The sequence below is a fragment of the Ambystoma mexicanum genome, chromosome 2p (genome assembly GCF_040938575.1).
Source record: "Ambystoma mexicanum isolate Mex_15411 chromosome 2p, UKY_AmexF1_1, whole genome shotgun sequence".
NCBI classification, from domain to species: Eukaryota; Metazoa; Chordata; class Amphibia; order Caudata; family Ambystomatidae; genus Ambystoma; species Ambystoma mexicanum.
In genome coordinates, this window is record NC_090923.1 from 1,083,129,131 (window position 1) to 1,084,282,563 (window position 1,153,433).

The window sequence follows — 1,153,433 nt, forward strand, 5'->3', positions numbered from 1 at the left end:
TATATATATATACATATATATATATATATATATATATATATATATAGACAGGGTTCCTGCTGCTTACCCTGTAATATATATTTCAAAATATTTCTTTTTACAAGCATTTTCATCAAAGTTAAAAATGCATATATTCATATACAGCAGCACTGTATCACTTTTCTATAAAATAAGGGAACACCAAATAAAATACACGTGTAAACCATTTTCAAATGCAATTTAGTGTCTCACAGTTTAATATCTTACCAGCACATGCATACATCCTAACATCTGCCATTGCAATGTATGGGTGCTGCTTAAGTCTTTCTTTTTTCCTTCATATTCTGTCAATTCCAATTCACCTCCCCCATTATAAAGTTGAAACTACAAGTCCCAGAAAGCAAACTAAAAAAACACCACTAAACCTCACAATTTCAAACTGTGACATGTATTCCAAATACACATATGTAATGCTGTGCTTTTCTAAATATTTCTTGGGACGCCTGTTTAGCAAAGTTAAAAAAAATGCATATCTCCATTTCCAGCAGCACTTTTGAATAAAATAAAGCAGAAGCAGGAAAAATTCATTCGTACACCATTTGAAATTGGTGCTCAGTGTGTGCCAGTTTAATATATTAACAGTACATGTATACTTCCTAACAGAATCCATTCCAATCTTCAGCTGCTTATGTAGTCCTGCGGTATTCTGTGACTTGTACTCCCATGTTTATAATGGTAAAAGTGCAACTACGAGTCTCATAATGCAAACAAAAAATCTATGACTAAATAAACATCTACAGATTATGATGCATCATGTTGGCAAGTTTTCATATTCTCCACACATCAAACTTATACACAACAACTGCCATTTAAACTGTGCTACAAATATTTTCCATCAACTTATTTCGCTTTTACAAATTGTTACAAAGCTTCTGCAAATGCACGTACTCATTTCTTAAATTTCCAGAAAATGCTCCTAAAAGCAACCCTTCTTAAGCCTCCAACAATTTTATTAATGTTTTCCCCACCCCTCCTCCTTCAATTACAAATATAACCCTTCCTTCCTAACAGTACTTCACCATTACCAAATGTGCCCACTAACTTTCTTTTACAATTACAGGAAAGAAACACATCACTGCAATCAAGAACCAAAAAATGAATATCCTTTGCATCCGACAAAGTAAGTACATTAATTGATTAGTTATATGCATGTTATTATAGCAACACAGTGCCACTAAATATATGACACCAGACTACTTTTCTCAAACCAACATTTCTTTCACTCTAGCCCATTATATTCTACAATACACACTCCCGCTATTTCCATCTACATACCACCTTTGCAACACCCACTCTGTTCCTCAAAACTGCACAATCACCATACAGAATCCATCACACTACTACTACCTTTCTCACTAACTCAACGCCATCACACGTCTGTATAATCGTATTCCCCCAACCTTTCCAACCACACCTAATATACCACCTCACAATCAAATAGTACTTGGTTCATCTCTAAAATCACACACACACACCCATGCACCAAACATGTATTCACATTGCACAGCTTCCCAATACAACCTTTCTCTTTTCCCAACAGACTCAACAAAATGCCTACCAAACAGCAACTCGTTAGAGAAGAAGAAAAACTAGAGCAGATAAGACTAAAGGTATGCCACATAGTCATCCACCTCTAAAACATTTGATAGAAAACCTTAAAACGCTAGTAGCCTCACTCAACAAAAGTAAACCTTGACTAGAAAAAGCAATGCATTTCTTTCAAAAACATAAAGGAAACAATTATGCACAAATGAAAGCACACCTACTAACAAACCCAATCCTCTATCTACCAGTGTTAACATAGTCACAGTAAAGCAATCCAATTTTTTTTCCAGAGTAGAATTCTTAATAATATTATAAAAACATCTGAAAAGGCACAATCTTCCCTTAAAAACTACTGCAGGAGACTAATCCTACAAGCTGTAATCAACAGCGCTTTTCTACTAAAGCGAAAATGATTTATGTTCATTTTAAACAGAATGAAACCACTAACTAAATTATTCAAGAAATTACAACTACTTCTAAACATGCACAGTGTCATTATACAGACTTTTTCAAACTTAAGTGATGATGAATGGATGCACAAAAGCAGCACATAACCATACTTCAATGAAGAAGCTTATAAACAAGAACAAGAAAAAACAATTGTCATAGACAATAGTGGTCGAGGACATGAAATGGTGATCAAACCATTATGACAAAAGAAACCCCTATGGAAAAAATCCCAAACAAACTTTGAACCAAATGCTCCTTTCACCAACATAAACCGTCCATGTGCGCCAACAATCCTTTAAATCTTTACAACAATTCCTCAAATACTATGTTAAATTAAAAGCAAAATTAAAATCAAAACTTTACAAACCATAGACTCCTGTCCACTGCACAGCCACACTGGTCTGTGAGGACATTCATTAGCCTGCATTTCAGGAACTGCTTGCAAAAGCAAGCACTTTCCACCACATCAAAATGTTAGCCACACAGCTTTCTACTATAGAAAATCTTGTGCATCGACTATACTATGGAAAAGGTCCTGCTCTAGAACGCCAACATTTAAATAACATCCTCCTACATGGAACAGCCAAAGAACTCCTTGAAGAAATAGAGCCCATACAACGTAAATACTGTACCTTCAGAAAACATTACAGAAAACCTCTTAAACACCAACCTACTAATAAAGGCATACAAAAAAGAAATAGTTAAGTTTCAAAACAGAAATGCTGAAATACCAGACCAAATATGTGTCTGTTGCCACAGAACCTTTCATAACAAGAGCACAAAAATCGTAGATGTAGCCTACAAAATAGAAGACAGTAAACAATCCCAATGGTTCCAATTAGCTTTAAATCTAACCGCAGAAGCTGAATACCAAATATCTAACCCCTCAAGAGTGTGCATGTACTGCGACACAAAGCTTGACAATAATAAATGCCATCACATGCTAACTAATAGCTTAAAAATATTCCCACTTCCAAAACCTCTCCAACAGCTTACCTTGTACGAGAGCATTATAAAACAAACAGTGCACCAATTTCAGGCTATAATACGTCTTCAGGCAAAATCAGCTAAATTACCTCCATCCGAGCTAGTAAAGGGCATCCATGGTGAGGTAGTATATTTACCATTGAATCTAAAACAAAATGTTCAAACTCTAGAACTACAACAGCCAATAGACCAATCTTTAATTGTACTAGTTAATGGTGTGCCAACAAAAGACAAAAACATTTTACAACACCTAGTAGACTTATACAAAGTTAGACAAGCACTGCAATATCTAAAAGAAAACAATGAGTACTACAAAGATATAAGAATCGATGAAAACTTAAGTGAAATCACCCACATTATTCAAGAATCACCAGAAAGTGGCCGATTTCAACGAGTTGATCCTGCTACAGGAGACAACATTTTAGACCAGTACACCATTCACCCACTCCACTCCAAAGACATAGTTGATGATGCATTAGAAACATATCAAATGCATCAAGCCAAAGGATCCCCAATGAGCATATTGGACAAAAGTGTAGAAGCACGTTCATTTCCTCTTCTCTTTCCTACAGGAAAAGGAGGATGATATGATGAAAGGTCGGTACAAAAGAAAACTGGTTCTGACATCACGCTGATGTACTTTGTATGCTAAAGAACCTAGGCCCACCCACATGGTTTGTTACTTTAAGTTGTGCAGAGTACGCATGGAATGACTTGCACAACTTATTACGCACTGCAAACCAAAATAAAGACGTAAGAGTTTTCATGGTAGCACCAGCACCTTTAACAGTGCTGGTGCTTCTGTGAACCCATTCCCTTGGAGTCCTATGGGACTCCACGAGAATGGGCACTTCCCAAATCCACTGCCCGGTATCCCAGGGAGATAGAACTTATAATGTCCCAGTGGCACCGGAATATCAGGGAAGGGATTCAGTGTTACGAGGATGGCACCGGCGGGTTACTGCCATCCTCCTAATGAGGCCCAATGCATGTTAGAAAGGAAAACCAGTATCATGTTTATTTGTGGATGACATATGCACCAACACATAATATGCATGTATGACAGGAGTTGCATGCCTAATTGCGAAATGGACCCAATACACAGTCAACATCCACATGCACACTGAACATGCATTCTACACACAAATTACATTTACAACAAAGACAGAAATATCAATTTATTAAAAAGTAGGAAAATAGTAAACATGTTTTAAAAAAGTTAATTCTACTACTTGTAAATAAATTAAGTCTACACATGTTGGGAATGTCAACATTAATGTGCAAACACTCAGTCTGAAGGCAACACATCGTAAAGTGTGCACAGGTTGGGAATGCCACCATTGAATCATAAATAACGTCTCAAATTAAGTATATACCTAACACAAGCAAACACCATCACACTACAAAAGAAACCTTAACTCATACTACAATACTGATGCACTTTAAATAGTAGATAGGTATAATCTATGCTATAGTTAAAATGAGACATGTTGAGGGCTATAGCATCTAAGTTATTTTTGCACAGCCTCAAGACTTTGAGCTAACACCTGCAGGCAAGAGGAATGCCTCACAGCTCCTCCACCCATATTCATGAGGCCGAAAGCCAGGCCTTCCTCTGGACCCAGTAATCCACCTCAAAGAAGAGGTTTTTACTCTACAAAATGGTGGCAGTTTACCTAGGCGATCCTCCACCCTAATGTTGATTAAAGCAATTCATTTACACCAGGGTGTAAGGGCAGCTGAATAACTCGACAGTTCAGAAAGTAATCAATTTGGGAGGAAACTCTACATCCCCCGGACTCAACGTGGTGCTACCTCCCAAAAAATGTGACGTATTTGGTCGACTGATCAAGTGCAGAATCCTGGTACGTGCTGTGATGAAGGTGGCCTCCTATAGTTGCACAATCGTCCGGGTGAGAAATTCCATATTATGGTGTGTGTCTACAAGCCACTTTTACTACACTTTCTCGGTAGGTTCCAATGTGGCAATAAGCGACTAAACTGCCTGTGATCATTTTAGGGATGGGCGAACAGAGTAGAAAAAGACTGGAGCCTATCTAAGCAATGACGGTTCAAACTATTTCGAGCTGTGGCTCGAAATGGTTGAAAACATTTCAACCTTAATTTGATGCGTGTACATATAGATACAAGTATTTGACGTACAAGGTGAACATTTCCTTTACACCATTCCTAAATAAAAAAATATTGCTTTAGAAAGACCGCTTTGAGACCGCTCAGAACAGTCTTTCTATAGCGACCTGTCACTCCCCTTGCCTACACGAGTGTGCGCAGAGGCTGACATGCATGGTTGGGCATGGCAGGGAAACAGAAGTCGTGGGGGAGAAAGTTAAGTGTGTGTATGTGTGTGTGTGTTTTTGTGTGCTGTAGGGGAATGTTTACCTGGAGGGAAGGGGGTGGGGGAAGATGGGTGTCAGTGTGTTTGTATCTGCGTTGGCGGATTAGGAGGTGTGGGAGCGAGTAAGTGTCTGTGTGCTGGATTGTGTGTGTATATTTTTTTGTGGGAGGCAAGACTGTATATGTTGGTCGGAAATGGAAGTTGTGGGGGAGGCAATGAGGGTTTCGGGGATGAACCCCCTGTTTTAACTGAAATGCCTGCCACCATGGGAGAGATGGGCAAGGGGGTAAGCCTTAAAAGGTGTTTGCCGGCCTAACCCCACTCCCCTGCCGAAATCACAATATTTTCAAACATTGATGGCCAAAATGGCCAAACAAAATCAATTTCAATTTGCGTGAGGCCTTCAATATTCGGAAATTTCATATAGAACCATTTTTGATGGTTCGACAAGTCTTGAATAACGCTCTTTGATAGTACTGGATTTGAGGATATCGAACAAGAATCCTAGCCTCATTACAACATTGTCAGTAACCCGCCAGTACGACCGGCGGGTTGCCGCCAACCCCATAACACGGAATCCGGCACCTGACTTCCTGGTTCCACAGGGACATTACAAGTCCTGGCAGCGCAGGAAGTCAGGTGCCGGATTTCGTAAATCCCCATTCCCATAGGGTCCGATAGGAATCCATAGGAGTGGGGAGACGGATGCACCAGCACTGTTTCTAATGGTACCAGTGCTTCTGTGATGATTCAGCCTGTGTCCGGCAGGGTCAGTCTTGTTGGGCACATCGGCCCTGGCAGGCAGACTCGTAGTGTGGCAGTCCGTGTAAAAAGGTGCCGGTAAGCTTACCAGCACAATTGTTTCCGGACCACCACACTTGTAATGAGGCCTCTAGAGTTCAGTATTACTGGTTTAGGAAATGATACAACGGGTACATAAAAATAAAAACAAATGAAAAAATATGTGCTTTTATCGATTTCAGTTCATTTAGAGGTGTGCACACCACGAAGGTGGTGTGTGCATTTTAGAAGGGGGGTGCTGCAGCAAAAATAATGTACTGGCCAACCCCCTGGGATGCATTAGTGGTGGTCGATCTCTCTCTTCGGCAGGAGCCTCACTCTGGAACAGCCTTCCTGTCTCCCTGAAACTTGAGGAGAACCATCTCCGGAAACACCTCAAAACCTTCCTCTTTGCTTCCGCTTTCTCTGCCTCTCTCCCCTGCTGAAATCCCTGGCCTAACCTGCTCTGGTTACCTGGCCACCCCTCTGAACCTGGGGCCAGGTCCCACCGTTTGCACTCCTGTAATGCATCCCTTGGAACCCCCCTGCACTTAGGGACTGTTTCTGTATCCCCTCAGTCCCCCCCACCTGCACTTCTGCTCTACCTTGGACTTGCCACTCGCAGGCCTTTTCCTACCGAATCCATTCCTCCATCCCTTGTACTGCACTTCCGGTCTCCCTTCCCCCTGGCACTTTCCCTTCCCTTGCACTTGCATGATCTGAATGTCACTTGGCCTAGTAGGATCGTTTGTCTGTCTTCCACTGTTTTTCCCCTCCCCGCCTCGCCGCACCTTGAAACACTTGTGTATAGGCGCGTTATAAATACCATATCAAATCATATCATTATAATATCATTTATCATATCATATCATATCATATCAGGACAGCTCTCCATATACATTTCTATTCTGCTTATGAGTGGCTACCAGCACCCATGTAGGTGCTGTAAATGCTCTTTACAGGGACTGGCCAGTCATTGTGAAATGTTAAAAAACATTATATCCCTGCTTGAGTGACAGAAGCACAAATAGGACATCAGTGGTTTATACGGCTGCTGTTCCATTTAAAAGAAAATGCATGACAGGAACGGCAATGAGCCTGTCATGCATTTCACATCGCATCGAGCCTCTGCCAAATAGTCCCGTGAAATATGTCTATTTTCTGCATATTTATAAAATCATTCAATTTGTGGAATTAATATGTGATTTGAAATGCAGAGAACTGTCCCCTTATTTGCACAAATGTAAACGTGGTGAAAAATGACACCTCAATGTGCACATCACTTAAGACACCCCTTGAGAATAGGGAACAAGTTTGGGGTATTGTATTTATTTATTTATTTACAACATTTTTTTGAAACGCCCAGACCCAAGGGTATCACAGCGTTTGGTACAATAGCAGATACATAGGATATACAGAGACAGGCAATAGTTATGAATAGCACGTTGAATAATCGTCGTTAGTCGTATTTATCAAACAGCCAGGTTTTTAAGAGTGTTTTGAAAATGATAAATGACTGTTCATTTCTGAGAGCTGGTGGCAGTTTGCTCCAAAGGGAGGGAGCTGTGACACAAAAGCTAACGCCTTCAGCTCTTTTGCTCTTGTTGCGTGGGGCAATCAACAAGATGCTGGAACTCGATCTTAGAGTACAAACTGGGGGATTTTGTGTGATGCAGTCCTTGAGGTAAAGAGGAGATTCCTTATAGATAACACCAGTGGGCAATAGACAATGTTTTAAAGTCAACACAGGCTTTGATGTGTAGAAAGTTTAAGTCCCAGGGTGGTGCACAGTGCTTTGTTTTGCAGCAATTGTGGTTTGTTTAAGTGCAGAGGTACCCATCAGGAGTATATTACAGTAGTCAAGTTTTGTAAGTATGAGCGCTCGTGCGAGTGTGAGGCAGCTGCTTAGTGAGAGGAATTGTCTGCACAGGGAGATGAGTCTGGCTGTGTAGGCTGTGGCAGAGGCTAAAGCATTAATGTGCCTGGTCATGGTTAGCTCTGCATCCAGGTGGACCCCCAATGTTTTGCGTGCTTGAGGCCAGGTATTGATGTGCCATCAATGCAGAGCGTGGCGACGGCAGGATCCAGGTTTTTTAGCCAACGAGGGGAGCCAACAGTGCGGAGCTCAGTTTTGTCATCATTTAAGCATAAGCTATGGGTGACCATCCAATTTTGGATAGTGCTGTACACCTTATTGATAGCCTCTGTGATGTTCCAGAGACGAATATTGGTTTCTAAACCATCAATCAACCCCACACCTCTAGTACACCAAAAGGGATCTGAACAGATTGGAACATAAGTGAATTATAAGACCTCCTTGTTCAATTTTTGGTAACTTGGATGGGACGGCAGGCTTATCTCCGCAAGGTCGTGGATCGTTCGTTAGTTGCAACACAGCGAAAATACAATTATTGCCCAATGATAAAAGGGACTGTCCAGTCAAGGTTGTATACAAATATCTACTGTATTATTACAACAGCAGACAGTTCTAGCACACTACAGAATAAAACCCACCCTGTAAAGGAACACAGAGGGCAGACAGTTTCACAAAGGAAAGGGATGCACTCTGGATACTGACAGAAGGGTAGTTGGTAAAGTAATCAGTCTTACTGTTCAAGGATATTCGGTTCCAGCTCCAACGGGGCAAAGGTTTGTAACTGACTGTAGGGGCCTTTGGAGAAGGACCAGGGGGGCAGAACCACAATGTACCTGGTGCTAAAGAAGTTCTTGGTGCTTGACAGCGTCGAAGCGGTTCCAGGGTGCTTTGCAGCCCTTGAGACAGAGTTAGTGGCGGGACACAGTTGCGGGTACCAGGAGGCAGGCAGGTCATCAAGCGAGGCTGGACGGACATCAGCAGGCTGTCAGGCGCAGCGGCACAGGGCCAAGAATCATTGTCTCTGTGTTGGTTGGTGTATCTATAATGCTGGTTGAGGCAGCTCGCACGGCTCTTGTGACTGCGCGTGAAAACAGTCAGCGATGCAGCCGGATGCGGTTCCAGGACTCGACTGTCTTGAAATTGTCAGTAAAAGATGGATGCTCGATGATGCTTGTGTGGTACTCCTCCTAGCTTCTTCGAGGTGCTCGTGTCCTTTCAAGGCAGACGGCTCAAAGGTCAGGAGAGTGAGGGCAGGCAATGGACTTATCCTTTGTCAGAGACTCTCCTGCAATTCCCACCTAGGAAGCTTGCTGGCAGAACCTAGCAGGGCACGCTGTGTGCTAGCTGGGTACCCATTATGGAGCTACTGGATGGGTCCTCTGAGTCCGGTATCTGCTTCTGTTCCCTGGGAGATGTTTAGGGGAGAGATCTTGTGTTGCTCTTGGAGCACCTGGTCTTCCTTCACTGGCAGAAGATGTAAGGTAGACTGTACCTTCAGCTCGGGTCCAAATGAGTCCTTCTTCCTACTCCTTTCTAAGTTGTTGTATGATCTGTTGAGTGAGGGATTCTTCTTCTTAAAGCCAAATGGGCCCCAGTGATTGGGGCAGGCTAAGCCCATCTTAATGAACCAATCCTGGGTCCCCACTAACACTCTTCTGTTAAGCATGAGGTCAGGACCAGAGGGCTCTGCAACAGGACAGACAAGGGGTGACAACACATATCTACGTCTGTTGTAGATCCAAATGTCTCTCTGGTTAACTGAGCCCTCTGTGACTCTTGATTAAAGTGAAAATCTCCCTTGAAGTTTGTGAGGGGAGCAGGATTCCTATCCCTCCCAAATCACATCCTTCATCCGTCTGAAAGGGGTCTGCTCTGCAGGGACATCTGCGGAAACTGCTGGACCCAGAGAGGCCATTCACTGCCTTTCATACAGACCCAGAGAGGCCATTCACTGCCTTTCATACAGAGAGGTGGTATCTAACTTCAAGTTGACACATTGCATACCAAAGGGGTGTTAGCCCACCCTTCCTTTTGTCTGGCCGGCAACCTTTCAGGCTTGCTCAATTATCTCATTAGTATGCACTACCACCAGCCAGAGTAGACAAACGGAAAGCAGATCCATGGAGCCTTTGATATTTAAATCAGGCTGGCCATGGCTAATAATATGATATGATAGGTTATTTATAATGTGCTTAATACCCAGAGGTTTCTAAGCGCAGACCCGCGATCAAACCTGTGTTGCTCCGTGTGGTCTTGCTTCCAAGGCGAGCACGTTGCTGCTGAGCTATACTCCCGAGACTGGAGGAAGGTGTGCCTTTCCCCCTTCTTGATATGCTTTGATGTACCTGGGGTTGTCACATTCCAGCTGACTATGACAGGGGAAGCCTCTAGGCTGTGTCTTTCCAGAGTACACGTGACTATGCATTTTGTGCAAGAAGCAGAGGAAATGTGCGCAGAATGGCCTCTTTATTAAAAAATCAAAAAAGACCAGGTGAGCACACACTCCCCGTGCAGATCGTCGAATTCCTCACAGCCTCAGTGTCTCTGGAATAATCATCCGAGATGGGGATGACTATTTGGGTATCATCTGCAAAGTTTGTGTAAATGATCCCCTTTGAATCCAGGAGGTCAAATACGGGCTTTTTGCATGCATTTTATAGTGTGGGTGACAAGCAGGAGCCTTGATGCATGCCTAATGGGTGCTGCGTTGGAGTCAGCAGCTGCCTCCCTAATGAAAACTCTGGCGATGTGACCACTGAGGAATGATTTAATAAATGAGGTTGCTTCAGCTGAGAACGTTGACAGAGGGTAGCACGATCAACTAAGTCAAATGCAGCAGACAGATCTAATCGGAGGAGAATACCTAGGTTGCCAGAGTCACGGATAAGATCAATTTGGCTGTTTAGGTCCAGCAGAGCTGTTTCCATGCTATTTTCTGGGTGGAAGTCAGACGGTCGCTTTCTGAGCAGCTGATTTTGCTCTAGGAATTGTTGGACTTTAGTGTAGGCTAGGCAATCAAGTATTGTGAGCAGGTGATGGGGCAGTAGTTTGTGGGAACCGCAGGATGTAGCAAGGTTTTTTTAAGAGTGGTGTGATAAAAGTAGCTTTGATACATACTGGAGGGTACGGTGTTTGTCTTGAAAGACAAGTTAGCAAAGTCATTAATGATGGGTGCAACGGTGGGAGCACAGAGCTTCACTATGTGGGCCGGACATGGGACATTGTACTAAACAAAATCACCTTATCAACAAAGGCAACCTGAGCACTTCAGGAGGGCAGCATGACTGATGTGCTGGCCAGCCCCCATGTTGTTGACAAAAATGTATGACAGGCTTCCAGTACCCATGTGGGTGCTTGAAGCTCATTTCAAAGTGACTGGCCCTCAAAGGTCCTATCATTGTGAAATGTCAAAAGACAAAAAAACGTTTCTATCCCTGTTTGTGGGCTAGAACTGCAAGTAGGGCATCAGCAGTTCAATGACCCTGTCATGCATTGTGCATTCCCTTGTGGATTCGGGTCATGCTTGAAATATGAAGAAACACCCCCCCCCCTTATAGTTGCAAATATGCACAGGGGTTAACAAGTAGCATCTGAAGGCACACATCTCCGATGCGCCCATTCAGATGAACTTTGAGAATAGGGTGCACTTTTTTGTTGTTGCATGCGTTGTTATGCGCAAGCGTATCTCATGCCTTATGCCAAAAAAGGTCTGGAGAATCTGCCTGTCCTTTCTTAAAATCCACATGGATTTGAAACGTGTTTTTACCCAATTCCAGCCATAGTGGCCAAAGGGCTTAAATTGGCTCACGCCAATTCAGACAATTTCTTCAAAGGTTCAAACCTGCATTCCAGTCGAGGACATTAGGCTCACCTATCCATAGTTAGTTCTCATCTGGGAAAGGTGATATGGGCAGCCCGTGCCCTGCAGAATTACTGGCACAGTTAACCTTGCGTTTAAAAGCCATTAAAACCATTGAGATTCTATTACTTATACCTGAGGACATGTGAGACAGAAGTCATGATTTGACGGCCTTCATCTACACACAGTGTTGAGGCGCGGTCCACTGCTAGCAGCAGGCTGTTTAGCAGCTCCTTGCAATGGGTAATCATCCACCCGGGCTATCGGGGGCGATAATGAGGTGCTGGCAGATGGAGGTGGAGGAGAACAAGTCAAAGATCTAAATACTGAGGGGAAAGTCCTGCAAAAGAGGCCCCTGAGCAGAAATGGCGGAAGGTGGCAGTGTTGGAAAAGGAATGTCGAGACATTAGATGAGGAGAGGCGGAAGAGGAGGTGTAGACAAGTACTCTGAAGAGGCTGAGAGGAATGCTGAGCACATTTGAAGCATCAGAAGCAAGGAGGGTGGACGAAAGAGTGACAGGGTATCCGGTCTTTTCATCAAAAAATGTTTCATCTAAACATTTTCCATCGAATATTTTCTAACGAAAAAATATTCATTAAATGCATTTTTGTGTGGGGTAAAGGGTTCATTTTGTTTGCAAAATGTTTGGGGTAGGTTCTAAACGTGGGCTTGGGGGAACCCCCCAAAAATGCATCTCATAAAAATGTTTTCGTTAGAAAATATTTAATTGAAGAAACCATCTGAGACCATAGAAGAGAAAAAGCCATGAGGAAAGGTGCATTGGGAGGAGGAGCTAAGAGGGGAGGTGAACTGGGCCGGGTGTTGCAGGACTACAAGGAGTAAAGTGAAGGAGGCTCATAAGTAGGGCATAGAGAAGAGAGTGGACAAGAGCAGAGGGTTTTGGGGGAGGGGGCTGGAGGTGTTGCATGGAGGTGAATCCTGACCAGCCTCTGCTGGCACCGACTGTGGCAGGGTCAGACGACATCAAGATTGTGGCTCACACCAAAACATCTCAGCACAAGAAAGCTTTGGAATTGTATGAGAGAACCCAGTGCACCTTAAGCCCATTAGGTTGAAGGAGCGAAGTTGAGCATCCTCACCAGAAAAAACAGGGAGCTTGTGAGAGAGAGAGAGAGAGAGAGAGAGACATTGACAGACCCAAGAAAGAAATTCAGGGGACACTACAAACCCCATGGATTTTTTGAGACCTTTGTTGTGAGAGCCAGGAGGCAAAGCCCATGGGATGGGAGATACAGACTAATGGACTACAGTCCTCAAGAAAGCTGAAACTGCTCTGCTTTGGTTTATTTGAGAACCCCTATATTCCTTTACAGATTCATATGAGTCTTGCACTGTATGTTGATCCACCAACCGCAAGACTATTTTCTCATAACATGATGTTTATATTTAAACCCCCCATTATGTCCTTTGCACACTTATGTGAAAAGAGTGCACCCAGAGGCACCGCTCTGTTGGAAAATTGGAGTTTCCCAAAGAGGGCCTGCAAATGTTGCAGTGTCACCTTCTTGTTGCATAATAACATTCTCTGTGAACACATTGGCTGCCAAAAGGCATGACTCTGTTGAGCTATTTCCATTCCAAGCAACACAAGGGTTTATCCCAGGCTAGAGGTGAACACAGTTTCCCGGCTTACCCACCCAAAGAGTCCACCAGCCTACTCAATGTGTCCCCAGCTGCTCCACCTGTTAAAACCGTAATCATATAGTGCATCCTCATTATGAATATTGGCCTAAGCCCATTTGCGTTACGCAGAAAGCCGCGTTCGCAAAGTTTGAGTTTCGTCAATGTTTCGGCTGACCGAGAGCAGACTGTTTAATTTATGCAAAGAAACCTTGTGCTTCATACGAACTGTCATTTAAGTGTTGTCTACACTCACAAGCCTCATCCTCGTATAAACACCAAGACAATGGAAAGTAAACTCTGGTCGTATGCTTTGGCTGAGTTGCATTGTAGCGACTCTTGGAATAAGGCTTACTGTGGATCCGAGAACCAACAGCATCAATGTGTTTTCATAGACATGTAAACTTGTGTTATCCCTTGTATAACATTGTAACATTTGTCATGTGAACTAGGCACAAACTCTAGCCTGCAAATTATTAACTTGGAGGGAGGCTGGACAATATTGGTAAAATGGTATACATTTATCTTTGTTTAGATGTCCAGCACACTCACCCCTCACTGTGTCTGCTGGTACACACTGCAAGGTGTTGGGAGCCAGATAGATATCTGTTTTGCTTTGTAAACTGTACAGTAATAAAATACATGTTTGTATCTTTTTAACCCGTGATTGGCGTATTTAATTTGTGGTACTAAGCCTTGATATTCCTTTAGTCTTTCACACCCAAAAAAGGAAGTTGCTTAGTAATTGGATGACCTCCATGATGCCACTTTGCTACTTTCACTGTGGTTGCAATAAAAGTACTGAAGTCTCAAACGCTGCCCAAGAAATTGCACAACCCTTAGGCAGGCAGCGGTCAAAAAAGGCCTCATTGATGCTTGTGAAGCCCACTACAGGCTAGTTGTGTGGGTGAACTAGCAACAAGCTGAATGCTGAGGTAATGCCTGAATTTACCCGCAAAGCCCTTTGTCTCCCCAATATTGTCATGACCGCTGCTCCTCAAAAGAAGCCTAAGTCACAGAGGAAGTCTTATCTGTCTACATGGTCATGGGTGTAATTTTAGGGGGGGACAAGGGTGTTTGTCCCCCCCAACCTTCGTTGCACACCATTGTGTCCCTCTCATTTTGCAGGGGCCCCTTTACTGTGGATGTCATCCCCCCCAACCCCCACATAACATTTTCAGAAAAGTTACTCCACTGTGTGGTCATTCCCAGAGCTCCCCCTCCAGGAAAAGTCAAATGAATCATCCTGCATTCCCCTTCATCATTTTTGTTAACCAAACCCAAAGAGGTAGTGCTTCAGGTGTGGCACCAAAAACAGTCCCGCTGCCTTGCATTAATACCTAGGCATCACCTCCCTTAATGCTGAAGGCAGTTCTCTTGCTGATGTGTGTTCTTAGCCTGATAAGCTGCTTTGGGCTTCTCAGCCTCTCTCCCCCACGCTGACTGTGGTGATGTCCGTTACCCCTAGGGATGAAGGGAATGGTGCACATGCGTTTGGGAGCACCCCTCACTCACAAGCACAGGCTTTTTGTTGGGTCACACTGAGAAGAATCACTACAGGAAACTGATGGCCACCAAAGAAACCATCCCAAGACCCCCTCACGAGGAGTGGGAGAGGAGGGAGTGGAAAGGGCTCGCACCAGTGCAAGGGCATGGGTCATATACTCAAATACCAGAGCCGTTGAGTGGGAAATGTCTCCCAAACATGTCTGGGGATGCTTGTGGTGTCGTGCAGAAGAGATGTGACCTAGCAGTTCGGGTTAGAGTACCCCTTTGGGGGTGGGACCAAGCCTGATTTGCATATGGTCTTTCCCCTTTTGTAATGGCTTGGCAGGCGAAGAACGATGGTCTGGAGGGTTGCTCACAGCAATGCCAGAGGTTAAGATTTATTCTAAACCTTCCAGCTATCCCCTCTTTTGTTTTGCTATTCTCTGTTCAATGCTACACTCCCTCAGGTCAGGGGAGGTGGGAGATGTCGGGCCAAAACGTGTGCTGGGGTACAGAGTGGTCATGAATGGGATTCCTCCATTTAAACCTCCTACTGTGCTTTCAATGACCTTTACAGTCTGTCTGTTTACTTCTATGGCTCTTCTGGCAGCGTAACATTGAGTAAGCTTCCATAAAGCTACATATTTGAATGACATTTCTTGTTTGTATGCATTTGGTCTTACATTGCGGTTCTTCCATAGTTTGAGTTTCAATGACAGTCTTTCTGAATCAATTCTTCCTTATTGCTTCTTTTTCTTCAAATGGCCTCTGGATGCCAGAAGTCTTCTCTCTGTTTGTCATCTGTTGGTCTATGTGGTTTTTGTCACCTTTTAAATCAGCTGGGTTATTTTCTCCTCATCCCAGAGTGTCCAACATAAGGGCTCCAGGGTTTCCAGCTTCTTAGCCCTCTTGCCAAAAGAGCTGTGTCAGGTCTTGGATTATCTTTCTCTGGTTGAGGCCTTGGCTTGGATCCCCCTGGCTTTGTTGGCTATGGTTGGTTCACCATAACACCCTGCATGGGTTGTATCTTTTTCTATCCTCCACATTTTTCTGCATTTGCCTACATTTCAATACTCGGGTGGTTTCGTCATCTTACCTCCCACCACGGTTAGACTTCAATTCCTAGAGCGCAGCATGATTTCTTTTCTCTTAGTTCCACCTCGTACATGGATTGGTTTGGGGAATTTCATTCCAATTTCGCCAAGGCAGTCATATTACTTCCATATCAGTTCCCAGCGTTTCAAGTTCTCCAGCGATGGCTCAGCCTTTCAACACATTGGGCTCCCTGTATCCTGGTGGTCTTCTGATTCTCCTGGTGTTAGATTGGGCTGGTGCTTCGCAGGTTCCTTGGGTGAACTTCTAGACAAGAGTATGCTCTGCTGCCTCCCCGCTTCGTGCTGCTTGTTCCCTTTCACACGCCCGGGAGGCGGTCTTTAATGAGCCCCTCCCGGGCTACGCTCAGATGATCATGAACACAGAAGTTCAGTCTCTCTTCTAAACAGGCGCATGCATCAGAGCCTCCTTCAGAGGGGGGCTTAAGAGGCAGTCCAAGGTTGGCTCAGCAGCTAGCAATTTACTGGAAATTGGCCATGAGGTTGAGCGCACCCTGAGCGACCCTTCAATGACAACAGTTCAAATCTTCCACTATGATGTGCTATCCAAACTTCAAAAGCCAACCCTCCAGCACAGTACAGAGGTAATTGTTTAATTTGTGAAAGAAAAGGTAAACCAAATCGTTTTTGAAACAATGCACATCTCTCTGCTTGTTTGACACGCAGAAAAGGCCTACCAGTGATTGGCCCGAGAAGGATAAACATCAGTTACATCTCGTCAGCAAGCCCTCAACCAACTTACCTATGTTACCATCATTGTCTTGCATGTCAATGCATATGCTGTTGCACATATGCTAACACTCCACCCATATCATTCGCTAAAGGATATTTGGTAGGACACAGGTGTTAATGTACACACTGTTACCTTCTGTTCGTTTGTCGTTGCACTTTACAGAACAAGAAAGGTGCATTTGAGTTCACTTTGCTGGATTGCTCTGTAATTGTTTTGCATATATGCATTCTCTTTTGTACTCTTTTTTGCCTTTTCTGAGTAATTCATATATATTTGCCTAATATTTTTCGATGGAGATTGCTTCAATCTAGAATGTGGTTTGGTGCTTTGCAAATCACCTAGGCATTGCACGTTGACGTAAAACTGAAGACAGGCTGGGGTGGGGGTATGGGAGGGATTGTGCTTTGCTGCTTGTGTTGGAAACTGCAGAAAAGAACATGTAAACCTGGGCCCAAATCCTTGCTTTACAACTTCACCACACTATGTAATCCTGAGTTTATTTTCTTTTACTGGCAACATTGTTATCACCTGAAATGTGATTATTTCAAGTGTGCACTGCACAGAATACACATTCATGTATAGTTTAATAGACCACCTTGTTTCTCTGCAAATATTAAGACTAATATTGATCGTTTACATTGGGCATTTCACAGGCTATCAAGGCAAAGGCAATTGTGAGTTATGCTGCTCGCCTCGCAGATAATGAAAATACATGATAATACCGTATTTTACGACAGGTGGTGATTGAAGGCTGCTATAGGACTCCAGCAGTCTCAACATCCTTTAGAAGTAGTATGCAAAGAGGGTGGACCCTTTCCTGGGTCTGAGCTCCCGTCCTCAAGTCTGGGTATCTGTGTAATTAGGGGCTGCAAGGTGGGTAATGCACAGGAACTTAGGCCAGGGTTCCAGAATAATTAGAGAAGGCAAATGGTGAGGATCACTCTCAACCTGCGCCAGTTACATAAATGAGAACAGGATCACGAGTATCCGTAGGTGTCAGAAGGTATTTACAAGGTATCAGCCAACACGTGTTTCAACCTGCTACGGTCTTCCTCAGGGCTTGCAAGTAAGTATTTCATTTCACATTTCAAATAATGCAGCGAGCCAAGTCACTCAACTGCTGTGATTGTAGCTTTTATAGTGTTCCAAAAGTCAATAATGCAGAAGTTTCCTAATGCCTACTTAGCGGCCTGCTTAGGGTCAGCGTCAACGCTCTGTCTAGGTTCAGCGTACCGTAGCAAGAAGAAACACGTGTTGGCTGACACCTTGTAAATAATTGGTGACACCTACGAATACACATGATCCTGTTCTCGTTCATATAACTGGCGCAGGTTGAGAGTGATCCACACCATTTTCCTTCCTTTAGAAGCACACGGTCAGTCTCTCAATGCGTTAGGACTCTAGAAGTGTGAGCCTTCATATACAATGCACACTCAGTGCTATATAGCCACAGCACTATTATACTCTAGCAGTGTGTGACTCCTCTGCCAGTGCAGCAATTGCCAGCCGTAAAGAACCCCTGTATTGTAAAGCTCCCTCCAATAGTGCCCTTCCAGTGCTTTATAGGACTCCAGCACTCTAGAACGGCCTATACCAACTTGATTTCCATTCCTTAGACCCGCAGAGTGCGTGCAGGCAGTGCCAGCTTCCCAGCTATAGCAGCCTCACACTGGAACGCCGTATCTATGCACCTTATGGGGATTGGCTCTCACCTAGCTTTCCGCAAAGCCACCAAAACCAGGCTATTTGTTTGAACCACTTGTTTGCCAACTGCAACTGTAACCCAGTACCCCATATGTAATTAAGTACCTCATATTTTCTATGTAACCACAATCTTGCCTACGTACACTTTCATGCAATAGCGCCTCAAACAATGCTTTTGGGCTGCAGCGCGCTCTATAAATGTAAAAAAAAAATACTGTTGTGCTCAAGCCATAAGACTCTAGCAGCGTGAGCCGTCTGCAGCAGTGATCTGTCATGACTCCAGAATGGCAGCCGTTTGAGCTTTCCTTAGCCGTCTGCTGCAGCACTAGGGGACTCAGCACTGTAAACTTCAACCGGAAGTGAACTGTCTTCCTCTCCATTCTATAGGAGGCACAGAGTGTGAGCTTCTTCAACTTCCTGTGTCAGTGAAATAGGACCCCAGCAGTGTGAGCTGTGAAAGCAATTTCTAGTGATGCCTTGCCAGGCATAAAGATCCTCACCAATACAAGCTTCTTCCAACACTGCTCAGATGGTGGCATAAGACCCTAGTAGCACCCTTCCCATGGCATAAGACTATAGCAGTGTCCACCTCAAGCAGTATTGCGCAATCACAGCTGCCATAACTGCAGCAGTTTCGGTGTCCTTCAGTGGTGCCTGTCCGTGCTGCGGTAATCTGGTAGCGTGGGCTTCCTGAAGAGACGGGCTGTGATGCAGACGACTCTGATACGTTCTCGACTGAACTGGGAGGCAATGACCACACAGTAGCACGCGGCACAAGAAGAATATAAGACTATTTCTTCCCCACTTGCTCCGGCCCTACTGTGCACCTGTGTATCTGGCCATGCTGTTGGCTGGTGCGCCATAAGGAAACGCCTTAAAGCCAATTGGTGGCCATGCAGGTGCTGATTTGGAACAGTTGCAATGCGAACAGCACTAACACCATTGCACGTAGGTTGTTGCTATTGACTTATCCTTGGCAGGATTGACTCATGCATATTAATGAGCTCGGTCTGCCCTTACAATGTAAAGTGCTTGCATGCCTCAAGCTCTGCCCAGTGGCCTCGAGCCTCCGAATACAAGTAGGCCACACTGCACTCGGTTAATTCTAGTGCATCGTGGAAGTTGCACCTAAAGCATTCCAAAATGAGCCCTCATATTGGCCAGAAATCCAGCCTAAATATTTACTTTGCCATTGACTGAATACTGGGCAGACGAATCCAAGACTCCTTTCTCCAGAAGATCATTGCTGGTGCCATAGGACAACAGCAATGCAAGGCCAGTTAGAAACGATGCCAGCCGGTGGATCGCCCTACAGTGTGAGCTTCCTCCAGCAAAACGCCATCTCTGCATGCATGGCCCCAGCAGTTTGAACTTACTAGAGAAGAACATTGTCAGTGCTATGGGATCCCAGCAAGGATCATTTAGTCCTATAGCCCTCCAGCAGTTTTGATAACCCTCCCTCAGCTCCCAACTCACTGCAGTCATTTCATTAGAAACAGAATGCAGGCATATAATTGCATTTAACCACATTTTTGGGGTGAGTAGACAGATTAGGGGTAGTCAAATCAGTTGTAACAGGGGTGAGGAGAACGGGAGGGGAGTGGGGCGTAGGGGATTTCACCCCCGAAATCTCTCCCAAACAGATGCCGTGGTAGAATACAGTAAAATAACCAGTGTGGTGAGTTGTCATAGATCCATGAGTGTGGGCCTAGTCCACTTCTAGTGCTATAGCACTCATAGCTCCACAAGCCTGCTCCAGCAGCACCTCATAGGTTCTGCAGAACTCTAACTGTGCCAGCCTCCTCCAGCAGCGCTCCCTCATGACCCACAGTGTGCGCTTCCTCTGCCAGTGCCCTGACAGTGCTATAGGACTGTAGCCATGCGGACCTCTTACAGAAGTACATTCTCAGTGCTATAGGACCACAACAGCACGCTGTCAGTGATGTCGGGTTCCAGTAGTTTGAGCTCTTTCCAGCAGTTTACGGTCATGGCTACAGGACCTCAACAGTCTTAGCTTTCTCCAGAAGGTACATTGTCAGTACAATAGGACACTAGCAATGTGAGCTTCCTTACATTGGACCAGTTGGTGCTATGGATTATAGCAATGTGAACTTATTCCAGCACTGCCCAGTCATTGCTACAGGAGCCCAGCAGTGTAAGCTTACTCAACAAGTCCATTCACAGTGCTAAGTACTAATTGATCCTAGGGGAGATTGTGTAAGGCAGTGTCTTAGTAGTGTAAGCTTTTTCTGGGATTAACCTGTTAATGGCTGCAGGACCCCAGCAGTGTGAACTTCCTTTAGTGTAAGTTAAGGCTGTAAGTATTTCTCACTGTGAGCCTCCTCCTCAAGTAAACTATGTAGGATTCTACGGGGAAGCTGCTCACACTGACGTGGCCCTACATCACTGACACTTGGGTGCTGAAGGAAGGAGACACCAGAAGATGGAAGCTTGAAATATTGTGTCAGGCTGGATGAGGGGAGGGGAGGGAGGGTGCCGCTTCCAAGAGTTGTTTGTAATTATCATAAGGGTAACGTTAGGGTCTGACTACTCACTGAGGATCGCTTGGGAGCAATGAGGGGCCCACTCAGTGAAATCCAACTATGAGAGGAACTTTGGCCTGATTTGGGAAAGCAAACTTAGGAGGAGAAGAGTGGCGAAGACCAGGACAGCCGTAGGTGTGAGGCCTGGTTTCTGCTCAGACCTGTGTACTGCTCTCAATTCCGAGCGACTGATGTCTTCCTTGACTTCTTTTGTTGAGCAAAGTCTTTGGAACCTATAAATGCAACAAAAAGTCAAGTCCTATGAATGAAGACATGAAGTGAGAATCAAGCAAGCAGTAACTCTACTGTAGAGGAGCTCCCAAGCATGACGCGCACTCCAACCGTTGAAGTACCAGGAACATTCACGCCGAAATATGTGACGTATGATAAGTAAATAAACCAGCAGAGAGCCGCAGTGGGGCTCTGTCCAGGACCTATATTAAAGTTACCTTCCTATAACCAATAGAATTGCATGCAACATTTTAAGCCTTAAAGTCACTGATGACGAGTTTTTAGAATAAAAGATGTGTTTTTTATGAAGTTCGTTGGAGTTGTTGAAGCGAGAAGGAAGATCAAGCGATTGCTGATGTTCATGAACTCCCTGTTTTTTGTGCTTGTCATTAAACTCACTCCCTTTCCCAAACTATTGAGTTGTCATTATTGATTTGATGCTAGAGTATTCATCTGCATCCCCACCCATCTCACGGGTGCTATTACTCATCTTAAAGTGCTATTGGGCAACCCCCAGCTTTATGGGCTGGTTGGGGTCCTAGTGCACACTTGGTAGCAGAGAGAGGATGGTTTATCGATTATCCATTAGATAAGACACCCATTGACCATCGACATGAAGTAACTCTAGGTCCTCGGCAATATCACAAGTCCTTTGCCATCCGGCTAAGTAGACCTAGAAGCTCCCCGTAGATAGTGGCTAGATTAAATTGGAAAACCTGCAGGTTGAGATCTGAAGGAACCTGTGCTTCACCCACAAACCCCTTCTCACTTCTACGAGCAGCCGATCGAGCGAAAAGCAGGAGAGGTGGTGATGAAGACGGTGATCCCGAGGATCCAGAGAGGAAAACATGTAAATGGTGAGTGAAAAAGACTAAATGCTTTGGCAAAAAGTTGCATGCCTTAGAACAAGTAAGGGAAGGTAACAGAGGGAGGCGGGACAAAAATTAAGTCAAAGGTAGAGTAGAATGTATATATATAAGGGGAAGGAAATATTGACTCGAGGGTGACCGAGCAATACCTGAGCAGAGTGAGGATATGCCCAAATACCTACGCTTTAATATAGCGGTTAGTAGAAGCCTGCATTCAAAGTCCTGAAAAAATTGGAAGCAGTAGAAAACCAGAATCGATGAAAGAAACGATCTGAAAGGAATGGGCTTACATTCCATGTTGGAATAAGCATAGGGGCAGGAGATTTGTATAGCCGGACGGAGTCGGTCTAGTCTGTCAGATATGTCTTGCATTTTTTCCTTTGTTTCCTTTTTCTGACGTCATAGAATAAGAATTTTTTTGGAGCAATTAGCACGGAAATTACATTGTTTAACTAAAATATTATATAATATGAATAGATGGTTGTTGTTTGAAAAAGAGAAAATAATTTTTGGTGAAAAAACGGGATTGGAGCTTGCGACAAATGGGGCTCGCTCATATTGTTGGGGTTGGTTAAGAAGCGTAAAAGCAAAACAAAGTGTTATATAAAGAGAAGGTGAACAGATTTAAGAATGGAAGATGTTACAACATTAATACACTTGTGCAAGCAGTTGCCAAAACCTGCACCTAAGCTGAAAAAGTACAGTGCAGAATGGATTGAAGGAACCGCCCACAAAATGTTTATGCCATGGCCCCATCGCTATCTAAAACAGTCCTGCAACACATGACGACATATTTGCACGCCATATACACTGGCAAAAAGTTAGGCAAACGCCTAGCTAGTTTAGAGCTTTGGAAGAAGTACCAAGAGGATAAGGAGGAGCAGCCACCATTAGATTGGATACTTAACGTATGCACAGAGGGGGGTGAAACGCCTTCTGCGCCACCTGCCCCGTCCAAAGCAAAAATCTAAGCCAGTAGAGACGAAGGATTATATCCATTGAGGGAACTTAAAGCAGCCACGATCTATAGCAACCCGGCATATGAGTCACCTACACAAAGTAGTGACGAAAACCCAGAAAAAGACAGAGATAGGGATATAACCTCCAATGTTCTGAGGGACAAGAAGAGGTGCGAGAAAGAGAAAGGAGACGAGGCACAAGCAAGTACATCTCTAACTACAGAGAGAGAAGGCAAGAGATGGAAAGGAGATGAGGATAGAACTGATGGAATAGCATTCACACAGAACAAATGGATAGGAGTTCAGATTCTATTGAAACTCAATGGTAAAGGCATTGAGGACTTGAGACAAAAGGGAGAGCCAGATGATTTAAGAAGAGAGAAGGAAAAGGAAAAAGGATTAAGAGACGAAAGGATCAGGAAAAAAGATAGACAGAGACAAGAGCAGTTGTATCGTGAGGAGCAAGAAAGGATACACGATCATAAGCAGAGAACAGCTAATGATCAGAGCAGTCAGGAACAACGGAGAATAGAAGTAGAAGAACAAAAGATAAGGGAGAAGAGAATAAAAAGACGAAGGGATGAGGAAATACGAGAAGCAAAGAAACAAGAAGAAGGTAGGGTCAGAGAGGAAGCTAGGAAGCGCAGAGAATTTGATGATGACATAGAACGTAAGCGAAGACAGAGAGCATGTGATCTTGAATATCTGGAAAGAGAGGTTAAAAAACCCAATCCACTAGTAGATTGGAAAGATATAGAAGAATTCTTTCCTGAGTACGATTCAGTACAAGCACGTCTAGGGCAAATACCAAAGATGACTTTGACACCAGAAGCATCTGAGAAACGATTGATAGGATATATGATGAAATGGGGTTAGAACTAGTGCCCCAAGGGAGAGGAGAAGACGAGAGGCTTGAGAGCATTCAGTTGTACGATACTGAGGATGCCTCTCGAACTAGCAGAAACAGAGAACTCTCGTTAGATAGGCTGACGCTAAACAGGATGAGGAAGATGAGAGAAGTTGCACGAGTTGGGCACAGACAATATCAGACGCAGAAAGAGAGGAATTTGAGGAAAAGGAAGAAGAGTGACGATGCGTAAACCGCTTCACTGGAGGAAAATGGATATGATGGTCAGAGTCTAGCGAGTCTGCACCTAAGGCATCAGAGTCAGCCACACAGTCAGAACAACATGAAGGAGTATTTTACGGTCAGAGGGAGGTGTCTCCACCATCCTATGAGAGCTGACGAAGGACATTGCCAGGTAGACGGCGATGTGGGACTATCACCCCTGCAGTGGATAGAAAAACGATGAGTGACAAAAAGGAGTGCCATGTATTACAATTCCCGTTGCTCGAGAAAGGAGGAACAAGGCCACAGTATATTCCATGGCCACACATGGATCGAGAAAATCTGAAAAATAAGCTTCCAATGTTAACATCGGGAGCTGGAAAATGGACACATGAACTGGAAAAAATGATGGGAGGGAACACGTTGGCTATTGGGGATATTAAGGGTCTTTTAATCACCATACTTGGTATTCGAGCTGATGATGTGTGGACACGTGCAGGTTACCCTGGCGTGACTACAGTTAACACTGCATATGATGGAGCTCCATTTAACAATTGCAGAGCTGTGTTATGGAAAGCATTACGATTGCTATACCCAGATACTTCTGACATGGGAGCCATAATGACACGACAAATAAAGGAGTCAGAGGATCCTTTGCTTTAAATTCAGAATTTCCAAGACGCTTGGGTATTGGGAACGCGGGAATCTTGGGGGAAATCTATAGCTGTGTTTTACCATATATTATGCCAAGGGCTGCCAGATCAGGTGCAGAAGCAGCTCAAAAAGTTGGTAGGAATCGAGGCCAAACCATGGTCTGAAATACAGTTGACCATAGCTCACTATTGCAGATTGCTGCGGGAGAAGATTCACAAAAACGAGGCTGCACGAAAAGCCAAAGAGGCAAAATGAGTGCAGAAAATATTGTCAAAGTATGCCATTGAAGGGGCAATGATAACTAGCACAGACGGATCAAACATACAGCAGGTCAATAATCAACAGCAGGTTAACCAGGGCAGTAATGGGTTTTACCCCAGAGGGAGAGGCTTTCGAGGAAGAGGATGGCAGAGTAATCAGGGAGGTTTTCAAAGTAATCAGGGAGGTTTTGAAAACATGCAAAATGGCAATCAGGATATGTTAAATGGGCAAATAATCAGACCACCACCAATATGTTGGACGTGTGGGATTACAGGGCATCTAGCACGCACATGCAGAAGTCAAGGCATGATGCAAAACGACCAAGGAACAAGAGCAGGTATAGTGAATCCACCTGTGTTTTTACCGCAGGGTGGAAATGGAGTTGCACAAAATCACACGGTGCAGCAGCAAGCACGGGGAGCACAACAAAGCTTGCAACCTCAGAATATGACATATTTTCCACAAGGACAGTCTCAGCAGTCACCTATGCACTGTCACAGACAACAAGTGCAGGACAGGTACTGAATTCAGGGATGAGAAATAACACTGGTGATGGAGGAAGTCCATTCACGCAGCATGGGACAAAGTTATATATGGATTAAGACAGCTCACTGGGAGACCTGATGTGTTCTATCCTATCAGTGACACCTAACCCTCATGAGGAACTAAGGGTAGATGTTGTTATAGGGTATAAAGAATATTCCTTCCTAGTAGACACAGGTGCAACAGGCTTGTGCATACGTGAAGGCAAGTTTTCCTTGTCCGGCGATGCCATAAATGCTCAGGGCTTCACAGGAGCAACAAGTCGTGTTCCTTTTACAAATGAACTTTCAGTCTCTGTAGGAGAATGTGACATGAATGTGACACTGCTCTATTCGAGACAAACCCTAGTAAATATATTGGGACAGGACCTAATGACGAAGTTAAACATGACAATCTCATTGACGGAGAAGGGCATATTATGTTCAACTCCAGGAATGCACTATTTGAAGGTATGCAAGATGATTAGCGCATACGCGGGACAAACAGCTACGAGGGCTGTCCCATTGGAGCCAGAAATATTCGCGAATGGAGTACAAGTGTTAATGGCAGAGCTACCAGGCCTTGCAGGCAAAACCCGGAGAACCCCCGATGAGTTTCTATTTAGACCAAGAACACCTATGCATGAGGAAAAGGGACAAGTGTTTCCCTTGGCAGTACATGCAGCCATAGTGCAAGGAAAGAGGGCGTTGATCGATGGTTGCGATGATGAAGGCAGACAATGGTGCACAGTAATCGCCATTGAGGAAGGGTACAGATTGACTGACGTCACTGATGACAATCTGTTTGACGAACAAACAGATGTTGAGGAAACAACAGTCGAGGTAAATCTCATTTTTTGGATGAGAATGATCAAACGAGAGGTGCCCCAGAGAATGATGCTAGAACAGAACCGTCCTGAATATTTTGATGACGACATGGCCCAGGTGCCTGCCTCAGTGTGGACCACAGGCCTCTATGACCTAGGCTTATTGAAAGGAGTCAGAGATGTGAGGATTAAATTGAAACCAGGAGCAATTTTGCCAAAAGCAAGACAATATCCCATGTCTAGGGAAGCAGATGAAGGGATTTTCAATACGATTTCTGCTATGATGGAACAGAGCATCTTAGTGACATCAGAGTCATCATGCAACACTGCGGTTTATCTGATTAAAAAATCAAAGGGAGGATCGTGGAGAATAATTCAAGATTTACACCCGATAAATGATATTGTAGTGGCCGAGTTCCCCCTAGTCCCTAACCCTTCCACAATCCTATGTAATATACCTGTTGAGGCACAATATTTCACAGTGATTGAATTGAAAAATGCATTTTTCTCAATCCCATTGCACAAAGCCTCACACGTCATTTACATTCAGACAGATACGCCTGAAAAGCACGAGGTTACCCCAGGGGTATTGTGAGTCTCCTTTGATTTTCGACAGAGTCCTGCAGATGGACTTAAGCAATGTTGCATTAGAGAGTATTGCCTTGCAATATGTAGATGACATCTTAATTTGCAGCACGACAGTGGAAAGGTGCAAACATAATTCTATTCAGCTATTGACTATTTTGGCTGAGAAAGGATATAAAGTTGACAAAGAGAAATTACAATATTGCCAGCAAGAAGTGCTGTACATAAGCCAGCTGATCTCGCATGAGGGGAAAAGAGTTACCCCTGAAAGGGATGAAGTCATACTGAACACAACCAAGCCACACAGGATAAAATAGATGCAGAGTTTTTTAGGTCTTTGCAATTATGTCAGGCCATGGGTTTTTTTACTACAGTTTATACACCAAGCCCTTGTTACAGGCCCTGAAGAAGGCACAGGTGAAGAAAGAAAAAATGGAATGGTCTGAGTCCATGGAAGATGGGTTTACGGAACTCAAGAGCGACATTTGCACAGCACCAGTTTTAGGGATTCCCAATTATGCAGAGGAATTCTACTTGTTTTCCCACATGAATGGCAGCATTATAACAGCAGTACTCACACAAAGAATCACATTGGGGTAGAAGCCCCAGGCATACTACAGTGGGAATTTGGACCAAGTGATGAGAGGCCACTTCCTGTGTGAACAAAGTTTAGCTGCCGCAGCGTTCGCCATAGAGAAGACTACAATCATTGTGATGGGATGCTCAATGACGTTGTACGTCGAGCACACACTATTTTGCAATTCTAGAGAAACCAAAGGGCACATTGACATGTGAGAGAGCTTCTTCTTATGAGGTGATCATATCTAATCCATCAATTAAGATAATTCAATGTAAGATAGTGAACCCAGCTATGTTTATAGCAGAGCCAGTCACTGACAGAGAACCAATCCATGACTGCGCAAACTATGAAGAATTCTATGATGAAATTCCCAGAGTGAAAAAAAATGCATTGGCAGAAGGAGAGATTGGGCCTCATTCCGAGATTGGAGGTACTCATACGCTATTTGCGCCATGACTGCCTCCAATAACGGTACCGGCACCGGTCTAGTTCAATGGGGACTTACCGGTGGAGTCCGACCTTTGCAGGACCGGTAAGTCCCCATTGAAAGAAACCATTCCCATTTCAGCCCCCGTAGGTCTCAATGGCAATGGGGAAGTAGCTAACAACGGTACCGCAATTTGCGGTGCCGTTATTAGCTCTGAAGTCCCTTAGCGGGTCCCGTCCATAACGCCTGGTAAAACCAGGCGTTGAAGAAGGGACCCGCTAAGGGAATTCGTAGTAGGGCGGTAAGGGATTACCGGCACCGGTCTCCTCAATAGTGCCCGTTATCCCTTACCGCCGTACTCCTAATGAGGCCCATTTTCTTTGTTGACGGTTCCTCTAGAAACGATCAAAATGATGGGCAAAGATATACAGGCACTGCTGTTGTGAAGCACACAGCAAATGGAGAATTTTGAGTACGCAGAACAGGAAGTAACAGTGTACAGCGACTCCGCCTATGTGATGTCAACAGTACACGCAGGTCTAGCACGCTGGAAAAGGAGGGGCTACATCTGTGTGGATGGTACGCCAGTGCAGCACGCAGCCTTATTGGACAGGCTGATTAAGGCACTACAGCTCCCAGTGGGCATAGCGGTCGTGAAATGGGCCGCCCACACGTAGGGGACAGATTTTATCTCACGAGGAAATCAAGCAGCAGACACGGAGGCCAAGCGTATGGCGTCCAAGGGCGAAACCATAATGAATGTGGAAATAACTAATGTATATGAAAAAATTATTTTTGCACGAAGTGAACCTGAAGGCTATAGTAACATGGGGCAAACCCAGTTAATGGAACTTAGAGGGGAAGAACCACAGGAGGAAAAGAACCTCTGGAAGCGGCAAGGGTGTTCTTTAAACCCCTCAGAAAGCTTGTGGCAACAAGATAGTGCTGGTAAACCAGTGATGTATATAGCCCTGTTAAAATTAGCATTGGAAAAATTGCATTATCCAGCACACATGTCAAAAGAGAATCTGGCAGCAACGATCACAGAAGACTGGTTTATACCGAATTTAGCAGAACACGTTGCATTTTTTATGGTGAACTATTTAATCTGCCAATAGTTCACAGCTGGGCATACACTAAGAGTAATTAGAGGAGTCATCCCAAGGCCCAATGGACCTTTTCAGCACTTTCATGTCGATTATGTCGATATGATTCAAGTATGTAACAGGTACAGGTATCAAATTGTTGTGGTGTGTCCATTCTCTAAGTAGATAGAAGCAGGTCCATGTACACACCCAGACTCTACCTATGAAGACACATTTCTGGTGAGAGAGGTATTCACCAGGTGGGGACTATGTGAGGTTATAAGGTCAGATAATGGTGCTCACTTGTTAATGCAGTATTTGAGCAGATCAGCTTTCTGCTTGGTATAACTCACAAGTTCTCATCGGCGTATCACCCGCAAGGTAATGGGATATGTGAGAAGCTCACCGGGTTGTTAAAGGAAAGGATAGCCAAGTTGAAGCTTACTCTAAAGAAGGGATGGCTACACTGCCTTCCATTGGCACTGTACGCACTCAGAAACCAGCTTGGTTCTGACCATTATCTTACGCTGCACGAAATAGCAATGGGCAGAAGGATGCACACTCCATTGACACCCTGACATAGAGCTAGATGTGATGCTCAGCCAACAGGGGGACATTTTAGGATCAGAAATGCAAAATTATTTGAACTGCATGACATCTTGTCTTACTGTAATTTCAGGACAGCTGCAGCGATGACAAAAAGGGTGCAGGGCAGCACAGAACACAGAAGGAGATACTACTGCAAACCCAATTCAGAGTTTATGTGTACCACCAATCTTTCTTGGAGACACGGTCCTCATGAAGAATCATACGAGAAAGAAGTGGGACGAGCCAAGGTTCAACTGACCCATCACAGTGGAAGACGTCACTCCCTCTGCAGTCAATCTACAATGAAGAAGAGCTTGGATCTTCCTGGGTGACATCAAGCCATACAATCGGAGAGGGCCCCCTGCCCGCACCCCAATGCGTACGAGCTACAGACAACGGGGAAGAACCGCAGCAGGTGCAGACGAGATCCATGACGAGGAAGAAGTGCCCATGGCCAGCAAAGACAAGGCAAATAACTTTTTTGCAAGGTTGTGGCTTAATTTTGGACATTTCCTCTATACAGAAAAGGGGATAAGGACTTAAAAAACAGACACCTAATTTCAGAATGAAGAAGATAATTGCATACATAAGCCACAACACAGGTTATTAACTTTGAACTTTGAACTGAGGTACACTGAAGCCTTGATAAGAAAAGGATATGCCAAATTTTGATCAAGGACACACAAATTGGAAGAAAATACAGTATCCAGACTCGTTCCAAACAGGAGCATTGTTTGGACTCACTTATGGTCTCCCACAGCAGTGACATCACTAAGGACGTGTTAGTACATACTTGGAGCTAGTATTGAGATCGTACCCGTCATTTTTGGGAAGGCTCACTAGCATCACTGAATTTCTTCAAGACCCTGAAAACGAAAAGACGATAAGGAGGCTGCTCACTGTGATTGCTGAGCAGTTCCTCCTGCTTCTGGAGTACAACAGGGACAAGTCAAATGCCCCAAGCAGAAGAAGAAGCAAATAGACTTGTCAGTATGCTATTCTTTTGTTTAATTGAAGACTGTTCAGATCTTGTCGGGAGACAAACTGACGTCTTGACATTTCTTTGAGATCCAGCAAACACAGAATGTTTGAGGGTAATCCAAAACTGAATCATAATTTAGGTTGCTCTTCATGCTCATCGAAATCACAGAAGCTGCCCACAGTGGGTACTGAGCAGTTCCAGAACTCAGCAAGGGCAAGTCAAATGTTCCTGTCACGAGAACACAGCAGACTGGTGACCAATGTTTTCTTCTGCCTGACTGAGGATTTTCCAGAACTTGTGGGGAGGCCCGCCGGTGTTGACATCCTCACTTTCATCAGAGACCCAGATAATTCTACACAGATGAGCATGCTCCTGCATGGTATCGTGATGCAAGTTGAACTTTCTAATCATCATCACAATTTCCAGAGGAGACTGTAAGACTTTCCGCCGAGGGACAGATCGAGAAAGTGTTGCCAGAGACTCTTGTTTATATTCTCAAGGACACGACATGTCTTCCGGAGTGAAACAGATAAGAGGAATAGAGTGGGAGCTTGGGTATTTTGAACACGTACAGTAAAAAAGGACTTGCTGAACTTATTGCCTTAAACTGACATTTTTCAAATATAGAAAAGGGAACTGTATCCAGAGACAATAGACCATCCATTGTCCATACAAAGGAGGAAAATTGTTCCAGTACCTGCAACCGACAAGCAGAGACAGCAGAATCCAGAGATATTGTTGCACAGAATGTATTAAACGTTAGTTTTTTGCTTAGATGACAGATATGGGAAATCAAAACAGCAGCATCGTCATCCCTCAGGAGGAGAATTGTCACTGACGATTCAAAATGCATTTTTCATGGGTGCACAAAGTGTTCCGATTCCAGTGCACCCACCTAATGATGTACGCATGACACCCACAAAAGCACCCAGACCCTTTATATTGATTCGAGTTCCTAGAAGGTCTGACAAAGGAGTGAGTGAACTTGAAATGGATGTGATTAGCAATGACACACATGCAGTGACAAGCAAGTTGAAAAGCCGGAGACAGGGTTGGCAGAGTAAGAATGAAAAAAGGTTACTGACAACCACACGCATGCAAACGATGAGTGTACACACACTAGATCTAGTGTCAATAACTGCAGAACCACAGGCCAAAGAAGGGGAGAAGGTTGGACAACCAACGATGAGAAGTTCTACCACAAGTGAGGTGAAAAGACAAATGGAAAAAGCTGAACTGTTAAAGAAACAAAAGGAGTTGGAGAATAAACCAACAGAGACAGCATTGATAAACAACCCTGATCCAGCACTGAAGGAGGCAAGTGCAAGCCCAGAGAAAATATCACATGCGCAAATGATAGCAGAATCATTATGGTGGTTCATGGCCAGAGCTAGGAAAAGACAAGAAGACAGGGAAAGAATTGCCAGACTGTCCTCTACCCAATTGGTACAGATGAAGGGTCTGGAACCATGGATTGAGATACCTGAGAATCCTCCAGTGAAAAGAAGCTATGCGGATGCTATCAAGGATGTGATGATAGCAAACTCTATGAAAACCTTGAGAATAAAGAGAAGCATACACGGAGATGATAATGAACTAAACAACTACTTGGACAGCATAGCACACTTGGGAAATAACATCTGGTACCAATATATGAAAGAAGTTGGAAGACGAAATTCAGAGGAGGAATGCTTTGTCTGTGCACTCCTACCTTACAGCATGGGGAAATCAAAGATCTTTGTAGCTGTTGAACTAGATGTGCAGACGCCGCACTGTTTATCACATGTAGTAATATTCAAGACCAGAGGCCAATTCATGGGAAGTGATGCCTCACTGAAATGGGCAACTGAAGCAACTGATCCAAATGAAGACGATTACGTCCAGGACATAAAGACAAGAAACAATGGAAAAACAAAACATATTGTGATCAAATATGAGAAGCCTGGAGTTAAAGGAGCAGAGATCAGAAGAGAGGCAAATCAAAAACTAAACATCCAAGGAAAAACTCCAGAAGAAGCCAGGAAGTGGAAGAACAGAGGCCAAATGCAAATGTGGGGAACAGTGCTTTCACCGGACGGATGGGAGAAAGTAATGGTGATCTGCAGAGCATGGATGGTCTTCAGTCACTACCAGCCCACCATTAGTCCGAAATGGATGCAAGCCATTATGGCCAAAACCTGCTAAACTGTTGACATGGGTCAAGGACAGAGGAGGACCCTTACAGATAGTGCCATTGGAAAGCCCAAAATTCTGCTTCAGGAATAATGGCACAAGGAAAATGGGGGAGAATCAAAACTGTGGATGAGTTTTTGACGCCCCAGGAATCGTACATGGTACCAAAGTGATCATGGATTATTATTGGGCATATGGAAACCAAAGCATATATCAGACTGCCAAGAAGCTGGGGAGGTATATGCACAATAGTGAATGTCCATGTTCCAGCAGTGGTCATCTCAAAAAGTGATCTGAATATTGACAGCTTCCCAAAAGCAGATGCTCACCTGAGGAAGACGAGATCTGTGGAACTGATGAATAGGATAAAGAGAGAGAATTACTTTTCCGCTAAATCAGAAGAAGCTTTTCATGCAATCCCGTATGAGCACAGATTGTTCAAACTAACCTCATCAGTGTTCACGACAATTTTTATCCCAGTTCAAGTTGGAGCAAATACTAAATTGTTGCAGATAACCAGATGGGAGTTACTGCAAACCATCAACATGGCCATAAAAGGATTCAACGCAATCAAAGAAGAGTTAAAGGCAATCTGACTAATGACTCTCCAGAACAGATATATCCTTGACATGATCACGGCTATGGATGGAGGTGTTTGTGCAAAAATTGGAGAATCGTGTTGCACATTTATTCCATCTCACGACAAAGACAATGGAACCTTAACAGAGGCCATAGGTATGCTAACAAAATTACAGAATCAAATGAGTGATGAAACTGACGAAGTGGACGATGACAGTTGGTTTGGATCACTATTCTCATGGGTTAGACAATGGATGGCAGATGCATTCAAATTCCTAGGAGCCCTGGTAGTGATGATACTACTCAGATTCTGTGTTATCAAGATAATAATCTCCCAGTGCCAGAAAACTGAGAAAAAGTCCATAGGGATGAAGATCATGATTGATGTCGAACCAGGATGGAAACTCAAGGACCTGACTGATGAAGAAATAAGAGACTTTGTGAAAGCTAGCATTCATGCACCAGAAGGAACAAAGTTTCGGTATCCAAGGAAACACAAAAACTATGTGGTAAAATGGATCTATTGCAGCCCAAATGGACAATGTCAACTAATGACATGGAATAAAGACGAACACGTGAGAACAACAGGAATCTTGAAAGGAGTCATAAAAATATGGACTCCAAAGAGACACTTCTTCAGACCTCAATGTATGGATCCAGAGGATAAAGAATGAATCGCCCAGAGTGGAGAGTGTAGCGGAGGTCCCAAACACAACCCGCACTCCAACCATTCTTTTTGAAATACCAGGAACATTGACGCCGAAATATGTGACGTATGATGAGCAAATAAAGCAGCAGAGAGCCAAAGTGGGGCTCTGCCCAGTACCTATATTAAAGTTACCTTCCTACAACCAATAGAATTACATGCAACATTACACATCAGCGATGATGAGTTTTTAGTATGAAAGATGTGTTTTTTATGAAGATCGAGTGATTGCTGATGTTCATGAACTCCCCGTTTTTTGTGCTTCTCATTAAACAGACTACCTTTGCCAAACTATTGAGTTGATTGATTTGATGCTAGAGTATTAATCTGCATCCACATCCATCTCATGGGTGCTGTTACTCATCTTAAAGTGCTATTGGGCAACCCCCAGCTTTATGAGCTGGTTGGATGCACAGCGGTGTGCGGTCTCGGGAGGACCAGAGGGGACTTTCCTGATCTCCAGATTGCCCACTGCACTTCTGCCCTTAACCCTCTGTGATGCTGCAGAACCTGACAACTATGGCACATATCTATGTAAATAATTGCCAATTAACTTTGAGAAGGCCGATGAATTCAAGGGCCTGATTATCAGTTTGGCTGTATTTGCCCTGGCTGTGATTTAAAGGATCTGCATGATTCTGAGTCATGCTGACCTTCCGTTATTCCCTATTTTTGGAGGCCCATACGACTCGATTGGCATTTTTATTACACCAGGTGGTAATAATCCCATGAGGTAATTACTGCAAGTGGTCATGCTTTTGTGTGGAGGTATCTACCTCCACAAAAAACAGGCATAAAACAAGAGTTTTGGTAACAAAACCCTCTTCTCTGGGAAAGTGGTACACGCGTTACTGTAAAATAGCAGATGTTTTTCCACTGCAGAAACCTGTAATATGGCCGGAAAGTCTCGGGAGGATAGCTCAGGAGCAATGTGCTCGCCTTGGAAGCAAGACTACACAGAGCAACACAGGTTCGATGCCCAGGTCTGTGCTTAGAAACCTCTGGGTATTAAGCGTGTTATAAATAAGTTATCATATCATTAACTTGAAGAAGAAAAGTAGCAGCCTCAAAATTACACACAAAAGAACAATCCTTTTGGTTGTTTCACTTCTTTTCTTTTACTGAGATGAATCATCAAGGGGCTTCCCATGGCCTGGTTTGTGCTGCTAGAATCCTTCTCTGCAGGAATTGCAATACACCTCGGCTTGTTCTAGATCTTTTTGCAGATTCACCAGGAATTATTTATGATCATATTGATTAGCAAATAGCATCAGCATTTTTACTGCACTGGACAATTTCTTGGGGAGATTCTGACTTTACTTTCAGGAGATGCAGCATGGTTATGCATAGTGATGTAGAGATGTTATGGATTTTTAAATGGATAGCTAGAATATTGGTTTGGCCATCCTCCCACTGTTTGATGGTTTTCCTTTTGAGATCTAGGCTCCCATTGGTTAGCATTCTCCCGCTCCCACTCTTCCTCGACTAGCTGAAGATGTCCTATGTGAGGGCACTCTCCGATTCTCATCAGTCCTGCTGATCCAGTAGGTGGGCTTTCTCTAGCTCAGACCCCATATGCTTGAGCATAGTGGCCATGTGGTCAAGGTTCACCGTGGTCTGTTAGTTGGTGCGACATTTGGCGTTGGCTGTAGTGTAAGTGGTATTGCTGTGTCTGCATGTGGGGAGTAAATGGGGCATAACAGATTTACCATCACCTGGAGGAATGATTAAGAAGGTTGTAAGATTCCCCAACATTCGTATCCTTCACTGCTGGTTGAATCACCAAATATTCAATATGTGTGGGTTTTTCATGTAGTTGTTAGCTATGCCATTTGTACCGTTTTGATCTTAAATCACTACAAACCATGAACTTACTTTACAGTACGGGGGGTGACCCTTATTGGGCTTAAACACTCTTTGTGTTTACTGGATTGAGGACGACCTGGGCCCTGAGAAAATCTTATGGGTCCTACATCATTGATGTGTAGAATGTGGATACCCCTTTGACGCTTTACCCTTAAACATAACTCAAAAGTGCCTTGATTCAGTTTAGAGTGAGTGTTTCAACCCAATTGCCAAACTAGAAAATATATATATAAAGGGATATCTACATATAGGTGAATAATGAACGTACACAAGGGCTGCAGGTAGCAGAAACCACTTCATACTAACAGCAAATGGGGGAGGTGTGAACAATCAAGGGAATTCGTCCCTTCTCCTTAAGGGGGAGTCTCCCACTTTGAGGCTAGGGAGGTGAGCCTGCTTCACAAGACCCTCCCTAGGGTCTGGGCAAGTGGAACCTCACTGGGAGAGAGGGCTACAAGGACTATCGTTCCAGTGAGGAACTCCCTAAGCCATTTCCCAATAGTGGCATGTATGGGACTGTCATATAGGAAGAACACTATAGAAGCCAGGGACTTGGCACAAGACAAAGCTAAAATATACCTTTGCAAACAAGAAAGAGGATCTGTCTCATTAATGAAAGACCTTCATAAAACTGTGACGAGTAGACTGAAGAGAAAGCATCACATGCCGAGGAGAGGCGAAGTCGAGAGAGAAAGCAGAAGGCATAAGTTGGGATGCCCCTTATGGCATCAGACCTGTGAGACGTGGAGTTGAGGTTAACAGCGGAGCCTGATACTTTCAGAAGTGGCCTGAGTATGAGAACAAAATGCTGGGGGCCCATCATTTACACACAGTGAGAAGCCGAGGAGACAGGAGGTCCAATTACCAGGTGTGGCACGACCACAACCGTTTAGTGGTGGGCCGATAACCCACCAACAATGTCAAAAACAAAACACAGAGGAAACAATGAGACATCCACTTACCCACAGCCATACTCGATCCTCGGGAAAGAGAGGACCGAGAGTGGAATGCCGACAGAGTGAAGAAGATGGAGCAACGGAGCAAACAAAGAGAAGCTGAGCCACTAGAAGCCTTGGTGACATTCCCCTGCAGAATCAAAGGTAACAGGGAAAATGGGAAAACCGGGAGGCTGTCGGCAAATCGTTATGAAGCAGGAGAGTCTCAACCCAGTAGAAATGATGAGACATTGATTTTAAAGTTGATAAAGTGGAACTGTATTAACAGGGAAAGAGAGATCTCTACCACCAGGTTGCAAATACACTGGGGAGAGGGGCAAATAGCCCATAAATCAAGAAGCAAAGAGTGGAGAATATCAGAGAGAGAATTCCGTGTATGGGAAAATAAACCAAGTGCACTACTTGAAGGAAGGGATCCTGAGAGTTAACCACTGGAGGAGAGGGGGAACCCTAAGAGCCAAGAAGGCATTTCACAGCTAAGAAGGTTATGGTACTGATCTCAAAGGGGTATAGAAACTCAAATCAGAGAAGACGCCAAAAAGGGAATATTGGAGAACTATCCCAAAAGGGGAAGAAATACCCAAAGACATTGTGAAAGAATGGCGAGAACTGATACAGGAAGTGAAAAGAGACTATTGAAGAATAGCCTACTAAAAAGGAATCATGAAAAGAAGAAGAGAAATTGCCATCATATAATCAGGAGAAATACTTAATCTGATAGGTTATTTGCAATGTGCTTGAACCCGGGAATTGAACCTGTGGTTGTGGTGCTCCATGTCGTCTTGTTTCCAAGGCGAGTATGTTGCCCCTGAGCTATCCTCCCGAGACAAGGGAGACATTCTCCTGATCTTATTTAAGTTGGTTAGAGTAGTGGTGTGGTCAGTTAGAACTCGTTTTTGGACAGCCAACTGATTAATCTGAGACTTTCTGAGGCAAGTAGGATAGTTCAGGGGCAACATGTTTGGAAGCAAGACAACACATAGCAACACAGGTTAAAATCCTGGTCTCGTGCTTAGAAACTGGTGTCTGGTATTAAGTGTATTATAATAGAACAATTATTATTATGACTGACAAGCACCTTAGTTATTTACAGAGGCAGAAAACACCCACATAGCAATAGGAAGAGATAGGCTTTATACTTATTATTTAATAAACAAACTAGTAGAAATGTCCTCAAAGTCTCTGCATCCTTATGCGGACCCGACACAGAGGTCAGCAAAAGTTTATCCCATTGACCATTATATCAATCCCAAAGGCCACCCTCCAATGCATTCAATAATCCTTGAGGGATGTGACTTCCCTTTTTCTGGGGTAGGAAGGGACTCTCCCTACCTAATCTCAATGTACTTTTTAGTCCCCTACTTCCTGGACACCTTTTAATCTATTGGGCAGGATACATATATAGGGGATCTTATTTTCCCACATTTTCTAAACCTCTATCCTAGATCATCCCGATCAAGAGCTCTTCCTTGGGCTTCTGACTCTGGATATCTGTCCATCATTGGAGTATATGCACATGGAGAATGAAAACTCTTTCTTCCCTAGACATGAACATGTGACTTGTCCCATGATGCAATGGAGACATCAAAGGAGGAGAGCTTTACACAGTGAAGAGAAGCTGGGAAACGTAACTCTCAGAGTCGTTTTGATTCTGAGCATATCGTAAGTACAACTTGTGGGCTAACCTCAAGATAGCTAAGCATGCTGGAGTATCAGTGGGAGATGGAGCTAGAGGAACACGTTGTGAGCTGCTGAGACACATTCCAGAGCATGTTGAGTTTCAGCCCAAAGAATGACTGCCATGTCTGCCAAGGTGGAGCAACCCATGATTTTCTGCCTCACTGTGGGGAAGAAGGACAGATTGAAACCTGCTGCTGGTGAGGAGGGGTTGGATTGAAATGTTTTGGGTGGACTGGCATGGGCAATGGTTATAGCAAATAAGGAGCAACATGGAACTGCCAAAATAGGATGGCTGTGCAAACACCAGGACAAGGGAGCATCCAAAGAAAGAAAAATCAATTGCCGGGTGTAGACTTGTGAGGTTGCAGAGAGAAGCAGATGAAAGAAAAAATGGGGGCTGGGGTGTGGGTGATCATTAGGCAAGGGAACCCAAAGCCAAAAGGGGCTGTGGAAGTCAGAGGTGAGAGAAAGAGGTTCAGTCCAAGGAGGGCGATGGTAAACCACAATTTGAGGAGCGAGTGAAGGGTGATTTTGAATGCATGCTGATAGACCTGGGTCCAGTTGCCAGTAGGTCTATGAAGAGAACTTAAAGAAAGAAAGTCATTTATGTTAAATGCTGGTAGATGATCTTCCTGTTGACAACTTACCCATAAAGTTAATTGAAACAGTGGAAAGGCATTCATGCTGCGTGCTGCCAATTGTGGTTCCAATTGGCAGCTTAACCATAAAGAGAACAGAAACAGCGGAAAGGAATTAATGCTGCATACTGGCAGATTTATTTATTGGATATTTATAATGCCCCTATGCACAATGTGTTTCAAGGCGCAGCAAGATTATGGCGGGGACAGGGATGACAAAAAGAGAGGGTCCTACTAGGCCTTGTGACATTTGGATCGTGCAAGTGCAGTAACAAGAAGTGCAGGGGAGAGGGGCAGGGGAAGTGCTGGTCCGGGCGGAAGTCCCCGTGGGTTAAGTGTGTGCCAGGGGAGGCTAGGTGGACAAAGCCAGGGGAATACATAGAGTGCAGGGGAAAGAAGGTCCATGTGCTAAGAAGGCTTGAGGGTTGCAGGACCAGACAGGCTAGAATGACCCAGGCAGCCAGTCAAGAGCTAGAGGGGGACATTAGCAGGGAAGGGGAGAGGGAAGGAGGAAGAGAAAAGGAGGGTCTTGAGAAGCTTCCAGAACTTAGGGGGATCCGGCTCAAGTCTGAGAGGGGCAGGGAGGCCATTCCAGAGGGATGCACCTGCGGAGGAGAGAGATCTAGCCCCACTCTTTGCCTGGAAAAGCATCTGATCTGCAGAGAGTTGGTGCTAGGAGACCAAAGGGCTCTAGCAGGGAGGTATTTAGAGATAGAGAGTTGAATATAACAGGGTCACAGGCTCCAGAAAGCCATGTGGATGATGTGGAGGGTCTTGAACGTGATCCTTGCAGTAGCCGGGAACCAGTGAAAAGCTTTTAGGGCTGGAGATGCAGTCCCTGAGCTTGAGACCAAGGATAAATTTCACAGTCCTATTCTGGATTGGTTGAAGTTGAAGTGAGGAGTTAGGCAGATTGAGGTAGAGGATTTTGCAGTAGTCTAGTCTGGAGAGGACCAGAGCTCTGGAGACATTGAGTTTCTGGGGCAATGTGAGGAAAGGGAGAAGGACTCTGAGGAGGTGCAGCTGAAAGTGGGCCTTCTTGGCAGGGTCTGTGATGGGAGGAGAGAAGGAGAGAGAGGAGTTGAAGATGACACCAATGTTTTTTGACTCACAGGAGGTGACAGGAGAGGGCCCAGAGTGTGGGAGTAAAGGAGGAAGCTAGGGTCCTTATCAGAATCATCTCAGACTTACTGGCATTAAGACAGAGATCATTTTTTGAAAAGTTAATCTGTGTTGTTAGTGGCTGCAGAGATGTAGGCTTGGATATGGGTCCTCTTCTTTGAGCAGGTGGAAAGTCTGTATTGCCTTTGGAGCAGGCGGCGGGCCAGTTTGTCAGTGGATGTGCTCAAAGCCTGCCACTTCGTTCAGCTGCTCTGCACTTGCGTATCAGAGAGGCCAGGTCAGGGTCATACCAGTTGTTGCACTTGGAGGTAGGCTTCATGCATATCCTCATGACAGGGGCAAGGATGTCCAGAGTGTTGGAGATGGAGAGTTGAAGGTTAGTAAGGACTGTGTCAGAGTGAGAGTCAGTGGAGGGAGTTGGAGGGGGAAAGGTGGCGGCAAAAGCAGCAGCTGGCAATCGCTCATGGGTCGAACGATGGAGAAGGAAACTTGCAGTGTGGGCGAGGGCATCGCCGGCGGACCCAGGAGGTCCAGGTGAGAGGACAGGAGAGCATGATCAGACCAGGAGAGAGGAGTAGTGAGTGTTGGAGATGTGGGTAATTACCAGCTTAACCATGAAGAGACACCATACGTCACTCATGTTACATTCTGGTGGATATGTTGCTAGGTGCTAGTTCAAGAAACTGAAGAAAACAGTTTCTGTTGGATGCTGGTTGATGTGACTCATTGCCAACCCAAGTCTGAAGAGAACCAAAAAAATACTTTTAAGTTGCATTCTAGTATTTATCGTTAAAGTTTCCCAACTCAAGTACAAGGAGAACTGAAACAGACGAAAGAGATTTATGTTGCACACTGGTGTTTGTGGTTCAGATTACCAGTTCCATCTCAAGGTAAGGTGAAAGGGAAGAAGGGGATTTTTGGTCCATGCTGGCAGCAACCGTGAGAATTATTGTCATCCTAGATCAAAAGGGAAAGTTGGCAGTAGTAATAAATTAATTTCTGTATCAGGGGATTACAAAATATAGTGATGACCATTGTGTGGAGTAGGACTTTTCTATACACAGTTTAATACTTGGGATCACAGGGATCTGATGGGAGAGTGCTAAACAATCTGGAGAAAGATGAAATTCAGGGAGAATTAAAGTATCTGAGAATGATATGTGGATTTCTTCTGATTACGGTTTGTAAATATAAAACAGCCAGATCAGTCCCATTCAGAGCCTATGACTCCCGGATGAAAATTAGAGATTTACAGGGTAATTCATGGAATTAATGTGTGCTGAAAAGGGGTGCGTGCGAAAGGCACGCAAGTGCCCGTTTGTCGATTCATGGAAGGCGCTGCGCGTGGTTTACCTGTAATCTGCGCTAAATCTTTGTGTGGCGCATACGTCATTGCGACATCCCGAAAGCTGTGCGGGAGACGGCCAGTGAAGGCGCACACAGGGCAGCGCACACACCTAAAAAGGCGGCGTAACACGTGGAATGGGGAACAACATGTGAAAATGTGGGTGTTACGGGGGAAGTACCGCTACCACATCCTCGCAACGCCCAGACGCGCGCTAACAACATGTATTCATGGAATCGAACAGGGGAAACCGGCGCGCCACAAAAGACGTGCTAATCCAGAAACACGTACGCCAGGAGGAAGCTGGCGTAAGCACCCCCACGCAGCATAAAAGTGTGTGCAAACAACAAAGACCATCCTGCTACAATGAATATACCGTACCTCACAGCAGTGGTCGTGGGACACCGCAGGAGGAGGAGGATAGGCAGGCCCTGCATTTTTTTACCCAGGACCAGCCTTTTTGGGATGCCTGATGACAAGGTCTATGGCAGGTACAGGTTTCCACCCCATATCATCCTAGACCTGGTCGCTGAGTGGGAGGATAACCTCACATATCCCACCCTGTGCTCCCAAGCACTGAACCCCTTGGAAAAGGTGCTCGAGGAACTGCATTTCTTGGCCACTGGGTCATTTCAGCGGACAAGTGCCATAGTTGGGGGCGTCTCACAGCCCACGCAGTCACGCTTCCTACACCAGGTGTTGGCGATCATGACTGCATGCCCCTCAGTCCGCAGGCACATATACATGCCAGAGCACCCGCAGAAAGGCAGTCCGTCGTCCAGGACTTTTACGGTGTGGCACACTTCCCCAAAGTGCTGGGTGGCATTGATTGAACCCATGTGGTTCAATCAACCGCAAGCACTGGCATTCCATCAACGTGCAGGTTGTATGTGATGCCAAGGGAATCATCACCCCTGTATATGCCAACTATTCGGGGTCCAGCCATGATAGTTTCATATTCAGAATGTCACCCCTAAACCGGGACCTGGAAGCTGGGAGGTATGGTGACACATGGCTCATTGGTGAGTACAAATGCCTCTGCACATGCATGCATGCCAAACACAGAGAAATGGCAAAACCCAACTAATGACAACCATTATCACCTCCCCAGGGGACAGTGCCTACCCTTTGAGCACCTACATGATGACGCCAATACGGAACCCCACCACACCACACGAGGTAAGATACAACACAGCCCATATTGCAACCTGGGACGTAGTGGAGCGCACATTCGGAGTGCTGAAGTCATGTTTCCGCTCCCTTTGACCGCTTTGGTGTGTAGGAATATTGTGACAGCATGTGTCCTGCACAACGTTGCAACCCGGGGACATGCCAGTGGACATGGTGGTGCCCCCAAATCCCCAACCACATGCACGGCCACTGCACATGGTAGGGGGAAGGGCACGTAGCGAGGCAGCCCGTACCCAGCTTGTGGCAACATTTTCACCTAAAATCCCACCACTGCAGAGTTCACACAGGCCTGGCACATACCAGGTGACAATCGATGATGACAAAGGGACAGTGAACTGTCACAGCCATACAACCCTCAGATTGTTTCCCTGGAAGTGCTACATTGTGTGCATCACTAGCTACGTAAACAGAGCCAATGCTGTGTCAGTAAAAGGCACACAATCATGCTGCATGAAGGACTAGCCCCTTGCAAAACAGCACAGCCAAATACTGGTATGTCACCCAACCCCTCCCAAACCCCATGTCACCCACCGAGACACAATGGCATGACATGCAATGTGAAATCAACCAAACGAATGCGCAACACATGACACAACTGTCACAAAGTGCACCGTCACAAATGGAAACAGGCCACTAACAATTACCTCTCACATTAAAAACAAAGTTCACACATGAACATATACTTACCACCATGAAAACATATGAATACAGGACCCAACAGTGGCAATGTCTGACAGTGACCAAACACAATACTCCAAGTATGACAACCTGACAAAGCCAGCACATCGACCCTCCCATCTTCAGTGTGTTGCTGGTAGGTAAATGTGGCAGGGTACTGCATACAACATGAACTGCATCTGCAATGGAGACAAGCAAGGTAAGACATGAAGAAGCTACATGCAAATTTGCATAATGAGCAATATTGAAGACAATATAATAATCAACCATGCAGTGCATAAATCATCACTAATCCCCACTAGGGGTGTATGCACAGTATGGACTACAGGCTCGCCACACAACTGATGGAAGCCCAATGACTATGTGTAAGTTACTGTCACATGGTGTCACCCTTGCGAGCCCATGGAAAGGGGAAGCAGGAGTGGCAAATGTGTCTGGACCCCAAGCCTCAAACACAAACACAAGACAAGCCTATATGTGTCCAACTGGAACACACAGTGGATGCCCACGGGTGCCACACAAAGCAACACACTGTAACATGAATGCACAATAGACAAAAAAAGAAAGAAAAAAATAAAACAATAAAAAATAAAATCAAAAATGGCCATGGGTCGACCGGGGGGGGGACCACCCAAGAAGGAGGAGGTGCCGGGTGCACCCCAAAACCCACATGCATCGATGTCAAGAAAAAAAAAACCCAGGGGCTCATGGCCTGCACGGCTACCTGATAGTGAGAGAACTGCCGTTGCTGTCATCACCCTTTGGTGCTACATGAGAAGGTGTGCGTGGTATGGGAGGCAGACCACGCAAAGCCCTGGCATTCTCCCCCATGGCAGCAAGTATGCAGGTTTCAAAGGATTGGTTTTGCAGGATAATGGTCTGGAGGTCCCCATGCAGCACGTCACAGGTAGCGCAGAGTTCTGTATGCAAGGCCTCATGTGATGCATTGATCTCCTCACGGGTTTCCTGGAGCTCAGCTGAGATTGTGCGTGTTAGCTGCTCCAGCTGCTGTTCTGACAGTGTACTCCGGGACACCTCAAGTGCACCCAGAGTAGCTCTGAGGGAGGTGTTATCTTCCCTCAGGGCATCCCTGTGGGACCATGCCTCTGCAGATATGGCTGTGCGCAGAGCCCCCAGTTCAGCCCGTCGGTCCCTGTTGGCAGCCAACATGTCCTGCCTGTGTGAGCGGCACGTGGACCGCATTGCCTGCTGCTGGAGCTCCACCTGCCTTTCGGGGGGAGAATGGAAGTGGCCACCTTATCCACGGCCTGATCCATCATCTCACATGATGCCCCCTGTTGTTGTGCAATTGCATAAATGGAGTTCTCCCACACAATATTGCCCGGTGGCGCACGGCCACCGCGTTTCCAGACACGACACCTGTCGGCCCCAAGGTGATGTGCATCTTCCTGTGCTGGCGCTGCCTGAGACTGCAGGACTGCATTCCTCCTTTGATTTGCTGCCCCAGAAACAGGAACAAATATTGGGGAGTGTAACTCTGCAAGCGTAACTGCCACAGGTTGAATGGGACATTGAGGGGGCCACCCCCAGTGCAGGTGCCTTGGACAGAACAGCATCCCTGCCAGAAAAACTCACCTGCGATGATACATTTGTGTCAATGTCTGATTCAGCACCGGAGCCATAGAGATCCTTCGAGGTGTACCCAGAGACACCTGTGGACAGGATGGTCTGTAGGACCAATGGATTTTCGTGCAGCACCACCCCACATCCTCCACTGGTGCTTTGTTGGGGCTCTGAGTACTCCTGCCCCTGCGCCATCTCCTCATCTAGTGCCTCATCACCTGCACAAAATTAAAAGAGAAGTCATGAAGACACGCATGAACAGCATAGCCGAGAAACATGGGCATCACAATGTACACATCCAATACATTAATCAGACATGTCACATATGACACAAACTCAGCCATGCATGCAGTGGAAATGAAGTGGAAGGGGACCCTGAAAGCAGACACTGATGACTCCAAAATGAAAAAAAACACATGTGCTGCATGGTGCATAGCACCTGCATCACACATAAGCCTGTGAGTTGCATGGACCATCCACAAACATGACGCATGCCAGCACACATATGGCACGTAACATAGCCATGGCAGAACTGACAAGGACACCCAGAAGGGAGTTAATCACTACTGTCCCCCATCCATGTCAAATGCATATCATCAAACATAACATGCAAAAGAGTGGGACAAAACACACATGTATCGCACGCTGCAACAACTCCAGTATGTTCAAAAACAGTGATGGGAGGCACATGGATACATCAATGGTAGATCACTTGGACATGACACAAGTCGATTGTCATGTTGAAGGTTCAAACAGGGCTCAGAACTGAGCGGGTGTAGTACATGTGTAGGTGCGCATCAGTCAATCAGCCAGATTGATGGAATCATGTTCATGAAAAGCGCACATTTGTGTGCCTTTCTAGGTGAAAATCCCTGTCTGAAATATGGTGATTTTCGGGCATAAAGGCACACAAATCTGCGTTATTCATGCAAATGATTCCATCAATCAGGCAGAATAAAGAGAAAACTGTAATAACAATGTTGTGGCATGATGGCAGTTCAAGGGCAAGTGCAGTCATCATGTGCAAATTGTTTGCAGTGGTCAGTAGGGATACAGTGAACCCCAAACCCAAGGGCGGGGGATGGCTTGGAGGCACTACTTGGGTCACATATAGCAGTTATGACTACACAGCCTGACCTGGCACTCAATAAGAACACATCACCCAAGCAACATACACATGGTCTGCACACACACGCATGGGCACTCACCGGACATTGTCTCAAGATCTGATAGGTCTCCCACGCCTTGGATCTGATCCTCTGCGATGAAACCACCAACGATTGCCTCATGTTCTGTGAGTTCATCCTCCTCTGGTGGTGACCCACTGCCAGTCACCAAAGTAGAGGTGTAATTAGAAGCCAGCTTGTTTTTTGCTCAGCGTTTGAGGTCATTCCAACACTTTGAGCAATCATCAGCTGTGCGCTTCACAAATCCCAAGGAACTAATGTGGTCTGCTGTGCACTGCCAGTGGGCCCTACGGTGAGCAGCCATAGTCTTGCACCCTGCCGTCACCAGCATGTCTCGGCCATGTTCCGACACATATCCCACAAGTGCCACTATTTCCACATTATTGAAACTCTGCTTCCTTGATGTGCCGGAGGTGCGAGCCATATCTGGGGTCCCAGCCTGTTCTGCAAGAGCACGCTTCTTCCACTTGAGAGGTGGTGCGGACCCTGAGTGGCTTACGCCTCTCTATTCTGTAGGGGCCGAAGCACAGGTAGACTGGCCACTGGAAGCAGGCAATGGCAGAATGACCAAAGGTCTCACTGCAGGCATTGGCTGCTGGGTGCTGTTGCCAGGACCAAGCAACACAAATGCCTTGGTGTGAGGGGCCGGGACCAATACTGTCCCAGCTGGGTGACTCAGAGCTGGGGTGGAGTGAGCTGCAGCTGCCTCTGCAGCCTCCTCACCCTGGCTACTCGGGGCAGCAGATGACATTGCTGCCCCAGATCCACGTGGTCTGGTGACAGCAATTTTCACCACCACACGTGGCTTGGACTTCGTGACACGGAAGTCAGCCTGTGAGTCATCTCATGCCTCTTCGGTGACCAATCCAGGCCAGGCTAGCAGGGCCTGAGCTGGGATGGTGTCAGCTGCATCTCCCTGATCCACTGGGGGGGCATAATTGTCCCTGAATGCTCCTGGACACGCTGCCCTCTTGGGCCACCCTGCCCACGTTGCCCACCAATGCCAACTTGGCCACCATGGCCACCCTGCTCATCCTGGCCACGTCCCCTACCGTGGACACCTCTTGGAGATCGGCCACCTTTGCCTCCCTTACCACTTGGTTGCCTCCCAACCATGGCACTGATGTACCTATGCGAATGGGAGGTGCAGAAAACAATTGTCTTGGGGAATTGGGGTGAAGGGGCAGGGTACTAGATGGAATAGGTACCCCCGTGCTCCTGCAAGGTTGTCTGTGACCCCTGGGGAAAAATCACGGATCACACAACGCTCAGGCACCCCAAAAACAAAAACAAACATGCACGCGACCCCTCGGTAGCCCATGTGCGTGTAATGAAAGACTCGCAGTACGCTGTGGCACCCAAAAACACAAAAAAATGCATACACATGGTACACGCAGGCTACAATGACCTCTGAATAGGTATGCGACACACACGGGCAACCATAGTGGAAAAATATGTGTGCGACTCCCCGTCTGCCTGGAAAATTAATGGAAAAAACATGCGCATTTGCAACACCGCCGCCAAAAGAAGAATTGAGCTCTAGCGCAGTAAACAAGGAGTACGCACTGCAACCGTTGTGAAGTAATCGCGTGTCAACCGACAAGAAGTACAAGAATCACACGCTCGCTCTCCACATCAAGCACGTACAAGAAAATGGCGTTCTATGCAGACCTTTAACCCCTGAGCATAGCAACGCCTACGCGTGACACGTCACTTATGCGCTTACGCGCTAAGGGCCTTTTCTCGATTTTCACGCAAACGTGCTGATTTTCACACGCAGATTCACTCTGCATCAAGCTGGCCACGTGACAGCACACGGAAGACCACGCTCCTGCCCAAAAGGCGATTTTCCTGCCCCCCAGAGCGCCAAGCAGCCTCCCATGAGCCATCTGCTACTGCCTGCCTGCCTGCTGTCCATGTGCCCTGCTATTTGGTGCCTGCACATCAGCCATCTGCAGGGGTCCAGTTGCTGCGACCACCACTGCTGGAACAGAAGACTTCTGACTGCTGTTCCATCGCTCCACAGCCCAGCTCCAGGATCCAGTTGCCCACTAATACCTGCCTCTCGGGTTGTCATGTCGGGGACAACACCATCTGAGACCACTGGCAACCCCCAGCCAGAGAGGCAGAGGGCTGTCAGCTTCTCAGCCAGAGAAGTTGGCATCCTGGTGGAGCAAGTCCTGGGACATTATGATGCCCTCTTCAGATGACCATGCGCTGACAAGGATAGATGGAAGAGGACCTGGTTGGACATCGTGGTTGCCATCAACGCGGAGGGTGTGGCAACTCGCAACTTGAAACACATCCAGAAGCGTTGGCAGGACTTCAGGTCCAGGACCCTCATGAAGGCCCGGCACCTCTTGCTTGCAGCAGATGCAGGGGAGCGCCAGGTCCAACTTACCATCGACCAGATGAGGGTCCTGGAACGCATCAACCCAGTGCTTCACCACCAGGTCCCAGACAGACTGACCCATCTGGAGTCGACCGGTGAGTGTCTGGGCTGTGCCATTCCACACAGTGCATGTTGAGGTGTGGCAGGAGTGTGCAGCTTGGACATATGTCTGACATGGCACATGTATTGATTTGTGTGTGCAAGGACATGGCCGTGCTGCATGTGAGTCCAGTCATGTGTGATGCACATCAATGGTGTATGTGTTCCAATGCATGATGCCCAACTGCTTGTGGAGATGCACACATGTTTGCATTTCTGTCTATGTACTATGCTATGGTTGGGGTGTGACACATGGATGCTGGTACCACCTTCATGTACGTGCACAGTGTACATGTGTGTGTGTCTGTTTGGGATGTGTGTGACTGTGAGACGCCATGGATGTATGTGTCCCGGACATCTGGTTACCTGATTGGCAGATGTGACATAGTTGCCGATGATTGCACTGTGACAGGTGGTGGGGAAGTACAGATACATGTCTGTCTGGTGGCGTGTGTTCATGTGATTGGCACACCCCATGTCGCTTGTGACGTCATGCCAACCTTTGGATGTTCATGCATTTACGTGTGTATGGATGCCAATGCCTGTTGCACGATACCAGTTTATTTGTGCATGTGTGTGGGGTCAAATGATATGAGTGTTGGGGAGTGTGATGCCATCTGTGATGTCTGACACTACCACTCATGTGCAACTCTTATGTGTGTATCAGACCATTGTACAGTGGCCTGATGCCTGTGTTCTATCTCTCGCTGTCTGCAGCGTCGACTGATGAAGAGGACAGAGACGGTGCTGTGGATCACAGTGGCAGGGATGCCACCGCCAGTCAGAGATGCAAGGCCCAGCTCCCCTCCCAGGTAATCATATCTTCTGGGAGTGAGGAGTCTAGTGCCGCGTCCATGGCCGCAGCTGCCGAGGGAAGGTCCAAAAGGCAGAGGTTGGAGGTGGACTCCTCGGCAGCAGAAGGGGCAGCTTAGCCCCCACAGGGTCCTGTGGAGGAAGACGGCATGGCGTCATCCAGGTTGGTGGGGGGTTTGGTTGAGGAGGAAGCTCTGATAACCCCACGCATGGGGCCTGGAAGGGGGGATTCCACTGGTGCTAGTGGTGGAGTCCAGGGGCAGGGACAGGAGGAAGCACAGGTCGCAGCAGAGGTGCCTTTGTGTAATCCTGTCCCCGATCCTGTGACTGCATCATCCGGCACCAGCAGGGATGCCTTCGTCCAGACCCGTTTTTCAGGGAGGGGATGCGCAAACAGCAACTGGCCTTCCACTCCCTGCAGACGTGGCAATCCGTGACCGTGTTGAGCCTGTCCTAGTTGGGTTGGCATTGCGCGCACGTGGTATTCGGGATGACGTGCTGGGTTCTCGTCAGGACAATGCATGTCTTTCGAATACCTGTTGGGGCGCGTCGACCTACTAGGACAGCTCGTCGGCAATGGTTTCCTCTGTGTGCTGGAGGGTCTTGTGACCGCCTCCTCAACTGAACCCCCTATGCGCCAGTCATCCTCTGTGCCATCTTCCCACCCAAATATCACCTGGGCCCCCTGTGGAGCTGCCCCTGAGCCAGCGGCCAGGCTGGTAGAGAACACATCCCTGCCACCGTCGGGAGTCAGAGGTCCAGCAGGGGTGGCCCCCCCACCAACTGGACCCCAGCAAATAGAGGACGTGCAGGCATCAACAAGCAGGGCACGTGTACAACGGCGCCAGGGGATTCCATCAGCCTGGAGGCCATCGTGGTGGCAGAGGCAGTTGCACTGGAGGCAGCAGCAGGCTCAGCATGGGAGGCATCATGGTTCGGGGCCATCAACATCCCATTGGCAGGCATCGGCCGAGGGGCAGGAGGACCCATGACTGGGAGTGTTTTCCGTGTGGCAGCGGTTGGGCCAGCAGATAGATGCGGAGTGGCGGCGGGCAGAGAGGGCACGGCTCAGGATGGCCATGGTGGAGAACTCCATGAACCGGGCTTTGAGGCGGGCTGAGTGCCTCGAAGAAACATACAGGGAGTTTGTGGATACCATGGCTGCATCCTGCGAGACCTCGAGGCCAAAGAACAGGCCCGCCTCCGGATGATCGACGTGGAGTTCGATGATGCCCTGGCCCAGAACATCACCAAGTGAGCCGTGGGACTGGGCGGCCGCCTTTGTACATTGTTCTTTAGACATAGGTTTCCTTTTATTTTTTTATTATTTGGAGTGCCTGGACTTTGCTCAACCTTTTTGTACATAGTTATATTTTTTATTGGTTTCTGTATAGGTTTTCTTTCTTCTGGGGATCATGGACCCTTTGTCACAGGTTTCCTCCATTCTCACCTGTCTATGTTGTCTGATGTCCTCTTTAGGTAGAGTCTTCTTTCGTATGGTTCGGGACTTAAATAAGCCCGCTCGGCCGTCCTCGGCTTCCAGATTACATTCAGCTTCGATGTCCAGGATCACGGAAAACTCCAGGAGTATTCAAGAAGGTGTTGGGGGCACGCGGAAGCGGCACAGGGATTCCAGGAAGTAGGAAAGGGGGAAGAAGTCGGGAGAAGGGAATCCAGGGGCAGGGGATAGCAAGTAGCACTAGAGAAGGTTCGGAGCACACGTCCGATCACAGCTAGTAGCAGCGTTGAGACGCGCAGGGCCGCAGGGGTGTGGCTTCTTTATAGAGGATGCTGCGTAGAACGTGAAGACTGGCGAGGAGCGTTCTGAGCTTGCCGCCATGTTGGTAGTATTATGGAGTGTAAGGCCCACGTCGGGCCTTACACTCCATAATACTACCAACATGGCTGCAAGGAGGCCCAGAAGGGGGGAGTTCGATGGTTCATGACACCCTTGTTACTTTCTTTGTCAATAGTTGCAGAAATGTACATGCTTTCTTTCTTTTTTTGGACCCATGGAGTAATGTTTTTTTTTTTTATTTTGACCTTTGAATTTCGATTCTTGGACATTGGCGATGGACCACTTTTCATTTGGCTTTACATGGATCTCACTTTTTTCTTGGATTTGATTTGTTTTATCATACTGACTGAATAATTTCCATTTTCATGTGTGCTTTTGATTTTGAGTTTACATTTTACATTTAATACATTTATTGGATCTATATTATTTGTGTGGTTTTCTCTCATTGGTTGCGTGCATGTCTCTATGTGCATTGGCTCAGACATTTGTTGCCACTGTGTGGCTCTCTAGGACATTTATTCATGGGCATGCTGGTTCTTTTCAGACTCTCATGGCCTGGGTAATTTACTAGGGAGTGGGTTCAGTGGATGGTTGCGAGTTTGTACTGGGGTGTCGGGGTGGGATTTGGGTTGGCATTACGGCCATGGGTCTGTATTGTTATGCCGTGGTGTTTGGCCGGACATGAGTCGGAGCCTTCTGGCAGGTTGCCGTCAGTGGGGTGGGGTGGAGGGACATGTGTCGCGGCCTGCTGGCAGGTAGCCATCAATGGGGGTGGGGTCAGGAGACATGTGCCAGGGCCTGCTGGCAGGTGCCCGTCACTGGTGGGGGGGACATGAGTCGCTGCCGGTACATGTGTTGGGGCTCACAAGTGCATGGTGCCATGTGGGCTGCCTGCAGGGCATGGTCAGGGGATGCAGGGGTCACCCCTGTGGTGTGGGCTGCCTGCGGGATATGGTCAGGGTGGACGAGCTGCCTGTGTGGCATGACCAGGGGTGATGGGCTGCCTGCAGGGCATGACCAGGGGTGATGGGCTGGCTGCGGGGCATGCCCAGGGATGTAGGGTGGTCCCCTGTGGTGTGGGCTGCCTGTGGGGCATGGGGATGGGGGAGGGCACACCCAGGAGGGCCCGCACTGTCAACTAGCATGTAAAGCACACTTGTGTACCCCGGAATACACGCACCCCGCTCGCACCAGCGAAATTGCATGTAAATCACACTCGCGTACCCCGGGATACACGAACCCCGCTCACGCCAGCGAAACCGTGTGAAAGCACACTCGCTTACCCCGGAATACACGTACCCCGCTCGTGCCAGCAAAATCACGTGTAAAGCTCACTCACGTACCCCAGAATACACGTACCCTGCTTGCGCCAGCGAAATCGTGTGGAAAGCACACTCACGTACCCCGGAATACACGTACCCTGCTTGTGCCAGCAAAATCGTGTGTAAAGCTGACTTGCGTACCCAAGAATACAAATACCCAGCTCGCACCAGCGAAATTGCATGTAAAGCACACTCACGTACCCCACTTGCGCCAGTGAAATCGTGTGTACAGCACACTCGAGTACCCCGGAATACACGTACCCCACTCGTGCCAGAGAAATCACCTGTAAAGCACAGTCGTGTAGCCTGGAATACACGTATCCTGCTACCGCCAGTGAAATCATGTGAAAAGCTCACTCGCATACCCCGGAATACACGTACACTGCCCCCACCAGCGGAATCGCATGGACAGCTCACACGCGTACCCCCAGATTCCAGGCAGCCCATCCACCCTGACCATGCCCTGCAGGCAGACCAAACCACAGTCCCCCCTAGACCCCTGACCATGCCCAGCAGGCAGCCCATCCACCCTGACCATGCCCTGCAGGCGGCCCACACCACAGGCCCCCCCTACACCCCTGACCATGCCCCACAGGCAGCCCATCCACCCTGACCATGCCCTGCAGGCAGCCCACACCACAGACCCCCCTTCACCCCTGACCATGCCCTGCAGGCAGCCCATGCACCCTGACCTTGCCCTGCAGGCAGCCCACACCACAGCCCCCCCACACCCCTGACCATGTCCCGCAGGCAGCCCATCCACCCTGACCATGCCCTGCAGGCAGCCCACACCACAGGGGACCACCCTATACCCCTGCTCATGCCCCGCAGGCAGCCCACACCACAGGGTCCCCCCTACACCCCTGACCATGCCCCGCAGCTAGCCTGTTCACCCCTGACCATGCCCTGCAGGCAGCCCACACCACAGCCCCCCCTACATCCCTGACCATGCCCCACATGGCCATCCACCCTGACCATGCCCTGCAGGCAGCCCACACCACAGGCCTCCCCTACACCCCTGACAATGCCCTGCAGGCAGCCCATCCACCCTGATCATGCCCTGCAGGCAGCCCACACCACAGCCCCCCCTACATGCCTGACCATGCCCCGCAGGAAGCCCATCCACCCTGACCATGCCCTGCAGGCAGCCCACACCACAGGGGACCACCCTACACCCCTGGGCATGCCCCGCAGGCAGCCCACACCACAGGGCCCCCCCTACACCCCTGACCATGCCCCGCAGCTAGCCCATCACCCGTGACCATGACCCGCAGGCGGCCCACACCACAGGGGGGACTTTTTCCACACAATTTGCCTGGCGCAGGCGGGGTACACGTATTCAAGGGGTGGCGCGATTTGATTTTCACGCATTTTGGCTGCCGCAAGTAGGGTATGGGTATTGAAGGGGGTGAGTGAGTACATTTTCATGCGTTTTGTCTGCCGCGAGCGGGGTACGCGTAGTTTTTCACACGATTACAGAGTAGGGGGCTTGTAAGTTGGTCCAGGGTTAGCGCGGCCCTTGCACAAGGGGCGTTCTTGGAGGCGTAACTACCGCTGCGGGATGTTCACTGCGCCACGGCTGCAAATGGCTTGGGAAATCCATGAATACGCAGTGCACCAGAATGCTGTTTGGCGCACACAGCTGGTGCACGCTGGTGCACGCTCCCTCTCTGCGCTACCCGCATGCCCTACTTCTGCGCTGAATTCTATGAATTACCCCCAGAATCTTTGTTCAGACCTATTTGCAAATTGCTATGTCATGCAGCCACTATGGCTGAATTACTCCTCACTCTGGCCTTGCAATCAAAACATTCCTTGATGTAGGGGTGAGATAAGCATGAAGATTACAAGGGAAACGTAGGAATAGTGCTCTTCAGTTTTGAAGATCAAATATTTTGCAGACCAAGCTCTTGAAAGGTTTTTCTGCACGCTCGGGTTATCATTGAATTGTTCGTACAAAGTGACTGTATAGGCAAGTCGTGGCCGGAATGCCCCAGCACACCCCCATGCAAAGCAAAAAAAGCTAGATACAGATAGCTTTGTGTGCTCCTCAGCCTCGAACACATGCACCCTTGAAATAGTGCGTGGTGTCCCCCGCAACCATGTCTGCACCTCAGGGACACTGTGCGATATCCCATGTAACTATTACCGGCACCCCGACAACATGTGTACACATTTCTGAAAATCTGGTAAAACTCCTGAAAGTATGCATGCAAACCCCCCTAAACCATTCATATACCCAGTTACACTGCGAACGTGCACGCCTAAGTTAGTTCCGAACCTGGTCGGAGTGCATGTACCCCTAAATCCAACATGTCATCTCACCGCACAGAGGTGATTCCTATGGCCATGTGTCTGTATGCCTGCCTTCAGGTATGTGTACATTGGGTGGTCCTGTCCTCCCAAATTCAATGCTGCAAACAATTTTAAGCACTAAATGATTTAACCTTCCTAGGTGCCCCATGCATTGGTAGAAAATCCATATCATGAGGTGAAGAAACAACCATCAACTATGTTTGGTTTAGTGGTAGCCTTTTTATTACTTTTGTGGCTATTCTTATGAGTTTTGCTTAAAAACATTCAAATGGAATCAAATGATTGGGTTAAAAGAGAAAAGAGAAAACACAGAAAAACACCATTATTTTAATATGACATAACTAGGTCAAGGACTGGTCAAAAACTGTGTGCATAAACGAAAGAAGAAGTTAACAGTACTAAGGTTCAATTCTTCACAGGTCTGTATATACAATGCACAGTGACTCCTTATGTTTATAAGGGATGAACTAGAGGTATACACAATATTGCTTCATAATGATCACAACCTCATAGTGTCAATGCTGTAAGGTATTGTATTCAATTACTGTGTTTTCATACAATTATACAGACCAATAAAATTAACAAAACAGCAAGGCCTTTTAATGTAGGGCACTGGTATTTAGCCCTAGAAGGGCTAATGTTGACAGTGGTAGTTGTATCTGTCTATATTGAGGTTGTTGGGATTTGGGTTGGCATTACGGCCATGGGTCTGTATTGTTATGCCGTGGTGTTTGGCCGGACATGAGTCGGAGCCTGCTGGCAGGTTGCCGTCAGTGGGGGTGGGGTGGATGGACATGTGTCGGGGCCTGCTGGCAGGTAGCCATCAATGGGGGTGGGGTCAGGAGACATGTGACAGGGCCTGCTGGCAGGTGCCCGTCACTGATGGGGGGACATGAGTCGGGGCCTGCTGGCAGGTGCCCGTCACTGGTGGGGGGGACATGAGTCGCTGCCGGTACATGTGTTGGGGCTCACAAGTGCATGGTGCCATGGGGGCTGCCTGCAGGGCATGGTCAGGGGATGCAGGGGTCACCCCTGTGGTGTGGGCTGCCTGCGGGATATGGTCAGGGTGGACGAGCTGCCTGTGTGGCATGCCCAGGGGTGATGGGCTGCCTGCAGGGCATGACCAGGGGTGATGGGCTGGCTGCGGGGCATGCCCAGGGATGTATGGTGGTCCCCTGTGGTGGGGCTGCCTGTGGGGCATGGGGATGGGGGAGGGCACACCCGGGAGGGCCCGCACTGTCAACTAGCATGTAAAGCACACTTGTGTACCCCGGAATACACGCACCCCGCTCGCACCAGCGGAATTGCATGTAAATCACACTCGCGTACCCCGGGATACACGAACCCCGCTCACGCCAGTGAAACCATGTGAAAGCACACTCGCTTACCCCGGAATACACGTACCCCGCTCGCGCCAGCAAAATCACGTGTAAAGCTCACTCACGTACCCCAGAATACACGTACCCTGCTTGTGCCAGCGAAATCACGTGGAAAGCACACTCACGTACCCCGGAATACACGTACCCTGCTCCTGCCAGCAAAATCGTGTGTAAAGCTGACTTGCGTACCCCGGAATACAAATACCCAGCTCGCACCAGCGAAATTGCATGTAAAGCACACTCACGTACCCCGCTTGCGCCAGTGAAATCGTGTGTACAGCACACTCGCGTACCCCGGAATACACGTACCCCACTCGTGCCAGAGAAATCACCTGTAAAGCACAGTCGTGTACCCTGGAATACACGCATCCCGCTACCGCCAGTGAAATCATGTGAAAAGCTCACTCGCATACCCCGGAATACACGTACACTGCCCCCACCAGCGGAATCGCATGGACAGCTCACTCACGTACCCCCAGATTCCAGGCAGCCCATCCACCCTGACCATGCCCTGCAGGCAGACCAAACCACAGTCCCCCCCTACACCCCTGACCATGCCCAGCAGGCAGCCCATCCACCCTGACCATGCCCTGCAGGCAGCCCACACCACAGGCCCCCCCTACACCCCTGACCATGCCCCACAGGCAGCCCATCCACCCTGACCATGCCCTGCAGGCAGCCCACACCACAGGCCCCCCCTTCACCCCTGACCATGCCCTGCAGGCAGCCCATCCACCCTCTCTGCGCTACCCGCATGCGCTACTTCTGCGCTGAATTCTATGAATTACCCCCAGAATCTTTGTTCAGACCTATTTGCAAATTGCTATGTCATGCTGCGCCTATGGCTGAATTACTCCTCACTCTGGCCTTGCAATCAAAACATTCCTTGATGTAGGGGTGAGATAAGCATGAAGATTACAAGGGAAACGTAGGAATAGTGCTCTTCAGTTTTGAAGATCAAATATTTTGCAGACCAAGCTCTTGAAAGGTTTTTCTGCACGCTCGGATTATCATTGAATTGTTCGTGCAAAGTGACTGTATAGGCAAGTCGTGGCCGGAATGCCCCAACACACCCCCATGCAAAGCAAAAAAAGCTAGATACAAATAGCTTTGTGTGCTCCTCAGCCTCGAACACATGCACCCTTGAAATAGTGTGTGGTGTCCCCCGCAACCATGTCTGCACCTCAGGGACACTGTGCGATGTCCCATGTAACTATTACCGGCACCCCGACAACATGTGTACACATTTCTGAAAATCTGGTAAAACTCCTGAAAGTATGCATGCAAACCCCCCTAAACCATTCATACACCCAGTTACACTGCGAACGTGCACGCCTAAGTTAGTTCCGAACCTGGTCGGAGTGCATGTACCCCTAAATCCAACATGTCATCTCACCGCACAGAGGTGATTCCTATGGCCAAGTGTCTGTATGCCTGCCTTCAGGTATGTGTACATTGGGTGGTCCTGTCCTCCCAAATTCAATGCTGCAAACAATTTTAAGCACTAAATGATTTAACCTTCCTAGGTGCCCCATGCATTGGTAGAAAATCCATATCATGAGGTGAAGAAACAACCATCAACTATGTTTGGTTTAGTGGTAGCCTTTTTATTACTTTTGTGGCTATTCTTATGAGTTTTGCTTGAAAAGCATTCAAATGGAATCAAATGATTGGGTTAAAAGAGAAAAGAGAAAACACAGAAAAACACCATTATTTTAACATGACATAACTAGGTCAAGGACTGGTCAAAAACTGTGTGTATAAACGAAAGAAGGAGTTAACAGTACTAAGGTTCAATTCTTCACAGGTCTGTATATACAATGCACAGTGACTCCTTATGTTTATAAGGGATGACTAGAGGTATACACAATATTGCTTCATAATGATCACAACCTCATAGTGTCAATGCTGTAAGGTATTGTATTCAATTACTGTGTTTTCATACAATTATACAGACCAATAAAATTAACAAAACAGCAAGTTCTTTTAATGTAGGGCACTGGTATTTAGCCCTAGAAGGGCTAATGTTGACAGTGGTAGTTGTATCTGTCTATATTGAGGTTGTTGGGATTTGGGTTGGCATTACGGCCATGGGTCTGTATTGTTATGCCGTGGTGTTTGGCCGGACATGAGTCGGAGCCTGCTGGCAGGTTGCCGTCAGTGGGGGTGGGGTGGATGGACATGTGTCGGGGCCTGCTGGCAGGTAGCCATCAATGGGGGTGGGGTCAGGAGACATGTGACAGGGCCTGCTGGCAGGTGCCCGTCACTGATGGGGGGACATGAGTCGGGGCCTGCTGGCAGGTGCCCGTCACTGGTGGGGGTACATGAGTCGCTGCCGGTACATGTGTTGGGGCTCACAAGTGCATGGTGCCATGTGGGCTGCCTGCAGGGCATGGTCGGGGATGCAGGGGTCACCCCTGTGGTGTGGGCTGCCTGCGGGATATGGTCAGGGTGGACGAGCTGCCTGTGTGGCATGACCAGGGGTGATGGGCTGCCTGCAGGGCATGACCAGGGGTGATGGGCTGGCTGCGGGGCATGCCCAGGGATGTAGGGTGGTCCCCTGTGGTGGGGCTGCCTGTGGGGCATGGGGATGGGGGAGGGCACACCCGGGAGGGCCCGCACTGTCAACTAGCATGTAAAGCACACTTGTGTACCCCGGAATACACGCACCCCGCTCGCACCAGCGAAATTGCATGTAAATCACACTCGCGTACCCCGTGATACACGGACCCCGCTCACGCCAGCGAAACCATGTGAAAGCACACTCGCTTACCCCGGAATACACGTACCCCGCTCGCGCCAGCAAAATCACGTGTAAAGCTCACTCACGTACCCCAGAATACACGTACCCTGCTTGCGCCAGCGAAATCGCGTGGAAAGCACACTCACGTACCCCGGAATACACGTACCCTGCTCGTGCCAGCAAAATCGTGTGTAAAGCTGACTTGCGTACCCCGGAATACAAATACCCAGCTCGCACCAGCGAAATTGCATGTAAAGCACACTCACGTACCCCGCTTGCGCCAGTGAAATCGTGTGTACAGCACACTCGCGTGCCCCGGAATACACGTACCCCACTCGTGCCAGTGAAATCATCTGTAAAGCACAGTCGTGTACCCTGGAATACACGTATCCCGCTACAGCCAATGAAATCATGTGAAAAGCTCACTCGCATACCCCGGAATACACGTACACTGCCCCCACCAGCGGAATCGCATGGACAGCTCACTCACGTACCCCCAGATTCCAGGCAGCCCATCCACCCTGACCATGCCCTGCAGGCAGACCAAACCACAGTCCCCCCCTACACCCCTGACCATGCCCAGCAGGCAGCCCATCCACCCTGACCATGCCCTGCAGGCAGCCCACACCACAGGCCCCCCCTACACCCCTGACCATGCCCCACAGGCAGCCCATCCACCCTGACCATTCCCTGCAGGCAGCCCACACCACAGGCCCCCCCTTCACCCCTGAGCATGCCCTGCAGGCAGCCCATCCACCCTCTCTGCGCTACCCGCATGCGCTACTTCTGCGCTGAATTCTATGAATTACCCCCAGAATCTTTGTTCAGACCTATTTGCAAATTGCTATGTCATGCTGCCACTATGGCTGAATTACTCCTCACTCTGGCCTTGCCATCAAAACATTCCTTGATGTAGGGGTGAGATAAGCATGAAGATTACAAGGGAAACGTAGGAATAGTGCTCTTCAGTTTTGAAGATCAAATATTTTGCAGACCAAGCTCTTGAAAGGTTTTTCTGCACGCTCGGGTTATCATTGAATTGTTCGTGCAAAGTGACTGTATAGGCAAGTCGTGGCCGGAATGCCCCAGCACACCCCCATGCAAAGCAAAAAAAGCTAGATACAGATAGCTTTGTGTGCTCCTCAGCCTCGAACACATGCACCCTTGAAATAGTGCGTGGTGTCCCCCGCAACCATGTCTGCACCTCAGGGACACTGTGCGATGTCCCATGTAACTATTACCGGCACCCCGACAACATGTGTACACATTTCTGAAAATCTGGTAAAACTCCTGAAAGTATGCATGCAAACCCCCCTAAACCATTCATACACCCAGTTACACTGCGAACGTGCACGCCTAAGTTAGTTCCGAACCTGGTCGGAGTGCATGTACCCCTAAATCCAACATGTCATCTCACCGCACAGAGGTGATTCCTATGGCCAAGTGTCTGTATGCCTGCCTTCAGGTATGTGTACATTGGGTGGTCCTGTCCTCCCAAATTCAATGCTGCAAACAATTTTAAGCACTAAATGATTTAACCTTCCTAGGTGCCCCATGCATTGGTAGAAAATCCATATCATGAGGTGAAGAAACAACCATCAACTATGTTTGGTTTAGTGGTAGCCTTTTTATTACTTTTGTGGCTATTCTTATGAGTTTTGCTTGAAAAGCATTCAAATGGAATCAAATGATTGGGTTAAAAGAGAAAAGAGAAAACACAGAAAAACACCATTATTTTAACATGACATAACTAGGTCAAGGACTGGTCAAAAACTGTGTGTATAAACGAAAGAAGGAGTTAACAGTACTAAGGTTCAATTCTTCACAGGTCTGTATATACAATGCACAGTGACTCCTTATGTTTATAAGGGATGAACTAGAGGTATACACAATATTGCTTCATAATGATCACAACCTCATAGTGTCAATGCTGTAAGGTATTGTATTCAATTACTGTGTTTTCATACAATTATACAGACCAATAAAATTAACAAAACAGCAAGTCCTTTTAATGTAGGGCACTGGTATTTAGCCCTAGAAGGGCTAATGTTGACAGTGGTAGTTGTTCACTGTATTTTGGGCTCGTTGTCAATGACACAGACCCTACACTCGCCCTGTGCGCATGCGCTTTTGGCACAGCTTGCCTAGCTCCAAGGTTGTCACGGACGCCACCCTTCCGTGTGCACGCGTGAGCCACCGACACCTGTTAGACTCCGCGTATGCACACGTTCAAGCACACTAATAGCGCGCGCTTGCGCATAAGCAGGTGTTCCCACAGCACCATTCCAGTACACTACGGGACCTCGCCAGACTTACAGCTCACAGTGAATCCGAACGCACTACATTCAAACGAAGCCCTGCACAGGTGAGCCCGCTCCAGCCCCCCCAGTGGGCCTGACTCCAGATATATATGCCACTCTATGCATATACCTTTGCCGATTGTGCTATCCTAGAACAGAGTCTCCCCCTTTTACTAACCCAGTTTCCCAACCCTTTTGTTGTACCCTTCTACCACAGGGTCTGCTATTCCAAGTCAACCCAGGCACCCTGTCACCTATCTGGAGGCCAGCAAGAGCAAGCACAGACCAAAACTTCAGATTACAGTCTGTGCCCAGTACCCCTACAAACCTCTGGAAGCATAGGAGTTTCCACACAGCTTCCGGGAAAGGTCAGTTGCTAGACTGTTAGGGCCCACAGCCCTTCACTAATTTCTTGTACCAGCACTTACATAGTGCGTTTTTATCCTTCCTCTCACACTTTTACTCCCATAGAAACACTTGGTACCCTTTTCTGAGTGGACACTTCTCTCCTTTTTTACCTTTAGGGAGGCCTGCATATAGGACCGTTCTCTCTTGGTCTTGGATCGGACCAGTATCTCTTGGTCTTGGATCAGCCTTCGCTGGCCATCATTTCCAACCACCTCAATATAGACAGATACAACTACCACTGTCAACATTAGCCCTTCTAGGGCTAAATACCAGTGCCCTACATTAAAAGGACTTGCTGTTTTGTTAATTTTATTGGTCTGTATAATTGTATGAAAACACAGTAATTGAATACAATACCTTACAGCATTGACACTATGAGGTTGTGATCATTATGAAGCAATATTGTGTATACCTCTAGTTCATCCCTTATAAACATAAGGAGTCACTGTGCATTGTATATACAGACCTGTGAAGAATTGAACCTTAGTACTGTTAACTCCTTCTTTCGTTTATACACACAGTTTTTGACCAGTCCTTGACCTAGTTATGTCATGTTAAAATAATGGTGTTTTTCTGTGTTTTCTCTTTTCTCTTTTAACCCAATCATTTGATTCCATGTGAATGCCTTTTAAGCAAAACTCATAAGAATAGCCACAAAAGTAATAAAAAGGCTACCACTAAACCAAACATAGTTGATGGTTTTTTCTTCACCTCATGATATGGATTTTCTACCAATGCATGGGGCACCTAGGAAGGTTAAATCATTTAGTGCTTAAAATTGTTTGCAGCATTGAATTTGGGAGGACAGGACCACCCAATGTACACATACTTTGATCTCTCAGCCCACTATATCCTGTCCGACTTTAGGGCTGTCCCTCCAGTTATAAGTATGCCTGCCTTCAGGTGGCAGATAGAGTGAGGGCTTTGCGTGGGCCTTTCCCCAACGAGAGCTTGCACGGTTAGATCCATGAATACGCTTAATTACATCCATTTGTGGGTGTGTGTTGGAATACCTGCGGCCTGTTCCTCATAACGCCCACATTTTCCCATGTTCTTCCCCATTTTCTGTGTGCCGCCCCCTACTCTGGCCTCTAAGCGGGCCACACCCACGCTCTGCGAGGTGTCTCGCACAGGGCGATTGACTGCATGCAGAGAGGTGCTGAGCCTGTTTGAAGTCCCTGCAAATTATGAAAAAGTCCAGCGCAGTCGACAAACGGAGTTTCGTACACGGTTTGGCAGGCAAAGTCCCTATTTACTGTGCAGAAAATGTCATGAATCCGGCCCTAAGGATTAGACTCTGCCAATAAACCAAGACAAAACCTTTTAAAGCAAGTAGTTTCAACATCATGCAACTGGCAATCCACAGTTATACTCTCCAGACCTTGTGCAGGGACAGCAAAAGGATCATTTGCCCAAGCATACATTTGGCCAGGCTAAATTACGTGTAGGGTGCGTAGAAGGAACACATTTTTTCTTCAATAAAAGGGTTTCGCTCTGATAGCATTCTCCTTTTTGTGCACACAGTCTCCTCCCCTGGGTGAACACAGTTCTGCCCTCCCAGATAGCCTCGTTTTCTTGGTGCCCATATGCCTACCCTCCCTGATGGTCTCCTCCCCTGGCTACACACAGCCCTACTTTCCACGAGAACCTTCTCCCCTGGTGCACACAGCGCTGCCCTTCCATGAAAGCATTCTCGCCTGGGTGCACTCAGTCCTCCCCTCCCTGATAGTCTGCTCCTATGAGTGCACTCGTTCCTGCCCTCCCAGAAATCCTTCTCCTCTGTGTGCACACAGTCCTGCCCTCCCCTGATAGCCTTCTCCTCTGGGTGCACTCAGTCTTGCCCTCCTTAATAGGCTGCTCCTAAGAGTGCACTCGGTCCTGCCCTGCCAGATATCCTTCTTCTCTGGGTTCACACAGTTCTGCCCTCCCCCTTTTGGTGCATACAGATCTTCCCTCCCTAATAGCCTCCTCCCCTGGGTGCATAAAGTACTGCCCCACTTAATAGCCTCCTTCTCTGGGTGCACACAATCCTGCCCTCTCGGATAGTCTGCTCCTATGAGTGCACTCGTTCCTGCATATCCTTCTCCTCTGTGTGCACACAGTCCTGCCCTCCCCTGATAGCCTTCTCCTCCGGGTTCACACAGTTCTGCCCTCCCCCTTTTGGTGCATACAGATCTCCCCTCCTTGATAGCGTCCTCCCCTGGGTGCATAAAGTACTGCCCCACTTAACAGCCTCCTCCTCTGGGTGCACACAATCCTGCCCTCTCTGATAGCCTCCATTTCGTGGTGCACACAGGCCTACCCTCCATGATAGTCCCCTCCCCTTGCTGCACGCAGTCCTGCCCTCCCTGATAACTTCCTCCCAGGGGTACACAAAGGCCTGCTCCCCTTAATAGCCTCCTCCCCTGGGTGTAGACAGACATGCCCCCCCTGTTGGCCTTCTTCTCTGGGTGCTGCCTTCTCGCCTGGCTACACATTGTACTGCTCCCTGACAGCCTCCTACCCTAGGTGCACACAGACAGGCACTGGCTGGTATGCACAGAGTGCCCTGCTCCCCCTGATAGTTTATTCCTCCACTGGGTACACACATGCAGGCTCCTTGTTTCTCTCTTCGTTCTTCTCATCTACTCCTGCTTCTCATTTTATCCAACCCTCTTTTTTTTAGTGATGATAATCACAACAACAATGATAAAGTTGATAATGTAGCACTTTTGCTGAAGATCTGTCTGGAAAACTGGAGGGCTTAATCTCTCACTTCCACAATTGTTTTGCTAGGAGATTCCAACATAATGAAAAGAGCACATGATGCTCCCCGCCACCAAAAACAACCTGCTGGGATTGAAGCTGTGGGCTTCCAGCAAATGGACTTAAAGCCCACACATCCCTGGCCATACAATCATTTACTTTCGTTCAAGGAAGCATTGTCACTACTTCGCTATACCATGTCCATTTTTGATCTCTCTCACAAACCGCAACATACCTTCAAAATGTCAAAACCCACTGGAAATAGATCCTTCGCTTCTGTCACAGTGACCTACCCAGCAACCATGAACTGCTCACCATCAACTGACCTTAGTTAGTGAATTAGTAGCATAGGTTGTAGCTATCAAACTGTTCTATCCACAATTGGCAGAGGCCACAACTATCTAGATGGCCCCTGAACACAGAAGTCTTCTAGACTTGGACGAAGAATAGATCAGGCATCTTTAACAAGTTAGATATTACAAGTGATTAAGTCAAGTAAACACAACCTTCATCCCCAAACAATATTAAATGGCTCAAGTGGGCAAAATGAACATTTTCAAAAAACTCAACAAATTTAGGAAACTACTATCTATAAACATTAGATAGTGTCCTTGCAGCCAGGTCGCAACTTTGCATCTTTCTTGGCCAATAATGAAAACTAATATGGAAAACGTGTGCAAACTTATTATCCCTACTCTTGATATTACAAGCTATGCTACCTCAGCCTCCCAGTCCTCCTCCAAGAATCATTTTGTGCTGTAACACTTCCGTACACCAGCCAATGAACAAGTTCCAACATTAATCACGTGAAGACAGTGCTCTAGATCTCCAGGCATGTTTTTACCAGCGAGAGGATTTAACTTGCTGAATACAGAGTTAGAAAGAAAGATTGTTTAAACGCCTCCCCTACTTAGAGCCTAGAACGAACTGACTTGCAGAACACCATTGATAGACTACTAAGGAACAAGCTCTCATTGAACTTCCCACTCACTCCTTTCCCTCCCATTGAATGGAAGGGATTGTAATTCCCGAACGGCAGCAATATGTTGGCCCCATTGATTGTTGGCCACCTTTGAGGCAGGATCCAGTCTTGTAAAGGCAGGGAATTATTCTTGATACTGCCCCTTGGTGATCCTACAGCACTGGTTGACAATGGAGGGTGCTATAGTAGTACTACTAGTTTTATTGGACAAATCAGCACCTCTCAGCCCAATCAAAAAGATTGGTTTCTGTGCCAACGTCATCAAATTAGAATCCCAAGATCCACGATGAGCTGCATCAATCCCAAGGAGTAATTCTACCTCCGTTTTGCTCTGCCCCAGCTGTTACGGCATGCAGACTCACACAGCCGCATCTGTCTGTCGGTAAGGAAACGGGTATTCTTTTGGATAATGTGCATGGTACTCCATGCTATTTACCCAACGGCCTCTCTGCTCTACAGGGAAAAACAGTCCCTCTATCATCCATTATGTAATCTGCGCTCTATTGGGCCCTACCTTTGCAGGTGCTGACTTTTTGCAGAAGCCACACAAGTGATAGACCTTTTGCAGAGCAGGTGCCAACTCTCTGGAGTCCTGGAATTCATCCATTCCCCTGGATGAAGCTGTAAACCTGGACCTGCATTACATAAGCCAGGTGAAGTACAATCTTGCATGGAATTATCACCTGAAACTATTGCTATAGCGACTATATCCCCATCTCCCATACACTTCCCCCGCCCTCCGGATAATGGGCCACTATAGCCAATGAAAGAATCCTTAATAGGAACTAATTATATCTCACTCACAGCTTTTAAGTCACCAATGAGCTTTTCACTTTTAAAAAGAATCAATGTATGACTCTTTATAGTAATTCTGTCCGAGTGATTTAGCACTAGAAACACACGCTCCCTTCAGGTGATGCTAACGACTTGATTTTAAACCGTGTGGCATTTCTTCTTTCTAAAACTAACTGAAGTTTTATTTCACTAAATAGTGTGAGTCAATGAATTCACCATTACATTTAGGCACACTGGGTCTCATTACGAGATTTGCGGTAAAATCTCGTCATTACTGGCATGGCGATAATAACGTGTCTGTGTAACCTTGACGGCGCAAATAGCAGCTGATTATGAGAGTGCGTGTATGCACGTACCGGCTATCCGGTAACGTCAATACCACCATGCCGGTAACGTCCCTCAAACCCCCGTTAGCGACATCATGCGTTGATACCTCCTCCGCCTCTGACCACCCTTAAACAACGTACCCTGTATTACCGCTAAGGGTAGTACTGGGTCCATCATCAGCGGAACCGGAAGTAGCGTCATCTTGCCGGAACGGGAAATGCACCGGCGGCCATCTTCAAAAACACAATCCATTGCAATCCTTGATAGACAGGACCTGCCTGGCAAAATATCATACACACCTTGAAGAAGATGTCTAAAGCTACCCATAAAGGCACTCCCCGCCAGCACAAGGCAAGATTTAGTGACGAGGAACTAAATATGTTGGCTGACACTTTAGCGGAGCAGGCGGACATAGTATTCTGTGCAGACCTGAGGCGTCCGGCACAGCTCCAGAAGAAGCAGATTTGGGAGGATGTGGCGCAGAGGGTCAGTGCGGTTGGCACCACCGCACGCACCGTGAAGGACTGTAAGAAGCGGTGGGACGATCTACGCCTACATGTAAGAAACATCCTGCCAGCAAATCGCAGCCAGGGGCAGGCAACAGGCGGCGGGGCCCTCTCCCCCATAAAGCTCACAAGGTGGGAAGAAACGTGCAGCAGCACAATAGACACTGAGAGTATCGAAGGAGTTGGTACAGCGTAGTTCAGAGTACCATCATCAGCTGATGAAGGTGAGTATCCCCCCAAACAACTGACATGCAAAGTACAATGTCGGCCAACAAATGTGATAGTGATGCAAGCCAATACATGGCCCATCATTCACACATACACATATCCCTGTGTAGATGCTGGCCCCACCACTGTCACATCAACATGCATGCTGCATGCTGCACCCATACCCAAAACACACCCGACACAGAGATAAACAGCATGTGCCACACTGCACGCAAGCCACATCACACCTGTAGGCCCCACAACACACACCACAGCAAACATATCAAAACCTGAGGGATGCCAAATCCACTGCCTCCTAACATAGCACACACCCTGCCTGCCACAACAAGCATGCAACAATCCACACGGCACAAACTGGACAGACACCAATGTATCCATAATGTAAGTACTACCATCACTGATGCCCTGCCTCTCTTTGTCCCCCACAGCGATGACCATGAAGCAGGTGCCCAGGCCAGGACACATGCCAAAAGGGCCAGGGTCAGGGATAATGGCACCAGGCCATCGATGTCCAGGGGCAATCAGATGGTCTGAGTGCCACGCAAGACACACACCAGTGCACCACCATCTTCAGAGCCCCCAGCAGAGGACAAACAAGAACCTGCCGCCACACCCCAGGAGTCAACCGTCACACAGGACATGGCCACAACTGCTGAATCGGAGCCTGACAGAACACAGTCGGCTGACACGAGTTCTGTCAGGGAGGTAGCTGCATCTGCGCCCCATAGTGGTAATGAGGAAGAGGGCCATGATGAGGAGCACACTCACGAGGGAGGCACCCTGTCTGAGGATGCCATGCAAACCGCAAGCCCCCAGGTCACCCCACAGGGCACCCCTTAGCCTGAGTCTGGAGGCGAGGGCACAAATGCGGAGTGGTCCCCATCTGAGAATTCCCCCATATTGGCCACGTCAGCAAATGTACCATCCACATCCACCGCGATACGGGACATTGCAGGGCGCATGACATGGATGGAGTGCCGGCAACAGGCGATGCATGAACTTGTCAAACAATATATTGCAGATGGGGAGGCAAGCAGGCGTGAAATGCGTACCAACACTGTGGCCATCATCAATGCTGTAAACAGTAACAGCAAGCAGGTCCATGATGGTTTTGCACGCAGTGGCCCAGATCCTGGCCAGAATAGCTGACAACATGGAGCAGCGGTGTCCAGCGCCAACCGACCTGCAACCATCCACCTCATCATCGGCCACACCTGCCAGCTCTATGCAGACCAGCCCTGTGCGCAGGTCCCTGCGCCGCATGCGGCGCAATGAAATGCAACCCCCTTCTCCGAAGAGGGGCCAGAAGTAGCAGGGGCACCCTGCATGTGTTGACTGCAAGTGCATCATGAAACATTTTGTGCACTTCTTGTGTGGGGTTGTTGGTGGGATAGAGGAGGGGGGAGAGGGTGTGTGGGAGGTTGGGGGGTATGTGGGGGTTCTGGGGGGAGAGAGTGTATGTGAGGTGGAGGGTCTATGCACGTTGTAAATGTCGCCTGTTTAATACACCCGTTGTGTAAAATGAACACATGACTGGACATTGCTTATTGGGTGTGTGTGAATTTATTGCATTACAGGGCCCAGTGTCCACCTACCCCCACACCCAGTGCCCAGAGTCCCACATCCATGGCACCCTCTGCATTCATGTGCATTTGAAAAATGTGTCTATCACAGACTTGCGCACACCACCTGGCTGATGTGCAACCCCTTCTCCTTCATCATCCTCATCCTCACCCGGTGGTTGCTGGTCAATGTCAGGCAGCAGAGGTATGTTCCGTTGGATGCACATTCTGTGCAGCATGGCAAATACCATGATGATCTTGCCCACCTTCTCAGGCCCGTACAGAAGTGCCCCACCCGAACTGCTGAGCCAGCAGAACCGTGCCTTCAACAGGCCAACGGTCTGCTCGATCACTACACGGGTACGTGTATGAGCCTGATTGAAGTCCTCTTCATGCCTGTTCCGCGGATTTCTGACCGGGGTGAGGAGCGATGGCATCAATAGCCTGAATCACCTGCATGGGAGCACAATAAGGTATGTGTGAGGGTAATACTTCTATTCCACCTGTGCTCAGCCTGTACATTGTTCATGTTCATATGTAGGATATTTCTGATAGCAGCCATTGACTGCACATATGCACAACTATCTGGCATGTTCACAGCTTGCCAAGCCATGGTGGTAGGCATGTGTGACATACAGGAATGAGGGAACTTGACATCAGACTCACTACTCACCCAGATGGAGTGACAGGGACCCTGATGTACACACATGTGAGGGATGTGTGGCAGGTGATGAGACCAAATTCATGTAGGCCAGTGTTTGATGATATAGGCTGATATACACCATGTCACAAGTTGTTTGGACTGTCATGCGTGCAGTAATGTGATGACACCATGCACATGTCCCTACATGTCTGCACACATGTAATCATGCCACAATGTGTTCGGTGATATGGTCCACAAGTGTAGGGTTGCGTTCTTTTGATGATGCAGGGTGTCCACTTGCATGCTGGTACTTATGTGCAGTGGATATTTACCAAGCCAATTGCACTTATAGAGGTGATGTTCACTACTTGATGGGTTTGATTTCCAGCAGTCTTGGCACAAGTAGATTGTTGTGTTGGCATTCATCTACACATTTCGCCATGGTGGCATGCGTTGTTCCTGTGGTGGAGGGCCAGTGACAGTGGATTCCCTGAGCCGGATTTAATTCTAAGCACTCATGCATGCATGATCTGTGAGTTGCTTTGATGCAGTCTTGTATATTATCCTTTGTGACTGCATGTTGGTGCATTGTGGTGCTGTGGGTACGGTCTGATGATGTGCAGTGGACATGATGAGGGCTATGCGCTGCTTGAGAATCTGACATTTTGACATCGATGTGCGGCCAGAGTTTTTCGGCATACATTGTCAGTGTCATGTTCAGATTGGGATGATTAGGGGTGCAGTGTTTGCCAGTATGGACAGTGCCCAGTCACCACCACAATCATGCCCATGGGCCAGAGGATGGACAGGTAGCATATGCATGCGCCCCCAAACACACCCAGGTATCATATGCATGTCCCCCCAAACACACCCAGGCAGCATATGCATGTTTCCCCCCCAAACACACCCAGGGAGCATATGCATTCCCCCTGCCAAACATACCCAGGTAGCATATGCATGTTCCCCCCCCAAACACACCCAGGTAGCATATGCATGTTCCCCCCCAAACACACCCAGGTAAGATATGCATGTTCCCCCCCAACAAACACACCCAGTTAGCATATGCATGTCTCACCCCCACCCAAACACTACCATCGGCCTGTGAGCAGACTAACCCAACAACCAGGCACGTCATGCAGCATGTCGCTCCATATAGCGGGGTAGCAAGGAGTTCTGCAGCACCATTGCATCGTGTGTTGATCCAGGGAATCGGGCACAGCAATGTGTGATCCTCTTGCTGGTGTCACATACCATCTGCACATTGATGGTGTGGTATAGCTTGTGATTGCGGTACACCACCACCATGACATGCAGGACCACCAACTCCACATGGGTGCAGTCAAGGGCACTGATGCAATGTAGCATGCCTGCCAGTGCATGTATTCCTATTTTTGTGTCACTTACCTCCTGGCCAGTCGGTGGTAGGGATACGTAGTCCCCTGCGTGCTTAAGGGGGGCATCCAGCACTTGGTTCAGCATGTGTGAGAAACATGGTTGTGATATGCTATGCAGCTACCCCACTGTGTGCTGGTAGGTGCCTGTGGCCAGGAAGTGGAGCACAGATACTACCTTCAGTAGAGGGGGTAGGCAGTACAGATTTCAATCAGGCTGACTATGTCATCGTGTATTAGATCCACACTGTTGGTGATGGTGTCCCTGTCCAGGTGGTACAGGGTGTGGATATGTGCAGGAATCAAGTTGAATGGAGTGGCCCTTGTGCGAGGGATTGGTGGCTACCTCCACGGTACCACTGCTTGCACTGGTGGTACTTGCTGGGCCAGTCTCACCCACCTTCTCCTCCTGCATCTTCTCTGTAGTACCTGATGTAGGGTGGATAGATGATGATGAAAACATGTTTTTGATCAATCGACAACCAGTTACACCGGCATTCTATTGCCTTCCCAAGATACATAAGAACCAAATCACATCTCCAGGATGCCCTATTGTGTCAGCTATAGGTTCGCTATTAGAGCCACTGTCAGTATATGCAGATGTCTTTCTTAGTCCTTAAGTGAGCAAACTGAAGTCATTTGTGCAAGATTCAACTTCAATGATAACAATTCTAGATACACTAACTGTGGAGACTCAGGACATCTTTTTCACGCTCAATGTCGTATCGTTATACACCAATATACCACAAATGAAATGTATCACTGTAATGCTCCAATTTCTAGAAACACGTGAAGACAAACGCCCTCCTTTGGCCTTTATTGCTGAATGTAATCACCTAGCACTTATTAAAAATGTATTCATTTATGACAGTTCTTTTTTCTTTTTTTCTTTTTTTCAACAACTACATGGCACAGGTATGGGGGCTACTTTTGCCCCTGACTTGGCCAATCTTTACATGGACCATTTAGAAAACAACCATGTATATGCCGACATAAATCCTTATTTAGCAAACATCCAAGCCTGGTATCGTTATATTGATGATATTTTTATGATCTGGCGAGGCAGTGGGGAAGAGCTAAATTCTTTCATCACTTGGCCTAACACACGTGAGGCGTCTATTAATTTCACCTGGGATGCCAACAAATACAAAATCGCCTTTTTGGACCTCCTTATTTACTGAATGTCCAACAACAATATCGGGACAATTCTCTTTAAAAAGCTGACTAAAAAAATACTCTCTTACAATTCAAAAGTTTCCACCCACAATCGTTGAGAGAGAACCTACCTTTTGGACAGTTCTTGCACATTAGGCGCAACTGCACTGACAAACAAGATTTTGAACAACATAGTGAGGCACTAAAACATAACCTAAAGGCAAGACACTACCCCCACATATCATAAGAAGATCCTATAAAAAGGCAGCCAATGTCCCTAGGACGGAATGTCTTTCTAAACAAACGAAAATTGTGCTAGACAAAATAACATGTGTATCATCTTTCACTCCTATAAGTAACAATTTAAGAAAATCAATACTAAAAAACTGGAAGATGATTAATACAGAGGATTTCAAGATCCCTCCGCCCCGGTTTTCTTTCAAACAGCTGCAAAACCTTAGCGATAAACTGGTGCACACTTATCCACAACAACACTTTAATGATTCAAAACAGCCCACATTATGTCATCTTCCACCTGTCATAGGGCACTTTAAATGTGGCAAATGTGTAATGTGCTATTTTACCAAAAACCTAAAATCCATTGATTTGAAAGGAAAGATTTGGCAGTTCAAATCCTTCACCAACTATGCCACTAAGTGGGCTATTTACTGTATCAGTTGCCCCTATGGGCTCCTGTACATTGTAAAAACTAAAAGAGAAATCCAAATAAGAATTGGAGAACATCGCTCCTGTATAAAAAACGGTACGGCAGATAAACCCCTTGTCGAACACTATAAGAAAATGAAACACTCCTTTGATGAGATATTCTGTTGTGTTCTGCAAACGTTGAACTCCCACCCACACGGTGCTGATAGCGACTTAAAACTCTGCAGCTGGAGCAAAAACTGAATTACAACTTAGATTCTGGATTAAATCTATACCTTGAGTGGAACCTGTTTTTACGCAAATAATGCACCCAAAGAATAACCAACTGAGGTATCCTATCAAGTAGTCAGAATTCTGACAACCCTTTTTTGTCTCCAGACATGGTAATACATGTATTTTAACCTGGCCCACTCCACCATTGGAGTTTCCTTAAGCTCTAGAGTCGACATTGGTCCTTAGTATATATCTGGTCCGTACATTTGTGTCATAATAAATACAAAACACAGTTTCGTATCTATTGCATGATACGATATATACTGCCCAAATAGCAGACTATTATACAGCACGGCATCTGCAACACGGCCTATCATTATGACGGCACAATGCGGCTGCTAGAACGTTGACGGACTAGCCGTTACCAATCAACACGTCATCACGCTGCTTTTTAGTCATATCACATGACTATGCAGTCACCGCAGGTCCTGACTAGCATTCTACGCACTGCCCTATCATGTACTGCTTTGAGATTCTCAGTGTACAAGTAAGTTGCATTCACAAACTCACAGCAGTTAACCGACACGAAATACGCGTTTAGTGAAATAAACAGGGTTCTTTTCTTTTCTTGCCCCACTCACAACTTGTACAGATCCTTGTGGGTTCGGAGGCGCTGCGAATGACAAAATTAAGTGATTAAACATCCAAGTTAAATTAAGAAAACAACGTATGCATGCCACATCTTGTCAGGAAATCTGACGTTTCTATTCAGGTAGGCGCTTACAAAATAATAATATATATAATGGAGTTTACACTAGATACTCCCAATGTTGATTGAGCAATGTGACGCCTGCTCACTCTGTTGTTACAGCTCTATTATTAGAAGACACAACGTGGTTTCAATCACAGGTGTTTGACTGCAAATCTGGTATTAACTACCGAAAATATTTGGAGGTACGCATTTTTGGGCCTTCATCCCTGTTTTATAGTCACAAGGTGTATATTCAAAGATGTAACAACTGGTTACATACACCCTACCCACCCCCTTTGCCCCCCCACCCTTTCCTTCCCTTCTTCTCCCATTTTCACCTTGGCTAAATAACCAAATAATGATGGCCCTGACTTCTCGGGCCCAAATGTTGCAATATATATAATTGCACGAGGTGATTAGACTATGCAGCAATATCACAAGGGCAAATAATTCGGCCTCAAAGAACTTTTGTCTTTTTCTTGCAATAAGACACATATGATGTGCACTGAAACTTGTCTGGAGGTTGATAGAATTTCCTTATTCATTGTGTGTTGAAATTAAAGCGATAAACAGTGTTATCTGGCTGGTAAAACATATGTATTTTGGTTTATTGTAGATACTCTGGGAGAGAATGTAATAAGATTCCTAATTCAACATCCAAAAACCCTCGCATTTTGGGTTAATGTGTCCTGAAGAAAGCCTTACACGGATGACTAAACGTCTTTTGAATAACTGACACAGTCCAAACGTGTGTTCAAGAATAAGGATTGAAACAGACTCATTTCTGTCGACACAATAATGATGGGGACCTTTTTGAAATTAAATATGAATGGTATCGATCTAAGTCACCCATAGGCTACTAACATCACCCTGTGCTTTGGTGCACATTTTTGATCTACCATTATAGGAATAAGTATATCACTGTCATAGAACTAGCTATTGTTTTGTGAAAAGTCATGTTTTCTGTTGTTGTGTGTTTTTTACAAATGTGACCAATGGGTCAAAAAACTTTTTATTATGTGTTATGGAATAAAATTTGATATCTTTTTGTAATTCCGACCTTTTCATCTTTTTATATATGCTGAAAAAGATGACTGTTTAAACTCACTCATTGTTTGAGTAAATCTTCAACCTTTAGTGCAACATTAATAGGTAGCTCGCTGCGGAACCTCTCTTTTTCACATGTCCTGCAGTCCTCTCCCAACGAGCCCCTAACAAAAAAGAGGACACCCTATACCGTGCTCATTGAGTATCTTTCCGTACCTGATGTAGTGCCTGCTCATGGAATAGCAGTGCAGGCATGTCCTCCAGCTCCAAAATCGCAACAGCAAGTGGGATCATTCTTATCTAGGAAGGGGTGTGGTGTGTGGGTGTGCTCCTTTTGTGCTGGGCCAGGCTCCATTGCCTCCACCTGTGCTGATTGTGTGCAACTGTGGCAGTTGAGAACACAGCAAATTGCTATTAACGGGTGATCCGCGATGCCGGGGATACCGGCATAGTGGTAATCCTTATTAATGCCATCTGGATGCCGCTAAGTGCATGTCCGTGTGACTCATAATGTCCTCCCGTTTGCAGCATGCTGGTATTGCCACCACGAAGGGCGCGTGCCCATGCACATGCCGGTACAGAGGTGCACAGTGTCAACGCCTCCATGGGGTTGCCTGTAATACAGGTATGTCGACTCGTAATGGGCCGGTACGGTAAACCATGCCAGGATTACCATTCCGGCATCGTTTTCACCCGACCGCAAAACTCGTAATGAAGCCCACTGTGGGCCTCATTAGGAGTCCGGTGGTAACCCGTTTCCACCACCTCAGATCTGGGTGCCATTGGGAAATTGCCGGCCTGGGATATCATGTGGCGGAAAGTATAAGTCCCCATTCCCATGGGGCCTCATTATAAGCTTGGTGGTCTGGAAACAACGTGCCAGTAACACCGTTTACCAGCACGGTTTCCAGGCCATCGCAGTATGAGTTCCGATGCTGGTAACAATGTTGCCGCAAACAGCCTCCACTGTGCGACCGTAGCCAACAGCAACGTAAATTCAGCAACGCCGAAAGGCCTGTGCATTAACAGCCCACAGGTGCACCTAATCAGCTCCGTTGCACACCATGAGCACTGTGACTGCTGAAAAGAACGACACTCCCACCCCACACACCTTCCAACACAACCATGCTGCCACTCGTAGCAGCAGTCATGGACCTGGAGGCTCTGCCTGCAGGAATGAACATCTATGAGCATGAGTTGCAACAGTGGCAACAGGCCAACAGGCAGAGGAGGCAGAAGATGATGTTGATGCAGAGGAACAATGGGCTGCAGGTAGCGCCCTGCAGGCAAGCACCCACACCCCGTACAAGGACCACACCCTGGTCCCTGACTGACAGGCAGAGACAGACACTGTATTGCCTGGACAGAGAGACCATCCTCGCAATAGTGGACCTCAACCATGATGACATCTGCAGTGTAATTGGCATCTGGGCTGCCATACGCCCTTTGCTGAAGGTGGTGTCCATGCTGCATTTCCTCTCCACCAGCACATACCATCACACTATCAGGAGCTGCATGGAATCTCCCATCCCAGATTTTCTAAGGTGCTTGTGCAGGTCCTGGATGCTCTCCTGTGTCATATGTCCCAGCACATCTCCCTGTTCACACCACCAGCCCAGTGAATGCCACCAAGATCAATTTTCTTGCCCTGGCTGGCATGCCCAAGGTACTTGGAGTGCTCGACTGCACACACATCGAAGTAGTTGCCGGCCATGTCATTGAGGAGGTATATCGCAACTGAAAACTCTACCACTCAATGAATGTGCAATTTGTCTGTGATGCTGACCTGACCATCATACATTGCGGTGCACGTTTGCCCTGATCCACATAACTCCACGGTCCTGCGCAACAGCACACTGCCAGGGATACATGGAGCATTACATTGGAAAGCGAAACCTGGCTATTGGGTGGGAAAAAGTACCTACACACACCACATAGCATGTGTACTGGGGATTGGAGGGGTTATTCGCTCTCACCAGTGCAAAGCCACAGGAAACTAGTAAATGCATTGACACAAACTGCATAAAAGAGTAGGAGCCCATGGCTGGCATGTGGCACATGAGTAAATGGAAGGACACACCAAGACAACACAGGTACCACAATGCATTACACCCATGTCACATAGCTCTGCATGTACTCACTGTGCCCATCCCCCACCGCCGATGTCACATCCATGTGAATCCAATCACACAAAGGTCCCAAGCAGCAGTGACTGTCACAGGGTGCAGCAAGGTGATTGTCTGGCCACAAACGCACATACACTATGCATGTGTCACAGACCCAGAGCCAACCACCCCAATGACCTTGCCCCCCTGTGTTCCTCCCATGAAGGTGATTCTGGATACCCTTTGCTGCCATGGCTGATGACAACCATCAGGCATTCACCGACCTACCAGAAAAATGCATACCACCTTGCGCACATCAGGACGAGGTACACCACTGAGCAGACCTTTGGACTCCTGAAGTCAAGGTTTTGCTGTCTAAGCCGATCGGCGGGGGCACTGTTTTACAGACCCGTGAAAGTGGCCTCTGAAAGCGGGCAAGATAGTTCTGGCTTGTGCAATGTTGCACAACATGTGCGTCAGGCGTAACATTCCCATGCCCCCGGACATGGACATGCCTCCAGCGGAGGGAGATGACGCCAGTAAATCAGATGCAGATTCAGACATACAAATGCCCCATCGCAGGGATAACAGGGATGGGCGTGAAGCCAGCCATGAACTAATTACAAATTACTTCTGAAAACAGAGCACCAGCGCACAGCCTAGGCCACACATCGCATGTGAGACTGCACAAATATTAAAGCATGCTACCACAACAAAATTATTGTCTAGACATGTATTGCAATGCTAAACCAGGTGTATTGACTGATGCACAGAAAACAGAGAATTGGTGGCCCAACACCCCCTCCCCAACTACCCCTCCTCACACCCCCTCCCCAACCTGTGACACCCTCAAGACTCCCTCGTGCACAATAGTCTCATTGCATGTGTGTTCCAGGTTCATTTCATTGGCTTCTTGCCACATGGCGAGGCTGACAGGTGCATGGACGGGCACCTCGGCTGCTCTGCTGGGAGCCAGCAGGTGTTGTGATTGAGGATGGCGGATCCGAACCGGCCCTCTGTCTGTGCTCAAGTGCGACATGCAGGGCGAGTGCAAGGTTCTCAGACATAGCTGAAACTGCCTCATTGCCCTCCAGGACCCAGACATTGCGCCGGGAGGACAACTACCGAGGTAGACCGGCCCTGGGCACAGGCACATCGCCGGCCAGTGGCTTGCACACTTTCATGGATCATCTGCATCTCCTCTTGCATCAGTGTTGCTTCCTGGAGGTTCTGGCACATGTGTCCTGACATCTCTTCATGTCTCTCCTCCATGCGGCGGAGCCTTGCATTCATATCCCTGATGCTGGGTGGTGGTGGCGGGCTGTGCAAGCCATGGGGCTGAAGGTGGGACAGTCATAGGCTGTGTGCTCTGATGTGCCACTGGTGGTATCACCAGCATCCTCATCAGTGGTTGCACCCATTAACATGGGTGCCTGGCATGGAGAGGTGGATTGCCTCCCAGTAGGTGCTGCTGCAGGTTTTGGCAAGTTGGGGGCAGCTGCTGGAGTGGTAGCTGCTGCAGGTATTGCCATGGTGGGGGCAGCTGCTGGAGTAGTAGCTGCTGCAGGTGTTGCCATGGTGGGGGCAGCTGCTGGAGTAGTAGCTTCTGCAGGTGTTGCCAAGTTGGGGGCAGCTGCTGGAGTGGTAGCTGCTGCAGGTGTTGCCATGGTGGGGGCAGCTGCTGGAGTAGTAGCTGCTGCAGATGTTGCCATGGTGGGGGCAGCTGCTGGAGTAGTAGCTGCTGCAGGTGTTGCCAAGTTGGGGGCAGCTGCTGGAGTGGTAGCTGCTGCAGGTGTTGCCATGGTGGGGGCAGCTGCTGGAGTAGTAGCTGCTGCAGATGTTGCCATGGTGGGCACAGGTGCTGGAGTACTAGCTGATATTCAGTCAGGAAGTCATACGTGTATGGGATGGGGTGGCAGTACAGGGTGTGGGTGTGAGCTGTGGTGCATGCGTGCTACCTGGGGGGGGGGGTGCTTCGTACATCTGTCGGTCATCGTGTGTTCATTGTCAGCGTATGACCAGTGCGCATGTGCTGAGTTGTGTGTTTCTGTGTATGGTGGATTATATGTCTGTGCACTCTTGGCTGCCAAGTATGGTTGGTGGGACCCCGTTTGGTTTGGCTCTGGTGTGTTATTGTGCAGTTGGACATGTCTCTGTGTGGTGTGTGCTACATTAGCATGCACCCTGTTACATTCCTGTCTTTGCACATTGTATTCACTGCCCTCTGCTTGTGCTCCAGCCTCCGCTGACCCGACTCCCTCTATGTCTTCCAGATGCAGCACAGTGCTGCATCTTTCCTTCCACGCCATCAATTTGATGGGTGAAGCCGTACTGCCTCCTGTTGCCAGAAATTCTATGAAAGGTGGCTTTTCACAGTGATTTTGTGATCGCTGTGATACCGTTTCTAGCATGCCAGAATTTGCGTGCTTGTGCACTTGGGATGGTCTGTTGATTCCGTGATTGACTAAAACGGAAACTGGTGCCACCATCATCACGGAATCACCAGCAATTTACCGGGAATCTTGCAATGAGGACCATGGAATGGGGACACAGAAGCAATGGCAGCTTTGCTAACGGTGCCAGTGCTTCCGTGACAACTCTGCCTACCGGCCATTGCGCCCTGCATGCCTTCCTTTTGCTTTTCAGTCTTAACCCACTCCCCCTCCTCGTAGGAAATCTCAACAGTGTGAGACCATAATGATCAACGACCGCTTAGCTCCGAACTGACTTCATCAAGCTCTTTGTCTCTGCACAGCTAGCGCTCCTTTAATTACAGAATCCTGGCTCACAGACGGATCCAAAGCAGACATTTGCAGAACGCTTCCTCCAAATTATAAACCTTTGTCTAAGAACAGTGGTCGAAGTGTACGACAAGAAGTATTGGAACTATGTTCCCTGCTGGCCTGCCCTCGCTTCCCACAAGCCCCATCGTCATGCCCCCCGCAATCCAAACCCTCCAAACACACCTGCTATTTAAGGGAATGCTCAGTGCAGTGCACTGAAGTGCAAGATTCAACTTCTTCCTACACTTTTATTTTAAAACGAAACCATTCCAGAACGGTTTATTTTTAAAAGAAAAGTATAGGAAAAGTAAAAAAATGTCTTAAAAAGTTGAGGAGTACTGCTCCCAACCGTTCCCGCCCACTTTGAACACTGGCTAAGAAGCACTTATTAGAAAGAGAAGATGGTGTTGCTGTCATCTAAAAGCAAGACAAAATTGCCAATACATAATCAGCAAAAACAAAGGTTATTAAAAAAGGTTTTGTGAACTGCGATACCCACTATCAATCACGCATTCTACTGTCTTTTCCCAAAGGTCTGTACGCTTGCGTTGTATTCTTCCTGGAAATTTCAGGCAATCCATGTATATTTGAGTATTGTGGCAAAGTCCCTTGCCTTACTGTAATGGTAGATAGTAGTGTGATCTGTGGGCTGGTTGTGCGATTTAGGGACGGGGATGGTGTTGGACCCCATCATTCCCCAGACCGTTAGAAGGTCCATTATTCAGGGGCGACAGAGAGATCCACTGTCTCATTTTGAAAATTCCCACTGGACAGGGATGGGCAGACCGCTTGCACAGGTTTTTGTGACACTTCACACACATGTAATGTTATCCAGATCATAACAAAAAACAATCGCCACAAGTCTTAGCAGCAGAGACAAATCACAGAAACGGGCCAGTCAGGCACAGTGACGATGTGTAGATTGAATTCAAGATGGTATACTGGCTTCTCTTTGGCTTGTTCCGCAGAGCGCACCAGACCCAGGTTCACCATGCCAACCTAGCAGTATCTATTGCACAGGTGTGCAGTACTCCACCAACATACATCCACATACTGAAAGGACAGCCCAATGGCAGGGAGTTAGGAAAGCCAAGATGGCAGACACGGTTCTTAAATCTGTGGTCTAGCAAATTCTAGATACCCAGCCAGACTCGGAGAGCTCTAGATCCCAGGTTCCCCACACCAGACCTGCACATCTGAATTCAGTTAAACCACAGAAAGGCTGCAAGGCAGGGTCAAGCCCCCATAAAAAGGAGGACATGTCCCAGAGAGATCTCGGAACTATGTGTACGAACTCATTCCGAGACTGCAGGAGTGAAGAGCAGAAGGAGCTGCAGACGGAGATAGAGTAGGAGCAAGAAACCGGAGGATGGCTGTGAGACCCAGGAGGTAGTGGTAAGAGGAGACAAGAGGCATGGAAAAGAAAATCCCAAGGGATTGGAAGAGGAGCACCAACGAGACCCAGAAGGCAGGAGATAGTGAGATCCAGAGGGCTGCTGGAAAGTGAAAGAACCCCAAGGCCTTAGAAGAGAGAACATGTGGTTATCAAGGCATCACAATCCCACATTAAGAATCAGCACATTACCCACCCCATAAAGGCTGCGTCTCATTCGAAGAGAAGGATGGAATTAATGATACTAACCGTTATGATGAAGGAAAATGAGCGGGTCTTTTTTCTCTCCTATTTTCCAGCTGATGCAGACCATGATTGAGCAGAAACTGAAAACAGGAAAGACAGTGAGTAGAAGAGGAATTGTCCTGTCGCACCTACAGACCTACACGAGAGGAGAGACCAAGTTGCCACCCCAGAATGCCCTCATAAAGACTGTGGGCCTCATTACGACCCTGGCGGTAAGTACCGAACATTACTGCCATGGCGTAATTAACGTTTACGCCATGGCCGGATGCCGTAAAATGCGGCTCATTCTGACCCATCACGCACGAGCATTACGCCATGGCGGTAATGTCAAGAACGCAATGGTGTAAAAGACCCCAAAACGGACCCTACCGGCATCGTACGCTGCGCAAGGTGCACTACCGCCACCCATCTTAGCGGTCACCGCAATTAGCAGTGACCGCAAATAGCGGTGACCGCAATTAGCGGTCCCCGGAAATAAGCAGAAGCGGAATCAGCGTCATCGCGTCGGAACGGGAAAGAGCACGGCGGCCATCTTTAAAAACACAATCCATTGCCATCCTCCCCAACCATACCACATCTGACCCTGAGACCCATCCAAACCCATCACACACCCAAATACCTACTTAAAAATGCCCAAAGTCGTGAAGAAGGCATGCGATCGGCAGCGCCAGGAACGCTTCTCCCGTGAGGAACTAAGCATGCTGGCGGAGACACTCCAGGACAATGCGGCGGTGGTGTTCTCCACCGAAATGACCAGGGCGGCGATTGCAAAAAAGAAAGCCATATGGGCCATGGTGGCACAGCGGGTCAGCGCGGTGGGGACCGTACCCCACAACCCACAGCAGTGCAGGAAGCGGTGGGATGACCTGAGGCTCCGCGTCCGAAGCATCATCTCCGCCAATCGCAACCTGGCCCAGGCTACCGGGGGAGGATCTGACTCCCCAATAAAACTCCAACCATGGGAGGAAATATGTGCCAGCACAATAGGCATGGAAAGCATCGAAGGTGTAGGAGGGATGGAAAGAGGAGCGCCGACATCAGGCGATGAAGGTAGGTGCCCCAAATCAAGACATGCTATAGTCACTGACGTCCATTAATGTGTAGCACAATGTTGCCCTAGAGTGTAAATGCAACACATCAGCTGGACACTGCCCACAGCCACATGCGACCTCCACCCTGTACACATGTAGCATGCACACCCTAACTGCAGACACCCACATACCTCCATCCGTCATCCACACAGAAAGGAGACAACCTGCATGCCCCTGCCTCAAATGTGCTTCATCTAGTAACCAAAATCTGGTGAATCATTGCCATTCCAATGTCCGCAGACCCATCAATAACGCTATCCCTCCTTTGCCCCACCACAGGCTCCGAATCCAACCACGAGGATGAGGACACCCCTGCCTGAAAAGCAGCCAAGAAGGCCAGGACCACCATGCATAGACCCTCCACCTCAGCTGCAGTGAGGAAGACATCGCAGCAGGCAGAATCATCTGCCAGCACACAGGACGGGCCACCGACAGGCACCCCAGCAGCCTAACAGGTGTCTGTGGCTCACGCGTGCGCGGAGTGTCGCGGAAGGGTGGCGTCCGTGACAACCTTGGAGCTAGGCAACTGTGCCAAAAGCGCATGCGCACAGGGCGAGTGTAGGGTCCGTGTCATTGACAACGAGCCCAAATACAGTGCTACTGTAAAGGAGTATGGGGGAACTACAAATGTGCGCGAGGGCCATGTACAAGGGCCCAAGTGAAGGCAAGGGGCTGACTGATGGAATGTCAGTCCTAATAGGTATGCTAAATGTCAAACAACCTGAGGTGATGTGGGCTGATCCTGCTGAAATAGGATGAGCCTGGTCAGTCTGGGCTGGTTAGTGAGCCGCTCCAGTGTGGGAACGAACAGGGAGGCGAGACAGGGCGCTCTCAGGTGGTTACTTGATAGTCCATGGGGGCTGCTTCGTTAAGACCGTTAGTCAGGGTTTGTAGTTTAAATATCCACCAAGATTCTTTGAAATTAAGAGAGTTGGAGATATTGGTGGTGCCTATGACCCGGCCAATCACCCACCATTTGAGGAAGTCATGAGCATGTTGTAGTTCCATGAAGTGTGCTACCAGGGGTGCAGTATGTACTTTACACCTGATCCTTGATTTGTGCTCACTTATTCTTTTGTGTACAGGTCTGGATGTTTGTCCCACATATCTAAGTTTGCAGGTGCATTCAATTAGATAGATCACGTTGGTTGTTTTACAATTGGTGAATTGGCGAAGCTCCCATTCCCTGTCTCCTATAGGAAAGGATTTCATTTTTTGCGCCTGGTTGCATGCCAGACATGTACCACATGGATGGTGCCCTCGGATTTCCCGCATATTCCATAATGTAGATCTTGTAGGCTTCCGTCGGGACCTGGCATGGGTAAGGAGATCTTTCAGGTTCTTGTTCCTTTTCAGGGCCATCCTAGGCAATGGTTCGTCTGGTAGATTAAGTTGAACAATGGGCCAGTATTTTTTGATCATGTGTCTGAATTGCGAGGTGTTCGCTACGAACGTCGAAATGCAGGCCAGTATATTCTCTGTATTTGGGTCATGAGTTTTGGGAGTGAGCAGCGTTTCTCTCGGTGTGTAGAGGGCCCTCTTCATGGTGTTTCTGAGCAATTGTTTGGGGTAGCCCCTGGTTTCCAGTTTCTGCTGTAAAAGGTTTGCGTGGATCTTGAATTCTTCTTTGTCAGTGCAGTTCCTACGTATCCTGAGGAATTGTCCGTAAGGCAGATTGTTGCGTAGGTTCTTAGGATGATGACTATTGTAATGTAGGATGGTATTCCTGTCTGTCTCTTTTTTGAATATAGAACATTTCAGCTGGTTGTTGTTGACGCTGATTTTAAGATCCAAGAAATTGATGCTCATGTTGCTGTGTTCCATGGTGAATTGTATGTCTTCTGATCTGCCATTGATCCATGTGAAGAAACGCAGTAGTTTGCTGTTCTCTCCTTCCCAGATAAAGATGATAACATCTATGTACCTGCGCCATGAGTGGATGTTCTCCTTAAATGGGTTGTTCTCATTAAGTATGAAGCTTTGCTCATATTCGGCCATGTATATTATTGCCATGCTAGGGGCGAATGCTGCGCCCATGGCGGTTCTACAGATTTGTAGGTAGAATGACTCATTGAAGCTGAAGAAATTGTTGGTAAGTGCTAGTTCTAACAGCTCTACAATGAAATTGAGGGGCACTCTCCTTTGTGTCATATGTAGAGTTAGGTGATGCCTGATGCATTCAATTGCTTGATCTAGGGGAATGCTAATATAGAGGCTCTTGATGTCCATCGTGACTAGTTGGTTCCTGGTATTGTCAAAAGGTTGGTGTTCAAAGGCGGAGATGGTCATCATGGTGTCTTTCAGATAAGAGGATGTTTGTTGGCAGAGCGGTTTCAAAAAATAATCTATAAATTGGCAGATGGGTTCCAGGATGGAGCCACAGCTGGACACTATCGGTCTGCCTGGCGGCGTGGTGTTGTTCTTATGAATCTTTGGTAGTGCGTAGAAGGCGGGGGTTCTCCCCTCTGTAGTATTGAGGAAAGCCTCTTCTTTCTCGGAGATACAGTCACTTTCCAGGGCAAATTTAGTTATTTCTTGTATCTTGGCTTTGATGATGCTGGTAGGGTCTTTATTCAGTTTGTTGTAATTGTTTTCATCGTCTAGAAGTGCCCTCACCATGGTGTTGTATTGCTCTGTGTTCTTTATTACTATTCATCCTCCTTTGTCTGCCGCTTTGATAACCAAATTATCATTATTGGCAAGTTTTTTAATAGCTTGACGTTCTCCATTGGTGAGGTTTTGTCTCTGGTGTTGTTGAGTTTTTTGAAGTTTCTTGATTTCTGATCTGATGCACTTGTCAAAGGTAACGATGGAAGAGGGTAATTGATTATCTCTTGGGTTGAAGTTGGATTTGAGTCTGAGACCTGTGTCTTCTATGGTCTGCGTGCCATCTTGGTCCAGGAAATACATTTTTCTGCGAATGGAACGGAAGAAGTTTTGAAATTCCCCATCGATTTTGAACCAGTCCGTGTTGTTTGTTGGCACAAAGGATAAGCCTTTGGCTAATAATGTGGTTTCATCCTGTGTGAGGAGAACGCCTGATAGATTAAAGATGAGTATGGTATTCAGCGTCTCCTGTTGCCTCTCCGGCCCCTGCTGGGGCGGTTCCACTGTGGGTAATTGAAAAATGGCATTTGCATTTGTGGTGGTGGGGGTCCCCAGTAGCCTTCTCTGGGGCCCCCTTGCCCTAAAAAAGGCATCATGGGAAGTGGTGGTTGGAACTGGCCCATGTTCTGGTTCCTGCCTCTGGTCTGGGATTGGTCATCTGATGATGAATCGGAGCTTGAGGCTCCTGAGAATGAGACTTCCTTCCGTCTGGATCAGCCCACATCACCTCAGGTTTTTTGACATTTAGCATACCTATTAGGAATGACATTCCATCAGTCAGCCCCTTGCCTTCACTTGGGCCCTTCTACATGGCCCTCGCGTACATTTGTAGTTGCCCCATACTCCTTTACAGTAGCACTGTATTTGGGCTCGTTGTCAATGACACAGACCCTACACTCGCCCTGTGCGCATGCGCTTTTGGCACAGCTTGCCTAGCTCCAAGGTTGTCACAGACGGCACCCTTCCGTGTGCACGCGGGAACCACAGACACCTGTTAGGCTCCGCGCGTGTGCACGTTCAAGCACACTAATCGCGCGCGCATGCGCATAAGCAGGTGTTCCCACAGCACCATTCCAGTACACTACGGGACCTCGCCAGACTTACAGCTCACTGCGAATCCGAACGAGCTACATTCAAACGAAGCCCTGCACAGGTGAGCCCGCTCCAGCCCCCCCAGTGGGCCTGACTCCAGATATATATGCCACTCTATGCATATACCTTTGCCGATTGTGCTATCCTAGAACAGAGTCTCACCCTTTTACTAACCCAGTTTCATAACCCTTTTGTTGTACACTTCTACCACAGGGTCTGCTATTCCAAGTTGACCCAGGCACCCTGTCACCTATCTGGAGGCCAGCAAGAGCCAGCACAGACCAAAACTTCAGATTACAGTCTGTGCCCAGTACCCCTACAAACCTCTGGAAGCATACGAGTTTACACACAGCTTCCGGGAAAGGTCAGTTGCTAGACTGTTAGGGCCCACAGCCCTTCACTAATTTCTTGTACCAGCACTTACATAGTGCGTTTTTATCCTTCCTCTCACACTTTTACTCCCATAGAAACACTTGGTACCCTTTTCTGAGTGGACACTTCTCTCCTTTTTTTACCTTTAGGGAGACCTGCATCTAGGACCAGTCTCTCTTGGTCTTGGATCGGACCAGTATCTCTTGGTCTTGGATCAGCCTTCGCTGGCCATCATTTCCAACAAACTCAATATAGACAGATACAACTACCACTGTCAACATTAGCCCTTCTAGGGCTAAATACCAGTGCCCTACATTAAAAGGACTTGCTGTTTTGTTAATTTTATTGGTCTGTATAATTGTATGAAAACACAGTAATTGAATACAATACCTTACAGCATTGACACTATGAGGTTGTGATCATTATGAAGCAATATTGTGTATACCTCTAGTTCATCCCTTATAAACATAAGGAGTCACTGTGCATTCTATATACAGACCTGTGAAGAATTGAACCTTAGTACTGTTAACTCCTTCTTTCGTTTATACACACAGTTTTTGACCAGTCCTTGACCTAGTTATGTCATGTTAAAATAATGGTGTTTTTCTGTGTTTTCTCTTTTCTCTTTTAACCCAATCATTTGATTCCATTTGAATGCTTTTTAAGCAAAACTCATAAGAATAGCCACAAAAGTAATAAAAAGGCTACCACTAAACCAAACATAGTTGATGGTTGTTTCTTCACCTCATGATATGGATTTTCTACCAATGCATGGGGCACTTAGGAAGGTTAAATCATTTAGTGCTTAAAATTGTTTGCAGCATTGAATTTGGGAGGACAGGACCACCCAATGTACACATACTTTGATCTCTCAGCCCACTATATCCTGTCCGACTTTAGGGCTGTCCCTCCAGTTATAAGTATGCCTGCCTTCAGGTGGCAGATAGAGTGAGGGCTTTGCGTGGGTCTTTCCCCAAGGAGAGCTTGCACGGTTAGATCCATGAATACGCTTAATTACATCCATTTGTGGGTGTGTGTTGGAATACCTGCGGCCTGTTCCTCATAACGCCCACATTTTCCCATGTTCTTCCCCATTTTCTGTGTGCCGCCCCCTACTCTGGCCTCTAAGCGGGCCACACCCACGCTCTGCGAGGTGTCTCGCACAGGGTGATTGACTGCATGCAGAGAGGTGCTGAGCCTGTTTGAAGTCCCTGCAAATTATGAAAAAGTCCAGCGCGGTCGACAAACGGAGTTTCGTACACGGTTTGGCAGGCAGTGTCCCTATTTACTGTGCAGAAAATGTCATGAATCCGGCCCTAAGGATTAGACTCTGCCAATAAACCAAGACAAAACCTTTTAACGCAAGTAGTTTCAACATCATGCAACTGGCAATCCACAGTTATACTCTCCAGACCTTGTGCAGGGACAGCAAAAGGATCCTTTGCCCAAGCATACATTTGGCCAGGCTAAATTACGTGTAGGGTGCCTAGAAGGAACACATTTTTTCTTCAATAAAAGGTTGTCGATCTGATAGCATTCTCCTTTTTGTGCACACAGTCTCCTCACCTGGGTGAACACAGTTCTGCCCTCCCAGATAGCTCATTTTCTTGGTGCCCATAGGCCTACCCTCCCTGATGGTCTCCTCTACTGGCTACACACAGCCCTACTTTCCACGAGAACCTTCTCCCCTGGTGCACACAGCGCTGCCCTTCCATGAAAGCATTCTCGCCTGGGTGCACTCAGTCCTCCCCTCCCTGATAGTCTGCTCCTATGAGTGCACTCGTTCCTGCCCTCCCAGATATCCGTCTCCTCTGTGTGCACACAGTCCTGCCCTCCCCTGATAGCCTTCTCCTCTGGGTGCACTCAGTCTTGCCCTCCCTAATAGGCTGCTCCTAAGAGTGCACTTGTTCCTGCCCTCCCAGATATCCTTCTCCTCCGGGTTCACACAGTTCTGCCCTCCCCCTTTTGGTGCATACAGATCTCCCCTCCTTGATAGCGTCCTCCCCTGGGTGCATAAAGTACTGCCCCACTTAACAGCCTCCTCCTCTGGGTGCACACAATCCTGCCCTCTCTGATAGCCTCCATTTCGTGGTGCACACAGGCCTACCCTCCATGATAGTCCCCTCCCCTTGCTGCACGCAGTCCTGCCCTCCCTGATAACTACCTCCCAGGGGTACACAAAGCCCTGCTCCCCTTAATAGCCTCCTCCCCTGGGTGTAGACAGACATGCCCACCCTGTTAGCCTTCTTCTCTGGGTGCTCCCTTCTCGCCTGGCTACACATTGTACTGCTCCCCGACAGCCTCCTCCCCTAGGTGCACACAGACAGGCACTGGCTGGTATGCACAGAGTGCCCTGCTCCCCCTGATAGTTTATTCCTCCACTGGGTACACACATGCAGGCTCCTTGTTTCTCTCTTCGTTCTTCTCATCTACTCCTGCTTCTCATTTTATCCAACCCTCTTTATTTTTAGTGATGATAATCACAACAACAATGATAAAGTTGATAATGTAGCCCTTTTTCTGAAGATCTGTCTGGAAAGCTGGAGGGCTTAATCTCTCACTTCCACAATTGTTTTGCTAGGAGATTCCAACATAATGAAAAGAGCACATGATGCTCCCCGCCACCAAAAACAACCTGCTGGGATTGAAGCTGTGGGCTTCCAGCAAATGGACTTAAAGCCCACACATCCCTGGCCATACAATCATTTACTTTCGTTCAAAGAAGCATTGTCACTACTTCGCTATACCATGTCCATTTTTGATCTCTCTCACAAACCGCAACATACCTTCAAAATGTCAAAACCCACTGGAAATAGATCCTTCGCTTCTGTCACAGTGACCTACCCAGCAACCATGAACTGCTCACCATCACTGACCTTAGTTAGTGAATTAGTAGCATGGGTTGTAGCTATCAAACTGTTCTATCCACAATTGGCAGAGGCCACAACTATCTAGATGGCCCCTGAACACAGAAGTCTTCTATACTTGGACGAAGAATAGATCCGGCATCTTTAACAAGTTAGATATTACAAGTGATTAAGTCAAGTAAACACAACCTTCATCCCCAAACAATATTAAATGGCTCAAGTGGGCAAAATGAACATTTTCAAAAAACTCAACAAATTTAGGAAACTACTGTCTATAAACATTAGATAGTGTCCTTGCAGCCAGGTCGCAACTTTGCATCTTTCTTGGCCAATAATGAAAACTAATATGGAAATCGTGTGCAAACTTATTATCCCTACTCTTGATATTACAAGCTATGCTACCTCAGCCTCCCAGTCCTCCTCCAAGAATCATTTTGTGCTGTAACACTTCCGTACACCAGCCAATGAACAAGTTCCAACATTAATCACATGAAGACAGTGCTCTAGATCTCCAGGCATGTTTTTACTAGCGAGAGGATTTAACTTGCTGAATACAGAGTTAGAAAGAAAGATTGTTTAAACGCCTCCCCTACTTAGAGCCTAGAACGAACTGACTTGCAGAACACCATTGATAGACTACTAAGGAACAAGCTCTCATTGAACTTCCCACTCACTCCTTTCCCTCCCATTGAATGGAAGGGATTGTAATTCCCGAACGGCAGCAATATGTTGGGCCCATTGATTGTTGGCCACCTTTGAGGCAGGATCCAGTCTTGTAAAGGCAGGGAATTATTCTTGATACTGCCCCTTGGCGATCCTACAGCACTGGTTGACAATGGAGGGTGCTATAGTAGTACTACTAGTTTTATTGGACAAATCAGCACCTCTCAGCCCAATCAAAAAGATTGGTTTCTGTGCCAACGTCATCAAATTAGAATCCCAAGATCCACGATGAGCTGCATCAATCCCAAGGAGCAATTCTACCTCCGTTTTGCTCTGCCCCAGCTGTTACGGCATGCAGACTCACACAGCTGCATCTGTCTGTCGGTAAGGAAACGGGTATTCTTTTGGATAATGTGCATGGTACTCCATGCTATTTACCCAACGGCCTCTCTGCTCTACAGGGAAAAACAGTCCCTCTATCATCCATTATGTAATCTGCGCTCTATTGGGCCCTACCTTTGCAGGTGCTGACTGGATTAAATCTATACCTTGAGTGGAACCTGTTTTTACGCAAATAATGCACCCAAAGAATAACCAACTGAGGTATCCTATCAAGTAGTCAGAATTCTGACAACCCTTTTTTGTCTCCAGACATGTTAATACATGTATTTTAACCTGGCCCACTCCACCATTGGAGTTTCCTTAAGATCTAGAGTTGACATTGGTCCTTAGTATATATCTGGTCCGTACATTTGTGTCATAATAAATACAAAACACAGTTTCGTGTCTATTGCATGATACGATATATACTGCCCAAATAGCAGACTATTATACAGCACAGCATCTGCAACACGGCCTATCATTATGACGGCACAATGCGGCTGCTAGAACGTTGACGGACTAGCCGTTACCAATCAACACGTCATCACGCTGCTTTTTAGTCATATCACATGACTATGCAGCCATCGCAGGTCCTGACTAGCATTCTACGCACTGCGCTATCATGTACTGCTTTGAGATTCTCAGTGTACAAGTAAGTTGCATTCACAAACTCACAGCAGTTAACCGACACGAAATACGCGTTTAGTGAAATAAACAGGGTTCTTTTATTTTCTTGCCCCACTCACAACTTTTACAGGTCCTTGTGGGTTCGGAGGCGCTGCGAACGACAAAATTAAGTGATTAAACATCCAAGTTAAATTAAGAAAACAACGTATGCATGCCACATCTTGTCAGGAAATCTGACGTTTCTATTCAGGTAGGCACTTACAAAATAATAATATATATAATGGAGTTTACACTAGATACTCCCAATGTTGATTGAGCAATGTGACGCCTGCTCACTCTGTTGTTACAGCTCTATTATTAGAAGACACAACGTGGTTTCAATCACAGGTGTTTGACTGCAAATCTGGTATTAACTACCGAAAATATTTGGAGGTACGCATTTTTGGGCCTTCATCCCTGTTTTATAGTCACAAGGTGTATAGTCAATGATGTAACAACTGGTTACATACACCCTACCCACCCCCTTTGCCCCCCCACCCTTTCCTTCCCTTCTTCTCCCATTTTCACCTTGGCTAAATAACCAAATAATGATGGCCCTGACTTCTCGGGCCCAAATGTTGCAATATATATAATTGCACGAGGTGATTAGACTATGCAGCAATATCACAAGCGCAAATAATTCGGCCTCAAAGAACTTTTGTCTTTTTCTTGCAATAAGACACATATGATGTGCACTGAAACTTGTCTGGAGGTTGATAGAATTTCCTTATTCATTGTGTGTTGAAATGAAAGCGATAAACAGTGTTATCTGGTTGGTAAAACATATGTATTTTGGTTTATTTTAGATACTCTGGGAGAATGTAATAAAATTCCTAATTCAACATCCAAAATCCCTCACATTTTGGATTAATGTGTCCTGAAGAAAGCCTTACACGGATGACTAAACGTCTTTTGAATAACTGACACAGTCCAAACGTGTGTTCAAGAATAAGGATGGAAACAGACTCATTTCTGTCGACACAATAATGATGGGGACCTTTTTGAAATTAAATATGAATGGTATCGATCTAAGTCACCCATAGGCTACTAACATCACCCTGTGCTTTGGTGCACATTCTTGATACACCATTATAGGAATAAGTATATCACTGTCATAGAACTAGCTATTGTTTTGTGAAAAGTCATGTTTTCTGTTGTTGTGTGTTTTTTACAAATGTGACCAATGGGTCAAAAAACTTTTTATTATGTGTTATGGAATAAAATTTGATATCTTTTTGTAATTCCGACCTTTTCATCTTTTTATATATGCTGAAAAAGATGACTGTTTAAACTCACTCATTGTTTGAGTAAATCTTCAACCTTTAGTGCAACATTAATAGGTAGCTCGCTGCGGAACCTCTCTTTTTCACATGTCCTGCAGTCCTCTCCCAACGAGCCCCTAACAAAAAAGAGGACACCCTATACCGTGCTCATTGAGTATCTTTCCGTACCTGATGTAGTGCCTGCTCATGGAATAGCAGTGCAGGCATGTCCTCCAGCTCCAAAATCGCAACAGCAAGTGGGATCATTCTTATCTAGGAAGGGGTGTGGTGTGTGGGTGTGCTCCTTTTGTGCTGGGCCAGGCTCCATTGCCTCCACCTGTGCTGATTGTGTGCAACTGTGGCAGTTGAGAACACAGCAAATTGCTATTAACGGGTGATCCGCGATGCCGGGGATACCGGCATAGTGGTAATCCTTATTAATGCCATCTGGATGCCGCTAAGTGCATGTCCGTGTGACTCATAATGTCCTCCCGTTTGCGGCATGCTGGTATTGCCACCACGAAGGGCGCGTGCCCATGCACATGCCGGTACAGAGGTGCACAGTGTCAACGCCTCCATGGGGTTGCCTGTAATACAGGTATGTAGACTCGTAATGGGCCGGTACGGTAAACCATGCCAGGATTACCATTCCGGCATCGTTTTCACCCGACCGCAAAACTCGTAATGAAGCCCACTGTGGGCCTCATTAGGAGTCCGGTGGTAACCCGTTTCCACCACCTCAGATCTGGGTGCCATTGGGAAATTGCCGGCCTGGGATATCATGTGGCGGAAAGTATAAGTCCCCATTCCCATGGGGCCTCATTATAAGCTTGGTGGTCTGGAAACAACGTGCCAGTAACACCGTTTACCAGCACGGTTTCCAGGCCATCGCAGTATGAGTTGCGATGCTGGTAACAATGTTGCCGCAAACAGCCTCCACTGTGCGACCGTAGCCAACAGCAACGTAAATTCAGCAACGCCGAAAGGCCTGTGCATTAACAGCCCACAGGTGCACCTAATCAGCTCAGTTGCACACCATGAGCACTGTGACTGCTGAAAAGAACGACACTCCCACCCCACACACCTTCCAACACAACCATGCTGCCACTCGTAGCAGCAGTCATGGACCTGGAGGCTCTGCCTGCAGGAATGAACATCTATGAGCATGAGTTGCAACAGTGGCAACAGGCCAACAGGCAGAGGAGGCAGAAGATGATGTTGATGCAGAGGAACAATGGGCTGCAGGTAGCGCCCTGCAGGCAAGCACCCACACCCCGTACAAGGACCACACCCTGGTCCCTGACTGACAGGCAGAGACAGACACTGTATTGCCTGGACAGAGAGACCATCCTCGCAATAGTGGACCTCAACCATGATGACATCTGCAGTGTAATTGGCATCTGGGCTGCCATACGCCCTTTGCTGAAGGTGGTGTCCATGCTGCATTTGCTCGCCACCAGCACATACCATCACACTATCAGGAGCTGCATGGAATCTCCCATCCCAGATTTTCTAAGGTGGTTGTGCAGGTCCTGGATGCTCTCCTGTGTCATATGTCCCAGCACATCTCCCTGCTCACACCACCAGCCCAGTGAATGCCACCAAGATCAATTTTCTTGCCCTGGCTGGCATGCCCAAGGTACTTGGAGTGCTCGACTGCACACACATCGAAGTAGTTGCCGGCCATGTCATTGAGGAGGTATATCGCAACTGAAAACTCTACCACTCAATGAATGTGCAATTTGTCTGTGATGCTGACCTGACCATCATACATTGCGGTGCACGTTTGCCCTGATCCACATAACTCCACGGTCCTGCGCAACAGCACACTGCCAGGGATACATGGAGCATTACATTGGAAAGCGAAACCTGGCTATTGGGTGGGAAAAAGGACCTACACACACCACATAGCATGTGTACTGGGGATTGGAGGGGTTATTCGCTCTCACCAGTGCAAAGCCACAGGAAACTAGTAAATGCATTGACAAAAACTGCATAAAAGAGTAGGAGCCCATGGCTGGCATGTGGCACATGAGTAAATGGAAGGACACACCAAGACAACACAGGTACCACAATGCATCACACCCATGTCACATAGCTCTGCATGTCCTCACTGTGCCCATCCCCCACCGCCGATGTCACATCCATGTGAATCCAATCACACAAAGGTCCCAAGCAGCAGTGACTGTCACAGGGTGCAGCAAGGTGATTGTCTGGCCACAAACGCACATACACTATGCATGTGTCACAGACCCAGAGCCAACCACCCCAATGACCTTGCCCCCCTGTGTTCCTCCCATGCAGGTGATTCTGGATACCCTTTGCTGCCATGGCTGATGACAACCATCAGGCATCCACCGACCTACCAGAAAAATGCATACCGCCTTGCGCACATCTGGACGAGGTACACCACTGAGCAGACCTTTGGACTCCTGAAGTCAAGGTTTTGCTGTCTAAGCCGATCGGCGGGGGCACTGTTTTACAGACCCGTGAAAGTGGCCTCTGAAAGCGGGCAAGATAGTTCTGGCTTGTGCAATGTTGCACAACATGTGCGTCAGGCGTAACATTCCCATGCCCCCGGACATGGACATGCCTCCAGCGGAGCGAGATGACGGCAGTAAATCAGATGCAGATTCAGACATACAAATGCCCCATCGCAGGGATAACAGGGATGGGCGTGAAGCCAGCCATGAACTAATTACAAATTACTTCTGAAAACAGAGCACCAGCGCACAGCCTAGGCCACACATCGCATGTGAGACTGCACAAATATTAAAGCATGCTACCACAACAAAATTATTGTCTAGACATGTATTGCAATGCTAAACCAGGTGTATTGACTGATGCACAGAAAACAGAGAATTGGTGGCCCAACACCCCCTCCCCAACTACCCCTCCTCACACCCCCTCCCCAACCTGTGACACCCTCAAGACTCCCTCGTGCACAATAGTCTCATTGCATGTGTGTTCCAGGTTCATTTCATTGGCTTCTTGCCACATGGCGAGGCTGACAGGTGCATGGACGGGCACCTCGGCTGCTCTGCTGGGAGCCAGCAGGTGTTGTGATTGAGGATGGCGGATCCGAACCGGCCCTCTGTCTGTGCTCAAGTGCGGCATGCAGGGCGAGTGCAAGGTTCTCAGACATAGCTGAAACTGCCTCATTGCCCTCCAGGACCCAGACATTGCGCCGGGAGGACAACTACCGAGGTAGACCGGCCCTGGGCACAGGCACATCGCCGGCCAGTGGCTTGCACACTTTCATGGATCATCTGCATCTCCTCTTGCATCAGTGTTGCTTCCTGGAGGTTCTGGCACATGTGTCCTGACATCTCTTCATGTCTCTCCTCCATGCGGCGGAGCCTTGCATTCATATCCCTGATGCTGGGTGGTGGTGGCGGGCTGTGCAAGCCATGGGGCTGAAGGTGGGACAGTCATAGGCTGTGTGCTCTGATGTGCCACTGGTGGTATCACCAGCATCCTCATCAGTGGTTGCACCCATTAACATGGGTGCCTGGCATGGAGAGGTGGATTGCCTCCCAGTAGGTGCTGCTGCAGGTTTTGCCAAGTTGGGGGCAGCTGCTGGAGTGGTAGCTGCTGCAGGTATTGCCATGGTGGGGGCAGCTGCTGGAGTAGTAGCTGCTGCAGGTGTTGCCATGGTGGGGGCAGCTGCTGGAGTAGTAGCTTCTGCAGGTGTTGCCAAGTTGGGGGCAGCTGCTGGAGTGGTAGCTGCTGCAGGTGTTGCCATGGTGGGGGCAGCTGCTGGAGTAGTAGCTGCTGCAGATGTTGCCATGGTGGGGGCAGCTGCTGGAGTAGTAGCTGCTGCAGGTGTTGCCAAGTTGGGGGCAGCTGCTGGAGTGGTAGCTGCTGCAGGTGTTGCCATGGTGGGGGCAGCTGCTGGAGTAGTAGCTGCTGCAGATGTTGCCATGGTGGGCACAGGTGCTGGAGTACTAGCTGATATTCAGTCAGGAAGTCATACGTGTATGGGATGGGGTGGCAGTACAGGGTGTGGGTGTGAGCTGTGGTGCATGCGTGCTACCTGGGGGGGGGTGCTTCGTACATGTGTCGGTCATCGTGTGTTCATTGTCAGCGTATGACCAGTGCGCATGTGCTGAGTTGTGTGTTTCTGTGTATGGTGGGTTATATGTCTGTGCACTCTTGGCTGCCAAGTATGGTTGGTGGGACCCCGTTTGGTTTGGCTCTGGTGTGTTATTGTGCAGTTGGACATGTCTCTGTGTGGTGTGTGCTACATTAGCATGCACCCTGTTACATTCCTGTCTTTGCACATTGTATTCACTGCCCTCTGCTTGTGCTCCAGCCTCCGCTGACCCGACTCCCTCTATGTCTTCCAGATGCAGCACAGTGCTGCATCTTTCCTTCCACGCCATCAATTTGATGGGTGAAGCCGTACTGCCTCCTGTTGCCAGAAATTCTATGAAAGGTGGCTTTTCACAGTGATTTTGTGATCGCTGTGATACCGTTTCTAGCATGCCAGAATTTGCGTGCTTGTGCACTTGGGATGGTCCGTTGATTCCGTGATTGACTAAAACGGAAACTGGTGCCACCGTCATCACGGAATCACCAGCAATTTACCGGGAATCTTGCAATGAGGACCATGGAATGGGGACACAGAAGCAATGGCAGCTTTGCTAACGGTGCCAGTGCTTCCGTGACAACTCTGCCTACCGGCCATTGCGCCCTGCATGCCTTCCTTTTGCTTTTCAGTCTTAACCCACTCCCCCTCCTCGTAGGAAATCTCAACAGTGTGAGACCATAATGATCAACGACCGCTTAGCTCCGAACTGACTTCATCAAGCTCTTTGTCTCTGCACAGCTAGCGCTCCTTTAATTACAGAATCCTGGCTCACAGACGGATCCAAAGCAGACATTTGCAGAACGCTTCCTCCAAATTATAAACCTTTGTCTAAGAACAGTGGTCGAAGTGTACGACAAGAAGTAGTGGAACTATGTTCCCTGCTGGCCTGCCCTCGCTTCCCACAAGCCCCATCGTCATGCCCCCGCGCAATCCAAACCCTCCAAACACACCTGCTATTTAAGGGAATGCTCAGTGCAGTGCACTGAAGTGCAAGATTCAACTTCTTCCTACACTTTTATTTTAAAACGAAACCATTCCAGAACGGTTTATTTTTAAAAGAAAAGTATAGGAAAAGTAAAAAAATGTCTTAAAAAGTTGAGGAGTACTGCTCCCAACCGTTCCCGCCCACTTTGAACACTGGCTAAGAAGCACTTATTAGAAAGAGAAGATGGTGTTGCTGTCATCTAAAAGCAAGACAAAATTGCCAATACCTAATCAGCAAAAACAAAGGTTATTAAAAAAGGTTTTGTGAACTGCGATACCCACTATCAATCACGCATTCTACTGTCTTTTCCCAAAGGTCTGTACGCTTGCGTTGTATTCTTCCTGGAAATTTCAGGCAATCCATGTATATTTGAGTATTGTGGCAAAGTCCCTTGCCTTACTGTAATGGTAGATAGTAGTGTGATCTGTGGGCTGGTTGTGCGATTTAGGGACGAGGATGGTGTTGGACCCCATCATTCCCCAGACCGTTAGAAGGTCCATTATTCAGGGGCGACAGAGAGATCCACTGTCTCATTTTGAAAATTCCCACTGGACAGGGATGGGCAGACCGCTTGCACAGGTTTTTGTGACACTTCACACACATGTAATGTTATCCAGATCATAACACAAAACAATCGCCACAAGTCTTAGCAGCAGAGACAAATCACAGAAACGGGCCAGTCAGGCACAGTGACGATGTGTAGATTGAATTCAAGATGGTATACTGGCTTCTCTTTGGCTTGTTCCGCAGAGCGCACCAGACCCAGGTTCACCATGCCAACCTAGCAGTATCTATTGCACAGGTGTGCAGCACTCCACCAACATACATCCACATACTGAAAGGGCAGCCCAATGGCAGGGAGTTAGGAAAGCCAAGATGGCAGACACGGTTCTTAAATCTGTGGTCTAGCAAATTCTAGATACCCAGCCAGACTCGGAGAGCTCTAGATCCCAGGTTCCCCACACCAGACCTGCACATCTGAATTCAGTTAAACCACAGAAAGGCTGCAAGGCAGGGTCAAGCCCCCATAAAAAGGAGGACATGTCCCAGAGAGATCTCGGAACTATGTGTACGAACTCATTCCGAGACTGCAGGAGTGAAGAGCAGAAGGAGCTGAGTAGACGGAGATAGAGTAGGAGCAAGAAACCGGAGGATGGCTGTGAGACCCAGGAGGTAGTGGTAAGAGGAGACAAGAGGCATGGAAAAGAAAATCCCAAGGGATTGGAAGAGGAGCACCAACGAGACCCAGAAGGCAGGAGATAGTGAGATCCAGAGGGCTGCTGGAAAGTGAAAGAACCCCAAGGCCTTAGAAGAGAGAACATGTGGTTATCAAGGCATCACAATCCCACATTAAGAATCAGCACATTACCCACCCCATAAAGGCTGCGTCTCATTCGAAGAGAAGGATGGAATTAATGATAATAACCGTTATGATGAAGGAAAATGAGCGGGTCTTTTTTCTCTCCTATTTTCCAGCTGATGCAGACCATGATTGAGCAGAAACTGAAAACAGGAAAGACAGTGAGTAGAAGAGGAATTGTCCTGTCGCACCTACAGACCTACACGAGAGGAGAGACCAAGTTGCCACCCCAGAATGCCCTCATAAAGACTGTGGGCTTCATTACGACCCTGGCGGTAAGTACCGAACATTACTGCCATGGCGTAATTAACGTTTACGCCATGGCCGGATGCCGTAAAATGCGGCTCATTCTGACCCATCACGCACGAGCATTACGCCATGGCGGTAATGTCAAGAACGCAATGGTGTAAAAGACCCCAAAACGGACCCTATCGGCATCGTACGCTGCGCAAGGTGCACTACCGCCACCCATCTTAGCGGTCACCGCAATTAGCAGTGACCGCAAATAGCGGTGACCGCAATTAGCGGTCCCCGGAAATAAGCAGAAGCGGAATCAGCGTCATCGCGTCGGAACGGGAAAGAGCACGGCGGCCATCTTTAAAAACACAATCCATTGCCATCCTCCCCAACCATACCACATCTGACCCTGAGACCCATCCAAACCCATCACACACCCAAATACCTACTTAAAAATGCCCAAAGTCGTGAAGAAGGCATGCGATCGGCAGCGCCAGGAACGCTTCTCCCGTGAGGAACTAAGCATGCTGGTGGAGACACTCCAGGACAATGCGGCGGTGGTGTTCTCCACCGAAATGACCAGGGCGGCGATTGCAAAAAAGAAAGCCATATGGGCCATGGTGGCACAGCGGGTCAGCGCGGTGGGGACCGTACCCCACAACCCACAGCAGTGCAGGAAGCGGTGGGATGACCTGAGGCTCCGCGTCCGAAGCATCATCTCTGCCAATCGCAACCTGGCCCAGGCTACCGGGGGAGGATCTGACTCCCCAATAAAACTCCAACCATGGGAGGAAATATGTGCCAGCACAATAGGCATGGAAAGCATCGAAGGTGTAGGAGGGATGGAAAGAGGAGCGCCGACATCAGGCGATGAAGGTAGTTGCCCCAAATCAAGACATGCTATAGTCACTGACGTCCATTAATGTGTAGCACAATGTTGCCCTAGAGTGTAAATGCAACACATCAGCTGGACACTGCCCACAGCCACATGCGACCTCCACCCTGTACACATGTAGCATGCACACCCTAACTGCAGACACCCACATACCTCCATCCGTCATCCACACAGAAAGGAGACAACCTGCATGCCCCTGCCTCAAATGTGCTTCATCTAGTAACCAAAATCTGGTGAATCATTGCCATTCCAATGTCCGCAGACCCATCAATAACGCTATCCCTCCTTTGCCCCACCACAGGCTCCGAATCCAACCACGAGGATGAGGACACCCCTGCCTGAAAAGCAGCCAAGAAGGCCAGGACCACCATGCATAGACCCTCCACCTCAGCTGCAGTGAGGAAGACATCGCAGCAGGCAGAATCATCTGCCAGCACACAGGACGGGCCACCGACAGGCACCCCAGCAGCCTAACAGGTGTCTGTGGCTCACGCGTGCGCGGAGTGTCGCGGAAGGGTGGCGTCCGTGACAACCTTGGAGCTAGGCAACTGTGCCAAAAGCGCAAGCGCACAGGGCGAGTGTAGGGTCCGTGTCATTGACAACGAGCCCAAATACAGTGCTACTGTAAAGGAGTATGGGGGAACTACAAATGTGCACGAGGGCCATGTACAAGGGCCCAAGTGAAGGCAAGGGGCTGACTGATGGAATGTCAGTCCTAATAGGTATGCTAAATGTCAAACAACCTGAGGTGATGTGGGCTGATCCTGCTGAAATAGGATGAGCCTGGTCAGTCTGGGCTGGTTAGTGAGCCGCTCCAGTGTGGGAACGAACAGGGAGGCGAGACAGGGCGCTCTCAGGTGGTTACTTGATAGTCCATGGGGGCTGCTTCGTTAAGACCGTTAGTCAGGGTTTGTAGTTTAAATATCCACCAAGATTCTTTGAAATTAAGAGAGTTGGAGATATTGGTGGTGCCTATGACCCGGCCAATCACCCACCATTTGAGGAAGTCATGAGCATGTTGTAGTTCCATGAAATGTGCTACCAGGGGTGCAGTATGTACTTTACACCTGATCCTTGATTTGTGCTCACTTATTCTTTTGTGTACAGGTCTGGATGTTTGTCCCACATATCTAAGTTTGCAGGTGCATTCAATTAGATAGATCACGTTGGTTGTTTTACAATTGGTGAATTGGCGAAGCTCCCATTCCCTGTCTCCTATAGGAAAGGATTTCATTTTTTGCGCCTGGTTGCATGCCAGACATGTACCACATGGATGGTGCCCTCGGATTTCCCGCATATTCCATAATGTAGATCTTGTAGGCTTCCGTCGGGACCTGGCATGGGTAAGGAGATCTTTCAGGTTCTTGTTCCTTTTCAGGGCCATCCTAGGCAATGGTTCGTCTGGTAGATTAAGTTGAACAATGGGCCAGTATTTTTTGATCATGTGTCTGAATTGCGAGGTGTTCGCTGCGAACGTCGAAATGCAGGCCAGTATATTCTCTGTATTTGGGTCATGAGTTTTGGGAGTGAGCAGCGTTTCTCTCGGTGTGTAGAGGGCCCTCTTCATGGTGTTTCTGAGCAATTGTTTGGGGTAGCCCCTGGTTTCCAGTTTCTGCTGTAAAAGGTTTGCGTGGATCTTGAATTCTTCTTTGTCAGTGCAGTTCCTACGTATCCTGAGGAATTGTCCGTAAGGCAGATTGTTGCGTAGGTTCTTAGGATGATGACTATTGTAATGTAGGATGGTATTCCTGTCTGTCTCTTTTTTGAATATAGAACATTTCAGCTGGTTGTTGTTGACGCTGATTTTAAGATCCAAGAAATTGATGCTCATGTTGCTGTGTTCCATGGTGAATTGTATGTCTTCTGATCTGCCATTGATCCATGTGAAGAAACTCAGTAGTTTGCTGTTCTCTCCTTCCCAGATAAAGATGATAACATCTATGTACCTGCGCCATGAGTGGATGTTCTCCTTAAATGGGTTGTTCTCATTAAGTATGAAGCTTTGCTCATATTCGGCCATGTATATTATTGCCATGCTAGGGGCGAATGCTGCGCCCATGGCGGTTCTACAGATTTGTAGGTAGAATGACTCATTGAAGCTGAAGAAATTGTTGGTAAGTGCTAGTTCTAACAGCTCTACAATGAAATTGAGGGGCACTCTCCTTTGTGTCATATGTAGAGTTAGGTGATGCCTGATGCATTCAATTGCTTGATCTAGGGGAATGCTAGTATAGAGGCTCTTGATGTCCATCGTGACTAGTTGGTTCCTGGTATTGTCAAAAGGTTGGTGTTCAAAGGCGGAGATGGTCATCAGGGAGTCTTTCAGATAAGAGGATGTTTGTTGGCAGAGCGGTTTCAAAAAATAATCTATAAATTGGCAGATGGGTTCCAGGATGGAGCCACAGCTGGACACTATCGGTCTGCCTGGCGGCGTGGTGTTGTTCTTATGAATCTTTGGTAGTGCGTAGAAGGCGGGGGTTCTCCCCTCTGTAGTATTGAGGAAAGCCTCTTCTTTCTCGGAGATACAGTCACTTTCCAGGGCAAATTTAGTTATTTCTTGTATCTTGGCTTTGATGATGCTGGTAGGGTCTTTATTCAGTTTGTTGTAATTGTTTTCATCGTCTAGAAGTGCCCTCACCATGGTGTTGTATTGCTCTGTGTTCTTTATTACTATTCATCCTCCTTTGTCTGCCGCTTTGATAACCAAATTATCATTATTGGCAAGTTTTTTAATAGCTTGACGTTCTCCATTGGTGAGGTTTTGTCTCTGGTGTTGTTGAGTTTTTTGAAGTTTCTTGATTTCTGATCTGATGCACTTGTCAAAGGTAACGATGGAAGAGGGTAATTGATTATCTCTTGGGTTGAAGTTGGATTTGAGTCTGAGACCTGTGTCTTCTATGGTCTGCGTGCCATCTTGGTCCAGGAAATACATTTTTCTGCGAATGGAACGGAAGAAGTTTTGAAATTCCCCATCGATTTTGAACCAGTCCGTGTTGTTTGTTGGCACAAAGGATAAGCCTTTGGCTAATAATGTGGTTTCATCCTGTGTGAGGAGAACGCCTGATAGATTAAAGATGAGTATGGTATTCAGCGTCTCCTGTTGCCTCTCCGGCCCCTGCTGGGGCGGTTCCACTGTGGGTAATTGAAAAATGGCATTTGCATTTGTGGTGGTGGGGGTCCCCAGTAGCCTTCTCTGGGCCCCCCTTGCCCTAAAAAAGGCATCATGGGAAGTGGTGGTTGGAACTGGCCCATGTTCTGGTTCCTGCCTCTGGTCTGGGATTGGTCATCTGATGATGAATCGGAGCTTGAGGCTCCTGAGAATGAGACTTCCTTCCGTCTGGATCAGCCCACATCACCTCAGGTTTTTTGACATTTAGCATACCTATTAGGAATGACATTCCATCAGTCAGCCCCTTGCCTTCACTTGGGCCCTTCTACATGGCCCTCGCGTACATTTGTAGTTGCCCCATACTCCTTTACAGTAGCACTGTATTTGGGCTCGTTGTCAATGACACAGACCCTACACTCGCCCTGTGCGCATGCGCTTTTGGCACAGCTTGCCTAGCTCCAAGGTTGTCACAGACAGCACTCTTCCGTGTGCACGCGTGAACCACAGACACCTGTTAGGCTCCGCGCGTGTGCACGTTCAAGCACACTAATCGCGCGCGCATGCGCATAAGCAGGTGTTCCCACAGCACCATTCCAGTACACTACGGGACCTCGCCAGATTTACAGCTCACTGCGAATCCGAACGAGCTACATTCAAACGAAGCCCTGCACAGGTGAGCCCGCTCCAGCCCCCCCAGTGGGCCTGACTCCAGATATATATGCCACTCTATGCATATACCTTTGCCGATTGTGCTATCCTAGAACAGAGTCTCACCCTTTTACTAACCCAGTTTCATAACCCTTTTGTTGTACCCTTCTACCACAGGGTCTGCTATTCCAAGTTGACCCAGGCACCCTGTCACCTATCTGGAGGCCAGCAAGAGCCAGCACAGACCAAAACTTCAGATTACAGTCTGTGCCCAGTACCCCTACAAACCTCTGGAAGCATAGGAGTTTCCACACAGCTTCCGGGAAAGGTCAGTTGCTAGACTGTTAGGGCCCACAGCCCTTCACTAATTTCTTGTACCAGCACTTACATAGTGCGTTTTTATCCTTCCTCTCACACTTTTACTCCCATAGAAACACTTGGTACCCTTTTCTGAGTGGACACTTCTCTCCTTTTTTTACCTTTAGGGAGACCTGCATATAGGACCAGTCTCTCTTGGTCTTGGATCGGACCAGAATCTCTTGGTCTTGGATCAGCCTTCGCTGGCCATCATTTCCAACCACCTCAATATAGACAGATACAACTACCACTGTCAACATTAGCCCTTCTAGGGCTAAATACCAGTGCCCTACATTAAAAGGACTTGCTGTTTTGTTAATTTTTTTGGTCTGTATAATTGTATGAAAACACAGTAATTGAATACAATACCTTACAGCATTGACACTATGAGGTTGTGATCATTATGAAGCAATATTGTGTATACCTCTAGTTCATCCCTTATAAACATAAGGAGTCACTGTGCATTGTATATACAGACCTGTGAAGAATTGAACCTTAGTACTGTTAACTTCTTCTTTCGTTTATGCACACAGTTTTTGACCAGTCCTTGACCTAGTTATGTCATATTAAAATAATGGTGTTTTTCTGTGTTTTCTCTTTTCTCTTTTAACCCAATCATTTGATTCCATTTGAATGTTTTTAAGCAAAACTCATAAGAATAGCCACAAAAGTAATAAAAAGGCTACCACTAAACCAAACATAGTTGATGGTTGTTTCTTCACCTCATGATATGGATTTTCTACCAATGCATGGGGCACCTAGGAAGGTTAAATCATTTAGTGCTTAAAATTGTTTGCAGCATTGAATTTGGGAGGACAGGACCACCCAATGTACACATACTTTGATCTCTCAGCCCACTATATCCTGTCCGACTTTAGGGCTGTCCCTCCAGTTATAAGTATGCCTGCCTTCAGGTGGCAGATAGAGTGAGGGCTTTGCGTGGGCCTTTCCCCAACGAGAGCTTGCACGGTTAGATCCATGAATACGCTTAATTACATCCATTTGTGGGTGTGTGTTGGAATACCTGCGGCCTGTTCCTCATAACGCCCACATTTTCCCATGTTCTTCCCCATTTTCTGTGTGCCGCCCCCTACTCTGGCCTCTAAGCGGGCCACACCCACGCTCTGCGAGGTGTCTCGCACAGGGCGATTGACTGCATGCAGAGAGGTGCTGAGCCTGTTTGAAGTCCCTGCAAATTATGAAAAAGTCTAGCGCAGTCGACAAACAGAGTTTCGTACACGGTTTGGCAGGCAAAGTCCCTATTTACTGTGCAGAAAATGTCATGAATCCGGCCCTAAGGATTAGACTCTGCCAATAAACCAAGACAAAACCTTTTAAAGCAAGTAGTTTCAACATCATGCAACTGGCAATCCACAGTTATACTCTCCAGACCTTGTGCAGGGACAGCAAAAGGATCATTTGCCCAAGCATACATTTGGCCAGGCTAAATTACGTGTAGGGTGCCTAGAAGGAACACATTTTTTCTTCAATAAAAGGGTGTCGCTCGGATAGCATTCTCCTTTTTGTGCACACAGTCTCCTCCCCTGGGTGAACACAGTTCTGCCCTCCCAGATAGCCTCGTTTTCTTGGTGCCCATAGGCCTACCCTCCCTGATGGTCTCCTCTACTGGCTACACACAGCCCTACTTTCCACGAGAACCTTCTCCCCTGGTGCACACAGCGCTGCCCTTCCATGAAAGCATTCTCGCCTGGGTGCACTCAGTCCTCCCCTCCCTGATAGTCTGCTCCTATGTGTGCACTCGTTCCTGCCCTCCCAGATATCCTTCTCCTCTGTGTGCACACAGTCCTGCCCTCCCCTGATAGCCTTCTCCTCTGGGTGCACTCAGTCTTGCCCTCCCTAATAGGCTGCTCCTAAGAGTGCACTCGGTCCTGCCCTCCCAGATATCCTTCTTCTCTGGGTTCACACAGTTCTGCCCTCCCCCTTTTGGTGCATACAGATCTTCCCTCCCTAATAGCCTCCTCCCCTGGGTGCATAAAGTACTGCCCCACTTAATAGCCTCCTTCTCTGGGTGCACACAATCCTGCCCTCTCGGATAGTCTGCTCCTATGAGTGCACTCGTTCCTGCCCTCCCAGATATCCTTCTACTCTGTGTGCACACAGTCCTGCCCTCCCCTGATAGCCTTCTCCTCTGGGTGCACTCAGTCTTGCCCTCCCTAATAGGCTGCTCCTAAGAGTGCACTCGTTCCTGCCCTCCCAGATATCCTTCTCCTCCGGGTTCACACAGTTCTGCCCTCCCCCTTTTGGTGCATACAGATCTCCCCTCCTTGATAGCGTCCTCCCCTGGGTGCATAAAGTACTGCCCCACTTAACAGCCTCCTCCTCTGGGTGCACACAATCCTGCCCTCTCTGATAGCCTCCATTTCGTGGTGCACACAGGCCTACACTCCATGATAGTCCCCTCCCCTTGCTGCACACAGTCCTGCCCTCCCTGATAACTTCCTCCCAGGGGTACACAAAGCCCTGCTCCCCTTAATAGCCTCCTCCCCTGGGTGTAGACAGACATGCCCCCCCCTCTTAGCCTTCTTCTCTGGGTGCTGCCTTCTCGCCTGGCTGGTATGCACAGAGTGCTCTGCTCCCCCTGATAGTTTATTCCTCCACTGGGTACACACATGCAGGCTCCTTGTTTCTCTCTTCGTTCTTCTCATCTACTCCTGCTTCTCATTTTATCCAACCCTCTTTATTTTTAGTGATGATAATCACAACAACAATGATAAAGTTGATAATGTAGCACTTTTGCTGAAGATCTGTCTGGAAAGCTGGCGGGCTTAATCTCTCACTTCCACAATTGTTTTGCTAGGAGATTCCAACATAATGAAAAAAGCACATGACGCTCCCCGCCACCAAAAACAACCTGCTGGGATTGAAGCTGTGGGCTTCCAGCAAATGGACTTAAAGCCCACACATCCCTGGCCATAAAATCATTTACTTTCGTTCAAGGAAGCATTGTCACTACTTCGCTATACCATGTCCATTTTTGATCTCTCTCACAAACCGCAACATACCTTCAAAATGTCAAAACCCACTGGAAATAGATCCTTCGCTTCTGTCACAGTGACCTACCCAGCTACCATGAACTGCTCACCATCAACTGACCTTAGTTAGTGAATTAGTAGCATAGGTTGTAGCTATCAAACTGTTCTATCCACAATTGGCAGAGGCCACAACTATCTAGATGGCCCCTGAACACAGAAGTCTTCTAGACTTGGACGAAGAATAGATCAGGCATCTTTAACAAGTTAGATATTACAAGTGATTAAGTCAAGTAAACACAACCTTCATCCCCAAACAATATTAAATGGCTCAAGTGGGCAAAATGAACATTTTCAAAAAACTCAACAAATTTAGGAAACTAATGTCTATAAACATTAGATAGTGTCCTTGCAGCCAGGTCGCAACTTTGCATCTTTCTTGGCCAATAATGAAAACTAATATGGAAATCGTGTGCAAACTTATTATCCCTACTCTTGATATTACAAGCTATGCTACCTCAGCCTCCCAGTCCTCCTCCAAGAATCATTTTGTGCTGTAACACTTCCGTACACCAGCCAATGAACAAGTTCCAACATTAATCACGTGAAGACAGTGCTCTAGATCTCCAGGCATGTTTTTACCAGCGAGAGGATTTAACTTGCTGAATACAGAGTTAGAAAGAAAGATTGTTTAAACGCCTCCCCTACTTAGAGCCTAGAACGAACTGACTTGCAGAACACCATTGATAGACTACTAAGGAAAAAGCTCTCATTGAACTTCCCACTCACTCCTTTCCCTCCCATTGAATGGAAGGGATTGTAATTCCCGAACGGCAGCAATATGTTGGCCCCATTGATTGTTGGCCACCTTTGAGGCAGGATCCAGTCTTGTAAAGGCAGGGAATTATTCTTGATACTGCCCCTTGGCGATCCTACAGCACTGGTTGACAATGGAGGGTGCTATAGTAGTACTACTAGTTTTATTGGACAAATCAGCACCTCTCAGCCCAATCAAAAAGATTGGTTTCTGTGCCAACGTCATCAAATTAGAATCCCAAGATCCACGATGAGCTGCATCAATCCCAAGGAGTAATTCTACCTCCGTTTTGCTCTGCCCCAGCTGTTACGGCATGCAGACTCACACAGCCGCATCTGTCTGTCGGTAAGGAAACGGGTATTCTTTTGGATAATGTGCATGGTACTCCATGCTATTTACCCAACGGCCTCTCTGCTCTACAGGGAAAAACAGTCCCTCTATCATCCATTATGTAATCTGCGCTCTATTGGGCCCTACCTTTGCAGGTGCTGACTTTTTGCAGAAGCCACACAAGTGATAGGCCTTTTGCAGAGCAGGTGCCAACTCTCTGGAGTCCTGGAATTCATCCATTCCCCTGGATGAAGCTGTAAACCTGGACCTGCATTACATAAGCCAGGTGAAGTACAATCTTGCATGGAATTATCACCTGAAACTATTGCTATAGCGACTATATCCCCATCTCCCATACACTTCCCACGCCCCCGGATAATGGGCCACTTTAGCCAATGAAAGAATCCTTAATAGGAACTAATTATATCTCACTCATAGCTTTTAAGTCACCAATGAGCTCTTCGCTTTTAAAAAGAATCAATGTATGACTCTTTATAGTAATTCTGTCCGAGTGATTTAGCACTAGAAACACACGCTCCCTTCAGGTGATGCTAACGACTTGATTTTAAGCCGTGTGGCATTTCTTCTTTCTAAAACTAACTGAAGTTTTATTTCACTAAATAGTGTGAGTCAATGAATTCACCATTACATTTAGGCACACTGGGCCTCATTACGAGATTTGCGGTAAAATCTCGTCATTACTGGCATGGCGATAATAACGTGTCCGTGTAGCCTTGACGGCGCAAATAGCAGCTGATTATGAGAGTGCGTGCATGCGCGTACCGGCTATCCGGTAACTTCAATACCACCATGCCGGTAACGTCCCTCAAACCCCCGATAGCGACATCATGCGTTGATACCTCCTCCGCCTCTGACCACCCCTAAATAACGTACCCGGTAGTACCGCTAAGGGTAGTACTGGGTCCATCATCAGCGGAACCGGAAGTAGCGTCATCTTGCTGGAACGGGAAATGCACCGGCGGCCATCTTCAAAAACACAATCCATTGCAATCCTTGATAGACAGGACCTGCCTGGCAAAATATCATACACACCTTGAAGAAGATGTCTAAAGCTACCCATAAAGGCACTCCCCGCCAGCACAAGGCAAGATTTAGTGACGAGGAACTAAATATGTTGGCTGACACTTTAGCGGAGCAGGCGGACATAGTATTCTGTGCAGACCTGAGGCGTCCGGCACAGCTCCAGAAGAAGCAGATTTGGGAGGATGTGGCGCAGAGGGTCAGTGCGGTTGGCACCACCGCACGCACCGTGAAGGACTGTAAGAAGCGGTGGGACGATCTACGCCTACATGTAAGAAACATCCTGTCAGCAAATCGCAGCCAGGGGCAGGCAACAGGCGGCGGGGCCCTCTCCCCCATAAAGCTCACAAGGTGGGAAGAAACGTGCAGCAGCACAATAGACACTGAGAGTATCGAAGGAGTTGGTACAGCGTAGTTCAGAGTACCATCATCAGCTGATGAAGGTGAGTCCCCCCCCAAACAACTGACATGCAAAGTACAATGTCGGCCAACAAATGTGATAGTGATGCAAGCCAATACATGGCCCATCATTCACACATAGACATATCCCTGTCTAGATGCTGGCCCCACCACTGTCACATCAACATGCATGCTGCATGCTGCACCCATACCCAAAACACACCCGACACAGAGATAAACAGCATGTGCCTCACTGCACGCAAGCCACATCACACCTGTAGGCCCCACAACAGACACCACAGCAAACATATCAAAACCTGAGGGATGCCAATTCCACCCCCTCCTAACATAGCACACACCCTGCCTGCCACAACAAGCATGCAACAATCCACACGGCACAAACTGGACAGACACCAATGTATCCATGATGTAAGTACTACCATCACTGATGCCCTGCCTCTCTTTTTCCCCCACAGCGATGACCATGAAGCAGGTGCCCAGGCCAGGACACATGCCAAAAGGGCCAGGGCCAGGGATGATGGCACCAGGCCATCGATGTCCACGGGCAATCAGATGGTCTGAGTGCCACGCAAGACACACACCAGTGCACCACCATCTTCAGAGCCCCCAGCAGAGGACAAACAAGAACCTGCCGCCACACCCCAGGAGTCAACCGTCACACAGGACATGGCCACAACTGCTGAATCGGAGCCTGACGGAACACAGTCGGCTGACACGAGTTCTGTCGGGGAGGTAGCTGCATCTGCGCCCCATAGTGGTGATGAGGAAGAGGGCCATGATGAGGAGCACACTCACGAGGGAAGCACCCTGTCTGAGGATGCCATGCAAACCGCAAGCCCCCAGGTCACCCCACAGGGCACCCCTTAGCCTGAGTCTGGAGGCGAGGGCACAAATGCGAAGTGGTCCCCATCTGAGAATTCCCCCATATTGGCCACGTCAGCAAATGTACCATCCACCTCCACCGCGATACGGGACATTGCAGGGCGCATGACATGGATGGAGTGCCAGCAACAGGCGATGCATGAACTTGTCAAACAATATATTGCAGATGGGGAGGCAAGTAGGCGTGAAATGCGTACCAACACTGTGGCCATCATCAATGCCGTAAACAGTAACAGCAAGCAGGTCCATGATGGTTTTGTCGCCTGTTTAATACACCCGTTGTGTAAAATGAACACATGACTGGACATTGCTTATTGGGTGTGTATGAATTTATTGCATTACAGGGCCCAGTGTCCACCTACCCCCACACCCAGTGCCCAGAGTCCCACATCCATGGCACCCTCTGCATTCATGTGCATTTGAAAAATTGGTCTATCACAGACTTGCGCACAGCACATCCCTCATATGCATCACCACCTGGCTGATGTGCAACCCCTTCTCCTTCATCATCCTCATCCTCACCCGGTGGTTGCTGGTCAATGTCAGGCAGCAGAGGTATGTTCCGTTGGATGCACATTCTGTGCAGCATGGCAAATACCATGATGATCTTGCCCACCTTCTCAGGCCCGTACAGAAGTGCCCCACCCGAACTGCTGAGCCAGCAGAACCGTGCCTTCAACAGGCCAACGGTCTGCTCGATCACTACAAGGGTACGTATATGACACTGATTGAAGTCCTCTTCATGCCTGTTCCGCGGATTTCTGACCGGGGTGAGGAGCGATGGCATCAATAGCCTGCATCACCTGCATGGGAGCACAATAAGGTATGTGTGAGGGTAATACCTCTATTCCACCTGTGCTCAGCCTGTACATTGTTCATGTTCATATGTAGGATATTTCTGATAGCAGCCATTGACTGCACATATGCACAACTATCTGGCATGTTCACAGCTTGCCAAGCCATGGTGGTAGGCATGTGTGACATACAGGAATGAGGAAACTTGACATCAGACTCACTACTCACCCAGATGGAGTGACAGGGACCCTGATGTACACACATGTGAGGGATGTGTGGCAGGTGATGAGACCAAATTCATGTAGGCCAGTGTTTGATGATATAGGCTGATATACACCATGTCACAAGTTGTTTGGACTGTCATGCGTGCAGTAATTTGATGACACCATGCACATGTCCCTACATGTCTGCACACATGTAATCATGCCACAATGTGTTCGGTGGTATGGTCCACAAGTGTAGGGTTGCGTTCTTTTGATGATGCAGGGTGTCCACTTGCATGCTGGTACTTATGTGCAGTGGATATTTACCAAGCCAATTGCACTTATATAGGTGATGTTCACTACTTGATGGGTTTGATTTCCAGCAGTCTTGGCACAAGTAGATTGTTGTGTTGGCATTCATCTACACATTTCGCCATGGTGGCATGCGTTGTTCCTGTGGTGGAGGGCCAGTGACAGTGGATTCCCTGAGCCGGATTTAATTCTAAGCACTCATGCATGCATGATCTGTGAGTTGCTTTGATGCAGTCTTGTATATTACCCTTTGTGACTGCATGTTGGTGCATTGTGGTGCTGTGGGTACGGTCTGATGATGTGCAGTGGACATGATGAGAGTTATGCGCTGCTTTAGAATCTGATATTTTGACATCGATGTGCGGCCAGAGTATTTTGGCATACATTGTCAGTGTCATGTTCAGATTGGGATGATTAGGGGTGCAGTGTTTGCCAGTATGGACAGTGCCAAGTCACCACCACAATCATGCCCATGGGCCAGAGGATGGACAGGTAGCATATGCATGCCCCCCCAAACACACCCAGGTATCATATGCATGTCCCCCCCAAACACACCCAGGCAGCATATGCATGTTTCCCCCCCAAACACACCCAGGTAACATATGCATTCCCCCTGCCAAACATACCCAGGTAGCATATGCATGTTTCCCCCCCCAAACACACCCAGGTAGCATACGCATGTTCCCCCCCAAACACACCGATGTAACATATGCATGTTTCCCCCCCACAAACACACCCAGTTAGCATATGCATGTCTCACCCCCACCCAAACACTACAATGGGCCTGTGAGCAGACTAACCCAGCAACCAGGCACGTCATGCAGCATGTCGCTCCATATAGCGGGGTAGCAAGGAGTTCTGTAGCACCATTGCATCGTGTGTTGATCCAGGGAATCGGGCACAGCAATGTGTGATCCTCTTGCTGGTGTCACATACCATCTGCACATTGATGGTGTGGTATAGCTTGTGATTGCGGTACACCACCACCATGACATGCAGGACCACCAACTCCACATGGGTGCAGTCAAGGGCACTGATGCAATGTAGCATGCCTGCCAGTGCATGTATACCTATTTTTGTGTCACTTACCTCCTGGCCAGTCGGTGGTAGGGATATGTAGTCCCCTGCATGCTTAAGGGGGGCATCCAGCAATTGGTTCAGCATGTGTGAGAAACATGGTTGTGATATGCTATGCAGCTACCCCACTGTGTGCAGGTAGGTGCCTGTGGCCAGGAAGTGGAGCACAGATACTACCTTCAGTAGAGGGGGGATGGCAGTACAAATTTCAATCAGGCTGACTATGTCATCGTGTATTAGATCCACACTGTTGGTGATGGTGTCCCTGTCCAGGTGGTACAGGGTGTGGATATGTGCAGGAATCAAGTTGAATGGAGTGGCCCTTGTGCGAGGGATTGGTGGCTACCTCCACGGTACCACTGCTTGCACTGGTGGTACTTGCTGGGCCAGTCTCACCCACCTTCTCCTCCTGCATCCTCTCTGTAGTACCTGATGTAGGCTGGATAAATGATGATGAAAACATGTTTTTGATCAATAGACAACCAGTTATGCCGGCATTCTATTGCCTTCCCAAGATACATAAGAACCAAATCACATCTCCAGGATGCCCTATTGTGTCAGCTATAGGTTCGCTATTAGAGCCACTGTCAGTATATGCAGATGTCTTTCTTAGTCCTTAAGTGAGCATACTGAAGTCATTTGTGCAAGATTCAACTTCAATGATAACAATTCTAGATACACTAACTGTGGAGACTCAGGACATCTTTTTCACGCTCGATGTCGTATCGTTATACACCAATATACCACAAATGAAATGTATCACTGTAATGCTCCAATTTCTAGAAACACGTGAAGACAAACGCCCTCCTTCGGCCTTTATTGCTGAATGTAATCACCTAGCACTTATTAAAAATGTATTCATTTATGACAGTTCTTTTTTTCTTTTTTTCTTTTTTTCAACAACTACATGGCACAAGTATGGGGGCTACTTTTGCCCCTGACTTGGCCAATCTTTACATGGACCATTTAGAAAACAACCATGTATATGCCGACATAAATCCTTATTTAGCAAACATCCAAGCCTGGTATCGATATATTGATGATATTTTTATGATCTGGCGAGGCAGTGGGGAAGAGCTAAATTCTTTCATCACTTGGTCTAACACACGTGAGGCGTCTATCAATTTCACCTGGGATGCCAACAAATACAAAATCGCCTTTTTGGACCTCCCTATTTACTGAATGTCCAACAACAAAATCGGGACAATTCTCTTTAAAAAGCTGACTAAAAAAAATATTCCCTTACAATTCAAAAGATTCCACCCACAATCGTTGAGAGAGAACCTACCTTTTGGACAGTTCTTGCGCATTAGGCGCAACTGCACTGACAAACAAGATTTTGAACAACATAGTGAGGCACTAAAACATAAGCTAAAGGCAAGACACTACCCCCCACATATCATAAGAAGATCCTATAAAAGGGCAGCCAATGTCCCTAGGACTGAATGTCTTTCTAGATAAACGAAAATTGTGCTAGACAAAATCACATGTGTATCATCTTTCACTCCTATAAGTAACAATTTAAGAAAATCAATACTAAAAAACTGGAAGATGAATAATACAGAGGATTTCAAGATCCCTCCCCCGCGGTTTTCTTTCAAACAGCTGCAAAACCTTAGCGATAAACTGGAGCACACTTATCCACAACAACACTTTAATGATTCAAAACAGCCCACATTATGTCATCTTCCACCTGTCATAGGGCACTTTAAATGTGGCAAATGTGTAATGTGCTATTTTACCAAAAACCTAAAATCCATTGATTTGAAAGGAAAGATTTGGCAGTTCAAATCCTTCACCAACTATGCCACTAAGTGGGCTATCTACTGTATCAGTTGCCCCTATGGGCTCCTGTACATTGTAAAAACTAAAAGAGAAATCCAAATAAGAATTGGAGAACATCGCTCCTGTATAAAAAACGGTACGGCAGATAAACCCCTTGTCGAACACTATAAGAAAATGAAACACTCCTTTGATGAGATATTCTGTTGTGTTCTGCAAACGTTGAACTCCCACCCACACGGTGCTGATAGAGACTTAAAACTCTGCAGCTGGAGCAAAAACTTAGATTCTGTAAAACATGGATTAAATCTATACCTTGAGTGGAACCTGTTTTTACGCAAATAATGCACCCAAAGAATAACCAAATGAGGTATACTATCAAGTAGTCAGAATTCTGACAACCCCTTTTTGTCTCCAGACATGGTAATACATGTATTTTAACCTGGCCCACTCCACCATTGGAGTTTCCTTAAGCTCTAGAGTCGACATTGGTCCTTAGTATATATCTGGTCCGTACATTTGTGTCATAATAAATACAAAACACAGTTTTGTGTCTATTGCATGATACGATATATACTGCCCAAATAGCAGACTATTATACAGCACGGCATCTGCAACACGGCTTATCATTATGACGGCACAATGCGGCTGCTAGAACGTTGACGGACTAGCCGTTACCAATCAACACGTCATCACGCTGCTTTTTAGTCATATCACATGACTATGCAGTCATCGCAGGTCCTGACTAGCATTCTACGCACTGCGCTATCATGTACTGCTTTGAGATTCTCAGTGTACAAGTAAGTTGCATTCAAAAACTCACAGCAGTTAACCGACACGAAATACGCGTTTAGTGAAATAAACAGGGTTCTTTTCTTTTCTTGCCCCACTCACAACTTGTACAGGTCCTTGTGGGTTCGGAGGCGCTGCGAACGACAAAATTAAGTGATTAAACATCCAAGTTAAAATAAGAAAACAACGTATGCATGCCACATCTTGTCAGGAAATCTGACGTTTCTATTCAGGTAGGCACTTACAAAATATTAATATATATAATGGAGTTTACACTAGATACTCCCAATGTTGATTGAGCAATGTGATGCCTGCTCACTCTGGTATTGACTACCGAAAATATTTGGAGGTACGCATTTTTGGGCTTTCATCCCTGTTTTATAGTCACAAGGTGTATAGTCAATGATGTAACAACTGGTTACATACACCCTACCCACCCCCTTTGCCCCCCCACCCTTTCCTTCCCTTCTTCTCCCATTTTCACCTTGGCTAAATAACCAAATAATGATGGCCCTGACTTCTCGGGCCCAAATGTTGCAATATATATAATTGCACGAGGTGATTAGACTATGCAGCAATATCACAAGCGCAAATAATTCGGCCTCAAAGAACTTTTGTCTTTTTCTTGCAATAAGACACATATGATGTGCACTGAAACTTGTCTGGAGGTTGATAGAATTTCCTTATTCATTGTGTGTTGAAATTAAAGCGATAAACAGTGTTATCTGGCTGGTAAAACATATGTATTTTGGTTTATTGTAGATACTCTGGGAGAGAATGTAATAAGATTCCTAATTCAACATCCAAAATCCCTCACATTTTGGGTTAATGTGTCCTGAAGAAAGCCTTACACGGATGACTAAACGTCTTTTGAATAACTGACACAGTCCAAACGTGTGTTCAAGAATAAGGATGGAAACAGACTCATTTCTGTCGACACAATAATGATGGGGACCTTTTTGAAATTAAATATGAATGGTATCGATCTAAGTCACCCATAGGCTACTAACATCACCCTGTGCTTTGGTGCACATTCTTGATACACCATTATAGGAATAAGTATATCACTGTTATAGAACCAGCTATTGTTTTGTGAAAAGTCATGTTTTCTGTTGTTGTGTGTTTTTTACAAATGTGACCAATGGGTCAAAAAATGTTTTTTATGTGTTATGGAATAAAATTTGATATATTTTTGTAATTCCGACCTTTTCATCTTTTTATATATGCTGAAAAAGATGACTGTTTAAACTCACTCATTGTTTTAGTAAATCTTCAACCTTTAGTGCAACATTAATAGGTAGCTCGCTGTGGAACCTCTCTTTTTCACATGTCCTGCAGTCCTCTCCCAACGAGCCCCTAACAAAAAAGAGGACACCCTATACCGTGCTGATTGAGTATCTTTCCGTACCTGATGTAGTGCCTGCTCATGGAATAGCAGTGCAGGCATGTCCTCCAGCTCCAAAATCGCAACAGCAAGTGGGATCATTCTTATCTAGGAAGGGGTGTGGTGTGTGGGTGTGCTCCTTTTGTGCTGGGCCAGGCTCCATTGCCTCCACCTGTGCTGATTGTGTGCAACTGTGGCAGTTGAGAACACAGCAGATTGCTATTAACGGGTGATCCGCGATGCCGGGGATACCGGCATAGTGGTAATCCTTATTAATGCCATCTGGATGCCGGTAAGTGCATGTCCGTGTGACTCATAATGTCCTCCTGTTTGCAACATGCTGGTATTGCCACCACGAAGGGCGCGTGCCCATGCACATGCCGGTACAGAGGTGCACAGTGTCAACGCCTCCATGTTGTTGCCTGTAATGCCGGTATGTAGACACGTAATGGGCCGGTACGGTAAACCATGCCAGTATTACCATTCCGGCATCGTTTTCACCCGACCGCAAAACTCGTAATGAGGCCCACCTTGGGCCTCATTAGGAGTCCGGTGGTAACCCGTTTCCACCACCTCAGATCTGGGTGCCACTGGGAAATTGCCGGCCTGGGATATCATGTGGCGGAAAGTATAAGTCCCCATTCCCATGAGGCCTCATTATAAGCTTGGTGGTCTGGAAACAACGTGCCAGTAACACCGTTTACCAGCACGGTTTCCAGGCCATCGCAGTATGAGTTGCGATGCTGGTAACAATGTTGCCACAAACAGCCTCCACTGTGCGACCGTAGCCAACAGCAACATAAATTCAGCAACGCCGAAGGGCCTGTGCATTAACAGCCCACAGGTGCACCTAATCAGCTCAGTTGCACACCATGAGCACTGTGACTGCTGAAAAGAACGACACCCCCACCTCACACACCTTCCAACACAACCATGCTGCCACTCGTAGCAGCAGTCATGGACCTGGAGGCTCTGCCTGCAGGAATGAACATCTATGAGCATGAGTTGCAACAGTGGCAACAGGCCAACAGGCAGAGGAGGCAGAAGATGATGTTGATGCAGAGGAACAATGGGCTGCAGGTAGCGCCCTGCAGGCAAGCACCCACACCCTGTACAAGGACCACACCCTGGTCCCTGACTGACAGGCAGAGACAGACACTGCATCGCCTGGACAGAGAGACCATCCTCGCAATAGTGGACCTCAACCATGATGACATCTGCAGTGTAATTGGCATCTGGGCTGCCATACGCCCTTTGCTGAAGGTGGTGTCCATGCTGCATTTCCTCGCCACCAGCACATACCATCACACTATCAGGAGCTGCATGGAATCTCCCATCCCAGATTTTCTAAGGTGCTTGTGCAGGTCCTGGATGCTCTCCTGTGTCATATGTCCCAGCACATCGCCCTGTTCACACCACCAGCCCAGTGAATGCCACCAAGATCAATTTTCTTGCCCTGGCTGGCATGCCCAAGGTACTTGGAGTGCTCGACTGCACACACATCGAACTAGTGGCCGGCCATGTCATTGAGGAGGTATATCGCAACTGAAAACTCTACCACTCAATGAATGTGCAATTTGTCTGTGATGCTGACCTGACCATCATACATTGCGGTGCACGTTTGCCCTGATCCACATAACTCCACGGTCCTGCGCAACAGCACACTGCCAGGGATACATGGAGCATTACATTGGAAAGCGAAACCTGGCTATTGGGTGGGAAAAAGTACCTACACACACCACATAGCATGTGTACTGGGGATTCGAGGGGTTATTCGCTCTCACCAGTGCAAAGCCACAGGAAACTAGTAAATGCATTGACACAAACTGCATAAAAGAGTAGGAGCCCATGGCTGGCATGTGGCACATGAGTAAATGGAAGGACACACCAAGACAACACAGGTACCACAATGCATCACACCCATGTCACATAGCTCTGCATGTCCTCACTGTGCCCATCCCCCACCGCCGATGTCACATCCATGTGAATCCAATCACACAAAGGTCCCAAGCAGCAGTGACTGTCACAGGGTGCAGCAAGGTGATTGTCTGGCCACAAACGCACATACACTATGCATGTGTCACAGACCCAGAGCCAACCACCCCAATGACCTTGCCCCCCTGTGTTCCTCCCATGCAGGTGATTCTGGATACCCTTTGCTGCCATGGCTGATGACAACCATCAGGCATCCACCGACCTACCAGAAAAATGCATACCGCCTTGCGCACATCAGGACGAGGTACACCACTGAGCAGACCTTTGGACTCCTGAAGTCAAGGTTTTGCTGTCTAAGCCGATCGGCGGGGGCACTACTTTACAGACCCGTGAAAGTGGCCTCTGAAAGCGGGCAAGATAGTTCTGGCCTGTGCAATGTTGCACAACATGTGCTTCAGGCGTAACATTCCCATGCCCCCGGACATGGACATGCCTCCAGCGGAGGGAGATGACGGCAGTAAATCAGATGCAGATTCAGACATACAAATGCCCCATCGCAGGGATAACAGGGATGGGCGTGAAGCCAGCCATGAACTAATTACAAATTACTTCTGAAAACAGAGCACCAGCGCACAGCCTAGGCCACACATCGCATGTGAGACTGCACAAATATTAAAGCATGCTACCACAACAAAATTATTGTCTAGACATGTATTGCAATGCTAAACCAGGTGTAATGACTGATGCACAGAAAACAGAGAATTGGTGGCCCAACACCCCCTGCCCAACTACCCCTCCTCACACCCCCTCCCCAACCTGTGACACCCTCAAGACTCCCTCGTGCACAATAGTCTCATTGCATGTGTGTTCCAGGTTCATTTCTGTGGCTTCTTGCCACATGGCGAGGCTGATAGGTGCATGGACGGGCACCTCGGCTGCTCTGCTGGGAGCCAGCAGGTGTTGTGATTGAGGATGGCGGATCCGAACCGGCCCTCTGTCTGTGCTCAAGTGCGGCATGCAGGGCGAGTGCAAGGTTCTCAGACATAGCTGAAACTGCCTCATTGCCCTCCAGGACCCAGACATTGCGCCGGGAGGACAACTACCGAGGTAGACCGGCCCTGGGCACAGGCACATCGCCGGCCAGTGGCTTGCACACTTTCATGGATCATCTGCATCTCCTCTTGCATCAGTGTTGCTTCCTGGAGGTTCTGGCACATGTGTCCTGACATCTCTTCATGTCTCTCCTCCATGCGGCGGAGCCTTGCATTCATATCCCTGATGCTGGGTGGTGGTGGCGGGCTGTGCAAGCCATGGGGCTGAAGGTGGGACAGTCATAGGCTGTGTGCTCTGATGTGCCACTGGTGGTATCACCAGCATCCTCATCAGTGGTTGCACCCATTAACATGGGTGCCTGGCATGGAGAGGTGGATTGCCTCCCAGTAGGTGCTGCTGCAGGTTTTGCCAAGTTGGGGGCAGCTGCTGGAGTGGTTGCTGCTGTAGGTATTGGCATGGTGGGGGCAGCTGCTGGAGTAGTAGCTGCTGCAGGTGTTGCCATGGTGGGGGCAGCTGCTGGAGTAGTAGCTTCTGCAGGTGTTGCCAAGTTGGGGGCACCTGCTGGAGTGCTAGCTGCTGCAGGTATTGCCATGGTGGGGGCAGCTGCTGGAGTAGTAGCTGCTGCAGGTGTTGCCATGGTGGGGGCAGCTGCTGGAGTAGTAGCTGCTGCAGGTGTTGCCAAGTTGGGGGCAGCTGCTGGAGTGGTAGCTGCTGCAGGTGTTGCCATGGTGGGGGCAGCTGCTGGAGTAGTAGCTGCTGCAGATGTTGCCATGGTGGGCACAGGTGCTGGAGTACTAGCTGATATTCAGTCAGGAAGTCATACGTGTATGGGATGGGGTGGCAGTACAGGGTGTGGGTGTGAGCTGTGGTGCATGCGTTCTACCTGGGGGGGGGGGGTGCTTCGTACATGTGTCGGTCATCGTGTGTTCATTGTCAGCGTATGACCAGTGCGCATGTGCTGAGTTGTGTGTTTCTGTGTATGGTGGGTTATATGTCTGTGCACTCTTGGCTGCCAAGTATGGTTGGTGGGACCCCGTTTGGTTTGGCTCTGGTGTGTTAATGTGCAGTTGGACATGTCTCTGTGTGGTGTGTGCTACATTAGCATGCACCCTGTTACATTCCTGTCTTTGCACATTGTATTCACTGCCCTCTGCTTGTGCTCCAGCCTCTGCTGACCCGACTCCCTCTATGTCTTCCAGATGCAGCACAGTGCTGCATCTTTCCTTCCACGCCATCAATTTGATGGGTGAAGCCGTACTTCCTCCTGTTGCCAGAAATTCTATGAAAGGTGGCTTTTCACAGTGATTTTGTGATCGCTGTGATACCGTTTCTAGCATGCCAGAATTTGCGTGCTTGTGCACTTGGGATGGTCCGTTGATTCCGTGATTGACTAAAACGGAAACCGGTGCCACCGTCATCACGGAATCACCAGCAATTTACCGGGAATCTTGCAATGAGGACCATGGAATGGGGACACAGAAGCAATGGCAGCTTTGCTAACGGTGCCAGTGCTTCCGTGACAACTCTACCTACCGGCCATTGCGCCCTGCATGCCTTCCTTTTGCTTTTCAGTCTTAACCCACTCCCCCTCCTCGTAGGAAATCTCAACAGTATGAGACCATAATGATCAACGACCGCTTAGCTCCGAACTGACTTCATCAAGCTCTTTGTCTCTGCACAGCTAGCGCTCCTTTAATTACAGAATCCTGGCTCACAGACTGATCCAAAGCAGACATTTGCAGAACGCTTCCTCCAAATTATAAACCTTTGTCTAAGAACAGTGGTCGAAGTGTACGACAAGAAGTAGTGGAACTATGTTCCCTGCTGGCCTGCCCTCGCTTCCCACAAGCCCCATCGTCATGCCCCCGCGCAATCCAAACCCTCCAAACACACCTGCTATTTAAGGGAATGTTCAGTGCAGTGCACTGAAGTGCAAGATTCAACTTCTTCCTACACTTTTATTTTAAAACGAAACCATTCCAGAACGGTTTATTTTTAAAAGAAAAGTATAGGAAAAGTAAAAAAATGTCTTAAAAAGTTGAGGAGTACTGCTCCCAACCGTTCCCGCCCACTTTGAACACTGGCTAAGAAGCACTTATTAGAAAGAGAAGATGGTGTCGCTGTCATCTAAAAGCAAGACAAAATTGCCAATACCTAATCAGCAAAAACAAAGGTTATTAAAAAGGTTTTGTGAACTGCGATACCCACTATCAATCACGCATTCTACTGTCTTTTCCCAAAGGTCTGTACGCTTGCGTTGTATTCTTCCTGGAAATTTCAGGCAATCCATGTATATTTGAGTATTGTGGCAAAGTCCCTTGCCTTACTGTAATGGTAGATAGTGGGGTGATCTGTGGGCTGGTTGTGCAATTTAGGGACGGGGATGGTGTTGGACCCCATCATTCCACAGACCGTTAGAAGGGCCATTATTCAGGGGCGACAGAGAGATCCACTGTCTCATTATGAAAATTCCCACTGGACAGGGATGGGCAGACCGCTTGCACAGGTTTTTGTGACACTTCACACACATGTAATGTTATCCAGATCATAACACAAAACAATCGCCACAAGTCTTAGCAGCAGAGACAAATCACAGAAACGGGCCAGTCAGGCACAGTGACGATGTGTAGATTGAATTCAAGATGGTATACTGGCTTCTTTTTGGCTTGTTCCGCAGAGCGCACCAGACCCAGGTTCACCATGCCAACCTAGCAGTATCTATTGCACAGGTGTGCAGCACTCCACCAACATACATCCACATACTGAAAGGACAGCCCAATGGCAGGGAGTTAGGAAAGCCAAGATGGCAGACACGGTTCTTAAATCTGTGGTCTAGCAAATTCTAGATACCCAGCCAGACTCGGAGAGCTCTAGATCCCAGGTTCCCCACACCAGAACTGCACATCTGAATTCAGTTAAACCACAGAAAGGCTGCAAGGCAGGGTCAAGCCCCCATTAAAAGGAGGACATGTCCCAGAGAGATCTCGGAACTATGTGTACGAACTCATTCCGAGACTGCAGGAGTGAAGAGCAGAAGGAGCTGCAGACGGAGATAGAGTAGGAGCAAGAGACCGGAGGATGGCTGCGAGACCCAGGAGGTAGTGGTAAGAGGAAACAAGAGGCATGGAAAAGAAAATCCCAAGGGATTGGAAGAGGAGCACCAACGAGACCCAGAAGGCAGGAGATAGTGAGATCCAGATGGCTGCTGGAAAGTGAAAGAAACCCAAGTACTTAGAAGAGAGAACATGTGGTTATCAAGGCATCACAATCCCACATTAAGAATCAGCACATTACCCACCCCATAAAGGCTGCGTCTCATTCGAAGAGAAGGATGGAATAAATGATAATAACCGTTATGATGAAGGAAAATGAGCGGGTCTTTTTTCTCTCCTATTTTCCAGCTGATGCAGACCATGACTGAGCAGAAACTGAAAACAGGAAAGACAGTGAGTAGAAGAGGAATTGTCCTGTCGCACCTACAGACCTACACGAGAGGAGAGACCAAGTTGCCACCCCAGAATGCCCTCATAAAGACTGTGGGCCTCATTACGACCCTGGCGGTAAGTACCGAACATTACCGCCATGGCGTAATTAACGTTTATGCCATGGCCGGATGCCGTAAAATGCGGCTCATTCTGACCCATCGCGCACGAGCATTACGCCATGGCGGTAATGTCAAGAACGCGATGGCGTAAAAGACCCCAAAACGGCCCCTACCGGCATCGTACGCTGCGCAAGGTGCACTACCGCCACCCATCTTAGCGGTCACCGCAATTAGCGGTGACCGCAAATAGCGGTGACCGCAATTAGCGGTCCCCGGAAATAAGCAGAAGCGGAAGCAGCGTCATCGCGTCGGAACGGGAAAGAGCACGGTCGCCATCTTTAAAAACACAATCCATTGCCATCCTCCCCAACCATACCACATCTGACCCTGAGACCCATCCAAACCCATCACACACCCAAATACCTACCTAAAAATGCCCAAAGTCGTGAAGAAGGCATGCGATCGGCAGCGCCAGGAACGCTTCTCCCGTGAGGAACTAAGCATGCTGGCGGAGACACTCCAGGACAATGCGGCGGTGGTGTTCTCCACCGAAATGACCAGGGCGGCGATTGCAAAAAAGAAAGCCATATGGGCCATGGTGGCACAGCGGGTCAGCGCGGTGGGGACCGTACCCCACAACCCACAGCAGTGCAGGAAGCGGTGGGATGACCTGAGGCTCCGCGTCCGAAGCATCATCTCCGCCAATCGCAACCTGGCCCAGGCTACCGGGGGAGGATCTAACTCCCCAATAGAACTCCAACCATGGGAGGAAATATGTGCCAGCACAATAGGCATGGAAAGCATCGAAGGTGTAGGAGGGATGGAAAGAGGAGCGCCGACATCAGGCGATGAAGGTAGGTTCCCCAAATCAAGACATGCTATAGTCACTGACGTCCATTAATGTGTAGCACAATGTTGCCCTAGAGTGTAAATGCAACACATCAGCTGGACACTGCCCACAGCCACATGCGACCTCCACCCTGTACACATGTAGCATGCACACCCTAACTGCAGACACTCACATACCTCCATCCGTCATCCACACAGAAAGGAGACAACCTGCATGCCCCTGCCTCAAATGTGCTTCATCTAGTAACCAAAATCTGGTGAATCATTGTCATTCCAATGTCCGCAGACCCATCAATAACGCTATCCCTCCTTTGCCCCACCACAGGCTCCGAATCGAACCACGAGGATGAGGACACCCCTGCCTGAAAAGCAGTCAAGAAGGCCAGGACCACCATGCATAGACCCTCCACCTCAGCTGCAGTGAGGAAGACATCGCAGCAGGCAGAATCATCTGCCAGCACACAGGACGGGCCACCGACAGGCACCCCAGCAGGCAGCATGCCAGCACCTGCAGCACCACACGTCCCCACAATCTTGGCCACTGAAGGCACCGTTTCTGCAGGGAGCAGCAGCATAGGGGAACTGCTGCCATAGCAGCATGCTCAGACACTGACACTGATGAGCCCGATGTAGGACGCCCCACTGAGCAGCTTCATTCCCCCTGTCTGTCCCGGGGCAGCCCCCATGAGGATCCCACACATGGGCATCCAGGAGAAGAGGACTGGCCTCCCACCCCATGCCCTGCAGAAAGTCTGCAGGAGGTGAGCAGCCCCTTCGCGACACCATCTGGAATGGGCATGGCCCAGCAGAGTGAACTTTCCCTTGAGGAGATTATTTTACGTCAGCAACAACTGTCCACACTCCTCAATGAGCATGCTGCGGAATGTGGGGGGGCTAGGGCAGCCATAGAACAATCTACGGAGACCCTAAGGGCCGAAATAGAGCACAGTACGGAGACCCTGAGGGCTGCAATGGAGTCCACCTCAAGGGACATTTGCGGGGAACTTGCCGCCATGCGCCGTGTGCTCACAGAGCTGTCCCACACCCTTCAGGACATGTGTGCCCGTGAGCAGCCAGGGACATCCTCCGCTGCAAGTTCTGCCCAGAGCAGCCCTGTCCGACGATCAGGACGGAACCTGCGCTCCACAGGCAGGGGTGCCCCGGGGACCGGGAGATGGGGCATGCAATAGCGTGTGCCCACTGTCACAGGCATCTTTAGCCACTCACAGGGTGTGTGTTGGGGTGTTGAGGGGGAGGGGGGAGGGGGTGTGTTGGGGTGTTCAGGGGGGAGGGGTGTGTTGGGGTGTTCAGGGGGGAGGGGCAGGGGGGAGAGGGTGTGTTGGGGGGTTCAGGGGGGAGGGGGTGTGTTGGGGTGTTCAGGGTGTAGGGGGGAGGGGGTGTGTTGGGGTGTTCAGGGGGGAGGGGGTGTTGCACAACAATTTACAATTGAAATACACATTTTCCTTTTTCCCAAATCAAATGTGTGGACATTTTCATTGCGTATGTGTGCTTTATTGGTGTACAGTCCACAGTGTGCATGTCCCAGAGACACACAGTGCCCCAAGTGCTGTCTCCATGTGATACACACCAGCCGTGTGTGCTAGAAGCATTGGTTGTTGATATCTTGACGCATTTCACGTCCCTCCTGTGCATCGCCTCCTCCATGAGGTGCGGCCCCATCTGCACCCTCCTCATCCTCATCGTCAGGTGGTTGCATTTTTGCGTCAGGGGGCAGGGGCACATTTTGTCTGACGCACATATTGTGTAGCATGACCCATGCCATGACCATCTTTGCCACCTCCTCATGGCGGTACAGGAGTGCACCACCAGACCTGCTGAGGCAGCGAAACCGTGCCTTCAATAGGCCGAATGCCTGCTCAATGACCACACAGGTACGTGTATGTGCACGGTTGAAGTCCTCCTCGTGCTGGTTCTGTGGGTTCCGGACTGGTGTAAGGAGCCACCTCTTCAGGGGATAGCCTGTATCACCTGTATGTGGGCGAGAATGTATGTGTCAGTCATGACGTCTAATTCAGAACATGATGTGCCACCATGGCTTGCATCCAAATATTACTTTGAACCACTTCTAAATGCACTAATTGATTCACACTATGCGACCCGTATACGCTCATGGCTCTCATGGCCTGTTTTGCATGCCATCAACCAATGTATGCAGAGGGCTCGAGTGCCTTGTGAGTGCCCATCCACTGTGTTCGTTCATGCCGTTTGTTTTGGTGGCCTGGCACGTGTCCTGTGATGTCAATGCTGTCATCATTGCATCATTGCTGTCGGCCTCATCATGACCCCAGTGAGCAATAGTGATGTTGATAGGGACATTTTGGGCGCCCTGCTGTCTGTGTAATGGTGTGTTGATGTTTCTGTCCGTCATGTGCCTCCTTCGTGCGCAGTTATGGGGGACAGGCCTTTCGGTTGATGGTGTTTGTTGACGTGCATTGAAGTCAATGTGGTCTGAATTGGTACAATGCACTTGCAGATGGTTGTGTCATGGTTGGAACACAACCTCATTTACATGGTAGGGCTGCATACATCAGGTATTGGGTTTACTGGTGTTGGGTGTAGTTTGGATTGCTTTAGGGTATGATCTGGCTCCGTTGTCTCTGCTACTCACAGCCAGGTGGAGTATGCATCATCCCCCCCCCTTTCAGCCAGGTGGAGTATGCATCATTCACCCCCCCCTTTCAGCCAGGTGGAGTATGCATCATCCCCCCACCCCCTTTCAGCCAGGTGGAGTATGCATCACCCCCCCCCCTTTCAGCCAGGTGGAGTATGCATCATTCCCCCCCCCCTTTCAGCCGGTGGAGTATACATCATTCACCCCCCCCTTCAGCCAGGTGGAGTATGCATCATTCCCCCCCCCTTTCAGCCAGGTGGGGTATGCATCATTCCCTCCCCCCTTTCAGCCAGGTGGAGTATGCATCATCCCCCCCCCCTTTCAGCCAGGTGGGGTATGCATCATTCCCTCCCCCCTTTCAGCCAGGTGGAGTATGCATTGGTACGTCGTTCACCTACCCACTTCACATTTCCATGGTCATGACATTAGACTCACCGAGTAGCCAGGATCGTGGGCCTGCATGTTGCTCCATGTAGCGTGGTATTGTGGAGTTCCTCAGGACCATTGAATCATGAGTTGCTCCGGGGAATCGGGCACAACAATGTGTGATGATCTTGTTGGAGTCACAGACCATTTGCACGTTGATTGAGTGGAATTGTTTCCGGTTGCGGTACGGTACCTCCATGGCACGTGGAACCACCAATTCAACATGGGTGCAGTCGATGGCACCAATGCATCCAGGTATGCCGGCTAGTGCATGGAAACCCACTTTGGTGTTTGCAATCTCCTGGGCAGTCCGTGGTAATGAGATGTGGTCGTCTGTGTGCTTGAGGAGGGCATCGAGCACTTGGATAAGCGTACGTGAGAATAATGGTTGTGAAATGCCATGCAGGTGCCCCACTGTGTGCTGGTAGGTGCCTGTGGCCAGGAAGTGGAGTACAGACACTACCTTCATTAGGGGTGGGATGGCGGTTGGGGTTTCTATCATGCTGACGATGTCGTTGTGTGTCATGTCTACTATGGCGGTGATGGTGTCCCGGTCCAAACGGTACAGGGTGTGGATCTGCAGTGAGGTTGAATGGACTGGCTCTGATGCGTGGGATTGGGGGCTGCCTGCGTGGTGGCACTGGCTGTGCTTGTGGGGCTTGCTGGCCCTGCCTTGCCCTCCTTCTCCTCCTGCGTCTCCTCTGTGCTGCCTGTTGTTGTTGTTGTTGTTGTTGTTGTTGTAGTAGCACTTGCATTGCTATCAGGTCCTCCAGCCCCAACATTGCTAGTCCTATTGGTATCATTGTAGAGTTTGACTGGATGTGGGAAGGGGTGGGGTGTGCTCTTTTTGTACTTCCTGAATCTGTATTGCCTCCACCTGTGCTGTTCCTGTGCACTTGTGGCAGCTGGATTCACTTTACATGGCCATTTACGGTTGGTTCGCTATGGCGTAATTAGCACCATGGTGGTAAGGAACTTAACGGGCTGGGTGATGGCGTTAGGTGCATGTCCGCTTGGGTCGGCATTCGCGTGCCTTTCCGCCATGCCGGTAATTACGGTGTGGGAGGTCGCGTGTGCGCGTCCTTGGAGCAGTTAGCGGCAGCGTTAACTACGATGCCGCTAATGGCATCGTAGTTAACGGTCACGGGTCAGAATCGGACCTGGCGGAAAACGATGGCGGTAATCATTTACCGCCATCGTTTTTCACTTAGCGCCAGGGTCGTAATGAGGCCCTGTGAGTAGAAGAGGAAGTGTCCTGTCGCACCTACAGACCTACGCGAGAGGAGAGACCAAGTTGCCACTGCAGAATGCCCTCATAGAGACATAGGGCCTCATTACAAGTGAGGCGGTGAGGGGATAACGGCACCGGTAAAGGTGCCGGCGCCGTTAACCCTGTACCGACTCATTACGAGGTCTCCTCGCGGGACCCGCTTGGGACGTCTGGTCAGACCAGACATCCTTTGCAGGTCCTGCGAGGGGACCAGCATGCTAACAACGGGTCCGTCATTAATGGGCCCTTGTTAGCATGCACCCCATTCCCATTGAGCCCTATGTGGGCTGAAATGGGAATGGGGATGGTCAGGGTCTGGGTTCCCTGAATGGGGAAATACAGAACCTCCAAAGTCGGAATGGCCTGGTATTTTCCCCATTCAGGGACCACGGACCCGGACCCCAGTTTGGAGGCAGCCATGCCCTTAATAAGGACATGGCTGCGTCCAAACTCGTAATGAGGCCCATAGTATTGATGCTGGAAATGGAACCCTTTGGGAGCAGCCAGGATGAGATTCAAAGATGGCTCGTCCATGAGAACATGTATTTCTTGAGAAGAAGCATGATCTTGTCTCGTTCTTTGGCACAATTGACTACCACAGGAGTTTATGTCGCAGCTTTCCACTCCTGTTTCCTTACTTACTGACATGATGTTTAAAAGTAAGCCAACCCACCTGAACCAGTGGCTGAAGCATTCCAAGATTGCAAAGTGGAAATCTGTCATAGATCACTAGAATTCAAGAAACAATGTGTATTTCAAACGGATGCATCAGCAGTAGGGTGGAATGTCTAGCTATCAAACGGGCCATTGAAGCACGTCGCCATTATCTGTCTGGGAGCCGGTTCACTCTGATTACAGAGCATGCACCAATGCCAAGGGATTAAAGTGTTAATTAGCTCTTCAATCCTTTTGCTTCAGCACCATCCATACATGTAGACAGCTGAACACTGAGCTTTTGCTTGTCTTCCCCACTCCATTTTGGGATAACGAGGGGATTTGGAAGTTCACATAAGGGTTGGTGGGGGGGCGTGGGGTGTGTGTGTGAGTGGGGGGGGAGTGGTTGTGTGTGTGTGTGTGTGTGAGAGAGAAACTGAGCTTCCTGAGGATGAGGAGGGAGCCAGCGAGAGTCGATTGAACCTAGCTGCCAACCCATATAAATGCACCCTCAAAGTTACCATCTGAGACTATTCACCTGGAGAGCGAGGATGTGTCAAAGTAAAACCTAATTTGGAGATGGAATGCCAGTGAGATACAGGGACATATGTAGTGACGTATGCCAAATGCAGTGCTTGTGCAGAGTCACCATACCAGAGAGTCCTTAGAGAAGGAGGTGTGGGGGGCATAGAGGACACTGTAGTAAAGGGTCCTGCTTAAGTACATTCCCCATGCAGAAGATGAGAAGAGAGTATGAGAAAAAAGTAAACACAGATGCTCAGAGTGTGGGGATAAGGCTTCAGGAGCACTAGGGATTCACAGCGTACCACCACCTACAGAGAAGGATCCCCTGGGAAGAAGGCCAGCAGACTGTTAGACACCCCCCACGACCAAGAACCGAAGATTATAGCTGAGAATTGCTGCATTAAGGAAGCTGGAGAAAAAGGGCAGAAGACTCTTTAAGAAACGCAGCTTATAACCCCTGCCTACAGGCAATGGTAGATGCAGTTCCTACGGGATTTGTGAGTCTTTGAGAAGCTCAGATAAGAAACGCTGCAGACAGGAACCAGGAGAGAAAGTTATTAAAGGATTGTGAAGGCCAGTTGAGACATTTTGGGTATATGAAACAGGAGAGAGCGTTCTTAAAGCGTGTGAAAGTCTTGGTGAAGCCAAGTAGGAAGTTCTACAGAGGGAAGAGAGAAGGACATCTCCTAGAGCACACAAGCATGTGTGAGGAACTGAATCAGGAAATCTTGTATAAGAAACTGGGGCAGGAAGTTCGTAACCCATGTGAGAGTCTCTGCGAAATGAAACTGCCAATTGCTGAATAAAGGAATGGGGCGAAAACGTATTCAAAGTGTTGAGAGTCTTTGTGAAGTCTAGTTGAGAAGTGCATCAGTGATGAAGTGGGTGAGAAGTGTCCTAAAGCTTTCAAGAATCTATGTGCAGCCAAGCTGAGACATAGTATATGCTGGAGCCAAGGGAGAATGTATGTAAAGCATATGACACTCTTGGTAACATTAAGTTGATATACACTACCGACTGGAACCAGGAAAGAGCTCCTGAGGCATAGGAAGTTCTTTGTTGGGTTAAATGGATATGTCCTGAAATTGGCTACAACCTGCAAAGAGGAGAGGAAGTTCCTCAAAACTTATGGTAGATAGAATTCTCATTAAAAGCCTCTATAAACCATGAACTAGGACAACCCAGAATTCGAAACTAGAGGCCTACCGCACCCATTTATGCATGATGGAAAAAAAACATCAGAGTTCTTCTAACCATCCTTGCATCTTAGAATTTATAAACATTAAAAAAAGTTATAAACATTGTGTGCAGGTATTATTTGAGACCACAACATGGTACTGGACGGTGTCAAACTTGAGCAAGAAAGAAGGTGGTGTAGCCACTTTGATATTATTATACATCTTGGCATCATTTGATACAGTGAGCCATGCCATTCTTCTCTCTTTGCTGAGAAAAGTGGGGATTGTTGGACACGCCAGGCCATGGTGCAGTTTGTTCTATCCCACCGTTTCCAAGTCATAGCTCTTCTTCCCTGCACCTCTCAGCCCCAGCCACAGGAATAAGCATTTTCTTCACCTTGGATTTAATATTTATGGGCCTCATTATGAGTTTGGTGGTAATTTGGCAGCAAATCCACTGAATTACTACCAAAGTCAATTACCGCAATTAACCACTTGGTCCTGTGAATTTACTGCGGGATTACAAGTGGTGGTAGGGTGGTACGAATCCTCATTTTCGGAGTCCATAGGACTCCCTGGGGATTTGGTGGAATTACCAGTGGCTGCAATTTGCTGATTTTGCTGAGTTTTGGAGGTAAGGTGGAGGATTTACCTCCAGCTTTTTGCTGGAACTAAATCCTCCCCTTTACCACCAAACTTGTATTGCGGCGTGAGGTGCAAAAGTGGCACTAACTGAATTACTTCTGCGTTACTGCCATTTTTACAGGAATCACCACACTTGGAATGAGGCCTGTGAGGAATTCGACCATTCGCACAGGGAGTATGCGCTCGCCTATTTTTTATTTTTTTAAATTTTCGTAATGAAAATGAATGATGGGAGATCAACCTAAGAAAATGTGTGAGGCTAATCCGCACACTTTTTCCTCTGCTCACCGCACAACAAACACATAGTTATGTGTACTCTGGGGAGACACAGCCTACAGGCGCAGTCCTCCCTGTCACATTTAGCTGGAATGTGACAGCCACGGGTACATCAAGGATCTCAGGAAGGCGGAAAGCAACACCTTCCTCCAGCCATAGCCAGCCTAATTAATATATCAAAGGCTCCATGAATTTTCGCTCTCTATTGTCTAAGTACTGCTGGTGGCAGCGCATACCCATGAGAGTTAATTGAAACAGGCCTGCTATAGGCCTGATCGCAGAACTGACAAAATGGAATAGGAAACCCAACACCTCTTTGATATGCAAAGTGTCAACTTGAAACTAGCACCCACCCATCTGTATGAAGGGCAGTGAATGGCATGTCTGGGACACCTGTTTATAGTAGGCAACCCCTGCAGGGAGACTCCCCTTTCAGAGGGAAGAAGTATTTGAATTTATGGAGACAGAAAGTCTGTGCTTGCCACAAACTTCAAGGGAGACATCTCAATTAACCAGAGAGACACTTTGATCCACAAAAGACAGGAAGGTGGGTGGGACTTAGTAGTACATGTTGTCACTGCTTACCTTTCCTGTTGCAAAGCACTCTGGTTAGGACCTCACGCATAACAAAAGATTGTTGGTGGGGACCTAGGGTTGGTTCATTAAGATAGACTTAGCCTGCACAAATCGCTGGGGCCAATTTGGCTTTAAAAGACGGCTGAGCCCCTCACTTAGCAGAACGACTTCGAAAGGAATAAGAAGAAGGACTCATTTCAACCCTGGCTGAATGTACAGTGTGCCTTAGAGCTTTAGCCAGTGAAGGAAGGCCAGTATTTCCAAGAGGGAAGTAAGATTCCTCCCCTAAACATCTCCCAGAGAACAGAGGCAGATACTGACATCAGAGGATCCGTTCAGCAGCTCCAGAACCAGTACCCAGTCAGGACACAGCGTCCCCTGCTAGGTCCTGCCAGCAAACCTCATAGGTGGGAAGTGCCTAAGAGTTTCTGAACAAAGAGCAAGACCGTTGCCTACAGAACTGGTCCCAGCAAGAACACAGCATGCCAGCAAACCTCCTAAGTGGTAAGTGCCTGAGAGTCTCTGAAGAAAGGAAAAGGCTGCTGCCTGCAAACACTCTCCTCAGCTTTGGGCCATCCGCCTTAAAGGACGACACAAGCCCAGCAAAGAAGCTAGGAGGAGTGCCACAACAACCATCAACCAGCGTCCACCTTTAAGGACATTTTTGAGGCAGTCGAGCCCTAAAACTGCGACCAGCTGCACCACTGACTGTTGTCACGCTGCAGTCACTAAAGCCGTCCAAGATTCCTCGACAAGCGTTCCAGATCCTCCAACCATCACAGAGACAATGATTCTTGACCCTGAGCCGCCATGTAGGCCAGCCTGCAGCCATCTGTACAGCCTTGCTTGCCGAACTGTCTGCAGCCTGATACCCCCCAGCTGTCTCCTGTCTTGAACTGTGTCACGCAGGGCTATAAGTGGGGTAAGAAATCGAGGGGGGGCCCTCATTTGGGGGCGTGGCTTGCGGGGGCGTGGCCTAAAACGTACGCAAATCGTAAGGTATGCACACACACATATATATGCATGTTATATATCTGTGTGCATACCTTACTATGGTTTGTGTACTTTGCAAGCCATCTTTTCTAAACATAGAAATACATATTTCTATGTTTAGAAAAGATGGCTTGCAAAGTACACAAACCATAGTAAGGTACGCACACAGATATATAACATGCATATATATGTGTGTGTGCATACCTCACGGTTTGCCTACTTTTCAGGCCATTTTTTTTTAAAACATTTCGGTTTTATAAAAGATGGCTTTGAAAGTACACAATTCAAGCCATCTTTTATAAAGCTTTGACTACGGACAAAATTGTCCGTCGGCAAAGCTTTATAAAAGATGGCTTGAATTTGTACTTTTCAAGCCTTCTTTCATAAACCTCGAAAAATGTCAAGGAATCCCCAGGTTCGCCGAGGGTTAAAGACGCCTCGGCAACCTGGGGAAACAAAGGGACAGTAACTGCCTCTGGTGACCCCTCGCGCGAGAGGTCACCAGAGGCAGTTACTATGATTTACAGAAGTGGCAGCCAGGCACAGCATTGCTGTGGCTGGCTGCCACTTCTGTCAGATCGCCTGACTTCATGGCAGGCGCATCTCCCGTCGCGGCTGCCGCCGCGACGGGATAATGCATCCCGCCAATGTTGCGTGTGGTGGGACGGGGCCCCGGCAGGGCCCCGGCTCAGTCCCACTTTTTGGAGACTGCCGGGGCCCGGCCCCGGCAGGCCCCGGCCCACTTAAAGCCCTGGTGTCACGGCAGCTGCAAAGCATCCTGGAACCAACTCAACACTGTCGAGCATCAAGGTCATCTCAAGCAGCCGGTAGATTGTGGTTCTGTCCCCCTGGTTTTCTCCGAAGGCCCCTAGTGACATTTACGACCCCTTGCTCTGTGGGTGCTGTAACCAAATAACCTTGAACAGCTAATACTGATTGCTTTACTGACTACCATCCGGTTAGTATCCAAAGTGCATCCCTTTCCTTTGTAAAACTGTCTGTCCTCTGTGTTCCTTTTCAGAGTGAGTTGTATTTTGTAGTGTGCTAGAACTGTCTTTTGTTATAATAATGAAGTAGATATGTTTATACCATCTTGACTGGACAGTCCCTTTTATCATTGGGTAATAATTGTATTTTCGCTGTGTTGCAACTAACCAACAATCCACAACCTTGCAGAGATAAGCCTGCCATTGCGTCCACATTACCATAATTGAACAAGAAGGTTTAAAAAGTACTTGTGTTTCCAATCTGTTCAGATCCCTTCTGGTGTGCTAGAGGTGTGGAGCTGTTTGATGTTTAGAAACCAATATTCTGGCCTTGATGCCCCAGAAGTTGATTCATCACATTGATGGCAAGCGGTCGGATCAGTTGGAGCCTTGCGCACAGCTTAGTTACGCAACAATAAAAGTAGTGTTGCAGGCAACGTTTAGTCACTGCTAGCTATTAGTAATAGTCATGGATCTTGACATGGAGACTGTAAAAACCAGGACCAAGGGTGGCCTGCGCGTCTTATGTCAAGAGAGGGAACTTCCCCACAGTTAATAAACCTGAGTTGCTGACCAGCCTCCAAGCTTGGGTATAAGCGAGGGCGGTTGGGGAGAAGACCCCTGGGGACGGTCTAGGCCCTGTGTACCCAAACGGACAAGACCTTCCAGAGCGGGAAAAAGACGAAGATGACCGCATGAGCAGTGTTTCTCGCCAGCCATCCCATCAGGGGGCAAGTGTGGTTTCTCAACACTTGAGAGTCTCAGGGAGGACAGGGGCTAGTGTTGCATCCCACAGGTCCCAGGCCACAGCACAGTCTCTAAGTGGCACAATATTTGTTAATGAGGTAGCGGCTAGAAAGCTCCTGCTCGAGGAGAGGGGACTAGCGATAGAGGAGAAGAAACAGCCGGACAAGGTCACAATAGAATTGCGCAAGCTGGCGCTTGAAGAGAAGAAGGAGGCCAACAGATCCACCTCTAGTGAAAGCAGCAGTAGTTGCTCAAACCAGAGTACCCAGGATAAGCCCCGACAGCACATCCCCAAAGACTTAGAGCAGACTTATGAAGTGAGGAAGGATATATTTGACTGGTTTGAAGCACTTGAGCTGGCTTTCCAGCTACAGCAGGTGGCTGAGGCACTGTGGGGTGCAGCCGTGATGAGTCGCTTACTGATATTAGGGACTGATACAATTCTTCAGTTAACTCCTGAGGAAAATCCTGTTTATTAGAGCATGAAGGCAGCCCTCCTCAGGAAGTTCTGTAAAACCACAGAACAGTATCTCACAAGCTTCAGAGAGCTCAGAAAGAAGATTGTGCAGGCATTTGAAGGGTTCACACACTTGTCGTTGAAATATCTGAGCGGGTGGGTGACTGGTAACAAAGTTGACACATTTAAAGGGATGCACAATTTGATTGCGTGTGAGCATCTATTGACAAATGGTGAGGTTGACCTATGCCCGCAACGTGTGGACAAGACTATCACAGACCCTAGGGATCTTGCAAAGCTTTGTGGGTACTTGAATATAGGAAAAGGATCAGGCGGGCACACCCAAACCGGAAGAGAAATCGGTAGACAAAAAAGTAAACAAGCATGGGAAGGACTAAGGTCCAACCCAATCCTATTCGAAGTCAGGTCCCCAAAAGAACAAAGAGAAATTCCAAAATTCTAGTTCAACCTTGCACACCAAAAAGAAGAGCGCAGGCACCCTTAACACTGGGACACCTGCGTTCTCACCACCCATAGGTTGTTTTGTGTGTAAGGATCTGGGCCATAGGAACGGAGATCCTGCTTGCAAAGGCTTACTCAAGCAAGCCATAGTGAACGTTGGACTCGTGGAAGAGGCCATCATTAGTGTCGACCTCTGAGAGGAGGGCCAGGACGTGGCCGAATGTTTATTATTTACACTGAGTGGGAACGGTACCGGGTCTCCAGAAGGGATCCCATTTCCCAATAATACTCCACTCTATCTTGAACATATGTATATCAATGGACACAAAACTCCTGCGGTCAGAAACACCATGGTTAGCGTCACTACTTTCACCTGGCAGTAGGTACTGCCAGGCCAGTATATTGATGGGCCTGATTTGTGCGTCAGTGTGTTTGATGGAAAGAGTAAGTGCTCCTTGGCAATAGTAGACTTCAGCTGGTGAGGTGAAACAACCCAGCACTGTGTAGCAGTGAAAGACTCCATCCCTGTCCCTTGTCCGTTGGGTAATGATCTTCCTGATCCCAAAATAGTTGCAGCAGCTATCCGATCAAGGGCCAAAGAGAGCGCCAGTTTGAACACTCTGAGAACTTAGGGCCTGGAGTGCTTCCAGAGGGCTTGTTGGAAGGACTGGTGTGGCCGGCAGCCCGTAGTCAAGTTCCACAGACTACTGAGTCGCCTACTCCTGCGGTAGAGGGGCTAGTAGCCACTGAGGACCCTACTTTGGTAGCAGGGGACTCAGTGACTTCAGAGTTGCCTGGCACAGTGCAGGAACCTGAGTTGGAGGTCCAGGTGGGCGCAGCTCTGAAGGGTCTGCAAAACTGAATGAGTTTGCATCAGCTCGGGCCCAGGTCAGACAGACTTCTTCACAGTCCCACTCTGGCGGTTTTGTGGAAGAAGACAGAGGAGCAGGCTAAGGGCGAGACCCCTGGACTGTTCACAGTGTACTGAGAGGATGGACTCCTGAACAGTGAACCAAAAGACTCTGAGGGCAGGGGCACCAGGAGTTTGGTGATTACCCAATGCCACAGAAACTTCCTTTGGATTTGGCTCACCAAATTCCTTTAGCAGGTCACTTGGGAGTGATAAAGACATTAGACCGATTGTCTGCACACTTTTACTGGCCGCAGTTTGGCGTAAAGGTTAAGGATTTTTTTCCGGTCCTGATATATATCTTGGAGGTGGTAGACCACACCACAGGATACCCTGAGGCTATCTCTCTGAGGAGCATCAAAGCACCCGTGGTTTATGAAGGCTCTGATTGGGATATTCTCCCGTGCTGGATTCCCCAAGGAATTTGTTTCTGACAGGAGATCAAACTTCATTTAAGCGTATATGAAGGCTATGTGAGAAGAGTGTGGAGTCACCTATAGGTTCTCCACATATTTCCATCCACAAACAAATAGAATTGTTGAGTGGTTCAACAAGACCCTGAAAGGAATGATAGGTGGCTTGGAAGAGCACCTGAGGAGAAAATGGGATATTCTCCTGCCATGCCTTCTGTTTGCCTACAGGGAGGTCCTACAGAACAGAGTAGTATTTAGCCCCTTTGAGCTTCTGTTTGGACATCGTGTACGAGGTACCCTCAGTCTATTAAAAGAGGGATGGGAAAGCAAACCCTCATCCCCTACACGAGATGTGGTGGAATATGTACTCTGCATTCCGTTTAGAATGGCAAAGTACATGGAACAGTCGACAAAGAACCTAAAGGCCAGTCAGGGGCTGATAAAGCATTGGCATGACCAAAAGGCCACATTGACCTTCTATTCTCCAGGCCAGTGGATGTGGATTGTGGAGCCTGTCAAACCCAGTGCCCTTCAGTGCAAATGGACTGAGCCTTAATGTGTGCAAGACCAGGTAATTGAGTTGAATTATGTCATTGACGTGAATGGACCTAAACAGATGTGCTGCGTCTTTCACAACAACCGACTAAAACCCCATTATGGCCGAGATGACTTGGTCATGGCATTAGTGACTGACAGAGAGACTGAGTAGGAAACCGATCCCATCCCAGACCTCTTGCACACTGAAGCCACATATGGGTCAGTTGAAGGTGTCAACCTTGCAATAGATTGTCAGAACAGCAACTGACAGACTGTTCCCGGGTTACTGGGGCAGTTTGCCGGTCCGTTTTATCGGGCTCCCGCATGGAGACAGTAACCGGTGAAGAGTAGGATTCACTGGATGTCTGATAAGGTCAGGGTCACCATCAAGGAGGAAGTTTCCGAAATGCTGTCCCTTGGAGTGATAGAGACATCCCACAGCCCCTGGGCTAGCCCGGTGGTAATGGTCCCTAAAAAGACAACTGCGAGGCTGACTGAAGTTCACTTTTGTGTGGACTACAGGGGACTCAATTCTGTCATGAAGACTGATGCTCACCCCATTCCTCGGGCGGATGAGCTCATTGACAAGCTTGGCACTGCCAAGTACATGAGTACCTTTCACTGCACAGCAGGTTATTGGCAGGTCGGCTTGACAGATGGAGCAAGAGAGAGGACAGCATTCTCAACCCCAGAAGGATGTTATTAGTTCACTGTGATGCCCTTTGAATTGAAGAATGCCCCTGCCACTTTTCAGTGGATGGTTAACCAGGTTTTGTCGAGTCTGGAAAACTTCAGTGTCACCTATTTAGACGACATTGCTGTCTTCAGTCACACCTGGGAGGATCACTTATCCCACCTGAAACAAGTGCTTCACACGCCACAGAATGCAGGTCTGACTTCCAAGGCCACAAAGTGCCAGATAGTGCAGGGCACAATGACTTACCTAGGCCACCTGGTTGGTGGCGATAAGAAACAACCTCTTGAAGCAAAGGTACAGGCTGTGAAACATTGGGACATCCCAACCACACGGATTCAGGTGAGAGCCTTTTTAGGTCTCACCGAGTACGAACGGTCGTTCATCAGAGTGTATGGGACCATTACCATGCCCCTGAAAGATGTAACTTCCAAGAAGATGCTGAAGAAGGTAACCTGTTCCACGCCTGTCAAACCTCCTTTCAGGATTTAAAGGATTAATTGTGCAGGGCCTCAGTTCCGAAATTGACAGACTATGGTCAGGAGTTCAATATCCAGACAGATGCCTGTGATGTGATTTTGGGATTGGAGCATTGTTAGCACAGCTGAACTCTCAATGGGTAGAGCAAGCTGTTGCCTAAATTAGCAGGCGGTTGAGAAAAAGGGAAAGGAACTGGGGTGTCATAGAAAAAGAGGCATAAGCAGTCGTGTGGGCCGTAATAAGCTGAAAGCCTATATCTTTGGGTCTCACTTTACGACCCAGACAGACCATGGGCTTCTGCAATGGTTAATGGTTATGCAAGGGGATGACTCTAAGCTTTTGCGTTGGGCCATTTCCCTACAGGGATTAGATATGGACATCCAGCACACACCAGGCTCCCAGCCTGGAAATGCAGATGGCCTCAGCCAGTACGTTCACCTTGATGACAAACCAGACCCTCAGTAGGGTGGTGGTTTACATGGTGAGCCTGGGAGGGCATGTGAGGAATTTGACCATCCACACGGGGAGTTTGCACTCACCTGGGCTTTTTTTGAAGTTTCATAATGAAAATGAATGATGGGAGATCAAACTCAGAAAATGTGTGGGGCTAATCCACACACATTTTCCTCTGCTTACCGCACAACAAACACATAGTTATGTGTAGTCTGGGGGGGCACAGCCTACAGGCACAGACCTCCCTGTCACATTTAGCTGGAATGTGACAGCCGCGGGTACATCAAAGTATCTCAGGAATGGGGAAGGCGACACCTTCCTCCGGCCATGGCCAGCCTAATTAAAATATCAAAGGCTCCATGGATCCGCCCTCTATATTGTCTAAGTTCTGCCGGTTGCAGTGCATACTGATGGGAGTTCATTGAAAAAGGCCTGCGACAGGCCTGATCACAAAACGGACAAAAGGGGACAGGAAACCCAACACCTCTTTGATATGCAATGTGTAAACTTGAAGGTAGCTCCCACCCCTCTGTATGAAGGGCAGTGAATTGCATGTCCTGGACAACTGTTTACAGTAGGCAACCCCTGCAGGCACACACCCTTTGAGAGGGAAGAAGTATGTGAATTGATGGAGACAGAAGGCCTGTTCTCGCCACAAACGTCAAGGGAGACTTGCACTTTGATGAGGAGACAAAGAGATCTATATTAACCAGAGAGACACTTTGATCCACAACTGATAGATGGGTGGGACTTAGTAGTACATGTTGTCACCCCTTACCTTTCCTTTTGCAAAGCACACTTCTTATGACCTCACGCATAACAGAAAACTGTTGGTGGGGACCCAGGATTGGTTCATTAAGGTAGGCTTATCCTGAAGCAATCACTGGGTCTCATTTGGCTTTAAAAGTAGGCTGACTCCTCATTTAGCAGATCATCCGATGACTTTGAAAGGAGTTTCAAGAAGCACTCATTTGGACCCTGGCTGAAGGTACAGTCTGCCTTACAGTTTATGCCAGTGAAGGAAGGCCAAGATTTCCAAGAGGGAGGAAAGATACCTTTCCTAAACATCTCCCAGGGAACAGAGGGATATACCGACCTCAGAGGACCCGTCCAGCATCTCCAGAACCGGTACCCAGCCAGCACACAGCATCCCTGCTAGGTCCTGCCAGCAAACTTCCTAGGTGGGAAGTGCCAGAGAGTCTCTGAACAAAAGACAAGTCCGTTGCCTGCTCACACTCTCCTCAGCTTTGGGCTGTCCTCCTGTAACACTCACCTGATATCGACGGGGATGCCACTCAGCCTGACTGGACCACTTGCAATCTTGAACCCCTCCCTTGGACTCTGTTCAGCTGAGGATCGGGCCTGAAATACAGGAATTTCGGGTTTAATTTTACTGTCTCTTGTTGCTTGGATCCCACCTCCCTTGTGGATCCAAGTTTCCCCTTAGCTCTCTCCTCACCTTGGTTTCTTGTATGACACGCTCTCCGTCCTGCCACTCGGTGCAGGGGTGCATTGTGGATGTGGGCGCGCCGCAACCTAGTTCCTTCACTCTTGCGGGCCCTAAGAGTCCAGACCTGCTGTGACTCCAGTCCGTCAAGGTAGGTTTGCTGGTTTTTACAGTTTGTTCTTTTAATTCCAATTGCCCCTGTTAATGTCTCTCGTTCTTCCTCTAGGTGCAGGAAGAGCTCATTAGTGATGTCGTGCTGCTTGGGGCTAAGCATGAAATGGTAAGTGAAAGCGCGATGCGCGGCGCTATCTCCCTATTCTGTTGCAGACCTGTCTTTCTCTTTTTGTTGCAGGCCGCTGCAATGTCCCAGAATGGATGCTGGCTGAGAGAGTAGTAAGCCGTGAGTAATGCATAGCACACGGCGCCTTCTTGACTTTTCTTGTGCTAATCTGTGTTTCCCCTCTTTTGCAGGTCGTTGTTATGGCCCGGAATGGATGTTGATCAAGAGCGACTCGAACCCAGGTAAGCGTGCAATTGTTTTGGCTATTTTCGGAATTGGAAAATAAACGCTTACTAATGCTTTTTTGTTCTCTTCTTCTCAGGTTGCAGCGTTTTTGAAGATCGAGGGGACGTCGCTGAGATGATGTGTCCTCTGGCCCAAAGGAACAATGGATAGAGATCAGGATTCACTCACAGGTAAGTTTTATTCTGATGGTGTTCTTGTTCTTTCAAGTATGTGGCTCCGGGAAGGCAGGCGAAGATCGGAGCAGAACGAGGTGAGCATCACGCTGCAGAGCGCAGAGTAACGCGAAGCGTGTTTCTCTGCCCGGGAGTGGTTTATATAGCCGCCAGGTATCCCAGGTATCCCTAGGCCTGACCACACTTAAAACACTAGACCGCATAGCACGGTTCATTGAACTGAGCTATGCGGGGGCATCCATATTGTACAAAAGTTCATTATCATTACCAGTTCTCAAATCTTCCTTACTTTATATATGAGCCTGGCGCCAAAGGCACCAGGACTGACTCCAAGAGAGTCTTGGATGAGATGGCAAGGCCTTTAAGGCCATTATGGAGGGTCGTAGCCTAGCCCTTATGCCTTGCCTATTAGGGCCAGGGGCAGGGGTCATGACAGCACTCCCCCTCAAAGCCCCCCTCAGGGCAGTTCTTCTGTCTGGTCCTGGCTTGGTGGGATGATTCTGATGGAACCGCCTTATCAAATGTGGTGCATGGTCATAATCGCAAGGTTCCTGCGGGCTATACCCTTTCCAGTTTACTAGATAATATAGTTTAGATCTGACATACATTGAGTCCAGAATGTCCTTAACCTCAAATTCCGGTTCTCCATGGATCATTATTGGTTTGGGTGGTGTTGTAACACGAGTTCCAGGTTGGACAGGTTTCAGAAGAGATACGTGGAACACAGGGTGGAAATGCATGTTGGATGGTAAGGCCAGTTTAGCAGCTACTGGATTTATCACAGATTCAATGGTAAAAGGACCTAAATATCATGGGCGAAACGGCCAGGTTCCTTTTATAGGCACATGTTTCTATGCCAACCAGACTTCGTCTCCAGCCTGGTAATTGGGAGCCTTTCCACGACGCCGGTCAAAGTATTTCTTTTGGCGGTCCTTAGCTTGGTGTAAATGTTCGACTGCCTTTTTGAAGGTCTGAGAGATAATCGTGTGCAAGGTCTTAATTGCTAGCATTTCCAGAGTAGTAGGAACATCCAGTTCGGAAGTGCGTGGATGGCTGCTGTATATTGTATAAAAAAGAGTCTGCCCCATACTGGTGTGTAGAGAATTAATATAGGCATATTCAGCTATCCACAGCAAGTCCTTCCAACTTTCTTCCACTTGATGTAGCATACAACGTAGGTACTGCTCGAGTGTTTTGTTCGTTCTTTCTGTTTGGCCATCCATTTGGGGATGGTGGCTAGTGGATAGTGGGATATCGATTGGGCCATAGAACAGCATTTCCTCCAGAAGTTGGACCCGAATTGGGTACCTCGGTCTGAGATCAGTACCGAAGGAAATCAATGGAGCCGTACGATATGTTCAAGAAATACCTTTGCAAGTCTATGCATTTGGGAGACCTTTAAAAGGAAAGAACTGTGCCATTTTTGAAAATAAGTTTTCGGTGATAAAGTGGAGAGATAATGTATGCCAGGGTACCGGCCAGGGTACCGGCGGAATTTCCAATGGTCTAAGGAGTCCAGCTAGTTTTTGCTTCAATTATTTATTTTGCGCTCACACGCTGCAGGATAGGATGAATTGAATAATGTCCTTATGCCAAGTGGGCCACGAGTAGCTTTGTTTACCTTGGCTAGAGTCTTAGCAATTCTAGGGTGACCCTCAATTAAAGAGTCATGATATCCAGAGATGACCTGTTCCTGTAGTTCTTTTTTTGGAAAGAAATTAACGGTTCCGGAAATATGGTAGCTGGTCCCTAATTGTATAGTGTTCTCCTTCTGTATGCCATTCTTGTAACAGCTCAGGACTCATCAAGCGTTGGATCTCTTCTTGTAGTTCACTCTGAGTCATTGTTGTTGTAATGCGCAGAAGCTTGTCACTGAGGATGATGGCCACTGGATCGGGGGTCGTGCAGGTTACATTAGTTTGTCCTGCTCCCCCCGATACTAGTGCTCATCTAGCTCCCTCACACCGTCTCAGGCATTCCAGGCACTCCACACTCGGCACTTGGACACAAATAATACGCAAAGCCAGAGGTTTGGGTGTAAAAGCTGTAATGTTAACACACACACCAGGCTCTGGAGGGCTGCATCGACTCTACCCTCTCCCATGCTTGGCTCAGACTTATATACAATGCAAAGCTACATATTAATCTCCTCCCATTAGCCGTACATATTCATAACAACAGGTCATTTCGCCGAAGAGAGGGAATCAAGTACATTTCAGATTGTCTTTGCAAAGCAGGCTCTATCGACCTTGGGACTTCATCCAGCAGCTTCAGCTTCAGCGCTGTGTACTTCTCGAAGAGGGGGGCTATGGATGCCCAGTTCTGAGGCCTGGATCGCATTCCACAGCTCAGCTGGTTGTGCTCTCGTAGTGCTCTGCGACATCTGCTTTCATGGCTGTTAGATGTTTAGGCCAGTCTTTATGCCAAATCATTAGGCCAGTCTTCCCGCTTCAGATGTGATGTATCTCAAACCAAAAGAAAGTGTAGAATCAGAATTGTACCAGGTAACATGTGCCCACTTTTTTTTCATCTCTTCTTATTTTATCTATGCATCGCTAACTAAAACCCTTGCACTACTACATACACATATTGCAATAAAACGTATTACTCAATAAGGCAGCAAGAAAATAAAAAACAGTATCAAACTAAGACATCTTATTTACATCTTTACTCATTTAAAGCCATTCACTGTACTGTATTGCATAAACAACCGCACCTATTAGCATCAGCCAGAATCTAGGGTGCATCTAAAACACCAAAAACAGGCACCACTACATGTCCCGTCCTTTGTAGCTCTGAGCATCCGTGTCACTCTCACATTCAGCAACACCCCATTCATGTGTCTGTCATGTTTGTTTGCTCTGTCCGAGTCAAAGTCTCCCTTACTTTCCAGTATATATTAACCCTACAGTACCTCCCAGTCCCTAGGTACACCCGCAGTCAGTGTCAGCAGCAACTTGTCAGTGCTTGTCATATTTTTCCCAAGGAGTAACTTGCATGGTGAATACCAGGTTGCTGATAACTCTTTCAGCAGTCCATGGAGAACAAATGAAAGCCATTCTTCCATCTGTGTGTCTTTCACATCCATCTGTTGGACCTGCTCCTTTATTGGCACCTCTTTCTGTTTTTTCTTTCAATGAGCCACAGAAATGTCCATGTGCTCCTGCCAACCTCTCTTTGCCATGGGCCACCAGGCCATCTCTGTCGGGCACTGAAATGCATTGTCTTGACCTTTCTCTGCATTGGTATGCTGCATCATTAGTTCATCCTCCTCTTTCCAAATGGCCAAGAGGTGCTCACATTTCCTTTGATCATGCTTCTTGCTCTTCTGTAGGATAATCTCCACCACTTCAAGCTGTGGCCCCTCCATCGCATTACATGCCTTATCTTCTATGAATGCCCTTAGCAGTGGCTGTGGGCCATTGTAAGGTGCCACTGGCCACTCTCGCTCAGATGCAGTTATCATCTTCCTTCCCAGAGCAAGCACCATTGATTGTGCTTCACCGTGCTTTGCTCTTTGCCCCTCCAAACACTATTAAGTCACGCTGACACTGACCACTAACTTCATATGTGGGCCTGTCAATGTCCTTCTCTGGTGCGCATGCCCTGAAAGCATCCTGTTGTGATTTGACATTCTCTGACATGTATTTGCTCGACACTACACCTTTCACTAGCATCTTGTTCACTTCCTTGTCTAAGGTGCACACTCCACAGTCACCCGTCCTTCTGAACTCCAGTTTATTTATTGGCACTTTGTCCGGACATGCCTCCCCCCATTGTGTCAGGACCCCGTTTGCCAAATCAGTCATTGCATCTCTTTTTTCCAAAATGTCCTCCCTCCTCTCTGTTGCACACAGTTGCCTCCTCTGGTACCCAGTCAGCCTGTGTCTTTCCCGACTTCCTCCCCTTTCCGGTAATACATAGAGCCACCCTCACAGCGTTGTGAGTCATCCACCCAACCCCCACAGGCACTGGTGCTGGCACCTCACATTCCTGCTCCTCTGTGTGTCCTCTCTCTTCCCCCTCCTTCATTGACACAGCTTTTTTCATTCTCAGCCATGCGTCATCAGCTGCATTCAGAATGTCTGCCCACCCCTGGGCGGATCTTAACCTTTCCTCCACGTTCCCTTCCACCACCCTCCTTATCTCGTCTGAAAACAGCCGCCATATTGTGCGCCACATGAACATTTGTGAAAGCATTAATTCAAAATCTGAGTGTCTCTGATCACTCTGTACCTTCATCCCCATTGTGATATATTTGTGCTTTGCTTGTGATTCAACACTATCTCCCTTGTCCCTTCCCTGCTGTACCTTTGTAACTGAGGTTCCTGGGCAGCACCCACCTCCATCTCCTTTTGTGCCGACTGGGGGATCACATCCCAATTGTGCAACATGCTCTTCAGCTTTCCAGAACAGCCCTTGCCCCTGACTTATATGACATATCTCCACCTGCCTCTTGCCTTGTCAGTGGACTGGCATCTGCCATGTTGCCACTGAAACTGCATTCTGTAAACTGTATTCTTTAATCTATTATTCCACTTTAACTCAGCCTTCAGACAGACCTCCCATTTGTGACCTCTATAGCATCGACCCCACACCCACTCTCCAGAACCCTGTGCTCTGACTGACTGCCTAAGAATGCTCTGCCCTATCTTTGTATTCTTCCTAGAGTCCTTGAAGACTCCAAATTCCACAAAGTCCTCTATTGAAACATGCAACAGGTACATCGTAAACATTTTTTCACTTACCCGTTGTTTTGCTGTAATCTCTATCTCCATGCCAGGCACTTGATGAAGAAAAGAGGAGATTCCCGGGTTTCGGCACCATATGTTACATTAGTTTGTCCTGTTCCCCTCGATACTAGTGCTCATCTAGCTCCCTCACACCATCTCAGGCATTCCAGGCACCCCGCACTCGGCACTTAGACACAAATAATACGCAAAGCCAGAGGTTTGGGTGTAAAAGCTGTAGGGTTAACACACACACCAGGCTCTGGAGGGCTGCATCGACTCTACCTTCTCCCAGGCCTGGCTCATACTTATGTACAATGCAAAGCTACATATTAATCTCCTCCCATTAGCCGTACATATTCATAACAACAGGTCATTTTGCCAAAGAGAGGGAATCAAGTACATTTCAGATTGTCTTTGCAAAGCAGGCTCTTATCGACCTTGGGACTTCAGCCAGCATCTTCAGCTTCAGTGCTGTGTACTTCTTGAAGAGGGGGGCTATGGATGCCCAGCTCTGAGGCCTGGATCGCATTCCACAGCTCAGCTTGTTGTGCTCTTGTTGCGCTCTGCAACATCTGCTTTCATGGCTGTTAGATGTTTAAGTCAGTCTTTATGCCAAATCATTAGGCCAGTCTTCCCGCTTCAGATGTGATATATCTCAAACCAAATGAAAGTGTAGAATCAGAATTGTACCAGGTAACAGTGTATGCCTGCTCATCAATACCTATATGGGAAAGGGCATCGGCCTTTCCATTTTTGACCCCTGGTCGAAACGCGATCACGTAATCATACTCTGCGAAGAAAAGGGCCCAGCGTAGTTGTCGTGAGGATTGAGCCTTTGCTGTTTTTAGATCTCGATGGTCAGTTATTACAGTGATTTTATACCTGGCACCTAGGAGATAATGTCGTCAGGCCTTGAAGGCTTACTTGATGGCTAGAAGCTCTTTATCCGTGATAGTGTAATTGAGTTCAGGTGATGAGAATTTACGTGACGAGAAGGCTACAGGGTGGAATTGACTGGTTTCTGAGTCCCTTTGCGAGAGAATAGCTCCCATTGCCATGCTTGAGGCGTCGGTTTCTACCACGTAAGGAAGATCTGGGCAAGGATGTCGTAGGATTGGGCGGAAGTGAACCTCACCGTGAGTTCTTGGAAGGCTTTTTCTGCTTCTTCTGTCCATTGGAATTTCTTATTGCTTTTTCTTAATAGTGATGTGATCGGTTGCACTATTTGAGAAAACCCTGGGATGAATCGGCGGTAGAAGTTTGCAAAACCCAACATGCTCTGGATTCCTTTGAATGAACTTGGTGACGGCCAGTTTAGAATGGCATCAACCTTGTGCACGTCCATTCAGATTCCTTTTGGGGTGAGGACGAAACTGAGGAACTCCACATCGGTGACATGAAATGAGCATTTCTCGAGTTTGGCATAGAGTTGATGTTGGCAGAGTTTTGCAAAAATGGAGCGGACATGCTTGACGTGGTCCTGTTTTGAAGTTGAATATACTAGGATATTGTGAATATAGAGTAGGTTACAGACGTCGATTAGTTCTCTCAAGACATCGTTCATGAAGTATTGAAATGCCGCGGGAGCATTGCAAAGCCCAAAGGTCATCATCTGGTATTCGTATAGGCGGTCTTCCATTTGTCACCCTTTTTCACTCGAACAAGATGGTACGCTCCTCTAAGGCCCAATTTAGTATAGATTTGGGCGTCTTTGACTTCATCTAACAGTTCCAGAATAAGCGGTAGGGGCTAGCAATTCTTTATGGTGATCTGGTCTAATGTGAGGTAGTTGATGCAAGTCCTCAAATCTCCTTCCTTCTTTGGCACGAAGAATAGAGGAGATGCTGCTGGTGACTTCAAAGGGCGGATGAAACCATTTGCCAGGTATTGATCTAAATAGTTCAGAAAAGGTAGCAGGCGCTCCTCTCCAGAAAGAACATGGCATGATAACCTGTCCTGAGATGAAAGATTGCAGCACAAGTTTTTTGCTCACTGTACCTTTCACAGAAGGGAAATATCCATTTGCATATCAGTCTTTGTTCCGCCCACATGGGCATTCCAGCACCAAAATGCTATGGCAATTCCTCTCTGAACAAGAGTACCAACAGCAACCCCATACACGTGTTTCAGCCTTATTGGGCCTCATCAGTAAGATGAAGCTTTGCCTCTCTGAGCACAGTGAGCAGGGAGTCCACGTCTGGTTGCCCCCAGGTAACTTAGGGTGACCAACCCCAAGTTCCTAGCAAATATTTCAAAAAAGGTAACAGGCGCTCCTCTCCAGAAAGAACATGGCATGATAACCTGTTCTGAGATGAGAGTTTGCAGCACACGCTCTTTGCTCACTGTACCTTTCACAGATGGGAAATATCCATTTGCATATCATGATAACCTGTTCTGATCTAAATAGACCTTCAAATGTTGGTTGTCTGGTTCCGTAAGTGCATAGATTCGACCACAAGGGATTTGTGCACCGGGAACCAGGTCGATCTGGCAATCATATGTCCTGTGCGGCGGTAAGGTATTAGCTTGTTCTTTCTGAAATACATCTTGAAAGTCCTGGTATTCACTTGGTAGGGTACCGGTTACACCCAGAATTACTGCCGCTGTTCCATGAGCAGATGTACTTGTATCTGTTGGCTGTTTTTCTTTGTGGTAACATGTGCGAGTACAACTTTCAGAAAAGGTCAACTGCTTTGTACACCAATCTATTCAAGGATTGTGAGCTACCAACCACGGCATCCCTAATATCAACCTAAATTGGGGCGCCTTGATTAGGTCGAAAGCAATAGATTCCCGGTGTCCATCCTGGCACAGAAGGGTTAAGACTGCTGTGCATTGGGATACTGGACCAGAAGCTATTTCCATACCATCAACGGTGGTGACTGTTTCAGTGGTCGACTTAGGGCATAGAAGAAGCCCCATCTTTGCTGCGAGATCCTGGTCCATATAGTTCCCTACTGCTCCGATGTCTATGTATGCTTCTACGATATGCATCCGAGACGGTTGCTGGTGGTTGATCAAGGTCATTGGCAACGCAAAATGGGAGGTCTGTAGTTCACCTTCTTCGCTCGACAAATGGGCCCCTAGACTTGCCGGGCTTGGTAGTTTTCCGACTCCTCGTTCTCGTCTTCTTTGTCAGTGGCTCCTATGGTCCTCCTCGGCGGCCTCACTGGACACCCTTTAAGGAAATGGCAAGATTTTCCACAAAATAAACATAAGTGCTGCGCCTTCTCTTGTCCCGTTCAGCCTTGTTTAGAGGGGCCCTTACCCCTCCTATAAGCATTGGTTCCACCAAACTTTCTGTTGCTCGTGGGCATTGTCCTTTGATCGTATGTACATACGGGAAGGTGTCCAGTCTACTCTGATCTGCTCTTCGATCTTGCAACCTATGATCTAGCTGAACAACAAGATTAATGAACTCTGCACAGTCTTTTGGTGGGTCGACCACTTGAGCAAGAACATCTTTTAGCTCCCCCCGTAGGCCCAGATGGAATAACGTATTTCTCTTCTCCTCAGGTCACCCCGCTTCGATCACGAGCCTGTTGAAGGTTGCTATATATGTTAATAAGTATTGGTTTCCTTGACGAAGGGACAAAAGTTTGTTGTCTAGTGCCTGTCCATAGGTACGACAAGCGAAGAGCTTTTCCATCTCCTGCTGGAAAGCCCTGAAGTCATGTAGCAGAGGATCATCCTGACTAACAAAGGGTACAGACCAGTCTGCAGCACTGCCACTCAAATAAGATAGCACAAAATCAACCTGTGACTGGTCGTTAGGGAAGGCCCCAGGCCTACAACGGAAATGGAGGCGACATTGGTTCATAAAGGTTGCATATTTCTTGGGGTCGCCCGTGAATCGTTTAGGTGAGGCCAAAGGAACTGCTCCTGGAAGGGTTATCTGTACCGGATTGGCTGATGGTGTTGGCACTGATGAGACGTTCCCAGGTAATGGAGCTTGTCCCGCCTGTGACTGGAGAAGTTGCTTACTCAGGTCGTCAGTGCATTCCTTAGCAACTATCAATTCCCTCTGCAGGGTGTTTGTCTGCTGCCTGGCTGAATGTTCCTCAGCGCGTAACTGCCCCAGCAGTTGAGCTAACTGGTCGGTTTCTGACGTTTCTATGCCACTAAGGTGGATTACGGTATTAAAGGCTTTGCATTCTGTAACGCTCACCTGATATCCACGGGGACACCACTCAGCCTGACTGGACCACTTGCGATCTCGAACCCCTCCCTTGGACTCTGTTCGGCCGAGGATCGGGTCTGAAATACAAGAATTTCGGGTTTAATCTTACTGTCTCTTGTTGCTTGGATCCCACCTCCCTTGTGGACCCAACATTTGCCTTAGCTTTCTCCTCACCTTGCTTTCTTGTGTGATGCGCTCTCCATCCTGCCTCTCAGTGCAGGGGTGCGTTGTGGATCTGGGCGTGCCGCAACCTAGTTGCTTCAATGGTGCAGGCCCTAAGAGTCCAGACCCGCTGTGACTCCAGTCCATCAAGGTAGGTTTGCTGGTTTTTACAGTTTTTTCTTTTCTTTCCAATTTCCCCTGTTAATGTCTCTCTTTCTTCCGCTAGGTTCAGGAAGAGCTCATTAGTGATGTCGTACTGCTTGGGGCTAAGCACGAGATTGTAAGTGAAAGAGCGATGCACGGCGCTATCTCCCTTTTCTGGTGCTGACCTGTCTTTCTCTTTTTCTTGCAGGCCACTGTAATGTCGTCCCAGAATGGGTGCTGGCTGACAGAGTAGTAAGCGGTGAGTAATACGTAGCACGCGGCGCCTTCTTGACTTTTCGTGTGCTAATCTGTGTTTCCTCTCTTTTGAAGGTCGTTGCTATGGCCCCGAATGGATGTTGACCAAGAGCGACTCGAACCCAGGTAAGCGTGAAATTGTTTTGGCTATTTTCGGAATTGGAATATAAACGCGTACTAATGCTTTTTCGTTCTCTTTTTCTCAGGTTGCAGCGTTTTCGAAGATCGAGGGGACGTCACCAAGATGCTGTGTTCTCTGGACCAAAGGAACAATGGATAGCGAGCAGGATTCACTCACAGGTAAGTGTTATTCTGATGTTGTTTTTGTTCTTTCAGGTACGCGGCTCCGGGAAGGCAGGCGAAGATCCGAGCAGTACGTGGTGAGCGTCACGCTGCAAAGCCCAGAGCAACGCAAAGCGTGTTTCTCTGCCCGGGCGTGGTTTATATAGTCCCCAGGTATCCCAGGTATCCCTGGTATCCCTAGGCCTGACCACACCTAAAACACTAGACCGCATAGCACGGTTCATTGAACTGAGCTATGCAGGGGCATCCATATTGTACAAAAGTTCATTATCATGTCCAGTTCTCAAGTCTTCCTTACTTTATATATGAGTCTGGCACCAAAGGTGCTAGGACTGACTCCAGGAGAGTCTTGGATGAGATGGCAAGACCTTTAAGGCCATGATGGAGGGTCGTAGCCTAGCCCTAATGCCTTGGCTATTAGGGCCTGGGGCAGGGGTCATGACACCTCCTTAAAGGATGACATGACCCCTACAAAGAAGTTAGGATGAGTGCCGCAACAAGAATGAACCAGCATCCATCTTTCTTTTAATGACCTTTTCGTGGCAGTCGAGCCCTCGAACTGCGACCACCTGCACCACTGACTGTTGTCACGCTGCAGTCACTAAAGCCATCCGAGACACCTCGACCAGCGTTCCAGATCCATCAACCAGCACAGAGACAATGATTCTTGGCCCCAAGCTGCCATGTAGGCCTGTCTGCAGCCGTCCGTCCAGTCTCGCTTGCTGAACTGCCTACCACGTGATGCCATCAGCTGTCTCCCGTCTTGAACTGTGTTGCAGGAGCTGCAAAGCGTCCTGAACTGACTCGATGCTGTCGAGCATCAAGATCATCTCAAGCACCAGGTACAATGTGGTTCTGTCCCACTGGTCCTTCTCCGAAGGGCCCTAGTGACATTTACGACCAGTTGCTCCCTTGGTGCTTAAACCAAATAACCTTGAACAGCTAAGACTGATTGCTTTACCGACTACCCTCCTGTCAGTATCCAGAGTGCATCCCTTTTCTTTGTGAAACTGCCTGTCCTCTGTGTTCCTTTACAGGGTGGGTTGTATTTTGTGGTGTGCTAGAACTGTCTGTTGTAATAATAATAAAGTAGATCTGTTTATACAACTTTGACTGGACAGTCCCTTTAATCATTGGGTAATAATTGTATTTTCGCTGTGTTGCAACTAACCAATGATCCACGACCTTGCGGAGATAAGCCTGCTGTTCTGTTAACGTTACCAAAATTGTACAAGGAGGTTTATAATTTATTTGTGTTTTCAATTCGTTCAGATCCCTTCTGCTGTACTAGAGGTGTGTAGCTGATTGATGATTTAGAAACCGATATTCATCCCTGGACCACTGGTTCCCCAGAAGTTGATTCGTCACAAGGCCCCTCTCACTTTTGCCTGCATGATTCTTTCTTTGTGCTGAGGTCCAGAAACTACACTGATGTCACCCATACCTTTCTGAGGCTAAATATAAAGAATCAACAGCCATTCTTAAAGATTGTCTAACAGACCTTGATCTCTGGATGGCCACATTTCAGATCAAACTGAATCCTTATAGGGCAAAGATTATTGTGTTTGGTCCTCCCCATCAACTCTGGTCCTCAGACGTATGTCCTCCACATTTTGCTGCCTCCCTTGCCTAAAGGAGGAAGCCTGGAATCTTGTCATTATTCTGAATAGCAGGCCTTCCTTTAGAGGATAGCTGTAGGGTTCCTGGTTCCCCACAGATGACTCTGACCTCAGGTGAAGTTCCAGCAACTTCTTTAATTAAGTTCCAGTACATTGTGATAAACATATAAGGTCAAGTACATCTGAGTTCAGGGCAACATACACCTGCATCCTCCCAGGTAGGCTTACATCTCTCAACTGACCAACTTTGAACCCTTTAATCATACATCAACATTCTCACAACCCAGATTTTATGTCACTCGCTTAGCATTCTGCTCCTTCTGCACAAGCAACAAAGAAACCTAATCACTACATATCCCCTTTCCTAACACACAACAGACACACCAGCCAAACATCACATACACGAAACACAATGCATCCACACACTCCAATTCCATGCACGTACATCCCTACCGCTAGAACTAAGACGACATCCAGACCTGAAAGCATCCCCAATAAAAATGGTACCATGACACCAACTACAATGCCCCTCCCCTTTTCTACCAAGTAAGGGAAAGACACTAACATAGAAAACTGCACCACTTACAATCTATACCTCAGGAAAATCAATAATCTCTCCTCCTCTACCACACAACAAGCAAAACCCATGCGAACTCACACCATATCACTAACCTAGCTCCAAACTAATTCACTGAATCACGCACCAATGAACAAGGCTGGGTATTTCAAACACCCGAGTAAACAACAAAACAACACATGCACAACAATTGCCTATGCCGCCACCCCCAATTTGTCGCCTGTATTCAAATGGTCCACCTGACAAACCTCAACCACTGAATGAGTAAGCATGAAAACACATCCCACACAACTGGAAACATCACAGTCACCTAAACAACCTCATCTACTCCAATCCCACTAAAACCAACACTAAGATGTGCACCTCACACTAAAAAAACCAGGCTGGACGTTACGAACGTCTGGGTAAAACAACACCCATTGAACACAACCAGTGTGATATTGCTACCCTTTATTCGTTACCTGTGTTCCTCAGAAGAATCTAACTAACACCACTGCTGCGAGTAATCATTTACACCACACACTCTAATTCATACAAGCACACAACTATAAAATCGCCAAAATGTTAAATACCTAGCACACCACAATTACTCACACATGCATATACCCACACTGGCCTCTCAAAACAGTGTTACCAAATATTAACAACACTGCCAAATTATTTCTACACTTTAAAATTCTTAACATTTTTTAAAAATTCTAAGTTATTTGGTTCTCCTACAATGGTACATATGCTCTATACAAATAGGCACAAAAAATCCTTCCCTAAAAATTATGCATAAAAGTCCATTGAACAGTCCCACCTGTGGAAAAATATTAGTGCAGACAAACTCTTCCACAGCCTATTTTGAAATTCTGACCAAACCACTTCACTTCACTTTAAAGTCCATCTGTGGAAACAAATATTAGTCAAATGCATTACAACGTTTCCTATTCTTAAATAAATTGGCAACCTGAGAAAAAAATTGTTGGTACAGCAACCACATATATTATCCATTAAACAACATTGCTATACTCATTTCCCATCTACCGTGTAATTCACATAAAATTGCATTTCAACCAGTATTGTGTTAACAGAGGCTAGGACATTCCCACTTCTTGCATTCACTCTCTCTCTCAGCTACACACAGGGATGTCTAAATCAAAAACAAGCCTCACATGACATCTATCACCAGTTAACTTTCTTTGTTATACCACAATATACAAAATCTCAAAGGCAAAGAAAACAAAACATTCCATTTCTTGCTCCTGCCGTCCACGTCTTTTATGAACAATACCTTCGGGAACACGGCCCCACTCAGGTTTGCATCTCATTAACTCAAAGTACCTCTGAAATATCCATTTCAGCAATTTGCATCTGTTGCTTCTTCAACTCCTTGAAATAAAGGGCAACACTGGGCAGAGACACGGCAGCAAACAAGCACCACAACGCCTCCAGGAGCCGCTCCCAAAAAAATCCCTCACAGCTACACAGCATCATCCAGCTCATGGATCCTGTGAACCCTTCAGGTACAGCTTTTTCTAATTGTCAGCAAAATCTCATTTGGACTGGCTCCAAGCCCCTCCAATATTGTACCATGGGCTCCCAGCCCATCCAAGGACTGCAAGTGCTGACTTGGACACTATGCCCCTCCAGCAATGCCATGGGCTCCAAGCCCCCATGTATTCCCGGGCTACAAGTCTCTTAGGTGCAGCTATGGGCTCCAAACCCCCTCAAATGCTGGAATGGCCCCCAGGACCCTCCTCTGCTCCAGGCGCTTTGCACATTAGCCACCAATCTTCCATTAAAATCTAGGCGCAGCGTAGGTTCCCAACCTCTTCAGATGCTACTGCCCTGGACTCCAAGCCCCCAGCTGCACAGCATGGCTTCCTCATTATCCAGGCGTAACTAGACCCCAAGCCTCTTCAAATTGCTACTGCCTTGGGGACCAAGCCCTCCATGCTGCAGCCTGGGTTACTACACCCCTTATACCAGTCTCTGGGACCTCAGCCCTTTCTCAATCTCTTGATTTCCTCTGTGCTTGACCTGTCTTACTAGGGACAGGCCAGCTGGCCCCTGGCTCTGGCGCAGCCCCTTACTTTCTGCGCCTGTGTCCCTTGCGCTGGGCCCTTCTGCGCCTACAGCATGAAGCGCTCGCCCTACCTGGGAGGGTCTTTTTCTTGGGTTGGGGGAGGTGTATGTGCCATCTTCAATGCTGTCCCCCCAGCACAGCCTGCATCCTCATCACCAAAGTAGGGTTCTGGGTTCCCCACAGATGACTCTGACATCAGGTGAAGTTCCAGCAACTTCTTTAATTAAGTTCCAGTACATTGTGATAATCATATAAGGTCAAGTACATCTGGGTTCAGGGCAACATACACCTGCATCCTCCCAGGTAGGCTTACATCTCTCAACTGACCAACATAGAACCCTTGAATCATACATCAACATTCGCACAACCCACATTCTGTGTCACTCACTTAGCATTGTGCTCCTTCTGTACAAGCAGCAAAGAAACCTAATCACTACAATAGCCAAAGGTCTTTAATGCTGCTAATTGCACTGAAGGCCCTGGATTTCTTTTTATCTTTTTGGAAAAGCCCCAATGAATTTCAGCTGTGCTATTTCTTGTCACATTTGGATTAGCTATGCCACAAGGGCCTACTTTAGACTTCCCAATTATGCAGTTAATAGGCTCCAAAGCATCCAGTGTGCATCAATAGTTAGGATACCCAAGCATACAAGGCTGCAGTCACTGTTCCGTTCAGGTGCTGCCTGTTGCACAGAGGTTCCTATTTAAAGTATTTGTGTAATTTGCGGATCTATAGCCATAACTCTTCCTCTAAAACAAATGATCTGACATTATCTAATTACATCCAGCAGCCAATCTTTAGGTATTCTGCACCAAGATGTCTTTATTAAGTCAAATACCCAAAACAATGCAATTCATATTCCACTCTCCCAATGATATGAAAAAATCACTAACATGTTTATAATCACCATTTTTATTTTTTATTTGCATTTGAATAATCAACAATATATGATAGTGGTTTTTGCAAATATTAAGCCCAATACATATTTGTATATACAAATGCATAATGTGTTCCAATATTGTCACAAAGACAAACACACAGGTGTCATTAGAAAGTCAAACAATGTTTGTACTTCTCCAATCAGTTCCCTTATTTTTCATTTGAGTTTTATAGTTTAAAGCGCGGACCTAGCTCGAGAGCAGTGGAGCGCTGTACAGAGTGTGAGTATCCGACATTTGGGCTGACATCTTCTTTTTTTTATTTTTTTTTATTTTATTGAGTTTTAAGGAATCATAACAAGTACAAGCATCAGATGTTTCGTTACATGAGTTAACAAGGCATTGAAAGAAAAAACATGTCATAATTTCCAACGAACATATTGCTGGTGCCTTTATCTTTGTTCCCTCCTCTTTCCCTTCTCACCCTTCCCCCTCCACCCTTTCCCGCATCACCACTGGCTCAATTATTTCATATGTCTCTGAAGTGAGTCTGTGATCTTCGTTTCAGGGAATATATTTAGTACAAAAGTCAGCCCATGCCATTTCAGCCGAGCTCTGATCTCCATGTACGGCTGCGGTTAGGGGGGCCATTCGATATAATTTCCGTGCCACATTGATCCATTCAGTTTTATTCAGGAGAGTTTTCCTTTTCCAAAATGTCACAAGACATGCTCTTGCAGCAAGAAGCAGGCCATGAGCCACCTTTGGCAGTTTTGTGAGCTCGTCATCTTGTTCTACTAGCCCAAATCATATCATCATCAGTGTTTTCTCCCTTATTTCTCCATCTAGATCTCTGATCCAACTAAGGACCTCACTGCAATATGACTGAACAGCCGTACACCCCCACCACATGTGCCAGCAATCGGCCCTTCTCCCACTTCCATTCCAACAGAGGGGACTCATCTCTTGATACATTTTAGCGAACCTGACTGGGTCATATTGCCATCTGTAAAGGAGTTTAATACCGTTGAGTTTGTATTGGCACGCAATTGACAATTGCGAGGTTCTCCTACATTTTTTAAGCCAATTGTGTGGCGAGAGCTCCCTTTCCAGATTGGCTTCCCACTTTTCCTTCAGCCTGTCAGAGGGGGTTGTATTTGTCCCTACCAGGGTTCTTTATAATGCGCCTCTCAGTCCACTTGAGCCTGTACCAGTATCCAGTATTTTCTCAAAGGGCGTGAATTCTCTTTGCAATGTGTCTTTCCATATTTCCCTTTTCATGACACCCTTTCAATTGTAAGTATGGAAAACTGGAAGTGGATTGAGCCCAAGTGCTTCTTCGAGTTCTTGAATTGTAACAAAGATTCCCCCTTTCCATAATTAACCTGCTCTTTCAAGGCCTGCTTCAAACCATGTTTGAAACCTCTCTGGGTCTGGCCTGGCGTCTCTTATTCCAGGTACCCAAAGATGTCCTTGGGGGGATGGCCACGTAGTGACCCCTATCATTCCCGTTCTTGGTCACCAGACGCTCCATAAGGTTCCCAGAATTGGATGCTCTCGTATTCTCCTTAGTAATTTCGGCCTGTGTACCCATACCCATTCCCCGACTGTTGCGGGATGAAGAAGTTGGTTATCCAGGTCTACCATTGTAGGTTTTTCTGCTGTCTAAGTTGTGGGACTAGGATTATCAGTTGGGTGGCTTCCTAGTATAGGTGTATGTCTGGGAGTCCCACCCCTCAGTCATCTTTATTAAGGTTTAACAGTGCATGGGGGACCCTAGGTTTCTTGCCCTGCCAGAGAAAGTGCATTAGGGACGCCTTTGTTTTTACAAAGTAGTTGTTGGGTATTTGATGGGGAGCATCTGAAACAGATAGAGGATTATTGGTAGTATCACCATTTTGATGGCGTTGAGTCGTCCCATCCAGGATATCGTGAGCTAAGTCCACCGTGTTAGGTCTTTCTTTTTTATGACTGGCATCAGGGGGAGGAAATTTGGTTCATATAGGTCTTTGAGTTCTTTGGTGACATTGGTGCCAACGTATCGCAATGTCCCCAGACTAATTATCATGCCCAGAGGTGTGAGTCGTCCCACATCCCCATCTTTGTGTTTGTCTATTGGGAGGAGGACCAACTTCCAGGGTTTATTTTGATCCCTGTCAATTGGCCATATGCTTCAAATACCTCGATCGCTGCCGGAATCAAAGTTAGGGGTTTTGTCACATGCAGCAGCAGGTCATCTGCATATAATCCTAATTTGTTTGTCTTAATCTTCACCGTGATGCCCTCCACCCTCTGATTTTGGAGCAGTCTTTCAGCGAGTGGTTCTAGTGAGAGGACAAAGAGTAGTGAGGACAGTGGGCATCCCTGTCTAATCCCTCTTCCCAGGTTGAACCATCGTGAGTAACCTCCATTTACTGCTATGCACGTCTTCGGGGATGAGTACAAAGCTTTGATGCCCCTAAGTAGTCTTGGGCCTAGCCCAATACTTATAAGGACCCCATTGAGGAAGTCCCATGCCACCCTTTCAAACGCTTTTCTGCGTCTGTCAAGAGGAGCGCAGGGTCTCCTCGTATTCCTTCGGCTCATGTATCAAGTGGGCAGTTTTTCTCATTGTATCCACTCCCTGGCATCTGAGCACAAATCCCACCTGGTCAGAGTGTACCAGTTTTGGGAGGTGACTCTCCAGTCTGGCTGCCACGCCCCTGGCATATATTTTAGCATCAATGTTAAGGAGTGATATTGGGCGGTGGGAGCCACATTGTTTAGGGTCTCTGCCTTCTTTGGGTATTACCATAAGGAGGGCCTGAGCAAATGAGTCCGGTGCTTTTCCTGTCTCCAATATGTCATTGAAGAGTGTCGTTAGGAAGGGGGTTATGATCGGTGCAAATGTTTTATAATAACCTGGGGTGAAGCCATCCTCACTGGGTGCTTTCCCCAGCTTGATGTTCCCTATGGCTTTCTTTATTTTATCTCCTGTAATCAGCACATCAAGGACCTCAACCTCTGCCTTTGATAGCGAGGGGAGGTGAGTTTCTCTAAGGTATATATCTATGGCTCCTACTGGTTCATTTTCCACCCTACTGTAATAGGTTTCATAGAAGGAGGCAAATGCTTTCTCCACGCCTTCTGCTGTGTCTTTAATGTTATTATCGAGTCCCTCAATTTCATTGACCCATCTCTCAGCCCGCTGCTAATGTAGTCGTGCCACCAGAAGAGAGTCAGCCTTGTCCCCTTTTACATAACATTTTTGTTCTAAGACTGTAAATTCCTGACTATTTTTCCCTCTTCCAGTGATTTCAGCTCCTCTCTGAGGTCTCCGGCTTCGGTAAGATGTTTATCCCTATCTTCTGGGGATGACTGTGTAAGCCTCTCGGCTGTTTCTATTTCGCTTCTCAGTATTTTTTCTATCAGTGTGCACTCTCTTTTCTTTCGGGCTCCCTCCCTTATGAGGGTACCCCTCCAGGTGGCCTTGGCTGCGTACATGCTGTTCCGTTTTTTACCTCTCCTGTGTCATTGACAATGAAGAATGTTTTAATTTCACTTTCCATTTCCTCTCTAAAAATCGGATCCTTCCAAAGTGAATAATTGCACTGCCATTTTGAGTTCCCTGGGCATAGACCTACCGAGAGTATGTCAGTAGATACCATATCTTGGTCTGACCACAATATCGGGTGAATGTGTGAGTTCCCCAACGCTGTCAGCAGTTCTCTTGATATGTATAGGTAATAAATTCTCGTGAGGGTGCTCTGAGCTGTAGAGTAGAATGTAAAGCCCTTTTCCTGTGGGTGAAGATACCTCCAACCGTCTCTTAAACCATGTAGCTCCATAGTCGTGTTGAATTCAGCCCCCCATAGGTTTTGAGGTGTGTGGTTCTCGTCATCCTTGGTCTGTCTATCCAAGGTTACGTACATCCATGTATTAAAATCCCCTCTGAGTATAACGTGTCCCTGTGTTTCTCTTCTCGTATTATTTTCTCTGTGGTTCTTTGTAGAAATCTCTTTTGACCCTGATTAGGTGAGTAGATTTTTGCAACACTGATCTTTGTGTTTTGGATTTGGCCCGTTATCAGTAGTGTTCTCCCTTCATTGTCTGCCCATGTTTTGGTGACCTCCATGCATATCCCTTTTCGTATTAGGATGCCCACCCCGCCTTTTTAATGATCACAGAGCTCCAGTATGTGTTCCCAATAAGGCCACTAGGTATTCTGCGCTCTTCCCCTTTTTAATATCTGGTCTCTTGAAGGAACAGGACATCGGTTCCCCATCTTTTGAATTCCCTGACAACTAAGGATCTTTTTGTAGGGGAGTTTAGGCCTTTGACATTCAGCGTACATACTTGGAGTCTGCCACTTATGTGTGATTCCTTTAGTATCGCCATCTATGGTGTTGATGATCTTCGCCCTTTTCCTTGTGCCGAGTTGTCCATTAACGGGCCAATCTCGGACCCTGTAGTGCTCCGGCAGTGCCCGCTTTCCCATATATTGTAAGCAATCCATTTAGAACCTTTTCTAGCAGCAGTGAGAGCCAACTAATACATAGCAGGAATCACATTTACGGGAGGAGCACACACAATTGCTGCCTTTGCAGAAGATATGCTCCTATATCTAAACCAAACAGAGCTCTCCTTGAGGGAGATAGAAGGGGAAATCAGCCAATTTGAGGCAGTGGCCGGATTAAAATGAACGCAAGTAAATCAGAGATCTTGAAACTCAACCTTTCCGACCATGGCAGTCCAAGACCTCAAGAGGGCCTCCCCATACAGATGGGTGGAACACTCTATAACTTATCTGGGAATCAAACTGGCCAAGTCGTTCGAGCAGTTATACCAAGTAAATTATCCGCCCCTCCTGGAGAAGCTCAAAAACGAAATGATAGATTGGGAGCCCCTATCTATAACATGGTTGGGGGTATAAATGTCCAGAAAATGGTGGTTCTGCCACAGTTATTATACGACTTCTCAGCTCTCCCAATTTGCATACCGCTGGCCCTATTCAGATGTATCCACAAAATAACAAGCACATTTGTGTGGAATAACAAGGCACTGACAGTGGCCGCCAAACTTATGAGACTACCAATGAACAGAGGGGGCTGGGGGTACCAGATTTTAGGGCCTACTACCTGGCCGCCCAGATAAGGGTCACTAGAGACTGGCAAAACAATGACAGGGGGAAGATCACATGACCTCGTACCCATCCCCATTTACAGCCCTATCAGACAGCCCTCAATTCACTCTGGGTCACAAAACAGCTACTTTCAAAGCATGGCAACAAGGGGGATGCCTTAAGGTTAGAGACATGATGGAGGGGGACCAGGTCAAACAGTTCAATCAGTGTAGATCTGGGCAAGAATGAGTGGTATGTCCAACTGAGGCACTGGTTGCTCCACCCCACCATGAAAGAAGCAGGGACATGCCAATTAAAGCCCTTCGAAAATAATCTAAACATGGACTCAGGAGATAGATGGGTGGTGGCAGCCATATATAAGCACCTAAAAAACAGCGAGGACCCCCCCCCAGACCTTACATGAAAAAATGGGAGGCCTCAACCGGATGCATAATAGAGGAAACAGACTGGACAAAACTATGGGCGCATATCCTCAGGCTCACAAGATCTCTCCAGATCCAGGAGATCTGGTTAAAACGGATATTTCAGTGGCACTTAGCACCACTAAGATTGCACAGAATGTACCCGGGGGCCTTGCGGCTCTGCTGGAGGGAAAGCGGTGGGGAGGGAACATGGAGCCACATATGGTGGGAGTGTTACTGGGGGGCATACGAGAGGCAATTCGAAAGACATCATTTACACAAGTCCTAATATAAGAAGAGTCAATATGGGGAAAGTTGGAGTAAATATTACTACCAGCAGATGAACATTAATGAAGAAGTTTAAAGACAATATATGTACAAGTCTGTATATATGAGATGTCAGTTTGGGGAACATTAGAACAAGCATTGCCACAAGCAAATGAATATAAGTAATGAAGTTGACAGACAGAACTTGAACAAGACTCCATATATGCATTGCCAATGTAGGGGGAGTTGGAACAAGCAGTACCTAAGTCAATGAAGCATAAACAGTGAAGGAGTATAACTATGGTGTTGTGAAAGAGAACACTGTAGGAAGTCCTAGTTAGGGAAGCACATCTGGCAGTGAGCCTTTGGGAGCATGATAACTGGCATTGGATTATACCAGGGGATCTACATAACCCAGTATTAGAGTCCTGGCAGGGGAGTACACCAGGAGACCATCATCAATGAAGTGTTGTGTGAAACAAACATTTCTACTACTCTTGAGGAATCATTGGGCTTCATTCTGAGATTGGAGGTAGTCATTGCGCTATTTGAGCCATGACTGCCTCTTATAACAGTAACGGCACCAGTCTCTTTCAATGGGGACTTACCGGTGTAGTCCGACCTTTGCGGAAGAAAGTGTTATGTGAATATTCTTCACCACGTTTTGCCATCCTGAAGAAATTGTTGCGTAAAAGAGACATTTCTGCTACTTTTAAGGAATCACTGTTTGAAAAGAACACTTTCACTATCCTACCTGAAATAGTCTGGGGGAACGGAGCCACCTCCTGGATTCAAGGATTGTTTATTGAATTTCCATATTTATTTTTTTTATAAACTTTTTGCTAAATCAAAATCAGAGACATTTACCTTACACAATTAATTGTTCCTATCTAGCGTTAGGGTCAGATACGTTTTGGACACAAGGATAGTGCGCATAATTTTGATGACAAGACACAGACTGATCTTTAGTTTTAGTTTCCTAGGCATGGAAAATGTCTTTAGGATGGGCACAGGAGGGCGTTTATCCAACCTTTTAAGTTAATAAAGATTTCTGATGTTGAAAACATTACAACGTGGTGTCCAACTCTCATTTCTGGCCCCTCACAGTGCACAGCCAGAAATGGCACAGGATTTTATTGGACAATAATTCCAGGCAACTACATATCGCCTTACCTAAGATATTGTGAAGGGAATTAAATTCTGACAGCGCAATGTTGATGGGCCGCGGAAGTAGGATTTATTCTGCTGTGGCCATAATGATACGTATGTATCACCTCACATGATGACTTTCACGTAAAACACGTACTGAGAAGTCAGAACAAAGTGTATAGTACATTTGTGACCATCTTAAGACAGAACGTCCAATAACAGGAAAGCCCTACAAGTTGACCAAAAGGGGGGCGAAAAGGGGTTTGACAAGTAGATGGTGTAAAAGAGTGAATATATCACATAAACCAATGTATAGCTTCATTTTGTCCCAAAATATGACAATTCGTCATAAAAATTAATTTTTGTTTTCCGAACGGGCCAATGTCTTACATGCATCAGGGCCATGGGCCTGTATTAACACTGTCCATTGGAAATCGTTTTCGGTTTGTTCAGTGGACAAAAAATGAGGAACCAAAGGGGCATTCATGTTGCGCATTTGTATACAACTGCAATGTTCTTGTGCTGATGTTGTGTGTCATCATGCCTATGTAAATCGTATTGCATGGGCATCTAATGCAGTATATGGCTATTTTAAAATTGCAGTTAGTCAAGGACCGTTGTTCCCATGGATGAGTCAAACCAATGTCATTACTGTTGGAACATGTAGTCCTATTACATACAATGCATTTACACAGGGTACATGTCCTTTCACTCTGGGTATCCCCAGGTTTCAGGCAAATTTGCTTGTCTGGTGGATGCAGTTTTCAAAACCTCTGTTCTCACAACAACATTTTTGATGTTTTTGCTTTTTTTAAAGCAAACAATGGAGGTGATATCATCGAAGAAATTAAATCGATTCCGAAATCCTGGAAAAAGGCTATAATAGTTCCAATTTATAAGAACGGCCCAAGAAAAAATCCAAAAAATTACAGACCAACAGCGTTATTAGACGTCATTGGGAAAATATATGGTTCAACCTTGTTGGAGAGGTTCGAGAAATGGGCTAATGGAAATGAACTGATGGACCCTTTTCAATCGGGCTTTGTGAGGAACGCAGGGATTCTGGCCAACATATTCTTAATTAACATCTTAAAAAGCAGAACGAAAGAAGGAAAACCGGGCGTATATATGGCCTTTATCGACCTGGTTCAAGCGTTTGACCAGGTCAATAGAGAGCGCCTCTGGAGAAAATTAGAAACAAAGAAATGCCCTGGGAACATACTAGAGCAAATTAAAGCACTCTACACAGAGACATCTTTATCAATCCGCCTGAACCAACAAGGAGCGTTATCAAACCCCATAGAAACAGCAAGAGGGGTGAAGCAGGGCTGCCCGTTGGCGCCGATGTTATTTAACGCCTACCTGTGGGACTTCAGAGATACGGAAGCTGAAATTAGATCTTACCCCCCAAAAATAGGTGGGTCCACCCTGTCTCGACTACTATACGCGGATGACCTAATATTAATAGATCAAACACCGATAGGACTACAAAGGCAACTTGAAAATCTAAGCAGATATGTCGAAAAAAATAACTTAGAGATCAATAAGAGTAAAACAAAAATCATGGTGCTGCAAAAAAGTAACACCCCAAAAAACCCATTTACATGGCAGTTGGAAGGTGCAACGATCCAGACGGTAATAGAGTTAAAATATCTGGGAGTGTTACTGAGCAACAACGAAACGGAAATAAGTATGCAACATCATCTCTGGGAAAGAATGAAGAACCTAACATCCCAAGCTAAGATCATTGAAAGGAAATTTTGCCAGTATTCACTCAAACCAATAATAGAATTCTATTGCACAAAAGTGATTCGATCAGTTACATATGGAGTGGAGGCCTTCTTTAACATCCAGGAAGAAATATGGATAAAGTTGGAAAGCTACTTCTGGAGACAGCTTTTAAATCTCCCAACATCCACGCCCATGCCTTTAATAAGAAGGGAATTATGTACCCTATCATTGCAAGGCATTGTATTAAGAAATAAACTGATGATGTACAGGAAAGTGATCATGCCGGAGAGATCGAACATTTTTGATATCATCCACAGAGAAATCTCAGGATCAAACTCCGAGACTTTAAAGAATTGGCAACAGAAAAATACCCTATTACTAGAAGAAATAGGATCTTCAGAAGAAGAGCTAATTCATAACCCAACAAAAGTTGCAACAAGAATAGAAACTTGGGATTGGATAAAGACTCTTGACACAGCGGGGTCATACAAACTAGTGGCACACGCAACACCGATGTGCAAAAAGCTAAATGAAATAAGATCATACCTGAAGCTCTTTCCAAGTAGAAAACATCGACAAACATTTTTGAGGGCACGCCTTAATATTCTACAGACTAACGAGATAAGGGCAATCAGAGGAACATCGGCTACTGATAAATGCCGTTTTTGTCAGGAAACAGGGTGCAAGGAAACTTTAAGGCACCTGCTCTTAAACTGCAAGGGCTTAACTGAATTGAGAGCTACGCACATGTTACATCTGTTTGAGGATTTACTCTTCTATGATGAACAATACTGGTGGAAACGCCTAATAGAAGGTGAAGGAGTAAAGGAAACAATTGCAGTGACACAATTTTTGCAAAATATCGACTTCAGAAAAACATGAATAAGGAAAACCACGAGGAAGGAATTAGGAAGCAATAGCGGGATGTGGATTTTTGGATTTGAGTGAAGTAATTTTGTAAAAGAAAATGTGAAAACATTTTTTAAGTCAAAATAAAAAAAAGAAAAAAAAAAATAAATGCCAATGCGTTTTTTTTTTTTATTACACGGCCACAGTAGTGGCTGTGTAGTTATGGTTAAGTTGCTAATCCCATAGGAAGAGCACTTTTTGGCCGGCTTATAACTTTGCTCGCCCTTGACGAATCCTCACCAAACTTTTCAAAAACAGTATATGTCCCACTCTGACATTCTTTGCAGAGTTTGGTGAGGTTTGGTTCAGGGGGGGGAAAGTTATAGGGGTGGTTCCAAAATGTATTTTTTTCCCATAGACTGAATAGGGAAAAAACTTTGCTCAAGCCTACAGCCCAAACCGCTGGACAGATTTTCACCAAATCTGCAGCAGGAGCAGCAGCGTGGTCCCGAAAGCGTGATTTTGTAAATTTGGTAAAAATCCGTCCAGTAGTTTTTAACAAAATGACCAAAAAGTAGGTCACAAAAAATGTGTGATATCTATGTCCGGTCCGCGGACACACTTCCCTGTTCGCTCCGCGGACAGTGTCCTGATTGGCTAATCGGCTTGCGTCATGTCCGCGGACGTGCAACGTGTTCGTTGATTGGATGGTGAGGAGCGTGAAGTTCGTCAGATTTTTGGAAACGCCCGCTATCTTGGATTCGCGGACAGCGGCCGGTGTCCGTGGATATCGCGGTAAAAACTTCTGAAAAAACACAGCATTCCACTTGTCAAACTTATCAAATAATCTCTGGGGAGGTGAAGGGTGATGAGGATGGGGTGGGATATGGCTGCAAGAAGCAAAAAAAAAATGGGTGTTTTTTGCCGCAAACGTCCTCGAACAGTCATGTGAAAGTTCGCGGACACCTTAGCATTACAGGGTTGGTGAATATTCAGTTCTTGGATGGCTTATAACTTTGGCGCCACTTAATGGAACTGCATGCATATTCCTGGGCTGATTCTGTGTGAGTATGCAAAGTTTGGTGGGATTCTGTCATGAGGAGGCAAAATTAGAGCAGGGGTCCCAAAATAATGTAAAGGCTTATAAATGAGGTTCCATTTGACGAATCTAAACTTCATTTGGCAAACTGATAATAGATCAAAGTTTGGTGGGATTCCGTCGAGAGGGAGCAAAATTAGAGTGGGGATTCCAAAATATTGTAAAGGCTTATAAATGTGGTATCATTTGACAAATCTACACAAAGGTTTGCAAAAAGATTATAGATCTAGATTTAGGTGTTTTCGTAAAGTCTGAATGGATTTTGTCAAGTGGGGGCTAGGTTATATGTATTTGCATACATTTGACACTTTTGAAAAATAAAACATGGGTGGATTTCCAGCAAACTTGTGTAAGGAGCATTGGCAAGGACCTACAAGCATGGTTTTGCAAATGTGCCAGTGTTTTATTATTTGACAAGTGTCATAATGTAGCTACAAAAAATAGCAGTATACCTTTAGTGACTGAGGGGAAGCCTGTGGCCAGGGGCAGTGGCCAGATTGTCCGGGTCATGGAATAAGGTCTTGATCCGGACAATCTGGCTACTGGCCATGACCACAAGGGACAAAACATGGGATTAAAGTGGCCATGTCCAACTGGGACTGGCTTTGTGGTAAAGTTATTCGAAATTAGGATAGATTTGAAAGGGAAGAAAAATATGCTCTTGGTAATTTAGTCATAGGGTTCTCTTTTTGCCTTCTGCAGGTTGTTATGGAAAGCGAAGAGGGGCCATGTATGGAACCCTCACCGTCCCTTTCCATGGTGGCCTTCCTGGAAAAGGATTTTCCTTCCTACACCGGGACACTGCAAGCGTCCCGGTGTTGGAAGAAAAATCCTATTTTTTAGCACCCCGGGTTCCCGCTTTGGGAACCTAGGGTGCTAATGGCCTTCATACCCCATTTCAGGGGCTGGAAAGGGGGGATGATGGTACAGAGACCTCGTTATCCACCCTTGCTTCGATTGGGCTGATAACTTGGGCTGCTGGGCCGGTATCCACCGTTCCAGTCCCTGGAACAGAGGATGAACGTCATAATATTCCCATTAGCATAACACAAAATGCAAATGGATGTTGGAAAATCTTATTTAGTCTATGTACTTTACTGAGAAATATAAAGTAGATGGCGTCTATACATTTTTTTTAAGGTCTATTTTTTAACTGTGAAAGGCGTCCCTAAAGGAATATGTCGTTTGTTGTTTTTGGATGTATTTTATTTGGCAGGAGAGCTGAGAACGAAAGGTGGGGAGGGAACTGAGGGAAGAGCAACCAAACACTAATATGGAGGGGTAGGTGGACAAGGGAAAATCTTGTGTGTGTGTTATTTCTAAGTTAGGGGGCACTGTTTCTCATGCTCCTTGATTACAGCAGTGGTGGTGGCTCTAGGGGAGGAGGGATGGCATTAGCTGATGCCATTTTAATATAAATAGCAGTTTTGCTAAAAGTATGTACTGTGCACTAGATTGTTAATGGATGATGAGTAGGAATACGTGTTGGAGCTGTGCAAGGGAAATTTTGTCAAGTTTATGTGAGTTTATGTGAGACAAGTATTTTGAGTTTATGTGAGACAAGTATTGATTGGTGGGTCTGGTGCACATCATCCTTTAGGATGGCGAAACACCTGCGTGGGTCCGCCCACGCATCCGATAATTAAGAACAGGGAAATTTTGAAGATGGAAGTTCCTAGATCAGTAGAAAATGCAGTTCCGAACTGTCCGCCAAGCAGAGATCTTATTGTGAAGTGCGGAAGGGTTCTCAGACACGTCATCATGCCGCGCTCCAACGTATGGTCATGTGGCACCGTCCGGAAGGTCCGCTATGAAGTCAAATGTTCGTAGACGTCTACGGATGCAAAACTATTTGAAATAGTTGTACGAAGTGTATAGAAGTGTTAAAAATTATTCCAGATGGTGGGAAATGGCAGAGTTTTAAGGTGAAACTTTGGAAATTGGACGCAAATATTGCTATGTTGGGTAAGTATGATATTAGTAAGTTGTAGGAAAATAGGATGCACTGGTAGAAACCTATGAAATTAACTGAAAAATACTTTGTTAAAGGGACGTTATGGTTAAGTTGGACTCATAAAAACCAATGAAATTCAATGAAAAAGCTTTGTTAAGGGGACGTTATGGTTAAGTTGCACTAATAAAAACCTATGAAATTCCATGAAAAAACTTTGTTAAAGGGACGTTATGGTTAAGTTGCGCTACTAAAAACCTATGAAATTCAGTGATGAAAATTTGTTAAAGGGACATTATGGGTCCAAGTAAAAATGAAAAACCCCTGAAATTCACCATTTATGGTAAGCTAAGCAACCATAACTCGCGCCACCACCGTGAACTGCTAAGACTAACACCCAGGACATCAAAGATGACATCACAAATGTCATCGATGACATCACTGATGACATCACATGTCTGGCTCACTCTTTTTTCCTTTACTGACATGTCTAGGCCAGTAACCGTTAAGAACTAAAAATGCACTATACTATAGTACAAAGTACTATATTTGTAGACTTATACTTCAAATATGTTCTTACAGTAGTTCACTTAGGGTCCACTCAAAGCATATGAAACATATACAAAGGGGAAAACACCGACTTGGAAGACAGCAATGCTTTCTATGTATGAAGATGATTAGTAAGGTTATCAACACTGTCTTATAGTTCTGTTGTTTTTTATTACTGTACTTTCCCTGGATATGCTCATATTTGTACACATTGCACTTACACTACTTTCCTTAGGGTCTAGTCACAATATGTGATAGTTATACATAGGGAAGTAGTAGCTTTGAAGCAGAGCAATCATTTCTGTGCATGAAGATAATCAGTTAGGTTATGAAGATTGTCGGGTAATACTGCTGTTTTTTTGTTTAATTCACTTTCCTTGTATATACTCTATTTCTATGTGTTGTTGTCTGTTTGTGTTTTGTGTGCTGTAATGCAATAATGTAGTAAGTGGGTTTGATTAGGTACTTATTAAATGTTTCACAGTATGCAAAACTCTTATAAGAAAGCATTTATAATTTTAATATTTAACTTGGGAATATTATTAATATTACATCTCTATCATGACTGCTGCACACTATGCCTATGTTACTACATGTGTACCTTAGTATATTGGAAAAAAAACGTCATGATACAATGCTATTTGGATTAGTGTATTACTTAATGCACTACGTACCTCATGATATTTATTTCAATGATCATTGACACTTTTTTATTTACTTTACAATAAGAATCTCTTGTACAGACTTTTCATGAAAGGTAAATGCACATGTGATGTCATCAGTGATGTCATCAATGGCATTTGTGATGTCATCTTTGATGTCCTAGGTCTTAGTCTTAGCAGTGCACGGTGGTGGTGCGAGTTATGGTTGCTTAGCTTACCATAACTGGCGAATTTCGGTTTTACTTGGAACCATAATGTCCCTTTAACAAAGTTTTTTTCACTGAATTTCATAGGTTTTTAGTAGCGCAACTTAACCATAACGTCCTTTTAACAACGTTTTTTCATTGAATCTTAAATTATAAATGAGTGTAAGTGGACACACATACCAATCGTTTTTCAGTGTTTTGTTTGGCTTTTGGTTCCAGAAGAACCTCCCTAGGAATATTCATCACTCCTTTTTTTTCACCTGGCGGATACAAACATTGGGATACCTTTTTGCTCTCAATTTCATGGTTAGTTCTTCTGAAGCTTGGTCATAATGTGTCCACTTTGAGCTGTTCTATATTAGATGGATAAACTGACTAAATGGAAGGTTCTCCTCCAATGATTTAGGTTGAAAACTATGGAAATTCAAAAAGAACATTACTGTAAGTAGGTTTCCTGCGGACTTTCAGCATGTTGGCCTCATAAAAGATGGAAATATCCCAAAAAGAAATTTCTGAAATGTTTATAGTGTGTGTAAAATGTAATTTGGGATCCAAATTGTAGAGCCAAGTTATAAAAAGAGGGATTTTCTTAATCGGGCCCTCCCAGATCAACAATACACCATCTATATAACGTTTCCACAACTTTCTATGTCAATGGAATTGGTTATCCATAGAATAAATATGCATTTCCTCAAAATGCTCTACATACAGGTTGGCCAAATGTAGGGTCACAGTGGCCATTCCCTCCACCTGATGGTATAAAGTGTTGTGGAACCAAAATACATTTTTGGTTACAGTAATTTCAGCACACCAACTGATGCATTTTGTATGCTCCACATCCTGTTCTGTAAACATGCATTATAAATGTTCAGTGACAATTTGCAAGATCTTTTGTTGTGGCACATTGGTATGAAGAGCATCTATGTCCATATACATCAATAACTCTTTAGTAGGATCAAATCTACACCCTTCAATAATGGAGATGGCATGGGAAGTGTCTTTTATTTAAGAAAGAATTTCAGGGTTTTTTCCTTTAGAAAAAAATAATCCACATGGTGAGATAAATGTTCAAGGATGGAACTATTTCTAGGGCTATGGGACACCCTGGTGGTGGGTTTTTCCCTTTGTGAATTTTAGGGAGGGTGTAGTTCTGGTTTACCGAGGTGTTAAGAAATATGCTTCTTGTTCAGAGGTAACACCCTTCTCTTGTGCCACCATAACCTTTATGTCAATAACTTCATTCAAATCCATAGAAGATTGTCTCTTAGAATCATATAGTTCTGTGTGTTACCAAGATGGCATAGGCATTCCAATATGTGATCCTTGGTATTAAGTACAACAATGTCTCCCTCTTTGTCTGCTGACTTTATAGTTATGGAGGTATTCTTTTTCAAAGAATCCAAAGACAATTTGGGCCTCATTACGATCCTGGAGCTCCCGTAATGAAGGGTGCCAGTACGGGACCGGCACCCTTCATTACGGGAGTGCCTATTACGAAGGTTCCCATTGTGGGACCCACGAGAATAGGTCTCCAAACCAGCTGTCATCGTCTACTTCGTCACTTTCATCGATCATCTGGTTTTTCAGGCTTGTCAGCATGCTTATGGCCCCTGTTAGGGTTCAGTTTTCTTCATCGTGTGATGGTACAAATGTGCAACTTGATTCTCCGATTTTTGCACAAACACCTCCATCCATTGCAGTGATCATGTTAAGCACATATCTGTTTTGGAGGGTCATCAGTCTGATTGCTCTCAGCTCTTCTTTGATCGCGTTGAATCCTTTTATAGTGGTATTGATGGTCTGCAATAACTCCCATCTGGTTATCTGCAACCATTTAGTATTCACTCCAACTTGGATGTGGGGCAGGAGTAGTGTTGTGAATACTGTTGAGGTGAGGCTGAGCAGCCTGTGTTTGTACGGGATTGCATGGAATGCCTCTTCTGATTTGGGAGAAAAGTAATTTTCCCGCTTCTTCCTGGATACCAGTTCCACAGATCTTCTTCTTCTCAGATGAGCATCTGCTTTCGGAAAACTGTCCAACTTTAGGTCATTCTTAGGGATCACTAGTGCGGGAACATGGACGTTCACTAGTGTGCATATGCCTCCCAGTTTTTCGGCAACCTTATGTATGCTTTGGATCCACACGCCCAGTAATGGTCCATAATAACTGCGGTTCCTTGTGTCATTCCCGGAGCTTCAAAGATTCGTCTGCAGTTTCAATTCTCTCCCATCTTCCTTGTGCCACTGTTTCTAAAGCATAGTTTCAGGCTCTCCAGTGGCATTATCTGTAGGGGTCCCCCTCTATCTTCGACACATGTTAGCAACTTTATTAGCTTTGGCCACAGAGGTTTGCATAACCTCTGCAAATTCTCTATTGCTTCCTTGCAGGCTCCAAGGACCACCCACTCTCGGCAGACTACTATTCCGTCTTCCCATCCATCTGGGAAGACCACTGACCCCCAGATCTGCATTTGGCCTGTGTTCTTCCAGGTTTGAGCCTCCTCTGCAGTTTTTCCTTGAACGTTCAGTCTTGGGTTTATTTCCCATCGTATCCCTGATCCTTTGACGCCAGGGTTCTCGTACCTGATCACATTATTTCTGGTGTGCGCTCGGTTTCTTGTTTTAATGTCCTGGACGTAGCCATCTTCATCTGGGTAATCCTTTTTGTTGGCCCATATCAACGAGGTGTCTCTTCCCATAAATTGTTCTCTGGTGTTGCACATTGCAACATGTGACATACAGTGTGCTGTTGGGACATCAATTTCTACAGCCACAAAGATCTTGGATTTTCCCATGCTGTATGGTAGGAGTGCACAGAAGAAGCATTCTCCTTCTGACTTGCTTCATCCTACTTCCTTCATGTGTTGGTACCATATGTTGTTTCCGAGATGGGCTGTGCTGTCCAGGTAATCATTAAGTTCATTGTTATCTTCATGAGGGCTTCTCTTGATTCTCAGCGTTCTTCTGTAGTTTGCTATGACTACGTCTCTGAATGCATCTGTGCTGCTTTTCCACTTCGGGTATCTCGATGGAGCAGGCTGCCTCGACAGCATCGCTGTGGTAGGAGGAGGATTTGTGCTTCCTTTACTTCCCTTTTGCAGTCTGCCATAAACTTCCCGTAACCACCATTGGTTCACCAACCTCCCATCTTGTGGCTGTATTGTAGGCCTGCGGCTTGTTCATTGCGTTGGAGCAGGTGTGCTTGCAGTTATAGTTTCTATAGTTCTGTTTTTCAGCTCCTCATGCAGTTTCTTTGCTTGGACTATGAATGGGAACAAATGATCTATTAGCATGTGTGTCTTCTCTGTGAGTTCTTTCATGGCCACTTCTGTTCTCTTGAGGGATTTTGCTATTTCCTCCATCTTTGGTAATTCACTTGGCTTTTCTTGGTTATCTCCACTTTTCTCTGGAATTGAATGTTCGGCAGGCAGTCTCTCGTTCTATGCTGCATTCATTGGAGGCCTTGAAACACCTGTGTATAGGCGCGTTACAAATACCATATCATATCATATCATATCATATATCATATCATATCATATCATATCATTGTAGCCATTGAGACTTGCCCTTGTCTGTGTGCATCGTGTGTGAGTGCGTGCAGTGGTCAGTGCAACGTTTTCATTCATTCCGTGCTGACCCTGTCTCCATCTTTTTTCCCCATTCATTACCTCAAGTGTATATGTAAAACTGCTAATTACATTCAATTTTAAATTCCAATGTATATTGATTTTTTGAAAACAACAGCATAGGTACACGAAGATTTGGGCAATCAACCTCAGCAAATCAAACTATAGAAAGTGTGATCGGGTCATACTGCCATCTGTGCAGGAGTTTAACAGCATGGGTTTTGTATTGGCAGGAGATCGAGGTCTTAAAAGATCTACTACAGAGTTGCCCCCAGAGACCGTCTCCGATCCTGCAACCCATCCTGCAACCCAAGTCTCTTTCCCATTTCCCCCTGAGGCTTTTGGTGGTTCCCTCCCGGGGGGTTAAAATGGCCAAGTAAAGGAGTGAGATGAGGCCTTTCATTTCTACCTGGGTATCTAAGATTTTCTCGACTGGGGTGAGTTTTCTTTGTAATTTGGGCTTTAGTTTTGGTTTCATTAGGATTCCCTTAAGTCTCAGATAGAGGAGTGGGGAGAGCCTACCTATTCCCAAGGATTCTTCAAGCTCCTTGATACTTATAAAGGACTCCTCCCTGACCAACTGACCAACTCTGCATAGGACCGCGTCAAACCAGGGCTGATAGTGTTCATGGCCTGGGATTTCCTCTACAACTGGTGTGGACCAGATGTCACTCATGGGGGAGGGCCAAGTGGTCACCTTCTCACCATGTCCCTTACCCTCCAGCGCCTTCCACATAGTTACTAGCATTGGGTGGTCCCTGATTCTCCTTGGGAGCTTTTTCATCGGGACCCATAACCACTCACCCACTGTGACAGGGCCCAGGAGGGAGTTTTCAAGAAAGACCCATTGTTTGTTGGGGTCCTCTCTGAGGTGGGGGGCCAGGGTTCTGAGCTGGGCTGCTCTGTGGTAAGTTCGTAAGTCTGGGAGGCCAACCCCTCCTCTATCCTTGGGGAGGGTGAGTGTTTCATAACCTATTCTGGGTCTCTGGCCTTGCCATATGAATTTCGTTATGCGTTTTTTGGCTTCTTTAAGGAGTGCTTCTGGGGCTTCTAAAGGGAGCATCTGGAAAACGTACAGGACCCTGGGGAGGAGGTTCATCTTTATGGCATTTATCCTTCCAATCCACGAGATTTGCCCCTTACTCCATGTCTCCATATTTTTGAATAAATTATCAAACATCGGGGGGTAATTTGCCTGGCTTAGATCTTCGTGGGGCTGGACGATGTTGATCCCCAGGTATTTAATCCCTTCAGTATGAATTTGAAACCCCAGGGGGGACAGTTCCGTGAGGTCCCTGTCTGCATGTGGGGCAAAGGGGAAGATCATTGACTTCCCAATGTTCATCCTGAAGCCTGAGAATTGGACAAACTATTCAATAACCCGAACGGCAGCCGGGACCGAGCTAGTGGGTTCCCTCAGATGGAGCAGTATGTCATCTGCATAGAGACCGAGCTTGAAGGTCTGACCTCCAACGTCAATACCGCGGACCATCGGGGCACATCTGATGTACCCCGCGAGTATTTCCATGGTCATGGCAAACAGGATTGGGGAGAGGGGGCAGCCCTGCCTCTTCCCCCTTTGAAGTCCGAATGTTCGTGAAAGGCGACCATTTACCGTGACTCTAGCAGAGGGGTCTGTGTATAAGGCCTTAATGGCTTGCCTGATTCCCTCACCAAAGCCCAGTTTGACAAGGACTCAGTGTAGAAACTCCCAGTCCACCCTGTCGAACGCCTTTTCCGCGTCAATGGCCACCAGGAAAGGGTTGTCTCCCTTTGGGGCCGCTTCCCTCATCAGGTGCAGGATTTTTTGGAGGGTGTCCGCCCCCTGTCTCCCCTTTATGAAGCCCAACTGGTCGGAGTGGATGAGTACCGGCATATGGCTGTCTAGTCTCGTGGCTATGATCCTGGTGAACAGTTTAGCGTCCACATTCAGGAGGGAAATTGGTCTATACAACCGGCAGTCTGTTGGATCTTTGCCCTCCTTCGGGATCACTGTTATCAGTGCCTTGCCAAAAGACGGGGGCGCACTCCCGGTCCTCATGATATTTGTGAATAGGCCCGCCAAAAACCCCACTAGTAGGCCTCCAAAGGCCTTATAGAAGCCTGTGGTGAATCCGTCCTCCCCGGGGGCCCTGCCCAGCTTAAGACCCGATATTGCCTTGAATACCTCCTTGCTCGTTATTGGGGCGTCTAAGGCTGATGCCCCTGGGGGGTCCATCACAGGTAATGTTACTCCTCCGAGGTATGCTCCCAGTGCCTCCACTTCTCCTTCCCTCCAGTAGAGAGTCTCATAAAACCCCGCAAATTCCTCCACTATTCCATCGGGATCCGTTTTTGTCCCCTCATCCCTGCATGAGATCCTTGACACCCATCTATCTCTCCATTGGCCCCGGAGTTTGGCCGCCAGCATGGCGTCAGCCTTATCCCCTTTTTCATAATACCTTTGACGCAGGTGTTGGAGGCCCGTTACAATTTTCCCTTATCTCCAATGCTCTCAGCTCTTGCCTTTTCTCTCTTGCATCCCCCAAGTCCCTTTCCCTCTCCTCATCACTCTTCCCTTCAGATCCCTCCAATGCTATTATCTCTGCCCGTAGCCTATGAGCCCGGAGAGTCCTGGTCCTTTTTTTGGAAGCCCCCTTTCTAATCAGAACACCCCTCCAGGTAGCCTTTGCTGCCTCCCAAACTGTCTCTATGTTGACTTCACCCGTGTTATTCAGTTCAAAATATTCATTGATCGCCTTCTCCATCTCCTCCTTAAAAACCACATCCCCTAGCAGAAAGTCATTGCACTTCCACAGGGATTCTCTTGGTTTCAGGCCCAATACACTAATTTCTGCCCACACCATATCGTGGTCCGACCAGCTAACCGGGCGGATGATGCAGGACTCCACTCGGCCCATGTTCTGGTGCCCCATGAAAAGGTAATCTATTCTCGTTCTAGTGCCATGGACCGCTGAGTAGAAGGTGTATCCCTTTCCCTCCGGATGCAATTCCCTCCATGTGTCCACGAGCCCATAGCCCCACATCAGCTCCCGGAGTTTCCCCTGGGGTCCACCCCCTCGGCTGCCCTGCCGGATGGCCCCTCCACTATGATCTAATTCCCGATTTGCCCACATGTTAAAGTCTCCACCCAGTATAAGGAGCCCCTCTGTCCTGGCCATTATCTCTCCCATCGCCTCTTTGAGAAATTCAACCTGGCCCACATTAGGACAATAGATAGCTGCTAGGGAGACTCTGGAGTTGTGCAAGTCACCCGATATAATCATGGCTCTACCGTCCTCCCTCCCCCACCTGGTTACCTCTGTGAGTCTCTGGTTTCTCTGCAGGATGATCCCGACTCCACTCCGTTTCGTGGGAGCGGATGCCCAGAAGGTCTGGCCCACGTGTGCTCCCGGGATGGCCCTCTCCTCTCCCGTGACCGTTCTAGTTTCCTGTACGAAGAGGATATCTATTTTAGCATTCTTCATTTCCCTCCCCAAGAGGGAGCGCTTTGCTGGGGAGTTCAGACCCTTTACATTGAGTGAACCAATTCTCAGTGACTCGGCCCGGCCCCTATTCTCATTGTCTGCCATTGGGTCCTTGTCTTGTGTGTACCGTCTTCCCGGATCGGTGCTTGCTGCCGCCTTCCAATGTGGTTTTGAGACTGTGTGGGTCCCCAAAATCCCCAACCCCAACTCCCTCCCTTCCCTCCTCCCCCTCATGATGCCTGCCAACGGGCAAGCCACCAGGATGAATGCAAGACCATCCACCGCAGTCCCCTTGTTAAGCTCAGCGTCCCCGGCCGGGGCAGTTTGATTCAATCTCTCAGTTTCTCTAATAGCGAGCCTCTGACCACTTAGTCCCCTTCGGCTTCCGTTGTGGGGGTGTTTAGTTTCTTGAATTTCCTTCGGCCCTTTATCTTCTTCTTTGTAGACCAGGGCCCCTCCAGCTCCCTCCTGGCTCCCCGAGGCTCTTGCACCTCCATCTCATTTCCTTCCTCTGGGGTATCCCCTTTGAGTACCTGCAGCACCTGGGATGCCTCCTTGCCGCTGGTCACTCTATAGTCCACTCCTGAGCGTTCAAAAGACAAGGCGAATGGGAAGGACCACCTGTATCTTATGTCCCAGCTGGTGAGCCACTGGGTGAGAGGCCGGCACTCTCTTCTGCGGGTAAGAGTGATAGCCGAGAGGTCCTGGAAAATCCTCACTGTGTCTCCTTCGAACAAGAAACTCTCCAGCCTTCTCGCTTTTTCGAGGACCTCAATTTTTTCTCTGTAGCGGAGGAAGCACACAACTATGGACCTCGGGCCGCCCCCCGCTCCATCTCCCCCTCTGTGGGCTCTTTCCAGCTGGATTTCCTTGCCCCCCTCGAGTGTGAAGAGTTGGTTGATGAGGCCCTGAACCTTTCTCCCCACGTCTGTGGCAGTCTCTCCTCTCTGTTGAGTCATACCCATAATGCACAGGTTGTTTCGGCGTTCTCTGTTCTCTAGATTGTCCATTTTCAGGGCTATGTCCTCCTCTCTGATTTCTAGGTCTGTTAGCCTCGCTTCGTATTTCATGTCTAACAGGTCCACTTGAAGGTGGTTGTTTTCCATTCCCTTTTTGGGCTCCACAATTGCAGTGTGGAGGCTGATCCTTATTTTGGTACCATTTAATGGGTGACCTCAGAGGACAAATTTCACAGGAGGTTCCTCATAGCATATGGGGGCTTCTGTCCTTAGGCATGGGGTGTATGGGACTGCTGCCCATTTCAGAGATGATTTTGTTGTTTCAAAGGAACTTGGGGCCACATTTCAGAGAGGAACTATTTTTTCTTTTATTGACCTTCATAAGAAGTGTGTGGTCTCCGAGTCGTAGATCACTTGATGATTCTTTAAGAATGATAGAATATTCATAGAAGAGATTTAAAAACACTGAACTTCATCCATAGTAGAGAGTTGTATATGGTTTAGTTCACGGGGTATCCCGGGTTGGTTTCTGGGATATCCTTAGTTATAAAATGGTCGACCGGTTTCGATGAAAAATATTGATCATCTTCTTCAGGACCGTGATTTTGGCTTGTCTCAATGAGATCAAGGGTTGGGGAGGGTCGCAGGCACCTTCATACCATTTACCTTGTATGTAGGCACTGTCAGCCGGGTCTTAGGAAGTTTTTTGGCTCCCACGGACTCGGGATAGACATGACCTAAACCAAAAAACTCGAGGTCGTCCTTTGTTAGCACTGCGGGGGGGGTCGGCACTTGAAGGCATGGTAACTCTGAATGGTTCACCGAGGGGTGCGTTGGACCGGCGGAAGCGCAGGAGAGTGCGGATTGCGCACGTGGGCTGGGTCGGTTCCAGGGTTCCGGTCTCTGGGTGCCCTTTGGAGTTTTGGTGGGGGCGGGGGCACCTCTCACCCTGCCTTAATGCCTTGAGGCTTCCTCTGGTCGTCTCGGGCCCTCCTCGCTTCCGCGTAGGCAATCTCGCATGTGGGGGGGACCCCGGTGATGGCTCCGGCCCACACGAGGGGGGCTAAGATTGTGATTGAGGCCTGCTTCCCCAGATGCATCACGGCTTAAATGTTCCGGGGGGAACCCTGTACTCCAGGGGGGAAGGCCGTGCCAGCTTCTACGGGATGGGTTGCGCTGGTCCGTGCCCGGGGGGGGGCAAACACAGTCCGCCGAGTCTCAAGTATCAGTTCTCCCCCCTGCGCTCCTCACCTTCTTCGGGCCATCGAGGGCCGCCACTCGTCCATTGTGGGCTTGGACCCCTTCGCTGGGGGCTCCTTTTCGAGTAGGCCTCCGTGCGCGGGGGATGGGTCGGGAGGCCCCCGAAGTCCTGATTTGCTGCTGGTGGTCCGCACTGGAGCGGTTCTCGGTAGTGGGGGGCTCCCACCAGGACGCCCTTCTTGTCCCTGGCCCCGCGCGATGTCCACCCGCCACCGGGGCCGAGCTCCGGGGCCCGCTCGGCGTCTGCGCACGGTGGGGGCGTGCTCCGGCGTCCTCCTCTCGGTGCTATGGGCGCGGGCCGCGGCTGCGGAGGCGACGACTGGCAGCTCCGGGTTCCGCGGCGGGTCCGGGCGAGGCCCGGGGCACCGCGAGATGTGACGCCCCCAGTGGCTCCACAGCACGGCGTCCGAAAAAGTGTCCTCTCTGTTGCTCGGCGAGCGGGGCCTCAGATCGGGGCCAACTGTATCCACTTTCAGAGGTGTGATGCCCCCAGTGGCTCCGCTGCACGGCGTCCTAAAAGGTGTCCTCTCTGTTGATCGGCGAGCGGGGCCTCAGATCTGGGCCAGGCTGTATCCACTTTCGGAGGAGCGCTCGATTCGTTGGGCCGCTGCCGCGGGGGTTCCCGTCAGGGTTACTCCCAACTCCCGGCTGGGGATTGGCTCAGAGTGCTAGGCCCTGCGGTGGTGGAGGAGCACTGGTCTCACACGTCCAGCTTGCTCCACGCCCCCTGGTGGTCTCCTACATTCAATTTTAAATCATTTACTTCATCATTAATTCTTCTTGGAACTGGAATCACTATGTTGGGTCTGGGTGCGTTTGTGGGATTCGTATGTTCGTTATCTGGTAGGTGCACTGAAATTGGGGCGCTTCTTGCACCAATGGAGAGAGCAGTTCTGATAGTCAATGACAGAAAGACAGTGATGATCACCAAGCATATAGACATGATAGATTTGTAAGATATCTGGGAGCATTTTCTCCCATGAAAGTTGGGCGCTCTTCTGTTGGGGGTAAAACCAAGTTACTGTTCTGGGCCCCCATTCCGAATGAGTTCATAGTCAGTTATTTATTCCTTCTTTTGCTCTGGTCTCATTTTACGAGAGTTTGTTACTATTAGAGGGACGAGTGCTTCTCAAATGTCCCCCCTTCGTGAGTGACGACGGTAGTCTCTCGGTCCTGAGTACAGTTTCTGTGCTAGACTAAGGAAAAGGGTTCTGAGAACTTGTGCTTTATAACAAGCAATGAACTAATCTGTTCGAACAGAGTTTACAAAGTGGGCCCCATTATCTGATCTCATTACCTCGCACCCCCCCATCTAGGTAACACCTCTCTCACCAGGAATTTAGCAGCATAGGCAGTGTCGGGGTGTGTACAGGGACCTGCTTCTATCCATCTAGAGAATGGACACACCACCACAATTAAATACCTGTACCCATTGCACACTTGAATCATGCCGACATAGTCGATATGTAAGTGCTGGAATGGTCCGTTTGGTCTGGGAAGGATTCCTCTCACTACTTTTAATGTGTGCCCTGCAGTGAATTGCTGGCAGATAATGCAGTTCACCATGAAAAATGCAACATTCTCTGCCAAATTCGGTGTGAACCAGTCTTCTGCGAGCGTTGCAGCAAGATTTTCTTTTCTCAAGTGGATGGGGTAGTGCAGTTGTTCTACTGCTACCTTTTGGAGGGTGACAGGCATTACTGGTTTACCAGTGCTGTCTTGCCTCCACAACCCGTCAGAGGGGTTTAAGGAACACCCTCAACGCTTCCATAAATTCTTCTCCTCCTGTGGTGCCTCCCCCTGGAGCTCCATTAGCTGAGTCTGCCCCATATTACTATAGGCTTCCGGTGTGGCACGCGCTACCATCATTTGCTCATGGGTACGTTTCACCTCCACATCCATGATTGTTTCATTCTTGGATGCCATGCGCTTGGCTTCCATGTCTGCTTCATGATTTCCACGAGACACGAAATCTGTCCCCTTGGTATGAGCGGCGCATTTCACGACTGTTAAGCCCACTGGGAGCTGTAGTATTTTATCAGCCTGTCCAATAAGGCTGTGTGTTGCACTGGCGTGCCATCTGCTCGGAGGTAGCCCCTCCTTTTCGAGTGCGCTAGACCTGCATGCACTGTGGATGTCACATAGGCGGAGTCAATGTACACCGTTACTTCCTGGTCTGCATGATTCTCAATGGCGAGTATTGATGCCAATAGTTCTGCAGCCTGTGCCGAATATTGAGATTGTATTCGTGCACTAACGAGTACTCGAAACTCCCGTTCGCTAGGCGCTTTACCACAGCCACGCCTGTATACCTTTGTCCATCTTCTTGGTCAATTCTCGAAGACGCGTCAATAAAGACGATCTCTTCACCTGCCAGGGCATTTTCTTTTACCCTGGGGATTTCATCATAGAATTTCTCATAGTTCGCACAGTCGTGTATAGGTTCTCCCTCTGTGACTGGCTCGGCTATGAACGTAGGAGGGTTTACAGTCTTAGATCACACTATTTTGATTGATGGATTAGAGATAATCTCCTCATAGGCAGATGCTCTTTGAGATGTCAGTGTGCCCTTTGGCTTCTCTAATATGGCGAGCAGCGAGTGCTCAACATACAATGTCATGGAGCACCCCATCACAATGGATGACACCTTCTCGATGGCAAATGCGGCAGCCGCTAGGTTTTGTTTGCATGGGAAGTGGCCCTTCATGACCCGGTCCAGACTCCCGCTGTAATATGCTCGGGGCTTGTACCCCAGCGAGGTTCGCTGTGCGAGCACTGCCGTCATAAAATTGCCATCGGTATGTGAGAACAAGTAGAATTCCTCTGCGTAATTAGGAATCCCGAGAACTGGGGCCTTACAAATTGCCCCCTTGAGTTCTGTAAACCCTTTCTCCATTGCTTCATTCCATTCAATTTCTTCTTTTGTTGCCTGTGCCTTTTTAAGGGCCTGTAGCAAGGGCTTGGTATACGAGCTGTAGTCAAAGACCCATGCTCTGACATAATTGCACAGGCCTAACAAGCTTTGCATTTGTTTTATCGTCCGTGGCTTGGCCGTGTTCATGATAGCTTCAGCCCTTTCTGGGGTTACCTTCTCCCCTCATGTGAGATCTGTTGCCCTAAGTACAACACCTCTTGTTGGAAGTACTGCAACTTATCCTTGTCTACTTTGTATCCCTTCTCAGCCAGTATAGTCAATAGCTGGACAGAGTCGCACCTGTATTGCTCTTCAGTGGTGCTGCAGATCAGAATGTCATCTACATACTGCAAAACAACACTGTTCACCACAATATTGCTTAGGTCCATCTGCAGGACTCTGTTGAAAATGGATACTCACAGTACCCCTGTGGCAACCTTGTATTTTTAAGGCGCATTTGTCTGAAAGTAATGGTGCAACGGGATTGAGAAGAACGCATTTTTCAAATCGATCACCATGAAATATTTTTCCTCAGTGGGTATGTTGCACAGAATTGTCGATGGATTAGGGAATAGAGGGAATTCGGCTTTAACTATATCATTTAATGCTCGTAAATCTTGGATTAAACGCCAAGGCCCTCCCTTTGATTTTTTGACAGGGTAAATCACCGTGTTGCAAGGTGATTCTGACGTCACTGGGATGCCCTGCTCCATCATGGCGGAGATTGTCTTCGCGATTCCTTCATCTGCCTCTCTGGACATAGGATATTGTCGCGCTCGTGGTAAAATTACTCCTGGTTGCAGTTTGATATTCACTTCACCCGTCCCTTTCAGGAGACCTACGTCATAGGGCCCTGTAGTCCATACTGCGGCAGGCACTTGGGCCATGTCGTCCTCAAAGTATTCTCGGCGTACCAGTGCCAACATCATTCTCAGTGGCACCTCTCGTTTGATTATTTTGACCCAAAATATGAGACTCACCTCCACCCTTGTCTCTTCTAGGTCAGGGTGTTCTTCGAACAGATCGTCATCGGTGACGTCAGTCACTCGATACCCTTCTTCAATGGCAATAATCGCACACCATTGTCTGCCTTCATCGTCATATTCTTCAACCAATACCACATTTCCTCGCACTGCGGCAGATTGTATTACCAATAGAAATACTTGTCCCTCCTCTTCGTGCATGGGTATTCTTGGTCTGAATAGAAACTCATCAGGGGTTCTCATAGTTTTGTCTGCGAGGCCTGGCAATCCCGCCATGTGCACCAGCACGCCATATGCAAAGACTTCTGGTTCTAACGGTATAGCTCTCACAGCTATACGTCCTGAGTATGCTCTGATCATTTCACACACGTTTGAATAATGCATTCCTGGGGTGGAGCATACTATACCATCCTCGGTAAACGAGATGGTCATGTTTAATTTAGTCATCAGAGACTGGGAGTGCATCTGTAAAGGGAACTCTACTATGAGCTCCAGTGAAACTATGGGTATCTATGGCCTCACTGGACAAGGAAAATTTGCCTTCTCATATGCACGAACGCGTTGCACCCGTGTCAACTAGGAAGGAATATTCTTTACCCCCTATGGTGACATTCACCCTAGGTTCCCTATTAGGGTCTGGTGTTACTGATAGGATCGAACACATCAGAGTCTCCCGTGAGCTGTCCTATTTTATATATAGGTTCGGTCCACTGTACACTTGTGGGTTTCCTCCATTTCCAAGGTTAATTCCCCCTCTGGGATTATTGCCCTGAGCCATCTGCGGCGGTGCCTGCTGGGGTTGTCCTTGGGGCATATTCCCCATGTTTGGTGGTAGAACCACTTGCTGTGCACCTTGCTGCAAGCCTGCCGCCTGCTGCTACACTATGTAATTTTGTGCACTGCCCTGTTGCGGGATAGCAGATTGATTTGCCATGCCTGCCCCCATCCCTTGGTTATTTTGCCACATTCCATGACTTCTGCACATGCGCCCCACGTGTCCAGTCATTCCACACAGCCAACATACTGGTGGTGGTTGGGCCATCAGTCCATCTGGCGTAGTTGGATTGCCCATCTGTGCGTTCTGGAAGCCACCTTGAACATTCTGAAAACATCCTTGGTTACCTCGAAACCCTCCCTGATTATTTTGCCAACCTCTTCCTCCAAAACCTCTCCCTCTTGGGTAAAATTCTGTGTTACCCTGATTATTCTGTGATGAGTTAGTTACGTGTTGTGCACTTGGCTTGGCTGGGCTGGTGAGCATGGCTCCCTCGAGAACATACTTCGAGAGTTTCCTTTACACTAGCTTCGCCTCCTCTCCCTTACGAGTTGCCTCCTTTTTCCGATTCTTTTCTTGCAACAATCTACAATAGTGTGCAACTGTATTTCGGCCCATGGTTTAGCTTTGAATCCTACCAATTTCTTGAGCTGTTTTTGCACCGGTTCTGGTAACCCCTGGCACAATATATGGTAGAATACAGGGGATGGATTTCGTCCAAGATTCATGCGTTTCGAGCACCCACGCGTCTTGAAAATTCTATATATAAATAATATAAAGCAACAGATCCTCTGACTCTTTCATTTTTCAAGTCATTATAGCTCCCATATCAGACGTGTCTGGATATAGCGTACGCAGCGCTTTCCACACTGCTGCTCTACAGTTATTAAATGGCGCTCCGTCATGGGAGGTGTCAGTTATGGTTACCCTAGGGTAGCCCGCCCTTTTCCACACGTCGTCTGCTCTTTCACCAAGTATAGCAATTAGGAGCCCCTTAATGTCCCCTATGGCTAGGGTGACACCCCCTGTCATTTTCTCTAATTCATGTATCTACTTTCAGGCCCCAGAGGTCAGCATTGGAAGCTTATTTTTAAGGTTCTCTCGGTCCATGTGTGGCCATGGAATATATTGCGGTCTTGTTCCCCCTTTTCTAGCAATGGGAATTGGAAAACACAGTCCTCCTGCTCCTTCCCCATACCTCTTGCCGTCTACCTGGCAATGCCCTTAACCTGTCCGCATAGGCAGGTGCTGACGCCCCCCTTTGACCGTTGGGTGTTTCCTCATGTCGGCTGGACTGTCCAGCGGACTTCGATGTCCTACTTGTGGACCCGCTAGCATCCGACCATCATACCTCTCGGTCCCTTGGGAGACGTTTTTCGCACCGTCTCCCTTCGTCATATGCCACTTCCTCCATTTCCCCACCGGAGTCAGACTCTGAATACTCCCAGTTTACGCAACTTCTTGCATCTTCTTCGTTTTGCCCAATCTCTAGCCTGTCTAGGGACAGTCCCCTGCTCCCACTACTTCAGGTGACATCCTCAGTGTCCTATAGCTGAGTGCTCTCTAAGCGCTCATCCTCCTTTCCCCCTTGGGAAATTAGTTTCAGCCCCATCTCGTCATAGATTTTGTCAATCGTTTCCTCGATGCTTCTGGTGTCGAAGTCATCTTCAATATTTGTCCCGCTTGTACCTGGTAACGCATCGCTTGCAGGAAAGAATTCTTCTATGTCTTCCCATTCTACAACTGGGTTGGGTTTTTTAACTTCCCGTTGCAAATATTCTAGATCTCGTGCCCTCTGTCTGCACTTACGTTCTGCTTCCTCATCTATTTCTTTTCGGTTCTTCGCTTCTTCTCTAGCCTTATCTACTTCCCTCATCCGTTCATTTCTACGTTCTTTTGCCCTTCTACTTTCCTCGTCTTCCCGCTTCTTTACGTTCCTTTCTTGCACTCTCCTTTCTTCTTCTAACTTTAGCATGTTCTGCCTGTACCTTTCGTAGGCTGCGTATTGTGTGCGACTGAGCGGTATTCCTTGCTCTTCGCTATATAGTTGTTCTCGCCTCAACCTATCCTTCTTTCTTACCCTCTCGTCTCTCATGTCCTTTTCTTTCTCTTTTTCCTTTCTCTGCGCCTCATCAGACTGTTCACTCGGCCTTACGTCATCACTTCCTTTTCCATCTAATTTCAATAGTATCTGTCCTCCCATCCATTTGTCCTTTGCAAATGTTAACTCATCGTCCCCTTTCCGCTTTTTTCCCTCTCTCTCTTTCTCGAGAGATATCTATTCTGTGTCTGATCCTTTCCTTCATCGCTGCGTCTCTCCTTGTCCCTCGGGACTACGGAGGCAAGATTACTTTCCTGCTCTTTTTCTTTGATGTCGTTACTACTATATGTAGGCGACTCATATGCCGGGTTGCTGTACCGCGTGGCTGCCTTAAGTTCTCCTAGCGGGTCAATACCCTCTGACTTACTCCCTTAAATTACTGGCTCAGGTGGGGCAGGTGGCGTGGTAGGCGTCTCACCCCCCTCTGTACATACATTTAATATCCAATCTGCGGGTGGTTCTTCCACCTTCGTTTCTTCAAACATTTTCCACAACTCAAGAACAGAAAGACGTTCCTCTAGCTTCTTGCCAGTATATGTGGCGTTTAGGAAGGTGGTCATGTGCTGTAAAACAGCCTTAGAAAGTGACCCATTCTGGGGCCGCGGCATAAACATCTTATTAGCGGTATCCTTAACCCACTCCTGGCTATATTTCTTCAGTTTTATTGCATGCTTGGGCAGTTGCTTGCATAAATGCAAAAGTGGGGTAACTTCCTCCATTCCTTCTTTCGTCACCACAGTGATTATACAATTCTATGACCCTTCAATAGTATGAGCGAGCACCAAATACGCAAGCTCCAATCCAATCTTTTCCCGCCAAATTTTATACCAACAATTTACTCAAAACTCATCAATTCAATGGAGATTCCCTCTTAGTTACGAAATCGCGTAAAGCCAAAATGCATTTCAATCAATCATCAATACAGTAATTTCACATTTAACATACACAGGACATATATGACAGACGCTTGACAGACTAGACGGACGCCAGCTGGTCACACATATACCTACCTTCTAATCAATACCCCACCATGGGATGTGAACGAACCCCTTTGTGACATCTTTAATCATCACTGTAGCCTAAATTGTCCCCCCACTGTGGGCTCTGGGTTCACGTTCCTTCTGGCCACTCTTTAAAGCGCAGGAACAAGGAGAATATTTACGTTTTTGCTCAGGTGCCCCCCTGGTATTCCTTACGTTTTATTCTTCTCGGGTGCCCCCCGGTATTCCTTACGTTTTACTTGAAGGGGCCCTCTGATATTCCTTACGTTTTATTTCAGGTGCCCCCCTGATATTCCTTACATTTTATTTCAGGTGCCCCCCTGATATGCTTTACGTTTTATTTCTTATGCTCGAGTCATTATCCCCTATATATATACAGTCTTCTCTATTTCTAACTATTTTATTTTTTCTCCACCACCCTCCATTACCTTTCCCTGACTTACTTTAACGCCTACAAAACATTTGCCAGAGTAACGAGTCTGTTGTTTTACTCACCGATCGCATCTTTTCCTCTCCGGAGCTTTGGGATCACCGCCCCTTCCTCTTCCTGCTTTTAAGATTTTCGTCCGATCCGCTGCCCGTGGGAATGTGAAGGGTTATGCTTGGAAAGGCGGGTTCCTTCAGACTCACTGCAGATTTTTGAATTATTACTCTATCATTGTCCACGGGGAGCTTCTCAGTCTACTCAGCCGGAATGGCGAAAGGACTTGTAATTTTACCGAAGGCCTGGAGTTACTTTGTGCCGTCGGTTTAAAGGTGACTTATAACTATCAATCGATAATCAATAATCGATGGCCGAAACCATCCTCTGCTGCCAAGTGTTCTGGAGGAGAGGAATTCGCTGACGGGCCCATTGGTCAGCACTCGCCCTCTAGAACTTGAAAGACAAGATAGCTGCACCATGTGAGGACAGGGGGTGCAGGATTCACTTACTCCGACACGACTCAATAATGAGGACTCAATAGGTTGGCAAAGGGAAGTCCGTTTAATGACAAGTACATCAAACAGGGAAACAAACGGGAATCTGCTGTAGTGCGATCACCTGTCTCGCTACGACTTCCTCGAACTTCAGTCGGACAGCACTTCTTATAGGCAAAAATCATCATTACTGACGTCTAACTTTACAAAAATCACAATGCAATATAATTGGTTAGGAAAGGTAACTTAAGTATAGGTGTTATATCTGTATATGATAGTAGGGCATGCGGATTGGATAACTCTTATCGGGTGGGCATCTACGCCCATCCCTCTACATCAGCGTGATAGACTTCACTACAACTATGACGTCCTATTGGTTACAATATCTATAGGACTCCAGATAACTTGGTCCATTGTGATTGGGCAGGTTACACCCCTAGACATAAATTTCCACTTTTAATTAGCAGCATGCAGAATGGACACCCCTGTGCCTGGTGTCCCAAGTTTCACCCTGCCTCCCTTCCATCAATCAGTGTTTTAGGGCGACGTGTCAATTAGTCGGCTAAGGATGGCCTCGAAACTGTAGTCTCTTATCGGGAAAAGGTATGGCATCCTCGGGTCCTGGATGATATCAGGCGATGGTACTTCTTCGCGCCTGGCTGGTCACGTGTTAGTTCACCATGAATCTGCTTCAGTTTCCAGCTTTTAGCGCATTTAATTCTGTGTCGGCCTAGCCACCTGCATGGGCCCGCCTTATCTTGACCTTCATGAGGCAGGCTGGTATGCTCTGAAGTTGGAGTCTTGTGAGCTGACGCTCTGCTCTCCTCCCCTTCTCTGGTTGACCTTGATTTCCTAGGCATGAGCCGCTCTTTGCTGAGTTTTGATTCCGCTCCTTTTCTTGCCTTTGGCTGGTTTCGAAACTTGGCCCGTCAGTCCTCTGGCCACCTGGGTACCTTTCTGCTTTTACAAAATGGAGTCACACTTGTATAATGTGCCTTATTGAGGTAGATATATGGTTGGCGCTTGCCACTCTATCTTCTACTAAGCATTGCAAGCAATATCGATTTCTTAGCATCTTGCGTTTCAAGCCTATTTACACACGTTTAACAGGATGGTTGCTTCCATCTTGTCTCCTAGCACTGTTTCCTCACGTTGTAACATTGGGCCTCATTACGACCCTGGCGCTAAAGGGTTAACGGTGCCGTAAAAGGCTGCGGCGCCGTTAACCCATTAGCGCCTTACTACAAGGTCCCTTTGCGGGACCCGACCTGAACGGCTTGTCTAGACCAGCCGTTAAAGTAGGGACCCGCAAAGGGACCTTGGTGCTAAGTACGGTACCGTAATTTGCGGTACCGTACTTAGCGCCTTCCCCAGTCCCATTGAGCCCTATGGGGCAAAAATGGCAATGGGGAAGGGCCAATGTTCAATGGGGAATTACCGCCCCGCCAACCTTGGAATGGGGTGATAATTCCCCATTGAACATTGGCGGACTCGTTACGATACCGGCACCAACCATGGTGCTAATAGCGCCATGGTTTAGCACCAGTATCTTAATGAGGGCCATTGTCTCCTCTCTGTGTCTATTCCATTCAATTTTGTAGTTACTCACACTGGCGTGTTATCTCCAATAGCTGGTCTTGTTCATTCTCTGATCTGTTCAGGCCCTTGTGTCATTTCCACTGGCCTTCCATTAAGGCTTTTGGGGTCTCTTCGTGGACCGTGTGTAGGTACTCCTCATTTCGTATCAGCGGCTGGTATGGCTGTCTGATAGGGTACCGTGCTGCCCAGGGTTGTCTGGTTATGGGTGCTTCAAGCGGTATGGATCTTCTGATGTATACTGGGCAGAGTCCCAGTGCAGATCTTTGTAGGTTCATTTGCTCTTCATATGTCACATACCTTGGCGAGTATGCTCCCGGTACCTCGAAATGAGGGGAAGGGTGCAGGCCATGTCTAGGACCTCCTCTACACATGAACCACGACGTAGGACCCAAGTAATGGACCAATCTTTGTATGATGAAGTTCTACAAAATTAAATCTGTTTTTAAATTAAGTTTTGTTCAAAGAATACATGTTTTACAATGAATAAAGTAGAATAATGTTTTCTGCTACTATGTCCATGGTGTTAGGAACCTGGTCATAAACAACTAAAATAACGACTTCCTCTGCATCTAATTCTCTCTTACTCGCTTACCGTCCATCACACGTTCCTAATTACAATCCCGTTTGTCCCACTGCATTGTTACCCATTTCCCACCCATTGATTGCCCCTCACTAATCTTTGTATGGCATCACTTGACTGATTGATTTAAGGTTTGATCTCGTGGATAATGCACCAATACCCTAAAAGGTATCTGGGTGCTGTTCACCTACCACCTAGTGGAATAAGAACGACTTAAATTGGAATGTGAAAGAATTGTCATGATGCCTACCTCTAAGGAGCCAGGTCCGACCCAGCAACCCCAGAGGCAGGCATCATTCCCCCCGGGGAAGTGCCAGCGGGCCCAAGCTGGGGCCCTTTGGACACAGTCCTGGCGCCTTAGGCGCCAGGCTCATGTTGGACCCCTGTCCTGGCGCCTTAGGCGCCAGGCTCATAAAGCTAGGCAAGTGTTCAAGTGTTTTAATGTGCACTTACCTGATGCAGACCATGCTGCTACATCCAGGCCCACTTGAGGCCTGAATGGAACTACTTTACCTGTGGGACTACTTTCCCCTGGGTGTGGTCGGGGAAGGATACATACCTAATCGGTGGAAGGATACATACCTGGAACTTCTCTCCAAAGCTATTTAAACCACGCCCGATCAGCAACTCACGCTTCGCGTTGTTCTGCTCCTCGCAGCTGGACGCTCACAGTGTCAGCTCCTGCATCTGGTCTTCAGCCACGCCTGTCAGCATCCTGGGTCACCTGCTAAGAGAGAATTGGAGAGAAAGAAGACCTTACCTGCTAAAGCTGCATCACAGAGACTTCACTCCGACAATCCTGAAAGGGAAGACATCATTTTAAAAGCATTTCGCTTCGATCGCTGCAGCGCTGCATTTCACTCACCTTTCCTGGGCACCTCCATCTTCAGCAGCGATCATCCGGATCTGCAGCCACTTCCAAGAGCCTAGAGAGAAAAAGACAAGAACACAAGGTGAGAGAAGGAAGGGAATAGGAAAGCTCAGTTTCCTTCTAAGACTTACCTGTTGGGTCATTCCCATTTCATTTCGGGTCCTGCCGCTTCCTGGCATTCCGGACCCCGGCCCCTATGGGGAAAAAAGACAAAGACATTGAATGAGCGAATGTAAAGACATTACCCGAACGCTCATCCAGAACTTACCTGTCATTTACTGGAACTGCACGTTTCACTTCGGGTCGGCGCCATATCTCTGGCATTCCGAACCCCGGCCCCTAAGGGGAAAAAGACATAAACGTTAGCGCTTGCTGCAATAAGACAATGAACATTATTATTAAGCTTGAACGTTTGAACTTGCTACAGAACTCTTACAGCGCCTTACCTAAATAGTCAAGCTTATTTGAACTCCCATCAAACCTCAATCCGGTTTCAACGCGCCCCTGCATCAGAAGCAGGATGGAGAACTCATCCTTCCAGACCCTAAGGTGAGACTTCACGGGGAATCGAGGAAGGGTATCGTGGAGGGTTGGAAGGGAGTGGGAGGCTTGAGCATTATTCCGTCAGTGGGTAATACTCCCTTTTCACGCACAGGGGAATATTCCTGCGAGCCAGAGAGTCCATCTTCAGAGCCCTGCGCTTCACCATAGAAGAAGCATCAGCACTCGAAGCCAGACCTGCGCCTCCGTGGGAATCAGGTGAGCGTGACAAGAATAGAAAGAAATAGCTTTAGACGTTTTTTGTTGTCGGAAGCAGCCAGTACTGTGAGTCATAGAATTAGCTGGTGTGGCTTGAGGGCCTGAGAGGGTGCTTTCCTCTAGCTTCTGTGGAGCGTTCCTGTGCTGTGCTTCGTGTCCCCGTGCTCCTTGCTCCGGACTAGGTGTTGTGAGCTAGTGAGCAGCGAGCGCAGCGAGCGCAGCAGCCTGTGAGCTGCGGTGTGAGCTGCCGTGACGGCTCGAGCCATAAAGCAGCTTTGCCTCGATTTTGGCAGGTATATTTTAATTTCTTCCCAAACGGGCGGGTGAGGCGAGGTGCTGCTCATAAGCTGCGAGGCTGTCGGAAATTCTCGTAAGCTCGCAGCTAGCCCATCTGCCCTGTTTCCCAACAAGTCTGCAGCTGGCCCCCTAACACCTGCTTCTGGCTTGCGGACGGCGGGGTGTGTGTGGGCATTGTTTAGGCTGAGGAAAGCGCTCAGTAGGGGTTGGGGAGGAAAAATCCTTGCAGCATCAGACAGATTAAAAGTCTTCAGGACATTGATTACATTGACATAAGTCACTGGAGAGCGTTTACTAACCTTGTGTGGACGGTAGACTGCGGGCGGACTGACTTTGATCCAGACCACACTAAGGGGTATAAAGAGAAGGTGAAGCGTGGAGCAGCCAGTACCTTTATTTGAGGGGTAAGTGTGACAATTATATTAACCTGTGTAGATTTGCCAGACAGCATCTTGGCTGTCAGCTGGCCTATAGTAAGATATGTGAATCACAGTAACCTTTATGGTTCATTGAGGAAGATCCACGCTGCACAAGTGTGACTGCAGAGCAAACTCCTTTGAGCAGTTCACTGCGCGGCGCATTCAGAAAGACTCACTTGGTGTGACTGTGACTGAGGGGCAAAGCCCTTTGAGCAGTCCACGTGGGGCGCAGTTAGAAAGACTCACTCTGTGTGACTGCGGAGCAAAGCTCTTTGAGCTGTTCACCGGGGGTGCACTTAGAAGGATACACGGGGAGCAACTGTGACTCTGATTGTGGGGCCAAGCCCTTTGGGTAGCAGACCGCGAGAAATCAGCATGCGTGTTGCCCGCATATAAGATTAATGCTGTCGGCGGGATATTCGTTAAGATCAATGAAGTCGAATACAATTAAATCATCAAGCACCTTGTTGGTCTTGAAGTCAACACCAATTCGCCAAGTGTCTTTAAATATGCTGAAAAGGAAGACACAAGACCAAACGCTCGACAATAGCGGAAAAAAGATTTTTATTGCAGGCGACATACGTGGGTTTTGCAAAATTATGAGCATAAATGATGATGACGTGATTAAAGGAAAATTGGAAAAAAACGATAACTGCAAAACTGGGAAGAAGTGAACCCCCAGAAAATACCTCGATCACTGACACACAATTATTGTCAGCTGAAGACCAGCGACATATACCTGTAGATACAATGAAAAAACAACACTGGCGAAAGACCAATTTATAACTGAGGAAGAATCAAGGCTGGAGGTTCCAATTCTGACGGCGGAAAAACAAGTTCAAGATGGACAGCCCTTGCCAACGGCAATTGATTTAGAACAACGAATAGAGGGTTCAAGTATAAATATGGAACACATCTCAATAATTGCCTCCTCTTCTCTTATTTCATCTCAGGAGAACAGTTTATACCAGTCTCCCAGCTTATCCGATAACACAGTTCATACAGTACATTTGTCAATAGCAGGGCGAACGACAGAAGGGCAAGCAGCTCATGGATTTAGCGAGACACCTATGGTAAACTCGCACTCAATTCAGAGGGAGCACTCGCAATTTAAGCTGCTAGAAATAACATTGAACTCAATGAGCATGACAGTAGTCACACTGACAAAATTGTTTGAGACTCTGGACCACAAACTGTCATTACAATCCAAACAAATAGACCAGCTAGTGCTATGGATGAACCACCTGATAACATCTAAGGCTTCTATATATGGAGGCAAAGAAGTGGTACCAGATCTGTGGTGCGAAAAAGTGAAAGAGTTCACATGTGTCCCTGAAATAAGTCATGTAATAGAGGGTTCAGCATCACATGATAGGGGTGGTGATTCTGTGCAAATTGTTGATTGTAATGTTTCAAATGTTCAACCTGATTGCAATATTTCAAATATCCAACCTGAAACCAATCACGACACTTCTATTCCACACCATGAAAGTAATTCTGATCCTCAGTCAAACAAGGAGGGCAGTACTAACAAAGATTTAATTGCACCAAATGATTTTATAGCGCCTATAACCATGGCTGATAACAAAGGAAAAATAGTGTATAACTTGTTTCAGCCAAAGCTGCCAAGAATCAAAGCAACCAGGGAAACTATATGTCCAAAAAAAAATCAAAAAAACAAAAAATCAAAAAAACGCACCGGTGAGGTCAACGGCAAACATAAAACATCTAATAAAACGACTGGTGCCCAAATTAAAACCAGTTCCCAAATTCTCCTCGACAAAAAAAAAAAAACAGATGGGTGACAAGAAGAGCCCAAGTGAGAGCTCTGGGATGCAAATTGTCATTCCTGTTTATCTTCCACTAAACCAATTGATTGCTACCATGGCAGCTGATGATGAACCAAAAAATAGAACAAATCTGCCTCACAGAATGACAGTGGGTTCCCAAACGTTGGATACAATTGTAAAACAAGTAGAGGTAGTACTAGACAAAACTGTTCAGAAACATAGCTCCAAAATGGTTAGGTCACAAACTCTGGTTCCAATGGCGAAACAAGCAGAGGTACTATGTAACAAAACGAAACAGGAGAATAGTTTAAACACAGTTGGGTTCCAAACTGTTAATCCATCTGGCGGAGAGTTTAATGGGTTGTCTGGAATGCCAAGTCGGCCACAGACTGATACATTGAGCAGTGGTCAGACTAGTACGTTATCTGGAAAAAAAAAGAATTAGAACATTCTCTGTTTTAGCGGATGTCAGAGCCCAAATCGAGAATTCTATTAAAAAGTATGTGGAATTACAGCAATTGGTTGCTAATCCAATAGCAAGTCAGGTACCGATTCAAAATATCATCTCAAGTTTAGCACCAGAGTTGCCTATTGATCAAATCAAGAAAGTATCTATTGATCAAGGGACAACCCACGAATTGGATGCTCGGAATAACAGCATAGTCCAAGCGGCATTGTATGAACAGGAGGTGTTGCAATTAAATCCAACTTACTTCCTGCTAGCAAATGAGCCTATCCACCAAAAGCAATCCTGGCAGATGGGCAACATAGAACGAGTAACTGATTTACAGGGGGTCCCTGAGCAAAGACACTTAATGTCTAGAGTACAAACGGGAATGATAGGTGACAAGAATAGTAAACCATCCATTCAGCGGCACAAGGGCAGGGGGGTATTTGCATACCTAATGTGGAGCAACATGAAAGTTGTCAAATAGAAGAACAAATTGCTAGGGCTATAGAGAATTACTTTAGACACAGCATGCCTAAGCAAAATTCGACGAATATGAACACTCCCCAGATAGAACCCAGTCAATTACAGGGTTTACGAACTACACACGAGACTATGAATATGATACAAAACAATGATGTAAAGTTGAATGATCAGAACAGTACTAAGGGGATTGCCCATGGTCCAATAGCATCCAATAATCTTAAAAAGAAGTGAGAAAAATACCATAGGTTGATACTAAAATGTCAGCCAGCTCCCTTTCCAGAGGATATGCGAAATTGAACAAGTATACTGGCGATATGGGGGCGTGGCTAACCGCCATGTGAAGAGGACGTTCGCTCCGCGCGCTCCGCCTGATGCGACCATCATAAGCTGCCATTACCTACACTTTTTGGCGGTCCTGAAGCCCACAAACCGCCTCACCGAGGGCTGATATCCTGCTGCACCTGCGGGCCAACTCCCGTGGCTCTGAGCGACCGGCTTCGCCTTATAGACCGTGCGACACGATCCAGCGGATCGGAGCCAAAATGGCGGCTCCCACACCCAGCACGGCACAGCGGCCCGCACTCTAAGGCTGCATCCGCGCCGCAACGCCCAAGTTGCCGGAGGGGAGAAGACCCCTCTGTCGTACAAGAGTGCCCGGCCAGACCGACGGGGGGGACCTACGAAGCACTCGAGCAGCCGGGTGCGCGAACGAGAGGAGGCGTAACCAGGATGCAGAGCCCAGCCTGATACGAGCCGGACACGTGCGCTACCCACCGCGTAACGGTGAGCCTGGGTGTCGGAGAATCCTCGAGGTGAGCGAGGGGGACAAATCCAACTGCTACATACTGGCTGTCACCGCCGGCCCACGCTAGCACCCCCCCTCTCCCTCTTCCACCCTACATAGGCACGGTGTCCCTCTCCACGAAGCGCCCAGCAAACGCAGTGGTGACTCGCCAGCCGGGCCCTAATCACTACTCCTGAAACCCAGAGAAACGGCCCCGACGCACGCTGACGAACACTGCCAGTCTGGCCCCTGCACATTAGCTATCTATCTGGGCCTCCGGAGCGGCCCACAACATACTGCCGCCCTCTACCGCTGCTCCCGTCCGGACCGAGCCGCACAACGGCTCAACCACTGGAGCGGACACTGGGAATTTACGGCCTCTTCGCCTCATCACACCGCGACCACCCCTAAACCGGTGAAGCACCTGTGGTCCAGTTGATATGTCCACCAAAGGGGCAAGGGCCAAGCAACGCCAGACCACCATTGATACCTTCACGGCGGCGGGGCCCACAGCGCCTGAGACCATGAACGGGGCACACGCCGCAGATCTACTCGACCCCTCGAGGCCAACAACTGAACCAAGCAACACACAGATCCTCGAAGCCATCAAACAATCTCAAACGGCCGTGGAACATAAAATTGACGCAGTCGCAATAGACCTGGGCCTCCTACGCCAAGACGTCCGCTCTTTGGCCAGCAGGATAGATACGCTGGAAGCCCAGGTCCGCGAAAACATCGAAGCCAAAACTGTGCTCCTCAAAGATGTAGATGCACTCCAACAGAAAGTGAAAAACCTGGAAGACAGGGCTGAGGAAGCAGAAGGGCGCGCACGCCATAACAACATTCGCCTTCTGGGCCTCCCTGGGGGCATCGAGGGATCGGACCCCACGAACTTCGTCGAAAACCTCCTATTACAGGAGATAGGTGCAGAGAAACTCTCCCAGGGTTTCACAATCGAAAGGGCTCATCGATCCCTCACCTCGAAACCCCCCCCTGGCAACCCACCCAGACCAGTGATCGCAAAGGTACCTAATTACAGGGACCGTTGAAACCATTCTCGCCTTCTCGCGATCAGGTGGCCAGATCTGCAGGGGCTCAGCCAAAATATCCATCTATCCGGACTATACTTTTCAGGTCCAAATGAAGAGGGCACTGTTTATACACACCAAAGCTAGACTGAAGTCTGCCGGTATACGCTACATGCTCCTATACCCCTCCAGATTGAAGGTGATACGCAACAACAAATCCTACCTCTTTGATACCCCTGCCGAGGCTCCGGACTGGATGGACAGTGAGCAGATCCCAGACATCGAAGTTAAGAAGCGACAACCACGCTGAGCCTCGTCCCTCAATGGCTATACCTTGCCCCAATGTCTCTCAGGGGCCCCACCAAGGAACGACTACACACACCGCAGCTGACTTGATTCCTCAAAACGAGACGCCCGGATGAACACTCTCCTACCCCTGGAAGCTCTTTCTTGTTAAGGGTACTTATATACCCGCCCGTAGGGCACCATTCGACCGATCCTCGGTCTAAGGGAGCAGAAACGGGACTGTCATAGTGAGGGAGACCTCGCTCGACCTGGTTTATGTTTGGGACGTTCAAAGTTATGGGGGGGAGGGAAAAAGGGAGTTGGCACAGAAGTTAGGTGCCGGATCGGGAAAAACCAAGACCAGCAACAACCATCGTAGACAGCACGGATGAAGCACTTTCCCTACGCCGGATGGGATTGCAGTTATCGGAGCTGAAGTCAAAAGACGCAGGCACCCCAGTTAGGACCCACATCCATAAACCACCTAGACCTCAAACGAGCCCCACGCGCCTCTCGCCCCATGCAATGCCTCCAGGTAAGCCTGAAATAGATACTGGAACCCCTGATTCCCATGGCTGACTCGATAAAAATCATGACGTGGAACTTCAGAGGCATGAATAGCTTCGTGAAGCAACGCCGCATACTCGCCTACATCAAAAGAAGTAAAACCAGAATAGCCCTACTTCAATAAATGCACCTAACGTCGGACAAACTGAAGGCATTGGCCAAAGCATGGCGCGGAACTCTGATAGGATCCTCCTACTCCTCTTATGCCAGAGGTGTCCTAATTTGGGTAGACCCCTCTATCCCCTTCAGATTAGTAAGCTCCAAAGTAGACGATGAGGGTAGGATGGCACTAGCATGCGGCACAATCGAAGGCAGGCAGATATGCCTAGTTAGCACCTATGCACCCAACCACGACGCAACAGCCTTCTTTCATTCCCTATATTCACTTCTCAGCCCTTACAGGGACCAAACCATGATATGGAGAGGCGACCACAACTGCACCCTAGACCCCCAGAAAGACAGGTCAGATGATAAGCACACACGCCCTTCTCCACTGGCCAACATACTGTCCAGGCTGTTACAACAGTTACAACTCCGAGACTTGTGGAGAGAACAACACCCAGACCTGCGAGAGTTCTCCTTTTACTCCCCTCCACACGCGGTCCACACTAGGCTAGACTATCTCTTCGTAAGCCTAGAACAACAGGCAATGTTTGGTGGGGCTCAGTACCTGCCCAGGGTGCTGTCCGATCATTCCCCACTACTGGCTGCCTGGGAGGTCTACCCGCCTAGATCCCCTGTCCCCACCTGGAGACTTAGGGCTGAGGCCCTCCATGACACAGCCCTCCGCGAACACATTGCGGACAGGACGGAGGACTATTGGGAAAGAAACCTCAACAGTGTCAAATACATAGGCACCGCCTGGGAGGCATACAAAGTGGTCATGAGGGGGTGAGATGATTGCAGCCATGGGTGGAGCACTAAGGTCTGTTACTTCCTCCCTAGAACACTCAGAGAGAGAGCTGGGAGAACTGGAAGGCAGATTAGACCCATCCCCAGAACACTTACAGAAAGTAATTGACCTAAAACAAACCTGCCTTACGCACTGGGAGTCCCTGGGAAGGCTGAGCTACGCCAAACACATTGAACGAACCCATGCCCTAGGTGATAAACCCGGTAAACTCCTGGCTTGGCTATACAAGAGGGAGATCCCCAGAACACCCATTTGCCAAGTACTCAAACCAGACGGCTCCTTAGTGCACACCCAGATAGAAATTAACTCTGTGTTCTCCGACTTTTACAGCAAACTATACGTCAAACCCCCGCCCATGGCCGACTCCGGCATTGAGAATGTCCTGGACGACATCGACCTTTCCAGGCTCGATCCTCAAATGACGGACATCCTAGACGAGCCCATCACCCCAGATGAGGTCAAGGTAATCATTAGATCGCTCCCGGCTGGAAAATCCCCTGGCACTGATGGCCTCCCCGGGTAATTTTATAAATTGTATGAAGAGACCCTGGCCCCACTGTTGGCGCAGGTGTTTAACGAAGCTTATGAGCGTGGTGCCCTCCCTGACTCCATGAGGGAAGCTGTAATTATCCCCCTCCTGAAACCCGGTAAAGACGGATCACACTGCGGTTCCTACAGGCCCCTCTCCATGTTAAACGTTGATTGCAAGATCCTAACCTCCCTGCTAGCGAATAGACTGCGAAGGGTGATCCCCCACCTGATCCATCAGGACCAAACGGGTTACGTGCCCGGACGCTCCATAACAGAGAACCTGCGCAGGTTGCATCATATCATGTACAGCACGGAACAGAGGCCTCAGAGATACGCGGTTGCGTCACTTGATGCCACCAAGGCCTTCGATTCAGTGCGTTGGGAATGGCTATATGCCACTATGACTAGAATGGGAATCGGACCCGCCTTCCTGAAATGGACCCAGCTAGTCTACACCAACCCCACCGCTAGGGTGCGCACAAACAGGACCTTCTCAGACAAATGGTCCCTACACAGGGGCACCCGTCAGGGCTGCCCACTCTCCCCGATGTTATACATCATTGCCACCGAACCCGTAGCCGCATACCTCAGACAAGAATACGGAGATGGGGGCATCGTAACAGACGGAGTGACCCACCTCGTCTCTATGTACGCGGACGATACACTATTGTACCTACACAACCCCGAACACCTCCTGCCCTACATTCTAGAGACCCTGGACGGATTTAGCAAATACACGGGAATCCAAATTAACAAGGACAAGTCCTGCCTCTACCCTCTAGCTGCACTGTATAAGGAAGACCTAAGATCCCTTCCCCCCCTTGACCTAAAATGGCAAGTGACCTCCTTTAGGTACCTGGGAATCACGATACATCGGGACCCATACACAGAACATATACTCAACACGGTGAGAGCTAAAGACTCTCTTGAAAAATCTATGGAATTCTGGGGCAAGCTCCCGCTCTCGATGGCCGGAAGGGCAGGTCTCCTCAAAATGGTTGCACTCCCCCGCTTACTATACAATTTTACAAATGTTCCCTACAACATTCCCCCCTCCTTTTTCAGAAACATTAATAAACTATGTAGACGGTTTCTCTGGCAGGGAGGCAGACATAGGGTGGCGCTGGACACACTCCAAAGACCCTACGAGAGAGGGGGAATTAAAGTCCCTAACTTCGAATTTTACCATCTTGCAAGCCAACTAAGGCATGTGATGCGATGGATGGCCGACGAGATCTCCACAGACACCAGGCTCCTCCAACTAGCATTGCCCAATCTGCTCCTAAGGGATCTACTCTGGGTCCAGAACAGACTCCCACAGTCCTTCCCATACCTAATCAAACTTGGAATAAAGCTCTGGAACAGAGCATGCAGAACAGTGGGGTCAGCTGATCCCTACTCCCCACAAATCCCCATCGCAGCAATTATGGCCAACCAGCCGTGGGGCTCTCTTGAATCGCGCGCCCAGTGGGAACCCTACGGAGTGGCTACCCTAGGAGACCTAACACGAGACCAAGAGATCATACCCTTCCCCGATCTCACTGAGACCACTGGATTACCTGCTGGTCAATTCTTGCTCCATAGGGCAGTGATACAAGCCATAATGGTTAGATGGCCAGAGGCTACTATCCTAAAGATGGAAAACAAGGTCATAGAAACATTGTTAAATACAGCCGAAGGTGGCCATGAAACCTCGCGACTTTATGAAACCCTACTTCAGGGCACGACAAGCAACGAGCTCAAAAGCAAAGTAAAGTGGGAAACCGAACTAGTCCAGGACTTTGCGGACGAAGAATGGGAGAAAATAACCCACTACCACAAGAAAGTTTCTAGGAATGCCCGTTTGCAGCTCATTCAATTATACATCACCAACAGAGCCTACCTAACACCTGAGGCCATATCTAAATTCAAGGGGGCTGAGGCCCAAGTATGCCCCAAATGTAAGGAGCCCAGGGCGGGAATGACGCATATGTTTTGGGGCTGCCCAGAGATACGCAATTTCTGGACACAGGTACAGGCGAGGGTGGCGGACGCAGATATTGAGCTAGAAGTGAATAATCCCGCAGCCTGCATCTTGGGCAGATGCAAAGGTAACCACAAAAATAAGCCTCTAAACAAACTCAAAGATCTGATATACATAACTGCGAAGAGACGCATAGCCTTGGGATGGAAGAGCCCAAGGGCCCTGATCGAGGCACAGTGGTGGGGGGACCTTACGAAATGGATAACGGCTGAGACTGGCACGTGGGAAATGGCAATCCTCGAACAGAGGCTGGACTCCAGTGGGGAACTGCATCGCTGGGTGGCGTTAACAGTGCCACTACTTCATCCTAACAATACGGACGATACCTCGGATGGTTCGGACTGTCCTAGCCATCAATCAGGTCCAATAAGAATGGACGATAATGTTGACTGTGGTCTTGAGTTGGGGGTGGGGGGGACGCGTAATTCTGTTGAATTGCGGTAAATATTACAAGTGATGCCAACTATGTTTGTTATACTGTTAAAACCAACAAAGAAATTCAAAAAAAAAAAAAAGTATACTGGCGATATGCGATGAGGTAGGTACCCTACAAGATATTTCTTCTACTGACATAGAACAGGCAGAATTCTTTCGTGAAAATGACTCTTCTATTGTGAGATTATGGATACAGTACAACTTGATTAGGAATGCTCTCTGACAAGCAAGATTGGACATATTTGCATTGGGTTTCGTTCTGGCCAGAGAACCACTGAGTATGGAAGCTGAAGGAATTATAAGGCTGGAAAATAAGGGCAAATACATGGATGATTGTGAACAAGATCAAATTGTGAATCAGAATAAGAACATATCTGGTAAAGCCGGAGTGAACAAGCAAAATCAAGAGAGAACACATGATCTAAACTCAAAACCATCCCAAGCCATTGTACAAGAGAGAAATGCCATTTCAATGATTAGTTGGAACACATGTGGGTATTCACATTTAATGGGGTCCAGTGCAAAAATTCTAGCCCTTCATGATATAATAATTCTCCACGAAACGTGGTTACTTGAAACCCCAATATGGGAAGACTATACAATCATTCTACATTTGGCAAAGGCAGCTGCCCTGGGAAGACCATCCTCTCGGCTAATGATTGCAACTGAAAACCATAAGAAGTGGCATCTCTCTCTCCGTGGTTAGCCCCAAATTTATTTCTACAATTAGCTAAATTAGAGTGTCCGGAGGGGGGGTGTAATGGCCATTATTAACTTTTATTGCAATCCAAAGGGAATTTCAGACAATGCTTTTTGTTTGGATCTGGAAATGTTGATGAATGTGATTTCGGAGTCCCCAGATATAAATACTGTATTAGCAGTAGGAGATCTGAATCTTCAACTGTTGCCAGTTCACAATCCCAGATATAACCTGGCCTGTTTGAGGTTGGGGCGTATAATTAAGGATCGTGGGCTGGTGATGTGCAACAGATCACTGCCAGGAGACACAAACCCAAATGTGACCTGGTCAAGAGGCTTAAGTTCCTTGATAATTGACTATGGGCCTCATTACAACCCAGGCGGTAGAGGGTTATCGGCGCCAGACGAGCTGATGGCACGTTAACCCTCTACCGCCGCATTACGAGGTATGCTCGCGGGTCCCGCTAAGGACGTCTGGTAAAACCAGGCGTCCTTAGCGGGACCTTCTAGCAGACCAGGGTGCTAACAACACGCCCGTCATTAATGGGCCCGTTGTTAGCATCCTCCCCATTCCCATTGAGCCCTATGGGGGCTCAAATGGGAATGGGGATGTACCGGGTCCGGGTCCCGGGAAAGGGAATTACCGGGCCCTCCAAGGTCAGAATGGCCCGGTATTTCCCCATTCCAGGAACCCGGACTTGGTACCCCGTATGGGGGTGCCATGCCGCGAAAAGCGGCATGGCTACCTCCATACTCGTAATGAGGCCTATGGGGGGGTCATTGCGAGTATGGAGGTAGCCATGGTGCTATTAGTGCCATGGCTACCCCCATACCGCACACCGGGTCCGGGTTCCCTGAATGGGTAAATACCGGGCCATTCCAACCTTGGAGGACCCGGTATTTCCCCATTCAGGGACCCCATTCCCATTTGAGCCCCCATAGGGCTCAATGGGAATGGGGAGGGAGCTAACAATGGGCCCGTTAATAACGGGCCCATTATTATCTCCCTGGTCCTTTAGCGGCTCCCACTAAGGGCGCCTGGTAAAACCAGCTGCCCTTAGTAGGACCCACTAAAGGACCTCGTAATGCGGCGGTAAGGGGTTAACCCCTTACGGCCAGCCTCGGAATGAGGCCCTTTGTCTTTGTTGACCCTGGTACATTCAACAAGGCCCTGGGTTTCCACATTGTCCCCCAAACGTATAGTGACCATATCATATTGGGCCTCATTACAACTCTGGCGGTAGCCGTGCTGTTAAAAACAGCACGGCTACCACCGGAGTTGCATTTTTTCCAGCACCCGCGAATGGGCAAGAACCAGGTCATGCCGAGCTCGGCGGACCCGGTAATTGCCCATTTGCAGGTGCCGGAATCAAGGGCCTCCCGATCCCCATTCTGCCCCATAGGGCTGAATGGGGGTGGGGACGTCGAATGCACCGGCACATTCAGAGTTGTGCCAGTGCATCAGAGGTGCTCTGCTCGCGGGTGCCATTACACCCGCCAGGAAAAACCTGGTGGGTGAGATGGCACCCACGAGCAGAGCTCGTAGTATGGTGGTCTGGGAACTACGGTACCTGCATGCTTACTGGTACCGTAGTTCCCGGACCGCCATACTTGTAATGAGGCCCATTGAATCTAAAATGGCTTGTGAAGGTCCCAGTAGTTGAAGGTGTTCCACAAACTTGTTTTCATTCACTAATTGTAAATAATGCATGAACAAGACTTGAGTGGAACACACACAAACTGTTAGACTTTTACAAGAACATACAAAATACCTACCATGATGGCAAAGCTGCAACAAAAGAATATACATCGTTCCTCCATCTGTATCGTGTCTCATGTACTGAGCGGAATTTGGCTTATTGTAAACCACGCCATGAATTCGACACTCTGGTTCAAGCCAAAAAAGCATCACTACGTAAAAACAAAAAACTCATCACCAATTCGAAGTGCCGAAACAAACTTAAAAGGCTCCATTCGTTAAATTGTCAGTATAAAAATTGGTTACAAGCGCATAAAAAGTACATATTACAAACAGTTGGAGAAGCTATGTTGCGCAGTAGCCTAAGTAAAAACATGGGACAGATATGGGCATTGATCAACATTGGTAATAGCACGACACAAAAATCAGTCCAGCTAAATGGGGTAAATGAAAAAGAATGGGTCTTGTATTTTACTAAGATGTACCAGTTGGAAGGGATTCCTAGCAGTTTATCTGTTAGAGAATGCTCAAACTATGAAGGCCTCAACATTGAAGAAGCTGATGTGCTGTTTTCATAAACAAGCTTTCAAATTCGCGAGCTCCGGGTCCCGATGGGATGAGAAATTATGTTTTGAAACAGAATCCTGTATGGTGGTCCAAGATTCTGACCCTCATTTCCAAGCAGATTATAACTACTAACAGAATACCAGCCACGTGGAGGTCAGCAGTCATCATCCCAATCTTTAAGAGAGGTGATTGAGCTGTGCCAGGACACTACAGGCGAATTTCATTGCTGGATTTTTCAGGCAAGCTATTCTCGAGGTTTATTCTGAGAGATTTTCAAAAATGGATGGTAAAAGATGGTTCAAGAGATCCTTCCAAACGGGGTTTATTGCCGGAATGGGAACGTGTAAATCTCTTAACTTTAACAGCATTAATTGAGCATCATACAGAAATAAAACATCAGCTGTACATCACATTCATAGACCTAAGAGCAGCGTTTGACTCTGTTTCACGAGAGCTATTATTACAAAAATTAATTCGACAAGGCTGCTCAAGTTACATTGTACATCTTATTGATGACCTACATACTAATAATAGTATCCAGATAAAATTGACAGCGGAAGGAAAACTAACTAAACCAATTATGACATATAGAGGGCTGAGACAGGGATGTACCCTGGCCTCAGCCCTCTTTAACTTTTTTATTTCGGATGTGGAGAAGACATTCAAGAATATTCTCACAGATCCGCCAACATTGGAAACTAATATTATCCCATTCTTAATGTACGCTGATGACCTAGTTATCATCTCTAAAACACCCAAGGCTTTTCAGAGGGCTTCAGACGCTGTGGTAGTTTACACGAAGGACAATCACTTGAGCATAGTTCTCTAGAAAACCAAGATTGTGAGGTTTAACACTAACCCAAGGTATACTAGGAAGATTTATAATTGGAACCTTAAAGGGGCAACACTTCAAATAGTACAACATTACACATACTTAGGTGCACAAATAGTAACCCATAACCGATGTCTTGTATTGAAATAAATGCAACAGGATAAAGTTAAAACATTTATTCAGCAAGCAAAAATCATCCTGGGGAAGTATGGCAAGTTTACCATTGCAAATTAACAAGGGGGTCCTGGGAGTCTCTCTGCCAGACATTAGTCCTGGTTACGAGAGACTTACCCAGAATCTTTAGCTCACTATCTTTCACAGAGAAGAAATATCCCAAACATATGAGTCTTTGTCCTGCCCTGGGGCAGTCCAGCACCGAAATGCTGGGCAATTCTCCTCTGAACAAGAGTACCAACAGAAACCCCATACATGTGTTTCGGTCTGGTTGGGCCTCATCAATAGGGTGGATCTGAGCCTCTCTAAGAATAGTGAGCAAGGGGTCCACGTCTGGATTCCCCTAGTAACTTAGGGTGAGACCCAAAGTTACTTAAATATGCAAATTAACAAGGGGGTACTGGGAGCCTCTCTGCCAGACATTAGTCCTGGTTACGAGAGACTTACCCAGTCTTTAGCTCACTATCTTTCACAGAGAAGAAATATCCCAAACATATCAGTCTTTGTCCTGCCCTGGGGCAGTCTAGCACCGAAATGCTAGGCAATTCTCCTCTGAACAAGAGTACCAACAGAAACCCCAGACACGTGTTTCGGTCTTGTTGGACCTCATCAGTAGGATGGATCTGTGCCTCGCTAAGAATAGTGAGCAAGGGATCAACGTCTGGATTCCCCTAGTAACTTAGGGTGAGACCCAAAGTTACTTAAATATGTAAATTAACAAGGGGGTCCTGGGAGTCTCTCTGCCAGACATTAGTCCTGGTTACGAGAGACTTACCCAGAGTCTTTAGCTCACTATCTTTCCCAGAGAAGGAATATCCCAAACATATTAGTCTTTGTCCTGCCCTGGGGCAGTCCAGCACCGAAATGCTAGGCAATTCTCCTCTGAACAAGAGTACCAACAGAAACCCCAGACACGTGTTTCGGTCTTGTTGGACCTCATCAGTAGGATGGATCTGTGCCTCGCTAAGAATAGTGAGCAAGGGGTCAACGTCTGGATTCCCCTAGTAACTTAGGGTGAAACCCAAAGTTACTTAAATATGCAAATTAACAAGGGGGTCCTGGGAGTCTCTCTGCCAGACATTAGTCCTGGTTACGAGAGACTTACCCAGAGTCTTTAGCTCGCTATCTTTCCCAGAGAAGGAATATCCCAAACATATTAGTCTTTGTCCTGCCCTGGGGCAGTCCAGCACCGAAATGCTTGGCAGTTCGCCTCTGAACAAGAGTACCAACAGAAACCCCAGACAAGTGTTACGGTCTGATAGGACCTCATCAGTAGGGTGGATCTGTGCCTCTCTAAGAATAGTGAGCAAGGGGTCCACGTCTGGATTCCCCTAGTAACTTAGGGTGAGACCCAAAGTTACTTAAATATGCAAATTGACAAGGGGGTCCTGGGAGTCTCTCTGCCAGACATTAGTCCTGTTTATGAGAGACTTACCCAGAGTCTTTAGCTCGCTATCTTTCACAGAGAAGAAATATCCCAAACATATCAGTCTTTGTCCTGCCCTGGGGCAGTCCAGCACCGAACTGCTAGGCAATTCTCCTCTGAACAAGAGTACCAACAGAAACCCCAGACACGTGTTTCGGTCTGGTTGGACCTCATCAGTAGGGTGGATCTGTGCCTCTCTAGGAATAGTGAGCAAGGGGTCCACATCTGGATTTCCATAGTAACTTAGGGTGAGACCCAAAGTTACTTAAATATGCAAATTAACAAGGGGGTCCTTGGAGTCTCTCTGCCAGACATTAGTCCTGGTTACGAGAGACTTACCCAGAGTCTTTAGCTCACTATCGTTCACAGAGAAGGAATATCCCAAACATATCAGTCTTTGTCCTGCCCTGGGGCAGTCCAGCACCGAAATGCTAGGCAATTCTCCTCTGAACAAGAGTACCAACAGAAACCCCAGACACGTGTTTCGGTCTGGTTGGACCTCATCAGTAGGGTAGATCTGTGCCTCTCTAAGAATAGTGAGCAAGGGGTCCACATCTGGATTTCCATAGTAATTTAGGGTGAGACCCAAAGTTACTTAAATATGCAAATTGAAAAGGGGGTCCTGGGATATTTAAGTAACTTTGGGTCTCACCCTAAGAGGAGAATTGCCTAGCATTTCGGTGCTGGACTGCCCCAGGGCAGGACAAATACTGATATGTTTGGGATATTTCTTCTCTGTGAAAGATAGTGAGCTAGAGACTCTGGGTAAGTCTCTCACAGCCAGGACTAATGACTGGCAGAGAGACTCCCAGGACCCGCCTTGTCAGTTTGCATATTTAAGTAACTTTGGGTCTCGCCCTAAGTTACTAGGGGAATCCAGACGTGGACCCCTTGCTCACTATTCTCAGAGAGGCACAGCTCCTCTCTACTGATGAGGTCCAACGAGACCGAAACACGTGTCTGGGGTTGCTGTTGGTATTCTTGTTCAGAGGAGAATTACCTAGCATTTTGGTGCTGGACTGCCCCAGGGCAGGACAAAGACTGATATGTTTGGGATATTTCTTCTCTGTGAAAGATAGTGAGCTAGAGACTCTGGGTAAATCTCTCGCAGCAAGGACTAATGTCTGGCAGAGAGACTCCTAGGACCCCCCTTGTCAGTTTGCAAGTTTACCATTGCTCCAGCATTGATGTTTTACCATCAGAAAGTGTCACCAATTCTACTTTATTCTTCAGAAACCAAACCCATTTTGAGTGACAGTTTTTGGGCGACTCTAGAGGGGAAGTACTGGTGTGGAGTCTTACATCTTCTTGCATCCACACCCCTCCCACTAATATGCCACAAATTGGGACTGGTTTCTCAACATATGAGGTACACATGGTTTGTTGTTGCACTCTTTAGGAAATGTCTACTAGCTCTCAATTCAGGTACAGTATTGGGAACACTAGCAACTTATGTGTTTTCATCCAAGGATAGATTTATAATCAAATGGCGAAACTTAGTTATCCAAACACTAGCATATGCAGAAGTAAGTCTATCTATACTTCTACAAAATCCAATGCAAGTAAAATTAAGGATATTTGCTCAAGATTGGGAAAATACGAGAATTAAATGTAGAGAATACCATGATTATGATCCAGAGGTGTTTGTGCTAAAAAGATACAGCGTGCCAGAATGCTATCTTATCAAGTATCATTCTACAGAACATCGGAAAAACTTTTGCAGCTACGACTTAATTTGTGGCCAACTGGCCAAGTATTAGCACGACGGAGACTCATTACCCAAGACCAAAGGAAGTGTCGCTTTTGCATGCAAGAGGATCAGATAGAAACCATAAAACTTCTTTTGACGGAATGTCACGCACTCTTAAACCAATGAGTGAAATATTTCAGACAAATAATGGAACCATATAAAGTGTTCACTTCCGATACATTGTGGAGAATAATCTATTATGGGGTCTCTACGGCTGTAAATATAAGAACTATTGCATTTTTACATGAACTAAAACTTGGAGAAGACAAGGATGAAATACGACCTGAAACATTGGTGTGAATATGCCGGAATAGTGGACATTGAGACATAATGAACTGGGTTTCAGGTTGTTCTCTTCTTTTCATTTTCTCTAAATGATGAAATTATGTGATATTTTTCTTGTTCGTGTTGTTAAAATGTATTTTTTTATTTTTATGTATATAGTATGTTGAATGAATTGTTTTATACGATCATTGAAAAGTTGAATAATTTCAGCTATATCAATAAAAACATTTTTTTTAAAATAGCTTTTTGATTTCGGAGAGCAGGGCCTTTCATGGTTTGATGTCATATTTTATTTGGAAGATTATACTGTAAAGCAGGAGCCCCCGTTTCTATGAGAGCTTCAAGTAAGTGGGTTCTAGGCTGTTAAGGTATTTAAAGTCAGAGCAGCCCACCTTGAATATAATCTGCAACCCTTAACCAATGAAGGGGCCTTCTACCCTCAATGAAGGGTCTTCTACCCTCGGAGATGTGTTCTACTTTTCAAAAATTACTGGAAAGGTGGAAAGACCTGGGTACAACACAATGATATAGCGAAGTCTGGAGTTGACCAACGCCCTGTTGACAAAAGCCTTGTGCTAGACAAATAAGACAGGGACACATTTTTTTAGAGTTTGTTCTGAAAAAACAAAAAAGCTGCACAACTCAGAAATGTGTTGTTGGGCTAGGGTCCTCTTTTGTGCCTGTGTGTCCAAAGGGAGCAGGTGGTCATCCACTGGGGAATGGTTATGCCCCAACCACCAGTCCCCGAAGTGATTTTTTTTCTATTTTGGGGGGTCCAAAGAGGGTGAAGTCAGTTTCGGAGCCATTACCTTTTAAGTGATGACCATTTATTCAGACCAAGAGGAAGTCCAGGCAACTCTGGCTGCCCTGGAACTCACCATCCTTCCCTGTGTCATCCACAAAGATCTTGGTATCAGGTGCATAACATTACCTTGAAGGAGGGAACAAGCTCAAGGTGATGAGCCAATGGGACTAGATAGAGGTTGAACAAGTCAGTGGACATAGGGGACCCCTGAGGCACCCCCACATGTGTAACTGATGATGTAGGAACTAAAGCACTGTCTGAACGTTTTGGGACCTGACATTTAAAAGGACTGAAACCAGTCGAAGTTAATTTCAGGTAGATGTGTCTTGGTCATCCAAGTCTATAGCTGAAGCAGGGTAGCATATTCCCCATCGTCGAAGCCTGTGACGAGCTCCAACATCACCAGCAAAACACGTTTATCCTTGTCCACCATTACCAGAACCTCATCAACGAAGCTTGGTAAATCAGTGTGCATCAGAGTCTCGGGAGGATAACTCAGGGGCAACGTGAAACGGAGCAACACAGGTTCGAACCTCCGGGTCCGCGCTTAGAAACCTCTGGGTATTAAGCGCGTTCTAAATAACCTATCATATCATCATATCATATCCTATATCTCAGGATTGTAGGAGTGAGCGGGCGCAGGACGCGGTCAAGGAAAGCCTGCAGTTGCTGTACAAATACTTGCCATAAATGCCCCTATGATTGGGAGATTAATTATAGGTCCAAAATAAGTGGTGGTCAGCCGGCATGACTACATGGATCCAGGGAGGACTTCTGACAAGTGTTAAAAGGAGATAGTAGGAAGCCTTAGGCAAAGCAGAGGTTGACAGGATGGGCATTGTACACAGGTGAAGCAGAGGAGCCAGGTGAGAAGCCGGCCTGGAGCAGGAGAGTCTGTTTGGGGTTATCAATGAGGCCTTCGATGGCGGAAGCTCTGCCTCTTAAGCGCAATTATGACTTGAGCATGACTGATGGCCGGGAATAACAGGAGAACCCGGCGGTTCCACCGCTCTCCCTGCTTCAGTTGTTCTTTCCTGGAAAGAAAAAGCCATTAAACAAAGGCGAGGGGTGGAGAAGTAGCGAGGGTTAGGGGTTAGTGAAATCGCTAACCATTTTAAACAGTGTAAGACCTTGAAGGGAGATGCTGTCGATTCTAAATGCCTGATGAGGTTACTGCATCCTCCTGCCTCGATTGTGCCCTTCTCTCTTTATTCCTTTCTCCCTTTCTCTTCGTCAGTCACCGCTCTCTTCCAGTTATTCAAAACTCCTCTCTCCATCGCTCCCCTCCTTTCCCCGCCGGACCCCCTCCTCTTCTCCCTCCTTCACTGCCTCCCTCTCGCTCCTCATTTAGTGTCACGCCTTATGACTACGCCAAAGTCTGCCAAACTAAAGCCGTCAATATGAATTCCATAATGCAATGCAAATATTGCGGCACGCGTGGATTTTGGTCGCGCTGCGTATGTTACACGCCATTTCTTTCAATTCCAGCCCTCCTTAGGAAGAGAGGGCCGTGGGCGGCGAAGGTGGAGGTGAACGAGCGACTGAGGGAATTCAAAGTAGCTTATTGCAAAAGTGACGCCATTTAGGGGTGACATTAACCCGCTAGTGAGTGAGACTGTAAACCAGCGAGTGACGTGTGAGTTATGGGTGAGACTGGCAGTCAGTACTTAAGCCAGCCCTCGGGCGTGGCTAGACTGGTGTCCGGTCAAAGTTTCGACTCAAAAGGGTCGAACAACAAAAGGGTCGAGTCAATTCGACCGAAAACAAAAGGAACACATTTTTTTTTAAAATGTATATACTTTTTTTTTGCTTTAGTATAGGTAAAAAAAAGGTGTTTTTACACCAAAAACAGGGTTTTGGGGGGAATTCGACCCTTTGTCATTCAACCCCTTTGAGTCGAAACTTTGACCTATAACTGGCAAGACTCCAACCCATGGAGTGAGACTGCTTCAAAGCGTGAGACTCGCACTGAGTGAAAGGGTGGTGCAAGTAGCATGACCCAGACCGAGCGAGTGAGCCAGTCATTAAACTGATTAGACTGCCACCCAGTGAGTGAGACTGTGCTGCAAGCAGTGAGATCTGCTGATAAGGCGTAAGATACTTCTCCAAGGTGAGTATGATCCCAAGGATTAAGGCAGTCATCACACAGGTGGGAATGCCACCCAGTGAGTGAGACTGGGCTGCAAGGAGTGAGACCTGCCGACAATGACCGATTAAGGCAGTCATCACACAGGTGGGAATGCCACCCAGTGAGTGAGACTGGGCTGCAAGGAGTGAGATCTGCCGACAATGACCGATTAAGGCAGTCATCACACAGGTGGAAATGCCACCCAGTGAGTAGACTGTGCTGCAAGGAGTGAGATCTGCCGACAATGACCGATTAAGGCAGTCATCACACAGGTGGGAATGCCACCCAGTGAATGAGACTGTGCTGCAAGCAGTGAGATCTGCCGATAAGGCGTAAGATACTCCAAGGTGAGTATGATCCCAAGGGTTCGACTCGCACGACCGATTAAGGCAGTCATCACACAGGTGGGAATGCCACCCAGTGAGTGAGACTGGGCTGCAAGGAGTGAGATCTGCCGACAATGAGTGAACTAGTTCTCCAAGGGATGTAACTTGTACATGTTGAGTAAGACTATGCTCCAAAGGCTGGCACTCGCACCAAGTGGGTGAGACTGTTCTCCACAGAGTACGCCCAGCACTCAGTGAGTAAGGCAGTTTTCAAGGTGCCAAGAATAACAGTCGGTGAGAGAGACTGTGCTCCAGGGACTGAGATTTGTAGCTGGTGAATGAGACTATGCTCCAAAGTTTATCCTTACACTTCTTGAGAGACACTCGGCTCCATAGGGTCGGACACTCTACGACTGAGACTGTACACTTTGGGTGAGATTTGCATTTGGTGAGTGCGGTCGTGGTCAGAGGGGTTAAACTTGTATCAAGTGAGTGAGATTGGGCACCACGGAATGAGACTAAAACTCAGTGGAGACTGTGGTTCATTGGGTGAGAGACTTGCACATAGTGAAGGAGGCTATCACCATGGGCGAGGTTTGCAGCCATAAGTGAGACGATGCTTCAGGGATTATCCCGGTGCTGGTGTCAATTTGCAACAGGTGGGGTCTCGCACAAAGGCAGTGAGAGTTGAGGTGCCTGCACAAGTAGCTGTGGGGTTCACGCCCTTTACGCTGTTGCATGTAATGTATCTTGGGTTTATATTGCGGAAGGGTGTGTGTGCTTTTTTGCCTAACACTTTTTTCTGTTAAGGGTATTCTCGATGCATGTTTCTCCAGTATGCAATTTGACGGCGGGGACCTGGTATGTTTGCACTTGGGCATAGCCATGTCCCTGCTGCCAAATTATCATCATTTGCACGGTAGAGTGTAAATGTGCAGGGCAAAAGGGGGCGTACATGCGCAAAGTGTGTACGTGAGCATGGCAAGCGGCGCTCACAATTACAATTAAACCCTGACCGCATTGCGAGCGTGGCAGGCAGCGTGTACAATGGACAGCTTTATGCTAATGCATTTGCACCAGAATGAAACTCATTGCCGGCGGATTTGTATGGCAGAGAGGAAGGGAGCCGGCAGAAACGCAGTTGCGTTCCACCCCACCTCTTCACCATACAAATGCTTGAAAATGTGTTGTGAGGTTAATGGCTTTTACTCCTTCCATTAACATTACGGCTCTGATGAACATGAGCCCCACTGAGTTAATGAAGTGGCTCACAGGACCATCGTGTGCCAGCTTTGGCCTTGTTTGCAATTGTGTGAACGAAGATGTGGTGGTAAGCCTACTTTCTATATTGCATTCTTAGAAGATTCCTTCTGAAAGCTGAAATGATGCCAAAAGGGTAGCCTTTTTCGTGTATGTCTGCTACAGACCACTTCTAAAATCTGCTTGTTTCTTTGCCACTTTCTTTATCATGGTCGTTAGCAGTAACTGTATTCTAAGTGCCAGATTCAGAAAAATGAGTGCAAATGAAAAAAATAATGGAGGATGCACTTTTTCATTAGTTCTCATTGCAAAAATGTGCAGATCCCATTCTCAAAGGTGACCTACACATTTCAGGGGAGCTGGACAGTAATGCAAAGATGTGCTTTCCAGCCCCTTTGCATATATTAGTGTCGGGAGAAGGCCCCCGAAACTAATGCATGACTATCTACACAGATTTCTCAGAGATAGATTCTTAAAGGACCTGTCACGGTTAAACACAAGAAAAATAAAAAAAAATCTAACCCTGTTTGGGGGATAGAAATGCAAGTAGGATGAGAGCGGTTCATTCCATCGCTGTCACACTTAAAAAATGAAAGATGACACTTGTTGAATATTGAATACTTGAGACATCAATCTACCATCCACAGACAGACGAACAAATAGAGAGATCTAGAGATCAAACAAACAAGCATATGCTACAGCAATTGATTGGTCCCGAAGGGAAAAACTGGGACTGTTCACTAACGTTTATCGTCGTGGCCCTTTGACCCACTGCAATCCTTTAGGACACATTCATCATTTGAATTGTTATTTGGATGAAACCCCAGGACCCCGTTGGAAATCTTTAAATAGGAATGGGAACAAAAGCCACAGTCGGAGATCATCATGACAAACTACATACTCAATTTACAACAGCTTATACAAGGCATGCAAAGCCATGCAAGTGATTGCCACAGCAAACCCCCGAAGGGCCCAACAGGCTCAAGTAGCCTATTTTAACAAAGGGCTTGAGTAATGACATTTCAGTTGAGGGGAAACTCCTGCTGCTGTTACCACCCATTGAGAATACAGTATTGGCCCAGGGAAGGGGCCTGTCCTTGTGGCATTTGGACTTGCACAGTGTCAGACTGGGGCATAAAATTGTCTTGGGCACCAATGAACAAGTGGCCTACCGTTGCAAATGGCAATTATTTCCTTTTGTGACAGGCTGAGTACTAACAGAGGGGGTGGTTTTAGATTAAATGTGATGGAAACTGTGCATTTTAAAGAATATTTATTCAGTAACACTGGTCAAAACTATTGGCCGCTGGTGAAGTGACTCATCACACTGGCCGACATGGGCCAAAAAAGTGGCCAACTAGAGGCAAAAAAACGGGCCCACTATAGCATTTTGCATTTTTGGTTCGGGCATTGCCCTATTGCCCTATAGGCCAGTCTGAGCCTTGGCCTGCATGCTATAAAACAGCCAAGATGGTCTGAAGAAGCCCCGTCCAGACATGACACATCAATCTGCTAGAAAAATTTGCATCACATGATCATAAGAAAACAAAAGATGCACCCTAACAAGTCCTGGCCTTGTTACATGACCTCAGGCTCATCTCAGAAAGAGACCTCGTTTCAAATGCTGCAGATGTACCAAAACATTCTCAAGGGTGAAAAAAGGAAATTGGAACACCAAATATTATTGAAGCATTGACAGGTCGTCTGCTCACAGCCTCTTTTTTCCCCAAAGCGTAGCGGAAAGCTGAAGACAAAGAAATTGAAGACATGTGCAACCTAGGAGTGCCCAAACCCTCCTTCTGATAATGGTGCTCCCTGACGGTGATAGTACCACAGCCGGACAGCAGCATAATGTTTTGCATGGACTTCAGCGAGATGAACAGTATTTCCAAGTACAATGCACACCGATGCACAAAGTGGATGATATGCTTGATCGCCTGCAACTAGTCTGTCACAAAACCACCATAGATCTAACAAAGGTCTACTGGCAAATACCTCCTGGCAACGAAGACAAGGAGAAACAGCATTTGCCACCGGCAAGGCCTTTTCCAGTTCATCATGTTCCCCCTTGGTCTGCATGTGGCCCCTGCAACTGACTCCGAGGACATCAAGTGTACTGAAGCGCTTATCTTGATGATATAATCATGTACACATGAGGCTGGAGGGTGTATCTCCAGCATCTCTGATCTATCCTAGATACCCTGAAAGGGGGTGGCCACAAGGTAAATCCTCCAAAAATACATGGTGGTCGCCTGTCAAACCAAGTGTCTTGGGCATATCATAGGAGAAGGGATTGCCCAGGCACAAAGAGACAAAGTGGGAGACATCCATGAGATTCCCTTTCTTAGGACACCTACAGAAATCCAAGTCTTTATGCGATTCATAAGCTACTACCACAATTGGCCAACATTGCAGCTCTGCTGACTGGCCTGTTGAAGAAGCCCCACCCAAAGAACCCAGTGATATCCCAGGAAGCGTGGCTGGCATTCTCCACCTTGAAAAAACGGTCTTTCCCATGATGCCCTATTACACTGCCCCGATTTCGAGAAATCATTCCTTCTACAAGCTGACACCCCCGGTATCTGGCTTGGGTAACATCTCAAAGACCAGAACCCATGCAAAATATCCTGTTCATCAGTCAGAAGCTGTTGCCTCATGGGACGAGATAGTCCACCATCGAAAAAGAATGCTTGGAGGTGAAATGCAACCCTTGCGCTACTCGCCTCTTGGGGTGGCCCTTCACCCTCAACACTGATCATGCTCCCTAAATCTGTCTGGCAAGAAACAAGGATTCACATCCCAGGGTTCTATGGTTGTTTCTGACATTGCAACCCTTCTCCTTCGCCACTTTACCTAAACCGGTCACGTTACAACTGAATGCTACTTTCTTTCCCAAGTTCTATCCCAAGTTCCATACCTGACCGAACATCAAAACTTTGTGTAGAAATATGTGAAAATCTGGTCTGGCAGACATGAGAAGTCCAAAAGATTAGAGACCAGACAAATTTGTGGACACCTAGGTCCCACAGAAAAGGAAGAACAGGGAAATAAATCCCTGACGACTTTGGGCAAAAGGGGGGGGGCGGGCAGTTTAAAGGGAGAGACGCTGTGGAGCATGGGCAGCTCCAAAAACAGACCTGGTGCAGACTGCGTAGACAAGTGGTCAATAGGCAGAGCTCCAAACCAGGGAGAAGAAACTCAACCTCCATTCCTACTTCCCCCGTTCCCTCACCTGAATCCCGCAGACCCAAATACCCTTGAATGGCCACAGACTCCACTTCCTACACCTGTGAGGGGGTGGGACCTGAAGCCGATCGAGCAACAGATGTCAACAGTGGGCGGGCCTTCATAGCCACGCACATGCAGGGCCAAGGGATCCATTCAGGAGACACAAAAGTAAAGAGGAAGAGCACAAAAGAGGTAGGCCCATCCCAATCATGAGAATCAATTAGGTCTCAGGTAGGAATATAAAATGACAAAATGTCAGATACAGTCTATTTTTACAGCACAGATAATACCACTCTGGAAAATTGAGTAGCTAGGCCATTAGAAGACATTCCTAGACCCGCTGGAGATTAGAGAAAGAAAGACCATACACGTTTAAGGAAGGGGCATTTAGACCTTATATAAAGAGCATGCTAAACATGCAAGAATCTTAAATCATTTCAGTGTGACTTGCTGAAATGCTTCTATTCAAGCCTGGGTGTGAGAAAGTGTCAAATTTAATTAACAAGCATTGGATCCACACTCATATGACATGTGGGTGCTCGGACTACATCACAGTTTACTAGAATTTCATACAAAACACACACTTTGCTTTAAGCCTGGTACTCCTTTCTGCTAATGCAATGACACGCATATATTGGGTAGGCATTGAATTAATATTGTAATTAATATTTATTCAAATCATCTCAATGCTGTTATTTTACCGGCTTGTTAAGTAACTATTCCTGACTAATGCAGTTTCAAAATCTTTAAGGCAAAAACTGCCCTTCTTGGGGGGTGCTAGAAAGCCAGGGCAAGATGGCTGCCTTCTAATGAGGCTCCCACGGAGGAGCTGCAGCCGTGTTGCCGCTATGGCCAACTTTTACATCGTATCACTGCCACGATGTGTAGCGGGGGGTTCCTGGAGTGTGGGTTTGCAATCTGCTACTGCACATGAGTGATCCCGGCAGTGGCATAGACAGCCGGTCTGACTGCAATACCCAGGCCCGTCCTAGGTGTGAGGCTCCTGCCTGGTGGAATTGTGTGCCTGTGTGTGCAGAGATTGGAGACCTTGACGACCGCTTCACTGGTTACTGACGGTGAGGAGATCTCTGGCCTACTGGCGGCACAGAGACAACATCGGCTGGAGTGTGGACCATTTCTGTATCACCGGCGAGGGAGGAGGAACGAAGTGCACACTACGAGGGTGGGTGGCTGGAGCCGGAGCACAGCGATGCGGCTGGGTCGGGGACTACCATGCGTGCAACGTCGGTATACATGCCAAGATCAGACATCCGAGGATGAGAAAGGGTACTCCCGACCCTAAGCATTGGGATCTAGTAAGGAGATAGAAAGCCATAGCTCAACCTCGGATGCGGGCGGGAGTGGTGATGTGTGTTCAATCCCGTGGAGAGCACACCGTCTACATGAGAAAGGCAACAGGAGGGACACTTCATATTGTCACAGCTTGATGGGCATCTTTCATCTGATGCTGAAAAAATCCTATGACCAATCATTTGAAACACAGACAGTGAACCTGACCATTTTTTCCACAAGTAGAACGCTCACCCCCCTCCACCCTTGCTGTATGGGTCATACCAAATAATTGTTGAACTCACCTGAGACGGCCAGATGAATCAAATCTGTGCAATGCAGACCTGCACTAGGGAATGTCTGGGCCACTCTCTGAGATGACCCACAACTTTGAGGCTAACGCTAGGCTCCTGCAACCACGAAGATCTACTCGATGCCTGGGCAAAATTTAAATGAGATGAAGACAATTAACGAACAAACCCAAGAAACTAACATTTCAGTGCAGGACATAATCAAGGAAATGAAGGAAATAAATATTTGCATTAATGCACAAGCCGAATGCACCATAGAAAATGAATGCCGCATAAGTGCCTTAGAAGATAACCACAAAACCACTGCTACTAAATTGAATGCTGTAATTAAGGATATCCAGAGGCTAGGTGAAAAAAATGGACGATCAAGAAAATCACTCTATGCATAACAACTTGCACCTGGTGGACATTCCTGAAAACCTGGAAGGCTCTGACATTGAGGGGTTCCTGCATGCAATGCTCCAAGAGAACTTAAAAATTCCCAACCGATGGAAATACATCATAGAGAGGGTGCACAGAGTGCAGGGCCCAAACACAATAAAGGTGAGTGAGCAATAATAATAACAATGAGGTTCCTCAACTTGCAGAACAAGCTTTCAGTGATGAAGGCATACCGGATGCAGGGGATAATACAGAAAGAGGGAACAAGCATACGACTCTTTAATGCCTTTTCCATGGAAGTGTTGAGATGACATAAGGAGTTCAACCTGTTCTTTGAGGCCCTGAAGGGCTGAGACTGCCGATATTATCTCAAATTTCCTGCATTGTGGTGCTTTCAACACCAACAGCAATGGCACTCATTTGAATCCCATGGAGAGGCTTGGCAGTTTCTGCAATAATGTAACTTAGTGGACACTGATCATAAGCCAGCCTTGAGCAGCCAACTCACCCAGAAAGAGGACGATCGACCCTGACGAGGCCTAGACTAACAACATAGCTGGATGAAGGTAGGATGGAAGCCTAATGGCCCGAACCGGACTATGGAAAAGAAACCCAGAGGATGTATCAGGTTTTCCAAGTTGTGAATCTGAGGGCTTAGAGATATAGTAACCACCTGAAATTCTGCAACACTGACAATGTGGGACTGAGCAGGGATCAGCCTAAATGTGGGACTGAGCAGGGATCAGCCTAAAAAATGTAACCTATGCTGAGAATATCGTGCTGATCGGCGAGATGATTCCCATTGATCGATCTGCACCCGCTGATGTGCTGTGGCTAAACTCCAGAGCTATCTTATAGAGTTGGACTACACAACGGAGGTTGCATGCTCTGCCGAGGGGATGCAGAGTCGCTTACGCAGAGGGCAGACCATCTACCTTTCCCCAATGTGTTGAACATTTTTTTTACAGAGTTGTCATTCTTTTTAAGTTAATTGTTGAGCCGGCAAAAGGGCTTTTGTGGCCCCAACTTAGATTTTTGCATTAGTTGTCCAGCTTTCCTATTGTGGTCTTTCTATAGGACCCCATTGTTTACTAGGTTTCTTGTTAAACACAAGGATTAGTTTAGGTATATATCGAAGGGTTCTTGCATGCTAAGGATTGGGCAGGAAACATTGGGCCTCATTACAAGTTTGCTGGTCCGGTAACTATGGTACCGGTAAGCTTGCTGGTACTGTATTTATCGGATATCGGACCGGCAAACTACAAGTTCTGCTTGTGGGTGCCTTTGCACCCACCAGGTCGGACCTGGCAGGCGTACCGGCACCCGCGAGCAGACACTGCCGGTAGCACCGGCACCATTCTGAATGGTGCCGGTGCTACCGGCCTCTCCATTCCCATTGAGCCCTATGGTGCTCAAATGGGAATAGGGAGAAAAAGCTTCTGGCCCCTGGCAATAGGGAAATACAGTGTCTGCCAGGGTTGTAATGGCCCTGTATTTCCCCATTGCTAGGGGCCGGAAGAATTCGCAGGTTCGGCGTCAGCCTGCCGGTTTTACCGCAAGGCTACCGCTGAACTTGTAATGAGGCCCATTATCTCCTGGCACTCAGGGGAGTGTCGACTGGGCAACTTGATACCCGACGAATGCCATATTACGGGTATGTCTGTGCAAATCATGGTACACTGATTCCCTCACTATGGAACAGACGATACGGATAGTAACATGGGGTGGGGGACTGATGTGATATGATCATAGCTACTAACTTGGAGGACGCATCTAACATTTATAGCTTTGAGCATATAAGAGCTAGGACATCTGATCAAATGGTGGCGACTGCTAAATAAAATGAGGAATACCCACGGAGCTATATTATTTCTACATGAAATGCATCTGGATAGGGGTTAATTGGCTGTACTCCATAGGGGGTGGGTAAGACAGGTGTTACTTGCAATTTACCATAAGAGGAGGGTGGTGTCCATCATCATTCACAGGAGGGTTCCAATCATGATGCAGACCCTTTGATCAAGAGGGAAGATACATTCTGGTGCGGGGGACACTGTACCAGAGAAGACTTACCCTAATTAACATAGATGCATCCACTGAGGATAATGCTAGCTTTTTCACACAAACGTGCCCTTTATGGGGCAATGGACACTAATGGGCAGGGGACTTAAATGTCAAGTTATCACACTCCATGGATAGAAAGACCACAGCATCCACACCCTAGACTATCCCCCATAAGAACAGAACATTGCTGGCATTGATGGAGGACCTATGCTTGGTTGACGTGTGGTGGACGTTACATACGGTTCAGAGGGACTTCACATATTATTCACACCATCACATAACTATGCTAGGCTGGACTATTGGCTTCTCCCGGCCAATATCATACCTATGATCAATCGTTGAGATATACGTCCTATGATACTATCAGACCATGAACCAGTGCTAATTAGAATCTCCTTTCCGAATGAGCCACTGCACGCCCCCCTTGGAGGCTCAATCTAACCACATTAAAATACCCAGATTTTGTAGAATACCTATTTGATGACACTGACAATTTCTGGGACGAGAGACTTGCTCAGGTGCTGAGATGCATACACAGACTTTTTTAGAGTGTGCTACATCTCGTAATGGTCATTTTATGCTTAAGCAATTGAGGCCCCTAAGAATTAAACTTGACAGCTGAAGTGCCGACGATGGAGTTAACGCACAAGGAGATCAAAGACTTGTTTCTACATCCTAAATTACAGAAATTGAGAGCTGACATGAAAAATATTACTACTGAGCGCGCTCAAAGCTTTCTTCTAAATGGGCCTGAATGTTTTATGAGGAGGGAGACAGGCCCCTCAGACTAATGGCATTAACACTAAAATGCCAACAATGGGCCCAAATTATTGAAAAAATCCAAGACAAATAAGGGAAGATCCTGATGGGAGATATTGCCATAAGTGCTTGCTTGAGTATGATACGCAGCTCTATGCGGCACCAAATAAGAGAGGGAAGGACTAAATTCACCTATTTTTAACAAATTAATACTACTAAGCTGTAGAGGAGCAGGTGGACATGTCATCCCTAGCTCGCGCCTCTTCACCTCCGTCATATTGGAACAGTAGGAGAAGAGCTTTATGTGGGACACCAGGTATTGTCCCACTACCGCATGGAGTGTATGAGAGATGATATGCATTCAAACAACCGTATTGAATGTGCCCCCAGACGGAAAGGGTGGAAGGATGTCTGCACACACCATTGAACATCAAAGAGCTATAAGCAAAATCTGACGAGGGCAGAGTGACGTCATGAAGGAAAGACGGGAAGACGCACTGAAACAATATGCAAATACTTAAAGGATAAAGATGTAACTGAAGTGATAGGAGAAACATTCAATCGAATATGAAGATATCATATGCACCAAAGAAATAAGTGAGGAGAGATAAAGTGAATGCATATGCGCAGAAACGCAAGGTACCTGAGACATATAGAAGCAATGGCGCAGACGGGCTAAAAAACGGTGGAGTGGAAGGTTGCCCAGAGCATTGCCAGTGGAAAAGATTCATTCAAAACCTTCCACCCATCACTTTTGTGGTCACAGTTTGTCTCACTATGTGAGAGAGGGTATGCCCAGATGTGGGTCCCTTGCTCGCTGCGCCATAGGGAACCAAGCTGCACCTCACTGAGGAGGCCCAACAAGGCCGAAACATGTCTGGGGTTGCTTGTGTTTCCGTGCAGAGGGGACCTGGCCTAGCAGTTCGGGCTGGGCTGCTACCATTGGTGGCAGTACCTGACTGATTTGCATATGGCTGGACCCCTTTTGCAATGGCGCAGACGGGCTAAAAAACGGTGGAGTGGAAGGTTGCCCAGAGCATTGCCAGTGGAACAGATTCATTCAAAACCTTCCACCCATCACTTTTGTGGTCACAGTTTGTCTCACTATGTGAGAGAGGGTATGCCCAGATGTGGGTCCCTTGCTCGCTGCGCCATAGGGAACCAAGCTGCACCTCACTGAGGAGGCCCAACAAGGCCGAAACATGTCTGGGGTTGCTTGTGTTTCCGTGCAGAGGGGACCTGGCCTAGCAGTTCGGGCTGGGCTGCTACCATTGGTGGCAGTACCTGACTGATTTGCATATGGCTGGACCCCTTTTGCAATGGCGCAGACGGGCTAAAAAACGGTGGAGTGGAAGGTTGCCCAGAGCATTGCCAGTGGAACAGATTCATTCAAAACCTTCCACCCATCACTTTTGTGGTCACAGTTTGTCTCACTATGTGAGAGAGGGTATGCCCAGATGTGGGTCCCTTGCTCGCTGCGCCATAGGGAACCAAGCTGCACCTCACTGAGGAGGCCCAACAAGGCCGAAACATGTCTGGGGTTGCTTGTGTTTCCGTGCAGAGGGGACCTGGCCTAGCAGTTCGGGCTTGGCTGCTACCATTGGTGGCAGTACCTGACTGATTTGCATATGGCTGGACCCCTTTTGCAATGGTGCAGGCGGGCTAAAAAACGGTGGAGTGGAAGGTTGCCCAGAGCATTGCCAGTGGAACAGATTCATTCAAAACCTTCCACCCATCACTTTTGTGGTCACACATGAAAACATAACATGGCTAAGGCGGCCATGAGAAAAAGTTGGACGTCAGACTTGTGTTGAAACCAATCAAACTACCTCAGAGACAGACAAGGGCTGCAGAATTAGAAGATGCTAGAAAAACAGGTTTGTGTGAGGAATAAAGAGGACTCTATGGGCCTGGGATCAAGGATACCACTTCAAGGAATAATTGCAAGGCACAAAGGGAGTCTAGAGGATAAGCCATGTACGTAAGAGATATTTCTCTTAGATTAAGCAAAGTAGAATACATCTGCAAGAGCCAGCTATTGGACAATCAAAGATGTGAAAAGCCTTTGCAAGGTGCAGTGAGCAAGTCTCCTGAGGCCAAGAGGAGTAATGAAACCAAACTTAATTAAAACAAATAGCAGTAAATAAAAGGACAAAATGGACTAAATTGTGGTCTCCTCACACGTGACTCAGAAGTCGGAAAAAAAGGGCTATTCACTAAGCTCCAGACGAAGATAATGGTGTACCTACACTCCCTCGAAAGCCCCAGAACAGAGAACAGGACACATAAAGCCTTGGTTTAGAACCTGACCGATGAGAGATGATAGACTAATTGGTCAAGTGGGTAGTAGTCTACCGTTGGTCTCTGCACCTGACTTTCATTTTGCTTATGTGCTGCTAATGAACCGAAAGTCCAAGAATGGGAGAGAATGCCAACTAATAAGAGGGACTATGTAGCAACATGCTATACAATGTTGCACAGGCCAGCCCGCTGCTCTTATTGTACTATAATCTGTATCATACCTATTTAGAGGTGGTTCCAGGTGTGCCTATTAGGTAAGGGACATCCAGTGATATCACTAATACTTTTTTTTTTAAACAAGCTTTATTGATTTTAATAAACAAACATATACATCAAGCAAACGTAATAAGTCAGGGTGCTTTACTGTTACAAAAATTTGAACCCGCCTGACATACAGCACACTTAAAATATTACCTCTCCCAACCCCCTCCCACGCCCCCTCTTACTTCCAACCCCCTGTTACTAGACATGTCTCAGTACTATTATTGTACCCGTCAATGCTGTGGCTAGTCGGTATACTCGTTCGTGGGGGGCTCCTGTCCCAGCTCTGGAGCTGAGGCAACCAGTGTTAACAGTGTTTGTGTGAGTGTGTTCCATGCCGTGAGCACCACATTCGTATCAGAGGGGCTATCATGCACAGCCTTCAGCCAGACTGTTGTCTCAGCTTGTGCCCATTTTTTTAGGTCACGCCACCAGTCTTCCAGGTGAGGGCCCCTCACAGACTTCCAGTTCATTGCTCTCCGTCGCTTGGCTAGTATAAACACCAGGACTTTCATTTTAGAGGCATGAGCAAATGGATGGGGCATGTAAAGCGACCAAGCAAGCAGGCCTCAGGTGAGAGCGGATTTAAATTAAGACCTCTCTTTTTTATTCTATCCGCTATCTACCCCCAATACCACAATATACTGTGACACAAACAAAACATGTGCATCATAGCCATGTCTGTGGCTTCACATCTAGGGAAACATTGCACTGCAGCACCAAGGAACCTTGATATCTTGAGAGGGATCAAGTATGCTTTATGCGTTACATACAATTGGATCAATTGCAGCCTCGAGTTCCGAGACACTTTCTTATGGTACCGCAGTATCTGAGCCCATTGCGCATCAAGAAACGTCATACCCAGGTCATCCTCGCACCGTGAAGTTCCCTTGTGCCCCCTCCCTTCCCGCACACAGGTGTGGCCTGTTTTGCTTGATTCTTCTACCCTGCTTCCCCTTGCCCCCTCCATCCTACTTCTGCAGGAGTTTGTCCTGATAAATTCTGGTTTCACCATTACCATCTTGAAGCCAATGCTGGATTTGACTTTTATTGACTTTGATGCATCACCCTTACTCATTTCTCTCATGCTGGACTTCCTTTGTATCTTGTACTCATGGTGGCCCTGAATCATGTTGTTCCCATCTTCATCTTGTATCCTGGCTTGCAACATTATGTGTTACTACTGACTTCTGCAATTGTATTCGCTCTCCCCACTTGCTTCTCCACACTTTTTGACTGCTTACTCTTTGTTCTCTCCTCCTCTCCCTTTCTCCCTTTTCCTATCTCCTCCCCTTACTTTCGTCTATGCACTTACTCTATCAGAATTGTCCCTGGACCTAGTATTATAGCAACCTCGTCTGTGTCCCACCCTTACTTGTTCACCCCCCCTCCAGCACTATCTGAAGAAATGTCATCAGGCCTAATACGCTAGTCGCTTGTTTTTTTCCGCCCCTCTCTTTCTGCACCCCTTTCCGTCACCTTTTGTTTTTTCTCCGGCTCTACCAGAAATGTCGTCAGGCCTAGTACAGTAGTCGCCTGTCTGTTTCCATTTCCTTCCCACTCTGCCCTGCCCTTCCCTATCTATGTTTTAGCTCTTGGACTATCTGAAATGTCATCAGGCTTAGTGCGATAGTTAATTTCACATCCTTACTTTTCATGGCCTGTACGAATGTCATTGTATTTTCCCTTGCTCCCTTCCTTGCCTTGAAACGCTTTGAAACACATTGGGTTTCATTGCGACCCTGGTGGTAGCCATGCCGGTAAAACCAGCACAGCTGCCGCCGGAGTCATCTTTTTACCGGCACCCACGAATGGGCACTAACCGGGTCATTACTCCCTTGCCGGACCCGGTAAACACCCATTCTCGGGTGCTGGTAAAAATTACTCCCCATTCCCATTGAACCCTATAGGGCTCAATGGGAATGGGGAGACCAGATGCACCAGCACCATTCGTGAATGGTGCCGGTGCATGTGGCATGGTCTGCTCGCAGGTGCTGGTCAGACCTGGCGGGCATAACAGCACCCATGGGCAGAATTTGTTGTTTGCCGGTACGGTAACAACGGTACCCTAGATTTTGGATGAAGCACTCGCCAGATTTCGACCAGCTCAAATGATGTTAGTAGCGACTGTAACGCCCTAGCAGGCGGGGATGGTTTCAGGACCTTGGAGTCTAACCTGTCCATGCAAAGTTTCAGGACACAATTGAAGTCACCTCCCCATATCACTGCACCACCTCTGTGGGGACCAAGTCTAGCGTACAGTGTTTGGAAGAAGGCCGCTCTGTTATGATTGGGTGCGTATGTGTTTAACAAACAAGTGTCTATGTTTTCTAAGAGCCCCTGCACATGCACCATTCTGCCCTTGTTGTCAGTCCTAGACTGTGTCACCTTAAAGGGTACTGTTGGCACTATCCAAATCAGCACCCCATGGGCATACACTGAGTATGTAGAGCCTATGATTCTACCCCCCATTTTCTGTAAATCAATGCTTGCTTATCAGGCGTAAGGTGCGTTTCTTGTAATAGGGCCATATCGATTTAGTGTCTACGGAGGTAGGTATACACTCTATTCCTTTTAACAAAATTATTCAGCCCCCGGACATTCCAGGTTAACAGTTTTATATCACTAGCCATCTTTTCACCTTTTTCACAGAAAAAGCTTGTCCATCAGACCCCATCTCCCTTCATGCACTTCCCTCAAACCACTTGACCTGTCAGCTGGACAACAAACCCCTGCATTGAAATTACTTTTAGCGACACAAATTCCCTTGTAACTTCCACAACTACCCCAACAAACAACAATCGCCCAGCATTGGTGCCCATGCTCAGGGGTAACCGCCCATCGCTGCCGCCTATGGGAAACCATCTGTAGATAGTGTGCAGCAGCTGGGCACAAAAGACAAGTGCCCAAAAAAAAGGAAAACAGGAAAAATCCAAACTTTAAGGGCAGGCTAGTTACCGCCCAAGTGCTGTCTGCTCCTTCAGGCGTTCTGAGCGCAACAATGGTGTGCATCCTACGCTCTGCTTCTTTGAACCTGGAAGGTATAATTCGGGTATACTGACAGCTGTGCCAATGCCCTTTACAACGTGCCGCCCTGCCTAGAGTAAGACAGGATCTTCTCCCTGTCTCTGTAGTTTAGAACTTTTGCTATAATGGGATGTGAAGGGGCACCGGGCAGCGGTTTCCTGATGAGCGTCCTGTGCACTCTTTCAATCGTGAACCCTTGGGAGAGGTTCCCAGGAGCAATGTCTTGCAAGAACAGATTTTCAATATAAGCTGTGGGGTCTGTGCTTTCCTCCCCTTCCGATAGGCCGACAATATGTACGTTGTTCCTCTGGGCCCTTCCTTCCACATCTTCTGCCCTACCCTCCAGAAGGTTCACTTTTTGTTGCAGAATGTGGATATGGGTGCTATTATCCTGCGCCTTTGCCTAGTAGTCATTCAATAGAGACTCCAATTTGGTGCTTCTTTCTGAAAAATTCTGCACATCCTGAAGTAACAACTCAATGTCAACTAATACTTCGTCAATCTTGGCACTGAGCGTTGATTTCAATTCTGCAATGGCTGCCAGGATCTGATTGTTGACTTCCCCCGCGTCCCCTTCTTTGTCACACATCGCAGTCATCTTGTCCTTAGGCTTTTGGGGCTAGGTACAGTGTAATTGTAGATTGTTTCTTTTGGTTGCCCTTCACTTTAGCAGCCTTGGGAGGCATCCGATTCAACATTGGTAAGCGTTGTTATTTCCACTGTGTAGATGTGGCTGTGGGAGTGCCACCACCCTCCTTGCCTGTCCTAACCACTGTGCGTTATTTCCTGGAGTTCCCACCAGTTCTGTGTATTGGTTCCCTTGGGCGGAGAGCCAGGGTGGGCGAGCCGCTAATTAAATAACTTGGGGGTAAACCAATCAGCCAGTCCCAGATTCAGTGTCTCACCCCCAGTGTTGGAGATGACTCCCCCCCCCCAGGTCTCCTCCTATAATGATGTTCCAGGATATATGTAGCTTGTGAGGAGACTTTTATTTCCCCCAGTAGCATGCATCCGCCAAGGTGACCCCCAGTGAGCTCCCTACTGAAGGGCCATGAATCCAGCACATCCCTCCCCAATCGCTGTCTTCTCCAGTCACACTCCTTACTTGTACGCAATGCAGCTGATGTGAGCCTTCCCCATATGTCCTGGGCCAGTTGACTGCACAAGAACCATTACTCCTCCACAAGGGTTATTCCTAGCTCTTGTGCCAAACATGCCCTCTACTGCACGTGGGTCCTGGACACCTCTGTGTAGGTGCATGGGAACGTTAGGAGTCTGATGGGCCACCTGCAGCGAATTCCAAGCTACTCACCAGCTCCTCGCTTGCAAGAGCCTCCAATGCATCCTCGTTCAGCTGGGGAGTGCTCTTCCCCAGCACTCACTCATCCACTTTGCAGTGGTGTGCCTCACGTTCCACCCACAATTAGGGGGGCATGCACACCCCATTATGGGTGCAAGGGTGAGCTACCGCTATGCAGGCCACCAGCAGTATGCCTCCGTCCTCTCCACCGATATCGGAGCCCGGGGAAAGCGTTCTGGGACCATGCGCCGGTGGCCATTCTCATTTGGCTGCACCTCCTCTATTTTTGCCTCACCCTCACTCCTCTGTCTGCCTTAGCTGGCGGTCGCCAGCAGTGTGAGCCGCATTGGTACCACTCGTTCTTTATTTTGCCACAGCACTGCGCTCAGCATCTTTCCTTCATTGCCACAATGTTGCCAAATATTACAGTTCTGCAGTCACTTTGTTGCAGGGGCATTCCTTTCCAGTACGGCCACTTTTGCTCGTCAGGGGCTGCTTCTCTGGTTAAATGCTTGTAACGGCGTCAACCGATTTCCCCTTCATCTACCCGCCACTGCAATTGTTTCGATCCTTTGAACAACCACGCTTGCCATTTAGTTCCATTGTCCTCCAAAGTCACATCGTTTCAGAAAGCTTTCTGTAGAGCGCTCAGATCGTTTTGCAGTGCAGTAATAATACACTGTTCCTTCCCACAGGTCCAGTCACATGTATTAGTAGGATCAGGCAGGAGCTCCTCCAAAAGCAGCCTCACTCCTTGGCTGTTAGCCATGCCCCGGCAATATTACTAATACTTATATGATATACAGTTACATATGTTCCTGTAACCAAACCCTCCTTTCAATAGGCTTTACAGTTTGCCATGTAGGATGACATCATAACTGATGCATATCGATGTATAAAGCCTTTGTGTAATCAAAATTAAGTGTGAGTGCGTGGACTACAGTTTGTTGTTCGCCAGATTGCCCTACTTTATTAGAGCTGACAATAAAATACTACTTTGACATATTCTTTGAGTCTGTCCGGTTATTTCGGTCTGAGATCATTATAAGTAATCTAGCACATAAGACTCTTCAAGGTGCTAGAGCACATATTGGTAGCAGTGCCGATGGTTCTGGTCCAATTGACCTGGGCCTAGATCTAGACTCTCAGACTATCGACTACTTTCACCATTAGCCGGAAGATGCTGGAGCTTCCTGTGGAGAGTGGTGTACAATACACACGTGTGAAAAGAATCGCTCGGCAGGTGCCCCTTTGAAGAAATTCCTGTCCAGTTCCCGCAGCTGCCCCACGGACTGAAGGCAAACTGGTCGATTGGGGAAGAGTCAATGCTGAGAGACTCGAGCTGAGCCACAGATGTAAATAGAGCATTGAAAGTGTCAAATATAGAGTGAGGAACTATATTGTAAACACACATATATATATATATATATATGTAACAGGATTTTTGGGGCTTAGAAAGAAAAGAAATAGATACCTCGATTCCTGGTTCCAAGAGGGGCAGAAGGGTATGCACTAAAAATCCAAATAGGGGTATTATTTTACGGATTCCTAAGGCAATGCCAAAAAAGAAGAGTGAGTATCAAACTCCAAAATGAGGTAAAAAGTGAGTTGAGATACATTTACTAGAGATAGTAAAGGGGGGCATACACAAACATTTTAAAGTGCACAAGTGTATGGGTTATAAACATGGCAGTGTAAAACTTTCATTGTGTCTAGACTAGGAGACATAAAACGACAGTAAAAATTAAGGTGATCATCAGATTTTTAAATCAAAAGATTGACGCAATCAGGAGGATACAAATCAAAGGAGAATAATAAATAAATAAAGAACAGATTCTTAAAGTGTCAATAATTGATAGAAATTGTAAACGAAGGAATAAAAAGAACACCATTGCATAGATTTTTAAAATTGGTTAAAAATTTGTTTTTTATCCATTAAAGGATAAAATCCCTGTTTCTCAGTGTCTGCACTCTTCTTCTCAGAAGAGGGGACATTTTTATATAATACATTTTTTTTTAATTCATTTGTGTGGTCTTCTCTCATTGGTTTCGTGCATGTCACAATGTGGGTTTTCTCAATCATGTGTCGCCATTGTGTGGGTCTGACGGACTTGTACTCATGCGCATACTGGTTATTTGGCATCTATCATGACATGGGGATTTCAATTTGGCGTGTTCGGTGGGGACATAAATCGGGGCCTGCTGGCAGGTGCCCGTCACTGGGGGTCGGTGGGGGACATATGTTGGGGCCTGTTGGCAGGTGCCCGTCATTGGGGGGGACATAAGTCAGGGCTCCCAAGTGCATGATGCCATGTGGCCTGCCTGTGAGGCATGCCCAGGGTGGATGGGCTGCCTGCGGGCTATGGACTGGGGTGAAGGGCTGCCTGCGGGGCATGGCCAGGGGGGATGGGCTGCCTGTGGGGCATGCCCAGGGGTGTGGGGTGGTCCCCTGTGGTGTTGGCTGCCTGAGGGGCATTGGGGGGGGGTGGGCACACTGGGAGGGAACACACTGCCAAATCACGCGTGATACTTCACACGCACGCCCGGAATACACGTACCCCGCTCGCGCTAAGCCAATAGCGTATAAGACTTCACACACACCCATCAGAATACATGTACCCCGCTCGCGCTAAGCCAATAGCATGTAGAACTTCACACGCACTCCTCAGAATACACGTACCCCGCTCGCGCTAGGCCAATAGCGTGTAAGACTTCTCACGCACCCCTCAGAATACACGTACCCCGCTCGCGCTAGGCCAATAGCGTGTAAAACTTCACACGCACCCCCAGAATACGCGCAGGCAGCTCTTCAGCCCAGTCCTTAGCCCGCAGGCCGCCCATCCACTCTGGCCATGCCCCGCAGGCAGCCCATCCACCCTGGCCATGCCCCACAGGCAGCCCTTCAACCCCTAGGCATGCCCCGCAGGCAGCCCTTCAGCCCAGTCCATAGCTCGCAGGCAGCCGATCCACCCTGGCCATGCCCCGCAGGCAGCCCACTCCACAGGGGGAACTTTTCCCACATTTTACACGCTATTGGCCTGCCGCGAGCAAGGTACGTGTATTCCGAGGGGTGCATGTGAAGTTTTACACGTGAAAGGCCTGGTGCGAGCGGGGTACGTGTATTCTGAGGGGTGCGTGTGAAGTTTTACATGCTATTGGCCTAGCGCGAGTGGGGTACGTGTATTCCGAGGGGTGCGCGGGGAGTTTTACACGCGATAGGCCTGGCGCGAGTGGGGTACGTGTATTCCGAGCGGTGCGTGGGGAGTTTTACATGCGATGGGGCGGCGCGAGCGGGGTACATGTATTCTGAGGGGTGCGTGTGAAGTTTTACACGCGATAGGGCTGGCGCGAGCAGGGTACGTGTATTCCGAGGGGTGCGCAGGGAGTTTTACATGCGTTTTCATGGTTGGGGGGCTGTATGCTGGTCCACTGGCCTTTGCACCATGTACTGGATTTGTGCAATGATTTTGGCGCACGGGGCAGGGTTGGGGGCGTAACTAGCGCTGCAGCAGGGTCGCTGCACCACTCTGCGCCACAGCTGGTTATGGATGTATAAATCCATGAATACGCTGTGCGCCTAAATGGGTTTTGGCGCACGCGGCTGGCACAGACTGCCTCAGGCGCACTCTGTGCGCCAGCTGCGTGCGCCACTTGTGCGCCGAATTCTATGAATTACCCCCTAAAACTCTGTCATGTTCATTTTTTAACAAGGTACCTTTGTTTCTGCAGGTCTTTGGAATGCTAAGAAAAACCTTTGGAAGTTGGTGCGGCTGTGAACGAAGACTGCGGACTGAAGAGACACTGTGACGAAAATATATTCTACTGGAAAACGGCGGCAAAGGTAAATCTTTGGTCTGGTGAGTCGTCTGTGGATATTCTGTGAACTATTCAATGAATTAATATTTCTTTTTCTTTAATTCTCAGGTTCTGTGAGCAGAAGCGCCGGTAGTGTTACACCGCTGTCAGCTGAGAAAACATGAAGCACGTGTTCCAGCGAGGGCGTAGCTTGAAAGCTCTCTATGACAAATGACTAGTTCAATGCTTCTGCTTGTCCATGACCCTCTAGTCAGCCATCGTATGGGTACTGATAAGCTATTGTAACCCTATGGATGTCTATGGTATTTCAGTGCTGTGAATGGTGTAAATGTCATGTGTGCCAAGCTAACACCCACCTTTGACCCGCTGATCTATGCAATGAGTCCCACCTAGCCTGAACGCCTGAATCAGGACTATGAACCCTGGCTGTGATCATGACAGTTTCTCCCACATCAAGGCCCCTCCCAAGGATGTACCCTGCGGCCCTGACTTGGTTGGGTGGTTCTGATGAAACGTTTGATGTAGGAGCAAGTACATTAGAAGTAGGTTCCCAGGTTCTGTCCTGTGGACCAAAACCGTCCCAATACAATAAGTAAAAGTTTCTTTCTGACAATCTTGGAAACAAAAATATCTTTCACTAGGAATTTGTGTTCTCAATCTACAATCATGGGTTTGGGACATTTTTGTAGCCTGATACCTGGTTTCATTATTTTCAATAAGGAAACGTGAAATACAGGCTGAATTTGCATATGAGATGGTAATATTAATCTTAATGCTACAGGGTTGATGACAGCTTCCACTGAAATGGGCCCAGAAATCTGGGCTGAAATTTACATGGCCCCTTATGTGTGATGTGTTTGGAAGCTAACCATACCTTATCTCCCACTTCATAATCTGGAGGTTTTCTTCGAAGTTTGTCGGTGAATTTCTTTTGACTCTCTTTTGCATCAATTAAATGCCTAAAGACTTCCTTCTGTACTCGAGAGATGTTCTCATGAAGATTCTGCACTGCTGGCATCTCTGAAGGGTCTGGTGGATCAAAGGTAGAGGTCAGTCGATGGAAACCATTAAGAATGTCGAAAGGAGGATGCCCTGTAGAAGTGTGCTCGGAATTGCTGTAAACGTACTCTGCAACCCAAAGCACATCGACCCAAGAATAACTTGTTTGGTGGAGAATACACCGAAGGTATTGTTCTAAGGTTTGATTCGTTCTCTCAGTTTGACCATCAGTTTGTGGATATAAATTGACTCTCTTTAATAGAGATTACTATTGATGGAAATCCGTGAAGATGTACAATATGTTCCAGAAATACCTTTGCCAAAACTGATGCCGATGAAGTCCATCGATATGGTATGCCATGGTGCAGATGATATTGGTAAGGGTTGAAGTAGTCCTGCTGGTCTCTGCTTCGAACTTATGTTTTGGGTGCAAATACAAGTTTGGATGAAATCCATGATATCTTTGTGCCAAGTTGGCCACCAAAAATGTCTTTTGATCTTGGCAATAGTTTTAGGAATTCCAGGATGACCTACTAGCATCGCTCCATGATAATCTGCTATGACCTGCATTTGTAGATCCCGAATGGGTAGATAAAGACGAACCTGTAAATATGGTAAACCCTCTTGAATTGAACACTTAGATCCTTTTGGTTGCCAGGCTTTTAACTCAGAAGTGGTCATGCTAAGTGGAATCTTTGACTTCAGATCTTCTTCAGAAAATCCAGTGACTCCCAGCCTTTTCTCTTCTGGAATAATGCTAACTACATCCTGAATCATTTTAACATCCTCACTCTCTCCAATACATGACAAGGCATCCGCCTTGCTATTACGTACTCCAGGGCGGTAGGTTATAACAAAGTCGTATTCTGCATAAAAACAATGCCCAACAGAGTTGTCGTGAGGACTGAGTCCTTGCATTGCATAAATATTGTAGGTTTCTGTGGTTGATAAGAACCGTAATGGTTCGACAGACACCTAATAAATGGTGTCTCCATTCTTCAAGTGCATTCTTTATTGCTAATAATTATTTATCTGAGATAGTGTAATTTAACTCCACAGCTGAGAATTTCTTTGACCAGAAAGCCATTGGATGCAATTGTCCGATTTATAAATCTTTTTGTGACAATACTGCTCCCATAGCTGCAATGGGTGCATCGGCCTCTACCACAAATGGTAAATCTGGCTGTGGGTTCCTTAAAACTGGAGCGGTTGTAAATTTAGCCTTTAAAGTCTGGAAGGCCTCTTCTGCTTCCTTGACCCAATCGAATCTCTTGTGCTTTCGTAGTAATGAGGTTATTGGGTGGACTAACTGGGAAAAGCCTGAAACAAAGCGCTGATAAAAATTGGCGAATCCAGGAAACGTTGAACTCCTTTCACCGATGTTGGGGAAGGCCAGGTTAAAACTGCTTCTACTTTTCTGTTATCCATCTGAATTCCCAAAGGCGACAAAATGAATCCCAAAAATTCCACTGAGGTCACAGGAAAGGAGCATTTTTGCAATTTGACGTACAACTGGTGTTGTTGTAGCTTTATAAGTACTGAGCTATGTGTTCCTCGGCAGAGGCTGAATAAATTAAGATGTCATCAATGTACACTACGGCACACACATCTAACAATTCACATAGAACATCAACATCATTCATGAAGTTCTGAAAATCTGCGGGAGCGTTGCATAAACCAAAGGGCATAACTTGATACTTGTATAGTCCATATTTTGTACAAAAGGCGGTTTTCCATTCATCCCCTTCTTTAATTCTCACTAAATGATAAGCTCCCCGAAAGTCTTGTTTTGTAAAAGCTTTTGCATCTTTGACTTGGTCCATTAACACAGGGATGAGTGGAAGGGGGTATCTGTTCTTTACTGTGATCTGATTTAATGCACGATATCTATGCAAGTACGAAGGTCCCATTCGTTCTTTGGCACGAAGAACAGAGGGGAGGTCACCGGGGACTTGGATGACCGAATAAAACCATTGGCAAGGTACTTATCCAAATATGTCTTCAAATGTATGTTCTCTTGCTCGGTTAAGGCATAGATCCTACTACATGGGGTTTGGGACCCAGAGATTAAATCAATTTGATAGTCCGATGCAGAGGCAGCACGTTGGCCTGTTCTTTGTCAAATACTTCTTGAAAATCTTGGTACTCTGGTGGCAGAATTCCTATTTATCCTAATCCTAGAAATCGCTTGCACCTCGTTTCCGGAATCTACTTTTTGGCAGTAACATATGTTTTTGCATTCTTCTGCGAAACCATGGTTCTGGCACGCCAATCAATCTGTGGATTATGTTTCTCTAACCATGGGATACCTAAGATTATTTTGAACTGCAGAGCACTTATTAGGTCAAACGAGATCTTTTCTCAATGTCCATCCTGGTAAAGCAAAGTGCAGAGTTCCGTACACTTCGTCACGGGTCCGGATATGAGCTGAGTACCATCAACTACTGTGACATTCTCCACCAGAGACTTTGGGTTCATAGCCATACATATCTTGCCTGCAAGTTTGTAATCCATGTAGTTTCCAATCGTACCACTGTCCACATAAGCTTCGAAAGCATGTATCTTGGAAGGTTGAAGGTCATTACTTAAGATAACGGGAACAACGAAATGAGAGATCTGCATTTCCTTTTTCTGGCTCGACATTTCGACCTCTAAACTTGTGGGGGGATGGAGTTTTCCATCTGTTCCTCTTTCTTTACACCTTTGTCACCCTTGTCAAAGACTCCCACTGGTTTCCATGGAGGTTTCACCGAACAGTTACGAAGATGATGACCAGCTGAACCACAATAGAGACATAAATTCTGCTGTCTTTTTTTTTCTCTTTTTTCTTTTGAAATGGGGCCCCCAATATCCCCCAATTGCATTAGTTCTCGATGGCTCTCAGTTACTTGGTGATTACCACTGTCTTTTGAACGGACATAGAGCAATCTATTTTCTGATCTGGAACGGTCTGTTCATGGATCTGTCAACCGATGATCCAGTTGTATAGTGAGGTCTATGAATTCTGCCCAACCCGTAGGAGGGTTCACAACCTGAGCCAATATGTCCTTGAGATCTCATTGTAAACCTTGATAAAAGAGTGTTGTTCTCTTTTCTTCTGGCCAATTAGTTTCTGCTACTAAGCAATTAAAGGATGCTGCATATGCCAACAATTCTTGACCACTTTGGTGTGAGGAAAGCAACTCATTATCCAAGGCCTGTCCCTGTGTATGCCGGGCGAAGAGCTTTTCCAAATCCTGCTGGAAGCCAGGGACGTTTCTTAATAACGGATCATTTCGGTTGACTAAGGGAATGGACCAACCTGCAGCATGCCCACCCAGATAGGAAAATACAAATGCCACCTTAAAATGATCTGAGGAAAAGACTCTGGGTCGACACAGGAAATGCAAGTTACATTGATTCATAAAGACTGCAAAACTCTTTGGATCCCCCATAAATCGTTCTGGGGGGGACTAATGGAATGTTTCCTAATAAAATCACCTGCAGAGGAGGACTGGGATTGGAACCTTGAACTGGTGGAAGGCCACTAGGAAGTGGGGCTTGTCCTGCTTGAGATTGAAACAATTGGCGACCCAATTCATCAGTGTGTTCCCTTTTAACCACCAACTCCCTCATCAGGGAGTTGGTTTCTGACCTTGCTGCGTGGACTTCTGCCCGTAATTCCCCAAAATCTGGACCAATTCGTCTATATCTGTGGTTTCCATTACGCTCGGGTGGAGTATTTTTTAAGTATGGCTTTGCGTTCTCTAACGCTTACCTGGAATCCTCAGGAGCGTAATGATATTTGAGCCTGTTGATCTGCTACATTGAAGCTTTTGAATTCTTTTCCTGTCAGGATAGATAGATAACAAGTATGGAGATACTGTAAGTGTTAAGAATGGTGAAATCTACTAAGAGTCTATGGGCCTCATTACACGGAAGGCAGTAACCATGGCGCTATTAGCGCCATGGTTGCCGCCGGTATTTTACTGTGTCCGCCTTGGTGGATGGCGGAATTACCGCCCTACTCCAAGGTGAGCGGGGGTGGTAATTCCCCATTCACCAAGGCCCTTCCCCATTCCCATTTTTGCCCCCATAGGGCATAATGGGAATGGGGAAGGCGCTAATTACGGTACCGCAAATTGCGGTACCATAATTAGCAACACAGTCCCTTTGCGGGTTCGTTTTTTAATGCCTGCTAAAAGCTCCTGCTGCTGCCTCACAGGGGCGTGGTGAAATTGTGAAATTGTGTTTCTGAAAACTGGAATGCTGAAGAACTCTGGAAGACTCTGAGGCAAGTGTCTTTAAAAGGGAATGAGTCTCTTGACAGAAATCAAATTGTCTTTCTGAGAATTAAATGTTTCCTAAGTTGGAGAGATCTCTCATACTAACTACTGTATTCTAATTTCTCTTGCAGGGTCTTGGAGGAAGAAAAAAGTATGGGGCCGATTCATGGAACAAACGTGTGCCGAAAATCCCAGCGCAAGCAGGCGCAAGGTGGCGCAAGTGTGAGAAAGCAAGCGCACGCGCAAGCGTGCGATTTAAGGAAGGCGCTGAGCTTGTTTCCCACTGGTTGTGCGCCAATCGGTGCATGTCGCACGCGGGCACACACGTCATCAAACGGCGTGCGCTACGCGCACAGCAAAAGCGCACATAGCGCTGCGCACACAACAAAAGTAGGCGGAACAGTGGGCGTAACACGCGGGATGGGGAATAACGTGTGAAAAAGAAGGCGTAACTGGGGAAGTACTGCAGGGAACTACATGGAACCCCCACACGCACGTGAACAACCCGTATTCATGGGTACGAATACGGGAAACCCGCGCACAGCAAAAGACGCACACAGGTGTGAATGCGTCCGCCACACGAAGGAAGGCGGAAGCGTCCCCGCGCACGGTATAAAAGTGCACGCAAACAACAAACACGTATATACAGCTACAATGAATGCCCCATTTGTCGCAGCACTGATCATGGGACACCGCAGGAGGAGGAGAATAGCCAGGGCATGCATTTTTTCACTACGGACAAGCCTTTTTGGGATGCCTGACGACCAGGTCTACGGGAGGTATAGGTTTCCACCCCGTATCATCCTAGACCTGGTCAGGGAGTGGGAAGATGACCTTAGATCCCCCACCCTTTGCTCCCAAGCATTGAGCCCCTTGGAGAAGGTGCTCAATGTCCTGCATTTTTTGGCCACTTGGTCATTTCAGCGGACTACTGCCATAGTGGGGGGGGTCTCACAAGCCATGCAGTCACGCTGCCTACACCAGGTCTTGGCAATCATGACAGCGCGCCCCTCAGTCCGCAGGCACATATACATGCCCAGAACACCCGCAGAAAGGCAGGCCGTTGTCCTGGACTTTTACAGGGTGGCACACTTCCCCAAAGTGCTTGGTGCCATAGATTGCACCCATGTGGCCCTACGTCCACCTAGGGCCACTGAGCACATCTACCGAAACTGCAAGCACTGGCATTGCATCAATGTACAGGTGGTATGCGATGCAAAGGGAATCATCACCTCTGCCTATGCAAACTACCCTGGCTCCACCCATGACAGTTTCATATACAGAATGTCCGCCCTGAGCCGGGCCCTGGAAGCTGGGCAGCATGGCGACACATGGCTCCTAGGTGAGTACAAATGCCCTTGCACATGCATACATGTCACACACACACACACAAATACACAAACCCCAATAATCACAACCATTATTACCTCTGCAGGGGACAGTGCCTACCCTCTGAGCAACCACATGATGACGCCAATCCGAAACCCCACCACACCACCCCAGGTAAGATACAATGCGGCTCATAGTGTCCGGCACAATGTTGCAACACGGCAGGGCGTACCGGTGGACATGGTGGTGCCCCCGCAACCCCAACCACAGGCACAGGCACTGCCCATGGGTGGGGATAGGGCATGTGGCGAGGAAGCCCGGACCCAGCTTGTGGACACATCTGGCACATACCAGGTGACAATCGATGATGACAAAGAGACAGTCAACTGTCACAACCTTACCACCCTGAGATTGTTGCCATGGAAGTGCCACATTGTGTGCATCCCTAGCTACTTAAACACAAGCAATCCTGTGTGACCAAAAGGCACACATGCAAGGTGTGAATCACACACACCTGCAAAACAGGCCATGACTATCACTGGTATGTCACTCAAACCCTCCCAAACCACAACATGACTTGGCAAGCAATAGCCATACACCAACACAGTACCAATAAGGTACACATTGCCATGTGAAAAATGTAAATTGGCATCAGACAATGATGCCTGACATGGAATCAGATGAAATGACTGACCAACAAACTCCCACCCAAAATAAGTCATACCCAAATGCATTCCAAAAGTCGAAGTTGTAACATAACAATGAATGCCTGTCTACATGCACAATGTGCATTGCAAAATCAACACTGCAGCTTCTGTGTGCCGTGTCCACCTCCTGCAACACACTGCTCAGTGCACAGCACAGTTAAAAGCCATTGCGTGTGATGCACACCCTGAGCATCACATCTAAGCAACAAACCACATCAAAAAGCAAATTAGGCATGTACAGGATCCACAATTGGCCATAGGACATGTGCTGCAGGGACACAGTGGGCACCAGAAGGAAAACAAAGTGTACACGTGGACATGGAAGGGTGGTTGTACATGTAGTGCATTATAGTGCGAGTGTGTGGGTCAGTAGGGACATGCACTCAACATATGCATGTGCAATCAAGTGACCATCAGTGTCCTCTACACATCACATGTGAACATTCACCATGTTTACACCCCAGCATGTCAAACCATAACTATCCCCTCACACCTGAAAGGTAAACACAACACATGAACAGGCATTGATCAGCAGAACACATCATGTACATAGGATACCACAATTACAATGTCAGGGTGCCCATCACACTGCAGGGCAAAGCAACTATCACCAACAAAGCATCACCCCTCCCTCACAAATCACCATGACCCACTGAACAACTGCACCGGGGTTATGGAGCCCTCATCCTTGAATTTCACCTGGCCACAGGATCACCCTTCCCCTTTGTCACCATCTCCCACCTTGTGTGTAAAAAGTTGCCTGCACCCTCAGAGTCCATCTTGATTTGCAAAAACACTACATCCAAGAGACCTCAAAGCAGGCCAACACAGAAGCCAAGAAAAAAGCCTACAGGCAGAAAAACTAACCAGAACAGACTCCAGTAGATGACCTGAAGTAGCAGAACCTCACAAAGGCCAAGTACCACCACAATGACGTAACAACCAAGGTAGCACAGTAAAACAATGTCACAACAGGCATAACATAGAATGATGCACCACAAACGGATGTGTACTGTCACTGCTCCCATGTACAGGCGCAGGAGTGGCACGAACCAATCACCCCCACCGTGGTCTGGGTGGCTGCAAGGTCAACCTCACACAGGCCTCTGAGACCCTGGTGGGGAAGGAGGGTCAGCTATATGCAGTCGGGACAGGCGTTGGCATACTGGATAACCGTAATGAGGGGCAGGAGAGGGGAGTAAGATTGACAGGGGAAAGTAGGGAATGGCCAAGAATATAGTACTCACATTAACACATACACAATCATACCAAACTTGTTCATCATGCACATAGCAGCAATTCACTGAAATGGAAGTCAAAGAGAAACTTATCTCTGGGGTGAGTGCTGGCCTCCTGACTGCGCAGGTCCGGTAACAGGAGCACTTCAATGCTGCAAAGAGAGCCACAGTTAAAAATCTGTGCTTGCCCATAACACACAAACACACCACCAAATATGCCCCAAAGTAACAAACTACTCTACAAACAGACAATCTGGTGTGGATGCTTCGTACCCATACGTAACATTACCCCTGTGATGGTTCATACACAGTCAATGCAGTAAGTCAGGCGCCAGTAGGTGTGTGGCAAATGGAACACCAATGTGTCACGAATCACACAACATGCAATGTTCCCTGGGTAAGCAGACAGACGCATAAACCAAGGTATGACTTCAGAACAAGTCGTGTTCCACCATGACCCAAATAAAGTAGGCAGTGCATGTTTCAAATTCCACATGGACATGAAATGCATTGCACCCGAGTCTGTCCCTTGCTGTCTGTCCCTGTGAGCTGCTTCTTTCCATGTCTCGGAACGCTACATGGGTGATACAAGTGCCTCAATGGACCATGGTGGACCGGAGGGAATGTGCGACTGCCCCTGCAGGTGCCCCAGACAACCTTACAATCAACTAGCCTTGAGTCAACCAACACATCTGAGCTGTATTGTGCTTTTCAACGCCAATATTCGTCCAAGCTCACCCTCAGTGCTGCTACTAAGCATGCATGTGCAACTGGCCTGGTGGAAGGTTTGCTGTGTTGTGGCCCCCCTGTGCTGCTCACCTTGCCTGGAGTCCCTTGAAACACGTCAGCAGTTTTAGGATGTATGATTGCAATCCATGTGCCTCTGCTTGCGCACACATGTGCATGTGGGCACCACCAAACGTGTCCAGATTCCAGACGTCCAATGGCCCATGTCTACTGGCAAAGGTGGTCTGGAGGCTCATCCCCCTGCAGAAAGGGCATGAAACACATGATTAATGCATTAGATTTATCTGTGTGTGTCTCTTCAGGCATCACATCACTGGACCATGTCAGAGACGTACATCAGAAATCACACCATCAGTCCGTCTTTCACAGCCAAAGTGTAAACACACTATCTACGGCATGAATTGCAACACGCACATGTACAGTAAAGATAAAAAAACATACTACACAGTGCATAGCAATGAATGTACACATGAATCATAAAACACCCCATCCAGCAAAAGCAGAACAGTGATCAATAACACCGCAATCATCCCCACTAGGGGTGTTAACACAATTCCACGGCAGCAGACATGCCACAGATATGACAGTCCAAAGCCCTTGTGTAATAGGCTGTTACACCGAACTATCCTTGCGAGCCCATGGATAAGGGAAGCAGAAGTGGCATATGTGAGTCAAGGACCCCAAGCAGCAAACACATACACAAGACAAGCCTGAAGGGCCCACTGGAACAGACAGTGGATGCTTTCAAAAGCCACAAAGCACCACACTGTCACATGAAAACACAATAGACAAGCAATTTTAAACTATATTAACTAATTACACTAACTATGAAAAACCTACATTACCTAATTAAACAAACTATCAAACAGAAACTTAACTAACTAAACTAAAAGAAAAATCAAAAATGGCCACATACAACCCGGGGAGGGGGGGCACTTAGGAGGGGGGAGGTACAGGGTGCTGCTCAATACACACATGCGATGATGCTGAGCAAAAAAAAAACCTCCATGGGCTCAACGCCTGCACAGCCCGACCTATGTGGGAGATAGATGGTCGTCCGAGTCTGGCTCATCCTGGAAAGGAGGACGTGGCACAGTAGCCTGGCCACGCCTCGCCGCAGCTTGCCCCTCGTCAGCAGCAAGTCTGCCGGACGGTTGAGCCTCGTTCTGTGTGGCGATGAGTTGTAGGTCTGCATGCAGAACCGCCCGTGATACACGTGCTTCCTCTTGCAAGGTAGCACGTGTAACACGGAGTTCCTCCTGCAAGGCCTGGCTGGACAACTGCTGCACCTCCCGACAAGCCTGTAGCTCAGTCGAGATGGTACGCTCAAGCTGTGCAAACCTCTCCTCTGACCGCTCCCTCTGGGACATCAGAAGGACACCCAGAATGGATCTGAGGGAAGCATATTCCTCCCTCAGGGCCTCCATGTGTGCCTCTGCGTGAGCAACAATTGCTTTACGCAGAGACGATATTTCAGCCTGGCGTGCCCTGTCTGAAGCCGCCATGCCCATCCTGAGCGAGCTGGCCATAGACCGTGCCGCCTGCTGCTGGAGAAGCACCTGCCTAGCAGGGGGGAGCACGGATCGGGCCACACGCTCCATGCTCTCAGCGATGTTCTCCATTGCTGCCCCCTGCCGTTCTGAATATGTCTTGCTCCCACTCAGTATACAGCAGTTGCGCGCGGCGACTGCGTTGCTGGGCTTGACCGCTGCGGGACCCAAGGACCGGGTGTCCTCGTCGTGTTGGCACCGCCCGTGGCTGCACGACTACATGCCCCCGTCGACGTGATGTCCCAGGCACATCAGTGACTGGTGTGGAGGGTGACCCTGTGTCCCGATCCACCACGGGCGGAGGTTCCAAGACTGTCTGACCCTCAGTGCAGGTGTCGCGGACAGAGGAGTGTCCACATCAGAATCACTCACCCCTGACACATGGACCTGATGCTCATCCAACTCGACATGGACGTCAGAGTTGTCATCAGGGCTGGACTCATAGGCAGCCAGAGACAAGAAGGCCTGTAGCACTTGGGGGTTTTCGTGGCCTGCCACCCCACGACCCCCACTTGTGCCGGGTTGATGTAGTGATACCAACCCTGTGCCTGGCATGACAACACCATCCTCCGGCTCCATTGCGTCATCATCTGAAAATTAGAGAGAAAAAAAGTCACTACACATGTCAGAAGCACACAACACACACACAACATCAGGCAGACATGTGACACACAAAATAGAACCTGGCATGCATGCTGGGTCAACTTGGAATTGCTTCTGTGATCAGACCTGTTGAAAGGTGGCAGTTTGCATTGAAGTGTATCTATGCAGTGCAGCCAATGTGTATTTTACTCACTACCTACATGTACAAATACTTCATGGTGTGTGTCAGAAAATGTGAAGGTAGTGCAAGATCAACTTCAGGCATCACATGCAATGTGCATTCAATGGGTAGCATATCTACAAGCAAAGCACCCCTCCACCCAAGTGCAAAAGCATGGATGCCTAGCATGGTATCAAAAGGCTGACCATAGACCTGGGTATTGACAGGCAGTGTTGACTAGCATCAACAGCTTCATGTGAGTCAAGTGACAACACAGCAAAAGATGATGGGACAGTAAGCAGGACACATGATAAAACGTCTGGAGGCCACCCACATGTGAAGAAGACACTACACCAGTTGGACAGAGTCATTGGCCATTAAACAGGCTGAGGCCTGTGACCCACCCAGATTGTCAGACCCTAAACATGTGTGCAACACAGTACTGAGCCACAGTTGACATGGGAAGGCTGATGGAATGCCATGCAATGTATGTCACCCAGGACTTGTATTACCCTCACCTTTGGTGTCCTCCCAACCATGGCACAGATGTAGTAGTGCTGGCACAGATGGAGTAGTGCCAATGGGAGGTGTACACCACAATTGACCTGGGCATTTGGGGTGAAGGGGGTGGGAAGCAAGATGTTAACAGCCCCCCTGCACCTGCAAGGCTGTATGTGACCCCGGTGATGTAGTGACGGGTCACGCAACGCTCAGGCACCCCAAAACTGCTGGAAAACCGTGCACGCAACACTGCAGCCTATGTGCGTGGAATCAACATCCCGCAGTACGCGGTGGCACCCAGTAACACAAAAAACGCGTACGCGTGGGACACGCAGGCTACTATGACATCAAAAACGGTGCGATACACAGGGGCACCCGCAGTGGGAAAAATAGTGTGCGAAACTCACCGTCTGACTAGCGCGATGCAGAAAAAGACGCGTAGCCGATACCCCCACCAAAAGAAGAGCTACGTCCTTGATAGCTGTGAAGTTGTTATGGCGCGCAAAACAACACGAAGCAGCAACACACGTCGGTCTCCACGAAAGGCACGTACAGCGAACTGCTGGCCCCGCTCACCTTTAACCCATGCTGAGGGAAACGCCCGCGCGTGTCACGTCACTTACGCGCGTAGGCCCTTTCCTCGGATTACACACATTCACATTGGGACGTGCATTTTTTTCTCGCGCGCGATAATTTACTATGCCCACGTCACGGGGGAAACGCCCGCACACGCCCGCGTGCGTCATATCACAGAAGCGCTTACGCGCGAAGGGCCTTTGGACCAATGAAATCGCTGAAGCGCTCAGGCGCTTAGGGGCTTTCCTCGAATTACACGCTGACGTGCAATTTTTTCACATGCCAAATCACTCTGTATCAAGCTGGCCACGCGAAAACACACGGAAGACCACGCTCCTGCCCTGAAGGCCATTTTCCTGCCCCCCAGGGCCCCGAGCACGCTCCCACCTGCCATCTGCTGCTGCCTGACTGCCTGCTGCCCACGTGCCCTGCTATTTGGTGCCTGCACATCAGCCATCTGCAGGGGTCCAGTTGCTGTGTCCACCCCTGCTGGAACAGAAAACTCCCAACTGGGATACCATCGCTCCACAGCCCAGCCCCAGGACCCAGTTGCCCACCCACGCCTGCCTTGGGGGTCGCCATGTTGGGGCAAACACCATCTGAGACCACTGGCGACCCCCAGCCAGAGGGGCAGAGGGCCACCAGCTTCAGTCAGAAGGAAGTTGGTGTCCTGGTGGAGCATATCCTGGGGCATTATGATGCCCTCTTCGGAACATCACGCGCCAACAAGGAAGGACGGGATAGGATCTGGGATGACTTTGTGGTTGCCATCAACGCTGAGGGGATGGCAACCCGCAACATCAAGCAAGTCAAGAGGACTTGAGGTCCCAGACCCTCGTGAAGGCCGGGCGCCTCGTAGGGTGGGCCGGGGCAGCATGAGTACCATCCAGATGAGGGTCCTGGAACGCGTAGCCCCAGCGCTCCACGCCCAGATCCTTCAGAGGCAGATCCGTCTGGAGTTGAGCAGTAAGTGGCCAAGCATTGCTGTGTGAGACAGGGCATGTTGCAGGGTGCTGGTTGTCTGATACTTGCCTGTATGTATGACATAGGCCATGTACGTATGTGTGTGTGCAGCGACATCATGGTCATGCATGTGAGACGAGTAATGTGTGAACCACATGGTAGGTGCAGCATGCGGAATGCACACATTAATGCATGCACTGATGGGTGCTGCGGTCATGGACATGTATGGTGTCCATGTCTGTGTGTCTGACTTGCGTGTCTGTGACTTGTAAATGCCATGGATGCATGACACATGTCTGTGACAATGTTCAGATTCACTGATTCAGCTTACTCATCCCTGTATCCACTGTGTCTGGGGTGTACAAGGCCAGATGGATGAAACTATGGTGAAGTGTGTGCATGTGATAGGCATGACCCATGATGCATGTGAGTTTCAAACCAGCATTGTATGTTTCAAGAGTCCCTTGGACATGTATGCTAATGTTCATTGCATGCGCCATGCCTGTTACTGCATGTGTTTTGCCTGCACTGACCCATGTGTTGTGGAGGGACATGATGGAAGTGATGTTTGACAGTGCCACTCATCTGCTATTGCTTCCTGTCTAGGGGACCATTGTACAGTACCCTGATGCTTGTGTTCTATGTCTCCCTCTACGCAGCGGCAAGTGATGAAGAGGGCGGAGACGGCGCTGTGGAGCAAAGCGGCGGGGATTCCCCCACCGGCTGGCGACACAGGGCCCAGTCACCCTCCCAGAATTTACCATCGTCCGGGACCGAGGGGACTGGTGCTGCGTCTACCACTATGGCTGCAGCGGAAGGGGTGGGTGAGCCCCCACAGGGGCTTGCAACGGCGGAAGACAGTGTGGAGCCATCCAGGTTGGTGGTTTCCACAGAGGAGGAGGAGGCCGCTACTGAGCCGCACATGGGGCATGGTGGGGGTGGTACCACTGGTGCAAGTGGTGCAGTCCAGGGGCAGGAGGCAGCACAGGTCACCGTGGAGGGGCCTGTGCATGTCACTGTCCCTGACACTGTGACAGCACCACCATGCACCAGCAGGGATGCCCCATCCCAGGCCCGTACGCAGGTAGGGGGGATGTCCATGTCATCTGACACTCCTCTACCTGCGGACGAGGGGACCCCTGGCCGTATGGAGAAGGTCCTGATTGGTGTCGCGTTGCGCACCGTGACATTCGTAATGATGTGCGTGCTTCCCGGGGGGAGCACGCACGACATCACATAGAGCAGTGTGCCGACGTGGCCCAGTTGGGAGTGTCCATGGTCGGGGGTTTTGTACATGTGTCGGCCACACTGCTGCTGGGGGGTGGGGGTGCTGGGGGACATGTGTCGGGGCCTGCTGGCAGGTGCCTGTCAATGCTGGGGGGGGGTGTGGGTGCAGGGGGACATGTGTCGGGGCCTGTTGGCAGGTGGCCCTGACTGCTGGGGGGTGGGGGTGCTGGGGGACATGTGTCGGGGCCTGCTGGCAGGTGCCTGTCAATGCTGGGGGGGTGTGGGTGCAGGGGGACATGTGTCGGGGCCTGCTGGCAGGTGGCCCTGACTGCTGGGGGTGGGGGGTGGGGGTGCTGGGGGACATGTGTCGGGGCCTGCTGGCAGGTGCCTGTCAATGCTGGGGGATGGGGGGTGCAGGGGGAAATGAGTGGGGGCCTGCTGGCAGGTGTCCCTCACTGCTGGGGGGTGGAGGTGCAGGGGGACATGAGTGGGGGCCTGCTGGCAGGTGACCCTCACTGCTGGGGGGTGGGGGTGCAGTGGGACATGGGTGGGGGCCTGCTGGCAGGTGACCCTCACTGCTGGGGGGTGGGGGTGCACGGGGACATGAGTGGGACATGAGTGGGGGCCTGCTGGCAGGTGACCCTCACTCCTGGGGGGTGGGGGTGCACGGGGACATGAGTGGGACATGAGTGGGGGCCTGCTGGCAGGTGACCCTCACTGCTGGGGGGTGGGGGTACAGGGGGACATGAGTGGGGGCCTGCTGGCAGGTGCCCCTGACTGCTGGTGGGTGGGGGTGCTGGGGGACATGTGTCGGGCCTGCTGGCAGGTGCCTGTCAATGCTGGGTGGGTGGGGGTGCAGGGGGACATGAGTGGGGGCCTGCTAGCAGGTGCCCCTCACTGCTGGGGGGGTGGGGGTGCTGGGGGACATGACCAGGGGTGCAGGGTAGTCCCCTGTGGTGTGTGTTGCCTGCAGGGGCAGTGGAGGGGGTAGAGGGGACACCTGGGAGGACCCACACTGCGAATTCACGTGTAGGACTCCCTGCCCACACCCGAAATATGCGTTCCCCGCTGAAATTGCGTTTAAAACTTCCTGCGCACCCCTAAAATACACGTACCGTACTGTAATCGCGTGTAAAACTTCCTGTGCACCCCTAAAATACACATACCCAGGCCAATCGCGTGTAAAACTTCCTGTGCACCCCTGAAATACACGTACCGTGCTGTAATCGCGTGTAAAACTTCCCGCGCACCCCTGAAATACACATACCCTGCTGAAATTGCATGTAAAACTTTCTGTGCACCCCTGAAATACACGTACCCTGCTGAAATCGCGTGTAAAACTTCCCGCGCACCCCTGAAATACACCTACCCAGGCCAATCGCGTGTAAAACTTCCCACACACCCCTGAAATACACGTACCCTGCTGAAATGGCATGTAAAACTTCCTGCGCACCCCTGAAATACACATACCCTGCTGAAATCGCGTGTGAAACTTCCCGCGCACCCCTGAAATACACGTATCCTGCTGAAATCGCGTGTAAAACTTCCTGCGCACCCCTGAAATACACATACCCTGCTGAAATCACGTGTAAAACTTCCCGTGCACCCCTGAAATACACTTACCCTGCTGAAATCACGTGCAAAACTTCCCACGCACCCCTGAAATACACCTACCCAGGCCAATCGCGTGTAAAACTTCCCGCGCACCCCTGAAATACACGTACCCTGCTGAAATGGCATGGAAAACTTCCCGCGCACCCCTGAAATACACATACCCTGCTTAAATGGCATGTAAAACTTCCCGCGCACCCCTGAAATACACATACCCTGCTGAAATGGCATGTAAAACTTTCCACGCACTCCTGAAATACACATACCCTGCTGAAATCGCGGGTAAAACTTCCCGCGCACCCCTGAAATACATGTACCCTGCTGAAATCACGTGTGAAACTTCCCGCGCACCCCTAAAATACACATACCCTGCTGAAATCGCATGTGAAACTTCCCGCGCACCCCCGAAATACACGTAGACTGCTGAAATCGCATGTGAAACTTCATGCGAACCACAGTAATACACGTACCCCGCTAGCACAGGACAAATCGCGTGTGAAACTTCCCGCGAACCCCAGTAATACATGTACCCTACTTGCCGTGCTGGTACAGGGTTAGCGCAGCCCTTTGCGCTATATTGGGGATTTTGATGGCTTTTCCCTGCGCGAGGGGCGTTCTTGGGGGCGTAACTGGCGCTGCTGCAGGGTCGCTGCGCCATTGTGCGCCACGGCTGGTTTTGGTAGCTAAAATCCATGAATACGCTGTGCACGGAAATGGATTTTAGCGCACGCGGCTGGTGCAGAGATTCGCACGCGCACACTGTGCGCCAGCCGCGTGCGCCACTTGTGCGCTAAATTCTATGAATTACCCCCTATGAGTTTATAGGAGAAGAATATGGACCCTTTATTTCTTGTGGGGAGTTGGCGCACTTTCTACAGCTGAAGCGTGCAGAAAATTAAGAGATTTCAGTATCCAGGAAGGAACTTTGATGGCGGAATGGTTGCACGCGTAATCAGAATGAGAAAATGTTAAAATAACGTAAGTTCGTCTTATCTAAAAGATTGCAAACTTCTACTCTGAAGCGCGGTTGACAACTGTGAAGAAAAAATCTGTGAAGCTTCAGTAAGTATACGCGTTGAATTTATCTTGACACTGTTCATTTTTTAACAAGGTACCTTTGTTTCTGCAGGTCTTGGGAATGCTGAGAAAAACCTTCGGAATGTGCTGCGGCTGCAAACAAAGACTGCGGACTGAAGAGACACTGCGATGAAAAAATATTCTTCTACTGGAAAACTGTGGTGAAGGTAAATCTTCGGTCTGGTAAGTCTTGTCTTTGGTGTGTGGATATTCTGTGAACTATTCAATGAATTAATATTTCTTTTTCTTTAATTCTCAGGTTCTTGAGCAGAAGCGCCAATAGCGTTACACTGCTGTCAGCGGAGACAACGCAAAGCGCGCGTTCCAGCGGGGGCAGAGCTTAAGTAGCTCTCTATGACAAATGACTAGTTCAATGCTGCTGCTTGTCCACGACCCTCTAGGCGGCCATTTTATGTGTACTGATAAGCTACTGTAACCCTATGGATGTCTATGGTATTTCAGTGCTGTGAATGGTGTGAATGCCATGTGTGCCAAGCTAACACCCACTTTCGGCCTGCTGATCTATACAATGAGTCCCGCCTGGCCTGAACGCCTTTATCATGACAAAAGGTGTGATGACACAAGAGAAGTGACGAGCGCAGCCATGCAATGTAATATACCCTATGGATCAGAGTGGGAACCATTTTTGGGCTTGAGGGAGAGGGAGTGGACCTGAGGAAGGATGAGGTGGATTTCAGCACCCTCATGGAGGAGGAAAATTTAATGGCGACCAGTCACAACAATGTTAGAATTGTGGGCGAATGGGACATATAGCCAAAACATGTAGAAGTACAGGGCGCATGCAGAAGAATTGTCAAACTTCAAGAGGGGGGATGGGCTACGTTCCACAATACAATACAGAACCACCAGAGTATTATTCCCAAGATCACATGGAGAATCAGACACGTGCACCACAAACCCAGCAAACCCAACAAGTTCCATTACAAATGCAACCACCACAAGGGCAAACACAGCAAGTGCCTATGCAAACACAACAGATACAAACCCAGCGAGCACACACACAACAGGCAATGGTACCATGGTGGAATATGAATGCAGGAGTCCCGTACTCCCCCACAACTAGAATAGGGAGTGTGACTGTGGTAGGAGGAAATCCTTTCACAGGTACAGGGATGAATTTATATCCACAAAAGGACAGCCCACACAGCGACCCGATGTGTTCAGTACTATCAGTGACACCGAACACCCAAGGGGAGCCAAAGGTCAGGGTAACAATAGGAGGCAAGACATGTTCATTCCTTGTAGACACTGGAGCTACTCTTTTCCTGTGTCTGTGAGGGAAAATACCCAATGTCAGGTATTGCTATGAATGTGCAGGGATTCTCTGGGGCAATGACCTAGTTCTTTTTACAGATTAATTATCAATCTCTTTCTGAGAACATGACGTATCTATGCCATTATTTTATTCTCGCCAGACACAGTTAACATATTGGGGTGTGACTTGATGACAAAACGTAACATGATGATATCTTTTACTGACGAAGGAATAGTGTGCTCGACTCCAGGGGTATGTCATATGAATGTGAAAGAGTTTATATTAGCCTTTACAGGCCAGAAGGCATTACGAGAATTGCCTTTAGATCCAGAAGTATTTTTGTACGGAGTGACTGTTTATTAACGTGGTTACCCAGGCTGGTAGATAAAATGTTGACAATACATGAAGGGTTTTTGTTTATACCATAAATACCTATGAATGATGAAGAAGGACAGGTTATCCCCTTAGAGCTAGAAGCAGCAGTGGTCAGAGAAGAAAGGGTGGGTATCCATGGGACAGATTATGAGGGAAGAGGATGAAGAGCAGTGATAGCCCTCAGTGAAGGATATAGTTTGACAGACAGGCAGCTTTTTAGGGACTATCAATCAGATGATGAATTAGTATTTTTCATAAGTCTCACTTATTGAATTTAAGTGGGGAATAGAGAAATATAATAGAGCATGGCAATGGTAAAAAGGAAACCATCATTTTTCCAGGAAGATTTAGAAATAGTGCCAAATATGTTATGGTCTACCAGTCCATATGACGTGGGTCTATTGAAAGGAATAGGAGCAGTTAAAATCAAGCTTAAACCTGGAGCATTCTTGTCACGAGCAAAGCAAAAACCTATGTCCAGAGGAGCGGATGAAGGTATATTTGAGACTGTTTCCACTTTAATGAAGCAGGGAATACTGGTGCCATCTGAGTCCCCATGTAACATGGCTGTGTACTCTGTGAAGAAATCAACTGAGGGGTCATGAAGATTTATTCAGGATCTCCATCCCCTAAACAATATTGTTGAAACAGAGTTTTCCTTTAGTTCCAAATCCCACTACAATATTATGCAACATCCCATCTACGGCCAAATATTTTACAGTTATATATTTTAAAAAACACATTCTTTTCAATTCCCCTTCATGATGATTCACAAGATTTGACTTCATTTTCGTATAGCAATACGCACCTGAAACATACTTGTTTGCCTCAATGGTACTGTGAGCTCCCCTCAATCTTTAACAGGGTCCCCCCGATGGACCTAGGTAATGTGCCGCTTGAGAGTGTACAAATTCATTACGTAGATTACATATTAGTATGCAGCAAATCAGAAGAAAGATGCAGAGAAGACTCAGTTCGACTCATGACCATACTAGCAGAAAAAGGATACCAGGTAGACACGCAGAAGCTGCAATATTACCAGGAGAAGGTCTTGTATATAGGACAGTTCATCTTTTAAGAAGGGAGAAAGGTGACACTTGAAAGTGAAGAAGCAATTATGAAGACTTCAGAACCTAAAACGGCTAGGGAAATGCAACCATTTTTAGGCCAATGTAATTATTGCAGGTACTGGGTTTTTGATTAAAGCACATATATCCGATCACTTTTAAAAAGACTTAAAGACAAACAGGTTAGCAAAAGTAAGATTACATGCAGAGATGAAATGACTGAATAATTTGAAGAATTAAAAAAGGTGATCCCTGTGCTAGGAAAGACCATAATGAAGAATTGTATCTATTTTCCCATTCAAATTCAAACGTTATGACAGCAGTTCTCAGACAGAAAATTACATTAGGATATGGATACAAACCATTGGCTTACTATAGTGGGATTTTAGATCCAGTAATGAAAGGGCATTACCCTGTGTTAGCTGCTGCTACATTTGCTATTGCAAAAGCTTTAGGTAATGTGGGGTGTTTAGTGACATTATTTGTTCAGCACACATTATTTGCTATGCTAGTGAAGCCCAAAATTACATTGACAACACAAAGAGCATCAGGATACAAGGTAATTATTTTGAGCCCTGCTATCAAAAATGCTAGATGTAGAATAGTGAACCCAGGAAAATGTATAGCAAAACCAGTAGGAAAGGATGACTATGTACATGACTGCACAATGTATACTGAGTTTTATGATGGCATTCCCTGTATTAGAGAACGTTCTCTTTATTGATGGTCCTTCAGAAATGGGCCACATGACTGGTGAAAGGCATACTGGATCAGCAATAGTAAAACTGAACCATGAGGGTGAATATGAAGTAGTAACAAGTGTGAGATTGCCTTTGCATTGTTGAGCACAGGCTGCAGAATTAGCAATACTTCTCGTTGCACTTCAAACATGCGAGGATGAGGAAGTGACAGTGTTCTCTGACTCCGCCTATGTGAGATCAACTGTACATGCAGGTTTGTCACACTGGAAAAGGAGGGGCTTCCTTCACACAGGCAGCACACCAGAACAATTTGCGTCCCTATTTGATAAGCTTGCTGAGACTCTGATTGGCTATCACAGTCGTGAAATGCGCAGCCCACACTAAAAGATTAGACATGATTTCTTGCAGTAATGAAGCTGCAGATTTAGAAGTCAAAAAGGCAGCATAGTTTCCAAATATTTCTAATTTTGAAGTAAAAAGTGTTAAACAGATGTCAGGAGAGTGTATGTTGAGAAAGGAGCATTTTAATATGTTGTCTATTGTTCAGTTAACTGAGTTAGAGGGTCAAGCCCCACAAGAGGAGCAAGGTTGCTCTGAGGCAATATGGAGGCAGGATAGCACTGGAAAGCCAGTTATGCCTCTAACATTATTGAGGGTAGCGCTGGAGCAGCTTCACTACCCCGTAAATATGACTCTAGAGAATCTTGCTGCTATGATTGCAGAAGATTGTTTTTCACCAAATGTATTGGGACATGTGGCACAGTTTATTGTAAATTGCATCGCGTGCCAGAAATTTACAGCAGGGCACACTTTGCAAACAGTGAGAGGAGAAATCCCTAGACCCAATGGCCTGTTTCAGCATCTCCATATAGATTATGTGGATATGTTGCAGACAAGCAATGGCTATAGGTACATGCTGGTGGTGGTATTTCCCTTTTCCAGATGGATTGTGGCAAATCCATGTACTCATCCCAATGCCACATGCACTGCCAAGTTTCTTGTGCGTGAGGTGTTTCCAAGATGGAGTATGTACAAAGTCCTGATGTCTCACAATGGACCACATTTTGTAAATTAACAATTTGAGCAGGTTGCTCTTTTATTAGGTATGAAGTACACGTTCTCTTTTGCCTTTCACCCACAGGCGAAGGGGATTTGTGAACGTTTAAATGGACTCCTTAAAGAGAGGATAGTGAAAATCAAGAAGGGGTGGTTACATTGCCTAACCCTTGCCTTATATGCACTGCGAAATCAGCCTGGCCCAGATCACCACCTAATTCCTCATGAGCTGGCGACTGGACGCTGTATGAGAATATCTCTTGCTCTTTCTACTAGGTTAGAAACTGATGCCCACAGTGTAGCGAAGACATTAGTTGATGAGTTGCATGAATATTTCCAACCAATTGATTCCAAAAATCTATTGAAGCAACTTAGCTTATATCCAGGACACCAGGTGTTCGTCTGAACATGTGTTTGCACTTGGAATAAACTATGTTTTGAGGGACCGTACAAAGTGGAAGAAGTTAATCCCACAGCTCTCAAGCTACAAGGAAGGTGAGCCTGGCTATACCTGCAAAACAGCAAACCATATAAGGAGAGACATTGACCCCTCCTGCATCTACTGACAATGAAGCAAAAGAAGAGGTTCCACACATGCGGAGCAGATCGGTTACCAAGAGCAAAGATAAAGAATGTATGGAGTATAAAAACACTTTGGAATAAAAATTGGCATTTCTTAAATCCAATAAGTAATTAACAGACTTAGCTATTTTGGAACTATTTTAGATAGGTACAAGAGCAATGTATTTATACACCAAATCCAAAGAAAAAGAGCACACTGCATCTTCTATGCTGCCACTCATAATAACATTACACACATTCTTGTATGCTATTTTTACCTATATATTACAGTCTTACCCGACTCTGATAAGATGACATGTGAACATTGTGATATTTCTTGGCAATCCTAAAAACAATCATATTATTTTCAGAATCATTATTGCTATTATCCTGCAATTTTTGATATAAAAGTGTGATTTAGAAAGAATAACAAAATTACATATTGAATTAAAACAAGATGGGAAGGTTCCAAAACATAAGAGACTCATTACCATCAGGAAAATCGATGGGTTTTTCTGGAATACTAATAGTGATTTAATTCTGCATTATGATTTGTCTTTTCTTCCTTATTATTATGGCATTTAGAAGCATGATGGTTAGAAATACAATACAGTGGTTGACAATACAACATTTCTTATAATCCTTGTCAAAAGCACAAGTAGCATCTTGCCTGATTTTATTAAACAAATTGTTTGACCTAAAAGAGATGTTGGTGAAGATAATGAAAATATAAATACAAATCTTGATTATTTTGCCCATTTAAAGAATATAATGTGGTATCATCACATGTAGGAGGGGGAGAAAGAACGTCAGATGAAAGCTGCTACATATGTTCTCTCATCCCCTATGCCATGAACACAACCAGAACATTCATTGCAAGAGAAATACCTAAACACAATGCGAAGTGCCTCAGCAGCTTGCACAACCAGAGGCCAATTCAAAGGAAGATGGGCAGCTCTACTATGGCGACCAAGGAGAATATTTTCATATCAAGATGCTTATGTGAAAACCCAGAAGATGGAGAAAGAGATAGACTGGACACGCAAGATGCTTCTATAGCCATTCCTGACTTGTGAACAAATAAAGGTTGTTGAAATGAAGAAGATAGAATGTTCAGACATACAGGAAAAATCAGAAGTACCAGGATGCTGGGAGAGACCTCTGCTATTGGCTATTGGTATATGGACGAGTGGCCACCAGTACAGGATGGGAAGAAGGCATGTTATCTTACAACACAAACTTATTGAAGAAGGAAACAGTAAGCATAGTGCAAATAGTAAATGATATATGCCTAAAGTCATGGGCAAAGTATTCCAATCAACTAACATGGGTTGACAATAAAGCAGGACCAGTGTCCGTAACACCAATAACTAATGTGACAACGTGCTTCAGCAACAAATGCCTGGTTCTAGTGAGAGACAATAAAGGATGTAAGCAGATACTTGAAGTACCAAGAATGAATGGAGGAACTTCCGTGCTGATGGATTGATATTGGACCTGTGGATCCAGAGTTTATGTGCAGCTGCCTAAGAATTGTGGAGGAATATGTTCTATTGTGGTCATACATGTTCCTGCATTAGTTATTCCCCAAAGTGACCTTCATATTGAAGAGTTTCCAAAAATGTATGACTATGAGAGAAAGAAGAGGACCTCAACCTCTGTCGGCTGAAGAGGGAGAATTAAGTCTCATCAAAGTCAATAGTAGCCTATGACAATATTTCAGCGGACCATGCAAGACGGGAATTATATTTACATCTATATTTATGCCATTATGCCAGACTTCAGTGGATGCCAAGAGGTTACAAATCACCAGATGAGAGCTATTACAAACGATTAACATGACAATAAAAGGATTTAATTCAATCAAAGAAGAACTGAGGGCCATCAGGCTTATGATCCTCCAGAACAGGCATGTCCTGGACATAATTACAGCAATAGAAGGAGGCGTGTTCACTAGGAGTGAGCCTTCTTGCTGTACATTCACACCTGCCCATGATGGAGACAATAGAACCCTGACAGAAGCAATATCTATGCTGACAACCCTGCCTACGAAGATGGAGGATGAAGCTGGTGAGCCGGAACACGATGATTGGTTTTTGTCTCTGTTTTCATGGATCCCAACTTGAACGGCAAAGGATTTCAAGCTATTTGGAGCAATACTAGTGTTGGTATTGCGAGGAGTTTGTCTTCTAAGGATCATTTTAGGCAATGGAAGAAGACAGCTAAGAAATCTATTGGGATGAAGATGATCATCGATATAGATGCTGAAACCGGTGAACGTATGCAAAATGAGTGCAGAACCTGTGAGAAAATAAAAGGAAGTCCCCTGGCACACCCAGGAATGAAGTTCTAATACCCTAAGGATCACAAGACATATGTAGGATGTTGGGTATTTTGTCCACCATCTGGGGTGTGCTGCTATATAACTTGAAGTGTGGATGGACATATAAAGAATGCAGGTCCCCTAAAAGGGGTGACAATGATATGGATCCCAAGAAGCGACAGTGTGAAGAGAAAATAAAAAAGTTTGAAGAGGAAGAGGTAGTCGAGGACTCGTCAATAGTGGGAAATGTAGAGCAGCAGGTGAACACATCATCCCTAGGTCCTGCACCCTTAACTTTCCTCATACTGCAACAGTAGGAGAAGAGCTCTATGTGTGACACCAGGTATTGTCCGACTACCGCATTGAGTTTTAGAGAGACGATATGCGCTCAGACAACCATATCGAATGTGTCCCCACACTGAAAGGTTGGGAGGATGTCTGCACACACCACTGGACATCGAAGTGCTATATATGAAATCTGACGAATGCAGAGTGACGTCATGAAGGAAAGGCACAAAAATGCACTGAAACGATATACAAATACTTAAAGGATAGAGATGTAACTGGAGTGAAAAGAGAAACATGTAATCAAATAGGAAGAAATCATATGCACCAAAGAAATAAGTGAGGAAAGATGAAGTGAATGTATATACACCGAAAATCAAGGTACTTGAGACATATATAAGCTTGCTGCAGAAGAAAACATAGCGTGGCTATGGAGGCCGTGAGAAAAAGATGGACGTAGGACTCGTGTTGAAACCAGTCAAGCTACCTCAGAGACAGACCAGGGCTGCACAATCAGAAGATGCTGGAAAAACAGCTTTGTCTGGGGAATAAATAGGAGGCCTGGCATCAAGGATGCCACTTCATGGAATAATGCCATGCACTTCATGCAAGGCACAAAAGAAGTCAAGAGTATAAGCCATATATGTAAGGCATAGGGCCTCATTACGAGTGTGGCGGTAAGGGGTTAACGGCGCCAGTAAGGATACCGGTGCTGTTAACCCCTTACAGCTGCATTCCGAGGTCCCTTAGCGAGTCCCGCTAAGTACGGCTGGTTGCACCAGCCGCCCTTAGCGGGAGCCGCTAAGGGACCAGGGAGCTAATAATGGGCCTGTTGCTAACGGGCCCGTTATTAGCTCCCTCCCCATTCCCATTGAGCCCTATGGGGGCTCGAATGGGGATGGGTTTTTTGAATCGGGACTTACCGGGTCCTCCAAGGTTGGTATGACCCGGTAAGTCCCCATTTAAAGAACCCGGACACGAGTTTGGAGGCAGCCATGAGGCAAATAGCACCGTGGCTACCTCCAAACTCGTAATGACCCCCATAGTTTTCTTAGATGAAGCAAAGAAGAAAACATCTGCAAGAGCCAAGTATTGGACAATCAAAGATGTGAAAAGCCATTGCAAGGTGGAGTGAGCAAGTCCCCTGAGGCCAAGAGGAGTAATGACACCAAGCTTAATTAAATCAAATAGCAGTAAATAAAAGGACGAACTGGACAAAATCGTAGCCTTCTCACATGTGACTCAGAAGTCAAAAACAAGGGCTAGTCATTAAGCTCCAGGTAAAGATAATGGTGTACCTACACTCCATCGAAAATCCCAGAACAGAGAACAGGCTGCAAGGTCAACAATAAAGAAGAAGCCTTGGTTTGGGGCCTGACTGATGAGAGATGATGGACTAATTGGGCAAGTGGGTAGTAGTCTGATGTTGCTCTCTGCACCTGAGTTTCGTTTTGCTTACGTGCTGCTAACGAACCAAGAAGTCCAAGGTTGGGAGAGAATGCCAACCAAACAGAGGGTCTATGTAGCAACATGCTATACAATGTTGCATAGGCCATCCCACTGCTGTTATTCTGCTGTAATCTGTATTTTACGTATTTAGAGGTGGTTCAAGGGGTATTAGGTAATAATATCGCAATATATATACATTTTTTCGGCAATATTTTTGTATGGCGATATTATTACATGGAACCGTTCAAGGCATGCCTATAAGATGAGCTCCACCAGTGATATTACTAATACTTATTACATGGACGTGGTAGCGTCCATGTAGTTATGGTTATGTTGGTGTTTCCATAGGAAGAGCATTTTTTCGCTCCCTCTGGACGAATCCTCACCAAACGTTGCAAAAAAGGTATATCGCCCACTCTGAATTTTTTTGCAAAGTTTGGAGAGGTTTGGTCCAGGGGGGCAAAGTTATAGGGGGGGTCCCAAAACTTTTGTTTTTTCCCATAGACATAATGGGAAAAAAACGTTGCGCATGCCTACAGCCCAAACCGCTGGACGGATTTACACCAAATTTGCGGCAGGAGCGGGGGCTAGGTCCCGAAAGCGTGCCTTTGCAAATTTGGTGTAAATCCTTCAAGTATTTATTTTTAAAATGACCAAAATGTAAGGCAAAAAAATGATTGATTTCTCCGTTCGCTTCGCGGACGGACTTCCCTGTTTGCTCCGCGGACAGTGCCCTGATTGGCCGAGCGGCTTGCGCGATGTCCGCAGACACCCGACGTGTTTGCTGATTGGACGGCGTGGAGCGTGGAACGCATCAGATTTTCTGTGGCGCCCGCCATCTTGCATTCACGGACAACCGCGGACAGCACGGTGAAACCTGGATTAAAAATTGTATTTAGTGGAGTGTGTTGGTGTGTAAGAGTGTTTGGGGAGGGTGGGGGAGTATGAGATAGGTTCAATGTTCTGTTTTTTTTATGTGCTAGACGCTTTTGTTGTGTTCGATTTGTCTGCGGACAACACGGTTGTTCTGAAATGTTCGTAAATAAACAGAATGGAATCGGTATCAAGTTGAAAGTGTTCTAAGAAGACGCGTGGGGTCCTGAAGACGTTGTCTGTATTGTTCGTTGTCAAGCTGAAAGTGTTCTAAGAACACTTGCGGTGTCCTGAAATGTTCGTACATAAAGAAAATGGGGGTGTTCTGAGGACGTAGTCCGTATTGTTCGCTGGCAAGTTGAATGTGTTCTAAGAACACTCGCGGTGTCCTGAAATGTTCGAAAATAAACAAAATGGGGGTGTTCTGACGACGTACTCCATATTGTGTGCCTGCTTACCTGTATCCAATGAGGGAATGGCACAGAGAATGAAGTGGATATGGTAGAAGGGCTGTCTAAGAGTTATGCGGTCTGCGGACAGGGCGTGCTACATCCAGGGTTTTCCAGCAAATCCAGCATGGAAAGAAGACTGTAGGGATCAGCCAATCAGATGTTGAGGTTGTGGATTTGTGTTCAAAGAGACTGTGTGTAGTGAAGATGGCAGAAGTGGAAAAAGTCAGGGTGTTGGTGCTCGGAGATATGTTTGTGCATGGTTTACAACAGTATGCTCAATGCAGGCATGTTGCAAAGAATTTTGATGTTAAAGGAGTGGAGGTCATGTGGAGCACTGTGCCTGATTGCAATGTACAGGGAATCGTACAAGTTTGTGAAGATATGGGCAGGATCAACAGTCCCCATGTGGTAGTTTTGCACTATGGTGCTTTCCATTTGGGCTATGTCAGTGCCCCTACTTTGTTGGCAGATTTGGAACACTTGGTTCAAGCAGTAATGAACATCCTTCCAAATGCTAAAGTAATTTTTTCTGGATTAATACCTAGGGCAATATGGGACAATAGTTCAGTTTTTTGTCCTCAGCAAAACAATGCTAGGTGTGTAATCAACCGAGGCATGTGTGCGTTCATGCTTAGAGCTGGTATGTTCTTCTGTAATAATGAGAATATTGATTCCAGTAATGTTGTTTATTTTAAAGAAGATGGCATTTCCTTATCTTTTATGGGAAATGCCATGCTGTTTTGGAATGTAAGGGTTGCTTTGGAGAAGGTTATGTGAAGATTTTAGGAGTTAAGTAAGAAAAAAAGAAGAAAAAAATGCAAAATAACAGGTGTCTGTCAAGCATCGGCAAAAAAAACAAAAAAACGGCTCTTTTCAGAGCCAACCTCAAAGGGGAAATGAGGCACACTATTTAAATTTACATTCACCATGCTCAGATTTTCGATATGTCCACGGACATGGCGGTAGTCCGCGGACATCGAAATCACTAGCTAGGGGTTCATTATGTTCTATGTTACATGTATTTAAAGTCAGGGATATTATGGTTAAGTTGTGCTACTAAAAGCCTATGAAATTCAGTAAACAAACGTTGTTAAAGGGACGTTATGGTTAAGTTGCGCTACTAAAAACCTATGAAATTCAGTAAAATAACTTTGTTAAAGGGATGTTATGCTTAAGTTGCGCTACTAAAAAACCTATGAAATTCAGTGAAAAACGTTGTTAAAGGGACGTTATGGTTAAGTTGCGCTACTAAAAACCTATGAAATTCAGTGAAAAAACTTTGTTAAAGGGACATTATGGTTCAAAGTAAAACCGAAAAACCCCTGAAATTCGGCAGTTATGGTAAAATAAGCAACCATAACTCGCGCCACCGTGCACTGCTAACACTAACACCCAGGACATCAAAGATGACATCACAAATGTCATTGATGACATCACTGATGTCATCACATGTGCATTTACTTTTCATAAAAACTCTGTACGAGTACGAGGGATTCTTATAATGCTGACCAAAAACTGTCAAGGATCATTGGGATAAATATAATGAGCTAATTAGTGCATTAAGCAATGCATTGATATAAATAGCATTCTATTATGAAGTTCTATCCAGTATACTAAGCTACTCATGCAGAAACATAGGCAGTGTGTGCAGCATACATGATGAAGGTGCCATATTCATAATCTTTCAATGTTGAATAGTGAAATGATAACTGCTTTCTTATTAGAGTTTTGCGTACTGTGAAACATGTAATAAGTAGATAATAAAACCCACTTAATACATAATTATTACAGACAAAACACAAAGAGACGACAACACATACAAATATGACTATATACAGGGACAGTGAAGTAAACAAAAAAGCAGAAGTAGTAGCAGAAAGAGTTCTTAACCTAACTGATTGTCTTTATGCAGAGAAACTATTGCTCTGTTTCAAAGCTGCTACTTACCATATGTATGTGCATCACATGATGTGACTGCACCCAAAGGAAAGGAGAGTGAGTATAATGTATACAAATATGAGCATATACAGGGAAGGTAGAGTAATAAAAATAAAACTATGAGAAAGTGCTGATAACCCTAATGATTATCTTCATGCACAGAAAGGATTGCTCTGTTTCAAGCCTGTGTCTTCCGCTATGTGTATGTTTCATATGATGTGACTTGACCCTAAGTCTACAAATATAGTACCTTTTCAATTTTTACTTCCTGACTGTTACGGAAGAAAACTATGTGGCCTAGATATGTCAGTAAAGGGAAAAAAGGGAGAGCCAGACATGTAATGTCATCAATGACATTTGTGATGTCATCTTTAATGTCCTGAGTGTCAGTGTTAGCAGTGCACGGTGGCGCGAGTTATGGTTGCTTATCTTACCATAACTGCCGAATTTCAATGGGTTTTTGGTTTTACTTTGAACCATAACGTCCCTTTAACCAAGTTTTTTCACTGAATTTCATAGGTTTTTAGTAGCGCAACTTAACCATAATGTCCCTTTAACAATGTTTTTTCACTGAATATGATATATAGGTACATACATTCCCTTAACCAATCCCTCCCTTCAATAGGTTTTACAGTTTGCCACGTAGGACGATGTCATAGCTGATGCATGTCGAGGTATAAAGCCTTTGTGTAATCAAAATTTAAGTAAGAGTGTTTGGACTGAAGTTTGTTGTTCACCAGATTGCCTACTTTATTAGAGCTGACAATAAAGTAGTCTTTTGCCATATCCTTGACTGACCGGTTATTTGGGTCTGGGATCATTGTTGGTAATTCCATATAGCACATGAGATGCTTCAAGGGGCTAGAGCACAGAATGCTCCCATTACAGATGCCCTCCTGGAAAACCCTCTGGTGACCTCTCTGGCACCCCTGAGATGTGTCGTGTGTTATGAAGCATCACTTATCAAAGAACTCTGAAAAGTCAACCACATCAACCTGGCCCTCATCAAACTGCCCTGTCTCTTGCAGCAAGCACATATCACCTTCAAATCTTGCTGCATCATCCATTAATGTTATTTCTCTTAAAATAAGCAACTAGTTTTGATAGTCTGCTAATTTGCATTACCCTACTATGCACCTGCAATCCCTAACAGCAAAATACAACACAAGAGGTTAAAAACTAATATGAAAAACTGGCTGCCTGAAAGGAAGAATCTAACCAGGATATGCCTGCACACATTAACTAAAAATGTTCCCTCCCCACCCATGACTCCTGAATCTGACTCTATCACACTTTTACCTTATGACTCTAACTTCTGCCCCATAGTACATTAAGATACTACTGGACAACTTTGACTCTTCCTCTCTTGGCTCTGCGAAAGGTTACCAGACGTGTACCTACATCCACTTGTTTTATGTTTATTGTAACATGAATAACGTTCACGCCCCAGAATTCCTGCTACTCATTGTACCTTACCAAAGGCATCACCCACACTATGTAATCGATCTACCAGCTCAAATATCAGATACTGACAGTAAGTAAGTAGGCTACTTGGATGTGTAACCACATCCCATACTTCCTTTTCTTTGTACATATGTCAAGCAAGTGCTTTGAAGTGGCCCCTTGTAAATTAACACATTATAAAACTCAAAATATGAATTTGCCCTCTAAAGATTTTGAAAAGACAAATGTGATGCTTAGCGTCTCCTACTTAAGCATTACTAACATTACCCTATAAGTAGAGAGCAACATTGCAATATCATTTACTTAGCCTACAAGGGATAATGGGTATGAACTATGCCTGGGATTACTCATCCATAGTATCAGGACACTGGATATTCATCAAGAAGAATGCTTTTCACACAATCTGCATTGTTTCCCCGTGTTCAGAGTTCGTTTGGGCATAGACCTTCACATATTATATGGTAACTTGCTTCTACACAAAAACAGTTTCTCTGAGCACCTGTGTAATCCTACACAAAGATATAACGGTGGGGTATTTTACAAACAAACTTGTATACACTGAAAAAAGAATTCTGTACATGCAGAGTCATGCCATTCTTAAAATGCACATCATATGTGGAGGCATTTAAATATGCCTTGTTTGCAAAGTATTGTGGATCTGCAAATATCCCAGTGAGTGTTTACTGCTACAATCCCTCACTTTTTACAGTGCTCTATCAACTAATATTGGAGGCAAGCACAGGTGCCGGGGAAGGGTATGGGTGGAAGCATCACTCCTTGCGGATGATGAACAAAGTAGCAAATTTGAAAGACCAAGTCAGACGTTTCGGCAGTACACTGAATGAAATGTGTTGCATGTTGGCTGAAGGATAGGAAATTCTAGTACCCTCCCAGACAACAGTACCTTCTTTTTCTTTCTATGCTCAACTGCTGAGGGCTTTTCAATTTAACCATGTGTTCTGTGTGTGCAGTCTCTTGCATCTCCCTGCATCTTATTTAACTGATCACAAAGAATTGCAGAAGAGGGATCGATAGTTACAGAAGAAGGTACTCAAGCAGTTGTATCTCTGATGAATTGATGCTATTAACGTAAAAGGCATATATGTGTGATTTTCTTCAACAGCTCTCCATAATAAACCTCAGTAAGACTCTTGTTTAATTGTATCTAGGCTGTGGTGCAGAAGGATGGGCAAAACTATGCACTTTATTATGTGCCCTGTCATTTCACTTCCTATGCCAGGGATACAAGCAAGGCTCTAATCAGATGTTTCTGCCTTTTTGGAGTCAAATGATTTTTCAGGGAGTAAATAAGTAATTAGCTTTACCAATAAGGATACTTTCTCCTTATTAAACAATGTTCTTTCCCCAATATATTCCTTTTCAGATCAGGCCTGAATATTATTAGAGTTCCTTCCTATGCTGCTGCTCTACTGGTCACTAATTCAAAAAAATATCAGTGGAGCTTTGTGGTTTGATGCAATGATATGTTCATTTATTCTCATTTTTGTTAGGCACAATTTCCTTTTTTAGGGAGTACAAATGCATGTTGCATATGTCTCTTAGCACTAAGACTGGTGTTATCACTACCAACATGAGAATGTTATGTGGATAGTAAGCAAAGGCACAGGAATTGTGGATCATCATATTGTAAGGTGCAGTAATTATGATGCAATTATGCTCCTTGAACAAATTATTAGAAGCATCTTCTCCTGGCCCTTGAATTACTTCATTAAAGTGACACTTGAACTCCTTTCAGCATGTTTTTGAGACATTGCCTTTAATTGCCAGTAATCCATCTGCAAATGTATTCTGTCTGAGTTTCTTGATAGCCACATCAGTTAAGACAAGCGATATTTGTGTTTTGTAATACAAATGAGCGATTTTCCAGTGTCATAAAACATACAGGGCCACATTATGACTTGGGGAGGTATCCCGGTGTACATCCGCCAGAATACCACCCAAACAAATTACTGTTACCGCCACTTGGTCCGGAGGAATTTCCGCCAGATTACAACTGGTGGTGGCGGTGTAATTCCCCATTCATATTGAGTCCATATTGAGCCCATTGGACTCAATGTGGCTTTTTTGGCGGAATTACTGCAGCAGACATTCTGACGATTTTGGAGTGGGCTGTAGGATTTACCTCCAGGATTTTCCTGGAAGCAAATTCTCCACTCCAGGCCCGAAATTGTAATTTGGCATAGTGGTAAAGTTGCCGGTAATAGAGATACTGCCAACTTTACCACTTACTGCCAAACTCGTAATGAGGCCTACATTTTTCTCCGCGCAGAAGTATGTTTGCAAGGTACTGAGGCAGATAGCAAAGTCTTGGACTGGTTGATGAGTTTTCTGTATAATAACATGACATGTTTTATTTTAGGCTATGGCCTCATTATGACTTTGGCAGTATCCGTACCGGTAAAACCGGCACGGCTGCCGCCGGAGTCATTTTTTTTCCGGCACCCGGGAATGGTCAATTACCGGGGCATTACAGCCCTGGCAGACCCGGTAATTGCCCATTCCCGGGCGCCGGAAAATATTAGTGTAACGCTTACCTAGAGGTAAACGTCAGAGTTTGCGAACACCAATCGATCAGGGGATTATGCTTTTCTAACCAGGGTATTCCCAAGATGATCTGGAATTGTGGGGCTCGAATAAGGTCAAAAGAGATCCTCTCCCTGTGTCCCTCCTGAGAAAGCATGATGAGATCATTAGTGCACTGTGTCACGGGACCTGACACCAATGGAGTGCCACCCACCCCGGAGACGTTCTCGGCTTCTAATTTTTTTAAAGAGAGTCCCAATTTGCTATCCAGTGTTAAATCCATGTAATTGCCAATGGCTCCACAGTCAATGTATGCAGTCAATGCATGCCTCTTTGTGGGAGTTTCAGGACTAAAAAGGACGATTGGGAACACAAAGTGTGCGGTCACAGCAACCTTTTCCATGCTCAACAAGCTGACCTCTAAACTTGTCGGGCACTGGAGTTTTCCTCCACCTGATCCTTCTTATCTTGATTGACACCCCCCAAAGGTTTCCTAGCAGGTTTGAAAGGACAATCTTTTAAAAAGTGACCAGCCTTGCCACAGTACAAACACAACTGGAAATGACGTCTTTTCTCCCTCTCAGATTGAGATATTGGACCTCGGATTCCCCCCAACTGCATGGGTTCCGGATGAGTGTCTGAACCTGGTTTTAACACTGGTTCTCTGGGGCGAACTACAAAGGCTCGGCTATCTTGAAGAGCTCGATCTGTCCTTCGGTCTTGTAAACGATGATCCAACTGTATGCTTAAGTCAATGAATTCTGTGATGTTTTCAGGCGGATTCACAACTTGAGCCAATACATCTTCCAACTCACTGCGCAGTCCACGATAAAATAATGTTGTTCTTTTTTCAGATGGCAAATTTGTTTCTGCCACCAGCCTGTTAAAGGTGGCCACATATGCAAGTAGTTCCTGATTGCCCTGCTTGAGCGACAGCAGTTCATTGTCCAACGCCTGTCCTTGAGTGTGCCGAGCAAATAGTTTTTCTAACTCTCGTTGGAATTCTGCAAAGTTCTGTAACACTGGGTCGTCCCTATTTATTGGAGGAATAGACCAATTGGCTGCATATCCACCCAAATAAGACAAGACAAATGCTACCTTAGATTGGTCAGTGGGAAACACTCCGGGTCTACACAAGAAATGCAATCTACACTGATTCAAGAAGACTGCAAATCTTTTAGGATCCCCTCTAAAACGCTCTGGGGGTGCCAGAGGAATATTCCCAGGAATGACCACTTGGACTGGAACCGGGGACGATGTGGAGGTGAAAGCCTGTGGATTACTTTAGGGTAAGGGCACCTGTCCCGCTTGATTTTGTAACAATTGACGAGCCAGCTCCTCTGTCCACTCTCTATTTATTCCCAATTCACTTCTAAGGGCACTGGTTTCGGACCGAGCTGCATGGACTTCAGCCCTTAGTTCTCCCAGGAGTTGGGTTAACTGATCTACCTCAGGAGTTCCCATGGTGTCCAGGCAGAGCACTTTTCTGTACGGCTTTGCGTTCTGTAACGCTTACCTTGGGCTCCGCGGGAACACCGCTCCTTATTACCTCAACTACTCTTCTCTGGGTGCATGGTTTTCTCACTACCCCTTTCTTCTTTCAATAAGCAGAAAAATCTGTGGAATATGACAAAAACCAGTCAAAATGTGGATTCAGTGTAGGTGCTGTGAAACAGTCTTCTCACTAGTCAACCTCTCCCTCGCTACGGACTTCCCTTGCTCACCTCTATTTATGTTGTTATGGGCTCTCCATCCCGCTTCTGTGCGGGGGCGCAAGTTCTGAAGAGGGGAACAGTTTCTTGCATGGGAATGAGTGGGACTTTCTTGGGAACAAGGAGTGCAATGAAATACTGCCTAAATATAACGGCAAGGAATTTTCCACACCTTACCAATCAACACCACAGCCAGAATTCAAACAAACTAACCCTAAATACCTAAATGGTGAGAGGACAGATATTGAGTGGACAAATATAATCTTTCCCCGCTATGAAAATCTTCCTAATAATGCTATTCAATCAGGAGATAAATGCGAACTTACATTCTTCACAAGAAAGGCACGGATGCGTTAATGGAACAAAAGTGTCAATGCCTTTAATGCCAACAGGTTACCGTAATGTGCGTGTGGCGCTCTAAGCTAATGTGACCAAAAATAAATGTGACTGAAGTCAGGTGCCTCCTGTTCTCCCAGAACGGAATCTCCTCACGAGCAGTGCAAGGAAATGCACAGCAAGAATCACTACACGCGCTCTGTGAGAAAACTATGCCTCACAATAGCTAATGCCACAATAAACACAACAGTGTTATAACATGTGCAATACTTGCAGTCGGATGGAGATGACAGGAAACCTCTCCCAACTAACTCCCTCAGAGAAGCGCCAACTCTTGACAGAAAACACGCAACAGGATAAGGACAGGAATATGACGGGAAACAGGGCTATGGCAGAAGGGAACAATGAAAAATACAGTAACACTGCAATTCGGGGATAATTAGGAATGCTAGGTCTGTGAAGTTTTAGTCAGGAGTTGACTAGCGGTAAGCGTCCGCTTTGACAGCTGAAGACGCGAAGCGCCGGACAACAAAGGGGAGGGGCTTAAATACTTGCATAGCCCAAACCACTAGACTACACTGCAGCATTCAGGGAAGGCCCGCCGGCGGCCATATTGAGTGATGCGGAAATGCCTGAATTACTTTTGGCCACAGTAACCTTTCTGCTATTAGCACAGGAATGGTACACCGCAGCCCAAGACCTCCTGGGGGAAATTCTGTGGAATAATTCTGTGGTCATGACAATTAGTCCCCATTCCCATTTGAGTCCCATTGGACTCAATGGGATTGAGGAGCCCGGATACACCGGCACCATTCATAAATGGTGCTGGTGCATCCGACATGGTCTGATCCCGGGTGCCAGTGCGCCCGCCATGGCAGACGTGGTGGGTGAAAAGGCACCCACAAGCAGAACTCGTAGTTTGGCGGTCCGGTAACAACAGTACCGGCAAGCTTACCGGTGCCATTGTTTCCCGGACCAGCATCCTCATAATGAGGCCCTATGTGTTTTGAAAAAGTGTTGTAAGATTTGTAAAGAATTGAAGTGGCTGGGAAGAGGAAATTCCTTTCCAAACTCTCTTCTGCAACAGTAGCTCACAAAGTGGCTTACCTCATTAGTCAGTTGCGCACTTGGACAATAATGTGTGCACAACAGCCAACCGGTTCTGCACATAGAGAAAAATAATTAGAAGGATCATTGGTCACAGGGTTGAAGTAATTCCACACTTCTTTCTTGATTTCCTGCTTTATTGACTCCGTTCTCTTGTGGCGAGACCATCAGCCACATGGCTTTACGCTACATCTCATTTCCAGGCAATTTTCTTGCAGAGTTCCATTGCTTTAGCACATCAGGAGTCAAACTCAGTTTCCACAAGGCTCTGCCTAGGGGTCTTGCCACCTCCCTATCTCAGGCCCTGTTATACTGCCGACCAGCCGAATCTTACTTTTCTCCTCAATGTCTCACTTCATGCTTATTTCTAAAAGAACCTCTTTGGTTCCCTCTAATGTTCTCAGCAGGCCTATGCTTCACATGCTCCTCCTTGATGTTTCTGCACATGCTAGTTCCTTCAACCCTCCAAGGCACCTAAGGGGCAGACTCACCCTGTTTACCCTTATCAACAAGCTCCTTCTTTGCAGCTCTCCTCTTGATGTTCATTCTGTCTCTATTTATTTAATCCTTCTATTGAGTCTTGATGTTCCTCCTATCCTTAGCTCTATTCCTTTCATCTTCCTCCTCCCTCCTCTCGCCTCTTGATGCCCATTCATTCCCCTCTCCTCACATCCTTTTCCTCCACATCCTGCCTCTGGCTACTTTTCTCTCCTCCAACTGAATTTAAATGTGTGTCTTTTCCACACTGAAGACCTGCTCTCTTTATTGAAGTCTGAGCCCTCCCAGTGAACCTCCCTCTTGACTATATGAGTGAGCTGCTGGTAATACCTGGGACTTCACTGGGATAGTCTCTACACCTGTTTGCATTACTGTTTTGCGGCAATATGTGGTGGTGTAACCCAAGTCTATTTGAGACTTTGCTGCTATCTTGGATCTAGTTTCTTTCACAGACCTAATAGACTCTGCATACTCTGCGCCAGGCTGAACGCAGCAATAACGAAGATGCTGTGCTCTGTTGTCACAATCAATTTCCACCAAGTAGGTTGTGTAATGCTGTTTCTCACTGGATATTGTGCAGTTGGACACCTCAATGGTGCCGTGGTCTCCAACATGGGTTGCAGTGCATCTGAGCCACTTAAAGCGGTTATGCATGGAGAGCCTGATTTATAGTGATGACCTTGTGCCTTCATCGCGATCATTGTAACGTTGACCAAAGGATGCTCCTACACAGCCCCCGGACTCTGCATCGCATGGTTGACGGGGGCACCCAACGCCGTGACCAAGCCAGTTATCTCCTCAAGAGATAGGTAGGTTACTTTGTCACACCGATTTCCTTGAGCAATGACGCATCCAACACTTGAGACCCTCCATCTATGATCCCGCCAGCAATGGTCAAGTAGCGAGGTTCATCAGGGTTCTCAATGTCACTTATAATCGTGTATGATGGCAGGGGGGGTGTTATAAAACAATTCAGCACTGTTGCTGCAGTAACTCCTTTCTATGGCATGAGGGGAAGAATTTATGGTACCAAGCCCAGACTGCAGCAGCTTTTTCACAAGGAAGGCCATTAAGTCGTGGAAATGTTGGGACATTTAGGTCACTTTAGGTACAAGGCTGGGTATGGGGCTGTTACTGGGTGCAGCAAAGAAGGATCTGAAGCACGGAAAAGAGTCTGAACGTGCAGCCGCTCTCACTCGGTAATGTTCTTTTGTGCGTCCATTAGGGGTAAAATATTGAGCTTCAATGGGTCAGGATTCAAACATATCTCAGAGGGTTTGAGATAATTAAGCAGGAACTGCAGGCCACGGCTTGTAATGGTGAGGCACTAACCACAATGTCACGTACTTGATAAATGAGACCATATGTCACTAAAGCAAGATGATGCTGCTATGGCAGAATTAGCAAAAAGCATATTGATAGGAAGGCTGCTGTCATGGGACCTCAACATGTAAGAAATTAGGTCAAACCTCCTGTCCCTTCATGTCCGGGGGTGGGAAGGCTTGAAGACAGTTTCCAATCCTTTGCAGGACAGGGAGCCATGCTTGGCTATGGCCAGATGTGGAACATGTAGAGGGTGGTGGTGGTGGTAAGCTCTCTGCGAGTGGTCGGGTCGAGACCTGCCATGCCTTCTGCGTTAATGCCCCATACCAGTTTTATGGATGCAGATCCATCTCCACCGGAGAGGGCTACCCGGGATGGGGTTGGTTCATAGGCTGGCTCCAGTTCTGGTTCATTTCCATTGTGCTGTGCGGGAAGTGGGGAGGTGTTGCATCCTGCATACTAACTCCTGTGAAAGTGGTTTTCTCAGGGTGTTCCGGAATGGAATCTCCTCGAGTTCGCAGGTTGCCAGGTGGTCCTCAGGAGATAGGTTGACTTGCCGTGTACTTGTGAAGAAACCAGCTTTCCTTGTTTCAGTGTTCGTCATCTTTCAACTGGCAGTAACCACGGTATATCTACAATGACGGTTAAAAAATACCTTTTTATTTTCAGAAGTCTGAACGTAAAGTGCCGAGGGGTCCCCTTCAGTCCTCTTCATTCTTTACATGTGCATTCTTCAGGCCTCGGTAGATGGGTATGGATATTATTTGCAAAGATGTTCATTCACTGGCCTTTGTGTATTGCGCATGTGTTCTCTAGTAATCTAACATCTTGCAATGTAAGTGAGACGACGGTTGGGGAGCTGTGGGGCATTCGAGGTGTGGACATTGATGTGTAAGACGCTGCTTATTGTTGAATAAACATGTGACCTGTAAGGTACCTTATCTTTGGGCCTCATTAGGACCCTGGCGGAATGGGTTTAACGGCACTGGAAATGGTGCCGGTGCCGTTAAACCTATTCCACAATATTACGAAGTTCCCTCGCAGGACCTGCTCTGCGGGTTCCGCGAGGGAACAAGCATGCTAACAACGGGCCTGTCATTAACGGACCCCTTGTTAGCATGATCCCCATTCCCATTAAGCCTTGTGGGGGCTCAAATGGGAATGGGGATCGTCCGGGTCCTGGTTCCCTGAATGGGGAAATACCGGGCCCTCCAAAGTCTGAATGGCCCGGTAATTCCTCATTCAGGGAACCCGGACACGAGTTTGGAGGGCATGGCTGCCTCCAAACTCGTAATGAGACCCTTGTCTTAATGGTTGAAGTGGTTAGTGTGTAGCACAATCTAGAAACGCAGCCTCCCTTTACCTGACTTAGACATCACAAATGACAACTGAACCATGTCATGTTATCCAATATTTATTCTGTGCCTATCACCACTGCAGTGGCCTTACGGCACCTGGCCTTGTCCGAAAGGATGGCATACTGTTACCCTGCCAGGGTGTCACTAGACCTTAGTCTGTGGAAAGGAAGGGTAGGATTGGGCAGGAGGTGATAGGAAAGAGAAATTAGACAATAGAATGACCAAAACCCGAGAGGAAAAACAATTGAAACATTCTTTAACATGAACAGTACCAGAATGTTTGTGCCTGTTCTGTCTGGTAATATCGATCCATGGACACGGTACACAACACTAAGAGAATGGTCTCTGGGTAATCCACTGAATAACAAGAAATAATAATAGGGCACTTAACTAGCAGAGTCCGCGAACACAACCGTCTCTCCTTGCTTTAGAACTGGGGAATCTTATTAATCAAGTGAATGACACTGTGGTTAGTGCCTCACGATTACAAGCTGACGCCTGCAATTCCTGCTTAATTCTCTGAACCCTCGGAGCTATGCTTGAATCCTGACCCTTTGCGGCTCATTAGTTACCCACAATGGACGCACACAAACGAGCATGAACGAGTGAGCGGCTGAGTGTTCAGGCTCTCTCCTCTGATTCCGATCCTTCTTTGCTTCATCCAGTAACAGTAATAGCCTCATACCCAGCCTCATAGCTACAGTCACCCCAGTAGCGAACCGTGCACGCATGCACAATGCACGGATCAGCAATGACGCCCACCAGAGCAAATATGGCAGCAGCCATCCCCTGATTTATATAAACTGAGTGGGCATCGTTACTTCCGGTACGAGCAAACCAAGCATAAGCCCTGCAAATCAACTGATTCAATGGGAATGAGGATCCCTGCTGCAAATTGTGGACAATTCTAGGTGTAAAAGAACTGGGAGCCAGACACAGGCCTTAATGTTGTTTGTGAAGTGTTTGTTGGTCGTGCCCCCAAGGTGGGAAACCTTGAAGGGCACAGGGATTAGGGGGCTGACTAAGGTTGAAACCTGTACACAGTATGTTGAGGCTTGAGATTGCACGCAACTTATCTCTGGGTTGAAAGCAATAAGGGCCAGGTGGATGGCTGAGAGATGGACAGATACAAGGAAACAGAGAGAGAGAGTGAGAGGGTAAGAGATATTTAGAGCATGCTAGGATGCCAGGAGTTGGTCTGAAGCCACAGGGAGGTTTAGGGGAGTGCAATGGTGGTCCTCCTCAGTCCAAGCCTAGATACATGTAAGAGAGGTGGGGGCTTGGGTTAGAAGAGCTGTCAGCTGCTCTTATGAGGATTGGTAGAAAGCTACACCACACCACATCCCAGATACTACGGGGAAAAGGAGAACCAAAGTATCATAGGCGCCATGCACTCAAACCGCTCCTAACTTATCCCGTGCTCTTTTTCATCATGTGTTATTCGGTGATTTGCCTTATTACTTTTCTTTTGGTAAATATTCACCCAGAATTTGTTGCTACTCAAGTCAGCCGAAATGTTGGTCATAATGTTGTTGTCCGGTTTAATAAAGAATGTGTGCCTGCAAAAAGAAATCTCTAGCTTTGTTAATTAAAAGGCTGTCAGGTTGTTCACCCAAGTGTTTGAGAGTGGCCAGCTTGGCCTAGAAGCAAACAATTGCTGAAAATGAACATCAATATACTAAGAACATTTCTTTGGAATTACAGGCCCTTGTCAATTCAAAGGAACATAGGACTCCTTAGAGCTTTTCATGGCAAGAAATCTCTTTGCGGTTCCCCGCTTGAATAATAAGACTGGTGAAACCTGGCTCCAGCTTTTTGGGAAATTGTCTCATGCTGAGCATCTGGCAGAATGTAGCGAATTAAAAGCAGCGGACGGAAACGAAGAAACAAGTCTGCAGATTTGAACTTCTTCTTATGATGTTAGGGAGACAACAGTTTCCCAAAAATCCCTGGAGGCAGATGGGGCAGATACCTTACTGGTGCATCTTTACAAATCTGATATGGGTAATGGTCTCCCATTGGGCGTAGACTAATGGAAGATGTCACCAGCACCAAGATGATCCCCAAATCCTGGAGAAAAGCCACGCTGTCCCCAATTATAAGAAGGGAGACAAAGCTTTTTATTTTCATTGTCATCCAATTTCATTAGTAAGCTCATTGTGAAACATGTTTGTTAAACTGATTCTCTCCCAACCGAGGTCAGAGGTACATGACACGGGTTTCTAGTACTCAGACAGCCTTTAGGATTGGAAAACAGATATCAGACCAGGGTTTCACACTTTTTCTATGTCTCTAGAAATATGTGGCACTTACGCAGGTGTCACTTTGATCTCAGAAGCCTCCTTCGATCCTCTGAATAGAGCAAAAATGTGAGGGGTCCTGAATGAGCTTGGGTTTAGCCATGAGATTATCAGCATCATAAAATTGCTGTATACTGGCGACATCACTACCTCTGGGTTTGGAAACATAGGCAAGAGCTTGACAGTTTCTCAATATTGAGGGGAGTTTGCATGGGCTGTGTTTTTGCACGTGTGTTTTTTAGCCTTTTTGTAGATGGTTTAGTTCACGATCTGGGAGAGGTGAATACACATTGGGCCTCATTACACGGAAGGCGGTATGGGTTTACCGGTACCGGTAAGGGTACCGGTACCGGTAAACCCTTACCGCCTTACTACGAGGTCCCTTTGCGGGTCCTCCCTTAACACCTGGTTTTTACATGCGTTAAGTACGGGACCCGCAAAGGGACCTTGGTGCTAATTACGGTACCGCAATTTGCGGTACCGTAATTAGCACCTTCACCATTAACATGGAGCCCTATGGGGCTGACTGGCAATGGTGAAGGGGCAATGGTGGATGGCGGAATTAGCGCCCCCACACACCTTGGAATATGGCGCTAATTCCGCCATCCACCAAGGCGGACCCGGTAAGGTACTGGCGGCAGCCATGGCGCTAATAGCGCCATGGCTTACCGCCTTCCGTGTAATGAGGCCCATTGTCTATGTATTGGTGACCACCCATGGCCGGCTCTTATATACATTGATAGTACGGTTATAGTAGCATGTACAGAAGTGTGTCTCTTGAAACATTTACATTTTCTGAAAACCTGTGTGCAAGAGAGAAGATATCCACATAAAAAGAAGTTCTTGATAGGCAATAGACTCCTAGTGGTGGTCTCTCACTATGAGTACCTAAGTGTCCCTTTTTATGATAGTCAAATATGGACCCAGCAGGCAGCGCTAGCAAAAACCGCAATGTAACATGCCATGAATGTTGTAAAGAGGTTTCATGACCAGCTCGAAGAGCCCATGGTGCTCTGTGCCTACAAGACACAAGCACTCACAGTTCAGCTGAGAGGCACACATTCAGCAGCCTTTTCAGTGATTGCAAACAAGCATTTAAAGTCCCTAATTTGGTCACCAGCTTCCATCTGAAAAATCCAGCTTCCCCAGGACATAGCAATAAGGGGATTAGACACCTTATTGCAATGAGGTCATTGTTTTTTTTTTTAACCTACTGATCCTCACCTGTCAATAGATTATGTCTCCCATTCGACTTAAGGTATTATTTTTGAAGTTGTGTCTGCAGCCTCTGCCTTTAAGTACACTTAAGGGTCAAATGGAATAACTCTGACCCCATTGATGTGCTTTGCACCTGCAGGGCAGGCCACTTCAAAACGTAATACATTTCCTGCTCCTTTGTCCCCATTATAAATGTTTAAGACAGATGTGGTTGAAATGTATTTCAAACAAATATGGTATATGAACATTGACCGTGGCTTACACTTCCTGTAGGCAAAGAGATAACCCAGAAGTAATGTTTGCAGTTAGCCAATATTGTTTGAGGGCCTGGTGTCTTTGATACAAGGTAGTTTAGTATGTAATCTAGGGGGACCAGGACAATGTGATACCGACCGCACAATGTACCATTATTGAATAATGTATTGCTGTTGTGGGTCATAAAATGTCTGTGTGCATAATTGGATTTGATAAGTCTCGGGAGGATAGCTCAAGTGCAACGTGCTCGCCTTGGCAGCAAGACAACACGGAACTCCGCGCTTATAAACCTCTGGGTATTAAGCATGTTATAAATTACCTATCATATCATATCATATGCATGGTTATTGATCTAACACATTATATGTGGACTGCACTGCTTCTATTAAGAATCCTTTTTTAATATTGGATTTAGAATGCATTGTATTTTGTTCATTCCTTTTGGTAAACAAATATGCAAACTATTTTACCAGTGTTACTTGAGGGTGTGTGTGGGAATCAGGACAGTAGCCAAAATGGAGCTTTGTAGACCTTTATTACACAATGTCTTAACCAAGGTAGTTGGACTCCAGGTTGACCCCACAGTTACTTCACTGTGAGGGAAAGGCACCAGGAATTCCTCTTCTCTTTAAGTTTCTCCTACTCTCACGGACCCGGATAGGCCCACCAGTTGCTCTCACTCTCCTCTCCTTCTCCCTGCAAAAAGCAACAAAAACGCCATTAGGCCAGTCCCTTTTATACCTAGTGTTTGGAGGGAAAAAGGACCAATCGGGACTAACTTCCCTCCCCCCCTGTTCGATTGGTGGGGACTCTAGACACCCACCCTCTATAAAAAGTGCTGCCTCCTCCCCACCTCCTCCTTTGGTCTGGCTGCTTGGTTCTGGCTTCCCCTCCCTGTTGTCAGCCACTCCCCCTTCATTGGCCCCGCCCCCCCAATATGGTGTCTCCCTCGAGGACTGCCTCCCGGAGGCCCGTCCTGACTGAGGCCCCATGCTGCTGTCTGGTGTCTGCCCTACATCAGGTAAGGAGGGGGTTCGGGTTAATTCCCCCTTATGGGTTCTTACCCATCTGTCTGGCGTACCTCCGACGCCGAGCGGTCGGCACGAGTCGGGCCCTCTAGTTCCCGATCCTCGCCTCCGCTCGCCGCCGGAGGCCGCCGAAGTACACTCCATTCGCGGGTCTCCCAGCCGCAGCGCCAGTGAACCCGATCCTCGCGGGCACACGCGGCGCTGCGGCTGTGAGCACCCGCGGCGCCGCGGCTGTAATGCCGGCACTGTCGCGGGACGCCGACAAGGCTCTCCCGTCAACAGGGAGACCTTCCCGGCGCCCGCCCCCAGCGTCGCGCCCGCCCGCGGCATAGCGGGCTCCCCTGTCCGTGGTTGCGGCCGCTCCAGCCTCACATCCTCACATACCCCCACCACTGATCCAGGCCGGTCGGGCCGGATCGGACATCTGGATAAGTAATCCGCCACCAGCTGAAAGCTGGCAGGTCTATGCAAGGTAACGAAGTCGAAGGGCTGAAGGGACAGGAACCATCGCAGAACTCGTTGGTTGGTGTCCTTGTGTCTCGCCAACCACTGCAGCGGTGCATGGTCGGTATATAACGTAAACTTCCTCCCCAGTAGGTAGTACTGCAATGAATCCACCGCCCATTTAATGGCGAGACACTCCTTCTCGATAGTGGAATACGCCAACTCATGCGGAAGGAGCTTCCGACTGACAAAACAGATCGGTCGTAGGAACCCGTCCACCTCCTGCGTCATGACCGCCCCCAACCCCATGCCAGAGGCATCCGTCTGTAGAAAAAAATGCTTCCGGAAGTCCGGGCATACCAATACCGGGTGGGATGATATACAGTGCTTCAGCCCCTCAACGGCCAGTATGGCTGCGTGATTGGTTGACAGGTCCGGGGAACCCCCATTTTTCAATGCCTCGGTCAGTGGCGCAGCCAGGGAAGAAAAACCGGGAATGAAGCGTCTATAGTACCCTATAAACCCCAAGAAGGCTCTAATTTGTTTTCTGTTAGTGGGTACTGGGATCCCCTGAATAGCCTCGATTTTGGACACCTGTGGTCGAATCACGCCGCCACCGACTATATGTCCGAGGTACTTGGTTTCCTGGGTCCCTAGTACCGATTTCATTGGGTTGATGTGGAGTCCGGCCTGGGCCAGGGTGCCGACCACCTTGCGTAGATGGGTTAGATGGTCATTCCATGATGCGCTGTATATCACAATGTCGTCCAGGTAGGCCGCAGCGTATAGGTCGTGGGGCTTTAAGAGGACGTCCATCAGCCTCTGAAAGGTGGCCGGAGCCCCATGCAACCCGAACGGTAGCACTTTATACTGAAAGAGTCCCTGGGGTGTAGCAAATGCGGTTTTTTCTTTGTCAGATTCCCGTAGTGGGATCTGCCAGTATCCCTTGGTGAGGTCCAAGGTACTGAGGTAACGGGCAGCACCCAGCCTTTCCAGCAGTTCATCCATCCTGGCCATGGGATAGGCTTCGTATTGGGATATCAGGTTGAGTTGCCTAAAGTCCATATAAAATCGTACAGCCCCGTCTGGCTTGGGTACGAGTACGATTGGAGAACACCACGCACTGGTTGAGGGTTCAATGATATCCAACCTAATCATCTCATCGATTTCTTTCTTAATGATCAACCTTCGGGCCTCCGGGATCCTGTAGGGTCTCAGCCGGACTGTCTGTCCGTTTAGGGTTTCGATACGATGCTCCATTAGGTCGGTCCTTCCCGGTAACTGGGAGAAGGTGTTGCGGTATGGTTTGAGTGTCTCCCGTATCTCGTTCTTCATGCGTTCAGTGAGTGTTTCACCCCATTGTACCTCATCCAATTGGCCGGTTGCGTGTAACAACCCCGTATCTTGGGTGGCCAGAATATTGACCGGTGCAGGCTCGGTCCATTTCTTTAGTAGGTTTATATGGTAAACCTTATATGATGGACTTCGGTCAGGTTGGTGTATCCGGTAATTCACTGGTCCCACCACGTCCTTCACCACATAGGGACCTCTCCACCGAGCCAACATTTTGTTCGTACTGGTGGGTAGTAACACCAGTACCTTATCCCCTGGTTCTAGCTTTCTTAGGCGACAGCCCTTGTTGTATGTCTTCTCCTGTCGGTCTTGAGCTATACTCAGATGGGATTCCGCTAGTCCCCTTAAGGTGGATAGATGGTTCTTAAGGTCCTCAGCGTACTCGGTGAGGGATGTTTCCTTAGTGTTTTCCCAATCTTCTTTAACCAGATCTAGGATTGTTCTGGGCTGTCTTCCAAACAGCAGCTCGAATGGGGAGAATCCTGTTGAGGACTGGGGTGTGTCCCTTAATACCATCAGGATCAGGGGTATGACTCTATCCCAGTCCTTTCCCTCCGGGCCTGTTACCCTCTTCATCATTTTCTTGATTGTTTGGTTGTACCTCTCCACTAACCCATCCGTTTGGAGGTGGTAGACTGAGGTACGCAGCCTTCTGATCTGTAGTCTTTCACAGACTTGTCGCATGACGGCTGACATGAAGTTCGTACTCTGATCGGTGAGGATTTCGGTGGGTAGGCCCACACGTGCGAAGTAGGGGATGAGCTGGTCACATATCTGGTTAGCCGACATCCCCTTTAGGGGGAAGGCCTCAGGGTACCGGGTGGCATAGTCCACAATGACCAGCAGGTATCGATATCCCCGACTGACTGGCTCTAGCGGGCCTACCAGATCTATGCCTATTCTTTGAAAGGGTATGGTGATCAAGGGCATCCGCTGCAGAGGCGCTTTGGCTGGCTTTTCCCCACTCGTCAACTGGCAGATTTTGCATTCCTTACAGAATTTCGCCACCTCCCCATAGACCCCCGGCCAGTAGAAACGTTTTAGAATGTTTTGCTGTGTCTTTAGGGAGGCCATGTGGCCGCCACAAGGGTGATTATGTGCCAACTGGAGGACAATGCCCCTGTGTGTTTTGGGCAGGAGTAGTTGTTCCCTCCGTGCACCTCCCTCTTCCTGGAAAACCCGATAGAGTAGGCCCTGTCTAGATGTAAAACCGGCTCCCTTGGTCAGGTCTGGGTCCCCATTAGTGATGGCCCTTTCGCGTGCCAATGTTAAGGTAGGGTCCGTCAGGGTTTCTCCCCGGATGGAATCCTCATGGTCCTCTGGGTTCCAGGCTATCCGTTGGGTGGCATACATGGATGCGCACTGAGCAAGGCGAGCTTCCCTTCTTTTCATAGTGGGTCTCTCTCGTCCTTGGGTGTTCGGGGGGATGGTCTCCCTGGCAAAAGGTGCTTCTTCCCACCATCCCTGCTCTAGGGCTTTGATAGTCTGGTGGAAGTGGGGTAGATCGGTCCCAATCACCACTGGGGCGGGTAAGGAGGGGAGGACGGCAGCTTTCATCTCTGTAATATTAGGGCCCACTTCTACTGTTATGGATTTCATGGGGTAGGTCCTCACATCCCCATGTATACATCGAATGGGGATACTAACATTGGCGAGGTAGGGAGAATCACTTACGGTTGGTAGTACCGCCGTCTGTCGACTTCCACTGTCGAGTAGGGCCCTGGCTTGGTTCCCGTCTGCCCGGACGTCCATCTCGTAGAGACCTTGGCACCTTGGTCGTTGCTCTGTCCTCATGAATCCGATCTCCATCGGCTCGGTGCCTCTCTTCCGGGGACAAAACCGGGCTATATGGCCCCACTCGCCACAGTCATAACATTGCGGTTGTCGATATCCCGTGGACAACTGGGTGGATCGCGGGTCGGGACCGCTCCTCTTCTCCTCGGATCCAGAAGGGCGTCCTTCCGTTGCCCTCCATTTGGGAAGCCCTCCTCGCAGGCTCTTGGTTGGGAGGGGTTCCAACGATGGCATCGGATTGCGAATGGGAGATCCGCCTCCAAGGGGTTTACCCGCTCCCCCTGCCTTTTGGTAGGCCGACGCTATGTCCACCGCCTCGGATAAGGTGGGCCTGTGATGTTGTCGGACCCATCTTTGCATCGGAGGGGGTAGGGCCTCAATGAACTGCTCGAGGGTGACTTTATCTAAGACATCTTGGAGGCCTGTTCCCGGTACTTGTAACCATTTCTCGGTGAGATCTTTAACCCGGTAGAAGAGTTGTCGGGGGTTCTCCCCCGGCTTGAGTTTAGTGTCGCGCAGCCTCATTCTGTAGGCCTCTTCGTCAAGTCCTAACCGGTCCAATACCGCCTTTTTGATTTCAGCGTAAGGCGTGGTTCCGTTTGGGTTAACGGCCTGGTAGGCACCTTGCATGATGCCGGACAAAAGGGGAGCAACATACTGGCCCCAGCGGTCCACCGGCCACTGAGCATTTCGGGGCGATTCTTTCGAAGGTGGTGAAAAAGAAAGCCGGGTCTTCGCCTTCCTTGAATTTTTGCAACACTGCGGAAGGGACCATGGGCAGGTTTCGGGTGCCGGTGACAGCATCCGTCAGGTGTTTTATCGTCTCTTGGTGTTTGTCCTGAGAAGTGGACTGCAGGGTACCTTGCAATTGTATGGCCTGCTGAAAGGCTTGGCAATCAGCGGCCGCCTGCTGGGCCTGCAGTTGGAAGAGCTGTTGTAACTGTTGTTGCCCTTCTAATAGTGTCTGTATTATTTTCTCCATCGCGTTCTCTCAATCCTGCCGACTACGCCACTTGTGGGAATCAGGACAGTAGCCAAAATGGAGCTTTGTAGACCTTTATTACACAATGTCTTAACCAAGGTAGTTGGACTCCAGGTTGACCCCACAGTTACTTCACTGTGAGGGAAAGGCACCAGGAATTCCTCTTCTCTTTAAGTTTCTCCTACTCTCACGGACCCGGATAGGCCCACCAGTTGCTCTCACTCTCCTCTCCTTCTCCCTGCAAAAAGCAACAAAAACGCCATTAGGCCAGTCCCTTTTATACCTAGTGTTTGGAGGGAAAAAGGACCAATCGGGACTAACTTCCCTCCCCCCCTGTTCGATTGGTGGGGACTCTAGACACCCACCCTCTATAAAAAGTGCTGCCTCCTCCCCACCTCCTCCTTTGGTCTGGCTGCTTGGTTCTGGCTTCCCCTCCCTGTTGTCAGCCACTCCCCCTTCATTGGCCCCGCCCCCCCAATATGGTGTCTCCCTCGAGGACTGCCTCCCGGAGGCCCGTCCTGACTGAGGCCCCATGCTGCTGTCTGGTGTCTGCCCTACATCAGGTAAGGAGTGGGTTCGGGTTAATTCCCCCTTATGGGTTCTTACCCATCTGTCTGGCGTACCTCCGACGCCGAGCGGTCGGCATGAGTCGGGCCCTCTAGTTCCCGATCCTCGCCTCCGCTCGCCGCCGGAGGCCGCCGAAGTACACTCCAATCGCGGGTCTCCCAGCCGCAGCGCCAGTGAACCCGATCCTCGCGGGCACACGCGGGGCTGCGGCTGTGAGCACCCGCGGCGCCGCGGCTGTAATGCCGGCACTGTCGCGGGACGCCGACAAGGCTCTCCCGTCAACAGGGAGACCTTCCCGGCGCCCGCCCCCAGCGTCGCGCCCGCCCGCGGCATAGCGGGCTCCCCTGTCCGTGGTTGCGGCCGCTCCAGCCTCACATCCTCACAGTGTGTCAGCCCCTCTTCATGGGAACTTATGTAAAAATAGTGTCCAATCGGAGGCCACCAGGGGGCGCAGGCAAGATGGCTGCCTGAACTTCAAGCTCCCCACATGGCCCCGGGAAACAAGCCAAAAGATGTGCCTTGACAATCTACGAACCCCGATTCCCAGCAAAATTTGAGAAGGGGAACCGTCGAGGAACGTGAGGGAGTTTACGCGGTCTCTGGAGGTGCCTCCATTCTCCCGCTAGCTGATTGCGGACCGCGGCCCTCCCCCTCCCCCATGCGCCCTCGTGGAAGCTCCACGATGGGAACCGTGTGCTGGCCAGCTGCGCTGAGGGAGGAGGAGCTGGGTCCTCTGCCTGTGCTCGCCCACGGAACGAGCGCTGCCCGACACAACACCGCAGGGCTGGGCGGGCCCCCTGAAGATTTTCACCGCTTGCTGACAGCCCACCCCCCCACCTCAGGAGATAAGCGGCGAACGGCCGCCCATCGCAGAGGAACGGTGAAAGCAGTGACGGAGGCGCCCTGCCACAGGGAGCACCCGGGGAGCCATGTCCCCCCCACCGACTCTGGTGCCATCGACACGATTTGGCCCGGGCCGACGCAGGAGCTCGCCTGGGCCCCACTGGTGTGACCTGTCCACCCGCGTCATACCACCGCCATAAGTATAGCGGAGGCCCGCCTTTGTGGCCTACACCCCCGCATAGCACCGCCGCCATAAACACATCAGGGGCCCACCCTGTATAACCCCCTGGGGGCAGCGACAACGGGCAGAGGAGCACACGAAAACACCGGGGACAGGCTCAGGCCGTCGCGGGAGCGTGCCTGGGCCCCCCCACCTCTCACCCTGCCCATCTGCCAGGACGGGCTCCACTCGAGGGGTCTGGTCGATGGGCCTCGTGGTTCCAGTTCCAAACTACGCTGCAGAGCCATATTGGGCCCCCTGCTCACCAGCTGCACTCTGCTCAGCGCCGCGGGCGCTGCCCCACCAGACTGCCACGTAGTAGCTGCCCCAGGTGTGAAACAGCGCCACCCCCCACCCAGGGGGCTTCCTTAGAGTCTGCACCCCCACCAGCACCCTCCTGCGATCAATACTCCAGCACAGGGGGCCCACCACATTGAGGGGACATAAGGAACTAAATCAGGCCAGACCCACCCCCGGGTAGTGGAACCTCCAGTTCCAAACCTCCAGCCACCTGCTAAGGCCTGCCCAGACCCTCTGGGAGGATCACCACAGTGGGCCAGCAAACCCCAGCGACCTAGGGCCGGGCCAAGGGAGGCTGCGCTCCTGGCAAAATTAAAGTGGTGCACCACAGATCGAGCTCCACCATCTGAAGATAACCACAAGGATTCGAGCTAACATGGCAGGGCTGACGGTTCAGGGCCCTGGGACCCTCCCAGAAGACACCCCGAGAGGTCCCAGCACCTCAAGGCGAACAACACCCCATGAGCTGGAGAGAACCTCTTGCGAAATACCAGTTCACCCCAGGACACCACACAATGGAAACCGGCCCCACCACCACACAGCCCCCAGATATGAACGCCATGCAGTGTAACATTCAAATGATCCTTGAGGAGATCAAGGGCATGAGGATAGACATGGGGGCCAAACTGGCTGGCCTCACGGCCAAGGTTTCTACACTAGAGGACCGAATGGAGGGGGTCGAGAATAATCAGGTATCAACGGACCTCCTTGAAACGCAAATGGATATCAGATTCAAGGAACTGCAACGCCGTGAGGAAGATCTCTGGCTCAAGGTCGATGATATGGAAAACCGAGAGAGGAGGAACAACTTGAGAATTTTCGGCCTCGAGGAGACAGAAGGAGAGACCCCGGTGGTACTGGAAAGCAAAATCCAAAACATCATCAGAATTGTCCTGGGGTCAGACTCAGGCAAAACTCTTCTGCTCGACAGGGTCCACCGGGCTGGCGGCGGAGGCAGGGGCCCACGCTCAGTCCTGGCAAGATTTCATTAGTATAGAGACAAATCTAGGGTGCTGGAGAGGGCAGGAACCTTGCGTGACATTCAGCAGGGGAATTCCAGGGTGACAATATACCAAGACCTCTCTGCCCTCACACTCCAGATGAGAAAGAAATGCGGCTCTATCACCAGATGGCTACAAGAAAAGGAGGTACGATATCGCTGGGGTCATACATTCTACCTGGCGTTCGAATAGCAGGGCCAGAGATACCAAGTAGTCACAGAAACAGACATTCAAAGGGCCACAGATGACCTTACGGGCGACCACGCGGGATCATCTGGAGACCAGAATGGAACCGACAGGGATCACGGTCATGTCCCTCGGGGCCCGAACCTCTCTCAAGGGAAGCTAAAAGTCAAAGGATCACGCACATTTCGGAAGACCAGACACCCCTCAATGGATCGGGGGGACCGCACATGATTACACACGCGGCAATCAAGGCTTAATCGCCATGCTGTCATGAGCACTGCTCCCGAGAAGCCAAGTCAAGCCCAGCATCCCCGGAAGCAGGCTCACGACCCTCGTCCCCCGCTCCAGCAAACCCCTATTGGGGCCCTTTGGACCATGTCATGGCGCCTCTGGCGCCAGGCTCATAAGGAACCTCAGTCCCGGCGCCAGGGGCGCCGGGCTCATAATTCTTGCAAAGGTGCTTGGGTGGACCTACCTGTAGCAGACCATGCTGCATACTCACCTTTGCAAATGCTGGCAGGATGAAGTCCCCAGCCTTCTGCTGGGAGGAACTATTCCCTGAACTGGGACTACTTTCTTACCTGGGTGGGGCTGGTGCCACTCCTAGCTCTGGAACACAGGAACTCTTTTACCTGGGTGAGGCTGAGGAAGAAGACACCCAATCACTCCAACACTATTTAAACCACACCCGATTGGGAAAACGTGCTTCGCGTTATTCTGCATCTGCAGCAGGACGCTCACCGAGTCAGCTCCAGCATTCCAGTGACATCTCCAGCTTCAGCTCAGCAACCTGTGGAAGAAAGACACGAGAACTATACTTACCATCCAGGAATCCAGACACCGGCAGAACCTGCAAGCAAAAGAAACATAAGGTTAGCAAGTTGCAACACGTTCGCAGCCGCGCTCGCTTACCTGATCCATCTGTGCTTTCACGGATTCTTCGCGGCCTTCTCTTCAGCAGCCTAACGGCACCTGTAAAGACAAAGAACATTGTTAAGTAGGAATCGGGTGAAGGCGGCCGCATTTACTTTTCTTACCTGCTTTTGTGCGCGTATTACAATCTCTTCAACCGCAGCAGCCCGGCACCTGAAAACAAGAAAAGACATTATTTAAGTGCCATTAAAGACTGCAAGAAAGCCTAACACTTACGTGTTTCCCCACGTGCATCCGCGACTGGGAAAACGCCCGCAAGGTCCCGACACCTGCAAATAAGAAAAGAACATTGTTAGAGGTGCTATAATAAGGTCACAGATCATTATACTCACGTACTTCGCACGTGCAACGGCAACGGACGAACAACGCCCTCAGCATCCAGGCACCTGAAAAAGACAATGCAAAGACTTCATTAAAGGTGCCCATCTCTTCAAGACTATAAACTCTTTATACCTACTGGCATCCGCTCGTGCAGTAAAGGCGGCATCACCTTTTGGCATCTCAGCACCTGTGCCACTTCTAAGGCCACAAAAGACTTTGAGGATCTCCAGTGACGTAACTGGAACCCATGCACCCTTGCATAAGTCGCAGGATGGAGAGCCCAGCATTTATACGCCTAAGGTGAGAGCTCACCAGGACATTGGACTTTCGGAGAGTTGGCGATTAGTGAGGAGGAAGTCCAGCTAAACGGTCATTAACCCTTTTTTCTTCCGCCTGCAGAAACCTTACCCTGCAAGCCAGACGGTCAATAAGAGGAAGCCCAGTCCAGAGAGTCATCCGAGCTCTACGCTTCTCAATTGAAGAGACTATAACAGTTCAGCCGGGACCAGCGCCTCCGTGGGAATCAGGTGAGCGTTACACATGCCAAGGCTCGATTCAGGTCCTTTTACATTCCTCGTAATCCCGAGGACCTCGCTGGGCACAGTATGGTTTTCCCACGGTTTGCGGGGAGTTCTTTGTTCAAATGACCTAGGTCAGAGTTGAAATGTTGCCCATTCTGAGGCTGTTTTATGGTCCCATAGTGTGACACTTTGCGATTCTCCTTAGAGAACTGTTGGCGGCATGCAACCCCGTGCTATAACATGCACCAAGAGGGACGAGGGATGTCAATCATATGCCAAGGTTGGAGGGTAAATGAGGGAGGGGCACCACCACCGGATCCCCACCACCAGCACTGGAGGGCTGACACGTAGTGGAGAAAGGCATGACGTAAGGTGTCATACTAAAAATTATTTTTCCCGGGGCTGGGGTAGCGACCCTGGCGGTTCGTTGCTCGCTTCAACCCCTCCTGGGGAGCAGGCGGCGAACGCCCTACAAAACAGGTAAGGAAGAGGGAAGGGGGAGGGGGAGAGGGGAAAGAGCTTTTGACGGGGTTAAGGGGAAGGGGGAAATCCAGCTCAAGTCATGGACACTGGTTTTGCATTGGGTTCTAGGTAGCAGACACTCAAAGGGGTTTATAGAGCACAAAATGAAAGACGAAAATGATGGAAGGGAAGATAGGCACGCTGAACGTCAAGGGCCTCAACTCCCAGAACAAAAGGTCCCTTACGAGTGATATGTTCCGCAAACAACACCTGACAGTCCTTTTCCTACAGGAAACACACTACAGGCAAGGAAAAGAGTCGAAAATAAAGGGGAAAGAATTTGGTAGTAACTACTGGGCCTCCCACAGGAGCTCTAAAAAGGAAGGGGTGGGCATTCTCCTTAGCAAGACGTTTCGTCTCACGGGAGTAGAAACCAAAAGGGGCCTTGGGAGTCGATTCCTAGGTATTAAGGGAACCTATGTGGGGGAAACGCATCACCCTGGCCACTTTATACGCACACAATTCGGGACAAATACGTTTCCTTACCCAGATCTTTAATCTCATGGACGAATGGGCAGAGGGGGCCATGATATTGGGTGGGGACTTCAACCTGATATCGGATCCCCGTCTGGACTGGTGGTCCGTGAAGGGGGGGGCACCCAAGGGGACTTCCAAAGATAACCTGACCATGCAAACCCTTCTGAGGGAACACTATTGGGTGGACGTCTGGCGTAAAACACATCCAGGCCAGGGCGGATACACCTTTTTCTCACCTCCGCACTGCACCTACACCAGAATTGATCTCTTGTTGATTTCCGAAGAGGGGAATGGGGTGGTGGAACAACCGAAGGTAAAAGCCATAACATGGTCCGACCATGAACTACTCATAGTCAATTGGTCTCTGCCCGTCTCCCCAAGATCTTCCTGATGGCGATGCAATGACACGTTCCTCAGGGACACCGTATTTCGGGATTTCATGAGGAAAGAAATGTTGGCCCTCTTTGAGATAAATGACAACAGTGAGACTGATATGTCCATGGTATGGGAGGCTGCAAAAGCCACCTTTAGGGGCCTCCTTATCGCAGAGGGTTCAAGGCGCAAACGGGAAAGGGGCCTAATTGAAAATAAGATCCGTGCGGAGTTGGGCGGGCTGCGAGCCAGGCTGGGCCTCCCAGGGGTGGACCATCGGGCCCTCCTGGGGGAGATGCAGGGCAAAAGACAGGAACTTCACACGGTCATCATAGGGGAAGTCATTAAGAAAATGCGATACACCAAGCAAAGGTACTACGAACGGGGAGATAGGGTTGGGACCCTCCTGGCACAAAGAGCCCGAGGCTGTAGAGTTGAGAGAGGAGTTGCTCACCTGAGGGACGGGGAAGGCGGGACCTATGGAGGCCGGGAGGAAATAGCTGAATGTTTTGCCGACTACTATAGCAAACTCTATTCTAGACAGGCAGGCTAATCACTAGATGACATTCGTACCTACCTGGCAGAACACCCTCTGCCTCGGCTGTCTGAAGCAGAGCTAGAGGCCCTGGAGGGGGAGATATCGGAGGAGGAGGTCGCTATCAAGAGATTGAAAGTGGGAATGGCACCGGGGGGAGACGGCTATACGGCTGACTTCTATAAGCAGACCCAATCTGTCCTGCTAAAGACATTCACCAAATTATTTAACCAAATCAGAACCCGAGACTCAATTCCACCTACGTTCTTACAGGCCCTCATCACTGTAATACCTAAACCCGGTAAAGATCAGATGGAATGCGGGTCCTATAGACCTATCTCGCTCCTAAACCTAGACGCCAAGATCTTTGCAAGAATCCTGGCCTCCAGATTGGAACGCTGCCTCCCTCGCCTGATACACCCCGACCAAGCGGGATTCGTCCTAAATAGACAGGGCTCTGATAACATGCGCAAGACTCTCCACGTGCTCACCTCCAGGGTGGTTCGGGATGAGGGCACACTCCTACTGGCCCTTGACCCGGAGAAAGCATTCGACAGGGTCAGTTGGGCTTTCATGGGGGAGGTCTTTATGACTATGGGGATGGGCCTGAGGTGGGTTGGCTGGATGTCCGCGCTCTATTCCTCTCCCTCCGCCAGAGTGGTAGCGAATGGGACAGAGTCGAGAGTATTCCCCTTGAGTGTGGCACACGACAGGGATGCCCACTGTCCCCGTTAATTTATGCACTTGTAATTGAACCATGGGCAATCTCGGTCCGCAATGATGAGTCCATCACGGGGGTACAGATAGGAGATACACATTGCAAAATCTGCCTCTTCGCAGATGACGCACTGCTCTACATTACAAAGCCATCCCTGACGGTCCCCGGGATGCTACAGGGTCTCTCACGCTACGGGGAACTGTCAGGGTACAAGGTCAACCTCGAGAATTCGGTGGCATTCATAGGGGGAAACCTACCGGACCCAGAGGCAGTTTATGTGAGTGGGCTGCCCTTTACTCTACAGGAAGAGGGATTCCGGTATCTGGGGGTCCAGGTGACGAGTGACCCCGAGGGCCTATACTCTGCCAACTTCCCCCCCCTTTGGTCAGCAATCAGAAAAGACACGGAAAGGTGGGCAGGGTCGGGTCTCTCCTGGATGACACGCCTTAATCTTATAAAAATGGTTATCCTCCCCAAGTTCCTATTTCTCTTCCAAATGCTCCCGGTACTGATCCCCAAAACATTCTTCACGGAAACAAAGCGAGCCCTTCTCAACTTCCCCGGGTCGGGCAAAAAACATAGGATCTCTTATGAGGTATTGACCAGGCCAAAGGAAGATGGCGGAGTGGGATACCCCGACTTGGAAACATACCACAGAGCCTCCTAGCTGAGGGTCTTGATCGACCACTTTACCCCAGGTACAGAAAAACAATTGGTGGCCATGGATAATAGGGTTCTCGCACCTGTCACAGTGGAGGAATGGCTCTGGGTCCCTAGGAAAAACATCCCTAGAAGCGTCCTGAACCACTCAGTCCTAAAAGTACTGTGGTCCCTGTAGAGGGAGGGAAGTTACTATCATTGGCTCACGACCTGGCCTTCTCCACTGAGCTGCATCTGGGCCCCCCCTTTCTTAGCTAAAATAGCAGAGCCAGCGGCATACCAAAAGTGGTTCGAAGCCGGCCTTAGCAGGACCGGCCACCTCTGGGTGGGGGGCACGTTCCTACCCCTGAGAGATCTGGAGGAGGCCCTGGGAATAGGTACTCTGTCCCCCTTCCGCTATCTCCAACTCAAGGGAGTCCTCACCAAGCCATCGTGGGGGATCACCCTCGGGAGAGACCTTACAGACTTCGATAAGCTCCTCCTCTCTGCCAGAGGCTCTAAGGGGATAATATCTCGCCTTTACAAACTCTTCCTGTTTTCCATCCCAAGAGACCCACCACCGGCACGCACGCAATGGGAAAGGGACCTGGGAGAGGAAATCGATGATGAAAGATGGGCAGAAATGTGCAAGCAGGCCAACAGATCCACGGCCTCACTCCAATATCGCCACCAAGCCCTTAAGGTTTTGCATCAATGGCACTACCCCACACAGAGGATTGCTAGAATGAGGCCAGGATACGACCCACACTGCTGGAAGTGCAGGACAGTGAGGTGGGATTATATTCATATGTGGTGGGGGTGCACAGTGGTCCAGAAGTATTGGGGAGAGGTATTAACTTGGATCAAAGGGGTTGACAGGGATGAACGATCTTCCTGCCCCTGGCTTCTCCTTTTCGGAATAGACTCCAGAGATGGCCAGGCAGACACCCAGGACCATATGTTACAGGTTATGTTGGTGGCAGCCAGGTGGTGTCTGGCACAGAAATGGAAAAACCCCGGAATGCCGGGGGAGAAAGCATGGGTCACCAAAGTGCGGGCCATTTACGATATGGAATTCCTTACACATCTACTTGACGAGACTAAGTCAAATATTGAATAAACATGGCTGCCTTTCTTTGATAAATATGGACGCCCTGCCTAATGTGATGCACCCAGGCTGGGGGTTCCTCTCCCGGGGGGTGATAGGTTGCTGCCCATTAACCTGATTGTGAACTTCTTAAAGCCTGGCTCATGACTTTGGCATGCTAAGTGACACATCATGACAATACCGCTATGCTCTCTAAGAACCTGTTAAGCAAGCAGCAAATGAGAACTTGAACTGGAGGTGGGTGGGGGGAGGGATAGGGGGGGCGTGTCGGGGGGGACGTCTTATAATTGTTTTTTTGTTAATCCATCTTTAAGTATGCTCTGTGATGTTATAACACATGCGAAATTTAATAAAATAGGATTTTCAAAAAAATAGTGTCCAATAGCACCATAGCAGGAACACAGTTATACACTTTCAATAACTTTAGAAATCATTATCAATTTCTTTAACACATTCTACTACAACAATATTCCAGAAAAACAATCAGAACACATTCCGCAACACATGAAGATGATATCAATGCAATAATATGTAAATATATAACAACTCAAAGCAAAACATTGAATGTAAATAATTCCTAATATAGATAAGCAAAGGAAACTAACAATCATACATCATCGTAGAAGTTCAACATGGTAAGTCTATTCATTCTGGGAACATCCATTGTGTCTTAACCATTCAAAATGCCATTCCAAATATGAAATGGCAGTTCCACAATTTAAAGAAAACAGTTCAAATAAAATTTAAATTCATAACCATAGGATTTCAGATGCACGTGGTATGGATCCAATACATTTCATGTTAATGTAATTAATGTTTATCACCTCCTCTTTTGGGTACAGACTCTTATTTCAAAACCGCACAATGTGAGCTGCCACAGATGATTTCAAATTCCGTATGATTTGAACTGTTTGCTGTAAATTGTGCAACTGCTATTATATGTCTTGGATTGCTCATTCTGATTGATTAAGATGCAGTCATTTTAGGGATTTGATCTTATAGAATTTGTTAGTGCACTTTTTCTTCTCCTGCAGTAATGTTGCTTCTGGGCTAATCTGTAAAACATTTTTTGTAACTGTTAATTTTTGTTATTGCTTTGTTTTTATATATTCTTTCTTTTTAAAGTATTAATTAACGTTCAGATTTTCTTTGTTTATTTTCTTTATACCCATCTTTCTTGACGGGTCTTTAGTTCCATAACATTTTCCTTAATAGAGGTCTTTATGGACTGGAAGGGGCATCATTCCTTATATGTAGAGCAATGCTGTCTATTGGCTATTTCCTGTACTGCAGTAGCATCTTGTAGGGCAACATTTCATCTTAATAAACTCATTGAGTTCTGCTATGTCATGTTTTATTTGACATTATATGAAGTGGCTATGTTGGTTATGGAGATACTATATTCGTTTTTTACTTTAAACAGATTCCATTATCCTTTACCTCATGAAGATAATTGCCAACTTGAAAATTTTTTGGGGTGAATTATCAGGCAGTCAGGTAATATTTCATTGAGTTTGTAGGTTATGAATTATGCCCTGGAATCATATGAGTACATATTTTGGTGATTTTGTATTTTCATTTGTATTATTTATAACTTTCAGTCAAGTATTCCTTCCAACAGCAACACTGTGATAAGGATTGATTGAGCTTCATTTTGCATTGATTGCGATTGAGAGAACTTAACCCCCGGTTCGTCTCAATATTAGTCATGAGTTGGTCTTGATTAGTAAGCAGCTATGTGAATTTGGTTCTTAAGGTTATTATTATATGTTTCATTCTAGGAAGTTTAGAAGTTCCCCAATCCTGATGAGGGATACTCCCGAAATGTGGTGAGTTATCATATTGAACTTCTACAATGATGAATGATTGTTAATGTGCTTGTGCTTATCTATATTATTGGTTATTATTTATGTTTATGTTTTGCATTGTTATATATTTACATACTATGGTATTGATAACAACTTCATTTATACATTTTTTGCAAGGAAAATGTTATGAGTGCTGCAGATTTATTTCTGAATTTTCTTTTTCTGGAATATTGCTGTATTAGAAGGTGTAGATATTAATGATAACTATTGCAGTTATTAAACGTGTGCAACTGTGTTCTTGGTAGGGTGCTATTGGATACTATCTTTTGAAATAAAGGAGCCAGTGAGGGAGGACCCATTACAGTTTGCACCATTAATTATCTGACAATTGTTTTTGAACATTTGTAAGTGTAGATGAATGTTTGAGTGTTTTCAATTTCGACTTCCCCAAATTGATTAGCAGTATCGTGTATACTGCAGAGTTGGCTGATTTTGATCAAGGTTGAGGACAGCCAGGCTCCATTTATGTGTTCTATACAACATCAAACAATTGCAAAGGTAACATTTTAGCCGTGCTAGCCTCCTTCTGATTTCATGTCACAAGTTCCTGTCCAGACTGGGACAAGAGCACTAGACAGTGGCAGGACATTAGGCTGTCTACCATATTCATACTTCTTGATCTGTCAGCTGCTTTTCACACTGTTGACCATCCTACTCTCCTGTCTCCACTAGCTGCTCTTGGTTTTTCTTGCCTCATCCTCCAGAGGTTTCTTTCCTATCTCTCTGTCCATTCCTATTTATTTTACTGGTCTAACCATCTCTCCTCATTACGTCCTTTACATTTTTGAGTCACCTAGTATCTGGACTTGACCCCCTACTTTTCTCGCTATACACACTTCCTCTTTCCTCATTGATGGAATCTTTCAATCTTTCTTGTTATTTCTGCACCAGTGATTCATAAATATTCTTCTCATTCTTTGTTTTCTTCCACTCCACTGTTTCTTCTTGTGCTACAACCATCAAATCTTGAATGAGTGCCCACTTCCTTTGATTCTACTGCTATAAAACTGAAGTCCTTTTCTTTCAACCATCTTCTCCATCCTCTTCTCCCCTTCAAGGGCCCTCCTTTTTTCCTTTATCATGTTCCCCTTTTACTTTTCAGATCAAAATCTGTGTGGTATCTTTTACTCTTCTTTTTTCCTTTCTCTCTTTATCACTAACTCTGCTTGCACTTGCCTTTTTTATCTTTATAATCTTACTTGGTCCCGGCCATTTCTCTATTTATATGCCACTAAGTTTCTTTTATCCTCCCTCATCTTCTTTCATCTTGACTACATCTCTGCTCTCCTAATTAGTCTTCATCACTCATCTTATCCCTATACGTTCAATTTAGAACTCAGAAATTCATTTTCTCGCTTTACTGCCGCTTCGCTCTTCTATCTCATCATCCATTTTAGCTCTCTCATTTCTTCCCTTTAATTCTCATCTCTCCTTTCATTTTCTTTGCATCATTTATGAATGTCTCTATGGATTGGGGTTGCCTCTCTCTACCTTTTTTCCCTGCTCTCAATTCACTCTCCCTCTCATACCCACCATTCTCAATTTCTCTTTCGTCTCTCCATGCCCAAACCGCCTTATGCCACATCCCACGTCAGCTATTTCTCACTCCTCACTCCTAAATACTGGAATTCTCTCCTTCTGCCCTACCGGCCCATCCCTTCTGAATATTTTATTCATACTTGGATAAACACTCATGTTCTTTCTTCGCTCACTGACGTTTAAGCTCTCTGTTCTCTCTCCATGCATTATTTATTACCATCTTTGCTAAAGTTTGAGAGCCATACTTTTTGTGACATTTGTCCCACACTTTGATGAAAGTGCTTTATAACGCTCATTAAAATACTAATGCAAAATAACATGATGACCATTCTGTAGGGCCTCCATCTATTTCTCTGTTTACATCACAGAGGCTTCCTTAATGGTTTCTCTACCTGGGTTGGGCATCAAACAGGTGAAGGTACGGCAGTCATCACCCAGGACCACTCCCTAATGTCCTTTGGAGCGCTACAGCCCCTCACTCTTAATAAAACATGAATTCCCTTCAGACACAAGGCAGTCTATCTCCATTTAATGATTTTCCTCTTTTTGTGAAGAATTCCTAACAACTGTAAAGTCAAGGTTTTGGAGCGTGATAGTCCAGAATAAGGACTTTGGAATCTTTACCTTCATACCCAGCAACCACACTAAACATCTGAAGTCTCTTGGGACCCAGAAGTGGGACTGCAAATGGTTGGTTAAAAACATCACGAGGACCCAGATGATGGCATGAAGTTGTTTCTCAATTGCTGGCCAGTTCCACTCTCTTGTAGTAGGAACTCCGCTCAGGAAGGACACTGGATGATATTTACCCTTCTTACTTAGCTGGCCTTGAACAGCTCCTATCTCTAAGTCAGATATTTCTCTCTAGACAATTACCTCCTGTCCAAAGTCTGGTGCACATAGCATAGGTACCCTAAGCACATTTACTTTCCACCAATAATGAAAACCATGGCAGCTGCATTTGAAAATGACGTTTGTGGCCTACTTTTTTCAAATCAGTAGAGTTTGGGAGACCACTATCCAAACACTTTGCAAAAAACATTCAGCCTTAGCAAGTCTCTTCTGTGTGTCTGCCTTTTGTGTGCCCTTAATATGTTAGAGTGGAGAGGCCAGACTTTCCTTCACCCACTGCATGTCCCAAATACATAACAGAGTCTTGTCACACTTGCACTTAGACACTCCAAGCTGGCCATTAAGGCAACAGAGGGCCTACATCTGAATCGTATGGTGGTGCAGATGGTCCCCCCAAGTCAGTTGCAAACTCACCAAGTGAGGCAGAAAAGGTGTAAATATCTTTGAGGACCTAACTCACCAACTTCTGGAAGATGCCAGGGGTATTCTTTGAGCCAAACAATGCCACGTTGAGCTTGCAGTGTCCTTCTGGGGTCAGCAATGCTTTCCTCACTTTAGCACGGCAACCTCTCAGGAATCACTGGTAAGATCGAAGCAGCTCCTAACTTACCAATGAGCTCAGCAGCCCATGGTAAGGGATGATAATCTGTTTTCCTGACAGTAATGAGTATTTTGCAACCCATGCAAACAGGGTGTGGGAGCCCATTTTTGCGACAAGCATGAGTTATGGTGTAGCACGTTCAGCACAGATCCAGTAGATCATTTAACTGAGACTTAATGTTATCAAAGACCTTCTACGAAATTCCAAACATTTTACAGGCCTCTGTCAATATTTTGGGTGCACCAATCAGTTAGATGTGTTTACAGAGAGGTGCTGGGAAAACTCGTTTAGCAAAGCTCCCAATCTTACTTCTGTCCAGATGTCAGCGTGTCAGAACGTAATAATCCCTCCACTAATCCATCAATCGCATTTCCATGGAGTATGTCAAGGCGGGCTCCTATTCATCTCGCTTATTGTCACCTACCTGTGAGCATCAACAAGCCATTACGCCTGTGGTATTATTTGACTCTGATGATATGGAATACTCTGTATAGTTCTTCCATGGGTCTAGTGTCAATCAAATAGTTTTCCCCACACACCTTTTTCAAGATAGTATGAGGACTTGTCCTTCTGTTTTATAAAGCCATAGATATTAGCGGTTCAATATTCCACACTGCCTGTCCATCGTCATAGCCTAGCACAGTTGCTTTATACTGATATCAACTCTTAATTAGTGCCTAATTGCTGTAGATATTATTGTTCACCTTCAGATACTTCACAATGTTGCCCCATAGATAAGAACATATTTTTCCCCCCATGCTTCATTGATCGCTGTTTGCATCCTAGCCTTCCTTCACAAAGGCAAAGATGCTCTTAAATGATCACGAAAAATCAGATTAATTGGCCTAGGCATAACCCCTTTTGTGGTGCCTCTTTGTAGGTAAAGAACCTGCACACCAAGAGCCCACTTCATCTTAAGGGGCTATTCCAAAACTTTGATTAGGCTTTGCATGGCTTTCACTTGTGGATAATAAGGGGTTGAGACCTTGTAGGTTACACCACACTGATCCCAAATGCCTTTTGTGTAGGCAGACATGAAATGGGATCCTAGGTTAGAGACCACTCTCTACAGAACAGTACATGGTAGAAATACTCAACAAGGACTTAGCTTCCAGTGGGAAAGTCATGCTCCATATGGCTCATGCTTCAGGATGTGTTGTGATATGATCCCTAAATTCATGTATTTAGTTGCAACAATGTCAACTACCCCTGCCAGTGGTACTAGGATGAGCTTGTGTGGGACCTCTAATTTCCCAGTACCTTGGCATATCAAGATTATTATGCCTTCGAGGGAGCAGGAGCTCCCCCTCACTGTCGAGCAGTGCACCCCCATCCAACAGCCTGCCTGATATCTATCAGGTAAAGCATACCAATTTAGCTGCATTATTGTCACTGCAAGCATCCGGAGGTACGCTACGTTCGATTTCAGGCATTTCCCTCAATTTGCCTCTAAGATCGCCTTATGACCAAAAAATTGCCAATTCCCTATCCTGCACCATACTCTGATGCCGAGGAACGAAAATCGCCATTAAGATCCACGAGGGTCTGTCCATCTCAAGATGGCCGTTGCTGGAATCCTGAATCTATTTCACACTTCTAGTGGAGCAGGCATAAGCAGATTGGTTGGCTGTGGCTACTTTGACCAATCACACTACGCCGGCAGGTGGAAGCCGGCCCATGAAGGAAGGCACAGGAAGTAAGGCTAACCCCTGTCCCGAGCCTGTCGGAGCCGGACGGGTGGAAGGGCCGCCTATTCCTAGCCCTTCAGGTTCTGCAACGGTGCACTGTGTAAGGTCTACCGACCCAGCTCAACCTACACCGCCACGCCCGTTTTCCAGTCAAGAAATCACATAGGCAGTAAGATCCTGACCCCCTTGGTCTAAGACCTGCTGACATCTACCTTTCTCACCTATTGCTAAAGACTTTCACCTGTACCTTTACTCATGAACTTCACTTGAACTAGACACTGTACTTAATTATATGCACATATGCTCTCCATGTTGCCTGCCCTCGCTTTGTTGGCTGTTCGTGCCCATGTCACACTCTCCAATGCATAGTAGGGGTATAGTAAGGGTCCACGTACAAGCTGTACTTTGTTAAATGTCCACACCACCAATTGCATTGTATTGCGCATCACCCTAATTCTGAGAAACCCACCTCGCGCTGGACATGCGCCTTTAACTGAACTTATATTAAGCATTTCTATCTGCCACCGTCCGGAGCCTGGTGATTGTTGCATGGCACTGTTAGCTCTACCTATCAGGCCCTCATACATGATTCGTCCGATTTCTAATGTGAGAATTGAAACAGTGATTACTCTGCGCCAAGTTCCCCATGTGCCACTCTATTGCACTTCATTATGTAATTATTGCATTGCCATGTTGTAAATACTTGTTATAATTGAACTACTATTGCTCACCATCAGAGTTCACTTACTACTGCTATGTACCCAGCATGCAAGTATTTAGCCTGTTGTTACTATATTATTACATGTTTGAACCAAGAGGTTGCCTTTCACTATGTTATTCTAGTAATATACCCTATACAATCTGCAAATACTTAGTTCGCCACTCCTACTGAATCCTGACACTCTGATGCGCAGTGTGACCTACCTGTACTACATTACACTTGCGTTGCCCTATAAATTTGGGCTGCCCTCATAGTCATGAAGATACTACACCTAGCTCTCACTACCAATGCTTGTGGCTTGGCCTATTTGAGCCTATTACTTACAACCTGTATTGTATCTTGGATAGTCGCCGCACCCATGATACCAACTATTAACCACAATGTGCCCACCATTCGCCTATCTATGCATCTAACCTACCACCATCCACCTCTATAACTGCATCATGCTTCCTACCACCCGCTCTAGACACTGCACCTGTGCAGCCGCAAATGACAACAATATTAGGTTCCAACAGAAAACCGATAGATCGATACTTGACCAAACCTTTAGCCCGCAATAATATAACTCCCACACTTACCACCGCTGACACTACAATCATCACGAATGCCATTGATTCCCCTTGCTCTCCTTACAACCCACATTTTTACCTATCAACACCTCCTGGACTCCCTACTCAACCTTGCCCCACACACCAAAGAAACCTTAGACTTAGCTTGAGACTCACACAACCTATCTTCACCTACGCACAGAATGCCCCTATAGCTAAACCTATAGCCTCACCTGTTGCTGAACCTAGTTCCAAATTAACTAACAGCAAACAAAACCTTAGTTGTCCTCTTATAAAAGCATCCCTCATCAATGCTAGATCACTTCAGGCACATGCCTTAGACATTGCTGATCTTATAACGTCACACGACCTGGACTTCATCGCCATAACGGAGACTTGGCTACATACAGCATCTGGCCCATCTTTAGCACTTGCCATACCAGATCATTATTCAATTATCCGTGAAGATACAGATATTAAATCCAAAGGAGGAGGCATTGCATTCATTTACAAGACCTCAATAGGCCTGAGAAAGATCAACAATCCTCTATTGCCTTCAGCAGAAATCTTATCTGTCAAACTACAAACATCACCCACAGCAACTATTACCATCCACCTCATGTATCACCCTCCAGGTCCCATCACCCCCTTCGATAATGATATTTCACATTTGCTCTCTACCAACAACAAGAACACGTCCCAAGTCATTATACTTGGGGATTTCAATCTAGGCCTATATGACCCTAATGACCAAAAAGTAGCTGCCATTAAAGACACCATGACGGAAGTAGGCTTCTCGCAATGTATTTCGGAACCTACCCATATTAAAGGCAGAATCATCGATTGGATAGCTGCGCTGAACTGCAATATTGACACCCTTTCCAATTCTCCATGTGTCTGGACCGACCATCAGTTCATTCTATTTAATATCAAAGAAACTGCCTTACCCACCACCAATATACAAGCTCCAGCTACCATGGCCAGGAGCAAACACAAATCAACATTAGACAAACTCATCCCTCTGCTACAGTCCATCACCAACCCAACTACCACCACCTCAGACCTGACAGCTCTAGTCGATATCTATGATCACACTATTCTTAAAGCCATCAACACACTAGCACCTATGAAACTACGCAAACCTAAACCACGTTCCCACCTAAACACCTGGTACACCCCACACCTTAAATCTCTTAGGAAAATTAAAAGATCTGCAGAATCATATTGGAAGAATACCCCCTCCCTAGCAAATAAGGCCAATTTTACTGAAGCCTCTTTTAACTACAAAATATCCATATTACAAGCCAAAAAAAGACAACTATAATGACCGTATTTCCAAAGCTGGATCTAATACAAAGGACTCTTTAATATTTTGAGGGAGCTAGAATCTCCTGTCCCACCTCCTGACACCTGCATTTAAGACTCCCAATGGTGTATTAACATACGGAATGCACTACAGGATAAAATAACCATGCTCCAAAACAAAATAGAAATGAAGAAATCACTAATTACCAATGCAGACCCTATTTCTAATCTACACTCTTCTAACTATAATGAACAAACACAGTTCTATTTCTCACCACTATCTATTAAAGAAGTAGAATCCATTGTAGTGAAACTCAAACCATTAAGTTGTAAAGGAGACGCTTGTCCTGCATCCCTTATCAAGGAAGCTGCGAAGGAACTAGCCCCCCCGTTACCAGAGTCATCAACGCCTCTTCGAATCTAGCGCAGTACCTAACAATCTGAATGATGCGTGAGTACTCCCATCACTAATAAAACCTTCACTAAACCCTAATGACCCATCCAATTACCGTCCGATCACAACGGTCCCGTTTCTATTAAAAATACCTGACCGTGCAGCATACCTACAAATACAACATCACCTAGAGTCTAACAACTTACTAGGACTGAGGCAATCTGGTTTCAGACCTAGACATGGTACTGAAACTGCCCTTATTGACCTCAAAACCCAAATCCAATCACTGAAAGACAAAGGTAACGTGGCCTTGCTTCTTTTTATTAGACTTATCTGCAGCCTTCGATTTGGTGAATCACAAGATTCTATGCAAACACCTCTCCACTGCTGCCCATTTCTCAGACCAAGCCAATGCTTGGATTGAGTCATTCCTTAATAGAAAATCTATGACGGTCTTTGCACCATCTGCCTCACCAACTCCCATCACTTGTGGGGTGCCCCAAGGTTCATGTGTGTCTCCTACTCTCTACAATGTATTCACCAAACCACTTTTTGATGAGCTTGACTATCTGGGCGTCACTTACACCAATTACACTGACGACACTCAAATACTCATTCCCATCACTGATGACCATGCAGTGGATAGCAGGACATTTAACAACATTTACCTTATCATACAAGCCTGGATGGCGAAGCACGGGCTCTGTCTTAACGATGATAAGACAAGAGTTACTCCTCCTAGGCTCCCCTGCTAAACTGAATAATCTGGACGCCCTATTCTCGTCATTCAACATTGACAGCAACATTATCAAAGTAGCTAACTCTAGGAATCTATCTAGATTCAGCATTAACACTAACTAGACAAACTAACGCAATAGCCTCCTCATCTGCTTACACATGCAAGCTTATTGCAGCTTGTTGCCCCTACCTATTCCCTGCCAATTGCATTACAATAGCTAGAGCCCTAGTCCTCTCTAAACTGGATTATTGTAATGCACTATATTTGGGTACCTCCAAACAAAACCTCAATAAAATGCAAGTACTGCAAAATAATGCCATACGGGCAGCGCTGAATATTCCAAGGAACTCCTACATATCGGAGACGAGACAGTCACTAAATCGGCTCAACATCAACCAAAGAATAACTTACAAAACACTGTCTCTCACTCACAAATGCCTCTCCAATCAAGCCCCTCTTATCTATCTGACATTATATCCCAACACACATCTACAGGGCCCATTAGATCAGGCTTGAGACAGTGTGTCAAGATTCCTCGCTTTAATCGACAACGCGCAGGTGGGGCTAGCTTCCCTGTCCTTGATGCTAAAACATGGAACGCCCTCCTACTGTCCTTAAGAGATGAACCTTCCTATCACGTATTCCGGGATAATACTAAAGCCTGGCTCCACGGGCAAGAATCTAGACCATCTGCTTAAAGATGTACGAAATGTGCTTCCCTCTTTGCATAGGTGTCCAACCTGCACAATTGTATAGACCCCCGCCTTGATCTCCTTAGGCTGGTCTTGACTTGTATATATGGAAATTAAGTGAACTTTGTCTTTTTACTGTATTGTTGTAAATTTCTGTCGCATTGCCACCTATCTGTAAATTTTGTTAAATTGCTTTATATCGTCTTTTCACAAACTGTCTGCGTTTTAGTAATATGCAAGGTTAGCGCCCAGCTGCCCAAGGGCTTGGAGCACTCTTTAAATAAATAAACTAAAATAAACCAAACTAAGCATGTCCTTGTAGTAATTATCAATAACAAGGCCAGTAGAAGCATGGGGACAGACTCAACACTGACTTGTTAAACTAAGGTGGCGTCCACGAGCAGGATGGTTTGATAACTGTAGCGGGAACTATCTGAAAGAATAGGTAATTCATTGTTCTGCCGGCTCCATTTTCAGAGTCCCCAGGTTTGACTATAGAAGCTCAGCTTCTCAATCAACTTTAAACAGAGCAGCCCTGATCCTTTACATGGTTCTGCTGGACCAGCAGAGTATCAGACACACGGTGCTTTGCAATATTCTGCCTTGCTTGACTTCCTGCTGCTATCAGGTCTATTAGTCCAGCAAGGACCCGACAGTCAGCCACAGAGGTGTCTCCAATAAACACAGGCTCTAATTCTGAAGCTTGAAGCAGCTTTGTAGGCTATAAAGGCATCCCTCTGCATTATAGTCATCCTACCCTATATGTTTGTGGCCCTTCACACTGTCATTCAGAGCCACAACACAGGAGAGTGTCTAACATAGTATCTATGATTCTTCCTTAAGACCTAGTTATCCAAGTTAACCATACACACCTCGACAGGCCAATTTCCGAACAGGCATCTAACTATTAACTTCTCAACCAACAGGAATTTCATGGTCTCTCCCGCCAGCAATGTCCCTACTGAAAATTAATAATTCTACATGCTTTCTTTAAAGTATATGTTTCCAGAGAGATATATCTGTTAGGGGGCACAAGCCTGCTGTCAAGAAGACTACCATTTTTCAAAGGATAATGAAACAAGGTGCAATTAAGGCTTTGAACTGGGGGAAGTGATGTAAAACAATATTTTGTAAAGGGTTCTAGCTGGATCCTATAATAAAGGATATGTATCAATCCTTATAATTCTACACATATTTCATACTTATCCACAGACAAATACACCTCATACAATAAACTCAAGTTCTAAAGGATATCATATCTAAACACATGAAAGAGGCATTGATTCACTCAATTTTTTAATGCATTGGTAGAATGTTGGACAAGAGTACAGCATCAGCTGATGGATCTTTTGGGAGCATTTGGATACTGTTTCCCTCTCTCCCGAATGGAACATGGCAAGGCCCCAGTCAAACTGTAAACACATTGGTAATTTAAACCCCATCGCAGGCCTGGCAACAGGATATAATTTGTACAGTACCCCTTATGGCTTTCAGGATAGATTGTTTTTCTCTCCAGGAAGGCCCCAGTTCCCCTGTCTGCAGATTGACATGTATTTCCCCTGTCAAATAGTCTGAGTGGTCTGTTTACAGGAATAAATGGTCTGACCCTGTTCTACCACAGGGTTCACCTTTTAATTGTCAGCTTATTCTATGTTACCGCTCCCATAGTGAAGTCTGTATCTCAATAAGATCTATTTCAATTTCTTTCATTTGGATTTTGTATCTAGGGGTTTCCATTCTAGTCTCATGCTTTTTTTCAGGGTTATCTGTCACTCTTTCTATAGGCATTTTCCTTTTGGAGGTATTAATCCTTCTTTGAAAGAGAAATGACCAGGTCTTGTTTCTACCGAGTTCTCCTTTCTCTCAAAGTTGATTGCCATATTTTTTCTCTTAGTCAAATTTAGCTTTCTTATTCTCTCTGTTTTGGGTCAAGGGATAATGAGGTATAACTACTGGTTTCTATAGGTTTTTCAGAAACATCATTGGTGATTTTATGGGGGCATAAAAGCAGTTTCCTCTTTGGCTTGGAATATCCTTTCCAACAACCCCCACCCCTGTTATTTCACTTCACCTTGTGGGTTTACATTTTGATAATCGTTCTCATTGACCACTTTGACCAATTAAGCACTTTGACCTTTACCATTTTGGGCAGTGTTTTGGAGAACATTAATATTAGGGGGGTTCCTGTTGAATTCTCATTATTTGATCAATGCTCTGAGTCAATTGTTTCACCTGATGTGCCATGTTGAAGTACTTTTCCCTACCCTGTGTGCTTTGGCAAGGTATTCGTACCTTTGTTACTCCCTGGGAATACTACTGTCTTTTTTGGGGGAGTAGTTGGGGTAACTTTGATTATTGCTGCTGTAGACATTATGTGGTCTCTGCTCACATTGGTACTCAGGTCTATTATCCTGGTACCTCGGTGGCGGATGAAGGTGGTTTTTGTAATTGGTCTTGAAAGAGGAGATTGGTTCATTTCGCTATCGAATTTTTGTTTTGGTTTTCCTTGGGAACCCCATCCTGGGTTTTGAGCATCCCTCTTTCATGGTCACTATATCTGTAGCCCAAGATCGTTTTAGAATGTAGATACTTGAGACCAATATAAATCTTTGTGTCAGGCCAGTGTTTTGTATGCCGGGAGGGGGCTGTTCTGTGGACTCTGAACAGAGGTCCTCCCATGTCTGTTATTATCCTTAAGTGCAGAGGAGTAGTTTGTTGTCAACACCCCCCCCCCCAATGGGAGATTGCTTTGCTCCTCAGCCACCTTAATGCAGCCGGCACAGTTGTCTGTTTGGTGGTCTAGTCTTTATTTTGCAAAGCTATATCATTCTGTAATTTAAATATTCTTATGTCTTCAATATAATCGACTCTAATGACCTAGCATTGTAAAATGTAAAATTTGCACAATCGCTTTAGTAAACTTACATTTTGGAAGTGCAAAAAAAAAGTTTTTTATGTCCCAACTATCGATATACACATGTGGAGATATCTGGGAAAATACATGCTTGTGATCCTGAGCAAAATCTCTGGACGATTGTTCCTCTGTTCACAGTACATTTTCATGAACAGAATATTCAACATTTTTGTGCTAAGGTACTTTTGTTGGCTTGTATCTGTTTGATCTGATCATTAACAAATTGAGACTGTGGGTTTTGTTTCCTGTGCATCCACTTCCCACATCAGAACCAGAGCCACTGCTTGAACGCCCTTCCCTGCCTGCATATCTACTTTACCCTTATTAGGGAGACTGTTTTATGTGGATGGCATAGGTGATTCTCTCTTCTCAATTGTCTTATTTCTTCTAAGTTACTAGTTCACACTCCTTTTTGAGAGATTGGGTAGTAAGGCATTTCTTCATGTTTGAGTTCAATATAACATGGCCTTTCATCTGCTAAGGCATCCCAATGGTCCCTCGGGTTTGAGAATGAGCCTGCCTCCGCCTCGTGTCTCAAGGTTATCCAGCAGCTCTAAATAATCTTTTTGTTGTGTCATATCTTACAACCCTCACTCCCTCTACTCATTGTGGTACTGTTTCTCTGATTGGGAACACTTTAAGTTCCCACCTGTCCACTCTTGACATACTAAGCAGTGCACTCTCATCCCCTTCCTTCTGCAGGTCCAGGTATCCCTCTGCTTCTAACATGAAACAACCTCTTTCCTTCTATATAGGTTTATTTTTGGCAAGGAAGCAGTATGTCACATTCATTCTATATCTCGGCTGGGACCATGCCTACCAGATACTAGACATACTCAGGACATTTCTGGGCAGTATGGAGGGTATCTCAGTTTCAAGGGACAATCTCTACCCTTCAACAGTAACTGTTTGTCTTGAGTTTGAACCATTGATTATTTTGCCATAGCTTAACAAGGTTACCCATTTCCATAATCATTCATTGCCTACAATCAAAGAATTTCACCCTAGATTCAACAACACTGACCTGACTAGAATCAAATGCTTCATGTCTCGTAGTCAATTAGCCAATTTTGTTTTGTAACTCCCTCTATAAATATTCGTTTTCACTCTGGCAATCGTGTATTTAATTTCCTGCCTCTTGCTTTTTTTTTTAATTGCTAGCTTGTTACTTCTTTACTCAACTACCCTGGTGACTGAACTACCTCTGTATTTCATTCAGCACGCTTTCCACTTGTTCTCTTAATTCCACTACTACTTCTATCACTTTAACTCATCCTTGTGCAGACATTCTGTTTTGATCTCCGTGTGTGTGAGTGTGTGCGCGCTGGGGTCAATTGTTGAGTAAGTTGATGATTTTCTTGAATAATCATTTTTAATTTGCTTGACTATATTCAAGGCATGCCGCAGTTCTTGAAACATAGCCTCTGAACCTTCTCTGTCACCAATATATTTGACATTTTCTTCTTGACTGTGTTTGAATTCTGATTTAAAGTCACAGTGTTATTCAGCAACGTATTAGTATGTATAGTCGGATTGTTTAATGTGCATTTTCTATTGTCATGTGTCTATAAGAACTGGTTTTGAGTACCCCAGATACTCCTAAGGTCCTTGCCTAGACCTTATTTCCCTCCGTGTTATGCTTTCAGTTCATCTTGCATGTTCTCAGAGACCCTGATGTTGTTGCGTTGATGCCTAGTTGATATCCAGTGCATCCTGATAGTGTATTTCGGTTGCTCTCTAAATACTGGTTTGTTGAATATCTCATATTTCTACTGAGATCGTTTGGGTAGATTCATTATAGAAGATAATGTTGAGTCTCCTTTTCTGTTACTCTTTGTTCTAGAAACTTTAAAAGAATAAAAGACTTCTGCCAAAACACTGAGCAGCATAAATCATTAATCTCCCTTAGACCCAGTTACATGTAGTCTCTGAAATGTCTAATGGCCACTGATCTTTCTACATATCGTGCCCTGGCTCCTGCCCACATTCTTCCATTTTGTCTTTCCATACATCAGAACCATGGGCTGCCCACTGTCCGTAAAGTAACATTCTAGACCACGCGGGAGCTTGATTTGTTTCTATATCAATATATGCTCCAGGAGACATTTTAGACTGGACATTTGACTGCAAATCGCAATCAATATTAGTGATCAATTTTGTCAGTCTTATTCACTATCCAAAACCACAATTCCACAAGAACACATGGCACCAAAAAGACATATCAGTATTGAAATCAATTTTTTTTTATTATGTCAATGTCTTCTAACTCCAAAAACAGCTTGTATCTTTTCCTTGTGAGACCATTCACCTGGAACCATCTAATACATCACATACAATACCCTCAGGCATAAAGTGTGTTCATTTTCTGACACTAGAGCAATCTATTGCTCGCACCCCAGCAACTGGACTCTTCATTTGTAGTGAGAATATTTTTGATTATTTAGGTGGCAACCATTCAAGGAAATTTAACAACCCACCCAAAACAAGATTTTGACAATTAATTTACATCAGGTTTGTTTTTATTGTCTGAAATAATCCCCGATTGATGATTTTGGGACACAGCGCCCACATTTTATAATCTAGCAAATAATCAAATTGTTTGCTACGATATTTTGCTTTATTTAAAACAGAGAATAGTTTTAATGCATTTAATGTCCCACTTTGGCACAATACAGGGGAAGTCATCAGAAACACTACAGGTAAATCCAGGTGGTCATGAAACACAGAAATGGCCATGCAGCCAGCCTAACCTAAACAACCCATGACAAACAGGATTCACACCACTTATTGGAACAGACATCCATACATGAGTGGCTATTCTTTATACTGTGCAATAATTGTTACAGCATTTAAATGAAATCTAGTAATTTAAAACCTAGAAAAAAAAGAATCAACTCAATATTGGCAAATGTGTTCATTTATTTAATGTTCTCTTGTTAGGCACTTATCAACAGGTAAATTATGTTTCAAAGCGCCCACAGGGAAACAGGGAGGGGACATGGGAATGGAACACATTAAAATACACAAGAATATTAATTACAGTGGAGGGAAAAAAGGGCAAACCTACTATGCCTTGTGAGTATTCAGAAGGTGCAAGTGCAGCAAGGAAAAGGGCAGTGGGGGTAGGTGCTGGGGTGTACCTGCTTGTGGGTGAGCCACCGATGAAGTGCAAGGAATGGTAAGTGCTACACGATCTGGAGTCGCGTTGGGTCGGAAGTGCGAGCTTCCAGCCTGGAGGGTGAGCCAAAGCAAGTGCTGAAGGTAGACAGAAGCTGGGGCGATTGGGTGCAGGAGGACAAGAGCCCTGAGGATGCATAAGGGCCCTGAACACCAATCACAGCAACTATGAGATTAGCAGAGGAGAGAAGAAGGGAAGGAGGAGGTAAAGAGGAAAGTATTGAGCTTCCTGAATTTAAAACAGTCCTGCTCAAGACAAAGAGGGAGGGGGAGGCTGTTCCATACGTAGCAGCCAGCTGAAGAAATCGATCGACATCCTGCCCTCTGTTTAGCTAAATGCTTAATACACAAAGAGTTGGTGCCAGAGGAACGTAGAGGTCTAGAGGGAGAGTATTTAGTAAGAGATAATTGAACATAGAGTGGTCCCGGGCCCCAGACAGCCTTGTGGAAGATGCAGAGGGATTCGAGTTTAATCCGCAAAGCAACCGTGAGCCAGTGAAGACTTTTTAGAGCAGGACAGGTGCGGTCCCTAGGCTTAATGCCAAGGATAATTCTTGCTGTCCTATTCTGGTTTAGCTGGAGGGGTTGCAAAGTGGAGGAAGGTAGATTCAGGAGGCGGCTAGTGCAATAGTCAAGCCTAGAGAGAAGCAGGACTCGGGTAATATTGAGCTTCTGGGGGAAGGTGAGAAAAGGGAGAATTTCTTTCAGAAGGAAGAGCTGAAAGTGGGACTTCTTGGCAATGTCCTGAGCATGAGGGAGGAAGGAGAGAGAGGAGTTGACGATGACGCCCAGGTTTCTGGCTTCAGAAGAGGGAGCAAGGGGAGACCCCATGGAGGAAGGCCAGAGTGAAGGGGTCCCAAAGGGAAGGATCTCCATTTTACTGGCATTGAGGCAGAAGTCATAGTTGTCATATATTTGGAAGAATTCAAAACTTCTGAGTGTATGTAAATCAATACCATTCAGTGAGTGGGAGTGACCCATATTCACTGCACGCTCATTTCTATGGTGTCTCCATGAATAGGAACAATACAAACTCAGGCTTACAAATGTGGATGGTCATGTGTCTTGGCTGAAGAATACAAGGGGACAGTTGTATATTGTTTTCAAATACGTTAGCTTTTGTATGAACTGAGACTCACAACATCTTTCTAATCAGCTTCCAACCAGAGAAAAAAAACTGATGGATCGATGTAACATGTAAACCAAGAGGTTTTAGCATTAACTCTTTTCCTGGAACAGTACTGTAAATAAGCAAGCATCATATTTATAATTTAAACATGCATCTTGTCAGACAATATCTTTCAGAACAGTAATTGGGCGAAGACAAAAATACGCAAACTCATATTTTTGGCATATTTTCCTTTTGAAGTATACCATTTTCCAGCCGTGTTGTCTGTGCATCCCAGCAACATGGAATTTGAAATGTTTCAGGCTTAACTAGAGCGCTGGGTGGTACAGGAACTGACATACTCCTTACACGAGAGATACAGGATATATTTGTTTAATAAAACCCCAGCACGTCTTTTCAGAGTTCAGTAAAAGGCTGTGAATGAGAAACCCTCATCTCTGGGACTCGTAAACAAAGTCCTTTTAGAGGGAAAGATAATATAATAGAACGCTGCACACGCAGGTGTGCAAACCAAGCCCGATATCATGCAGAAAGGCTATCAAAAGCAACATTAAAGTGTGAGAAGTTGAATGAGGTTCCTTGCCACATGTCAAGGCATAAAGAAAGTATAAAAAGAAGGAACACCCTGGGAATAAAACGTGTAAAGGCGTATATTCTTTGATTAACCGTATTAACTTTTGCGACTATGTGTCGCCGAACATAACATTATGCTCCTTTGCGGCCACTATTTCGTCCGTATTCTTTTGTGACCTTTGGCCGGAGCACTCTAGATCGGGTACTCTGCCTTTTCCCATCCCCACTGTTCTCTCTATCGTGCCTCCCTCTTTTCTGTCGCCCCTGCGGCTCAGATGTGCTGAGCGGTGACCTCCTCTCTTTTGCTCCTCCCTGTTATCAATCTGTTTTCCCTTCCCTTGCTTTGGCGTTTTACCCCGTTTCCCACTTTCACTTCCGGTTTTCTTTCCATGCGTCTCCACCTCGCTGGCTCTTGCTATCTAGGCATCGTTCTATGTCAGCACACCTCCCAGCCGACTGTTTTCATCATCTCACCCCTTTCTCTCTTTCATGGTGGCCTTTCCACAAAGCGTGTGGCGCAGAGCAACGAGTATGCATTGTTCCCAGGGGGGGTATCCTTCTGCAGACCCTGTGTGCAGGGCAGTCGTGCAATAATCCGAACCAGGGAAATATTCTGTTTGTGAATGAGTCCAAATCAAATGACAGCGGCAGGTGACGCAGTTTTACTTCAGCCCACGAATGCTGCATGGGGCCTGCAGGCACTCGCTGCGTAGAAGTCTTGTTCTGGTGCAGTTGTGGTGCTCATGTTTCTCATTGAGAATAGAAGGTAATGATACTATGTATACAATACTTTTCTGCTTGAAGACACAAACGAAATATGTGGGTTAGTTCACCGCACAGTAATACAAACCATACGAATTCGGATAAAATGTAGTCACCAGTAATTTCCCACAATTCCGGACCATGCATGCAGTCCACGAGTGCATATCATATGAGTATAGATAACGCGCAGCCAATCACCAGGTTGTTTTTATTTTTTCACAATTTTTTGCCGCCAATTTTGCTGAAGAAACTCGTCGATTTTTTTTATTTGGGTTTCTCCCAATCCTCCCTTTCCCAGTGTTTACTACATATTCCCCACAACCCCCTACCCCTTATATCTCTTTATACCCCCACACCACTCCGATTTTTCGATGAGTTTTTTTGGGCAACAATTGGGGACAAAACACTCAGTGAAAAAAACATTGTCGATGGATGAACGTCGTACCCCAACTAGCTGCAGTGGAGCGACCTTGGCAACGTCAAACAGAGCAGAGACAGGGCGTGTTTCTATCCTGCCCATTGACATGTGACACAGCCTGCCTGCCCGCAGCCTGCGGGAAGAATAACGTGAGGCACCGCAGGAGGAAGGACGGTGTCAGAGGAGGAGAGCGAGGGGCGAGGAGCAGTCCTGAAGGGGCTATTGTGCAGGTGTGGGGGGAAGGATGCTGCGGAGGGTCAAACCAAGCCGGCTGTGACAGGGAGCATTGGCAGATGTCTGGAACGGAACCCCTTTGCATTAGCGAGGACAAGATGCAGAGCTGCAGCAGAGAGGAGGGGGCGCTGCAGCGAGGGGTCGAGCAGGAGATGTGTAGATAGAGTTCCAGGCACTGCAACCCTGCAGAGTTGCCAGAAGATTTCCTGCAGGGTGTGTGGGGAGAATATAGGGAAGATGGAAGCGAGTGTAACTCTGGAGGGAGAGAGGTTCAAAGACCCGCAAAAGGCAAAAGTATAGCGGACGACTAAAGTAAAGGCGACAGGACAGAGAGAGAATATACGTCCAGCCAAGGCATTGAGAAAACAGGTGCTACAGGTTGTAACCGGGAGGGCGTGTTAAACGCGCCATTGGGAAAGAGTGTAACAAGGAGTGCTGCATGGTGCAACTTGAGGTCTAAGCATCTGGACTAACTCTGAAACCGAGTGTAAGAAGAACCCCAATACGGCCGAACTTGAAGTCCAAAGCTTCAAGAGACACTGAGGAACACGACATACAAAGACAGAAGTGAATATTGAGAGACTGTAAGTGCAAAGCCTCAAGTAACACAGAGAAGCTGCATATACAGAGATAACATTGCGCACAGACTTGAAGTGCAACGTCCCAAGAAAGACTGAGAAACTGAATATACAGAGAAGGATTACTAGATAAGACTTACCCTCGAGCAACTTTACAAGGGCCAAATTCACAGAACGTTTTCCAAAGGGGTTTTGCCATTATACAACGCTTTTTTGAATTAGGCCCCAAATCTTCCAGGGACATTTACATCAAGAAGCACTGTCACCTTCAAGAGACCATGATTAGAGTTTCGGACCACCTGCCACCCGGTTTAACCATTCGGATCTCTATCCCACCATTCAATGCCATCATTTGTATACATCGTCAGAGAGCAGTGTCTTCACCTGTGGAAGTGCCATCCCTTCATTGTGCTTTCTATTTGTATAATAGCCACTCGATGGGCGACAAATGAACATTTACATCATGCAAAACGATTGGCTTTCAAGGCCCAAATGTCTAATAAATTATGATTCAACATCAGTGGCAGGTCTATTTCTGTTCCCCGTTGAAAGACAAAAAAAGTGTTCCTAAAACTCTACCAATAAGCCTAACTATCATTATTTATTTCATTACGGTTGTGTGTAGATTCCAGTTTGTCTCCTTAAGGAAGGTATAGAGATGAGAATGTCACCACATGTTGCACCTGTTTCAGTGTTCAACGTTGATTTAGCAATGACTTCCAGAAACACCAGTTGGGTTTGGTTAGGGCAGGGGGTCTGCAACCTTTAACTTTCCACATGTTTTGGACTTCAACTCCCATGATTACTTAACTATGCTTGCAAGGACTGATGGGAGTGGTAGTCTAACACATCTGGAGAGCCGAAGGTTGCAGACCTTTGGATTTGAGACTTAAGGTGATGTTGCATTTCTTTTGTTGTTTGTTCAGCTACAGTTCCAAATGGAAGCAGCAGGAACAGATACATTTGTGCATGCAATCAGACCGCTAGAGCGGCTGTGTATTGTCATTCCACCTCCTCGGAGTTCTTTTCTATCAACTACGTCCTCATTACAGGATTTTTGGCATCGATCAAACATGCAGTGCTGTAGCGCCAACAATACTGAAGTTCCATTAGTGAATTCCACTGGTGCTATTCCCAGGCAATCTCACCAGCTGTAAATTCTGCCATATTAAAAGGGGGAAAATCGCCTCAAAAAGCTGCATATTTGTACCTCCCGTACAGAGATGGTAGGAACAATTGTCAAATGTACCCAGGACTCTTACAATGTTTTTTCCTGAACGGTAGGGATGCCCAACTTCTCACCACATTTACCATGGAATGCATAAAAGGGGACACTATGACCCTTTTGTGCATTGAAATAATTGTGCAGTAGTGGTGTGAACCGCTACTCTTTCTCATCAATTTCCAGTCCGTAGATGAGGATGGAAATGTAAAAATAAATTGAAATTTCTTTTCACAATGAATATGAATTCATAGAAATAGCATTGGCAGTGTTTCAGGAACTACACACCCGTTGCCATGGCAGGAGTGCAGTAATTGGGTGGATTGCCGGGATTACCACTGGTGGTGATAGCATTGGTACACACCTGCAATAAATATCTGCAATAAATATCTGCAATAAACTCTCTTACTCTGAAAATATGTAGCCATTAATTTACTGCTTTTACTTCCCTGTTTATAATTGATGAAGTAGCCAAGGAGACAAAGGAAAACCCATAGAACAAGACAACAGGAAAACAGTTGTGCAGTAGCACCAGGAGCGTATCAAGTGCTGGATGGGATTACCATAAACAATAATTACGGGCGCACATAACCAGACAGACTCAAAGAATATGGCAAAGTACTACTTTATTATCAGTTCAATAAGGCAGGGACATCTGGCAAGGATAACAAGTCGCAGCTTACTCACTCTCAAAATACATTTCCACTATACAAAGACTGTATACCTCAAAATGCATCATCTATGATGTCATACTACATAGAAAATAGTAAAAACCTATCGGGTGAAGGGATTGGTTACGTGAACACATATACTTATAGCTTATTTAAGTGTTAATAACATAATTGAATGTCCTTTATCTGATAGGCACCCCTAGAACAATCTCTAAGTATAATACAGATAATAGTGGAATAACAGCAGCGGATTGGCTTCTGCCACAATGGATAGTCCATCATTGCATACGCCATCCTGATTGGTTGGCATCCTCTTCCAACTTTGGACATTCGGCTCATTAGCAGCACGTAAGCAAAATGAAACCCAGGTGCGGGGAACAATGCCAGAAAACTGCCCACTTGGCCAATTACCCTTACCATCTCTCATCAGTTAGGCCCTAAGCCAAGGCCTCTTCTTTGTAGTTGACCTTGCTGACTGTTCTCTTCTCCAGATATTTTAATGGAGTGAGGGTACACAGCTATCTTCGTCTGGAGCATTATGAACAGGCCTTGTTTTCTAGTCTTGCACCACATGTGAGGAGACCAGGATTTCTCCATTCTGTCCTTTTATTAGTGCTATTTGATTCAATTATACTGGGCGCTATTAATCTCTTTGGCCTCTGGAGATTTGGTTTCTCCATCTTGCATATGCTTTCTTCACTTTTAATTGTCCAACATTGGCCCTCACAGATGTTTACTCCTTTGCTTAATCTAAGAGAAATATGTCTTACGTACATGGCTTTTCCTCTTTGACTATTTTTGTACTTTGCAGTTGCTTCTTACTGTGGCAATCCTTAGCCATACAAATATTATTTGTTCTTACATGAATCTGTATTCCAGTGCCTGTCAGCTCTTCTGCCGCAGTCTCTCTCCTTGGGGTTTTCAGCTTACTATTACACAAAAACAACATCCATCTTCACAACATGGCTGCTTTATATGCGTCATTTTTTCTACTATATCAAGCTTCTTTATTTTTCAACTACCTTGCGTTTCTGTGTATATACATCTACTGCATCTCTTCTTACTTATCTTCTTAGTATATATGATTTCTTCCCTTCAGCATGTATATTCTCTTAGTTACTTCAGTTACATCTTCATTCTTTAAGTATCCGTATGCTATTTCAGTGCGTCCTCATGTCTTTTCCTCATGACGTCTCTTTACACCTTTCAGCCTTCAATTATAGTTCTTCTCTCTGCGATGGTGTCTGCAGACTTTCTTCCACCACTTCAGTTTGATGGTACATTTGGTTTGGTTATATGATACTAGGTGTCATGGACAGTGCTTTCCTGCTGCTCTTCCATTATGACAGAGGTGAGGCGGTGGGCTTCATGAGTGATGTGGACATCTCATTCTCTACATTCCCCCCTCTGGTTGAGTCCTCAACCACCTCCTCAGTCCTCTTCACCTTCTCTTCACGCTCTGGTTTCTTTGGAATCCATATCTTTGTCATCCCCCTCTGGTCACCTGCATTCTTCATATGTTCATCCACACTCCAGGTCAGCAACATTCTCCAGTTGTTTGACAGGATACTCAACGTCCCACATAGTTCTTATGATCCTGGGGTTATAAATACTTTGTTCCTGGAGGTGCCAAAGGACAGCCTTTCAGGTGCTCTCGGGTGATGCTTTTCAGTCTGTGTGTGCTCGTCAGTTACAGCATTCACATCGATCAGTATCTTCATTCATCCCAATAGCTTTTTGCGCTGTCTTCTTGCACTGTCCTATGATTATTCTTATAAGATAGAATCCTAGCAACACCAACACTAGTATTGCTCCCAGTAGTTTGAAAGCATTCGCCATCCAGGTTGGAACCCATGAAAACAGGGACGAAAACCACTTGTCAACTTCAGTCTCATCTACTTCTTCCACCATTTTCTTATGCAGGGTTGACAGCATAATTATTGGTCATGAGTGAAGTCGTTTTTTTAACAAAAATGACTACAAAACATATCTCAAATGAACTGTCATGCCCCTGCAGCACACACGTGTGTGCAGGGGCTTAAAGGCACTGCAGGACCTGGACGCGGCATCAAGAGAGAGGAGGTAAGTTTCTTTGTGTGTTGGGTGTTTGTGTAGAATTGGGGATAGGAGGAGTTTTGGGTGGGGCTGGCATGGGCTGAGAGAAGGGGATTTTGTGGGTTAAACCCCCCCCATAAATATGTATAGTGAATGAAAACAACAAGGAAGGGGATGGAAGGTGCACACACGTGGGTTTGCAGCATCAAATTGGAGTTTGAAATTAGCAACAGTCACAAAATCTTTAGGGTGCGGGGGAGGAAAAGTAGCCCTGGCACAGGGTCACCTAAATATACAAAGAGAATGAAAAGAGGATCCAAAATGGAACCCTCCCATCCCCTGCACACCTTACAATTGCGTCAGTAAGGCGCCTTAGTATTAATTTTGCTGAGATAATAAAATAAATATACATTCAAACAGTTTTCAATAGACAAGACAATTTTCAATAAATCCAGTAATGACATCCAGATATAAGAAGTAAAAGTTATTTTATTCCAAACGCAAAGGCCAAGGTAGGTTCAATTCATTTGATGGTGGCTGACGCTTTTCGAGAAATGTATTCTCTTCATCAAGAGCCCAAAACAATGAACCAATCACTGAAAATAAAAAGGTATACAGTCAGGCTTTTGAACTCTCCGGTTGCCTGCATCGTCAATCTAGTGCTAATAGTTAACTCATACATTGTTGCCAGAGAAATAAAATCAACAGGGTATTCACAATTCTATGATGAAGAGGAAAACAATTCAAGGAGGTCCACATGACCAAGAGTACAATTCAATAGTATCCAGAGCCACTAACAGCCAAAACGAAGGATGGCTAGACATTGAATGAAGATGAAGATTAAGATGGCCGCCGTTTTTTTCTTATAGTCTATTACTAGGCTCCACTTACAGTTTCCTTAGTAGTCCGTCGACTATTTCGACGCACATCGGCTCCACTGACCGATGCTTCCTCGAGGGTCCTGCGCTTTCTTAGAAGCGTCTCACCCATAGCAACAATCTCCGTTTACGGACGTACTCCCTAGATGGACTCACGCGACCCTCTTCGCCTATCGCTCACTTTGCATTAAGCACTACAGCTACAGATGGCATACCGCATGCACGGTGCAGTAAATTGAACTACTGATATGTGGCTATTTACGGCATTGTTCTGCAGTTTCTCTGCACACGAGATATATATATATTAACACATAGCGGTCTCTGATTTTTTGTAGATCCTGCCATCAGAGTGTTAAGGTTCCTTGTACTTTGGCTGTTAGCCATTCGAGTCTCATTCCGCTTAATAATTGGTTATTTTTGGAGACGGATTGGCATTTTATATTGGTGAGTGTTTGCCTTTGTACTTGTTATCTGACGACATGCCACTTTTGGCGACTCCAACTAAATTGCTGCACTTATTATTTATCTCTTATAGTCCACTGGACTTCCTTTTTAATGCTGGATGACCCCGATGGAATATCATCCATTTACATGTTTCTACACATACTGGCCCTCATTACAACTCAGGCGTTAAGGGTTAACGCCACCGTTAACCCTTAACGCCTGATTCCCACCTTAACGCCTGCTTTTTGCAGGCGTTAAGTTCCATGGTGCTAAGGCACCTTGGTGCTAATTACGGCACCGTAATTTACGGTGCCGTAATTAGCGCCTTCCCCACTCCCATTATGCCCTATGGGGCAAAAATGGGAATGGGGAAGGGAAAATGGGAAATGGGGATTTACCGCCCCACTCACCTTGTAATGGGGCGGTAAATCCGCCATCCACCATGGTGTAAACGTAGTTTACACCATGGTGGTAAAGTTGGTGCACTTAGCATCTCAGTTGTAATGAGGGCCACTGAGTGGTTACTTCCACGCATCAGAACACAGGACTCCTCTAGTCTTGGAGAGTGTTCTCTATTTTTTTGCAGTGTACCATCCCCTTTATTGCCTACATTGAACCTCTCCCATTCTTCATTCAATGTCTAGCCATCCTTCGTTTTGGCTGTTAGTGGCTCTGGATACTATTGAATTGTACTCTTGGTCATGTGGACCTCCTTGAATGTTTTCCTCCTCATCATAGAATTGTGAATACCCTGTTGATTTTATTTCTCTGGCAACAATGTATGAGTTAACTACTAGCACTAGATTGACGATGCAGGCAACTGGAGAGTTCGAAAGCCTGAATGTATGATGAATGAATTGATGAATGAATTGATGAAGAGAATGTATGATGAATGAATTGATGAATGAATTGATGAAGAGAATACATTTCTCGAAACGCGTCAGCCACCCTCAAATGAATTGAACCTACCTTGGGCTTTGCGTTTGGAATAAAATAACTTTTACTTCTTATATCTGGATGTCATTACTGGATTTATTGAAAATTGTCTTGTCTATTGAAACTGTTTGAATGTATATTTATTTTATTATCTCAGCAAAATGAATACTAAGGCGCCTTATTGACGCAATTGTAAGGTGTGCAGGGGACGGGAGGGTTCCATTTTGGATCCTCTTTTCTTTCTCTTTGTATATTTAGGTTACCCTGTGCCAGGGCTACTTTTCCTCCCCCGCACCCTAAAGATTTTGTGACTGTTGCTAATTTCGAACTTCAATTTGATGCTGCAAACCCATATGTGTGCACCTTCCATCCCCTTCCTTCTTGTTTTCATTCACTATACATTAGTGTGGCACTAAATGAAGGTAGCACCCATTTTTCTAAACATTTGACTAATATGTCTTTTTCACGTATTAATGACATCACTGACAAACGCGCCACTACATTAGCTTTTGATGCGTCTGAAGCTAAACGCATTCTGTCCCTGATAAAAGATACAGAGAAATCACTGCAATGCAGAGCCAGTCCAGAGAGGCTAGTCTTTCAGTTGGAGAAACGTATTCGACGTGAAATTGCACAGAAATTACACGCGACAACTCTAGTTGGGTATTACAAATTGCAGAAAATACCCGTGGACTAAGGGTCTATTTACGCCCAACTTTGTGCAGTGAAAGCAAATCTTTCATTGAAAAATGGGATCAAATTCTAAATAAATGTTCACTGGACCTCATACTTCTGACCATCGAAGAATTGTCCAAATCCCTTACATCTATTGACACAGAGATCACCACCTTGAAAACTCAGTTAAGTGAATTTAAAACAGCTGAGGAACTTGCTACACTACTTACCGACATCAACTCAAAATTGACGGGTTATAAACAAGTTATTGAACAAAGGAAACTGAGGAAATTTAAAAGAGACACCTTTGATTACCTTAATGACATTGGGCCTCATTACGACCCAGGCGGTAAGTTACCGCCTGGGCCGTGACTTTACCACCATGGCGTAAACTATGTTTACGCCATGGTGGTTGGCGGACTTACCGCCCCATTCCGACCTAGGCGGGGCGGTAAGTCCCCAATCCCCATTTACCCTTCCCCATTCCCATTTTTGCCCCATAGGGCATAATGGGAGTGGGGAAGGCGTTAATTACGCCACCGTAAATTACGGTGGCGTAATTAACTCCATGGTCCCTTAGCGCCATGGATTTTAACACCTGCTAAAAGCAGGTGTTAAAAGCGCCATGGCGCTAAGGGAACTCGTAATTGGCGGTAAGGGGTCGGCGCAGCTAACGCTAGCGTTAACCCCTTACCGCCAGGGTCGTAATGAGGCCCATAGTCTACACGTGGCAGGAGTTTTACCATCACCGTGACCAACAACGTAAATCTCGTTTCCAGAATAAAGCTAACTCTGGCAGTGACAGTAGCAGCAGTAGCATTGGGGACCCTATCCAACTGGAAGAGAGAGGACGCCCCACCAACAAAGAAACTGTGAATATTGACACAGATTCTACAGGTCAATCCGCTGCTAACTCAACAACCCCTGCAACACCACCAAGTCCTGGAACATCGAGTGGTGTTTTTGTAGGACTAAGAGACAAATAAAAAGAAAAACGAGGAGAGGCAAAGGGTCTAAACAAAAGAAAAAACAAATGACCGAAAACTTAGTGGTTAATTTATCCAATAAAAACCTCACGAGTGGTCAATTGGATATGCTTAATCGTGGATTATCATTCGTACCAACCAGCAATACTACACTTTTTGAAGAAAAAGTGTGTTTCCATAGACTACTGAGGAAGTTGAGGCTTAAACTCTTCTTTAACTCAGATATGGATGTGGAACAACCTTCACTTGAAACTAATATCCTTGAATTCTGCCCAAAGAGTTACTTTGACCCCTCCACACAAAATTCCATTCTCAATTTATTTGAGCAGATGGTAACTAGAGACCTGGAAAGGATTAACTACCAGAAGACAACACCTAGTAATTTGAAGCGGTGTCAACTGGAACACATCGAAACATTAGCCAAAGATGAAGAGTTAACCATCAAACCTGCTGACAAAGGGGGTGCAATTGTTATAATGGACACAAAGGACTACACTACAAAATGTCTCACTCTCCTAGACAATGTTAACACCTACTCTAAGTTGGATGGAGACCCTATCAACAAAATTAAGATCCTCATTAAGAACACTATTGAAGAGGTTTTACAAAGGTAGCGGGCGCCCCTCTCTCGCAAGAACAGACATGATAACCTGTTCAGTGGTTATTAACCACTTGAGAGTTCGCAGCCACTGCTTTTACTCACTGTGCCTTTCACAGATGGGTAATATCCATTTGCATATCAGTCTTTGTCCTGCCCAGGGGCAGTCCAGCACCGAAACACAATGGGCCTCATTACGACCCAGGCGGTAAGTTACCGCCTGGGCCGTGACTTTACCACCATGGCGTAAACTACGTTTACGCCATGGTGGTTGGCGGACTTACCGCCCCATTCCGACCTTGGCGGGGCGGTAAGTCCCCAATCCCCATTTACCCTTCCCCATTCCCATTTTTGCCCCATAGGGCATAATGGGAGTGGGGAAGGCGTTAATTACGCCACCGTAAATTACGGTGGCGTAATTAACTCCATGGTCCCTTAGCGCCATGGATTTTAACACCCGCTAAAAGCAGGTGTTAAAAGCACCATGGCGCTAGGGGAACTCGTAATTGGCGGTAAGGGGTCGGCGCAGCTAACGCTGGCGTTAACCCCTTACCGCCAGGGTCGTAATGAGACCCAATGGCAATTCCAATCTGAACGAGAGTACCACCAGCAACCCCATACACGTGTTTCACCCTTGTTGGGGATCATCAGTGAGGTGAAGCTGATGCCTCTCTAAGCACAGTGAGAGGGAGACCACGTCTGGTTGCCCCCAGGAGACCTAGGGTTACCAATCCCAGGTTCCTTAAAAAATAGTTTTACAAAGGTAGCGGGCGCCCCTCTCTCGCAAGAACAGACACGATAACCTGTTCAGTGGTTATTAACCACTTGAGAGTTCGCAGCCACTGCTTTTACTCACTGTGCCTTTCACAGATGGGTAATATCCATTTGCATATCAGTCTTTGTCCTGCCCAGGGGCAGTCCAGCACCGAAATACAATGGCAATTCCAATCTGAATGAGAGTACCACCAGCAACCCCATACACGTGTTTCACCCTTGTTGGGGATCATCAGTGAGGTGAAGCTGATGCCTCTCTAAGCACAGTGAGAGGGAGACCACGTCTGGTTGCCCCCAGGAGACCTAGGGTTACCAATCCCAGGTTCCTTAAAAAATAGTTTTACAAAAGTAGCGGGCGCCCCTCTCTCACAAGAACAGACATGATAACCTGTTCAGTGGTTATTAACCACTTGAGAGTTCGCAGCCACTGCTTTTACTCACTGTGCCTTTCACAGATGGGTAATATCCATTTGCATATCAGTCTTTGTTCTGCCCAGGGGCAGTCCAGCACCGAAATACAATGGCAATTCCAATCTGAACGAGAGTACCACCAGCAACCCCATACACGTGTTTCACCCTTGTTGGGGATCATCAGTGAGGTGAAGCTGATGCCTCTCTAAGCACAGTGAGAGGGAGAACACGTCTGGTTGCCCCCAGGAGACCTAGGGTTACCAATCCCAGGTTCCTTAAAAAATAGTTTTACAAAGGTAGCGGGCGCCCCTCTCTCGCAAGAACAGACATGATAACCTGTTCAGTGGTTATTAACCACTTGAGAGTTCGCAGCCACTGCTTTTACTCACTGTGCCTTTCACAGATGGGTAATATCCATTTGCATATCAGTCTTTGTCCTGCCCAGGGGCAGTCCAGCACCGAAATACAATGGCAATTCCAATCTGAACGAGAGTACCACCAGCAACCCCATACACGTGTTTCACCCTTGTTGGGGATCATCAGTGAGGTGAAGCTTATGCCTCTCGAAGCACAGTGAGAGGGAGACCATGTCTGGTTGCCCCCAGGAGACCTAGGGTTACCAATCCCAGGTTCCTTAAAAAATAGTTTTACAAAGGTAGCGGGCGCCCCTCTCTCGCAAGAACAGACATGATAACATTTTCAGTGGTTATTAACCACTTGAGAGTTCGCAGCCACTGCTTTTACTCACTGTGCCTTTCACAGATGGGTAATATCCATTTGCATATCAGTCTTTGTCCTGCCCAAGTGCAGTCCAGCACCGAAATACAATGGCAATTCCAATCTGAACGAGAGTACCACCAGCAACCCCATACACGTGTTTCACCCTTGTTGGGGATCATCAGTGAGGTGAAGCTGATGCCTCTCTAAGCACAGTGAGAGGGAGACCACGTCTGGTTGCCCCCAGGAGACCTAGGGTTACCAATCCCAGGTTCCTTAAAAAATAGTTTTACAAAGGTAGCGGGCGCCCCTCTCTCGCAAGAACAGACATGATAACCTGTTCAGTGGTTATTAACCACTTGAGAGTTCGCAGCCACTGCTTTTACTCACTGTGCCTTTCACAGATGGGTAATATCCATTTGCATATCAGTCTTTGTCCTGCCCAGGGGCAGTCCAGCACCGAAATACAATGGCAATTCCAATCTGAACGAGAGTACCACCAGCAACCCCATACACGTGTTTCACCCTTGTTGGGGATCATCAGTGAGGTGAAGCTGATGCCTCTCTAAGCACAGTGAGAGGGAGACCACGTCTGGTTGCCCCCAGGAGACCTAGGGTTACCAATCCCAGGTTCCTTAAAAAATAGTTTTACAAAGGTAGCGGGCGCCCCTCTCTCGCAAGAACAGACATGATAACCTGTTCAGTGGTTATTAACCACTTGAGAGTTCGCAGCCACTGCTTTTACTCACTGTGCCTTTCACAGATGGGTAATATCCATTTGCATATCAGTCTTTGTCCTGCCCAGGGGCAGTCCAGCACCGAAATACAATGGCAATTCCAATCTGAACGAGAGTACCGCCAGCAACCCCATACACGTGTTTCACCCTTGTTGGGGATCATCAGTGAGGTGAAGCTGATGCCTCTCTAAGCACAGTGAGAGGGAGACCACGTCTGGTTGCCCCCAGGAGACCTAGGGTTACCAATCCCAGGTTCCTTAAAAAATAGTTTTACAAAGGTAGCGGGCGCCCCTCTCTCGCAAGAACAGACATGATAACCTGTTCAGTGGTTATTAACCACTTGAGAGTTCGCAGCCACTGCTTTTACTCACTGTGCCTTTCACAGATGGGTAATATCCATTTGCATATCAGTCTTTGTCCTGCCCAGGGGCAGTCCAGCACCGAAATACAATGGCAATTCCAATCTGAACGAGAGTACCACCAGCAATCCCATACACGTGTTTCACCCTTGTTGGGGATCATCAGTGAGGTGAAGCTGATGCCTCTCTAAGCACAGTGAGAGGGAGACCACGTCTGGTTGCCCCCAGGAGACCTAGGGTTACCAATCCCAGGTTCCTTAAAAAATAGTTTTACAAAGGTAGCGGGCGCCCCTCTCTCGCAAGAACAGACATGATAACCTGTTCAGTGGTTATTAACCACTTGAGAGTTCGCATCCACTGCTTTTACTCACTGTGCCTTTCACAGATGGGTAATATCCATTTGCATATCAGTCTTTGTCCTGCCCAGGGGCAGTCCAGCACCGAAATACAATGGCAATTCCAATCTGAACGAGAGTACCACCAGCAACCCCATACACGTGTTTCACCCTTGTTGGGGATCATCAGTGAGGTGAAGCTGATGCCTCTCTAAGCACAGTGAGAGGGAGACCACGTCTGGTTGCCCCCAGGAGACCTAGGGTTACCAATCCCAGGTTCCTTAAAAAATAGTTTTACAAAGGTAGCGGGCGCCCCTCTCTCGCAAGAACAGACATGATAACCTGTTCAGTGGTTATTAACCACTTGAGAGTTCGCAGCCACTGCTTTTACTCACTGTGCCTTTCACAGATGGGTAATATCCATTTGCATATCAGTCTTTGTCCTGCCCAGGGGCAGTCCAGCACCGAAATACAATGGCAATTCCAATCTGAACGAGAGTACCACCAGCAACCCCATACACGTGTTTCACCCTTGTTGGGGATCATCAGTGAGGTGAAGCTGATGCCTCTCTAAGCACAGTGAGAGGGAGACCACGTCTGGTTGCCCCCAGGAGACCTAGGATTACCAATCCCAGGTTCCTTAAAAAATAGTTTTACAAAGGTAGCGGGCGCCCCTCTCTCGCAAGAACAGACATGATAACCTGTTCAGTGGTTATTAACCACTTGAGAGTTCGCAGCCACTGCTTTTACTCACTGTGCCTTTCACAGATGGGTAATATCCATTTGCATATCAGTCTTTGTCCTGCCCAGGGGCAGTCCAGCACCGAAATACAATGGCAATTCCAATCTGAACGAGAGTACCACCAGCAACCCCATACACGTGTTTCACCCTTGTTGGGGATCATCAGTGAGGTGAAGCTGATGCCTCTATAAGCACAGTGAGAGGGAGACCACGTCTGGTTGCCCCCAGGAAACCTAGGGTTACCAATCCCAGGTTCCTTAAAAAATAGTTTTACAAAGGTAGCGGGCGCCCCTCTCTCGCAAGAACAGACATGATAACCTGTTCAGTGGTTATTAACCACTTGAGAGTTCGCAGCCACTGCTTTTACTCACTGTGCCTTTCACAGATGGGTAATATCCATTTGCATATCAGTCTTTGTCCTGCCCAGGGGCAGTCCAGCACCGAAATACAATGGCAATTCCAATCTGAAAGAGAGTACCACCAGCAACCCCATACACGTGTTTCACCCTTTTTGGGGATCATCAGTGAGGTGAAGCTGATGCCTCTCTAAGCACAGTGAGAGGGAGACCACGTCTGGTTGCCCCCAGGAGACCTAGGGTTACCAATCCCAGGTTCCTTAAAAAATAGTTTTACAAAGGTAGCGGGCGCCCCTCTCTCGCAAGAACAGACATGATAACCTGTTCAGTGATTATTAACCACTTGAGAGTTCGCAGCCACTGCTTTTACTCACTGTGCCTTTCACAGATGGGTAATATCCATTTGCATATCAGTCTTTGTCCTGCCCAGGGGCAGTCCAGCACCGAAATACAATGGCAATTCCAATCTGAACGAGAGTACCACCAGCAACCCCATACACGTGTTTTTAAGGAACCTGGGATTGGTAACCCTAGGTCTCCTGGGGGCAACCAGACGTGGTCTCCCTCTCACTGTGCTTAGAGAGGCATCAGCTTCACCTCACTGATGATCCCCAACAAGGGTGAAACACGTGTATGGGGTTGCTGGTGGTACTCTCGTTCAGATTGGAGTTGCCATTGTATTTCGGTGCTGGACTGCCCCTGTGCAGGACAAAGACTGATATGCAAATGGATATTTCCCATCTGTGAAAGGCACAGTGAGTAAAAGCAGTGGCTGCGAACTCTCAAGTGGTTAATAACCACTGAACAGGTTATCATGTCTGTTCTTGCGAGAGAGGGGCGCCCGCTACCTTTGTATAACTATTTTTTAAGGAAGCTGGGATTGGTAACCCTAGGTCTCCTGGGGGCAACCAGACGTGGTCTCCCTCTCACTGTGCTTAGAGAGGCATCAGCTTCACCTCACTGATGATCCCCAACAAGGGTGAAACACGTGTATGGGGTTGCTGGTGGTACTCTCGTTCAGATTGGAGTTGCCATTGTATTTCGGTGCTGGACTGCCCCTGGGCAGGACAAAGACTGATATGCAAATGGATATTTCCCATCTGTGAAAGGCACAGTGAGTAAAAGCAGTGGCTGCGAACTCTCAAGTGGTTAATAACCACTGAACAGGTTATCATGTCTGTTCTTGCGAGAGAGGGGCGCCCGCTACCTTTGTATAACTATTTTTTAAGGAACCTGGGATTGGTAACCCTAGGTCTCCTGGGGGCAACCAGACGTGGTCTCCCTCTCACTGTGCTTAGAGAGGCATCAGCTTCACCTCACTGATGATCCCCAGCAAGGGTGAAACACGTGTATGGGGTTGCTGGTGGTACTCTCGTTCAGATTGGAGTTGCCATTGTATTTCGGTGCTGGACTGCCCCTGGGCAGGACAAAGACTGATATGCAAATGGATATTTCCCATCTGTGAAAGGCACAGTGAGTAAAAGCAGTGGCTGCGAACTCTCAAGTGGTTAATAACCACTGAACAGGTTATCATGTCTGTTCTTGCGAGAGAGGGGCGCCCGCTACCTTTGTATAACTATTTTTTAAGGAACCTGGGATTGGTAACCCTAGGTCTCCTGGGGGCAACCAGACGTGGTCTCCTCTCACTGTGCTTAGAGAGGCATCAGCTTCACCTCACTGATGATCCCCAACAAGGGTGAAACACGTGTATGGGGTTGCTGGTGGTACTCTCGTTCAGATTGGAGTTGCCATTGTATTTCGGTGCTGGACTGCCCCTGGGCAGGACAAAGACTGATATGCAAATGGATATTTCCCATCTGTGAAAGGCACAGTGAGTAAAAGCAGTGGCTGCGAACTCTCAAGTGGTTAACAACCACTGAACAGGTTATCATGTCTGTTCTTGCGAGAGAGGGGCGCCCGCTACCTTTGTATAACCACTATTGAAGAGGCATTAGAGCTCAATCTGATTGACCTCAAGACAGGAGAATTTCTACTAAATCAACATCCTATCACCCCGTGTTCTATGGTCTCCCGAAAATCCACAAGAATCCCACCAATCCTCCGTCGAGACCTATAGTAGCGGGTACAGACAGCATTTTCAACCCGCCTGCTATTTATGTGGATAAATCTCTCCAAAAATTGGTTCAAGACACCCCCACCTACCTAAGAGACACAACTGATTTCCTTAACTGTATCAACGACATTACAACCCTGAGTACCGGGTGCATAATTTTCAGTATGGACTGTGTAGTTTATACACTTCCATCCCCCACGCGGCGCCAAAGGCTTACAGGCAGTCCAATGGCTTATTTCTAAAAGCAACTACAATACGTTTAACAACAATCTGGTCTTGAAATTTCTGGAAATCATACTCTTCAACAGTTATTTTAGATTCAAAGGGAAATTCTATCTACAGATAACTGGCACCTCTATGGGTTCATCCATGGCCCCTGTCTATCCAAACACGTTTATGTACAGATTTGAACATCAAAATGTACTGGACCATCCAGAATGGTCCTACAAGATCTTAATGTGGAAACGTTACATTGATGACATTTTTGGCATCTGGTGCGGGACACGTGACGAATTGGACTCTTTCCTTAATTATATGAACACCATTCACAACACCATCAAGTTCACCATGGAGATAGGTGAACCTTGCTTACACTTCTTAGATGTGGACATGGAAATTAAAGAAAACCGGATCTGGACCACGGTCTTCCACAAACCAACTGATGCTAACAATCTATTACACTTTACAAGTCATCATCCAAAATCCATGTTAAAAAGCCTACCATACAGTAAAGTCTTGAGACTAAAAGGCATAATTTCAGATCCAGCAGGCCTAGACACAGAAAGTAACACATTATTTGAGAAATTCGCAGCCACGGGCTATCCTGACACCATCCTAGAGGAAGCTAAAGAAAGATCTGGACTGATCAATAAAGAACAACTTTTTGTACCTAAAACGAAATCAAAGGAAACACCACTACTTCATATCACCAAATATTCAAGACAAAGTTTTCAGATAGGCAAGTCTATCAGGAAACACTGGAACATTCTCCACAATGACCAGACACTCAAGGAACTTTTTCCCAAAGCTCCCATGATCGCCTTTAGACGTGGTAAGAATCTTAGGGACACTCTGGTAAGGGCAGAAATACCACCCAAGGATAAACAGATCGTCTTACAAACCAAAAAAATGGGTACCTTCCCCTGTCTCTGTTGCTCTCACTGCAACAATGTCATTAAAGGCGACACGATTGTCCACCCATATATTGGAAAGAAGATCAAGTTACGTCACTATGTCACTTGTATGTCATCTGGGGTGATCTATGCGATTAAATGCCCTTGTGGCAAACTACATGTGGGTCAAACCACAAGACCTGTTAAAGAACGTCTCACAGAACACAAATCGAACATCAGGCGTAAGAACATCAAATCACCTCTCTCTAGACACTTCATGGAAAACAACCATACGATTGCACAACTCAAATTCCAAGTCCTTGAAGTAGTCAAAAAACCCTATAAGGGTGGGGACTATGTATCTATACTCTCCCATAGAGAGAAGTATTGGATACACACACTCAATACATTACTGCCCAAGGGTCTCAACGACAAATTCTCCTTGAAATGTTTCATCTGACATGTTTTACTACTGCCTCTCAGTCCATCCTAGCTCTGTATGCACCTAATGGATTCCTGAATATTGCTTTACAACTAGCATTTAGACTTTAATAGTGGCATTGACTCTCCCTGTGTCATTATGAGATTACTCATCTCCAACACAACACTGTTACCGCACAGTACATATCTTTCTCATATATTGTCATTGTATGTGAATTAGTTGCTAATTTTTCTCTGCTCAGCAATCATTGTAAATTCAGAGCTACTACATCGAAACCCAGATGGCTGGATTCTATTCCTTGTTGATTAATTTTTCTCAATCTATTGCACCCCTGATAATTGCAGCTCCATTCTATAACCACTGTGGTTCCATTTACACTGGCACCTAGTACCTCTTAAGATGGGCGCCGTTTTTTTCTTATAGTCTTTTACTAGGCTCCACTTACAGTTTCCTTAGAAGTCCGTTGACTATTTCGACGCACGTCGGCTCCACTGACCGACGCTTCCTAGAGAGTCCTGCGCTTTCTTAGAAGCGTCTTGCCCATAGCAACAATCTCCGTATATGGACGTACTCCCTAGACGGACTCATACGACCCTCTTCGCCGATCGCTCACTTCGCATTAAGCGCTACAGCTACAGATGGCATACCGCATGCACGGCGCAGTAAGTTGAACTCATATGTGGCTATTTACGGCATTGTTCTGCAGTTTCTCTGCACACGAGATATATATATATGTTAACACATAGCGGTCTCTGATTTTTTGTAGAATCTGCCATCAGAGTGTTAAGGTTCCTTGTTTTTTGGCTGTTAGCCATTTGAGTCTCATTCCGCTTAATAATTGGTTATTTTTGGAGACGGATTGGCATCTTATATTGGTGAGTGTTTGCCTTTGTACTTGTTATCTGACGACATGCCACTTTTGGCGACTCCAACTAAATTGCTGCACTTATTATTTATCTCTTATAGTCCTCTGGACTTCCTTTTTAATGCTGGATGACCCCGATGGAATATCATCCATTTACATTTTTCTACACATACTGAGTGGTTACTTCCACGCATCAGAACACAGGACTCTTCTAGTCTTGGTGAGTGTTCTCTATTTTTTTGCAGTATACCATCCCCTTTATTGCCTACATTGAACCTCTCCCATTCTTCATTCAATGTCTAGCCATCCTTCGTTTTGGCTGTTAGTGTCTCTGGATACTATTGAATTGTACTCTTGGTCATGTGGACCTCCTTGAATTGTTTTCCTCCTCATCATAGAATCGTGAATACCCTGTTGATTTTATTTCTCTGGCAACAATGTATGAGTTAACTATTAGCACTTGATTGACGATGCAGGCAACCGGAGAGTTCAAAAGCCTGACTGTATACCTTTTTATTTTCAGTGATTGGTTCATTGTTTTGGGCTCTTGATGAAGAGAATACATTTCTCGAAACGCGTCAGCCACCATCAAATGAATTGAACCTACCTTGGCCTTTGCGTTTGGAATAGAAGAACTTTTACTTCTTATATCTGGATGTTATTACTGGATTTATTGAAAATTGTCTTGTCTATTGAAAACTGTTTGAATGTATATTTATTTTATTATCTCAGCAAAATGAATACTAAGGCGCCTTAATGACACAATTGTAAGGTGTGCAGGGGACGGGAGGGTTCCATTTTGGATCCTCTTTTCTTTCTCTTAAACCCCCCCCCCCCAATTTACGAATAAGAAGAATGTTATGACAGTGTTTACATAGTATAATGATCATTAGTAGCTCATTTTTTCATTGGGTAAGATGGCCACGGTCGAATATATGTTGCTGGCCTGAGTTTAGTATAGTAGTAGAACAGTTGTACAGGGTAACTGTTGGATCTCTTCAGGAGCTACCATTCAGGGGAATAGTTAATGTCCAAGGGAAGGATAAGGGTATTCTTTCTCAACCGTAAATTTGCACCATTGTTGCAGTGGGAATTTCTGATGCTTGGGAGTGTCTGACCATTGGATGGCCAGTCCCTTCTTGGTCACTCATGCTGGGAGAAGTATCTACCTACTAGCTATTGAATTGGGGGTGGTATTGGCTGGTTGCATGGTGTTCGTCGCTGCACCGTTTACCCTGTTGATCTCTGTAGTATCGCGATGGGGAGAGGCCGGTGCTTTGTAGGGCTTTATATCGTGGAAATGGTGCCAAACTTGTTTACCTGCTAATTTCATGGCCCCATCGGTGACTTCCCCACCTCTATGGGGTCCTTTGAATTGTGGGGCGTTCCACCGTCTCGTAAAATTGCAGATGAGGACTGTGTCCCCTACTTTCACTGGGGATTCTTTAGCTGCTTCAGGGAAGTTGTTGGTCTCTTCCGCACCGTCTCCTTGCCTCCCCTTTTTACGTTATATCTGTCGAGAGATAAAAGATGAGCTAGAAACAAGTGAAGTCACGTAGGTATACATTTCATCCCCGAGAACATTTGCAGTTGATTCACAGTCTGTCATAGCCCGTGTGTGTATGGAGCCTATGGGAGATGCATGCGTCGGCCAGTTACCACCACGTGGGGCATTAAGTGGTGATCAGACCCGGGCTTGTTCTTCAAATAGGGCCAGGGGCGGGCAATGAAGCCAATTTATTTTTTGTACTTTGCTGAGTCTTCGCTATGCTTTCTTTCAGAAGACCATTGAGGCGTTCACAGATGCCATTAGCTTGTGAGTGCTATGCACATGCAAACTTGTGCTTGATTCCTAATAGGGCTGTTATGTTCTGGAACAGTTCATTTGCAAAGTGAGGTCCGTTGTCATACCGCAGAACCTCACAGACACCCCATCTTGGGAATACGTCTCGTACCAGGAATCTTGCTGCTCTAAGGGCGTCAGCATGGGAGCATGGTCCTGCCTCTACCCACCTTGAAAATGGGCAGACTACCACAATCATGTATCATAGCCTTGACATTCATTAATCATGTCTACGTAGTCAACATCGAGGTGTAAAAATGGTCCTTCTGGTCTGGGGATTGTTCCCTGTATTACTATTAGTGTTTGTCCAGCAGTGAACTGTTGGCATGTCAGGCAGTTGCTGATAATGTCTGTGACCTGAGCATTTAGGTCGGGGCAAAACCATGATTCTCCAATGCGTGCTGCAATGACCTTCTTTCCTGTGTGTGTAGGATAATGTAATTGTGCCAGTGCTATTTTCAATAGTGCTAGTGGCATTACTACCTTTCCAGTATTGTTTTGTCACCATAGGGCGCCAGTGGAGACACTGAACATCCTCGCTTGACCCACAACTCTTTCTCACCCATTGGTGCTGCTGCTGCCTGTAGTTCCATAATCTGGGTCTCTGGTAGGTGGTTGTATCCGTCCTTCATTAGCATCTGTCTCACCACTCCCCTTTCTTTTTGTTTTTATTTGAGGTCCCACATTTCCCCAAAATATGAGGCATGTTTTCATGGCAGTCTGCTGCCTCATTCCCTTTCGATGTTGGATCGTCTCCATCATTGTGTGCCTGACACTTTACCAATGCGAGTGCCATTGGGTATGTAACTGCCTCTATTAACTCCCCCATCAGGAGGGCATGCAGTACTCGTGTCCCATCTGCTCTCCTAAATCCCCTTCTTAACCATCTTGCTAAGCCGGAGTGTACTGTTGATGTAATGTAGGTGCTGTCAGAGTATATTGTAACCCTTTTTCCTTCACATTCCCTGAGGGTCAATATCAGAGCCACTAGTTCTGCTGCCTGTGCTGAATATTGGGGGGGTAGTCAAACACTTCTTACTACCTCGCTCGTCCAGTCTTCTCTTAACTTAACCACTGCCACACCAGTTCTCCTGATGCCATCGACCTGATCAATTGTCGATGAATCATCAATAAAAAGCACCTCTCCCCACTCAAGTGCATCTTCCTCTACTTCCTTGTTGCTGTATATACTTCAATAGCATTTGTGCAATATGGGCATACTCCCCTTTTTCGTATTCTTCTGCCAAGAAGTGGGCTGGGTTTACATTTTTAAACCTCACTATTTTTAATTCGGGTCTTAACATCAGTATTTCATATCCTGTTGCCCTCTGTGTTGTCAGTGTGCTTTTTGGCTTGTGCAGAATTGCAAAGAGGGCATGCTCCATGTAAAGTGTAGTGGAGCATCCCATAGTTATTGATGATGCTTTTTTCACAGCGAAGGCTGCAGCAGCAAAATGCTGTTCACAAGGGAAGTGTCCTGTCATTACTGGGTCCAATTGTCCACTGTAGTAAGCAATTGGTTTGCGGCCCATGATAGTTTTTTGTGTGATAACTGCCTTCATGACCACCCCATCAGAGTGTGAGAATATAAAAAATTCCTTTTAGAAATCTGGTGTCCCTAAAACCGGGGCTGTAGAGATGCCTCCTTCAGTTAATGGAAGGCATCTGTCATTTCCCTTGTCCACCCCAGCTGAATCTGTCCTCTTTGTGCTTCCTTAAGGGCGGTAAGTAGAGGACACTTGTAGGTGTTGTAGTCAAAGACCCATACCCTACAATAGTTGCAGAGGCCGAGGAATTGCTGCAGTTCCCATACCATTTTTGGTTGAGGTGTGTCAAGTATTGCCTGTGCTCTCTTTGGTGCTATGGGCCTGCCATTTTGAGATATCAGCTGACCTATATATAGTAAGTAACCCGTTCTGGCAATATTGTAATTTTGCCTTGTCTACAGTGAACATGTGTGCTGAGTCCTTCCAGCACTCTTCCTCTGTTGTGCTGCAAATGAGGATGTACGTAGTGCAGGATCGTGCTCTCTGTTTGGATATTTCGCAAGTCCATCTGGATCACTCTGTTAAAGATGGATGATGATTCACAATATTCTTGGGCAATCTAGTGTGTTTCCATTTTTGATTGTGGTACGGGAAACTTGTCAAATCTTGTGATTCTGGGTGTAAGGGTATCAAGAAAAAGGCATTCTTGAGGTCGATAACTGTGAACCGTTCCACCTCAGCTGGGATGTCACAGAGTATCGTGGCAGGGTTAGACGCTATGGGGTATTCTGCCTCTACAATGTGGTTGAGGGGTCGTAAATCTTGGATAAAACACCATGACCCCCCATTTGCCTTGCGGACGAGGTACGCAGCAGTGTTACATGGGGATAATGATGGTACTAGGATACCTCTGTCTATTAGGGGGCTGACTTTTCATAAATACATTCATCCACTTCTTTTGTCATGGGGTATTGTCTGACTCTGGGTAAAATCACCCCCTTCTTCTGCTTAATTTTTACTCCCCCTATGCTTTTTATGCATCCAACGTCAGAGGGGCTTGTTGTCCATAGTGTGTTGGGTACCTTCGCTAGATCTTCCTCGCAGAGGGGAGGTGGTGCTGGGAGTGGCGCTTCTAGTGCCATTGCTATTTTTTGACCCACCTCTCTGTTTGTTATGCGTAACTAGAAATATACACTCATTCACATCATCATCTCACTTTGCCCCTTCTCTTGTGAGAATAGCTCCTCATCTGTTAATTGACACCCATCGAGTTAATCAACACCCATCTCGCCCTCCATGCCTTATGCTCGTCATCTAGGGCATGCAACGCAACACAGTCTTCTCATGCCACAATTCCCTCTATATCAATTGATATGAATGCTCCCTCCTTCTCGTCTGCTGGTGTTTCTGGCCTAAAGAGGTACTCACCTGGACTTCTCCAACCCTTCCCTGCTATTCCTGGTAGGCATGCAAGTGCCAAGTCTGTCCCGTATTGGAACATTTTGGGAACAACTGGCTCCCCCTCTGTAAACCCTTCCCGCTATATACCTGTAGTATTTGTCTGGCTGTGAGCATGTAGATGCCTGGTGTGTAGCACACTATGCCTTTGTCTGTGAAGGATAGTGTCATGTTCAGTCTGCTCATTATGTTGCGGCCCATTATGTTTACAGGTGCTTGTTTAAAGTAAAGGCAAAGATAAATTATGATCTCCTATTGATAAGGAGATGTTATCAGTAAAGGGAACCACTTCTCAAGCCCCAGAAAATCCTTGAGAGTTCATGGCATCGTCTGACAACATGTACCTTCCCTCCCGTGTGCATCACCTAGTGGCCCCAGTGTCAACAAGAAAGGAAAAGGTTTTGTCACCAATCGCCACCTTTATGTGAGGTTCCTCCACAGGGTTAGGTGTTACTGATAGGATGGGACACAACAAGTTCGTCTGTGGGCTGTCCTATTGTGACATAGTGATTGTCCATTTCTTGTGTAAGGGTTGTGTTCCACTATAGTTAACCCGCCCAGCCTAGTTGTTGGCACCAGTGCAATTGTGTCCATGGGTTGTGCTGAGTTGTCTTGTAGTTGTGTCAGTTGCTGTGCTGTCGGTGTATGTTGGGCCATTGCTGCAGCCATTTGTTGTTGTTGTTGTGGTGCAGGTTGTGTTTATATTTGTTGTGTTCCTGGCATAGGTTGGTGTTGTGTCTGCGGCGGATGTATGCTTTGTTGTGGCAGAATTTGCTGTTACCCTGTATATAAGGGGTTTTGCGTATAGTATCCATTGTGTCCGCCCTGGTAACCTTGTTGCCCTTGTTCACCCCACCCTTGTTGTATGCCTCTACTCCTACATGTGCGGGATACGTGACCTAGTTGCCCGCACGTCCAGCAATGGGGTGGCTCTCGAGCTTGCCATGGGAATCCTCCTCCTCCCTTGCCCTGTCTCTGCTGCCTTTGGTATCCCCTGAACCCTCCTCCTGGGTAATCTGATTGTGGTCCATAACCCCACTCTCTGGAATCCTCCATTTCCTCTATAATTGTTCTGATACCCACCCATTCCCATGTATCCTCCTCCCATTTGTGGTGTGTATTGCTGTACTGTATTATACTGCTGCTTCTGTTGGGGTTGAGGTTGGGATTGTGACACTGCTATCTGTGGCTGTGGGGCTGGGCTTGTTATGAGTGGTCCTTCTAGAGCGTATTTGGATAGCTTCTTTTGGATAAATTTAGCTTCATCTGCCTTCCTATCTTCTGCCTTTTGCTTCATCTTTTCCTGCCACAGTCTGCAATGGTGTACTATTGTGAGTTTTATTTCTGACCATGCCTTCGCTTCCATCCCTACCATTTTCTTCAGTTGTCTCTGCACCTGCACCGGTAACCCTTGTATCAAGATGTGATAGAAGATCGCTATTGTTTATTCCCGTGGCTCTCTCATCTCGAGGCGCCAAAGTTCTTGGATTTCTTGGATATAGCTAACGGGATCCTCATCTTGCATGATGTAATTGCATCTATGTCTGATGTGTCAGGATATTGTGTCCTCAGTGCCTGCCACACCGCATGTCTGCAGTTTGCAAATGGGGATCTGTCATGTGTTGTGTTCTGTGTAATCACTCGTGGGAACCCCGCCCTTTTCCAAATGTCATCCATGCCATCGCCCAGTATGGAGACCTGCAAGCCCTTAACATCACCCAATACCAGCCTATTTGTTGCCGTCAACTTCTCAATTTCATATATCCATTTCCCTGCTCCCCCACTCAAGGACGGTAACCTGTACTTTATGTTTTCCTTGTCTGTGTGTTTCCATGGTACATACTGTGGTCTTGTCCCTCCCCTTTCTAAAAGGGTTATCTGTGAATATGCAGCCCTCACTTCAGGTGTGCACCGGTATTGTCGCAACTGAATAGGGCCCCTCTCATCCTCCGCGTTTGCCCCAATGTCTGGCATGTCTATAGCATGTGATCGTGGTGTATTGTCCCATGTCCCAGTGTGTCCACCCTGCGGGCACGAGTGTCCCCTATTGTTTATTATTACTGCCCCATCCCTCCTGCGCCCTGGGAGGTCCAGCAGTCTATTAGTGTAGGCTGTTTGTGGGGCCACTTCTGCTGTTGCGTCCTGGGTTATGTTGTTACCGCGCTGCCCCCCGCCGCACTCTTCAGGTGTTCTACATTTCCATAACATTCCCGTGTCCTTTCGCATTATGTAAAGCTTAGGTGGCCCCTTTCTTTCTGCATCACTGTCCTCGCCTTCTCCATTTGTCTCTTCCTCATCGCTACAGAATCTGCCTGAGAATGTTAATTTACGCGGGAGTGGATAGCGTTCCGTTACCGTCTCCAGATCAATGTTCGTAAAGCCACAGGCGTTCTCCTCTTCCCTTCCCTCAGTCTGGGACATCGGCCCCTTTCGTATGCACCATAGACGTACTTGCGCAATCCCGTTAGGGGCCCGCCTGTTCTGTTGTCTTTCCCGGTGCTCCTCGCCCCGTCTGTCCCTGTCCATCTCCTCCCTTACCGGTTTGCTCACTCTTTGCAGTGCTCTCTCATCTTCCTGTCTCTGTTTTCACTCTCTTCTTGCCCTTGCCATTTTCAACACCCTTAACCTTCCTTCCTCATAATAATGTGTTTCATCTAGGAATATCTTACGCCTCCAAAATGCCATTTCCCTCTCAGCCTCATCCCCTTCACTCGGGTCCACTTCCGCTTTCCTTGTCTCCATCTGCATCTTGCTCCCTTCACCTGTCATACTCCTCCCTATCCCCTCTCTCTGTTCCTTCTCCACCAATGCCAACTGTTCCTTTCTCTCCTGCTCCTTCAATTCTGCTATTTCTGCTTCTAACTCCGCTTCCTTTTCTTCCCGCAACTGCCCTTCCCTTGTTACGTGCGTTGATTTTCCTCTGCATACCTGTCCCAACTCCAACTCCCCTATGGCCTTGGTTGCACCTTCGGCCTCCCCGGTAGTTACCCCCTGTAACTTCAAGAGCACCTGTGCCGCTACCCATTCGTCTGGACCTATTCCTGCAAATTCGTTCTTTGCTTGCCACAACCCGCTTTCGTCAAGACCTGTACTGTCGGCCTCTGCCCATGTCCCTTCTTGCAGGATATTAGGGGCAGCCACCTTTGGAGCATATGGGGGTGGTTTGTATGTGGGATTCGAATAACCTTCTGCTGCTGTTAATTCTCAAGTCTCCTTAACTTCTCTTAATTCTCACACTGGGTATAAGCCCTGCCCCTCCTCCTCCCCTCCTCCTCTGCATCATCCGATGCAATGCTAGGAGGTGCAGGAGGCGTAGCCCAGGAGTCCTCCCCCCTTCCTTTGCCCCCAGTAAACTCATCATCCAAGGCTGGTGCTTCTGGAACATTTGCCACAATTCAAATATCTCCATGCGGTTAGCTAATTTCTTCCCCTTGTATGTATTGTGTAAATAGGTCAGTAGTGATTGCAGCACGTCTTTGGAGAAACTGCTGTTAGGCACCCAAGGTACCATTACCTTTCCATCCGTACCTTTTGTCCATTGTACACTATATTTCACTATCCTGTCCTCATAAATGGGCAACGTTTTACAGAGTTGCTGGATGGGGGTCACTAATGTTTTGGTCCCACCGTATGATGTCCCCCCCATTCCCATGTGGTAAATCATAGTTCGTTATGTATGTTACTTGACCTCTAATCGAGGATTACAACTCTCTGCTGTCAGGGCAAGAAAAAAACATTTTCTTTTTTGCGGGTTATACAGTTTTAACTTTTGCTTTTTCAATATCTATGGACCTCCGTGGTCCCACACCGTTGCATTATGTACTCTTTTACTGCTCTGCACCCCCCAGGGCTACCACTCATCTGGCACACCCCTTCGATCTCGCACTGCCACCCGTCCACCTGTCTCACAATACCAGCCTTGCGGTGCAGCCCTTGTATCCGTTAATAACACAGTGTCCTATGCAATGGCCTATGGGTGATGTCACCAAGCTAACAGTTGATAAAACAAAACAACCTGTGCGCACATAAGTCAATAGCCCCTACAATTTCATCCCACATTGATTACCCACAATCCCCAAAGCTGTCTTCCCACCTCCCCCAGAGTGGAGTATACATCATGAATTTGTTTCGTGATTAAACTGCACCTGTTGTGTCGCCTGACTTGTGATACATTTCTCACCAGGGAAACTTAACCAGTTGACAACCTTCAGCAATCTAAGATAGCTCTAGCTAACTTTTATGGGAATACAACATCTATTCACCGAACTAGAACATTTAGCTCATAGGAAAACCACACCCCTATACGTATGGTCACTGTCCAAACATGTCGGCATACCAACCCTAGCTTTATTCAGGATCCGGTTGCCTCGCAACCAGAACGCTTGCTAAACACAGAAAAGGGACTACCTCCGCTCAAATCCCTACAACCGCACAAGTGCCGAGCAAAACCTCTTGACCAACAATCATGACAATGCCACCTTGCCCTCATTCTTATTTACACATCCCCCACCCACACGATATTTGGTTGCTGGTTGTGTGGACCACACTTACTTTAGTTCTGCTTCTGCCGGAGCCGCTTGGCTGTTGACTATCCACCCTCGGCTCGCCTCATCTGGACTGCATTGGACAACTCGCCAACCGCGGATGGGATGTTTTTGAAGTCAGCTCCCGACGACTGGTTGCACATTCCGGTTCTCTCGCAATTGCTGCAAGGGTCCTGCTGTCCTCTGAGGTCCAGCGGCAGAGGGGTCAGCAACTGGCCAAGCTGACGTCACAAACAATCTCGGTGGGACCTCCAACTTGTTAAGATAATTCCGGGGGCAGCCGAGCTGCACCTGCGGTCCGCCTGTCAGGAATAAGGGATTGTGATGCAGGAGGAAGCGGGTATGGCATACATAAACTATGATTCCCAGCAGGCATGGGGGAATATGTAGTTTTTTGGGGCCGCCAGTACCCAGCTGCAGGCACTTGGCAATTAGAGTTGGGGCTCTTAACGGCCGCCCGCCGTGCTCAGTTGCTGATGATTGATGTTGGAGAGCATGGGCGGCGGCTGCAGCAGTATCGGAGCAGCAACACGAGAGGTGTGGGCAGCGCAAAGGAATCTCGCTGCCTCGGCATCAAGGCATCCCCGGGCCGCAGCGGTGAACGCATTCTGATCAGCTCGAGCACTACAGGTCCGGGTTAGCCGCAGGAGGCTCCCGGACCATCAGTTAAGTGTGCATGTGTGTGTTTGTTCTTGCCGGGCTGTGGCGGTGACACAAATCAAAAAGCAAATGCTTCATTCTTTAACGTCCGGACGTAATAAGGAAACGTCCGGACCATGAGTTAAGTGTGTCCTCATAATACTATTATGGGTGCATGGGTGCTTCTATTTGTCTATGTCTAATGTGATAAGAGGATTGGCAGTTAGTTCCGTTAAAAGTACAGAGGAAAAACAACCCGGCTAATCTGCATTTACCAGTCCTATTGTTTTTCCCACATGGAGAAAAGCGCCGTGCTAAGTACAGTGATTTTGTGACAAGCCCTGTTTTTCGAGGCATGTGTGTGTCTCAGTGTTCAGTACTCTCTATCTGTCTGTTTGGGCTTTAAGTCATGTTTGCTAACCTACAAGAGGTCATGTTCAGTGCTTTATGTATTGTATTGTATGAAAATTATGTGTTGTTCTACTAATTTCTGAAGAAAGAGTCAGGTCAGGTTATAGGAGTTTTACGCTACTAGTCAGGAATTGTAGGAGTCTTTTGCTGTCTATGTCTTGTTGTCTTCCCTTCCTTCCCTTTATTCATCCATCCCCTTTCCCTAACTCCTTCTTCCCCCCATTGGCTGCAACGTGGCTACCTGTAATTCGAACTTCAGGCGCCCATGCCAACCATGGTGGGAGGGGTCGATCCATTCGGCTTCTGTGGTTCGGGAGAGGGGATTGAAATCCTCCTCCCTTAAATTCAGTGATTGTGACAGAATCATCAGCCCCCGATTTCGGGATTACTGAACCACCCAGGCCAAATGGATAGCCCTCCCTCTTTAGCCGAAGTGCTAAAGGCACTACAGGACATTCAGGTAGAACTGATACATGTAAAACAGGAATCTAGCACTCTGAAGAATCAAGTGCAAGGATTGGTAGCACAAGGGACTCCGTTGGAGGAAGCAGGGTCCTCTGCTGGAAGAACAGGAACCAGAACGCCCACTGTTGTGGTGCAAGCTCCTAGTAGTGTGCCCTTGGCAGCGCCCGAAAGATTCTCTGGAGACCCTAAAAAATACATGACGTTCTTGACTCAGTGTAGGTTACATTTTCTTTGTAAACCATCGGCCTTTGAGACTATTCAAGCAAGAACTGCTTTTGTAATTTCATACCTAACAGGAGATGCGGCCGCTTGGGCGATGCCATTGGTACAGAAAGATGATCCATTAGTGTATAATTGGGATCATTTTTTGGCAGAATTTGGCTGATTGTTTGATCGAAGGGAAGTGTCATTGGCACAAGACAAGGAGTTATTGGCATTAAAACAGGGTACCAGAGATTTGGGTTCTTATGTGACACACTTCAATAGACTGGTAATTGAAACAGATTGGCCAGAGAATAAACAGACAGTTTTATTCTATCAGGGATTGAAAGATGAATTAAAAGACGCTATGGCACAGGTGGAGCCTCAGCCCACCACCTGTACAGCTATGATTGATTTAGCATTAAGGTTGGATCATCAGATGAATGAACGAAAGGGAGATAGGAAAAAACCGGTGGTACCCTTTGTACGATTGGATAGAGGAAGGGTGAACCGAAACAGTGAAGGGGAACCTATGCAGATTGGAAGGGTGAGGGGTCCCTTATCGGCTACGGAAAAGGAACAGAGGAAGGCTAATAATTTGTGTTTGTACTGTGGTCAACCTGGACATTATATTCGTACTTGTCCAAATACTCCCAAGAAGATAGGTGGCGGAGATAAGAGCAAAGGCGAGTCGGGAAAAGGCTTGGGCCTGCCTTAGGGGGAACACAGGTGTCAGGCTCAGTGGTAGAAAAGTTCCCCACTTGGGTAGCAAATACTTCAAGAAAAGGTAATTCGCATTTGTATATTCTGGTAACTTTATTTTTTGCTTGTACAAAACAGATGGTGTCAGCCATGATAGATTCAGGGGCTACTGGAAACTTTATTGACATTGAGTTGGCCAAGAGGTTGGGGTTTCCATTGAGAGAAAAGATTCAGGTGGAAGGGGTGCAGTCGGTGGATGGGTCGTCTTTAATTTCAGGACCCATTTGTCAGCAAACTCAACCCATAGAAATGAGGTGTCAGTCTGGACATGTGGAGGACATTGTACTGGATTTAATTGCAGCTCCCGAGTTTGGTCTTATTTTAGGAATTCCTTGGTTGATTCAGCATAATCCAAGAATTGATTGGGTGGCTAGAGAGATTTTCTTTGAGAATCCAGAATGTATTGGTCACATTGAGGAGGAGGTCAGTCCTGCATTGTTTCTGGCAGAACAGCCACCAGCAGTGCAAGTGGTGGGGGCTGTGGGACTACAGGTTCCGGCTCAATATCAAGGATTTGTGAATGTGTTTGACAAAGGAGGAGCGGAGCGATTACCACCCCATAGACCCTATGATTGTGTCATAGAGTTAGTACCCGGGGCTAAATTGCCATGTAGCAGAATATATGCATTTACAGAAACAGAAAATCAACATCTGCGAGAATATTTGGATGAGATGTTAAAGAAAGGATTCATTCGACATTCCACATCACCAGTCTCATCTCCATTGTTTTTTGTGCCAAAAAAAGAAGGTACGTTGAGGACATGCATTGATTATCGTGCATTAAACAAGGTGACAGTAAAAAACAGATATCCACTCCCTTTAATTTCTGGACTGCTGGATCAAGTAAAGACAGCAGTGGTGTATACAAAACTTGATTTACGTGGAGCTTATCATTTGATTCGTGTCAAGGAAGGTGATGAGTGGAAAACTGCATTTAGAACTAAGTTTGGATTATTTGAATATTTGGTTATGCCTTTTGGTTTATGTAATGCTCCTGCGGCATTTCAGTTTTTTATGCAGGAAGTATTGAGTGAGTTTTTGGACATCTTCTTTATTGTATATATTGATGACATTCTAATTTATTCCAATTCACAAGAGCAGCATGTGAGCCATTTAAGGGCAGTGTTAAAGAAATTACAAGAACATCAGTTATATGTGAAATTGGAAAAGTGTGCCTTTCATGTGAAAAGAGTGGAGTTGTTGGGCTTCATATTGACCCCGGAAGGGATAATTATGGACAAAAGTAAGGTGCAAGCAGTCCTGGATTGGCCCAAACCCCAGTTTATTAAGGACATTCAATCCTTTTTGGGTTTAGCTAATTTCTATAGACGATTCATTACTAATTTCTCTCAGGCTGTGGCACCTATAACAAGATTATTAAGAAAGGCAACAAGTTTTTGTTGGGATGTGGGGGCGGAAAAAGCTTTTCAAGAACTAAAGATGGCATTTACCTCAGCTCCAGTATTACGACACCCATACCCGGATAGGATGTTTCAAGTGGAAACTGATGCGTCCAATGTGGCAATAGGGGCTGTGTTATCTCAGAAGGATCCAGAAGGGAGTTGGCACCCAGTAGCCTACTATTCACGAAAGCTCACTCCATGTGAACAAAACTATTCCATCACTGATAAAGAATTATTAGCTATTAGGGCAGCCTTTCTGGAATGGAGACATTATTTACTAGGGGCTAAGCATCAGGTGTTGGTAGTGACAGATCACAAAAACCTACACTATTTCAAAACGGCTCACACATTGAGTCCTAGACAATTACGGTGGTCCCAATTCTTTAACGAGTTTGATTTTGTGGTGACCTTCCGGCCAGGGAAAAGAAATGGAAAGGCGGATGCATTATCCCGTCAACAAAATATGGACAACATGGTATCTGAAACAAAATCTATAATCCCGGCAGAAAGGGTGGTAGGAGCCGTGGTCTCCAAATTGATGAAGCAGGTGAAACAGGCAATGAGGAATCAAAAGAATCAGAGTTGGGGGGTGAATAGTCCTTTGGAAACATTTAAAGAGAATCTCCCTTATTACGATGGGCGATTATATTTGCCTATTTTGGAACTGCAAAAGAAGGCTCTGCATTGGTGTCATAACTCTCTTTTGGCTGGACATTCAGGGAGTAAAAAGACACAGACTCTAGTGGAAAGATACTTTTGGTGGCCAAATTTGAGACAAGAGGTAACCAGGTACGTGCAGGAATGTGAAACATGTGTGCAAAGTAAAGCTGATCACACCAAGAAGGCAGGTCTACTTAAACCATTGCCCACTCCCACCAAAATGTGGACACACATATCAATGGACTTTTACACAGACTTACCACCGGACGACCAGTATGATACGATATGGGTGGTAGTGGATTACTTATCTAAACAGGCTCACTTTGTGCCTTGTAAAGGTATTCCAGGAGCAGGGGAATTGGCGGCATTGTTTCTCCAGCATGTGGTTCGACTTCATGGACTACCACAGACTATTGTGTCAGATAGGGGACCACAATTTACCTCAAAGATTTGGCGCGCTTTCTGTCAGATTCTAGGAATCAGTTGTGCCCTGTCCACTAGTTATCACCCCCAGACCGATGGACAAACTGAAAGAGTAAATCAGACGCTTGAGCAATACTTGTGCTGTTATTTACATGAGGGAATGGAGTCGTGGGTTCAAGCATTATGGTTAGCTGAATTCACCTATAATAATGCTGAACATGCTTCCCTGGGGATGTCTCCAAATGAGTGATTGTATGGGCAGGTACAGGAAATGTTACCGGAGCAGCTACCAGATGTTGAAAACCTTCCAATACTCCAAAACAGAAAACAATTGCTTCTAAATATCAGACAGAAGGTGCGAGATAATCTTGAATATGCAAAAACTCACTATAAGATGTATGCAGATAAAAAGAGACGGGAGGCTCCTCAGTACAAGGTGGGGAATAAGGGGTGGCTATCCACATGTAATTTGCCTCTAATAGGATCTCGAAAATTTGCTCCTAAATCCATTGGACCTTATGAAATAGAAAAGATTGTGTCAGAAGTTGCTGTGAAATTATGTTTGCCTAAGTCTTTGAGAATCCACCTGGTATTCCATGTGTGTCTGCTTAAACCCGCAGCGCCTGGAACAAGAGTAAAAAGACCTCCAGCCATCCACAAGGAGGGTCATGTGGAATATGAAGTAAAGCAGATTTTGGACTCAAAAAGGAGGAGGCAAGTGTTATGGTATCTGATCCAGTGGGCTGGATATGGACTGGAAGACTGCTCCTGGGAACCTGCTAGTGCTGTGCATGCACCTCGCCTGGTACAAATGGTTCATGCAAAATATCCGGAAAAGGCAGGTCCTGGGAAGAGCCCTGGAAGGGGAGGTAATGTCAGGAATAAGGGATTGTGGTGCAGGAGGAAGCGGGTATGGCATACATAAACTACGATTCCCAGCAGGCATGGGGGAATATGTAGTTTTTTGGGCCCACCAGTACCCAGCTGCAGGCACTTGGCAATTAGAGTTGGGGCTCTTAACGCCGCCCGCCGATGCTCAGTTGCTGATGATTGATGTTGGAGAGCATGGGCAGCGGCGGCAGCAGTATCGGAGCAGCAACACGAGAGGCGTGGGCAGCACGAAGGAATCTCGCTGGCTCGGCATCAAGACATCCCCGGGCCGCGGCAGTGAACGCATTCTGATCAGCTCGAGCACTACAGGTCCGGGTTAGCCGCAGGAGGCTCCCGGACCATCAGTTAAGTGTGTGTTTGTTCTTGCCGGGCTGCGGCGGTGACACAAATCAAAAAGCAAATGCTTCATTCTTTAACATCCGGATGTAATAAGGAAACGTCCGGACCATGAGTTAAGTGTGTCCTCATAATACTATTATGGGTGCATGGGTGCTTCCATTTGTCTATGTCTAATGTGATAAGAGGATTGGCAGTTAGTTCCGTTAAAAGTACAGAGGAAAAACAACCCGGCTAATCTGCATTTACCAGTCCTATTGCTTTTCCCACATGGAGAAAAGTGCCGTGCTAAGTACAGTGATTTTGTGACAAGCCCTGTTTTTTGAGGCATGTGTGGGTCTCAGTGTTCAGTACTCTCTATCTGTCCGTTTGGGCTTTAAGTCATGTTTGCTAACCTACAAGAGGTCATGTTTAGTGCTTTATGTATTGTATTGTATGAAAATTATGTGTTGTTCTACTAATTTCTGAAGAAAGAGTCAGGTCAGGTTATAGGAGTTTTACGCTACTAGTCAGGAATTGTAGGAGTCTTTTGCTGTTTATGTCTTGTTGTCTTCCCTTCCTTCCCTTTATTCGTCCATCCCCTTTCCCTAACTCCTTCTTCCCCCCATTAGCTGCCATGTGGCTACCTGTAATTCGAACTTCAGGCGCCCGTGCCAACCACGGTGGGAGGGGTCGATCCATTCGGCTTCTGTGGTTCGGGAGAGGGGATTGAAATCCTCCTCCCTTAATTTCAGTGATTGTGACACCGTGAACTTCCGGGTCACGGAAGGCCCTAACTCCTTCCCTTGTACCAAAGAAGTCGGTGTCCACACAAGGAGCAATCGTTTCTGCAGTTTATTAGCACAAACCACAGGGATCATCTACATGGAGTACTCCAGGCAAGTCTCACATTCTCCAGCTCGCAGGCTGGTTATGTAGGAAAATGACATTGCTATTTATGTCACTCAGCAAGTTCGGTCCCCAAACCTAATGCCACACAGGATTGGCTCCCTGAGTGGTAGGTCCAGTATGTGGACATACAGTGTACAATATTAGTGGAGGCCGCTGGCTCAGGTGGTGCGCTTGGATCATCCCTAAAAATGCTACTCTGAAAGTGATACATTAGCCCTCCCAGTGATTGGCTAGTGATTCCTGCCACCTGCCCCTAGCCCCCAATGTGGTGATTGGCCAGGCCACGGGCCCCAAACCTGGGACAAACTTTGTTCCCAACCCACGAGAAACCTGGTCATGGATAATGCGTATCAACAATGTGTGACCATGTGTCAGTGAGTAATAATGGTGTGGGTATACTACTGCCATGAGAGCGTTCCATTCCCAGCATATATAGTTGCTGATATTTTGCAATGTGTTGCAAGCTCAGTCTTAGGTGCTAAGCTGCTTGTGCTTTCCCAGCCTGCAGGTCTTGGCAATTCGTCAGCTTGGCTGGGTTACGTGTGAGGCCACTGTGTGTGAGGCTGAATTACTTCGATTTGTTTTCTGTTTTGCATGGACGGGTCCCTGATGGGGCTGGTATTGCCTTGGCTTGATGGGTGTGAAATGTAGTTTGCAACATTGTGCCTTTGGCTGCTGTTGTGTCTGCCATGGCGATTCTGCTTGGACAGCATCTTGCTGCTTGGGGGTTGTGTGAGATGATCCTGGCTTGCTGGATTTTCCTGAGGCCTACTCTGGCTCTGAATAGTCCATAGGTTAAAATGAGACATGGTCGGTAAGATCCCTTGAGTGCTCCTGTCCTTCCGTAGGGCTAATAGCAAGTAGCATCTGCAAGCATGTGCACAATCTCTTCTGGCATCTTGCGTTTCTGCAGTGCTGTAGTGGCCTAAGTGGCAAAATAATGAACGTGCAGATAGTATGTATATGTTATGGTCCTTTATCTCATAGAACTGTACGCATGTATTCTTCGTGTAGGTTGGTGTGTGACTGTCCCGAATGTGCGGAGTGCATGTGTGCTTCCTGTCTAACTCATGACATCTACAACGACTTGCAGCACGGCTTTTGGGGTGTTGTTAGTCGATTCTGTCCATGTAGTTGTCTCCAGCTCTTTCTTGCCTCTCCTCGCACACTTTGGGTAGGGTTTGTACCACCGCAGGGTTGTATGGTCGGCTGACCGGGTATCTTGCGTGTTGTATGCCGATGGTGGGAGCAGTAGGGATTGGTGCGAACTCGTATGGTGGGTGGTCGTTTTGTCGTGAATACTTCTTGCAGTTGGGTGTCCATCGGGATTCCAGTTGGGGGGTCCAGTAATCCCTCTTTATGCACACAAAGCATTTTACAAGCACTTGGTCCACTTGATACAAAATTGGTTGTTTCATTAAGTCATTACGATCAACTGTTTGGCTGACTTCATCAATCTTCTTCGACCCTTCCCTTCAATGTAGGACCTGTTGAGAAATAAAAGAAACACATGCAGTAATATTTGTCAAATAATCATGCATCGCATCCCCTAATGGATTTGCTACACTACAGGCATACGTTTTTATTCAAGTGGGAGGAGCAAGGGGTACGCTCATGCCGTGTCTAGTCACCAGCTCATGAGGAGTCAGGTGGTGATCAGAGCCAGGCTAATTTCTCAGGGCAAACAGAGCCAGGGGAAAAGGCAATGTAGCCATACTTTCTTTAGGGTAATTTTGATATTGGCAATCCTTTCTTTATCAAGCCCATTCAATCTCTCACAAATATCATTCACCTGTAGGTCATACACAGACGAAAACCTGTGCTTTATGCCTAACAGAAGAGTTATCTGTTCAAAGAATTGATTTCCAAAATGGAGCCCATTATAGGACTGCAGGACTTTGCACACACCCCATCTAGGAAACACCTCACACACAAGAAACACGGCAGCACATGCAGCATCAGGGTGCATACCTGGACCTGCCTCAATCCCCCTGGAAAAGGGACATATTGCCACTAACATATATATGTAGCCCTTGCATGCTTGCAACATATCCACATAATCTATATGTAGATGCTGAAAAGGACCATTGGGTCTGGGTATTGTTCCTCTCACTATTCGCAAGGTATGCTCTACTGCACATGTCTGGCAAATAATGCAGTTCACAATACATTGTGCAACATGTTCTAATACATTTGGTGAAAACCTGTCTTCTTCAATCATGGCAGCAAGATTCTGTGTGGTTGTATACTCAGGATAGTGAAGCTGATTCATTGCAACTTTCAATAATGCTAGAGGCATAACTGGCTTTCCAGTGCTATCCTGTCTCCATAAAGCCTCAGTGGGGGATACAGAACACCCCTGTCTCTTCCATAAATGCTGTTCTTCACGTAGTGCTCAATTTTGTAACTCAATTAACTGTACAATGGATCAGCATGAACCATTCTGACATTTGCTTAACATCTTCTACTTCAAAGTTTGAGGGAAATGTGCTGCTCTTTTGGCCTCAACATCTGTGGCTTTGTTACAGCGACAGATCATGTCTGCCCTTTTAGTATGGGCTGTGCACTACACCTAAGACTTTTGATTGTGGGCTAGGAGATAATCACTTTGTACCCTGATGCTCTTTGTGTAGTCAATATGCTTTTGGGTTCCACCAAATGCTCAACAAATAACGTCATTTAGCACCCCATTGTAATACTTGCAGTTTCTGCAATCACGAACGCAGCAGAAACTAAAGCTTGTTCAAAAGGATAATGTCCTTTCATTGCTGGGTCTAAAATCCCACTCTATCAAGCTAATGGTTTTTGTCTGTGTCCTAATGTCTAAGCACTGCTATCATCCATTCTCCATTTGAATGTGAGAATAAGTAAAACGCCTCATTGTGGTCTGGAATTCCTAACAAAGTGCTGTACAGACCACCATTATTGATTCTTAGAATCCTTCAGCATTTCATCTGTCCAGGTTATTTTACTTTTAACTATCTGTGCTTCCTTAAGTACTTTTAAAAGTGGTCAAATATTTGTACTGTAATCAAAAACCCAGGCCGTGCAATAATTACATAGGCCTAAAAATTGTTACATTTCCCTCACTATCTCGGGTGTTCGGGTGTTGAAGTTTTCATGATCGCTTCTACTCTCTCTGGTGTCTTTTTTCTCCCCTCGAGAGATTGTCTTATGTGACCTCTTCCTGGCAATATTGTAGCTTATCTTTGTCTACCTTAAATCCTTTTTCTGCTAGTGCTATCATTAATTGATACAAGTTGTACATTACCTAGGTCCATCTGAAGAACCCTATTAAAGAATTATGGAGACTCACATTACCCTTGAGGTGATCTTTTATGTTTCAGGCGCTGATTACTATATGAAAACAAAGTGACATCTTTTGAGTCTTCATGAAGGGGAATTGAAAAGAAAGCGTTCTTTAAAGCTATGACTGTAAAATATTTGTCTTTAGCTGGGCTGTTACATAATTTTTTAGCTGGATTTGAAACCAGCGGAAACTCTGCTTCAACAATATTGTTTAGAGGGTTTAGTTCCTGAATAAATGTCTATGACCCCCCTGTTGATTTCTTCCACGGGTACACAGCCGCGTTACATGGGGATTCTAAAGGTACCAATATTCCTTGCTGTATCAAAGCAGAAATGGTTGCAAACATGCCTTCATCTGCCTCTCTGTACATGGTTACTGTTTTGCTCATGGCAGGATTGCCCCTGGTTTCAGTTTTATTTTAACTGCTTTTGCTCCACTTAATAGGTTCACGTCGTATGGACTATTGGTCCATAATATTCTTGGCACCTTTTGTAAATCTTGCTGGAAAAATGAGGGTTTCTTTTACACCAATGCCATTCTCTGTGGTATCTCCCTATTCTCAACGTTAATCCAATACTTGAGACTTTTGAAAAATACTAGCTCATCATCTGAATAATCATCTTTGAAATATCCTTCTTTTTTCAGGTCTGTTAGTCTGTATCCTTCACCAAGAGCTATTACTGCTCTCCATCCTCTCCCCTCATCATCTGTCCCATGAACAACCACCCGTTCCTCTCTTACCACTGCTGCTTCTAGTTCTAAGGGGATAACCTGTCCTTCCTCACCATCCATAGGTATTTCTGGCCTGAACAAAAATTAATGAGGTATTCTCAACAGTTTACCTACCAGTCTAGAAAGACATTTCAACAAAATATTTACTCCATACAAAAATACTTCTGGGTCCAAATGAACCCATCATAATGCTTTATGGCCTGTAAATGCTAACAATAATTCTCTTACATTTATGTAGTGTATACATGCAGTGGAACACACTATCCTTTTGTTAGTGAAAGATATTGTCATGTTTAGTTTTGTCATCAAGTCACGTCCTAAAATGTTAACTGGTGTCTGTTGAGAATAGAATAGTGATATAAACACATAATTTTCTTCTATAGAAAGTGGTAATTTCTCAGTAAAAGGAACCAAACTCGTAGCCCCAGAGAATTCCTGCACATACATGGAAATCCCAGACATTGGGTACTTTCCCTTTCGAACACAGTAACAAGTTGCTGCCATGTCTACTAGGAACTAAAATGTCTTGCCTTCTATTGTTACCTTGACACTGGGTTCCTCCTGGTATCACAGATAGTACTGAACACATCAAGTTGCTCTGTGGGCTCTCCTATTGTGGGTATAAATTCATCCCTGCACATGTAAAAGGATTTCCTCCCACCACGGTCACACTCCCTAACCTGGGTGTGCGTACTTGTGGGACTTCTGTATTCGCTTTCCATTGTGGCACTGGTGCTTGTTGCGTCGGAGCATACTGTGGTTGTTGCATCTGTACTTGTTTGAATAGTTTGAATAGGTACTTGCTGTGGTTTCTCGTGGCGATAGTGTTTGCAGGGGAATCTGCTGCATTTGCTGTGTTTGCGGTGCACATGTCTGATACTGCATGTGGTCTTGGACATAATACTCCTGTGGTTCTGTATTATGTTGTGGAGAATAGCCCATACCCCGTCTTGGAGCTTGCAAGTTCTGCTGCATGACCCTTCTTCTTCTACACAGGCAGGCTATATGTCCTGTCCCCCCACAGTTCCAGCATTGATGCTGTTGTCCCCCATTAAATCCTTCTCTCTCTTTAGTGTTTTGAAATATGCCTCGTCCTCTAAGTCCATTCCCTCTACATCGTGGCAAGAAATTGTACTCACCGTGATCTATAGGGTACCCTGCATTTCTTGGCTGCACTGGCTGTAACTCTTGTGTGGTGTAAGGGATGGGGCCTCATTACGAGGTTGGAGGTAGCCATGCTGTTTATACTGGCATAGATACCCCCAAACTCGGGTCTGGCTCCTCGGCGGGCCTAGTATTTCCCCTTGCGCCAGACCCAGAGCTGGTACATCCCCATTCCCATTTGAGCCCACAAAGGGCTCAATGGGTATGGGGAGGATGGTAGCAGCGGTGCTGTTCATAACGGCACCGTTGCTACCATCCGGTTCTGCTCATGGGTGCCGCTCTGCATGCCTGGTCTGACCAGGCGTGCAGAGCGGCACCCGCAAGCAGAATTCGTAATGTGGCGGCATGGTAACAACTGCGCTGGTAGCACTACCGGCGCCGTTGTTGCCTTACCACCACAATCATAATGAGGCCCATGGTATCACAAGTATAACACTGACACAAGAGGTAAATGTTTAAAACTTTTATTCCATGTTCAGGGTTTGGAAAAACTCCTGCTTTGCCCTATAGCTATGATGGGAGTAGTCTCTATCATCAAATTATAAAGAAAACACAGTCCTAGTCAGTCTCTGTCAAATTAAAATGCCTATACTAACAAAACCTAATGCCTGTCCTATCTCTCATACAAAAAGTGTGTAAAGAGGAATTTGTATGCAAGGGAAAATCAGTGTTATAACATAAAGGATCAAGATAGCTGAGTCAGCGTTCCTCCCCACGTTGGACAGCACAGAGTAAGGCGGCCCCTGTAAACAGGATGACACACTCTGGCTCAGGTTCTCAAAACAAACAGTTCAAAACGTGGACCGAGGCCCACCTGGCTTTCCACATTAAAGTCACTAATTCCAGCTTGCAAAAGTGCTTTCACAGTTCAACAAATGTTCACGCAGGTCTCCCTTGGTCAGGCTCGGCCCTCTCAAAGCAAAAGGTTTACGCAGGTCTCCCTCAGTCAGGCTCTGTTCTTTCAAAGAAAAACATTCACGGAGGTGTCCCTCAGTCTGACTCGTACCTTTCAACCAAAAAGTACCTGATTCAACGTAGATCTCCCTCAGTCAGGCTCAGACATCGCAATCACAGCACTTGCAGGGGTTCCTTTCCCCAATCTTAATTCACATTCTTTAGGGGTTCCCTTCCCCTAACTTATCACACTTCCCGTCTCCCTCAGTTGGGCTCAGACCTTTTCCTGATGTCGAAGACTTTCAAATGTGCAGGGCTGTTACCATAGACCTCCACAGGACCACTTTGTCTTTCTCTTCAGCTCACACTCTTATGTTATTTGCCCCAGTGTCTCTTGATCTTGGTAGTTCAGTACCATCAGCTCAAAAGTTCAAAAGAAATCTTTCTCTTTAAGCATTTACCTTTCACTTCCCCTTTAGCCAGGGTTAATCGTGACTATTTTGCATTTCAGAGTTTGTTCGCTTTTTCACTTTATAACCAAATATTTCACATTTCACAGGGACTTACGAGTGGGCCACTTCCTTTCGACGGACCACTCCGCTACTCTGTATCACTAGCTTAACAGTTATCAGCCACTTAAAAGTTCATCACTGGTTAGCTTTCTCTCACGTTTCATCAGCATGTATGCAACCTTCATTTGTAACACTGTTGCGGCTTCAATATTTCCTTGACACAAACCGGCCTTTCGTGTCTTTCACTAAAACACTGCTTGTGCATGTCTCTTTCTTGTCTTTGCAGCTTTGATTCACAAGTCAGGGTTAATACCACAGGCTTGGCCTCGCCTCCCCAACTCTGTCGTTCACCTGGGAGGGTCACTGGCGTCCCTCAAACACAATGCAGGTTTGTTCTGGTCTGCAATTTGGCTTTCTCTGCATCTCCTTCACGGCTTCCCGCATGCAACGATCTCCTGCGGGGAATTTGCCTCACCCCCACTCCCCAAATATCCCTCACCGAGGTGATCCTCCCACTCTGGTCCACCCCATGGTCTTGCTCTAAAGGCAATGGCTGTGCCCATGCCACCTGAGAGAGAGATCCCTGTGGACTAGCAGGCTTACAGTGGCCACCCCTTCACCAATTGTCAATTCTCCTGGTGAACTTTGAAAACATTTTCTGAAACAGCTTTGCTTCCACATGCTTTCTATTCTCAGCTTGTTTCTTATTCTTGTCTTGTAATAGTCGACAATGATGTACAATAGTTAACTGTATTTCTGCCCATGGCTTCACTTCCATCCCTAGCTGTTTCTTAATTGGCTGTTGCACTGGCATCGGGCAGTCCATAACATAAAATGTGATAAAATAATGCTACTGTTTTATCCCATGTTTTTCTCATCTCAAGAAACCAACGGTCTTGAATCTCCTGAAGAAAAGCAATCGGATATTCGCCCTCACACATTTTCTTTGTCATAATCACACCAATGTCAGATGTGTCAGGATATTGTACTCTGAGCGCCCTCCATTTGTCTGCTCTACAGATATCAAATGGTGATCCGTCTTGTGTCGTGTTTGGCACTGTCACACTCGTATATCCCGTTCATCTCCAATTGTCATCAGCCCTCTCACCAATGTAAAGAGTCACACGTGATCACAGTTCAAGGGTGTTTATTAAACTGTATAAATGGGTGAGAAAAGTGCCTAATCTAAACCTAAATCTAAGATGGGAGCAAGCTATGACCATCAATTAATAATAAGGCAGGCCCAGTGGCATCTTGTGAAATAAAAAGGGCCTATACTAACAAAAACCTATTGCCCATCCTTACCGCTAAGTTACAAAATAGTGGGGGATAATGTTCACAAGAAAAGAGAGAAGTGTTCACCAAATGATAAGTAAGGATATTATGGCCGGGGTCTCTCTTCCCCACGTTTTGAGCATGGGACAAGGCGTGACTCTTGAGCACAGCACCCTCCTGGCCTTCTCCAGCACGAGGTTACAGTTCCTTGCAGCAATATCAGGTCCTTCCCTGTCCAGGTCTCTTTCACACAAAGTCTCTTGCTTTAGAGGGCCTGATATATCATAAAAAACAAAATGTTCCTTTCAGCAACCTTCACATCGGGTGCATTCTCTGCCCCCTTGGATCTCCCTCAACCGGGCTCCGATCATTCGTACAATGAAAGTTCCTTTCAGCAGCCTTCACTTTGGGAACTTTCTCTGCACCATTAGATCCCCCTCAACCGGGCTCCGATCCTTCTTGCAATGTTGGCCTCCCTCAGTCGGGTTCACCACAGCCTTTCTTTCAGAACATCAATAACTTGTAATATTTAAAAAAGCCTCAATGTCCTTTTAAACAATCATTCACTGTGGACATCCCTCAGCCGGGTTCATATTTGTTGTCACAATGCTCACGGGTGTATCACTGTTCACCCCCAATTCACAGGCATCCCTCAGCTGGATTCACACTTGCCTTAGCTCACAATTTCACAGTTCAGCAGAAAGCGCGGTTCCCTTCCCCTAGCTTCTCTTGGCAACCCTCCGTCGGGTTCACACTTGCCACAGTTGCCTTAAGTTCTTTTCTTACCTAAGTCTGGGTTTCAGCCCCCAGTCAGGCTATTCATACTTCTATTCACCCAATGTTCTCGTGGTTGTTACTGGTCACCCTAATTCGTAGGTATCCCTCAGTCAGGTTCACATTTTGCTCCAGTAACCAACGTTTACTTTGTTTCCTCAGCGTGTCAAAGACTTTCCAGTGTACGAGGGATTTTTGCTTGACCCTCATATGACACTTTGACATCTCACGCTGACCTCCCCTAATGCCTCTTGGTTCTCATAGTTTCAACAAACAGTAGCAAAAAAAAACTCCAGTCAGAGTCCTTCGAATGAGCGCCCTACGGCGCCTGACCACTCTGCCTCTGGACTTTAATGGTATTTATTTTAAAGTTCAAATACACAAGTTCTTTGTTCAACAATGTTGCCGCCTGAAACCTTGGGCCCAGCACAGTTTGGTTTACTATCAGTCCTCTACGACTCACCGGCTGTGCTGAATGGTTGGGGTCTCTTGTCTCGGGAGTCAGGGATGGCACCACAGAAGCAAGCACTTCTCCCCTCTTTGGCTATCAATGCGGGAGGGCCCAGTGTGCCATTGACACCTGTCACAGCACATGCCAGCTGGACTTCCCGGTCTTATGATTTCCCTTTTTGGAGGCTTTGCGGGTCTGAGTTGAAAAGGGCAAGGGCAATTCCCTCCTTGTCGTCCCTCCAGGTCTCATGCCCTTTCTCCTCCATTTGAACTGCCGGTCCGGAATAGCTGCTTCCTTGTGCGTTTGGCCTTGCTCAAAGTGTGCTCTCGTGCACCGCCTTTTATCTCTGTGGGGATGGGAAAATGCCGCCAGGTGTCCGTAGTTATTGTCAATTGCTTTACTCTGCCTGACCCTTGTGTTGGCGCATGTCAGGTAAACGGCTCTAGTGTTAGTCCGTTGTAAGAAAGTGTTTGTGTCAGAAAGGCGGGGGTGGCAGAGCTTCTGAATATCGTACAGGGTAGGATGGTGAAAAAGTGTTATAAGGAAGGGGGTACAGTGTCTCACTGGTCGGTGTCCCACTTTCACTCCCCATGGAGCCCTCATCCAAGTGATCTTCCCGCACTGGTCCACCCCCAGGAACTGGATCCAATAGTGATGGCCGTGTTCTGGCCACCAGGACAACAGATCCCTGGGGAATAGTATGTGAGACACCTTTCACTAATAATGAAAATTGTGTGAATCCTGGTCCACAATCGAATCCATCTATGCTGCTTGTCTTGCAGGTGGGGCTAGTTTCACCTGTTCGTCTCTGTCCTGGCAGCAACCTTAATCTACATGCATAAGGTGGGACTATTTCCCATGCACTATATATCCATGCTTGTGGTCATTCAGAATATGGTGTTGGTTCTGGTGTTTTTTCTTTTGGGTCCTCTAGGTCTAACCACTTTACCCCTCTTGCTACATCAACATCTGTTGAAAAACCGAATGTGCCTTCCTTCCACACTCTCTTGTTTTCTTCCCTTTCTTCATCTGACATCATTATACCCCAACTGGTATGACTATTATCCCTTTTCACATCATCAAGATATAATCTACTTAAGCGCAGCGTTCTATGCTCATCCATCATTACATCATACAATCGATCTCCTGTTTATTTTGGTGGAGATCCTGCAATTCTCCCTATGGTTTCATAACCATCTCTCTCTCTCTCTCATTTGCCTATATAGATCCCCAATCCTTTTTCCTATGCCTTCTGCCTCATGCTCATCAGCCCATGTCTGCATTCTCGGTATCCCCTGCAGCTCCCTACGAGGCTGTTGTGACCCTCTGTCTTCTTCCCATCATTCTCATACTTCAATTGGTATATTAACAATGTGGTCTACTTTCTCATCCCTTTGTCCACTACTACTTCTTATTTATGTATTTATGTATTTATGTATTTATGTATTTATTTATTTATGTATTTATTTACTTATTTATTTATTTATTTATTTGAACACTTGTAGAGCACACAAAGCCCAAAGGCAACTAGGCGCTGGCACTTAAGAAGTTGGTTAAAGTAGATTGAAGGTTACAGAAGAAAGAGAAACATTTTACATAGACATGATATCACCGGTTACACATTAGTATCATATATTACATGGCAGTAATATGGTCAGTTGCGCATTAACACGTACATTCAGTAGGTAACTATAGTTGCATTGGTTGAGTAAGTTTCGTGTTTGACATAGTAATAGTGGTATCGTCAGTTTTGGCCCTAGGAACTGTGTGGCATGGTGACTGCACAAGGAGGTCAGACCTAAATAGTGAAGTTATAAAGTTTTTTCTGAAAGATCAATAAGATGCGTAAGGAGTGCATTCCACATTTTGGGTGCAATCACTGGAAAGCTTAGACCTTCTGCTTTCTGCCTTCTGAATCTGGGTATGGAAAGCAGGTTGGTGTATTAGGACCAGGTGGGTCTATTAGATTGATTTTTGCAGATCAGGTTACTTCCCATTTCTTCTTCCCTTCTTCTCATCTACCTTTTCTTTTCTTCCTCTCTCCTTCTTTGCAACCTATGTTCTTTCATCCTCTGTGTTTCTATTTCTTCCTGTTTCCTCTCCTCTATTCTCTCTTTCTTGTTTTTTGTTCTTCATACCGTCTTTATTCTTCCTTTTGCTTCCTCTCTTTTTACTTTTCCTCGTTGTATATCCTTTCTTGTTCTTATTCCTTCTTTTCCTCTCTTTCATTGACTTTGTCAATACCCTTTCTGTCTAATTTGAGTAGTATCTGTCCTCCCATCCACTTGTTCTGTTCCATTGGCACTCCACTAGCTCCGTCTTTCTCTGCTTTGTGTCTCTTAGCCTCTTCTTCTATTTCTATCTGCTTGCCCCATCTTTCATCACGCTCTTTATATTCATTGCATGTGGACATATATTTAAATTATTTATTTTTTCATTTTGTTCTCTTCTATATTATCAACACTACTATAAGCAGGCCGCATATATTGGATTAACTTATCCCGCCGCTGCCTTTAACTCCTGTAAAGGATACATTCCTGTTTATCTTCAATTGTATTACCATTTTTAGGAGGAGAAATAGGAGCCGAGGGCATTACGTCCTACTCCTTATACTGGTTAAGCATCCACTCCTTCTCATGCAGGTTTTCTCTCTCGCTCTGATACATGTTCCATAACTCTAAGACAACTAACCTTGTCTGTAACCTCTTCCCTGAGTATATAGCATGTATGTTGTCATGTGTTGTAATACTGTTCTTGATAGCAAACCTTCTTGAGGCGAAGGCATGACCATTTTGTCAGCTGTTCCTTTTACCCACTCAGCATGGTATTTCCTAATCGGTAATGTTTTGCATAGATGTAGAAGGGGAGAGTCTCCCATGATGACAAGGGGTTTTTGATAGTCAATACTTACCGGTTCTTTTATCCTCGTATTACTTTAATCACTAACACCACAACAATCAGTTTGGGGAATCACTGGCCATTTCCAAAACAATTCTCTTGTATGGTTCTTTCAATACTTACTATCCTGGTTTTATTATTGACCACCTAAGAATCTTATATTATTCTATTTAATCAACTCATGTCCTTTGCTGATTAATTAATTAATTGGTTGATTGATTAGCTGGTTAATTGATTGGCACCAATCGCTTGTCTTTTAGGTTCTATAATCAAATGTATTAATATTGTTATATAGTTTCACAACTAACACAAAACACGTCAACTTTTTTACGGTGATATTTTCACAACCCCAAAAACAAATCTGCACACTACTTTCTACGATCGTCTTTGTCACTTTCTCTAGCAAGAGTATCTCCTCTCCATTTTACTTCAGTGTGGTGCGCCCCCTTCTTTTGGCTCTTAGCTGTGGGAATCCCTAAAATAATACTCTGTTCCGGAGTTTGGTGCAGTACCTTCCATTCTCCTTGAGATTAGGAATTGAGCTATCTCTTCTTTAATCAAATCCCTTTACGTTCCCCACTATCCACTATATACACTTGCAATATAATCCCTCCCCTTTTGTTTGTCACTTTTGATGCTTCTACTAGCATCTGTTCGTTCAGCTAGAACCCTTCGGTATCGACTCTTCCCCAATCGACCCCTTCACATTCATCCGTGGGGCACCTGCGGGGACCGGACAAGAATTTCTTCAAAGAGGCACCTGCCCACCGTCTCGGGTCACACATGTGTTTGCTACCACTCTTCACGGGAAACCCTGCGGTCGTCCCGCTGTTGGTGGAAGACGTCAAATATCTGAGGGTTTGGATCTTGAACCAATCACACCACAACCAAAATGCACAAGTTCTGGACGGGATTACCTGAACCAATAATTACAGGCCAAATAACCAGACAGACTCAAAGAATATGGCAAAATACTACTTTATCAGTTCAATAAAGCAGGGAAATCTGGCAAGCATAACAAGTCACAGCTTACTCTCAAAATACATTTCCATTATACAAAGACTTTATACCTCAATATACATCATCTATGAAATCATCCTACCTGGCAAATAGTAAAATCCTATCTGGTGGAGGGATTGGTTAAGTGAGCATATATAATAACATAATTGGCTGCCCATTATCTGATAAGCACACCTAGTACAACATCTAAGTATAATACAGATAATAGAAGAATAACAACAGCAGATAGGCTTCTGCAATAATGTATAGTCCATCATCGCATAGACCATCCTGATTGGTTGGCATCCTCTTCCAAACTTGGACATTTGGCTCGTTAGCAGCACGTAAACAAAACAAAAACCAGGTGTGGGAACTAACATCGGACAACTGCCCACTTGGCCAATTAGCCTTACCATCTCTCATCAGTTAAGCCCTAAACCAAGGCCTCTTTTTTGTAGCTGACCCTGCTGCCTGTTCTCTTCAGAACTACTAACGAAGTGAGGGTACATGGCTATCTTCGTCTGGAGTGTTATGAATAGGCCTTGTTATCTAGTCTTGCACCACGTGTGAGGAGACCAGGATTTCTCCATTCTGTCCTTTTATCTAGTGCTATTTGATTCAATTATACTGGGCGCTATTACTCTCTTTGGCCTCTGGAGACTTGGTTGCTCCGTTTTACGTATGCTTTCTTCACTTTTAATTGTCAAACACATGGCCCTCACAGATGTTTATTCATTTGCTTAATCTAAGAGAAACATGTCTTGCGCACATGGCTTATCCTCTTTGACTCATTTTGTACTTTTCAGTTGCTTCTCACTGTGGCATCCTTGATCCTTAGCCAAACAAACATTCTTTGTTCTTGCATGAATCTGCATTCCAGTGTCTGTCAGTTCTTCAGACTCAGTCTCTCTCCTTGGGGTTTTCAGCTTACCATTCCACAAAACAGACGCCCACCTTCTCAGCATGGCTTCTTTAGTTGCATCATATTTTCTACTGTAGCAAGCTTCTTTATTTCTCATCTACCTTGTGTTTATGCGTATATACATCTACAGCATCTCTTCTTACTTATCCTCTTAGCATATATGGTTTGGGGAATTTTTTAATCTTACGAATGTCATGAAATGTGTTGCTGTCTAATCTTTAAGCATTCTGTTACTTATGTCTATTTGGTAAGTACACCGTTTATACAAGAAGTGGGTGCAAGGAGGTGGTGAATGGGTCACAGAGTGTTTGAAAAGGTCAAAAAAGACAGAAAAAGGCACTGGAAGGAGTGTGGAGAGAAGGGGTAAATTTAGAGGGGAGGTAGAAGGAGTGAGGAGGTGGAAATAGAAAGGGAAGGGTTCCAAAGATAGGGGGAAGAAGGCGTCTGGAGGGAGGTGTCTGAAGGGAAAAGGAGGTCCACAGATGTAGGAGGACACAACACCGATTAAGACCGAAAAGAGAGAAACACATGTCTGGGGTTGCTGGTGATACTCATGTTCAGAAGAGAATTGCGTAGCCTTTTACTATTGCCTGGCCTTGTGGGCGGGATCAGACTGATACAAAATGTATATATCTCCTCTGGTTCGGTACAGTGATCTAAAACTTGGTTGTATACCATTCCAAGAGGAAACCATCCCATAAAACAGATAATTCAGCCATGTTTGCTCTCAATAGAGAGGCTTCCACATTTATCTATATTTTTAAAAACTTGGGTTTTCACCCTAAGTCACTAAGGGTAATTCTGTCACTGACCTTTGTTCTCTGTCGTAGAAAGTCACAGCACCAAATGATGATGCCCAACAAAGCAGAAATACCTGTCTCAGGTTGTTGCTGGTACTCTTGTTCAGGGGTCTAACATGAAAATGGGTATTTCTCCTCTGGTAGCTTACAGTGAGATAAAACATGCTTGTAGTATGTGTTGAGTGGGAACCATCCCATAGAACAGGTTGTTTTGACATGTTCATTCTCAGTAGAGTTGCAGCACATGTTTGAAGTACGTAGGATTTCATCCTATATCAGTAAGAGCTATCCAGAAGTGGACACCTTGGTTTCTGTGACTTGAGATGCAGAGTACCACAGCCACACCTTACTGATGAAGCTCAAAAAGGCAGAATCACATTTCTGGAGTTGCTGGTGTTACTATTGTTTGCAAGCCAATGTTCACTTATGGGTGGGGCCAGATTGATATGCAAATTGATTTCTCCTATGGTAAGGTACCATGGTGGTCTAAGTGGTGGTTATAGACCCTCCTGTGTGTGATCCATGTAACAGGACAGGTTATTTGGCTATGCTCGTTCCCAATAGAGGGACTCAGACATTTGTTTGAGAGATTTGGAAGTGGTGGTAGAAGATAAGGAGCAGGTGGAAAGAGATTTGGAGTAGGTTATAGGGGAACATCAGGCGGGGAGAAGAGAGATTTGATAACCATCATAGGAAAGAGAGAGAACCTATTCAATAATACTAAGGAGGTTTGAAAGGACAAGCTTAGTCCAAAGCAGCAGCAGTGATGAGAGTGTGATCTCAAGGTATTCAAATCCAAGTAGAGAGGAGGATCGAGCATCCGGTGCAGTGAGGAGCTTGGACAGGATAGGAACAGAAGTAGTGAGGTGGCTGAGGGGGCAGTAGTCAGGACGCTGAGTGATGGAGATAATGAAGGCCCTGAAAACAACCACAAGCATAGGAATAGAGGGTCCACAACCCATTAAACCTGGAACAGTGAGGCCAACCAATGAATAAGGAATATTGTCGGAAACCCCTAAGCCTGAGCCTGGACATTGAGGAGACATTTTACTACTTCCTGCATCTGGTACTGGAAACTCAATGATATCTGCTGGTGGTGAAATATTCCTTTCGGACATTAAGTGAGAGGAATTTCCCCATCCAAGGTGAACAAAAAACAGGGTGAGCGGGATGTCTGACTTTTGACTTTGATTTTCTAGAAAACATTATTTTCCTTTATTTTCATTTGTTTTGTTAATAAACATCATTTACAGCTCGAGCTCAATGTTTTTGTCGACTCCACTCATTTCCTTAAGAACCACATACTGAAACATGCTAAGAAAATGCCAGCTTCTTCTCTAAATTTCACTTATCATGAGATTAAGCTCCACCCAACTGAAGGTCCTCATGGCCCTTGTAAATCTGAATGGTAGGTTGAAAAATACAAGAATACATTTGGACAGGGGTGTGAATAACCTCCATGTAGTGATGACATGCCGCATTTGAGCTCCTGAAGGATCCTGTTTAAAGATTAGATTCCCTAATAATGCCTGATCCATTACACACTACAGAGATCGGCAAGGACAGGTGAAACTCCCCTGCTTCTCAAGATGATCGCGGTGCTGCCTGAGAAGCGGTGATGCAGCAGCGGGATTCGCTGGTGCGATGCTGGAGTGGGCAAGATGGCGGCTGAAGGGGCTCAGTGACCCACGAAAGAAAGACAGCCTGGAACCCGCACACTCCCTGGCAGGGGAACAGAAGAGGAAGGCGACTGTCAGCGGTGAGTGGGCTCTGACAATGGAAAACGGGATGGAGGCCACTATCCATTACAACATAGATGAGCCAGCATCTACGGGCTGCATCAAACCTGTGTATGACCACTTTGAAAGGGCCCACATACAAACCCAGCAGGCAACACACGGGAAGCAGTTGCTTGTCCTAACCCCACCAGACAACACACAGGAAGCAGTTACTTGTCCTGGCATTGGAAGGCCCTGCATAAACAAGTGAGCACCCTAAAAGGTGGACTTAGGGGTGGACGGCAGCAGCTGGCGTGCAGCACTGTATTTTCCCCGGGGGGGGACTCAGTGGTACAGCTACCGGCAGCCAAAGGGAGATATCACAACCTACAGTGGGCACAGACGGGGTACCTGTGGAGTGCAGAGACAAATGTTGGATAGGAAGCCACCGTCAAAGCCCAGGCAAAGGTGGAAGCATTTGCCTGCAAAAAGTACGGAAGAACGGACTGACCTGAAACACGACAGGAGCCCAAGGAGCCAGTCACTCAAGTTCAGGTGGGGGCAGACATTAAAAACTTAGAAGTAATAGCGCTTCTGAGGGCCTCAATGGAAGCCAGAATAGATGAAGTGAACATTACCGTGTGACTGCTGTGGGAGGACGTGGGCTCCCTGACTGAGAGGGCCAGCGTGGCGGAGGCGAAGGTGGAAGAAGCAGACACAAGCGCAAGAGAATTTAAATCCAAGATCCAGGACTTGATCTCAAACATGCGTTCCTTCGAGACCAGCGCAGAAGATGCAGAAGGCAGGGACAGGAGGAGTAATATCAGAATCCTCGGTCTGCCGGAGGGTGCAGAAGGCAGAGACCATACCACGTGTGTTAAAAACATGCAGCTTAAAGAGAGCGGCTCGGTTGCATTGTCACAATGTTTCACAGTGGAAAGAACCCAGAGATTGCTGACTAAACGATTACCCCCAGGGTTACTTCTGAGACCGATTATAGCAAAGATATTGAATTTCAAGGACAGAGAGAAGATCTATGCCTTCTCCAGAGCAGGATGGGAAATAAAGAGGGCATCTGCAGCATTGGCAATATATCCGGATTGCACATATACGTATAGAGATGGGGGAGCCTTTTTGTCCCAACAAAAGAAAGGCTAAGGTGGCAGAGACTCAAATACATGCTGTTATTATATACGACCAAATTGAAGGGATTACACAATGGAAAAGCCAATTATTTGACAGCCCATTAGAAGTTCACCAGTAGATGGATGTCAATGAGATAGTGGTTATGGGGGACAAGAGGGGACATAATCGCTGATGGCATTTCGTAACCAGAAACTTGCTGAATCCCATGGAGGCCACACAAGTAGCAGAGATAGCGGAAATAAGATGGGACGAGGGATATTTGTCGGGAGCTCAGTCAAAAGGCATGAGCCTACTGGAAATATAACCTTTTCGGGACTGAGATCTCACTGGAGGGAGGTCCTCCCAGGACATGTTTGTACATAGGACGCTGTGTTTTAGTGTCCAAATGCCAAGTATCCCCAGTCTATGGTGGGATGAATAGCAGGCAAGCCTCAATAGTATGGTACAGTTGGGGTAGTCAGTTACAGTTTTGTATTTAAAGTTTAAGTTAGATATAAGCTTTCAATCACATTGGGAGGTGGGACAGAAGGGTAGGTTTGAAGTTAGTGCTGCAGGGTTGAAGAACCATATTAACGCAGAGGTTGACACTCTAGGGCAGGGAGGGCACTGCACAAATTTGCATTCAGCGCTTGGTCAGTTGTCTCTAAGAAATGGGAACATGGCAAATGGACGCCAAGACAGGTGGAAGTCAGTCAGCTGATGCTGGAATGACGGAATCAGTTAGGGCAGCCTCTTGGAATGTAAGGGGGTTGAACAGCCATACCAAGCGCAACATGGTACTCACATATCTGCCTAGGAGTAATGTGGGGATTGCTATGCTACAGGAGACTTATCTCACAGCAGAAAAACAAGCTAACACAGTGAAGCGTTGGGTCAAGGGCAGGGTACGGAGCAACATACTCTACCTATGCCACAAGAGTGCTAATATGGGTGGCACCCTCTGTACCCTTTAGACAGAAGTAAGTGACATGGCTCTGATGTATGGCTATGTGGGCAACAGGGAGGGGTGCATAATTAACACATACGCCCCTAATCATAATGCCTCAAGTTTCTTCCGATCCTCACATACCAGATTAGCTCCATTCAGGGGAGTAATGTGGACCTGGGGGGTGGACTTCCACTGTACTCTTGAGCCCAAAATAGACAGATTTGATGATAAGCATAGTAAACCAGTGCTGCCAGCCAGGGTAATGGGAAAGATGCTGGAGGATCTAGATTTGGTGGATGTCTGGAGGTGGCTGCACAGGAACCATAGAGAATACTCACATGACTCATGTCTGCATAAGATCAACACACGTATACATTATTTATTTACAAACCTTGACAAAGTTGTGGAATTTGACACTGCCTCGTTGGAGGGTAGGACTCTCTCGGATCATGCTGCCGTTGTTTACAAGTTGTTGTCTGGGCATAGGTATACCACCAGTACCAACATGGAGACTCAGAGCCGAGACCTTACAGGACAAATACTTTAGGAATCATACGTCCAGGAAAATTGAGGAATACTTTGAGATTAATGTGGGTAGTGTAGAGGGGGGATAGCCGAGGCGTTTAAAGTGGTCAAGAGAGGAGAGGCGATCGACAAACCATGAGGCGTAAAGCGCAAGCTATTAGAGCTGCTAATGGAATCAGAGGGAAGAATTATGCGCATTCTGCATTATTTAAAAAAAAAACAAAGCCCATAATATCACAAGGGGAGCAGGGGTTGTCCCCCGCTCCTCTAGTTCGGTATCATGGGCTGCAGGGGTTGGTGATGTGTCCCCCAAATGCATTAAATGTATAGCGGGGGTCAAACAACCAAGATCCCAAAAGCTTGAGTTACAAAATGCAAACAAGTGGGCTTTGGAATTTTGTAATTCGAGCTTTTGGGCTTCGGTATTACAACCTAGATCCGATAAACCCTGTTGAGATAAGCCCAGCGAATCCGAGGGGTGAGGTACTAGATCATGTGAACAGCGTGTAACACATGTAGGGTAGGCAAAGGAGAGAGGTGGTAAGACTGGCAGTTAAAGGTGGAGAGACCTGATGTCCCTCGCAAGTAGACATTGGGAACTAAGCCCCCTGGTGTATGTTAAGCAGGCTGTTATTTGAAATGTCGAACCTGTTTTGTTATTATTTCTTTGCTAGAGTCTATACCATGTAATTAAAAAAGCACGTCATTGTCCTGGAGCTAATTAAGTGACAACACTAGGTTGGTTAGTATTAAACTGAATAGTAACAATAACAATAAACAGAGCTGAACAAAAAAGAATGCATTTGGACTGTCCTCTGATTCAGCTATCTAGTCTACTTGCAAGATGACATTCTGGTCTCCTCAGTAGGACCATGACTTCCCACTGTGGGAGATGTACACAGGCTGTAGGTGAGTGGCAGCACCTTGCAGTGGGGGAAATGCACCTTCCATAAAAGAGAAGTAGAGTATCTGGGATACGCCCTCCCGAGACGTAAAACAAGAGAGTGTCGTGTATGACATCCAAGAAGCTGGCGACCCAAGCAAGAACAGCAACTGTGATGCGTTATTGAATTGGTGTAGGACAACGCCCATTTTGTCTCCTATTTTTCCACCTACAAGGAGTGCCTGTGCTTTCTATTAAAAAGGAATCCTGTTCCAATTGGACCCACCAGCCAGCCAGCCTTCCAGAACATTAAAGCGGACCAAGTACGCTCAGCCCGCCTGTAACGATGTGATCCCAAAAGGGGCACCATCATGACAGTGCACACTAGTTTGAAGTGCTTTTGTGCCAGAACAGGGAACAGATTCACCTTACATAACCTTTGCCTTCAGGGACCTCCGCAACTCTGGAAAAACTGATGTTGGTAAAGAGCAAGAAAGGTTAGCATGAGAGGTTCTATGAGAAAATCTCACCCAATGGTGACCACTCTTCTGAAAGAACACCTATTTTAGCTATCGCAAAGCGGCCTCCAGTCAGCTGGATTTTGGTCCCATCCAGGGGTTAAATCCCCTGGACGCCTCTAAATGCTGCTCTCTAAACCCCACTTCCCCGCTACATCCTGGCCATCATGCCCCTACTCCACACCCACTCTACATGAGGCAATCATGTTATCTAATGTTATGTAAGGGATATTTGTTAAGCGCACGTACAACAAAGGCATCTTGGTGCTGAGAATCGAACAGAAGGGCAAAGGAAAGCAGTTGGAGCTGGGAGAGGTGGGTCTTAAGTAGACGACGGAACTGGAGATGGTCTTTAACAGTCCTAAGCTGAAGCAGGAGACAATTCCAGAGTGTGGCTGCTGCGACAAACGCAGGGACAGGTGAAAACGGGGGACAGAGACCAGACAGGCTCCCTGCGAGAGAAAGAGATTGAGGGGAAACTTGGCCTACAGGTACTCAACACCCAGACCACTGAAGGCCCGATGGGCGATGCATAGGGACTTGAAAGATATACATTTGGGAACGGTTAACCAGTGAAGGAACAAAGCGTAGGGGAAATATCTGAACCATAGGGGCTCCAGTGGCAACACGAGCAGCCAGGTTTTGGAGCAGCTGAAGACAGTGAATGAGATAGAGGGGTTGAGTAGGAAACAAAGAATTACAGTAGTCGATACGGCTTTAATACGAGGACAGTGATCACTTGAGCCCAGATATGAGGCAGAAGAAAGCAGAGGACCCTAGGAATAACCACAAGCTGGAAATGGCCAGTGCTAACTTGTGGTGTGGTGGACAGTGAGGCAGACATCTTAAAGCCTTGGTTTTTCACCACCAACACAGGAGTGGGAAGAGGGCCAGGTTCAAGGGGCCAGAAGGAGGAGGCCCAAAGAGAAGAGGAAGAAAGAGAGGAAGAGAGAGGATCAGATGCGGGGGCTCCAACCTGCAAGTACTTCGGTCTTGTCCCCATTCAATTTGAGCCAGTTGCTGTCCATCCACCCTCCGACCACTGCCAAGCAACCCCTAAAGTGAGACGCAGTGTCTGCAAAAGATGAATTGAGTTGGACAATACTTTGCGTATCATCAGCGTAGGTGTAGCAGCGGAAGACAAAGAAGCGTATGAGCAGCACCAACGGCTGGATGTACACATTGATCAGGGTGGGGGACAAGGCCAAGCCCTGGGGCACCCCGCAAGAAAGGCTACAAGAAGGAGAATAGAAAGCGGAGAGTGAATGGACCTGCCCCCTGTCAGCCAGGAAGGCGGTAAATCGGGAAAGGACAGAGCCGGAGAGCCCGGAGGAGGATAGACGGCTGGGCAGGAGGGAGTGGTTGACCGTATCAAATGCTTCAGATACATCTAAAAGAATCAGAGCACAGACTCCCCACTGTTCAACCAGCCAATTAAGGTTGTCTACCACCAACACCAGGAACCCGTGCTGAAAGTGGTCAAAGAAGTTAAGACTCCAGGAAAGAGCTTAGAAGAGGGGAATCCAAAGGTTCCAAATGTTTCATGAGGAAAGGAAGAAGAGAGATAGAGCGGAAATTAGCGCTAATAGCAGGATCTGGAGAAGGTTTTTCAAGGAGAAGAATCACAAATTCCTGCTTAAGAGCTACAGGAATAATACCTGTAGTACAGGAAAAATGAACAGCTTGAGCGACTAGACGAGCAACGGATGGCATGATTTCTTTTAGAATGAATAGAGGGATGGAGTACAAAGGAGATGCGGTCTCAAGATGGTCAGTACCCAAAGTAATTTGATCAGGACTAAAAGTAGAGAAAGAAGACCAAAGGCTGGAAGGGACATTGTCCCCTCTTTCTCCAAGCCTCCCTCCACCCCATCCACCTTCCCATCCACACACTAATTTGCTGCCTCACTGGTAGCCATGGCTTCCTTCATTTGGGCTGATGCATGCCTCCCTGTTCCGGTATAGTCGTCTCTGTGCAGCATATCCTCAGTGGCCTCTTTAGGAGGAGGTCCAGAAAATGCAGTCTATAGACTATATATCGCCTGAGTCTGGGTAATGGAACAATTTTACAGCTAGATCTGAAAGTCAAACTGTGCATGAGCCACACACCCTTGGCCCACACAACACACTAACCACAAGAGGCACAAAGATCATCACCTGCCAGACTGGCAGTTAAACTGCAGGAGATCACATTTGAAACTGTGCATGTGGTAGAATGGTGAGTGTGACAGAATGGGCATCTGGTGAAGGTAGATGGCCCATTCCTTTTTGATTTTTGATATATAAATTGATGCAGGTCATTCTGTTGCTGAATTGGAGGTCTGCTAATTAACCCCCCTTTTATAGGAGCTCCATGCCAAGATGATGGTGCAAACATGTGCCTTTGCTGAGGAAGTCGATAAATGCCTCCAGCACCAAGCCTGCAGCAGCATAGGGCAGGTTCAAAGGTAACAACCACATTCCTGACAGCTTCTGGAACACAAAGTGACAGTAGACAGAGGTGGGTTTTGTATCTTCTGATCCCCCATATACAATACCAAATGATTTCATGCCTTAATCAGCCTCGTGGCATGTACATCTTTAAATATAAGCCAGCCATGGTTGTGGCATGCTGGCTGCTAGCTAAGGTCACACTATTATTCTGCTATAGCAATTTGATATCATACAAATATCAGCTCTGTGAGCACGGTCAGCTATCACAGGGATGATGCATGTCAGGATCTTGCCTGCATGTCTCCATCACAGCCTTGTGGAACAATGGCCAGGGAGCTGCCTTATTTGACCTTCCCGTTGAAGGGTAACACCTTCCTCCAGGGCACGGAATCCTCTTCAGGAGAGCTCACTGGAAGGCAGTGCTTAAAAGGGCGGCATTGACATAACAAAGCCACACTCACAACAGGATCTTTGAGGTCAGCAGACATGGGAAGGGGAGTTGTTAGAGTAGCCAGAAGAGAGAAGTATACTGAGAGAGGGGTTGTACCATGTTGGTTTCTGCAAGGGCACACACACCCATTTCCTTTAGGACAAGGAACTCTGGGTATGATGTCAGAGGGCAGATGGCAACAATAGCCCCTTGTTACAACAGCCTGCATTGCACCTCTCACTGCAGGACCAATCCCCTGTGACATTTTGCTTTTATAAGAAGGGGACATGCCTTTCTTCTTTGATTCCTCTCTGGACTCAATGACGAACAAGACACATTCTTCTAGACCCCTTTTGGGGATACAGCCTAACCCAAACCCCTCTGCCAGGGAGGTGAAAGCAGAAGGTCTTCAAAGCAGAGGGTAACTCTGTCCCCTCACAATCCCCAGGGAACAGCGAGGGTAAACTGCTGCGTAACAAGGCCTCTATGCTGGCTGTAGCACTGTAACCAGGATCCCGCAGTGGAGGAGATGGAGCCCCGGTATGTGCCTGCCAGCTTCCTGGAGTGGAAGTGCAGAACTGAAGGAGTAACCTCTTCCTGGAGAAGCAGCTGGACTCCTGTTCAATTGCCTTGAGACAACTAGGAGCTCGATTGACCAGGCATAATGCCCTTCAAGCTGCCACATGAAAGGTGATACTGATTTTGGTACTCTACACAAACTTAGAATCGCTTGCTGCACTTCGCACCATCCAACCCATTGAAGCTGACCGACTCATCTTGACCTGATCAAAGGCTAAACATTGTGGTAGCAACTGACTGGAGCACAGACTGTCTTGGCTACTGGAAGCCTTTAAACATGTCCATGCCGCTCACCGACTCGACCCAGCAGACCCATCGTCTCGCAGCCATATCGACTGCTGTCCTGAACCATTGGAAGCCACTATCTCACTGTCTCGGACACCGATTAGACCCAACAGGAGCCCGCACCTTTGAGCTAATTCGGCACTGACCAGCAGTGGGATCACGTTATTTTTTACCTCGCAACATTGGCTCCACTTCACTGAAAGCACTTAGAAGCGTGGCACACTGCTGTCGAGTATCAAAGACAAGACTTAAAAGTACTGTGGTGAGGCCCTGTCTCCCGTACTGACCTTTTGTGATCATAGTGACTTTAAATCCCCCTTCTCTACCTTTTTCTACAAAGACATATCATGGAACTACTGACCTTGTTGCCATGTGTCTTACATGAACACCCATTCTTATGAGCTCAGGGTGCCCTTTCACACAAAGTTCTGCATTCTATCTGATTCTTTAACAAGGTTGGGTTTTTAGTTAGTTTGTTGGATTGATTGTTTTGTTGAAGTTCCTATATTCCTATAGAACCTTGCTTGGACATTCTTTTATTTTAGAATCATTATACTGAAGCTGTTTGGGTTTCTACTGTTATCAGATGACACTCCTCCTGATGACATAGTCTACCCTTGGCCCATGATCCCAAAACAGGAGAAGGAGGTGTACCTTTAGGGCCAGGCCCGTTTCACCTTTATGATTGGATCACTGCTGCTTTAGTAGTAGCGTGGGGCCGAGTAGGCATTTTAGCCACTTCTAATCCCTCTATTCCTGTACTCCTGCAGTAGTCATTTTGTCACGGTGATCAAGCAGTTTGCCATACTTGTCTGCCAGCATCTCAACATCACCCACAGCAATGGGAAAGGAATACAATGCATGTTGGCCGGTGGGTCTAAAACCACTGGTGCATTCAGGGACCCTCGTTAAGGTAGCGTCTGCCCAGAGTATTGCCACTGACCTTGTCCTGACAGAGGTACCCTACAATGACCCTCACAAAAATATATGGCAACAGCCCCAAATATATATTGGAAAATTGTTCCAGGGAAGAACTCAGACCTATTAATGGAGAACTGAGTTTTCATACCTCTCGCCCTCCTATGGGAGTGATCTCTCACTCAAGCCTCAGATTACTGAACGATCCCTGTTGCCATCGGTGGACAGGAAAACAGAGCTCCATGCTGCTCTCACAGCACAGCGAGCCTGCTGGCAATGAACACCACCACACACCCCCTGCAAAATGTGCAATGGACCAGCAAGGCATGAGAAATGATAGAAATAGAAAACATCATTCTCTTAAAGTACATGATCCTGGTATAAAGGTTTGGCCTTGGGCTCACTCATTTCTTATCCAAATGATTTGAGCTGATATTTCTTTAGAACAAAAGGGCCAATTTATGTGGTTAGCGTTAATAGCTTTGTGGTGTGTTGTGTCTAGAAGTTTGGTAGGGGTCTGGTTGAGTGTGTGAGGTTGTCTGTGGTGTGTTTTGTTGTTAACATGTGCTATGTTATGTTCTCTATGGGGGGGTTGTTTGTGCTTGATTTTCACCGTGCTTTGCTATTAAAATGTTTTTATGATATATTAGAAGATACTGGGCCTTATTACGAGTCCGGCGGTAGACGTGCCGGAAAAACAGGCAGGCTGCCGCCAGACCCGTAATGCCATTCCGCTTCCGTGATTGCCGTAATCACCGTGGCATTACAACCCCGGTGACCCGGTAATTCTGGAGGCGGAATTCTGTAAATCCCCATTCCCATGGAGTCGCATGGGACTCCATGGTGATGGGGACCATTGACAAACCGGTTCCGTCTATGACAGAGCCGGTGTTTCCATGTTCGACTGCAGGCGGGTGGTGTTAATCCCTCCAGGTCAGACCTGGCGGGAGTGACACCTACCGCCTGCAGGACTCGGAATCAGCCGGTCCGGAAACAACGGTGGCGGCGGATTTACCGCCACTGTTGTTTCCAGACTGGCTGACTTGTAATGAGGCCCACTATCTTTGTACAAGCCGGCAGGATGACTTACTAATTACTGTATTTTATCCCTGTTTAATGGACTATGTTTTTTAAAAACTTTGTAGATAGTTTTAAAAAAAGAATAAAATGGCCATGATGTGTTCACCAAAAGGAATTGTTGTTCGACAGTGGCGTCCACTTTATCCCTCATGAAAGGACTTTATATATATTCAAACATACACAAAATACACCTGGGCCTCTTGCTAGCCCTTAAAGGCTACAGGCAGGTGGAAGGAAAGAACTACTACATCAAGGAACCCCTTCAAGTTGCCTGCATCAATGGAAATATTTGCTCCAAAACTGTACACAAGGCCCTAGTAGCCCACAGATTAAGCACCCACACCACCCACTCTACCACAGGGGTGAGTCCCTTCCAAACAGAGGCTAACTGCCTGCCTCAAAGCTCAAACCACACTGGGCATCCAGAAAGGGGGCCAATGAAGGCAACATTCATCAGCATGTCCAAGTAGAGCTTCTATTTACAGTGGACCAATCAGAACCGTAAAGGTTATCAGACCCGGGAAAAAGACGGAGCATCATCAGAGTCATTTCTATATAAAAACCTCTGTTCTCAACCACTGATGGATTCTATGCACCCAAAACAGGATAACAGCACCTGTGACAAATTCATAGTTGAAAGGGGCACCGTGATGATCTATGGGATCCAGACACCCCTGTCCATTTCAAAGGGGTCTCTTCTCCTGCTGGGTAGGGATTTGAGTCAAGAACCAACAAGGCCAGTCAAATACCAGTACAACATTGCTGTGACCACCACCTCTGAACGAGGAAACTTCCTTTATATTTCAGTGGGACCACCTTCCCTCATTCCAGGGGACATGAGCCAAGATATCTCAAGACCTAGTTAGGCCTAGGGTACCACAGCCCCCTTATTCCATCTCTGTAGCTCCAAGGGGGAAGACACTGATGTCTAACTCAGCAGGGAAAACTAATGTGAGAAACAACTGCCCGGCCCTCATTCAGATGATAGATTATTTTAAACACAAAATTAAATATGCTTAACATGAATAAATAATAAACAGCGAATATAGCAGTCATAAAATATTTGAGCAGCCATCCATATTATTACTAGGATGCCTTCTGATATGCCATGGGTGGGGTCATTGCATGATCAGGGTACACCCAGGAGAACCAGAATAGGCTGGGGACACTGCATTCATTTACCAGGGCAGCCCCGTGTGCCCAATTACTGACCTTCTATGGCAGGTACAGGGTATGCACGAGGTATGGTCATTGTATGTTCCAAACAGTACATTCACAGGCACTCCTAGAATACTGTATACGGGGACACCCCAATCATATGCCTGTAATAGCCCCATGAGCTGGGCATAGTCAAATACCAACTGTGGATTACAGTGTCCCAATACTGTCACTTTATGCATAATCTGCTTTGTATAATCACACTATGCAAGGCACAGTGTCACAGGCTCAGAAGTAGCTATTGCATGTCAAGCAAAACCTTGAATTCCAAAAAAAGGCAAACTAGTCCTATTAATCGCCCACACAAAGAACATGTATAAGATTCCTATATGTTACTTTGTGGGAAATCAGTGGGATATTGGATCAATACAAAGGGCCTCATCACGAGTTGGGCAGTATCCCGGCTGTAATACTGCCTAACTGTAATAGCGTTAGAGCCCACCAGTCTGGCGGTATTAGTGCTGGATCAATGGGTCCATTGGATCCAATGGGGCATTTTTCTGTGCTAATACTGCACACTAATATAGCTGGCGGTAATACCACCGAAGACAGGGAGATAAATGGGATTTTCACCTCCAGAAAAAAGATGGAGGTAAAACAGCCCATTTAGCACCCAACTCATGATAGGGCTAGCCCTTAAATGCGGCGGCAATACCATTACTGCTGCATTTAAGGGCTGCAGCCCAACTCGTGATGAGACCCTAAGAACTTTATAAGACCCTCTGACACCTATTGTCTTCCTGAATTCTTATAAGCTTCAAGCAAGACTTTTGCATAATGCGAGAATACGTTTCTGATAAGATCCTTACAGGATAATCAATAAAAAATGTTTTGATGGGCTCCCGTGCCTCATAGCTAGCACCAAGCACAGCATCACATGCCCCAGTATTGCCACTTAGTAGTTAATGCCTCACATGCACGCAGTCAGCCTTTGTAATACACACCCTCCCATATGGAACGGCTGCCTCTTATGCACAACAGTCAGCATAGGGATGGTGCAGCTTCATGTATCCATGTGCTGTCCCTCGTTGATGGCCCAACCTGTCCTCCCACCTGCCAGCCCAGACACTCCGCAACCCACATGTGCCCCACCAGACCACACAACCGCAGACCTGCACATTCCAGCACTTACTCTGTGTGTGGCGCCCGTCTTTGCATGTGTGGTCTAGTCCTTACCCCTTGGCCACGGCTCTAGCTCACACCTTTGAAGATGTAGTGCTCCTGCTTTGCTGATGAACCTGAGCTCCTACAGAAGTTTCTGTATTTTCCTTTTTCTTCTGCACCCTTTCAGTACATCCTGCTAATATGGTCAGAGTGCTCAGAGGTTTCTCACCATTGCCTCTCCTCTCACCCCTAAACAGCCAATTAGAAGGCTGCTTTTTGACTAAAGAAAGGAAAGGGGATGACCAAAAATAAACATAGCTTTCATCGGGGCACTGTTAACCTGTGTTTCAACTCTGCCCTAGAGTTCCCAGGGCCAGGAGTCACAAGGGCAGTGCCAGGGATTCACAAAGGGCAGTGCCAATGCATACTGAGGGAGTCAACAGAAGTTCCAGGTGGTACCCCTTGTGATCTCCAAATGGCATCCATGTGAAAGGGCCAAGGGAGCTGAGAGGCCTGAGAGAGCGGAGAATCCCAGGGCAGCTCAGAGGTCTCGGAGAGGTGAGAGCAAGGTGGCCCAGAAATACCAAAGGGACTTTAGATGATCTGCGGGAATACAAGAGTCCTGGTATCCATATACAGATCTGAACTGAAGCACCTAAGCCAATTTGGGAGACCAAACCGGAAGGTGAGAGTATCTGTAACCATGGAAGTATCCTTCACACTGTGGCACGGGAACTTTTTCCTACATCCCTACACATGTGAGCTGGGCACTGTATCCCAACAGAGAAATTGTCTGGGTACTATGGGCCTCATTGGAAGTTTGATGGTAAAATCTGTCAATTTACCACCAAAATCAATAATTGCGATTGCCACTCGATCCCATGGCAATACCAAAGGGTTTCGAGTGGTAGCAGGGCACTGTAAAGCCCCCTTTTTGGAGTCCAGAGGACTCCACATAGATATTTGGCGGATTCACCTTGAGCTGTAATACATTATGGCAAATCCTACAATTTTTGGAGGTGTAGTGGAGTAAAAGTTGCGTTACTTCCTTTATCGACCAAAAAAGAGGGGGTTATGGAATTACTACAACTTTTTACCACACCGCTGAATTGGCCGTATTGAGGCCTAATATCTCAGAAGAAGTGAGCTGGCAACCTATGTCATTAAACAAGTGAAATGGTCAATACATCCTCATTGGAGCATGTTGGGAGCTAACATCCGAAGACTGATTGAGATGCACAGAACAACACTGGGTAGTATATCCGTTAAACTGGAAGAAATGATCCAGGCATTATATCCCTGGAAGCATTACAAATAGCAAGCTGTGCCTTTCATCCCCGAGGCTGTGTCAAGAAGCCTGCTGTGCCCTATATGCCTGGGACGGGGTCAGACAGTGTGCTGGGTGAAACCCTGACAATATGCATTCAAAACAAAGATCCAGAGGAAGATCAGTACCGTTGCTAGATCGAAGACCCTTGATGAACTATGGTTCATCCCACCGTGACACCTTTTGCTTCGGCACATCCCTTTCAGTTGTAGAGAAATCCCAGGAACCTTTGAGGAGTCCTGACATTATTCATCCTGCCAATGATAAGCCCATTTTGAATCTTACGTTAGTCTCAAGTGTTCTGTTGGATCTACCCTATGCAAAAACAAAGAGGTGATGGCTGCAAGGTTTAGAATGAATCTTGAACCTCTGGAAATTGCTCTGGGAAACCCGACAGGCCATCGTTCTTCGTCTGCAAAGCCATTACAGAAAGGGGAAAAACCATATGCAAATCAGGCTTGGCCCCACCCCCAAAGTGGCAGTCCAACCCAAACTGCTAGGTCACATCCCTTCTGCACGAAACCACAAGGATCTACCATATACAACATACAGAGACCCCAACCATAAGCCCCGGAGTCCAATGTTAAGAGGCAAAAGGACGATGAAGGGACATCTAGAGATGCAGCCAGCAAGGTGGACAAACCAACCACTAACGACCCCCCTTCCCACGCATGGAACACCAATCCAGACGTCCCATAGGCACATGACATGGGTTCCACTTCTAGTGGAGCCACAGTAAAGGAAATCCAACTCAAAACGTTTACTGATTTAGAACTTTACTTGGGCTATTGCCCATATTACTTGCCAGTAATCCTCATTATTTTGTTCTAATTGTCCTTTTCAGTGTCCTTAAACATTGGATCAGTGATCGAAGTGAGCGGGAACGGTCGGGAGCGGTGTCCCACTACTTTTATTTGTTTCTGTTTATCGTTCCTCTACTTTTTACAACCATGTTCACCAGTCTATATAGAGGATTTGTCCATTTGTGTCCCTGTGCAAGTATGAAGTTGTAATAGGAGACTTAGTTACATGTTCCACTATGATTCCACCTACCCTCTTCCCTGCCGAGACCACAGTTCCACTACCTTTTTTCGGTACACTTCTACCACTGAGCTGCCTTCCAAATCTCTGCCAAAGTGGTTCACTTGGTGTCACGTCGTCATGATGCCAATCCTCGCGTAGATCTCCCTTGAATTCGAAGCAGAAGGGGAACACATGCTGTGCAGATAGTCACACACAATTGTGTGCCTAATGCATCTATATAATGTCATGGGAGCGTTTCTAACCTCCCCGAACAAGCTAAACGTGATGAAAAGACTATCTGGGTTTTTGTCATGATTCCTACCCCTGGGGACCCAGACCAAGTCCAGCTACCCCGGAAGCAGGCATCAAGTTATTCCAAGCAAGCCCAACAACCCCTGCTAGGGGCTATTTGGGTGCAGTCCTGGCGTCTATGGTGCCAGGCTCATATGGTGAGTCAGTCCTGGCGCCATAGGCGCCAGGCTCATAGATTAAAACTTACCTGATGCAGACCATGCTGCAAACATACCTGATGCAGACCATGCTGCAAGAGCTCCATGCCAAAAGAGGCTTGGAAGGGACTACTTTACCTACGGACTATTTTTTACTCAGGTGGGGCTGGGGAGGAATACTTACCTGGGACTACTTTGGAGGATATTTAAACCACGCCCGAAGAGCAACACACGCTTTGCGTTATTCTGCATCCAGCAGCGTAACGCTCACCGTGCCCGCAAGTCTGCATCCAGTCTTCTGCCACGCCCGCCTCGAGTCCGGAGCTCCTAGAAAAAGAGAAAAAGAAGGAGAAAAGGTTAGTACAAGAGCAATACCTTTGATCCTTACCTGAATTCCCGATCCATCATGTCTTCTAGCTGGAAGAAAGAAGTTATTTATGCGCGTCGCCTCGCCTGCTGTAGCGCCGCGCTGAACTCACCGGCCTTCGCAGCATCCTCACATTCCACCACATCCTTCTGCATGTTCCCGCCGCACTCCGGCACCTAAGGGGAAGACAAGAACAGCAAGGTGAGCCAAGGGAATACACAGAGGCAATATTAGTTACCCCCATAGACTTACCTGATTTTACCACCGGGTGTACTATTCCTCTTCACGGGTCGGCGCACCTTCCACTGCATCCTCGCCGAACCCCTGCCCCTAAGGGGAAACAAAAGGACAGCAAGGTGAAACAAAGGGACAAACAAGGGGAGACCTCATCACCACAATAGACTTACCTTATTTTACCACCGGAGGCATTATTCCCCGAGACTTCATTCTTTCTCTCAGCGCCTGAATAAGGGAGAAAGCAACAGGTTACATATTGACATTCTTTTATCGAACTGTGTTGGATAATACAAATCCTTACCTGAATATTACCGGTTGCCACGAGGAACTCTTCGATAGGGCCAAGCTGCAACCTGCAAGGAATCGGACAGAGTGAAAGTCAGATATTTTAACTCTTACGAACTACATACTTACGGCGTCTTGCCAGGAATCTCAGAGTCAATATTGTTCTGGAACTTACCAATTCCTTCGAGCCAGTGAAGCAACTGGTTATCTATGCGCCCCTGTGTTCAATGCAGGATGGAGAGCTCATCTTTTCAAACCATCAGGTGAGACTATAAGAGGGGACATCAAAGGTGATCAGTGGGGAAAACAGCGGGAGTGGGGGAGGGTTAACGCTCAACTCCACGGGTGTTTCATTCCCTTTCTCCATTTGCAGAAGAATATTTCTACGGGCCAAGCAAACGAAGCTAGGTGGGCCAGTCCAGTCCGTCATCTCGGCACTACTCGTCACATTGTTGGAGACCGCAGCTGTCCAGTTCAGATCGACGCCCCTGTGGGAGCCAGGTGAGCGTAACAGAATGCGAAGCCTACCCACAAATTCCCACCCAGGCGTTATGGATACCTCAGAAACTGACCAACTGGCCCAATTATTAGGGGAACTGAGGGCTAAAGTGCATTCTGCCCGTCACGAAACCAATGCTCTTAGGAGAGAACTGATTTTCTCAAAGGAGCGAACTGATGACCTTGCTAGGCAACTACTGCAAAGCCAGGCTGGACAAGCAACCCTACCAGGTCCCGGGGGAAATCCAGCTCCTGTGTCATCGAGTAACCATGTGCAAATAAACCTACCAGGAAATATTCCATTAGCTCCGCCCGAACGCTTTGCCGGAGATCCCAAAAGGTTTGCCGTGTTTATGAACCAATGCTGCTTGCACTTTTTATACAGACCTGGAGCCTTCCCAAATGATCAAGCCAAGGTAGCCTTCGTATTGTCATATCTCAGCGGCAGTGCAGCTGATTGGTCAATTCCACTAGTTACTCAGGATGACCCAATTCTTCGGGATTTTCAGGGCTTTCAAATGAGCATGGAAATACTATTTGCCCGGCACTCCCAAGGACAGGCCCTGGATAACAAACTTTTGTCCCTACGACAGGGTAACCAGGACCTTCTATCCTACATCGCGACCTTTAATAGGTTGATAGTGGAAACTGGATGGCCTGAGGTAAAACGAATCATGTTATTTCATCGAGGGCTTCAAGGAGAACTCAAGGATGTCTTGGCTCAAGTCATGAACCCACCTCAAGACTGCGCTGAATATATAGACTTAGTGGTCCAGTTAGATCACAGACTTCAGAACAGAAAGGCTGATCATGCCAAGTTTGAGAATCGGGTGTTGGTCAAAACCCACACTAACCCCAAACGAGCAGATGCTTCAGAACACATGCAAAAAACAGAGGGGTTAAAGGACCCTTAACCCAGAAGCAAAGAGAAAGGAGACGGCAAATAAAATTGTGTCTATATTGTGGAACTTCTGGGCATTTTCTACGGGATTGCCCTTTAAAACCACCCAAAAAGGTGGTAGGAGCTGCTGATAAAAGCCATATGGAGTCAGACTCGGGGAAACGACCACGCCCGACAAGCGTAGAGGTCTGCTTGCCGAGCTTGAAGAAGGATACTCAGACCTCGTATTTCATCAAACCAATGGTCCTTGTAGATCCAAGGCAGCCATCGCGTATGCACGCAGTAAGGGCATACATGGATATCGGGCCATAAGAAACTATGTGGACTATGAATTGGCTTCCAGGATGAATCTACCTCTCTGCCGAAAAACCACCTCAGATGTCATCACCACAGTCGATGGAACTGAAATTGCCTCGGGGCCTGTAACTCATTCCACCGCAGAGATGACACTATTGGGTCAGGATGGGCATGGAGAGACTATTGTGTTTGATCTAATCAAAGCCCACAGTTCCAAATAATACTGGGGATACCTTGGTTGGAAACACATAATCCTTGTATTGATTGGCGATAGAAGAGAATAACCTTCCCGGATTGTGCACAAACCTGTTAACTAAAGAAAAATCTGAACGTAGGCTTGGCCACAGTAACCGCAGCAGTCGTGCAACTACCTCCAGACAACCAAGAATTCCAGGATGTCTTCCAAAAAGAACAGGCAAATGCCTTACCACCTCACAGATCGTACGATTGTCAAATCGATCTCATACCCGGTGCACAACCCCCTTGTAGCAGGATCTACGCCCTTACAGAACCTGAGAACCTTCACCTTTGACAATACTTAGACCAGTACCTTGCTAATGGCTTCATTCGCCCATCCAAGTCCCCTGCATCTTCAGCTTTGTTCTTCGTGCCCAAAAAGGAAGGTGACCTCAGAATGTGCATAGACTACCTTGCATTGAACCAGATAACTGTTAAGAACCGATACTCCTTGCTTCTGATCCCTGAACTACTAGACCAAGTGAAGGACGCTTGCATATACACTAAGTTGGATCTCTGGGGGGCACACCATCTGGTACGTGTAAAAGAAGGCGACAAATGGAAGACTGCTTTTCGCACTAAGTATGGGTTATTCGAATACCAGGTGATGCCTTTTGGGTTGTGCAACGCACAAGCAGCCTTCCAATACTTCATGAACGATGTCCTTCGTGAACTCATTGACGTTTGTGTTGTCGTATATATCGATGATATTCTAGTATACTCCTCTTCAGAATCCGACCATGTGAAGCACGTCCGAGCAGTCCTTGAGAAATTGCGCCAGCAAAAACTATATGCAAAACTGGAAAAATGCGTTTTTCATGCCACAGAAGTTGAATTCCTTGGGTTTATCCTGACCCCAAGAGGAGTCCGAATGGACTCACGAAAGGTGGACGCAATCCTTAAGTGGCCATCACAAAGTTCAGTTAAAGGAGTACAAAGCATGCTCGGCTTTGCCAATTTCTACCGCAGATTCATCCCGGATTTTTCACATGTTGTACATCCCATCACAGCACTCTTGCGAAAACATAAATGCTTTATGTGGACTGAAGAAGCTGAAAATGCCTTCCAAGAGCTGAAAGTGAAATTCACGTCTGCACCTGTATTAAAGCACCCGCGCCCTGAACTTCCATACATAGTGAAAACTGATGCATCCAGTCTAGCCATGGGAGCTGTCCTGTCTCAAAAGGACCCTGAACTGGCCAGATTCACCCAGTAGCATTTTGGTCCAGAAAGTTCTCGGCACCCGAGTTAAACTATGCGGTTACCGACAAGGAGTTATTAGCCATTAAATCTGCCTTCAAGGCTTGGCGGCACTATCTTCTCGGTGCCAGGCAGACCATTACTGTGATCACCGATCACCGGAACTTACAGTATTTAAAGACAGCCAAGGCCCAATCGTCACGCCAACTCTATTGGGGATTGTTCTTTGCCGAGTTCGATTTCGTGATAACCTATCGACCAGGTTGTAAGAATGGTAAAGCAGACGCCTTATCCCGAATAGGGATGGGAGAGGCAGAAGTAAACCCAGAACCAGTACCTATAATTTCCGAACAAAGGATTCTTGGCATGACTACTCTACAGACACTAGAGGACATTCAAGTAAAGATCCAGCAACTCTTTAATCCTACAGCCCTGCAGGACTGGGTAAAGAAAGGCCTGGACTACTCTGTCACCAATGACCTGCCTTATTACCAAGGGCGGCTATTTCTGCCACACAAGGAAGTACAAGAGCTAGTCATTTCCCGTTATCATGATACCCTAATGGAGGGGCACCCAGGTATCGCAAAAACTGAAGCTAAAATTAAGAGACAATTCTGGTGGCCCACCTGACGAAAGGATATTAAATCATTTGTGATGTCTTGTGGCATTTGCGCCCAAAACAAAAGTCAAAAGAAAAAAACAGCTGGACTCTTACAACCTTTAGACATTCCGCCTACACCATGGCACACCTTATCGTTAGACTTTATTACCGATCTACCTCCTTGTAATGGGTTTAACACCATTCTAGTTATTGTGGATCTTTTTTCCAAGATGGCCCACTTTATTCCATTAAAGGGATAACCTTCAGCTTCAATCCTGGCCAAGGAGTTCCTCGAAAACATTGTTCGCATACACGGATTTCCGTCCGTATTGGTCTCTGACCGGGGCAGTCAATTCATTTCATATTTTTGGAAAAAATGTTGTCAATTGGCGCAGATCGATGTGAGGTTATCGAGCTGTCACCACCCCCAAACTGACGGTCAAACGGAGAGGACCAACCAGACTCTCGAACAATACCTGTGTTGTATGTTACATCAGACTGAGAGTAATTGGAAAGACATTCTTTGGATCGCCGAATATGCATACAATAATTCAGTACATTCTGGAACTGGACAAAGCCCCTTTTATACCTTATATGGGCACCATCCTCGAACCTCAGACCTTGATTCACCCCAACACTTAGAAATGCCCGCAGTGGACCATCTGCACGCTCCGATTACACAAGCCTTTAAGGAAGCAACTGCACATTTAAAACAGGCGAAAGAAAAAAGATGCTGATCGGCATAGAAGTGATACTCCACAATACCAGATAGGGGACCAAGTATGGTTAGCCACAAAACATATACCTCTAAAGGGAACATGGACCTTTAACCCCAGATATTTGGGACTTTACTCTATTAAGGCCGTTATCAACCCGGTGGCTGTCAAGTTAGACTTACCTGCTAATATGCGAATTCACCCCGTCTTTCATGTGTCACTTTTGAAGCCAGTGCAACCAGGGACAAGACTAACCAAGCCACCAGACCCCAGCCTTGTAGACGGGGAACCCGAATTTGAAGTGAAGAACATCCTGGACTCCAAGCTGATGAAGTCAAAACTTTTTTAATTAATCGACTGGAAAGGTTACGGACCACAGGAAAGGTCATGGGAACCTAGTGACCACGTTCATGCACCCCGATTGGTGAAAAAATTCCACCAAAATTTCCCAGACAAACTGAAACCACAGGGAAGAACGACTTTAGGAGGGGCCTTGGGGGGGAGTGCTGTCATGATGCCTACCCCCGCGGACCCAGACCAAGTCCAGCTACCCCGGAAGCAGGCATCAAGTTATTCCAAGCAAGAACAACAACCCCTGCTAGGGGCTATTTGGGTGCATTCCTGGCGTCTATGGCGCCAGGCTCATATGGAGAGTCAGTCCTGGCGCCATAGGCGCCAGGCTCATAGATTAAAACTTACCTGATGCAGACCATGCTGCAAACTTACCTGATGCAGACCATGCTGCAAGAGCTCCAAGCCAAAAGAGGCTTGGAAGGGACTACTTTACCTACGGATTATTTTTTACTTGGGTGGGGCTGGGGAGGAATACTTACCTGGGACTACTTTGGAGGCTATTTAAACCACGCCCGAAGAGCAGCACACGCTTCGCGTTATTCTGCATCCAGCAGCGTAACGCTCACCGTGCCTACAAGTCTACATCCAGTCTTCTGCCACGCCCGCCTCGAGTCCGGAGCTCCTAGAAAAAGGGAGAAAGAAGGAGAAAAGGTTAGAACAAGAGCAATACCTTTGATCCTTACCTGAATTCCCGATCCATCGCGCCTTTGAGCTGGAAGAAAGAAGTTATTTATGCGCGTCGCCTCATCTGCTGCAGCGCTGCGCTGAACTCACCGGCCTTCGCAGCATCTTCACATTCCACCGCATCCTTCTGCATGTTCCTGCCGCACTCCGGCACCTAAGGGGAAATCGAGAACAGCAAGGTGAGGCAAGGGAATACACAAAGGCAATATTAGTTACCCCCCATAGACTTACCTGATTTTACCACCGGGGGTACTATTCCTCTTCACGGGTCGGTGCAGCTTCCACTGCATCCTCGACGAACCCCGGCCCCTAAGGGGAAACAAAAGGACAGCAAGGTGAAACAAAGGGACAAACAAGGGGAGACCTCATCACCACAATAGACTTACCTGATTTTACTGCAGGAGGCATTATTCCCTGAGACTTCATACTTTCTCTCAGCGCCTGAATAAGGGAGAAATCAACAGGTTACATATTGACATTCTTTTATCGAACTGTGTTGGATAATACAAATCCTTACCTGAATATTACCGGTTGCCACAAGGAACTCTTCGCTAGGGTCAAGCTGCAACCTGCAAGGAATCGGACAGAGTGAAAGTCAGACATTTGAACTCTTACGAACTACATACTTACGGCGTCTTGCCAGGAATCTCAGAGTCAATATTGTTCTGGAACTCACCAATTCCTTCGAGCCAGTGAAGCAACTGGTTATCTACACGCCCCTGCGCTCAATGCAGGATGGAGAGCTCATCTTTTCAAACCATCAGGTGAGACTATAAGAGGGGACATCAAAGGTGATCTGTGGGGAGAACAGCGGGAGTGGGGGAGGGTTAACGCTCAACTCCACGGGTGGTTAATTCCCTTTCTCCATTTGCAGAAGAATATTTCTACGGGCCAAGCAAACGAAGCTAGGTGGGCCAGTCCAGTCCGTCATCTCGGCACTACGTGTCACATTGTTGGAGACCGCAGCTGTCCAGTTCAGATCGACATCCCTGTGGGAGCCAGGTGAGCGTAACAGTTTTGAAATAAGGTTGTCCTGCATTTTCTGCACGCGCACACAGAACATTCACGCGCACACTCACACCCATACATACACGCACCATTTTCCCTGAACTCTCACTCATATGCACACTTACACTAACACACCCTTGCATGCATGCACACATAAATGCATGTGCATCCGGCACCCTCAAAAGCATAATGCACACATTCAAAAGGGCTTGTTATTTCTTTTCTTGTCTGTTCACCGCGAAGCTCTGGACTTGAAGCCTGAAGCTCCTGAACTGCACACAGACAGGAACCAGGAAGCAGGGAGAGTTTACTGGTTCCTGTGACACGTGCAGTGGAGCTGGAGCTCCTCCACCTCTGGCCGCGAGGCAGCCACTGCAGCTCAGCCCTAGTCCTACCCCTGACTTTAGAAAGAAATGTTTTCTTTCTAGAGTTAGAGGAGCTCATTTTCGCGTCTCCACGTATTTCGGTGGCTGGTACCTGTACGAATGCACTTTGGTGTGCACAGTATCCTGCTGCCGAATTTTCATCATTTAAACAGTGGAGTCAAAGGTGCATGGCAAAAGGCAGAGTACAAGTGTATGCACCACCATTCAAACTGCACTTTTGCACTCCGCCGTGCAAAATGAGTAAACGCTGGCCGCCATGCACTCGTCACAGATAGTTCCCCTGCTATTTGCTGGTGCCTGAAGCCGGCGGGCTCCACATCGATTCCCCGGGATTTGCACTGGCAGGAAAATGCATGCCGGTGCAAATGCTGGGGCATTTGTATGACAGAGAGGAAGGGAGGCGGTGAATACGCAAGTTGTGTTTCCTCTCTGTCATACAAATAGACAAAAATGGGGCATAACGTTAATGGAAGCCTTTTGTGCTCCAGGGGGCTGCAGCCTCCTACCCCAACCCCTTGGGACATGGGGCAGTGCCCCCCCCACTGCTCATGTTTGGGGGTAGTGCCAAGTCAAACCCCATGCTCTTCCTGTGAATCCTGACACCCCGACCTCTACATACTATTAGCAGCTGTCCCTCTGTGCAATCAGGGCTTTGCTTTGTTTTTGAAGAGGACTCCTGCCCATAATACACTGCGCATGCACGTTGAGTTGCACGAAGCCTGCCAAGATGGGAGCTGGTTGGATCAGTGCTGTTCCGAGGACTTGGCTGGGGGTGGAATAAATCGGTGCCCCACGGCTTCAACGGACTGCACTTATTGTGGTGCGATTGGGCTCGGGCCCGGGGACCATGATCAAAGGTAAAGTGCTTGGTTGGCTGACCACTAAAGACTTACAAGTACCCTGCAGCATGTGAATTTACCTAGAACCTCACTGCTCGGAATTTAATTTCTGTATTTCTTAAACCCGACCCCAGCTCGCAGCTGCAATCCAAACACAATACATCCTCTGCCCGGTGGCGTCGCTACGGGAGGTTATGGATGGGCACCCCCCTCTGAAACCCTGTGCCCCTCTTCCGCACCCCCTACCTAAGGTGAGCAGTGACCTTGTTCTCTGTACGTGGTGTTATTTGTGACACTCACTTAGGCAAATGGCTGCAGATCACACAATACTCTCCTTTTGTCTCAATGCTAGCAGTGATCTTGGTATGCATTCTGGCATTGGTACGAACATGAGCACGAGCCCAGTGGTCTCACTAGGTCTGGAAAAGAACAGGGGCTTCCCTAATTTCGGGACTGGCGGGACTCAGGGTTAGCTAGCATTTTGGTTGTAGCACCTGAGCTTCTATCCGGGGCTACAACCAAAAGACCTGGGGCTGTAGCCCCTTTAGCACCCCCTAGCAACGCCTCTGCATGAGCCACTTCTCAGGTGTTCCTGTCAGTGGCAGGATTCTGCACAGAGACCTCCATAGTGTGCAGAGCAGCTTACAGCCCCCTCCAATCAGAAGGTAGACATGAAACTGCTAATGATGGGCCATGAATCACTGAATGGTTTCCTGCCTGCATTCTGATGGGAGGAGAGCTGCGTGGAGTGTGCACAAAAGCCTCTCTGCAGGAGTGATTTTGACGTCATACATTACCTTTCAAAGCCGCACCCCAACCATTTTTGCCTGTGCTCCCCCCCACCCTTACTTTTGTCTTTGGCCACCTCTGTGCCCCTCCTAATTCTGATTCCTGGCGACGCCACTGCCTCTGCCCGCTGCTTCAAATCATGGAACCTGGCGCAGCCAGTCATAACCGCGTTCCTCGGCCCCCTCTCTCTCTGTCTCTCTCTCTCACACACACGTTCCTGGGCCCTCTCTCTCTATCTCTCTCTCGCTCACATTGCGAGCAGATGGCCAATGGATGAGCTGACCGGCAGCCGGCATCACCTGGTCTCCTACGCTTCCGCCCGGCCACCGAGTTACTAAACAGGCTGCAAGTCCCCTGGAAAGTGGCCATTAGCGCAAGGTTAACAGCCAGTTTATCGTCGGCTTAACCACCTCTGGCTCCGCTGTCGGCAATTAAGTGACGCGCGAGGCCTGCGCAACGGCTGGCAAAGCTGTGCTTCTGGGGACAGATGACTTATTTATGAGGGGGATAAAAACTTTGCCGCTGCGGCGCGTTGGCTGCGCAGTCAAGGAACGCGGCCTTGCCGGGGGAGGCTCTCTCTGGCGCTGGCGTTTCAGGCGCCTGCTCCCCGCTAATGCCGTTACCCTTTAAACACATAAATCGCTAGCTACCAACGCCTTGAAGAGCTATATCCTATATCACTGCTTTTACCATAGTTTACTGGATCTAAGGTAGAGCCATTGCAACAATAATGCAATTTTAGGTGAGGTCCTCAGGGGTCACTATAATAGAGGAGAACGAGGGGAACAATTTTGTCCCTAAAATCATTAAATCTGCACCATTGTAAGGGAGTCGTTTTTGATTAGTTAATCACTACTAACGACTCCCATTTTTGCAGTTAAGTCACAGTGATATGAAATAATTTGCCCAGGGTCACACACTTTGTTTATGCAATGTTTTTTTTCTTTTAAACTGAATTTTTATTGCCATTTGTTAAGGCACAAATATTGTAAATCACATTGTACAAAGTTCAAAAACATGCCGTTCAAACTTAAATCACCCACCCCGCCCAACCCTCTGCCCCCTCCCATGAACTCGGGGGTCCCGTAGAATCACAATACCCTCAGAGAAATAATGTGAAACTTTACATTTGGAACCCTACGCCCCACTGCTCAATCCCCTCACCGCCCGCAACGTAAACCAAGTTCAATTTCTGTAATTAGCATGTATGGTACTGGCACACTCAATTGACAGGGTAATTCATAGATTTCAGCGCAGAGGCAGCACACGCGAGCAGCGCAGAGAGGGATCGTGCGCCAGCCGTGTGCGCTAAACAGCATTCTGGCTCACCGCGTATTCATGGAATTCCCAAGGCAAAATGAGCCCTGGCGCAGAGAACATCCCGCAGCGCCAGTTACGCCCCCAAGAACGCCCCTTGCGCAAGGAGAAGCCATCAAAATCCCCAATGCAGCGCGAAGGGCTGCGCTAACCCTGGACCAGCTCACAGGGCCGCTACCTTACAGGGCCGCTACACAGCAAACGCTGAGCGGGGAACGTGTATTCCTGGGGTGTGCTGGAACTATCACACGCGATAGGGCTTGTGCGGGCAGGCTACGTGTATTACTGGGGTTCATGGGGAGTTACACACGCGGTAGGCCCTGTGCGAGCAGGCTACGTGTATTTGGGGGTGGGCGGGGAGATTCACACGCGGTAGGCCCCGGGCGAGCGGGGTATGTGTATGACTGGGGTTCGCGGGGAGTTTCACACGCGATAGGCCCTGTGCGAGCAGGGTACGTGTATTTGGGGGGTACACAGGGAGTTTCACACGCAGTACGCCCTGTGCGAGCGGGGTACGTGTATTACTGGGGTTCGCAGGGAGTTTCACACGCGATAGGCCCTGTGCAAGCAGGGTACATGTATTTGGGGGGTACGCGGGGAGTTTCACACGTGGCAGGCCCTGTGAGAGTGGGGTATGTGTATTTGGGGGTACGTGGGGAGTTTCACACGCGATAGGCCTTGGCCGAGCGGGGTACGCATATGACTGGGGTTCGCGGGAGTATCACATGCGATAGGGCTTGGCCGAGCAGAGTACCTGTATTACTGTGGTTCGCGGGGAGTTTCACACACGGTAGGCCCTGTGCGAGTGGGGTACATGTATGACTGGGGTTCGCGGGTAATATCACACACGATAGGCCCTGTGCGAGCAGGGTACGTGTATTTGGGGGGTACATAGGGAGTTTCACACGCGGTAGGCCCTGTGCGAGCGGGGTACGTGTATTACTGGGGTTCGCGGGGAGTTTCACCTGCGGTAGGCCCTGTGCGAGCAGGGTATGTGTATTTGGGGGGTACGCGGGGAGTTTCACATGCAATAGGCCTTGGCCGAGCAGGGTACGTGTATGACTGGGGTTCGTGGCGAGTATCACACGCGATAGGGCTTGGCCGATTGGGTTACGTGTATTACTGGGGTTCGCGGGGAGTTTCACATGCGGTAGGCCCTGTGCGAGCAGGGTACATGTATGACTGGGGTTTGCGGGGAGTATCACACGATAGGCCTTGGCTGAGCAGGGTACGTGTATGACTGGGGTTCGCGGGGATTTTCACACGCGATAGACCCTGTGCGAGCAGGGTACGTGTATTTGGGGGGTACGCAGGGAGTTTCACACGCGGTAGGCCCTGTGCGAGCGGGGTACTTGTATTACTGGGGTTTGCGGGGAGTTTCACACGTGGTAGGCCCTGTGCGAGCAGGGTATGTGTATTTGGGGGGTACGCGGGGAGTTTCACACACGGTAGGCCCTGTGCGAGCGGGGTACGTGTATGACTGGGGTTCACGGGGAGTATCACACGTGATAGGCCTTGGCCGAGCGGGGTACGTGTATGACTGGGGTTCGCAGGGAGTTTCACACGCGATAGGCCCTGTGCGAGCAGGGTATGTGTATTTGGGGGTACGCGGGGAGTTTCACACGCGGTAGGCCCTGTGCGAGCGGGGTATGTGTATTACTGGGGTTCGCGGGGAGTTTCACACGCGATAGGCCCTGTGCGAGCAGGATATGTGTATTTGGTGGGTACGCTGGGAGTTTCACACGTCTTAGGCCCTGTGCGAGCGGGGTACGTGTATTACTGGGGTTTGCATCGAGTTTCACATGCGGTAGGCCCTGTGCGAGCAGGCTACGTGTATGACTGGGGTGTCCCAACACGAATTGGCAGTGTGTGTCCTCCCAGGTGAGCCCTCACCACCCTCCCCAGGGCCTGCAGGCAGCCCACACCACAGGGAACTACCCTGCACCCCTGGCCATGCCCCACAGGCAGCCCATTCGCCCTGGCTATGCCCCCCAGCCAGACCACAGTCACCATGCACAAGTGAGCACCAACACATGTCCCCCTGCACCCCCCACCCAGCAGTGACAGGCACCTGCCCGCAGGCCCCGACTCATGTCCCCCTGCACCCCCCCACCCAGCAGTGACAGGCACCTGCCAGCAGGCCCCGACTCATGTCCCCCTGCACCCCCCCACCTAGCAGTGACAAGCACCTGCCAGCCAGGCCCCGACTCATGTCCCCCTGCACCCCCCCACCCAGCAGTGACAGGCACCTGCCAGCAGGCCCCGACTCATGTCCCCCTGCACCCCCCCACCCAGCAGTGACAGGCACCTGCCAGCAGGCCCCGACTCAAGTCCCCCTGCACCCCCGACCCAGCAGTGACGGGCACCTGCCAGCAGGCCCCGACACATGTCCCAACACCCACTCACCCACCCAGTAGTGATGTGCACCTGCCAGCAGGCCCTGACACATGTCCCCCCCCAACATGTCAACATGATCGACGATCATGGCCCTTATGGCCACCCAAATTCCACGGCACCCAATCCCTGCCCAAAGAACCAATCGAGTATCACATCCACCCCACATTGAAATGGCCATTACATGATACAACCCAAATGGCAAGTATGTACATCAACACATGTCCGTCACACACACACAATGGGTGCCAGTGAATGTGAAAACCCACATCGTGACATGCCTGAAACCAATGAGAGAATACCACACAAATGAAGTATGAAACCAAAATGTATTACAAATAAAAGCAAGGAAATGGAAGAAACTCAAACAATAATCCAAAAATAAACAAAAGGCTGCATGTCCAAAATGAATGAAAGAAAATTCATGATTGCTGCATCAAAATAAATCCAAATGAAAATGTCTCCAAAGGGCTCCTCCATCAAACAAGATCCAAAAGAAAAAAAAATCCATTGCTCCATGGTAAGAAATGTAAAAAAAAATTAAATCCATTCCAGTATTGAACTATATACAATTCCAAAATCCAGGGTCCATGAGCCCAACAACCCAAATGAAACCTACAAAAAAACCTACCTATTTAATAACTATATACAAACGGGTGGGGCATTGTCCAAGCGCCCCAAAATAAATAAAAACAGAAATGAAACCTACCTCTAACTAACTATATACAATGGCGGCAGGCAAGTCCTGCGGCTCACTCTGTGATGTTGTGGGCCAGGGCATCATCGAACTTCTTGTCGATGTCCTGGAGGAGGCAATCTGTCCTGGCCCCGAGGTCTCGCAGGGATAACACCATGTCCACCTCCAACTCCCTGCGTGTTGCCTCGAGGCACTCAGCCCGCCTCAACGCCCGACGCATGGAGAACTCCGCCCTGACCATGGTGAGCCGCGCCTCTTCCGCCCGCCGCCGCTCCGCAACTATACGCTGGCCCAACCGCAGCCACACGGAAGACACACCCATTCCAGGGTCCTCCAGCCCTCTGGCCGATGCCTGCCCCTCTGATGTTGATGGCCCCGAGCCATCATTGCTCCCACCTAGAGCCTGCTGCTGCTGTCCATGTGCTCTGTCGGATGATGCCTGCACATCCTCCATCTGCTGGTCTCCAGTTGTTGGGGTGTCCACCTCTGCTTGACCGCCGACTCCCGACTGTGGCAGGGATGGGATCTCCACCAAGCTGGCTGTGTTGGTCAGAACAGGTCCACAGGGGGCCCTGGTGGAATCCGGGCCGGAAGACGGCAGGGAGAATGACTGGCGCATAGTCTCCACAGAGGAGGAGAGGTCCACCAGAGTGTGCGACACATGTATGAACCCACCGACCATGTCCCCTCCCAATAGTGTCACGTTGCCACGCAGCTCTTCGTGATGGCGTGCATGCTCCCCCCAGGAAGCACGCACGTCATCACGAATGTCACGCGTGCGAAACACAACACCAATCAGGACAGAGTGCATACGGTCAGGGGTCCCCTCGTCCGCAGGTAGTGGAGAGCCAGATGACGTGGGCCTCCCCCCTACCTGCGGACGGGCCTGGGATGGGGCTTCCCTGCTGGTGCATGGTGGTGCAGTCACAGTGTCAGGGACAGTGACATGCACAGGCCCCTCCGAGGTGACCTGAGCTGCCTCCTGACCCTGGCCCTGGACTGCACCACTTGCACCACTGGTACTGCCCCCACCAGGCCCCATGTGCGGCTCAGTAGCGGGCTCCTCCTCCTCTGTAGAGACCACCAACCTGGATGTGTCTGCACTGTCTTCCGCCTTCGCAAGACCCTATGGGGGCTCACCCGGCCATTCCGCTACAGCCGTAGTGGCAGACGGGGCACCAGTCCCCTCACTCCTGGATAATGGCTATTCCTGGGAGGGTGGCTGGGCCTTGCGTCGCCGCCCGATGGAGGCATCCCCGCCGCTTGGCTCCACAGCGCCGTCTCCGCCCTCTTCTTCACTCGACGCTGCATAGACGGAGACATAGAACACAAGCATCAGGGCACTGTACAATAGTCCCCTAGTCACTTCCATCCTGTCCCTCCAGAACACATGGGTCAATGCATGCAACACACATGCAGAAACAGGCATGGCGCATGCAATCAACATCAGCATCCATGTACAACGTCCTCCATGGACATAAATGTTGCCTTCAAACTCACATGCATCATGGCTCATACTGATCCCATGCACACACATCACCAGAGGGTCATGCATCATGGCTCGTACGCCACAGACACAGTGGATACAACGGTGACCAGACTGCTTGAGTGAATCTATACATCGTCACAGACATGTGTCATGTATCCATGGCGTTTCAAAGTCACACACACGCTTCTCAGACACACAGACATGCACACCATACATATACATGAGAGCAGCACCCATCTCTCACCCCCAACCCATGTCCAAGAACAGGGACTGGCATGCATTCATGTGTGCATTCGGCATGCAGCTCCCCATGTCTGATTGTAACACATGCACCATCCATGTGGTTCAAGCATTACTGGTCTCACATGCATTACCATGATGTCCCGGCGCACACACATCCACACATGGCCTGACAGGCAAGTAGCTGACTACCAGCACACTGCAACATGCCCTGTTTCACAGAGCAATGCATGGACACTTACCGCTCGACTCCAGATGGGTCTTCCTCCGAAGGATCTGGCCGTGGAGCGCTGGGCTTAGGCGTGCCAGGACCCTCATCTGGATGTTGCTCAGGTGGACCGGGCACCCCTCTGCATCCTCTGCCTTCACGAGGCGCCGGGCCTTGGTGAGGGTCCTGGACCTGAGGTCCTCCTAGCGCTTCTTGACATGCTTGATGTCACAGGTTGCCACCCCTGCCGCGTTGATGGCAACCACGGCGTCCTCCCAGATCCTATCCCTTCCTTCCTTGTCGGTGCACGGTGGTGTGAAGAGGGCATCATGATGCCCCAGGACATGCTCCACCAGGACACCAACTTCATCCTCACTGAAGCTGGTGGGCCTCTGCCTCTCTGGCTGGGGGTCACCAGTGGTATTGGATGGTGTTTGCCCGGACATGGCGACCCCCAAGGCAGGCGTGGGTGGGCAAGTGGGTCCTGGGGCTGGGCTGTGGAGCGATGGTATCCCAGTCGGGAGTCTTCTGTTCCAGCAGTGGTGGACACAGCAACTGGACCCCTGCAAATGGCTGATGTGCAGGCACCAAATAGCAGAGCACGTGGGCAGCAGGCAGGCAGCAGCAGATGGCAGGTGGGAGCATGCTCGGGGCTCTTGGGGGCAGGAAAATGGCCTTTTGGGCAGGAGCGTGGTCTTCCGTGTGTTTTCGCATGGCCAGCTCAATATGGAGTGATTTGGCACGTGAAAAAAGTGCACATCAGCGCGTAATTCGACGAAACGCCCTTAGCGTTTAAGCGTGTCTGTGACGTTACACGCGCAGGCGTTTCCCTCGTGACGGGTGCCTAGTGATTCAGTACGTGAAAAAACTGCACGTCCGGGTGTGACTGCATGTAATTGGAGGAAAGGGCCATAGCGTGTACACGCGTAAGTGACGTTGCACGTGTGGGCTGGCTTAAAAGGTACAAGTAGGATGCCATTTTCTTGTACGTGTTTTTTGTGGAGAGCGAGTGGGTGAATTTTGTACTTCTTGTCGGTTCACACGCGATTACTTCACGCGCGTCTTTTTCACGTTCTTTATCAAGGCAGACGGTGACTCACTAATGTATTTTCTAACTGTGGTTGCCCCCGTGTGTCGCGAATCCTTTCAGAGCTCATTGTAGGCTGTGCGTAACACGTGTATGCTTATTTTTGTGTTTCTGGGTCCCACAGCGTAGTGCGGGTTCATTTTTCGAGGGGTTTTGTGCACGTGTACTTATGTTTTAGGGGTGCCTGTGCGTTGCGTGACCTGTCATCTTCCCCCAGGGGTCACAGACAGCCTTGCTAGAGCACTAGGATACGAATTCCATCTAGTACCCTACCCCTTTCACCCCAATTGCCCAGGACAATTGTTTACTGCAACTCCCATACACACAACAACATCAGTGCATTGGTTGGGAGGCGACCAAGCAGTAAGAGAGACAAAGGTGGCTGATCTCAAAGAGGTGGGCGTGGTGGTCGCGGTAGGGGACGTGGCCAGGATTTGCAGGGTGCCCCTAGAGCCCAGTGTGTGCAGGACCAATAGGGGCCACCTATGCCCCCCCCCCAAATGGTTGTGGGAAACGTAGCTGACACCATCCCAGCTCAGCCCTTGTTGTACCGGCCCATTTTGTCAACAGAACCGGCAAAGGATGACTCCTAGGCTGACTTCCAGGTCACCAAGTCTAAGCCACGTGTGGCGATGAAAGTTGCTGTCACCAGGCCAAGTGGATCTGGGGCAGCAATGTCATCTGCTGCCCCAAGTAGCCAGGGTGGGGAGGATTCAGGGGCAGCTGCAGCTCAATCCACCCCAGCTCTGAGTCTCCCAGCCGGGACAGTGTCGGTCCAGGTCCATCACACCAACGTTGGCCCTGCCACCATCACCCTGTAGCCAATGCCTGCACCAACACCTTTGGTCTTTTTGCATTTACAGGCTTCAAGTACCCAGTCTACCTGCACTTCTGCCCCTACTGACCAGAGTGGCATAAGCCACTCAGGATCCGCACCACCTTACAAGAAGAAGAAGAAGGGTGCTCTTACGCTACAGGCTGAGACCCCAGACACGGCTACACACTCCGGCATGTCAAGGAAGCCTAGCTTCAATGACGCCGAACTTGATGCACTTGTGGCCTATGTGTTGGCACATAGCCGCGAAATGGTGCTGACTGCAGGCTGCAAGACTACGCCTGCTCAACGTAGGGCCCACTGGTAGACCATCGCAGACCACATTAGTGCCCTTGGATTTGTGAGGCGCACAGCTGATGATTTCTACAAGCGGTGGAATGACGTGAAACGCAGAGCAAAGAACAAGCTGGCTTCCAATCATGACTCTACTCTGGTGACTGGCGGTGGGTCTCCACCAGAGGAGGACCAACTCACTGAACATGAGTCTGTTGCTGGAACCTTCGTCACAGAGGAACAGATCCAAGGCGTGGGAGTCCTACCAGATTATGAAGCATTGTCCGGTGAGTGCCCATGCATGTGTGTGTAATCCATGTGTATGTTGCCTGGGTGATGTCTTATGATTGAGTGCCAGGTGAGGGTGTGTACTCATGAGTGGTATGGTTCACCCATGTGCTTCCTCCAAACCATTCACCGGCCTTGCATTTGGGTATGACAGTATCCCTTCTGACCACAGTGGCCAATTAGCACCACATTACTGCAGTTGCCCTTGAAATGTCATCTTGCAACAACATTGTTTGGAATTTTCAGTGTTCATTCAGCCTGATTGTTTCAATTCTCCCATTTTTGCAACACATTTTTCTGCCCTAATGCCACATATGTGACATGCTTCTGTCATAGATTACACCCCACAATTTCCCACATTTATTACCATGTTATGGGAATGATTTGACCATTCAGGCTGATTGAGTAAGTACCTGCTCAAATGTTTGCAGCCTGTTTGAATGTGGAACATGATTGTTGTTTCCTGTCATGTTGAAGTGACCAACCATTGATGTATCCATCTGCCTGCCCTCACTGTATAATTGTACACTGGATGTGTTGCAGTGTGTGGCACATGTGTATTTTTTCACACTATTTTGCATTTTTCATCTCATCATGTCCATCTCACATGGATGGGTGACAGTACTCATTCACTAACATATGGATGTACTTGTCAAATGTACCATGGCTATGCTACATGCCATCTGTGTGCTGGGATGTGTCATGTGTGTATTGGACACTCACAGGCTAATGTGTGATGGCAGTGCAATCCAGCATGCATCAAATGTGTTGCATTTGTACACAAACAGATCTGAACAACTAATATTGAACAGAACCAACATCTTGCGCCTCTTCGGTGCAATTCCGCAATTACGAAAAATAACAACAAAAAAAATTGATCTCATAACATTCAAAGACAACAATCATCTAGATAAGATAACTGCAGAACATTCTGACCCAAGAGACCAAGAGTTGATCCTATCAAACCGCTGCCAACTCCTCAATCTTGGCTTTAAATGCTGGGCCTCTACAACAACAAGAAAATACCAACCAAGAACCCACATGAGCAAGTACAGCGCTGATCACACAGAACCCCAAACCTCCAACACTCACGCTCAACAACCGGAAGATCGGAACAAACCAGAACAAGCCTTCAAAAGAATATATGACTGCGAAACTTCTACTATAGAAACCGTATCTTCAAGATCTTCTTTCAACTCTCAATCATAACAACCACTGAGACCAGATGTCACATGGTCACTCTGCTCATGGAACACTAGAGGGAACCTCCACTTGTTCACCCATCCTTCAACCGATCTAGAAAATTATCAAATCATATGTCTACAAGAGACCTGGATCAGTGAAACGCCAGCATGTGATGGATTTCTCACTTATCTCAACCCCGCCATAGTAAAAAAACAAGGAAGACCAGCATCGGGACTACTCACACTCATCAAAATACATCCTCAATGGACAGTACTGACCAGCAAAAACATCAACCCGTGGACACAACTAACAACAATAAAGATGATTGACAATCACCAGACTCACAAATACAAAGAAACAAGAATTGCAATACTAAACCTATACTGGAATCCTGCAGCAATAACAACCGAAAGATTCATCGATGGAATATTTATCACAATCGACAAACTAGCAGGAACTCACTATCAACTTGAATTAATACTCTGCGCAGACCTCAACATTCACTTATTTACTCAGAACGGCACTCCTCGAACTCAAACTCAACTCTCGCCAAAAGCAATCACATGGATGAACGAGATCTCTGCTCGGGATCTCATCCACTTAAACCACGCGAAGAACAACTCGACACTGTGTGTTCCAACTTGGGCTAGAGGAGCTTCAACTGCAACCATCGACTAGATATTTCTCTCTCAAACCCTGCACGAATCGGTCAAGTCAGCCCAAACAATAGTCTCTGACAAAAGCGATCATAGTCAACTAACAGTTCACTCACATTCCTTCGTTAATCTAATTGCAACTCCGATATCGTGCCCAGTAGAACTCGATGGAACATCCTCAAGGCTCCGCATTCCTCAAGCAGCGATACCTGAACTACCGATCAAACTCCTTGCCTCAAAGAAAACAGACACAGAAAAACTGAACTACGATTGGATCCTACTACCTTTCCAACAAACTGTCAGAAACCGACCTCAAAAAATCCATCTCCATACATACAACCATGAAATAGTTGAAAAGAAAAAATGCCTAGCGAAATCACTAAGGCAGCTGAAGAAGGAAAAAACGGCAGAAAACATCATATAGATTACAAAACTGAAACAAAGATACAACAACTGGAAAAAATCGCATACAAATATCCTCTTGCAAACAGATGCAGAAACAATAATAAAGACATATAATTCAAACAATTCCAGAGAACTCTGGAACCTCCTTAATGACAACTCACAAAAGCAACACAAGCTAACGGCCAACGTATCAGAACAAACCTGGATTGCACACTTCTCATCAATCTATGCAACCCGACCATCTCAACCTAAAGAAGAAACAAATAACAACATACCGACATGGACAGTAAGATTTGACTACGACAACCTGATTTGCATGATTAAAACTCTAAATACATCAAGAGCACCTGGCCCTGACAGACTTTCAAACACTGTATTCAAGCAAGACCCTCCAGCATGGGCAAACTTCATGTGCCAGATAATATCCATCATATTCAGCCATCATCGTTCCCATCCACAAACAAGGACCCCGCGATCAAACACAAAACTTTCGGCCAATCGCCCTTCTGGACCCACTTGGAAAACTCTTTGCGACAACACTACTAAGACAACTAAACACATGGGCCACACAAAACGGCCGGATTTGAACACGACAAACGGGCTTCACTGCCAACGTAGGAACCAATATCAATCTGCTGCTCCTACATCTCATCAAATACGAAGCTTTCAACAACAAGACCACATTATATGCTGCATTTATTGACCTGAAGATGCCCTTCGACGCTATATCACGGCACAAGTTATGGGCGAAACTTAAAACATGGAACTGCCCCTCAAACATTCTGGAACCAATTATCTTACTATATTCAGAAACCTCGATAAAAGTAAGACTTACTAAGCAAGGCACAACCACCAAACCGATCACCACATGGAATGGCCTAAAGCAAGGGTGCCCCTTAGCAGCAACCCTTTATAATTTGTTTACATCGGATATTGACCAGCACTTAATCAGTACTCAAACGAATCAGCCAAAACTAAACTCCACTCCTGTCCCTGTCATGGCATATGCCGACGACATTGTCTTGCTTGATAAAACTGCCTCTGGTCTTCAAGTCGCCTTAACATCACTGAGCAATTACATGTCCAATGACAAATTAACAATCAACATCTCAAAAACAAAGACAATGACTCTAAGCAAACCACAATCGAAAAAGACACACCATCCAGCATTCAACATCAGTGGAACCTGTTTAGAAAGCGTCACAACGTTCAAATACCTTGGCATAACAATCAACCAATCAAAGACTGAAGAACAATGGCTGGACACATTAGATCAAAAGGCACAAACACTGGCACGCCAACGTTGCATACTCCACAGAAAATACGGAAAATTTTCATTCAGACCTATCATCCCTTATTACAGACTGAAATACATCCCAACAATAACCTATGGAACAGAAGCAATGATAAACACCGAAAAAGTAAACTGGATGAAATTCGAGTCAACCTTTTGGCGAATGATTCTCCATCTCCCTCAGTCTTTTCCAATGCCGAGGATACGACATGAACTGGCAATCTAATCTATAGGATCTATTGTACGATGGAAAAGATTGGACATTTATCGAAAAATCCTATCTGATGGAAAAACTCCTGCAATTCAAATTCTGAAATCACAACTGAACGCCTTCAACAACACAGTGCTAGAAACATGGAAAAAATCCATCACCAAAGAAATGGAAACCGAAGAAATAACTGAAGAACTCCTAATCATGCGGCCACAACATGCCAAAACTAAACTTTTACAGAATGACTGGATCAACACTATCCAACTGAAAAATACCTACAAACAGACGCTTCAATGTAACATAGACAACAGAAACGGCCGGATTTGAACATGACAAACGGGTTTCACTGCCAACGTAGGAACCAATATCAATCTGCTGCTCCTACATCTCATCAAATACGAAGCTTTCAACAACAAGACCACATTATATGCTGCATTTATTGACCTGAAGATGCCCTTCGACGCTATATCACGGCACAAGTTATGGGCGAAACTTAAAACATGGAACTGCCCCTCAAACATTCTGGAACCAATTATCTTACTATATTCAGAAACCTCGATAAAAGTAAGACTTACTAAGCAAGGCACAACCACCAAACCGATCACCACATGGAATGGCCTAAAGCAAGGGTGCCCCTTAGCAGCAACCCTTTATAATTTGTTTACATCGGATATTGACCAGCACTTAATCAGTACTCAAACGAATCAGCCAAAACTAAACTCCACTCCTGTCCCTGTCATGGCATATGCCGACGACATTGTCTTGCTTGATAAAACTGCCTCTGGTCTTCAAGTCGCCTTAACATCACTGAGCAATTACATGTCCAATAACAAATTAACAATCAACATCTCAAAAACAAAGACAATGACTCTAAGCAAACCACAATCGAAAAAGACACACCATCCAGTATTCAACATCAGTGGAACCTGTTTAGAAAGCGTCACAACGTTCAAATACCTTGGCATAACAATCAACCAATCAAAGACTGAAGAACAATGGCTGGACACATTAGATCAAAAGGCACAAACACTGGCACGCCAAGGTTGCATACTCCACAGAAAATACGGAAAATTTTCATTCAGACCTATCATCCCTTATTACAGACTGAAATACATCCCAACAATAACCTATGGAACAGAAGCAATGATAAACACCGAAAAAGTAAACTGGATGAAATTCGAGTCAACCCTTTGGCGAAAGATTCTCCATCTCCCTCAGTCTTTTCCAATGCCGAGGATACGACATGAACTGGCAATCTAATCTATAGGATCTATTGTACAATGGAAAAGATTGGACATTTATCGAAAAATCCTATCTGATGGAAAAACTCCTGCAATCCAAATTCTGAAATCACAACCGAACGCCTTCAACAACACAGTGCTAGAAACATGGAAAAAATCCATCACCAAAGAAATGGAAACCGAAGAAATAACTGAAGAACTCCTAATCATGCGGCCACAACATGCCAAAACTAAACTTTTACAGAATGACTGGATCAACACTATCCAACTGAAAAATACCTACAAACAGACGCTTCAATGTAACATAGACAACAGAAAAATACATCAACCTCCACCGTATCTTCTACTATTCCCAGACCAAACCATCAGGTCAAGATTTTTAAGAATTCGCCTGAATATTCTACCAACAAAATCCGACCTTGCAACAACAAGGCAAATTGTCAGAACAGAAAACGGCTGCCGATTCTGCAAAAACGAAACCATACTGGAAACCATATTCCACCTGGTTATGGAATGTCAGGTCCTCACACAACAACGCAAACAAATTTGAACCTACTTCAATCTCTCAACTCAACAAATGAGTACAGAAGAAAGATGGGCCGCTATCCTCAGCGGCAAAAACAACAAATACATATACACAATTACCTTGTTTCTCACCAGCATCCTGGAACTGAATGGAAAAGATGCTTAAATACAATCAAACTTTTTTTATTATTTATTTATTTATGTTTTTCCTTCTCTGTCCCTTCTGTACACTCTGTAATGACTGAATTGAGCACAAAGAAAAAGAAACGATGGAAAAGTTTGTAATCAAACTAAAACATCAAAAAAAAGATTTTAAAAAAAATGTGTTGCATTTCCCACTTGGAGTCCTCAGTGTCTGCTTTTTGACTCCTCTTCAAACTCATTGACAGTGCATGCATGCCAGGGTTATAGTCATGTGGGACATGTGTAATTGATGTACTGGATCTCTGGCTTGTCAGGCCTATGTGTGTGCTATGGTGCTCATGCCTGTTTCCATTTCTTGTCTTTCATGTTTTTGCAGGTGATGAGGCACTTGATGCTGTTGAGGTGGAGGAGATGGTGCAGACCCAGGAGGAATCTCAGCCACAACCGGGCACCAGTGGAGGACGTGGGGTGGTGGTGGGTGAAAACCCAATCCTCCTGCAGACCATACTGTCCACGGGTGTCTCTGGGTGCACCTCCCCAGACCTCTATGATTCAGGTGCTGAATCGGACAGTGAGGCATATGTGGCGTTGCAGGTGAGTGTTACTGGGAGGGATGCTGTTCTGTCCAACCCACCTGCATCAGGGGGAGACCCATCTATGGGGATGTCAGTGTTGGTAGCTCCACCTTTGGCGGTTACGGATGCAGGGTCACGCTCCACAACATCTGTTCCTGTTCCTGTTCCTGGGCCAGCAGATCAGAGGGGGAATGCAGTCCTGCAGCCTCAGGCAGTGCCAGCACAGCAAGGTGCAGATTGCCTTGCCCTAAACAGGTGTGGTGCACACCGACGTGTTGGCCATATGCCACCAGGCAATACTGTATGGGAAAACTCCATTTCCAGTATAGCAGCACAACAGGGAGCATCGGTTGAAATGATGGCTCAGGCAATGGATAGGGTGGCCACTTCCATTCTCCCCCCTGAAAGGCAGATGGAGCAACAACAGCAGGCAACAGACTCCATTTGCCAATCACACAGGGAAGACATGTTGGCGTCCAACAGGGACCGACGGGCGGCACTGGAGACTCTGCACGAAGCCATATCTGTAGAGTCACAGGGCCACAGGGAAGCCCTGAGGTTAGAACTCCATTTCCTCAGGGAGACTCTGGGTGAACTTGAGGCTTCCTGAAATTTTAGGTCACAACAGCAGCTGGAGCAGCTCACACATTCACTCTCAGCAGAGCTCCAGGCAACCTGTGCGGAGATCCGGGCATCACGCGAGGCCATGTGGGTAGAAATGCAGGCTACCCGTGAGGTGCTGAATGGGGATCTCCGCACCATCATCCTCCAGAACGAAACCTTCCACACCCGCATGCTTGCTGCCATGGCGGGCCATACCAGGGCTTTGCGTGGGCTGCCTCCCATAGCACAGCCACCTCCTGATGTAGCAGCAGAGGGTGAAGAGAGCGACAGCAGTTCGCCCACAATAGCGTAGCCGTGCAGGCCATGAGCCCATGGAGGTGTTTTTTTTTCCTGCAACATCCACGCATGCTGTCCTCGAACCTCCTGGGTGGCCTCCCCCCCCCTGGTCCACACATGGCCATTTTGACTTTTTTAAATTTATTTTTTTACAGTGTGTTGCCTTGTGTGGCTCCTGTGGGCATCCACTGTGTATTCCAGCTGGGCACATGCAGGCTTGTCCTGTCTTTGGGTTAGATGCTTGGGTTCCTGACACACACACCCCTCCTGCTTCCCCTTTCCATGGGCTTGCAAAGGGTGTGACCAAGTGACAGTAACTTACACAGTGGCATTGGGCTCCCATGAGCTGTGTGGGCAGTCTGTAGTCAAAACTGTGTGTACATCCCTAGTGGGGATTGTTGTTGGATTGAACACTGCATTCACATGTACCTTCTTCATGTCTTCACAAGGCCGTCTCACTGACACACATTTGCCTGACAGCAACACTCTGCAGTTGGTAGGGGTCCATGTGCTGCCTTAGTCAGGTTGTGAGACTTGCACTACTTTGATTTTGTACTGTCGTATTTTGACACTGTTTCATCCTGTGTTGCTGTTCTGTGTTGCTGGTAAGTATTTGTTCATGTGTGCTGTTTCTTATTGATTACTGGGAGCATATTTTCTGTGGCCTGTTTACATTTGGAACAGTGCACTTTGTGACACTTGTGTCATGTGTTGTGCATTCATTTTGTTGCTTTCACATTGCATAACATGCCATGGTGTGTTGGGTAGCTGAGATGGGGAGGGGTTGGGTGACATGGCACTAATTTCATGTTGTATTTTTCAAGGCGGTAGTCATTCATGCAGCATGAATGTGTTTTTTTTTTGTTACACAGCATTGGTTGTCTTTAATTAGGTAGGGATGCACACAATGTGACACTTCCAGGTGACCAATCTCAGGCTGGTATGGTTGTGACAGTTGACTGTCCCTTATGTCATCATCATTGATTGTCAGCTGGTATGCGCCAGGGCTGTGTGCACTCCACAGGGGTAGGATTTTAGGTGAAGTAATTAGCCACCAGCTGTGTACGGGCTGCCTCACCACATGCCCTTTCACCTCCATGCGCAGCGGCCGTGCATGTGTTTGGGGATGTGGGGGCACCACCATGTCCACCGGCAGGCCCCGGCAGGTTGCAACGTTGTACAGGACACATGCTGCCACTATGATCCTGCACACTACTGGGGGCGCATATAGCAGCTGCCCACGAGAGCGGTCAAGGGAGCAAAAGCGTGACTTGAGCACTCCGAATGTGCGCTCCACTATGCCTTGGGTTGCAATATGGGCTGTGTTGTATCTTACCTCAGGTGGTGTGGTGGGGTTCTGAATTGGCGTCATCATGTGGGTGCTCAGAGGGTAGGCACTGTCCCCTGGGGAGGTGATGATGGGTATCATTAGTGGGGTTATGACATTACTCAGTATCTCACATGCATGCATGTGCAGAGGCATTCATACTCACCAAGCAGCCATGTATCGCCATGCCGCCCAGCTTCTAGGTCCCGGTTTAGGGGTGACATTCTGAAAATGAAACTATCATGGGTGGACCCTGGATAGTTGGCATATACTGAGGTGATGATTCCCTTGGCATCACATACTACATGCACGTTGATGAACTGCCAGTGCTTGCGGTTTCTATAGATGTGCTCAGTTGCCCTGGGTGGACGTAGAGCCACATGGGTGCAATCAATGGCACCAAGCACTTTGGGGAAGTGTGCCACCCCGTAAAAGTCCTGGACGGCAGCCTGCCTTTCAGGTGTTCTGGGCATGTATATGTGCCTGCGGACTGAGGAGCATGCAGTCATGATGGCCAACACCTGGTGTAGGCAGCGTGACTGCGTGGCCTGTGACACCCCCCCCCCACTATGGCACTTGTCAGCTGAAATGAACCAGTGGCCAAGAAGTGCAGTACATTGAGCACCTTTTCCAAAGGGCTCAGTGCTTGGGAGCAATGGGTGGGTGATGTGAGGTCATCCTCCCACTCACTCACCAGGTCGAGTATTATGTGAGTATTATGTGTGGTGGAAACCTGTACCTCCCATACAACTGGTCATCAGGCATCCCAAAAAGGCTGGTCCTGGGTGTAAAAATGTGGGGCCTGGCTATCCTCCTCCTCCTCCTGCGGTGTCCCACGACCACTGCTGCGAGGAATGGTATATTCATCGTAGCGTCTGAGCTTGTTTGTTGTTTGCGCTCACTTTTATGCTGCGTGAGGCCGCGTATGCCTGCTTCCTGCTGGCGTACGTGTTTCCAGATTAGCGCGTCTTTTTTGGCGCACGTGTTTCCCCTGTTCGATTCTATGAATACGTGTTGTAGGCGCGCGTGTGGGCGTTGCGGGCATTTACCTCCTGTACTTCTCCCGTAACGCCCACATTTTCACACATTGTTCCCCATTCCGCGTGTTACGCCCTGTGTTCCGCCCACTTTTGTTTTGTGTGCTGCACTTTGTGCGCTTTCGCTGTGCGCGTAGCGCATGCCGTTTGATGACGTGTATGCCCGCGTGCGCCACCCACGATTTTAGCGCACATCCCAGGATTTACACGCGCACAGACTTCCATGAATTGATGTGCACAGCTTTGGCACGCTTGCGCTGCGATTTTAACGCTTGCGCTGCGATTTTCCGCGCACATCAATTCCATGAATCGGCCTGTGAGTGTTTTATGAGCCTTATAGATGTTGCAGAGCACTTCCGGTAACTCGGTTCCCTGCAAAAAGTATGACAACCCCTCCATTCACTCATACCACATTAGTGCTCGAAGGATCTCCCCCATCTATCTCCCACATATATAGAAGTGCACTCCATTCCTCTCTAAACGTCCCCAATCTATCGTTCTCCACTGCTGTCAGTTTATCCATCCCCATCAGGGTGTGCACCTTTCGCTCCCAAGCCTCCTTCGACTGGAGTTTTTTATCCTTCCATCCCTGTGCAATAGCCAACCGACCCACCCTAAGCATGGCTTGCCACATTCTGGGGAGCCTATGCTCCTCCCAGGGGCATCATTTCATCAAAATGCCAGGGGAAGCAGAAGTAACATCATATGACCCTTGACCTCTGATGAAATCACAGGAAGTGATGTCATTTGACCCCACCCCAAAGTGACAACACGGTAAGCAATAGAACATGACCTTTTCCCCTTTGTCAAAACAGGAAGTGGCATCACATAGCATTGTTCCTAAGTACACTATGAAAAATATGGTTACAATATTGCTATAACGTGATAAACATTTCATGCAAGAATGAATCACCATATGTATCAGCAGAAAAAAATATGCTATAACTGCAACTTGCGAAAAGCAAAATTCATAGTCCTAGAATGATGCTTAATCTAACCACCATAGTCCGAAATGGATGTTTATTCTACTCCAAATGCTTTTCTGGAGTATTTTGTCTGCATTGTGAATTTGAGGTGTTTAAGAACAGACTAAATCAATGACTCACCCCCTGAAGTGTACATGAAATAAACCTTTAATGAGTCTAGCAATTATTGTATAGAATTCTAGAAAGACAAATTATTTGTTATTCCTATTCTTTCTTAGTTAGGGTCACTGCTCAAAGTGTTACACTTGTGGAACCCCCTGTTTTTTTAAGAAGCCTGAACAAGAAAGCCAGCCACTCTAGAAACAAAGAGCCACATAGCATTGGCCAAAGGCCAGGACCTTCAATGTTTTTTTAGAGGTAGCAAGAGAGACCACAGGGGTAGCAAGGGAGACCTCAGGGGTCGCAAGGGCGACCCCTGGTGACCCCTAAATGAAGTCCATGGCTCCTCCCTACCTTTCGCTGGGACCCCCAAGAGCAACTGTGGTGGGTATAAACCTAACTGCACCCCATGATTTCCTTCATCCAATTTAGCACTTCAACCCAAAACAAACGCACTCTGGGGCATCATCACCACATAAGGGAGAGGGAACCCACTTGGCCACATCCCCTCAGACAAAGGGGCGTGGCTCCTGGAAACATACTGGGTAAATTCAGGGGATATCTATTCGAACCAATCAGCATTTTAGAATTATGCTCCATCGTGGAGGTTAACAGATTGCCATGGAAGGTCACTTCATAAACTTTCCCCCATTCTTCTTCCGCGATATCCCCACCCAACGCGGGGTTCATAGCCCTGTATAATTTGAATACAATGCCCTTCCTTGTAGGCGAAGAGTCTAGAATCTTTACAAAGCCAGTAAGATCATTTTCCACTGACCCTCCCCACTTCGGGTCTGACAGTATACCTTTGACCCGAATATACGCGAAAACGGAGACCAAATCCCTCCTCAGCCCCTCCCTAAATGTCTCCAGGTCTAAGAAATCCCCCTCACTGAACAACTGACCCACCCTCTCAAGGCAGACGTCTGACCACCTCAACGAGAATGTCAGTCCCTGTGAAGCAAGGTTGAAAGGGGGGCCCCATAACAAGGACATCAGTGAGGGCCATGACGATAACATTTAGTTAATCTCACTGTCATGCCAGACCGACCAGACAACGCCCAATGTGGAATGAGTCCTGAGTTGTTCTGGTATGGATTTGAGCGGGGACCAAAGAAAGTCCCTCACCTTTAGTGGGTGAGCTGCCAGGTCCTTCATATCGGTCCAATAGGTCCTCTTTTCATCTTTCATGTGCTCAAGCAGCATCTGCAATTGGGCAGCCTTATAAAACAAGTGGATATCGGGAAATTCAAACCCACCCATGTCCCTCTGAAGCACAAGCGTCACCATTTTCACCCTCTGTATCTTATTTTGCAAAATAAATTTGCAAAGTTCCCCCAAGAGTTCTATAAAAAATCTCTCCGGGAGCTGACTCGGAATGGCTGCGAACAAATAGAGCAGTCGGGGGAGCACGTTCATTTTTCCTGAGGTCATGTGCACGTACCAAGTTAAAACTAAGGGGTCCCATCTTTTTAAGTCCAATTTCAGCTTCTCAAGGAAGGGGTCCTAATAAACTGCCGCAATCTCTCCCAGGACCCTGGCAACTCGAATCCCAAGGTATTGTGTGTACTGATGTTCAACCCACATACCAAGGTATCTCCTCCATGAGTCCAGGAGAGAGATTGGCTTTCGAATGGACATTATACATTACTTTTCCACATTCATTTTGAGACCTGAGATGTGGCAATATTCTGAAATGTGTTCCATTAGTGCCGGGTGCGACTGCTGAATTTCTGTGAGATATCCCAATATATCATCCGCAAAAAAGCAAATGTTTACACTTGATCTCTCCAGCAGATATTTATCCATTAAGCAATGGTTCTGATGAATTGCAATTGCTAGGGGTTCCATCGTCAAATCATAAAGTAGTGGAGAGTGGGGAAAACCTGTCGCGTACCCCTTGTTAGTTGGAATGCCTCAGAGAGCCCACCATATATTTGGACCCTTGCCCTGGGGCCATTGTAGACTTCCTTCATCCAGCTCAGAAAATTCATGCCAAACCCCATTTTTGCCAAAACCTTCATCATAAAGGCCCACTCCACTGTTTAAAATGCCTTTTCTGAGTTGGGAGAAACCAACAGGTCTCGCATTTGGGAACAGTGCATCAGCGCTATGGTCTTCTGTATATTGTCCGCTCCCTACTTCCCCCGGACAAAGCCTACTTGGATACCATGGATCAGCGTGGGCAACCCAACCTCCAGTCTCATTCCCAGGATCTTTGCCAAGATTTTCACGTCATTATTCAGGAGAGAGATGGGTCTATATGAGGAGCATTTAGTGGGGCCTTTCCCCTCCTTATGAATAGCTATTATTTTTGCCAACAGCATTGTAGCAGGTAGGGCTTCTCCCGCCAAACATGCATTCAAAACTCTCACTAAATTAGGGGGCCAGTAGAGATAGAAACAATTTATAAAATGTCACTGAGAACCCATCTTCCCCAGGGCCGTCCCAGACTTCATATTCTTTATCGCTAGCTGTACGTCCTCTTCTCTAATGGGGCAGTCAAGGTTCTCAGCCATATCAGGGGAAAGACCTGGAAGGGTGAGATCCTCTAGAAAAGAATCTGTCTCTGCTCGCCCTTCCATTCCGAGGCATATAAATCGGTGTAACATTGAGGGAACTCCCTCTCGATGTCCTTATGATCATACACAATGGTCGCCCTCCCAGTCTCAATCCCCCCGATCGTTCTCCGATTTCTTTCCTTCCTCAATCTCCAAGCCAAGATCTTATATGCCTTGTCCCTTTTTTGTGCTATCGTATCGTTGCTTCAAAAATAGGAGTTTTTTTCTCAGTATCCTAAACTAGAATGGCTTTCAATTGCATTTTATATTGTCAAAGCTTGCTCAAACTCACAGGGGATATACACCCATCCCGGATACTCCCCTCCCCCACTGCCTGTAGTTCTATTTTCTGGCAGAGCTTGCTTTCCAGTTCTCCCCTCTCTCTCTTTTCTTTTATGACCCTATCTTTATTAGCACACCCCGGATGGTCGCCTTGAAACCCTCCCAGAGGGATTGAACACCCACCTCCCCATTGTTGTTGAAACTAAAATAATCCTTGATTGTAAATAGCAATTCTTGTGTCACCTCTTTGTCTTGCAACAAAAAACATTGCATCTCGAACTTCCCAAGGGGGCTGTGACCATCCCAACCCCATGACCATCTTCACCATATCATGGTCTGACTACGGGATTGGGGTGACTTGAGAGTCCACCACAGTTTTGTACCACCGAGAAGTAAGTGAAGGGTCTATCACCATCTAATGGGGGTAAGAGAATCCACCAAGCCCTGCAACTCATTCACACATGCAAAACGGGCCACATCACCCTGCCGAGACCACCCCATTCTCTTACAGTCTTTTCCAGGATCTAACACCATATTGGAATCACCAACGACCACTAGTTGTCCCTCCACAAATAAAATCAGCTTATCTCTCACCCCCTCCCAGAAATCGCATTGGTCCGAAATGGGACAGAACCGAGGGTAAACCAGGCGCTTTGTTGAAGTCCCTTCACAAACAGTTAACGCCCGTTTGGGTGAGTGACGATCGTTTCTGCAAGGAAATCCAAGCTGGAAGTGGCCATGATCGCTACCCCCCTTTTATTTCTAATATCGGAGGCTGTGAATACTTCTCCCACTTCCCTGTATTTTAAATGGGGTTCCTTGCCCCTCTGCCAATGTGTCTCCTGTTGGCACAACCAGTCTAGTCTTTCCCTATTAAACTCATGGAGGACCTTAGATCTTTTACATGGCGAATTAAGTCCTCGTACATTGAGGGAACCAATAGTTATATCACCCAAAGACGTCATGTTGCAGCTGTCAGAATACTGCATAATTTCCCACACCCCTGAGACACCCCTCTCGAAGAACCCATCTTATCAGTGCCCACAACATACAGCATAACCACTGAAAGTATTTCCTATAGAACTTATTATAACATGTCAACAATAACAGCGCCAACGCCTCCCCCAACCCCCTCCCCAGCTTCCAACCCTGCCCAGATTCATCACCTAAGAAGGGATCAAATCACCAGTGGCCCTCCCAATCATAGGACCACCTCCAAAAAGCTATTTACCCTGACCCCCTCCCCAAATGGTAGGTCTTAATTACTCTCCAGACCTCATTTACCCCCTCCCCAATTTGCCCCCCTCCTACCCTGGTATTTCCCGAACAGAGAACAATATCTGGAAGTTGTGCATTTCCCCCATTTCTCTAAGCTGCATCCCCTCTGCAGCAAATGTTTGTAATATCCCTTCCAGAACCTATTCCCCATCCCTTTTTCACCACCGGAGGTGGGGTCGGGATGGTGTTAAGATTCTTGAATTTCTATCCCTGGGAACCTTTTGTTGATCCCTCAGTAGTCCCGGTCTGGATGATGCTTCTATTGCCTCTCCTAGTTCCTGAGGCTGGGATCGGAGTTCTTCCGTGAATTCTGTGGTAACTCTCTAAACGTGATCCTCCATGAGCAATCTATGTGAGTAACCCTTGCATTCAAAAGAGATTGAAAACTGGAAATCCCATCTGTATCTTATTCTCTTTTTGTTTAACCACTTGGTTAGGGGACCACATTGCTTCCTCCTGGACAAGGTGAAGGTGGATAGGTCTTCATAAATTGTAATTTTGGCAGTGCCATAGTCAATTGGTCCCGCTTTCCTCACTTTGTTTAATATCTTCATCTTTTCCGAGGAATAGTAGAACCTCACTAGTATTGTTCTCGGTACTCTGGCACCACTTCCTGCCTGGTGTGCTCAATGAATCGTGGGTTCATCAATTACATCATAGCAGAAGCGAACACTCAGAATCTCCATTATTGATCTCTAGATATCCTTCCCCGATTCTCCCTCTTTCTCAGGAAGTCCAAAGAAACAGGTTATTTCTTCTTTCTCTGTTCTCAAAGTCGTGCATTATTAACTTAGCTTCATTCGCCCTCCTTTCCAAATCTGACAATCGCATATCAATTTACGTCTCCATTGTATCCAGGGATGTTTGATTGTTCTCTAGGCTTTGGACCCTATCGTCAATTGAGTCTATTCTCTGATCCATTTTATCCAGTCTCTGGCCTAGCGCATTGCTCATGCCCCTGATCTCCTCCATAAGCGCTGCTATGTCTCTTTTGGTGTATACTGGGTCATCTGCCATCGTGCCTCCTTGGGTGGGTTCCATCAAAGCAAAGTTCAAACTGGGGGCCTGAAATTGGAATTCCTGCAAAGCCAATTTCCAGGACATCTATATTAGGCCCTCCACTGATCACTGTGAGCCCCACTGCAGATACTGGGGCTCCCTTCTCCTACCTCGACTGCTTGCGGCGTACTGAGCCTGGGTCCTCCTTTGTGGGGGGCATCCGAGTGGGTCTGCCGGACCGGGAACCGCTCTCAGGAATCACAACACCCTCCGGGCCCAGAGCATTGGCGAAGCTATCAACCAAGACTATTATTTATCCTCTAAGAGCTGAAGTGCCCCACGCCCGCCCGAAGTACGGTGGGATCTCCACACCAAGGCACATATGCAGCACAAGTGGTCTGCTCCCGGGCCATCCCTCATGTATTTCTTTGTTCCAGCACCTCCGCTGGCCGGGTTCTCTGCCTCTCCCCCGGGATCTGTTCACACGGCTAACTCAGTCATCCACCTCCAATTCACACCAAACTTAGAGTGAGTGTGATCCGATGTCTCTTCTTATGCAGGGAATCACCAGACGAGGACTTTAAGGGGGCAGTGGGGGTGGCTCAGTACCCCTTTACGTCTGTCTGATCAGCAGCATGAGGAACACTTAACTTTACTCAATGCACCTCCCTGGTGGCAAATCCAAGCACTGCATTTTAACCCGCTCTGCCATTTGGATATTTGATCACATACTTTACAAGCTTTTTGTGGTAAACATATTTAAGTTTTGGCTTTCAAGAATTACAATAATACTGGCTTTTTGTGAGGAAATCGACAATCTGCACGGGGAGTGTGCTGTCACGATCCCTATCCCCAACCCTCATAGGCAAGTCAGCCTATCCTTTGGACTCAGGTTAGGGCCTCCTAATGTGGCCCCAAAGGCCTTGAAATCTCACCAAAGACTCTCCTGGAGTCAGTCCTGGCGCCTCTGGCGCCAAGCTCATACTCAATGTGAAGGTATCATGGGGGCCCGGACTTTGTAATAGGCTTGGCCCAACATGGAGGCTCCCGCATAGCTCAATTGCAAGAACTGAGCTATGCGGTCTAGTGTTTTGGGTGTGGTGGGGCCTTGGGATACCTGAGGCTATATAAGCCACGCCCGAACAGAGGAACATGCTTTGCGTTACTTTGCGGTTTGCAGCGTGATGCTCACCACGTTCAGCTCAATCTCCTGAGTTCCTTACCTGCCTTCCTGGAGCCGCATACCTGAATGATCAAATGAACATCTTTAGTGCTACACATACCTGTGAGTAGTATCCTGTTTGCAATCTATCGCTCACTCGGTTCAGTGAACACAGCATCTCGGCGCCTCATTATTTCTGGAACGCCGCAACCTGGAAAGAAGTGAACGAAATCAACATTAGTAAGCGTTTCCATATTGTTTTTCAGAAATCAGCAAGAAACAACCGACGCTACGTGAATTTGAGCCGCTCTTGGTCAGCGCCCGTTCCGGAACCTCACAACGACCTACAAAAGTGAAGAAACGCAGGTTAGCACATGAAAAGTCAAGAAGGCGCTGCGCATCGCGCATTCACTCACCGCTTAGTGCTCTCTCAGTCAGCCTCCATTCTGGGACATTACAGCGGCTACAAGAAAGAAGGGTGACATGGGTCAGCGCAAGAAAAGACGAATAGCAACGCGCATCGCGCATTCACCCACCGCCTTGTGCTCAATCTCAGTCAGCACGACCATAAACTCTTCCTGCACCTAGGAGAGAAAAATAGACATTACCAAGGGACATGAGAAAGAGAGAAGGACAGATTATCAAGACTGTAAAAACAGCTCACTTACCTTAACAAACAGGAGTCAAATCAGGTAAGGACTCGAACAGGGCCCGCACCAGTGAAGCAACTAGGTTGCGATGCGCCCACACCAGCAACGCGCCCATGCAGCGAGAAGCAGGATGGAGAGCGCATCATACAAAAAAGATAGGTGAGGAGAAGGCTTGAGGGGAAGGTTTGGTCCTCAAGGAATGTGGGAGCCAAGCAATAAAAGACAATAGGGTTTTAAATCCGATATTCCTGTATTGCAGGCCCAATCCTGGGCCGAACAAATTCCAAGGGAGGGGTTTGAGAGTGCGAGTGGTCCAACCAGGGCTGAATGGCGTCCCCGTGGATATCAGGTGAGCGTTACATATGCGCTCGGCTGGACTTTTTTTGAAATTTTGTAATTAAAATGAATGATGGGAGATGTACCCATTTTCCTATGCTTGCGGCACAACAAACACATAGTCAAGTGTACTCTCGGGTGACACAGCCTACAGGTACAGTCCTCCCTGTCACATTTAGGTGGAATGTGACAGCCACAGTACTTCAAAGCATCTCAGGAAGGGGGAAGGCAAAACCTTCCTCCGGCCATAGCCAGAGTGGTTCTGTGTGGCGGCAGCGCATACAGATGAGAGTTAAATTAAAACAGTCCTGCGAACAGGCCTGGTCACAGAACTAACACAAGGGACAGGAAACACCAACACCACTTTGATATGCAATGTGTCAGCTTGAAGCTAGCTCCCAACACTCTGTATGAAGGGCAGCGAATGCCATGTCTGTCACAACTGTTTACAATAGGCAACCCCTGCAGGGAACCCCCTTTCAGAGGTAAGAGGTATGTGATTTGATGGAGACAGAAAGTTTGTTTTTGCCACAAACCTCAAAGGAAACCAGCACTTTGATCAGGAGACACAGAGAACTCAATTAACCAGACAGACAGTTTGATCCACAACAGACAGGTAGATGGGTGGGACTTAGTAGTATGTTTTGTCACCCCTTACCTTTTCTGTTGCAAAGCACTCTGTTTATGACCTCACTCATAACAGAAGATTGTTGGTGGGGATCCAGGATTGGTTAGTTAAGGTAGGCTTAGCCTGCACCAATCACTGGGGCCAATTTAGTTTTGAAGGAGGGCTGAGCCCCTCACGTAGCAGATCATGCAACAACTTCGAAAGGAGTAAGAAGAAGGACTCATTTGGACCCTGGCTAAAGGTACAGTCTGCCTTACAGCTTCCGCCAGCGAAGTAAGGCCAGGATTTCCAAGAGGGACGCAAGATCCCTCCGTTAAACATCTCCCAGGGAACAGAGGGAGATACCACCCTCAGAGGACCCATCCAGCAGCTCCAGAACCGGTACCCAGCCAGCACACAGCGTGCCCTGCCAGGTTCTGCCAGCAAGTTTCTTAGGTGGGATGTGCCATAGAGTCTCTGAACAAAGGACAAGGCTGTTGCCTGCAAACACTCTACTCAGCTTTGGGCCATCTGCCCTAAAGGACAAAACGAGCCCTGCAAAAAGGCTAGGAGGAGTGCCACGAAAAGCATCAAACAGCGTCCATCTTTTAAGGACATTTTCAAGGCAGTCGATCCCCTCGAGCTGCAACTAGCTGCACCGACTGTTGTCATGCCGCAGTCGCTAAAGGCGCCCTAGATGCCTCGACCAGCATTCCAGATCCACCAACCAGCACAAAAACAACGATTCTTGACCCTGAGCTGCCTTATGGGCCAGCCTGCAGCCGTCCGTCCAGCCTCGCTTGCCGAACTGCCTGCTGCCTGATACCCGCAGCGATCTCCCATCTTGAACTCTGTCATAGGAGCTGCAAAGCGTCCGGAACCGACTTGATGCTGTCGAGCATCAAGATCATCTCAAGCACCAGGTACATTGTGGTTCTGCCCCCTGGTCCTACTCCGAAAGCCCCTAGTGACATTTATGATCCCTAGCTTCCTTGGTGCTCAAATCAAATAACCTTGAACAGTTAAGACTGATTGCTTTACCGACGACCCTCTTGAATATCCAGAGTGCATCCCTTTCCTTTGTGAAACTGTCTGTCCTCTGTGCTCTGTGCTCCTTACCAGGGTGGGTTGTATTTTGTATTGTGCTAGAACTGTCTGTTGTAATAATAATGAAGCAGATATTTTTATACAAACTTGACTGGACAGTCCCTTTTATCATTAGGTAATAACTGTATTTTCGCTGTGTTGCAACTAACCAACGATCCACGACATTGCGGAGATAAGCCTGCTGTTCCGTACACGTTACCATAATTGGACAAGGAGATTTATAATTGACTTGTTTTTCCAATCTGTTCAGATCCCTTCTGGTGTAATCTGTAAGTGGTTTCAACCCAGCACTCCAACTAAGTCAATGCTTAGCGTGAGAGGCCCAGCTGGAACCCTTAATTTATATATGTTTATGTCAAAATTTCTTTTATTTCTAGATGATGTACCCTTATATCACGCCCCTCTCTTTGAATCCCCCCGATCAAACTGAACCAAGAAGTTGGTTTGTTTTGCAAATTAAAAGATTTATTTGATGAATTGAACAATATATAGATCACACTTTAATGAATATGAATAATATCTAAATATCCCACTTATTAATATCTATACATGATCAGCAATGGGTAGTATGACAATAATCAACAATCTCTGTAATCAATTAGGAGTAGGAATAGGAAGAATAATGTAGCAGAGAATAACTTTTTGTGGGTTCAATTAATGCAATGAGATGAAATTAATGCAGCACAGAAAGAAAACTTGATATGAATTAAATCAAAGACAATGTAATCACTCTTTCCCCCTGTTACTACTCAATCCCCCCTAATATGCAATATGAAAAGATGGAATGAGGGCACCCAGGTTTCAGGAATAACAATCAACAATTGCAAGTTCAATCCCAATTCCCCCAGCAAGCTTAGATAACAGGAATGATTTTAAACAGGTCAAATGCTTTTGAATGTAATATGAAGTGATGGGAAAAATGCTAAAATGACTTTAATTCGCTAAATTGATTCAGAACTAGTGAGAGTTACTTTGGATTGGTTCAGGTAGACACAAGCAATGATTGTTGAATGATTATCAGATTGAAAACGAAATTCACAAGTTGAAAGCAAGAAATAGCTATTTTTATATGGAGTGAAATTGAGCCAAATGCAAATCGCGGCAAACTTGTCAGCGCGCGAAAAATGCGATTACAGCAAAACTATAAGGAATTGGTGTTCTTAGTTCGTTTGAAAGCTGAGGATGTTACCTTCAAAATGACAGTTAAACTAAGACATGGCCATGGACAGTTCTATGCTAAATAATCACAACTAGGGCTTTGGAATGGGCCGTCAAGATCTGGTCAAAGGTTTGGATGGGAATTCGCTCGCCACCGGACAGGTCTCAGGCACTTGGTTCTGCTCTTAGCAAGGCACTTTGGTCTGCATGGCCTCTTGGACTGGATCGGACAGGTTGGTTCTGGGTACAGCTCTGCTCTACTGATCTGGATCTCGGGGTTCTAGCAAGGGTTCTTAGCCAGAAGCAGCCAAAACAGCACAGCCAGGCTGTTGAATTGGTTAGGCCCTGTGGAAGTTTGGGGTTAAATCAAGTTGCAAGATTTCACAGGCTGGCTGAGAAGGGTTCACCTTTTTGGATTGGGCCTTTGCTTCAGGGTTCTAGAGTCTGGATAGTTCTGGATCTGGATATTCTGGATTCTTCCCGCAGAGCGCTTCGCCAGTCGATCAGTTGATGAGTGAATGTGTCTGTGTCTGTCCTCAGCAGTCCCTATTTATGTATTTTACAAGGGGGTGGGCAGGCTGATTATATGATGCCCAACCCTCTAAGAATCTGATAGGTCAGTGAATTCCCTCTCCCCTGATTTGAGAAGGGAACAGTGTGTCATGATGTGTCAGAGTGACACTGTGTTTAGGGTCCAGAGAAAAACCCTCCCCTTTGTTTTTACCCAGAAAATCTATTTTTCATAAAAAACATATTTCCAATATCCCCAACTTGTTAATAATACACATTTACATTATAGATTAACTAAGGTACATTTCTGTCAAAGTCTCCTCTTCCTATGAGTTTTGGTTCACAAATGACAGTTTTTCGCGCTTTTGGTTGGTTACCCATTGTCAGATTTGTCCAATTTGTTTTGACATATATGCACATAACATCTGAGTATATTCCTGTACATTTTCATATTCCTAACATTATCACAATTGCTACAATCTTAACATTTTCGTGGTTCAGTATCTGAAAATTGCACAGATTCCAGATTAGTTGTAAACTGTGAGCGACCTTTTCATTTTAATAACCTCTAAATTCCATATTTTTACCAGTTCAGCACAATTTGCTATAAGTCTTTTTCTCAAACATACAGTTACTTCAGTTTCAAATCCACATTTTCAGTCTGGCCCGCCTCCAAGACCTGGCTGAGTCTCAGAGTAACATGAGCTTGTTCCTGCCTGGGATGGTTTCTGGCACACCCGAATTAGCATTTTCTTTCAGTTCAAGAAGCACATTGTTTCTTTACCAGAGCAGCAGAGCAAGTCTCCTCCTCTTCTCATTAGCATCCAAATGAGAGATCCTCTCCTTTTGGTGGGTAGGAAAAGGGTGGTGTGTTCTCAGTGGAGGAAAACCTCTTTGAAGTTTAGCTGAATCAGGGTACCTTACAGTAAATTGTGACATTGTTCTTTGTGAAATGTAAAGTTACAAATTTAAAATAAGCAAACATACCTTCAATTCCAGTCTTTTCCAACATGAAAATTAAGTAGTGGCAACCTATCTTGCCTTTGATAGGAAGTCTCTTCTTTCCCCACACTTAGGTTTTGAGACACAAGTTTAACCTGACAGTTTAGAGATCGCCAGCTTCTGACACAGGCGAGTAGCGGTATTGCGCCCATTTTTAACATATTTTCCAAGCAAGCATCTTTAAATGTGGATTTTCTTCTGACAAATGTACTTCTGCTGACATTGTATTGATGTGGATTCTTGAAGTAGAATGATGTTTAACACCCAACAAGGTGGTTGGATATTTTGTGTGGTTTGTGAACCATATTTTTTGCAAATTTGACAGCCAAGAAAAACAGCTCTGTGTTTCTCTTGCAATGCAGGGCTGTTTTTTCCAATGGTTTCATTTTCCTCTGTGGACAGCCAAATGATGGGTTTTGGCAGTGGTCTCCTGTGTTACCACTGACATAGGCACAAGTGGATTGGTGGCCTCTTTTTCAGGTTTCCCTGGGCACTTCTGGGTGATTTTAGCACATATAATGCTTTCCAGCGGCCATTTCTGATGTTTCTGATGCACACAGCGCACAGTAATGTTGCAGAGCATGGACTAGTGGGTTAAAACATCCCACAAGCCCCCCCTCTTGCGATTTGGCATTGGTTCGTCCATCAATGGGAATTCCCAAGACTGGGATGTCAGTCTCATCTCTTCTGATTCCACAAATGGCAAAGTTCATCCTCTTTTCCTCCAGCAGGGGTGGATCGATCGGTTCTCCTCGCCAGTCCTGGTATGAGTATTCAGCGATACTCCGGGCCCCTCGGATATTTCCTCCCAGTCCCAGGTAGTCCTCCTTGGTTAGTCTCTGTGGTTTCCAATCCTAGGATGGCAAAGCAAAAGCACATTTGTAGACATTTCCCCACCACTATTAATGTAGTGGGGCGGACACATACATTTTGATAAATCAGGACACATTTTTATATGGTAAATTATGGACTATATATGGAATATTTTATAGTTGGAATTTAGGGAGCTGGAGTGACCCCCTCTGGGGTTCCAGGAGACTCCTCCAGTTGCTGCAGAGCGTGCCTAGGATGGCAACACTTCATTTGGTTAATATGGACCCACTTATCTTCCCCCTCTGCCAAACTGCCTTTGGGGATGCAGATTTTGTAGGCGACTGGTGAGATTTTGTCTACAATTTCAAAAGGACCCCATTTACGCTGTTTGGCCTGGTTCCTTTGGAAATTGTATAAGTAGCCCCGGTCTCCTACATTGTATTCTTTACTGGTAGTCTTTAAGTCATAGTGGGTCTTCATGCTGTCTGCTGATCTTTCTAGATTTCGCTGAGCATAGGCAAAAGCATGTGGAAGGTGTTTTCTTAGATTTTCAACATACTCATGAGTTGTGGAGGCATTGATCAATGTCTGCTCTTGGGTTCTGTAGAGCAGATGCTGGGGAAGCACCATCCTGCGTCCAGTCATCAGCTCAAACGGTAACATTTTAGTTGCAGATGAAGGGGTAGATCTCATGGCCATTAGGACAAGAGGTAATTGAATATCCCAACTTGGCCCAGAATCTGCCACAAACTTTTTTAATATGCTCACAATTGTTTTATTATATCTCTTCACTGCACCACTAGAGGCTGGCCAGTAAGCAATGTGTAGCTTCCTTTTGACCCCAAGTATCTCCCACATCTTTGTCATTACTTCGCTGGTGAAATGGCTACCTCGGTCTGACTCGATCCTTTGGGGTAGTCCAAAACACGAAAAGATGTGGTTGATCATCATGGCAGCTGCTGTTTCTGCCTTGCAGTTTGGGGCCAGGAGACATTCCACCCATTTAGTAAACAAGCATGTCACGGTCAACATGTACTTGTTTCCCCTAGAGGAGCGAATCACGGGCCTGATGAAATCGAATTGTAAATCTGACCATGGCAGTGTCATCCCCCTCTTTTGGAGAGGCACACGGTGTCTGAGGGATGTTGGCTGAAATTGTGCACACACAAGACACCCCTTCAAGTATTGGTCGAGGTCCTGCCCGATGTGTGGCCAGTATGCAACCTCTCTTAAGATTTCAAGTGTTGTTTGAAACCCCCTATGACCGGCTGTGGCCGCATCATGGGAATGACTTAACATCAGGCTTCGGAATGAGGTAGGGACCACCCACTGCTCATGGTCAGCTAGGGATCTCCTTACCAACAAACCGTCTTGGATTCAGAACATTTTTGGACATTTCATCAACACTCTGAGGTCCTCCTTCCCTATGTAATCGGTATCCATCAGGGGATAGTTCTCAGGGTCCTCAATATGTTGATAAAACTTACCAATTATTGGATCCCCTTTCTGAGCCGTAATCAAATCAGCATCTGAGGTCTCCTTACTCCATTGTGCAGTGGAGAGTTCATTGTGAGCATTTGTCTGGGACCTAGTGATAGCAGTTACCTGGATTTCCCCCAACAGGGACTCGCTCTCAAGTAGGTCCCCTTGGATGGCTCTGGTTTTGACCAGCTGATCAGCTAAGTCATTTCCAGTTTTGTCTGGTCCCTCTACTTTGGAATGACCCTTGATCTTTTTCCAGTAGATGGTCATCCCATTTGAGGTGACCAGATCATCAATATTTTGAATTAACCTCCCATGTTTCAAGGGTTTGTTGTTAGCACATAACATGCCTCTGGTTTTCTAGTTAACCAGGTGCTCCACGAACCCGTTCTGTACATAATCCGAATCTGTGATTATGACCAGTTCGTGGAGTTAATGTTGGACAGCATTGAGGATGGCTTGATGCACAGCTGTCACGACGCGTCCGTCCTGGAAACTGTGGAATCGATGGAGGAAACACTAACGGAACCATACACTACGGTCTAGTGTCCGGACTGCCGTGCCACGCCCCCTGAGGTTCAACGTTATCTACGCACCGAACAGCTACGCCGATGCGTTGCAACCCTCAGTCTCCGCTTCGGGTTAACACGCTGAAGTTCCTTCCTTCGCGCTCCGTGTGAGTATTTCTCTGCCCTCCAGCTGTTTCCCCCGCTGGGGCTCTGTCTCCCGCATTCCTCCGCCTTACCTTGCTTGCTTACCTTGTTTGCCTTCCGTCCCCGCTCTATGCTTCTCTTCTCTGGTCCAGCTCTCGTTTCTCGCTTTCCTTCGTGTACGAATCCTGCTTCCACTCAGCTGCATTCACTCACCTTCCGCCTTGTTGTGCCTGGATTTTGCTTCGCTTCGCTTTGTTTGGTTCTTGAACGAGTCTATTGGGAATCACGTTCTACGCTCTCCTGCATTCCATCCCGCAGCAGTTTACCATCACGCCAGGGTTTTTTCCGGCATACGCCTTTTTCCCTGGGATTGGGGGCGGACTCCCTGAGGGTCCCACTGCCGAGCAAATCTGCGAACTGGCAAGGTGGCCTCCAGACGAGTTCGTCCCAAAACCTACAAAGAGAGAGAAGAGGGAGCTTGGAGAAACAGAAGGACGATACCTACTGAGAGCTCATCTGAGGAACAAGAATCAGGTGAGAAGGAAGAGAGGGAGGATCCTGGTATTAACCTTAACAAAGAACCCCCTAAATCTGAGAGATTGCAACACCCAAGGATGGCCAGTTTGGAGCAATATCAGGAACTAGTCAATGCTATTCAGGGGATTACAGCCGAACTGCAGGCAGTAAGGGTCGATAATAATGCATTAAAAGTGGATAATGCTGCTCTACGCCTACAAGTTACACAAAGGGAGGAGGTACGAGATGACCTTCCTCCTATGCCCTTGCCCTGTGGCAAGTACGAAGGAAATCCCAATGGAATGAAAGAATTTCTTGATGCCTGTCGAGTTTACTTTACCTTTCGCCCTCGGATGTTTGTATCTGACAGAGCCAAGGTCGGTTTTCTTATCTCCAATCTAGGAGGCAATGCCCTTGCTTGGGCAACTCCGTTGGTGACTAACGCCGACCCAATTCTAGCTGATTATGGAGCCTTTGTTCAACAGTTCCACACAAGATTCGAAAGACCTGAAGTACTATTCTCCTCATATGAGAACCTAGTGGATATAAAACAGGGGTCTCAAGACGTACAGACGTACTTGTCAACCTTTCAAAGAATCGCAGCGGAAACAGGATGGCCAGATTCTGCCAAACAGACCCTCTTCAGACGGGGTTTACTAGATGAACTTAAAGATGAACTCTCGAGGGTCGCTAGACCAGAGACCTTCCAGGAACTGGTTACTCTGGCTCTTCAGATAGAGTACCGCATGGCCGAGAGACGCACAGAGAGACGAAGATACAAGTCTGGAATAACACCCTCCTCTTCCTTCTCCTTTGTTCCTACAATACCTGAAAGGACCGCGCGACAAACAGAAGAACCCATGCAGGTCGGAACTGCACGAGGGCCTCTAACTGTAATAGAAAAAAAAAGACGTAAAGACTTGAACTTATGTATGTATTGTGGTTCTGAGAAACACCTACTGCGAGATTGTCCGCATGTACCTCCCAGGAGATCGGGAAACGAAAGACCCTGACCCTGAACAGGGACAAGGAAGGGGTTCAAACAGCAGATCCCTGTATTACTAATACACCCCAAGTACCAAATGCCTCACATCAGTTGATGGTTTTACCTGTGGTTCTAGATTGGAAAGGAGGACACTCTGTAGAATGTCTGGCCATGTTGGATTGTGGAGCGGCCGGGAACTTCATGGACGATCAATGGGCTCTAGATCATGCTATCCCCAGAAGAACGAAACCTATCCCAATCCCTGTAGAAGGGGTGGATGGTACCCCTTTGTCCTCGGGCCTTATCAGGCAGGAGACTCAAGAACTGGGAGTAAAGATGAAATTTCATCAGGAAAAGATGATGTTCGATCTCATAAGAGCAGCGCACTTTCCTATAATCCTAGGCATCCCATGGTTAAGAAGGCATAATCCTGGCATTGACTGGACAGCCAATGTAGTGGAATTCCGCTCTGAACAATGTCTTCGATCCTGCCTATCCAATAAGGAACAATTATGTCCTCAAGTGTCTACTCTCTCTGTAAGAAGTATCAACACCATTCCAAGACACTATCTAGAGTATGCTGATGTGTTTGCAGACCTTCAACCCAGACCTTTACCACCAAGTCGCAATGAGGATTGTAAGATCGATCTGGTACCGGATGCTGTAGTTCCTTTCGGACGTATGTTTCCATTGTCTCTGCCTGAAAGGGAAGCTCTAAGAGATTATTTGGACACCAATATTCAAAATGGTCTTATACAAGAATCCACCTCGTCAGCAGGAGCATCTTTATTTTTTATCCCCAAGAAAGGCACCAAGGAGCTCCGACCTTGTATTGACTATAGGGGTCTCAATAGCTTGACCATTCGGGATCGGTACCCCATGCCCTTGATCAAAGATATAATGGAAGCAGTGCAAGGAGCCAAGTGGTTCACCAAGTTAGACCTAAGAGGAGCATATCATCTCTTGAGGGTACGAAAAGGAGACAAATGGAAGACCGCTTTCCGGACTCCCTTGGGTCATTACGAGTACAAAGTGATGCCTTTTGGGTTGGTGAATGCTCCAGCTCAATTCCAAAGATTTATGGATAAGGTTTTCTGTGATCTATTGTTCAATTCAGTAGTGGTCTATCTGGATGACATATTGGTATTTTCATCAACCCTTACACAACATCGTCAGCAGGTATCAGAGGTACTTCGAAGGCTTAGTATTCATCATCTGCTAGTCAAACCAGAAAAATGTTTGTTTGAGGCTGTTACAGTCCCTTATCTGGGATTTATCCTGTCAGAAGGAAGGGTAGAAATGGATCCCAACAAGACCTCAGCCATCCAATACTGGCCCACTCCAAACTCTGTAAAAGATATACAGAGGTTCCTAGGACTGACAAATTTTTACCGTAAATTTATCCTGGGTTTTTCCAACATTGTCCTACCCATCACAGCCTTACTAAAGAAAGGCACACGATTTTCCTGGAACACAGAGGCTGATATGGCTTTCAAACATCTCAAGGAGGCTTTCATTTCCGCACCCATCCTCAGGCAACCTGATCAAACCTTACCTTTTATTGTTGAGACAGATGCCTCACAAGGAGCGATTGGAGCTGCTCTCCTCCAAAAGAAGGAAGATAAACTGGAGCATCCTGTTGCTTATTATTCTAGGACACTCTCCCCGAGTGAAAAGAATTACTCTGTAGTAGAAAAGGAACTGTTGGCCATCAGACAGGCATGTGAAGAATGGAGACACCTTTTACAAGGAGCGAACTTCCCGTTCCAAGTACGAACTGATCACCGAAATCTTAGTGTACTCAAGAGTATGGAATGTCGAAATTCCCGCCATGCCAGGTGGGCATACTTCTTCGCTCAATATGATTTCGAACTAACCTACTTACCAGGAAAGGAGAATCACCTAGCGGATGCCCTCTCCCGAAGTTTTGGGGAAGAATCGGGTTCATACTCCGATCACGAACAGTTACTTCAAGGGAAGAAATTCATAGGAACAGTCAACACCTTTTTACAACAAGTGTTTGAGGCCCAAACAAGATCCATAGTCACACGTTTTCCATCCTTAACCAAGAAGGGTGAATACTTGTTTAAAGACGACCAGCTGTTCTTACCAAATACCGGTCTACAGTCTCAAGCACTAGCCTGGTGTCACGATCTACCCACGGCAGGACATAAGGGCCGAGCAGCCACATTACACCTACTAAAGAGAAACTTCTGGTGGCCGACAATGGTCAAGGATGTCTATGCCTATGTATCTTCTTGTCCCACGTGTGCTCAAGGTAAATACAGCACGGCCAAACCACTGGGCCTTCTCCAACAGGATACATTACCTGCGGGTCCCTGGCAGCATATATCCATGGATTTTATCGTGGACTTACCTCCTTCAGAAGGATTCACAGCCATCATGGTTGTAGTAGACTCATTTAGTAAACTAGCTCATTTTTCCTCCCTCCAGGGTACTCCATCTGCTACTAAGACTAAGACTGCAGAAGTATTTCTGAAAGACGTAGTCAAACTACATGGTCTACCACATACAATAGTCTCGGATCGAGGGACTCAGTTTACCTCGAAATTTTGGTCCTCATTGTGTAAACAATTACAGATCCAAAGGGCATTGTCTTCCGGATTCCATCGCGAGAGCAATGGACAAACCGAACGACTAAACGCTACCCTGGAACAATACCTCAGATGTTACTGCAACCAGACACAGGATAACTGGAGCCAACTTCTATCCATAGCCGAGTTCTCCTATAATAATACAGCACATTCAGCGATTGGTATGAGCCCTTTCAAATGTACTTATGGATACGAACCTCGACATATCCCACAGTCAGTGATTCCAACCACTAACATACCTACTGTAGACCAATTGTTAAATACTCTCAAACAAACCCACTCGAGAGCTCAGGAAACATTAACAGCTAGCCGTCAATCCTATAAGAAATGAGCCGACAGAAAGCGACGAGCAAATCCGATCTGGAAGCCTGGAGATAAGGTTTGGTTATCCACAAAATACTTACCAAGGCGTATACGTCCAGGAAAATTCACTCCAAGGTATATTGGCCCATACATCATTGAACAGCAGATCAATCCAGTAGCTTTTCGACTTAAGCTACCCCCTTTCTTACGAAGGATCCATCCAGTGTTTCACGTGTCCCTTCTCAAGGCTTACAAAAAAGATCCATATCTAAGACCGATCAAGAAATGCATCCCAAACTTAGAAGAAAACCCCGAATATGAAGTTTCCCAAATCTTGGACTCTCGTTACAGACACGGGGTTCTCCAGTACCTCATACTTTGGAAGGGATACCCTTGGACCGAAAGGTCCTGGGAACCTGCAAGAAACCTCAGTGCACCCCGACTACTACGTCTCTTCCATAGAAACCATCCGGGGAAACCCGGAGGAGTCCAGAGGAGAAGAGGTTATACTGTCATGACGCGTCCGTCCTGGAAACTGTGGAATCGATGGAGGAAACACTAACGGAACCATACACTACGGTCTAGTGTCCGGACTGCCGTGCCACGCCCCCTGAGGTTCAACGTTATCTACGCACCGAACAGCTACGCCGATGCGTTGCAACCCTCAGTCTCCGCTTCGGGTTAACACGCTGAAGTTCCTTCCTTCGCGCTCCGTGTGAGTATTTCTCTGCCCTCCAGCTGTTTCCCCCACTGGGGCTCTGTCTCCCGCATTCCTCTGCCTTACCTTGCTTGCTTACCTTGTTTGCCTTCCATCCCCGCTCTATGCTTCTCTTCTCTGGTCCAGCTCTCGTTTCTCGCTTTCCTTCGTGTACGAATCCTGCTTCCACTCAGCTGCATTCACTCACCTTCCGCCTTGTTGTGCCTGGATTTTGCTTCGCTTCGCTTTGTTTGGTTCTTGAACGAGTCTATTGGGAATCACGTTCTACGCTCTCCTGCATTCCATCCCGCAGCAGTTTACCATCACGCCAGGGTTTTTTCCGGCATACGCCTTTTTCCCTGGGATTGGGGGCGGACTCCCTGAGGGTCCCACTGCCGAGCAAATCTGCGAACTGGCAAGGTGGCCTCCAGACGAGTTCGTCCCAAAACCTACAAAGAGAGAGAAGAGGGAGCTTGGAGAAACAGAAGGACGATACCTACTGAGAGCTCATCTGAGGAACAAGAATCAGGTGAGAAGGAAGAGAGGGAGGATCCTGGTATTAACCTTAACAAAGAACCCCCTAAATCTGAGAACAGCCATCAACTCTGCCACTTGACTACTTCGGGGACCAATCTTGTACCCAGCGGAGGATCTGGAGTCTCATTTACCCATGCATTCCCTACACCGGCCACATGTTCTTTTTCCCCATTGTTGTCAACATGGTAAGAGCATCCATCCACATAGACAGTGGGAATTCCCTCACACTTGTCTTCTTCAAAGACTTTGTGTGGGGAATTTAGGTATGCCTCCATGTTGTCCTTGATTTTTTGACTCTCGTCCTCGAGACAGTTTTCTCTGGCACAATCATGCAAGTCAGCCAGATGTTCCGCGAGGGGACTCTTCTTGTTTTGGCCATATCTGACCTCCACAGGAAAGCCTTGCATTGACAGAATCCAGGAAGTAATTCAGGAATTACTCACATTTCCGGCCCGGATTATGTCACTTTGGAGATATTGCAGAGGCTGGTGTGGAGTCTCCACTATGATGTGTTCCCCTGGATAAACGGGCAGGAATTCTTCAATGCCCACATCGTTGCCAGGAGTGCCTTCTCACAATTGCTGAATTTTTCCTCCACAGAGGATAAAGTTTTACTCGCATAGGACATTACTTTATTGACCTTGTCATGCTTTTGGTATAATACTGCAGTCAAGCATGTATTAGAGAACCCTGTCTCCAAGAAGAACTCCTTGTTTTTGACTGGGTAAGCTAGGCAAGGCGCTTGTGAGAGGCTTCTTTTGAGTTGTCGTACTGCCTCTGCTTGTTCTGGACCCCACTCCCACTTGACCCCCCCTTCAAAAGATGAATCAGGCGTCTTGTGATCTCTGCATAGTCCTCAATGAACTTTCTGCTGTAATTAGTCAGTCCAAGGAGGCTCCATAGTTCCCACAGAGGTGTGGGGTCTTTCAATTTCTGGAGGGCTTCCACTTCCTTTTCCTGTGGACAGAGACCCTGAGGAGTAATCTCATGCCCCAAGAAATTGACACGGATTCTGTACCACTGTGCCTTTTGAAAGGAAAGTTTTGCTCCGGCAGCCCTCAACTGTGTCAGAACATAACGGATCTCCTCTATGTGTTCCTCCACAGTTGAGCTTTTGATGAGTACATCATCTACATAGGCCATGCCCTCTCACCCAGGTCGGGCATGGCCTTATGTAGAAAAATGTTGAACTCATTGCCGGAGTTGATGTGTCCAAAGGGAGTCCTGGTCCATGTGTACTGCTGCCCCCCAAAGGTAAAGGCCAGCTTGTATTTGTCCTCCCTACTGACAGGTACAGTCCAGTATCCATTGGTCAGGTCTATTGCAGTGAATACCTGTGACCCCTTGATCTGGGCCAGCCCTTGGTCAATGTAGGGAAGAGGCCATCGGGAAGTATGAACCCGTTTGTTGAGCTCCCTAAGATCGGCGCAGAGTCTCCACTGGCCATTTGGCTTCCATATCCCCAGCACCGGATTATTGAAGGTGCTGTGGACTGGTCGGATTATCCCACGGGACTCAAGGTTCTTAATTATTTCAGTAAGGGACTCCATTGATGCGAGAGGCAAGCGATATTGCTTCACAAACACTGGAGTCATGCCAGGGTCCCTGGGAATTGTTGTTGTGTGGATGTCTGTGCGACCACAGTCATATGAGTCCACCACAAAGAGAACGTGAAAATCCAAGAAAACTTGTTTTAACTTTTGCTTCTTCTCCAGAGTCTCACAGGCATCAGCTAGGTTGACTCTCTTCAACCATCTGCCTGAAGCCTGGAAAGACTTCTGGTTTTGCTATCTCAGTGGCCTCCTCCAGCTGGGTGGAGAAGTCCCTGGTCACAGTGCTGATTTGGACTGGTGGCTTCAGGTGGGGAAGGCAGTCCTCACGGACTTGGGAAATCACCTAATCCCTCCTGAAGTCACAGGTCACATCTTCCTTACCGTAAGGCAGTGGTGGTCAAACTTTTTTGGCCTGGGACCCCCCTGAGCAAAATGTGGGCAGGCCTGCCCCCCCCAAAATGTGCCAGATTAACTTTAGCACGCCGTCACCGCACCCTACTCCCAGTACAGACCCTGGCCTCTCCCCACCCTGCTCCCACCACTAGCCCAGTGCTCTCGCCCATCCTGCTCCCACCACAGTCCCATAACACAATCATACACGCATCCATACACATATTTAAATAAAAAATAAATCACCATAAACGTACCTTCTGCAGCGGCCTGCGCGTGGTTGCTAAAATGCCCCGCTCCAGCTTGCTCTGCCCGTATGTGCGAGGAGGCGCAGGAGCACCCTCTCGCACATACATACATGCAGTGCCCCAGCCAACATTTCCAATGAGCTATGCAAGGCTGGCGAAGCAAAACGCCCGCAGCGTGGCATGGCTCAGTGATCATGTGTGGCTTGGGAACTGAACTGTCAAAGCCAAACAGTGTTTCCCTTTGACAGTTCAGCCAGCCCAGGAGCACTCCCACAGCTGAAAAAGCAGCTGAGGGAGTGCTCAGTGTTTCACTGGACTGGCTCCTCGGCTCCTCCATAATGGGTGAGGGGGCCAGTGGGTGGATGCACCCCTCACCCATTATGGATGAGCTGCCAGACTTGGACTGGCCTACAGGGCAATAGGGCAATAGGGCAATGACTGCACGAAAAATGCAAAATGCTAGTGTAGGCCAGTCAAAGTTGGCCAATTTTATAGCCAATGTGGGCCAGTTTGAGGAGTTACTTCACTATGCAGCTAGTAGTTATTGCTGAATAAACATTGTTTAAATATCACAATTTGTTTACATTTGGAAATAAATCACAACCTTGGGTACTATTCAAACAGTCAGTGAGTAAAGGACTGAATATCCATTCTGACCATGTGAGCTGCCCGTTCCTATTTCCTTCCAAAATAAAATGTTTAACACACATTTCATGCTGGGCTCTCGCGCCCCCCCTGGGAAGCGCCCCACAGTTTGAAGACCTCTGCCATAAGGGCAGGAAGTGTACAGCAAGAAGTTCCCCCCATGCCGGGTAAAGATCCTGTCTGGTGTTGTGTTGTCATCACCGTCTCATTCAAACAGTCTTAGGGGATCGGTCCAAACAGTTCATTACCTAAATCTATGGAAAAATGTCGGTCATCAACCGCCATTCCAATAATGGTGCCTGCGGCTAGAGTGATACCCTTTAAGTCGCTATTATCCACCTCTATTGGAATGGTGTCATGTTCTACATTGACTAGTGGTGTTGGGTTTACCCCCAACCCTTGCTGTTGGAGAGAAGCATTGAGATGAATATAGCCATCAGGGATTTTCAATTTCTGTCCTCTTTTAACTTTCACTTCCATGGAGAATTGTCGGGCCCTTTCAGGGATGGTGACTTCCTCTCCAATCTGAATTTCAACTGCATAAGGCAGCAATTGAACTGACCTAAATGCTTTCTCTGGATCATCAAAGCCCATGGGATTATCCGCGAATCGGGACCAAGCTTCGAAGTTTATTAGGTCCAAACTAATGGCAAAGCGATTGAGAATGTCACTGCCCAAGTAAAAGGCGGCAGTGACGTCTCGCACGACCCAACAATTATGGACTATGCTCTTGTTGCCTATGGAGATTTTGGGCATACACCTGCTTGGCAGTAGATGTTTGGAATTGGGTGCTTCCAGATCCATTTCCCATTTGTCTATAAGTCTAAATGTGGGAATGGCTGGATCTTTTGGGAGTTGGCGGAACATGGCTTCGCTGATGAAGCTCTTACCGTTGTTCACACACACTCGGGCGAGAACAGAGTCCTTCCCTTCATTTAACTGAACAGGGATGAACAACTGCTCTCCAATTTGCTGAATATCAGCCAGGCTCTGAGCTGATTTCACATCTTTCTGGATTATAGGAGTGGGAATGTCTGATTGTGGATTGGTAAAGAATTTCAGAGTGTTTCCTTCCAGTGTGGAATGCCACCTTAAACTGGAAGGAAGGTTGATTTTCAGAAATAGAGCGGACCCCCCATCACAGGTTTGTTGTCCTACTGCTATTGCTGTCACGTCTGGGATTTGGTTGTTCTGGAAGTGAAATTCTACTTGGTCAGATTTTTTTCAACCATGTGGCAGGTGCCGTTTAAACTAACATGGTTGACACTCTGTTTTAATTTTATTGGTCGGCTAGTCTGGGTCCAGAGGACCTTGTTTACGCAATCTATTAGGGGTGACAATCTTCGCAGGAGGTCATTCCCTAGTAAACAAGGGGTGCCCTCTGGAGTCACGATTATGACCGGGTGTTTCACCTTGTGTCGCCCAATTTTAATGTCCCTTCGATGGGAATTTCCTTCCCGTCAAAGTTCTGAAGTTGTCCACGAAGAGATGCGAGAGGAATTTGTTATTTCTCCCCCCTTCCTGAATTCAGTTTATCAAAGGCCTTTTTGGACAGAAGGGTAGCTTGGGATCCAGTGTCCACCAGTGCCAAAATTGTACCCTGCCCCTGTATTTGTACAGGGGCATAGTATCTTCCCTCCCTCTCTGCAAGGGGGCACAGATAATGCACATTTCTGGACAACTGGTGGGTTAGTTTTCTAGTTTTGGACACTGATAGAGAAGAGATTTGGGTAGAATTCTGTTCGGAGTCTAGGGAATCTGAAAAGAAAAGGTGGCAACTGGAGATGGGCGAAGATTTAGGTTCCCCTAGTTCCGGTTCTGGGCTGCCCCCCCCCCTTTTGGAGGCAGTCACCAGGATGGGTTTGAACCAGGGGATTTTCCTGCTGTTGGTTCTGGGGTTGGATGATGGGTGGCGCTAGCTCAGTCCCCACATCTACCCAGTCTGGATTTGAATCCTTTGGGACCCATTTCTCTTTGGGAGGAGTTCCCCCATCTCTGAAGGAGAAGATCCTTTTCCCAGGATCCTCTGAGGATCCCTCTCCTTCAAATTGGAAGATGTGTACCTCCTCCACAAAATGGGTCTGTTTGGGTTCTTTGTTTCTCCTACCCCCCCCCCTCTGCTCCTTGGGTGGCAGACTTTCAGGGGCAGGAGATTTTGGTTCCGGTTCCTGGGTTTCCAGGGGCTTTTTACAAGTGGGGAAGGAAGCTTCCTCCAAGGCTTTACACCCCCTTCCCCTTGTGGCTCCTCCCTAGGAACCGGTGGGTTGTCGGTGTGCTGCCACTATCATTGTTCTGGAGCACCAGGTTCAGATTTTGAGGCATTCTGTGCCAGCATGCTCATCTGAGGGTTCTGTTGAGCCCTCAGCATGCAACCCAGATCCTGTGCCATATTTTCGACCTGGCGCTCTAACTGTGACACCCGCTCAGGCTCATTTCTTCCCTGGGCTGATCCCGGGAAGGGTAGCTATCCCTTCTCTGATAATACTCCGGGTTTGGAAGATTTTGGTACCCCTCCACCCTTGGCCTTCCCTCTCCCGGATTAGGTTGTGTGGGCTCAGGAAAGTGGGGAAAGAAGGATGGATCGTTCTGGGGCTGAAAGTTTTGTGGGTACCTGGGGAAGAAGTTCTGTCCAGGTTTTGGGGAATTTCTGCCCTCCTGGGGGAAGTGAGGTGGGAAGTTTCCTGGGTTAGCTGGTGCTTGGTTGGAACCCCCCCTTCCTTGGGCTGGAGGAGTCCACACATAACCCAGGATGGGTCTGTTCCCCTTGTAGCAGGGACTTATATAGTCAGGGGAGTGAGGGATCCCATTTGTGGGACTACCTCCTTGGCTCCCTGTTTGTGACTGGCCCGAGGGCCTTCTGGGCTTGGGATTATTCTGCTGTGACTGCTGGTTTTTTGGCCCCCCCATCTCCAAATCTAAAATGGGGGCAACCTTCACCTCTGCCACCTTAGCAGCAGCAGCAGGGGTGTTGGTTGGTTTGGGGCTTTTTTGAGTATTCTTGTTTTCTATGGGCTTTTGCACCTCATAGATTCGGGTGGCCTGTTCAATGATGACCCAGTCTAGTGATCTTTCCTCATGAAAATCTCTCACTAGCTGGGTCATGATGTACTTGGTAGAGCGTGGAAAAAAGTATTGACAAATTCTTTGCTGTCCGTGCGCACCCTTCTGGTAGTCAGCGCAAAGATACGCTTTAATTCCTGCACAAATTCTTGTGGGGCCTGATCCTCCACACATCGCAAGTTGTAGGCTGCCCTGCGAGCCTCTTGGGGATTTCTATGTACAGAAAAATGCTTCAAGATGGCTGCCCTATAGGTGGACAATCTAGAATGATTTTGGTCCTCCAGCCCCGCAAAGAAACTGGAGTATTCTGGTGAGAAGTTCCATTTCACATACTGAATGCAGCTACTGCTGTCTTTCAAATGGAAAGTTTCCATCATCTGCTCAAAGAGCTCTAAGTGCTCCCAAACAGAATATTTGGCGTTCTTATGATAATGCGTGATGACGCTCCTTATCGCCTTGCTTTGTTTTAAGGGGTCCTTAAGCAAGGCCCTTTTTGCCTTATTGGCCTTCTTGGTTCGGGTAACCCTGGTCCAATCCTCCTCTGACTCAGAGGCACTGCTCCCAGAGGTGCCTGCATGGCCTTCTAGGTTCTCCTGGATTCTGCAAGCCTGGGAATGGCTGGCAGAATGTGGGGACCTAGTCTCCTGTGTCCTGGGGTGCTCAAAGGAGTCTTCTGATTCCTCCTTGCTCCCAGGATTTGATGGGTACTCCCCCCATTGTCCTAGCTGGGCAGAGGTTTTCAAGATGCCCTTAGTGGGCCTACTCTCATGGGGTTCCCCACTAATTATTATAGTACTTGGGAACCCATACCCAGATGCCCGCCATCCATTCCTGGGAGGTGCTGGTCTATGAGCCTCATACTTCTGACTGGATTGAAATCTGCCATCCCCGTGGCCATGGGCTCATGTGCGCCAGTGGACATGGGGGTGGCAGAGTCCAGGGACTGGGAGAGATGAAGGCCTCTGGTACTAGGGTTCCTGAGGTTATGTTCAGGTGTTTCCCTTTCCCAGCGAACCTCATCTCTATCAGCCCCTGCTCCCTGTTGCCATGCAAGAACCTGAGCTTTCTGTTCCTCAAGCAAGGCCTTACTAGTTTCTATCATTCTCTCTTGCATGGCTACCTGCCTGTGGAGCCTGTCATTGTTCTCACAGAGAGCCTCATTTTCTCTCTGTGTTTCCTGGGTTGTTTTTGAGTACTGGGGAAGTCTTTGCTGCAAGAGGGTTAGCTCCTGAGTCCTGTCCCTACTGGCCTGCTCCTTCCTTGCCAGAGCATCTTCCACCCTCCTGGTGTGCTCTAACACCCTCTCATGCTCTTTTTGGAAGTCACCCAGTCCCTGGAGGGCCAGGTGATTTTCTTCCAGTTTCCCTTTTAAGTGACAGACTTCCTGCCCTAGGGTGTCCCTTTCCTGAGCAAGAGCCTGCCTCTGTGCCGCCAGGTCGTCCCTCTGTCTTTGAAGCACACCAGCTTTCTGGCGCTCTTCATCAAACTCTGCCTGGGTACCCAGGTATTTTAAAATCAATTTATTGCTTTCCTCTTTCTCTGTCTACTTGGATTTGTAGGGTGGCTACCTGCTCTGTGCATGCCCTGTTAAAATTGATGTGTTGCTCTAGCTTTTTCTGGCTCTGCAGTAGGGAGTCCACACTTTCTTGGTACTCCTTCTGCATGGCCAGAATTCTGATATCCTGTTCTGCCTTTTCCTGTTGCAGGATGCCCTTGTCGTCTTTTATTTTGACTATATACTGCCTGCTTTCATTTTCTGACTCCTGGCTCCTCTGCAGCCTCTGCTCTGAAGAGTCCAGATCGGTTTGGGCCTTTTCTAATGCCATCAGTTGCCTACTTGCCAGATCTTGGCCTTCAGCATATTTATCCTGTATGGCTCCAATACATAAATATAGATATGCCGCTATCTTGGCAATCTTATTTTGTTCATCCTTGGTCTTAGGGGCCATATATAGTTCACTCAGGGCCACATGTAAGGGACCCTGGTCTTTCCAGGTATCTAACCCTGTTGCAGTGATCTGTTGTGTGATGGCCTGCAACCACACATTCTGATCCTGCTCATTCACCTCTCACAAATAACTTATGCAAAAGGTGTTCTCTAGCCATCTTGATGTCTAACAATGTTGCCATTCCGGAAATATGAATTTCCTTCCTGACTTAAAGAAGTTTATTTTATCTTTCCAAAACAGACCATTTCCTTAGAGGGTTCCCTTTTGAGGGGTGCTTTTACAGTGTAACACAGCGTGGTAGCCAACAGGATTTATGTATCCTGTCAGTTAGCACACTGTATTAAGCTGCACAAGTGGTATATCCAATCCAGAAATCCTGAACGAGCTCCCAATCTGTAAGTGGTTTCAACCCAGCAAACCAACTAAGTCAATGGTTAGCGTGAGATGCCCAGCTGGAACCTTTAATTTATATATTTTTATGTCAAATGTTCTTTTATTTCTGGATCATGTACCCTTATATCACGCCCCTCTCTTTGAATCCCCCCGTTCTCACTGAACCAAGAAGTTGGTTTGTTTTGCAAATTAAAAGATTTATTTGATGAATTGAACAATATATAGATCACACTTTTATGAATATGAATAATATCTAAATATCCCACTTATCAATATCTATACATGATCAGCAATGGGTAGTATGACAATAATCAACAATCTCTTTAATAAATTAGGAGTAGGAATAGGAAGAATAATGTAGCAGATAATAACTTTATGTGGGTTCAATGAATGCAATGAGATGAAATTAATGCAGCACAGAAAGAAAACTTGATATGAATTCAATCAAAGACAATGTAATCACTCTTTCCCCCTGTTACTACTCAATCCCCCCTAATATGCAATATGAAGAAATGGAATGAGGGCACCCAGGTTTCAGGAAAAACAATCAACAATTGCAAGTTCAATCCCAATTCCCCCAGCAAGCTTAGAGAACAGGGATGATTTTAAACAGGTCAAATGCTTTTGAATGTAATATGAAGTGATGGGAAAAATGCTAAAATGACTTCGGCGAAAGGGCGAGTACTGTGCTGTTTTGCTGTGGTGAAATCATTGTGCAATATCTCCTGTGCCCTGCGTTTGCTGTGGAGTGTTGACGTGGGTAAATAATAATTCGGAGGTGCGTGTGCCTTTAAGTCAGCAGCAGGAGGACCAGGAGGACCAGCTGACTTTAAAAGAGCCGCCTCCACGCCCTTGCGGCGTAAGCCCTCGGCGAAAGGGCGAGTACTGTGCTGTTTTGCTGTTCTGCGTGGTCTGCGGCTAGAGTCCCTGTCGGACTGCCCGAATTAAACATCACGCCCGCCGCGGTCTTGACGTATGCCGAGTCCTTGAAATAATCTGCCCTAGCAACACCGACTCTGATGCACCTCGCCAAGAAACGCGCACAAACCAGGAAAAGGACCGCAATGGACGCACACCCTGACTCCGAGAAGACAGCTGTAGCATTCTGTGGGGAGCTGAATCTAACAACTGTAAGTACTCTAAGCACACAAGCCTGCGTTGAGATAGGCGACGCTACTCGACCAACGGTCGAGGTTGCTATCAACAATGCTGAAACAAACGTCGAACGCGCTTATGATGCCCCAATACATATGGCCGTTGAGCAGCGCCCACCACACAATCTAACTAACAGCACTGACCCTACTTCAGGGTCGGTGCGTTCAGATAGCCCTGTGATCAATGCCTGTCATGTTAGCCTCGGCCCAACGGCAAATCCAAAGTCTGACTTCACGGAAGAGGCACAGGTGTCAACGTCGGTCGTTGATCACATTAGAAAACACAGCGGTATCGATGAAAGTTGTTTGAATACAATGTGTTCTGTGGACTTTAATACTGGGGAGAGCGGCGTAACGAACTTTATGGAACTAGATGAATGTAATAGTAAATCACACGTAACACACATCAACCCTGAGACCATGGTCGATAGGGATAGAGAGAACCTACTATCTCCGTGTTGTACGCCCACTGATGCTGCAGATGTTCTCAACCATGATGGTTCTTCTGACAATGAAATACTGGTCATATCAACAACAAACACATCAAACACCTCTTGTGCCGAAATTCCTCAAAGAGATGATGATTTGAGCAGAAAGTCACCAATGCTCTCAGCAGTACTTAACTTGGAAGCTTGTACTGAGGCAGCTACAACACAAGGTCCCGGGAACCGTAGACCTTCACTAGACATTGCCAACAAGCTAATTACAGATCTGCACTAATGACTAAATTCCAACAAAACCGACATGTTGAAATAGCGAATCAAGGTCACTTGACGTTCACAAATGAACGGTTAGAACAAGTGACGCACGAAGCGACACAAAGTGGCCCCCAAAGTGTCACACGTACATTAACTACTGGAACTAAACGCAGTTGGACTAACACAGACAGTTTATCACCGCTACGCTGCTCCCAGGTAAAAAAAACAAAAGTGATCTCCACTTTAGATCTTCCCAATGAGCAAACGAGTTCCGAATCCTCCTCAGTTGAACACGTTGAACGTTCTAAAACCATTAGACACCAACACCTACAAAATAGTCCGGTCTCAGAAACTTCTTCGTCTGACTCCTCGATCATGGAGCGTCCTTATCCTAAAATCAGATCTTGCAGACGATCAAACTCCTCAAAACAAACACGTATGTCCAATACACAAGAGATCCCCCGAAATGCACCTGTCGCTAAAGACCTACAAGCTGTTATCATAGCATCTATGGGAATTTCCATTGCGCCCTTCCTAAAACTCTATGAACAGATGAATGAAAACATGAAAGATCTTACAACCTTAACCGCCCTTCTCAACACAAAAATAATCAAACTAGAAAGGAATGAAACGAAACACCATACCAAATTAACCTCTACTAATGACAAAATTGACCGTACTCTAAACTCTGTCTGTAACTTTACCGCAAACAATAATGAAGACAAGAAACTACTGGCAGAAGTAGCACGGGAAGCCTTAAAACTTTTCAAAGAACATCCTGGGAAGTCGACGTGTAACACAAACTTGGAAAAAACTGATTCAGTTAAGACGCATAGCGACACAGACAGTGCATTTGATGCAACATTTATAACACAGCAAGGAAATCGAAACACGACGAGCTACAACTCAGACACCCAAAAACAAAACAAAATGACTCAGTCGGACAAGAACGCAAACAAGATTGATGGACCACACTCACAGAAAGAGTGCGTGCCCTCTGTGTCTAAGGTGTGTGACAAAGACTCCTCCTCGCAAATGATAGCCTCATTTGACGAGATGGTTGAAATCAGCCGCCAACCATGCAATCCTGCAACTGCTGACCTTCAACTGGCATCATCTTCACGAAGCAAATCGGTCTCAAAACAAAAGGGTTCAAATGATGACATAACACCGACAAGACCGAGTGTGGTGCCGACCGCCGCTAGTGTGGAGGTATACGACATATTCAAAAAAAACAAACGGCTGTCAAAACCAGAGCACACACTCTCTGTCGGGAAGTCTGCCAACTGCGAGAAAAAATCTAAAAACTTACTGTCCAAGAATATGAGACGTGCAAACGGCTCCAGAAAATTTTTGCGAAATCTGAAAACAGTGCATCTAACAGTTGATGGTACGAGATGCAACTTCTCCAACCCTGCCAACCCAAAAACCTTTCAAAGAAGTGCAAACACTAACGACAAAACCTGTTCTCCCGAAAGAACTTCTGATGACGATCTGGACTTGATAAATCTATCAACATACGACGGTGATGAAGTAAACCAAACAGACAAGCTGATAGATCTTGCAAATGAGAGATTACCCTCACAACATGCAGGAGTGCAAGCCTCCCATCCAAGCAATTACCTCAAGAAGGATCAGTCCGACGTCTTACTTGACATTCAAAAAGTAACAAAGACACGACGCACATGTACAATCATCAGTGCTGTCGATACGATCTCTAACCTGAATATCAACCCGGACTCACCATTTGTAACAATGGCTAAAAGACGAGCCAAACTGGCGACCATAAGCTCCAAGGATCCTGAACCTGTAACAGATCAATCTACGGTTTCCAACACGTCCGTAAAAAAGGTTACTTCAACGATCCTCGAAGTAAACGGCAATCCTGACTCACCTTTCGAAACACTAACTGAAAGGCGGCTCAAGCTGGTGTCGAAGAGTCTGAAGGATGTTGACTGCGATAGCAGTCAGGTGGAGGCCTCCCACAAATTCACAGAAACTGGAAAAAGTGGCTTGACTTGTCTAGGACGCTCGATCCATCAACACCAATCTGTGTACAAACAGCTCAGAGACGAAGCTAAACCGAGCTCTAAAAACATGTTGTCTAAATCAAAAATAATAAAAAAGGAATCTTCTTTCGAAAAACTAATTCTTGAAAGACTTGACTCCTGTGATAACATGATCCTAAATCGACAATACTTATCCAAACTATTTTACCTGATACCGAGTCTGCGAACACTTAACTCCGATGACGTGAAAATAGTGGAGTTTCACTGTGAAGAAAGAAACGATATGGTGACCCTACACCTTGCTTCCAAAATTATTCGTGAGATACTGCTGGTTGCGGTACCTGCATTTTTATCCCTAGGCTTCGACCTATATCCACAAAGCCTAGTTGACAAAACGCCAGAGCCTTTTCTAAATAACACATACGACAAAGGCCAGGAAAACCTAAAGAAAAGAACAACTTCGAGCACAAAATCCAAAGAACACAAAGACTCGAAATTCGACACATCAACTCGAATTGAGACCAAACCAAAGGACTCAGAAACAACTCAGTCCTACTTAAATGACCAAATCCAAATAACTGTTGAAGGTCTGAATAAAAACATCGGAACAACTCAAAAGAATGACGTAGAAAATGGAAACTGGACATGGTTAGCGGCAAACCTAAATAACAAAAACCATGATTAACGCTCAAATCGGAGCCCACCTCAGTGTTATAATTTCGGATCTTGGAACACACGGGGATTTGTTCACCTATTCAACTCCCCTTGGATGTACAACTTAGACCTGATTTGTCTACAAGAAACTTGGCTGACAACCTGTCCGCTGTCGCCTGCCTTTGAGATAGTGGCAAATCCAGCCATTAAGCCACCCAAAGGTAGGCCAATGTCTGGCCTTTTGATAGCGGTCAAAAAGGATCGTGGACTCAGAATAATCGAGACAAAAAACGTTTCATCGTATATACAAATTGCTAAAGTGGGTATTACCTCCCTTGACAAATCAGAGTACATGTACATAATTAATCTTTATTGGAATCATACTATTACCGGTGCTGTCAAGTTTATAGATCAGGTGACCGCTATATTGGACAATCTAATGGAAAATTCTAGCAGTCCATCGATTCTTCTATGCGGTGATCTCAACGTAGACTGCCTGAACTTGAATACTGTGTCAAAAATAAATTCCGCGAATCACAAGGTCAACGAAAAAACGGGACAGCTTTGGATGAACGAAATGAACCTGAGAAACCTTACACTTTTGAATGGGAACACACCGGGTGACATCCCGGCACAGCCCACATGGAGACGAGAAAATCAATCTTCAACAATAGATTATCTCTTCGTGTCTGAAGACCTTGCAGCCAAAGTACATCGGCTCGAGATCACCAAAATGAAACATAGTGATCACGACATGCTAAAGATGTCGTTCAATGCCCACAGCCAGACATCCCGAGAACTATGGCCCCACAACATCACGTACCGATCCGGAAGACTTCGCCTTAACCTTAAAACCAAAGATATAAACTCGGTAACATCCGCTTTGGAGGACTCTCCAGGCGTGATTGAATATCAACACCTGCTGATCCAATTTGTGGAACGCAAACAAGGCCTTAAACAACAAAAAACACTACACAAACATAAGTTTGATCTACAAGTATTGCAACAAAAACGAACTCTACGTAAAGAAATAAGGATGTTACCTAGAAGTAACAAGGAATCATACGCCGCGGCTAAAAAACGTATAACACAAAAATACAGAAATTGGAGAAATAACCACTACGCTACAATCCTGCAGAATGACTCCGAAGAGATGATGCGCAAGCTCAAAAACAAAAACTCAGCTGAATTTTGGCGTGTAATAAACAATCTTGTCGCACCACAAATAGCACTACAAGTATCTCCAATTTGCCAAGAAACTTGGGTCAAACACTATACGAACTTGTTTAACACACTTGAAGTGGAAAATAAAAGTACAAACGAGCATAAAATCCCGTGGACACTGGAGTTCGACATTAATGACATCACAAACTCAATTAAGAACTCCAACGCTTCACGAGCTCCAGGGCCGGATGTCCTCACGAACCACACAATGAAACAAAACCCGAATGGATGGGCAAAGCTCTGTTTACTCCTCTTCGAAAGAATAAAAATAAAACGAGCTACCCCAAGATCTTGAAAAAATGCCATAATTGTGCCAATCTTTAAAAAGGGGAACAGATTGGACCCGAGAGACTACCGACCTATTGCCTTGTTAGATGTAATAGGAAAAATCTACGCAACTCAACTTCAACAAACCTTAAAATCGTGGGCACTTAAAAATCATCGTAATGACCCACGACAAGCGGGTTTTGTCAAAGGCGTAGGTTGTGGTCTTAACACCCTTTTGCTGAATCTCTTAAAAATGGAGTCAATTCGAACTAACACTTCCATCTATGTCGCATCTATCGACTTTTCACACGCTTTCGATAGTGTGGACCGCCACATTCTGTGGGAAAAACTCAAAGCTTGGAAGTGTCCTGCGGATCTTATAGACGCAATAAAAGAGCTCCATTCTAACACCACTGTGCAAGTCAGACTCGGCCAGGGAGGTTCCTTATCTCCTCTGATTCCAACTTATAAAGGAGTGAAACAAGGATGCCCCTTGGCTGCAATTGTGTTCAACCTCTTTATTTCCGACATAGGAGACGCATTAAACGAGGTAATAGCCTTTCCACCTAAGATTCACGGTTCGCAGTTGGGTCACTTGTTGTATGCTGATGACTTATTAATCCTGGATGTCACACCGGTTGGCCTACAGCGAAAACTAGATGCCTTAGAAAAATACGTAATGGAAAACAAGCTTTGCCTAAATAAGAAGAAATGCGAAATCTTGATATTGCGCAACCTGTCAGCCTATAAAAAGAGTTCAACCCATTTTGTGTGGCACTTGGAAAAAACACCGCTCAGGATCTCCACTCACATAAAATACTTGGGATCCATAATAAGTGCACACATAAATGACAATCCTTGGGTTGAGGCCACCAAAAGGAAATGTCAACAATTGGCTTGTCAGGCCGCGATCATAAACAAAAAATTCGGGAAATGTTCTATAAAACCGGTGATCAACTTTTACAGACATAAAGCAATACCGGCCCTGATCTATGGTGCTGAAAATATGTTCGGTTGCACACACGAGTTATGGAACACACTCGAAAACAACTTTTGGACCAGAGCGTTACACATCTCTAAAGGATGTCCGACTAGCAACATAAGATTTGAACTGGGACTGACCTCCATACAAGCGAGAGTTTGCTGGAATGCTTTAACTCTATACAGAAAGTCACAGCTCGCCAATGCAGCCCCTCCATTCAACATACTACATAAGCCAGACTCAGAGCCCGAATACACAATGCTTGCTAAATGGAATCGGCAATGCACTGAAATTCTGGACGCAAATGACATTACCATTACTACCTTACTTGAAAATCCTGAGAAGGCCAAACGAAAACTATGGAGCGCGGATTGGCACCAAACCTGTATTGACAGATCTAGCTCTCGTCTCTTAAGAGAAGTTCCACCAGAAGCCAGAGAGCTAGACAAACTACAACCGTATCTGACGCAATTTCCTGATCAGAACTCAAGACTACTATATCTGCACTTCCGGCTCAATCTGTTCATGACAAAAGACCGTACAGGCACCTGGCTACCTAAGGAACCTGTCGATTTAATCTGTCGCTTTTGTAAATGTTCGACAGAGACACTAAAACACTTGACGTTGCTTTGCCCTGAATTTCGCTCCTTGCGAACAAAGCTATTCGGACCACTCTTTGAGGCACGAAGTACCTACACAGCTGATGATTGGTGGAAGATTATGTTTGAAGGTGCTGATCGAAAAATTATGTTTGGTCTAGTTCAACTGTTGAAGGACTTGAAAATCCGGCTAAAAGAACTGATCTAGATAGTAGGAGGAGCCGACTGACAAAGTGTTTAAACAACACACGTTTGGTGAAAGAAGCAGGAAAAAGTGTATTTTGCTATCTGTTTTAAAGGTTTTTCTTGCAAACCATATAAAACTAATAAAAAAAAAAATAAAAAAAATAAAATGACTTTAATTCGCAAAATTGATTCAGAATTAGTGAGAGTTCCTTTGGATTGGTTCAGGTAGACAATAGCAATGATTGTTAAATGATTATCAGATTGAAATCAAAATTCAGAAGTTGAAAGCAAGAAATAGCTATTTTTATATGGAGTGAAATTGAGCCAAATGCAAATCGTGGCAAACTTTTCAGCGCGCGAGAAATGCAATTACAGCAAAACTATAAGGAAATGGAGTGTGGTTCTTAGTTCATTTGAAATGGTAGCTTCAAAATGACAGTTAAATTTAATTCCTAGCATGTATGGTTCAAAAGTTACAGAGGTTTTAGTAAAGGTAGATTTTTCTCAAAAGAGTCAAGATTTCAAAATGAAAAAAGCGCTTTGGAAGACTAGGAATAAAGATTTCCTAACACTAGGGAAGGCTATGAAGATGCGAGATACCAACGGTACAGCCACCAGTCAGAGGCGCCTCTGTCTGATATTTGTCCGCTGCGACACTTGCCTTCTTCAGCAAAAATATTAGCGCAAAGATGATTATCACTACAATTGTCACAGGATTATATGGATGAGAGAAGGAGTCAGGATAGACAAAAGAGATTCTATAATGCAGTTCTGGATATGTTGGAATGGGTTGGATAGGATTACTTAAAACTAAGAGATGGCTATGAACAGTTCTATGCTAAATACTCACAACTAGGGCTTTGGAATGGGCCGTCAAGATCTGGTCAAAGGTTTGGATGTTTGGACGGGAATTCGCTTGTCACCGGACAGGTCTCAGGTGCTTGGTTCTGCTCTCAGCAAGGCACTCTGTTCTGCACGGCCTCTTGGACTGGATCGGACGGGTTGGTTCTGGGTACAGCTCTGCTCTACTGATCTGGATCTCGGGGTTCTTTGCCAGAAGCAGCCAAAACAGCACAGCCAGGCTGAATTGGTTAGGCCCCGTGGAAGTTTGGGGTTAAATCAAGTTGCAAGATTTCACAGGCTGGCTGAGAAGGGTTCAGCTTTTTGGATTGGACCTTTGCTTCAGGGTTCTAGAGTCTGGATATTTCTGTATTTGGATATTCTGGATTCTTCCTGCAGAGAGCTTTGCTAGTCGATCAGTTGATGTGGGAATGTGTCTGTGTCTGTCCTCAGCAGTCCCTATTTATGTATTTTCTAAGGGGGTGGGTAGGCTGATTATACGATGCCCAACCCCCTAAGAATCTGATAGGTCAGATAATTCCCTCTCCCCCGATTTGAGAAGGGAACAGTGTGTCATGATGTGTCACGATGTGTCAGAGTGACACTCTGTTTAGGGTCCAGAGAAAAACCCTCCCCTTTGTTTTTACCCAGAAAATCTATTTTTCATAAAAAAACATATTTCTAATATCCCCAACTTGTTAATAATACATATTTACATTATAGATTAACTAAGGTACGTTTCTGTCAAAGTCTCCTATTCCTACAAGTTTTGGTTCGCAAATGACAGGTTTTCGCGCTTTTGGTTGGTTACCCATTGTCGGATTTGTCCAATTTCTTTTACATATATGCACATAACATCTGAGTATATTCCTGTAAATTTTCATATTCCTAACATTATCACAATTGCTAAAATCTTAACATTTTCGTGGTTCAGTCTCTGAACATCGCACAGAGTCCAGATTAGTTTTAAACAATGAGCAACCTTTTCATTTTAATAACCTCTAAATTACATATTTTTACCAGTTCAGCACAATTTGCTATAAGTCTTTTTCTCAAACATACAGTTACTTCAGTTTCAAATCCACATTTTCAGTCTGGCCCGCCTCCAAGACCTGGCTGAGTCAGAGAGTAACATGAGCTTGTTCCTGCCTGGGCTGCCTGGGCTGGTTTCTGTCACACCGAATTAGCATTTTCTTTCAGTTCAAGAAGCACATTGTTTCTTTACCAGAGCAGCAGAGCAAGTCTCCTCCTCTCCTCCGCTTCTCATTAGCATCCAAATGAGAAATCCTCTCCTTTTGGTGGGAAGGAAAAGGGTGGTGTGTTCTCAGTGGGGGAAAACCTCTTTGAAGTTTAGCTGAATCAGGCTACCTTACAGTAAATTGTGACATTGTTCTTTGTGAAATTTAAAGTTACAAATTTAAAATAAGCAAACATACCTTCAATTCCAGTCTTTTCCAACATGAAAATTAAGTAGTGGCAACCTATTTTCCCTTTGATAGGAAGTCGCTTCTTTCCCCACACAAGTTTAACCTGACAGGTTTAGAGATTGCCAGCTTCTGACACAGGCGAGAAGTGGTATTGCACCCATTTTCAACATATTTTCCAAGCAAGCATCTTTAAATGTGGATTTTCTTCTGATAAATGTACTTCTGCTGACATTGCGAGAATCAGCCTGAAGCCGCCTGAAGCCCAAAGCCAAATGTAACTCCTGGTATGACTCAGATCTCGTCACCCTTGAACACAAGTGCAGGGTGGCAGAGAGGAAATGGCGTGCTTCATGTTCATCCTCTGACAAACTGGCCTGTCGCCTGCTCCAAAGGCAATACCGGCTCTCCGTTCTCTCCAAGAAGAGAGCCCTCATCAAGCCTGCATCTCTGCGGCATCTAACAATTCGGCCGAACTCTTTAAAATCTGCAAGGAGCTGGCCAATCCTGCTGCAGTCTCTACCTCTCCTGTCCCCTCCCAGGCCCTCTGGACAGCACTGGCCTCTCACTTCATTTAAAAAACTCAGGACATCCTGTCCTCACTCTCCTCCTATCACCTCCCCCCCTCTATTCCCTGCTCTTCCTCTGGCCCTTCTGCAGCCACCCCTCCTCTCCCCTTCTCTGCCTTTCCCCTTTTTTCTGCTGATGAGGTTTCAAGACAAGTCCGAACTATGAAAGTCTTGTCAAAACAGGTCCACCGCATGTTCCTCCAAAACTATCAAGGACCATATTGACTCCTTGGCTCCTGCCCTTGCTGACTTCTGCAATCACTCCTTTGCCTCTGGAGTCTTCCCATCCCCTCTCAAGCACTCCCTGGTGCACCCCCTTCTTAAGAAACCCTCTTCCGACCCATCCTGCCCAGCTAACTATCGCCCAATCTCTATCACTCCCTTCCTGGGCAAGCTCCTGGAGAAACTAGCCATCTCCCAGCTTAATCTCCATGCTGAATCTGCTGGTAGTCTTCATGACCATCAGTCTTGCTTCAGAGCTGCCAGAAGCATGGAACCTGCTCTCTTGAACATCCGTGAGGACCTTCTCTCGAACCTTGACTCTAACACTCCATGTGTTCTCATTTTGCTTGTTCTCTCTTCTGCCTTCGATACTGTCAACCATACCATCCTGCTCAACCGTCTCTGTGATAACCTGGGTATCACTGGTCAGGCTCTGGCATGGCTGACCTCTTTCCTCTCCAATTGACCCTCCCAGGTCCCACTGGGGTCTTTCCTCTCTGACATCTTTTTCTCTACCTGTGGTGTCCCCCAGGGATCTAACCTCTCTCCCTGGCTTTTCAACCAGTATCTGGCTCTTCTCGCCCACCGCATCGCCACTCTCAGCCCCAATTTTCAGTGCTATGCAGATGATACCCAGCTCATTTTCAGGCTACCCTCGGCCTCCTCTTCTCCTTCCCTCATCTCTGACTGTCTTTCTGCTATCTAGGACTGGTGTGCCGCCAATGACATCTGCCTAATGCCAGTAAGACTGAGATTCTACTCATTGGCACACCCACTCCCTCCTTCCCTGCCTCTTTTGGCCCTCTTTCCGCTCCTACCTGCAAGGCAAAAAACCTCAGAGTCATCTTCGACTCCACACTCTCCTTCTCTACTCACATATCTGACGTCTCTAAGAAGTCACACTACCAGCTACACCACCTCAGAGGTATCCTTCCTTTCATCTCCTTCCCCCAGAAGCTCACTGTCTCTAGAGCCCTGGTTCTCTTGAAGCTGGACTACTGTAACAGCCTCTATCTAAATATGCCTGCCTCTACTCTCCGCCCTTTGCAACTCATCCAGAACAGGACTGCAAGACTTGTCCTTGGCCTCAAGCCCAGGGACCATATCTCTCCAGGACTGAAATCACTACACTGGCTCCCAGTGACTGCGAGGATCAAGTTCAAAACCCTCTGCATTGTCCACAAGGCCTTCTGGGGCCTTGGGCCAAAATATCTTCAACTCTCTCTTGCTAAATATCTTCCTTCTCAAGCTCTTCGCTCATCCGCCTCCAACCCCCTCAGGGTCAACCGCTTCTCCAAACAACAAGTTGGGGGCAGATCTCTCTCTCTGCTGCAGTGGCCTCCCTCTGGAACAGCTTTCCTGCCTCCCTGAACGTTGAGGAGAACCATTTCTGGTTCCGGAAGCACCTCAAAACCTTCCTCTTCGCCTCCACTTTCTCTCCCCCTCTCCCCTGCTAAAGTTACTGAAAGTGCACTGAATCTGCAACTGGTGCCACTCACCGTTCTCGGTCCTTGGCCCAGCCACTCTCCCCTGCACTGCCTCCCTGGCACCCCCTGCACTGCTGGACTGTGTCTGTATCCCTACAGCCACCCTTCCCAGCACTTGTCTGCACTTACCTCGCACTTGCCACCAGCTGGCCCTTGTTATTTATCCTGTATGCTATTAACTCTGTACTGCACTTTCCCCTCTCCCTTTCCCCTTTGCACTTTCCCTTCCCCTCTACCCTTGCACTTGCGCGATCTGAATGACACCTGGCCTAGTAGGATCATTATCTGTCTCCCCGTGTTCCCCCCCCTGCCTCGTCGCACCTCGAAACACTTGTGTATAGGCGCGTTACGAATGCCATATCATATCATATCATATCATATCATATCATATCATATCATATCATATCATATCATATCATATCATTGTATTTATGTGGATTCTTGAAGTAGAATAATGTTTAACACCCAACAAGGAGGTTGGATCTTTTGTGTGGTTTGTGAACCATGATTTTTACAAATTTAACAGCCAAGAAAAACGGATTTGTAAACGGCTCTGTGTTTCTCTTGCAATGCAGGGCTGCTTTTTCCAATAGTTTCATTTTCCTCTGTGGACAGCCAAATGATGGATTTTGGCAGTGGTCTCCTGTGTTACCACTGACATAGGAAAAAGTGGATTGGCGGCCTCTTTTTAGGGTTTCCCTGCGCACTTCTGAGTGATTTTAGCATGCATAATGCTTTCAAGCGGCCATTTCTGATGTTTCTGATGCACACAGCGCACAGTAATGTTGCAGGGCATGGACTAGTGGGTTAAAACATCCCACAACTAGAGGTGTGGGGCTGATTGATGGTTTAGAAACCGATATTCATCCCTGGACCAATGGTGTCCCAGAAGTTGATTTGTTAAACTTATAGCAATCACTTCAAAGGTACACAAATCACACTGTAATGCAACCTAGAAATATGTAAATCCTCAGGGAAATAAGTTAAACTGAAATAATATCATTATGGCTTTAGTTCCACATCCTGAATGGAAACCTATAATTCCCAGAAAGCAAATTGATGGAAGTCTAAAATGTTCCTATTCTAGACCACTGTACATTTAGCACTTTAATACACATGCTAGAAGAAATTGTGTGGTAAATTCACTTGGACATAGACATTGTTAGGCACAAATTTTGAGCTTGCTGATATGCATGATGTTAAGAAGATTTGACCAGCCAAATAAAAACAAACCCTTTTTTGTGCGTGCCAAGCCAGTAGACATCATGGATATAAATGAACCTTTATATGGAGATTTGCAGTGTTATTCAACCTGTATTGGTAGCAGACACTGATTTATTTGGCAGGTAACTGGATGTCACCGGGGTCGGTGATATCTTCGTCCGACAGTGTAGATTCTGAGATCTCCCCCTCCCCCGACTCCTCACCTTCTTCTTCCTTCCAAGAACCCTTCTTTTCCTTTCTTTGAGATCGCACCTTTTTTTTATGTAGATAGGCACAACCCCGGGAGGAAGCCACCGTGCCCCCCAAGAGGGGAGACCAGGGGGCCCCTCCCCGGGGATCGACCAAGAGGGGAAAAAACCATTAGGCACAAAAAACCCCTGTGTTATCGTTGGGTGCCTTGGAGGTGTGGAACCAGGAATCCTTGAAGGGTGAGAGCTGGTGGAAAGTGTCTGGAGGCAACACGTGGAGTGAATTCCCCCAGAACACAGGCAGTCCAGTAAGCGGTCCGAGGATCTGGTACACAAGGCTAGAAGTGGAATTAACAAAACGGCAAGCAAAGGCAGTCCAGGGGAACAGGCCGGAGTCTGGTACACGGAAGGTCACAGCAAACAATCCTGAAGGTAGGCGAGAGCAAGTCCAAATGGACAAGGCAGGGAACTGGCACACGGAAAGTATGGAGCAGAGCGAGAGGAAGTAGGAAACAGAAGAGCGGAGTAAGCGGAACAGACAAGAGGAGGAAAAGCGGTAAGTGACGATGGGAAGGAGGGAGGGTAAGCAAGTTGGAAGGAGGGCAGGAGAGGCGGGCGAGTGAAAACAAAGCCAAGGGAGCGAGAGAAAGGCAGATAGAACCAGCGGAAAGACGAAGGAAGAACAGAGGGGGCCGGACTGGGCTCGAGGACCCGACCGGCAGAAAAGCGAGTAACTCAGGAAGATAGCAACAGGTAGCAAGCAACTCAGGGCTAACAGACGAAACCGGAAGCGTTGCGACGCATCCAAGACCCGGAAGTGGCCGGTTAAAACACCGGGTCGTGGAGCGCCCAACCAATAGGAACAGGAGGAAAGTAAAACCAGGAAACAGGGGGCGTGGCCGAAAGCTACCGGCGAACGAGACTAAGTTCCGCGTCGCCAGCGGCTCCATAGACGCCAGGAACTCGGCGGCATGACAGTATGCCCCCTCCTATAAGCTCCTACCCCTGGTTTCCCTGGATGAAAGAAGTGGTACTTGCGAAGTAAGACAGGAGCATTAATGTGTGTGATGGGTTCCCAAGAGTTTTCCGATGAAGGGTAGCCCTTCCATTTAACCAAATATTCCAGCCTGCCCTTATGACACCTGGAGTCACAGAGTTGGGCGACCTCATATTCCGCCCGAGTGGAACCCTGAGGAATCGGGGCCTGTCTAACGTGTCGTGCCCATGTGTCAGCATGAAAGGACTTGAGTTGAGAGGCATGGAAAACAGGGTGGGCCCTTTTGAGGTTGTTGGGTAATTTTAAGCGAAAAGCCACAGGGTTGATCTTCTGTATGATCTCGTATGGCCCTAGATACTTGGGAGATAACTTGGAGGGATGTACCCAACGAGGTAAATATCTAGTGGAGAGCATGACTCTGGTACCCACATCCCATCCTGCTACAGGTCTACGGTGTTTGTTGGCTTGAATGCAATATTGGACTTGGGCTGATTTAAGGCCTTCCTTTACCTTCTTGTGTGTCTCTCTAAGGAGGGAGAGGGAAGAATCCACCGATGGTACGCTAGTAGAGAGGCCCGAGACAGGAAGAATGGAGCGAGGGTGAAAACCATAAGTACCAAAAAAAGGACTGAACCCCAGAGCTGCATGTGTGGAGTTATTGTAAGAGAATTCAGCTAGAGGGAGTAGCGTGCACCAGTTGTCTTGTTGGGAGTTGTAAAGCACCTTAAGTACTGTTCCAGGGTTCCGTTCAGGCGTTCAGTTTTCCCATTGGATTGCGGATGGAATCCAGAGGTGAGAGCTCTTTCGATACCTAGTCTGACACACAGGGCCTTCCAGAATCGGGAGGTGTACCGACTACCCCGGTCTGAAATTATCTTGTTAGGTAGACCGTGTAACCGGAATATGTCTTGGAGAAACACTTCCGCCATCTTGGCTGCAGTAGGAACACCAGGCAATGGGGAGAAGTGAGCCAATTTGGTAAATGAATCCACTACTACCATGACAAAAGTGCATCCTTGAGACGGGGGCAAATCCACTATAAAATCCGTAGAGATCGTGCTCCAAGGACCCTTGGGTACAGCACTTGGTTCCAGTAGACCAATTGGTTGTTTACGGGATGACTTACTCCGCAGACAGACGATACATGACTGAACGTACCGATCTACATCCTTTCTCATCGTAGGCCAGTAGAAATGTCTTTGAAGGTAGTCGAGAGTGCCCGCCAATCCCCTGTGTCCTGCTAGTTTAGAATCATGACACCAGGCAAGTGCTGTCTTGCGGAAAGCCGGTGTGGGTAGATAGCGTTTTCCTCCGACAAGGTAAAGGCCGTTCCTGATTTCAAAGGCCAGATCCTTAGAATGTCTTTCCACTTCAAAAAGACCTCCAGAATCCTCCTGTACCTGCTGAAGGAATTTAGAAATAATTCCAATAGTCCTGGACTGGGGAAACATCCGTTCAAGAGGCGTATCTGTCTCTGGCAGGTAATCACACCGGTGGGAAAGAGAGTCGGCTACACCATTCATTTTGCCAGGGATGTAGGTTATGTGGAATTCGAATTGGGCGAAGAAGTGAGCCCATCGGGCCTGTCGAGTGTTGTAGCACTCGAACTGTTTGAGAACCTGCAAGTTCTTATGATCGGTCCGTATGGTGAACGGGAACCTTCCTCCTTGAAGCAGATGGCGCCATTCTACACAGGCCGCCTTCATGGCTAGAAGCTCTCACTCTATGACCGAGTAGTTCCTTTGACTGGTGTTTAGGGTCTTCGAGAAATAAGCCACCGGATGTTCCCTGGATTTCTTGAAGAAGCACAGCCCCTATTGCGGCTGATGAAGCGTCCGTCTCTAGAATGAAGGGTAGATGTTGGTTTGGTTGTTGTAAAATGGGTGCCGAACAGAAGGCTTCCTTAAGATTCCCAAAACTGTCTTCCCCCTCCGCTGATCATTTGAATGGAGTTGCAGACTTCTTTAAAAGTGAGGTGATGGGTAGTATCTTTTGAGAGAAATTAGGGATAAATCTCCGGTAGAAGTTTGCTAACCCCAGGAATTTCTGTATCTCTTTGACTGAGGTGGGTGAAGGCCATTCAATGATGGAAGACACTTTGTTAGGATCCATGGAGATACCATGGTCTGACAGAATGTATCCTAAATAAGGAATGGATGAGGCTGAAAACACACATTTGACGAGTTTAACAGACAACTGATTTCTCTGTAGCCTTCTGAATACTTCCCTGACATGTCCCACATGGTCTTCAGGAGTGCAAGAGTATATGAGAATGTCATCTAAGTATACCAATGTGGTTTGGCACAGGAGATCGGAGAATAGTCTTTCCATAAACCGTTGGAATACCGACGGGGCGTTTACCAACCCGAACAGCATTACCTGGTATTCAAAAAGTCTGAAAGGAGTCCGGAATGCTGTCTTCCATTCGTCTCCTTTCTGCACCCGGAGTAGGTGATAAGCATTCCTCAGGTCGAGTTTGGTAAAGATGGTAGCACCCTGTACAGGTTGTAGGATATCGGTTATCAATGGCATAGGATACCGGTCTTTTATGGTAACCTTGTTTAGACCGCGATAATCTATACACAGCCTCAACTCCTTTGAATCCTTTTTAGAGATGAAGAACAAGGATGCCCCTGCAGGGGACTTTGAAGGCCTTATGAGCCCGTTTTCCATGTTGCTGTCCAAGTACGTTCGGAGGTATTGTTTTTCTTCTAATGACAGTGGAAACATCCTACCGAAGGGTACCAATGCACCTGGGGTGAGATCAATGCAACAGTGTTCAGGCCGGTGCGGAGGGAGCTCGACGGGTATCTTTTCAGTTGCCACCTCGTTGAACTCCTTCAGGTAGTGTGGGAGACAGTGTACAGTTCTGACCTCGCAGCTATTTGTGGTCTTGACGGTCTCGAATCTTGGTTCTGGCAAGCATTCCGATTTGCATAGTGAGGACTGAAAACTAAGTAAGTTTCTAGACCAGTCAATACTGGGGTTGTGTCTGCGTAACCAACAGATACCCAGGATAAGGGGGAAGTGAGCAGCCCTGATGATATCGAATGTGATACTTTCGGTGTGTTGTTGGATGGACAAAGTAAGTGCTTCAGTGGTGTGAGTGATCAAACCCGAGCTCAAAGGTTCGCCATCAACCCCTTCCACCTTTTGACCTTCTCGTTTGGCTATCCTTTTCACTCCGTGTCGTTCTGCCCAATGGGTATCCATGAAGTTCCCTGCTGCTCCACAGTCAAGTAGGGCTAAAGTGGTTACTTCCCTGGAGACCACTCTGAGAGAAACTGTGAGCACCATCAACCGGGAGTCCTCAGACGTTTCAGTAGAGGATACAGAAAGAGGCGCGTAGGGACTAAGAGCAGCCCCTCGGTAATGCGTCCCAATGTTTACCAAGGGCAAGCATTTCCCGACCTTCTGGGCGGTACTTCCGGACAATCTCTTAATAAATGTGAGGAAGACCTGCAGTACATACACAGGGAACCCTCCCTGTGCCGTTTCCTTTCTTCAGGTGTGAGCGGGGCTCTGGTGGTTCCGATCTGCATGGGTTCTTCCTTAGCGGTCCGTTGGAAGGGTACAAATGCGGGTGAGTGAGTCTCCAAGAGAGGGGGTACACTTAACCTGGTCTTCTTCTTTTCTTGAAGTCTTTCCGTCATTCTGAAGTCAATTCGGAGGGTAGCTGTCAGGAGTTCGGCAAAACACACCGGTCTTTCTATTCGGGCTAGTTTGTCCTTCAATTCCTCCCTTAAACCTCGCCGAAATATGGCATACTGGGCCTGTTCCTGCCAACCTGCCTCAGCTGCCACCTGTTTGAAAGCGGTGATGTATGTCAGTAGATCAGAATTCCCCTGACGGATGTCAAGGAGGTCCTCCGAGGCCAAGTAGGTACTCTCTGTTCGCAGAAAGGTTTGTTGAATCAGGGTCTTGAAGGCATTGTAGTCCTGTAAAACCGGGTCTGGCTGGTTTACTAGAAGGGTAGCCCAAGTCAGGGCATTCCCGGTCATGTGGGTGATCATAAACCCCACCTTGGCCTGGTCTGAGGCAAAGGTCTGAGGGCGAAAGGAAGAATGAAGATTGCATGCGTCCAGGAACTCCTTAACCTTTTTTGGGGAACCATCGAACTTCCCTGATACTAGGGGAAGTGGAGGTAAATCGGTTAAAGGTCTTTCCCTGTCCTTCAGACGCTGTTGAAGGGTGGCGTTAGCTGTCTTAAGGTTCTGCATCTCCAAACTTAGACTTTGTACAGCGGCTACGAGTTCTTGTACCTGCTGTGGGGTGGCCATCTCTTTTGGGCGTCGCATATCTTCGTCCGACAGTGTAGATTCTGAGATCTCCCCCTCCCCCGACTCCTCACCTTCTTCTTCCTTCCAAGAACCCTTCTTTTCCTTTCTTCGAGATCGCACCTTTTTTTTATGTAGATAGGGACGACCCCGGGAGGAAGCCACCGTGCCCCCCAAGAGGGGAGACCAGGGGGCTCCTCCCCCGGGGTTGACCAAGAGGGGAAAAAGCCCTTAGGCACAAAAAACCCCTGTGTTATCGTTGGGTGCCTTGGAGGTGTGGAACCAGGAATCCTTGAAGGGTGAGAGCTGGTGGAAAGTGTCTGGAGGCAACACGTGGAGTGAATTCCCCCAGAACACAGGCAGTCCAGTAAGCGGTCCGAGGATCTGGTACACGAGGCTAGAAGTGGAAGTAACAAAACGGCAAGCAAAGGCAGTCCAGGGGAACAGGCCAGAGTCTGGTACACGGAAGGTCACAGCAAACAATCCTGAAGGTAGGCGAGAGCAAGTCCAAATGGGCAAGGCAGGGAACTGGCACACGGAAAGTACGGAGCAGAGCGAGAGGAAGTAGGAAACAGAAGAGCGGAGTAAGCGGAACAGACAAGAGGAGGAAAAGCGGTAAGTGAAGATGGGAAGGAGGGAGGGTAAGCAAGTTGGAAGGAGGGCAGGGGAGGCGGGCGAGTGAAAACAAAGCCAAGGGAGCGAGAGAAAGGCAGATAGAACCAGCGGAAGGACGAAGGAAGAACAGAGGGGGCCGGACTGGGCTCGAGGACCCGACCGGCAGAAAAGCGAGTAACCCAGGAAGATAGCAACAGGTAGCAAGAAACTCAAGGCTAACGGACGAAACCGGAAGCGTTGCGACGCATCCGTGACCCGGAAGTGGCCGGTTAAAACACCGGGCCGCGGAGCGCCCAACCAATAGGAACAGGAGGAAAGTAAAACCAGGAAACAGGGGGCGTGGCCGAAGGCTACCGGTGAACGGGACTAAGTTCCGTGTCGCCAGCGGCTCCATAGACCCCAGGAACTCGACGGCATGACACTGGAGGTGGAGGGGTCTTCCATTTGGAAATGTCTCCTCACTGCGCAATTGACTAAACACTCATGCATAAGAAAGGCGCTGCTAACAAAATACATGGTTCATAAAAGTAATTGAGAAGCCATTGTTGCGGTGCCCTTTGACATCTGAATGTTGTCCTGCTTATGACAGCCCTGAAGGTCAGGTCCCTTCAAAGACAACCCAAAATGGGAAGAAGGTGGCTGCAGCCATTAACTTAAACTGCTGCCCATTAGCCGGGCACTGCTATAAATAGAAAGTGAGAACAGTTTTCCACCCTGGACAAGAGAACGAGCGGACGAGACACCTTCTCTGAGTTACAGGCCCCTCCAGGCGAGGCAACACCAGGGAAACAACCCCAAACATCTCTAATATGTCCCATTTCTTTGGACTGTGAGCTCTCTGCGGGGGTGGCCCACTCAACCAGTAACCCTGCAGCCACTACACTATTGTATTGACGTGTTATGGGACGTTCTATCTCAAATATTCAGGTACAGCCTCTGTAGCCTATGGGACGCCATGTGTGTCCATCTACTGCTACCATAGCCTAAAGCACAGGCTCTTATGGCCAGATAGTGCCTCCTTTGTCATTGATAGCCACTGGATGCACATACCAACATGCCCCATTCCATTTGGTAGACCAATTCATTATTTTTTTTTCTTTTCCAGAGGTCTGTAGTCTGGGATATCCCCATTATTAATTCAGGAGTACAAGAGCACACACACACCAGAACTGGACTACTACTTCCCGAATTGAACAGGGCTTGTTTGTATGTCTGTGCTCAGGTATAGGTAATATGCCAGATAAAGCCCCATATGGCAGAGGCACCCACTCATCACCAGGTTTTGGTGTTGTATGCCCAGGTTCTCTACGCCCCTTCACTCAGTACCTAATGCCCGTTCTGTAATTTCCAGAATGCAGTCTGCACACTTGTAACAAAATCCACCAGAGAACCTCATATCCTAGAATGTGCTCTGGACTTATTTATTGAAATTTTGTAAGGATGTAAGGAGTCACTGTTAGGGAGAACGCTTCCTTTTTACCACATGTGGTAGCCCCTTGTGTTTCTTTCTGGCTTTTCTGTGGTTTGGAGTTTGTTTTTCCTCCCGGACAGGCTTAATCGCAATCCTGACTGAGGGAGTGGCTCTGTATCTTATGTGCTCTACCTTAATTCCTTATGACTCCTAAGGCAGGGCTACACCCGAAGATACCCCAGAGTCTCACAGAGAGAATATGCTCGCCCTCTCTCTCTCTTAGTCATGTGGCTAGGCTGCAGGTATCTTCTTTGACCGTGTAAAATGGCTCCTCTAGGTGGAATCCATTTTACCTCCTGGATCCCTTTTTACACCCATCTCCATTCAGAAAAATGGATGTTGCAGTAGTTTGCCTCGAAGACCGAAGACCTGAAGACTATCCCTTCTCTGTCTTTGTGCCTGAGATCGAAAGTGGCCATCTCTAGCAACTAGATGTGTGTGTCCCAGGATAGCAGTGCTGACGTATGCTGATGCATGTCTGGGACAATGTGGATCCACTGTCCTTTGTGTAAGTGCCCTTCCTGTGTGCGTGAGTGTGCTTGGAGAGAGGGGCTGCTATTGGCTGATTGCCCCTCTATTTGAATTATGCTTGGGGTGTAGTTGGGTGCAGTGGTCACTCACTGATCCCTGAGGGATGTAAAAGCCCTATGTCAACTCACCCTCTGGACAGCTGGATCTTTCACCTTGCACTCTGAAAGGCCTCCTGATTGATGAAGGACTGGAGCTCTGTACCGGAATCCCTGAATACGCCAGAGAATCAGAAGACAAGATCTCCCTCTCCTGGAAGAACAGAAGGATCCCACAGCACAGCTCCTTTCCTTAATCTGAGGGGGAACTGCATCACAGCTCCTGGCCAAAGGCTTTCTCTCACGATAAATCCTGACCATGCCTGCATCACCAGACCCCTACCACTTAGAGGATTCTAAAGAATCTCTGCCCTGAATCGACCTGACCCGAAGATCTTCACCAGAGAACCCCAGGCAAGCACTTTGGTCCAGTTCTCCCACAATTGAGAAGCTCCAGAATCTATTTGCACAGATCCCTGCACTTGGGCTGCTGAACTAGCTTTCCCCGTCCTACTTCCCTGCTCCAATGTGACTTCTTCAACCTTTCCTCTTCAACATCCATTCCTCTGCGGAGTCTCTAAACTGACCCAATCCCCAGAAACCAGATCCTTTGCCTGACAATGACAGGAGAACATGCATCGACAGCAACCGCTGACTGCAGGCGACTCACCTGTTCACTCCTCTGGCTCCGACCCCTAACCTGGGCATCTCCAAATCAAGAGTAATCATTCTTCCCACGGGCCACAGAGTCTCCTCTGTATTGGTGTTCTTTTGCTGGAGTTTATGGTGGTTGCTGAACAACCCGTGAAGCAATCACCACTGGAAACCACCAGCTGCATCCTGCAGAACGGGATGGAAGATGGGGACTCAAACCCCCGATTCTCTACCATAGTGGGGTATACTGAGTTATGGCCCACATTGCTTGGTGGATAGCAGCTAAAATAGCAGTCTCCTCCAAGGCCAGATGATGGTGCTACCTCAGCATCTCCTACACTTAATATTGTTCTCTCCAGTGCATAAGTAATGTTATTGGGGTACCTGGCTTTTCTGGAAGTTTGCTTATTATGCCCCAGCCCATGGTACCCATATGGTAGTCTGCAGAAGAAAAGTAGATGGGAAACAATAAGAGAATGGGAAATCGGGGGCAAGAGTGACAGATCATGGCAGGGGTAGATGTAGGAATGCAGGTGCTCTTTTAAAGTACGTGTCCATGTTTTCGGACATAAAGCAAGCTCTACTTCTGAGAATGCTATGTTTACTGATAATGAACAGTTCAGTGCACTGCCAGAGTCAACTGACAGAGAAACACCTTCAGTAACTGCTTCTGCTTGCTTGAAATCATCTGAGTCTGCTATTGAAGTTACAACTCCCCTTTCTGGTGAGACTGTGAGTGCAACCATTGACTATATTGCTACGTCAAAAGAACATTTGCCCCTATCTCCAACACTTTCTGGGTTGCCTGCTGCTGACGAAATGCTGTTTTTTGCCAAGGAAGGAAGATCACACCAATTACTGGTTGTTTTAAACTCTTCAGTCTGCAAAGACACTAAAACCTTGCTTAAAACCAAGCTTATGACTGCAGGCCTGTAGAATCCAACTCTGTTGTCCGGTACCAAATGGCTTTACAATAAAAAGAGTCAGGGCTTCTGAAAATGTAAAGAACATTTCTTTGTGCCGCTGGAAGGACTGTCATTCAGCAACACATGGAGGGTGCTGGTTTTTGCAGGTGTGTCTGGTAGTTTCTGTCATTTTGCACACTATGACAAATGACTCTTTCCTTTCTTTCCTTCACGACTGGATCTCCGAGGGGGATACTGTCATGTATCTACATCTCTGCCTCTGGGTGGCTCTGTCCGCAAACCTGCAGGGTGTTTTGTACCATCTTCAGAGAATACTCTAAATCATTATTTAAGATTTCCTTTCCCAAATCTGTATATCCAAACACATGGACTTCAGTTCCCATAATGCACCTTCTGGCTGTTCTCATACCCTGGTTATTCCTATGATTCAGTCTTAGAACCACAATCCCGAGATGCCCTAGAGATCATTGCTGTTTTCACTTTCCCAGGACCAGAGCGGGAGGAGGCAGATTACCTTCAGGTGTGTTGCTGCAGGTGGTGATAATGAGCCTGATTCAGTACTGAGCAGGTCAGTATTTAAGCAGCTTCCTACAGGAGTACAGGGCTCTTGCATTCAGTTTGCTCCCTGCCCGTTGTGCCTCAAGCCTTGAAATTCTGCTGTTTCCTGTTGCTACCTGCTCCTGGTCCAGCTCCAGTGCCCTGTGCTCACAGCCTGACAGCCCAGCTACTCTGCCTACCCTCCCCAGCCTTCTGCCCTGTGCCTCTGTGCTTCCTGCACTGCAGCTTTGCTCCCAGTCTCGTATTCCCTGTCTGCAGCCCCTTGCTCCCTAACACAAATTATCTTGTTCCATGACTGCAGTTCCTTGCTCTGTGCCCATAGTCTGTGTGAACTGGCATTAGCTTCCTAGATTCCATTCCTGAGATTCCTTGTTCTCTGACTAAAGTTCCTCCCTTGTTATTCCTGTTACATGCCACAGTCCAGTCCTTGTTATCCCAGTCCAGAGTTACAGCCCGGAGGTTTCCAGAGTTTTCCACGTTCCTTGTCTGTTTCCTCGTTACAGTTGGTTCTGCTGTTCCTTGAGTCCAGTCATTACATTGTTGTTACATTTGTGTCCCACAGAACTGCTGGCAATCTATTGAGCTCCACTCCGGAAAATGCTTGTACTTCATGGGGGATGAGACTTGTTCCTCTATCCTTCTTTTACCTTTCATGTTCTAATTCTACTATAGAAGGAAGGGCAATGAGCTCAGAAATAACACTCCCAAGGGAGTTCAAATGAAACCACTCAATTCCAAAAAGAAGCTGGCTCCTAGCTCTCGTTATGTGCCTGAAAGAGAGGTCATCTCTCCCACAGTTACCACTCTAAATATTCCAAAGTCTAGTTTCATGACAAACTAACATCAGGATCGATCCTTTCTCAAAATAGATTTGATCTTTTATCTACAAAAGATGAAGTGGGCTGACTCTATGGATTTAACTCCCCATATATACGGTCTAGAAGGAGCGAATATACGTCCTAATGGTTCCCCTTCAATAATGAATGGCATACCCAAATCTAACTATATGACATCTTTGCTATTTTTGTCTTGGAACACAGCCGGAGCCAGATGTAAATTGCTTTGTGATGAGACGTTGCCTTCCTTGAAATGACACAACATAATTGTTTTTCATGAAACTTGTTCAGTCAAGGAGCTTATGCTGAATGGATACACAACGGCCCTCATTACAACCCATGCGGTAAGTGTTTAACGGCGCCGTAAAGAGCGTCGGCGCCGTTAAACACTTACCGCCTGATTACAAGGTCCCTTAGCGGGATGGTGACTTTAACGCATGCTTTTTGCAGGGGTGCTCCAAGGGTGTGCTTTGGCTCTGTTGTTGTTTTCATTCTATATAAATGGTCTGTACCAGGCATTTGTGAATTGTGGCACTGATACACCTAATATTGGAAACATACCTTTGTGTGTGCTAGCATATGCAGCCGCCGCTGTGCTGATAGCATGCACTTGCGAGCTTTCCAGCAGCTAAATCAATGATTATACCATCCTTATGATCTGTCTGCAGGAATGGTTTGTTCCCTAAAAAAGAGATATATCGTAAAATATGGCAGATGCGCAGTAATCATTCCCCAATTCTGCAAGCGACCGAATTTGACTATCTTGCTATCAGATTTTCGACAACCCGAATGGGTGGTCCACATATTCCCAAGCAGACACTGAAAACGGAGTACAACATTGGTGGCATAGATTCATGAGAATGTGTAAATCGCAACCACTCATCATGATACTAAAAATCTATGTGTTGAAATCCAAATCTGTTGCACTTCACAGGGCTACTTTGTGGGTAATGTCCAACGTGTCTTTGATACAAACACGTGAGAACAAGTTTCTTAAACATTTTTTGGGACTTCAACAATCTGCTCCCAACTTTGCTGCTCATTTAGAGCACGGGATTCATTACTCGGAGGTCGATCTGAGGATAGAGCCAGCCCTCCAGTGGATGCATCCCATGTCAAATCCCAAAGCAACTTTAACCCATTTCATTGTTATTAATATCTTGAAGAAACCTAAAGAGTTGCCTATCCCATGGCTTAAGCACATTAAAAGGTCCGTAACGGATATTAATGCTGCATCTTTCTGTCTTGCCCCAAGGTTATTACATCTGACTGCTAAGGTGGCAGTAAACAACCGGCTTAAAGCCTTTCATTAGGATCAGCGTAAGACTACTGAACTACAGAAACTGGCTAATCGGAAATACGTTTTGCTAGCTGCAAACTAAATCCAGAATGATCTTCTCTGGATCAACAAGTTAAGAGGCAGATTTCTCGTCAGAAGGGCCCGCCGTAAATGTTTATCATTAAAAGCAATACCTGCACATTGGGCAGCCAATGATTGGGACGAAAGAGGTAATATGTGTTCTCTCTCACCTGAAGACTTACTACAGTTCATAGTTATTTGTAAAGCATATCATTATGTTAGAGCCAGAACAATAATGCTGGTCCTAAAAGGAGCTGGCTTTACACAATGCCATCCAGCTCTCCATTTCTTACTAAGAGCTGACACCCCATTAAAAGGATGGCCATTATTAGTTTAGTTTAGTTTAGTTTAGTTTAGTTTAGTTTAGTTTGTTTATTTATAAAGCGCGTCCGAACCCTCACGTAGCTGGGCGCATAATTATGTGCACAGCAGAGTTACATATTGTTGCACGAACATCATAATACAACAGTCAGAGCATACATTGGTCCAGGCTCTGAATGTTTACATACAAAGTAGAATATACCGGGAAGATTATGTACAGAGCATAGGCACTAAATAGTTACAGAGGCGAGTGAGGACCAGGTTACAGGTTGGTCCTGAATAGGCTGTAGATAGAATAAACATTACTAGTTGTCGTCTTTGAGGCAGGCCCTAAGAATAAGGAATAGTAATGTTACACTCAAATGTAGACTGTGTTTAACTTGATTGATTGTATTATTGCTCTGTCTGTTGTATGCCAAAGTTGTTTTTATATGAATTGTTTTTATGCATGTTTTATGGAATCTTATTCCAAATTAAACAAACAAACGAGCATATTATGAGTGCTCCAAGGTGTATTGCCACAAGGAGTTAAAATGGTATGTTATGTCAATGTGACTCTACACTGGGCAAACAGTACCCACCTAAAAGAAATGCTCAGATTCGAAGATGCACTTTTCACTGCATATTCTTTTTAAACAATGCACAGGTCTTACACAATACAAAAATATAATTACAATAAAAAATAAATAATTATACGTTGTGGTGAACCAGAAGAATGAGTCGGACTAGGACTTCGCATGTTGAAGGAGGTTTTATTTAAATAATAAGAAACTCTATTTCTAACTCTATTGCTATGAGGATAATTCCCTACCTAATAAACTAGACTGAGGGTGCTTGTCAAATGTTCAAAACAAAATAGCCTCTTTCCAAAAGCTACTTGCTATTTTGCCCTACAACTTCAGAAAAACATAACAACAAAATAGATTTGAGCAGTAGCCTTTCCGCCCGGCTTTGCCAGGCCAGACTACTTGGGTTCAGCCCAATTAATATTCATCAAATGTTGAAAGTTGGTACTTTTTTCACAATACAATTCTCCATCCTCTTTTCAGGTTCTGAATGAAAAGTCTTATGTCTTCACACACATCCAATACTTTCCGTTCTTTAAAGAGAAAAAAAATATTTTCTTAGAGTGATTCCGCCCCTGTAGGCCTTGTCTTTTGGATTTCCTTTTGGTTTGGCTTTGAGCCTTCTGCAACTCTGATGCGTTTAGTTCCACTAAGTCTCTCTTGGGTGTTTGGTTTGTCTGTGTCCAATGTTTGGATTTCTCAGGCTCCCATAAGCCTTTCAGTTTCCACAAATTCTTGTAGTAATATTGCATGGTTTTCTAGGGCTCCCCAAAGCCCTCTGGTGTTCTGATGTGTTTACTTCAATAGGGTTTTTCTTGGCCGTCTGCCCGTATCCAAGGTTCAGGTTTCTCTGGCTCCCATAACCATTTTAGCTTCCCAGACTCGTATATCAATGTCACTTGGCTTTCAAATGCTCCCTGAAGCCCTCTGATATGCTTAAGTAAGCAGGGTCTTGATTGGGAGCATGCCAGTGTCCAGCATTAGGGTATTCCGGGCTCCCGTAAGCCTCTTGGCTTCTCTGGCACTCAGGGACACAACCGTTGGCCAGGGATGTCATTTCACCAAAATGCCATGGGTAGCGGAAGTTACATCACACAACCCTTGACCTCTGATGACATCAAAGTTATGTCATTTGACCCCACCTCGAAGCAATATCACGGGAAGTGACGGAACACGACCTTTCACCCCTTGACAAAACAGGAAGTGGCATCACATAGCATTGGTACTAAGTACACTGAGAAAAATGTTACGATATCACTATAATGTGATATACATTTCATACAAGAATGCATCACCATATTATCGTTAAGATCAGTGTGTATAGGCTCATATTACCAAATTACTGTGAATGCAAGCAGACGTCCATGGCCAAATGATAATGATGTGTTATTATATAGCACTTACGCTTAAGCAATTTTCATAGAGCAAATATACATACAATATCACCCAACCTGTGTTCACCCCTTTTCCCGCCGTTACCTTCTCAGGAGCATTTGCTTCCCTTTCTCTGCCTGGCTCAGCAGTTGTCACTCTTCTCATGTGGAGGTCGGTGATCCGATCGCCCCACTGTGGTCTGGTCTTGCTGTTGGGTCACGGGCCCCAGGCCAACAACAGCTTTGTCCAATTCTCTTTCTCTGCTTTCAGCTTCATTGCCTTTTGGGAAGCCAGCCTTCCAGTGTCTCCCTTGTGATCAACTCGCTCTCCACGCTGGCTCTGCCCCTATGGGACGTCTTGTCGTCAAAGGCTCGCCTCTAAATAGGATTCTTTCTCCTTCACTCAACGTTCCTTGTCTTTTTATGTTTGGTGCCACAAAATGAAACAGGTGTGTCGTTCCTCTTTGACTGTTAAGCTCAGCGGGAATTCAGTATTACTTGAAGCCAAAGAGCAAACAATGTAATCTTGATAAGGAACGGCAGTCCGTGTTCCCTAGATGGGAGTCACTCCCAGTGAGGTCCCACTTTCCCGGACCCTTAGGCACCTCCCTAGTCTCAAAGGGGGTGGCTCCCTTCTGGGGTGAAGGGATGAATAGTCCAGATAGTCCAGATTTTCCACAATGTGCATCTTCAATACAAAATCATTATTACATCATATTTACACCTGATGTGAGTACCTTACCGCACAGCTCCACTACTGATCTTAAGGCCGTTACTGAAACCTGGCTCCACGCAGCCTCAGAACCTCTCTTATCATTAGCAATTCCTGAAGGCTGCACGATCATTAGATGTGACCATAATACGGAACAAAATAAAGGAGGCAGTGTCGCCATCATCCACAAAACTTCACTTAACCTCCGCATCACCACCCCTTGCCTAATTACCTCAGCAGAGCTACTCACAGCCAAGCTAGCCATTACCCCCAACCGGACCATCACACTCCACATCATATATAGACCGCCTGGCCCACTGTCATCGTTTGCTGAGGACCTCTCCCACATCCTCACTGACAACCCTAAGTCTAAGTCTCAAATCATAGTATTAGGTGACTTCAATCTAGGCTACCTAAACCCCAAAGACGCCTCCGCCCACCACATCAACAACCTGCTACTTAACCTAGGCTTCACACAACAGATCACCCTGCTACCCATTACAAGAGCAGGACCCTCGATTGGATAGCTAACTTAAACTGTGACACAAATATTGAATCCATTCAACCATGCGCATGGACCGACCACCATCTTATCACCTTCAGTATCCCCGCAAAAATCATCCATCCCACGCCCAATATAGCGCCCGCCACTAGAAATAAGCGTAACATAACTTGAGCTAAACTACTCCCACTTATCCTCCCTGCTCTCAACGATATCTCATCCTCATGCTCTGACCCCACTATCTTGGTTGACTTATACAATCAAACTATGCTCAAAGCGCTTGATCTTATCGCGCCCGCCCAAACCTCGGGCCCACCTCAACTCCTGGTTCACGCCACAGCTGAGAACCTTACACAAGGAAAAAAGGACCCTTGAAGCACGCTGGAAAAGCAATCCAATGGAAGCCAACAAAGCTAGTGTGGCCTTAGCTACTCTTAATTACAAACAAGCCATACTCACAGCAAAAAAAGAGACGTACAATAAATGCATTGAACTTGCCAAATTTAACACCAAGGAGCTATTTAGAATCCTGAAAGAGCTAGAATCCCCTGCCACTCCTCCCGATACTTGTTCCAAGGACAGCACCTGGTTGTGCTAACATCCAAAAAGCCCTCCTTGGAAAAATCGTCACCCTCCAAACCAAAATCAATGATAAAAAAAAATGAGTTTGCAGCCCAGCCTACAACACAAACCACCCCAGGCTATTATCAACTAACACTGAATCCTTGAAACCCTTCAGCTTCATACCTCTCTCCATCATTGAAGTAGAATACATTATCAATAACCTTAAGCCTACCAATTGTCAGGGGGACCCCTGCCCCACTACGATCATTAAGGAAGCCGCTCATAACTTAGCGCCCTTCATCAACTCACTCATTAACTCCTCCTTCAGCACTGGGATTGTCCCTGACAACCTCAAGGATGCCTGGGTCATCCCTCTGCTGAAAAAAAACACCCTAGACGCCAACATACCCACTAACTACCGACCGATCACTACGGTCCCTTTCCTCTTAAAAATTCTTGATCGTGCTGCATACCTGCAGATCCAAGATTACCTAGAAACCAATAATCTTCAGGGTCTGAGGCAGTCTGGTTTCCGCCCGCGATACGGCACTGAAACAGCTCTACTTGACCTTGAAATCCAGATCGAAGACCTCAAAGATAAGGGCAAACTGGCCGTCCTACTCCTCTTAGATCTCTCTGCGGCCTTCGATTTGGTTAATCACCAAATCCCATGCCGTCACCTAAAAACTGCCGCCCACTTCTCGGACAAAGCGACAGCCTGAATCACCTCATTCCTTGACAATAGATCAATGCAAGTCTTCTCCCCTACCACCACCACAGAACATTCCCCAGTCACTTGCGGAGTACCTCGAGGATCCTGTGTATCCCCGACACTCTACAATGTATTTACAAAACCTCTATTTGACATTTTGGATCTTCTGGGTGTTACGTATATCAACTACGCTGATGACACCCAGATACTTATCCCCATCACAGGTGACCACAAAGCTGACTCACTCGCCATCAACGCCATTTATCAAGTTATCCATGCCTGGATGGCTCAGCACGAACTGTGCTTAAATGACGACAAGACGGAGCTCATCATCCTTGGCTCCCACCAAAGACTTAACAAACTTGACCCCTCGTTTAAAGCCTTCACCATTGATGGCAACACCATCAAAGTGGCCAAGGACACAAAAATGCTTGGTGTCTACATCGACTCCACTCCCTCCTTGTGGAATCAGAAAAAATACAATATTACGGCTGTTACACCGAGCAAAGGAAAAATACACCGACACGGACTTATAAAGATTCCCAGAATCTTTATTACAAAACTGAACAGTATTCAACAAAGTACACAAATAGCTATTTGGCCGTCAATACATCACAGAGACCACCAGCAGGGTACAAATGAGCAGTGAGGGAATTTCCTAGCTGGGCATCGGTGCTTTTATACAATTTGTAAAATAATGTCCAGCCCCCTTACAGGTTAATCATGCACTGGGCTAGGGTCGCGCCAGGTTCACTTTCCTAATTTACATATCTCGTGCATGCGGTTTACTTTTCAATACATTTACTAGTACACTCCATTATTCTTCAATTTAACATTTATACTCTTTATATATTGCTTTAATACAGACCAAACAATGTTTCGCATGTTATATTTGGATAGCATTACTGTTCTTGTATACTTGTAGTTTAATATTGGCATTTCAAGTAATCCCCTGCTCCGAGGTCAACAAAGGACAAGGTCTACATGACCCTAACATGTAGCCTGAAGGCAGGTTGGACATTAACTTCCCTACAGAGGTTGGAGAGGTTAAGACAAGAAAAAGGACACACGAGACGGCCATTTTAGATTACAGGGTGATTTTGTACAAAACCCCAAAATGGCGGTTTCTAACCTAAAATGGAGGCTTGATTCAAGATGGCGGCTACATCAATTTCTAAGTAGATACGGGAGCATAGAAATGTTCCATTGACCATTCACGGGTTCCAAATATTCCCCTGTCAGGGCAATCCAACGTTTCTGTAGGGTTTTCAGGCACACCTGTAATTTGTCCGGTCTCTTTGCCGGTAACGATAACACTGGGTCCCTTCACAGAACAGTGTCCATTTTTACTTACCACCAACTGTGGGGAGAACTTGCTGGGGCTAAATTTGTTGAAGGCATTAGACGTAGTAATTAATTGTTCTCCGGATGGGATTCGGCTAACAATTTCACCCCAGCAATCACTCGGCTCTCAGTTTTTGACTCGACATTTACCGCAAGATTTTAGTAATGTTCCAGAATGCTTATGGGCAATTGATGATAATGATATGGGCATTCTCCAAATTGAACCTGTTAAAATTATTTTGAAATATGGAGTAAAATTGCCTCGCAACCTGCAATATAAGATCTCAGTTGAAGGTGAACAGGTTTTGAAATGTATAGTTTCTGATTTTGTACATCGTGGAGTAATTGAGGAGATTACGGGTAGCATATGTAACAGCCCCATTTTGCCAGTATACAAAAAAGGTGATAATACGATTCCCTTTCGTTTTATAATTGATTTACGCGCTATTAACAAAATTGTGGCTCCTCAATTTCCTATTGTACCTGATGTTACAACGATATTAACCATGATTCCGACTTCTGCCACTTACTTTAGCGTCGTTGATCTTAAAAACACGTTTTCAGTATTCCTATACACAAGGATAGTAGGTATTTGTTTGCGTTTACCCTAGGTGGACGCTCGTTTACATTCACTCGTGCACCACAAGGGTACACTGAGAGTCCAAGTATTTATAGTAGGGCATTGAAAGAGCAGCTTGATACCCTCGAGTTGCCTACTACTTGCATGTTACTACAGTACGTAGATGACCTCCTCTTGGCCGCTGATTCTGAGAGTGCCCGTAAAGAAGGCACCGTGTTGCTGCTTTGTCATCTAGCAAAACATGGCCACAAAGCTTCACTTAAGAAATTCCAATATTGTTGCCAGGAGGTCGCCTATTTAGGCTATCTCCTGTGAAACGAGGGAAGACGGTTGACACCTGAACGATTAAAGACCATTTCTGGTATGCCTGTCCCAAATACGCAAAAGAAAGTTAGAGCCTTGATAGGTATGGCTTCTTATTGTAGATTGTGGATCCCAAATTTTTCGTTAACGATTAAACCAATGTTGGCTTTGACAAAGAAGGGCATTTCTTTGCCATTGCCATGGACCTTGGAACACCAGACAGCATTCGATTTGCTCAAATCCGCGCTGTGTTTGGCGCCGGTTTTAGGATCTCCGAATTATGATAAGGCCTTTGTATTGTTTGTGCATGAAAGTGATGGATGTGCTTTGGCTGTGTTAACGCAGGAACATGGAGGGAAGAATAGGCCGTGCGGCTACTATTCCTCCACCCTTGATCCTGTAGCATGCGCTTTGCCAAGATGTTTGCGCGCTGTTGCTGCTGCTGCTGCGTCTGTAAAACAGAGTGAGGGAATGGTCCTGGGTCATGCGTTAACCCTAATGGTACCTCACTCTGTAGATATTCTATTGAATAGAACTCAAACGCAACACCTCATTTCTGCACGATTGACAAGATATGAACTGATCTTGTTTGCTCCCCACATTCAAATTCAGAGGTGTTGAGTATTAAATCCGGCTGAACTTTTACCAGTCTCACAAAATATTGTTGATAATGACAATACGTCACACGATTGCCTTTATATGACAGAACAAGAGACTAAAGGCAGAATCGATTTGAAAGACACGCCTTTGAATAGCCCTCAAGGAGAGCTATTTTGTGGTGGCTCTTCTTTTAAACTTCCAGACGGCACGTCCACGGCTGCCTATGCTGTCACTACTTTACGCACGGTTGTGGAAACCAAAAGAATTACGCATAACTCTGCGCAGGCTGCAGAAATTATAGCGTTAACTCAGGCTTGTGAGCTTTCTGAAGGGAGTACAGTGAATATATATACTGACAGTCAGTATGCCTTTGGGGTGGCCCACAATTTCGGTAGATTTTGGAAAGAACGAGGTTTCTTGACCTCGCATGGAACGAAAATCCAGCACGGCACTTTAATAGTGCGATTGCTTTCAGCACTTGCACTCCCTGTTCAGTTAGCTATCATAAAATGTTCAGCACATCAAAAAGTTACAGATGATGTAGGAAAAGGGAATGCCTTCGCCGATCAGATAGCTAAACAGACTGCCACTGATTTCAGTTCAGAAATGTACGCTGTAAAAGAAGTTGTAAATGTTTGCACTTTGGGAGAAAGTATCGATGTTGTAAAAGATATTCAAGCAGATGCTACTATAGAGGAAACTAAGAGATGGATCGAGGGTGCAGGAAGATTGGATGATGATGGGTGTTGGGTAGACAATGTTGAAGGGAAATGGTTACTCCCTGACTCCTACATTACGATGATGGTTATTATGGCTCATGGTCCGACACATGTGTGTGCGAGGAAAATAACAAAAATGCTACACAGTGTATGGGCCAATGATAAGATTTTAAAAATTGCAGAGCGTTTTGTCCAGAACTGCATGGTTTGCTTGCAGCATAATGTAGGGAATGGCACCTCGACTCCTAGAGGAGGTTTCGCTCCACCTTCTGTCCCATTTGAGGTTATTCACTTTGATTTTATTGAAATGGAACAGTGTAACAATCTTAAATATGTATTGGTTGTTATTTGCGCCTTTAGTAAGTGGGTTGAGGCCTACCCGGTTAAAGATGCAATGGCCATAACCACGGCAAAAACTCTGTTGAAAGAGTTTTTTCCTAGGTTCGGGCTGCCGAGAGTCATCTGGTCTGATAATGGGCCACACTTTATTGACACTGTAGTTCTGCAAATTTGCAAAGGACTACAGATTGACAAACGGTTCTATTCAGCTAGACATGCCCAGAGTGCCGGATTAGTGGAAAGGCACAATGGCATTATAAAGAACAAACTCGCTAAGACGTGTGCTGGCGCTAAGCAAAAATGGCCAGACGCCTTACCGATCGTGTTACTATCGATGAAAACGACCCCTCAAACTAAGACTGGGCTCTCTCCCTTTGAGGTAGTAATGGGGAGACCTGCTAATATTTGGGGTATGCCAAAAAGTCGCTCATTACGGTATATAGAAAATGTGCTTCTTTCAGACTACTGTAACCAGTTGACTAAAAATCTGTTTTCAATTTATCACCAGGTGTGAGAGGCATTACCTGTACACTACAAGGGCCCCGGTCACAGTCTACGACAGGGGGAATGGATCCTCACAAAGGTTTTTGAGAGGTCATCTTGCCTTGCACCTCGCTGGAGGGGTCCCTACCAAGTCCTGCTAGTTTCCCAGACTGCCGTGCGGGTAGCGGGTCGAAGACACTGGATCCATGCGACGCACACCAAACGGATCCCACAGCCCGTGCCATACGATACAGAAGACACAGAATCTCTTCCCACTGCTGTAACTCGCGTGCCTGAAACAGCAACAACCAACAAGGGAGAATCGGAGACTGCTTCAGAATCCGCAGGGCCGGACAAAACAGCCATCTTGTCTCCGCACTCCCCAACAGTGGAACTTCCGGATCAATCCTTTCTTGATCCCATTTCCGTTCGTTCACCACTTCCAGGAGGAAGTGACGACACTTTGTTCTCACCAGAAATGGCAAAATATAATTTGCGCCCAAGAAAATAAATGTACAGCATGGTCTGACTGTGCGACTGGAAAAGATCATTCGAGAGCTTGTCTTTTTGGCCCCAGTGTACGGAAAGATTCTGTTGGCTAAGGGTTGTGGGAAAGACATTAAGAAGACGCGCGACTGGAGTCGCCAGCAAACAAACCACTGGTGTTTTTTCATTGAAGACTACGATGCCTGCACCCGTTACCGCTCATACTGAACATTTAAATAAAAATATGACTAGCAGAGACAATGATCAAGTATGTAAGGGGACCCCCAAAGTGTATTGTTGCCTTCTCGTACTAATTACTGGATTTGTAATGACTTTTGGGTTTGGGTTATGGTATCTGGAAGAAGCATATCCGTTAGAGGACTTTTTACCTATTGAGAATGTATCTGTGATTCCCACTCCTTCTGTGAAATTGCATACTTTTTCGCCTGGAGATTCTTTGCATAGACGGAATTATCAGAATAATACCCTTTTATTAATCATGAATGCCACTCATGCAATTTTTAATAAGACCAATTGCTGGATCTGTACACATTTACCGCAACATGGGGATAAAGGGCTAGGTTGGTATATTTACCCTCTGCCTCTGACAACTGCCTGTTACGCTTCTCTTAGAGCACTATTTGTTGGTCGATGGAATGATAGCATTTCAGGGAACTTTGATGGTACAAATTTAAATAGTTTTGAAAAGAAAGTTTTGATGCCCCTGGGATGCTCGCTTTTTGCAAATAGAAGCAAGCCAAACGTTGTTTCTGTTAGGCCCTCTGATAGATTGTCTCGTCCTTTTCAGTCTTTAATCTCTTTCAAAATGGCTCCTATAGGCAATAAGGATGCCACGCCTCCATCTTATTCTGTTAATCACAGCCCCGATTCAGTATCCTTCTGCATACAGAGGAATGAAACACGGTCAATGGGTAATTTCAGAAAGTGCGCCAACGTTGCGAATTTGACTAGTGAAAACAGACCTCTGTACGTAGGCGAACCTGTCTATTTTGTTTGCAGTAATGTGGCATTTCCGTGGTTGCCCAGGGATTGGCAAGGAACCTGTTATTTAGGGATTCTATTACCTGGGGTATTTATTGTCAGTACTACAGAAGTTTCAAAGACTCATCCACGACGAGGTGTAAAAGGGGATACTCCAGCACAAACTTTAGGAGATATTATGAAATCTTTTGTGCCATTTTTGGGGCAAATTATGAATTCAGAAGATATTAGGGGACTAGCGAGAGTATTGGAGAGAACCATCAATCGGACCACTGACATACTCTATAATATGACGCTAGAGCAGAGAGCGATAAGATTAATGGCTCTTCAGAACCGGATGGCATTAGATGTCATCCTGGCAGAGCGAGGACAAGTATGCAAATTAGTAGGGTCCGCTTGCTGCGTTTACGTTCCAGACTCCTCTCCAACGATCTTTAGGACGATCCAAAATCTACATGTCCTTAGTTCAGAAGTACATGTTCCTGAGGGAAATTGGGAACTTGGTACATGGTTTTGGGACGTCCTACGGTCATGGGATGGAAGTTGTTCTCGGCCCTACTATTATCTTGGGAAGTTTTCTGTTTCTTTGTTGTTGTATACAGTGTCTCCCTGGTATATGCTCAGCATTAGGGGGATGTTGCGCGCAAGCAACAAGTGTATTAGGGAATAAAATATATGTCACTCTGGTATCAGACCTAATAGCAATAGATATGTCCGACAATGATTCGGAGTGTCTGGACGATGACGCATGGAGTTACTTGCAATCAAATCAGAAATAGTATTAGCACTTGGCATAGGCCAAAAGGAGGATTTGTCAAACTGGATATTAAATCATGCCTCTTATTACAAACGATTTGTATGTATATTGGCCCACGCCAAGTTGCTTGAAAATTGTACGTGAATAACTCTCTGCGGCAAGGTCTTGACCTCAGAAATTGATGTAAGCCGCCATCTTGAATCAAGCCTCCATTTTAGGTTAGAAACCGCCATTTTGGGGTTTTGTACAAAGTCACCCTGTAATCTAAAATGGCCGTCTCGTGTGTCCTTGTTCTTGTCTTAACCTCTCCAACCTCTGTAGGGAAGTTAATGTCCAACCTGCCTTCAGGCTACATGTTAGGGTCATGTAGACCTTGTCCTTTGTTGACCTCGGAGCAGGGGATTACTTGAAATGCCAATATTTAACTACAAGTACACAAGAACAGTAATGCTATCCAAATATAACATGCGAAACATTGTTTGGTCTGTATTAAAGCAATATATAAAGAGTATAAATCTTAAATTGAAGAATAATGGAGTGTACCAGTAAATGTATTGAAAAGTAAACCGCATGCACGAGATATGTAAATTAGAAAAATGAACCTGGCACGACCCTAGCCCAGTGCATGATTAACCTGTAAGGGGGCTGGACATCATTTTACAAATTGTATAAAAGCACCGTTGTCCAGCTAGGAAATTCCCTCACTGCTCATATTGTACCCTGCTGGTGGTCTCTGTGATGTATTGACGGCCAAATAGCTATTTGTGTACTTTGTTGAATACTGTTCAGTTTTGTAATAAAGATTCTGGGAATCTTTATAAGCCCGTGTCAGTTTATTTTCCTTTGCTCGGTGTAACAGCCGTAATATTGTATTTTTTCTGATTCCACAATACGGGTTGTCTGGGTTGTGTACATCTGAGAGTAGTGCAACCAGAGGGCAGTTTACATAGATCTCAAGTTGTGTCATGTCAGGTTTGAAGTAGTAATCAGTTCTGACCTCTGTGCTTGCGTCGCATTCCATTCTAGTTCATGCTGTCCTGCATTTATAATATGTACAGAAAAGCAAAACACCATGCAGCACAAATGCTGCGACTTGAACATGATTTATGAGCTCAGTTTCAGAATATGTTTAAGGAACAGGAGTGAGCACGTAGTGGTGATGTTAGGCGAGAAAGGTAGATAGTGCTTTTTTCGTTATTAGCTTTAGCAGGCTTTAGAATGTTCATATTCAGCATTTAGTTTGCATGCATTTGACTCTTCCATAGCAGAACACAGAACACAAATACAGAAGAAGCAGGTACAGGGGGGAGGGAAGTAGCAAAGTTATCAATGGGGAAGTAACGCCAGTAAGAAAAGTCAGTTGAACAGGAATGTTTTGAGAATCTTCCTGAAACAGTTGTAGGCCAGTTCTCTTCGCAAGTGGGGGGTAAGCATGTTCCAAAGGGTGGATGCTTGCACTGGAAAACTGGCACCCACGCTTTTATACGGTCGAATCTTGGAGTGCTAAGGCGCTGGGCATAGGCAGATCCGACTGGCCTAGTCGTGGAATGTTTTTTGAATTTCTGCACTGGAACGGGTGCATTTAGACACAAAGCCCACACCCACACACTCCAGTTAGCATCCTAATCTTTCTTTTTCAAGCTGGTTTATTTCTGTAAGGTCTGCTTGTTAGTCCTGCCAAATCAGTCTGCCTTTTTTATGCACTTCAAAACGTTTGTTTCATCACACACAAATGGCAGCAGCATGCTTTTGTTGAACAATGCTTTCAAGCAGGGTCCCATATCACTCAGCGTGTTTAGCTGTGTTTCTTGAAAGTACAGTAGTAAAGGTCAGATTTTTAACTTGGGCTAACATCACTAAGTATGTGTGTTGAATGGAAGGGGCAGGTGGCTGAAATGTATCTTTGAACTATTACAGTCCATTTGATATATTAATTAAAATAGCTTAAATATTGGCCAAGTCCACATTTTAAAGAAAACACCCATATGATATAAATATCTCTTGTTTGATTTTGCATCCCCATGCCATAGATAGCCCCATGTGTATATGCTACCTGCCGGCTCTGTTAAGACATCCTGGCTGCACCAGGGCTTCTCACTGTTCTGTTTCTTGAAGCTCAGGGATTTGCATCCAAAATACAGTCTTAATCTTGGTCAGACTCTGATTGGACCCTTTCACTCCACAACGGAAGAGACTCAGAGTTCTTTCTTTTCCTTACTGTTTCGCTGGGACTGGACTCTCGTCTCCAGTGCATGGTTTCTTTTTCTCATGGTTACCTTCCGTCTCTCTCCGCACATGCCAGTATCTTCCCACCAGGCCACTTGGTAATGCTTTGCTCGATAATGCTTTATGGGATTTCAGATCCTTCCACTGTTCCACATCTCTTGCTCTAAAGTCTTGGAGTCAGCTACTCACTTCCTGTCACCCATTCTCTGCCTCTCTGGTCCGCGAGCTCTGTCTCACCCTCCCACTCCATAGTTTGTTGATGTTGGCTTCCTGGGCTTCACCTAAGGTTTTATCATCCCACACAAAGCCCTCCAGATCCCAAGCTCCCTCATCAACCCAAGTTCACTTCTCGCATTTCAAGTGGGGATCTGCCTGACTGAGCTGGTTTTCATCTTGTGGACTGGATCGCTGGCGCGTGGGGTCTGTTTGGTGTTCAGGAAAGGTCCCCTTGATCAAGAGGGGTTTATGTTGCGAGCGCCATATTTGTGACTGGAGGTGCAGCGAGTTTAGCGCGATGTTGCAATTTCATATGTACCCAGTGTAGTTAGTTATGGATGGGATATGTTACTTCAGTGTTGCCATTACTGCAACCGTAAGAGAGCATCCATAATGGATTTGCCCAATAAGGCCATAACTGCCAGCCATGGTAGCAACACATTGTCTTGACTTCACTTAACAATGCCAGTACTATTAGAATACACCCATGATGGCTTTGCCAAATAAGGGCACTACTGCCAGCCTCTGTAAAAACACATTTGTCTTAGCTTTGCTTAACAAAGCTGTTACTGTGACTTCAAGAATACATAAATGACAGCTTTATTTACTAGTGCTGTAAGAACACACTTGTCTTTACCAAATAAGTCTAGAACTGCCTGTCACTATAAGAACATACTTGTTTTAGGTTTGCCAATAATAATGTCAGTCCAGTTACTGTACCTCGATTCCAACTCTCTTTCCGTTTTCATCCTTCTCGATCTTTCCTCTGTCTTTGATACGATCAATCATGCCACCCTTATAAAGCAGCTCTGTGATACCCTTGGCATCACAGACCTGGCACTGGACTAGTTGATCTCCTTCCTATCTGACCAACCTAAGCAGTTTTAACTGGGCCCTTTTCTCTCCTCTACCACACTCTCCACCTCCGGCGTCCTTCAGGGCTCTATCCTTCAGCTGTGGCTCTTCAACATCTACCTTGCCCCTCTGGCCCACATGATCTCCACCTTCTCTCCTCACTTCCATTATGCGGATGACACACAGCTCTCCTTCAAGCTTCCCTCCATTGCCTCCTCTTCCTCCTCTCTCATTCCTGACTGTCTGACTGCTATTCACACATCGTGCACTGCTAACAATCTCTGCCTTAATGCCAGTAAGATTGAGATCCTTGTCATTGAGATCCCGGTTCCATTCTTCCCTCCTACTCTCAGGCTGCCCTCCATGGTTCTCCTCCCCTCACCCACTTGTGAGTTTCGGCATCATCTTTGACTCCTCTCTCTCCTTCTCCCCTCACATAGCAGACCTTGCCAAGAAGTCCCACTTTCAGCTGCACCTCCTCAGAGACATTCTCCCTTTCCTCAACTTCCCCCAGAAACTCAATGTCTCCAGAGCTCTGGTCCTATCCAGGTATCCAGGGTGGACTACTGCAGCAGCTTCTTCCTCAATCTGCCTTTTTGTCCCCACCCCCTTCAACTAATGCACAACAGAGCTGCAAGACTTATCCTTGGCCTCAAGCCCATGGACTGCATCTCTCCAGCCCTAAAATCTCACCACTGGCTCCCGGTGGCTGCGAGGATCAAGGTCAAGACCCTCTGCATCAACCACAAGGCATTCTGGGGCCACTGAATCCTACTCTCTCTCCCTAAATACCTCCCTGTTAGAGCCCTCCAGTCTTCTTGCTCCAACTCTGCAGATCAGACACTTTTCCAACCAAAGAGTGGAGGGTAGATCTCTGTCCTTGGCAGGATCCTCCCTCTGGAATGGCCTCCCTGCCCCTCTCAGGTATGAGCCAGCTCCTTGAGTTCCATGAGCTTCTCAAGACCCTCATTTTGTCTTCTTCCTTCCTTCTCCCCCCCCTTCTAATGCCCCCCTCTTCCACATTGACTGGTTACCTAGTCCCTTCTGAGCATCACAGGACACTAGGCCCTCCTCACCAAGTCTACCCCAGCACCTTCCTCCTGACAACCCCCACCCCCTAACCTGCACTTGTCCTTCAGGGCCCCTTTCCCCTGACTAGCCTGACGGGGCGTGCATCCCTACCGAGCCTGGTCCACACCCCTCTTTGCACTCAGCATGTGGTCTTCACTCCCTACACTCCCTTTATCCTCTGGCATTTGCCCACCATGCCCACCTGTCCTCCCCTTAGCACCTGCCTTGCCCCAGAGGCCCTCTTCCCTCCTTCCCCTCCACCCCCTGCAACCTCCTCTTGCCTGTCAATATAATTTCCCCTTACTCCTCGACCATCGCCCCCCACTCCCTCCCCCTGCACCGCTTGTTACTGCACGTGCACAATCCAACTAGTACAAGCCATAGGAGGAGCGTTATTGTTGGTTTTTTCCATGTACCCACCCCCACCCCTTTTCTTTGTCTTGTGGCACATTGAAATACCATTTGTTGTATAGATGCTTTGTCAATAACCAATAAATAAAATAGTAATAATAATAATAAATAATAACACAAAAATATTAAGGATTTGTCCACTAAGGCCAATACTCCCAGCCACTGTCAGAACACGCTTGTCTTCACTTTGCTCAATAAGTCCAGCACTGCCAGCCACTGTCAGAACACGCTTGTCTTCACTTTGCTCAATAAGACCAGTACTGCCAGCTGCTGTAAGAGCACATTGGTCTTCACTTTGCTCAATAAGGCCAGCACTGCCAGCCACTGTCAGAACACGCTTGTCTTCACTTTGCTCAATAAGGCCAGTACTGCCAGCTGCTGTAAGAGCACATTGGTCTTCGCTTTGCAGAATAAGGCCAGTTCTGTCATTGTAAAAACACCTACATCTTTTCTGTCAGCATTTCTTAACGTACGAATACTCGTGTAGGTTCTGCCGATTGCCTACCAATGTTGTACTGCTCTGTACAACACAATCCAATGGAGAGGCCGGCACCCCTCCGAAAGTCATACTCACACAAGCATATACTGGTTAAGAAACTGGCGCACTCTGGCCTGTCAGCAGTGGTCGAAGTGAGCGGGAGCAGTCGGGAGCGGTGCTCCTCTACTTTTTTAAATTACGTTTTACAGCTCCTATACTTTTATTTTAAAAAGAAACTGTTCCGGAATGTTTCGTTTACAAATAAAAGTGTAGGAAGACGTTGCAGCTTGCATTTTCAGTGCACCGCACTGAACGTTCCCTCAAACAGCAGGTGAAAGTGTTTGAGAGTTTGTATTGTGTGTGGGAGGGGCGTGGTGATGAGGTTTGTGGGGAGTGGGTGCAGGCCAGCAGGGAACGTAGTTCCACTACTTCTTTTCGTACAATTCGACCACTGCCTGTCAGGCCTGTCAGGCTACCCTCCGAGCATTGCCCTAGTGCATTATGGGTCAGACCTTAAGGACCAGGCCGATACTGCTGCCATCCTATCTTTCCGTCAGACCCATCTACTCTCCTGTTCCCTGACTCCTACCCTAGTCATGCTATCACCACACACCACATCTCCTGCCAATTCGCCAGCCCCTACCCACCACACTCTCCCACCTTTAGCCGCACAACCCCCATGCCCACCCACCTGTCACTCACCTCATCCATATGACCGGCCTAACCCCGCCCCACCCGTCAGCCACCCTATCCTGTCCTCTCCCTTTTCTTACTCTATTACCCCTTTCTCACCTTCATCCCCACTCTCACCCACCTTCATCATTCATATTCGTCTAATATTAACACTAACAACTCGTACCCCTTTCATGCAGCCGTGATGCACATGAAGGACATACAAAGCTCACTACCTTTCTCTGAAACAGATCCCATTGCAGCACAACATGCATCCGAGAGGCTGCATGCAGTGTAACACTGTGTGTATGTGGTAAAACGTGTGCATGTGAAACCATGCAATGCAACATCTGTAACACATCATTGACCCATGTTTTACATTTATATTTTGCACACCATAATCTAGAAGGGATAGTGTTGCACCCCTCCTACCACATACTCCACGTCCTACCTATATGTCATCTCATATTCATGGGCAATCCAAGCCTGTATGCGCCACCATGCCATGCCACAACTCCCATACCGCCTCAACATCCACCTACTACCCTCCCGGCGCCTCCCATTTACCACCATCCATTTCAAACCTACCTTAACCACCATTGCCCTTTTCCGTGGAGTCAGGGGCAGGCATAGTCAGCTTTGGAGACCAAGGGTGGAGGCTAGTGGAGACTTTCAATCTGGGGTTTACTTTGTAGTTGACACGTTGTGAGCATATTTGGGGTAGCATGTGTGGTGCAGGTGTGCAGTGCTAGGATTTGAACTGCAACTGGATGAAGCGTTGTGAAACCCTTCATTACACTCCGTGATCGCTTTTCAGCCATTTCACAACTAATTGAATTGCAGCCTTCAATTGTGGCGGCAGGCACATTTTTTTTATTGGCAGGGCGTGGATGTTTCCAACCACGAATAAGCTGGAGTGATCGAGCGTAAGGAGGGAGCCTGAACCAAGTAAGGCTGGCTCAGAGAGATTTTTAAACATTGGGTTAAAATCGTGGATTTTCAGCACACATTCTGTAAAAAACTGTGAAAAAAGCAATCGTTTGCAAGGGGTTTTGTAGGGCAACACATGATAAAATCCAGTACATGTCAGTCATCAACATTTCACGGGAGCATTTTCCTCCTCATTTTCAAGATGGCTTTGTACACAATATATCCATGGGGCAAGGGTAGGTAAAAAGTAAGGCTTGAACACAGTGGTGGGATGTTTCTTGATATACACTTTTATTAAATAAAAAAGGAGTGGAAAATGTCTTCTCTGTCCCTAATGCTAAGAGGTGTTTCTACTGAGATCGTTAGGCAGTCTGAAAGTAAAAAGTCTGTCCTGTCACAAAGCCTACCTCTGTCCCTAACACTAGTGATCTTGAAAGTAAAAAGTCTGTCCTGTCACAAAGCCTACCTCTGTCCCTAACACTAGTGATCTACGATAACTGTGCAAGGATAGTCTCTCCTTAAAGTAAAAAGTGTTCTTTGTGTTTTCAACCAACAGAAAGGTCTCCGGGGTCTCTGGTAGAAACAGGTGATGCAAAAATCATGTTTCATAAATAAAGTTCCAAATGGTGCAAGAATCAACAAAGTTCTACCGTAGCAACATTCTCTGGCTAAAAATAAAAGCAAAGTTCTACCTAAAAATGTTGACACCAAGAGAACAGTTCCCTTTTCTTGATCTCACTCAGGCTTCTCACTGTGGTTACAAACGTCAGAGGAAAGGTCACCCGTATCCTGGTTTTCTTCCATGCAGTTCTCACAACGCCACAGAGGACTCTTCCCTTCCCCTGGTCTCTTCTTTTCTGACCTTGTTTCACCTTGCTTTCAAGTCTCTGGGGTAGGCGTCTTAGACCCATAAAGTTCTTTCGTGATATTGTGGCAAACCTGGTTCACTAGCCTGCAAAGTACTGCGACTGTGAAGGTGACTGACAATGGTAATCTTCATTGAGAGCAGGTCCTAGACCTGTCTTCCTTGGTTTCTTGCTTGGGGGCTCAGAAAAGTTACCCTCAGTTTCCCTTCTGGCCCTGTCTAGCTATGTCAGGGTATCCGACTGTTCTGTTCCGGCCCTACAAACCGCCTGGTCACCTCTGTACCTTTAGGGTCTCTCCCGGTAGTCTTTGGATGGTCTTGGCATCTTTCTGCTTTGGTTTTGGGCTTCTGCAGTCTTTCCCTCTTCTCCAGTGTGCTGTGGTAGACCCGCAGCATGCGGTTCCGCTGGTTCTCCCAGGGAGGGTTAGGCTCTCTGTCAGGTACTTTGAAAAGGGATTCTCCTGGGCTACCCCCAGTCCTCAGCACTTCACTGGAGTGCAAAGGTTCCCCTCCTTCTGACAGAGCCTTTGGTTCACTGCTTCTTCTGCTTCTACTTCTATTTCAGCAAAGCATTCCTGATTCTTGCTCCTCCAGGGAGTGCTTCTCTCATACTTCCTGAGTCTGTCTTCCCATTTAAACTGGCTCTGGCCAATAGGACTTGGAAAGTCACTAGACCACTCAACATGGTTCCTATAGGTAATCCTCATGCCTCCACACTTCTCCATCGTCACAGCACTGATCTTAGGACTCACTTAAGAGTCATTGGGGTTCTTCCTCGTCACACTACTGGGAATGGTTTCTTCACTTAGGTAGCGCCTAGGGTTGTAAGAAGGGGTTCTAGGGTCAGGAGATGGGTGAGGAAACTATAATCTTAGGGGATGGTGGTCCCTAATCCCATAAGGGACTTTTTCTCCCATGTGATCTTCCCCTGTGTATCACCCCCAGGGGGACTGTTGGATTGCGGCTCTACTGTACAGGCCACATGGGTAAGGTCTCGCCACTGGGGAGAAGGACAACATCCATAGCTTTGTCACAACGCATAAACGCATTCTCAAACTATCAGTGGCCAGACATGTCCATGGACACTGCACCATTACATGCCAGTCTTACTACATAAGAGCATACTCCCATTGGTTTTACCAGTACCAAATGCCATGCCACAGCAAGAAAAGATGTCCAGACTGAACGCACCAGTGAAGATTTACCTAGACTGGAGCTACCAATGTGGGACAGCATCACATAGGAACACTCATTATGCTGCCTTCACCCTTGGTGCCCAGGAATAAAATGCCATGCCATAGTAAAGCAACATGTCCTTACTGGCCCCATCAATGTGGGCCAGTACCAATAGGAATTCTCATTCTGCTGCCGCCCCCCTTATTGCCCAGTAAAAAACATATCGTGCCGCTGAGAATATTTGTGCAAATTAGACACTCCAGCTTGGTGTGCCCAGTTTGGACAAATAGTTACCTCACCAACAACAAAAAAGCGCTATTGGCTGCTCTCCTCCTCTTTCTCACCCCAATAAAAGCACTGCTGCTGGCGCACATGCATCCACTTTCATCAATGATCATTCACACAGCATTCATTCTTCATTCACTCTCGCATTCACAACCACATGCATCAGCATTCATACTGCTTGATTCATTCTTCATTTACTCACATTTACCCTCACATTCATGCAGCAGTCATTCTTCATTTACTCACATTTACCCTCGCATTCATGCAGCAGTCATTCTTCATTTACTCACATTTACCCTCGCATTCAGGCAGCAGTCATTCTTCATTTACTCACATTTACCCTCGCATTCATGCAGCAGTCATTCTTCATTTACTCACATTTACCCTCGCATTCATGCAGCAGTCATTCTTCATTTACTCACATTTACCCACGCATTCATGCAGCAGTCATTCTTCATTTACTCACATTTACCCTCGCATTCATGCAGCAGTCATTCTTCATTTACTCACATTTACCCTCGCATTCATGCAGCAGTCATTCTTCATTTACTCACATTTACCCTCGCATTCATGCAACAGTCATTCTTCATTTACTCACATTTACCCACGCATTCATGCAGCAGTCATTCTTCATTTACTCACATTTACCCTCGCATTCATGCAGCAGTCATACCCTCTCACATAAACACATGCCCCCAAACATGCACTCTCTCATTCATGCACCCGACAACAAACACAACCATATGCATATATACACACACAAATGCATTTTTTTTCATGTTCTTACCTGCTGCGCCGCTCTGGATACCGGTCCTGCCTCGTGATGAAGGACCTCTGCGACTGCACAACATACAACAGGATCCATGAAGAGAGTGCTTCATGGCTCCTGCTACATAAGCGCAGTGACGCCGGCTCACTTTTCTCACATCGCCCCTCGGCCCCTCTATGTGCGAGGAGGCGCAAGGGTGCCCCTTGCATATTCAGGCCTGCAGTACCCCAGTATGCATCCCCTAAGGGCCATTCAGGTCTGAGTGGAAAAACACAAGAGTCTTGATGGCTCATTAAGTATGTGATGGGTTACTACTGAACTGTCAAAGAGAAACTACTTTTCCTTTGACAGTTCAGTTAAATCCAGCCCAGGAGTGTGCACTCAGCTCCTTGCTGCAGCTGGGGAAGCAGTCAGTGTTTTTGCTGGACTGGCCTGGCTCGTCCATAATGGGGTGGGTCGACGCCCCATTGTCCATTTTTGATAGATGAATGCGTCATTCATGGCTACTGCCCTTCACCCACCCCAATATTACAATGGTGATAAATGTTACAAACTACTGCGACCATAACGGCCGGATCCCAGGCAGATACATTAGGAAATGGATCTAATGTGCTAAAGATGGCAAGAGTAAGCAACCGCATTGTTAACTGACACACGTGCATGTAACAGACACGAAGCAAATGTGCATTCTCCATGAAGAAACGCAGACATTAGGCTAAACATGCATTTATACACAAAGAATTTTGTTTGTAAAATGAAGACATGAAGAACATAACATAAGCAATGTATACGTTCAAATACAACATAAACGATATACATATATAGTTTACTAACACAGAAATGCAACAGTAATGTGCAGCCATATTTCCCAAAATGGAAGTCGCAGCACGCATTGAAGTGAATGAAAGGCCTTGAAGCTGCAGGGAGGTTCAAACTGCTGCATTGACTGAACTATAGATCTGTGCAGAGCATAGACGGTAGCTGCCCGAACCCTGCAAGGTTATTGGGAAATTAGAGAGGGCTTGGACGTCTCGGAGAAGAATGTGTGATAATAATTCCCATGGTACAGGAAACATTTCTCTGAGACTAATTAAAAACAATTCGCCTTTGAAAGCCAGGTGCAGGATAATTGCCAGCCCAAAACTCTATGAGGAATGGATCGACCAAGTCTCTAGTGGTTTAGAAAGTAATAACTCTCACGTCCAGATGAGCTAAAATCTTAATTAATGCAGGGTGAAATAATTCAAAACATGGTCCAACCGCACGTGACTCATAACTCAAAGACACTGGCTATTCATTGGCCCCAGACACAGACAGGCACCTGTTTCGACTACCCACATATTCTTAGATCTGAGGCTCCTGGCAAGGCCAAACTACAAAGCGGACACTCTGCCTTGTGGCCTAGGAATAAGGCATGGTATCTTATTTAATTGAAAGGAAAGCAGCAGGGGTGGACTGGGAACCAAAAGAGGCCCTGGAAATAATGTTCAAAGTGGCCCCATATTACACATTTTCAGCAAGCCCAAGCCTTTTCCAGTGAGAAAATAATTAGGTAACCACGCACAAGAGGCTCATGGTGCAGAGGTCTACCAGGAGACCACCAGCGTTCCCTATATGCCAGTCCACCCCTGGCCTCTGCTGCAGACAAATGCACTGCATCCTTCTCTGGTCCTGGATTCCAATCACAGCAACAAGCCTCAGCACGATAACGCACCTGCTGCAGAGAAATGAATTGCATCCTTCTCTGGTCCTGGATTCCAATCACAGCAACATACCTCAACAGGATAACGCCCCTTCTGCACAGAAATGCATTGCATCCTTCTCTGGTCCTGGATTCCAATCAAAGCAAAGCCCCTGATGCAGAGAAATGCCTTGCATCCTTTTCTGCTCCTGGATTCCAATCACAGCAACAGACCTCAGCACGATAACGCACCTGCTGCAGAGAAATGTATTGCATCCTTCTCTGGTCCTGGATCCCAATCACAGCAACAGACATCAGCACGATAACGCACCTGCTGCGGAGAAATGCATTGCATCCATCTCTGATCCTGGATTCCAATCACAGCAACAGACCTCAGCACGATAACGCACCTGCTGCAGAGAAATGTATTGCATCCTTCTCTGGTCCTGGATCCCAATCACAGCAACATAACTCAGCAAGATAATGCTTGTACTGCAAAGATCTGTGTATAACCTGCAGGTCACACGTTTGAATTCCATGGAGCATCGAAGCAGGCAAATTCTGAGATGCATAAAATGAAGACCATTGAGTTGCGTAATAATAGGACCTGCTACTCAGAGTGCTCTGAAATTGCAGGGCTGTGCAAGCAGGTGCTGTATTGAACATGTTTCTGTTATCTGGGGAACACCCCCCTCCCACACTCCAAGTTCATGCCAATGCATTTCATTCAGGGTTTGGGTGCTGGTGGGAGGAAGGTGCATTTTCCACTTCTGAATCCAAAATCTTCTCCTTTGTAATTCTGTCTGTAACGATGTGTAAAACTGAAGGTTGTTGGCTGGAAGGTCGTGAATTAATTGTAACCACTAGCAATATCTATGGGCATCCCTCCAGACAATCGTTTTTTTTCAGCCTGCCATGCCATTACCAAATGGCAAACCATATGCAAAGCAGGTTTGATCCAACTCCGAAAAGGGCACACAGACCAAAGAGCAAGATCACATCTCTTCTGCACAGGACCGCAAGCAACCCCTGACATGGGTGCCTACTTTTGATTTTCACTACAGAGGTAATATACCTCCCCTACCCCTCGGCTAACATGAACAAGCAACCAAGCTTGACCCCTTTCCTGGTGGAAACGGTGCATTTTACAGCACATTTTCCAGAAGGAATCTGAAAAATCCTAAAGGATATCTAGGTTTCTCTGAATATATAATATTGCAGCAACCGTTGCATAACGTGCTCTGCCACCTTGCAGCTTTCTGCATTGGGAACTGCCACACAATTCTAAAGGATTCAGAATTGCAGGTGGATTCCTGACATTGTTCAAAGACACTGCATTTAACAGTGCAGTTCATGTACATGGCTTAAGGGCCGATCCAGTTTTATCTCCAGCAGCAGTGATAATGTGTGCTGTCTCGCTTAGGAAGTAGTCGGCAGTCGAAAAGTGTAACATGTCTAGGAGGGCAAAGTGTGCTTCCCGTTCATGTTGCTACAGAAGTAAGGGGCGGTTGCCCTCTTTGACAACCCGTGTGCTCGATGTCTATAAACGCCCAGACATGTTTCAGCCTCAGTGAGTGTCATCAACGAGACGCAGCGTGGGTGTCCAGGCGCATCACAGTAGACTGGGCACCCACGTCTGTGAAGACTTGTGCCATGCAAACTGGCATTGCCATGGTCCTTGCTGCACATATCTGGAAGGGATAACAAGGAATTACTCTGGGAGTGATAACTGAACGCAGGCTCTAAAGCGGTCTCACCTTTTTGGAAGACTGGCAGAAGCTGCCTTTGCAACATACCCAACATGCGTCATCCAGTAGACAAGTGGCAAATCGAAGGAACTGCAACTCGAGGGATCTGGTGTCACCCCCACCAGTTCTGCAGCACGCATCTTCATATGGGACATTTTAGGGTATCAAAAATTCCAAGCATAGCCTGAGCTCAGGTTGGATGGTTCTTATTGGGGGGGGTTCATAACCCAAACTTTGTTTTAACAGTAAATAAGGTGCTGGACGCAGGCAATGCCTTTCGACAGAGGCTTGACTGTGCAGGTGTGCTTCTGTGCACCCCCGATGATTTTGCAATAAAGTTCATCTGTTGGCCCCAGCAGAGACACGCTGGCAGGCGAGGCCGGATAGTTATAGCTCAGGCTGGGCAGCATCCTGCTTTGCTGGCCGCGGATGCCCACAGCAGCACACAACATTGCAGTACGTGGCAAGTATAGAGGCGTGCTGGGCGTCAGAAAAAAGGCTCACTTTTCGTTAAATTACCTTAATATTCTCTGACGTTTAGTACACTGCAGTCTATTAGCACCCAGTCCTAGATTTGATGAACAAACTTGTATGCCACCATATGGTTAAACAGGCCCCAAGCACAGGCCTGGAGGAAAAGCAGGCGGCAGCAAGGTCACCAGAGGAAAAGCACTAGTGGTGTGGAAATGACAGCCAACATGCTCAGTATTTTAACAAATAAATTGATAAGATGCAGAGATTCTTAAAGAATGTGTAAGACCGGTCTAGTCTGCCACTACAGATGGGTGACCCACCCAATGGCAAAATCCAGTCATCTTTTTCAGGATCGCTGCAATGGACTTTCGAAACATGTATTTAGATGAACTTATGTATAATGACCCTGGTATCCTAAACACGGCTGGATGTTACTGTTCCGTAGGTGGATGAGCCCTGCTCCTCAGGGCAAGCCCATTGTACATTATAGCATTAACCAGCCTTCGAGCCAAAGCGCCTTCCTGCCTTCCTACCTTGGCCAGGCTTCCACGATCTTACGTGTATGCATTGGTACCATAAGCCCCCTGCCTGCTGCCTTCCAATGATATATGTTGTGCAGCCGAGAGTATTCTGTTGGCAAGCTGGGGTGCCCTCCCGCCGTGTGTACACAGGGGCGCGAGTGTGAAATGGATAAATGAGGCATTTTGCAACTAGTCAACTGACAGGAGGGAAGTACAGCAAGTAAAAGGGGTCTTCAGCTTTTCAAACCCATCATCCATTGACTGCCTAACCGTAACAACGCGGCCTCCGTTGGTGATTTGTACGGCGCCAACTGTGGTCGCAGCTGCTTTGTGGTGCCTTACCCCGTGCGTCCGCCCTCACGGAAGCAGTAAAGTAAAGGCTTGGGTTTGTTCTGGAATAATCTGTGGACACGGAATTCAACTTGCACTCCTAACATTGGACAGTGTAGCCTGGGAGTCACTACCGCAAAGCATGAAAAGAAACCAAAAGAAAAAAAGGCATGGCAATCCTCACCTTTGAATGCTTGCTGCCTTCAGCCCCACCGCCTCAAGTCGCCGCAGGTCACTAAGTTTAACGCTCTGTCTGCTGAATTGATGCAGCTTATCTTCGCTGTCGCCACGGCACGCATGTACCTGCCCATATGTGCACACTAGGGCACGTGCACAGGCTGTCCTGCATGGATGTCGTGTTCCCACAGGATTATGTATTCCTCCCCCAAGAAAAGAGGCCCTATGTCCCGAGGCCTACCGGGTAAACTCCCGGTATCCCGGTGGGACAGGCCAGGCCTGCAAGGAAAGATGTCAGGAGCCCGGGGAGTGGCGTGTACAAGGAGTGGCCCGCGGGGTGGCACATGCTACCCAGAGCCGGCCTTAGGGGGGGCAGGATGGGCGACCGCCTGGGTACCACACTGCCCCAGGGCGCCATTAGCCCCTGCGCCGCCAGCACAGGGTAGTCTTTCAAGGGCTCCACCGAGCTGGCATTGTGGGAGAAGGTGCGGAAGGCTGCCTTTTGCTATTAGATGCGCCCGCCACTGCGGGCGCATTTAATAACACTAGGGTGCTGTTGTCAGCACCCTATTGTTTTAAATGCGCCCTACCGCCGCGGGCGCTATTAATAGCAAAAGGGCGCCATTAGCCCCCCACCACGCTAGCTCGGGGGAGTCTTTCAAGGGCTCCCCCGAGCTGGCATAGTGGCAGAAGGCGCGGCAGACGCCCCTTTGTGATTAAATGCACCCGCGGTGGCGGAGTGCATTTAATAACTATAGTGTGCTGATGCGCCCTAGTCACAAAATTCTCCTGGTAAAACAACAAAAAAAAGTGGCACATCTGGCCCCGCCCCACCACCTGTTGACCAGGGACGCGAGAGGGGGGTGACAATTCACCCAGGGCGCTGCTGCCCATAAGGCCGGCCCTGATGCTACCCCTGAAATCTGATTGGCCACTCAGTTGCCACCCCATTATCCTAAACTATGATCAGTGCTTTAAGTGGGGCAGGGCCAGCCGGGGATGGGCTCCGGCAGTCTCCAAAAAATGGGGATTAGCTCCTCGACTTTCCTTGTTCTCCTTGATCCCGGCTGTTATCTTCACCACCACAGTCGACCAAACGACACACAAGTTTAACAAAACCATTCAGCTTAGAAGGCGTCTTTCCATTTCCCATAGCCGAGCCGGGCCACTTCCTGGTGTTCCAGGAGAAAACCAGTAAGACGCGTAGGGTGCCATCATGCTACCTCCCATAGTTGCATGATGATCTGCTACACCCTTTTAAGCAGCCCTCCCAAGCTATTCTTATCACCTGCTGTCCACGTCCATGGGCAGCATCTGTGGGTAACCCCGGCCTACCCATGGTTCTTGCCCAGGATGATCCTTCAGCGCAGGCCCTTACCTTTGCTGCCAGTGAGTGGCTCACTTTGCACAACCTTCACATTCTCCCAGAAGAATGGCAAAAAATACCCCAGATGGTTACCTGTTCTCCGCCACTCTTAGGGATTGTGACAGTGTTTCCTGGAACCCTTTTCCTCCACATGTAGGCCCCAATTGTCTAAAAGCCAATTATGGAAAAGTTTTGTTTTGCATGCAATGCTCTCTTCTTACCCGTGACAAAAAGACCGCACTTGGTAATAAGTGAAACATAGAAGCATGTTCAGGACAAGCTATATGGGAGCTACCCTGCCCCATAGCCATGTCATAAGTCAATACTAACTACTTACTAACCTTTTAGACTCCCAACCTAACCGATACCTCATCGCTGCACACCATCTTAACACTGAAGCACTCCCCATCAAACACTGTTGACCACAAACTCAAGACACATGATTGGCATGTAGAAATCCAAAGGAGGTGCCAAACCAACTCACACTTCATAGCAAACATACCCACGACTGGGCACACCCAGGTGAGTCCCATCAGACACCAGAGCCAAGGCCCGAAACTCCTTAGACATTTACTCACACAAACAAGGAACAAGTTACTTACCTGTAACTGTTGTTCTCCAGCATGGGTCTGGCATGGATTCACATGCTCATGAATATTCCCCATCGTCAGGCTGGGAATCCTCGGTAAAGAAAAAACCAGTATCAGTTTCGTTTCTGATGTGTCTTTCGTAGTAATAACCAATCACTGGTCTCTGCGTCATACTGACCACAGCCAATGACTGCCCTCTACCTAAGCACCGCCTCTGGCAGCCATCTTCAGATTTGGAAGCACGTGAAGTGGCAGTATGACCAAGTGAAGAGCCGCAGAGGGGTAGGCGGGAGGGTTCGCATGTGAATCCATGCCAGAACCATGCTGGAGAACAACAGTTACAGGTAAGTAACTTGTTCCTTCTCCAGCATGGGGTCTGGCATGGATTCACATGCTCATGAATAAAGAATACATAGCAGTACACACATGCACAACCACGGGAGGTGGCAAAGGCTCAACATTAAGCATTACATCAAACTCAACATTAAGCATTTTACCTCCTCACCAGGCTCACCTCAGGCGAACAGGTTGCGCAGCACTGGTTGGCCGACCCTGGACTCCTCCCTGGAATCCCGATCGACGCAGTAGAATTTCGTGAAGGTGTGCGTCGACCTCCACGTAGCAGCCCTGCATATGTCCAGCAGGGGCACACCAGAAAGGAACGCCGTGGTAGCTGCGATCGCTCTGGTGGAATGGGCTCTTGGACGGCCAGGCAGCGGTCGGTTTGCCAACCGATGACAGTACATGATACAGCCGGAGAGCCATCTGGAAATGGAAGCCTTCGAGAGAGCCTTCCCTTGATTGACAGGTCCAAAATTCACAAAGAGTTGTGACGTCTTCCGAAAACACTTTGTGCGGTCCACGTAGAACTTCAGCGCTCTAGCCACATCCAGCGAGTGCAAAGTCCTCTCAGCCGGCGACGAAGGCGACGGGAAGAACACAGGCAACACCAAGGGTTCGTTGAGATGGAAGTCCGACGGTACCTTGGGCATGAAGGAGGGGTGCGTCCTGAGCACTACCCTCATGTCGTGAAAAGTCAAGTACGGGGCCTTGCAGGTAAGGGCCTGGATCTCTCCCACCCGTCGTGCGGAGGTGATGGCCACAAGAAACGCTGTTTTCCACGACAGAAACTTCAACAGGGCCGAGTGCAGAGGCTCGAACGGAGGTCCCATGAGCTTGGTCACCACCACGTTGAGCTCCCACGCCGGGGCCGGCGCCTTCACCGGCGGGAACGATCCGAACAGTCCCTTCATGAACTCTTTCACCAGACGATGAGACCACAAGGACGTCCGGCCCGTGGTTCTGGTGTATCGGGAGATCGCAGCAAGATGAATCTTGATGGACGCGTGTGCCAGTCCAGCTTTGGCCAGCGTCAGCAGGTACGGCAGTACCTGGGGAGCCGTAATCCGTAGAGGGTTAATCTTCTGTGAGTGGCACCAGACAGAGAACCTCTTCCATTTGTGTCCGTAGCATTTAAGAGTCGAGGACGCCCTGGCCTTTGCAAGAACCTCTCTGCAGTCGGCCGGTATGTCGTATCCTCCAAACATTAGCGCTGCAGGAGCCAGGCCTGCAAGTTCAGCGATTTCGGGTCGTGGTGGAGGATGGCGCCTCCTTCCCTGGAGAGTAGATCCGCGTCCACCGGCAGCTTGATTGGCGGGGACGCTGACAAGTCCAGAAGGTCCGGGAACCATATCTGCCTCGGCCACGCAGGTGCGACGAGGATCATCCTGCACCGTGACCTCTTGAGCTGGTTGACGAGCCGGGTTAGCAGTGGCAAAGGAGGGAACGCGTAGAGGAACAGGCCCTCCCAGGGGAACGAGAAAGCATCGCCCATTCTCCTCGCCTGGGGAAACCTGCTGGCGAACCTCCGGCACTTGGAGTTCGTCGCCGTCGCGAACAGGTCGATCTGGGGTGTGCCCCACCGTCGGAAGAGGCGATCCACTAGATCCTGTCGTAGTTCCCACTCGTGGCACGAGCGCAGCTCCCTGCTGAGTGAGTCGGCGATGGTGTTTTTTATCCCTGCCAGATGAAACGGCACCAGAAACATCCTTTGGGTGGCGGCCCAATGCCACAGGTCCTGCGCCTCCTTGGACAGTGCTGGGTACCTGGTTCCGCCCTGTTTCCTGATGTAAAACATGGTGGCGGTGTTGTCGGTGAAGATCCTCACCACCTTGCCCTTGAGGGACGGAAGGAAAGACCTGAGGGCCCAGAACACTGCACGGAGCTCCAGGACGTTGATATGGAGGGACTTCTCCGTCGGGAGCCAGAGGCCTCTCGCGTGCAGATTTTCGGTGTGCGCTCCCCACCCTTCCAGGGAGGCATCCGTGGTCACTGTCTCCTGGTGGTCTGGGGTCTGAAAGTCCATGCCCGCCGTCAGATGCGCGCGGTTGCCCCACCACCGGACCGCTCGGCGGAAACTCTCGTCGAGTGTGATCCTCTCCTCGAAGCCGCCCGTCGTTTGGATCCAGCGCGCGTCCAGGAACTCCTGCAACGGGCGCATGCGGAGCCTGCACATGGGAATGAGGTAGATGCAAGAAGACATCATTCCGAGGAGGGACTTGATGGACCTCACCTTGGCCGCGTCGGAAACCAACATCCGCTGTACCTTGCCCAGGATGGACCTGGTCCTTTCCTCCGACGGGGAGGCCAGAAGGGACACTGTGTCGAGCTTCGCTCCCAGAAACAGTGGGTTTTGCGCGGGTACCAGGTGGGACTTGGCGTAGTTCACGGAGAATCCCAGGTCCGTGAGAAGTTGGACCGTCCTTGCCGTGTGCTCCACGGCGAGCTCCCTCATCTTGGCTCGGATGAGCCAGTCGTCCAGGTAGGGGTAGACGTGGATCCCCTCGCGGCTCAGCTGCGCCGCCACCGGTGCAAGGCACTTGGTGAATACCCTGGGTGCCGACCGTAGTCTGAAGGGGAGGGCTTTGAACTGGTAGTGACGCCCTTGGACCACAAACCTGAGGAATTTTCGGTGCCCTTTTAGGATGGGAATATTGAAGTAGGCATCCTCCAAATCCAACGACGACAGGAAGTCTCCTTCCTCCAGCTGCCCCAGGACGTGCTGGAGGGTGACCATCCGGAACTTCTGCGCCTTGATGAACTTGTTCAGACGTCGCAGGTCTAGGATGGGGTGCCATCCTCCCGTCTTCTTCTTCACAAGGAAGTATCTCGAGTAAACTCCGGAGCCCCGAAGCCTCTTTGGGACGAGTTCGATGGCGCCCTTCCTGAGCATCGCCTTTACCTCCAGGAGAAGCTGAGGGACGTGAAGCTCTTTCCTGGCCACGGGGGGGACGCGCGGGCACCTTCTTTGAAACTCGAGCGCGTGGCCCCGGGCTAAGACGTCCAGCACCCAACGGTCGGTGGAGATGGACTCCCACACGCTGACGAAGCTCGCCAGCCGGCTCCCACCGGGGTGCTTCGGTGGGGGCCCGACCCCACGGCCGGTTCAATCCTGTTTCGACGAGGCTTTGCCGCCTTGACCTCCTTGGCGACGACGGCGGGGTCCGCCAGACTTGCCTCGTCCTCTGTAGGCCTCCTGAGACGACGAGCGGGCCGCTTGACGGTAGGTGGAGAAACCGCCGCCGGAACCTTTGGAGGCACCCTTGCCTCCGCTGCTCCGAAAGGGCGTCCGTCGTTGCTGCAGAACCCCAAGAGCCCGGGCCGTCTCAGTGTCCGCTTTAATGGCCTAAAGGGAATCGTCCACTGTTTTCCCAAACAGGTTGTTCCCATCGAACGGCATGTCCAGGACTCTGGTCTGTACGTCTTGACGGAAGTCCGTAGCCTTGAGCCATCCACGCCGCCTAAGGCACACGCCGTTGCCCAACTGGCGAAACCCAGTGTCGGCGATGTCCGTCGCAATAGTGATGGCGTGGTCCGACGCCACCTCGCCTTCCTGTAGGATCTCCAGGGCATCTGCCCTCTTGTCGTCCGGTAGGAAGTCCAGCAGGGGAGCCAGTTTGTACCATAGCTCCCTGTCGTAGCGGGCCACGATAGCCAAGGCGTTGGCCGCTTTAATCGTCGTCGCTGCAGACGAGATGACCCTGCGTCCCATCGCGTCCAATTTCTTTCCCTCGCCGTCCGATGGGGAAGTCGATGTGGAGGCCGCACCCCCCCCCGCTTTCTTCCTGGCCGCCGCGGAGACGACGGAGTCCGGGGTAGGTTGCGCCCGGAGGCACAGGGGGGCCGCGTCTGGGACCCGGTACTTCTTCTCGTACCGGTCTCTTCTAGCTGGCGTCGTGGAAGGGTTCTTGAGGAGGGCGAGGCCCTCATCCCAAATGTCGTCCAGTAGAGGCACCGCGAGGACTGTCTTCCTCTTGGCCTCGCGCCGTTGATAAAGGAATCCTTCCTTTTTCTTCTCCTCAGGGCAGAGTTGGAAAAGCTCGGATGCCCTGGCGATCATGGAGTGGAACGATCCAATCTCGTCGGGCGGAGAAGCCCTGGTGGGAGGTGACGACGGTATATCCTCGTCGTATACCTCGTCGTCCGTACCCGTCGCTGCCGTGTCAGTCCCCGTATCATCCCCTCGGGTGGACGGGGAGGAGGACTGGACGGGGCGCGACGGCTGAAAAGGAGGTGGAGGGTGAATCCTTCTTTTCTTGGGCTGGGGAGCACCAGAAGGTCCCGGTACAGGACCCCCCGACGGGAGAGGTTCCTCCGTCGGCAACGGTAGTCTTGTCCTTATCTCTGAAAATAAGGACTGTATAGCCAACAAAATGGCCGCCGAGTTGTCTTGCGGCGCTGGCAGAGGGGAATCCGACGGGCGAACAGGGGCCCCGTCGGCACCCTCGACGATGTTGTCGTCACCTGCGTCGGGATCCATCCCGACGGGCCGGTCTTCTTCCACGCCAAGGCCGTGGCTTAAGACCTCAATCAGCTCTTCCTCAGAGGCTGAGGCCGAATCTACGATGACGCCCTGCCCCCCCTTTTTCTTCCCCGCCGGGGATTTCACGGGGATCCTATCGATGGGCACAAAAGAGGACTCCCTCCGAGGTGGCAGGGAGACTCTGAGCCCCGAGGTCGCCACCACTGGTGTAGCCTCCACAGGCTGAGACAGGGCCGCCGCGACAGTATCGATAGAGGGCTTGGCCGGATGGATTAAGGCCTTCACCACCTTAGGTGTGCTCACGTCCTTATCCTTGAGGGGGGGGACACGGCCTCGCTCCCCCTCCGATGGGGCCTTCGAGCTCGACCGGGGCCTCTCCAGGAGCTTTGCCGGGTGCTCGCCCTTCCTCTTACCCGACCCAGAGCGTTGGCTCGTGGCTGAAGGTGCCGGGGAGGGTGCGCCCTGCCTGGCGCCCGTAGAGCCCGACCGTTCGGCGCTCCCGGTGCCAGCGGACTCGCGGTGCTTGGCCTTGTGTTGGACCCCCGTCGCCGGGGCGTCCTCAAAGGTCTTAGAAGACCGCTCGGATTTCTTCCTCTTCTTCTCGCCTGACGGGCTCTTCCCTTCCAGCCAGTTGGCGAGACGTTGATGGCGGTCCTTCATGGTCCGCTCCGACATATTGCCGCAAAACGCACAGTCCTTCTCCACGTGCGTCTTGTCCTCATGTAAGCAGTAGAGACAAAAGGAGTGCTCGTCCTCCTTAAAGACGTTCTGCAGCTGGCATCCAGGGCAGACCCTGAACAGCTTTCCGGGCGTCGAGCTTCCCTTCTCCTGGGCCATGTCCGGGCCTGAGAAGCTTCTGGAGTCCTCCAAAGCGTAGCTCGACGAAATCTTCACCCTTGAGGAGCGCAGACGAATCCGACACGGGTCCCCGTTGATCGGATGGAGAGTCGGTGGAGCTTGAGGCTCTTTTGACCGAAAAAACAAAGTTTTTGAGCAAAAAACGTGAAAAAATAGCACTAACGCTCGAGAGCAATAGCACGAGGATCCCAACACATGAACGTGCGGTAAAAATCTGAAGATGGCTGCCAGAGGCGGTGCTTAGGTAGAGGGCAGTCATTGGCTGTGGTCAGTATGACGCAGAGACCAGTGATTGGTTATTACTACGAAAGACAGATCAGAAACGAAACTGATACTGGTTTTTTCTTTACCGAGGATTCCCAGCCTGACGACGGGAAATATTCATGAGCATGTGAATCCATGCCAGACCCCATGCTGGAGAATACGGTTTCTTTCAATCTGCACACATCAGCACCACAATAGCTGGAGCCTTGCTCTCCTCACTCTACCCCTACCAACTTCCCACACAACCAACTCAAACTGCACTGGCTCCCACTGCAAGCCTGTATCATCATCAACTCCTGGTGTATCATCTACAAGGCTGTGACCCTGTAGTACCCAAGCTACCTCACTGAGAAACTCAGCATCTCCGGAAGGCCTGAGGTCCACCAGGAGTAAGGAAATGTGCAGACTTGAATTACGGCAGTGCAGGAAGGAAAGAACCAGAAGACATGCCTTCTATGTCTATATGCCAAGAACTGGAACCTCCCCGTCAACATCAGACTTGCCCCATCACTTCGACAGTTCAGGAAAGAGCACAGGACCTTCCTCTTCAAGGAATGGCTCCTCCTTAACACGTAGGGCAACACACCCTGCACTCCCCAACCTATCTGAGACTCACTGATCTGCTCCCCACTGTCTTCCCCCATCTTGCTAATTGCCCGTCTTCCCCTGTAAGCTCTCCGCTACTTTTTTCTCTGCATCCCTCACTGTGTTCTACCCCTAGGGTTGTAAAGCGTTCCGTTGCATCCCGAAGCTAGGTCCGCGCTCAATAAATATCCTTATAATAATAATTATAATAAAAACCAACTCCAACTCAATCGATCTCTTGGAGGCACCAAAGCACCAGAAGGCCATTAAACAGAACATCCGACTTATAGTGATTTTGTGCTCGCAACACCAAAATTGCAAAATTTAAATGTGCCACAAAATGTTTTAAATGCTGCTGCAAAGGTGAAAAGTACTGTATTGTACCCAATCTGCATATTTTTGCAGGAATGTTTCCTTTTCCTTGCCATACAATTTGGAAATCAAAACATGCTGCAATATCCAGGGAGGTCTCATTAAAATGGTAGATATAATGATATGCAAGACAACATAACATAAAACACAATGGGATTTCACAGAATGCACCATTCCCCCTCATCACATATGCCAGTGGACAAGGTAATTCCAGGAGCCACACTGTCTCAGTCATTAAAAATGCCGAGCAGAATAGCACTTCCCAGAATATATTCTACTTCATTCAGTCAGAATTTTCCATGATCTTTATGTGACAAAAGTCAAATGTCCCTTAACACATTCACATCAGAGTGGAGGGCTGTGAACTGATTCTGATGGAGGGCTGTGAACCTGCCACTAAGTCCACCCCACACTCTTCCAGTGCTTTAGTCCTAGGAGGAGGAGCTCATATGTGCCATCCCCCTTCTGGAGATGCACTGTGTACTCCACCTGTCAGATTCCAACCAAATATGACAGGGGGGACAACACCTGTAGGCTGTGTCCACCTAGAGTACACAGATCTATGCCTATGTCAAGCGGTAAGCATAGGAAAATGTCTGCAGATTAGCCCCACACATTTTTCGGAGGTTGACCTACCATAATTCGATTTCACATGAAAGTTCAAAAAAGCCCAGGCGAGCGCACACCCACCGTGCAGGTGGTTGAATTCCTCACAATCCTCTCTGCTGACTGTACTTTTATAGTCTAGGCTTACCCTTCCAATACTCCTCCCTGCTCTCCTTGACCAGTCTCTGGCATAGCTATCCCAGTAATGGTTGGGACTTCCTCTGGGAAGCTTTAAAAAGACGTTTAGCCCAAAGCCTTTCCATTCTCCGTTTGTGGAGTAGCAGCCAAGTGCCCAAGCTGCTCGTTGTCTTGATGGCTTTCTTCCTCTGCTGGTAAGTTTTGTTTACCACTGGGTTTGGGAAGGATTTCGGTGTCTATCCTGCAGTCCTTTGTCCAGCTCAGTTTGCTTACTGTTGCACCACCATGACCCTGGGCCCGTCTAGGGTTGGTGGGTCGAGTGTTGGGTGTCTCCTCTCTGTTGGGAATTAAAATGACCAGTTCATTCCATGTCCGGTCTCGATCCTCTTCCGCTTCTTTTTTTTTCCTATTCGTTTTTTAAATTATTTATTTATTAATTTTAAATATACAGCAAACAGTACCACAGTAACAATCATCGGAAAACACACTCAACCAGTTTTAAATGCAATAAAGTCATGAAAAGCAATATATAACAGTGTAAGAATTCTCCCCAGGCCCCCAAAAAGAAGAAAAAATAAATAAATATAAACAACACACATTTCTTTGGAACTTGGTTTCACCCTGGTGCATTCTGAGAGTTGCAGTCCTGAAAAATAAAAACGATGACTCTGGCTAGAAGAGAACCTGACAGGCATTGTGGAAGGGTATCCCTACAAAATATCCCCTCCAAAAATGTCACCACACATATGGCCGTTTGTCTCGCCATAGGTGATATTTTTGGGGATGATATTTTGTGGGAGCGGGAGTTGCGGGTTGTCCCCGCAGGGTCCATGGGTCAATATCGCCGCAAAAATATGACGATATTTTAGTATGGCAATATTTTTGCAGGGATATTAACACATGGAACCTGTGGAAGGGGTGGTGGTACCCGCACTCATGAATAAGTCACACTGCAAGGCGGAAGGGACTAGCCCTCCACTGCCTCACTCCGTCTGTGAAAGCCCTTTTCTAGTGTACACACTGGTAAACTGCCACCCGGTTTGGAGAGGACTCTGTTCCCCCCTGACCGGGCCATGACCCTGACCCTGTCACAACAATACCTCGCGTATGACATGTCAGCTGTCCAGTTGGATACGCTAGGGGTACAATTCTTGTCTCTCACGTGGAGTTGGCCTGTCATTTGTAAGTCTGAATCCCACGGCAGGCCAGACTTAGCATGTCAACCTTTCAATATTGACAAGTTCACCATAGAATGGGGTGATAACTCCCCTTGTTATGGTTATTAAATAATTTCTATGATGATAAATATAGTACCAGTAAAAGAGGAAAGAACACTTTTTTCACAGCACTTAGAATTTTGATTGGTTTAGCATGAAGAGTTACTATGTAAGAACACACATTATTATAACATATCATATGAGATGCATGCAGTAAATTACCTAATGCGGGATGTCGTTTGAGGCTGCGCTGCTTGTGAGGCACCACGATGACGGGTAAAGCTGCTGCACCTTTACAATAAGGAACAAGTTACTTACCTGTAACTGTTGTTCTCCAGCATGGGTCTGGCATGGATTCACATGCTCATGAATATTCCCAGTCGTCAGGCTGGGAATCCTCGGTAAAGAAAAAACCAGTATCAGTTTCGTTTCTGATCTGTCTTTCGTAGTAATAACCAATCACTGGTCTCTGCGTCATACTGACCACAGCCAATGACTGCCCTCTACCTAAGCACCGCCTCTGGCAGCCATCTTCAGATTTGGAAGCACGTGAAGTGGCAGTATGACCAAGTGAAGAGCCGCAGAGGGGTAGGCGGGAGGGTTCGCATGTGAATCCATGCCAGACCCATGCTGGAGAACAACAGTTACAGGTAAGTAACTTGTTCCTTCTCCAGCATGGGGTCTGGCATGGATTCACATGCTCATGAATAAAGAATACATAGCAGTACACACATGCACAACCACGGGAGGTGGCAAAGGCTCAACATTAAGCATTACATCAAACTCAACATTAAGCATCTTACCTCCTCACCAGGCTCACCTCAGGCGAACAGGTTGCGCAGCACTGCTTGGCCGACCCTGGACTCCTCCCTGGAATCCCGATCGACGCAGTAGAATTTCGTGAAGGTGTGCGTCGACCTCCACGTAGCAGCCCTGCATATGTCCAGCAGGGGCACACCAGAAAGGAACGCCGTGGTAGCTGCGATCGCTCTGGTGGAATGGGCTCTCGGACGGCCAGGCAGCGGTCGGTTTGCCAACCGATGACAGTACATGATACAGCCGGAGAGCCATCTGGAAATGGAAGCCTTCGAGAGAGCCTTCCCCTGATTGACAGGTCCAAAATTCACAAAGAGTTGTGACGTCTTCCGAAAACACTTCGTGCGGTCCACGTAGAACTTCAGCGCTCTAGCCACATCCAGCGAGTGCAAAGTCCTATCAGCCGGCGACAAAGGCGACGGGAAGAACACAGGCAACACCAAGGGTTCGTTGAGATGGAAGTCCGACGGTACCTTGGGCATGAAGGAGGGGTGCGTCCTGAGCACTACCCTTGTGTCGTGAAAAGTCAAGTACGGGGCCTTGCAGGAAAGGGCCTGGATCTCTCCCACCCGTCGTGCAGAGGTGATGGCCACAAGAAACGCTGTTTTCCACGACAGAAACTTCAACAGGGCCGAGTGCAGAGGCTCGAACGGAGGTCCCATGAGCTTGGTCAGCACCACGTTGAGCTCCCACGCCGGGGCCAGCGCCTTCACCGGCGGGAACGATCTGAACAGTCCCTTCATGAACTCTTTCACCAGACGATGAGACCACAAGGACGTCCGGCCCGTGGGTCTGGTGTATCGGGAGATCGCAGCAAGATGAATCTTGATGGACGCGTGTGCCAGTCCAGCTTTGGCCAGCGTCAGCAGGTATGGCAGTACCTGGGGAGCCGTAATCCGTAGAGGGTTAATCTCCTGTGCGTGGCACCAGACAGAGAACCTCTTCCATTTGTGTCCATAGCATTTAAGAGTCGAGGACGCCCTGGCCTTTGCAAGAACCTCTCTGCAGTCGGCCGGTATGTCGTATCCTCCAAACTCTAGCGCTGCAGGAGCCAGGCCTGCAAGTTCAGCGATTTCGGGTCGTGGTGGAGGATGGCGCCTCCTTCCCTGGAGAGTAGATCCGCGTCCATCGGCAGCTTGATTGGCGGGGACGCTGACAAGTCCAGAAGGTCCGGGAACCATATCTGCCTCGGCCACGCAGGTGTGACGAGGATCATCCTGCACCGTGACCTCTTGAGCTGGTTGACGAGCCGGATTAGCAGTGGCAAAGGAGGGAACGCGTAGAGGAACAGGCCCTCCCAGGGGAACGAGAAAGCATCGCCCATGCTCCCCGCCTGGGGAAACCTGCTGGCGAACCTCCAGCACTTGGAGTTCGTCGCCATCGCGAACAGGTCGATCTGGGGTGTGCCCCACCGTCGGAAGAGGCGATCCACTAGATCCTGCCGTAGTTCCCACTCATGGCACGAGCGCAGCTCCCTGCTGAGTGAGTCGGCGATGGTGTTTTTTATCCCTGCCAGATGAAACGGCACCAGAAACATCCTTTGGGCGGCGGCCCAATGCCACAGGTCCTGCGCCTCCTTGGACAGTGCTGGGGACCTGGTTCCGCCCTGTTTCCTGATGTAAAACATGGTGGTGGTGTTGTCGGTGAAGATCCTCACCACCTTGCCCTTGAGGGACGGAAGGAAAGACCTGAGGGCCCAGAACACTGCACGGAGCTCCAGGACGTTGATATGGAGGGACTTCTCCGTCGGGAGCCAGAGGCCTCTCGCGTGCAGATTTTCGGTGTGCGCTCCCCACCCTTCCAGGGAGGCATCCGTGGTCACTGTCTCCTGGTGGTCTGGGGTCTGAAAGTCCATGCCCGCCGTCAGATGCGCACGGTTGCCCCACCACCGGACCGCTCGGCGGAAACTCTCGTCGAGTGTGATCCTCTCCTCGAAGCCACCCGTCGTTTGGATCCAGCGCGCGTCCAGGAACTCCTGCAACGGGCGCATGCGGAGCCTGCACATGGGAATGAGGTAGATGCAAGAAGACATCATTCCGAGGAGGGACTTGATGGACCTCAACTTGGCCGCGTCGGAAACCAACATCCGCTGTACCTTGCCCAGGATGGACCTGGTCCTTTCCTCCGACGGGGAGGCCAGAAGGGACACTGTGTCGAGCTTCGCTCCCAGAAACAGTGCGTTTTGCGCGGGTACCAGGTGGGACTTGGCGTAGTTCACGGAGAATCCCAGGTCCGTGAGAAGTTGGACGGTCCTTGTCGTGTGCTCCACGGCGAGCTCCCTCGTCTTGGCTCGGATGAGCCAGTCGTCCAGGTAGGGGTAGACATGGATCCCCTTGCGGCGCAGCTGCGCCGCCACCGGTGCAAGGCACTTGGTGAATACCCTGGGTGCCGACCGTAGTCCGAAGGGGAGGGCTTTGAACTGGTAGTGATGCCCTTGGACCACAAACCTGAGGAATTTTTGGTGCCCCTTTTGGATGGGAATATGGAAGTAGGCATCCTCCAAATCCAACGACAAAAGGAAGTCTCCTTCCTCCAGCTGCCCCAGGACGTGCTGGAGGGTGACCATCCGGAACATCTGCGCCTTGATGAACTTGTTCAGACGTCGCAGGTCTAGGATGGGGCGCCATCCTCCTGTCTTCTTCTTCACAAGGAAGTATCTCGAGTAAACTCCGGAGCCCCAACGCCTCTTTGGGACGAGTTTGATGGCGCCCTTCCTGAGCATCGCCTTTACCTCCAGGAGAAGCTGAGGGACGTGAAGCTCTTTCCTGGCCACGGGGGGGACGCGCGGGCACCTTCTTTGAAACTCGAGCGCGTGGCCCCGGGCTAAGGCGTCCAGCACCCAACGGTCGGTGGAGATGGACTCCCACACGCTGACGAAGCTCGCCAGCCGGCCTCCCACCGGGGTGCTTCGGTGGGGGCCCGACCTCACGGCCGGTTCAATCCTGTTTCGATGAGGCTTTGCCGCCTTGACCTCCTTGGCGACGACGGCGGGGTCCGCCAGACTTGCCTCGTCCTCTGTAGGCCTCCTGAGACGACGAGCGGGCCGCTTGACGGTAGGTGGAGAAACCGCCGCCGGAACCTTTGGAGGCGCCCTTGCCTCCGCTGCTCCGAAAGGGCGTCCGTCATTGCTGCAGAACCCCAAGGGCCCGGGCCGTCTCAGTGTCCGCTTTAATGGCCTGAAGGGAATCGTCCACTGTTTTCCCAAACAGGTTGTTCCCATCGAACGGCATGTCCAGGACTCTGGTCTGTACGTCTTGACGGAAGTCCGTAGCCTTGAGCCATCCACGCCGCCTAAGGCACACGCCGTTGCCCAACTGGCGAAACCCAGTGTCGGCGATGTCCGTCGCAATAGTGATGGCGTGGTCCGACGCCACCTCGCCTTCCTGTAGGATCTCCAGGGCATCCGCCCTCTTGTCGTCCGGTATGAAGTCCAGCAGGGGAGCCAGTTTGTACCATAGCTCCCTGTCGTAGCGGGCCACGATAGCCAAGGCGTTGGCCGCTTTAATCGTCGTCGCTGCAGACAAGATGACCCTGCGTCCCATCGCGTCCAATTTCTTTCCCTCGCCGTCCGGTGCGGAAGTCGATGTGGAGGCCGCACCCCCCCCCGCTTTCTTCCTGGCCGCCGCGGAGACGACGGAGTCCGGGATAGGCTGCGCCCGGAGGCACAGGGGGGCCGCGTCTGGGACACGGTACTTCTTCTCGTACCGGTCTCTTCTAGCTGGCGTCGTGGAAGGGTTCTTGAGGAGGGCGAGGCCCTCATCCCAAATGTCGTCCAGTAGAGGCACCGCGAGGACCGTCTTCCTCTTGGCCTCGCGCCGTTGATAAAGGAATCCTTCCTTTTTCTTCTCCTCAGGGCAGAGTTGGAAAAGCTCGGATGCCCTGGCGATCATGGAGTGGAACGATCCAATCTCGTCGGGCGGAGAAGCCCTGGTGGGAGGTGACGACGGTATATCCTCGTCGTATACCTCGTCCTCCGTACCCGTCGCTGCCGTGTCAGTCCCCGTATCATCCCCTCGGGTGGACGGGGAGGAGGACTGGATGGGGCGCGACGGCTGAAAAGGAGGTGGAGGGTGAATCCTTCTTTTCTTGGACGGGGGAGCACCAGAAGGTCCCGGTTCAGGACCCCCCGACGGGAGAGGTTCCTCTGTCGGCAACGGTAGTCTCGTCCTTATCTCTGAACATAAGGACTGTATAGCCAACAAAATGGCCGCCGAGTTGTCTTGCGGCGCTGGCAGAGGGGAATCCGACGGGCGAACAGGGGCCCTGTCGGCACCCTCGACGATGTCGTCGTCACCTGCGTCGGGATCCATCCCGACGGGCCGGTCTTCTTCCACGCCAAGGCCGTGGCTTAAGACCTCAATCAGCTCTTCCTCAGAGGCTGAGGCCGAATCTACGACGACGCCCTGCCCCCCCTTTTTTTTCCCCGCCGGGGATTTCACGGGGGTCCTATCGATGGGCACAAAAGAGGACTCCCTCCGAGGTGGCAGGGAGACTCTGAGCCCCGAGATCGCCACCACTGGTGTAGCCTCCACAGGCTGAGCCAGGGCCGCCGTGACAGTATCGATAGAGGGCTTGGCCGGATGGATTAACGCCTTCATCACCTTAGGTGCGCTCACCGCCTTATCCTTGAGGGGGGGGACACTGCCTCGTTCCCCCTCCGATGGGGCCTTCGAGCTCGACCGGGGCCTCTCCAGGAGCTTCGCCGGGTGCTCGCCCTTCCTCTTACCCGACCCAGAGCGTTGGCTCGTGGCTGAAGGTGCCGGGGAGGGTGCGCCCTGCCTGGCGCCCGTAGAGCCCGACCGTTCGGCGCTCCCGGTGCCAGCGGACTTGCGGTGCTTGGCCTTGTGTTGGACCCCCGTCGCCGGGGCGTCCTCAAAGGTCTTAGAAGACCGCTCGGATTTCTTCCTCTTCTTCTCGCCTGACGGGCTCTTCCCTTCCAGCCAGTTGGCGAGACGTTGATGGCGGTCCTTTATGGTCCGCTCCGACATATTGCCGCAAAACGCACAGTCCTTCTCCACGTGCGTCTTGTCCTCATGTAAGCAGTAGAGACAAAAGGAGTGCTCGTCCTCCTTAAAGACGTTCTTCAGCTTGCATCCAGGGCAGACCCTGAACAGCTTTCCGGGCGTCGAGCTTCCCTTCTCCTGGGCCATGTCCGGGCCTGAGAAGCTTCTGGAGTCCTCCAAAGCGTAGCTCGACGAAATCTTCACCCTTGAGGGGCGCAGACGAATCCGACACGGGTCCCCGTTGATCGGATGGAGAGTCGGTGGAGCTTGAGGCTCTTTTGACCGAAAAAACGAAGTTTTTGAGCAAAAAACGTGAAAAAATAGCACTAACGCTCGAGAGCAATAGCACGAGGATCCCAACACCTGAACGTGCGGTAAAAATCTGAAGATGGCTGGCAGGGGCGGTGCTTAGGTAGAGGGCAGTCATTGGCTGTGGTCAGTATGACGCAGAGACCAGTGATTGGTTATTACTACGAAAGACAGATCAGAAACGAAACTGATACTGGTTTTTTCTTTACAGAGGATTCCCAGCCTGACGACGGGGAATATTCATGAGCATGTGAATCCATACCAGACCCCATGCTGGAGAAATATGTGCCAACACACACACAAAATCAATTCTACAGCCAAACTGTATGGTTTATCAATGCTTATGTTTTCATCATCATCCTCTTTCCAGGGATATATTTTTATATGTGTACTTCTCATTACATGCTCTCACTTGCCGGCTGGACTCGTGCCTTGACCTAAATAACACTTCGAAGGTTCAACACAGAAGCTCTACACTCATCAAACAGGCCCTTATCAGCTTCATTGCTGCAGTGCCTGGCTTTGCAGCTGAGGCCAGGGGCCATGGGGGGCGGCACAGAAAAAGATCTGCAGGGCCGTGTTCAGGAGTAAAACCAGTATGCCTTCTCCAGTGTGTTAAGAAAAAGGGAATTGAAATGATGAAGTGAGACAATGATTTGAGGGATGAAGGGGAGGTTGACTTCTCGCGGGACAGGCCTTTGGATTGCTGCGTGGAGGTCCCGGAGGAGAATGGTGTGCCACTTTTGGTTGTTCAGTAGGTTCCAGACACCCACATCCTGAACAGATATTGCCTGAGATGGGGGCGCCATAATGAGCGGATCTATGTGATCACTGACACCACACATAATTGCGACGGCTGAAAATTGCTTTTTTTTTATCAAACCCCCCTTACACCACTTAGATATGCAGGGGGCGACCCCCCGCAACCCTTTCATATTACTATAATATCCCATACCCCCGCCACATATATATGTGGTGTAAAGGGGGTGTTTAAAAAAAATAAAGGTCGGGCATTTCGGCCGTTGTAATTATGAGGGTGACATTTTCGGCCATTTCCGCTAAGAGGGCTGCCAGGAAATACCTGACATATAGCATTGCAGTAGCAGGTCTGCTAGAGCCATTGCTAGACAGTGCCTAAACCCACCGTGAATTGGAGAGGAGATGGCGGCACTGCAGGGAGAGGGTACACCACAGGTGTTGGGCTGCCCAGATCCAGATGAGGTCAGGATGCAGGTGGTCGTGCAAGAGACGCCAGAAGCCAGAGGAACAAGAAGTGGAATCAGAGGTGGTGTCCTAGCAGATGTCTCAGGAGGGGCAAGAGACTGAGACACGTTCACCTCTGCCTTCTCTCACAGAGGGGGCAAGGAAGGTACAGGCATTATTTGTCAGGTTTGGGGCAGTGCACAGGACATCCCAGGCCTGGGCCGCGTCCACGTCATCATGAGTCTGAGAGCCCTTTAGGTTTCTGGATGGGAAGGCAGTGAGAGGGTGGGAATATACAAATGAATATGTACACACAGAGTGATATGAAACCTATATAACACTCCAGTGTAGTAGGATACATTATGAAAGTGTTGCTCCTTGGGGGAAAATGAAATGCACAAACACACGAAAAGGAAGTATTGCCTGACACGTCAAACACACAGGTCAACCTATAACTTGCAGTGAACCCTCCTCCACTTCTCTTTCCAGTGCTGGTGACAGCAAAGCGGTCCTCTAGGAAGGCACACCTACCATTGTGAGCCCTCTGAGCCTGCCCAAGCAGCTTTGTACTCCCTGTATACTGCTCCAGTGACAGAGGCACCTTGAGTTCTCTATTGGTAATGTGTGGAAGATATTAAACTAGAAATACATGCTCAATAGTTTAGGTGTGCAGGTGTGGAGTGAATCAGTCCTGGCACAAGACCATCTAATACATATAACAAAGAAATAAGAGTCCTAGATTTAAGAACCCTCATGCCCCCTGCACACCACTAAACTGCTAGCAGTCCAAATTTCTAAAACAATGTCTATGTAGTTTGGTCAGAAATTCCTTGCATAGCCAAGGCTGTAAAATGCAACACATGTTTATTTGAAATAGAAACAAAAGTTAGTTCATCTAATAATTAATTCCCAACACGTTTCGGCTGAATAGCCTTCATCAGAAGCAAAAACGTGTGCATCATAGTTCCAGATTCTTCAATTCAAAATCTATAAATCAAAAAAACAGAATCCAATAAGTAATTTAGATACCTTAGTTATAAATGTATTGCTAATTATATGAAAGATATGTTTTCCCATGTTCAGGAGAAGTCAGTCACCTGGATTTAGTAGCTATAACTATCCAAGTGTCCAACCAGACTTCTTCTCAGAGTAAATGAGAAAAACAAAAAGCACTCTTGTGTGTTTCAAGGTCAGTAGTTCCCACTAGAAATGAAAAGAGAGAATAATATGTTGCAATTTTGACTGCTAGCAGTTTAGTGGTGTTCAGGGGACACAAGGGTTTTTAAATGTAGGACTTTTATTTCCTTGTTTTATGTACTGCCCCAGTGACACCAGCCACCAGCAGGGAGTTGTTCCCAGCACCACCTTCACTGAACTGCCACCTCAGCTTGTTGTTGTATCTGGCCCTGTGGGCATCCCGCTATTTAGAGCGGCATGGTGGGAATAAATGAAGACACATGCTTGCACATACTGTCTGCATTACCAGGTACCTTCATCCACACACAAATTAACCCCACGGCAGTGGTAAATACTGCGAAAGGGCATAAGTGTCAGCATTACATAACCCTACCCTCTTGTAGATGACTAACTGGAATTGGGGTAAGAGGGTAGAAAGGGGCTGGTGGGTGAGTACCCTGAAACTTGGAGCTGCAAGGATAGTCCCCAAATATTAAGGGAGTGGATGTCTAAGTGTACTAGAGGGCCATAGTGATTTGTAGATGCTCATTAGTTGCACCACTTATCTGCAGAGTAGACAATGGTGTAAAAACATTGAGAAATGACTAAAGGAGTTAATTGGAGTAAAGGGAGCTAGTCCAAATGGTAACGAAATAATTGGCCCAAATGTTGGACCACATAGTTGTGATCTGCAATCCTAAGGGCCTAAGCCACTGCCATAATATCTTCAGATGGTAGCTATCAAATGAATGATGTTTCACCCTTTCATACTGTAAATATTTTAATTTGTTATCTGACTCATAAAACATGCTGCCAGCTAGGAATTTGCCCCAGAAATTATTCAATGTTCTGCTATGGCTATATGCTATATGGCATATAGATATTTGGAAAACTCATCAAGCCACCACTTAATTCAATGTCAATGTAACCTGGGCAGTATGAACCAAAAGCCAAACTTTTAAAACTCTGAAGAGGCTGTAAGGCGATATTATACAACAGCCTAGTTAGTCGTTACATTTGCTATCTTCTTATCACGTGTCTTATGGCATGTGGTTGATATGTTTTTTTAAAGCAACTGTTTGGATGTTTGCCGTTCTGGAATAGCAAAAACAGTTAAAATAATTTGTGCATGGAAATGCACCATATAAAGGTATTGCAGTTATTGTGTTTCTTGTTGTTGAGGTCTCGTTCCTCTTACGGGTTGGAGTAGACAGAACATTCTAATTTTTGCAGCTCTTCTTTCGCAGGAGGGAGAACTGCAAGAATTACTACTGTGTGTCCATGTGGAAGGTGGTCCTCTCTGCATTACTGAGGCTGTAAATGAATGGGAGCAAGATTAACGATCATACCCGTAGTAGTAGACACTCGAATGGCATTTATAAGTAGTCAAAGAGCCCCAGATCAGTCAGTCACTTGAACTATGGCACAACAGCAACCCTGGGTTTGCATGTCTAATGGCAACTGGTGATGAGAGAGGGCTGTAGTAGAGGTCCTCTGGGTTCCACCCAGTCCTGGCATGGCACCAGAAATATGTGGTTCCCAACATGGTCCCAGACGTTGCCCAGCATACAGTGTTATTGCTGAGCGTGCAAGTGGAGAGATACGACTGTCTTTCTTTGCCCTTTAGTTTGAAACATTTATTTAGTTTGGACATTCTTGCTGCATTACGACCCCAGTGACCCGGGAATTCCGGAGGCGGAATTCTGTAAGTTCCCATTCCCATGGAGTCCGATAGGACTCCATGGGAGTGGGGAAGTGGAAACACCGGCACAATGTTGTAATGGTGCCGGTGTTTCCGTGTCCACCTGCAGGTGGGCGGTTTTAAACCCACCAGGTCAAACCTGGCGGGAGTGACGCCTCCTGCCTGCAGAACTCGAGATCAGCCGGTCCGGAAAGAACGGTGGTGGCGGATTTACCACCACCGTTCTTTCCGGACCGGCTGACTCGTAATGAGGCCCACTGTCTCTCTGCACATGTTCCTACTGGCTCACCTGTAGATACACTCTGGAACCCCAGCGCTTTTACTCTGGAGACAGTGCACTCAACCTCCTGCACATGCTTCCCTTGCAGTCTGGAACCTGCAGCTGTTTTTGGCAGTCAAAATGGTCACTTCTTCATAGCCAAAAGAAGATGGCACCTGGCAGGCTCAGTTACAGTCGCTGAATGTTATCTCTTCCTGGCTAGCAAGAGTGGTAAGGCTGTTCTCTGCAACTACTGTCTAGTATTTGGTCTAGCCACCAGAAGATGCTGTGGTCCCTTGTTGCTCCTCTGTATAATCTCAACCTGCCTACCAAAGCGATACATTACTTAAAGAGAACACACTGAGACACTGAATGCACTCTGTAGCCCGAAAAGAATTCTCGAATTTGGGATTCAAAAATTTGAAATTTGCAATAAAATGTTGTCTGACCACTGATGGCACAGTCACTTACAGCGACTGAATATAATCACCTCCTGCTTACCAAGAAAGACACGAGTGTACTCTGCAATAACAGACTATTAGTTGGCATGGCCACTAAACGGCAACACACTAGGTTACAAATACTGGACATAATCTCCTCCTGCCGACCAAGAATTGTACTAATTATTCTCTGCAACCTGTATTTGAAGTGGCAACTAAAACACATTAGACTATGTTGCAGGCATTTGCAGCACTACTATTGCCGGCGGTATTAGAGCTCGATAATCGCGCTGAAAATCAGCAAATTCACAGCAGATTTACCCCCAGCTCCGAGCTGGGGTAAATCCTGTCAAATACATGATGTGGCAGACCCTTAAATGCAGCGGTAATTGCGTTACCACTGCATTTAAGAGTTACCGCCAAACTCGTGATGAGGCAGAATATACCTAATCAGAGAGCCGCAATATAGACTCATTCTGCCTAGAAATAGCTATGAGGCTATTTAACTGCAACTATGCTAATGAAAAGGCAAAGCCAATGCAGCCGCTGAATGTCATCTGATCTCCCATCTGCCTCCAAAGAATGATGTGGGTTTCTTCTCTTCAGACTGGCAAATGTCACATGTGTTTATGTCATGGAAGTTTGGCACTGGGATACAGAAGGGTCATTATTGATGACAAAAACAGGGTACATCCTATTTCATTGTCCTACCTCTCCCTCAACTAAATCCTATTTCAATGTTCAAACTGTCCCTCAACTAAATCCGTCCTTAACTTTCTTCCGTTCCCATATCTAAACTATATTAACTCTACTACTCAGCAACCTTCTGCCTCTGCCTAACAATACTGATCCCTAAATACTTATTTATGGTATTTTTGACTAAACCGTGTAAATTACTTTGCCCGCACTACTGATAATATTCAGAATAAATGTCACGGCCAATCACCCCCTTCTGGTAGACACGCTTCGCAATCTAGGTATGGTAGGCCGGGCCTTGAGGTGGCTTACCTCCTTCCTCTCTGATAGATGCTTCACGGGTTTCACTGGAGCCTTTTCAATCTGCCTTCCAGCCTCTTACATGTGGTGTGCCGCAGGGGTCAGCTTTATCTCCCCTGCCCTTTAAACTCAGTTTTCAACCCCTAATGACCTTACTGGCCAGCTTTGCGATCTCTCACCTTTATGCAGATGACACACTGGTGCTTTTTAAGATAAGACCAAAGACTGACATTGAATGTAAAAAATTCACAACCTGTATGATTGAAATCAATTGGTGGATGACAATCCACATATTAAAATTGAATTCATCATACATCATGGTTGTGGGGGATCCCGAAACAGCTCGGCCTTAAGAGACCTTCCCCACCACCATGGGTATCTGCCCATCAGCATTTATGCATGTAAAGAACCTCAGAGTCATTATTGACTCTAGACTGACATTTGAACCACACATTGGGCCTCATTCCGAGTACGGCGCTAACCAATGGCGCTATTAACGCCTTGGTTGACGCCGTACCCGGACCGGCAGCGCCTTGGTGGATGGCGGAATTACCGCCCAATTCCAAGGTTGGCGGGGCGGTAATTCCCCAATCCCCATTTACCCTTCCCCATTCCCATTCTTGCCCCATAGGGCATAATGGGAGTGGGGAAGGCGTCAATTACGCCACCGTAAATTACGGTGGCGTAATTAACATCAAGGTCCCTTAGCGCCATGGTTTTTAACACCTGCTAAAAGCAGGTGTTAAAACCACCATGGCGCAAAGGGAACTCGGAGTATGGCGGTAAGGGATTACCGCCACCGCTCTCGTTAGCGGTGGCCGCTATCCCTTACCGCCATACTCGGAATGAGGCCCATTAAGCAGGTTCTTGGCCTTCTGCATATTTGTCCATGTCCGACATTTCTTATAAGATTCAAGCTATGTTGGTGTTAGTTTTACCAAGGCTTGCTTTCTCAAATAGAGTTTACTTGGGTTTACCTGCAGAGATGAATCGCGGGTATTCGTCCATCTTCCCCAAGGCAAAGCCTCCCACGTTGAGGCTAGGGAAGTGTGTCCACTCCGCAAGACCCTCCCTAGGGGTTGAGGCAAATGGGACGTAATAATCTGTTGTATGTAAATCAAAAGTTTAGAAATAAACTATATCATTTAAAATAAATAAATAAATGAATAAAAGTGGGACCTAACTGGGAGAGACTCCCCCTTAGGGGACAAGGGCTACTGTCCGTGTGACAAACTCCCGAGACCATATAAAATAGGCCTGCTATGAAGAATAATGTGACATCTTTATAATTGAAGGCAATGCTGAAACAAACCAATATGAAAAAGGAAAAGAAGATGTCTCTTTAAGGAGAGACGTATATTTAACTGGGATGACTGGAAGAAGGAGAGAGAGTATTGTGTGCTGGGGCAGCCCCCTGAAATCATCACGCCTTGGAGTGGCAGAGCATAGACAAGCCACGGAGCCCACAACTCTCGAGAAAGCGAAGAACAGCAGTGCAGGAGGGGCGAGGCCCACAGGATACAACAATGGAGAAACCATGGTGAAGTGGGAGAGAGGAACCCTGTAACAAGTGGTGGCACCACCACGACTGTCTTGTCATAGGCAGGACACCTGGGCATCGACACCAAGACCATCACTGCTGGGAGTGCGAGCAGGTCCCTATCTCCAGCACCCGTATACGGCAGTAGCCAGGGGGGAAGCCGAGAATGTGACACCACCAGCGAATGCGAGGAATGGGAAGATGAGGAACAAGAAGCAAGATACTGAAGAGGTCTATAGAGTGAGTGCCGAGTCCTGCAAGGCTCCCCTGCATACACAGAAGTACCAGGGAGAATGGGAAGTGTGGGAGGCCTCCGGGGAACCATCATATGCATAGAGAAACTCTTCCCAGTCATAAGGACGAGATACTACATATAAGACCGTCAAAATAGAATTGTAAAATCCTGACAATGCAAGTAACAAATAACCTGTTAGGGAAATAGAAGAAGACTGGTATTATGTGAAGAGAGAAACTTGTCCCAGTCCTAAGGATGAGATTTTACCATAAGACCAGCTAATTGGAGCATTGTCGGTGAATCTTTTTAGAAAGATCTTTTCACCAAAAGATCGATTTAAAAAGACCGCTCTGTGATCGTACGGAGCGGGCTTTCTAAATCAAACTGGCACGTCCCTGCCACACACAAGTGCGCTCAAGGGCTGACAGGCTGAAACTCCCCGAATATTTTTTTTTAAAAACGAATTGTAAATCTCTCAAGCAAAAAAGACCATGACAATATCGGTTTTAAGATCAAAAGAAAATTGGTCACTGTAAATCATTGTAAATTGGTCTTTTTCACTTGCAAGCTTTAAAATGAGGCCATTTCACATAGAACCAATTGGAGATGTGAAAAAACCCAATAAAACAGGGATCTAATATTCCTGTGCGGGCAAACAAAAAGAGACTGGGAACAAAAAGCATGGGAGGAAGGGAAATGTGTCATGCACAACACCAGTGCCTCCATTGGTTCCCCGGTCTCACCTTCCCCTCCTTCAGGTAGACATTCTGCTAGGGTTTCCCCATCAGCCGTTAGCGGCAATACACTTGTGCTGCAGGGGTCGCATGAACAGTTTCTGCCCCAAAATAAAGGCTGTTTTCGGCTTTGTTTGTCTCCTTACCGGCGTTGGCAGCTGCCGTGGAGACTACGGTCAGGCAGAGTCAGGCTGTTACGCCGACCTCCGGATCACGTGACACTATCTCGATCACGTGATTCCATTCCTGCTCATCTGATTGGAAAACAAGCCAGATAAAAGCTACGACCGCACAAGCGGTCTTTGCTTCAAAGCTGTTCCAGTAACGCTGTTCGGTGTTTTCGATTCATTTGACTCACCTTGACTTCACAGATTCACGGATCACGGCTTACAGATTTTTGGATTTCTATTTGGATACTCCCTGGCATTGTTGTTCTTTTCCACATCCTCCCGGCATCATTGGACCTCGGCTTGCTTCACAGAGTTCTTTGCTCAGCCCTATTGACTCTCCTTGTACTACGCATCCATCAGAACTACGATACCTAAGAACCAATCAGGTGTGTGCAGTCAACACAGTATCTCAATAAATACTGTCCTAAACCTAGTATTCAAGAAAGTACAAGACCCGCAGGTCTTTGGTAAGAGCTGCAAGAGCTCACGAAGGAGATCCCAAGAGACTATCAGGGAAGCTAGCTTTAAGAAACATATTTGCTAAAGAAAGACTTTTGTGTATCAAATAAACAGAGGAGAAAACGTCAAGACCCGAAAGAAAAGCCGCTGGGAAGCAGCCAAGAAGGGAAACAAGGCCAGGAGAAGAGCGGCCTACTTCTGGCCTATTTTGAGTTATTCACATTAGTGGTAGGGTCAGGGTTGGGACTGAGGAAGATTACTTTGGACTTCCCGAGGATAGACAGACATTGTCACTTAATTTAGCTAGGCAGGGTGATCCTGGGAAAGATAGGCGCTTTTCTTGTCAGTTTTATTAAAAGAAAGATAACAGGTCCTCAGTGGGTCTCACTCCTACTTCTGACCCCCCACACTGCCCATCAGCTGGAGAATCTCCAGAGACGGCAAACCACTGCAGCTCGCCAGCTTACTCAAATGGGAACGTGTTCACCAGCAACTCCGAGACAAACTCATACAGCAGTCTTCCCTCAAGGCAGCACATTCTATGTAAACTAAGAAAGTTAAAAAAAAAAATAGAATGGTTGAGAGACTTCTCCAGTAGCTCCATTTAGATGTGGAATAAATTGCCGCCGAACCGACTATCATTCAGGTAGTGTGTGTAGACTTTATCTCTGGGAAAGAGATATGCTTTCAGCAGAGAAGGAAATTGAAGACGATTGTCTTCATTCTTGAAACCTGCTGAAAACATCTCTTTCTTACGGAGACAATGTCTATACCGACTAATGATGTCTTATTTGCCTCTGCTTTTCAGAACAGTTTTTTCTGGGTGCTTTAGGTATAATGGTGGTCGCGCGCTCCACAATAACTTGACAACAGAACAATAACACAATGGCCTTCATTACGATACTGGCGCTAAACCATGGCGCTATTAGCACCATGGTTGGTGCCGGTATCGCAACGAGTCCGCCAATGTTCAATGGGGAATTACCACCCCATTCCAAGGTTGACGGGGCAGTAATTCCACATTGAACATTGGCCCTTCCCCATTCCCATTTTTGCCCCATGCGGCTCAATGGGAATGGGGAAGGCGCTAAGTACGGTACCGCAAATTGCAGTACTGTACTTAGCACCGAGGTCCCTTTGCGGGTCCCTACTTTAACGGCTGGTCTAGACCAGCTATTCAGGTCGAGTCCCGCAAAGGGACCTCGTAGTAAGGCGCAAATGGGTTAACGGCGCAGCAGCTTTTTACAGCGCCGTTAACCCATTAGCGCCAGGGTCGTAATTAGGCCCAATATGTCCAAAACCTGCACTATTCAGGTGTTTCGGTTTCTAGTTTCGTCCAGCGTTAATGACATGCACATGAAAGTTTGAAGTTCACAAGGTCCAACTCAAAGGTTGGAGAATTGAGAACCGCCGAGGTGGGCAGTATGGCGGCTCTTATCTACAACAGTATGAACCCGCAGCAAGTGTTACCCAAAAAACAAGCTACTCAGGGAGAAGGGAGTCAATCGGGGAAGACCCGAGGCTATGCTAGAAGTATTCCCCTCCAGAGTGACTCAAGGCTCGGATGGGAAGAGGTGATCTGTGGGTACAGGACCTCCACACGTCCTGTCCCCAGCCCTGCCAAACCCGTGGCCGCCCTGCAGCGGGGAAGACTCGTTGCCCTTCAATCATCTGGTGATCAAATGAGAAACACACACACGTTCCTCATAATCTCTCTGTCCCTCCACTTCTGCGGGTCCGGCGGAGTCCTTTCCCCGCCCCCCACCCCCATGACTTTAGTCACTAGTCCTGGTGCTGTTTTGCCTGCCCACTCTCCCGCTTCTCAGGATGCAGGGTGCGTTTCCCTATCTCCGCCAGTACTCCCTTTAATGCTGATCTCTGTATTGCAGCGCCCCCTCCCCCCGCCTCGCCCCTGCAAGAGCAGAGCCTACATATTGCACATGTCACCTTCGTTTTGGATTTTCCCTATAATTATTGCGCTCCTTATACCTCCCGCCTTTCGGAGCCTGCACGGCAATCCCCAGTGGATTTGCGGGATCTGCGTGCGATGCGAGTCGCTTCATTATTCCGAAATCCAGCAGGGCTGGGGGCTCTGTTCATGGACACTCGGAGGAATAAGCCAATCCTTGTCTTCCTCATCTCTTCACGATGAAATACAGGGAAAATACGCGTCCTGCTGTAGAGGCCAGAGCATCAACAAACACCCGAGAACAAAACACAGCCTGCTGTAGCCCCCAGAGAACCAATAAAGCACAACCTTATGAAGCGCCTTACTAATGCTCAATAAAATAAAAAAATAAACCTGCTGCGGACCCCAGAGCATCAACAAAACCCCAGAACAAAACACAACCAGGTGTAGGCCCGAGAGCATCAACAAAGCACAACCATATCAAGTGCCTTACAAATGTTCAATAAAATAAAAAAATAAACCTGCTGCAGGCCCCAGAACATCAACAAAACACAACCTAAACTGCTGTAGTGCCCCGTACATCAACAAACACAGCCTGCTATAGGCCCCACAGCACCAATAAAGCACAACCTGCTGCGGGCCCCAGAGCATCAACAAAACCCGAGAACAAAACACAACCTGCGGTAGGGCCGAGAACAACAACAAAGCACAACCTTATAGAGTGCCTTACAAATGCTCAGTAAAATAACAAACCTGCTGTAGTGCCCAGAACATCAACAAACACAGCCTGCTGTAGGCCCCAGAGCACCAATATAGAACAACCTGTGCAGACCCCATAGCATCAACAAAACTCAACCTAATATGTTGTAGGGACCAGAGCATCAACAAAACACAACCTAACCTGCTGTAGGGCCCACAGCATCAACAAAACACAACCTAACCTGCTGTAGGGGCCAGAACATAAACAAAACCGAGAACAAAACACAACCTGCTGTAGCCCCCAGATCACCAATAAAACACAACCTTATAAAGCGCCTTACAAATGCAAAATAAAATAAAAAAATAAACCTGCTGTAGGGGCCAGAGCATCAACAAAACACAACCTAACCTGCTGTAGGACCCAGGGCACCAATAAAGCACAACCTGCTGCAGGCTCCATAGCATCAACAAAATGCAACCTAACCTGCTGTAGGGCCCAGAGCATCAACAAAACACAACCTAGCCTGCTGTAGGGCCCAGAGCATCAACAAAACACAACCTAACCTGCTGTAGGGGCCAGAGCATCAACAAAACCAAAGAACAAAACACAACCTGCTGTAGCCCCCAGAGCGCCAATAAAACACAACCTTATAAAGCGCCTTACAAATGCACAATAGAATAAAGAAAATAAACCTGCTGTAGGGGCCAGAGCATCAACAAAACACAACCTAACCTGCTGTAGGGCTCTGAGCATCAACAAAACGTAACCTAACCTGCTGTAGGCCCCAGAGTACCAATACAGCAAAACCTGCTGCAGACCCCATAGCATCAACAAAACACAACCTAACCTGCTGTAGGGCCCAGAGCATCAACAAAAGACAACATAACCTGCTGTAGGCCCCAGAGCACCAATAAAACACAACCTTATAAAGCGCCTTACAAATGCTCAATAAAATAAAGAAATAAACCTGCTGTAGGGGCCAGAGCATCAACAAAACACAACCTAACCTGCTGTAGGGCCCAGAGCATCAACAAACACACCCTGCTGAGGGCCCCAGAGCATCAACAAAACACAACCTTACCTGCTGTAGGCCCCAGAACACCAATAAAGCACAACCTGCTGCAGACCCCAGAGCATCAAAAAACACAACCTAGCCTGCTGTAAGACCCAGAGCATCAACAAAACACAACCTAACCTGCTGTAGGCCCCAGAGCACCAATAAAGCACAACTTTATAAAGCGCCTTACACATGCTCAATAAAATAAAAAAAATAAACCTGCTGCGGACCCCAGAGCACCAACAAAACACAACCTAACTTTCTGTAGAACGAAGAAAATCAACAAAACACAGGCCACTGTAGGGCCTAGAGCATCAACAAAACATAGCCTTCTGCAGGCCACAGAGAATCATCAAAAAACAACCTTACTTGCTGTAGGGCCTGTGACAAATTAACTTCCGGGTCACCACTGGTGCAGGGATGAATATTGTTTTCTAAACCATCAATCAGTCCCATACATCTGGTACACCAGAAGGGATCCAAACAGATTGGAAACACAAGCAAATTGTAAACCTTCTTGTCCTATTTTTGGTAACGTAGACAGAATGGCAGGCTTATTACCACAAGGTCGTGGATCGTTCGTTAGTTGCAAAACAGCGAAAATACAATTATTACCCAATGATAAAAGGGACTGTCCAGTCAAGGTTGTATAAAAATATCTACCTTTATTATCACAACAGTTCTAGAAACACTATGAAATACACCCGCCCTGTAAAGGAATGCAGAGGACAGACAGTCTCAAAGAAGGAAAAAGGATGCACTCTGGATACTGAGAGGAGGTAGTTGGTATGATAAATAATTGCAAAAGTTCAAGGTTACATGGCTTTAGCACAAAAATGTCTCTAGTTGCCTTCTGGGTCGAACCAGGAGGACAGAACCACAATTTACCTTGTGCTGTAGGTGTTCTTGGTGCTCGACAGGGTCGAGTCAGCTTCAGTGTGCTTTGCGGGCTTCTGTGACAGAGTTCAAGATGGGAGTCAGCTGTGGGCATCTGGTAGCAAGACAGTTCGACGAGCAAAACTGGATGAACGGCTGCAGGCTGGCCTACCCGGAGGCTCGGGCTCAGGAATCGTTGTCTCGGTGCTGGTCGGCAATTCTGAAGCACTGGTTGAGAAGTCTCAGATGTCTTTAAACAACTGCAGTGTAACAATGTTCAGTGTTGCAACCGGTTGCAGCTGGAGGAACTCGACTATCTTAAAAAAAAATGTCCTTTAAGGCGGGTGTCAGTAGATGCTCGTTGAGGCACTTCTCCTTGTTTCTTCACTGGGCTTGTGTCGTCCTTTAAGGCGGACGGTCCAATGCTGAGGAGTGTGTTTCAGGCAGCTGCCTTGTCCTTGTTTTTGGGTTTAGAGACCTTCTGGAATTTCCTACCTATGAAACTTGCTGCAGACTCTAGCAGGGCTCGCTGTGTGCTGGCTGGGTACAGGTTCTGGAGCGGCTGGAGGGTTCCCTGGATTTGTATCTCCCTCTGTTCCCTAGGAGATGTTTAATGGAAGGATCTTGCTTCCCTTTTTGGAGGTCCTAGTCTTCCTTCACTGGCGGAAGATGTAAGGCAGATTGTACCTTCAGCAAAAGTTCAACAATGAGTTATTCATGCTACTCCCTGCAAAATCTTTAGATGATATGCCAAAAGAGGGGCTCAGCCCTCTTTTAAAGCCAAATGGGCCACAGTGATTGGTGTAGGCTAAGCCTGACTTAATGAACCAATCCTGTGGTCATCACCAACAATCTCCTGTATGCATGAGGTCATAACCAGAGTGCTTTGCAACAGGAAAGGTAAAGAGATGAAAACATGGGATACTAAGTCTCACCCATCTTCCTGTTTTGTGTGGATTAAAGAACCTCTCTGGTTAATGGATCTCTCTGTCGTTCCTGATTAAAGCGGCATGTCTCCCTTGAAGCTGTGGTGAGACCAGACTCTTTGACTCCTGCAAACCACACTCTCGTACCTTATGAATGAGGTCCCCCTGTGGGGTAGACTACTGTAAACAAACAGTCCCAGACATGACAGTTCACTGTCATAGATACTGGGGGCAGAAGCTGCTTCAGGTTGACACAGTTGCATATGAAAGGTTGTTGGGGTTTCCTGTCTGCTTTGCTAACCACTGCAGCCAGGCTCCATGTAGGCCTGTTTGAATTACCCTCTAATTGGTATGCAAATCGCTACCACCAGCTGCATGTCCCAACAAAAGAGCAGGACAGATCCATGGAGCCTTTGTTAGTTAATCAGGGTGGCCAAGTCAGGGGGAAGATTTGTTCCTCATCCTTCTGAAGATCAATCGTGTACCCCTGGCTGTCATATCCCAACTAAATTTGACAACAGGGGACTGTGCCTGTAGGCTGGGTCCACCCAGAGTACACAGGTTTATTTTATTGTGTGTGCCATGAGCCCCACACATTTTCCTGAGGTTGATCCACCATCATTCTATTTAATTAAACTTTTCTAAAAAAGCCCAGGCGAGCACACACCCACCGTGCGGATGGTTGCATTCCTCACAGGGCCCAGAGCATCAACAAAACACAACCTGCTGTCGGGCACAGAGCATCAACAAAACACAGCGTGCTGTAGGGTCCAGTGCATCAACAAAGTTCAACCTAATGTAGGGCCCAGATCATCAACAAAGCACAACCGACTTTAGGGCCAGAGCATCAACAAAACACCACCTGTTGTAGGACCCAAAGCATCAACAAAGCACAACCTGTTCTAGGGCCCAGAGCATCAACAAAACACTACCCGCTGTAGGATGCAGAGCATCAATACAACACATCCTGCTGTAGGGCCCAGAGCATCAACACATCTCAACCTAACCTGCTGTAGAACAAAGAGAATCAGCAAAGCACAACTTGCTGTAGGGCCCAGAGCATCAACAAAATACAGCCTTCTTTAGGGCCCATGCATCAACAAAACACATCCTAACCTGCTGTAGGGCCCAGACCATAAAGAAAACACAAACTGATAAAAGCCCAGTTCATCAACAAAACTCAACCCAACCTGCTGTAGGGCCAAGAGCATCAACAAAACACACCCTGCTGTAGACCCAGTGCATCAACAATACATAACCTAACCTGCTGTAGAGCCCAGAGCATTAAAAAATAAAAACCTGCTGTAGCACCCAGTGCATCAACAAAACACAACCTAACCTGCGGTAGGGCCCAGAGCATTAATACGGCACAGCCTGCTGTTCAGCATCGACATCAACAAAACACAACCTGCTGTAAGGCCAAAAGCATCAACAAAACACAGCCTGCTGTAGGCCCCACAGCATCCACACCAACAAAACACAACCTGCTTTACGCTCCATAGCATCAACAAAACACAACCTGCTGTAGCCCCCATTGCATCAACAAAACATAATCTACTGTATGGCACACAGCATCAACAAAACAACCTGATGAAGACTTGAGAGATGTCAACAATAAACAGAGCCTGTTCTAGGCCTCAAACCCCCAGCAACACACACAACCTGCTCTAGGCTTCAGATCTATTAACAAAACACAAACTGCTATGGGCATTGGTGCCATCAACAAAGCCTGCTCAAGTCCCTCACAGATCCCAGACAAATATGCAACCTGCTCTCACCCCCAGATCTGTCAATACAACATAAAACCCGCTCCAAAGCCCCAGAGTTGTCAACAAAACACTCAGACTGGTCTAGGTCTCCAGATCTGTCAACAAGCACAACTTCCTCTAGCCCTCTGAGTCTCAGCAAAGCACACAACCTGTTCTGTACAGCACAGAACACTCAACAAGACACACAACTTGATCGAGGCCCCAGAGCTGTTAAGGAAACATACAACGTTGCTTCACTCTGTGAAAGGCATGAAACACACAATCTACACAGCACTCAGATCTCTCAATACAACATCCAACCTGCTCCTAGGAACTGAACCCCAACAAAACACACATTTTTATGTATGCCCTAGAGCTGCCAACAAAACACATGTGAGCTTGCCTCCTCTCAGTCGACACTTTCGCATCTCTGGAAGCTAGGTAGGCATCCTTTTTCCATCCTTTGCCCAAGAATTGTGTTTTTTTGTTTTTCACCCCTCCGTTCCTTGTGTGAGAGCTGTGCACTCTATCGCCTTCCCTTCATGCTTCCTAGTTGTGTGGCTCCGTCCCCTTGTCCCTCCCCCTCCCCCTATTCAGAACTTTGGCTACTTAGGTGATTCCCTCAGGGCAGCCACAATTCTCGAGCATCCCCCTCTGGAGAAGGGTACCAAGGCAAAGGGCAGCTCCCAAAGTAGCAGCTCCAGAGTGTGTTTCACTGTGGGCGCATGCAGCACAGCCACCAATCAGCAGTGACTGACAAGGTAAGATGGGTGCAGGCAGTGGGCACAGCCATTACTGCTGCCTATTTACCTGTCCCTCCTCTCTTATTACTCTTATTTGCTATGTTATCAGTCTGCTGCACGTCGCAGTTATGTTATCCATGTCAGGAAATACGTGATGATTTTTCATAGTAAGGTATTGGGGCTTTTCCCCTTTATCTAGGAAAGTCGAATCTGTGTGTTTTTGCATTTGCTGTTGTGTTTGAAAAGTAGGCTTTTCCCTCTTCCCCTCTATTGTTGAGATCGATTTCTAAACTCTGACCTGCTGGGCAGATGTTTAGGAGGCCACCTTAGTTTAGTGGAACAGGGGAACCTTCTGGACAAGCCAGACCAATCACGGTAGCTTAGTAGACGGTCAAGACTAAGTCTCAGGATGGGAGAGAGTGATTGGAAGCCCACAATGAGCACACACAATTGAACTCCACAGAATATGCTTAGACAAGTGTGTATAAAAAATGCATATACATTTATTATAGGCCTTAATAATTAAACACAAATTAACCACAGTGATATAAAACAGTTACCACACACGCCTTTCACTATTTAACATGTATACAGTTAAGTTTTTCTTAATGTGGTAAAGGGGAAAACACAGCCACAGCCTGCAACAGAAGCAGGGATGTAATTTCACCAAAATGCCACGGAAAGCGGAAGTGACATCACATGAAACCTGACCCCTGTTGACATCACAAGTGATGTCATCCCCCCAAGTGACATCACAGGAAGTGATGGCGAATGACCTTCAGATTTTGTGGACCCATCTAGCACCCTTGTTTCCAGGTGCTCTCATTTCAGCCAGATATAAGAACCGAGTCACAGAGGGAGGAAGGATTTGTCCACAATTACACATTTGGGCAATGCCATTTTACAGATTTGACGTGTGCACTATATGTAAGACATACATAATGCAGTATTTCTAACAGGGTAACTGAAATCTGTAACGCAGGATATAGCTAGTGTATGAAACATCTATAGATCAATGGATACAGAAGTACTTGTTACCTCTGGCGTTGCTGCATTAAACAAGTCAAAAAAGCACCTACCTGGGGAGGCGTGCGCTGCTGTTTAACCAGGAGAAAAATGCAGCACAAGCAAGGCCTGAAAATTAAATCATTGACCAGGATTTAGTATCAACAAAATTCCCTGGTTATAAATGTATATATGATTCAGCTACCACTAAGATAGAAGAAACCTGTTAGACTGGTCTACGTGCACAGAGGGCAGTGCACCAGATAATGTAATCTTTGCTGGTGTATAATACCTAGGAAAGGTTCTTTCAATATACCCATGAGCACCCCCCCATAGTTTTTATTTTCTACGCGTAATACTGGGTGCCAGAGGACTTTTTAAAAAACACGGTTTAATGTAATATCATTGCTGCACACATATATTCATAGCACCACACAGTTATTTAAAATTGGAAACACCCACAAGTTGCTTCTCACCCGGGGACTCACTGGCAGACTTCAAGGCACAAACTTCACACTACCCCTTTGTTAGACCATGTGGTGCCCAATGACATAGCACAAAATGTGGCAGCTTCCCTACAGCCCATGCTGTGTGGGCCCCCCAAGCTCCTTAACAAAGCACAGGGCACGCCACACCTCGGGCCGGTCCGGACCACCACATGTGCACAATGTCCTTGATTATTATGCCACAGCAGGGGCATGCACTACTGCAAGTGAAAGAAGTAAATATATTTTCAATCAAAGCTTAAATCTTTAACGTAACATAGAGAGAAGGGGGCAGTGCCTGGTCCACAAATACACCAGCCACCAGTGATGGCTGCTGAGTTGTTATTTTGGAGGGTGTTAATATTTGCCACAAGTCTGTTATTGCGACTGAACATAGCGAGGGAGCCCGAACTAACAATAATTGTTTGGGGGTGGCCGGGGGGATTCTTCTCCCCCACCCCAGAGTAAATGTTTTGAATAATGGGTTAAAATGGTGCATTACAATGCACACATTCTGGGAAAATGTTGGTAAAAGGCCACCAATATGGTTAAAGGGGCAAACAATTGGTTTTGCAGGGTGTAGGGTAAATCATAAAAAAGTGCAATAGATGCAAGTCACCAAAAGTGCACAGGGCATTTCCCAAAGCAATATCATGCCAGTCCCTGCAATATATGCCAGTATAAAAAACGTTTGTATGCTGGCTGTGCCCATACATTTCCATGCTAGCTCCACCAACCTATGCTAGTATTCCAATATAAGACCATACTTATGTTCGCTTTAAGTTGTTTTTCTATAGTATCATTAATGGCACTGGGCACAAAACGGGCTCTGCCAATATATGCCAGTAATCCTGTGTAAATACATACTCCTGTTGGTTTGGCCTTTAAAAGTGACATGTCACAATAGGAAAACCTGTCCAAACTGGTTCCAATGTAAGCCAGTCTAGACCTATAAGAACATGTATCTTGCTTGATTCATCATAGATGCTCAGTTAATAAAAATTCATTCTACAGTGAAGAATATACAGGCCGCTACACCAAAACATCAGTCTAGCGAGGTAACCCTACTTATCATGCCCGTTTTTTGTAAAGATGCTGAGTAATAAATGTTATTCACAGCAATCAATGGCTAGACTGACGGCACCAAAATGCCAGTCTAGCCAGGGAATGGCACACATGAACTTGCCTTTGCCCAAAAATGCCAGTAAAACATGCAAAGTCAGTAAAGGAAGTGGCAAAAATGCTTCTGTGATCCCTAGTCTCCCAGGGCCTCACACACACATGCATCCCCTTTCACCCACCGGTCACTCACCCATACATCTCCTCTCACACTCACGCACACTGGATTCGCCACACAGGCACACACCAAACCGCACGGCGAACATTCAAAAACACATCATCACATTCATACTCATTCCCCCACCAGTCACTCAGTCATGCACCTTTTCTTACCTCCACCCATTGCATTTTCTACACAGCCGCCGCACACACTCACTTATTGCATTCTCTATACAGGCACACAACCACCCACCCAGAACATTCAAAAATACAAATCACATCACTTCTCATATGCCCACTAGTGACTCAGATCTTCTCTTACATCCTCTTATTGCATTCCCTACACAGGCACAAACCCACACACCCAGAACACTCACAAACACACATCACATCACTTCTCAGTCACCCACCCACCAGTCACTCACACTTTCTCTTACATCCACTCATTGCATTCTCTACACAGGCACGCACCCACCCACCCAGAACATTCCAAAACACACATCACATCACTTCTCATTCACCCACCATTCACATACATACGTCTGACACGCACTTCACACATGCAAAACACACATCATATTACCAAAAAAAAGCCTTCTTACCTTTTTTGCAGCTTCGGTCCGTCCTTAGAGGCCCCCTTGGCTCCTCTGTGCCGATCACAAACAGGAACCAGGAAGCTGCGAGAGCTTCCTGGTTCGTGTATGTGAGCTGCAACGAAGCCGAGGGAGAAAGGGTTGGAGCTGAATGTGACATGGGTCACATGTCACAGTCAGCTGCAACCCCCTACCGAGTGCCTTCCTGGCCCAGCCTTCACCATGATGAGTGAGGACTGGGCCGGAGACCCACCAGACCTGGTGTGGTGGGTGCTCCCATGCCGCGGGCGGGCCCGCTACACCAGGAGCAAAACATATATATTTATTTATTTAGAAGAAATACTTCATTTTTTAAAAGGTTGGGGTCGCAAGGGCGTCCCCAGGGGTTGCAACTGTGGCCCCCTGGAAACCGTCATATGATGTCCCTGAACAGAAGGGTAGGTTAACACAAATATATCATTAGGCAGTTCTTCAGAATCGATTCCTAACTTACGCAGTCCAGCCCTGTGAAGTCGGGAGCCATGTGCTCAATAATACAGTAGTGCGTTTTTAACGCATGGCTCTGCGTAATGAGAGAAAGCGGGTCCTCTCAGGGAGCTATAGCAGTTCGGAAGGGGCTTGAGGTGATGAAGAACAGTGTACCACTATTCGAGGAGGGCCTACCCTTGCAGGCAGAGTGACTTTCGAGTTTCAGGAATAGCTAGGGAGCACAGGCTTGCCCAGCTAAGGGGAATATCTTTTTAGGGATTCATGTGCGTAAAGAACACCGGTAAGTTATGCAAGTACTCACTGACCCTCGAAACAGTCCAAGCCAAACTTTGCCATTCTAGGCCAGGTAGCTTGTAGGTTCAACCCCTGCAGTTGCATGTCACTCCGGCTCTCAAAGGCTGCAGGATGGAACAATCATCTGTAGTGGGACAGTAGCCTTTTCTCAGTTCTTGATGAAGAAAAGAGAACAGTTCCAGTGCAGCACATCTCAAGGCACAGGGGGGCTGGCAGTCAAGGCTCCTATACCACAGCACGGTGACAAAGGGACCACAAATGCTTGCAGAAAGTTGTACTCTTTTAAATCATGAGCCAGAGGAGCTAGGATTGTGAAATTTGTCAGGAGAGGGCCCAGGACCACAAATTGGCTATTCCTTAAGTCTCGAGTGCCAATTCGGGACAGCGGTTCTCCTCTGTGATACCCCGGGTTCGAGCTGGTCAGTTCGCTAATTGGCCCAGGAGCACTTCCAATGAGGCTCTTTGGGAGGGTAATTAGGAGGTGCCAAGAGCACTTGTTCCAATATTCCAAAGGGTCAAAGCAACCTTGCAAGCCTTCAGTGATCAATGCAAAAACAGGGGTCTGATGGGACAATAGCAGGCTCAGGTTACCAAACCTTCCAGCACGCCTCCGACAGTTTCACAGGTCTGCTTTAGTGTGTCAGGATACTTGGCTCCTTCTGTAGTTCGGATTATAACTTCAGGGGATCGACCTGGAATGAATGCAGAGCCCCTTCTCTTATCCAAGATTAATTTTGTGCTCAAATCTGGAATAACCAATCAAAGTTCTGCTCTCTTGCATGCACGCCAGACTAGGATCAAACTTGGTCCCTGGTGGTCCCAGACATTCAGGCATACCAGACATACTGGCACCAGTACTATGGTTTTGGACCAGACAGTCCCAATCCTCTTCCTGGGCACTAGCACACACATGACATGCAGGAGCCCGAAAAAGTTACGGTTATCGCGGGAGGCTGCATGCCCAAATAAGGAATTCCCAGGTGTGCTCAACCTGGGGGAAGGCAAAGGGACAAAATGGCCAAAGGAGAGAAGAAAAGACTTTGTGGCATGGGCATTTTTCGGCACTGGACACAGTCTTGAGCCAAACACGTAAACGTGATATGGTTAATTAAAAAGAAGCGAAAATACTATAAAACTAATCTGCTGCAACCAGTTTGTCCTAGGAACACTTGTACAATCACCAAAAATCCTTAGAGGGAGCCTAGGTCCATAAAACAAAAGGACTCCTATGCACGATACTGTAAGGTACTTGGCACATAGATAAAAAGGTACCAATAAATGGCAACATAGTTAAAGAGTGAGGAAACAGCTTCCCAGTACGGAAAGTATGAAGGACATGCCAGTTTCTCCAGAACAGATGAGCAAAATCCCAGAGGAGAGCAGCTGAAGGCTGTGCTCCACTGGAAAAAGTCAGGTTACAAAAGCAAAAAGTTTGGGCGGTCCAAAATTGGAGGGAAAATTGCACCTAAGGGACATCTTTTCTAACATCTATCTTGGATCTTTTTCCCTCTATCCAGATACCTCACTCTTAGTGCCTTGCTTTTCTGCTGTTGCTAGAACCTAGGCTTTTTCCCTTTATCCTGGACACTTGATTCTAGATTGTTGCATTGCTTTGTGCTGTAGTTTGGTGTTGTGCATGGACGTTTCTCCCTCTTCTCTGTCTCCCCCCTCCTTATCTCTGAGCTCTCCCTCCATGGTGCTTTCTATCTCCTCTATCTTCTCGAACTGCTATTCTATCACCTATCCTAATTCTCTTTCGAAGTCTGGAAGGAAAAAGTTCAAGAAGCAACTCTTGGTCTCCAATTCAGGCCTGCCCATCACTGACACCTATGTCAATGCTTCTTCCAGGCAGACTGTCACCCACATCCTCTTTGTCATTCCCTCTTCGGACCTTTGAATTCCCAATATGGTTTCAGTTCACTCCCCTTTCTCTTCCTCTTCCATTAATGGTGGCACCTGTTGGGAAGTACTTTTGGCATTCTTCCTTTCCTTTAGGGCCATCATTAATGTCTACCTAAATGGCACAGTCACGGTCCAGGGCTCTCAGCCCAACCCCCTCATTCTTGATAGTTGTGTTCCGTCTCTCATCATCTTTCTCCCTTGTCCTGCCACTCCTCCTTCTGCCACCCCTATGGCCCCCCTGGCACTTCTGATGGGTGTACCATATTCCTGTACCACTACTAGGAAGTGGCAACCTGCTCCACTTAGCTACCATCAACTCTCGCTCTCACCGACACGTGGTTCATGGCCAGCTCTGTCACGAGTATTGACCTGATCGTCCCTGAATGGGTCCCTGCTACTATCATACCCACTCAGTCCTACTCCTCTTATGAATGCCTCATCTGCAGGCTCAGTGTCTCTCATATCCTCTCGCAGATTCTGGCCACCATCTACGGGCCACCTGGCCCTGTCTCCCTATTCCTCTCAGAGTGGTCTGACGTCACCTATTCTATCCTGGCATCCACCTCCAAGCTTTTCCTCTTTGCAGACTTCATTATTCACCTTGACTCCCCTGAAGCAGCCTCTGGACTCTTCTGCAACCTCTGTGACTCTCTTTCCCTCTCCATTCTTCCCCTCAGGCCAAATACACTCAGCCGGACACACCTTGGATGCTCTCATCTATGCAGACATCCCCATCTCTAACTCTCTCACTACTCCCCTCTCCTGATCTGATCACGCTCTCCTTTCCTCTCACCTGGACCTCCTGCATTCCCTGGCCAAGCCCCCGCCTGCACTGCCAGTCTCCTTCTCCGTCATTTGACCCATGGAGCGAGTGTCAGCTGCTGCTTTTGCCGCCACCTTCATTCCCCCTCCAACTCCTGCCTCTGACTCCCACTCTGACACAGCACTTACTAACCTTCAACTCTCCATCCCCAACACTCTGGACATCCTTGCCCCTGTCATGAGGATCTGCATGAAGCCTACCTCCAAGCGCAACACCTGGTATGACTCCGACCTGGCTTCTCTGATACGCAAGTGCAGAGCTGCTGAGTGGAAGTGCCAGGCTACAGGCACATCCTCTGACAAACTGGCTGCTGCCTGCTCCAAAGGCAATACAGACTTTCCATCTGCTCAAAGAAGAGGGCCTATATCCAAGCCCACATCTCTGGGGCCACTAACAACACGGCTGAACTTTTCAAAAACTGCAAGGAACTCACCAATCCTACTGCAGTCTCCATTTCCCCTCTGCCTTCCCTAGCCTTTCCCCAGAGAGAACGTCCTCTGACTTCATTAATAAATCTCAGGACATCCAGTCCTCACTCTCCTCTGCATCACTCCCTTTTCACTCGCACACTCTCAGGCCTCCATTGGGCCCCTCCTCTTCCCTCCAACTCTCCTCTTTCTCTCCAATATCACCTGATGAGGTTTCTAGACAAGTCTTCTCTATGAAAGTCCATCCAAAGAGGTGCTCCCTTGCCCCTCTAGAACTATCAAGGACAAAATGTCCTCCCTTGCTCCAGCCTTGTCTGATTCTGCAATCACTCCTTTGCCACTAGATCCTTCCCCTTACTCCTCAAGAACTCCCTTGTGCACCCTCTCCTCAAAAAGCCGTTGGCCAACCCTTCCTGTCTGGCTAACTACCGCCCCATCTCCATAACCCCCTTCCTGAACAAACTCTTTGAGAAGCTGGCCATCTCCCAGCTTATCCACCACACTGAATCTGTTGGCTTTCTTCACGACCACCGGTCTGGCTTCAGAGCTGCCAGAGGCACAGAAACTGCACTCACTCCTGAACACCTATGAATAATTGCTCTCTAATCTCGATTCCAACTCTTCTTCCATTCTCATCCTTCTTGACTTTTCTTCTGCCTTCGATATGATCAATCATGCCACCCTTATAAATCAGCTTTGTGATACACTTGGCATCAGACACCTGGCTCTGGACTGGTCGACCTCCTTCCTCTTTGACTGACCTTCCCAGGTTCAACTGGGCCCTTTTCTCCCCTTCAACTCACTCTCCACCTCTAGTGTCACTCATGGCTCTATCCTCTCGCCTTGGCTTTTCAACATCTACCATGCCCCCTAGCCCATTTGATCTCTGCCTTCTCTCCTAACTTCCAATGTTATGCAGATGAAATTCAGCACTCCTTCAAACTTCCCTCCTCTGCCTCCTCCTCTTCCTCTCTCATTCCTGACTGTCTGTCTGCTATTCAGGCACGGCGTACTACTAACGATCTCTGCCTTAATGCCAGGAAGACTGGGATCCTTCTCATTGGGACCCCAGCTCCCTCCTTCTATCCTACACTCTGGCTGCCATCCATGGGCCCCCTCCCCTTACCCTCCTCTGAGGCTGAAAACCTTGGTGTATCTTTGACTCCTTTCTCTCCTTCTCTCCTCACAAATCAAGAACCTTGCCTAGAAGTCCCACTTTCAGCTGCACCTCCTCAGAGGTATTCCCCCTTTTCTCACCTTCCCCCAAAAACGTAATGTCTACTGCACCAGCCTCTTGCTCAATCTGCCTAACTCCTCCCTCCGCCCCCTTCAACTAATCCAGAATAGGACTGCAAGACCTATCCTTGGCCTCAAGCCCAGGGACTGCATCTTTCCAGCCCTAAAATCTCTCCACTGGCTCCCGGTTGCTGCAGGATCAAGTTCAAGACCCTCTGCGTCATTCACAAGGCTTTCTGGGGTCTGGGACCCCGCTAAATCCAACTCTCTCTCCCTAAATAACTCCCTGCCAGAGCCCTTTTGGTCGTCTAGCCCCAGGTGCTTCCCTCTGGAATAGCTTCCCTGCCCCTCTACGACCTGAACCGGATCACGTTGAGTTCTGGAAGCATCTCAAGACCCTCCTTTTCTCTTCCTCCTTGCCTCTCTCACTCCCCTCTGCAACTTGCACTTGCCCTTCCGGGCCCCCTCCCCCTGCACTAGCCTGACTGGGCCTGCACCTCTTGAGCCCTTCCAGCCCTGTACCTCGCACTTAGCATGTGGACCTTCTTTTCCCTGCACTCTCTGCATTCCCCTGCCTCTGTCCACCTGGCCTCCCCTTGCACTCGCTTAACCCAAGGGCCCTTCTGCCATGACTGGCACTCCCCCCTTCCCATCTCCCCGCACTTCCTGTTACTGCACTTGCACCATTTGAACGTCACAATGAAGGGGCCCCTGAGGGATCCTCACATATGGAAACAAGGCACAATCACCACACACAAACTGATACGCCAGAGATAAGGTTGTATTCCCAAAATCTAGGGTTTAATGCAAAACAAATAGTTTCAGTTGGCCAACTGGTCCCACGCCCCACGACGTGTGTCTACCAGACCTCAGGGGACATAAGAGAAGATAAATTCATACAACAGTTACATATATACAAAACAATCATCTAGTAATCAGTAGTGTCACAATTTATACCGCCCCTATTGCATTTCCTTTGAACTAGGCACGATGATTGACAATGGTGACGAGTTTGACACCTTCAAACAACCATTTTGTAACAGTTTGAAATTTTGTGAGCCCACAGACATAAGTCTGTGTTTTAAAGAACATGATGCTTCTGTTTGCCAAACGCCTCATCCATACATTGCATCCTCCTCCGACCGAGTATCTGAATCACATTCTGAATACTGCACACTACTGGTCTCATCTTCATTATCATCAATATCAATTGACATGAATTCTTTTACTGATTTTGATTCGTCATTACCATGAGTATTTGATTTAATAGTGCTTTTTTTCTCTATCATCTGTACACATCCTTCACTAATTTTGGTGCAAATTACAGGTAGGCAGTGTATGAAACAACAACATGTCATGAATATTCCTAGTACTGCTACTAGGATTGAAATTAATTTCCATCCCCACGTATATAATAACTCCCAGAACCAGGTGCCTATATCCCAACCCCCTTCTTGTGTATGGAGTTCATAGCTCAAGACATGTAGCTTTCTTATCTCTTCAAAAATCATGGGAGAGGAGTCGTTTACAAATACACAGCACGCTGATCCCACAATTTTGCAAACATCTCCACGATCAACCAGGATTACATCAAGCGCCATTCTATTTTGTAGTGTCATTAACCTAATCCCTTTCTCCTCTAATGTCATGTTGTATAATATATCTGTTGTTCCAGTTATTGTTTTTTCTAAGATTCTGGATAGTTGTCGTATATTATAGGAGTTTATTGCTTGGGCCAAAAATGGTATAAATGATTTTGCTACGTCCTCTACTATTAATCCGTCTTCATTACTCCTCCGTGGCCTAGATCTAGATAGTTTGGCTATGTCTGTTGTTTTAAAAGAAATACTCCTGGGAACAAAAGTCCCAAATAACAAGTACCTCCCCAGTTTCTAGGCAACCAGGTATACGCTTTTTCCCCGCATATACAATATACAGGGTCACCTACATACACTGGTTCTACTTCCCTATTAAGAATCGCTGTATTCCTACATCTAGTAAATGTCCCTACTGAATAGGAGCCCTTCTTCTTTAAGCAAAAAGGAACAGAACGTGGGCTGCAGTTTACCGTATAGGAGGGAGGCACTGCATCTTTATTTCCTTCTGATCTCATACGAAATATGATTACAGATAACTTTTCCAGCATGAACAATCTATCGTGTGGCATTGGTTTGGGCGTAGCTTTTGGAATTATCATTCATGCTCTATGAAATATGGAGCAACCTATGGGTCTCATAATTATCTCCTCAAATTCATTCATGTTTGTGCTATCTAATTGACCCGTTTTACTTTTATTCCATTTCCCATAATATAATGTACTCAGGGATGCACTGCATGCAGAACTTAATGTTAGTGGCTGCACGCACCAACCTATTCCTTTGCCACCATGTTGTGGCAAATCAGCACACACCCAACAGTTATTCTTTTTCAAAATTTAATGTGTCATATTCATTGTTTGGAGTAACGTGTTGTTTCCATAACCTTCCCTATGTTTTTCTTCAATTGGGGACAGAGTGTGAGTAATTACATGAACAGGGCTTTCAGTGGTGGAGATGTTTCTCATGGGCAAGAACATTTCTAATGGGTGCATTTCTTCTAAATACCATAATACCAATACTGTCATTATTGGGGCCAATATACTCATTATACACATTATCGTTAAGCTCAGCATACCATTTTTTCGACCATTTCCTTTCTGTGACCTTCTATGCGCTATGTTTATTTCATTATCAGCAGTGGTGCAGGGGGAGGCAAAAGCTGGTCCCGGGATTTTTCTCTCACGGTCCTTCTTCTTCTGCAGTGTTCGTCGTGAATGTCTCTCGTCGTTGCACTCGTTGGAATGTCAATAAGTTCGATAAATGTCAACAGTCTGTTCTGCCAGTTCTTAGCAGCCTGGATTGCTACACATTGGGCAAGATATCTGTGCGTCCGCACATTGCTCAAAAGAACTCCAGAGCAGTTATCAATTGCCTTCGTACCATGTGCTCCCCGTTCGTTCGTACAGGTTCAGGACACATGGATTTTATGTTAACACCGAGGAGCCTCGTTTATTCATCTGATTTGCACAACCCTCACACCGCTCTCCTCTAGGCCTCCGGTTCCTACTTCATCCGAGAATAGGAAAAAGAGGCAACAAAAAGATCAACAGAATGCAGGTTTGATCACTCCCTCTTCCTAGGCCGCAAATTGTATCGCCTTGCTCCTGGTATCGTGTGATCAATGAATAGTGTGGATGCACTTCGAGACTCAAGCTCGGAGTCAGCCTGTGGCACAATAACAGATGATGGTGGGCGCCACATTGATGATGCAGCTTTCCTTTCAGGCTGCGGCACAACGAAAGAGAGTGGGCGCCAAAGAGGTACACGTTCTGTGTTTGCCAGCAGTGATGCAGATTCTGCTGCGCAACGTTGGGGCACTCCTTGCCCTTCCTCTTTCACAGGAATCTTTTCAGGCTTTCTTTCAGGATCAGGCAGATTTTGTGGCAAAGAGCTGGCAACCGTGTCTTTCGTTTCTCGGACCGCTGTCTCTTTCTGGTCGTCTCGATCAGTCAGTTTTTCAGACGGTGGTGGGACCTTCTTGGCGTGTGTTGCATGTATCCACGCCTTCCTCCCATCCACCCGAATTGCCGTTTGCGTAGTCAGGAGGATCAGATAGGGTCCATGCCATCTGGGTGCTAACAATGTCTTTCGCTCAAAATTCTCCTGGCTCCAGTGCGTGTCCCGGACCAGTGTATCTTACTGACAATGCCTCCTGCACCTGCTGATGAATCAAACACAATTTTTGAATTAAAAGATTACAATAAATACTGAGCCACGGTATTCAAGTTCCTTTAGCCTTTTCGGCTGTGGTGCACACCAAACATTCGCTGGCCTCCCCATAACGATTTCACATGGGGAGAGCCCAGTTTTTGCCTGCACAGTTGTGCGCATGCACAGTAACGCTACGGTAATGCAACTACCCAGCTTAACTTGTTTCTTGCGCATGTCTTGCTGATCTTAGATTTTAAGATACCGTTGTGGCGTTCAATAAGACCGGCAGACATGGGGTGTCTAGAACAATGGAATGCTTATCAATCTGGAGACCTGCACAAATCTGTAATATTACTGCGCCCACAAAATGTGGACCGTTGTCTGACCATATGACACGGGGCAGGCCAAAACGGGAGAATTATTCCTTTAACATTACTTTCGCCGTACTCATGGCAGTGCAGTCCTTCGATGGATATGCTTCCACCCATTTGCTAAATGCACATATGACCACCAGAACATAATCCAAGTTTTGGCATCCCTCCATCTCTATGAAATCAAAATGGATTACCTCAAAAGGCATGCAGGGAGGGCCAAAACTGCCATTTGGAGTCACCGTTCCCTTCCCCACATTGTGTTGTAAACACGTGATACAATTTTGAACCAACCTCTCTGCATTTTTCTTTATGTGCGCATTCTCCCACACTGTGGCTAAATGTTGGACTATCTTTTTGGCACAAATATGAGTAGGGCTGTGGGCCATTGTGACCATTGCAGTTACATAGGAATTGGGCAGCATCCAGTTCCTACTCTTCTTGTCCACCCAGCAACCCTCCAGATCTAATTCAGCAGAGACCTCAGCCCACCCTTTTATTTCATCTGCAGTGGCTTCTGCCTGCATCACTTTGACAGTGGCAATTCCATTCTCTATCATGCAGGGCACTTCCTCTGACTGTACTGTTAACATTTTGGTATTTAGGTCAGTGGCAGTTCGTTTCGCAATTTTGTCTGCAAATGTGTTTCCCTCTCCCACTTTGTATGTTACTTTTTTATGCGCCTCACATTTTACTATTGCCAGGTGCTTTGGACACGTAAGTGCAGACAACAATCGTACAATCAAAGGGCCATGTTGTATTCCAGCACCATGTGATGTTAAAAAACCTCTCTCAGCCCAAAGTCGGCCAAAGTTATGAACCACGCCAAAGGCGTATTGACTGTCAGTATATATGCTTACACTCAGATTTTCAGAAATCTCACAAGCTCTGGTCAAGGCTATTATCTCCGCCGTTTGTGCAGAGTTGTAGGGGATTCTTTCACTTTCCACAATACTTTTTAATGTGGTGATAGCATAGGCAGCAGTTGATGTGCCATCCGGCAATTTAAAACAGGAGCCGTCACAAAAGAACTCTCCACCTGGCACTTTTTGTGAGGTATCTGTTAAATCAATTCTCCCCCTCGTTTCTTCCTCAGTAACCATTAAGCAATCGTGGGGCGGTGATTCATTTCCATCAAGTTTTTCCCTGGCTAGTGGCATTAATTCAGCAGGATTCAAAACGCTGCACATCATAATTTGGATGTGTGGCGCAAAGAGGACAATTTCATATCTAGTCAATCTAGCAGAGGTGAGGTGTTGTGTCTGCGTTCTATTGAGTAGAACGTCTATGGCATCTGGCACCATCAAAATTAAGGTGTGCCCCAATACCATCCCTTCCGTTAGTTTCATTGACTCAGCTGCTGCTGCAGCAGCTCGCAAACATTGTGGTAATGCGCGCACTACAGGGTCCAGCGCAGAAGAAAAATAGCCGCATGGCCTATTTCTTCCACCTTGTTCCTGTGTCAAAACAGCCAACGCGCAGCCTTCACTCTTGTGTACAAACAATCTGAAAATGTTTTCATAATTTGGTGTGCCCAAAACTGGAGCAGAGCACAGCACAGTTTTGAGCATCTCAAATGCTCTCTGACATTCTTCATTCCACTGCAAAGGCATCACAACATCCTTATTTGTCAACTCCACCATTGGCTTGACAATTAGAGCAAAATTCACGATGCACTGCCGATAATAAGAAGCCATGCCTATTATAGCTCTGACTCCTTTCTGCGTTTTTGGAATAGGCATACCAGAAATGCTCTCTATCCTCTCTGGCGTCAGTCTTCTCCCTTCTTTCGAAAGTAGGTAACCCAAATAAGTCACCTCGTTTCAACAATATTGAAACTTCTTTAAACTTGCTTTGTGGCCATGTGCTGCCACGTGTGTTAATAGTAAAACAGTACTCTCTTTACAAATCTCTTCTGTATCTGCAGCGATCAACAAATCATCTATATATTGTAACAATACACAACCTACTGGTACCTCTAGCGTGTCTAGTTGTTCTTTCAATGCTCTGCTGTTAATACTCAGACTTTCTGTGTAGCCTTGTGGAATGTGCGTGAATGTAAACGATCGTCCTCCTAACGTGAAGGTGAACAGATATCTGCTTTCCATGTGCACTGGAATGCTAAAGAATGCATTCTTCAAGTCAATAACACTAAAATACGCAGCTGAGGCAGGAATCATGGTCAAAATTGTGGTAAGATCTGGGACTAACGGGAATTGAGGATCTGCCACCTTGTTTAATGCGCGCAGATCAATTATTAAATGGTACGGTACCTCATTACCTCCTTTCTTATACACTGGGAGAATGGGACTGTTACACGTGCTGCCTGTAATCTCTTCAATCACCCCCAATTTTACCAAATCAGAAACAATACTTTTCAATCCTTTCTCTCCTTCTACTGAGATTTTATATTGCGGAATACGCGGTAACGTTACTCCTTCTTTCAAAGCAATTTTCACTGGTTCTATCTTCAAACATCGAACATCATTGCCATTTATAGCCCAAATACAAGTTGGCACCTCACTTAATTCGCCTGGCAAAGATTTAGACACAAATTCAGTTACTGATACATTCTGTGGTTAAATGGTCAAAAATACTCCATCTGGTGTACAGTGGATTACTGCACTCAATTTCTTCAGTAAATTTAATCCTAAAAGATTCTCCCGGCAGTTCTCTCTTAAAAGGAATGGACAGTATTCAGTGAATGGGGCTAATGTCACTGCTACTGGTTGGGACACTGGATTTATCACTGGGGTGCCTGCGAACCCTACTGAAATATTTCTTTGCCCTGACAGTGGTATTTCTGGAACCAAGTGATGGTCTATCGAACACTTTTGTGCCCCCGTATCCATGAGGAATCTGTGCTCACTATTCCCGACTTTCATTTCTACGTAGCGCCCTTTCTGATTCACGGGAATAGACACTGGCTCCAACCCCTGTCTTGGGCTGTCCTATTGGGGAAAGACACATCATCCGATGTGTAATTGCTGCTGTTATTATAGTACGCATTCGCATGAGTATCGAAAATGTGCCCGCCCCTTCCTCTATTCCCATTTTGCATGTTCTGCTGGCTCTGATTCTGATTAGAGGTTTGATTCTGAGCTTGGTTCTGATTTTGGGTACCATTCCCTTGACTATTTTGGTGCTGCTGCATGTGATTTCTGTTATGCCCATTTGCTCCTGGATTCCACCTATGCTGTCTTCTCTGGCTGTACCCATTTCTATTTTGCAAGTGTGGATATTGCGCTCGCCAGTGACCTTCCTCTTTGCAGTACGCACATTGATTCAGTCCCAGGGGCCCTCCATGCATGTTCAAATTACCTCTGCCCTGGGCGTTTCCTCTACCTCTATTGTGTCCCGCTACCTGCTGGAGTAGCACCTCAACTATTGTTCGTAATGCTTCTATAATCATTGGCAAGGGGTATTCATTACACATCTCATGTAGCTCCATTGTGGGAATACTAGGATCTGAAATCCATTTCAACACCTCTCGTATACACACTCTTAGTCTGTCACCTGTCTGCCTTGACGATGACAAATATCGCCGCTGTGTATAGGGCTCTACCGCTTCAGTTCTATCTCTCCTAATATCTCTACTCCTATACCCAGGTGTGGCAAACATTTCAGCATATTCATTGTCAAGTTCCTTCTTAAGTTCAAAAAGTCAATCTACATGTTCCCTCATCTCTTCATCCCTGTCTCTACAACGTGCCAATGCATTAAAATCCAACAGTCGTTGTGGAGGCAGCTTCCCAATTAACTGTTTCCATCTAGCCACTAAATATTCCCCCATGCATTCCAACACTACCTGTCTTTCGTTGCTCCTCCTGAAGTTGAATATTGAAGCCATCGCTGACGTTTCATCATTCCCATCTATATACAATTTGGCCTGTTCTTGCAACTCTTGCTTCCTCTCCTTGCTAATCGCACTACAAGTTACTCTCGTACATCCCCTTTGTTCAGCCCCATCTTCTTTTTCAACAAGTTCAAGTTCAATCACGGAAAGGGCAGATGGGACAGAACCGATCTCTTGAGAGGGAGGTGCGGATGGAACAGCAGGCCCTGGAGGTGACTGTTGCAGCGCTGACTGGCTAATGGGAGGCACTGTTTGTGAAGTGTGTAGCCTGGAATTTGGTCAATTGGGAGGGGCTGAGCAACAGGAGGGGGCTGAGCAGTTGCTACTGACGTGATTGTTTTAGTCTCTCTTATTGGACCTTGCTTTGTGTCTGTCAATATTTTATCTATTAATTCGTCTGATGAATGCAACTCCCGTTGTGGGTATATCTTTTCTATGCTCAATTGCTTGCGTCGATTTGACTTTCTCAAACTATCATTCCACTCCTCCTCTTCCTTTTCCTTCACTCTCTCTGCTTTCGACTTATGCCTGCGCGCATGTTTCTCCCTACTTTTCCAACGAAGCATTGCTTCCCTTCTCCAGTCCCTAAGGATATCAAATACTGCAGGGCGTGTTTTCTTTTTCATCAACACCTTCTCCGAATTATCTATTCTCGTCATTTCGAAACTCCCATGATTCGGCCATTGAAGATCTTCCTGCTTTCTGGTTTGCTTATGCCAAATCTCACAAAACATTATCGCTCCCACACCATACTTCACATACATCTCATACGCCGATGACCTCTCGGGTGGTGCGACCTGGCCAGTTTCCAAAGAAAGTTTTTCAAACTTACACTGGGTGTTTGATTTTGCAAAATCAACTCTGAACCAATATCAGGATCACTTTTTAATCGGGGCATGACTCACCTGATCAATCAAGTTGTCTTTTCAAGACACAATTCATCCGTATACTGACGCAACCAATGACGTTGTGTCTGCGTATCTTGGCTCACTCTGCCTCGTTTCGGGACCCTCCCCCCCTTGTTCACTGGCCGGGCACGTCAATCAGGGATCAGTTTTGTGCAGATCTGCAAAGGAAACTCTCATCGATATCGCAGGGGCACCCCGAACACCTCTTGATCCCGGCTCGATCATCCCATCCTCACTGTTCTCTCCGCCTTCCTTATTTTTCAACGTACACGATGGAACAATTGGGGGAGGGTCCCTATTCGGGCGCCATCTTGAAGGGGCCCCTGAGGGGCCCTCGCGTATGGAAACAAGGCACAATCACCACACACGAACTGATACGCCAGAGATAAGGTTGTATTCCCAAAATCTAGGGTTATTGCAAAACAAATAGTCTCAGTTGGCCAACTGGTCCCACGCCCCACGACGTGTGTCTACCAGACCTCGGGGGACACAAGAGAAGAGAAATTCGTACAACAGTTATATATAAACAAAATAAGCATCTAGTAATCAGTAGTGTCACAATTTACACCGCCCCTATTGCATTTCCTTTGAACTAGGCATGATTGACAGTTTTGATGAGTTTGACACCTTCAAACATCCATTTTGTAACAGTTTGCAATTTTGTAAGCCCACAGACATACGTCTGTGTTTTAAAGAACACGATGCTTCTGTTTCTGCAAGCAAGCTGTGTGTAGGGAGAGACACATTCCAGGCCTTGCTATCTCCTAGTTTCTATTCGTGTGCCGGGGATCAACTTGCTCTCCAGGACTCTACCGGGCTCACGGAAGGGGGGCCGCAAAGAAGAGCATAATTCAATACTTTTAATGTCCGCTCCAGCATTTCTACTGTGCTTACCAAGACTAGCTGGCACCTGCTGTACTGATTAGAATGCCTTGCTGCTCACTCTCCAAGGATATGCGAGGGAGGGGACCGGGCATTTCTGTCTGGGTTACTGCGTTATGTTTCAACATGCCACTCGTGGCCTTGCATTGTGCACCAGTGAAGCAGAATAATATTTCAGCAAAGCAGTTTTACATGAGGGAAAAAGGCAACGTTAGAGAAAACAAGATGGTGATTTCAGTCGCTTTAAAATGGCTGCATCTTAGTCAAGCTTATGGCTATATATTTCTAATACTAAGCACATGAGGCGGGTGGTCTTCGGCCAACACAATGTAGTGCCTCACGATCGAGGGGGTGTCTATTCTTTCTGGACTGACAACAAGGCCTAGTAGGACCTTTTTTGTTTTTGTCAGACCTGTTTCCCCTGCACCACCTTTTCTTGTTGCGCCTGAAACACATTGTGTATGGACACAATTTGAGTTGTTGGGTTCTATCGCACTTTGCTAAAGCTTATGAGTTGGCCGGTATGCCCCTCCCTCAGCTTGCTCAAGACCTGTTCACCCAGAGTGGTGTGGCTTCCTGGGTGGAAGCTTTGGAAGGCCCCCTTGTTGACATTTGTCATTGCAGTTTGGGCTTCAACAAAAACGCTTTCATGTCTCATTATAAATTGCAAGTTGGAATGCTGCCAGAAGGAAAGTTGGGGTCAGTTATCCTTTCAGCTATGAACACACCTCCTAAATAGTACAGCAGTATTTTGGCGGTACCGTTACCGCCGTGGCGTCTGGCTTTATGTCTGCCGAATCATGAGTAGGCTGGGGCGCTCACCATCCATCGTCAGTAATGGTAATTCCACCGAGCCCAATTCCGCAGGCGGATTTAGTGCCAATTTTCTAAAGGGCAAATTTGGCATAGTGGTAAAAACGGCAGTAATTCCATTACCACCACTTTTTCCACTTACCGTCATACTTGTAAGGAAGCCCAAAGTGCCTAAATATTGCATTCAAACAGTTATAACCTATCTTGCATGTCCTCGATTGTAAGTGGATGTTGTGGTCACTAGGGGCAATACCTAGAATATGTGTGGTAATTCCCATTATCATGCTCCACTCCCTCATCCCTTATTGACTTCCCTTCCCGTCAGCAGTGAATTTCTTAATTTTGTCCGGTGCAAGTGGAGGCTAATCCTCAGTTATGAGTAGCGCTGGTCATTGGGCCGGCTCTCGCCGATCCGAGTTCCAGCACCAGATGTGTAGCCGGATCTCGGGATCCGGCCAGAGTCAGCTGCCCCAAAGCCATGCTGTGCGCTGTGGAGAGAAAAAAAAAGTGCCTGCGACCAAACTTCCTCTGCTGTCCCCATGCAAGAGGTCACAAGAGGAAGTTGCAATCTTCAGCCAGGTGTATTTATTTATTTATGCAATGTTTGTTGGATACATGGACTCAGATTATTTATTTATTGATGCAATGTTTGTCAGATACCTGTATCCGACAAACATTGAATAAATAAATAAATATACGGGTATCCAACGAACATTGCATGAATAAATACCCCTATTAACATCACACATGATGCAGCCACCCAACTGCTTTGAGAGGGGAGCTACAGGAGCTGTGCTGGGTGTGGTTCAAGTAAACGAAAACGTTGCTTATGGCGAACAGAAATCACCTTGTTTGAATAGTACCCAAGGGGGAGCTTTTTTTATATAAAATAGGATGCAAATTGTGCATTTTAAAGAATATTTACTCATCAACAGTGGCCAAAACTGTTATCCGCAGAGTGAAGTAACTCATCACCAGTGCCATGGAAGTGGTTTAAAGTGGAATAGATATATAGTTTGGAAAAAGAAGCAGCATGAAAGAAATACCGGCTTTCTAAACTATCATTTTGGACATTTCCTTTGATCGGAGGTCAACTGTCAGTTCTGCCCCCACCCCTTAACCCCGCCTCCTCGGGCACCGCCCCCACCACGCCCCTTGTGGGATCCCCCACCCATTTCTTTTGCATTTACACCACTGGTTGTGAGCAAGTGGCGAGGGGCTGCAATCTGGGTAATGGCACGAGAGATTGCTATGAGGAAAGTTTGTCCACAGAGCACGTGATACGGGGGAAGGGCCCAAGACACGTTCGCCTGCCATTAAACTGAAATCAGGACTGCTTTTATGTGTGGGACGGTGCTTCATAACAAACTGACAAAAAGAGCGAATAAGGAATAATCGTTAAGCAAACAAAAACTGATTAAGTATTGATTGGAAATGTGTCTCCAGTTAGGTGAGTGCGGACGCCTGGGCGTTATCGACCGCCTCCACCTAAACGTTAAAGAGTTTGGGTCCAGCCTCCTGGGCCATGTCCAGCGCTGCAAGTAACAGTGAGTGCAGGAGATTAATAATCTTTAATTAAAGATCGATCGTCTTCTCCGGACTGCAGCGGCGCTGCATTCTGCAGGGTCGGGCAAATGGTCCTCTTTGAGAGCCCTCTTGATGTCTCAGTGCAAGTGAACTGGTGCATGACAGAGGTGCAGTGAGAGAGCGGTATTGGTAGTGTAATTCTGAAGTAATGAATATTGCATGGCATCACAGAGGTGCATTTGGAGAGCTTTATGGGTGGTTCAATTCTGCAGTAATGAATATTGCATAGCATGACAGAGGTGCGTTGGGAGAGCTGTATGGGTGGTGTAATTCTGAAGTAATGAGTATCGCATGGCATGACAGAGGTGCATTGGGAGAGCTGTATGGGTGGTTCAATTCTGCAGTAATGAATATTGCATAGCATGACAGAGGTGCATTGGGAGAGCTGTATGGGTGGTGTAATTCTGAACTAATGAATATCGCACGGCATGACAGAGGTGCATTGGGAGAGCTGTAGGGGTGGTGTAATTCTTAAGTAATGCATATCGCACGGCATGACAGAGGTGCATTTTGAGAGCCCAGCTCGTTTGGCAATCTTGGTACACCAGTGTTTACTAGATATTGCAATAGGAGTGTGTTATGACCCCTCAATGTCTGCCGGTGGGTAGAGAGGGTAATCAGCATTAAGCCATAAAAACACATCTCAATTTCGTACAAAAATATTGTGCGAAGAAAATGATTCATTATCCATCAACAAACCAAAGTAAAGGGCAGATAGAAGCAGCTCCAAAATACATACTAGGCATAGAAGAACACAAGTGTAAAGTGCTGGGGTGCAACAGACCATTGGTGCTTTTCATTCTGGGCGCCAGAGTGGCAGCTACAAGGTTCTGACTTGTAGGGCCACTTCCCATGCCACATCCAGGGCGACCAGAATGTAAGAACACGTTTAACACGGGGAGGAGATTAACCACGGTGCCCAACCTGCTTAAGAGGGCGAGGTCAGGCAAAAACTCCCGCCTTTGCATGGCACCATTCGATCGTACTGGAGGCATTTTAAGTCCATGGCATTTTACAACGTCGGTGTTACTAGCCTGTTCCTTTTTAGCTATGCTCGATGCAGGAATTTAGCAACAACAAAGACTCTGTTTAAGTCAACTGCGCTTTCACACTACATTATTGCGGTCCTTATACCCTGTATAGAGTAATCACAAGTGAATGGTCGTCTCTTCTGGCGCACCAGAGCCTGCACTCTGGGCCAGTAGTATTGTGCCAGTTCTTTGTGAAGGTTCCCAGTTTTACTAAATTGACTAACACGTGCTTGTAGTATATATCGATGCTTAGTAAATCAAGATATATTCTGAATCCACAGGTGGAGTTAGTTCTTCCATATTGCAGACAATTTTGTAACACTTGGCATCCTCCCACCATCTGGCAGGTACGTCACTTCACCAAAATGCCAGGGGTAGCGGAAGTGGCATCACATGACCCTTGACCTCTGATGACATCACAGGAAGTGATGACATTTGACCCCATTCCAAAGTGACATCATGGGAAGCGATGAAACACAACCCTTCAGCCCTTGACAAAATTGAAAGTGGCATCTCATAGCATTGCTCATAAGTACAGTACGCAAAAGAGGCTTACAATATCACTATAATGTGACATACATTTCATACAAGAATGGATCACCATATGTATCGTTAATATCACTGCGTATAGGCCCATATTATCAAATTACTTTGAATGGAAGCAGACGTCCAAGGCCACATGGTAATTATGCGTTATTATATAGCACTTACGCTTAAGTGCTTTATATAGCACAAATATACATACAATGTCACCAAACCTGTGTTGGTACTCATTTGTCAACCTCAGAAGGATTAAAGGCTGAGTTGAGGTGTTTAAGAAGAGACTAAATCAGTGACTCACCCCCTGAAGTATGCCTGAAATAAACCTTTAATGATTCTAGCAATTATCATACAGAATTCCAGAAAGACAATTTATTTGTTATTATTATTCTTTCTTATTTGGGGGAGCTGCTCAAAGTGTTACACTTGTGGAACCCCCTCTTTTTATAAGTGGCCTGAACAAGAAAGCCAGCCACTCCTGAAACAAATAGCCACATAGTTCTGGCCACCTAAAAAAAAGAAAAAAACAAACATTTTTAGGGTTAGCAAGGGAGACCTCAGGGGTCGCTGTTGCGACCCCTGGAGACCTCCAAATGACATCCCTGCCATCTGGTGTCTTAATTCCTCAGCACTGGCATTTCAAAGTATTGTATTGTATTTGGTTATTTATATAGCACTATTTCCCCGCTTGTGTGGCCTCAATGTGCTTTTTTCTTTGGTTCGAACTCCCTTGGTGACCGTAGTCGATGTGGTTGGATATTCTAGGGAGTTTAGTTTAGGGGATGCATGTGTGCATGTTCCTATTCTAAGACTTGAGTGGCTGGCATGGCTCGACTAAGCAGCCTGGGAGAGGTCAGACAAATGGGTGGGTGCTGTTGAGGGTTTGGAGATAGATTGCTATTGTTGAGAGAGTCTATGTGAGGCCAGCTATACCGGGTTCCTTTCGGGTGGTAATCGCTGTATGCTAGTGGCAGAGGTGTTGAGGTAAGTCAGGTGTTTCAATCTGGATGGCTATGTGTGAAGCTAGACTGGATGGGCTTGGCCATAGCCGTGTTCTATCGTGCATGGATGCTTGGCCGTGCCTGCGGCTTGTGTCCACACTAGTGGTGTGAGAGATACATACCGTAGGCTGCGAGATTGCTTCTTTGTCCAGGTCTAGAGTTGGGAGTCATATACCAATGGGTCTAGGTTTCATACTGTAGCAGGTATCCGTGTATAACAAACAAAGATGGGGCCTAAATCTAGATTTGGGGATCCTGTATAGTGGGAGAAAATCATTTGTTTCACAGTGCAGTAGGTTTGAGCATATGGTAAACAAAGACGGAGGCTACGCCCAGACTCGAGAATCCTGTATAGTGGGAGAGCGGCCCAGGTATCACAATACAGCTTGCTTCATCATACAGTAAACAAAGATGGAGGCAGCACCTATATTTGAGAATCCTGTATAGTGGGCAGTAGGTCTCAACATATAATAAACAAAGGAGGAGGCTACACCCAGATTCAAGAATCCTGCATGGTGGATGGGGGGTAGGCTTCACAAGGCCGTAGGTTTCAGCCTATTGTACAGTAGGTAGCCGTAATTTAACAGTTATCAATGGTTTGTTGTACCTAGATTTGGGGATACATTTGTAGTGGGAGATTGCTAGTGTTGAGAGCTTCCCTGAATGAACGATGCAGGTTAAAAGTGGCAGTGATTACATAGTAATGGGTGTGTGCTACCCTGGGCTACTTATCTCATTGTTAGTCGACTCTCATGTTCACTGGCGGGCAGGGGCGCGGTAAGAATTTTGCGAGTGTAGCCACAGTGAAAGCTGCTGGTTTACCTGGAGTGCTTGTTGGGTGGGAGTGTTGTTGTGGGTGGGATGAAAGTGGATCAGGAGTGCCACAACAAAAGCTGCTGGTTTACCTAGGGTACTAGTCGGCTTGCAGTGTTGTTGAGCAATATGTGGTAGTGTGTCAGGTGAAATCTCTGCGAGAACTGCCAGCCCCTGAGTTGTGAATGAAGTGGGGGGGGGTTATTAGTGATCTATTCATGGGGTGAAGTGGATTAGGAGAGTATTGGGAAGAGCCAGGTTTTAAAGGCCGTCCTGAATTTGAGGTGGTTTTCAGTGTTGCAAATGTGTAAGGGAAGGGAATTCCAGATGATTGGCACTTGAATGGAGAAGGAGGAACTGCCAAGCCTTATGGAGCTGTGGGGTGGGATCAATAGGTGAAATTCAGTGCAATATCCGAGGTTCCTGGAATGTTGGTAGGGGACAATTTTGTCTCGGAGGAATTCAGGGCCGGTGTTGTGGATTGCGCAATGGGTGATACACATGGCTTTGACGGTGGTGCGTCGAGCAATAGGGAGCCAGTGGAGGACTGTCAGGATAGGGCTCATGTGCTCTCTGGCAGGCAGGTTAATGAGCGGGCATGCTGCTGCATTTTGGATTCTTTGGAGTTTCCTTAGTTGGGATGCCGGGCTCTTAGGTAGAGGCAGTTTGCATAGTCTAGGCGGGAGAGAATGATGGAGTTGATGGCCGAGAAACGGTGGCGATAGGTGATTTAGGGGAAGATCCGCCTGAGGATATGTAGGTGGAGGAAACAGGTTTTGGATACGCCGGTGGTGTGTTGGGTGAGGGATACACCTGAGTCAAATTTGCATCCAAGATTGTTAACCACTTTAGAGGGTGCCAGTGCTTGTCCTAGTGATTCGGCCACGGGATTGGTTGGGGGAGGAGTGATGTTTTCCCGCTGACTAGGATTCTGGTTTTCACAGGGTTGAGGATGAGGTGGTTATTCGTCATCCAGTGATCAATGTCAGAGAGGCATGATGACAGGTCCGGGCTGCTAGATCCTTCGGAGTCTGGGATTTTGAGGATGAACTGGGTATTATCTGCATAGTTGTAGCAGGTAAGGTTGTACAAGCGGATGATTGCGGGAATGGGTTGTATGTAAAAGTTGAAGATTGGCGGTGACGTGGACGCTCCTTGGGGGACACCTTTACAAACTAGTTGTGATATGGATGTGAACTGGTCGAGGTGCATGATTTGCGACCGGTTAGAGATAAAGGAAGAGAGCCACGAAAGGCTTTGTTTTTTATTCCTAGTGTTTGTAGTCTGGCTAATAGAATTGAGTGATCGATGATATTGAAGGCTGCGTAAAGGTGTAGCAGGATGAGAACCACGCAGCCATCTGCGTCGGCTGCTCTTTTTAGGTCGTCCCAGATGGAGACTAGGAAGGCCTCTGTTCCTCTTAGTGGTTTGAAACCTGATTCTGCTGGGTCTAGGAGGTTGTTGGCTTCAGCAAATTGGCAAAGCTGTTTGGCCAGGTGGTCAATCAGTTTGGCGATGAAATGCGAATTGGAGATAGGTCGGTAGTTTTGGGGGAGGAGTGGGTCAAGAGTCCTTTTTTTTAAAGAATGGTTTTGGTGTAGGACGCATTTAGGATTTTCAGAAGGATCCTGATGTGAGCGAGTGGTTAAGGACTGGGCGTGCAACATTACCTGCACAGGTGGAGGTTAATATTTTTTTGAGGATTGTGGGTGGGCACAGGTCTTCTGGAAAGCCTGACGGGTGGCTGACTGCTACCAGCGACAGGAATTCTTGGTGTGTGATGGGAGAAAAAGAGTCAAAAGAAGGTTGTGATTGTGGCAGGGTTTGTGTGGGGGCTGCGGGTGAGTGAGCAGTGGTGGTATGATTTTTAGTTTGGCGATGATGGTGTTGTGTCTTTCGTTGGCAGCATTGTAGAAGTGGAGCGTGTCGCATAAGGCTTGGGAGCTAGGAGTGGACAAGCGAGAGCATGAGGGGAATTTGAATTCTACTATGATTGTATGTAGTTCCTTACTTGGGTTGCAAGCATTTTGGATTCGGTTCCCATAGAAAGAGTTCTTGCTTTTTCTGATTCCTGATCTGTAAATTCTGGTTGTCCTTGCTAAGGTGGTTTTGTTTTGGGCTGAAGGGTCGGCTCTCCAGGCTGGTTCTAGACGGTGCTTGAGAGTTTTGAGAGGTTTGAGATTGGGGGTGAACCACCTCGGTGAAGGTCCCGATCTCTGCGAGGAACGTTTTGACGGGGTGAGGGGTTTGACGGCATTGGTAAGCCAGAGGTCGAATGAATATATTGCTGGGGGTTCTTCCATGAGGAAGAGTGAGTTGAGGGAGTTGCTGAGTAAGAATTCATGATATGGGGTGATTACCACTTTGTTCCATAGAGGGAAAGTAGTGGGGACAGCTGGTGGTGGATGTTTGGGGCATTGGCCGCTGACCCCAGTGATGAGTGATATGGTGAAACAGAGTGCTAAGTGATTGGACCATGAAACGGGATGCAGGGCTGGGTGGATATGTTTGTGGTGCTGAATATTGCATCGAGAGTGTGGTCTCTCGTGTGGGTGGGAGTGGATGTGTGGTTATTCAGACTGAGTGGATCTAGACTGTCTGTGAGTGACCTGGTCCTAGGGTTTGATGGGGAGTCGAACCATATGTTGAAGTCTCCTAAGTGGTGAGGGTTGGGTGTAAAATGAGTTTGGTGGCCATTGCTTCCCCAAATGTATCTGCAAAGTTTTTGTTATAGCCGGGGGGGAGGGTCTGTAGATGAGTAGAAAGCTCTGTGAGGTGGATGGTGCGAGTTGGAGTTTTACCAGGAGGGATTCGTAGTCTGTGGTGCTGGCAGAGGTGTCCTTGGTTAATAGCTTGAATTGGTCTTTGTGTAATATTGCAAGCCCTCCTCCCCTTCGTGATTTGTTCTGAACAGTGAGAATGTAACCCGGTGGGAAGATCTCGTGCGCAAGGGGTTTGTAGTTATTCGAGAACTAGGTCTCAGTAATGAATAGGATGTCTGGGTTTTCTTCTGTGATGAGGTCATAGATGTGGAGTTTGTTTTTGGAAACTGACCTGGCGTTGATGAGGGTGCAAGATATTTGGTGGGATGCCTTAGTGGGTAGATGGTGGGTAGAGATGGGGGGGAGAGCAGGGTTTGCTGTGGGGACTGGCAGTGAGGGATTAGAAGTGGGAGGTGGAGTGCAGAGATTAGGGAGCAGTTGGGATGGGGGGCAGAGGATGGAGGGGAAAAGAGCTAGGACTGGGTTGGTGCAGGCAGTGAGGGTTTGCTCCTATAATGCGGTGGCAGTGGTTGCGAACTGTGTCAGAGAGTTGGTGATGCTCAGGGGGGCATTAAGTCCCTGCAGTCTCACCCGTTCCTTCCATTATGGGCGCTCATGGGTGTATGGGAGAGAATGGGTGATTCTCTGGTGAATGGGGTATTGGCTAGAGCGACTCTTGCTGTGCAAAGGGTGGTAGATAAAGGGGCATTGCACAAGCTTTGGTAATGACCGTGTTCTGGGGTAGCATTGTAGGGGGCATGTAGGGATAGAGGGGCATTGCAAGTGCTTTGTTAATGCCCCGGTATTTGCGTAGTATTGCATGGTGCATGTCGGGATAGAGGGGCATTGCACGTGGTTTGTTAATGCCCCAGTATTTGGGTAGAATTGCATGGTGCATGTCGGGATGGCGGGGCATTGCACGTGCTTTGTCAAGAGGGGCATTGCACTTGCTTTGTCAATGCCCCAGTATTTGGGTAGTACTGCATGGCACAGATCTAGTTAGGCGGGTATTGTCAGGGCCTTGTGGACATCACTGTACTGGCAAAGTAGAGCATGGGCTGGCCAGGATAGGGGGGCATTGTGAGAGCTTTGTTAATGTCCCAGCAGTGGGTAGCATTGCATGGTGCATGTCAGGATAGAGGTTCATTGTATGAATCCTTGTACTCTGAAAGCAGAGCATTTGAATGCCAGGCTAGAGGGACATTGCAAGTTCTTTGTTAATGCCCCAGTATTTGGTTAGTATTGCATGGTGCATGTTGGGATAGAGGGGCATTGCAAGTGCTTTGTTAATGCCCCAGTATTTGGGTAGTATTGCATGGTGTGTGTCGGGATAGATCGGCATTGGAAGAGCTTTGTTTATGCCCCAGCAGTGGGTAGCATTGCATGGTGCCTGTCAGGATAGAGGGGCATTGTATGAGCTTTGTATGCACCCTTGCCCTGGGACAGCCTGCATGTGTAGGCCAGGATAGAGGGGCATTGCAAGTGATATGTTAATGCCCCAGTATGGGTGTAGTATTGCATGGTGTATGACGGGATAGATGGGCATTGGAAAAGCGTTGTTAATGCCCCAATACAAGGTAGCATTGCATGGTGCAGTTATGGATTGAAAGGCACTCGAATGCCCCTAAAATCAGATAGATTATTTTAGCAGCACAAATGTTTCAATAAGGGCATCTAGGGTATTGAAAAACAGCCTTTGTTGTTATTGTCCAGGTACATGCCTTGTAAAATGCAATTGCCCTTATACACTGCAACAGATCATTTGCCAGGGAACATTGGGCTTCGTTGCCAGTGGCTGCTTGATCATTTTGCCTTGCACCAGATGTTGCTGTGAAAATCAGCAGTTGCACCTATGATATCGGAACATGTGACAGAGCTAGAGGAGCCAGGGAGTTCAATGGCAGGGAAGAGCCACGGTCGAGCCAGGGGGTCTGCCCTGGCTCTAGGGGCCAAACACGAGACGAGCCAAGATAGCGCCCGCTTAAAACATGGGATCAAAATAAATATACAAAACAGAGCTTGTGCTGGGACTGTATGGGAAAAGAATTGCAAACCCACGTGTCCAAAATGTGTGATTCTTGGAAAATCATTTAATCTCACTGTCTTTCCTGCCAACATTGGAAGTCCCCAAAAGCGATTCAATTTGTTAATACATTTAAAATAAATATGACACACAATAACACAAATATATATACATAGAGTTAATGGTAACATTGCATATTCTGTGAAGACTTAGCTGCTGTTTGACATCTCCAGGAACCCTCTATTTCAATCAGTAGTGATGGGTCTTGTTGAGCTGCCCTCTCCTGTGTGTTGAAGGCATCACCATCCATTGTGCCCCTAAGAGTGGCACCAGGTTCAGAGGGAGTTTCTCACAACCTGCTCTTATTCCTATAGTTTTATTTTCCACATTCTCACTGGAAAACTAGAAGTCCCAGAATGCTGAATAATACAAGGATGAAAAATCTCTTTTTCACCACTGCACTTTCATCAATTTAAGATTCACACTAAAAGAAGTTTTCACTTGAGACATTCTTGCTTACAAGCTTCCAGCTTGCTGTTATGCATGATTTTAGGAATATTTGACTATCTTCAGGAAATCTTGTATCTCACCCTCACTTTTCAATATTTACTTAAGACCACTGCTTGACTCATTGGACCATGTGGGGGTCCGGTATACCAACTACGCAGATGACACCCAGGTGGTCTTAGCCTAGCAATTATGTCCAAGACTCCAAAGCCCTTAATTGTGTTCATGCAGCAGAACACTCCTGGATGATTTCTAATTATTTGGCTCCAAATGATAACAAGACAGAGCTTCTTATTGTGGCTACTGGCCAGCGACTTAAGAAACGTGATACTTCTTACAAAAGATTTAATATTGCAAACAGCCAGATTCCAGTTTCAGACTGGGTGTGCACCTCGACGTGGGATTGAGTATGAAGGCCCATATATGTCACACCCATCCATCTTGTGGCTATGTGGTTAGGCTTCTTAACCAAATTAGGCCTTACATCTCGCTTAAGAACAGATCCATTCTTGACTGGGCTCTGGTGAACTAGAGGCTTGACTATTGTAACTGCCTCTGGTCAGGGACAACACAGGCAAATCTTCTGTCCCTACAGACAGCCCAGAATAGTGCAGGACATGCAGTTTTGGGGCTAAAAAGACAGGATAACATTACTGATTCTAGAAAGGCATTGCATTGGTTACCCGTCAAGCACAGGATCTCCCCTAAAATCCTAGCACTAGCCTACAAGCAGTGATCGAAGTGAGCGGGAACGATCGGTAGCGGTGTTCCACTACTTTTCTTTTTTCTTTTTACCATTCCTCTACTTTTTGCAAACATATTCACCATTCTATTTTGAGGATTTGTACATTCAGGCCTCTGTGCAAGTGTAAAGTTGTACTAGGTGCCTTATTTACTAGTCACTTAGACTATTGCAATGCCCCAGGCGCAACACGTGTCAAGTGTTGCACTATGCTTCTGCCTACCCTCTCCCCTGCCGACAACCCAGTACCACTACTTTTTTCAGTACACTTCTACCATTGCCTACAAATGCTGGACTTCTATTTCTCCTTTGTATCTGGCAAAGCAATTGATTGTCGATAATCCATCTCAACATCTCTGTTCCAGCGATACCCATTAATTTAAACAGCCTCGGTTTAAGCTGGCTAAGTTCAGTGGTAGTAGCTTCCCAGTTCCGGCCCCCAGAGAATGGAATGCGCTCCCACTAACAATGAGAGCTGTCAACTCTCTGTCTCCTTTGCATTCCTGACTCTGGCTTTGTCTGTTTGTCTTGTCCTTGTTGTTTGTGCGCCCTGAGGCCTACAAGAAATAAAATAAATAAATAAATAGAGCAAACCTTTGTTTTTGCATGTCAAGCTAGTAGACATCGCGGGTATAAACTAATCTTTACAAGGGAGATGTATTGTGCTACATTAACTGTCTTTGAAGCAGCCAGAGATTTGTTAGGCAACTGAAGCTGTGTGGGGTCTTTCAGTTGGAGATGTCCCATTGAAATGCAAATTTCTAAACATCCACACATAAGAAAGACATTTGGTTTCAAAGTTGATTGGGAGGTCATTAAATTAGTGGCCACTTAGCCCCAGATGCTGTGTGCATGTGTCAGATTTATGTGTGCAGTGGTGTTGCTTCAAAGTGAATAATTCCAATTATACGTGCATGTTTTGACAGATACGTGGATAGACTGCAGTGTCCTAATTAATTGATCGTTTTTTACATGCATAATAACAGATATCAGTCGATGCGCACAGGACTGGGATTCAAACCTGTGTTGCTCTGTGTTGTCTTGCGTCCAAGACAAACACATTGCCACTGAGCTATCCTTCCAGCCCTGGATATCCCAGTCTTATTGTCCGAGCTGAACAGATACTTCATTTGGCACGGAAAAGCTCATGCTAGGCTTCTGTTTTGGGCAGGCACCGATCTGAAATGAGGAGCAAGACAGAGCCTCTATTATATCTATGTTCACCCAGCACTATGCCCACTACTTCTTCCTAGAACAGTTCATTTTAGGGGTACAGCCCTGTTAATAAGTTAGGTATGTCCAGCCTCTGCTCTTCTCCTCGTTCTCCCACCCTTCAAATCTACTTGAATAGGGGGTCCTCCTTCTCCATCCAAGCCCCTACTATCTGCAACTCACCCCCCAAAGCATCTGAAGCATAGAAGATCACCTTTCTTTCAGAAGCACCCTCAAGACCTGGCTTTTCCCCCTGCACCCTGATGTAAACACAAAACCTATAAACAAAAAAAACAGCCAGAACCCATGGGTACGTATCACACTACATGCATATGGAAGAAAGCCAAAGGCGAGGCCACCGGAGTGCATGCATTTGCTATCATACACTACGCTCAAGACACATTGCACAATATCTCTGCCATTAGAATGTCGAGCTGTACACAAAGTCTCCTGCACTCGCGTTCTCTCCATTAAGATCTCACAGCATCCATCCACGTGCCTCTTCGATATGTGTAGCCAATAGGGACATGGCCTACCCTATCCACTTTCGTATTGTCCAAAGGCACACATGCATTCTATACCCTCTGATGTAGTTCTCAGACTTCAGACTTTGGTCCCCAGAGGGTGTTCAGCCTACAGCACTTTCAGACCATACCAATGGGAGTAGGCGCTATACAAATGAGATATACAATTCAATACAATGTATGGATGCATGTTAGATTAATTTTATAGTGCTGAGAGCTGCATGAAGGGTATTTTGAATCATTAAATGGGAAGTGGAGATAGTGGGTTGCGCCGTGTAATGAATCGGGCTCATTTGCTGATCTCATGACATTTCGTGGAGTCTAAGGGAAGGAATGGCTATATATGCAGATATTTACCCTCCATGCAAAATATGTGGGTAGCGTGATTTAATATGATTAATATATACTGCCTGTGGACAGCATATGTAAGGAATGGTCGCCCAATGTTAATGGTAGATTCCTGCCTGCGGGTTCCTTATTCCTAATGGATTGGCTCATTGACATGGCTGGATTCCTTGGATATGTTGTGAAGTCACATTTCTAAATTAAAATACGAATTGCGTACAAAACAAGTGTCACAGAAAGACAATTTGTTTGCAGTGTGTGTGAGACATCTGGGATAATACAAAGGAGAAAAAGCAACATCCTGTAACAATAAATCTCCTAGAGTGCCCTCCATGTTGCGGTTTATCCAAGAAGCCTCAATAAAGATCAGAGATTTTTGGTAATTTGGGTAATCCATCTTTCCTCTTTTCAAATTATTCACCTGTGCCTTCAACATTGTGACACACATCCATCCATCCATCCATCCATCCATCCATCCATCCATCCATCCATCCCACCCATCCATCCTATCCATCCACCAATCCATCTATCCACCCATCCATCCACCCACCCACCAACCCACCCATCCAACCGTCCATCCATCCACATACCCATCCTCCCATCCATCTGTGCATCGATCTGTCCATCCGCCCGTCTGTCCTTCTGCCCCTCCGCCCATCCGTCCATCCATCCATCCATCCATCCATCCATTCATCCATCCATCCATCCATCCATCCATCCATCCATCCATCCATATACCCACCAACCCGTCCATCCATCCATCCACCCATCCATCTAAATCCCTAACAAATATTAACTGTCATATCAGGCAAACTTCCTAAGGCTCCCATACAGACATATATTGTCCATTGGGTAGAAATATTTGGCAAAACTTTGGTTGCTTAACTTGCGTCAGTACACAAGAGATCTTTCATACCTTTGTGTTGTCTTTCGGAGACCCATGTCCCATGGAATCTCCCCACCCAGAAAACGTTTTGCCTTATCATTTGTTTGACCTCGCTGTGAAACAACCAGTGCTCATAAGTGACCCAAACAATACATAAGGTTATAGACCATCTTAGGCAAAACAAAGTGGTTCACTTTTAGAGGAGAAATTAACACAACAGGAAAGGCAAATCTTCAAATGTTAATGCAGCAAAGTGGGTGGGTTAACCATTGGAAACACACCTGTGCCATTCTACATTGTAGAATATCAAAAACAATGAAGTACAAAGGCTGTGAATTGAGATTTGAGAAGCTGACAAATTTACTGCAACTATATTGTAGGGGTTCAGAAGGAGAAGACTGACACATGGGTGGCATGGTGATTAATATAGACTTCTATTAGTCAAGAAAATAAAGAGAAAACCTACTTTTCCTAACACTAAGAGGAGTTAGCATGCCTCAACTAGAACACTAAGGGTTCTATCAGAATGTCTTTGTAAATCAATAGTCCACCGTTCTGGATCAAAAACCGTACTTCTGTCCCTTACACTTAAAACTAAACGAGAGATGAAAACACTTGAAATTGTCACCTCTAAATGATTGCGCAGCCCTGAGCAAATGGTAAATGTCCTATTCAAATTGAGTGTGTAACTGGACAACAGATACGGTGAAACAAAGAGTCCAAAGCAAGTAGATTCTTCAGTCAAAATACGCTGTCGAAACAGATTTTATGAAATGATGCAAAAACAAGACTGCCGACACGTGTTTCGACCCAGAACAACGGGTCCTTTTCAAGGCAAGACTGTGGTGTTAGTATGATTCATATGCATTCAAATACAGCAATATATTATGTAATCATGCCATAAAGATAAGAACATTTGAAATTTAAACAAAATTAACCAGCAGAGGAAGAAGAGGAGGCCAGGGTTAAAGAAGAGAAATGCAAACAAGAAAGAAAAAAGCCCATATGTACATTACATCATGTCAACGAGCAAAGCAACCATTTCAATGTGAAACATATTCCAAGTAAATAAGGAGTAAATAAAAAACATTTGATTTATTACCATATATTGTCGAACCAAAAATCGTGGTCGAAGTGCCAATATGTGAATGTCCATATGATGAGAACAAAATAATATGTAAAAAAGAGAGAGAAAAAAAAACACCATAAGCCTGAATCCTAAATGAATAAACAACTGGTACATTTTTACAATTAGTTAATCCCATGTACACGCATAGTGCAAAGGTAACAAACTATTGTGCCAAGGATCAAAATGCTCATCCCTCATGCGCCTCATGGTGGTAAAATGTATTGTTACATTGTCACCCGTGTGTGATATAAATGTTAGAATGAATAAATGTTTTACCGTATGTTATTCAAACTGCGTTGGAAAACCCAAAGCCCTCCTGGGGGGCAGATATATGGGCCAATTCTAAAGTAGTTGATTCTCCTCAAGAAAATAAGCGGCAAATAACTGAAAAATACATAAACAAAGAAGCCCAAGGCATGAGTTGCAACTCATGCCTTGGGCTTCTTTGTTTATGTACGCAGTTTGAATAACATACGGTAAAACATTTATTCATTCTAACATTTATATCACACACGGGTGACAATGTAACAATACATTTTACCACCATGAGGCGCATGAGGGATGAGCATTTTGATCCTTGGCACAATAGTTTGTTACCTTTGCACTATGCGTGTACATGGGATTAACTAATTGTAAAAATGTACCAGTTGTTTATTCATTTAGGATTCAGGCTTATGGTGTTTTTTTTTTCTCTCTCTTTTTTACATATTATTTTGTTCTCATCATATGGACATTCACATATTGGCACTTCGACCACGATTTTTGGTTCGACAATATATGGTAATAAATCAAATGTTTTTTATTTACTCCTTATTTACTTGGAATATGTTTCACATTGAAATGGTTGCTTTGCTCGTTGACATGATGTAATGTACATATGGGCTTTTTTCTTTCTTGTTTGCATTTCTCTTCTTTAACCCTGGCCTCCTCTTCTTCCTCTGCTGGTGAATTTTGTTTAAATTTCAAATGTCCTTATCTTTATGGCATGATTACATAATATATTGCTGTATTTGAATGCATATGAATCATACTAACACCACAGTCTTGCCTTGAAAAGGACCCGTTGTTCTGGGTCGAAACACGTGTCGGCAGTCTTGTTTTTGCATCATTTCATAAAATCTGTTTCGACAGCGTATTTTGACTGAAGAATCTACTTGCTTTGGACTCTTTGTTTCACCGTATCTGTTGTCCAGTTACACACTCAATTTGAATAGGACATTTACCATTTGCTCAGGGCTGCGCAATCATTTAGAGGTGACAATTTCAAGTGTTTGTATCTATTAGCAGTTTATGAGGTGACTGCTGGTCCCTCTTTCGTTTAGCAACCCAATCTTATTTGGTTTGTAAGGGTCTCATTGACTTTAGTTTGTCTTCTCAAATTTAGTTCTAACCCAGCGCCTCATCACACCGGCACACCTCAATTTTGTTTTTCAATTAAACGAGAGATAAAGTAGACCTTCTTGGTCCAGAAGAATGACTCCCTGCATCTGGACTGGGGGTCAAATTGTCCGTCAACAAAAAAGGCAAAGTCCAAGTAGTTCTCTTTGGCAGACACACTGCCTGTCTTCTAACAGTCTGTATCAGAAAGTCTTTATATCTTTGATTACCAGGATAATTACTGCTTCTTCTGGTATCTTAATTTAAGAGTTCAGCACAATCAGTGGGAATGACTCCCTTCCCCTGGTTTTTAGTTACCAAGAGAATGCCTCCCTCCCTTCTCATGGAATCTTAGCTTCAGAGTTTAGTGCAACCAGGGGAATGACTGCCTTCCCCTAGTCTCTCTCAACCTGGTTCCACAGTTCAACAATACCAGGGGGAATGATTCACTTCCCCTGGCCTCCCTTCCACTTTGGTCACATAGTTCGATAACACCAGGGGGAATGACTCACTTCTGACCTCTCTTTCACTTTGGTGACACAGCTCAACAACAGCAGGGGGTGGGGGGATTACTCCCTTCCCTGACCTCTGTTTCACATTGTTAACACTTTTCAACAACACCAGGGGGAATGACTCCCTTCCCCTAGTCTACGTATCACGTAGCTTCAAACCCACAGTTCACAAATATTAGAAGGGTCCACGATCCCGACTTCGCCTCTTCTTTGATTGGACTCACTTGATATCCCTCCCTACCAAGATTGTGATGAGAAAGATGACTTGTGTTATTTTCGGATTTTGGGTCCCAGACCCTGGTTTCTCTCCCTTTTCGGTTTGGTCCACTTGGTTCACTCTCCTGCCAAGTATGACCATGAGGAAGAAACCTTGCTTCTTAATTTGGGTTCCAGACCCGGGTTTCTCTCACTCTTCGGTTCGGCCACTTGGCTCACTGTCTCGCCAAGTACTGCCATGAGGAAAAAGCCTTGCTTCTTAATTTGGGTCCCAGACCTTTCTCTGGTTGTCAGTGGTTATCGTTAGGCCACTGGGCTAAGGAAGCATTCATCAGATGCAAGACCTTCTTGCCACCTGCCTCGCATCCCTACCGGGTCTCCTGAATTTCCCAATACCTGTAACTGGGATTGGTTAATACTCCCATTCTTCCTGGGATTGGGCATCTTGATGGCAGCACTGACATCTCTATGTTTTCACCAGACCATCCGGTCCACCTTGTCACTGTTTGTCAGGACCGGCGGGGGGGATGCTTCTAGCTCGACCTCCTCTGAACTTCCACGGCTGTTCCCCTGTGTCCGTTGCTCCGCCTGGTTCTTCTCTGGACCTAATTTGAAACTCCCAGGTTCGTCGCGGGCTGAAGACAAGTAGTCCTTTTTCTGTTTCCCTTTGATGGCACAGGCTCCATCCTGGCACAAAGTCAAAACCTGTAGCTGTAGTTGTCATGTCAGGCAAGCCCTCAGGGTTCTCAAAGATCTTCTTTGTCCCTGTACATTTGGTTATGTCAATCTCACATATGTTACAGAAGTACATGAGCCTATTCTGAATGTAAAATCTTGTGATGGAAACTAGGGCTTAAGTAGTGAAGTGGTGTATAGGGCATGGGTGAAATGTGGGTATACACCTTCTCCTGAGATGTTCGCCTATGTCGCCAGAGGGGAGGTCTCTTCCATGAAATCCTTCCACTGGGTACCACCACAAGGGGGACTATTGGGTAGCAGCCTCACCACCATGGGCTCATGGGAAGGGGCTCTCCCCTGGGGCGAAGTGACAACATCTCAGGATTGTTCACAACACATACTTCCACATTTCAATAGAAATGTTGAACTGCTACACTGTTAAAGCAAAAAAGAGAAAACGCATGCAAAAGCTGCAGATAGCTTTTGGAAAATTCAGCTTCGCTCCATTGAATTGCGCCTCAGAGTTTGATGTTCAGTAGGTGAGAATGGCCCTGCAGGAAAGCCTGCCAAATAGGCAGAGGGCTTCAAAAGAAATCCAAAAATACATGGTAGACAGTAGGGAGAAAGTATAAGCAGGTCCAGGCGCCCTCTCAGATTCAGGGCCTTGACACCATTGGTGTAATTTTAGCATGGGCAAGGCTGTTTGCACCCCACCCACAATGTTTGTGGCAAACATTTTGTCCCAGTCATTTGGCAGCGGCCCCTTTCATTTAGATGTCATGTCCTCCCCAACATTTTCTGCAAGGTTACGCCACTGCCTGACACCATCACAAAATAAAAATGAAATGCTCACTTCTCAAATCCTGTGAGGTCCCGTTCATAGTGCGAGGCATAGGGCAATTGCCGCTCCTGTCCACCCCTGTGGATGCTGTGGCATATAAGAGTGGGAAACGGACACAGGGAAGAACACTTGTTGAAACTGTATCCACACAGCCCGGCTGCATCATAACCAAGGCCGGTTATCCCTCTGGGAGACAGACAGATGTAACAACAGGGACAGCATTTCACCAAAATGACAGGGATATTGAAAGTGACATCACATGGCCCATGACCTCTGATGACATCACAGGAAGGGATGCCATTTGACCCCACCCCAAAGTGACATCACAGGAAACGATGGAACACAACCTTTCACCCCTAGACAAAACAGGAAGTGGCATCACATAGCATTGTTCCTAAGTACACTACGTAAAATATGATTACGATATCACTGTAATGTGATATGCATTTCATAAGAGTATGGATCACCATTTGTATCATTAATATCACTGTGTATAGGCCCATACTACCAAATTACTGTGAATGCAGGCAGACGTGCAATGTCAAATAATAATGATGTGCTATTATTTAGCACTTATGCTTAAGCGCTTTATATAGAACAAGTATACATACAATATCATCCAACCTGTGTTAGTACTCATTTATCAACCTCAGAAGGATGACATGCTGAGTTGGCCTTGCCGGGATTCGAGCCTGCTACCTGAAGATAACACACACACATCGCAGCAGTGAGTGCTCAACCCACTGAGCTATCTTACCAGCTATAGTTATCTTACCGGTTATAGTAAAATGAGCAATTACATGTCCGAATGTTCTCAAAGTCAGAAAGCAAATTACACTCTGTAGTGGATACCATTGAACAGGTAACTGAGATTTACCAGCAGGCCAGTTCATCTGCAGGTCTGGTGCAAAGGTGGCCACATGACAAGCCCACGTGGATCTACTTTTCAGGCTTCAGAGGTTGGCAAAATACCTACCATTGGGAGAGTTCACAATTGTGTTTTAAAGAATTTAGAGTAGTGCAGGGAAAGCCGCGCCGTCACACGGCATCCCGTAGTCTGGGCACTCGTTACCTCATACATGCAAACAAACATCCTGAACTGCTTGCCAGCGAGATAGGAAAGATAGACACATTACAACAAACCATTAATTGTGGCACACCGAAATCAATGGCCACTTTATGTGTCATGGTCAAACATTTCTACACTGTACACAAGCTTTTAGGCACAAGAATTTTGTCAAGTGACCGAGGACACCGAGATGCAATGTCTTGTGATGATCGTAACAGAAACAACAGCAGAAAAAAACATGCTATAACTGCAACCTGCAAAAAGCAGAATACATAGTCCAAAATAAAATGGGTGCGTATTCTACTGTAAATGCTTTTTGGAGGTTTTTGTCTGCATTGTTAATTTGAGGTGTTTAAGAACAGACTAAATCAGTGACACACCCCCTGAAGTGTGCCTCAAATAAACCTTTAATGAGTTTAGCAGTTGTTGTAAAGATTTCCAGAAAGACACATTATTTGGTATTCCTATTCTTTCTTATTTAGGGTCACTGCTCAAAGTGTTACACTTGTAGAACCCCCTGTTTTTTTAAGAGGGCAGGGCATGAAAGCCAGCCACTCCATATACAAAGAGCCACATGGTGCTAGCCACAGAGCTTCTGTATAATTTGTTTTTTTTTAAAAAAGGGGTAGCAAGCGAGACCACAGAGGTAGAAAGGGGGACCACAGGGGCCGCAGATGTGACTCCTGATTACCCCCAAATGACGTCCCTGTGTAACAAAATGTTACTAATACAAGTGCACAGTAAGAAGAAACTAACCTATTCACAAGGGGAGGTGGCTACAAGTGATGAGCCAATAACTGTAAAGTCCACCTCCTTACTCTGGTCAATTGTCGACACCCGAACACTTAAGCAGGAGAGTCAGAGCGCAGCCCGAGGGGTGAAGAATCTGGCGAGTCCTAGAACCTCAAGCTGATGAGCCCTTGAAACATTGAGATGGCCTGAAATGGTGAGCCTGGGCGGTGCTGAAGATACACTGAGCTCCTGACAAGAGAGGCAATGAGGCTGTGAGCCAGGGGGGGATTGACATCTGGAACCAACAAGGCTGAGCCTCTTAGCTAGAGAGGAGCTGAAACCATGAGATTGAGGAATGCTGAGATCTTGAACCAGAGAAGGTGTCAGAAATGAAGAGTGAGAGTTGCTGAGACCATGAGCTTGAATAATGCAAACTCAATGGAGCTACAATGCAGGTACAAAGCATAAAAGACGTAAAACAGTTGCAATCCACACAATCCTTCAACTCCATACCATGGTTACGCATGTCTGTCTATTAGAAGCGGACAATTGCAGCATCCAGGGGAAATGAAGGGGAAATCCATGCACGTGAAGAGTGGCCCTATTTGAAATGAGGAAGAGACACATTGGCCCTATAGGTTGACAAAGGGGCTGGTGCATGCACCATGCCACAAAAAGATTCACTTACTAACTACGCATCTCCAAGGGCTGTGTCCATTTCAAGAGCATGTTTCTGTGAAGTATACGCCCACAGTAGCCCTGGGAGCAGGCACATCTCAGAGTACTATTTTATGTTCACGTTATCAATATATCAGTTAATGCTCGCCCATGTTGGGATCCACATACACTTGCCTCCCATCTCTGCAAAGCTACAACATGTGAAATCTACAAAATAACACATGTTCCCCATGTTATTGGGGCCATTGATTGCACACACACACACACTGATGTTCCAAAATCTGTGAAATAGCCTCTTTACCATAACCACACAAAGGCCACTTACTCAATGTATAGGTAGTGTATGATGTAACACACGAAACAGCAGTTTTCATGACACAATATGCTGTATATAGGAATAATATGATATGCCGTATACAGACCTATGAGCAACAGTGACCAAGACGATGGGTAGGATATGTGTCATCCTACATTCTTTCAAGAAGCTAATAAGTGTGTTGGTTACATGGGAATGGATTTGTATAATGAGCTACCACTTCATATGGCTGGTATGGTTTTTGACCCTATTCAGGCACCATCCTTCACCTGGACCGGAGAATCGGAGATAGACCTGCCCCTCATTGCATAAAAGTAGGAGAACCCATCAGCTTTGGTGGAAAGGAAAAGAGAAGCCGGCAGAGCAACACAGGAGGGGCCTCCTCCTGGGAGGTGTGGTCGAGAGAGGTGAGCATTCGCACGGTGTGGTGCTTCAAGTCGCAGAGGAACCTGCAGAGTGTTCAGCAAGCCACCTGAATCACAAAACAGAAAGGGCCAGTGTATGAGAGACTCCAGAAGGGGTGCCACCGGGACAGCTGAGTCGCCGCAAGATGCTGAACTGCCAACAAAGCTCCACAGTGAGAAACCCTCCAGCAGAAGCAGAGGAACCAACTGGAGGAGACCACATTGGCCCACCAGAACGCCCGACTAGAGGCACACCAGATAAAGCGAAAAAGGTACGTCGTTGCGCAGGAAATCCAGGAGGAGAGCGGAAAGGGCAAGAGAAACCTCAAGGCAGGGTGAGAAGCAACCAACTTCAAGGTGGGGGGAAAGAAGAGAGACCACAAAATAGGATCAGAAGCAGCTGGCCCCAAGGTGTGGTGAGAACAGAGAGTCCACAAGGTGGAGTGAGAACAAACAAAGCCCAAGACAGATTGAGAGCAGAGTGGCCCCAAGACAGGGTGTGAGCAACCCAACCATAAGGCGTGGTGAGGACAAACCGACCCCAAATCAGGGTGAGAATCCGCCGACCCGAGGTGGATTGAGAATAACCCGTTTCCAAGCTGAGGTGAAGGGAACCAAAACCCACGGTGGAGCATGAGACCCAATACTCCAGTGAGAGATACCGAAAGGGAGGTAAAAAAGTGGAGAGAGTACCATGAGACTCTCTGGAGGAAAACTTCAGGAAAGTAACTGGGTGGACTAAAGAGCCAAAAATATTCCAAGGCTGGTAGATGCTCACACTGATGAAAAATGCCTGATGAACCAGATAGATAGAAAAAGAGGTTGCCTCCAACGACTAATATACACCTCGAGAAGGGGAATGGGGAACATACATTTTCAGTGCCTATTTAATGAACTTCACAACTAGGTCAGGAAACCCTCTTCTGAACATAGAACCACAGCAGTGGGGTCAGAAACCAGTCACCATTCCCTTGTTTGGGCAAAAGACCCATATTGTATCTTTGGTTAAGTTAGGTACTTTTCTGTTTACAGTGGTATTTATTCATTTATTTATTTATTCACATTTGTTAAGCGCACATCAGACCGAAGGCATCGTGGCGCTGGTTACAGTGTTTCCTAAACTTAGTTACACGCAGTTGTACCCTTGGTTACATTGGGCAATGGTTATGCTTAAGTACATGTACATAGAGAACACAGAGGTGGTCAGGTGCACAAGTTAGTTGAAGAGAGCAGTTTTGAGTTGTTTCTGAAAGGAGAGGAGGGATGATTCTGCTCTGAGGTTGGTGGGCATTGCGTTCCAAAGCTTGGGTGCCAGGTATGGGAAGCCTATACCTCCAGCCTTGGATCTATTGATGCGTGGTATGGTGAGACAGTTGGCGTATGTGGATCTGGTTGGCCTTGTGGATTGGGATCTAGACAGTGTGTCAGCTAGGTAGGATGGTGCTGTGAGGTTGATGCATTTATGCGTTGTGGTGAGGATTTTAAAAGCAATCCTATCCTTGACTGGGAGCCAATGGACGGCTTTCCTGGCTAAGGTGATGTGCTCTCTTTTAGGTATGCTGAGTGCTGCTCTAAGAGCATTATTTTGGATGGTTTGGAGCCTTGCTAGGTTGTTCTTGGAGGTGCCGGCTAGGAGCGCGCTGCAGTAGTCCAGTTTGGCGCCAATTGTGGCTCTTGCAATGGACAGGCAGTTTTCTTTTGTTAGGAACGGTTTTAAAGCATTGATGAGTTTAGTGCTCAATGCCGATGCCGAGACGATTGCGCTTACTTGTTTATCCATAGATAGGGTGGCATCAATGTGAACTCCTAGTGTTTTAACTGATGATAGGACTGGGATAGTGCAGTTGTCTATGCTAAAGTTAGTGTAAAGTGGGTTAAGGTTGGCACGGGTGGGCTTCTGGCCTAAGATGAGGATTTCAGTTTTGTCCCCATTCAAGCAGAGTCCGTTGGTGGCCATCCAGGCTTGTATGGTGGAGTAGATTAGTTGGAGGGAGGTGGAGTCTTGATGATAGTTACCAGTCAGGGGCAGGAGTATCTACGTGTCGTCAGCGTAGTTCGTGTAAGTGATCCCCATAGCGTCCAGTTTGTCGAATAAGGGCTTAGTAAAGAAGTTGTATAGAGTAGGGGCCGTGCAGGAGCCTTGAGGAACCCCACAGTGGATGATGGATGGCGCAGCATGAGCTGTGATGGAGAAGACTTTCATAGCTCTGCCTTGTAGGAAGGAAGTTACCCATGAGGCCGCGTCCTTAGAAAAGTGTTCTGCTTGTGTTAGATGATTGGTGAGAATGTCGTGATCTAATAGGTCAAATGCTGCTGATAGGTCGAGGAGGAGGAGGAGGGCAGGCTTGTCCTTGTCGAGGATGTTAGTAATTTCATTTTTTAGGTCTAGAAGGGCGGTTTCAGTTCCGTGTCCCTTACGGAATCCAGATTGCCTTTTGCCTAGAATTGCGTTGGATTCTAGGTAGTGTTGGATCTGTATATGTGCGGCTTTGTCAACTAATTTTAGAAGGAATGGGACTGTGGTTATGGGGCGATAGTTGTTAGGGTTCGCGGGGTCAAGTGTGTTTTTTTTAGGGGGGGGCGCACCCAGGCCTCTTTGAGGGTGTCTGGGACTATGCCTGACCTAAATGATGCGTTGATGAACACAGTGAGGAGAGGAGCGAGCTGCCCAGCACATTGTTTGATGATTTTTGGGGGGCATATGTAACCCTTACAGAGTGAGGGTTTGAGATGTTTGAGGATGTTGATGACCTCAGTTTTGGTGATTTCGGTGAAAGTGAACTTGGGTATGTTGTTGGCTTTGACACTATGTTTCATGGGTGCGTGTGAACTTTGCTTAGGTAAGGAGTTGTAGTGGTATGATATCTTTTTTTGGAGGAGGTTTATTTTTTCTAGCATGGCTGTTTGTATGCCTGTGCACCAGGCCTCGTCCTTGATGATCTCGTCTGGGCAGGTCGGCGGTATGGTTAGTTCTTTAAAGATACAGAATAGCTCTTTAGATTGAGAGTTGGCCGCCGTGATGCGTTGGTTGTAGGCTTCGGATTTGGCTCGGAAGATGGCCTCTTTGTATTTTTTGGCTATGGTTTTGAATATATCTTTTGTGTTGTCGCAGGGATTACGTTGCCAGTTCTTCAGCGCTTGGCATTTGTCTGTGCGCATTGCTTGGAGATCCTCTGAGAACCAAGAGTTGGAGTGGAAGGATTTTTTCTCTTTTTTGCTTTCTAAGGGGACGGCAGTATTGACTGCCCTTGTGATAGAGTCTTTAAATATTTCAGCGAGTGTATTAGGGTCTGATGAGAAAGGGGGCTTTAGACAGGGCACGTTGAGTAGTGCACTGATGTTAGCTGCTGTGAGTTTTTTGGCACTTCTGGCTAGAGTAGCCGCAGCTTTGGTGGGCATTCTACTGCTTACTGTGCAGGGGATATCGAATAGGATGAGGTTGTGGTCTGTCCACGGGAGGCTGGTGTTGGCGGTGATTACTATGTCACAGTTGTGGTCAGAGATCCAGTCTAGGGTGCGTCCTTTGGCGTGAGTGGGCGCTACGATTTTTTGGGAGAATCCTAGGTTGTGGAGGTCCTTGGCTAGAGATAGGGCAGCTTTGTCCTTGAGGTCGTTGAGTCCTAAGTTTAAGTCTCCTAAGAGGAGTGACTTCGTGGATTTCTTAATGTTGTTTCCTACGAGGTGGTTAATTTGGCCTTGGAAGTTGGTGGAGGGGCCAGGTGGACAGTAGATAGTATGGATATTAATAGTACAGTTAGGTGATGGTGCTAGTTTGATAGAAAGGATGTCAACATTTCCGTCCTCTTAATGAGGTATGGTTCTAATGGGTAGGGTTTCCTTGTGTATAAGGGCAACCCCCCCTCCTGTTCTGGTCATTCTATCTTGTCTGATGATGGCATACCCTGTAGGTAGGGCTAGAGCAATGGAAGGGCCGGACGCTTGGTGAAGCCATGTCTCAGTAATGGCCAGTATGTCTAAGTCATTGGTGGTAAGTAGGTCATGTACTTCTATGGCGTGGGCATTGAGGGATCTAACATTGAGGAGGGCGCACTTGTATGGAGTATGGCCGGAGTTCTGAGGTCGCATGGTACGAAGATTTGGTGTGGTGGTATCGTTAATAGGGGTGCAGGGATTACTGCTGGGTATATTGATTGTAGACTTACTCCTGTGGTATGAGGTAGAGTTCCTTTGATAGTGTGGTGTACTAACTTTCGTGGTACGTGAGCTGAGTCTGTAATTTCTGAGTGTTATGTGTGCAGTATTGGCCTGGTGTATGAAGGGAGCTGTGCGGGCTCTGAGTCTGCCTAATCTGAGGTTCGCGTCTGGTGTCAGTGCCGTGAGTTGTGGTAGAGGTGTGGGCGTGCGCATACGGTCCATTATAGTTGGGTGTCTCTGTGAATGTTGGGCGAGAGTATGGTCTCTGTTGTGGCTGAGTAGTGTGATCATGAGGGTTAGTAGCGCACTTAATAGGCAGGTGTGGAGGAGCGAGGAGAACATACTGGGCGTGAGTTAGATACACGGGGCAAACTAACACGGCGGAGGCAGGCTAACACAGTGGAGGCAGGCAGTCACAATGGAGGCAGGCTAACACAGTGGAGGCAGTAATCAGTGGTGAGTGATGGATAGGACTTTAAATTCAATGTGTGTCTTAATGGGCAGCCAGTGAGCTTCACAAGAGAGATATGGTGAGATCATTTTAGGGCCCAGACAGCTTGAAGGGTGTTGTTTCTGGATAAGTTGTAATTTGCCGATGATGGCCCTTGCCAGTGCAAGGCAGTTGTCCGGGGAAAGGAATTTTCTAGAGCGGTTGATAACTTTGGTGGAGTAGGATGCAGAGGAGGCAACGGCTTCAATATGCTTGCGCATGGTGAGTTCAGAGTCAAGGTGGACTCCCAGGGTTTTGACAGAGCTAGATACATGGGTGATGTTTCCGTTGATAGTGAAAGAGACAAAGGCAGGTTCCAGGTGTTTAAGTTGGTGTGGAGAGCCAACAATTAGGAAATCTGTCCTGTCATCATTCAGGTATAGGTGGTGGGTGGCCACCCAAGCCTGAATGATGCTGAAGATCCGGTTCATATTAGAGCAGTCAAGGCTGTGGTTACCAGTGAGTTTCAGGAGTATTTGCGTATCATCACCGAAGTTGAGGTAGGGAAATTCGAGGCTGTCTAGGTGATCAAAGAGGTGCTTGGTATACATATTGTACAAGGTGGGAGAGAGGCATGAACCTTGAGGAACCCTGTAAGGGACGGGGTAGGGACGGTGTTAAGATGGATTTCTGAACTCTGATCTGGTGGGCAGAGGTTCAGCAGGCCAGCCTAGTTTCTTAAAACAAGGTAACCTTCTGGACAAGCCAGACCAATCAAGGTAGCTTGGCGGCGGTCAAGACTATGGGGGTCATTACGAGGTAGGAGGTAACCATGCCGGTTTTAGGATCCCAGACCCTGAACATCTCCATTCCCATTCGAGCCCCCATAGTTCTCAATGTGAATGGGGAGCATGCTAACAACGGGCCCGTTAATAACGGGCCCGTTGTTAGCATGCTGGGCTGCTCGCGGGACCCGCTAAGGCCGCCTGGTAAAACCAGGCATCCTTAGCAGGTCCTGCAAGCAGAACTCGTAATGAGGCGGTAAGAGGTTGACGCCTCCAGCACCTTTACCAGCACTGTTAACCCCCTACCGCCAGGGTCGGAATGACCCCCTAGGTCTAAGGAGGGGTGAGGGTGACTGAGAGACCTCAATGAGCAGACAGAGTAAAGGACACTTACAAATCACTCCCAGTCAGGTGTAGATACATTAAAAATACATATACATTTGTTTCAAGGCCTTTGAGTTTCAACACACAAATCAAATCACAGTAATACTATAGAGCCAACACAATCCTATGAAAATACATATATACAAGAGCATTGGGGTCTAAAGGGTTAATGCACGAAATGGGTCCACAACCTAAAAGGGGAAGGAAACAGGTAGTGCAAATAGTCTTTAGCCCCTTCTGCATCCAACACACTCCTAACTAAGTGGCAGTCCAATCCCTAAGAAGAGTGGAGCCTAATGCTCAAATGTACATGCAATGCCAGCGCATGCGGTAGTTCAAATGGGCAAAACGGGGTCTCTTCAAGGGTCTGTCGCAACTCAGGAAGGTGGGTGAGGCGATGAAGAATAGGTTCCCACTATTTGTGGAGGGTCTCCACTTGAGGGCAGAGTCGATTCCAAGAGTTGGGAATAGTTCTCTAGTTCACACTAGCAGTGGAAAGGAGAGGGGCCTGCAAGGGCCATTTGTGCATAAAAATTGATGGAGGTGCTAGGGGCCACCGGTTAGGGTTGCGATAACTCACCGACCCCGGTGCACTCCGGACCAAACTTTGACAGTCCAGTCAACTTCGGTTGCAGGTTCAAGTGCAGCAATTTGACGGCTCTGCGGCTTTCAGCAACAAAGATACAAGGTTGATTCCCAAACGGGACAGTGGCGATTTCTCTGTTCAGGGCGTCAGGGGCACGAGGGGCACAAATGCAGTGCACCTGCAAAGTTCGTCACCATGGGTGGGCGACACGGTAACCGCATATGCTCCCGTTTTGGAGCCGTCATCTCACTTCAGACCTGGGAATGCCAAGTGTACCAAATTTGGTGTGAGGGTCCTGTGAACACAGAGTGAGCGATATACCAAGTTTCGAGGGCATCCTCGAAACCGCAGCGGTATCAGGGTAAAGTGTCTGTGTAAGCTGGTCAGCCAACTGGTTGGCCCTGGGACACTTCCGAGAAGGCTTACTTGCAGGTTTTGATGAAGGTGCCGAGTATAGTTGGTCCCACTATTCCACTGGGTCTAAGCGTCTTCGCAGAGCTTCTAGGAGGAACAGATGAGGAGGGGTCCCACGGGATCACAGCGTGCTCAGGGTGCCAAACCTTCCAGGGGGTCACCAGCGGTTCCTCGACTCAGCTTCTTAGTTTCAGGATACTTGGATCCTATCATTCGTTCAGTGAGAACTCCGGAGATCGACATGTTATGGGTGTTTGGGGCCTTATCCAGAATCTCCTTTGCGCCAAAACAAAGAGGACCCAATGGGAGATCTGCTCACATAGACGCATACCATACGTGGACCAATCACAGACCACAGTGGTCCCAGGCATTCACAGCACTCCAGACTCTCTGGCACCCAGGATGTGTATTGGAACCAGACATTCCAGCCCACATCCTGGAGGAACACACACAAGGCATGCAGAAGCCCGCGAAAGCTTGTCGTTTTGTGGGAGAATGCATGCCCAAATAAGGACTGACCGAGGTTGGCTCGACCTGGGGACGGTGAAGGAGCAAGATGGCCAAGGGACAGGACAAAGAACCTCGTGGAATGGCCATTTTGGAGCCAGGCCACCTATTTGTGCCAAATGCGGTTATCATAGTTTACTTGGCAGGAAAGGGTTAAAAATATACGAAATGATAAGCTGCCACCAGCCCTGTCCAAGGCACATCCGCACTTCTCCTAAACAATCCTTTGATAGTATCTAGGGCCTTTGGAAATGACTAATAGACCCAAGTGTACTGTACTGGAAGGTATATTGTACACTTTGTTACATGTTGGAGAAAAGTTGCAACATGGGAAAGGACTAAGGCAAACAAATTCTCCCAGTACTGACTGTCTTAAGGGCATGTCAGTTTCCCCATAAAAAGGAGTGCAGCAGAAGGCTGGGCTTAAACATCAGCAAAAAGTTGAGGGGGAAAATACAACAGGAGGGAAAATTACACGTAAATGGGAATCTTTCCTAACAGTTGTCAGCTTCCTCACCTGCAAAGATCCTGGAGGATCATACGCTCAAGAAGGAGTTAATCCAGTTGGTCATTTTGGTAGAGAGGTTGAAGGTCAAGGGGAGATGGTGACACAGGATATCATGGTCCACCAGGTTAAATGCCATGGAGAGGTCAAGGAGAAGTAGGATGGCAAGGTCACCTGCATCACGGATAGTTTCTAGCTGAATCTTAAGGTCGAGGAGAGAAGACTCTGTGTTGTGCCTAGGTCTAAAACCAGATTGGTGAGTGCCAAGAAGGTTATGGTTTTCTAGATAGGATTGGAGTAGAGCATGAGCAGTGCAGTCCAGGATTTTAAGTGTTTAGGGCACCTTTGTTATAGGATGGTAGTTAGTGGGAAGTGTGGGCTTGGCTTTTTGAGGACCGGAGTGACCCATGCTTTTTTTATGGATTTGGGCACTGTAGTAGAATCAAAGATGGCATTGATAAATTTAACAATGATAGGGGCGAGAGGTTCTGCGCACATTTTAATAAAGTGAGACAGGCAAATGTAGGACGGTAGTTGGTGGGAAGTGTGGGATCAAGTGATGGCTTTTTGAGGAGGGGAGTGACCCATGCTTCTTTGATGCATTTGGGCACTATAGTAGAATCAAAGATGGCATTGATACATTTAGCAATGATAGGGGCGAGATGTTCTATGCACATTTTGATAAAGTGAGAAAGGCATGTGTCTCACTTGCAGTGAACGTTTTTAGGCAAGTGATGGTAGTGATCCCTTCAGCTGGAGACACATGGGAGAAGTGGCAGGGGGGTGCGGACAGCTCAGGTGGAGTGAACAAGATTGTGGCAGGCATACTTTTCGGTGGGAGCAAAGCTTTTTTGGTGATAGTTTTCTCTCTGAGGTTGTGGGTTTTGTTGGCCAGTGTGGACTGGACCAGGCAGCACCAGGCTTTGTCTTTCAGAACGCTTGCAATGGGCGTGGCTTGTTATTCAAGCTCTTTCAAGATTTTAAAGAGTTTCAAGTTTTTAAAGAGTTCTCATTGATTCTATTTTTGTAGATGTTGGCTTTGGTGGTTACAATTGCGAGTCTGTAGGATTTGGCGTGGGTGAGGAAGGCCTCCTTATGGTGAAAGGGTCGGGTTTATCTCCAGAAATGTTACTTGGCGCGTTTTCGTTTGTGGTGAGTGGTAAGTTCCTTTGTGAACTAGTTTTGAGTGTTAATGCTGAAGAGGATCAGAGAGCTTTCTGTCCAGCGCATGAGGTCGATAGCTGAGACCATGATGGGTAAATTGCAACTCATGATCCAGTCCAGAATCTGGCCCTTAGAGTGTGTAGGAGCTGTGATGGAGAGCTAAGGTTGCTGGGTTGGCGATAGAGAAGGATGATGTTCTCAATGGTTTGGGGGTTGAGTTCAATGTAGCGGGTAGGATTTCATAGCCTGGTATGGGGGGATGGGAGAGATCCTGATAGGGAGTGAGGATTTAGTAATGATTGCAACTCCTCCACCTATGTTGGCTAGTCTGTCTGCTCTGAGGTTAGAGTAACCAATAGGTACGTCGAGGGACATTGATGGACCTGCTGAGTCATGGAACCATGTTTCAGTAATGGCGAGAAGGTCAAGTTTATATTCAAGTATGAGGTCATGTATATCTGGTGTGGGAGCACAGAGGGAGCGTAGGTTAATGAGTGCCCAGGCAAGATGGTTGGGAATGGGCTTGGTGGTGAGGGTGCGTTGGCTGGTCTGGCTGAGTGGCTGCAGCTTATCAAAAGGTGGTAGGGGTAGAGCAGTCATGGGCAGTGTTTTTGAAGGTTTATGAGGTCTTCTCTGCAAGTTGGTAGTGGTCAGGTATTTAGGGGCATAAGTCCTGGATTGGAGGGGTTTTAGTCTGTCTGGTCCTGTGCAGGCTAGGGGGTTATTACTCTGTAGGGTGGTGTCTGTCCTAGAGATCAGGGGTGTGTTGGTGGTCAAGTCTCCTTGGGTTTGCAGAGCCTGCAGTGCACATGGGATGTCTTCTGGGAGGTGGGGGGTGGATGGGGTATTGGTAATAGAGCCCATCTGAAGGTACACGGGGGAGAGGGGATGGGGTTGTGTAGAATGGTACCAGGGATGCTGTAGCACTTGGCATGGCTAGTAGGGGAAGCTGTGGTGTTGCGGAAGTGCTGAAGGGGAGGGCGCTGGGTAAGGGCCTGGGCTATGGGACTGCGTGGGTGGTAGGCATGAGGCCTTTAGCGAGGGGTGCAGGGTAGCAAGGGACAGGGCCAAAGTCACTGAGAGATATGGTAGGTGCAGGGTGAGCATGGGGGAGCAGGCAGCAGAGACAGAGGCCAGGCAGGTTTCCCAATCTGTTCTGGTGGCACACGTTTCCTGGGTGAGTTTGGGGTGCAAACACGGTGCAGCAGGCGGAAGAGGTAAAGTCTTGGAGAAGGTACCCATATGTCTAACGGTGTCCGGGATAGCATGTGTACACTTGGGGCACAGGCGGTTGGCATAGGTCGTGGGTGCAGCCACTGTGGTAGGGGTGCTCCCCCATTCCTTCTCAGCATTGAAAATATGGCCACAGGGATATGGGCAGATGCAGTATGGTGGAGCATTGAGCAGGGGATGTATCGTAGGTGGCTCAGGCGTGGTGGTAGCTGCCTTAATTTAGTGTGCATGGCAGCGGTGGGATATATGGTATGGCGCAGGTGTTTTAACTGGGGTGGAATCCATGAACATTTAATAGGGTGGCAACAGCATTTTAGGGCATAAACCCCCACAGCATGCGAGGCAGCAATGTTAAAAAGCAAGTGAGCAGAGCATGATCAAGGCATACTACATGACACGTGGAATGGTGGGGCTGGGACCCATAAACATTTCATTAGAAGGCGACAGCATATTAGGGCAGAAACCCACAGCATGCGATGGTGCAATATCAGAAAGAAAGTGAGCAGGCTATGAACATGGCATACAACATGGAATAGTTATAACTGTAGTCAGGGCATTTGGAGGTGACATCAGCGCATGGGTAGTTTCCACAAACCGTGGGGCAACCGCAGCATTAGGCTGTGTAGGAGCAGAATATGCATGGTAAAGTGGAACAAGTAGTGTAGTCCTTTGTGATAGGGCCATAGAACCTGGGACACATCATTGTTTTGGTGTGTAAATAAAGAATCACGTAATCCAGAATGCCACGTTGCCCCTCTCCTGATTCTGACTCACCACAAATGGTGTCAGAAGTCGAACTTGATATAAAGTTGAGACCCATATCAGTGAGAAACCTTACCCCGAGAGATAGGCGCCCAGAGCATGCAACATCCCAATCCATTGGCGTTGACCTGTTGAGTTGTGCAAGATAAAAAAACCCGCCAAGCAAAGAAGATTCACCCCGACAGGCATAAACATCTCCCTTCCTCTGGGCAGCTACATAAGACTAGCTGCCAAGTCAGGGCTGGCATGGAAGCAGTCCATAGATGTTGCAGCTGGTGGCATAGATACAGACTACTGGGGAGAAATTAGTTTTTAAAAAAGTGTTACTGCACAACACATGACCACAAAAATACACAGTATAGAGTAAGGAACCAATTGCCTATGGAGCCTTCGAACAAGCACTGACTCTTCCATTACATGAGGTAGAGGGACTAGCCAGTACCTCCCGGGGAACCCTAGGCTTTGGGTAAGCCGATAAGAACCTGACCTTGACCACCCCAACCAATTGGGAAGACAGCACCAACTTGCCGGATCTAACATTCGCCCAAACAAATGATCAACATCTGGTGGAAGCTTTCAAGAGAGCCATTCCTGAAGACGAGGGCCTGGAAAAAGTGAAACCCTTCTTTTTTTCATAAAGATGGGTCTATTTTATCAAGATTATATTGAGAAATATGGATCTCTGAGTAACCAACTACTCATCCCTACTAGTCATCAGACGATAGTCATGGAACTGGCTCATTACCACCTAACCACAGATCAGCAGGGAATAGGAAAGACACAGGATCAAGTCCTGAGCAAATGTTACTGTCTCAGTGTTCATGCTGATGTTAAGACCTATGTAGCTAACTGTGAAATTTGCCAATAGACTTCAGCTACCCCGGTTCCCAGAGCTCCCTTGCAACCCATGTCTGTCATTGAAGTATCATTCTCCAGGATAGCCATGGATATAGTGGGACCCCTTGAACCTTCCAAATTGGGTAAGAAGTATAGACTTGTGATCGTAGATTACTCTACCCACTATCCAGAGGCTTTTCTTATAGGAAACAACACTACTCAACATATATTAAAACATCTCTTTTGCTTCCTGTCCTGAGTGGGGTTTCGAAAAGAAATACTAATTGACAGGGTGCTACTTTTATGTCCTGCCTTATACAGGAAGTAAAGGAGATTTTAATCATCAAATCTCTCCAGATATCCATATAGCACCCACAGACAGATGGCTTAGTAGAGAGCTTTAACCAAACCGTAAAGCACATACCGAGAAAACTAGTAGAAACAGATGGAAAAAACTGGGACATAATGATACATTGGGCCCTGTTTGCGGTCTGGAAAACCCCTCAAGCTTCATTACGATATTCCCCGTTTGAACGGTTGTATGGAGGAGAACCACAGGATGTACTTGACATGCTATGGGAAATTTGGAAGGAGAAAGAGGAGGCTTTGATACCTGTATCACAGGCAGCCACTAAGTCCTAATCCCATATGAAGCACATGAGGGCAATTATTAATAATCACCTTGCCCGAGCCCAAGAACACCAGATGCAGAATTAGGACCAAAACAGGGTGACTAAGTCCCTTCTGGTAAGCAACCACGTATTTGTCTTGTTACCAACCTCTGAGAAGAACATGAACTCAAGGCGGTATGGGCCCTATAGTGTTCTCGAATACAAAGGTTCTCTCAAGTTTCTGATCTCCCAACCTGATAGAAGGCAAAATAAAAAAAAATAGTATCAACTTGCTGAAGGTTTGAAAGCAGACCTCCTAGAACAAAGTACAGTCACCATGGTGACACTTCTGGTGACAAATTTGGTTTAATCCTGGAGAACATTAGCCAGAAGCAATACAGAGACTGTCAGGATTTGTTGATACAATTCGAAAAGTTTTTCTCAGAAGAGCAGGGACGGGAGAAAATGTCTTATATTCCATCAGAAACCCTCCAGGACAGTTAGTCAACATAACACCCTATCCAATCCCTGACGTTCGAAGGAAGGTCACAGAAGAGGAAATACCCAAATTATTTCAAATAGGAGTGATAGAACGCTATGAAAGCCCCTGGTCCTCCCCCGTAGTCCTTATTGCAAAGTCAGATAATGTGTGCAAATTCTGTATCAACTTCCGAAGGCTAATTCCAACCTGGACTTCTATAATTACCTGATGCCCATAATCGATTAATTTTCGAGAGACTGGGAAAGGCCAGGTTGATTGCAGCTTGGGATTGAAAAAAAGCTATTGGCAGGTACCCTTAAATCCAGCTGATAAAGAGAAGACCACCTACAGCACACTCCAGCGCTTAAGCCAGTTTACGGTTCTTCCATTCAGCCTGCATGGGGCCCCTGTCACCTTTCAACAGCCTATGGACAAAATCTTAAAGCCATGCTCGTTAAGTTGCGGGGACCTACTTAGATGAAAGAGTGATTCATAGCAGTAGTTGGGAAGACCATCTTCACCAACTCTATGAGATCACTAGAGCCTTACAAAGTGCTGGTACCTAGGCTATTTTATAAGGAATGGAATCATTCACCTGCAGGCCCGAAAAATTGAAGGAAGTAACCCTAACCTCTCCACTAAAAAAAGGGAACTTAAAGGCTTACTGGGCCTGGCTAGGTATTACCATAGATTAATTCCCAACTTTTCTACTATTGTGGCGAATATGATGTACAAGATAAGGAATGGTCAGCCCATTAAACTTGTCTTGACCCACCAAGACCAAAATAGCTTTGAAGGCCTGAAATAGATCCTTTTCAATGAACATGTCCTGAAAATGGCTGAATTTAACACATAGTTTCTCATGCAAACTGATGCATCCAAAGTGGGCCTACAAGCTGTCCTATACCATTTGCATGATGGTTAAGAACACCCAGTCTTGTAAAATTGCAGGAAATCCCTGGCTATCAAGTCGGCAATTGACAGTTGGCGTTATTATCTAAAGGGATGGAAATTCTAACTCATTACTGACCATTCACTCATAATCTGGATGTATTTGAGAAAAGGCACCAACACCAGTGTAATGAGGTGGTTTCTAGATCTACAGCCTTTCTGTTTCACAATGGAACATTGAAAGGGGAAGGACAAGAAAATGTAGATTTCCTCAGTCGATATCCCGTAGGATGAGTGGAGGAGGGCATAAACCCAATGGTGGGGGTATGTGACAAATCCAGGGAATTTCTCCCCTGCCCCCAATGTGGAGCCACCCTCTTGGGGACAGGAGAAGCGCAACCCCACTGGTTGTAACCTCTCCCTTACAAGACAGGCAATCCCAAGAAAGCGATATGTGTCATCCTGCCTTGTCTCAAGAAGTTGATAGGTTTGTTGGTTACATGGGAATTGATTTGTATAATGAGTTACCACATCATATGTCAATGGCTGGCATGGTTGTTTCTGATCCTATTCAAGCACAGCTGTCTACCTGGCAGATAGACCCGCCTGCTTTTTGCATGAAAGAAGGAGAACCCATCAGCATTGGTTGAAAAGAAGAGAGAAGTCGGTGGAGCTACACAGGAGGAACATTCTCCTGGGAGATGTTATATTAAGTTATGTTATTGGGCATTTTTATAGCACCTTTTACCATTGGTATGATTCCAAAGGTGTGGCTGAAAAAGGCGAGCATACCTCCAGTGTAGTGCTTCAATCTTCATAGGAACCCATGGAGCAAGCAGGGTGAAGTGCAGAACAGAGAGGATTGGTGCATGAGAGGCTTTCATTGGGGTGGCCGCCGGAAGACACGAGTGACAGCAAGACGCGGAACTGCCACTGAAGCCACACAGTGCAAAGGTGGGAAGGAAGCCCCAGTTCCAGAGGACCAGCACCCCCAACTAGAGCAGCAATGCATCAAAAGAAAAGGTATGTGGTCGCTCAGGGAATCTGGGGGGCGGGTGGAAAGACCAAGAGAAACCCGAAGGTGGGGTGAGACGCAACCGACCCCAAGGCAGTTTGAAAGCAGCGAAATGCCAAAAACGGGTGAGACTAAACTGACCAAAGGTGGGGTGAAAGCAGAGAGACCCCAAGACATGGTAAGAAGCAACCACCCACAAGGTGAGAACAGAGTCCACAAGGCGGGGTGAGAACAAAAGAAGTCCAAAACAGGGTTGGAGTAGAGAGGCCCCAAGACGGGGTGCGTGCAACCCAACCCCAAAGCAGGGTGAGAACAAACCAACCCTTAGGTGGGGTGAGAATCCACCGACCCCAAGGAAGAGTGAGAATAACCGGGTCCCAAGCTTGGGTGAAGAGAGCCAAAACTCACTGTGGGACGTGAAACCTGAGACATGATGGAGGGGTGCCAAACCGAAGGGAACCAAGTAGAGTACTGTGACGGTGACACTCAGAGGAGGACATCTCTTCGAAATTACCTGGTCTAGACTAAAGAGCCAACATATTCCCAAGGTTGGTCGATGCCAGGGACCGATGAACCGAATAGAGAGAGAAAGAAAGAGACTGTTTCCAAAGACTCGTACACAACCCAAGAAGGGGAACAGGGAAGAGACATTTCCGGTGCCTATTTACTTGAACTTGGTAACAGGGTTAGGAAACCCCTTTCGAATACAGGACCGCAATGGTGGGGTTAGAAACCAGCCACCATTCCATTGCTTAGGCAAAAAGCCTTTATTGTACTTTGTTTAAGTTAGTTTCTTTCTGTTTATTGCGGTACGGGCAGGAATCAGGAGACATTAGGTTTCTGGGTTGCAGACTACGTTTGTTTTATGGGACTTGCTGACTAGCACATTTTATACATCTTTCTTTCCTTAGCCATAGTGCAAAGAACCTAGCGACAGTTAGGTTCCTTTAGTGTGTAAATAAAGAGCCACAGTATCCAGAATGCCACCTTGTCCGTCTCCTGATTCTGACTTACCACACTTGATAAATAAACCAATGCCAACTTCCTGGAACATATGATGCACTGTTGACTAACTTTTTGGTGTTCCTGCTTCATATGGTTGGCCGTCTGGTATTAGTGACCTCTGCAGTGCTTCCAATACTTGTGACACCACTCCTGGCAATTGGCCTGGAAGTGCTACTTCTAAGCTGACTTGCGGTATAACATTATTTGATAGTAAGGGAGCCCTGTACCAACCCACTGGCCTGGTCTGTATTTCATCACACCATATCCAAATGTAATTTATTTATTTATTTTATTTATGTATTTATAATGCACCGGCAGCATGCGGGCATCGGTGTGCCAATGTCACTGTAAACCAATTGAGGATGTTAATGGCAGTAACAAATTGGTCAATACAGTGGTACACAGGGTTGGATTGGCCCCTCTGCCTTTCGGCCTGTGGACGGGCCGAAATCGTCCCGGGGGGTGGGGGCTAGTTTCTGGCCATGCCTGAGCTGGTTTTATATATATATATATATATATATATATATATATATATATATATATATATATATATATATATATATATATATATATATTTAAATACCTGCAACGGCATAATTCATCAAAGCAAGGTAACACATGTTACCTTGCTTTGATGATTTATTTGAATGCATGATGTATATATCACAAATTATGATGCATGCATTATTCACATGCTGCTGCAGCATGTAAAGTTAAGGGGCCGGGGCTGCCACCGGACCGGCGGCTGTCACCGTGCCGCCACTCCAGGGCTCACGGTGCCCCCTGGAATTGTTGTGCTGTTCTATTAGTGATAAATATGTATTAGTGATATTAGTAATTAACAACCAATTTTAGAGTAGAATAAGCATCCATTTCGGACTATGTATTTTGCCTTTCACAAGTTGCAATAATAGCATGTTTTTTTTCTGCCATTGTCTCTGTTACGACCATCACAAGACATTCCATCTCGGTGTCCTTGGTCACTTGACAAAATCCTCGTGCCTGAAAGTTTCTGTACAGTGTGCACATATTTTACCATAGCACATCAAGTGGCCATTGACTTCATTGTGCCACAATGAATGCTTTGTTGTCATGTGTCTATCTTTCTCATCTCAATGGCATGCTGTTTAGGATGTTTGTTTGCATGTATGAGGTAACGAGTGCTCAGAGTATGGGATGTCCATTGAGTGTACTGATTTCCCTATGTTGCCAACCTCTGAAGCCTGAAAGTAGATGCATGCAGGCTTGTTATGCGGCCAACTTTTTCACCAGACCTGCAGATGAACTTAACTGGTCTGCTTTTAAATCTCAGTTACCAGTTTAATGGTATCCACTACAGAATAATTGCTCATTTTACTATAGCCGATATGATAGCTCAGTGGGTTGATGTGTGTGTGATCTTCAGGTTTCGAATCCCAGCAAGGCCATCTCAGCCTTTCATCCTACTTAGGTCGATAAATGAGTACCAACACAGGCTGGGTGATATTGTATGCATATTTATTCTATAAAAAAAGAGCTTAAGCGTACATGCTATACAATAACATTATCAATTGGCCTTGGACGTCTGCTTGCACTCACAGTAATTTGACAATATGGATTTATACACACAGATATTAATGATACATATGGTGATCCATTCTTGTATGAAATGTATATCACATTAGTGAAATCGTAACCATATTTTTCGCAGTGTACTTAGGAACAATGCTATTTGATGCCACTTCCTGTTTTGTCAACGGGTGAAAGGTCGTGTTTAATCAGTCCCCGGGATGTCACTTTGGGGTGGGGTCAAATGACATCACTTCGGATGATGTCATCAGAGGTCAAGGGTCGTGAGGCGAGCAGTGGGCTACTTTTTTGAGGCGAGAGGTGGGCAACTTTCTTTTGGGTGTCCGGGGCTATTTCTTGTCCCAGTCCGACCCTGGTGGCACATGCCCGTCTACTGCTTTGTCAAACTCATCAGCTATCCTATTTACCTACTGTGACAAGCCCCGAGACATCAGTAGTGCTTTTGATGGGAAGCCCCTTGCTATGAGGCCAGGGAGGTGAGGCAGCTACTGAGATTACCCCTTGGCGTGGTACTTAGAGGGAGGATGTCGTGGGGAGAGAGGACCCTATTGAGAGTAGTTACAAACCTGGGAGAACGCGGTACCCCTTTAATCCCTCCACCTCTCATTGTCAACCTTCCCTTACCACACTACCTAGTGCCCCCGTGTATTTCTGTTGTCTATCGCAAGTAGGGGTTACTGGGACGAGGAAGAGGCCTGGAGCAATGAGGATCATTGAGGTGAACCAACATACCCACTCTAGTCTCTTAAATTATCTGATTAGTCAGCTGTCATTCAAACCAAGAGAGTATAGAGAACAATGGTGTCTTCATCTCGGCACGGACCGAGAGCTCAGCAGGCTATATGCAGAAGGGAGGAGCAGAGAAGCAGATGGTGTCTGGAAGAGAAGCGCACCCACGAGAGACCTGCAAAGCAGAAATCACACCATAGAGAGGAGGTACACTCACCAGTGACTGAGGGTGCTGGCGTGCACAGAAACCAACACCAAACTGCAGAAGAGACCTGTGGAAGACCGGGCAAGGTCCCGGTGAGTCAGAGAGGCTGCAGAAGATCCTGGGATACCCACGAACAACCGGGGGGCGGTGGCTAAAACCATGCCCGTACTAGGGTGGCTAAGTCAGGGTTGGGGAGACTCAGAGGGTGCATGAAGCACTAAGAAAAGGATTGAACAACTATTCACTGAGACACAGTAACAAGATTGAAAGGGGGTCTGGGACCCTGACTGGGGAAATATACCCCAAACAGCAGTAAAGAGCAATACGAACTTTGTACGTTCGAGTGGTATGCATAGACCTTGGCAGGAGAGCAGACCACGGCTGTGAGTCGAAATGAAGTCAGATAAAGAGAACTGTGACAGCAAATAAGTTGAGTACCCTATTTGGCCGGAAAGTGAGCCAAGGGGGTACTGAGCACAGGGCCTGGGATCCGTGGGAAGTGGGAGGAAAATCTGAATCCTTTTCTTCTTCATTGCAATACCTGGAAGCTGGGTCTGCTCACAAGGGTCGGGCACCCTCAACACAGCTTGGAAGAGAGTATCCAGGCTGTTCCTATTCGTCACTGCACCGAGAGCCAGGTTGGCTCAACAGGGTCTGGGAGCCATTTCTTTTCAACTGAGAGAAGAGAGACATTGTTGTGAACCATGAAGAGACTAAATGTGCAGGGAAACAACGCTTTGAACTTTGGGACATTGTATTTGTTTGGAGCAGCTTTTTTCAAATGAACTTTGATGGAGAACTACAAAGTAGGGCTCTGGCGGCTGAGGGGTGTGGAAGGCAGCCCAGGTACATTTTCCCTTTTCACCTTATATTAACATTAATTTGTGAGGCATAGCTAAGGATTTGGACACAGGAAGTTGAACTTTACTTTGGGCATTCTGGCACATACAGTTTCATTAGCTACTTTTGTTGAAGCAGGGAACCTCTCTTAGAGATAGGGCTAGGATTTCCTCCAAAAACCCTTTTTGTTGTTATTAGTGAAAGTCATTGCCAGTCAACAAGCCAATGTTGTGTCCGAGTCTTGCTCCTATACCCTCACACTACCTAACTGAGTGCCCCAGGGCATTGCTTTTGCACCCACACCATAAAGCTCCCAGGAACATGTTTTTTTTCCTTTGTAGGAGTGTCTCCCTGCGTCCGTGGTACATTTTGTTGGTGGTGGTTGTCGCGCACCATGGCAGCAGAACACTTGCGGCAGTTCAGACACTTTTCCTCACATATAAAGAGGAAGGCAAATTCTCCTGTTTAGAATGAGATGGCAGGGTATTCAAACTAGAACGTGATTTCAAGAGGCACGCCAACTACACTTACATAGAACAAGAGACCTCAAAACCTGGGCCTGTTTAGAAGCAAACACATAACCTGTGGCATGTTGAATATTGTGTGAATTATGTTAAGGCTACATTCCCTATTCGAACACCTACGATTTCAACAATCCCGCCCCATAATGCTGGGCGGGAGAAAGAGGCTGTATTTTGGGCTTAGGGCTTCATTACACGGATGGCGGAGAACCATGGCGCTATTAGCGCCATTGTTCATGCTGGTAAAATACCGACACCGCCCTATTCCAAGGTTGGCGGGGCGGTAATTCCCCCTTCCACGATTGCCCTTCCCCATTCCCATTTTTGCCCCATAGGGCTCTATGGGAATGGGGAAGGCGCTAATTACGGTACTGCAAATTGCGGTAGCGTAATTAGCTCCCTGGTCCCTTTGCGGGTTGGTTTTTACCACCTGCAAAAAGCAGGCGTTAAATTCCCCAACCCGCAAAGGGACCTCGTAGTAAGGCGGTAAGGATTTACCAGTACCAGTAAAATACCGGTACCGGTAAACCCTTACCGCCATCCGTGTAATGAGGCCCTTAGTATTCAATTCTTGTTAAATAATTAATCCAAATCCAAAGGTGGTACCCTGACTTTATGCTGGGGTACTCACCAAACATGTTGTATAATCATTGGCAGCATGTCTAAAAAAAAGAAAAATAACATGCTTGTAAAGATCTCACTAGTTCACTAAATTCATGCAGACATTTGAATGAATCAAAACTAAATATATAAATACATCTATTTCTCGGCTGTAAAACCCATTTCTAAAGTAAAATTGCTGCTTGTTGGCCAGGGTGTTATAACCTGCCATAAACAATAAGCAGTTCTACTCGTATAAATCTCTTGAATGACAAATCATTTAATACGTTTAATTTGTTCCACTATCGACAAGTGTTGCTATCAGAGAAAATCAACATCACATATACGTGACATTTAAAATGCCATTCCTCCTTTGTGTGCTATCCCCCACATGTATATCATGTTGTTGGCCTTTAGTTTATACATGTATGTAAAATATAAATCATTATGGGCTGCATTAAAAATGTACAGGCTTAGTTTTAAGGAAGCTGTGCTTTCTTTTTATAGTGTACAGAATATTGCTTCATTTATAATTTATACATATATGAAATTAGAGTTTTTTGGAACTATCCCAACTATCTCCAGACTTCACTTTGCAGATTGTTTCTATCTAGTAACAGGTCCTCCCCCTTCTATGCAACGTAATGGGAGAGAGTTGAGTGTTCTTTTAAACTTGCATCATTTTTAAGGGAATGCGAGTAACCCGACTAAGCTCCCACACCCCACTATGATGCCAGGTTTTTTTCTCGATATGTCTCGTTTTAATTAAATATGGCCTCCACAAGTTAAAATGTATTAATCCACTGTAAAGCTATGGAGCATAGTACACCAGTCCACAGTATCAGTCTCTAATGACACAAATGAAAACATAAGGACACATTTACTTGGCTACTGTCAAAAGATAATGCACACTTTGTGTAGAACACGCTTCCTTCCTAATTCTCTGTTAGTTTAGAATATGGTGAGGTAGCAAAATACATTTCACAACGAAAAATACTGCAGCATTATATTTAAAAGGAATGCCCCAATTTCCCTTCCCTTCCAGTTGACCCCACCCTTTGCATGAGCCTACTCATAAAGGATTCGTGAGGACATTTTCTAATTTCCTACGGGCTTTTATACTCACTTTTCTTTCTTTTAAGGCACAGAACCTGCATGGTCCCTCACAGCTCAAGGCAGCAATACAAAGTCAACTAGGCCCACCAGTCCCTGCTTAGGAATTCATCTCAGGGAGTCAGGTCCTATTTAGGGAAAGTCAGTGCAGGCTTCCTCTGGATAAGGTCATCCTATGGCATGCTTCCATCACCTCAAGATATGTTATTTATTTATTTATTTCCTATATAGCGCAACTCGCCCATAGGCATCAGTGCACTGACAAAACATACAACATGAAATATAATAAATCAGGCAGTATACTCAACTAATAAAGAACAAAGGGAAATAAATAAAAAAGAAAATTATAATTCCTAAACGTCATTAATATACATGGACATATTGTACAAGTTTAAACAAAATTCAGAAACAGGTGTAAGTTACTCAAACCACATCACATGATGATACAGTCTGTGTTGTCTATAAGATACCAGCTACTGATGAACAGTAAGAAAAGGAAAAAAGATCCTAATGCCTAAAAATCTATTCAGAATAATTCTCAGTTTGGTATGCAAGGACAGATTTGAACAATAATTAAAAAACAAAGGTAAATTACTCTGACCACATCCTATGATGATACAGTCTATGTTGCCTATAGAACACCAACTACTGATCTGTACCCTCCGGAGGACTCTCAGGTCCTGAGATCTAATGTCGGAGTGCCCTACTCGTTGACAGAACCAGGCTAGAATTTTGTTTTTAAGTGCCTCCCTTGACTCTGGTTTTTGGGCTTCTCCACATTAGTGAGAGTAATATTCCTAGGGTCCATAATAAAGCTTGTAAGGTTCGGGTAAGCTATCCTTCCATATGACACTCTCAATTAAGGGGTCGGGTAGAAAATTAGGTGTAGTCTCTGATCTAACTTAATTGGCAACTGTCAGAATGTTGTCAAAACAAGTATCAGCAACAGCTCTAAGAGCAGGCCTAACTTGTTCTGCCTGCTGGGCCTTCACGTCCACATTTTCCTTCATATGCACTGATGCACCAAGAAACTTTTAAAGAGTTGCTTGGCAGGATTGATGACCACAGAACTGGGTTTAATCAGACTGACAACATTTGTCCAACCTTGAAGAAAGTACTCCTGCACCCACAGTCTCTCTCCTGGATAACTCTAGCCCAGAAGATTCCTCTGGGTTTTTCTGACCATGCAAATGAACAGAATTATAAGTAAGATCAATTTGGCAAGAGTTATCTACAATGGAGGACTGTGCCATAGGAACTCTTGTACCCACAGAGTCAACCCAGGCACAGAAATCTACCATGTTGGTACAAGCATAAAAGTTGTGTATGATATGCTCCATGATGCGCTGCCATTGACCTGAGTTGGTAAAATCCTTGTCAGCCCACTTCAGAGCCATCGCATATTGCTCTAAGAGCTTGAGCTTCAGATCATCCATCTTTTTGAAGGGGGACTGCCTTGCTTGGGCTAAAGCGGACACAGAGCATGCAGGACTGTTCACATCATAATCCACTGATGTTTTTCCAGTAGCACAAACATGATCTACATGATTAGAAAACCCTTCTTTCCTCAGCACCAGACAGGTAGTGACAATGCCCCTCACTGGGCCTTGATCTGTCCTTGCACCAACTTTCTTAGTAGGGTGAGGTAACTTGTCTTGGAGTCACTGTCTTCTATGGGCACTAAGTGCCAGGACTTCAGAGAGTTTGCTTCTAATCCTGATTCGCTCGGGCTTCCAACTATGGCTCCGGAGACATTACCTGACTGGTAATGCTCCCCTCCTCAGGTCACATTGCCTAAATATAATTATGCGGCATCCAGGGAAAAAGAAAGACCACAGATCAAGCACAAAGCAAACCCTAAATAGCAAATATATCAAAACAGGACGCTTGCCGCAATCTTACTACCAGACAAGCCAGGTCAGGTGAAGCCAATGCTCTTCAGTGGACACTGGCAATCATAGGACACCGCTCTCCCAAAGGGCACCAAAGCAGCCCAAGACAAGCATATATTGGCACTGTGGGTCTCTGGAGATCTCCAGGTGGTTTGGGGAAGGACACTCAATAGAAGACCACAGCATCCAGGAACAACATAACTAAAGCATCCTCCGGGACTCGATTGATCATATTAGAGGAAAGGACCATGCACTGTCCTACACCACGTCAAGCTGAACCACCTGCTGAAGGCCACTTCTGACACAGATTGCACTTCAGAACACATCTATTCAGGCAGGGCTTCTACATCTGCACACTTCCAGAATCCTAGAGCTCTCCCTACCGTCTTGGGGTTTGAACTTATGTAAAGTCTGAATTCTCCTACATTGTGTCCTTTGACAAAATCACTTTTGATTGGTTGAGTCTTCTCATAGGCGCGGACACTCCCAGAGAACACACCCGTTGATTAAATAGGTCCATCATATTTAGACAAATGGCAAGGGCGTTATGTTTAATTTTGGATTGAAAACCAGAGTTTTCACCCAACTCTTGGAGGAATTTTTCCCATTATTAACAAATGGGTTGTCAGAGTCTCATAATCATAAAACATTGGCAAAGTTATTAAAACATATTTTTTCATTCATTATGGATAAGTATTGATACATTATGTTTAGTCTCATATTGTGGGGCTTGCCACAATGAATTTACAATTGTCTTTGCTTTCACAGTTGATTTCATTGTTGCAAAGCTACAGATGAAAATGTGTCTTAAATAATACTGTGTGCAAATAAAAAGTGACATGGTTTCATTTTCTGTTGATCTTGCATGGAAATTGTGTTTCAACTTAATTATTAACTTGAATCACTGACTAGGCCCCTTGAAGTTTAACTCATCCATTAGTCTAAACAGAACTAAGTTCTTTGGAGCTGCGTTTTCTGAAAACAGACCTTCCCCATAAGTGACCATCTCCCATACATAAACTGAATAAGGGACCCATAAATAGAATATATTAATACCGGTATTAAAATACTACAAATCAAAGTTCATTCCGTGCCTGACATACGGTGTGGAGGCTATGCCTCTGTTGCCAGATGAACTTTGGCCGAAAATTGAAGCTTTCTTCTGGAGGTCCCTGCTCTCGGTCCCAAAATCAATTTCTCTACCGGCAATAAGAAAAGAACTAGGGCTGATTTCATTAAAAGCCATTGTGGAAAACAACAGCATGTCCCTCTACAGAAAAATCCTCTTGCAAAGACTCTAGCAACATAGGCGACAAAGAAAAAGGAACTTCTAAAATCTATCGCCTGTTCGCAAGAGGACCTGCTTACAAATCCGCTCAAAATAAAGAAGAAACTGGAGGAACTGGATTGGATCACTACCTTAGAGATGACAGAAAAGAAAAAACTTCTGAGTCATCTACCTCCTCTACAGCAAAAATACAATGATCCAGGAGAAATGTATAAAATATTTCCTAGCAGACCTCTGAGACAGCTCTTCCTTAAAGCAAGACTAAACTTGTTGCCAACTAATGAAATTGTGTTCATCAGAGGCAGCAGCTCATCTAACTCCTGCAGATTGTGCAAAGAGGAGGAGGTGGTAGAATCGGCTCGACACCTACTAACATCCTGCCCTGTGTTGAAAACACTGAGAAAGGCTTATTTGTCAACTGTCCTGGAAGCTTCATCTCTACACGAAGAAGAGACCTGGTGGCCACGGCTAATTAGCATCTCGGGCAATCGCCACGGCGAAAAATTTTGCAGCATGCATTCATTCTGATAGAGCAAGGCAAAGAAAAAGGCTAAGCAAATGACAAAAAAAGGAGAATGTAAGTATACAAAGAACCAAACGGTTCTTGTTTTATAAGAAAAAGAGGAAAAGGGTCGTTTCAACTTTGTTAAAACCAAACAGATTTTGGTAAATACAATAGAAAAAATATATATATATTTGTTTGGTATTTTTCCTGAGATACGCGCATGTCATGTGGGTACAGCCCAGTTATCAAAAGCCCTGATCTGCTAGATGGCTGATTCATGACTCAAAAAGCCAGTTTCCACCCAATCTTTGAAAACATGTAGTCACAGGATAGATATGAATTTCTTTGTTTTTAAAAGGGACCATGTATTTGGAATACAGTTCTGAATGGGAATACCTTTCTCCCAGTACCATCTGTAATGTAAATCTAATCGGCACAACATTATTAATTGTACTCAAATAGATTCAGTGCACAATTTCAAAAGCGTGTACAGTTTAACTTTATCCTTGACAGCAATATGTTGTAGCGGAAAGCATTTTTATCTCAGGAAATGACAGTGAATTTGATAAATGTGTTACTCTTATGGGAGGAATCATTATTCAAAGTTGATTATCACTTTCCACATATTCTGAATGAAGTGCACATCACAGAAGTAACAACAATAGCAATATACAATCTATTTCATCCGATGAGTACAGGACTACATTTCTGATTGGTTAGGACTCTTTCGCAACCTTTGTGACTCTCTCTCTCTCTCTCTCTCTCTCTCTCACCACTCTTCTCTCCTGGAGTGACCACTTTCTCCTCTCCTCTCGTCTCTCTCTACCCCTCATGCCAAGCCAGGCCCCACACTGTCACCCACCTTCTCAGTCATTCGACTCATGAAGCATGTGACAGTTGAGGCTTTCACCACATCTTTGTCTCCCCGTGCACCACTGGCTGACTCACACCCTGAAACAGCCCTTTCCATGCTCCACTCTGCTATCTCTTATACTCTCGAAGTACTTGCCCCTGTCATGAGGATCCGCATGAAGCCTAAAAACAAATGCAATTCCTGGTACTACTCAGACCTTGTCACTCTTAAACACAAGTGTGGGTGGCTGAGAGGAAATGGTTGGCATCTTGTACATCCTCTGACAAACTGGCTTGCCGCCTGCTCCAAAAGCAATACTGACTCTCAGTCCTCACTAAGAAGAGAGCTCACATCCAAGCCTGTGTTTCTGTGGCATCTAACAACTCGGCCAAACTCTTTAAAATCTGCAAGGAGCTGGCCAATCCTGCTGCAGTCTCTACCTCTCCTGTCCCTGCCCAGGCCCTCTGTATTGCCCTGGCTTCGCACTTCATCTCCAAAACCCAGGACATCCTGTCCACCCTCTTGACTTCTTCTGCTTCTTCCTCCACTCTCATCTCATTCTCTGGCCCCCTGTGGGAACCCCCTCCATTTGCTGCCTTTCCTCTCTTCTCTCCTGACAAGGTTTCTAGACAAATCTGGTCTATGAAAACCTCATCTAAACAGGTTCTTCCCCGATCTTCCAAAACCATCAAGGACCACATTGACACCCTCGCTCCAGCCTTGGCTGATTTCTGCAACCATTCTTTCGCCTCTGGAACCTTCCACTCACCCCTCAAGCACTCTCTTGTGCACCCTCTTCTCAAGAACCCTCAGCCGACCCCACCCTCCCGGCTAATTATAGCCCGATCTCTATCACTCCTTTCCTTGGGAAAGTTCTGGAAAAGCTGGTCATCTCCAAGCTTAATCTTCACACTGAATCTGTTGATTGTCTCCATAACCATCAGTCTGGCTTCAGAGCAGCCATAATCACAGAAACTGCTCTCCTGAACATCTGTGAAGACCTGCTCTCTAACCTTGATTCTATTATCCCCTCTATCCTCATCCTACTTGTTCTGTCTTCTGCCTTTGACACAGTCAACCATGGCATCCTGCTCAACCGGCTCCATGATAACCTGGGAATCACTGATCAGGCTCTGGCCTGGCTTACTTCTTTCCTCTCTGACTGACCCTCCCAGGTCCAACGTGGTTCCTTCCTCTCCCCTATCTCTCTCTCCGCCTGTGGTTTTCCCCAGGGGTCTAACCTTTCTCCCTGGTTGTTCAACCAATACCTGACATCTTTCGCCCACCAGATTGCTGCTCTCGGCTCCAACTTCCACTGCTATGCGGATGACACCCAGATCACTTTCAGGCTCCCCTCTGCCGCCTCTTCTCCTTCTCTCATCCTGGATTGTCTGTCTGCAATCCAGGAGTGGTGCAGCGCCAATGATCTCTGCCTGAATGCCAGTAAGACGGAGATCCTCCTAAGAACCTCAGGGTTATATTTAACTCCACACTCTCCTTCTCTCCTCACATTTCTGACATCTCTAAGAAGTCAAACTACCAACTGCACCCCCTGAGAGGTATTCTTCCTTTCCTCTCCTTCCACCAGAAGCTGATTGTCTCCAGAGCTCTGGTTCTCTCTAAGCTTGACTACTGTAACACCCTCTTTTTAAATATGTTAATGTTAATGTTAAAGGATATTTCTACCGCGCACTATCACCACCGGAGTGGTCCCATGGCGCTATGGTGGCTCTGAAAAAGGGAAGGAGGGGGGTGAGTTAGTGGGAATAAGCTAGAAAAGTGCAAGAGAGCGGTGATGTGCTATTTGCAGCCTAAGCCCTGTGGGTCCGTTGGCTGGGCTTGGGTTGCTTTCCGTTCGGTAGCGGTTGTGTACTGTTGGGCGAGTCTATGTGTGTTTATTTTGTTGTTGTGGTGTAGTGAAGTTTGTGCGGTTTGTTGTGTTATAGAGTTATGGTTGTGTTTGTTTGAAGTTTGAGAGGTGTATGCAGAGGGGTGAAATTGTTAGTAAGTCGGTTATTGATTCATAATTGCACGATTGGGCCAGGCGTGGCTGGCGAATCGTATGTCAATCATTGAATCACATTACTAACTAGATTTTGACGCAGGCTAAACTTAGTGTTAAGACTGATTTTCTATACTCTGGCCTGGTGGACAGATGTATAGAAGGCCAATCTATATTGTGACAGGGACAACTCTGGGAAGCTGTAGCCAAACCAGTTTAAGTTAGCAGTGACAGGCGGACCAGGCTAAGTTCTTCAGAAGGGTGAGAGTGTAAAGGGTCCACAATGAGGTCACACAATGGGAGTCACAAATTACACTTAGACAGGATGTATAAACATACAGTTATTTAATTATGGCCAAACACACTATAAGAAAAATGAACACAAGCAAGTAGACTTATCAACCAATACCATCAAACTAAAATACATATATACAGTCACAGGTTCAAGTGCATAATACAAATCAATATACTCCTGTAAGGGAAAGAATATGTGAGTATCACACACAAAAAGGTCCACAGAGATGATCCCTAACTAATATTGTCCAACCCTAAGTTGCCTGGGGCCGTGTGCCCTATTGTTCAGGATACAAAGACACAGAACTCAGGAGGCAGGAGGAAATGTAGGTAGGGTCTCTGGGGTCCAGTGATGGATTCTTAGAGCCAGGGTTCAATATAGACAAGTGCCCAAAATTACCCCGAACAGTCAGAAGTCTTGCCAAGGCAAGTACTGCCAAAGCCAATAGGTTTAGGATAAAGGTTATTATAAATCCATTGACTTATAATGGGAGTGTAGCCGTATGTTAAAAGCTCAGTAACTTAACTCCCTCACTCGGAATCTTCCCAAGACTTTCCAGAACAAAGGAAGGGTGTCCTGGCTTGCTTTTCCCACCAAATTTCACGGTCCTCGATTTTCACAGGTTGCAGGTTCGAGTGATTCTCCGGTTAGGATCTTTTGCTGGTGCAAGGACTCTTCATGAAGAAATGCAGAAACAAACAATGCAGCACCCTTCTCGGGACTGGAGGCGGGACAGAAAAGCAGGTCTCGTACCATGCATACCGCGCACAGCGATGCAGCAGGACTCAGTAACCGCGGTTGGACTTTCCAGTCTTTCTCTGGTCTCCTGAGTGCTAGGACGCCGAATTTCGCAGAGGTTGTTGTTGCAGTGGCAGCTGAGAGTGTGCCAAGTTTCAGGTGGGAACTCTGAACGGCAACAAAGATAACCCGATAGTCCAAAAACAAAGCTGGTCAGCCACAGGACAATTCCCGTGCACTTCCGAAGGCGGTTTTTGTGCTGGGCACCGAGTAGGCTTCGGGAACGGATGGTCCCTCCACTCCTGGGGTCGTAGAACCTTCGCAGGCCTGATGGAGATCACGAGACAGACAGGGCTCAACCAGGACTGCAGCAGAAGTTGGTTGCCAGGACTCCTTCAGACAGGTTACAGGTTTCTTTGCAGGTCTTCTCAGCTGGACAGATTCTTGGCCCCTTCAGGTTCTTCCAGGATCTTTGAGAAATGCATGCAAGGGCCCTCTTCTTATGCTAACAGCCAGGTAGGAGTCGAAACTCCCACTAGCCAATGGCAGAACTAGCCCACACACACATACCCCACAGTGGTCCAATCAGGACCACTGGCGGGAACACTCATGCATACCACTCAGACACACAGAAACCAGGATGTGTATTAGGGTCACACTCACCCAACCCACATCCTGCCTGCAAACACACAAATCCCTCCAGTAGGCTGCCAAAAGCTGCTGCTTTCCCAGGCACTGGAAGTCCTTATAAGGATCCTTCTGGCCTCTGAGGCCAGGAAGAAGGCTGCACAACAAGATGCAAAAAGAATGGGCGAAAAACCTTGTGGCACAGCCATGTTTGACCACTCGCCACAGTAAGTAGCCAAACACGGTAAACGTGGTTAAGCTAAAAGAAAATTCCCCAAAAAGTGGGGAAAAGTCACTGCTGCCACCAGCCCATCTTTTCGGTACCTCTAGAGTAAACACAAAATCCTTTGAGTGTTAGTCTAGGGCAAAACAAAAATGAACCCCATTGCACTGCAGTGTAGGCTGCTGTGTGCAATGATAAAAAGTTATCATATGTGATACAAAACTAACTACAAGTAGCAACATAGTCACAAGACTAAGGGAACCAAGGGTTTCTCAGTACTGATAGCCTTAAGGACATATCAGTTTCCCCATAACATGTGAGCAAAGGCCAGTACAGTGAAGCTTACGGCTTCACTGCACTGCAAAAAGTACAGGTCAGATTGGAAAATAAAAGCAAAACGTTTGGGGGTGCCATAAAGATGGAAGGAAAGGTGCAGTAAAGATAATCTTTCCTAACACTTAGGATTTCCATCTATGTGTGGCACTTGCTAACATTTACAATTCTATCTAGATGCGACGCAGGCTAGGTTGAGGATTCTAAGTGTGGCACATGCTACATTTCCAATTCTTTCTAGATGCGACGCAGGCTAAGCTTTAGAATTCCATCTATGTGTGGCACATGCTAACATTTAGAATTCTATCTAGATGCGAGGCAGGCTAGGTTGAGGATTCTAAGTGTGGCACATGCTACATTTCCAATTCTATCTAGATGCGACGCAGGCTAAACTTTAGAATTCCATCTATGTGTGTCACATGATAACATTTAGAATTCTATCTAGATGCGACACAGGCTAGGTTGAGGATTCTAAGTGTGACACATGCTAACATTTAGAATTCTATCTAGATGCGATGCAGGCTACGTTGAGGATTCTAAGTGTGGCACATGCTACATTTCCAATTCTATCTAGATGCGACGCAGGCTAAACTTTAGAATTCCATCTATGTGTGGCACATGCTAACATTTGGAATTCTATCTAGATGCGACGCAGGCTAGGTTGAGGATTCTAAGTGTGGCACATGCTAACATTTATAATTCTATCTAGATGCGATGCAGGCTAAACTTAAGAATTCCATCTATGTGTGGCACATGATGACATTTACAATTCTACTAGATGCGATACATGCCCGCATCTACTCTCCGTCCGTTGCAACTCATCCAGAACAGGAGTGCACGACTTGCCCTTGGCCTCAAGCCCTGGGATCTTATCTCTCCAGCACTGAACTCTCACCATTGGCTCCCAGTGGCTGCAAGAATCAAGTTCAAGACCCTTTGCATTGTCCACAAGGCCTTCTGGGACCTGAGACCAAAATATCTCCTGCTTTCTCTTTGGAAGTATCTTCTTACTCAAGCTCTTCGCTCCTCCACCTCCAACTCCTTGAGGGTCAGTCGCTTTTACAAGCAACCAGTTGGTGGCAGATCTCTCTCTTCAGCTGGTGCCTCCCTCTGGAACAGCCTCCCTGCCTCTCTGAAACTTGAGCAGAACCCTCTCCGGTACCGGAAGTTGCTCAAGAATTTCCTCTTTGCTTCTGCCTTCTCCCTTCCTCTTCCCTGATGATCTCCTGTCTGCTACTGCACTGGTTACCTGGCTACCCTCTGAACCACGGGCCCAGGACCCTGCCCTCCCAGTTGCACACCTGCACTGCCTCCTGGCAATCCTGCACTTGGGGCTGTATCTGCAACCGAACAGCCCCCATACCTGCACTTATCTAAGTCTTGTCTGCACTTATCCCGTGCACTGCCACTTGCTGGCCTCACTTCTGTTTTTTCAGTTTTTTTCATTGTTTTGATCCTATGTCCTGCACTTGCTCCCCCTCCCCTTCACCTGGCCCTTTCCCCCTTCCCTCTCCCCTGCACTTGCGTGATCTCAATGTCACCTGGCCTAGTAAGATCGTTGTCTGTCCTCCCTTTGTTCCCCTCCCTTGCCTCGTCGCTTTGAAACACTTGTGTATAGGCGCGCTATAAATGTCATATCATATCATATCATATATCATATCATTGGGATCCAATTTTCTTCATTGTGGTGATCAGAGCTGTGCTTTTAAAGACGCCTTCCACCATTTTCACAATAGAAAGGCACAATCCAAGCATATTATCTATAGTTTATTAAATAGCATGTCGTATTCATTATATTTACGCCTTCGGACATATGTGTCCAGATGCCATCATGGACTGTGGGATATTGAAGTGAAGATTAACCACGTTTAGATAACGAGTGTTTAAACTTCCCCAGTTCTATGGGGTATTAGCTCACACTCCCTAGAAAGTTTGTCAGGAGCTGCTTATCTAAAAAAATACAGAACCACTTTCTACAGTGGTTTATCATACCATGAAGTTCAGGAAAAAAATAAAGAAAAAGTAGACATTAAGACTAAAAAACCCTGACAAATGGGAAAAAGACAGGGAATCAATGTGCCTTTGATCATTAAACCAATATGTGGGAATACATGATTTTATTAGCCCTCAGGATAATGGCCCTCATTCTAAGTTGGGTGGAATTTCCTGTGCAAACTCCATCAAAATGGAATGTCGTTACTGCAATTGTAACTGGAAGTACCTTCTCCATCTTGCTATTTCAGTTATTCCCAGTGATGCAGTGCCATAGGACACCAGTGGTAATTTGGCCAGTGGCAATTCCTCATTTTTCTGGAGGAAATACCTGGAGCCAAGTGCTGAAGTTATTCCTGCCAATTTACCCCCAACCACATAATTCGGCGGCGCAGTAAAAACTACAGTAATTCTGTTACTGTCGCTTTCTGCAGCTGCTGCCATACTTGTAAAGAGGCGGAATACCGTAAAAAGATGGACATATGCTAGGTATCCTTAGCTCCCCATAAGTAAGTACTTATCTGCACACTTGGCCTACATGTTAACATCAGGGCTTTACTTTAAAGCAGAACTGGGTTTCTGAAACTTCTGTTCAAGTGTATTTGAATGTAGCATTTTTTTAAGAATACAACACAAGACATTGTGTGACTACTACTAGGCCAGCGGTCTTCAAGTTGTGAGGCTGGACCTCATAGGGGGTCACACAGAATGGCCAAGGCGGAGCATGAGGCTCTTCAAAAAGGAGTATGGTTACTGCTTTCAATAGAACATAGGAGCAGATACAGCAAGTGAGCGCCAGCAACACTGTTTTACTCAAGGTGGGCTCAGCATAAACAAGAGTGAATGCCACTCGTCTAGGGTGAGGTGGGGGTAACCCATGTGAGATTAATGGCCTAGTCCTTGGGGTTGGACTCTACAAGGGCTTTTCAAGTGGGGTTCCTTTCCCACTTTTGAGCACAAGTTACTATGTTTTAGGATAGAATCGTTCCACGGTTCAGAAGTTGTTACAATGATGTTTGCAACGTTTTCTTTTACTGTAATAGAAAAGATCAGGAACAAATAACTACTTAAAGTTTAATATTATTAAATATTATTTAATATTATTATATTATAATTTATTATATATGTAATATTATTTAATATTAAAATTTAAGTATATAGCTATTAAAAGTTTAGAAAAGCGGGTTCCCTTTTGTATAGTGTGTATAGTTTGCACACTTCCACGTTGTCCAGTGCCTCCTGTGGGACAGCACTTGATGCATGGGTAGGTTGAGTATGGACACATCAGTGTCATCTTCACCCCAATCTGTGAAGCTACAAATGGAGGGAGTAAAGCCAGTGGTCCATTGCACAGGATGGGATGCATCGTTAGAGTGATTGCAGTAGAGCCAAGGTGCAGTATTTCATTTGCATATACATGTTGCGCCAAAGTGTGTAGGTGTACTGTACACTTCTCATCAATGGGCTCATGTGATTGCATGGCATAGGGATAGGACAACTCCAGCCTCACAATGACACCACTGGGCATGCTGGGACCATTTGTCTCATGGTAGTACTGGGGCCATGAGCCCCAGGCAGCAGTGCTGCTGCCACTGTAGGTTAGAATGGATAACAGAGAGTCTTGCTGGATGTTGCCCGGTGCACTGTAGGCCTCACCTTGCAAATATGGGACATGCTACATTGCAATTCACACTCTGAGGGTACTTGGGATACAGCAGGGCTGCTGGGATGTTACGTATGGCTACGATTGCATACGTCAAACTGCTGGCGCATGCGAGTCAAATGCAGTGCCTTGTACAGCGCGGTTGTTAAAGGGAGCTTGTGCACTTACCTTGTGGTTCTTTGTATCCCTTCCAACCGTATCAGTGCTGCCGCCATCATGCTCGGGATGCTTGATGGAATTGCCCACTGCCTGTTGCATTTCCTTCGAGTCACACCAGTCATTTCACCAAAATGTCAGAGATAGCAGAAGTGACATCACTCACTCAATACCATTGCAGGAAGTGAAGTCATTGCGCATGTGTGGCCCACTTCGGCGCGAAGGTGGTTGGTATGTTGAGAGGTTTTGCGCGGATGGCGGATGCGTTTGGAAGTGGCGGATAGTTGGCGGTGCTGGGGACGGGGTGTGAGTTGCTGGAGGGCGTTTATTTGCGGTAAAGTAGTTGTTGGTGTGGATTGGTGGGGTGTGGTTGTTTGCGGTAGGGTGTCTGGTGGTGTTGAATTGGGGGTAGAGGTTGTTTGTGATTTGGTGGCTGGAGGTTCGTGTGGAAGTGTGGGTGTCGCTCTGGTTGGTCACGGTGGGTGGGTGGTGGCATGCGGTGCCTCGCCTGAAGCGCATGTGTAGGCGTACAGGCCGGGGTCTCACGGGTCTCTGCGCCGGCCTCCGGGGCTCGCTGGGTGGTGTTTTGAGTGGTGGGGGGTGTGTGTTTGCGGTGGGTTGGCTGGTGGTGTTGGATTGGGGGGTGTGGTTGTTTGTGGTTTGGTGGCTGGAGGTTCGTGTGGAAGTGTGGGTGTCGCTCTGGTTGGTCACGGTGGGTGGGTGGTGGCGTGCGGTGCCTCGCCTGAAGCGCATGTGTAGGCGTGCAGGCCGGGGTCTCACGGGTCTGTGCGCCGGCCTCTGGGGCTTGCTGGGTGGTGTTTTGAGTGGTGGGGGGTGTGTGTTTGCGGTGGGGTGGCTGGTGGTGTTGGATTGGGGGGTGTGGTTGTTTGTGGTTGGGTAGCTGGTGGTTTGTGTGGAAGTGTGGCCTGTGTGTTGATTGGTGGGGTTGGTGCACATCATCCTTTAGGATGGGGAAGCGCCTGCGTGGGTCCGCCCACGCGTTCGATAATTAAGAAGAAAAGGAAGAAGAAATCGCATGACCTGTGATACAAATTGCAAGCTGTCATATAATCTTGATGGTTAAAAAAATGTATCATTTCTAAAGTAGAAATAAGATAATTTCACATAATAATAATAACTTACCAACCATATGTCACGTAGGGTGGTACCTTTATGTGCCATGGGAACAATCATGATATTACAGTGTCATACCCATGTGACTAGGCCAATCACTTGCCCTTTCCAAAGGAAGGTGGGAACACCTCTCGGCTGGTGGTGTGTGGCCAACTAAGGAGGAATCCAGAGCCAATCCACTGAGGTCGATGACAGAAGAGAGGGTCCCAGTTCCTGTTTTCCCCCCTTTTGTGTCGACCTGTATCTCTGCAGAACCATGTCTCCAGCCTTGCCTCTGAGTATGTAAACTCGCCAGCGTTCTTTTTCCATTGCAGGTACTTACACAGAGGAGAGAAGCTGGGGAACCCCAGTATAGTCATTGCACAAACTAGGGCTGGGCGATATGCACCAAAAGTCATATCTTCATATTTGTGGGCTATATTTCGATATATGCTATATACCTTGATATTGTATAAGTGGGTTAAATACTCAGCTGTAAGCCGCCAACAACATAGGAGAGGTCACAAACACCTTTATTTATAAGACATTGATGAAAATAAAGTGCAAATACAGGGTTTCTCTTCCTGTTTGAGAATATGCACAGTTGTGTGAATATCAAAATGTTAATACAAAATTGTAATATATGTAATAATGTGTATATGTATATATCTCTATTTTAACAATATTGTCTCATCTTATTTCGATATTTCAAATATATTGATATATCTCCACAACTCGATATATTGCCCAGCCCTAGCACAAACAAATCTCCAGCACCGCAGAGACCCGATCACCACTGCGGAATAGCGGACGAGAGAGACATGCCGGCAAAGCAGTGCAGCAGCACAGATTGGAAACCCAAAGAGTGGCACCGGCAACGCTCACCAGTAAGACTGGTTAACAAGGGACTGAAAGAGACAATCAACTAGACCACCATGGTCTCTAAAGTGGACATTTTTTCTTGAATTTACCAAGAGGGACCCCATCAATCGGAATCAAACCGTGAACTGTATTACTGCTTTTCCAACACTGCCAAGTCTGTTGAGTGGCAAGCACACTCTGAGAAAGTGGGAGTGGCTAAGCCCCATTTTAAAGCTTTTTCCTGCACATAGATGCCCTGACAGTGAAAGGAACAAAGCTGATTGCTTAATGATAGCTAGCCAACCAGCACAGGGGGCAGGGATATTTCAGCTGGTGACAGGAAGCAGGAAGTGTGGGTGTATCGGGTGAGGTTAGAGGAGGCGGTGGACGGGGACCGAGAGTTCAGCAGAAGGAATGCGGAAGCAGTGGCTTGTGGAGAAGAGTTTTGGATCAGGTCAGGCATTGGCTTAGGAGTGATAGTGGTTCTGTAGTGTGAGTGGGTGTGTGTTAGACGAGTGTGCAGAGGGGATAGTGTAAGGGGTGAATGTGAGTAGGCTGGTGCAGAGAAGAAGGAGTGTGGTTGAGTAGTTTTGTGGGAGGAGGATGAATAGTAGTGTGGGCTGAGTAGTAGTGCAGGAGCAGTTGTAGTGGTGTTGGAGTGGTTGTGGGGGTGCAGTGGTAGTAGTAGAGTGGGAGAAGTGGGAGAAGGGATCACATCAAAATATGGAGGCAGGAGAGAGAAGGAGTGAAAGATCAGAAGGTGAGGATGTTGGTGGGGAGGAGATAGGCAAGTAGATTCAGATAGAGTAGAAGGGTGAGATAATCGGGGTTGTGAGTGAAACCAGGAAAACCTTACAGAACACCTACAAGGCATGACCCCTTTCCCAATTAAAACACTAACCTTTGGTGAGGCTAGTCAAAGTTAAGAAGTCCTAAGGTAGTTTGTGAACCTGCGTTTTGAGAAAACATCATTAGTCTAAGCCAGAACGTTGACCGTAGGGGTCATTAATCGATAGTGCTAACTGCGGTTACAGACAATTGGGTTAGGGAGGAGGTTTGTGGCAAGGCGAGAGGGAGATGGACGGCCATAGTCCCTCACATAACCAAATGCAGACCCTTGAACTGTCCTTGAAACTCAGGATGTTCTCTGAGCCATATGTGATTTGCACATGTGTACATATAATATGCAATGTATCGTTTTATCGATGATTTATAAGGTACCTTCTGTAAAAACAGTACTGTGAAAATGTGGGCCTGCTGGCCAAAAATATCTATCGATACTGACTGTTATACATAACAATTTATTAGCAGCGTCAATGAAGACAGCACGTTTTAACTATGGGGGTACGTCATGATATAAGCTAATCTGTACCCAGATTGCTTATTAATGCTTTGGGTACAATACCTTTTCACATGCCTGTGGTCAGGAGTGGACTGGGAACCAAAAAGGGCCCTGGAAACAATGTTTAAAGTGGCCCCATATTACATATGTTCAGCAGGCCCAATCCTTTTTCAATGAGAATATTTGGAAATAAAATAGGTTACCCCACAAAGGAGACCCATGATGCAGAGCCCCACTGGGAATTCTCAGGAATTCCCTGTGGGCCAGTCCACCCCTGCCTGTGGTGAAAGGGGGGCATATTTAGGAAATGTGAACTATGTCATCTCATGGCAAACCCTGAGCTTGTGAATCTGCACTGTGCTTATGATTCCCTTACCAGGCATATGAAGTCTGACCTGGCTTACTATTTCAGCGAATGGGCGTTTTAGACTATGCTTGGCACATGGTGGCAGCACCTGGGCAAGTGAGGCTGAATCTTACATCTGATACTATAGCTGGCTTATGAGTCTTTCGCCTCCATAGTATGGCAGCAATTGGTCCTTGCAGGTTGCACTTTGCACATGATGCCTGAGCCTGTCTTTCTGGCATGTAAGGCTATAACTGGCATAAAATGGCAGTAAATAGCCTGACAGGGCATAAGATTTCAGCAAATGGGATTGTGAGGCTCCATTTACCGCATATTGGCAGCACATGGGCCAGTGAGACTTTACCCTGCATAGGATAAGTATAGCTGGCTCATGAGGCTTTGGCATAGTATGGCAGCATTTGGCCATTTAAGGCTGCACGCTGTACATGATGGCTGCACCTGGTTATATGATGCTGTACCTTGCATATGATGAGTCTATCTGGCATGTGAGCCAATATCTGGCAAAATATGGCTGTGCTTTGGAATAAGAAGCTGCACTTGGCATATGATGATGGTAGCCCATGAGTCTGTGAGAGTGTATCTTGCATGCAATGATTCTACCATTTGCGAGATGCCAGTATTTGGGCCTTCAAAGCTGTACTTGCCATATGATGGAAGCATTTGAGCATGCAATGGTTTAAATAGCATGTGATGACTAAACCTGGCTTGTGAAGCTACAACTGTCTTCAGATAGCAATAATTGCTATATGAGGCTCTTCGGGCATAGGAAGGCCCTGCCCCTGGCCTTAGATGGGTATGCTAAATGTGCCCCTAGCAAATAAGGGCTGCAACCCTGGCCCATCACAGAAGCACTACAATTTTCAGTATATGGTTAATATAATATAAATGACAAGTCAAAGGCCTAGTGAATTAATTGCATGTGCTCCTATGGAGGCACACACGCCATGCAGTGCCACATTATGGTCCCTTAGGGCGTGTGAAGTCAATGCTGGTGCCTCTGGCATTCTGGTGAATTGGCATCCTTGATTATGGCCTCAGATGTCCGATTTCATAGATATCATATGCCAGGTACGGCCACCCATGCACAGGTGCTGCTGTCATATGCCAAGCGCGTTCCATGTGCACCTGTGCACCCTGTCCTGCACCTCAAGCCACTCTCACCTGAAGAGGCTGTGCCTCACACTGCATTGAAGAGGCTCGGGCGCACATGGTTCCTCTGCAAATAATGGTGTCACAGAGTAATAATAATATGTCACAGACTGCATATCTTTCTGTGCAATTCAGTAAGTTTACATGCAGTGCTGCAGAACAGAGTAATACCACTTTTAAGCACTTTAACAATAGGTGTTGTCAGAGCCCAATCACTTGGCATTCAATTAATCAACTGTGGATGGATGAAGGGCTGAAATTCCATCGTGTGACTGTAGGTTTTGCACATATATCTGAGGTGAGCGCATAACTCACAGAACAGTCTCAACTAATGGCCTGGGAAATTGAACTGTTTCTTCAAAGAACTGTTTATATGTAGCCTAGTTCTTTTAAGTATGTTTATCAAATATTTTGGGCCAGATTCTCAAAAATGAATGCAAATGAAAGGAGCAGAGAAAATGGACCCCTTTTATTTGTGCTCATTGATGAAATTCTCAGTTCAGCTTATTCTTGAAGCAGCTGGACAATAGGGCAAGATGCGCTCTCCAGCCCCCTTGCATGCAAAAGTGTCAAGAGTGCGCTCCCAACACTAGTGTATGACAGGCTCCCAGCAACCACGTGGTTGGTGGGAGCGCATTTCACCAAGATGGGATGTTAAAGGACACGTCTGTGTAAAATGCCTGAGGGGAACACAAAGCATTTCCATCCTTGTTTGGGGGGAAGGTGACTCGTGCATTCAGTGGGAGCCAGTGAAGATCGATGAGGGCCGGGGTGATGTGGTTGTATCTGCATAGACTCTTGATGAGGCATGCGGCCGCGTGTAAGACAGTTCTCAGGGGCACAAGCAGGACGACGGGAGGCCTTCGAGGAGTGCATTGCCCCTATCCAAGTGGGATAGGAACAGTGCTTGAACAGTGGATCTAAAGCTGTGTGGTGGGAGGAAGGGCTTGACATTCCACAGGAGGCAGACTGATACCAAGCTGTCTGGGATTTCGCAGCTATCTGTGTCTTGTCTTGAAGGAGAGGTGTTTGTCGATGTGGAACCACAGGGACTTGGCGTAGGAGGTGAGCTCGGGCATGAAGCCTTCAACGTTCATGGTTGTTAGCCAGGTCTGTATGTGTGGATGTTTGGTGTTGTTGTGAGGAGTAGGAATTCAGACTTGGAGAGGTTGAGCTTCAAGTATGCACTGGACATCACGACTGGATCAATGAGAGACAGGTTTAGAGGCTATGGATGTTCTTGATGGAGTCAATCCTGAGGTATAGCTGTGTGTTGTTGGCGTATTGGTGGATGTGGTTGTTGTGTGTGGCTAGGAGGGCTTCCAGCGGCTCCATATATAAATTGAAGACCACTGGGGAGAGAATGTAACCCTGTGGGACTCCATAGGTGACGGGTAGCTTTGACAATCTATAGGAGTCCATCTGAACAAACTACTGGGGGTTGGTGAGGTGGGGCCCTTTTTAGCTCAAATGCGCTAAGTTGGGGGTGGTGCTTCTGAATGAGCACATGTAAGATGTGCTCATCCAGATGCCCTTTGTGAATATGGCTGCTCTTTTTTGGCACATGTGAAAAAAGGTTTTGAGAATCTGGCCCTTTGTATTATACCCCTAAAATATGTCTTTCTCAATATCCAATAGGAATAAACGCCAGATATCTCAAGTTATCCCCAGTCAGGTGTGAATGATTTTATCCTTGCTTTTGTCTTTACTTTTTTAGGGCATGGCATTTTGTTCCTATGCCAATGCAGCTAACATAAATGCCATCGGAGGCCACCAGGGGGCGCAGGCGTGATGTCTGCCTGATCGTTCGGCTCCCCCGAGGCCGGGACAGATTTGTGGAGTAAACCGCGATAAAAGGAACGTTATCCTCCTACAAAGGCTGAATCCAGGTGGGGGAACTCCTGGGGACTCCGGCGATCCCTTCCCAAGCCTTGGAGGTGCCCGGGTCCCTGAGATATTTGACTTGGAGCTTCCGCGCTCCCCTCCCCCCTCTAGCACCATGCCACGCACGAGGTGAAGCTCCGTGGCCGGGTCCCTCCTCCCCGCAGATGGACGCTGCGCCGTGATCAATCTGAGGAATCGACACCCCGCGCCTCTGCCGGCATCACTGAAAGCCCGTGGGAGCCCCTCAGAGACCGGGACTTTGTCCACGGGGGCGCCCCCGATGTGCCCGCCTGCGGCTCCCGCTGCGGTGGTTTTGGAGGACAGTACGCCCCGGGCCTCCACGGCCGGACCCCGGCTTGCCACACGTCTGTGTATCTCGACTCGGGCGGTCGCAGGAGTGCACCAGGGCCCCTTCCTCTCCTCGCCCCCCGGCGGTGGGGAACATCTTCGCAACAACTACCATACGGACTCCCCGCGGCTGCTGCTGCGACACAGCCCTCAGAGGCCTACACCTAACAGGCCCGGGCCGACGCGGGAGCGCGTCTGGGCCCCTCTGCGGAGTGCCGGGCGCCTGGTGGGGTTCACCACCCTATTTAGGGGCCTACTACTTGCCATCCACAGCGCGGTGGGTGCTGGGGGGCGACTACCACCCCGGCGACCTTTGAACGCACCCACCGGCCCCACATCGGAGCAACCGTGAATAGTGGCTGTCGGGGGGGGTTGGGGTCCGACCCGCCCGTCCTAACCACCACACCTCATCAGAGTTGGTACGGAACCGGGGGGACTGTCCCCCCGAGCCCCTGGGGGAGACCTCGAGGAACATTGGGAAACCACGAAGATCTAGAGGTGGAGACACCCCATGAGTTGGAAAGAAACCCTGGCAAGATACCAATTCACTCCCCGAAAACCAGAGATGGAGATCAACTCCCCACCCACGCCAACCCCCGACATGAACACCATGCAGAACAATATTCAGACAATCCTAGATGAAATCAGGGGGATGAGAACGGACATGGGAGCAAAGCTGGCCGACCTCACAGCCAAGATCTACACATTGGAGGACAGAATGGAGGGGGTAGAGAATAACCAAGTGTCCACCGACTTCTTGGAGGCTCAGATGGAGGCAAGGTTTAAAGAGATGCAGCGGCGCGAGGGGGAGCTCCGCTTCAAAGTTGACAACATGGAAAATCAAGAACGGAGATGTAACCTGGGATTCTTCGGCCTGACGGAGGTGGAGGGGGAGACCCAGACTGGCCTGGAGGGCAAAGTGCAGGAGATCATTAGGATTGTCTTGGGAACTGACTCTGGAGAAACCATCCTGATTGATAGGGTTCATCGAGCTGGCGGAGGCGGTAGGGGCCCACGCTCCGTGCTTGAGAAGTTCCACTATTACAGAGACAAAGCAAAAATTCTTGAAAGAGCTGGAACCCTAAGATATATACAATACGACAACTCCAGGGTGGCAATCTACCAGGACCTATCCGCCCTCACGCTACAAATGAGGAAAAAATGCGGTCCAATCACTAGGTGGCTGCAGGAGAAGGGGGTCCGGTACCGCTCGTTACAGAAGAGGACATCCAAAGAGGCATCAACAAACTGATCGGGGCCCCCCGGGCCCTCGGGGGAGAACGGTGGATCTGACAGAGGCCCGAGCCGTGCCCCACGGGGCCCTGACCTCAGCCAGGGGAAACACAAAGTGAAGGGCACCCGGAAATTCCAAAAAACCAGGCATCCCTCGGAGGGACGTGGAGGACCCGCATGATTATAGGATAAAAGAGGAAAGAAAAGGAATGCAGTGCAGATCTGTTGTGGTTCATTCGCTCACTCGCCCCCGGTGGCCGCTCACGAATTGAGGAGAAATATTCGTTCCACTTTTGTTGATGCCAAGGCCCGCGCGATGGATCCGAGTGATCAAGGGGGAAGGAGAGAAAGTTAAGAAATGTGGTGTTTTTGTATTGTATTGTATTTGCCCGAAGGGCCCTCATGGGCTCCTCCGTGTTGGGGGGCGCGGTATGGTGTATTGTGATGTTGCCACGGTTGGCGAGGCTTATGCTGAAATTGATGGTTGAAGGTTTCGGGTCCCACCTGTCTGAAACACAGAGTGGTGTTGTTCTCTGTTGTCGGAAGGTGGCCAGGTGCGGCCCCCGAGACCTTCGAAAACCCCACCCAATTCACACTGGAAGCTAGTTCACGGTTGGGCCCAGCCGCTATGAGAAACAAGACACGCAGCGGGAATGGAGAGGGCTGGGTCGGGGGAGGTCTTGTAGAGGGATTGGACTCCGACTAAACCTGTGAAATGTTCCTATAGGTATAACCTGGAGGGTACGATCCAAACTATTTCTCTCTCGGGGCCCGGGCAGCAGCCCTGGTGGTTCATTGACTAAACCCGATGTATGTCGGGCGATGGAGATGGACGCCTAACAAAATGGGTAAGGGAAATGGGGAACCGGGGAGGGGAGGGGGGAAGGGGTTCGGGGAAAGATATAGGGAATGCCATGCCATGGTTCTGGGGTTCAAGTCCACGGATGATAACGGGGGCACTCACTTAGGCTTCACAGGGCAAGGATAGCGAAGACCATGGTTGAAGGTCGGATCGGTATGCTCAACGTTAAGGGTCTCAACTCGCAAAATAAGCGGTCTCTCACAAGTAACCTATTCCGCAAACAGAAATTACTGGCCCTCTTCCTACAAGAAACCCACTATAGAAGGGGGGCCGAGTCGCCAATTAAAGGAAAGGAGATAGGCAGAAACTTCTGGGCCTCGCACAAATCCTCAAAGAAGGAGGGAGTGGGTATCCTCTTGGGTAAATCGCTGCATCTCACCGATGTAGAGATGAAAAGGGGCTTTGGAGGCAGATTTCTTGCGATTAAGGGGTCAGCCCAGGGCACATGAGTCACACTAGCCACCCTGTACGCGCCCAACGCCGGCCAAGTCAAGTTTATCCATAAGGTTCTTGGGGTCATGGACGGGTGGGCCGAGGGAGCCACAATCCTGGGCGGAGACTTCAATCTCATTACAGACCCCCATCTTGACTGGTGGTCGGCCAAAGGGACGGGACCAAAAGCCCCTACAAAAGATAATCTCGCCTTGAGGGACCTCCTACAAGAGTACTACTGGGTTGATGTATGGCGCAAATGCTGGCACACCCCTGGGGGTTACACGTTCTTCTCCCCTCCCCACCAAACATATACCAGAATCGACTTGCTGTTGGTGTCGGAGGAAGGAGGGGGAGTGGTTGGAAACCCTACGGTTGAATCTGTGACCTAATCAAATCATGAACTTCTCGTTATGGAATGGCGGTTGCAAGCCACCGTGAAATCACGTAGGTGGCGCTGTAACGACAACCTCATGAGGGACCAGGGGTTTAGGGAATTCGTAAGGAATGAAATAGAAGCCTTCTTCTTATCAAACGACACAGGGGAAGTCCCAATGGTTACAGTTTGGGAGGCAGCGAAGGCCACCTTCAGGGGTCTCCTCATCACAGAGGGTTCGAGCAAGAAGCGAGAGAGGGCCCTGATGGAATCCAAAATCCGGGAAGACCTGCGGGCCATGAGGGCACAGCTCACCAAGGGAAACATAGACCATGAAAACCTCCTGAGTGAAATAAGAGAGAAGAGACAAGCTCTGCATACAATCCTGATTGGAGAGGTAGTTAAAAAAATGAGATACACGAAGCAGAGATACTATGAGAGGGGCGACAGGGTTGGAACTCTTCTGGCACATAGGCTGAGGGGAAACAGGGCGGGCAGACACATAGAGAAGGTCAAGGACGGGGCAGGTAACGCCCAGATAAAAACTGAACACATAGCCGAATCATTTGCGGCCTTCTATAAGGCCCTCTACACTAAACAAGAGGGTGAATCACTGGATGAAATTCGAAAATATCTCGAGGACTATCCCCTACCCAAGCTCACAGACCTAGAGAGAGAGACACTGGACAAGGAGATAACAGAGGAAGAGGTGGAAGAGGCCATCAAAAAGCTTAAAATAGGCAAGACCCCGGGGGAAGATGGCTACAAAGCGGATTTCTATAAACAATTCCAGTCCAAACTAACCCAACCATTAACCAAATTATTTAACCAAATCAAAACCTTAGAAACCATTCCACCGACATTCCTGCAGGCCATAATCACAGTAATCCCTAAGCCGGGCAGAGACCCAGCGGAGTGTGGCTCATATAGGCCCATCTCGCTCCTGAACACAGATGCCAAGATCTTCACCAGGATCCTGGTGACACGTCTAGAAAAGTGTCTCCCCCGACTGATCCATCCCGATCAGGTAGGCTTTGTAGTGAATAGACAGGGAGCAGACAGCATGCACAAAACCCTGTACATACTGAGCTCAAACGGAGTGAAATCTGACGGTGCCCTTCTCCTGTCTCTAGACACGGAGAAGGCATTTGACAGGGTGAGCTGGGCCTTCATGGAGGGGGTTCTGTCGTCCTTGCGGATGGGACCCAGGTGGCGGGATGGATGACAGCCCTTTACTCCCGCCCTTCCGCAAGAGTGGAGATTAATGGAGGAGAGTCAGAGTCCTTTCCCTTAGAGAGAGGCACAAGACAGGGATGCCCATTGTCTCCCCTCATATATGCTCTGGTGATGGAACCTTGGGCATAGCAATCAGGACTAACGATCAGATCATAGGTGTTAAAATAGGGGGAACTGACTAAAAAATAACCTTGTTTGCCGACGATGTCCTCCTGTACCTCTCTAAACCATCCCATTCAGTCCCAGAGGTGTTGAATAGTCTAGAGCGATATGGTTCCCTGGCAGGCTATAAGGTCAACGTAGGTAAATCAGTGGCTTTCCCGGCAGGCCAGCTTAACGGGACCGAGAGACAATACATCGATAACCTTCTGTTTTGTAAACAAACAGAGGGACTCTCTCACCTGGGGATCCGAATTCCATCAGACCTAGAGGATCTCTTTAAGGTAAACTACCCGCCCCTATGGAGGTCGATCAAACACTACCTGGGACGCTGGTCAAAATCCAGCCTCTCATGGATGGCTCGCCTCAACTCCATCAAAATGGTAATCCTTCCCAAATTCTTATATCTGTTTCAAATGTTGCCAACCCAGATACCGAACTCATTCCTCCTAGAGATCAAGCGGGCCCTTCTCCGTTATCTATGGGCCGGTAAATCCCATAGGATTACTTGTGACACTCTCATAAGACCCAAAGATGAGGGTGGAATTAATTTCCCTGATCTAAACACTTATTATAAGGCATCACAATTGCGCGTCCTTGTTGACCACTTGACGACTGGCTCAAAGAAACAATGGGTAACATTGGATAACACACTTTTTTCGCAGGTCACATTGGACGAGTGGCTATGGGTCCCCAAGACATCTATTCCGAGGAGGGTTCTGAAACATCCAGTGTTGGGGGTGCTGTAGTCCATATGGAAGGAGGGGGGTTACCTAAAATGGCTCACAACGTGGCCCTCACCTTTGAGCTGCATCTGGGCTCCTCCACTTTGGGAAGGGATCAACGAACCACTAGCCTTCCAGCAATGGTACGAGGTGGGTCGTGTAGGGCCGGACAGCTTTGGTTGGATGGGGTGTTTATATCTCTTGGTGACCTGAAGGACGCCCTGGGCCTCCCTAACCTCTCCCCCTTTCGATATCTACAGCTTAAGGGTGCCCTTACCGAGAGCAGATGGGGAGACACGCTTAGGCGGGACCTAACCGATTTTGAGAAATTCCTCATAACACATAAAGGTACCAAGGGGGTGATATTGCGGCTTTATAGCTTTTTGCTGTTCTCTACCCCACGCGACCCCCCATCTTCCCAAGTGCAATGGGGGAAGGACCTAGGCACCCCCATAACGGGAAAAAGATGGACCAAGATCTGCAGGCAGGCACACCGTTCCACAACTGCACCCCAATACCTCCACCAGGCCCTGAAGTTGATACACAGATGGCACTACCCCCCACAGAGGATAGCCAGAATGAGAAAAGGTTACGACCCCCACTGCTGGAAATGCCACGTTGAAAAGGGGGACTATGTCCATATGTGGTGGAAGTGCCAGGTGGCACAAACCTACTGGAGTGAGGTCCTGTCATGGATAAGAGGAGTAGACGGAATGGTGAGAACTCTGTCTCCCTGGCTGGTGTAGTTCGGCATTGAGGTTGAAGGGGGCCCCAAGGTGAAACACGACCACATGTTGCAGGTCATGCTAGTCGCGGCTAGATGCTGCTGGGCCCAAAAATGGAAATCACCCCGACCTCCTGGGGAGAGGGAGTGGGTAGCGAAAACACGGGCAATCTATGATATGGAGTATTTAAACCACCTGATCGATGAATCCAAATCTAACAACGAGGCCCTATGGCTGCCATTTTTTGATAAATATGGGAAAATAGCCTGAGGCATAAGTAATCAGCTCAGACGGTCTTCTCGATGAGAACAATAATATCAGGGCGACCCCCTTGGAATGGAAAGAGATCGATTGTTACAGGAAATGTGACTTTTATATGTTGGACCTTATTTTTTTAGCACCATCTTTCTTTTGGGAGCTACCCTATGCACGCATTGCATCTTCAGATGATGTGCTGGACCCTGTTGTTGTTATCGACCATTAAACCATGGCATGGGATGGGGGGGTGGTAGGTGGGTTGAGGGGGGTGAAAAGTTGTGACCTCACTTTGATATATATCAATGTTTGCATTATTTTTTGAATTATGTCATAGTTGTAAAATTCCAATAAAACCACATTTTCAACAAAAAAACATAAATGCCATCATTTCTCGGATAGTGATGTCCTTTAATGGTTGCTCTGCATTCATTTAATCTATGACCAAATGGATTAGCCACACCATCATGTTAAAAACAAAAACAGGGGCCTGGTGAAATTCCCAGCCCTAGAGATGTAGGCTGGCCGCAGAGCGTTTTCCAATGGGGGTTTGTCATTATAAAACGCTTCTGTGAATTGGGCCCTTAGTCTGCTCCATATTATCGATATTTCAGGGTATGGGTTACATTGCAACTCACAGAACAGATTGCAAACAAAGCAGTATTTTTCAGCATTTAGCATTCCTGCCTTTTGCTGAGGGCATGTTTGAAAACAGATTTTAGAGCTTTGAACTGTACGTCTCTGATAGGCTGCCCTTTCTGTCTTCGAATGGCAGTGACTATTTGACAAAGGGTAACAAAGGTGCGCTAAGGGTAGCGTGGAGGTTACCAGTGGTAACAGCTGCTACATTCGGAGACCCCAAAGTGATGCGCGTGCTTCCTTGTCATGCATTGTTTAGGAGTTGCTTTTCCTTGGTGGGTCACTTCAGTTCAGACCATCTCTAATGCTGGTTGTCAATTCAATGGCGCACATTCATTTCCCCACCAATACATGTCCAGGTGAGGTTTTTGTTGACTTTTATGATATTCTGCGATTGTTGTCGTCACTGCCTCCTCATTTAGCCATTTCTCCCTATACAGCGCTTAGTGCACTTGAATTTGTGCGCGTTGCGCACCACTCGTGATGCATCATCTCACTTGTGTGGCTACCTGGGACCTGTGAGGTAATCTTTTCACTGCTTGGAACAGCTGTGCATCACTGTTTGGGCCCACTTAGGGATGTGCAGAATTGGGCCATTTATTTTGTCTCAGTTTCGATGAACTGCACTGAATCTCAGCATCCGGCAACATATTGTGAATTTAAGAACATTCACTTTAAATGAATGAATCTTTTATAAGGTGCTTAATGCAGGAAACCTGGCCCCTAAGCATGGGATTTACACCTGTGTTGTCTTGCTTTTAAGACAAACGTGTCACCTCTGAGCTATCCTGCCAGCCTGTGAACAAAGTCCCCAAAAAAAGTTCTAAGACTTTCAAAACCAGCAAAATCTCTGCAAACAATTGAGCAAAGGGATTGTTATTGGAGATGTTTCTGCGCAAAATTAACTGAGATGTTCTCACTTTGCTTGCTGAGAAACTCGCCAGCAAAGGTTTATGTTGAGTTTTTCTTCCAGCAAAGTAAGTTGAAGGAACAGATTTTTTAATCTTTTACTTGAGGTTTCCATTTACTTTCCTGAAAGAAAAACCGCAGGGGTTAAACATGTGCTGGAGTGATTTTTTCCCCACAAATTAGGTGAAGACTCTTAGTAGAATTGCCCATTTAGTTAGTTGATAATGAAAGCTCGCGGACTCCATTTTTACACTTCGCCCATTAAATTTTGCCAGTGGTGTAATTGAAAATAAATCCTAATTTGCAATTTTGCTACTTATGAATTTTCTCCAGTTCCAAAGGCAGAATTCAAATTTTACGCACCCTTAGGCCCAAACAGCATACAGTTTTTTTTGGTGCTAAATTACAGATCCGCGGAATTGCATGTTTACATTTGTGATTTGCTCATTTTTGCCGACTTTACGCTTCAAACGCCTACATTTGGCTGCAAAAATTATAGCAGGTCCCTTCTTATTAAATGAAGAGAAAGATGGAGACTGGTGTTTCTGGGAACCAGCGGCAAATACCCATGGTCACATGGTCACATAAGCCCATGTCTAAACATGATTTGCGGTGGCGGCTACATGGTACAACAAAACTGGGAAACTGGGTGTCTAAGTGACGGGGAAGACTGCATTGATTATTCTTTATCCTGTTCACTGTAATTGGTGGTGTGAGAGTGTACATGTGATGGTATGAATGTGTATGAGAGGTGGAAGAGAGAGTTTTATGTGATATTATTAATACCCTGTACTGTATTTGGATATTTTATATTGTTTGGATGATAATTGTGGAGATTAAAACATTTTGGATAAAAAGTTTATGATTAGTTTGGTAATTCAGCCTCACTACCACAGTTCAATTTTCTGTCATGTAGGCTACATGGTAAGGTCATTGAGTAGTGGCAGAAAGGAGATGTACAGACGTTCTGCACTTAACTATCCTACATACTAGAAGGTTACCACAGGGTCTTTATCGCACTGCAATGTGTGGTATGTGGGGATGACGACAGCAAGAAGGGACCTGGGGCAGGTTGATGGCGCGTGAGCGAAAAAGAGGGACGGACTTAAGAGAAAAGGAAAAGCGGGTAGCACCACATTATTTTTTGTAAGGTTGCTTTAATGGCGCTTAGCCACACCCTGCCCAGAGGCTGCGTGATAGGCCTCCTGTGTGAAGGCCTCCTGCACATATACAACACTCCTCATCAGACAAATCAAACCTTCCTTATCCACCACTAGCAACGCGGCCCCTGCCGGTGCCCTGGTCAACTCCAGACTTGACTACAGCAACTGCCTTTTGGCTGCTACGTCTCGGTCCAATCTAGTTTCCTTGCAGGTGGTTCAGAATAATTTGGTTTGTGCAGTAAGTGGTATCTTCAGAAGGAGCCATGCCACTGAAGCCCGTAATTCCCTACACTGGCTTCCTGTGAAGCACCGCACTGCATGTAAGGTACTTTCCCTCACTCATAAGTGCCTCACAGACAATGCCTCGTCTTACTTGAAAGAAAGGATTAAGCTTTCTCAGTCATCTCGAGTTCTATGATCCAACAACTCCAATAACCTTAGGCAGTCTTCTTACAAGCTGGCCCGCTTTGGCGGCCCTAGCTGTGACTCTGTCGCCCCATGTTTTTGGAACGCTCTCCCTGTTTTTCTGCACACCTGCCCTGAGCTTTCTTCCTTTAAGAAATCTCTTAAAACATTTATTTCTAATTCTTATGACTAGTGCCTATCAACCCCTGCGTCTCCCTGGTCCACCCCTTGCTTCTCCCTACTGAGCTCTCTTACTTACTGCGCACTGAGGTCTACGGGCGAGTTGTGCCTTATAAGAATATATATTTTTTTTTACATCAACCGTAGATAGCAGAGTATTGGCAAAATAGGCAGTAAATGACTGCTCCTATGGGGAGGACTGCACGGTCTGCCACCAAACAAAAAATAACCCCCCATTAATCTTGGGGATTATTTACTGTTTTGCAGCAAAGCCTTGGTTTGCAGACCATAACCACTTTCAGGCAGTGTGTGTGTCCCTTAAATATATATTTTTTTACACAGTAGAAACAAGCACATTTTTCTCATGTTTGAGACTCATATCACTGTCCCTCAAAACCATATTTACAGGATTAGCAAGAGCATCCAACAGGATTCTGAAGTAAGGGTTTTAAAAGAAAAAAATGTCATGGCAGGTAAGAGAAGTGAAATGATAGCCAGAAATAGCAATATTGACCCCTGGAGTAAAGGCAAAATCAATCGGGATTGCCAATCGTGAACAGGTATAGGAGTGGCCTTATTGATCAATTGATGGGCTGATGGGGGAAATGGAAGCAGGTGAGATGAGCAAGTCTCCATAACGGCCTGTGTCCACGTTTGCAAGTAGGGGACGTTGTATAGCTCCTCTGTCTTTAGCTTTGGGTTGGTGTTGAAACCGAAGTTAATATTTGGTTTGCGAGAGCTTTTGGTGCCCTGACCTTGCTGTGGGGTGGGCCTGTACTGCGGTCTCATTCTCCGGCTCATGCCTTTTGCTGCCATTGGGCTCTTGCTATGCCCTGATGCTTCAGTGACAATTTGCCTCTTACTGTTGAGTAGATTCCACGCTGTGCGGTAACCTTACTATAATTATAATTTTATAATTGGTTCTAATCCGCTTAATACCAAGACGTTACTAAGCGCGACCCGGGCATCGTGTCCTCTTGCTTCCAAGGCAAGCGCGCTGCCCCTGAGCTATCCTCTTTTTTGAGTTACCAGCTTGGTGTGGATAGTTTCCTTGCCATGTTTACGGGTCTGTTTCACCTGGAGTATTATCAGGGCATGTGTCTCCTCTGCAAAAGGGAATTACTGGGCCATTCTGACTTTTGCAGGCCCAGTAATTCCCATTTTCGAGACCCGGACCCGATACATCCCCATTCCCATTGGGCCCACATAGGGATCAATGGGAATGGGGAGGATGCTAACAACGGACCCGTAAATGACGGGTCCATTGTTAGTATCCTGGTCTGCTCGTGGGTGCCGGTATGCACGTCTGGCCAGACCAGACGTGCATACCGCCACCAGCAAGCATACTCGTAATGTGGAGACCCGGTATGAACGGTTCTGGTAGCTTACCGGCACTGTTCATACCGCTGCCGCCAGGGTCGTAATGAGGCCCATTGTGTTGCACAGTGCATGCGTTCAGTTGTGACTTTCTGCACACCATGCATCCATTTGGCCCATGCCTCCCTTATGGGCTTTCTTGACGGTGGGAGGGAGGGTTTCATTAGCAGCAAGTACATCTGGGAGATCTCATGAACTTCACCGAAAAGGAACTTGTATGTCCCATCCCTAACTTTGGAGTCTTAAAGGGCACACAGGAGCAACATGATCATTGTGTAATGACTAACTGTTGAGGTTTTCTCGTCGTCCAGCTCAAAAAATGGAGTGCGAAGAAGAAAGTAATACAGGCGTTGAGATTTTGAAAACTGAGACACTTCCAATTTCAATAACTTTTATTTATTTTGTATTTATTTTTTATTTATGCTTTTGGCTAATAAAAGCCTTTTGCATTAGAAAATATTAAACTCAGTTCAATCAATAAACATTATTCATCGCAGAAATCCACCCTTAAAAACACACCATCAAGTCACCCATTTAAAACAAAGATTAAAACAGTTCATTCATTCTAATAAAATTCAAACCTCATAGGGGTTATTGAGCAACCAACATTCAGGGTCTTGCCCCCTCAGCAGTCAGGCTTGTTTTAACCATTGTCCATATGTGATAGGCTGTGGCCACCACTATCAACGGTTCTGCAGAATAAAGCATGGACCAAAACTGATCAGATTTGTGGCCCCCAGACTTTGCTGTAAAAAGCTCATAGCCATTTACATATAACTCTTCTAATCCGGCACAGCAAATCAAAATGTGCCTACGGTTTCTAGCTGCACCTCATAAATTCGACATAGGGCCTCATTACACGGTAGGCGGTAAGGGTTTACCGGTACCGGTAAGGGCACCGGTACCGGTAAACCCTTACCGCCTTACTACGAGGTCCCTTTGCGGGTCCTCCCTTAACGCCTGGTTTTTCCAGGCGTTAAGGACGGGACCCGCAAAGGGACCTCGGAGCTAATTACGGTACCGCAATTTGCGGTACCATAATTAGCACCTTCCCCATTCTCATTATGCCCTATGGGGGCAAAAATGGGAATGGGGAAGGGCCTTGGTGAATGGGGAATTACCGCCCCCGCTCACCTTGGAGTAGGGCGGTAATTCCGCCATCCACCAAGGCGGACTCGGTACGGTACCGGCGGCAACCATGGCGCTAATAGCGCCATGGTTACCGCCTACCGTGTAATGAGGCCCATAGTCTTAACTCTCTGGATCCTTAATACAAGCCCTGTTACCTCCTGTACTGTCAATATTTTCAACCTCAAATTAAGAACAAAGCGACATAGGGGTAAGCTACAATATTTAGTCAGGTAGCTGCTGGGCTCACGCCATGAAAACCTCTGTTTTGTGAGCTTCATGTAGCATCTGCGAAGCGTCAGTATGTCGATTGTCGCAACCCGATCTCACAACAACAAGGGCTTCCTTAGTTCACATTGCAAAAAACAGGCTGTGACATGTTCTTGGAAGCCAATGTCACTTAAATGACTAATAACTATGTCCTTGAGGCTACACTAGATTACCAGGTCTAAATTTACCATGTGCCCCCAACATCTGCAAAAAAGGGTTTGAGCTGACTCCAGTCTCTCCTTCCAAGATCTTCATGTGTAGTCCAGTGCATCTCATCTTCCAGTGAGTAGCAATCAAGGTCAACCCCAGCTCCATTCTGAGGAGTTCAACTGCCACTGATTATGGTAGACCTACGATTGACCCCAGGACCTTTCCCTCTGTGATGTTCAGCCATTTAATGTTGACACTCAACACACCACATAACAAGGTGGGGATGGCAGATGTGTTATATACTTCGATAAGACTCTTAATAGACTCTTCCATCGAGGTTCTGACAAAGCTCCTCAACACCTGCCACTTATGCATCGGCTTGTTGACCACTGGGCCCCCAACCATTGTCAGGAAGGGGATTCCGGAGAGGGGCAGCTCAGATACATATAGTTTTTGATTTGCTGAAGCTTGATGCCCTCTAGTAACCAGCTTTGACTGAACCTCTTTGTCTCCTTGTGCTGTACTTGCAGAATCCTGGTCTTTTATAAGTTTATTGTCATACGGTTTTCCTTTGAATACTGTACCAGTGTATTTAGGGGGTTTTGCAGGCCCCATGGGGTGCAGTCAAGTAAGACTATATCATCCGTGTAACCAATCCCTGAGATGGGTATGCTCCCCAAGCGCGGCAGATAATTACCACATTGGGTCAGGCACCTCCCAATGCCTGCGATATAGAGGTTGAACAGTGGGGGCGCTAATACGCACCACTGCTTCAATCCTCTGTTATTGACAACCGGCGCATTAATTGCACTCTCCTGGGAGGTTTGAACTGTCACCAATGTATTGGTGTACAAGAGACGTATAAAATACAGCAGTTGCGGATTAATTTTCCAAAGATCTAGTTTCTTCCACAGGCGATCTCAATTCACGGAGTCAAATGCCGCTGTGCAGTCGACAAAATAAATATAGAGAGCCCCCTCGGTGCCATAGTAGGCATTGGCAAAATCCAGCTGCAAGGCTCACATAGCTAGCACTGTGGCGCACCCTCTCCTAAAGCCAAGTTGTTGAGGCTGTAGGGTGTGTTGCTTGTCCACCCACTCAGCCAGCAGTTTTAACAGTAAGGTGGCAAATACTTCACAGATGGACTCAAGCATGGCTAGTAGTTGAAAGTTCCTTGGATCGTAATAAGGACCGTATTTGTGTACAGGGATTAGAATTGTCAATCACCAACTTTTGGGAATTTTGCCACTATTCAATATGTCTTTAAACATTAGATGTAAAACCTCTGCCCAATTTCAATATCAACTTTATGTAAGGTAGTAAGATGGATTTCTAAAGTCAGCCCAGTTAAGTGGAATTTATGAGGTCACCCTAGTTATGGTGAACAGGGAGACTGATTTTAGCCAAAACCCAATCAAGGTAGTGTGGAGAGCAGTCAAGACTTGGTCTCTAAAGAGTGAGCATGGTCAGAGGCCCTCAATGAGTCCACACAGAATAACACTCAATAAATTAAGCGTAGACACTCAGTTATACACATGTTTTCATTTAAGCCTTTAGAACCTACTGAAAAATGAAACTAGCCGGTAGTAATATCACACAACACCGCATAAAAGAAATATATACATTCACCAGTAGGTTAACTTCCAATACATCACTAACCATGTGAAACAGGTCAGTATTGCAGCTGTAGGTAAAATGACAACCAGTCACAAGTACAATATCTTACACTTTAGAAGTCCAACCTTATGATGTATGGGGCCTAGTGCCTAAAAATTACAGGTTTCAACAAAGGGTTTCTCACAGGACGGTGTTCCCCAATGGGATGCAATGGACTTGTGGTGGTGGTTCATAATAGTTTCAAACTATTTAAAAGATCAGCAACAATTTACCCGAAGACAGGTACGTTCTCCTCTTTCTTCATGACCCAAGGCTAACCCAGGGGCAGGAAACTTCACCCAGATTTCATAATCAAAGGTACTTAAGGGGGAGATAAGAAACAAATGGCTTTACACTCAATGTTATCCTATAGCGGACAGGCACAGGAATGCTTATTTATCCCCTCACTCAGATTTTCCCAGGGGTCAAAATGGATCATCTGTGGGTCTCTGGGAGCACAGTCTTCTGCCCTTTCTTTGGGTGAGAGGTGTCCAGTGATTGCAGGTATGGGGATTATTCTGGTCGGGTGCAACTGCAAGTTGCAAGTCCATTCATTGAAGAAATGCAGACTTTTAAGATGCAGACCCTTCACAGGGTTAAGGAAGGCAAGTTCCAGTGACAATTACCATGTGTAGCTGATGACGGCCATCCTGCCAGTCGAGGACAATGAAGCAGCTCCAGGACAGTTTTACTTGATAGGGAACTGAGCATTTGTGAGGATGTGACTTATGGCACAAGCTGGCAACCACCAAAATATCAGCCTTGAATGTGAAACAGCAACTATTCTGGTGAGGGAGCCCATGACGGAGCTGCTCAGTCCACCAGGCAACCCAGGGACACTTCTGAAGGCTCTTGGGGCATGCAACCTCAAAGATGTCGAGACTAGTTGGTCCCACTAGTGCACCGGCTGAAGCACCGACAAGGGTCTTCGGAGATCAAGCAGAGTAGCAGGGCTCCACCGGGCCAATCACTGGAGAGGATGCTGCTCCAACACAGAAGTCGTCCTTGGGTCATCAATGGGCTGCTCTTCTTTGAAGGATGCTTGCCTTCAATGTAGATCTGAAGAATGGCTGCAATAGTCATCCTCTTATCCAAAACCAGAGCTGAAAGCAAGTCCAAACCACCAATGGAAAGAATCAGCACTATTCAAACAGCCAGTGGTTGTCCAATCAAGGACAACTACTGGTTTCATATCTGGCTCAGCAAGAAACTCTCTGGCAACAGGGATGTGGACTGGGACTAGACGGTCCCAGCCCCCTTCCTGGGCCACACGTGCACAAAGGCTCACTTGTGTTTCGACACAGGGTCTTTATCAAGGCTGTTGTGATACCGTATTCAAAACAGTGATAACAGTAATCATAATAATAATAACAGTAATGTTGAATAACAGTCACAATACCAAACTTGTGGATACATTGTACATCCTAATATCATGGTTTGGTGCAGGGATAACACAAATGGAGAAGAAAGAAAGAAAAATCCAAGACGAAAAGCAAGCGTAAGCAGTGGTGAATAATACTCTGATTCAATCAGCACCTACCTAATTGGTTAACATAACATTTAAAAATGTTGGAGGCTTAGTTTCCCCTTCGTTTGATATTAAAAGTGCTATATAGCCCAGTATAGGAATTCATTTATCTTTTGTAGATGAGATGAATCACCCAAAATCATGTCTTGTCCAAAAGTGGTTAACTCCTCTCAGTGGTGTGCATGCATTATTTCACCTGTAGCCATTAACACGGGAAGTGTCGACTACATTATTATTACTGCGTTCTTGCCAGTGACATGCATCAGTGTCCCTGGTGTAGCATGTCCAATAACTCCAGTATTGGATGTGACACTATGAAGTTGAGAGCTCACCTTTGGTGTGACGGATGTTGTCTGTTAAATAAGATATGTTGTTGATCATTAGAACAAATTGTCAACATTCATAATTGATGATGTCAACCATATAGATAGTGAGTGGCACTTACCCGTGTGCCCTGGTCTTCAACCGGAAATGGGTTGTTGTGGTCAGGTTTCAATAGCGAATATAACTTCTGTTGCTGCAAAACACCAATGTACCTATATATTAACACTTTGTAAGTAGTGAGCCTAAGAGCCCGCTACGTTTCTTGGAACCAAGCACTCACCTCTAGATCCTTGAGTGATAAAATAAGATGGCCGGTCGGCTGTGTGTTGGTTCAGAGTTAATTTATGATCCTGCAAGAGTACATGAGTATGGAGCACTGTGGCCATATGTCACTGTATTCATTGGTAAATAACAGGCAAGCATTCCTTGTTGGAAGGCTGCCAGTGAGCCCTATGGGGATATTCAATTAAATGTAAATAGCAACAATGGAGGTCACTAATGCTAGTTGGGCAAAAAGAGTATCGGGCAACATTGGCCAAGTCTCGCTAACATTGGCGAGTGGCAACCCGCGTGTACAATGCACGAGGGCACCATTTGAGGATATCGTATTCATATTCTCGGTGTGCGTGTGACATACGTATGACGCCACACCCATGTTGCCCGTGACATGACTGGTAGGGTCAAGTTGGTTCACAGGGTCCTAGCCACAGCATTATTCACCCTTGCACCCTTGTGCCATACATGCAGAGGAAAATTAGCCCTCCACAATGCAGGCCTCCATTATTTGTCAAGGAAACTGGAAAGGATCTGCCCTGTACGCAGCCTTCGTTCTGAAGCGCATGTTTTGCTTCAAATTCCAAAATATCATTGAAAGAGCATGTGTGGCCGCTCTTTTGCTGTGCTGGCCCCCAGTCTGTGGAATGCTCTCCCGCTATATTTGAGAGCCCTAGCCAAATACTTTCCATTTCGGAAGGCTCTAAAGACTCAACTTTTCAGTTTGTCCTTTGCTGCTTAGTCCACCTGAGACATGTTTTTCTGTGTGTGAGCTGCTTCTCCCCCTGAGCGCCTTGATGCCTTCAGGCCATAGTCTGCGCTTTACACATTTTATAATAATAACTACGAGGAATTGGACAAACTGCACAAGGAGCGGCATCCTCCTCAAAGCAATGACTCTAATAGTAGGGTCCCATCCCGTGGCTCTGCAGTAGGACTCACACCACGCATACATTCGCCCACGCATGGGGTGGTAGGAACAACATCAGATTATTGAATGTTAGATGCAGTAGCCCAGTGTTACTGCATAGAATAGCAAAAACGCAGACTTTTCTTGAGCTAAAAATGCAGTCAAATCACCAGGAGATGATTGAGAAGGAAGTCTGGGATCTGCTTCTAAAGGCGGCCATCAAACCTGTTTGACAGCTCCAGTTGTTTTGGACTATGATTCCCATCATCCCTCACCAATGACTATACTTGCTAGGGCTGATGGGATTTGTAGTGCAAAACATCTGGAGTGTCACAGGTTGCAGACCCTGACCTAGTAGTAGTAGTATCAAAAGAAGTAGTAAGTTCCCTGCAATGGTGGACAGCATCAATTATTTTAAAGGGGAAACCCATTCAGACTCTCACCATTGCAAGGAACAGTGACAGATGCCCTGTTACTAGGCTGGGGAGCACACTGTCAATAATTCACTGCTCAATGAGCACAGACACAAGGAGTCAAACAAACACAAGTCTATTGGAAGTAAAATAAAAGTCGGCCCCATTATCTTTCCAGACAAGACTATACAACAGCATTTTTTTTTAAATGTTAGCGTTTTTCATCATTAAGGCTTTTTATACAAACATGTAATTGAGAAACAAAATCCCTCAATGTTCCTATACAATAATAAATAATAGATACAAAATAAGTCAAAATCAAAAAATAAATTGTGCTACACTTAGAAACTTGCTTGACTTAAAAGATCAAGTACAAACATGTATGTGGCACCAACATGTTGTGACATAATTAAGTATGGATAGATGACTTCCTTCATAAGAGGGCCCATAGCTGCTCTTTATTTCCATGCCAGAGGTCAAGTTGCCCACGCACCCTTGCACGTTTGGTGCAAATGTCCTCCAAACTTTCACAAACAAAAGGAAAACGTCTGAAATATCCAGCCCTGTCAACACCACAGTCTGCAGCTGCGAGAGTCCTTAGCTAGTTTGCTCCTAGCCCCAATGTTCTCTAGCGTCTCTATAAAGCTGAACGTAATTCTCAGGTGTTCCTGGACAATATAATTATTGGGGTATTACTTCCTGTGGGGTTGGATGTCAACGTATATAATGTGTCAGAAATTCTCCACTATCTTTTGGTGAATACATTCACCAGAGTTTGTTCTGTCAGTTGTTCTGATCCCTTTTCAATCGGGCAAAACATTGTGTCAATTGATAATTTATGGCACCACCCTCTGGGGTGTGCTCAACAGATATGTTAAGCAAGTGTGATTTACGCCTGAAGAATTACTCAGCATGCACCTCGCTACTACTGCCATTAGTGAGTATGAGTGTGGGTTCCTGAGTTTGCAAAATAGGTTTCTCAGATGAGTAACAATGGTAGAGCTAATGCTTAAGAGATTCAATCCTAGGTTTCATTTTTCAATTGGAAGGGACAGTGGGAGATTAGTCAAGGATTTGAGACTGTGCCGTTCCATTTTCATAAGCCTTTTTTGAGATGCCTAGTTCCCCAGAGTTCCACCCAACATAACATGGTTGGGAGGAGCTTCATTTTGTACAACTTGAAGACAGCTTGGAGTGAGTAACTACAATGTTTGTGGGCAAACTATCTAATAGCAACCAGTTGGAGTCTAGCAGCAGATTACATTTTTATCATTTGGTGGTTCCAATTTAGCTTGTCATCTAGTGACTCCTAAGTAATCGAAAGGCTGCAATACCTCAATATTATGAACAAGCTTCCATGTTTATCTACTCCTGGATATTTATGGCCATTCTGGAAGACCATCATTTTGATGTTAAGGTTTTAAGAGCATGTTCTTTTAGCATCAGTATTTAATGAGGTTAGTTGGGATTGTAGGCCCTTTGGTGTAAGATCGAGAAATATGAAATCATCGACGTAGTGCAACCATTGTAGCCGGGCCGGCTCCAGTGTAGGATAAATGGCCTTCTCGGATTTGATTTCCTCTGCAATGTCCGAAAGGTACAAGTTAAAAAGAGAAGGGGCCAGAATACAGCCTAATTTCAAGCCCTCGTAGTTATTAATGGCTTCTGTAGCCTGGCCATCTTGGGAAATGTGTACTTGGATGGTGGTATGTGAGTAATCATGTTAAATAGACCCTGTGGGATCCGCCAGCACTGTAGGTTCTGCCACAGGTGTGCCCTGTTTACTGTGTTTAATGCTGTGCTGATGTCTATGAAGGCTATGTGGATTGTCTGCGTAGAAATCTTCCAGACTTTTTCTACTGTGTGAGTGAGGATGAGAATGTTGTCAATAGTGATGTTGCCCTTCCAGAAACCAGTTTGATTGTATGGAATGAAATTATGATTTTGACCCCAGATGTTTAATTCCATAAGTACTATGATGCATTTGAGATTTATTACCAGCCTTGAAGAAAGCCATTGGTCGAAACACATGTCATCTGGACTGTGGCTATTCCAATTAAAAAACGTATCTTTATGAGATCTAATATCATATTTCATGTTCATCATTGCTGATATATTATATTTTGATGTAACTGAAGGCAGACTCAACACTGAGTATAAATGAATGAATCCCGTTAGTGGGACATTTACAAACTCTGAAAAACGAAAAAATTGTTGGTAAATGCAGACAGTTGATATAACCAAACCCTCTGCTATCTTACACTGGGTCTAGGGTAGGACTCAGCTCTACTGACTCTCCCGCACACTGCCAATAATACTTCCTGTATGCCAAGCGCACTCATGTTGCAGTTTACCCTACCAGATTTTTCCTTAGACACATAATCAGTCTTCTTGACTTGCTTAGTCTCACAACAGCCTTCACAGCACCCATCCACCAGACAGTTCTACATCGGTCAGGAGCAGGGAATTAGCCACTCCTACTCACCTTCATTCTGGCTAAAATGCACACACGCATTCTAAACTCCTCTGAAAATGTTCCCAGGGCATTCACCTACACCGCTTTGAGGCCATACCAATGGCACTAGCCGCTATACAAATGACATATTACATTACATATAACACCTCTGCAACTCAACTTGCTCAGCTACCTTGGGAGCTTTCTACATTAGGACATGTCACTCTACCTTCAAAGAATGTAACACTAGATATAGATCCCTGATAGTGCTGAAAATCATTGCATCACTAACAGTGCAGTTCATGTACATGACTTTAAATCCAATAATGATTTAGCAAACGTTAGCGAGGTCTGTCGTTAAGTTGCACATGAAAAATATATCCCTTTACATGATTACAGAGCATTTTGGTGCTCCAGTAACGAGCATAGATTTTTAGCCAAATGAATGTATGCAAAGTTCTTGTATCATCCATTGGATATGTTCTCTATGTAGAATCAATGCAGGGGAAACACATAAAGCCGTGTCAGCTGCTGCATGACAGGGGAGGATAGCAAGCTGAACTCCCCGACAAAGATGGACGGACTCCCCGTGGCCTTTTCCTCACTGTGGTTGAATGGTATCTGTGAGGTCTAAATAGCCTGGGCTTTTTTAATTTCTATTAATAAACTGATCCAGGTATATCGGTCTCTGAAAGGAATACCTGCTAATCATAACCCTATGCCATATTGCTCTATGCTGTAAAGCATAGTGCACGCATGTAACTGTGCTGGCCCTGTCTACTGACAGCTCTCAGCAACTGCCTTGTGGTTTGACTGCATGGCGTTACAAAGTGACATGTGCATTCCTGCCAATCAAGAGATTGATAGCTTCAACAGCTAGGGTGTGCCTTAAACCTTGGGCAGGCCTGATCCTAAATTGCAGATGAGAAATCTGAATATGAACCGGATCTGATCATGACATGGTGATCTCTGGAAATCCACAATTATACTGGACAAAACCATTTGGCATAATATTATTGTCGGCTTAGATTATAATGTCCTTTCTGAGTATTGACAGACCATGTGGGCTCTGCCCCAGCAACATCCTTTGTCTACCCCGGGAAAGGTTTATCGCATTCCAGGAAGACAGGAACTGCACCCGAGGGGCAGGGAGAGGCCCAGTGCTTCACACTAGGGTGGTAATTAACAGAGACTCCTTAATGTGGGCAGACAGGAGAAGGGGAAAGAGAATGCAGAAGCTCGAGAAGCATCAGTTCATTGAGGGATCCCACCATTGTGAATGATCCGAGGGCTCCCAAACATCCTGTGCCCACTCACCAACACACTACAAGCAGTTAGAACTCTCAGGATGTTACATCAACAGGCAGAAGCATCTGAAAGAGCAGTCAGAATTATTTGAGAATTGTACCCCATACAGAATTCTAGAAGGGAAGTAATCCAGGCTAGAAGATTGTCTATTTAAGGGGTGAACCCCAGAACCCCTGTGGAATCATCTTTAGACTTTTGAAGAAGAATTATTTTTTTGGGAGGCAGGTCTGCACATATCTCTGTCCCCCTCTGGTATCCCATCATCCGCACTGAGAAACACCACAGACTGACAGGTAAACTCAGATGACACTTCTTGGTGAAAGTGGCACCCACGCCCTGGGGTTGATACATACAAGTGTTTGGGCTTCATTACCAAAGCCAATATTAGCAATTAGGGACGCTGGTCACTGGCCGTTGAAGCGACTTACACAATCTACCACAGTGCTATAGTACACACTCCTTTAATGAGGTGTATCTCTGTGCCAGGTGAGCGTGAGATTTAGAATAATATTGAGATCTGGCCAATGTCTTAATATTGAGGATACCCCATAATGGCCAGTGTCTGCTGCAGATTAGACTGCATGAGAGCATGTTGATCTATCAGATTGTGAACCAGCAATAATGCCTCCTGATATTGGTACTCAGTGCAAGGTAAGGTACGACTGCACCTCCAGTTAGAACCTTATTGTCAAATGCCACCTTCTGTGGCCACGCCGGCCGGCACCAGGAATGTGCTTGCTGATCTCGACAGAAGGCTCAGGTGTTTACCACCTTCCTAGCTTCCTAGGCAGAGCAAAGGATCCTTGTTGGTTCTGCCATACATTATGAATATGTAGTACAACATTAGCCGCAGGCGAGTCTGGTTGATGTCGCAGCAAGCGCCGGTCTCTCTTTGCTGCAGATCCGCCAAGCTATGCTCACTTTAAAGGCGCATCAAAATCTCAACCTTCCATATGTCAGGCTCCTGCGGCCTATTACATTCGTCACCTATCAAGAAGCCGTATTACTAGCACGAGGAAACCCACTGTAGCAGCCCAGCAGGCAAGTAAGCCCGGATAGGACAACAATGTGTATCCCATTATTGCGAACCCGAAAATTGAAATTTTCTTTCTGTCGAATTTTTGCACTTTTTCACGCAAATATAGATGGTAAGTTCGGAGGGGGTATTAATTGGGAATGGGAGGTTGTAGGGGGCTATGGGTGGTCTCCCACCCCGCATTTATTTGTGTGAAAATGTCGACATTTTCAAGATTCACAGTGTTTGTTTCGACATTTTTGCATAGATCCAGTAAGCCTGACTGTATTAGTGACTCATGACCAAATGTTGCTAGAATCAAACATCTGGGCTGCCCCTCTGTGCATAGAATGCATAAAGCGCAAACCTTGATAGGAGGCAATGGAGATCTGTACATAAAGGGCACACCCCGGGTGGAAAAGGTGTGGGGGTAGCAGGGGTGCTGGGATGATTAGGCAGAGCAGGAGATGGGTGAGCCCCAGAGGGAGTGAATTAGGGTTGAGTTGAGTGAGTGGAAAGATGGTCTTTAATGAGTAGGGTCTTCAGGTACTTTCTAAAATGTAGGATGGACTTTAGAAGGACCCCAGTGTACTGTAGAAGGGCATGATATCTGATAACGGCCCCCAGATGTATGCTCCATCTGCATTGGAGAGACCTACCAAAACATCAAGAAAGTGGAGACTGGAAAGTGCTGTGCATTCTCACAATAATGAGAGATTCAAAATGGCCGCCTAAGCCTTTTAAACCTTCATTATGCTATTTCATGTTGTTTTATACCAGGCGCTGATGCCATGTGCGTGATCTCCAGAAGCTTTGGTAGTACTGAAAGAGAGAGGGGTGGGTTAGGTTAGTGGTTGGAGAGGGAAAATGCAAGATAGCTTTGCTGCTATATTGATGCGTGTAGTTCGGAAGTAGCCCGGCTTTGAGTGTGGGTCTGTTTTTAGGTGGTCTGTGCCCAGGACATAAAGGCATTTGTGTCCAGATGGGAACCTCATATGCCCATGGTGCTATGCTGCGTTAGCCAGGGGGGTGGTATATAAGTTGGTTGTAGGGATCTGTAGTTTGAGGTCAGTTGGAAGAGATTTTACATTGCTTTTGGTGAGTGTTGTAGTTGATCTGCATACGGGTGCTCATATTAGTTGGGGCTGTAACACCTTCCATTCACATCACACCCCATTTTCAATCATTTGTTTTGCAGAGAGGACGGGCGGAACGCAACTTGCATTTCAGCCACCTTCCTTCCTCTCAGCCACACAAATGCTCCAGCCTTTGCACCAGCATAAATGCTGGAGATCCCTAGGGCGTCTGCCGGCTTTATGCAGTAGCATAAAGCCTGCCGATCGCACAGCAACACATTGTCACGCATGGCAAGCAGCATGGACAGTTACAATGAAACGCTGCCCATCATGCTTGCATGTCAGACAGCGTTTAATTGTAACTGTCAACACTGTGAATGCTGCTTCCCATCCGTACATGGCAAGCAGCGTTCACAAGTAAAATTAAAAGCTTGTAAGCAGCATTGGCAATTAAAAGTAAACGCTGCCTGCACGCGAGCATTTACTCATTTTATATGGCAGAGTGCAAATGTGCAAGGCAAAAGGCAGCATACACTCCGCTGTGCAAATGATGAAAAGTTAGCAGTGGCGACCTAGTTATGTCTGAGAGCAAACTTACCATTATATTTTGGAGCAACCTGAGCTCTATAGTGTGTTTGAAATTCTTGAGAATGAAGCAGAGACTGTTAATGGACCCTTGCGTGTGACAGAGTCCTAATCAGATGGGAAGATGGAAAGAAAAAATGAGCCACGCCCCCCCCCCCCACACTCCTTACCGCCGGACCAATCATAGGATTAAAGCAAGGAAGTGAATCACACTACCAATCAGCATTCAGAGTCAAGGACTGTACAGAGGGTCCGTTTTGACTCAATTGGCAGTGACTTTCTGGAGCTGAAGGAAGACTGAACCCAGCGAGGTTATAGACCCCTGGCAAAATAGAGGAGAGGAGACCGAGAAATCACTGAGGAACCTCAGATGTTGCCACGTTCAGAGCCTGACAGACCTCCTGTGTTGCTAGAGTTCAAGCCTCTGATAAAGTCATGAGGCCCCGTGTATGCTTATGAGAACTGCTCAAGCCACGTATAAAGCCAAGAGGCTAGATGTATGCCTCTTCAGGGACTATGCATCGTACTGATGCCCCAGGAATCTGATGGTCAGGGATGCATCGTGCCACCCCCTCTATGTTTGCCTAGGTGTTGGGTGCAGAGCAGCTGGTCACGTTTGAGAGATTTCATTCTAATAGAAGTTTTGTTCTGTCGCTTTCTTTAGAGCTGTCATTTACAGCCCTCTCATTGGTTAAGGTTGGCCTAGCAGGCAGCCATTAACGGCGAATGGGGTGTGAGGGCAAGTTCATCTTCAGTGGCCCTTACAAGCGACCACTTCAAAATCTTCATGAACAGTGATAATGCTGGATTTGTTTTCTGTAATGGGTCGTGCATTTTAGGTCCCAACCACGGCTCTAAGCAGATGATTAGTTAGTGAGTTAAAAAAGGTGAACTAATCACTTTTAAAATCTACAAAGCAGTCTCCTTGTTTGACTTGCAAAACATATCTTTTTTGCTAAAATGCACATTTTAGACTTATAATCCATAATACCAAACAGAACGTATCTCCCCGCCAATGAAAGCAGCTTGCAAACGTTATGCTTAATGCAGCAAGCCAAGAAGAGAGTTTACAGATATCCCACGTTTTCTCTATGTCATGTGAATAGCAGGGTTCTCTCTGCCTGCCCCACCTGCATTCCGTCATTTGCAGCAACACATTTAGAAAGGACAGACAAAACTACAGCTACCAGAATGCAATGAAACCAACAGTACAATATGCACCAATCAAAGCTGACATGAATCAAGACCCTTCCCTTGATTTAGATTTCTTGATGCTCTCTAATAATTGCCTCTTGTAGTGCATTACTAATACAATACAAATGAAAATGACCGTGGCACACACCAACATTTAAATGGTGCTGTGCACCTTGACCTGCAATGTAAAAAGATAGCCAGTCATCAGATGTCACGTGTCAGCAGTCCACCAAATCCAGATGTCTCCGCGTTCTTGTACCATTAGTTGTGCACCTCTGGGGGAATACACACACCGTATGGTTATCAGAATGCACAGAAACAAGCCAGGCGTGTTATCAGCTTCACAGATACCACTCAGAGAAGATAGGCAGCGGTGGGGCAGCAGCTGCCACGTGGCCAGTCTTCGCCTTTTCACCAACCTCTTTCAGGAGTGGTAAACCCACATTTACGAAACAGAGAAACTACAACTGCTGCTGACCAGGGGAGTTGCTAGGTCTGGAAAAGACCTGGGGCTAAACTGATGTCGGAACTGTTGGGACTGGGGGCTAGCTAGTCTTTTGGCTGTAGCTCCTGAGATTCTATCCGGGGCTACAACCAAAAGATCAGGGGCTATAGCCCCTTAGCCCCCCCCCCTAGCAACGCCCCTGCTGCTGACAAAACGTTCTGGGGCTACCTGGAGGTACCAGGCATGTCATGGGACCACTCGGCAATACTTCAATCTTTCTTGGAATGTAGCCCCCTCTTTAAAGAGCTATCAGGCTGTCCAATGTCGTGTGAGGCACTCCCCAACTCCTGTCCTCCAGGCTCCACCCCTCGGTCACACTTCACGTCCGCAGCTTATAATGGTGCTGCATTTATGATGGAGCAATTTAACTTCACAATTAAGAAATAAAAAGGCCATGAGCTCATATACCAGGAGCAGAACATCTCAAAGCTGGCATCGGACACCGCCGCTGGAGCAGTAGCTGCCCATTGTTCATATATCATTGCACGTGACGGAATCATGTTCAATGACACAGGCAGGCAGGTGGCCAAGATCACCAGCTTTGCCTAGTCCTAGTCTGCTGCTTACATTGTAAATTGTGTAACGGAAGCACTTTACATCGGTGTGCCTTAGCGCCCTTAGCATACACAACTGGCATACACTAGAACGGATTCTTGTGAGTTGCACTATACCAAGACTCGGTAATGTATGGTTTAAGCGACTACAGTGCTGCAGCATACATAATAGTTTTGGCCATTTATATAGTGAATACCACTGAATTGTGGCTTATATATTTCCCTCACGGCTGCAACTATTGTGATGCATGGCTCTTGTAAAGACTGGAGGAGGGTGTCTGTACTCCTGCTCTCTATATGGTAGAGGAGAGGCACAGAGGACCCCAGCCAAGATTCTCTATTGTGGTAGCAATGGACAAGCAATCAAGGCCTAGCTTCTCAGGAGGTGATGCGGGATGGTTCTTAAGTACAGCGTAGTCCCCAAGCCCCCACAAAGGAATGTCCACACACTGTATTAGTTAAAACACAGTCTTTATATAATTAATATTCAAGGTTATTTACACTATCACAATAACTCACTTTGTGCTCAGAAAATCAACAATGGTAAATATATACAGTTCTAAAGCGGTGCCACAAATATGATCAGATCCCATTAAAGTGCATCAACTATACGGTCAAAATGCCACACAGATCACTAAAGAGGAAACCAGCAGTAGAGAGGGGAAGGAAAGCAAGATGGTTGAACAATTGGCAGAATACTGGCCTCTACCAACTAGGCACAATTCTGTGTGGAGATCCCCCCACCTGGGCAACCTGTAAAGCAAAGTGGCGGACAACAGTCCGGGAGCTTCTCTTTGTGATTCCGCACCTGTCGTAGGTCTGTCTACCAGGGAGCTTTGCACGATGGTCCCTCGTAGCTCGGGAAGAGGGCGCCTTACCAGGTCCTCTATGGGTCAGTCCTTGGAGACACAACAGCTTTCAGATTGATGAAGGAGAGCAACAGCAATTATTCTCTTCCAGCAGGGCTTCAAGGTTATGCTTCAGTTTCACTCCAGTTACTCTTCAGCTTCTGAACACCAATTCTAGCAGTGAGAGGTCCCCAGATATACTGTTGATCTCCCATTCATTCTGCTGGGTCACACTCAGGCAACCAATCGGTCAGAAGGGCATTCATGCAGGCAGGCATCCAATCAGGTGCATAGTGCATTCAGGGCATTCACTCCTCTCCAGACACTCACAACAAGTTATGTGTATTGGGACAAGTACCCAGCCATTCAACACTCCACACTGCATTCATACCAGTTTCGGGCAAGGCTGTCTCAGTCATTGGGGGTCATTACGACCCAGGCGGTAAGTACGCCAACTTTACCACCATGGTGTAAACTATGTTTACACCATGGTCGATGGCGGATTTACCGCCTCATTCCAAGGTGAGTGGGGCGGTAAATCCCCATTTCCCATTTACCCTTTCCCATTCCCATTTTTGCCCCATAGGGTATAATGGGAGTGGGGAAGGTGCTAAATACGCCACCGTAAATTACGGTGGCGTAATTAGCACGAAGGCGGTTTAGCGCCATGGATTTTAACGGCTGCTAAAAGCAGCCGTTAAAATCGGAATAACGACAGCGTTAACCCTTAACGCCTGAGTTGTAATGAGGCCCTTTGTGTCAAACACCAGATACTAGACACCCACAACACAGAATGCGTATTCGTCACACACTCCATTCACCCAGGTCCCACCCAAAGGGTGTACCCACAACATACAGTCACTGGGAAGGTTCCAGCCAGTCTGGCCTGGACTTCACAACACCACCATATATGGAACTTCCACCCAACAGCCAGTCAGGGGGAAGGGACAGAGTCAGGGCTTCCCAGGACTTTGGGAAAACAAGGTAATAGGCAATACAAAGCAAGAGGCCACAGGGGCCATCTTGTTTCCTATTAGGAATCAACTGATTCCAATGGCAGGGCCTGGGTATCACAAAATGGAGGATACTCAGGGCACCTGTCAAATTCAGCATGATGCTGCCACCAGCCCATACCCTGCTCTGTGGGCCACACACAGGTGTCCAAAACATACACTAGGGGCACAGGGTTGTTCCCCACCCATGGGTGCCATAAGGGTATCCCATGGGTCTGTACACCAAACCCAAAAGAGAGAGCTGCACCGCCAGGAGTCCCACATGAACTCCTGCGCGGAAAACACAACAGAACACACGATAAAAAGCAGTAAAGGACAAGGATACGGAGGCCCTGTCCCTCCAATGCATTTCCAGCATCACAGCTCTCTACTCATGGATTCAGTAATATAAAAATAAAACAACAAAGTTGTAGAGGGCGTGTGGGGGAGGGGAGCAGGAGAGGGGTTGGTTAGTGCCTCATAGAATCGCAGTAAATCCACCCAACTCATGGATTCAGTAATATAAAAATAAAACAACAAAGTCCTATGGACTCTTGAAAAAGGAACAAACACCCGTTACCACTCGTGATCCCATGGCGAACGCATGGGACCGAGTGGTGTTAACGATAAAATAATTTGGCAGTAAATCTGCGGTTGGGAAAGTCTCACCCCCACATCCCTTCCATATTACTAAGACATTAGAATGAAACATAGCAGTTCAGAGGCTGCCCACCAGCCTATTCTGTAATGGAGCAGAGGCTTACCATCAGCATTGCTTTGTATTGATGCTGCAAGAGGCTGGTGGCAAGCCTCCTAGACACACTCCTTTAATGTGATGAGCACCTCAGGGACAAAGCAGTGGAAGGGCTTGCCAAAACAGCCACAGTAGGACATTCCCTCATCTCCGGGATAAAGACATTTTGGGGTAGGCTGTCAGAAGACAGTGGCAGGAGACTCTTGCCTCATCTTGTACCTCGGGAAGATAGCTCAGCGGCAACGTGCTCGCCTTAGAAGCAAGACGACACGGAACACTGCAGGCTCATCCCCGGGTCCGTGCTTAGAAACCTCTGGGTATTAAGCGCGTTATAAACAATCTATCATATCATATATCTTTTGTGATGAAGAAGTCATTGACCAGACGCCCTCATTATCCAGATGAGGCTGAACCACAAGCATGACCTGGACTGCAAACCTGGCATGCCAAAACAGTGGGCATACTTAAAGAGTGTACAAGACAAATGAATCCCTGTTGTGACTGTGGGTATGGCTGAGCATTATCCGGGGCAGACACCTAGGAACATTGATTTATTTTCTTAAATTAGTGATGGGCGTCAGCCCTCTGGTAGCAGAGATTGGTCTTAATTTAAGAAAGGTACTTTAGACCTCCTGCCCCTGGAGTGGGGATACACTCACATATTTGTGTACTTTCTCCTGATACCTTGTACTCTTTTTGCAATATTATCACAATGAGTTACCCATATCCTGAAGACCATCCTACATCTTGTACTGCAATCAACTAGGACTTGGCTGAAGATGGGGAATCTGGGAGTAGCAAACGGGACAATTTTACCCTGATAAAAGGTAGGAAGTTGTGGTTTCATACACTGGTTGTAGATCAAAGGATCAACAACCAAAGGACCGAAAACCAAAGGATCGAATGGTCAAAGGGTCGACACCAAAGGACCAAAAACAAAAGGATTGGAAATAAAAAAATGTTACATTTGTTTTTCTTTTGAAGGTCCCTCCCCCAACCCCTGTTTTTTGTGGTAAAAAACACTTTTTTTCCATAAACGATAACCCACAAAAAAATGTAATTTAAAAAAAAAAAAAAAATTCGATCCTTTTGTTTTCGGTCCTTTGATGTCGATCCTTTGACCATTCGATCCTTTGTAGTCGACCCTTTGACCGGACACCTCATATACTCCCATGAGGACAATGTAACTGTGGGGAAGTTTCCACCAGAAAGGCTTGTTTTAGATGTGATTGAAGAGGGAGATCTAAATGTGGCCCCCGTTGCACCGGTCCCACAGTCATCTCAACGTCACAGAAACAAGAGGTGTACATCGTTCATGCTCCCCTACCCCCATCATCGATGTATCACAGAAGTGAGAAATGTTATTCACTCAGACAGCCATTTAGACCCTACCCTGATGATGTTGTCGAAGAGATACACCTGCAATCGATGGAGCAAGTCGACTGACTGTAACAACGAAGAAAGCTGATGATGTCACGACCAACACCATGACGTAGATGCGTTCGACATAAAGCACACCTGCATTCCTGCATGAAGTTACACAGACACTTAGGCTGCATTACTCTTAGACAAGAAGAACATGCCTATGACTCATTTAGCTAGAGGACGGACACACCTTTGCTATACAGTAACCGCAAGTTGCACAAGAACAACTCCTGAACTGCTTGCTGATGCTTACACGCAACTAACATCAGTGGCCATGTAAATAAAGATGGAAGCCACAGACGGATTGAAATGAATGGAAGATGCTGGAAGGGTTTGAGAAGACAGAGAGAGACCTGACATGCTGAGAGCAGGCTGTCAGTGCAGCCATTGTGCACAGCCTTGCCAAGGACAGAGAGAGAGGGAAAGTTTCAACTTAATAGAAGAGCTAGGGCACCTGCAAGAGTAAAAGCTGAAAATCTGCATAAATGCAAACAGGAAAATTATGTTTGTGGCCCCTACACAGGTGACCTGAAACCTGCAAGACGGAGCCTATTCATTAGAGCCAGACAGAGACCATCGTTCCCACCCAACTAAGGGCAGGATGTTACAAAATGATTACAAGGATGGAAGCTTAATGTTTTGTCTCAAGGACTAGAGGATTGGAGATGTTAACATGTTAGGTACAGGCAGCACCTTTGTGGCTGTTCCCACCATCTTGAATAGTTTCTCATTGGCTGGTACCCTCCCAAAGCACCAAGGCTGAGAAGACCCTTGCTGACCAATCCCTATCCACCTTCCACGCTATCTCACACTTTGTTGCAAGGCCCAATCAGAGCGCATTTACCTGAGATACCTGTAGTTGTAACATTTAGTAGGTGGTCATAGGAGGAGCCACCAGATGTTGCCTAGCCAATAGGGTTACTAACCCCTATGTACTCTACTGTAGTTCACCTCATCAAAAAATCCTGTGTTCCATTAGGTTTTTGGTACTGTAACTTGTATTTTGTGATATTACGGGCCCTTAAAACATTGTGACTAGCCCAGGATCGATGAGTAAGTACTGGCTTATTGTCCATTAACTTGTTTCGATGTACCAAAAGCTTTCATTAAACAAAGAATTTTGTACTATTGATGGAGTCTTCTTTTTTTGGAACAGGGGATTTCCTTGGCCCAGTTCCTCTTGTTTGTAATTAGGGAGATTAACAAATCCTTCACCTGCTCTTAGTAGCAGAGGGCGGTCGCTAAGACTCCCAGTGCAATTGCTGTTTTTTCCTGCTGTGTGTCTGAAGGGATGCGTTGCAACCCATGAGGACCAGGCTAACTTACCACACATGGAAACTGATATGCTCATCGAAAGTCCCCTTGGTGAAATTCCTGCCTGCTCCCCGTCAGACGTTGAGCAGACCAGAAGGCAGAGCACCAGATTGTGGGAGAGACAGCATCCAGGAGCTTCAGCAGATATGCAGAGAGTGTCAAAAGAGAAATTATATCGTGCCTCCTATCGCAATAAATATATGTATATTGGCCTACGCGAAGCTGCTTATAAGTCGCTTGCGAAGATATCCGTGTTCTAAGGTCTTGACCTTAGAATCAATGTAAGCCGCCATTTTAGGTCAATCTGCCATTTTAGGTCCGCTTTGTAAAGTCACCCTGTGAGTTAAAATGGTGGACGATGTCATTCCAAAATACAACATGGCCATCTTGACCTCTGTATGTAGCTAATATGTAACTTGTCTGCAGACCACTTGTTGAGGTCGTGAACTGAGACCTTGTCCTTCGATGACCTGTGTGTGAAGGATTACTCGTTCAAAGAAACTAATCCGCGAGCATATGTTAAGAACAATGTATTCAAATACTGAACGTAGAACACTTGTTTAACTACATTGTATTAATGTTTGAGAAGACCTGTATGGGAAATCCCAGAATACACAGTTGCCATATAGGCTTGTTGATATATGTATTAAAAGCAAACCAGTAATATGCGGATGTGCGAGACTTGGCATGAACCCTAGATCGGTGATGTATTAGCGGAATATTAACCCGAAGTAGGGCTGGACATCGTGCTCACTAAGAGTATAAAAGACCAATGCATTCTAATGTACAGCGTCTCTCACTGAACACACTGAACCATGCTGGAGTTTGTTGTGTTGCACTGAGGACCGATAGCTATCTGATTTTGCTCTGTTCTTCGTAACTGGATTCAGTATAAAATAAAGTTCTTTGTATGTTCCTTTGTAACCCGTGTTTGGTGTATTTCCTTTTGGGGTACTCAGCCTCGATATTTTGATTTTGTTTTCACAGTTGGCGCCCGAATAGGGACCCTCAAGATTGATGCCGGATTGTTGAAGGTTGACGCAGGCTATCGGACGGTGTGACAAAAGGGGCCCCAATGAACGAGACGCGACACCTCCGCAGCGCTGCACGACCCGATCCCTGGACGATTAGCTTGTGGTCCGAGACGGCATCTTGAAGAGGGTCCACTTATCGAGGCGGGCAGATTTGCCAAAATCGCCATACACAAGGTAAGATTAGTTAGGTAAGATTCTTTGAAATCCGATCGGACCTCCTTAGGCTTGTTCAGGTGAGTCATGACCCGACTCTTAATTCAACCCTGATAATTTGAATTTGGGTCATTGTATCTGCAGACACAATTATTGACCAGGTAACACCAATAATTTGATATGCCTGGGAAATTGTCTACGTGCTTCAGGGCGTTGTTCCGCAGCGTTAGACAATCTTTAGAATTTAGCCATCCCGCACCACAGGAGGGGTTGCCGGGATGTACTATGTACTGTAAGCATGGCATTGGAAGTATAGTATTTAATGACATTTGGCACAGACAAAACAGACATGCCTCAGAACTTCAGTGGCCAATCAATGGTAGTTTTGAGATCCTTCGCATTGAGTATTTAGAGTCAATTCTATTAAAGAAAAAGGCTAGACCTGCAGCATTTGAGGTTTTGCAGCAACTTAAAAGTAGAGAAAAACATGCGCGCCGTCATAAGACGAACGCCGATAAGGCATTATTGTATGACCAAGATAAACATTCTGAATCGACTAGGAATATGGATAAGGCTTTATCACTTGGAATTCAGAAAATCTATACTTCCAAAGACCTCCATGCTTCAGATGAATCCATAGACAAATTGTTAAATGAACGAAGGCCTGGTGCCTCTGCGCCACCTCCATATGTTCCTCTTCCTGGCTTTGCCTCTTCCTCCTGCTATTCCTGCTCTACCTGCTGTTGTTCATGTTGTTCCTGCTCCTCCTAATGTTCCCCTTCCTCCGGCTTCTCCACCTCTTCTTATCGCACCAGTTACAATACCTCCATTGAATTTGCCTGCTCCCTCTCTTCCAAGTGGTCCTGAGCTGCTTGTAGTCGATCGAGGTGCAGGGTCAAAGGTTATCACTCGCAATACTGGACCACCAGAGAAGAAAAGTGATTTGATTGCATGGGCTAAGCATTGTATGGAGAGGCATGATCAAGCTAATGTTTTTGCCACACTTTGTAATATGGATAATTTTCCTGAGAAAAATGTTTTTATTGAAGGTTTAGGGATTCATTGATGTCTAATGTGGGGAAAATTAAATAATACAGATCTCCCGCAAGGGTTAAGGGATCTAAATACTTTAGCGTTTTCTAGAGACACTGTGGAGAAAGTAAATTAACATGTCGAGAGGTTATTTGGGTATAGAAAGGAGTTAGAAAAGTTGCAGAATGAGGATGACGAGGGGGAAAGCATGTATGTGCAGAAACGGTTCCTTCCTTGTCGTAAATCGATATCTGAGGAAGTACGAATTTGTATGAAGGACACGCTTAGATGGATTTCAGATTTGTTGATAACTCCAGTTGAAGTATATGACACATATAGTCAGTATATGCCAGAAATGCAGAGGAAAGTGATACAGGTAATGATAGAGTACCTACAGGATGATTGTGTAAAAAGAAAGATTAGTTGTCCCACAGAGTTATATTAGTCTAGTATCGATTATCTAGTATTTACAAGAGAGCTTTTTCACTTGACACTTCTTGGACTGCTTTAGGGCTCGATTTAGCTCTGTTGCTTAGTAAGCATTCGGAGCCAGCTACTTCTCAGTTGCCTATGATGAGAGAGGTTCCTCCGACATTTGTCCCAAAGGTTGAGATTGCGGCCGATGCTGCACGGGGTATAGTCGCTGTGGACATTCCTGCACATTACGTATCACAGTTCGTTCACGTCCCGTTCTCAAGGCAGGAAGTGAATATTATTAGGCAATCTATTCCTGATATTAGGAAAAATCCGACAGGATTCTATAAAGAAATAGAGTCCGTCTTGCAATCCTCAGTGTTCACCTTAGGTGATATTGATTTGTTATTCCCTGTACTCCTGCCCGTAGATTTGTGGAAACAAGTTAGAACTATAGACGACGTACCAGGGTTGGGAGATACATGGGTGAATATAACTAGACTTGGTGGAGAAAGGCCAGCTGGTGAAAGACCGCGTCAGGTGATATTGACTTTGCCTGATAGAATTATTGCAAAATTAAAAACCATAATTCCAGAGAGAAGAATTATTTGGGACAAACTTATGGTCTGTGTCCAAGGAAAGTCTGAGGGTGCTACCGAGTTCTTTAATTGGTTCGAACAGGTATTCTCGGATTTCAGTGGACAAGACCTAGGCAGGTCTGGGAAAAGGTTATTTGTGGACAAATTTGTGCGTGGATTGCTGCCTGACATCCAGTCACAAATGATGTCTTCCGAGAGTGCTTGGTAGGTGAAATCGCAATCAGAAGTACTGCACAAGGCTCAGTACTACGAGAACCGTGTCAATAATGAAAAAGATAGAGTTGAAAAACAAAAAGGGGATTTGAAGACTAAAGTGCTGTTACAGCAAATTGTTAGAGGACCCAGAGGGGGTAGTTCTCAGATTAGAGGTCAGTATGTCCCGCAAGGGAATGTGCCCTTGGGTCCTGTGAACATTAACCAGTGTGCCTATTGTCGTCTACAGGGTCATTGGCGTGCACAATGCCCCGTCCTTCGACAAAGGTCGAATAACACATTCGGGAATATGGGTAGACGATCCAGAGGTCGCACGGGTGTAGGGGGCCATGGTAGAGGTCAGTTTACACAGGATCCTCAGCAACCTTTTTCACAGGATAATCAGATTTCGAGTGTGGACACCAGGAACATATTTGATCATCCTTCAGCTGCATATTTATCTGAAGAGCTTCCTTTTGATGACATTCTGTTTCGTTAGGTTTGCCCGAAGCAGGGTTTGGAACCTACACCTATTCCCATCAATCAGAAAGGTCCCTACGTTGAAATGGTGGTGGGAAATAGGAAACATCCATTTTTGATAGACACTGGAGCACAGAAGTGTTCCATTGATCATTCACGGGTTCCAAACATTCCACTGTCAGGGCAAACCAATGTTTCTGTAGGGTTTTCTGGCACACCAGTTATTTGTCCGGTTTCTTCGCCGGTACCCGTTTCTTTGGGTCCCTTTACGGACCACTGTCCATTTCTGTTGTCTTCGAATTGTGGAGAGAACTTGCTGGGGTTGAATCTGTTAAAAGAATTAAATGCAGTGATTTATTGTTCTTCTGATGGAGTGCGCTTGATGATTTCACCACAGCAATTTTCTTTCTCGCAATTCTTGAGAAGTCCTTTGCCGCCAGAATTCTTTAATGTACCAGAGAGCTTATAGGCTGTTGACGACAATGATGTCAGTGTTTTACAGATTGAACCTGTTAAGATAGTTTTGAAACACGGAATTGAGCTGCCTTGCATTCCCCAGTATAATATTTCAGTTGAGGGCGAGCAAGCTCTGAAATGCATTGTTTCCGATTTTGTGCATCGCGGGGTGATTGAAGAAATTTCAGGAAGTTTGTGTAATAGTCCGCTTTTACCTGTGTACAAGAAAGGCGATAATGCAATTCCATTCCGTTTCATAATTGATTTACGTGCCATTAATAAAGTCGTCGATCCACAATTTCCAATTGTGCCTGATGTGACGACAATCTTAACCATGATTCCAGCTACAGCTACTTACTTTAGTGTGGAGGATCTAAAGAATGCTTTCTTTAGTATTCCTATACACAAGGATAGTAGATACTTGTTTGCGTTCACCTTAGGGGGACGCTCGTTCACATTTACTTGTGCACCTCAAGGGTACACAGAGAGTCCTAGCACCTATAGTAGGGCTTTGAAAGAACAGCTTGTTACCCTTTAATTGCCCTCTACTTGTACATTGCTTCAATATGTTGATGACTTGCTTTCAGCTGCTGACTCTGAGAGCGCCTGTAAGGGGGGCACTGTGTTATTACTTATCCATCTAGCTAAGCATGGTCACAAAGCTTCCCTTAAAAAATGTCAATATTGTTGCCAGGAGGTCGCCTATTTAGGCTATCTCCTGTCAAAGGAGGGAAGAAGATTGATACCTGAAAGAATAAAACACATTTCTGGCATGTCTGTCCTAAATACACAGAAGGAAGTTAGAGCCTTGATAGGTATGGCTTCTTACTGTAGGTTGTGGATCCCAAATGTTTCACTAGTGATCAAACCGATGTTGGCTTTGACAAAGAAAATTTGTCAAAATTTTTATATAAATTGAGAAAGTAACAGAATCAGTCAGTCTCCAACAGCCGCACCCACATTCCTTCCAGGGAGCTGCAGACAGCCGGCAGAAATTGCCGAGCTGCACACGCATTTAGGCGTTTAAAGAATTTGCTCGTATAATCGTATAATCAAGAGGCCAGGACTATCCAGCAAACTTTCCACCGGGTTATAAACCTTAGGCACCAGAAAATATATCCATTGGAGACTGACTGATTCTGTTACTTTCTCAATTTATATAAAAATCAGTTACTTATCATCTCAATAACAATACGCCCTGAGGACGGCCCGGAGAGGGCTGAAACATGTGTTGGCGTGCAGTGTCCACTTTTGTGATTAAATACTTGTACTGACATTTCTACTTACATTGTAATGGTTTAATTACTCAAGCAAGCCAAAGTTTGTAAAGTTTGAATTGTATGACTGGTTTTGAGGGAGCGCTACTGGCAGGCTACACCGACCTTGTTTATTCCTTTATATAGAAGGGGCACCGAGAATCTACCCTTCTACGCCTTGCCACTGCTGCAAACTTCTCTACACCGTAGTATCAACACCTAACTAGTACGAGGGTACGCGCACCTCACGGGGGATCATTTCTCGGAATCTTTACTACTATTATAATTGAGCTCCTCCAACTATAAGAGGGGAGTGGGACTTCCCACAGGAGCCTACACACACCGGGAAAGAATTGCTGGCACTGAGATGTGAATAAGGGGCTCTCCTCAATCCTTGGGGCTCTCATGGCGGCTTTACTTGGGCTTGCGTGCATCGGTTTAACAAACACAACGTTACCCATTAGGAAAACTGGTTTACGGGCCTTAACACGATCACCCGGCTTGCAGTGATTAGTTGAGCGAGCCACATCCGTTCGCTTGATTACTGCAGCTTACACACTGTTCCCAGAATGCTCCCTCATTATTTGGCACCCTGACCAGGTTGGCACCCTGCAAGCCTTACAGTGGTGGAGGCAGGTTTTTGTGACAGAGTGGCCGAAGGCCTCCTCCTAGGGCACCCACAGATACCTGCCTTACGGAGACGGTAAGGCAGGTTTGCCGGCAGTCCGCTGGAATAACCTGCGGGTTACTGCCAAAGCCATAATGAGGACCCTTGGGTTCCTCCTGTGCTTTGAAAAATTTGGAAAACCAACCATTGCATTTGAATTTATTTAGAAAAGATCATGTAACAGGCATGGAATATTTTATAGACCTCTAAAGGACTTTTTTGTCCCTCTGGTGAGCACAAAGAATGCACAGCAAATTAGTTAGAATGACAATTCACAGTCAAGGGGCCTCATTACAAGTTTGTCGGTCCGGGTACCAGGGGACCAGTAAGCTTGCCGGTACTGTAGTTCCTGGACCTGCAAACTACGAGTTGTGCTCGCGGCTGCCTTTCTGCCCGCCAGGTCTAACCTGGTGGGTAGAGCAGCACCCGCGAGCACAGCATGTCGGATGCACCGGCACCATTCTGAATGGTGCCGGTGCATCCAACCTCCCCATTCCCATTGGCCCTATAGGGCTCAAACGGGAATTGGGAGCATTCCATTCGGGCGCCCACGAATGTGCAATTACCAGGTCTGGCAGGGCCGTAATGACCCGGTAATTGCCCATTCGCGGGAGCCGGAAAAAATTCCAAGTTTGGCAACAGCCTGCCGGTTTTACCAGCAAGGCTACTGCCAAACTTGTAATGAGGCCCAAGGTAACGGAGCATGCCATACATTCTAGTGAGTGTAACCTCCAATGAGGTCTAATGATCAATGGCAACTTCGCTGTAGTGGGAATTCCCCCTTAGGAAAATCCCTTGTATAAATGTTTCCTGCAGTATGCCAATGAAGGAAGGCCGTCTGTGTAAATCAGTTTGTCACCTCCAAGTAGCACAGTGCATCAGTGCAAGACAATATGTTCATATCTGGGTCAGAAAAAAAATCGAGTACTTGTAAAACTCTTTTTTAATTCAGGATTAGCTGTATATGAAATGCAGCCCTAATCCCATCTAAAAAAAATCAATAAAAACGTTTACATTGTAACATCTGCCACCATCCGCTTGTTGCTAATGCAAATTGGTTAATTTATAGCATCGGTGAAGGGGGTAGCAACTGCACCTCTATCCACATTTCTGTAAACGATGATACGCAGGCAGCAAGTTCTAAATTCCACCATGAAACGATTTAGTTGCTGCAAGGCAAAGACCCACATTTGGTCAAACCAAGACCAGAAATTCATTTTTTTAAAATTAGGGATAAGGCTTTCCTCTGAACAGATGCAGTGGATGGGGACTTTTTTCTTGCCATTAGGATAGAGTCCATTTTCAAACTCGGACTTCACTGGCCTTGTGCTTTTTTCACAGAGAGGTCATGAGATTGGAGAACAATAGCGCTCTGCGGTGGAGTAGGGTTATCTCATGCCATGCAGCACTTCCTCAGTTTTTAACCAAGGACTCAGACTAACATTCTGAAGGTGCAAGTATCTTACTCCCTATTTTTTAAGTTTGGAAAAATGGTTTTTACATCGTAACAAGGTCATTGATAGACCCATATTTAAGTTGATAAAAGTATATATTATCTTTACAACAGGTACTTTGTTGTAATCAATACTTTTTTAGGCATATTAATTTAGGCATGTTAAAGGATGCATTTTTACCTTAGAGTTCCTCTTCAGATCAGGCAGCTATAATTCAAGCTCCTTCCTCTGCAAGGCTCTGCTGATACTTTTTATCTGAACACACCCTTGGAGCTGAGTGGGTGAAAGCAGGAGGCAGGGTTCTATGTGTCCATCATTTCCTAATTTTACTTGTGGGTGTTTTTACAAAACATGTCATTTTGTTGGGGGTGGTTTGCCTTTTTTATGGAGTAAAGTTAGTTAGTACAACGCTTATTCACAAGGATGGATCGCTCAGACTGATTTGCTTCAAAACAGATAAGTCTTCAACTTTTTCATCAATCATACACATATGAAGGATTCTGCTTGTATTGCTGCTCATTTTAGTGTTATGGAATGAGGCTTCTTCTAATGAGGGACACTGCTTGTTCCTTGCCTTGTTAATTTAATGAGACTAAGTCATATTAGTACCCTGGGTGGGGGCACCAGCCAATCAGGGAGCTCAGGACACAATCCTTTGGTAGAAGCCCACAGGCCAAGCTCCCTTACGGCTGTGTGCCTCTCGCCTTGGCCTACCTTGCCCCCACCCCATGTCTCCCCTATACCACCTTTAGCACCCGCAGGTGCTAATGGCAAAGTTACAATAAAAAACAGGGGCAAAAACGTACCTTTATTCCGTCCTGCGATGCACGTTGGGAACAGGAGTCCATCTTCAGTGCTGATTCTGAATCAACATTGAAGACGGACTACTGCTCCCGACATGGCGCCTCAGGAATGACTAAAGGTACGTTTTTCCTTTTTATAGTAGTTATTCATGGGTGCTAAAGGCGATAGGCCCCTTGATGGCGACCCAAACCTGTTGGTAACAGAAAATCACTTTGCTCTGGCCCATAACATAGGCGGTGGGCCGTTACCAATAGGGTCAGCCCCCCGTCTCGCGGCCTATCGCGTGAATAAGATTCATCGGTTTGGGAAATGACTACTCCTTACCAAAATCAGGAGATTTTACAGCTGGAGCTAAACAAGAAGCCTGGGTGAACTTTCTTCAAACTGAATTGTGGGCACGTTTGAATCTCTTATTGAGATCCAGGTCCATTTTCGGGTTCCTGCACATCTTTCATTTGGCCCCAATTTGACCATATTTCCTTTCAGAACCATACACCATCAAGGAAGTTTGAAAGATGTTTGGGCAGGATTTGTGGTGAATAAACAAACACAAAATGAATTAAAAGGGCTTCAGCAATGGAGAATAAGTTCAGGTGGGAGTGGTTGGCTGAGATTGGTTAGGGGGTTAGCAAGAGGAAATGGGATCCTCTACATCTGTGAATGTTAGGACAGCACATTAAACTGTAGTAAAACATCACATAGATTAATGCACCTACTGCAGAGATCTTTTTGTTAACTACAAGTCACGGGATTAAATCTGGATGCAAAGTCCTCAGCCTAAAGCTTATCGAAGTAGTAAAGTTGAAGTGGGGAACTGTAAGATTGCATGTCAGATCAGCATTGCCAGTCACATGGCATGCGTGCTTGAGTCTGCTTGTCTTCATTCATAGGTTGACACATTATGTATTACTGACGTTTATAATATTGCAATATAGAGAATTCATAACAGACATGGACCTTTGAAAATGCTGTAGGGCTGCGGCAGAGTCAGTCATGCATTCTGGGTGTATGAATTTCATCTGGCTGAGTTTGCTTCCCTGAAGGCTACTGAGGTTTTTTAAAAAAAATAATAATAGGGAGTGTTCATGGGTGCGTGTTAAGGACCTCAGAAAGGCCAGTAAAGCTGAGGCAGAGTCAGTCACATGTCAAGCATACATGATGTAGACTCTGACGTTCCTTAAAGGGATACCTTTTAGTCTGTTAGGATTGTAATGTTATGAGTTATGTACCTGGGAAGAAACAACACATAACATATATGTGTTGTGATGGTATCTCAGTTATGGTAGTGGAATGCTTAGAGAAGAATGTTATGTTAATAAGAATGCCATGACTGTAGTCCTATGACATAATATGGAATGTTTACTCTGGATGTTATTCAGTTGTTGTACTACTGTGGAGATGGTTGGGGGTCTCTGCCTTCTGACTTGTATTTAACTAATAAACTACATGTCAACTATATGGCAGTGGAATGGTGCTTTCACAATATCTACATTAAGAGGACTCTAGAGGCAGGGAGTGCCATACATGCTCCCAACACTTGTGTATGCAAGGGGGCTGGCAAGCACATTGTTTGTGCTGAAGCATTGTCCCAGGAAATGCACAGGCCACCTTTGTGAACAAGGTGACCTATGCATTTATCAAAGTAATGCAAATACAAACAAATCATCAAATGTGCCTTTTTTATTTGTATTACTTTTTGTTTATTTTGCACTGAGAGTTTTTAAGATGACATTGTTTTGTCAGCTGCCGAGTTAAATGTGGTTCCTATTTTAAAGAAAAAGCCAGGCGAACGCCATTAGTCATTTGGACACTTTGCTTTCTTTGCACATTCCTGGCAGGAAAGGATTTGAACTTCTGACCTATTCCAAAAACGTTATACTTTGTTTGCTTTCAAAATTTACTGGTAGGAAAAGGTCTGACCTCTTCAACCCTATGTTTGTAGCAACATTGAACCAGCATGAATTGTCATACACTTAACCCAAATCTGTCAGTCGAATCCCTTAGACCGAATACTGAATCACCTGAAAACAGTGAGAATTCAGGTATTTCAGGGTTTGGACAAATGTATTTGTCCAGACTTAGTAGACATCAATTTTCTTTTGGACATTGCAATACAACTTAGCATTCGACCACCCACTTCAGAAACTAAGCTGTTTCTTGGAAATTGATTCGTTCAAGGGACTATTATGGTCCCATTGTCGTCCACAAAAGTCCTCCAGTTAAGTGAGGCCTAGAAATATCCTCACGGGGTCTAGTTATTAGAAATCTCTCATTCTTTGATGAATTTGATATTGACTTGGGGAGCGTGAATCATCCCTACAGCCATTTGCTGACCAATATATAACAGAGCTAAATACCACTTGGCACTGTAAAGCCCTAATGATTAGGTTGGCTTGCTGTAGCGACTACATCTACTTTTGGGCATGGACCAAGTTGTTAAGGTGTGAGTCACGAGAATGTTGCGTACCGGTATGTTTGGTTGATCTCAACGGGGCAGCCAGACTGACAAGAAGAATTGGTGACATGACAAACCAGCCTCTCCTCCACCCAGAATGGGTACTGGGTAAAAGATGGACCGATTCCCAACGTCACGAGCGGCTCTCTCCTGATTACCGTGACGTCAGGACTGTGCAAGCACAGGCAGGAGAGGCTGAAGGAACAAGTTCTTGAGATGATGGAGCTCCAAGGTCCAGGGAGGACCGAGACGTGTGGTGGTGCTCAAGAGTCCAAGAAATGGCCGGGTGTACACCAGGAAGGTGCTGGATGCAGAGGAGCTCAAGAGTCCAAGGATGGCTGAGGCGAACACCAGGAGAAGGCACTGGATGCAGTGGTGCTCAAGAGTCCAAGGATGACAAAGGCGTACACCAGGGGAAGACACTGGATGCTGTGGTGCTCAAGAGTCCAAGGATGACAAAGGCGTGCACCAGGAGAAGACACTGGATGCTGTGGTGCTCAAGAGTCCAAGGATGACAAAGGCGTGCACCAGGAGAAGATACTGGATGCTGTGGTGCTCAAGAGTCCAAGGATGACAAAGGCGTGCACCGGGAGAAGACACTGGATGGAAGACCACAGAGCACAGGCTGGCGCGAAGCAGGAGAAAAAGGGAAAATCAAGGCAGGGCTGCCTAGCCAGGCTAAAGGAGGGAAAACCCGGGAAGGAGGGAAAACTGACGTGGACCAGGCAAGGAGAGGAGTCCAGGAAGGCAGAGAACCCCAGCAAACCAAAAGGGAACAAAAAGGGGAATCCAGAGGGACCTGGGGCAAGACAGGGAGCTGGCAAGGAGAGGTCCAAGGAGAACAGGAGAGGAGAACCCCAGGAAGGTTGAGCTGAGGAAAGCTGGTGCTGGAACCAAAGGTGAGCGAGTGAACACGATCAGGAACAGAACGCGTTGAGACGCGATCTGCTCCCGATCCTCACTCTCCCTTTATGGGCCACCGGCGCCCGCGAGGCCTGGAACGCAAGCTGATCATCGCCGGGTGCCGGTGGACTCAGAGCGAGACTTGGGAAGCAAGCCCCTCCAATCACGGGTGCCCAATCCACGGCTCATGCGCGGAACCGTGATTGCGGTCTCCCGCGCATGCGCCGAGGAGCTGCAGCTTTGGTCCCCGAAGCTCTCCCTCCGGTGCCTCTCCAAGCACGGAAGCGCGAATAGAGGCGCCAGGAAGGGAAAGCGCGTGCGACGAACCCCGGTCTCCCGGTAAGCGTGACACTATGCCCCCTCCCAAGAAGGCCCGGAGCCCCAGGTTTCCAAGGAAACCGACGATAGAACTCATGCACAAGACGTGGGGCGTGCACATGCCGGTAAGGTTCCCAAGTGCAATCACAGGCTGGGTACCCCTTCCAATCCACCAAAAAATGGAGCACCCCCCTGTGATAGCGAGCATCGCATATCTCCTGAACCTCAAATTCAGGGACCCCCTGCACCAGAACAGGAGCCGGGCGAGGACTGGCACGACCATAGGGGTCAACAACATAGGGCTTTAAAAGGGAGACATGAAAAACAAGATGAACATGCCAGGAACGGGGCAGCTGAAGACGAAAAGCCACAGAGGACAGACGCTTGGTGATCCTAAATGGGCCAAAATACCGGGGAGCCAACTTAACCGCTAAGTTGCAAAGTGGCAGATTTTTAGAGGATAACCAAACCCTATCCCCAACCCGGAAATCAGGTTCCACTCTCCTCCTCCGGTCAGCCTGAGACTTCATATGGTCTTGAGCAGCCTCCAATGACTTGCGTGCCAACTCGTGTTGCTGTTGGATAGTCGAAATCAGAGCATCAGCGGATGGAACCGCACTGGACGGCACAGGATGGAAAGGCATCAATTTCGGATGCTGACCCATCGAACAATAGAAAGGACTGGTTCCGATGGAAGAATGGGTGGCATTGTTGTAGGACACCTCGGCAAGGTCCAAACATGCCATCCAATTGGACTGCGTGGCATTTGCAAAACAACGGAGGCATGCTTCCAGTGTCTGATTCGTTCTCTCCGTGAGACCATTGGACTGTGGATGATAACCAGAGCTGTGCGGATACCAAGATGGCCACACACCTTTCTCCAGAAAGAAGAGAAGAATTGAGAAATAATCTTTTCGGGAAGGCCATGCAGCCGATAAACTTCATGCAAAAAGGCCGTATCCATCTGGGTAGCAGTAGGTATCTTCTTGAAAGGAATGAAATGGGCGTACTTAGTGAAACTGTCCACGATGACCATTATACAGGCGTACCCATCCGAGGGAGGCAGATCAACAATGAAGTCAGTGGCGATGGTGTGCCAAGGATATGGTGCCAACTCTGTGGGTAAAAGTAATCTCAAAGGCCGTCGTCTGGGAACCTTGGATTGGGCACAAACGGGACAGGTTTCCACATACTTTCGGACCTCACTAGCCCAGCCAGGCCACCAAAATTGTCGAGATAGCAGTTCTTGTGTTACTCTAATCCCTCTGTGACCCCCAATGGGGGAATCATGGAAGCCGTGCAATATGCCTTCTCGAATCTCCCCCTCGAGAATGAACAGTCTTCTCCGGAAAAACAGAAGGCCATTATGTTCGGATATTAAAGGCTGTTGAAGTAAAGTTGACCTCCTAGGATCTATCCGGGTGGCATCTGATATTGACTGCAAGAGAGGTGATAAAGTCAATAAAAAATGATGAGGAGAGAGCAGTGGTTGAGCCAGACTGGAATGTCCCTCTTCCTTTTCTATCTCCAAGGACCGAGACAAGGCATCAGCCCTTAGGTTCGAAGATCCGGGGATGTAAGTGACATGAAACACAAATGGAGAAAAGAAGAAGGCCCACCGGGCCTGTCGTGGTGTTCGACATTGCAAGGAGCGCAAGTACTGCTAATTGCGGTGGTCAGTACGGACCTCTACAGAAAAGCGAGCTCCCAGTAGGTGATGTCTCCACTCCTCAAATGTGGTCTTAACAGCCAATAGTTCCTTCTCAATGACAGCATAGTTCTTCTCACTGGGGCTCAGCTTACGTGAGAAGTAAGCCACTGGATGTTCAACCGAAGTAGCGGGATCCTTCTGCAAAAGAACAGCCCCTACGGCAAAATCCGAAGCGTCCGCCTCAACAATAAATGGTAGTTCGTCCTGAGGATGACGTAGAATCGGAGCGGCCATAAAGGCTGACTTCAAGGTGGCAAATGCTTGCGTGGCATGAGACTCCCACAGGTAAGCAATCTTACTGCTAGTCAGTCTAGTGAGAGGCGCCGTGATCTGAGAGAAATGAGGAATAAATTGCCTGTAAAAGTTGGCAAACCCCAAAAAGCGTTGTAAGGACCTTACATCATGAGGCTGTTTCCACTCTTGAATAGCCTGGACCTTCTTGGGATCCATCTCAATACCGGTCTGACTGATCACAAATCCCAGGAACTCTATTCTCGATTGATGAAAGGAGCACTTCTCTGCCTTGGCGAACAGATGATTGAGAGATAAGCGATGGAGGACCTCACGTACATGGCATATGTGTTCCTCCCTAGATCTGGAAAAGACCAGTATATTGTCCAAATAGATCCAAACCGAAATTCCAATCAGGTCACCGAAGATGATATCCATGAGCCGTTGGAAAACCGCAGGGGCATTGCACAGACCAAAAGGCATCACCCTGTATTCAAAGTGCCCAAAAGGTGTCTTGAATGCAGTCTTCCATTCATCTCCACTCTTGATGCGAACCAGATGATAGGCCCCTCGTAGGTCGAGCTTGGTAAAGATCCGGGCCCAGTGCATGGTTTCTAGAATACTACGAATCAAAGGTAATGGGTACCGGTCCTTAGTAGTGATGTCGTTCAATTGCCGGTAATCAACACAAGGTCTCAAAGTGCCTTCCTTCCTCTTTACAAAGAATAAGGGGAATCCTGCGGGTGATTTGGTTGGTGTTATGTATCCTTTACTTAAACAGTCCGACAAGTAATCCTGTAGCACTCGTTTCTCGTCCTGAGTTAAAGCATACAGTCTACCATGGGGAATCTCAACACTAGGCAACAATTCTATGGCACAATCGAACGAATGATGAGGTGGCAGGGGTATGTTTCCTGGTTCAGCAAAGACCTGTTCAAAATCGGCATATTCTGGAGGAATCTTAAAAGTGGAACAAAGACTGACCCGCTTGCCACGAAATTCCAAGGCCGTCGAAGAAACCTGAGTCTGGACTGGCAGGCTGCATTTCTGGGTGCAAGAGGTGGTAGTAAAAGTCAAGGTATGAGTCCTCCAATCGATGACTGGATTGTGATGCTGGAGCCAGGGTAACCCCAAGACCAACTTGTAGGTAGGAGACTTGATAACATCTAGAGCAAGCTCTTCCAAATGGTCGGCAATCCAAAGAGTTAACCCTACAGTGTGCAGACGAACTGGTCCCGAAGATAAAGGAGTACCATCGATAACTTCCACGGGTAGGGCAGTGTGTCTGGATAGAAGGGGAATCTTATTTATGTTTGCGAATGTTTCATCGATGTAATTGCCAGACGCCCCACTATCCAACAGCCCAAAAACCTCTAGAGTCCGACCAGGCAATTGGATATGGACCTTCAGGGTTAGTAAGACAGCTGGTTGCATAGGATGAAGAATTGAACAAGAAGTGGAAAGGTCTGAGAAGGGGGTGAGACCTGTCGCTGCCTCTCCTCTACACGACAGGTCCTCTAGTTTTCCGTCTTCTTCTTCTGAGGTCGTAAAGGACACGTACCCAGGTAGTGCCCAGCAGCGCCGCAGTAAAGACATAGGCGTAATGTTCTTCTTCGCCTCCTTTCTTCCTCAGATAAAGGACCCCTCACAGCTCCCAACTGCATAGGTTCGGGTCCAGATTCCGCCGAACCAAATGCTCCGGCGGGAGAACTGCCCGTTCTAGAACTGACTCTCTCAAACCGACGTATCTCAGCCTTTCGTTCAGCTAGTCTCTGATCAATTTGGAGCACCTGATTGATTAAGAGTCGGAGGGTCTCAGGTTCGGGGATGTGGAGCAACTCATCCTTGTATTCTTCCCTCAACCCTCGGTGGGACAGGGTCTTCTGCGTGATTTCTGGCCATTGAGAGTCAGTAGCCAGTAGGCGGAAGCGACTGATATATGTTATTATGTCGGCACTTCCCTGCTTTATGTCCCTCAACTGATTCTGTGCAACTGCGGCCAGATTGGGCGTCTGAAAAACCTCCAGAAATGTCTTCTCAAAGGCAGCGAAGTCATTCAATATGGGACTGTTAGTAGCCACAAAAGTTGTTGCCCAGGCGAGAGCGTTCCCGGTAAAATTTCCCAAAATGTATCCGATCTTGGCCTTATCGTTATTAAAATGAGTCGACCTGAAGAGAAAATGAATTCGACAGTGATTACAAAATTCCGCTACTCGACGTGGGTCTCCATCAAACTTGATTGGGGTAGTATGAGCCAAAGAACTCTCAGCCTGTGAGGCACTCCCTGCCCCTTGAGTTACCATTTGACGTAAGACTTGGTTTTCCTGGTGTAAGGCAGTCATCTCTGCTCTGAGGGCTTGTAACTCATTCCGCAGGTCCTGTGTGTCTTCCATCTCTAAATCGGAAGGTAGGCGTCTCAATCTGTTAAGGTGTGAGTCACGAGAATGTTGCGTACCTGTATGTTTGGTTGATCTCGACGGGGCAGCCAGACTGACAAGAAGAATTGGTGACACGAGAAACCAGCCTCTCCTCCACCCAGAATGGGTACTGGGTAAAAGATGGACCGATTCCCAACGTCACAAGCTGCTCTCTCCTGATTACCGTGACGTCAGGACTGTGCAAGCACAGGCAGGAGAGGCTGAAGGAACAAGTTCTTGAGATGATGGAGCTCCAAGGTCCAGGGAGGACCGAGATGTGTGGTGGTGCTCAAGAGTCCAAGAAATGGCCGGGTGTACACCAGGAAGGTGCTGGATGCAGAAGAGCTCAAGAGTCCAAGGATGGCTGAGGCGAACACCAGGAGAAGGCACTGGATGCAGTGGTGCTCAAGAGTCCAAGGATGACAAAGGCGTGCACCAGGAGAAGACACTGGATGCTGTGGTGCTCAAGAGTCCAAGGATGACAAAGGTGTGCACCAGGAGAAGACACTGGGTGCTGTGGTGCTCAAGAGTCCAAGGATGACAAAGGCGTGCACCAGGAGAAGACACTGGATGGAAGACCACAGAGCACAGGCTGGCGCGAAGCAGGAGAAAAAGGGAAAATCAAGGCAGGGCTGCCTAGCCAGGCTAAAGGAGGGAAAACCCGGGAAGGAGGGAAAATTGACGAGGACCAGGCAAGGAGAGGAGTCCAGGAAGGCAGAGAACCCCAGCAAATCAAAAGGGAACAAAAGGGGGAATCCAGAGGGACCCGGGGCAAGACAGGGAGCTGGCAAGGAGAGGTCCAAGGAGAACAGTAGAGGAGAACCCCATGAAGGCTGTGCTGAGGAAAGCTGGCGCTGGAACAAAAGGTGAGCGAGTGAACACGATCAGGAACAGAACGCGTTGAGACGCGATCTGCTCCCGATCCTCACTCTCCGTTTATGGGCCGCCAGCGCCCTCGAGGCCTGGAACGCAAGCTGATCATCGCCGGGCGCCAGCAGACTCAGAGGGAGGCTTGGGAAGCAAGCCCCTCCAATCATGGGTGCCCAATCCACGGCGCATGTGCGGAACCATGATCGCGGTCTCCCGCGCATGCGCCGTGGAGCTGCAGCTTTGGTCCACGAAGCTTTCCCTCCGGCGCCTCTCCAAGCGCGGAAGCGCGAATAGAGGCGCCAGGAAGGGAAAGCGCGTGCGACGAACCCCGGTCTCCCGGTAAGCGTGACACAAGTAAGTGGTGTGTCCATGCGGCACTCAGGACAGCTATTGCATCTGGAAGGGTAAAGAAAATGTGTTTATTAAAGTGAGGCCCTCATTGTCCAGTCATTGAAAAGTGGCAGCCGTCTTCTTGAATCCAAACTGTATAGATCGAAACATTAAAAAGTCCTCTTGGAATGCACAATTCATTGACACTTTCTGTGAAGGCAAACATAGACAGTATCTCATCACGAATGTTGGAATCATGCATACTCAAATTGGCCCACCCTGATGTCAGGGATAACATCTCAGATAGCTGGCAAAGCCTGGCCCAACAGTCCTTATGCTGCATGGAAAGTTTCAAGAGTCAGAGAATCCTATGGGCCATCTTCCAAATGAGGAAGGACCTCCTACCACAGTATAACCACTTGCATTTTGCAGAACACACAAATGGTCAATTCATCCAAAATAGGTAGCAATGCAAAAACGTGCTATGCAACCCAAAATAGTACTTATTATATAATCAGGAATGTGCCTTGAATAAATGTCCTTGTTTACGATCTGGTAATCCATCAGCAGTCAGTGAACTAAGCTCTTACTTGACCCAGACTGGAAAAGATACTTCAACATTGCAAGGCAATGGACTATGGGCCTAATTCTAAGTATCATGCTAATGGGAAACAGGTAAGCTTGCTAATACCTGGTAGTTTTAAAATCACTCTTAATTGTGAGTTGGGTTGCATGGGATGTTTACTGCATTGGGGAATGTGGCAAAGTTTCCCGCCTGGCTTTGAGAGTAAAGGAATGTGTGAACAGGGTTTCTGTGTTTGGCCACCTGCTACGAGATGCACGAGCCTGGGTGGAGTGTGGAGGATCCCCCGCTGAACCACAACTGTCCATAGAGGCATTGCACAGACATGTCACTAGGCACAACCAATGAGCTTGATCCCTCTGAGATATGCAAACTGACTAGATACTGGGTAGCCAGGAGACCTCTGGTCAGCTTCTGCCTGCGGTATACCCTGGGGTGAATAGTAATTCAACCAGAAGATTATTAGGTTGTAATGTGTGACTCGGCACTGTGGAGACTTGCTGCATGACCAGCTTTGCTCCCACAGCTGACAGTGTACATGTGTGAATATCAAATCCAAGATGGAGCCGGGCCCAGATCCCAGCTCAGGTGAGGGACTCATGAAGGGAAGGAGCAAAGATATCACTGAGAGAGGGCAACCTGATAGTTCAAACAAAGCAATTACATTTGTTAATGAATATTCACACACACCTGAGACAGTCAAAGAGGTGGCAAACTCGATACCATTTTATTTCTGATGAGTCGTGGATAGGGCATAACCACTGCTATAATTGATGGAGTGTCGTAGCCAAATTTAGGGAGAAGAACGGTACACTGTTGCTTGACAAGAAGGTTCCTCTAAGCAAAGCTAGAGCGATTGACTAACCAGTGATCCATTGCCCAGATGAGAAACAGAAGCCCACACAAGCAGGCGAAGACCACGAGTGGATACATCGGGTAGGCTGGGATGCCCCAAAAGGACAAAATATAAAGAGAGAAGAAGAAAAAAGATAGCACAAGGAGATGATATAACTATCAAGCAGCGGGTGCCCAAGATAAAGGTTGTATAAAGAAAGAAGAGATGATCTCCCCAAATCAGAAGACAGAGATTGAGACAAAAATAACTATGTTGTCTTTTTTATAAGAATGTTGAACCTTGACTAGTCACGTCAGGGTCAAATCCTGAAGAAAGCAGACAACTATACCAATTCCGCTGAAACCAGTCGACTTGTAAGGTTGTTGTTTTTAATTTGCAATTTCAGCTGATAAAACACACTATGAGGAAGTAATTAAAAAGAGATTTTGACTTCCAAAATTGTGCACTATTGTTTAGACATTAGCAAAAGTAGTGAGAGAGGGAAGAGTCTGTCTCTTTGTCTATCCCGTAACCCAGATAGGTGGCACACGAGCGCATACTGGGGAGAACACATCCATGTGAGGGATAGTTAGTCTCTTTGTAGGGACATTCAGTAATGAGTAGGGTTTTTTAGAGGTAGAAGCTACAATTAAATAACTCTGTTTTGTGATATATAGGGAGGTACTCTGGCAATGGTTATGATTGGTTGGCATGCAGATACCAACTGATAAGGCCACGCAAGCATGATGAGGGTCTCTGTCTATGGTGCAAGTATGCCCACTTTCACACTCTCTCAATGCCAATCAAAGCAGTAGGTGCCAGATCAGGTCTTATTATGTGTAATGGAAAAATCTACTAAAGACTGTGCTCTATCACATGGATAGGTCAAGTGGAATTGTACATGTGATGCTGGAAATGACTTTTGGAGGGACATGACTTCCTAGTCCTTGTCCTACTACTTCTCTGGGTGTGTGTTCTGTATGTTTTTTTTACCACTGAGGTCCAGCCTGGACCTCTGGCAGTGCAACTCTTAATTTTTCCTTTTGGTGAAGAACCCCCAGGCAAAACCCTTATGGCACCCATGGGTGGGGGTAAACCTGTGTACCCTTTATATCTGTTCTTGGGCTTTGTGTTGCCCACAGAGGAGGACATGGGCTGGGGGCAGCTGTATGCTGACTTGATAGTGGTTCTGAAGGTATTACCCAAATTGATCAAATAAATATGAACAAATGGTAGATTTGACCAATTTCGGTCACTACCATTAGTTTAAATATTTGCGATCAATTTGGGTCCAGAAAATACCAACCATGAACAGCGGGGGATGCAGGGATGTCCCCCTTCTCCACATGTTAGGTATCTTCAGCCGCGGGGGTTGCAGGGTTGTCCCCCGCATCCAAAACATTGGCGGCGGGGGACAAAAATTGCTCGGGCCCCTGTTTTTAATGAACGGTCAATACAGGCCTGAGAATTTAGACAGCGGGCAGTCCACCCATGGACAAAACGTTTGCGGGCAGACAACTCACATGCGTTCTGAGTGCCTACCGTTTTTGGGACACTCAGGCCCTGCCATAGGAATCAATGGATTCCTGGACAAAGGCAAGATGGCCGCTGTAGCCTCTTGGTTTCTATTGCCTTTACAACTTGTTTCCCAAAGTCCTCGGAAGCCTTGACTCTGTCCCTTACTCCCTGACTGGCTGTTGGATGGAAAGACCATATATGGCTCTAGGGCTGCCTCCTGTCAGACTAACTGGAGCCTTCTCAGGGGCATTGTGTTGTGGGTACACCCTTGGGGTGGGACCTGTATGAATGGAGTCTGAAATCAACTCACATTCTGTGTTGTGGGTGTCTGGTTTTTATGTGTGGTACACAATGCCTGGGCCAGCCCTGACTGAAACTGGAGTGAATGCAGTGTAGTGTTCTGAAAGGCTGCGTGCTTACTACAATCCACATTCTGTGTTATGGGTGTCTGGTTTGGGTGAATGGCCTGAATGTCTGTGAGCCTGATTGGCTGCCTGCCTGCATGAAAGTACACGTGAATGATTGGCTGCCTGCGTTAATGGGGAACAAAGCAAGCAGAAGCTGTTCCCTGGAGCCCAGCTGGAGAAAGACGTCTGCTGCTGCATTTTCTTCATGTAACCCGAAAGCTGGTGTGTTCTTCCAAGGACTGATCCAAGAGAGGACCTGATTAGTAGACTAAAAAAGGGCTATCGTTCATCTGCTACTCTTTATCAGAAGTACCCTGGAAGCCAGTCCTGTGTGCCTGCCATCCAGAGAAGGGGTCTTCGTGAGTACAGAAGAGGAGTGCTTGGACATTTTGATCCAAAGAAGTCCAGTTGTGTCACCCAGGGTCTGGAGGAGTGTTTGTGACCGCTTGGAGGCAGATGTCTGTCTACCGCCCTGAAGAGGTGGTACCCTGGCATTATGCTGCTTGACACGCAGAGCTGCGAAAATTCCACCTGATCAAAGAATCTTTCAGGGGACATCCCTGACACAACATCTGGCCACTTTTTCCCACTGACAAAGATTTCAGTTTGCTGTGTGCAGAGAAAGCTCAGTTGGTGGGTTTCATGCCACCAAAATCCAAAGAAGACATCCCAAGGGTCCAGCCTTGGTGAGGATCTGTAGTCCAATCCGGTGGTTGAGTCCAGGTCAGGTCTCCAGAAGCCATCCAGAGGTCCATGCTGCGGCTGCAGCACAGAAGAACCAAAAGTCGGTAAGCCGCAAAATCCTGAAACCCGACACCTACTACTGCCACTGCACCCGTTGCCAATGAAAGGCATCCAAGGTCCCAAAGGGTCTTACCATCTTCAGCCAGGCCTTTTTGTGTTCCACAGCCAGTTTCACCTTCGTGGGACATCCACAGTGGAGCAACGACCTACCATCAGAGACCACTGCAAAGACCAAAGCTACCTTTCAGACACTGTCTGGTTCCTCCTTTTCTCATGTCCACGACAGCCCAGCAACTCCTTCTTGCAAAGAGGGTTCATCTTTCAGAGGTCCTGTCGAGTAAAGCCAAGAAGCTCCACCAAAGCTACTGTGATTAGGTTGAACATTTTCCAGCCTCAAGAATCATCCATGGGTCCCAGATTCGTGGTGGCTCCTGTTCGCCTATGGCATCTCAGGTACTTTGGGGTGGTGGAATCTATAAAAAGAAAAGTAGAGCATTATTTAACTTATTTGGACTGGGCTTTAATAGACAAATTAAAGTATGATTTGGCTTTTCCTTTACAGGTTGCCCAGGTGGAGGTAATCCCACACAGTATCACTGTTTAGGTCTAAAGAAAGTATACTGCCTATGTACTGAAACTAAACTGAATGTCTTCCTTACTCTGTGCAGTCATCATCCCTTGCTTAGTAATTCCCATGCTTTTTAAATACTTTCAGCAGTTGGTGCATTTTTTATGAATCCAAGTTTGTGTGGTGCCACATAGAGTTTATATCATATTGCCATTATTAGAATAGTATTACCAAAGTACAAAGTGCTATTATTTATATGTATATATTTTACTGAACCTTATTTTATACAAAGAAGCTATGTTATCACCTAACATAGTGTGTAGACATTCCTTTCTGGGGGCTTGATGATTCACTGTACTTGAGAACCAGCCTGCATCACCTCCTGAGAGCTTAAGCCTTGGCTGTTTTTCCAACCTACCAGATAGAAAACCTTGGCTGGGGTCCTCTGTGCCTCTGTCCCAACCTTATAGAGGGCAAAAATACAGAAACCCCCTCCAGTCTTTACACTGGTGGTACAGAGATGGGATCACTGGTTTTAAGACTCAGTGTTTGACCTTGATACTACAAAATATCCACACTTTCTAATTTAGGGTTGAGTGGTGAATACTGGTATAACTGCACTACAAACAATGGAAATGATTGCAAAATTGACTAGGATGAGCTTAGAGGTTCTCCACAGTGCTTGCAAAGTGGGAGAAATAGATTTTGAGGATATATCTAGGCCTAGTGGATTTCCAGGCCGATTGTGATACTTATGACAGTAGGGAGGACTCTGATGGGGTCCTTGCCCCTGGTAAAGTCACAGTTGCTACCAATGGGATTGCCACCTCTCTTGTCACTTATATTCCAAAACCAAGCATTGTTTCCCAGGGGGATGGCCTGGAACTTGAGTTATTGAGGATGAAACTAGCATTTGAATACAAAATGTTAGTGACTGAACTGAGTTGAAGAAACAGGAATTGGCACAGCAAGTTATACTCAAAGAAAGCGATCTTGAACTCAAACACAGAAATCTTGAACTCAAAAACATAGACACTGAATGCCAAATTCTCCAGCTAGAGAAAGTAAAGGTGGAAGCTTTAGCCAACCAGCTGCAAGTGTCAGGTCTACCTGCTTCTGATATCCTCCAATGTATTGACGTATTTGAGATGGCTTGTGGTGTCCATGATGTTGATAATGGACATTGGGCTAAGTGTTTGTTAAGTAGAGTACCTCAAATTTTGTTACAACTTTATTCTGAAGCTGAGTGTGGAAGAAAGAGGCCCGTATGAGTGTATGAACACTGCTTAGATTGCCAAGTTTGTGAATACACTATAAGAAGAGAAGGAATATGTCTTGGGCTGATTGAGTGAGTGCTGCACATATGAATATGTTGGGGTGGGTTGATGGTTACAAAGTGAAGTATTTTATTGAATTGTCTCACCTCTTCGTTTTTGAACATTTTTCTGAGGCTTGTTGACCAGAGCCATGTCAGTACATTGCTGACCAGAATATCTTGGACCCCATAAATTGGCCAAGTCGCTGACAAGAGGATCTCCTAAAGGGTGTCCCCTACAGATCTCAGTGTGAAGAACAAGAACAAAGAAAAAGGGACCTCTCAGAAGGCTTAGGAGTCCAAGAAGCAACCACATTTGAATAAACCTAAACATTCTCCTTCTAAGGTCCATAAATCAAGTGGGGATATGTCCCATGGAGGTGGGAGTAAGAGTAGTGGTTCTCCTGCTGCAAAGAAGGCTCCCAGTGGATGCAACACAGTTCCCCACATTCCTTGCACCTGTCAGGAGTGTGGGGCTGTGGACCACAAGAATGGTGACCTGAAGTGTAAGAGTAAGGCATTTGATGCCCAGGCTGTGAGCCTGGCCTAACCTTACCCTATGCCTGAGGTGGAGGCCACTGTCCTCCCGCCACTCTAGGAATCACCTGTGGTGATCCTGTAGAGATTTCCCTAGTGTCCCTTGGGGCCTGGAACAAGTACTCTGAAGAACTGGCTACTATCCCAAAGAATACTTGCAGATTTTTGAGAAGTGTCCTCATTAATGGCCAGACTTCCATTGGTTTGAGAGATACTGGTGATATAATGATGGTGGTGGACATGACCCTGCTCAGGCCAGATGACTATGTAGGTGCTCCTTCCAGAACTCCCAGGTTAGCTGGTGGACCCCCCACCCCCAAACTTTCTCCTGTAGCCTTAGTCACCATTCAGATTCATGACAAGACAGCAAACCTTCCTGTCCTGGTGCAGGACCATGTGCCTGCCAACATCTTGTGGGTAATGACTTAGTTGAGATGGGGTTGATTTCTCTTGGGTTACCCCCGACTGCTGCTGCAGTCACTAGGTCACAGGTCAAACAGGGCCTCACTGATAGTCAGTTGCCTAAGCCAAAGGGGAAACCCAAGGCAAGGAGGAAGAGTTAGGAGGCCACCTCTGTGAAGGGGCTCCTTCTCTTCCTGCTGCTTCAGCAGCACCCACTGTGGTCCCAGCTCCTGAGGGACTAGGGACAGAGGTGAACCTAGACTCAACTCCTGATCACAGAGACCTACAGTGCTTGTTGGCTGAAGGTGGGCCCTCTAGGGCAGATTTCTGTAAGGGTCAGAGAGAGTGCCACTCTATTGAGGGTCTGAGGAAACAGGCCCAGGCACAAGGTTACATGGCTTGGTCTTTTAAGATCTGTTGGGAGGGTGAGCTCCTTTACAGTGAGCCCACTCATCTAGAACATGGTGTAGTCAAGGGGTTGGTGGTGCCCAAGGTATACAGGCCTTTCCTTTTGCAGTTTGCACATGAGGTGCCCTTCACTGGTCATCTTGGCACCAAGAAGACCAAGCAAAGGCTTTGAGCCCACTTTTATTGGCCCAGAATGGGAGTAGAAGTGGAAGCTCACTGCAAGACCTGCCCCACTTGTCAGTTGTCTGGCAAGACTGGAGGCATTGTCATTGCCCACTGCATCCTTTGCCAGTGGTTTGCACAAAATTTGAGAGGGTGAGCATCAACATTGTTGGTCCCTTATACCCTCCGTCATCAGGTGTACACATGTTCATCCTGGTACTGGTAGATCATCCCACCAGGCACCCTGAGGCTATGCCCCTTTGGACCATAACAGCCAAGGTGGTTGCCATGGCTCTCCTGGGCATTTTTACCACAGTTGATTTTCCTAAAGAGGTGATTTCTGACTTAAGAACCAACTTCATGTCTAGTTACATGCAAACTATGTGGAAGGAATGTGGTGTAACTTGCACATTCTCTACATCCTACCATCCTCAGACCAATAGGCTGGCTGAGATTGTTTAACAAGACTCTCAAGGGCGTGTTGGGTGCTTTGGAAGAGCCCATAAGGAGGAAATGGGATCTCCTCCTACCATGCCTGCTGTTTGCCTATAGAGAGGTGCCTCAAGAAGGTTTTGGTTGCAGCCCTTCTGAGCGCCTCTGTGGAAATCCAGTGAGGGTCCCCTTGTCAAGAGACAGTGGCAGCCGCTTACTTAGGGTGTGTGTAGAGAACAGTGTTCATTCCACTGCATCATTCATTTTTGTTATGAGCAGCGCGGGCTGCTGCGTGGTGGAAAATCAAATATGTGTAAATAAAAAATAATAATAATGAATTTGCATTGCGTCTGAGGTCTCACAGAGGGTACCGTCCCATTTTACGAAGTTTGTAGAATGTAAAATGCATGGAGCTTGTAGCTCCACGCACTTTATGTAACCCATAGATAATTTAGGAGGCTTTTTGGTGCTAGAGGGGTGTCCTCGCCAATACATATCTGTGTGCGAAGTGTGCGAACAGTGCAGTGTCAAAGGATGGATCTGATGTTTTACATTAATCATTGCATAGCAACTGAATTTACTGACTGTCATTGGCTGTTTTCCAGCCAATGACATTCATAAGTGTGGGTGGGGTCATGGGAGCAGGTGTGTGTTGAAGATGCCACCTTCTCACTTTGTGTTGGACAGTGATTTTGCTGGTGGAGAATAACAGGTATGCCAGAGGTCTTGGGGATTACCCCCGAGGGCCCAACAACCCTCTCCCGAAAATAACAGAGGACACAGCCAAGGGCAAGGTAGAACTGTTGTTTATTACAAAAACCAACAGGGATCATACAAGACAATCACAATTCCGAAGTATATCTCAATTTTCCAAGGTACATTTCCTAGTTTTGATGCCACATGTCGTCAACACATGGGCTCTCCCCCAAAAACCTATCCCTGTTTCTAATAGGGTGCTGAGAATAGTAACACACATAGCTAATCCCTATAGAGGTTATTCTACTGGCCCTTGCATGTCAGGTGGCTGACCTGCCCCATCCCCAAGAAACTATCTATTACATTGTTGCATCGTCGTAGATTTACCATTGGCCCTTGTCCTTTGCCATCCACCCCGTGATGTCTGTCTCTTGATTGGCTGGATCTTGTCTTCCCAGGCATGGGACCCAGTTCGGTTCTCAGCCCTCTGTACACCTCTTCAAGGTGATGTGAAATATGGGCCTCATTACGAGGTAAGGGGTTGCCATGGTGCTATTAGCACCATGACTACCCCCTTACCGTATTCCGGGTCCGGGTTGTTGAAATAGGGACTTACCGGGTCATTCCAACCTTGGAGGACCCGGTAAGTCCCCATTCCGAGAACCATTCCCCATTCCCATTTGAGCCCCCATAGGGCTCAATGGGAATGGGGATGGAGCTAATAACGGGCCCACTAATGGCGGGCCCGTTATTAGCTCCCTGGTCCCTTAGCGGCTCCCGCTAAGGGCGCCTGCTAAAACCAGGCGCCCATAGCGGGACCCGCTAAGGGACCTCGGAATAGGGCGGTAAGGGTTTACCGGCACCTGTCTCCTTACTGGTGCCCGTTAACCCTTACCGCCCACCTCGTAATGAGGCCCTATGTGTCTGAATTGTATCTGGTAGTAGACCGCCTTTGCCTATGAGAGTGCGCTCCCCATTGCAACATTTGTTTCACTTGCTTTCTGGGTTTCTGAGAACGTCTTGTCTTCCCACCACAGGTGAACGCCCATTGTCTAGTTTCGGCTACATTACGTGGTCGTGAAACACACAATTGTGATTTTTGGGTCGGCATTTATGAGGATTTATAAACATTTTCTGCAGCTGGTCCCTTGTCGGCTGGAACTTGGAATGTGACTGTTTATCTCTGACCTTAGCTGTGAGCTCGGTCTGCACTTTGTGCAGCCTGAGCTTGCTTCCCTTGTCTGGTGTTCTGTGGCTTGAGGCCTTCTGTTATTTTCCTTAGACTTATAATGGGATTTCTACATGCTGATACTGTTTTATGTTTCCTATAGATTAGTCATATGTGGTGCTACTAGTCTCCATATATACTCATGTAGTCCCATAGGGTTAATTGCCATAAACATCTGCAAGCTTGCTCAGGATCTCTTGTTGCCTTGCATTTCTGCATTGCTGCATTTGGCTAATGAGAAAAATAATAAAAGCTTTGACAGTATGTATATGTATTCGTCCTACATCTACAGAACTGTGTAAGCATGTTCTTCGTGTATGCAAGTGTGTAAACTGTCTAGGGCTTCGAGTATGCTTCATGACTAATATTGCTACGTCATTATGTTACTTCTGACGTCAGCACAGTGGCTTCTTGGTTCTTAATTGATGCAGTCCATTAAAGTGTTAGGATCAGCGATCTATGTCAGGTTCCCTGGATCTGGAAGGATATGCACTGGATATGGTTCGAATGGCTGTCTGAGGTGCTACCTCTCTGCATACTTGTCTGTCAGTGGTGTACTTGGAGTTCGTCTGAAGAATGATGAGTGACTTCAAGTGAACTTGACTCTTCGGCCATCATGTTCATTGGGTGAGGACTGGCATTCCTGGGACCCTCAATTTAAGTTGAGGTAGTTGACTGCTGTGAAGAAGAGCGAGAACAGCAGAGGGCCCACTTGCATGGCCTTGCCTTACCACCTCGGTCTCTGGTAAGTAAGTGGGTGTGAACTTGAAGAAGAGAAGACTATTTAAGTTGGTAGTTACTGTGTGCATTCCGGCCTTCATTCGCCATGGCAGCAGGGCTCCAGGACCATCCAGACTGGAGCCCTGTGCTGAGGAATGCACGGCTGAGTTTGAAGCCATTGAATGAAAACTAGGCAGGGTAGACTCTCCACATTGCCCACTTGTCTGGGGCAGGGCCTGGGGAAGGCAGGGCCTAGTTGTCAACGCCGTTCAGACGTTGAAAACTAGGCCGGATAGGCCGAGGCCCCACCTCATCCAGAAACACTTGTGTACAGGTGCGTTATAAATGAATTATCATATTATGTCTTATCATATCGATGCTCGGCTCTCCATGTGCTACACGTTCCAGTTGCCCACTGGCCCACTGGAAATCTTTCTGTCCAGCTTTCATCTGCAGCAACATTCAATTCTATTTAATAGAATTGTCTATTCCCGCAGATTCCATTTCATGAATCTAATTGATTCGTGGCCGCACAGAATGCGGCCAGTGTAGCAGGAAGAATGCTGTGTCAGCATATTCTGACCCTGTCAGGCCTGTCGAGGCGGAAACAGCGCAAAGGAAGCGATCGAGCACCCCTGCCAGATGAGTGCGGTGCCGACAATATTATTTACACCCACACTCCCCAAATGCAAATACCCGCAAGAGCACATGGTCACTCTTCTGGGGGTATTTTTTATCTTTGCCAAGAAATCTTAAGATCCGGGCTACAACACATGAAATGTTTTAAGGGAATTTGAACCAAAAGTTAATGGTGCCAAACTCAATTGAAAGTACAGTGCTTCAAGTAGAAGCTCACTCCCAGTGCATGGGGCTCGGTGTCTGTACATCTTAAATCCCACACTGCTTAGTGCATTTCACCAGTTATGTTGTCATTATGGGCTACTTGTAAAGTCAGAACGTGCCCCTCACCCTGACCTGAAATAGCCCTCTAATTAGCTCACTAAACTAATTCAAACCATCCATCAAGCTCCCCCTAGACTTTCATGATCCAAAAAGCTGAAATGCCCGGCTTATTCAGAAAGCCTCCTCTATATCCCCTATTAGTGGGGCTGTGAGTGCCAGGAGGGAAGTGGGCAGCCACATTAGGGGCCTGCTATACAAATGAATGGACGGTTGCTATGCTGAAAGAGATTATGGTTGTAAAATTGTGATGTGTAGTTTCACCTTAAAAGGCAGCCGGACTCCCCCTGTTGTGGCTCTAAGAACACAACATCGTCTTCCAGAGCGTGTAATGTCAGGAGCTAGAAGTACCCTCCATCATGCCACCTTCCCCTGAACTGCTAGCACCTTCCGATGTGCACTGCTGGACAGGGCAGTGAGGGCCAGGCATGTCTATTGGGCAGTGCATACCCAAAGCTGCAAATGCGCCTATTCAACACTGATTATGTATGCAATATGCAGAGCATCACGTTCAGCTCAGTGCTATACATGGGCATATGCTGTCATGCATACACACACATTGAGCACTGCGCACATTCAGCAATCAAATGTGCATGCGTCTGATAGACTTTGCGCACTGTGTGCAAAGAGTCAGTGGTGCATGCATGGTCCCGATGCGGCGTGCAGTGATCGCGCTTTTAGTCGGGCACTCACTGTGAGGTGTCGTTGTGTTGCCTCCACTTCCAGTGGCAGACACGTAGCTGTCATGAAAAGTACAGATAACGTGCCCTCTGTGGCTGATGAGCGTGCTTCCCTTAAACGCTTGGCATGTGCGGAAGCCCAGAATGCTCATACACATGTGAACGGCGCATGGTACATTCACTGGAAAAAGAAATCTTTAAAGCAGGTAGGTACTCTCTGTTGTCCAGGGAAGAGAAAGCAGAAGCGTGCGGGTGTTTTTTTCCCCCTAACAATCAGTCTGACTCGTTTTAAAAAAACGCGTACTTGCATAACCCCAGCATCCGTCCACCTGTGACCCACATATAACCATTCACAATGCCCTTTCTGACCAGAAAGTGCAGAATGAGACTTGTTTGTTTGTTGGCATAAAAAGGCCGCAGAGTTTTATTCCACAATATAACAAAAACCAAACTGTACATATCTGTGGAAAAACTTTGTCTGCCAGATGCGGCGACTACCCTGTGTCCAAGAACCTGCTTCCCCCTTTTCTTTCCCAAGAGTCCAATAGTAGGCCCAACTCTCCCTGCTTTGGTAGTATCCGAGCCTGCCTGCCCCTGCAGGTGCTCCTGAGCGGGGAGAGTGACGTTTCCTTGGGGGAAGCTGAGCCTTAATTGTCCTTCCCCGCCGCCCCTGCCGCTTAGGCTCCCAAGGGGCGTTGGGTCTTGGGAAGAGCGAAGACCCTTCCCGCATTCTCCTGGCTCTTCCGGAGTCTGTCTCCTGTGTTTGTCCGGCCAAACACCGTCACACCGCCTTGCCGTCCTGCGACGCCGACGACCAGGCTTTCTTGCTTGCTCTGTTCGTAAGGTTGGTGGGTGGGAAAACGAAGAACCCTCCACTGCAGTCCCGTGAAAAGCGCACGGGTGTCCCTCGGCTGCAGTTGTTTGTGTGCCCAGAGCGGGAACCCCGCTCTTTATGAAGGGGAAACCCCTCCCCTTTCCTTTGTTGCCTTTCGCGGGCTTTTGCAGCTCTTGCCGCGCAATACTTATCGCGGCTTTTGCCATTTTGCCGCCCTGCCCCAGCCACCCCCTCCCCCTCGCAGAAGGGGGAGGGAGGGGCTGGGGACCGAGAAGTACGCCGCCCGGGTTATCAGGGGTGCCTCCTCCATTCCGCCGGGCTCCGTGTCGTCGGACCTGGCATTCATGAATGTTTGTTGAGACTCCACACGCAGTTTGGCCATCACGCAGGGTAGGGACGTTCGTCACGTGCTGCCATCATGGGGGACCCCGCGTTGGGCTTGTCACACACAGGTCACATGATTTAAACACATGGGGCATAAGAGACTTTGGGCCTCATTCCGAGTTGGGCGGTAGAGGATACCAGTTCCGGTAATCCCCTACCGCCCAATTCCGAGGTCCCTTAGCGGGTACCGTAAGGGACGTGTGGTCAAACCACAAGTCCCTTATGGGTCCCGCTAAGAGACCAGGACACAAATACCGGGCTTGCCATTCCCGAGCCGGTTATTTGCGACCTCCCCATTCCCATTGAGCCCTATGGGGGACTTACCGGTCGGAACGGACCAGTAAGTCCCCATTGAACAACACCAGAGGCGGTACCGGTATGGGAGGCAGCCATGGAGCTAATTGCTTCATGGCTACCACCATACTCGGAATGAGGGCCATTTCAAATGCAGATGAATGAGCAGATGTTTAAGTGCATATGAAAAATACTGCGTCTGTGTGTTTTCTGTGGTAGGAGTTGAGGTGTAATGAGTAATCATGTCAATTATTCTACCCTGCACCCGGTACAGTGATTTGGGAAATCTAGTAAGCCGTCTTTTCATTTAATAGCTGTGATGTACGGCTTCCCGAGGTGCAATCCGCCTGACCTCTTAACTTTGCGGTCTTTGTGGGGAGGGGATGGTTGCAGGAACCCGCCAGTAGTGTAGTGACAACATACCAGGTATCGGTGGGCCTGCGTGAGCTGAGCACTGCCAGCGTGACTGCTACCGCGCTGTCAGTTTTACCCTGGTTCAACATCTGCATACTGTGACACAGCGTCAGGAGAACATGCTGCTCCATCAGAGTGTGTGGTAATGCTGGTTGCCCTGCAGCAGCAGGTGAAAGTAATATTAGCAGTCGTGAAATGTCTAGCTTCCGAGTAAGTATTACATTTTAAGGATGTGCCAGCCTACTCTGGCAGTTATGTACAATGTACGCTCTGTTCATATTTGTAAAGGATTTTCAGAAGTATATTTTCTTCCTGGCTCAGAATCATTCTGCCAGTTTCTATGTTGTGATGTTCTTCATAAATTCAGCAACCATGCAGTACTTGGGCACCTTTCAGACATTCAGGCTCATTACAAGTTAGCCGGTCCGGATATAACGATGCTGGTAAAACCATACCAGCACCGTTTTCCGGACCGGCTAACCACGAGTTGTCTGGCCGTGTGGTGGTACACCTGCCAGGTGTGACATGGTGGGCGCAACGCCACACGGCCACAAACGGACGCGGAAACACCGGCACCATTCTGACATGGTGCCAGTGTTTCCAATTCCCCATTCCCTACCAGACTCCACGGGAATGGGGATTTACAGAATGCCAGCTCCCGAATTACCAGAATACCGGGGCTGTAATGCCCTGGTAATTCTGGCAAGTAAATCCCCACAAGTCCGGTGGCAGCCTGTCGGTTTTACCGGCACGGCTACTGCCGGACTCCTAATGAGACCAATTGTGTTTTCATGGTGAACAATGCATTCCCTTCCAAGTTGAACCTTTAGCTGCACCCTGACATCACTTGGATCTGATCTACTACATTTCACCTTTCCCTTGCACAACAATGGTGGTCATTCCGATTAGGGCGGTAAGGGTTAACGGTCACCGGTAACGAGACCTGTGCCGTTAAACCCTTACCGCCCTATTCTGAGTTCCCTTTGCGGGTTGGTACTTAACGCCTGCTTTTGCAGGCGTTAAAAAACCAACCCGCAAAGGGACCTAGGAGCTAATTACGGCACCGTAATTTACGGTGCCGTAATTAGCGCCTTCTCCATTTCCATTGAGCCCTATGGCCCAAAAATGGGAATGGGGAAGGGCCCATGGTGAATGGGGAATTACCGCCCCTGCCAACCTTGGAATGGGGCGGTAATTCCGCCATTCACCATGGCGGAGTCGGAAAGATAACAGCGTCAACCAAGGCGCTAATAACACCTTGGTTAACGCCAGGGTCAAAATGAGGCCCAATCAATCCCAGATCCTAAAAAGGTGGGATACCGTGTCCCTGCGATAGGACTCATAGGAGGTCATTTCCAGTGCAATGCAGATCTGTGTGAAATAGGAAGCCTCAAAAGCGTGCCCTTTCGGAATGGGTTGTAACCTGTTGTGTTGAGGGTATTAGTGAGAGGGGGGCAACTCTATGGCGGCACGACCGCTGCATGTGTAGAAAAAAAAATCTTTGCACAGGTTTTGACGCTGCATTCCCTTTAATTTTCTCCCTTGCTTGTCATTAGACGTTTGGGTGCTTTAGTGCATGGCTGCAGAATGGGCAGAGGAGCAGGGCTCTGTTAAAGGCACAGCAGCCTCTGCATATTTGTTACATTATCTTGCATTTGTATAGCGTCTACTGCCATATTTATATCATCAAAGCGCTTTTGTCTAATGAGAATCAAAGGAGGCGTATAAAAGAGTGAAGGGAAGGGATGGACGCACGCACCCTATACAAAATATGAATGTTATACATGTAACGCCCCACTCAGACCACTTCTCCTGCACAGTTTTCCCTCACAGGCGTGGAAAACCCATTTAACACTGGTAAACTTAGCAACAGATAGGGAAGTTCCTTCTGACTCACTGCTTCAGTACTTCACGTTGCCTTCTTAGAACGCTTCTCAGTGGTTTACATTTTGTTAAATTCTTCACTTTAGTAAGAGGATGAACGCATATGAATGCCAGTAACAGCATGACAGCATTATTTCTTTTCCATCATTACTGGATATCTATATAATATATTTCTTTATGCATGCAATGATGCAACATACTACCTGCTATTTGCAATACAAGTTGCCATAAAATACACCATCAAACTTACACATGTAAGTATAATGTACCACCATTAGTACCTAAAACCTAATGGTAATATTTGTGTGGGTTTTACAGTAAATTGCACATTTTGGAAGAAATTGTTCCAAAATGTTTGTGGGGAGTGAACCCCCTCACACCCTCTTTGATGTTAGTTGGGCTCGCTTGCTGCGCTTGCTCCCTTCCAAATTTGCCCGGAGAAAAGTACACCCCACTGCCTTTCAAAGTCACCAACCGCCACTGGTAAGATAAGGTTTGGAAGCCACCCCTCCAGGTCCTGCCAAGCAAGTGGGGGACTATGGAGGTCATTACGACCTTAGTGCTAGTTGCACCAACTTTACCACCATGGTGTAAACTACTAGACAGTAACTACAGCGACTTCAAAATAGAGAAGTGCAGGTTAACCCTTAACGCCTGAGTTGTAATGAGGCCCAGTGAGTTAGGCCTCAGAAGGAAGATGGCACCAAAGGCATCAACCAATCTTAAGGCAAGCCAAGAATTAAACAAATACTGGCATGACCTTAAGGCCTCACAAGTGGACTGGACTTGGTCAGAAAATCCTTGTGTTGGAGCCCATCAAGCCTCAAGCTTTGGCAGATAAGTGGACTGAACCCTTCAGGATAATCTTCAAGATGGGTGATGACAACTATCTGGTTGACATGGGTGCTCCTCGGACAGCCCCTCAAGTCTTCCATGTCAACAGGCACAAGCCATTCCACAGAAGAGAGGAAGTCTCATGCCTCTTGCTAGCTTCGGAGCAAGAAGAGGATAAGAGTGAGCCCCTTCCTGGTTTGCTGCCGTGCAAACCCTCAGGATGGCTCAGTGGAGGAAGTGCATCTATCTCCAGATCTGAGACCAGAGCAGCAGACGACCTGCAAGGCAGTGGCGGAGGCAGGTTTTGTCACCTGGTGGCATGGGAGGCTCCTGGGGGCACCAGTCAATGCCATATTTGGCATGAATACATATCACTGATTTGAGAAATAGTGTGTATATAGTAGGAAACATGCCCTATGGTAAGCATGATATTGATTAATTAATTGTTGGTATTGTTCTGTTATGCTTTCTGGTCTGCATTTAAAATGTAAAGTAATTTTAAATTAATTTCCTTTGCATTTTTCCTGCACTGCAAACCAGCTGCACCTGGTGAATTTTACACGTCACTCTCTCCCTCTAACTCTCTCTATGTATCTCATTCCATGTCTCAATCTTTCTGAAGGCAAAGACTTTATTGCCAAGTGTGCATTTGCGAGAGCCACACTAGCCATTGCTGACAGCAGCGCAATAAGAGACAAATCTCAGGTATCTTGAGGGGACAACGGGTGGTGTTCTTTTAATGGTAAAAAGTAGTAGGAAAGCATCAGTGACAGACGCATCCATCATGATGGCGACCGGCTTAGTATTTGGAGGTATACATTGTCTTTCTGTGTGTCCTGCAGAAGAGTTGCCATCACACTGAGGGTGCATTACCTCTAAAGGGGAGATGAAGGGGTGTGGAGGCTCTCTGAGAGTGCTGGTGTTCTGAAAGACCTTGTAAGGGACTAGAGGGCCAGGTAGTGGGGTATAAATGTGTTTAGCTATTTTCTAATTTTGAGTAACAAATGGACAGGTTTCGCTGCATGACCAACCAATCAGTGGTCAGCATGCAAAATTAAGCATTGCCTTAGTGGTTACGGGAGAAACAGGCTATTGGTTGTAATGTTAGCACTTTTAAGAGACAAAATAGAACGTATTATTGACAACAAAAAAAAGCTATTGAAAGAGGGAATCATATATTTGTACTAACATTGTATTCTGCCACTTTATAATATGTTACACTGTGGTTTAATAGTCTCGGAAGGATTGCTCAGCGGAAACGTGCTTGCCTTGGAAGCAAGACAAGAGCCACACAGGTTCGATACCTGGGTCCGTGCTTAGAAACCTCTGGGTATTAAGTGTGTTATAAATAAACTATCATATCATATCACTCCCAGGAAATATGATTGGTCTAGAAAATTCTTTACACTTGTCTTACTGAGCAAATCACATGATCAAGAGCCATCATTCCAAGGAAGATAGTATACTCCTATTAAGTCTTTTGAAATACCACTATTTGAAAGGGGATGGGGACAGAGAGCACCAAAGAGGGTTCCTGGCTGCTTTACAGAGAATACGAGCATTTTGGGGACATATGAATGAATGACCGCAGATCTGTCTAGTTGATTAATATGTTTATGACTAAAATGTGTTTTGATTGTATCTCAAAGTAAATTATGCATGCTGGGCTTGGTGCCAATTTCAATTTCACGACACTCACATTGACTTTAAATACTCAGATGGCTTCAGCATTTGTGTGAGATAGAAGAGGAGGGTTTGAAAGAGGAACATGGATCTCATGGTGTAAAGGGCTGTGCATATTCACAGTCCCCAATGTACAGACAGGTTGCAATAACTACATCACTCAGTGATTATTCATTGATAAAAAATAAACTCACTAGAAAAAGAATATATTCAAATATCTGTTTTCTATATTTCAAATGAATGTAGCTTCTAAGACCGAGGGAGGGGTCTTTAATCCAGGATAACTACCTGCTACCAATATTTGACCCGAAGCAAAGCCAAGAGACAAAGATATAGGGTCATTATTACAAGTGATAATTTATTTTATTTTATTTATTTATTTCCATTTATGAAGCACGCAAACTGCCCTCGGGCATTCAGGTGCTGTTACAGAATATACACTTGAACAATATTTTGTTAAAGGTTGAGACATTGGGAGAGCAGAACTCATGCTCCAAGGTTACAGCGGAACAGAGGAGAAGATCCTGTCTACTTGAATAGATTGGTTTTCAGAGCTTTTCTGAAAGCTGTGAGAGAGGATTCTGTTCTTAGTTCACGTGGTAATGAGTTCCAAGATGTTGGTGCTAATACTTTGAAGCTTGAACCCCCGGCTTTGGCTCTGTTAAAAGCAGGGAGTGTGAGTTGGTGTGAGTATAGGTCACGTTTAGGTCTAAGTGTTGGAGCTTGGTGTATTCTTTCCACTAGGTATTGGGGTGCTGTTTGTGATAGGCATTTGTGCGTGATTTTGAGTGTCTTGAAAAGTATGCGCTCTCTGATGGAGAGCCAATGGGCTTGTAGTCTTGCTTGGGAGATGTGCTCCCTCCTAGGGATGCTGAGCGCTGCTCTATGCGCATTGTTTTGTGCGACTTGTAGTCTGTTTATGTTTTTGGCGGATGTGCCGAGGAGCAGGACGTTACAATAGTGAAGCTTTGCACCTATGGTGGCTCTAGCGATGTTGAGGCATTTCTTGGCAGAAAGGTGGGGTTTTACCGCATTGATAATTTTGGTGGTCAGTGCTGCTGAGGAGGAGATATAGCTGACATGTCTGTCCATGGACAGAGTTCAGTCCAGGTAAACTCCCAGGGTTTTGACTGTTGCTGAGAATTTGATTACAGAGTTCTCTATTTTGAAGTCGCTGTAGTTACTGTCTAGTTTTTTGACGATTTCTTTGGGGCCACCAGTAAGATTTCTGTCTTGTCCCCATTGAGACAGAGGCCGTTTGCTGCTATCCAGGCTTGAATGATAGCCTATGTGTGCTGTAGGGTTTTGAGATCTTGCTGGTAGTCACCAGATAATGGGAGAAAAATATGTGGCATAATTGGTGAACGTTATGCTGAATTCTTCCAGGTCGTTGAATAGTTGTAGGTTGAATACGTTGTAGAGTGTAGGGGATGTGCAAGAGCCTTGTGGTACTTGACACCCAATGGGGGATGGAGCGGCTGATGCCTGGTCTGAAAAGACCCTCATGGCATGGCCTTCTAAGAAGGATGTTATTCAGATTGTGGCCTCACTGGAGAAGTGGGCAGAGTCTGTGAGGGGTTTTCCTAGGATCTTGTGGTCAACCAGGTTGAACGCTGCGGACAGGTCGAGGAGGAGAAGGAGTGCGGATTTACCCCTGTCCATGTTTTGGAGTAGTTGGGTTTTTAAGTCAAGCAGGGCAGACTCAGCGCCGTGCCGAGGGCGAAAACCAGATTGCCTTTTTCCCAGGATGTTGTGTAGGTCTGGGTAGGATTGGATCTGCAGGTATGCAGCCTTGTCAGAATTTTCAACAGGATTGGCCTGTAGTTATTTGGTGAGTCAGGGTCCATTGTGGGCTTTTTCAGCAGTGGTCGACCCACGCTTCCTTGAGAGAAGAGGGTACCATGCCAGAACTGAATCATGCATTAATAAAAGCTGTGATGAAGGGAGCTAGTGTGCCCGCACAGTCTTTGATTACGCTAGCTTGACAGATGTCGCCTTTGCATAGTGAGGGCTTTATGTGTTCCATAACTGATATGACTTCAGGAATGGTTACCTTCTTGAAAGTAAAGAGCGGGGGCTTAGTCACAGGGATATTATGGGGGTTTGGTTCAGGGATGGTGTGTATTGGAGGGGTAGCCTTTGGCAAGTTGTCAAAATTGGTTTTGATATTTTCTTGCAGTAGGTTCATTTTGCCAACATGGTATGTTGGATGTCGTTACATCATTTCTTGTCTTTTACAGTTTGGTGTGTGGACGAGGGAGGAGTGACCAGATAGTTAAAAATGGTGAACAGTTCCCTGGATTGGGATTTTGCTTTATCAATTCTGATGTTGGATGCAGCTTGTGCAGTGGCGATGGCGTTTTTGTATTGCTTGGCAATGGCGAGGTAGGAATCACGTGTGGTGACTGAGGGGCAGGTTTGCCATTTGTTCAATGCTTGCCTTTTGAATGCTTTTAGGTCGAGGAGGTCTTGGTTGTACAAGGAGTTGTTGTGTTTGATGTTTTTTGCTCTTTTTTTCTCCAGTGGGGCAATGGTGTCAACTGCTTGTTTGAGAATGGTGTTGTATAGCTCGACCAATTCTGTCGTGTTGTTAGAGAGTGTTAGTGATAGTGCTGATACTTCCAGGAGAGGGAGAATTCTTTCTTTAGTAAGCATTTTTTTTTACCTAGCTCTGGTGGCCGGCTTAGGAGGGTTGTGTTGGGTTGGCGCTCGTGAAGGAATGTTGAAGTGGATGAGGTGGTGGTCTGTCCATGGGCGTAGGGTGTTTGAGCTAATGTCCACATTACAGTTATGGTCCGCTAGCCAATCTAGAATGTGTCCTTTGATGTGGGTAGGGGAGTCCACTTTTGGAATGAGTCCACAAGGGATTTTGCAAAGGCTTTACTTTGTTTGTCTTTTGAGTCCAGGAAACCGAGATTGAAATCTCCTAAGAGGATGGATCTGGTGTTAGATTTGAGGTTGTTGCCTATGAGGTATAGAATATTGGCTTGAAAGTCCAATAGTGGGCCTGGGGGACGGCACACTAGGTACATTGTCAGAGTATCATTAGGAGAGAAGGAGATTTTTACAAAAAGAGCGTCAAAGTTATCCGAGTTATCAGACTTCATTTGTCTAGCCTTGAAGATTTCTTTCACTCTGAGGGTGATCCCTCCCCCTTTGTGTGTCGGTCTATCCTGGTGGAGAATTGTGTAACCTGGGGGTAGTGACTGGCATATGGCTGGCACGGAAGCTTTGTGTAGCCAGGTTTCAGCGATGGCTAGTGATCGAGCTCCAGGTCAGTGATCAGATCATGGATTTCTGTAGCATGGGCTTGCATTGACCTTGCGTTGATGAGTGCAAGTTGGATTTGCGAGGAGGTGTTGTTACTGGATGAGGGTTTGACAATACTGATGGGGAGTGCAGAGCTAGGTTTCTGCTTTGCACTTGTTGTTAGGGTAGTAATGGGGATGTGTTGGGATATTTAACTGATGATTTGTGTATGTGGTTAGGTGCCCTAAGGGAGCAGGATCCTAGTCTTGAATTTCTAATGTGGAGGGTGGAGGGAGGGTGTAAGTTTTGGCTTGTGTTGTATGAGGGGGATGGTGTATGGTGGCTGAGGTGTGGTGGTTCTGGGTGGGGCAGGATTGGGCACACCTATTGTGAGGGCAGGGAGGAAAGGTGTAGGAGGAATAGTGTGTGAGCATGGGGGTGCGATATGATGGAGAGTGGCCATGCTGGTGTGTGGTGATTTAGTGGCGATGTGTAGTTAGGGTGGATATGGTGTGATGTGTACTCAGTGCTGTAGGCAGACTGAGTACAGTATGTCACTGTATAGTGGGCACGTGGTGTAAGAAAATATATAGCATTTTACCAAAATGTAAAGGTAAAGGCATACTGCTTATTGCAAAGTGCAGTGGCATATTATTGCCAACAGTAATGTGGTACATACATTTATTTTTGTGTTGCCAGTATAACATGTGTATATGTTGTTGGTGGCATGCAAGGTACAGAATTCATAACACAGCAAAAGCCCAATGTGAAACTGCAGAGAATGAAGTGAACCATTTTTTTTTTGGATACCTCATACATAGAAGATTACATTATTTATATAACTGACTAATTCAATTAACACCACTAAATACTAATTCTAACTTTATTAACATTATAATGTATTCTCATGTGCAAAATGAGGTGAAAATACATGTTTTGGTGGCACTGCTGAAATGCATTTTAAATGCACAATGGCATTTATTTTTTATTTCTGTGTTAGCTTGTGGAGAGCAGAAAGTATGCGCAGCAGGAAATAAATGAAACAGTTGCTCAGAGAACAAGGATTTCTTTGTTCTGGAAATGAAGGGTGGCACAGAAAACATGCTTTTGACCTGATTGGAAGAAAGTGTCTGCAGACATGCCACGTAGATAAAGTGGGAAGGCTCTGAGCTTTGCTAATGGCATAACGTGCGGAGAGGGGTTAGTTCGTGGAGATTGGGCTGTGAAGACAGAAGTCCGAGGTGTCACAGAGCGCTGGCTAGAGAGTTTCTCGTCGTGCTTCCCAGACACACAAGATTACAGGAGCCGTTCGTGCTGACTGGGCCTGTCTTTGTGAGGCGAGTGAAACAAGGTCGCGTAGGGGACTTCAAAGAAACACTTTTGGTAAGGAGATAAGTACAAGTGAGGATACTGTTAAATGCCGCATGAATGGCTGAGCTTTAGAACAGCGTAGAAAGGCAGGGAAGTCACTGCATGTATTTGTTCACCATGTTCAGAATGGGGAAAAATTAACCATGCTTTAAAAGGCTTGTTTGGTCTGTTTTCTATCTTGTTTTATATTTCAGATGATGATGCAATGTATCCATGGTAAGATTTGTTAATATGTGAATAAGGTTCCAAATAATAAGTATTCATGACACAAATGGTTTAGTGTCATTTTTGCATCTGTAAATTTATGTAAATATACATGGGGGATTCAGTTTGTTCAGCAGTGCATTTGTCAATTGATCACTGCAGATCAAACAACAATACAAAAGAAGCTGAGAATATTCAGTGATGAAGCAGTTTAGTGTGTGTGTGTCTGCATTGCATGATGATGGGGGTAATCTGAGATGATACATAGATTACTGGACGTCCATGAGCCAGTAATACTTTATGACATAGATCACTGCATGTAAATAAGCCAGTGATACCGGCCACAACCTATAGGGGGCACTCTGAATAAAATTGTTGTGTTTCTATCACGTGCATAGGCCCAAGGCTCTCTATAGACCACTGGGAGGTACTCTAATAGAAAGGAAGGTTTTGTTTTATGATGGGGTTATAATATAAGGAAGAAAACTTTGCTCACCACTAAATACCACAAAACAATATATCACTAGATTCCCAAATATAAGATAACAAGGTATGGTCACTAAAATAATATGAGGCCAAACCCAATCTAAATACAAGGCTAATTTTCCACCAAACTACCGCTCATATTTTGACGGTAAGAAAATACTGCCAAACCCCAAATGTACCCCAATAAGACAAAATATCTTACAGTGGTGCTGCTGTAGGCTGGTCTGACTTTGGGCAGTAACACAATGGAGCCACAGTATAGAGGCAGTAACACAGTAGAAATACAATATGAAAGGGCAAGTGGTGCTGCTGTAGGCTAGTCTGACTTTGGGCAGTAACACAATGGAGCCACAGTATAGAGGCACTAACACAGTAGACATACAATATGAAAGGCCACGTGGTGCTGCTGTAGGGCTAGTCAGGCATTAACACAATTGGGAAGCAGGTGCATAACTGTGAACATCGGATGTCATCAATAACATTGTGAACACTGTGCACTTTGTGGGATGTTTTTACCCATGCATCCGAGCCCTACCACAAAAACTGTGCATTACTGGCATTGAAAACATCATGATGGCCAGAGCTTCCCAGAAAATGCACAGGGAAATGCATGAAGAATAGGCTGCCACCCATTTTTACCAATGTTATGGGCACAGAAGGGCACTGCCTAAAACCACCATTGGGCTACACACAGTAGCCTGAAACCATTGCAAAAGGGGCAATGCTGATTGCCAAAAGCAACCCACAACTATTGGGAATTCATTCCTTCAACGGGCACAACATTATTTTACTGCAGAACTACACCAGTGCCATGTGCTGAACCTGGATAATATACTTCCATGTAAAATCTCTTGTTTGGAATGCATTCATTCAAGACTGATCCAAAAAATGGACGCAGTACCGATAAATACCTCAAGGCGGCGCTAGCGGTCTAAACTCTGACAGGGAAACTGCATGTCAGGAGTTGCAGGAGAGGCCTTTACATCAAAGGCTGGGAGTTAATTAAAATCTTAACCACATGCTGTTCCCAGAAGACAATCTGATTTAATTAACAGGCCAAAAGGCTGGGAACCCTTCTCACCTCAGGAAGCCCAGGAAACCACATGGTCATACTAACCAAATGCAAAGTGGCTCCCTGGTCTGCTGACCTCAGCCTCCCAGAGACCACACAATAGGCTCTTGCACTTGAATAGAATATGCTGATGTTGACTGTTGACTGTACACAAAGAGCCCCCAGCAGAAGAGACATGTGATCACTGACCCACCCAAGTCTTGGAGGCGGACTCCAACACTCTGAGAACTGAATTGAAAGCAAAATATATATTTTACAGAAACACTGATAACTCTTGGTAACCGGATGACAGAAATGTGAAATGTGGAGAACCATAAAATGGAAACTTTGCCTACAATTCAAGCCCAAACTCCAATTCGTGTGATGTTCTGGGGCAAAACCCCGCCATTTATTGACACCACAGACACTGTATTTAAGCTAGACAAATGGAAAGTTACTGAGATATGTGTAGTAGGAGGGTGTACATTTGTATACATTTTAATGAAAAACCAATATTGCAAAACCAGTTAAAAAGCGCAAAATGTTGCCATTTCTGAATGCAAGCCCCCAGGAAGAGCAGAGTTTGAACAGAGTATACCTCATGTGATATGTGATGGGTGCATGTAATTTTAAACAACTGCGTATCTGTGCAATATGTATTTGGGTCAAATATAGATTTGTGTGGAAACTGACCAGGGGAGGATCCTCTGACCCATAAAACCTACAGCATCACTCTGACTCACATTTCCTTCCCCCAATCATGGGAGAGGGGAGAATTGGGCCAATGACAAGTAGAGAGGGGCAGGCTTAGCTAGGCCAAGGCACACACCCATTTCCAAAACACATAAAAAGAGACTGCTGGGACAGGTATAGACATTCAAATCCAGTTGCTGCGGAGCGTTTTGCCGGACCACACAACATCCAGAAGATACCAGTTCCAGACTGACTCCAGCTACATACTTCAGAACCTAGAACTTATACTTTAGAACCTAAATCAGAGGCCTAAAACCACAAGCTGAGTTCTCTGCCGCAGGCCTCAAATCATTGCAAGCTACTCACAGCCGGGCGAGCTGCTTGAATCCCTTGCCAAGAACTTTTGCCAGGACCAGTGCAGAGATCCAGGAGCCGTGCAGAGACCGTTGTATCCGGACAGACCAGACCAGAGATCCAGGGTGACCCAGACCGCTGTGAGCAGAACCAGAGAGCTGACCCAGATCATTGTGAAGTGACGAGACCAGAACCGGAGTCCAGTCCAAAACCTGACCAGATCCGTGGCGAGGCCTATTTAAAAAATATATTGTGAGTACCCAGCAGAACTGTGCAGAACCAATCTCTTAGTTAAAATAATCTAATCCAAACTATTTTAATCTAACCAGAACTGCCTCCTAGAAGTTGTCACTTGTTATTTTGTAAAGCTGCACCACTGTCATTTGTCAATTCTGCAGCTGCAAAGCTGTCACCTGTCATTTTGAGTTTACTTTAAATCCGAAAAACTACCTTTATTTAATCGTCCGTATCTCTGGAACCGTTTGGGCTAGGAACTTGGTTTAACTTTCCTCTGAAAGCTTAGAATCTACTTTTTCCGCAATCACGATTCACGCACTTGCGAATGTTGCCGCGATTTGCGATTTGGCCCGATTTCTTTACTTGTAAAAAGATAGCTGCTTTTGCCTGAACTGCTAAAATTCGTTTGCATCTTAAGAACCATCCCTGAATCATTGCTAAAGTGAGCCTGAACTCATCCCAAGTAGCTACCACTCCCCCTGAACCTCCTAAAGGGAATTAAAACCATTTTCAGCATATTTCTCACTTCATTGCCATCACCTTTTAAAAGCATTTTGGGCCTGTGTTTCAAACTTCTATCTGTGGTCTAAGCTTGCTGGGGTGAACTGAATTATATTTGATTGCATTCCTAAGACCTGTGTGTGTTACTTCCATTTCCTTCCATTTCTTACATTGCATAGGGAGGGGGGTGAATTGCCAGAGAAAAAGTGATTATATTATCTTTTGCTAAAATCATATCAAGTTTTTCTGTACTGCATTTTATTCCTCATTGCTTTTCCCTTGAAATCATAAAAGTATTTTTTCTACTTTATCCATCCTATACTAACTCCTCATTGATTGTAAAGAAGTGTGCTAGTGCCAGATTACCCATTGTTGATCAACATCATATGTCTAAGTGTACTATCAGATATTAATTTATTATAAAGTGTGATATATATAAATATTGTTTAAATTCTCAAATAAACCTTTTAACTTGCAAAACAGAACTACTTCTTGGCTCAGTGGGGTCAGGGGGATTCTAAGAGAGGGGTGTTATATAGGGGTAGTCATCCGGAACTCATGAACTGGACATAAAGATATATCAATATGGGTTACCATTCAGTATCCCAGATTAGGCATTGATTTAGCTGTAGTGTTGAATTGAATCTTCTTACAAAGTGGGGGCTCGTCCGGGATATTTTGGGTTAGATTTACCATTTGTTCAGATTAATACAGTGTGCCAACTGACCAGATACACATATCCGGTCAGATCACCACGCTGTGTTATGCTGTAAAGCACTCCTCAAAGGAACGCTCTAAGGAAACGGTCTGTTTTGCAAAAATAAAATACAAACTTCTGTAAATCAGGAAGGAACTCAAATTCCAGAATGACGACACTGGTAGACATCAAAATAGCCAGAGAACACTTCTTACATAAGCTATTTGTGAGAGGTGAGTGGACTCATCAGGACCAAACGGTCTGGTTGCAGGCAATCGCGCAACAGGTCACTGAAATAGGGTCAGATATATGGGGAGATCAGGGTCCCCTACATGTGGCCCTGAGTGAACTATATATGGCCCCTAAAGCCAAAGATGAACATAATAAGATTGCCAGGATAGCAGCATATTTGTATCTATATATGAGAGCCATGCAGGACAAATGTGCTGAAGGCCAAGATCTGGCAAATTGGCAACAGCTGGCGTTAGAAAAGGCCCAATCTGACCTGGTCTCTTCTGAGCAGAGGCTGCAGAGGAGCCAGGAGTCAGAAAATGATAGTAGGCAGTATATCATTAAAATAAAAGAGGGCATGGATAGACTGCAACAGGAGAAGGCTGACCATGATACCAGATTTGTGGCCTTGCAGAAGGAGTACCAAGAAGGTTTGGACTCCCTTCTGCAGAGCCAGAAAAAGCTGGAGCAACAACTGGACTTCAACAGGGAATGCACAGAACAGGTAGCCACCCTGCAAATTCGATTAGACAGAGAGAAAGAGGAAAGCAATACATTGATTCTGAAAGACCTGGATACCCAGGCAGAGTTTGATCAGGAGCACCAGAAAGCTGGTGCCTTCCAAAGGCAAAGGGACGACCTAGCGGCACAGATGCAGGCTCTTAGTCAGGAAAGGGACACCTTAGGCCAGGAAGTCTGCCACTTAAAAAGGAAAATGGAAGAAAATCACCTGGCCCTCCAGGGACTGGGTGACCTCCAAAAAGAACACCAGAACCTGTTAGAGCCCACCAGGAGTGTGGAGGATGCTCTGGCAAGAAAGGAGCAGGCCAATAGGGACACAGCTCAGGAGGTAACCCTCCTGCAGCAGAGACTGGCCCAGTACTCCAGGACCAATCAGGAGGCACAGAGAGAAAATGAGGCTCTCTGTCAGCACAATGATAGGCTCCAGCAACAGGTAGCGATGCAGGAGAGACTGATAGAGTTGAGTAAGGCCTTAACTGAGGAACTGAAAGCGCAGGCTCTTGCATTGCAACAGGAAGCAGGGGCGGATAGAGATGAGGTTCACTGGGAAAGAGAAACTCCTGAGCATAACCTCAGGAGCCCTAGTACCAGAGGCCTTCATCTCTCCCAGTCCCTGGACTCTGCCACCCCCATGTCCCCTCGCGCACATGAGCCCAGGGCCACGGGGATGGCAGATTACTATCCAGCTAGAAGTATGGGGCTCATAGCTAGTACCTCCCAGGAATGGATGGGCGGGCATTCGGGTATGGGCACCCAAGCACAGTGCAATTTAGTGGGGAACCCCAGGAGAGTAGGCCCATTAAGGGCATCCTGAAAACTTCTGCCCAGTTAGGTCAGTGGGGGGGGTACCCATCAAATCCTGGCAGCAAGGAGGAATCTGAAGACTCCTCTGAACGGCGCAGGACACAGGAGACCAGGTCCCCACATTCTGCCAGCCATTCCCAGGCTCGCAGAATCCGGGAAAACCTGGAAGATCAGACAGGAACCTCTGGGAGCAGTGCCTCTGAGTCAGAGGATGAATGGACCAGGGTTACCCGAACCAAAAAGGCCAATAAGGCAAAAAGGGCCTTGCTTAAGGACCCATTGAAGCAAATAAAGGCAATAAGGAGTGTCATCACGCCTTATCATAAGAACGCCAAGTATTCCGTTTGGGAACACTTGGAGCTCTATGAGCAAATGATGGAGACTTTCCATTTGAAGGACAGCAGTAGCTGCATCCAGTACGTCAAATGGACATTCTCCCCAGAATACTCCAGTTTCTTTGCGGGGCTGGAGGACCAAAATCATTTAAGATGGTCCACCTATAAGGCGACCATCTTGAAACATTTTTCTGTTCACAGAAATCCTCAAGAGGCTCGCAAGGCAGCCTACAATTTGCAATGTGGGGAGGATCAAGCCCCACAAGAGTTTGTGCAAGAATTAAAACGTGCTTTTGCGCAGACCACCAGAAGGGTGCGCACGGATAGCAGAGAATTTATCAATACGTTTTTCCATGCCTTACCCAAATACATAATGACCCAGCTCGTGAGAGATTTTCATGAGAAAAGATCTTTAGACTGGGTCATTGAACAGGCTACCCGGATCTATGAGGTGCAGAAGCCTATCGAAAATAAAAATGACGCGCCGAAAAACCCCAAAACCAACAGCACCCCGGCTGCTGCCAAGGTGGCAGAGGTAAAGGTTGCCCCCGTTTTAGATTTGGAGATGGGGGGGCCTAAAAACCTGCCTGCACCAAATAATTCACAGCCCAGAAGGCCCTCGGGCCAGTCACAGACAGGGAGTCGAGGAGGTAGTCCCACAAATGGGGTCCCCCGCTCCCCTCACTATGTAAGTCCCCGCTACAAGGGAAACCGACCAATCCTGGGTTATGTGTGGACTCCTCCAGCCCAAGGGGGGGGATCCAGCAAAGCACCTAACCCAGGGAACTTCCCTCCCAGCTTCCCACAGGAGGGCAGAAATTCTCCAAATCCTGGGCAGAACTTTTTCCCCAGGTATCCACCCAATTTCCAGCCCCAAAATCATCCATCCTTCTTTCCCCAATTCCCTGAGCCCAGACAACCTAATCCGGGAGAGGGGAGGCCAAGGGTGGAGGGGTACCAAAATCTTCCCAACCAGGGGTACTACCAGAGAAGGGATAGCTACCCTTCCCGGGATCAGCCCAGGGGAGAAAATAGAGCCCCGTATCAGCCTGAGCGGGTCTCACAACTTGAGCTCCAGGTCCAAAATATGGCACGAGATCTGAGTCACATACTGAGGGCTCAACAGAACCCTCAGATGAGCATGCCACCGCAGAATGCCCCAAACTCTGGACCTGGTGCTCCAGAACAATGAAGGGGGCAGCACCCCGATAACACACCGGTTCCCAGGGAGGAGGCACAAGGGGAAGGGATGTGTAAAGCCTTGGAGGAAGCTTCCTTCCCAACTTGTAAACAGCCCCTGGAAAACCAGGAACCGGAAACAAAATCTCCTACCCCTGAAAGTCTGCCACCCAAGGAGCAGAGAGGAGGTAGGAGAAACAAAGGACCCAAACAGACCCACTTTGTGGAGGAGGTACAGGTCTTCCAATTTGAGGGAGAGGGATCCTCAGAAGATCCTGGGAAAAGGATCTTCTCCTTCAGAGATGGGGGAACTCCTCCCAAGGAAAAATGGGTCCCAAGGGATGTCAAGTCAGACTGGGGAGATGTGGAGACTGAGCTACCGCCGCCCATCATCTCATCCCAGAACCGACAATACCAAAATCCCCTGGTTCAAACCCATCCTGGTGACTGCCTCCAAAAAGGGGGGGCGGCCTACAACCAGAACCAGGGGAACCCGCAATGGCTCTGATTTCCAGTTGCCAACTTTTTCTTTCAGATTCCCAAGGCTCTCCACAGAATTCTGCCCAAATCTCTTCGCTAGCAATGTCCAAAACCAGAAAGTTAGCCCACCAGTTGTCCAAAAATGTGCATTATCTGTGCCCCCTTGAGGAGAAGGAGGGAAGATACTATGCCCCGGTACAAGTACAGGGGCAGGGTACAATTTTGGCACTGGTGGACACTGGATCCCAAGCCACCCTTCTGTCCAAAAGGGCCTTTGAGGAACTAAATGCAGGAAGGGTGGAGAATTACCATATTCCTATCACCTCTCTTCCTGGACAACTGCAGAACTTTGACGGGAAGGAAATTCCTGTTGAGGGGACTGCAGACTTGGACATTAAAATTGGGCGACACAAGGTGAAACACCCGGTCATAGTAGTGACTCCAGAGGGCACCCCTTGTTTACTAGGGAATGACCTCCTGAGAAGGTTGTCACCCCTAATAGATTGTGTAAACAAGGTCCTCTGGACCCAGACTAGCCGACCAATAAAATTAAAACAGAGTGTCAACCATGTTAGTTTAAACGGCACCTGCCACATGGTTGAACAAAAATCTGACCAAGTAGAATTTCACTTCCGGAACAACCAAACTCCAGACGTGACAGTAATAGCCGTAGGACAACAGACTGGTGATGGGGGTCCTCTCTATTTCTGAAAATCAACCTTCCTTCCAGTTTAAGGTGGTATTCCACACTGGAAGGAAACACTCTGAAATTCTTTACTAATCCACAATCAGAAAATCCCACTCCTATAGTCCAGAAAGAGGTGAAATCAGCTCAGAGCCTGGCTAATATTCAGAAAATTGGAGAGCAGTTGTTCATCCCTGTTCAGTTAAATGATGGGAAGGACTCTGTTCTCGCTTGAGTGTGTGTGAACAACGGTAAGAGCTTCATCAGCGAAGCCATGTTCCGCCAACTCCCAAAAGATCCAGCCATTCCCACATTCAAACTGATAGATAAATGGGAAATGGACCTGGAAGCACATAATTCCAAACATCTCCTGCCAAGCAGGTGTATGCTCAAAATCTCCATTGGCAACAAGAGCATAGTCCATAATTGTTGGGTCGTGCGAGACGTCACTGCCGCCTTTTACTTAGGCAGTGACATTCTCAATCGCTTTGCCATTAGTTTAGACCTAATAAACTTCAAAGCTTGGTCCCGATTAGCGGATAATCCCATGGGCTTTGATGATCCAGAAAAAGCATTTAGGTCAGATCAATTGCTACCTTATGCAGTTGAAATTCAGATCAAAGAGGAAGTCACCATCCCAGAAAGGACCCGACAATTCTCCCTGGAAGTGAAAGTTAAAAGAGGACAACATTTGAAAAACCCTGATGCTTACATACATCTAAACGCTTCTCTCCAACAGCAAGGGTTGGGGGTAAACCCAACTCCATTAGTCAACATAGAACATGACACCATTCTAATAGAGGTGGATAACAGCGACTTAAAGAGTATTACTCTAGCCGCAGGCACCATTATTGGAATGGCGGTTGATGACCGACATTTTTCCATCGATTTAGGAAATGAACTGTTAGGACTAATCCCCAAGGACTGTTTTGACAGTGACAGTGATGACAATACAACACCAGACAGGATTTTTACACGGCATGGGGGGAACTTCCTGGTGTACACTTCCTGCCCCTATGGTAAGGAAGATGTGACTTGTGACTTCAGGAGGGATGAGGTGATTTTCCAGGTCCATGAGGGTTGCCTTTCCCACCTGAGGCCTCTATCCAAATCAGCATTCTGACCAGGGACTTCTCCACCCAGCTGGAGGAGGCTGCTGAGATAGCCAAACCAGAAGTCTTTCCAGGCTTCAGGCAGATGGTGGAAGAGAGAGTCAACCTAGCTGATGCCTGTGTGACTCTGGAACAAAAGCAAAAGTTGAAACAAGTTTTCTTGGATTTCCAAGATCTCTTTGAGGTAGACTCATATGACTGTGGCCGCACCGACATCCACACAACAACAATCCCCACGGACCCTGGAATGACTCCAGTGTTTGTGAAGCAATATCGCTTGCCTCTTGCATCCATGGAGTCCCTTACTGAAATAATTAAGAACCTTGAGTCCCGGGGAATAATCTGTCCAGTTCACAGCACCTTCAATAACCCGGTGCTGGGAATATTGAAGCCAAACGGCCAGTGGAGACTCTGCGCCGACCTCAGGGAGCTCAACAAACGGGTCCATACTTCCCGATGGCCTCTGCCCTACATTGACCAAGGGCTGGCCCAGATTCAGGGGTCACAGGTATTCACTGCAATAGACCTGACCAATGGATACTGGACCATGCCTGTCAGTAGGGAGGACCAATACAAACTGGCTTTTACCTTTGGGGGCCAGCAGTACACATGGACCCGGACTCCCTTCGGATACCTCAACTCCGGCAATGAATTCAACATTTTCCTACATAAGGCCATGCCCGACCTGGGTGCGAGGGGTAACCTGGCTTATGTAGATGATGTCCTCATCAAAAGTTCATCTTTGGAGGAACACATAGCGGAGATCCGTTATGTTCTGACGCAGTTGAGGACCACCGGAGCAAAACTTTCCTTTCAGAAAGCACAGTGGTGTAGAACCCGTGTTAATTTCTTAGGGCATGAGATTACTCCTCAGGGTCTCTGTCCCCAAGAAAAGAAAGTGGAAGCACTCCAGAAACTGAAAGACCCCACAACTCTGCGGGAACTGAGAAGCCTCCTTGGACTGACTAATTACAGCAGGAAGTTCATTAAAGGCTACGCAGATATCACTAGACCCCTGATTCATCTCTTGAAGGGGGGGCAAGTGGGAATGGGGTCCAGAACAAGCCGAGGCAGTAAGACAACTCAAAAGAAGCCTCTCACAAGCGCCTTGCCTAGCTTACCCTGTCAGAAACAAGGAGTTCTTCCTGGAGACGGGGTTCTCTAATACGTGCTTGACGGCAGTATTATACCAAAAGCATGACAAGGTCAATAAAGTAATCTCCTATGCGAGCAAAACTTTATCCTCTGTGGAGGAAAAATTCAACGATTGTGAGAAGTCACTCCTGGCAACGGTGTGGGCATTGAAGAATTATCGCCCGTTTATCCAGGGGGAACACATCATAGCGGAGACTCCACACCAGCCTCTGCAATATCTCCAAAGTGACAAAATCCGGGCCGGAAATGTGAGTAATTCCCGAATTACTTCCTGGATTCTGTCAATGCAAGGCTTTCCTGTGGAGGTCAGATATGGCCAAAACAAGAAGAGTCCCCTCGCGCAAGGTCTTGCTGACTTGCATGATTGTGCCAGAGAAAACTGTCTCGAGGACGAAAGTCTAAAAATCAAGGACAACATGGAGGCATACCTTAATTCCCCACACAAAGTCTTTGAAGAAGACAAGTGTGAGGGAATGCCCACTGTCTATGTGGATGGATGCCCTTACCATGTTGACAACGACGGGGAGAAAGAACTGGTGGCTGGCGTAGGGAATGCATGGGTGAAGGAGTTCCCAGAACCCTCCGCAGGATACAAAATTGGTCCCCGAAGTAGTCAGGTGGCAGAATTGATGGCTGTGCATCAGGCCATCCTCACTGCTGTCCAGCATCAACTCCACGAACTGGTAATAATCACAGATTCGGATTATGTACGGAACGGGTTCGTGGAGCACCTGGTTAATTGGAAAACCAGAGGCATGTTATGTGCTAATAACAAACCCTTGAAACATGGGAAGTTAATCCAAAACATTGATGATCTGGTCACATCGAATGGGATGACCATCTACTGGAAAAAGATCAAGGGTCATTCCAAAGTAGAGGGACCAGACAAAACTGGAAATGACTTAGCTGATCAGCTGGCCAAAACCGGGGCCATCCAAGGGCATCTAATCGAAATAGAGTCCCTGTTGGGGGAAATCCAGGTCACTGCTATCACTAGGTCCCAGACAAATGCTCACAATGATCTTTCAGCTGCCCAATGGAGCAAGGAGACCCCTGATGCTGATTTGATTACAGCTCAGAAGGGGGATCCAATTATTGGTAAGTTTTACCAACACCTTGAGGACCCTGAGAACTTTCCCCTGACGGATACCGATTACATTGGGAAAGAGGACCTAAGAGTGTTGATGAAATGTCCAAAAATGTTCCGAATCCAAGACGGTTTGCTGGTAAGGAAATCCAAAGCTGGCCACGATCAGTGGGTGGTTCCTACCTCATTCCGATGCCTGATGTTAAGTCACGCCCATGATGCGGCCACCGCCGGTCATAGGGGGTTTCACACAACACTGGAAATCTTAAGAGAGGTTGCATACTGGCCACACATGGGGCAGGACCTTGACCAATACTTGAAGGGGTGTCTTGTGTGTGCACACTTTCAGCCATCATCCCTCACGCACCGTGCGCCACTCCAAAAGAGGGGGATGACACTGCCATGGTCAGATTTGCAAATCGACTTTGTAGGCCCTGTGATTCGCTCGTCTAGAGGAAACAAGTACATGTTGACCGCTACATGCTTGTTTACCAAGTGGGTGGAATGTCTCCCAGCCCCAAACTGCAAGGCAGAAACAGCAGCTGCCCTGATGATTAACCACATCTTTTCCCGTTTTGGTCTACCTCAAAGGATTGAGTCAGACCGGGGTAGCCACTTCACCAGTGAAGTAACGACAAAGATGTGGGAGATACTGGGGGTAAAAAGGAAGTTACATATTGCTTACCGGCCAGCTTCTTCTGGGGCAGTAGAGAGATATAACCGAACCATTGTGAGCATATTAAAGAAGTTTGTGGCAGATTCTGGGCCAAGTTGGGATATCCGATTACCTCTGGTCCTAATGGCCATCAGATCTACCCCTTCAACTGCAACCAAAATGTCACCATTTGAGTTGATGACTGGACGCAAGATGGTGCTTCCCCAGCATTTGCTCTACAGAACCCAAGAGCAAATGTTGATAAATGCCTCCACAACTCATTAGTATGTGGAGAATTTAAGGAAACACCTTCAGCATGCTTTTGCCTATGCTCAGCGGAATCTAGAAAGATCAGCCGAGAGCATGAAGACCCACTATGATTTAAAAACTACCCGAAAGGAATATAAGGTGAGTGATCTGGCCTATCTATACAATTGCCAAAGGAACCAGGCCAAACAGCGAAAATTCTTGCCTACATGGAAGGGACCATTTGAAATTATAGACAGGATCTTCCCTGTGGCCTACAAGATCCGCATCCCCAAAGGCGGTTTGGCAGAGGGGGAAGACAAGTGAGTCCACATAAACCAGTTGAAGTGTTGCCATCCCAGGCACACTTTGCAGCAACTGGAGGAGTCCTCTGCAATCCCAGAGGGTACCGCTCCAGAGTAATTCAATTCCAACCCTAAAAGATCCTACATATAGCCTATCAAATTCTGTGTTTCTCAAGTTTATGTGTTCCTGTCTCTTAATTTAAAAAATGTGCATGTTCATATCTGTTGAGTTCTAAAATATATATGCCACCCCACTATATCAATGGTGGGGAGAAATTTCCATGAATAGGTATTGCCGCTCTTCCTTTGTCGTCCTAGGAGAAAGTAAACCTGGAGACTGGCCAAGGAGGACGATCCGTAGACCGGGAGCAGAGACCCGAGGTGCCCGGGGTACCGCCCAATCTTCCCATCAGGACCGGCGAGGAGAACCGATCGATCCGACCGGATGGAGAAAAAGATGCTGAACTGTGCCATCTACCGGAAGAAGATGAGGAGAACATCCCAGATCTTGCGAGTTCCATCAGTGAAACAGAATGGCCATCGCAAGAGGGGGGCTTGTTAGATGTTTTTACCCATGCATCCGAGCCCTATCACAAAAACTGTGCATTACTTGCATTGAAAACATCATGATGGCCAGAGCTTCCCAGAAAATGCACAGGGAAATGCATGAAGAATAGGCTGACACCCATTTTTACCGATGTTATGGGCACAGAAGGGCACTGCCTAAAACCACCATTGGGCTACACACAGTAGCCTGAAACCATTGCAAAAGGGGCAATGCTGATTGCCAAAAGCAACCCACAACTATTGGGAATTCATTCCTTCAACGGGCACAAAATTATTTTACTGCAGAACCACACCAGTGCCATGTGCTGAACCTGGATAATATACTTCCATATAAAATCTCTTGTTTGGAATGCATTCATTCAAGACTGATCCAAAAAATGGACGCAGTACCGATAAATACCGCAAGGCGGCGCTAGCGGTCTAAACTCTGACAGGGAAACTGCATGTCAGGAGTTGCAGGAGAGGCCTTTACATCAAAGGCTGGGAGTTAATTAAAATCTTAACCACATGCTGTTCCCAGAAGACAATCTGATTTAATTAACAGGCCAAAAGGCTGGGAACCCTTCTCACCTCAGGAAGCCCAGGAAACCACATGGTCATACTAACCAAATGCAAAGTGGCTCCCTGGTCTGCTGACCTCAGCCTCCCAAAGACCACACAATAGGCTCTTGCACTTGAAAAGAATATGCTGATGTTGACTGTTGACTGTACACAAAGAGCTCCCAGCAGAAGAGACACGTGATCACTGACCCACCCAAGTCTTGGAGGCGGACTCCAACACTCTGAGAACTGAATTGAAAGCAAAATATATATTTTACAGAAACACTGATGACTCTTGGTAACCGGATGACAGAAATGTGAAATGTGGGGAACCTTAAAATGGAAACTTTGCCTACAATTCAAGCCCAAACTCCAATTCGTGTGATGTTCTGGGGCAAAACCCAGCCATTTATTGACACCACAGACACTGTATTTAAGCTAGAAAATGGAAAGTTACTGAGATATGTGTAGTAGGAGGGTGTACATTTGTATACATTTTAATGAAAAAACAATATTGCAAAACCAGTTAAAAAGCACAAAATGTTGCCATTTCTGAATGCAAGCCCCCAGGAAGAGCAGAATTTGAACAGAGTATACCTCATGTGATATGTGATGGGTGCATGTAATTTTAAACAACTGCGTATCTGTGCAATATGTATTTGGGTCAAATATAGATTTGTGTGGAAACTGACCAGGGGAGGATCCTCTGACCCATAAAACCTACAGCATCACTCTGACTCACATTTCCTTCCCCCAATCATGGGAGAGGGGAGAATTGGGCCAATAACAAGTAGAGAGGGGCAGGCTTAGCTAGGCCCAGGTACACACCCATTTCCAAAACACATAAAAAGAGACTGCTGGGACAGGTAGAGACATTCAAATCCAGTTGCTGCGGAGCGTTTTGCCGGACCACACAACATCCAGAAGATACCAATTCCAGACTGACTCCAGCTACATACTCCATAACCTAGACCTTATACTTTAGAACCGAAATCAGAGGCCTAAAACCACAAGCTGAGTTATCTGCCGCAGGCCTCAAATCATTGCAAGCTATTCACAGCCGGGCAAGCTGCTTGAATCCCTTGCCAAGAACTTTTGCCAGGACCAGTGCAGAGATCCAGGAGCCGTGCAGAGACCGCTGTATCCGGACAGACCAGACCAGAGATCCAGAGTGACCCAGACCGCTGTGAGCAGCACCAGAGAGCTGACCCAGATCACTGTGAAGTGCCGAGACCAGAACCGGAGTCCAGTCCAAAACCTGACCAGATCCGTGGCGAGGCCTATTTAAAAAATATATTGTGAGTACCTAGCAGAACTGTGCAGAACCAATCTCTTAGTTAAAATAATCTAATCCAAACTATTTTAATCTAACCAGAACTGCCTCCTAGAAGTTGTCACTTGTTATTTTGTAAAGCTGCACCACTGTGATTTGTCAATTCTGCAGCTGCAAAGCTGTCACCTGTCATTTTGAGTTTGCTTTAAATCCGAAAAACTACCTTTATTTAATCGTCTGTATCTCTGGAACCGTTTGGGCTAGGAACTTGGTTTAACTTTCCTCTGAAAGCTTAGAATCTACTTTTTCCGCAATCACAATTCACGCACTTGCGAATTTTGCCGCGATTTGCGATTTGGCCCGATTTCTTTACTTGTAAAAAGATAGCTGCTTTTGCCTGAACTGCTAAAATTTGTTTGCATCTTAAGAACCATCCCTGAATCATTGCTAAAGTGAGCCTGAACTCATCCCAAGTAGCTACCACTCCCCCTGAACCTCCTAAAGGGAATTAAAACCATTTTCAGCATATTTCTCACTTCATTGCCATCACCTTTTAAAAGCATTTTGGGCCTGTGTTTCAAACTTCTATCTGTGGTCTAAGCTTGCTGGGGTGAACTGAATTATATTTGATTGCATTCCTAAGAACTGTGTGTGTTACTTCCATTTCCTTCCATGTCTTACATTGCATAGGGGAGGGGGGTGAATTGCCAGAGAAAAAGTGATTATATTATCTTTTGCTAAAATCATATCAAGTATTTCTGTACTGCATTTTATTCCTCATTGCTTTTCCCTTGAAATCATAAAAGTATTTTTGCTACTTTATACATCCTATACTAACTCCTCATTGATTGTAAAGAAGTGTGCTAGTGCCAGATTACCCATTGTTGATCAACATCATATGTCTAAGTGTACTATCAGATATTAATTTATTATAAAGTGTGATATATATATATATTGTTTAAATTCTCAAATAAACCTTTTAACTTGCAAAACAGAACTACTTCTTGGCTCAGTGGGGTCAGGGGGATTCTAAGAGAGGGGTGTTATATAGGGGTAGTCATCCAGAACTCATGAACTGGACATAAAGATATATCAATAAGGGTTTCCATTCAGTATCCCAGACTAGGCATTGACTTAGCTGTAGTGTTGAATTGAATCTTCTTACAACTTACCAGCTGCTAATATAGGATATACAAAGAGGTATCAATTGGAGCTGGTAGTAGCAGTGTCAGCTGCGATTGTCAGACAATTATAGTAATGCGCTGACGGCATGGAGGGGAACATGCCACCAGAACGGTAGATGTCACAAAGAGCTGCAAGTTTATAGTGCACGTGCTATGGAGGCAGCGCGTAGGGGGCTTCAGGCAGATATACCATTGGTCAGTTGATGACTGAAGTAGAAGTGCAGCATTGCTAATGAGACGGTGCAGGAATATGCATATGGGTCTTAACAATCAATCAGATACGAGTTCAATAAGGGCAGGCAATGTCAATCTCCTAACGGGACATAGGTGAGCTTAGAGATCGTCTGATATAGGTTCATGAGGTGGGCAAAGGTAAGTCTGCCTTATTGGCGAATGTCTCGATAGTTCTTACCGGCCTGGTGCATCAATGAGGGGTGGAGCAGAGTTCCTGGCGCACAGCACCCATTGCGCTCTGTCAGGCTCAGTCAGGATCATTTGTGATGCCTTAGTGGAGCAGGCTAACACCTGCCGGTGGCCCTTGCAGGCCTATAGGCTAGTGCTTGGCCAATCAGCGAGCAGCCTTGCAGGAAGCTGTAGGCTACGTTGAGATGCGCTGATGCGGTGGCCATCTTTAAAGTTGGGATCCTCGTTTTTCTCAAGTGAGCAGCACGAAAGAGGCAGTAAACAGCGCTGATTCAAATGAATGCGCTTGTAAAAATAATAATGCAGATGGGCAAGAAGTCATAGATGAAAGTCGCTGCATTAGATCCTTGGTGCGGATGCACAATCACAGAGCTGGATTCAAGCCAGCATGCTTACCTGGCTCCCTCTGGTGTGCGTGTGACGATGTGAAGCGGATTCTTCAACCCGAGGGGGTCCGGAGCTGCTGCTCTGCTCACGGCCGGATGGAGAGTGGCTCGGTCAGGAGACTTTGTGATGCCTTGGTGGAGCCGGCTAACGCCTGCCAGTGCCCCTTGCAGGCCTATAGGCTAGTGCTTGGCCAATCGGCGAGCAGCCTTAGAGGAAGCTGTAGGCTACGCTGAGATGCGCTGATGCGGTGGCTATCTTTAAAGTTGGGATCCTCGTTTTTCTCAAGTGAGCAGCGCTGAAGAGGCAGTAAACAGAGCTGATTAAAATGAATTGCCTCGTAAAAATAATAGTGCAGATGGACAAGAAGTTATAGATGAAGGTCGCTGCATTAGATCTGGGGTGCTGATGCACAATCAGGGATCTGGATGAAAGCCAGCAGGCTTACCTGGCTCCCTCTGGTGTGCGTGTGATGATGCGAAGTGGATTCTTCGACCCTAGGGGGTCCAGAGCTCCTGCTGTGCTCACGGGCGGATGGAGAGTGGCTCGGTCAGGAGTCTTTGTGATGCCTTAGTGGAGCCGGCTAACACCTGCCGGTGCCCCTTGCAGGCCTATAGACTAGTGTTTGGCCAATCGGCGAGCAGCCTTACAGGAAGCTGTAGGCTATGTTGAGATGTGCTGATGCGGCGGCCATCTTTAAAGTGGGGATCCTTGATTTTCTCAAGTGAGCAACGCGGAAGAGACAGTAAACAGCGCTGCTTCAAATGAATGCCCTTGTAAAAATAATAATGCAGATGGGCAAGAAGTCGTAGATGAAGGTTGCTGCATTAGATCCGGGGTGCGGATGCACAATCAGGGAGCTGGATGCAAGTCAGCAGGCTTACCTGGCTCCCTTTGATGTGCGTATGACAATGTGAAGAGGATTCTTCGACCCAAGGGGTGATCATAATGACCCCGCACAAAGTCTATAAAACTATTTCCACATGGTGCCTGTAGCATCAAAGGTTTTTTAGTCATGGTAATGAAATGTAAGTTTAATCATGAGTAATGTGCCCAAACGAGTTAGTGGTTTCATATTGTCATTTTTAAATATCTGGGCTTTGTAAGGTAAGCATTTTATTAATAAACTTGGTTGGAGTGGAACAGTTGTTTTAGCTCAAGCTTCCTTCAGGAGCAATGTTAAAGTGAACCGTTTCTGTTAACAAAAGAGTTCCATGTTTTAGCTTTCACTTAGGTCGGATTCTCACTCTGAAGGTAATTTTGCTGGGGAATTAAATTGCTGTGTGTTAAAAGCAGAGAAATGCGTTTTGTTGTTTCTCTGACTGCGGCTGAAGGCAGAATGTCAGGCACACAGTCAATACCAATAGTTGATTGGCTGTGAGGAGTTCAATAATGCTAGGTTAGATTTTTCTGATTTATAATAATAATAATGGTTGTTAAAATTGAAAAGGATCGAAGGATTCCCTTGACGGACACTTTCCCCTTCACTATTTCCAACTCATTCACATTCACCTCTATCGATTGCTCTGAAATGCACACTGTCACTTTAATTATTCCAGTTTCACAGTCACCTTTTCTCTCTCTACTCAACTCAATGTTCCTCCCCTTTTTGGTCACTTTAGTCCTTGGTGACCTTAAACATGCTGGTGCCTCTAGCTGCGGTGGGACCATGGGGCTGTAGCTAGTCCAATACTGTCACATGTGAGACCCCCATGGTACTGTCAGTGAAGAAATGCAACTAATCAGTGCTACCACAGTCACTTCTTGCTTGCTACCCAACCCATAGCTGTACACTGACCGCCCCTATAGAGAGGAAAACAATCCGAAATTGGCCGACAGAGGGAGCACAGTACAGCCTTGTGACCTTCCGCAAACACTTTGTAGTTTTCTAAACCTGGCCCTCGTGTATTGCTGTCTACTTTACACTCGACCACTCCATATATGTCCCTCTTTTTCACTGGAGCTTTAGTACTACACGACCTGGAGTGCTGCGCACCGGCACCTGCTCTGCACCCTCAGCACAGCAGAAAAAAAGGCAGGTAACCCAGATATAAAGCCAGTAAACAAAGCCCCAACTAGCGCGCCATGGTGATAATAGCAACACAGAACTCAAGTAGACCTGCACAATTGACATCCGGGAACATATGGCTCTGCCTTTAAAACTGGGAAAGAAAAATGACAAGTATCAGATGTCAAAATGCTGGCGGAATAGCTCAAGTAAGTGATTAACCACTGTGGTGTGTGTGTATAATGTGCAGGCTGCAGCTAGAGGGTCAAATCCCATCAGAGCTAACTTAGCCTTTAACCTTTCGGGGGACAAATGGCATGAGTACTGAAGTGTTTGGTAATGGGTAAATGGGTAACAGTGACACTAAAGTTCTGCAAAATCGCACTGCAGCCATAAGACATGAATGAAAAACAGAGTGGATTTAGCATAAAAACGAAAATAACAGGATTGTGTCTGCACTGCTTATGTGTGAAACAAGATAAACTGAGGTATATGTAGTGTTTTACCACACGCTTAAGAAGGGGCGCATTCTCCACAATGAACATCCTACCCCCAAGCGCACTCCATGATCAAAGAGTACATTTTTTAAGCCCTGCGCATGTGTGTGTGCTTTTGTGTGAGAACAGTAAAAGGTGCACACTTTAATTTAAGAGAATTGTTGTGTGAGTATGGAAAAAAGGAAAACTGCTAGAGGTTTGTCACTAGTAAAGACGAACACAACCAGGCCCCAATGATCAATTGTGTTAGAACAAGCAACATAGCACAAGGATTGTGTGAAGTGGTTAACTTTTGCTGCTAAATTAGAACCTCCTGATTTCACACATGCCAGGTAAAAGCATTCCTTCTCAAGAGTCAAGATTGTAATGTTCCTATTTTTTCAAGCCTTCCTTTGACATGCAAGGGATTCCCATGAGATACCTGTCAAGTTATTATATTTCGATGCATAGTGCCTGGCAGATTAACATCTTTACCACTGGCAAAATGGACTTATTTAACAAAAATAGCTTTGTACCAAACCAAGGCATTTGAACATCGCTTTTAATATGTTATCATTAACATCTTTTTTATATAAGCATGTGTTTTGTTAAGTGATGCTGATATAAATGTTCAAGAGACAAGCTTGACACGGTTTGCCGGATAAGATAGCTCTGCAAGTTTACCATTTTCTGCTGAGCGTTCTGTTCTGTATTCATAGCTTTATATTCTCACAAGCCTGACTTAAAGGAATGGTTCGGTCAACATTTTGTATTGCCCCTACGGGCCGGTCATGTGTTTTTAAGCCTAAGTCGCTCGATTTTAGAAAAATTTCCTATGGACCTTACCCGAGTTTTCATCCATTAAACGCACTTTTAAACAGGCATCAGGGAGCTGCCATTTTGTGATAATCCTATCATTTCCCCCATCGCCCTGGCTGACCTGCTTTTGCGGCACTAAATCATATCCCCCGCCCCTGAGCCTGTCATCAGCAGACGCGTACCGCCCATTTCACAACGCCAAAGCACGTCTCGTGTCAACATTCGCTGCGCTTCAGCTAATGACATGTCGCCATGGAAATGGCAGGACGCCTCTTTCCTCAATAAGTATAAACAGACCGTTTGACAACACACAGCAGCAGATTTTCGATTCCAGTCCTCTCTCTGTGTTACTTTGAGTATTCTGTGGCTCGTTTCTGTGCTCTGAACACACAATGGCTTCAATAATGCCCTACATGTACGAGCCCGAGTATACCGAGGATGAACTACTGGAAAGGGAAACACGCGAAAACGATGGGTCTTCGGACAGCAGTTGGGAGGACGATTCAACAGCTAAAGAGCCTGGACGTAGTCGCATGGACGGTGTTTCCACCTGGTGCACATGCAATCGGTGCAAGGTAATGCCAACCGAGGAGGAGAACTGCTGCTGCTGTGAAAACTCGGGATGCGTGACCTACATTTCGGAAGGTGAGCCACGACCGCAATGCATCACCGAGCTGCCAGACTTCAGGGCAGCCTGCCTCACACGGTCGGTGTTGAGGATAATGATGGTGCTTATGCACGAACTTCGCGCAACTGTTCGTCCACGTAATCCAAGTAACGAGTAAGTATACTCTGCTTGTCATGCCACTCCTATTTCATGGTCTTCTACTATATCCAAAATTACATATACATATCATTGTAACGCACGAAAGTCGCTCAATGTGTGCAGTGTCTAGATAGCATTTGTCCGAGCAGAATGCCATTAGTTACAAGAATTGTCATTGACAACAAACGTTTATTAAACTTATCTTGGTCATTTAAAAACAGTTTGTTTCATTCCTTTTCACAGGTGGTACAGGTTGGTGGCCTATCGTTCCTTTACATGGTGGCTTCACGGGAGGCTTGGACACCGTGTTCGAAGAGTGATACCCGCCTGTGCCGTTCGTGCCATAAGAGAAACGTTCCCGAGTGACAGCGGTCAGTACAGGGGATTTTCTCTCGCTGTGCTGCAACCTGAACTGTACAATGTTTAAAGTCTTGTATTTTTGTGTCATCAAAATAAGATACAAAGTAAAACACCACATATATTTTAACAACGGTTGTTTCGATTTTTTACATGAATCAAGTGTGTCTCCATTCAAGGATGGACGTCAGACATCTGTGCTCGGAATGGGTGAAGTTCAGGTCGCTCTGAAGCGGGGTGGTCACTATCTAAGCTAACATAATATATTATCAATAATGCATGCACTAAATAACACTTGTTCAAAGTCTTTCAGTCGGTTATGTCTCTATAAAAGTCACACATATATCTATACTATCAATTAACATTGGATTATACAGGCCTTAGGTCAAGGGTCTTGACCACTATAATACACAGTTTGAAGTGTGGGTCTGTGCTCACAAGAATCTCTGGTATGTGACATTTGTTATTGATAGGCAACGATATACTGCAGTAGGGGTCTAATGTTAGTTGGGGATCTGCTAGGTGGGCATCATGGCGTGGTCAGTGGTCTGGCACATGAAGAGAATACCTTGCAGGGACACAGGGTCAGAATGGCAGTAAGTTTCCACTGGCAAGGGTGCGTGGGCAAGGACACATTTGTGGAGATGAACGAGCTATGTGCTTGGTTCAGGCCGGTTCACATGCAGGACCGTGATCTCAGAGAGTGATGTGTTACATTTATTAGCTGTTGCAAATACCTCTGGAGTTTTCCAGTCAGAGTGGGAACGAGGGTGTGGGCCATGTGCTCTGCGCACTGTACTATCGCAGTGAGGCCTGGTCACCAAGATGGAGGGTAAAGGGGGTACAAAAATGGATGCCCCGTGTCCTGCTCAGTGTTGCCATCTACGCAAATGTCATCCAAAGTTAACATCACATAAGGGCAAGGGGCGAACCCACTACTGGAGGCACTTGGTACGAGTTTCTACTGAGAAGTAAAGGATGAAAGGGGCCTGATGGCCCCTCACTCCCACACACTTGCCTGCACGCCCCAGGCCCATCCATCCCACCCCATCTATCAAAGGCGGTTCGCACCCGGGGATGAGTGCTGGCAAGGGTGGGCTGTCACAGGCGCCAACGGCCAAGGTGCCAAACAGCATGTACACTTCAAAAGGTATCCCACGCCCAGGGGCCATCGCTCACATGGCCTCCTCAGACCCCATGTCTCCAGGCAGGCCTTCCCCGAGGCAGGCCGCACCCCTGCAATCCACATAAGTGTGTCTCCATTCAGCAGTCTTCCTGTGCCTTATCTGCACGCCCTAGGCCCATCCATCCCAACCCCTCTATCAAAGGCGGTTCGCACCCAGGGATGAGCGCTGGCATGGGGGGCTGTCACAGGCGCAAACGGCCATGGTGCCAAATAGCATGTACACTTCAAAAGGTATCCCACGCCCAGGGGCCATCGCTCACATGGCCTCCTCAGACCCCGTGTCTCCAGAAGGGCCTCCCCCGAGGCAGGCCGCACCCCTGCAATCCACATAAGTGTGTCTCCATTCAGCAGTCTTCCTGTGCCTTATCTGCATGCCCCAGGCCCATCCATCCCACCCCCTCTATCAAAGGTGGTTCGCACCCGGGGATGAGCGCTGGCATGGGGGGCTGTCACGGGCGCAAACGGCCAAGGTGCCAAACAGCATGTATACTTCAAAAGGTATCCCACGCCCAGGGGCCATCGCTCACATGGCCTCCTCAGACCCCGTGTCTCCAGGCAGGCCTCCCCCGAAGCAGGCCGCACCCCTGCAATAAACATAATACCACGACATATACACGTCATTCATTTACAAACGCACCCCTGTTTCTAATACTTTATAAACCACTTGATATGTCTCATGAGAACATCTTTGTGCTTTGCATGTCAACTCCTGAACCTTCTACCTGAGAAGCACTGAGATAATCTTGATATTTAATTTTCAGAATTTTCAACAATGCCTGCCTGTTCGATTAGCGGTTGCCCTTCGAAGTCCCATGCTAAATCAGAAGGCACTACAATGCATGTTTTCCCGAAAACTGTTGATCGAATAAGAGAATGGGTCAGACATCGCGGATATCCACTGGATGAGCTGGAAAGTAGAGTCCAACAAGACTTTGAGGACAAGAGGGGTGTTCGATACCGCATCTGCAGCCGGCACTTTCCCTCGAACATGTACACCACATCTTGGGTAACAAAAAAGAATAAACCACGATCGACACGAAAATTGCTCGCAAGCGCTATTCCCACTCTATTCGTCCACAATCCGCCACTGGTGAGTCAAATGTCCGTTTTTAGCTTTAGGCCTTGCGGTAGTGTGTAGGTAGCCGAATGGATTCATTGATATTTTAGGTGTTGTTTCCAATTTGTAATACTTTCGACATTGATATGAGTGTATAGCTTTTTGAATAATTACCTTTATCAATATATTATTTTTAGATTTCATAACCCACAAACAAAATCTATATATGGGCACAGGCAACTGTGCTATATTGCGCATTACTCAAGTATTCTGTCTCCTTACATGGCAATTTTAAATATTGGCATTTCATTATCAAACAATAATTTAGCTTTACAACTTCTTGACTATCCCTTGAATCTGAAGCAAGAACATTCTACTTCCGTCATGTGCTCGCAGTTATCAACCACTTCTAGCGCGTATCAGGTAATCATACTTGGCTATTCCGCTACAGACTTGTTTTATGCATGTCAAGCAATAGTTTTTATGTATCGTGTGATTATTTTACCAATTGTTTGGTTAGTGCTTTCCAATTGATATACACCTTAGTTGTCGTCCCCTGGTGTTTGTTTTCAGTTATAATTAGTGTTATCCATACTAATGCAAGTACTGTCTTTCAGGGAGATGCTGAAGCGTCCACCACATTGACAACAACCCTAGATATTCTTCCGCAGCACGAGGTATGGATACTGACAGCTCCATCGACCGCGATCATCAGAACTGGAACACTTGTCGTTTGATTGTTCTACACCATGTTTCATTCGTGGTTAGCCGTTGATATGTACCTGTGCGGTCGACCCCAAGCGTGTGTTGTGTTTTCAATATTGTAATCCTTACTAATGCAAATACTATGTTTCAGGCAGTTGTTGAATCGTCAACCCAATTCCGGTGGAAGCGGGACCATGCGGATACGAATCGGCACAGCAGCTTTCGTAAGTGCGCACCACATTGACAACAGCCCTAGATATTCTTCAGCAGCACGAGGTATGGATACTGACAGCTCCATCGAGCTTGATCATATAACGTGATTCCATTTGTTATACTTTCTTCCCTATTAACGCAAGTACTGTGTCTCAGGGAGACGATGGAGCTTCCACTACAATCACAAGATCCCATTTAGATGATGCAGATGTAAAGAAATCAGAGAAATAAGTTGATTAAATCTGATCATATTTAAATATTCCTTGATTCTTTTAGACAATGCAACATTTGTGGTTATCTCTTTAGATGTACCTGTGCCGTCGACCCCAAGTGTGTGTTATGTTTACAATATTGAAAACCATACTAACGCAAGTACTGTGTTTCAGGGAGTTGCTGATGCCTCCTCTTCAATACAATCATTCGTGGCAGTCCATGCAGAGCCAGAGGTATGGATACTGACAGCTCCATCGAACTAGGTCATCAGAGCTCGAATACTTGTCGTTTGATTGTTCCACACAATGTTTAAGTCGTGTTTGGCTATTGAGATGTACATGTATGTTCGTCCTCACGTGTGTTTTATGCTAACAATATTTTGATACACAGTAATGAAAATACTATGTTTCAGGTAGTCGATGGAGCCTCATTCTGTGCTGTCTATGCGGATACAGAAAATATAGTCGTTGAAGCTCAAGAGGAAGGGGAGACATGCGGATACGTATCGGAGCAACAGCGTGCAGATGTTGAAGGTCGAGTCAAAAAAGTTGCAAAGAAAAGAAACAAAAATAAGGTTAGTTACAAACAGTTCATAACTATAGAATCTTTTTGTGCTGGGGACTATTTTATGTTTTTTTCAAGTCAATTGTACTATACTTTATCTTGTGTTTAAACTGAACATCCTTTTTCCAATCTGTCCTCTAGTTACCCGTGGGTCTACGAACTATACATACACAGACAGTGAAGCGAATGAGAGATGTTGCTTGCCAGACCATTTACACTATGGAGGCTATGGAGGAACTATTAATTCAGACGCAGCGTGTTGAGACTCGGGATGCTCATGTCCAATGTACAGAAAATGAAATGAATGTGTCCGAAGAATCCGGCAAAGTTGTATTGGACCATTGCTACAGTACGACCGCACCACCGCAACAACATGATACTGGATGTATTGAAGATAGCTCTAAAGTAGTCGCAGATCAATTCACACAATCTACACCCACCAAAAAATTGCCACCAAAAAAGCTGTCGACATTGTTGTGTTCTCCCATCAATGTTGAAGTAGCAGATGTTGAAATGACAGAGAATGAACCAGCAGCAGCATTCACCGACGCATCAGAACTTGATAGCAGCAATATTTCTTTCAAATGTGGTGATATGTCCTCAACGTCAGAGGCCGAAACTACTTTGACGCAGGATGACAGTCTAATGAAAGAGGACTAATACATAGTATTTGACAGTTGTTTGATGGATATTATAAGTATGCTGAAATGTGGGCATTCCGTCAGAGGGAAAGTATTTGGGAAGCCATTGATTCATGTGACTCGTCAAAAACAAGGCAGTAACGTCACAATACATGCCGCCTGTAGATTACATCATACGTTCTCATGGTCTGCACAACCGATGCTGGGGAAACTGCCAGCAGGCAATCTACTGTGTGCAGCTGCATCACTTTTTAGTGGCTCCAGTTTTAGAAAGTTAAAGTCTTTCTTTCAGTTTGTGGGACTCCATTTCATTTAAAAAACGCAGTACTACAAATACCAACATGATTATATGTTTCCGGCCATTAGTGATGCTTCTAAAATTGAACAATTGTCTCTAGCAAGTACATTTGAAGGCAAACGATTCAGGCCAGCCGGCGATGGACAGTGCGACAGCCCTGGATTTTCTGCCAAGTACTGCACCTACCACTTTCAGGACATGGATAGTAAGAAAATTGTGAGTTCGGTGGTCGTGCAGGTAACACAATGTACATCCTCAGTGGCCATGGAGAAACTAGGATTTATAAAATCAGTGGAATATCTGCAATCGAGGGGAATGCACATCGACCTCATAGCCACGGACAGACACGTTTCAATTTCCAAGACAATGAGAGAGCAGTTCCCACATATTAAACATCAATTTGACGTATGGCATCTTGCTAAATCAATCAATAAGAAAATCTCGGCTGCAGGGAAAAAAAAAGGTTTGGAAAGTATTTCAGAGTGGTCCCAGTCTATCAGCAACCATCTTTGGTGGAGCTCCAAAACTTGTGAAGGGTCAGTGGAAATAGTACTTGAAAAATGGCGGTCACTGATGCACCACTGTACCAACGTGCACTGCTGGTCAGAAAACCTACATTTCCACCAATGTGAACGTGGCCCTTTTTCCCCAGTGGAGGCACGGAAGAAGAAGTGGTTGAATCCATCTTCACCGACATACAAAGCCATTGAGAAGATTGTTTTCGATAAAACTCTATCAAGAGATTTGAGGGGACTGACAGAATTCTGTCACACAGGAGGTTTGGAGGTGTTCCACAATATGTGCCTAAAGTACAGGCCAAAGCGCTTGCATTTCAGCATACAGTGCATGAGACACAGGACTCTACTAGCGGTCTTGGCCCATAATGAGAATCTCGGCCGTGAACAATCTAGGACTAAGGCTAATGTAAGGATGCCTCGCTACACTAAGGGCCTCATTACACGGATGGCGGTAAGGATTTACCGGTACCGGTAAAATACTGGTACCGGTAAATCCTTACCGCCTTACTACGAGGTCCCTTTGCGGGTTGGGGGATTTAACGCCTGCTTTTTGCAGGCGTTAAAAACCAACCCGCAAAGGGACCCAGGGAGCTAACTACGGTACCGCAATTTGCGGTACCGTAATTAGCACCTTCCCCATTCCCATTATGCCCTATGGGGCAAAAATGGGAATGGGGAAGGGCAGTGGTGGAAGGGGGAATTACCGCCCCGCCAACCTTGGAATGGGGCGGTAATTCCCCTTTCCGCCAAGGCGGTGCCGGTATTTTACCGGCATGAACCATAGCGCTAATAGCGCCATGGTTCTCCGCCATCCGTGTAATGAGGCCCTAAGGCCTTTTCAAAAAGAAGTAAGCAATGGGTGATCAAACCAGTCTATGAGGAAATGGAGTTCGACTTTGTCAAAAGCCTTATTGTTGCTGTATTAGAGAAGCACAGATATGGAATTTTGAATGTTTCTGTTTAGAGCACTGATCCATTGCCACCCAACATTGCCACTGTGCCATGTCCACCCAAAGGAGAGCTGGTTGTGAAGTACAAATCCCGGTTTAAATAATTGTAATACTATTGTCTTTTTGTAAATAAATGTTATTGTACAGTGTGCATACAAATTACGCTAACCCTAACCCCTACCTTCACCATCCTGGGTGCCGAACAACCTGGGTGTCATCTTTGAATTCTCTCTCTATTCACCTCATATTGCTGACCTTGTCTATATGTGTATGTATATATTTTTGTTGATGTAACTAATTTTCGCAATCTCTTCTAAATGCTGGGCACTGTTAACCGAGGGGAGGCTTGCGTATTACAAATAATAAACTAAACAAACAATACATCTCACTTTCAACTCAACTTCTCGGGTACTTTATACTTTCTCTGACTTTCCCCAAAAAATTTAAAATCTCAATAGTTATGGTTCTTTGGGGCTTCAAAGCTCACAGACAACGAGGACAAAATTGGGGGCCTAAGAACGCGCCAAGCGAGCCGTTGCAGATGGGAGACAAGCCAGTTCACATTTGCACATTGAGGCGCACTACATAGATGGATTCGAAACTTCATGGTCTCACATATGGCTTTACTTCGGGATGTTGCAAAGAAAGAATGTATGCTCATTTCTAGTGAAGGTCAGCGGCTTTGATTTTCAGCTCGAGCCCTGAAGAGGCCCACAACTCGCACTGGCAGTATAAGGTTCTATTGTTTTTTGACCTTGAGAGACAGGGACCATGCCGAAGAAACTTCATTTGAAGGGGGGGTGGGGGGTTCAATAACGTAAGAGGCGATAAGGCAGAAAATTCTGAAACTAGACTGAGTTTCATGTTAGTTCAGTATGCGAAAAACCGTTATCAAGAGCACAATGGAATTTACGGACTGCATTATGCAGAGACACAATGGAAATTGCAAATATAATGTAAGTAACTCTTTAGACGCTTTTATACCGGAATGAAGAATTAATGAATGGATGCATGAATAAATGAATGAATGAAGAGCTTTGAAAAGGTTTGTGGGATCGTCCTTGTAGCGGGCACATGGGCATGCAGGTCCACATTCCACACGCACGTAGACAAAAAGTCGTTTCTCATTGTGTACTAACCTCGATTTATTTTGTTAGTTTTCTCATTGATTTTAGAGCCGAACATACTCCATTGCACTATCCTTGAAAGCAAATAGTTTCAGCTCGGCCGTAATAAATAAAATGAATAATATTAATAAAGATCGGCTGGAGAGACTAATTATACATTTTATGTTTTCAAAACAGGTATATTCTTCCCTTTTGCCACTGCCACCAGTTTCAGACACCGGCAGATGGTTTTTTTAACCGCCAGCTGCAGCTTAATGTAAACAACTGCACAATCCTGATGATCTTATGGGACGATCGCCAAGGGCCCATATGCCCTTACGCGGTACTAGCGGCTAGAAGCAACATATCAACCTTTACGCTGGCCTAGTGCCTACTTGATGGAACAGCCTTGCGGTTCAACGTGCAACAAAAGTGCTTCTTTGAACGAAAACCAACACCCTGTGTACCATAAAGGAACAGCGTGTGACTCACGATAAACTTTTACGGATTTGCGGATAGAGATAAAAGAAAAGAAATGACTTTCGGAGTTCATATGGCAATTGCTGAATATTCTACAAACATTTAATGTCAAATAAATGTACTTTACCAAATTTACCCTGTTGCTGTTTGATTTTAAAGTAGAGTTTCATATTCCGAATTGTGGCGCGCTGTGTTGTGAGCTGATCTGTGTTGGTTTACGGGTTCTGTGTGAAGTCGCGTAGAAGTCGACTGGGCGCGTTTGCCTACGCAGCACAGAAACGTCACGGGGAGAGGCGGGGAATATGAATGTTTTGATAATGTCAAGCTCAGGGGCGGGGGATATGATTTAGTGCCGCAAAAGCAGGTCAGCCAGGGCGATGGGGGAAATGATAGGATTATCACAAAATGGCAGCTCCCTGATGCCTGTTTTCGCGTGCGTTTAATGGACGAAAACTCGGGTAAGGTCCATAGGAAATGTTTCTAAAATCGAGCGACTTAGGCTTAAAAACACATGGCCGACCCGTAGGGGCAATACAAAATTTTGACCAAACCATTCCTTTAACCTTTCATTCTTCCATGCAATGAATATCATTTTATTTCATGTTAGTAGTAGATGTTATTTGGAGGACATCAAAATGGAAAACAACCATGGTAAAAATGCTGGTATATTGCGAATTGCACCTTTTGTGAAAAAAACGGCAAACTGAGAAAATCCAGGAAGAGTGAAAAACTGCTTCAAATCAATAAAGTTGTTTGGATTTTGCAGCCAACCTTGAAAAAGAGCAGGTAAACCACATGCCCGATTCTAAAGGGAAACACAATTAATGTAAGTTCAGAGATGTTATTGCATCTGTTGCTTGCTGACGTATTTTGTTGAAATACAGTCATCCTGGAAATCAAGGGGTGGCATGTCACAAAACATTGCTCTTTGAAAAGCTTTTGAAATTAAAGAGTAGAAAGCCATAGACAGAGAAATTGGGAGCTTGGGGGACAGACGGGAAATGCACTAGTGTAGTGCAGATGGACAGGGACAGACAGGCCATCTTTCACATAAAATAATGAAATATCCTCATCACATACCTTCTTTACTCCTTGGTTCTGATGGCCTCCCTGCCACCTGCGCTCACCTACAACCAGCAGTGTATCCTTGTATACAGTAGTGATGCTTTGCGGCTGGGTAAAATTGTTACAAGATAAGAACAATGCTCTCATGATGACCTCACCCCAGGCCCCATAGCTCCCAGTTACATATCCCCCAGGCTCCAAATAGTCTATAAACATTGTACATTGCAAAGCCCAATAGGCTCTCACACCCAGGACACAAGAAATGTGTCACTAATAACTCAAAACACAGCACCTGCACTTATCCCTTCTCTCAGTGAACAGAGCGTTGTTTTATTGTGCAAACACACGCAGCAACAGCAAGGTCCTGGGCTCAGGCAGGGAGCTGGGGATAATTCCGTGCTGGGTCCCAGTCAGTCAACAGAAAATACAATACAGGAGCAAATGCAGCATGAAAGAGATGGCCAGCGTGCATTTGCTGTGTGTATTTTAGTTTTTGCAAAAGTGCTGCTTGCCAAGCAGGCCCATTGGGCAGTGGGGGGGACACTTGGGCTGAAATGGAGTCCGGGGGGAAGCCATACCCCTTACCCTCCACCCCTTACTCTGCCACTACTTCAGGGCTTAGCTCTAGCAGAATGCCCCTCAGTTCTCACTGACACCAGACCTCACCCCATGGTGTAGGCATGATATTGACACTGGTGACAGGTTACCTGCTACAGGATGTGAACACTGTTAAGAATCACATTCAGGCAGAAGTCATCAAGATGTTGGACTTGGGTGTCATTTAACCCTCAACCAGCCCATGGTCCAGCCCGGTGATCCTTTGTCCCAGAGGCAAGTTCCTAGGCTGGTACCAACGATTGGTGTACAAGATAGGTGCTGCCAGGTTTGTGAGCCCCTCTGACATCACCTCAGGCTTTTGGCAAATAGCTCTGACAGGCCAGGCCATCGAGAAAACGGTTCTCAACACAAGATGGGATTTACCAGTTTAGGGTTATGCCTTTTGGGTTGAAAAATGTACCTGCCACCTTCCAATGGTTGGCCAATCATGCTCTCAGTGGACTGGAGTCCTTCTGTGTGGCCTACCTGGATGACATTGCTGTTTACAGTTCCACCTGGTGGGAGCATATTACACACTTGGATAAGGTGTTGCAGGAAATGAAAAGGGCCAACCTCACTATCTAGGCTACCAAGTGCCAGATTGCCCAGGTGAAGGTTACCTACCATTGTCATGAGGTAGGAGGAGGTCAAATCCAACCTCTACCTAGTAATGTACAAGATGTACAGGCCTGGGAGACTCCCTCCTCTCAAACCCAGCTGAGAGCTTTTTTGGGCCTGACTGGGTACTACAGGAGTGTCTTGGCAGACTATAGCACAATAGCTGCCCCTCTGACAGCTCTGACATCATCCAAACAGCATAGGAAGGTTCATTGGAGTGAAGACTGTCAAATGTCCTTTGATGGCTTGAAGGAAAATTCAAGAATTGGAGCTGTCTTGTCTCTTGTCTCAGTTAGATGACAAAGGGAGAGAGTACTGTTAGAGATATTTCTTGGCAGTAAGTTTTGGTGGTATTTTTTGTGGTATAGTGGTTGTGATATTTTGTGTAGTGGTGAGTCTAAATATAGTGGACTGCTTGGTGATTGTTCTTATACTGGGGTCACTAACGGTAAATCAATGCTGGACTTAGTACACTCTAGAACATACCTTCATGCCTTGCTGTATTTTATTTACAATACCACATTATGCCCTTTTGGCGGTATCTCAGAATACATTTGCCATGTAAACCAAATATGAACATTCATTCAGAGCCTATTAGAAGAACACAATTTACAGTGACCATTTTTGCTTTGCATTTTACCCCATGTGATACAGTGAAATATAGCCTGCAGTAAAATGCAATTACCACTTGCTTCACCTCTGTATGATAACACGAGTAACCAGGGCACAAGAATAAGTACCAGAGCTGACTGATATTTTTTCAAGCACTTTATAAGTCATGGAGACTCATGAATAAAATAAAACAGCACATGTAATGCATTGAAGAGATATGCACCTTTGTTAATTTGCCCATGTTGACTTCACGATCTGTTAAAGTTATACAATGCATTTACAATTCAAGCAGCAATACTTAGCACCCATTTTTCTCTCTCCCGCCCCAGGCGATGAGTCCCCAGAGGTCCAGTGAATTACAGTAGCCCTCTCTCCCACCTCTAACTTGACAGAAAACACTATGTAACAACCTTGAGACACTTAGCCCTGAGAGCGGTAATTCTATCCTTTGCAATTATAATTTTTTTGGCAAACCATTTTGCACTGGGAAATACACTTCACTTCAGTAGAATGGGAACAAACAGACTTTGGATGCCTGATATATAGACACCCATGCGTAATTGATATCTACATTTGTGATTTTAAAGCTACACACACCTCAATTATACTGTCCATGCTCACCTAGAGGACGTCTGGTTCAACATGTGCTGCAAGGTTAGGATTCCCCCTCAGACTGGTCACTACTGAATTTTTGCAATCAATTTGGGTCTGAATATACCAAACATGGAGAGCAGGGGTTGCGGGGGTGTCCCCTGCTCCCCATGTTTGGTAACTCTGGTCTCAGGGGTTGGAGGGTTGTCCCCCGCATCCATAACATTGGCGGCAGGGGACAAACATAGCGGGGGCCCCTGTTTTTAATGAACAGACAATTCAGGCCCGGGTGTTAAACTGTATTCATTTAATATCGCCTTGTTATGAATATTGGCTTAAGCCCATTAGCGTTGCATGGAAAACCGTGTTCATAATGTTCCGATTTGTGATCAACTTCGCCGCCATTTTAACAATCATCCACCATTTTGATTTCGACTCCTGCTTTGTGTTCTAAAATGGTGGACTGTGTTTTCGACCTGCAGCCGAGCCGAACGACCTTTGAGTTTTGCTAATGTTTAGGCTGACCGAGAGCAGACCGTTAGAGCAGACTGTCATATGCAAAGAAACCTTGTGACTCGAATGAACTGCAATCCAAGTGGTGTCTGCACGCACAAGCCTCATCCTCATATAAACAACAAGACAATGCAGATCAAACTCAGATCATGTGCTTTTGCTGAACTGCATTGTAGCGACTCTTGAAACAAGGCTTACTGTGCATCAGAGAACCAACGTCACCATTCTAACTTCATTGACATGCAAACTTGTTAAATCCATTGTACAATATTGTAATATTTGACATGTGAACTGGGCACGAACCCTAGCATGTAACTTATTAGTTTGGAGAGATGCTGGACAATGTTTTGAAACTGTATAAAAGCATCCGTGTTAAGATGTCCAGCACTCTCACCACTCACTATGTCTGCTGGTACACACTGTGAGGTGTTGGGAGCCAGATAGCTATCTGTTTGCTTTGACTGTGCAGAGTAAAAGATACTTGTATCTTTTCAACCCGTGATTGACGTATTTCATTTTGTGGTACTAAGCCTCGATATTTCTTTGGTCTTTCAGATGGCGCCCAAATATGGACCCTCAAGTGTGATGTCATCTCAATGAAAAGAAGACGCGGCTATCGGACCAGGATAGGAGAGTGAGAAAAAAGGCCCCTTTGTATAAGACGTGGCACCTTGACAGTACTGCACGATCCGATCCCTGAACGATGAGCACGCGGTTCGAGAGAACATCTTGACGAGGGTCCCCATATTGAGGCGGGCTCTTTGCCGAAATCGCCAACCACGAGGATCCTTTATAATCCGATCGGACCTCCTTTGCATTATGTAATCAGGTGAGTCGTGCCCGATTCCTAAGTATCCTGATATTTGGTTGTAGATTTGCGCTTGCGAGTTCAAACGACGCCAGGTAACACCATTGATCTGACATGCCTGGGAAATTGTCTGCTTGTTTCAGGGGTATATTCCACAGACAATCTTTGGAATACGGCCGACTGGCGCCACCTGAGGGTTCACTGGCGTGTACTATGTACTGTAAGTACGCCCTTGGTAGTTTAGTATTGAACGATATTTGGCACAGACAAACTTCACATGATTCCGAATTTCCGTGGCCAGTTCATGGTAGTTTTGAAATTGCCCGTATAGAGTATTTAGAGTCCATATTGTTAAAGGAAAAAGGCTAGGCCTGCAGAATTTTATATAATTAAGAATTGGAGAAAGGAAGCTATACAGCAACTTAAGAGTAAAGGGAAACATGCACGTCGACATATGTCTAACTCTGAGAAAGCATTATTGTATGACCAATAGAAACAGCCGGAATCTAGTAGAAGTATGGATAGGTCTTTTCAGCTTCGGGTAAAAAAAATATATCTGTCTCAGGACTTTCATGCCTCAGATGAACTACTTGATAAGCTATGGAATGAATGTAGGACTGTTGCCATCGCACCTCCTCCCTATATGACTCTCGCTGTTGTTTTACCTCTTCCCGCTGCTGCCCCTCCTCCCGTTGTAATTCCTGTTCCTCCTGTTTTTGCTCGTCCTCCAGTCGTTGCTCCTCTTCCTGTTGTTGTCCCTCCTTCTCCATCTCTGTCCTTACCGACAGTTGCTGTTCCCGTAATTCCGTCTTTACCGCCAGCGGTAGTATCTCCACTACCTATTGTACAAGATTTGTCTTAACTTTCTTTTCCAAGTGGTTCTGCTCCACTTGCAGCGATTGAAGGAGCGACTGCCGATCCAAAGTTAGTGACTCGTAGTACAGTGTCAAAGGCTAGAAAAAGAGAATTGTATGCATGGACTAAGAGATGTATAGAAGAATGTGAAAAATCAGCTGTCTTAACTTCAGTTTCTGACCAAGAAAGTATTCCCGAACAGAATATTTTAATAGAGGGGATGGGAATGCACTTGGCTGAAATGAAGAGTGATTTGACGGACATGGATGTCCCACAATGGTTTAGGGATTTGAATGTCTTAGCTGACTCAAGGGACACTGCAGAGAAAGTACATGAGCATGTTGAGGGGGGTTTTGAGTTTAAGAGGGAGTTAGATCGTTTACAGAATGATGATATGGATGATGATAGATTGGACGATTCGTATGTGCAGAAACAATATCTTCCCTCTTGTAAACCAATGAGTGAAGAGACACGTATTTGCACAAGAGACGTGCTTAGATTATTTTCGGATGTTTCAATTTCTCCCATTGAAGTATATGACACGTTTAGTCAGTATGCGCCGGCAATGCAAAGGAAAGTGTTACAGGTAATGGTAGAGTACCTACAGGATGAGTGTATGAAGAAAAAAGGTTTGTTGTCCCGCAGATTTGATGGTCATTTATAGGAGAGCATTTTCACCTGATACTGCTTTGACTACTTTGTCACTTGATTTAGCTTTGTTCCTTAATGAACGTTCAGAATTGCCTACTTCTCAATTGCAGATGAGGAAAGTTCCTCCAACTTTTGTTCCTAAAGTTGAAATTTTAGCTAATGGTGCAACAGGCACAGCAGCCACTACTATTGAAGCTCATTATGTCTCACATTTTGTTCATGTCCCATTTTCTAGACAGGAAGTGAATAACATTAGACAGACGATTCCAGATATTAGGAAGAAGCCAACAGGATTTGATAAAGAAATTGAATCTGTCTTGCATTTGTCAGTTTTCACACTGGGTGATATAGACTTTTTGTTCCCTGTGATCCTACCTGCTGATTTATGGAAACAGATTAGAACTGTAGATGATGTGGCAGGATTGGGTGACACATGGGTTAACTTGGTACGGATAGATGGAGAAAGGAAGGCTGGTGAGAAACCGCCAAAGGTAATATTGACAGTGCCAGACAGAATAGTAACTAAGTTGAAGACTTTAGTTCCAGAGAGAAGAATAGTTTGGGAGAAGCTTACAGCTTGCATCCAGTGGAAATCTGAAGGCGCTAACACATTTTTTAATCGGTTTGAACAAGTGTTTTCGGATTTTAGCAGTCAGTACTTAAGTACCGAGTCAGGAAAAAGGCTGTTTGTGGACAAATTTGTGCGTGGATTGTTGCCTGATATTGTCACGACCATAGCCCCTGGCCTTGGAACTCGGGGTCTCTGGCCCCCGCCACAGTGCTCCTGCAAGGCCCCAAGGGCCCAATCATGCCCCTCTCGGTTGTCCTGGAGCCAGTCCTGGCGCCTTTGGTGCCAGGCTCATATGGCTGGTGGAGTTTCCATTGGGGAAAGGACCGACATTGCTGCCCCCACAAGGTTCGGCGTGGAACTGCACCATGCAGTCTAGCATCTAGGGCGTGATCCGCCCTGGAGGCACCTGCGATGCCTGCTGGCTATTTAAGCCACGCCCGAGCTGAGGCACGCGCTTCGCATTGTTCTGCACTCGTATTGTGACATTCACCGAGACCTGCTTGCAGCATCCTTGGCCTGCATCTACAAGGGGAGAAGAAGAAGAACACCATTATTCCTCCTTACCTGTTCAGCAACCAGCTCCTCAACAGCTCCGGAGTCTTCTCAGGAGCTCGTCCTCAGCCACAAGCAACATCCTAGGGAGGGGAAAAAAAGAAGAGGATAATTAGTAAGCGTTTGTCTTCCGATTCCGTCGCCTTTCAGACTCATGCTTACTTACCAAGGCTCTCCTGGAATTCGACAACGGTCCGGACATCTTCCACGCTACGTCCCGTTTCCATCCGGCCGCATTTCTTCCAGGAACTTCTCGGTCGACCTGCAAGGAAGAATAGCACAGGTTAGCCCGATTCAAAAGACACTCATAGCGCCGCACTTCACGCATTCCTTACCTTCTCGAGCACCACCCTCTCCATCAGCTCGATGTCTTCATCATCCCTTTTGCATCTACGAGAGAAGGAGAAGGTTGCCAGGGCAACTACCAAAACGGACACATACTCTTTAAGAACTAAAGACTTACCTCAAGAGCGGAGTCGCAGCAGGACTGGACTCCCGGGCCCACGCCAGTGAAGTAACTCGGCCGTAAGGTGCCCAGCCACGACGTGCCCCTGCACATAACAGCAGGACGGAGAGTGCACCTTATCGAAATACAAGGTGAGGAAGGCTCTAAGGGGATCTCTAGGGGGGCACTTGGAAGGCGGGCCCCGAGAGAAGGTGATTGTGGCTAAAACTGAACTCCTGTCTTCCAGAAAAGACCCACCGCAGAGCAAGTCCCCGGGGGAGGTGAATCCAACTCAGAAGCGATCCAGCCGAGTCGGTTGGTGTCCCTGTGGATACAAGGTGAGCGTTACAGATATCCAATCACAAATTATGACTTCTGAAAGCACCTGGCAAGCAAAATTGCAGTCAGAAATATTGCACATGGCTCAGTATTAGGAAAACAGTGTCAATAATGAAAAAGAGAGGATAGAAACGAAGAAGGGAGACTTGAAGACAAAAGTATTGTTGCAGCAAATAGTATGGGAACTAGAGGTGGGAATACACAGTTTAGAGGTTAGTTTGTCCCACAGAGTAATGCACAAATGGGTCCTGTACACATGAACCAATGTGCTTATTGCAGACAAGAAGGTCATTGGCGAGCACAACGCCCAATCCTTCAGCAGAGTTCGAATAACACATATGGTACCATGGTTATACGATCCAGAGGCCATCCTGGGATAGGGGATCCTGGTAGAAATCCGTTCACTCAGAACCAACAGTCATTTTCACAAGATAGTCAGCAGCATAGTGTTGATAATAGGAATATTTTTGATAATCCTTCGGCTGTCTATCTTTCTGAGGATCTTGCTTTTGATGATGTACTGTTCCGTTAGGACGGCCCGAAACAGAGTCTGGAGCCAGTACCTATTTCTGTCGATCAGAAAGGGCCCTACGTAGAAATGAAGGTGGGGAATCGGAAGCATCTATTTATGATAGCTACAGGAGCACAGAGGTGTTCCATTGATCATATGTGGGTTCCAGATATTCCACTGTCAGGGCAGAATAACATTTCTGTATGGTTCTCTGGTACGCCAGTGGTTAGTCCGGTTTCCCAGCCAGTACCGATTTCACTGGGGCCATTCACCGATTCATGTCCATTTCTTTTGATGACAAATTGTGGCGAAAATGTTTTTGGGTTGAATCTGTTATAAGAATTAAATGCGGTAATTTATTGTTCTCCAGATGAAGTGCATTTGACGATTTCACCTCAGCAAACCTCTGTCTCCCAATTCTTGACTAAGCCTTTACCGACTGAATTGGATAAAGTTCTACCATGTATATGGGCAGTTGATGATAATGATGGTGGTATTTTACAAATTGAACCTTTTAAAATTGTGTTGAAACTAGATGTCAAACTACCACATATTCCACAGTATAAGATTTCAGTTGACGGTGAGGAAGCTTTAAAGAGTATAGTTTCTGATTTTGTCCATCGAGGAGTGATTGAGGAAATTGCAGGAAGTTTGTGTAATAGTCCGATTCTACCGGTGTATAAGAAAGGGGTTAATGTGATTTCTTTCCGGTTTATTATTGATTTATGTGCTATCAATAAGTTTGTTGCTCCACAATTCCCAACTGTGTCTGATGTGACTACAATATTAACAATGATTCCAGCTTCAGCTACTCATTTTTGTGTTGTGGATCTAATGAAGGCTTTCTTTAATATTCCTGTACATGTTGACAGTAGACACTTGTTCGCGTTCACCCTAGGGGGACGCTCGTTTACATTAACTCGTGTGCCGCAAGGGTATCCGGAGATTCCTAGCATTTACAGTAGAGCTTTGAAGGAACAGCTCGATACACTTGAGTTGCCTTCCACTTGTACATTGTTGCAGAATGTTGTCAATCTTCTTTTAGCTGCAGACTCAGAAGTTGCTTGCAAGGAGGGCACCATGTTGCTGCTTATCCATCTAGCAGAGTATAGGCATAAGGCTTCATTGAAGAAGGTTCAATATTGTCGACAGGTGGTCGCCTATTTAGGCTATCTCCTGTCAAAGGAGGGGAGAAGACTGACACCTGAACGGACAAAAAGCATCTCTAGCAAGTATGACCCAAATACACAGAAAGAGGTCAGAGCCTTGATAGGCATGGCTTCATACTGTAGACAGTGGATCCCTAACTTTTTATTAATGATAAACCCAATGTTGGCTTTGCCGAAAAAGGGCATTTCTTTGCCTTTATGATATGATATGGCATTTATAACGTGCCTATACACAAGTGTTTCAAGGCGCGATGGGGCAAGGGAGGGGAAAAGAGGGAAGACAGACAACGATCTTACTAGGCCCGGTGTCATTCAGATTGCGCAAGTGCAAAGGAAGGGGGAAAGGGAAAAGAGTGAGGGGGAAGGGGAAGGGGACAGTGCAGTACATGGGATAAAAGAATAAATAGAGGAATACAAATACGGCCAACTGGGGCAAGTGAAAGGTAAGTGCAGACATAAGTTCTGGTAGGGGGACTGAAGGGATACAGAGAGTCACCAAGTGCTGTGGTTGCCAGGAAGGCAGTGCAGGTTTGCAACTGGCAGGGCCTGGGCCCGAGATCAGAAGGGTGGCCAGGTAACCAGTGCAATCTCAGTTTCAACCAGGAATTCAGCAGGGGAGAGGGGGAAAGTAAGCAGAAGCAAAGAGGAAGGTTTTAAGGTACTTCCGGAACCGGAGATGGTTCTCCTCCAGTTTGAGGGAGGCAGGAAGGCTGTTCCAGAGGGAGGCCCCTGTCGAAGAGAGAGATTTACCACCAACTCATTGCGTGGAGAAGCGGCTGACCCTGAGGGAGTTGGAGGTGGATGAGCAAAGGGCTCAAGGAGGAAGATATTTAGGAAGAGACAGTTGAAGGTAATGAGGCCCCAGACCCCAGAAGGCCTTGTATACAATGTAGAGGGTTTTGAACTTAATCCTTGCAGCCACTGGGGGCCAGTGCAGAGATTTCAGTCCTGGAGAGATACGTTTCCTGGGCTTAAGGCCAAGGACAAGTCTCGCAGTCCTTTTCTGGATGAGTTGCAGAGGGTGGAGAGTAGAAACAGGCAGATTTAGAAAGAGGCTGTTGCAATAGTCCAACCTAGAGAGAACCAGAGCTCTGGAGACAGTGAGCTTATGGGGGAAGGAGAGGAAAGGAAGAATACCTCTTAGGAGGTTCAGCTGGTAATGAGACTTCTTAGAGATGTCAGAGATGTGTGGAGAGAAGGAGAGTGTGGAGTCGAAGATGATCCCAAGGTTTTTAGCCTTGCAGGTGGGGCAAAAGGAGGGCCAAGAGAGGCTGGCCGAGAGTGGCAGGAAAGGAGGGAGCGGGTGTGCTGATGAGGGGAATCTCATTCTTACTGGCATTAAGGCAGAGATCATTGGCGGCGCACCACTCCTGGATAGCAGACAGACAGTCAGAAATGAGTGAAGGAGAGGAGGTGGCTGAGTGTAGCCTGAAAATGAGCTGAGTATCATTCGCATAGCACTGGAAGTTGGGGCAGAGAGCGGCAATGCGGTGGGCAAGGAGTGCCAGGTATTGGTTGAACACCAAGGGCAAGAGGTTGGACCCCTGGGGAACACCACAGGTGGAGATAAAGATAGAGGAGAGGAAGGATCCACGTTGGACCTGGGAGGGTTGATCAGAGAGAAAGGAAGCCAGCCATGCCAGGGCCTGACCAGTGATACCCAGGTTATCACGGAGATGGTTGAACAGGATGGCATGGTTGACTGTGTCAAAGGCAGAAGAGAGATCAAGCAAGATGAGGACACCGTGGGTGTTGGCATCAAGGTTGGAGAGCAGGTCTTCATAGATGTTCAGGAGAGCAGTTTCTGTGCTTCTGGCAGTTCTGAAGCCAGACTGATGATCATGAAGACAACCAACAGATTCAGTGTGGAGATTGAGCTGGGAGATGGCCAGCTTTTCGAGGAGTTTGCCCATGAAAGGAGTGATGGAGATTGGGCGATAGTTAGCTGGGCAGGATGGGCCAGCAGAGGGTTTCATAAGAAGAGGGTGCACAAGCGAGTGCTCAAGGGGGGAAGGGAAGACCTCTTTGGCGAAGGAGTGGTTGCAGAAGTCCGCCAGAGCAGGGGCAGAGGTGTCAATATGGTCCTTGATGTTTCTGGAGGAACGGGGGTGGACCTGTTTTGACGAGGCTTTCATAGATCGGACTTGTTTAGAAACCTCATCTGGGGAGAACAGGGGAAAGGAAGAAAAGGAGGGAGGAGAGGTGGCCGCAGAAGGGCTGGAGGAAGAGTTGGGAGTAGAGGGGACATGGTGAGAGGAAGCGAGAGAGGACAGGATGTCTTGAGTTTTAGAGATGAAATGAGAAGCCAGGGCCATGCAGAAGGCCTGGGAGGGGACAGGAGAGGTAGAGACTGCGGCAGGATTGGCCAGCTCCTTGCAGATTATAAAGAGTTCGGCTGAATTGTTAGATGCCGCAGAGACACAGACTTGGAAGTGGGCTCTCTTCTTGGGCGGACAGAGAGGCGATATTGCCTTTGGAGCAGGCAGCAGGCCAGTTTGTCAGAGGATGTACCAGAAGCACGCCAGTTTCCCTCAGCCACCCTGCACTTGCGTTTAAGGGAGGCAAGGTCTCTTACCAGGAGTTGCACTTGGCTTTGGGCTTCAAGCGGATTCTCATGACAGGGGAAAGGACATCAAGAGTATCAGAGATAGCAGAGTGGAGCATGGAGAGGGCTGTGTTAGGGTGTGAGTCAGCCAGGGGAGGAGGGGGGGATGCGAAGGTGGCAGCGAAAGCTTCAACTGACACACGCTTCATGGGTCGGATAACAGAGAAGGTAGGTGGCAGTGATGGAGTTGGCTTGACCTGAGGGGTGGAGAGGGTGAGCTGGGAGTAAAGGAGAAAGTGATCACTCCAGGAGAGAGGAGTGGTGAGAGGGACAGAAAAGGGAAGGTCAGTGGAGATTGGAGCATCCAGAGTTTGCCCTGCAGAGTGAGTCAGGCCAGAGGGGAGGATAGAGAGTGGGAGAGAGTCGCAGAGGTAACGAAAGAGTCCAGAGGAAGGATAAGAAGCATCCAGGTGGATGTTAAAGACTCCAAGAAGAGGAGTTGAGTGGTCGAGACCAGGAGGGAAGAGGAGAGATCCACCCACTGAGAGAGGAAGGAGGAGATCTGACCAGGTGGCTGATGGTATGATGGTAGCCACAGTAAGGTAAAGGCTACGAGAGAGAAAGAGTCTGCAGACGAGGCATTCGAAGGATCAGTAGGCCTGAGTAGGAATGACAGAGGCAGGAATCCACTCAGGGAAGATCAGGGCTACTCAACCACCGGAGCGATTGTACCAGGGCACAGAGAAGATCTTGTAGCCGTCGGGCAGGAGAGTGTCAACATGGATTGTCAGAAAGCTTTTGATCTGCTCAAGGCTGCGTTGTGTTCAGCACCGGTTTTAGGCACACCAAATTATGACAAGGCCTTTGTGTTGTATGTGCATGAATGTGATGGATGCGCTTTGGCTGCGTTGATGCATGAACATGGAGGGAAGAATAGATTTTTACCCCATGCTTGACTCTGCTGCATGTGCTTTGCTGAGATGTTTGAGAGCTGTTGCTGCTGCCGCTGCATCTGTAAAACAAAGTGAGGGTATGGTTCTGGGTCACTCCTTAGCCATGATGGTACCTCACTCTGTAGATGTTCTATTAAACAGAACGCAAACGCAACATCTCACATCAGCATGATTAACAAGATACAAGCTGATTCTATTTGTACCGCATATCCAAAATAAGAGATGTTGTAGATTCAATCTGGCTGAACTATTGCCTCTTCCGCAAGAAATTGCTTGCAGTGACAAGACGTCACATGACTGCCTGTATACCAAAGAGCAACAAACTAAAGGCATAATTGACTTAAGTGATACACTGTTAAAAGATCCACAAGGGGAGCTGTTTTGAGATGACTCCTGCTTCAAACTTCCCGATGGTACATCCACTGCTGCTTATGCCATCACTACATTAAGCACTATTGTGGAAACCAAAAGAATCCTGCATAACTCTGCACAGGCCGCAGAGATTATTGCATTGACTCGAGCTTGTGAACTTTCAGAAGGGCTTAGTGTAAATATATTTACAGACAGCCAGTATGCCTTTGGGGTGGTTCAGAACTTCGATAGTGTCATGAAACCGTACGAGGGAGTCCAGAGCATGTTGGTTTGGCAAACTTCTACCGCTGATTCATCCTGGGGTTCTCGCAAATATTGCATCCAATCACATCATTGCTAAAGAAATGCAAAAAGGAGTTTCTCTGGATAAAAGAAGCAGAAAAAGCTTTCCGGGAACTCAAGAGGAGGTTCACTTCTGCACCGATTCTACATCATCCTCGCCCAGACCTCCCCTACGTGGTGGAGACGGACGCCTCAAGTTTGGCAATGGGAGCTATCCTCTGACAAAAGGACCAGAAACAGGTCAATTACACACTGTCGCCTTCTGGTCGCGTAAATTCACACCACCCGAGCTTAATTACGCTATCACAGACGAAGAACTTCTAGCCATCAAGTCAGCCTTTAAGGCCTGGCGACATTATCTCCTAGGTGCCAGACACACGATCACTGTAATAACTGACCATCGAAATCTCCAATACCTCAAAACAGCAAAGGCTCAATCTTCGTGGAAACTATGCTGGGCCCTTTTCTTCGCTGAATATGATCACGTGATCACGTTTCGTCCGGGAGTAAAAAACGTAAGAGCCAACGCTCTTTCCCATATGGGTATTGATGAACAAGGATACATGGTTCCCGACCCAATAGCCATTATTCCAAGTGAAAAACTCCTAGGAATCATAACAACCATGACCCAGAGTGAGTTACATGACGAAATCCAAAGCTTGATGAGTCCTGAGCAGTTGCGAGAATGGAGCACACAAGGTGAACATCACACAATTAAGAACCAGCTACCCTATTTCAGGAACCTTTTATTTCTGCCGAACAAAGAACTACGAGAACAAATCATGTCCGGTGATCATGATTCCTTAATCGAGGGTCATCCTGGAATTGCAAAAAACCTAACCAAGGTAAAACAGAGTTATTGGTGGCCCACGTGGCGCAAGGACATTATCCAATTCATCCTATCCTGTGGAGTGTGTGCACAAAATAAATCATCAAAACAGAAACCAGCTGGACCAGCTGGACTACGTCAACCATTGGATATTCCACCAGCGCCCTGGCATACGCTGTCTCTCGACTTTATTACCGACTTACCACTGAGTCAAGGGTTTAACACCATTCTAGTGGTTGTGGACCTGTTTTCCAAAATTGCACACTTCATCCCTCTTAAGGGTCTCCGAAACGCATTCACGTTGGCCAAAGTGTTTCTTGAACGCATCGTACGGTTCCATGGATTCCCTGCTGTGCTGGTCTCGGATCGAGGTACTCAATTTGTGTCCAACTTCTGGAGGAAATGCTGTTCTATGGCCCAAATCGACATCCAGTTTTCCACCAGTCACCATCCCCAAATGGATGGTCAAACGGAGGGAACAAATCAAACGCTCGAGCAGTACCTCCGCTGTATGCTACATCAAGCAGGAGGAAGTTGGACAGATCTGTTATGGATAGTTGAATATGCCTACAATAATTCTCTACACACCAGCACTGGGCAAACTCCCTTTTATACCATATATGACAGGCATCCACGCACTTCGGAGTTAGATGCCCCTACAGCCCTGAAAATTCCAGCAATTAAAACCTTGCACACAACCATTTCTCAAACCTTTAAAAGGGCAGTCGAACATTTACTCCAAGCTAAGAATCGTCAAAAGAAATTCACTGACCAGCGCTGAGCAAAGGCCCCCAATTACCAGGTTGGAGACAAAGTCTGGTTGGCATCGAAACATGTGCCCATTAAAGGAACGCAGACATTCCGCCCAAGTTACCTAGGTCCATTTGCCATCACTTCTATGATAAATCCAGTAGCAGCCAAACTAGCCTTACCATCGAACATGCAAATTCATCATGTGTTCCACGTTTCACTCTTGAAACCTGTTCAACCTGGACCCGTGTTACAACACCACCAAAGCCAGTAGTAATCAAAGGGGAACCAGAATTTGAGGTCAAAGACATTCTAGACTCAAAATATGTCAGATCTAATCTATACTATCTAGTGGACTGGAAAGGATATGGCCCGCAAGACAGAACATGGGAACATTGCGAGTACATCCATGCACCTCGTTTGCTCAAAAGATTCCATCAAAACCATCCAACCAAACCAGGGCCAGACAGAAGAACCACCATGAGAGGGGCCTTAGGGGGGATTGCTGTCATGATCCCTGCCCCCAACCCCTTGAGACAACATACTGGAGCCAGGCCTCGATCACCCACATGGGCCTTGAAAACCTCTCTGTCTTATCTGAGACACACTTGGAGTCAGACCTTTTCCAGGCTCATTCATAACTCTGAGGACAACTTGTCATTGGACTCTGTAATGTACTGTGGGCAACATGGATGCCCCCACATAACTCAATTCTGTGAACTGAGCTATGCGGTCTAGCTTTTTGGGTGTGGTTCAACCCAGGGATACCTGGGATACCTGGAGGCTATTTAAACCACGCCCGGGCAGAGGAACACGCTTTGCGTTACTCTGCACTTGCAGCGTGACACAAACCATGTTCAACTCGGTCTCCTGAAGTCCTTGCCTTTTCCTCCGCATCCGCGCACCTGCAAGAACAAGAACAGCGTTAATAGTATACTTACCTTGGGGAGTATCCTGCTTCCATCCATCGCTCCTCCAGTCCTGTGGGAAGCATTTACGGTGGTGTCATCTACATCTTGGCACGCCGCATCGTAGAAGAAGCAAACGAAAGGAAAAGACATTAATACGCATACGCGTATCCCGCTCACCCGAAAACAGCAAGAAGTGTCAAACTCTTACCTGACTCGAGCCACTCAGGGTAACTTCAGTTCCGGAGCATGCCATCGACCTGCAAAGGGAAAAGACAAGACAGGTTAGCACATTAAGGACAAGAAGGTGCCGCATACAACGCTTACTCACCGCACCTTATTCTCTCAGCCGGCAGCCACGCTGGGACATTGCAGCGCCTGTAGGGGACAGAGAGAGACATTGATCAGCACAAGAAAAAGCGAACAGCGCAGCGCATCGCGCCTTCACTCACCGCTTAGTGGTCGGCTCCCTTAAGCCGCTCAACACCATCTCCGACCTCGCCAACACCTAAAGAGAAAGGAAAAGTTATAAAGGGGGCAAGAGACAAGAAGAGGACAATTCAATACGAATGTTTAAACCTTGTCAGACCCAATTGGGCCACACCAGTGAAGCTACTAGGTTGCATAGCGCCCACATCGACCGACACACCCCTGCACCGAAGGAGCAGGACAGAGAGCACACAACAAGAGAAAACAAGGTGAGGAGAGGACATAGGGGAAGGTTTGGTCCCCAAAGGAAGAGGGGGTTAAGCACCCAGAGGCAACAGAGTTTAAATCCGGAAATCCGGTGTTTCAGGCCCAGTCTCCAGCCAAACAGATTCCAGGGAAGGGTTCGAGGTTGTGGGAGGTCCAGACAGGCTGAGTGGCGTTCCCGTAGATACTAGGTCAGCATTACAGGTAGATTATGGGCAGAGAGAGGTTTCTTGACCTCACATGGGACTAAGATTCAACATGGCACTTTGATAGTTCGGCTACTCTCAGCACTTGCGCTGCCTACTCAGTTAACGATACTGAAGCGCGCAGCACACCAGAAAGTAACAGATGATGTGGGGAGTGGAAACGTGTTTGCTGACAGGATAGCCAAACAGACTGCCACCGATTTGCATTCCGAAATGTATATAACGAGAGAAGTTACTAAGACTTGTATAATAGACAAAGGAATTGTTTGCATAAAGACATTCAGGCTGATGCCACCCCAGAAGAGCTTAAGAAATGGGCTGAGGGTTTAGCAAGTTTAGACGAGGAAGGTTGTTGGGTAGATAATGCACATCAAAGGTGGATGTTGCCCGATGCTTATGTCACTGCTATGGTTATGATGGCTCATGGTCCAACTCATATAGGTGCTAGAAAGATTTGTAAACTGTTAGAACCTGTCCGGGTGAATGTAAATATCTCAAAAATTGCTGAGCGTTTGGTCCAAAATTGCATGCAATGCTTACAGCACAATGTGGGGAAGGGTACATTGACACCAAGGGGTCGATGTGGTCCCCCCTATGTGCCTTTTGAAGTTATACACTTCGATTTCATTGAAATGGAGCGTTGTCGGAATTACAAATATGTTCTGGTAGTTATTTGTGCCTTCAGCAAATGGGTCGAAGCATTCCCTTTAAAAGATGCCACAGCAATGAAGACGGCAAAAACCATGCTGAAGGAATATTTTCCTAGGTTTGGTTTGCCGAGGGTCATTTGGTTGGACAATGGTCCACATTTTATTGCTACTGTGTTCCTGCAAATATGCGCAGGATTGCAGATTGATAAACGGTTTCATTCGGCCAGACAGGCTCAGAGTGCCGGTCTTGTAGAACGCCATAACAGTATATTGAAGAACAAAATGGTGAAAATCTGCACCAGTAGCAATTTGAAATGGCCAGATGCCTTACTATTGTCCATGCGGACGACCCCACAAACGAAGACTGGCCTCCCTCCCTATGAGATAATCATGGGGAGACCAGCCAATATTTGGAATATACCCAAACCCAAGCGGTTAAAAGATGTAGAGCATTTGCTCCTTTCTGAGTACTGTGACCAGTTAACTCAAAACTTGTATTTGATTTATCAACAGAGAAGCCCTTCCAGTAAAATACGAGGGGCCAGGTCATCAACTCCGACCTGGCAACTGGGTGCTCATTAAGGCATTTGAAAGAGCATCCTGTCTCGCACCTTGCTGGAAAGGACCGTTTCAAGTCCTATTGGCCACACAGACCGCTGTACGAGTAGAAGGAAAACAACACTGGATTCATGCAACTCACATCAAGAAGATACCTTCTCCTCTGCCTCACGACAAAGGAGAAGAGAAGGAAATTGTTCACTCTGTTCCGCATCACAAGTCTGTTCTAACCGACACCGAGGGTGTCCCGGAAATCCTTCCTGAGCCCATGGAGCCTGGGGAGACAGCCGCTTTGCCTTCAAGTTCTTCTTTGGATCTTTCTTCACCATTGAGCAATCTTGCTTTTGCTCCATCACTTCCTTCAGGAAGCGACGACACTCTGTTCGCAGATCACACCGTACCTGGAGTCTTGAGGTACGATCTGCATCCGAGGAATCAGACTTACAGCACAGCATCAGCTGTGCCCACAAGGAATCGTCATTGAGCCAGTCCTTTGTTGCTCTATCGATGGAAAATATAAATAAGAGGCAGGGACCGGCAAAGTTATCTTCAAGCAAGATAGGCACGTGGTCAAGAGCCACCGACGGATGAACTAAAAGAGCCTAACGGAGAGGCTTCTAAACGGACTCTGAGAAACAATGTCCTTTGCTAAGTCTACTTGTGCGGAACAAGCTATTGGTCTTGTGGCCGACAAAGAATCTGTTCATCAAAGATCATGGTCCCTGAGGACCCATTGTTTTGTAATCACAGTACTCGTCTACATAGTAATTGTATTTGTGCTTGGGTTATGGTACATTGGAGGGGTGCGTCCGCTTGAGAATTTGTTACCTAATGAAATTATCTCGAGTCTGTCTCCACCTTTCTTGCATCTACACACTCTTCCTCGTCGAGACTCCCAACATAGACATGGTTATCATAATAACTCTCTTCTATTGATTATGAATGTGACCCATGCGATTTTAAACAGAACTAATTGCTGGGTGTGGTCACACTTGCCACAACATGGTGAAAAGGGGTTGGGCTGGTATATTCATCCTCTTCCTTTAACTACTGCATGTTACGCCTCACTAAGGGCACTATATTTTGGTCGTTGGAATGACAGTACTTCTGGGAACTTCAATGGGACTAATCTAAATGAATTAGAAAAACAAGTCCTAACACCTTTGGGATGTTCCCTCTTTGCAAATAGGAGCAAACTCAATGCTGCTTCTATTAGGCCTTCTGATAGACTCTCTAGACCTTTCCAATCACTGATTTCTTTCAAGATGGCTCCCGTAGGCAAACTGGATGCCATGCCTCCTTCCTATACTATCAATCATAGTCCCAACTCTGTATCCTTCTGTATACAAAGGGATGGTTCTCAGCCATTCGAGGGTTGTACTAACATTGTGAATCTAACCAGTGAGGACAGACCTTTGTATGTAGGAGATCCCGTTTACTTTGTTTGTTGTAATGAAGCTTATCCTTAATTACCTAGAGATTGGCAGGGTACTTGTTTTTTGGGTGTCTTGTTACAAGGGGTATATGTGGCCAGCACCTCTGAAGTTTCTAGAGCTCATCCAAGGTGAGATGAGAATGGTGACACTCCTTCACAAGTCTTGGGTGATGTTGCAAAATCATTTGTGTCATTTTGGGGACAAATAATGAATTTCGAGGACATTAGAAGACTTGCTAGGGTACTGGAGAAAACCATCAATAGAACCACTGATATATTGTACAGCATGACACTAGAGCAAAAGGTGATTAGATTAGTGGCCCTTCAAAATAGGATGGTGTTAGACGTCATCCTAGATGAGCGTGGTGGGGTATGTAAATTTGTGGGATCTGTGTGCTGTGTTTTTGGGCCTGACTCCTCCCCTACTATATTCAAGGCAATACATAATCTGCATACCTTGAGTAGGGAAGTACATGTCCCCGAGGGAAACTAGGATCTTAGTGCTTGGTTCTGGGACTTACTACGTTCATGATGTTGGAGGCTCTTTGCAGTCCTAATGACAGTTCTTGGTGTTCTACTGATTTGTTGTTGTTGTATACAATGTCTTCCTGCCATATGTTCCATGTTAGGAGGATGTTGTGCACAAACAATAGGTACATTAGGACCAAAAGTACATGCGCCCAAGAAAATTGCTAACGCTTTTGTAATGAAGGATATCACTATCAAGAAACTTATGGCGATTGACATTTCTGAAGAATGAGATTCAGGATGTATGGACATTGAGACGTGGGGTTTTGAGTAAAGCGAATGTTTGAGTAATGCTCCTGGCTTAGGCCAAAAGGAGTGTTTGTTAAACTGTATTCATATAATATCACCTTGTTATGAATATTGGCCTAAACCCATTTGTGTTGCACGGAAAACCGCGTTCGTAAAGTTCCGATTTGTGATCAACTTCACTGCCATTTTAGGAGTCATCCACCATTTTGATTTCGACTCCTGCTTTGTGCTCTAAAATGGTGGACTGTGTTTTCGACCTGCAGCCGAGCCGAATGACCTTTGAATTTTGTTAATGTTTAGGCTGACTGAGAGCAGACTGTCATATGCAAAGAAACCTTGTGACTCGAATGAACTGCAATCCAAGTGTTGTCTGCATGCACAAGCCTCATCCTCATATAAACAATGAGACAATGCAGAACAAACTCAGATTGTGTGCTTTTGCTGAACTGCATTGTAGCGACTCTTGAAACAAGGCTTACCGTTCATCAGAGAACCAACGTCACCATTGTAACTTCACAGAAATGCAAACTTGTTAAATGTACAATATTGTAATATTTGACATGTGAACTCGGCATGAACCCTAGCATGTAAACGTATTAGTTTGGAGAAGGGCTGGACAATGTTTTGAAACTGTATAAAAGCATCCGTGTTAAGATGTCCAGCACTCTCACCCTTCACTGTGTCTGCTTGTACACACTGCAAGGTGTTAGGAGCCAGATAGCTATCTGTTTTCTTGGACTCTGTGCAGAATAAAAGATACTTGTATCTTTTCCACCTGTGATTGGCATATTTCATTTTGTGGTATTAAGCCTCAATATTTCTTTTGGTCTTTCACAGGCAGTTACACTGCAGGCAGTCCACACGGAAACAAAATGTTCGCGGGCAGACAACTCACATCCGTTCTGAGTGTCTTCCATTTTTGCGACACCCAGGCCCTGCCTTAGGAATGAATGGACTCCTGGACAAAGGCAAGATGGCCACTGTAGCATCTTGGTTTCTATTGCCTTTACACCTTGTTTCCCCAAGTCCTCGGAAGCCCTGACTCTTTCCCTTTCTCCTTGACTGGCTGTTGGGTAGAAAGACCTTATATGGCTCTAGGGCTGCCTCCTGTGAGACTGACTGGAGCCTTTCCAGGTGCTGTGTGTTGTGGGTACACCCTAAGGGTGGGACCTGTTTGAATGGGGTCTGAAGTCAATTTACATTCTGTGTTATGGGTGTCCAGTTTTGATGTGTGTGACACAATGCCTGGGCCAGCCCTGACTGAAACTGTAGTGAATGCAGTGTAGTGTTCTGAAAGGCTGGGTGCTTACGACAATCCATATTTTGTGTTCTGGGTGCCTGGTTTGGGTGAATGGCCTGCATGTCTGTGAGCCTGATTGACGGTCTGCCTGCATGAATGTACCTGTGAATGATTGCCTGTCTGAGTGGATGGGGAACAAATGTGTATAACTAGGGACCTCTCACTCACAAATTTGTTCAGAAGCTGAAGTTGAAGCTGAAGCAAGAAGAAGCTGTTCCCTGCAGACCAGCTGGAGGAAGATGTCTGCTGTTGCATTTCCTTCACGTAATCCGAAAGCTGCTGTATTCTTCCAAGGACTGATCCAGAGAATACCTGGTTAAGAAACCTCTTCCCAAGCCAGGGCCATCACGAGGGGGGTACAGGTGGGCAAACAGCCCTGGGCCTCGCGCTTGTGGGGTGCCTCGTGGCCCCCTCTCCTAAGGAGAAGGCAGCACAGTCTCCCATGTACTTTATTCACACGGGGGACTGTGCTGTCTGCTCTCTGCCCCTGCAATGATTTTTCTGTTTGTTGCAAAGCCGTTTGGCTCCGCAACAAACAGCAAAATAATAGGAGACAGCAGGGCTCAGAAGTGAGCTCTGCTGCCTCCCGTTATTCAGCTGACAACGTGGACATGCTGCATGACAAGAGAGGACTCCTCTCCTGTCAGTCAGTGTTTTCACGTTGTCCAGCATGACCACGCTGAGTGATGGGAGAGGAGTTCTCTCCTGTCAGGTAGCATGTCTACATGTCGGCTGCGTGGATGCTTTTGAAGGGTGCATGGAGGTAAGGTAAGTGTTTTTTTTATATTAAATTGAATGTGTATATATATATATGTATTTAAATAAAATTAGTATGTATATGTGTATGTATGTATGAATGCATGCATGCATGTTGGTGTTTGTGTCACTGCTGTGTTTGGTGTTATGTATTCATACATGGAGTTGTGTAAATGGTGGATGAATGCATGGGTGAAAGTGTTTTATGTGAATGTGTGTTCAGCCTCACCCATAAATCTAGGCGCCCTGGGAGCCACTTCATTAAGGGGTGCGCAGTGGTGGAAATGGAAAAAAAAATTTGGGAATCCCACAAGGGCCGGGGTGGGAGCAGCGTTTGGGTGGCTGGTCCCCAAGAGGCTGGGTTAAGGGGGCGGAAGTGGCAGTTGACCTCTGATCAGAGGAAATGTCAAAAATAATAGTTTAAAACGACCCAATTTGTTTCATGTTGCTTCTTTTCCAAACTATATATCAATTCCATTTTAAACCACTTCCATGTCACTGCTGATGAGTAACTTCCCTAGGCGGATAATAGTTTTGACCAGTGTTGCTGAGTAAATATTCTTTAAAATGCACAATTTGCTTCCCATTTTATTTTAAAAAAACTCCCCTTTGGGTACTGTTCAAACAGGGTGATTTCTGTTCGCCAGAAGCAACATTTTCTTTTACAACTCCTGCAGCTCCCCTCTGAAAGCAGTTGGGTGGCTGCATTGTGGGTGATCGTTTTAATAGGGGTATTTATTTATGTAATGTGTGTCGGATACCTGTATATTTATGTATGCAATGTTTGTCGGATACAGGTATCCGACAAACTTTGCATGAATCAATAAATAATCCAGGTCCATGTATCTGACAAACATTGCATAAATAAATACATAAAGCGGGTCGTGGCTGAGGACTGTAACATCCTCTTGTGACCTCTTACATGGGGTCACCAGAGGAAGTTACAGTTTGTTCCGGGCATTTTTTTCCCTTCTCCCCACGACAGAGCAGGGATTTGGGGCAGCTGACTCTGGTCGCATCCCGAGATCCGGCTACATATCTGGTGCCGGATCTCGGATCGAGCGAGAGCCGGCCCAGTGACCAGCACTGGGGGTGGGTTCCTGGCATCAGAGGTGCACCTAGGCTAAAATGTCAGGGGGAGGATGGGGGGTGGGGACTAACACTTCAAATGTTGGAAGAGGCGCTAACTTCAGGGGTTGTGAGGGAGGAGCAAACTTACTTGTGTGTGGGCATCTAACATCTTTTCACATTCCAGTGAGAATTTTCTGGTGAAGCTTCAATGTTACAAGCAGCTACCTCTCGCCTTCAATTCTGAAACGTCACACTTAAGGACTGCTGTGAGAATGATATGTCTCATGTCACTGCTTCCGTTCTAATCACTCCCCTGGCATGCAAGTGCGAATCCCACATCACGATTTCAATTACCTAAAAATGTATGCATATGAAAGCAGGTGCTAACAGTAAAATGTTTTATGTTAGTAATTGCAGGGCCTTTGTTAACAGCGAAGCCCAGGCACTGTTTAACATTTGTGTCCTGTTCCGACTGGCCACGGCTCTGTCGGTCAACCCAGCAGGGACTGGATGACAATTTGGAAAGCGGATAGTGAGTGGGGCCAATAAACCCATTGCACTTTCGGTCTCCCCCCTGAGGGATGGCATCTGGGCCTTTCACCTTTTACAGTTGAAATGGGCCCCCAAGTAGCTGCCCCAATGTTGGCAGTTTTATGACACAGAAACCTACTGATAATCTGCAGCTTTGAACCTCTTTGCTGCATTATTTTGACTTCATTATTATTTAAGCACTCCACAGGTGCATTGGACCATTGTTCCAATCAGTAATGGGTGCCCCAAACATCAAAAAGAAATGAGACCCCACCAGCCCTGACACATCTTTAGCCAGCCCTGCTCCCATTTCCCTCTGAATTCCCTGAGCCCAGCTAGGAAGCTGAAACGCTATTTCACCTTCCCTTTGGCCACTAGTCGTACCTTTCACTCCAATTCAGAGGCTGTTTACTTTCATAGTGCTATATTAATCTCTGGAGAGGTGGGCCATCTAAAAGCTGAGACCAGAAGTTAAGACTGGTTTTATAAAAGTGAGTCTGTTGATATTGTATGGATAGGTTTTTATGCTCTGCATGTTTGATGCTGATGCTGCTCCTTAACGAGTGATACGGGCTGGTGACACATCGAAAGAGGCCTTCTGCCTCAAAGTGGCCAGGGGCTGGCGCTGCCCATGGAGCCAGGTCGAGTCAACAAAGCCCAACATTTCAGGAAGGAGCTAGAGCCCGATCTGCTCAATGGTGTTGCGCCACTGCATGGCATTCTTTTTGTTTGTGTTATTAGGTGTGCCACCAATAAGCCAAAACTATTGCTTTAGCGAACAGACGGTGGTGGAAATGGACTTTTTTTATGGGGCATCCCTCCTACTGCAGTGAAAGAGGCCAGGCCCAGCGACGGGAGGATTAGGAGGGTGTAGGGCAGGTATTTAGTCACTCCATGAACATTTGCTTTTTCCACTTCAGTACCGTGCAACATTGACAAGGGATTTCACAGGGCTCCCGCTCAGACCCTCAAGTGGTCTTTTGGGGAAGTGTCTCACTTTGGAACCTAGCAGCCATGGTTTAAATCCCTGTCCAACATAGTTTAAAGCACGAACACACCAGAGCATTTTAAAAAAAACATAGAGTGCACATATTTCACAGATTGTGGAGCTGTGTTTCCAATCTGGTGAGTAATTATTTGCCAGATCCTTGGCCTGGAAAGATCCGTCCCAATGATAGCATTGAGTACAGATAGGAAGAAATGCAATATGAGGAGGGACTTGTAGAAGTTGTTTAGTTATTATGGCAATTCTCACCCAGTTCCTGCCCTCCCCACCCAAAACACCTCCTCACTGGAACTCTTTGAGCTAGCTTTAAACATGCCTTGCCATCAAACTTTGTCCTCAATGTGCCTGCAAGTGTTTTCTCAAACGAGTCTTTTGAGAGTTCATGACTTCATTGGAGTTGTAAACACGGAACTGGTGTAATAAAAATGTCTTAATCAGGTCTGCCTTTGGCCACTCGATTTAAAAACACCCTGCATGTCTTTCGCTGAAGTATTGTTAAAAACAAGCATTGGCAAAGCCAACAGTTGGCTTGTGTATAAGTATTAGGCATTTGCCAGGCACTGCTATTAGCTGCTCAGGTACTCAAACCATTTTGCACCGGCACTATTAATGGCCAGCTAATACCAATACAGAAGTGCCTTTCCCATGCCTACACAAATTCCCAAACTGTTAGCATTGCGAATGCTCTTTTTGCTTTATCCTTGATGCACAGGACTATGCATCAAGGTTAAAGCAAACATACTACTTGGCTAAATTGGTCCACATTGAATGTAGGCCAGTCTAGCCAGTAATAACACTTATGGTACAAGTCAGCCTGCGTATACTTTGTGTGGGATGGCATTTGTATTGGCTGGGAGTCAGTAAATGGTAACAATGGCATATATTGATGCAGCTTGCATGTACATACATGAGATCAACCAGCATTAATATATTTTTATACTAGCATATCTTGCGTGGAAAGGCGGCATGAAATATATTGAAAAAATGTTCCTGTGCACGGTTTGTAATTTGCAACTATTGGGATTTTCCATGTGCTTCCATACAAAACCAATTGGAAATTCTATGGATTTCTATCCAATTTTGCAAAGAAAGTGCTGTAAAATGCATAATTTATCCCAATGTTTCAAACATTTTCTTGGGAGTGAGAACCCCCCCCTCAAGGAACCCTTGTTTGGTTTGGGCTCCCTCACTGTGCTCTGTTGATCCTGCCTAATTGGCACACACTTTTAAGCCTCTTAAATTCAGAAATGTACCGGCCTCCATTGTACATCATTTGTCACTGTGTATGATGTGTGTTTTAATGCGCACACAGGGGCAGTGTGCTCCTTAATGATATGGTATAGCATTTATAACATGCCTGTACACAAGTGTTTCTAGGCGAGGAGGGGGAAACAAAAGAGTAGGACAAAACACAGATTTTACTAGGCATTGGGCCTCATTACACGGTAGGCGGTAGGGATTTACCGGTACCGGTAAAATACCGGTACCGGTAAATCCCTGCCGCCTTACTACGAGGTCCCTTAGCGGGTTGGAGTTTTAACGCCTGCTTTTTGCAGGCGTTAAATACCAACCCGCTAAGGGACCTCGGAGCTAATTACGGCACCGCTAAATTGCGGTGCCGTAATTAGCGCCTTCCCCATTCCCATTGAGCCCTATGGGGCAGAAATGGGAATGGGGAAGGGCAATGGCGGAAGGGGGATTTACCGCCCCTCCAACCTTGGGATGGGGCGGTAAATCCCCTTTCCGCCAAGGCGGTGCCGGTATTTTACCGGCATGAGCCATGGCGCTAATAGCGCCATGGCTCACCGCCTACCGTGTAATGAGGCCCATTGTGTCATTTAGATCGCGCAAGAGCAGGGAAGGAGGGAGGGGAGAAGTGCCGAGGGTGGGGTAGAATGCATAAGTGCAGGAACAAAGGAGAAACAAGAGTGCAGCCAACAGGTGGCATGTGTGGATACTCATAAGTGCAGCCAACGTGTGGAGAATAAGTGCAAGAGAGGGACTGTATGGTTACAAATACAGACCACAAGTGCAGGGGAGCCAAGAGGCAGTGCAGGATTGCAGCTGGACAGGCAGGGAAATGGGTCCGAATTCAGAGCTTGACCAGATGACCAGTGCATGGATCAGGAAGGTGATCAGCAAGGGAGAGGAAGAGAGAAGGCAGAAGCAAAGTGACCGGTCTTGAGTTGCTTCCGGAACCGGAGATGGTTCTGCTCAAGTTTCAGAGAGACAGGGAGGCTGTTTTCAGAGGGAGGTCACAGCTGAAGAAAGAGATCTACCCTCAACTCTTTGCTTGGAAAAGTGACTGACCCTCAGAGATTTGGAGGTGGCAGAGTGGAGAGCTCATGCCATCCTATATATATTTATGCATATGATACAAAAGTTAGTCGGGCATAAATCTTTCTTCAGAAGAGAAATCTAACTTTGCTGTAGTTGATTTGAAGTTGTATTAATAAACCATATTTGGGATCCTGCACACAAACTCAAAGGGAGATTTCTCGATCCCTGTTTGCAGAGGTGCCGCCGCTGGCTGAGTGAAAATAATTGTAAGGGGGCCTCACCAAATGTTTTGCCCCGGGCCTCACCACATCTTCTGACAGCCCTGTCCCAAGCTACAAGGGACTATCGTGCACCATCTAATCTTCATCAGAAGTGCAGTCCTGTGTCTACCGACCCTAGAAGGGATCTTCATGCATCCACAAGAGTAGTGCTTGGACATCTTGAGCCAAAGAAGAACAGTTGTGTTCACCCAGGGTCTGGAGGAGTGTTTGTGACAACTGGGAGCCAGATTGCTGTCTAGCACCCAGAAGAGGGGGTACCCTGGACTAGTGCTGCTTGACATCAAGACATGCAAAAGTTCCACCTGATCAAATAATCTTTCTAGGTATATCCCTGACATGACATTGGACCACTTTTTCCTGCCAAAGAAGATCACAGTTTGCTGTGTGCAGAGGACAGTCTGCCGGTGGATTTCCTGCCACGAAAATCTGAACAAGACGTTCTGAGGGTCCAGCGTTGGTGAGGATCTGTAGTCCAGTCCAGTGGTCGAGTCCAGGTTGCCAGAAGCCATCCAGAGGTCCATCCTGCAGATGCAATACCTAAGAACCAAAAGTCTGTAAACTGCAACATCCTGAGACTCGACACGTAATTCTGCCACTGCACCCGTCACCACCGAAAGGCATCCAAGGTCAACGGGGGTCTTATCTTCTTCAGCCAGGCCTTTTCGGAGTCCACTTCAAGTTTCAACTTTAAGGGACATCCACAGCCGGAGTAACAACCCGCCAACGGAGACCACTGCAAAGACCGAAAGTGCTGCCTTTCCGACAATGTCTCCTTTTCTCTTGGCCTTGACATCCCAGCGACTCCTCCTTGCAAAGGGGGTACATCCATCAGAGGTCCCATCGAGTAAAGCAAAGAAACTCCACTACTTTGCCTGCCAAGGCACCAAAGGTACTTTGATGAGAAATAGAGTCTTCCAGCCTCAGGAATCATCCAGGGGTCCCAGAATCATCATGGATACTGTTCTCCTGTGCAGGTACTTTGGTGTGGTGGGACCTATAAAAATAAAAGCAGCAGAGGGGGCGTGGCTACGCGCATGAAGTGAGGTCTGTGTTCACGTGAGCTCCTGCCCAAGATCCTGAATCAACAGCAGTTACGGTGCTTAACTGAGAACATACAAGGCTACAAACCTGGTCGAGGGCAGGGGAACCCATTTGCTGCACTCAACCTCATTTTCGGGAGAAATCGGAGCCTGCAAAGGGAAAAATGGACAGTCGGAAGAGGCTCCCCCCCGGCGGGCCCATGATGGCGGCCTCCGGCGCTGAACTCAACTGAGCGCGAAAAACAGAGAATCGGCGGACCGGGTCTCTTTGCGGCCCCAGCGCAGAGCCTTTGGCGCCGGCGTCGTGTGTCTGATACGGAGGAAGCGGGGGGAAAGGATCCCGCACTGAGGACGGCTTGTTGTCTGGGGGGGGCCTGTGGGGCCGAACGGCGCTGGGACCCGCGGATCGCTATCGGAACACCACCCGCAGCCCTTAGTGGGACTCCGGAGGACCCAGACAGCAGTGACCTGGGAGAGTCCCCTTCCACCGCCCTTCCACTGCGGAGTGGGGCTGGGTCTTAGGGAACGGGGCACGGGCTCCGTGCGAGAGACTGGAGGAGCCAGGAGAGGCCCCGTGGAGCATGTCGACAGACTCCGATGTCAATGAACCGTGAGTAGCGGCCCCACATCTTCCCCCCCCCCGCGGCGGCAAGGATAGCCGCAGGAGAAATTATAAAACGGAGAGGAAGCGCCCCTGTTCCCTCTTTGTGGTGGACTCTGAGGGCCCAACGGCTGGGTCAGGCCCCGGACTGCCTTAGAGGGCCTTGCTGGCGGACGGAGGTCTGTTCTACGGGGGACGCACTCGAGGAGAGGTTTTGTAGCCGGCCCACCACAGCTGTCCAGCATTCACACAGATACCCGCGGAACAAGGCGGCAGGCACCCTGGCCCTGCGAGACGTGATGTCTCCATCTAAAACTAAACTCAAAAACACAACAATGGACACTTACACAACGGTCAGACCTAAACAGCCGCAGATGCCCGGACCTACAACTACGGGTGAGTCAACACATGCAGGTGTGGCACCGGATAACACGCAAGTCCTTCAAGCCATCGCAGAGCTCCGCACCTCCATTGAAAACAGGTTTGATGAAATAAAAGTGGACATGCAACTCATGCGCCAAGACGCACGCAACTTGACGGAAAGAGTAAATGTCAATGAGACCGCTCTAAAGGTTAATGTCGAAAACACCGCGGATCTGAAGAAGCGAGTCCAGGAATTGGAACAAAAAGTGTCAAGGCTGGAAACACGATCCGAGGACACAGAAGGTCGGGCGCGGCGCAACAACATCAGGATTCTAGGGGTTCCCGAGGACATGGAAGGCCCGAACCCTACGGAATTCATAGAAACGTTGCTACAACAGGAAATTGGGGCAGGGAGGCTTTTGCAAGGGTTTTCAGTGGAACGCGCCCACAGGTCTCTTCAGAAGCGTCCACCTCCAGGCTCATACCCAAGCCCGATTATTGCCAAAATCCTAAACTTCCGCGACAGGGAGATAATACTGAGATATTCCATAGAGGGTGGCGAAATCAAGAGGCAGGATTCTACAATTGCCATATACCCGGATTACACCCCTGCAGTACAATATGCCAGGAACTCATTTATACCGATTAAGGCGAGGCTGCGCAAACTTAACCACAAATATATGTTGCTTTACCCCTCTCGCCTCAAGGTCCTTTATAAAGGGAAAGCAATTTTCTTGGAAACTCCGGCCGCGGCAAATATGTGGCTTGAACACAATAACTTAGCGGACGATGGCGAAAAACTGTCTCAAACTGAATAATAGATGTAACAAGAAGCATCAACCGGCAACATTAACCGCTGATCTTGCACATGAGGCATGAATTGGTTGATCAACCGGCAGCTACGACCGTAATACTCGGATAGCAATAGTGGGCAGAAGAGCAAGACACCACACACGACCAAGTCAATGGCACACAGGCCAATGGCCCACCCCTACGAGACACGTGCAGGTCACACTCCTGCACACCGCCCACGCCGGAAAGCCCTGACTCTTTCCCTTTCTCCTTGACTGGCTGTTGGGTAGAAAGACCTTATATGGCTCTAGGGCTGCATCCTGTGAGACTGACTGGAGCCTTTCCAGGTGCTGTGTGTTGTGGGTACACCCTTAGGGTGGGACCTGTTTGAATGGGGTCTGAAGTCAATTTACATTCTGTGTTATGGGTGTCCAGTTTTGATGTGTGTGACACAATGCCTGGGCCAGCCCTGACTGAAACTGTAGTGAATGCAGTGTAGTGTTCTGAAAGGCTGGGTGCTTACTACAATCCATATTCTGTGTTCTGGGTGCCTGGTTTGGGTGAATGGCCTGCATGTCTGTGAGCCTGATTGACGGCCTGCCTGCATGAATGTACCTGTGAATGATTGCCTGTCTGAGTGAATGGGGAACAAATGTGTATAACTAGGGACCTCTCACTCACAAATTTGTTCAGAAGCTGAAGTTGAAGCTGAAGCAAGAAGAAGCTGTTCCCTGCAGACCAGCTGGAGGAAGATGTCTGCTGTTGCATTTCCTTCACTTAATCCGAAAGCTGCTGTATTCTTCCAAGGACTGATCCAGAGAATACCTGGTTAAGAAACCTCTTCCCAAGCCAGGGCCATCACGAGGGGGGTACAGGTGGGCAAACTGCCCTGGGCCTCACGCTTGCGGGGTGCCTTGCGGCCCCCTCTCCTAAGGAGAAGGCAGCACAGTCTCCCGTGTACTTTATTCAAACGGGGGACTGTGCTGTCTGCTCTCTGCCCCTGCAATGATTTTTCTGTTTGTTGCAAAGCCGTTTGGCTCTGCAACAAACAGCAAAATAATAGGAGACAGCAGGGCTCAGAAGTGAGCTCTGCTGCCTCCCGTTATTCAGCTGACAACGTGGACATGCTGCATGACAAGAGAGGACTCCTCTCATGTCAGTCAGTGTGTTCACGTTGCCCAGCATGACCACGCTGAGTGATGGGAGAGGAGTTCTCTCCTGTCAGGTAGCATGTGTACATGTCGGCTGCGTGGATGCTTTTGAAGGGTGCATGGAGGTAAGGTAAGTGTTTTTTTTATATTAAATTGAATGTGTATATATATGTATTTAAATAAAATTAGTATGTATATGTGTATGTATGTATGAATGCATGCGTGCATGTTGGTGTTTGTGTCACTGCTGTGTTTGGTTTTATGTATTCATGCATGGAGTTGTGTAACTGGTGGATGAATGCATGGATGAAAGTGTTTTATGTGAATGTGTGTTCAGCCTCACCCCTAAATCTAGGCGCCCTGGGAGCCACTTCATTAAGGGGTGCGTAGTGGTGGAAATGGAAAAAAATATTTGGGAATCCCACAAGGGCCGGGGTGGGAGCAGCGTTTGGGGGGCTGGTGCCCAAGGAGGCGGGGTTAAGGGGGCGGAAGTGGCAGTTGACCTCTGATCAGAGGAAATGTCAAAAATAATAGTTTAAAACGGCCCAATTTCTTTCATGTTGCTTCTTTTCCAAACTATATATCAATTCCATTTTAAACCACTTCCATGTCACTGCTGATGAGTAACTTCCCTAGGCGGATAATAGTTTTGACCAGTGTTGCTGAGTAAATATTCTTTAAAATGCACAATTTGCTTCCCATTTTATTTTAAAAAAACTCCCCTTTGGGTACTATTCAAACAGGGTGATTTCTGTTCGCCAGAAGCAACATTTTCTTTTACTTGAACCCCACCTTGCACAACTCCTGCAGCTCCCCTCTGAAAGCAGTTGGGTGGCTGCATTGTGGGTGATCGTTTTAATAGGGGTATTTATTTATGTAATGTGTGTCGGATACCTGTATATTTATGTATGCAATGTTTGTCGGATACAGGTATCCGACAAACTTTGCATGAATCAATAAATAATCCGGGTCCATGTATCCGACAAACATTGCATAAATAAATACATAAACCGGGTCGTGGCTGAGGACTGTAACATCCTCTTGTGACCTCTTACATGGGGTCACCAGAGGAAGATACAGTTTGTTCCGGGCATTTTTTTCCCCTTCTCCCGAGGACAGAGCAGGAATTTGGGGCAGCTGACTCTGGTCGCATCCCGAGATCCGGCTACATATCTGGTGCCTGATCTCGGATCGAGCGAGAGCCGGCCCAGTGACCAGCACTGGGGGTGGGTTCCTGGCATCAGAGGTGCACCTAGGCTAAAATGTCAGGGGGAGGATGGGAGGTGGGGACTAACGCTTCAAATGTTGGAAGAGGCGCTAACTTCAGGGGTTGTGAGGGAGGAGCAAACTTACTTGTGTGTGGGCATCTAACATCTTTTCACATTCCAGTGAGAATTTTCTGGTGAAGCTTCAATGTTACAAGCAGCTACCTCTCGCCTTCATTTCTGAAACGTCACACTTAAGGACTGCTGTGAGAATGATATGTCTCATGTCACCGCTTCTGTTCTAATCACTCCCCTGGCATGCAAGTGCGAATCCCACATCACGATTTCAATTACCTAAAAATGTATGCATATGAAAGCAGGTGCTAACAGTAAAATATTTTATGTTAGTAATTGCAGGGCCTTTGTTAACAGCGAAGCCCAGGCACTGTTTAACATTTGTGTCCTGTTCCGTCTGGCCACGGCTCTGTCGGTCAACCCAGCAGGAACTGGATGACAATTTGGAAAGCGGATAGTGAGTGGGGCCAATAAACCCATTGCACTTTCGGTCTCCCCCCTGAGGGATGGCATCTGGGCCTTTCACCTTTTACAGTTGAAATGGGCCCCCAAGTAGCTGCCCCCATGTTGGCAGTCTTATGACACAGAAACCTACTGATAATCTGCAGCTTTGAACCTCTTTGCTGCATTATTTTGACTTCATTATTGATTTAAGCACTCCACAGGTGCCTTGGACCATTGTTCCAATCAGTAATGGGTGCCCCAAACATCAAAAAGAAATGAGACCCCACCAGCCCTGACACATCTTTAGCCAGCCCTGCTCCCATTTCCCTCTGAATTCCCTGAGCCCAGCTAGGAAGCTGAAACGCTATTTCACCTTCCCTTTGGCCACTAGTCGTACCTTTCACTCCAATTCAGAGGGTGTTTACTTTCATAGTGCTATGTTAATCTCTGGAGAGGTGGGCCATCTAAAAGCTGAGACCAGAAGTTAAGACTGGCTTTATAAAAGTGAGTCTGTTGATATTGTATGGATAGGTTTTTATGCTCTGCATGTTTGATGCTGATGCTGCTCCTTAACGAGTGATACGGGCTGGCAACACATCGAAAGAGGCCTTCTGTCTCAAAGTGGCCAGGGGCTGGCGCTGCCCATGGAGCCAGGTCGAGTCAACAAAGCCCAACATTTCAGGAAGGAGCTAGAGCCCGATCTGCTCAATGGTGTTGCGCCACTGCATGGCATTCTTTTTGTTTGTGTTATTAGGTGTGCCACCAATAAGCCAAAACTATTGCTTTAGCGAACAGACGGTGGTGGAAATGGACTTTTTTTATGGGGCATCCCTCCTACTGCAGTGAAAGAGGCCAGGCCCAGCGACGGGAGGATTAGGAGGGTGTAGGGCAGGTATTTTAGTCACCCCATGAACATTTGCTTCTTCCACTTCAGTACCGTGCAACATTGACAAGGGATTTCACAGGGCTCCCGCTCAGACCCTCAAGTGGTCTTTTGGGGAAGTGTCTCACTTTGGAACCTAGCAGCCATGGTTTAAATCCCTGTCTAACATAGTTTAAAGCATGAACACACCAGAGCATTTAAAAAAAAACATAGAGTGCACATATTTCACAGATTGTGGAGCTGTGTTTCCAATCTGGTGAGTAATTATTTGCCAGATCCTGGGCCTGGAAAGATCCGTCCCAATGATAGCATTGAGTACAGATAGGAAGAAATGCAATATGAGGAGGGACTTGTAGAAGTTGTTTAGTTATTATGGCAATTCTCACCCAGTTCCTGCCCTCCCCACCCAAAACACCTCCTCACTGGAACTCTTTGAGCTAGCTTTAAACATGCCTTGCCATCAAACTTTGTCCTCAATGTGCCTGCAAGTGTTTTCTCAAACGAGTCTTTTGAGAGTTCATGACTTCATTGGAGTTGTAAACACGGAACTGGTGTAATAAAAATGTCTTAATCAGGTCTGCCTTTGGCCACTCGATTTAAAAACACCCTGCATGTCTTTCGCTGAAGTCTTGTTAAAAACAAGCATTGGCAAAGCCAACAGTTGGCTTGTGTATAAGTATTAGGCATTTGCCAGGCACTGCTATTAGCTGCTCAGGTACTCAAACCATTTTGCACCGGCACTATTAATGGCCAGCTAATACCAATACAGAAGTGCCTTTCCCATGTCTACACAAATTCCCAAACTGTTAGCATTGCCAATGCTCTTTTTGCTTTATCCTTGATGCACAGGACTATGCATCAAGGTTAAAGCAAACATACTACTTGGCTAAATTGGTCCACATTGAATGTAGGCCAGTCTAGCCAGTAATAACACTTATGGTACACAGTCAGCCTGCATATACTTTCTGTGGCATGGCATTTGTACTGGCTGGGAGTCAGTAAATGGTAACAATGGCATATATTGATGCAGCCTGCATGTACATACATGAGATCAACCAGCATTAATATATTTTTATACTAGCATATCTTGCGTGGAAAGGCGGCATGAAATATATTGAAAAAATGTTCCTGTGCACGATTTGTAATTTGCAACTATTGGGATTTTCCATGTGCTTCCATACAAAACCAATTGGAAATTCTATGGATTTCTACCCAATTTTGCAAAGAAAGTGCTGTAAGATGCATAATTTATCCCAATGTTTCAAACATTTTCTTGGGAGTGAGAACCCCCCCCCTCAAGGAACCCTTGTTTGGTTTGGGCTCCCTCACTGTGCTCTGTTGATCCTGCCTAATTGGCACAAACTTTTAAGCCTCTTAAGTTCAGAAATGTACCGGCCTCCATTGTACATCATTTGTCACTGTGTATGATGTGTGTTTTAATGCGCACACAGGGGCAGTGTGCTCCTTAATGATATGGTATAGCATTTATAACATGCCTGTACACAAGTGTTTCTAGGCGAGGAGGGGGAAACAAAAGAGTAGGACAAAACACAGATTTTACTAGGCATTGTGTCATTTAGATCGCGCAAGAGCAGGGAAGGAGGGAGGGGAGAAGTGCCGAGGGTGGGGTAGAATGCATAAGTGCAGGAACAAAGGAGAAACAAGAGTGCAGCCAACAGGTGGCATGTGTGGATACTCATAAGTGCAGCCAACGTGTGGAGAATAAGTGCAAGAGAGGGATTGTATGGTTACAAATACAGACCACAAGTGCAGGGGAGCCAAGAGGCAGTGCAGGATTGCAGCTGGACAGGCAGGGAAATGGGTCCGAATTCAGAGCTTGACCAGATGACCAGTGCATGGATCAGGAAGGTGATCAGCAAGGGAGAGGAAGAGAGAAGGCAGAAGCAAAGTGACCGGTCTTGAGTTGCTTCCGGAACCGGAGATGGTTCTGCTCAAGTTTCAGAGAGACAGGGAGGCTGTTTTCAGAGGGAGGTCACAGCTGAAGAAAGAGATCTACCCTCAACTCTTTGCTTGGAAAAGTGACTGACCCTCAGAGAGTTGGAGGTGGCAGAGTGGAGAGCTCATGCCATCCTATATATATTTATGCATATGATACAAAAGTTAGTCCGGCATAAATCTTTCTTCAGTAGAGAAATCTAACTTTGCTGTAGTTGATTTGAAGTTGTATTAATAAACCATATTTGGGATCCTGCACACAAACTCAAAGGGAGATTTCTCGATCCCTGTTTGCAGAGGTGCCGCCGCTGGCTGAGTGAAAATAATTGTAAGGGGGCCTCACCAAATGTTTTGCCCTGGGCCTCACCACATCTTCTGACAGCCCTGTCCCAAGCTACAAGGGACTATCGTGCGCCAGCTAATCTTCATCAGAAGTGCAGTCCTGTGTCTGCCGACCCTAGAAGGGATCTTCGTGCATCCACAAGAGGAGTGCTTGGACATCTTGAGCCAAAGAAGAACAGTTGTGTTCACCCAGGGTCTGGAGGAGTGTTTGTGACAACTGGGAGCCAGAATGCTGTCTAGCACCCAGAAGAGGGGGTACCCTGGACTAGTGCTGCTTGACATCAAGACATGCAAAAGTTCCACCTGATCAAATAATCTTTCAAGGTATATCCCTGACATGACATTGGACCACTTTTTCCTGCCAAAGAAGATCACAGTTTGCTGGGTGCAGAGGACAGTCTGCCGGTGGATTTCCTGCCACGAAAATCTGAACAAGACGTTCTGAGGGTCCTGCGTTGGTGAGGATCTGTAGTCCAGTCCAGTGGTCGAGTCCAGGTTGCCAGAAGCCATCCAGAGGTCCATCCTGCAGATGCAATACCGAAGAACCAAAGTCTGTAAACTGCAACATCCTGAGACTCGACACGTAATTCTGCCACTGCACCCGTCACCACCGAAAGGCATCCAAGGTCAACGGGGGTCTTATCTTCTTCAGCCAGGCCTTTTCGGAGTCCACATCAAGTTTCAACTTTAAGGGACATCCACAGCCGGAGTAACAACCCGCCAACGGAGACCACTGCAAAGACCGAAAGTGCTGCCTTTCCGACAATGTCTCCTTTTCTCTTGGCCTTGACATCCCAGCGACTCCTCCTTGCAAAGGGGGTACATCCATCAGAGGTCCCATCGAGTAAAGCAAAGAAACTCCACTACTTTGCCTGCCAAGGCACCAAAGGTACTTTGATGAGAAATAGCGTCTTCCAGCCTCAGGAATCATCCAGGGGTCCCAGAATCATCATGGATACTGTTCTCCTGTGCAGGTACTTTGGTGTGGTGGGACCTATAAAAAAAAAAGCAGCAGAGGGGGCGTGGCTACACGCATGAAGTGAGGTCTGTGTTCGCCTGAGCTCCTGCCCAAGATCCTGAATCGACAGCAGTTACGGTGCTTAACTGAGAACATACGAGGCTACAAACCTGGTCGAGGGCAGGGGAACCCATTTGCTGCACTCAGCCTCATTTTCGGGAGAAATCGGAGCCTGCAAAGGGAAAAACGGACAGTCGGAAGAGGCTCCCCCCCGGCGGGCCCAAGATGGCGGCCTCCGGCGCTGAACTCAACTGAGCGCGAAAAACAGAGAATCGGCGGACCGGGTCTCTGAGCGGCCCCAGCGCACAGCCTTCGGCGCCGGCGTCGTGTGCCTGATACGGAGGAAGCGGGGGGAAAGGATCCCGCACTGAGGACGGCTTGTTGTCTGGGGGGGGGGCCTGTGGGGCCGAACGGCGCTGGGACCCGCGGATCGCTATCGGAACACCACCCGCAGCCCTTAGTGGGACTCCGGAGGACCCAGACAGCAGTGACCTGGGAGAGTCCCCTTCCACCGCCCTTCCACTGCGGAGTGGGGCTGGGTCTTAGGGAACGGGGCACGGGCTCCGTGCGAGAGACTGGAGGAGCCAGGAGAGGCCCCGTGGAGCATGTCGACAGACTCCGATGTCAATGAACCGTGAGTACCGGCCCCACATCTTCCTTCCCCCCCCCCGCGGTGGCAAGGATAGCCGCAGGAGAAATTATAAAACGAAGAGGAAGCGCCCCTGTTCCCTCTTTGTGGTGGACTCTGAGGGCCCAACGGCTGGGTCAGGCCCCGGACTGCCTTAGCGGGCCTAGCTGGCGGACGGAGGTCTGTTCTACGGGGGACGCACTCGAGGAGAGGTTTTGTAGCCGGCCCAACACAGCTGTCCAGCATTCACACAGATACCCGCGGAACAAGTCGGTAGGCACCCTGGCCCTGCGAGACGTGATGTCTCCATCTAAAACTAAACTCAAAAACACAACAATGGACACTTACACAACGGTCAGACCTAAACAGCTGCAGATGCCCGGACCTACAACTACGGGTAAGTCAACACACGCAGGTGTGGCACCGGATAACACGCAAGTCCTTCAAGCCATCGCAGAGCTCCGCACCTCCATTGAAAACAGGTTTGATGAAATAAAAGTGGACATGCAACTCATGCGCCAAGACGCACGCAACTTGATGGAAAGAGTAAATGTCAATGAGACCGCTCTACAGGTTAATGTCGAAAACACCGCGGATCTGAAGAAGCGAGTCCAGGAATTGGAACAAAAAGTGTCAAGGCTGGAAACACGATCCGAGGACACAGAAGGTCGGGCGCGGCGCAACAACATCAGGATTCTAGGGGTTCCCGAGGACATGGAAGGCCCGAACCCTACGGAATTCATAGAAACGTTGCTACAACAGGAAATTGGGGCAGGGAGGCTTTCGCAAGGGTTTTCAGTGGAACGCGCACACAGGTCTCTTCAGAAGCGTCCACCTCCAGGCTCATACCCAAGACCGATTATTGCCAAAATCCTAAACTTCCGCGACAGGGAGATAATACTGAGATATTCCAGAGAGGGTGGCGAAATCAAGAGGCAGGATTCTGCAATTGCCATATACCCGGATTACACCCCTGCAGTACAATATGCCAGGAACTCATTTATACCGATTAAGGCGAGGCTGCGCAAACTTAACCACAAATATATGTTGCTTTACCCCTCTCGCCTCAAGGTCCTTTATAAAGGGAAAGCAATTTTCTTGGAAACTCCGGCCGCGGCAAATATGTGGCTTGAACACAATAACTTAGCGGACGATGGCGAAAAACTGTCTCAAGCTGAATAATAGATGTAACAAGAAGCATCAACCGGCAACATTAACCGCTCATCTTGCACATGAGGCATGAATTGGTTGATCAACCGGCAGCTACGACCGTAATACTCAGATAGCAATACTGGGCAGAAGAGCAAGACACCACACACGACCAAGTCAATGGCACACAGGCCAATGGCCCACCCCTACGAGACACGTGCAGGTCACACTCCTGCACACCGCCCACGCCGGAAAGCCAGGAGAGGCTCAGAAAGCGTGGGAGCCCCTGAGTGCTACAGGCTCACTGTAACTGCTGGGGGCAGTTTGCAGTTATGTAGTCCGAACTGCTTGTTCGTCGGACTGCCAGTTCACAGAGTTGTTTGTTTAAGCTGCATTCGTTGTTGCAGCAGTTCTAGTTCAACACCACAATCTTCATGCAGAACGAGGGATAAAGAGGAGTGGCCTGGACATTCAAGATGAAAGACGGAAGGTGAGGAGGCGGGGGGGGAAACAAAGCCCCGGGAGGAAGAGCCCCAAACATGGCAATGCAACTTAGAATACTAACCTGGAACGTGAGAGGGTTGGGGTCATATCTACGCCGGAACAGGATCAGGTCATACCTGCGCAGGAAAAAAGTAGACATTGCACTGCTCCAAGAGACTCATCTCTCGGGGGAGGACCAGGCAAAGGTGAAGGAGCACTGGGGAGGACAAGGTCAGGGCGCCCCATATTCCAAGTTTGCTAGGGGGGTGTATACTTGGATCAACCCAGCGGTGCCCTTCCAGATGACAAGAACTGAAGTAGATCCGGAGGGGAGGTATTTGATCCTGTGGGGAGTGCTGGAGCAGGTAGAGATCTGCATAGTCAACACATATCTTCCAAACCACGGCATTCTGTCTTACCTAGCTAGGTTGCAGATGAAACTGGCGGGGCACAGGGATGGCCTCTACATATGGGGAGGGGATCTTAACTGTGTGAGGGACGTGGACCTAGATAGATCTGAACCCCCGCAGAAGCAATCGGATAGAACCCCTAGGGTGCTAAACAACCTGCTGGAACAGCTAGACCTGGCAGACGTCTGGAGGGAACTCCATCCCACAGACAGAGGATACTCACATTACTCCTCCCCACACAATCTCTACACGATAATCGATTACATGTTTATAGACAGAATGCACCTGGCTCAGGTGGAATCAATACAATACTTGGGTAGATCGATCTCGGACCACTCCCCCCTGTTAATGCACTGGGCTTTGAAGGGCCCTAGACCCCCTATTCCGCTATGGCGTATGCCCACAGAGGCTCTGACAGACCCAATATTTAAGGAGGAGCTGGGAGCAAACTGGTAGAATATGTCACCAACAACAGTGGTAGCGTGAAGCGCTGGAGCACGGTATGGGAGGCCCTAAAGGTGGTAACGAGGGGAGAGGTTATAGCCGGGACAGCGGGTGTCAGGAAAATGCTGAGGAGGGAGCTGGAGGAAAGGGAGGAAGAAATAAGGCTGGGAGAAACTAACAGCTCTGGCACTAGGGAGGAGGAGGAACATTTGCAGGAGGCACGGGCGAACTGTCAGCAGGCATGGGGACGGCTAGCAAAGTTCGACTACACAGCACGCAGTACCAGGGCACACATACAAGGCGACAAGCCAGGCAGGTTACTGGCCTGGCTTTGCAGGTGAGAACACCCACAACACCCAGTGACCGCGATAAAAGACAAGACAGGTCTAAGGAGAACAACCCAGCATTCGATCAACACCACATTTGCGGACTTTTACTCCACACTATACGCGCATGGCACCCAAGTCCCGCTGACAGACATAAAAGACACCCTAGAAGAGATAGGACTCCCTAAACTGAACGATCAACAGCGCGACTCACTGGAAGAGGCCCTCACTCCAGAGGACATTTCAGTAGCAATTAGAGCCCTGTCCACATGCAAGACCCCGGGGACAGACGGGCTCCCCCCGGAGTTCTACAAAACATACGAGACAACACTGGTCCCATTACTACACGAGGTATTTCAAGAAGCTTACGAGACAGGAACCTTACCCAAGACCATGAGGGAGACTCTCATAGTCCCAATACCCAAACCACAAAAACCAACCGAAGATTGCGACTCTTATAGGCCAATAGCAATGCTGAATTATGACAGTAAGATACTGACCACCATCCTGGCCAACAAATTGTCCAAAGTGATAGGCTGTCTGGTTCACGAGGAACAGAATGGCTTTGTGCCTGGCCGCAACACAACTGCCAATTTACGACGGCTACAGCACATCTTAGCACACACAGCGGAAGGCCAGGAACAGATGGCAGTGATGTCATTGGACGCCATAAAGGCATTCGACTCCATCTACTGGGAGTGGTTGATAGAGGTGCTAAGGGAGTTCGGATTCGGGGAGGGATTTGTGCGCTGGGTCAAGATATTATATAACAATCCCACAGCTAGAGTGAAAACGGGCAAGTGGGTATCGGAAGCCTGGGATATACAAAGAGGCACCAGACAGGGCTGTCCCCTCCCCCCCATGCTCTATATACTGGGGTTGGAGCCAATCGCTATCTATATAAGGAAACAATTCTGGGATGCTGGAATAAGAGTAGGTGGGGGGTTTCACGTCATCTCGTTATATGCGGATGATGTCCTAATTTACCTAACAGACCAAAAAAATAACGCCCCTACAATTCTGGAAGTACTGGATAACTTTGCACGGTACTCGGGGATACACTTTAGCAGACAAAAATCCTGTATGTTCCCACTGGCAGGCCTGAGGGGGGTAGAAATGGACAGTCTACCGCAGGTTGGGATAAGATGGCAGCAGGACATGTTTAAATACTTGGGGGTCAAGATCCGACACACGCCTGAACTCACACACGAGCAGAATACACAGGCGGTATCTCAAGGGCTTCACAACTCAATGAAATTTTGGTCAAGGTTACCACACTCAATGATGGGAAGGGCTTTGATAGCAAAAATGATTATATTGCCACGTTACCTATACTTCTTCCAAACCATCTGCCACTACATCAGGCCACCTTTCATCCGAAAGCTAGAAGCTCAGGTCAGAGACTTCATACGGGGAAAAACACGCCATAAACTCACATTGAATGTTTTAACCCTCCCCTACGATAAGGGGGGCATACAACTCCCGGATTTTGAAAGGTACTACTTGGCGGCCCAACTCAGCCACGTCACTAAATGGCTATCAGATGAGGTCACTAATGAAACTGGCCTACTGAGTGAACTTGTCAAACCCATGTATCTCAAGGAGATAATATGGGCGCCCCCGGACCGTGCCGGAGGAGCTCCCTTACTGGCCAAACTGGGTAGACTGGTATGGGAAAGAGTCAAGACCATCACACATCTAAAGAACCCCTACTCCTTTGATCTGCCAATAATGGCGAGCATGAGAACGACTCCAGCCGTGGTTAACATACTTAGGCAATGGGAGGGATGGGGTATATACGCCTGGGGAGACATGTACGAGGAGGGAGAATTTAGGGATCTGGAATCGCTGCACGAGAGGGAGGGTATACCAACGGGTCAGTTCTTATGGTATCAGAAACTCAGACACGAGGCTAAGGAGAGATGGGATGGTTGGCCAGAGGAACCAGCAACGACCCCCCTAGTGACAGAAATGTACAACCTGAGCGACGGGTGGAGGCCAGTGTCGAGGATCTATGCGCAGCTAAACGACAGGCCCAACCCCCGCTGAGCCACGTTAAGGACCAAATGGGAGACGGACATCAGTGAGGGGTTATCCGACAACGAATGGGAGAGAGCACTGAAATTCCCAAAGTCGGTGTCCAGAAACGCCAGGTTCAGGCTAATCCAAGCAAACGTGCTATACAGGACGTACATGACCCCAAAAAGGGTAGCAAGCTTCAAACGGCAGGCAGAGGCACACTGCCCATGGTGCACTAGTGATGAAGCAGGCCTAATACACATGTTTTGGGAGTGTGCAAAAGCGGGCAGACTCTGGGCCAACGTTAAACAAGCATGTGAGAAGGGCGGAGTAACCCGATATGAATGGACAATGAAGGAATGTCTGCTGGGCACATACCCCAGGTTAAGCAAAATAAAACATATTGTCCGGGTGATGGACATGGCATGCATACTAGCAAAAAGGGAGGTGGCAATGTCATGGAAGTCCAAAAGAGGCCCCCAATACATGAGGTGGAAAGGGGAAATGGAGCGATGAACGGCTGCAGAGACAGAAGCCTGGGGATCGGGGACTGTGGGGGGTGATGGGGACACCAACGCTAAATTTGAGGCATGGAAAGCTGTGGTGAGAGACATGTTCCTACCATCCGACGACATGCCCCCATGAGGCCTAGAAATGTGATGAACAGCGCTCAGCTGCAAGAAATGCATAGCTCACAACAAAAAGGAGGGGGTGACGAGTCTCAAAGGGAAAGAATGCCAACCCCACCCGTCTCCCACCTACAGGGACATGGACAGGCCACCAACTTGATATAAGGTGCTACAGACTCCATAATCGTTGAACATGAAGACAGTTTATGTTTAGTTAATGTTGTTATGTTGTCCTGAGGGATGTTTCCTTCCAGAAAATAATCGAGTATGTATAATAATTGCAGAGTGGCGGAGATAATCAGTTGGAAGGGAAATTGTCACTGATGTAATGTATATCTTAAAATGCCAATAAAAAGATTTTAAAATAAATAAATTAAAAAAAAAGCAGAGCATTATTTAACTTCTTTGGACTGGGCTGTAATAAACAAGATAAAGTACACCTTGGGCTTCATTATAAGTTTTGCGGTACTGGTTAACGGGTGCCGCTAATGGATGCGGACCTGTTGAACCCGTACCGCGAAATTACGAGGTCCCCTCGCGGGACCCGGTAAGTAACGCCTGGTCAAACCAGGCGTGCTTACCGGGTCCCGCGAGGGGAAGAGGGAGATAACAACGGGCCACTCGTAATCGGCACGTTGTTTGCTCCCTCTCCCATTCCAATTCAGCCCTATGGGGGCTGAAATGGGAATGGGGAAGGACCGAGCCCGGGTTCCTAGAGGGAGGAATTACCGGGCCCTCAGAACTCAGAATGGCCTGGTAATTCCTCATTCTGGGAACCCGGATGCAATTTCGGTGGCAGCCAATAGCGGCATGGCTACCGCCGAGGTCGTAATGAGGCCCCTTGACTTTTCCTTTACAGTTGGCCCAGGTGGTGGGATCTTCACACTGTGTCACTGTTTATGTCTAAAGCAAGTATACTGCCTGTGTACTGAAACTAACCTGCCTTTCTTCATTACTCCAGGCAGTCATCCCTTGCTTAATAACTCCCATGCTTTTCAAAGACTGTCAGCAGTTGGTGCGTTTTTAATGAATCTAAGTATTGTGTGGTACCACATTGAGTTTATTTCATATTGATATTATTAGAATAGTATTACCAAAGTACAAAGTGTTATTATGTATATGTATATATTTTCCTGAACCTTATATAAATAATCTATTTTATGACTTAACATAGTGTGTGGACATTCCTTTGTGGGGGTTTGGGGAGTCACTGTATTTAAGAACCAGCCTGAATCACCTCCTGAGAGCTTAAACCTTGGTTGCTCATCCAAGCTATCATATAGAGACCCTTGGCTGGGTTGTTCTGTGCCTCTACCCCTGCCACTCTGTGCATTCCCAGGACGAGAATACCGTGCAAGTCCAAAGACAATTTCATGGCAGAAGGCATGGGTGATGAGAGATGTTGAGCTAATTGGGTGGTGAGGTTCATGTCCTATCTCCCTGTAGCTGGGTCTTGGCTTACGTGATGCTAAATGAACCGAAAGTTCCAGACATGGCACACGCTTTCCAACCAGTTGTATTAGTCCATATAATGAAGGTCTTTGTAGCTTGTGTGACCAATGAAACTCTGTGTATCTGACTTTTTTCAAAGAGCTAGGCATAAGTTGTCCACCTGATAAAGGACAGCCAATAACAATCCTAACTCCTATATGATTATATATCTATACGTTTCTCTTAAGCAATCACGACCCTTGACAGGTTTTTCACTATTGCCATGTAGTATGGCATCACAGCATAATGAAGCATATACATTGTATTTTGTTTGGAAATCACAGAGAGACTGAAAGTATGTCCATTGATGTTCATTGTAACCTCCCTGTTTTAGATAATTGTTCATAAAACAGTAACTTGCCATCTTCTTGAGTTTGTCCGGTTATTTGGAATTATTCTGTGCAATCCCATCCAACTATAAATGCACATTGCAAGGTCCATACACTCACCAATTTTTGTGTCCGTAACCCCTATTTCTATGTTTGAAGCCTGAGATTGATTACTGGATTACTTGGTTATGGATTTGGGTGTCAGCATATAGGAGGGCTGAGCACACAGGGCAGGCCCCCTATAAAAGGTAAGGAGATTGGCACAATGGATGGAGTCAAGAGGGAGTAAGGTGTGGAGGAGGAGCATTGTGGAGGGAGAGAAGCTGAGAAGAGGAGACTGGTATGGAGGCAGCAAGAGGAGTGGTAGTGGCAGGAGAGAAGTGTAGAGGAGAAGAGAGAGGAGATGAGAGGTCAGTAGAGGACAGGAGGTGATGTGCAGAGACTAAGGCAGAGGAGGTGTAAAACAGCAGGTGAAGAAGGAAATGTAGGACAATGGTAGGAGAGTTAGAAAAACCTCTGGAGGAGGTGGTGAGACATCATCAGGAGGTGGTACTGAATCAGGAGTAGGTGATAAGAAAAGCAGAGGAAGAGGTAGTGGAACTCTAGTGTCTCTAGTGTGAACAAGAAAATAAAGAAGAAAGGAAACTAGTTCAATTCTGTCATTTGTCTGGAAGAGAAATGTATGACTGCCTAGATTGTCTATCGCAATGGACTTACTACCTGGCATGTCATGTGCACAAGGACAAAAAGACAGAGAAAGTTCTATCAGTTCCTGCCTTTCCTATACACTATCCCTAGTCAGTGCTGATGTGCCGCCTGTATATCAGTGGATAGAATAAGAAGATAAATACTAGCTGATCAATTGTTCATTTCCTCACAAGATTGTAAATAAATAACTGACAGCCCAGGTCATCTTTTACTTTTGATCAGTCTTGGTCTCGACAGGATTGCCAGCTTGTCCTTCCTCGCTTCTTTGTAAAATTAGGAAGCGGGACTAATTCACAAACATTATTACTGTGTGCGAATAAACCTGAGTTAAAAACTCCACTCTAATTTGAGAGCTAAACCCAAGGTGCTGAGAAGCCTATGCCAGAAAGATGGACAGAATGGTTATTAGGTCCCCCTGTGGCTATTACGTGGTGTGCGGCACAAATCCTCCTGCCGTCTCCACACATGTGTCAACAAGTTTCGGTGGTCTCAGCAGTTAATGCTACCTTCATCAGGACTGTCTTCGTGATTAATTACATGACCTTTATGCTTTTTTTCTTTTTTAAAAAGGGTTACAACTAAGTTGGCCACTATTCATTCCTATCCATTATATCCATTATTTAGCTGTAGAAAAGGAACAATCTCACCTAAAAGTGTTTAGGAGACATTAATTCTGACCATGTCACATTTGTGACTATAATTCAGAATAACCTTTCAAATGAATATGGTAGAGCGCCCACGTGGTTTTGTTGATGACCACCCATGTACTACTACATGCTCAGGTAGTAAGTCGATAGTGATAGACAATCTAGGAAGTCAAACATTTCTCTTCCAGAGAAAAAATAGGATTTAACTATTTTCCTTTCTTCTTTTCTTGTTCACCCTTGAGACACTAGAGATCACAGTACTACTCACGAGTATATCATCTGCTCGTTGGAGTATGCTCTTCCAGGGTTTGAGTGCCCTGATTCTTTTCCTGTTACAAAAAAAGTCCTTGGGCACAACTCACATTAACTACTGTTAAGCAAAATAAACCCCTCTTGTCTATTTAGGAAGTAGTGGAACAAAAGGATGATGTGCTAATCAATCAGGAATAGGTGGTAAGATATTCATTGGAGGTAGTGGTTAGACAACAGGAGGAAGTGTATGGAAGCAGGAAGAGGTAGTGTGACATCCAGTGGAGGAGGTGGTATGACAGTAGGAGGTGGTGGAAAGAGATAAGGAAGAGGAGGAATAAGTGCGATAACATCAACAGGCAAAGGTAGTGACAAACCAGGAGGAAGAGTTGGTAGATAAATTGGTGGAACAATTGGGATAGAGGAATTGTCTGTGAATCCTGATAAAAATAGGGGAGGTAGCAAAGGAACACTAAATGCTGGGAGGACCATTGGGATGGATGGGAGGAGGTATTAGTATGTGATGAGGCTGTGAGGAGAACAAGAGTTCAGTGTGAGGTTGCATATTGTAGCAGTTTAGACAGGGGAGCAGAGGAAGGTACCCAAGGAATAAGATGGTTTCAGTGGTGCAAGGGGAGTAGCCAGGAGGTGGAGTGAGCCATCAGTAAGAGACACCCTAGCCCAAAGTCAGAAGCACCTCCCTCTTGCCCGATTAGACAGTTGAAAACGAGTAGGATGCCTTGGGGCTCTAAGCTTGTTGACTCCCAGACTCTTCCGAATGATAACCTAGATTTGGACGGGAGCAATGTGCTAACACTGAAACATATCTTACCAAGAAGGTGACGGACAAGGACTGAAAGCTATCAGACACAAACAATTGTAGGGGCACTCAGAACACCCCAGACAGAAAGCTTTCAGGGATTGCAGGAAGTGTGCCCGGACATTTGAAACTGTTGCACACCCCGCCCTCATGCATTTTGATTTGGTTTGAGAATGGGGGGATCCAAGGAGCAGCCATCCTGCTATTTTATTTCAAAATACCTTTTATTTGTGCTTTCCAAAATAAACCTAGGTTAAAAACCTAAGATCTGGTGCATATATCTTATTGATTTCCGCTCGTTCCCATGACAGAGCACAAAGGAATGTATGCAGTAAATGTAGGTTATTTACCCGGCGCAGCATGTTGGATCTACTTCGAACAGTAAATAGCCCAGTTCATCCCAACTCATATTTAGGTCTTATTTAATAAAGACGGGGTACTTAAGCTGGTACATGATTGTATTATTACAGTAATACTCATAGTGGGTCCCGCCTATTACAGAGGGTCCAGGCAGGCATTGAGGCACTGAGATCTGTCTGTTCTCTGGAAATGTGCATGGTGCTCTCAATATGACCTGCTTTGCTTCTGAACACTATTTCACTTGATATGCCAAGAACCAGAATGAACATAACAAAATAACTTCTATTTGTATTTTTTTTATTCAATATAGTCTTTCTTGAACAAATTTTTCTTAATTCAACATTTCTTTCTTTAATATTTCTCATGAGATTGCTGCAGTATGCAGCATCAGCATTCTGGCACGCCGCAGATCCCTTTTCACGCTGCTGTTGGGAAGGACTCCCAGGTATGCCAGAGTGACACTGGAAGTCTGCGGACTTGGAGGACAAAACACCCTCCCCCAGGATACACGGAGGACTCAGTCAACGGCAAGTACAAACTGTGGCTTATTGCAGACAAACCAACAGGGATCAGCACAGGAACAGGAAAAATCCATGCACATCACGCTCTTCCTCGGCTCTTACTCGGCTCGCAGGGCGGTTGTACGGTGATATGTTGTCAGCATGGTGTCACAACTTAGGCCCTTCACCAGGATACCTATATTGGACAGTATAGATGTTATTCTACTGGACCTTGCATTTGAGGTGGCTGGCCTGGTCCATCCCCAATTCACTAACTATAACAATGTTGCAATGTGGTGGACTTAACATTGGTACTTGCCCATTGCTACCCAACACTAGGATACTAAACTGTCTTTGGCTTGAGCTGACGTCCCCAGGCCTGGGACCCACACGTGTTCGCAGCTCTCTGTGTACCTCTTCAAGGTAATAAGAACGACTATGTGTCTGAATTGTAACTTGTGTACACCACCTTGGCTTATGAGACTGCTCTCCTGAATGAAGCAACACTTTTTGCATATTGTTGCATGCTTGTCGCCGTCTGTGTCTAGCGGCCTGGGACCAGTGCTCCTTTCCCACCGCTGCTCGCTGTCGATTGTCTGCTTCAGCCAAGTCACGTGTTCAGATCCTGAATTATGAGGATTTAGTAGTCTTTTCTGCAGCCGGTTCCTTTGTCGTCTGGGGATTGGAATGTCATCCATTTCTCTAGGTCTTAGCTGTGAGTCCTGTCTCACATGTTTGCTCTCTGTCCAGCCTGAATCAGCTCACCTCATCTCTTGTTCTGAGGCCTCAAGCATGGCGTAATTTTCCTAAACCTTATAATACGGTTTCTACAGTATGCATACTCTTTGACATTTCCATAGGGCAAGTCACACTTGCTTCTGTCAGGTCCCATAGGTGCTCCTGCAGTTCCATATGGTTATTTGCATGCAAGAATTTGCCAGCTTTGCTCAGTATCTCTTGTCTTTTGAGGTTTCTGCTTTGCTGCATTTGACTAATGGCAAAATAATAAAAGCAACGAGAGTATATATATATATATATATATATATATATATATATATATATATATATATATATATATATATATATGTCCTCTAGCTATAGAACTGTATGCTTGTGTTCTTCATGTGTTCGAGTGTCCCGAAGTGAGTTTGGCACGTGTGCTTCATCTCTAATGCTGCTATATCATGGTGCCTATAACCACGTCAGCAACATGGCTTCTTGGTTCTTTGTCCAGGCTGTCAATAGAGGTATCACTGTTCACGGCCTGCAGCTCTTCATCCACACAGGGATTGGTCCACACTCTCCCTGGTCGGCATAGCTGGCTGATTGGATTCCTCTCAACATACTTATCAATCATGGGCCCGTTGGCAATCCGTCCGAAATAGAATCGGTGATTGCAGTGCCTGCTGGCCTTCTACCTTGTCATGAATTTAGTAAGAGGGGATGGAGTGGTAAGCTTCGGTGGCTAGTCAAATGGTCGACAGACAAATGGTCGACATACAAATGGTCGACACAATTTGGTCGACAGGACAAATGATCACATTTTTTTTTTAGTTATATATATTTTTTTAGGTTTTCGTTTAGGGAAAAAAAGGGTTTTTTAGCAAAAAAAAGGGAGTTGGGGGGGACCCCCCCAAAAAAATAAATAATGTGAAAAAACTGATTTTTTTTTTTCCGATCATTTGACCTGTCAACCTTTTGGTGTCGACCATTTGTCCTGTCGACCATTTAGATTCGACCATTTGACCTACAACCGTAAGCTTCCCCATCCCTCTTCAGTTCTCCTCTGGTCGACCTGTCGACCGCATCCTTATATGACAGTCCTTTTTCTCTTGGCTTCCATATCTTTGTTATTCCTCTAATGTGCCCATAGTAGTTGGTGTGGTCATCGAATGACCAATTAACGTAACAGCACATTCCTTAGGGGTTGCACCAGACCCACTTCTCTTCACAATACTTCACATCAAATGGGTTGTCCAGCTTCATTGATTCGGTTGGGAACAGTTGGCATTGTGCAATTCTTACTCTTCTCTTGCCCCTTTCTGCTACAATATCGTCATTTGCCCCTCATATGTTCACATGCATCAGGATCTGCATTGCGATAACTTTTTCTGCTGTTTTCTTGCATTTGGCCATGCAGATTTTGATCCCGCACATCGATGTTGCTGCCATCACGAGTGCTCCCATTATTACTGTTAGTCCATCTGACAGCCATGATGGCATTGGTGGTATGCATGACCATATGTACGCTATCCAGCTCTGGTCCTTTCCTGTTTCTCTTGCTTCATCTTCCATTTTGGCATACATCCGTGCCAGTTGGGCCACTGCGTCCATTTGTGTCCTGCTTAAAAGCCTCTGTTCTCCTGGAACATCATCAAGTGTTGTTTCTGATGCTTCTGAGAAGTAACTTCATCCTTCCTTTACTCTGCTCAATCCTGCTGGCTCCCCTGCCTTCTTTGTCGTGGTAGTTGGTGCCAATTCAATCAATCTCTTCCTTCTTTAATTATTGTCCATTTGCACGAATGCATCGAACTTCACATCCTTCCTTGGCAGGACCAGCAAAGGCATGTTGTGAAATGCTTCTGCACCCAATATTCTCGCCAACTTCAACCTCACCATATTCTGTTCGCACTGTGCTGGTGTCTTCAGCGGTATTATCATCATCGACCAGCTTAATTTTCCACCCATGTCAGTAACTTCACACTTGCTTCCCATTCTTCAGGCACTTGTCATTTTCTACCTGTACCTTGTTCACTTGTGACTGCACTAGTGGCAGTGCTTTGCTTCCCACCACTCCATCTTGCCATCCATTGTTTGTGTATAGTTGGCCATATGCTAGTATCTGTGGTCTTTCCCAACAACCAGGCTCTCCTCCTGTCTCCCTTACTCTTGTCCAGGCACATGGCAGTTCCTTCAGGGTGACAGTCTTTGTTTCTCCTTTGTCAGGTCCATCAGTTATGTACTGTATAGCTTCATCTAGCTGCCAATAATTGTTCATCATGTCTAATGTCTTTATGTAATTATCTCCATACGGGAACGCCACCTTGGAATTCCATCTCAGGGTAGCTGTCTCCCCTTGAAATCTTTCTCCAGTTTGCACCATTGAGAGATACATTGGGCATTGTGCGCTTGCTGCTGGTATTTCAGTTGTTATGAACATTCTGGAGGAACTCATTGCATAGTGGATTAAGGAGCAGAAATAGCATCTCTCCCCTGTGGTTTCTTTACCTACTTTTGTCATGTGTTTGTACCACATGCTATTAAACACTCGAGCAGTGTCGGTGAGATACATGTCAACCACCTTCATGTCTGTGTCAACATTGCGCTTACCTCTCCTTACCTTATCGGCAGCGTACTCCTGTCCACCTGACAGGGTTATTCCACCTGCTTGGATTAGTAGAATGTTAGTAGCTGGTACAGCGGTATGTTAGCAACGCAAGTAATTTTCCGAAATACGAATATAATTACCCCGCTAGGAATAAGAGCAACAAAATCATCACATTTTTTAATATGTCATTAATTTTCACTTACACTGCTTGGTCCTTGCAGCTTGAAGATATAGTTTCCCTCCTGAAATGCGTGAAAAAATGTGTTATTATTTTAGTATTGTAAATGCTCTTAAACCCAGCGCACAAAATAATCACTGATGGCAAAGGCAAACACTTCTTCCCACAACTTTCTTATTGATGGGTCTCTCAATGTGGCAAGGACTGGGGGGGTCACCGTGCTCAAGCAGTGGGTATGTTCGGGCCAAATACTCTATAAAGGCAATATAGTATACACCAGGGGACCTTGCTCGGAATCGGCTAGGTCTCCTTACAGTGTGGACAAATTGGTTTGAAAAAGTATCTGCATGATGGGCAGAGGGCAACATGAACAATCATCAATGGTTATATCGGCTTTCACGTGGACTCTGTGGAAAAATGAAAGATAACAAACAGACAATGTGCCCTAATCCATGTCTACGAGTGTTCCAGTTTCCACTTCTGCTGCTCAAGAGCGTGTGACCATCGGATGTCTTCCTCTTGATCGTAAAAGTTCAGAACGGGCTTGTAGCTCTTCTAGGTGTAGAACGTTGGCCTTGTCTGTCAAGATGACTTTGTTTCCAGGTGAGGCTGCTGCTTTCTAGGGCTTGACGTTGGTCAAGTGGTTCCAGACTGTCTTACTCTCTAGTTTGACAGCCCGGTCGGCCTCTTTCTCCACCACATAAGGTCCGGTGAACCTGGGTGCATTCCAGTGCCTGACAAAATTGTGTCGGAGAACAATGTCCCCCACTCTTACAGGGTTTTTGAGTCATTAGTCTTGTGGTGCGCTGTCACTGTTGCTCTCTTCGCTGTCTTCTGGGCCCCCAGTGCTGTTGTATCTGGCGATAGATAAAAGAAGCGCTAGCCACTAAAGAAGTAACATAGTCATTCATCTCTTGCCCTAGCACTTCTGCACTATTCTCACCATCTTTCAGGGCTCTTGTTGGAGGAACCAGGGGAAGATGCAAGCGCTGTCGCGTCACCATCTCATGGGGTGTTAAATGGTGGTCAGACCCAGGCTTATTGAACGATGCAAACAGGGCCAGAGGTAAACAGTAGAGCCAGGTATTTTTGGTACTCTGCTGTGTCTTGGCTATGCACTCCTTCAGGAGGCAATTCAGGTGTTCACATACCCCATTCACTTGCGGGTTGTACACACAGGAACATTTGTGTTGGATGCCCAACAGTACTGTGATTTGCTGAAACACTTAATTGGCAAAGTGAGGCCCATTGTCAGATCACAGGACCTCACACCTGCCCCATCTTGGAAACATCTCCCTGACTAGGAACTTGGCCATGCTGAGGGCATCAGCATGTGAACATGGCCCAGTGTCAATCCACCTAGAGAACAGGCATGCAACCACTTTCAAGTAGAGGTACCATTGACAGACCTGGACCTTGTCGGCATAATCCATGTCTAAATGCTGGAATAGGCCTACTGGTCTTGGTATGGCTCCTCTCTCCACTCTCAAGGTAAGCCCTGCTATAAACTGCTGGCAGGTATGTTTCTCCCCTGCGTATAGGAATGACCTCCTTCCCCGTGTGTGTTGGATAGTGCATTGTGCAATGTTCAATAATGCTAGTGGCATCACCACCTTCCCTGTGTTACCCTGTCACCATAGAGCACCAGTCGGGGATATTGAGCATCCCCGCCTTATCCACAACTTGCTCTCTTCCTTGAGTGCAGCTCCCTGCATCTCCATGATCTGTGCTTCTGGTACTATGTTGTACCCTTCTTTTAGTACCATGTTACTGGTGCACTTCCTCGCATTCGGGGCTCCTCCTAGTTCCCATAGTTCCCCAAACATTGCTGTGTATTTTGCCTCAAAGTCTGCTGCTTCGTTTCCCCTTGCGATGGGATCCTCCCCCTTCGTGTGTGCTTGGCACTTCACTAATGCTACCTGTGTTGGATAAGCAATCACTTCAATCAGTCTGCCGAGTAAAAGTGCATGTTGCACTGGAGTCCTGTCTGCCCTTTGGAACCCCCCCTGAGGAGTCGTGACAGTCCCGAGTGTACTGTGGATGTCACATAAGCAGAGTTGGAGTACATTTTCACCTCCTTCTCGATGCTGTTTTCCAGTGCAAGTCTTAGGGCCACTAGTTCTGCTGCTTGTGCTGAATAATGGGATGGTAGCCGCGCACTGGCTACTACTTCACTTGTCCCGTCTTCCTTCAGTCTTACTACTGCAGTCCCAGTTTGTCTGATCCCATCTGTCTGACCAATTATTGAAGAACCGTCAATGTAGAGCATGTCTCCCGCCTCAAGTGCATCCTCCTCTACCTTGCGAGTGCCACTGATCATTTTTATGGTTCCTGTACGGTCGTGTGTCTAGTCTCCTACCTGTAGGACATCTACCAGGAATGTTGCTGGGTTGACAATCCTGCACCTCACCACCTTCAGGCCTACTTTTGACAGTATCACCTCATATCTTGATGTTCTTTGTGTAGTCATGGTGATCTTTGGCTTCTGTAGTATTGCAAAGAGAGCATGCTCCACGTAAAGGATGGTGGTGCACCCTATGGTTACTGCTGCTGATTTCTCTACTGCAAATGCAGCAGCTGCCAGAGCTTGTTCTCATCGATAGTATCCTCTCATTACTGTCAAGTTGCCCACTGTAGTAAGCTATTGGCTTATGGCCCATGCCGTTTTTTTGTGTCATTACTGCCTTCATCAATACACCGTCAGTGTGAGAGAACAGGAAAAATTCCTTTTTGTAGTCTGGGATCCTTAACACTGGTGCTGTGCTTATTGCTTCCTTCAGTTCCTCGAATGCCTCAGTCATCTCAGAGGTCCATGTCAGTGTCTTGTTCCCTATCTGTGCTTCCTTCAGAGAGCCCAATAGTGGCCTTGTGTATGTGCTGTAGTCAAAGACCCATGCTCTGCATTAGTTGCATAACCCTGAAATCTGTTGCATTTCCCTCACTGTCGTGGACTTAGGTGTCATGTGTATTGTTTTTGCTCTCTAAGGGTAATCTGTTGGCCATTTTGGGATATCATCTGCTCAATGTATAGCAAATCCTTCAAACGGTACTGTAACTTGGCTTTGTCCACATTGTATCCCTTGTCAGCTAACACCATCAGCATGTGTTCAGAGTCCTTTCCACACTGATCCTCAGCTGTGCTGCAATTCAAAATGTCGTCCACTTACTGCAAAACTGTGCTCTCAATCTGTATGTTGCTTAAGCCCATCTATATCACTTTGTTAACGATAGATGGTGACTCGCAATACCCTTGTGGTAAACGAGTATGGTTCCACTTCTGGTTTCTATACATAAAGCTGGTCAAGTCTTGTGAGTCTGGGTGTAATGGCACTGAGACAAATGTATTCTTCAAATCAATGACCGTGAAACAGGCAGCTTCTGCCGGAATGCTGCATAAAATTGTCACTGGATTTTCAACTAGAGGATACTCTGATTCTGCAATGTGGTTAAGAGGTCTTAAATCCTGTATCAAACACCATGACCCCTCCCCCCGTTGCCTTGTGCACTGAATACACTGCCATGTTATATGGGGCTCTGATGGTACCAGGATGCCCCTCTCAATCAGGTCCGTGATTGTCTCTTAAATGCCCTCATCTGCTTCCTTAGTTAGGGGATGCTGCTTTACTCTTGGTACAATTGCTCCTGTTTTCAACTTGATCTTTACTCCCCCTTTGCTCTTGATGTGACCCACGTCATAGGGACTTGTGGTTCAGAGGGTGCTGGGTACCTTGGCTATGTCCTCCTCCCAGAATAGTGGTGGCGCCTCTAGTACCATTGCTATTCTCTGTGGCACTTCCCTGTAGTGTATTTGTAACCAACAGGTCACACTCATTTCAAACACCATTTCTATTTCGAGCCTTTCTTCCCTGAAAAGCTCATTTATCACTGTGATCAACCTGCATCATTCTGCTACTGCGATCACTGCTCTACATTCCCATCCTGTATCATCCATCCCATGTACTTCTATACAATCCTCTCTTGCAACCACTGCCTCTATTTCTATTGGCACTATGGTTCCCTCTTCCTCGTGCATTGGCAGCTCAGGCCTGAATAGGTACCCTGCAATTCCGGGAAGCCATGCAATTGTAATGGCAGTTCCATATTAGAACATCTCTGGGTCCACTGGTACACACCTCTGTACCTTACATCCACAATAGGCTTCAGCAATCTGTCTTACATTGAGCATGGGTGTTCCTGGTGTGGAGCACACTATTCTCTTGTCTGTGAAGAAGATTGTCATGTTCAATCTACTCATAATGTCTCATCCCAGTGTGTTTACAGGTGTCTGTCGAGAGCAAAGCAAAGGCAGTGATAGATTGTGATCTCCTATAGAAAGTGAGATAAAAGGAACGATTTCCCAAGCCCCAGAGAATCCTTGAGTGTTCATGGCATCACATGACAATGTAAATGTTCCTTCCCTAATGTAGGACCTAGTCGCCCCTGTGTCAACAAGAAAGGAAAATGTTTTGTCACCTATCGCCACCCCTATGCGAGGTTCCTCCGCAGGGTTGGGTGTGATCGACTGATAGGATATATCAAGTTCGTCTGTGGGCTGTCCTTTTGAGGGTACAGGGACATCCCATTCCCAGTGAAGGGTTTGTTCCCTACCATGGTAACTCCTCCCAGTTGCCTGACAGAAACTGTCACCACTGTGTCCATGTGTGCTGGTGCGTTATTGTTCTGTAACTGTGCTAATTGCTGTGTGTTCTCTCAACTCTGTGGTGCTTGTAAGTACTGTGGTACTGGTGCTGGCATCTGTTTGTGGGGCTGGCGCTTGTGCTTGTGGTATCTGTTGGTATGTGCCCTGTATCTGTCCTTGCTGTTGTTGATCTGGTACATAATAGATGTCCTGGTCCCCTTGATAGGGCTACTGGCTCTGCCCTTCCCAATTCTGCTGTTTCCCCCTTTACCTACACACTCTTGAAATGTGTCCTGTCTGCCCACAGGTCCAACACTGCGGTGGCTCTCTCCCCTGCCCTGGAAACCCCCCAAAAATCCCCTTGGTTGTGAGGCATCTGTGGTCCAAAGCCACACCCCCTGTGTTGGGCCCCCTTACTTGAAACCCTTGATGTGGGACACCCCACCTCACAAACCCTCCTCCCATGGGCAGTGCAAACTGCTGTGGTTGTGGCCGCTGCTGTGGTGCCTGTGGAGGGGGGGCTGGTTATAACTGCCCCTTCCATCTCATACTTCAATAATTTTTTCTGCACTAATTTTGCTTCGTCCATCTTCCTGTCTTCTTTTTTCTTAATCTTCTCCTCCATAGAAGACAATGATGAACGATTGTGAGATGTATTTCCTTAAACTCTACTGAACTGGCCCTGGTAGCCCCTGTACTAGTATGTGGTAGAATATTGCTACTGTTTTGTTCCAAGGCTCTTGGAATTTGAGGCGCGAAAGCTCTTGAATGTACTGCACAGGATCTTCATCTTCCCTCATCTTTCGTGACGTAATCACCCAAATGTCCGATGTGTCTGGATATTGTGTCCTCAATGCCTGCCATACTGCTGCCCTGCAGTTTGCAAAAGTTGAACAGCCATGTGCCGTGTTTTGTGTCGTCACCCCCGGGAACCCCGCCCTTTTCGATATGGCATCAGCTGCATCTCCTACGATCGATACTAAAAGTCCTTTTATGTCACCCACATCTAACCTATGTCCCATTGTCATTTTGTCCATCTGGCATATCCATTTCCCAGTCCCTGCACTCAACGATGGTAACCTACACTTCTCATTCTCCTTGCCTGTGTGCTTCCATGGTACATAACGAGGTTGCACCTATCCTCTATCTAAAAAGGGTAATCTGTGTGAACGCTGCCTCCTCCTCATGCGTCCTTCTAGTCAGCCTTACTTGTCGATTGCCTCACTCACTCTCGATGCCTGTGCATACATCTATTGGTTCTAGTATGGGTACTCTCCTGCTGTCATCATACTTTCTTGTAAACCGTCCCCTTGAACAAGCTATTGTTGTCTCCCCTTTCCTTCGTCCGGGGAGGTCTCTAAGCTTATCCAAATACATGGTATTTTTATGTAGGGTATGCAAGTCACTTGTCTGCCGTGCCTGTTCCCCTGAGATGCCCCCTCCTTCTCCATCTGTGTGTGTCCTAAACTCCCATGACACTGCTTGTCTGTCCCCATCCCCATTGACTGAGATCGGGACTGCTCCCCCTCTCATCCCCACTATACCTGTCCTCATTTTCGGATCCTTTGTCCATTTTACTACAAAAATCATCTACGAAACTGAGTCTCCTCGATGTCAAGTTTGTGTTAGGTTTCATGCTGAGGTCATAATCCCTCAAGTAATATCTGCTTCCTCCCACCCAGGCCGCTAGACCTGCTCCTTCCCTGTCATCATACTCCTAACTTGTGAGCTTGTGCTGTCAGGTTCTGTCCGTCTGTCCTCCTCGAGTCTGTCGCCTCCACTGTCTTGGGCTACTTGTGTCTTTACCATCCTTATTGTTGGCTTGTCTGCTTCCCTGTGCGCTCGTTCCCTTGCCAATCTATCCAACTGCGACTTCATCTTTTCTCACTCAGCTAACTTGAGTTTCTCCTGCTCCGCTACCTCTTTGTCTTTCGATCTCTTTCAGCTCCCTTTCCCTTTTCTACAGCATCTCCCTTTCTGCTCTCTTCCTTTCCTTAAGTTTTCACTCAATCCTCTCTTCCCGTTCTTTCTCCAGGCACTCCTTCTCCTCCTCCTTCCTTCTCTCCCTGTCCTCTGTTTCTAATTTCTCTTCTCTCCTTCTTTCTCTGTCCTCCCATTCCAATCTCTCCTCCCGGTCCTTTTCCTTCCTATCCTCCTCGTCCATTATCTCTGCTCAGTCTGCTGCTTCGCTACTGCTCTTCAGACCCCCCCCATTGTCTTAATCGCCCCTTCTGCTTTTCCAACTGTCTTCCCTTGCAGCTCCAAGAGTATTTGTCCTCGTATCCACATGTTCGTGGCTATGTCCTTGAGCCCCTCCTCCACACCCTGCTGCACCTTACTGCTCACTTCTTGTATATGATGGTGGCTTATATGTCCGATTTGAGTACCCCTCTGATGCATTTAAAGGGATAGTTCACTCTAAAATTTTATTGGCTGAAAAGATGGCCCATAATCAAAAATATATATAAAAAATATTTGTAAACAAAGTGCAAGCAATTATGAACACTTCGCTGGCATCTGCCAGAGTTTTAATTATTGCTGCCACTTTCTTTTCTAGTTTCCTGAGAAACTAGAAAATAAAGTGGCAGCAATTATGAAAACTCCACCGGCAGCCGGCGAAATATTTATAATTGCTCTGCCATTCATTTTACGTTTTCTATGCTTCCCTGGGCATGGGGAGCACCGAAAACGTAAAATGAAAGCGAAGGTAGCCTCCTCCATGTTCATCTCTGCTCTGGCTGCAGTAAGCAAAAGCTCCCAGGAGGGAGCTTTTGCTTACCGATTAGTGCCGACAGGGCAGAGCTCAACATGAAGAGAGGAGGCTGCTTCAAATGACAAAATGGATGCTCCCATGTAAACACTTTGAGCCTCGTTTGCTCAAAAGATGTTTAATATATGTTTTTGATTATTGCCCATCTTTTGGGACAGTAACATTTTAGAGTAAACTATTCCATTAACTCTTGCATTGGGTACATCCCTTGCTCATTATCTGTGGCATTGATTGCTATGCTTGGACCATGTGAGAGTCCTTCATGGGGAGGTGCAGAGGGATGAGTACCTGGGTCCTTCTCCTGCTGGCTCAGCATCCACGGACTCCTCGCAGCACCCCCCTCACCCTCCTGAAACATGTGCCAGAGCTCGAATATAGGCATGCGCTTGGTTAACTTTTTCCCCTTATAAATACCGTGTACGTGTGTCAGTATTGATTGCTGCACGTCTTTGTACAAACCTACACAAGGTGCCCAATGTTTAGTTAACTTTCCGTCTGTACCTATGGACCATTCTATGCTATACTTGCAAATCTCTTGATAAGGTGGAAGTGTCTTATGCAAATGCTGAAGGGGCGTGTGTCCCCCTCATTTCCACTGATACATATACATATTTAGTACTTTTACATGACCTAAAGTCAAGCATTTCGACAGTCCGCCGTGTTGGGAAAAAGGCACAGTATAATGGTAATACTTTTCTGTTTGTACGAGCCTCTTGGGCTCCACAACTTAACAGGCGTGCTCCGTGCACCTCTCCTCCTTCATAAACACTGCCTTCTCAGGCAGACCCACAATCTTGCACATGCACCTTCTGCGCACCACCGCTGGTTCACCTCGTCTACCAATTCCAAGTTTCCAATAATAGCTCCTCTCTGTCTCAAGCTCTCTGTGTCCTCTATAAAAACCTATGGGTGATGTCACCAAACTATTGACCTTGGTAGTGCAGAAAAATTAGATACTGCCTGTAATAGCTGTTACTCCCAAACCACACAAAACCCCACTGCTGTCTTCCCGCCTCAAGGCAGAGTATACCAATATTCTCTTGTGGTCAAACTGCACCCACTGTGTCGCATATGTGCGAAACATCTCACTCCAGGAGAATTAACCAGTCAACTCACCTTCTGCAATTTAGGCCAGCTCCATTGCTATCCCTTACAGGCATAGCATCATCTATGACCCGAGCTAAAATGCCCAACCCACAGGAATACCTTTATTTACATATCTTCTGTCATCCATGCCCTCGAGTCAGTAGTCTAGGTTATTCACCAGAACCGTTTACCTCTAAAACCGAATGTGCCTTAAACATAGAAAAAGGACTTCTACCTCCGCTCCTGTCCCTACTACTTTGACAATGCTAGACAATACTTTGAAAATACTCAAAACTACTTGACAATACTCCACAATCCTTGATACCCTCCCACATACCGACAGTTGCCGTTAGACTGGGTCAATACTTACACTCCGTGCTCTGCTGGCACTGCTCAGCTGCAGACTCCTCCTCAAGGCGCTCACCTTCCCGTCCACAGCCATGCGTTTTCCCATCTTCTCAAAATATGCTGGGGTCCTGCAGCCTCTCAGGTTCGGACACGAAGTAGACAACCCGGTGCCGGGCTGGCGCAGTCAACCATCACCTCTGCTACCAACTTATTGTTAAGGGCTCCCAGGTATTCCAGAGGGACACTGGAAGTCTGTGAACTTGGAGGGCCCAACACCCTCCCACAGGATACACAGAAGACTCAGTCAACGGCAAGTTCAAACTGCGGTTTATTACAGACAAAACCAACAGGGATCAGTACATGAACAGGAAAAATCCATACACATCACGCTCTTCTTCAGCTCTTATTCGGGTCGTAGGGCGGTTTTACTGTGATATGTCATCAGCATGATGTCACAACTTGGGCCCTTCACCAGACAACCTATTGGGCCTCCTGATTGGGTATCGAGTATTTTACCACCTATAGTGGACAGTACAGATGTTATTCTACTGGCCCTCGCATGTGCGGTGGCCGGCCTGGTCCATCCCCAAGTTACTAACTATAACAATGTTGCAGTGTGGTGGACTTACCATTCTTTCTTGCCCATTGCTACCCACCCTTAGGATACTAAACTTTGGTTGGCTAGAGCTGACGTCCCCATGCTTGGGACCCGCAAGGGTTCTCAGCTCCCTGCGTACCTCTTAAAGGTAATAAGAATGACTATGTGTCTGCATTGTAACTTGTGTACTCCACCTTAGCTTATGAGAGTGCTCGCCTGATCGGCGTTGCATATTTTTGCATACCTGTCTCTGTCTGGGTCTAGCAGCCCGGGACCAGTACTTCTTTCCCACCGCATCTCGCTGTCCATTGTCTGCTTCGGCTGCGTCATGCGTTCGGAGACATTTTTCTCTGATGAGGAATCTGGAGCATTGTCCTGGAAGGAAGTCCAAGGAAATTCCAGCACTGTGGGAGATGCAATGAACACCTTTTGAGCTCCTCAATTATTATTTTTTTTTATTTCATTGCTAAACCTTATAATGCGATTTCGACAGTGTCCATACTAGTCTAAATTTCCATAGGTTTAATAACATTTGGTTCTGTCAGGTCCCACAGGTGCTCCTGCAGTTCCATAGGGTTATTTGCATGTCAGCAACACAAGCTTTGCTCAGGATTTCTTGTCTCTTGCGGTTTCTGCGTTTCTGCGCTTGGCTAATGGCAAAATAATAAAAGCAATGACAGTATGTATACGTATCTGTTCTCTAACTATCGAACTGCACGCTAGTGTTCTTTATGTGTTTGAGTGTGTTTTATGTCCCGAAGTGCGGATGGCACATGTGTTTCATATCTAACGCTGCTATGTTGTGGTGTCTCTAACGACGTCAGCAACATGGCTTCTTGGTGCTTAGTGCAGGCTGTCACTAGAGGTGTCCTTGTTCATGGCCTGCAGCTCTTCATCCACACTGGGATAGGTACGCACTGTCCCTGGTCTGTATGGCTGGCTTAGTGAATACCTCTCGACATACTTATGAATGATGGGTCCGTTGGGAATCTGTCCGAAATAGAATGGGTGATAGCGCGGTCTTCTAGCCTTCTTCCTTGTCAAGAATTTAGTAGGAGGGGTGGTAAGCTTCCACATTCCTCTTCACTGCGTTCTCCTTATTGCAGCATGATCTTGTTCCACTGCATGCCTAGCACGCACTAGCACTGTCCTGTCGGTTATCACGACCATGCTCCCTATCTTAGCTCATATCCCCAGGCTGAGCCAGCACCCTTCCTCAGAATCAGGCATCTTCTCAAATATGACTGCAATCTGCAACATAATTATCTTTCAATACAATTTAAGCGTAGCGCTCACCACTCTGATAATATTATCTTTGGTCATGTGTACGTATTATAAAACCTAGATATTTCCCTTAGTGATCATCCCTGAATTTGGGCAGGGGGTGGACGTGCCGGTAACAGCCCGCCAGCCAAAACCATTGCTCGGGCCTCTGCAAAGCTCCCTTCGATGCTAATCACAATTAGATTATTTTGTTTTATGGAAATGGATTCGGCATTACTGCATGTGCCCAGTATCCCTAAAAAGAGGTACCAACAAAGATGGCAACCATGGAAAACAGAAAAGGGAATCTATCCCTTTTCTATTTCTCTGCAGACATCAGGGAGGAGGGCATGCTGGAGACAAGCCAGAGCAGTTAATACAGGGCTGTGGGGACCATTGGGTGGGATTCCATGGAGGAGGAAGGCAGATGGGGGAAAGGGAAGGAGGGAAGTGGCCTGGTGGGCCGGAAAAAAAGGCAGACAACCAGGGCAGGCGTGCATGTGGCAGATAGAAGACATACAGTCATTGATGGATTCTGCCGACTTGCCCAGCCACCTGCTTGGCAATAATTGCACATGATCTCCTCATACTATACTTCTTGTTTGTGACCATATGGAAGATGGTTGGCTCATTTACTTAGAACCTCTGATTAGCAGCACTCTCAATTGACACTGTCCAGCTATCAAAGTGGATGAGAGTTTCTCTCCCTGAAATGTAGCAACGCTGGCAGATGGCGACGTCTCCATAGAGACAGAATGATCTAAGGCTCATAGTTCCCCCTTACACTTTAGTGAACCACGCATGCCTTAATGTAATGGCAGGCACAGACGCCACGGGTTGGAGGGGGAAGTAATGATAAAGGGGCCATCTTGCTTGCATCTCAAGGTCGCCTGTGACACCTCAATGTATTAAGTGAGAGGAAACAAAACATGAAGTGGCTAAGAGCATGCATTATGACACTAAATTGTTGCCTTGTGTTCCATAACAAGAGCTCGTTAACCTCCCCCGTTGCCTTGACTGTTCATGAAGCCTGTATCTAGCTTAGAAAAAGCAAAAAAATGAACGACTGTAGAGTTTTGCTCTGGAAACAGCCGATACTTCTGAAGGTTTATGTATTTATTGAAAGACAATTATTTAATGAAAAAAAACTAAATCCGTAGGCAGTGTCTCTAACAACGTCATATATTCAAATATAAAGTCAATTGGGCCTCTGCTGGTTTTCCAGAAGGAGATAAACAGGCACATTTTTCTCTGATGAGGAATCTGGAGCATTGTCCTGGAAGGAAGTCCAAGGAAATTCCAGCACTGTGGGAGATGCAATGAACACCTTTTGAGCTCCTCAATTATTATTGTTTATTATTTCATTGCTTAAAGCGCAGACCGCTTTAAGTGCGGGTGACCAGCATTTGGACTGGCATCTTTTAACAGTAGCGCAGTACTGTGAGGTCTGTGCATTGGTATGTGCGTCTATTGGAATTAGTCCATCATCAGGTGTTGTTGGAAGAGCCATGTTTTGAGAGATTTGCTAAACTGCAGAATTGTGGGGGCATTCTGCACCGACACCGGGATTGAGTTCCAGAGGGTGGGTGCATGACAAGAGAAGACTTGTTTGCAAACGAGTTGTGATTCAAGCCGGTTGGATGTTTTGCTGCGCAAGAAGCATGTGCCACCAGATATGTGGATCTTAACCGCTAGGTACGCTGGTGTGCTACTCGTGACTGCTTTGTAGATGATACATGCAGTCTTGAACAGTATCCTGGCTTGGAATGGAAGCCAATGTAGTTCGCATAGGATGGAGGTATTTCGGTCAAATGTCCATGCTCCCGTAATAAGACGTGCTGGACTGCTTTTAGGGGAACCAAGTGAACAGCTCAGAGCCCGGTCAGGAGAGCATTTCCCCCATCAATGTGCGAGACCACAAGGGCCTGCACTACTGTCTGGAGGTCTTGCGGCGGGATGAAGGGTTTGATTTTTCAAAGGATAGAGATTCTGAGCCAGGCTACTTGGGCATGCTTGGCTATGTGTTTCTGGAAGGACAGGCTGCTGCAATTATGATGCTTAAGGATTTTGCTGAGTCGGAGAGTTGAAGATCAAATCTTTCTAGTCGCATATCATTGAGCCATTGTTGGACAAGTTGTATTTTAGGGGGTTCACCGATGAGGACAAATTCAGTCTTGGATGGGTTTAGTTCAGTTCTGAATGATGGCTAGGTAATTGCAGAGACAAATTGTGTACCACAACCTATTTACTATCACGTACAACTGGCTCCGCGTATTGGTGTATGGCTATGTTGTGCTTTTTAAGGGAAGTGCCCAGAGGCTCCATCTAAAGGTTATAAAGGATTGGTGAGAAGATGTAGCCTTGTAGCACTGCGCAGGAGGCCTGGAGTCCGTTTGAATGCCACAGGTTCATCTGGACAGCATGGTGTCTGCCTGAGAGGTAGTAGGAAAACCAATTCAGGACAATGCCAGAGAACCCCTTTCTGTCAGCAAGGAGGGCGCGAAGGATGCAGTCATCAATGGTGTTGATTGCAGCTGAGAGGTCCAGGAGGACGAGGAGGGATGAGTCAACTTTGTCCACGATTTGGAGGGCATCATCTACCACCTGGATGGTGGCAGTCTCGATGATACATTTGAGGCAGAATCCTGAATGATAGTGATTTACCAAGTAGAGTTGATCGATTCTGGTGAGTAGTTGTTGTCAGGTCTCGTGGGTAGTTGGGGACATATTTATTTTTATACAGAGTTTTCTTCAGGCACGCATTTAGTATTTAGCTGGGTTACAGACTTTATTTCAGTCTCTAGTATTTACTGTCTCAGTTTTGCTTTCATTTACCTTAACTCCCATTGTATCTCAGGAGGATTCCCCAAGCCATCATGGTGGTCAGGAAACTGGGTCTTGAATGGTTGGAAGTGAGCTGTAAGATGATTGGAAGTTAAATGAGCTTGAGGGCAGTTTGTGAATTCTAAACTGCCTTTCATCGTCCTCCATTAATTTGGAAGGTCCTGTTCTAATTATCTCTCTATCTTAGGCCCCAAATTCAGTATTCCAGGTTGTTGTGTTAGTTGGTGAGACAAGTATCCACGTGGGAAAAGACAAGCTGAAGATCTGGTGGGGCGCAGGGCTCTATTTCTTTTGAAAATTGACTATTTTAAGACTTTGATTCAAGCAAGAAGTTTGGAGCAAGTGTCTTCTGACAGGGACTACCTTGTTGTCTTGTTGTTGAAAAGAATATTGTTAGTTAGGTATTTAGGCAGTAGGGTTCATTTTTGTCTGTTAAAAGTTGTGCACTACATTTTCAGAGACATTTAAAAGTTTACCTTCTATTCAGAAACTAACGAAATGTTAATGAGGAATTTGCTGAGCGATTCCGCTCATTAGAGATTCTGGGAAAGTATTGAAGAGTTTCTCTTCAGCGAGCGCAAGTTTCACTGGCCTCCAGTGCGCCACTAGTCATTCGCGCATGAGCGTTTTAAAAAGAAACAAACTCTAAATACTATGTGTTTCGTCTTTGTGAAAGCTTGTGCAGTCTGCTAGACTGGTAACAACCCATTCGAGTGAATGCGCATGTTCGGAGATTAGTGTCTCAGTGTTGTGATTTCTCTTGCTCGCGCAGCGGCCTGTTAATGGTAGTGTTGCAGGTCGTTGTGCGCATTTGCAAGAAGTAGTGCCAGGTAAACGCAGCAATTTCCATTTTAAATTTCTTTTGGGAATTAAGAGCTGAACTTTTTGTCAACACCTTCATAGTGATCTGGAGAGACAATCATTAAGAAACTACATGGATTATACAGTTTCTTCATGGAACAAGATCCTCTGACTCTTTATGAACTCTGTTTACGGGAGCTAAGGAAGTAAATGAAAATAGGTTGCGCAATTCTTTTCACAGAAGAAAGAGATTTCACAGCAGGTGAATACACAGCATCTGCAGAATTAAGAGAGGACTTTTATGCTGTAATAGAGGGTTAGGATTCAATTTTAAAACAAGTCATTCACTATATATCTGCACTTAAAGAAGTTTTTTGTCAATCAACTTCCTGTTGATAAAGAGGATTAAGGATTCATCCAGTCTTCCAGAGTTCCAGGAAGACTACACAGGTACAGCAGATCTCTAATTCTGGGAGAGAGGGAAGGAGTTTGCTTATGGGAGATTAACTTTATACTTTCTACCCTCTGCAGGTGGAGCTCGGCTGATTGGAGAGAGAGCAACCTGTGTTCAGTTTGTTATTTTATCCACTTTCCCCCGGGGCGTTGAGACCTCTGCTGTTTCATTCAGTTTGTGACTACGCATCCTGGGAGGACTGGTGGGCTCGGCAGCACCTGCAGATCAAGAAACAGGACCGGACAGTTGTGAAGTAAATACTTTTCCCAAGATTTTGCCAATAAACAGACCCGGTCATCAGGATCTTTGGATGGATTTTTCAAAACAGTTCATATGAGATCAGTCTTGAGGGTGTCTGGGAATGACCCTTCTGTGAGGGAGCCAATGATGATGCTGACGAGCGCATTGAGCACCGGGCCCATCAATTGTTCAATAATGGATGCCAGAATAGTATTGCCAGAGTAAGAAGTAGGTTTGAGGGAGGCAATCATTTTTAGGAGATCCGGGGCGGGGGAGAGAGGAGAGAATTTGGTCCAGAGGGGCAGTGTGCGTGTTGGGGTGCAAGAGATGCAAATGCTGTGAGAGGTGGACTTGATGGTCTCTTGGATTTTGTCTAGTTTTTTCAATACAAAATGTGTTGATTGCGTCACATTTTTCCTGAGTTGTTGGTACCTCGGGGTAGGGTGATCGTTTGGTACAATGCTTTACTACTTAAAAGAGGAAATAGAGAGAAGTCGGGCTGTAGTTTTAAATGTTCCTGACCTGAGCTCTGTTTATTAGTCTTGTGGTCCTAATTACTCTCTGCAAGGTCTATTTTAAGACTTTGATTCAAGCAAGAAGTTTGGAGCAAGTGTCTTCTGACAGGGACTATCTTGTTGTCTTGTTGTTGAAAAGAATATTGTTAGTTAGGTATTTAGGCAGTAGGGTTCGATTTTGTCTGTTAAAAGTTGTGCACTACATTTTCAGAGACATTTAAAAGTTTACCTTCTATTCAGAAACTAACGAAATGTTAATGAGGAATTTGCTGAGCGATTCCGCTCACTAGAGATTCTGGGAAAGTATAGAGACTGTGGGCCTCATCACGACCTCGGCGGTAGGGCTGGCGCTATTAGCGCGACCGCCATAGCCCCCGGCGCTAATAGCGCGGGATCATGAGTTGGACAGACTTGGAAATCCCCATTCCCCATTGAGCCCATTCGGGAATGCCCCATTCTCCATTGGGCTCAATGGGGAAATTTCACGCTCATACCCCCGCCGGATTTCACGCCGGCGGTATTAGCGCGAATTCTCGGCGGATTTCACACCAGCTCAGAGCTGGGTTGAAATCTGCCGAAGCCCTGATTCGGCGGACCCTTAAATCTGGCGGTGATAGCGCTACCGCCGGATTTAAGGGTTACCGCTGAGGCCATGATGAGGCCCTGTGTCTCTATACCTACCCTATGGGTAGGTATAGAGACACAGTCCTGGGTTACTCGCAATGCATTGATTTGAAAATCCTGATTATGAATTGATTCCCATGCTAATTGCAGGTTTTGTAGTGAGAATATTATTACAGTGTAGACAATTAGTCTTGTGGTGGTCAGCCAACACGTGTTTCAACCTTGAGGGGTATTTATTAAGGCAATGTATTGGGTTTAGGCTGGGGGGTGTTGCCCCTGGTCGAACCTCCTTGGGGTTGAACTTGTCTTTATGGGTCCCAGTCTTGGGTCCTTGAATTCTCCTAAGGCTGACGTTACAGTCCCGGCGGAGTTGTTGGCGAATGGAGGGATCTCGCTCACAGCAAATTGTCTTTATTGTAATAAAAGTCTCACTACAAAAACCACTATTAGCGTGGGAATCAATGCATATTCAGGATTTTCAAATCAATGTATTGCGAGATATCCAGGACTGTCTCTCTATAATTAAAAGAGGGCATTGCTCCTGTTAGAGGCTGCTGCAACGGTGATGAAGTAGTCATTAGCTTTTGCCTCACTAATCAGAATCCTACTGTTTGCATGTAGGATTACAATTCCCTGATGGTGAGGTATAGGTGCACTAGTTTGTGTGATTTTTAAAGGCTTAGTCATAATATCACTTTCCCATGCTAACAAACAACAGTAGTCCACCTGTGGAGTTTCCCACCTAGCAGTCTGTGGTATTGATTTATGATCTGTGGACTATTGGCTGTGTAACTCAACTGCTCCTGACCAGGTAAATTGCTTTCTTTTAAAGGCCCGCTCTTGTGTGGCTCATTCTTTGGATTGTCATGATCTGTTAAGTGAGTATACCCCGGATCTTTGCTATGTCACAGAGACCTGGCTTCAAGAGTACTCTGGTCCGGCCCTCGTCCAAGCATTACCACCTTTATATAGTATTATTAGTCTGGACAGGAACTCGCTCACCCTGGTGATGGCCTCACACTGATCTTTCATGCTAAGAATACCTGTTCTCTGTCACCCCTTTCACACAATTTACAGATGGAGACAATGCTTGTCAGGGTTTCTCTATCTGCATCTTTTAAGTGTTATGTTCTGATTATCACCCCCTCTTTCTTCCCAATGTTTCTTGAACTCGCTGCCCATCTTAAATCTCATCTACCCAACTTGATAATAGCCAGTGATTTTAACCCTTATTCTACCAATACCTCTGCTGCCCAAACCTCTTCCTTTTAGTCCACCATGGTAGATCTTGAACTTTTGCAGCTTGTACCTGGCCCCACTCACATTCACGGAAATACACTTGATCTTCTTTTTGCTTCGGCCGCCCTGGTCAAAGTTTACTCCTCTATTCAGATGCTGTGGACTGCCCACTTCACCATTCCACTTTCTATGGTTCTCCCCCATGTAGTTCTCCCCCCGTACTCTCCCCACTGGCTGGCCTGAACTTTGCAGATGGGTTGTTAGTGGCATACTATTGATACCACAGCGATCCTACGTCTTATTGTGACCCCCTGCAATTCTCTCTATTCCAATCCCCATGTTGACTTTGAATTCCTGTCTCAAACTTTCCTCAGTACAGCTAATCACTGTGCTACTCTTAAACTCATTAAACCCTGTACCCACCCTTCACAACCATGGTTTACATCCCAACTTTCTGAGTTTTGCCTTCTCCGCAGGCAGGGCGAAAGGAAATAGCACTGGACTACTGCCCTTTTACCAAAACTGCATACTGTAATGCCACCTCTTCCTACCACAAGGCAATGTTGGATGCTAAACATAATTATTTCACCAACCGTATTGAAACTGCCCTCAACCAATCTAAACAGCTTTTCAGAACTGTGGAGTCCCTTTTTTCTCTCTCGCTCCTTCCTCCAGCTCCACTCTCTCTTTACAGGCTCTCTGTCACTGCCTTCCTCCTTCTTCTCTGAACATATTCCATTATTTGTCATAATATCTCTGTTCTTCAGATTAATCCTACCCCTGTTCCTTAACCTGCTTGCTGTCTGCAACTCCCCTCTGAATGTCCCATCTTCAGTGCCCCTGACACTCTCAGGCCATTAACCATCTAAAGTCTGCCTCTCCTCTCGATCCCATTTCTATTTCAGTCCTGAAACTGATGGCTCCTGGACTTTCACCTCTACTTGCTTCAGCAGTTAATCAATCACTCACTTCTGGCTTTATTCCTCCCTCTTTTAAACACGCTCTTGTGATCTCACTCCTCAAGAACCCTTCACTTGACTACTCCTTGACCGCTTACTACCGGCCATCTCCCTTCTTACGTTCTGTACAAAATTACTTGAAGTATTTGTTACCCCTATTCAATCTTCTTTTCTTGAAAGCACCTCTTTCTTTGACCCTTTCCAATCTGGTTTCTATCCCGGATGTGGGACAGAGTCAGTACTCATCTTAGTGGCCGACGGCCTTGCCAGGCTGTCAGACAGTGGTGGTGTGGGAGCTCTGATCCTTTTAGACCTATCAGCAAATAATATACTATCGACTACACCATCCTCTTCGGATGCTTGGCTGAGACCAGTATCTCTGCGTGGGTCCTCACCTGGTTCCATTCCTTTCTTATGGACTGCTCTCAGTCCCTTTCCAGTGTGCCCCTGTCCCAGACACTTGTGGTTTCCCATAGGGCTTGGCCCTCTCCCCACTCTTCAATGTGTACGTCCAGCCCCTTGCCCAATTGATCCAATCTCATGGGTTCGGTTCTACACATATGCCGACGACGCGCAAATTGTGCTCTGTCTTGATCTTCGACAGCTAGAGTCTGCCACCAGGCTTCGCTCTTGCCTTGAATCAGGGGGAAACTGGATGATGTGCCTTAACTGGCTCAGGCTCAAAGGCTCTAAAACCAAGGTCCTGGTGGTCGGAGCTCTTTCCGCCTCTTCTCTTTGGACCCCAGACTTCTGCCCTCCAACTCTCTGCCCTTTTCTCCGCCCAATGACCACTGTCAAAGATCTGGGTGTAAAGATCAATGCCTCGCTATCCATGGAAGCTCAAATCCACTCTGTCCGTCGAACAGGCTACTTGAAAAAAGTTCTACTTAAGGTTCTTCATTTTCTTCCCTATCATCTCCATGCACCCGTTATGGCCTCTGCTGTTTTCAGCCACCTTGACTACTCTAACTCACTTTGCTTAGGTCAACCTGCATACCTTCTTCACTGTGATTACTGGTTCCTCCTATCGTATGCATATTTCTCCCATCCTATCCTCTGCTCACTGCATTGGCTCCCTGTAGCCAGCAGAATTAAGTTCAAAACATTCTGCACTGTCCACCATGCCTTTTATGGCCATAGAGCAGAATTTCTGCAGGGGAAATTTCATCCCTATGCTCCCCCCAGATCTCTTAGTTTGGCTAATGCATTATCCATCCAGGTTCCTCAGTTTCGTCGTACTACAGTTGGAGGTCATGCCTTTTCCATTGCAGCTGCCACTCTCTTGAATTTGTTACCGCTTTCTATTTGCACCACTAAAGACCGAATGTATTCAGGAAGAGATGACAATCTGGGGGAGGAACTCCCTAAACGAATATGAAAAGGAACGAAGAGAGAAGCTAGTGATGTCACAAAAAACATGCGTGATACCCCGAGAATACTGGCTGAAGAGAATGCATGGATCTTTCAGAAACCGACGACGAAATTAAGAATCGAGTAAACTTTCATGTGCGAAAAGAAGATTGCATGTGTGCGAAATGCTGCAGAAAATCAACCGTTCAATAATTGTACCAACGCTGAAATGCAACAAGCTTGAAGTCCTAGAAAAACGATAGTGAGAGCCTGCACTCCCATATATTCCCACAGACAAGGAACTTTACAAGGACAAGTTCAAAGACAATCTTCATGGCAGAAGGCATGGGTGATGAGAGATGTTGGGCTAATTGGGTGGGGAAGTAAAGTCAAGTCCCCCTCCTAGCACCTGGGTCTTAGCTTACGTGCTGCTAAGTGAACCGAATGTTCCAGACATGGCACAAGCGTAGCAACCATTTGTAGAGGGCCGTATAATGAAGGGCCTTATAGTGTGATGACCAATGATAAACTGTGTACTTAATAGTGTTAAAGATGACATGTTTTAGAGGTAGGCATAAGTTGTCCACCTGACAGTAGGTGTCCAATTACAATCCCACCCCTTATAGAAAGTATACTTAGATGTTCCCCTTGACCCTATCACAATCCTTCAAAGGTTTTTCACATTTACCACGTGGTATGATGTCACGTCTGAAGTATTTTTTGTATATAAGGTTGTTTTTATGAGAAATTCACGGAACCTCGAGAGAATGTCTGTTGATGACGTTGTAACTCTGTCTAAGATAATTGTTAATAAAACAGCAACCTTTGCCATCTTCCTGAGTTGGTTTGATTATTTGGTTTCAGAATTATCAAAATTACATTTTGCTTTTTAAACTTTATTTTCTGTTATAATGCGGGGGGAGTCCCCCCGCACCCATTCATCCCCCCTACCCTAACTTATACCCTGATCCCCCGGATCTATTATTTAACATACATATACCAAAATACCTACTATTTTCGGTCAAATAAATTAGGTCATCTCTCATTCTTTTTTTTGTGTCAGGTTATTTGTACGGATTTGATGCTCCCATACTACTCCTCATTCCATGCAGCAGTCAATAACGGGATATGTAGATTGCATCACAGGTGTTGCCATCAAGGGAGAAATCATCTAATTATTTTCAACTAATGTGACTGTAAATGTATGTGGGGGTGTTTAGAGTAATAAAAAAGGTAGACAGGGTGGGGGAGAGTGGGGCTGCAGGGAGTCTCCCCCGTGCATACATTTGCTTTAAAATGTCCTACAAAAAAATGGATGAACTCTCCCTCGATCAAAAAATCTCAAGGAAATCACATCGAATCATCAATAACCTCTGTGTTGAGTAATCTGACCGCCTGCAGAGCATCAGACACATTGGTGAAATATGGGTAGAGATGCGGGATCAACCCTGCCATTGCTTCGATGGCATGATTTTATGGTAACCAGCCCAATAAACGTACAGTAGGGTTTTCATGTTAGGCATAGCTTCATAGGTCTTGATAACAGACTCCTTTACAGTATGTGCAATGCATAGCTTGTGTGCATCCTTTCCAGTCTACGATAGGGCTATGATCCATGAGCCAAGGCCCTCTTGCGATGATCCTAACCTGGGGCATCACTGGCCTGAAATCAGCTTTTCTCTGGTCCTGCTAGAATTACACAGGCTTATCTGGAAAGATTGGCACTGAGGTGGCATTGCCGCTATGGATTGCACAAGCTTTTTTTGCTTGAGCCTTTTTCTCCACGTGAATGCCTAAACGTGTGGCATGTGCATGGCCCAAGAAGCCGCCAATGGCTCCTAAGTCAATTAGCACCATAATGTCTGTGAACCTGGTCAGGTGTGCAACCGACCATGATATGATATGATATGGCATTTATAATGCGCCTATACACAAGTGTTTCAAGGCGCGGCGAGGCAAGGGAGGGGGGACAGAGGGAAGACAACGATCTTACTAGGCTTGGTGACATTGAGATTGCGCAAGTGCAGGGGAAACCTCCATGTAAAGGGGAGGACCTCAAAATGTTGGCTGTTTTATTTTGTATTTTTACCTAATTTGTTTTGATTGAATTATATATGTATTATGTTTTTATTACCTTGTATTTGATTATATTCTGATCCTAGGCCTCTATTCAGCTTTCAAAATATGTAAACTGGCTCGAACACATGGATTACCATGGTTCAGAGTGACAGGCGAATCAGACGTTTTAAAGCTGCGGTCCAATCTGATCATGGTGACGAACCATAGAGGTTTGACTAATCGAGGATTCAAACAATTATTTGAATGATTTGAAACCGAATTTCAGCTGACTCCAACTGAGCTCTTAGGGGTTTCCCACCCTGGTCAAAATGTTGCATTTTCCTTGAACTTTAACTCATTGGGCCTCATTACGAGTTTGGAGGTAGCCATGCCGTTTTTAGCGGCGTGGCTACCCGCAAACTCGGGTCTGGGTCCCACAAAAGGGGAATTACTGGGCCATTCCGACCTCGGAGGGCCCGGTAATTCCCTTTCGCGGGACCCGGACCCGGTACGTCCCTATTTCCATTTGATCCCCCATAGGGCTCAATGGGAATGGGGAGGATGCTAACAACGGGCCTGTTAATGACGGGCCTGTTGTTAGCATCCTGGACTGCTAGCAGGTCCCGCTCTGCACGTCTGGTCTGGCCAGGCGTCTGGAGCGGGACCCGCTGCAGACCTCGTAATGTGGTGGCCCGGAATGAACAGTGCCGGTCCCTTACCGGCACCGTTCATTCCGCGGCCGCACTTGTTGTAATGAGGCCCATTGTGTACTAGCTCTGTGAAAGCCGCCTGTCAAAGAACATGACTGAAAGGCATTGCATCCTGTTGTGCTAAAGGCAAGGACCATGAGGCTGTGCACCTCTTTAGTGTGAATCCAAGGATGCTGCATCATTCAAAATGCACTGGGCTAGCAGGAGAGACTGAAGTTGAGCGCAGGCGCGGAACATGTTACAGGTCTGTGGGTCTCCTGTGTGCTAACTGGATCTTTTTAGTACAGGTCCTTAACTTGAGGCTAATGGCTGTATTTAAAGAAAGTACGAAGAAAGCTATAACATAGCGTAAGGACCAATGATAATGGCAGTGGAATCAGAACTTAGAAATAGTTGGCGGATATGGATGCATTATAGTTGCTGATGTATGAAAAGCAGGTCATGATGTACTAGGTTGAAATATGTGTGCATTGCATATGTTTCTAATAGTAACTACTTCAGCTGGTGTTATGCATTTTCCAAGCGTCCAGAAGAAGGCGACATTCTGAGGCTTGTGTGAGTGAACTAAAGGTCAGGAAATAAATGATCAAGTCACTGACCCAGAAAGTCCCATGTGCTGGGAATGTAATGAAGGATTTCCTTTGAGGCTTAACCTACCAGGCCAACCAAGTCTGCCTCATCCCTTTCTACCTATTGCCTCCAACCCGAGATATATCAAAGCCCATACAAAAAGCTTTAGGTCCAACGTGGAGGGAAAACGATACACTGCCCGTCTGCCCATGTGCAAGAAGCCCTTAAAGAAATGAACGCGTGTTCCTGTGGACAGGCTAGCAACACAATACGTTTTTTCAATCCCTTTGATTGAGTTCAAATTTGTTAAGAACTTTTTCAAAAATACTAGTGGGTGCATAGAATAGGTATTGATGTCATTGCCTAACAACTACACACCACTACTGTAAACCATTGATCTGTTATCAGATACTTGACAGTGTGCAGGGGATGGGAGTTCCCAAATTTGGGAAGATCTTTTTCTCTCCATATTATTTCCAACCTAGATGCCAATGTTGAGACGATCTCCCCCGCACCTCAAATCTCTAGAAATAATTTCCTTGAATGTTTTAAGACTACAACTTAATATGGATCTATATTCCACTTAATATAGGTGCGCCCATTGTTTTCCCTTTTGATCTCCTGAAAACTGATCAGGGGCTGCAAGGACAACTGACAGATGTTGCAAATCCATAAGGGCGTTTTATTTTGTGTGGGTAACCCTGCAGCCTGGCCAGAAGATGTACTTGGAGATTAAAGAAATGTTTTGGTACAACTGGCGATGTCTTGTGTTAAGACAGATTTTTCTTTTTGCAACTTTCCCTCCATGACATTAATGGAACTCCCATCTGGTGACACTGGTCTGCCCATAAAGATACCAGTGTAGGGGGACGGTGTCCCCTTTTATTTTCTCTGTGTTATATTAATGTAGCACACATCACCTTTCAGTGAAGTGCTGCAGGGGTCATTTGCATCCCTTTTTCCTTAATTTTCTGTCACATCCTTTTTTCCTTTTTGGTGTGCTTCAGGCAGGCAGGTGGCAGGGAACCATGTTTGCCTATTTTTCCTGTGCACTACCTTGCTCCATCTTTTTTACCACCCCATATGCACTGAAAAGTAACATTCGGGTTAATCAGTATCTGCAGATCTTGTCTTTCTAAAAGAACAGGGCTATCTGCCCTACGATCCTGAACCTTATAGTATCCCAGGTTGTATCTCTGGTCCCCCAGCTCTACAGCGGATTACCAAGTCTCCTGTTAGACTAACTTCTGCCCACAGTCCTTGGCTTCTGACCATGCCACCTCAGAGTGAAATGGACATCTCATGGAGAAATGGGTGTCCAGTCAAACGATCGAAAATAAGGGATCGAATGACCTTTTGCTTGAATACAAAAGGATTGAAAAAAAGGATCGAATTTTTTTATTTATTTATTTATATATTTTTTAGTTTGGTTGGTAAAAAAAGTGTTTTTCATAAAGAAAACAGGGGGTTGGAGGGGGGAACAAAAAAAAATTCGATCCTTTTTTTCGGTCCTTTGACTGCCGAACAAAAGGCATTCGATCCTTTTGTTTTCGAAACTTTGACCTACAACCGGAGAAATGTAGGTTTGCTATTCAACAGTGGTTGCTTTTCACTTCTGGAGTTTAGACTGTTTACCACAGGTCAGCACTGTATGCCACGGCCCACTGCCCCTGAGACAGTACACTTTCCCTGAATACCCTACTTGACAGCCAATTACAAGGTGAAGCAGTAAGAGAATCCACACTACATGAGTGCATTGACAAGGAGAGGGAATCCCCATTGGGAGATGAGGAATTGGAGGGCCTTGGCCAATCGGTAACCAATTCCATAAATCCCAGCCATTATTGGGGCAAACAGAACCACCAGCATAAAAGGAGACAGAAGTAACAAGGTAGTGTGGGATTTAGGATGGAGACCCAAGGAGGTTGTGTATAAGCATGAGAGGGACGGTTTGGAGAAATCTCCAAACCATAGAATTTCCATGGGATCACTCAGATCAAACGTGCAGGTTTTTTTCTTGGTTTCAGATACGAGGTTCTTCTGGGTGCGACAACTGCATCTAAACTCAGGCCAATCAATGGTGGGCATTTGAAGAGTCAGCAGAGGCTCAGGCTTGTGAGGGAAGGGTTTTGTACGATAGTGTGGAGTGGAATCAAATCAATAATTGAGCCAAGGTAGAGTAGAGTTGGCACTTTTCTTTTGGGAATGTTGGCCTGGCACGAAATTCAGAGTTTACTAATTTTGTAAAATGCATGTAAACCAATGCAAAGTATATGTTTGCAACGGTTTACATGCATCGCAAACTGTTTTTATAAAACCTTTATTTACGTGTTGGTTTACAAATGGGCAAACCATTTGGTTCTGCAAGTCCATTTGGACTTCGAGTTCCAGAATTTTGTAAAGATTAGATTTACTTGGTTTACAAAACAAAGGAACTTTGCAATCTTAAGGTACACTCATTAGCATGTTGTGTAACGCCAACTGCGCATCAAGATATGATATGATATGACATTTTATTTGTATTGTGCTCATACACAAGTGTTTCAGTGTGCAACAAAGCAAGGGAGCGGAACAACGGAGGACAAAACAACGATCGTACTAGGCCCAGTGACATTGAGAATGCGCAAGTGCAGGGGAGAGGGAAGCGGAAAAGCGCAAGGGAGAGGGGAGAAGTGGAAAGTGATGAGCAAGGGATACAAACAACAACAGGTAGTGCAGCCACCAAGGTGGCAAGTGAAAAGTTTAAAGCGCAGAACAACGGGTGTCTGATAAGGGCACTGTAGGGTCACAGATAAAGACCCAAGTGCAAGGGTTGCCAGGAGGCAGTGCAGGTGTGTGGCTGGATGGGCAGGGACCTGGGCCCAAAATCAGAGGGTAGCCAGGTGCACGGTCCCAAAGCAGACAGATCAGCAGGGGAGAGGCAGAGCAAAGGCAGAAGGAAGGTCTTGAGGTGCTCCCGGAACCAGAGATTGTTCTCCCCAAGTTTCAGAGTGGCAGGGAGGCTGTTCCAGAGGAAGGCCCCAGCTGAGGAAAGAGATCTACCCCCAACTCGTTGCTTGGAGAAGCGACTGACCAATTGAGTTTGCAGTTGGTTTTCAACACTATTGTTAACTGTTGCAAACCTTGCTTTTATGGTTTACAAAACCGTAGCAAGCATGTAAAACATTGTGTTTATTATAGTTAACATATATGCCAAACATAGTAAATGTAAAATGTTCTAATGGTTAACATCCTTATAAACACTTTGCAAACAAAATGTATGCTCATAAACATGTTGTATATACACCAAATAATCATCATGTTTGGAAATGATGAAAAATAAATAGGGAAAACTGAATGGAAAATAAAAGTTCGTATTGGTGAACACAAGAGCTGCATCAGGAATGAAACAACGAATGCCCCAATGTTGGGGCACTTTGGGACAACAGGATATAAATGTTAAGAGTTGAGATGGACGGTTCTCATAAAAATCAATGTGAGCAACGACAACACATTTGATATATTGACACTCACTAGAGAAGAAATGTGCTTGATATTTTTAACAAACAGTCATGTGACAGGAATGAACGAAAATATTTAGTGGCATAGTTTGAGTAAATAACAAGCTTTTGGATAATATCTACTTAAGAGAAGTAAGATGCCGTATTTGGTGTATCCATCAGTTAGCTACGATGTCAACAGTTAGACACAAGATGAGATGAAGGGATTATGTAAACCCCACAATTGGTTTTGCTTACACGCACATACTGAATGATACAGAAACTGTGTGATGCATCCCAGTTTTCAACTATAATCGGTAACATCTCGACCGACAAGACGTAATTTGAGCCGTTCACAATATGGGCTGCACCGTTCCAAGATGTCTTTCTTGGGCTGTAATCGGCGCCGTATTCAAAAGGGTACATTTTCAACTATAATTGGTAAAGTCTCATCAGATAAGATGTATTTTGAACCTTCTGCAATACGAGCTATACTGTTACAAGATGTCCACCTTAGTCTGTAATGTGTTCCGTATTCAAGCGGGTACGTGTTTTACACGCATATGCAAAAAGATCTAGCAACCTATATTCTTATGAGATTAGAGCCCGTTCACAAGTAGAGTGGCTGTCTTGGCATCTGTAGCAATCAATATGGCTGTGAGACAGGTGAGAAACCTCTACACCCTTTATAGCTAGTCACAAACGTTTTTCGATTGAAATATTCACAGACAGTTATCAAGAGAGTATTTTGTTAGGACCTCGATACTGGTCTTCCACTCAGTATAGCCTAATGTGATTACTGAGTTGGCCAGTACAAAGAGTGATCTTATGATATACACTTTTTATTTTTTTACTCTTTCAGAAAGGAAGGACTATTTGATCCCTGCATCTACAAACAGGCGACTGTTGCTGGCTATTACGGCTATTAAGAAGTTCGGGCAAATGAAACTGAACTTGACACACTGAAGTAAGGATCACTCGATTTTTTTAGATGTGCTAAACGCGATGTGTTAGAAGTTGGAATGGTTTCAAACAAACCTTTGTTTTCTCTCTCACGTCGTCTACAATTTAGTGGCAAAAGGAGACGCACAAACATTGTAAACAATAGTAATATCTATCAATGTCCATTAGGCTTTCAAATGTTTTTTAGTTTGTATTTATCGACGTACAAATAACTTAAACATGGCTAAAAGTAAATTGGAACTTTAATCAAATTGCAGATGTCGGGCATATATTCCCAGTAAGAAGCTGACGTCTACTGTTGAGAAGATAATCACTCTCACTTCAGCCACATCTAGACAGAGTACAACTTTGTGAGGAAGTGGGGGGGCGTGGCCAGCATGCGAGCAGCAAGGACGTGAGTCCCGTGAGCTCCCTCTGGCTGCCCGCGATATCCTGTTTAAATATCCTTTGGACGGACCGAATCGGCCTGGAAAGACACCCGAGCTGACCTAAAGCATTATAGCACGCCTGGAAGAAATCCTGACTCCCGGACGAAATCCGCTGAGTACCTACTTCGACAAACCTGGAGGCCCCCTGGGCACGAGGAAATGCCTGCCAAAATGGCCACCGCGGACAACGACTGAGGAACACACGGGCCGCCGAAGCACTACAAGGAGGGGAGGAGGGACCCAGAGCCAGCTCCTTCGTACAGGCCTGCGGAACACAAGCGTGCACTGACCCGGCGGGACCCTCGATTGCCAGCTGGACCTACGCAGTGCCGGAGACACACGCATGACTGGGTTGAGGGGTGAGACAAGCGCTGGTGCCCCGGACACATCCTGCTGCACCGTGGCCTTGTAAGGTGCTTCCCCACCGTGTGAGACGAGCAGGGGGCACCATGGGCAAAGATAAACCAAAACGGGGTACCACGCAAAGCACCATCGACCAATACGCAACTAGCACCCCCACCACTGCAATGGAGGTGGAACCACCGACGGCATCCCCGCCTGAGGCTGGAGACCTGACATTAAAGGACGTGATGGCCGCCATCGCTACTTCTCGCTCCTCAATGGAGGAAAAAATGGACGGCATCTCAGCAGAGGTCTCATTCCTCCGACACGACCTCCAAAAGCTGTCCTCTCGCACAGGGGAAGTAGAACAGAGAGTCTTGAACGTGGAGGATGATCTTGGCGGGGTCCACCTGCAGCTATCACAGGCAATCACATGTCTAAAATCTCTGGAGACACGAGTGGAGGAGGGAGAAGGCAGATCACGGCGTAACAATATTCGCATTTTGGGACTGCCGGAAGGAGCAGAAGGTCCCAGTATGGAGCTCTTCCTTGAGCAATTGCTGGCGGACCTGGCGGCACCGAAATCCTTCTCCAATTTCTTTTCAATAGAGAGAGCCCACCGAGTACCATCAGGGCGTCCAATACCTGGGGCCCCTCCGAGGACTGTCATCGCAAAGCTATTGAACTACTGAGACAGAGACGCGATACTGCAGATGGCCGGATCCGGAGGACCGACTACATACAACGGCTCCAAAATCGCGTTCTTCCCGGACTACACCCGGGAAGTGCAAAGAGCCAGGCAATCCCTTGAACATCTAAAGAGGAAACTGCACTCTATGAACGTCAAATATGGACTGCTTTTCCCGGCACAACTCAAGATCCAGCACAACGGCACCACGGTGCACTTTACGGACCCAAAAGAGGCCTGGAAATGGGCCGAGACACACATCGCCGGGAATTGGGACTCGAGGATCCCGGACCCTGGGGGCAGGCCCAGACTCCCGGGAGGCAGAGGGCGACGAGGGCGGCTGCCCCCTCGACCGGAACTGAATGGCTCGGCTCAAGAAATAGAAAATTGACGCATTAAACCAGGTATGATACCTGATGTACACCCAGCGAGACTACACCAGGGCACGCACCAGACACTCATGTAAGGGTACTGTGAAACCCTGTTAACACTTTGCCGTAAATCCATCAAAGGAACATGATGTAAGCAGCGGGCCCCTAAGAGCCACCACCTACGATCCCGAGCTCTGTGAGGATTGTGAACAATTTGGGTGGTGTGGCGGAACGAGTAGAGAAAAGAACATTAGGTAATAGTTATTAGTTAATGAGTTGACTGTCCTTTTGACAGTGTGTTGAATTTGTTATATTGGGCGACAGATGCTTCAAGTTGGGTGGAGTATGGGGTGGGGGTGGGGCATCAAAGTTGTAATGTTAAGCACTGCACCAGTTCCAACACACGCATGGCAACAGCTTCCTTACTAATAAGCCACGCAAAACACAGGAGTACATATGTCTCAACAGATAACCACCTTACGCACGACCATGACCAATCCCTGAACAGGCCGCTGTATCACGCAGCATCTCTAGATACCCAACACAGCGTCACTATAGTCAAACAGCTCAAATGGCAGGGACCTCCAACATGAACAGAAATAGAACCATCCGGCTGATTACATGGAATGTAAACGGGCTCGGTAATAGCATCAAAAGGCGACTGGTCCTGCAGGCATTGAACCGAAACTCCCCAGACATAGCTTTCCTAACGGAGACACATCTCGCTGGTACAAAGTGCACACTATTTAAACGCTCGAACTATAGATTGGCATTACACGCCGGTTTCACGATGGGATCGCGAAGGGTATTAATCCTAGTACACAAAAGACTTCCATATATACCCATCACTGTTACACAGGACACGGGAGGCAGATTCGTACACACAACAGGAACCCTCTGGGAACGCACTACATCCATGACTGATGTATATGCACCACCCAATCTGCTAACCTCTCTGACCAATGACATTACGCCCCTACTTGCTACCAACTCTGCAGATCTTACACTAATTGGGGGAGACTTCAATGAAGTAATGAATGTAGACATTGATTGAACACATGTAAGGTCCAGAAACCCAGAAACACGCACTAAACTCACCACATTCACTAATGCTCTGGGGCTGCAAGACGTATGGAGATCATTGCATCCCAACGAAAGAGAATACTCGTATCACTCTGGAGCACATGCCTCACTGTCCCGGTTAGATTATTTTTTCCTACCATTAAGCAATATACATGAAGCATGTGAGGCACACATACTCCCCAGAAGCATATCGGATCACTCTCCACTCACAATAACGATTAAGACCAACAGATCAACCCCCCCCCACCCAGTTGGAGATTAAATGGTTACTACCTAGGATTCCCAGAACTGGTAGAACATATTCAAAAGGTCACCGAATCGTACTTTGAATTGAATATTGGCTCTGTAGACAGCCCGATTACACTATGGGAGGCTCTAAAGACTGTATTAAGAGGTGAGATCATAGCCTGGACCTCAGCCCACAAAAAGAAACATCTAGAAGCAATACGCGAAGCCGAAATAAAGGTACAGAATGCAGAAGTTGAGCATACAACCCACGACCAACCCGCGACGCACCGTACTCCACAATTATTGCAAAAACAGCTGCAACACATAACTTTAGATAACGCTAAACAAGCACAAGCAGCGATGCAAGCAAGGGTATACGAGACAGGGGACAAGGCCGGGAAAATACTAGCATGGTTAGAACATAGGGAGCTGGGCCTTACCCAAGTCAGGAAACTGATGACGGAAGGACCAGATCCACTGGTAACAGACCAGGACATAGCGGAGGGGTTCGCAAAGTACTACACAGAACTGTACAGAGCACCATCCTCACCGCTATCGACTGACATACTGAACGAAATTACTCTCCCTACTTAAAGTGTGCAACAGCGCAACATATTAGAACAAGAAATCACAGAGGAAGAAATAACCCAGGCAATATCAGAACTCCAATCAGGGAAAACCCCAGGTCCAAACGGCTTCCCAGTCGAAATATGGAAGAAAATTGGCACGAATGTAATCTCCCCGCACCTGCTACGCCTTTTTCAACACTCACATTCACTGGGTTGCCTCCCCCAAGACATTAGAAAAGCCACGATAATAGTTTTACTAAAAGCGCATAAACCACCTGACAAGTGCAGCTCCTACAGACCCATCTCCCTAATAAACTGCGAGGCCAAGATACTTGCAAAGGTACTGGCCAACCGGCTACAGCAAGTTATACACACACTGGTACACCCAGACCAGTGTGGGTTCATGCCTGAGAGATCCACTAGACAGAATATATACAGATTACATACAGCACTGGAAAAATTACCTGGGCTACAGAGCCCCCTGGCCTTGCTGGCCATAGACTTTGAAAAGGCTTTTGACTCTGTTTATTGGGAAGCAATATGGGCGATTGTGCAACGAATGGGCATAGGACCGTACTTCATGAGCTGGGTCAAGCTGCTATATCACCTTCCTGAAGCAGTAACCAAGGTAAACAGGCATGTCTCAAATCCTTTCCGGCTGGGTAAGGGCACAAGACAGGGTTGCCCCCTGTCAGCTTTGATATTCGCATTAGCGATCGAACATTTAGCAATCCTACTAAGATCCACACAAGCATGGAGTGGATTCAGATGGGCAGAAGACTGGGAAGACAAGGTGTCCTTATACGCAGATGACCTACTAATATACCTACAGGACCCACGTGACTCTTGCCCTATCGTGACGCAGTTGCTAAAAAGATACGGCAGGTTCAGCGGCCTTCGTGTCAACTGGTCTAAATCCATACTGTTCCCAGTGAGGCAGATAGACAACGCAGTACCAGACCAATGCACATACCGCATTGAAAGGGAGCAATTTAGATACTTGGGCATACAAATTACACATAAACTAACAGACTATGTGCCCAAGAACGTACTCCCTATAACTTTAAGGTTCAAAGATGACGTCCAACATTGGATGTCCTTACCACTTACACTATTAGGACGCGCTGCACTTTTCAAAATGCTGGCTCTCCCCCGCTTTCTTTATATATTGCAAAATGCTCCACTGCCTGTTGCGCCCAGTGAGTTTCATAGAATAGATCAAACACTCAGGAAATTGCTATGGAAAGGGGGACGCCCACGCCTGGCACTCACGACCCTACAAAGATCCATATGGGAAGGCGGAATCAGACTCCCCAGGCTGCAAACATATTACTGGGCCAGTCAAATGGCAATAATAAATGATAAACTACACGGGGACACCACACTACCGCACAATAGAATGCCAGATTCCAACCCACAAGAAAGACCCATCATGAAATACCTATATTGCCAAAAAGACCGGGCTGCAGCCCCATCCATGCAGACACACATAACTCTAATATGGTCAGATACTCATAAATACTTAGGCTGGGATGGAAAGCTAACCCCAGCACAACCACTGTGGAATAATAAACACCTCCCGGAAGTGAACAAACTCCCTAAATGGCGCTCCTGGTCCCAACTAGGCATTACGAAAATTGGGGACGTAGTGAGAGAAAACGAAATAATATCATTGGAAGTTTTAGCCACCACTTTTACGCTTCCCCCCAATGAACAGCACCACTATGTGCAACTTAAACATGCGCTACAGGTCCATCTCCCCGATATGATAGACATGTCAGACTACTCCCCACTGGAACGCAACCTGTTCCCAGAAATGGTTAGACACAAAGTCACGTCTACCTTATATAGTGCCATAACATCCTTTGCCACGAAAGAACTGTCAGGTTTGAAGGCCAAATGGGAAAGGGGTGTGGGTCCCATACTTCCTGAGGACTGGATGGCTGCACTAATGTTCCCCAGAGAGGTGGCTATCTCCTCCAGGTTCAGGTTAATACAACTGAAGATACTGCACAGAATTTATTACCCGAGGGTAGCACTATTCAACTGGGGGAAAACCACTGACCCGCACTGCCTGAGATGTAAAAGGGAGGAAGGCTCCTACTATCACATACTGTGGGAATGTGCCGTCATCCAACAATACTGGCAGCAATGCTGCAGCGAACTGTCAAGGGTAATGGGCAAAAGAATTCACATGAGCCCCAAACAACTACTGCTGGGAATAGAAGAGGATATCGAGCTAACACGTTATGAAAAAGCGTTTTTATCTACCACCTCTGCAATACTGAAAAGGAATATAGCGCAACTCTGTGGCTCTGCAACAGCACCGACTTATGAGCAATGGTTGACAGATGTGGACATTTGTATTGCAATGGAAAAAAGAGTGTATACAGCCCGGGGATGTCCTGAGAAAGCTCAGAAAATATGGCAAAAATGGGAAGATGCACACTGAACAGTAACCTGTATGGACAGACTCTGCTAAAACCCAAGGACTCGTAAGGGAACCAGTTTGCGCAATATTAATGTGGTTAAATGTCCGGTTGTACTAAGCTCCTCTGTATGTGGAACAAGGTGTGGAACTACGAATGGGCGGGAAAGGGAAGTATTGGTTACCCTGTTGTTCGGGGCTGTATGTTTTCTTTGTGTTAACAAAAAACAATAAAATGTTATATTAAAAAATAAAAAAAACTTTGTGAGTAAGTGAAAGCTCTAACTAGTTACTAACTTTTAAGTATGTAATGGAAGAGAATGTAGATCTCTAGCCAAATTATCACAGTGCACTCCTAATAATAATTGAAATTTAACAAATATATAGAATTAGTAGTGGGGTGCCGGGGAGAAAACCAACCCCGACACTAGGTTGTATATAATATGAAACAAACAACAGATTACCACAAACTTGTGGATTTCTCCCGTCCCCTGCACACCCAGATGAGTATTGTAAATACAATCAATCAGTAAATAGTTTGAATATATTCTATTCTGAAGTTCAAAAATAACGCTTTTCATATAATATTTATCTCATAAAGATTTTTTACTCAAAAAAATGTATATACATTTGCTTGTTCATGTTAGACCATACAAAATTCCAAACTGTTGAACTTGGAAATTTACAATATAATACTTTGTTGATCATTTCAAAATTAGAATAGACAATATGCAGTATGGTGTCAGATCATTCAATAATAACCCAAAAGGGCAGTTACTTATGGAATATCCACACGTTAACTTGTGTCTCTACACGTTTTGGGGTTTGTTGCTCCCCTTCTTCAGGTGTTGTCTATTCCTTTCAATAATTCTTTTGTTCCATCTATAATAAGTAATTCGTTTTTTTAGTATTTAATTATAATAATTTTCACTACTGTGCTTAGGTTATGATCTCATAATTTACCTTGGTGTGATTAATTAATTCAATATGTTTTGTTCTTCTGTCAATTCAGAAAGTTTCCTATTCAAATCAAAAACACAAATAAATAAATAAGGTTTGCTTAACCAATTTCTAGAAATATCCAGTTAAAATACCGCATTAGGTATTCAGAATGTATCATAATATCTCTTAAGTTGGATCAATTAAAAAATTCACCTGTGAAACACTTCTTATGGTATCTCCCAATCCTGGTTGGAGTCTCACCACTGTTTGTTCAATTTGCTGCTCTAGATGCTGTGAGCAGGCCCCTCCAAGTCCCAATGTTGTCCCTTTAGTATCATAAGTGTAAGGGTTGTTCTGTAAATAAAATATACAATCTGGAGTAGTCATTCTCCCATCCTGTGACATTGCATAGGTTATGGAGATCATTCACCTGTGTTTCCTATCTGCTTAATGGATTATTGCTTGATGTCATTCATCCCTTAGGGTTCACCCTGCAGTACTTGGTATATAGGAAAATTCACAGCCAACTCTAGGGAAAAGATTACTGTGTTACTATAATGTCCTTCTCTTAAAAGATTAAAGTATAATGATATATCTCTGTTGGTTCTATCCATTGATTGTCTAGTTCATTTACCTTCTAAGTCAGTAGTTTTCTTTATTATCCTCTGTAGAACGGCAAGTTTTGCAGCCTCTCAAACCGAGTGGCCGCAAAATGGCCGCCGTTTTATTTACTTACGTCGTATGTGTGACGTCATCACGTATTAGCGCGATGACGTCACACGCGTATTGTGTGTCGTGTTGTGAAACACGTCCGTGTGTTGTGCTACTTCCCCTTTTAATAAAGGCTTGCATGAGTCCTTGTATTAGATAGTACTATGGCACATGACCGCCATATATGTTGGCCAAATTTAAATATGTGTTGTTTTAATGCGGCTAAGTGGACAACCTTTGTCAGGTCACTTATTACGTTTTTAGACAATAAGTGATCTGTTACCTAAATTCCGGAGTTACTTAAAGTAATTCTGAGATCATATAAGTGCTCACAGTCTTTTGTTTCCCATGTATAGGTGGGAAATTTAAATCAAAGTATTGTCATTCTTGTGCTCCAATGCATTCTAGATCGTGCATGGTATATTACAGTTGATTCCATTTGTATTTTCACGTTTAAATAGAATTATAGTCAATTTTCTTCACATCCCGCTATCTAGATTGCATATATTTTACCACAGATGATTTCATTTCAAATGGCATTTGGTACATGTGATGACTCACCAATGTTATAACAGTCCTTAATCACGTTGTTTCATTCTGGGGTGTAGCTTGTTCACAATGCTTACTTTCTAAGTTCCAACTTAGAAAGTATGTTTCTTTGGATAATACTAATACATATGACCTGTATTGTATACTCAGACTCTCGTATATCATTTACACAGAAATACCCCTGAATGGTATTCTTCATTCATGTCCCTCGGTGTACTCTGCTTCTCCTACATTACTCTCACAGAAATAATCCTAAATTGTACTCTTCATTCATGCCCCTAGGTGACAAGGGGTCAAGTTTCTCAATCCAATACAATTCTCTTTGATTTAATTTCTTGGTATGATTTCCCCCACGTGGGGATCTTTTCACCACTTCCAAAATAATAACCCTCAATTGTGAAATATTATGTTTATTTTCATTGAGGTGGCGTGCAACTGGTGATCTTATATTGTTTGTTCTAATGTTGCTCTTGTGTTCATGCCAACGTTCCTTTGCCTTTCTGTTCGTTTGACCAACATAAAATATTCCACATGGACAACTAAGTCCATAGATTATTGATTTTGTGTCACATGTGGCATAGTCCCTGAGTTTGATCTTCATTCCATTGTATGGATGTCGGACATGGGTCCCCTTCATTATGTTGTTGCAGTGTCCACAATTTAGGCACGCAAAGGTTCCGGTTTTTCTTGTTTGTAGTGTCATCTGTTTGTCTTTTGGTGGTCTTTCAGCATGGACTAGCTGATCTTTAAAAATTACGGCTCCTTTTGTATGCTATGATCGGTGGTTTCGGGAACAATTTACTCAATTGTGGGTCTAGTCCAATGATTCTCCAATTTTTCTTAATCATCCTAGAATTATGATTACTTTGTCCTGAATATTTTAGGGCATATATGAATGGTACTTCACTCGATTTAACTCTTGGAATGAGTAATTTATTTCTTGTTAATCTTTCTGTCTTCTCTCTAGCTCTCTCAATAATGTTGCTTGGGTATCCTCGCTTCCTGTATTTTTCCGACATTGTGAGGTTTGCTTCATCTAATGTGGTAGGTGTTGATATCACGCGCTTTAAGCGTAAAAACTGACTTAATGGTAAATTATCTCGTAGATGTTCTGGATGATGGTAAGCAACATGGGAATAAGAATGTTTGAGGAACAAATGTTAAAGGACCTAAGGAGGATTAGTTTCACTAAAACCAAAAATTATAACATTAGAAGACACCAAAGCCAACTAATTAAAGAATTAGCAGACGATGCAAGCTTAACCCTGAAACCAGCTGACAAGAGAGAAGCAATAGTCATAATGGACACAACATATTATGACAATAAAATCAAGGAATTAGTAGCCATCCCTGTGGTCAAAGTTCAATGCAAATGTGCATGCATACGTACCTTGAGGCTCCTATGAAGTTGTGTCTTTGAAGTAGTTGGGTGCTTGGGTCATATGTAAAGGCTGCGTTATCTCTTGTTGGAACAGAACATGCTGGCCTAATTCGGTTCTATGTGAAATTTTCTGCTTTTTGAAGGCTGCATATCGGTCGATTTTGTGCAGCCTTCAAAAAGCTGAAATAACATGTATTCGGGGGGATTCACTCCCTCAGCCCCCCTTTCTTCCACAGCTCCCCTCTCCACCCACTGCCTCCTTTCACCCTGAGCATACTCACTTAAACCCCCAACACACACACACACACACACACACACGCACACCTCAAACTCCTGCAGCGAATCCTCTGGGTCCCGCCATGCCTATCAGCCCCTGTGTGCACTTGTGTGCATCACAGGGTCTGACAGTTCGATTTAGAAAGACAGCTCTGAGCGTTCTTCGAGAGGCCTCTGAGCGGTCTTTCAAATCGGTCTTTTTTTTAAAATCGATTTTAAAAAATCAATTTATTTTTTTAGTATTCCTAATACATTTTCTAATCATAATAAACAGGGTCTCATCATGGAGGTTTATGATGCCAATGTGGATGCCACACATATAAAGAGCTCCCATAGTAGGAGAACCACAAAGGGACCAGTCGTGGTTAAAATGATAAACATCAGATTTAATAGAATTACGACCTAAAAAGTGATTAAATAGTGTGGTCCACAATACATACAATTCAGTTAGTTAGTACGGAGAGTCTGGGCCCCCGTAACAGACGGCACTCTCCGTACTAACTACACAGCACTAGCGTTGGCGGCAGGATTATATCCTGGGGCCGTCGGATTCGGTCACGACCGACACTCTTACTGCCAACTCGAAGGTAGGGACGACCCTCAGTTCTACTCCGCCTACTACCTTTCGAGTAGAGAGCACCCACAGGCATCAGTGGAGATGCTACGAATACTTCTAATGTCATCATTTCTTTTTTGAATGTTGTCTTGGTTACGTGGTCACCTGTATACCTCCTGATGAATGTTCCATAATAACTGTAGGAACTGAAACATGTCGAGCTAATACTCTGTACTGTCACCAGAGTTACCAAGTTTTTGACATACTAATTACTGTAGAGTACGTTGCACTATTTGTAAAGCGTACCTCTTGATGTTGAGTGTATCCCTGTTTTTGATACACTGTCAATAGCTAATCCTAGCTTATCACGTAACGACTGTTTGATTTGTGTTAAAATGTTTATGAATTGTATGTATTGTGGACCACACTATTTAATCACTTTTTAGGTCGTAATTCTATTAAATCTGATGTTTATCATTTTAACCACGACTGGTCCCTTTGTGGTTCTCCTACTATGGGAGCTCTTTATATGTGTGGCATCTACATTATAGCTCTGTCTCCTCTTTAAACACGGATCTTTGTCCTCCCGAACTTAGACAGAGTATACGTTGCTAACCTATCTCAGTCAAACGTATACCGGGTTTCCTCCCCATTTAAGTTGTTTATGATGCCAATGACCAGTATCTTCTGAGTGCATTTATCAGTAATCCCCCTAAATCTTTTAACAGCCGATAGGCCAACAGTATGAATCCTCTAGATGTGTAGCCAAGGCGGGGTGTAATGGACGGGAGCCCAATACTTATTTCGTGCCCTGGGCGTCAATTCTAATATATTTCTTTAGTAATGTACCGGTTACCCTAAAAAACTGCCAGGAGCCAGCTATATGCAGCAAGCATGTGCACACTAGGCTGAGAGACAGAGGCCTGGTGGGCTGTTGTGTGTTAGTGTTCCCTGGGTGGTGTGCGGCTTGAGTGTGTGGGTGAGCCGCCGCAACAACAGCCGGCATCTGCCTTTAGGTGTATGTACATGTGACTTGTTGGTGTTTTGATGTGAGTGAAACTGATGCATCCGAATGAGGCTACGATATTAGAAATAGGGATGGGAAAGAGGATTTCATGTTGCCTTGGGGAATAGCCCAGTTTTGAGGGCCTTTCTGAAGAAGTGATAGTTGTCAAGGCGGTGGATGTGGAGTGGAAGGGAGTTCCAGATTGCCAGGGCCTGGATGGAGAACAAAGACCCTCGCAGTCTGGTGGAGTTGTAGTGGGGATAACAAGGAGAAGGGCAGAACCAGATCTGAAGTTTCTCGTGGGTTGATCGCGTGTGAGCTTATCCTGGAGGAACTAGGGTCTGGTGTTATGGAGGACGTGGTGAGTGATGCACATGGCTTTAAAGGTAGTCCGTTGGACGACAGGGATCCAGTGTAGCACTCTGAGTGCGGAGCTAGTATGTTCTCTTGGTGATAGGACCAGGAGGAAACTGGCGCCTAAGTTTTGGATTCTTGGAGCTTCATAAGCTGGTATGCCAGAGCGCCTAAGTAAAGGATGCATATTATGGCTGCAAGAATTTCCTAAATGAGGTATGTTTTGTGATTCAAATATACCACTCACCTAGGATCGCAATCAAATATTCTGTAATAGTGATGGAGTAGATTTAGTTAAGGGGCGTACACAGTGATAGAAAGCATATTATGTTGAGTTGTGTTATGTTACGTTACTTGGGGTTTGTAAAGTGCTGAACTGTCATTTGGTATAGCCTGGAAAACACTGTGGAGTGTCCGGCGGCGCATTGCTGAAGCAATTCTGCCTTTTTGTTAGACCATAGCATGGCATTGCATTACATGACAAGCAAACGTAGAGTGCATGACAGAATACAGGAACATTGACACAGATTAATAATACATGCACATCGGCTTTCAACACATTTCACTACATGTGCGGTGTGGGTGTGCAGTGTATTGTGTCATTTATAAGTGATTGGTTGTGAGAGGAGTCGCAATGAAGCATTACACAGTGAGCAGCTACATGGCGTTGTGTAATAAATCGTATGGCCTGTGCAGGATCAAGTGATAGCACATTTAACTATCGCAATCACAAGCACATTTAACTATCACAAGCCCAACCGATCATGGTCATGGGCTATGCATTAATAGGGATATCATTCAACAATGAACAGCTTAAACATGTAGGGCCTAATTCGTAGAATTGTTTTATAATGGCAAAACCCCATTGGAAAATGCTCTGTGAATCTCTGTGCCTTAATGTGCAAATGCAGGCCTGGAGGTTATGAGAACGTAGCAGCCTGAACGGTCAAATCAGCAGCCGCAGGAGCTGGCCATGGCACTGGACCGTCTGACCTGCCACTGAGGTTGAGCCATTCAGTTCATCTGCACCATATGTTTTCATTATATGAGCAGAGGAAATAGGGTGAGTCATACATTCCAGAGGACGATTGTAGAAGTTTCATCTGAGAAAGTACATTATATTGATAATGCAAATATTAGTGTGTACGAGTGATGATAGAGAAAAGATGATACAAATAAAGGGACACGCATACACTCTTTGTGTCCAGGACTTGCCTATGGTAAAGTGAGAGGATGCGGAGGCGGGGGCGAGTGTTGCAAGATTTCATTTGGTACAATCAGTGCTTTAAGTGGGCTGGGGCCAGTTGGGGCAGGGCCTCGGCACTCTCCAAAAGGTGGGGCTGAGCCGGGGCCCTGCCACAGCCGCGACGGGAGGTGCGTCTGCCGTTAAGTCAGGCAAGCTTACAGAAGTGCCAGCCAGCCAGCCACGGTGACGCAGTGGCTGGCAGGCACTTCTGTCAGTCACTGTAAATTTGTCTGGTGACCCTTCGTGCGGGGTCACCAGAGGAAGTTACTGTCCTTTGTTTCCCCACCCCCTCCCCAGGTTGCTGAGGCATCTTTAACCCTCGGCGAACCTGGGGACTCCTCAACGTATTTCAAGGTTTATAAAAGATGGCTTGAAAAGTACACAATTCAAGCCATCTTTTATAAAGCTTTGCCGACGGACAAAGACGCCTCGGGCTTTGTCCGTCATCAAAGCTTTATAAAAGATGGATTGAATTGTGCAGTTTTCAAGCCATCTGTTATAAACATAGAAATGTTTTAAAAATATGGCTTGAAAAGTATGCAGACCATAAGCTATGCACACAAATATATGTATAAATATTATATATTTGTGTGCGTACCTTACTATGGTTTGTGTACTTTGCAAGCCATCTTGAAGTACACAAACCATAGTAAGGCACGCTAATAATAAATATATAAAAGTAAGCATTTATATATTTATGTTCGCACCTTACAATGGTTTGTGTACTTTTCAAGCCATCTTTTCTAAGCATATATGTTATATATGTCTATGTTTAGAAAAGATGGCTTCCATAGTACACAAACCATATTAAGGTACGCACATAAATATATAACATTTATATATATTTGTGTGCATACCTACGGTTTGCGTACTTTTTTAAGCCACGCCCATCCCACAAGCCAGGCACCCAAATGAGGACTCCCCCTATTTCTTACCCCACTTAAAGCCCTGGGTACAACAAAAGGAGATTGCTCAAAATGAATTCCTGTCTTTTTACAGAAACTCAAACTTGTCACAAGAGGTCCTGGCTCCCACAGCCAGAGGAGGTCACCAGGGTGACCGAAAACAAGAGCCACCAGCTACAGGACGCCACCCAAAAGTCGCCACGACTGAGATGAGTCCTGCACAGGCGGCAGCAGTGACTGTGTCCTACGAGGCCACATGAAAAGACACAGTAAAACGGAAGCACGGGGGTACACAGGAAGGTCCTGGAGATATGACCAACGGAAGGGGGGCAATAAGGACCCCATGGAGGGAGAGAAACCGTGCCCACCATGATGCACCCTACGAACGCAGTAATTGATCAGCAATGGCTAAAACTATTTGAGTACCCAGACCTGCCCCCCCCTTCTCCCTTGCAGATCATGATCAGGCAAATAGGCAATGATGGGCAGCCAGCAGCCTGGTGGTTGCCAACTTTCCAAAATGGTTTGTAGGGAACATCCAGCAAGCGTGCTGTAAGAAACACCTCACAGTATACATTTCAGGAACTGTTTGCAGGCATTTGGAACAAAATGCAAATATTGTTCTTTTTCATCAGAATGCAGTGACGACCTGCGACAAATTCGGTCTGACTGGACCCTTAACGATTCTCTCTTACTGCCACACATACTCCACCCCACTCAGCACCCATCCATGTGCCTGACTTCATGGGTAGCTTTCTTGGAGCCCGGCCAGCCCTCATAACTCCTTACCTTGCCCAAATGCACACACACATTCTAGCCTTCACACAATTTCGCACACCTAATGAGAAATGACAACTACTACTTCTTCTTTCACATGATTTACATGTGTCAGTTTCCCAAATAAACATAAAGCCCAACATGTTTCTTTCCCTTCATGGACTATGCATTTGGCACTGTAATTGGTGTGTTGGTTTTTCTCAGAACCTGGGGTTGACAACCTGCAACGATAGCATGTGCAGCAAGGACATGCCGGACAACCATAAGGGCTAGTGCAGGCCGAAACTGGTCATCTCCTTAGAATCAAAGTGGTTTAGAGTGCGAGTCCCTTCCACCACCAAATATAAACTATGCATGTGGGAAATAGTACGGAAAAGGGGCAACCCATTCATTATGGATTTAAGCTGAAGCCAAAGCGGGCTTGGGTTCTATTAACCTCCCTCTGATTTCACGCAGACAAGGTGAAGCAATCCGGCGTCCTCTCTTTTCTATGCATGTCAAGTGTTATTCTCAGCTCACAAAGGCACACAACCAGAAGCTCAATGCCTGAATGCGGGCAGGCTAGGGGTAAAGAGATTAAAGCCAGTCTGACTGAAGTCTCCGGAGAGGGGTGGTCTGGAGGCTCTGCGTTTGAAGGTGGGCACACTGCATGCTCTGGAATGGAGCTCTGGCAATCTAGATGTCCTTCTATAGCAGAGGGCAGGCAGGCTAAAGGTCCCTCTGGGGCTGAATGAAGGTAAGGCAGGTGGTAGCTCTATATCAGGGCTCCCAGTTCCGCAGGCCCTTCCGACTGCAGCTCCCATCATCCAAACCCGCATCAGCCATATGGAGGGATCATGGGAGCTGTATTTCAAAATGTCTACAGGTTCACAAGTCGAAGATTCATAGTCTATATGTAAAGGAGGATGAATGATTACATTAATTGTTTATTTATACAGAGCACATCTTGCACCTCCTAAGCATTACCTTACTGATAAACAGGTTGCTAACCTAAATTACATAATAATAAAAGGTATCAAATCTAAAAAGGCATGATGACTTTAATAAATAGACCAATTTGGCTTGTCGGGATCCACGTCAAAAATCAGTTTGGGAAACTGCATCTGACCGGTCGGTCAAAATGGATTACCCATCGTCTACACCTGGACCCTTAATAGAAAATGCAACCGGAGATGTGGGACTGATTGAGAAGATCCAGAAGGAGGCAAGGTAACGGTTGTGGCATCACTGAAGCACCATGATGGGGCTCACATGAGCCCCTCAACCCATCGCAAGGTAGTGGAAGAGAATGGACATGGACACATCGAACTGGCCATTTCCCATGGTGAAGAGGCCGACACAAAGTCACTGCTGAATGTTTCACAATGGTGTATAATTTAAATATTGCGAGCAAGGTTGAAAGAGATGCCTGTGTCCAGCACAATATTTTCAGTGCAAGCAGCCATGATCCGACTTCCCTCCCCCAACACCAATCAGCACCAATCAGCTCTTCTTCTCCATAGGACAGGGGGCTGAAATGCAGCAGCAACTTCCGCAGAATCGCAACAATCCAACATTTAGCGCCAACGCAGAGTCAAAATGTATTGTTTATGCACAGACTACTTGTTCAGAATGTGTCTGTGTAAAAAAAAGACCTAGGGAAGTGCTGATTTGGGGTTATACTACGGTCTCCTACTAGGAAGCTGAAGCAGTGAAATCTTTAGTGCTTTTTCTGTGAGTTGTGGTTCCGGAAAGGGCAGGGAGATAAATCGTGCAGTGCCTAGATCAACTTGAAAAAAGAGCATGTTGGTTTCACCTGATCTGACTGCACGACAAGGACCATGGTCTGCTGAAGACTCAGCACCAAAAGAAAGGGCAGGTCATAAAGTACAGAGTGTGGCCCAATGCAGAGTTCTGGGATGACATTTACTTCCGGGATGCTAGTCATTTCCAGTGGCACGAGTGTAGTAAACAAATCACGCACTCAATCTTTGGAGTTAATGCGTTCTCTAGCATGAGCATCAGCGGGGCAGAACACTGTGGCCCTCATTACAACCTTGGCGGAGGACCATGGTGCTGTTAGCACCATGGTCCATGCCGCTATGGTTACGATTCCGCCATGGTGGATGGCGGAATTACCGCCCCATTACAAGGTGAGTGGGGCGGTAATTCCCCATTCACCAATGGCCCCTTCCCCATTCCCATTTTTGCCCCATAGGGCATAATGGGAGTGGGGAAGGTGCTAATTACGGCACCGAAAATTACGGTGCCGTAATTAGCACCAAGGTGGCTTAGCGCCTTATATTTTAACGCCTGCAAAAAGCAGGCGTTAAAATGTGAATCAGGCGTTAAGGGTTAACGGCGCCGATGGCGCCGTTAAACCCTTAAAGCCTGTGTGCTATCAGGACCCCTTTATTATCCACACTCTTCTTAGAGGTGGCTGGTCCAGGACTTTAGAACCACTGACAGCAACAGAAGGAAAGTTCTGAGGCGACCACATTGAAGGTCGTAAGGTCACATTCTCCTTTTGTAAAAGAGCAAAGGTAGATAATGGGAAATAACCTTGCACAGGAGTTTTAGGTTTGTATATTTACTCTGGATGATAGAGTTGTAAGAGGGCCCATAAATGTTCAAAGCCATGCCTTATCTCCATTCTTACATTGAAAGATGTGCTGTGTGTTATGTGCATAGTTTTCAGTAAGCACTGTGAGGAGGTCTCCTTCCTGCTTCTGTGGACGTCTAGTCGTGTGACCAAAGGGCCGAGTGCCTTTCACACTTAGCCTTTCTCTCGTGGCAGTGGTTAGAAGTGTGAGGTCTGAATAATTGGGAGTATTTGTCTCTTCTCCACAAGGGGGCGTCACCCCTTTCAGGCTGGGGAGATGAGCCTGCTCTGCATGACCCTCCCTAAGGTTCTGGGCAAGTGGGACATTACTGGGAGTGATTCCCCCTCAGGGGACAAGGAATCCCATTCCCAAAGGGAACTCCCTATGCAGGACACTTTATCCGCACATATGGGAATGCTGTTTATCCAAAACACTGTGTCCTCCTGCTGTTTTGTTATAGGCAACGTTGAATCATGCAGCTCATGTGAAGAAAAGGGGGCGACCTCCCTAAAATGATGTTTGTGTGAAAATGGGACGAGTAGACCAGAAGAGAGTTGAGAGAACAGTACGTAGAGAAAGCCCCCTGACATCAGAACACCATGGAGAGGGGAACAAGGCGTGGCTACGGAACCTGCAGTCTGCAAGAAGCAGAGGATGCCTATCAGAGACACCGGAGGCCTGGCGAAGCAGACAACTGGTAAGCCGTTGTCAGGATGGGGAACAAGGAACCATCTGTCTTGGTGGCATGACCACGGAAGCACCATGGTGGGCCTGGTGCTCGCATAACAATGCCAACGCCTGGAAGACTGGGAGAGTGGAATGCTCCCATGCCCCACCGTATGCAGACCGTGGCAAGCCGCAGAGACTCCCGAGATCAGAATGAGCGAGAAGCAGGAGTGAGAAAACAAAGCAAGCTACCTGAGCATGTGCTGAGCCCTGCGCGGTCCCCATGATAAACACAGTTACCGCCGGTAGACTGGAGTGGTGGGAGGCTGCCGGGAGAGCATGTGATAAAGCGTAGAGACAGTGGTTGCCACAAGAGTAACAAAATATCTAATGAAAAATTCAAGAAGCTGAAGAATAAGAATGAGTGTGAATCACTTAGGAAGTGGAGACAACGAGACAGCAAACAACCCAAAGTGAAAGGAAGATGTTTGAAAGACTATCTCAAGGTGAATAATAATAAGGCTCACATGGTCTGGAAGACAAGACCCATGAACAGTTGGGAAGAGTTACAAAGCTTGTTAAAAAAAAAAAAAACGTAAGACCTTATCAGAAAAAATTAACATAAGAAACTGTTTGGTTAAATAAAGACATTCTTTGGGGGGGGGGCTCTCGAGAGCCCGAGCAAGATGGGGACGAGTTGATGCTGCTCTGAAGAAGGCTGCGGAATCTTGCAAATGCAAAATGTACACCTTATCCCACAGGATTTTCGCTCTAACTGCCTGAAATGGCTTAAAGTGGACACCAAGAATCGTTTGGTGGTGAATGCGATCACTCAGCTGGCTGGGAAGACTGTGGCCCTCATTACAACTCAGGCGGTAAGGGGTTTACGGCGCCGTAAACAGCGCCGACCCTTACCGCCTGAGTACGAGGTCCCTTAGCGCCATGGCGGATTTAACACCTGCTTTTAGCAGGTGTTAAAATCCATGGCGCTAAGGGACCATGTTGTTAATTACGCCACCGTAATTTACGGTGGCGTAATTAACGCCTTCCCCACTCCCATTATGCCCTATGGGGCAAAAATGGGAATGGGGAAGGGTAAATGGGGATTGGGGACTTACCGCCCCGCCGACCTCGGAATGGGGCGGTAAATCCGCCTACCACCATGGCGTAAACATAGTTTACGCCATGGTGGTAAAGTCACGGCCCAGGCGGTAACTTACCGCCTGGGTCGTAATGAGGCCCTGTGATGTGGATGCTGCTTGCGGGAGGCCGCTATGTGTTGCAGGAGTGCAGGCACTATCGGCGTACGCAGCAGAGGAGGAGCTGACCCAGGCAGCGGTTCGCCGCGTAACATGATCCAGCATGCCTTACTGCTTTAGCCAACGCAGTGCACTGCTGTGAGAACGGACCCCCGGGTTGGACATGTGACTACCGGGGAGAGGCCAGGCACACTCCCTATGATGGATATTCATGCTGGCGCAGCGCACACACTTCCGTGCTGGTGAGTCGAACAATGGCGAAGGGTCACCGGCTCATCTCTGCCTAAACTTACTCAATACACCATTGCAGCGAAGACCAGGGACACAAAATGCTGAGAGTCGCACCAGTGAGTGGGCCCACCTCACTCTGGTCTTGCCACTCAACCTGTCCATATCCCGGCCGTGCAGGGGCTGGACCGGTGGCAGATGCCAGGTCGCACAGAGTGAGGACGGCTCGGCTGCTTAGTCTACGCCGCCGATGTTGAACACGCAATATAACGCTAGGCCCCACACAGGGGAAGGTCAGACCATCAACCAGACATCATCGGAGTGCTGGGGTGTGCAAAACCGGTCTCCATATGACATGGTATAGGTCTGAAAGACTCAACACCCGCATGAAAACATACTGGGGCCTCTACTACTTCCAGTGCTAACAATTACAAAGAACCTGCATGCAGGCCAATCCACTGCCCGCCAGTCACCCTGCACTTTGAGGATTCATAGCCAGGGGCCCCAAAGAACCTGCATGCAGGCCAATCCACTGCCCGCCAGTCACCCTGCACTTTGAGGAGTCATAGCCAGGGGCCCCTTCATCATGGCACTCATATGACTAACGAGTCTTGCTCTATCATACCGTGAGCCCTGTTCAGCATATGCTGTGCCCTACACCACCTGCCAACTGCCTGCATGAAAGGGGAGAGGCCCACACATAAGTAAACAACTTCTGCCGACCCACACCTTTTCAGACCTGGTAATCTGCTGTGGCGAGCGAACCACATTGATCCAAGGACAGCCACTACCACTGTACCCAAGAACCTAGGGGGTGGCCTGGCTGCACCATTCATCCTATCTGCACGGCAAAACAGACACCCTTCATGCTACTTTCACATCGGTTGATATCAAAACCAAGGGCAATTGCTCGGTGGCTTAGCTGCACCTCTACAGAGTGGGGAGCAGGTATTCCATCCCCCATACTACAGTAGGTGTCAACTGGAAACCACAACAATTTACAGGACGCCCAGTACCAAAACACCTGTCTGTTAACCTGCCTCCAGGACATGGCAAAAAACACAATATCATCACGAGCATCGACCCGGATCCAACAGAAACACCTCTACATCGGTCTGCACACAGACACACCAAAATGGATGTGTAAAATCAGCCACAAATACTTCTCACAGAAATGAGGGCCCTAGGGCATATCACTCAAGAAACTAACGTCACTGTCTTGGAGATCAAGCACAACATCCAAGATATGCAGACTTGCCTAAATTCCCAAGATGAACGCACAACAGATAATGAACCACAGATAAGTGCACTTGAGGATAACAGTGCAGTGGTGACCACCGATCTCGATGGGCTTGTTAGGAAAGATTTCATGTTTCAATGTAATTTTCCCTCCATGTGTCAACACCCAAACTTTTTGCTGCTGTTTTACACCCTGATCTAAACTTTGACAGAGAGGCGCAGCCCTCCGCCGCACTCCTCTGGGCTTTCGCTCAATTCTTATGGGGAAACTGACATGCCCTTAAGACAGTCAGTACTGGGAGACTTCGTTTCCCTTAGTCCTTTCCTCATGTTGCGGCTTTTGTGCAACATGTAACAAGAGTGCAATGTAACTTACTTTACCGCACTCTTGGGTCCCTAGTCATTCCAAAGGCCCTAGAAACTCTCACTGGACCTTTCATGAACTGTGCAGGTGTGTCACGGACAGGACTGGTGGCAGCTATCGTTTATCTTATGTTTTGAACCCTTTTTGCCATGTTATCCGTGCTTACCGCGTTTGGCACAAATAGGTGGCCTGGCTCCAAAATGGCCATGCCACGCGGTTCTTTGTCCTGTCCTTTGGCCATCTTGCCCCTTCACCTTCCCCAGGTCGAGCCGACCCGGGTCAGTCCTTATTTGGTCATGCACTTTCCTGCGAAACCCAAAGCTTTCACAGGCTGCTGCATGCCTTATGTGTGTGCCTCTAGGATGTGAGCTGGGATGTCTGTTCCCAATACACATCCTGGGTGCCAGAGAGTCTGGAGTGTCCTGAATGCCTGGGACCACTGTGGTCCGTGATTGGTCCACGTATGGAGTGAGTGTTTGTGAGCAGATCTCCCATTGGGTCCTCTCCGTTTTGGTGCAAAGGGAACTTTGGATAAGAGGACGCCGAAAACACCACTACAATGTCGATCTCCTGAGTTCACACCGAACAAGGGATCAGGAGCCAAGTATCCTGCAACAAGAAGCCGAGTCGAGGAACCGCTGGTGACCCGCTGGAAGTTTTGGCAGCCTGAGCCCGCTGTCATCCTGCGAGACCCCTCTGCATCTGATCGTCCTAGAAGGTCTGCAAAGGCGCTTCGACCCATTGGAATAGTTGGACCAACGATTCTCAGCACCTTCATCAAACCCTACAAGTAAGCCTCTTCGGAAGTGTCCCTGGGCCAACCAGTGGGCTGACCAGCTTACACGGGACGTATGCTCTGTCACCGCCGCCGTTTCGGGGAAGCCCTCGAAACCTGTCCTACTGCTAGCTCTGTGTCCACGGCACCTTCACACCGAATTTCGTACACTTGGCATTCCCAGGTCTGAAGTGAGACGAGTGCGCCCGGACCCGAGGAAACGGGGTTGCTGTGTTGTGCTGCTGTGGTATCGACCTGTGCATGTTCGCTGCATTTGTGACCCCCTCGACCCTGAATCCTGCTACTGCGGAATCTACACGGTGTTGAGACATCCTGGTTATCGCATCCAAACCTGCCAGCAACGTGAACTGAACTGGCGAAGTCTGGGTTTGCCTGCGTCGGGGAACGGTGAGTAGTCCATACCCCAACCAGTGGACCCTAGTGCAGGAACCCATTTCTTTTCTACCACTGTTGCGAAATAGCGGATCCAGCCTGCACTCTTCCCTGCCTCTGCCCACAAGCGGAGGTCTTGCTTGAGTAGTGGGGACTTGTTCTTCATCGCTTCATCCACCTTCCTGAACTGTCAGAGACCCTTGAAGAGACCCTATTTTGTCCACTGGCACAAGCGCTTGCATGTACTATTGAGCATAAGGCTCCTCTCTTCGTAGGGATTGGACTGCCTCTTAGTTAGGTGTATTTCTGATGTCGAACTGGGTCTAATGATTACTTGCACTGCCTGTTTTCCTCCCCATCTAGGTGGTATACATATTTCATGCTCCTAACTCCTTAGACCCCTCGGTTTTGTATATATATTGTATTGATTGTGATGTGTTGGTTTACTTTAGTATTATTGTGATTGTTTACTATGGTCGATGTTACAAAGGCCTTGTAATAAATGTGTCTATATTTCTTATATAATACCTGTCTGGAGTAATTTGTAAGTGTCCTTGCTTTGTGTGCTCATTGAGGTCTTTCAGTCACCCTCACCCCTCTTGATGCTTACTCTTGACTGCCACCATCGCTACCCTGATTGGTCTGACTTGTCCAGAGGTTACCCTGTTCCAAGAAACTAGGCTGGCCTTCTGAACCTCTGCCCCTCCAGATCAGAGTTCAGAAATCCATCTTAACAAATTGGTGTACAGCGGTGGGATAGGACTGAAGGTATCCACTGTTGCATAATAGTGAAGGCATTTCGAGTTATTCCTACCAGGACACCTAGCGAATTGTCGTAGTATAACTTTTTAAAGGCCATAGTCCTATCTAACAGTATGGAAACAAGTACCTTGTTAACTTTAAATGCTTCTAAATCCGAAACATTGAAAAAGATGTGTACTGAGAGAGATGTCTCCTCTCAAGGCACAAAAATGGAAATGATCCAAAGAATCATGGCCTGGCAAGAAGCTCAGCTTAGTGCTATAGCTTCAGAGGACAGTGCAGAAGGAGGTGGGGCTGCTCTCACTGGTAGAACTGATACTTCTGCCGCTGGACTGGTCCACAGTAACCATGAAGACATGGAGGATGAAATGTTTAGTGTTTCCTCTGCCAGTGCTGATGGGGAGGCCATGCTTGAATTCAAGAAGCAAGAGCTGCTGTTTAGGCAGAAAGAGCTTTAGTTCAATATGGCCAAACTCAAGGAAGAGTTTGAGTTCAATATGGCCAAACTAAAGATAGAGCAGGCAGAAAAACAAAATGACAGGGATCACCAGTTGAAACTGGCCAAGCTTCAAGTTGCCAATTGGTCCAAGGGTCCTGGACATAGGTCTGGGTCCTCTTCTCATCCAAGGTTTCCAAAAGATCTGCTCAGTGTGTATGAGGAAAAGAATCACATTATGGACTGGCTGAATACATTTGAGTATGCCTGTGAAGTTCAACAAGTTGACAATGCTGATAAAATTGCCTGGTTACTTAGCAGACTGCCCCATTCTGGCTGCCGAAGTGTCGAAAGCTGAGAGAGCAGATTTTGCAATGTTGAAGCAAACTCTCATCTTAAAGTTTGGAAAGACTCCCGCCCAATACTTAAAAAGATTCAGAGAGTATAAGAAAAAAGAAGGTGGTACTTGGGTATCTTATGTAACTGAATCCTTAAAAAACTTGACTGGCTGGGTCAAAGGTTACAAGGTTTCTACTTTTGAAGGTATGATAAGTCTTGTCATGCTGGAACATATTTTTGCACCTTCTTCCCCTGAGCTTAAGCAGCTCTTGGCAGATTCCAAGGAGATAGATCCTAAGAAGCTAGCCAGCAGATTTATGGGTGTCACATCGAGTGTCACATAAGGACAAGACTCATTCTGGCAAGCAGGAGGAAGGGAAAAAGTCCAAAGATAAGGAGGGTGGGGAAACTGATAAATCTTCATCCCAAAAGGGCCACAAAAAGAAAAATAAGGGTAAGACACAAGAGAACTCACAGGGTAGTGGAGGTCAGCCTCCGAAACAGAACTCTGGTTATAATAAGCCTCCCTATTTGAACATACCCAATGGATCTTGTTTTGCTTGTGGAGCAACTGACCACATGAAGGTGGATCCCAGATGTAAGGTCAAAACCTTGGGGGAAGGTGGACTCTGCTAATCTGGCTTTCTCCTCCTACGAGGAAGAAGAGATTACCGGTGCATCCTTCTCCTCAGACTCCTTCCCCAGTGGGGTAGAAGCTGAGGTAGTTTTAGTTTCCCTGGGTTCCTGGGAGCCTAAAGTCTCAGAGGCTTATGCTAGGATTCCAGACAACACTAAGCACTGCTTTAAAAGGACAGTGTGCTGATCAATGGAGTAGATACTCCAGCTCTTAGGGATAGTTGGTGCAGTCGGACTGTAGTGGATTCTACCTTGGTAGACCCAGAGGAAGTTGCCAGAGCTACTCTGATGCCCACTAAGTTGGCTGACGGCCCACCTCTCATGTTCCCAGTAATACCTGTAAATCTTACTATCAATGGTACAGCAGTCAGGATTTCAGTGAGCATTCAGAGGAGTCTCCCAGGAAAGGTCTTGTTGGGAAATGATCTCAGAGCTTTAGGGATTGTGGGAGATACTGCTGACAGACCCTGCACAAGGTCTCAAATGAGGGCAGCACTGGCCAAAACCAATGCCCTGCCCCAGCCAAAGGGGAAACCCAAGGCTAAAGGAGTCAAAAAACCAAAAGGAGGGAAAGAGAATGTTCCCCCGAACTCGCCTACCACTGAGGTGGAGGTAGTTGGTCAATCACCCGTACGTACCTGATGAGGAGGTGGCGATGCCTTAAGTATTTGACCCCAATGACCATCCCGAACTAAACGAGTTGTTAGTAGAAGGTGGTCCTGACCGGGAAGAATTCAGTAAAGGCCAACGTGAGTGCCCATCTCTGGAAGGCCTAAGGAGACAGGCCTGCTCCCAGCTTGATGGTGAACCTCCTGGGAAGCATTAGATTTATGGGGAAGGTGGACTCCTGTATAGTGAGCGTACAGAGTCTACAGAAGGAGACCATAGGAGGTTGGTGGTTCCCCTTGCTGTACGACCCTTCCTCCTGTGGCTGACACATGAAGTGCCCCTTGCTGGTCACCTTGGTATTAAGAGGACCAAGCAAAGGTTATCCATGCACTTCTACTGTCCCAAGATGGGGGTGCAAGTAGAAAGTCACTGCAGGAGTTGTGCCTCCTGCCAGTTATCTGGTAAGAGTGGCTCAACAATCCAAGCTCCATTGGTACCACTCCCAGTTGTGGGGGTACTATTTCAGAGGGTTGGGGTTGACATTGTTGGTCCCCTTGACCCCCAACCATCCTCAGTCAATAGGTTTATCCTGGTGCTGATCGCCCATTCCACCAGGTATCCTGAGGCCATCCCATTGAAGACTGTGACTGCCAAGTCAGTTGCACAAGCTTTACTTGGCATCTTTACTAGGGTTGGCTTCCCTAAAGAAGTTGTGTCTGACAGAGGCAGCAACTTTATGTCTAAGTATATGCAGGCTATGTGGAAAGAATGTAGGTTAACCTATAAGTTTTCTTCAGCATACCACCCCCAGACCAATGGTCTGGTGGAACGGTTTAACAGGACCTTGAAAAGTATGATTGGGGCTCTGGAAGAACCTCAAAGAAGAAAATTGGATCTTCTTTTACCATGCTTACTGTTTGCCTACCGAGAGGTACCATAAGAGGGTGTTGGCTTCAGCCCCTTTGAACTTCTGTCTGGTCACCCTGTGCGGGGACCCTTATCCATAGTCAAGGAGGGATGGGAGATGCCCACTCCCCCTATTACTACCAACGTAGTAGACTATGTGTTAGGGCTCAGAAAAAGGATGGTACTCCTGATGGGTCTGACTAGTGACAAGTTGAAGGCAGGACAAGCTCTGGTGAAACATTGGTATGGCCAGAAAGCTTCCCTCATCAACTTCACACCTGGGCAGCAAGTCCTGATCATAAATCCCATAAGGCCTAGAGCTTTACAGGACAAGTGGTCATGTAACAATACTAGATAGTTTGAAGTACTGACGGAACCTCTGACGATATAAGTTTGCTTCTTTTGAAGAAAATGGTATGCCTCCCTCGAGTCTCTAATGAGGCCAATGATTGGACTCACAGAGACCAAAGGGAGGCATCTACGGGAAACCCTCCAGGGAAAAAAACCTGTCTGTGAGATGCCGCCACGGAGTCCAAGGATTTTCGGTGGAGATGCAGGTAAGACTTCCGATGGTGTTGTTTCCACAGTAGCAGCAACGGCAGCAATGGAGTGTAGCCGAATTCCTTCCCATAATCCACAGCAGCGAACAGCAACAAGTAAGGGGAAAGGTAGCTTCAAAACTGAACCGCAAGAAGGCAAGCGGAAAGCAGCAAGGCGAGACAGGAGCAAAACGGTACCGGAGCACCGAAGGGGAAGAGCAGGGAGCGCTACGAGAAGCGCAAGGCAAGGGATGATATAACGGAGGAGAAAAGGTAAGAAAATAAATAATAAGCAGAGCATAGCGTAGAAGCAAGCAAGTAGCAAGTAGCGACGCACCTACCTGAAGCTGCAGAAGGAACTGAATTGCTCCAGATAGATGGCGGTCGCCATGTTGAAAAGAACTAGACCGCTGCGCTGGAGTTGGAAGAACGGAACAAAAGAGGCGCCATCTTGGTTTCTTCCGAGACTACGTGGGATGATGCCTCTTTCACTGCAACCATAAGGATCTCCTAGTGGTTCTGACAGGTCAGGCCCTTACACAGTGGTGGAGCCCCTGGGTGAGGTCAACTATTTAGTGGACCTTGGAAGGCCTGGACCGGTTCCAAAAGTGTTCAATGTAAATAGGCTGAAGGCTTTCATCCCAAGAGTTGAAATCGCAGCACTGCTATTGGCTTCAGATGTTGAGGAAGAGGAGTCTGAACCTCTCCCTGACTTTTTTCAAAGCAGTCCTTCAGATAGCTCCTTTGAGGGTGTCCGAGTGTCCCCTCACCTGACTTCTGATCAGCAGGCTGAGGTGAAAAGTTTGCTTAGGCAATTTTCCCCCCTGTTTCCACAGTCCCCTGGTTTGACACCTTGGTGCAAACATAACATAGACACAGGAGACAGTGTACCTACCAAAAGTAGGGGATACAGAATGTCAGACAAAGTACGGTCTTACATTAAGACAGAGGTCAACAAAATGTTGGATCTTGGTGTGATTGAGCCCTCTAGTATTCCTTGGTCCAGCCCTGTGGTTTTGGTTCCAAAAGCAGGTACTTCTGAATTGAGGTTCTGTGTGGATTACAGGGCTCTGAATGCTGTCACCAAGGCAGGTGCACACCCCTTGCCTCAAACAGATGAGCTGGTGGATACCTTGGGTGCCTCCAAGTACCTCAGCACGTTTGACCTCAATGCAGGCTATTGGCAAATAGCCCTTGCAGGACATGCCAAGGAGAAGACAGCGTTCTCAACTCCAGAGGGTCTTTACCAGTTCAGGGTAATGCCTTTTGGGTTGAAGAATGCACCTGTCACTTTCCAGAGGCTTGTGAATCATGTGAATGGGTTGGGTGAATTCTGTCTCGCCTATCTGGATGATATAGCAGTTTTCAGTGCCACCTGGGAAGACCATGTGAAACAGCTTGGGATTGTATTACAGGCTCTTCAGAAGGCCCACTTGACCATAAAGGACAGTAAATGCCAGATTAGACAAGGCTCAGCGGTTTACCTTGGACATGAAGTAGGTGGAGGGAGGATACAGCCTCTACCCAGTAAAGTACAAGCAGTACAAGACTGGCCTACCCACACTACACAGACCCAGGTGAGAGCCTTTATAGGACTCACTGGGTATTACTGAAATTTTCTGGCAGACTATGGCACCATAGCTGCCCCTCTGACTGCTCTCAACACTCCGAAGAAACCCAAGAAGGTAACTTGGACTGAAGAGTGTGAGAAGGCCTTCAATGGTTTAAAATACTCCTTGTGCCAGGCCCCTGTTCTCAGGGCCCCTGATTACCAAAGACCTTTTATTGTGCAGACAGATGCCTCTGACACTGAGATAGGAGCTGTACAATCACAACTAGATGAGAAGGGTAAGGAACACCCTATTGGCTTCATTAGTCGCCAGCTTAAGGACAGAGAGCTCAGATGGTCCACAGTAGAGAAAGAATGTTTCTCTGTTGTGTGGGCCCTACGGAAGCTGAGGCCCTACCTCTATGGGACCCACTTCACGGTGCAAACTGACCATAAGCCCTTAAAGTGGCTAATGAACATGATGGGAGAGAATCCAAAGTTGCTTAGGTGGTCCATAAGTCTGCAAGGCTTTGACTTCACTATTGGGATTGGGAAGGATGCCAAACCTAGCAATACTGCTCTGTACCATGGCTGTTGCCATACAGGTGGACTCTAGTAGCCAAGAATACATTGGTCAGTCACCAATACTTACTTTAGACCTTAGCCTACTAACCCCTTCAAATACTGTGCAATCAAATCTCTCCATACACTACAAGGCCCAAGAGACAATACCCTATGCCTCTTTACCATGTGCCACGTCCAATAGAAATAACAGACTTCGTGCCAGACTAGCCAAATTATATGAACCACTGAGAAGAGCCCTTCTGGCCACCAACCTCAAAACGAATTACAAACCTAACCTACGACCGCCTTGCCACTCTAAGTTGCCTCCTCCAATGTCCATCTCGGACGCGAATACCCTTCGGCTCAATAACTATAAGACTAAAGTCTGCAATATCTCCAACAAACTTACCCGAGTCAACAAAACACCTGAGGCCCCCCCTCTCAAAGGAGCGCTTCTCAATGCAAGATCACTAGTCGCACACGCCACCGATATTGCCGACTTAATCACTGAAGGGAACCTGGATTTCCTCGTAATTACGGAAACTTGGCTCCATAATGCAGCAGGACCTGCCCTTATGCTAGCTATCCCTGATGGCTACACCATAGTCAGACAAGACCGAGATAATGCCCGTGGTGGCGGTATTGCTATTATCTTTAAAACTGCTCTCGGCCTCAGACTAGTCCCTACCCAGCTATCACAATCATGTGAAACCAACACTGCCAAAAATCAGATAAATAACTCGCAATCCCTTACTATACACCTTATATATAGACCACCTGGCCCTCTTGGTACCTTTGAGGAAGACCTGCAGAATATAATTATTATGAATAACCTTAAACCCACAACGCAACTACTCCTATTAGGTGACTTTAATCTAGGCTTTAATGACCAAATGGATAAAAACGCGACTGAAATAGCCAATACGATCAAAGCACTAGGCCTCACCCAAAAAGTCAATAAACCCACCCACCTTAAAGGGAGAATATTGGACTGGATAGCGGACCTTAACTGCTCAGCCACTATCTCATCCATCCTGCCATTAGCATGGACAGACCATTCTCTGATCTCCTTTCACCTATCCACTTTAAGACCTACCCCACTGGCTCAACCACTAGCGCCACCATGCTTAACCAGAAGTAAAAAAAGTATCACGGTAGAGAAAGTTATCCCTGCCATTCTGCCCACACTTAACGCACTTCTTGAAAATCTTGACCCTAGTAGCCTAGTTCAGGAATTCAACAACATTATGCTCACCACACTGGATAAAATTGCCCCTATCAAACTTAGGCCTAGAAAACCAATAGCCCACTTAAACAAATGGTTCACTCCACAACTTAAAGACCTCCGCACATTAAAGAATAAAAGTGAAACTAATTGGAGACTTTGCCCCTCTAGCTAGACCAAAGCCAAATTAACCTCACTATCCTCACAATACAAGAAGGAAATCTGCCTGGCAAAACGCAATTCATACGACGAGCGTATTGCTAACTTAAATTCAAGTATGAAAGAACTCTTTTGCATACTCAAAGAATTATAGTCCCCAATTGTTATTCCTGATGTCTGCACTAAGGACAAATCCTGGTGTACAGACATCCAACATGCCCTAGCGAATAAAATTGACACACTCCAGAATAAAATTCAACAAAAAAAAGAAGCTCTGAACTTACAGCACCCGCCTAACACCCTCTCGCCTAACAAGTCACCATCGGCACACAATACTACCTTCCATTTTGCTAAAATGTCTACCCTAGAGGTAGAAAAAATTATCCTATCTTTGAAGCCCTCGAACTGTAAAGGCGATATTTGCCCAGCACAGCTAATAAAAGATGCTGCCAGAGAACTCTCCCCATTCATAACTAAACTGATAAATGCCTCATTTGCTACAGGTACCATACCTGCTAACCTCAAACAATCTTGGGTGTTACCCCTCCTCAAGAAACAGTCACTAGATCTGCGTATTCCCACTATCTACCGGCCCATTACCACAGTCCCATTTCTACTAAAAATATTGGATAAAGCCGCTTACATTCAATTTCAAAAACACTTGGAATTGCATAAACTTCTAGGCAACAGACAATCTGGTTTCCGTCCACTACACGGAACAGAGACAGCCCTAATCGACCTAAAGTCCCAAATAGACGAGCTGAGAGACAAAGGAAGGACCATACTCTTGCTACTACTTGACCTCTCTGCCGCATTTGATCTGGTCAACCACAAGGTCTTATGCCGGCACCTTGACTCTGCAGCCCACTTCTCCACGGGTGCCATCAAATGGATTGAGTCCTTCCTGAGCGAGAGAACCATGAGAGTCTTCTCCCCTTCAGCAGCTGCCGACCCTACACCCATCCCATGCGGTGTTCCCAAAGGGTCCTGCGTCTCGCCCACCCTTTACAACATCTTCACTAAACAACTGTTTGACGATCTGGACCAGCTGGGTATCACCTACACTAACTATGCAGATGATTCTCAGATTCTCCTCCCACTTTCCGGGGATTACGGTACGGACATGGGTTAGTGAACAAAGTTTACCTTATCATCCAAGCATGGAACTGAACTTGTAATTCTGGGTTCGCAGGCTAATATAAAAAAACTAAGCCAAGAATTCTCATCATTCAATATTGACGGTAACACCATTAAAGTTTCCAAGGAAGTAAAAACCCTTGGATTCTATTTGGACCCCACACTGTCCTTTGATAAACAGGTCAAATCCCTTACCTCTGCCACGGCTTACACCTGCAAATTACTCAGAGCTGGTAAACTGTTCCTCTCTGACAATAGTTGTCTGATCCTGGCTAGAGCTCTAATACTCTCCAGAATCGACTACTGCAATGCCCTCTACAGTGGTGCCAATAAATCTACCATTCAAAAGCTCCAAACACTACAGAATAATGCCCTAAGAGCAGCACTAGGCATAAATAAGAAAACTCACATCTCCTCCTTGAGACGTCAACATAAATGGTTATCTACATCTAACAAAATACTACTAAAAACGCTCTCCTTGACACATAAAGCCCTTAACAACGCAGCCCCCAGCTACCTCATAGATAAACTCCAGAGAAGAACTTCTCTCAGACCTACCAGAACTGGGAACACTAATTGCCTGACTATTCCCAAATATAAGCTTACTACCATTGGGGGTAATAGCTTTACTGTTAAGGCAGCTAAAAGTTGGAACTCATTGCCTCAGGAGCTGAGAGCAGACCAACCCTACTTACATTTCAGGAAAAATTTAATAAAACATATCACTGCTACGGATACTTAGTCTCTCATTACCCTCAGAGGACTTGCCCACTCCCACAGAGACCTGGTCATCCTGCAGTAACAGCGGACTACCGTATTACTTTTGAGTTTTGCATTAAGCTCTAAAGACCTTGTGCATTGTGATCCATTCCGGAAGCCTAGTATCTTACAAAGGGCCCCACGTGGCACATTCATCCTTTGTACAGTGCCTATTGTTCATTTATTTAATTTCATTGGCTATTTTTTCTTCGTCCTATTTTGTACATTGTATATATCCTGTATTCATGTAAAAAACTGTATATTTTGCTATCGTGTAAATATTGTAACCTGTGGATACGAAACTATGTAAGTCTTGCATTTCCATTTTGCTGCGCCCTTTTACTCACGAGTCTGGTGCGCTTAACAAATGAATAAACAAACAAACAAACAAACAAACAAACAAACAAACAAACAAACAAACAAACTATTGAGCATAGGCCAGGTGTCCAACATAGCAATGCTGATGGGTTGTCCAGAATGTTTAACCAACCTGAACAAGAAACTCATCCAAGGGTGGATTAGTTCCCCCTGTCCTTAGTCTGGGAGGGGCGAGTGTTAGGAAAGATTTCATGTTTGAATGTAATTTTCCCTCCATGTGTCAACCCCCAAACGTTTTGCTGCTGTTTTACACCCTGATCTAAACTTTGCCAGAGAAGCGCAGCCCTTCGCCGCACTCCTCTGTTCTTTCGCTCAATTCTTATGGGGAAACTGACATGCCCTTAAGACAGTCAGTACTGGGAGACTTTGTTTCCCTTAGTCCTTTCCTCATGTTGCAGCTTTTGTGCAACATGTAACAAGAGTGCAATGTAACTTACTTTACCGCACTCTTGGGTCTCTAGTCATTCCAAAAGCCCTAGAAACTCTCACTGGACTTATCATGAACTGTGCAGGTGTGTCACGGACAGGACTGGTGGCAGCTATCGTTTATGTTATGTTTTGAACCCTTTTTTGCCATGTTATCCGCTTACCGCGTTTGGCACGAATGGATGGCCTGGCTCCAAAATGGCCATGCCACGCGGTTATTTGTCCTGTCCTTTGGCCATCTTGCCCCTTCACCTTCCCCAGGTCGAGTCGACCTGGGTCAGTCCTTATTTGGTCATGCACTTTCCTTCCGAAACCCAAAGCTTTTGCGGGCTTCTGCATGCCTTGTGTGTGTGCCTCCAGGATGTGGGCTGGAATGTCTGTTCCCAATACACATCCTGGGTGCCAGAGAGTCTGGAGTGTCCTGAATGCCTGGGACCACCGTGGTCCGTGATTGGTCCACGTATGGAGTGAGTGTTTGTGAGCAGATCTCCCATTGGGTCCTCTCCATTTTGGTGCGAAGGGAACTTTGGATAAGAGGAGGCCGAAAACACCACTACCATGTCGATCTCCTGAGTTCACACCGAACAAGGGATAAGGAGCCAAGTATCCTGCAACAAGAAGCCGAGTCGAGGAACCGCTGGTGACCCGCTGGAAGGTTTGGCACCCTGAGCCCGCTGTCATCCTGCGAGACCCCTCTGCATCTGATCGTCCTAGAAGGTCTACGAAGGCGCTTCGACCCATTGGAATAGTGGGACCAACTATTCTCGGCACCTTCATCAAACCCTGCAAGTAAGCCTCTTCGGAAGGGTGACTGGTCCAACCAGTGGGCTGACCATTTTACACGGGATGTTTGCTGTGTCACCGCCGCCGTTTCGGGGAAGCCCTCAAAACTTGGCCTACTGCTAGCTCTGTGTCCACGGCACGCTCACACCGAATTTCGTACACTTGGCACTCCCAGGTCTGAAGTGAGACGAGTGCGCCCAGACCCAAGGAAACGCAGTTGCCGTGTTGCCCTGCTGTGGTAACGACCTGTGCACGTTCGCTGCATTTGTGACCGCATCGACCCTGAATCCTGCTACCGCGGAATCTACACGGTGTCGAGACGTCCTGGTTAACACATCTGGACCTGCCAGCAACGTGAACTGAACTGGCGAAGTATGGGTCTGCCTGCGTCGGGGACCGGTGAGTAGTCCATACCCCAACCGGTGGCCCCTAGTGCAGGAACCCATTTCTTTTCTACCGCTGTTGCAAAATAGCGGATCCATGCCACACTCTCACCCTGCCTCTGCCCGCAAGCGGAGGTCTCGCTTGAGTAGTGGGGACTTGTTCTTCATTGCTTCATCCACCTTCCTGAACTGTCAGAGACCCTTGAAGAGACCCTATTTTGTCCACTGGCACAAGCGCGTGCATGTACTATTGAGCATAAGACTCCTCTCTTCGTAGGGCTTGGACTGCCTCTTAGTTAGGTGTATTTCTGATGTCGAACTGGGTCTAATGATTACTTGCACTGCCTGTTTTCCTCCCCATCTAGGTGGTCTACATATTTCGTGCTCCTAACTCCTTAGACCCCTCGGTCTTGTATATATATTGCATTGATTGTGATGTGTTGGTTTACTTTAGTATTATTGTGATTCTTTGCTATGGTCGATGTTACAAAGGCCTTGTAATAAATGTGTCTATATTTTTTATATAACACCTGTCTGGAGTAATTTGTAAGTGTCCTTGCTTTGTGTGGTCATTGAGGTCTTTCAGTCACCCTCATCCCTCTTGAGACTTAGGGCCTCATTACGAGTCTGGCGGTAACCGAGGTGGTAAAACCGCCTGGTTACCGCCGGACTCGTATTACCATTTCGCCTCTGTGATTCCCGGAATTACCGCGGCATTACAACCCCGGTTTTCCGGGAATCACGGAGGCGGAATGGTGTTAATCCCCATTCCCATTGAGTCCTACAGGACTCAATGGGAATGGGGTTCATGGAAACACCGGCAGCATCTCTTGATGCTGCTGGTGTTTCCTCGTCCGCCTGCAGGCGGGCGGTGTTAAACCCGCCAGGTCAAACCTGGTGGGAACATCACCTCCCGCCTGCAGGAGTCGGGATCAGACAGTCTGGAAACAACAGTGGCGGCGGGTTTACCGCCATCGTTATTTCCGGACCGCCTGATTTGTAATGAGGCCCTTAGTCTTGACCGCCGCCATCGCTACCCGGATTGGTCTTGCTTGTCCAGAGGTTACCCTGTTTCAAGAAACTAGTCTGGCCGTCTGAACCTCTGCCCCTCCAGGTCAGAGTTCAGAAATCCATCTTAACAGGGCTCATAAAAGAAGTACAGTGCTATGGCGCGTAGGTTGAGGACCAAGAAAATCACTTGAGGCACAACAATCTCTTTCTCATCGGCTTTCCAGAAATGGTTGAGGGATCTGACCCCGCGGCTTATGCTTACCGCCTATTTCAAGACCACCTCCACATCCAGGATCCAAGATCACATGTGAGTGAGAGGATCCACAGAGCTCCCATCCCAAAACCAGCGGCAGGAGGCCACCCTCGACCCATTACAACACAAGGTTTCCATATTACGTGCCTATAGAGCAATCAGCACAATCCATAAGGATGGATCGGAAGTCTGCATCTTTAATGACTACTCCACCGAAGTTTCTAGATGCAGGAAGAGATTTGTCCCAATTATTTACGGCGCTACAAGGCACCAATCATAAATACTATCGTAAATTTCCTGCGATATGGTGCATCCAATTAGACAAAAAATTGCACTCTTTCGATGACCCTGAGGATTCCTGGCGTCTTCTACGCCAACAAGATATGGTCTCTACTGACTTTCCTGTGGATACAGGGGTTGATGGTTCAACTCACCAGACAGACAGCCTGCAATGGCATCTTCAGCATCAGCAGCGGCCGCGGCGTAAGCATCAACATCTGGGCAGATGATCAAATGGACCAGATCGCAAGGGCTCCCGACATGATTGGACTTAAGTTACAAAGCTCTTCTTCAATCGATAGCGCCAGACACAATTACCAACTGCGCAAGAGACTGGGTCACATAGTACTGAAATACTTAGCCTCGACCAACATGTTTAAATGAAAAGAAAGTGTTATCCTATGTGGATCATAACAAAAGAACCTGCATCTACTATGAGCCATCCCCCGCCCCCGCTACCGGTATCACCAGTTACCCCTACAACCAGCATGCCAGATGGGCGGACGAGACTCTATCTCTCCACTCTCCCCGCCAGCATGGGCTCGTAAGAAGCAGTATTGGGACACGGTTGGCATGCCCCAATGTTAAGGTTAAGATTTTGACCCTCAAGTTCAAGGTCCTGGTTATTTTATTAATGTTCTTACTTATACACACAATCACACTGTATTATCACCATTTCTCTCCCAGGGATGAACATCCCCCACGTAATCCCCCCTGGTAATCAACCACGCCCCCACAGAAATGATGGACCTGCATCTTGTAACACTTAATGTGCAGCGGCTGGGACATCCAATGAAAAGACGGCGTGTTCTCAACATCTGATGTGACTCACAGAACGATATAGCCTTCCTTCAGGAAACACATTTGAATGCTCTTGAATCAGGGAAATTAAATCGAGGTTGCATCAGGACAACCGCTCATTTGCCACATAGAGGTAAAAAAGGGTCTAAATTCTTATTCAAAAGCATGTCCCGTTTCAGGCAATCCATACCATTTCAGATACGGACGGAAGATTTACTCTAATTCAGGGCTCGGTCAACCTGCACCCCTTACCCTTCTGAACATATATGTCCCAACCGGTGACACACCCACATTTTTCACACATGTGTTTGCAAAGTGCACACAATACATGGGTAATCTCACACTTATCAGCAGTGATTGGAACACGATTCTAGATGTGACACTTTCCCACCAGGGTACACCCTTATCACAGTTCCTGTCCTCACGCAAACGCACAACCCTGCTAACACTCATGTCCGATTTAGGGCACATAGATATTTCCTTCACCCGCAACGGCACGATTATATCTTCTACTCGAATTGCCATCCATCCTATTCTAGAGTTGATTACTGGTTAACCCCGAAGAACGCTGTATCTCAAATAAGACAATGCATGATACTCGCCATGACAGTATCGGACCATGCACCAGTACTTCTCCACATTGACTAACCTGGAGACCCGCCTGACAGGCCATCATGGCGTCTACATTTGAGAGCACTAATATACCCAGACTAGATCATATTAGTGAAGACACTGACTGACCTATTCTGGCAAACCAACCTGACTCCAGACTATTCTCCCGCTACCTGCTGTGATGCATACAAAGCGTTTCTCAGAGGGCAATGCATCTCCCGGTGGGCACATAATATTAAGAGCTGGAAAGAACGGGAAAAAAATCATCGTTGCAGACATTGCTCTCGCAGAAACTCACCACAAACAGACCCGGGACCTCAACACATATTCCCGATTAAGCAAATTACCACCCAAAGGGTACACAAATCATTCACTAGCTGGTCACAGACATACTATCATGACGCAGACAGACCACTCCATTTGATGGTGCTTGCCCTGCACTCTAGACAAGCTTCGCAACATATAACTGGGATTCGGGACCGGGCCGGGAACCTACTAACTAATGATAGAGACTTAAATAGACACTTTGCAGAATATTACGGCAAACATTATGCCAACCCAAGCCCAATTGCTGCTGCTTACATAGATATCTTCCTCAACACATTGGGGGTCATTCCGAGGTTGGAGGTAAGGGATTACCGGCGCCTGTAAGGGCACCGATGGCGGTAATCCCTTACCTCCGTATTCCGAGTTCCCTTTGCGGGTCCCTCTTTACCTCCTGCTTTTAGCAGGAGTAAATTACGGGACCCGCAAAGTGACCTTGGAGTAAATTACGGCACCGTAATTTACTGTGCCGTAATTACCTCCTTCCCCATTCCCATTGAGCCCTATGGGGGCAGAAATGGGGATGGGGAAGGGCTATGGTGAATGGGGAATTACCGGTCCATCCAACCTTGGAATGGACTGGTAATTACTCCATTCACCATGCCGGTATTCCATGGAGTAAATAGCTCCATGGTTGCCAACCATGGAGCTATTTACTCCATGGTGTAGTCCTAACTCGGAATGAGGGCCATTACATTTAAAGTCAATCACTGAGTCACAAAAATCATAACTTGGGTCATTAATCTCACCAGATAAAATTACCCAAGCCATCACCTCACTGACAGTGGGAAAGGTGGCCGGACCGGATGGCATACCCATTGATCTATACAAAGCAATGATAGACCGCATTGCCCCGCTACTCGAAAGCACTGACCTCGGGTCACCTGCCTAGGTCACTGATGATGACCAATATAATTGTATTCCACAAACAGGGCTGAGACTCAAGGGATTGTGGATCATATCGACCAAGCTCGTTAATCAACGCTGATGTCAAAATCCGGGCTAAATGCCTGGCACATAGAATTGAGAAAACCCTCCCTCAACTTATTCACATTGATCAAACCAGCTTTATCGCGGGCTGCCACTCTGTGGCTAATGTTAGATGATTGCTGCATGTACTTGCCGGATGGTAGGACCCAGGTGAAATAATACTGACGGTCGATGCTGAAAAAGCATTTCACAAAGTTCAATTGGACTTTATATTTCAGGCGATCACAGCCTATGGCTTCTCACCAACACTTCCGGGGTTCATACGATTGCTACACACGAACCCCCAGGCCTCGGTGACCACTATCGGAACTGCCTCAAACTTGTTTAATCTATACTTGGGCACCAGACAAGGATGCCCCCTGTCGCCTCTTCTATATGCACTATCCATCGAGCCAACAGCAGAGAAGCTGCGCACTGATCCACATTGGTGCAGTGTGATGCGAAGAACCGAAGAACACAGAATATCCCTGTACGCAGATGAACTTCTGGTCTATGTGTTAGGGAGAATTCTCTTATAAGGCTAATTTCCCAAACCCAGTGAGTCCCCCAGCAGCTTTACTGGATTTTTGGGGTTTGTTTTTTTCTCCTGCTAAGAGTGAGACTCTTTTTCTCCCACTCTTAGTCATGATTTGAGGTATGTCTTTGACTTATTGTGTGCCTATGGGCTATGGGGTCTTTTTACTCGATAGGGTATCATCTCTTTTAGTGTATGTGTTACACAGCACCCTCAGTGCAGTAACACATGGGTGTCATAGTGACCCCCAAGCATAGACTCCATAGCCTGGGACTGACTACTGTCTCCCAGGGCATGTAAAGTCACCATTGGCTTTACTAGTCCAAAATTGTGAACAGAACCAGTACAAACCATCTTATTGTGGAAGTACTGGAAGGGTTTAATTAGATTGCCCCTGGGTCTGTTTCCAAGGGGGCACTGTCCAGTCCTCCCTTGTCGAGTTTCTGGCTGGTGGCAGTGGTTACCACGCAAAATATACCACCAGAATATTTCCTATGGGATTTTCCCATTGATTTTAAAACGCACCACTTTTTGGTGCAATGTTAAAGATACCGCCGGTTTATTTATTTAATATAAAATCACTGGTTGGGTTTTTTCGCCAGAACTCTTTTCTAAAATGGCCTTTGTGTCCCTCTCTATAACTCCAACCAAGGTCGGGCCCTTTGTTCCACTTTTTGGCGGGCTTCTCCACAGAAGCCCTCCAACTGGTGCCACTCTGTCTGGGTTCCACAGGATGTGTGGGTGGTGAATTGGTACCCTGGACTGCGTTGCCTTAGCAACCCAAGTCGCACTCTGTTCTGATTGGCCCAGTGGTGAGCCGCCCGGCTCACCACTTAGCATGTATGAGTGACAGCTAGGCTGTTGAATGGGGGTTTTTCTGCATAAAAGAAGGGCTTTTGGGACTGGAACTTCAGAAGTCGCCACAGGAACTAAGAAATCCAAAGAGGGAGAAGGTGAGCCATCTGCAAAGACGACACCACCGGTGGAGCCCTGCTGACCTCACCACTTTCCCGACGACAAGAGAAGATCTTCTGCTGAAAGAGTCTTCTTCCTCTGAGCTGGTGGGATCAACCAGTTCGCCATTTCACCTTCCAGGATGTCTCTTGGTTGAATCGCCCGTGCCAAGCACCCCGGATAGCCAAGCTTCACCACTGTGACCGCGAATAAAAGGAACGCACCTTTTAACCAATCGAACTCCGCGGCTGGTCCCTTCCCTGGGCAATGCAAGGACTCCAAGTTTCCTCCTTGATGAGATCTTCTCTTCCCCTGGTCGAAACCATGAACTGCACCCGCTGCCAGGAACAACTGCCACTGCTGGAGCTTCCTCAACGTTAAAGGTACTGTGCTCCACCTGGCCTCCCTTTCTACGGTTTGCTAAAGGTGACCCTTAAATCCTTGGCTTTCCAACTGGGTTGGCCCCCAGACCTTCTAACTTCACCTTCTGAATCAACCCAACCTCTTTTGAACATTTTTACAAAGACTTGAATGCATTTCTAAACTGTGTGATCTTGGGCACATTTCACCTTGCTCCATTTAAAGTGAGCCTGGCCTATGAACTTTGGCTCTACAGTAGACTCTGCCTTCACTAACTTGTTTTGGTCTTAGAAAAGTGTTGGGAACTGTTTTATTTTCATGACCTGCCTTTTTCTCTCCTTTTAACTTAATTATTGGAGTGCCATCTAAGTTACGCGTTTGCATCTGTTTTACAAATAGTGGTGTTTTGACGTAGACTTGTCTAATAATTCTTAAGGGAGGTGTGTATACTTTTCTGATTGTGTTTGAACTTGCTTTGATTTATAGTGGTAGTGTATTTTCTTAAGTGTGTGTTAAATAAATAATCATGTACTTTTGATACCAAGCTCTGGTCAGTGTTTGCTTGCTCTGAATGTGTTTTTAGCCCTATTGTGTATCCTCTGTATACTGACCTACTCTTCTTGAGAGAAGTCTGACTGCTCAGCCACAGCTACCAGGTAAATCTGGGTGGTACAGACTGCTACCAATTGGATTTACTGCTTACTCCTGTAGTCGTAATCTTCTTGCAGTGGTCCCCAAGGGAACTGCACAGGATTCTGCCTAACACTATGCTAGCAATCCTGCAGTCTTGCTTCCAAAACTACACCATCTACACCTTGAATATGGGCCCATGACGGGGTACAAGGTAAATTGGGCGAAATTGGAGGTTCTACCTCTGAGACCCGACATTCCATGAGACCCAGGCGGGGTAGCCCCCTTTCGCCTCCAACTGCACTCCATCAACTATCTGGGAAACCATGTATCCCCATCTATCCAGGAAATTATGGACCTAAATTACCCACCTACCATAACAAAGATCAAATTGGATCTTATCAGATGGAATTCACTCCCGCTGTCACTCACATGCTGCATTAATGCTTTTAAAATGAACTCCCTACCGAACGTATCTACCTAGCAGTGATGCTCCCCAACGCCGTAACTCAACAAATATATAAAGACTTAGGTACACAATTGGCCTAATACATTTGGAGAGGAAAAAAGGCAAGAATCCGGCACACAATTCTACAATCCTGCAAAAACGATGGGGGACTGGCAGTATCAGCCTGGCGGACGTACTATCAATCCGCTCAAATATGCTGGGCCAAAAGATGGCTTGATACGTCGGATTCCTCCAGTTGGAGATTGATGGAACTATCTCTAAAAGCACCCTATACCCCTGCCGAAATCCTTGCCATCCCACCTAATTAACTAATCGCATTAAATTGCATCCACCGATAGGCCCATCACTGACACAATGGCATAGAATGAGACAGCACATGGGATCTGACACCCAGGCAGCTCCTGCCTTCATTAGCATACGAGCAAACCTCTCGATCAACCTAGACCACACTTTACATAAATCCAAGACACCATCTGACCAGAGATTAGGGTGCTAGATCTTTACAACAGGGACAAATTGTTGGGGTTCGAAGAAGCTAGCCGGATTCTCCAACTACAACACACGGATTGGATATATTATCTTATTATAAGAGAAGTGATTAGATCAAACACAACTGCCCAAACATTGCAAACGAACCCCTCGGAAGGGGAACTGGTAATGGAACATAACCCGACAGAGTTTCCAAAATAACGCTCATTTTACACTATTTGCATCCGGAACAACAGCAAACGCAACTTAATTCTTGCGACACAATGACCAACGACTTAAATATCCCTATAGACGCGGGCGATGTATACGATTATTTCGAGAACAAACATAACAGAAACATCTTACAGTATTCGCAACAGAGAAATACAATACAAACGTATCCAAAGGTTGTACTACACCCCCAGTAAATTATTTTGTATGGGTCTTGCTCAGACACCAGCGTGCAGGCGACAATGTAATGGGTTGGGCGCCATGGGCCACATCCTATGGACATGCCCCTTGATTAAGACATATTGGGATGGCTACACAAGATGTTATCACGCATTCCAAACATGACGATCGACCTGGCCCCCGGACCAATGTTGTTTAGCGCGGATGATGCGGACTGGCACACTGATCCAATTATAAGAAGATTTGCACACTCATGCATTGGAAAACAGCTGTTATTCCTACGATACTACACTCATGCTTACTGCTGATTACCAAGATATGTTTACTCAAATGTTCCATCCTGAGGCGTCAAGGTAGACCTGAACAGGCCGATCATTTCAGGTACTTGCTGGACTCAGACATCGCATAAACAAGAACTACAAGCAGAACATTCAAAATAAAGCTATTCGTATTATTTTTCAAATGAAGCAATCAGAACCTACCACTGCAGCTAGGAAAAAATTACATTGGCTTCCAGTGGAATGCAGAATTCATTTTAAACTGTTAACTATTTGCCATAAATGCATCTTTGGCAGTGCTCCTGCTTACCTCAAGGATGTCATTAGCATCTACCAGCCCAAGAGAAACCTCAGGTCAGCTGAAGGCCATCTTTTAGTTCTGCACCGAGTTAAACGCTCTCGAGGCTCTGGAAGGGCCTTTTACACCCAGGGAGCTAAGGCATGGAATGCATTGCCCATATCCCTGCGCAAGACAACAGATCTTCTTGCGTTTCGTAAGCAACTGAAAACGCATCACTACTATTAGAGTAATCCCCTGCGGAGTCTCTGTTTCTCTGTACTCAGCTCTCTCGGCACCTGGATGCCTACGGGCTTTGGCGCGGTATAAGCATAATAACATAACATAACATAACATTCTTCAGCACTCCTGGCCCACTGTAGACCCAACTATTAGGTTGTTAGAACAATCTTATTTAATACAATCTCAATAAGTATTGTCCCACATGATAGTCCTCAGCACAAGCCTCAGATAACGGGGTAGAGCAAGCATGCTGTGCACCTGAGGGCTACCTACTGAACAAATTAACCAAACGGATCTACAAATTGTGTGTATCACTGACACTCTTATAACAGCAGTTACTGTTTTGGCTAGGGGTCGGGGGAGGATGTTTTGTAGTTGTATGCTTTGAGGGAGGGAAAAGGTGGGTAGGGGTGGGGAGATTAGGTATGAAGCAAGATATTGTTACCCAGGCTTGCTTGTATGCAGGTGGGACATGTAAACTGTTGATTTCATGCAATGCAAATACTCAATGAAAAAAGTTTTTAAAAAAATATACAAAAAAGATACCGACGCTCGATCAAAGGGCTGATTTTCATTCGACTGACCAAGAATGCTCATTAATCGAACACGATCCACTTCCTTGAGCACGATACTCGGCTTTCGCTACTGTGCTACAAACTTTAACTAAACCATGCGTCCGATTTATAAAACAGTCTTGACACCTAAGACACTCAGTCCCAAAGACGCCAATAGGTAAAACAAGGCGAATTTACCACAGTTCCTTTCTCACAGTATCTTCACTACAGTCTCTTTCTTCCCTGCCTTTTCTTCTTCTACTTTTCTTCACTTTCTTGTACAGCTACAAAGAACTTTGTAAAAAAGAACCTTGTAAAAATCTTATTAGATTATACACAAGAAATAAAAAAATAAAATAAAAAATAAAATAAAAAAGATATTTGCACATTGAAGGGATGTAGTGAATAAGAGAATTCTGAAAGAATGCCTCAAACACAAACGGGAGGCCATGAGATGAGGGACATTCTTTTTTGCTCAGTTTAGTTATTGTTTATTAGTGACAGGGTCAGGTAGATTTGTGTTAGCATATGAAAACCCAAAAATGTCCTCACCAAAAAAGAGAAGGAACCAAAATGTGCATTCTTTGCATAGGACAATTTTGGGTTTTGAAGTGCTAATGACAGACGCTTTGGTTTAATTTAGTTAGGTAGGGATTTCTATAGCGATACAGCAAAATAGGCCGTTTCTTTATTATTTAAATAAAGGACCTTCAAAATGTCCGCATTGTGGCCGACTCCTTCTTCCGAACTGCCACATAGGCCTCATGGCATTGGCCCAGAAGAGTCTTGGCTCTTGTACTGGGGAACATTAAACTGAGTGGAAGAAGTGGTGGAATCTTGCCCAGTCCTCAGACCAAATTCATCACTTATTCAGGGACCTGATACAGTTATTGATATGTTCCCCTTAAGGGAACATAGGTCAGAGAATCAAAACAAAATAGTAGAGCCCGAGAGGTTTTTCTCAGATACATACAGTCCTGTTATGATATCAGAGACACTGTTAACATTTCTAAGAGACTTGACAGCAAGCTCGCATAGACTTAAGATATAAAGGGATTTTTCTGTGCTACCGGCTCAGGGAGGCCATGTTGAACAAAGGTGTGAGGAATTCGACTATCTGCATGGTGGTTGTGCGCTCGCCCAGGCTTTTTGGAAATTTCAAATGAAATTGAATGATGGTAGGTCAACCTCCGAAAAATGTGTGGAGCTAATCCGCACACATTTTCCTATGGTCACTACAAGACATAGACATAGACCCGTGTACTCGGGGTGGGCACATCCTACGAATGTCGTCCCCCTCTTGTCATATTCAGTTAGAATATGACAGCCAAGAGTACGTGGAGGCATCTCAGAAGGGGGAAGGCAAAACCTTCCTCCTGCCATGGCCAGCCTAATTAACTAACAAAGGCAACATGGATGCGCCCTTTCCTTTGTTAGCTGCTGGTGGCAGATTTGCATACTATCAGAGTTAATTCAAGCAGGCCCATGGGAGGCCTGGTCGCAGGACTAACAAAAGACAGGAAAATCCAAACAATATTTGATATGTTCTGCATCAACCTGAAGCCAGCTCCCGCCTCTCAGTATCAAGGACAGTGACCTGTCATGTCTGGGATTTTGTATTTACAGTAGTCATCCCCGCAGGGGGACCCCATTCAGAAGGTATGAGTATGTGGATTGATGGAGACATAAAGTCTGTTCTCGCTGCAACTTCAAAGGAGACATTCCGCTTTAATCAGGAACTACAGAGAGCTCCATTAACTAGAGAGATCCTTTGATCCACAACATAAAGGAAGATGGGAGGGACTTAGTATCACATGTTTTCACCCCTTTACCTTGTCTGTTGCAAAGCACTGTGGTTATGAAGGTAGGCTTAGCCTGCACAAATCACTGTGCCTCATTGGGCTTTAAAAGAGGACTGAGCCCCTCTTTTGGGCAGATAATCTGAAGGCATTGCAAGGAGTAGCAAGAAGAACTCAGCATTGGACCTTGGCTGAAGGTACATTCTGCCTTACTTCTTCCGACAGTGAAGGAAGGCCAGGACCTCCAAAAGGGAAGCAAGATCCCTCTCCTAAACATCTGCCATGGAATAGAGGGAGCTATGGAATCCAGAGAATCCTCCAGCAGCTCCAGAACCAGTATCCAGCCAGCACACTGTGTGCCCTACTAGGCTCTGCAGCAAGCTTCCTAGGGGGAAGTGCCAGAGAGTCTCTGAGCCAAACAAAGGGCAAGGCAGTTTCCTGCAACACTCTCCTCAGCATTGGGCCGTCTGCATTTAAGGATGACACTAGCCCAATGAAGAAGCTAGGAGGAGTGCATCGACATGCATCCACCGACATCTGCATTAAAGGCCTTTTTTCGAGTTCGTCGATCCTCTCGACCTGCAACCGACTGCAATGCTGACTGTTGTTATGCCGCAGTCGCTCACGCCATCCAAGATGCTTCGACCAATGCTTCAGACCCGCACACCAGCACTGAGACAACAAATCCTGACCCGAGCAGCCAAGTAGGCCAGCCTGCATCTGTCTGTCCAGCCTCGCTCGCCAATTGCCTGCCGCCTGATAAGCGCAGCTGTCTGCCATCTTGAACTCAGTCGCAGGAGCTGCACAGCACCCTGAAAGCGACTCGACCCTTTCGAGCTCGAAAAACCTCAACAAGCACAAGGTACATTGTGGTTCTGTCCCCCTGGTCCTTCTCTGAAGGCCCCAGTATCATTGTACGATCCATTGCTCCCTTTGTGCTGAAACCAAGTATCCTTGAATGATTGTCATTAATTACTTTACTGACTGCTCTCCTGTCAGTATCCAGAGTGCATCCCCTTTCTTTCTTGAAACTGTCTGTCCTCTGCCTTCCTTTACATGGTGGGTTGTATTTTGTAGTGTGCTAGAACTGTCTGTTGTGATAATAATAAAGTAGATATTTGTATACAACCTTTACTGGACAGCCCCATTTATCATTGGGTAATAATGGTATTTTCGCTGTATTGCAACTAAACAACAATCCACAACATTGCAGAGATAAGCCTGCCATTCCATCCACGTTACCATTATTGGACAAGGTGGTTTATTATTTGCCTTTGTTTCTAATCTGTTCAGACCCCTTCTGGTGTACTAGAGGTGTGGGGCTGATTGATGGTTTAGAAACCGATATTCATTCCTGGACCATTCGTGCCCTGGAACTTGAATCATCACAAAATGACAGTCCATTTTTCTTTGCTGCTTGTTCCATGAACCTACAACACAAGCAAATTGCATTATCAGGTAGCACTCACACTGTGAGCCTGTGTGATGAAAGGATGGTGTAATTGTTTTCCAGTAGTATGTAAACACTGCACCAACAGTGACGATATGAAATATGTACAAACACACACACACACGTTGAAGAATATCCTTGGACATGCAGGAGGTGAAATAAAATTTCAAAATGGAATCCCAGCCTGGGGAAGGCTTGGTCCAACCTTCAAAACCAAATTACATATAGGGGAACTAATTCAGAACAGCCAGTCTCTGTCCCTCACTTATTTGGCCACAGATTTGAAGACCCTCACAAGTAGCCCATTGGGGTCAGGGGAGACTCTACAGGGGTAAATAAACCAGGTTCTCATTCAGGCTCTGTGAATGGTGTGTGGGAGAGCTGGTAGCTTAGATGAAGTTGGAGAAATAGGAAGTAGTTTGGACAAGGTATGAGGAAAAACTTTGGAGGCAGTTTCAGACTAGAAGGGGAAAATACTATCAAGAGGCAGCTGGAGGAGAGAGTATCAGGAGGTGGTGAGGAAAACGCATCAGGATGTGGCTGGTAGTGAATATCAGGAAGTGGCTGTTGGAGGTATACATCAGGAGTTGGATGGGGAGTAACATCAGGAGGAGGTGGTGGTCAAAAAACATCAAAAGGAACTGCTAGCAAAACATCAGAAGTAGGTGCTAGAAGAATACCAGGAAGAGTTGGTAGAAGAATGTCAGGAGGAGGTGGTAAAGGAATATCGGGAGGCGGTGGTAGACAAACATCAGGAGAAAGTGGTAGAGGGACAACAAGAGTGACCTCTAGAGGAACATCAGGAGTAGGTGGTAAAGGAACATTAGAAAGAAGGCCAAAGGAACATCAGGAGTAGGTGCTAGAAGAAAGCCAGGAAGAGTTGGTAGAAGAATGCCAGGAGGAGGTGGTAAAGGAATATCAGAAGGCAGTGGTAGCAACACATCAGAAGGAAGTGGTAGAGGGACACCAAGAGTGACCTCTAGAGGAACATCAGGAGTAGCTGGTAAAGGAACATTAGGAAGAAGGGCCAAAGGGACATCAGGAGTAGGTGTTAGGAGAATGCAAGGAAGAGTTGAAAGAAAAATGCCACAAGGATGTGGTAAAGGAATATCAGCAGCTGGCAATGAGAGAACATGAGGAGGAGTTGTTAAAGGAACATCCAGAAGAGGGTGAGTGGGAGAATTCTAGGAGGAGATGGTATGGAAACATCAGGAGGACAACAGAACATAGCCAGTCTGATTAGGAAGGTTTGAAAGGGCAAGCTTGCATTAAGTACCTAAAGTTTCATTAGGTTTCCTCCATTACTAAGAGGTGTGTGACTGCACACTGGAGTGAAGTAATGTTATCACTGTTGTTTAACAGCTGTAGTGTTAAATGGGAAATCATATCGCGCCTCCTTCTGATATATATTGGCCTAAGTCTAGTCGCTCTGCGAAGAAAACCGCGTTGCAAAGTTCCGATTTTAGATCGACTTCGCCCCCATTTTAGGATCATCCGCCATTTTGATTTCTGTTCATATGTGATTCTGTGTTCTAAAATGGTGGACTGTGTTTACAACTTGTAACCGGGCCTTCCCGACCTTTGTGCCTAGTTAATGGTTAGACTGTCCGAGGGCCGAATGTTTAGACTAGGTAATGAAACCTTGTCCCAAGCATGACTTGTGGTCTAAGGATTGTCTACACCAACAAGCCTCATCCGCGAACACACATCGAGGACAATGTAAAGTAAATGTTGAGCGTGGACACTGGCAGAACTGCATTGTGAATGGATATGTGCTAAGGCTCACTGTTAAATCCAGGAATACACTTTGCCATTGTAGCTTGTGGGACATGTAAACCTATGTAATCCATGTGCATATTATTGTATGAGCTATACGTGAACTGGGCACGAACTATAGACCACAGATTATTAACCTGTAGAGGGGCTGGACAATATTCAAGGTATGTATAAATAATGCAACTGTCCAGTACCTCTCTCTCCTCATTCTGACGGGCTGGTACTCATTGTGATGTATTGAGAGCCAGATAGCTGTCTGTATTTCTGTTTCTTTGTAACTGTACAGTAGATTCAAGATCTGTGAATCTTTATAGTCCGTGTTTGGTGTATTTCCTTTTGTGGTACTCAGCCTCGATATTTCATTGCTTTTACAGATGGCGCCCGAATAGGGAACCTCAAGATTGATGCCATCTCGTTGAAGTGTTGACGCGGCTATCGGACCGGGATCGGACGGTGAAAAAAGGGGGCCCCTTTCTTGGATGAGACGTGATACCTCAACAGTACTGCATGACCCGATCCCTGGACGGTGAGCCCGCGGTCCGAGACGGCATCTTGACGAGGGTCCACATATCGAGGCGGGCAGTTTTGCCGAAATCACCAACCACGAGGGTCCTTAGTTGTCCTTAGTAATCCGATCGGACCTCCTTTAGTTCTTTGATCAGGTGAGTCGTGACCCGATTCTTAAGTATTCTGATAATTGGTTTTGGCATTTTGTACTCGCGAGCACAATTATTGACCAGGTAACACCAGGAATCTGATATGGCTGAGAAATTGTCTGCCTGCTTCAGGGCAATATTCCGCAATGACAGACAATCTTGGGAATTTGGACGTCCGGCGCCACAGGAGGGGTCACCGGCTTGTACTATGTACTTAAGCACGGCATTGGTAGTATAGTGTTTAATGATATTTGGCACAGACAAACTAGACATGCTTCCGAACTTCAGTGGCCAACCAATGGTAGCTTTGAAATTCCTCGTATAGAATATTTAGAGTCTATATTGTTGAAGAGAAAAGCGAGACCTGCAGAATTTGACGTATTACAAAATTGGAAGAAAGAATCTATGCAGCAACTTAAAAGTAGAGAGAAACATGCGTGCCTACATATGTCCAATGCCGAAAAAGCGTTGTTGTATGATCAAAGTAAAAAGTCAGAGTCAGTTAGAAATATGGATAGGGCTTTTCAACTTGGTATTCAGAAAATATATCCGTCTAAAGATTTTCATGTGTCTGATGAATTAATTGACAAACTTCTAAATGAACGAAGGCCTGGTGCCACTGTGCCACCTCCGTATGTACCTATTCCTGTTGCTTTACCTGTTCCTGCTGTTGTTCCTCCTTCCGTAGTAGTTCCTGCTCCTCCTATCGTTCCTCCCATTGTAACTCGCAATACTATGTCTAAAGAGAGAAAGCCCGATTTGACTGCAAGGGCCAGTGTATAAAGAAGGGTGAACAATCTGATGTTTTTGCCACACTCTCTAATCTAGAAAGTTTTCCTGAGAAAAATGTTTTCATCGATGGATTGGGAATTCATTTATCTGTAATGTGGAACAGACTGAATGATGTAGGTCTCCCACAAGGGTTGAGGGATTTGAATGTTTTAGCATATTCAAGAGATACTGCAGAGAAAATATGTGAGCATGTTGAGGGGGGTTTTTGAGTATAGAAGGGAGTTAGAAAGGTTACGGAATGAAGAAACTGATGGTGATACTTTGAGCGTTATTTTTGTACAGAAACGGTTCCTTCCTCTTTGTAAGTCGATGAGTGAGGAAACACAAATTTGCACAAAAGATGCGATTAGATGGATTTCAGACATGTCGATATCTCCCGTAGAAGTATATGACCCGTATAGTCAGTATATGCCAGAAATGCAGAGGACAGTGATACAGGTTATGGTAGAATACCTGCAGGATGAATGTTTAAAAAGAAAGATTTGTTGTCCCGCAGAATTATTGAATATTTATAAGAGAGCTTTTTCATCTGACACTCCTTCAGCTGCTTTAGCGCTCCATTTAGCTCTGTTGCTCAGTAAGCGTTCAGAGTTTCCTATCTCTCAGTTGCCTATGAAAGAGGTTCCTCCGACATTTGTCCCAAAAGTTGAGGTTCCAGCTAATGCCGCAGCAGGTACTGCTGCTTACGATATTCCTGCACATTATGTATCACAGTTTGTTCATGTTCCATTCTCAAGACAGGAAGTGAACACCATCAGACAATCCATCCCAGATATTAGAAAGAATCTGACAGGGTTCTATAAAGAGATAGAATCTATCTTGCAGTCGTCAGTATTTACTCTAAGTGATATAGATTTGTTATTTCCCATGCTCCAACCCATTGATTTGTGGAAACAAATTAGGACTGTAGACGATGCATCAGGGTTAGGGGACACGTGGGATAATATGGTCAGACAAGATAGAGAAAGACCAGCAGGCGAGAGACCGCCACAGGTAATACTGACTTTGCCTGATAGAATAGTGACAAAACTGAAAGCCATAATTCCTGAGAGAAGGATTGTTTGGGACAAACTTACCGCTTGTGTCCAAGGGAAGTGTGAGGGTGCTACCGAATTCTTTAACCGGTTTGAACAAGTGTTTTCAGATTTCAGTGGACAAGATTTGAGCACAGAGTCTGGAAAACGACTATTTGTAGACAAAAATGTGTGTGGATTGTTACCTGACATCCAGTCGCAAATTATGACTTCTGAGAGCGCTTGGCAGGCTAAGTCTCAGTCTGAAGTATTGCATATGGCCCAGTACTATGAAAACCGAGTCAATAATGAAAAAAGAGAGGATCAAAAAGAGAAAGGGAGACCTGAAAACTAAAGTTCTATTGCAACAGATTGTTAGAGGTCCTAGAGGGGGTAGTACACAGTTTTGGGGACAGTATGTTCCACAGGGTAATGTGCCCTTGGGTTCTGTATACACGAACCAATGTGCTTATTGTAGAAAAGAGGGTCATTGGTGAGCACAATGCCCGATCCTCCAGCAGAGGTCGAATAACACATTTGGTACCATGGGTAGACGATCCAGAGGCCACCCTGGGGCAGGGGGTCCTGGTAGAAGCCAGTTTTCTCAGAATTCACAACCTTTTTCACAAGATAATAAGTCACTGAGTGTGGATAATAGAAACATGTTTGATCATCCATCTACTGCCTATCTCTCTGAAGACCTTCCTTTTGATGACATATTGTTTCGTTAGGATTGCCCGAAGCAGGGTTTGGAACCGACGCCTATTCCCGTTAATCAGAAAGGTCCCTATGTTGAAATGATAGTGGGAAATAGGAAACATCTATTTTTGATAGATACAGGAGCACAGAAGTGTTCCATTGACCATTTACGGGTTTCAAACATTCCACTGTCAGGGCAAACCAATGTTTCTGTAGGGTTTTCTGGTACACCAGTAGTTTGTCTAGTTTCTTCGCTGGTACCGATTACACTAGGTCCATTCACAGATCACTGTCCGTTTCTTTTGACAATGAACTGTGGAGAGAATTTGTTGGGGTTGAATCTGTTGAAAGAATTAAATGCAGTAATTCATTGTTCTTCGGATGGAGTACATTTGACGATTTCACCACAGCAACTTTCTGTCTCTCAGTTCCTGACTAGACCTTTGCCGCCGGAATTTTGTGATGTTCCAGAGTGTTTATGGGCGATTGATGACAATGATGTCGGTGTTCTACAAATTGAGCCTGTTAAAATCAATTTGAAACAAGGAGTAAAGTTGCCACGTATTCCTCAGTATAAGATTTCGGTTGATGGTGAGCAAGCTTTGAAGTGTATAGTCTCTGATTTTGTACACCGTGGGGTAATTGAAGAAATTGCAGGTAGTTTGTGCAATAGTCTGATTTTGCCTGTGTATAAGAAAGGTGAGAATGCAATTCCTTTTTGTTTCTTCATTGATTTACGCACTATCAATAAGATTGTTGCTCCACAATTTCCTATTGTGCCTGATGTAACAACAATACTAACTATGATCCCAGCTTCTGCTACTCACTTTAGTGTTGTAGATCTTAAGAATGCTTTCTTTAGCATTCCTATACACTAGGATAGCCGATACCTGATCGCGTTCACCTTAGGGGGACGCTCGTTTACATTCACCCGTGCGCCACAGGGGTACACAGAAAGTCAGAGCATTTATAGTAGGGCATTGAAACAGCAGCTTGATACACTCGAGTTGCCTACCACTTGTACATTGCTTCAGTACGTAGATGGTCTTCTTTTAGCTGCTGACTCAGAAAGTGCCTGTAAGGAGGGCACTGTGTTGTTGCTTATTCACCTAGCAAAACATCGACACAAAGCTTCACTTAAAAAGTTTCAATATTGTCGACAGGAGGTTTCTAGCATGTCTGTCCCAAATACACAGAAGGAAGTCAGAGCCTTGATAGGAATGGCTTCTTACTGTAGGCAGTGGATCCCGAACTTCTCACTAGTGATTAAAACAATGTTGGCTTTGACAAAAAAGGGCATTTCTTTGCCATTGCCATGGAACTTGGAACACTAGAAAGTGTTTGATCTGCTCAAGACTGCACTGTGTTCAGCACCAGTTTTGGGCACACCAAATTAATAAAAGGCCCTCGAGTTGTATGTGCATGAATGTGATGGATATGCTTTGGCTGTATTAATGCAGGAACATGGAGGGAAGAATAGGCCGTGCGGCTACTTTTCTCCCGCCCTTGATCCTGTTGCATGCACTTTGCCAAGATGTTTGAGAGCTGTCGCTGCTGCTGCTGCGTCTGTAAAACAGAGCAAGGGTATGGTCCTAGGCCATGCTTTAACCTTGTTGGTACCTCACTCTGTAGATGTTCTATTAAACAGAACACAAACGCAACACCTCACCTCCGCACGATTAACGAGATACGAATTGATCTTGTTTGCACCATATATTAAAATTCAGAGGTGTTGTGTGTTGAATCCGGCTGAACTGTTACCTTTCCCGCAAGATACTGCTTGCAGCGACGAAGTGTCACATCACTGCCTTTACATCACAGAGCAAGAGACTAAAGACAGGATTGACCTTAAAGATACGCCTTTGAACAACCCACAAGGGGAGCTGTTTTGCGATGGCTCCTGTTTCAAACTTCCAGATGGTACATCCATGGCTGCTTACACCATCACCACACTAAGCACGATTGTGGAAACCAAGAGAATCTCTGCGCAGGCCGCAGAGATTATTGCATTGACTCGAGCTTGTGAACTTTCAGAAGGGCTTTGAGTAAACATATATACTGATAGTCAGTATGGTTTGGGGTAGTTCACAACTTCGGTAGACTTTGGGCACAACAAGGTTTCTTGACCTCACATGGAACAAAGATCCAATATGGCTCCTTGATAGTGCAGTTACTTTCAGCGCTTGCACTCCCCACTCAGTTAGCGATCATGAAATGCGCAGCGCATCAGAAAATCATAAATGATGTAGGAAAAGGGAATGCTTTCACTGACCACATAGCCAAACTGCCACCGATCTCTATTCAGAAATGTGCACTGCAAGGGAAGCCACAAATGTTTGTACCATAGACGAAGGCATTGAATCTGTAAAGAATATCCAAGCCGATGGCACGTTAGAAGAACCTAAACAATGGGCTGAGTGTTTGGCATGGAGACGGGTGTTGGGTGGATGAGTTAGAGGGAAAATGGATGCTGCCATACGCCTACATTACAATTATGGTTGCAATGGCTCATGGGCCCACCCAGATCTGTGCAAGGAAAGTGTGCAAAATGTTAGAAATTGTCTGGGTGAACGATAAAATCTCGAAAACAGCTGAGCGTTTTGCCAAAGTTGCATGATCTGCTACAGCATAATATGGGAAAGGGCATATCGACACCAAGGGGTAGTTTTGTTCCACCTTCTGTCCCCTTCGAAGTCATCCACTTTGACTTTATTGAAATGGAGCGTTGTAATAATTTTAAGTACGTCTTAGTTGTTATTTGCGCCTTCAGTAAATGGGTTGAAGCCTTTCCTGTGAAAGACGCTACAGCAATGACAACGGCGAAAACCATGCTTAACGAATATTTTCCTAGGTTTGGTTTGCCAAGGGTCATCTGGTCGGACAATGGTCCACATTTTATTGCTGCTGTAATTCTGCAGATATGCGCGGGATTACAGATCGATAAACGGTTCCATTCGGCTAGACATGCTCAAAGTGCTGGATTGGTAGAGATACATAATGGAATATTGAAAAATAAGCTTGCTAAGATGTGTGCCGGCACCAAATTGAAATGGCCAGACGCCTTACCAATAGTGTTATTGTCTATGCGCACCACCCCACAGACTAAGACTGGGCTCTCCCCATATGAAGTGGTTATGGGTAGGCCAGCTAACATTTGGAATGTCCCAAAGCCCCGGGCCCTGAGGGATATTGAACATGTACTTCTTTCTGATTACTGTGACCGGTTAACTAAAAATCTGTATTTGATTTACCAACAGGTGCGAGAAGCCCTTCCAGTAAAGTACGAGGGGCCTGGTCACAGCATCTGACCTGGGCAGTGGGTGCCCGTGAAAGCATTTGAATGAGCATCCTGTCTTGAACCCCACTGGAGAGGCCTGCACCAAGTTCTTCTGGCCACACAGACTGCGATCAGGGTGGAAGGAAAAAGGCACTGGATTCATGTGTCGCATGTCAAGAGGATTCCCTTCCCTTTGCCACACGAAACAGAAGATATGGAAAATCTTACCTGCTCTGCTCCCAACGGTCATTCAGCATTCAGCAGTATTGAGAGTGCTTCGGAGACACTTCCTGGGCCCGTGGAGCCTAGGGAAAAAGCTGCTTCATCTCCACACTCTCCTAAAGATCCTTTTTCACCACTGTTAGGTTCTGTTGCGAATTCACCACTTCCATCAGGAAGCAACAACACGTTGTTCGCAGATCACACCGTACCAGCAGTCACAAGGTACAATCTGCGTCCACGGAGCTAGACTTACTGCACGGTTCGGCTATGCCACCAGGAAAATCATCATAGGGCTTGTCTTTTGGCCCTGTCTTTTGCATACGAAGAAAAATTGTTGGCTAGGGTTAGGGAAGGACTAAGAAAACGCGCGATCAGGAGATCGCCAGCAAGCGAACTCCAGAGCTTTTTGTTTTGAAGAAACGATGCCTACTACCACCTCCACCCGTAAGGAACAAACAAGTGATAGTGTGGCCAGTATAGACAATGGACAATCGAATATGTGGTCTTTTAAAACATATTGTTTTCTTGTAATCATGTTAACCGGTTTCACAATAGTAATTGCTTTAGGATTTTGGTACATAGAAGAAGTACGTCCTCTTGAAACACTTTTGCCAACTGAAAATGTACTCACTGTATATACACCTTTTGTGCCTCTGCACACTCTATCTCCTAGAGACTCTCAAAACAGGCAGAGTTACCACAATAACACACTACTGCTTATAATCAATGCAACACATGCCATTTTGAACAAGTGTAATTGCTGGGTCTGCTCTCATTTCTGGCAACATGGAGACAAGGGGTTGGGCTGGTATATTCATCCTTTGCCTTAGACTACTGCATGTTATGCTTCTTTAAGGGCACTATTCTTTGGCCGATGTAATGATAGCATCTCGGGGAACATTGATGGAACAAATTTGAATGAATTTGAAAAACGAGTTCTAACGCCCCTGGGGTGCTCACTTTTCGAAAATAGGAGCAAGCTTAATGTTGCTTCCATTAGGCCTTCTGATAGACTGTCTCGACCTTTTCAATCTCTGATCTCTTTCAAGATGGCTCCTATGGGCAATAGGGATGCCACACCACCTTCTTATACTGTTAACCATAGTCCCGATTCAGTTTCTTTCTGCATACAGAGGAATGGTACTCAGTCAATGGGTGATTTCAAGGGTTCACCAACGTGGCAAACTTGACCAGTGAGGACAGACCTTTGTATGTAGGCGAACCTGTCTACTTCATTTGCGGTAATGAAGCTTTTCCATGGCTACCTAGGGATTGGCAGGGAACCTGTTATTTAGGGATTCTGTTACCAGGGGTATTCATAGCAAGTACTATAGAAATCTCTAAGGCTCGTCCAAGACGGGATGAGAATGGCGATACGTCATCACAAGTTCTGGGTGACGTAGCAAAATCTTTTGTACCTTTTTGGGGACAGATACTAAACTCTGAGGATATTAGAAGACTAGCGAGAGTACTGGAGAGAACTATCAACCGGACCACTGACATACTCTCTGACATGACTCTAGAACAGAAAGCAATAAGGTTAGTAGCACTACAGAACCGGATGGCATTAGACGTCATCCTGGCTGAGCGTGGTGGAGTATGCAAATTAGTGGGGTCCGCTTGTTGCGTTTTCATTCCGGATTCCTCCCCACCAACCATCTTTAAGGCTATACAAAATCTGCACGTCCTTAGTTCAGAAGTGCACGTTCCCGAGGGAAATTGGGATTTTAGCACTTGGCTCTGGGACTTCTTACGATCTTGGGGATGGAAGCTACTTTCAGTCTTACTAATTATTCTGGGTATTCTGTTGTTTTGCTGTTGCTGTGCACAATGGTTTCCTGTCATATGTTCAGTGTTAGGGGAATGTTGTGCACAGACAATGGGAACGTTAGGACAAAAGGTATGCGCACCAGAGAGAATGACCAATGAATTTGTGTTGAAGGAAATTTCCATCACAGACCTTATGGCGATCGATATCTCTGATAATTGGGATTCAGGTTGTATGGACATTGAGACGTGGAGTTACTCATAAAGTGACTAATAGGCCAAAAGGAGGGTTTGTTAAACGGGAAATCATATCGCGCCTCCTTCTGATATATATTGGCCTAAGCCTAGTCGCTCTGCGAAGAAAACCGCGTTGCAAAGTTCCGATTTTAGATCGACTTCGCCGCCATTTTAGGATCATCCGCCATTTTGATTTCTGTTCATATGTGATTCTGTGTTCTAAAATAGTGGACTGTATTTCCAAGTTGTAACCGAGGCTTCCCGACCTTTGTGCCTACTTAATGGTTAGACTGTCCGAGGGCCGAATGTTTAGATTAGGTAATGAGACCTTGTCCCATGCATGACTTGTGGTCTAAGGATTATCTGCACCAACAAGCCTCATCTGCGAACACACATCGAGGACAATGTAAAGTAAATGTTGAGCGTGGACACTAGCAGAACTGCATTGTGAAGGGATATGTGCTAAGGCTCACTGTTAAATCCAGGAATACACTTTGCCATTGTAGCTTGTGGGACATGTAAACCTATGTAATCCATGTGCATATTACTGTATGAGCTATACGTGAACTCGGCACGAACTCTAGACCGCAGATTATTAACCTGTAGAGGGGCTGGACAATATTGCAAGACATGTATAAATAATGCGACTGTTTAGATGTCCAGTACCTCTCTCTCCTCAATCTGACGGGCTGGTACTCATTGTGATGTATTGAGAACCAGATAGCTATCTGTATTTCTGTTTCTTTGTAACTGTACAGTAGATTAAAGATCTGTGAATCTTTAAAGCCTGTGTTTGGTGTATTTCCTTTTGTGGTACTCAGCCTCGATATTTCCTTGCTTTTACAGTAGAAGTGCACTGCTATCTGCTATTAGATATCACATCCATGCAGAGAAATATTCCGCATCAGGTGTACCTGGGGTATCATACAGCGATGTAGCACACTCAGTCCCTCTCTCTCTCTCACTCTGTGTGCTCTCTTTTTTTCGCTCGCCCTCCCTCTGCTTCATTTTATGGGTGAGAGTCGGGGTCGGACTGAGGCATCTATGGAAAAGTGACCCATAGTCACTAATTCTAATTTTCGTTTAGAGTAGTACCCAAGGGAGAACCTGTTTTGGCAAAATGTGTAGCAAATGGTGCCTTTGAAAGAATATTTGTTCAGTAACACTGATCAAAACTACCAGCTCCACATTGAAGTTTCACACCAAACTGGCCCATTTTGACCAAAACACGGGCCCACATTGACCAATAAAAAGTGTCTCCCACTATCATCTGGGCCTGCACTTTGCGCATGGTCCTATTGGCTAGTCTGAGCCTGGCGGGAGTCATGTTTTTCAGTGCATAATGCAAACTTGTTACAGTGCCCAATTAGTTCTTCGCCACACTCACTCTGACATGAAAGTGTGTGTAACCATGATCCATAGAGACTATTTGGACCACCTTGCGATTTGGATGCCAGGATAAAATGGTTGTGACGTCTACTCCTAGAGTGACATAGGGCCCAGTTGAGCCTGATGTTTTGTAGAGGAGACGATGGGAGGGAAAACAAGGCCCTGCGCATGCTCAGTCCCCAATGCACAGACATCCTTAGAGAATTATACATAAAGGAATGCCCATTTACAAAAGTGTTTATTTGTATTGAAACTTATGACAAGACTTTCATCCACCAGAGGATATATTAATTGGCATTCAGAGTTTGAAGCTGGGAAACTTCTTCTAACTCATATTGAGTGCATTAGCCAATATCTTTTCTAAGCATGCCATGGTTAAGTGGACAACATACATTTTGTAACATAAAGTGAAATGTTAGGTATATATACACTAAAAAAAGACCCATACATAGTACAGGGATAGTGGTTTGGTCATTCTGTCAAATGTAGACACAGGCAGATGATATTAGCAGGGGGGCTGTGCCAGCAATCACTCTGCATGACAGCACACACCAGGCGCATGCAATGAGAAAGAAACGCAGCGTGCACTCATACACCCACGCCTGACAAGATAAGGCTATTACGGCAATAATAAGAGGAATGTGGGGTAAACACTGAGAACTACCTGGTGATTATACTGCAGCTCAGCACGCTTATCAGCTGAGACACGTCTCCACGTTAGACGACCAACGCCAAGTTCTGAGAAGCTGACACCAAGTGACTTCCGGGGAGGACTCCCAGAGGACAAGTGGCAGGGCCCAGCATGTCAACTCTGCCCGTGTTTCCTGCCGACCGCAGTGGAATGTTAATGTCTGTACTGAGCTTGATTTGTGACTACGCAGAACGGGTGGAGTAGTGCTTGCAGGATAGAAGAGAACATGTCGGCAATCAAAGAGCTGCAGGTGAGCAAACGTACATAGGCCGCCTGTGCTTCAGATAAGATTTTGATGCGTGAGAATTTTAGTTCCTATATTTTTAAGTTGGGAGTAACATTACTTTTTAAAGAGTAAAACATTAAGTTCCTTCTAATGGGAGTATAACATATGTTTTAACTGCAACACAGAAATGTTTTGTAACATATTTCTTTGCACTTAGTTATTCATACACATTAACAGATACAGTTCCCTCTTCAGATCAGTGAATAATAATAGTGTATTCCTGTGGCACTACATGTACCACTGGTCAGAACGTATCCATGTAGTTGTGGGGATGACGCAGAAACACGCAAACAGGCTCCTATGTACCTTTTTCCGTTTTTTGTTGGGAGTATTTTTACTCCCTATTTTTATTTTGTGGGAGTATTGGCCTAACTTTAGGGAGTAAAAGTGGCTGATACACCCCTTATCTGTAGCGCTGCATGCCACCAGCATACATTAGTGAGCTGTGGATGCAGAACCAAGGAAGTAGAGACTGAGAGCTGGTCTGCAAGCCCGGGGGAGATTTGCGAGGTCCCAGAATACTCACCTCAGGCTGTACTCTGGGGAATAGGCTGGGTCAGAGTGCAAAACAGCGCCTAAGTACCATCTCAATGGCTACAATAGACCAGAGCAGGTGTGGGGGAGTGGGTTCTTTCAATGTTGATTTCACACCCAACATTCTAATATTTTTTTATTGTAACCTTTGCAAACTATCACACTGAATGTTCCCATTATTGTGTTCTTTCTTAATGGTCAATAAAATCAACAGTTCTTCCAGTGGGTTCAATCAATTATGACTGTGTTATTAATTTATGGCTCCCCCCTCCCTCTCCTTCCTTTTTGGCAGCCTAGGGCTTCTACTGCTGGAAGGGTCATATTCCTTTCCCTCCCTAAGGCCTGGGATTATCTGATCCTGGTGTTGCCTTGAGGTATTGGCTTACTCATAGCTCATTCCAGATTGTAAAGTGAACTCGTTTGTGTGCTCTGTCTTTTCACTTCCTTTATGGATTCTCTCCTTTTACTATCTCTTTAGTTGCTTTGATGTTGTCTCGGAATCTGGGGCCGATAACTATCAACACCAGTGTTATCTCTGCTCTTGCTCTAATTGTCCTTCATCCATGCTGCATCCTTCCTCACCAGCTACTTTGGTCACACACCACCAATCATAATTTTGTGTTCCATCATCTATGTCCCCTACCTTTTCCCTCAAATTATTCCCATAGGGTACTATGCTTCCCCATTTCCTCCTTTCTTCAGGGTATTCTCTGGATCCCCCATGACCTCCAGGCCCTAAGTGTCTTCCTGGTTTACCTTTAGACACTTTGGGACTCTGCTGCCATTTCCTGAAAACCAGTGTCTGACAATGTTTCTCCACAACACTTTATCACTTTCTGAGTTTGTGATGCTCTGCGACTGCACTTCCCAGATGCCAAAACTTGGGCAATATTTTTTCTATTCTCAGGGGTCCTAACACCTCACCTCTTCACAGACTCTGTTTCTCTGACTTAGGACTCTCTGGTGATACACGTACCAGACATCAGCATTTTGATATCCTTCCCCAACCTCTCAGGCTCTCAATTCTCTTGTACTACAAGTTCCAAAAAGCATTTGATTATTTTTGTCCACCTCTCAGTCTCCAGATCTTCTGATGCTACAAGTCCCAGAAGCTGTGATACTACAGATCGCAAGAACCACCATTCTGATATTCTACTTCACTTCTCAGGCTTATGGTGCTCTCGTACTACAGTTCCCAGAAAGCAGCATTTGGTTATTCTTCTCCATCTCTCAGGCTGATAATTCTCTAATACCACAATTCCTTTATGGCATAATGTAGTTATTCCTCTCCACCTCTCAAGCACAGGGGTCACCGGTACTACAATTCCCACAAAGCAGCATTTTATTGTACTTCTCCACCTCTCAGGATCAGGGTGCTCTGGTCCATCGTTTTACACAGACAAACTGGTATTTCCTTCTCCGTACCTAGCACAGGAATACCTCTTTCCCTGCTGAGTAACAGCTCCACCTATTATTCAATCCGATTAGACCACACTGCTTGTCCAATCTCCAGGGCAGAATACCAGTACGAAGGATCAAAAGGGGTGAAGAACCCTTTTACTTGGCAGTGCATGGGAACTAATGGTTTCCTAGGTGACCAGTAACGTGAGGACAATGAGACAAGAAAGATGCCCCGTAGAGGGTGGCAATGACCCCTGAGCTTTTGGATGTATGCATTTTAGGCAATGACTTGGCTGACTCCAAAACTTGGGTCTGGGCTCCTTGAGTTTCAGGCCATAGAACAGAAGAGCTCCGAAAAGTGTGTCCCTTAAGCAAATACACAGAAAGGCCACAGCAGCTCTGAAAGCCGGTGGACGTGACAGGTCGGCTATCCCAAAGTCAGGTAGAGGTGCCTTCCCAAGATGATCATATCTCCAGTGATTGCCCTTACAGGAGTGCTGGAGTTAGGAGAGCAACCAGCTGTCAGAGTTCTAGAATCCTGCCGGGGACCGAGACTGCACCAGCCGGAAGTCTATGTGAAAACAGGCTACTGTCCAGGGAAGTTTTGAAAAGCATCCAAATGCCTTCTTGTAGGTCAACATCCTGGAAGTGGTAGGAGGATGGGGTACGCATGAAAATAACTAGATTGAGCACCACAATCCGTCCTCTATAGTCACCAATTTCTAAAATCGAGACTTAACACAACTTGAACTATCGGGTCTCAATAAAGGTCTCCCTTCTTGGTCCAAACTACTCTCATATCATATACATTTACATGTTTACACTAAAATGGCATGTTGTGGTTGATCAGAGCCCACCCAATATCTGCTTGTTTGCCACTATATATCAACACACAAAGTTTACAAGACATACAAAACCTACACATAAGACTATACCCACATCTGGAGAGCGCCGTTGGAGGGAAGCGACCATTGCCAGCAATGCAGCATGTACATTTTGCCCACCCGCTTTGTTCTCTTAAAGCGATGAGGCCTATGATGTCACAGAGAGGAGGAGTTATAGATCACCCATTGCTGGGTTGGATGTAGGAAGTTGGCAGAAACAGCTACTCGACCTTTCCAGCGGCTTGGCGTGCCTTCCAGGGCCATATTACAAGATCTCTCTGAGACCGGTAGACTCCCACATCACACTGTAAATGTCCTCCTGCAGCTGGGAGCTGGGCTGCTATGCTTCAAGGTATTCTCGATGTTCCAGCACTTTATGGAGTGGGTGAGAGCTGTTGAGCCAAATCCATATTGTATATGGGCATTGCACCTGCTGCTTTAGCCCTAATTTACAGCTATAATTATTCTCCCTGTGAAAACATAAAGTGTGCACAGTCCACATGGTGCCCCACCTGTACTCCAGCATCCAGGCAGTAAATTACGGTGGTCGGTGTGATGTCCACGGTCACGTGGACAAGTCAATAAAGATAAGCGTGGAGCCCGCCGAACAGCAGTTCCCGCTCCAACCACATACGCAGCGTCTGGTGTCTTTTGTCTCCTGTGACACGATGTGTGTCACAGGAGTAGGCCGGACCTCTTTCTCCTCACACACCACATTGGCGACGAGGGACGGGATCTCCTACGAACCCCGTCAGAAGCCTCAGGTGATAACGCTTCCCTGGCAGCCCAGGCTCGCTGAGTTACCCGCGCCAGGCAGTAAAGCTGGGGACCGTGTGAAAAAAAAAAAAAAAACAACGATATAAGCCTGCCATCTCGGACTCATACAGTAAGTGCTGCGCTTCTAGCTTCCTGCCCAACGATTGACGGCCACAACTTCAAGCCTCAATTGTTCCCAAGTATGCCCACATAACGCGGGGCAAGGGCCAAAAAGAAAAAAAAAAAACTGAGAGACCAGTTTCACAAAATCACATATAGACATTATATGAGAGAGAAAAAAAAACGCCATTTGATGTGTGAATTTACAAAGACTAAAAGAACATTTTGTCACCCAAGGCACCTCTAACAATAAAATAAAAGCATACAACAGAGAACCTGTTCCCAAGCAGCTTAGAGAAATACTTGCAGAGCTAAGAAAAAAACCCAACTAAAAGGCATAAAACCTACCAACACAGCTGTAATCAAAAATACAGCATATGTGCACATTTGAGCAGCTTGTGGTCTCCATATGGAATCTATGGTGGTGCAGACCCAAAGAGTAAACACAGTATCAGGGGCACTTCAACCTGTGAGAAAGCACACTAGAGAAACCATACACGTGGTGACCTCACAGACTCATTCACAACTAAGCTGGGTTTGATACGAGGAGGTAGCAAGGACTAAGTGTGAACATGGCTGATGACATCACGACGCCACAGAGGGTGCAAAGCCAAAGCTGCCACCCCAACACCAATACGTGGTTAGACACCACACAGGGTACGTTCATACAACCTTTTCAACCATTTGGTGCCCGCACTGGCCTTCGGTGGGAATTTTGGTTACAACAGTTTGAACTCTCTCTCCACACCCGCAAGATTGAAGATGAGGAGATGAAGAGGGCATTTCTCATGCAGAACCTAGGCACAATGGCTCTTCGCATTTTCAATGCCCTACCAAACCGAGGTACAGATGCTGACTACGCAACTGCTAGAGACGTCCTCACGAAGAAATTTAAACCAAAAGCCAGTCATGACTTTGAAAGATTCAAGATGAGTCAAGCCAGACAACGCCCACAAGAAAACCTAGATGATTTTCACTGTCGGCTGAGAGAGATGGCACTGTCATGTGACTTTCCAGACGAGGAGTTTGCAGTCTGGCAATAAGTCATACAGGGGCTGTCTTTGGAGAAGTTAAGGCGTGCTGTCCTAGCTGAAGAAGACCTTCCGCTTGACACTATTCTGACAATGGGACGACTACGTGAAAGGACAGACGAATACGCGGCAGAGATGGAGCAGATTATAAACCGTTCACCGCTAGACGCTGATCTGTCAAAGAGCAGTCCCACAACTGTCAATGCCCTGAGGCACCAGAAGCCACAAATCCAACAAGAAGTCAAAAGACTGCATATGGTGTGGAGGACAACACAGCAGAAACAAACAATGCACTTCACACCGCACCACGTGCCATAAGTGTGGTAAAGAGAATCATTATGCATCAGTATGCTTAAGTTCAAAGTCAACTAGAAATACCACTGGCCGGGAAAAGGCAACACGACACAGAGATGATGTGGGAACTCGAGTATCCGCCATGCATCGAGAGAAGCAGCAGCACCGTTATGAAAGACCAAAAGAGAAGCCCTGGCAAAGCAAAAGTGGGTGTGCATGTGCCATTGGAGGTGAAGAGTCTGACAGTGCTAGCAGTAGTGAAGAAAGTCAATCTAGCAGGGAGACATCACCAGGCAACACTAGATGGTACTACAATCAGAGAAGGGAAAAAGCACATATGATATCAGCTGTGAAACCAGGAAACAATAACGATCCCAGTGGTGCCAAATCACAAAGATGCACAGTCCTAGTGGAAGATATTCCAGTTACCATGATGATAGACACTGGAGCCACTGTACATGTCATGCCAGTCTCCAGATTCGACAAACTGAAACCACAGCCGAGACTCAGACGGCGCTCAGTCCTGTTGTATGCGTATGGGTGCAAGAAGCCTCTCCCAGTAACAAGATACTTTAAAACGACACTTTCACATTGTGGTGTCAGCTGCAAAACTTTGGTCCATGTTGTAGATGCTGGCATTGGACCTCTGCTCAGCTGCACCACGGCTGAACGTCTAGAAGTAATACAGTTCAATCTTGCAATTCAGCCTGAGAACATTGAGACCCTTCTAAAGAAACATAAAAAACTCTTCATTGGCATTGGATGTCTCAAAAACCGTCCAGTGAAGCTACACATTGACCCAACCATTGAACCACGAGTGGTGAGGCACAGGAGAGTCCCGTTTCATAAGAGAGCTGCCGTAGAAGCCGAGCTAAAGAAATTGGAAGATCAGAAAATAATCGAGAAGATGACAGGGGCTACCCCATGGGTCTCTCCCATGGTAGTCACGGCAAAACCAAAACAACCAAATGCTATGCGCATCTGTATTGATATGCGTCTTCCAAATGCAGCTATTGGTCGGGAACAACACATTACGCTATCAATTGATGAACTGATCGTAGACCTCACTGACGCAACTGTTTTTAGCAAACTCGATCTTCGATCTGGCTATCATCAGATTCGCTTGGCCAAAGAATCACGATACATTACCACTTTCTCATCGCATTTAGGGCTTCGACAATATCGTCGCCTCAATTTTGGGATATCCTCAGCAGCAGAGATTTTCCAGAATGAGGATCTGCCAGGTGTCACTAACGTTAGTGATGATATCTTAGTCTATGGAAGAACAGAAATGGAACATACAACTCGACTAGCAGCGACTTTGCAACGATTAGAAGAATCAGGACTCCATGCTGAAAAATGTGAGTTTGCACAGAAATCACCGAGTTTTTTTGGATATGTATTCAATGAAAACGGCTTCTCCCCAGATCCCAGTAAAGTTAGCGACATCGAAAGTACAAAAGCACCATTGACTGTGTCGGAAGTAAGAAGTTTCTTTGGTATGGCTACGTATTGTGGCTGTTTCATCCCAGATCTTGTCACAGTTGCTGCCCCACCACGAGAACTCAAAAAAGCTAATACTGCATGGAAATGGGGCATCAGAGAAGAACAAGCATTCATGAAAATAAAGGAGTCACTTTCCAGTGATACCACCATGGCATTTTCTGACATTAATCGCTCCACGCAACTGCTTGTGGATGCTAGTCCAGTTGGATTAGGAGCAGTGCTGACGCAAAAAGACAAGAATGGAATAGTCTACACTATTGCATATGCAAGCAGAGCACTTACATCGGCAGAGAAAAACTATGCTCAAATAGAAAAAGAGGCACTAGCTATTATTTGGGGATGTAAACATTTTCAAGTGTATATCCTAGGACACCCGATAACCATACTCACTGATCATGAACAGCTCATCCCTATTTTCGGAGGCACAGCTCCACACCCACCTGCAAGAATTGAACGGTGGCTACTGCAAGTGCCACATTCGACCTGAATGTGCTATACCGCGCAGGAGCCGACAACCCGGCAGATTACTTATCACGCCACCCACGAGCAGCCACAGCATCTGAACAGGAGGCTGCAAAAATTACAGAAGAACATGTCTGCCACACTATTGAGCTTGCCAGACCAAAAGCCATGACGCTAGAGGAAATTCAGTCTGAAACAGAAGCTGATACATGCCTACAGCTTGTGAAAACTGCTACTTTGACAGGGGAATGGAAAACATTCCTATCGGCAGTCACTGGAAGAACACAGTCTGCACCAGAATTCTTACAGGCACTATTTGGGATACGTCATGAATTATCCATATCAGTAGAAGGGCTAATCCTAAAAGGACATAGAATTGTGCTGCCGCTATCACTACACGAGAGAGCAGTTCAGCTGGCACATGAAGGACACCAGGGCGTTGTCAAAACTTTGGCATACCTAAAGTCACGCATTTGGATGCCTCGCATGCAACAAAAAGTTTTGGCCCTTGTAGAAACCTGCAGTGCCTGCCGGTCTTCTCGTCACCCAGGACCGCCAAAACCTATGGAATATCTGCCAAGAAGCACTCGTAGGTGGGAGTCTATCAGCATTGACTTTTGCACTGTCGCTAATGAAGCCTACCTATTAGTGGCAATTGATGAGCACACTAGGTATCCTGAAATAGAACTGGTCTACTCTACAGAAGCAGAATAAGTCACTACAGTTCCAGAAAAAATGTTTGCTACAGATGGCATTCCCTCAGTGATTCGAAGCGATAATGGCCTGCCATTTACAAGTAAAGAATTTCACAGCTGTGAAAGAAATGGGGATACACCATCATCACATTACACCCTACTGGCCTCAAGCGAATGGAGATGTGTAGCGATTCATGGCGTCTGTCAACAAAACTATCAGAATTGCAAAGGACAAAGGCCGCAGGTGGCTCCCCAAACTTTGCAGATTTCTACGCACGTACCGTCTCACGCCACACTCTTCCACAGGTGTTAGCCCGGCAGACATGATGTTCCAAGTCCCTATCCAAGGAGGTTTGCCCCTGCACCACTAATGGAAACCGACCCCAGTTGACTGGGACAACAGTGAGTCAAGGAGGCGGATACATAATGCAAGAGAGGACTTAACCAGGAGAGCTCTGACCAGTAAAATACAAGTTGGTGACACAGTACTAGTGAAAACATGAAATAGAAAAGGGAAAATGTCACTACCATATGAACCAGAACCTTGGATAGTAACCCAACGAAAGCACGGCCTCGTGTCAGCCACGCGAGGGCGAGAGTCAGTGTCAAGAAACGCCTCCCACTTCCAAAAAATCCCACAAATACTGTGGGAGGAAGGAAAAAGAGAAAACAGTGTCAGAGAGAATCAACTAACACAGACCAGCAACTCTCAAGAAGGACAGAGTGAAGAGATAAACTTACAGTCTCCAGCCTGTCTAAGAAAAGAAGAAGAGCATGAAAACATGCCTCACATTCCTCCACGAGAGAGGAATGAGCAGTACACACTAAGGAGACAACCACTACTGTCGACGAGGCTGAAAGACTATGTTCTTAATAGTGTCTACATGAGGTCACGGTGGTGATTGAAGGAGAACATACAGAAGACAACAGAGATGAAAAGACTATGTTCTCGTGTTATGAATGTCCATCATTGACGCAGATGTTCTTTATGTTTGAACAGTTTGTCCAAAGTTTTCTTAACTTTAAGTATTTGTTTGAACACTAGCCACCCTTTATGTTTGATCAGTTATCAGAAAGTTGATGAGGGATGTGATGTCCACGTGACCGCGGTCACGTGGACAAGTCAATAAAGATAAGCGCGGAGCCCGCGAATGGCAGTTCCCGCTCCAACCACATACGCAGCGTCTGGTGTCTTTTGTCTCCTGTGACACGACGTGCATCACAGCAGTAGGCCGAGCCTCTTTCTCCTCACACAGTCGGAAAGTGGCCAGTGTACACAGCTAAACGGACATGTGCAGTAGCACCTGTTGCGTTCCCAGTGCCAGATGGAATTACCAATAAACGATCTCAGCCCCAAATAACTCTCAGACACAAAGAATATGGCAAAATACTACTTTATTATCAGCTCAAATAAAGTAGGGAAACCTGGTGAACAAACAGATTGCAGCTCACACACTCTCAAATAAATTTCCCTTACACAAAAGCTTTATACCTCGAGGGACTTAAGGTATGACATCATCCTACATGGCAAAGAGTAACAACCTATTGACAGGAGGGATTGGTTAAGGAAACACATATACCTATACTTTGTTTAGGTGTTAGTAACGCAATTGGATTCTCCTTATCTGGTAGGCACGCCTTGAACTACCTCTATGTATAATACAGATTAATAGCAGAATAACAGCACCGGATTGGCTTCTGCAACAATGTATGGTTCATTGCTACATAGGCCCTACTGATTGGTGGGCATTCTCTCCTAACCTTGGACATTTAGCTCGTTAGCAGCCCGTAAACAAAACAAAACCCAGGTGCAAAGAACAACGGCAGACCACTGCCCACTTGGCAAGTTAGCCTACCATCTCTCAACAGTTAGGCCCTAAACCAAGGCTTCTTCTTTCTAGTTGACCTTGCTGACTGTTCTCTTCCTCTGGACTTTTAAGGGAGTTAAGGTACATTGCTATCTTCGTCTGGAGCTTTATGAATAGGCCTTGTTTTCCAGTCTTGCACCACGTGTGAGGAGACAACGATTTTGTCCATTCTAACCTTTTATTTAGTTCTTTTTGATTCAATTATACTGGGTGCTATTACTCCTCTTGGCCTCTGGAGACTTGGTTGCTCTGTCCTGCATGTGCTTTCTGCATCTTTGATGGTTCAATACTTGGCACCTGCAAATATTCACTCCTTTGCTTAATCTAAGAGAATAATGTTGTGCGTATGTAGTTTATCCTCTTTGAGTCCTCATGTGCCTTACAATTATTTCTTGATGTGGCATCCTTGATCCCAAGCCAAACAGATATTCTTTGTTCCTCGCACAAAGTGATTTCCAGTGCCTGTCAGTTCTGCAGCTCTGGGCTCTCTCCTTCAGGCTGCTCACTTACTATTATACGAAACCGATGTCCATGTTTTCATCATGGCCACTTTACCCGTGTTATATTTTCTACTACAGCTAGCTTCTATATGTCTCATCTACCTTGTGTTTCTGCGTACATACATCTACTGCATCTCTTCTAACTTATATTTTCAATATATATGATTTCTTCGTACTTGCATAATCGGTTAGTTTCTTACTTCATTCACATGTTTGTTCTTTAAGTATTTGCATTTTGTTTCAGTGTGTCTGTGTATCTTCTCCTCATGACATCACTTTACTCTTGTCAGTTTTTACTTATAACTCTCCTATGTTCAATGGTTTATACAGACATCCTTCTACCACATCGGTTTGAGGGTACATTCGATACGGTTGTCTAAGTGCATTGCGTCTTTCATATCTTCAATGCAGTATTGGGACGATACCAGGTGACATACACAGTGCCTTTTTGTTGTTCTTCCAATATGACGAAGGTGAAGGGATGGGCACTAGAGATGTTGTGTACATCTGCCTCTCTAGGGGGCCTTGAGCATCTTGGCCCATGGTCTGAAAGGGCCTGACAGGGGCAGACGGGGAACATGGTTTAAGCAATTATGAGGAGCTGGGGGATTGCTGCTATCGATGTAATAGCCATGAAAAAGGGTGAATGCCCTAAAGTAACAGTAGACAATACTGCTGAATGTGTCAAGGGAGGTTCTCCAACATGCATTGGATAGTAAAGCCAACCCTGAAGCACCAAGACAGCTAAGCGCTGCATCACAGAAAGAGGCCAATCTTAAGAGCCAGCAAGTGACGGATGAGCCTAGAACTGGAGGAGAAAAGGGAACTGAAGATAAATTGCAAAAAGAGATCAGGACATTGGAAGAGAGCTAGTCAGAAGCAAGAGCACATGAAGCGAACGCCAAGCAAAGGAAAGAATTGAAGTTAAACTGACAAGCAAGATTGTGCAAGGCTTTATGGGTGATAAAGACGCCCATGATGGACCTAACAGACTTTAAGCATGCCAATGAATACTATCCAATATAAATACCTATATATATGTAAATATATATACAATTATCCTAGGGTGACTGGGTGTTTTGAACTGGGGATATACACAGACATCTTCACCCTTAAAGATTGATCACATTTGGCACATCTCTGGACAGCGATTGCTTTCTAATAGGAGCCACTGAAAACACACAGCCATTTTATCATCCAAATTAGGATTTTGTCAGAATCGGTGCATATGCGTCAATGTTACACATCTTTTAATGTTAGGGGGAATGTATGAAACATGAAACAAACACCAAGCTGAGTGTGCACTAGGTGCTTAGTGATACAATTACATTACCCGTTAATCAGAGGCATATATGTGAATTATACAGATGTATGGTCATTCTGATGGTCCAAAAATGGACTTCAATTTTATGCAAAGCAGGCTGGAACCCTCACTGTTGATATTTTCCCTTTCTGTTTTTGACAGGGGTATTTCGAAAGAAGACAATCAGCGTGCCAGACTGTTTATTGTGAAATATTAACCTAAAAGAAAATAACTTTTATACAAAATTATAGGTTTGGATAAAGTGCTTTGCTCAGTAACATAAATGTAATGTTCTTATTATGACTACATCACATGATGTTATCAAAAGAGACAGTGGACTGATCCACTGATCGATGAGACCAATTACATCGGGTGGCTGCTATACAGAATAGGATCTATGTGATTACTGCACCGCCTGAAAATGCAGAGTTTTTTTTTTTTCGACCCCCTTTTCACAGCATAGATATGCAGGGGAGACCCCCTGCAATTCCCCATACTCCCCCAACATTAACTATTTAGTGCACCCAATGCCCCACATATATATGGCCGGCGCAGTAAACCTGGTGCAGTAATTGTATGATCCCAACAGAATGTTGCCATTTGAATATGGCATGAAATTGAATGAAAAACCACGTGTTTGAACAATCTATGTGCAATTAAGTTTTGCAAAAATCAACAATAAATATAACACAAAAAAATGTATTGAAAAAACACAGTGAATGATTCCACATTAAGTGTCGTGCCCGATTGTAATTGGTCTCCTCTCTTTTGGCTTGTTATCCCTGACAGGGATGAACGCTTTGAGACCACCATTCAAGATTTGGTTTCATTGCCATACATACTGGAGTGCTTCTGTAACTCTGGTTTAATCACATAAAATATACACATAAACTGGATGTGATCATTAGAAATAAAGGGTTCCAGGTAATGATGTCGCCACAAAAATATCGCCATGCAAAAATATCGCAGAAAAATTGTCGTTTTTTGTGTCGACATTATTGCATGGAACATGAGGGGGACACCCCCGCAACCCCCACATTTTTAAAATTTTTTTTTTCTAACAAATTTTTTTTTTTGCCCGTGTCGCCATATATATGGTCACCCAAATAATATCGCCACGCCATTTTCCCGGCGATATTATTTACGGCGACCATATATGTGGCGATATTATTACCTGATACCAAATAAACATTGTAAAATTGTACAAAGAGGAAGTCCATGATTAGTTTGAATACCAAATATCTGAGGGAGAAAAAAACAAAAGTTATTTTACCGAAAATAACTTTAGGTTTTGTCTTCCCCTGACATTTCTTGCAACCCGCTGCCCCAGAGCCCTTACCATCGCAGTGTGCCGCCAACTGCACCATCCCTCTGCGATGTCGGTTCCCTTCACTTACATGCATGGGAACCGGTGCCGCAGAGTCCTTTTGTTTTTTTAATTTTTTTTCAACTTTTTCATTTAAGTCATGGGGGACACCCCCGAAACCTCTGATATGAGTGTAGTGAACAAGAGTGCGGGGGACACCCCTTCAGCCCCCGTTACCCTTGTTCATTATGATTGCATCAAATAGCAGATTTGGTGAGAATTTTCGGCTGTTCGAAATTTGTTTTTTTAATTTTTGTACATTTATACGGATACCGTACAAAGACCCCCCCCCCCAGCAGATGTTTTTTTTCTCTAGTCGCGCAGCTGTGAGCAACGGCCGGAGTGACTCACATGTATATGTGCCACTGAGTGTTGGGGGTCGGGAGAGGTGGCAGACAGGTCGGCATATGATATGTCGGGTACAGCTAGCATCTTAATAGTTTCACCATATAAGGTTCCCCATTTTATCTCTTCCTTGCTTGCTGTGTTTCTGACTAAGCTCACCCTCCACACTTTCAGTGTTTTCCGTTACACTGACCCTCCAGTTTTCGAGACTGTTGAATTTATTGGAGAAAAGAGGGTCAGAGTCTCGCAGGGTCTTTGTGGACTGAGTGTGAGCTGTAAGGTGACATTGATTCAGGGCTTCCTACATTCTTTTGGAATCACCCCCATTAAGTAGTATCAAATAATCTTCATATGTTTTTGTTCAAAGGCTGTTAATTCATTTTTGCCAGTATAGACCATGCGTGTTATCGTAAAGTATATTTTTGGAGTGTGGGTGTTTTCTTAATTCTGCAATGAAAGGATTGGGTGGCGGCACCTTGAGCCATTCCCTTTACCTGCTCCTTGGAATATCAGATGGTACTGCTTGTGCCCTATGCCTGCTCCTTACAGCACAATCCCTGGGACCGCTTTGCTACGTCATCTGGATTGAGGAAAGGGAGTTGCGGCAAGAATATTGCGTAATCTTCTGGACATTGTGACATGCTGATAGAAATGTCTGAGTTTACCTTAACCCACAATGGGGTCCTTTTATAATCCCACAGATCCTATAAAAATGTGTAAGGACAGGTGTTGCTCCTTAACGCCCATCTTTACACCATGGTATTTGCCCTGTAGATTTTCTTTTTGATTGAGGCGGGGTGGGGATGCGGGCACTGAACGTACTAACTGTGTTTGTAACGCATCCCTGCCACCCCCGCGACATTGCTTTTGGCAGAATACAGTTTTATGCTGGCGTTGAAGCAATGGACTCCTATAGAATACACCAGTGTTTTACACCTGACAACAGGAGAAAGGATGCGTAGGAATCCTTTGTAAATGCCACTCACAATCGGAAATTGCAGGAGGCATTTACCCTTTTTTCCAACACTTTGTGAAAAAGTATGCTGTCAAGGCAATTTCCCTTGTTCTAAAGCATTTTCTTACCACTAGGTGTTAGAAATGAGCAAACAGGTACAGAGGGGGCAGCAATCCCCCACCTCCCAACAACCGCGTATCCTACCTCATATGGTCGCTCAGTTATATGCTCTTATATCTTATATTGAGAGTTAAACTTGCAATAGCTCTCTACACAATCTAGCAACACTTCTCCTGGGTCTTTTATTGTAAGAAATGCACTCAAGATATACACATATTTGGAAACTTAACAGATCCTCTAGAGTTTAGTGAAATTGGGAAGTGTTACCACCCGTGACTCAGGTTTACATCGCTGCTGTAACCTAATCAGTCCTTGAGACATTGGTGCTATAGACCACCACTAGGTATGGTGCTCAGACCACCCAGCATCCTTTCAACCATTGAAGGTTGCAGCCTAGACGTTGGCTCTTTGCTGGATTCTGCTCATACCCAGATACCCAACCAAATTCCAATGCCAGCTCTGGCATCAACGGCAAGGACACCAGGATATCGTCTGCCTACAGAGATAACTGTATATCTGTCCATGGCACTGACTGAAAAGGGGCAATATCCCTATCATTTCAAAGCAGATTCCAGGTAGAGCACCACAATAAGAGGGGACAAGGGCCGCAGCTCTCAAGTCCTTCCTATTGGAATTTCAGCAGTGTGCACACTGTCAATACTGGCTGTGGCCTAGGGTTGCTGAATAATGAATGGATCTCGCCATTCGTTCTACATAGTGAATGATGAAAGAACCCCCGGCAATTCCAGCAAAGAGGCCATGATCCTGGCAAAGATTTAGCTTTTTGAGTTAAGTAGAATAATGCAATCCTGGTTCCTTCTCTTTTTTGGTGAATACATCACTTCTAGGTCACTGCCGAGATTCCGGGTCTGCCCCAGGTTGCACATTTTTCAAGTACATTTATATTGCTATCTTGCACATGCATACAAACAACACAACATGGCATTTGTTAGGTAGCTGGAAGTGAAGATAGGAGTGTATTAAACAGAGTATCCAGGGATGCAAGTGTATGCATCCATGATATCCTATTCATAAGGTCTAATTGGTAATCTCCCTACTTCTTATCAACAGTGACATGGTACACACACATTGTTTATAGAGCAAAGCATAAGGGATGCAAGCAGCAGAATATGGGGTTTTCATGCGAAAGGATAAAACACATGAGGAAAGTAGACATGACTAGCAAAGAGAGCAATGGGTGGGACTCACCAGAAGTGGTGCCTTATCTATGGTGAAGGTTTAGACCATTCGAGAGCAGTGTGTGAACACGTCATATACGAAGGTCTTTGAAAAGTCCTCCTATCTTTCCACCTTTTCTGGAGAAATTCCTTTCTGTAAATTGAGTTTTTTGGTAGTTGGCTTGGAAGCATATGTCGGATAAGCCCTCTATGTTAGGACATCCTGGTGTCTTCCAGTGACATAGAATGACCCACACTAGATAGTCCCAATTTAATATCAGGTAGAGTCTCTGAGGCTTTAGCCCCCTCAAGGTTCAAACGTAGATAAGTTCCCAAGGTCTCCTGCCCATGCCTGTTTCTAGGCCCTTTGGCCTGTATAATATCTGTCTCAACAAAGTCTCTTTCCGTTGCTGGGTCTCTCCCGGTTTGGTGTGGAACCCCTTGCGTTACTGTCCCTATCAGTGGCCTCAGGATTTATGCCTCCTTTTGGGGTTGTCGCTCTCTCTTAGCCCCGCTTAGGTTGTTTTTTTCTCTTGACCTCTCTCAGGCTTTTTGTACTCTCATCCCTTTTCACTGTTTTAGTTCCTCACCCCCTTGTGGAATGTCCAGGTTCTCACCCACCTTGGTCTGTGTGGCGGGACGACCCCTCTCAGCCCTTTAGTTATTCCCCAGGCTAAGGGAATATGGACTGCCACTTCATATCCACCTGTATGGCTGCTCGCCACCTCTCACAGCTTTCATACTCTCACCCCAGCTTGGGGTGTGTAGCCTCTCATCCCATCTTAGGCTGTATGGCGTCTCGGTTCCTCTTGTACCTTTCATTCTTTCGCTTGGTATGGAGTATCTCCAGACCGCCCAGCCCTTTTCCCAATTCCCTGAGCATACAGCATACCACGCACACAGTTGGATGTTCCAGGGATGATGCGGCAGCATGGTTTCTTCTCTTCAGTCCTTAGCGTCTTTGCGATGGCTTCAGTTCTTCCAACTGGTTATTGCAGGTGGCGGTCGATCACCTCTCGGGCAGTCACGTCATTTCTGGGTATGATAGGGCTGAGCTTCTCAAGCTCTGGGCCTGATAGAAGAGAGCGGTGCTCCGCGAGCTTCCTCACTCTCTAGCGCTACACGCCGTCTGTGCGGAATGTCTCCATGACCCACCGTGAAGGAGGACAGGCCCTCCTCTGCATCTTGGCTCCGCAGGCTCGTGAGCGGCAGTTTAGCTCACTCTCTCGTTCTTCATCATCTTGTTTTTCTGCTGCTTTTATATCCATCTGTGAAAAGAGATGAAACAATCCATTGGTTTTGTGATGGCAACAGCATTGGGTCAGAAATCAAACCAGGTGAACCACTCTAACATTGATGTGGTGCTATCCTGAATAACCAATGAAAACTTTGGCTTCCTGGGATAGATAGAGGAGGATGACAGTTATTCCTGCTAAGGGATGGTCTGTCCTCTAAGGGAGAGGGGGGAGGCCCCCACCGGGATCCCGCTTGCCCTGTTACCTAGGTGGGTGTAGTTTAACAGGCCTACCGCCCTAGTGCCAAATGGGTGGCTCTCCCTTGGGGAGAGATGACAAACTCCCTGGATTCGCCACACCTGTCACTTCCTATGGCTTCTCCTGCACTGTGTGCCACCACTATGCCTCTGAATCAGGGGTCTGCAAACTACAGCTTTCCAGATGCAGGGACTACGACTCCCATGGTCTCTCGCCATTAACTATGCTGGCTAGACTTGTGAGTATTGCTGTGCAAAACAACTGGAGAGCCATAGGTTGCAGAATACTGCTCTAAAGAATGACTTAAAGGCATTCCAAACTATTTCCAATTTCGTGGTCCCATAGTTAAGGTTAAAAAGGTCTCAGAATTTGAGCTAATTTTCTTACAAAACAAAAAAAAACATTTAGACTTTTTTGTCAATGCTTCAACTCTACACACCATTTATTTTTGACACACATATATTGACCTTCCGTACTAAAGGAAAGTGTTCAGACAGCAACAATCTTACCTATGCAATGTCAGGGTTGGGAAACAATGTTTGTGATGCTAGGAATAGGTCATTTCTTGAGTAGTGCTTTTCTGAATGGGAACATATGGGAATTGTTTTACCATGGGGTTCAAAGCACTGCAGACCCTAGTCGAACAGCTATTACAAAATGAATACCCATGACATCCCACCCATTGGAGGATCAGGTGCACAATTACATTTCAACTGGTCACACCTAAAATCACCACTCTCGACAATCACATTGTAAAAAACCTGAGGTCCACTGCTTACTTCCCTAGGCCATGAAAGGCCAGTAAAATGGTACAGATAAATGTACCAGCACCATCTCCTGCCCCGCCCCTTCCATGTTACTCTAACAGTGAGAGAGAGTGTAATCCGGCCGAGCTGCCCTGTGAACCTAGGGGTAAAAAACAGTACAACTTGAAGCAGAGTTCATGAAACCATCAAACTATTGATGCACGTACATCTGTCATAAAGTATTAGTTAGGTTGAGCGACACTATTAGGGACTTAATATAGGCCAAGAATGTACAAGTAGTGTATGCTAAGTAACATGGGTTCCTGCGTGCCAAGGGGGGGCTCACTACACTGAAAGGGCAGATGAAACTATAGGTAGATAAGGGTGCAGCATGCACGGGCATGGAAACCAACGTTTGACAGATGTACAAGATGAATGTGACAAAAACAACAGGACTATTTATGGGATTTCCAACTGTGTGTTGCCCAAAATCGTAGTCACACTAGAAAAACACAGTTATATCGAATGGGGCTAGGTTTAAAAAGGAGCCAGTTCCTCTAGCTGAGCTTTCCAATTTGTCTGTGGTGCACTGTGCTGTGCTAAAAAACAACACATACTAGACCGTGATGGTCTTTGCGTGTGTGTGTTGCCTTACAGATGAAAGGTATTGTCTACTTTAATGGGTTTTCTCTGTATTGGCAAGTGCAGGTTTTCTATTAAAAACAAGGAAGAACAGTTCTCCAATAGGTTCCTCTCATGAGGTTTTACTCCTGGAAAGATGGGCCCCTAGGTACTTGGTGTGGGGGTCCTTTTTCAGAACGAGGTGGACCTGTGCTGGTTGAGGTTTGCACTAGGTCCAGTCGTTCTACAGCCAACCGGTTTCTGTGGATCAGGGTAGGTGAGCCACATTCATCAGGGCTAGACAAAAGGCAACATAGTGTGTGCCCACTGATATTCGCATGCAACAGCGTTGTCTGTATTATTTTTGTGCCTCTCCCCTCTCCGTGTGGTAGGGTTGCTCTCCACGGGGGGTTAGATGGCCTGAAACCTGGAGCGTACGACGTACCTGCACTTGCCAATACAGAGAAAACCCATTAAAGTAGACAATACCTTTCATCTGTAAGGCAACACACACATGCAAAGACCATGGCGGTCTAGTATGTGTTGTTTTTTTTAGCACAGCACGGTGCACCACAAACAAATTGGAAAGCTCAGCCAGAGGAACTGGCTCCTTTTTAAACCTAGCCCCATTCGATATAACTGTGTTTTTCTAGTGTGACTACAAGATGAATGTGAAAAAAAAACAATGCCAATTTGGAAGTCGCCAACATTGAGGCAAAAGTGCAGAGGTACAGCCAATTTTCTTAACATGGAGACTGCAGCAGGCCAAGGAATTAGCAAAGTATTGGAAACTAAAGATGCCGAATTCACAACAACAAATCTATTTTAGAAGCTATTGAAGCTGCACTGTTAGCAATTTGCAGTGAGCGCCAAGGTCGGAAGACCAGGAAGGGAGTAGTGGGTATGCAGAACATAGGGGGAAGATAACAGTTCCCAGGATGCAACACAGTAGTCTCCCAAGTTAATTAAATGAATAAAAGCACAGACAGCCGTTGATGTCCTGGAGCATGAGAAAAGTATGGCAAAAGACTATATAGGGAATAGATGAATGGTGTATCAAGTAGCCACAAAGAGTACAACATACACTTTAGAAATAGCCAAAAGTTCAATAAGTAGGAAGAAATTAATTTTACAACATGGTCCTCTAACACGTGACCCAGGCACCAAGAACAGTGGTTATTCATTATGAGATCAGCACAGGTAAGACACCTGCCGAAATGCCTGGCACCCAGACAGACACAAGATTATACACAAGGCCATGTACAAAGAGAAGGGAAGGCCTCATCGCCTGGGAATGTCAAGGAGGTGCTTTAATTGTAATTACAGCAGTACATCGACTTCTCTCTCCCACCTCTTGTCCCACTCACATATCTTGATGCCTGTCAGGATGTCCAAGTTTGATGAGGAAACTGCTAACCAATAAAAACCCTTTGTGTCTCACCGCCTATAATGAACAGCACCAACCAATTAGTTATCAATGTGATGAGGTTTTTGTAAGTATTATCTCGAGTCGGTTGGGCCCGGGAGGAGCCATAAGATATGTCTAACCCAAATCATAGAGCTAACACTTATATACTCTGTATGTTAACCAAAAAAAGTTATTAATTGGTTTCGTAATTAAAATTGGGTCATGACGACACAGATAACATGTCTTTTGTTTAAAAACTGCTCTCATCTATTGTAACCCTATGAGCTGATTGTATGGTGTCCCAGCCGAGTTTGATGCTTTGAATAAAGCTGGGTTTTCTCTTGCACTTTGAGCATTCCATTGAGTACTGTTTTTTATTAGTGCTATAAACCGGGGCCTCCTTTACACCAGGTTATACAAACAGGAAAGTCGAGTAGTATAATGGGCCTGTTCTAGCGGCAAAGCCTTGGACCAGGCTGCCTGACAGTTATTGAGGGCTGCTAAGAGGCTTATGATGTAGTAGTGGTGACGTGGAGGTTGGTTTCCTCTTGATCTGAGGTTCGCCACTTCTGGGAGTTAATCTGCATAATGCAGGTGTGTCTAATGTTCTTGACCTGGCCTGAAATTACCTTGTCCTGCTAAAAGAGGGCAGCATGGGGACTTAAGTTGGACTCTTCGGACCAGCTTCATTTGCCTGTCTGCTATGGGCATTATGGCCCTTTCATGGACTGAGTGACACTCACGTGTATCGTGTATTTATGATAGTGTGACTGCTGTCTTCTGGCTGCTTCAAAGCAATTGCCAGCCTTGTACAGAGCAACATGACATTAATGTGCAACAACATAAAAATCATGCATAATATGACAGGACATAAAACGACCTAAACAACTAGTTTAACAAAAACCAGTATTGTGCCCAAAAAAAGCAAGATGAAGAGGGGGAGTAATACATCAAGTAGTCCCCATTTGCCCTGCTGCAAGCAGGGTGCCTGGCCCTGGGGGTCGGGTTTGGAATGGAGTAATTTGTGTGTTGGTAGGTTTTGGCGTGGTTCTGTCAGCTTGCAGTTGTGTGTTCGAGGAAAGGGGCGAGAGCCCTGGCGTCTCGGCCCCATTCTGATGGATTATCCTGCCGCCCGTGTATATGCAGTCCAGAGAATTCACATTTTGCCCCACTGCATGCATTGGCTGCCTTCTTTAGCCTTTGCCTCACTGCATTTGGCTCGTTAGCACAGTATGAAGTGTTTGCTCTTGTTGAATTGTTTGAGCTAGTTTAATTGTTTTCAAAAATGTTAGCAGGCGCCCCCCTCCAGAAAGAACATGGCATGATAACCTGTTTTTTTTCCTCACTTTGAGAGTTCGCAGCCATCACTTTTTGCTCACTGTACAATTCTAGTTTAATTGTTTGCCTACTATATTTTGGCATCCTAAATTCAATTGTGTCAAAGCTATAAATTGCTTGTCCCAACAGTATAGCGCTCACTTCTTCATGCTCAAACACCCTATGAACAGGCCGACCATGCCACTCACACACTACAATTTAAAATACCGCCATCCAGACAAAAAAACAACACAATTTTACACCTCTAAAATGAGCTACTTGTGACCGAGATGCCGGTAATAACTTTACATGGAAGTTACTGATTTTACTGACAATTATGATTCGATGGACTACTTATGTTATTTTGTGCAGTTAAGCCTTTACACATCCTGTTTACAATTATTTCATGCAGCCAGTTTCAAAATATCCTGTTTCGAGATATAGCATACGGGATCAACTGTATTTTGAGTTTGCCCAGCTGCACGCTTTGCTGCCACATGAGGATTTAATGGCCGAGTTTTGCATGTACAGTGAGCTACCATCACATGACGGACGTCTGTGTTAAACATAGTCTGGTTAATGTTTAAAATATAAGAAATGTACTTGTTACAAGGACACACAGTTTACTACATTATTGTTACTTGTCGTGAGAAATTTTATATCGTATTGTTAGGTGTTTTTTTCCTTTAAGTTCACAACTATGAACCTCACTCAGAATGAACGCTCTAATCACTATTTTCAATCAATTACTTTGGGTTCACTTTCTTTCACTTTCACAAATTCATTGAGTTTTGAATGTAGGTACTATTGGCTGATATTTTAATTTGGATCCTGACGAAAAATTGCAAAATGGCTAGAATCCTGCCTTGTGAAACCTCATTTTACAAGTGCCCCCTTTGCTAGCCCAGTGAAATGCGGGTTAATATGTGTGTGTCTCTAAATGTAACATGTGTTTCTCATTTTTCGGCTATGTGCACTTCTGTCTTTCTGTCATTTCTTACTCTGTGCAGATTACCTGTCATAATGAGAAGGGATTTGCTTTCCATTTCCTCTGTATCTTTTGAACAAATATGTGTGAACCCATAACACAGCGGCGCTATCATTTCCCAATTTGAAGTACTTTATGGGCCTTGATAAAGAACGATTAAGTTTGAAATGCAGGTTGGTCCGGTGTGTCTAACTCTATTACAACGCACAATTTGTCAACTGAGCCAAACAAATTGCTTTGCTCCAAATGAAAAAATACTTGTGTGGCGCGTATTGAATTGGATCCATTAGTGCATTGATCATTACTAACATTGCTGCCAATGCACTCTAGCATCGCGGGCACACTAGGCTCCCATCTGGACACTGATTCCTGTATGCACCCCAGACCACCTAGAAACAGACCCACAACCAGTTCTGAATTCCACGCATCAACACAGCAGCACATCTATCTTTCATTTTCCCTCTCTGACCACTAAACTAACCCCCACCAGTCTCTTTCAGATCCACCAGAACACCTGGCGACCATGTCAATGGCAGTGGTGCACGTTTAATATCCTGGTAACACAATACAACTGAAGCGTCTGAAGGGTTTCCGCAACCACTGGAGAATAAAGCTGACAACCAACGACCCTCTGGGTCTTCAGATTTATGGGCCATTTTTAGTTGAGGATTTAATACTATACTCTCTGCCCAATGGAAACCTTCTGAGTCCAGGTCACAAAGCAGACGTCCCCAATTCTTCCAATACTTTTCTATCCCGCACTGAATATAGGTTTCAAGAAGGCAGCATATGTGGTATTGATTTTCCCCAATATGTTTCCAAATTGGGATTTTTTTCCTTGCAGGTGTTCATCTCATGGACATTCTTGCTGCAAATATTCAGAGTACTTTTGTCAAAATGATATGCCGTTGTTGTCTCGGTTTACGTCACTGGAGCAATCTGTTTGGTCCCGGTCCGCCATGAACATTTCTTTTTTTTTAATTTTCTTTTTTTAAACTTTTATGTATTGGCAGAAGTTTACAGCAAACACAAGCATCAAAGCAAGAACACAGTTCACGTAAATACAGTATGTGGTTCATACAAAGAAAATTGATGCATTTTCGAGACCAAACAAAAGTAACCTCGTTGGGCACATCATGGCGCCTCAGGTTAAGCTCGGGCTCCACTGGGTGAGGACGTCCCTGATGCACTACCTGCCTGCCTGAAAAGGTAGCTGTTGAAGCAGCCCATATGTTCTTGGGGCGGAAGTGAGTTGGAACCATATTGATATATTCTTACACACAGGTCTGAGACCAAGTGAGTGCATTTAGCCACTTCTGGAAGGTAGGAGGGGATGGGCTTTTCCAGCTTTGGAGTACACATTTCTTAGCTACCATACAGCTAACATTCCGAAATCTGGCCATTTTTCTAGTGTCATCTGTACCCCCCACCCCAAATAGCACCCCCAGTGGGGCAGGATCAACTGTTGCACCAATAATGTCTGTGAGAGCCCGAAGGATCTCGTCCCAAAAGCTTCCCAGTGCTCCACATGTCCAGACCATGTGCAAGTGATCAGCACCTTCGTATCGACATCAAGCACAGGTACGTACGTTATTTCGAGTACATTTAGCAATTTTACAGGGAGTATAGTATAATCTGTTCAATAATTTATATTGCATACAGCGAAACCGAGAGTTGAGGGATACCTTATTAGTGTGTGAGCACATCTTCTTCCATAGCGCATCGGAGAGCTCAAGGCCCAGTTCCTTCACCCATTCGGTTTGAGCAGTAGGGGTTTGGTCTGGGGCTCTGGCTGATAGCAATTTGTATAGGGAAGAAACTACACCACGAGCACCGCCCAAATTGGCTATGTAGGACACCTCCGGGGTGTCCGGGGGTTCAATTGGGCAAGAGGGCCATACTGCGCAGAAGGCAGCACGGAGCCTATAGAACTGCAGCATCTCCAGTGCTGATCCCGAGTAGCCCTGCCGCCACGTCTGTGGGGTAATGAATCTACCATCGGGAAAAAAGTCTGCTAAAGCTTAATACCCCAGGGCCTTCCAGTGTTGTGCTAAAAGTGTATCATGAGTAGGTTCGAGCCCTGGAAATACCCAGATAGGGAGCCATTTGTAATAGGGGGGGAGTAGGACGTGTGGTATAGTAGTTGGTTCCATGCCTGTAGAGTGGTTGTTAATGGGTCAAATGGGGAGTCGTCTGCATACTCTCTGTTGAATATCAGTGTCATGATGTTTACCCCGGTCGCCGCAAGCACCTCCAATTTTACATGCGGAGGGGCCGTAGCGTTCGGATACAATACGTGGCATATTGGGCTTGAGCGGCAATCAAATACAGTATTAAGTTGGGGACGGTGAATCCCCCTCTCTCATATGACATATGTCATGTCTAGCCATTTCTTCCGAACCGCACCTGCATGCCATAGGAACTGTGCGCATAGCTTGTGAAGTCTTTCAAAGTATTGTTTCCCAGGCCAGATAGGCATGTTCCCGAAAATATATAGTAATTTCGGGACCAGTATCATTTTAATTAGGGAGAGTTTACCAGCCAGTGATATTGCGTGGGAGCGCCACCTACTCATTTTTAACTCAGCCTGTTGGGAAGCAGCGGTGTAGTTCTCAGCCAGCAGGGTCGATTTGGAAAGTGACACTTTAACTCCTAAGTATCGGATGCCCTGAGGGACCAGCGGAGGGGGTACTCAGACACAGGTCGTTGGGTTGTGTTAGTAAGCGGAAATATCTACGATTTAGAATAATTAATAGTGAAGCCCGAAAATGTACCAATGCGAGTTACATCCCGCAAAATCGGGTCTAGATTGGTAGTGGGGTTCCTTACATATAGTAGAACGTCATCTGCATATACGGAGATTATCTCCGGAGTGTCCTTCAGGCGGATGCCCCTATGGTCATGGCGCGCTCTGATGTAATCCGCCATTGGTTCAATGACCAATGCAAAAAGAATCGGGGAGAACAGGGAACCGTGCTGAGTACCCCTAAAAAGTGTGAATAGTGAAGATGTTAAGGAATTGATCGGGACTCTAGCCATGGGGCTGTATATAGCAATGTAATATATCCAATCATGTTGGGGCCTACCCCCATCGTTTCCAGAACCAGCCACATGTATAGCTAGGAAACCATATCAAAAGCCTTTTGGGCATCCAACGTTACAGCCACAGCATCCGAGTCCCGGTCAATTCTAGCCATGACACTGAAAAGTCGTCTTATATTATGGAAAGTCGACCTCCCGGGTACAAAGCCCCCTTGATCATCATGCACCAGATATTTCATAATTGTAAGTAATCGGTTCGCTATGACCTTTGCGAATATCTTGGTATCAATATTCATGAGTGATAGGGTTCTATATGATCCGCACTCATCACCAGGCTTATCAGGCTTAAGTAAAACCGTAATGACTGCCTCACGCAGTGAGGGGGGAGTTTGGACTTTTCAAGAGATTCAGACCAAAACTCCAATAGATTGGGGGCAAGTAACGCTACATGATCCTGATAGAATTCGGGGGTGAGTCCGTAAGGTCCAGGGGCCTTGCCCTTCAGGAGATCCGTGACAGCCCTAACAATTTCATCCACCGTGATCAGCGAGTCAAGTTGGTTTTTAGTTGCTTGAGAGATGCATGTCATAGGGATCTGATCTAGAAGGTCCTGGATATATTGTTTGCTATGTTCTTGGGGTAATGCGTATAGATTAGCATAAAACTCTGTGAAGACCTCCAGTATATGTTGGTCTGACCAGAGTGGGAGACCCTGCGTGTCTTTGATACACTCGATCTGTGCTTGACCCCATTCTCCCCTCACCAATCTGGCCAATTTCCTCCCCGGCTTCTCACCCTCCCCATATTTCCTGGCGGCTTGTGGGCAGCTAAAATAGCGAACCTCACGCAAGGCATGTGATTCAAACACCTCAAGTTCTTCCCTTGTCAGCGCAAGTTTGGCAGGGTCGGCTGCTGACACACAGTCCACCTCTAGCCCCGCAGTTTGGACTCAGAGCGATGTAGGTCATTTCGTGTTACTTTTAATACCCCCGCCTCCATTGAGATGGACATTCCCCTGATATATACCTTGAAGGTTTCCCAACGCAACCAGCTTTCGTGGCATGCTCTGTATTACACTCGAAGAAGGTTTCAATGTCTGCCAGAATATCAGCCTTGTACACTATAGGATCTGATCACGTCTTTAGCGGTAACGCTGGCGGTGTTACCGCCGGCGGTATTAGCCCTACCGCTGAACTCCCCGGCGCTAACAGCGCCGGATCACGAGTTTGGCGGTAATGTTAATCCCCATTCCCCATTGAGCCCTTCGGGAATGCCCCATTCCCCATTGGGCTCAATGGGGAATTTTCACACTCTTACCGCCGGCAGATTTCCCGCCGGCGGTAATAGTGCCAATTTTTGGCGGATTTACCCCCAGCTCAGAGCTGGGGCAAAATCCGCCAAAGTCCTGATTTGGCGACCCTTAAATCCGGCGGTAATAGCGCTACCACCGGATTTAAGGGTTACCGCCAAAGTCGTGATCAGGCCCTATGTCTAGAAGGGCAGCTGATTTAAAACGCCACAAGCTAATGGCCGGTGGGGATAATCCCAACCTCATGGAGATGGTGATTGGGGCATGGTCGGACAATGTGCGTGCAAGTGTCTGGGTATCCACAACTTTGCCTATCAATTCACCAGAAACCAAGAAAAGATCAATCCTGGAAGAGCTGTCATGTACTGACGAATAGTACGTGTATTCTCGGCTTTGGGGATTAAGGATCCACCAAGAATCTCGGATACCAAGCGCTGTACTGTGCATGAGAAGTCTACGTGCTGCTCGTGATAGGGTTCTGGGCGCCGCCCCTGTTCTGTCCAACCCAGTATCCAGTATAAGGTTCATGTCTTCACCCCTGATGATCTGAACTCCCACATAGAGCATAAGAATGGAGGCAACTGTGTCATAGAAGTCGGGAGAGTCTACATTTTATCCCATACGTGTTCACTATGAGGTATTCTACATCTGCCAGTGTGCAATATAGGTTGACATACCTGCCTTCTACATCAATATAGCTTTTTGTAAGTGCAAATTTAATTGATTTATGAATCAATGTCAGCACCCTTTTGGTCTGCGTGGAGTAGGTAGTGTAAAATCGACTTGGTCCCCACGAAGGTGTGATACCCATCGCCAATCGCCCCCAGGTATCTGTTTCTTGTAATAAGAGGATCTTAGCCCTATGTCTCTGGGCGTAGGCCGTAACCTTGCAAGCCTTCGTAAAGTTGCTCAGACCACGAACGTTCCATGACATTATTTTCAAGGCCATCTCAGTGCTTCAGGGTACATCCCAATAAGTATGACCACGTATGACCATGCCTACTTCTGAATTACCACTGTGCCACTCATCAGTCTTGTGTAATGCCTCCATGCCTCTGCCTTTTTCCGTATAATTTCCCCCAACAAGTCCTCCCCCCTCCCTCACCGCCCCTTCCACCAAATATCGATAACTCCCACCCCCCTCAACCCAATTATTGGCAGGCCGCTCCAACCTGGCCCACCTACTAGACGTGCCCAACAGGGGCTAACACCCAGCAAAACCCCCGTTATTGCCATTGTAGCTGCAGTGGGGTGCGCTGCTGCTGTGGAACCAGCTATAGGATCAGTGGCTGATGCCACACCTTGTAGCATACGCCGGGTAGAAACATTACAAGTTATACCATTAACCCATAGGCAAAAGGATAATTAAGTGAACATGCTGAGCCCTGAGACAAAGTACGTGCCACTCAGACCTAACCAACCAGAACATCAAATGGTAAATAAAAAACAAGGCGGCACAATAAGGTGTCAACAATACACGGATAAAAGTACAATGAGACCATTCTGATCCAGGTACAGTCAGACCACCAGCTGCCCTCAAAGGGATCCATCGTGCACCGAGTAATGGGTAAAGAAACACCCCTCAGGTTCAATTCTTATAGCAGTGTTAGATCAGAAGATCAGTAGCCTAGTTCAATGGAGGGAGCGACCACCATTAGTCATTGTCCATCAGGTCTACAGCGGGGTCGTGCAGTGGAACTTGTGCTTTGATGAACTTCACCGCCTCTTCCGGTACCGTGAAGAAATAGAGCTTGTCTCTGAAGGTAAATTTGAGGCGGGCAGGGAACAGCATGGCATAGGGGATGTTTTGTTCCCTGAGCATCTTCTTCACGCCAATGAATTGGCGCCTCTCCTGCTGGACCCCCACAGAGAAGTCTGGGAAGATTCTGATAATCTGCAAGCCCAGACGCAGCTCTCCCTTTTCCCTCGCAAGGTGGATGATGGGATCTCTGTCGCTGTAGCTGGGCAGCTGAGCAGCTTCGCGATTATAGGTCTCGGGAAGTCTCCAGGTTTGGGGCGCAGTGCTAGCGCTCTATGCGCCCGTTCAACCGCAAAGAATGGGGATAGCTCAGGATTATCAAGGAGTTCTTTCAGCAGTTCCTCTGTCACCGTTTCCATCCTACCCTTCAGTGCGTTCTCTGGCACACCAATAATACAAACATTGTTTCTACGTGATCTGGATTCTAAATCGTCACACTTAGCCTTGACAGATTTCATATCCTTTGTGAGGGATGCCACTGCATTTCGAGTGTGTGTATCCCATCCTCAGTCATCCCGATCCTAGTCTCAGCCTCCGTGAGTCTGGTGCCCGCATGGTCTAGCTGTGACTTGAGTGACGCTATATTTGCATTGATGTCATTCAATTTTTCGTGAAAAGAAGCAATGTTCTTAGCCATGGACTTCATCATGGTCGTTAAGTCCCGGGCAGGTGTTCCCATTGGTGTTGATAGATCCTCCTGACTGTTTGCGGATTGCCCCAGGTCAGGTCTCAGCGCTGCCTTAGTAAATGTGTCCATAGCACCAGTCTTGTTGGCGCCGTGAGACCTGTTGGACATTATCGAGAGGGTGAAGGGGTCGCCCACGGGGCGCATGATAAACAACGCCGGTAGGGTCCCCATGTGCAGTGGTAGGGCTGGGTCGCAGGCAGGAGGAGCAGCAGATACCGTGGAGACTCCAGAGTGCCCGCTGTCCACAATTGTATAGCAGAGTCCCTGGCTTCAAGTCCCTCTCGTGCAGAAGAACGCTGATGCTGGCAGACAGAACCCGCCACAGTCACCTGGCCCGTCCCCGGAATATGGATGTGGAGAGCACGGCAACGCTGTAGGGAGTACCGGTATGGCCAGACTGCAGACCTCCAGCGGTGTCACAGCATCACGTGTCGCTTCAGAGGTCGATGGTGGCAGGGGTGCATCAAATATTGGGCTAACAGATCCAGCTGCAATGTCAGAAGAGGTTGAGCAATAGATCCTCCGTCTCAGTCACAGGTCTCCAGTGGTGGGCCAGAGACCAGTGTAGAATGACCCATCAGAGGCTTGTCAGCGACAGTCCAGGTTTGTATATGGTGACCAAGGGGGTAAATAAGGAGCAAGACCAACCCCTGGAGGCGAGTTACAGCCAGGTGACAGCTGTACTATATGGAGTTTGCCTGAAGAGGAGTGGAAGCCCTATCTGTAGGGTAAGGTAGCAGGGTAGGCACCAGTCTGGCAAGTCTTAGTGGTGTAAAGCCAGGGGAGCACGCAGCCCGTAGCGTGAGAGACTGCAGCAGGGTTCCGGCTTGTGTGCTGGCCATCCCCCTCCGCAGTGATCACCCGTTAGGGCTCCGAACAGGCATATCGGGGCCCAAAGTGCCGGCGTGCTCACAATGTAGATGTAATCAGCCGTGAAGGGCTGCAGATGGGCAGTCACTGCACGGAGGCGCAGCCCGATGCAGCCGGGCCCAGATCAAGTGGGGCACGCCACGGGATACCTCACCCACCCGAAACTCCCCTGTCAAGCTCCAGCCCGGGTCTGCCACAGCCAGGTATGAAGGAGCCAACCCACCAGAGTCCACAGCGTCCCAAGCGCACCACCACCCAGCCGACGCGGCCGCCGTCCAGGCCCCGCTGCACCTCTCCCCCTGATAGCACACAGCCGGGGCCGTGGGCTGCCTCAACGCTCCCAGCAAGGAGGCCCCCAAGATGACGCCGCAGCTGGAGTCCAAGTCAGTGGACCACGATCCCCTCCAGGGGTCAGGACAGGCACCTCCAGTCGTCGCAGCAGGCCGCCACGGAAGGCAACAGCAGGCAGCAGCGCCGCAGGTGCAGGGAGCCCTGGTCAGATAGGGGGTATCAACAGGTCCTAAATTGCACCGGGAGGTGCTCTGCAGTTTGGGCATTCAGTAGTGGCCCTTTCAGGGACGGATGGCCGGCGATGCCGCTATATTAACACATTTTCAGCTGGTAGCCCACAGAGCTCTCAAGCTAAGTGGCCATTTTCAGGCTGCTCAACGGCACGACACACCCCTGCCCCCCCATGAACATTTCCTTTTTTTAAATGCAGCCAAGCCAGCAAGCGGATCATCCCGGCTCCCAGCCAGCCTCGGAAGTGTCAGCTCCACGTGAGTCCCTTGTGCGCATGGTGGCTTCGCTTCATTAGGGTCTTCTCCTGGCCTCTGGCTCTGCTGGCCACGTGAGGTCTATCTGTCTACTCTAAGAAGCACCAACAGCCTCCAAAATCACCATTTCTTTTGAGAGAAAAGCTGCTTCCAACCCTGCCACCCCCAACCCAAAGGGCTCGGGTATGAAGGGAACGCCCTCATGCCCAAAGCACCACTTGTCTCGATTGGCAAGGTCACCATGGGGCCGAAGAGCGACACTGTCTTCAGCACGTCCCTGAAAGAATGGTATTGGGTCAAATGACTTTTTTCTTTTTTCCGAAAGGAAAAAATATCGATTTAGATTGACCGCTGCGTGACCGTACAGAGTGGTCTTTCTAAATCGAACTGACAGCCCCTGCGCTGCACACGAGTGCGAGCAGGGGCTGACAGGCACGGGGAGATGGAGAGGACGAGCTGTGGGAGTCAGAGGTAAGTGTATGTGTAGTGTGTGTGTGTGAGATAGTTTGTGTGTTCTGTGTGTGTGTGCGTGAGAAAACGTGTGTGTATGCGAAGCGGGGTGGAGGGATTGGTGTGGGTGAAACCCCAACCTAAAACAAATAAACAGTGGTCTTTTTGATATGCGACCTTCAGAAAACGGGAAACTGACTTAGAACCGAAATAATCACTTTCACCAAAGGAACAGGTCTCTCTGGCATTCTCCTCGACTGCTTATAATTTCTAAAATGTTTATGTAATTGACTATGTTTCTGGACTATGCTCCTTTAGGGGCCCACGTTTACCTAATGATCTTTATTGCTATGGACTTAAATCATATAGTGGCTAATATCGACTTCTGGTATCCTTTTGTATCAGCCCTAGTACATTTTTAAAGTACAATTTAAATAAGCAACACTTTTTAACCCAATATTTAAAAGAACACATTACTACTAACAAAACTGTTCAAAGGAAGAATGCATAATGTGTACATTGAATCCCAGAGAGGGTCTTAATTATAACCTTAATCTTGAATGCAGCATCATCCAAAAAGATCCACAATAGCAATATCTACAAAAGGATCCCCCGGGGAGGTCTGCAACCTTCTCCACCAATCAGATTGTAGTGGTTATTCCATAGTTGGTTGTGGATGCTCATTTTGGAAACAAATGGGCAAAGCTAGTCAAGGGCCTGGTCTCTGAAAAGGTATAAATAGGGTTGTGGGAAGGTCAGGTAGGCAAGTGCTCGGCTCAAGGTTGGTTGGCATGCGGCAGACCGCAGAGTGAAGAATGGCCTTTTTTCAGCACAAGTTAAAAGTTTGGGTTTTAAGACAACTTTACTTGCAACTTATTCTTTGGCTGCAGCCTATCGCAACCGCACGTTCTTAGCAGTGATTGCATGTGTTTCCAAACGAACACAACTTGTTTAAAATATAATATCAGTCCACGTCGGTCGTTAAGTCCTGAAGTTATGGAAGTCTGATGATTTTCGACAGGTGGCTGGTACCCCTTGTTAAGGTTTGAGACACGCAGAGACTAGTGGGTTTCCTTGTCAAACAGGATGGAAATTCAACAGATATAGGGTACAGGATAAGGGGAGCAGCCTTAGAGTGGCGCGGAAGAGATCTTTACAGGAACTTCTTGCAACATAAGGGAATCCATCTTTCATACTGTGGAAAGAGCAGTGGGATTGAGCATCGACGGCCAGACACGGGCACGCTGGACAGCGATAGGAAGATGCTGGCATATGTAACATTGCAAACATGGAAATGGTACCTGTAAGTGGCCTGTCTGCAAGATATGGTGCAGCGTTGTGGTGAATGGTGGGATAAGGGTGTGCTGGGAGAGGAGGAAGTGGAGGAGGGGTAGTTAAGGGTAGGGTGAAGGGAGGAGTAAAGGGGTGGAAGAAAAGTAGGGGAGGACGGGACGGCAGAACAGCCAGACAGGCACAGCGGCATCTTTATGGGTAGTATATGGTTGGCAGCGTTAGGTGTACTGGCGGACAGTGCCAGCATTGAGAAGTGTCATCAACAGTTTGGCGCCAAACAAAGGATAGTAGAAGTATTCAAGTTACACATATTGACCACCGAGAGTACCTGTGGCATTATAAGAATGTTCCATTGGCCTTATGACGTCATCACTGGTGATGATCTGGTGAACAGTCGGCTGCTTCAGCCCTTCAGCTGATCATAAGTGTATCTTGTTTGTTTGTTTGTCTGTTTATTTGTAATGCGCCAGACCCGAAGGTATCAGGGCGCGAGAACAAGAATACTTTAAGCTTACAAGTTACAAGCTTACATGGTTACCTAAGTACAGGTTAAAACAAATACAGCAGGTAGTGCATATGCATTTACAAGTAAGGATATACAATATCCTATACATTTACAAATAAAGACAAACAGTCAAAGAAACTGTTTCCTCCAGTTGTAGTCATTTTGAAAGGTGGGACTGATAGGCAGTTTGTGTAGGCTGCTCTAGTAGGTATGGATGTGACTCTTCATTTGAGCCTCTCTGTCAAGTAGCTTGGTGCTGAGTTATTGAGGCATTTGAATGTTAGGGACGCAGTTTTAAGCTTAATTTTGTCAACAGTGGAGAGCCAGTTGGCTTGTTTTCTAATCGTTGATATATGTTCTCTGTTAGAGATTCCTAAGGCTGCAGTAATTTATTTGTTGTATCCCAAGTAGAGAGCGTTGCAGTAATCCAGTTTGGATAGCACAAGTGCTCTTGCTAGTGTGGTGCAGCTGGTTGTGGATAGGTATGGTTTTGCTGATCTGATCAACTTGCAAGTATAGGAAGTTGCTGATGCCATAGCGCTCACTTGTTTAGCCAGGGTAAGGCTAGAGTCAAGGTAAAAACCTAAAGTTTTTACCTCCTTAGCAACTTTGATTGTATGGCCATCTATGATAAAGGATGAGCAGTCTCGGCTAAGTTTCTTAATGTTAGGTGTGGTCCCCAGTATGATGAGCTCCGTTTTGTCATCATTCAGGCATACACCATAGCGTGCCATCCATGCCTGGATGATGAGGTATATCCTATTTACCAAGGCCAAATCCTGTTTGTAATCCCCAGAAAGTGGAATTAGAATCTGGGTGTCATCTGCATAGTTAGTGTACGTGACACCTAGGAGGTCCAGATCATCAAACAGCGGCTTAGTAAAGATGTTATACATGTTAGGGGAGACGCATGATCCCTGGGGTACACCACACGTAATGGGAGCGGGGTCTGTAGCTGCAGAGGTGGAGAAGACCCTCATGGTTCTTTCACTTAAGAATGATTTGATCCAAGCTATAGCGTGGGAAGAGAAATGCACTGCTGAGTCTAAATGGTCACAAAGCACTTTTTGATCCACCAAGTCAAACGCTGCTGAGAGATCTAGGAGGAGAAGCAAGGCATTTTTTCCCTGGTCTCTGAGCTCGTCGACCTGGGCTTTAAGATCAATAAGTGTTGTTTCGGTTCCATGCTGTGGTCTGAAACCTGATTGCCAGGTGCCTAGGAGTTGGTGCTGCTACAGGAATTTTTGAATCTGTAAGTAGGCCACTCTATCTAATATCTTTAGTAGGAATGGCACTGTGGTGATAGGCCTGTAGTTTGTGGGTATGGCCAGGTCCTGTGATTGCTTCTTAAGGAGCAGGAGGACCCAGAATTCCTTGAGTTTGCTTGGTATATCTCCTGATCTCTCTTCTAAAGTCGAGCCGGAAACTATTAACGTCCAAAGAGCAGACCTCTTCCAGGAAACACCCAGGATCAGCTCCTTGGCGGAATGTACTCCATTTCTATGCTTGGAACAGGAAGTACTCAACTGTATACCATTTAACTACAGAATATATACAATATACTCCATCTGAGGTTGCGTAGGACTCTGTCAACTGTGACACTGTCCTGCAGAGCTTCAGTGCAAATATGAACAAGGAGCAGACATCTTAGCACCACTCTTACTTGCACCAACTATCTTCCGAACACTGTTGCTCAGTAGCAAAACAGCAAGCATCATACATGCACTACATTTGGATAGTCAGTCTGAGTATATGGGGTGCAATTATGTGTAGTCCCCCAAAGGCCACTTGCTTCCTCCTATATACCTTAGGAATGGGTTCAGGGTAGACTTTCTAGGGGTTTAGATCCGTTGGCACGCCTTACTACACTTCGGTCTTATGGCCAAGGTCTACACAAACACCCTTGACTTAGGAATTCATTGTAACACTTTATTAGAGAGATCTGAGAGTGTATCTACATTTTGGGTCTTGATCTTAAATGCGTTGTCTTTGCAGCCACTGCAGTTTCTCAGCGGTCCCAGGGGAGAGCAACAAGGGGGGCAACTTGGGACCCTATTTAGGGCAGGACCAACCAAACCGCACACTGGGCTAACTTGGAAAACGCCCTCTATGGTGGATGAGCTCCAGAAAGAAACCTCAGGGTGACTACTCACTCCCGATTGGGTACCAGATACTATGGGTGATCTGATGAAGGGGTAACGTCAGGTTGATGCCAGGATGAGATTTACTAGCTCTGTGGTGGAATGGAAAAGAGATGTGCCTTAGCAGCTGAAGGCAGGACCGTCCGGGTGAGGGGCAGAAGGGTACAATGCCCCGGGGCCCTGCTGCCTTCTAAGGGGCCTGGGTTTGGCCAAACTTGGCAGTTTTTGAAGAATCAGCTGTCAAGGAGTTCCCCCCTTCTCACCTGAGTCCGATCTTTGCTGGATTTCTTGGTCGATGTCTTCTTGCGGACGGATCGGGTCTTGAATACAAACTTTTGTAATAATCAGCAGTCCTTTCTTCCCCTGGACCAAAGTGGGGTTGTGTCTCAAATACACTTCCACAAGTAATGGGTAACAATGATTTTAAAAGGGTGGTGCAGGAACAGGGAAAGTAGATATAGGCATGCATTCATTCATACTTTCAGCTGGCTCTCTATGTTAGGGGCAGTCCTGATTTTCAGACGGATAATGTGTGCATTTTAGTTCCTTATCTCGTTTAGTATAAAAATATGACCAAAGTATTATAGTTGTCAATTGTTCCTTTTTACCACTCCCAAAATGTCAATGTTCAACTTTCTAATATTGGGAGTAATTCTTTCTCGTGTCCCACAATTTCAGAAAGTAAAATAATACATTTTGGTTAGACAAATATTACTAGCTTGCATTATTTTTAAATATACAGTGCTCAATCCCTGGTGTTTCCAAATCCTATACTATCAGGTTCACCAAGTACCCCATTTATAAAAATGTACACAGTACATCATCACCCGGAGTGTTGAAAGGTTGAGTTGGTCCTAAAGGGTTTGATCTCTAGGGCACATGCCAATCATTGGAGCATTGCCCTCTGGGCTGCTGGGCAAGGGATGGCGCTAATTTCCTGCCGGCTGCACATGGAGCTTTGCAAAGGTCTATGTACCCGGGGCCCAGGCTGGATCTGTACACCCATGACTGAAGGTGCTCCTTGTCAGCAAAAAGGACTCATGGCTTGGGAGTCCTCTATTCTTAGCGCGTAGGGGAAAGGTGCAGCAGAGATGCAAGGAGAAAATCCTTCTGGGCAGAGAATCCAACGTTCTTTGGAAAGCCAGCACCATCCACGGTGCGACTCGGGCAGACCGTGACAATGCTCTGTGGCAGGAGTGTCACCTAAAATGACTCTGCGAAGTTTCACGCACATTCAGTATTTACAATGCAGAGTGGTATGAATACTCTCTCATCAGGGTATTGGAAGCGTCAAATGGCTCTGGGATAGAAGGTGGCCAGGTACTTCTTTCTTCCACTCGATATAAGAGCCTTTCCGGCTTATGTTATGTTACAGGTTCTTATATCATGCACTGTCACCACCTGCGAGGTCCCTTGGTGCTCTGGTGGATCTGTTAGGCAAGAGGGTAAGTTAATACAACTGAGCGGGAGAAAGAGCAAGAGAGCTGTGATGTGCTGTTGGCAGCTTCAGTTCGGATTACACCATTCGCTGACCGTAATTGTGTTTTTAGTTTGGTAGCCATCATGTGAAGTTGTGCAAGGCGATGTGTTGTTTGTTTCATTGTCGCTTAGATTCCGGATAGTCCGTGTAGAGGAGGGAGAGATTCCATGAGGCCCACCCTCGCTACTGGTGCTGCCCCACTTGAGCTGAGGAGAGAACTAAGGTGATTGGTGAGCTTGCACAGGGGCTCCACTCATCTGCCCACCCTCCGCTTTGCAGTATATTTACTGCAAACAGGGACAACCATTTTCAATCTTCCACCTTACACATTCCCTCCAGCAGAGACATGTCCACGTCAGGGGAAACGTAATCTGATTGCTTTGGTATGGGAGCCCATTTTGGACATAATTCAAGTTTCTTAAATGAATGCACTGAATACGGAAAAGTATATATTATGTTCTGAGAAGTATATATGGAGTAACAGGTCTCACATGTGGGAAGAGGTGTCACACAAATGCTTTCCTAAAACTCGGTAGTCAAAAGTTCAAATTGTGCTGCCGTTTGCCACCAGCCCAAAGTTCCTGCCAGCGATGCAGGACGGAAGAGACCATTGTGTTGTTTTCTCACCTACTGTGGAGGAGAAGGGTGGTATAATCTCTCCCATGCTGACTTTCTGACCGGAACTGAAACTGCGCTGGTTACCTGGCCACCTTCTGATCTCTGGCCCAGGTCCCCTCCCCTGCCAGTTGCACACCTGCACTGCCTTCCCGGCAACCCCTGCACTTGGGGACTGTTTCTGTATCCTTACAGTCCCACTACCAGCACCTGACACCTTTTATCTGCATTTACCCCTGCACTAGCCACCTGCTGGCCATACTTTTACTTACTGTTAATTATTCTATTACGAACTGAACTGTCCCCTCGCCTCCCCCCGGCACTTTCCCACTTCCCCCTGCCATGCACTTGTGCGATCTGAATGACACCTGGCCTATTAGGATCGTTGTGTGTCCTCCCTCTGTTCCCCTCCCTTGCCTCGTCGCGCCTTGAAACACTTGTGTATAGGCACGTTATAAATGCCATATAATATATCGTATATCATATATTCCTAGGCGTGGTATTAAAGCATTGGGGTATAGGACATACCATTGAAAAGTTCAGGCTGTGGCAAAATGAGGGTGGTCAGGCAATAAAACTTCTTCAGAAACAAGTTCCCTCAGAACTGGACTAGTGGGGGCAGCAGGGCCATACTAGAATAAAAATAGGTTTGGGCACCCAACAAAAAGCTTCCTCCTGTTTCATGACTTTTTAACCAAACGATTTGAAAAGTAAATTGGCACGTATTTGTTTAGTGATATATGTAGACAAACGTTTTTTTTTAACAACTTTATTTAATTTGATCACAAATTTGAAGCGAGCAGTACAGCAATATACAGTTAGCGTGAAACATCAAGTAGGTAGAGCAAAATATGATATCCCCAAGGAAGTCATCGCTCTTTCCCCCACCCCCTCAATGTCCAGCAAGATGAAACCTTAAGAAGCCCTCTTCAAGTATTGTCCCGAAGTAACAGGCTAGGGAGCTGTGGCTTGTAAGTTTGAGCCGGAAAGTCTCGGTCATATTCCAAAATCGGGGGCCACAGATCTGTGAATCGGTGTAGTAGGCCTTCTGCGGCTGTTGTGACCTTCTCCGCAATTAAACTATCCCACATTTTGTCCCACCATAGGAGTAGTAGAGGACCCTGGGGAGATTTCCAAGTGCGGGTGATGGTATTCCTCCCAGCAAAGAGGAGCTGCGTAATAAGTTTGGCAACTGCCCCAGATTTAGGGTAAACCTCTCTTATTGGCACCCCCAGGAGGATCACTTCAGGAGTCTTCGGGAGCTCAACCTTAGTAATGGCTTTAAATGCAAGGAGGATTTCCCCCAAAAAGCCTGAGCAATGGGGCAATCCCACCACATATGAATGTACGTCCCTTGTGAGCCACAGTTTCACCAAAAATGCGGGTCTAGTGAACCCTGAATGCGGTGGAGCCGCAGCAGAGGATAATACCATCGGAGAAGCAATTTAAAGGCACATTCTTTGTTCATTACACAGGACGAGAAGGAGTAGCTTCTCGTCCAGATATCCACCCAAGCCTGGACTTCCAGCGGCCCTCCCAGGTCAGTAGCTCATTGTTCCATGTATGCCGGGTGGAGGGTCAGCATCTACTCTTGTAGCAACTTGTCATGTTTGGATAGATTACCACCAGTCAACCCCTCCTGCAAGGTGAGCTCAATAGGGCTGATGATTTGTGTAGATTTTTGAAGGACCAGTGGATGTGCATAGGAGTGGTGAAGTTGCGCATAAGCAAACAGATCACATTCGGTCAGCTGAAATGCCGCCTTACAGTTCGCAAAGGTACGTGGGTGGCCGTCTTCAAACAGCTGTGATAGCGTACGTAGGCCACCTTTTGTCCAGTTCTTAAAGTTCATAGGCTGCAAGCCTGGATAAAAGATCGGGTTGCAGAAAACCGGGGTACAGGGAGCCAGGCCACTCAGGATGCCTTTAGTTTTCAACACCCAATACCACACTTTAACTGTAGATTCTGTGGAGGAGAGTACATCAGGCCAGAATTTCCGGGCCGGTGGAGGGATGCATGGGAGAGAACAGAAGGCAGTGCCAGTCTTGATTACTCAATATCAGCCCATTTCGGGGGATCATTGGGGAAATCCATGCCTGGAAGTGTGCCAGCTGTGCAGTCACACAATATTTTCATAGATCAGGCACCCCCATCCCACCTAGCTGAGCGTTGCCCATCATCACCCTTTTGGGGATCCTGGCTTTCTTACTCTTCAATATGAACTGTAGCATTTTCTGTTGCAATGGGGAGGGGTAGTGGGACCACCACAGGGAGAGTGGAACATAAATACAGGAATCGAGGAAGTAGGTTCATTTAACAGGCTGTAATTCGTCCCATGAGAGAAATCTCCGGTGAAGCCCACCTCTTCATGTCGGTTTCCAGTTATTTAATGAGAGGGGGAAACTTCTATATACACCTCGCTGGGTTTGGATGAGATACACACCCCTAAGTAGTCTATAGATTTTTCTCTCCATTGAATCGGGCAGAAGGGTCGAAGGGCGTCAACCTCCTCTGATAGCAAGCACACCCCCAGGGCCGAAGATTTATGGAAATTAATAGCAAATCCTGCCACTCTGACAAACGTGTGGCGTTCCAGAAGAGATTGCTAAAGAGTGGTCTGGACATTTGTTAAAGTGAGCAGCATGTCGTCAGCATAGAGGGAGAGCTTATGTGAACTTAGTCGGACCCCCTCGATGGCAGAGTTGTTCCGAATTCATTGAGGCAAGAGTGCCATAACGAGGGCGAAAAGGAGGGGTGATAGTGGACACCCCTGTCTAGTCCTACTGGTTAGTGGTGTGGGCGCTGTTTTCCTTTGGTAAACCGAAGGGCGGTTTTAGATGAATTGTAATTGGCTAGAATCATCTTGGAAAAAAGTTGCCCAAATTGAAAAGCACTGAGGGCTAATTGCAAGAAGAAACAGTCGATTTTATTGAATGCTTTGGTCACATCCAAAGCCAGTAATGCCATTTTACAGCGGTCCTGAGTCGCCCGCTCTACCAGAAGGCCCGCTGAATGTTATCCCCTGTAGATCTACCCACTATGAAGCCTATCTGGTCGGAATCCACTATTTTAGGGAAGTATGAAGATAGGCAATTGGCCAACACCTTGGAATAAATATTGGCGTCAACATTAAGCAGTGAGATGGGCCTATATGAGGCGCAATCCCTAGGGTCTTTGCCAGGTTTCAGAAGAAGGATGGTTGAGGAGATTTGCATTGAGGGGGTCATGGAACCAGATTGATAAAATGAATTAAAGAGGGCCTTAAGAGGAGCCAGGAGTTGGAGACGAAAGAGCTAATAAAATCTATTGGAAAACCCATCCGGCCCAGGGGCTCTTGATATGATATGATATGATATTTTATTTATATCGCGCTCATACACAGGTGTTTCAGAGCGCGACCAGGCAAAGGGAGGGGAACAGTGTAGAGACCAAACACAACGATCTTACTAGGCCCAGTGACATTGAGAACGCGCAAGTGCATGTTGAAGGGAAAAGGGGGAAAGTGCATGGGAGGGGGGAGCAATTGGAAGGTGCAGAACGTAAGAGAGGACAAGATAAATAATAAGTAAATAAATAAATAAATACGGTGATCCAAATCAGTGGTAGTGCAGCCTGTGAGGGCCAAGTGCAAGGTTAGTCAGATAGGGAGTATCTGATCAGTGCAAAGAGTGGAGGGGGGGGCTTTATGGGTACAGATACAGGCCCCTGTGCAAGGAGTTGCCAGGGGACAGTGCAGGAGGGTGACAGGGTGAGCAGCTACCTGGGCCCGAAGGGCAGAGGGTGGCCAGGTGCAACATTGCTGAGAGAGAATGCAGATCAGCAGGGGAGAAGAGGGGCAAAGGCAGAGGCAAAGATGAATGTCTTGTGGAGTTTCCGGAACCATAGATGGTTCTCCTCAAGTTTCAAGGTGGCAGGTAGGCAGTTCCAGAAGGAGGCCCCAGCAGAAGACAAAGATCTACCACCAGCTTGTTTCTTAGAAAAACTACTGACCCTGACGGAGTTGGAGGTAGAGGGGCGAAGGACTCTAGATGGGAGGTATTTACAGAGGGGTAGTTGAAGGTAATTTGGACCCAGGCCCCAGAAAGCCTTGTGGACAATGCAAAAGGTTTTAAATTTAATCCTTGCAGCCACAGGGAGCCAATGAAGGGATTTCAGAGCTGGAGAGATACGATCCCAGGGCTTGAGGCCAAGACAAGTATCGCAGTCCTGTTCTGGATTTTGATTTTCGCGCTTTAATCACAGCCTCCACTTCTTCACTGGTGATCAGAGCTTCAAGGGCATCAATACCTACCTCTCTGAGGTGCAGGAGGGCAGCGCCAGTAATAATAATATTAATAATAATAATTATAATAATAATAATAATAATAATAATAATAATAATAATAATAATAATAATAATAATAATAATAATAATAATAATATTGTGTTTGTTTGGCTGGATCACGGGGACAGCTGTAATCTGGCCTCTTCCGCATATTAGACTTTACCCATATGCCTAATATTCTATTACGTTGTTTTATTTTAGCCAATTTTCTCTCTATTTATGTGTTAGCTTTATTGTTTTGGGCTTAGTATCCTTATTTGGTTTTAGCCAACGCGTGGACGGTTTCTTCGGTATAATGGGCTTCCAGTTTATTATGGGCAACCTGCAGGGAACTATGAGATTTTGGTGACCACCCCTTTTTATGTTTCCCCTCAGCTTCTAATATTTCCCTCTTCAACTTTGGGCCTCGCGCCTGCGCTTCCGATAGGCTACAGCGTGGGCTATAAATTCCCCACTATTCACAGCCTTCATGGTGTGCCATGTCATAGAGGGTGAGGTAGGTTCAGTAGGTCTCTCACGAAAGTAGGCCTGAATTGCCTTGGTGATGGAATCTGTAAGCACCATGCCATTTTACATTGGGTCCTAAAGGCTCCATTGGGGCATAGGGGGTGCACCGAGTCGTGAAAGCGGACTGTCAAGAGGACTGGGGCATGGTCAGAGAGTATCTTTGGTTTTATATGCACCTTCTCCACGTAAGACAACAGATGGGGGGATGTTAGGAGCAAATCAATCCGAGAGGATGTACGATGTACGTAGGAAAAGATGGAGAAATCCCTCTCTTGCATGTTCAACACCCTACAAGGAATTTACCACCCCAAAAGCCCTGAACAGGTGAAGAAGACTCATAGCAATCTAAAGTCGCCATGTTGGTGGGTGGATGTGTTTTGTCCAACAGGGGGTCCAGGACCCCATTAAAGTCTCCCCTGATGACCATCGAACCCTCAAGGAAGGGGAAGAGTTACATTTCCAGTTCCAGAAGAAAAGCCTCCTGTCCCTCATTGGGGGTATTGACAGAGATTAGTGTATATAGCTATCCAAATTACATACCTTAGACTGTCACGTAGCAGCCCTCTGAGCCGTATCGCATTTTTTGTTGCTCAAATGATATGTCTTACACCAGCAGGATCCCTGTGCCACCTCGTTTCGATCCACTGGAAGCCAGGTATTGGGTTGGAAAGTATCTGTTCCGGAGGCGAGCAAAGTTAGGCATAAGAAAGTGAGTTTCCTGCAAATATGCCACGAAGCTGTTGAGGTCTTGCAGGTATTGATGCAAGGATCTATGCTTGGATGGGTTGTTTACTCCTTTGACATTGAGCATAATAAAGTTCAGTTTCAGATGGGGAGGAGGGAACGCATAAGGGACCAATCCCATTGTCGAAGTTCGAACCAAACCAATCTCATCCACCATTTAGATCTGGCACTGCTCCATTTCCGACCAGGTTTTCAATTTATAACACCAACTGGTTAACTGTAACACTAAAACAATAACAGAAATGGGTTAAGCGCCCCATTGGTTTCCAAATGGGATCCGTCCCATTTCCGGGTGCAGGCCACGTGAAGCATTGATATTCAAATAGCTTGCCTCACTGAGTCATGCCGGCTCAGTTGCAAGGCGGTTGTGCATCATGACATTTTTGCTGATGGCTAGCAGGAAGTCCCTCAGGTCAGCTTTGAGGCACCTCTAGGTTTCCGCCCCCTGGGTGCTCTCATCCAGGTGTTGCATCTCGGTAGAGGAGCATCTCCCTTTAGTGGCGTAAGGGGGTCAGAGAGGGAGCCCCCGCTCGCCTCCCCAGGGGCATCTGGCAGATATCCTCTGCCTCCTCCAACAAGTCAATAGTACGAGACATGCCATTCAGTACAAAGCACAGGGTGGTGGGGAAAAGGCAGCGATTTCTGATATTCTGATCCTGCAGCAGGGTAGTTAGAGGTCAGAGCATTCTTCTCTTCTGTATTGTAGCTGTAGCAAGATCTTGGAAGATTTGGATCAGCGCCCCTTGAAAAGTTAACTCACCATGCGCACGGCTAACTGAAGGATATCCTGCTTAGCGGTGAAAAATTGTATTCTCATGATTACATCTGGCAGCAGGTTCGAGGTCACCCCCCGCACCGGAGCAGAGTCTGTGAGTATGGTCCAGAAGAAACGCAGGTTTGTTGAGGTGTGGGAGGAGTGTTTGAAAGAGGTCTCCGATATAATCGGACAGGGCTTGGTATTAAGCAGATGAAGGAACCCCTCAGACCCGCAAGTTGTTCCTGCGGCCTCTATTCTCCCGGTCCTCTTGCCTAAAATCCACAGCATCGCCCCTCTCCTCCAGCATTCGTATTCTTCATTGAAGGTCCACCACTGTCGCGGTTTGGTCCGTTGATAGATCCTCCACCTCACCTAGTTATTGCTCCATCTCCAATATACGTTGATCTAGGCGTTCTACTTTAGATGAAATCTCTGTCATGCAGTTGCAGAACTCTAGTTTGATTTCAGACATAAATGATTGTATGTCCCCCTTCGTGGCTAACTGTCCCCCTGTATGAAGTGAAGAAGGAGCCTGGATCTGGGCTGTTTTTGTTTTCTTCCCCTTGTCAGTCGGCTGCAGTAAAGCAGAAATGTCTGCATTTTTCTGTGGTTTTACTTGTTTGGACATGACTGACCAGCTGTTGGGTGCTTACTCTATGTAGGAGATCAGGTTTTTGAAGGAGCAAGTCTTGAAGAGTCCAGGCGGGCATACGAGGCAGGCCAAGAAGCTGGGCGTTATGGGTTAGGATGTGGGTGGGTTCCTCCCTCCTGGAACTTCTGGTATTCCCAACTCCTCTCAGTCCCAGATTGATTATTTTAGCCCATCAATGCTTTTCTGGGGGCTCCAAGTCTCTGTAGCCCACACAGTACCTCCAAGAGAGAGCTCATCAGCCCAGTGCAGGCAAGTCCATCAAGCCACACCTCCCTCACTGGAGCATATACAATCCGACCTTGGGCTCCCAAATGACAAATTACTCCACAGCCTCAGCTGCTGCCCCCCTCTCTCCCTGTTAGGGGCCTGGGCCTGGAAGGGTCAACAACCTCTACAAAGCTCCGGCGTAGCGCTGCAAGTGCACTCCATGATCCAAGAGGCTCCAGGTGGCACTCTCTACTTCCACCATGGGCCGCTCAAACGGTCAGGGCTCACTCATCTTTTTACGGCAGGGAACCTGTTGCGCATCAGAGAGTCCCCTCTGTGGTCACCCGGGACCCCCACCACAGGAACCGCATACTCGGATGGAGGGGGGAGGAGAAGGAAGGAGCCGCCGGGCTAAACGCTGAACCCTGTTTCAGGCAGTCGCCATGTTGGTGGAGCTCGGCCTTGGCTGTTGTACAACCACTGCGTAGGGGACCATGGCTCCCCACTAGAGTCCAGCTCCGCTTCTTCGCTCACAATGGGCAGCAGACTTTCCAGCACCTCATCCCGGCACTGGGGACTCCGGCAGGGCGCTCGAACGGCACAAATTACTTTACTTTACAGGCTTCACGCGGAGGCCATTACAGCAGCGTCAACGTCGATGGCGTCGTTAGCCACGCCTCTCAAAAGTTGCATTTTAAAGAACAGTGCACCAGTAACACTCCCAGCTGTGCAGTACAGTGAGGCATAAAGCAGGCCCACATTGGCCCAGATAACGGCCCGACACAAAATACTCTGTTGGACTGGTGCTTTGGGTACTGTCGTTAGGTCCTCTACTACATTGGGGGAGTTGTAGGGCTGCAGGGACATGTGTCCACGGCCGAGCTCTGGGTGAGGCCCCAAAATGCCTACCTTCTAACGGAGTTTCAAAAATGTGTTTTTATACATTAAACAGATCATGCATTTACAAAATGTCCCTAGTTAAAGACAGCTCTCGATGGTCTGCGGAATGCCACGGCCCTGGGTCCATATTGACGCTGTCTTCCAGCATCACGCAGCCGTGAATCTCTCCAGTCATCGGCCTAGAAAAGGGCGCCAGACTCTCTATGCCTGTGAGTCGCAGTCCCTAATGTGATGCGCTGTAGAGAGTTGTATACGGGTGAGATTTCTCTGGTTTGTTCTCGCTCTTAAACGCCGCACTTAACAGAATGCATCACACGTGTAAAGCCGAGTGGGGAAAATGAATGATGATAATTAATTATCAAGCATGGATGCTTCACCGAATCAATAGCGTAGTGGTCTCCAAGCCAACAAGCCTATCCTTGATCACGTTTTGGGGAGAGGGTGCTGATCTGTGCAAAGGGCTGCCTGACAGAGGTCTTCAAACTGAGGGGGGCGCCCTCCCAGGGCGGCGTGGCTGGGTGTGTGGGGGGAGGCGCAGGAAATGGAGGAAATGGGCAGGGACGGCTCACAGGGTCGGACTTGGGCATAAAACTGTCTCGGGCACCAATGAAAAAGTGGCCCACAGTTGCAAATGGGAATTAATTCCTTTTGGGACATATTCTTTTAATAGTACCCAAGGGGGTGTTTTTGTTAAAATGTAAGCACATTGTGATATTTAAGGACTATTTATTAAGAAACAATGGTCAAAACTACTTGCTGCATAGTGAAGTAACTCCTCAAACTGACCCACATTAGCCACAAAAGTGACCCATTTAGACAAAAACAACTGGCCCACACTAGCATTTTGCATTTTCGGTTTGGGCATTGCCCCTTTTATCTTATAGGCCAGTCCGAGCCTGGTGGCTCATCCATAATGGGCGAGGGGGTGTCGACCCAGTGGCCCCATCACCCATTATGGAGGTGCTGAGGAGCCAGCCCAGTGAAACACTGAGCACTCTCTCAGCTGCTTTTTCCATCTGAGGGTGTGCTCCTGGGCTGGCTGAACTGTCAAAGGCTGTTTCCCTTTGACAGTTCAATTCCCCAGATGCACATGCACACTAAGTCGTGCAAGGCTGGGGCGTTTTGTTTCGCAAGTCTTGCATAGCTCATTGGAAATGCTGGATGGGGAACTGCATGCCTGTATGTGCGAGGGGGAGCTCTTACACCTTCTCACACTAACGGACAGAGCAGCCTGGAGCAGGGCGTTCCAGCACCCACACGCAGGCCCCTGCACTTTCCAGTTCCTGTTCATGATGCAGGAGCTAGAGCGATGGGGAGGAAACCTCAGGATCGGGGCAGAAGGTAAGTTTATGTTAAATTATATTTTATTTAAATATATGTGGATGCATGTATGCTTGTGTTATTTTTTTTATTTTTTTTCAACTTTCTTTATTTGACTTGACAACACACAACAACAGTACGGGATGCATACAGTGCAACAGCAGGATACAATCAACACAATGAATAGAGTAGAAATGCATGATGGTTACTTCATTTTAACTGGTCAGTCAGGGGCACAGTGGCATCATAAAGGAGGGTTAAGGGAGGGGGAACACGGGGATGGAGGGCCCAGTGTCAGAGTCCGAGTCGTGAAACAGGCAGCGTAGAGGAGAAGGGTCCTAGACAGTGTCGAACATATATCTGACCAAAATTGTGATAAGTGGGAACAAGACCAGATCATATGTATGTATGTCGCCTGCTCGGAGCCACATCTGTGGCAGTTGGAGGGAAGTTCACTGGATATATGATGCATCCTGCTGGGAGTTTGATGGTATCTATGCAACACCTTGAATTGTATTAATTTAAAACGGGAATTGAAGGATACATTATGGGTGCGTGCACACATCTGGGACCAGCGAGCATCTGTTATCTCCACCCCCAGATCCTCCTCCCATCGGCGTCTCAGCTTAGTGAATGAGGGGGCAGCTCTGGTCTGTAGTAGGGTATAGAGCCTAGACACCTTTCCCCTCCAAGAGTCGAAGGAGCATAGCTCAGCTATTATGGGCTTGTCTGGTGGTATCATAGGGAAGTTAGGATATTTAGTTTTGAGATTCTTCCGGAGGGAGGAGTACTGCAACCAGGCCGATCGTTTCCGCCTGAGGGAAGGCGGAAGATCGGACCATTCAAGAAAGTTACCTTGCACATACACATCCTGTAATGCTGCGAAACCCGCGGCCGCCGATCGGGATACAATGGATTGTGGTACACGCGGGACCTCTGGAAGGAAGTTCCAAAGCGGGCGATCCCCGTGAAAGGGGTGGGGTGGGGTGTGTCTAACAGCTTCCAGAGTTTTGTGAGAGCTAGAGATGTGCTAGCTACTAGTTCTGCTGAAATTGGGTCCTCCGTGGTGGGTTTGAGAATGGGGGAGCAGATTTCACGGTCACTGACCGTCAGTTCCTCTAGGCGAACATGGGGGAGGGGTCCGTGGTGTTGAACCAGTGGGATGTGAATTGGGATTGTGCAACTAACCAGTATCTGAGGAAGTCCGGAGCGCCAAAACCTCCACATTCCATAGAGTGGTCAGTGTCGTTAATTTGAGTCGGACTGCCCCGGAGTGCCACAGAAAGGTATTGATTGTGCCGTGCAGTGTCCGGAAGAAGTCATCCCCTGGCCATATGGGAAGATTTATGAAGTGATAAAGGAGCTGGGGAAAAACCACGATTTTAAGTATACCTATTCGGCCTGCTAGGGAGATAGGGAGATTTGTCCAGCTTGTAGTTTTGGTAGCTAGGTTTGTGAGATAATTTAGATATTTGTCCTCACGTAGCATCTCGGTGCGTCGGGAGACCACCACCCCGAGGTGAGTAAACCTGGATTGGGCCCATGTGAACCCCATTAGGTCAGAGGGGGGTTGTGTGCATTCGGTTAGCGGGAACAAGGCAGACTTCGAGCAGTTCACCTTGAGTCCGGATATGTGTCCGAAGCGGACCACGTCCTCCAGGATTGGGGAGAGATTAGCATCTGGAGATCGAATGTATAGGAGGGCATTGTCGGCATATAGGGAGACTATATCGGCCTGGCCCGCCGTTCGTAGACCTCTGTGAGAATGCGATTGGCGCATCATGTCTGCAAATGGTTCCATGGCTATAGCGAATATTAGCGGGGAAAAGGGGCAGCCCTGTCACGTTCCTCTGGCTATTTGGAAGGGGGGGAGTACCTGTCCTCTGTGCGGACTCTAGCTGATGGGCACGTATAGAGTAGTTTAACCCAAGCTCGAAAGTTGGGACTAAAATTGCATTTCTCTAGGACTCGCCATAGGTACTCCCACGAGACAGAGTCAAAAGCTTTCTGCATATCTAGGGAGGCCGCCACTGTCTGCACTTTCAGGCTGATCCTACTGATCACATTGAATATGCGTCTAAGATTAAGGGACGTGGAGCGGCCTGGGACAAATCCAGCTTGGTCCGGGTATATGATGTGGGGAATCAATGAGGCCAGGCGTATGGCTAGTAGTTTGGCGTAGATTTTAACATCACAATTAATTAATGAGAGGGGTCGGTATGAGCCACATTGGGTGGGAGGCTTGCCAGGCTTGAGCAGTACCGTTATCATTGCTTCCCGAAGCGTGGGGGGGAGTATGCCATTTTCACAAGCCTCCTCCCATAGAGCCAATAGGTGTGGGACCAGGAGAGGTTTAAATTATTTATAGAGTTCGATGGGAAGGCCGTCTGGGCCAGGGGCTTTGCCAGATACCAGCAAGTCTATGGCCTCTGAAAGTTCTTCTGGAGTAAATGGCCGCTCAAGGACGATACTAGCGTCAGTGGAGAGGGCAGAGAGAGGGAGGCTGTCTAAATAGGAATCGATCTCTGAAATCTGGGCTCTGTCTGCTTTCGAGTATAGGGAACTATACAATTTAAGGAATTCCGAATTAATGTCTTGTCGTGATGTAGCCAGTGTTCCATTGGATCTCTCTATTGCAGGAATATTGGGAGCCCCGATTTCTCGGCGTATCATTCTGGCCAGCATTTGGCCTGGTCGCTCTCCCTCTCCATATTTCCTCACTAGATGGGGGCCATCCAGAAAGTTAACCTCACGCCCCGGCCAAACTACGGAATCTGTCCAGTTCTGAGGACAACGCCAGGGTCGCAGGCGAGTGAACCTGAGAATATTGAGCCTCGAGCGCGGAGAGGATCGACTCGGTTCTTGCAATATCAGTGCGGATCTCTTTCAGGTTTCAACTTCCCTTGGAGATGGTCACATCCCTGACATATGCTTTGAAAGATTCCCAGAGAGTGGCTTGCAATGCCACGGAATTAGTATTGATTTCAAAGAATTCCTCGATGGAGGTGTAGAGGAGGTTCCAGACATGACCTGCACCCCTGCCCCTCAGTTCGATCTGCCAGGAAGGTACTCCCCAAGGAGCGTGACGTATGAAGAGCAAATGAACCAACAGAGAGCCGCACTGGGACTCTGCCCAGTATACATTAGGAGATCCGTGCCTGCTGAAGTGCCCATAACTAGACAACCCTGGGCAGCGCAGTACCCTATCAGACAGCCATACCAACCGCTGATACAAAATGAGGAGTACCTTCATGCGGTCCACGAAGAGACCCCAAAAGCCTTAATGGAAGGCCAGTAGAAATGACATAAGTGCCTGAACAGACTCGCAAATGAACAAAACAGCTAACGAAGATAACACGCCAGCGTGAGCAGTTATAAAAATAGACATAAAAGACACAGGCGATGCAATAATGTAAGGAAACAAGTTACAAGACAGGATGAAAGTAACCTAACAGCCAAACATGTGTAAATAGGCTTGGAAAGCAAGGAGCTAAGAAAACGAAACAGCTTGCAATGCTTAGTAGAATAATAGAAGCGGCATGCGCCAACAATATATCTACCTCAAGAAGCACGTTATACAAGTGTGACTCCATTTTGTGAAGCAGAAATGTACCCAGGCTGCCCAAGGCCTATCAGGACCAGTTTCACAACTTAGCCAGAACAGAGAGGAAGAGCGGAATCGAAACTCAACAGAGAGCGGCTCATGCTTGGGAAATCGAGGTCACCAGAGAAGGGGAGGAGGGCGTCAACTCGCAAGAATCAGGTTCCGGAGCATACCAGCTCGCCCGTGTAGGTCAAGATAAGAGATGCCCAGGCAGGTGGCATAGCCGAAGCAGAATTAAATACAATAAAAGCTGGAAACTGAAGCAGATTCATGGTGAACAGACACGTGACCTGCCAGGCGTGAAGAAGTACCACCGCCTGATGTCATCCAGAACCCGAGGATGCCATAACTTCTCCAGATAAGAGACTACAGTTCCGAGGCCATACCCAGCCAACTAATTGACACTTAGCCCTAAGATACTGATTGATGGAAGGGAGGCAGGGTGAAACTTGGGACACCAGGCACCCGGGTTTCCATTCTGAATGCTGCTCATTAAAATGGGGATTTATGTCTAGGGGTGTAACCCGCCCTATCACAATAGACCAAGTAATCTAGGGTCCTATAGCCAGTAGAACCAATGAGACGTCGTACTTGTAGTGACGTCTATCACGAGTGATGTAGAGGGTTCGACATAGACGCCCACCCGATAAGAGTTATCTAATCCGCATGCTCTGTTACCATATACAGATATAGCACCTATACTTAAGTTACCTTTCCTAACCAATGATATTGCATGATGATTTTTGTAAAGTTAGACATCAATGATGATGAGTTTTATGCATAAAAGTGGCTGTTCAACTGAAGTTCGAGGAAGTCGGGGCGAGAGAGGTGATCGCAATGCTGCTGATTTCCATTTGTTTCCCTGTTTGATGTACTTGTCATTAAACGGACTTCCCTTTGCCAACTTGCTGAGTCCTCATTATTGAGTTGTGCTGGAGTATGTGAATCCTTCACCCCCTGTCCTATGGTGCAGCTATGTTGTCTTACAAGCTCAGGAGGGTGAGTACTGACCTATGGGCCCGTCAGTAACTTCCTCCCCTCTCTGAACACTTGGTAGCATGAGGATGGTTTTGGCCATCGATTATTGATTATCGATTGATAGTTATAAGACACCTTCAGACCGACGGCACAAAGTAACTCTGGGCCCTCGGTAAGATCACAAGTCCTTTCGCTATTCCGACTGAGTAGACTGAGAAGCTCCGCGTGGACAATGATAGAGTAAAAGTTTCAAAAATCTGCAGTGGGTCTGAAGGAACCCGCCTTTCCAAGCATAACCCTTCTCATTCCCACGGGCAGCGGATCGGACGAAAACCTTAAAAGTAGGAAGAAGAAAGGGCGGTGATCCCGAAGTCCCAGAGAGGAAAAGATGCGATCGGTGAGTGAAACAACAAACTTTACTTTGGCAAATGTCTCGTAGGCATTAGAGTAAGTAAGGGAAAGGTAACGGAGGGTGGCGGAGAAAAAATAAAGTAGGTAGAAGTAGAGAAGACTGTATATATAGAGAGGATTAATGACTCGAGCATAAGAAATAAAGAATGGATACCAAGGGGGCACCTGAGAAAAAACATAAGGAATACCAGTGGGGCACCTGAGAAAAAACATAAGGAATACCAGGGGGGCACCTGAGCAAAAACATAAGGAATACCAGGGGGCACCTGAGCAAAAACGTAAGGATTCACCTTGTTCCTGCGCTTTAAAGAGTGGTCAGAAGGAACGTGAACCCAGAGGCCACAGTGGAGGGACAATTTAGGCTACGGTGACGATTAAAGACGTCACAAAAGGGGTTCGTTCACATCCCATGGTGGGGTATTGATTAGAAAGCAGGTTTATGTGTAACCAGCTGGCGTCCGTGCAGTGGGTCAAGCATCTGTCATATATGTCCTGTGTATGTCAAATGTGAAATTATTGTATTGATGATTGATTGAAATGCATTTTGGCTTTACGCGATTTCGTAACTAAGAGGGAATTGCCTTTGAATTGATGAGTTTTGAGTAAATTGTTGGTACAAAATTTGGTGGGAAAAATTGGATTGGAGCTTGCGTATGTGGTGCTCGCTCATACTAGTGGAAAGATTAAAGAACTGTGTAAATATTGTTGGTGACGAAATTAAGAATGGAGGAAATTACCCCACTTGCGCATTTATGCAAGCAACTGCCCAGGCATGCAACAAAACTGAAAAAATATAGCCAGGAATGGGTTAAGGGTACCGCCAATAAGATGTTTATGTCTTGACCCCAGAACGGGTCGCTTTCTAAGGCTGTTTTACAGCACATGACCACCTTCCTACACGCCACATATACAGGCAAGAAGCTAGAGAAACATCTTGCTGTCCTTGAGTTATGGAAAATGTTTGAAGAAACAAAGGTGGGAGAACCACCCACACACTAGATACTAAATGTATGTACGGAGGGGGGTGAGATGCCTACCGCGCCACCAGCCCCGCCTGAGCCAGTCATCGAAGGGAGCAAAACAGAAGGGCTTTAGCTGCTAAGAGAACTCAAGGCGGCTACGGGGTATACCAACCCTGCATATCAGTCACCTTCATGCAATAGTGACGAGATCAAGGAGAGGGAGCAGGAGAGTAATCTTGCCTCTGCAGTCCCGAGTGACAAGGAGAGACGCGATGGTGGAAAAAAGGATCAGGCATAGACTGGTGCATCTCTCGAGATAGAGAGAGAGGGAAAGAAACAGAAAGGAAGTGATGAGTTAGCATTCGCAAAAGACGAATGGATGGGAGGGCAGATACTATTGAAATTAGATGGAAAGGGAAGCGATGAGGTACGGTCGAGAGAAAGGACTGATGAAGCGCAATGAAGGGAGAAGGAAAAGGAGAAGGAAGTAAAGGATGAAAGGACAAGAAAGAAAGATAGGCTAAGACGAGAACAACTTTATCGCGAAGAGCAAGGAATACCGCTCAGTCGCACACAATATGCAGCCTATGAAGAGTACAGGCAGAACATGCTAAAGTTAGAGGAAGAAAGGAGAGTGCACGAAAGAAAAGTAAAAAAGCAGGAAGAGGAAGAAAGTAGAAGGGCAAAAGAACGTAGAAATGAATGGATGAGGGAAGTAGATAAGGCTAGGGAGGAAGCAAAGAAGCGAAAGGAAATAGACGAGGAAATAGAACGTAAGCACAGACAGAGGGGAAGGGATCTTGAATATTTGGAGCGGGAAGTGATTAAACCCAATCCTACAGTAGAATGGGAAGACATAGAAGAATTCTTTCTTGCAAGCGATACGGTACCGGGTACAAACGGGACTAATATTGAAGATGACGTCGACACCAGAAGCATTGGGGAAACGATTGATAAAATCTATGACAAGATGGGACTTGAACTAGTTTACCAAGGGGGAAGGGAAGATGAGCGCTTAGAGAGCACTCAGCTATATGACACTGAGGATGTCACCCAAAGTAGTGGGAGCAGGGGACTGTCCCTAGACAGGCTGGAGATTGGGAAATGAAGAAGATGCTAGGAGGTGTGTAAACTGGGAGTACTCAGAATCTGACTCTGGTGGGGAAACAGAGGATGTGGCATATGAAGAAGGGAGATAGTGCAAAAAACGGCTCCCAGCGGACCGAGGGGTATGATGGTCCTGACGCTAGCAGGTCCACAAGTAGGGCACCGAAGTCTGATGCACAGTCCGGCTGTCATGAAGGAACACCCCACGGTCAGCGGGAGGCGTCAGCACCTGCCTATGCAGACAGACTAAGGGCATTGCCAGGTAGACGGCAAGGTGGGAATGCCACCCCGGCAATAGACCAGAGAGCTACGGGGAAAGAGAAGGAGGACAGTGCATTCCAATTCCGGTTGCTAGAAAAAGGGTGAGCAAGACCACAATATATTCCATGGCCACACATGGACCGAGAGAATCTTACAAATAAGCTTCCAATGCTGACATCGGGAGCCGGAAAGTGGATACACGAGTTAGAGAAAATGACGGGGGGGGTGTCACCTTAGCTGTAGGGGACATTAAGGACCTCCTAATTTCTATACTTGGTGAAAGAGCAGATGATGTATGGAAACGGGCATGCTATCCTAGGGTAACCTTAACTGATACCTCCCATGACGGAGCGACATTTAATAACTGCAGAGCAGCAGTGTGGAAAGCGCTTCGAATGCTATACTCAGACACGTCCGATATCGGAGCTATAATGACTCGGAAGATGAAAGATTCCGAGGATCCGTTGATTTATTTCCAGAATTTTCAGGACGCGTGGGTACTCGAAACGCATGAGTCTTGGACAAAATCTATCCCTGTATTCTACCACATATTATGCCAAGGGTTGCCTGAACCGGTGCAGAAGCAGCTTAAATAATTGGTAGGAGTAGAAGCAAAACCATGGGCCGAAATACAGTTGACAATTGCACATTACTGTAGATTGTTGTAAGAAAAGAATTGGAAAAAGGAGGCAACGCGTAACGGAGAGGAGGCAAAGCTAGTGCAAAAGAAACTCTCGAAATATGCTCTCGAGGGAGCCATGCTCACCAGCCCAGCTGAGCCAAGCGCACAACAAGCGACCAACCCATCGCAGAATAATCAGGGTAACGCAGGGCTCTAACCGAGAGGAAGGGGTTTTGGAGGAAGAGGATGGCAGAATAATCAGGGAGGGTTTCGAGGTAACCAAGGAGGTTTTCAGAATGTTCAAGGGGGCTTCCAGAATGCACAGATGGTCAGTCCAGCTATGTCAGATGGACAGATGGCCCAACCACCGCCAGTGTGTTGGCTGTGTGGAATGATGGGACACGTAGCGCGTCTGTGCAGAAGCCAAGGCATGTGGCAAAATAGCCAAGGGATTGTGAAAACAAAGAAATAAGATGAGGCTGGGTAGCCCAAAAAGGAAATACACCAAACACAGGTTACAAAGGAACATACAATGGTCTTTATTTTATCCTAAACAGTTACAAAAAGTCAAAGACAAATCAGATAGCTATCGGCCCTCAGTACAACACAGCGAACTCCAGCATGGTTTGGTGTGCTCAGTGAGTAGGGATATTCATTGAAACAGTCATGCTTTTATCCAATTTTCAGCCTGCTGTCCAGTCCTACTGCGGGTTAACTATTCCATCAATACATTACTGATCTAGGGTTCGTGCCAGGTTCGCTTCTAATTTGTTCGTCGTGTATGTATCTAGTTCATCTTTGGTTTACACATCAACAAGTCAAAATGGCAACAGTGTATTCTCTAGGTTTAACATTAAGCCTTAGGACATAGTTTATAAAATGTAGTTAAATAGGTGTTCCCATTCAGTTATTCAAACAACATTGCAGTTAATATATGTTCATAGATCAGTTTCGTTGACACAGGTAATCCATTACACACAGGTCAGCAAAGGACAAGGTCTCAGTTCATGACCCTAACAAGTGGCCTGCAGGCAAGTTACATATTAGCTGTACACATGGGTCATGACGGCCGTGTTCTATTTTCAATGGCATTGTCCACCATTTTAACTCACAGGGTGACTTTACAGGGAGAGAGAACCTAAAATGGCGGTTTACATTGATTCTAGGACCAGGACCTTGCGACACAAATTTCTTCACAAGTAGCTTGTTAGCAGCTTGGCATAGGCCAATATACATATATTCATAGCAATAGGAGGCACAATATAATTTCCAGTTTGACAAACCCTCCTTTTGGCCTATGCCAAGTGCTAAACTACTTCTGATCTCCTTGCAAATAACTCCATGCATCATCGTCTATACACCCTGAATTGCTGTCGGAAATATCTATTGCCATCAGATCGTTTACTAAAATCTCTTTCAGTACATATTCTTTGGAGGTTTTATCCGGGGCATACACTTTATGTCCTATCGTTCTTATCGCCTGAGCGCAACATCCCCCTAGCATCGAACATATACTAGGTAGACATTGGATACAACAACAAAGGAACAACAGAACTCCCAAAACGATCAGCAAGACTGAAAACACCTTCCAAACCCAAGATCGCAAGAAGTCCCAGAACCAAGCGCTAAGATACCAGTTTCCCTCGGGAACATGCACTTCTGAACTAAGGACGTGCAGATTCTGTATTGCCTTGAAGATAGTTGAGGAGGAATCTGGTACGAAAACACAGCAAGCGGACCCCACTAATTTACATACTCCACCACGTTTAGCCAGAACAACATCTAATGCCATTCGGTTCATTGCTACTAATCTGATCGCTTTCTGCTCTATTGTCATGTTATAGAGTATATCTATGGTCCGGTTGATGGTTCTCTCCAGTACTCTCGCTAGTCTCCTGATGTCTTCGGAATTCGCTATCTGCCCAAAGAATGGAAGGAATGATTTCGCTACATCTCCCAAAACCTGTGCCGGAGTGTCACCATTCTCGTCCCGCCGTGGACGAGCCTTTGAAACTTTTACAGTACTTGCTATGAACACCCCAGGTAATAGGATTCCTAGATAACAAGTTCCCTGCCAATCCCTGGGTAACCATGGAAATGCTACATTACCGCAAACGAAATAGACAGGTTCGCCTACATACAAAGGTCTGTCTTCCCCAGTCAAATTTGTAACGTTGGCACAACCTTTAAAATCCCCCATTGACCGAGTGCCATTCCTCTGTATGCAGAAAGAAACTGAATCGGGGCTATGGTTAACAGTGTAGGAAGGAGGCATGGCGTCCTTATTGCCTATCAGAGCCATTTTAAAGGAAATCAAAGATTGGAAAGGACGTGACAGTCTATCAGAAGGCCTAATAGAAGCAATGTTGAGCTTACTCCTATTGAAAAGCGAGCATCCCAGGGGAGTCAAAACACGTTTCTAAAAACTATTCAAATCAGTGCCATCAAAGTTCCCCGAGATGCTATCGTTCCAACAGCCAAAGAACAGTGCTCTGAGAGAAACATAACAAGCAGTTGTCAAAGGTAAAGGGTGAATATACCAACCTAGCCCCTTATCCCCATGTTGCGGTAAATGTGAGCAGACCCAACAGTTGGACCTATTAAAGATGGCATGTGTAGCGTTCATGATAAGTAGCAAAGTATTATTATGATATTTTTGTCTATGCTGGAAATCTCTAGGAGACAAGTATGCAAATGTACAAAAGGTGTAGGAACAGTGGGTACATTTTCAGTCGGCAGCAAAGACTCTAAAGGATGAGTTTCTTCAAAGTACCAAAGACCTAAGACATTGACTATTAAAAAAACAAATATTATCATAAAAACACAGCAATACGTTTTTGGGGCATTCTGTCCATTGTCCCGGCTGGTCACCCGATCATTTACAAGTCCAATACGAGCGGTGGTGGTAGCAGGCATTGTAGTCTTCGGACGGAAACCCCAATGTTCGTTGCTGGTGACCCCCCGGTCACGCGACTTCTTAGTCCTTCCACAACCCTAGCCAACAGAATCCCCTTTTCTCAAATTTGGGCAAAAAGCAAGCCCTCAATGACTCTTTTCCTTCTCCGAATGCACAGACGAACCGTTGCGTAAGTCTATCAGATGCACAGCAAATCTGTGCCGTATGTCTATTTTCTTGGACGCAGATTGTACTTTGCTGTTCCTGGTACTGATTGATCCGGGAACAATGTGTCATCACTTCCCGTTGGAAGCAACGTATCAGGAGCAAATACAGATGCAGAGCCTGAAGCAACGATTTCTGGAAGCAAAACTATTGGAGAGTGTGGAGACAAAATAGCGGCTTCCCCAAGCCTCACAGGCTCAGAGAGATTCTCCGACACACTCTCAGCGCTTTTTACTGCTTTGGGATCGTTGGTTGCAGCGTTAGCGAGGGGTTCTGTTTCTTCTGTAATGTATGGCACTGGTTGAGGAAGTTTCTTCAGATGTGACGCGTGTATCCAGTGATATCAGCCTGCTACCCGCACTGCAGTCTGGGTGACCAGCAAGACTTGGAACGGGCCCTTCCAGCGGGGTGCAAGGCAAGTGGATCGCTCAAAAGCCTTTACAAGCACCCAATCCCCAGGCTGTATGCTGTGGCCCGGGCCCTCGTATCGCACAGGTAAGCTTCTCGTACCTGGTGATAAATCAAATACAGGTTTTTAGTCAACTGGCTGCAATAATCTGAAAGTAATACATTTTCGGCATTCTTCAAAGCTTTGCATTTAGGAAGATTCCAGATATTGGCATGTCTCCCCATTACCACCTCAAATGGGGAGAGCCCAGTCTTAGTATGAGGGGTTGCACGCATGGATAATAACATGATCGGTAAGGCGTCCGGCCATTTTAGTTTAGTGCCGGCACACGTTTTAGCGAGCTTGTTCTTGATGATACCATTGTGTCTTTCCACTAGTCCGGCGCTCTGAGCATGTCTGGCCGAATGGAATCGTTTGTCAATTTGCAATGCCGCACATATCTGAAGAATTACAGCAGCGATAAAATGTGGACCATTGTCCGTTCAGATAACTCTCGGCAAACCGAACCGCGGGAAGTACTATTTTAACATGGTTTTCGCAGTGGTCATGGCTGTAGCATCTTTGACAGGGAAAGCCTCGACCCATTTACTGAAGGCACAAATGACCACAGGGACGTATTTTAAATTGCTACACCATTCCATTTCAATAAAATCAAAGTGGATGACTTCAAAGGGGACAGAGGGTGGCCCAAAACTTCCCCTTGGAGTTGATGTCCCCTTTCCCACATTGTGTTGTAGGCAAATCATGCAGTTCTGGACATAGCGCTGGGCAATTTTTGAAATCTTGTCATTTGCCCAAACTTTCTCTAACATTTTCGTAACCTGCTGGGCATAGGGCCGTGTGCCATGATGACCATCATCATGACATAGGTGTCAGGTAGCAGCCATTTCCCTTCGACCGTATCCACCCAACACCCATCATCATCAAGTTTCCCCAAGCCTTCAGCCCACCTCTTAGACTCTTCCATTGTGGCATCAGTTTGGATATACCGTACAGACCCAACACCCTCATCCATTGCATAGGCATCTACAGTCTCCCTTGAAACATACATCTTCGTGAAGAGATCAGTAGCAGTTTGTCTAGCTATCTGATCAGCGAAAGCATTCGCTTTTCCAATATCATCTACAATCTTTCGATGTGCTGCACATTTCACGACCGCTAACTGAGTAGGGAGCGGAAGCGCTGAGAGCAGTTGTACTATCAGGGAGCCACGTTGAATCTTGGTGCCATGCAAAGTTAAAAACCCTCTCTCTGACTAAAGTCTCCCAAAGTTGTGAACCACCCCAAAGGCAAACTGACTATCAGTATATATATTTACTGTAAGCCCTTTGGAAAGTTCACAAGCTCGGGTCAATGCTATAATCTCTGTGGCCTGCGCAGAGTTATGCGTGATTCTCTTGGTCTCCACAACCGTGCTCAATGTGGTGATTGCATAAGCAGCTGTGGATGTTCCATCCAGAAGTTTGAAGCAGGAGCCATCACAAAACAACTCCCCTTGTGCATTATCCAAAGGAGTGTCCTTTAGATCAATTCTACCCTTTGTTTCTTGTTCGTTAGCATATAGACAATCATGTGACTCTTCGTCACTGCAAGCAGTACCTTGCGGGAAAGGTAGGAGTTCAGCCGTTCAGAGGTTCACCTCTTAATTTGAATGGGAGGAGCAAACAAGATCAATTCATATCTCGTCAACCGTGTGGAAGTGAGATGTTGCTTTTGGGTTCTGTTCAGTAGACCATCTACAGAGTGAGGCACCATCAGGGTTAGATCATGGCCTAGGACCATTCCCTCACTCTGCTTTACAGACGCAGCAGCAGCAGCGACAGCTCGCAACCATCATGGCAAAGCACATGCTACAGGATCAAGGGCGGAAGAAAAGTAACCGCATTGCCTATTCTTCCCTCCATGTTCCTGCGTTATTACAGCCAAAGCACATCCATCACATTCATGCACAAACAACACAAAGGCCTTTTCGCAATTTGGTGCGCCCAAAACTGGTGCCGAGCATAATGCAGTCTTGAGCAACTCAAATGATTGTTGGTGTTCCGTGTTCCATGGCAATGGCGAAGAAATGCCCTTCTTTGTCAAGGCCAACATCAGTTTTATCACTAGTGAGAAGTTTGGGATCCATAACCTACAGTAAGACGCCATACCTATCAAGGCTCTAACTTCCTTCTGTGTATTTGGGACAGACATGCCAGAAATTAACTTTATCCTTTCAGGTGTCAATCATCTTCTCTCCTTTGACAGGAGATAGCCTAAATAGGCGACCTCCCGGCAACAATATTGAAACTTTTTAAGTGAAGCTTTGTGACCATTTTTAGCTAGATGAATAAGCAACAACACAGTGCCCTCCTTACAAGCACTCTCAGAGTCTGCAGCTGAAAGCAAATCATCAACATACTGAAGCAATGCACAAGTAGGGGGCAATTCAAGGGTATCAAGCTGTTCTTTCAAAGCCCTACTATAAATACTAGGACTCTCAGTGTAACCTTGAGGTGCACAAGTAAATGTGAACGAGCGTCCCCCTAAGGTGAACGCAAACAAGTATCTACTGTCCTTGTGTATAGGAATACTGAAGAAAGCATTCTTCAGGTCCACAACACTAAAGTAAGTAGCTGTAGCTGGAATTATAGTTAATATTGTCGTCACATCGGGCACAATTGGAAATTGAGGAGTGACGACTTTATTAATGGCTTGCAAATCAATTATGAAACGGAATGGAATTGCATTATCGCCTTTCTTTTACACGGGTAAAATCGGACTATTGCACAAACTACCTGCAATCTCCTCAATCACCCCACGATGCACAAAATCAGAAACAATGCATTTCAAGGCTTGCTCACCCTCAACTGAAATCTTATACTGTGGAATGCGCGGCAGCTTAATTCCATGTTTCAAGACTATCTTAACAGGCTCAATCTGTAAAACACCGACATCATTGTAGTCAACTGCCCACAAACACTCTGTTACATTACTGAATTCAGGCGGCAAAGGTCTAGTCAAGAATTGAGACAGAAAGTTGCTGTGGTGAAATCGTCAAACGCACTCCATCAGAAGAACAATGAATTACCGCATTTAATTCCTTCAACAGATTTACCCCAACAAATTCTCTCCACAATTCAAAGTCAAATGAAATGGACAGTGGTCCGTAAAGGGACCCAAAGAGATAGGTACCGGGGAAGAAACCGGACAGACAACTGGTGTGCTAGAAAACCCTACAGAAACGTTGGTTTGCTTTGACAGTGAAATGTTTGGAACCCGAGAATGATCAATGGAACACTTCTGTGCTCCAGTGTGTATCAAAAACAGATGTTTCCTATTTCCCACTACCATTTCAGTGTAGGGACCTTTCTGATTAACGGGAATAGGTGCAGGTTCCAAACCCTGCTTCGGGCAATCCGAGCAAAACAAAATATCATCAAAAGGAAGCTCTTCAGATAGATATGCAGCAGAAGGATGATCAAATATGTTTCTAGTATCCACACTCGAAGTCTGATTGTCCTGTGAAAAAGGTTGCTGGGGATCCTGTGAAAACTGACCTCTACCAGGGCCCCCTACACCCGTGCGACCTCTGGATCATCTACCCATATTTCCAAATGTGTTATTCGACCTCTGTCGAAGGACGGGGCATTGTGCACGCCAATGACCCTCCTGGCGACAATAGGCACACTGGTTAATGTTCATAGGACCCAAGGGCACATTCCCTTGTGGAACATACTGACCTCTAATCTGTGAACTACCACCTCTGGGGCCTCTAACAATTTGTTGTAACAATGCTTTAGTCTTTAAATCATCTTTTCTCTTATCGACTCTATCTTTTTCATTATTGACACGGTTCTCGTAGTACTAAGCCATGTGCAGTACTTCTGATTGGGATTTTGCCTGCCAAACGCTCTCAGAAGACTTAATTTGTGACTGGATGTCAGGCAGCAATCCACGTACAAATGTGTCCACAAATAATCTTTTCCCAGACTCTGTGCCTAAATCTGAAATCTGAGAATACTTGTTCGAACCGATTAAAGAACTCAGTAGCACCCTCAGACTTTCCTTGGACACAGGCCGTAAGCTTGTCCCAAATAATTCTCTTTTTGGGAATTATGGTTTTTAATTTAGCAACGATTCTGTCAGGCAAAGTTAGTATCACCTGACGCAGTCTCTCTCCAGCTGGCCTTTCTCCGTCAAGCCTAGTTATGTTAGCCCGCGTATCTCCCAACCCAGGTACGTCGCCTATAGTTCTAACCTGTTTCCACAAATATACGGGCAGGAGTACAGGAAACAACAAATCAATGTCGCCTAGGGTGAACACTGAGGACTGCAAAACGGACTCTATCTCTTTATAGAACCCTGTTAGATTTTTCCTAATGTCAGGAATAGACTGTCTAATGGTGTTCACTTCCTGCCGTGAAAACGGGACGTGAACAAACTGTGATACATAATGTGCAGGGATGTTTACAGCGACTATATTATGTGCAGGATCAGCCGCAATCTCAACCTTCGGGACAAATGTCGGAGGAACCTCTCTCATAGGCAACTGAGATGTAGACAAGTCGAGCACTAAAGCAGTCGAAGAAGTGTCAAGTGAAAAAGCTCTCTTATAAATGCTCAATAACTCTGTGGGACAACTAATCTTCCTTTTTACACACTCATCCTGCAGGTACTCTACCATTACCTGTATCACTTTCCTCTGCATTTCTAGCCTATATTGACTGTATGTGTCATAAACCTCAACTGGAGTTATCGATATGTCTAAAATCCATCTAATCGCGTCTTTCTTACCGATTCACGCTTCCTCAGATATCGATTTACGACACGGAAGAAACCGTTTCTGTACATACATATTTTCCCCTTCGTCATCCTCATTCTGTAACCTTTCCAACTCCTTACTATACTCAAATATCCTCTCAACATGCTCATTTACTTTCTTCACAGTGTCTCTTGAAAATGCTAAAGTGTTTAAATCTCTTAACCCTTGTGGGAGATCTACATTATTTAATCTTCCCCACATTACACACAAATGAATCCCTAAACCTTCAATGAAAAGATTTTTCTCAGGAAAATTATCCATATTAGAAAGTGTGGCAAAAACATTAGATTGATCATCCCTCTCTATACAATGCTTAGCCCATGCAAACAAATCCTGTTTCTTTTCTATAGGAACAGTATTACGAGTAACAACCCTCGACCTCGCACCCTGATCAACTACAAGCGGGACAGGACTACTTGGGAGTGGGGGTGCAGGCAAATTCAATGGAGGTACTATTACTGGTGTAATGGGAAGAGGTGGAGGAGCAGGTGGAGGAACGACAACAGGAAGTATAGGAACAACAGGTTGAGCAGGAATAGCAGGAATAACAGCAGGAAGAGGTACAGCAGCGGGAAGAGGAACATACAGAGGTGGTGCAGAGGCACCAGGCCTTCGTTCATTTAGTAATTTGTCAATAAGCTCATCAGAAAAATGAAGATCTTTAGAAGGATACATTTTCTGAATACCGAGTGAGAAAGCCCTATCCATATTTTTAACCGACTCAGACTGTTTGTCCTGGTCATATAACAACGCTTTTTCAGCGTTTGTGTTATGACGGCGCGCATGTTTTTCCAACTCTTAAGCTGTAGCAACGCTTCTCTTTTCCAATTCTGCAAAACATCAAATGCTGCAGGTCTAGCCTTTTTCTTTAACAAGACTGACTCCAAATATTCAATACGAGGGATCTCAAAACTACCATTGAATGGCCACTGAAGTTCGGAGGCATGTCTGGTTTGTCTGTGCCAAATATCATTAAATACTATACTTCCAATGCCATGCTTACAGTCCATAGTACATGCCGGCGACCCCTCCTGTGGTGCCGGACGGCTAAATTCCAAAGATTGTCTATCACTGCGGAATAATGCCCTAAAGCAGGTAGACAATTTCCCAGGCATATCAAATTCTTGGTGTTACCTGGTCAATAATTGTGTCTGCAGATACAATGCGCCAAATTCAAATTGTCAGGATTAAATTAAGAATCGGGTCACCACTCACCTGACCAAACCTAAGGAAGTCCGATCGGATTTCAAAGAACTTACCTAACGAATTTTACCTTGTGTTTGGTGATTTCGGCAAATCTGCCCGCCTCAAGAAATGGACCCCCGTCAAGATGCCATCTCGGACCACACGCTTATCGTCCAAGGATCGGGTCGTGCAGTGCTGCTGAGGTTTCGCGTCTCGTTCAGCGGGGCCCCTTATGTCACACCGTCCGATCCCAGTCCGATTGCGTGTGTCAACCTTCAACAATCCAGCATCGATAATGAGGGTCCCTATTCAGGGCGCCAACAGTGGAAACAAAGAAATAATATGAGGCTGGGTAGCCCAAAAAGGAAATACACCAAACACAAGTTACAAAGGAACATACAATGGTCTTTATTTTATGCTAAACAGTTACAAAAAGTCAAAGACAAATCAGATAGCTATTGGCCCTCAGTACAACACAGCGAACTCCAGCGTGTGCTCAGTGAGTGGGGATATTCATTGAAACAGTCAGGCTTTTATACAATTTTCAGCCTGCTGTCCAGCCCTACTGCGGGTTTATTCCATAAATACATTACTGATTTAGGGTTCATGCCAGGTTCGCTTCTAATTTGTTTGTCTATATGTATCTAGTTCATCTTTGGTTTACACATCAAGAAGCCAAAATGGCAACAGTGTATTCTCTAGGTTTAACATTAAGCCTTAGGACATAGTTTATACAATGTAGTTAAACAGGCGTTCCCATTCAGTTATTCAAACAACATTGCAGTTAATATATGTTCATAGATCAGTTTCGTTGACACAGGTAATCCATTACACACAGGTCAGCAAAGGACAAGGTCTCAGTTAATGACCCTAACAAGTGGCCTGCAGGCAAGTTACATATTAGCTGTACACAGGGGTCATGACGGCCGTGTTCTATTCTGAATGACATCGTCCACCATTTTAACTCACAGGGTGACTTTACAGGGAGAGAGAACCTAAAATGGCGGTTTACATTGATTCTAGGGTCAGGACCTTGCGACACGAATTTCTTCACAAGTAGCTTGTTAGCAGCTTGGCATAGGCCAATATACATATATTCATAGCAATAGGAGGCACGATATAATTTCCAGTTTGAGAGGATTGGGGCAGGCATGATGAATCAACCTGCCGTCCCGTAACCGGGCAGTGCACAAAATTACACAGTGCAGCCGCAGGCATCAGGTGTGCAGCAAGGTGCACAGCAAGTGGTTCAACCACTGAACATGGGTAACGTGCCACAGGGACAACCCCAGCAGGCACCGCCACAAATGTCACAGGGCACTAGCTCCGGAGGGGGAGTTAACCCTGGGACTGGGGGAAATCAACAAGTATACAGTGGGCCGAACTTATATATAAAATAGGACAGCTCACACGGGACTCTGATGTGCTCTATCCTATCAGTGACACCAGACCGTAACAGGGAACCAAGGATGAATGTCACCATAGGGGGGAAAGAATATTCCTTCTTAGTTGATACGGGAGCAACGATCTCGTGCATTCGAGAAGGCAAGTTGTCCTTGTCCGATGAGGCTATATATACTCAAAGTTTCACTGGAGCTCATAGTAGAGTTCCCTTTACAGACACACTCCCAGTCTCAGTGGGAGAGCGTGAAATGAATGTACCCCTATTATACTCACGTCAGACTCCAGTAAATATTCTGGGTCGGGTCCTGATGACTAAATTAAACATGACCATCTCGTTTACCGAGAATGGTATAGTGTGCTCCACTCCAGGAATGCATTATTCAAACGTGTGCGAAATGATCAGAGCATACTCTGGACGTGCAGTAATGAGGGCTATACCGCTAGAACCAGAGGTTTTCGCATATGGCGTTCTGGTGCTAATGGCGGGATTGCCAGGCCTCGCGGACAGACCTATGAGAAGCCGGATGAGTTTCTATTCAGACCAAGTATACCCATGTACGAAGTGGAGGGACAAGTATTTCCTTTAAGGGTGCATTCTGCCACAGTACGAGGGAAAGTGGTATTGGTCGAAGGATGTGATGATGAAGGCAGACAATGGGGTGCGATTGTCGCCATTGAAGAAGGGTACCGAGTGACTGACATCACCGATGACGATCTGTTCGAAGAACACCCTGACCTAGAAGAGACAAGGGTGGAAGTGAGTCTCATATTTTGGGTCAAAATGATCAAACGAGAGGTGCCACAGAGAATGATGTTGGCACTAGTACGTCCGGAATACTTTGATGACGACATGGCCCAAGTGCCTGCCACAGTATGGACAACAGGACCCTACGATGTAGGACTCCTGAAGGGGGCAGGTGAAGTGAAAATTAAACTGAAGCCAGGAGCAATTTTACCGCGGGTGCGACAGTATCCCATGTCCGGAGAGGCAGATGAAGGGATCGAGAAGACAATCTCTGCCATGATGGAGCAGGGCATCCTAGTAACATGAGAATCACCTTGCAATATGGTGATTTACCCTGTCAAGAAATCAAAAGGAGGGTCTTGGCGTTTAATCCAAGATTTAAGAGCCTTAAACGATATTCTTGAAGCCGAGTTCCCTCTATTCCCGAACCCCTCTACAATCCTATGCAGCATACCCACTGAGGCAAAATATTTCACAGTGATCGATGTGAAGAATGCGTTTTTCTCGATCCCGTTGCACCGTGACTCACAAGACCTGACGTCATTTACTTTCTGGCAAATGCGCCAGAAAAGTACAAGGTTGCCACAGAGGTACTGCGAGTCCACATCTATTTTCAACAGAGTTATGCAAATGGACCTAAGCAATAACATGGTGGACAGTTATGTTTTGCAGTATGTGGATGACATTCTGATCTGCAGCACCAGTGAAGAGCAAATCAGGCAAGACTCTGTCCAGCTACTAACTATACTGGCTGAGAAGGGATACACAGTTGATAAGGAGAAGCTGCAGTACTGTCAACCAAAAATATTGTACATAGGCCAACTGATTTCACATGTGGGGAAGAAGGTGACCCTAGAGAAGGCTAAAGCAATCATGAACACGGCCAAGCTGCGCACGATAAAACAAATGCAAAGCTTCTTAGGCCTGTGCAATTACGTCAGAGAATGGGTCTTCGACTACAGCTCATACACCAAGCCCTTGCTTCAGGTCCTAAAAAAGGCTCAGGCGACAAGGGAAGATATCGAGTGGACTGAGGCAATGGAAAAGGGGTTTACAGAACTCAAGGGGGCAATTTGTAAGGCCCCAGTTCTCGGGATTCCTAATTATGCAGAGGAGTTCTACCTGTTCTCACATACCGATGGTAATTTCATGACAGCAGTGCTCACGCAACAAACCTCACTGGGGTACAAGCCCCTAGCATATTACAGCGGGAATCTGGACCCAGTCATGAAGGGCCACTTCCCATGCAAACAAAATCTAGCTGCTGCCGCGTTCGCCATCGAGAAGGCGTCATCCATTGTGATGGGGTGCTCCATGACACTGTATGTTGAGCACTCACTGTTCGCCATACTAGAGAAGCCAAAGGGCACACTGACGTCTCAAAGAGCATCCGCCTATGAGGTGATCATCTCTAATCCATCGATCAAAATAGTGCAATGTAAAACTGTACACCCTGCTACGTTCATAGCTGAGCCAGTCACAGAGGGAGAACCTATGCACGACTGTGCGAACTATGAGGAATTTTATGTTGAGATCCCCAGGGTAAAGGAAAATGCCCTGGCGAGTGGAGAGATCGCCTTCATTGACGGGTCTTCGAGAATAGACCAAGAAGACGGACAAAGGTATACAGGCGTGGCCGTGGTGAAACACCTGGCGAACGAGGAGTTTCGAGTACTCGTTAGTGCACGAATACCATCTCACAATTCAGCACAGGATGCAGAACTATTGGCACTGATGCTCGCCATTGAGAATCATGCAGACCAGGAAGTAATGGTGCACAGTGACTCCGCCTATGTGATGTACACAGTACACGCAGGCTTAGCGCGCTGGAAGAGGAGGGGCTACCTCCGAGCAGACGGCACGCCAGTGAAGCACCCAGCCTTATTGGACAGGCTGATAAAAGCACTGCAGCTCCAGTGGGCATAGCAGTCGTGAAATGCGCCGCTCACACCAAGGGGACAGATTTAGTGTCATGTGGAAATCATGAAGCGGACACGGAAGCCAAGCGTATGGCATCTAGGAACGAAACAATCATGGACGTGGAGGTTGCACGTACCCATGAGCGGATGATGGTAGAGCGAGCCACACCAGAAGCCTATAGCAATATGGGGCAGACTCAGCTAAAGGAGCTCCAGGGGGAGGCACCTCAGGAGGAAAAAAATCTGTGGAAGCGTCGAGGGTGTTCTTTAAACCCCTCTGACGGGTTGTGGAGGCAAGACAGCACTGGTAAACCAGTAATGCCTGTCGCACTCCTAAAGGTAGCGTTAGAACAACTTCTCTACCCCCTCTACATGACAAAAGAAAACCTAGCTACAACGCTCGCAGAAGACTGGTTCACACCGAATTTAGCAGAGCATGTTGCATTTTTCATGGTGAACTGAATAATCTGCCAGCAATTCACCGCTGGGCACACATTACAAGTAGTGAGAGGGATCATCCCCAGACCAAATGGACCATTCCAGCACTTGCATATCGACTATGTCAACATGATTCAAGTGTGCAACGGGCACAGGTATTTAATTGTGGTGCTGTGTCCATTCTCTAGATGGATAGAAGTAGGTCCCTGCACATACTCCGATGCTACCTGTGCTGCCAAGTTCCTAGTGAGGGAGGTGTTCCCTAGATGGGGGGTGTGCGAAGTAATGATATCACATAACGGGGCTCACTTTGTAAATTCAGTTTTCAAACAGATAAGCTTGTTGCTTGGTATAAATCACAAGTTCTCGTCGGCATTACATATTGAGGGGAACGGGATATGTGAATGGATCAGGAGAGGATAGCCAAGTTGAAGCTCACATTAAAGAAGGGATGGCTGCACTGTCTACCATTGGCATTGTATGCACTTCGGAACCACCCGCTCCTACCATCATCTCACGCCGCACAAGATAGTTACAGGTAGAAGGATGAGGACCCCTCATATCCCCCGAGATAGAGCTTGATGTGATGCCTAGCCAACTAGGGAGGTTCTGGGAGCAGAGATGAAAGACTATCTTAACTGTATGACATCCAGTGCCTCTGTCATTACAGACAAGCTGCAGCGACGGCGAAAAGGGGACAGCACAACACAAAACGCAACAGAAAGTGCTGATGCAGGCGCAGCTCAAATCCTTTGTGCGCCCCTCGTCTTCCCTGGTGACACAGTATTGGTGAAGAACCACACAAGAAAGAGGTGGGACGAGCCAAGATTCAATGGTCTCTTCATCTTAGAGGACTGCACTCCGTCCTCTATCAAGCTCAAGGGCAGAATAGCCTGGATCTTCATAAATGACATTAAACCCTACATAGGAGAAAGCCCTCCAGCTGCATCCAGCTGTGAAGAAGCTACAGACAACGGGAAAGAACTTCAGCACATGCAGACAAGATCCATGAAGAGGAAGAAGGACGCATGAGCAGAAAAGACACAACGAAAAGAGCTCTTGTGAAAATCTTGGCCTTACACCGAACTTTTCCTCTAAGCACTGAAAGGGATAAAAGCAACAAAACGTTGACTCTGTGCAGCCAAAGATACAGGGTAAAGAAGAGAATCGCGCACCCAAAGCTGCAGTAATGCTACTCACGTGAATGTTTAGAGCCACATTGAGCATTGAAAAGACCCTAAGACTCTGATAAGCGGAAAGTAAGACATTCCTGCGAACCAAAAACAATATCCCGAAGCACCGAGAACCAAGACTGTGCCACAAAACTCATTGTCTCCCCCAGTAAAAATATTACAAAGGATGTGCTTTCCTGTTTCCGATTAGTATTAGAGACATATCCATCACTCGTAGGGAGAGACACAAGTATCCCTGATTTCATCCAAAATCCAGCTAACAGGAAGATAATACAGCAACTACTGACTGTCCTAGCAGAGGCTTTTGCCGAAGTGCCAGAGTACTGGGAATAAGGACAAATGCTGCCACCTCAAGTGATCATCAATGCACTGATTTACCCCTTATTTTTCCGAATCATAGAGGAGTGCCCAGGAGCAGTTGGGAGAACCACAGATACCCTAGCCTTCATCAGAGGTCCAAGAAACAACAAATTCCTAAACCAAGTGTGGTACAAACTAAACTATGTGGTTGCAATCCATGCAGCAGGAAAGTGTAAAAACTGTTCACGTCAAAAGAAATGATTGTGATCAGGACCCAGCAAGCAAGGCAGATGTCCCTGTCTCCTGAATATACCCAGCTGGCCCACAATGTCATGCTCAGACTAGTCACAGACTATCCAGAGATGGTGGGAAGGCCTGTCGATGTTGACGTTGTCACATTCCTCAGAGATTCAGTCAATTTTCTACATATGAGGACTCTTCTCCACGGTATCATGCTCCAAGTGGAACTGTCCAACTTCCAGCGAGAATTCCTAAGGAGATTCCAGTGAGACCTTTCGCCAAGGGACTGATTGGGGAGACGAAGACTGTTCACGCTGCAAGAAAGGCCTGTGATCTAGAGACTAGAGAACAAGAGCAAATGTCGTTGACACTAGAAGACAGCAGATACGCATACCGAGTCTTCTTCCATCTCATTGAGAACTTTCCAGAACCCCAGTGAAGAATGCTAAATTTAACAGGCTCCTGAGAGCCATCATAGCGCAACTAAGAAGCAATTATTGACATACGCTGCTGAGGAGAGCCTTAGAAGGAGGAGATCCAAAATAGAACCTTTCATCATCCTACCGCCGTGGAGCAGACACAGGAAAGATACACTGTTCTTCAACGTGTCGCCGAGAGACCGAACGAAAGGAGCGAACACAAGAACTTCACCTTCTTATTTTTCTTTTTCTTCAAACTTCCCATTTTTTCTATTTTTTCATATGGTCACTGTTGCTTTTATGTTTTGTTCCTATTTTTGCAACATCTTATTTTTGTGATATTAACTCGTTTTTTATGTTTCCATATGTTCATCTTTTATTTTTGTTCCTATTTTTACAACTCTATTTTTGTGAGTATAGCTCAGTTTTTCCTATTTTTTCCACACGTTCACTTTCAGTTTTTTATTTTTTTTATTTTTACTTTTTCAGCATTCCATTCTGTGTGATTTTGTAGCAGTTCCATCATTTTATTCTTTCGCATTGAACTGTTTCCAGCATGTCCTCAGGACCAAGGCAAATTCGAGGCGTTCATTGGGACCTCACCTACTACAGATACGCATAAATAACTGTGATGTACCAGAGTTGAAAGCCTAACCTTTTTCCATAGTCTAGCGAACAGAACCCTGCTGCATACCCAAAGACTATCATCATCACCCACAAGAGGGGGGACACTTAAAAGCACTCGACACTTTAGTAATAATAGACCTTTTGAACTGTGAAATCAAAGCACGAAAAGAATAAATAATTGACTATGGACTTTATCGAAATGGGGCCCAGAACAGTAATATAGTTCTACCCCCAGGAGAAGGGCGCCTCCACATCCCTGGAAGAAAATGCTGCAAATTATTGTTCCGAACGATAATGTGCATATGTACAGTGATTATTGTTGTTTTTCTATTATTAACAATCAGAACTGCTTTCTTTATTGGTGAACGAAGTGTCCCACTATCAGTACGACCAGAGGATAATGAACGTCAGGGTCACACAAAAGCACCCAGACCCTATGTAGTGATTCCAGTACCAAGAAAAGCTAATGACGAAGCAAATGATTTGAAATTGAATGTAATTAGCAGTGATACGTATATACATGAGGTAATGAATGGGGAGAAAAGCATGAGACAAGGACAGCAAGAAATGAATGATAATGTAGCACTGACCATGGCATGCAACCACACACAGAGTGCACACAAACAAGGGCAAGTGTCAACGGCTACAAGGCCTCCGACGAAGGCAGCAGAAAAGGAGGGACTGCCTGCCAAACAATCGATTCCAGAAAACAAGGGAAATGCCCACGAAAAGCCAAGTGAAATACTAAAGACTGAGGGAATAACAAAATCCCTCAAAAGAACAGAAATGGCCACTAAAGAATTCACAGAGAAGACACAGATGCTAATAAAGTATTTGTTCCCATTCATAGCCCAAGCAAAGAAACTGCACGAGGAGCTGAAGAACAGGACTATAGAAACTGTGACAGCAGGCACACCTGCTCCAACACAAGGAACAAGCCGCGAGCCCACAACACAGCCTCACGTTGGGAAGTTTGCGAACAAATGGTGAACTGACGACAGACTACAAAAGGAAAACAAAGAAAACACAAAACCGTCTCCTACCATAGCGATACAGTCGAGACAGCCTGCCCCACCGAGATACCCGAAGTGGAAAAGCAGCACAGATGCATTCAGAGACATAGTCAAAGCTAACTACAGAAGAACGCTAAGAATCAAGAAAAGCCCTCACGAAGATTCTAATCAACTTAATGACTACCTGGATAGCACAGCCCATCTTGGAAACAACATATGGTACCAGCACATGAAGGAAGTAGGACGTAGGAAGTCAGAAGGAGAATGCTTTGTCTGTGCACTCCTGCCCTACAGTATGGGAAAATCCAAGATCTTTGTGGCTGTAGAAATTGATGTCCAGACAGCACACTGTATGTCACACGTAGCAATGTGTAAGACACAAGGCCAGTTCATGGGCAATGATGCCTCCCTGAAATGGGCAACAGAAGCAACAGACCCTGACGAGGATGATTATGTTCAGGACATAAAGATGAGAAACAAAGCCCATACTAAGAATCATGTAATCAGATACGAGAACCCTGGAGTTAAGGGAACTGGAATTAGACGGGAAGTGAATCAGTAGCTAAACATTCAAGGAAAAACTCCAGAGGAGGCTCGAAGTTGGAAGAACAGAGGCCAAATGCAGATTTGGGGGACACTGCTTTCACCAGACGGATAGGAGAAGGGAGTGGTGATCTGCAGAGCCTGGATGGTCATTGATCAATACAAACCTACCATCAACATAGTACGGAACGGATGCAAGCCATTATGGCCAAAACTCACAAAATTACTCACATGGGTCGAAGACAGAGGAGGACCCCTGCAGATAGTACCACTGTAAAGCCCAAAGTTCTGCTTCAGAAACAATGGTACGAGGAAGATGGGAGAAAATAAGAACTGTGGACGAGTCTTTGACGCCCCAGGAATGGTACATGGTACTGCAGTAATTATGGATCTTTACTGGGCATGCGGATCCAAAGCATATATGAGACTTCCGAAGAACTGGGGAGGCATATGCACAATAGTAAATGTCCACGTTCCTGCGCTAGTGATCCTAAAAAGTGACCTGAGTATTGACAGCTTCCTGAAAGCAGATGCTCACCTGAGGAAAAGGAGATCTGCAGAGCTAGTATCCCGAATGAAGAGAGAGAATTACTTTTCTACCAAATCTATGCAGTCCCAAATGTACACAGGCTGTTTAGCCTCACCTCATCAGTATTCACAACAATACACTTGCCACACATCCAAGTTAGAGCAAATTCTAAATGGTTGCAGATAACCAGATGGGAATTACTGCAGACCATAAACACCGCTGTAAAAGGATTCAACGCGATCAAGGAAGAACTGAGAGCAATCAGACTGATGACCCTCCAAAACAGATATGTGCTTGACATGATCACTGCAATGGATGGAGATGTTTGTGCAAAAATTGGAGAATCATGTTGCACATTCATACCATCTCACGATGAAGAGAATGGAACCCTCACAAAGGCCATAAGCATGTTGACAAATCTAAAGAATCAAATGATTGATGAAACGGATGAAGTGGACAATGACATCGGGTTTGGGAACCTGCTCTCATGGGTCCCACAATGGATGGCTGATATATTCAAGTTTCTGGGAGCCCTGCTAGTAATGATACTACTAGGTTTCTGTGTGATCAAAATAATCATCACACAGTGCCAGAAAACAGCAAAGAAAGCCATTGGGATGAAGGTTATGGTCGATGTAGAGCCAGGGTGGAAGCCCAGAGACCTGACTGATGAAGAGATAAAGGACTTTGTGAAGGCCAGTGAGTTTGCGCCAGAAGGAACCAAATTTGCATATCCTAAGAAACGAAGAAAGTATGAAGGAAAATGGATTTACTGCAGTCCAAATGGACAATGCCAGCTAATGACCTGGAACAAGGATGAACATGTCAAGACAGCAGGGAGTTTGAAAGGCGCGATAAAAATGTGGACTCCAAAGATGCATATGTTCACGTCATCATGTACCAACCCTGAAGATGATGAACAAAACACTGAAGAACCAAGAGAAATGGAGACGAGAATTGAAGCAGCAGTGGTCGATGAACCGACCAGAGGGGGGAGTGTAGAGAAGGTTCCAGACATGACCTGCACCCCTGCCCCTCATTTCGATCTGCCAGGAAGGTACTCGCCAAGGGGCCTGACGTATGAAGAGCAAATGAACCAACAGGGAACCGCACTGGGACTCTGCCCAGTATACATTAGGAGATCCGTGCCTGTTGAAGTGCCCATAACAAGACAATCCTGGGCAGCGCGGTACCCTATCAGACAGCCATACCAGCCGCTGATACGAAATGAGGAGTATCTTCATGCGGTTCATGAAGAGACCCCAAAAGCCTTAATGGAAGGCCAGTAGAAATGACATAAGTGCCTGAACAGACTCGCAAATGAACAAAATAGCTAACGGAGATAACACGCCAGCGTGAACAGTTATGAAAATAGACGTAATAGACACAGGCGAGAGACGATGCTAAAATGTAAGGAAACGAGTTACAAGACAGGATGAAAGTAACCTAGCAGCCAAACATGTGTAAATAGGCTTGGAACGCAAGGAGCTAAGAAAATGATACTGCTTGCAATGCTTAGTAGAATAATAGAAGCGGCATGCGCCAACTATATATCTACCTCAAGAAGCACGTTATACAAGTGCGACTCCATTTTGTGAAGCAGAAATGTACCCAGGCTCCCCGAGGCCTATCAGGCCCAGTTTCACAACCCAGCCAGAACAGAGAGGAAGAGCGGAATCGAAACTCAACAGAGAGCGACTCATGCTTGATAAATCGAGGTCACCCAGAGAAGGGGAGGAGGGCGTCAACTCGCAAGAATCAGTCTCCGGAGCATACCAGCTCGCCCGTGAAGGTCAAGATAAGAGAGGCCCAGGCAGGTGGCAGAGCCGAAGCAGAATTAAATACAATAAAAGCTGGAAACTGAAGCAGATTCATGGTGAACAGACTCGTGACCTGCCAGGTGCGAAGAAGTACCACCGCCTGATGTCATCCAGAACCCGAGGATGCCATAACTTCTCCAGATAAGAGACTACAGTTCCGAGGCCATACCCAGCCAACTAATTGACACATAGCCCTAAGATACTGATTGATGGAAGGGAGGCAGGGTGAAACTTGGGACACCAGGCATCCCCATTTTAATGCTGCTCATTAAAATGGGGATTTATGTCTAGGGGTGTAACCCGCCCAATCACAATAGACCAAGTAATCTAGGGTCCTATAGCCAGTAGAACCAATGAGACGTCGTACTTGTAGTGACGTCTATCACGAGTGATGTAGAGGGTTGGACATAGACGCCCACCCGATAAGAGTTATCCAATCCGCATGTTCTGTTAACATATACAGATATAGCACCTATACTTAAGTTACCTTTCCTAACCAATTATATTGCATGATGATTTTTGTAAAGTTAGACGTCAATAATGATGAGTTTTATGCATAAAAGTGGCTGTTCAACTGAAGTTCGAGGAAGTCGGGGCGAGAGAGGTGATCGTAATGCTGCTGATTTCCATTTGTTTCCCTGTTTGATGTACTTGTCATTAAACGGACTTCCCTTTTCCAACTTACTGAGTCCTCATTATTGAGTTGTGCTGGAGTATGTGAATCCTGCACCCCCTGTCCTCACATGGTGCAGCTGTCTTGTTTTACAAGCTCAGGAGGGTGAGTACTGACCTATGGGCCCGTCAGTAACTTCCTCCCCTCTCTGAACAGAGGATTCCAGTTCAGAGCTAAAGACCGGGTCAAGTAGGGAATGAGGGTTCATTTTCCACCACCTGGGATTGTCGTAGTCTGGGCCCCAGTTCAGGGAGATGATCGCTGGCGAGCGGTCAGAAAGAGTGCAGGGGAGAATTGAGAGGTGTAATAGGGATCAAACCAGAATGTCTGATATAAGCCACCTGTCTATTCTGGAATGGGAATCATGCACGGAGGAGTAGTAAGAGTATGCGCTTGAATCGGTGTATATGAGCAGCCATGCATCTACAATCGACAGCCAGGGAAGCGTTATTAGAATGGAGTGGGCTGCTCTGGAGAGCTGGCGGGGTCTGGAACCCGATCTATCCAGGTTGACATCCAAAATGGTATTAGAATCTCCCCCCATAGGATGGGGATAAAGGGGAACCCTTCTAAGAAAGAGGCCAATTGTAGGTAAAAGTCGGGGTCATCAATGTTTGGGCTGTAGACATTTAATTTGGCCACCTCCTGGTCTTGTAATGTGCCTAGGGTTAGTACAAAGTTGCCCTGTGGGTCCACCCGCGAGTGGGCGCACTTAAACTTCAGACTTTTGTGAATTAGAGTCAGGACACCCCGGCTCTGGGTGGAGTAGTTAGTAAAATACCTCTGGGGTCCACACTGTTTGGCAAACTTCCCAACTTGCTCAGAGCGAGCATGAGTCTCCTGTAAGCATAGAATTTGAACGCCATGCCGTTCTGCATACAGCTGAATTTGTCGCATCTTTTTATGGTTGCCCAGACCCCTCACGTTCCAGCTCATGAATGTTAGAGTATTATCCGACATTTGTACAGAGGTGTTGGTTGAAAATTACTCTGCAGTGGGGTGACAGCTAGCTCCGACCCAACCAGGGTGGACTCAGCGCTTGGCAAATATAACCGTTCCCCGACATCGCAGCATATATGGCATCCCTCGTTGTTGTCAAGCCGTTTTTTAACATAGCTCCCCTTCCCCCCTCCCCTCACCCACATCCCTCCCCCAAACAGAGGAATGAAAACCCAACATAACCACAACAACAACCAGATTAGCAGCATCAACACCAGGGGGCCTGAGAGCTGGCCTGGCGGTGCTAGTTCGGACTGGGGGTAATAAGGAGATTGGTACTTCAAAACATAGTAAATCAGCGCTGCCCATGAGGACCACATGAATCTCGGATCATCAGCACAAGAGAGAACAAAACCAGCTACTAATACATGCTTGTGAGGAATAGCCTCAACCAGGCCAGTACCAGAAAATTGGTTTATAACACTAGGGGCTTGGTTAGAGGCTACAGAGCAATTACAGTGTCACCGAGATGGAGAGGAATCATCCAGGAAAAGTTTCATCGATAAACTTTGATGCCTCCTCCGGGATTGTGAAAAATAATGTTTGATTAGAGTGTTCAATTCTCAGCTTCGCTGGGAATAGCATATAATATTTAATCCCCAAATCTCAGATTCGCTTTTTCACTGCCATGAAGGTTTTGCGCTCCTGCTGCACAGTGACCGAGAAATCTGGGTATAGATGGATCCTCGCCGCCCCAAGAAGTAGTTCCCCCTTGGCCCTGGCCGCCCTCAGCAGGGCATCACGGTCACAAAAGTTTAAGATTCTAGCTATGATGGGCCGTGGAGGTGCGCCCGGTCTGGGCTTTGCGGTCAGGGAGCGGTGGGCTCTTTCAACTGCGAACTGTGTGGAAAGTTTGGGTGTATCCAAAAGTGTTAGAAGGATGCGTTCCACATAGTCCTCCATGGGTTCTTTGATATTGTCTTCTGGTATTCCGATTATACGTAGATTATTACGCCTTGAGCGAGATTCAAGATCGTCATTCTTCTTTTCCACTGCCAGCACCCGACTGGAGAGTGTGGACACCACAGGTCGGTGGGACCCCAGGTCATCCTCGGCGGCCCCCACCCTGGTTTCAATCTCGGCCACATAGCCATCGGTCTTCTCGATATGGGCTTTTATAGAGGAGATGGTGTCATTCATATTGTCCAGTTTGTTGTGCAATGTGGTGAACCCTTCGCGGAGATATTCCAGCATTTTTTGCGAGTCGTCCGGGGTCGGTGGATCAGAGGTGGTGGGTGTCTCCTCTAGGGTTTCGACAGCCTTTTTAGCCGGCGTTTTAGCAAACATGTTCAGTGAACTCTGTTTTTTCCCTGCACCAGCTCCCTTAGTTATGGTGTCCACGTGGCAGGGCTCCAAGGGATATGGGAAAGCGTAAGGGGTATAAGGAAGTGTGGTGCTCAGAGGCCTTGGAGTAATGCTCTGGCTATTATTGTAGGGGGATATCCGGACACCTGTTAATGCGGATTGTTGAACTAGACTGTGCCAGACTCTGCTGCTTGCATATGGTGTCGGCCCTTACCGGGGCCTGTTATCGTGTCCAGTGACAGATGTTTTTTTAGCTCTAGCCGGGCATACTCCAGATTATCGTTTTACAGGTTTAGTTGATCTGCGTACGTGGCAGTGGTGACTGGGATCACTCAGAGCGTGTGAGGTAAGTAGCCCGTTCACCAGCGGCAGTGTCCCGGGGGGGCCAGACGTGTGCAGGACGGGTGCCGTGGTCAATGCTGGACCTTGCGAAAGGATGGGGGCCCTATGGAGTGATTAAAGTATCTGCCCACTGTTTGAGGTTAATGGAGAGGCCCAGCCAGTTTATATCTCCATTTTGGACATTTGTAGATGCGCCTCCAGTTCTGGCGTTCCCAATTTCATTAGCGCCCCACCGAGGCGGCAGTAGCGAGAGGGGGGCTGCTCAGAGGGGGCTTAGTTATTAATTGCCTGTCTCAGGTAGCGCCTGGGAGTCAGCCGTGTGCCGCCTGGGTATCGGTGGTATGGGCAGGTCAGAACTCCAGGTTGGGCCCAAGTTGCAGTCTCTGTATTTAAATACCAGGAGTGCGATAGGATTGAGATGGGCTGCGTTTGGTGGGGGGTCTTGTGGAATGTTGCCTGGTGAGACTGGCCTCAAGTGTTTATGCATGCCAGCGGGGGGGGAACTCTTACAAGGGCAGTCCTCTAGGCACGGCCGTCCCCTCCAGCTGAGCGCCAGAGTCGAGGAGAGCCCTCCAAGCCCCTGGACAGAGCTTGCAGCCCAGCATCAGCCGCCCCCCCCGTCCCAAGGGGTAGGGGAGACAAGGGAGCCCCCGCAGCCAACACCAGAGTATAGGCGCAACCTGCCAGGGGGACCCACCCCTCCCCCGGGGCTCTTACCGTGCCGATGCTCCCATACAGTGCGAATCCAAGGAGGGGGGGCAGCCAGGGCGATGAGCACCCAGCGCTCGAGGAGTGGGCCAGCGGCAACCCAGCAGTCCTCTCAGCACCACAGGCCACGAAGTCGGGGGATCCGCGGCGTCCAGACTATACCTCTGCCCAGCGGGGCGGCCCCTCAGCGAACCCCGGGTCGACAGGCCCTGGAGCTCTCGGTCCTTCAATCGATGCAGCACAGGAGAGAGCGCAGTGTTCGCTTTCCGGATATGGCCGCCTGCCGCGCTCCACAGGTCGGGCGCCCCTCACCCACGACGGCCAGCCACGCCGCAGCGTGTGGTAGACGAAGGGGGCCATGGCTGCTGGAGCCGCTGTATGGGGCAAGCCAGGCACGCACAGCGCCAAATCCCGCCTCAATCGTTTCTCTGCTCCTAGGGGGACCCCCGTCTCGTGAGTCGGCGACGATCTGGTGGAGGGGTTCCCCCAGGGGCTACTGTAATTAGAAGAGGATCTGCTGCGTGTATGAGGTTCTTTTTTGAGTTTAAGTGGACCCCAGTCCAGAGCTCGGCACTCAGGCAGCCATCTCTGTTCAGCGCAAAAGCGCCCCCTATATGCTTGTGTTATGAGTGCGTTTATGGTGATGGATGCTCAGGTGAATGATAAAGTGCTTGCTGTGTGAATGCTGTGTGAATGTTTGTGTGTTTGTGTTGGTCCGTCCAGCTGATTTTGGGGGCGGAGGATTGTACAACAAAGACATTTTAAGAATGCCTTTGTTGCAGAATCCCCTTACCCACCTGCCAAAAGCAGCTCTCCTTCTAAGGCATTGTGGAGCCCAGGCGACAGGGATGGTATTTTTTATTACTGGACATCTATCACAGATGTCCAGTAAAAAAAATCATGCCTGCACACTGGGCCCCCCAGTGCCAATTGCAAACTGTTTGGCTTTTTTTCCCAATTCTTTTTTTAAAGTATGCTCTAAATTGCAACATTTTAACCCATTATTTTAAATAAATTCAAGGGGGCAAACTCCCCGAACCTCCCTTGATTGGTTTGGGCTCCCTCGCTGCGCTCAGTTGCTATGGCATATCTGGGGAAACTATTTATGACCCTCCACTTAAAAACGTCAGTCGCCACTGGGTCTGTGCTGGTAGCAGGGTGGGGGAGCCCAGAGACTGTGGTGGGAGCAGGATGGGCGGGTGCCATGGGACAGTGGTGGGAGCAGGGTGGGGAGAGCCCAGGGTCTGTGGTGGGGTGGGGAGAGCCCAGGGACTGGGTAAGTGTAGGAAGAAGGATCCCAGAGACTGTTATGGGAGCCAGGTGGGGGAGCCTAGGGACTATACTGGGAGTAGGGTGCAGTGGCGGTGTGCAAAAGTTCTAAGCCATTTTGGATTTACCGTCCATTTGGCATTTTTTGGGGAGCCTGGCCTGCCCACATTTTGCTTGGGGGAGGGTCCAGGTCTAAAAGATTTGAAGACCACTGCTGTAACCCATTAAGCAGAGGCCCATTAAGGAGGCATGGCCTAACAGGGGCAGTTGACCTCCCTTTAGGCCACGCCCTCTTGATGATCCCCAGCTCGTTTTCTTTGGCCACTTAAGGTACTGAGAAAGATGTAAATAATTAATTGTAGCTGTAATTTTCTGGGTGCATGAGGGGCTCGAGAAGTGCTCGAGCTATCCTACACAAAGTAAAATGTATGTTAACCAGGGTCATCCGTTGGCTAGATCGTATCTCACTAAAAGGTCTAGAGAAGCGGGCTGCCATGGCCAACATCATAGTCCAAAATATATGTGTGGTTTATATCTGAGAGCTTTGGGTAAAGTATATAGAGGAAGGAGAGGGCAGCGAGGTGTAAACTGAAAAAAACTTGTTAGGGGTTAAGAAAGAATGTGGTCTGGCACTAACATATCGTAATTTTATAATTTAAGCCAGTGCTTGAATTAATGCTTAATGCTTAAATGACCAGGCGGTCTGGGCACAACATAAGCACTGATGCCTGCCTCATCCTCAGGGTTTAAACCAGATGGAGAGGTTTAGCCACGTGATCATACATGATTGCGTGAGATTGTTTTTGGAAGTCTCTGACCAGATTGAAAGAGTGTGAGATTAATTATCAATTAAAAAGCTATGAGAAATACATAGTTTTCCATCCTGGCTGAAAGCTTATTGTAGTTTTTTATAACAGAGCAGCCCAAATATTCAAGCACTAAAAGATGTTATATACCTATTAAAAGTCTGATGACCTCTTCGTTGATGGTTGGTTAGACAATGCCCATACGGACCTTGTTTGGAGTGTGTTGGTCATGGTATGAGCATGCTTTATGTTGACTTCTGTCTCATTTGGAATCAGTTTTGGCAGCCCATGTTCGCAGGAGAAGTGTGCTCACTGATGTCAGCAGGTTACTTGTTATTGCTCTTTGTCTGTCCTAATGGTTGCAGGAGTATTCACAATGAACTGAATAATTCTTCATGGCCTTTCTGTCTATTGTCATAAATGCCTCCCCCCCCCCCACACACACCCCCAAATACGTTTCTACTTCTCTTTCAGGGGAAGAAACATCATTATTTTATTTTTGCAGTGCCCTTGAGATTGATTTTTTTCCAGAATTTGGTGTGTGTATGTAAGTTGCAGGTGGTATGTTTTTATTGCCGATGTATTCATGAGTTTCCTCCTCTCCCTCCTCTCTTTTACATCCTTCCTTCTGGTGTGTCCCTGTCTCTCTCCCTCAACTCTCCTGCATCCCCAGCTCATCCCCATCTCTGTCTTGCAACCCTAAATCTCCCACTCTCTCCTACATTCACGTCCCTCCCTCCGCTCTCTTCTGCATCTTATATCTCTCCCTCCTGCATCCCTGCCTCTCCCTCTTCTCTGCACTACCTCCCGCCACCTCCCCTTTATTTCCTGCATTCATGCAGATCCCTCCTCTGTCTCCAGCATCCACGGCGTTGCCTCGCTTCTTTCCTGCATCCACACCTCTTACCCCCTGTCCTAAATCCAACTCCCACCCCCCTTCTCACCCGTGCATCCCTCTCTCTCCCGCCTCTACCGCGTCCTTGCCCGTCTCTCTCTCTTCTCCGTTTCCTGCATCCCGGGTTCTCCATCTTCTCTAATTTATTCCCAGCTCTTCCTCCTCTCACTACTGCTCTGCGGCCTCAATCCTGCATCCCGGCGCCTTCTTCCTCTCACTCCTGAATCCCCTCCACTTTCTCAAGCATCCTCAAGAGTCACTCTTCTCTTTCCTATATCCTATCTTCCCTTCCTCCCCTGCATCCCTGCCTCTCTCGCCTCTCCCTTTCCTGCACCCCTGTTTCACACTCCTCTCTACATCATCTACTTCTACTGATCTTCCTTCTCTCACTCCTGTATGCCTCTCCTCACTTCTGCATCTCACCTTCTTCCTCGTCTCTCAACTGACTCCCTGCATCTCTGTCCTCTCATACATCCCTGGCAATCACTCGTCTCTCACTCTCCTTCATATGTGCTTCTCCCTCCTCTCTCTCCTCAACCCTCTGCCCCGCCACCATCTCCTGCACCCCAGCCTCTCCCTTCTCGCTGTTCTGCGTCCGCACCTCTCCCTCTTGTACAGACTGCATTCGGGATACTTCCTCTTCCATTGTCTGCATCCTCGCCTCTCCCTCTACTCTCCTCTGCAGACCCGCCTCTCCCTCTTCTGTCTCCTGCATCTCTGCCTCTCACTCTTCTCTCATCAACATCCCTGGCTCTCTCTGCTCTCCTTTATCCCTGCCTTTATCTCTTGCCTACCCTGCATCCCACCTCTACCTCTGCTGCTGCATCCCTGCATCCCCATCATCTCTCCTGCATCCCTTCCTCATCTCTCCCCTGCATCACCAGCTCCCTCTCATCTTGCCTGCATCCTGCTTCTCTCAACTCTCTTCAACTCTCCCTCTTCTCCAGTGCATCCCTGCCTCGCCCTTTTCTCTCCCCTGCATTCCCACCTCTCCCTCTCTTATATTCCCTGCATCCCGGCCTCTCCCTCACCTCTCCCCTGCCCCTCTGCTTCTCCCACCTCTCTCCCCTGCAAGCTTTCCCCTCCCTCTTCTCTCCCCTCCGCCCTCGCCTCTCCCTCTTATTTCTCCTGCATCCTCACTTTACCCTATTTTCACTCCTTCACCCCACCTCTCCCTCTTCTTCACACTCCCTGCCTCTCCCTCTTCTATCCCCTGCATCACCAACACCTTCTCTTCTCCCCCTGCTTCCTCATCCCTGAAAGCATACCTCTCCATCTTCTGTCTCCCTGACCCTTGCCTCTTCTTACTCCTGCATCTCAGCCTCTCCAATTGCTCTTTGCTGCACCCTCACCTATCTCTCCCCTGTCCTACATCCCTGCCTTTCCCTGCTCTCACTCCTGCATCCCTGTCTCTCCTTCTTCTCCTGCATCCTTGCCTTTCTCTCCTCTCCCTTTCCTGCATCCCTGGTTCCCCCGCCTCTCTACTTCAACCAGATGTTTCCATCCCCTCACTCCTATATCACTGTCTCTCCCCCCTCACTCCTGCATCCCGCCCCTCTGTCCTCTCACTCTTGCATCCCCTCCTCCCTTTCATCTTTCTCAAGCATTCCCCACACTCACTCTTCTCTCTCCTATTCCCCCTCTCTCCTTCCTCTTTCGCCTCTCTTATGCATCTCCACTTCTCCCTCTTCTGACACCTCCACCCCTGCTCTTCCTCCCTCTCTGCTGCAGCTACCCCTCTCCCTCATCTCATACATTACTTTTCTCTCTCCTGCATATGTGCGTCTCTGACCTCTCCCTCCTGCACCTACCTGCCCCTCTTCTTCCTCCTGTACCCCGCTTTTGCCACTTCCGCCTATAGCATCCCAACCTCCCTCTCTTCTCTCCTGGATCCCTGCCTCTCCTTCTTCTCCCTCTGGTACACCCACTTCTTCCTGTTCTCCCTCGTGCATATCTAACTTTCTGTCTTCTCTCTTGCATCCCTCCTCTCCCCTCTCTCTTCTGCATCCCCACCTCTGTCTCCTCTCTCTTCCTGCATGCACACCTCTCCATGCTCTCGCTTCTGCATTCTCTCCCTCTTCTCTTACCTGCATCCCACCTCACCGTCTTCTTTCACCTTCATCTGGGGCTCTACTTCATCTCTCTTCTCTCTCACTTCACACCTACTTCCTTGCACCGTCACCTGGCAGGATGGCTGATAATGCAAAACAGGGCCAGATTAAAATGTCTTCTCATGGCTCACACATGTATCCACTGTAAGGCATTACTCTATCCTCCTTTATCCAACTCTACAAGCCTTTTTGCAATCTCCGCTCTGCCTCCTCGACTACCTTTGTGCCTCCTCGCCCTCCTTGTGCTTCCTCTCGCTTCCACTCTTTCTCTCTTCTTGCTCCACTTGCATGCACATCCGAAAAACAGACCACACGGATTTGTTCAAAAGCAAACAAAAAGCCTACCTCCTCGACTCTTGAGTTACCCTCTTAACCTACCTCTCATCTGCCCGTTAGCTAACAGTTCCCCCTCACCTCTAATTTGCCTCTGTCCCTCACTTCCTTTGCCGCTACTCTAGCACTTCACCCATCATGGTCACATCCCGAGCACATCTGGCCATACCGCCTACCTGCACTTAAAAAGTCCAATGTTGGTTGTCAGGGGCAATTTGGAGCTGCAAAAATGGCCTTTCACACAGGTTGGTCAAATCAGCAAAATAAGCACTCCAGCAATCCACAATAGGACACATATGAATAATACATGCAATTAGTGGGTTGGAACATGATATAAAATGCAGACACACCCCAACCTCACTTTTCCACCACCATGCAAAGAGCAGGAGCTTTTTTGCAACAACACAGCCTGTAAAGAATGCCACCACATGCGCGGTGGGAACAGCAACAACAGCAGACAGGTTATCAGCCTTCCCTCCTGACAAAGGGAGTCGAAGATGGTGTCCGCATGAGAGAAAGAGATGTGAAGGTCCATGTGACAAAATGTCACAAGGAGGGAGAGAGACCTGTGGGAAGATGAAAGATACTATACATCCCAGGGGCGAAAGTGTGACAGCAATTAGTATGGGTACAAGAGAGATTGGCCTTGCCAGTAACCAACCAAGCATGACCACAACAGCCAGATGGTGGGTGAAGTGAGAGGCATCAGAGTACATGCACAACCCTACAATGATAGTAAGGACAACAGGGAGGCTCACCCTTCCAGTGCCAGCCATGGCTGTTGTAGGGATTATGTGGATCCAGACAGATCCGGGAGGCAAGATGTGCAAAATACGAGTATAGAGAACAGTCTAGCCTGCAGTCAATAGGTTGGTGGGTTGGAGGGCTGGAGGGCAGAGTCACAGGAAGAGATAAGAGGGACAGCCATGTGGAGAGCAAGTCCACAAGATGTGAGAGAATGCTAAGCAAAGGTAAAGCGTACGAGTCGGGGGATGGGAACATGCATTGGAGAACAACACAAATAGCTGCAGTGAACATTTATGAGGCCACAGAGATGTAGCACACGGTTAACTGTGACAGAGTGCATGGGAATGGAGTGGCAAGGAAAGGATTCATAAACGCGAGGCCGATATGCCATCCAAAGAAGAGAAACGGCACATGACTGGAGGAAACCCTGATTGGGAACTGAAGGTGGCATGTGCACTGGTCCATGAGACACTATAACAATACATAGATGTTATGTTGCAATGGACAATGAAGTAGGAGGCTGATGGAGGAGAATAGAGAGCTCATTACAAGTTTGGTGGCATATTGCTGGTAAATCTGACAATATGCCAACAAACTGTAATACCGTTACCACCACTTGGCCCGTATTACAAGTTGTGGTGGTGGTGTTAGTCCCCATTTATTCGGAGTGCATATGACTCCAGGGGGCATTTCGGCTGACTTTTTATTTTTTATTTTTTATTTTTCTATTTATTGTACATTTGTAAGGCGCGTGTACATCAAGTAAATTGTGTTTTTAAAGGGCCCACGTTGCAACGGGGAGGGGACATGGGAATAAAGAAAAGATAGAACAATGAAAGATAGAGGTGGACCTATTGGGCCTGGTGAGCATTCAGAATATGCAAGTGCAGAGAGAGAGAAGGGATGAGTGAGTGGGGAGGGGTAAGTGCTATGTGCAACAAAAAGGATGAGGTAGGGAGTGAGCAGTTGTAAATGCCTAAATGGAGTGGTCAGCCGCCAATGAATAGGAAAATGCAGGCCTGTGGTGGCATAGGCCAGTGGGTGCCGAGGCAAAGTGCTGGGATGCGTGGAGGCTATTGGCGATTGGGTGTGGGAGGCCAGGACCCGGGAGGACACATAAGAGCCCTGGTCACCAGTCCCAGCAACTGTGAGATTTACCAGAGGAGGGTGGAAAGTAATGATGAGGTGAAAAGGAAAGTCTTGAGGAGTTTCCGGAATTTGAGGAGATCCGGTTTAGGATGTAGCGGAAGCAGGAGGCTATTCCATAGGAGGGAGCCTGCTGAGGAAAGACACCAGCCACCAGCTTACTGTTTAGTGAAACGCTTAACACACAGTGAGTTGGTGCCGGAGGAAGGTAAAGATCTGAAGGGAGAGTATTTAGTGAGGCCAAGTTGTAGATAGCGTGTTCCCCAGCCCCAGACAGCCTTGTGGATGATGCAGGGGTTTTCAATTTGATCCTTACAGCAGGAGCCAGTGGAGAGTTTTTAGGGTTGGAGACATGCGATCCCTGGGCTTGAGGCCAAGTATAATTCTTGAAGCCCTATTCGAGATTAGCTGGAGGGGTCGTAGGGGAAGAAGCCAGTAGGTTAAGGAAACGGCTAAGGCAGTAGTCTAGCCTAGAAAAACCAGAGCTCTAGAGAGATTGAGCTTCCGGGGAAGGCGAGGAAAGGAATAATTCCTTTGAGGAGGTGGAGTTGAAAGTTGGACTTCTTGGCAAGGTCCTGAATGTGAGGGATGAAGGAAAGAGAGGAGTCAAAGATGACTCTAAGGTTTCTGGTTCAGATGTAGGAGATGGGGAAGAGCCCATAGAAGATGTCCAGGGAGAGGGAGAGAAAAAGGGAGCAGGAGTCCCAATATGAAGGATCTCAGTCTTGCTGGCATTGAGGCAGAGATCATTGGAAGTACACCAGGACTGGATGGCAGAAGGGCAGTCAGGAATGATAGCGGAAGTAAGAAAAGGATCAGTTTGAATAAGAGTTGTGTGTCAACTTCATAACACTGGAAGTTTGGGCAGAAGCTGGAAATGAGGTGTGCAAGTGGAGCAATGTACATGCTAAAGAGCCAGGGAGAAAGGTTGGAGCCCTGGGGATGCCACGGGTGGAGAGAGAGCTGGGGGATAGAGCCCAGAATGACGTGGGATGGACGGTCACTGAGGAAGGAGGTCAGCCACTCCAGTGCCCGCTACGAGATACCTAGGGTATCGTGGAGTCGTTTTATGAGGATGGCTAGGTTGACCGCATAAAATGTAGAGGAGAGATCAAGTAGAATGAGACCAGCTAGTGAGTTGGAATCAAGAGATCCAAGCAATTCCTCAAGGGTGTTCAGAAAAGTGATTTCTGTGCCTCTGGGTGCTCGGAGTCCAGATTGATGGTTGTGGAGGCAACCCATAAATTCAGTGTTCTGGGTCAGCTGCAGGAGGACCAGCTTCTCCAGGATCTTCCCAAGGAAGGGGGTGATAGATATAGGGTGGTAGTTGTCTGTACAAGATGGGTCAGTCTGCAGAGGGTTTTTTGAGGAGGGGGCACACAAGGGAGTGCCAGATGGAGAAGGGGAAAGATCCAGTAGCAAAAGAGTGGTTGCAGAAATCAGTGAGTGCAGGGGGAAGGGGGCCAATGTTGTCTTTAATGGTTTTGGAGGAGCAAGGGGGAAACTGTTTGGAGGAGACCTTCATGGAGCTGACAACTCTGGTGACCTCAACAGGTGTGATAGGAGACAAGGAGGAGAGAAAGGCAAAGGGAGGGTGGGAGGTCATTGGAGGCACAGGGGTGGGTGACGGGGAGGAGGAGATGGACTCAAGGGTGCTCATGATGTCCTGGGCTTTTGCAGTGAAATGTGTGGCCAGTGTGTTGCAGAGGGCCTGTGACGGACAGGAAGAGACTGCAGAGGGGTTGGCAAGTTCTCTGCAGATTATAGTACAGGAATGTTGTTAAATGCACTAGAGACAGGAACCTGGCTGTGGGCCCTTTTCTTGGTGCGCTATGGAAAGTCTGTATTGCCTTTGGAGCAGGCGACATGCCAGTTTGTCAGAGCTTGAGGCTCTGCACTTGCGGTTCAGGGCTGCAAATTCAGTGTTATACCAGCTGTCATGCTTAGAGACATGTTTCAGGTGGATCCTCATGACTGGGGCAAGAATGCCAATGGTATTGGTAATGGCAAGATGGAGGTTGCTGAGAGCGGAGTCAGAGGTAGAGTCTGTAGTGCGGAGTGAGGGGGGATGAGAGTAGATGCGAAGGCAGAAACTGACACTCATTTTATTGGATGGATGTTCGAGAATGATGTTGGGAATGCTGGGGGATGCATGGTCAGAGGGCTGAGAGGGCCAAGGTGAGAGGAGAGGTGAGTGTGATCTGACCAGGAGAGTGGGATGGTTAGTGGGGAGGAGAGCGAAAGATCGGTGTCGACGATGGCATAAAGAGTATGTCCAGCTGAGTGGGTAGGATGAGAAGGGAGAATCGAGACGGAGAGTGAGGTGCAGAGGTCATGGAAGAAAGTGGAGACTGTGCTTGAGGAGTCAAGGTGGATATTAAAATCGCCAATGAGAAGGAGTTAAGTGGTGGTAGTGAGGAGAGAGGAGGAGAAATCCGCCCATTCAGAGAGGGACAAGGTGATAGAGCCAGGTGGCCTGTAGATGGTGGCAATGGTCAGTGAAAAGGTGAGAGAGAAGACCAACTTGCAAACCAGGCTCTCGAACAAAGAGTAAGGCAGGGTGGGTATGATGAAGGAGGGACCCACTCAGGGAAGATAAGAGCAACCCCACCGCCTGCACTATTAGGGTGAGGCTTGGACATGCTCTTTTAGCCTTCAGAGAGAAAGGAGTCAAAAGCAGTGACTGAGCTGGCCTTGAACCAGGTCTCGGTAAGAGCAAGGATATCGACGTCAAGGTCTTCAAGAAGGAGGCAGATGTTGGCAGAGTGTTTGATGTCAGAACGAGCATTAAGCGATTGCTAGATGCAAGAGATGTAAGGGCACTTAAATTCGAATCTTAATGCAAGGTACTTTAAACATAGAAAACGAAAATGGCAGCACAGATGTAATGGCAGCTAAAATCAAATCCTTATGCAAGCTATTTTAAACATGCCGGCTTCAGAATTGGTTCCTAAATGTGAATCACGGGCCAATCGTAGCAGCATCGGGCTGCATCAGGTGGGCATCAGCTGCTTTTGATCAGGCCAGCCATTATGGTAAGGTGCTGCATGCACACAAAGTATGGCCGATGGTAGAGCACAGGCCTATTCCACTGTGCCCTCAGGATTTTAAATACTTAAATCGATTTTTGGTAATTAGCAGATGAGGCGCATTTTAAATATAAATAATGCGCACATGGAAATATCAGTCCGGCAGGGACTTGCCTGGTGTAGTAATGATGTTGCTGGGTCCACAAACCCCGCCCGGACCTCATGGTGCTGGGGGGTTCTCAGTGAACCAGAAGAAAGTAACATCTTCCTTTGCTGCAGTCGTCGGGAGAGTGAGAGCCAACAAGGGCTTTAGGAGTGGTGTCTTGGGAGGGTGGGCTGGCGTTCGCCTGCCGGCTTCAGGATTGGATCCTGAGTGTGAATCACAGGCCTATCGTAGCAGCATTAAGATGTTTCAGGTGGACATCAGCTGCTTTGGTTCAGGGTGGGCATTATGGCAACGTGCTACATGCACACTAAGTATGGTCGATGGTAGAGCACAGACTGATTCCAATGCACCTGCAGGATTTTAAATACTTTGGTAATTTGCAGATGAGGTGCATTTTGTATATAAATAATGCGCACGTTGAAATATCAGCCTGGCAGAGGCCTACCTGGTGATGTAATGATGTAGGAATTGGGTGGAAAGTTGGAGGATTTACCTCCAGCTCAAAGCTGGAAGTGAATCCTCCAACTTTCTGCCCAACTCATAGTTGGGCAGTGTGGTAATGTGGCGGTACACAGCAATAACACCACATTTAACCCTCACCACCCAACTCGAAATTAGTCCCTATGACTAGAAATAGAGGCCAGTGAACCAGCAAGGAGCATGCAGAGCCAAAACCACCTTCTCCCTGCCTCTCTTTAATTTTCCTGTATTGCAAGTGCCCAGGACAGCTTTGGTACATGCAGTACATATGTAACATGTAACCTGGCAAGCAGAACATAATGCCACAAGGCCTGCAATGACTCTCTACTACGACAATAACAGGCAGATGCTATAGACAGAGATACCAGAGGCAAGGGCCAGATCAGTGAATTCATGTCCAGGTTACCATGTCCGAGCGCTCCTACAGAGGCTGGTAGAGGTGCAGGGCCAGGTGATGTCACCACACTCTTGTGCCACACATGGCATGAATGTATGCAAGATGTCATCCAGGCACCATTGGTCCCACTCTGCGAGTTGTACCACCCCTTAAACATCACTGAGTCAGTACTACAGGTCACACAATTGAAAGCCAACAGAGGATTCCACTGCCAAGACATGAATTTCAAGGAACAGCCCTGAGACAGTGTGACAAATCAACTTATAGGGCACCAGTGGTCCAGGGATACATTTTGGTTTCTAAACTATCAATCAGCCCCACACCTCTAGTACACCAGAAGGGATCCAAACAGATTGGAAGCACAAGTAAATTATAAACCGCCTTGTCCAATTTTGGTAACATGGACGGAACGGCAGGCTTATCTCTGCAAGGTTGTGGATCGTTGGTTAGTTGCAAAACAGCGAAAATACAATTATTACCCAATAATAAAAGGGACTGTCCAGTCAAGGTTGTATACAAATATATACTTTATTTATTTATTTATTTTTTTCGATTTGTTTTATACAGGGAGGCCCTGATAAAATATACTTTATTATTATTACAACAGACAGTTCTAGCACACTACAAAATACAGCCCACCCTGCAAAGGACAGACAGTTTAATGAAGGAAAGAGATGCACTCTGGATACTGACTGGAGGGTAGTCGGTAAAACAATCACCCTCAACTGTTCAGGGGTATTTGGTTTCAGCACCAAGGGTGCAAGAGGTTGTAAATGTCACTAGGGGCCTTTGGAGAAGGACAAGGGAGACAGAACGACAATATACCTAGTGCTTGAGATGATCTTGATGCTCAACAGCATCGAGCCGGTTCCAAGATGATTTGCAGCTCCTGTGACAGAGTTCAAGATGGGAGACAGCTGGAGGTATCAGGCGGCAGGCAGTTCGGCAAACAAGGCTGGATGGATTGCTGCAGGCTGGCCTACATGGTGGATTGGGGTCAAGATGTATTGTCACTGTGCTGGTTGGCAGATCTGGAGTGTCAATAGTGTCAATAGTCAGTAGGGCAGCCAGTCACGGCTCGAGGGCTCGACTGCCTCGAAAATGTCCTTAAAAGATGGACGGTGGTTGATGCTTGTTGAGGCACTTCTTCTAGCTTCTTCGCAGGGCTTGTGTCGTCCTTTAAGGTGGACAGCCCAAAGCTGAGAACAGTGGTTGCAGGCAACAGCCTTGTCCTATGTTCAGAGACTCTCTGGTACTTCCCACCTAGGAAGCTTGCTGGCTGAACCTAGTAGGACACACTGTGCTGGCTGTGCACCGGTTCTGGAGCTGTTGGATTGGTCTTCTGAGTCCAGAATCTCCCTCTGTTCCTTGGGAGATGTTTACGGGAGGGATCTTGCTTCCCTCTTGGAAATCCAGACCATCCCTCACTGGCAGAAGCTTTAAAGCCGACTGTACCTTCAGCCAGGGTCAAAATTAGTCCTTCTTCTTACTCCTTTCGAAGTTGTCAGATGATCTTCTAAAAGATGGGCTCAACCCTCTTTTAAAGCCAAATGGGCCCCTGTGATTGATGCAGGGTAAGCCTACCTTAATGAACCAATCCTGGGCTCCCACCAGCAGACTTCTGTTATGCGTGCGGTCATAACCAGAGTGCTTTGCAACAGGAAAGGTAAGGGGTGACAACATGTACTGCTACGTCCCACTCATCTACCTGTCTGTTGTGGATCAAAGTGTTTCTCTGGTTAATTGATCTCTCTGTGACTCCTGATCAAAGCACAGGTCTACCTTGAAGTTCGTAGCGAGAACAGACTTTTTCTCCATCAAATCACATCCTTCTTCCCTCTGAAAGGGGGTTCTCTGCAGGGGTTGCCTACTGCAAACAGTGTTCCAGGACATGACATTCACTACCCTTCATATCAAAGAGGTGTTAGTTTCCTATGTCCTGTGTTGTTCTGTGACCAAGCTTCTTCACAGGCCTGCTTTCATTTAACTCTCATCGGTATGCGCTGCCACCACACAGAACTTAGACAATAGAACAGGGCAGATCCATGAAGCCTTTGATATTTAATAAGGGTGGCCATGGCAGTAGGAAGCTGTTGTCTTCCTCCTTCCTGAGATGCTTTGATGTACCCGTGGCTGTCACATTCCAGCTAAATGTGACAGGGAGGACTGCACCAATAGGCTGTCTGTCCCCAGAGACCACTTGACCCTGTGTTTGTTGTGCGGCAAGCATAGGAAAATGTTTGCGGATTAGCCCTACACATTTTCTGATGTTGATCTCCCATCATTCTATTCCTTCCAAATTTAAAAAAAAAATCCCAGGCTAATGCACACTCTCTGTGTGGATGGTCAAATTCCTCACAGATAGGATATCTCATTGTGCCACAAGGAGTTCTACAACACCACCTTTAGCCACATGTGTGTGTCCTGCACAGAAACATCTGTCTCAACTCACACTCATAGACATGAGTTTCACCTGTTCTCCTTCCACAACTCCAAGGCATGGTCGCATGCATGTCACATGTTCAAAACCACAGAAAAGCCTGCCTCCCACACACATTTTCATCTAAGGTCATAATGGAAGTTTGCACTCTGAAGAAAGGCACTGACCACTTTTGCCATTCTTTTAGCTACACGTGTTATGCCAGATACAGTATATGTCCATGGCTGATGACTCCTCTTCGGATTCCTTTGAACCCCAGACAGCACCACTTGCACCCGCAACCCCATCAAGCAGACAGTTTGTGTCCTCAAAAATTGATGTTGGTGCCTTCACTGGACAGGTATAGCATTTGTGTAGTGGCCTGTGAAGTTGTGCCTCATAGTGGACATATGTTAGATTGATACACAACATTGCCATCAGGGGCAAATTACCCCTGCTGATGAGGATGTTGAGGACACAGATTCTGATGAATTAGACCAAGTCCATGATGGGGAGGCACCAGGTCCTCGGCAGTAACAGAACGTGGTTGATGGGACAGTCCTCCAGGAGGAGGTGATCAACAATTTCTGCCAATAGATGTGAGTGCATCACTGTGAAAAATAACGGCATTCCCAAAGCCCCCATGCCCAGCAGCAAATCATAGTGATAACTAAACAAGAAAGGGTTTTGTTGTACAAGGAAGCAGGGGTGGACTGACCTATAGTAAACTCTGTAAATTTCCCGGTAGGCCTCTTTACCCTGGGCCTCTTTTGTGTGATTTTCCACATTTGTTCACCGGAAAGAAGCTGGGCTTGCTGGAAATCTACAATATGGGGCCACTTTGAAAACATTTGCCAGGACCCCTTTTGGTTCCCAGTCCTCCCATGCAAGGAAGAGTGGGGAAGGATGCTGCTGCCCCATGTGGGATGTTTTTACCCATGCATCCAAGCCCTACCATAAAACTGTGCAGTACTGGCATGGAAAACATCATGATGGCCAGAACTCCCCAGAGAGTGCACAGGGAAAACATGAAGAATAGGCTGCCACCCATTTTTGCCTATGTTGTGAGCACAGGAGGGCACTGCCTAAAACCACCATTGGGCTACACACACAGTAGCCTGAAACCATTGGGAATGGCAATGCTGATTGCCAAAAAAGCAACTCAGAACTGTGGGGAATTCATTTTCTTAATCCCAAAAATGGATGCAATACCGGTACTCACCACTATCAGAAAACCGGCGTTTTAAAACCACCAGACTTTTGTGTAAAACTGAACAGAGGAACTCAAACCAGGCCAAGGAAAGACTTGCTAAGAGGTGGACACAATGTAAAACTATATTCTGAAATGACTTGAAGGAAGTGATTATTTAATGTATATGTAAAAATTGTAAGTTTGATTTAAACTGGGAACTAAAGTGACATTTAGCTGAATTCTGCCTGACAACTACCCCCGACAGGAGAAACCTGCTCAGCCACTCTTCCCAGGCCTAGCTGCATCCTGCTTCCCCACCAAAAGGAGTTTACACCTCTCTGATTAGATCAGGGGAGGGGCACCGCAGGAGGTTGAACAAAGCCTTGTCCTGGACTCAGGCAAATGTTATATTGGGGGGCCGTAAAGTGGCTTCCTCTTAGGAGAAGTAGGAGGAGAAGTGCCTCTGGGAGCCACCCGAGCTGGAGGTGGGGACAGACAGAAGCTTCCCCCATGTGCTTTGGAACCTAAACCACACCCATCTGGGCCAGAGCATAATTTTAAAAAGATAGATAACTCATAGTGCGGACTTGTCGGAATTATATAAGTAATATCATTATTCTTGTGATTTTTCTGTGCACGTTTTAAGAGGCGTTAGGACCCTGTGGTGTATTCTGGGGGGTTGCTAGCGGAAAATAGGGTCTCACTCCAAATGTCTGCATGTTAAAAATCTGACACTTCATCAATTAATGTCCATACTCCTTGCGCACATGTGTGTAATTTTTGGTAAATGTCCGATATTGGTAAACCAGTCAAAAAGCGCAAAATGTTGTCATTTTTTAATGCAAGCCCCCAGGAAGATCAGACAAGCATGGACCATAAGGAATATATAATGTGTACATGTAATTTCAACAAATTGTGTATCTGGGAAATATGTATTTGAATCAAATATAGATTTGTGGGCAAATTGACCAGGGGAGGATCCTCTGACCCATAAACAGACCTCATCACTCTGACTCACATTTCCTTCCCCCAATCATGGTAGAGGGGAGAATTGGGCCAATGACAAGTAGATAGGGGCAGGCTCAGTTATACCACGCACACACCCACTTCCAAAACACATAAAAAGAGACTGCTGGGACAGGTAGAGACATTCAATTCCATTTTCTGTGGGACGCCGCCGCTGGACGTGTTGACCAGATCCGTGACAAGGCCTATTTCAAATTTATATTGTGAGTACCTAGCAGAACTGTGCAGAACCAATCTCTTAGTTAAAATAATCTAATCCAAACTATTTAAACCTAAGTAGAACTGCCTCCTAGAAATCGTGTCACCTGTCAATTCTGCAGCTGCAAGCTGTCACCTGTCATTTTGAGTTTTCCTTTAAATCCGAAAATCTACCTTTATTAAATCGTCTGTATCTCCGGAACCGTTTGTCCTAGGAACGTGGTTTAACTTTCATATTAAAGCTGTGATTCTAGGATTTCCGACGAACCTAGAACCGACTTCCTACTCCCTATACTTTTTCCGCAATCGCGATTTACGCACTCGCGAAATTTACCGCGATTTGCGATTTGGCTCAATTTCTCCACTTGTCAAAATAGCAGCTCCATTCTTTCCTTTGTTAAAATCCGTTTGCAACCTGGCAATAACTCATAGAGCATTGCTAAAGTGAGCCTGAACTAATACCAACAAGCATTTCTCACTCACCCTGAATCTCTAGAGGGAATTAAAATCAGTTAGCACATTTTCCCATCCATTGCCATCACATTTAAAAGCATTTTGGGCCTGTGTTTCAAACTCTACCTGTTTCCTCTAAGCTTGCTGGGGGGGAACTGAATTTCGTATTGTATTTGATTGCATTCCTGAGAACTGTGTGCTCCTCTTTCCATTTCCTTCCATTTCTTACATTGCATAGGGGGGGGGGTGAATTGCCAGAGAAAAAGTGATTACATTGTTGTTGGTTGAAATCATATCAAGTTTATTTGCTGTACTGCATTTTATTCCACCTTGCATTTCCTTGAAACCATAAAGCATTTTCAGCTACCTCATCCTCTATACTACTCCTAAGTAATCAAGTGTACCACTGTAACATTACCCATTGTGGATCCGCATCATATGTCTAAGTGTACTATCAGATATTAATTTGTCATAAAAGTGTGACACATATATATTGTTTAATTTTTCAAATAAACCTTTAAATTTGCAAAACAAACCTACTTCTTGGCTCAGTGGGGTCAGGGGGATTCTAAGAGGGGGGTGTTATACAAGGGTTGTCATCCAGAGTACTGAACTGGATATAAAAATACATCAATAAGGGTTTTCCTCAGCATCCCAGACTGGGCATTGACTTAGCTGTAGTGTTGATTGAATATCGCTTACACCCATCGGTGTTGGAGGCAAGGTAAAATAAAAGTTACCAATGTGCAGTATGTCCTCCAAAAAAGTCAAATACCAACATGGAGTCCAAAGTAACGAGGGTCAAGGACGGTGTCCATTAAGGCCAAGACCTTGGTGTGTCCAATTGGTATGTTTCCAAAATCTGTTTTTTTTATATGAAGAAAATAAAAAGTAGCTATCCGGCGAGGGATGAAATGGAGTGAAGACAGGTGTGTAGGAATTGTGGGATCACTTCCACTGCCATTGCTGTTTAGGCACTGTCCCCTTTTTTGGTGATTGTGGGTGCCCCGTATGCTGATGGCAGAGGCCTGTGATGGAAAAGGGACATCTGTTCAGATGTAGGAACTGAGTAAGTGATGGTTGAGGGAGAATTGCAGGTTGAAACCCACCTCACAAACTCTGGCATGTGGATAAGGACCTGCTCCTGGCATGTCTGCAGCCCAGTCAAAGCTTTCTCTGACTGGCATGGTGCATGCTTGCCTCTACCATCTGGCATCATGGGGTGAAATTGCTGGAGGCCAATTGACAGACACCGCAGCAGAGGAGCTACTGGCCAGCAAAACAAGCTTCCTGGCTGTGCCTGGGGGTCTATTCTTTGGCCTAGTGAGAATTCCCCCTAGCCTGAGCACAGGCCACGTCTGCAGCTGCCTGCTTTGGGTAAGCAGGGGCTTCCCCTCCAGCCTTAACACAGTCCCCAGCAGCAACAGTCTTCTCCCGGCCTTTTTGGCCTGAGGACAGGCCTTTGCAGCTGCAGCTGCAACTGGAGCTGCATCGGCAGCCACCTGTTACCAGGCCAAGCAAGCATAGCGCTAGCCTGGGCACAGTTCTCAGCAGTAGCAGCAGCTGCATGCTGTTCCCTGCCAAGCCAGGCATTCTCCCTAGCCTGATGCCTGGCTGTCTGCAATGCCCCTAACAATTGTGCCCTAAGCTGGTGGCTGCAACTAAACATCTTCCAGTACTGATTACAGTGAGGAACAGACATCCACCAGTTCGTTTGCCTTCTCCTCATTATGTTCGTGGGCAGCCGACACGGATGACACTTTCTCCATAATGTCTGATAAGAAAATGTCAACCACAGGGACATGAGGCAGGGGTGAATGAGTATGGTGCCTGGCAGTCACTGCCAGTTCCTGGTGGGGCACCAATGCCAGTGCCCCTGGAGGAGGTGCTGATAGATCCCGACATGGTGGGCCCTTCCCGCCGCTGTGGTCCATGAGGTTCAGCCACAGTGACAATGCCTGATGCTTTTGCTGAGGGTTGTCGCTGTGAAGACGCTGTTACTTGCTGACTGAGAGCTGGATGTTGATGTCACTGACTGGTGGTGGAACAGTGGCCCCTGAACTCTTTCTCTTCGCCCAAGTCAGGTCCAGAACTGCTTGCTCCCTCCATGGGAGCACCACCATCATGGCTGCCTTGGCCCCCATCACTTCCCTCCTCGGAAGTATCCTGAGGGTCTCCTATCGGTGGAAATCAGTGAGCTAATGCCTTGAGACACTTTTGGCAAGTCTCTCTGTTGGCTTTCACTTTGCAATTTTGGTCTCCTAATCCATGCAGCGTTGCTGGAGTGAAGTTATCCACAGGATGTATATTGTGATAATGTTTCCCGTGGGTTATCTATTGTCCCATCCAGAGATACATACAATGCGGGCATGATGGATAATACCCATGGCTAGGATTCTTCCAGCAATTACACATACATACATACACACATACATTTTGCTTGGGAACACAGCCCATACAAGCCACCCTGTGTCCCCCGGTTCCTGGGATCATCCTATGGTAATTGGCATCATGGCATTATGAGGAAGCTGAAATCATGCAATCCATCCAGCGGGTAGGCAGGCCTGGCAGCACAGGCACCCTTCTGTATCATGTAGAGAGATTCCTACACCTGTCAGTACTGTGCTGTGAAGGTAGAGGGTTTTAGCATGTGGAACCACATGTGGACATGTTTGACTGCTTGATTTCTTTCACAGGTCAGTCTACAGGCCATGTGGTACTCCTAATTTGTTTATGTGCATGCCAACAGGTTATTCATGCATGGGGCGAGGTTGAGCATTTTACAATCAAGCTACTGATGGATGCGTGTCCAGTAATGTTTTCTGTGCATGTTGCTTCATGTGACATCATCCTACTATCCCCCAATGAGCTTTCACGGTCATCTAGGCAGAAAGCAGACACTCCACCTTGTCATTTCCCCAGCACTGTGGCATGGACTTCTGTGTTCAGGGGGTTGAGGCGATAGTGTGCGAGAGATTGGAGGGGTTTCCTATACATATGTTGCTTGGTGGCCATTGGGGGCTGGCTGGAGGGATATTTCATGTAAATCTTGATTCCAGCACACATGCAAGGTACGTATTGATGAGGTAAGTGAATACATGATTCTAGCCAATATTTAGTGCCAATTCTAAGGCTGTCTTCTCACCACACGTTGCATGCTCGCACAGTTGAGGATGCTTGTGGTGTGTGAAATGGGCATATCTATGAATTTGGTAGCATCATTAGATATGATATGGCATTTATAACGCACCTATACACAAGTGTTTCAAGGTGCGACGAAGCAAGGGAGGGGAACAGAGGGAGGACACACAGCGATCCTACTAGGCCAGGTGACATTGAGATCGCGCAAGTGCAGTGGAGGGGGGAAGGGGAAAAGTGCAGTGGGAAAGGGGAGGGGACAGGGCAGTACATAGGACAACACTGAAATAAATAAAGATCATAAATAAAAGTGCGGCCAGCTGATGACAAGTGCACGGGTAAGTGCAGACATCAGGGGCCAAGTGCTAGTAGGAGCTGTAGGGATACAGAAACAGTCACTGAGTGCAAGGGTTGTGTAAGGATATTTGGCGTGTTACAGCACAGAGTACAGCACTACTGCACAGGTAGCATTTTTTTTTTTGATGCAGCACCACCACATGGGTGTGGTGCATTGCTATATGTGTTGCCAGAGTAACATGGACATATAAGTAAAGACAGGCTATTCAGTCAAAAACGATTTTTACATATAAGATGCAAATCTATTTTTACAGTTAAAAGCACACATGTGCACATTCAAAATGCACACTATTTTTCACCTGAAATGCCTATGTTGCAAGAGACACATTTGAAAATGAATAACTAACCTTATTAATAACTAACCTGACTAATAAAACTTCATTTAACATAACCCACTAATAAAAAATGTGTCTCTACTGCAGAATTAGGCCTACTCTGAAAGTGAACTTTTAAACGCACATTCATTTTTTTTTCTCTGCTGCCCTGTCCACATAACTACAGGAAGCAAAGAGCTCGAAGGAACAGGAAATCAGTTTGTTACAATTTTTACTGTAGAAATGAGCCATTGTGTAGTGAGGGAGGAGATGACATGATTGATTCTGATTGGAGCAGCGTCATAGCAATTATCATGCTAGAGGCTGTGATTAGAGTTTTGCTGGGGAAGCTTGAGGAGAGGGGGAGAACAATCGAGATCTTGCAGAGCTGGGAGAAGGACCTGTTTCCTGGCTGAAGCATTCCTGCTGCAAAAGCTGAGAATTCCAGGCAATAACCCCGGTTTGAGAATGGCAGACGCTTGTTTCACTGGGGTTAATCTTCAAGGGAGCCAAATTCAGAAAGAGAATAGCCGGAGAAAACTCATGCTGAACAGATAAGGTAATTACAGAAGTGTGGGAGCTGTGCGAAAGTGTGCGAAACTGTTCAGTCAGTGTATTCGAGGGAGTCCCATTACCTTATCAGTATATTTAATGTTACCAATTGAATATATTCTCGCAGATCTCTGTTCATTTTATCACAAATAATGTTGTACCATTTCATTTATTTCTGTAAAAAAGGGTTAAACTGTGTTTAAAGGAAATTTCTATAATACAAAAATATCTGAAAACAGATAGCTAGTGTGTATTATTTCTCTTTTTCATTTTGCATGGGAAAAGGTTTAAACGTGGGTAGATTTTTAAACAGTGCAATTGTCATTTTAAAACAGATGTGCGCATGATTATATTCAGTATGGACAGTTGTGAGTGACTGTTTGTAGCATAGCTTGTTGGAGGTACATGAGCCAACGGGAAGAGAGACTCTCTGGACATAGTTCCATACCGTATATAAGGTAGTGGAAATTACCACAAAAATACCACAATAGCCCATGGTGGCACACAACACTAACACTGAAAATGTGGTATCCCTAAAATGTAGGCCTGAGGTCTCTCTAGTGATCAAGAACAATCTAGATAAAAAACAAGGGATGTTGGATATTGGGGCCACAAATAAACCAACCACGCAAATTATCGCGCACATTATCTAAATAGGTCTCAATTCTGAAATAATGCAATGTATTATTGTTATGTGTGATCCAATATGAATATAGAGAGTGATTATTGGTAAAGGTATTTTGGCGGTAAGAAAATACCGCAAAGCCCCAAATATCCACAAAATACCCAAAATATTTATGGTGCGTTGCAGGCCGGGAGAAGTGATCATAGAGTACCTACTAGGCGTGGCAAGCGTGTCTAACACTGCCATTTGCACATTAAAGGGAACCCATTTTATAATAGCAGTGTGCCACTAAAAACGAATTTCAGAATGTCACAAAGGGAAACCACATTTTCAGACCTAGTGCAATATTTAGAGGCAAAGTTGTTTGCACATGGGACGTGGTCGTCGAACAGCACCTTAGAATGGCGTGACCGCATTCAGGGTGAGGTGCAGAAAGAAAAACTAGACAATATTTTTGCAGAAGGCAGCATAATTCAGGTCTGCCTTACAAGATTATTGAATGCGGCCGATAAAAGTGCAGAGAAAGACTGTTTAATACGGCTATGCAGCAAAATATGGTTTATTTTGAATAAGTCCCTGCGAATGCAGGAGAATGATACCCAGCTAATTAACAGGTTAAAGACTGAATTAGATGGGGCAAGTAAAAATCAGGAAATGTTAAGAGCAGAATTGGATGTATGCCAAAAAGACATGCAATTAAAATGCAGAGACTTTGATGCTCAGTTATCCAAAAGCAAGAAACAATTTGAGGATAATGAGCAAGAATTGGTACACTTAAAAGCCTTAGTGGACCACATTAGACAGGATAAAGATGAGGTTGTTTCAGAAATGCAGATTTTACAAAAAGAACATTGTGAAAAAGAATGTGATCTCCAGAGTGCAGAACAAGAAATGATTAAAATGATTCAAGAAAGAGACAAGAGAAATAAAGAGTTCAATGAATGCAAAATGCAAATGTGCGACATGCAGGAAGTGATTAATAAGATGAGTGATGAAAACAACTATTTGCAAAATGAAGCAAACAGACTCCTTAAAAAGTGTAAGGACTTAGAACAGCAAATGTGCCTTCACAGGTCCCAGGAGAGGCGGCAGGGTACCACATTCAATGGAGTGGAGGTGAATTCTAGCTCTGCCCAAAGAGCTAGTGCTCCAGTGACTAGGCCGGTGACTGAACTTGGTTGCAGCGCCCTTGGGGGATTTGATACTCCCATTGGGGGCAGCCACCAATCTCATACACCTGAAAAAAGGATTGAATCACAAAATAGTGCAATTCCATGCATTGCAACAAGTAGCCCCATAAAAATAATGAAATCCATTAAAGCCCTGATCAAATCATTTAAAAAGGGAGGTGAATGCTGCATTGAGGATCACTTAGAAGCGGTGCATGACATGTTTAAAGCACTCCAGATACCTAAGGAACAGTACAGACAATATTTTCATTTAACTTTAGATGCCCCGACGGCCAGCATCATAAGGGGATTAAATGAACAGCAGAATATGACCTGGTTGGAGTTTGAAAAAGAAATTAGGTGTCATTTTTCTCCTTTTCAGTCATTGCAGGAGGCAAAGAAAGTCGCTTATACAATTACTGCTGGACCTAATACATCCCCTCGCCAATTTTTACAAGACTTAAAAAGAGCATTTTCTCGCTTTGATGTATCTTTTGACCCAAATTAAAATGAGTTTAAAACTGCATACTTCTATGGGCTACAGAAAGACATCATATCCCAATTGGTCCGTGAATTTGACAGTGACAAGTCCCTTGAATGGATTGTACATCAAAGCACAAAACTATATGAGGTACTCTATTGTCAGGGTAGAGAAAGTGATAAAATGAAAGATACTAGACCTAAATCTAAAGAACCCTCAGCCACAGTAATGGAAATCAGGTCAGCCAAAATGTCCCTTGAGTCTGCTCAAAGCCAAGGTAAAAATAATGTGACACCTGAACAAAAGGGTAATCAACAAAGATCGCCATTTCCTGTACCAATGTTCCAATCACATGATCCTAGTAATAGAGAGAGCTACATCAGCCCTAGGTATTTAGGGGACAGACCCCAGGTAGGATATCGGCCTGATATGGCAGGTATGAACAATAACCAGAGACAAAATCAAGATCAAAGAAATGATGGTCCCTACCAGTCATTGGGGACACAGAGCAGATTTGATCCCAACACCATGATATATGGTAATCAGGATAGACCCCGATATGTGGATCGATTTACTGATAATGGAAATCAACATAGGGGCCAGTACCCACAATCTGAGAGACAGGACATGAGGCAAAACATGAACTACAATCCACGTCAGTACAATGATTCCCCACCAGGGGACTATAATCAAAGGATGGGTGCAACCCGCTCCCCTCCACAAATGAATCAAGAGTTCAGAAACCATCCCAACCGACATCAATCACCTGAGAGGTATCAGAATAGATCCAATCAGGGGGAAAACAACCAATATCGACCTAGGCTACAGAAAGAGGATCCTAGAGAGATGGAAAGGTTCCAGGGCCTTGAGGCCCAAGTGACAATGTTAGCTGAGCAAATAGGAAAGCTCTATAAAGCGCAAAAACAGCCTTCCAAAGAGGGGGCTGATGGCCATAGCAATGACCGGGGGGCTTCCGAAAAGTGACTAAGTACTCATGATAACTGCAGTGCCAAAATGACAGATTGCTCTGATATAATTTTGCATAACGACTCTGAGATGCCTAATGGATTCAAAATGAAAGTGCCAGTAAATGAACTTGTGACAGAAAGTGCAAATACTTGTAAAAAAGAGGTACGGTTTAACCTAGAGCTAAATAAAACAGTAAAGATTTGTACAAATGAAAAAGAAACATTAGGAATTCCAAAAGAACAAAGGGACAGATTTAAGAAAAATGACTCATGCATGGGGAATACCAGTGAACAGGGAGTAAGTGGGGATGCTATAGCTCCTTCCCTGGGCAAGCAAAACAATGACCAAACACAGACAGAAAAAGGAAATACTCAAAAGGAGGGTACAAGTCAATCACCTGAAGAATTCTTTGAGCCACATATTTTTGAAGAGGCTGAAAGGGCTGGTATCACACTAAATGATCACAAATGCACAGAATTAAAAAATGACAAATAGCTGAATGATGTTACACATGTTCAGTTGGAAGGTTGTAATGTGGTCTCTGATGTTACCCAGATGGATGGGCGAACAGTGGCCACACTCCAAAAAACCTCTGATCATGGAGAAATTAATAAAGTCTCTCGCGCAGAAATGGGTAAAAAGGAGCGAAAAATGTCTTTCCATTTACCAATGTGCTTAGCCAAAAGTGAAAAAGACCTGAGAAAGGTGAGCCCTGAAATCAGTAAGAATTCACACTTCTTATGTGTATTAGAGGAAGTTGAGGACAGATATTATGCACTCATCACTGTAGAAGAAAAATGCCACACCTATGCTATGATTGACACTGGCACACAGGCCACAATTATGCCCAAGGAGCTGGTAAAGAGTATCAATGAAGGGAGACCCCCACAAAGTCAGATCACAGTGAAGGAAAATCAAGGTCCAGTGCATAACTTTAATAGGGAGGAGGTGCCCATCATAGGTGTAACTGAGGTTGACATAAAAATAGGAAAGCACAGAATGAAACAAGAGGTATTGATCACATCTATTTGTGAAATTCCATTTCTGATGGGGACAGATTGCCTGAAAAGATTGTCTCCTCTCATAGATGGGGTGAATGGAGTGCTGTGGTCCTTAACCAAAAAACCATTGAGGCCTAAGAAACTAAAATCACAAAACAGCAATATAAATGAATGTCACACCGTTGCCAAAACAAATGATGCTGTGGAGGTATATCTCCAGAATAGCTGCATACCTAGTGTCACTGTTATATTAATGTGTCAAGACAAAATGCAGAGCGACAATGAAAAACTACCTGTACAAATATACTTGGACCCAAGGAAAAATTGGCAGACTGCCATAGATGAGCACACATTACGTTTTTATTTAAAAGAGAAAACATGCAAACAGAATATTGCTCCTAAAACAGATTCAGAAAAACACATTACCACTCTGGCAGAAATACACATGGAAGATGAGCAACCATGGGTTCATGTTGGTATAAATGACTATTTTAAAACAATAAAAGCCACTTTAGTGCTTGGACATGAAAGGAGTTTCATTAATGAGAAATTGTTGCAAAAAATAATGGAGAGGGAAGAAATCCCGAAATTTAGGATTAAAAACCAATATGTTTCTGGGTTGGACAGTCCAGACTTTGAAAACCGAATTGCAGGCAGATGCATGCTTAAAATTAGCATTGGGCAGAAAACAATTTACCATAATGTATGGATAGTGAGTGGAGCACAAAATGAATTTTACATGGGCAATGACATCATGCACAGAATGTGTATGGTGTAAGATTTCCTTAATCAAAAAATATGGTCACGCCTAGGTGGTCCGGCACCTGAATTTGAAGACAAAAGAAGGGCTTATCATTGTGCACAACTGGTTCCTTATGCAATCGAATTACAAATGAGGAAAGATACTATTATTCCTGCATTTACAAAACAGTTTGCAATAACACTGAAATGCAAAAATGGACAGCAGATGAAAGGCTCTGAAGCATTTGTATGCCTGGATGAATCCATAAAACAGCAAGGTCTGTATTATGAATACATTCCATTGGTAGACCTTGGTGAAGGATCTGTAAAAATTATGGTAAATAATAAAGGTTGTCAGGATATTCATTTAGAGGAAAACTCCCCATTAGGAATGGCCATACAAAAATCACATTATACGGCAGATTTAAATAACATGGTGATTGGAAATATCCCTGAAAAGTATGGAGATGCCAAGGGTGAGTTGCCAGAACACCTGGATTCTCAGCCCAAAGGAATATTTAAAATTCATTCTGTGTATCCTTATGGTTCAAATGAGACAGTGTGCTGCCATCAAGAGGATTGCATAATATTTAATTTAAATGAAAATGAAACAGAAAATCAGCCCATTGAAGTGGAAGCTGATATGCCAAAATATTTAAAAGTGGCAGCTTTACAAAAAGACACAGCCACACAGTTAGAGGAAAGCACCGAGATTCCCTTACCAGAAGATTTTCCAGAATTTTCCAAAATGGTAGAAGAGCAGATCTCCTTAGCGGATGCGTGTGAAAGCAATGAGGATAGGGACAATCTGAGGGAGATATTTATGGAGTTTAAGGATGTATTTGCAAAAGATGTTTATGATTGTGGTTTAACTGATTTACATGTGGCCACACTACCAGAAGGGTGTAGCAGAAATCCAGTGTTTGTACGCCAGTATAGACTACCGCTGGCATGTTTAGAACCATTGGCAGAGATTATTAAAAATTTGGAATCGCGGGGAATCATCAGACCCATTCATAGCACATCCAATACACCTATTTTAGGTGTGTTAAAGCCAAATGGTCAATGGCGGCTATGTGCAGACTTGAGAGAGTTAAATAAAAGAGTACCAGTATCTAGATGGCCACTGCCATTCATTGATCAGGGCCTAGCTCAGGTACATGGTTCAAATGTATTTACCACATTAGATCTCACCTCTGGATATTGGTGCGTGCCATTGGCAGAGGAGATACAACATTTATTTTCCTTTACATTTGACAGGACTCAATACGCCTGGCTTAGAGCTCCGTTCGGGTACATCAATAGTGGGAGTGAATTTGGCATATTTTTGAGAAAGGCCATGCCGGATGCAGCGGAAAGAGGAACAATAGTTTATGTGGACGATGTCCTGATAAAAAATGAATTGGCCAATTGCAGAAAGCAGGCGCCAAAGTATCTTTGCAAAAAGCAGAATGGTTCAAGAAAAAAGTGAACTTTCTAGGGCATGAATGACTGAACATGGGCTAAATCCACAAAAGAAGAAAATAGAGGCCATACAAAGATTAAAAGATCCTAGAAATGTGAAAGGAGTAAAAAGTTTATTAGGGATGACAGGCTATAACAGAAAGTTCATTGAAAATTATGCAGAAATCACTCAACCATTGACTAAACTGCTTAAACTGAATACTCCCTGGAAAAGGGAAAAAGAGCAGTCTGACGCAGTGGCTAAATTAAAGGAATGTCTTGTAAAGGCACCATGTTTAGCATACCCCATAAAGGACAGGGATTTCTTTATAGAAATAGGTTTTTCTGAACATTGTATGTCAGCAGTGTTATCACAAAAACACGATTTGAATCACAAAACCATTGCCTATGCAAGTAAGGCATTTTCCCAAGTTGAAATGAAATTTAATGAATGTGAAAAGGCCCTATTAACCACTGTGTGGGCGCTACAACATTTCCGCCCCATTGTTCAGGGAGAAAAGGTGATTATTGAAACAAATCATCAACCTTTGCAATTTTTAGAGAGTAAAAGAATTAGATCAGGTAATCTAGCACAGTCCAGAATCACTTCATGGATGCTGGCATTACAAGGTTTTCCCGTAGAAGTGAGATATGGACAAAATAAAAAGAACCCAATTGCTCAAGGGTTAGCTGACTTACATGACTGCGCAGCTGAACAAATACCAAATGAAATGGAAGTGGAAACTCGTTTGCAGGAATTTGAACAATCACCACACAAAGCTTTTAATGAAAAAACATGCAAGGATTTGCCAACTGTATATGTGGATGGTTGTGCTTTTCACATTGAAAATGACAGTAATAAACAATTAGTGGCAGGAATAGGAAATGTCTGGTTGAAATGTGAAGGCGTCCCCAGTATAGGGATGAGGATTGGAGATAGGAGCAGTCAGGTGGCGGAATTGGCAGCCATTTATAAAGCAATTGCTACTGCAGTTGATAAAAAGTTCAGTAAAATGGTCCTGGTGACTGATTCTGACTATGCACGGAATAGCTTTGTGGAGTATTTGCCTGGTTGGAAAGCAAGAGGCATGGTTACATACAACAAAAAGCCACTTAAACATGGAAAAATGATACAAGCCATAGACAAATTGATGTCAGAGAATAATTTAACAATATACTAGAGAAAAATTTGTGGGCATTTAAAAACACCAGGAGAGGATAAGGAGGGAAATGAAAAGGCAGACCACCTGGCTAAGATTGGGGCTGTGATGGGAGAATTGCTACCTATTGATTATTTAATGGGTGAAATACAAATTGATGCAGTGACACGTTCTAAAGCACCAAAGGAGGTAGATCAACCGGTGGTGCAGTGGAGTCATGACACGCCAGACCAAGATTTGATTGAGGCACAAAAGAATGATCGGATTTTGGGAATCTATTATAATCATTTGATAGATCCTGAACAAAATTCTTTAACAGAAAATGATTGTATGGGAAAAAAAGAGTTGAGGGTGCTATTAAAGAACAAAACACGAATTAGATTACAGGATGGACTCATGATTAGAGAGTCCATAACAGGACAAATACAGTGGGTAGTACCCCTTTCATTCAGAGGGCTAATGCTACACCATGCACATGATGCCATAACTGCAGGCCATAGAGGTTCACAAAAAACATTAGAAATACTAAAAGATTATGCTTGCTGGCCACATATGTCCCAAGATGTGGAATTATATACTAGAGGATGTCTAGTATGCGCCCAATTTAAACCTGCTTCACCAATGCATAGAGCCCCATTGATGAAAAGAGGCCTAACTCTCCCATGGTCAGATTTGCAAATAGACAATGTATGTCCTTTAAAAAGGTCGAGCAGGGGAAACCGTTATATTTTAAGTGTGGTATGTTTGATGTCAAAGTGGATTGAATGCATTCCTGCACCAGATTGTAGTGCGCAAACAGCAGCCACATTGCTGGTGAACCATGTGTTCTCAAGGTTTGGGTTGCCACAAAGAATTGAGTCAGACAGAGGAAGTCATTTCACAAGTACTCTAATGAGTAAGGTATGGCAAATACTAGGTGTGAAAAGGAAACTACATATCGCATATCGGACAGCGTCTTCAGGTACAGTTGAAAGGAGCAATAGGTCTGTTGTGGATATTTTAAAGAAATTCGTGGCAGAAGCAGGTTCCAGCTGGGATTTACGTTTACCGTTGGTTTTGATGGCAATCAGATCAACTCCTGCCAAAGCAACAGGTGTTAGCCCCCATGAGGTCTTGACAGGTAGGAAAATGGTGTAACCACAACACCTACTATACAGAACACGTGAGCAAACACTTGTGAGTGCATCCACAGTTCATGAATATATTGATGAACTGAGGAGGCATTTGCAACATGCATTTGCTTTTGTGCAGAGAAATCTGGAAAGAGCTGCTGACAGTGCAAAGTCTTATTATGACAAAAAGACATCAGTAAAGGAATACAGTGTAGGGGATCAGGTGTACAAGTTTCATTTTGGAAAAAGTAAACAGAAAAATTCTAAATTTCTAGCAGCCTGGCAGGGGCCATTTCGAATTATAGATAAGGTCTCTCCTGTAGTTTATAACATTTTGAAAAATGAAGGTGAAACGGCAATAGAGCAGTTCGTCCATGTAAATCAAATCAAACCATGCCATCCCAGACATGAGATCAGGCAGCTTGAGCATGTAGAAACAGATAAAGTCCCTTGAACACAAAAAGAGAAAATAAATGGGTACAATCAGGAGGCAGTGACAGAGAAGTTAAAAAGTTGATTGTTATAATGGCACATAAACACTGTAATATATGTAAAAATATATAATATAAAATAAGTAAATAAATAAATAAATATATATAATGGAAGCTCATGGTTGGTGTGCAGAGAGAAAATGTATTAAATATTGAATGCTGTTTTATATGTGTTTGTTTTCTTTTTAACTTGTGTTTAATTTCAGGGGAAAAAAAAAACGAAATGTTTTTACCAAGCATGTTTTATTTTTGGCAAAAGGGTGAAGTTAGTTTTGTGCTATGAACTTAATTTGATTCTTTTCTATTTGATTTAGAAAATTAACATTATTTGGTCAGAGGTTCCGGGATCAGAGGCCACGGGAGACGATGGAGTCCTGGAGTCCCCTGGATGAAGACCAAAAGATGCCTGCCTCCAGGTGGAGGTGAAGACAAGATAACCAGAATGCCAGAAAAGATGACTCCTATGGATCCAAGATTGCCAAGATGAAAGTGTACTCGAATGAAGCAAATGACATCGCTGGTCGGGACATATCAGAGGCAGACAGGAGTCCTGACATATGGAGTTCCACGTATTTATTATTTTAATTATTTATTTTAATTTGTTATATTAATTATTTGTTTTAGTTAGTTGTTTTATTTTATTCTTTTTAATTGACTTGTAAAATCGAAATTTAGAGTAATGCCACTTCCACTGAGAAGGCAAATGTAGAACATTTTGTAAAATAATGAATTCAGATGAATACTGTGTTGATTGCAACTGTTTCATTGATGCACATGAACATTCATTTTGTTGGATTGCTATATTGTGAAAAGAAAAAAAAGAACAAGTTGTTTTTAGGAATTGGCTTGGATCGTAGCCAAGTTCTAAAAACAAAAGGAGGGTATGTAAGGATATTTGGCGTGTTACAGCACAGACTACAGCACTGCTGCACAGGTAGCATTTTATTTTTGATGCAGCACCGCCACATGGGTGTGGTGCATTGCTATATGTGTTGCCAGAGTAACATGGACATATAAGTAAAGACAGGCTATTCAGTCAAAAATGATTTTTACATATAAGATGCAAATCTATTTTTACAGTTAAAAGCACACATGTGCACATTCAAAATGCACACTATTTTTCACCTGAAATGCCTATGTTGCAAGAGACACATTTGAAAATGAATAACTAACCTTATTAATAACTAACCTGACTAATAAAACTTCATTTAACATAACCCACTAATAAAAAATGTGTCTCTACTGCAGAATTAGGCCTACTATGAAAGTGAACTTTTAAACGCACATTCATTTTTTTTTTCTCTGCTGCCCTGTCCACATAACTACAGGAAGCAAAGAGCTCGAAGGAACAGGAAATCAGTTTGTTACAATTTTTACTGTAGAAATGAGCCATTGTGTAGTGAGTGTATTCGAGGGAGTCCCAGTCCCTTATCAGCATATTTAATGTTACCAATTGAATATATTCTCGCAGTTCTCTGTTCATTTTATCACAAATAATGTTGTACCATTTCATTTATTTCTGTAAAAAGGGTTAAACTGTGTTTAAAGGAAATTTCTATAATACAAAAATATCTGAAAACAGATAGCTAGTGTGTATTATTTCTCTCTTTCATTTTGCATGGGAAAATGTTTAAACGTGGGTAGATTTTTAAACAGTGCAATTGTCATTTTAAAACAGATGTGTGCATGATTATATTCAGTATGGACAGTTGTGAGTGACTGTAGCATAGCTTGTTGGAGGTACATGAGCCAACGGGAAGAGAGACTCTCTGGACATAGTTCCATACCGTATATAAGGTAGTGGAAATTACCACAAAAAAACCACGATAGCCCATGGTGGCACACAACACTAACACTGAAAATGTGGTATCCCTAAAATGTAGGCCTGAGGTCTATCTAGTGATCAAGAACAATCTAGATAAAAAACAAAGGATGTTGGATATTGGGGCCACAAATAAACCAACCACACAAATTATCGCGCACATTATCTAAATAGGTCTGAATTCTGAAATAATGCAATGTATTATTGTTATGTGTGGTCCAATATGAATACAGAGAGTGATTATTGCTAAAGGTATTTTGGCGGTAAGAAAATACCGCAAAGCCCCAAATATCCACAAAATACCCAACAGTTGCCAGGAGGGGCAGTGCAGGTGTGCAACTGGTGGGGAGGGGACCTGGGCCCGAGATCAGAGGAAAACCAGGTAACCGGTGCAGTTTCAGATTCAGCCGGGACATCAGCAGGGGGAGGAGGAGGGAAATCAGAAGCAAAGAGGAGGGTCTTGAGGTGCTTCCAGAACCGGAGATGGTTCTCCTAAAGTTTCAGAGATTGCGAGAGTTCACCATGGCAATGTACCACGTTCTCGGTACTTTATCTATTACTGTGTACATTGTCCATGCTCTGGGTGTCTTCATGCACCATTACTTGTGCATTTACAGGTGACTGGTAACCCAACGAGCTTTGCATGGCGACTGAAAAGGTGAAATGGTGAAAAGGAAATGCCGTGCATGATAGTGGGAAAGGGGAATGGTGGGGTCATGGTCATGGGACAACACATTATGACATGGTTCAGACCACTCACAGCATGTTGGCCAATGAAAATATAATGTTGCATGATGGTGATAGGATAAATGCAGGATTCTCAGTATTTCCAGCACATAAAAATGTATTTAAATGAACGGGTGCAAGCTGCCCTATTTGGCCCACAGGATTGCCACGCAGCCCATTGACGGTGTGGTGGTGGCATTACGTCGCATCGTGAGTGCATGGTGCCATTGTGGAGTGCTCAAGAGTTCCTAGGACTTGTGGGGGCTACTAAGGAGATACTCTTGTTGGATCCCCTCCTGCTGATTACTGGAATGGATTCTGTCAAAACCACAGCTGCTGACAGAGTTGTCAGAGCCATGTCTTTGCTGTGTGCAGAATGGGTGCTGGAGGGCATCAAACATGATTTGGACAATAAGGATGTTACCCACCCCCAAGACATACCAGATTGGAGGCAAGGGAGCATCAGTTCCCTATGGTAGCTCTTAATTTTGCAAAAATCCACTTTACGCTTGCTATTATAAATGAATGGGCACTCACCAATTGACTGGTGATGTTTCATGTAGTGTGGTTGTTTGGCACCTCATTTGTGGTTATACCATCACTCTGCTTGCTTCCTGTTAAATGGGAGTGAAGGGGGAGGAGGTCGTCTCTAGGCAGGTTGCTGAGTAAATATGCAGCTGTTATTTCTTTCTGCAAGCAAAAATATTGCAGCTTTTATTTCTATGGCTGGCTGGAGGCTTTAAACTATTTAATTAACTAGAATTATTATGTAGAATCCAATTATCAGCCCATTCAGTGTCTTACCCACAAGACTCAGCTTTTCATTTCCATTCACTGTGGAGTGTACATCTTACTGGATACAGTGTATCCTCGCGCTGGTTCTAGCACTCATAAATCTCCATTTTGGGATGTGGGTGGCTACATGTTGTTGTGTCATGCGAAATAGACCGCCATCTGTGAATGACTAGGCTCCCTATTAACAGAAAGAGTGCTCGCACTTCCTCCCAATAAATGATGTAGCTGGAAAGTAGAACAAATGTTTTAATTTGTCTTTACACCTACAGTGGGCTCCTTAATCAATTCAGGCAGGGAAAACCACAAAACCTGACGCGCTTTTGTGCGCATGGGTTGGATTGAAGTTCAGTTCCAGATTTAATATATTACATGTATGGTACCAGATTATGTCCTTGCTAGTCCCATCTACAAAACACTGTCCCTGTATAGGAGGGAAAGGAGTTTCGTTTTTTGGGGTCAGAAGGGTGGCCTGTTGTACCACTCCACGGCGAAAAGTATCCTTTCAGTTATATATAACACAACTATCTGCTTGACTGACTCCATTCATATTTATTAATATTGATGCATCTCATTTGTCAATACACATATAGTTGTCTCTATGATCTATTTTAGGAGTGAGAAACTAAGTGCACACTGGTGTTCATGAATTAGATTTGAATCGAATAGCAGATGTGTTTGTTCGATTTCACGTATGGAACTGAGTAGTGTCCTACATGGATCACATCTGAATACTATCCCAATAGGAGAGGGAAAGGAGTTTCGTTTTTTTCAGGCTCAGAAATATGGCTTGTTATACCACTCTGCGACAAGTCCGTGTTTGCTGCCGCCATTTCGAAGTGGATACCAGCATCTTTTCAGTCTTTTCATCATGTATAGCAGTACTATCTGCTTGACTGGCAACATTAGCGTTGATACGTACCATGTCGCCGGGGTGGACACTGCCACTTTTGACAAATGTTGTGTCCGGCCATATAGACTGAAACATTTTTCACAATATATTTCTAAATATATATTCAATACAATTCTGCAAACAGTGATCAACACAGTATGGGGAGGTCACACTTGCTTCGTACATTATGATGTAAGTAGGGACGTTTTTACAGTTCACTTGTAATATAAAATTACCCAATATTCTCTGGGTTATTTTTGGATCACAAGTTAATTATAAATATGGAACCTTACTTTCCAAAGTCAATATTCGGCTATGACCGTGCAGTACAGGGCACAGATTTATGTTACGTATTGACATAGAGTTTTTGCTTTGGCCTCAAACAGAAAGAGCACTTTTTTCTCCTGGGGTGGTCAGTTGTCCATCTTATAGCCATTATCAGTAGGCGCTAGCTAAGGTTCTGTTGTCGTGACTTGAGGGTGTTTTACTACCTGACCCATAGCATTATTCATTGGTGCTCCATGTGCCATTCATTATGTATATAATTATAACGTGTTACATTTGCTGAATGTTTTTTGCACCCAGGGGAAACACCACCCTATATTGATTGATATGCTGCGCTTTGTTTGTACACAGACAGCACAATGCCCACATGGCACATGACCCACAGGCCCTGAATTGTTCCAAAGGTTCCCTTGCATTTGTGTCTCAGCAACAGGGTATGTGTTGACAACTGAGTCCTTCAGGATCTGCCTACATTTTATAGGAATATAGGAGTGCCACTGCTGGTTTAACCCACATTCATAATGGGCCAGGCTTTGAGAATCTATCTTTGTATACGGTTCACCAACAGGGAATAACTTAACACTGTTGCAATCTTGTCCTCTGATGTCTTTTGTGTATGATGCTGGGTGAGAGTTACGTGTCTGGGATGTGTCTGGCTGATTTGCCAGCCTGAGGTATGATTTCTATTGGATACCCAGGTCTGTGCAATTTCTGAGCGAACACAGTGAAGTGTGCATCATATTCCCGTAGTGAAGAACAGTTCCTTTGGAACCAGAGGAAATGGCCAGAGGGCAGGTTTTTCTTTTAGTGTTTTAGGGTGGTAATTTCAGAATTCTAGCACATAGTTTCTATCTTTCGGTTTGTGGTATATAGAGATGGATAAACCACCTTCTTTGGCACTCAGGGTTAGGCCAAGGAAGTGAATCTGCATTCTGCTGCAATTCATTGTTAAGTTTAAGAAGGGATTCTGGTCATTTAACCAGATCAAGAAGGCCCCTAGATGATCATCCGGGCCCTCAGAAATTAGCAGTATATCGTCAATATACCTCCCGCAATGTAGGCTGTTAAGCCAGACAGGATTATTAGTGTTATAGATAATGACATTTTTCAATTCTGAGACATAGAAATTGGCCAGACTGGGGTGAAGTTCGCCCCCGTTGAAGTGCTAGAAATGTGTTCAAAGTATTTGTCTTTGGAAATTAAAAGATCTTTTGTTAATGCAATCTCCGCTAATTGCATCAAAAAAGTTACATGTATTTCCAGAGGTGGATCCTTAGTCTATAGCAGTCTGTCAATCACTATAAGTGTCTCCTCCTGTAGAATACGAGTGTATAAAAACTCAACATCCAATGTTTCCTGAAGTTGTGCATTCAGTTTAAATGCTAGTTGTTGTGTCACACGCATGACTGCTGTAGTAATTTTTGTGTAGGACTTTGTAGAAGTAATCCACAAATTGGAAAAGTGGCTCCAGGGTCAACCCTATTCCAGGGATGATCGGTGGTCCAGGTCGTGGATTGAGCCCCTTATGTACATTAGGGAGTGGTTAAAATGCCAGGCCTTCTGGATGAGATGGGGTCAGAAACTTTTATTCCTTTCGGCTGATGTGGCCCTAATTAAGTGCTTCTCCTATACTTGGGTCATTCAGATGTTTTATGTTCGGCGTGGGGCCACTCGCTAGATATCTACAACTAGAGTGGTCATTGAGTAAGACCCTTAGCATGTCCTGGTATTTTTCAGTGTTCATGATTACCGTAATATCCCCAATGTCAGTTTATTTTATTGTGATTGCTTTGATATACATCAAGGATTGAAGGTCTGTCTTCTCTTTTTTGCTGAAATTGCAAAAGCTAGGTTGCATGGTCTGTTTGAGTTCCTCAAGCTTTTTGAATTTTGCCTGTTCAAAAGTCACTGATTCTGCACTAATCCCTGATGGAGGAGGGTAGAAGGTAGACTTATTACCCAACTTAGTTGCGCTCATGGTGTCTTCAAAAGCATTATCCCCAAAATATTGTGTTAACTATATTTCACTGATCAACTGGGTAATCTCAATCCTAGTCTGGAAGGGGTCATATTTTGCCATGGGGACAAATGAAAGTCCTCTCTCCAAAACTCTGATCTCATCCACATTCAAGGTAACATTGGATAGGTTGAGTATGAGGGAGTCCAAAAAAGGTGGACACATCATGGGTTCCGCTATTTATATTAGTTCTGTATGTTCGATGACTGGTTCCATCCATTGCCCCTGATGCAGGTAATTCTCTGGTAGTTATCCCGCCATCTCTCTTGCCATCTCCCTCTGCCTCGGCCTCTGCCTCATTGGTGTAAACAAGGAGCAAGGTAAGATGTTTCTTTCCCTAACTAAACAAACAAACTAGGGTGCTTGTCAGTCATCAGTGAGGGTGCAAACCAATTCACTACTCACTCCAAAACAAACCTGTTCTAATCTTATCACTAGAATGACTCCCTTCTCCTAGGGGCTGTTACTTCAGATAGTTCTAAGTGACTATTTTTGATCAAACTATTGAGTTCAAATATTGGATTCTTCATGGTCTCAACTGTCTCTTTCATTCGCTTAGTCCTTCATTCCTTTCTGTTCTTTTCTTCTTCTCCTTTATTTGGGACTATCCATTTCCTTCCAGGGGATAACTCTTTCTCTCTCTTTGTTCCTTCTTAAGATTTTCTCTTTAATTAATGTCCAAAATATATCTTGAATTGGTCAAATCTGAGGACTTAAATATTGTTTCTCTTGTCTTTCAATTGATCCCAATATTATATCTCGACTGGGACAAGTAGGAGCGTTCCAGTAGTGATTCTTACACTTCTCATTTATACTTGACCCTCTGTCTTGACTGGCATGAGTATGAGCATTCCGGTAATGATTCTCACTATTTTCATACACACTTGGTACTTTGTTTGGGACAAGTAGGGGCCAATAATGATTCTCACTCATCTCGTATATACTTGGATCACTGTAAGGAGTATGAGCGTTCCAGTAATAATTCTCTACGGTCCCCCTCCTGGTCTCCAGCTTTCCCTGTTACCTGGATTACTCAGGGATGACGTCACTGGGTTATCTGAAAGGTTGGTACCTTCTCCTTAGAGAGTTAGGTCACCCTCCTCTTCCTTTGTTCCTCTGTCAGTCGGCTTGCTCCGTGACACTTTTAGGAAAGTGGTGTTGGTGTCGTTTATAGACCTCTAGGTCCACCGGGATACACCACTACTCTTGAGCCGTTCAGGCTCAGGACTCCTTTTCTTTTGCTCAGCTTCTCGCATCTCTTGTCTCCTGTACCACCCCATGGCAGAGAAGGTACCTGGGCTTCTCTCTTCTCTCAGACACCGCACATCCACATTTTGTTCAGCGTTCCTCTCCCACCCAATACACTTGCTGGCTTTCTCTCCTAGATGGTCTCTGCCTCCAAACTTGATGACACTGCCATGGGAACTCCCTGCTGTAGAGTCAAAGTCATTCTTCTTTGTTTGCGTTTGTAGAGGAGCAGCTGAATGCCTCTGTAGGAAGCCCCGCTCCCCTACTGCCTATATTTTGGAAGCCTGAACCTGAACCTTGTTTGACACCAGTAGTTGTGACCATAGCTCAACGAGTGTTCGAGAAAAGGTATCCAGTAAGAAAGCCATACCAGATGTATGGCCGAAGGGATGACAGTCTCTTGGAAGAGGGCCCCGAAGGAATATGAAAAAAGGAGATAGGGAAGCTGGTGACGTCATGATAAGTGAGAGTGATGCACTAAGAAGAAGAAGATGTATGAACCTTATAGAAGCTGATGACGAAATAAGGACTTGAGTGAACATACCTATGCAATTAAAGGATTGGATGTGTGTGTGTGTGAGACACACTGCAGAAAATGCAAGCCTTTCAATGAATGTACAGATGCAGCAACGCAAGTAGACCAAGTGATCATAGAAGCTTGCTATATGTAGTGAATAGATCACAGGCAAAGCCACCATTGTATAAACGTTGAAACTGGACGTGGGAGTCACAATTCTAGTAAGTTCAAACCCACAGTGAAAGAAGGATCAAATGCTGTTTGTGTCACAGCAAAGAATTAGCTGAAGATCGCAGACTTGAATCAAAATGGGCTGTCTGGCATGGTGTCAAGCCTAAAGGCAGAAAAAAACTGGTTATCTATCCTCAAAGAGCAGTGAACTTGAGAAGCTGAATTATCCCTCGTCGAGGTGTTATGAAGAAACACCATGAGGGCCAAGTTTATTAATTCAAGACAATTAAATGCTATAAAATGAGCCGAATTGCTTCTCCTGTCACATGAGCCAAAAATGGAAATAGGAGTTGGACATGCAGACCAGAACTGTGATAAGCGTGTACCCATACTTCTTTTTATTCCCAAGAGAAGAGAATTTACTGCAAGTTCAAGTTCAAAGACAGTCTGCATGGCATAAGGCATGGGCGATGAGGGGCTAATTGGCTGGGAAGCAAATGTCATGTTCAATTCCTGGCACTTGGGTATGAGCTTACGTGCTGCTAGTGAGCCGAATGTTACAGACATGGCACGAGCATGCCGACCAATTGTAGAGGGCCATATAATGACAGGCCTTATAGTTTAAGAACTATTACTATTCTGTGTACTTAATAAGTGTTGAGGATGACTTGCAATAGAGGCAGGCTTACATTGTACACCTGATAGTAGATGTCCTATCACAACCCTCCCCAGTATAGAAAGTATTCTTAGATGTTCCCATGATTTCAATCCCAATCCCTCGTAGGTTTTTCTTATTTGCCACGTAGTATGATGTCCCTTATGATGAATTTTTAGTACTTAAGTGTAATTTTGGATGAAATGCATTGAGAACATGATCGGAAGTCCGTTGATGTCCATTGTAATTCCCTGTTTTAGACAATTGATATTAAAACAGTTGAATGAGACTTTGTCAACTTCCTGAGTTGGTCTGGTTATTTGATGTAAGAGTTATTCTGCATCCCATACTTTGCTTGATGTGTTACTGATTAAGGACCTTAAGTTCACATTCCAGTCTGTATTGCCCCAGTGTTCTTCTTTGTCTCAGTACCATCCAAGTTGTTCTTCATAGGTATAGGCACAGGGTTTACCTGACAATAACAGACTCCAGCTTGTTCTTTATACTTTCTTTCATTAGATGTTTTTGAAAATGGACTTGCATTATAGGGTTTAGGGAGTTCCTCATCAGAACGGGAGTTCTTGTCCCCAGAGCAAGAGTCTGACCCGGCAAGGTCCCATTTGCCTCTACACCTAGGGAGGGTATTGCATAGCAGGCTCATCCCCCTAGCCTCACAAGGAAAGGCTTCCTGCTGGCGAGAAGTGACACAATCCCACGATTCATCACACTGCCCGGAGGTGGGTGGAGGGCAAAAGCGAAGGTTAGGAGGGGGTAGCGAGGACAGAAAATGTCTTGGGGGAAAACGTCACATGGCTTAGGGGGTGCAAATGTTGGCAAGGGGATGTCAATGAGACAAACGGGGCAGTGGCAGGCATAGAGGGGTCACAAGGCCTAAGGCGGGCAGATGCAGCCAAGTTGATTTCCGAGGACAGCATCATGGTGAGGTAGGGGGCCGACAGACAGGCTTTTTTTGTATATTGAGTGACAATTTGGAGGTGTGTGTGTGTGGGATCGATTTTTGTGCCCTGGGGATATTTGTGGTGGTTGCACTACTCCAGCGTTGCCCTCCACATTGGTATCCCACCCCAGGAACTGCTTTGTTGTGAGGCAGGCCCAGAGGTGGACTGAGAACCAAAATAGGCCCTGGAAATCATTTTCAAAGTGGCCTCATATAACACATTTTGAGCAAGTTCAAACCCCTTTTCCATTGAAAATGTGTAAATAAAGGCCCATGATGCAGAGGTCTACCGGGAAATGTCCAGAGTTCCCTCTGGGCCAGTCCATCCCTGGGCAAGTTTGGAAACAGATGTTGTGCTTCTCTATGCCTTTAGGCACCACAGGGCCAGATTGGCCCATTGGCCACTCGGCCAGTGGCCGGGCCGAAATGATGTGTAAGCGGCTGGTGGCCAGGTTTCTGCCCACGCCTAGGCTGGTTTGAAAGAAAAAAAAAGCACCTGTAATGGCATCATTCATCAAAGCAAGGTAACACCTGCAGGGCTGGGCTGGGCCTGGCTGAGCCCATAGCACAGAGGCGCCAGCGTGCACATTAAGTTGCTTTCAACTTTGCAGGAAGTAACAACAACAAATTTGTTGCACTTGGCAAAGTTGAAAGCAACTTTAAGTTGTGCCTGCGGGCCGGGCTATGGGGGCCGCCGGACCAGGGAACAAACAACAGTGCCAGCGGGCGGCCCAATAACAATGCAGCAGCATCTGCCAACACAGACTCTGTGCCGCCACCAGGTCCAGGTGCCAGGTCAATACCACGTGACTCTGAAGAGAGAGGATATTGCTGGAATTCCCTGACACCCTGGGCATGGGCATGAAGATTTTGGCCACGGGCACGGCAAGTCAATTGAGACAGGCACGGCACTCAGGACCCAGCCCAGCGCGGAGGCCACCCACCACAGTAGCAGCATCCCCCCAGCCCAGCAGCTAGTGCAGCAGCAGGCCAGCAGCCAACCTACAGTCTAGCTCTGGAACCCACGTGTGCCTGGCCAGATGCTCGAAGGTCAAGAAGAACCTTCAGTTCCCAGACCCTCGCAATAAGGAGACCTTCAGGTGAGCACTGCAAGTGCAAGAGTGTGGCACTACTAGCATGCTTCTTCTGGATGCACGCGGGGGCACCTCTGCTCTGTGCACATGGCTAGTGTCTGTTCTATACTGCTGCTTCTGTGTGCCAGCATCACACTCTCTCTCTAAGCACACTCTCTCTCTCGTCTATGTTGTGCGCCCACAGCTTGCATACTGTTTCCCTCAGGGCGTGCCGGGGATCTCTCTCCTCCAGTGCCTTTTGCATGCACATGGCATGCTCCACTGTCCCGGCGGAAAGTGTGGAGGACACTGCACTGCCCCTGCGTTGTTTGGTTATGTACCCACCTATTGACGGCCCATGCCCATGCTAATCCCTATGGCCATTCCCAACCAGTTCTTGCACCTCCCCACCCAAAACACCTCCTCATGGGAACTCTTTGAGCTCACTTTCTTCAAGCCTTACCATCAATCTTTGCACTCAAAGTGGCTGCCAGTGTTTTGTTTTTTTAATGCAATCTTTTAAGAGTTAATAACTTTGGAGTTGTAAACCCGCTAGTGGTGTAATAGATATGTCTTACCAGGTCTCCCTTCAGCAACCTGATTTCTAAGCACTATGTGTCCTTCACTGAAGTCCTGTGAAAAACAAGCAAACATTATCAAAGTCAACAGTTTTGTGAGGGCGGTTAATACAACTACGGCTGTGTCTGGAATGCTTGTTTTTCTCACGTAGACGGGAGGGCAGGAATGCCTCTGGACTTTTCCTGCTTTTTAGTGAGTGCTGTGCTAATAGGCAGGATCAGTAGGTGCAATTGTAGCCGCCATGTTTTTCATTAGTGATCTCTGAAGAGCACAAGAATGCGTTCATGGCTGAGATCAGTTTGCATTGTCCTCTCTGGTGGCACTGGCATTGCAAATATTGGTGATTCAGCATTTTTAAAGCAGGAAATCACTGTTGGTAGTGGCTATTGGAATCAGTAGCTGTATATGCAATGCAATTGGTTTCACTAGCCTGTTCCAGAGTCGGGGGTGGGGGGACATACACACTGAACATGGATCATTAAGAGTACCAAAGGAAAAAACACCAGCACTGTCTTTCACATATTGTTTAGAGTGTTTGGCATGTCCCTTTGGTGAAGTTGTCCATGTGTCTGTGTGTATTAGTGCATGAATGTTATGTAAATCAGAGGGTGGGATTCAACCTTTTGGGATGACTGAGTGCCTGAAAATCCTTTTCTTGCAGTAAATCTCTCTGGAAGTTCACGCTCATTGGAGGTCATCAGTGAGGTGCTCTGTGACGTCCTTGCGGTTGGAGCATCGCGACATCTTTAGCAAGCACCATTAGAGTAACCTGGGGTTGCTGGTTGTACTCTTTTTCATAGGACAAGACTGATATTCAAGTTTGATTTCTCATCTGTGAGCAGCACAATATGCTAAAGCATGCTTGTGAACCCTCCTAAGTGGGCGCATTCCCAGAGGATGGGTTCTTTGGCCGAGTTTGTTCTCAGTAGAGAAGCTGCCACATTTTTAGCAAACCATTAAAGATATGGTGTGCTCACTGAATGCATGAATGCCCTGCTGGCTGAAATGTAAGCATTTAGTAGGCCATTTCAGCAAGCAAGCACACATCACAGTGCCTTCAGGTGAAGCATGCACCACGTAGCATGATAATGCGTGGTCCCTTCTGGATATACACGTGCCCTGACAGTATGCAGTGTACTGTATACTGACCTTTCTTTCTGGACAGCAAACTCTCACTCGCCCCTTTGTGTGCACACGTTACACACCCCTGTGTGCAAAGAAGGCATACTGTCCTGTCCCTTCTAGGCGAATGATGACTGAGGACCCCCACTTGCACATGATATAAGGCCCTAGACCCCTTGTGGTTACATGAGGAACTCTCCACTAGCTCCCACCCTCTCTTTGTGCATGTGGTATAATGCCCTGTGCCCTCTTGTGCATATGAAGTACTACTCTTTCCCCACACACCTTTGTGCACTGCACATAGCATACTCTTGCAGTCCCTACTGTGTGCAAATGGCACCTGTTCCCTCTGTCCGGACAGTGCATACTGCCCTGTCTATTTTATGTAACTCTCCCTTTTCCCATCCGTGTGCATATGGCATGCTACTTGCACCCTTTTGGGAACATGTGGAATTTCCCCCTGCCCAACTGTGTGCATGACATACCTCCTGTGCGCAGTGTGGATCCGCAGTGTGGCTCCGGCCTAGTCATAGCTGGCAGTGGCACTGGCAGTTCTGTAACCTGCTGACGTTGAGGAACCAGGTTCACACCATTTAAGAGATTCGCTAACTCTAGCCATGTGATCCATGTGATAGAAGCTTCATTTGACATGCATTTGCACGCCCAATGGTTATTCAATGTTACTAGGTGAATCCAAGTCATTGCATGCCAACATGTTATTACACTCAAACCGAATAATTCATCACATTCTCCCTGCGATAGAATTTCATAAGGGGCAGCACAACGGCAGCCACGGGGTAGAATTCTAGCAGGGATAGCAGCTTTCAGCAAGAGTGACATGGGTGGGGAAGAACTGGGACAAGAGGCAGGCAGCATGAACATGTGTTACAGTGGTAATGTGTTGTAATGTAACAGCCACATGAACGCTCCATAAGTAGCATTTTCTGTAACGTCGTGAATTGACGCGATTCACGGATGATGGTTTGAGGGCAATTTTTTTTGGAGGCATAGGGTGGGCCCCTTTTTTGAGGCGAGGTGTGGGCCACTTTTTTTAGGCGAGGGGTGGGCCACTTTTTTTTGGGCTTCAGGGCCTATTTCTTGTCCCAGTCCGACCCTGAGGCACAATACTTGCAAGATGGTAACTTCTCGTTTTTACTGCTTACACAGTCTGACAAAGTGGAAGGAACATTCAGCCTTGAAGCAGAAACACTGACAGACGGCATTAATGGAGTCCACTCGCGCTCTGTAAAATGACCTGTGTCCAGTTATTAATAAGTAGAACTTAGCTGGCATCAGGAATATAACGTCTGCTTTTGCTGTGAATGTTTTTTGCCTCCATACATGCCCCCTCCCCTTCCTCCTCTAAAGCCCTCTCTCCCTTGCTTCTTAGACCTGCGCTTTCTGCCTGAGGCACCTTCCAAAACACAAGAAAATAAATTACTTCATGTCTCGCCCTCAACCTCTGCAGTCACCCCTCCACTCTCTTTCACACCCGTTCCTCTCAACATGTCACTCTTATCTCCCCCCACTCCATCCTCTCACCCTGTCTCTCCTTTCCCTTTCTCTTCAGACCAACTGTCTCTCACCTCCTGCTCTCTCTCTCCTGTGCCTGTCCCCATGTAGCCCTCCCACTTCTCGCCTCTGGAGTCCTCTGTTACTCTCTCTCGTGCGCGCTCTCCCCACACAAATGATAACACCCATGTGGAGGGGTTCAGTGATACGTGTACACTACCCTCTCTCCAACTTCTGAAGTGTTCCCCAGGGAGGCCTCCGCCGTTTGACCTCTGACCCGACCTGGGCATTTTACGCAGTCGACGCAATGGCATCCATTTTACCTTAACTGGCTGCAGAAGTGCTTCTGCATTCAAAACCTTTGTGAGGCTACAGAAGGCTTTGTTCGATTGGCTCCGAGAGGCAAAGGTGGAAACACGCGATCAAAAGTGTGATTGCATAGTTGTATAAGGGGTCAAAAGTGCAGTCCTTGCCTGTGTTCCTCTCTGTTCCTTCTTGGGAGAACAATCCTGATTGTCCAACCAATAATGGTTACAATATGCACTTGACATGTTTGGGGTGCATACACATCTAATCTAAACGTTGCATGTATCTGTGTGCTGGAGCCTTGCTCTCTTCTACGCTACCAAAGTGACCATCTTTTTGACACTTCAATGTTGGTGGCATGAGATTGTTGCGCTGCAGTTTGAGAGTTGAAAATCAGGCGACGTGGGGTTACAATAATACTGCTTGTTTCTGATTGAGTAAAGTGCTGAACCCCGAAGGGTTCCAAGCCCTGTAGTAATCCCGCGCAAAGTCGGCGTTTTGCTAGGTCCCCTTTTGACATGTCACCTGCCATGCTGGGGTTTAAACCTATAATCTGCGCAACACATGCTTTTCCCCACAGCAGGCGCATTACTTACCCCTTAAGCATTTCACTAAGACTGAAAGAGGCAGACTACACACAGATCTCTGTGGCAGAAACCTTAACCCCCTGCGTTATCTGTCTGGGGTCGCAACCTGCTCAGCAAGTGCATTTACCCATGGCACTGCATGCTACACTAAGACTCTTTTTTGTAGTGCGTGCATAAACAGTCTAGGCAGTCACACTGGCATTGAAACCTGTTACCTGAAGGTTACACATAAATCGCTGATGCAGGTACACTAACCTGCTGAGGTGTCCATTTAGAACTGGAACTTGTGAGCTGCAGCCATGAATACTATTTTCATATACAGCACTTTAACCCGTCTCTTACCATCCTAACACTGTAAAGGGTCGCATTGCCCCAGCCTAGCTGTACTAAATGTATGGACCTTGAAGGGATGATAGACTAAATATGATCGCAAGCCCCAGCAACATGCCAGGCTGGACTGCCCGGGTGTCCTGGCTGAGGGCAGTGGGACTGGACACGCCTGCAGGGTCCTCCTTCCGGGGCAGCACAGAGTGACATCATCCACCGTGGAAGTGCAGCACCAGAAGTGAGAGGTTTCATGGGCTTTGTGTGAGGCGGTGATGTCACAGCAGGAAAGGGGCACAAAGGGCACTGCACCAGTGAGCAGTCACCACTGCTACCCGCGGCCCATCACGGCGAAGACCCTGTGAAACCAGCCCTACTGTGACAAGTCCACACAGACCATGAATAATCCTAACCCACGACTACACACTCAACCCGAGAAGATGGAGTAATGAGGCTCAAGCCTCGGTATCGAATAATCACTGCTGACTGATAAATCTATCAGCAAGAAGAAGACTGACAGAAAAAAGAAAAAAATGTCACCATTGTCGTCCCCAGCTGCTGACTTTGGAGGGATGTTGTATCTCTTTTTTGGATCAGCCTTCTCACCACCTTCACCTGCCACAGGATTTATCCAGGTGCAATCGTCACCTGGTCCCAGATGATCCTGGTCCTCTGATGGGGGTGTCAGTGAGGACAGGGGCTAGTGCTGCATCCCGCAGGTTCCAGGCCTCAGCACGGTCTCTAAGTGGCCCAGTAATTGTTCCGGCTTTTAGCTAGAAAGCTCCTGCTAGAGGAGAGGAGACTAGCGCTAGAGGAACAGAAACATTGGGACAAGGTCACCATAGAGCTGCGCAAGCTGGCGCTTGAAGAGAAAAAGGAGGCCAACAGATCCAACTTTAGCGAAAGAAGCAGTAGTGGCTCACACTAGAGTGCCCGAGGTAAGCCCTGGTGGCACATCCCCTTAGTGCAGGCTTATGAAGTGGGGAAGGATATATTTGACCGGTTTGAAGCACTCAAGCTGGCCTTCCAGGTACAGGAGGTGGATGAGGCACTGTGGGGTTCAGCCCTGATGAGTTGCTTACTGAAACCAGAGACTGATGCAATTCTTCAGTTAACTCCTAAGGAAAGAGCTTCAGTGCGCTCAGAAAGAAAGGTTGGCAGACATTTGAAGCATTCACACACTTGTCGTTGAAATATCTGAGCGGGTTGGTGACTGGTAACAAAGTTGACACATTTAAAGGAATGCACAATTTGATTGCGTGTGAGCATGTATAGAAAAATTGTGAGGTTGACCTACACCATCATCTTGTGGACGCTAGAGGGCTTTCAAAGGCTGCCGACAGGTTTGTGAGTATTTGAGTCAAGAAAAAGGCTCAGGCGAGCACACCCAAACTGTAAGAGAAAGCAGTGGACAAAAAAGTAAACAAGGATGGGAAGGACAAAGGACCAACCCAATCCTATTCGAAGTCAGGTCCCCAAAAGAACAAAGGGAAATCCACAAACTCTAGTCCAGCCGTGCACACCGAAAAGAAGAGCACAGGCACCCCTAACACTGGGACACCTGCGTTCTCACCACCCAACAGTTGTTTCGTGGTTAAGGCGCTGGGCCATAGGAACAGAGATCCTGCTTGCAAGGGATTACCCAAGCAAGCCACAGTGAATGTTGGACTTGTGGAAGAGGCTATCATTAGTCTGGGTCTCTTGGAGGAGGACTTCCCACTAGGACAGGGAGTGGCTGAATGTGGATTGGTTACACTAAGTGGGAATAGCACCTGGGTCTCCAGAAAAGATCCCAGTTCTCAGTAATACTCAACTCTATCTAAAACATGTGTATATCAATGGACTGCGGCTAGTGTGACTGCTGTCAACTGGCAGTGGGTACGGCCAGGCCAGTATATTGATGGGCCTGATTGTAGCGTCAGTGTGTTTGACAGAAAGAGTTGTTTCCCCTTGCCGATAGTAGAGTTCAGTTGACGAGGTGAAACGACCCAGCGTCGTGTAGCGGTGAAAGACTCCATGTCTGTCCCATGTCTGTTGGGTAATGATCTTCCTGATCCCGAAATAGTCGCAGTGGCTACCCGATTGAGGGCCAAAGAGATCGCCAGATTGAACACTTTCAGACCCTTAGGGCCTGGAGTGCTTCCAGAGGGCTTGTTGAAGGACCGGCATGGCCGGTAGCCCCTAGTCCAGTTCCACAGACTTCTGAGTCACCTACTACTGCAGGAGAGGGGCCAGTAGCCACTCAGGACCCTACTTTGATAGCAGGGGACTCGGCGACTTCATGGTTGTCTGGCACAGCACAGGAACATGAAAATGAGGACCAGGTGAGCACAGGTCTGAAGGGCCTTCCCAAGTTGGATGAGTTTGCATTAGGCCAATAGCCACTCATGACCCTACTTTGATAGCAAGGGACTCAGTGACTTCATGGTTGTCTGACACAGCGCAGGAGCCTGAGAATGAGGACCAGGTGAGCACAGGTCTGAAGGGCCTGCCCAAGCTGGATGAGTTCACATCAGCTGGGAGCCCAGATCAGACTGAGTTCTTCACAGCACAAAAAGAGTGTCCCACTCTGGGGGTCTTCGGAAGCAGGTGGAGGAGTAAGCTAAGGGCGAGGCCCCTGCTTGTTCAAATTGTACTGGGAGGATGGACTCCGGTACAGTGAGCCAAAAGACTCCGAGGGCCAGGGCACCAGGAGGTTGGTGATGCCCCAATGCCACAGAAAGTTCCTTTTGGATTTGGCTCACGCAATTCCTTTAGTGTGTCACTTAGGAGTGACTAGGACATCAGACCGGCTGTCTGCGCACTTTTACTGGCTGCAGTTTGGCATAAAGGTTAAGGAATTTGTCCGGTCCTGCTCAACTTGCCAAGCTTATTGCAAGTCAGGTGGTGCCTCCGGACGGATCTGCGTTGATGGCCCTTTAGGAACGTGTATATATAATGGATGGGATCACACCTGAGGAATTCTGAGTCCAAATAATGGAACTAACTCAGGAAGAGGGCAAAGTACTGTTTTATTAACAATTATCTAAAACAGGGAGGTTACAACGAACATCAACAGATGTACGCTCAGTCTCTCAATGATCTCCACACAAAATAAGACGGTTATACACAAAATGCATCAGAGTGACATCATACTATGTGGAAATAGTAAACAAAAAATTAAAGGAGACATCTAAGTATACATTTCTATAGGAGCTATGATTGTTATTGTCTATCCGTTATCAGTTGGACAATTTATAGCTATCGCTAGAAACATGTCATTTCAGAAACATTAGATACACAGTTTCTCATTGGTCTTCAAACTATAAGGTCCTTTGTTATATGGACTGATATAGTTGGTTGGCACGTTTTTGCCATGTCTGGAACATTCAGTTCAGTTAGCAGCACATAAGCCCAGACCCAGGTACAAGGAGATAGGGCATGTAACTACCTCACCACCTAATTAGCCCAGCATCTCTCATCACCCATGCCTCCTGCCATGAAATTGCCTTTGTACTTGGCCTTGCAGAACATCCTTGTCTTTGAGAATGTACAGGAGTGCGGGCACTCACTATCGTATCTGGAACTCCAAGTTCAAACTCTATTTCCATCCTTAGCTCACGTGACAGGGCACCACGATTTGGTTCATTTTGCAGCTTTTAAATGCTCTAAATGAATGAAAGTTTGGCATCCTTTGTGTTCCATCTTGCACCTTAATGTGAGAAGGTTCATAATCTGCATACTCGTTCTTCTTCAGAATAGATAGCTGACCTTGGTTGTTTCACTCTTGAGTCCAGACAGTCTCTCCATGCATCTCCCCGAGCATACTATTCTTGCTGCGACACAGTTTTCCATGCTTGCTTCATGGGCTGTGGCTTACTAAATTCATGATACCAATGTCCAGTTTTCTATGCAATGGCGATTTTGCCTGCATTCTATTCATTACTCATAGCTAGTTTCTTTGGTGACTTATTCTACCTTGTGTTTCAGAGTCTGTACATTTGTTGAACGATTGTCTTTCTGCAGCACTTTGTGCACGTGTAATCGTAATTTTTTACATCGAAAAGCTCACTCACTTCTTCACTCCCTCATTAGTTTCTTCAGGATCCATACATTATCTTCAGCCGGTATCTCGGGACGTCGTGCACACTTCTTTATGACAACATCTGATAACCAAAAAAGGAGATAGAAAAGTACAATGTATAACAATTTCACAGGTAACCCACAGCCTCCCTCAACTAAATCAGGTCCAGAACACAAAAATAATTGGAACTGGGTAGTCTTAGTATAAAAATACAATTCAATTTTATTTCAATGATAAATACAAAGTTAAAATATATTCAAAAACACCCGAAAGACACTGTTTAGATTTACAATAAGGACACAAGATGTACATCAACATAAGTAACAAACAATACTATAAACATAACAGCAAAACACAATATGACACCAACTAATACAATGATCTAAACACTGTGTGTGCAAAAAAAGAAGAAGCCAACATGTTTCTGTCCTTAGCACCACTTCGGTAGGACATTCATCAGGGGGTATCCTGTAATGGTTCTTGTTAAGTTTCCGAATTGTTGTGTCTTGGGTGAAGTTTCTTTTGAAAAACTAATTTTAAAAAAAAAGGGGGGTAGAAAGCAAGAGTCACCAACACCAGTCATATGAGGAAATAAATCCTTCTGTCAGTCACAACAATGACATTCAGAAGTAATGAATCATTGTGTGCATTTGTGAACACACAAGCATTCATTTGGCCAAATACCTGTTTTTCATGCACAGTAGAATTCTGTTGAATGGAAAGAACAATTCACAGGTCCTTCTAAATAGGACCTTCACTTCTTCAATGCCACCAAACTTGGCCCAAAAAGCAACACTGCAAGGAACAACAACACACATCTTAAAATCATCCGATCATTAAGAATCCAATACTACATGCCACAACAGACCGTAAAGGACAGATCCAAATGTAATGGTGTCATACCTTAAGTAGTGTACGCCAAACACTATTCAAAACAATCCAGTGAAATTGATGTCTCCATTTGCCCAACAGTCCAGTGGATGTCACCAAATTAATTTGACACCCACATTGTGAGCTCTTGTTCCTATAGAGCAAAGAAACGTTCTCCCTCAGTCACGTCACAGTACAGCTATCAAGAATGTCTAATAACCCAATGATTTGCATATATTTTTATATTTATCAGGTAGCTTCCTCACTCTATTTCTCAAAGAATATCCAATGTGGCAACACAAACCTCAAATGTAAGTGTTTACACAACATTCCTGTGACACATTTCTACTACCCCTGTCTCGAGGGAAAAAGATACGCTCAGCACACTCACCAAAGTCGAGAACGCAAGGGCGCTATCTTACCTCGGCAACCTGTGACAAATGCTCTGCAGCAATCGGGAAGAAAATTCAAACAGCGGACTGTAAAGCCAAGTTCTCCATATATATTAAAGCGGATACAGACGTCACTGATTAGCACGTCTGTGTGTTGAACAACACTGAAGACAGACAAACCCGTTAAAGCAAGAAAACAGGTTTTCACAACAGCGGCCACCATTGACTGAAAAACGATTGCATCAAAGTTACACAATAAAGACAGTGTCAAACATTACATTCAGCAGCCCAGGCCATGGCAATTGGCACAGCGACCACCCACGATCACTTTCTTCATGTTTGGTAAAATATATGGATAAAAAAGACACAAGGGAAAATGTGTCCATGGTCGTCTATCAGGGACAGGCCACAGTATATCTAACATCGTTGGGCATAACAATTTCAATATGTATATTCCTAATGCATATTTCTAATGTGCAAAGCAATCACAACTGAAAAAATCATATATAGGTATGTTCATGCCTATTTAACACAATCTCAAAATACACGATAGATTAATTTCTGTAAAGCCAGAGATCAATTTACGACATCTCAAAGAGCAGGTATTTACACCACAAAACATTGACCAATATGAAAGGCCCGTATGTACAAACTGCCCAACGGAAACATATGGCCTGTGGCCCGCCCAACCTTGCACCAATGACGTCATTCATTTGTTGGTTGGCTTCCTTTCATATTCCTTCAGGATTTTCCTCCTGTAGGTTATCATCAAGACGAGAGAACATTCAATAGGGTTGTCTGAATGGGTATCTTCTTTCAAACACTCTGTGCGATATTGGTTTTATGGCTGATGTTAGACACGGCACAATCTCAAGTTTCCAATACATGGGAGGTAGGCGGGTGGTATCTCCTGCACATGCACACAGCTGCTCCTCTACATACCACTGGCCTCTGCGATGGATAATGGCCATGAACGGGGAGACCCCTAAGCTTTTGCATTGGCCATGTACCTAGATTAGATATGGACATCCAGCACAAGTCAGGCTCCCAGCATGGAAATGAAGATGGCCTCAGCTTGTACTTTCACTTTGATGTTGAACCAGACCCTCAGTAGGGTGGTCGTTCATTTGTTGAGGTTGGGGGGCATGTGAGGAATTTGACCATCTGCACAGGGAGTGTGCGCTCGCCTGTTTTTTAATTTTTTTTTTAAATAAAATTGAATGATGGGATATAAACCTCTGGAATATGTGTGGGGCTAATCCTCACACATTCTCCTATGCTTGCTGCACAACAACACATAGTCACGTGTACTCTGGGTGGACATAGCCTACAGGCGTAGTCCACCTTTCATGTTAAGATGGAATGTGACAGCCGCAGGTACATCCAAGCATCTCAAGAAGGGGGAAGACAAAACCTTCCTCTTGCAATGGCCAGCCTCATTAACTGACAAAGGCTGTTTGAATCCACCCTATCCTTTGTCCGCCCTGCTGGTGGCAGCACATACTGATGAGAAGTGAACTGAAGCAGGCCTGCGAGGGGCCTGGTCGTAGGACTGACAAAGGACCGCATACCCAACACCCTTTTGATATGCATCTCTCAACTTGAATTCAGCTCCTGCCTTTTACTTTCAAGGGCCGTGAAATGTCATGTCTGGGACAACTGTTTACAGAGGTCATCCCCACAGGGGGACCCCATTCATCAAAGTACGAGTATGTGGTTTGGCAGCCATCATAAGTCTGGACTGACCGCCGCTTCAAGGGAGACCTGCTGCTTTAATCGGGAACCACAGAGAGCTCAATTAACCATAGAGACACTTTGATCCATAACAGACAGAAAGATGGGTGGGACTCAGTATTACATGTTGTCACCCCTTTACCTTTCTGTACAAAGCACTCTGGTTATGACCTTTCGCATAACAGAAGATGGTTGATGGGGACCCAGCATTGGTTCATTAAGGTAGATTTAGCATACACTCATCACTGGGGCCCATTTGGCTTTAAATGAAGGTTGAGTTCCTCTTTTGGCAGATCATCTGAAGACTTTGTAAGGAGTAACAAGAAGGACTCATTTGGACCCTGGCTGAAGATCCAGTCTGTCTTCCGCCAGTGAAGGAAGGACAGGATTTCCAAGAGGGAACCAATATCCTTCCCCTAAACATCTCTGAGGGAACAGAGGGAGATACTGAATCCAGAGGACCCTCCCAGCAGCTAAGCCCTACAAGCAAGCTTCCTAGGTGGGAAGTGCCAGAGAGTCTCTGAACCACACCAAGGACAAGGCTGGTGCAGGCAACACTCTCCTCAGCTTTGGGCCATCAGCCATAAAGGATGACATGAGCCCAGCGAAGAAGCTAGGAGAAGTGCACCGACGAGCATCAACCAGCGTCCACTTTTAAGGACATTTTCAAGGCAGACAAGCCCCTCAAGCTCCAACCGGCTGCACTTCTGGCTGCTGTCATGCCGCAGTCGCTCATGCCATCTGAGATGGCTTGACCAGTGGTTCAGACCCACCAACCAGCATGGAGACAATTCCTGACCCTGAGCCGCTGTGTAGGCCAGCCTGCAGTCATCCATCCAGCCTCGCTCGCTGAACTGCCCGCCGCCTTGAACTCTGTCGCAGAAGCTGCAAATTACCCTGAAACCGACTTGACGCTGTCGAGCACCAAGAACAAACCCAAGGTACATTGTGATTCTGCCCTCCTGGTCCTTCTTTGAAGGCCCCTAGTGACATTTTATAACCTATTGCTCCCTATGTGCTGAAACCAACTATCTTTGAACTATTAAGCGCCTTGAAACACATTGTGTATAGGCACTATGCAAATAAACAATCAATTCAATATTGCAGTAATTACTTTACCAACTACCATCCTATCAGTATCCAGAGTGCATCCCTTTTCCTTCTTGAAACTGTCTGTCCTCTGCATTTCTACACAGGGTGGGTTATATTTGTATTGTGCTAGAGATGTCTGTTGAATAATGATAAAGTAGATATGCTTATACAACCTTGACTGGACAGTCCCTTTTATCATTGGGTAATAATTGTAATTTTTCTGTGTTGCAACTAACCAACGATCCAAGAACTTGCAGAGATAAGCCTGCCGTTCTGTCCACGTTACCAAAATTGGACAAGGAGGTTTATAATTTAGTTGTGATTACAATCTGTTCAGATCCCTTCTGGTGTACTAGAGGTGTGGGGCTGATTGATGGTTCAGAAACCAATATTCATCCATGGACCACTGGTGCCCCAGAAGTTGATTTGTCACAAACCAAAGTGTGTGATCCTGGGCAAATCATTTAATCACACTGTGCCTTATTTGCAGCTCTGTGAATGATTCACTTCATAGCTTATGTTAATATATCATGTGTTATTTAAATAAGGCATAATGACTATAGAGTTGCTCCATATATAATAATAGTACAATTTATGTATTTTGCATCACAAAGTTATTTGCCACTTGGCCAACTTATAGCAACTTATTCTAAAGACACTTCCATGGTGCCTCCAAGTATCAAAGACTGATGATGCCCCTTGCTATGCACTTTTCTGTGAACTCATTTCCGGTGGTGCAATCCATATGCAAATTAGGAGGTTTCCTGCATCTGTAAAGATTCTGCCGTTTTTTTTTTGTTTTTTGTTTTAATTAAAATGCCATCTGCCACTAAATTTACCAAAAAAGTAGATTGGTGCAGCAGTGGGCGGTTTTGGTGCACGAATGAGATCATATGGAATTACACACACTGCATTTGGGGGGAAAAGTATCAGGACTTTTTTCGTGGCTCGACCTCCCACTCTTGCAATGCTGGATACTCCCCTGGGTCTTGGGTATTCTTGTTGGGCACTGGCCCCTACGTTGTCCATGACGACAAGCACTGGCAACATGCGTAGGGTGACCAGACATCCCGGTTTTCCTGGTACAGTCCTGGGAAATCACCCTCTGGCCTGCGGCCCCGGGAGTTTTTTCGTTTTATAAACCCTGCCCCGAATTTCCAAGGGTGGGTGGCTATGGTCCCGATTTTTGCCTGGACCCAATTTTAACTATTCCTGCACAAATGGAGGCGTGAATGCTTTTCACGACCCATTTCCTCCCCCTTCCCCTCCCCGGCTACTCTCCTCCAATGGGAGGAGTGTGCCTATGAGCAAACCCCCTCCACGCCCCCCACAACAGGCCAGCAGCATAGAAGTAGGACTACACTTTTATTTGTGTTTACTTTAGTCCCACGTCTATGTCTATGGCCTGTCCCGTTTTTATTTTATCTGGTCACCCTAAACATGCAGGGATGCCATGGTTTAGGGGACAGGACCAGGCATGCGTGTACGGTCCTCCTTCTGGCACCATGTGGCATGACCTCATCCACTGTTGACACGCAGCACTGGAAGTTTGGGGGTTTTGTAGGCTTTTCTGGGGACAGCAGTGGCATGGCAAGAAGGAAGGCATAAAAGGTAATGCGCCAGTGAGCATTCAACAACGCCTTCCTGTTGCGGTGCTGCTGCCCTGCACTCAGCGAGCCGCCACCTTTGGAGCCACCCATCTTCTCTTTTCCCACCTGTCATCCCTTAAGGTTGTGGTGTGGATAGGTGCACAGATGGGGAGACAAAAAGGATTTAGGTGCCAGAATGTGAACTAGCAGTGGTCCCGGTGTTCGGGGTCATCTCGTGCAGTTGTCAAGCCGGCTCTCACCGGAGGGTCCCGAGCCGGTAGGGGCTACTGGGGCACTGAGAGCAGAATCAAGGTGCAGACTGTTCAGGTTGTGGGTTTTCCGGTTTCCTGGTATCACTCACAGGGGGGCATGGCAAGGGGGCGAGTCTCCACCCCCTTCCACACCAAACTCGACAATGTTCTGAACCACGCTGTTTTTAATATGCAATCACCTATGATGACTATGTGAAGAAATGCAGCCTATTGTTTCCCAAAGAAAGATGGCCCTGTGTTTTCTTGACAGGCGCCCCCTGCTCTGCCATTGTCCAGTGCAGAATTTGAGCCTGGAAAGTGTAGGCTGGCTCCATGTCAGAGACCAGCCCCTTTCTCGTGAGCTCCCCACCTGCAAGCTCATTTCTGGAGCAAGCAGTGAATTCAATAAGCATTCTACTCAGTTATTCAAGGGCGTTTTCAGACAGCACACAGATGCCTCCATGTGGCGCTAGGGCTCGAGGGCTTGTCTTTAAACCATGCTATTAAGTGTCTCATAGAAACACGTGGCGTATGCAGAGAGAATTTGCATAGCACCGTTAATGGGAATTACCTCGGGGCAGTTAATAACAGGTGTGATTATTACTCAACTTAATGGTATTCATTATGGCGGCCTCGGAAGAATGAGAGGCAAGTCAGCCTGCTCGGGCACTAAGCAGGAAAGACCGCCATGTTCCCAGATCTCGGCGGCAGGTACTTTAACCTCCGAGCTAACTTACCAGACCGCTTTACCTCGCCATTAAAATGAGTGCTGCGCACACATGTTTGCTAATCCTTTGCAATGTATTCAGATACTAGTACACGTTGTAAGTCAGCATAAAGGAACATTTTGGGAGCTCTAGGGATATCTCAGTAGTGGTATCTGTGAACATTTAAAGGCGGGGACGAGGTGCAATGTGGGAGTACACTGTGTTTCTCAGAACCGGGTCACCCTAGAAGTCCGGCTAACCCTCCATTGCGAGAGCTTGGTGGGAGATTTAGTAAGTGGATACAAATGCGCATTGAAAGGTTAAGAGAGAGGTGTATTGCGAGAGCTCCGGGGATGTCTCAATGATGGGATAAAGGTCCCTACACTGCTGCTAGACTTGAGCGAAGGGAGCTGGCTCTGACTGCACCGCGAGAGCCATATACATCTCTCGAGACTGAGATTCAAATGCATTCTGAAGTGCAGGAGAGAGGTGCATTGTGGGAGCTTGGTGAGCTTCTCTGTTTGGGTGTACTGGTGAACAATGTGAGTCCAGAGAGAGGTGCACTGCGACAGCTCTGGACTGAGACGTTGGTGCATGTCAGACTAGTGGTATATGTTGTAAACTTGCTGATTTCGGAGTACTCTGTTCTTAGTGTGCACCGTGAGTTAGTAGAGCAGGACACTGCGGATGTACCCCTACCAAAAAAATCTGGATTGAAAGTGGATTGCTACTGGATTTTCCCAAACATTTAAATCCTCTTTAAATCCTCTTTAACTCCAGAAACTCCCATTGTACTGAGAGGATTGCTTTTGGCTTCTTTTTGGCTTCATGCACCCTGAAATATGTTAATTAGCAATCCTCAGTGGAATGCAATCCCAAAACAATCCAAGCAATCCAATCCCCAACCAATCCACTAAAAATCCAAAAACAATCCAATCCCCAACCAATCCACTAAAAATCCAAAAACAATCCAATCCCCAAACAATCCACTAAAAATCCCAAAACAATCCAATCCCCAAACAATCCACTTAAAATCCCAAAACAATCCAATCCACAAGCAATTCAATCCACTAAAAATCCACTCCCCAAACAATCCTATAAAAATCCAAAATCAATCCAATCCCCAAACAATCCTATAAAAATCCAAAAGCAATCCAATCCTCAAACAATCCAGCAAAAATCCCAAAACAATGCAATCCCCAAACAATCCTATAAAAATCCTAAAGCAGTGCCATCCCTAAATAAATACAAAAGCAATGGATACATCTGGCTTCCTTTTGGCTTAATGCACCCTCGTAGAGATCCAAAAGCAATGCAATGCATTCCCCAAATAAACCTTTTGAGATCCAAAAGCAATTAAAGTAGTCACCAAATAATACTTTAGAAATCAAAAAAACAAAGCAATCCCAAAAATATCCTTTAACAATATAGGCATTGTTTTGGTTTATGAGCTGGAAATAAATTTAGGAGTTTAAAAAAATAATGTTTACTATAATCCTGAAAAGAAACGCTTAAAAAACACATTTGGTGCACCTTGTTGAATTGGGCTTTAAAAGCCTCACTGTGGCTTAAGTGCTGCCCATTTTAGAGAGTTGCATTTTGAATTGTTTTTAGAACTATAGTGATGACTTATTAGGTCAGTCATTTAGGTAAAATGGCCATGAAAATCAAAACCATGTAATGGCATATTAACTTTTTTAAAAAGAAGCGACACATATTTTCCCCCACTATATTTATTAAAAAGAGGCAGAGATTCAATCGGACACTGTGTGCATAACACACAAACACGACTGTAGCAATCCCAAACATGGGGGCTTTACAATTAAAAAATGGGTGAGAGGACCCAGAACCAGTCCAGGGAGTCACACCAGTATCCAGGCCCAACCCAGGGAGCAAGCAAGTCCGGTGGGGTCCAGCCCAGGGATCAAGGTTGAGAGGGGACACAGAACCAATCCAGGGAGTCACCAGTATCCAGGCCCAGCCCAGTGAGCAAACGAGTTCGGTGGGGTCGAGCAAGGGTGAGAGGTGACCCAGAACCAGTCCAGGGAGTCACACTAGTATCCAGGCCCAGCCCAGTGAGCAAGCGAGTCCGGTGGGGTCGAGCAAGGGTGAGAGGTGACCCAGAACCAGTCCAGGGAGTCACACCAGTATCCAGGCCCAGCCCAGTGAGCAAGCGAGTCCGGGGGGGGGTCGAGCAAGGGTGAGTGGGGACCCAGAACCAGTCCAGGGAGTCACATGAATATCCAGGCCCAGCCCAGGAAGCAAGCGAGTCCAGTGGGGCCCAGCCCAGGAAGAAAGTGAGTCCAGTGGGGTAGAGCAAGGGTGGGTGAGAGGGGACCCAGAACCAGTCCAGGGACCAAGCGAGTCCAGTGGGGTCCAGCCCAGGGACTAAGTGAGTCCGGTGGGGCCCAGCCCAGGGACCAAGTGAGTCCGGTGGGGCCCAGCCCAGGGACCAAGCGAGGGACCAAGCAAGTCCGGCGGGGCCCAGCCCAGGGACCAAGCGAGTCCGGCGGGGCCCAGCCCAGGGACCAAGCGAGTCCGGCGGGGCCCAGCCCAGGGACCAAGCGAGTCCGGTGGGGCCCAGCCCAGGGACCAAGCGAGTCCGGTGGGGCCCAGCCCAGGGACCAAGCGAGTCCGGTGGGGTTCAGCCCAGGGACCAAGCGAGTCCAGTGGGGTCCAGCCCAGGGACCAAGCGAGTCCAGTGGGGTCCAGCCCAGGGACTAAGTGAGTCCGGTGGGGCCCAGCCCAGGGACCAAGCGAGTCCGGCGGGGCCCAGCCCAGGGACCAAGTGAGTCCGGTGGGGCCCAGCCCAGGGACCAAGCGAGTCCGGTGGGGCCCAGCCCAGGGACCAAGTGAGTCCGGTGGGGCCCAGCCCAGGGACCAAGTGAGTGAGAGAGGACCTAGATCCTGGTCCAGGGAGTCATACACGTATCCATGCCAAGGGCAAAGAGCAAGGGAATTGGGAACTACACTTGTGTCGAAAAGACGAGGTTTGGCTCCTTTTTCTTAATCCGATAGTTCCCAATTTTGTTTTGGAGGGCTTTTCTATACTCGGCTGCAGAGAGAAATGGAAAGCCAATTTCCCTGGATTTCACATGGATAAATTCTGAAATGCAAAAAAACATGTATAAGAAGTTTACAAAGAGCAAGCAAAGTACTTTTTGGTTGACACATGGCTGTGAGAAATAAAGCATAGACAATTTTTACTGTATGCCCTTTAATGTGCTTTAGTAATTCCATTTATGTACCTTGTATAGCGTCCTGTCGATGACGATCCAGTGTTGACCTCCCCTTTGCTGCCATCAGTTCTTCTTTTGTGAACAAAAGATCCAGCAGCTTATTCTGTAGGTAACGTGCTGGGTTGCCAGTCTGTGATTTTCTTGCAGTTACCACGATCTCCCTCAACTTCACTGGGTTCACTAACACATCTGCAAACCTGCATGTCCCATCTGTCACAAGGGGTATTTTTCTCTGTGTACACAAAAGATGAAAAATTACTACATTTCTCAAAGCTGTCAATCTGATCAAAGTATGGTAATTCCGTAGTTGTTTCCCATTTATTTGCATTATTGGCATATTGTGAAGAAATGACCAATGTCACGTTTCCCCATGTACAGTGCATTGGTAAAGGAGCCATACAAGCAATGCCTACCTGGAGCTACATTTGGCTCCCAGGCCAACTAATGTCGATCACGTATACCTATGGGAAATACCTATGGGAATTTAACTACCTATGGGAATATTTAACTACCTATGGGAATATTTAACTACCTATGGGAATTTAACTATGTGCCTGCTTTTATAACTAGCTAAAAAATGTTTTAAAAAATGAGGACCCCACTATATGACATTGGCAGCATAACGGGTCTTAAGTAATGGACATGTTGCATGTGGGCATATAATGAGTGATGGACAATAACCGGTGAATACATGAGCCGCAGTATTTCAGCTGCCCTTTCCCACCCTTTTGACATTTGTCTAGAAGCCCTACGGCCTCATAGGAATGTTGGGGAGGAGGGTTTCAGATTTGGGTGGAGACACACAGAAGCCTACAACCAATAGCATTTGGATAGATAAGAAAACATTTATTTCATAGGGGCACAAACCAACTTTTGTTTAACTCTGATGGCACTTACCTCTGATGCAGTTGCAGTTGATGGGCCATGGTTAGGATCGGGAAAAACTGTTTCTGTGGCTCCCGTCCGCCTCCTCTTTATCCACTGGAGGGCCAGTTCCAAGCAGTGCTCAACTGCTACCTGCTGGTGGGAATCCATTGTGTCCCAGTATGCTGAAATAATAGCACAAATATTAATATTACACATGTTCATACAGTACACATTTTAATGACAATTACCAAGATTGCAATGTAGTTACTCAAAGCACATACCGGTTAAGCTTTCCACCATATTGTCATCTTTGTCTATCGGGGGCCGATCAACCGTTTCTGTTGTCCCTGGTCCATAATCTCCAAATGATGATTCCATGCTCCCCCTCAAGACACTGCTCATGTTTTCATGTTCAGTGTCTTGTTCACAATGGGCTATTCCTGCCCCATTTAAGCCCTGGTGCATTTCGAGTCTGCGTGGCCTTAGATGTGACTCTATTGGCCATGAAGCTTGGGGACTATATAGTGGTGGTGCCATGGTCTTACTGAGTTCATCTGGCTGTATACCCTGTGTAAATGGCGTGGAGTGGATAAGCCGTTGTTGTGGCTGGCTAGTGTGGTACAAGTATGGTTCACACCCCTGGTTAGGTGTAGCCCATTGCCCTTTAGAAGCAGACATATCTGGGAGAGGTAGAGGCAGTGGCGTACGGAGGCCTTGAAGCAATGATGTATTTGGAAAACCCCTGAATTGTGGAGGTGTAAATACCTCGGAATTTTCAACCCTCCCTGTGACTGCCCTTGGCGACAGTCTAATTTGCACCTCTGGAAACACTGGAGGAAGAGGACGTGCCATAAACATAGACACCTATGCAAGCTTGGAAGGATGCAAATCTCTTTTGGCTAGCGCTTGTTTCTTTCCGCTTGACACTTCACTACTGTCACTCTGTGAAGTACCTTCTTTCCCACATCTTTTTTTTTTACTCGCTTCATTACTCTCATCCCTCATTTCTTGCAGTACAGTGTTCAAAACGACACTAGCTCCTCTCTTTCCTCCAGATAGTTTTTTTACATGAGCCTTTTCTTTGAGGTGGCATAAGAGGGCATCACCCGTCATGTTTCGGGGCACATTTTTTCGGATAAAAGTCATACAGGTTGACCGTTCTGGAAAAAAAATATATATATATAAAATTATAGCAACTTCTAGTACTGCAAACAGCACTCAACACACGCCCGACAAACACCTGCAAACACTGAACAGCCCTGGCACTGAACCCCCCCCTGGAACGACAATCCAGTGCCCACTTCCAAACCAACATAGAAAACAGTTTGTCCTAGTTCCACAAGCATCAACAGAAAAGCACACACTTTATACTTAACTGCCTTCCCTTACTAACCAACCCCCTAACTTCTCTATTTAGAGCCAATTGAGCACGCGGGGAATGTAATAATGGTGGCGGTGCACTATACAATTCATAAACATTCTTCTATGATTAACAAATCCCCTTTGCGTTATTGATATACACCTTAAGAAGCTAGGAGAGATTTAGATGGCTAACATAGTATCAACTAGTGACTCACAATTTACCACCAGACAATACAATTGTTCCCGAGTAATCCTTTTTACGAATCACATCGTTTCCGTCGTGGTCCAGTTCCACAGTATCAAAAAAGGCACGAATGCGCCCCGCCTCAACGCCACACAAGTCGTCAGTGATGAACTCCACGTCTTCTTTTCCCAAGCACTGAACGGTATCGTCAGATTCAAAGTGCACCACAAAAAAAGAGTCATCTCAGCACCAAGATTGGGCCATCTTATTAAATTTCCCAGTGGTCTGAAAGACACCCAAATGTTAAATATCCAATGCAAGGCATAAATTATTTCACTAAATTTGAAAACAGATGTTTAATTTCAACTAGTCGCCAATGTGAACTTTATGGAAAATGGCAACTAGTAACGCATGCTATGTGAGCAAAGCGGTTTATCGGGCCAGTAGAGTGGATGCAGGGGATTGAGAAGCACATGTTCATTGTCCCAGGAAAGGGGTGATTGAGATTGGTCATTAGTTTCCCAGAATTAAAATGGATTATTTTATTTATATCGCACTCATACACAAAGTGTGTCAGAGTGCGTAATGGCAAGGGAGGGGTGGAACAAAAACAACAATCTTACTAGGCCCAGTGACATTGAGAACGCGCACGCGCATGTGAGGGGGGAAGGGGAAAAGTGCATGGAGGGGGCAGGGGGTGGGAAGCGCGGAGTACAGTAGAAAAAGATAAATAGAAAATAAATAAATAATAAAAGACAACAAACAGTGGTAGTGCAGCCAGCATGTGGCAAGTGCTGGGTTAAGGCAGCAGACAGGGTATGTCTGATAAGTGCATGAAGAAAAAGGGAGAGGGGGCAACTGTATGGGTACAGATACAGACCCCAGTGTAAGGGGCGGCCCAGAGGCAGTGCGGGTGGGTGGCAGGGGTGGGCAGGACTTGTCTAGAGACCTCATCACCAGGTGTGACAGGGGAGAGGGAGGAGAGAAGAGGGGACCCAAGAGATCAATTACTAAACAATGTGCGCACCAGCAAGATCAATCTCTAGTATTGCATATGAGAAAACAGTCAGGAAATGGGATTTCTACATACATCACATACGCACCAAAGTCACTTCCCACCTTAGTTACCTTGGAATTTAGGAGATATTACTTGTCACGTCCAAAGAAAACAGTTTCACAGAACACTCTAAAAGTTGTTGGAATGAAAATATGTTATAGTAGAAATACTGCCATATGTTTGGATACAGGCTGAATAAAAATGTACTCAAAAAGCCAAATCTGGAATATACTATTAATTTTTGCACAGCTATCCTTTAAATTTTGCGGACCAAAAACCTCCTATCTACTGTTGGTGCCTGGACACCTATTGTAGTTTCTCATCACAGCCACACACTTTGTATATATGCACTCTATTCAGAGCCTCACTCTCTCCCCACGTTTCATCTACACTGGATTCTCTCCCCTTCTCTCTCTGGCGCCCTCGCATGCATCCCCTCTTGTCATCTCACTCAAGATTTCTCCCTCTACTCACATGATATAATAGTTTCTTTATAGCGCGCCTATAAACAATGTGTTTCAAATCGCTTTCGAGGCAAGGGAGAATACAATGACATTCTTACAGGCCATGAACAGTACGGGTGTACTCAGCCTGACGACATTTCAGATAGTGCAAGAGCTACAACATAGATAAGGAAGGGAGGGGGAGAGTGGGAAGGAAATGAAACAGTGGTCTAGTCAAGCATAGGCATAGTCTAGTGTACATCATTGCAGTGGGCAGCACAGTGGACTAGTCAAGCATGGGCTAGTGTACATCAATGCAGTGGCCAGCACAGTGGGCTAGTCAAACATAGAATATGACAGATTGCGGGTAGTGGCAAGAGGAGCCTTAGCACTAGCAGGACGGAGGGGCCGCAAAGGGTAGTGTGGGGACAACATAAGTAGCAAAGAACTGCTTGTTCGGTAGGTGTGTGCACAGCTTGCATACACACACAAGCAGGGAGACACACTATCAACACAGCACGGCAGGGCCACAACAAGCTGCATCAGATCACAACACAGGAGGAAAAAGGCTGCGAGCCAGCCAGTGCCTAGACTCCAAAACATCTGCATGGAATGTCCAGTTCAGGGACTGCAGACTCCAAGGCTTGGGAACGGAGGGGGTGGGGGGGCATAGCAGTACAGGGTAACGGAGGGGGTGGGGGGGCATAGCAGTACAGGGTAACGGAGGGGGTGGGGGGGCATAGCAGCACACGGGGGATCAGAGGGGGTGGGGGGGGGCCAGGCAGTACAGCTAGGGTAACGGAGGGGGTGGGGGGGCCTGTCAGCACAGGGTAACGGAGGGGGTGGGGGGGCATAGCAGTACAGGGTAACGGAGGGGGTGGGGGGGCATAGCAGCACACAGGGGATCGGAGGGGGTGGGGGGGCCAGGCAGTACAGCTAGGGTAACGGAGGGGGTGGGGGGGCATAGCAGTACAGGGTAACGGAGGGGGTGGGGGGGCTAGCAGCACACGGGGGATCGGAGGGGGTGGGGGCATAGCACTACACTGGGCATCAGAGGGGTGGGGGGGCCTGTCAGCACAGGGTAACGGAGGGGGTGGGGGGGCATAGCAGCACAACGGAGGGGGTGGGGGGCATAGCAGTACAGGGTAACGGAGGGGGTGGGGGGCTAGCAGCACACGGGGGATCGGAGGGGGTGGGGGGGCTAGCAGCACACGGGGGATCGGAGGGGTGGAGGGGAATAGCACACTGCGCATCGGAGGGGTGGGGGGGCCTGTCAGCACAGGGTAACGGAGGGGGTGGGGGGTCATAGCAGTACAGGGTAACGGAGGGGGTGGGGGGGCATAGCAGTACAGGGTAACGGAGGGGGCGGGGGGGCTAGCAGCACACGGGGGATCGGAGGGGGTGGGGGCATAGCACTACACTGGGCATCAGAGGGGTGGGGGGGCCTGTCAGCACAGGGTAACGGAAGGGGTGGGGGGGCTAGCACACGGGGGATCGGAGGGGGCGGGGGCCATGCATGCAATAATGGCATGTTGGGCGGGATCGGCCGGGAGGAGGAGGGGAGGGGGGTTTGGGAACCTGCCTGTTATTGGCTGGCGAGCATTTCCCAGAAATGCGAATGTTGAGCGTGTGGGCACTATAAAGCAAAGTATAGCTAGACGTCGGGATCGCGGCTGTTTCAGGTATGTTGGCCGGGATCAGGCGGGTGACCTGGGGTGGGGGTCAGCGGGGCGCGTTTGGGGGCAGTGTGCTGAAACGCGATCACGCGGAATGGAATGCAATAATGGGGGGGGAGCTATGAACATGGGCCGATCTTCTGCTGCCACATATATATATATATAATTCAGCTGGAGTGATTAAGCACCGCCCAGCACGCAAGCCAGTTACCACGGCAACGCGTGCCCGTTTTGTATTTTTTTTGGATCGCTGCATGGCTGCATGTAAATCAAACTAAATGCCAGATGCGAGAATCGCCATATTTGAAAATATATTTTCAGGCAGAATCGCCATATTTAAAAATATATTTTCGGACAGAATCGCCATATTTTAAAATATATTTTCGGGCTGAATCACCATATTTTAACGTATTCGAGTCATCACACGCGGTCAACGCTGCCCATGCACGCAATACCGATCGATGTAACAACAATTAGGCACAGAATGGCGCATGCAGCACGGCCCGAATTGCATGCGCCTGTCGCTATCCCACGCAGATTTAAACGTGATAAAAAATACAAAATAAAGCTGCTTACCTATAATCAGCGTGATCGACCTCGAAATCTCTCCAAACAGAGTCCGATTGCGAGTGCCCATATATATATACCCCCAAGACCATACCCCCTGCCCCCCAAAGCAAATCCACAGAGAGGGCAGACTGGGTTGGGGAAGGAATGCTGGGAAATGATAGACAGAGAGGACAGACTGGGTTGGGGAAGGAATGCTGGGAAATGATAGAAAGAGAGGAAAGACTGGGTAGGAAAAGCAAAGCAGGGACAGAATAGGCAGAAAGGAAAGACTAGATTGAAAGGAAACCAATGTGGAGCCCAAAAGTATAGCATGTCGTTTTTTATAACTGTGATTGGAAAAAAAAATTGTTGTTGAAATATAAATACTTGTCAACATTCTGTGACCAAAAAGATGTAGGATTTTTCAAGTTTCAAAAACATTATTTAGCATAATGACATCAGAGGAAATTACAAAACATATATTATTAGCACCACTGGAGCATTCGAAAATGCTAACCCATCAAACAGCACAACATGGAAAGATGCTCATATGTATAATTGTGAATGGTAAATTAACACCAAATTCTATTACCTAACTTCACACGAAAATAATCACACTGAGCTGGTAGCCAATGTTTGCCACTGCTATAACAGCAGCCTGGGCAGTACATATTTATTCCAGCAGTGCAGGTTGAACAACATGGAGACTGATACCCTCTTCAGTCTGACAGGCAGATACTGTGTATGTTGCTACGCTCTGCCACTGAATTAAAATCTGGTGCCATTTCCCCATGTGCACCCAGGCCCCCGCCTGCAGCATGCACCCGATCCTTTCCCCTTCCTCTTCCCCTCCCACCGCCCGCCTCCCAGCCCTCCCTCCACCCGTGATTGGCGACTCGGGCCTAGACTCTCGGAGGCATGCAGGCCCACCATGGGACAACGGCATTTTGAATGCGGCGTTCCCAGGTGAGCTGGTGTGCCCCCTCAGTCCCATCAGGGCCTTTTTTCATTTAAAATCTGGTGCCGTATCCCCATGTGCACCCAGGCCCCCACCTGCAGCCTTGCGCCCAATCCTTTCCCCTTCCCCTCCCTCTGCCCGCCTCCCGGCCCTCCCTCCACCCGTAATTGGCCACTCAGGCCTAGACTCTCAGAGGCATGCACTCAATTTTAGCGTGCGTCACATCTAGACGGGATTATGAATGTTCGCATGTACCACACTTACATGGAATTCTTGACTCTAGTCAGCGCCGCACCTAGACAGGATTATGAATGCTAGCATGCGCCACACTTAGATGAAACTGTGAATGATGACAAGGAATCATGATCACTAGCCCTCCTCACATCTAGACAGAATATTGAAATTAGCAAGCGCCACACACTCAGAAGGAATAGTGAATGATAGCAAGCATCACACCTAGACACAATTGCAAGGACAGAAAGGCCAACTAACCAATCCACTAACAATCTCATCTCTCTGCATACACTGCTCAAACTCTAACCAAACACAACCCTAATACGCAGCAATCCGCACAAACTTCACTACACTGCAACAACAAAACAAACCATACATAGACTTGCACAACAGCACACGACAACTACGGACCGTAAAACACCCCAAGCCCAGCCAACGGACCCACCGGGCTGAGGCTGCCAACAGCAAATCACGGCTCTCTTGCACTTTTCCAGCTTATTCCCACTAACTCCCCCCCCCTCCCTTTTTCAGAGCCGCCAGAGCGCCAGGGGACCACTTCGGTGGTGATAGTGCGCTGTATAAATATCCTTTAACATTAACATTAACTTGCCTCCACTGGTAGTTCACCTAAGGTCTGTCCCAGCAAGAGTGCAGGGCAGAGTCATGTAGCCATACATGCCAACCCTCATGATTTAGGTGGGAGACTCACGATTTTTTTCATTAAAAACAGTACAATTAGTAACTGTCTCCCGCCTAAAATAACAATATCCCCAATGCATTCCTATAGGGAAAATCTGTGGACGGTAGGACTGTTTCAAAAACAGTAGCCTACTGCCTAAATCAATAGGGTTGGCAAGTATGAATATATTGTGCAAAACTAAGAAAAAAACGAGCCTATTAGTTTAACTGGCAAAGACAAACTTTAGCTGCAAACATGGACTGTAAATCTCTTTATGAAGTATGTGCAGGCAGAGTGCAGGGCTGTGCGAAGATATTGTATTGTTTATAGCACCTATACACAGAAAAGTGTTTCCAAGCGCTCAAGGAGGGTGGGCACAAGGTGGAATACCAACAGTCAGCCAGGGCCCTTGCAATACTGAGACGATAATAGTCTGCACAGGCAGAGCAAGAGACTAGAGGCAACCTGCAAGGAGTTTTCACATATCCATCCCCATGCTGCCTATATTTTAGTTTACATGTTTTACTTGTTTACAGCTGCAACATACTTGCCGATAAAATGACATCTGGGAATCAAAAGAAACGCGGTCCATATGGAAAAGAACTGGTAGGCATATTATTTGTTTTCTGCTTGCTTTACTTACATCTGCTTAAGAAATGTTAATTATTTAAGAGTACCATCCATAGTATTTATTGTTTGGGGGTAGAGACAGTAGGCTACTCAGGCTGCCCTCGGCCACCTCCTCTCCTTCTCTTATCACCTAACTGGCATTCAAGATTGGTGTGATTGTATCTCTCCAGTGGATGCAAGGATTAAATTCAAAACCCTTGACATTGTCCACAAGGCTTTCTGGGCCCTGGGTCCAAAATACTTTCAGCTATCCCTCCTCAAATACCTCCCCTCTCTGGCTCTTCGCTCCTCTACCTCTATGTCCCTCAGGGTCAGTCGGTTTTCAAAGAAACAAGCTGGCGATAGATCTCTGTCTTCGTCTGGTACCTCCCTCTGGAACATCCTCCCTGCCACTCTGAATAAATAAACTAAATAAATACAATTGTAAATGTGGGTACATATATAGGGATTTAAAAAAAAAATATTGGCAGAAGTGTGCTTCTTTTAAATAGTCACACACTCCTTTTCTTTTCACATGTATTGGTCATATCATTAAAGTTCAATTACATTTTCTTTCATATACAGAGAACAACATTCATAGATGTCAACCAAAGCACATCTTGTGCGAATGACTTTGAACCTAATTCAAAAAAGACCAGAATAACAGAATCAGCAACTACAGAAGAAAGCCATTCATGTAAAATACAGCCATCATCTTGCGAGGAAGCAATTGGGACTTTTAGTTCCTGTTCAGATTCTGAATCTTTTACTTCACAATTAAATAGTGATGATGGTGGCATATCATCAAATTATGAGGGACTTTGCACACCAGAGGATTTTGTGGCTATTCCGTCCACAGGGATTGATGTTGACGATGAACTCTTTGAAAAAGTCCTTATGGAATCCAAGTTACGAAATTGTGATGTGCTTGTAGATGATTGTGAAGATGACAACTTGTTTAGTGAGCAGGGAGAGATTTTGGATGATATTGATTTCCCTGAAGGAGAAACCACTGAAATTGACCGCGTCCCTCAAGAAATTCATCCAGGGACTGAACACATTCACTCTGGTACAACCACATCACTCGGGGCTGCTGTTTTGATGATTTGTTGTCTACTAATTAAGTTTAAGTTGCCAGACGAGGCCATTTCAGATATTCTAACAGTAATCGGGATGCTTCTGCCTCAAGGTCACTGCATGATCAAATCTTTGTACCACCTTAGACTTTTTTTTAGGGATTTGGCTAACAATCTGATACCAAAAGTTCACTATTATTGTTCTTCATGTTATACCCCAGTTACAAAGAGTACTCAACAATGTACTAGTCCCGTTTGTGGGAAAAACCTGACCGAATCTGGTGCTATGTCCTATTTTGTTCAGCTATCAATTATTGCTCAGTTGCAAAGTCTGTGGAAAAGAAATGATTTTTCAGATTATGTTAGAACACATCGATTTAAACATTACTCAAAAAACATAGGAAATATTAGCGATATTTATGACGGGCTGCTCTACAAAGAGATGTATAAAAAAGGTATTCTAAGTGACAAGAATAATTTGTCATTCTCAATGAATACAGACGGGGTACCAATTTTTAAGTCTTCAAATGTAAGCATGTGGCCTGTTTATATGTTAATAAATGAGCTGCCAATAGCCATGAGGAAAAAAAGACATAATATATTGCTCTATGGGATATGGATTTCCCCGGGCAAGCCTCCAATGTGGTTATTTCTGCAACCTTTGTATGAGGAACTTGCGTTGCTCGAAAAAGGTTATGAATTTCATGACGAAAATGGACCTTTTGTTTCAAGGTGTGCCCTGTTAACATGCACATGTGACTTGCCAGCAAGGGCTTTAGTTTATAACTGTGTACAATTTAATGGGTACTACAGCTGTTGGCATTGTCTACAAAAAGGGAAGCGTTATAAGTTTCAGAATGGAGGATCATCACACATATTTCCTTATGATGAAAATGATCCTAAAGGGAACCAAACAATGAGAACCAAAACAACTATGAGTATAGACATTGAGTCAGCTATTGGTAAAATACAAACTGGTGATGCAAATCACGTAGTAAGGGGCCACAAGGGTCCATTTTGGTTTTTGTACTTACAATATACAGACGCAAGAAACAGCTGTGTCATCGATTATATGCACGGAGTGTGTTTGGGTGTCATGAATCTCTTGCTGCGAAATTGGTTCTCAAAAGAGAACAAGGACAAATACTTTTCCTTTTTTGATAAAAAAGAATATGTCAGCAATGCTCTAAAAAAGATTAAGCCAACACTTTTTGTCACACGGGTTCCACGTACAATCGAAGACCTTGTACATTGGAAAGCATCAGAGTTCAGAAACTTTCTATTGTACTGGGGTGTACCAATATTAAAAAAGGTACCAACAGAATCTTATTTTGTACATTTCTGTTTACTATCACGAAGTATTTATCAGCTGTCAAAAGAGAGCATTAGTGAGCAGGATTTATCTGATGCTGAAAGATGTTTAATCACATTTGTTGAACTCTACGAACAGTTGTATGGTGAAAGAGGAATGACTCTTAACCTTCACAATCTGATCCATCTGACAGACTGCGTACGTTTTACAGGCCCGCTGTATATCAATAATTGTTTTATTTTTGAAGATTTGAATGGCTTTCTGTTAAAAAATATTCATGCCAAACAAGGTGTTGACATGCAAATTCTGCATGTGATTGGGCTTTGGAAGGTGACACCTTTGCTGTTTGAAGAGCACAAAAAACAACTATCAGATGAAGTGATAGACCTGTATCACAGTGCAATCAATTGTACTAGATTACCAGACAAAAGTAAAGAAATTGATATGGGCATATGTGCGCTGGGGAAAATTGTCTGGAAACAATTGCCGGAAAAGCATTACAAGCTACTGCAAAACATGTATGGTTTAAAGGAAACTACAGTGAAGTGCTTCCTAAGAGTAAATATGTACAAAAGGGGTTTTTATGTTTATGGATCAGACTACTGCAGATTGAAAAAGAGACAGCAGAGTGCTGTATCCTATAGAAAGGGAAACCAGCTTGCATTGGGAATTGCAGTTTGCTTTTTACAGTTCGGAGTGGATTCAGCAATATATAATGTTGCCTTGATCGAGAATTTCAAAATGATTGGTAGCATTGGACAGTTGTGGACTGTAGAAAAGGGTGACCTGGTTGATGCTGTGCCAATGAGTGCCATAACTAATGCCTGCAACCTGGTGCAAGTAGAGAATGAAACATATATCATTGCACCGCCAAATCGATATGACCGAGATTAAGAAGCAGAAGATTCTTTTGATTGGCTAAGGAAATCGCGGTGGCAGTAATAGCGTTCCCGCTGCATGTAAGGGTTATCGCCAAACTCGTGATGAGGCAGAAAGTGTTGTCATCATTACTTCATTGTGTATTCTACTACTGACAGCTTTTTACATGAAAGTGAGGAGTAAAAAAAACTGCTTTAAGAAGAACTGTGCTATTAATGTATCTAAGTACCCAGGATGTTAAGTAAAAGAAATGTTTACATCTGCCAAATATGTTTTCTGAAAAGAAAATTACAATATTAAATAAAAAGAACTGTAACTGTTATATGAGATTTGTATGGTCTTATGTTTTAAATCAAAACATCCTTTCAAATTTAATGCATACCAATTTGAGTCTGACTACATCCTATTTGATTATTATTGAATTTATTAAGTGCAGACCAAGCTTCGAGAAACAGCAGAGCGCTTTACAGAGGTATACAACAATACAGATGGATAACAGAGCAGTTTTCAGAGGAAACAATAGAACAGATACGCAGCTGGGGGTGGTATATAGAGGGGCACAGAGGAGGGGTACAGCTGTACCGGGTGGCAGGCAGGAGATAGCCGGCCACCCGGTACAGCGAGCCAGGTGGCGCGATGGGAGGTATGACCGAGGTGTCATTCTCTCTACCCATTGCTGCAAATTGGTATACCCTGAATGTTAGCGACTAGGCATTATCTAATGGAGAAATTAGTTAAGTGCAGTTGGACTTGTAATTTGCACCAATAAAATGCAAAATGAATAAAAGCTAATCTCTGCGAAATGTTTAATCAGATTAAAATGCTAAATAACGGCTACGAGCGTCGAAACTAGTTTGACATTATGTTGCCAACATTTAAATGCAGTAAAAATGTGTGCCTATGTTACTGGATTGTTTTTACAGAGATACAAGTTGGAAAAAATCTAAAATAAATCTTACAATGTATACTTGTTTGTAAAATAATCCAAAACAAATGCAGTAAAAATGTGTAGTGTTGCTGGATTGGTTTTATTGAGAAACAAGTTAAAAAAAATAAAAGAAAATCCACCACTTTAATAGCAAGCAATCCTTGCTTCAAAAAATCCAAAATAAATCCTGTAAAAATGCTGCCTGCCAATTTGTGTTAGTGGATTGTTTTTACTGAGAAACAAGTCAGTAAAACTCCTAAATAAATCCTGTAGAAATGACTGCCTGCCAATTAGTGTTAGTGGATTGTTTTAACTGAGAAACAAGTCAGTAAAACTCCAAAATAAATCCAGTAGAAATGCCTTCCAGCCAATTAGTGTTAGGGGATTGTTTTTTACTGAGAAACAAGCCAGTAAAACTCCAAAATAAATCCTTTAGAAATGCCTGCCTACCAATTAGTGTTATTGGATTGTTTTTACTGAGAAACAAGTCAGTAAAAATCCAAAATAAATCCTCCGACCCAAGACAAATAAATCCTTGCTTGAAAAAATCCCCAAAAAATCCAAAATAACTCCCAAAAAAATCTGCAGCTTGAAAACAATCCAGAAGCAATCCCAAAACAATCCAAAAGTGGATTTCTTTTTTACTAGGGACCAACACTGAGATACCGGTGCACACCGATAAACTCATAGGAGAGGCACATTGTGAGAGCTCCTGGTAATGTAATGTACTGGGGTATCAGGGTGCACTTAACTTTAGGGGAGAAGGGATTTCCGACAGATAAGTAGATGCAGGTGCATTCTAAGGCCCTGTAGATGGACCTGTTGCGGAATATTGGTGCACATTGCAGGTCAGAAAAGTGGCGACTTTTGAGAGCATTTTCTGGGATCCCGAGGCACATATTAATCAGTAATCAGGATGCCTCATTACTGGCATACAAATACGGCGAATCATGGGGGCCCCAAAGATGGCTAACGCTTCTCAAACTCCCAAATAGAAATGTCTCAGTGCTGGGTTACAAGTGCATACTGCAGCTGAAGGGAAGGGTGCATTTCATGGACCCTTGGAACCAACATGGATAACCCACGCTTCCATTCTATGCAGGGAATCAAGGCAGGGTTGGCCTGCATCAAATGCACCAGAGGAAAGTATAGGGGTACCTGTGCTGTGTGGTACAGAATGATAGGCCATGCCCTAGTGGAAATGAGTGGGCATCGCCCCTCACGCCACTCCCTGTCTACGCCAGTGCTTCCAGGGTGCGCAAACCCACACAGGAAAATGGCCAGACAGTAGAGGCCAACCTCACCCTAGACATTCATCTGACCCACCTAACTTCTTGAAATAATTCTGATTCGACCACCAGGTTCTTGACACCAAAAGGGCCCGTTGTACCAACCAATGTTGCCAACTCAAAACAGACAATCACTCACATAAGCAGTTTTTACAAACTCCTTTAAAATCCCCAGCCACCTACCAGGTCAACTGGAAACCACGGCACCGCTTCTCACTAATGTTTATGGGCAAATAGAAAGCACAGTGGATTCTAATTTAATCAGTATAAAAAAAAAAACAGACAGCAGTAATGACAATAAAAATGTCAACCAAGAATTTGAAAGGTTGAAAAGACAGGGCATGAAACTCGATTTATGCACTAGCCTGCACAAGACACACAGAGGGTCACAACTAAAGCATCAAGCAGAAAAAGAAAGAATACTTCCACCCGACAACCAAAGCACCAAATAAAACCAGCAAAGTCTTTCAGATGTGCTGGACATAATCAAAGCATCTTCCCCTACAAAAGACACCCTGCCAGATGTTCTGAAAATGACAGATTCTGCCCCTGCTGAAGAAGCCCACACTCTATCCAGATGACCTGGCCTGCTCTTGCCCCATCACAAATCTACCCTCACTCAGCAAAGTAATCGAGAAGACTGTCACCTCCCAGCTGCATGAAAGTATCACTCAGCGCAATCTCTTACAGGTCTACCAATCCAGTTCCGAAACATGATGCAGCACAGAGACGGTCACTATCCAATTTATCGATATGCTACATATCTCATCACCATCCAGCTTCATGAACGGATAACTCAGCACATTCTCTTACAGGTCTACCAATACAGTTCCGAAACATGATGCAGCACAGAGACAGCCACTACCCAATTTATCAATAATGCTGTATATCGCATGTACAAAGGGTATATCTGCTTACTCATCCTCCTTGACCTATCCACTGCTTTCAATACCATTGACCATGAAAAGCTCCTCAATATCCTCATCATGCACCTATGCTTTAATGGAACAGTCCTACATACCTCTTCAATACAGACCGACACATCCAGAAAAGCCTCAGCAGATCGCATCTCAGCCAGATGGGCCCCAACAAATCCCAGTGCTGAGGTTCACAATGCTCCATCCTGTGCCCTCTAGGTAGGTGCCCTGTCATCTGCAACCTCTACATGAAAACTCTGGGGGAGCTCCTCGCCACCACCGACTTCAAGATGCATCAATATGCAGATGAAACACAGCTTTAGCTAAAGATTAGTGACAACAACAGCCATCGCTAAAGCAATATTTGTTACTCATTGAAGTCTGGTGGTGATCCGCCTACCTGATGCTCAACCCTATAGAGACCAAATTAATTCTCCTAGGAAATCCCACCTAGCATGCCGAAATCCAGGATGGGCTGACCGACATGGAGAACAATGGATTCACACCTCAACTCTCACCCAGTACAAAATCTCTCTCAGCTTTACTATCAACTGTGACCTCTCATTCAAAACATACATTACCAATAAGACTCAACCAGCATGACACCAGCTAGAGATCCTCTGCAAAGTCAAGCCTTTCATTCCTGACCTGAGTATCACAATAGTTGTGTAAGATGTGGTCTTCTCCCTCCTGGATGGTGGTAATGCACTACTCGCAGGAGTGCCAGATGCCAACTTGGCCCCCCTGAAAGAAGTCCAGTATGCTGCAGCACGCCCCAACACAGGACCCCTCACAGCTAATTCAAACAGATCCCCCCATCCGTAAGGAGCTGCACTGGCTACCCCTTCAAATACGTATTATGTTTAAGGCTGCACGCATCTCTTAAAAAGTGGTCACAACCAAAACTCCACTATACTTGCCCAAGATACTCACCATCTCTAGATGCCAGAGCACCACCAGAAGCTACTGCATCACTGCTAGGAAAGCTTTCTCTTTACAGCAACTTTCCTTCCATTTCTATCCACCCCCACACCTTTTGCTTTTATTTTTGATTCTGATCTGCTCTTTTTGCAGTGCAGTGAAGCCTTACGCTTCACTACACTGGCTTTTGTTCACATGTTATGGAGAAACTGACGTGTCCTTCAGGCTGCATGTACTGGCAAACATTGTTTCCCTTAGTCTTGCAGCATTGTTGCAACCTTTGGTAACTTGTTATCACTTTGGTAACTTTTATTATTGTACAATGCCTCTTAAATGCAGTACACTTTTTGTTTTGCCCTAGACTAACCCTCAGAGGATTTTTGGTTACTGTAGGTGTGCCTAAGGGCCAAGCTGGTGGCAGCAGTTACTTTTTCCTATTTTTTGGTGTAATTTACTTTAGCCTTACTGTGTTTCCTGCGTTTGGCTACTAACTGAGCCTAGTGGTCAAACATGGCCATGCCACAAGGTTTCTCACTTTTCCTTTGGCCATCTTGTCTTTTACCCTTCTTCCTGGCCTTTGATGCCAGGAAAATCCTTATATGGCCTTCCAGTGCCCAGAAAAGCAGAGGCTTTTGGCAGGGCACTGCAGGGTCATGGGTGTTTGCTGCCTGGAAGTGGGTTGGGACTGTCTGGTTCCAATCCACAAAGTGGCTTTAGTGTGTCTGAGAGGTATACATGAATTTTGCAACCAGTGGTCCTGATTGGACCACTGTCGGGGTGTGTGTTTGGGCCAGATCTGTCATTGGCTAGTGGGAGTTTCAGCTTTTATCTGGCTTTTTGGATAAGAGGAGGACCCCTGCACCTACTCTGGAGAGATCCTGGAAGAAACCGAAGAATCCAAGAATCCTGTCCAGCTGTAAGACTCATGAGGAGACCGGAGACCCATTGGAAGAAGGCCTGGCAACCAACTTCTGCTGCTGTCCTGGTAGTGGGCTGTCTTGTGGAAGATCTCCAGCGGTCCTGCAAAGGAGCTGCGTCCCTTGCAGTGGAGGGAACAACCATTCTCGATGTCAGCTCAGAGTACTATAAAGAAGAGCCTTTGGAAGTGCCCCTGGACCGCCGAGTGGCTAACCAGCTCAGAGTTTGGGCTACCATGCTGTAGACATTGCCATTCTGAGTTGAGGCCTGGAACTTGGTGGATCCTCAGTGTGTGCTTTAAGACTTAGATCTGCGAAATGTTGTAGACCTAGAATCAAGGGGACCTGACATAGGAGGAGAAGTTTGAACGCAGCATGTGAATCCCTTTGCGTCGGTGGCCATCGTCCAAAACTGCTTACCTGCATTCTGTCCTGAGAGGGGCCCTGCATGGAGTTCTTTTGCATTGTTCAATTGGAAGAACTTGCACCAGCATTACTCGCTGACCGGAGAACTGCTCAAACCTGCAACCCTTGAGGATCAAGGTCTGAGGCTGATGGTGGGAAAATCGACCTTTGTCCCTCTTCAGCAGACCTGCCAAGTTCTACAAAGAATCGGAGTATGAGGGGTGAGTTGCAGCAATACTTACCTGAACCCCTACTGTCTATTTAAAGTTTGGATAACTTTTATAAACTTTTGCAATGGTTTGGCTTTGTCATTAGTTGTTCGCACAAGTACTCCGAAAGTTGGGGATACTTTTGTTAGTTAGAATGACGTATCCCCTAAGTCCAGGAGCTGTTTATTGGTCCCCAGAGACCCTACATTCATTTTTTCCAGCTTCACAAAACTGTATGGAACTTTGATGAACGTTTGTGCACAAGGACCCACACATTTGAGAGATGGACTTCTGAAGCTATCATTGTATCTCTGTGAACCTGTAGTGCTTATACTTATGTGTAGCTTCCTTTTCAGGGGTTTGATATGTATTTTGCACTACTCCAGTGAGTATATATATGTATCTATTATTACTGTTGCGTGATAGTATTACCTGTTCCCAATTTTCAATGTGTTATACGGCCATAAGTAAAGACATATTTTTATACCTGATTGTCCAAGTGTGTTCCTTGAATGTTTCACTGTGTGTGCTCATTATGGACCACTTACAAGCTCGCCATCTCTTAAGACTTAGCCTAGACCACTTGTCCACTTACCTTAAACTGTTTTGGATACAGCTCCCAGAGTTGTCCCTGTCACTATACTAGGTTGGCCTTCTACATATCTGTCCACCAGGCTAGAGTATAGAAAATTAGTTCTAACAATCACTAGACGGGAAACCAGGAACTGTAAGAAGCGCAAGAAACACCCTCTACCCCCAACCCATTATGCACCCTATATCTGGGACAGATTACCAATGCAGTCAAGACTGGTCCCCTTCATCCTTCTCTCAGGAAGGACCTGAAGACCCTACTATTCAGAGAACATCATGCCAATCGCTCCACTCAAACCTACCCTTCCCCTATATAGTTCACTCTTTCCATAGCCATCCCTGAGAATTACAACATCACCCGTGCTGGCAGAAAAAACGGAATAGGAGGAGGTGTGGCAATTATTGCCAAAACTAACATAAACATCAGAGAAGCAACCATCACTACCTTACCCTCAGCCAAACTCCTGTCCATCAAACTTCCATTATCGGACACCCAAACCATCCTCCTACACATTATATACAGACCTCCAGGCGTCCTATCCACCTTTGAAGAGGATATCTCTCTTCTACTCACCACGAACACCAAACCTAAATCACAAATCATCATCATGGGTGATTTCTACCTGGGACTCAATGACCCCAACGACAAGCATGCTGCCTCCCTTAATGACACTATCACCCACTTGGGCCTCACCCAACACGTTAACAAACCTACTCACACTAAAGGAAGATCCTTAGACTGGCTAGCAGATGCCAACTGCAATCTATCTCTGACAGAAACCACACCCTGTGCTTGGACAGACCATCACCTTATCACCTTCTCTCTACCCAGAACTCCACTCTATATGACACCACCCCCCAAGGCGTCACAAATAATTTCCAGAATCAATCGTAACATCACTATGGAAAACCTTAGACCACTTCTCATGCCCATCTCTAAAGCCAACCTTCCCACTCAGAATGACAACCCGTCCACTCTGGTAGATCTCTACAACAATACGTTGGAACTAGCACTCAACCAGATAGCTCCACTCAAACAACGTAAAGCCAAACCCATTGCCCACACTAACAAATGGTTCTCAGCAGAACTAAAAGATCTCCGCAACCTTAAAAGAACAGCGGAAACCAGATGGAGAAAAGCTCCATCTCCTTCCACTAAAGACAACCTCACTACAGCTGCCTCTACCTACAAATCTGCTATCTTAAACGCCAAAAAAGAGATCTATAACACAAGAATACACAACGCCAAATCTGGCATGAAATAATTATTCTCCATACTAAGAGAACTTGAATCGCCACTGTCACCCTCAGAGGACTGCACTAAGGACAAGGCATGGTGCAGTAATATCCAACTAGCTCTCTCTAACAAAATTGCCCTTCTTCAAGCTAAGATAGAAGCCAAAAAAGCCAACCTGGTCGCCAAAGATACCCTCAACAGCAAAAATGACCACACCACTCCCAACTGCCCCCCTTTCCATTTCTCCTCAGTCACTGAAGAGGAAGTAGTTAAGATAATCGCTAGCCTTAAACCATCCAATTGTAAAGGTGACTTATGTCCCGCCTCTGTCATCAAAGATGGAGCCAAAGATCTAGCTCCCCTCATCACTTCACTGATCAATTCTTCTTTCAAGAACTCAGTAGTCCCTAATAACCTCAAAGAAGCGTGGGTCCTCCCCTTCCTCAAAAAGCTCACCCTAGACCCTAATACCCCTACAAATTACAGACCCATCACCACGGTCCCTTTCCTCCTCAAAATACTAGACAGAGTCCCCTACCTCCAAATACAGCAACATTTGGAAGACAATAACCTCTTAGGCCTGCAACAATCCGGCTTTAGACCCAGGCACGGGACCGAAACCGCCCTCCTGGATCTAAAAATCCAAATGGATGAAGCCAAAGACAAGGGCAACTTGGCCATCCTGCTCCTGCTGGATCTCTCTGTGGCCTTTGACCTGGTTGACCACCAGATCCTTACACAACACCTTTCCTCGGCTGCTGCATTCTCACAGAATACCACCAATTGGATTCAGTCATTTCTGTCTGACAGATCGACTAGGGTCTTTGCCCCCTCAGCGGCTGCTGACCCTATCCCAATCCAATGCGGAGTTCCCCAAGGTTCCTGCATCTCTCCCACACTCTACAACATCTTCACAAATCTTCTCTTCGACCGTCTTGACGAACTGGGTGTCAGCTACACTAATTATGCAGACGACACCCAGGTCCTCATCACACTCACTGGCTGCTACAAAGAAGATGTTGCAAAGCTTAACGAAATCTACCTAGAAATCCAAGCCTGGATGGCCACACAAAGTCTCTGCCTTAATGACGATAAGACGGAACTGCTTATCCTAGGCTCCCAGACCCGCCTCAATAAATTAGATTCAAGGTACAAATCGTTCACCATTGATGGCAACATAATAAAAGTCTCCAAAGAGGTCAAAACATTAGGCGTGTACCTCGACTCCACCCTATTGTTGAAAAAACAAATAAATGCCACCATCTCATCTACCACATACACCAACAAACTTATCAATGCCTGTAGACCTTTTCTATCATCATCCAGTTGCCTCACATTATCCAGAGCATTGATTTTGTCTAAATTAGACTATTGTAACACACTCTTCCTAGGCACTACCACCAAGAATCTAGACAGACTCCAGATCCTCCAAAACAATGCCTTAAGAAGCGCTCTTAACCTCCAGCGCAAGGCACACATCTCCACGGCTAGCAAAGATGTCCACTGGCTCCCAATTCGAGACAGAATCAAGCTAAGAACTCTTGTCATTACACACAAGTGCCTGTCACTGACTGCCCCACGATACCTTTCCGACAAATTCGCTAGACACAGCACTTCTAGACCCACCAGACTGCCCTACTTGCACCAACTCAAGGTCCTTAAATTCAATCTAAAAACAGCAGGAGATTCCAGCTTCCCGGTTCTTGCAGCTCAATGTTGGAACACCCTCCCTCTTGCAATCAGATCGGAAGCTTTCTTCTGGCCATTCAGAGCCATGGTGAAATCGTGGCTCTCTGCCTAACGCCGTGCCACTTACTCACGCATCCTAGGTCTTAACTATACCTTGAAACGGATCACCATGTGACCTAGACCGCCATTTACTATTGTATTTTTTGTTTATTTTTTACTTCACCATCTGTCTGCACCATTGAATGTATGTACTTTTCCTGCTGTGTGCAACAATATGTAACTATGTTGTCCATATGACTATGCGCCCAGCTACCCGAGGGTTCGGTCGCACTCTATAAATATACTAACTAAACTAAACTAAACCCTTCCCTTCTCTTCCAAACCATCCAAACTACTCTGTTACCCCTGCAGCCTATTTCTACCCTCCGAGTATGTCCCTTTTGTACAGCACTCCATTGCTTCCCAGTTAAATTTATGCGTTATAAATTCCATAGGTACATACATAAATGACACCTCACTCTGCCAGAAACCAGGGGATGAACATAAAGCACAATATTAAAAATGAGGTCTAGTACACAAATGACAACTACTATTAAAATGAAAATGTTTTTCAACCCGATTTCTGCATAGGATGGAAATAAAGCATTCACATTATTAAAAGCCTTCTCACCCTTCAAACACTCTAACATCATTGTGCAATGTTTCCTATGAGATGATGGGCAAAGAGCTGAAGGAATTCTATGGCATCACACAAAGGCTTCCTATTATGCATCATTGTCTTTATTGCAGGCAGCATTAAGAACTTTAACAAAAATTGAAAGGACTACAAATGCCATAATTCTTAGTAGGATGTGACGCTTCACTAATCCCCTTGAATCCAGAACCATGAATATCCGCCACATCAGCAGGGCCGGCCTTAAGGGCAGCAGCGCCCTGGGCGAAATAGCACTCCCGCCCCTCGCCCTGGTTAGCAGCGGGTGGGGCCAGGATGGGCAACTTTTTTCTTTTTTTTTTTAACCTCCTCGCCTCAGCGAGGATGTTAAATATGGCGCGTTAGCACCCCATTGTCATTGAATGCACTCGCCGCCTGCCACGCCTTCTCCCACAACTCCAGCTTGGGGGAGCCTTTTAAAGACTCCCCCGAGCTGGCGTGTCGGGGGCTAATGGTTCCCTTGGGGGCGTGGCACCCCGGACGGTCGCCCGGCTCGCCCCCCCCTAAGGCCGGCTCTGCACATCAGCAGCCCTTCCTCTTTTCTTACTGCTCCATGGCAATACAGAAATCTGCATAATTTTTGTGACCTTTTTTTTTTTATATATATGTCACTTAGTTGGGGTTCCTCTGTGCCCGAGTGAATGCGCATAACTTAATGGAGGCAGGGAAATCTTATCGATGTCAGTTAAGCACGGTCAGTTAATCATAGGTAGTGATTCCACTGCATAACCATTGTATTATTGAGTCATTCTCACATTCCATTAAGCCCTGTCGCAGTGAGTGCCCATTGAGTTAGAGTAAAGGACCCTGCCTCATGGCGTTCACATGCACTAGATACATTTATTGATTTGTTTGTTGGCATTTAAAAGGGGGGGCTTTGCAGCACAGGAGGGCAAATTCTATTTTTCTCCATCATGGCCCATGGGGAGGATTGGGGGTCATTCCCGAGGGGGCTTCTGCTTTCAGAGGATGAAAAGGTGGAGGAGGCTCTATTAAAAACTGGAATATGGCATGGCCCGTTCATTTCTTTTGTCAATTCTTCCCTCTCTCAGGCTGTGACTAAAGCCCTGGACCAAAAACCTTCCTCTTTGTCCGAGACTTTACAGTCCTCAGTGTCCCAGGCTTGAGCCCTGGGAATTCCCAGCACAGTCCAAGACAGTCAGGCACAGGGGAGGTCAGAGTCCAGTACTAAAGCTCCTACCATGAGGAAACACCAAGAATAGATGACACAATGTGATGTCTTTCCTCTCTCTTGAGAGTCCAGGGCAAGGGTTACTCTAAGATCATCCATGTTGGAATTGCTTCATGAATTACAAGACCCTCAGGCCTGGAGGACGACTGCAAGCAGGCTAAGAGAGCCGTGTGATCGGCTCTAGACCCATCACCAGGAGATCCTGTCTTGCGCGACTAAGCCCCCTTATTAGCAGATTTGCTGGTGGATCCAGTACCGCAGAATGGGGATTTTGATCTGCTGGATCCAGGAGGGGTTCCACCAGGGTTACAGGACAGATTGGGAAACCCTGTGTTCAGTCCCGACTGAATTCCACATCCCAATTCTAGGGAATGGGTTCCTTCCCAGACCACTGAGGAATATGCAGAGACATCCCTTAGCCACAGGATGGCGCTTTGGGCCAGAACTAAGATGAGAGCAGAATCCCCCTGCCAACCCATCCTAATGATATGGCTTCTCCCCCCTCGGTGGACCCTACAATAGTCACCCGTTTCTCCAAATATGGAAGGGACGTTTCAAAATAGGTAGATAGGGAATGGTAGTCTTGACAAAACATGATCCTTAATACTGTGGGTCCTCTGATCAAGATCCTCGATTTGGCTGAGAAGGGGTCAGGGGAAATGTTAGACCTTGAAGAGATCAGCAATCGAGACTAGAGGGCAATATGTTTCTTAGGAGATGCCAATGCATCCATGATGTAGCAAAGAAGGAAGGGCATCCTCCTTAAAATAAGTACCAGACTCGGAGGCATGTCAGACTCCTCAAGGGGCAGAAAGTTCTGGTACTATGCTTTTTGGGGATGATTGTGTAAGGGATCATGATACACGAATGCCTTGACCATGTCAGAGAAGGCTCAGGTCTCGCTTAGGAAGGTATTTTGTCCCTGAGTTTCCACTGGGGCCTGCATCACCTGTCTCATGTCCTGCCACCTCCAGCCAATCAGATTTCCGAGACCAGAGATCTAAACAGCCTTTCTTCCCACAGAAAGCTCAGTCAATCAGAGGACAAGTCTTCAGAGGAGTCTGTGGAGGGACGACCTTCTGTCAGGTTGAGTGCTTGGCTCCTCAACAGGGTGAGGGCCTAGTAGAGGGGCGGCTGCAATTATTCACCCAAAATTGGTCCCATTTTTCTCAAAAACTTGGACCATGTAAGGGGGTTCCGGCTACAGTTTCCTGGGAGGGTGACCTTTTTCTCCAAAGAACATCATGTGTTAATCAGGCAAGAAATCAAGAGTGTTTTAGAGAAACAGGCCATAGAAAGGAAAGGCTTGCACCCACTGGGGTAACTCAGCAATATAGTTCTGGGTAGGAAGAAGCAAAACGACTTCAGGGGAGTAATTTACTTGAGGGAGTTCAATCAATTCATTGTTTATCATCATTTAAAAATGGAGACAATACCAACTCTCAGAGACATTTTGAGGCCAGGGGATTGGTTTGTGAGACTGGAGCTCAAGGATGCTTATCTCACGGTTCCAATGTTCAGGCCCCACAGGCAGTTTTTACAATCCCTCTAGGAATGTAAGTGCTACCAATTTTCTGTCCTCCCATTTGGGTTGTCATCAGCCCCTTGCTTCTTTACAGAACTCAGACCAGTGGTGGAAATTTTAAGGGCCCCCTGATTATTTACCTAGACAATTCTCTTATCATGGGCAAGTCTGCGCAGACAGCCCAATCTCATGCAAGATTGTCAGTGAATCTCTTCTGAGGTTTGGTGTTTGTGATAAACTTGCAGAAATCATAATTGGTGCCTTTTCAGAAAATGCAATTTCTATTTTTTTTAAATAAACTAAATATTGGCTATGATCAGTCTGCCACCTACGAGGTTTTCGATTATACAGAAGGCTCTTCAGAGAACCCTCCAGTTATCAATGGTGTCAATCAGACATTTCGTCAGGATCATTAGGCTCCTCTTCTCTTCAATCCAGGCCATTGCTCCCAGCCCCATGCATTATCAAGCATTGTAAATTTGACAATTCAGGCTCTTCTGAAAGGTCTAGCTCATGCTTCTGCTGACTGGGTGCCACTTACCACCAATGCAAGAGAAGAACTGATTTGGCGGGTGCAGCACCTGAGCACGTGCGATGCAAGGGCCATCTTCGGTTCTTACCCCAGTCTGGAATTGAAATCAGATGCAATTCAAAGGGGCGGGGGGCACCAGTTGTGGCATGACCTTGGCTAGGGGTCTCCGGTCTCTGTGGGAATAACACTGGCAGGTTGACCATGAATTGATCGAACACGAAATATCTGCAGGAGAAAGAAAACGAAAGTTATTTGAAAGAAAATAACTTTTGTTTTTCTCGCCTGTGGACATTTTGGACAAACCCATACCCCCAACCCCTTACTTACCTTTGGGCGGCACACTTCGCTGTGTGCCGCCGCCTCTGCCATCCCTCTGCGACACCGGTTCACTTCACTTACGTGCATGGGAACCAGAGCCGAAGGGTCCTTTTGCTTTTTAAACAACTTTATTATGTGGGTTGCGGGGGACACCCCTGCAACGCCCGATGTGATTACAGCAGACAAGGGTGCGGGGGACTCTTCTTCAACCCCCACTCTTCTTGTTCACTGTAATCCCACCGAATGGTAAATGTGTTCAACATTTTCGGTTGTACGTAATTTCCATACAGCCGAAATTCGAACATATCTGCCATTTGTTTTTTTTATTTTCAAACTATTCTCCGGATAACCATACTGGCATATACATTGTTTGGGGATGTTTGCAGGGTCTATTTCAATCAGTTGCTTTGCAGGTCTGTTCTCCCACCACACAGTGTGTCTACTCATGGCCAGTGAAGCGGCAGTCCACTATATCAACAAGTTGTGGGATACCCAATCGTGGTCTCTAGCAGACTCATAAAAAGATTTTGGGGAATTCTGTATTTGGTTCTGCAACAAAGTGCAGGCAGAATATCTTCCAGGATCCCTCAAACTGGTGGCAGATTGGTGCTTGTGTTATTGGGGTGATTCCAGTGACTGGATGCTTCACCACACTCTCTTTTGGGAGGTTCAAGCTTTGTGGAGCCTGCTCCAGATAGGCAGGGACGTCATTTGAGGGTCACCAGGGGTCACAGCTGCGATCCCTGTGTTCTCATTGCTACCCCTGCAATCTCCCTGGCTACCTGTGTAAAAAAAAAGAAAGAATATTTTTATGCCACACCAGGTCTGGGGGTGCCTTGGCGCAATCTTCACCCATCAGGCTGAAGGCTTGCAGTGCGAGAAGGAAGCGCTCAGTAGGGGTTGGAGTTGACCGCGACTTGTGGCACATGTCACATGACACATTCAGCTCCAACCCCTTGCAAGTTGGAGAATTCACTTTTTCTATGTTTCACAGGGACTTCATTGGTTCGTGGACATCACGTCCTCAAAGTTTACATTGATTAGTGATGCACAATTGAAGCAGATTAACAGTTTCCCATTACAATGCCTCCACATGTGGTACCACATTTTTTCACATCCCACCCCGGAACAACTTGTTATTACTGAAGTAACATTTGTGTTGAACGCTGGAATTTTAATACATTGCCATTGCTCAGCACCATTGAGAACGGAACACGAGACACCCTGCAGCTGGTGGGAAAGGGTACATTGACATGATACCTGTTAGATGATGACCTTTGCGAACTCTGTGGTAGATACTTTGGAGGCTGGCCACTCCCCCAGAGGTCTAGAACTTACCGCCTGATTGGTTCTACCGAGAACACCACTCGGTTCAGTGTTCCTCTCCCACAGCTACCTGCCGATGAGTATCAGCGATCATGTGACCGGCACATTCGTACAGAGCCACCCTCCCTGCTGCCATGTAGGGCTGCCAGTTTGTCTGACAGCCCAGTAATTACATCACCCTGTTCTAGTTATTTTGTGTTTTCTCATGATGAGTAACTTAAGCCACACCCCCCTTTGCAGATCCAGGGCTTATTGGTCACGTGTTTCAGATCAAGGTTTCCCAGATCCAGCCTGCACAGGGGATTTCCCACTATGTTTGTTTATGATGGCGCTCGTTGTATCCTCCACTTCTTCAGATAATCATAGGACAGTATATTGGACTGTGTATACACCCAATGCATCATTACCCCCTACCGTTCTCTGTGAAGCACTTTGTATGGGGCATCTGTAGCTTAGAATACCTTTGTTATTTCCCATGTACCTGCCCCCACCGTCCCGCTTCTTTACTTTTGCAGTTGGTTGGTGCGTCCCCCTGCCTAGCGCTGAATTAGCACCTTTAACACAAGTGCATGCCCCTGCTGCAGCATAATCATCATGGACATTGTGCACATGTGGTGATCCAGGCCGGCCCGGGGTGTGGCGTGAACTGTGTTTTTTTAAGGAGCTTGGGCCGGGGGCCCTTGGCATGGCTCGCAGGGGAGCCCCCACATTTTGTGCTATGCCACTCATTGGGCTCTGCTCACCTTGAACGCACACAAGTGTGATGTGAATGGTTGAGAGGGGGTGCAAACTTGACCAGGACCCTGCTCTGGTGCAACACTGTTTAAGAAAATACGCGTAGGACACAGATTCTCCGAAGTGAGGGAGCCATGGAGTGACCCACCCCTCCCCACTTAAACTCCTTCTGGATTAAGGGCTTTTTTCAAGCTTCAGTCACAGGCTGGTTCTGGGGGGGGTTCATTGAATAACACACCTCGCACATAGAGATCTGAAAATCATAGATGCATTGAGCCCCACTCTTGAGGGAAGCGCTGTCCCTTCTCCCCACACCTCACCCCATTAAAAAAGATTGAAGAAGAGTCAAGTATCAAAGCCTAGGACATGAAGGTGCTATGCTCAGCTCTGGGTTGTAAGCGACAACATGTGGTTGCTTATCACATAACCTAAAGATAAATGCACACAGAGGCAGATGGCCTCAGCCTACACCCGCACAATAGGCTTCTTCTATCATAGTGGTGGCTGACTCATAGATAGATATATAACCAGGGAATTTTATTGATACTAAATCCTGGTCAATGATTTAATTTTCAGGCCTTGCTCGTGCAGCATTTTGCTCCTGGGTAAACAGACAGCACACGCCTCCCAAGGTCAGTGCTTTTTTGGCTTGTTTAACACATCATTTCCACAGATAACAAGTACTTCTGTGTCCATTAATCTATAGATATTTTCTACAATAGCTGTAGCCTGCATTAAAGATTTTGGTTACCCTGTTACAAGTACTGCATTATGTATGTTTTACGTATATGCTCCATGTTGAATCTGGAAAATGACATTCCCCAAATGTGTGACCGTGGAAAAATCTCGCCTCCCTCTGTGCCTCAGTTCTAATATCTGGCTGACATGAGAGCACCTGGAAACAAAAGTGTTAGACGCATCTGCAGGTTGTGTGCCATCACTTCCTGTGATGTCACTTAATGGCAGTTCCCCCCTTGTGCACCCTCTTCTTAAGAAACCCTCTGCCGACCCCTCCTGCCCGGCTAACTACCACCCAAACTCCATCACTCCCTTCCTGGGCAAACTCCTGGAGAAACTGGCCATCTCCCATCTTAATCTCCACACCGAATCTGTTGGTTGTCTTCACGAACATCAGTCAGGCTTCAGGGCTGCTAGAAGCACGGAAACTGCTCTCCTGAACATCCGTGAAGACCTGCTTTCCAACCTTGATACCAACACCCGTGTGTCATCATCCTGCTTGATCTCTCTTCTGTCTTCGACACTGTCAACCACACCATCCTGCTGAACCGTCTCTGTGATAACCTGGCTATCACAGGACAGGCTCTGGCGTGGCTGACTTCTTTTCTCTCCGACCGACCCTCCCGGGTCCAACTTGGGGCCTTCCTCTCCGATATCTTTCTCTCTACTTGTGGTGTCCTCCAGGGCTCTAACCTCTCTCCCTGGCTTTTCAACCAATACCTGGCACTCCTTGCCCACCGCATCGCCGCTCTCTGCCCCAATTTTCAGTGCTACGCGGATGATACCCGGCTCATCTTCAGGCTACCCTCGGCCTCCTCCTCTCCCTCCCTCATCGCTGACTGTCTGTCTGCTATCCAGGAGTGGTGTGCTGCCAATGATCTCTGCCTTAATGCCAGTAAGACCGAGATTCTACTTATAGGCATACCATCTCCCTCCTTCCCTGCAGCTCTCTGGCCGGCCTCTCTTGGCCCTCTTCCTGTTCCCATCTGCAAGGCTAAAAACCTTGGGGTCATCTTCGACTTCCCAATCTCCTTCTCTCCTCACATCTCCGACGTTTCCAAGAAGTCACACTACCAGCTGCACCTCCTCAGAGGTATTCTTCCTCTCCTCTCCTTCCCCCAGAAGCTCACCGTTTCCAGAGCCCTGGTTCTCTCTAAGCTGGACTATTGCAACAGCCTCTATCTATACCTGCCTGCCTCTACTCTCCGCCTTCTGCAACGTATCGAAAACAGGATTGTGAGACTTGTCCTTGGCCTCAAGCCCACGGATCGTATCCCTCCAGGACTGAAAGCTCTGCACTGGCTCCCAGTGGCTGCAAGGATTAAGTTCAAAACCCTCTGCATTATCCACAAGGCCTTCTGGGGCCTGGGGCTGCATTACCTTCAACTCTCTCTTCCTAAATACCTTCCTTACCGGGCTCTCCGCTCAGGGTCAGCCACTTCTCCAAGCAATGAGTTGGTGGTTGATCTCTCTCTTCGGCAGAAGCCTCCCTCTGGAACAGCCTTCTTGCCTCCCTGAAACTTGAGGAGAACCATCTCCGGTTCCGGAAACACCTCAAAACCTTCCTCTTTGCTTCTGCTTTCTCTGCCTCTCTCCCCTGCTGAAGCCCCCTGCCTTACCTGCTCTGGTTACCTGGCCACCCTCTGACCTTGGGGCCAGGTCCCACCCCTTGCACTCCTGCCCTGCCTCCCTGGAAACCCCCTGCACTTAGGGACTGTTTTCTGTATCCCTTCAGTCCCCCCCACCAGCACTTCTGCTCTACCTGGCACTTGCCACCTTCAGGCCATTTACCTATCATATTTATTCCTCCATCCCTTGTACTGCACTTCCCCTCTCCCTTCCACCAGGCACTTTTCCCTCCTCCCTACCCTTGCACTTGCGCGATCTGAATGACACTTGGCCTAGTAGGATCGTTTGGCTGTCATTCCATTGGTTTTCCCTTCCCTGCCTCGTCGTGCCTTGAAACACCTGTGTATAGGCGCGTTATAAATACCATATCATACCATATCATATCACATTTGTCTCCTTCCCTAAACCCTTTCGCCTTGTCTCCTACCCCACAGGTTTATTTGACAACCTTTGTAATAAGCATTTATCTGTTGTATACTGCCTGTGGCTGTTTGATTAACTAATTTGGTGTGCATGGGACCCCCCTTTTCCTCGGGTGCTCAGCATTATTGAAAGCAGGCCACATCCTCTCGTCCCAGCACATATATTCATGCAGCGCTCTCCAAGCATTAGTCCCTGACTCCTCGTGGTTCAACATTTACAGGAGCCCTTTCGGCCTCAATCATCGAGACTTACACCTGATAATTTCAGTGTTATCCTCATGGGTATAGGACATGGGTGGGACAGGGGGGACAAAACCCCCCACAATTCTAAGTGGGGGGATACAATGACATTTATCCCCCCAGAATATTTTAAAGAAAAAAGACAGAGAAAAACCTTTATGAGTTCAAATCATTCATAATCTAATGTAAATATTTAGAACTAAACTCGTACATTCACTCACAGGGTGTGAGTGCATACATGCGCCAGAGAGGAAGTAAGTTAATTATATTTTTTCACACAGCATTGTGGAGATTGTGAATTTACACAGCCTGACAGTATATTATGGTATTTTACAATTGTGCAGGACAGTATTTTGAGCTTATGAAGGTTCATGTGAATTCGCCTGTTGTGGGCCGCCTAGATAAGGTATGAACACATGTTTATCATTTAGTTCTAAATATTTACATTGGTTTATGAACGATTTGAACTCAAAAAGTGTTTTGTTTGTCTTTTTTCTTTCATCTCTATATATCCACTGCTATCTGCTTCAAACAATTGTATGGTATGTACGAATATAACATTGTCCATTGTGGGTATACCTTGGATGAATATGTATGGGGTTGTGTAATCTTTCCTGGTTTTTCACACAAAATATGTGGTCACGAAAATGTAATTACTCAAGGCACAGTAGAGAGTACAGCCCTGACGAAGGAGATGTGCATCTGCAAAATGCATTGGCAATAAAACTCTCTGTAATGAAAATTCAACCATATTGGCTTGGCTTTTTCCATCTTTTGAATTGCCAACAGGAGTGAGATATTTGATACGCTAACAATATTGATTTATTTTTTGATTTATCTACGCTTTTGGGAACCAAGGAGCTACACAATTAGGATCAAAGTTATTAGAACATTAGTAGTATCAGTCCATTAACCTCGGAGTAGTTTTAATTGAGAGCGACTGTTTAGATGGGTGTGTGACACCCACCTTCTTTCCCGACTTTGTTTATTTGGCTCAGGTGTCTCTGGGCTTCATGCAGTAAGCTCCTAAAAAACTAGTTTTCAATGTTTTTACAAATATATCTACTTGATTCGAACAGTAGGTGGTGCCCAACTTTTCCACATTTTTTCACCATAATTGTTAGAAACGCGTCCAGCTGTGTCGCTAGCGATCCAAACGGGCCCCCAGCTAGAGGAGCTGCCCTGAGAAGGGTGGGGCTGCCGGGCAGTATGGTAGAACCCTCTGCCCCCCTTGGAGAGCAGTGCAGGTGTGCACCACGGACTCCTGCCCGCCACATGTAAACACACCGATTAATGGTGCCGCCTGTAGGCGCTCGGAGAGGAGCGCTCTAGCCACAGTGTTTCCCGGAGAGAAATTTGATGGTTAAGGTTGCAGCTGTTCAGTGCCTAACTTGGTACGGAAGGAGGGCAGGGGCTGCCCACACAATACGTGCACAAACAGCACCGTCCACACCCTGCCAGCAGAGAGGCGTGTGGGGAATTGAGTCTGGAGCAAGGTGTGTGGAATGACTGAGTCTGGAGCGAGGTGTGTGTGGAATGTTTGGTACCGGAGTGTGAGGTGTGTGTAGAATTGGCTGGCGAGAGAGGTGTTCCTGCAATAGAGTTTGAAGACGTGTGGTGGGATTTGTGCATAGGATTTCTATGGATAGAGGGGTGCTGTTAAGTTAGATCCTAAAGGGGCTTTAGCTTGCACAGAAAACAAAAGGGAAAATGCAGGTTTAAACCCGATTCAAGGCTGTGCTTCTAACCGGTAAATACTTTCTGGCAAAACATTTTAGGTGGTAATTACATGATTTCTTTCAACAAAAAGTGTTTTATTCAATACTGTTAATTTTGTTTCAATTGTGTAATATCCAGAAAATGTAGATTCTAGCAATGTAACAACTGTTGAACATCTTCAAACTTAAACATCTTCAGCAAACCAAATGATAGACTTATTGAAACTTAACGTGTTTCGGTTGTAAGACTTCCTTCAGAAGCATACATGGCTAAGAAACATAAAAATAACAGATTTTAATGACTCAGAAAGTAGGGCTTAATTGGATATAATCAAAAGCACACCCCTCCACCACCTAGTTACATGGGCATTCTGGGAGTTGGAGTCATCGAGATACGAGGTAATTGTGAGCACAGAACCAAATGTCAGTCATGTTTGAAAACCATTGGAATGCAAACATCTGTTTTTTCACAGATCTGGCCCATTTGCTTTTGGGTTTCCTTCACATGACCTCATTTTTATGGGCCCATAAAAGTGCATGTAGGTTGCAAAAACGTGCAGAGACAAACACTCTGGGTTTTCTGTTTCCTATGGACTCACTATATGGAGCATGACGCAGGGGAGGAAATGTGCTCTGGGAGTTCCCTGCTCTGTGCAAGGGTTCTCCGACTGCTTCCCAACGTTGGTGTGGTTGGAGTGGTACATATCCCTTCACATATGCCTGCTCTTTGGTGTTTGATAGGGGCAGGCAGAGGCTGTGGTCATCCTTTGTTGTGATGGACATGTTTTATCATGTTGGGCACTATTACGATCTCTGCTGTTTGGGCCTGCATGCACAGCAAAGACCAGCAATAGATGCCACCATGGTGGAACACGGTGGCTGTTATCACAGTGGGCACCTATGGATTTGGCCACCTATTTGTACATGGTAGAAACACTGATAGAACCAATATGGATTCCTGTGCCCCATTGGCATCCAAGCCTGACCCACCTGACATGGGAATTCAGGTTCACAACCTGTGGAGTAAGCATTGCTACCAAGCGGCTGCATGGCAGCGCCCGCAGCCAGTCCTGTTATTTTAGATGTTATGTATGTTAGAATTTGTAGCTTCACATTTATTACTAAAAGCATGGACCTCCAAGTCCAGCACACTGTGTTCACAAGTCACAACCAGTGCTGGCAGGCTGTTGTGAGTGGCATGAGGTCACTGCCAGCTGTCAACCGGCACGCTGTGCTTCCTGCCTCACGACCTAGCAGCTACATGAGCTACCGGCCGCCCTGCGACTAAAAAAAAAAAAGAAAAAAAAAAAGAAAAATCCCAAGGTGTCCCCTTTCCCCCCAGATTTTATGGGTGTCCTATGCCCCTGGTTATCCTGACGCATTTGCATTAATCATTCAAACTTAAAAAACTTGCATGACAGCTACAACTTCCTGCCTTACCAAAATACAAGACTGGATGCTTGACAATTATTGTTTCAATGGCGCAAAATCTGAAAACATACAGTCTCCGTAATGCACATACACTGCTTTTCACCTGACCAGAAATGCTAAGCATTCGCACATCCCTGCTAATGGAATCAAAATAACAGGGAACCATTTTCTTTAAAATGATTCCAATAATGAAAGTAATATTTCACCATCTCTAAGTTTGCCATTTTGGCTCAATCGTTTTGTGATCGCCTTCTAGCAGATCCAAGTACTGTGCAATGCTGTTTTTGGGAAGTTTGTGGTGAGACGCTTGAAACTGTGAGAAAGCATTCGCTTACCTGGGGAAGGAGTTCAGTGAGCGGAAGGCATAATAAGGATTCTGGGTTAGGTAACTCAAACTCTTCTTGGGGTTCAGTAAAGTCTTTTCCAATATTATCATGAGCGCAAATTGCAAAATACCAGCGGACTGCCAGGCCTTTCCTTGGTTGTTTTATGACGGCATTGTCAGGCTGCGAGTTCCTCTATCTTAATGCCTGAAAGCTATAAGCTACAACACCACCAACCCCTTCATAGAATGTACGTCACATGACAGCGTGGTGTTAGATAATGCAGGACGCCGTGAGTAAGTTCAAATAAGTTGAATAAGATATGCCGCAACAGGCAGCAGACACACCCGTGTAAGACAGATGCAAATCTTAACTGACAAATCATAAAGCTAAACATTCTAAATGGAACGCATGCAAACTAAGTGTTACAGAATGTGATTTCCTAATATGGAACTGTGAGTGAGAGGGGCTCTGCACTCACTAAGCATTAACTACAAACATAACAAACCTTCCTCCTTACATGTGAGCAATGAAATGAAATGGTGCTAAGGCTACTCAAGGCTACTCAATCGTCTTTAAAACAATCTGGCATTTTTATTGCTCTTTTGCCTTGTCCATCAATACTGGTGTTTGAATTTTCTGACTGACTTGTTGGATTGCAATGTCACTTGTGATTTCCTCTTTCTCTGTTCATCCTTTTGTTTCACAATGAATGTTGCTCCCCACACTGCTTTCACCACCAGAGTTGATAGTGCTCTTGACCAATCTGGATTTTGACCAGCATTCGCCTCCTTCAAGTATAGCCAGACTACCTCAAATAGCTATAACTTGTCTTGGACCAAGAAACTTACTTTCTGTGCATTTTACTCCAAAACGTGGATTTCTTTAGCAGTACTAGATCTCCTTCAGAAAACTCCACATCTTTGACACAGAATGTAGTGTTAAATCTTTGTCTATATTCGACCTGAGCATTAGATATTAAACTCATTATTTTCTGTCTGTCGACCTCTACACACCCAGCCAACTCTAGCCATCCTGGGCATAATCTGGTGGCAGGTTGTCTCCCTTTCAATGACACAAATGGTGAGACTTTGGTAGTGGAATGTGGCGTGATGCGATAGCTCCAAACCGTTTCCTTTAACAAATCTGACTACTCTAATCCGGAATTAAGCGCCAATTCAATGCCACCTTTAATAAACCTATTAGCTCTTTTGACTAAACCAATTGCCCTTGGATGGTACAGTGCAGTTCTTAAATCTTTAATCCTACAACACACTAGGAACTCCTTCATCTTTTGAGAGCAGAATTGCACCCCATTATCGGTAATAATTTCTGTGGGAAAACCTTCTCTATAAAAGACTTCCTCAAAAAATGCAATTAATTCATTAGTGGTGGCTTCCCTTAGGGCCTTCCATTCTAACCACTTGGTGTGATAGTCTTCTAACACAACCATGAACTTGAACCCATCACCCAAACCTTGGACAGGGCCAATAATGCCAACTGCAAGTTTCTTCCAGGGTTCACTAGGGTCTTGAACAGGGCTAAGAGGAACTTCCCTAACAATTTTCCCTGCACTTTCACACTCCAAACAACCCCTCACTTTCTTCTCTACCACACTGTCCATCCCTGGCCACCGATATGACTGTCTCAGAAGCCTTTTTGTGCCATTTATCCCTAAATGACCCTGATGAGCCAGGTCAACCAAACGGGATCTGATGCTTGAAGGAGGAACTATCTTGGAACCTCTCCTCAGTGTCACTCCATCTTCAGACAAGCTTAATTCCAACTTGACTTCATAGAAACAATCAAGGTTTCTATCTAAGGTGTCTCTACTAGGCCATCCACACTTTGTCCACTCTTTCACTCTGGTCAGGAAAGTGTCACCTGCATCAGCCTCAAACCATTCTTCCTTGCCCCCTGCACATGCTGCCATATCAGAAATAATCATGTCTTCCTCATTAACCATATCTGAAATATTTCCAGCCTGTTCTGAAGGGAATCTGGATAAGCAATCGGCCACCACATTGTCTTTGCCTGGTATGTAGCTCAACTTAAAGTTATGACCTTGTAACCCAACCATCCATCTGGTGATCCTTGGGGAACCCTTTGCCCAATCGCAACTAGCTAAAAGTTGCACCAGTGGTTTGTGATCTGATTTTATTAGGAACTCCTGTCCCCAAAGAAAATATCAGTGTAAAATGGCCCAGTAGACAGCCAAGGCTTCCCTTTCAATTACCGAGTAGTTACACTCAGCTCCTCTTAAAGGCTTGGAAGCAAATGCAATTGTGTGAAGTTCCTTTCCCGAGTCTACTTGGCACAGTGAGGCTCCTAAACCAGACAGACTGTCATCCACCATGAGAACTGTCTTCCTAGCACTCACAAAACAACCTAATGAGGGAGCTTTTGATATACTCTCTTTTATGGCAGTAAATGTTTCTTGGCACTCAGTAGACCATCTGAAGTTTACTCCCTTTATTAGTAGATTCCTTAGAGGTGAAGAGATAGTGGCAAACCCCTCTACAAATTTGTGGTAGAACTCTGCCATACCCATAAAAGATCTAAGTTGATCCTTATTGGTAGGGTTAGGAGCTCTGCAAATATTCTCCACCAACTTGTTTTTTGGGGACACACCTTGGCCAGACACCTTGGGCCTCATTCCGAGGCTGGCGCAAAGGGATTACGGGCACCGGTAAGGACACAGGATTACGGGCACCGGTAAGGACACCGGTGCCGATAATCCCTTTGCGCCCTATTCCGAGGTCCCTTTGCGGGAGCCGCAAAGGGTCCAGGGAGAAAATAACGGTACCACAAATTGCAGTACTGTTATTTGCACCTTCCCCATTCCCTTTGAGCCCTATGGAGGCTCAAATGGGAATGGGGAATGGTATTTTCAATGGGGACTTACCGGTCCCACAATGGTCCGAATAGACCGGTAAGTCCCCATTGAATGAGGATGGACTCTGTACCGTTATTGTGTCCTAAATATTCCACCTCTCTGAGAGCAATTCAGCATTTCTCCCTCTGTACCGTAAGTCCCGACACTTTCAGCCTTTGTAAAACACTCCTCAACACACAATCATGTTCACTTTCAGACCCAGCATAGATGAATATATCATCCTGGAATACAGTAACATTCTTGAGACCTTTCAGCAGTTCTTCCATGACTCTTTGGAAAACTGAGGCAGCGGATGCCAATCCAAAAGGCATTTGTAAGTATTTGAAGGTGCCCTCCAGTGTTACAAATGCAGTAACATGTTAACAGCTGTCCGACAGAGGGACTTGATGGTAGGCTGCAGATAAATCGATTACCGAAAACCAACTAGGTTCTCCTAGAGTAGCAAGAGTCTCTGATATTACAGGTAGCGGGTGTCTTTCAATGAAGATGTTCTTGTTGAGGTCTCTAAGATCGGCACAGAGTCTCAAACTCCCATTGCTTTTTGTGACAAGGACAACGGGAGAAAGCCATTCAGTCCCTTTGATATGCTCAATCACATCTTTCTGGGTCAAACTCTCAAGTTCTTCATGAAGCTGCTTGTGTAGTTTCAGTGGGACGGGTCTCACTTTGTGTAGTACTGGTTTAGAATTTGGTTTAAGTTTTATTGTGCTTGAAATTGTTTAATTTTCCCAGATTTGAGTTCAGGAAACTCCTTTGACCATTTGTCTTCAACTTCCACAATTGTCACTGGTTCTGCATCATTGGCTTGAATGCGGACGCCCAATTCTCTCTGTTCGTCCCACCCCAAAAGTGACGCTCCCTTCTTGGCAACCAATATCTTCGCAGAGCATTCTTTTCCCTTGTATGACACTCTTCCACAGAATTCACCTACCAGGTTAATGGCTGATTCTCCATAGCCACGTGGTTGAACACCAGCTTGAGCCAGAATGTTGGGATCTTTAACCAGCACATTTCTGAAAGTATCCTCGGATATTATAGTCCATTGGGAAGCCGAATCGACCTTCATTTTGGGATGACACCCTTCAATTAAGAAATGATCAATCGGTCCCTTGAAGTCACCTGACACAGCATAAATGTGGAAAATATGCGGGCATTCTTCTCTTGAACTGGTAGTTCATCTGGCATCCGGTTCGATGACTGGCTTGTGGCCTGGTTTTCAGGGTCTCTTTGCTCGATAACATTAATGGAGGATTCTCTGCACATGTTCGCAAAGTGACCTCTTCTCTTGCATTTGTAGCACTCCACAAATCTTGCTGGGCATGTAGGATGATTCACTGAGTGCCTGGAGTTGCCACACCTGGAACTATTTTGATTCCACCACTCTTTTCTTGTGGATGTTTTTTTCTTGGGTAACACAGCACAAACACCTTGCGCCATGCTTTGAGTCGATTGCTTATCAATCTTCATGACCTTCATGTATTGAGATGTCTGTTCGATGCTGCGCATCAATTCCACGACTTGTTCCAATGAGACGTCTTTAGCGAGTAGTTTCTCCTGTACCCTGAGATTGTTTGTGCATCGCACCAACTGAACCCTAATGAGAGAATCAGTGAGATCCCTAAAATCGCACATATGACTCAGGGTCCTCAATGATGCCACATAGGACTCAACTGACTCGGCGTTGTCTTGAGCACGCTGAAAGAACTTGTGTCTCTCAAAGGTTACATTCTTTTTTGGTTCGAAATGTTCCTCAATTTTCTTTATTGCTATGAGATACTCATCAGCATCACCAGCACCCTCTTCAGCACCACGTGTGAGACCATCAAAAACAATGCATCCTTCAGGTCCTAGATTGTGGAGGAGCAGCGCTTTTTTCCTTGCAGAACTATATCTGTCACCACCAATGGCTACAATGTAATTTTCAAACATTTTAATCTGTTCCACCTTACAGGGGGGCGGCCGGGTTCAGAAAGGAATGGCGCAGGTGGTGGAATTGCTGCTGCATTGGTGTCAATTTCAAACAAAGGGCCTTGGGTATACAGTATTCAGCAGTACTGTGGTGGAGACTAGAAATGTGTTCAACCAGTCTCTGTAATGTTTATATGTAAGAGTTAATGACCTGGAATTTCATTCAGTGTCCAAAACTCTGAAAACCGTGTCTATGTCACAATGGCATGGTGTTGTGACCTCACAATGAGGCCTCAGCGCTGATCAAGACGTTCTTCCAAGCTTCAAATGGAACGTGCTGTGAAGGATCCACTGTCAAGTCACAATGGGCCTGTGATGAGTGCTTTATATTTGCCGTGGCTGGGTAGGCAGTGCTAGTTGCTAGGCAACAAAGTAGCAATCCTCAAAAATAAACAACAGTCTCAGAGGCCAACGGGCAAGGCCCGCCCACGGGACGCGTAATGACAGGGAGGATGCCGGGCCTCCCAAAACACGTGTGCCCAGTCACGAGCACAGCGTGAGACACGCGCGCGGGCACATGCACAGTGTAGGGATCTCCACCCCCCCAATCACGACATCCCGCTCAGACCTGGAAGGCAGAGCCGCAGCATCTTCTACCTGGTGTGCGGAACGGGGGGCCGGGCTGGATCAGCTGTATGTGCGCTGCCCAAACTCCCACAGGCAGGGAGGAGCGGCGCTTGCAAAGCTCGGTAGGGCTGTGTGGGTCCTGCGCCCGAGCTTCCACGGGAGAACACAGCGTGCCTCATCAAAGTAAGCAAGGGCAGGTGGACAGGGCATGGGTGATCCTCGTCGCCAGTGTTAGATAATGCAGGACACCGTGAGTAAGTTCAAATAAGTTTAATAAGATATGCCGCGACAGGCAGCAGACACACCCATGTAAGACAGATGAAAATCTTAACTGACAAATCTTAAAGCTAAACATTCTAAATGGAACACATGCAAACTACGTGTTACAGAATGTGATTACCCAATATGGAACTGTGAGTGAGAGGGGCTCTGCACTCACTAAGCATTAACTACAAACATAACACGTGGCCAGGATTTCCGGTATCCTAGCACTACATCGCAGCCCATTACTTCAAATTCGATTTCATCACATTTTTTGGGTGGAGATTTCACTGCCGCAATATTGGGGGAGGGTGTAGATATTAATTAATGTGAAGGGGAGACTGCAGGGGGCTCTCACCCTGAATTTATTTGCGATAGAATGTGTGAAAGAAGAAAAAAACAATTAACTCGATTCGCAGTCATGGTTTCGATGTGATCATATAGACCCGATTTTCCAGCCACCCAAAGCGTCAATGTCCTGGATGCAAGGAACCAAAAGAGGCACGCAGTATGTTTGTAGATGGTACAGAAATCAGGGGATATATTGGGGAAAAGCAGTGGTCCAGAAATCAGGGGATATATTGGGGAAAGGTCTTTAATAAACTGGCAGCAGTGGTCCAGAAATCAGGGGATATATTGGGGAAATGTCTTTAATAAACTGGCAGCAGTGGTCCAGAAACCAGGGGATATATTGGGAAAAAGCAGTGGTCCAGAAATCAGGGGATATATTGGGGAAAAGTCTTTAATAAACTGGCAACAGTGGTCCAGAAATCAGGGGATATATGGCGGAAAAGTCTTTAATAAACTGGCAGCAGTGGTCCAGAAATCAGGGAATATATTGGGGGAAAGTCTTTAATAAACTGGCAGCAGTTTTCAGGGAAGAAATCGGTCTGTGTGGTTTTACCAGCGGAACAATGCTAGCTGCACTTAAAGCCAGCTTCATCCCACCGTCTGAATGCTGCCACTATTACCTTTTCCTCCAGGTCCTGGGTTCCTAATTTCCGCCCCCTCCTTCCTCTATGCCCCAGCACATGCTCGCCCCAATATTCTTCGAGGAGCAGGAAGGAGCCTGAGGAGGCCAAGAGGGCCAGGAAAGGGGGAATGGATTAACCAGAAAAGGCTGAGGCAAAGAGACAAGATTGATGCTTACCATGAAAGGCCGGCAGAGAAGAGGAGGACTGAAAAAAGGGGAAAGAATTCCAAAGGGAAGAGGCAAAAAGGGAGGAGTGACCGCCAAGAGGAGAAAGGTAGTGTCTGAGAATAGAAAGAAGGCCATAGCAGAGCTAAGGCAAGAGGGAGGCCTGTATGGTTCATCTTCAAGATGAGGGACCCCAGCCTAGTGCTGGACAATAGGCAAGATAGAGAGTACTGAAAAGAATCCCTTGTTTAATAGGTGGCCAGGGAGGCTCGGCAAGTTGGGGGCTAGGGAAAGGACGACGATGACCAAACATGAGATGCCCAGCAGAGCTCAGAAGGCTTATCAGACTGGGCACCTCCAGCCCATAGTCAAGACGGGAAGTGATGACTGCAGAAGCAGCAGAGATGCGTCCCGAGTACGTGATCAAGGGAAACATCTGCCACGGGAGAAAGAAGTTACAGGAAGAATTGGCTCACGTGATTTTGCCATCCGTCTCCACGCTCCCACTTCCCTGCTGCACAGATTCCTCTGGCATATTAACCGGAAAGCGTCCTACCGTGCACAAACGCCACTTCAACTGCCACATGACTGCCGGTGTGACTTCTAAGAGACCTCAGTATTCCGACCAGGATCTATACGATTTTAATTAATTAAAAAAGTAGAGAATAAAATGTTAACGAAACAAAAACAACAAAATATAATTTCTTTTTCTTTTTTGGGGGGTCCCACTCCAACCCCCCTGTTTCCCAATGTTTAAAACCCCACACGGATCCCTCCCCACCAAATGTAACCCCTTACCCCACCCCCACACATATTTTTTAAAACAATTCAGTATTTTTTGTTTCATTATAATTTCATTCTTCATTTTCTATTCGCTAAAATGACTGGATACCTTCCGAACGGCCTCTTTACCAAGCACTATCACACGACTCCTTGGCCTGGAAGAGGGAACGATGCTTTTCACTGGCTGTCTGCTAGGTCGGTGACTATTAGAAAGGGATTGGAAATATCCAGTTGTCCGCAGATTAGAAATTCAGTTTAATGATTTGCAAAGCTGCTATTTCTACGAGGAAAACAAGGATCTCAAGCGTAGTGAAGTCACTGAATTCCTATTAGTCAGGAATTCCATTGGATGTAAAGAATGTTTAGTGTGTCATTCATTATATTACAGTACCAATATGATCAAGGAGAACAAAACACAAATTCACCAGAAGAAAAATAGAGTTCTTCATTAACATCTTGCCCGATGAGCGTAGCGCCCCAGTCTTGCGAAACTCCAGTATAATTCTCCAAGCAAAGAGATAGGGCCTCATTACACAGATGGCGGTGAACCATGGAACTATTAGCGCCATGGTTCATGCCGGTAAAATACCGGCACCGCCTTGGTGGAAAGGGGAATTACCGCCCCATTCCAAGGTTGGCGGGGCGGTAATTCCCCCTTCCACCATTGCCCTTCCCCATTCCCATTTTTGCCCCATAGGGCTCTATGGGAATGGGTGAAGGCGCTAATTACGGTACTGCAAATTGCGGTACCATAATTAGCTCCCTGGTCCCTTTGCGGGTTGGTTTTTAACGCCTGCAAAAAGCAATTCCCCAAACCACCTCGTAGTAAGGCGGTAAACCCTTACCGCCATCCGTGTAATGAGGCCCATAGACACTAGTCTAACAGTTATTAGGGGCAGTGAAGTCCCTGCTACATTGGGAGATACATAATAGCCGCCAGAACGCCAGCTACCACCTCTAATACATTGACCTTCTACCCTCTTGCTCGCTTTCGGGGACCTGGAAAAAAGGTGATTAAATCGCCTAGCAACAAACCACACAGGACCTCATTTTGCTCCAGGTGCAACGTGAATGAAAGGTGTTAAAGCCTTCCGTAGGGTTTGTATGACTTTCATTCACGCCATGCAACATTTTCAATCATTCGTATGCATTTTTATGCCAGCATAACTGCTGGGCACCTATGTGGAGCCCGCTGCCTTTTTAAACCAGCATAAAGCAGGCAGATTCCATAGAAGTCCATTGTAAATGCTGCCTACCATGCTCGCATGGCAGGCAGCATTTAATTGCAATTGTAAACGCTGTCTGTCATGTGAGCATGGAAGGAAGCATTTACTCATTGGCCCCACGCAGTGCAAACCGCCTTTTGCCCTGCACATTTGCACTCTGCCATTGCAAATAACCAACATTTTGCGGCAGGGAGCCACCTACATCTATGTTTACATGTAACCTCTCCCCACCAACAAATTATGGCCAGGAGCAAAATGAGCTGGACAGTGGAGAAGACAGACCCTTTTAATCAAGTGAAAAGGTAAAAGAAAAGGAACCCCTCACCGGCCTACTAAAATGAAAGAAGATAGGGATCATGCTAGCACACATCTAGGCCTCAATTACCCATTTATGAATGAAACTGAAGTGCAGATCCTATTAACCTTGAAATTCATATCAAGATGTCAGAGGTGTGAATTAATTGTAGATGCTACAAAACACCTCCGACAGAAGGTATCTGAAGCCGTTCCCTGACAGGATAAGTATTGTGCTATGCTCAGCATGAACCAAAAAGGTAGTACAAAAGGAAGAAAGGTGAGAGTGGAGAGAGGGTGGTCAAGAAGCCTGAGGAAGCATGAAGAAAGGCCACAGGAAGTAATATGAAGAAAGAAGAGAGGAGGGAAGCGAGAGATACTGTCCAGGCATTGCCACATCATGCGCTCAATTCAGGGTATACACAGAGCTATGGGTATGCACTGCAATCTACTAGCCCAGAACCCCAGTACCACGGTTTCCCCGTAGTGGAGCTTGGTAGCTGTACCTAATATAAAGCAATATTGAGAAGACACTACTGGAATTCGAAAATGGGTCCAATAAAATCACCATGGGCCTCATTACGAGTCCGGCGGTAGCTGTGCCGGTGAAACCGGCAGGCTGCCGCCGGACTTGTGATGATTTACTGACACCTGACTTGCCAGTCAGGCGGCAGTCATTTTTTGTCCCAATTCACATGTGAGTCCCATAGCACTCAATGGGGAACAATGAAGCACCAGCACCGTTAATAACGGTGCCGGTGCTTCCATGAAAGTCTGCGGTAGGTGCCTTTCCGCCCGCAGACTTGTACTTTGCCGGTCCGGAAATGTTGTAATGAGGGGCCATGTTTTTATTTTTGTATTTATTGTTTTTATTATTAACTATAATACTGCATAGGTAAATTCGCAGTATGAGCTAAGAAATGGGTCAGTAGATTGAGATAAACAATAAGTAACATTTTTGTAAATAGTTAAATAACAGGAATGTATGATCATGTACCAAAATAAATAGATGCAATAGACAACAGGGGAGACAGACCAGACAGACCTGACTTGAGAGGGAAAAGAAAAAGGAAGGTAATTTCATAAATAGTAATAGAGCAATGCAACACTTTATTTAGTCTAAACGATTGAGAAATCTTATATCCCATTTATTATTAAGCTTATGAATGTTATTAGTAGAAAAAACATAACATTTTTCAGTGTGATGAATAGAGTAAATAAAATCCCACCGTGCGGTATAAGACAATGTACTGGCGTCCTTCCAATTAGAGGTGATTACATGAAAAGCAATGCAAATAAAAGGATTAAATAAACTAGAAGATATAACGCTTGGCATATATGGGTTAACAATGGGACCAACCATTAAATTACATAGCGAGAATGGTTCTTGAAAATGAAAAATAATTTGTAGGCAGTTCCAAATTTTGGTCAAAAAGGGGTTAACAAATTTACAATCATACATTAAATCTAAGAAGTCTGCATTAGGAGTTATTTGATAGTTTGGCAATTCTTGAGAGCATTAGAAAAGCACGATGCAGAATGAAGAAAGAAGTCTGAGTTAGATTGGCAGCAACATAAGTAGAATAATACTGTTTCCTAATACTGGTGCACATATGAGAGGAGGGTTGAAAGTTCCAATCCAATTCCCAAATGTCTAATAATAATGGTATTAGACAAAATCCTATTTTCAGTTTAATTTAATAAATAATATAGTTTAACAGCTTTGGTGGAGGATTTATTAAGAATTGAGGTTAATAAAGTTGAGGACATTTTTGAGCTAAGGTTGAAATTGATTTGGAGAGTTACTTGATAAGAGAACGATTAAAACTAAGATCAGAATCAAGAACATTGTATTGATAACATAATTGTGCAAAAGAAATCTCTTTAAAATTGTGGAGTAGATGTTTATTCGTTTAATACCAGAAGAATACCATCTGCTAAAAATAGTGGGGTTTCATTTACTAGAAATAGATTTACTAAACCAAATGAAAATATTGTCAGAATTGGTTTGAGAAAATTAGATAGTTGGGAGTTGGCACCAAATAGATTTGAAAAAATGCAAAGAGGCGTAGGAAGTAATATTTGGCTAAGAAGAGGTTAGAAGAAAATGGGTGAGAGTCAGTGGAGCAATTAAATTGGCTTCAATATTAATCCATGTGGGGCCATTTAATAATTGTTTCTCGTAATAAAGGAAGAGGGTATTGTTTTAAGAGCAAATGCTCTGTGATGCAACAAGAAGTTGGCAAATATTACACCGCAAGCATGTTTGGGAAGTTTAAGTTTATTGAATGCAATTGTAGGTGTTTTTTGGTTCCACCAAATTTTAAAGCACAGTATCTCGTTTTTTAAACAATTAATAGGGATGAATACAGGCATCATAGATAAAAGTGAAGAATTATAGGGCTGAGCATCATTTTGATGGAATCAAGATGTCTCCACCATGACAAAAATAGCAGTGACCATTTAGACACCATATTTTAAGCATAAGGTTGATATATTAAGAGTAATGGTTGTCTGAACATCCTTTGAGAAGTCCAAGACAAGATAGTTAATAAAAGAAGATTGACAGGCCATCCCAAATAAAGGAGTATTAGCTAAAGTGCAAGCATTGGTAGGTGGCAAAATTTCAGATTTGTCAAGGCTTAGCTTGTATCCAGATACTAGAGAAAAATCATCAATAGTGGAGATTACATTTTGAATCGAATCGGTAGGATAAGATAAGTTAAGTAAAATATCATCCACGTATGCAGAGATTTGAACTTCTACATTGCCTAAAAGAATGCCCGCTATGCTCTCGTTTGATCTAGTATTCCGTAAAAGAGGTTCAAGGGCTACATTAAACAGTAAAGGCGATAGAGGACAAGCTTGACATGCACCCCTAGTTATGAGGAAAGATTGGGAAAGAGAATTGTTTATAAGAATTCTGGTAGATGGCATTTAATAAAGGATTAAATTGAGGTTGATGAAATAGGGAGTAAAGCCCTGACCGTCAAGGACACAAACATAAACATCCAAGAAACTCGATCAAATACCTTTTCAGTGTCCAATGTAATAAGAGCTAAGGAGTTTTGTGATTTTTGGGAGTGGGATAGAATATTAAAAGGTAATCCAGTGTTAAAAGATGCAAAACGGTATTTGATGAATCCAGATTGGTCAATATGAATGAGTTTGTGGAGAAAAACCTCGTCTTTTTAGCAAAAATGTTTGCAAAAATGTTTGAGTCTGAATTAATTAGGCAGATTGGTCTGTAATTTTTAACACAGGATGGATCTTTATTGGGCCTTGGAAATAAATAAGAATTGCTTCATCAAAACAGTCACAGCTACTACCCTGTTCAGCTTTTTCCCCTTCTGTGCAAAACGCTTGGAGAAGTTGGTCTACCCCAACTGGCCAAGCATACAGAGCTTGTTGGTTGCTTGCATGACCATCAATCATGGAAAATGTTCTTCTGAACACCAGTAAAGAACGACTCGCATCTCTTTACTCTAACGCTCCTGCTGTTCTCGTTCTACTTGATCTTTCCTCTGCATCTGATACGGTCAACCACTCCTTCCTCATAAAATGTCTCCACAGTAACCACGGTATCTCGGAGCAGGCACTGGACTGGTTGACCTCCTTCCTCATTGAACACCCCTCCCAGGTTATGCTAGGCTCTTTCTCCTCTCCCACAACTATCACCACCATTGGCGACCCCAGGACTCCAACCTCTCTCCTTGGCTCTTTAACATCTATCTTGCATCTATCTTGCTCTGCTTGCACATCTAATTTCCACTTTCTCCCCTTACTTCCAGTTTTATGCAGATGACACACAACTCTTCTTCAAACTTCCCTCTGATCCTCTCCTTACTTCATCCATCATCCCCATCTGCCTATCTGCCATCCAGTCCATGTGTGCCTCTAATGATCTCTTCCTCAACGTCAGCAAGACTGAGATCCTTCCCATCGGGACTCCGGCTCCCTCTTTCTTCCCTTCTCTCTGGCCTCCCTCTATGGTCTCTCCCCCTTCTCCTTCATCTGAAGCCAGAAACCTTGGAGTCATCTTTGACTCCTCTCTTTTCTTCCTCCCTCACATCTAGGACCTTGCCAATAAGGGCTATTTTCTACTCTGCCCCTCAAAGGAATCCTTCCTTTCCTCACTTTCCCCCATATGTTCAATGTCTCTAGAGCTCTGGTACTCTCTAGGCTGGACTACTGCAACACCCTCCTCCTTAATCTCCTCTCTTCCTCTCTACGTCCCCTGCATATTATCCAGTGTAGGGCTGTGAGACTTATCTTTGGCCTCAAGCCCAGGGACCACAGTATCCAGTGATTGCATTGAATAGAAACCATTGTATGCCAAAAGCATCGAAATAAATGTATTAAAAAAACATTGAATGTATTTTTTTCAAAGGTAAAGGTTTTATTTTAAGTATAATGGGTTTTAAGGGGTAAAAAAACAGGGGTTGGCGTGGACCCCCACATAAAAAAAGAAAATTAAATGCATTTGATGTTTTTTTTTTCTTTGCTTTTTTTTAGATGCTAAGGCATTCGATGCTTTGGCATTCGATGCAATCACTATAAACCAGGGACAACATCTCTCCAGCCCAAACATTTCTCCACTGGCTCCTGGTTGCTGCAAGGATCCAAATCGAATCCCTGTGCAACATCCACAAGACTGTCTGGGGCTGGGGGACACACTATCTACAATCAGCTCTCACCAAATACTCTCCTTCCAGATGTTTATGCTCTTCTGGCGCCAACTCTCTGCATCTCAAGTGCTTCTCAAAACAGAGAGCTGGTGGCTGATCTCTTTCCTTGGCTGGCTCACTCATCTGGAACATGTCGTATGACCGATATCTGTACTGGCGCAGTTTTGATGGTATGTTGGCGTCCTCTCCCTTTTAACCTCCCCCGGAGGCGTTAGCCTCCAATGGCGAAACAAGATGTTAGCTATGAGTGGGTTGGATTGGTCCCAATACTTGTTACCACCTGATGCCCGACTCCTCTCCTCCTCACCTTTGAGTTTGATGAGGCTTGCTCTCCGTCCTGCTTAACCTTCAACAGGGGCACGGTAGGCACAGTCTTTTTCTGGGCGCAGTTACCTCACTGTTCCAGAGTGCTGTTACTGTACGTTTCGGAATGCTGGGATTATCAGGTGAATATCTACCTCAATAGCAGCTTCGTATAGATGCTCAAAGTCTTATTGTCCCAATGTTTAAACGTATTTGTTTTCTCTTGCAGATGCAGTTTTGGTGCAGAAATCAAGTAAAAGATTCGACTCTTCCAGGATGCTAAATAGTTGCCTCCAGGTGAGTATAACATGGATGAAAGGCGCTGAGTGACTGGAATAAATGTTCGTTCAGTACTGAGCGCGGCTAACCTGCTGTTCTTTTCCTGTTCCCTTTTGCAGGCGTGGCGCGGTCCCAAGATGAAGAATGGACTGGTTGCATCCAGGTGAGTATAGCGCGGATGAAAGGCGCTGAGTGGCTGAATAAATGTTCATTCAGTATTGTGTGCGGCTAACCTGCTGTTTCTTTTTCTGTTCCCTTTTGCAGGCGCGGCGCGGTCCCTAGATGAAGAATGGAAGAACCGCTCCAATGAAACCAGGAGGAACGCGGAATCCCGGGTGAGTATCGGCACCTGCGTGGACGTCCTTTCAACAGGGGCGGCGATCAGGAAACCAGCTGGAGTTGCGACCGATGGACCGGATTGCAGGTAAGTGTTTGGTCGCTGAAGTAACACCTGTTCTTCTCTTTTTCTATTTCCAGGCTCCGATGAATGGAAGCACTGACGTGCGTGGCTGTAGAAGATTGAGGACAGAGCAGACACGGTGAGTGTTACGCTGCAGGAGTGCAGAATAACGCGAAGCGTGTTCTGAATGCAGGGTGTGGCTTATATAGCCTTGTAAGTAGTTCCAGGTAAAGTAGTCCCTTTGCCACACCCTATCTTCCCAAGAAAAATAGTCCCTCTGCCCCTCCCTGGATTATACCAAGGCCCAGCCTCACTAGGCAGGTTAAATATTTACATGAGTTCAGCCCATTTCATGAGCCTTGCACCGTTGAGTCCATGAGGCTCTGGGGCGCTTCCATGGGGCCTGATAAGCTCTTCTGGGTGGTGGGGCCTGGGATGGGCCCAACAGCTCCAGGCGTTTCGGAGCTTGCACCATGACAAAACAGCCTCCCCCTTCTTCTCTTTCTTGAGCCGGATCTCCTCAAATTCCAGAAGCTCCTAAAGACTTTCCTTTTCACCTCCTCCTTCCCCCTCTCACTCACTTGCTAAACACCACAGTCGCTGAGATTGGTGTCCAGGGCCCTCATGTATCCTTCTGGGTCCTGGCCTCCCCCCCACCCAATCGCCTGCAGCCTTTGCCTACCCCTTGCACTTACCTTTGGTTGCCCACTGGCCTGTGCTGTCTCTCAGGCCTGCACTTATTATTGGGAGTGAAGTGATCTCTGCCGGGCACCTAACAGCTGCTTGCAACTTACTTCCTAGCACTCCCTCTGTGGACACCACATGCCAACTGGAGTGGAGCTTGGCTCTACCCATACATTCTCTGGCTCCCCGCACATCCTATATGTGCACCCTGTTGACTTCTCACCCCAACTACCAGACCAAAGGCCACTTCTGATATGTGGAGATGTTTGCAGTTTAACTTGCTGGTAGAACCCCTGATTGGCTCTAAGCAATTGACCCATCAAGTGGATCTAAGCTGCAAGGTCTGACCCACTTGAGGAAATCAACCCAAATGTAAGCCTTACAATGTACTCACAAGTGTGATGCCTGATTACATGGTGACCATTTACAGGGCTGGGACCAAGCGCTAAATGCAAATATACATTCATTGCAGCTGGGGAATTCGTATTGACAAATGGGTGCACTGGTCACCAGGGCTCAAGTCGAGGATACACGCGGGTGGACCGAGTCCACCCACATTTTTCAGAGGGTGGACTCAGCCCCCCCCCCCAGCTAAAATTAGAAACATTGAAAATCTTCCTTGAATCTATGAATTAAAGCCAACCTCGGGTATCAAGTCGCAGTCGTCAGGTTTGCAGGCCAGACACTTCACCACTGCACTATAACCTGATGAAAAATAAACTAAAGGAGAAATGTCGCATTTCGGTACTGCAAGTTCCAGGAAAATCATTTGTATTGGTTCTTGGAGTTTAAAATATGCACACCTTTTAACGTTTTGAAAAACGCTATTAGAAGAAAATATCCTCTCTTGGTTTTGTGTGTGTGCTGATTTTATGAAAGGTAATGCCATTCGTCCTGTGCAATTTAAAGAGTTATGCAAAGCCAATTGAATGAAATGTACATATTTCACCTAGATATCCTAATTTCTGGCAACGTCACTTCCTCTTCCGTTTGTTGATTAGTCCCCCCATTTTAATTTTTAGGACTTGAACTCTACCGGTCACCCATACTGCCCCGGTCACCAATAATAGGCCGGGTACCTGTACTGCACCACTAACATATACAGTCCCTGTCACCAATACTGTCCCAGTCATCCATACAGTCCTGGTAACCTACACTGTCCCGGTCGCCTGTACTGCCCCAGTCACCTGTACGTCCCTGTTCATCTATACCTCAACTGACCACCTACACTATCCCAGTTACCTGTGCTGCCCTAGTCACTTGTGCTGCCCTGGTCACCTATACTGCACTGGTCACCTACACTGCCCCATTCACTTATAGTACTCTGGTTACCGGTATTACCCCGTCACCCACACTGCCCAGCAGGGCCAGCCTTAGGGCAGGGCTGCCCGGGCGACCGCCCGGGGCACATTAAGCCGCCCCCCCCCCCGCCATGCCAGCTCTGGGAGTCTTTCAAGGTCTTCTCTGAGCTGGCGTGATGGGAGAAGGTACGGCATGCGCTCTATTGAAATGAAATGCACCCTGCTCTTGTACTGGCGCGGGGCTTTCCAGCACGAGAGCGGGGTGCATTTAATAACAACATCAGTACCCTATTCCAATGATTAATTCCCTGCTGCGACTGGCACAGGGGTGCCACATTTTAGTTCACTGCCTGCAGCTCTTGCACTGTTAAGGCCTGTCCTGCTGCCCCCTACAGTGTACCGGTCCGCGTAATGTACCGGTCACCTATACTGCCCTGGTGCTACCCCGGTCACCCGTACTGCCCCGGTCAACCAGAGTGCACCACTCAGCCATACTGCCCCGATCACCTGTGCTGGCCCGGTCACCCATACCCCACCGGTCACCTATACTACACTGGTCACCTATACTTCCCCGATCACCTGTGCTGGCCCGGTCATCCATACTCCGCCGGTCACCTATACTGCATCGGTCACCTGTATTGTGTCTGATGTCAGTCACAAGGGTCAAGGAATTGTAAAATGGGAGAAGGGTTCTATTGCAATTCTCTGTATAATGAATGCAGTGGTTGGGACAGAACTAGTGCTCCTCCTACACCCTTTACTGTTCTCCTTTCGGTCTGAATAGACATTTGGCTACTGAAGAAAGAACTTTGGTAAACTTGGAAATGGGCTACAAAATTACGTTTGAGACATGCTTGGCCGAACTGCCCCAGCTGGGTATATTACAGTGAGCTTTTTTTTTAAACTGAGATGCTGAGAAGAAGAACCGGGCCATAACTTTTTGCAAAACTATAAATAAAAATTGGGCTCTATGCTGTCTTCTGCACGTGGAGACGCTGCTCTGCGTCTTCTGGATGAGTGTTCTTTGGTCCAAGTTCAAGTATTGAAGGGTTATAAAGCCGTGTGTTATTTTTGCGGCAAATCAATGGAGAGCTGTTTGGTAGGACTTTTCGACTGTATTTTATTATATACTAATAACATGTTTAGAAAGCAACATTGGTGCTTTTTTGTGTGCAGCACCGGTTTTGCCTTGACGCATCTCTCTTCCTCTCCCATGCCGCTTCTCAGCTCTCCCGCTCGCCGTGCCCGCCTCCTCCCTCCCCACGCACTCTCTCAGATGCCGCCCTCTCCACTTCGTCCTCCTCCCCTGAATCACACTCTCGTCTCTCAGTCGCTTGTCTCTCCCTCTTTCCCATCACTCTCTCTCCTCCCGACCCTTCTCCCCCCGCCACCCCTCCCCCATCAGCCTCCGTGTACGGCAGCAGCAGGTGCAGCAAACTGCGCTCGACTTGGCCTGGAGGACCCATTTCGGGGCTTCGCCGTCACTGCTCTGCTGCTCCCGGCCCGTGGTCAGCTGTGAAGGAGAAATGGAACAGATCACCTGCCTACCTGTCCAGAATACCCAAAGATGCTCTAGTATTTACCAGCCACCGCCCCAGGAAAAATGCACCGGCGAATGGCCTTGCTTGCACAACGGTAGCCAAACTAGCGCAAGCATGTGGTATATGCGTGACCAGAAAGGCCCCCCAAAAAGGAGACTCATCGGGAACAGGAAACACGGCAGACAAAGCAATTCCTTGCCCCTTTAAAAATCTGCCAAATCGAAGTGCCCTGAAGCAAGCAGAAGGCGGTAAAAGGCACTATTTAAAGGGTGCCGTGGGAGCGCCCGGGCAGTGAAAATAAAATGTGATGCACCCTGCCCGCCCCTGCTCAATTGGGGTTGGTGGGGCACCACCTTTTTTGGGAACTCCCTGCGGCCGCGCCGGGCAGGGAGTTAGTGACTGGAATACGGCATCAATGCTAATGCATTAGAGTCCTATTCTAATGAAAACCGCGCTGTTCCCGTGGCAGAGTGGGGAGATAATCACTTCAATAGGTCAGCGGCCTGTTGTTATTAAATGCAGAAAATCCGGCACCTGCACAAGAGCGGGACCCATTTAATTTCAATAGGGTGCTGGCCGTGCTTTCTACCAGCACGCCAGCTCGCGAGAGACCTTGAAAGACTCCCCCGAACTGGTGTGACGGGAGGCTAATGGCAGACTGGTCGGTCCGCCGGACGGCCATGGCCTAAGCCCGGACCTGGCTAGTATTACCTTAAGCAGATGAGGCTGTCTATCACCTAGGGAGTGAGATGACGAATGTCAGGATTGCGATAAGGAAGAGAAGGTCTAGTGTAGTCTGGGAGGACTTCAATGAAGGGCCTGCTTCACTGGCCACGAGGCAGGCTATCAAGAGCCTGGCCTGGCACGCTGGTCTGTGCCGACCCCCACACGCGGCCCAAGCAGGGCTGATCTTCATTAGCCCAGGCAGCACCTGGCACGCTGCCTGGGCCCTGGATTCTGCTGGGCCCATCTGGTCTGAGCTCCAGGTGGGCTAACATCCACCACAGCCCTGCAGCGGCCGAGCTGGCACTGACATCAGCAGCTCGCTCTATGGCTCACCCTCCGGTGGGCTCTCCACACGCTGCCTGGTGCCATTTGCTGGATTCAGCCCCTTGGTGGCAGTGACATCCACCATAGTAGCCTGAAAGGTACAAATGGCACCTACTGTGCCCTGAAGAAGGAAACAATGAAACCCAACTAAAAATCGTCCTGCCAAAACCTTGCTATGTCTGTAGAGCCACAGGCAAGAAGAAGGATGCTGTTTCTGCCACACCAAAAGTACTTCTGTGCTTATAGTAGCAGCAAAGAGTGGAGGGCTTCTTGGAAGCCTGAATCAGCATGGTTAGTAAATATGAAAGACCCGGATCTTTCAGACCCCTTCTCCCAAGGACCAGGCAGCCCATTAGCCATTGCTGAGTGGCTTTAGGTCTTTTGCCAGGATTAATGTTGGATTGCTGGGCAGAAGACGTGGAGGAGTTATAGAAAATATCTGGAGATGGTGAAACCCCGACTTCAGAGTCCATTAGCGGGTCATTAGAAGGACTCTAGGAGGACTCATACCCGGATGAGCCCGATCAGTCTCACTATCCTGGGGGCCAGTGGGATTGGAGAAGGAAACATGGAAAGGAGACATGGAGGCCAGGGCATGGAAGTGCATCTACCATCAACGCTTCCTCCACTCGAATCCTGCAGAAAAATCTGGGAAGCCTGTTGTTGAAAAGCGGAGCAAACATGTCCCCCGCTCAGAGGTCAAATCTGCGGATAATCATCTAGAATGCTGAAGAGCAAATCCAAAATTCATGGAACTAGGGGGACTTCCTGCTGAGGGAATCTGCCAATGTGTTGTGGATTCCCAGGTGTGAATAGTCCCAAGGACAACACGTTCCTCTCTATCCAGGAGCTCTGAGTCAGATCGCAGCCAAGGAGGGAGATGCCATTCCTCCCCTATGGTTCAGGTAAGGTACCATCCTGTTGTCTGACAGAATCCTTACTGGACAAGACCTGATATGAGTCAAGAACCCCAAGAGTGACCAACACAAGGCTTCAGGTTCCCTTCAATGGGATGTACAATGGGATTACCTGACAGGCCACTGTCTTTTCTGTGAAAGCTTAGAAATGAGACGCAGGCATAACGTTGCAACGGTTTCAACACTAGACATTTTTATTAAAAGAAAGGGAGTTGGAAAAATACCTTTCTGTCCCTATCAGTGCTCAGGAAACTTAAATTAAAGTCCAGTCTGTGCCTTGTCATCACTATCATGCAAACTGTCCTTGTGTCCAAAATGTATCTGACCCTCACACTAAAAGGTTTAAGGCATGTGTCTATGTGTTTTGTTTTGCAAAAAGTGTGCAAAAATCAAACATGAAAATTCAACAAATAATCGTATAATCCCGGAGGTGGTTCCCTTCACCTGGATGGTCTCAGGTAGAACAACTCAAGTGTCTTTTTCAAACAATGATTCCTTAAGCTTAGCAGAATGTCTCTTCCACACAACACTTTCTTCAGGATGGCAAAAAAGTATCTTTTGAGCAATTGCAAGAGTTTCCCTTTTATAGAATAACTTTTTAAGGATGGCCAAAAGTGTCTTTTCAAACAATGATTCCTCAAGAGTAGTATAAATGTCTCTCTCACACACAGCTTTCCAGAGGATAACAGAAAGTGTCTCTTCCAAATAATGACTCTTCAAAAATATTGGAAATGTCTCTTTCACACAGTACCTTCTCCAGGAGGGTTTCCTAACATACTCACTGCCAGGAAACCTTCAAAGTTTTGCAGATCCCTTGGTAGATTCTCATGCCAGGTGCCTTTCCTCTCAAAAGAGTATTGCCTGATGTGCGTCTCTCACCAGTACTTCTCACATAGTTCTCTTTCTTATATTTTAAATTGATTATCTGGTATACTCCTCTCACAGGAATCCCCTTCTGGGCTTTATAGATGCCCTGGTATTCTCCCCGATCAAGTACCATCTTCCCAAAGGCTTACTGGCTGATGTGCTTCCTCTACCAGGACATTCTACAATGTTCTCTTTCTCCCATTTCTATATGGATTACCTGGTATACTCCCCTGCCAGGAATATCATTCTGGGTTATGCAGATCCCCTGGTATAATCCTATGCCAGTTATCTTTCTCCCAAAGGCTCATTGCCTGATGTGCTTCTCTCACCAGAACATTTTACAATGTTCTCTTTCACTATAACACAGCTGTACTCCTTCACTTTTTATACTCCATTTACTTCAGGCACTACTTGTTCCAACATCCCCCATATTGACATCTCATATATGGAGACTTGTTCAAATTATGTCGGTTAACTTCTTCACTGGCTTTCATTTGCTTGTGGCAATGCTTGTTCTGACTTTCCCCAAATTGACATCTCAAATATGGAGACTTCTACAGATTTTGCCCTTCAACTTCTTCATTGCTCGCCCGTGTCCCTGCTTTCCCTACCTTCCCTCATCCCGCCTCACAGCCATCCCTGAGGTCTGATTGGCCGGTTGGCTCCTTTAACCGACCCTTCCAGGGCAGCCCTCTGTCCGGCAGCCCCTGTGGCTAAGGGCCCAAGGCAAAGGGAAGCTCCTACATTGGCAGCTCCGGAGCGTGTCCACATGTGTCCGCAGGGTAAGCCAGTGAATCCAGCAGTTAACAGACACCAACAAAAATTGTAAGTGTGGCATGGGTGGGGTGTAGAGCAATTACTCTACACGAGAAAGCCCCAGCCACTCTACCATACCTTTCCATAACATAGACTGTCATAGACTTAGACCATGCATACTTAGAAATATTTGTGACCACTAGCCTGAATTTATCCATAACAGTATTGGAAATGGTGCCTTGCATTGCATCCTAACATACTAGTCAATGTTAACAAGTGTCACACCTGGAGGGAGTTGTGGACGCTGGCCTGCACCGCATCTAGATGGGCTTTTTAAATATCGGCATCCACCTCACTTACATGGAATTAGGAAGGTTAGCATGTACCACACTTGATAGAACTCTGATAGAAAGGATAGAAATGTGAATGTTAGCATGTACCACACATAGATGGAATTCTTAACTTTGGCCTGCCTCGCATTTAGATGGGATTATGAATGTTAGCATGTGCCATTCTTAGATGAAACTGTAAATGTTAGCATGTGCCACACTTAGACGGAATTCTGAACTTTGGCCTGCGTCGCATCTAGATAGAAATGTAAATGTTAGCATGTGCCACACCTAGATGAAACTGTAAACATTAGCATGTGGCACACTTAAACGGAATTCCTAACTTTAGCCTGCGTCGCATCTAGATAGGATCCACACTTAGACAGAATTTTGAACTTTGGCCTGCGTCGCATCTGGATGGAAATGTGAATGTTGCCATGTGCCACTCCTGGATGAAACTGTGCCACAATTAGATGCAATTGTGCTTACCAGCCTGCCTCACAGCTGGATAGGATATTGAAGACTAACAAGTTCCACAATAAGATGGAATAGAGAATGATAGCAAGCATTAGCTGCAAGGACAGCAATGCCAATTAACCAATCCACTAACAATTTCACCCCTCTGCATAAACCTCTCAAACCTAGCCTGTGCTGTATCTAGATAGGATTGTGGATGTTAGCATCCGCCACACTTAGAATTGAGAACATTAGCCTGCTCCGTATCTAGATAGGATTGTGGATGTTAGCATCTGCCACACCTAGATGGAGCTTGGCATTTTATCATGTACAACACTTACAATTGAGAACATTAGACTGCGCCGTATCTAGATGGGATTGTGAATGTTGGCATCTGCCACACCTAGATGGAGCTTGGATGTTAGCATGTGCCACACTTACAGTTGAGGACATTGGCCTGCGCCGTATATGGATGGGATTGTGAATGTTGGCATATGCCACACCTGGATGGAAATTGGATGTTATCATGTGTCACATTTATAGTTGAGGACATTGGCCTGCGCCGTGTCTGGATGGGATTGTGAATGTTAGCATCTGCCACAACTAGATGGAACTTGAATGTTAGCATGTGCCACACTTAGAATTGAAAACATAAGCCTGCACCGTATCTGGATGATATCGTGAAGGTTAGCGAGTGCCACACTTAGACGGAATTGTGTAGGTCAGCAAGTACTACACTTGGACAGAACTGTGAATGTTAGCATGTTAAATGTCATATAACCCACTAATCAATATAAGCTCAAACTCTCTGCATACTTATCTCACTCAAAAAGCTCACACAAGCATCTCTCGCACAGCAAGCTGCACGCACTTCACCACACTGCAACAACACATAAGCCGCACCAAAAGCACATGCGGACTGACACCGATCGAATACTCGCACCAAAGCTCAGCACTCGGTGTCTACCGAGTTGAAGCTGCCAACAGTATACCACTCCTCTCACTATCCTACTCCCTCTTCATCTTACTAATCCATCCCACCTTCTCGTTTACAGATCTGCCCGAGCGCCCGAGGACCATTTCCGTTGGTGACAGTGCATGGTACAAATACCTTTAACATAACATAACATAACATAACATAACATAACACAACATAACACAACATAACATTAATATTCATTTGCTGCTGATAGTTTTTACTCCAACTTTCCCCATGTTGACTTCTCTTATATGAGGACTTGTGTAAATTCTGCTTTTTGAATTCACTTGGTCAGTATTCAAAACAAGTTTTTAACTGTTTGTCTTTCGGCACACCCCGGGGCTCCCAAGACCTATGGGCAGACTCACTGGTGTTTGATGATGTTTCCGAATTGTGGCACATTGATGGGTGAAGTTTTTACTCCGGGAAGGATTCCCCTGATTTGCAGACCCCCATTCAGTTCTCTCACCCACTCCACATTCAGTTGCTAGTATAACTGCCACTGTTCCAAAAGACTGTGTCCCCAACAGCCTTGTTGCTACAGCCGGCCTCTCTGTGTCTCCTCCAGGGCACCCGCTGTTCTAGGTCACCTGTGGTTGCTTGGAAGTACCTGTCTCTCTTTGCTTCCATGAGTTAATTCTGCCTCCGGTTCTGCTTCCTGCTTCGCCCGCTCTGCACCTCTCTTTTCTGCCTTCACTCTCTAATGTTAGGTGTTCAGCATGTTTAAATGTCCGGTGCAGATGATTTCTAGTGAAACGAGTCTGCACGTTCCACTTGGTGTTCCCTTCTATCCACATTGACTCCTTTCTCCTCTTCCTCATCTCAGTACTTGAAGCTTTTGGGGATTTGGAGTCAATAGGAGTTTTAGACTTTTTGAAAGTGTATTGCTGTGAATTATTATTTAAATCAAAACCATCAGAGACATGAGATGTTAAGTGAATATTATGTGTAGATGACCTATGAATGGTATTCTGCTTAGATGGTTTTGCAGGCAAGGGTTTTTGGGTCTTAAAATGAGTGGGAATTTTAAGGTGACAATAAGCCATCAGGAATCTAGGAATCAAAGGGTCTTCTTCATGTGAAAGGGAAGAATACCTTGTCTCTCCTAATGGAATCACCACTTCTCCCCGACAGCCATCTTCCCCCATGTGATCCTCCCTCATAATAGCACCCCCAGGGTCAGGATCAGGAGTGGCTGCTGTCCTCTTGCCACGTGGGAAGAGATTTTGGGCTGGGGATCAGTGATGACTCCACCGGATTCATCACATTTCATAGTGCAAATCCACAGAAAGGCACCCCATCCCGAGCACTTGCGTCACTGGTCATTACTCCAGTAAACAAGGGTTCAGGGGAAAGACCTTGCAGAGATCGTCTGCGTTTAGCTACCATTGAAGAGAAATCACCCGCTGGAGAGAGAGGGAGAGAGCAATCAGTCTTTCAAAGTCTGATCCTGTTGGAGTCCAGCACCATTGAAGATGCAATTAAAGGGACCAGAGATGGAGTCTTGCCTCCGGTGTGCCAAAGAAAGATGCTGCCATCGGACATTTGACTCAAAGCCACCTGCTGGTAGAGGCTTCCTTTAGCTGACAAACACCTCAGTTCATGAATAACGTGGATTGCTCTGGATACTGGCAGGTGAACCAGACAGAGGGTGGTTTGGAATTAAGATTGGATGAATATGAGGTCTGGGTACTAAGTGAAAAGATATTTTTCCCTTTACCGAAATGAAAAAAGCTGAATTTAGAAAGACTGCTCTATGACCACAGGGAGCGGTCTTTCTGAATCGAACTGCCAGCCCCTGCCGCACACGGGTGAGCGCAGGGGCTGACAGGCTCTGTGAGCCCCTGTGGAGTCATCGCATGAGTCAGAGGTGAGTTTATGACTGTGTGCGTGCATGTGTCTGTGTGGGTATGTGTGGTGAGAATGCATGTGTTGATGCAGGGAGGGGGTGTTGGGTTGTTTTGAGCTTAGGGCACTATAGGAACGTGCATATGTAATGGATGTCATCACACAGAATAATTCCAAGTCCAAATAACCGAATCAACTCAGTAAGATGGTAAAGTACTGTTTTATTAACAATTATTTAAAACAGGGAGTTTACAATGAACATCAACGGACATACGCTCAGGTTCTCTCAGCGATGTTTACACAAAAAATAGTTTATTTATCAAAAATACATCAGAGGTGATGTCATACTATATGGAAATAATGAAAAACCTACCTAGGGTCAGGAATGGCTTAAGGCGAACATCTAAGTATGCATTCTATAGGAACTAGGATTGTGATTGGCTGCCAACTATCAGGTGGACAACATATGCCTACTTCTAAAACATGTCATCTTCACAAACATTAGATACACAGTTTCTCATTGGTCTTCAAACTATAAGGTCCTACGTTATATGGACTACTATAATTGTTTGGCACGCTGTGCCATGTGAACATTTGGTTCACTTAGCAGCATGTAAACTCAGATCCTGGTGCAGGGAGAAGAGGCATGACATGACCACCCCACCCAATTAGCCCTGCATCTCTCATTGCCCATGCCTTCTGCCATGAAGATTGTCTTTGAACTTGGCCTTGCAAAGTATCCTTTTCTTCAGAATACATTGGTATGAGAGCACTCACTATCGTGTTCTAGAACTCCAAGTTTGAACTCTATTTTCATCCTTGGCTCACATGACAGGAGACCACGATTTGGTCAATTTTGCAGGTTTTAAATGTTCTAAATGAATTAAACTTGACACTCTTGGCATTCTTCTTTGCACCGTAACAAGGGATGATTCATCGTTCGCATGTTTGCCCATTTCCAGAATAGCTATCTGACCGTGGCTGCTTCATTCTTGACTCCAGGCCAGACAGCCTTGTCTTGCAGCTCCACAATTCTGCTTATTCTTGCTGTGACACCGGTTTCCCTTCCTGCTTCCTGGGTCCTGGCTTACGGATTCATGATACCGATGTCCAGCTTCTATATAATGGCGGCTTTGTCTGCGCTCTATTCACTGCGTATAGCCAGCTTCTATGATGACTTAGTCTACCTTGCGTGTAAGCATCTGTACAATTATTGAAGGGTTGATTTTTTTCAGCACTTCGTGTACGTGTAATCTTTTTTGTATTTAAAAGTTAACTTGATTCTTTGCTTTGTCATTAGTTTCTTTAGGATCTATACATCCTCTTCAGTCAGTATCTCGGTAGGTTGTGCATACTCTTTGTGACGTCACTAGCTTATTTTCTTTGCTCTTACTCATATTCCTTCAGGGAGATCCTCCCTTAGGTTGTCATCACTTCGGCGATACATTTGGTAGGGTTGTCTCAATGGGTATCTTCTTTCGAACACACACCCCAGTAGTGGCACAGCTGCAGGTATCAAACACGGCACGATCTCAGGTCTCCAACATATGGGAGGAAGGCGGGCAGGGTTTCTTGCAGTGGCATGCAGCTAATCCTCTGCAATTTAAAGCGGGTTTAGGTGGGTCAACCCTCCAGAGTATCAAGAGAATGAGCGTGAGAGGGTGAGGGTGGAGGTGGGGAAGGAGGGGGACAGTATGTAATATTCCCGCATCTTAAAGCAAACACAAAAACAGCCCAAACATGTGGGAATATGACATGGAACTGAGGGCTGTGGGTGAGACTTCTTTTGGTTGTTTAGGAAACCATGGTCGGGCTGAATTGAGACCACAGTAGCATCTTCCTCTCTCAACTCCAAAGATGAGGAACCCTGGATTGGGAAATCATCCGCATAAGGGATAGTACTTCGGCCCTCATCATGAAACCTCCCAATCATGGACACAAGGACTTTTGTGAGCACCCTCAATCCTAAGCGGAGGTCAAAGGGGAGAACTAATGGAGAACCTCCGGTGCCGGTGATGATCTAGTTGTACTGGAGCATGGAGATAGTCATTGCTGAGTTCCAGGAAGACCAACCAATCCCTGGAAGCTATCAACAGGATGGTTTTCTGAAATGTCTCCATCTTATTTTTTAGTTTATTTATTTATTTATTTATTTATATGTTGCTAAAGCCTGCAGGTATCACGGTGCACAAAGACACAATAGGTACACATATATATAACAGGGCAGTGAAAGTCAAGGTAGGAAGGAAGTGGAGTCAGCAGAACTTACTTAATTAGGAAAGTGTTTAGTGATTGCCTGAAAGTTCTTGCATTTCCCTCTTGCCTCAGGGCCAGGGAGAGCATATTCCATATTTTGAGCAAACGGTGAAGGATTTGCCTAGAGCTTTAGTTCATTTGAAGCTTGGGCAGCTCACCCGTGTCAGGCTAGAAGCGTGAAGGGATCTTGTTGGTTCATAAGGAGTCATCAACATATTCAAATAGACTGGAGATTTCCCAGAAAGGCATCTATGCATAATCGTAACTGCATTGAATTTTATCCAAGCCTTCACGGGGAGCCAGTGCAGTGCCTGTCTGCAAAGAGATACATGATTTCTTCTAGGTATCTTTTTGACAATGTGAACAGTATTTTTCTGTACAACTTGGAGTTTCTGCAGGCATTTGTTATCTGCACCAATGAGAAGGGTATTGCAGTAATTGAGCCTGGATAGAATACCAGCTTGTGCTATAACAGACAATTATTCTCAGAGAGCAATGGGCAAATGTTTTTGAGTAGTCCGAGGTAGCGGTGCATAGTTTTTTGCAACCTGGTTGGCAAATGCTTCTGCACCCAAGGAAGAATCGAGGTATGTGCCGAGGGTTTTGACCTTGCCTAATACAGAGATGCTACAGTCTTGGATGGAAAAACACTGGTAATTAGGCTTCAATTTGGCTCTTGCCTGTGATGATCCAAAAATCAGCAACTCGTTTTTCCCCTCATTGACTCACATTCAATTTTCAGTCATCCATCACTCAATCAGGTTGTAAAGGTGCTCTAGGTTTGCTGCATCCGAGTCATAGTCCCCCGTGCTCCCCAGTACCAGCTTGGTGTCATCTGTGTAGTTAGTAAAAAAGACCCCTGTCTCATTCGAGAGGCTGGTAAGAGGTCTGGCATACAGATTGAAGAGTACCAGGGGCATACAGGCTCCCTGAGGCACACCACAGTTTGTTTGGTTTGGGGCAGAGGAAGCATCTCCCCAGCAGACTCTGGACAACCAGCCGTGAGGGAGGACTGGACCTATCTGGATGTTTTGCCTGTGCAGTGGCCAACGCCTCTCAGAGTATGGAGGAGGCGCTCATGGTCCAAGAGGTGAAATGCCACTGACAGATCTAATAGGACCTGTATTCCAGTTTTTCCCGTATCCAAAATGTTCAGCTTATGCGTCTGGAGGTCAATGAAGGCTGTCTCAGTACTGTGGGACGGTCTAGAACCTGACTGCCTGGGATGTAACACACTGATGGTCTCCACGAAGACATGAAGTTGTAGGGTGGCCACCCTGTCCATAATTTGTAGCAGAAAGTTGCAGTTGGTTATTGGCCTTAGATTATTTGTATCATTAGGATCTCACCCTGTTTTTTTAGAAGGGGGTCACTGTAACATGCTTGATACCTTCGGAGACCAGACAGTCACGGAAGGAGACGTTAATAAGTCTAAACAAGAAGGGAGCAAAAATGTCCTTGTTGTCAAAGATCATTTTAAGCGGTATGCTATTTCCTTTGCCAGGTTGATGGGTGCATTGTACCCATAATAATAAATCAGGGATGGACACCGGATGGAATTTTAATTCAGGATAATCTATACAAAAGGATAGTACTCGAGTTGAAGTTATAGTCAAATTGTGGTCAGCAAGATCATTTTTTATTTCATCCCCCGGGCCTTGGTTACTTTTGCCTGAAAGGCTGATTGGACTTTAGAACAGTCCTGGTTCTTAGGCAAGAATGAAACTGACTGGCACTGTTGGTTCTTCTTGAACTTGATATTGGCCACATTCTTGTTGATCCCCTTCAAGTCCAGACTCAGCATGCATGTGTATGACGCCTTGGGAACACCCGAATATCCAAGAATAACAACATTGACCTGAGAACAGCTGAGGATCAGGAAACATTGCCTGTTCTTTCTCAGGACCTGAATTTCCTTCCGCTTGCAGGCTTTCTTCAGTGGGTTCCGAGGCCAGGGAACATTCAACATGCCTGTGTCTGGATGATAAGATCTGAATTCTCTTTTGTAGCCCCCTGCACAATGCCCAAATCCCATGGACGAGTCCTAGATATCCCCGAAGAGATTGACCCTCCCCCCAGTGGTGCTGAGGGAAGGGAGCCCTGCCAGTCAAGGGCATGATCATTTGCAAGAGGGAGGCTATTTGACTTTCTGGAGTAGAGCCCACTGCCTGTTCCCATTGGTTGATCTGCCTCTGTCAGAAGATCGCTGGATTCTAGTCCGGGGTGAGAATTTCCGGCTACCATTTGAGGCAAAAATCTTCTGTTTTTTTCTGAGATTTCCTGAATGTTTCTTTTTTTTGTTAACTTGATGTACATTCTCCACCACTTCCTCACCACAGTGTTTGGAGCTCTGGAATGGGAGCAACAAGGCAACTTTTTCCTGCAAATTCTCTGTCTGCCAGTCCCTTGCATTTGACATGCATTTGCCTTCTGGCAGCTAAAGCTGTTCTCATGTTGGGAGAGGTTGCCCTGAGCCCACCATAAGCTAAATTGGACAAGAATTCCAGTTGGTGATGCATGGGGTTTAGAAGGGAAGAGCACTCTTTCCACTCTCCAATGGCTGCGTAGAGTGCCTGAAAGTCCTTGAGCAGGGACATTGTTGCTCTTGTGTAGGGAGGTTTTCACATTCTTGTCAAAGGGTCACACACAGCTGCTTACTATATAAGGAATCTGTTCCACAGTGGCAGGGAAAGCCTGTTCCTTTCCCCGGCATTGATCCAAATTTCACACTAATCCAAGGCTGGAGATTCAGCCAGGTTCCTTCTATTCCTGAAGTCCTTTTGTCCCTGTTATGAGGAATTAAGGGAAAGCCCTTTTCATGGTTTTCTTGTATTTTCTGGAAGTAGGCGGGAGGTTTAGGAAGAAGGTTTCATCTCTTGCGAACCGCATTCTGGAAGCAGCATATTCCTGCACCTTATTCACAGATTCCAGATCAAGGTATTTTCCCTTTGGATCCTTGTCTCCTCATTTGATTGGGGAGAGGAAGGATCTGCAGAAGATGATGACGGGGGGAAAATGGGGAGTCTCAGCTATGGGGTTCCCTTGTCATGTTCTTGCGAATGACAAATCTCTTTTTTTCCCATAAATTCTTCTTGATAAGATCTTTCAACTCCAGGGAGGAGCTGCTCTTCCTAGATACTTGGTGGGAGAGCAGGAATCACTGGAAGAAGAGGGCTTGCTGTGCCTCCTTTTCCTCAGGCGTTTATGTGACCCCATTTCAAACAGCCCCCTGAGTTCACTGCTCATGGAGAAGGTGAGAATGCTTCATTTTACAAAGAGGGGAACTCAAGCACATATCCCCTGAACCACTGGATATATATATACAAGCAGATGAGCCCATGCTCTGAGGGAGTCCTTACAAAGCACTGCTGGCCAGTGTGGGGCATTTCGAAGCCGACCAGGCCATACACTGAGTTGTTACAGGGAGCAGGAGAGTGGCACCTCTCACATTGGAATTATGCAGGCACACCAACCTGCATTGTATGATGGCTGGATCTGCCAGGTTGGTCCGGACGGGGCCGTCGAAGATGCATCCCATGAGAAACTAGACAACCGGCATGGTTTGGCTGTTACGGGCACCTTTTTACCATGGGTCAGCCTAAAAGTCCTGGGATCTTCCATCCCCTAAGCCCAGCAGAGGAGGCAGGATCAGCATCTTCTAGAAGAGCTGAGAGAACAAGCCCAAAAGGTTCCCTGATCAGTGAAATTGGCAAGTATGCAGCCATTTTATACCCTCCGTGAGGGACCGGGGGGCTATTGGCTGAGCGGACAGGTTTTGAGGTTTAGTGAAGGGTCTGGGTGAAGGAAGAAAGCCTTCATTTAGTTAAGACTGGGACAAGGAGGAGAGGTTTTGGTGGAAATTAACTGCTTTTTTGAGTTTTTCTTTTCTTTTCATAGGATGACATTCATGTGTGTTTCTCGGAAAGGAATTGATTGCTGAATCGAAAACATCTTTTGCCGCCTCGTGTTTATTTTTCTGGCATTCCTAAATGGGCCTTTTCAGATGGTTCTGACATTTTCCGCAATAGGCTGAGCTCATGGTTCCCCATAGAGGTGGCCCAGAAGGGCCTCCTTATTTTTCCCAAATTGTTGTTTAATTTATTAGAATACTGTAGATGATCTTAAATGGACCTCTAGAGCACCACAACATTACAAAACAATACGGACAATTAGTATTTGCATTACTCTTTATTCCAGTTTGGGTCTGTCCTGGAAGTTAGTAGGGTCGCTGTACATTCAAGAGCCGATAATGGGATATCTTTGGATGGCTTGGAGGAAATCTCTCTGAGTGAGGGAATGTTACCCCCAATTTCAATCAGGAAAGTGGAACGGGCAACAGGGAGACAAAAAGCCCTTAAAGCACCTGGGAATGATGGGGTACCGAATGATCTCTTTCATCCCCACATTGAACTGCAAGCTATCTCTAAGGCCTATCCTTTTTTGGCACACTTTGTGATCTGGCGAGGGAGGGGTCTTGACAAAGAAGCTAATTAGGAATCTAATTTCCATGGGAAATTGCCACAAAATAGGGTGGTTACTTCATATCAAGAAGACTCTCAGTGGGGGTGGGTACGATGTTTGAGAATCCTGAAAGTATTATAAAAATATCAAAACGAGTGCTTAAACTAGAAGTCTTGAGAACTTGGCAGCGAATCAGGGAAGACGTACATTTTGAGAAAACTACAGCAAGGCAATCAGCCTCATTATGAGTGTGCCGGAGCAGTAATAACATGGCAGCATTACCACATACTGGTACGTTACCGCACCAGCACATTCCATGTTTGCTGGCAGGGTGGTCTGATTTACCTGCAGCTCCAGGCTGCCGGCAATTCCGGCACCCCAATACCAAAAAATATGCCGGTATTATGCTCGTAATACTGGCAATTCCCCCAATGGAGCCTGGTGGGGCTCCATGGAATGGGGAGTACCCACCCTTACTGGCACTTGTAACCTGCCGGTAATTCCGGCAGACTGAAAGGCCGGTAACGGTAATACCGTTTGGAGGTATCCTGCCGAATTTACCGGCGGGATACCACCAAACATATAATGAGGCCAATATCTGTTACTCTCCCCCTCAGGTAGTGCTGCTTAGTACTTATCAGCGGTTACTAAGCTCCAGCATCGGATTTTGTTGACAAAGGCCCCCGTAAATGTTCTGCCTCTTAAATCTTTTACCTGTAAATGGACAAGCAAGCCAACGACAGGCAGTGATACTTGCTTCTGTGGTAAGAGGGAAACACTATCACACGTTGTTCTCTTCTGTCCTGTTACCTGTGACAGAAGGACAAAATATGTCATCATTCTGTGGAGGGAACAAAATGTGAGACCATGGACACTTGCCTTTATGTTGCAATTGACTGTCCAAGATATTGTAACCACATTTACTTTCTCCAGGGCGCCTGGCAGAGAAGTTCTCGAATGCTGACATGTGATTAAAGTAATAGAATACCAGCTTGATCTAGAACGTGGATGTTTCTTGCAATGCTTACTCCTGGTGGTTTTTTATGCGCTTTGCCTTCTGGCTCGATTTCTTTGGTATTGTGTGTTGTTGTTTTTATTATAATTTGCATGGATCATGATATCCGGAATCAAATGATTTGACTGACTGACACACGAGGTGGGCCCAGGCCAGCAGCTCCTGAGCCCACTACATGGACACATATGGCATTGGCCTTCCCACAAGTGAGTACTCAGCTGGCCCAGTGCAGCACGTGTGACAGTCCTGGGTTTCCCGGCCCATTGGGCCCGACGGTTTTCCTACTTGGTGACACTGTCTGGTCTTTGTTGTTACCCTGCTTCTTACTGCCCTTTCTAATCACTTAGTCATGGGCTTCGCTAGGTGGGCATTAGGCTCGGACTGGCCTATAGGGAAATAGGGCAATGACCGAACCGAAAACGCAAAACGCTAGTTTGAACCTGTTTTTTTGGTCAAAGTAATCCCACTTTTCTGGTCAGTGTGGGCCACTTTGATAAATTACTTCACCATGTGGCTAGTAGTTTTGATCAGTGTTACAGAATTCATATTCTTCAAAATGCACAATTTACATCACATTTTAACAAAAAACACACCCTAGGGTACTACTTAAAAGGGTCTGTCAATAAAAGGAATGAATTGGCATTTGCAACTGTGGGCCACTTTTTCATTGGTGCCCGAGACAATGTTATAACCCCAGTCCGACCACGGTGGGCATGTTGTGGATTCAGCACTGGGAGAGTCCTTATAACCAATGGCTTCTTTGCACCGTCCACATTACCCCACACAACATCCGTATGTGGTCTTCCCGGCTCCCTTTCCTCAAGGCCTCTAGGCCCATTCTCAGCAGGGGTCCTTGTCCCGAGCCCTCTGGTATATCTGTTCATTGTGTTGCTGCTGTGCCGTGCCGTTTGATTTGGCCCTCCTGTAGCTTTCCCTCTGCTTCCCTGGCACAAAAGAGCAATACTGCATGAAAAATGTATTTGAATGTTTATCTTGTTCACTTTAATGCCGATCGCGCAGATCTGCCACTGACGGAGACGCATAATGCTGTTTGCCTACCCGGAGGCTTGTAGGACGGAGCCTGGGTGCAAGGGTGTTGCTTGGTCTGTAAAAGATCCGGGGCTACGCTAATGTCAGAACTGTCGCGACTCGGGGCTAGCTAGCCTTTTGGCGTTAGCCCCTGAGCTTCTATCCAGGGCTACAACCAAAAGCACCTCTGCCTGGGTGCATGGATTGAAAGGTTGCTCCAACCTGTTCCTATGTGGGTTATGGTGTGCGTTATGTCTGGGGGCCAGATACATGCTTCAATTGTGATGCTGCATTCTTGTCGTTTCTTCTAATGTGCACCTGTATGGGCTTGACAGGAACCAAGGTAAAAAATGGGTCAGAGTGGCCTGCACACATATTCCAAACATGGAATTTGGGTGGAGTGGTAGTTTTGCATATACCGTACTAAGGTCACTACTGGTAGAGCAGTAAGGCAAGGGGAAGGGCGGTCTAGCAAGACTAAACACAACTAGGAGTCCAGGCTGAGAAAAACAGGTCTGTAAGATGTGGCTATAGCGGCATGGGTATCAGATATGGGCACTTCCCAATTATTTGTTCACGGGGGACCAGTTCCAAGTCATGAAGACCAGATAAGCACAAAATATAGTAGCGAGCTGAGTACCCCTCCTTTTATCACTCACATAATTTGTAGTTGCACGTCTTTATGCTTCATTTGCTTTCAGCATTTAGTCAGCAGAGGATTCTTCATTCAATATATAATTCTATTCATTTTTTGTTAAAAGGTTTTTTTTATTTATAATAACATCTGTGGTTCAAAACCCTTGTACAGATCAACCATATTAAATACAAAATTAATTTAAACAAACAACGACACTCTAAAATGTTGTGCCTAGGGGTTAGTACGATGTGACTTTATCAGTTGTAACACACCCTATCTACAGTGCAATTTTGACATATTTCATGGAATTCAAAAGAGACAAATTACAGTGCCACGTCTATTCTGTGCCCCCACTTTTGAGCCAAACAGCGGGGTTTAGCCTGTGTAGAAATCTTGACTTAGGTTTTGAAATAGACAAGAGGGTTGGATAAAAACACAGCTAGTCATCTCGGGGAGACCAGTCTTGCCTTTTTCAATAGAGGGCATATGTACATTGCTGTCCCAGTGCCATCATAACCTTGTGTCTATTTTAAAAACCTAAGTTAAGATTTCTATATAGGTTTAAAAACACTGTTTGGCTCAAAATCTGGAGCACAGAACAGACGTGGCATTGTAATGTGTCTCTTTTGAATTTCATTCTAAATAAGTAACTCATCCCCTCCTGTGGTATTTTATCTACAGTATCACCCTTTTATGCCCTCGTGGCTTGCATCCCAGAATACATTAAACATGCAAATGAAATACCAAACATTCATCCAGCCTCTCAGAATAAAACAATTTACCGTGACTAACTTTACTTTGATATTTCTTTTTTACTGCACGCTCTGCATCTCTAAACGTGCCAATCCAATGAAACTGAGTGCAGAATAAATAACCTGATACTAAATTACCTTTTCAAATGTTATTTTTTATCAGAAACTTGAAATATGCAAGTTACACAAAATGACATGTGCACCCACGTTGTAATTCAAACATAAGCAACATTTTTCCTCCAATGAATTTCCACACTCATCTGTGGTAATGTCCAAAGTTCAGCCTGTCATTTGCCTAGAACTTCGCAACAAAACTGGCAGAACCTCTGTCAGTCTGAATTTGATCACAGCACAACTTGGAGAAATATGAACATAGTTTTATATACACATTTTGAAGATTATTTTGCAGTGCCTAAAAATGAAATGACTTATTTAACCTATGTTACTAGCATTAAACATCGGGGGTCATTATGGGTTTGGAGGCAGCCATGGCGCTATTAGCGCCATGGTTGCCTCCAAACTCGGGTCCGCGTCCGGTGTCACTGAAAGGGGACTTACCGGGACATTCTGACCTATGCGGACCCGGTAAGTCCCGATTCAGTAAACCATTCCCCGTTCCCATTTGAGCCCCCATAGGGCTCAATGGGAATGGGGAAGGCGCTAATAACAGGCCCGCAAATTGCAGGCCTGTTATTAGCTCCAAGGTCCCTTAACGGATCCCGCAAAGAATGGCTGGTCACACCAGCCGTTCCTGCTGCGGCCCGCTAAGGGACCTCAGAATATGGCGGCAGGGGCTTAACGGCACCGCCATCCTTAACTGTGCCGTTAAGCCCCTACTGCCATACTCGAAATGGCCCCCATCCACTATAACATGCTCCTCAATTACTGCATAATTATTTAGATCCAGCTGGTGATATTCCCTGACTCAGCTTAGAAGCAACCCACAAAACCCTTCCCCAGCCTTTCTGCTTGCCGTGCCGCTCAGAGTCAGCCACAGATAAGAGTGCTCAAGATAGCAGCTCTTATAAGGACACTGAAACTCAGTCTTCCCAGGAATCCAGCCCTTTCTGCCAGGGCGCCTGCTTCCTTCGTCAGTGAGTGAGTGAATGACCCAGCCCTTCCTGCCTCAAACCTTTTTCGAAAACCCATCTGTCAAAAAAGAACTTCCCCTTGCCAAATCAGCCCATTAAAATAGCATGTGATTTCCTTTGACCGAGATTCAAACTGCAGCGCTGAAACAAAAATGTTACATTCATTCGACGCTTTGCCTCCTTTTTCATAAATGAACAATGGAGTGAGTTTGAAAAAATCTACTTTTATCTAAACCTTGTCATGTACTCACTGCAAAACAAATCGTATTCCACATTTAATACATTCCCAGTTGGCTTTGAGTAACTCAAATATCTTTGCATTTTAGGAAATGGGCCACTTTGCCCCGATAATCCAATGTTTTGCACTCGAAAGCAATGCTATAAATGGCATTGAATATTAGTAGGGGAGTAGGTTACTGGGTTCTGGAATATTACTAGAATTAGTATGTTAATTTTCTCTCATTGCATTTTGTCCATTGCCGTGGTGTGGTGCAAATGATAAAACCTCTTGTGGAAGGTCAAATTCAAATTGGCCGGCATTTGCTTTTTGCGTTATAATCCTGACATCTGTTAGGCACAGCTTGAGGCTCACCCATAAGTCTCACACTCTTGGCCCTATTTAAAATTCAGACCTTCGCTAAAATGTGGATGATGAAATGCAGAGCTACCTCGCCCAAACTCAGAGTAGGGAACAGCACCTCTCTACAGACAATGTATCAAAGGTCTGACACACTCTGCAGGACCTTTAACAAGACCTTCATCACCTTACATTTTTAAGCCCTGCCCACCTTATGGGAGAGTCACCTTGTTCTACAGCTCACCATCTCGTCCCCACAAGATGAAGACCTGTACCCCACTAGAACAAATCCAGGACCACCACTTCAAAATGATTGCACTCTCTGAGATAGCTACCCAAGTTGATCTCTGCTATCCAATCTCCTTAGATACTGGCTGTCCACACAATGCCCATTTGATCTTTGCATGGATGAACAAGAGCCACAATGCAATGGCTCCTCTCAGCATGCATTGTCAGTCCTTGAAGAACCCTGATTCCAGAATGCCCACAAGCACTTAACACAGATGAAGAAGTCGAGCTCTAGAAAGGTCACTAAGATCAACCATTCCCCATGGTAATACTTTGCATTTAAAAACAACCTAATAACCGGGTTCTTAGCCTGTGTCTGTGTGCAACCTCTGTGTCATTTTGTGGACACAGAAAACAGGTTTCTAATTTACTGGCCAGGAAATAGACAAGCAACTCTTCCTGGGCTTGAAGGGGTTACGCACTCAGCACCTTAGTTCCTGGCGTGATGTCATTGGATGGCTTATGGTTTGGGTGGTCCGGAAATGCTGTGAGGGGAGCTTGTCTTTAGACGGCAGTGCTGCATACCCTGGAAAACTGTCTGGGAGTAGATTTTCCTTAGTAAGTGTGCGACTGACAGATGACTGAGCCAATCACTTTGAGGACTGTTGACAGGAGAGGGACAGTGGAGCTTTCTGTAATGGGAATGGGAGAGGATAAAGATAGGTATTCTGACATTATGTGGGACAAGGAATAGTGAACAAGGTCCCTGGAGAGGGGCTAACCCATGCATGTAGCCATGCGTGAGGCACCCAGGAAAGGAACAGACATCAATATGCAGTGAAGAAAAAACAGCTGGATGTTAGAGAGTTATACAGACAAAAGAATATCCTGTGGAGTTAGTGAAGTGTGGTGTCAGTGGGGCGGACATACATTCTTCACCCAGGCTGATCCTTGTGCTTTTAGACTTGCACACCTGACTGGAGAACGTTGGTGAAATAAGAGGATATGGGATTAGCGGCACCGGGCCACTCTATTTAGGGAACACCATCGCAGGTGTCCTCAAGTTTCTTTACAAGAGTGTTGCCCCACTAGCATCAGACGATGTGAGCTGTATAGCCCTCTCCAATTGTCGTGCCCTGACCTGGGAGGGGTTTTGTATTGGATAACGCATGCATAAGGCTACCCAGGACAGCGTTACTCCTCAAGTAGCTTTGGCGGGTTAGGTGTAGGTAGGTCTTGCGAAACATGTTCCTGGAGGTTTTGATAGGGTCTAGGAGTTTATGTACAAGGGTTAGATGCAAACTTGCACTCCTAGATGGGGCACTGCGCTGCATCTAGTCAGTCTGTTATTGCGGTTACGCAGGGTGCTGAGCTAGGTCCCTTAGGGTCAGTAATGTTCATCCCATGAGAAGGCAAAAGTGAGCCGATACTGGCGCCTGTTCACCTCTCACTCCTCATGAAGATGAACCACAATACATTGCATCAATAATTACTTGCACACATGTCGTTGGTAAGTGTATTCATGAGTTGTACATACTATTGTTATGTATTTGTTAGAGATTAAAGAACACCAATCAAAACATAGATAGTCCTCTGTATGCGGGCTGCCTGATTGGTGGCTGTTGTTGACCACAGAGCAGAGTTCGGGTTCTATTGCCTCGAAATCAGTAGGTGGAGCGACTTTTCTCACACTAATGGCACCCTGAGCTCTGCAGTTCCCATTTACTACCTGGCTGGCCCGGAAGTACAGGTATCCGTGGACGGGTAGTGATAGCATAGCTGGGCGCATTTTTGATTGCGCCAGTAAATACATACGCGTTCGAGTTAAGCTGTGCCAGCAGCCATCTTTAAGTGTTTAAAAACCGAAAATTGTGCCTCAGCATGTCAAATGTATTGTGTTGTGCAGATTTTAATTTCGATTGATAGATACACACTTGATTAGAAATTCATAGTCCAGTATAATTCATTCTGAACGATTCTATATGTATATTGATTTTGCCAATTATATGTTTTTATTGGACTGATTATTGAGCAATAAACACCCATTGAGTGATATTGTAATGCCTTAGGTGAGTAGTTGCTCTTTTGTTATGCAGGTGGGTTATGGTCACATGGTGATTTTTTAAATTTGCTGCACACTGCACAACCATTTTGACGGAGCACTGTTAACAGATACGTGGCATAAACTACAGGAGTTTATATGCAGTGCTCTCTGGCTGCTTACACCCTTGGTTATATGTGATCTAACCGACCAAAATTGTGGTAAGTGTCATCGCGGATAAACACATTTTTTGTGTGTTTTTTTTAAATATAGGGGAGTGGACCCTGCCAAGCCCCCTGTTTCTTAAACCTTTTAACGTCACCCCAACTCCATCCTGACCCATTTTAATCCCTTTCCCCAATAACCTTTATTTATTTAATTAATGTTTCCACAGTTTTTCTGTGTTTTTGTCCGCTCTGAAATGTACCACTCTGTTTTGTTTACAATAAAATGACTGGATACCTACACCTTGTCTGATTGAACTTTTTATGCCTTATATCAGATTATTTAAGGATTTGTTGTCAAAAATATTTTATTGGTAGTACTGCCTCGGGTTCTTATTTCAAAATAAAAGGGCCGTTGTTCATGAGGTGTTGCTCCAGGGTTGAAGCTTAACAATTGATGTTGATCTGAGGTGGGTTGCCTGGGTAACCATGTCTTCTGGTGGGATTAGAAGCGTGTTGTTGGTGCCAGGGTACGTTTTTCTAAATCAGCAGTAAGAGGCTCACTTTATGTGTATTGTGCAGTTGTGCATAATTGGTTCATTGGTTATTTCATATACCATGATTATCATTTGACGGACACATGAATAAACAGTGATCATCACATTTGCAGGCCGATTCATGTAATTCCTCACAAAAGTGTCGCACGCGGCTGGCGCACAGCATGCCCGTGCGAATGTCTGCGCCAGCCGCGTGCGATAAAATCAATTTCCGCGCACAGCGTATTCATGGATTCTCGCCTCCAAAAGCAGACGTGGCGCAGAGTGGCGCAGCGACCCTGCAGCAGCACCAGTTACGCCCCCAAGAACGCCCTCGCGCAAGGAAAAGCCATCAAGATCGCAAAACCATCGCAAAGGGCTGCGCCAACCCTATACCAGTTTACAGGACTGGCGAACAGCAAACGCAAAGCGGGGAACGAGTATTACGGGTGTCGGGAACAAGTGTGCGCGAGAAGTTTCACACGCGATCTGGCCTGGGGGAGCGTGTGCGTGTATTTCAGGGGTGCGTGAGAAGTATTACACGCGAATGGCCTGGGTGCGTGTATTTCAGGGGTGCGCGAGAAGTCTCACACGCGATCGGGCCTGGGGGAGCTTGTGCGTGTATTTCAGGGATGTGCGAGAAGTTCCACACGCGATTGCCCTGGGCGTGTGTATTCCAGAGGTGCGCGAGAAGTACCACACGCGATTGGCCTGGGCGCGTGTATTTCTGAGGTGCGCGAGAAGTTCCACACGCGATTGGCCTGGGCGCGTGTATCTCAGGGGTGCGCGAGAAGTTCCACACGCGATTGGCCTGGGCGTGTGTATTTCAGAGGTGCGCAAGAATTTTCACATGCGATTTCAGCAAGGTACGTGTATTTCAGGGGTGCGCGAGAATTTTCACACGCGATTTCAGCAGGGTACGTGTATTTCAGGGGTGCGCGAGAATTTTCACATGCGATTTCAGCAGGGTACGTGTATTTCAGGGGTGCGCAAGAATTTTCACATGCAATTTCAGCAGGGTACGTGTATTTCAGGGGTGCCGGGGAGTCCTACATGTGATTTGGCACTGTGGGTCCTCCCAGGTGTCCCCTGTGCACACTCCACGGCCCCTGCAGGCAGCCCACACCACAGGGACTACCCTGCATCCCTGGTCATGTCCCGCAGGCAGCCCACCCAACATGGGCATGCCCCCCAGCAAAGGCACATGTCTCCTTGCACTACTGATCACCAACTCATGTCCCCTTGCAACCCCACCCCCAGCATTGCGGGGCACCTGCCAGCAGGCCCCCACTCATGTCCCACTCATGTCCCCCTGCACCCCCACCCCCCAGCATTGCGGGGCACCTGCCAGCAGGCCCCCACTCATGTCCCACTCATGTCCCCCTGCACCCCCACCCCACAGCATTGCGGGGCACCTGCCAGCAGGCCCCCACTCATGTCCCACTCATGTCCCCCTGCACCCCCACCCCCCAGCATTGCGGGGCACCTGCCAGCGGGCCCCCACTCATGTCCCACTCATGTCCCCCTGCACCCCCACCCCCCAGCATTGCGGGGCACCTGCCAGCAGGCCCCCACTCATGTCCCACTCATGTCCCCCTGCACCCTCGCTTCCCCCAGCATTGCGGGGCACCTTCCAGCAGGCCCCCACTCATGTCCCACTCATGTCCCCCTGCACCCACACCCCCCAGCATAGCGGGGCACCTGCCAGCAGGCCCCCACACATGTCCCCCAGCCAACATGTCATCACAATCTAGATCCCTGGCCCTTATGGTCAGCCTCCAAATGCAAAACACCCACTCGAGTATTGCATCCACCCACTTAGAAATGGCAATGACATGATAGAACCCCATTAGCAAGTTTGGAAATGAACACATGGCCCTCACATACACCCAATTGGTGTCAGTGAATCTCAAAACCCATATCATGATATGCATGATACCAATGAGATGATACTACACATTGAAGTTTGATGAAAAAAATGTATTAAAAACAGCATAAATGGAATTAAAAATAAACAAATGACAATGGGAATCAAAAACCAAAAGCAGCATGTCCGTAAAATAATGAAAAACGACAAATCATAATCCAAAGGAAAGGTGTCCAAAGTCACAGTTCAAGAAAGTAAATCCAAGGTAAAAACAAAACCGAAAACCATTGCTCCATGGGTAAATCCAAAAAAAAATGTAAAAATCCAACAGTCAACTATATACAGATAAACAAACCAGGGTCCATGATCCCAACTGAAGAAATGAAACCTACATAAAAATACTACCTAATAAAATAAAACTATATACAAAAATGTGGCCCATTGTCCAAAAGGTCCAAAATAAAAAAAAAAGCAAAGGAAACCTAACACTAACTACCTAACTATTTACAAGGGCAGCGGGCTAGTCCGACGGCTCACTGGTTGCTGTCATGGGCCAAGGCATCATCGAACTCCTGTTCAATGGCTTGGAGGCGGGCATGTTCCCTGGCCCCGAGGTCCCGCAGGGATAATGCAGTGTCCAGCTCCAACTCCCTGCGAAGACCCTCGAGCCCGCCTCAGCGCCCTCCGCATGGAGTTCTCCGCCCTGACCATTGTGAGCCGTTCCTCCTCTGCCCGCTGCCGCTCCGCACCTATCTGCTGGCCCAACCGCTCCCACACAGAAGCCACTCCCATTCCAGGGTTCTCCTGCCCTCCGGCCGATGCCTGCACCCCTGATGTTGATGGCCCCGAGACATGATGCCTTCCACGTCGAGCCTGCCGCTGCCTTCGACGCAACTGCCTGTGCCAGCACGACGGCACCCAGGCTGATGGAAACCACCGACGCCGTCGTGCACGTGCCCTGCCCAATGATGCCATCACATCCTCCATATGCTGGGGTCCAGTTGCTGGTGTGTCCACCCCTGCTGGACCTCCGACTCCCGACTGTGGCAGGGATGGGATCCCCACCAAGGTGGCTGCATTGGTCGCGGCAGGTCCACAGGGGGCCCTGGTGGCATCTGGGCCGGAAGACGGCATGGAGTACGACTGGCGCATAGCCTCCACAGAGGAGGAGAGGGTCGCCAGAGTGCCCGACACATGTACGAGACCCCCGACCATGACCACTCCCAACTGGGCCACGTTGGCACGGTGCTCTTCTTGATGACGTGCGTGCTCCCCCCGGGAAGCACGCACCTCATCACGAATGACAGCCGTGCGCAACGCGACACCAATCAGGACCTTCTCCATACGGCCAGGGGTCCCCTCGTCCGCAGGTGGAGGGGAGTCAGATGACATGGACATCCCCCCTACCTGCGGACGGGCCTGGGATGGGGCATCCCTGCTGGTGCATGGTGGTGCAGTCACAGTGTCAGAGACAGTGACATGCACAGGCACCTCCACGGCGACCTGTGCTACCTCCTGCCCCTGCCCCTGGACTGCACCACTTGCACCAGCAGGGATGCCCCCACCAGGCCCCATGTGCGGCTCAGTAGTGGCCTCCTCCTCCTCTGTGGAAACCACCAACCTGGATGGCTCCACACCGTCTTCCGCCGTTGCAAGCCCCTGTGGGGGCTCACCCACCCCTTCCACTGCAGCCGTGGGGGCATCCCCGCCGCTTAGCTCCACAGCGCCGTCTCCGCCCTCTTCTTCACTTTGCGCTGTGTAGAGGGAGACATAGAACACAAGCATCAGGGTACTGTACAATGGTCCCCTAGACAGGAAGCAATAGCAGATGAGTGGCACTGTCAAATATCACTTCCATCATGTCCCTCCACAACACATGGGTCAGTGCAGGCAAAACACATGCAGTAACAGGCATGGCGCATGCTATGGACATAAGCAAACATGTCCAAGGGACTCTTGAAGCATACAATGTTGTTTTTGGACTCACATGCATCATGGGTCATGCCTATCACATGCACACACTTCAACGTACTTTCATCCATCTGGACTCGTACACCCCAGACACAGTGGATGCAAGGATAACTAGGCTGCATCAGTGAATCTGAACATTGTCACAGACATGTGTCATTCATCCATGGCATCCACAAGACACAGACACGCAGGTCAGAAACACAGACATGGACACCATACATATACATGGCATCAGCACCCATCCCTCACCCACACCCATGTCCAGGAACAGAGACTGGCATGCTCTCATGTGTCCATTCCGCATAGGGCTCCCCATGTTACATTTAAACACATACACCAACCGTGTGCTTCACAGATTACTGGTCTCACATGCATGACCATGATGTCCCTGCACACACACACGCGTACATGGCCTATGTCACACATACAGGCAAGTATCAGACAACCAGCACGCTGCAACATGCCCTGTCTCACACAGCAATGCTTGGCCACTTACCGCTCGACTCCAGATGGGTCTGCCTCTCAAGGATCTGGGCATGGAGCGCTGGGCGTACGCGTTCCAGGACCCTCAGCTGGATGGTACTCATGCTGCCCCGGCCCCCCTCCACGAGGCGCTGGGCCTTTATGAGGGTCCTGGACCTGAAGTCCTCCCAGCGCTTCTTGACTTGCTTGATGTTGCGGGTTGCCACTTCCTCAGTGTTGATGGCAACCATAAAGTCGTCCCAGATCCTGTCCCGTCCTTCCTTGTCGGCGCGTGGTGATCCGAAGAGGGCATCATAATGCCCCAGGACAAGCTCCACCAGGACACCAACTTCCTTCTGACTGAAGCTGGTGGCCCTCTGCTCCTCTGGCTGGGGGGTCACCAGTGGTCTCGGATGGTGTTTGCCCCTCGAGGCAGGCGTGGGTGGGCAACTGGGTCCTGGTGCTGGGCTGTGGAGCGATGGTATCCCAGTCGGGAGAGTTCTGTTCCAGCAGGGGTGGACACAGCAACTGGACCCCTGCAGATGGCTGATGTGCAGGCACCAAATGGCAGGGCACAGTGGCAGCAGGCAGGCAGGCAGCAGCAGATGGCTCGTGGGAGGCTGCTCGGGGCTCTGGGGGGCAGTAATTCAACCTTTTGGGCAGGAGCGTGGTCTTCCGTGTGCTTACGCGTGGCCAGCTTGATACGGAGCGATTTGGCACGTGAAAATTCTGCACGTCAGCGTGTGAATCGAGGAAAGGCCCTTAGCGCGTAAGCGCGTCAGCACGCATACGCAATTCCATTGGACCAAAGGCCCTTAGCACGTATGCGTGTCTGTGACATATCGCGCACGGCCGTTGCTTTTCGTGGGGTGCGGTGCGTGTGTTTTGCAGGCATTGGGGTTCACACGCTATTACTTCACAGCGGGTGGGTGTTGGCTATGCGTTCTTCTACACGCAAGGCAGACGGTGAGTGGTACCCTGCTCCCCCAGGCCGATCGCGTGTAAAACCACCCGCGAGCCCCTGAAATACACGTACCCCGCTCCCCCAGGCCCGATTGCGTGTGAAAACACCCGCGAGCCCCTGAAATACACACGCCCAGGTCAATCGCGTGTGGAACTTCTCGCGCACCTCTGAAATACACGCACACGCTCCCCCAGGCCCGATCGCGTGTGGCACTTTTCGCACACCCCTGAAATACACGCGCACAGGCCAATCGCGTGTGAAACTTCTCGCGCACCTCTGGAATACACGCACCCAGGCCAATCGCGTGTGAAACTTCTTGCGCACCTCTGGAATACACGCGCCCAGGCCAATCGTGTGTGGAACTTCTCGTGCACCTCTGAAATACACGTGCCCAGGCCAATCGCGTTTGGAACTTCTCGCGCACTTCTGAAATACACGCACACGCTCCCCCAGGCCCGATCGCGTGTGGAACTTCTCACGCACCCCTGAAATACATGCGCACAGGCCAATCGCATGTGGAACTTCTCGCGCACCTCTGAAATACACGCACACACTCCCCCAGGCCCGATCACGTGTGGAACTTCTCACGCACCCCTGAAATACACGCGCACAGGCCAATCACGTGTGAAACTTCTCGCGCACCTCTGGAATACACGCGCCCAGGCCAATCGCGTGTGAAACTTCTCGCGCACCTCTGGAATACACGCGCCCAGGCCAATCGCGTGTGGAACTTCTCGCGCACCTCTGAAATACATGCGCCCAGGCCAATCGCGTATGGAAGTTCTCGCGCACCTCTGAAATACACGCACACGCTCCCCCAGGCCCGATCGCGTGTGGAACTTCTCGCGCACCCCTGAAATACACGCGCCCAGGCCAATCGCGTGTGGAACTTCTCGCGCACCTCTGAAATACACGCGCCCAGGGCAATTGCGTGTGGAACTTCTCGCACACCTCTGAAATACACGCACACGCTCCCCCAGGCCCGATCGTGTGTGGGCCTTCTCGCGTGTGTAGGACTTTGGCGCACATTTTTTTCCTGCGCAGGGACGCTACCGCCTGCTTTCGTGTGGCGGACATGTATGGGCCTGTGCGCATCCTTGGCCGTGCGCTGGTTTTCCCTATTCGATTCCATGAATACGTGTTGTAGGTGAGCGTGTGGGCGTTCTGCGCACTTGCCTCCTGTACTTCCCCCGTGACACCCACATTTTCACGAGTTGTTCCCCATTCTGCGTGTGACGCCCCGTGTTACTCCTACTTTTGTTATGTGCGCCGGGCTATGTGCGAATTCGCTGTGGCCTTATCGCACGGCGTTCGATGACCTGTGCGCCAGCATGCGCCAGCGTGCGCCAGCGTGCGCCGCGCACTTTTTCAGCGCACATCCCACATTTTCCGCGTGCACGGACTTCCATGAATTGATGTGCGATGTTTTCTGTGCGATAATCGCACTTGCACTGTGATTTTCGCTATTTCACTGTGAATCGCACGTTTTCGCACGCGTGCGCCGTTTTTTCGGCGCACATTAATTCCATGAATCGGCCTGTTATTTTTTTTAAAAAGAATACATTTTTGTGTCCCTGTTAAGGACGGTCTCGGTTGAAAAGAGTAGACCAATCAGCGTGCACTCCTCCTGCTGTTTACTCCTCTTTTATGGGAGCTGGGGACATGGTCAAGCCTGTGCATTTTATGTTGAAAAAGTTGTTGTCTGACTGTGAGCTGATAGTGGTTAGCTGACATCTTGGTTTCTGGTGGATCTGATGTTTTCCATTAATCTTTCTTGTATGGGGCTTACCGTGCTAGCCTGGTAATGCATGTTTCGGAAATTGCATAGATGCAAAATGTTATCTTGCAATTCATGAATGCTTTAATCTTACAAGTGCAATGGTTGTGATGTTGATCGCATTGGTTTCATGTAAAGCACATTTGCAGACTTTGCAGTTTCTACATTTAAAGAATCCTGTGTTATTGGCGTGGCCCGTGTTCACAGTGGTCTGTGAAGGATCTTGGACTGAGTTGTGTATGCTTTGGTACAGACAATTCTTGGTTTAGCATCTATGTATTCAGCTCATTTAACATGGCTGAAGGCTCCTAAACAATTACGATCTTCGGAACAGGAATATTCTCTCTGTGGTGCTGGAGTTCCTTAATAAAGCTCTACCTGTAAAAGGATGATGCAGCTGTGGCACTGGAATTCCTTCATAGAGCTCTTTCTGTGGGGAGATGATCAAGGTATTGAACTGGAGTTCCTTGTTATAGATCTAGCTCTAGATGGATGGTCCGGGTGTGGCGCTGGATTTCCTTATTAAAGCTCTATCTGCGGAGGGATGATCCAGGTGTGATGCTGGATTACCATATTAAAGGTCTATCATTGGATGGATGATCCAGGTGTGGCTCTGGAGTTCCTCATTAAAGATCTATCTTTAGAGGGATAATATAGGTGTGGCTCAGGAGTGCCTTCTTATTGCTCTTTCTGTGGGGAGATGATCAACGTGTTGCATTGGAGTTCCTTAGTAAAGCGCTATCAGTGGAGGGATGATCCAGGTGTGACGCTGGATTTCCATATTAAAGGTCTATCATTGGATGGATGATCCAGGTGTGGCTCTGGAGTTCCTCATTAAAGCTCTATCTTTAGAGGGATGACACAGGTGTGGCACTGGAGTTCCTTCTGATAGTTCTTTCTGTGGGGGAGATGATCAAGGTACTGTACTTGAGTTCCTTGTTATAGATCTATCTGTAGAGGGATGATCCAGGTGTGTTGCTGGATATCCTTATTAAAGATCTATTTGTAGAGGGATGTTCCAGGTGTGCACTTGATTCCCATATTAAAGTTCTATCAGTGGATGGAAGATCCAAGTGTGGCTTTGGAGTTTCTTAATGAAGCCCTATCTGTAGAATGATGATCCAGGTGTGGCTCTGGAGTTCCTTCTTAGAGCTCTTTCTGTGGGGAGATGATCAACGTGTTGTACTGGAGTTCCTTAGTAAAGCTCAATCAGTGGAGGGATGATCCTGGTGTGGCTTTGGAGTTCCTTCTTAGAGCTCTTTCTGTAGGGAGATGATCAAGGTGTGGCACTCAAGTTCCTTATTAAAGCCCGATATGTAGAGGGATGATCCAGGTGTGTCGCTGGATTTCCATATTAAAGTTCTATCATTGGATGGATGATCCAGGTGTGGCTCTGGAGTTCCTCATTAAAGATCTATCTGTAGAGAGATCATATAGGTGGGGCTATGGAGTTCCTTCTTATCGCTCTTTCTGTGGGGAGATGATCAGGGTATTGTACTGGAGTTCCTTATTAAAGCTCTATCTGCAGAGGGATGATCCAGGTGTGGTGCTAGATTGCCATATTAAAGTTCTATCAGTGGATGGATGATCCAGGGGTGTCTCTCGTGTTCCTTATTAAAGCTCTATCTGTAAGGTGTAACACTGGAGTTCCTTCTTAGAGCTCTTTCTCTGGGGATATGATCCATGCCTGGTGCTGGATTTCATTATTAAAGCTCCATCAGTGGCAGGATGATCCAGGTGTGGCTCTGAAGTTCATTCTTATAGCTCTTTCTGTGGGGAGATGATCAAGGTATTGTACTGGAGTTTCTTATTAAAGATCTATCTGTAGAGGGATGATCCAGGTATGGCTCTGGAGTTCCTTCTTGGAGCTCTTTCTGTGGGGAGTTGATCAACGTGTTGTACTGGAGTTCCTTAGTAAAGCTCTATCAGTGGAGGGATGATCCTGGTGTGGCATTGGAGTCCTTCTTAGAGCTCTTTCTATGGAGAGATGATCAAGATGTGCACTCAAGTTTCTTATTAAAACCCGATCTGTAGAGGGATGATCCAGGTGTGATGCTGGATTTCCATATCAAAGGTCTATCATTGGTTGGATGATCCAGGTGTGGCTCTGGAGTTCCTCATTAAAGCTCTATCTTTAGAGGGAAGACACAGGTGTGGCACTGGAGTTCCTTCTTATAGCTCTTTCTGTGGGGAGATGATCAAGGTATTGTACTGGAGTTCCTTATTAAAGATCTATCTGTAGAGGGATGATATGGTGTGGCTCTGGAGCTCCTTCTTATCACTCTTTCTGTGGGGAGATGATCAGGGTTTTGTACTGTAGTTCCTTATTAAAGCTCTATCTGTAAGGTGTAGCACTGGAGTTCCTTCTTAGAGCTCTTTCTCTGGGGAGATAATCCGTGTCTGGTGCTGGATTTCATTATTAAAGCTCTATCAGTGGAAGGATGATCCAGGTGTGGCTCTGGAGTTCCTTATTAAAGCTCTATCTTTAGAGGGATGATCCAGGTGTGGCACTGGAGTTCCTTCTTAGAGCTCTTCCTGTGGGAAGATGATCAATGTGTTGTACTGGAGTTCCTTTTAAAGCTCTTTCTGTGGAGGGATGATCCAGGTGTGGCACTGGGATTCCTTCTTAGAGCTCTTTCTGAGGGGAGATGATCAAGGTGTTGCACTTGAGTTTCTTATTGAAACCATAAATGTAGATGGGTGATCCAGGAGTGGTACTGGATTTCCTTATTAACGGTCTATCTGTAGAGGGATAATCCAGGTGTGGCTCTGAAATTCCTTCTTAGAGCTCTTTCTGTTGGGAGAGGATCAATCTGCTGTACTGGATTTCTTTTGTAAAGCTCTATCAGTGGAGGGATGATCCAGATGTGGCATTGGAGTTCCGTTTTAGAACTCTTTCTGTGCAGAGATGATCAAGGTGTTGCACTTGAGTTCCTTATTAAAGCCCTATCTGTAGAGGGATGATCCGGGTGTGGCACTGGAGTTCCTTATGTATGCTCTATTTGTAGTGGGATGATACAGGCGTGGCACTGGAGTTCCTTCTTAGAGCTCTTTTTGTGTGGGGAGATGATCAAGTTGTTGTACTGGAGCTCCTTATTAAAGCTCTGTCTGTGGAGGGATGATCAAGGTGTGACACTGGATTTCCTTATTAAAGCTCTATCAGTGGATGGATGATCCAGGTGTGGCTCTGGGGTATCTTATTAAAGTTCTATCTGTAGAGGGATGATCCAAGTGTGGCGCCAGTGTTCCTTATTTATGTCCTTTGAATCCTTGGCCTTTCTGAGGAGAATCGTTGAAAAGATTGTGATGCTGGAAATGCATTGGAGGGACAGGGCCTCCTGTCCTTGTTCTGTAGTTCTTTTTTATGTATATTCTGTGTTATTTTCTGCACCCGAGTTCATGTGGGACTCCTGGCGGTGCAGCTCTTCCTCTTTTTGGTTTGGTTTACAGACCCTTGGGATACCCATATGGTAACCTTGGTTGGGGGTACAACCCTGTGCCCCTAGTGTATGTTTTTGGGCACCTGTGTGTGGCCCACAGAGCAGGGTATTGGCTGCTGGCAATTCCATGCTGAATTTGACAGGTGCTCTGAGTATCGTCCATTTTAGAATACCCAGGCCCTGTTAATGGAATCAGTTGATTCCTGATAGAGGACAAGATGGCCCTGTGGCCTCTTGCTTTCTATTGCCTGTTACCTTGTTGTTCCCAAAGTTCTGGGAAGCCCTGGCTTTGTCCCTTTCCCCTGACTGGTTGTTGGGTGGAAGTCCCATATATGGTATTGTGGGAAAGTCCAGGCCATACTGGCTGAAGCCTTCCCAGTAACTGTATGTTGTGGGTGAACCCTTGGGGTGGGACATGGGTGAATGGAGTGTATGACCAACATTCACTTCTTTTTATGGGTGTCTAGTTTCTGGTATGTGACACAAAGACTGGTTGCCTGAGTGTGACCCAGCAGAATGAATGAGAGTCCAAACAGTATCCCAACCCAAGTTCCCAGGCCAGTACCAAGGATTGGAGGTTCTGTGTGGACTACAGAGGAGTCAATGCCGTCACCAAAACTGACACGCACCCATTGCCCAGGGTTGATGAGCTTGTGGACACTATAAGTGCTGCAGAATTGGTGAGCATCGTTGACCATACCTCAGGCTATTGGCAAATAGCTCTGATGGACCATGCCAAGGAAAATACTGCATTTTCAACACCTGAGGGACTGTACCAGTTTAGAGTCATGCCTTTTGGGTTGAAGAATGCACCACTTTCCAACGATTAGTCAATCTTGCACTCAGTGGGCTGGGGGCCTTTTGTGTGGCCTACTTAGACGACATTGCCATCTACAATTCCACTTGGGAGGAGCATTTGACTCACTTGGATAAAGTGTTGCAGGCCTTGAAAAGGGCTAACCTCACTATTAAGGCAACCAAGTGCCAGATAGCTCAGAGGAAAGTCACTTATCTTGCTCATGAGGTAGGAGGGTGTCAAATCCAACCTCTCCCCAGTAAAGTACAGGGTGTACATGACTGGGAGACTCCCACTGCTCAAACCTATGTAAGAGCCTTTTTGGGCCTCACTGGGTATTATCGCAACTTCATGGCAGACTATGGCACCATAGCTGCTCCTCTGACAGCTCTGACTTCGCCCAAACAACCAAGGAAAGTTAATAGGACAGAAGACTGTCAGAAGGCCTTTGTTGGCTTGAAAGAAAGTCTGTGTAGGGCACCGTTGTTGTGTGCGCCTGATTACAGCAAACTCTTTATCCTCCAGACGAACGAATTGGAGCTGTCTTGTCCCAGTTAGATGACAAAGGGAGGGAACATCCAATCATATTCATCAGTACACAACTCAAGGGTAGAGAACGTAGGTGGGCTACTCTTGAAAAGGGATGTTTTAGTATAGTTTGGAGCCTTGGGCCTTTTAGGGCCTACCTTACAAAGTCTACCTTCAAGGTCCAAACAGACCATAAGCCCCTGAAGTGGCTTATGCAGATGAAGGGTGAAAACCCAAAACTGCTCAGGTGGTCCATTAGCCTGTAAGGGCTAGACTTCACCATAGAGCATAGACCAGGGAACAGTCACGATAATGCAGATGGCCTTTCCAGAAGGTATGTTGACCGTCTGGATGAGGTTGTCAATCTCGTGGGAGATTATACGCCCTAACCTCAGTCTGGGGGGTGGGGGCGACTGTGATGCTGGAAATGCATTGGAGGGACAGGGCCTCCCTGTCCTTGATCTGTAGTCCTTTTTCGTGTATGTTCTGTGTTATTTTCTGCACAGGAGTCCATGTGGGACTCCTGGCAGTGCAGCTCTTCCTCTGTTTGGTTTGGTGTACAGACCCTTGGGATACCCTTATGGTACCCATGGGTGGGGGTACAACCCTGTACTCCTAGTGTATGTTTTTGTGCACCTGTGTGTAGCCCAGAGAACAGGGTATGGGCTGGTGGCAGCTCCATGCTGAATTTGACAGGTGCTCTGAGTATCCTCCATTTTGGGATATCCAAGCCCTGCCTTTGGAACCAGTTGATTCCTGATAGAGGACAAGGTGGCCTCGGAGGCCTCTTGCTTTCTATTGACTGTAACCTTGTTTTTCCCAAAGTCCTGGGGAGACCTGGCTCTGTCCCTTCCCCCGACTGGCTGTTGGGTGGAAGTTCCATATATGGTATTGTGGGGAAGTCCAGGCCAGACTGGCTGGAGCCTTCCCAGTGACTGTATGTTGTGGGTACACCCTTGGGGTGGGACCTGGGAGAATGGAGTGTATGACCAATATGCACATCTTGTTATGGGTGTTTAGTTTCTGGTATGTTACACAAAGACTGAGACAGCCCTGCCCAAAACTGGTATGAATGCAGTGTGGAGTGCTGAATGGCTGGGTACTTGTCCCAATACACATTCCTTGTTGTGAGTGTTTTAGAGGGGGGGTGTCCTGAATGCCTAGTGAGCCTGATTGGCTGCCTGCCTGCTGAATGCCCTTCTGAGTGATTGGTTACTTGAGTGTGACCCAGCAGAATGAATGAGAGTCCAAACAGTTGAAACTGATGCTTAATCTCGAAGCCGAGCCCGAAGAAGAAGGTTGACTGCTGTTACCTTCACAGCAATCAGAAAGCTGCTGTGACGTCAAGACTGAATCGAAAGAGGACCTGGCTAGGAGACCTCTTCCTGAGCTACGAGGGACCATCGTGCACCGCTAACCTTCGCCGAAGCACCCTGGAAGTCAGCCTTCGAAAGACTGTCAACCGGAGACGCGGACCGCCGAGGAGAACGAAGTGAAGCACCGGACAGCCGTCCACCGTCGTCGACGAGGGTTTGCAGGTTTGCTATAACCACTGGAGGCCCATCAAAGCTGTGTTGCCCAGAAGTGGGAACCGCTTGACGCCGAGGCACCGGTGACCGGAGCCGCAACGCTCCATTGATTAAGACCCTTTGAATCCAAGGACGCTCTCGTCGCCACGCCGACCGCTTTGTCCTGCCGGAGAAAGTCAAGACCGCTGACGCGCCGAGGAGCAACTGCCGGTGGGTTTTCCGCCATCCAGAGACCGCAGAGATGCCGACAACTCGACGCCCTTGCTGGGCCAAAGTTCTTCAGTGACTCTTTGCAGCAACAAACTATCGTCATCGAGGTGTACCGCATGCCTCATCCGCGCGGGACGTCCCCGATTGATCATCGACGAGCACTGCCAGGACCGAAGCTGCAGCCTCAACGCCTTTGTTCATCATTTCTTCGAGGGATCTTGACCATCCGTGGCTCCTGCCTTAAATGGAGCCGCTCAAGAAGGATCCGTTGACGACCCGACGTCGAACTCAGCTATTCCAGGTGCATTGGGGTGGTAGAACTATTTTAGAAGGAAATAAGACTAATATAAACAATATATGGACTGGGCTTGTATTACATCTTTATTTACAGGTTGCCCAGGTGGGGGGATACTCATACAGAACTGTGCCTGGTGGTAGGGGACCAGTATTCTGCCCATTGTTTTAACCAACCTGCTTTCCTCCTCTTTCTATTGTTGGTTCACTTTATTAACTGATTTCTTTGACATTTGAACTGAGTACAGTTGATGCATTTTAATAGAATCAAAGAGTAATTGTGGTACCACATAGAAATTGTATATATTTACCATTTTGGATTATCCTGAACACAAAGTGTGTTATTGTGATTGTGTACACAACTTGAGCCTATTTATATAAAGAACTGTGTTTTTACTAAGATAATGTGTGGACATTCCTTTGTGGGTGCTTGGGGACTAAACTGTACTGAAGAACCAGCCTTCATCACCTCCTGAGAGCTTAAGCCTTGATTGCTTGTCCACATTTACCAAATAGAGAATCTTGGCTGGGGTGCTCTGTGCCTCTACTCTGCCATATCGGGAGCAGGAGTACAGACATCCCCCTCCAGCCTTGACAAAGACTAATGTCAATAATACTGCAGAAAAGGTGTTGGAGTGCTTTCTACATGGGAAGCCTGCACCACAACTCAGTTTTACCCAGAAAATAACACCTAACATATATACAAGCCTTGCTTATTGATATCAGTTAATGTCCATAGATTACTGCTGCAAATAACCAGCAAATAAAAGACTTTCATTCTATTTGCAAATATTAGGATCAGGAACAGACAATTACCATGCCGGTCCCCGACCCCTTTCTTACCTGTTCTTCCGATGGTGCCACATTGGCTTGGCACGGTCCCGGGAGTCTTCCTGCTATGCTATTGCTTGCCGTGGCGGCTTCAGGAAACAAATTGCAGGATGACGCAATTCATCTCCTCGAGTTCAAACCGGGCTATAAAGCCTTGGAAAGCACAGTGGAGCATCATTCTCGCAGCGGTCGTAGTTTCTGATGACCCAAACCCTTGCATCCAGCATTTTCTTTTTTTTAAGGTATTTAGCATTAGGTAATCCACTTAGGGCCTGGATTATTCCTTGGTGTTCTGTGAAGCAAGGAGCCACTCATCCATAGGTAAGGACACTGCTATCAGATAATTACCTGTGTCTTATATACTTTGTCTTACCTGCATTACAACTTGTTAACGTGTATTCTCTGTAGCTCCAAAATCCATCAGCTGTTATTTCCTGAGGGGGTGTGGCACGTAGCACTCCTACCCAGGGTAATCTGTTACACAGGTGGTATTACCAATTGTGGGACTCATTCACTTGGGTTGGAGATTAACACAGCGTCTGGACTTCTGAGGGATCACAGAGTCCTACGCTCAATCTGGCAAGCCTGACAGATTGTGAGAACCATGACTCCATCCTGAGTTATGGATGCTGTGTTGAAGGATTTTGCATCTGCATTACAGAAACTTCAGGTAGAGATATCTACATCTTGCCAGGAGAATGCCATCCTTTTTCAATCCATGACTACTCTCCAGAAATCTGTGGACCAGTTGTCCAAAAAATCTCTGCCTCTTAGTTCCCCTTGGGGTGCCATGGGGGGTGCTTGGTCTTGTTCTGAGGGTAAATCCATTTTTGCTCCAGCCACTCTACCAGCTCTAATGCCACCCATGCCTCCTAAATATGGAGGGGGGGTCCCAGAGACGTTCAATCTTTTATGACCTTATGTCATATTCATTTTCTCAATAAACCTCTACTATAGGCCTCATATGAAGCTAAGGTTTCATTCATTTTGCTGAATCTAGATAAAAATGCACAAGCCTGTGCCATGCCATATGTAGATGAGAACAGTCCTCTTTTAGGCGATTATAATCACTTTCTCAATGCCTTCCAAAACGTGTTTGACTGTGAGTATATGGTTCAAGCTGTTAAAAATGAATTATTGGACATCCGGCAAGGAAACAAGGATCTCGTTTTCTGTATATCCTTCTTTAAAAGTCTGGTTATGCAGACTGGATGGCTGAACGATGCTCAGATGACCATCTTTTGAAGAGGTTTGAAAGAGGGTCTCAAGGATGCTCTTAGTCCGGTTACTACCTGAGCTCACCGTAAATCTTTCTGACTTCCTTTCCCTAGTTATCCAGATTGATCAGGGTGCCTCAGAAAGAAAGGGAGAGGGAAGAAGGATGGAATTCAGTAGGACTCCTTCTAGATGGGAGAAGTATACGCCTATCTCTGATACTGAACCAATGCAGTTAGAAAGCACCCGGGCTCCGGTACCACCCGATGAAAGGGAGAGACATAGAAGGTTGAATCTTTGTTTCTATTGTGGAGACCCAATGCATTCAGTGAACAAATGCCCCAAAAGAACCCCTTCTCTGCAGGAAAACCTCTGGGCTTGCCCCAACAGGGAAGCCTCAGACGAGCTCAAGTAAAACATGATTCCCCCCATGAGTTAGGTCAGACTATGCCCCCAATCCACACATTTGTTTATTCTGCTCAATCTTAGCATATATTCTTCTATGTGGGAAGGAGTATTGACACTTATTGATAGTGGGGCCACAGGTAACTCTGTAGACCTTGCCTTTGCCCATGAACAAGGATTCCCTTTAGTGTCCAAACAACATATCGAACCAATATTATTGGTTGATGATTCTCCCCTCATATTAGGACCCATTGCTTTATACACAAAAGCCCTGACCATGACATGCACCTCTTTTCATAGAGAATGCCTTGAGATAAATGCCATAGCAGCTCCACATTTTCAGATCATTCTGTGGACCATAATCCATCTATTGATTGGAGAAACCAAAAACTCACTTTCCAGGGAACCCAATGTCCTAGTTCCTGTACCCAGTCTTTTGTGTTGTCTCAATGCTTTTGTCTGGCCAAGACCATTCCAGTCATTAGATCCATGTCCCAGAAACACACCTTGGTTACTCTACAGCAATGTCCACAGGAATATTGAGTATCAATGTATTTGATCTGAAAGAAGCTGATAATCTCCCTCCCCATCGGTATTATGACTGTTGCATTGAATTAATACCTAATAATAAGATACCTTATGGAGGAATGTCTTACGGAGAAATGTATGCCTTATCTGAGCTGAAAGAATATATTGATGACAACCTCTGGAAAGGCTTAATACGATCTTCAGCTTTCCCTGCAGGTGCACCCATCTTCTTCATCCCCAAGAACGTAAAAGACGAGCTCAGACCTTGTGTGGATTACTGCCAATTGTATGCTATCACAGTCAGAAATCGTTATCCACTCCCCTTATTTACATTTTACTGGACCAGGTCAAAGACAGTCATATCTATGCCAAGTTGGATTTAATGGATGCATACATTTTGGTACATGTAGTCGAAGGCGAGGAATGAAAAAATGCCTTATACACTAAATTGGGGCATTTTGAAGATCACTTTAGGCCCTTTGAATTATGTAATGCACCATCGGTTTTCCAATACTTCCACAACAACATCTTTCGAGATTTCAGATATATCTATTGTTGTTTATTTAGATGACGTATTGTTTTTTTCCTCTTCTTATGATCTCCATGTCAAAGAAGAACTACAACGGCTATGATACCATTGCTTAAATGCTAAAACATCTAAATGTTATTTTCATCAGACCAAAATCGCCTACATCTTAACACCTGAAAATATCGAAATGTATCCCAAGAAAATGGCATCTATTTTAGATTGGCCTCCTCTGCGTTCCATTAAAGAATTACAGCAGTTCTTGAAATTTTCCAATTTTTATAGGCAATTTATTCCCAAATATTCTGAGATACACTTACCCCTCACTAGATTATTGAAAAAAAGAGTTGAGTATGATTACAATGCAAAGACTGACAGAGCCTTTCATGCATTAAAGAGAAAATTCACCACAGCTCCTTTACTCAAATGACCCGATCCTAACATACCTTATATGCTTGAAACAGATGCCTCAAATGTTGCTTTAGGAGTGGTGCTTACCCAAACCGACCACATCACCAAAGAAACCCACTCTATTTCCTATTTTTCTAATACAATTTTCAGAGGAGAGAAGAACTACAGTATCTTTGAGAAATAATTATTAGCAATCGAGGAAATCTTTCCTGACCTGAGGCATCTATTAGAAGGCACCCGACATGCCATCACGGTCTTTACCGACCATTGGAATGTGTGCTTCCTCAAACAGCAAGATCTAGGAATCAATGCCAGAACCGCTGGATCAATTTCTTTTCTGGATTCGATTACATTGTAACATTTAAACAAGGTCATCAGAATAGTAAAGCAGATGCTTTATCTCTGGCACATCAGACAGATGAAAAAGAAACAGAAGGAGTCTTTTTTATCAGTCCAGAAAAGGATCATTGGTGCTCTTCAATTCCCTGTTGCTACCCCACGAAGAAACCCTCAAGAAAAGCTAGAACACCAAGGAGGTTTCTGCAGTTACTTCTGACAGACCCCCCAAAATATAGAAGAGCAGGGATTAATGTTGCATGATAACAAGATCTGGTTACCCAAGAGAGAGAGTCAAGGTCATTTTGATATTAGAAAAACCCTGTAAATACTATGATATTACGCCTGGTGGAAAACCATGAAGAAAGATACGACAGACTATAAACAAGGATGCAGAGTCTGTGCTTGAGCAAAAACCTTCAACAATGCCCCATTCAACTATCGAGACCGCTTCCCACTCCTATGGGTCCTTGTCAAACTTGTTTTCTTGATTTCATCACTGACCTCCCTCCTGACAATGGGCATACCACCATCTTGACCATCATAGATTCTTTCACTAAGCTGGTTCATTTCATAACCATGAAGAAAGTACCGCCCGCTACTGTTTTCTCTCATTACTTTTATTCATCATGTTTTCCGGTTTCATGTACTCCCTAGAATATTGTTTCCGGAGGAGTTTGTTTCTTCCTTTTGGAAGGAAACCTGTAGTTGACTGAACAACCAAAACAGGTAATCTTCAGCTTACCATCCCCAATCAGACGGACAAAGTGAAAGGTCTAACCAAATCATGGGACAATACCTTTGGTGTTCTGTCATAGAAAATTGAGAAATTAACAGTTACCGTTAGCCAAGTATGGCTATAATGACTCCCATCACACCTCTCCAGGTGATACTCCTTTTCATGCCTTGTATGATTACCATCCTATGTTGGCATCTTTTGATTGTAAGGTCCCTTTGGTAAAAGAACATGTTAATTCAATCATGATAGGGTTACAGACTGGCGAAAAACATGCATTAGCTACTTAAGAACAAGCTTGTTGTTGTGCTGATTAACAAACTAAATCCTGCGCTATTGGACACACTCCATGATTTTGTATGGTTATCCAGAGAACATATCAGAATCCCTGCTTGTGCTAAAACATAAAACCAAGATATAGTACACCGTTTCCTGTTTCTTGTATAACCCTGTTGTTCTTGAACTAAAATTGCCCTCACAGTATATGAAACACCCCATATTTCATGTCTCTCTTAAACCAGCTTGTGTATCTCAGAGGTACCCTCGCCAATTATCTTCAGCCTTTCCTGCTGTAGGACCAGAGGTTACTACGGAGTCCAATACATTGTGGATTCTTGCATCAGGGGTCGTTCACTTCAATAAGTTGTACATCAGAAAAGTTATGGAGTTGAGGAACCTTACTGGATTCCTTGTCATCTTGTCATGGCTCCCCATTTCACTAGCAGGTTTCATAAGTTGTTTCCTTTGAAACTGGCCCAATGTCTTCTTACTCGTGTCCTGGTGGGGGGAGGGTGGTCCTAAGTTAAAACATCGTTTTTAAAATAACAATTAAGAAAAACGATTTAGAAAGAGAGGTCTTTCTAAATTAAACTGTCACACCCCTGTGATGCACACGAGTGCGCACAGGGGCTGACAGGCAAGCCAGGACACAGAAGCACTGTCGGGGAGGAATGGGTGTTTGTGTGTTGCGTGTTCGTGTTTGTGTGTATTGCGTGTTCATGTTGTGTATTTCTGTGCATTTTGGTACAGGGGAGTCTTGGGAGGGCATTGAGGCCGTGGGGGGTGAGGGTGGGGGTTCAGGTGGTGAACCCCCCCGATTTCGATGAAATCCTGCAAGAGATGGTGGGGTAAGCCACCTAAAATCGTCTGGCAAAAATCGTTTTTTGTTAAGGTGACCTACAAAAATCAAAAAAATGACATAGAACTGGGAGGGTTTGAGAGGGCATGCTGTTAGAATCAGCAACAGACAATCAACATGCTAGTGCCTGCCCCCTATTTTACCTGCTCCTCTGACGGTGCCACGTCGGCTTGGCAGGATCCCGGGTGCCTTCCTGCTGCAATATTGCTTGTCCTGCTGGCTGCATGAAGACAGAAGGCGTCCCTAGAAACCACGTGATTTCCGTAGTGGCAAATCGAAGATGATTACTTGCCGCTCTTTTCTGGGTACTATCCACTAATCCGTCCCCCTCGAATGTGAAATGGGTTATAACGCCTTTGAAAACGCAGTGCAGCACTGTTCACGCAACAGTCATAGTTCTTGATGACGCGATCCCATGACCCAGGAGCCACATTCATAGGTAAGGAGACTGCTGTTAGAGAATTGCCTTTGCCTTATATACTTTTGTTCTACCTGCATTACAACTTGTTTATCGCGTCTCCTCGGTAGCTCCTGAATCCATCAGCTCTTATTTCCAGAGGGGGTCTGTACGTAGCACTACTGCCTGGTGTAATCTGTTACACAGGTTGTTTTTACCAATCTGTGGGACTCATTTACTTGGGTAGGGGGTTAACACAGCGTCTTGACTTCCGAGTCATACGCTCGCTCTGACAAGCCTGGCAGCAAACATATATTTTTTGGCGACAATCAAAAATACATTCATTATTTAAAATTCATCCATGTATCATACTAAACTTTTTCATATCCAGGAAATCTTTTCATGTTTATTGCATCTCGATTAAATATTGCATTATTTCATTCCTTTATCTATGGATACCAACCTGGGCCGACACCACTGACTGGCATTCTGGTTCCCCACAGATAGGAAACGGGGTGCCATTTCATGTGTGAAAAGATTCCTGCACAGCTGTGACTTTCACCACTAGCATGCGTGCGAGGAATACTGTGGCAGAGGGAGGTGTGAAGTCCTTCTGCCAGTGCAACCCTTCCATTCCCGAACTCATTTTGCCAGACTTAAGCTGGTTTTAGCTGGCACAGTAAAATCAGGCAGAATCCACCAACATGCTCTGATTCTGGCACATGGACTGGCAGGGCGTGTGGGCAAGGTATTTGCACACGGACCGCTGTCCCCTGTGCGGAGAAGCATGGAACTCACGGTACAATTCAAGACAAGACAGATTTGCCAGCAAAATGTCTGCCGCGGCCAGACCCAAAATGAGTCTGCCGCCATATTTAGGGTTCGATTGAATGGAGTTGCTGCCTGGGCAACTCTGCCGGTAAAAATGCCACTGCTGATCTCTTGTCTTGCCATTCATACAGGTCAGGTTGGTACTTGGTGGGCTTTGAGGGAGGTGCGTAGAGGGCGGGACCCCCTTGCAAGAAATAAACACAACAATGAATGATCTTGCTGCATTTTCCGGCCAGCAAAGTAAAACAGAGGCATTTAGAGTCTAGAGAAGGTGCTTCGATTTGCTCTTCCCAGTCCCTATGACCGTGTGTTGTTGGGAAGCCAACTACACAATCACGTTTCACAGCATTTTCACCAAACATGTATTTCACTGATTTCATAAATTGGTCTGAATAACTACTCTTCTGGAGCTGGATCCGGAATGCTGTCGTTTGGAAACTGCCTGTAGCCTGGGATTTTCCTGTGTATGGGGTGTCTCAAAGTTGTTGTAATTCACGAACAGAGACGAGTGGAGCTGATGAAACCAAAGAAGGACTGCAACGGAAATGGAAGCATTGGTCGGAAGACACGGATTCTTTCTTTGTCGTTATGGTCGAGAGGAGAGGAGGGGATTTGGGGGGGGGGGGGGGGCGAAGCAGGCCCAAGGCCATCAGGTACCACTACAGACAATTGCAGAATATTACTGCAAATACAAAAAAACATGTTTTTGATAGAATTTGTGTACATTTCATTGACTAAATAAATGGAGGGGAGGGTTGGTGTATTAATAAAGGTGGGGAGGGTGTAGAGTAAAGGACTTCCAGGAAGTCCCACATCAAGTCTTGTGGGAACGACCACCAGATTATAAGCGGGCTTCCCACGAGGGACATTATGAGCACGGCAAGCTGGAAGAAGGAAGGCAGCCCAATGCACTCCCCAGCAACCGCCTTATAATGAGTCATTTGTTTACCCTGAACGCAGGAGAGGCCAGCAGCGACATTTTCCCACATAGACATTTACTGCACTGTATGCTGAGACTGTTCCTAAGGGTTGAATCCAGAGTTATGTGTGCTGTGTAAATAAAAGAGCACTACTTCAACCCCCCCTGCCAGCTCGTATTCTTTACGGTGACCACTACATAATTGGCGACGAGGATCCAAATGCCCCAACTGCCCTACGATGTAAGGAGCAACGCCACCGCCGCTGATCCTGCAAGTACCAGGCAAGCCAACCATTCCATAGCTCCAATGGCAGCCTTTGTTTCATACATACCTAGAAGCAATGGGAGAAGCAAACTATCCAGCTGCATGCAAAAAGGCCATGTTACGGAATGCGCTGGGTGTAGAAGGTCAAAGAACGTTTGCAGGCCTGAACCCAGAAACCCTGACAAGAGAGGGTGATGATGCTTATCAAGTAGCAAAAAGGAGAATTGCCAAGAGGTTCTCTTGTAAAGAAAAGATTGTACTACTCAGAATCAGATTCTAGAGCAGGAAGCACGAACTAGCAGAACCTGTGGATGATTATGTGGTTAAGATCAGAGAATTGGGGGCATTGTGCGCTTTTGAATCAACATCGGAGGACAGGATCTGCGACATGCCCATAGTGCACATGAACAACAGAAAGGTACAAGATACATTTATTCTAGAGGAGGCAATATCGTTAAACAAAGCAATTCAAATTTTGAGGCAGTCGAAGAGACGTCCTGTAGGCACAAGAAATGGGGACTCACTGCGCAATTATCAGAAGTACAGTGGGTACAATCCAGAGGCAGAAGAGATAGAGGGCAACACAAGGTCAGAGATGATGCAGCAAGAAAACATGAACCGTTGTAGTGCCACGGATGAGCCAGTACCAGCCACCTAGCCAACAGCAGAGAATGCTTGGCAGGGAATAAAGAATGTTCGAAATACAGAAAGTATGGACATTTTGAGTTTGTGTGCATGTGGAAACGGGGGAAAACTATGGCGCCAATCCAGAGTGAAGAGGGCAGGATGAGACCTACTCAGATGAAGAAGCATGCGCCACAGTTCTCATGGTGAGCAGCTGCATGATTCGGAGGGAAATGCCCCATTGTACCATTAAAGTCAACGGTCATGAAACAAGAGTAATGACAGACTCGGGATCAGACCTCACCATACTACCATTGAACCTGTCCAAAAGCAAGATGGGAAAAGAAAGGGTAGAAGTGTACAAAACAAACATTAGTCCCACGGTTTATGGAGGTGCCAGAAGTGTACTTCGCAGAAAACAGACCACCAGTATTGGGCTGGGACAACCAGGCCAAATTGCTAATTAGGCTTGACCCCAGCATGGAGGGACAAGTGCTGTCCATAAGCAAACATGGTGCGTCAATCACTAAAGAAGAATTCCCGGTGATGCCTACAACCAGATCACCTTGCACCGTAAGTCCAGACCACTCACTGCATTCATAACCCCATTTGAAATGTATCAATTCACCAGAATGCCTTTTGGGTTGTCCTCGGCGGCCTTTGCGTTCCAGCGCATGATGGACTCCGTTTTGAAAAACATTGGAAATGTCTCATACTTTCAGGGTGACATATTGATTTACGCAGAGGACAAGGAGACACATGATACAGCTCTACGCAAAGTGTTAGCAAAACTACAAGAATCAGGAGTGTGGCTACGCAATAACAAATGTGTGTTGCAGGCAGACGAAGTAGAGTATATGGTATACACCATATCCAAGGCAGGCATTAGCCCCAAGAAGGATTTACTGCAAGCCATTGTCAAGGTGCCTTCCCCAATGAGTAAAGAAGAGCTCAGATAATTTTTGGGACTATCCGAATACTATGGAAAATTCATGCCAAACTTTTCGCAGACAACTGCTCCCATGAGAGAATTGCTCAAGAAAGGTGCAGAGTACCACTGGAAGGCAGAGCAAGCAAAGTAATTTGTAAATGTCAAAGATGCCATTATGCATGCACCCTGTCTACAGCATTTCAATCCTCAGTGGAAAACTAGGATCACCATGGATGCCAGTGCATATGGCATAGGGGCAACCCTCACCCAGAAGAAAGACGATGAAGAACATATTATTGCTTTCACGTCTAAGGCGCTCTCGCAAGCAGAAAAATATGACTCCTCCTCTCGCAAGCAGAAAAATATGACTCCTCCATAGAAAAGGAGATGTTAGCATGTGCGTGGGCTGTAGATTACTTTTGCACATACGTCTGGGGTACAACATTTTTGCTGGTAACCGACCACAAACCCCTAGTGCACCTATTGAGTAAGAGAGGGACACGAACAGCAACACCTCGCCTTGCTTGCATTGCAGCCAAGCTGAAAGAATACACGTATGAGAAACATCACATTGTGGGGTGGAATAAAGCCCAGGCCGACTGTAGGTCCAGACGCCCACTACATAAAGACATAGAAAGCAGCTTTCTACAAGATGAATGTGTCATCGCATCACTCAATGACTTGAGGAGTCGGGAATTCCTCAAAATGAGCAAATGGCATTGGAAAGAAGAAGCAGCCAAGGATGCCACCACAACAGAAATCACGGAATGGGTCAGGAAAAGGTGGCTGGATGAGAAGTCCATTCCAGAGAGGTTGTGTCCCTATTGGAAAGTGGCAGATGAAATCTTCAAAAGCGAGGGCATGCTCATGAGAGATGACCAAGTAATCCCACCCATAGCAATGAGAAAATCCATTCTTGTGTTGCAGGGCTCCAGCCGGTCATCTTGGAAACAACTTGACAAAAAGGTGAGTGAGGGAAGCATGTTGGTGGCCAGGAATGGATTTAGAAATAAGGACCATGACAGAGAGGTGTCATGAGTGCGTGAATAGTGACAAGCGACTTAAATTAAGACAAGCGCCACTACACCCCACAGAAGTTCCAGAAGGAGTGTGGCAACAATTGGGCATGGACTTCATAGACCCGCTAGAATTTATGGAACATGAACACACGTATGGCATAGTGTTAGTGGACTATTCATCCAAATGGGTAGAGGTTGACTTTGTATCTAACATAACCACAACCATAGTGATTCAGTTCCTCAAGCAAATTTTACAAAGAGAAGGGTTGCCCAATTAACTGGTCACTGACAATGAAGATTAACTCGTATCCAGAGAAATGGAACATTTTATGAAAGAGAACAATACCAAGCAAATCAAAGCAGCCTTAGATCACCCACAAGCAAATGGGTAGGTGGAACATACCAACAGGTTAATTCATTAAGAGAGCCTTGCAGCTAGCCACAGCAGTGGGACTTGACCCGCTCAGCACAATCAATGAAGCATTCGCTGCTCATCATCCCACCCCCAATGGGATCACAAACATATTGCCGTTCCATCTCATCAGAGGACGCAGGACAGCCTCTACCCTGGTCCTGCAAAAAATCAAAATAAATTAGTTGTTTTTGGATTTGCAGAAAAGCATGCTTAGTATTCACCTAGATCCAGCTATCAGAGCGAAAGTAGATGTAGAAACCATACAACACATTCTGTTTGTGATTAGGCTCTGGTTATTTTGTGTATAAACTAAAATGCACTTTATTACATGGCCCGTGGTAGCTATGGTTAAGTTGCTAAATCCATCGGAAGACCTCTTTTTGGGTGGTTTATAACCTTGATCGCCCTGGATGAATCCTCACCAAAAGTATGTGGCCCGCTCTGAATTGTTTTGGCAAGTTTGGAGAGGTTTCTTTAAGGGGGGCAAAGTTTTAGGGGGAGTCCAAAAATGTTTATTTAACTTTGCTCACGCCGACAGCTCAACCCGCTGGACGGAGTTTCATCAAATTTGCAGCAGGAGCAGTGGCTTGGTCCCGAAAGCGTGCTGTTATAAATTTGGTGAAAATCCATCAAGTATTTTCTTTTAAACGGGCAAAATGTAAGTTAAAAATGTTTTATGATATGTGGGTCCGCTCCGCGGACTCACTTCTCTGTTCGCTTTAGTTTGCTTTGCGAACAGGACTCTTATTGGCTAGAAAGACACTGGGCCTCATTATAACCCTGGCGGTAGCTGTGCCTGTGAAACAGGCACGGATGCCGCCGGAGTTGCATTTTTTCCAGCACCCGTCAATGAGGAATTACCAGGTAATTCTGACATTGCGGGACCCGGTAATTCCTGCATTGCCGGGTGCCAGTGTCTGTCAACTACGGTGCCGGTGCATCTGACATGCTGCGCTCGCGCGTGCCGCTCTGCCCGCCAGCCCAGACCTGACAAGCTGACAGGCTCCCGCGAGCTCAGCTTGTAGTATGGCGGTCCGGGAACTACGGTACCGGCATGCTTACCGGTACCGTAGCTTCCGGACTGCCATGCTTATAATGAGGCCCATTATAATGTCCGCTGACATATTACGTGCTCTCTGAGTGGTTGGAGTGAAGTGTGAGGTGCGTCACATTTTCCCGATGTGCCCACCATTTTCGATTTGCGGATATCCACGAACAGCGCAGCATCGAACAGAGCCGAAATATAATTTTAGGGAGTGTGTTGGTGTGGAAGAGTGGCTGGAGATAGTGGGGGAGTGAAAGATGGGTCAAATGCTGTATTTATTTAGGTGGAAGAAGGCTGTGCTGTGATCATGGTGTCTGCAGACACCGCAGCAATCCACGGACAGAATCACTACTGGGCATATTGTTGGGTATTTTACTATGTTATGATGTATTGCTTTAGGGTATTTAGTAGAGTATTGGGTGAAGAGGGCATGCATTGAAGAGTTTGTGCATTGGCTGCAATTACTGTTTTAGTATGTCAAGTGCAGTGGATAGGGCTTGAGGTGGTTGTGTTATGTTTTTGGGAGGTGGTCAGTGGGCAGGTGCTTGCTTGCATGGGTGTGTAATGCTGCGGTGGTTGTGGCCAGTGCCTAGAGTCTTGGGTGCATGGCCAGAGACCGTAGGCCGGAGGCCATGCACCCAAGACTCTAGGCCCTGAACACAACTACCGCAGCATAACACACCCATGCAAGCAAATATTTTGACAGTGGCATGTGGGTTGCATAGGGGGTATGTTTTGAAGAGTTTGTCTACTGGCTGCCAATAGTGTAATAGTATTTGTAGGAAAGTGGACATGGTGTGTGATAGTTTGTTTGTTGGACTGTGTTCAGAATGTTGGGTGTATGATATTGTATGGCGGTGTCAAGCTGATTGGCCCGAGAGGACCGCGTACCTGTAGTCTTGGTGGTTGGTCTCGCAGAGGTCGCCAGTCTGGAGTCCAGGAACTGATGAAATAGCGGCACGAGGAATCAGCCTCTCCACCACCCAAATGAGGAACTGGGTGAAGGATGGACCAACCCCCAATGTCACAAAGGCACTCTCCCAGGTAAGCGTGACAAGAGGATGTAGGCTCAGATGGAGGGAACCATAGTCCAGGTAGAGCTTGTTGTCCAGACCATGAATCTTCCAAGAACCTCAGTGCAGCGACAGTTGATAGATAGACCAGTGTAGCAGATAGGTATTCGTAGTAGGCAAAGGAGCTTGGCTGGTGCAGATAGTTCCAATGGTACACAGGATGAGATTCGGAGTCAGGCAAGACAGGAAAGAGTGAGGACAGTTGGAACTAGTTGTCTGGCCAATTAGAGAACTGTAGGAACGTGCCCAAGATGGAACAGGGGGAATGCAGGCTAGTGTGGGATAAGTCCCCTCTACACAATGATGACTCAGGACAGAACTCCGGAATGGGCTGAGGGAAGACTGACCCAGGGCAAAACCTAGGTAGTAGCTGGAGGCTGGCTGGCCCAGGGCCGAACCCAGGTGAGGATTGAAGGCAGGCAGGCCCAGGACAGGACCCGGATAAAAACTGGAGTCAGGCTGGCCCAGGGCAGGCCACAGGTAAGGACTGGAGGCAGGCAGGCCCAGGACAGGCCACAGGTAAGGCTGGAGGCAGGCAGGCCCAGGACAGGCCACAGGTAAGGCTGGAGGCAAGCAGGTAAGCCCAGGACAGGCCACAGGTAAGGCTGGAGGCAGGTAGGCCCAGGACAGGCCACAGGTAAGGCTGGAGGCAGGTAGGCCCAGGACAGGCCACAGGTAAGGCTGGAGGCAGGTAGGCCCAGGACAGGCCACAGGTAAGGCTGGAGGCAGGTAGGCCCAGGACAGGCCACAGGTAAGGCTGGAGGCAGGTAGGCCCAGGACAGGCCACAGGTAAGGCTGGAGGCAGGTAGGCCCAGGACAGGCCACAGGTAAGGCTGGGCAGGAACAACGAGGAAAGCGAAGCGAACCGCGTTGAGATGCGACCCGCTTTGACTAGCGGCCTCTTTTATGGGCCGCCGGCGCCCGAGAGGCCTGGAACGCAAACCGTTCCGTTTCCGGGCGCCGGCGAACCCAGAACGAGGCTTGGAAGGCAAGCCCCCACGGCGCATGCGCGGAACCGAGAGAGAGGACCTCCGCGCATGCGCCGAAGGCCGCCGGCCCTGTAATCCGTTGCTCCCCTCCCGGCGAGTCCCCAGACGCGAACGCGCGGGTAGACTCGCCAGGAGGAAATGGGAGCGGCAGACCCCAGTCTCCCGCGTGACATGACACTATGCCCCCTCCCAGGAAGACCCGGGGCCCCAGGCTTCCAGGGAAACCGTACGTAGAACTCACGTATCAGCCGGGGAGCATGCACGTGCTGGCGCGGTTCCCAGGTACGATCACAGGCCGGGTACCCCTTCCAGTCAACCAAATAGTGGAGCACCCCTCTACGGTACCGGGCATCACAGATCTCGTGTACCTCAAACTCAGGGACCCCCTGTACCAAAACAGAAGCCGGACGAGGAGAGGTGCGGCCATAATCATCGACCACATAGGGTTTTAACAGGGACACGTGAAAAACGGGATGTACACGCCAGGAAGAGGGTAGGTGAAGACGGAAGGCTACAGAGGACAACCGTTTGGTGATAACAAAGGGTCCCAAATATCGAGGGGCCAGTTTGACGGGCAGATTGCGGAGAGGCAGGTTCTTTGAGGACAACCACACCTTGTCGCCCACCTGGAAATTAGGTTCTGCACTCCTCTTCCTGTCTGCCTGTCTCTTCATCCGATCCTTGGCTTCACTTAAGATCTTGTGTGCAAGTTCTTGCTGTTCCCGAATGTGCAAGACCAGACCATCAGCAGAGGGAACAGTACTAGATGGAACTGGTTGAAAAGGCATTAACCGAGGATGTAGACCAGTGGAACAGAAGAATGGGCTGACTCCAATGGAGGCATGAACAGTGTTGTTGTAGGATACTTCGGCCAGATCTAGCCCACCTTTCCAATTAGACTGTGTGGCATTGGCAAAACAGCGGAGGTACCCCTCCAAAGTCTGATTGGTCCTTTCGGTTAGCCCATTTGTCTGTGGGTGATAGCCTGAGCTTAGAGCTCTATGTATTCCCAGATGACCACACACCTGTCTCCAAAATGATGAAAGGAACTGGGTACCTCTATCCGATATGATTTTCTCCGGTAGGCCGTGCAACCGGTAGATGTCGTGCAGAAACGCTGAAGCCATTTGAGTAGCTGTAGGGATTTTCCGGAATGGGATGAAATGGGCCAGTTTGGTGAAGCTGTCCACAACCACCATTATACAGGTGTACCCTTCAGATGGAGGCAAATCCACAATGAAATCGGTGGCGATGGTATGCCATGGATAGGGAGCCACTTCGGTGGGCATTAACAAACCCAATGGTTGTCTTCTGGGAACCTTGCACTGGGCACATATTGGACAGCTGTCAATGTACTTCTGGACCTCGGTCGCCCAACCAGGCCACCAGAACTGTCGGGATATCAACTCTCGAGTGGCTCTGACCCCGCGATGTCCTCCTATGGGTGAATCATGGAATCCGTGTAGAATGCCCCTTCTAATGGCTCCTCTGGGTATGTAGAGTCTTCTTTGAAAAAACAATAGTCCGTCTCGTTCTGATACTAGTTGCCGACTAAGAAGGGACGTTCTTTCTGGATCCGACCGAGTGGCTTCCGCGATGGACTTAAGGTGAGAGGACAAGGCCAGCAGAAAATGGCGAGGAGAAATCAGTGACTGTTCTGGACAGGGCGTCCCATCTACGTTTTCCAGGGACCTGGAAAGCGCATCCGCTTTCGTATTGGAGGTTCCCGGGATATAAGTAACATGGAACTCAAACGGAGAGAAGAAGAAGGCCCACCGGGCTTGACGAGGAGTCCGACATTGCAGAGAGCGAAGATATTGCAGATTGCGATGGTCTGTCCGCACCTCCACAGAAAAGCGTGCTCCGAGGAGAAAATGTCTCCATTCCTCGAACGCGGTCTTGATGGCTAACAGTTCCCTTTCAATCACCGCGTAGTTTCGTTCGCTGGGACTCAACTTGCGAGAATAATAGGCTACTGGATGTTCTACCAACGTGATAGGATCTTTCTGAAGAAGGACTGCCCCTACAGCAAAGCTGGAAGCATCGGCCTCCACTATGTAAGGCAACTCTTCCTGGGGATGGCGCAGGATCGGGGCAGCCATAAAGGCCGACTTCAATACGTCGAAAGCCCGGGAAGCCACGAGATCCCATTCGAACGTGATCTTGCTGCTGGTTAGCCTGGTGAGGGGCGCCGAGATCTGTGAGAACTGTGGGATAAAGCGCCTGTAAAAGTTTGCGAATCCCAGGAAGCGTTGGAGAGCCTTGATATCGTGTGGATGTCTCCATTCTTGTATGGCTCGCACCTTCTTGGGATCCATCCCAATGCCTTCTTGATTGATAACAAATCCCAAGAATTCAATGCTGGGTTGGTGAAAGCTACATTTCTCCGCTTTGGCGAACAGGTTATTGACGGACAGCCGATGAAGGACCTCACGAACATGTTCCACATGCTCGTCTAAGGATTTAGAGAATATCAATATATCGTCCAGATAAACCCAAACGGATAATCCTAACAGGTCACCAAAGATGTAGTCCATGAATCGTTGAAAAACAGCGGGAGCATTACATAGGCCGAAAGGCATAACCCTGTATTCAAAATGCCCAAAAGATGTCTTGAAAGCTGTCTTCCACTCGTCCCCACTCCTGATGCGCACCAAATGATAAGCTCCGCGGAGGTCCAATTTGGAGAAGATTCGCGCAGTATGCAGGGTTTCAAGGATATTGCGAATTAAGGGTAAAGGATACCGGTCCTTGGCTGTTATGTCATTCAACTGCCGGTAGTCGACACAGGGTCTCAATGTACCTTCTTTTTTCTTTACAAAAAACAGGGGGAATCCTGCAGGCGATTTCGATGGCACAATGTACCCCTTTTCTAGACTCTCCGACAAATACTCCTGAAGAACTAGCTTCTCGTCACGTGTCAAAGCATATAGTTTCCCATGGGGAATAACGTGGTCCGGTATCAGGTCAATGGAGCAATCAAAAGAACGGTGTGGAGGAAGGGGTATGTTGCCAGGTTCAGAAAACACTTGTTTGAATTCGGAATATTCCTGTGGGACCAGAGACGTGGAACATAGATGAACCCCATTGCTGTCCGTTATTAGTGAAGTCGAGACGGTCCTGGTGGGAACCGGTAGCTTACATTCTTGAGCACACCGTTCGGATGAAAAGGTCAAGGTCTGGGTTCTCCAGTCTATCAAAGGATTGTGGTGTTGCAACCAAGGTAATCCCAAAACCATCTTGTAGTTCGGTGACTTGATAACATCAAAGGCTAGTTCCTCGTAATGATCAGCAATCAGAAGGGCCAGTCCAACTGTGAACTGACTAACGGGTCCAGAAGACAAGGGAGTACCATCAATAAGCTCCACCGACAGAGGCGTGTGTCTGGAAACGAGTGGTATCTTATGTCTGGTGACGAACGTTTCGTCGATGTAATTGCCGGAAGCCCCACAGTCCAGTAGACCGGATACTTCCAGGTTCTTGTCCGGTAGTTTAATTCGGACCTTCAGGGTCTGTAGTACCGCTGGTTGCATGGGCAGACGTATAGAACAAATAACAGAAGGGTCTGAGGAAGGAATGGGACCTGTCGTTGCCCTTCCTGTATACGACAGGTCTCCTAGTTTCCCGACTTCTTCTTCTGCGGACGCAAAGGACACGTACCCAAATAATGTCCAGCTGCTCCACAGTAAAGACACAAACGCAAAGACCTCCTTCGTTTCTTCTCTTCTTCCGTCAAAGGTCCCCTCATGGCTCCTACTTGCATGGGCTCAGGTCCGGACTCGGTCGACCCAAACGAACCAGCAGGTGTGTTGGTTGTCCGGGGACCGCTTCTGTCAAGCCGACGTCTCTCAGCCTTTCGTTCGGCTAGCCTTTGGTCAATACGGAGTACTTGATCGATCAAGAGTTGAAGGCTCTCTGGTTCAGGGATGTGAAGTAACTCATCCTTGTACTCCTCTCTCAGGCCTCGACGAAACAGTGTCTTCTGTGTAATTTCGGGCCACTGGGAGTCAGTAGCCAAAAGTCGGAAACGGCTGATGTAGGTGATGACGTCATTGCTTCCCTGTTTGTAGTCCATCAATTGATTCTGTGCAACGGAGGCCAGGTTCGGCGTCTGAAATACCTCAAGAAAGGCCTTTTCAAAGGCAGCAAAGTCATTCAAAATAGGACTGTTCGTAACCACAAACGGAGTTGCCCAAGCTAATGCGTTCCCAGTTAGGTTCCCCAAGATGTAACCAATCTTGGCCCTATCAGTGTTGAAGTAGGTAGACCTGAAGAGAAAGTGTATTCTGCAGTGGTTACAAAACTCCGCCACCCGTCTAGGGTCTCCGTCGAATTTGATGGGTGTTGTATGAGCCAATGATCCCTCTCCTTGAGAGGTACTAGGTGCTCCTTGCGTTATCATTTGTCGTAATGTTTGATTCTCCTGACGCAGGGCGGTCATCTCGGCCCTGAACGCTAGCAACTCGTTCCTCATGTCCTGCGATTCATCCATCTCTGAATCAGGAGGAAGGCGTCTCAATCTGTCAAGCTGATTGGCCCGAGAGGACCGCGTACCTGTAGTCTTGGTGGTTGGTCTCGCAGAGGTCGCCAGTCTGGAGTCCAGGAACTGATGAAATAGCGGCACGAGGAATCAGCCTCTCCACCACCCAAATGAGGAACTGGGTGAAGGATGGACCAACCCCCAATGTCACAAAGGCACTCTCCCAGGTAAGCGTGACAAGAGGATGTAGGCTCAGATGGAGGGAACCATAGTCCAGGTAGAGCTTGTTGTCCAGACCATGAATCTTCCAAGAACCTCAGTGCAGCGACAGTTGATAGATAGACCAGTGTAGCAGATAGGTATTCGTAGTAGGCAAAGGAGCTTGGCTGGTGCAGATAGTTCCAATGGTACACAGGATGAGATTCGGAGTCAGGCAAGACAGGAAAGAGTGAGGACAGTTGGAACTAGTTGTCTGGCCAATTAGAGAACTGTAGGAACGTGCCCAAGATGGAACAGGGGGAATGCAGGCTAGTGTGGGATAAGTCCCCTCTACACAATGATGACTCAGGACAGAACTCCGGAATGGGCTGAGGGAAGACTGACCCAGGGCAAAACCTAGGTAGTAGCTGGAGGCTGGCTGGCCCAGGGCCGAACCCAGGTGAGGATTGAAGGCAGGCAGGCCCAGGACAGGACCCGGATAAAAACTGGAGTCAGGCTGGCCCAGGGCAGGCCACAGGTAAGGACTGGAGGCAGGCAGGCCCAGGACAGGCCACAGGTAAGGCTGGAGGCAGGCAGGCCCAGGACAGGCCACAGGTAAGGCTGGAGGCAAGCAGGTAAGCCCAGGACAGGCCACAGGTAAGGCTGGAGGCAGGTAGGCCCAGGACAGGCCACAGGTAAGGCTGGAGGCAGGTAGGCCCAGGACAGGCCACAGGTAAGGCTGGAGGCAGGTAGGCCCAGGACAGGCCACAGGTAAGGCTGGAGGCAGGTAGGCCCAGGACAGGCCACAGGTAAGGCTGGAGGCAGGTAGGCCCAGGGCAGGCCACAGGTAAGGCTGGAGGCAGGTAGGCCCAGGACAGGCCACAGGTAAGGCTGGGCAGGAACAACGAGGAAAGCGAAGCGAACCGCGTTGAGACGCGACCCGCTTTGACTAGCGGCCTCTTTTATGGGCCGCCGGCGCCCGAGAGGCCTGGAACGCAAACCGTTCCGTTTCCGGGCGCCGGCGAACCCAGAACGAGGCTTGGAAGGCAAGCCCCCACGGCGCATGCGCGGAACCGAGAGAGAGGACCTCCGCGCATGCGCCGAAGGCCGCCGGCCCTGTAATCCGTTGCTCCCCTCCCGGCGAGTCCCCAGACGCGAACGCGCGGGTAGACTCGCCAGGAGGAAATGGGAGCGGCAGACCCCAGTCTCCCGCGTGACATGACAGGCGGGCTATAACTATCGTAGTATAATACAGGTATGCACTGAATGTTGTGACTCCAATCATTGTAGTCCATGTACAGAATCACCACTGGGCAGATTGTTGGGTATTTTACTATGTTATGATGTATTGCTTTTGGGTAGTTTAGAGTATTGGGTGAAGAGGGCATGCATTGAAGAGTTATGGAAGGTAGGTGGCAGGCACTCTGTTAATGCATGCAATGTACGTACTTGAAATGCTTTGGTAGGATACTAAGATACAAGCTGGTTTCCTGTTCTGTGTGGATTCTATGCATTTCATAACAGGTGTTAAGGGGAAGTGGTTGTAAAAATGACAGAAGGAAAGAAGAGAATAACAGTTTGCACATTACAATGAGTGATATGGGTAAATGAAAAGTGCAAGTGACACTTGATGATAGGAGATGGGAGAAAGACAGTATGCTTTTTTTGCAGGTTATGCAGGTTAAGTGGCAGGTACCCTGTTCACATGCTTTTATAAAAGAGTTGCAAATGTACTGTATACACAATATTCATACTTGTAGTTTGTATTGATGCATGAAGATGTGGATGAATCTGGAAGCAGAAATCTTGGAGAGTTTAACAGTAGTTTTTGCTGTAGGTGCTTTGCAATGTAGAGTTCTTGGATGTGGTTGGCGGATGGTTGTGTGACTGCTTAACAGTAGCCAATGAGGGAGCGGCAAAGAGAAGAAGGGATGCCCCTGTGTTAGTGGGTCTGCGGACACTGTGGTAATCCACGGTCAAGGTGTGCCACATCCGGGGCTTCTTAGCATGCCTGGCATGGAAATGGGACTGTGGGGATTAGCCACTCAGATGTTTAAGTTGTGGTTTGCAGGAAGAGAGGGTACTATTTCTTTTCATTGATGTGTGTAGTGAAGATGGCTGTGGTTGGAGAGATGGAGAGAGTGAGTGTGTGGACGGTGGGAGATTGTTTTATGAGAAATCTGCAGATGTATGCAGAGATATGTGGCATTTCTGCCAATCATGGATTGGAGGGAGTGAAGGTTATGTGGTGTGATGTGCCAGGGAGAATTCTGCACGGTTTACTTACACTTAAATATGTCCAGATGTCTTGGTGGTTGATTGCGGAGAAATGTTTTTGGGGTATGTGAGTGCCATACGATTTCAGGGTGATCTGAAGCAGTTCCTGAAGGCATTAATACACCTCTTTCCATGTGCAAAGATCATCTTTTCCAAAATGCCACCTAGGGCTGCATGGAGGTGTCACAGTATCTTCAATCCTCAACAAGACATAGGAAGGAGTCTTCTTAACCAAATGAAATGATGACATCCCAACAGCACACATAAACGAAGATATCTCTTGGTTAAGAAGACATTTGTGATATCAACAATGATGTCATGGGTATTAGTCTTAGCAGTGCACGGTGGTGGTGTGAGTTGTGGTTGCTTAGCTTACCATAACTGGCGAATTTCAAGGGTTTTTTGGTTTTACTTGTAACCATAACATCCTTTTAACAACGTTTTGTAACTGAATATAAATATATTTGGACAAGTGAGGACTACCAACATACCAGGGCTTCTGAATAGTCAGTTAAGCTGCACCGGTACCAGTCACATACCATATATTAGGCATTTGACTGCCTCTGTGCCGATCATATTGGCTTTTCAGGTGCACAATACTGTCAGAAACTACACTGATTTTCTGCAACCTAGAAAACATGACTGAAAAAAGTGTATGAAATAGAACAACAAAAGACAGGACACGGAACCGAAAGATGTGTTTCACTCTGTCCTCTTATGCATTGTATTTTGCTGTATTCTATCATATGATATGGGGTTGGGGGAGCATGCCCTCCCCCCATATATGCCATATGTTTGCTGCAAGCATCTGTGTGCAATATGAAGGTCAAGGGACGTATTTAAATAAACATGGTGTTCTCACTAAAATAATGATGTACAAAGATGCACTTGAACACCTGTTTAAAAACAATGAGTCAATTAAGTCTTCCGGAGGAGTCATTAACATGGAATAATGACTGACTCCCAAAGTTATTGCGCCAGATAGGGCCGGGAACCAAAAGTCGGAGAATAGTCATTATCTCAACCCCTCATGGTGATCAGGGCCAGTATGCTATATGATGGTTTCTAAGCGCGGACCGGGGATCGAACCTGTGTTGCTCCGTATTGTCTTGCTTCCAAGGCGAGCATGTTGCCGCTGAGCTATCCTCCCGAAACTAGTAGTACATGGATTTGTGCAACTAAAACGGAAAACATGTTCTATTTTGAAGGGAAAGAGGAAAAAACACGAGCAAATTGTAATGTTCATTTAGTGACCATTGTGCGGGTAACAGTCAACATTTTGCGTTTCATTGCTGTTTGTTAGTTTTGTGAATTGCACTGTACTTGCTCCTTTCTGCCTTAACACACCAGAAGACAATTGTCAAGTCAGAGGGGGCTGCAAGTGCCCAGATTTGAAACCAAGTGTAGGGGACGGGGTTATATATTAGCTCAAGCTTTTCTATGATTCGAGGATTTTTGGGGGGGTTTGGGAGGTGGATTCGGGGCACTGAACAGGCAGATGGTTTGAGCCATGCATCCCTGCCCTGCTCGGAAACAATGAATGCAGGCATGCTCATGCTGCGGATTAAGCAATGCTTTCCTATTGAATCTGCCTGCTTTCCATACCAATAAGACATCTTCAACAGGGATCCGTTGTAAATACCTCCTGCAGGCGTTAATGGCGGGAGGTAATTATGCTTTTTCCAATGCTCAGAGAGTAAATGTGTTTTGTTCGATTTACCAATCCAAGTCAGAAATGAATACAATTGCATGGAAGCAACCTTTGCACGAAAGTGCAAATGCAAGCGATCCCCTCTTTACAATTGACCCTTCAAATTCAAATCACCCCAGAATATTTGCAATGAGGGATACACCAGAGAGTACAGCCTGCGTTTCGAGCATTTTGAATGACTGAGAGGAGTTCTACATGATATGATGTCATTGATAACTCGCCTGTACACATGTGTTTCCATGTTTTATAAATTGTGCTAATCAGGCTTGGAACTTGTTTTAAACATAATAAAAATTGGGCTTTGGCTGAATTTCTGGCCAACTATTCTGAAATCGGCCGATTTCTAAATATATCGGGCCTCATTCGACCTTTGCGGGTATCATGGTGGTAGAGCCACCAGTATATCAGCAAATGTAGGTACCGTTCCCGGCAGTCGGTCCAGCGGATTTACCGCCGGATTCTGAGTGACGGTGTAAATCCCCATTCATGGAGTCCCAGAGGACTCCATAAGGGGATTTTCCGCCATTACCGGCACCGCCAATGCCGGTTCCGGTAATGAGGGCTTTTTTTGCTGGTAGGGTGCCTGGCTTGCATTCAACTCGTATAACCCGGGTTCTCCGCCGGTAAACCGGTGGTCTGCTGTTCCGGTAAAGTGCCGGTATCCGCGAATACCCGCACTTTTTTACCGGAACGGCCGATCTAGAATGAGGAACATTATTCGATGGACCTCTAATTGCCTATCAGAATAGGAGATCTATCTCTGTCCCCCCTTTCAACCGCCCTCCCACCCACTCCTTGATTTTAAATGGGTGAAGTGCCGGACAGACAGGCAAGCAGGGAAATCATGAAGAAGCACGTATAAGAAAGTCAACTCCGATAGGATTGCCTCTGCTCAGGGCAAGCCCCCTGAGGATCCTGACATCTTGCTGCCCTCTCACACGATCCTTGAACAAATGATGGGCTTAAGGAGCTGGCAAGGCGGGCATGGGCTGAGAGCACTGTCTGTGACAGGCCCGCCCCTGCCTCCCTGCCTGCAGATGAAATACTTCTGGGGCTGCCTGGTAAAAATTCAGATATGAGTCACCGCATCCGCCGGCGCTGTCGCCTGTCATGCTGCATCTATCATATGCAATGCTCATCTAATGTGATATGTCATGAGTGCCGTGTGATCTATCCGACGCAGGGAGACATGTCGGCCCTCTGGATCAATGCCACGCTAACCCACCTGCCTGCTCTCCCCGCTCAGCTCTCTCAATACAGGTGATCTCTTCCCAACCTGGGGCAGGAGACAAGAGAGATGGCTTCAGAGGGACATGCCAGCTCCCTGCTGCATCAATGGCACGCGCGCTGCTGCCTCCTCCCACTTGCAAGCCCTTATCCGATCGTTGATTACAGTGGATCCCAGGCCAAGGCAGGGTAGAGAAGTAGAGGGGGATAAAAAGGTGCAGAGAATAACACGCCATGCCAGCCCCTCGGATCGCTGCCATGCTTCATGCTACCCCCACCCCCGCAAGACTCACCATCCATGCCCAAATACCGGAAGATGAGTTATTACAGTGTATCCCATGGTATGAAGGAAAGGGAGAAAGCATTTTGCCTCTCTATTTCTGTCCGATGGTGGATGGAAAAATGTTTAATTGTTGGGGCGTAAATATTTCCGGGAATTAACCAGCACAGTTATGGAACCCGAACACACCTAGGATGACAGGAGCGAGGCAGGGGTCTCCCCCAGTAAAGTTTTTAAATATAATGGATTAAAATGGTGCATTTTTCCGCACACTTTCTGTGCACAATGTACATATTTAAAAAAAACATTAAAACGCCACATATTTTGAAATCGGCTTTGTTTGGTAACACATGAAAAAAGCCAATAGATACAAGTCACCAACAGTGTACAGATGCATTTTCAAACACATTTTCATGATGCCTTTGACCACAATATATGCCAGTAAAACCATGTTCATGCTAGCTGTACCCATACATGTTCATGTAGGCTGCACCAATACATGCCAATATTACCATATAAGAACATACTCCTGCTGTCTTTGCCAGTAAACAATGCAATACCACAGTAAGAATATGTCATGACTGCCTGCACCAATGTAGGCCAATTTAGTAATAACATGTATCATGTTTGATTTACTCTTGATGCCCACTAAAAAGCACAACGCCACAGTAACAAAATATATCCATACCGGCTGCACCAATGTAGGACACTTTAGACATGTAATACCACTCATCATGTGTGCTTTACCCTTGACACCCGGTAAAAAGTGCCATGCCACATTACGAATATGTTAGATTGGCTACACCCATGTAGGCTAGTCTAGCCAGGAAATAAGGCTCATGTGCTGGCTTTACCCTTGATCCCCAGCGAAAATGGCAATAATAAAAAATGACAACCTGGATGCTGCTACACAAAAGAAACCACCACACACACAGATAGAGCCCTCATCATGTTGGCTCAAACCAGGCACACATACAGTCATAGAATATTCATTCATACACATTGGCTCCCTCATTCCCACACGCACCCATAGTGCATTCATATACATTTACATGTGCACCATTCATGCATAAACATTAGCTCTCTCATTCTCTCATTCACACATGCACCATACAGCATTCATACGCTCTCATTCACACATGCACACACAGACACAAGCTCTCACTGGCACACATACATACATACGTACATAAATGCTCTATTTTCTTACCCGCAGCCTTGGTCCGGACTCCAGCTGCCATCAAAGCCCTCCCACTCCCCCACAGCATGCAGCAAGATACACGAAGCAGAGAGAGGTTCCTAGTTCGCAAGGGCACATGCGGTGTAGCCAGATCACCTCCTTCATGCCACTCCTGGACCCCTGAAATTGTGGTGAGGCAGACGAGCACTGAAGAACACTCCTTTCGCACATTTAAGCCTTCATTACCCATACAGCATCCTCAATGGACCATGCAAGCCTGGGGAAGCAAAATGCCCACCGCCCTTGCATGACCCATTGGACAAACGTATCATGGTATGATAAATTGTCAAAGGTAAACTACATGCCCATTTGCCCGTTAAAGCCAGCCCAGGAGCGCTCCCACAGATATGTGCTACAGCTGGGGGAGCACCCAGAGTTTTACCTGGGCTGACTTGACTCACCACTGAGTTGTGGGTCGATTCACTGATGCCCATTATGGACAAGACACCCCTGTCTCTGCCAGCACCCCAACACTTTGATTGCAGTGGAGCCCTTACCAAACTCTGGGTGAGATGGTATGAGAGACAGGTTGGATGAAAGGGAACGAAAGATTCGAAGCAAAGTGGCAGTTGCTGGGATGAGTGCCACGTTCACTATCTTCATTACGCACTCGAGGTACTACAGCTGACCCCATTCCAACATGGGAAAAGAGGGGAATTAGAGACAGGGGCAAGAACTGTAGAGGGAGCCTGAGAGGTCCCACATTTAGCCTGTCTCTCCACTTGCAACGCCAGACCCCACACAACATGCACGTAGATATTCAGCCATTGTAATACTTAGACACATATGCAAAGAAAGTCAGCACAGCTTGGGTTTAAATCAGACTTCAAACAGCCCATTGTTACTAAGCTTTAAGAGTCAAATTAATTGCAACGAAAAGCCCCCCTTAAAGAGAGCACCTGCTTTCACCAGATGGCAAGATGGTGGGCGCTGGTAGTGCCAAACCTGCCTCCCTAGTTCAATAATTAAATTCACTGCTAATTCATATCTCCTTCTAACAGAGATGTGTGGGCACACTATATGATCACACAGAATGCTGGAGCTAGAACATCTTTATATTACGTTGTCTGTCCATTGAGGATGTTCCCGCGCAAGCCCAGAGGCATCACACATCATCCCATTGCACAGTGTGTCCTCTTGCTCTGGGTGGTGGTCTTTCTCTCCCTTCACACAGTGAAGTCCCCATAACCCGGAGGCCTTCATCGGTGGTAATTGTGGAAGATGTCAGGGAGCACCCATGTCAAGGCTGTCCCTCACCCTTCATGACTCACATCCCGAATTTAGACAAAGAACTAATTAGACCTGCAGGCAAGAAAGCCACCACAGCTTGGCCTGGGATAACAACCAGCCCATTATTAATGTCAGAGGGTCATGTTGATTAAGGGACACAGGATAAAGACCCGTCCGCAACTTATTGGGAAGGATCAAGGTCCCAAGAGCTCAAGACCCTTTCCAGCGCCAATGAGGCTATTCGAATTTGGAGTTTTTCATCTAAAAAAGTAAGTTAATAATTTTAGTCAGCTGCTCCCACGTTATCTGATTATCTAAGAGGAGGAATGTAATAGAATCCATGTTCTTCACAGTCCGAACACTGTATTGGTCATTATGAGCCCTGAAGTGAACATTATAGAGCAGCGCACAGAGGTTTACGGGCCCATTACACCAGGTATGGCTTGAGGAAGGCATCTATAAATCTATAAAAACTTGACACCTAAGTTGTTAGCACATTAATCTGCCTGTGCTGGTACAGCGTATTGGCCCTGGGTACTCTCCATGCTGTCGGTATAGTTGGAATGATGTTTTGCACACTCTACAGTCTATAATGCTTCCTGAACCTGGCAGATTGTCCAATGAGAATGCTTTCTCATCATTACATATGTTTTATAATAGAGGTTAACCCCCCACCCCGAAAGTTATTGTGCTATAGCACCTTGAAGCGTCTCTTGTGCTAGATGAAATTACCACTAAAGATCTCAGACCAAATAACTGGACAAACTCAAAGAATATGGCAAAGTACTACTTTATTCTCAATTTCTAATAAAGCAGGGCAAACTGGCAAACATCAGACTGATGCTTGCACACTCACACACAAACTTGATTACACAGAGGTTTTATACCCCAATATGAGTAATCTGTGACGTCATCCTACGTGGAAAACTGTAAAACCTATTGATGGGAGGGATTGGCTGGGGAAACATATCTACTTATAGAATACATATAGGTTAGTACACCATTGCCTGTCTCTTATCTGTAAGGCAAGTTTTGAACTACCTCTAAATACATTTAATACTGATTTTAGTGGGGAAAATGGTAGCAGATTGGTCTATGCAACATTGTATAGCAGGTTGCCCCATAGACCAACTACCTGATTGGCATTCACACCCAACCTTGGACTTTAAGCTTGTCTAGCAGCATGTAAGCAAAACGAAGCCCTGGTGCTTAAGTCACATCAGATTACTCCCCACTTTCCCAATTAGTCCATGTATGTTTATGAGGTAGCTGGACTGAATCGTTACACAAGCCAACGTCCATTTTCCTATCATGGCCGTCCTTGCCACATTATATTTTCCTCTATAGCAAGCTTCTATATGTCTCATCTACCCTATGTTGCTGCATATTTACTCTTATTGATCAGCAAGTTACCCTATCTTCGTTTGCATGCGTGATTACTTTATCAGTTCATACATGTTTCTCTTGTCACTACAGTTACATCATCAGTTTTCATATTGTTTCAGTATGTCCTCATATATCTTCTTCATGACATCACTCTGCCCCTGTCAGATTTCACTCAGCGCTACATGATGTCCAATGGTGCCTGCTGACATCCTTCTTCACGATATCCTTCCACTCTCTCAGTGCGAGGATACATTTGATACAGTTGCCTGAGTGCATATCATCTCTCGTAACTCGATGCCGTATAGACATGACACAAGGCTCTTCTCCTACTGTTTCAACATGATGGCAGTGAGGGGGTGGGAGTTAGAGATAATGTGTCCACCTACTCCTCTACATTATCACCTCCTTTCAATTACTGACAAGATGCTGGACCACAACGGCACACCCACAGTCTTTACAATCACTCGATTAACAACCCCCTCTCCCTGTTCCCAGTAATTAAGAATTTTGCCATCCGACCTTAGTTATCCTAGGCCTGACTCTGCACTCATGACTTAATATCCTGGTTCGTGTTTGTTCAACGGCCAAACCATTGAAGGTGGCCAATTATGAGCTCACTTGGACAGCATATTATTATTTGACCATTCGATTCTGGTGTATTCACTTTGCCCTGCACTGCTAGGTGTCCAAATAAGAGCACTGGAAAACCTTCTGTCATCAGGTGTCTCAAATGGTATTGGCACAGCTGGAAAGCCATTAACCCACTAGCAGCACTGCATACCGATTCTTGACAATAAGAACAACCCTCATTATGCTTCTCTATCCACTAGGCATTCTCAATTTCCGTGTGTGTGTGTGTTTATATATATATGAAATTCAGTAAAAAAAACTTTGTTAAAGGGACGTTATGGTTCCAAGTAAAACTGAAAACCCCCTGAAATTCGCCAGTTATGGTAAGCTAAGCAACCATAACTGGCGGCACCACCGTGCACTGCTAAGACTAACACCCAGGAATTTCAGGGGTTTTTCGGTTTTACTTGGAACCATTACGTCCCTTTAAGAAAGTTTTTTTACTGAATTGCATACATTTTTAGTAGCACAACTTAACCATAACATCCATTTAACAACATTTTTTTACTGAATTTCAAAGGTTTCTAGTAGTGCAACGTAACCATAATCTCTACGAACATCTGACTTCATTGCCCACCTTCCGGAGAATGCCACATGACCATATGGTGGCGCACAGCATGATGACGTGTCCAAGAACCCGTACTCACTTCACAATAAGATCTGTGCTTCGTAGACAGTGTGGAAGTACATTTTCTACTGATGTAGGAACTTGCAACTTCAACATTTCTCTTGCACAGCTCCAACACCTATTCGTACTCAGCCATTAACAATCTAGTACACAGTACATACTTTTAGCAAAACTGCTATTTATCTTAAAATGACATCACCCAAGGCCATCCCTTCTCCCCAAGAGACACCACCACTGCTGTAATCAAGGAGCATGAGAAACACTGTGCCGTACCTTAGAAATAACACATGCACAACATTTTCCCCGTCCACCTAGCCCTCCATATTAGTGTTTGGTGCCTCTTCCCTCAGTTCCCTCCCCAACATTTGTGCTTACCTCTCCTGCCAAAAAAAGCCATTCAAAAACAAAATAAATGTTCCTTTAGGAACCACCTTTCACAGTTAAAAAATAGAAGTAGAAAAAACCTGCATAGACTCCATCTACTTTATATTTCTCAGTAAAATACATAGACGCAATAAGATTTTCCAACATTGCCATTTGCATTTTGTGTTATGGTAACGGGAATATTGTGGCGTCGTTCATCCTCGGACCCAGGGACTGGAACGGTGGATAAAAGGCCAGCAGGCCAAGTTATCAGCCCAATCGAAACGGGAGTGGATAACAAGGTCTTTGGATGATTTCCCCCCATTCCATCCCCTAAAATGCAGGATGAATGCCATTAGCAGGCTAGGTTTCCAAAGCAGTAACCCGTGCTACTAAAAAGAGGATTTGTCGTCCTATAAAATCCTTTTCCAAGATGGCCACCATGGAAAGGGAAGGTAGGGGTTCCATACAGGGCCCCTCTTCGCTTTCCATGGCAGCCTGCAAAAGGCAAAAACAAAATCCTGTGCCCATATTACCACGAGCACAATTTTCTTCCCTTTCAAATGTATCCTAATTTGAATAACTTTACCACAAAGCCAGTCACAGGTGGACATGGCCACTTTAATCCTATGTTTTGTTCCTTCTGGTCATGGCCAGTGGCCACATTGTCAGGATCATGACCTTAAACCATGACCCTGACATTCTGGCAACTGCCCATGGCTACAGCGTACCCCTCAGTCACTAAAGCTATACCGCTATTTTTTAACTACATTATGACATTTGCCAAATAAGAAAACACTATCACATTTGCAAAACCATGCTTTTCGATCGTTGCCAATGAGCCTTACGCAAATTTGCTGGAAATCCACCCACGTTTTATTTTTTCAAAACTGTCAAAAGAATACACAAATGATTCATCATATAAGGTGTGCACAAAATCCCAACAAACTTTGTAAACTCATTCGAATTCACGTCAGAAATATTCCACCGATCAGCATTACCCCTCACCTCCCCAAACATTGGGCCTCATTATACGGTAGGCGGTAACCATGGCGCTATTAGCACCATGGTTGCCGCTGGTATTTTACTGTGTCTGCCTTGGTGGATGGCGGAATTACCGCCCTACTCCAAGGTGAGCGGGGGCGGTAATTCCCCATTCACTAAGGCTCTTCCCCATTCCCATTTTTGCACCCATAGGGCATAATGGGAATGGGTAAGGTGCTAATTACGGTCGGCAAATTGCGGTACCGTAATTAGCTCCGAGGTCCCTTTGCGGCACCCTAATTTAATGGCTGATAAAACCAGCTGTTAAAGTCGGGTCCCGCAAAGGGAACTCGTAGTAAGGCGGTAGGGGTTTACCGGTCTCGGTGCCCTTACCGGTACCGGTAAACCCCTACCGCCTACCGTGTAATGAGGCCCATTATTTCATAAGTTTCACAAGTGCAACGCTCAGAAAATATTATTGTCCCGAGGGTTCGACCATGTACGTTGATCTATGGCAAACATTTCCAATGCACTTTACCTCATTTTTCCTCTTTTAGAAACATACGAAATGTGACAGCAGGGCGCATCCATCTTGTGCAATTTTTATCCATTGCTGCATCTGCCTAAGGTAAACTACCCTGACGTCACTAAATCATATCCTCCGCCCCTGACCCTCACATAACCAACCCTAGTGATATTCAACACCTTTCTCACTGACGTTCCTCTTCAGCGTAGCCGAATGCGCCCACAATCACCTACGTGCCGTGATGCAGAACCCGATAACCAACACACATCGAGTAACAACATAGCACATCACAATTTGAAATATTAAACCGGTCTTTAAAAGGAAACAATAACACTGTACCATTCACAATAAACTCTCCGAGAACATCCGACTATTCCCATATTCAATCAAATTGCTAATTTGTTTCTTTGCTCGTGATCGAAAATGTCAATAGTGAGGCACACGTTGTTCTTTTCCCATGCACAAAGTGTTCATTTTCGATAAAGGATCCCCTTGGGTCGCACAGTGAATTCCAGGGCGTCGGCATGAACTTGGGCATAGACCACCATAAAAGATGTTATGTTACTCCTAATCGCTACTGCAGCATACGGACACATGGGCCCTGGGTGATCGTCCCACAAAACAGTCACAGTGATCCAGCCATTGATGACTACGTGCACCTGGCGAATAATAAATCCATCAGTTGCCATCTGGAATCCATGGCAATCGCAGTAAGGCAGGATGTAGCTATTTGAAAACATAACAGAAAATATGTATCAATACCCATAGGGCATAATGGGAATGGGTAAGGTGCTAATTACGGTACCGCAGATTGCGGTACCGTAATTAGCTCCGAGGTCCCTTTGTGGCACCCTAATTTAATGGCTGATACCCTTTATTACAATACATCTATTGATTTCTTAATTCGGCATACAGTTTAAACTAACGATTAACACACACAGCAAACAATCTCAAAAAAGACAAAAAGAACGTGGAAACTGATACACAAATCGATATGGTCATACATGACATTTTAAAGAAATATTAGTGTGGAACCTGGGTGAATCTAGTGATAGTCTACATAGATTCTGCACTCCCCATAACCACAAAAACATGACAACCACACAGAAAGATAGTAGTACAGTTACATTGCCAAAATTAATGTTCATATACTAATACATTTGTGAAAAGGAAACGTACATGATATTCACCGTCTCCATTCTCTTTCTGTGACTGCAATGCTCAATGCTCTCGCACCAAAGAATCGTCATGAACTGATTTTACATGTTCCTTACAAACCTTTGGAATGCATAACCTAATCAAATGTTCATTATTCCAAACCTCCTCTCCCTCCATTCTTACTGAATATTCCCTTTCCATCATGGTCGAAAAACAATTGACCCTTATAGTTTCAGTCCAATGCTTAGGCTTCCTTAGCTTGCAACCAAAAAATCAAAGCTGGTGACCTTCACTCAGAATCCAAATACATTCTCACTTTGCAACAACATAGCTCAAAGCATTCATGAGAACTGGTACTTGCATACACATGCAGAGCTGCTGTTTCCATCAAACACTGCAGGTGCCTGCCTCAGATGCCAAACTCTAGAGGGCACCAGTCTGACTCCAATATTATTTTAAATACATTGTAACACAGACACATTAGTCCTTCGCCCGTACTTTAAACTCTAGAGGGCACCAGTCTGACTCCAATATTATTTGAAATACATTGTAACACAGACACATTAGTCCTTCGCCCGTACTTTAAACTCTAGGGGGCACCAGTCTGACTCCAATATTATTTTCAATACATTGTAACACAGACACATTAGTCCTTTGCCTGTACTTTATGCACATTCTATTGAGGAACACCGCCAAATGTACGGTATAACTTTCGTGACAAAAAAAAACACTTTTTTACTTCTTGCTGCCACATCCCATCCCAGCCTCATCAACCCTCACCTTCCGAGACAGTGGCCTTCATTACGACCTCGGCGGTAGCCATGCCTGCTATTGGCGCCATGGCTGCCGCCAAAATCGCGTCCGGGTCCACAGAATGAGGAATTACCGGGCCATTCCGAGTTCGGAAGTCCCGGTAATTCCTCCCTCCAAGGACCCGGACCCGGTCCTTCCCCATTACCATTTCAGCAAACAACTGGCCATTACGAGTTGGCCCGTTGTTTGCTCCCTCTTCCCCTCGCGGGACCCGGTAAGCATGCCTGGTTTTCCCAGGCGTGCTTACTGTGCCCCGCGAGGGGACCTCGTAATGAAGCGGTACGGGGTTAATGGCGGTGGCACCTTTTACGGCGCCGCTAACCTCATACCGCCAGGGTTATAATGAGGCCCAGTATTTGATAAGTTTAAAAAGTGCAATGTTCTGTTTTTTTATGTTTTTGTGGCGATGTCCGCGGACATCAAAACACGGATCAAAGATGGCGGACGCATCGGAACAATCGGACGCACTTCACACTCTTCACCATCCAATGTGTGAATGCGTCACATGTCCGCAGATATGACGCACCCGATTAGCCAATCGTTATCTTGTTCCCGGAGCAAAAAGGGAAGTGTGACAACTGAGTGACATAGATATGACACATTTGTTTAGACCTAATTTGCAAAAGCATGCTTTCGGGACCAAACCGCTGCTCCTGTCACAAATTTGGTGAAAATCCGTCCAGCGGTTTGATCTGTAGCCGTGCGCAAAGTTTTTCCCTTATTCAGTCTATGGGAAAAAACGAAATTTTGGGACCCCCCTATAACTTTGCCCCCCCGGGACCAAACCTCACCAAACTTTGCAGAAATATTCAGAGTGGGCCATATACTTTTTTGGCAAAGTTTAGTGAGGATTCGTCCAGGGGGAGCAAAGTTATAAGCCACCCAAAAAGTGCTCTTCCTATGGGATTAGCAACTTAACCATAACTACACGGCCGGTTGTATACAACTGTTCGAATGACAATTGACCTTTTCGCAATTTGATCGAATTGTGAAGGTCAATTGTAACATATATGGGGGGGAAATCCCCCGCAACCCCCCATCCAACCCAAACCCGCCCAAAACCCCATATATACGATTGTAAACAAACAATTTGGGTAATACCACACGGCCGTGGCTGTGTAATATATATATATATATATATATATATATATATATATATATATATATATATATATATATATATATATATTACATTACATGGACGCTACTGTAGTTATGGTTAAGTTGGTGTTTCCATAGGAAGAGCATTTTTTGGGTGGCTTATAACTTCGCTCCAACTGGACAAATCCTCACCAAAGTTTACAAAAAAAGTATATGGCCCACTCTGAATTTTTTTGGAAAGTTTGGTGAGGATTCGTCCAGGGGGGGAAAAGTTATAGGGGGGTCCCAAACTTGTGTTTTTTCCTATAGACATAATGGGAAAAAACTTTGCGCACGGCCACAGGCCAAACCGCTGGACGGATTTACACCAAATTTGCGGCAGGAGCGGGAGCTTGGTCCCGAAAGTGTGCTTTTGCAAATTTGGTGTAAATCCGTCCAGTAGTTTTTTATAAAATGACCAAAACGTAAGGCAAAAAAATTAGTGATATCTGTATTCGCTTCGCGGACGGACTTCCCTGTTCGCTCCGCGGACAGCACCCCGATTGGCCCATGGCCTTGCGTCATGTCCGCGGACATGCGACGTGTTCGCTGATTGGACGGCGAAGGGCGTGGAGCGCGTCAGATTTTCTGTGGCGCCCGCCATCTTGCATTCGCCGTCTACCGCGCTCAGCGCCGTGAAACGTGGATAAAAAATTGTATTTAGTGCCGTGTGTTGGTGTGTAAGAGTGTTTGAGGAGGGTGGGGGAGTATGAGATAGGTTCAATGTTTTTTTTTTTATGTGCTAGACGTTTTTGTTGCGTTCCATTTGTCCGCAGAGAACACGGCTGTTATGACATTTTGTAAATAAACTAAATGGTGGGGTGTTTAGAGGACGGAGTATGTGTCATTTTTGTTCGCAAGGAAGGTAAAAATGAGCTATGAACACTCGCAGTGTACTTAATTGTTCGTAAATACACAAACTGGGGGTGTCCTCAGGACGCTGTCCGTATTGTAATCTGTCTAGTTGAATGTGTTCTAAGAACACTCGCGGTGTCCCGAAATGGTTGCAATTACACAAAATGGGGGTGTTCTGAGAACGTTGTTTGTATTGTTCGTTGTCAGGGTGAAAGTGTTTTAAGACCACTCCTTTTGTCCGCTAATAGTACAATTTCCTATGGGCGTCGACCGACTTTTTGTCCACTAAAGAAACGATAAATCCGGCTGGTGTGCGCCGACATTATGTGAAAATCCTATGACTGGCGCTATTGACCTGGCTGACTTGCTTTTGCGACACTAAATCATATCTCCCGCCCCTAAGCCTGATATTATCAAAGCATTCATATTCCCCGCCTCTCTCCGTGACATTACAGGGTGCGTCATCAAATGTGCCCAGTCCTCTGCAGTCCTAAGTGACTTTACACAGAACCCGGAAGACAACACATATTATGTCACAACACAGCACGCCACAATTCGGAATATGAAACAGTGATTTAAAAGCAAACAGCAAGATTGTAAATTTTGTAAAGTACATTTATTTGACATCAAATGTTTAGAGAATATTCAGCAATTTTCATTTGTCTTTGTTGTCGATCCGCAAAAGTTCATGTTGAGGCACGCGATGTTCCTTTGCGGTACAGAGGGTGTTAGATCAGCTTACAACTCAGTGCGCCACAATTCGGAATATGAAACTGTGGTTTAAAAGTAAACAGCAGGATTGTACATTTGGTAAAGTACATTTATTTCACATGAAATGTTTAGTGAATATTCAGCGATTTGCTATTGTCTCTGCTGTCGATCAGCAAAAGTTTATTTTGAGCCACGCGTTGTTCCTTTGCAGTAGATAGGCTCCAACAATGAGCCATTAGACCACCCTATTGGTTGGTATGTTGTTTGTAGCCGCTAGTACTGCGTAAGGGCATATTGGTCCTTGGCGATTGTCCCATAAAATGGTGAGGGTCATGATATTTGGACCTGCACCTGGCAGTTGAAGACCCCATCCGCTGGAGTCTGTAAATCGTGACATAGGCAAAATGGGGCCACATACCTGTTTTAAAAAACATAAATTAGTCTCACCAGCCGATCTTCATTAAAAATCATCATTTTATTTATTAGGGCGTGAAACTATTTGCTATCGAAGATAGTGCAACAGAGTATGTTAATAATAAAATAATAATATTTTCCCATTCATATAGCGCTAAGAACCGTGAGGTATCTAAGCGGTGCTTATTATTAACCACGGTGTGTGGTGCTCATTTATCGACCATGGAAGGATGAAAGGCTGAGTTTGGCCTTGCTGGGATTCGAACTTGCGTTAGCAAGCTGTACACGGATGTCAAAGCGAGCGTTGTACTCGCTGTGCCACTTGACAGGCTACAGTGAAGTGGCACAGCGAGTAGAGCGCTTGACCGCCTATAGACCGGTTAAATTATTTCTATTAACCCACCCTTTGTCGTCTGCCTTTTTCAGAGGCCTCTAAACGACAGGGGATCAATTCGGCAGTGATAGTGCGCGGTAGAAAACATTATGCCACTTTCAACGAACAAGTTCAACTTGAGCGGTCTTTAATGCTACGCTATTGTAATTATATTTGGTATAAAATAATCTAAAGGGTTACTTACAGTACAATTGCAATTTCCGTTGTCTACGAGTAGTGCAGTCCCAAAATACGACTTCACGTGTGCGAACGATCTTTCGTATAGTGATATAATATATAAAAGTGGTTTCGTTTCAGAAATGTCATCCTTATCTTCTCTTACATTTTAGCAACACTCCTTCAAGAGAAGTCTTTCATCACAATCTCTGTCTGTCAAGGTCAAAACACAATACAACCTTATAGTCCACTTCGTGAGCCTCTCCGGGGCCCGAGAAAAAAATGGAAGCAGCTGACCTTCACTGTGAACAAGCATAAATTCTTACTTTGCAACATTCTGTGTAAAGCCATCTCTGAGAAGTTGTTTTTTGCACGCCCTGTTTGTATATTGTTGGCGTGATATTAAAAAAAGTTTGTTTAAGGGACGTTATGGTTCTAAGTACAGCCGAAAGACCCCTGAAAATCGCAAGTTATGGTAAGCTATGAAAAATAACTCGCGCCACCACCGTGCACTGCTAAGACTAACACCCAGGACATCAAAGATGACATTGCAAATGTCATTGATGAAATCACTGATGACATCACATGTGTATGTACTTTTCATGGAATTTGTGTACTAGGGATTTTTATTATAATGTTGCCAAAAAAGTGTCAAGGATATTGCAATAAATATCATCGCGTTATTAGTGCTTTGAACGATGCATTGATATAAATAGCATTGTATTATGGGATTATATCTAGTATACTGAGCTACTAATGGAGAAACATAGCATTGTGTGCAGAGTACAAGATGAAAGTATTATATTTGTAATGTTAATATGTTGAATAATGAAATGATAATTGTCATGAAATGTTCGAAAATTCACAAAATGGGGGTGTTCTGAGGACGTTTTTCGTATTGTGTGATTGCTTAGCTGTATGCAATGAGGGAATGGCACAGAGAGTAAAGTGGACGCCGTCCGCGGACACCATGGCTGTTTGTGGACAGGGCGTGCTACATCTGGGTTTTTCCAGGAAATCCAACATGGAAAGAAGACTGTACGGATCAGCCAATCAGATGTCGAGGTTGTAGATTTGTGTTGAAAGAGACTGTGTGTGGTGAAGATGGCAGAAGTAGAGAAAGTCAGGGTGTTGGTGCTTGGAGATATGTTTGTGTATGGTTTACAACAGTACACTCAATGCAGGCATGCTGCAAAGAACTTTGATGTGAAAGGAGTGGAGGTGGTGTGGAGCACTGTGCCTGATTGCAATGTACAGGGAATTGTACAAGTTTGTGAGGATATGGCCACGATGAACAGTCCGCATATGGTAGTTTTGCACTATGGTGCTTTCCATTTGGGCAACGTCAGTGCCCCTACTTTGTTGGCTGATTTGGAACGCTTGGTTCAAGCTGTAATGAAGATCCTTCCAAATGCGAAAGTAATTTTTTCTGGATTACTACCTAGGGCAATATGGGACAATAGTTCTGTTTTTTGTCTTCAGCAAAACATTGCTAGGTGTGTCATCAACCGAGGCATGTGTGCCTTCATGCTTAGAGCTGGTATGTTCTTCTGTAATAATGAGAATATTGATGGCAGTAATGCTGTTAATTTTAAAGAAGATGGCATTTCTTTATCTTTTACGGGAAATGCCTTTCTATTTTGGAATGTAAGGGTTGCTTTGGAGAAGGTTATGTGAAGATTTTAGGAGTAAAGTAAGAAAAAAACAAGAAAAAAAATACAAAATAACAGGTGTCTGTCAAGCATCTGTAAAAAAAACAAAAAAAACGGCTCTTTTCAGAGCCAACTTCAAAGGGGAAATGGGGCACACTATTTAAATTTACATTCACCACGCTCAGATTTTCGATATGTCCGCGGACATGGCGGTAGTTCGCAGACATGAAAATCACTATGAGGGGGTTAGTATGTTCTATGTTACATGTATATGAAGTCAGGGATATTATGGTTAAGTTGTGCTACTAAAAACCTATGAAATTCAGTAAAAAACTTTGTTAAAGGGACGTTATGGTTAAGTTGCGCTATGAAAAACCTATGAAATTCAGTAAAAAACTTTGTTAAAGGGACGTTATGGTTAAATTGCGCTACTAAAAACCTATGAAATTCAGTGAAAAAACTTTGTTAAAGGGATGTTATGATTCAAAGTAAAACCGAAAAACCCCTGAAATTCGGCAGTTATGGTAACATAAGCAACCATAACTCGTGCTACCGTGCACTGCTAACACTAACACCCAGGACATCAAAGATGACATCACAAATGTCATTGATGACATCACTGATGACATCACATGGCTGGCTCTCCCTTTTTATCCTTTACTGACATATGGAAGCCACATAGTTTTCTTCAGTAACAGTCATGAAGTAAAAATTGAAAAGGTACTATATTTGTAGACTTAGGGTCAAGTCACATCATATGAAACATATACATAGCGGAAGACACAGGCTTGAAAGAGAGCAATCCTTTCTGTGCATGAAGATAATCATTAGGGTTATCAGCACGTTCTCATAGTTTTATTTTTATTACTCTACCTTCCCTGTATATGCTCATATTTGTATACATTATACTCACTCTCCTTTCCTTTGGGTGCAGTCACATCATTTGATGCACATACATATGGTAAGTAGCAGCTTTGAAACAGAGCAATAGTTTCTCTGCATAAAGACAATCAGTTAGGTTATGAACTCTTTCTGATACTACTTCTGTTTTTTTGTTTACTTCATTGTCCCTGTATATACTCATATTTGTATGTGTTGTTGTCTCTTTGTGTTTTGTCTGTAATAATTATGTATTAAGTGGGTTTTATTATCTACTTATTACATGTTTCACAGTACGCAAAACTCTAATAAGAAAGCAGTTATCATTTCATTATTCTACATGGCAAGATTATGAATATTGCACCTTCATCATGTATACTGCACACACTGCCTATGTTTCTGCATGAGTAGCTTAGTATACTGGATAGAACATCATAATAGAATGCTATTTATATCAATTCATTGCTTAATGCACTAGTTAGCTCATGATATTTATCCCAATGATCCTTGACAGTTTCTGGTCAGCATTATAAGAATCCCTTGTACAGAGTTTTTATGAAAAGTAAATGCACATGTGATGTCATCAGTGATGTCATCAATGACATTTGTGATGTCATCTTTGATGTCCTGGGTGTTAGTGTTAGCAGTGCACGGTGGCGCGAGTTATGGTTGCTTATGTTACCATAACTGCCGAATTTCAGGGGTTTTTCAGTATTACTTTGAACCATAACGTCCCTTTAACAAAGTTTTTTCACTGAATTTCATAGGTTTTTAGTAGCGCAACTTAACCATAACGTCCCTTTAACAAAGTTTTTTTACTGAATTTCATAGGTTTTTAGTAGCGCAACTTAACCATAACGTCCCTTTAACAAAGTTTTTTCCCTGAATATATATATATATATATATATATATATATATATATATATATATATATATATATACATATATATACATATGTGTGTTTATATATCACAGGGACTGCTGTAGTGGCCCTGTAGTTATGGTTAAGTTGCTCAACCCATTGGAAGAGCACTTTTTGGCCAATTTATAACATCGCCCCGCCCCCAGACCAATCATCACGAAACTTTGCAAATAAAGTATATGGCCCCGTCAGATCGATCCTGCTAAGTTTGATGAGGTTTTGTCAAGGGGGCAAAGTTATAGGGGAGTCCTACAATTAGTAGTTTTTCCCATAGACACAATGACAAAGAAATGTTGCTCATGCCGACAGCCCAAACCGATGGACGGATGTTCACCAAATTTGCGGCAGGAGCGGCAGCTTGGTCCCAAAAGCGTGCTTTTGTAAATGTGATGTAAATTCGTCCAGTAGTTCTTTATAAAACAAGCAAAAAGTAGGTACAATTCTTTTTGTGATATATGGGCTCGGTCCGTGGATGGATATCCGATTGGTTTAGAGGGCGACGTAAGGTCTGCAGACATCGGAGGTGCCCAATGATTCAGTAATTAAAAATGTGAGGTGCCTCAGATTTTTGGAAACACCCATCATTTCGCTTTCACGGACATCCGCTGTTGTACGCAAACATCACAGTAAAACAATATTAAAAAACACAACATTGCACTTATCAAACTAATGAAACAATCTCTGGGGAGGTGACGGATGATGAGAATATGATGCAATATGGCCTTATTAAGCCAAAAAACAGGCGTTTCTCTTCTTCGATGTCCGCAAACAGTCGAGGCAGTCCTGTGATGTCCGCAAACATATTATATGTTTGGGGCCATCTATGCTTATTTGTGCATTACAGTGTTGGTGAAAATCAGTTTTTGGATGGCTTATAACATTTGCGCCACTCAAGGAAATTGCATGACATTTCTGAATTTAATTCTAAACCTGATTCTGAATGGTTTTGAAAAGGTTGCTGCTGTTTTGTCAAGATGGAACAAAATTAGAGTGCAGTCCCAAAATATTGTAAAGTCTTATAAATGTGGTGCCATTTGACAAATCTACACACAAGCTTGCAAAATATTTTATATATAGATATAAATGTTTTTGTAAAGTTTGTTGGGATTCTGTCAAGAGGGAGCTAAATTAGAGGGGGGTCTCAACATTATTAGATGGGTTATAACTTTGTTGCCGTTTGACGAATGTTGACAAAAGTTTTCATAAAGATTATAGACCCAATCTTGAATGTTTGCGTAAAGTCTAAATGGTTTGTGTCAAGTGTGGGCTAAGTTATATGACTATTGTATGTACAAACATTTTGACACTTTTGAAAAAATAAAACATGGGTGGATTTTCAGCAATCTCGTATAAGGAGCATTGCCAAGGACCTTAAAGCATGGTTTTGCAAATATGCCTGTGTTTTATTTTTGGCAAGTGTCATAATGTAGGTACAACAAATAGTGATATACCTTTGGTGACTGAGGTATAGCCTGTGGCCACGGGCAGTGGGCAGATTGTCTGGGTCATGGCATAAGGTCATGACCTGGACAATCTGGCTACTGGCCATGACCATGAGGGACGACAAATGGGGTTAAAGTGGCCATATCCACCTTGGACCGGCTATGTGGTAAAGTTATTCTAAAGAGGGATAGGTTTGAAAGGGAAAAAATGTGCTTCTGGAAAAATGGTCATAGGGTTATCTCTTTACCTTTTGCTGGCTGCCATGGGAAGGGAAGAGGGGACTCTGTGCGTAGCCTGCCTTCCCTTTCCATGGTGGCCATCTTGGAACAGGATTTTCCTTCCTACAGCGGGACGCTGTAAGGCATCCCGGTGTAGGAAGAAAAATCCTTTTTTCTTTGCACCCCGGGTTCCCGCTCTGGTAACCCGGGGTGCTAATGGCCTTCATCCCACATTGTAGGGGCTGGAACGTGGGGTAATGGCCCAGAGCCCTCTTATCCGCCCTTGCTTTGCTTGGGCCTATAACTTGGGCTGCCGGGACGTTATCCCTGCTCCAGTCACTGGAACGGGGGTTGAATGCTACATTGTTCCCATTAGCATAACACAAAATGCTAATGGAAATGTTGGAACATCTTATTGAGTCTATGTACTTTACTGAGAAATGTAAAGTAGATGGAGTCTAGAAGATTTATTTTTAGTTCAATTTCTTTTACTGTAAATGGTGGTTTCCAAGGGAACCTTTCTTTTGTGGTTTCTTTATGTATTCTTTTAGTTTTTTGTGGCAGAGGTTAGAACATAAAGTGGGGAGGGAAATGAGGGAAGAGGCACCAAGCACCAATATGGAGGGGCAGGAAGACAGAGGAAGATGTTACGCGTGTGTTACTTCTATGGTAGGGAGCAATGTTTCTCATGCTCCTTGATTACAGCTTCAAAAGCACTTCGAAATTGCTATCCCCTGCAAAGTGGTGTGTTTCAGTATACGCTGATTTCTCCTAGTGATTCATTGTATGTTTCCCCTTTATTCCACGAAGGGAACCTCTACCTCTCAGGTACGCCTCAGGCTTCACAGACGTTCCGCCGGTTACAGCGGGCTCGTCAGAGTTATCTCTATTGTTACTCCCTCTTGGGTTTTGATTTACACTCGTACTTGGGTATCTCGGAACGGAGGCACAGCGTTACGATAGGGGCCTTGTTGCTTCGGCGCTTAGACTGTGTGACACAGGACGAGTATTACTACTTTTTTTGGGGTGACACTTCTTCTTGCCATCTTGTCCCCTCTTCCTTGAGCGGACTTGGCTTCCCCTCCGCACTTGCTGCCCATATGGCGACCATATGATTATTTAGAGGTTTTTTACCATTAGGTCTCTTTCACCATTTCTATCTCTAATTATCTAGGGAAGGCACCTCTGCCGTTCTTCGGCTCAGATAGTCGCTTTGTTTTGGCGCATCTCCGGCTTTTTGAGAGCTACCCATGGCGCTCTTATGGATATCTATATTTGTTTATCCTAGGTTGGACCGGATTCCGGACTCCTACTTCCTACTACCACTCAGTAGAGAGCACCCACAGGCATCACTAGAGGTATTTATCCCCTCTATTTGTGATACCTTTGTTCATAGTCAGAACCGGCAACTCCATTTGCTATTTGTTAGCTCATCTCTTGCCTTGTTTGTTTGTTTTTTACCCCACAGATGCCAAGAAATATTCTGATATTAATATTTGTCTGTTGATTAGAATTATTTGGTTACGTTGTCATTTATGTTTCTCCTGATGAATGTTCCATACCTAGTTTAGGAACTGAAACATGTCGAGCCAACACTCTGGATTGTTACCAGAGTGACCAATTTGCTGACACATTTAACCCTAATTAACTTTGGGTGCGTAAAACTGTATATAAAACGTACCGCTTGGTGTTCGGTGTGTTTACCCTTGACACACTGGCAACTAGCTATTGAAAGCTTGTCACGTAACTGTTGTCCATGTCCTTTGTTTGTGGTGTAGATTTTCAAAATGTATGTACATATTGTGGACCGTATGATTTAATTTGTTTTTAAAAATCTGTGATTCATTAAATTTGATATTAATCATTTTTAATTATGACGGGTCCTTGTTGAGATACTCCAATATTATGAGTTCTGTGTACATGTGGCATCTATATTAACTAGCTCTGTCTCCTTTGTAAATAATGTGTTTCAGTATATACAAGGACTGTTGTCATCGAAAGATGTGGATCAAGAGCCTCTTTTGTTGCTTACAAGTTACCTGGAGGGATTTTGTGTCCCACAGAAATAGGCTGTGTGGTTACAGTATTGGTTGAGGAAGATGAAGTGGAGGAAGACAGCCTACTACTTTCTAAGAGAGGAACAACCTTTCTGAGAGCATTGTGGTGGTTGGATTTGTGTGGCAGTGCATGGAGATGGTCCCGTAAGAGTGCTGTCCAGGTAGTCCGCGACTGAGTACTCAGTGCATTTCAGTTTGGTAGCTTTAGCCTTTGCTACATTCCCAACAGTGGTAAAGAACTGCCACACCCATGCTTTTCTCTGGGTGCTACAGGTAGGTACTTCCTCTAACTCAACTTCTTGGTCTTCTTCATTGTCTTTGGAAGTACTGCACTTTTTTGCTGTGTAGGTCCTCCAACTGGTCGTAGTATCCGATGGGAAGGAGGGATGGCAATAGCTGATGCAATTTTTACGATAAATAGCAGTTTTGCTAATATTCTTCCAAGTATGTGCTTTGTACTAGATTGTTAATGGATAATGAGTAAGAATAGGTGTAGGAGCTGATCAAGGGTACATTTTGAGCTTGAAAGTGCCTAGATCCGTAGAAAATGCAGTTTTGAACTTTTCTCGAAGCACAGATCCAATCACGAAGTGCGGACGCATTCGCGGACACGTCATCATGCCGCACACCAGCACATGGTCACATGGCACTGTCCGGCAGGTCCGTGATGATGTCAGATGTTCGCGGACGTCGACAGTTGCAAAAACTGTGGAAAAAGTTGCAAAAAGGGTATATAAGTGTTATAAGTTATGCTAGAAGTTGGGAAAAGAGTTTTAAGGTGTAACTTTGTAAATTGGACACAAATGTTGCTATATTAGGGTAAGTATGATATTAGTAAGTTGTAGAAAAATAGCATGCACTGGTAAAAACTTTGCTAAAGGGATGCTATGGTTAAGTTGCACTAATAAAAACCTATGAAATTCAATGAAAAAGCTTTGTTAAAGGGACATTATGGTTACAAGTAAAACCAAAAATCCTCAGAAATTCACCAGTTATGGTAGGTTAAGCAACCATAACTCGCACCACCACCGTGTACTGCTAAGACTAACACCCAGGACATCAAAGATGCCATTACAAATGTCACTGATGACAACACATGTGAAATTAATTTTGACGGAAAGTCCCAACATGGGGTTGTCTTTATAATGTTGGTAACAAGATGTCAGGGGTGATCGGGAGAACTATCATGAACTACTTAATCTATTAAAGAATGTACTCATCTAAACAACATTGTATGGGAGTGTTTTTGGTAATACAGGAACCTAATCATACATAAACATATACAATGGCTGCAGCATGCACCATATAAATACAATATTTATAATCTTGATATTTTGTATAGTAAAATAATTAATGCTATCGTATCAGAGTTTTGAGTAATGTTAAACATGTAATAAATAGCTAACAATTCAAGACTTACTACACACTTGTGCTATTACAAACAATACATATGTATGATATGGTATGATATTTTATTTGTATCGTGCTCATACACAAATGTTTTCAGGGGAGAACAAACAACGATCTTACTAGGCTCAGTGACATTGCGAACGTGCAAGTGCATGGGAAAGGGAAAGGGTAAAAGTGCAAGTGCATGGAAGGGGGAGAGTAGAAAGTACAGAGCAGAGCAGAGGATAAACAGATAAAAAATAATAAATACAAATAAAATAGATAGTGGAGCCATAAACAGGGGTAGTGCAGCCAGCAAGTGGCAAGTGCTGCGTTTACGGCAGTAGAACGGGTAAGTCTGATAAGTGCATAAAGGAAGAATATGGGGGACTGTATGGGTACGGCTACAGTACCCAGTACAAGGGGTGGCCAGGAGGCAGTGCAGAAGGGTGGCAGGGTGAGAAGATACCTGGGCCAAGGGGATAGAGGGTGGCCAAGTCCACAGTGCAAGAGAGAGCAGATCAGCAAGGGAGAGGGGGAGCAAAGGCAGATGCAAAGAGGAAGGTCTTGAGGTGCTTCCGGAACCGGAGATGGTTCTCCTCAAGGTTTAGAGTGGCAGGGAGGCTGTTCCAGAGGGAAGCCCCAGCCAAAGACAGAGATCTACCCCCAGCTCGTTTGTTTGAGTAATGACTGACCCTAAGAGGTAGAAGAGCGAAGAGCTCGGGAGGGGAGGTATTTGCGGAGGGATAACTGAAGGTAGTTTGGACCCAGGCCTCATAAAGCTTTGTGGACAATGCAGAAAGTTTTAAATTTAATCCTTGCATCCACTGGGAGCCAATGGAGAGATTTCAGAGCTGGAGAGATACAATCCCAGGGCTTGAGGCCAAGGACAAGTCTCGCAGTCCTGTTCTGGATTAGTTGCAGAGGGCGAAGAGTAGAGGCAGGTAGATTTAGAAAGAGGCTGTTACAATAGTCCAACCTAGAGAGAACCAGAACCTGCGAGACAGTGAGCTTCTGGGGGAAGGAGAGGAAAGGAAGAGTACCACTGAGGAGGTACAGTAGGAAGTTTGACTTTTTAGAGACCTCAGAGATGTGGGAGGAGAAGGAAAGTGTGGAGTCAAAGATGATCCCGAGGTTCTTAGCCTCACAGGTGGGGATAGGAGGAGGGCTAAGTGAGGCCGGCCAGAGAGAGAGGGGAAAGGATGGAGAAGGGTTGCCGAGGAGGTGAATCTCTTTCTTGCTGGCATTCAGACAAAGGTCATTGGCGGCACACCAATCTCGAATGGCAGTTAGGCAATGAGAGATGAGGGAGGCAGAGGAGGTGGCCGAGGGCAGCCTGAAAATGAGTTGAGTGTCGTCAGCATAGCACTGGAAATTTGAGCATAGAGTGGCAATGCAGTGGGCGAGAGTTGCCATGTATTGTTTAAAAAGCCAGGGCGAGAGGTTAGACCCCTGAGGAACACCACAGGTAGAGAGGAAGATAGAGGATAGGAAGGACCCCAGTTGGACCCGGGAGGGTCGATCAGAGAGGAAAGAGGTCAGGCAGGCCAGAGCCTGGTCAGTGATGCCCAGGTTCTCATGGAGATGGTTTATCAGGATGTTGTGGTTGACTGTGTCGAAGGCAGAAGAGAGATCGAGTAGGATGAGGACAGAGGGAATGTTAGAGTAAAGGTTGGAGAGCAGATCTTCACGGATGTTCAGGAGAGCAGTTTCTGTGCTTCTGGCTGCTCTGAAACCAGACTGGTGGTCATGTAGACAGCCAACATAATCAGAATGAAGGTTAAGATGAGAGATTGCCAGCTTTTCCAAGAGTTTGCCCAAAAAGGGAGTAATAGAGATTGGGCGATAGTTAGCCGGACAGGAAGGATAAGCTGTGGGTTTCTTGAGAAGAGGATGCACAAGGGAGTGTTTCAGGGGAAGGATCCTGAAGCAAAGGAATGGTTGCAAAAATCCGCAAGGGCCGGAGCGAGGGTGTCAATGTGGTCCTTGATGGTTTTAGAGGAACAGGGATGAACCTGTTTTGATGAGGTCTTCATAGATCGGACTTGTCTAGGAACCTCATCCGAGGAGAAGAGAGGAAAGGAAGAGTAGGAGAGAGGGGGGTGTTTAAAGGGGGGGTTAGATGGCGCAGATTGAGGGGGAATACGAGGGGGAGGGGAGGAGAGGGTGGACAAGATGTCCTGGGTTTTTGAGATAAAGTGAGATGCAAGGTCATTACAGAGAGCTTGTGTGGTAAGTGGAGTGGTAGAGACTGCAGCAGGCTTGGCAAGCTCCTTGCAAATTTTGAAGAGTTCAGCATAGTTGTTAGATGCCGCGGCGAAACAGGCTTGAATGTGGACTCTCTTCTTGGAGTGGACAGAGAGTCGGTAGGTATTGCCTTTGGAGCAGGCAACAGGCCAGTTTGTCAGAGGATGAATACGAAGCCCTCCATTTCCCCTCAGCCGCCCTACACTTACGTTTAAGTGTAGCTAGGTCAGAGTCATACCGGGAATTACACTTGGATTTGGGCTTCAAGCGGATCCTCATAACAGGGGCAAGAGCATCAAGAGTATCAGATATGGAAGAATAGAGAAGGGATAGGGTGGTGTCTGGGTGTGAGGCAGCCAGAGGACGAGAGAGGGGAGAGAAGGTAGCAGCGAAAACCTCAACTGACACACGCTTCATAGGTGGGATGTCCAAGAAGGTAAGTGGCAGTTCTGGGGTGAGCTTGGCTTGGGGTGAAGAGAGTGAAAGATGAGAGGAGAGAAGGCAGTGGTCACTCCAGGAGAGCGCAGTGGTCAGGGGGATAGAAAGGGGAAGGCAAGAGGAGATCAGGACGTCGAGTGTGTGTCCTGCAGAGTGCATCGGGACAGAGGGGAGGATAGAGAGGGAGAGGGAATTGCAAAGGTCGCAAAAGAGAAGAGATGAGGGACAGGGGAAATCGAGGTGGATGTTGAGGTCACCAAGGAGGAGGAGCTGAGTGGTAGAGGTCAGGAGGGAGGAGGAGAGGTCAGCCCACTCAGAAAGAAAAGAGGTGATTTGCCCAGGGGGCTGGTAGAGGGTAGCAACAGTAAGAGAGTGGCTAGGAGAGATTGAGAGCCTGCAGACAAGGCATTCGAAAGAGGAGTAAATCTGAGTGGGAATAATAGTGGCAGGAATCCACTTGGGAAAGATCAGGGCTACACCCCCTCCGGGCAGGGTCGGTCTTGGTGCAGAGAGGATCTTGTAACCATCAGGGAGGAGAGTGTCAAAGCTCGTGACAGAGCTGGCCGTGAACCAAGTCTCTGTAAAACCGAGGACATCAAGGTCCAATTCTGCAAGGAGGTGGCAGATGTCAGAGTAGTGTTTTACAGCAGAGCGAGAGTTGAGGGTGGCAAGATGAAGTAGATTGCCGGCCTTAAAGACCTTCCTGTGAGGGGTACAGATCAGAGGTACCCCTTAAGGAGTTGTGAAGGTAGCATGAAGAGGGGTAGAGGAGGAGGGAAGAGTGGGGAAGGTAGCCAAGGAATGAGAGGAGGGGACAGCCAGAGATGTAAGGAAGTTGATGAGGCGAGGGAATCGCCTATCGAAGAGGAGGATATTGGCCATTTAAGTAGACATTAAGGATGACTCTTGAGAAGTTGAATGACGCCATGAGGACTTCCCAGCAAGTGCCACCATTAATGGGAGAGGAGGAGACAGGAGAGAGCACAGAGATCATATGGGGGGTCCATAGATCCGGCAAAGGAACACCAAAGAGGATGTCAGTGAGGTTCTGTCTGGAAGAGGCATTGGTATAGGTATCGGCATTAGGGGGACCAGGGTTTGAGGTCAAGATATCATTTTTAAACTTCTTCTTTCCAGACTTAGTGAGAAGGGAAGGATAGTTGATAGAGAAACAGTTAGAATAGATGTGATAAACAGAAAGAGTCATGAGTGGGAGGAAAAGAGGCAGAGGTAGGAGTAAGCAAGTACAGCTGGCTAGATCAGTCACTGGGCTAGCAGGTAACAATCAATGGCCAAAGTTAAATGCAAAACACACCCAAGTTTGACTTTCCAGTTAAATACAAAACACACCCAAGTTTGACTTTCCAGTTAAACGCAAAACACACCCAGGTTTGACTTTCCAGTTAAATGCAAAACACACCCAAGTTTGACTTTCCAGTTAAATGCAAAACACACCCAAGTTCGACTCTCCAGTTAAATGCAATACACACCCACGTTTGACTTCCCAGTTAAATGCAATACACACCCAAGTTTGACTTTCCAGTTAAATGCAAAACTCACCCAAGTTTGACATTACAGTTAAATGCAAAACCTACCCGAGTTTGACTTTCCAGTTAAATGCAAAACACACCCAAGTTTGACTTTCCAGTTAAATACAATACACACCCAAGTTTGATATTCCAGTTAAATGCAATACACACCCAGGTTTGACTTTCCAGTTAAATACAATACACACCCAAGTTTGATATTCCAGTTAAATGCAATACACACCCAGGTTTGACTTTACAGTTAAATGCAAAACACACCCAAATTGACTTTCCAGTTAAATGAAATACATACCCAGGTTTGACTTTCCAGTTAAATGCAAAACACACCCAAGTTTGACTTTCCAGTTAAATGCAAAACACACCCAAATTTGACTTTCCAGTTAAATGCAATACACACCCAGATTTGACTTTCCAGTTAAATGCAAAACACACCCAAGTTTGACTTTCCAGTTAAATGTAAAACAGACCCAAGTTTGGAGTTTAGATTATCCAGTTAAATGAGGGCCGAGTGGTTAAGGAAATTAAGAAGGGAGTGAGATGGTAATGGTGAGTATGGAAACAGCTTCAGATGAGTACATAAGGGGGAGGGAACTGACCCATGCAGAATGTGGTAAGAGAGTCATGGTAGTCCAATAGTCCAGGGGTAGCAGCCTCAGGGAGGACTGGGCTGTGGCAGAAACAGGAGGCTCAAATAGCGGCCTGTCAGCTGACAGGAAGTTGACAGGGGCCTTAGAAGTTGGCCTTTGGAGCATGGGCCGGCTTCGCCTGCTGGTCCCCGGTTGTGCAGATGAAGAAGGCACCAACCAATAGCAGAGAGGGGCAGGCCAGGCAGCTAGCATCCACTGCCTCACACACAGCAACCACCCGAGCAGCCATCTTGAAGAGAGCACATGGTGGGGGCAAAAGAAATGCTGGCAACTTCCAAGAAAGGCACATTTAACAAATAGCAGGTCCCAGGATCTTCAAAGGAGCAATGCAGGAAAGTGTGGTTAAAGCGCCACAAATTCAGACGTTTTTCCGAAAATTTAAATACATTTACTTTTGTTCAAATTTTGCCTCAAAAAGGTGGTGATGATCCCAACCAGAGCCATATCACAGGACACTGCACCTACCTCAAGGAGAGGCAGCATCTCGGCGCATGGATGCCCAAGGAAAGGGAACAGCAGATGATCAGCTGGGGGAGAGCAGAGCCTCCCACTCCTTTGGGGAAGAAAAAGAATGTGAGCAGTGAGCCTCTGAAGCAAGCCCTGGCTTCCTATGAAGAGCCACAATGCATACAAATCAGAGGCACATACAGGGAAACTAAAGTAAGTAAGAAAGAAACAGCATCATCAGAAAATGTTAATAACATTAAACTTAAAGTTTATCTTCATGTATACAAATGAATTGTGTGTTTGAGGCCTGCTTATTGCCCCATGTATGTGCACCATGAGCAGAGACCAAACCCTAAGGAAAGTACTTTAAGAGCATACAACAAGGTTAACGTCTAGATATACAGCACCTTTTGAATTGTAATATTCTGACTGTCATTGAACAAAACCACCTGGCCGAGATGTGTCAGTGAGCAAAAACAAGTGACACAGACATGTGATGTCATCAGTGATGTCATCAAGACATTTATGATGTCATCTTTGATGCCATGGGTGTTAGTCTTAGCAGTGCACGTTGGTGGCGCAATTTATGGTTGCTTAGCTTACCATAACTGGCGAATTTCTGATGTTTTTTCAGTTTTACTTGTAACCATAACGTCCCTTAAACAAAACGTTTTCATTGAATTTCATAGGTTTTTATTAGTACAACTTAATAATAATAATAATAATAATAACCATAGCGTCCCTTTAACAAAGTTTTTTCAGTGAATTTCATGGGTTTGTACCAGTGCATGCTAATTTCCTACAACTTACTAATATCATACTTACCCTTAGGTTTTTATTAGTGCAATTTAACCATAACGTATTTTCGGTGAATATATATATATTAAAGGAATGCTATGTTTACAGCTCAAGGAAGCAAAACCAAGAAAAATTGCCAGTTATGACTTCAAAACAAACACTGTGCTGCCTCCATTGTAAAACAAACATATCTCAGTCCCCGCAATGCACTGCCCATGACATCTCTCTGTAGTGTAGTTTTCCTGGGAAAGCAGGTAATACATCCAATTTTTACATCTGTCTGGGTGGTGTTTTGTGTTGTCGCTCACATGAAAGGTAAACATACCCACCGCAAACGTATTATTTTTGCCTGTGGCCCTCGCATGAAATATAAACACATCATGTGCCGTTTTCATTTTTTATTACGTCTTTTTTTATTATTGATGTGTGTTTTATGATCCATAAAGGGTGATTTTTTTTTTTTGTACTGCAACCATACCTTTAAGAAAGTTTTTGTCACTAAATGTAATAGGTTTTCATTAGGTCAACTTAACCATAACATCCTTTTAATCAACGTTTTTGACACTGAATTTCCTTTTTTCAATCATATACAATATCATATCTACTTTACTTGCTGAGCATGGCCTGAGCAATGCCTCTGGCCCCACCAAGCCTCGCAAAGTGGCTATTGGGCCAGGCTTGATGCCAGACCCATTGGGTACTTCACCCCCATTGCAGATTTGTGGATGATTGGCCATAGCCTCTGGCCAAGGGTAGTGGTCTCTGTACCATACCTGAGGCCCCTAAGCCATCTGACTGAAGTAGCCACTAGTCCTGGCCTTCAACCAGAGAGTGATAACTTTGCCCCTTTTGTGAGTCTGTGAGCCACTGGTCATAAAGTATGGACAGTGGGCACTTTGCCAGGGAGATGGATTTGAGCCATGCTCCAGGCTGCACCAAGCCTTGAAAAATGGTCACTGGGCCTGCCTTGTGGCCAGGTGCATTTGGAACTTTATTCCCATTGCAGGTCTCTGGTTCATTGACATTGGTCTATGGCCACGGCCAGTGGACGCTTTGCCTGGGAAATGATACTCGACCACACCCCAGGCCCAGCTCATCCACCGCATGATGCCAAGCCGAGTAGCCACTTGAAACCCATGTAGGGCCATGGGTGTGGCCAGATCCAGTGGCCACTTTGCTTCAGTCATGGTCTGTATTGCATTGGGCAGGTCCTGGTGGTCCATGGACTACTACTAGCCCATGTCTCTGTTTGTGGCACCAAGCCTAGTCCGCAAGACTGTGCTATGTTGTTGGCTCTGTCTGAGACCTTTTGTTGGCTCATGCACCTGCGTGTTGACAGGTGGACCCAATTTTGCAGGCCTACGGGGCTGCAACCGGGCCAGTGGACCCCGTAAAAACAATTGTTTTGCCTTTTTTAAGCAATTCTTCTGCTACCCCCACATACCCCTTGGGGTCCTGGGGACCTCCATGGGGCTACAATATGCCAGTTTTCCTTGTCTGCAGTGCACTCACGCAGCCTGAATGTCCTAAGCCCCCAAACTAATTCTGGCAAAGGGTCCACAAACCACCATTAAGAATATCTATGGACCTGAACCCAAATTGGCTAATCCAGTGCACAATATGTTATTTGTGGGCCTGCAAACTGTACCGGGCGAACTCAGATATCAGAAATTTGTTTGCCTACTTTTGAGCACTTTTAAAAGAAACCACTTCATGAATTTGTGCCAAATTTATGAAGGTGTCTTTTCAGGACCAGATTACCACGCCTCGCTCAGGTTTGGCGCAAATCAGTCCAGCGATTCCAGCTGTAGGCATAATTGTCTATGGAGAATTAATGAGAAAAAAAACGTTTTAGAACCCCTTTATAACTTTATTTTATCTCCCCTCCCTTGATGAAAGCAAACAAAACACTCCCCAAAAATCAGTCCAGATCATTTCGTTCTGCAAAGTCCCATAAGTATTTCTCTTCTTTCTCTTCCTATAGGGAGTCCAACTTAATCCTATGTGTCAGTGGAAAAAAACTTCAGTTAGCAACCAGTTAAGGTGACACAATGTATCATAAAAAAAACATGAATTTAGGCAAATGTTGAACATGACAACAACCTTAACTGTGCTTCTTCCCCATTGCTCAGCACATGAGCACGCCGATGAGATGAGAGATGGTATCAGGAATGACTTCATAAATGACATAATGTACAACATCAACGGGGGACTCTGAGTTAAGGGTGTTGTCAATTCCAATGCCCACCAAATTCTATGGGGTTTGTGGCAATAAATTGTTTCCCCTTAAATGTTTCTTACCTAAAGTTTTTCACTGAATTTCAAGTGTTTTGTTATGCTATATCATGCATCACCTTTAGTAGTAAATAATCATAGCCCACTGGCCATGGCCTTTGGCACTGACCACTTTACATCAATTATTAGAAAAGACTGTGGCCCAATTGTCATGGCCTTTATCCATGGCCAGGGTCACTTTTAGTAATAAATATCCACAGCCGAGTGGCCATGGCTTTCATCTGTGTCCACTGCCCACTTTGCAACAATTAGAGTAAAAGACCATAGGCCACTGTCTGGAGGCCATTTCTGTCCTCTTTTTTTTGTTCTTGCAAGGCTTACTCGTGGTATTTTTCTGAGAGTACATCTTGCAAGAATTTCTTTGTGTTTTACGCTTCCTGCGCACGCATCTGATTCTCGCAGAAAGACAAACATGTCGTAAAATGTCAATCTTTTCCTAAGCCTCCGTTCCAGATCTACATGTGCACCCTTTTTTTGAACTCCAAATGATCCCCTGAATTCCCCACTTCTAATATCATTTTTTTCCTTGTTTCTTCCTGTGACACACTTGCATTCCCGTGATAATCTCACAAATAAGCAAAACAGCAGTTTTTAAAATATTAAATAACCTTTGAACCCTTGTTCTAATTTGCCGTAAATTCAAAAATGTAGGGGGGGCGGAGCCAGGCTACTCCAAATATATACGTCAAATGAGTCAAAAGCTATTAACAAAAGAATGTTTGCAGAAGTCAATGAGTCATATATTTCACCCTAACTATATTACATGGCCTGCGGTAGCGGGCGTGTAGTTATGGTTAAGTTGCTCAACTCATAGGAAGAGCACTTTTTGGGCAGCTTAAAACTTTGCTCCCTCTGGACGAATCTTTACCAAACCTTGCAAAAAAAGTATATTGCCAGCTGCGAATATTTTGTGTACCTTTGGTGAGTTTTCGTAAAGAGAGGGGGGCAAAGTCATATTGGGGATTCCCCCAATTCTTTTTTTTCCATAGAAGCCATGGAAAAAAATGTTGCTCACTCCTACAGCCGAAACTGCAGGACAGATTTTCAGCAAATTTGTAGCAGCAGCGGCGGCTTGTTACCGAAAGCATGCTTTTGTAAATGTGGTGTAAATCCATCCAGTAGTTTTTTTAAAAACAGGCACAATGTAGGTCCCAAAATATTTGTGATATCTGGGTCCGGTCCATGGACCCATTTCCCTGTTCGGTCCGTGGACAGGCATTCCATTGGCCTAGAAGGTGACGTGATGTCCGCGGACATCGGACGTGCCCCCTGATTGTATGTTGAAAAGCCTGAAGTGCGTCAGATGTTTGGAAACGCCTGCCATGTTGGATCCGCGGACAGCTGTCGTTGTCTGTGAACATCGCGGTAAAAACATATACAAAAACACAACATTGCACTGGTCAAACTTATCAAACGATCTCTGGGCGGTGAGGGGTGATGAGGATAGGATGGGATATGGCCATAAGAAGCCAAAAACTGACATTTTTCACCCCGAAAGTCTGCAAACAGTCCGGATGTTCGGGGCAGTCTTGTGAAGTTGGTGGACACTTCAGATGTTCGTGGGCATCTGTACCTATTTCTGCTTTACACGGTTGGTGAAAAGCAGTTATTGTAAGGCTTATAACTTTGGCGCCACTCAATGAAACTGCATGACATCTTGGAATGTTATTCTAGGCTTAATTCTCAATGGTTTTGGAAAGTGTGGAGCTATCTTGTCAAGAGGGAACACATTTGAAGGGGGGGCAAAATATTGTAAAGGCTTATAAATGTGGTGCCATTTGACGAATGTGCACACAAGTTTGCAAAACGATTTTATATCTAGATATAAATGTTTTTGTAAAGTTTGTTGGGAGTTTCTCCAGAGGGGGCTAAATTAGAGGGGGGTCTCCACATTTTTAGATGGCTTATAACTTTGTTGCAGTTTGACGAATGTGGACAAACGTTTTCATAAAGATTATAGACCCAACCTTCAATGTTTGTGTGTAGACTGAACGGATTTTGTCACGTGGAGGCTAAGTTATATCACTATAGTATGTACATACATGTTGACATTTAAAAAAAGAAACATGGGTGGATTTCAAGCAAACTTGTGGAAGGAGCATTGGCAAGGACCTCCAAGCATTGTTTTGCAGATGTGCCCGTGTTTTATTTTTTGACAAGTGTGATATACCTTTGGGGACTGAGGTAAAGCCTGTGGCCATGGCAGTGGCCAGATTGTCTGGGTCGTGGTATAAGGTCATAACCCAGATAATCTGGTTATTGCCCATGACTGTGAGGGATGAAAAATGGGGTTAAAGTGGCCATGTCCACCTGGGACCGGCTATGTGGTTAAGTTATTAGAAAGTGGGATAGGTTTAGAAGGGAAAGAAATGTGCTTGAGGTAATATGGTCATAGGGTTCTGTCTTCGCCTTCTGCAGGCTGCCATGGAAAGGGAAGAGGGGCTCTGTATGGAGCCCTGCCTTCCCTTTCAATGGTGGCCATCTCAGTAAAGGATTTTCCTTCCTAGAGCAGGACGCCGAAGGAAGAAAAATCTATTTTTTAGCAACCTGGGTTCCCACTTTGGTAACCAGAGGTGCTAATGGCCTTTATCCCTCATTGCAGGATAATGGTCCGAAGCCCTCGCTATTTATTTATTTATTTATTTATTTATTTATTTATTTATTTATTTATTTATTTATTTATAACTCGCCGAAGCCCGCATGCATCAGGGCACAGAGAAACACATTTTGCTTGGGCCGATACCTTGGGCTGCCGGGCCATTATCCCCCATTCCAATCCCTGGAATGGGGGATGAATGCCACATTCCCATAAGCATTACACAAAATACTAATGGAAATGTTGGAAAAGGGTACTGAGTCTATGTACTTCACACAGAAATGTAAAGTAGATAGAGTTTACAAGATTTATTTTAGTTCTATTTATTAACTGTGAAAGGTGGTTCCTAAAGGAACCTTTCTTTTGTTGATTTTTAAAAAGAAATGCTTGCAGGAGAGGTTAGACGTAAGGTGAGGAGAGAAATGAGGGAAGCGGCACCAAGCAGTAATATGGAGGGGCAGGTGGACAGGGGAAGATGTTGCACGTGTGTTACTTCTAAGGTAGTGGGTAGTGTTTTACATGCTCCTTGATTACAGCTTCAAAAGCACTTCGAAATCGCTTCCCCCTGAAGAGTGGTGCACCATCTATTATATGGCTAGAGGTTAACCATGATTCCTGCAAGCATATCAGAGAGTATTGCGGCAAGGAGACAAGATCTTTTTCTAAAAACGTATGACCTCTACTGTTCCAGGAAGCCAAAGAGTCGATCTGTTAATTTAGAGGTATTTTGAGTACACCCTCCTCCATGTAAAACAGACAGAACTGAATTCCAGTCATAAACCAATGGCACTCTTGTCGGGTTTTCATCAGTAATTTTTCACTGGCCTGGGTCTTGGGTGTTAATGCTAATTGAAAGCATATAACAAGATATCAAATCATGGATAGACATGGGAGGAAGTGAATTTACAGCGGACGGGCTCTCATTCAACAGAGCCATTGACTCAACTAGTGCCTGCAACACATCGTATCCCAATGTCAGAAGGGATTCTAACACAGACAAAACCAGACCCCTTATCATGTGTGAGGAAAAGTATAACTTTGCCAAATTTCATCTGCCCTTCACTGGAAACTGAACCAGAGCAGTATCACTGAGGAAATCAATCTTAAGATAGGTAGTTCTCAAAACAGGGCCAAAGTTTGGCTCCGATTTAGGGGGAGCAAGTCCCTATTTGGGAATACCTCGCTCAAGATCAATGTGGGTTCCTCTGAAAACATTATTTTCCCATCCGCTCTTTAGGTCAAATTTTTACATTGATTTTATGTGGACCCCTGCTCATAGAGTGCGAGAGTCGATGAAAATACCCCCTTCGCTCCTCACAACCATTTTTAGTTTGAGTACCCCAGCCAGCTTTCTTATATACGATTTTGGCTGGATCCACAATCTCCCCCAACCCACTTGGTTCCGACCTCAACGAGATGGATCTCCTGTCGGATGCCACCAAGGGACAAGGAGGAGCTAGCATGCAAGCTTGTACAGGGTCCACCGAGATTGAGTCAACTTTAGTTGCCACCAACGACCTTAGTCTTATTTCCTCTAGTGTGAAAAAGGTGGTTGCAGCAAGTTATTATTGCACATAAACCAAAAATCTGACCTCTCTGAGACATTCATTGGAACATCTAGAGACCCATTAGCCAAGTTATGCACTTGCACGTCGTCACTTTTATCTGATAAATCTTTGTTTGAAGGGTGGCATGGTTTTGTTGTAAGTAATATCGATGACTGCATTGGCCCAAAACCCTGGGGGAGAAAGATTGGTGCCAATGATAGCACCCTTTTATTAGGTTGACACTGATCAGCTACAAAATATCTCACTGACACAGATGCCCCTTCATGGGATCTAGTCAACACATTCACCAGGGAGGAAATTGGCAAACATTCCTCCATAATGGCCAAGATTATATCCCCGGTTTGCCTATACTCCCCATCTCCGAATACACTGACAAGATACTGTGATCTAAGATTTCCAATCGTTTTGATGTGGGCTTTACTAATCTATAGGACCCTTCGTGCCTTCGATCACTCTTTTCTCAAGCATATTTTGTTTCTTCTTTGCCTTCCTTAGTAGTGTAGGTAGTTCCTAACAAGTCAACAACTTCTGCTCTTTCTGGTTAGACAATCCAACACTCAGCACGACTTCCACCATGGGAGAAAGGCTCTGGCTCTGCCACACGTTCCTCATAAAGCTGCGAGACACATTCCACCTTTGTTTGGGGGAGTTTTTCATGTTTTTTGCTTTTTTCCTTTCCAAACAGGTAACGATAGCTGTTGTGATGTTTGCCATGTGTACAGTTCCAGGCCTCTTTTGATTATATTGGCGCTTAGGTTCTTGGCCATCAAGCCACGGGGAGAGTTGGCCATTAAGGGACACAAGGAACCAGGCTGGTCACTCTTTGAAGTTTGAGTGGGCTCCCCCAAGCTCTGTGCCCTCCCATAGATGAATCCCTCTAGAAAAGCCATCTTAGAGGACATGGCATTCAGGAGGGCACGTTGGCCACGCAACCCTTCTGCAATGAAATCATAAGAATTTGCCTTTTGGGAGAGGGTAACGTTTAGGGTGCGAAGGGCTGACTCCGGAGTGTTTGGGGTCTCATGTAGTGTTGTGTGCAATGGGGGAAAACCACCCTTGTCCTGCGTCAAGTCCTGCAAGGAAAGATCCAGCCGTGATGTCGGCATTCTTTAACCTGGGGACATGCATGTGAATAGCGAGGGTGACTGCAAACAGTTTGTTTCTATGTTTGATCTAGGTCTCTGGGAGAAAGAAATACGGCGGGCTTCAGGAGCAATCGCTCTTGCTTCAGTCAGTGAGCCATCACCTTTATCATTGGCCAGTTCATGAGCAACCTCGAGGGAGCAAGCATCGGTATTTACGCAAGATAAATTCGATATGGTTATGTCAGTCAATGTTGAACGTGGCAATTCCTGAGGGACAGGGTCCATAGGAAGCAACAAAGCAATCGCCGCTCTTCCCGAGCGATCAGCTCTCCCTTCTTTCCCTGTCTTTGCCAGCCAGATTAGAACTTTGACAAACTTTGGCAAAGCTTGTCACCACGCTAAGAGAGTAAATGTTCATTTACGCCAAAAACTGAATTTCAAAAGAGTCACAAGCTTAAAGGGCTTATGAACCATGTGAACAATGAGCGTAGACAGAACACATGTCTAGCGTAATCGCCCACCAAATCCACTGGATAATCCCAACATGCTTTTGAAGAAGCTCTCTCCGTCAGATGCAGAAAGTCCCCCGGTGCTCCCACTCTCCCACAGAGCTCCAGCGGACCCCAGCAGACCACCTCTGCTCCACTTCTCCGCTCTGCGCTCCGCGTATATATGAGGTTTAAAAGTCTGTTACGGAGGAACACTGCAGTTTGCCACTCCTCATTACAGCAAACACAGAGAAAATACTTTGTCCCCAGTACAGCACACAGCATACCACCTCTGCTCCACCTATTGCAATCGTCATGTGACTGGCTAACACCTGAAAAATGTCAGGCCATTATTCCAGCCCACAATATACCATCCTGCACAAAAACAAAAACAAAACTTGTTGATACACAGTTTTAAGGTCTGCACAATTTGTTATACTTAATGTTGATCGTTTGTGCGATGTACACGGCAGGCTGATGTGCGCCTTGTCTTACTCATGGCATAATTGCAAGTTATCCTCCTTTCCTAACAGAATGGTGAGGCATACCTTGCAACTCACACGGCCAAAACACGTGTCACCCACCGTGGAGCCAGTTTATAAACACAGCTATGCAAATACCATCCATCGATTTCAACAGGCTCTCTTCCTAAATCTGATTTCATCCGCTTGGGTGGCTCAAAAAGATTGAGAAGGATGGGTGATGTCAATAATATACTGCAGTGTTTGGTTGATAGAGGTGGATCTGGCTGGGCCAAGGCTTCTAACTGGGTTGGGCACCAGCGTGTGCAATTGCATTTGCCAACCCCAGATCATTTGGGCCGTAACTGCAGAAGCTGTACCTACTGCTATGATGTGTATGAGGCAAGAGTGGCACACTGATGTTGGGTATGTCGTGGGGGCGAGATTGCACGGAGGGGCAAGTTTGCAGCGTTTGAATGAGGTTTGCACAAGTTGGGGGTGGCACACTTTCCCTGTTTGCCCTGAGCGCTATGTTACTTAGAAACTGCCCTGGCAGAGAGATGGGCAGAGACAAGAGAGAGGAGGAAAATGGAAATAGACTTTGGAGTGGTCGTGCAGCAGGGCAGAGTTTGTGGGATGGGAGGGAGCTGCACAGGCCTGGGGAAGCACATTTTTAATGGTTTGCCAGGCCACCATATTGCATAGAACTGCCCTTGCCCAATGTACTCCACTTCGGCCCCCACCTGGCCCCACCAAACCATGCCAGTTATTTGTGCACATGTTGTCCTTTGACGCCACGTCCGCATTTGGTGCATTCGACTATTGCCGGTCTTCTGCCCATTTTGAAGACCAGCTCGGCTTTATGTGGCAAAGGAGTGGCATAATGCCAACTCTGGACACCCCAGTAAACGGGGGTAATTGGTGCAGGGATTCCCTGTGGGCCCGGGACAGACATTGGAGGTGGTGGCTCTGTCAATGGTGAGAAGAGGCTCACCGGCCACATGCACAGCGTCCCCAGCTGTGTAAGGGGCGGGGCAATGAGGTCCACGCGGGTAAATAGTGGCCAGAATGGGACCTGACCATGCAGGTGCCCCGAGTCCCTTTGCCTCCACAGGGATCCTGAAGGCTTCTGTGAGGAATCCCATATAGGCTCCTGAGTGAAGAGAAATGGCCGCTTTCCTCTGAAATAATGCCCAGGTCTGAATAAGCGGTAATGTGGAGTGTTTGATGTGCAGATGTTGTGCACATTATAAGTATCAAAAGACAAGCTTGTTTTAAAAAGCATATCGGTTTATCATAAACTCTCTTCTGTGTGTGGTGTCTAAGTCTTGATCTTAGCAAGTCTTAGAGGACAGGATGGCATGTCCAATGTCAGGGGTGACATAACCATTCCTGCCTTTCAGGCTTTTATCATGTTGCATTCTGGCACTTGTGAGCATTAATAATTTGCACAGAAATGCAAAATGGCTTAGGCTAAAAATGCCATGAATTTAAGAAAATGTACAAAGAATTACTTTCGAGCTATTTTTCAGCATATGTTTAATAAACATGAGTGTAAATGAATTACTGTTTTTCTGTGGCAGCTCATGCATAATGAGTGACAGGTCACCGAATGTCCACCCATTATGGAGGAGCCACCGTGGACCAGGCCAGCAAAAGCAGAGAAACATATCTTGCTTTTACATGTTGTAGTTCTCCTTAGCGTGTGCTGCACAGCCGTGCAAGGCCGGGGGCATATTGCTTCCCCCGCTTTACATGGCCCATTGGGAAAGCCGAATGGGGAACTGCAGGCCCAAATGTGTGTAGGGGCACCAGTGCACATCCCTGCACATTGAAGTGGTGATTTCCGGTGCTCCCGTTCCACTGCACATGTCAGGAACTGGGCATGGTTTCCACCTGTGTCCTGGTTCCTCCTGAAGAGCAGCTTGGAGGTGGCATTGAGCCCAGAACTGGATGCGCGGGGATAACAAGTATGTGTTGTATGTCTATGAGTGCCTGCAACGTTGTGTATATGTGTATGAATTTGTATGTGTGTGCATTTGCAGGCATGGGTTTCAGCTATTTAAGCATGCATATGAAAGAGAGTGCAGTGTGAATGTTCTGTAAGGGTGTGAATGTGTGAGCATGTGAATGAGAGTGCAGTGTGAATGTTGTGTAAGGGTGTGCATGTGTGAGCATGTGAATGAGAGTGCAGTGGGAATATTGTGTAAGGGTGTGAATGTGTGAGCATGTGAATGAGAGTGCAGTGTGAATGTTGTGAAAGGATGTGAATGTGTGGGCATGTGAATTAGAGTGCAGTGTGAATGTTCTGTTGGTGCACATGGAAATGAGAGAGAAGTGTGTATATTGTGGTGCATTACTGTGTGTGTAAAAGGGTATGAATGTATGTGTGTGTGTGTGTGTTTGTGTGCGTGCGTGCGTGCGTGCGTGCGTGCGCGCGCGCGCAGGCCAGGGAGCGAGGGTGGAGGGGATATTGGCGCAGCCAGTGTTTATGGTTTCTGACAAAGCATCCGAGCAGACTGGTGAATCTAAATAATCGGAATTGGTGACTCCCTGTGTAGCAATCACTACTGCATTCTTCATTCAATTAAAACACAATATATCTCCTTAGGAACATAAGAAATATTGTCAAATGTAATTGCTTTGTTAATAGTCTTTTATTGGCATTCCATCTGCCGTCTTTAAAAAATGCACAGGTGCAGAACCCAAAAGCTGATGCATTTTGGACCCTCCTCAGGGCCATGTCTGCTAATGAATAGGGGATAGTGACATATATTGGTATAGCAAGCATGGACGGGCTTTCTTATAGCATCATTGACGGCATTATGGCCAAAGCAAACATGAATATGATGTTATGTGGGGATACTGGCATATATTTGTTCAGCCTGCATTGTTCACTGGCAGACTACTGGCATATATTGTGGACGGAGGCATCATGAAAATGGGTTGGAAAATGCTCATGTACACTGTTGATAATTTGGTATCTATTGCATTTTTTTTAACATCTTCTACCTTACAAAACCAACTGTGTGCTTTTTACCCAATTTGTTAGAGAAAGTGTGCTGTAAAATGTCCAATTCTAACCGAATATTTAAAGAAGTGTTCTCAGGGCGGACAGGGAGAACCGACCCCCTTAACATCCCCTGGTTGTGTTGGGCTCCGTCGCTACTCTCGGTCGCACCAGCCTATTCATGGGGAATGTTTATGTTGGGAACCGAGGAACAGTTCCCCGTGAGGTGAGGACAGTCTTTTTGAGAAGCCGCCACTGTATTTCAAGCCCCTTGTGGTCTAGAGGGCCTGTCCTGGAAATATGAGGCGTCCTAGGGCTAGCATGCCGTGCACGGCTCAGGGAACTGCCACATCCAACTTCTGTCTCTGTTCGTCTCCACCCTGAAGCACTGAGGGTATGGAGCTTGCAAACATTGGGGTCAGTGTAAACTGGGTCTCCTCCTCCAGAGGATTTCTTTCTTCACCAGTGTCTTTGTGGGGTGCTGATGTTCCTCCCATTTATGGTCTAGGTACCATCTCCCGGAAACCTGAGGCACTAAAGGCTGAGCACAAAAGAGCAATGTGCTGGGCGGCGGGCTTCGGGGGTTGGAAGTCCAGACTGCAAGTAGGAGGCCGCATCAGATAAGGAGTAGGTGGGAGCGGGTGTGGGTGCCATTTCCCTTGGAGTACGATTCAGGGGGACAACCCCCTAAAAGGGACCGGGAGAGGGCTAGTTATAAAGGGTTGAACCTACGCAATGCAGTCTTTTGGTCGGGAATTGCCAGGTTCAGCCTTTTGTAACCTAACCACCCTTTAGACGTAGATCCGTTTCTCTTGCTCGTGGGTCTTTGCCTTCCAAATGCTTTAGGTTTCTGAAATGAGAGGCACGCTGCCAGCATTTTGGGTCATATGCATGGGGTGATGCAACTTGGTACTGCACATGAACAGACTGGCACATGGGGAGGGGACAGGAATTGAATCCCTCCCAACCGCCACTGTCCCCCTCGGGGGTAGAACTGGTTCTGGATTCCTCCCTGGTAGGCCTCACCCCAGGTTTAGAGGTATTTCCATCCTCTCTTGACAAGGGCAGACTACAGATCTAGTGAAAACGGACTACTTTAAGGTGTTTACAACTTTTGATTGTAAGTTGTCATACTTTTTGAGCATTAGGGTTAAGGATTCAGTATGTGAACAATACCAACCAAAAAATGTCCCCCTAGCAAAAGTCAGCAAACATGTGAACAAGACCCATGAAAGTTCTGGTCTGCGTGCAGCATTACTGCTTAGTGGGCATCCTGAGAGCGCTTGCAAATCCTGGCTCCAAAGGGCAACTTTAAACCACCTAACATAACCCAGAGGAAGTGACGCTGTCGTCAGTTCGTAAATTCAATCCACGAGCTTCATTTGATATTATGACGTCAATCCAGGAACCTGTTGTCAACCTGTAACCTAATTCAAGCAAGATGATTGAGGGCCCAATTCATGGAAAAGTGTGCATTTTTCCTGCAAAGGCCACGCCAAGTACGACACTGCATGCAGAATAAAAAATGGGCGCCCCACGTATTCATGGAATTTACTGCGCAAAGTAACCGTATACCCAAGTTGCGCCTGGAACGCACCCGACATGCCCCCATTGAAAGCAAAAACAGCCACAACCGCCACCTTTTTCATGCTCCTCTGGGCACGAATAGATTCACCCTTCAAACAGTGCGTGGGGTCCCCCGCAAGCGGGCCTGCATCTCAGGGACCATATATGAGATCCCTGTAACTGCTACCGCCACCGACAACATGCGTACGAGGTATCGTAACTTGGGTTAAACTCAGTAAATCTGCATGCAAACGCCCGTAAACCGTTCCTGCTCTACACTACACTGCATTTGTGCACCCCTAAGTCCGATCGGATTGCCAGATATGTACACACACCCCTAAATCCCACATGCAAGTCCACCTCCTCACTACAATTCCTATGCGCAAGTGTACTTACACCTGCTTTCGGGTGGCAGAGAGATGGAGGGATTTGCATGGGCATTTCGCAGGCAAGAGGTTGCGCGGTAACATCCATGAATACGCTTTTTCATGCGCATTTGTGTGTGTCCAATGTACTGCCTGCGGCCCCTCCCTCATAACGCCCACTTTTTCACTTGGCGTGCCTTATTTTCTGAGTTCCGCTCCCTACTCTGCCCTCTGAGCAGGGCTCGGCCACTCTCTGCGTGGTGTCTCGTGCAAGGCACTCGATTGCAGAGACGTGCCGAGCCTACTCGAAGTCCCCGCAAGTTATGGAAAAAAGTCCTGCGCAGTTGATTACAGGAATCGGCGACCAGGGTTTTGCATGCAGAATGGCGCGCCAATCCCTGATTTACCACGCAAAAAATTCCATGAATCGGCCCTGAGTGTTTAACGTCATCCCAGGTGCCCGACGTCAGAATGGAACATTACATTCGTTACCGTGACCTCACTTCAGGGACCTGACGTTAGGCTGTGACGTGTCACTCAACGCACTTGGAACATTCTGATTACAAACCGTCACATCACGTCAGTAACCAAATCCCACAGATGACCAGAGTGGCAGAGAGCAAGCAGCCAAATGGGCGGAGCGTGAATGGCACGCAGGGAAAATAACAATAAGATAGAGTTGGACGCTACGAAGTGACGCAATGGGATACAGGAGGGAAAGGAAGAAATGGAGGAAGGGAAAAGAGCAGAGAAGATAGAAACAGCAAGGGATGGCGATGAGTCGGGCGAACATGGCGGCCAAAGGAAGCACGGCTGATTGCTTATTTCCTCCCAATAAAGGCAAACTTTTGTAATCACCATTTCAGGCGCGAGCAGGACTGGGGCAGCGCGCGGCTGCGGCAGCTCTTTAGTGTAAGGAATTGGCTCCATTCTGTGAAATCGATATGATATTAACACCTCCCATAGCTTAATGTAATGAACGCGCACTGTCTGCTCCGGGGCCGGCTCGCAAATCAGGGCAAATTGTTTATGAGTCTAATTCAAGCAAAGCACATAAGGTGATGCGACGCAGCAAGCTGGTCAGAGCAGTGTGGGGCTCACGCTGACAGATTGCACTGTGCCAGCAGAACCAGTCACAGCTGAGCTCGGGCAGAGGGGTGCCCCTGTGGGCCACGAGGGGGGGGGGGGGCAAAGACGGGGGAGGTGAAAGAAGGAAGGGGAGAGAGAAAGGGACAAGGAGCAGAAGGGGAAGGGGGAGAGGAATGAAGAGTGGACGAGGGAAAGAGGAGGGGAAGCGATGGGGCGTAGACAGCGAAAGGTGAGGGGAAGTGAGGGAGAGGAAAAAGGGAACGAAGAGATAGAGAAAAAAGAGGGGGGAGAAGGCAACGAGGAAAGAGAAGTCAAGGGCAGAAAGGGGGGCAAGGAGAGGAGTAGGTGATAGCGAGCGGATAAGATTTGGGAGAGAGACAGCGAAAAAGGAGGGGGAAGAAAGGGTATAGGAAGGATCTGGGGAGAGGAAGAGTGTCGAGAGGGAGATATAAGAAAATATGAGAGAGGGATCCGACATGGAGGAAGGGAAGATATAAACTGAGAAGAACCAGGAGAGGAAGGAGAGGAATTGAGATGCGGCAAAGTGGGAGATAAGTTGAAATAACAGAGGGAGAGGAAAGAAGATAGAAAGGAAGAGAGCGTGGGAGACAAGGGGAATGGTAAATGAGAGGAAAGGAAAGAAGAAGGAAGGACGAGAGTAAGAGAAAGGGAGGGTGAGAGGTAAGGAGAAGAAGAGAGGGAGAAGAAAGGGATAGTAAGAAATGCAGGGGTGGGAGTGAGAAGGCCGACAAAGAAGAGAAAGGGAACATAATGGCATGAATGGGAGAGGGATAGAGAGAACCAAAAGGAAAGAAAAGAGGCAAGATACAAGAAAGAGGAGGGAAGGAGAGGGAAACGAAGAGAGGGGAGGCAAACATTGACTAATGGAAGAGAAAGAAGAGTGCGAGCGGAAAACGAAAAGAAGAGATGAGGCAGGGAGAGAGGAAAAAAGGAGGGAGGACAGGAAGGAAGGAAAGAAAGAAAGAAAGAAAGAAAGAAAGAAAGAAAGAAAGAAAGAAAGAAAGAAAGAAAGAAAGAAAGAAAGAAAGAAAGAAAGAAAGGAAAGAAACTACCTCAGGCCTGGGATTGACCCCATGGGAACCAACTACCCCCACCCCCCAGAGCAGCTGGTCAGGAAGCGGTGTTCAATCTGCAATATAAGATTTTAGAACAGGAGATGGGCTACACCATGTGTGACAAATCAACTTCAGGTGCACCAGTGGTCCAGGGATGAATATGTGTTTCTAAACCATCATTCAACCCCACACCTCTAGTACACCAGAAGGAATCCGAACAGATTGGAAGAACAAGCAAATTATAAACAATGCCCAATTTTTAGTAACGTGGACGGAACGGCAGCCTTATCTCCTAAAGGTTGTGGATCATTGGTTAGTTTCAACAGAGCGAAAATCCAATTATTACCCTATGATAAAAGGAGTGTCCAGTGAAGGTTGTATTAAACATATCTAGTTTATTAATCAAAACAGTCTAACAACACTACGAAATACAACCTACCCTGTAGAGGAATGCAGAGGACAGATAGTTTCTAAGAAGTAAAAGGGGTGCACTCTGGATACTAACAGGAGCATAGTTGGTATGGTTAATAACCACAATCGTTAGTTAAAGTTTCTTGGCTTCAGCACAAACGGAGCACAGATTCTTAAAATGTCTCTAGGGGCCTTCCGGGAAGGACCAAGGTGATAGTACCACAATGTACCTTTGGCTGTAGATGTTCTTGGTGTTCAACAGGGTTGAGTCGGCTTCAAGGTGCTTTGCAGGCATCTGTGACAGAGTTCGAGACGGCAGTCAGCTGCGGGCATCAGGGGAAAGATGGTTCGGCGACCGAAGCTGGATGAACAGCTGCAGGCTCGCCTATAAGGCAGCTCAGGGTTAGGAATCGTTTTCTCAGTGCTGATCTGTGGTTCTGAAGCACTGGTCGAGATGGCTCGGGTATCTTTAAGCGACTGCAGCTTGACAACAGTCAGCGTTGCAGTCGGTTGTGGATCGGGGAACTCAACTGGCTCGAAATATTCATTAAGGCAGATGGCGGTAGATGTTCGATGGGGCACTTCTCCCAGCTTCTTCAATGGGCTTGAGTCATCCTTTAAGGCAGATGGGCCAAAGCTGAGGAGTGTGTTGCAGGCAGCTGCCTTGTCCTTGGTTGTAGGTACAGAGAACTTCTAGCACTTCCTATCCAGGGAGCCTCCTGCAGAGCCTAGCAGGGCATGCTGTGTGCTAGCTGGGTACCGGTTCTGGAGCGACTGGAGGGTCCTCTGAGTTCTTTTCTCCCTCTGTTCCCTGGGAGAAGTCAGTCACCAGAAGCATGCAGGGCTACTCCAACCATTGCCCACACCACCAGCTTCTTGGCACACAGTCAGGATGGATCTGATTGTGGATTTGCCCCTGTTCAAAGGTACACCTCCATTCTAGTTATAGTGGATTCACTCACCAAAGTGAGCCATTTCGACCCATGCAAGGGCGTCCCCATGGCAAGAAAAGTTGCAGAGCTCTTTCTACAGAAAGTGGTACGATTACATGGCCTACCTACCTGCATAATCACTGATAGAGGTCCACAATTTACATCCCGATTCTGCCGCTCATTCTGTAACTTGATAGGAATAGAAGCCAATCTATTCTCAGGATACCACCCGGAGACAGACGGACAGACAGAGAAGTTCAATCAAGCGCTGGAACAGTACCTGCAATGTTATGCCACTAATGCAGAAACATCATGGGTTCAATACTTCAGGTTAGCCGAGATTGCATACAACAACGCTGTGCATAGCTCCACAAAGCACACCCCATTTTACAGCGTTTATGAATTCCATCCACAGGTTTTTCCCATGGCAGGTGCACTCCCTCAACCAGATCTACCTACGTATGTAGGACAACATGCTCACGCTCAACAAGTCTGGCCGGACATCCAGGACAATTAAAATCATGCCAAAAAGATATACAAGCAGTATGCCGACAAACATCGTTGGAGCAGTCCTCAATACAAAAAGGGGGACCGTGTATGGCTGTCCACTCGAACTATCCAAATGCAAGGCCCCATAAACTAAAGCTGCGATACCTATGCCCATTCACCATAACAGATGTTATCAATCCCGTAGTAGTTCGGCTAGCACTTCCTAGTCAAGTAAAAATACATCCGACATTCCATGTGCCCTTGATAAAACCTGCTCGTCCCTCTAGTTTTACTACCAAACCTCCTCCCATCTTGGTGCAGGGCCACCCAGAATATGAGGTGCATGCTATCCTAAATTCCCAGCTACGCAAGGATGGGCAGGTGTACTACCTCATCGACTGGGTTGGATATGGCTCAGAAGACCGATCTTGGGAACCGGCTCATAATGTCCACACCCCTAGCCTGGTGCGCGCCTTCCATAGCAATCACCTCAAGAAACCCAAGCCATGACCCTTTCATGTGGGGGGGGAGTATTGTGGGAGTATTGTCAGGGCTGGGGGTATGAGTGCATGTGGCATGAGTGTTGGGGGGCTAAAAAAAATTGCAAAACACTTAAGCCTTATTGAAGGCTTCTCTCCCCTCATTGCAGTAATGACGTGCACAGGACCAAACTACCCAGCAAACTCAGGGCCAAGAACTACTTTAAACAGGCCATGTTGGGAGTGGCACGTTTGAACACATGCACGTTGAGCAAAGCAGAGGGATTGTGCTTGAGAATCCATCCAGGCAAGACACATCCTGAGTAGCTCTGGCCACGGGGATACATGTGAGGGGCCAAGCACCACAGTATCTCTATCCCGGCCCCTCGCTTAAACCAGATCAGTGTTGCAGTGCAGCGTCGGGTGAGGAAGTTTCTTGACATGCGTCGCATGTATCCAGTTCTTCTTTCCAGCCACCCGCACTGCCGTTTGGGTGACCAACAAGACCTGGAATGGTCCCCGCCAGCGAGGTGCGAGGCAAGAAGACCGCTCGTATGCTCTCACCAGGACGCAGCTTCCAGGCCGGATTTTGTTTCCTGAGCCCTCATAACATACAGGTAAAGCTGATCGTACCTGATGATAAATGAAATACAGATTTTTAGTCAACTGGTTACAGTAGTCTGAAAGCATTACATTCTCAACATTTCTCAGTGCTTTAGGTTTCGGAAGACCCCAAATATTGGCAGGCCTCCCCATCACCACCTCAAATGGAGAGAGCCCAGTCTTAGTTTGAGGGGTAGTGTGCATGGCTAATAACACGATCGGTATGGCGTCCGGCCATTTTAGTTTGGTGCCGGCACATGTCTTAGCGAGTTGGTTCTTTAGGATACCGTTATGTCTCTCTACCAACCCGGCACTTTGAGTTTGTCTAGCCGAATGAAATTGCTTATCAATATGTAGTGCCGTACATATCTGTAAAATTACAGCAGCAACAAAATGTGGACCATTGTCCGACCAGATGACTCTTGGCAACCCAAACCGCGGTAAGTACTCTTTTATCATAATTTTTGCAGTGGTCATGGCTATAGCATCTTTGACAGGGAAAGCCTCAACCCATTTACTGAAGGCACAAATGACCACAAGGACATATTTTAAACTATTGCACCACCCCATCTCAATAAAATCAAAATGAATCACTTCAAACAGGACAGAAGGAGGCCCAAAGCTACCCCTTGGAGTTACCGTCCCCTTCCCCACATTGTGCTGTAGGCAAATCATGCAATTTTGGACATAATGCTGAGCAATTTTCGAAATCTTATCATTTACCCAGACTTTCTCTAACATTTTCGTAATCTGTTGAGCACACATGTGTGGGACCGTGTGCCATAGTAACCATCATGACTATGTAGGCATTAGGAAGTAACCATTTCCCTTCAACTGTGTCCACCCATCACCCGTCATCATCTAATTTCCCCAAGCCTTCAGCACATTTCTTAGATTCTTCCATTGTGGCATCAGCTTGGATATCCCGCACAGGCCCAATATCCCCTTCCATTACATAGACATCCCTAGTTTCTCTTAGAGCATGCATTTCTGTGCGAAGATCTGTGGCAGTTTGTCTGGCTATCTGATCAGCGAAAGCAGTCCCTTTTCCTACATCGTCTGTGAACTTTCGATGCGCTGCGCATTTCATGATCGCTAACTGACTAGGGAGCGCGAGCGCCGAGAGCAATTGTACTATCAGGGGGCCATGCTGAATCTTGGTCCCATGTGATGTTAGAAACCCTCTCTCTGACCAAAGTCTCCCAAAGTTGTGATCCACCCCAAAAAGCATACTGACTGTCAGTATATATATTCACTGTTAGCCCTTCGGAAAGCTCACAAGCTCGGGTTAATGCTATAATCTCTGCGGCCTGAGCGGAGTTACGTGTAATTCGCTTGGTCTCTACAACCGTGCTCAATGTAGTGACTGCATAAGCAGCTGTGGATGTACCATCCGAAGTTTGAAACAGGAGCCATCACAAAATAGCTCCCCTTGCGCATTATCCAAAGGAGTGTCCTTAAGATCAATTCTGCCCTTTGTTCCTTGTTCAGTAGCATACAGGCAGTCATGTGACTCATCATCACCGCAAACAGTATTTTGCGGGAAAGGTAGGAGTTCAGCCGGATTAAGAACACAGCACCTCCTAATTTGTATGTGGGGAGCAAACAAAATTAATTCATATCTCGTCAATCGTGCGGAAGTGAGGTGTTGCGTTTGGGTTTTGTTCAATAGAACATCTACAGAGTGAGGCACCATCAGGGTTAAATCATGGCCTAGGACCATTCCCTCACTCTGTTTTACAGACGCGGCAGCAGCAGCGACAGCTCGCAAACATCTTGACAAAGCGCATGCAACAGGATGAAGGGCGGAAGAGTAGTAACCGCACGGCCTATTCTTCCCTCCTTGTTCCTGCGTTAATACAGCCAAAGCACATCCATCACATTCATGCACAAACAACACAAAGGCCTTGTTGTAATTTGGTGTACCCAAAACCGGTGCAGAGCATAATGCAGTCTTGAGAAGCTCAAATGATTGTTGATGTTCTGATTTCCATGGCAATGGCGAAGAAATGCCCTTCTTTGTCAAAGCCAACATCGGTTTTATCACTAGTGAAAAGTTTGGGATCCATAACCTACAGTAAGAAGCCATACCTATTAATGCTCTGACTTCCTTCTGTGTATTTGGGACAGACATGCCAGAAATGTGTTTTATTCTTTCAGGTGTCAATCTTCTTCCCTCCTTTGACAGGAGGTAGCCTAAATAGGCGACCTCCTGGCAACAATATTGAAACTTTTTAAGCGAAGCTTTGTGACCATGCTTAGCTAGATGGATGAGCAACAATACAGTGCCCTTTTTACAAGAGCTCTCAGAATCAGCTGCTAAAAGCAAGTTGTCAACGTACTGAGGCAGTGTACAAGTAGGGGGTAATTCAAGAGTATCAAGCTGTTCTTTCAAGGCCCTACTGTAAATGCTAGGACTCTCGGTGTAACCTTGAGGTGCACGAGTAAATGTGAACGAGCATCCCCCTAAGGTGAACGCGAACAAATATCTACTGTCCTTGTGTATAGGAATACTGAAGAAAGCATTCTTCAGGTCCACAACACTAAAGTAGCTGGAATCATAGTTAATATCGTCGTCACATCAGGCACAATTGGAAATTGTGGAGCGACAACTCTATTAATGGCACGCAAATCAATTATAAAACGAAACGGAATAGCATTATCACCTTTTTTGTACACGAGTAGGATCGGAATATTGCACAAACTTCCTGTAATCTCCTCAATCACCCCGCGATGCACAAAATCGGAAACAATGCTCTTCAAAGCTTGCTCACCTTCAACCGAGATCTAATACTGCGGAATACGTGGCAGCTTAATTCCATGTTTCAAGACTAGTCTAACAGGCTAAATCTGTAGAACAACAACATCATTGTCGTCAGCCGCCCACAAACACTCCGGGACATTACTGAATTCTGGTGGCAAAGGTCTAGTCAAAAATTGTGAAACAGAAAACTGCTGTGGTGAAATCGTCAAAAGCACTCCATCAGATGAACAATGAATTACCGCATTTAATTCCTTCAACAGATTCAACCCCAACAAATTCTCTCCACAATTCGAAGTCAAAAGAAGGGGACAATGGGTCTGTAAAGGGACCCAAAGAAATAGGTACCAGCGAAGAAACCGGACAAATGACTGGTGTGCCAGAAAACCCTACAGAGACATTGGTTTGCCCTGACAGTGGAATGTTTGGAACCCGAGAATGATCAATGGAGCACTTCTGTGCTCCAGTGTCTATCAAGAACTGATGTTTCCTATTTCCCACTACCATTTCAACATAGGGACCTTTCTGACTAACAGGAATAGGTGTAGGTTCCAAACCCTGCTTCGGGCAATCCTAACGAAACAGAATATCATCAGAAGGAAGCTCCTCAGAGAGGTAAGCAGCAGAAGGGTGATCGAATATGTTTCTAGTATCCACACTCGAAGTCTGATTGTCCTGTGAAAAAGGTTGCTAAGGATCCTGCGAAAACTGACCTCTACCAGGGCCCCCCACCCCGGGGCGACCTCTGCGTCGTCTACCCATACTCCCAAATGTGTTACTCGACCTCTGTCAAAGGACGGAGCATTGTGCACGCCAATGACCCTCCTGGCGACAATAGGCACACTGGTTAATGTTCACAGGACCCAAGGGCACATTCCCTTGTGGAACATACTGACCTCTAATCTGCGAACTACCCCCTCTGGGGCCTCTAAAAATGTGTTGTAACAATACTTTAGTCTTTAAGTCTCCTTTTCTCTTTTCTACTCTATCTTTTTCATTATTGACACGGTTCTCGTAGTACTGAGCCATGTGCAGTACTTCTGATTGGGATTTTGCCTGCCAAGCACTCTCGGAAGACAAAACCTGTGACTGGATGTCAGGCAGCAATCCACGCACAAATTTGTCCACAAATAACCTTTTCCCAGATTCTGTGCCTAAATCCTGTTCACTGAAGTCCGAGCCGATTGAAGAACTCGGTGGCACCCTCAGATTTTCCTTGGACACAGACCGTAAGCTTGTCCCAAATAATTCTTTTTTCGGGAATTATAGTTTTTAATTTCGCAATGATTCTGTCAGGCAAAGTGAGTATCACCTGAGGCGGTCTCTCACCAGCTGGCCTTTCCCCGTCAAGCCTAGTTATATTAGCCCACGTATCTCCCAACCCAGGTGCATCATCTATTGTTCTAACCTGCTTCCACAAATCTACGTGCAGGAGTACAGGGAATAACAAGTCAATGTCGCCTAGGGTGAACACTGAGGACTGCAAGACCGACTCTATCTCTTTATGGAATCCTGTCGGATTTTTCCTAATGTCGGGAATAGATTGCCTAATAGTGTTTACTTCCTGTCGTGAAAATGGGACTTGAACAAACTGTGATTTATAATGTGCAGGAATGTCCACAGCAGCTATACCTGCTGCAGCATAAGCGGCAATCTCAACTTTTGGGACAAATGTCGGAGGTACCTCTCTCATAGGCAACTGAGATATTGGCAACTCTGAACGCTTACTAAGCAACAGAGCTAAGTCGAGCGCTAAAGCAGTCGAAGAAGTGTCAAGTGAAAAAGCTCTCTCATAAATACCCAGTAACTCTGTGGGACAACTAACCTTCTTCCTCACACATTCATCCTGGAGGTACTCTACCATTACCTGAATCACCTTCCTCTGCATTTCTAGCATATATTGACTATATGTGTCATATACCTCAACCAGAGTTATCGATAAATCTGAAGTCCATCTAATCGCATCTCTTGTACAAATTTGTGCTTCCTCAGATGCCCATTTACGACACGGAAGAAATCGTTTCTGTACATACATACTCTCCTCTTCGTCATCCTCATTCCGTAACTTCCCCAAATCTCTCCTATACTCAAACAACCTCTCGACATGCTCATGTACTTTCTCCACAGTATCTCTTGATAGTGCTAAAGTATTCAGATCCCTCAGCCCTTGTGGGAGATCCACATTATTTAATTGACCCCACATTACGCATAAATGAATCCCTAAACCTTCAATAAAAACATTTTTCTCAGGAAAATTATCCATATTAAACAGTGTGGCAAAAAACATTAGCTCGATCATCTCTCTCCATACAATGCTTATCCCATGCAAACAAATCCCGCTTTTTATCTGTAGCGACAGTATTACGAGTAACAACCTTCGACCACGCACCCCGATGAACTATAGTCGGTACAGAACCACTCGGGAACCACTCGTGAGTGGAGGTGCAGGCAGATTCAATGGAGGTGTTATTACTGGTGCAATGGGAAGAGGTAGTAGAGCAGGCGGAGGAACAACAGCCAGAATAATAGGAGCAACAGGTTTTGCAGGGAGAGCAGGAATAACAGCAGGAAGAGGCAAAGCAACAGGAAGAGGATCATACGGATGTGGTGCAGAGGCACCAGGCCTTCGCTCATTTAACAATTTGTCGAGAAACTCGTCAGAAACATGAAGATCTTTAGAAGGATAGATTTTCTGAATACTGAGTGAGAAAGCCCTATCCATATTCTTAACTGACTCAGACTGTTTGTCCTGATCATATAACAATGCCTTTTCAGCATTCGTTTTATGACAGCGCGCATATATTTCCCTACTCTTAAGCTGCTGCAACGCTTCTTTTTTCCAATTCTGTAGAACATCAAATGCTGCGGGTCTGGCCTTTTTCTTTAACAAGAACGACTCTAAGTATTCAATACGAGGGATCTCAAAACTACCATTGATTGGCCACTGAAGTTCGGAGGCATTTCTGGTTTGTCTGTGCCAAATATCATTAAATACTACACTTCCAATGCCATGTTTACAATACATAGTAAACGCCGGCGACCCCTCCTGTGGTGCCGGGCGGCTAAATTCCAAAGATTTTCGATCGCTGCCCTAAAGCAGCTAGGCAATTTCCCGGGCATTTCTCAAAAACTTGGTGTTATCTGGTCAATAATTGTGTCTGCAGATACAATGCGCCAAATTCAAATTTTCAGGGTTAAATTAAGAGTCGGCTCACGACTCACCTGACCAAACCTAAGGAGGACCGTACGGTTTATCAAAGAACTTACCTAATGAATTTTACCTTGTGTTTGGTGATTTCGGCAAATCTGCCCGCCTCAAAAGTGGACTCTCGTCAAGATGCCGTCTCAGACCACACGGCTATCGTCCAAGGATCGGATCATGCAGCGCTGTAGAGGTGTCGCGTCTCGTTCAGTCGGGCCCGTAGTATCACACCGTCCGATCCCGGTCCGATAGCCTGCGTCAACCTTCAATGGTCCGGCATCAATCTTGAGGGTCCCTATTCGGGCGCCAACTGTGAAAAGAGAAAAATAATATGAGGCCGGGAAACCCAGAGGAAACACACCAAACACTGGTTACAAAGGAACATACTAAGTACTTTATTTTAAGGTCAAGCAATGACAAAGTCAATGACAGGTCAGATAGCTATCGGCCCCTCAGTACAACACAACGAACTTCAACGGGGTTCGATGTATTCAGTGAGAGACTGTACTTTGGGACATTCAGGCTTTTATAAATTTCTCCAGCCTGTTGTCCAACCCCTTCGCGGGTTAACCATTCCATGAATGTATTACTGGTCTAGGGTCTCGGCCAGGTCAATCTTCTAATACACACATCAATATGTGCATAGATCAGTTCCGTTGATACAGGTAATCCATTTACATGCAGGTCAACAGAAGGACAAGGTCTCGGTTCACGACCCTAACAAGTGGCTTGCAGGCAAGTTATACATTAGCTGTATGGAGGTCATGTCGACCAGATTCTTTTCGGAATGGCATCGTCCACCATTTTGATGTACAGGGTGACTTTTACACAACAAGAGAAACTAAAATGGCGGTTTGATTCAAGATGGCGGCTTACATCAATTTCTAAGGTCAAGACCTTGCCGTAGAGAGTTATTCGCGTACAGTTTTATGCAACTTGGCGTAGGCCAATATACATACAATCGTTTACAATAGGAGGCATAATTTACTATCCAGTTTGACAGGACCAGGGTTCTGGGATTCTAAGGTTGTCAGTTAGAGAGTTGCTGTTGGTCTGGATGGATGTGGATGTCCCGTTATTTTCCTCTACTACCGTAATACTTCAATAAACCCACATTATAACATACCATTCTGTAGCTATATCACAGAGCTTCTCAATTGTTTGATTGAAGACCTGCAGTCTGCTTTTTCTCTTCCTTCTTGTATTGGTTGATCAAAGTTTTTTGTCTTCCCTTGGATGCTGAGCCCTGTGTCTTTTCTTTCTGTTGTTTGGAGAAAGTATGGATATAATATTGGACCATTATTTTTACCCCCTGGGCATCCTTGTTTAGGAGAATGTTGCTCTGTCACAGTGCCATGACCCCTATAATCTTACTGTGTTATATTGGCTTTGTTAAATGGATGCTGCCCCCCCCCTGCTTTCCTTTGATTTGGGAAGGTAATTCTGGTTTTGCCAAATTTACTAAGGGAGGCAATCCATTTCTCCTGCTTTCTTTCTTTTGATTAATTTCTGGATGTTTTTTATAGACATCAACCCAGGTAATCAATACCTGGGTTTAAATAGCAGCTGTTAAACTTGCATTTCCATCCCACAAACAGGGGTGGAAAGGCTTTTTGTCTCAAGCATTTCACCGAGATGGGTCCTTTAACAGCTGCCTTGGTGAGACGGGCTCCCAGCCACCATATGGTTGCTGGGAACCTGTCGTACATTAGTGTCTGAAGCAGTTTCCCAACATTAATGTATTCATGGGGGCTGGACAGCGTATCTTTGTACTATTGACCAGCCCCTCCTGAACTGCTTAAGTCACCTTTGAGAATACTGTGACCTGCGCATTTCAGCAATGTGCACAAATGAAACAATTACATTCTCTGTGCTCCTTTCATTTGCACACATTTTTAGAATCTGGCCCTATGTCTCTAAATTGGAGTTTCCTCTCTTGCTCATTAATGAGTAAATCCAGTCTCCATGCTACATATAATCACGTAGGTTCCCCTTCAAGGAGTGGCATTATTATCCCTTTTACCATGGTATACTTTCCCTCTAGCTATTGCTAAACCTTAATTCATTGCTGTGGCTGCCCTTTGGGCATTTATATTTCCCTTAGGATATGAGTTACCGCTATAATTGATGTAGCACCTATAGGCTCAATAAAACTAATGCCCAGGCAACAGTTTTCCAATGGTGGACTGCAGCCAGCTGGCATAATCAAGGCTAGTGATCTATCTATTTTTTGTTGGGTGACCATCTGGGTATCTCCTCTTGTTTTGCTGGGCTTGAACCCAGTAGAGTTTTGAATATACGGGATGAAAGTTCCCCTTCTTCATGACCTGGTGCAGGAGAAGCTCCTAGTGCTGTTATCTCCATAGCATGTGATCGGACTGTGTCAAAGTGCCTTCTCCAGATTGCATACTGTTGTCTAGCGTGTTATAAATAACTGCATTGAGCATGTTATGAATAACCTATAATTTCATATCATAGTATAAGGATCAGTATGCTTTTTGTGTGGGTGAAATCTGATTAGGTGTTCTAGTCTTAATTCCTCTGATGTTAAGGGCCCATGTCCAGCAGCATTTTCAGGATATCTTAAATTGTCCCAAGCCAATTTTGATGTTCTATGTTTTCCAAGGCTATTTCCTAATACCTGTATGGTCTACATTCGCGTTGCTCTATGTCCTTCCTTATGCAAAGGGTTTCAAATAAACCCCTACCTTTGCAGCAGGTGTTTCCATTAATGTGAAAGGTGTCTCCCTAGATAACCCAGTTGTTATGTGACTGCCACAGTACGTTTAGTGTAGGGATTGAAACACCTCCATCCATCAGCCTTTCATTGTATTGACTGCTTGACAGCATTCCACAGGTGTTGGAACATCAATTTGTTGCAGGTCAATGTTTCTTTTTACTAGAGTTGTTTTTCTTTAATGTCAAGCCTGAAAATCGTGTTAGCCCTTCTTCAGTGACTAGAGTTTACCGAAAAGATGTTTTTTGTGGGAAAGAATAAATACACATATAATTTTAGCAGAGGTTTTACATTGTAACCCTAGAATTGTTTTAGATGCTAGGAGCCAACTGTTATGGCTACCAGATCCCATCAAACGCTAAAGGAGGCAATTGTGTTGGTGATGTGAGCTATATTGTTAAGTATAATGGGATTCATGACTGCTATTTAAGGTAATGAGTGGCAACTTGTACGGCTTCCCAAGACCCAAAACTGCTTATAAATATATGGGTGCAAACTGATATAGATTCCCAGGACCCCTACACATTATCGGCACCAGCAGTCACACTTTACATCATAGATGCTCAAATTATGTAAAATGTAATTTTGTAAGTTGGTTTAGAAAACAACATATTTACAAACTGTAAATCTAGATTGGACAAACAAGTTTTTCATGAACTTGAAAATTGATTTTTAGATGAAAATAAATCTGTTAAACCATCAGAAGTTTACTCAGTGGGGCTTTCTCCCAGCAAATGACCCATTCATATACACCCATTTTGAAAGGTAAGGTAACAGCATAGGTATGTTATAAATTTAGATGCGAGCCATGATAACAAATGGACTCAAAACCAGAGCTTTGTCACTTGACGCATTTCGGTCATCAGACCTTCATCAGCGGTGTAGTAGGCGACAACCAAAATATTAAATATATTCATTAGAATAATATATCCATGTGAAAAAATTAAAAATCATAAAGCTTCTTCCCTCCACCCCAAACAAACAATTCAATGTTTATAGGCAGTACCTCTCATAACATCTGACAAAGTAACATTGATCCATGAAGTCTGGTTGTAAGAAGAAGAAGATAAGGGATTCATGTCAATCAGACACCCTTCCTTAGTGTCTCCACAAATATAACCCTTGAGTAGCGAAATAACCAATATAACCCTTTAATCAGGAAAAAGCAATGAAAAGCAATCATATTTACCCCGTGTTTAAATCCACCGGGACATAGTACACGGAAAGAACTCCTACGAATAGATAGATTATCATTACTATTCGGAATGGCATGGCCTGAGACCAACATGGATTAAGCATTAAATGTCAGGAAATATGCAATTCAATCCAATATCAGTCCTTACCTGCTCACAATGTGATCTGCCTCAAAACCGTGGTCAACATAGGTTGGAGAAAGCATTCTGTGTTTTCCATGGGCATGACAACATTTAACATTAGTCGAAATCAAGATATATTAGTCATGTGATTTATGGTGTCCTAAAGTTCACGTAGCACGTTTTGGCTGACATCCCCAACAGGAAGTCTTCAGTATCATAAAAAACTGGACCGCTACTTGAATAAACGGTCCATGCTTTGCTCAGTCACCACTTAAATGCAAAGTCGTGAGGACACATTTTTAAATTGATGTACTAATGTTCTCTTGTAACCACATTATTTATGTTACTGTCCCCAATGGGATTGACCATATTGTGAACCTATTAAAGAGCATATATTTTATCAGTGATGGTATCTAATTCAAATCATGTGCCGCAGTCCACTCTTTGATGATATTTAGTACAAATCCAGTTTCACAAATGGAAGACGTGTGCCACAACACACCCTTCCACGTTGGAATTAGATGCTAAGTGAAGTGAGCACTAGGTCAATACAATTCAGCGGAATCATATATACGCTAACTATCCTATTCACAGAAAGTGCTGATGCTCATTGTGCTCATTAAGGCCTTTAGGAATAATCGTATCCAAAGAATTGATCCAAAAGGCTTCCTGTTTTACCAGTAATTTGTCATAGGCCCTCATTACGTGTTTGCTGGTCCGGTAACAACGGTACCGGTAAGCTTGCCGGTACCATTGTTACCAGACCGTCAAACTACGAGCTCTGCTCGCGGTTGCCTTCCCGCCCACCATGTCCGACCTGGCTGGCGGGCCAGCACCCGCAAGCAGACTTTGACGGATGCAGTGGCACCATTATTAACGGTGCTGGTGCATCCGGCAACCGCATTCCCATTGAGCACCATGGGGCTCAATGGGAATGGGTATTAATAAATACTGGGACCCGGCAATGGGGATGTACCGGGTCCGCAGGGGCTGGAATGCCCCGGTACATCACCATTGCCGGGTGCCGGTAAAAAAACAACTCCAGCGGCAACTGTGCCGATAATTACCACCAGAGTCATAATGAGGGCCATAGTCTCCCCCTCGCTGCCGCTTGCAGACTACTTCCAGAATACA

At 46.5% G+C, this 1,153,433-nt stretch overlaps 4 protein-coding genes and 1 long non-coding RNA gene across 5 annotated transcripts; 2 read left to right on the plus strand and 3 right to left on the minus strand.

Moving 5' to 3' along the window:
• Positions 1-78,431: 78,431 nt before the first annotated feature.
• LOC138567846 (testis-specific gene A8 protein-like) lies at positions 78,432-78,989 on the minus strand. The gene has a single exon (XM_069646339.1). The coding sequence runs from the start codon at positions 78,987-78,989 to the stop codon at positions 78,432-78,434; it is 558 nt and encodes a 185-aa protein (XP_069502440.1).
• Positions 78,990-91,173: 12,184 nt separating this feature from the next.
• On the plus strand, positions 91,174-92,544 carry LOC138565998 (uncharacterized). The gene is made up of 3 exons (XR_011301770.1): positions 91,174-91,289; positions 91,395-91,514; positions 92,110-92,544. It is a non-coding gene; the product is annotated as an uncharacterized lncRNA (long non-coding RNA).
• A 3,388-nt stretch (positions 92,545-95,932) lies between these two features.
• Positions 95,933-96,490, minus strand: LOC138567847 (testis-specific gene A8 protein-like). Its single transcript, XM_069646340.1, has one exon. It carries the CDS (start codon positions 96,488-96,490, stop codon positions 95,933-95,935), a length of 558 nt encoding a protein of 185 aa, XP_069502441.1.
• A 23,786-nt stretch (positions 96,491-120,276) lies between these two features.
• Positions 120,277-120,834, minus strand: LOC138567848 (uncharacterized). The gene has a single exon (XM_069646341.1). It carries the CDS (start codon positions 120,832-120,834, stop codon positions 120,277-120,279), a length of 558 nt encoding a protein of 185 aa, XP_069502442.1.
• Positions 120,835-992,206: 871,372 nt separating this feature from the next.
• On the plus strand, positions 992,207-995,566 carry LOC138567849 (uncharacterized). Its single transcript, XM_069646342.1, has 2 exons — positions 992,207-992,281; positions 992,870-995,566. Exons 1-2 carry the CDS (start codon positions 992,234-992,236, stop codon positions 995,564-995,566), a joined length of 2,745 nt encoding a protein of 914 aa, XP_069502443.1. The 5' UTR covers positions 992,207-992,233.
• Positions 995,567-1,153,433: the final 157,867 nt, after the last annotated feature.

Bases quoted from the DNA above. Each gene is read 5' to 3' on its own strand.
- LOC138567846 (XM_069646339.1), bottom strand. From the start codon at position 78,989: ATGGCAACATCTGCAGCAGCTACTACTCCAGCAGCTGCCCCCACCATG.
- LOC138567847 (XM_069646340.1), bottom strand. From the start codon at position 96,490: ATGGCAACATCTGCAGCAGCTACTACTCCAGCAGCTGCCCCCACCATG.
- LOC138567848 (XM_069646341.1), bottom strand. From the start codon at position 120,834: ATGGCAACATCTGCAGCAGCTACTACTCCAGCAGCTGCCCCCACCATG.
- LOC138567849 (XM_069646342.1), top strand. From the start codon at position 992,234: ATGACATCTGGGAATCAAAAGAAACGCGGTCCATATGGAAAAGAACTG. The intron at 992,282-992,869 runs GTAGGCATATTA...TTTCATATACAG, and splicing joins GTCCATATGGAAAAGAACTG to AGAACAACATTCATAGATGT.